Source organism: Chrysoperla carnea, chromosome 3, assembly GCF_905475395.1.
Source record: "Chrysoperla carnea chromosome 3, inChrCarn1.1, whole genome shotgun sequence".
In the NCBI taxonomy this organism is placed as follows: domain Eukaryota; kingdom Metazoa; phylum Arthropoda; class Insecta; order Neuroptera; family Chrysopidae; genus Chrysoperla; species Chrysoperla carnea.
In genome coordinates, this window is record NC_058339.1 from 5,269,548 (window position 1) to 6,422,980 (window position 1,153,433).

The 1,153,433-nt window shown below is 28.9% G+C and overlaps 49 protein-coding genes across 59 annotated transcripts; 30 read left to right on the forward strand and 19 right to left on the reverse strand.

Annotated features, from left to right (window-relative positions):
- Positions 1-1,003: 1,003 nt before the first annotated feature.
- Positions 1,004-19,482, forward strand: LOC123295001. The gene is made up of 18 exons (XM_044876195.1): positions 1,004-1,079; positions 1,592-1,818; positions 1,941-2,146; positions 2,473-2,740; positions 2,818-2,978; positions 4,599-4,915; positions 5,164-5,277; positions 10,240-10,487; positions 10,788-11,127; positions 11,197-11,490; positions 12,102-12,506; positions 12,835-13,112; positions 13,185-13,611; positions 13,848-14,420; positions 15,212-15,700; positions 15,928-16,404; positions 16,896-17,032; positions 19,447-19,482. Exons 1-18 carry the CDS (start codon positions 1,004-1,006, stop codon positions 19,480-19,482), a joined length of 5,073 nt encoding a protein of 1,690 aa, XP_044732130.1.
- Positions 19,142-44,169, reverse strand: LOC123295558 (leucine-rich repeat flightless-interacting protein 2). Of its 3 annotated transcripts, XM_044876948.1 has the most exons (7): positions 43,736-44,169; positions 37,565-37,826; positions 23,460-23,586; positions 22,542-22,681; positions 21,743-22,397; positions 21,435-21,619; positions 19,142-19,688 (listed from the first exon to the last, which is right to left on the reverse strand). In XM_044876948.1, exons 2-7 carry the CDS (start codon positions 37,658-37,660, stop codon positions 19,578-19,580), a joined length of 1,314 nt encoding a protein of 437 aa, XP_044732883.1. In that variant the 5' UTR covers positions 37,661-37,826; positions 43,736-44,169; the 3' UTR covers positions 19,142-19,577. The 3 variants fall into 3 exon arrangements, with proteins under 3 accessions (XP_044732883.1, XP_044732882.1, XP_044732881.1); XM_044876947.1 differs by lacking the exons at positions 37,565-37,826; positions 43,736-44,169 and adding an exon at positions 35,085-35,264; XM_044876946.1 differs by lacking the exons at positions 37,565-37,826; positions 43,736-44,169 and adding an exon at positions 25,679-26,122.
- A 2,273-nt stretch (positions 44,170-46,442) lies between these two features.
- LOC123295335 (dolichyl-diphosphooligosaccharide--protein glycosyltransferase 48 kDa subunit) lies at positions 46,443-49,818 on the reverse strand. Of its 3 annotated transcripts, none has more exons than XM_044876646.1 (7): positions 49,638-49,818; positions 49,148-49,386; positions 48,815-49,069; positions 48,481-48,609; positions 47,804-47,968; positions 47,425-47,655; positions 46,443-46,731 (listed from the first exon to the last, which is right to left on the reverse strand). In XM_044876646.1, exons 1-7 carry the CDS (start codon positions 49,771-49,773, stop codon positions 46,573-46,575), a joined length of 1,314 nt encoding a protein of 437 aa, XP_044732581.1. In that variant the 5' UTR covers positions 49,774-49,818; the 3' UTR covers positions 46,443-46,572. The 3 variants fall into 3 exon arrangements, with proteins under 3 accessions (XP_044732581.1, XP_044732580.1, XP_044732579.1); XM_044876645.1 differs by having other exon boundaries at positions 47,804-47,961; positions 48,471-48,609; XM_044876644.1 differs by having other exon boundaries at positions 48,475-48,609; positions 49,638-49,817.
- Positions 49,819-51,313: 1,495 nt separating this feature from the next.
- LOC123295336 (probable nuclear transport factor 2) lies at positions 51,314-54,220 on the forward strand. 2 transcript variants are annotated; one of them, XM_044876648.1, is made up of 5 exons: positions 51,314-51,563; positions 51,634-51,705; positions 52,727-52,825; positions 52,897-53,025; positions 53,911-54,040. In XM_044876648.1, exons 1-4 carry the CDS (start codon positions 51,456-51,458, stop codon positions 53,008-53,010), a joined length of 393 nt encoding a protein of 130 aa, XP_044732583.1. In that variant the 5' UTR covers positions 51,314-51,455; the 3' UTR covers positions 53,011-53,025; positions 53,911-54,040. The 2 variants fall into 2 exon arrangements, with proteins under 2 accessions (XP_044732583.1, XP_044732582.1); XM_044876647.1 differs by lacking the exon at positions 52,897-53,025 and having other exon boundaries at positions 51,315-51,563; positions 53,911-54,220.
- A 6,278-nt stretch (positions 54,221-60,498) lies between these two features.
- On the reverse strand, positions 60,499-63,777 carry LOC123296806. Its single transcript, XM_044878461.1, has 5 exons — positions 63,420-63,777; positions 61,746-62,013; positions 61,553-61,672; positions 61,189-61,482; positions 60,499-61,083 (listed from the first exon to the last, which is right to left on the reverse strand). The coding sequence occupies exons 1-5, from the start codon at positions 63,755-63,757 to the stop codon at positions 60,913-60,915; spliced, it is 1,191 nt and encodes a 396-aa protein (XP_044734396.1). The 5' UTR covers positions 63,758-63,777; the 3' UTR covers positions 60,499-60,912.
- A 2,401-nt stretch (positions 63,778-66,178) lies between these two features.
- On the reverse strand, positions 66,179-68,237 carry LOC123295002 (zinc finger protein 184-like). The gene is made up of 6 exons (XM_044876196.1): positions 68,123-68,237; positions 67,889-68,044; positions 67,637-67,804; positions 67,292-67,552; positions 66,726-67,108; positions 66,179-66,187 (listed from the first exon to the last, which is right to left on the reverse strand). Exons 1-6 carry the CDS (start codon positions 68,235-68,237, stop codon positions 66,179-66,181), a joined length of 1,092 nt encoding a protein of 363 aa, XP_044732131.1.
- A 3,264-nt stretch (positions 68,238-71,501) lies between these two features.
- Positions 71,502-98,597, forward strand: LOC123296804. Its single transcript, XM_044878460.1, has 4 exons — positions 71,502-71,529; positions 82,615-83,223; positions 96,221-96,419; positions 98,024-98,597. Exons 2-4 carry the CDS (start codon positions 82,629-82,631, stop codon positions 98,436-98,438), a joined length of 1,209 nt encoding a protein of 402 aa, XP_044734395.1. The 5' UTR covers positions 71,502-71,529; positions 82,615-82,628; the 3' UTR covers positions 98,439-98,597.
- A 4,011-nt stretch (positions 98,598-102,608) lies between these two features.
- Positions 102,609-761,734, forward strand: LOC123296799 (probable E3 ubiquitin-protein ligase NGR_a03640). Its single transcript, XM_044878453.1, has 3 exons — positions 102,609-102,738; positions 103,379-105,787; positions 761,645-761,734. The coding sequence occupies exon 2, from the start codon at positions 103,468-103,470 to the stop codon at positions 105,757-105,759; it is 2,292 nt and encodes a 763-aa protein (XP_044734388.1). The 5' UTR covers positions 102,609-102,738; positions 103,379-103,467; the 3' UTR covers positions 105,760-105,787; positions 761,645-761,734.
- LOC123296803 (WAS/WASL-interacting protein family member 3) lies at positions 109,486-119,864 on the forward strand. Of its 3 annotated transcripts, none has more exons than XM_044878458.1 (6): positions 109,486-109,637; positions 113,697-113,877; positions 114,419-114,744; positions 116,455-117,349; positions 118,136-118,300; positions 119,075-119,864. In XM_044878458.1, the coding sequence occupies exons 2-5, from the start codon at positions 113,700-113,702 to the stop codon at positions 118,222-118,224; spliced, it is 1,488 nt and encodes a 495-aa protein (XP_044734393.1). In that variant the 5' UTR covers positions 109,486-109,637; positions 113,697-113,699; the 3' UTR covers positions 118,225-118,300; positions 119,075-119,864. The 3 variants fall into 3 exon arrangements, with proteins under 3 accessions (XP_044734393.1, XP_044734392.1, XP_044734391.1); XM_044878457.1 differs by lacking the exon at positions 109,486-109,637 and adding an exon at positions 112,031-112,171 and having other exon boundaries at positions 116,455-117,353; positions 118,140-118,300; XM_044878456.1 differs by lacking the exon at positions 109,486-109,637 and adding an exon at positions 112,032-112,171.
- On the forward strand, positions 123,459-133,088 carry LOC123295003 (protein translocase subunit SecA-like). The gene is made up of 10 exons (XM_044876197.1): positions 123,459-123,472; positions 124,081-124,325; positions 124,944-125,177; positions 127,167-127,367; positions 128,125-128,418; positions 129,074-129,472; positions 129,949-130,226; positions 130,286-130,712; positions 131,486-131,616; positions 133,074-133,088. Exons 1-10 carry the CDS (start codon positions 123,459-123,461, stop codon positions 133,086-133,088), a joined length of 2,238 nt encoding a protein of 745 aa, XP_044732132.1.
- Positions 133,252-137,160, forward strand: LOC123295007. The gene is made up of 4 exons (XM_044876202.1): positions 133,252-134,024; positions 134,729-135,253; positions 135,842-136,484; positions 137,148-137,160. Exons 1-4 carry the CDS (start codon positions 133,286-133,288, stop codon positions 137,158-137,160), a joined length of 1,920 nt encoding a protein of 639 aa, XP_044732137.1. The 5' UTR covers positions 133,252-133,285.
- On the forward strand, positions 138,266-142,811 carry LOC123296801 (ATP-binding cassette sub-family F member 3). Its single transcript, XM_044878455.1, has 10 exons — positions 138,266-138,417; positions 138,875-138,983; positions 139,628-139,802; positions 140,090-140,310; positions 140,600-140,863; positions 141,103-141,486; positions 141,605-141,778; positions 141,847-142,021; positions 142,116-142,517; positions 142,618-142,811. Exons 1-10 carry the CDS (start codon positions 138,345-138,347, stop codon positions 142,774-142,776), a joined length of 2,136 nt encoding a protein of 711 aa, XP_044734390.1. The 5' UTR covers positions 138,266-138,344; the 3' UTR covers positions 142,777-142,811.
- On the reverse strand, positions 143,556-145,443 carry LOC123295008 (gastrula zinc finger protein XlCGF71.1-like). Its single transcript, XM_044876203.1, has 2 exons — positions 145,440-145,443; positions 143,556-144,406 (listed from the first exon to the last, which is right to left on the reverse strand). Exons 1-2 carry the CDS (start codon positions 145,441-145,443, stop codon positions 143,682-143,684), a joined length of 729 nt encoding a protein of 242 aa, XP_044732138.1. The 3' UTR covers positions 143,556-143,681.
- LOC123295009 (cadherin-related tumor suppressor-like) lies at positions 152,264-155,110 on the forward strand (the record flags this gene model as incomplete). The annotated part of the gene is made up of 1 exon (XM_044876204.1): positions 152,264-155,110. A coding segment is annotated over exon 1 (2,847 nt), but the record flags the coding sequence as incomplete, so codon positions are not given.
- LOC123295015 lies at positions 330,954-331,456 on the reverse strand. Its single transcript, XM_044876214.1, has 2 exons — positions 331,127-331,456; positions 330,954-330,992 (listed from the first exon to the last, which is right to left on the reverse strand). The coding sequence occupies exons 1-2, from the start codon at positions 331,454-331,456 to the stop codon at positions 330,954-330,956; spliced, it is 369 nt and encodes a 122-aa protein (XP_044732149.1).
- On the forward strand, positions 514,257-560,097 carry LOC123295019 (cadherin-related tumor suppressor). Its single transcript, XM_044876217.1, has 9 exons — positions 514,257-514,310; positions 514,744-515,055; positions 534,340-534,573; positions 542,996-543,197; positions 543,509-543,696; positions 545,794-546,210; positions 546,470-546,983; positions 551,756-557,117; positions 557,457-560,097. Exons 1-9 carry the CDS (start codon positions 514,257-514,259, stop codon positions 560,047-560,049), a joined length of 9,876 nt encoding a protein of 3,291 aa, XP_044732152.1. The 3' UTR covers positions 560,050-560,097.
- On the reverse strand, positions 561,977-562,497 carry LOC123295020. Its single transcript, XM_044876219.1, has one exon. The coding sequence runs from the start codon at positions 562,495-562,497 to the stop codon at positions 562,246-562,248; it is 252 nt and encodes an 83-aa protein (XP_044732154.1). The 3' UTR covers positions 561,977-562,245.
- Positions 565,054-570,971, forward strand: LOC123295021 (fatty acyl-CoA reductase 1-like). Its single transcript, XM_044876220.1, has 8 exons — positions 565,054-565,284; positions 565,392-565,640; positions 566,186-566,337; positions 566,407-566,516; positions 568,486-568,696; positions 568,924-569,151; positions 570,296-570,434; positions 570,502-570,971. The coding sequence occupies exons 1-8, from the start codon at positions 565,054-565,056 to the stop codon at positions 570,637-570,639; spliced, it is 1,458 nt and encodes a 485-aa protein (XP_044732155.1). The 3' UTR covers positions 570,640-570,971.
- On the forward strand, positions 574,757-582,017 carry LOC123295026 (fatty acyl-CoA reductase 1-like). The gene is made up of 9 exons (XM_044876226.1): positions 574,757-575,153; positions 575,353-575,601; positions 576,233-576,384; positions 576,454-576,563; positions 577,846-578,056; positions 579,179-579,346; positions 580,381-580,519; positions 580,590-580,717; positions 581,797-582,017. The coding sequence occupies exons 1-9, from the start codon at positions 574,800-574,802 to the stop codon at positions 581,897-581,899; spliced, it is 1,614 nt and encodes a 537-aa protein (XP_044732161.1). The 5' UTR covers positions 574,757-574,799; the 3' UTR covers positions 581,900-582,017.
- On the forward strand, positions 589,902-594,262 carry LOC123295027 (fatty acid synthase-like). Its single transcript, XM_044876227.1, has 5 exons — positions 589,902-591,226; positions 591,705-592,317; positions 592,406-592,487; positions 593,782-593,917; positions 593,992-594,262. The coding sequence occupies exons 1-5, from the start codon at positions 589,902-589,904 to the stop codon at positions 594,260-594,262; spliced, it is 2,427 nt and encodes an 808-aa protein (XP_044732162.1).
- On the forward strand, positions 594,151-601,212 carry LOC123296795 (fatty acid synthase-like). The gene is made up of 9 exons (XM_044878449.1): positions 594,151-594,221; positions 594,631-595,382; positions 595,920-596,195; positions 596,477-597,545; positions 597,606-598,071; positions 598,138-598,293; positions 598,373-599,456; positions 599,940-600,215; positions 600,577-601,212. The coding sequence occupies exons 2-9, from the start codon at positions 594,669-594,671 to the stop codon at positions 600,931-600,933; spliced, it is 4,398 nt and encodes a 1,465-aa protein (XP_044734384.1). The 5' UTR covers positions 594,151-594,221; positions 594,631-594,668; the 3' UTR covers positions 600,934-601,212.
- Positions 611,832-619,263, forward strand: LOC123295032 (fatty acyl-CoA reductase 1-like). Its single transcript, XM_044876234.1, has 9 exons — positions 611,832-612,062; positions 612,262-612,510; positions 613,142-613,293; positions 613,363-613,472; positions 614,894-615,104; positions 616,466-616,693; positions 617,629-617,767; positions 617,838-617,965; positions 619,047-619,263. Exons 1-9 carry the CDS (start codon positions 611,832-611,834, stop codon positions 619,147-619,149), a joined length of 1,551 nt encoding a protein of 516 aa, XP_044732169.1. The 3' UTR covers positions 619,150-619,263.
- Positions 627,144-634,959, forward strand: LOC123295035 (fatty acid synthase-like). The gene is made up of 9 exons (XM_044876239.1): positions 627,144-628,468; positions 629,437-630,049; positions 630,140-630,347; positions 631,225-631,360; positions 631,435-631,664; positions 632,591-633,342; positions 633,880-634,155; positions 634,431-634,862; positions 634,942-634,959. Exons 1-9 carry the CDS (start codon positions 627,144-627,146, stop codon positions 634,957-634,959), a joined length of 3,990 nt encoding a protein of 1,329 aa, XP_044732174.1.
- LOC123296797 (fatty acid synthase-like) lies at positions 634,845-641,660 on the forward strand. The gene is made up of 7 exons (XM_044878451.1): positions 634,845-635,499; positions 635,564-636,029; positions 636,097-636,252; positions 637,024-638,110; positions 638,719-638,994; positions 640,481-640,858; positions 641,364-641,660. The coding sequence occupies exons 1-6, from the start codon at positions 634,980-634,982 to the stop codon at positions 640,835-640,837; spliced, it is 2,862 nt and encodes a 953-aa protein (XP_044734386.1). The 5' UTR covers positions 634,845-634,979; the 3' UTR covers positions 640,838-640,858; positions 641,364-641,660.
- LOC123295038 (fatty acyl-CoA reductase 1-like) lies at positions 647,399-660,921 on the forward strand (the record flags this gene model as incomplete). The annotated part of the gene is made up of 6 exons (XM_044876243.1): positions 647,399-647,810; positions 647,918-648,166; positions 659,027-659,178; positions 659,248-659,357; positions 659,478-659,688; positions 660,738-660,921. Coding segments are annotated over exons 1-6 (1,143 nt in total), but the record flags the coding sequence as incomplete, so codon positions are not given.
- On the forward strand, positions 660,944-663,268 carry LOC123296810. The gene is made up of 4 exons (XM_044878466.1): positions 660,944-660,965; positions 661,422-661,560; positions 661,633-661,760; positions 662,990-663,268. Exons 2-4 carry the CDS (start codon positions 661,459-661,461, stop codon positions 663,090-663,092), a joined length of 333 nt encoding a protein of 110 aa, XP_044734401.1. The 5' UTR covers positions 660,944-660,965; positions 661,422-661,458; the 3' UTR covers positions 663,093-663,268.
- Positions 666,895-684,154, forward strand: LOC123295039 (polyketide synthase PksL-like). The gene is made up of 10 exons (XM_044876244.1): positions 666,895-667,188; positions 667,385-667,633; positions 668,888-669,039; positions 669,109-669,218; positions 669,338-669,548; positions 670,613-670,808; positions 671,676-671,771; positions 671,844-671,905; positions 681,533-682,861; positions 684,022-684,154. Exons 1-10 carry the CDS (start codon positions 666,901-666,903, stop codon positions 684,056-684,058), a joined length of 2,730 nt encoding a protein of 909 aa, XP_044732179.1. The 5' UTR covers positions 666,895-666,900; the 3' UTR covers positions 684,059-684,154.
- On the forward strand, positions 684,221-688,689 carry LOC123295040 (fatty acid synthase-like). Its single transcript, XM_044876245.1, has 9 exons — positions 684,221-684,634; positions 684,723-684,804; positions 685,878-685,994; positions 686,076-686,163; positions 686,286-686,515; positions 686,961-687,712; positions 688,050-688,325; positions 688,598-688,642; positions 688,681-688,689. The coding sequence occupies exons 1-9, from the start codon at positions 684,263-684,265 to the stop codon at positions 688,687-688,689; spliced, it is 1,971 nt and encodes a 656-aa protein (XP_044732180.1). The 5' UTR covers positions 684,221-684,262.
- LOC123295042 (fatty acid synthase-like) lies at positions 688,768-693,335 on the forward strand. The gene is made up of 6 exons (XM_044876247.1): positions 688,768-689,666; positions 689,730-690,195; positions 690,265-690,420; positions 690,622-691,708; positions 692,359-692,634; positions 692,807-693,335. Exons 1-6 carry the CDS (start codon positions 688,817-688,819, stop codon positions 693,161-693,163), a joined length of 3,192 nt encoding a protein of 1,063 aa, XP_044732182.1. The 5' UTR covers positions 688,768-688,816; the 3' UTR covers positions 693,164-693,335.
- Positions 699,727-704,074, forward strand: LOC123295045 (putative fatty acyl-CoA reductase CG5065). The gene is made up of 8 exons (XM_044876250.1): positions 699,727-700,014; positions 700,211-700,445; positions 701,553-701,560; positions 701,853-702,004; positions 702,074-702,183; positions 702,305-702,515; positions 703,532-703,727; positions 704,027-704,074. Exons 1-8 carry the CDS (start codon positions 699,727-699,729, stop codon positions 704,072-704,074), a joined length of 1,248 nt encoding a protein of 415 aa, XP_044732185.1.
- LOC123295046 (fatty acyl-CoA reductase 1-like) lies at positions 711,940-718,424 on the forward strand. The gene is made up of 9 exons (XM_044876251.1): positions 711,940-712,281; positions 712,389-712,637; positions 713,891-714,042; positions 714,112-714,221; positions 714,354-714,564; positions 715,614-715,841; positions 716,615-716,753; positions 716,829-716,956; positions 718,151-718,424. The coding sequence occupies exons 1-9, from the start codon at positions 711,994-711,996 to the stop codon at positions 718,251-718,253; spliced, it is 1,608 nt and encodes a 535-aa protein (XP_044732186.1). The 5' UTR covers positions 711,940-711,993; the 3' UTR covers positions 718,254-718,424.
- Positions 721,382-727,628, forward strand: LOC123295049 (fatty acid synthase-like). The gene is made up of 9 exons (XM_044876258.1): positions 721,382-721,451; positions 722,204-723,535; positions 723,842-724,454; positions 724,522-724,603; positions 725,190-725,306; positions 725,385-725,520; positions 725,595-725,824; positions 726,231-726,982; positions 727,320-727,628. Exons 2-9 carry the CDS (start codon positions 722,208-722,210, stop codon positions 727,626-727,628), a joined length of 3,567 nt encoding a protein of 1,188 aa, XP_044732193.1. The 5' UTR covers positions 721,382-721,451; positions 722,204-722,207.
- LOC123296796 (fatty acid synthase-like) lies at positions 728,181-732,080 on the forward strand. The gene is made up of 6 exons (XM_044878450.1): positions 728,181-728,786; positions 728,850-729,315; positions 729,381-729,536; positions 729,616-730,702; positions 731,200-731,475; positions 731,644-732,080. Exons 1-6 carry the CDS (start codon positions 728,267-728,269, stop codon positions 731,998-732,000), a joined length of 2,862 nt encoding a protein of 953 aa, XP_044734385.1. The 5' UTR covers positions 728,181-728,266; the 3' UTR covers positions 732,001-732,080.
- On the reverse strand, positions 732,574-740,259 carry LOC123295050. Its single transcript, XM_044876259.1, has 6 exons — positions 740,216-740,259; positions 739,063-739,275; positions 738,832-738,997; positions 738,629-738,758; positions 733,776-733,920; positions 732,574-732,867 (listed from the first exon to the last, which is right to left on the reverse strand). Exons 1-6 carry the CDS (start codon positions 740,257-740,259, stop codon positions 732,621-732,623), a joined length of 945 nt encoding a protein of 314 aa, XP_044732194.1. The 3' UTR covers positions 732,574-732,620.
- Positions 743,925-744,748, reverse strand: LOC123296809 (rRNA-processing protein FCF1 homolog). Its single transcript, XM_044878465.1, has 2 exons — positions 744,606-744,748; positions 743,925-744,542 (listed from the first exon to the last, which is right to left on the reverse strand). Exons 1-2 carry the CDS (start codon positions 744,606-744,608, stop codon positions 743,934-743,936), a joined length of 612 nt encoding a protein of 203 aa, XP_044734400.1. The 5' UTR covers positions 744,609-744,748; the 3' UTR covers positions 743,925-743,933.
- LOC123296808 (UPF0692 protein CG33108) lies at positions 745,431-747,438 on the reverse strand. Of its 2 annotated transcripts, XM_044878464.1 has the most exons (4): positions 747,411-747,438; positions 747,134-747,299; positions 746,780-747,035; positions 745,431-746,334 (listed from the first exon to the last, which is right to left on the reverse strand). In XM_044878464.1, exons 2-4 carry the CDS (start codon positions 747,264-747,266, stop codon positions 746,040-746,042), a joined length of 684 nt encoding a protein of 227 aa, XP_044734399.1. In that variant the 5' UTR covers positions 747,267-747,299; positions 747,411-747,438; the 3' UTR covers positions 745,431-746,039. The 2 variants fall into 2 exon arrangements, with proteins under 2 accessions (XP_044734399.1, XP_044734398.1); XM_044878463.1 differs by lacking the exon at positions 747,411-747,438 and having other exon boundaries at positions 747,134-747,362.
- Positions 748,878-753,181, forward strand: LOC123296807 (magnesium transporter NIPA2). Its single transcript, XM_044878462.1, has 3 exons — positions 748,878-749,256; positions 749,324-749,466; positions 750,392-753,181. The coding sequence occupies exons 1-3, from the start codon at positions 749,037-749,039 to the stop codon at positions 751,112-751,114; spliced, it is 1,086 nt and encodes a 361-aa protein (XP_044734397.1). The 5' UTR covers positions 748,878-749,036; the 3' UTR covers positions 751,115-753,181.
- LOC123296798 (sarcosine dehydrogenase, mitochondrial) lies at positions 754,112-760,207 on the reverse strand. Its single transcript, XM_044878452.1, has 12 exons — positions 760,053-760,207; positions 759,103-759,356; positions 758,590-758,802; positions 757,817-758,143; positions 757,405-757,588; positions 756,891-757,156; positions 756,470-756,667; positions 756,171-756,407; positions 755,456-755,852; positions 754,989-755,259; positions 754,753-754,928; positions 754,112-754,460 (listed from the first exon to the last, which is right to left on the reverse strand). The coding sequence occupies exons 1-11, from the start codon at positions 760,177-760,179 to the stop codon at positions 754,778-754,780; spliced, it is 2,625 nt and encodes an 874-aa protein (XP_044734387.1). The 5' UTR covers positions 760,180-760,207; the 3' UTR covers positions 754,112-754,460; positions 754,753-754,777.
- On the reverse strand, positions 761,465-764,925 carry LOC123296800 (E3 ubiquitin-protein ligase SlrP-like). The gene is made up of 2 exons (XM_044878454.1): positions 764,764-764,925; positions 761,465-763,927 (listed from the first exon to the last, which is right to left on the reverse strand). The coding sequence occupies exon 2, from the start codon at positions 763,835-763,837 to the stop codon at positions 761,567-761,569; it is 2,271 nt and encodes a 756-aa protein (XP_044734389.1). The 5' UTR covers positions 763,838-763,927; positions 764,764-764,925; the 3' UTR covers positions 761,465-761,566.
- Positions 764,926-768,224: 3,299 nt separating this feature from the next.
- LOC123295028 (fatty acid synthase-like) lies at positions 768,225-780,084 on the reverse strand. Its single transcript, XM_044876228.1, has 14 exons — positions 780,007-780,084; positions 777,201-778,529; positions 776,294-776,906; positions 776,122-776,203; positions 775,263-775,593; positions 774,959-775,188; positions 773,454-774,205; positions 772,841-773,116; positions 771,501-772,569; positions 770,971-771,436; positions 770,749-770,904; positions 769,583-770,669; positions 768,730-769,005; positions 768,225-768,603 (listed from the first exon to the last, which is right to left on the reverse strand). Exons 2-14 carry the CDS (start codon positions 778,523-778,525, stop codon positions 768,247-768,249), a joined length of 7,020 nt encoding a protein of 2,339 aa, XP_044732163.1. The 5' UTR covers positions 778,526-778,529; positions 780,007-780,084; the 3' UTR covers positions 768,225-768,246.
- A 2,507-nt stretch (positions 780,085-782,591) lies between these two features.
- On the reverse strand, positions 782,592-786,546 carry LOC123295309 (medium-chain acyl-CoA ligase ACSF2, mitochondrial-like). 2 transcript variants are annotated; one of them, XM_044876604.1, is made up of 10 exons: positions 786,458-786,546; positions 785,759-785,936; positions 785,550-785,678; positions 784,965-785,185; positions 784,704-784,821; positions 784,019-784,432; positions 783,771-783,884; positions 783,212-783,354; positions 783,006-783,147; positions 782,592-782,883 (listed from the first exon to the last, which is right to left on the reverse strand). In XM_044876604.1, the coding sequence occupies exons 1-10, from the start codon at positions 786,538-786,540 to the stop codon at positions 782,647-782,649; spliced, it is 1,779 nt and encodes a 592-aa protein (XP_044732539.1). In that variant the 5' UTR covers positions 786,541-786,546; the 3' UTR covers positions 782,592-782,646. The 2 variants fall into 2 exon arrangements, with proteins under 2 accessions (XP_044732539.1, XP_044732540.1); XM_044876605.1 differs by lacking the exon at positions 786,458-786,546 and adding an exon at positions 786,010-786,031.
- A 1,491-nt stretch (positions 786,547-788,037) lies between these two features.
- LOC123295267 (medium-chain acyl-CoA ligase ACSF2, mitochondrial-like) lies at positions 788,038-792,238 on the reverse strand. Its single transcript, XM_044876540.1, has 10 exons — positions 792,155-792,238; positions 791,460-791,637; positions 791,023-791,151; positions 790,775-790,947; positions 790,578-790,695; positions 789,802-790,212; positions 789,149-789,262; positions 788,669-788,811; positions 788,451-788,592; positions 788,038-788,314 (listed from the first exon to the last, which is right to left on the reverse strand). The coding sequence occupies exons 1-10, from the start codon at positions 792,223-792,225 to the stop codon at positions 788,084-788,086; spliced, it is 1,710 nt and encodes a 569-aa protein (XP_044732475.1). The 5' UTR covers positions 792,226-792,238; the 3' UTR covers positions 788,038-788,083.
- Positions 792,239-793,709: 1,471 nt separating this feature from the next.
- LOC123294914 (medium-chain acyl-CoA ligase ACSF2, mitochondrial-like) lies at positions 793,710-798,977 on the reverse strand. The gene is made up of 10 exons (XM_044876106.1): positions 798,886-798,977; positions 798,271-798,448; positions 797,129-797,257; positions 796,716-796,939; positions 796,411-796,522; positions 795,379-795,792; positions 795,034-795,147; positions 794,326-794,468; positions 794,124-794,265; positions 793,710-794,053 (listed from the first exon to the last, which is right to left on the reverse strand). The coding sequence occupies exons 1-10, from the start codon at positions 798,960-798,962 to the stop codon at positions 793,829-793,831; spliced, it is 1,758 nt and encodes a 585-aa protein (XP_044732041.1). The 5' UTR covers positions 798,963-798,977; the 3' UTR covers positions 793,710-793,828.
- A 3,050-nt stretch (positions 798,978-802,027) lies between these two features.
- LOC123295621 (medium-chain acyl-CoA ligase ACSF2, mitochondrial-like) lies at positions 802,028-805,403 on the reverse strand. The gene is made up of 10 exons (XM_044877034.1): positions 805,254-805,403; positions 804,935-805,112; positions 804,662-804,790; positions 804,375-804,595; positions 803,940-804,057; positions 803,394-803,807; positions 803,211-803,324; positions 802,842-802,984; positions 802,433-802,574; positions 802,028-802,352 (listed from the first exon to the last, which is right to left on the reverse strand). Exons 1-10 carry the CDS (start codon positions 805,325-805,327, stop codon positions 802,086-802,088), a joined length of 1,800 nt encoding a protein of 599 aa, XP_044732969.1. The 5' UTR covers positions 805,328-805,403; the 3' UTR covers positions 802,028-802,085.
- A 3,426-nt stretch (positions 805,404-808,829) lies between these two features.
- On the reverse strand, positions 808,830-822,357 carry LOC123295051 (transmembrane channel-like protein 3). The gene is made up of 12 exons (XM_044876260.1): positions 822,196-822,357; positions 814,889-815,036; positions 814,444-814,660; positions 814,147-814,384; positions 813,515-813,939; positions 813,215-813,406; positions 812,883-813,131; positions 812,541-812,610; positions 811,561-812,430; positions 810,387-810,983; positions 809,679-809,922; positions 808,830-809,590 (listed from the first exon to the last, which is right to left on the reverse strand). The coding sequence occupies exons 1-12, from the start codon at positions 822,355-822,357 to the stop codon at positions 808,830-808,832; spliced, it is 4,173 nt and encodes a 1,390-aa protein (XP_044732195.1).
- Positions 822,358-860,702: 38,345 nt separating this feature from the next.
- On the reverse strand, positions 860,703-865,227 carry LOC123295055. The gene is made up of 3 exons (XM_044876263.1): positions 865,216-865,227; positions 862,757-864,582; positions 860,703-862,077 (listed from the first exon to the last, which is right to left on the reverse strand). The coding sequence occupies exons 1-3, from the start codon at positions 865,225-865,227 to the stop codon at positions 860,703-860,705; spliced, it is 3,213 nt and encodes a 1,070-aa protein (XP_044732198.1).
- A 48,922-nt stretch (positions 865,228-914,149) lies between these two features.
- Positions 914,150-916,919, forward strand: LOC123295304 (myrosinase 1-like). Of its 2 annotated transcripts, none has more exons than XM_044876598.1 (7): positions 914,150-914,243; positions 914,310-914,582; positions 914,756-915,129; positions 915,421-915,515; positions 915,874-916,305; positions 916,368-916,471; positions 916,690-916,919. In XM_044876598.1, the coding sequence occupies exons 1-7, from the start codon at positions 914,191-914,193 to the stop codon at positions 916,814-916,816; spliced, it is 1,458 nt and encodes a 485-aa protein (XP_044732533.1). In that variant the 5' UTR covers positions 914,150-914,190; the 3' UTR covers positions 916,817-916,919. The 2 variants fall into 2 exon arrangements, 1 of the variants encoding a protein (XP_044732533.1); XR_006535147.1 differs by having other exon boundaries at positions 915,874-916,186; positions 916,690-916,802.
- Positions 916,920-980,305: 63,386 nt separating this feature from the next.
- LOC123295057 (myrosinase 1-like) lies at positions 980,306-995,105 on the forward strand. The gene is made up of 9 exons (XM_044876266.1): positions 980,306-980,309; positions 982,660-982,866; positions 991,295-991,301; positions 991,362-991,649; positions 992,368-992,750; positions 993,452-993,546; positions 993,985-994,416; positions 994,677-994,780; positions 994,996-995,105. Exons 1-9 carry the CDS (start codon positions 980,306-980,308, stop codon positions 995,093-995,095), a joined length of 1,620 nt encoding a protein of 539 aa, XP_044732201.1. The 3' UTR covers positions 995,096-995,105.
- Positions 995,106-998,273: 3,168 nt separating this feature from the next.
- Positions 998,274-1,000,805, forward strand: LOC123295346 (myrosinase 1-like). The gene is made up of 7 exons (XM_044876659.1): positions 998,274-998,343; positions 998,420-998,692; positions 998,821-999,197; positions 999,268-999,362; positions 999,522-999,953; positions 1,000,052-1,000,155; positions 1,000,672-1,000,805. The coding sequence occupies exons 1-7, from the start codon at positions 998,285-998,287 to the stop codon at positions 1,000,778-1,000,780; spliced, it is 1,449 nt and encodes a 482-aa protein (XP_044732594.1). The 5' UTR covers positions 998,274-998,284; the 3' UTR covers positions 1,000,781-1,000,805.
- Positions 1,000,806-1,153,433: the final 152,628 nt, after the last annotated feature.

Consider the following 1,153,433-nt stretch of genomic DNA (forward strand, 5'->3'; position numbering starts at 1 on the left):
GTGGTAAGTATTTAAGTAAACAAAATAATTTTTTTTTCATTAATTAAAAATAATTTGTTTACTTAAATAATAAAATTTTATAGTTTTAAATAAAATATTAATATTCAAATAAAATTGTTTATATTTTTTTAAATTTAAATATTACAGCCAATTTGTGTTACATTTAACCACAACAATTTGGCAATAATTTATGATCTAAGACCCGAATTAGGGTCGACCTTCATTCATCTGCTAACCGAATGAAAGTTATTTTTTAAGCCAGTCATCTATTAGTCAAAATCGAGCCTGTTTCAAAAAAAATTGCGAATGGCGGTAAGTACTTTTTCTTAGGAGTAATTTTGTGCTCTGATCACGAATTTTTGGGTCATTTTGCTCCCTGAGGTGATCAGGATATTAACTCCAAAAGTAAAATGTATGTGGGGAAAGATAAGTGGTTCTTATGTTGTTCTTGTAGATTTAGGTCAGTATAATCTAAAAATACCATCCATTGTAAGTTTAGTCAATACCCCGATTTCTGAACTAACTTAGAAAAATTCGGACCACGAAAAAGTGGTAAGTTTTCGAGGTTACCATTATTTTAGATTGGCCAAATTTACACGTTTACAAGACTTCTAGAAGTTTGTCGGTATTTTAAGGAAACATCCTATATACTTTTTTAATTAAGATTATAATAATTGTTTAGGAATTATTCATTGATTTCTAAAATGAAAAAATTAATGAAACAAAAAAAGTTGTTATGAAAAACTATCATATCAATCGGAACCATGAAATTTTGAATGGAAAATCTATTATTTTTATTGAAATTGTAACCTTGAAGAACTACTCTGCAAAATTTAATTAACACCTCTAAATATTATAATGTAGGTACAAAAATTCGAAAAATAAAGATAATTTTTCAATTTTATAATAAACATCCAAAGGTTCAAGTGCTTTCAAGTTTAATCTGAAAATGTTTAAATTTTATGTATTTTTGGGAGTTTTATTGCAACTGCATTTTGTAATGATGGAAACATTAATAGCTAGGAAAATTGTCCATCAAAATTTTAACACAAGTATTCAAGAGAATTGTTCAAATTTTGGTAAGCAAATTATTGTTATAACATTACTACCATTGCTGTATTTAGGCTTAAACAAGTGAAGCAATTGCCTAGGATGGCACAGTTTTAGAGGAATCAAAATTTTAAAGGGGAAATCATTCCAATTTTAAATACGAAATAATAGATCTTTGGGCTTCTATCAATAACAGTCTTTTTATAAATTTCAGATACAATGGTAAAATTTACTGAATATTTTAACAATTTTATATTAGGGAGATTACCACCGTTTGACCTAACTATTTCGAACGATATTTCTTCCATTTGCCGATCCCACAGCGCGGAATATCAAAAACAATTGCAAAATTTATCATTTTGGGCAATTAAAAGTATGTAGGTATTCTTACTTTTTTATAAATTAGTTAGTGCAGGTTGTAACAGCGATATCTTTAATTTTTACAACGAATAAACCCAAGTTCTTGAATTCAATTTTTGAATTAACAGCATAAATAAAATTCAAAAGATTTTATTTTAATTAAAAATTAAAAATTTTCAAGTGTACGATGCATCGGCCAAAATACCATCCGGATTGTTAAGTGGAAATATAAATCAATTTGGTGATTTTGATGAATGTATAAATTCACATTCTGATGATGGTGAAATTGCGGGACAATATTGCTTAGTAGATATTCAAACAGTGGAACCAAGTTCAAAATCTGACTATTTGTTAAAACTGAATAATTTAATAAATACATATTATCCAGCTCATAGTGATTTCGACGATGTAAGTTCGATTTGAATGCTTATTATTAAACAAATTTAAAAATTGAGATTTCGGTAAACAATAAGCCATTTATAGTCTAGTCAAAAAGTTGACATTGTTCTAAGAAAATGTCTTTATTACAGGCAGGACACATTGGACCACGTATGTCATCAATTCGTTGGGCCCTGTGTGTGCCAGCATCTTGTTCCCGTCAAGATGTAGAAATTGGTCTGAAAGCTGGATTACAATCTTTTGTAGAAAAAAATGGAAAACCTTTGCAGATAAAAGTATTTGATGAATCATGTCAAATAATAGAAAATCCAATTCCATGGTCTGCAATTATAGTTGGGTATAGTAAGATAGAAATTGTTTAAACTAAGAAATAGAGAATTTGAGCTCAAAAATTTTAGGGAACTTGCTGAAAATATGGTTATAGGTAGTTGAAATGAACGTTTAATATTATTTAAAAATTGTTATATTCGACAAATTCGATTAATAAAAAAGTTTTTTTTTTTCGCCATTTTTCTCAAGCTCCATGTGATAACAACTTTGATATGTTATTTCACATGTTACTTAACACCAAATCAATTAATCCTTAAAATTTTGGATCTCAGATCGTAATTTATTTCTCTATTGATTGTGTTAATAAGTTAAAATTAAATTTTTTACTTTTAGATTATTGTTTGCAGTTTATATTTTATTCGTAATCACGGTAACCATAATCGACTCTTATTTTCAATACTCGATAAACGATGGGAATGATATACTTTATGCATTTTCGTTGCATCGTAACTTAAAATCATTATTTTCATATGAACGATCTACAGATGATATTAAGAGTGTTCATGGGATTCGATTTTTAAATATGCTTATGATATTCATGAGCCATAAAACACTGTACGGAATGTACTCAGGCTACGTGAACAAAGCAGATTGGGTAGAGGTATTTCAAAAAGAATTAAAAAACTCAAGTTTGATAATATAAAGCTTTTTAGAAATTTGTGTTTTACTTTTTTTCAGTTTTTAATAAGTCCTTTGTCGCTCGGTGGTCGAGCTACAATTTTGTACACTGATACATTTTTAATGCTTAGCGGAATGTTATGGGCTTACTCATATTTTGGCCGCATAAATCGTGGAAAACAAGTTCATATTATCGAAGAATTTATATCACGTTTAGCTAGGTAGACTTTTCAATAATTTTGACCAAAAATAAGAGAATTAATTGCTAGCAGAAATTATTTGATGCAGTTTTTGTTACTCGTTTTTAGACATGTTGTAAATCGTTAAAAATTACTCCAGACTTTGTTCGGCATCTTGGATTTTGAGGATAAAGGATTTTACTAAGAAAACTGCAGGAAAATTGAATAAAAATGCAAAAAAAAAAAACTTAAACTGCATGAAAAAATTTCTTAAATAATACAAATTTCCTAAGCCGAAGTATTTCCCCATTTTATAAATTTTTGTCTCAATTTTTTTATGGAAGGATTCTACCCTCATTATGTGCTGTAATATTGTTTGTTGGATTTATTCATCCATGGTTAAGTTCTGGGCCGCAATGGAATGCAATTGTTGGACATAATTCAAAACTTTGCCGAAATTATTGGTGGCGTAATTTACTATTCATTCAAAATTTCTTTGGTGTTGAAAATATGGTAAATTTAAAAAAGATTTCATTTTAGTACAAGAGACACGGTCTAAATTCGAACTTCACCCATCTGATAACCAGATGAGACCAATTTTTTATGAAATTTTATCGATTTTTAAACACGTCTATCATATTACTTATTGTTGTTGTTTACATTTAATCATGCACACGATATTTACATCATGGTCTGGTCGACTAATTTTTGATATATAATATGTTACACATTCGTAAACTATCATAATTTTTCTATCGAAAAGTGTTCTTGGCTATTTTTATACCATGTATATATTAAGTATATCAAAGTATACTAAGTTTAGTCCCAAGTTTGTAACGCTTGATACTCACGAACGTTTGTAACGCTCGCGCTTGCTTGTTAAGATATTGATACTCCGAACAAAATTTGGGTATAGATATTTATAAAATCCCCTAATTAGTCCATTATCGGATGTCTATCTGTCCATCTGTCTGTCAACTTGATAACTCAAAAACGAATAAAGATTTGGAGCTGAAATTTTTACGACGTAAAAAGTAAGATCGAGTTCATCAATGAGTAGCATAAATCAATTGAGTATTGGGTCCGTAGGGTTATAAAATCAATCCATATTAGAAAATCAAGCATTTTTCTGAGGCCGATATTTGTAGAACATTCGTTTCAACAAACTAAAAAAGTATTTATGTTACATCAAATAATTTTAGTGCTTAGTTCCGTCACACCATGTTGCAACTGACACATTATTATTTTTAATTTCTCCGTTATTTCTTTGGATGCTACTGAAATGGAAAAAATTTGGAGTTTTTATTATATTGATTGTAGCTATGTGGTCAACAGTTCTACGTTATAACATGATGTACACGAAAAAACTTTCAGCGAATTTTCACTATGGAACTAGGTGCGTATAAATTTTTATTGATACGTATTTTTTAAACCGCATACGACTTACTGCTTAAATTTTTCGAACTTTAATCCCTTTTGTCATTTTTAATTGCTTATAACTTTTTGCAATTTTTATATGTGCTAGAAAATCTTCCGGCACATTTTTCCGAATCCATCATTCTGAATCCAACGAACTATCGCACATATTTTTAAAAGCATTATTTCTATCTTTCATCATTTTCAACTTGTCTATTTTCAACTAGACTATTTTGTAATTTCTAGAATTAAACAATTAGTGAACGCCGCTGATTATATGTATGTTATACCAACGCATCGTATTACTGTTTATCTACTTGGTATTTTATTGGGTTATTATCTGCGTAATATGAAAAATATTAGTTTAAAACCAATTGTATTAAATATTGGACATGCAACAGCTATTGCATTATTTAGTATTGTTTTCGTTGCACCAGCTTTTACAAGTGGAAAATCATATAAATATAATCCTAGTCATCCAGCATGGTATGCAGGATACGGACCGATCCCATGGTGTTTAGTATGGGCATGGATTATTTTTACTGATTGTTTTGGTTTTCATAGTGAGTTAATTTTTCGTAAAATATTTATAATTTAAGTAATTTAGGCAAATTAATATAGTTTAAGAACTTCAATAAAAACTTTTTTCATTCAAATAGTGTCACTTTTACTCAATATCAAAATTAAAAGGGTTAAAAGAGAAATAAAGAAACATTGAGATAGAAAATATCAAATATCACTTCTAAACCTAACTTCGAAAACACCAAAAACCAAATCAACGATAGTAATACATTTTTTTTTGTAATTTTAGATATTTTAACTAAATTGCTTTCATGGCGTGGATTTTTGATCACAACACGTTTATCATACGCAATTTATTTGGTCCAATTACCAATTTTGGGTCATAATGCAGCTACAAATCGAAGTTCAAACTATTTCCACCTATTCAAAACATTGGTAAGAAATATCAATTGGTTTTTTGTAATGCTCGAAAGCTTGATCTTCGAGCATAGTAAGGGAAGGTGTCCTGTATTGATTCCTCTGAGAAAAAATGCAAAATATAGCCAAACTATTCGAGATGTGTACAATGTCGAAATATTTTTGGTTTCTTAATTCAAGTATTGCAATATTGGCATGGACAGTAATTATATTTAATTATTTTTTTCTTTATTTCATTTAATTTTTATTTTTTGCAGTTTAATTTCCATGAGTTGAGTGTTGTCATTTTATTATCCATAATATTAACAGTTTTATTTGAAAAACCATTTGAAACAATTAAAAAAATTTGTTTGAAGAAATATAAAAAAAGATTTACAAAACAAATTACGACAATAAAGGACGATTAATGAAAAATATTGTACAAAATTTCTTTATATTAAATATTAGTTTTTTTACAATGTAATGTAAATAATAAATAGTGTAAGTAAATCAATAATTTAGGTAAGCTACTGAAATTCTTTAATCCTCAAACACCTAGAAACCGTCGATGGATCCAACATGCAAACGAACAAATACAAATCCTAGCTTGTATTTAAGTCTAACGAAAGAAGTTCTAATCAAGCGTTAAACTTGGGACACCCTTTTTTATTATTAATTTATTATTATTATTATATGTATAAAAGTGATAGAATTTTACTTATTTTGTATTTAAAACCTTTAATTAGAAAAGAAAAATCTCTGTTAATTTGTTTTATGAAAACGTACCATATAATTTTTCATGAAAACATTTTTTTTTTTTTTGTTATAAATAAATAAAAATCGTTATATATTTTAAATTGTGTTTTATTTTTTAAACTTCTATCCTTTTTTTTCTTTCGTTAAACATTAAGTTAATTATATGTTTAAAAATAATACGGGTGGCTGTGTGGGTATAGCACTTGCCTCTTAAACCAACGTACGCTGGTTCGTATCTTGCTGTGGTTAACTTTTTTACTTTTAAATTAAATGAATTTTTCCTTATGTTAAATATTGTCTACTCTTTTTATAGTTTAAATTATCTATATAACCCGCCCTCTTGGGCGTCAGCTATACATATGTCATAAATCACTATTCTGTCAGGGGGTGGGAATTTAAATAATCACGAATATATATCATGTTCTCTCTTTAAAATCATGTTCTCTTGTTACAAAATGTTAAAAATATGTACAAAAATGGCTTGTTATGTTAAGATTTGAAACTTTTTAATAGGAGAACATGTCATATAGTTTATCTCACTCATATTCTCCTATTACAAAATATTAAAATTTATATTTATAAAATCTAAAAATCGTTCGTTAAGACTAAAATTTGAAATTTTGTAACAGGAGAATATGCAGTGGTGGATTTACACTAGGGGCAGTCGGGCGGCAAAATTTGGAATGTGAGAAAATATTTTCTATACAATATATAATTAACTAATTCTTTTAAATAAACATTTTATTTTTCAAGAAATATAATTTATGCATTATGTATCAAATCAAAATTTTGTATATTATAATATAGGAAATTTAAGTGAAAACTATTAAAATAGTTTAATTAATTTATTTCCATAAAGGTTTGCAAAAATAAAATTTGATATTTTTATTTTCTGGAATTGATAAATTAATATAGTTTTTTTGAAGAATTAAAGATATTTTCAAATTATGTATGTCTTTTTGATAACAGAAACTTTAATTGATCAATGAATTTTCCTAAAATTGGAGACTTATCAAATAATACTAATTAATTTTAATTTAAAAGAACAGTAATAATAATATGTAATACATAATAAATTTTCTGCAATTAATTAGTTATTCTAATTTTTAAAAAATAAGATATCAAAACTATTAAAATAAAATTTCAGTCATAGGGCGGCATTTTCTAAAGTGCCCCAGGGCGGCAGAAATTTAAATCCGGCCCTGAGAATATGTCATAGAGTTAATCTCAGTCATATTCTCCTATTACAAAATATTGAAATTTGTATTTATAAAACTAAAAATCGTTCGTTAAGACTAAAATTTGAAATTTTGTAACAGGAGAATATGTCAGAGTTTATCTCAGTCATATTCTCCTATTACAAAATATTAAAATTTTGTATCTATAAAATTAAAAAAAAATCGCTTAATAACAAAATTTGAAATTTTGTAACAGGAGAACATGTTATGTATTTTATCCTACTTTTTTTATAACATATTCGCCTATTACTTTATACTAATTTATTCTTTTAATTTATTCTTGTTAAATGAAATTTAATAAGATTAAATAATAGGAGAACATGTTATTTCACACACAAAAAAATAATTATGTTAGTCCCACTTTCCTACTTATGTCATAAATCACCCTTCTGTCAGGAGGTGGGAATTAAAATAACATAAAATTTACCTCGCTGTCTTACTTATTGGTCGCTTTTGGTTCTCATAACAATTATCTAAGCAAATGACATTATCTCGGCATAATAAAAATTAATCGGACAATGATAGATACGAACCGAGGTACTCTATAACCGCAGGCGAGTGTGCTAGCTGTCTTACTTATTGGTCGCTTTTGGTTCTCATAACAATTATCTAAGCAAATGACATTATCTCGGCATAATAAAAATTAATCGGACAATGATAGATACGAACCGAGGTACTCTATAACCGCAGGCGAGTGTGCTAGCCACTATTCCACCTTTGACATATTACACTCATCAATAATGTAATATAAATACCTTTTACTCCCCTTTTTCCATAAACTTATTTTCATAAACTTAGTATTTACTTTGCTTTTACTCACCTTTAAACTTACCTTATGAATAATTGTAGTAATATTTTGTTATGAAGGTTCTGTTTGATATTCCTGAAAAGGATGTAAAGGATAAAAGATAAAGGTAGGTATAATATTGAATAATAATAATTAAACCAGAAAAAGTGATAAAAACGATATTTTATTATATATATTTGTACATATTTCACCTAAAATAAATATGAAAGAATTATAATTATTTTATAAGTATAAAATTATTTTTTGTTGGGGGCCAAATTACGTTTGCTGAACACTTTAAATGTTAAGTGTATGAATTTTAAGCTACGGAACCCTAAAAAATTATTTTTTTTATTAAATAATATTTTTTTACTTATTCAATTGAACAATAACAATCATGAAGAAGTTTCAGTAATTCAAATTAATTTTTGAGCTTATGAGTGGTTTTAGAATGATTGCAGTTAGTAGTAAACAAGTTTTAAAATTTTAAACGTGTTGTTTTATGTTCATTTTGATGTACTTTTAATTACAAAAGGTAATATCTAATAATAAATTTTTATTCAAATTATATTTATATTGTATTTACAAAGAGTTCGATTTTATTTATAAATATTGGAAATAATATTTCGAGTATTAATCACTATGCCTCAACTCGAAGCCAACAAAAATTCATTCTTATATTAACTCTCTTAACTTCCTGCCCGTAAATATATATACTAAATTTGATTCACTTCTTTAGAGTAATGGATAACAGTAAAATTGTGGAATTACCAATAATTGATGATGCCATAAAAGATATAAACATTACTCCTCATATGTTGGGAGAATTAAAACAAAATAAAATACTTTACAGTGATGATCTGATGGAAAATGCTGGAAAAACTTTATTGAAATCAAATCATTACAACTATAAACATTTATCAGTGTACGGATCATGGAATTCTAAAATTTCAGACATTGATTATGATTACAAAGTAGTATTTTTAAAAACTACCACACCAAATAAAACATTTTGGTCAATTATTATAATAATTAAAGATGGTGAAAGCATATTTTACTATTGTAACAATCAAAAGTTTAGAAATCAAAAAGATTTCGAAGAAAATATCCAATATTGTTGTCCAATGTATGGAGAATGTGGTTTATATGCATTGGTGTATTTATGTAAAATTGTTTTGAAAAATATGAAAAAAACAATGAAAAATCGTTTAGAAACGACGCTGGGCGTTAATAAAATTAATGAAAATAAAATTACTGCAAATGATGTGGATGATATTCGAAATAATGATCAAACAAATGTTAAACAAATTAAAGGTATGAATTTTATATTCGCTCCATGCATGAGTTTTATTATAGGGAGTTACTATAGTCACGACACTCTACTCTAATAATATAATTGAATGGGTGGATATATAGAATTTAATTGACTGCTGAATTCTTTCCTTCCTGAATAAGCTTATATAAACGAACGTAAAAGCTCTTTACCAAATTTCGATCTGAGACCTCATTTCCGAGATAAATAACCAAAAAAAACAATAAATAGAAATATAAGAAATATAAGGATTAGGATGCTATATTTTCTACAAAATTTTAATAAATTAATATGTTAAAACTAGCTGTGCCTCGCGCGTTACCCGTGATAAAAAGAGAGTGGTGTTACCCTATCCTTATTTAGCTATCCCCTCCACTTACTATGCTCCTTTATCAGACGGACGGACGGACGGACAACCGAAAATGGACTAATTAGATGATTCTATGAACATCTATACCAAAATTTTTTTCGTAGCATCAATATTTTTAAGCGTTACAAACTTGGAACTAAACTTAATATACTATGTATATTTCATATATACATAGTATGATGATTTAGGTACTAACATATTTTTTAAATCGGCAGATACAATTTGGAAGCAATTGCATCAGGAAATGGTATCAACTATTAATGAAAAAACCTTATTTGTATCACAAAATAAAGAATTTATGAAAGAATACCATGAATTAATAAACATTGCTTTAGAATTCAAACAAGAAAACAATATTAATCAACAATATATTGAAATGTTATCAAAACCAAAAACTATTGAACAGGATCAATTAAAACAAAAACTTATTGATGATTTAAAAAATATGCAAAATTTAATAAAAAAAGGTAACGATGAAAATCAAATAACACAATTTTCAATTAAAGAAAAATATCCAAAAGAAATTCAATCAATCACAACAGTATTGAATATTGTTAATAATTATGGTGATGATGAACGTCTAATTAAAATGAAGGAAATATGTGAGAAATTATCGTTACCAGCTGAAAAAGTCACGGAATATCTTCAAGTGACATCGTCATCAAAAGAAGATTCAAATTCATCGTCACGACCAGTTATCAATAATGACATACCGATTAAAAATACTTCGTGTTGTAAATCTAGTTTAAATCAAGTAAGTATCATTTCACGCGTGAAAAACATTTATCACAAAATGGTTCAATTATCCAAATATCTTAAGGACGCTCCCAAAAAAATTATTGAGTGAAAATATTTGCGACTTACGTTTCAAATTTTGAGGGTGGATTTTCGCCAACCTTTCGTTAACTTTATAGACTTCTTCAGAGCTCTAATTGAAATCAATAATGATTTCTCGATATATTTGGGTATTTTGGCTTGCTCTAACACCTTAAGTCCCATGTATATTTAAATAAATTGGCAAAAAATTACACGTTTTTAAATGCACTTTGTCTAGGATGAAAACGATTGTATTATCAAGAAATTGGAGGATTTAATTCACGAAATCGAAGAGTGTGAAATAAATAAAAATTATAAATTGTGTAAAAATAATGAATTAAAATCAAAATATGATAAATTTAAAATATATTGGAGCGATTGGAAAGAAAAACACATACAAGATATTAAAGTATGGATTAATGATTTAGAGCGTCGATCAATGATAATGGATGATCCCCCATACTTTTATGAAGCTTTAGCCGTTTTAAACAGAGCTTTTGAATTATGTATTGGACATGCACTACGTTTACCACAAATATTAGCATTAATATTATTTAATCAAAAATCATCAGATTCTGGTAAGTAAAAGAAATTTGCCTCACTTTTACTTGCAATCTCACTTTTTAACAAATCATTCCTTTTAACAGGATTATTATGTCAAATACAGACTGGGGAAGGCAAAACATATATTATTGCAGCTACAGCCATTTTGAAAATATTATTAGAAAACAAAAATTCAATTGATATAATAACAAGTAATAATGTGTTGGCAAGACATGCTGTATCTGCAACCAAAAATTTATATCAATTATTTAATATCACAGTTGATATCAATACGGAATTCAAAAGTGATCAAAAAGCTTGTTATAATGCAAACGTTGTGTATGGTTCCATGTCTGATTTTCAATTTGATTTTCTTAATCATGATTTTAATGGATTAGGTATGTTATGGGAATTCATTTTGTAGTTAAATAGGTAGTTTAGGTTAGGTTAGAGTGGCTGTCCTGGGGTGGGACGCACTTAGACCATAGGGTCCGTTGTGATACCGTAAATGGGTTGGCCCATCCCCGGCCACTACTCCATGAACCACCTTACTTTAGGTCGGAGAGGTCGTCAAAGAGAGGCTGGCTCAAGTAAGTCCATCTCCTCATGACAAGAGGTGGGCAGTGACAGAGAAGATGAGACATTGTCTCCTCCTCGTCATCACTGTGACAGCTCCTGCAGTAGTCGTGATACACTGCCAGGCCTAAACGTTCAGCATGCTTTCCGCCCAGCCAGTGTCCTGTGATAGCCGCAACAACTTTGCGAACAGAGGGCCTTGGAAATGATATGAGAACTTCGGGACGCCTGCGATTGTACTCAGCTAGACCATATCTGTCTTGTAGTACCACAAGTACGTTCTTCCCTCCATCTAAGATTGTCCTTTTTCAGAATATCCTCTTTCAGGAGTAACTTGCAGTTCGCAAATGGAACTCCGGATGCCTAGGGTAGCTCGCTTAAAATTACTTAATCTGTATGTGTAAAAGAAAATTCGATTTTTATTCCATTTTAGGTACACGAATGAATCGTAAGTTTGAGTATGTAATTTTAGATGAAGTAGATAACATGCTAATTGATAATGGTGGTAATATTGCTAAATTAGCTGAAATATTCCCTGGCATGGAAAATTTAATTTACATATACATTGAAATCTGGAAAGATTTAAACATATTTATAAACAAAACATTCGATGACATTAACATTAAACCTGATAAAGAACTTATTCAATGTAAAATAAGCGAATGGAAGAATTTAATTCAAAATAAAATTGAAAATAATATAGAATCATTTTTAATTCCATTACATTTAATGGAATATGTGCAAAATGTACTTCCAAAATGGATTGATAATGCAATTTATGCTAAATATGATTGTATTGAAAATATCCATTATGTAATACAAACAGAAAATAAAGATGGTAAGTCCAAAATGATGTTTTAAGGCGAATAAGTTTTCAATTCGTCCACAAATGCTTTTATTTAATCAGAACCTAGAAAGTTTTAAGGGTGATGCGAAATTTTTTTTTATGGCGTCATCTTGTGACATCTACTTGAAACATTTACATTCTAAAGACCGTTTGACACTACGGATTAGGTATCTGATTCTAAAGGTCAGATGACACTACAGCAGGCTAACTTTGGTTTGTCTCTGAACTTTAGTTTTCGAATACCTGTTACTAAATAAAAGCAATTGTTTACAAACATTTTCGCTACAAGTAGATAAAAAGACACGATTAATTAACATAGATTATGAACAAATAATTGTACCGGTTGATTATACAAACACTGGCGTGACTTTAAAAAATACAATGTGGTCACATGGTCTACATCAATTTTTACAATTAAAACATAATTTACAAGTTCATGCGGAAAATTTAACAAGTTGTTGTATATCAAATTATGCGTACATACGAAAATATGGCACTAATTTAATTGGTTTAACTGGCACTATTGGTGGAGAGGGGGAACAAGATTTACTTAAAGCTATTTATCAAGTTGATTTTATATCGCTGCCAACATTTAAGGTAAGAATTTTAGAAAATAAACAGGGTATTTAATTAAATAAAAGTATATTTAACTATTTAAATATATTTCAGGTAAAACAATTTGAAAAGTATCCAGAAATAATTGTACCCGACATAGAATGGCTTGATAAAATAATCGAACAATGTTTTTATATGTTGTTACAAAAGCGTGCTGTGTTAGTTGTATGTTTAACAATCGCTGATGCTAACGATGTTTATAACGAATTAATTCAATTAAAATCAACATACATCGATCTAAATCCAACAATTCAGAAATATCTAAGTGAGAATGAAAGTCACGTAACAGATGAATTTATTGATTCTGGTACAATTATTGTTGCAACAAATATTGCTGGACGTGGTACAGATTTTAAAACAACCAAACAATTAGAAGATCATGGTGGGTTACATATATGTGTTACGTTCTGTCCAGAAAGTAAACGGGTTCAAGATCAAGTCTTTTATCGTACTTCACGACAAGGAAATAAAGGCTCAGCAGGTGTGTTACATAATATTTAAAATAATTATTATTATTGGGTTTAAATTTATTCATTTTCAAAGTTTAATAGTTTAATAGATATTGAGAACTAAGTGTTGCCAACTGGCGACTATAATTTGTACTAATTAAAACAGGTTAAGTTTTCAGTAGTTCCAATTTAGACCACCAGGGTACTTACTATTTATCGAAATATTCTGGAGTTCTCATTTATTATCTTTGATAAATAATATTTACAGGTTTAATATTATCAGAGAGTCAAGTAGCAGATATTATGAAAGATGATAGGGATTACGAATTTCATGAAATATCACAACGAATTCATGACGATGAATTGGTTTACATGGAGTATTTAAAAACTTTTAAATCCAAAGAATTATATTTTGAAGATTGTTTATTTAATTTATTTTCAAGTTTATACAAACAAGCGCGTACAAATAAATTAAATGTATTTGCACGGAAAGACCTTAAAGAATATTGGGCGTTTTGGTTTGAAAAACAAGAATTTCTAAGTATAACAAATTTTGAAAAAATTGAAAATGAAGCGCTCGAATTATTTGAATTATTTCAAGAAGATGATAAAATTCAAGAAATTTTAAAAGGTCATATTGAACATAATCCATATTATGATATACATCGAGCGCATGCTTATATATCTGAACAAAATTTAGCAAAAGCCGAAGAATGCTTAAATAATTCATTGGAAATGACTAATGATACATTAAGCGAAGCACATTATTTATTGTTTGAAGTATCAATGGAACGCGGGGGTGTTGTAATGAATCAAATTAAAGATATATTAACAAATGTTGGTAAGTATCGAAAATTCGAACTAACCCTCGTGAACTCGCTAACAATTTGAATGAATTGAGGAACTAAATGGAAGACAAAAAGTTTCTTCTGTGCTCCCTCTAAATAAACTGATTACAAATTGAAGTGATCAACTTAGCTCTCGGATCCTTGAATCATCAAAATTCCAATCGAGGATAGTCTATGAATGCTTCGAGGAGCTAAATCGTCTGACACTGAATAACACAGTCAGTCTGATCTGGGTGCCGGGCCGTCCTGTGTTAAAAAGAATGAAACAGCGGACTTCTGTCAAATGCCCCTTTTATCTGAGCCTGTTATTCACATAGCAAAATGTTCCATAATTTACCGAATCAAGGAATGGCTACGACAAGCCTATCTTGATTACTCTTTACGTAGGGCATGCGACAGGCCAAACTGTGTATAACCACAGATAAATCATTCGACTGTGCCCGCCTGAAACTTATTAGAGCACAGTTGAAAAGGGATGGGTGATGGGACTCTTAATAGGACACTGTCGAAACATAGCATTTATCAATCCTGGAAGAGATCCCGCCGGAGAAGTTGTGGGCTTTTGACGTGGCGCCTGGCCTAGACAAAGTCCTATAGATTCATCTGATTAAAACAATATCTTTCATCCGAAGTCATCTCGCCTTCGGATAACAGATTGTTCTCAAAGAGAGAGTACAAAGGACTCCTTTGTCTAGGTGTCACATTTTTTAATTTAGGAATTAGCAGAATAGAGAACAGAGTATGCGTTAAATAGAAGTTTATAAGAATTAAATTATCGTTTTAGGTCTTGGATATTTAATTAAAATGAATAAAGATTCAGAATACAAGAACAAGTGTATGGAACATCTTGAAAAAGCACGTAGCATATTAATTAAAGAAATTCAATTTATTGAAAATTATTTTAATTGTGATGAATTTTATAAAACTTTTAATGGTTCACTCGATAAAAACTTGTTTATCAAACATTTACACAGTAAATTAATTTGTTTAAAAATGTTTCATGAAAATATTAATCAGATTCATTATACGATTCAAAAGAATGGGGATAAAGATTTGATGATTACAATGAAAAATGATGATATACAAACGGTATTAGAAAGCGAACCGGAAACTGTTAAGACAATCAAAAAAGACTTTATTAACAAAGAAGAAACAAATAATTTAAGTTTGCGTGGATTAAAATGTTTATTTAATGTTGGCGAAATTAAAACCGTTCCCAAAGAAGTTTTTATTGCTTCTGGCTTACAAATTGCCTTAGGTTGTGCTGCTTTGGGTGAGATAAATATTTATATATTGAAATTATTACCGCTACCTATGCTAAAAATCATGCCGATCCTTGATCTATGAAAAATTAAAACAAATCTGTCCCACGGGAATCATACATTTTACCGGGATAAAGAGTATCCTATGTGCTATTCCAAATTTCATCCAAATCCGTTCAGCCGTTCTGACGTCCATCCATTCAAAATACGATCACTGAATTATTTTATTTTTTTATAGGTTTAGGATGGTTCTTTCCATTTATAATGGAATATGCTCAAACAATTGCTGCGACTTTAATAGCAGAAGGTATTCTTGATATCATCATTTGTTTAATTGGTGGTAAAATTGCATTCGATTGGAACTACTTTAAATCCAAATTAATTACTTTTGGTATAACGGCTGTCTCATTGGGAATAACAGCTCTTGGTGGATATATAAATAAATTAATATCAAAAGCGCGTTCATTTTTAAAAATGGACAATTTAATGAGCTTAATCAAAATGGTACCAGGTGTTGACTCCATAATGAATGGTATTGGGAATGTTTTACAGAAAGCACAATCTTTTATTAATTTGGCGAATAAAAACTTTATACCTAATGGGATTTTATCAAAACCATTATTAAATACACTCTGGCAGGCATGTAATAAAGTTGGACGATTTTTAATTGTTTCCAATATAATTGATACAAACATACAAAATCGTTTTCTTAAAGGTTAGTACAGGAAAACACAGAGGAGTATTCATACCGATTTTTCTTTTTAATTAAAAAAAAAGCCGGACACTCCTTGGGCGGCATGCATGCTGAACGCCTGGGCCTGATAGCTTATCACGACTAGTGCAGGAGCTGTCACATTGGGGGGGGGGAGACAATGCCTCATCTTCTCTGTCACTGCCTAGCTCTTGCCATGAGGAGATAGACTTACTTGAGTCATCCTTTCTTTGAAGACCTCTCCGATCTAAAGTCCGTCGACGTCAAAGCACTCCTGCTGTTCTTAAACGGATCCAAATGATTCTTGGAGTGGTGGCCAGGGATGGGCCAATCCTTTTTCGGTATCTCAATGAACCCTATGGTCTAAGTGTGTCCCACTCAAGGACAGCTACTCTAACCTACATGTATTGGTTTGCTGTATCTTGGCTTTGGCCCGAAAAATGTAGACGACCAGTCTATTTATAGTTAAATAATTTTTTTTTTTACTTTATTAGGTTGGGAAACATTATATGAGGCTATAAAAGGAATTGTATCAACAGACTTTATTGGTAAATTAAACACAACCATTTTAACAATTTTAAGTTGTAAAAAAGGATATGATTTATTAATGAGCAAGCTTGGATCATTGAACGTTTTAAAATATATTCAAACAAACGATTTAAAACAAATCGTGGAAAAAGTTATAATTTACAGTGATATGTGGGAATTATGTGCAGCATTTTTTGGTAGTATCAGTTGTATTGTTGAAAAATGTACACCATTTTTAAAACAATTAAAATTAGAAATTGAAAATACTTTGAAAACTATAACTAATGACACGAAAGATACTGATAATTATGATGAAAATTATTTAAATGATGGACAAATACGAATTACTGAAACAATATTTAACGCAGTACAAAATAAAGTCAATTATCATATGAGTACAAATATACGAAAACGTAAAAATAATGCGGATAATGAAAATATGGATGGAGAAGAAATTTTAAAACAAACAAATCCATACGATGTTTTAAATTTGAAACAAACATGTGTAAATATTGATGATGTTCATCAAGCTTTTACTAAATTATCATTACAATATCGTCCTGGTACTGGTACCGATCAAGAATCGTCACAAGTTTTTGAAAAAATACAATGGGCTTATAATGAAATTAAAAATAACTTGATTTAATTACAGAAATTTTAATCCGAATAAATTTTAATTTAAATTTTAATAAATAAATTATTTAAAATCAATTGTACACACAAACTTTTATTTGTTCTTTTGAAATCCCTATAATACGGAAGCCTGAATGTCTCAATAGGTTTTTTTTTAAAGTATCTATCCACAAATATAAAACAAACTAATTCACTTTCAACAAGTGCACTTGTGACTTGTGGGACATTATGGAAACAAACCTTTTTGAAAATGTCAGTCGGTAATGACTATTCTTTAATTAGCCACTACCAAAACTGTCTGGAATTATTAATAATTGTATGTCCGGATTTAATGATAATGTTTATAATTTGTCTTACGTAGTTAGTTAAAAATTATAAACATTATCATTATGAAAAATTATAATGTTTATAATTTGTCTTACGTAGTTAGTTAAAAATTATAAACATTATCATTAAATTTAATTATTATCATTAAATCCGGACATACAATTATTAATAATTCCAGACAGTTTCGGTAGTGGCTAATTAAAGACACATTCAGGCTTCCGTAATAATTAGAAATAAATAATTTACTTTCTTACCTGCAAAAACAGCAACTACCCGTTGGAATTTTTTTTACGATAAAAAAAAATTAACAAAAAACAAGAGAAAATATAATTATCTACTATAAAGGTGAATACCATTTTTAGCCTGAAGTGCACGGTTACGGAGAAATAGGCCCGAAAAGGTTAATCTCAAAATGGCGACACTTCTTCTATCTTTTTTTGTAAGGATTTTGTGAATTTACATTCAGTACGTGATACTAGAACTATTTAAAAAAAAAAAAGAAGGAAAAGATTTTTCCCCAATTTCATCATCAATATTAACTAGCTAATCGTAATAATACATACATACATACATACATACCTGTTAAACACATAACCCTCGGCCTAGTCGAGGAAGTAAAAAAAATGGATTTTTCCGAATTGTTTCTGGTGTAAAATATAAAGAAAACAAAGGTAATTAAAAATTTTGCAATTATCTCTCATGCAACATAATGTGTATTATTTTTTCAAAATTTTTGAAATACATCATTTTGTTGCAGTAATTATTTTTTTTTTTTTGGAATATATTATATAATATGTTAATTATTATTATAAATTATGTAAATAAAAACATGATTTTTTTTTTTTTGGAACCTTAAAATGTACATACATTATTTTTTATTATGGAAGTGAATCAAGTTCTATCACAAATAGGTTCTTAAAAAATAATGTTTATTTTGTGCAGATAAAGTACTTGACGTTAATCAAGTTTTTAAAAAAAATGCTTCTTATTTCAAGCCTTAAACCCCCCCCCTCCCATTGAGAATCTCTCCACATACATTTGAACTAAAAGACCTGTAAATGAAGCAGTTATTTATGAAACGCATTTCCACTGTATAGTTACCAGTTCACGCTGTTTGTTCAACTTCGTCTTTGAGTCGATTACTTCATGTAAACCAGGTTCTTGAAAAGGCTATAGCATCGATCCTTTTGAAATTTTGAACACTATTTCTGTACATAATTTAGAAGGTAACGCTGAAGAGTTTTTTTTTTAAATTCGTTTTATTTTACAATAACAAGTTTTCCCTTCAAAATGTTCTGCTCTTTACTTTAACTATAACAAATAAGGTTCAAACTCTCAATGAATGAGCTATACATATTAATCACAGCTGTTACTATCCTAAAATGAATTTTTTAAGATTCTATTTGTGATAGTGATCTTAGAACCACTTCCTTTGATTATTAGGTTTCTTGGAAATAGTCAATTATACTATATTAGTTTTCAAAATATAGTAAATTACGTATTAGTTTAAAAATATATAAAATTGATTTGATTAGGTGGTGTTGATTGATTGATTAGGTTGGTGATGATGGTGACTTTGATGGCTCCGATTGATGTCGACGTAGACGTAATGTTGCTAATGACGATGACGATGATGATGATAATAATAATGTGTTTGACGTCGAGGTCGGCCTCGCTGTTGGTCAATATCAAAGTTCTTTTAATAATGTTGATTTGGCATTCTTCAATTTATCTAAACGTTTTTGTAAATGGCTGTTGGCAGTCTCTAATTCTTCGACTCGATTTTGTGATTCGCGAGCCTGTAATTTAGAACATCAAAATATTAAATTTTATTTACTTTTCTTCACATTTTATATTAAATTGATGACTCCGCTTATGTTTCACATGCGCACTATGCGCATTCCTCGAGTGTGAGTATATATATATATATATATATATATATATATATATATATATATATATATATATATATATATATGTATACATTAAACAATGTGTATAAGAAAGAGATACTATTACAAATAACCTTTAAAATTATCAAAAATTCTAAATTTAAAATATAAATGAAATATGCATCACAAATAAATTAAATGCCTAAATTATCTAAATTCTAAATTTTTCAAACATATGATTAATTACAATGTTTTAGTTAATTCTTTTTTAAAACACTAGGACTCAATTATGTATTAGTGATATTTAAAACAAGTACATTACACAGGATCTCATTTGAAAATGTTACAGCATTATAAAATTTTTCTTTACTTTATACATAGGTATTTTTTTTTATCTTGGCATATACGTGAAACTCGAAAAAAAAGATTAATCGAAGGAAATTGGTTATTTTCGAAAATGGTTATTTTCAAAGGCACACATCTTATACAAAAATTGAATTAAATCTAAAACAGATTCAATTAAAACCTTACTCTGATTCATAACTGTCAAACATTTTAAATTAGAACGTTGTTCTTTATAAAAATGCAAACATTTTTTGTAAGCCGAATAGGTTAGACAGTAATTGATCGCAAATACAGTAGAATCTCGATAACTTAAACCTCGGTAACATAAAAACCTCTGTTACTTCAAAAAATACTTTGTTCCCTTCCCATCAGAGTCCAAAACCTTTATAACTTAAAATACGCAACCTCTATAACTTAAATAAATAATCTCTGTATAGGCCCTCAAAACTACATAGAAACATGTACATACCTCTATATTAACTAGGGTACATAGAAACATGTACATACCTCTATATTAACCTTTACCTAACATAGACCCTTGATAATTTAAAACCTCTATAACTTAAAATATTTTGTGTTTCCCTTGGACTTTAACTTATCGAGGTTCTACTGTATTTAGATTTTTGCGCGTTTCTTCATTCCATTTGATCAAAAATTGTCTTTATAGAAAAACAGACCACTTTTATTCAAAAATTTTCCTCGAAGATTGTCTAGATTCCGCAGCAGTTATACAAATAATAATATCGATACAAAAATAAAGTTTCGAGTAAATCTTTTGAACCCGTTTTTGCCTAAATTTTATGGTTTGCGAAAAAATGTTTCGAAAACAAATAGTTACCTTTTTCAATAAATAACAACTTTCTAATTTAAAATGTTCAGATATCTATTTATTGCCAGTGATGGAATCGAGTGATTTTTTCATTGAGTCTGAAACCTATGTGTTGCAATTTTGATAGATTAGAATGATTGATAAAAATCGAATATTTTGGGTTGATTGTAGGAACTTATTTTCGATTAGTGTATGCATTCACATTAAATAAAGACAACGCACACATTGGGGATATTTTAAAATACCTTATTGACAATGGCATTCATCCCAGAAATCAATAATCATCTGTGTAAGTAAGAAGATTCATTTTATTAAAATATAAAATAAAAACATTTCTACTTTAGGTCGTTCAAACCAAAGTGGTACCGAACAAGAGAGAGTTCACATACAAATACATCTACATTATCTCTTGTTCGGTTCCACTTTTATTTGAACGACCTAAGAATAAATTTTTATACAAATAATAATTGAATACACACCTCTCTCTGTAATTTTCTTTTTTCTGTTTTTAATTCATCTTCAGCTCGTTCTGACGCTTCAGCTTCAGCACGATACCTTACAACTTGTGTTTCTAAACGAGCAACAGTTCCTTGTAAAGTTGCAATATCTTGCTCAGCTTTTTGTAACTTAAATTTATAATCTGCTAATTGTTTATTTGCTTCTCCTTAAAATTAAAAAAAAATAAAAATTATTAGTCCATTTTATAGCCCTGGAGTCCCGTGGCAGAAATATTTTTTGCTAGGATTTTTTATTTTATACTAATATGACAGATTACAGTGAAACTTACTTTGTACATCAATTACATCTAAATCACTAAAATATTCAGAGTCGGGTCCATTGTGCGTGATTGTACTACCAATTGTTGATGATGTGTTACTACTAGGTCGTCGTCTTCGTGATTTATTTCGTTCTTCGTCTAATTCAATACGTAACGATCGTACTTGATCCTCTAATTCTTTTTTCTCTTCGATAAAACGTTTTAATCGCACATCTAGACTACCTTCACCTGCTGATTCTAATAATTCTGCATTTTCTATACTAACTAATGCTTTCTTCGGTTTCATAACATTTGCATTCTCTGAAGCATCACCATTGCCACCATTACTTGTATTATGATCGGGATCATCGTAACCATTTAAACCATTCTCTTCGCACACAACAATAACTAAACCTTTCTCAGCAATTAACACGTCACGTTCCTCTAATTGAGTTTTAACAAATACTAAGTCTTCTTTTAATTTGGCCGCCGCTCGTTTTAATTGTTCATGCTCCCGACATTTATCTCTATGTTCACGTTGTAATTGTATATGATCTTGTTCTAGATCTTCTAATTTATCTTTCAATAATTCTATTTGATATGTATATGATGCTTTATCATTATCTAATTGTGCATTTGCAATCATTGCTTTCCGAAATTTCTCTTCTATTTCACGAAGTTCATGCTAAAAAAAATTAAGTTTATTTAAAACAAATGAAAAAAACAATTCTACAGTTCTGTTCTTCGAAATTATAAAAAGAAAAACTTCTTATTCAAACAATTTTCGATTAATTGCAGCTTTTCCTAAATAATTATAAAATACACTCACACGAACATCCCTTAAAGTTCCACTGTCTTCTAAGGAATCTTCTGAACTCCTCCGACTTGACATATAACTATTATTTGATAACATTGTATTCCTAGTTGATCCAGTTAAACGAACAGTTGCTGCAGTTCTGGTTACGGGATCTATAAAAAGACGATTCTCATATTACTAACTGTACAATATAAAAATATTGCAATCACGAGCTTTTTTTGTTCCAATTCCGTACAATGAATAGTATAATAGGTTGGCTGATAAGTCCCCGGTCTGACACATAAATGGCGTCGCTAGTATTAAATGCATATTATTTTTATATAGTACCAACCTTCAAATGATTCGTGTCAAAATTTGACGTCTGTAAGTCAATTAGTTTGTGAGATAGAGCGTCTTTTGTGAAGCAACTTTTGTTATTGTGAAAAAAATGGAAAAAATGGAATTTCGTGTTTTGATAAAATACTGTTTTCTGAAGGGAAAAAATACAGTGGAAGCAAAAACTTGGCTTGATAATGAGTTTCCGGACTCTGTATTTTTTCCCTTCAGAAAACAGTATTTTATCAAAACACGAAATTCCATTTTTTTCACAATAACAAAAGTTGCTTCACAAAAGACGCTCTATCTCACAAACTAATTGACTTACAGACGTCAAATTTTGACACGAATCATTTGAAGGTTGGTACTATATAAAAATAATATGCATTTAATACTAGCGACGCCATTTATGTGTCAGACCGGGGACTTATCAGCCAACCTGTTATATGACAACTGTTGAAGTGTCAAGAGATCAAGAAATGAAGCGTCATATAAAAGTACATGACGCTTCCAATTATCTATAGCTTATATTTTGCACATGAACCTTCCAAATTATGCACAATCTACTCAGACCGTTTAAAGTATCTGAAAATAATAAAAAAAATTTATAATTACCTGTATACATATCATAAACACGATCTGCATTCTCCTCTAGTTCACGTTGCTGACGTTCTAATTCACGCATTCGGATTTCACGAGCTTCAGCGCGTGCTTGTCTTTTTGCTGCTAACCGAGCTTCAGCCTAAAACAAATTAACATTCTATGAATATCAATACTTCATTAAACAATATATTTAAGGCATAGAAATACGGCTTCAGTAAAAAAAAAAACGAATTTATACGTTTTTAGAAATTTTAAAGTTATGTGAGTTAGGTGAGGTTAGGTAAAAAATGTCACGAATAAAAAAATGTTGAGAATTGCCCAAAATACAAAATCCTATAGTTTCATTTAAATGGTAAATAAAGAGAATGTGATGTCTGGAAGTAGGGTATTTCTGTCCGATCCAATGGGCGTAAATCGAAAAATCACCAAAACGCATATATATGACTTTGTTGAGTACATTCAAACAAACATTTTCCACCGGCTCCCATAAAAATCAGCTGACGAGGAATCAATTCCATGGTTAGACTATTCGTTGTGTGCGTAGTCATGGTAGGGACAATAAAATCGATGCCAGCGCTTTAAGTGAAAAATTTTGGAGTTAAAGGGGGCTGTTATGACTAATTTGCAATTCTTTACATGTTAATGTAATAGAAATGTCAAATTAAAATTATTGAAAAAGACGAATTAATTAAACTTAATGCATTAAAAATTGTGAAAATAAGAAATCAAATTGAACAAATATTATTTTTCAAATGTAAATTATCATAATTATTTATTTAAATTTGTGAGACAAGAATATTAAATTTTAAATGTAAGTCTTAAATGCAATCCATACAATTATATATGCATCCATACAATTGTATAATTAAAGTAGTGTATCGTTACCATAGAAACGAAACTCACGCACGGAGCGAATATGTTTATTGCTAAGATATGATATGACAAATGGCATATCTTGCGTCATAAGTGCGTTTGATTATGCATTTGAGTTCGTACATCCATGAGTATGAGAGAGTTATGTACATACAATGTGTATAAGAAAGATATACTATTATATACAAGCATATAATAGTATATTTTTCTTATACACATTGGATGTACTTACGTGCTCTCTCATCATACTCATGGATTAGTTTTCGAGAAAACCGATTTTAAAGTTACTAATTTAAGACGGACTATTATAATGTATTATAGAGAAACGACGGTAAAGTGACTAATTTAAGGTCTATGACTCGAGGTCCAAAAATGAAAGGCTCACAAAAAATTATCGTAATATTTATTATTTCTGATTATAATTTAATAAAAATTATCGAATTAAGAAGTAAAATTTTTAACAAATTCGTTCCCTTCATAATTAAAATCATTTATATTAAAAAATTATACATTTAAGTGGAATAATAGGGAGTAAGTCAAGGTCAAATATTAATTAATAGGAAGCCGTTAAAAAATTTTCCTTTGTTTAAACTACAAAGTATAACGAAAAGAGGGGAATGACTATTAAAACCTCGTTAATGTGGCAATCTAAAATCTAGAATTTTCGATAATACAATTTATTTATAGAAGAAAATTACCCAACAAAATATGAAAATAATTATGACACAGGAAAACAATTAAAAATTTTTCACAAGTCAAATGCACAGCTTTTGTTCTATTATCATCATTGATTAGGAAACATTTTTTTTTTTAACTTTCAACAAATTTATGCATTCATGAAAAATTAACAGACCATATAATATAAAAGCCTACAATAAACCGGTCCCATGTATTGTTATAAGAGCGTCATATTGTTGATAAAATTCTATTGTTAGTAAAAATATGTTGTTGATAAAAATATATTTTATACATTCTTTTTCTAAACTTTTCTTTAAAATCATACTTTTACAAAATAAGTTTGTCCTCATAAATTATTTTTTAATTTTAATACTTAAATAATAGGCAATATTCATGAATTTTTTCTGTTTTTCGCTTTAATAAAAGCTCATTCCTAGTTAGTTTCCCACATTAGTATAGTCAACTTAAAAAAGACACGTATGCTATTATGGTTACAGAACGTATACGATTGACGAAAACAGCTTTACGCGACTATCTTATCTGATCTCTATCTACTGCGATCAACCATTTGGGTGGCGACTTTGCAGCTCTATGGTATTATGTCTATGATTGACAATCGTCGGAAATATACCAAGAAAGAAATAAGAATATTGGTTAAAAATTTGATAAAACCAACGTACAGTATCATTACATTTATCCAAAAAATCTGAAAAATAATCTTTTCCATTCATATGATTCGATGAATCATTACTATGTTTATTCTTCTGATTAAATTCACCAACATGATCGTTTTTCGCCTCAATATATAACGAGGATCCATTATTATCACACTTTTTTGAATCGTGTCCATTAACAACTAAATCACTTAAATCATTTTTTGCATCTCCAAATTCATCATCACTATCACTATTACTATTATTATAAATTTGATCATTATTTAATTTCACTGGTTCTATTTCACTCCATAAACATTCATCTGAACATGAAACACTATCACTATTTCGATTCGATATCTCATCAACACTACTCGAACTCATTTCTAATGGTGATAATGATGGTTGTATGTCAATCGCATCCATTATTTAATTGTGTTTTTGTTCTCATTTAATTAAAACTTATTTTTAAAATGTGCACGTATTTTGATACTTTTTTTTTGTTAGAATTGTACATCGATTAAAATACCAAGTTTAATCTTATCATTTTTAATGAGGTGTGTTTTTTTTAATTATTAGTCTAGTTAACAAGTTCAAATTGATCAAATATAGAAATAATGATCGTAAAAATACGTGTGACAGGTTGTTGGATTCGGAATGAGGTCTAGAAAAATGTGCCAGAAGCAGATAATTTGACTTTATACTGTATGTGTCATTTAAGAAAGGAATTATTTCCCTTTCAAAAGGGAGAAATAGGGGAAGAAAGTTTGTATGAAAATGTATATAAATCTTCATTTTTTAGTTCTCTACTAACTACGGACTATGGTCAGTTTTCATCAAATACATGCTTAGGGTATGTGATATTCGCACGTTATATTGCATACAACACTTAATTTACAAAGAAAAGGAGTGTAATAATACTTGGTTTTTATTAGTTAATTTTTATAATAACATAATTAGTCAAATAGAGTTTTTTTTTTTTGTAATAATTTTGCATTTAGAGACGTCTTTCACTATGATATAATAATACACCCTCTGTTTAAGTATTATTGGATGAATTTGATTTTGAGGAATGTATTTTTTATTAATTGATTATAACAAGAGTAGGGTAATTATCTCGTAAATTAGGCCTCATATCAAAATTTGGTAAAGAACATTTTCTTCTTTTTTTTCTCAATTTTTTCAGGAGGCAATAGTTTTTCAGTCAATAAGAGAACACCCTGTATATACTTAACAAGATCACATCAAAACACGTATTTTTACGACCATTAATTCTATATTTCACCAATTTGAACTTGTTGACTAGACTATATATTTGTTTGCAATATTTTATGTATTAATCCTGAGTGGAAATGTAAATATTATATTATCAGACTTAAAAATAAATTACTTTTTATGTTGAAAGGCTAATTAGAACATTTAGATCAGTCATTAGAGTCACAAGTAAACAAACTGTTTCTACATCGTGATTAGTTATTTGTCCTTTTGAGATAATAAATTTAATAAAAACGCTAGTTATAAAACAAAATTTGTGCAAAGAAACAATTGAATGCGTTAATTGTTGAAATATCCTGTATAGACAGTTTTGAATATTAGTGCTCTCATTATTTTTACCCGACTGCGCGATACAAAGGAAGTGATAATATGCTTATCAGTCATTATATGTTAAAAATAATGACTATTATTAACTTTAAAACAGTTTCACAGAAAATCATTTTCCTATCTAATATCGCGAGGTCCTTCAGAAAATCTACATTTGATATAATTTTCTTGATTTTTCATAAAATTGAATTCAACAATAAATATGCTTTAGATTGTAAAATCCAAGTAAATACTTATTTAAATAACCTTGTAAAATATATGATCATACAAATCGTATGTATATAATATAATATAGAGTATAATGTATCAGAATATTTATAGTACAATCAGATCAGTTTAATGTTTTGTTGGGGAAAAATTTCTAAATAGAAGATAATTAATTAGTACGATAATAAGGTTTCCAAAATTACTCTTTAGAATTATATAAAAACTTTAACCTTAGATCGAATTCGTGTCGGTATAAAATATGTGCCTTTCAAACTAAAATTTTTCAAACTAAAAACCTCTATAATAATCTATATATATAAAAAGAGAGTGTTTGTTTGTATGTCCCCAATTTTCCCTAAAACTAACCATTGACCTTCGGTAGGGGATTATGTCATTGGGTAGCCCTTAGGCTCCCATTGTGAATAAGGGAGTTTGGTGGAGGGTGGAATTAAAAATGATCTAGGAATTCATAGAAAATAGATTAAAAAAATAGTTCTAATAATTTTCAATAGATGGCGCCACTGTCAATAGTACAATTTTCACTAGATGGCGCTACTGGCGCAAATGTCTTTCAATTTTTTAGTTCTAATAATTTTCAATAGATGGCGCCACTGTCAATAGTACAATATTCACTAGATGGCGCTACTGGCGCAAATGTCTTTCGATTTTTCTCGAAAATTCTGGAATGTTCCATGGATTTCTATCGAATTTTCTAGAATTTTCTCGAACATTCTGGAATGTTCTATGGATTTCTATCGAATTTTCTAGAACTTTCTCGAATATTCTGGAATATTCCATGGGTTTCTATCGATCTTTCCCTTACTTTTCCGTACACACAGAGAGTGTAGACATAATATTGGGATCGGCCAAAAAAATCTTACTGTTCCGTACACACAGAGAGTATTAAAAAAAAAGTCTTTCATTTAACAATTTTGATATTTAAATGTGCAAAAACAACCCAGCGAAGCGGGTTTAACAGCTAGTATGAAGTATAAAATCTTATGAATTGAAGATGAATTAAACTGCACTATAAAAGCACAGCACTATACGTACGTAATATTATTACCTCTAAGTATTTAAATTGAGTAGGTATCAAGTAAAATGTAGCGTTAAAAATACCGTTATCATATGTTATGTTATCAATGTACAAATTTTTATTTTTTATGTATTTTTGTCAATGCTAGACATTAAATGCATAACAAATAATAGGTAAGTGATTCTCTAATTTAAATCACAGCTACATGATCTACAATACATTGAAACTTCCATACATTATAAAATAAAAAATTTTATCATTAGTTCCATTTTTTAGTTTTTTGTATGATTTAAAGCCAATTTTTAAGGCTGGAAAGCCCTTGTTTTCAATTTCTCGTAAAACAATAAAATATAGTTTCAGATTTTCGATTAATAAAGAGACATTCCTAACATACTGCTTGTGAGAATAATTAGAATTATTTTAATGAAATATAAATCACATGAAATTTAAAAAAATCCTAGTAACATCATATTTTCCACATAGAAAATTGGATTTAAAAACATGGATTTTAAAAAAGGAAAAATAGAGAGGAAAATATAGACAAAAACCACCCTCGAAGCAGGTTGTATATCGTGTAAAAATTTGAGCTCAATCAATGCAGAACTTTTTGAGTCCATAAGCAATACACAAACGAACATAACATTTTCATATATATAACATTAAATAAATAAAAATTTAGTTAAAATAAAAAACAATGTTATATTAAAAGTATAAAGTAGAAGTGTAACTAACCTATTTATTTTAGTTAGAATATCCTCTATAATTCTGAAAATTGAGTTCATAGTTCTCAGTAAATGAAATATAATACTTTACAAACTGGATGTGCTTATGTAATGAAAAAAAAAAATAAAAATACAATAATTAAGCAAAATTTGTGTAGTTTAAGAGATCCCGTTGAAAAATTAATGATGTAATTTTGTTTTTACAATTTAAGTCAAATTATTAGACACTCTTTAAAGAATGGAGGAGATAAATCAATCCTTCTATTTGATTTTAGTCGAACACACTATGACGAACCTTTTCGATTCGATTATTTAGTATTGATAAGAGAATACTAAGTTTCTGCAAGAGGAACGTTTAAGAACTTGGATTAATATATACAGGGTGTCCCGTGACTTGATTGACATAGCTTAAGAGCGTATTCTTTGAACAACTTTAAGTCGAAAGTCCCTTATATACTTTTGTTCAAAACCCATTAGTTCAGTAGTTATGGGCAGTATTCAATTTAACCAATTAAGTACAGACATTGTTCATTATAGTAGTTTAATGTCTTATTAATTAAAATTTTTTCTTCGTACAGTAGACGTACTAGAAGGATTATTTTCTACCATATTAAGAATAGCTTCTTCGTTGGAAAGTTCTTGCTTTACGATATGTAATTTCTGTTTATTATCTGTTCAAAATGGTATACCATTTCTAAACTACCATTAACACTCCTATCGACCTTTCTCACCCTGTATATTCGAAGTGAAAAGTGAATAGCTGAATGTTAATATTTTTAAAAGTAAACCTTATAATCAAAAAAAAATTTCAATAAGTAGCCAACTTAGCTAGACACTCTGTATATATTATACATTAATTTTTATTTTTATTTAAAACAAAATGTATTGCTATGCATTGCAAAAAAATAATTACTCAATAATTTCTATATACGCATTTAAACTTGCTAAAAATATGATGTGTTCAGTCCAAATTTGATTCTAATTAACATATTGTTAATAAAAATGTAATGTCTGTCTAATGCAAATAAAACATCATTCCTATTTATATTGAGAAATATTATATTATAAATATTTTATTTTTTAGGGTTACTTAGCTTTAAAACCACTCCACATTCAAGAGAGTTGAAAAAATACACAAATGCCTAGAATCGAATACCAAATATGTTCTAAATGAATGTGACATTTTTTGTAACTCAAAGATGTTTTTGAAATCAAAACATTACAAAAATTTCATATGAACGTGGGCCCGAAACGGAATTATTCAAACAACTGAATGGATTATTTAAAAATATTTCAAATATTAATAATATTTTCAAGTGTTACAGAACCTTGAAGCGCTTCAAAACTCAAGTTTAATCGATTATTGTATTTTTTGAGTCATACAAGGTACAATACATAAAACATTTCAATCATTACTCTTGGATGGACATTGTGGAATAGGAAGTGCCTATTTACATGTCAACGCAGAAAAAAGAATATTTTACGTTTATATAAGATGTCACGATTTATCTCTATCTATCCAGAGGATTAAAGAGTTTAAATCTTCTTTAATCAAATTTAATTTCTATAAAGGCCTTGAATATATTGAAAACAGATGTGTTTATGTATTTGATTAAAAACATTACCCCCTTTCCCCTTCGGAGAACTACAAAAAAATTATGAATTTGTAACTTCTTGGCCTCCTGGATAAGTTATTTTTTTCACCCCAAAAATCGCATCAAAAAAATATTCGATTAGTCTCTATAGACTTAATATTCCAAGAAGTGTATAAGTTATGTGTAAATACCATGTATCATCAAACTTCCAAGAATAATTTTGTCATGCAGAGGATATTTTCACTTAAAACGTTAAATGAGAAAAATATTTAAAAATTGATTTATAAATAAAAATAAAAATTGTTATTGCTCAGTTTAACAAATGGTTATTGTGCAGAAGTACAGCTTCGCCAATTTTAAGATGCCGAAAAATTATCTTCAGTAAATGAGGATTAAACCTCTAAATTCTTTCCAGCTTTAATTGACGTGAAAATTTGACGATAAGTAGATAAAAACCCAAGAAAAAAATTTATATGGTGTCGAGTAGTGCACTTAACCAGGGGGCGCGATATCCACAACACAACAGCGAATCCTGGCAACAGAAATCGATAGAGTAATAAATTCTAAGCAAAAAGTGTCATTTAAGTATATTTCGAAAAGACAACACTTTCAGAGATATTGACGACTGAAATTCGGAGTATTTAACGTGAAATGACTGAAATAACGGAGTTAAACTTTTTAAAGTACTATAAAAGGTCGAGAAAAATCCGTGCGAGATGATCACGTCGAATTATTTTCGTTATAGTCGCCAAACATGGGCACAAGGCAAATAGGTAGCGCTGAACCTATTTTCATGAAAATTATGAATTTGGGAGGCGTATTGATTATCTTTTGATTGATGTTACGTAGACGTGCAAATAACGGGCTGAAATTTCAGCCAAAATCAATAGCCTCATACTTCTTTAAGATAAAATTATGGCTTAAGAATAATTTTAAAAAAAAGGTTAAAAACTATCGAAATATTGATAATACAACTTGATTTTCTAAATAAATAATCAAGAAAGATTTGAATTAGAATTATGCATCACGGATTGTTGCATCAATAATTACAATAAATTAAATTGTTAAATAATTATTACACTTTTTTGTTTTAAATAAATTCCATAACATTGTTTTTAAAATACAAAAATAAAACTTTAAATAATATATTCATGGAATTCAATCATTAGAGTTCACATTTCACAAATATTTTTAAAAAAACACGAACACATCATTGAAGACGCAACGCAACAAACACATAACAAACACAAAACATATGATTTAGAATAGAAACTTATACAAGAAAGAACTCGGTAACCACTAACCAAGTAACCAGTATTATTAGATAAGATTTTATTTTATTATTTTTGTGAATATGATTATAATAATAAATAATTATAACACTAATATATAAAACTAGGTAATACCACCTTGGTCAACATCAACATTAACACAACACAACATAACAAGTACTTGATGTTGATACCAACAAATTATTATATTATACAAGTTTAAAGTTTTATATGAGAATGTTGTACAACAAATAAAATACTAGCATTAGTGGATCAAATTATACTCATCATTTTATACGTAAGTGTTAGTGATGCCACGAATATTCGCAATGTTTTTTAACATTCGCATTCGCAAAAAACTGTTCGAATGTTTATGACAAGAAATCATCATCATTTTGTATCATAAATTGCGAAATAATCCCAAACTTCACTAATATATACTTAGCTCATATTTTTAGATTACTTTTTAATCAATGTTAAATTTATATATTTGATAAATGCAATTATAGTAAATTAACCTCAAATAAAAAGCATGTGAAAACAAATAATTGATTGAGTTAATTGTTGAAATACCATTTATAGATAGAACTGATAACCCAATCGTTTGTTTTTTTATGTCAAGAAAGACATCCACTCTTAGATAGCCAGATAGCCATATACCTCGTGTACCTGATATTCCCATATAATACAGTGCAACCTCGATATAACGAATCTGAAGGGAACCAGTAAATATTCGTTATATCAAGTAATTCGTTAAACTGAGGTTTGTTATATTGAGGTTAAGTTGGTCTAAAATTCGTTATAAAGAGGAAAAAAGTGTCGAAACCTCTCGCGACATGAATTACATACTATGGAGTATACTAACTGTAATATATTGGTGGGACTTTATACGTTATATAAAGGTTTTGAATTGACGAATTTCGTTATATAGAGGTATTTAAATTTTTTATGTAGTTGAAAATTCGTTATATAGAGGCTGTTCGCAAAAAATATTCGTAATGTAGAGGTATATTTTATATTGACTCTTATGGACAATTCAAGGGGATTGCGAAAAATTCGTTAAATCGAGGAATTCGTTATATTGAGGTTCGTTATATTAAGGTTGCACTGTAATACTAAAAAAATTTGCACCTAATTTGCGCCCTTACGGGTAAATAGAGATGTTTACAAAAAAAATTTTGAAACAAAAGTTGTTTATTTTTTTATAAAGAACATTTTTTACATTTAAACTTTTGTTCTATCTCGAACGGTTTACTAGATGGATCCTAAACGATCCAAAAACCAATTGACATGTCCTGAGCACGCTATAAAAATTTCAACTTGATATCTCTTTTCATTTTTGAGTTATCATATTGACAGACGGACAGACAACCGAAAACGGACTAATTAGGTGATTTTATGAACACCTATATCAAAATTTTGTTGCTAACATCAATTTTCAAACGTTACACACTTGGGACTAAATTTAGTATACCTTGATATATTTAATATACATGGTATAAAAAATGAATTTTGCTTTTAATGGACTTATATGGTTTATTTTTAATGAACTTTAACGACGGCCTCTTTAACGCTAATGAAGAATTATATGTACCAACTCGATTTATGGGTTACTACCGTAACCCATGACCACCTTGTATTCGTGACTAAAAATCAACAATATATGTACATTCGCGAATGTACAAAATTCAAGATTCGTCCCATCACTAATATGTACTATGTTAACTGTTGAGGATGACAACAATCATGTGTTAGTGAGACGATTTTATTGTAAGTTATTATTTTAGTGTTTAGAATCGTCACATATCACTCACAGCACTCACTATAGGACGGCGGCCAACACCAATTTTGATCCTATCTAAGAAAGCGGACATAATGGAGGCAAGTGACGAGCCATGATTTTGCAACAACTTTTAATCTAAAAGAGATTCTTCGAAATACCCATAGTTCGTAGTTATATCTATCAATTTTTTAATTCAAAATTTTCGGAAACATGAACAAATTGCATTTGTTTATAAAAACTACTATAAACAATTGATGCTGCGCCTTTTGAAAGAATGAAATCTTATTTTCAATTTCCATAAAAATTACATAAAATTACTTAGAAGTAAAAAGTTCAAAGTTCCTATTATTTTTTATATCTTACAGGAAGTGCTTGGCAATTTGCCTCTTTTTAAACCCGTTATACATAATTACAAAAAAATGTAAAAGTTAAAATATATGCACATATGCAAGTTACGTACATAGGTGTGGACAAATAACTTATTTTTAACAGAAAATTTGAAACGGAAGTCTCAAATAATTTCATAATTGATAATTTCATCACTTAACGAGGAATGTCCTTAAGTGTTTTGATTCGAAATAAACAATTATTTTTCGCATAGTTTTGAATAAAAACTATGCATAAATGCAATTATTGTGGGTGTGAATTATTTCTGGCCAGGTGAAATTGTCATATTAATTTTTTTAATAATTACTTTTTGGCAAGCAATACAATGGATCCTACATCGATAAAATTTGTTCGGTAAATTACTTATATTTTTATGAATAAAAAATAGATCTTTGTTAAAAAATATTTTTGAATTTTTTTGTAATCTGGGATTTTAAAAATGGCATTGAATTAAAAAAAACAACTCAAGGAATTTTAATGAAAGTTATTTTAATAATTAAGTTCATAATCACGAACATTTCATATTTCATATTTACTTATCAAATTGCGTTTAGCTTTATCACACATTTAAGGATGTACTTTTATCACCCTATTTAGGAATTTATTTTCTACGTAATGCAACAAGGGCGTTCATTACTCCTGGAACACTCTGTAGAATCGAGGGCAGAGAGAAAAATTTCTTTAATGTAATTATATCCTGAAATTGTCCGGATAACAGCCAATGAAGAACAAATTCTTTTATTTAGTTCTTTAATGATTTTGTTATATTTTAAAGTTTCTAATTCTGTTTCATATTCTTTTCTTGACAATGAGAAAAATGTAAAACTTACAAATTTAGCATGACGAGTCCATGTCGATTTAACAGCATTAAAAGCAATATGAGGTGATGGTTCAAAATCAGATGGTGATAATAAACAATCTGATAATGATGGTCGATTACGCCAATGTCGTTCCCAGCCACGATAAGCTAACACAAAATGTTTTGGTACAACCATTGTAATACTAATACACACACGATCGATCACTAATCAATATTTTGACAATAAATCAATATAAGTTATCCCATAACAATAAAATCTATCTTTAATGAACAATCTCTTTATAGTTAGAAGAATAGTTAAAAGATATTTTGTCTTTGCACTGCTAACAATGATTCACACAATCAAACTAACTAATTGTAAGTTTAAAACTAACATAATATAGAAGACACGAATAACCTGTGATGAATACTGAATACTGTAAATACCAACAGGAATACGGGAATATCTCTCACTAAATATATCACCGCTTTTACATTATTAAATGCATCGGCCGCCTCCGTACGCATATGTCAGACATTTCACCTTTTCACATTTCTGTGATTGTCTCTTTTAGTTTTTTTTTTTTGTTTTTTGTTACTTCCATATCCTCTCAGTCGAATATTCACCGAGTGGTTCACAAAAAAACTGAAAAAGTTTATCCCATTCGAATATTTTTAAATAAATTTTTGGAACTATGTTCCTTATTGCACGTTATCGTTCTGATTTGTTTGCGGGAGGTAAAACCAAAAAAAGTGTAACAAAAAAACGATATCAAAAAACCGACTATTTTCACCAAGTAAACTAAAACTTTTTCAATTTCCAGCTTGCCATGAATTTTGAGAATATATGCAAAAATATTTTTATAATTTGTCAAAATTTTGTTTTTTTCAATAAAAAAATGAGTTGTGAAAGTGAGTTATCAGAAGTTAAAGATAATAGAGATAATTTAAAGTAAGTAAAAGGAAATTTTATATACCTCTCCGTATCTATATTAATGTATAATTTGATATCTCCTACATCTAAGTGTCTCTGTATTGGTGAAATAATTTGATAAATATGTATTATTTTTTTTATAACTAACGACAACAAAATATTTTTTTTAGTATTCGCTACCCAATTAAATCAATTTACAATCAATTATAATTTTATGATAGTTCCTTCTATATTCTAAAGTGACACCTACTAATTTAATGAGTTTGATAGGTCTGTGAATTCATAAATCATCCTATTTTTCCCATAGCCACATCTCCCAAATCAGACCTTAGATCGAAATTTGGTAAAGAACTTTTCCATTTGTCTTGATAAACTTAATTTATTGGTATAATTTTCTGCTATCAATAACAGAACACCCTGTACCTATTTATATCATATATCCAATAGTCTACATATAGACTTTAACTATCGGGACACATTATTGGGAAGATTTGAGCAAGTTTAAATTTTTAATTCTTCCCTATTTGTTATTTTCGTCACGAATTTTTTTGTGATTTTTTATTCAAAGTAAAAAGTCTGTCCTTATAAAAATGGTAAAAAATTGATAGGTATCCATTTCAACGTAACCCGTAACCGATGTGCATCAACTCCAATACTGAAGTGAACGTATTCGATATTTTGAATGCAGTACGTGGTAGATACGTGGTAGTTACATGTTTTAACGCAGAATATAATGAAGAATATTTATCAGAGAAAAGATAAAATTAGAATAACATAATATTGAAGAAGCAGTTAAGTATTTAGATTTGTGTAAGATTTGATGATGACTGTTCTTAATTTTTTGTGTTTTGTTTTCAATTCTATTTTCCAACTGTGTTCACTGTGTTCGTATTCGTCACAATCATGGAATGTTTTAAACATGAAACTGAATAATAAAACAAATAAAAAAATGTTTTTTATAAAACTTATTATTCATTTAACACCAAGTATTACGTGGTTCAACAAATTCAATAAATCTATTTAAATTTTAAAACATACTCAATTTGTGATTTTTTTATTTTATTTTGGATGATTGATTCATCATTATTCAAATATTCATATAAATTTTTAACCGACGAAAAAAAAACGAAGGAGGTTTTCTCTCAAGTTGCTTCCGTATATTTTTGAAGTAAAAACTTCTTCTTCCGTTGGGTACGAAGTCATGGTAGGGACAATTAAATCGACGCCAGCGCTTCCAGTGGATAGTTTTGGCGTAAAAGGTGGCTGCTATGATCTATTTTAACTGGATATTAAATAATTATACAGATAGGGGAAATTGGAGCCTCCTCCTAAATAAATAAGTTTTTTGCTTAATCAATGTTCAAAAATTTATTTAATTCTTTGGGCTATTAAGTAGATCCTATCGAAACGAAATATAGTTAAGGACAAAATAGTTTGAAATATTACTATTAAATTTTAATTTTAAGTTTGAAGCAACGTTGATTTAATTTTTTTTTTTTTTTTTTGTAAATATTCCAATATTACAAATTTAAAAATATTTACAAACCTTTTGAAAAAGGAAATAAAAGTAAACTTACCTCTTTGGCAATTTGATCAAGAGCTTGATCTTCAACAGATGTTTTGGCAGCAGCTCGTCTACGTCCACCAGCTGCAGACGAAGCAGTCAAATCCATTCTTTTTTAAATAGATCAATACTTGGATATTGGACTATATAACAATAGGAGTAGTATAACAGCACCTCTTCTGATGCGGGTCTCAAGTGGATAGATAAGTGTACTGTACTGTATGTACACCACCAGACCAGATCCACAGCACCAGACTCACCTAACACACACACACCTGGGGACACACCAAACACCACACACCAGGATATATTAAACATTATAACATAAATTAATAATAACAATAACAAGACAATATCAACTAAAGGATCACATTTTAATAAATATGGGGGTTGGTTTAAAAATTAACAACAAGAGGGTAAACAATTCAAAGCAGAATCAATCAATTTTGATGGAATTTTTTATTTGCAGTGCTAAAATTTTTCAGTGGTAATGTTTTTATCAGTCTATATACAGGATGTCAACTTAAGTTGACTACATATAGAAAATTGTTTGTGCTCGCAGACAGATGGACAGATGGAGAACCGGAAATGAACCAGAATTAGGTGATTGCATGAACACCTATTAGTACAAGATCCGAATTAAGGTCGACCTTCACCCATCTGTTTACCGAATGAAAGTTATTTTTTATGAAATGTAAAATATTTACAAATATCCCTGTTGTGGGTTGCCCTAAAAAATATGGTCCAGACAACTTTTAATAAAAACATCAAAACTTGGAAAGCTTGTAAACTTTATTTTTTGACTGATATTTTGTGGACAATCATATCACCGTATTTGCAATAAAATTATCTTTATTTATATATGTGAGGCAATGAATTAACAGATGAACGTAATTACTATTCACAACTTGTATAAATTCGAAAATAGTGAACGAAAAGAGGCAGACAGCATAGCTGCTGCATATTCTTTATGGCTTTTACTTTCGAGTAGATCAATATTCGTTAGATATGTAAGTCAGTGAAAAATTTCAAAAAATTTTACTCTTGATATTTTCACTAAAAGTAGTCTGGACCACATTTTTTTAGGCAACCCATTGCAGGGATATTTGTTAACATTTTATATTTCATAAAAAATAACTTTCATTCGGTAAAGAGATGGGTGAAGGTCGATCCTAATTGGGATCTTAGACTATATACCAAAATTTTGTTCGAAGCATCAATATTTATTTTTAAGCGTTACTAACTAGGGACTAAACTTAGAATACAATGTATATATTTCATATATGCATGGTATAAAAAATGGGAATTTTCATTTAAAAAAATTGATTAACAATATGTCAAATAATATTGTTAATCTGTATCCGAACAAACCATAGAAATTCCTCTTTGATAAGATTAATTTATAACTTATTTAATTAGAGAATTATAATCTAATTTTTATTTAATAATTCCTGCAATTTTCTAAAAACAACTTATTTCTAAATCACATGATTAAAAAGTTAAAGAGAGGTTAAAATTTTTGAAGCATTTGAGGGTTCTGTCTATCGTAATTTTTAGATACAAAAAATGGTTTCCTTGGCTCAAGAATACAAAAATTTTTTGCGCCAAGAAATTGTTTTTTCTGTATTTGAGTAGGAAAATTCCTTGACATCTAGTACTTGATTTTTAAAGTACTCTCAGTCCATCCATATTTTTTTCCAGATTTCTTAATCACATGGATTTTTTTTAATCTAGAATATGGAGAGTAAATTTCTATTTATAACGCATTCATTGTAAAGAGTTTCTAATTTGTTTCTTTCAGAAAAAACTTCTTGCAATAGAGAATGTCCGCACCCTATCTCTATCTGCGCAAGAGCATACCTTGTCTAATTATACCATGAAAACTTTCACCTAATTTGATAGGATTATAGATACAATCCGTCGGTTACCATTTAGAATTCTTATTTCAAACAATGCAAACAGCAATTTTAATACACATGTACAAATTTTTGGAATGATTTATTCGCTAGCGTGTAAATAAACTCTTCCTGATTAAATTAAATAATATTTTCTAATATTTTCAAAAATATTATATAGTACTCATTAAAGTATTACTTCAATAAAAATATTTAAAAAACTGCGTCCATAGAATCTATTCAAAAAATAAATTCCACATGTTCACAATTACGCAAGCATACCATAACCATACTACCATTCGTGGATGCCGTTTGATGTCGATGTCTGTAGTCTGTAATGTACAGTGTACACTACGTAACACAATCAAATGACATCATCCACCTGTTTGCTTCCATTTCTAATAACATTTTTGTAAAAATATCATTTATTACTCTTACTATAATCAATATATTATTTACTTTTAGGGAGTGTCTTTGTCGCCACCGCTTATTAAATATTTTTATAAAATAGCATGCCTAAACGGTACATTAAGGTTGTTCTGGCATGCGAATTATAATTATGGCTAGTATTTAACCTTAACAAAAAGATATTGATTTGCGAAAATATTGCTATGTACACGGTAAAAAATGCACGGCGTTTACTACAATGCTGGTATGGTATACAGGGTGTCTCTACTTAAGTTGGCTAACTTTTGACATAGAATGTACAAGGTCCACAAATTGACAAAGTTCGATAGAAATGTTAATGGTCGTTTAGATATGTAGGCCAATTTGAACAGATAATAAAGGAAACGATTTTTCAGATACGGAACCCTAAGCTTGCACTTGAAACGTAGCTAAATCAATCTCCATTAAATTAATTACCTTTGTTCTTAAAGTCTACTGAAAACTGAATCAATTTAGAGAACCATCACCTACTTTTTAGTTGTCCTGGGCTCTAAACTCGCACTTAAAATATAGCTAAGAACACTCCTCATTAAATTATCTTTTTAACGAAATAAATAAATCCAAATCGGTTAATCCATTTAGGCGCTTCGATGCCAAACACAGACTCACATAGCGGTCAAATTATAAGACCTTTTGTTTTTGTTCGGGGGAATTAACATGTAACTTCCTATTCAAATTTGGGGGTGCTATTTTCACGGAGCTTATCTTTATAGTATACACACTTCCAATTTTTAATTACCAACAAAACACATAAAATTATTATTTTTTTATAAACAAATACCATACTAGCTAGATCAGAAATCTATTTGCCTTAAATAGAAAAAAATCAAGAGTACATATTTTTTTATTGAATACAGAATTGAAAAACATTTATTCAGGCTTGGTTTTACTCATTTAGGCATTCTAAATATGGAATGGAGAAAATAACTAATTGTAGTACTCTTCTCAATTATTTTAAAATCAATCAATAGCCACTGCTTAGTTCATTATCGTCAAAGGTAAGATTGCCGAGACTGTCCCAATGCGATCAGCCGTTTAAGGATGATTTAGTTTTGATAACACGAGCAAATTTGATCCGATCTTATTGGAAGTTTTTTTTATACCCACTAATTTTGGGTCTCTCTTATCAACTACGATGTCAGTTTTTCGCTAGCTATCACTTATGTACTTTATTTCGGGATCAGGTCCCCACATTCTTGAATCCTATTAGAACTAGGTTAATTTTGACTTAACAAAAAGATATTGATTTGCGAAAATATTGCTATGTACACGGTAAAAAATGCACGGCGTTTACTACAATGCTGGTATGGTATACAGGGTGTCTCTACTTAAGTTGGCTAACTTTTGACATAGAATGTACAAGGTCCACAAATTGACAAAGTTCGATAGAAATGTTAATGGTCGTTTAGATATGTAGGCCAATTTGAACAGATAATAAAGGAAACGATTTTTCAGATACGGAACCCTAAGCTTGCACTTGAAACGTAGCTAAATCAATCTCCATTAAATTAATTACCTTTGTTCTTAAAGTCTACTGAAAACTGAATCAATTTAGAGAACCATCACCTACTTTTTAGTTGTCCTGGGCTCTAAACTCGCACTTAAAATATAGCTAAGAACACTCCTCATTAAATTATCTTTTTAACGAAATAAATAAATCCAAATCGGTTAATCCATTTAGGCGCTTCGATGCCAAACACAGACTCACATAGCGGTCAAATTATAAGACCTTTTGTTTTTGTTCGGGGGAATTAACATGTAACTTCCTATTCAAATTTGGGGGTGCTATTTTCACGGAGCTTATCTTTATAGTATACACACTTCCAATTTTTAATTACCAACAAAACACATAAAATTATTATTTTTTTATAAACAAATACCATACTAGCTAGATCAGAAATCTATTTGCCTTAAATAGAAAAAAATCAAGAGTACATATTTTTTTATTGAATACAGAATTGAAAAACATTTATTCAGGCTTGGTTTTACTCATTTAGGCATTCTAAATATGGAATGGAGAAAATAACTAATTGTAGTACTCTTCTCAATTATTTTAAAATCAATCAATAGCCACTGCTTAGTTCATTATCGTCAAAGGTAAGATTGCCGAGACTGTCCCAATGCGATCAGCCGTTTAAGGATGATTTAGTTTTGATAACACGAGCAAATTTGATCCGATCTTATTGGAAGTTTTTTTTATACCCACTAATTTTGGGTCTCTCTTATCAACTACGATGTCAGTTTTTCGCTAGCTATCACTTATGTACTTTATTTCGGGATCAGGTCCCCACATTCTTGAATCCTATTAGAACTAGGTTAATTTTGATCACAAATTTGAAAAATATGACCCAAATTTAGTAGGATTACATACTTGGTTTATCAAAATTGGATAAAATTTGGATGTAATAGAGCAAAATTAAATTTTTTGGATTCTGATGACGTCATAAAGTTAAAAAATTCGATTTTTTTGGTAACACAGGCAAATTTGATCCGATCTTAATGGAATTTTTTTTTGAAACTCACTAATTTTGTGTCATTCTTTTCAGCTGTGATGTCAGTTTTTCGCTAGCTATCACTAATGTGGCTAATTTCGAGACCAGGACTCCACAATCTTGAAATCTGTTAGAACTAGGTTAATTTTGATCACAAATTTGAAAAGTATGACAAAAATTTAGTAGGATTACATACTTGGTTTGTCAAAATTGGATAAAATTCAAATTAGAAAGAGCAAAATTAAATTTTTTGGATTCTGATGACGTCGTAAAGTTAAAAAGTTTGACGTTTTTGATAACACAGACAAATTTGATCCGATCTTATTATAATTTTTTGAAACCCACTAATTTTGGATCATTCTTTTCAGCTGTGATGTCAGTTTTTCGCTAGTTATCACTTATGTGCTTAATTCCGGGACCAGGCCTCCGCATTCTTGAAACCAATTAGAGCTAGGTTAATTTTGATTACAAATTTGAAAAGTATGACCCAAATTTAGGCAGACAAACGGAATTGGATTAATTAGGAGATTTTATGAACACCTATACCAATATTTTCCAAACTTGGGACTAAACTTAATATACCTTGATATATTTCATATTTAGATACATGGTATAAAAAAAAACATTTCTCAAACCAAAAATTGATTCGGAAAATTGCTAAATACTTAATTGTAGCCTCACTATCAGAACACTTCGCTCAATATTCATTTTAAAATGATAAAATGATCGTTAATGTGAAATAAACACAACTTTTGTATTTAAAAATCTGAAGTATCTGTCAAAAATTGAGGTTACATTTCATTTACAATGTTTGACAATAAGCAAATATTTCAATGAGTAAAATCGATAATAATAGCGAATCTAATGCGATAAATACGATTGATTTTATTTATAGGTGAATTAAACTGGCTAAAATGAACTGAACACAAACATGATTTAGATTATTTATAGAAAATAATTCTAAAATTCTGAGTTCAATCAATTGACATTGACCTAATTCAATAAAACACTTATTTAAGAAAAAAATATATAAAAGAATTTGTCCAGAATTATTAAATAATTCAAATGTTTTTTTTAATAATAATTCCAATTGTTCAATCAATGCAATGGTTAAATGATTAGCACAGAAATACAAATTATGATGTCATTTCTAAACATCTGCCAATATATTTTTTTAAAGATAAAACTTTTAAGTTATCTTCCATCAAAATTTATTCATTCTAAACAAATCGGAAAGAAGCAACCATAAAAAATTTGTGCAAAGAATGAAAAATGGGTGGGTGTGATCGAAAATTTTTCTGACAATTTTTTTGGAAAACTTCCAATACTGAAAATAATTGTAGTACTTACACAATAATAAAAAAAAACTAGTTCATCTAATTCCCTCCCGGGTCATTATTCTACACCTCGCATTTATTTAAGATAACGTTTTTATTATTAAATATTTTCTCTTTTTTTTGCCTATAAATAATCAATGAGCGAAAATTCGACCTTCATAGGTAATGGGCATGCGGGGTAATAATAATTCAGGTTATCTGCTATATTTTGAATACAAAACACTTCACATAAAAAACACTTCATTTAGAATTGCACTTAAATATTATAAATTTTTTTTTATTAAAAACGTTCGATAAGATTATTGTATTTACATTTGAATGTCTAAAAATCTTTGATTATTTGGTAAATAATTACACATGTGTAATATTTCACTTTTTTAAGCCGACATCACACTCACACCGACCCGACACCGTCAGACCGTCAACCAGTCAACCAGTCACATCGAACACCCAACATACGAACATAATACACACAAACGAGTATTAGCACTAACTTGTATCTATAGTCGAGGAAATAAAGCATTAAACCCAGGAAAAAACTCCACGATAGTAGATTTTAATGGGAGCCGGTGAAAAATATTTTTCTGAATGTACTCAACAAAATCATATTCATGCAAGCTTGTGAATTTTCAATTTACGCCCATATCGATAGGTTTGAAAAAATGCTTATTTTTCAAAAGTAAGGTTAGATAAAAATTGAAAAACTAAAGAATGGAGATTAGAGAGAAGGAGAACGATCAGCGCTGAAGCATTAGCGCGTTTGTCCCTGAGAATTTATAGTTCATTTTTCAGCCACCAGCCGCGCTGTCGTCGGTAAGTAGAATCTGCGAAGTTAGCTGTTTATGAGTACAAATAGATGAAGTTAGTACCATTCAAATTAATAAAGTAGTATAGATAAATTTATAAAGTAGAATAGATAATTTATAATTTATTCATTAGTAAATAATAATAATAATAATAAATAATAATTTCGTTATTTGCTTCTTTTTTTTCTTTGAATGATATTATATACGTATATTAAACGTTGATAGATCATTTGAAATTAGCGTACAACAGCCCCCTTTTAATAAGACAATTTAGCGATCCGAGCGCCTCACTTATTTTGTCCATATTTTGGGGACAATATTTTCTATAGCGATCGTTCTCCTTCTTTATAACCTCCATGATATCTTGAAAGCAATGAGGTTAGGTAAAAAGAAATGTCAAGGATCAAATAATAAATAAAGATAATATGTTGTTGGCATGGATATGATTTTGTTGAGTACAATTAGTCAAACATATTTCACTGTTTCCCATAAAAATCTACTGGCGCGGTTTTTTCCTGGGTTAGACTGTTTTTTCGGTTTTATTTGCTCGATTATCTGTATGTCTGTTTTGTCATTTTACACGAACTTCACAGTACAAATGGATATCGCGTCAGCTGATTTATTTATTAAACTTCTATCAATATTATTATTTTATTTCAAAAGATTCATTCACTTTAATTATACTTAAATTTACTTGATAAAAATGTGCTCAACCCTAACTCAGGCGTTAACAAAACTTGTGTCAAATTCCTTTTACATTTTTATTTCGTATTTACATTTTATGAAGAATAAAGAGGTTATGGTGGTACATAAATATCACCCAAGTTTGGAAAGGTTAGATACAGCGCTTTAAAGTGTTAAATATGCTTTGTAAAAGTTTCTTATCCACCCAAGTGGAATCAATAGCCGTGAAAAGCAATTTTTCGATAACATCTCGAAAATTCAAAACAGTGAACTTTTCAACAATAAATTTCGAGTAATAAATAAGTCTGGCACAATTTGAGGATTTTTTGAGCGCTCTAATGGCGCGATTAGGATTTCTTTAGAAACAAATTTCGATAATTTTGTTAAAAATCGATGAGGTATAAATAAGTACGAATTATTTTTAGTTTTTCAGGTACGGAATCCTAATCTCGCACTTGAAACGTATCTAAGAACACTCTCTATTAAATCACCTTTTTCCTTAGAGCCTTCTCCAAACTGAACCGATTTTTGAGGATCATCGCACTTGAAACATAGAAGCGCATTCCCCCATTAAGTTGCCTTTAAACGAAACAAAAAAAATCCAAATCGGTTCATCCGTTTAGGTGCTACGATGCCACAGACAGACAGACACACATAGCAGTTAAGTTTATATAACACCAGTTTTTTTGGTTCGGGGGTTAAAAATAGAAAATTAAAAAAATTACTATGGTAACTTGTTATTAGTTACCATTTTGACAGTAATTCGGAGTGTTACATGAATTCATTACGATACAATCGCTGCCAGCAGGCTAGAGAGCGTTCCAGCCTCTCTATATTTCAGTGCATAGAGGCTTAAAAGCATAGAAAACGCAAATTAGTTAATTATTGACCGCTTAAAGAGACCGAATTATTGTATAAACACGTGCATGTCTGTGTATGTCAAAAAGGTAATATAAGACAGACGAAGACAGCTATACGTGTACTTTTTTTAGGTCTCTCTCTGGATGACCACATTACGGTTCTATGTTATTACTTATTATGGATAACACAGCCCGGCTACGGTCATGCCTCTTCTCATAACCTCTGTTGTATATTTTCCATGGGAAATTACTATTTATCATAGAAAGGAAAAGGCAATTAAGTTTACACTTACAAATTTTCATTTTTTTTTACTAAATTAATAATCAACAAAAATTAAAACATGTACAAAAAATTATTTTTAATTATATGCACAGATGAAAATTGTGTATGTTTATTACGATTTATTTGTGATACTTTTATTACAAGAATTTGTGACTATTTACAAAAAAGAAAAAAAAAAGAAATGTATTGTAAAATTTGATTTGATTTAAAACTTGTTTTAATCACTCTTTCCTTTTGGTACATCTTCTTTGTAGTTGAGGAAAACAAAAGAGAATACAAACATACCGAACATCATTGAAAATGAACTTACATAATAAGGATATGCGCTTGGAATGAATCGTTCATATTGTGTATGTTCTAATGGACGAACGGACACCTAAAATAGAAAACATTCAATTTATTTATTTCAATTTTACAAATAGAATAAAAAAAGCCCATAACTCTATGCATTCATGTAGCTAGAGATTTTTCCTAGCTGATCAAAAGTGTCCAAAATATTCTCAGTGTAAATAGTGGAAAAATAATCCCTTTGAAATATAAAACTTTCGACTTATAATTTTCTGGATAGTTTGAAAATGAATTTCTGAACATAAGACTTTTTTTTATTTTAAACTAGGGAAATTTATAAAATTTGAAAAACGAAACACCTCCTCTCTCCCTTCATCAAGATTTTCTTGAAACATAGCTAAGAACAAATCGTATTTCAAGCGAAAAATAAAACCGTATTCAAATTGGTTCACCCGTTTAAGAAACAGTTTTTTGCAAAACAAAAACAAAAGAAGCATAATTAAAAAACAAAAAGTGGTTGTAGCGCGAAAAAAATGAAACTAGTTGAAGTCGAATTCGATGGAAAAACACGTGTTTATCGGGGTCCGTTCGGGGCTCAAAGTGGTTAATAGCATCTTGAAAAAAAAAACGGGAATTTACAAACTGGACAGGGTTTATTAAAATACTTTAATGCCTTATTTTTTGCTGTAAAAAATTGGTTTTTTCACATCATTCCGATTTCATTCCGGTTTTTCCAAAGTATTTTTTCTTAAAAACTATGAAATCGATATTTATGAATTACCTGCGTAGTGTTATACAAATGTGTATATCCAATACGATCGTAGTCAACTTTAAATTGATAAACACCATAAACATCAGGAATCTTAAATCGTGCTTCATAAATACCACCAGAAAGATGTTTTAATGTGGTCCGTACAAATGGATCAATACGTACGAATTCTAATTGAATATCGTTTGCATCATATGGCTTCCATACACCATCAATTAATTTATCCACTTTAATTTGATATATCTGTCAGAATTAACAAATTTCCATTAATCCACAATTTCCAAATTTTATATTCAGCGAAATATTTTGGTTTTTACAGAGGGTGTACGGATGATCCGAGACACCTGGTATATGTAAGAACCAATGTGTGTTAATTAAAAAGTATACTTACGACATCCTCGGTGATTGTGTATGCATTTGGTGGCGTAGTTTCACCTACTTTATGATGTTTAACCGATGACACTCTCAAAACACCATGCTCTTTAAATACCCATTGGCTAATTGCTACAGCAACTTCTTCATTTCCAGATTTTGGATAAACTGTTTTTGCTGGATCCTAAAACATAATACCAAAAAAACCATTAACGACACTCATTCTAAAGAATTTTTGATCGCAAATTTAGGGTAATCGTTCCTTTCCGTAATAAATGAGATCTATCTGGTACGGATATTTAAGGACCTAGAATAATGGAATCGATTCTTCTTGTAGTACAGTAAGAAAAATGATGGGACTCTTGACAGAACACTATCGATTGAACTATCACCTTCATAACATGGGAATCTTTGATGCTCCCACTTGTACGGACTATATGGAGGAGAACGAATCCTCTAGAAACCTGCAGAGCGTCTGGTTTAGTTCTGATTTGGGTTCGAATCTTTGAACCCATCAATCTTGGTAAAATCCCGGACTTTTTGCATGGTGTCTGGTCTCGAGAGACTCTTGTAGCTTCATCTGCTTAAAACAGCATTTCTTACCTGGAAACATTTTTCAGAAGGACATAGGGAACCCTTTGTTCTAGGTGCGATTTTTATTATTACTGATACAATAAAATAATGACTTACTTGAACATTTTGAACTGACGAAGTAAAATATTCATCTGAAAAGAAATCCAATGATCCGCTGAAAACAACACGAGCATTATTTCTGGCTTGTAAAGCAGCAATTAATACGACATTCTTTCCAACAGCATGAGGATACTGAAAAAAACAAAACAAGAGAAATTTACAAAATTAAAAAATTCCATAGCTAAAAACACTCCATTAAATTTTCTTTCCAATAAACAAAATCAAAATCGGTTCATCCGTTTAGGAGCTACGACGCCACAGACGGACACACATAACGGTCAAACTAAAAGAACTCTTCTAAAAACTGTAAAGAAATAAGAAATTTTTATGAAAATACCTCTTTTAAGGGAACATTTGGTATGTAACTATATGCAGTACTATCAGCTGTTAATAATGGAAGAACTAATGGATTCTCTGGATCAGCTAGAATTCCAGTTCCTTGATATAATAATGGTGGTAAATTTTTCTTTGAACCAACGATCACTGGAGCATTTATTAGATTTTCTGGAGATGCTACAATTGTTGTATGAAGTCCTTCATCAGACACATCAAAATGATGGTGATCAATGACATACGCTCCTTCTTCATCAAGCTAAAAACATTCCAAGAAATTCGCATTAGAATATTGGTGAAAATCAATAGTATGAATGAAGCCAGTCTCTTTTTTTACCTCGAACCCACATTCTGATGCAATTTCTCTTAGAACATCACCGGCATTCACATTTGCAGCAACCAATAAGTTACCACCTTCATCTATGAATTCGGTAATTGTTTCAACACTCAAAGCACCACCAAACTCTTCCACAGAAGGTGCAAATATTATTAAATTGTCATACAAATATTCTCCATACTTGGTTAGCACAAGTGATTGATCATCAGCGGATTTAAATGTTAACGTGAATCCTCGATCTGAAATTATTTGTACATACAATTTTAATCTATTCCAATAAGGGTTTGCTGGCAGGTTCTTTCATCTTAAGGATTTTATTCCTGAGATATGTTTAGATGGTTGATTTGCTTAGTGTAGAGCTAGGGGTTATCAAAATTATCCACCTTCAAACACATGCCCAAAAGTTAATCTTTAAGGATAAAAAGTTTGTCTGTAAAACCTTTCTCGAGCAGTTTATTTGGTTATTAAAATGCCGGTACATAAAATTTACCTTGTAATGACTTAAAAAATATCGAATGTGTTTCTCTTATTACTAAATTATCTAATAACACTAGAGTATTGCCACCAGCATTCACTGAAAACGCGAAACAGCTTAAAAATATTAAACTTAACATAAATTTCAACATTTTGAATGTCTTAAATACACGTCACCATTAATAATAAACGATTGCTAGATGTATGAAGAATAGATAACCTAGATGTTGTCGGCGACGTGTATTTAAAGGATGTATAGCAATTGACTCTTTAAAAGCACATTAGCACACATCAACACAGATAAAGTGTACAAGAGCGGTGCATAGTCTCAATTTCTGACGGTAGAGGTAAAATTAAATTAGAATTTTACTTTTGCAGGCAACTAATGCAACTATTATCATTTAATTAAAATTGAATCGTTCTGGGTATTCTGGAAAATCGTCGAATTTTCTGTAGTGTTCTGAATACTCTAGATTCTAGAATCTTATAGAGGATTTCTGAATATTCTTGAACATTCTAGAATACCTTAAAATTTTATTGCATTTGGCATGGAGGTTAGAGAGAAGGAGAACGATCGCTACGTGCTAAAGCATTAGCCCGGCTGTCTCTGAAAATTTGTAGAATTTATGGTTCATTTTTCAGCCACAAGCTGCGCTGTCGTCGGTAATTAGTATCTGCGAAGTTAGCTGTTTATGAGTACAAGTAGATGAAGTTAGTACCATTCAAATTAATAAAGTAGTATAGATAAATTTATAAAGTAGAATAGATAATTTATAATTTGTTCATTAGTAAATAATTATAATAATTAATAATAATTTCGCAATTGCTTTTTTTTTTTCTTTGAATGATATTATATACACGATTATTAAACGTTGATAGATCATTTGAAATTAGCGCACAACAGCCCGCTTTTAATGAGACAAATTAGCGATCCCAGCGCCTCACTTATTTTGTCCATATTTTGGGGACAATATTTTCTATAGCGATCGTTTTCCTTCTTTATAACCTCCATGTAATAACCAACTTTATAACCAACAATTATATATAAAATTTTAAACTAGCTGTACGAGCCCACTTTAATGGTCAAGTTTAGAAAGAGGGAAAGAATCCTGCTCGTACGTGAAACGTAGCAGCCGTCTTTTGACTACCCAGTCTATTTTTGTGAATCAGGTATCAGGTATGGTATCAGATGGCGTAATTTATCATTCACTGTAAGATTATTTATTACGAAATCTTATATTTCTTCGTTAACTTGGTTTGTTTATAAAAAAAATTCACTGAATCTTATTAAAACAAATGAGTGTTTAAAATACGGATTTAATCCTTAAGGATTTGTAAGCTACTCTCGGCGAGGGTTTTTCTAGATAAACCAAATTGAACAAGAGTATACCATGTGAATGTTGGAATTACTCCACGAGCATTAAAGAGCAGGCCAATTATTAACTTTAAATTTTTGAGGATCAATCTGAAAAATATATGCCCGATTATGTCTGTTAAAAAAAATACTACTTTATTGTTTCAGCAGATTACTTCTGTTACAAACTTTCTTGTAGAAAACAAACATATGTGTAAAAATGTGTATATTGGTATCGGTAATGTTAAAAAGTTAGAAAAGTCGCAAAACTTCTAGGGAATTATTTGACTTATTTGTCAAAAAATGAATTAAGTAATTTTGAATGAATTGCATCTAACTTCAATATGAAGAAGGTTGTCGGATGACCTATCCATTGGCCACTGATATCTTCAAAGAATTATTAATATATTTACCACGTTTTGGTGCCTATAATAAATTTTTATATTTTAAATTAGTTTGATAAGTAGTAAATAAATAAAAATGGCTTTAAATCCAGCATATGAAGCCATTGGTAAAGGTTTTGTACAGCAATATTACGCTATGTTTGACGATCCAATGCAAAGGCAAAACTTGGTGAATATGTACAATGTAAGTAAAAAAAATAAAACATTTAAATTTAAAATAGTAATTATGTTAATTAGTATGTTCTTATGCACAGACGGAAAGTTCGTTTATGACATTCGAAGGAATGCAATTACAAGGCTCTATAAAAATTATGGAAAAATTAAATGTAAGTATCTCTTCAGAAAGTGCGGTAAATTTTGTAACCGACATTTTCAAAATACGGTAATTGACAGATCGATGTACAAAAAAGTCGTCAATCGAATTTTATGTTTTAATATTCCAATTGATTATTTTTTTAAGTATTGTCCGTGAGAGATATGCTCTTAAGTGTAGTTTACGTCAAGATCCGGGTATTTCGAGAACATTCGATTTCTCAGAAAGTAATATTTCTTTGCGATAATATTTAATTAATACAATACAAATTGTAAATCGATATTCCTGTAAAAAACGAAAATGTGAGAATGTCTTCATTTTAAATGCGATACACTCCAAATAAAATAATATTGGCACCGTGTGTGAGTTTTATTGGAGGCGTTTCCATGGTAACGATACACTACTTTAATTATAGAATTGTATGGATGCATATATAATTGTATGGATTGTATTTATGATTTACATTGAAAATTTAATATTATTGTCTCACAAATTTAAATAAATAATTATGATAATTTACATTTGAAAAATAATATTTGTTCAATTTGATTTCTTATTTTCACAATTTTTAATGCATTAAGTTTAATTAATTCGTGTTTTTCAATAATTTTAATTTGACATTTCTGTAACATTAACATGTAAAGAACTGCAAATTAGTCATAACAGCCTCCTTTAACGCCAAAATTTTTCACTGGAAGCGCTTGCATCGATTTTATTGTCCCTACCATGACTACGCACACAACGAATAACGCATTACAAACATTTTTCGCAAAATAAAAAATATGTAAAACATTACCAACAATTACAGTAAATTTAAATATACAATTATCTTAATATACAATTTTATTTCGAGTATCGTGGTATTTATTTTAATAACTATGTCTCAAATCGAATTCAACAAAAATTCATCCTTTAGCTATAATTCTGTAGCAAAAAATTACATCCGCTCTTTTATTTGAACGTAACTTTTTGTGCATCTACTGGCTTTAAACATTTGATAATAATTGAACTAATATAATATTTATTGAATGTAGGCATTAACGTTTCAAAAAATTAATAGAATTATAACAGCAATTGATTCTCAACCAATGTTCGATGGAGGTGTTTTAATTAATGTACTTGGTAGATTACAGGTAAAGTAATTAATTAAGTAATTAAATATTTTTATATTTATTTATAAGTAAAACTTGTATTTATTAAATAGACGGATGAAGATTTACCCCATGCTTATATACAAACGTTTATATTAAAACCGTTAGAGGGTAGTTTTTTTGTTCAACACGATATTTTCCGTTTGGTTCTTCACGATACAGTTTAAATACAATGTTATTATGTAAGCAATCAGTTTGAATTGTGTGTGGATTGATTTATCATTAAAATTACTAATTTTGGCATTTAGAAAGTCTACACCCTTGAAGTTACCGCCTTCTTATAAAATTTAATCATTTTCTAATGTTTTAATTTAAAAAGTTTTTTATTAATATGCATGCCAAGATTAAAATTAAAATAAATTCCAAAACTACCAATTTTATTACAATGTATGATTAATAATAATAAAACATAAGAGGGGTATCGCAAATGGAACCTTAGCTTCTAAACCAAAGGGTTCTATATACCCTTCTTGAGAACAACTTGTCACCCGACGCCGGGACATGTTGTTTACCCGACCTCCAGGTAAGCAGATGAAGCTATTAGGATTGTGTCCAGGCTAGACACCACTCAGAAAGGATCCTGCTTCTCCGCCGGGATTTCTCCCAGTAGGGCGATCATTTTTTTCCTTGAATAACACTTTGAAGTCTACAATTTGAGATATAATCCACTCATCTTAGTCAAAAAAGGAGATCATAAAAATTTATTCCAATATCACACACATTTCTCCCTTGTATAACTATTCATAGGATCACTTTGGGCCAATGACAACGTTTGATTAAAATGTCGAGAGCTATAACATTTCACAATTTCAGCCAAATCTACTACTGACGTTGGGGGTTTTTTTGCAATTTATGATATAAAATGATGGATATTTTCTGTCAAAAACATTCGCATTGCTTTTCGCGAATGCGAATATTCGAAACATCACTAGTGAATACTATCATTCCTGACGGTTTTCATCAATATATCAGAGATTCTAGAAATTTTTCGTTTGCTTCTTGATCCATATTTAATGAAAGTAATAAAGTATTATTGAATTAAAATAATGATTATTTTGTTTGTTTAGTGTGATGAAGATCCACCACATGCCTATACTCAAGTATTTGTTTTAAAACCACTTGGAAATTCATTCTTCCTTCAACACGATATCTTCCGTCTCGGCATTCACGATACTGCGTAAACACACACAATACAACACATTTATAACATATGATTTGGTGGATTCGATTGTGTGGGTGATTTCACAAGAACATTACCTGCCTCTATTAATTCTAATAACTGTTATTTAAAAATTCGATACAGACGTAAATATGATACCTCAATTTGTATAATCAAAATACAACATATTGCATAATAAAAAAAATATAAGGTCTGTTTAATAAAAAAAAAAAAAAACAAATTTGTTAGAATTGCTTTTTTGATTATTAATAATATTTTATAAAAATTTAAAAAATAAAAAAACTAAAATTGTGTACAGATGATAAAATAATTGTTATTTATTATTAAAAAAAAGAATTTGTATTTTAGATTCTATTTGTTCTAAAGTACACTTTACAGCAGTTACACACACATCATCAAATTAAAGCTAACGGATTTTTTGTTTTTGTTTTGTGAAAATTAATTTTTAATTATGATTATCAATAGTGTCGTTTTAAGGATTTTCATCAAATATAAAAAGAATCAATCATATATATTTGTTTTTCATATTTGCTTTAAATATTTTCTTACACAGATTTGCTTGTAATAGCATATTCACTTTGTACGCCAAAATGAAATAAACAATTTTTGAAAAAAAAAAAAAAAAATTATTTTGAATTTTAATCCTTTTTTTACAATCCCCACCACCAAAACCTTATAGTGTAGCTGTTTATTTAAAGTCCGAGTCGAGTATCTAATTTTTTTGAGAACAATCTGATTAAGATGTGACACGGCTTATTTTCACTCTCACGACCCTAATGTTTCAACATCTTTTTAACACTTCCTGTGAAAGTACCAGAAGGCGAAAGATTCTTTACGAAATTGAAATTAATTAAAAACTACTTGCGATTAACCATGACCCAAGAAAGATACAAACAATTTGGCCATAATAAGTATCGAGTCGAAAGTGGATTTCAAAACAGACGAAGGTATTAAAAAGTTTGTCAACGAAAAATAGAATTTGATGTTTAAAAATGGCACCAATTGTTTTTTTAAATTACGAATTTTTTATTCGTAAGACGATACATAAAAGACGGCTCGGGGATCGTCGACTGATTTGTGCACCTTGACGCTGAATATGGTTAAGATGGTCCTGTATGATCCAATAATGAAAAAATGGGAAATTTTGGAAGCTATAAAAAAATTGTTCCTTTTATCTAAAATCAAATTCGGGTAAATTTGTAGAATTGTTAAACTTATACTTACGACATGTGTAATATCTTCTCGATGTGTCTGCGCCGTCAGTTTAATACAGTTTCATAGTGCTTTACGGTACTTAATAGTATGCGGAACAGCATACTTTTTGTTAAATGATTAATACATACTTGAAACTTTTTAAGTGACTTCTTTTGGCGGGTCTACTAAACTTGTTCTACAACTTTTTTCGAAAAAGCTGCGTTTTCAAATTAATATAATAGAACTAAATATCTATAGGGCAAAAATTATTGTAACTTTGAAATTTTCAACAGTTTTTTATTAGGGTGTATCACTTCGTAAAAAAAGTCGACCTCTCAGGGCCGTAGACTCACCAAAAGGAAGCCACTCACGAAGTTTCAAGTTTATTATTGATCATTTAACAGAAGGGTTGCTGTCTCACGGCCTATATAGTTTAAATGTTAATGTTAATACTAAATTGAAAATTTGTTAAGGATGGTGGGATTTTAAAAAAAACTTTAAAAATAATAATAATTCACCAGAAAATCAATTGTGAATTAAAAAAAAAAGCCAATATTGATTCTTTTGTTGAATTATGGCATTTTTATTATTCAAATAAAAAAAAAATGAAAATGTATAATTAGAATTAATAAATAAATGATAAAAAAATAAAATCAATAATAATATAAAACTGCAAACTTCACACTCACACAATAAAAAAAATGGGGATTGGGGAAAAAAAGGAAAGGGAGCGTAATATTATGTTGTAGTTAAATAGCTCAGTAGTGGACTGTTTTTATAATATTGGGGACCAGCCGAAGAAGGTTATTTATAAAATGAAAATTGACCTTTTGCAAGCGAGTCAATTTTGTATACGCCACTACTGATCTAAAATAAATGAGCAAAATTAGATCTAATATTATTAGGCAGGTACAAAACAAATTTCTACAAATATGTAGGATATTTTTAATTCAAAATTTGACAACGAAATGCTTTGTTTTTGTTCTTTTTAGATTAAATTAGAAATCAGTGCGCTGACTCTTGAATCGTAATTACAAATTTATTTACTTACATTGTGTGTTTTGTAAATCATATCTAATTAGCCTTTTTCCCGGGAAGATTAAAAATAAATCATCTAGATGGCAGGATATATTTGTACCCCCTCCTCTAGTGTTGCCATCTAGCGGATCCTTTTTTAACCTTCAGAGAAAAAAGGACTGGAATTATTAATTATTGTTTGTCCGGATTTAGTGATAATATGATAATGTTTATAATTTGTCTTATGTAGTTAGTTAAAATTTTTTTTTAGTATTATTTAAAAAATAGAATGCTTTAATTAGCCTTTTTCCTGGGAAGATTAAAAAAAGATCCGCTAGATGGCAACACTAGGGGGGGGGGGTACAAATATATCCTGCCATCTAGAGGATTTATTTTTAATCTTCCCAGGAAAAAGGCTAATACAGCATCAATTGGGCCAAGTCATCGATAGGGCCATAATATCGCTAGTCTTAATTATTTTTATTTCGACTGTTCCAAGAAAGAGTGTCCCGGGAAACTATTTTTCGTAACACTTTAGACTGATAGTTTGACTGATTGATTAACTAAAAGAATTATTTATTACAATTAAATTACGTAAAAGTTTGTTTCCAAGATATTTTATTACTTTTTAAATCAATTGAAATATATAAAATTTGTATCTCGTAATTGAGTATTTAATTTAATTTTCTTTTTTTTGCAACAAACAAAATGTTCAATAATTATTATTGCTCTCTTCATATAATATAAACTTAAAAAAAAAATATCGTTCCAAAATGAAACTCTTTAATTCGGTTATGAAAATAAAAATAATTCTACAATCTGACACAACACAACCAACAAAATAGAAATAAGCGTATATCACACGATGATTTAAAAAAAAAAAATAAAGAACGCCCTAAAATACAGTCAATTATTTTGTTTTGTTTACAGTCGGAAATGAAAAATGTTACTTCTAAGTTTTTTTTAAATAAAGTGCAATAAATATACCTCAACAATTCACGTGATATTTTCTAAATTTTTTTTAAATTAATATTTTTTTGGTCTATGAAATAAGCATACATCGGTTGAATAATTAGTTCTTAGGTCACAATCAAGATTTAGGCAAGAATTGAATTGAATGCACTTACTACTTACCAGGCCCGTGTCCATGGGGAAGAGAGGTTTGAGGAGTCAGCAAAAAAAACTCGTTAAGAATCACTCCACATAAATTGGAACTAAGAATATAGTCGTGGAAATGTAACCATTTATGAAATGCATTTCCACTTACTAGTCAGCTGTTCAAGGTATAAGATATCCATGCATATTTTGAGCTCGGTACATTTTTGAATCTAGTACTTCAAACAGAAAACCACGATCTTGACGAGGCTATCGAACTGGCTGACTGAAAAAGAAGAGGAAACGCTGGAGAAAAGTTCAGAAAAAATTCCAAAACCCAGAGTGAAATCTGCGATGAATACGACATTGAATCCCGGAAGCCAAGGCTTGCGTCAAAACAGACTCAGCACTCGAATGAGAGACTGATTCAGTTGAACATATCGATTTGTCATTTACAGGATCGATTTTTGAATTATCACAATATACAATAATCAAATTTATCAACAAAAATATTTGCAATGAAGATGCGTTTCCAAATGTCTACCAAATGCTTCCCGTTCTGGCATTTTTGCCTATGATAACAGCGACGAATGAACGATTCTTTTCAACTTTGTATCGTTTCAAAACAAACCTTAGATCGACAATGCCAGAAAATTGGCTTTAACGACAATTGTCGAAAAATGTAGAGGTCGATGCGCACAGAGTTTTAGCAAGTTACTTCCGTGGCTCACAGAATTAACTTAAAATAGTAATTGAATATCACATTTTTAATCCGCGAATGAAAAAGAAGAGGTGTTATAAGTTTAACCGTTATGTGTGTCTGTCTGATTTTTTTTGTTACGTATGAAAGGTCATTTCATGGAGAGTGTTCTTAGGCCAAAAAATTGGTGATCTTCAAAATCGGCTTAGTTTGTTTTTTATAACTTTATGAGCTATAAACCTTCTCTTCCCCTGGTTCTGGATGATTTCTACGCACTGGCTTGGCAGTTGCAAAGTACATTTAGCTTTGGTTAATGATTGAATTATACAACTGATGTATTTATCTACACAAAAATAATCTAAAAACACTTAGTATTTAAAATCCATATTTCATAATTTCATTTATTAAATTTATAGATGATGGATGGACATACCACCAACAAGTACTGCACTTCAACTTCAACATTCAATAAAAATATGGCACTTAAATGCTACTTAGATTCACTTAACGTCAAGTTATATCAGCTAAACTTCACACTGTACCAATTAAATTAAACGAATCTTAAATATCAGAGTTGTGTCGTCAACGTCAAACGTCAATTATCAATTTAATCTACTAGTGTGATCAAATAAAAAAAAAATGGCGTCAATTTTTAGATAATTCTGAGTTCGGAGAAAAAAATTGAATTTAGTAGATCATTATGATACAAATTGAGGAAACTAAAATCCAACATTTTTTGATGGTCGGAAGGGGTCCAAAAAAAATGGTAAAGTGGCCTAATCCGGTCTTTCGCGTCAGACACCGTCGGATTGAGTTAAAAATAAAAAAGTGTTCAATGAGCTTACGCGCCTTAAAAAGGCGAAAAGAATGAGCTGCGAATGAACCCGATTGGTCCATCGATGTCCCCACAAATTGCAAAAAACCATCGATTTTGCTCGAAATTTCAAAACTTCATAGCTCTTGTTGTTTTAAAGATTCAAAGCTGAGATTTAAATGGATTGTAGCTTTTGTACCCATGAAGTATCACACACAATTTCAGCAAGATCGAATGTATACTTTTTGCAAACCGCAGCTGAATGCAAAAAACAGGACTTTTGTAAAATGGCCCTAAAAAAGTTGTGGTGCGGTAACGCGCTATTTTTTTTACGCGATCATATGCTTCAATAGTTAAAGTAATACCTACTTAAGTGCCAACCTCTCATCTTAAGTAAAAGTTAATAAAATATAAATTTTAAATTACTATTATTTTAAATTATAACATTAAAAATAGGATGGGAGTAATGGGAGCAATTATTAAGACAATAATGTCACATAACTTCTGTCTCTTAATAATTGCTCTCATTACTCCCATCCTATTTTTAATGTTATAATTTAAAATAATAGTAATTTAAAATTAATATTTTATTAACTTTTACTTAAGATGAGAGGTTGACACTTTAGTAGGTATTACTTTAACTATTGAAGCATATGATCGCGTAAAAAAAATAGCGCGTTACCGCACCACAACTTTTTTAGGGCCATTTTACAAAAGTCCTGTTTTTTGCATTCAGCTGCGGTTTGCAAAAAGTATACATTCGATCTTGCTGAAATTGTGTGTGATACTTCATGGGTACAAAAGCTACAATCCATTTAAATCTCAGCTTTGAATCTTTAAAACAACAAGAGCTATGAAGTTTTGAAATTTCGAGCAAAATCGATGGTTTTTTGCAATTTGTGGGGACATCGATGGACCAATCGGGTTCATTCGCAGCTCATTCTTTTCGCCTTTTTAAGGCGCGTAAGCTCATTGAACACTTTTTTATTTTTAACTCAATCCGACGGTGTCTGACGCGAAAGACCGGATTAGGCCACTTTACCATTTTTTTTGGACCCCTTCCGACCATCAAAAAATGTTGGATTTTAGTTTCCTCAATTTGTATCATAATGATCTACTAAATTCAATTTTTTTCTCCGAACTCAGAATTAAATTATTCAAAAAGTTAATTTGATCATATCATACATAATTGGGATGATGACAAATTATGACAATTTTGACTAATAGGGTATTATCGTTAGTCAAAAATAAATCATGATTGAAAAAAGTTAAAATTTATGTAAAATTATACTTAAATATTCTGATTTCAAGTCATAAAAGCACATTTTTCTTTTAAAATATTAAAATTAAAAATCGTATTTTTTAAACTGTATATCACGTGACCTAAAACGCGGGTAAGCCCTGCTGTGATGTCATAGCGGTATGAGTCATAGACCATCAATTAGTTCAGTGTAGACACCTGGATATAATATATACATAGATAATAAGTATTTATATTTATACAATAATCAGATGTCTATGAATATATCTGTCAAATTTATTTGTGTTATTTCGTATAGTGATACCCATATTACGTCATCAAATTGGATGCCCGCGTTTTTGACAGTTTAAAACAGGTTTAAAATTTAATTTAAGTTTTTGGCAAGAAAGCATGTGTATTTTTCCGAAATAAATTTTTGGTGGCTTTTTATTAGCAAAATCAACATTTTGAAGTAATTTTTCTAGTGGAATACCCTATTTGTACTCACAACTCTGTTACATTCTCACGAGGTAAAATATCGCGTTTCAATTAAACGTAAAGAAAAAATAAAAAAATAAAGTTGTTATTCTGATTTCAAAAGAAAAAACAACAAAAGAAATTCTTTATACAAAGCATTCGGAAATCAAGCGAATTAAGTAACGCATTTTTCGAATGACTAATAATTCGAACTGATAAAAAAATAATTCACGTATTAATAAGTTATTAAACTACAAACATTTAGATACATTCTAATTAAAGCATATTATCAATTATATTCAACGAGGAGGAGAGAAAATTATTTTATTTTGGTGGTTTTTTATTTGTTTTTTTAACCACCTGCCTTTTTAGTACGTAATGATCGAGATGATAACGACATACGTCGTAGAGATCGCATTGCCATTGCTCTATTAAAATGACGTTGATGTGTTTTTACTTCCGATAATTCAGCTTCTAGATTCGAATCAACTGAAGCTACAATTACCAACAAAACTCCAACAACCTAAATATTAAAGAAAATTAATTTTTAAACCTCCATATATAATATAAATGTAAAAGTAAGGATGTTTGTTTGTTTGTTTGTTACGCTTTCACGTTAAAAACTTACCAATAATATGATAATGATTAACGTATACATATGAATGGCAGCTTCTGGCAATGATTCAACTTCTTTAAGCGCTGTTATTGCAGGCTCAAATTCAGGACGCAACTCTAACGTATGTCTTAGATGTATAGATGCCTCTTGAAATCGACCACTTGCTTTAAAGATCTCACCTAGTGTATAATATTGTTGCCAAGCATTTTTATCAGGCGGTTGTACTTCTAACGAACGTTGTGCCACATAAATGGCATCATCAAAATATTGTACAGCAAATAATACTTTTGCTAAATTTAGCAATACCTACAAATAAGGTGTTAACTCGTTTTTATTCTTTAGTTGTATCAGTTTAAATAGGAAATTGAAAAGTTACCTCCGCATTATGAGGTGAAACTGCTAAAGCTCGTCGAAAACATTCTATTGATTTATGTGCATCACCTTTTATGCGCCAAAAATTACCAATTTGATTATAAAGTTGAATTGATTTCGGTTTCTAAAACAATTAAGAATTCAGTTACGATACATTTTTATAAATAATAAAATCCTAATAAAAGTTTAATATTTACCTCTCGTTTTGCTTTTTTGAGTCGTCTTTCTAATGCATTCACATCAAATTCAGCTACACCATTTTTATTATTTTTTTTCTTAGTGAATATTTGAGCAACTTTTGGCTCTGGTACCGTTGGATGCATATGTCGTAATGCAACACCTGCCAAACTATCATAATATGTAAAATTAACGGTTTTACCACAATCTAAAACTTCGTCGTCTGCAATTGTGGCACTATTATCATTATCTCTTATCGAATTTATATTTGTTGCGTTCTTATCATATCTAAAAAAAAAAATAAAATTAGAAATATCTTATATTCTTTTACTAATCCAAAATTAATCAGGAAACAAAGCAAGGCACAGATTATAGTTTTTAATTTAAAACAGATCTGCAACTCCCTGTAAAAGTTTTACTATTTTCGTTCTCTGAAGATGCCTTTCTCCAGGTGGCTCTACACATTATATTCGTGTAAGGCCATCTATTAGTTTTGATAATAATTTATCCATTTCAATGGTTGTTGGGGAAACAATATTTTATATATTTTTAAATAAATAAACAATAGGTCTTTCAAAATTCGTTTGCATGTCATTAAAATTTATAAATTTCTTTGTGTGTATTCTCAAATGATTGTCTTTATAAACATTTTGTGGATTATTTGAATAGTGGCATTATTTAAGTATTTTGGCCGTTTTCATTGTGGCCTTGTTCATTATCTAATTAGTGTAATTTAGTCGTTTTAAGTGTGTTTATATTATTTTCCGATTTTTTTATGGTATGTACTGAGTTTATTTTAGCGCTTAGGTCTTGTTAATCATCGTGTTGTTACATTTAGGTAGTGTTTAATTGTGATTATAATTGACTAATAACGAAATAAAACAGTTTTACATTACATTTAACTTACATCAAACTAATAATTAATTGTTATTAATAATGTTAATATTAAAATAAATGCTATTTTATTTCAAATATTGCAATAAATTATTATTTTATTAATATTTGTTATTTTATTTAAAAAACTTCACTTTATTTAATTAGAAGACAAATAAATACAAAAAAATTTAATAAAAAATGGTAAACTAAATAGAAATTATTCGAATAGTACCTAATTCCCGCCATTTAAAAAAAAAAATAGTTTATTGTAAGTGCCTTTCTCCAGGGGGCTTTTTGGACAACATTTCATGTACTGGTAGAGTTGCCTATCTATTATCACCTAATCTGTGAAGGTCCTAATATTTATTAGGACAGGAAAAAATCTGTTCTAATAAATTTAAGAATTTCCAACGGAAAAATCAATAGATACTGAGTAGATTGTAACATTTCGTCACAATTTTTTTTCCTATTAATTATGATCTCGATAGGAACTTCTTCACTACCGGAAATAATCTCAACATCGCGGTGAACAAATTTTATTTATGATTTAACTTTCCATGGCTACGAACTATGTTATTACTGCCTTTTTTGTGCATATTAAATGTCAATGTGTTTTTATTAAGCATTATATTCGTTTAATTAGCAATACACAGTTTTTTAAAGAAAATGATGGTAACACAAGGATTTACAATTAAATATCCATGCAAAAATCACTCAAATAAAAACTTTCGATTCAACTGACTGAGATATCCACAATATAAACACAAGGACAAAGATTGATGGCCAAAGAATCATAAACAGTATAAAGAAATATTTACTTATCACCAATATGTTTTCCATTTTGTAATGATTGACAATCCGTACAATAGTATTCTAAACTTTGCTTCGTCCAAAATTCACCAAAATGTACTGTTGAGGTTATAATATTAAAAATTGGATCATCTTCGGTTACAAATTGTCCATCAGATACACCACCTGGTATAGTTACAACCTGATGGAATGGACTTGCTTCGACAATTTTCTCCTCTTCAGCATTTAATTTCCAAAGTGTTGATGTACGTGAATTTGTTGAGAATACATTAAATGACAATATATAAATAGATATAATTGTTATATATGGTATATCTCCATTCATTTTTTGTATATTGTCATTCATTTAATTTTGCAAATCAATCATTTTTTAATTAATCACTTTTGTGAATTTGATTTTATTATGATCAAATATTTAACTTAAAATTTTATATTTCATTTCATCATGTACTTCACAGAGTACAGACTAGAGTATGTTCTTATCTATGACTATGATCATGAAGGTTATAAAGAAGGAGAACGATCGCTATAGAAAATAGACGCGCTAATGCTTTAGTGCGTAGCGATCGTTCTCCTTCTATCTAGCCTCCATGACTATGATTGTGAATCTCATTTTTATTATTTGTGTATTGTACAATCCAAGTCAGAATTCAGAATTGCTAGTAAAAGCTAAAATTGCAAATAATTGCCAAAGTTGGGAAAACAATATCAATAGGGAATATTCATGTATTTTTTTTATATTTTTAATTCATTGTTTACACCGTTATAACAAAGTAAAAAATATAAATACTGTTTAAAAATGTTGTAATTAAGCGTAAACAAATATATATAATACATAATTTTGAGATATTTAAACGTAGTTTTTTGGCGCTCTCTGTTGATGACGTATAAGTACGTGATCTGTCAATTGGTGACAGTTCAATGTATAATTTACACTTTAAAAAAATGAATTTACAACACAGAATTTACACTCGTTATTATTAAGATTTCTAATAAAAAGCCGTAGAATAGTATAATTTAATGAAATACCATATAAAATGTACGTAATTAATATCATACAGTATGTCAACAAATTTGACAAGCCCGTATTTTGATGACACGTCCGTATAAAAATTTGAATTTCCGTTTTAGAAATTTTTAAATGCCATCACTAAATTTGTACTTTTATTAATCAATTTTAAGTAATTAACAAGTGAAAACAAACAATTGACTGAGTTAATTGTTGAAATACCATGTATAGGCAGTGTTGATAACTCTGTCACATTTCACATACATACATATCTGACATATTTAACTGATATTCTCATATAATGCGCAATCGTTTGTTTTTTTTGACGTCATGTAAATAACAAAAGATATTCACTTTGATATTCCTATATTAATACATACTATAAAATTTGTACCTAATTAACGCCCTCGTGGGTAAACAGTGATGTTTACAAAAAAATGTTTCAAACAAAAGTTGTTTATTTTTTGTAAGGAACATTTTTTACATTTAAACTTTTATTCTATCTCTAACGGTTTACAAGATGGGTACTACGGATCCATGACCCAATTGACCCATGTTGCTCATTTACGAACTTGACCTCACTTTTTACGTCCTAAGCACGCTGTAAAAATTTCAGCTTGATATCTCTTTTTGTTTTTGAGTAATCGTGACCACAGACGGACGGACAACCGGAAATGGATTAATTAGGTGATTTTATGAACACCTATACCAATTTTTTTTTTGTAGCATCAATATTTTTAGGCGTTACAAACTTGGGACTAAACTTATAATACTATGTATATTTCATATATACATGGTATAAAAAGGTATTAATTACTAAAATAAAGGTTTAGTTGAAATGTCCAGTCAATAAAGTTACGGAAAAAAAATATTTGAACCAAATTGAAATTTCATAAATATTCCCTATTTTAATGAAACTTTTTGTAACGTGTTTATAGGATCCCGAGGACATTCAGCCAATTTAAATTAGTCATAGGGGAGCATAGAGCTCCAGCGGGGGGAATATGTAAACCAAATTTTTATGAAATGCTTATTTTGGCTTAAAATTGCCTTCTATATAGTAGGTTTTTTTGACCGCTGAAAATTTAAAATCCCGTCAAATTTTTATTTACATTTCAGAGATATCTTTCGTTTTTGAATTGTCGAGGTGACGGACGGGCGGGTAACCGAAAATGGGCTAATTAGGTGATTTTATGAACACTTATTCCAAAATTTTGTTTGTAGAATTAATATTTCTAAGTGTTACAAATAGGACTAATTTTAATATCTTAATATATATATTTCTTGTGTGTGTCTGTATGTGACTGAACTCCTCCTAGACGGCTGGACCGATTTCGATGAAATTTTTTGTGTGAGTTCAAGGGGATTCGAGGATGGTTTAGATTTACAATTTGGTCCAGTACAACTGTTTTTGAGGGCTCCGTACCAAAAAAATGAAATTTCATTAAATGGTGGGAGCGCATATAAATCATATCACATTATGTATACTATGTGTACTATGTATTTTTAATAGTATTCAGGTATTGTCAATAGGCATTTATTAGAGCCATATGCGAGCGCAGCGAGCTCTACTATCAAAGGTCAGGCCAAAGGTCGAAGGTCAGGCCACTCCAATAAATAGGAGTTAAATTGGGGTTTAGCGGACAGGCTAAACGTAGTATAGGTATTCATGAATTGGAGTTACGTTTTTACGGGACAACGTCCGTCGGGGCCGCTAGTATCAATATATATTTCATATGTATAGGGTATAAAAGAAACTTACCTTTGCTTAAAAATAATAAGATTTTCCCTATTTGACATTATCATAAAGATGGAGAACAATCTTACTCACACATATAGAACCCTAGTACGTATACATTATAAATTACTTATAGAGCTCTATATATGTGGGTAAGATCGTTCGCCATTTTTATGATAATGTCAAATAGACAATATGTTCTCAAAAACTGTATCGAAGGTTATCGGGAAGGAGGTTGGTGTAATTAATACCTTTCAGAATAATGATTCATTCAGAAATGATTACATTGTAATTAATTTTTATTTATTTACTGAAGTAATAACAATATGATTTTTATTTATTATGAATACGTTTATGTGTAACTAAAACACTTTTATAAGTAAATCTTTTATTACAAATATCACATGAAAATGGTTTTTCTTCGCTATGGATAAGTTTATGTGAAACTAAATGATGTCGTTGAATAAATGATTTATTACAAATATCACATGAAAATGGTTTTTCTCCACTGTGAATTCGTTTATGTCTTTTTAATTGACTTTGAATACTAAATGCTTTATTACAAACATCACATGAAAATGGTTTTTCTCTGTTATGAATACTTTTATGTGAAACTAAATAACCTTGCTCCGTGAATGTTTTATTACAAATATTACATAAAAATGGTTTTTCTCCGCTATGAATCTGTTTATGTTTAACTAAAGATCCTTGTTGGGTAAATGTTTTATTACAAATATCACATGAATATGGTTTTTCTCCACTATGGGTGCGTTTATGTGAAACTAAAATATTCTTACAAGTAAATCTTTTATTACAAATATTACATAAAAATGGTTTCTCTCCACTGTGGATAAGTTTATGTGGACCTAAATGATGTCGTTGACTAAATGATTTATTACAAATATCACATGAAAATGGTTTTTCTCCGCTGTGAACCCGTTTATGTTTAACTAAAGATTCTTGTTGGGTAAATGTTTTATTACAAATATCACATGAAAATGGTTTTTCTCCGCTATGAATCCGTTTATGTTTAACTAAAGATCCTTGTTGGGTAAATGTTTTATTACAAATATCACATGAATATGGTTTTTCTCCACTATGGGTGCGTTTATGTGAAACTAAAATATTCTTACAAGTAAAACTTTTATTACAAATATTACATAAAAATGGTTTCTCTCCACTGTGGATAAGTTTATGTGAATCTAAACGATGTCGTTGACTAAATGATTTATTACAAATATCACATGAAAATGGTTTTTCTCCTCTATGAATCCGTTTATGTTTAACTAAAGATCCTTTTTGGGTAAATGTTTTATTACAAATATCACAAAAAAATGATTGATTTATAATTCCAGTAGGTGAATTTAAACTAGTATTTTCATCTAATATTTCATCTTTAATAATTATTTCTGTATGTAATTCTTGTTCAAGTTTAATATTTTCGTAGTTAATTGTGCATAATTGTTCATCATTTTCACTAACACTCACAGTACTATCAATAACAGATTGTTCATCATTTTCACTAGCACACACAGTACTATCAATAACATTAATGTCATCTTTTGATGTTTCATTTTTAATTTGTTCAACTTCCATGACAACATTTTCATCCAATATTTCACTTTTCACTAAACTAGTATTTTCATCTTTAATAATTATTTCTGTATGTAATTCTTGTTCAAGTTTAATATTTTCGTAGTTAATTGTGCATAATTGTTCATCATTTTCACTAACACTCACAGTACTATCAATAACAGATTGTTCATCATTTTCACTGACACACACTGTACTATCAATAACATTAATGTCATCTTTTGGTGTTTCATTTTTAATTTGTTCAACTTCCATGACAACATTTTCATCCAATATTTCACTTTTAATATTCACTTCTCCATAATTAATAATATTTGGGTACAAATTTTTATCATTTTCATAAATTGGTTCTTGTTTTACAATTTTATTACGGTTGTTAAGTATTTCTTCTTTCATTAAATCATTACTGCCGTCTTCTGATATTTCATTCTTAATTAGTACAACTTCCATTGTAACCTTATCATCTAATGTTTTAATTTTAACCATTAAAATTCGTGGGGTTAACACTTTTCTTTAAAATTTTCCGATCATTAGGCATCGTCTATACATAAAAACAGTTTTCCAAACCTTCTTTTAACCACAATAAAAACAAACAAATTAAATGTTAAACATGGTGAATGTTAAACATGACATATTAAAAATGGCGAATGTTTCTGTCATGGAGGTTAGAGAGAAGGAGAACGATCGCTGCAGGAAATACTTTCCCAGAAATACGGACAAAATAAGTGAGGCGCTGAGATCGCTAAGATGTTTCAATAAAAGCGGACTGTTGTTAAATTTTGTACATTATGCAACTAACTTCATCTACTTATACTCATAATCGTTCTCCTTCTCTCTAACCTCTATGGTTTCTGTCACCAATATTATAAATCTATATATATATATATAAGAAAGGAAACTGACTGATCGATCAACGCACACCTGAAACCGCTGGGTCTAAAATCCTGCAATATTGTACATGATATCGCACCAAAAATTAAAACCAACGAAATTGTGCACGAAAGCAGAAATAAGTGATGGCAAATGAAGTGAAGTTTATAAAGAAATATAGTCTTTATATTTAAAATTACAGTTTCCCAGCGAAGCGGATGAGTAGAGTTTCTGAGCTATCGTAATATTTGGATCGATTTTAGTCCATATCTCAAAAACTATTCGACCAGTCATCAAATGCACCCGATTTTTGTACTTTTTGGGTCAAAATGACCTTATATACTGACTTTTATCGAAATTGGAGATAAACAGAATTTTTCGATTTTTTGAATTTTTTTTAAGAGGTACCCTTTGAAAAAATCGAGAGAATCCGGAAAAAAATTTTTATTTTGGAATTTGATGAAACTCGGTGGATGGGGTAATTTTGATCCAAAAAGTATAAAAATCAGGTTAATTCAATGATTGGATGCAGAGTTTCTGAGATATCGCAATATTTGGATCGATTTTAGTCTGTATCTCAAAAACTATTCGACCAGTCATCAAATGCACCCGATTTTTGTACTTTTTGGGTCAAAATGACCCTATATACTGACTTTTATCGAAATTGGAGATAAACAAAATTTTTCGATTTTTTGAATTTTTTTTTAAGGGGTGCCCCTTTGAAAAAATCGAGAAAATCGGGAAAAAAATTTTGGTTTTGGAATTTGATGAAACTCGGAGGATGGGATAATTTTGATCCAAAAAGTATAAAAATCAGGTTAATTCAATGATTGGATGCAGAGTTTCTGAGATATCGATATATTTGAATCGATTTTAGTCTGTATCTCAAAAACTATTCGACCAGTCAACAAATCCACCCGATTTTTGTACTTTTTGGGTCAAAATTACCATATATACTGAGTTTTATCGAAATTGGAGATAAAAAGAATTTTTCGTGAATTTGAGTTCGTAAATGAGCAACATAAAAATGTTCCCTATAACAAAATAAACAATTTTTGTTTGAAACATTTTTTCGTAAAAATCTTTATTTTTTTCCCAGTTAATTGTTTATTTTCACTTGTTTTATTTATTATAAATAATGCATATATTTTAATTAATTATGTTTATAAAAAGTTATTTATTTATTTATTAGTTATTATTTAATGTATTTAATAATTTTGTTGGCAGTGTTTTTTTAAATACTAGTGAAATCGACATTTGACGGAACTTATGCAAAAAAGGAAATCCTTCGCTCAAATTGAAATATCATAAAGTATAAAATATAAGAATTTTTTTAAATACTTACATGAACATTTGTTTTTGTAACAATTTAAAATAGTTCTTGTAGTGACTGTGAGCAGTGGCGTAGCTATATGTGGACAAGGTCTTTGCATAGCGAATTTTCACTGGAAAACTGCTTGCTCCTTTTTTTGCCTTTTGACTTAAGCTATTTTAATCTCTATCCTTATCTTAAGTTCAAAAGAAAAGACGCAAATTCGCGCAAGTTTTTTTTTTTCATAAATATGTTATAGAATACTTTGCCCTGTTACAAAAAATTTTACCGACCAAAAAGGGGCACATAAACAAAAAGCTTTGAGTTTGATAAATTGAATGAAAAAAGTTAACTCCTTGAACTGCAGCAAATATAAATCAGAAATATTATATTAATAGAAACATTAACATTAAATATTAATAAATAAAGCACAAACCTTCGCCTTCAATAATACTAACAAATACAGTAAACGTAAATTAAATGACACTGTAAATCGAGAGCAACAACAATAATATTAACATACATCCGCAAGAGCAGGTAGATTGGGGCTGACAGAATAGGCGGAAGGCGAGGTTAAGATAACTCAAGTGACCTGTTTATAATGGAGTGGTTATCTAACTACATCAAAAATCAAAAAAAACAACTTTCAATGCAAAACAAAAGAGTTGGGTTTTCTGACTTTTGTCCGATTTGGTATAAATACTTTACTGTGCAATAGGTCTTGGGATTAAACTTGATTAATGGTTAAATTTTTTTTTTGTTAGTAGGTCTCAGAGACAGAACGCGCGCGAGAGCCAGATTTGCCGTATTTTGAGCTATTTTCAGGGCTCTGTAAAAGTTATAAATATTAGAGATACAACTCCGGCAGTCAGAACTTTATTTTAGGAAATTTCTTCATCTTTTTGGATCTTTTTTCAGACTTTGAAAATTTTCAATATTTTTTGAGTTATTCAAAAAAAACTGAGCCCCCTATTTTCTATTTCACTTAATTGTGGTACATGTGAACCAGACTACTAAGCCTATTTAAAGTAAGTGAACATACAAATATTAAAATAGATATCAAATTCACAATTTTACACAGAATAATTTCTCTTCCACTACTTTTACAAAATAGTAGTTAGTAGTAAAACATTAAAAACAATTAATGAATGCAGCTGACGGCAACGACTTCCAACACCAAACCAAACCAAACTAGACACCCATCTCTACCTTATCTACCTTTAATAATAAAAATAAACATCATTTTACTAGGTCGTGGTCGTCTTTTAGTTTTAACTCATTTCATTTATTATATTTTTTATTAATTGTTGTCATTACATTATTGTTGTGTTCAAGTCGTACGCATCAGCACCTGTAGCATCTGTTGTTGTTGTTTGTTTGTGATTGTTTTAACTTGTTTGTTTTGGTATAAGTGAGTGAAATTTTAAATTTCTTTTAGGCAAATCAAAATTTGGACCATGCTGTTATTTTGTTTATATTTTGTATGTGTTTTATGATGAACCTTTTTTAATGATTTTTTTTTATTGAACAAATTAAAAGTTTCTTGTTTGAGTGTTTTTATTAAAATATTTTAATTGATTTTATTAATTAAAAATTGTAAGTATTACGATTTGTTTCTATTAACGATAACTCAATCTTTTTAGAGCCTAAATGGCCGAGTGGTCTAAGGCGTTTGTCTTTGTCTGTTAGTCCATTTAGACTTAGGTTGCGGGTTCGAATCCAGGCAGCTTCAGTGTGAACAATTTAGAATTAATGGGAGTGCAGAATTGATCACATTGTCGTCGCTTGGATAAGAACGAAGTAACCGACTCTAATAAAAAGATTAACAAATAATGATGTGGGTGGCCTCTGTTATAGGCGTATATGTCAGAGAAACGGAGGTTAAACCCCATTATTATTATTATTATTATAACTCAATCTATTTGCATGTGATGGTTATTGTCTCGCTATGGGCATTAAACTAAATATCTAAAAAGAAAAAATTAATGCATCTTTGAAATTTTCCACACTTGTTTATTAGGGTGTAATCACTTCCTGAAGAAAAATCCACCTCTCAAAGGCGTAACTAACCTCTTTTTTGGGGGGTAGTTATGGGGTTTTAATTAGTATTTTACATTAAGCTTTCAAAACTTTGGAAAAACTTGTTTGCTTTTCTAGAATGTTTCACAAAACCACTAGTTGAAGTTAGCCCGAAAAAAAGTTTTTTTATAAGTTGCGCCCTCACGGATAAACGGTGATGTTTTTACGAAAGAATGCTTTCAATAAAAATTTTAAAATTTTTTTGTAAGGAATAACTTTTACATTTAAACTTTTGTTCTATCTCTAACGGGTCACAAGATGGATACTTTTTAATTTGATTGAATGAGCAAAATAATTCCATTTTAAAATTGACATATCTCGGTCAATTTTGAAGCTAGAAAGTCGAAAAATAAACGAAAATGTGCACAAATACTTCAACTAGAACTTTTTTCTTTATTTAATGCATAGTTTTTTTGTAATTTGTAAAAAACTGATTAAAATCCCTCAACTACCCTCTAAAAAAGTGTGCTAGATACGCCCCTGAGAGGTGTCGACTTTTATTTTTACAAAGTATTTAATAAATTGATGAATAATGAATGGAAAATTCCATAAAAAATTGAGCATAATAAATTTTATTAAATTTGTCAAATTTTTTAAGCATGAGTCGTCATTAATATTGATTGGAATTTCCCTAGACATACAAATATTTTAGCGTAATCAAAAAAATTTAAGAAATAAATGTCAAGTTAAAATGTCATCATATTTAATTACGTCATGCTGATTTTTTTTTATTAATGAATTGTAAATAAGAATGTGATCATTGTTTAAACAATTTTATGCGAATTCTTTGATATTGAATTGATGGTAATGAACTATTAAGTATTTAATACGTTTATCGTTTACCAAAACAAACAAAAAATACGTGCAAATTTGTACTGTAAGTGTAAGCAGGAGTTGGATAATACCGCCGCGCAGGTGAGGTGAAAAAACGCCTAAAATATAAAAATATTGTGTTTTTTGACATGTTTTAAAAACAAAAAAATACAGTCGAATTGAGAACCTCCTTTTTTTTTGGTTTGAAGTCGGTTAAAAAGTAGCAGAATGATAAGAGTTTTAACAAAAAAATGCGCCAAGTCTTAAAAGAAGGTAGTTGAAGTTTTCGTACGATATGAGAAAAATTTCAGTGCGATGATTCTTTCAGAAGATACAATATTTTAAATTCAGAAGTGTCAATTTTGTTTGGAAAGCTAACTACAGATCAGATGATATAATCACGAGCGCATCATACACAATACATTGTCTGAAAACTCTTTTTTTGTCTTATACATAAGAACGTATGGTAAAAGTTCAGTTTAGGCACTTTTCCTTAAAAATCAACCTAGAACATAAGGAAAAAATAATAATTTCAAGCATTTTTTACGTAGATCACGAATCCGTTTGCGCAGATACCGAAAAACTTACAGTTTTTCTTTAATTCAGTTTCACGTTTTACGCCCTGAACATGCTATATAACTTTCAGCTCGATACTGTATCTGTATGTGTGCATATTTTAATAATTAATTCACTTTCACTTTGACATTGAATACTTTTAAGAAATTTATTGTAAATATTTGAGGAATATTTTCATGGTCATTTTATTAATTGAAAATCAGATAATGATGAAAGCAGTCAACAATCGTTGATGAATATTAACTATGTAAAAACACGCATTACTTAATTAGACTGAATGTTAAATTTAAAAATAGTCATCTTTTAATTTTGTATTTTACTTGATCTAATCATGGTGTTAATAAGTTTGTGTTAATTAATAATATTTAATATCTAATTTAGTAGCTTGCTACTAAATTATTTTATTGTGTCCATTCATTTTCTATGGAAGTATTTACATATAGACGAAGAAACGAAGAAATAAAGTTCGAAAAATTTGAGTAGTAAATCGGATTTGATTAATAAGAAACTAGGAGAAACCACCCGCTTTGCTGGGCAATTTTTCCTTTTTAAAACAAAGACTATCACGTTATAGCCCATCCTCCCTTTTGTTCACAATTTTATGGATTTTAATTTTTCTGACATTGTAAAACTTTCTATAGGTCCAATCATTAAATTAACCTGGTTTTTATACTTTTTGGATCAAAATTACCCCATCCGCTGAGTTTCATCAAGTTCCAAAACAAAATTTCTTGCGTTTTTTTCGATTTTTTTCGAAGGAGTTACCTACCGCTTAAAAAAATTGCAAAAAATCGAAAAATTTTTTTAATCTCCAATTTCGATAAAACTCAATATATAAGGTAATTTTTGACCCAAAAAGTACAAAAATCGGGTGAATTTCTTGAGTGGTCAAAAAGTTTTTGAGATACGGACTAAAATCGATCCAAATATTGCGATATCTCAGAAACTCTGCATCTAATCATTAAATTAACCTGATTTTTATACTTTTTGGATCAAAATTACCCCATCCACCGAGTTTCATCAAATTCCAAAAGAAATTTTTTTTTGCTTTAAAAATCCCTTTGATAAAAAAAATTGCATATATCGCCCGAGTCGAATTTAAATTTAATTTGATTGCCTATATAATTTTAGTTGATTAAAAATTAAATTAGAATTATAAAATTAATGTCAAGATATTTGTTCCAAAATTAATTGAACACTCCTTATTTTCAATCACCTTGAGCTACCACCTAAAGTAAAAAACCTGAATTTTACTGAAAATGCTTCTAAACAGTTGAATATACATAATACAGTTAGTTTCTAACTTTATTAATAATAATTGTAGATATTAATTTTAAAGTATTTATCTGTAATATTTGAGGGCTAACAAGAATACAAGATTCTTTAAACGGTCAATTCATTTTTTTTCCATTACACACTGGTAGGTAGGTAATATTCTATTTAATTTTGAATTTATATCATCACTTTACAGTGAAACCGAAGCTTACAGTGATATATATTACTTTACAGTGATTATATATCCTGTATTTATGAAATATATATCAAGGTATACTAATTTTAGTCACAAGTTTATAAAACTTAAGAATATTAATGATACGAACAAAATTTTGGTATATATGTCCATAAAATCACCTAATTAGTTCATTTTCGATTGTCTGTCTGTCTGTCAGCATCAAAAACGAAAAGAGATATCAAGCTGAAATTTTTATAGCGTGCATAGGATGTAAAAAATGGGGCCGAGTTCATAGGTCAATTGGGTTTTGGGTATGTAGGACCCATCTTGTAAATCGGAAGAGACAGAACAAAAGTTTAAAAAAAGGTCCTTTTAAAAAAAACTAATGTTAGAAACAAATTATGACAGAATTTTGGAGTCCATATTTTTGCAAGGGATACTCCTGCACCTATTCCAGCACACTCTGGCTATATATATAAATATTATATATTAAGTATAATATTAACAATTTTAACATAGTTTTACTGTAAATGTAATTAATTAACATAATTCAAATATTTAATGTGTGTAATACTTGTTCAATTCAATTTATTTATATTTACATTGAAACGTTGATTGATTATTAATTAATTTGGTCTAATTACAGTACATAGACTTTTTATAAAATTTAAAAAAATAGAACAGAAAATCTATTTTATGTTTGTTTTAGTCTGAAAGAGAATTTTAACCACTAAGAAATCCATGTAATTAAATATCGATAGCAAATAAGTAAAAAATTTTGTCATTCTTATATTCTCAAATTGACAGAAGCGACAACGCTCAACTATTTCCTAGTGAGCGAAAAAACGAAGCACAAAAAATGTTCAAAGTTCGAAAAATTTGAGCAATAAGTCTGATTTGAATGCGGTTTTCAGCATTCGTTAAAGCGTCAGGAAATTTTGTGACCTAGTCTGATTTACAAGAAATAAAAAATATGCAATTGCATTATTAAATTCACAATTCGTTTAATAGTGATAAACACGAATATGATCTTAGAGGTACCTGGTGCTCAAAATAAACAGATTCTCGTCGTCTAGTGTCATAGTGTCGTTATCTAGTCTATTTAGAGGTTTAAGCCTCATTTACTTATTGTAGACTTAAATTATTAGTACCTAAATCGTTATCAGACTTATATATACTTTGTTGATCAAAATTGGATAAAATTTCGATGTAATAGAGCAAAATTAAATATTTTGAATTTTGATGACGTCATCAAGTTCAAAAATTCGTTTTTTAAATAACACAGCAATTTTGATCCGATCTTATTGGAATTTTTTTTGAAACCCACTAATTTTGGGTCATTCTTTTCAGCTGTGATGTCAGTTTTTCGCTAGTTATCACTTATGTGCTTAATTCCGAAACCAGACCTACACATTCTTGAAACCTATTTGTGCTAGGTTAGTTTTGACCACAAATTTGAAAAGTATGGCTAAAATTTAGTAGAATTACATACTTTGTTTATCAAAATTGGATAAAATTTCGATGTAATAGAGCAAAATTAAATATTTTGAATTTTGATGACGGCATCAAGTTCAAAAATTCGATTTTTTTAATAACACAGGCAATTTTGATCCGATCTTATTGGAATTTTTTTTGAAACCCACTAATTTTGGGTCATTCTTTTCAGCTGTGATGTTAGTTTTTCGCTAGTTATCACTTATGTGCTTAATTCCGAAACCAGACCTCCACATTCTTGAAACCTATTAGTGCTAGGTTAATTTTGATCACAAATTTGAAAAATATGTCCCAAATTTAGTAGGATTACATATATATGATATAAATGATTATGAATAATATATTAATATAATTATGAATATTTTACATTTATGAAGAAATCAATAAATATTTGTTCGTGATGTCTCCTCCACATAAAATGATGAATTAATAATAATGTAATAATTATCTATGTTGAAATAATTGTTATATTATATAAAATTATAAATATGTGTTTATAATTAATCGTATAATAGATATGAATGAATATTTATAATGATTATAGTTTCAAAAAATTGATGTACGATTTCCGCTTGAGTTATTTTATATATGCCTGCTGTATGTTATATGTATGTACCGACTTTCAAAACTGAACATATGTCATTAAAAGACAATCTGAATAAGCTTTTATTTTTTCAAATTATATAAATTTTTGCATATTCCGAATACAACTAATTTTGTATCATCTCATGTTTATTCATTTCTTTAGCTCACTGTAGAAATTCGAAAAATACACTCCTACATATCTCGGAAGTGATTTCTTTAATCGTTTCTCTTATTATCTGTTCTAAATGGTCTATATTTATAAACGACCATTAACATTCCTATCGAACTTTCTCAATTTGTGGTCATCCTGTATATTCGATGTTAAAAGTGAATAGCTGAATGTTAATATTTTTGAAAGCAGTTTTTTTCGTACATTTTATAATAAAAAAGTTTTTCATATGTAGCCAACTTAGCTAAACACCTTGTAGATAAAGAAAAATCAACGCATAATAAATCTAGCAATTAAGGATGTATGAGCATGACAACAATGTTTGATTTAAAGGCTCAAAATTTGTTTGTAGGTAGTCTTTTACTCAAAGAATATGTGGTTAAAATTTCAGCTTAGGTATCGGTGCAAATTTTTAAGAAAAAAGTCATTAAAAATCGATATAAAATACATTGGCTCTTATGTAGGAATCTCAAAAAACGACATATTTTGGAAGTTTTTGATAATTTTCATTTGGAATGAATGAAAACAAATTAAAAAAAAAACTTTTTAATAGCAAGTAAACATATTAGCAATGAATTAGAAAAGAAAAAAACTAAGTGTCACCGTCCATATAAGGGATGTAAGAGCAGGGTATTTTCAACTTTGATGATGAATTTTGTTATAACTTCATGAATGTAGACGAAAAATAAGAATAAAATTTTTCGATATGTGTCTTGGTTTTCGAAATATCGAAAGCTAAATAATTAAACAAAATTTTCAATTTTCGATATTTTGAAAATTAAGCCAGATATCGAAAAATTTTATTCTTACTTTTCGTCTTATATCGTCAAGTAATAATAAAAATTTATCATCAAAATTGAAAATATCTATTTTTAAATTTGTGCCCCCACTACCATGCTCATACATCCTTAATATTTTTGAAAGCAGTTTTTTTCGTACATTTTATAATAAAAAAGTTTTCCATATGTAGCCAACTTAGCTCTAGACACCTTGTAGATAAAGAAAAATCAACGCATAATAAATCTAGAAATTAATGTTATTAAAATTAATCAATTTTCACTAGTTATTACGGTTTTTATATAAAAAAGTAAACATTTTTAAATTAATTTTCCTTTCATTATTCAAATTAAATAAAACATTAGTTAATTTGTTTTATCCTTAAATGGATTACTCACGGTAATTAAATATATTAATATTAGATATAAGTAAGTACTTTAATTTTAAATCTGTTGTGTTAAATATCTAATTATGTACACTTTCCATTTACAGTACTTAGGTACTCGTTACAAAAAATTACAAAATCGACATTCTTTATGTTATTTTTACCTCCATATATTAGTAGAGCAAGAGGGACACGTAAATTTTATTTTTGAACAATAACGTGAATTTTCTGTTGCGAAAAACAAAGAAAATTACAAGAAAAATAGTTTTGCAAGTATGTTGCAGTGTTAAAATCCCTCCTAAAATGGCCTGACTTGTTTATTTGCAATATTTATAAGTTTACTCAAAAAAAGGGCTCTTAAGATACCGCTATACTCCAGCTAGGTGTTTGAATGCCTCAAACACCTACTCAAGTTCAAATTTCACATTTGAAGTTATAAAAGATGCACTCACTTTATTATGTCATTGAAAACTAAAAATCCAACGTTAAAATTTGTGTCTAGGTGGAGTTGCCTTATTACCTGTGATAGTTTTTACGTATGCCCACGAAATATGAATTAAATTAGACATCTTTTTGTTTTCTTAAACTCGGGCCATCATCAATCACGCTACCTTCTCTATATAGAGGTAGTGTGGCCATCACTACATGTTTTATTAAATATATTGAAATTCGCAAATTGAATCTTGACTGTATCTTTGTATTTATTTTAACGGTAAATTAATAATTAAAACGTGATTAATTAAAAAATATTTTATTGTGATAATTTTCTTTTGTTAGCATATTTTTTTTTTGGGTAGTTATTTTTGTTATTAGGTTGGCAACTAGTAATTATTATTAACTGTGTTCTTAAATTATATTTTTGTTATTTTAATTTAATTTTAATTATACATAGGAACTAAAAGTATTTTAATGATGCTAAACTGAAGTCACATTATGTTTAGACATTTTTGCAAAAGTATTTGAGCATTGTATAGTTAAAAATTTTCGATATCTGGAGTAATTTTCAAAATATCGAAAATTGAAAATTTTGTTTAATTATCTAACCAAGGCAGATATCGAATAATTTTATTCTTATTTTTCGTTTACATTCATCAACTCATAACGAGATCCAGAAGTTGAAAATAAGATACAAACAATTTCAATCACAAGTCCAAACTTCCCTTGACGTTCGTACTACCTTAAATGTTAATATTTTTGAATTGTAGTCGTTTAAACATAGAACCCATTTTGCAATAGAATAAATGGCACGTTGGACTTCCTACATAAAGTAAACACATTTGTCTATTTAATTTAATTATTATATATAAACAATAGTTTCATGTGGTTGCTGATGTTCATGGCCATTTAATGAGCACATTGAGTGAGTGCATCTCCCATTCATCAATTTTTAAATATACCATTTTTGGTATAATATTCATAAATTAACTGAAGCCTGTTGAAAAAAATTATTTGGAGGAGATGATTATTTATTTTCTGGTTCATGGTATATCACGTAAATGATTTGCCTTACATTTTTTAAGAAATTTGTGGATGTCGGACGGATGTTCAAAAATTTACAAATATGCTATTTTATAAACTATACAACATATCGTATTAGTACCTAATTGAAGTAATATGAATGAATAAATAATTAATATATTAAATTATTTGTTTATTGATTATATTTTCAACACCTACAGTTTAATGTTTCTAACTGTGTAGATTTACAATTTTTTTTTGTAAAACCTACAACGGTAGTGAACAAGGCGTATCATATTTTTAATGAATAACAAATACTATAATATATTATTTGATTATTCATCATGCATTTTATTAAATAATCTTTAGATATTAATAATCAGAATCAAGGTAATTATGATAGATATAGTTATTCAAATTTTACACAGAAACAAGTGAAAACAAACAATTGACTGAGTTAATTGTTGAAATACCATGCATAGTCAGCGTTGATTTCTTTATCACATTACACATACAAACATGTGACACATACATAACTGATAATCAAGTATAGTACATATTATAAAATTTCCGCCTAATTGGCGCCTTCACGGGTAAACAGTGATGTTTACGAAAAAATGTTTCAAACAAAAGTTGTTTAATTTTTGATAAGAAACTTTTTTTACATTCAAACTTTTGTTCTATCTCTAACGGTTTGCAAGATGGGTCCTACGGACCCAAGACCCAATTGACCTATGATGCTCATTTACGAACTTGACCTCACTTTTTACGTCCTGAGTACGCTGTAAAAATTTCAGCTCGATATCTTTTGTCGTTTTTGAGTTATCGTGTCCACAGACGGACGGACGGACAACAATTAGGTGATTTTATGAACACCTATGACAAAATTTTTTTCCTAACATCATTATTTTTAAGCGTTACAAACTTGAGACTAAACTTAATATACTATGTATATTTCATATAACTTGGAGATATTTTAAATAATTTTCAATCATTTGTGACAAGTCCTATTTTTTCCGAAAATGCGAATAATTGAGAACAATCAAAATATACAGATTGAGAAGAAATTTAATGCTTAACAATTTTTATAGAATGTAAAAAAATAACGTATTGAATTCTACGAAAAATTTCTGACTTTTTACATGTATTGGTTTGCTGTATCTTGCCTTTGAAATGAACATACTGTATATAGAGTAAACTATTTCTATAATTATTTGATAATAATAAACAAAAAATAGAAATTATTAGCTATGCCATAATTATTAAAACAATAATTTATGGTATTTAAAATTATAATTTTTTTTCCAAATATTTTAAAAATATTATTAAAAGTTTCACTTTGCATTTTAATGAACATGAATTTAAAAGAATGATTTTTTTATTAAAATCATAATCTTATGCAAAATGTAACGTACCTAGAACGTACAATGTTGATTATAACAATTAAATAATAATACGAATACTTGCAAGTAAATTATAATTACTTATGTTTTATTTAGAATTAATTAATTATAATTTTAAATAATTATAATAATATGTATTTAAAAATTGTAATTCATCGTTCTTTTTATACCATGTATATATTAAATATATATCAAGGTATATTAAAATTAGTTACAAGTTTGTAAATTCTTATTATTAACATTCGCTTTATTTACACGATTATATATTCCAACTAAATATAATTTTATTTTCCATCAATAAAATGCATGACTTGTAAACTAAAATCAATCTCTTTCATAGAAGTAATGATTTTGTTTATTTAACTTCATTGATTTTGTATCAATGAGTTCATATTATAAATTCAATCTCATTCTATTGTAAATACAAATATTTAGCTGTACTTGTTCCAATCATTAGGAAATGGTTTGAAAGTATTTTTACTTTTTTTCAATATGAAACGACCAACTTCGGAATGAGGTTGTCATTATTTTAATTTTTTTTCAGCTTTAATGTAAGCACTGATATTCAGACGTAGTATATACGGGGTATTTCAATAATTAATTCAGTCAATTGTTTAGTTTTCACTTGTTTTAAGTGTTTTCAACAAATTATAATATAGGCATGGTCTCATAATTAAAACAGAACTAGATGGTTTTGTTAAGATTCAGTGTTACTTAGAATTAATTATAAATACAGATTAAAATCTTTTAATTTTAAGAAAAATATAATAAAATAGTAGAGAATAATATTTTTCTAAAATACTTTCATTTTCAATTAATCTGTTGTTCATATCTTTACGAAATTACATAAAATAATATTTCTATACACTCGACGCGACGCCCAAAATCAAAAAAGTTGATCAAAATTTCACTCAATTTCAAACAGTCTGAGCTTCCCGTAAAATTCAAAATTAAAAAATCAACTTGCTTGATACCCACCCGCTTCACTGGGCTTAAAAGTAAGAATCACCGTTTTATAGCCTTCACCTCTCTTGATCTCATAAAAAAAAAAATTCTAGAAAATAATTTCGAAATTTATTGAAAGTATTTTCGAGACGACTCACGAGTAAAAAGGGATGTTATCTCTATCGCCCTATCTATAACGGTTTACAAGATGGATACTTTTTTATTTGAATGAATGAGATGATATCCCGATCAATTTTGAAGCTAGAAAAAACGAAGAATGGACAGAAACACTTCAGCTAGACCTTTTAATTGAACTTTTTTTCTATTTGACCTATAGTTTTTTTTTGTAATTTGTAAAAAACTGATAAAAGCCTCCCAAAAAAGGGGGTTAAATACGCCTCTTTTTTACAAAGTGTTTACCTAATGAGCAACTGTGGAAAATTTCAAAGATGCATTAATTTTTTCTTTATTACCATGATATTCTATTTAATTTTATTAGACTTTACAATCAATCCATTGTTAAATATAAATCAATCTGTTCCAGATTAAAATAAAAGAATGCCATCAAAATCAACAACATATTGGGATGCAATGGATTTTGAGAGTGAAGAGAATTCTGAATTTAGTAGTTCACCACAGGAAACATTACGTAATTACGTTGATCCATGGGACCTAGAGAACTACGCGTACATACGTAAACATTTAGCATCGACACCAGAACCATCTACACCAACCTTTGTTGGTGGTGAACCAACATTTGTTGGTGAACCAACAGATTCAACATTCTATTATATACCTGGTGGTGGTAGTGGTAGTGGGGGTGGGGGAGGTGGTGTTCGTAGACAATCTGATGAAGGTGATTATAATTTAGATTCATTTCTATATCCGCCAGAGACAATCTATGGGAATACGGTGAATAAATTCGCGGGTATTGATGAAGCACAATTTCATAATGAACGTATTCTAAATGCAAATGAATTGTATAGTTCGGGTGAATACGCAACTTCATCAACGATACGCAATCATAATATTGAACCAACGTATGTACGACGGCAACGTAGCATAATTACACAACAACAGCAGCAGCTGCAACCTCAACAGAATGAGAAAATTTATGATGAGAGAAGAATGCAACACTCCACGGAATACTCAGGTAAATTGTTTTTTAATATATATAGAGAAAGAAACGAAGCACTAAAAATGATCAAAGTTCGAAAAATTTGAGCTGTAAGTCGGATATGAATAAGGTGGCTCCCGTTGACTCCTTAGGTTTCCGTAAATTCGTTTTATAATCGGTTCAAACTGATTACTCGGACGCTTTTTTAGATCGATGAACACGAATATGGCGACGGATAACTGTATATTTTGTTATTTTAGTGATTACTTAGTTCGAATCCAGCAAGTTTTTTAAAAATTTGGGCACCACGTACCTCTGTGACAAATTCTGTGTTGCGATATTCGTGTTCAGCGACCCCAAACTCGATTTTAGACTGATAACATAACGAATTTCTCGAAAACTCTAGGATGCGACGGGGTTGCTATTTATCTTGGGCACTAGGTACCTCTGAGATCAATTTTGTCACGACTCCGTGTTCAGTGACCAAAAAAACCTTCGCATAAAGAGTTTGGACCGATTATATAACAACTTTCCCGAAAACGACTGGAAATCGTTTACTTTGGGCACCAGGTACCTCTAAGACCAATTCAGCGACCCAACAAAACCCCCGTTTAACAAGTTTAAAATCATTATCATCACTATTAACCAAATTGTGAATCTTATAAATCAAATGGTTGGCAAAAAAATGAAAGATACTTTGTTCTTAAAATTGCATCCTGTTTATTTGCTCTCTTTTAATACGATAGTCTTGAGACACGCTGTATAGGTTTATATCTCTGATATAATACAAGTAATTTAATATAATAAACATTTAAATATAATTACTAAATATAGCAATAATTATGATAATAATAATTCCAAATAAATAAACTACGATTAACATTTTTATTTTATAACAGACTACCACTACAAACCATCTGACATTATTTTTATTATTTTTTACACTTTTATGATGATTTAATTTTATAATAATAATAATAATATTGTTAGATTTTGAACATCACACATATCATCAAATCTTTTACATTTTTTTTTTATTATTTTATTAAAAAAAAACGTTTTCACTTTTTAATTTTACTGTTTTAAAAATCATTCAATAAAACTTTTACTTGATGGTTCAGAAAGTTGATTTATTTTAAACAAATTAATTAAATCAAGTGTGAATAAATTAGAAATAGAAAAATGTGAAAATGTATCTTTGTATGATGAAAAAATTAGGATCATAAAAATTAAAACAATACTCTTAGGGCTGATTTTACAAAAAAGAAAACCTACTCTGATAGTTAAGGCGGCTTTTTGATTGCCGTTTGTTTTGGTTTTCGAAGATTTGGAAAATTTTTTTAGAAAAGTATTTTTTAGAATTTTCTTTCGTTTTCTAGAGGGTATCAAAAGTGTTGCATCTTTGAAAAAATGGACTGCCCAGGAAAAACTATCGAAAAAATAACATAAAAATTCAACTTAAGATCTTGCATTTATTTTGCTCATTCAACCACGCGCTGTTTTACTGGAAAACTTAGTTTAAAAGGAAAATTTTTGTCGTTTGATCAATTTTTTAAAAAATTTTTAATATCTATACTTAATTTCACTGTACTAATTTAAAACTGTAATTTAAAACAAAACGTGAATTGTTTTAATTAATTATCAATTTTAATTAAAATGTCGATATTGCAAAAAAAATAATTAGTTATTGTATATTTTTAAAACAAAAACTTTCTAAGTGGAATAGAATTATTCAAAAACTTGTGGTTTTATAAACACAAAAAAAAGGTCTTATTCATAACATAATGGCACTCCTTATTTAGTTAATTCTACGAGAAACTGGTTAAGTAAGAAATATAATGTTATATTTTCAAGAAATATCTACTTTTTTATAATATAAATATTAATTATCCACAGGAAAAAGTTGCTTAGGATTGTTAGGATAGCACGACCTGAAGAAAAGTATAGGTACTTAATTTTTTTTTACATTTTTAAAATCGATTTATTCTGAAACGTAAAATCGCAAAACTTGAGGGCGAAGGAGTCAAAATCTTTATTTCAAAATGTCTATTTCACAAAAACTTTCTTGTAAAAAAGGAAGTAGAGTTTAAAAGGTCAAATCTAGGTAATTAACAACCCAGTTATGTGCAAAAGTTTAAATTTCTAGAGGTTTTATAAGCTAAATAAAAATTTGAATAGGTAAAATAATTCAAAATCTACAAAATAATTAATTATGATTATCAATTATAATTGATTATAGTTAATTCATAGCTACATGCATGATGATGAGCAATATGTGTGTAAATCGGAAATAAATTTTAGTGAAAGTAATGTGAAAATGTAATCAATTAATTTTAATAAAATTATACTTTTAGGTCATTCAGCTATCAGCTATATTTATACCATGCATATATGTAATATACAAGGTATACTAAGTTTAGTCCCAAGTTTGTAACGCTTAAAAATATTGATGCTACGAACAAAATTTAGGTATAGGTGTTCATAAAATCACCTAATTAGTCCATTTTCGGTTGTCCGTCCGTCCGTCTGTGGACACGATAACTCAAAAACGAAAAAAGATATCAAGCTGAAATTTTTACAGCGTACTCAGGACGTAAAAAGTGAGGTCAAGTTCGTAAATGAGCATCATAGGTCAATTGGGTCTTGACCTATGGGTCAGTAGGACCCATCTTGTAAACCGTTAGAGATAAAACAAAAGTTTAAATGTAAAAAATGTTCCTTATAAAAAAATAAACAACTTTTGTTTGAAACATTTTTTCGTAAACATCAATGTTTACCCATGAGGGCGCAAATTAGGCGTAAATTGTATAGTATGTATTATATAAATTGTATATGTATGTGAAATGTGATAGAGTAATCAACACTATTTGTGCATGGTATTTTAACAATTAGTTCAGTCAATTGTTTGTTTTCCCTTGTTTAAGAAAAATAATAATAATAATAATAATAATTTATAATTTCATTTGTGACTCTTTAAAAAAAATGCTTTAAAAAAACCTGTACCTGGTTAGATAGTGATAGCTCACTAGAAAATCCTAAGACTGTCAGACAGTGACAGAAAAAATTAAATTATTTTTGACTGTTTACCAATGATAAGGGTATATTTACAGCCCCAAGCAATAGAAAAATGTATAAAATAACATGCATAACGCATTAATGTTTTTTGTTCGTTTGTGCCCGTACTGCTGGTTATGCCTGGCTGCGAGTCTGCAGCCATTCATTTGAATAATAGCCAAGCCTGTTCAATACACTAAAAATTTATTTTCAGACGGGTTTTTCGTGTGCAAACTTTTATAAAACATGCCAATAAATCTTTAGTGTATCAAGATTTATTGTCAGTCTGGCCTACTAAACTAAATGATTTTTAAGGCATCCTAATTTATCAATATTTTGCAACATAGCAGCAATATAGCTTTAAATGAATTTAATTTATGTGCGAATTTTACCAAAACAATGTATTTTAATTTCAGATACTTATTCTCAGCACATTTTTAATTTAAATACAATATTTATTTATTAAGAATATTAATTTTAAAAATATTTAGATTACATTTTGGATAAGATCAAGGACAAGGTTTTATGTTGTTTGTGCAAAGAATTAAAATACGTATTATCTAATCATACTATCTTACTTTTAAGGTATTTCTAACGACATATGAGAAAACGCGATATCTTTAAAAGACTAAAAATATAGATCTCTATACATGGCAGTGTATTACTTCAGTAAATCTGTCAACGCTACAAAGAATATTATCATATATTGCTCATATATGTATACTGTGTACAAAACAAAAATCTGATAGTCTCAGTACACAGAGTAAATTGAACAGCATTGCCGCTTATAAAATTTGGCAACCATTTCGTTAAGGATTGATAATATGTGAAGTAAGAAGAGTTCTTATGTATAAAGCAAAGAAGGAGAGACATGTATATAGTGATTCATACCATTTGATGACTGCTTGGTGATACTAAATTGTTGAATATTCATTCCTTCAATCTGTTCTCTTTCTTTGTTTTGTACATAAGAACGTCCATAAGAACTCTTCTTACTTCATATATTTTAAATGGATAACGAGATGGTTGCCAAACTTCTGGATTCGACTAAATTTTCATCAAAAGTACTCTTTGTTTATTATTTTTTCGTAAATTAAACGGCCAAATACATCTTATTCAGGCTCAAAGTATCCCTAATTTTTTAATTTACAAAAGTTGTTAGGTTCTAACAATACAAAACTACACATTACCTATAACAGAAGTAAAATAAATTCAGTTAAATAAATTCTATACTTTCTAAACATAAAAAAAAGATGACAAAATAAACATCATATAAATAATATTATGATTACTTCTAATTTAAAACTATATTTAACAAAATAATTACTACAGTTAACATGATTTGATTACCTTTAATAAGATACTTTAGTCTACATTATTATACCGTGAGTTCAATTAAAAATGAGCTTATATATTTTGCATATTTTGTTATGAAATCTATGTTCAACATACACAGGGTTTTCAACATTCAACATATTATAACAGAGGTTCATTAAAGCTTAGTTGCATTTCAAAAACTTGACGGTATGACTTAAGGAGCTTAAAGCCAATTTTAGATTTAAGGTTGAAATTATTTGTACCTTATTTTCAACTTTAATAATGAATTTTGTTGTAACTTCATGATTTTAGACGAAATATAAAAATACAATTTTTCGATATCTGCTTGGTTTTCGAATCTTGTTCAAAACTGATGACTAACTAAGACCGACGAAAAGTTTAAAGAGTTATTCTTTATAATAAAAAAAATATATATTTTGATTTTTATTCTTCAATAAAAAAAAATGAGAAGTATTATAACATGGTAACATGGTAAATTATTGAAACACGAATTAAGAAGGTATTTTCTGAACTTAAAGTGAACATTCTGTATATTATTTTATATATGAATATAATGTGAAAACCTGTTTAATGACATGAATATGGGTACTGTGGTAAATATAATTCTATTATTATTCATATAATTATATTAATGAGACAACTCTCAATTTCAAATGTATTATCTCTCTTAAAAGTGTTTTATTTAATAGGACAATCAAAGAAAAAGAATGCTCTGATTCTTTTTATATTTTTAACATATTCATCGAAATAGTAGCTCCAGCGTTTAGGTTTGACTTTTGCAAAAGTCAATTAATATTACAAGCTTTTATTAAATACAAACGGTATATAGCGAGTGAGTTGATCGGACTGAGTTTATTCAAATTTGTATGGGCATTTCTAAGGTTTATATTTGGTTAGGCAGGAGGCAGGTTAAGAAATTTTGGCCTGTAGACGATTAGAGATAAATTGGAGATAAAAAATTTACTTTTCGAAAAATTGAGAAAATCGGAAAAAAAAACTTTGTTTGTTAATGATTGGATGCAGATTTTCTGAGATATCGCAATATTTGGATCGATTTTAGTCCGTATCTCAAAAACCATTCGACCAGTCATCAAATACACCCGATTTTTGTACTTATTGGGTCAAAATTACTTTATATACTGAGTTTTATTGATTTATTCTATGTATTGAAAATCGACACCTTGCAACTATTATGCTATTCTATTGATAACCAATTTAAGTTTGGTAATCAATAGAATGTCACATCCATTTAATTGATTGGTGTTATAAATTTAATTATAAACATTTAATTCATTATATAAATTTTTAACTAATTTAATTAAATTTCACCATAAAATTTTGAAATAATATATAACATCGCATGGATGTATGTTGTAATAATATTGCCCTCAAACTAAATTGTTTCCTATAAAAATATTTAAAAAAATTTATAATAATTATTATGAAATACGGAATACCGACTACATAACAGAACATGCAGTACAGTGTAATGCCGTACGAGTTAATTTTAATGTACACGATAAATGATTATTTAAAAAAAATAAAAAATAAAAAATTGTAATACAATATTAATTATTAATTACCATAAATGCAATATAAATATGTATTTTATATATGTTAATTATTTATTACTTAATTAATGTTTTGTAATTATGATGTGTGTTCGTTCATTGATGAATTTAGTTCCATATATTGTTCTAACAACAACAAAATAATTAATTGTATTACTTATGGTTATTAAAGTTCCGTAGTTTCAGTGCCGAACTCAATGTGGGGCCATAGAAACATGAAAAAATGTTACTAAATGTCAAAAGCTTTAAAAAATGGCTTCCCTTTAATAAGTGTCCTCATCCATAATTAAAGTAGGTACTGCTTATTTTGGTTCACCAATAAAAATAGAATAGAAAAGAGAGACAAAATAAGATAAAATTAAAAATATTATTTACAGGTTTTTGGTCTTGTGGTTACTGTGCTCGCTCTCTATGTGGAAGGTTGTCAGTTCGAAACCCATTCACGTCAGAAGATTTTTTTAAAATTCTTTAAATTCTTATCATTTATAATTAGTTTCCTCCATTTTTTTCTTAAGGTATTGATTATTTAAACAAATATCATAATTTAAGATTATAATTTCTCCTAAAATTCATTAAAGAAAATTCATTCAGGAAGGTAAAGCGTTCATTCACTAAATGTAATTATAAAGAAAGTTCGAAAACATAAAGAAAGTTCAAATTAAAAATTATGCATATTATTTTGAATATATTTGTATAAAAATTATAAATATCAATTTATTTATATAACTAATAAAATAATAATTGTAATAACTTTTTGAATTTAAAAAATAAGTAAATTGATTTAATTCGTTTTATTAACAATAATAATATAGTTGGTCGATAAATAAATATATATATCAATAAAATACGAAAATTAAATATTTTGTTACGCATAACTTTCACTTAATAAAAAATCGATTAATTACATAATAAATAAATAAATAAATATAGCTAATTGTTATAAATGATTCAATTAATTAGTATTGAATTTTCTTATCTAGATATTTATTTATTTATAGTTATGGTTAAATGAACGCCAATAATATCTATGTATTGTTATGTATGGTATTTACTATTTACATTGATTTCTAATCAATTATTTAATAATAATTGATTTATATCAGGCAAAGAGAGGGGGTTGGTGAGGTGATCAAATAAGTACCAAACAAAATAAATCAAAGTTTGAACTTTTGTAGCTTTTTAAGCCGTTTTGTAGCCGTTCAAGTATCTAATAACAACCTTACCTGGCATACGTTCCAAAGTGTATGAAAATATTTGAGACTTTTGAGGGTGGATTCTGTTAGAATTTGGGAAAATTTGACAAAAATTAAAAGTAAAATTTTTCGATATTTACCATAGTTTTTGAAATATTGATGGCTAAAGATTTAGATTTAGAAAAAAATACTTATAGAAGAAATAACACACAAATGCCAATCAATTTAGAAAAACCAAGTGCCGGTTGTTATATTTTTTCTTTATAGGAAAATATTTGTCATTATTGCTTTCGACTAATGAATATCAGTTTTCTAAATTAATCCTAAGAAAATTAACCTTGTTACAAAAAGCATATATTCAAAACACTTCAATATTTGCTCCGTGCGTGAGTTTCGTTTCCATGGTAACGATACACTACTTTCATTATAGAATTATGGATGCATATATAATTGTATGGATTGCATTTAAGACTTACATTGAAAATTTAATATTATTGTCTCACAAATTTAAATAAATAATTATGATAATATATATTTGAAAAATAATATTTGTGCAATTTGATTTCTTATTTTCACAATTTTTAATGCATTAAGTTTAATTAATTCGTGTTTTACAATAATTTTAATTTGACATTTCTATAACATTAACATGTAAAGAACTGCAAATTAGTAATAACAGCCCCGTTTAACGCCAAAATTTTTCACTGGAAGCGCTGGCATCGATTTTATTGTCCCTACCATGACTACGCACACAATGAATAGGATTTATGTTAAAAATACAAATTTTAATACCTCAAATCTATAAATTTAACTTCGAAGAGTTTATTAGAAATCATTTAAAGATGATTTTGAGAAAACATGATTTTTTTGTGAACGTCGTTAATTCAAAAATTATTTCACGCACATATGCATTCATTTATAATAAAAGTTTATGTTACAAAATTGTTGATTTTCTTTTTAAAGTGAAATTATAATATTATTTTATTATTTTATTATATTTTTCATTTATTAAAGACATTTAGCAGAAAATAACTTTAAATTGTTCTTTAGCTAATTATATTTATATCTATTGTTCTGTTCGTTTATATTATTTTATTTATTACAACTACTTATAAATAATAATCCAGAAGTAATTTTTATATTTTTTTTAGTCATTTAACTTGAGGACAATCATTTTAATTTTTTTTTATATGTAATGTATTTCATTTCCATTTTTAACCAAAACTAATTAGAGCAAATTAACCTACAAAAGAAAATAACAAAATAATATAGTTTATTAAACGTGACTATCATCAAAGCATTGTAGTTTTTTTTTATCGCGTACAGTTTTTTGTTATTGAATCAAATTTTACAGAATAGTCTTTTAAACTACATGGATTCTGAAATTTTGGACTATTTTCGGATTTGTAATTTCGATTGAAATTCAGGGCCAATTTATATGATACGAGATTACAAATTTTCCTGCGGGCCCAAGACCCAAGTGACCAATGTTGCTCATTTACTAACTCGACCTCTCTTTTTTTTGTCCTAAGCACGCTATACAAATTTCAGCTTGATATCGTTTTTCGTTTTTGAGACATCGACAGATCGTGATGACAGACAGATAGACGACAAACAGACGACAGACAGACAGACAGACAGACAGACAGACAGACAGACAGACAGACAGGCAGGCAGGCAGAAATGGACAAATTAGGTGATTTTATGGACACATATACCAAATTTTTTTTTGGTAGCATTATGTCATCAAGTCTCTCATTATGATTTAATACTCATAAACTTATCGAGATTTCTTGAGATTTCTCAATGCCATAAATGAGATTACGTATTAATTTTTTACTATCAATATCAAAGATTTATTTTGTAGATGTTTTTGTTGATAGTTGGTTGTTTAATAAATTTATTTATTAGGTATTTGATTTTGGTTGATCTGAAGGTAAATCTTTTTTTTTTTCTTAACATTCCTCAATAGCCGTGCAATGAATGAACAGAACGTGCTTGTAAAGTTTCGTCGTATTACCTACACTCACCGTATAAATAAATTTTAGGAAATATTTTTATTGTATTTAACTAACCAATTAGTGTTATAATAACAAAAAATTTAAAGTATTGTTATATCCGTATCAAATTTACTTCAACCTAGAACAGGCCCTTAGTTGTTTAGTTTATTCTTTCGTAGGATCACTCACGTTCATTTGTAATATTATATTTCATTATGAACTATGTGATCGGTGGCGTGTCCTAAATGCGCTATGGCTCGCAAGTTTTACTCTTTGTGGGTTAAGGGAAGTAAATAAAAGCAGTATTCCCTACAATTTTTTTTTTTTTATTAAATGGTGTCGCATTTAAGGTGAAGACAACCTCATATTTCCTTATTTAAAAAGAAATATCGACCTATAATTTTGCCCAGTCATACAGATAATAATTTTGAGTAAAGATTAAAATAATGAAAAAATTAAAAATGCGAATTTTGTCATGAAAATCGGTATATGGGTATAAAAAAATATTCTAAGCAACTTTTTCTGATAACTTTTTTCGATATCTCCAACCATCTCTGACGCTAGACAAAATATTAAGAATCGGTCCTATTTATCAATTTGAAATAAGCTGAGTTTAAAGTTGAAATTTCGGTTAAGTATCTCAAAAAATGTGACGTATCACTCTATATGACTTTGCAAAATTTCCAATCGATTATCCTATAAATAACGAAAATATGAGAGTGTCTTCATCTTAAATGCGACACGGTGTATAAAATTCTTAACTTTTCAATATTGTGTGCTTAGATTGCCTCCAAAATCATACTTTGACCAAAAAAGGCAGATAAAGTATTTGCACGGTGCTCCAAAGTAATGAATTAAGCTAATAATTAATAATAATTAATGCTTTTAGTTGAACTTGGACCTTTAGACTTCCATAAACCACAGAGCAATCCATGATTATTATAAAATTTTTTCTTAATCTATTTAGCGTTAAATTTCAATATTAAAACCATGATTAGGTAGATACGTGCCTGGCATAAAAAGAAGTATTATACGTGTTGACATGAACTCATGATATTTATTATATTTCTTAAAGAATTCTTAATCGAATGATTTTTTTTACGATTAATTATTGTTTTAAAAATTTTAAACAGCCTTCCTTGCTTGTTCAGTATATTGTTTTTTAATAAAAATAAAGAAATAATGTAATACAATGTACTTGAATTTTAACTTTTTTTTTTAATAAATAATCTAAAAATGTAATAACTAATTACACACTATTATAGTAGGTATAATAGTGGCGTATCAGTTTCGAAAATCAAACTGATTATTTGGATCTTCAATGAACTCATAATTCAATTAAAATTTTATTGATATATCATCGGCAACCTTATATTAATTATATCATTTGATCTGTAGTTGTATATGCGTGTACATGAACACAGCCGGTCAGTCTCATCACTTGTACATCACTTGAAGTTGTACACATACGATACAGCGCGCATCACACACCCACAGTACATTCCCTTTTTGTTTTATACATAAGAACGTAGGCGTAGATAAAAACAACTTTTTACTTCAAAGATTTTAAGGTGATTGTAAAATCCTACAGTATTGTAAAAAAAGTTTTGGTTTATTGCATGGTACATAACATGCTTTATAATCAAGTAATGAGTTATTTTTAGCTTTTACAATACCACGCAACTACAAAAATATATAATATATTGTGTGCAGGTGAGGCTTATAAATTTGATAATACAGATATCGCTCTTCAATCCACAATACTCTAACTATAATCGCCTCTGTTTCTCAAATGATGAACTCATAATTAAATTAAAATTTTGTTTTTATATCAACCTTATATTTTTATGGTATTATTATAAAACTACGATTGTCTAAATCTTTTAGACTAAATAGTTTTTTATCATACTCTCTAGATTTTTTGATATAGAAATATCCAATTGAAAAGGATAACCAATATGATTCATCATTTTTTTTCAGTCAACTTTGAACGATAAAATAATAATAAGAAGTCCGATGACGTATTAATTTTTTGTTATTTTTTGGAAACTTTGTTAATCAAAAAATGTATTTATAAAGTTTTATTGAAACCACTAGTATCTCCTTAAATATTAAACTACAAAATAAGAGTTTCTGGGCAGCCGTATTATAAACATAGATATAAGCATTTAGTACAAAAACTTAGGTAATTTTTTCACGATTTTCGATTTGCTTATCTTTGTAAAATTTTGATTTTATGACAGTGTTCACATGAGATAGAGTTTTTTAAAATCTCATGTGCATATTTATCCTAATCTCAATTACTATGTGCTGATGTGATGTTAAATGTAAGTAGTTATAATTTTATAAAGGTGTAATAATACTAGAATTGCAATAATACTAGAATTAGATAGATAGGTACTTTTATATATTTGTAAAGAGTATATGTAGGTACTGATATTTAAAAACCATATAAATTTAGAAAGCATAAAATATATAGAATATTGAAATAATATGTAAATTAATATTCGAAACATTGATTAATTACATATTATACTTTTTAATTGTAATCATTTTTCATAAGGATGGATGTTCCTGTCGGTATAAATCGAAAACGAGCCTATAGCGAAAGAAAACCCCACATTTATTATACATGAGAAAATTGCAAATTTATTTATGAATTATTTTTATTTTTTCAAATATTTCTATTAAAACTTGAGTTATTGCAATCGAACGCGAATGTATGATGAAATTTTGCTTAATATCGTATATCTTGAAAAAATTGACAAACTTAGAAATGCTGTATCTCCGAAATTTACGGTCCTATAAAAACCGGCTTAATCTCTAATTATTTCAAATTTAATCTTCTTTAAAAATAAATTACAGGTTTTTTATGAAAAACCAGTCCCTACAGGTAAAATGAGCAAAAACTGAAATAAGGTAAAAGTTTTCGAGTTTTTCCTTATTTTTCGATATGATTTGATGCAACGTTCACCCTCTTTTCATAATTAATTTGATTGACATTTTTGTGGGTTTAATTACTCTCTCTAGTAAAGATATTCGGTTGGGTATCGTAACTGTTTCCTAATGAATGAAAATAGATCAACTACTACCATTTGTAATATTTATTTTTTATTTATCTTTAGTTTTCTAAATTAATATTTTAACGACAAAAAGGCGGTGAAAGATATTGTTCTTAAATTTATTTCAAATGCATAAAATCTCTTGTACAAATAAGTAATTAATTTAAAAATATCTATTATTATTGTAAAATATTTTACGGTTGAGTGGCATACTATCAGTTACATTATCTACCTATACTTAAAAGTCATAAAAATACTTTCTTTCTATAAAACTATAATATTAATTAATTACTTTCTTCGTAGAAACAAGAATTTTTATTAATATTTTAGCACCTTTTCAAATCAATAGCGGTTCTTAATAAAATTAATTTTTCAGTAGTAATTAAAGCAAGATAATGCATTTTTTTTTAGCAAAAAACTTCGGATAATCAAAATTCATGCGCTGATCACATTAGTGATCATAAATTTCCCCGAAAAAGTTGTTTAAAAAGGTCATTTCCAAGTTTAACAAAACTTTTGGATCAAATTTTTTCCCAAACAAGATTTTCCCGAAAAACGACGATTAAATTTTTTATTCTATAGGAGTTACTTAAGATTTAATGGTTAGGTTTTAAAGCATTTCGGTTTCAGAACAGAAGGGTATTTTTAAAGGAAACTTACCATAAGGGGATGTTAAAAGAGTGTTTTTCCATTAAAATGCCTATTTAACGAAAATTCGAGATTTCTTGCCAGAAATTTTGATTGAATTGCCACAGTACAGTGTTATTAATATTTTCTAGACGAAATCATGTAAATCATTTTACTTATTTTTACAGATATGGAAACATCTTCGGAATGTGAAGATGATAGCAGTCCTATGGTGTCCGATGAACCCGTTGTATACGTTTATGAAACAAATAAACGGCGTCGTTCAATGGCAATACCAATTCCTTCTAAATCTATGACGTTCATAAAACCACGACGACATAGTATGATGGCTAAAACAACATTACCAAAAGATTACGACCGATATGGGTTAGTATAGGTTATCATTTTATTTCAAAACTCTTTATTTTCCAATGGAAAATCCAACAAATTTCGATTATTTTTTATGTCATAATATTGTAATATTACCCGGAAAACCCACAGAAAAAAGTATTTTGTCTAAAAGTTTTAACGAAAGTCATTTCACCAGAGGCTGATTAAGAAAATTTGCGCCCGTAGGCAGTTTTAAAAATCAGCGTATAGGCAATAATAAAGATCTTTGTCTTAGTTCACAATCATTGCTTTTTTTATTACACATTAGGTAATATAATGAGAGCATAAATTTTTTTGCAAACAAAATTTCTTTTTTTTTTTTTGATTCCGTCAAATAATCTTCTACGGCACTTGTCACTGTATCAATACTTTTGACTTCATCAGTTTTTACCTTCTTTCTTATCGTGTCGCGCTATGTGCAAGAGGGAGGGTCTTAGGTGGCAATACACGTGGCGCGCCGACGGAAAAATGCCGAACTATTTACACGCCAGCCCCCGACAATGTACATTGAAAATACATTGACAACTACTTTTAATATAGAGTACAAAATGTAGTATATATTGTATAGTGTATTTATATTATACTAGTATTATACTTTGGTAAATATTTCGAATTCTACCTATTTAATCTCAGTTTAAATATTAAAATTATTAATGTTATTTTCTCAATAAATTTTTATAATCAAAATAAGGACACAAAATATAACGATGTTAATATATGTGTCTTTGTTTAATAATTAACGTTATACTTTATAATATTCAATCGACTTCAATCTTTAAGTGTAAAATAAAGATTTTTAGTGCATTTTGTGTATAATGTTATCTTTATTTAGTTGTTATCTCTCTTTAACATATAGTGTTTAATATTTGTGTATTTGGTATCCTTGTTACACTTTTGTTTAAATATGATACCAATTCCACATGGTGGTTGTAAAATATTGTGTACTCTTTTTAACACACATCTAAATACTATAATGCTATTGCATTTTTCTACATTTAATACACATATTACTACATTTAATACACATTTTTATTGAGAACGAGTTGAAATAGCTAACGAATGTTTATTTAATAATTACAATACCTTTTTTGGCGTTAGTATATAATAATTATAACAAGTATTGCAAAAAACTTTCTGCTCTTTTTACATGCAGTTCAATGTATACAAAGAAAAACAATGGCCGCATGACGGGTGAATAGTTCTACACTTTCCACTAGTTGGCACCACTTGGCTTCATGCACATAGCGCATAGTGGTAGTTATTTGCATTTTAATAAATAAATGTACACATGAAATGCACTGACGAAAGAACACAGTTAAAAACAGATATGTACCCAGTTATATTTACACTGAACTGACAGTTTTTGCCTATATGACATCACATCATGGCTCGCTCGTGTTTTAGGTCACATGATATACAGTTTAAAAATTACGATTTTTAATTTTAATATAATAAAACAATTATGTGCTTAAATGACTCAAAATCAGAATATTTAAGTATATTTTTACATAAATTTTAATTTTTATCAAATTTTATAATTATATTTTTCATTACCGAAAGTACCCTGATGGAATTGTTACAATGTAAAATTTTGATTACAGATCACAAAGCAGTGACTACACACCAACAAGATCATCAATATATGGTAAAATAAATCCAATAAAACCCATAAAAAACACCCATCAACAACAAGAACAAATATATGGTTACAGTCAAAGTGAATTAGCACAACCAATTTATGTGGATCGATCAGATATTTATAATACAAATACATTGGCGGCACATAGTTATCGTGACGATAATAATATTTATGGTACATATAAGATCCGTAAAGCTAGCACACATAAATCAATCAAATCAAATGTATTATTAGAGCCAACAATGCCAATATATGATCAAGCAACAATATTACGTCGATTAAAGAAACCAACTAATTTTGGTTTAAGTAATTATGGTCATTTAAAAATTGATTATTCATTTAATTGGAACACTTTGGATAGATTTATTAGAACATAAAAATAATCAATTATTACCTATAGATTACTTATTTACTTTTAAATAGTATTTTAAGAGCCGACATACGTATCTTAAGGACGTTCCCAAAAAATTACGTTTGCCTTTGACTATTTGTTCATTTAGACTTAGGTTGCGGGTTCGAATCCAGGCAGCGGCAGTGTGAACAATTTATAATTAATGGGAGTGCAGAATTGATCACATTGTCGTCGCTTGGATAAAAACGAAGTAACCGACTCCACCCACATTAAAATGTAATTGTAAATATGTTTTTAATTAAATAAATAAAGATTAACAAATAATGATGTGGTGGCCTCTGTTATAGGCGTATATGTCAGAGAAACGGAGGTTAAACCCCATTATTATTATTATTATTATTATTATATCCTTCGAAATATTTTACTCTTTCCTTAGAGAAATATTTCAAACAAACGTCTAAAAAATTTTTACTAATTCAGAAAAACTCTTATATTAGTAGGAATTTTTAAATCTTTTGTCTAAAATATTTCCACTCCGTCTAATATTCCCAAGTTCAAACAGAATCAACTCTCAAAATTTGAAACGTTATTCACAAATATTTGCATACACTCATTTTTTTTTGAGAACGTCCTTAAGGCTAAATTAATTGATAATAAACATGACCACTAATAGAAAATTACTTGGAATGAATAAATTGCTGCAGAAGGTCCATTGACGGCCATTTGGCTGACATAATTTTTCCTATTAAATGGAGTATACTTAATATTCGATTAATAAAAATACAACTAAGATAATATTAATATTACATTTTGTGTTTTTTTTATACCATGAAATATATATCAAGATAAACTAATTTTAGTCCCACTTTTGTAACGCTTAGAAATATTGATGATACGAACCAAATTTTGGTATAGGTGTTCATAGAATCCCCCAATTAATCCATTTCCAGTTGATAGATCGTCCGTTGACACGATAACTCAAAAACGAAAAGAGATATCAAGCTAAAGTTTTTTATAGCGTGCTTAGGGCGTTTGAGTTCGTAAAAGAGCAACATAGGTCAATTGAGTCTTGTAAACCGTTCGAGATAGAACAAAGGTTTAAATGTAAAAAATGTTATTTATAACAAAAATGTTTCTTTTAAAAACAACTTTTGTTTAAAACATGTTTTCGTAAACATCACCTATTTAATCCGTGAGAGCGCAAATTAAGACAAAATTATTTTCTCCAATACTATAAAAGAAAAGGGAGTTGCAAATTTTCAGATAGCTTTAATTGATGGCCTTTTGAAACATTATCGAAAAACGAAAACAAATTCTAGAAAATACTTTTCGAAAACCAAATAAAATGGCGACAGAAAGGTCGCGAGAAAAATACAATAAATATTAATTTCATGTGTTCAAAATGCCTACGAAGGTATAAAAAAGTATAAGTAATTGAATACCTAATGTAATAAAATTACAAATTTTATAATAAATGTTTTTAAAACAATAAAAATGAATTTTTAATTAAAAATAGATTAAAAATCATTTTACATATTCTACGAGAATATGAAATAAAACAATTATTAAAGATTATTAGAAGACACACACACTTATTATCTTTTAAATTAAAAACAAACAATTGACTGAGTTAATTGCTTAAATACTCTGTATACAAAGTGTTGGATGTCAGTTTTGTTTTTTTTAATTTTTTGTTTGTTTGTTTCGGAAATCATTACAATTCCCTATCTTTTATATTTTTGAAGAAAATGGGATACAAAATGTTTTCCTAATTTGCGCTTTGAGTCTTTCAAGAAAAAATCATGATATTTATACGAAAAAATGTTTCAAACAAAAGTTGTTTATTTTTTTATAAGGAACAACTTTTATTTTCAATTTTTTGTTCTATTTGTTTAGGGTTTACAAGATTAAAAGATCCAATTGACCTATGTTACTCATTTACGAATTCATTTACGTCGACTTATTAGCGTGTTTATGGACGAACGGACGGAGAGACGGAAATGGATTAATTAAATGATTTTATGAACATCTATACCAAAATTTTACTTGTAGCATCAATATTTTTAAGCTCTAGTTACAAACTTGGAACTAAACTTAATATACCTTGATATATTGGTATAAAAAATAAAATAATTTTAAATGTTTTAAAACAGTTTTCTCTACATATGTTTAAACAATTTAACAATTTAACATTTAAATATGAATTATTTTAAGATAAAAACTGTTATTATTTGATATTTAAGTTGTAATTATTATGATTGTTTTGTTTCGTTTAAATTTTATTTTATAGTCATAATTAAAATTGTATATTTGTTTTAATAAATAATTAATTATTATTATACTTTTTTTTGAAATTTGTGTTGCTTTTAAGATTCACCTTTGAACAAAATCACTTCAAGGGCAAATGTGCGTGGGAAAGAGGACTAATAGAGAAGTACATCCGAATATCGGATAATTCTTATCCTTATATACAGGCTGGTTTGTTATTGATAGCAGAATATTATACCAGTAAATTAAGCTTATCAAGACAAATGGAAAAGTTCTTTACCAAATTTCGATCTGAGGCCTGATTCGGAAGATGTGGCTATGGAAAAAATAGAAAGTTTTATGAATTCACAGACCTATAGCTTTTCACTTTAGAATATAGATGGGACTATCATAAAATAATAATTGATTGTAAATTGATTTAAGAATACTAAAAAAAAATATTTTGTTGTCTTTATTTATAAAGAAAACAAAAAAATAATACATATTTATCAAATTATTTCACCAATACCGAGACACTTAGATGTGGGAGGTATCAAATTATACTTTAATATAGATACGGAGGGGATTAAATTGTGTAATACTTATCACATAATGTCTTAAGATAGAACAATCAAGGCTGCTCTATCAAAGTTGTTGTGTTTTGCTATGGCATTATGTGAAATTTTTAAAAATTCTTCATGATTTAGCATTGTTTTTCAGCTCAACTCAAATAATAATTCCACTATGTGACAGAAATGCCTTGATGACAATATAAATAACATATGACAGTATTCAAATGACATAGGACTTGAAAAGGGCATAGGACTTACTCAGCTTTTCAAATAAATTTATGAAAGTGACTCCGGTGTTCAACAATTAATCCGTGCAGTCGAAGGCTTTTAAGTTTGGACAGTGAAGTGTCTAAAGCAGACATCCTGATATTAGTTAGACTACACGGCTTAATTTATCTTAAAAAAAGACCGGATAAAAAATAATTTTAACAAACACACTTAAAATAATAATATGTTAAGTATGACAATTTGTTTGTTAGGCAACACCTACTACTTATCGTTAATTTTATTGCCAACACTAAAATAAATGTAAATGAAATTATTGTTTTTAAAAATTGAAAGAATTAGGTGGAAAGTTTATTCATCTTAGAGAGTTAGAAAAAGGGTAAGCGGATTTAATTTACTGATGTTGTGGCAAACTGTTTTTAACATTATGAGAAATTTTCAGCCACGTCCCTACCCGTTGAAAAAAACGTTTTTTTTTTCTTATTTGGCTTTCCACTTTGACTTACGGTCTTCGGTTGACTGACTGATGATTTGGCAAAATGTTCTTAACATTCTGACAAAACATCAGCCACGTACCTGTTCATGCAAAAAATAAATTTGTTCGAGTAACCTTGAATCTTCATTTTTGAAAGTAAAACTTGCATGTCCTTCTTGTTCTAGAGTAACGAATTTGGACTGATTATATAACGAATTTTCCCGAAAACTCCAGGTACGGCGTGAATAATGTTCTTTCTGGACACCAAAAACCTCGTAGACCAATTCTGTCACGATATTCGTGTTCAGCGACCCCAAAAACCTTCGAGTAACCAAATTGGAATCATTTTCATCCCTAATAATGGCAGAATTGTTAATTTAGTATATTTACGGTTAATTTAAAATGAAATTATGAAATGCAAAATCGGATATCTTCACAAAATTTCCTGACGGTCTATCGGATCGAATGCAGAAAACCGCATTGACAAAACTTACTGTTCAAATGTTTCAATATGAGATAATAAACGGTGGTCGCATAAAAATTTTACATCTATTGTGTAATAATACGCAATAGGAAAACCCTAAACATGTTTCAATAATAACATTGTGCAATACTAGAAATGTACATAAATACAAAAACAGGAGACATTTTGATGTTAGTTATAATTGATCGGGAAGTTTGAACGATTCAATAATTATAACTTATTTAATTTAGTTTAATTCATTGTTGTGTATTCCTATAATTTATGGTGTTTATCCTGTAAAATATTTGTGGTGAAGAATCATCATAACCTCACTTTTAAAAAGGTAAGCAAATATATTCTTTCGCTGAAATTATTGCTTTTATTAAGAGCTCCGTATAGATAACAGACAAAATTGTTATTTTTCACTCAAACTACTTCCATTCATTTGGAAATCGTTTGGGAGGATTTGGGAATATAATTTTAGAATTTGGGAATTATTAGTTTTCCTGTAATTAATGATTCTTTTTTCAGCGAATAGTTAGCAGGTAGAAAATTAAATCCACTTAATTTTTATGTAATTCGAAAGGAAATCATTTAGGAATTACGATAAACACGGTTTCATCATTTGGGACAGTATAATTGGGGTAGTAAAATGACCCATTAATTACATTTATTTTTTAGTTGATTTTCTATGGTTATATGAATGGCGGCAATATTCAAATGTTACATCATTTAGAATAATTCCCAAATTCTAAAATTATATTCCCAAATCCTCCCAATTGATTCCCAAATGAATGGAAATAGTTTGAGTGAAAAATAACAATTTTATCTGCTAAGTATGCGGAGCTTACTATTAGCCATTATTGATTAAAATGACCCATCCAGCTTCAGACAATCTTTTTGTTTCTTAATGATTAAATACCAAATTCATATGAACTTTTAAACTATAATTCATTTTGTTAATTTGCCATTTTGTCTTTCAGGTTCTTTTATAGTGAAAAGGTTATGCAATATTTGCTCTCAAGAAAAAGTCATATCTTCAAAGTAAACCGGGATAATTATTTTATTGAAAATGATTCCCGATTATCTAGAAAAATTTAAAGTATGGGAGCTTTGGGAGTTACCAGATGATGAAGAATTTTATACTTATGAATTACAATCTTGGGAAGAAGAAGAATGGAATTGGGAAGAAGAAGAAAAGATAATAGAATTAAAAGATGACAAATCTTTTTTAAAGGCGTGGGAACTTTGGAAAACAGAAGAAGATCAAGGTGAAAATGAATCACGTGAGGAAGCTTTTGAACGACTGGAAAATTGTGGAGAACAGTTATCTCTAGGATTTTTATACTTAACAACTATTCCCAATGTTTATCCATATGGATTAAAGGAATTATATCTGGCAGATAATCATTTAAAACAAATTCCAGATAATTTACCTGAAACACTTGAAATTCTAAATATGGATAGTAATCAATTGTACAGAATTCCAGAAAAATTACCATCCAATTTACGGGAATTACTATTGCTTAGGAATTACATAAGAAGTATTCCAGAAACATTACCTGATTCAATAACACTTTTAAATTTATACGATAACAAGATTGAAATATTACCCAATAAATTACCCAAAAGTTTAAAAACATTAAGTGTTTGTGATAATCTATTAACAAGTCTACCAGAAAATTTACCTGAAACCTTAGAAGAATTAGAAGTAGGATCAAATAAACTTACGTGCTTGCCAAATAATTTACCAAAATCATTACGTTTGATATTCGCAGATTATAATGCAATAAAATTTTTACCCAAAACATTACCTGAAATGCTAAAAACAATTACTATTAAATCTAATAGCTTAACTTGCTTACCAGAACAATTACCCAAATCGTTAGAAAAATTATCTATTTCGAGTAATCAAATAACCGAACCAAAATTAGATTTTGAATCCTTAATTGAATTGTACATTGAAAATAATGGAATTGAAACAATACCTGAAGAAAATTTTAATTTACCTAAATTAAAAACGTTTTTCGTTTCGGATAATAAATTAAAAATGTTACCGAAAAATTTACCCGAAACATTAGAATGGTTATACGCATGTAATAATGAGTTTACAGAAATTCCAACTGATTTACCAAAATCCTTAAAAAATTTGGAATTGGATGGTAATAATATAACTACTTTATCAGTAGAATTACCTCCAAATTTGGAACGATTGAATTTAAACTATAATAAAGTTACGGAAATTCCTACAGAATTACCCGAATCATTAGAATCATTATCTTTATACGATAATCTGATCGCTGAGGTATCACCAAACATTGAAAATTTCCCCAATACTACAATTTATCTGGAAGAAAATCCATTATCTGAGACCAGTTTGGAATATTTACGGTGGTTAATTCTCACTACAGGTCGTCAAAATATTTGTTTTAATGGTAGTCATGAGTATTATTTAAACTTTGTTGAAGCAAGAACATTAATTGAAGAAATTCCAAATTGGTTGGATACGGAATTAATTCATCCATATTGGAATACCATTTCTGAGGAAATAACCGCTAGACCGTTTTCTCGTTTATTGTATCGAATACGACAAACACCAAATTTTGAAGTCGCACAATTTAAAGAAGATATGTCAAAATGGTTATGTTTATTAGGAGAAGATAATAATTCCAAGCAAAAGTTGCGTGAAAAAATATTTTTAGTGGCGGCAGAGGCGAATGAGTCATGCGATCATCGTGTTGGTTGGTCCTTAAATCAAATGAAAATACTAAGCATCGCTCAAGAGGTGGAATTCGGTAAATATGACAATAAAATGGAAGAATTGATAAGATTAGCTCGTGGAATGTATCGATTAAATGTTTTGGATCAAATTTCAAGACAAACAGTACGAAACTTAGAAAATGCTTGTGATGAAATCGAAATATATTTAGAATATCAAATTCGTTTACGTGAGGTATTCGATTTACCAATTGGCACATCGAAAATGAATGAACATTATTCATTTGTTTTACCCGATGAAGATATTGAACGTGCTGTGAAAGGAATAGTTAATAAAGAACGAATTGAATTTATTGATTATTTATTACTTGATTGGCAACCTTGGAAAGAGGTCCTTAAACGATGGAATTATGATCAATTCGTAAAATGTGAAAATGATATTAGAAATGAAGAATTTTTTAAACAAACATTGGACAAACGAAAAATGGAATATTTATTAGAAACAAATATGTCCGATGAACTTCCGTTGGACGTTGAAATTCAACTTGGCTCTCAAGTTCAACGTCAAATTGAAAAAGATATTTGGTTGAAACTAACGAATGAATTCTTGGAAAGTAAAAACTTAGGAAATATAGAAAGACTGTGATTCGATTTTTAAGAAAAATGTTACCGGGCTGTGATATTAATTTTTAATAAACTTAAATTATTTTATTTTAGTTTTGCATAAGGGCAGATAAAATCTAAATGTAACAAATTTAAAAAAAATTGTTGATATTTGAATAATAATTTATTTATTAAAAAATTCCTTGTATTTTTATTTTTATACACCCTGTACATATGTAATTTATATCAAGGTTTGCTAAGTTTGTGATACCCGCATATATATATAGTCTCCCTAGGTGGCTACGTTCTTGGTTTAAAAAGAGTCAAAATGGAAAACTAAGCTACTTAATATTGTATTCTTTCAAAAATTTCTATTAATAGCCCGGTACAAATGAATGCGCTGTGTTTACTGGTGTATCGGGGTTAAATTTTATCTCCACCATGCCCCATTTGATGTTGGATTAATTTGGTATTCTGTAACAATCCTCTTCTAATGTATATCTATCAAACGTCACAGGAAACAGCACAGCGAGCGGGAAGTTGGCCCCCGCATATAGAAAGCCTACGTGTGTTTTGGTTCTTGGTTAAAAAAGAGTGAAAATAGAAAATTAAGCTACTTTAGAAGTAATCTTTCAAAAAATTCTATTAATTGACCTTTACAAACGAACGCTGTGTTCACTCTTATATCGGGTATTTTTAGTTTTCCGTGTTTTTTTGGAAGCACTTCCATTTTTAATCAGCATGCTAAATAACACCACATAGTAAAAATTATTAATAAACAGAATATTTTGAGAGTATACAGCTTAAAATTGAAACATAAATGATATAGTAGTTCATTTTTTTACTTATGCTGAATATTCAATATTTATAAACAAAGACTGAAAATAGGTACATGTTTACATTCAAATTGTAGCTATTTACGCGCTAACGTTATTTATACTTTAGTACATGTTATTTATGCAATATCAGACCAGGTTCGAATATCTAATTTTTTGAGAACAGTCTGATTTTATTCGTAATTTAATTTAGAAAAAAGTCTAACATTTAGAATTGGCCCCACGACTCCCCTTTTATTGTAAACCACCCGAAAATGGATAAGATAATGCAAATAGTAAAAAATAGAAAACGAGTCTATGTAGGGAGATTTTCGGCGTTGCTGAATTCAAATCCGAGCTCAAAAATGTGGAAATTGAAAATGGCCGTTTTTCTCTAAAAATAGTCATATTTACCAATAAAATGTAACAAAAATTTCTAAAAAATTATTAACAAACTATACTTAGTGCTTTTAAGGGGGTTTTTGTGGTCACTGAAATCAAATCTGTGAAAAACTGATAAAACATATATTTTAAATTTTTAATTCTAATGCAATAAATATATATTACCTTAAAAGATTTATATTTCTTTTTTATTAAAAGATTACGTTAGCATGTAAATAGACTCAGTATGGTATGGCGTTAAACTTATATATGTTATAATATAGTGAATAATACAGTCTTTCCGTTTTTTCAAACCAAAAATAGTTTTCAATGTAGGAGAAAGTGTAGGCTTTAAAATACACATACAGTATCATCGTAGGAGAGATTATTAAAGTTTAAAAATAGATAAAATCCTGTTTACATAATTCTTTTGTTTCAGGATTTTTTTTTTTTAAAAAACATAGTACCTAAATAATCTATATTTTAATGCTTTTTATTTTCATTTTGTTTTTAAATATGAGACATTGAATTTTATAATATTGTTATACATATTTAAAACTTAGGGAGGTACATCTTCTACTATGAGGGTTTAGAAACATTTTTATCAATACTTATGTTGATTATTTTAGAATTAGATAAAATATCTTATATATTATTTATTTCTCTAGTCTGTTTTTTCCTGTCCACGAGCTCAAATATAAACTCACGGTCTAAAATGTACCACTTAAGAAAAACAGGCTAGAAAAATAATAAAAAGATAAAATTTTGTTCATTATGTAATTTGTCTATCATATCTGTAATGAAAATTGCCTATAAATAAAAATAAAGTAAATTACTATTTACTAGCGACATTTTGTATCACTATCATAGAAATAAAGATGCAAAGTCACCGCCAAACGGTTGATTGTCGCCCTATTTGGAGGCCAACTTTTTTGAGGTACACACTTCAAAACGATCTATTTTAGCGGGTTTTTTTGAAAATTTTGGAATTTTTTTTTTTATACTATAAATTTTTGCTGATAACATTAAATAGGAAAGTAAAAAAAATTCAAAAACACGTATTTTGAGCTAAGACTCGATCTTGTGTCTTTATCCGTTCTTTAGATATAAGCAATTGATTTTTTGAAATTGACAAATTTTTTCCCTTTGAAACGGCGGGTGTGGGGGATAATAATTGTATGAAAAGATAGCATTACTTTCTTCGTCTCTCGTATGCGCTTACAATTTTTGTATCTTTCTACCTCTCTCACTGCGGTCAAAAATTGACTTGCGTTTCCTATGTCTAAACAGCTCTATGGTAAATATCTTTATGATCACTATGTACTGTTTTTCTAGACTGTTTTTAACTCACGGCTACCACACTGCGGAATTCCTCACGGGGCGAGCTAGTAGTTATAAATATATTAGAATTAGATAAAATATTACGAATAACAAATTCGAGGAAAGTTTTTTACGTGTAATATTTTTTTAATCTATTACACTAAATTGAAAGAGTAATTTTAGCCTGTAAATATGAAATATATATCAAAGTATATTAAATTTAGTCCCAAGTTGAAGTTATTGAGCGTCAATTTTAGCATTAGAAGATTAAATTTAAAAATTCGATGTAAAAGTTGGCTCAATTTGTTACAGTCAACATATATGGAGGTAAAAACTATAAAAAATTCAGACCTTGTAATAGAATTTTATAAATTAAACACATGACAAAAGTTGAAAAGAGGTTTTTTTGATAATTATACATACACGCTACACCGGTATTTTTTATATAAATTATATAATACACTGTACATTTAAGGACGTTTCCAAAAAATCACGTTTTCTTAGGATCTAAGAGTATATAGGGCTTAGGTTCATCTTTAAATTGTGTATATGCATTCATTAATGCCCATTATAAGCAGGTAAATTTTTTACATGCCTGATTTACGCAAAAATTATACCCTCACGGAAAAACAATGATAATTACGAAAAAATGTTTCAAACAAAAGTTGTTTAATTTTTCATAACAAAGACTTTTTATATTAAAAATTTTGTTCCATCTCTTGTGGTTTACAAGAAGGGTTTTAAGGGTCCAAGATCCAATGGAATTTTATTGATTATTTTCGAACGCAAACTTACTTTTTAGATTCTGAATAAGCAATACAAATTTCAGCAATATCTGTTTTCTTTTTGGAGTTATCGTGATGGCAGACGTACAACCAGACGGAAGGACAAACGGCAATGGACTAATAAGGTGATTTTATGAACCCTTATACCAAAATTGTTCTGCAGCATCAGAATTTCTGAGCGTTAACTTGGTGTTCAACTTAATTTACTCTAATATGTTTCATATATTGGGTATACAAATTAGTAACAAGCAATGAATGCATACAAATCCGTTCTTTAAAAACTATATACTTTAAAAATATACGTAGAGAGTGCGTTTCGATCGTATTTAGTATTCTGTTAGTTCATGCAAGGTGGAGTATATTATTGAAAACTGCTTCAATATATTGCTGTGTAGAAAGTTTTTATAGATAAATTCTGTTTTTTTTTTCATATTTAATACAATTTATTTTTCTATTAAAACTAAAAAACATACATTTTGTTAATTGTTATGTAATAACTAATGTGAAAATATTATAAAATAAATACATAAAATACTTAAAATATAGTTCTAAAAAATTGAAATGTGAATATTTTGGAGGACGTTGACAATTTCTGATAGGTCCATTTATTATCAACCTACGTAAGTTTACAAATAAAAAAATTAATTTCCAATTAATTTATATATTTATTTAAGTATAGATTATTATGGTTTAATCTAATTATTAATTAGTCAACGAGTTTTTGCACACAAAATAATTAGTCCTACGTCAGATAAGAAGAAATGACAGTTCCATAAATAATATGTCATCTGATGACTAAATTTTCTTTAAACCTGTTTGTTTTTTTTTTTTTATGGGAAAGTCAATTTTCATATTTACATAATCATTAGATTAGTTTGTATTTGGTTTCGTTGAATTTGTTTTTCTGCCTAACCCAGATATATGAGTCATGATCTCTGCTATTGTAATTATTATTAATATGTGTTTTTAGATAGATTCGAATTAATAATTAAATTAATTTAATTTATCCGCTAGTGTTAAATGTTAATAAACTCTTCGTAGTTAAAACAAAAAACAAATTGAATATATGCACTTGATTAGTTCGGAATCGCAATTGTTATTTGTAAACAATAGGGTATTAAATTTACTACAACTAGACTACGCGTAGAAAAAATATTTAGATTTCCAAATAGGAATTGTTTTACAATCGTATAGGTTAGAAACAAGAATGATATTATTATATTTATTCTCTTTTTTCATAAAATTTTATTGTATTATATTTATTATGTTTATGATGAATCGAAATAAATTCTTAACTATTTTTATATATCAAAATTTGTGTTATTATAAAATATTTTTCATTGTAAATCAATTTTAGTGGTTTGATATAAATGTAGACTCCAAAACCATAAAATTTATGATTCGTTCGGTTGGAGGTTACAATATTATTCTATCAATACTGCTTCCTGTCAAAGTTAAAGATAAACGTATACAGAGTGTCAATGAAATTTGTTAACTTACCTACTCTATACTCCCATTAAATTAGATAAAATTTCATAAGTTTTGGGTGCAGCAATACCAAACTATGCAAAATTTAAGTGTAGAATAAAAATTCTTCTGTCATGAGTATACGAAACTCCCTGTACATCATTATAAATTTGACAAAACCAAAATATTATTGAAAATAATACAGTTTTATGAGTTTATCCTTTTTATACTAACAAGTTTTAATAAGGTTATAATCATTTCAAGTTTCAAAAGTGGTGCAAAACCCTTTTATAGGGAATCTAAGTATGGAATACGGGGAAATCGAAAAATCAACGGTCTTGCTGCCTGACGATTTTATATGAATAAAAATATCAGGCATGGCTTACTACTATCAATTCTGTACTCAAGATCACTAATTTGAAGCTACTTGCAAATTTTTTTTTATAGTTTCGGAGAAGATGGACACCAAATATTTGTCCTAATTTACGCCTTCACGGGTAAACAGTGATGTTTACGAATAAATGTTCCGAACAAAAGTTGTTCATTTTTTATAAGGAACATTTTATTACAAGGATAAATTTTGCGAAAAATCGTATAACTTGAAAAAATAGACAAACTTTCAAAATCTGTATCTTCAAAGCCATCGGTCCAATAAAAAGCGATTTGATCTCAAATTGTTGAAAATTTAATCCTATTTAAAAATAAATATAACAGTTTTTGATGAAAAACCAGTCCTTCGAGGTTAAAATTTTCGCGATTTTTTTTCCGCCATGATCCGGTCGTTTGCCGAGGTCGCAAACTTGGATTTACCATTGCCTTTAAAAAAAGACAAAAATAGCTGATTTGAAGCAAGGTTCACCCTCTTTTCATGTTTAATTTGACTGAATTATATAGAATGAACTATAAATAAATACATGCGTTCTAATCAAAAAGTTATAAATCATATGAATGTTAATAATTTGTTAATCACTTGTAAAAAATGTATGCTTATGGGTAAATGATTTTAATAATGTCATTGACAATATTGTTCGTTGCAAAAATTAGAAATTCAATCCTCACTTTATTTATTCATTACTTGTACATTCAATACCGGGTGGTCACACAACAGTGGCGTAACACGCGGCTTTATTGAAATTTTCTTTGATTATCAACGCAGAGAAGGTCGGACAAGTATCCAAGACCGGAGATTTTTTTTTTTAAATCAATTTTAAACAAAAAAGCTCTCTTGTAATTTTTTCCCTAGATGCTTACTTTTTGAAATAAAAGTTCTTGAAAAATAAAAAATTCAATATTCGATTTTAAGAAAAATGGATTATATTTTCAATCTTTAAGGGAATTCGCTTAGCTAACGCTAATTTTTTTGTGTACCATATTATAGTCATAGGTTGTCTTACCTACTACCATTGAGTACCCATGTCTTCCAATACATACTGCTCGAGAGGGGAGGGGGAGAGAAAAGATTCTAGCTTAACCTTAAGTCAACATCTCAAATACAAATTTAATTTCCTACTAACTATTCATTGCAGCACTAAATTTCAAATGATAACATCAAGTAGGCACTGAGAATCTGGTTGTTGAAAAATAAATGTAACAATGGCTTTTGGACGGTGTCTTCTTACTACGCCAAAAAATAATATTTGATTTTTTTTTTGTGGAACACTCTGTAAAGTTGTACTCTATGTTCAAGGTATTTTATTTTTTTTACTGAAATACAAAGAATGCGATTAGTCATATTTTATAATGTTTTGTCTATCGTCGAAACCGTCTTCTTAGAACATGCTCGGCCACTGTTTAGCGTTGGAAATTACTGTGTTTTTTTAAGTAACGATGTTCTGGTCCATTTTAAAAACCGCACACATCCTTATTATTTTTTGTCAACTAAAAACGCATGTATTTTTTTTAAATAAAAAGAACATGCAATTAGCTGCCGGTTACTAATTTATTTCTGCTTAAAAATGATTCATATCCGATATAAAGACATTTTCTTACCAATAAATTTCATTTGAAAAGGCTGGTACAAATTAGATGTAGCAAGGTAAATCTTCCAATGCATGGATGATTAAAGATTCAAAAAATTAAATTATATTTAACAAGCCAATTAAACCAGAATTTATTGTTTTAAAAACTTTTCTTAACATAAATGTTTTGATTTTGGTTAAGCCGAGATAGGCTGTTATAATCAAAACTTAGGCCGGTTTTAAACCTAATGTTAAATTATCAAAAATTTTACTATGTTTTGGCAACATTTTTCGAACAAATTTACCTGTTAGCTTTTATCCGTTAAATTAGGTTGTACTATGTGTACCGTTTTATGGGCACCCTGTTTAAAATCACATTTTTTCAGTAGTTAAATTGAATGAGTTTTTTCACATCCATGTATATGAAGTAGTGTCCATTTATTGGTAGGTTTACCTTAGTTTACCTGTCAAAGCTGGGCTAAGTGTGAGATAGATTAGTACTTTCACTATAATGATAGCTAATACCTTAATATAATTATTCAAATGACATAATTATATGTTAGCCAATAATCTACATATATTTTAATATAATATCAATTTTTTTAAGACTTCAAATAAATTTCATCAAATTTTTATGTTATTTTATTACAAATTTCCACAAAAATACTAGGGCAATTTAGAAAGATTTTAAAGTGTTTTTTAACAGCAATTACTAGCACGAATACTAATCTATTTTTATAAACGAATATACTATTATCAAGCACGTGTCTTCTTCAGCTTCTTGAATACTTCATACTTAGACTAGAAAACTGAAAGATCATAGAGATAATACCATAGAGCTGTATAGACATAGGAAACGCAATAAGTAAATTCTTGCCCGCAGTGGGAGAGATAAAAATCCGTAGCGCAGGAGCTGTGTTAGCTAAGCGAATTCCGAACATTTTTCTCAAAATCGAATATTACATTTTTAATTTATTCAAGAATTTTTATTTCAAAAAATAAGCGTCTAGAGAAAAAATTACAAGAGTAGTTTTTGCTTAAAACCGATTAAAAAAAAAGAGAGAAAGAAATAGAGAAACAATATATACAAGTTTGAGATTCGATTTTCTAGTTTTAAGTTTTTTAGTTTTTCTAGTAAAACAATAAATTTCTATCAAACCATTAATTCTAATCAGTTTTTTCTCAATATATTTAAAACAGATTATATAAATAAATAATATTGATTTTTATATTAAATTTGTTTTCTTTTTTTAGAACATGCCACCACCTCCGCCTCCAAGACTTCCACCTCCACCAGATGCACCACCAGAACCAAAACCATTTAAACCTGTAAAAGGTTCCGGTGATAAGAATGATGTATTTAAGGAAATTAATAAGGGTGGATTCAAATTGAAGAAAACTGTTACAGTTGATAAAAGCGGACCCTACATACCAGGTAATTAATTATCTTTATCATTATAAAACTACTAGTCGATCTGTGCGGAATTCCGCAGCGGTACATTTTTAGACCGTGAGTCTATTTTTCGTCTTTAGCCAGTACGGTAAGCTTTAAAATGAGAAGTAAATCGTGGAATTTCATAAAGGAATAAGGAAGTTCTCGCGTGGGCAAGAAAAACAGGCTAGAGAAACATTATACAGTATGTTAATTTCAAAAGTATCCACTCTTAATAACTCTTCAACTCTAGCCATCCTAACTTTGAAATATTTAAAAAAAAAATGAAGTCGAGCGATTGGTTCTTAAGAAAATGGAAGTTATTAATCCTTTATAACTCTTGACCTGATGTGATTATTGTTTTGAGTGAAATCATATTAGATATCGACGGCGAAATTCGACCTAACATTCGAAACTTTACGAATTTCATAGAAAATTAAGCGATAACCTTTCTCATCCTGTCAAGCGACGTCACAAAGCAGAAAAGGTTGACAGAAATATTAATGGAGTGATTTTTTAAGATTAAAATAATTGATGAATTTAGGTAAAGTAAATAACATCAACAACAACAACAATAACAATAATACGAACAAAGGATTTCGATCACCTTCAACAAACACAACGAATCAATCAACAACATCAAATGGTGCTATCAATTTTGGTGATCTATTTTCTGCTGGAATGCCAATATTAAAACCAACAGGATTACGACCAACAATAGGGAAATTAAGTCCAAATGGTGCAATACCAACCGAAACTAATAATAAATCAAAGGAAATTAATAATTTAATAAAAAAACCAGTTGCAGCGAGGGGTCCACCACCACAGCCACCATCCACAACTCCTCCATTTCCATCTACTTCAAAGAATGTAAGTTATCACTGAAATTAATTATTTTTTCATTACTGCAAATGAAACTCATCGAATTTTTTTTCATGTTGACCTAAAAAATTTAATTTTGCTCTATCACGTTCAAATTTTATCCAATTTTAATAAACCAAGTATGTAATCCTACTAAATTTGGATCATAATTTTCAAATTTGTGATCAAAATTAACCTAGCTCTAATAAGTTTCATTAATGTGGAGTTCTCGTCTCGGAATTAGCCACATAAGTGATAGCTAGCGAAAAACTGACATCACAGCTGAAAAGAATGACCCAAAATTAGTGGCTTTTAAAAAAAATTCCAATAAGATCTGATCAAATTTGCCTGTGTTATCAAAAAAAATAATTTTTTTAACTTTATGACGTCATCAAAAACTAAAAAATTTAATTTTGCTCTATTACATTCAAATTTTATCTAATTTTTATACACCAAATATGTAATCTTACTAAATTTGGGTCATACTTTTCGAATTTGTGATCAAATTTAACCTAACTCTAATAGGTTTCAAGAATGTGGAGTCCTGGGAATATCAGTTATGTAGTGTGACATGTATGTATGTCTGGCTATCTTTCTTTACTTATATGACGTAAAAAAACAAACGATTGTGTAATCAACACTATCTATACATGGTATTTCAACAATTAATTCAGTCAATTGTTTGTTTTCCCTTATTTTTACTATGAATTTACCAAGCTTTGTTGAAAAACAATTGCTGTTCACATGCTGTTCTTAAAAATATTTGAGTATGACGAATGACTCAATAATGATGAATTCAATGAACTTTATGTGTCAAATGTTGTTATGATGCTGATATTAAATTACTCATCATAAATTGCAATAGAGTCACCCACACGTGCACATTTACATAAAGTGATCATCGTTTTTTTGTAAATTTAATCGCCTGCAGATATAGTTTTGCTAATATTTCCAAAATATTTTTGTACCCCCCTGTCTACGATAAATATTATTAAAAATAATAAATGAGAATATTTCGAATTAAGTTTCGATTTTGCCCCAATTTCCTAGATCAATTTTTGTATTATATAAATACGTATTTCGACTACTATGTAGTTATCCTTAGTATGAATTAGCTAATCGTAATTAGTCTTATATCACTCGTTGCTTATTTGGTGACGATGTGACGATCTGAACACTGTATCCAGCGTTTTCATTTATGGTGGGGGTTAGTTGGTATATTTTCAGGGCCGTAAAATGATCACCCAAGATTATCGTGCATCAAATAAAACCAGTTTTATTGATTCTAAATAAAGTAAATACTATTAATTCTTTGATATTATTCCATATTAATTATTCCACTTCAAAATTAGTTATCCTGTCGATAACTCAAAAAATGAAAAGAGATATCATGCTGAAATTTTTATAGCGTGTTCAGGACCTAAAAAGTGAATTTCAGTTCGTAAATGGGCAACATAAATAAATTAGGTATTGGGTCCGTAAGACCTATCTTGCACACCGTTAGAGATATGACCAAAGTGTTTTAGACCATAGGGCTGTTTATCCGCGAGGGCGCTATTTATCACAAAACTTTCCTGTGCATTTTTTCCAAAACTTTAAAAAATAGATTGAAAGATTCTTGAAAAATGAAAAAAACTTCTAGAAAATCTATACAAGTTTTAATTTTATATTTCGAATTTTAAAATATTTTCTTAATTGTTTTATAAATTTGTTTTTCAGATTGTAAATGAAGATAAACCGGTGGTGAATCGTTTGAACAGTCATAATAAAATAAGTAGTGATTTAGTAAATAAAGATATTGTTGATGCAACAATCAAAAATAGAAGTGGTAATATTGTGGCAAATAGTAGTAGCTTACATGGTAACAATACCAACAATAGTGACAATAATAATGTGAATAGTGCTAGTGGTAGTGGTAGTGTTGTAAATCAAAGAACAAAATTAATCAATCATGGTAAACCAAATCTAGCACCAAAACCACCTGGTGTTAAACCATCACCACCGCCAAAGAGTAACGTTATCAATGGTCGTTTAGTCAATCGAACACAAAGTATGCGAATGTCAAGATCACCACCCATAACGCCCACATCTCCTTTCTCCTCGTCACCATTTGGTAATGGTAATGATTTCAATACATTACGTAGTAATATAAGTGCATTACATCAATCACATGAAACATTGAATCGACGCAATCAACCTGTAACACCAACACGAAATGCTACGTTACCAGGTCGACCAACACAACCGCCTCCATCTAGACCCCCACAAACAAAACCGCCACCACCTCCACGAACTGGCTCAAATACATCTATCATACCGCCACAAAGTCCTCCACCACCGCCGCCATCTTTATCACGTGTTGCACCACCGCCGCCACCAACACATAGTAGAGTGGCGCCACCACCACCACCAGTGCATGCACGACCAACATTGACAATTAATAATTCTGGACCACCAGAACCACCACAACGTGGATCGTCAATGCGAAATGGTGTACAGATATCAGCAGCTAGTGCAATACAAGAATTTGATTCGCGATATATTTTTCATTCGGTTGCAGATTTTCCTTTACCAGACATTTTTAAAAGGATTAATAAACAATACTCTGGAGCGGGTAAGTAAATGTTTTATTTGTTATTAGTGTCCCACTCAAAGGTGCTACTAGAACACTGGCTAGGCGGCAGCCACGCTGAACGTCTGGGCATGACAGTGTACCACGACTATTGCGGGAGCTGTCACAGTGTGAAGAAGGAGCACACGATATTTCATCTTCTAATCACGGTCCAGTTCTTGTCACGAGGAGATGGACTCAATTGAGATAGCCTCTCTTTGATGACCTATCCGACCTGAAGCACGTCTCTTTTACGTCAAAGCGTTTATGGCCTTAGTGTGTCCTAGGACAGCCACTTTAACCTAACCTAACTAGTGTGTCAGCAACAATTTGAATTATGAGGAACGGGGGGCTAAAACTCAAATAGAGGAGTTAGAGCCAGCATCTCCTCGATTGATATTTTATCTTTCCAGGGAACATTCATTATACGTCTCCAAATTCACATTTCAAAAGCAAGTAAGGATAAATCTATTCTTTTTGAGATCGTCCATGCTTCACTGACCTACAACAAATATCTCTCTGGCGTCCGAGAGAATTCGCTTAACTAACGCAGCTACTGTGCTACGAATTTTTTACTATTTAAAATGTACAATTCAGGTTGTTAGTATAAGTTGAGTTAGTGTTAAGGAAGTGCGTTTTAGGGCCTTTAGCCTCCACAACCTCTCCAAATGTCTGCGAAAACAAGAAAAAAATTCTATTTCAATAAAAAACATCTAATGAAAAGAAATTTGAACACGATGATAAAGCCTTGCTATTCGCATAAAATTAACATAAAATTTTTCATTGCAGGTAGCAAACAACAGGCACCATTACCTCCAAATACACAGTTACAATTAGGAACAAAATTATGGTCAGGCGGAGATTCATCAAATTGCTAGCATCGAATTATTTTAAATCGTACCTTACAAATCATATACAAATATGCCCAAATTAATAAAAAATAAATTATTATTGGTGAGTAGTTTCCTATACTTTTTTTCTTACAGTTTTGATTTTGAAACCACATTTTAGTAACCTAAAGCTGCCAAAAAATAACTTTCTTTGCAACCGTTCTGATGGGTTAAAAGTATGCCTCTGAAACTCCCAGCTGTTGGTATTTAATTAGCCAAGAAAGTAAAAAAAAAAACGTCTCTTCTGAACACTTCGAACAACAAGTACATACCAAGAAAAGCAGAAGAAAAAAATTCCCATTAACTTGAAAGGCAGAAAAATCAAGTTTTACGGGTTTGTTCAAGGTTAAGAGACTCCAGACCTTTCTTAAGGGTCGAGTTCGTTTCTCCAATCACCTGGGTCTTTTCTGTACACTTCGAGAAACAAGTACATACCAATAAACCAGAAGAAAGTCAAGTCGAATTTCACCAGGTTATTCAAGGTCAAGAGACTGCAATCCTTTCTTAAAGATCGAGTCTGTCCAATCACCTGGGTTGCTTCTGTACACTTCAAGAAACAAGTACATACCAAGAAAACCAGAAAATTCCCATCAACTTGAGAGGCTAAAAAGTTCTTAACTTGGCACCTTCAATCAGTTGATGACACTCCAGACATATTTTAAAGGTCGAGCCTGTCTGTCCAATTAAGCAGACTTCTTCTGTTCACTTCGGAGAAGAAGTACATACCAAGAAAACTAGAAGCAAAAATTTTAATTGTCCTTAGCTACTTTGGCTGGTAGCTTCATTGGCATGTTAATTAAAGTAGTTACTAATTGTAATTTTAAATTTTTCATTACAGTTAATCATTATTACCATTATGGTGGATTGAAGATGAAAATTTGAAATGACATCGTTAATTCTATACAAGTTCTTTGACATCATCGTCAAAATGGCGTACATCATAAATTGACAATAAAATAGGTTTTTCGAGGTCTTCAAGACATCAGTTAAAAAAAAAACTAATAAAACGACATTTGACACATGTGTGTCTAGAAAATTACCTAGTACACTGGAATATGGCGTTGGTAGTTATTCTATGTTAAGCCAGTTAGATAATTTCTGATGTTTCAAACAAAACTACACCCGGACATCCCTGCATGTGTTTTCGAAAGTTTGTTAATTAATATTTCATATTTCAACCATAATTAATACCAAAGTCTTAAACAAAATTATCAAATTAGTATCAAATCATATTATATGAAAACATGTTTTTAAAAAAAAAAAGTGGGGTAATGGACTGAGTTGGTTGTTATTTACAAATACGGGGAAATAATAAATCGTTAAAATTTTATATGCGCATAATATTGTAAATATTTTTTTTTTCTTTTTAATGTGAATAAATTTAATAAAAACATGCGCAATTTAACAATAGATAGTTACATATAAAAAGAGAAGGGAGGGTGTATGCATGTAACTTAAATTCGATTGAAGCTTTATTTTTATTAATCGATAATAGATTTGTTGTTAGATTTTCATTCAGCTCAATTATATAATCATTATTGTATTTTCTGGTGTATTTTGTTGTAAAATTAAGAGTATTCTAGTTCAACAAATTATTTAGAGAGGTTATGTTAAAAAAAAGTAAAGAGAGGGACAAAAAAGAGTCAAATATTTGTTATATTTTTTTAAGAATTTCATTTTATTGCTACTTTTAATTTTTACTGTATGAATTAAATGTAATTTTAGTTTAAAAAAGGCATACTTCTGATTTAGTAATCAACCCAATATGTGCGTTAGATTAGGTTAAGTTAGAGTGGCTGTTCTGGAATGAGACACACTTACACCATAGGATATATTCGTACATTACCTACATGGCGCAACATAAAATTTCCTTGTACTTACTTTAAATTATCTCTATTATCTTCAACTTCTGATTACTCACTTTCACAACTGTCTTTTAAAAAAACAAAAACAAAACGATAACATACGATCAGGAATATAGTTCCAAAAATTTAAAATTATTATTCAATTTTAATAATTATACCAAGAAATGACTAGCAATTTTCCTAGCTAATTGTACATCAAAATATACCAGAAAAACATCTATTTTTATGAAAGATGTAAGAAGTCATGTAAATAAGTTGTTGTAAGCATTTCAAAGGGCTTTATGAAAGATTTTGTTTGTATTAAATACTGTCAATTAATTTTTGATTAAACTAATATTTATAGTAATTAAATGACAACTTTTAAAAAAAAAAAATGTTTTGCATACACTCAATTAATTTGTATTTCAGTTTTTGTTTTATATTTAATAAAAATACAACAAAAGTGTGATTTATTTAAAAACCATGTTTTAATAAATTTTCTTTTCAGTCAATAATTTAAATAACAATTTTAAATTTGATCTAATTTAAATAATTTTTTTTAATTTCATCGCTAAAATAAAAAAAAACAGTAAGTGTATTAAATTAATAAGTTGTTTTTATTTTAATGGATACCTCGTACACTGAAAGATCATTCTTGCTCCCTCAAAACTGAGGTAATGTTAATTATCTGTTTTATGCATTCTTTTGGTTTTTACAACAATCTTCGGCTTCAAAAGAACTGTGACTGCGTTTAATTAATAAAAAAACTTACTAGAATAAAAGAAAATAATGATCGTTAAATTAACTGAGACTTTCTATCAGGGCAGATGGAAGGTTGTTATTTGAGGAGATATGGCAGTTTAATGTGAAAATTGTGTATTTTGCTTTGTCGTCGAAAAACACGATCTTAAAAGCTCGATTGCACATACTCAATCTCTTACATCCCGTGCACGCTTTTAAAATTCATATCAATTTAATAGATTTTCTCAGCGCGTCAGCCATGCGCATAAACATTATTAACCTTTTTAATTTATTATGACTCATAGCGCGTTTTGTGGTCAATAAATCATAAAATAATTTAATAAGTTTGATAGAAGACAACATATTCTGACAGCAGATTGGACCTAGTTCTTCTGGTTGCTTTAATAGTCAATTTAATCCTAAAAGGTAAGATTACTAACATTTTGTATTTAAGACACTTTTTCGAAAATTATTAGCTTTCGGAGGAAACTCCTACATATCTTGGGAGTGATTTTTTGAACAGTTTCCCTTAAGAGTTGTCTGTTCAAAATGGTCTGAAATGTATTACGAAAAAAATAATTTGTTCAATTCGAAAATGGCAATACTTATGAAAAAAGGTGTAGAGACACTTTTGTGGTAGAGAATCGGATTATCTATAATTATTGTCTGAACTATTTTTGCTGTGAAACTCATCGTTTTGCCGAAAAACGCGAAAAGCCTATTTTTTGCAAACTTCCCCCCTCAATAAAATTTTTTTGCACAAGGGGGATTGATGGGGACTTTTCACAATTCATTTATAATACATAGTATTCTGAACATTCACACCAATTTTTAGCTCTATAGGAATTTTTGTAACCTTACTTATATTTTATGGACTAATTTGACTGAATAAAAATCTGTAGAATATTTTTACAGATTCTTAATTTTTTTATCGAGAAACAAATAACTTTTATCAGAAAATTTAAAAAAAAAAAAAAAGAAATTAATATGGGAATCCCCGAATCACAAAAGGACACCTGTACAATGCGTTAATGATGAAATATATTATATCAGGCATGCGTGTAATCGTGTAGGTATGTAATTTTGAACATATTTAAGTACCTAGGTACTAAAGTTACAACCAACCATATTTTATTTATAATTACAACTGAATACATGTTTGTCGTTAGTACGTACGCCATATTTATTGTGTATTGTATATGTATGAGCTTGTGCATTTAGTGTTTGTGTTTATCATAGAAAATATTACCAAAGTGTTAATCTTTATCACATTTTTAAATATTAAAAGTATAGTGATAGTGACCATTAATAAAAGGTAATAATTACACAAAATTATATTCTTAAATCTTATCTTAAGTTTCTATTGTTTTATTCAGAGCCAATGATAGATTGGTTAATTAAGGACGTTACCAAAAAAATGAATGTATGAAAATATTTCAGAATTATGGTTCAAGTTTTGACGGTAGCTTCGGTTAGAACTAGGGAAAATTAAGAGTAAAATTTTTTGATAAATACCTACTATAGTTTTAGAAATATTGATGGGTAACGATTAAAAGAAAATGACTTATAGAAGAAATAACGCACGAATGCAATTCATTTCATCACTTTAAATGTATTTTAATGGAAAATCGAATCCCGCTTGTTATACCTAATTTTCTTTTTGAAAAATATTTGTAATACTTCTTGAATATTAGTTTTCCAAATTAATCTTTTTAAAAATTAGCATACATTTAAAAAAATTTCAGGATTTACATGTTAAAAATTGTTTATAAAGGACATTAATGAAAATGGCTACACACGATTTAAATGATTCTAAGAAAACGTGATTTTTTGGGAACGCCCTTGGAAATGAGCCTACAAAAGTACTATAAGTAGTGTATCATAAAAAAAAAAATATAACCAAAGTGTCACATCACATCCACGAACCGTCTTGTATTTTCCAAATGTGTTTTATTTATTGAGGTGTTAATAGATTTTCTTTGAAAGATCAAGTACCCTAAAAACCTAGAATACTTAACAACAAAAATAAAGACGTCGATACAAAAAAAAAATCCCTCTTTTAAAAAAGATGCAAATTGGGAATAATAATAATTCGCAATGTATATATGTACTTATGGCACTCGGGTTTTACTTTTGAAAATCAAAAAAAAATTTTGAGTACGATTCAAGGAGTTAAAATTATTAATATTGATAATTTTCACAGTTCAATTCACAAAAAGCTGGTTTTATAAAGAACGTTATAAGGAACTTGGAATTAAAATTATCAATATTGATAATTTTAATATTTTTTAAATTTGTGACTCATAAAAAAGCTCAATCAATTCATTTTTATTTCTATTATTTTTTCTATCATTATAACCTTGCATTTTTATACCATGTATATATGAAATATACCAAGGTATATTAATTTTAGTCCCAAGTTTGTAACGCTTAAAAATATTGATGCTAAGCAAAAAATTTTGGTATAGGTGTTCATAAAATCACCTAATTAGTCCATTTTCGGTTGTTTGTCTGTCGTCTGTCCGTCTTTCATCACGATTACTCAAATAAACGAAAAGAGATATAAAGTTGAAATTTTCATAGCGTACTGAGGACGTAAAAAGTGAGGTCAAGTTCGTAAATGAACAATATAGGACAATGCGGAAAATTTGGTATTCATCACAATTTGCCCCTTGCTAATTTTGAATACTAAAATAATTAATCAAACAAGCATTTTTGACGTGCGATTATTAAAATAAAAAATGAGAATTTTTTGAATTTTAGTATCCGGAATTCGGCCCTATATTAGTTTACTATCCGATATCCGACCGAATAGTGAAAACAGGCCGGATACCGGATATCCGTTTTATCTCTAATTATCACCGTCACATGCCTTTTAGCCACAGGAAATGAACTAATATCCAAATTTCGGAATAATTGTTAAAAATTTGTATCTATGTGTTTTTAGAAAAATGGATGTACTTCATCTAGCAAGAATAAAGGACGCTATAGATCCTAGTGCAATAGACATAAACATTACACCAGAAATAATTGGTGAATTGAAACAATCAAAAATAATTTTTAGTAATGATTTAATGGAAAATGTTGGAAAAACTCTTTTAAAAGCAAATAATTATAACTATGAATATTTAAGTGTGTGCGAGTCATGGAATCCCAAAATTTTAATCATAGATAATGATTATAAAATAGTATTTTTAAAATCTTCCAATGAAAATAAAATTTTTTGGTCTGTTATCATATTAATTAAAATTAATGATAGCAAATTTTGTTATTGTAACAATGAAAAGGTATCCAAAAAAAAAATCGCAACACATATCAAAAATAATTGTCCGTTGTTCGGTGAAAATGGTTTGCATGCATTGATATCTTTATATAAAATTATATTGAAAAATACAACGAAAACAGCATCGATTAAGCAACCTTATAAAAAAATTGTAAACAAAATCACTGAAATTGATGAGAAAATTGAGAATCTAAATGAAGGTGATTATCAACAAATTAAAGGTACGTTATAAAACAACTGTATCTGCTTTAAATAGGGTATTATCGTTTGTCAAAAATAAATCATGAAATTTGAAAAAAGTTAAAATTTATGTAAAAATATACTTAAATATTATGATTTCGAGTCATAAAAGCACTTTTTTCTTTTAAAATATTAAAATTAAAAATCGTAACTTTTAAACTGTATATCACGTGATCTAAAACGCGGATAAGCTCTGCTGTGATGTCATAACGGTATGAGTCATAGACCATCAATTAGTTCAGTGTAGACTGCTGGGTATAATATATCCGTGGATAATAAGTATTTTTATTTATTATAATCAGATGTCTATGAATATATCTGTCAAAGTTATTTTTGTTATTTCGCATAGTGATACCCATATTACGTCATCAAATTGGATGCCCACGTTTTTGATAGTTTAAAAAAGGTTTAAAATTTAATTTAAGTTTTTGGGAAGAAAGCGTGTGTTTTTTTCCGAAATAAATTTTTAGTAGCTTTTTATTAGCAAAATCAAAATTTACTTTTTAATTTAAATTTAATTTAAGTACTTTTTTAAAAATAGTGGAATACCCTATTCCTAACTTCCCTTTTAATTTTATCACTTGTTTTCTTATCGTTAGATATAATTTTGAAAAAATTACATCAGGAAATGAATTCAACCATTCATCAGAAGGTAAACTTTGTATCTTATAACAAAGAATTCGTTAAAGAATATGAAGAATTGGTGAAAATTGCCTTAGAATTTCAATTAATTGAAAATTTTAATAAACAATATAAAGAAAAGTTAATGGAACCAGGATTAAAAGATAAATTTCTTGATAGTTTAAAAAAAGTTCAAAATCTATTAAAGAACAGCAATGAAGAAAAATTTAAATACTTATTTTCAATTGAGCAAAAATTTCCAAAAGAAATGAAATGTATCAAAACAGTTTTCAATATTATTAATAATTATAACGACAAAGACAAAAAGAACAAAAAAATTACCGAGATATGCGATCAATTATTTACTGAGTTAACTGTGATTGAAGTAAAAAAATACTTTGAAGACATACCAGCAGCAACAGAAGACGCAGGTTCATCTTCAAATACAAACGATAACGTCATTAATAATGTATCAATAATAAATAAACCGAATATACAGGTAACTATGGAAATAAAACAATGCGGGGGGGGGGGGGCTTGGTTGTTTGTATGCGTGTATAAAAAATTAATAGTGCTGGTCGTAATATAACGCACAAGTACCACTCTTAGACCATTCGACTGTACTCGCCTGAAACTTACTAGAGTACAGTTGAGAAGAGTGGTGGGACTATCAATTAAATTATCACCGTCATATTATGAGAATCTCTGATGATCTCACTTGTAGGACCTGTATGAAGGACGATGAAACCTCCGTACATGTTATATTATTTCCACCTGCCGAAATCTGCAGGTCGTCAAGTTCAGAATGTTTAAAATTTTAAAACGAAATTTTTTCCATTTATCCAGTCAATTTACACTTTGAAGGTAACAAAAATTCCCATAGAGCTAAAAATTGGTATGAATGTTCAGAATTATACTATTATAAATGAATTGTGAAAAGTCCCCATCAATCCCCCTTGTGCAAAAAAATTTTATTGAGGGGCGAAGTTTGCAAAAATAGGTTTTTCGCGTTTTTCAGCAAAACGGTGAGTTTAACAGCAAAAATAGTTCAAACAAAAATTGTAGATCATTCGATTTGCTACAAAATATGCCTCTGCACCTTTTTTCATAAGCGCTGCCATTTTCGTGATATATGCACGTTTATATACATTTTTGAACCGTTATACGAGTAAAAATATGAGTCCCTATATCTTATACATACAAATTTTAAAATTCAACGTCTAGAACTCCCGTCCCTATTTTTATTTAGTAGCATGGCCTGAGTAACATCTGTATTCAATTCAATTGTCAGCGTGGTGATGTTCGTATACCTGCCTCGTTTCAAAAGTCTCATACTCCACAAAATACTGTTAGTCGTAAGTATTGAAAGAGGTGGTGAATTTTCGAAGTACCTGAAAGACCAGACATCTGTAAAAATTCATGTGCAGTGTCGAACAAATTTTATACTCGAAAGAGTAGCATTGATGCTGTGAAAAGACAGCCGCCAAGAAGAAGAAGTTAGTTCATCAAAAATAAGTCCTCATATTTTTACTCGTTTAACGATTCAAAAATGTACTACAAAAAAAATAATTTTTTCAATTCTTTGAACCGCTATATCACGAAAATGGTAATACTTATGAAAAGAGGTGTAGAGACACTTTTGGTAGAGAATCGGATTATCTATAATTTTTGTCTGAACTATTTTTGCTGTGAAACTCATCGTTTTGCTGAAAAACGCGAAAAGCCTATTTTTGCAAACTTCCCCCCTCAATAAAATTTTTTGCACAAGTGAGATTGATGGGGACTTTTCACAATTCATTTATAATAGTATTCTGAAAATTTATACCAATTTTAAGCTCTATGGGAATTTTTGTAACCTTACTTATATTTCATGGACTAATTTGACTGGATAACATTTGCGTTTTTCTTATATGTCTCTACGAGATGAATGGTAAACTCTTATCTAGGAAAATGTTTTTTTTTTAATTATCGTAGGTTGCTTTGTTACCGCTCGCGTACGGCTTTAATTAACTCAGTAAATTGTTATTTTCATTTACAATTTTTTTTTTGTTTATTATAACAGGTTGAAATTGATTGTAATGTGAAGAATTTGGAGAATTTAATTCATGAAATTGAAGAATATGAAATAAATAAAAATTATAAATTGTGTAAAAATAATAAATTAAAATCAAAATATTCAAAATTTGAAAAAAAATGGAAAGGATGGGAAAAAAAAGAGATATATGATATTAAAGTATGGCTTAAAGATTTAGAGCGCAGATTAAGGATATTGGATGATCCCCCAAGTTATTATGAAGCTTTAGCAGTTGTAAACAGAGCATTTGAATTATGTATTGGACATACACTACGTTTACCACAAATATTAGCATTAATATTATTTAATCAAAAATCACCAGATTCTGGTTAGTACAAATTTTTTTTAATTCTTCGTTAGTACTCAACTAAAGTGTCAAAGGAAATCACCGCATACCATTTTTTACGATCCTAGCCCCAAGAGTTTGGACTGTGTGTTGATATGTCAAGTCAGTCAGTTTTCTTTTATATACCATACATAGAAACATAGCATTTTCCCACCAGCGCTTCACTGGACAGGTGCAGATTAGGTTCTTTAAAACAATTTTAGTTTTATGATTACTAATATTTATTTTTATGAACAGAAAAATTCGATGCCAATTTAAATACTAAAAATATTAATTTTAACATATTTGTCCGTCAGAGGAAAGAAAAAAATTTAAAAATTAGTATTTGTATATCAAAGATTCATTCTATGATATTTTATACTATGTTTCCTTTAGAAACCAGACAAAAATTTTCCAAGTTTTTATCTTAAATTGTTTTTTTGATAAAAAATAAAAAATAGTTTCATATTTTCGATTTATAAAGAAGAATTCCTAACATACTGCTGGTGAGAAGAATAATTAAAATTCTCTTTTGTAAATATTATAAACCACATAAATTAAATGCAAAATAAGAAAATTTACAAGTATAGTTACCTCTATTCGGAGACACACTGTATATTATATATTTAGATAACGTATTCCGGTGATAAAAAATCCACCCGGAAATTGTCAATAATTTTAATTATAAATCATTAACATGATTAATTGTAATTTAAAATAAATAAATAATAACCTTTCCTTAATTCTTATTTTTTATCAGGATTATTATGTCAAATACAGACTGGCGAAGGGAAAACATTCGTAATTGCAGCCATAGCTATTTTAAAAATATTATTAGACGGTGTGAAAACAATTGATATAATTACAAGCAACAATGTGTTGGCAAGAGACGCTGTATCTGTAACCAAAAATTTATATCAATTATTTGATATCACAGTTGACATCAATACAGAATTAAAAAGTGATCAAAAAGCTTGTTATAATGCAAATGTTGTGTATGGTTCTATGTCAAGTTTCCAATTTGATTTTCTTAATCATGATTTTAATGGATTAGGTATGTTATCAAAACTAAAATTGTAGATTACAGCAACGGAGAGAGATAAACCTACGAGAGAGAATTTCAATACCAAGTAATTAATGGTTCTATTTGCTAGGCTATGAAATTTTCAAAAAAAATAAAAGGGAAGAAAATTATCCTGTTTTAGAAAAATGTAAAATGATTACCGTTATGGGTGATTCCATATGTCTGCGTAATGGATCATCCGCGTACCTGATATTATTTATAATGTGTCCATTAACTTTAATGTCTCCATACATGCACTACCACCCATAGATCCCCATGTTATGAAGGAGACAGTTCAATCGACAGTGTTCTGTTCTGCCTCAGGTGACTTTTAAACGAGCACAGTCGTATGACCTAACTGTGACAGACAGTTCAATCGACAGTGTTCGGTTCTGTCTCTAGTGTCTTTTAAACGAGCACAGTCGTATGACCTAACTGTGACAGACAGTTCAATCGACAGTGTTCTGTTCTGCCTCTAGTGACTTTTAAACGAGCACAGTCGTATGACCTAACTGTAGCTATACATAGTTTGGCCTGACGCATGCCCTGCGCAAAGACCCAGTAATCAAGATTTAAAACAAATAATTGTACACTATCATTTTATTGTAAAGAAGGGAATGTCTATTCAATTTAAATTGAATTTCAGGGACTCGCTTGGGTAGAAAATTCGAATATGTAATACTAGACGAAGTAGATAACATGTTAATTGATAATGGTGGTAATATTGTGAAATTAGCTGAAGTATTTCCTGGCATGGAAAATTTAATTTACATATACATTGAAATCTGGAATGATTTAAATATATTTGGAAAAACATTTGATACAAATAGCACAGCTGATGAAGATCAAATCGAAAGTAAAATAGATGAATGGAGGAAAATAATTCAGGGTAAAATTGAAAATAATATGGAATCATTTTTAATTCCATTACATTTAATGGAATATGTAAAAAATGTACTTCCAAAATGGATTGATAATGCAATTTATGCTAAATATGATTGTATTGAAAATATAAATTACATAATACAAACAGAAAGCGCAAAAGGTAAGTAAAAATATAACAGTTTTCATTACTTGTTCTGTGAGTTATCTTTCAAGGAGTTATCATTGTAACGACACGTACTATTAATATAATGTTATGGATGGGAATATAAGTCTATTAATCGAATGTAATAGGGTATTATCGTTAGTCAAAAATAAATCATGAAAAAAGTTAAAATTTATGTAAAAATATACTTTAATATTCTGATTTCGAGTCATTAAAGTACATTTTTCTTTTAATATATTAAAATTAGAAATCATACTTATTTGTGTTATTTCGTATATTGATACCCATTAATTTGCAAACTAAGCGCAAATGGTATAGTATGTATTATATGGGAATATCAGTTATTTATGTGTGACATGTGTGTATGTGTAATATGAGTCATCAACACTGTCTATACATGGTATTTCAACAATTAACTCAGTCAATTGTTTGTTTTGACTTTGTAATTAAACTGTATTTTATTAATGACGTAGGTGGTGAACAAATAATTGTACCGGTTGATTATACAAACACTGGCGTAACTTTAAAAAATACAATGTGGTCACATGGTCTACATCAATTTTTACAATTAAAACATAATTTACAAGTTCATGCGGAAAATATGACAAGTTGTTGTATATCAAATTATGCGTACATACGAAAATATGGCACTAATTTAATTGGTTTAACTGGCACTATTGGTGGAGAGGGGGAACAAGATTTACTCAAAGCTATTTATAAAGTTGATTTTATATCGCTGCCAACATTTAAGGTAAGAATCATTAACAGGGTATTTAAAATTAAATAAAAGTATATTTAAATATATTTCAGGTAAAACAATTTGAAAAGTATCCAGAAATAATTGTACCCGACATAGAATGGCTTGATAAAATAACCGAACTATGCTTGTTTATGTTGTTACAAAAGCGTGCTGTGTTAGTTGTATGTTTAACAATCGCTGATGCTAACGATGTTTATAACGAATTAATTCAATTAAAATCAACATACATCGATCTAAATCCAACAATTCATAAATATCTAAGTGAGAATGAAAGTCACGTAACAGATGAATTTATTGATTCTGGTACAATTATTGTTGCAACAAATATTGCTGGACGTGGTACAGATTTTAAAACAACCAAACAATTAGAAGATCATGGTGGGTTACATATATGTGTTACGTTCTGTCCAGAAAGTAAACGGGTTCAAGATCAAGTCTTTTATCGTACTTCACGACAAGGAAATAAAGGTTCAGCAGGTAAGATGAAAACAAATTTATCTTGTTGCATACCTTCTTGATATTTTGTATTGAGTCATAATTGTTAATTGCGAGTAACTTTTATTAGTAACATTTCGCCAACTTATAAAAAAGAAGAGTAGTTTACCAAAAATAAAAATAGTGATTCCAAATTTTTGGCTACCCTGTACATTATTAAGAATATTCCTACATACTTTTCAAAATAAGCAAATCTTCTTATAAAGAATGACTTTTTTTCTTAAAATGCAAAATAATAAAATTTGCAAGTATAGGTACCTCTATCCGGGGGGACACACTGTATAATTATTAATTTACATTTACAGGTTTAATATTATCAAAGAATCAAATCGCTAATATTATGAAAAATAAGGAAAATTATAAAATTGAAGAAATTTATAAACAAATTCATGACAAAGAACAATATTACATGGAGTATTTAAAAACATTTAAATCCAAAGAATTATATTTTGAAGATTGTTTATTTAATTTATTTTCAAATTTATACAAACAAGCACGTACAAATAAATTAAATGTATTTTCACGTAAAGATCTTAAAGAATATTGGGCGTTTTGGTTTGAAAATCAAGAATTGGCAACTGAAGATATTATATTCAAAAAATTTGAAGATATTGAAAATGAAGCGAAACAATTATTTAAATCATTTGAAAATGATGAAAAAGTTGAAGAAATTTTAAAAAATCACATCAAACATAATCCATATTATGATATACATCGAGCGCATTCTTATATATCTCAACAAAATTTAATAAAAGCCGAAGAATGCTTAAATAATTCATTAGAAATGTCTAAAGATACATTAAGTGAAGCACATTATTTGTTATCAGAGATTGCAATGGAACGTGGTGGTGTTTTAATGACACGAATCAAAAATATTCTAAAAACTGTTGGTAAGTAAAAGAAAATCAATTAAATTACTCCCTCCAATCATCTTAAGGTTTCACCTCAAAATCTAACGGAATAAGCTTTGTACAAAAATTTATTTTGATAGTACAATAGGGTATTATCGTTAGTCAAAAATAAATCATGAAATTTGAAAAAAGTTAAAATTTATGTAAAATATTACTTAAATATTCTGATTTCGAGTCTTAAAAGCACATTTTTCTTTTAAAAAATTAAAATTAAAAATCGTAATTTTTAAAATGTATATCACGTGACCTAAAACGCGGATAAGCCCTGCTGTGATGTCATAGCGGTATGAGTCATAGACCATCAGTTAGTTCAGTGTAGACAGCTGGGTATAATGTATACATAGATAATAAGTATTTATTTTTATATTACGTCATCAAATTGGATGCCCACGTTTTTGACAGTTTAAAAAAGGTTTAAATTTTATTTAAGTTTTTGGCGAGAAAGCGTGTGTTTTTTTCCGAAATAAATTTTTAGTAGCTTTTTATTAGCAAAATCAACATTTTGAAGTACTTTTTTAAAAATAGTGGAATACCCTATTCTTAACTTCCCTTTTAATTTTATCACCTGTTTTCTTATCGTTAGATATAATTTTGAAAAAATTACATCAGGAAATGAATTCAACCATTCATCAGAAGGTAAACTTTGTATCTGATAAGAAAGAATTTATAATTATAAGTTATTAAATAATTATTTAAGTAGTATTTAATGAATAATTAAAGAAAAAACCGTATAATAGACAGGGTCAATCATGGATCCCAATCTATTATGCGGTTTTTTTCCTTAATAGGGAATATTCATGAAATTTAAATTTGGTTCAAATATTTTTCTTCTGTAACTTTAATGACTGGACATTTCAACTAAACCATTATTTTAGTAATTAATATCATTTTAATTACTTAAAATTAATTAATAAAAGTACAAATTCAGTGAGGGCATTTAAAAATTTATAAAACGGAATTCCAATTTTTATTTGGACATGACATCATAGTACGAGCTTGTTAAATTTGTTGACGTATGATATTTCATTAAATTATATTATTCTACGGCTTTTTATTAGAAAACTTAATAATAACGAGTGTAAATTCTGTGTTGTAAATTCATTTTTTAAAGTGTAAATTATACATTGAACTGTCACCAATTGACAGATCACGTACTTATACGTCATCAACAGAGAGCGCCACAAAACTACGTTTAAATATCTCAAAATTATAATGTATTATATATATTTGTTTACACTTAATTACAACATTTTTAAACAGCATTTATATTTTTTACTTTGTTATAACGATGTAAACAATGAATATAAAAAAAATACATGAATATTCCCTATTCCCTTATTTTTATAAATATTGGCCCAGCATTGAAGTAGGATGTTTAAAAAAATACTGAATCTTTCATGAAGATCTCATTAAATATTTTTTTTCAACACAGGTATTGGATATTTAATTCAAACGAACGAGAATCTGAAGGATTATAAGAAAAATTGTATGGAACATCTTGAAAAAGCACGCACCATATTAATTAAAGAAATTCAATTTATTGAAAATTATTTGATTTGTGATGAATTTTATAAAATTTTTAATGGTTCACTCGATAAAAATTTGTTTATCAAACATTTAAACAGTAAATTAATTTGTTTAAAAATGTATCATGAAAACATTAATCAGATTTATGAGACAATTCGAAATAATTTTAATAAAGAATTGATAATCAATGCAAAACTTGATGATGTCAATCAGATTCATGAAACAATTCAAAAAAATGATGATAATTTAATTATCGCTAGGAAACACGATGATATTAATCAGATGCAAGATACAACTCAAAAATATTTAATCATCAAGATGAAACATGATCATAATAGTCTGATTCAAGAAAATACTGATACAGATTTGATTATCTCAATGAAACATTACGATTTTAATCAGATTTATGAGACAATTCGAAATAATTTTAATAAAGAATTGATAATCAATGCAAAACTTGATGATGTTAATCAGATTCATGAACCATTTCAAAACAGTTTTGATAAAGGTTTGATTGTAATTATTATTGGTGATGATTTAAAACAAATTTCTGGTACAATTCAAATAAATGGTGATAAAAAGTTGATAATCATCATGAAATATGATGATATTAATTATATTAATGATATAATTCAAAAAAATGTTGAGAAAGATTTAAAAATGATTATGAAATATAATGATAATGAAATGGAATGTGAACTTAGATCTAAACAACAATTTATTACAAAAGATGCAACAAAGAATTTAAAAATACGTGGATTCATTGGTTTATATGAGGTTGGCGAAATTCAATGTACTTCTACTGAAATTATGGCTGCATCTGCTACACAAATTGTATTAGGAGTTGCTGTTTTTGGTGAGACATAATTAAGCGTAATAAATTTCGATTTTTGCCCCAATTTCCTAGATCAGTTTTTTTGTATTTTTATACCATGTATATATGAAATATACATAGTAAATTAAGTTTAGTCCCAAGTTTGTAACGCTTAAAAATATTGATGCTACAAAAAAAGTTTTGGTTTAGTTGTTCACAGAATCACCTAATTAGTCCATTTCCGTATGTCTGTCTGTCGTCTGTCGTCTGTCCGTCTGTCATCACGATTACTCAAAAACGAAAAGAGATATCAAGCTGAAATTTTTATAGAGTGCTTAAGACGTTAAAAGTGCTTATACGTATTTTCGACTACCAAATAGTCATCATCAGTAAGAATTAGCTAGTGATTACTCTTATTATGAATGTTACTCTTTGCTAATTTGGTGGCGGACTGCACACTGATATGTTCGTGTTCTTAGACACACGAAAGTATCATTGTGCAGTCCGCCACCAAATTAGCAAAGAGTAACATTCATAATAAGAGTAATCACTAACTAATTCTTACTGATGATGACTACTTGGTAGTCGAAAATACGTATTTTAAAAATACAAAAAATTGATCTAGGAAATTGGGGCAAAAAACGAAATTTATTACATATAAAATTTTCAGCAATTCTGAAATGGCTCACTAAAACTACGTTTAACCGCAGACCTAAATAATTTGAAACAAAATTTTTATTTTGTAGGTTTGGGTTCTTTCTTTCCAATTGTTATGCCATTCGCTCAAATGATTTCTGTAACTTTATTATCAGAAGGTATTTTGGATATCGTTGTATGGTTAATTGGCGGTAAACTTGCATTAGATTGGAACTATTTTAAATCAAAATTAATAGCTATCGGTGTAACAGCTATTTCGATGGGACTTTTTGCACTTAGTGGATTTATAAATAAATTAATAACAAAAGCACGCTCTCTCTTAAGTTATGTAAACCAGTCATTAAAAATGTTGGGAAATTTTGACAGTATAATCAATTGTGTTGAAGAATTTTTAATAAAATCGAAATCGCTCATTAATATGGCAAACAACATTTATTTACCAAATTATGTTGCATCAAAACCACTATTGAGTGTACTTTGGCAGGCAACTGATCGAGTTTTACGAAAACCAATTATATCAAATATAATTGATATCAAATATCAACAACTTTTCATTGAAAAATGGAAAAATATATATGAAACTATCAGATTATGGGTAGACAAAGAATTTTTTGGTATGTATACATATAAAGGATATACAGAGTGTCTTTTTAACCGACTTCAAACAAAAAAGGAGGAGGTTATCAATTCAACTGTATTTTTTTTAAATTTTTTTTGTATATTTGTTACCTCAGAACTTTCGACTGGTTGAACCGATTTTGATGATTCTCTATCTATTTGAAAGCTAGTGCTTCCCGTGTGGTCCCATTTCATTTTGGTCTAGTTCTGATAACGACATTCATGAGAAAATCATAAAAATCTTAAATTTGCATTAAGTATGCACGACAAGAGTCCGAATAACTCAATATCACGCCAACTGATTTCGATGATTCTTTTTTTAGTGATAAATTAGTTAATGCACTTTAAGTTCACTAAAAATCACAAAATAAAAAAAAACTTTTATCAAAAAGAAAACCGACTTCAAAAGAAAAACTTTTCCAAAACAAATTAATATGCACTAAAAAGTAAAAAAATTGATAAAACATAAATTAATTAAAAAATTTTTTAAGCCACGCCTTCAGATCACTTATCAATAGAATTTTTGCCGGTAATCGCATATATTTTCTCCGCTAATTAATAATTTGTGTTTTTTTTCATTTTAGGTAAATTAAATGCTAATATTCTACTGATTTTGAATAGTAGAAAAGGGTATGACATATTTTTGAGTAAACTTGAATCAATGAATATTTCTAAAAATATTGATAAAAATGATTTAAAGCTAATGGCTCAAAAATTTATTATTCATACTAATTTGGATACTGCTATGTGGTTTGCAGCATTCCTAGCTATGATTGATAAAATTTATTCTATTATTGTTAAAATATTTGTACCATTTTTAAATCAATTGAAAAAAGAAATTGAGGATGCATTTAAAAATATCATAGGCGATAAGAAAGAAACGGGTGGCCATGATCCAGATTATTTAAACGATTCACAAATAAAAATTACTGAAAAAATATCTAAAATGTTATACGATCTAATTAATTATCATACGATTAAAAATTCACGAAAACATGATAATAATGATACATCTGATAAAGACGATAAGGAAGAAATAGAACGTATTTTGAATCAAACTGATCCATATGTTGTATTGAATTTAAATCAACAGCAGATTGTAACTATTGCAGATCTTAACAAAACTTTTGCTGCATTATCATTAAAATATCGGCCTAATAATATTGATAAAGAATTATCTGATGTTTTCCAAAAAATACAATGGGCATATACTGAAATTAAAAAACAGTTACAATAATTAAAGAAAATATTTTTATCAAAAGTAAAAGTTTTTCTTGACTATTAAATTCCTCTTCAAATCCAAACATCCCTATTCTTCCTTTTTTATATGTGGAACTATAAAATGTTTCAATGATTCCAAAATATTAGGCTAAACTAGCTTACTAGCAGAGCAGAGTAATATAGAGCAAAAACATCTAAGCAAGAAGGTCCTTTGTAGTTTTGTGTCCAATGTATTCGGAATAGGGCTTCGTTAATTACCGTTTGTAATTACAAGAATATCTCAATTTAAATCTAAAAAAAAAATCATATTATAAAATATTTTTTATTTTCGTTTGTAGAACTTTTTCTGAATAAATGACGTTAAAAAAGAAAATGTCTTTCAGGGAGCGTTACAATATCTTGATCTCTGCTGTTTGAAACAAAAAAGCTTATTAAAAGAGGGCTTTTTTTAATCCAAGCGCTATGCATGTTTGTCTGTCTGTCTGTGGCATCGTAGTGCCCAAACGGATGAACCGATTTTGATTTTTTTGTTTCGTTTGAAAGGTAATATAATGGCGAATGTTCTTAGATATGTTTGAACTGTGAGTTTAGGGTTTCGTACCCGAAAAATTGTCGGGGGTTTTTTAAATTTTGTAAATTTCACTTCTATTGGTATTTAATGTATTCTAGGATAAACCCATAGATAGATCTCTAACTTAAGTTTATAGCTATTTTTTTCGTAGCATTAATATTTTTAAGCGTTACAAACTTGGTACTAAACTTAATATACCTTGCATATTATATGCATGGTATAAAAACCATGGAGGTTATAAAGAAAGAGAACGATCGCTATAGAAAATATTGTCCCCAAAATATGGACAAAATAAGTGAGGCGCTGGGATCGCTGAGTTGTCTCATTAAAAGCGGGCTGTTGTGCGCTAATTTCAAATGATCTATCAATGTTTAATATTCGCTCCGAGCGTGAATTTCGTTTCCATGACAACGATACACTACTTTAATTATAGAATTAATGGATGCATATATAATTGTGTGGATTGCATTGAAAACTTACATTTAAAATTTAATATTCTTGTTTCACAAATTTAAATAAATAATTACGATAATTAACATTTGAAAAATAATATTTGTACAATTTGATTTCTTATTTTCACAATTTTTAATGCATTAAGTTTAATTAATTAGTGTTTTTCAATCATTTTAATTTGACAGTTTCTATATCATTAACATGTAAATAATTGCAAATTAGTCATAACAGCCCACTTTATCTCCAAAATTTTTCACTTAAAGCGCTGGCATCGATTTTATTATCCCTACCATGACTACGCACACAACGAATACGTGTTTATAATATCATTCAAAGAAAAAAAAGCAAATAATGAAATTATTATTATTATTTACTAATGAATAAATTATAAATTATCTATTCTACTTAATAAATTTATCTATACTACTTTATAAATTTGAATGGTACTAACTTCATCTACTTGTACTCATAAACAGCTAACTTCGCAAATACTACTTACCGATGACAGCGCAGCTGGTGACTGAAAAATGAACTATAAATTATACAAATTTAGCGATCGTTCTCCTTCTCTTTTACCTCCATGATAAAAACTTTAAAAAATCTCGAATGCTCTTAAAACGTGTGAACGGTCACCACATCTTTGGCTTTACTAAGTTGGCAATCCTTAGAATCGTAAAAACACAATTCACTCATAAAGTTTGTAAAACTGCGGAAAAAAAGTTGCGAGTGTCACACAATTAACCCTAAATTGTATTTAGTGATTTGTGTCATATGTCAAATTAATCAAAAACAACGTGCTTTGGTGCCTTTTTACATTATTTTTGTGAATTATTAGACTAAAAATGGCAATATGCAGTGAATATATTAAAAATGAGTTTCCTTTAATTGATGATGATCTAAAGCATTATGTTGAAAGTAAGTGTTTTTGTTACTAGAATATACTTTTTTCATTTAAGCTTTCGGCTTATTGTCTACACGTAATCAAACTTATAAATCAACAAACTAAGCAGAAAAAAATTATGCAGTTAGATTTTAGAGATATTATCATTTTTTAAGGTCAAGAAATTTTTATGATCAATTTTTTAGTTGTCTAGAAACAAGAAATAAAGAAACAATCTAGAAATTTTGATATTAGATATTGTAGCAATAAAATAAATTGCTTAACTGCTTGTTTTCTTGGGTATACATGACTTTTGCTTGATTACAAACATTGACAGATATCTGAGAAAACAATAAAGGTCATGAGGTTAATACTCGAATAAGCCAATTGTTTTAACACCATACACATACTGAAATATTTCTAGTTTACGAAAACAGATTCATATAAAATATTAAAAATTTTTGTTTTTGAATTTTTTTTTTTCTCTATTAGGCATTTTGGAAAATGGTGCTGAAGATTTTGAATCCAGTGACGAAGTCTTCGAAGCAGTCGGAGAAGTACTTCAAGAAGTATCAAACAATAAGACTGAAGATGACATCAAGTAATTATACATTGTAGTCTTATTTAATCACAAGTCAACGGAAAATTAGCATTTTAGCGACCCTTCGTAAAAATGCTCCTAAACGTCACGAAAAAACCAAATTAAAGCATTTTTTTTTACGTAGATTACGATTCCGTTGTCGGAGCTGGTGAAAAATTAACAGTTTTTCTTTAGTTAACGAAAATATCGTTAGTCACAGGGTGAACTTACGGGCTATAAACATGCAGACCTGTGCTAGCTCGACCCCATTAGAAGCATGGCCAACCTGTAGATCAAATAATTCAAGGTGTTTTAATAATGGACATCACAACATCAAATTGTTAATTGTTCACCAGCTCCGACAACGGGCTCGTAATCTACGGTTCATAGATGACGGTTTTTAAAATAATAATTATTATAATAGTTTTTTATTACAAATTATGAAAAATAGCTATTCCAAAGTTTTAAATTTTTACTTCCATCGACAGTCCCCATGACTGACTCATCTTTTTTTTATTTTTGAGTTTAAGAAGCACTTTGACTTCAAATTTACACATCGAGTCACGAAACACTTTATATTAACTTCGATATGTTTGAAGTTGCAAAATAAAAATAAAAACAGAAAAATGTAAAAATGTGCCTTTGATTTATTTGCTTAATTTTAGACTCATTTGTGAAAAACTGCTTGATATGCTGAAACCGAATCGTTCAGGAACAATTAGTAATGGTGAAGCGAAAGTACTGAATGCACCTGTTCATTTGGGATCCATAGTCGCTAATTTGGATTCAAACATTGAAGATATTAAAAGTATTTGGGTGGCATCTAGAGATGAAAGTTTGGTAAGTTAATAAAATTATATATACAGGGTTTCCGAAAAATAAAGGGTTACAGCAAAAAGGGAGAATAGGGAATGGAATTTTAAGATCACAATTTCTCTAGCGTTTTTCGATCTGATAAGCTAGAGATTCATTCAGGGGATTGTTTAAATTTTGTAAATTTCACTTGTTTCACGATTCAATATAATTCAAGGCTTAGCTTAACACAAAGTGTTCAAGCTTCGTTTGTGTGCTTCGATATTTTAAAGCTAATTAAACTTAATTTATTACAAAAAATTTATTTATTTCAGAAAGTAGATTCTAAAAAACTTGAAAAGGCTGAAGCAAAATTACAACAGAAACAAGAGAAAAGATCGAATGAAGTTTCTAAGCCTGCATCAAACACTCCAAAATTAGAAATAGCCAGTGCGTCACAAGTGACTAGTAAAAAAGATAGTAAATTGGAGGCCAAAGGTACGAATCGAACTCAGGATATACGAATAGAAAACTTTGATGTGGCGTATGGAGATAGGTAATCTTTTTTTTTTTTTTTGTTTTTGTTAAAATTATTATATAATATTAATTAGATCAGTCATTAGAGCAAAAATTGATGAGTTCTATGAAGTGATTTCGCTACTGAGAAAATATGCACTAGGTACGTACTTAGTGGGAAGATTAAACGTGGTGGCGAAAAATGAACATTAAGATTTCAGTTTTGGGATTATTAACCCCTCTCGCGTCAACTAGTCCGCTGATTCGATACCCAGCGTCTTTTTTCTCCTCATTTATTGGAATATTAATCCTTTGAAATTCATTTTTAGAGTTTTATTACAAGGAGCAGATTTATTACTTGCATTTGGACGTCGTTATGGTTTAGTAGGACGTAATGGACTTGGTAAAACTACTTTACTTCGAATGATTTCTGGTGGACACTTGCGAATACCATCTCATATATCGATATTACATGTGGAGCAGGAAGTTATTGGTGATGATACAGCCGCATTAGACAGTGTGTTACAATGTGATGAGGTCCGAGAGCGTCTACTAGCTAGGGAAAAGGAAATTAGTTTCTTATTAAATGCTGGGTAAGTTTTTTTTAATTTTATTTAAAAAAATAAAAGTCCTTCAGATTACAGAGAATTTTTTTATAATAAATTTCAAGAGTTATTTTTTTATTTAAATAGTTTCAGTACCACGTCCCACCCCAGGACAGCCACTCTAACCTAACCTAACCTAAGACAAATTTGCAGATCGCTTGATGTCTCACTTAACCAGGTTTCACTGTATTTCCAATTCAGTTTTGTTTTGTTTTGTTTGTTTTAAGTTCTACGGATCCAGAATTATCAAATGAATTATCAGAAGTATATGCACAATTACAAAATATTGAAGCTGATAAAGCACCAGCAAAAGCATCAATAATTTTAAATGGTTTGGGATTTTCATCAGAAATGCAAGCACGTCCTACTAAAACATTTTCTGGCGGTTGGAGAATGAGATTGGCATTAGCACGTGCATTATTTTCCAGACCAGATTTACTATTACTTGATGAACCGACCAACATGTTGGATATAAAGGCAATTATATGGCTGGAAAATTATCTACAAAATTGGCCAACTACATTGTTAGTGGTATCCCACGATCGTAATTTCTTGGATACAGTTCCTACAGACATTTTACATTTACATACTCAAAGAATAGAAACATACAGGTATGTACAGTAACCAGTCAACGGATCCATGATACGGTCAATTTAACCGCCTCCTTTTTTCTTTAATCCCTTTTTTTTAAGTATAGTTTTTGTTTTAATTTTGAGAAACATATTTTAGAGGAAATTATGAACAATTTGAAAAGACAAAAACTGAAAAACATAAAAATCAACAACGTGAATACGAAGCACAACAACAACATAGAGCCCATGTACAAGAATTTATAGATCGTTTTCGATATAATGCTAACAGGGCAGCATCAGTTCAATCTAAAATTAAAATGTTAGAAAAATTGTAAGTATTGTTTTTTATAAAATATGTTATATTCTTAATCTATAAATAACAATTATATTTGATTTCAGACCCGAATTAAAACCTATCGAAAAAGAAGTTGATGTAGTGTTAAGATTTCCTGAAACTGAACCGTTATCACCACCAATTTTACAATTAGACGAAGTTCTGTTCAGATATAATCAAGGCAAAATTATATTTAGTAATGTGAATCTTAGCGCAACATTGGAATCTAGAATTTGTATTGTAAGTATTAGATTCGCCAAATCCATGCTCTAAATGTTTCACCAGCTAGTAGTAGATCTTGGATTATATAATTATATTTTATTTTTAATTAAAGGTGGGTGATAATGGAGCCGGTAAAACAACACTTCTTAAAATAATAATGGGTATATTAACACCAACCAGTGGTACTCGACATGTTCATAGGAATTTAAAATTTGGTTATTTTAGTCAACATCACGTTGATCAATTAGATATGAATGTGAATTCTGTTGAATTATTACAAGGTAGTTATCCAGGTAAAAGTATTGAAGAATATCGACGACAATTGGGTAGTTTTGGTGTGTCTGGTGATATGGCATTACAAACAGTTGGTAGTTTATCTGGTGGACAAAAATCACGTGTTGCATTCGCACGGATGTGTATGGGAAAACCAAACTTTTTAGTATTGGATGAACCGACCAATCATTTAGATATTGAAACCATTGAAGCTTTAGGAAAAGGAATCAATAAATATACGGTAAGTCATATGTGTGACAACTTTATCAGAGTGTCGTGACACCCGGGTACCTTCTACTTTATCAAGAGTAACGTGGATATAATATTGAATTTGATTTTAGGGCGGTGTGATATTAGTTTCGCACGACGAACGATTAATAAGGCTTGTGTGTAAAGAATTATGGGTATGTGGTGGTGGATTGGTACACAGTATTGAAGGTGGTTTTGATGAATATCGTAGAATTGTTGAACGTGAACTTGAAGCAGCAGCATCAAAATGAACCAACTTTTTTTAGCTAAATTTAACATCATTGTTATATACAATTATTACATATATTTATTTAACAATAAAATATTATTATTTTCAGTAATTATTATTTATTTATTTCTACAGAGTGTCCAAACCAAAATTCACAAACATGTTGACCTTTTAAATTGGAAAAAATCTTAAATCACTCCGAGTACCGGTGACTTTTTTTTGTAGAGTAAAATATTGAAATTATTTTGCATCCAACTTCAGCAGTTCCAACTTTATTTGTGGTACTTTTATTTTAAAAAACTTCGAAATTTGGAAGCCGTAACTTTTGCTTGTCAAATACAAATTTTATTTTTGCCTTGTTTAAAGAAAGAGGCCATATGATTTACTTATGGTCATGGTGGCGGTAGGTAATGCCCCAGGTCACTCTGTAAGTGTACGCAACATTTTCACCAAAAATGCGTTTAAAAATATTTTTATCAAAGAAAGTTGGGCGTCTCAAAAAAAAGCAATTTTAAACGGTTTTTTTTTTTCAATATATAATTTATTTAATAATTTTTTGAATCTTTTGACAGTAATTTACATTCTTTTACTGTGTATAGGCAATTTAATTACATATATGATAAACAAATTACATAATTAACAAAATTATTTCTTAAAAACAAAATCGGTACGGTACATTCTTCGTCCGTGGTCTAGTTCTTGTCGTTAGTCTAGCACCATAACTTAACAGGGGTAAATCATGGAAGATCTCGCATGGACAGGAAAAAACAGGCTAGAGAAATAATACATATTATTATAAAATTTATTTAATTTGGCAACAATGCCAAAATGTAAAAAAATATTTAAAAAGTACACAAAAGTATGGAAATACGATAGGGGAATTTTTGGGGGTTTTTCACCTCACTCTTGGGGGGGGGGGCTAATAGTTTAAGAGTTGGCAACACAGACAAGTGTTTCTTCAGAATGAACTCGTTTATGCACAGCCAGACTACTACGTTGAATAAACTTTTGCTCGCACATATCACACGCAAAATGTCTTTCACCAGAATGTGTACGTTCGTGTTGTATTAAATTACTTTTCTGATTGAATCGTTTATCACAAGCTTCACACGCAAACGGTTTTTCACCAGTATGAACTCGTTTATGTGCAATTAAATGATCGGATCGTGTGAATGTTTTGTTACAGACTTCACATAAAAACGGTTTCTCACCAGTATGAAATCGTTTATGTGCAGCTAAACTATCTTGACGGATAAAAGTTTTATCACAAACATCACATGAAAATGGTTTTTCTCCACTATGTATCCGTTTATGTTGAACTAGATTACTTTTCTGGTTAAAATTTTTATTACAAACATCACATGTAAACGGTTTTTCGCCAGTATGAACACGTTTATGTTTAATTAAATCACCTTGATTATAAACTGTTTTACCACAAATATCGCATGCAAAAGGTTTATCTCCGGTGTGAACTCTTTGATGTCCAACTAAATGATCGTAACGGACAAATTTTTTACCACAAGCTATACATGGAAATGGTCTGTCACCAGGAATTCTTTTGCGGTGAACTAATTTTCTTTCAGATAACGGTTGATCTTCTGTGTGAATTCGTTTATTATGTTTAATTAAACTTCTTTTATCATTAAATTTTTTATCACAAATATCACATATAAATTTGTTTTCTGTATGAAATGCTTTATGTTTCACTAAATCATTTTCTTTAGAAAATTTTTCTTGGCATATATCACAATAAAAAGCTTTTTCCTTCTTATGAATTCGTGTATGTAGAGTTATACTCTTTTTAGAGGTAAATTTCTTATCACAATCGTTACATGAAAACTGTTTTTCTTGTGTATTGAGTTTATTTTTATGTTGAATTAAATAAGATGTCTGATTAAATTTTTTATCACACATATCACAAGAAAAAGATTTATCGGTAGAATGAGTTTCCTTGTGTTTTTGTAAATCGTTTTGGGAGGTATAAATTTTTTGGCAAATAACACAAGTGAATAGTTTTTCTTCAACTTGAGTTCGTTCTACAAGAACACTTTTCTCTAATAACACATCATGAAATGAATAATCTGACATTCTTTTTATTCGCAAATGTTTGTAAATAATGCAAAAACGAGAATTATATTTTTCATTAGTGGATAAAATTTTTTCTTGAAAAATCTAAAGCCTTGACAGTTAACAAGATACGACATAAAAATTAGGCTTCGTTCGATTTTGCCATTATTAAGCAACAATCTTGTCACAACGTAGCTCTTAAATAGATGAACTTATTTAAATTTTTTTGTTTAAAAGATTTAGAATTTTATGGAGAGTGTTCTAAGTTATGTTTCAAGAAAATCGGTTCAGTTTGGACGTTTTTATTCATGTTATTAAGGAATAAATAGGCTTTTTCGTCCAGTTCCTTTGGCTTTTGTTTCGGGCTGTCGTCATAAAAACTATTCAATCTAAGAAAATCTAATATATTTTAACTTTATCAAACAGTACTTTTTGACTAGGGCAGAAGATATGTGATATGTCTTTACTTGATAGAAATCTGTCCGAAACAAAAAAGAATCATTTTGCAAGTGAAAAGATTGGTGAAAAGCCTTATTATTTGAATAACCAGAATCTAGATGGCAAAATAACAATATCTTTTTAAGACGGAGAACAGAGCGGAAGTTTATCGACATTCACCCATACTTTAAATTTGTCTTAATAGATGGTACTGCATGTTACATTTTACCAAAGAGGCTCGTTACTCTGCAAGATACACAAACTAATTATTATAAATGTTTTTGATCTGTTTTAAAATCTGAAATTTAAATATATTTTTTTTTAATTTATAAAAAATAGATATTTTAATAATTTTAAAAGTGAAAAGACTCTTTGCGAAATTTGTAATTATCGCAGAAGAATATTAATTTTACAAATCAAAACAAATACATAAATTTTCAAATATAAATCTATATAATGATATCAATAAATCCGCGCTTAATAATTTGTTTTATGAAAACGTACAATATGATTTTTCATGAAAATTAAAAACTTTCTTTTTTGTTATAAATAAATAAAAATCATTATATATTTTAAATTTTGTTTTATTTTCTATCTCATTTTTTCTTTCAGAACAAAATTATCAATTAGTTAATTATTTAGTAAATGTAAATATTAATTAATTATATGGTTATAAATAAGGTGGGTGGCAGAGTGGATACAGCACTTGCCTATGAAACCAAAGTACGCGGGTTCGTATCCTGGTGTGGATAATATTTTTACTTTTAAATTAAATTTTCCCTGATGTTTGAATTTTCCACTCTTTTCATAGTTAAAATTATCTATATAACCCGCCCTCTTGCCATAAATAATGTCAATTATACATGTGTCATAAATCACTATTCTGCCAGGGGGTGGGAATTTAAATAATCATAAACATATCTCACTCTTTAAAATCCCACCCCCTTACAGAAGAATGATTTATGACATAAAAAGGAAAGTGGGACTAACATAATTAATTTTTTTTGGTGAAAAAACATGTTCTCCTATTATAAAATCTTATAAAATTTCGTTTAACAAGAATAAATTTTATCATGTATTGCTAAAAAGCAAGCAAAATAAGTATTTATTTAATATTTTGTAATAGGCGAATAAGTTGAAAAAAAAAAGTGGTATAAAGTTTTAACATGTTCTCCTGTTACATAATTTCAAATTTTAGTCTTAACGAGCGATTTTTTATTTTTATAAATACAAAATTTTAATATTTTGTAATAGGAGAATATGATTTTAAAGAGTCATAAATCACTCTTCTGTAAGGGGGTGGGATTTTAAAAAGTGACATATATTTATGATTATTTAAATTCCCACCCCCTGACAGAATAGTGATTTATGACATAAGCATAATTGACATTATTTATGGCAAGAGGGCGGGTTATATAGATAATTTTAACTATAAAAAGAGTGGAAAATTTAAACATCAGGAAAAATTCAATTAATTTAAAAGTTTTCATGAAAAATCATATTGTATTGTATATTGTCTAATCCATACTACACTTATACTTACTAATACAAATACATAATAAATATATATGTACACATGATTATGACAAGGACACAGGGGAACTCGCTGACAGTCTTCTCTCTCATTCTTGAACTAAACAGGTAAGGCACAAGAGATTAATTATTAATTATTATGATGTTATAAGTTATTTTTGGTTTTCTTTCTTTGATATTATATTTTTAAAACACTCGTACCTATAGTTTTATCCTTTTATTCAATACTAATGAGATCGATTTTCGGAATGAAAACAATAACTTTCTATTAAAAATTTAATATCAATGATGATCCAATGAATATAATAATAACTTATTACATAATTTTAATTAGAATTTTTAATTAATAAAAGAATTAATTCATATTATGCATGTAAAAAATTTAGTTACAGTGTAAATAAAATAAATAACCGAATAACTTTCCTAAACATCTTTATTATTAGGATATTTACTAATAATTAAAAAAATAAAACTTTGTTGCGTTACCTGTAGATACCTTCCTATTTTATACCTGTCAGTATTACAACCCGCTGTGATTGAAACTTTTTATATTTGAAGTTTTTAAGATGAGGATACTGTTTCACACATTTTTATTACCTACATCTTTAAATCTATTTTTTAGAGTATTTTATGTACGGTCGTCGAAAATCAACAGTTTTACACATAAAACTATTTTTATTATTATAAGTATAAGATAAAACCAGAGTCACTAGAGTAATTAGACAATACTCTACGCTTGACAAAACATAGAAGTTGACTTATTAAAAGGTTGAATTTCAATATTTTTACTGGCCTTAAAACATTAGTAGAAATTTCTTTATTTACTGTATTTTTAACCCCCGAAACTAAAAAAAAGGGGTGCTATAAGTTTGACCGCTATGTGTGTGTGTATCTGTCTGTCTGTGGCATCGTGACATATAATTTTAACATATAAATAATTACTATGCAAATGAATGGTCAAATAAACCTGGCTCCATTCATTTCGAAAAGTGAAATGGTAAAATAATTAAATAATTCAAAAGAAAAAAGTCAACTCAAATATTTCAATTTCAATTAAAATATTTCCAAAAATTTGTCCCAAAAAATGATAGCTCTCTAAGTATCCTTTTCATCTCATCTGATATCCTTGACCATCACTTTGATTTATGATGGAGTTTTATAAGTTAGTGTTTATCTGTGCGACTGTGTGTTTCTCAGTCTCATCGCATCCCCAAAACGGTCGAACTGCCGTGATTGAAAAAATTTTATAGCTATGTTTCCAAAAATCGGTTTACAAGGAATAAATCGACTTTATCGGGGGTTTTTTAAATTTTGTAAATTTCACTTGTAAGAAGATGATGTTTTAAACTTTGATCTTTGAATTAAATGAAACTTTGAGTCAAAATAATTTTACAAAAATAATTTTTGTAAAAAATTATACAAATAAATACTAATAAGAAAACAAACTAATAAAAAATATTTAATAAAAAAAATAAAAATTGTATTATAAATAAAACATTTTATTTTATTATTATTATTATTTTTTTTTTGAGTAATAATTAAAAATTAGTGAACACAGGTCTATTAATTATAATTTATAAAAAATAAAAAAAATAAATAAAAATACATGTGTAAATAGGTGATTTCAATGATACATATTATATTATGTATAGTAGGTAAATGAATTCCTTTTTTCCACTTCGTATTATTAAAAAAAAAAAATATGTTGGGAACATCAAGCAACCTCTATATTACGGAAGCCTGAATGGCTCATTGTCAATATATGAGAAAGTGGCGCTACACTAGCTTATTTTTTAAATGTGTACTACACACAAGTATAAAACCAACTTTTAAAAAGTCACTAGTTCTTTCATCAAGTGCACTTGTGACTTGTGGCATTATGGAAACGAACCTTTTTGAAGATGTCAGTGGGCTAAACTATCCTTTAATTAGACACTGCCGAAACTCTCTGGAATTATATATCCAGATTTTATAATAATCTGATAATGTTAATATATTTGTCTTATGTAGTTAGTTATGTAGTTTATCTTTAAAAGTAATATTATTATCCCTCTACTGCAATGGGTATTTTACTTATCATAACAATTTCAGATGAAAATATTTTCTTGTTTTCACACTTTTAAGAGCGCGATTCTGTAATTGTCGGGGTTTAGAGTCCTTTGCTTCGCGCGATCGGGTAATTAATTCAAATGAACCATTAGTGCGGCGAAGCAGCTGGAAAATAGTTAGCGATGTAAGTAGTTGCTACTTTACACCAAGTTTCGTCGACCTGCTTTCAGAATATGCATAATTTTTTTGTCTAACTTTGGAGGCGTATGTTTCTTCTATGATCAGGATCTTCTTTTTTATTGCACAAGTTTTTATTGGGCAATCAGAGTCCACTGGCGATCCATGTGACCCATCCATAGCTGCCAATCACTTTTTAAAGTGGCAGATAGATGCATCGCCACCACGCAATGAAATTATATCGGACAATCCTCTCCGAAATCTTAAATTTTGAGAGTTTATATGTCTCTCTTCCTTGAGGTTTCGAGATCGAGTCTTAATGGAAAACAAAAGATAGGATTTTATCTCTAACTGGTATAAAAAGTACGATGTAAGGATACAGTACGGATTTTTCTCGTGCATTTTTCGAACCCTGCGAAATATTAATCGTTGTTTGTATATGGAAGTAGAAGTTTATCTAGGTACAAAGAGATTTTTTGATATTTATAGTTAGTTACTTCTAAAAAGATTACCTATATATGAACGAACATCTATCCATCTACCGTAGTGGGTCTACCTATCTTTATAAGTAATATTTTTTATGTTTTGAAGGCTTTATATAATTTAATGTGAGAGAGCGCAGAATATAGTGGCAGAGATATTTGTAAAATAAAAATTTAAACACAACCAGAAGTATCGTGGAATACCCGATAGGGTATACCTTTCACTGTGTTATACCTTTCGATGTAAATTATATTTATACTATTGAATAACTAGCACAATGAGGGAATGGTAATAAAACTGCATTTAATAATTTGTATACCTGGGTATATGAAATATATATCAAGGTATATTTTCTTTAGTCCCAAGTTTGGTCCCAAGTTGAGAGTAGGAAGAAACGGTGTCCTATCTTTTCGGCCACTGAAAACCTTTCATTGTAGACCTCTTCGACCTAAAGTTCGTTGACGTCAAAGCACTTCTGCCCTTCTTAAGCGCTGCAAATGGATCCTAGAGTAATGGTCGGGGATGAGTCAACTCTTTTTAGGTATCGCAACAGATATTTGGTCAAAGTGTGTCCCTCTCCAGGACAGCCACTCTAACCTAATCTAACCAAAAATTGGGCTGAAAGTTAACATCGAAAAAGTTTCATGGTTGTCATGTCTTTGATTGGTTTTCATGGTTGAAAGTCATTTCTTTCTAAGAAGATGCTGTATTTATAAAAACTTTGATCGTCACATGGACCCGTTACCAGAATAGTTCTGCAAAATGACTACGCCACTATAACCTGGCTTCGTAACGTGAATGCATCATCACATCAAACAGCAAGAGCAGAGTATAACACACTAGCTAGAAGAGCTCTAAGAATACAGCAAAGCAAGAGAAGAGCATCTCACCTCATATAATAATACCTGTAGGTATCTTTTTTATGAAAAAGATTTTATACATGAAGAATTACAAATGTGGCAACAGTGTACCAGGTATACGATTGGCCATCGTTACTTCAACTCCTCCCAGACATTCTCACAAGAAAGTGTTTTCAGGTGTATTGTGCCTTAGTTAACAGTTGACCACCGGGTCGCGAGTTGGCAGCCGTGTTCGTCGCGAGTATTTAAATACATTTTTTGTTGATATTTTTAAGACTTTTGTTGATATTTTTTTTTAGAAGCCAACTTTTCAATCAAAACATTTTATATAATATTAACATAGGTCACTGGACTTGGATTTAATATCGCTATTGTTAAAAGTGTAACTAACGTTAAGTGACTTAAAAAAGAAAAAAGAAGAATTATCACAGAAGAAACAAACAAGTGATTTGATTATAATTTTTGTAATTGTGTGGAATTTTAATTGAAAACAATTATTAATATGTTCATAGTGATATGCTCAGTGATAAGTTTGTGTAACAAATAAGAAAAAGGTTTGTGTCTTGAATAATATTTTGAAAAATTTATCATAAAATGTATTTTAAAATAAAGTGTCCTTCTCTTTTAAATTCAAAAATTAAGCGCCGTATCTAAATTTTTTAAAGATAACAATTACAAACGCGTGTAGCAGCAAATAAAGTATTTTATTCGTGTTATTCTCATTTTAGGCGTTGCGAAATGTTTCGAAAAATTAGTGATTTTCATTTCGACAACTTTCATGCTCATCATACTCTCCTTAAACTTACCGAAACATTCATTGATTTACTTTCGAACTTCTAGTATTTTGCATAAGATAAAGATCTACCAAAAAGAACGGGAGAAATAAATTTGATAACACGGAAAATGGTATTTTTCCAAGTCAAAATCTTAAAATATTTGAAATATTTATATTTTAAGTATTTATCTCGTGATAATAAGTAGTATAAAATATATTTATTATTTATTTTAAATTGGTGTGGGTAAAATGTGTTTTTTTTTCTTATTTCATTTAAAAAGAAAAAAGTTTGGACACCAAAAAATAAAAATATCCTGTTGTGAATAAATGTCCTAATATAAAATTTTGAAATATGATTTTTTAGTTGGCGTTCTGACTCCCTGTTGATCTCGTCTGCAACACAACGGAGAGCCGGCCATATTGCATACCATACAAAGTGAGAGCAAACGTCACGTATCACTAGTTATTGAACAGAGATCGTTGTATTACTTCTCCAGAGGCTGGACAGGTTTATATTATAGAGTGGACGATGCGGGGTACAGCGGGCTGGTTATAGGAATGCTAGCTGTCGCCGCGGACTGAGTTGGGCCATCGTCGACCGTTCAAGAACACCATCACCAACAACTTATACACGTGCGTTAGAGCAGAAAACCACTATATCTGTTTTGTATCACATAAAAACTTGTGCAAAGGTTTTAGAGTAGAAGAGAAGAACATCAACAAAAATATTCAATCATCGATCGACTTTGTGTTTTATTTTGAAATTTTTAGTGTGTTCATAAAAATTTTTTTATGTGATTTCTCTACTTAAAAATGACACGTGTTAGTTTAGTTACATTGTTGTGAAATGTGTTCACTGTTGTACAATTAAACCTACATTGTTAAATATTTAAAAATACAGTGGAGTCTTGTTTTTTATTTTATAACTACTGAAAGTGTAAATCGATTTGTGTGAAAAAGTGTGTGTTAAACTACCAAAAAAGGCTTTCCGTCGCGATATTGCAAAAAAGAGTGAAAACGCGTTAAAAGTGATGATTGGTCATGACCACCAATCAAAGTGTTATCTTACTTATGTTATGATCCCACAATAATAATCGGAATCAATGTATCAGAAAAAGGTGCTAAAAATGTGGTGGTTTTTATTAGCGCTCTGTATTATGTGTGGTCCTGGTCCAGGGGCTGCATATAAACGTTCATCAATGACAGATCCATCTGTAGCATATTCATCGCAAATGCAATCCAGGGCCGTCGACACTCGGGTGGAATTAGATGTATTAGAAGGACAACCGAAAGGGACACGAGTTGGTTACATTCCAACAAAACCTGGATTTACATATCGGTTTAACGAACCACCACGACAATTTACACTAGATCCAAATACAGGCGAAATTAAAACGAACGCAGTGTTAGATCGGGAAGGAATGCAACAAAATGATCGTTACGATTTAGTAGTACTATCAAGTCAGCCTACGTATCCAATTGAGGTACGAATTACGGTCATTGATATTAATGATAATCCACCCGAATTTCCCGAATCAAGCATAGCAATATCTTTTTCGGAGAGTGCTGCAGCTGGGACAAGATTACTTTTAGATGCAGCCACCGATAAAGATTTAGGTATAAATGGTGTATCAGATGAATATCGTATTGTGGATGGTAATCAAGACGAAAAATTTCGTTTAATTGTTACACCAAATCCTACCGGAGAAGCGTCCTACTTACATTTAGAAACAACCGGGAAATTAGATCGTGAAACTCAAGGACTATATATTTTAAATATTTCGGCACGTGATGGTGGCTCGCCACCCAAATTTGGATACTTACAAGTGAATGTGACCATTTTAGATGTGAACGATAATCCACCAATATTTGATCATAGTGATTACAGTGTATCGTTAAATGAAAGTGTACCACCGGGTACACCAGTGTTACAAGTTATGGCTACCGATAGTGATTTGGGTGATAATTCTCGTATAACTTATTATTTATCCGATACCGAACGTCAATTTACAGTGGATCCCGATACAGGTGTAATATCTACAACAGAATTATTGGAGTGTCCACAACAAAATTGTCCTCAAATTAAACCAGGAACAGCATGTCCGAAAAGTTGTGTGTTTACTGTATTTGCTCGGGATCATGGCACACCACGACAAGATGGGCGAACATATGTGACCGTTAATTTATTGGATGCTAACGACCATGATCCTGTGATACGATTTCGATATTTCCCAGCCACTGCAGCCTTTGCAACAGTTGATGAAAATGCTGTAAATGGATCCGTTGTAGCAGCTGTTTCCGTTGTGGACGTTGATGAAGGTTTAAATGGTGAGACAAGCGTTCGTATCGTATCCGGTAATGATTTAAATCATTTTCGCTTGGATTATACACAAAATTTTGATATTGTTCGTGTGAATGGTATCTTAGATCGCGAGGAAATAAGTAAATATAATTTAACTGTGATTGCAACGGATAAGGGTACGCCACCAAGAACCGCTACAGCGTTTTTGATAATTCATGTGAATGATGTTAACGATCATGAACCAGTGTTTGAAAAAAGTGAATATTCCACAATTTTATCAGAATTAGCTCCACCGGGAACATATGTTGCCAGTATAATAGCCACTGATGAAGACACTGGTGTCAATGCACAAATATACTATTCATTTGTTTCCGGGAATGATCATGATTGGTTTATGATGGATCCAAATTCGGGCTTGATTACAACTAAAAAACAATTGGATCGTGAAGTTCAAGGTACTGTAGAGTTACGTATCTCTGCTAAAGATGGTGGACCAAATCCAAAATGGGCATATACCCAATTAAAAATAACAATTTTAGATGAGAATGATGAAGCACCACAATTTTCCCAGCAGTACTTACATGTTAATCTATCTGAGAACACACCGCCAGATACATTAATTGCAATGTTAACTGCTGCGGATCATGATCAAGGAACGAATGGCAGTGTTACATATATATTACAATCGGATGTACATCAACGTTATCCAAATACATTTATGTTAGACTCATTAACGGGACAATTAACAACGCGCAAACAATTAGATCGTGAGCAAATATCACATTATATGATACAAGTCATAGCAAAAGATCAAGGTATACCACAGCAATCATCCACAGCGACAGTATTCTTAAATGTGTTGGATATTAATGATAATAATCCAGAATTCTATCCTCAACACTATTTCATAACGATCAAAGATGATGCTCCTATTGGAACATCTATATTAAAGGTAACTGCTTTTGATGCGGATGAAGGAGATAATGCATTAATTACATATAACTTAGAAAATGGAGGAGATGCCTTATTTGTTGTAAATGAATTAACCGGTGTAGTGTCCTTACGTGGTAATATTACAAATTCACCAAACCCTTTATATAAATTAAAAATATCCGCTACAGATCATGGTGATAAAAGTGCTTCAGAAGATGCTGTCGTTGAAATTATGAAAGCGTCATTTGTAGAAAAATTAGAATTTGATAATATTGCTGGCTATGAATTTGTAATACAAGAAGATGCCGATGGAATTCCACCTAATATTGGACGAGTTGTCGATTCAGTTCATGTACGAAAATTTGTGGATAATATTAATTATAAAATAGTTTATGGTGATCGTAAACATAACTTTAATATTAACGAACAAACGGGTGTGATTACAACAGCGACAAAAATCGATCGTGAACAAAATATTATGTATAGTTTAACAGTGATTGCACGCGCTGGTTTAGCTTTTGGGAAAACTATTGTGAATATATCAGTACAAGATTTAAATGATAATCCACCAGTGTTTCCACGGGATAAAGATGAGGTACGCGTACCGGAAAATGCTGCCGTCGGTCAAGAAATATTTCTAGCCCGGGCTAGAGATCGTGATGCTGGTGTTAATAGTCGTTTAACATATAATTTAACTTATAATCCTGATGAACAATTTCGTATATCTGAATCCACTGGTGTGATTTATTTAAATCGTCCAATTCGTGCAGATTCTGGTACTGTTATGAATATTGAAGTGACTGCAACGGATGGTGGTGATGTACCATTATCTTCGAAGTATACGATTGCTGTTACAATAGAAGATGTTAACGATCATACTCCAGTATTCGATCATACATCATATGAAACGTCGCTATTAGAATCAACGGCCGTCAATACACGATTCTTTATATTGGGCGCAACTGACGCGGATTTAGGAAAAAATGGACAAATATCGTTCAGTATTATTGAAGGAAATGTTGAAGAGAAATTTAATATATTTCCTGATGGTTATTTATATGTAAAAAGTTCATTGGATCGAGAGGAAAAAGATTATTATGCACTAACAGTGATGGCAAAAGATCATGGAAATCCAGTAAGATCATCTGTTGTGCCTGTAGTAATTCATGTAATTGATGAAAATGATAATGCCCCAGAATTTATTAATACAACTTTCACATTTAATATACGTGAAAATGAACCGGTTGATTCATTTGTTGGAAAATTAGTAGCGACAGATCGTGATATTGGACGTAATGCAGAATTAATTTTCTCATTACCAAGTACACAAGATGATTTTGTTATTGATCATCGAAATGGTTTTATACGTACTTTACGGGTGTTTGATCGAGAGGAATTAGTTCGAACCACCGGACAGAGTTTTATTACACTCGAAGCATTTGTTTCGGATAATGGAAAACCACGATTAAAGGACAAAGTTAAAGTGAATGTACATATTACAGATATAAATGATAATCCTCCGAAATTTTTACGTACTCCATATAAAGTGCAAATATCTGAAGGGATGTCAGTAGGATCACAATTTATTCGAATGTATACCACCGATTCTGATGAAGGATTGAATGGTGATGTATTTTATTCACTTGCTGAAGGTAACGAAGATGAACGATTTAGTATTGATGAAGCAACCGGACAAATAACTGTTGCACGTGCATTAGATCGTGAAACTGTTTCGAAATACGAATTGACAGTAGTAGCACAAGATGCTGGAGCTATGATACGATTAAGTTCATCCACTGTTGTCACAGTAATTATTTTAGATGAAAATGATAATGCACCCGAATTTACACAAACTAATACAAAAGTATCGATTATCGAAACGACACCAATTAATACCGAAATTATACAATTCCATGCGTCGGATGCTGATTTGGGTATTAATAGTGAAATAACATTTTCAATAAGTAGTGGTAATCGTCGAGATACATTCCATATTGATCCCGAAACTGGTATTTTATATTTACATAAACCATTAGATTTTGAAGATTTATCGATGTATCAATTGAATATTACTGCATCCGATGGTGGTAATCCACGATTATCGACAACAATTATATTTGTTATACAAGTTGAGGACGCTAATGATAACCCACCTTCGTTTCCAAGTACAGCGATTGTACGACAAATTCGTGAAGGAATTCCTGTGCACACTCCCATTGTTACCATTGTGGCTGAGGATCCTGATTCTGGGATTAATGGAAAAATTTCATATGCAATATCACATCAAGAACCATTAGATGGGAAACGACATTTTTATATAAATAGTTCATCGGGTGTAATTCATACACTGTTACCGATCGATCGAGAAACAATCGATACCTTCCGTTTAACTGTTGTGGCAACTGATCAAGCTTTACCAGAGAATATACGATTATCCGCTGAGAAATTAGTTACGGTTATTGTGGAAGATATTAATGACAATGCACCGATATTTGTATCAATGAATGCTGCATTGTTACCAACAGTAAAAAAGAATCAGAATCAGCGTGATTCAGGATTTATAATGAACGTACTAGCACGTGATTTGGATTCTAGTACAAACGGTTTAGTGACATATGAATTAGTGAGTGGTAACATGGATTTATTTCGATTACATCGAACCACTGGAGTTTTAAGCTTGCGTAGACCCATCACGGATAAGTTTGATCAACCACGGTATCAGTTGTCAGTGAAAGCTACCGATGAAGCAGTACAAAGTGAACGTAGATCAACGGATGCATATATAACGTTAATTGCACCAGGTGGACATACTCGTGGACCAATGTTTGATAGTGATGTGATTTCGGGTAGTGTGTATGAAAATGAACAACCTGGTACCAGTATTGTAACAGTGATGGCACGTTTGGACAATGATGATGATGCCGAAATTGAATATTATGTGACAAATGTGACCGGTTTGGGTGGTAAACAAGTGGATCGTTTATTTGATATTGATACAAAATTAGGTGTGTTATCTACAGCAGAAACGTTGGATCGTGAAGCTGGTGTTGATGTGTATGAAGTGGAAGTGGTTGCTATTGTCATCAGTGGTGCACCGAGAACATCTAACATAAAGGTAGGATTTCTTTTTATCACAAAATTTTATATTTTATTATTTAAATATTAGGCCAGTATCTACATCATCATGACTAAATAGGGCTTTTTACAAAATTACAAAAATTTTAATCAATAATCATCTTGTTGGACTTGAACCCCCGGCGCAAACCGTATTTGTAGTTGGGTTGCTTTGATGCAATGTATACCAGTTGACCAAATTTAAAGGTAATTCCCGTTTGAAATGTTTTTGTTTTGATATGTTATGTAGCTACAAGAAATAAAAAAGTAAAATAAGCATTTGGATTTGAACTTGCAGGTAGATAACACAAACCCATGTTAAAATAATAACATATGTTATAAAACAGTGTTGTTATTTCTTCTTGTTGTAGGTATTATACCTTTATTTATACCTAAATCACAGGTATCTTTATACTTATCCTACTTTACCTATTAACAAATAAAATATACAAGTGAAAAATATTTACTATTAACCAAATATATTCATTTATGTAACAATAACAGTAATAGATGAGAAAATTTATCACAAAAACGTTAAAACTGCAAAAATTTCTAAAGTACAAGTGAAATATACCAATTATAAAAAAAACCCGACAAAATTTTCGGGTACGGAACCCTAAATTTGCATATCTAAGAACTTTCTCTATTATATTACCTTTTTCCTTAAAGAATTTTGTAGATCGGCGCCAATTTTTTAGTTTTTTTTCAGGTACGGAATCCAAAACTTGCACTTAAAATATAGCTAAAAACACACTTCATTAACTTACCTTTCAAACGAAACCAAAAAATTTAAAATTGGTTCATCCGTTTAGGCACTACGATGCCACAAACAGACACACACACACACACATAGCGGTCAAACTTATAACACTCTTTTTCTTTAATTCGGGGGTTAAAAATATGCATTTTTAATGCGAAAACGAGAGAAATTATATTCCGATAATCTGCAATTTTCACAAAGTTTATAAATACCTTCTAGAACCTAATGCAAAAACCGCATCACGATCCATCTTACTTTAGAAATTTTCGCAGTAAAATGCTAAATTTTCACGTCTCTAACAATTCACCGTAAACCATTGACTGTACTGTTGTCAAACTAAAGCCAATATTTAATTCTATTACCAGGTATAGTCCAGCCCAACAAGCATAATTTTGAGACAATCTAATTCTCGAAAAATTATGATCAAGTTATCATTTTATTCGAAATTATGTTTAGAAACATTTTATACACCCAAATGAAGATGTTATGGTAAAAAATATAAAAGTTTTAAATAATTTAATTGTTTTTAGAAAGATTGTAGTCGACAAGAAGATATAAATAAATATTTAGAATATCGAAAAAACATGCAAATTTAATATAACGTATCCTATTTTTGAAAAGATGAGATATCGATGAAATAGGTTTGCATCTTACACATGCATTGAAGTAATGGAGATATCAACAGCCGATTAAGACACAAGCATTATATTTGTTTGGTTAATAATTAAGACGTTTCGATATCAAAGCGAAAGTGTGACTTTGATTGTTAATTTCAGATTAATTGATAGACAAAATTTCAAATTTTACAAATCATTTTCATTTTTTCGGTATCGAAATACCTTAATTAATAATTACTATGTTTTCTTAATATTCGTTGCATTAAGGCGTTGATATCAAAACTAGTTCGGTTCAATTCCACTTTTTTGTGGTGGCGTTATATTTCTAGTTTGAAAGGAAATCTTAAAAAATGAAACTTTACAAGATGTTTACGGGTTAAATAGCCAAAATGAAAAAAGTTAATAATTTTAAAATCTCAAAACATGCAAGATTCGTTATGTTATAAAACCGTTAGATGTAATAATTCCGAAATAAAGTAATGAAAAGTTATCTCCACTCAAGGGGAATAAATGAGGTGTCGTCCAGAAATATTTAGATCAAATTGGTCACGGTACAAGAGATCTTCTAAGACTCCTAGCTGAAATCTAATCTAACCTAGCCTACCAAATTTTATAGTATTTGAATCGCACATTTGAATATAAATACTTGTAATATTTCTCACATTACAATAAAAAAAAACCTTATGATTAGATTTTATTGATAAAATATTTAATTTTGATTATAAATAAGTAAATAAATATTTATATACCTAAAACAATAAAATATGATTGGTTTTTGAAGCTATTATAGTTTATAGTTTATACTGCATATATTACACAATCTATTATCCCAGAAATGTAATTTTAATACGAATATAATTAGGAGATTGAAATCGTGACTATGTCTATATAGGTAGGTACTACTTAAGTAAGGTACCTACTAGTATTTTACTTACTACTAGAGTTTGCTTACAACTGCTACTGAAATCACTAGATATTTTTAAAATTATAATTTTTAAGATACGTAACAAATATTACTTATATTCTTACTTCTAACTATACTTAAACCAATATAACGAGTTCGTTTCAATCATTAACGGTTATATTTGTATTATTTATTGATCATTACTTGTTGGTAAAATTTGTTAAGAATTTATAATAAATTTCACTCTTTTTAATCAATTCTCACAATGGGGAATGAAATTTTGCAGTTTTAACAAAATATATGAAAAAACTACTGTAGAAGAGATGACAAATTAAAATTGGCTAAGAAATACGGATGATTTAAAAAAATACTTACACGTATCACTTTACGCTGTAAAGTTTACAGTTTTTCTTACGAATCTACAATGGATTAGACCTAAGCAATTACCTCAGATGTTGGCACGCTTAAAATCGTTTGACACTTAGTCTATGTACTGTAATGTCAATGAATAAAATATACTTGATCAACAATACAATTATAGGTTTGCATCCTATCCACGCGTTGATATTTCAGAGACTTCAACAGTAGATAAAGAAACGTACCAATTGAAATAAAATATACTAGATCAATATATTTATAATTTTATACAAATAAAACTGTAAAAACTTGCAAAACAAACAATTATCTGTTCAATTTTGGACAATATATTTGTTGTTTGTAGAAACATTAGGTACAAATTATAAAATCTTTTGAAATTCTCCACTTTTAACGCAAAAATAATTATATATGATTGCAACGTTTTCATTAGGTTTTTATTTATTTTTGAACAAATTTGTCTTTTAATTCCTCGATAACTTTCATTTCGGTCTGGGATGACATTTCTAAAAATAAGGTGTTTAATTTTTTCCTGCCTTTCTATAAGAAAAAATTTCTTATTTCAAAATTGTCCAGATAATTGTTCGTTTTTACAAATTTTTACTGTATTAAAATATAAATATCAATTTCTATCAATGTAAATTCTAGAAGATCATCGAACATTATCTTAGATTATATCTAGCATTATTTAAAATTATTTGAAGTATACTCTGTTTGAATTGAATGTTAAATATATATGAAATAAATACTTCAAATGTTGCAAAAATAATGAAATAAATTTATTAAAAACTTATAGAAAACTAATTAGGATCATGTCTGTTATTTTTATTTGAAATGTGACAGAACTGTTCAATGTACTTCTTATGTATAATACAATATGTCGAATATTATAAAATATACTTAAAAAGTATGCATACGTTAAGCACTGAACCGAAACCATACTAAACTTATGATTAATTTTATAAATATTTGATTTTATTATTAGGTGTACAAGGTGAACGGAAAAGAGTGCTTAAAACTAAATCAACGGTATTTAAATATTTATAATATTTTCAAAAACAAAAAATATTCTAAAGATATACGATCGCCCGGGTAATTTTAGATAAAAGGCATAATTTTTGTTTATATGAAGTTGATTAAGTTTAAATCAATTCTGAAAAACTTTATGAGGGTTGCCCGATTATTTAAATAAATAAATGACTTCAAAAGTAGGCATATTTAACGTTTATGTTATAAGAAAACGGTAGATGGGATGATATGTTTTCATAGATTTCTCCAAAACTAGTCAGTGGAAATTAAAAAAACAATTATTTAAATTAAAGTTAAAATCTTAATAAAGTATTGAAAAAAAAACGTGTTGTGTCCGACTAATTAAGGATGTATGAGTAGGGTAGTGGAGACACAAATTTAAAAAAATATATATTTTCAATTGTGATGATGAATTATGTTATAGTTTGATAATATAAGACGATAAGTAATTATAAAATTTTTCGATATTTGGAGTAATTTTCAAAATATCGAAAATTTTGTATTTACCTTATACCCAAATGTCGATTACACAATCTGTACATGTAAATATTGAAAACCTTGATAAATATAGAATCATATAATATTAATAAATAAATCCTTACAAATATAATATTAATAATAACAATAATAATAAATAATAAATGACTATTATATTTTAATTAGTAAATCATTTATATGTCACCACTTTTTAATCAATTTTAATGAATGTTGTCTTATTTCTAAAATTTTATTTTATTATTTATAATATTAATTATTTATTTATTTATTATTATTATTTATATAATTATTACAGTATAGTACCTATATAGTACAGTTACTTGTAATTATTATTATTCATAATATAATTTATTAAAAGATCAAAGATCATTTCATGTTTGTTATACTTATTATTAAAAACTTTAGTGTTTATTTTATTATTAAAATAAAAAAAATTAATTGATATATTAACACTAAAAAATAAATTTAATTTTAAATAAAATTTAATTAACAGATGCTAAAACATCATTGGCATGCAGTAGAACAATAAACTGAAAGGGTTTCTAATTTTTTTTTAAATATTAGAGTTTTTAAAACGCTTTTATTAGCTTTATACATATGTTAGTATGTTGGTATGTAAGTATTTTAGTATGTAACGAAATCTTTGAACATGATTTTGACCCCTTTCAAAACGTCGGATTAATTCGAAATGCATACTTAACAAGGACCGATGTCAATTCAGGCTGTATAATTCAGATAATGAAAATATATATGACTTGGCGAAATCAGAAGTTATAAAAAATATGAAATTTTTCTTATATTTTCTTTTGGAAAAACACAAAAATAAGTTAATTGTATTTTTTTGGAACTTTAAAACGACTGTTTTAATAAACGAATCAGAATGCTTATAAAAATTGGTATAAATTATCATTACCATAATTTTAAATAAAAAATATTTTGTATTTTGAACTATTAAATCAATATTTTGTATACAATCGTAAATAAATATCAATAAATTAATTAAATTAAATTTATTTTAGTGGAACATATTTTGTTGAAAAATGTATATATGTACAGACTCATATATCTACTACATAAAAAGGTTTTTTTTTTTTCTTTTTGAAAGTGGATACGAATTTCTCTTGCTTGCATAAATTTAAAAGTAAAATAACGTGAATTTAAAATCAATTTCATATTCGATTATATAAAAAAAAAATAAAGTATATGATTCGTATTTAGGACATTCTCAATCGCATTTAATTTTTTTTTTTTTTTCGATTTTAAATTTGTAAAGGAATATTCGAAATTTATGGTAATTAATTGACATTAATCTCATGCTTATTCTTATAAAATATAATATGAATTAATTTCGTATTTTATTTTTGGTACTGTAATCGAATCATATTTTAAAACAAGAATTTTTGTATTTTTTTTATGGGTAAAAAATAGTTGTATTTTATATTTTCAAAGATATAAGTCATGCTTTTTTTTTCGTGCAGAAAGTATAAATTTATATGAGAAACTTAAAATATTTAAGGACGTTCCCCAAACAATTACTTTTTCTTAGAATCATCTTTAAATCGTCTCTAAGCATTTTCATTAATGCCCTTTACGGTGTTAAATTTATATATAATGTATAAAATTTATGTAAAATGAGAGATTGCTTTAGGTATTAAAGAAATCAATAAAAACTTCTATTGTCGTTCAAATCTCTAACATATACAACAAAAAGTATTAATTTTATCTTATTTAATAAATTGACCTTAATTAAGTTTGTAAATATCATTTACTTCCTTTTAGATTACAAGCACATAATACAGTGGAATTTCTATGACTTTTTGAAACTATGTTCCTTATTGCACGTTTTGATTTGTTTGCTGGTTGGGAGGTAAAACCACAAAAAGGGCAACAGACCCCAAAATCCGATATGTAGGTTACCTAGGAAATTAAAACTTTTTTAATCGATTCAGCTTGCCATGAATTTTGAGAATATGTAAAAATATTTTAGAATTATATAGAGAAAAGTTCGGGGTAATAAGTATCAAATTTATGGAAATCTGATTTTTCGCATTTTAGGTACCCAAGTTTCTTTTGTCTGTAAAATATGTTCATAGAATGTCGACAACAAAATGTGTAAAAAAATGGCAAAACGCTTACAGCCATTTTTTGTTATATTTTTTTACTTATTGTAACGCGGTAAAAATCTGTATTTTCTTTATAATCAAGCTTACTTTAATCCTTTAAAGAGGGCTCTTTTTACGAAATCTCCTTTTAAGATTTTCAATTATTTTTTGTAGTAATCTGAAAGCATTAAACAAAGTCAAATGATAAAAATAAAACATTTTAGTTTTAATTAAAATCCTTTAATTGCATATTATTATAGACTAATCAAGATCCACTATAAAACAATAATATACCTACCGATCTAATAAATGTTTAATAACATTTGTAAAAAAAAAAAATAGTGCAAATTAAAGAACATTATTTAAAGATTTAAACTTTCACAATTGAACTAGTTTACTTGATAACTTGAATTTGTTGCATTATAATATTTTATTATTTACTATATTTTATATAAACTTTATTCTTGTAATACAAAAAACTACACCATACAACAGTACACGGAGAAATTGGAAATTTATTTCGGGAGCTTTTAATGAATCTAAAACAAAAATTCTCTACAAATGACAGTTTCGAAAAATTTGAAAATTTTAATTTTTTCATAAAGTTTATAATAATAGATTGACACTTATTTGGAGGCTATAATTTAAAATCATTTCTAACTTCTGAATAAACTAATTTTGAAAGAAGTTAAAGGTATTAGCCAAAGAAGTGTTAATATTTGGATAAGTATTCGACCATACTTATTTTATCTTTGTTACCTCGGAACTTTTGACTGGGTGAACCGATTTTGATGGTATTTTAATTGAAAGCTGGTGCTTCCCGTGCCGTCTCATTTAAATTTGGTCCAGTTCTCACAATGGCACCCATAAGAAATACATATAAATTTGCATTAAGTATGTGCGGGTCAAATGGACGAATAACTCAATATCACGCCAGACGATTTCGATTATTCTTTTTTTAGTGAGAATTGAGTTAGTGTACTTCAGATTAACTCAAAATTCACAAAATAAAAATACTTAAAAAAAAACCTACTTTTAATTTGAATAATACCGTTTTTTAAGTTGAATTCCCATTTTTTTTAAAAGAAGCACAATGTCATAAATTTGTAGACAAAACCGTTGCTATTTTTATTAAGTGTAAAAATATGGTATTTACATATTTTTTGATTAGTTTAAACATAAATAGAATTTTACATTTACAGCAAAAACGCGTGTTGTATTCAAAAAGGAAACTATTAATTTTTTTTTTTTAATTTCCTAATAATGAATATTCAATTTTATTATACAACTTCGTTACACGTGTACAATACCGGTCAAGAGTTTAAAATCATGTAAATTTTGGTGATTTATTGTAAAAAAAGACTATTTTAATCGCCTTGTGATTTTCAATGATATTAATTGATGTTTCTTAATAAAAACGCAAGATATGTCGTAATGTTTATTTTACGATTTTAAGCCCTTTCTTGACTCTTTTAAAATATCAGCTATCGACCTCTTACATCTAATCTTGCTCTGGTTCAATATCGACATAAAAAATGTATATCATTTTTTTTTCACTCTTCAAACTTTTTTAACTTTTTTCCGGTTAAAATAGAACACCATTTGTTGAAAAAAGGTAATTTAATTACACAGATCATTGAATATTGCTATCGGTCTAAAATTTTTAATTGGTATTTTACGCAAACCAAATCGCAACCGTAATAATAAAAACCCGAAAAATCTTCTCCGTGTAATATTTAAGTATATTAAACTAATATCAATTTATCTTGTATTCATAGTTTCATAAATAAATAATATAGTATTAATATATTGTAATAAATTTTTGAATCAAATGTTTACACTTCTTTATGTAAGTGTAGATTGTATTCTAATTAATCGGCATAGTGTAGGTTTTAAAATTGAATTTATTTTGTACGTGTATTGTTATTATCAAAGTCGTTGTTCTTAAAAAAAACCCAATTCGAAGATAATCCACCAAAAAATTTCCATTTTTTTATTCAATACATCTTTATTTTTAATTAGATTTATCAACGAGTGTGAATACTTTTTTATGCTATCAAAAAAGAATTCTTCAAATTCTATTCGTCTCTTGTCACTGTCATCGACTTGTAAACATATTTTGAGTAAAATTGATACTAATTCATTCATTTTATTGATTAAAAATCTAAAGAGATTAAAGCCCAGTAGAATCATCTGTCTCTCGATTGTTTTTCCAAAATGTTTCTCTGAGTTAATAATTAATAAATTATAATTTAATAGAGATTTTGTGGAATTTGACTGCGATGTAAACTTTTTAAGCATTTTCTTTTTCCCTAAATTCTACTTACTTGAATTTTATGTTAATGCCAAAAAGAGTAAATTAAGTGAGTTGAAGGAATAACACGGTTCAATTCGGGGTTCTTTTGAGTTCCATTGATGGCAAAATACACAATTTTTCGGTAGAAAGATCTCTATGAAATATTATATTACTGACTAACGCGAGCTCGTCTGTTATTATAGTCACATCATGGACTACAATTGATATTAACGCATAGTTTGTTTAGGCATAGCATAATAGTCAATTTTGTTGACAAAATTGTCATACGACCTAAAATTGCGACCTCGTTAAACATTTTTTTTAGAAAAAAAAACTTGGTTGATACATAAATGTTCGCCATATTTGCTCTAGAAGTCTTGAGACTTCAAGCCTTGAATACTTACTTTAACTAGTGTAAACTAAGGCTAAGTGTGTGTAACGTATAACATTTGAACACCAAAGATCAAACAAACTGATTGATTTGTGTGACATTCATCACATCACATGCATCGTAAATAAATATACAGAAATATAATATGAAATTAAAATAATCATCAAGCATATTATTTATGTGCAAAGTGGTTCTAATACAAAGTATCAGAATGCGGATATTACAGAAGTCGAAAAATATAGAACAGGTAAAGGTGATTGCGCCTTCACTCACTCGATCACTTAGCCGGTTATATGTTTATATCGTTTTCCTCATAATATAAACCCACAAATTTATTAAAAATCCTTAATTTCGTTAAAAATCGTACTTTTTTAAGATCGTATAATTTCCCAACTCGAAATGTACTTTTATATAATTTTTGCGAGCCATAGTGTTTATTCTGTACAAAACAAACATTGAACAACCGTATTCTGACTGTGTTTGTTAATTTTATGGTACATTACTGCTAATTTAAATAGCTCCTAGACTAACTAACTACACTCTTGTACCATCGCGTCGTCAGTATATACATATAGGTAGCACCACCAGACTTACAAAAAAACATACATAAAATTGGAATTTTAATCGATAACAATTTTACTGTGGATATTAGTTTACGCATAGGGTTCCGTATAACTGAATGTCTGGATGTGATTATTGTTGTCTATTTTGTGTATCTGGAATCATTTTCTTAGGTCTATAATAGTTAGTAGGTAAATTAATGTTATCGTATTCGCCACATTACCACAAAAAATGTAAAACTAGACTGATTGATTGATACCATCACAAAATGTGAAAGTTTAATTAAAATTGATTAAAAAAGGAAAAAGTTATAACAAACAGAGTCTATATCTTCCTTTTTGTTTAATTAAGGAAATACGGGCACAAAAGCAATTTCAAATAAAAAGCTTAATTTTTTTTTTATATGAAGTTGGACTAAGTCTAAATCGATTATGAAAATTTGGAAGGGAGGGGGTTTCCCAATTGTTTAAATAAATAAATGACTTCAAGGCATATTTAAAATTGGTTTTATGGTAAAACAGTAGGAGGATGACATGTTTTCATAGATTTCTCCAAAACTATTCGGTGGAAATTATTTAAATTAAACATAAAACCTTATTAAATTAAGGAAAAACTCCGATTTACCCGACTAATTAAGGATGTATAAGCACTGCAGCGGGGACACAAATTTAAAAAAAGGCGAAAAGTAAGAACACAATTTCGAAAACCAAGGCAAATATCGAAAAATTTTATTCTTATTTTTCGTTTACATTGATGAAGTTAAAAATTCATCGTCAAAGTTGAAAATAAGGTACAAATAATTTCAACCCTTAATCTAAAATTGCCTTGGTACTTATTCGAAGACTGATTAATTCGGTATGATTTTTTGCTACGATTTACTTAGCCATCAGAATAATATCGTTGCATTGTGGATGAACTTTTTTAATTGAATTTATAGCTCCTTCGATGAAGTAGTTTGATTCAGACTAGGTAAATGAATTTTAAAATACATATATTTGATAATAATCTACAATTATGTTTCTTTGAATTTCTATAGAAATATAGAAAAGTTTTTGAAATGTAATATAAATTTAAAATTTTTAATAAATAAATTGATATTTGTTCTTAAATTGTTAATTTGTTTTCATTTAATAAATATTTATCGAAAAATCAATCACAATTATTTATGCTTTCAAACAATAGAGGTTATAAAGTTTGGTTACATATTTTGGTAGATGGAAATAACAAGTCAAATTAACAATATTGCATCTTTTTTCTGTGTTGACATTATTAATAACATTTCGTAGGATATTCCGGGAATTTGGATGGATGGGGGAAAGATTTTGTTCGTCAAAATTTACATTTCGATTGATGCTGTTAGTCTATTGTAAGAATTGTAATTGAATCTTCTTTATTTAGGTATGGATAATAGGGTATTACGTTATGGGTATTAGTTATGGATAATTGTATTCAATCGATAAGTGCAATAAAAATGCATTTAACTTGTTAAATTTTTGAATTTCACGTGCAATTTGATGAAAAGACGAATAATGATAATAGGGGATAACCCTGATGTCGAATTGGTCGTATTTCCCATAAAAATGTAGACTTGATACCATGACAAAATTTGTAAATGTAATTAAAATTGACTAATAAAACGAACGAAAAACGATTGCATTCAAAGGTTGCCCTTCTTTTTTAGCAGAAAAAAGTTTTATATGTAATCTCTATGGCTATACCCACGTATGACGTCACTAGTGGGTATCTTCCTCTTTGCTTAATTGGGAAATTTAAACGTTCATATCTTGCATACTAGTTTAGATTTTTAAAAACCAACTTCACTTTTCTATTCGTGAAGTGAGAATTATTTACCTGAAGTGAATAAAATTTAGTCCGATCCCATATTAGTTGCTCTGTCAGTGATCATGACGTCAATTAGATGTGTAAATAAATGCGCTGATATTTTGTATAATAATTATTTATAATTTAAACTTTTTAGTTTACACAACCGTATGACGTAATAAAATGGCGGCAACTCTTTCATGGTGTTAAAAAAGACTTTGAATTGAATTTTAAAATTTATTTTGTTTTTTTATGAAACATTTCCGGCTGCTTTTTGCCTAAGCTATCTCAATAATACCTATATTTTTAGATTTTTTCTCATAATGAGTAAAAAACCCTGTGTTCATGCGAACAGAAAATCAGTGACTTGTCTCTATTAACAATAAGGTTTCGTTTTGAAATTGTAGCAGATTTTGTTTAAATCATTGACTACAGAAATTGCGTATAAAAATTTCTTCAAAACATTTCTTTGATGTGAAATAAATATAATAAATTCATACTTAAATGAACCATAAAAGGGGAGGGAAGAGACACACTCAATATTAGAATATAATAATTATTCAACATATTATAAATTTTGAACATGAAAAATTAAAAAAGAAAAAAACAAGATGGTGTTTCATTTGGTTCGGCATATATTATCTGTTCTTATAATACATGCATATGTAATAAATATACACACACAACACAGGTGTCTGTGAACTTAGAGCATCTCTATTGTGACTCAAATCAAAATCTTACTCAAATCACCTTATCAAAGTTTTATTAGCGTCTAAATTATAAAGGAATTGCAATAGAAGTATTTTTTTTTTAATTTCACAAGAAAATGCGATTATCTTAAATACTGACTTATTTTGAGCTTATGTTTTGTATTTAACCAGCAGACCCGGTAAACTTTTTTTGTTTTACCTAAAATTTATTTGATTATAACTTTTGATCAGCGATTATTAATCTTAATGAACACTGAATACAAACTTTACTAACATCGCTTGGTCAATTAAACGTCCTTCAATTCATTAATAGCTATATTATGCTTATTTTTTCCGTCCCTTGTTCCATTAAACAGCCTTCGACTTTAGAGATGCATGATAAACGTTAGCATTCGAACACGATAGACATAAAGGGCTTTAAGTGGCAAAAAAAGTTGAAATAAGACCGTGATCTTGTAACGAAATATGATGGATGATTTGAGATGCTTACAAGAAGCAAAGTGTTGCTAAGTTCGTAGACATACACAACAGATCACTTAAACTAAAACACAAATTCTATGATTCTTTTTTTCTTACGATGTAAATGTTAGATAAATGAGTAAAAGAATATATGTATCTCTTTTTTATTACAAATAACTCCATTACAACGGTGTGTGTGTGTGTGTGTGTGTGTGTGTGTGTAAGTGCGTGCGTGTGCATGTATGAGTGTGCTGTGTTAGTTGAATTTTAAAAAATATATATTTTTTGCCGTAAGCATTTAACAAACAAATTTAAATAGTTTCATATGTTGTTGTTGGTATTATGTATTATAATAATATTAGATACCTAGCTAGATGGATGGATGTATGAAGAACGAACGTACAGGCCAAACATTAGACGCAGGCGGTGAGAATCTTGCATGCCGGAATAAATTATTATAAGTAAGACTTTTATCATTCGTATATTAAATATACGGAGTGGATCTATAACAATAAACAGTTGTCTCATTGTTTCAATTTTATTTTGATGTGAAAATACGTACCTATATCTTCATTGTTCAGCCAGCCAATGAACCCTGTTATTTCGAAAATGAAGCTAAAACCCCTCTAAGGAGATATGCAAGGATTGAATAATACTACGGATTTCAATAAAACTAAAACATTTTTGATTAACAAAGTTTCCAAAAATCACAAAAAATTCCTAGTTCATCGGGCTTTTTATTATTATTTTGCCGTTCAAAGTTGGCAAAAATCTATAGAGTGTGATAAAAAACTATCTAAAATATCTAGACAATCTTGTAGTTTATAATAATACCATAAAAATATCAGATTGTCGATGATATACAAACAAAATTTTAATTTAATTATGAGTTCATCGAAGATCCATCATTTGATGAACAGAGACGACTATAATTAGAGTATTGATGATTGAAGAGAGATATCTTTATTATCAAATTTTTCAGTATTTTAAAGCAAAAACCTTTTTACGTCTTGACAATTTAACTGGAAAGATTTGATTACAAAAGATTAAAATAAAAACTTTAAAGAAAATACAAATTATTGTGTTTAAACTTCGATAACGTCTATCTGATTTTAGAAATTTTGTTGGATATTGAATTTAAATTTAAAATTAATCTAAACACTCTGTATATTCATGGATATCTTATATAAAAATAATATTACTCTATAAGAGAAATTATCCATATTAATAGTAACAAATTCTTTTAAGAAGTTTTTTCGCTTCAAACGCCATTTTAATTTTAACAAAGTTTTGTTGAATTATTATTTGCACGATCATCGATCAGTTGATAAAAAATTACTTATATTTGTTGATTACAGATGTATAGGTATGCGATGTGTATGGTGGTGGGCTGTTAGAATCATGATGAATAAATAATTTCTTGGAATTTAGGTTTTGTTAGATAATAACTCGATATTACCCAAAGGATATTTAAAAGAAAAAGAACTTTATGTAGAGTTATCTTATAAAAGTATTCAAGACTTTTGAACCTATTCAAATCTGTTTACATAAAACGTCGACCAACAATTTCAGCCACATGTGCTTACTGAATTTTAGAATAATCTAGGCAACGATATTAAAATAATAAATAGAAAATTCAATATAAACAAGTGAAAACAAAAAATTAATGGCGTTAATTAATCGCTTGTTTTTTATGTAAGTAAAGAAAGATAGGCACTCTTAGATAGCCACGCAGAACAGTTATTCCTATATAATACATATATACTATATAATTTCAAGGCTAAACTGTGATGTTTACGAAAAAATGTTTCAAACAAAAGTTGATTATTTTTTTATAAGAACATTTTTTATATTTAAACTTTAGTTCTATCTCTAACGGTTTACAAGATGGATCCTACGGACACAAGAAGAATCGTCAAAATCGGTTCATCCAGCCGAAACTTCTAAGGTAACAAACATAAAAAAATACAGTCGAATTAATTTTAACGTTCTTATAAACATAAATAATAAAATAATGAAAACTTAACATTTACTAAGAAAGGTATCTAAGATTCTGAAAGTAACGGTATCGACATCATACTAGTATTTTTACCATCAAAAACAATTTCTTTTTTCTATTCATGGTACAGTTTTTCATGAAATCAGCCTGAAATCTTGAATATAGAATTTGAAATGTAGAAATTAGGGTAATAATATAACATACACATAAAGGAATGTTATTTATGTAGATTTTTGATAATATATTTTGGCCTAATTAAACATAAAAATCATTAAACAAGAAACAAAAATAGATTCTTGTTAGAATAATATAACATATAATATGGTAGATAAATAAATGACTTATTATATTCTAGAAAAATGGTTAACGTTAACCATCTAATAAGTTTATTAAACAAGCTTGACTGTGAAGTTGATTCTAACACTTAACAAAAAAAACTTATGTTTCATCGTACACACATGGTATAATACAATTAGTGTGTCAGAGTTAACACAAACACTCTTAAACTATTAGTTGTAACCACTTGTAGATTTATAGCCATGGAGTTGATGGACAAAATACTGTTATCATTTAGATTACATTTTAATTCTAAACAATAAAACGCAAGAGTTTAAGGTAATTCTCGAATTATATTAGAGATTAATAGAGAATCAACAAAATTTATTAACGCAATCGCAAATTAAGGCAGTACAAGCACTCAAAGCAATTTGGATTTAGGGTTGAAATTATTTGTACCTTATTTTTAACTTTGATGATAAATTTGTTTATAACTTTATGAAACTAGCCCTAGTAGCTCAGTTGTTTAAGGCGTAACCAATTCCGTCCGCGGTATGCTTAGGATAGCGGGTTTGATTCCCGCCGTCACAACAAAATTAATTTAATTAATAGTTGTGATGGGCTGGTGTAGTGAATGGTATATGCCTGAAAGAGGTGCACTCAGCCTCTGAAATTGAGGAGCTGATAAATGAAATTATCACCGGAAAGGTGTTAAAACACATATATGGTATCACAATGGGCTGTATAGCCTAAGTGTGTCCTTCGTGGACAGCCATTATAACCTAACCTAACCTAACCTTATGAAACTAGACGAAAAATAAGAATAAAATTGTTTGATATCTGCCTTGGTTTTCGAAATATCGAAAGTTAAAAAAATTAAACGAAATTTGCAATTTTCGATATTTAGAAAATTACTCCAGATATCGAAAAATATTATTCTTACTCTTGGTCTTAAGTAATATTGTTAAGTTATAACAAAATTCATCCCAAAATTGAAAAAAAAAACTTTTCTATCCGTGCAGTGAGAGAGAATTTTTCACCTGAAGTGATAAACAATAATTTACTCATCTTCCCAATTGAATGAGTTTATTTGCTACCAGCTCTTTGCCTATTAAGTGTAAACATTGTATACCTTTACGGTGTTGTCCAGTTTTTTTTTGTATTCTTTATATGTTATTAAACTTTTATGTTAGCATGTATACATATTTCCCATAAATGACATAATATTTCTAACATAAAAAATGTGTCTCATAATGTCTTAACATTTATATTTATACCTAGAAATGAGATACAATATATATGGTAGGTAAAGAAAGAAAGCTATGTGAAATTAAAAATAAAATTAAATGTTCTTTTTTTTAACAAATATTTTATACCTGAGGGGGGTTCGAGATTTATTAAGGGTATTGTGTATGAACGAAGTGAATTTTAAAATATTAATATCACAGCAGGTTCTAATAGAGATTTGATCGCTGAAATGGAATGAAATTAAATTGATTCTAAACTTGGTATATTCTTGTATTTCTATATGTATGTAATATTTTTTGAAATTTATGGAATCTCATAAATGTAAAATGCGGCACATATTTTAATAGGATCGATTGAAATAGTTTAGCTAATAATGGAAATTTTAAAATTCAGTACCTGTCGTATTACGTTGTCTTTTAATAATTGCATTATGGAAGCCTTAAGAAGAGAGAGGTCACAGGAAAACCATTCTATTATTAAAGACCTTTTCAACGATATCCGAATAATATACCTATTTTATAAAGAGAAAAATCTGTCGCATTAATAAGCAATATAGATCAATTGAGTCTTGAGACCGTAGAACCCATCTTGTAAACCGTTAGAGATAGAACAAAAGTTTAAATGTAAAAAATGTTCTTTATGAAAAAATAAACAACTGTTGTTTTAAATATTTTGACCTAAACATCATTGTTTACCCGATAGGGCGCAAATTAGTTTAGACTTTGAACACGAATAACTTTCAACACTCGTAACGTGTACTTTGACATAAATGGGTTTGAAGATAAAGCGCAAACAAGTCCAACGACATCGAAATCATCAAATTTGAATGAATAGAACGCAAGATATGGTCCTAAATATAAAAAAGTCATTTTCCAAGATGGTGTATTTAGGAGATTTTCATTAATCTTAAGATATACGTTCCTTCTGCACGATTTTCTGTGCAAAGATAAATAGTTAATTACCAACCGAATGCGTTAAATTTACTTCCACTAAAAGTTTATAAAATTAATATTTGCTTGTCGAACAAGATTGTTCGTAATAAGCTATTTGTCGCACGGAAAACAGTGCAGAAAGAAAGTACTTATCCTAGATCAGTAATGAAAATTTTGTATCACAAAAACTATAATGTTATTATTATAAAATACATAAAATAGATATTTAAATTATATACATTTCATTTAAAAATTATTTAAATTATATGTGTTAGATATTCATGATGCAAAGAACTGTAAAATGATGTGTATATTAATAATCTATGTGTTGACGATTTCATACTTCACACAATATTTTTCGATTATATTCGAGAAAAAAAATCGCCACAGTAAATTTCAATAAATATGTATATTATAAATTATTAGGTACCACCGCATTGATAAAAATTAAAGGGTTTCGTATATCTTTTTTATTTCAAACTTAAGCGAGTTTTTATTTTCTTTGAATTATCTTGAAATACCCAAATTGTAATAAATTTGTAGGTTTTTCCTCTTTTAAAATTATCATTTTTAATCTGCCAGCATTTGCGTCAACCGTTCGGTGATTTTTAGTCGCGTGATGAGAGATTTGCTTGTAAAAGTTTAAGATTATCAATTTAAAATATAAAAAAAGAATCTTGATATTAAGCGCCTCAAGCTTTTACAAATAGCCGGGTATGAGTGACTCATAGATAAAATAAAATTTTCTACTTTTTATTAGAATAAAAGCTTGTCCCTTAAAAAGTATTTTTTAATTTAAGACAAAAAAAATGTATATATATATATCAAATATGGTGGAAGCGATGAGAAAATTAGGACGCCACAACCTTACCATGCATTGTCATCCAAATTAAATATGCATGCGAAATTTCAGCTGAATCGGAAACCGGGAAGTGGATCAAATTTGATTTGCAAAATTTGATTATAGATAGACAACGTCACAAGTGAAACTAAATAAAAGCTTATAAAATCGATACTGAATCCTAAATATTAGAAATAAACATAATATTCATGAGAACAGAACATTTGATTTGCTGTACGCCGTACGGTATACTAATTTGTTCCATAACTGTAAAATAAATGATATGTAAAATGTTGCGTATATGATATGGTTTTATTGTATATCATATCTTATACCAGTCCTGTAGCTTTTATAGATCGGCCAATTTTAATTAGTCATAGTATCCGACAAATTCCTTGCTACGTTTTTTCATAGCTTAAATATATAGTTATCATTCTCATTTGAAAACGCACAACTTTCGAAAAAAAAATCATAAAGAGAAAGTTTGGTAGACTCACCAAAAAGAAGCTACACTCACACGAAGTTTCAAGTATGTTTTGATCATTTTCACAAAAACGGTGCTGTCAGGTGGACCAAAATTAATTGTCATAAGTGTGTTACCGTTAAGAAAAAAAAATTCTAAAAATCGATTTTTAGAAGTACTTTTGATAACTTATAAACATTATGAAATCATTTTTCCAAGTAATCAAGCTTCTTTGACTCGGATATTCATCTCTTATGGATTCTTAAAAGGGACATTTTGATAGTGGTACCTACCATTAAATTTTCCGTGGATTTTCTTCTATTGCCAATGATAGCATTTTTCACTAAATAAGCTAGTTCATTAAATAAAAATAAAGTTTTGTTTGAAAAAATGTTTTTTCTTCAAAACTTTAGATAAACAGATACAAATTAAAAAAAAAAAATTTTCTATTATCACTGCTGATTTTCATCAATTTTTCCTTTATTATTTGATTCTTCTTCAATCGAATTATCAATTTGAATGTTAATATTATTATCTAATTGTCTATTACCAGTTTGTTCTGTTTGAATAATTTTAACTTCGTCTTCTTTATCACCAGTTTGTTGTAATTCACTTGCTTCTAGAAATAATTGAAGTACATTCTCATCAAATTGTTCTTCCTCATTTGATGATCCATTTTCCAGTGTATTACTATCAATGTGGATGTTATTATCATCTTTATTAAGTTTTTCTTCGATTTCACTTGCATCTAAAAATAATTGAATAACTTTCATTTCTAATTGTGATTTTTTTAAACAATATTTTGTTAATATATTTTCCCATTCTGTATATTTTTCATTGATAACATTTTGTTGTCGAGCTAATTCTTTTTGGTTATTATTTATTTCTTTAATGATATCGTTCCATTTCATAAAGATATCCGAATTTTTTTCTACTTCTATTATTGGAGACATTTTTGTAGTTTATTTTTTTGTATACAATAAAATTGTAAGTGAACAAAAAAATTGAATTCAAAATAAACAAACTAGCTTACTTTATTTCTAAAAAGTTTCAATGGTTGCCAATTGTAAAATTTTTTATTTGACAGATGAATCACGATGTAGGTACATAGGTATGCGTTTACATACAATTGCTAAGCATAATAGGTTTTCCATTTTGGAATGTTAGTAGGCCCTAAATGACTAATTTTCCTGGACTCGAGCACCTTTTTTTTTAGCAATTTTATTTTATTGAGAAAACTTGAAAAAATGAGCGAAAATAGTCGTTTTTACATTTGCTAATAACTTTTTTTCTTTTTCGATTATAAAGTTGATATATAGTGAAGTTATGAGTAATAGATTCACAAATCTTCAGTTTTTTTTAGCAGAAAGTTTTGAAAATTTTTCGCATAATAAGATTTTTCGTAAAAGGACATCTTTCGTAAACACTTTTCTCTTGATCTAGGGACACAGTTACGTGACGATTTAACCAGTTCATTCCAAAATAAATATATAATCATTGATCTGAGATTATCTTTGAGAAATTCAAGGATCTTGTATTAATATTCTGCTAGCCCACTTAAGTCCATGAATATAGTTTATCTTATTATCTGTATAATTCCTACCATTAATAATAGAAAAATATAATGGACTTTATATAAAAATAATTAATAAAAAAATTTTTTTTAATTTTAATTGAATTGCAAGTAATAATTAAATAATTAATTAATGTATGTTAAATAAATAAATAATTTAAATACAAAATTGCATTCACTTAGTAAGAGTGTACAGAAGCCAAGAGACAGAAGTGGGTATCATAAATAATAATATTATTAACAAATTAAACAATTTTATGGCAATTAACACCATTTAAATTGAAAAAAATTATATCCAAGTTTATTATTGTTATGATTATTATTATTAAAAATGGTATTCAAATTTATCTACTTCCGATATTCTTAATATTTTGATTGCATAGTTTGTTTCGAAATCAACGCAAGAAGTAATTTTTATAGAAAACACTTTCTTTTTAACACCCGAACTAAAAAAAGGAATGTTTTAAGTTCGATCGCTAAGTGTGTGTGTCTGTCTGTCTGTGGCATCGTAAGTACGAGGGTACTGTATCCGGTTAAGAGTTTTGTCAATGGATAAAATGTAGAATCAACCATAAAACTATACTAATAGTATTCATAATATAACACAAAATAAATCACGTTTTGTTTGAAATGTAGTGTCAGTCACATATGAAATCATCCTTAAAATTAATAAGTATGAAACAACATACGGAGAAATGGTATTGAATATTTCTTGCGCATAAAATCAATGTGTTGCAATGCTAAAATGATATCGGAAGTATTGACTATATTTAGTTGATTAAACTAATTTCATTGCAATTGAAATGAAACACTAATGAAAATATTAATTAAATGTTTTACTAATAAGTGAAGTAAGTGTTCTTAAGATGTATGACATGATAAAAACACCAATCTTTTATTTTTAATATCTATGTCAGTCAATATTGTGGTACGTATACGTATTTACACTACACGGCCTGGCAGTTGTCGCTTATATGGTAATGTCTACTTTTAGTCAATTCATAAATTTCTCTATTTATTATTATTTGCCGCTTCCAATTTTTTTTGTTTTATTATAAAAATATATAAGTTAAGGTGGTATGAATACTTACTGTAACTAGTAAAAAATAATTTTTAATAATTATTATTATTTTAGTAATTTAATCCTAAAACAAGTGAAAACAAATAATTGACTGAGTTAATTGTTGAAAAACCATGCATAGTCAGTGTTGATTTCTTTATCACATTACACATACAAACATGTGACACATACATAACTGTTAATCAAGTATAGTACATATTATAAAATTTCCGCCTAATTGGCGCCCTCACGGGTAAACAGTGATGTTTACGAAAAAATGTTTCAAACAAAAGTTATTTAATTTTTGATAAGGAACATTTTTTACATTTAAAATTTTGTTCTATCTTAAACGGTTTACAAGATGGGTCCTTCGGACCCAAGACCCTTTTGACCTATGATGCTCATTTACGAACTTGACCTCACTTTTTATGTCCTGGGTACGCTGTAAAAATTTCAGCTCGATATCTTTTTTCGTTTTTGAGTTATCGTGTCCACAGACGGACGGACGGACGAACGGACGGACGGACGGACAACCGGAAATGGACTAATTAGGTGATTTTATGAACACCTATGACAAAATTTTTTCCCTAGCATCATTATTTTTATGCGTTACAAACTTGGGACTAAACTTAATATACTATGTATATTTCATATATACATGGTATAAAAACTGGAGGATTTAATACACCGGAATTCAGAATTCACAATAGGGTACTTTCGGTAGTGAAAAAATAAATTATGAAATTTGATAAAAATTCAAATTTATGTAGGAATATAGTTAAATATTCTGATTTTGATTCATAAAAGCACATAATTGTTTTATTATATTAAAATTAAAAATCGTAATTCTTAAACTGTATATCATGTGATCTAAAACAAGAGCGAGCCCTGATGTCATGTCATATAGACAAAAACTGTTAGTTCAGTGTAAACAGCTAGGTACATATCTGTCAAATTTAACTGTATTCTTTCGTCAGTGTATTTCATTTTTATCTATTTATTTATTAAAATGCAAATAATAACCACTATAAGGATATGATAAGAATGAAGGTAAAACTGATAAAGGCAAAAGTATTGATACAGTAGTAAGAAGTATTGAATTTCTGAAGCAAATAGCATATTTTTTTAATTACATAAATATTAGAAACGCTGAAAAAGAGATCAACGCCTTAATCTATTATCGACAAGAACTTAATCTATTATCATCTTGTCTTTGCAAAGTACCGTGGTTATTCTGCCTTAAAACAAAATACATTTTTTTTATAGTTATTTGAAGGTAAGCAATCCTATCGTCATTTTAAAATAATTAATGATAAATAAAAAATATTTCCGCTATTGTCGTTAGTATCTTATTAATGTCAAGTATTAATAATATATTGATTCCCATTTATGGTTATTGATAAAGAAATCATTGAGTTAAACATATCAAAAAATATTTTCACAAAGATTTAATATTTTCAACATTGGTGTTAGAAGCCTATGATTAGAGTGATCTTCATCAGGACTTGAGCTCCATTCTGTGATCTAGGATTCTCAAATTACTCATCATAAACAAAAGGTACAAACAAAATATATAAATAAGTCAATTCGAGAGAAGAACATCAAGGTATGAAAAAAACTTTAAAAGGGCCGAAAAGCTAATATTTGTTGGTTCAATTGTCTGTCCAATATATGTTTAACCCCCGAACCAAAAAAGGGGATTTATAAGTTTGACTGATATATCTGTCTGTCTGTGGCATCGTAGCGCCTAAACGGATGAACCGATTTGGGTTTTTTTGTTTCGTTTGAAAGATAATTTAATGAAGAGTGTTTTTAGCTATGTTTCAAGTGCGAGTTTAGGATTCCGTAACCAAAAATTTGTCGGGGGTGTTTAAAATTTTATAAATTTCACTTGTTTTGTATAAGTGCGATTAAAATTATTCATCATATTCGATCGGAATTGTAACTACTTTTCTACATTTTTATGATTAAAATAAATTTAAAAAGAGGAATTCTAAGTTGTAATTACTTTATGAAAAAGTATTTATTTACTTTCTAAATAAAGGCTTACATATTTGTAGAAGAAATAAGTAACAAAAATAAAAAAAGCTCTCTGCAATGTTTGTTTAAAAAGAACATAAGTTAAAGAGCGATCGGACCTACCACAATTATAATTACATTTAACCTAATAAACAAACTGTTTTTATAATTATTTACTTTTTGCTAGTAACTTGACTGTACGTATGTATGTAATGTATGTAGTATTGATTTTTTTTATTATTATTTTTAATATGAACTAAATAAAATAAAATAAAAATATCCAACCTAAAAATGTTAATGGTGCAACCATGCATACTTTATACACGTACTTATTACATAAAACAGTACAGTACAGTACTATACGGTATTGTATGTAGAAATATGTTATGTTGTGTACAATATGTACTTATAGATGTACTTTACTTGTACAAACATTGTGGTCCACTATAAAAGTTACTCCAGTAACTTTAGTCAAAATTAGCTTTACAAAAACTGTTGGTATATAATATAATGGAGTTAAAATTATTGTTATTTTTGGAGTCGGTGTCAGCCAAGTTAATGTAGCAAACTGTTCTGTCAGAGTTGTTTCCTTGACTGCCACCGACTCCAAAAATAACAATAATTTTAACTCCATTATATTATCATTATTACTTTTTAGTGCATTTTAATTTGTTTTGGAAAAATTTTTCTTTTGAAGTCGGTTTTCTTTTTGTTAAGTTTTTTTTATTTTGTGATTTTTAGTGAATCTGAAGTACACTAACTAATTTTTCACTAAAAAAAGAATCATCGAAGTGATATTTAGTTATTCGTCCTCTTGTCGTACATACTTAATGCAAATTTAAGACTTTTATGATTTTCTTATGGATGCCGTTGTCAGAACTAGACCAAAATGAAATGGGACCAAACGGGAAGCACCAGCTTTCAAACAGATAAAGAATCATCAAAATCGGTTCACTCAGTCAAAAGTTCTGAGGTAACAAATATAAAAAAAATAACAAAAAAAATACAGTCGAATTGATAACCTCCTCCGTTTTTGTTTGAAGTCGGTAAAAAATACAAGTGAAATTTACAAAATTTAAAAACCCGCGAAAACATTTTCGCTTAAGGAACCCTAAACTCACACTTGAAACATATTTAAGAACACTTAGACAACATTTTTTCCTTTAAGCCTTTTCCAATCTGAGCCGATTTTGATGATCATTGCCAATTTTTTAGTTTTTTCGGGTACGGAAGCCTAAAGTTGTACTTGGAACCATGCTAAGAACACTCCATAAAATTACATTTTTAAACGAAACAAAAAAACAGACACTATGCCACAGACAGACAGACAGATACAAACACATAGCGGTGAAACTTGTAACACCCCTTTTTTTTTAGTTCGGGGGTAAAAAATGAATATTTTAGATCTTCATTTTGTCAAGGAAGAGAATCCACGTGAAAACTTTGTTTAATTTTTCAGTAGGTACTTTTTATTACTTGAAGTTTATGGTAACCTAAAATAATTTGTTGCTTTCATTAAAAAAATATGAAAACAAGTGCAAATACTTTTGGACAATTTTTTTGAACCAATATGACCATTTATAATTATTTTTATTACTTGAACATGTTTAACAATTGTGAAGTTAAAACGATCGAAACTAGATCGAGAGATTTAAATGATGTAAACAGAAAAAATAATATAATAAGTCCAAAAGTAGGTTTTATTTATGCAAATATTAGGCTTAAGTTGTGGATGTTCTGGATACTTGATGTTCTGTTATTTTAACTGTGTTTTATCTTTATGTTGTGGCTACTATGTTATAAAAAGTATATTGACGAACAGAAAGTAATTAGCTAACTGAAATATGTCTACTGAACTAATTGAATGGGGTTTTAAACTCTCAGTTTAACAGAATCACTTATGTAAATTGAAGCCAAGCGAATACTTTATACGTGACATTAAATTACATGTCTTTCAAAAAATATTAATAACCAATAACAATATCAAAGGTAAGTACTTGTTACAATAATTGTGTTTTCCTTTCATTACTTCAATGCTTAAATCTTATTCCATAAAAAAAGCATAAATTATACATATACCAATTTTTCTGAAAGTCTATTGAAACCCTAAACAAAAACTCTTTAAACTAGCGATAAATAGAAAAAAAAATCTAAAAAATCAACGTAAAAGTTTTATGAAGTTTAAAATTCATTTTCTTAATAAAATTAAAAAGATTCAAAAATTTTGCATGTAAATTTTCGTAATGTTGTTCTAAAACAACAAAAGAATTGAGATATCATTTTATTCCGAAATAAATTTGAAAATATTCTACCTCCTTTTTTAGAAAGTTGTCTAACAAGATTTAGAATTGAAAATGAAGGAAATTAACTGAATGTGATAGATATAATTTTTAATAGACAATTAATTAAACATTAAAGAAAAATTATTTTTATGAATTGATTAATATAATTATTATAAATTCAACCCGTATATATAAGTTTTAACATGAAATGTAATGTATTTTATGTTTATGTTTATGTATGTGTAAAGAAACAGTTATTTACGTCACACAATTAATTAAATACAAAAAAAAATATTTGTCAACAATTTATTAATTATTTTACACCTTGTAAGTCACACGGTAATGTGACGATGCAAATGATTGGTGAATTGATTCAATTTTGAGTTTTTTTTTATTCAAAAAATTCTTCTTTAGTTAAATAACAAAATATGTGCCTTTTTTTTTTAATTACAGTGTGTTCAAAAAGTGAATGTATTAAAAAAATGAAAAGACAGAAAGAAAAATTGAAAAAACTCACTTCAATTATTAGTACACTGGAAAAAAAATTCTTAATATCAATCGATATGACGGTGTCGCAATCTCATCACGAGAGCAAGTATGGCGAATGAGGCCATGAATGTGATACAACAACCGTATGGGATTGGGTGGTAAAGTTGACACAAACGCATGAGTTTTTTGTATGAAAGTAATAATAACTAACAAATTTTGTTGTTTTAAAATGCAACATAGTTTTTAACAATCTTTTTTTTGATTGGTTCTACCACTTATAAATATTATAACAAAATAGTGATGTGATTGACACAATTTCACGAGCAAATTTATTAAGTTTATTTCATAAAACTAGATTTCTTCGTGTCGGACTTGAACCAATGTCTTTAGTCCACCGCGCGCTGTATTAACTGAGCTACCGATGGTTGTTTTATATGTATAAAAATATGTTATATATAAAGAAAATGATCAAACAGTTTATTTCAAGCTCTCTGTAAATTAGTAACAACAATCTTCATGTAGTTGACACAACTGCACATTGGCTAGACATGACAGTTATGTGTTCGTAGTAACCAAATCCCATATTTAAAGCAAACGCAAAAAAATTTTCTTTTAATTCGTCCTTTCGCTTTATTTACACGATTATATACTCTTACTAAGTACAATTTTATTTTCCATCAATAAAATGTATGACTTTAAACTAAAATCAATCTCTTTCATAGAAGTAATGATTTTGTTTATTTAACTTCAATGATTTTGTATCAATGAATTCATATTTTAAAGTAAATTCCATTCAATTGTAAATACAAATATTTAGCTGTACTTGTTTCAATCATTAGGAATTTGTTTGCAAAGGACATTAATACAAATTCATAAAATGCGCGATTTAAAAATGATCCTAAGAAAACGCGATTTTTTTGGAAACATCCTTAAGATAATTTTGTTTGTTCTTGTTCATAATTATATTTTTTTTGTTGCTTACCTTAATTTGATGATAAGTTTTTGTAACGCCTTGTATTATTTGAGAGACCCTTCTTATACTTTTTTAAGTATTTATAACAACAGAACAAAAACGAAGCCATAATTTTTTATATGCATGTTTATTATAAAAAACGAAGAGGAATAAAATGAATATAATTATATAATATATATTATAATATGGTCGTAGAGAGAGACAGAGAATGATAGTAGATATATAATGTTAATAATATGCAAATGAGAGGTGCATTCATGGAATGTTGGAGCTGCTATTAAAAAGAATGAAAATAATAATAAATAATAAAAAAAATATATATATATATCGAAAAAAGAATATGTTTATTCATTAGGTCGATGTGGAGAGAACGTAATCGTTTTTGGTATAGGTACCTAAAATTATATCGAGAGTTTGTCAAATATTGAATGATCAAATAATTATAATCCTGAGTCATTGACTAAAAAGATAAGAAATTAAATTATCTACAAGGGTTGTACCATTTTTGGCTTATTTTACAATTTTTTCAATAAATATACATTTTTATTTCGCTAATTAAAAAAAGATAATTTTTTCCTGGAATTATAGCACTTCCACAAATTTAAATATTTTCAGTTATTCTGTTATTTAGTATTGAACACATTTAAAAACAAAATAAAAGCCAATTGTGACATGTAATTTACGAGATAACAGGTGTAAAAAATAATTTTTTTAACACGAATTTGATAGATTTATGACAAAAAATATACCGGAAATCCTCACTTAAACAACTCACAATGTAAAGATTAGACGATTAGAAATATTTAGCTTTAATAATTTGGTAAATTTGATAGAATTTTATTCACAAATTAATAAAAACAAATAAAAACAAACAATTGACTGAATTGATTGCTTAAATACTCTGTATAGATAGTGTTGAAATATTGGGCTTGCAATATTTTTAATAGATTAGAAAAGTTTTGGCAAAACACAATTTTGGCAAAATTTGCTTTGGTTAAAAACCGTTCTGACCGATTAATTGAGGAAGTATGAGCACGGTAGTTGGGAAATTTTTTCATCTGGATCAATTTTCAAATTATCGAAAATTGAAAATGTTGTTTAATTATTTAGCTTTCGATATTTCGAAAGCTAAATTGAAAATAAGGTAAAAATAATTCCAACCCTTAATCTAAAATTGCCTTGGTGCTCATACTTAATACTCAATCGCATGTGCTCTATGCATCATCATTCGACAACTTTTAGAATATTATTAAAAAATTTTTCATTTTGTAAAAGAAATAAATGATTTTTGTTTTAAATTTTAGTTTTGAAAGTGAATTTTATTGAATAAACATTGATTTAAACGTGAAGTGAAGTGAGGTGAGGTGAGCGAACGCGAACGCGAACGCAACGACTTGACCAATACTTTACAGACAGCAACTGATTATCCATTCTTGAATTTGATTTAGTTGTATTTTGTAGGTATAGCGAGCGGAATGTGTATGCACTAATGCGCTTTCAATGTATGTATGTTATTCTATATCAGTATCTCTTAAAGAAAGAGTCGTCTGTTCTAGCTCAGTCGTACCGATTGATAAAGATATCGTTCGTTGCATCGTATCGTCCACCCAGTCCAGTCCAGTCCAGTCCAATCCAACAGTTCTCTATCCACATCCATAACTTTAACATATAATTTAGTAATGATTTTACATATCGGGTAAAATAAAAAAAACTTTAAGTTAAGTTACTCGAGTTTATATTATCATCAATAAATGTATATTTTTATTTATGTTTTCTTTGTTTTCATTATAATTATTTATCTATATTCCACAGAATCTCAATTTATTTGTGTGTGTGTGTGTATGAATCCATTAACATAAATATTAGTGCAATCTTTTAAATATTCACTTTAAAATGGATTTATTTTTTCAATTAATCTGTAATCAAATATTTTCAATTTTTATGCCACACACATATCCATTTCTAAACAATATTACAATCTAAAATGAAAATTATTTTTACACTTTCCGAAGGAAATGAAGCTATTCCTTTTGTACTGATGATGGAATTATTAAAAAATTTCTTCAAATGTTCATCGATCCTAAAAATGTATAAATATCGTATAATAAAATATATTGGATTATATTATCTCAAAATTAAGGATGTATGAGCATGGTAGTGGGGGCACAAATTTAAAAATAGATATTTTCAATTTTGATGATAAATTTATATTATTACTTGACGATATAAGACGAAAAGTAAGAATAAAATTTTTCGATATCTGGCTCAATTTTCAAAATATTGAAAATTGAAAATTTTGTTTAATTATTTAGCTTTCGATATTTCGAAAACCAAGACACATATCGAAAAATTTTATTCTTATTTTTCGTCTACATTCATGATGTTATAACAAAATTCATCATCAAAGTTGAAAATAAGATAAAAATAATTTCAACCCTTAATCTACCCTGCTCTTACATCCCTTATATGGAAGGTGACACTTAGTTTTTTTCTTTTCTAATTCATTGCTAATATGTTTACTTTCTATTAAAAAGTTTTTTTTAAATTTGTTTTCATTCATTCCAAATGAAAATTATCAAAAACTTCCAAAATATGTCGTTTTTTGAGATTCCTCCATTAGAGCCAATGTATTTTATATCGATTTTTAATGACTTTTTTCTTAAAAATTTGCACGGATATCTAAGCTGAAATTTTAACCACATATTCTTTGAGTAAAAGACTACCTACAAACAAATTTTGAGCCTTTAAATCAAACATTGTTGTCATGCTCATACATCCTTAAATACTAAACTTATTGATTTTGGGTTTGTATTGAGGATAATAATACGAATAGTTTTCTGGAGTAATTTTGGGCCAATTTTGGGAACACAAAATAAAATTCAAAGAAATTATATTTTCTTGTATTATGAACTGAACTCATGAACTTTCTGTAAGCAATTAAATTTCTTTATATTTTAACTCCAAGCAATATTTTGCTGATATAACTTAATTATTTCGAAAGTAGATACGGACGGCATTGTATGCCTCAATAGATTGTTCGAATTCTATATAAATATTCGAAGTTCAAGTATTTATCATATGTAACTTGAAAAATTCTTTAATAATAGTAGCAATAAATGCAATCTATAAAGGTTTTTTTTTTATATTTTTATTTAATTTTTTTTTATTAAACGTCTACAGTTTTATAATTCTCATAAATTTGTTGATCGAAAGATGGTTATTACAAAATTATCAAAGAAAACAATGCTTGTGTGTTTGAATGTTGGATGGCTTGAATGTATTTCTTTGAATTTCTATAAAGAAACTATTTAAATCCTCTATTGTCAAACTGAATGGCATTATTTATTGATTGTTATTAATTCAGTCCATTACTTTGGAGTTGAATTTCATTATCAAAACAATTTATAAAAATATTTATCAACCCGTTCGTTCGTTCGTTTAGCTATAGCTTTAGTAGATATAATAATACCAACTTAAAAATAAAAACAAAAAATTAACTAATGAAATTAATGATGTGCGATCACGTTCACTAATGGTAGATTTTTCAAAAAAAAACATACTTTAATTTTTCACTGATTAATTTTGAAAAATTTACCGAATCATTTTTAAAATCAATGCAATTACAGAATAAAATATGTATTCTTAAATGATATGAACAACTAAACTGAAAAAATTTTCTTAATATCAACGGATATGAGGTTGTCCCAAACTCATCGCGAAAATCAAACGTTGAAGTTGACTCAAACACATAAGCTGTTTGTATGAAAGAAATATACTGTCTAACAAATCTCAAATATTCTTGTTTGAAATGCAACATAGTTTTAAACAATTTTTTTTTTTTGATTGGTTCTACCACTCATAAATATTAAAATAAAATACTTGTGTGATTGTCACAACCACATGAATCGGATTTGAACCGTATTTAAATTCCTCTATTCTATTATACAAATATTTAGCTGTACTTGTTCCAATCATTAGGAAATTGAAAGTATTTTTGCTTTATTTCAGTTAAAAACGACCAACTTCCGGGGGAGGTTGTCATTATTTTAATTTTTTTTTGTCAGTGTAGTTAAAGTTAAAGTACATATTAACAATTTTAACTTTATTTAATCTTGTTACATTTCAAACTTTGAGCTATATAAAAAGTTGGTGATAATTATATATATAAATATATCTAGTAGCATATAATAATAGTCTTAGCAGTATAATTGTGTTTACAATGAAATAATAGATAGATTTCTTCTACAAGGTTAAGTATCTACTGTTTCTATACAGAAGTTGCCGTGTCAGTTCTACCTTAACTAATAATAATAATAACGTTTATTTGTTTGACTATCGTACAGCGATTATAACAAAGAAGCGTTCAGTTGCATTGAACGGATAAATAAATAAATAAATAAAAATATGTATGTTTATACAAGTAGTAACTAATATGATTCCAAAAAAACAAATACAGAAAAAAAAAAAAAAAAAAAAGAAAAGTTTCATCTCAAGTACTAAATAGAAAATTATATGTAACTAATTCTGGGTTTGTATAAATCTGTAAAACACCATAAATATATAAAATTATAAACTATAACAATAAATATAAATATTATAGATAACAATATAAAAAACAATAATAATATAAATAACAATAAAATATGATTTAGATAATAATGTTAAATTTATAATCAAAATAGACATGTGAATCTATAATAACAAAGAGTAGAACTTTTTTTAAAACAGATAAACAATGTAATAAATGCAAGATTATTGAAGTATTCATTGGACACTAACTCGAGACTGGGTAGTTACTCATTTAGCACGAATGCTCTTAGGCGGAAAGAATTTACAGTAAAGTGGTATATATCATTTAGTTGCTCATATGAGTTTATATGGAATAAGCTAAACCAGGGTTTTATATTGTTTGCAATATATGATAAGGAATACTTCAAATACTGAGATCTGTAAGCCTTATATATGGGACATCTGATAAAAAAGTGATATAGGTCGTCAGTTTCACCAGTGTTACAAACTGGGCATCTTTCTTTATAGTTTAAGGTGTATTGCTGGTTACTAATTAGTAATCGAAAACTAAACTGACTTGTTGTTTTTATTTGTGTAATAAGGCGTAACTTAGATATAGCACAGCGGATGTTCAAGTACTCATAATTGTAGTTGTTGAGCTGGAATAAGTGGCCATAGATGTCACTGTAGTGGGATGCTTCTAATGATTCCAAGTCGTTATGGTGCATTTTCTTCGAGTAGAGGTCAATAACTTCAGCAATGTCATTTTTAATAGTTTCAACTCGATGAGAGTTTAAAAGTTCGACTCTATCCACGCCCGTCAGTATGTTTCGAAGCTGATTACACCAATTACCATCACAGGATATGTCCGATGTAGAAAATTCATATAACTGATTATAACATATTTTTATGAGTCTATTATTTGGAGTGGTTATGAGGTGACGCCAGTATTTAAGAATTCTTTTTACGATTTCTATCGAGATGTTAGATCTACGTGTTTCCAGACGAACCATAAAGTTTGGAGTACTTCTTGCAAGGCAGAGGATCGACTTGATAAATTTAATTTGGACTGATTCGACTTTCTCCATGTAATTGTAAGCCCAGACCTCTGAAGCATAAAGCAAGGTGGCTCGTGAGATGCTGTCAAACAGTTGGCATTTGGTTGACCAGGAGTCGGACTTGCAACAACTTAGGATTCGCTTCACTCGGGCGTTAGCAATGTTGGCTTTGTTAATGGCGTTATTCGTGGCTTGGAGAAATTTGCAAGTCGAACTAAATTTCACTCCTAAATAAACACATTGTTGTTCGATTTGTATTGGTTCTGAGTTGTATGTGAAGGTTGGTAGATTTTTGCACTTTGGTGAATTTCTGAACACTATAATTTTAGTCTTTTTGATGTTTACAACTAATTTGTTTTTAGTGCAGTATGAAGAGAGGTGGTTTAATTTTTGTTGAATATCAAACGGAGAGTACCCAAATATTATCATGTCGTCGGCGTAGCACAATGTCAGCAGGTCACACTTTTGGTTTATATCTAGCCCAGAAAAGCCAGCCCCGCGAAATGAGTCTTCAATATCCCCAATAAAGAGGTTGAACAAAGTTGGAGATAGCGTTTCCCCCTGTAGAACTCCTGACGTCAAATCAATGTATTTCGATAGGTTTCCATGCAACTTAATTCTTGCCTTAGCGTTGGTATAAAGATGTTTAACCACTCTTAGTGCTTTCCCCGAGATTCCGATGTCGTATAATTTTGCCCACAGTAGTTCGTGGTTTAAGGAGTCAAACGCAGCTTTGAAATCTACAACCAGAGCATAGACATGTCTGCGCTTGATTTGGACTTGAATCGTTAGCAGTGAGTTCAGGATGAAGATATTATCAACACAACTGCGCCCGGTTCGGAAACCATTTTGGTTTTCCGGTAGTAGGTTTTTTTCCTCAATCCAGGTTTGCAAACGATAATTTAATATAGTCGTGAACAGCTTAAGCAGTGTATTTAACAGTGCAATCGGACGGTAATTTCTCGGATCCTTTGTATCTCCACATTTATGAATAAGAACAATTTGAGATTCTGTCCACTGTTTTGGGAGAGTTTCAGAGGATATGATTTTGTTAAACATGTTCAGAATATAATGGATCCAGTTGGGAGGTAGGTGTTTGTAGAATTCATTGGTAACTCCGTCGATGCCTGGAGATTTGTTATTCTTCCTTTGACTCAGACCAAGTTGAAGTTCGTCGAGGGTGATTTCGTTGTCTAAAAAAGGGTGAGAGGAGTCATGAAAACACAGAGAATGTTGAGTTTTTTGACCATATAGGTTTGAGAAATATGAAAAACAGACATCGGGATCAAGATCGTTGTTTCGGGAGTTTATATTACCAGAAAACTTACGAACCACCTTCCAGAACTCGATATTATCTTTGGCGCAGGCTATTGCATCCGTAATTCTTCTTGAATGGTCCAGTTTAGCGTTCCTAACTGACATCCTGTATTCGGTTCGAAGCTTTCGATATTCATGTAGGTAAGGTTCAATAAATCCTTGCTTTTTTGCTCTTTTGTAAGCAGTGTTTAGTGCCCTTCTCAAATTTCTTAAGTCCTTCGAAAACCAATTTTTCTTTAATGTGGGATGACTGTTTGTGAGTGCAACTTTGTGTTGAACGGCCAAGTTTGAGTTAATAGCCGAATCGTAGATACAATACAAAAGATTTTGAAAAAGTTCGTCAACACTCTGACTGTTGAAGTAGAGGCGCTTATCTCTTGCCATGCTGATCGCATATTCAAAACTTTTATCTTCCTTCCATTGAAAATAATCGGAATAAACGCAGGCAAGCTTTTGATGGTTTCTGCAGCCTGGAAAAGAACGAGACTGAAAAGTATTTTCCAAAATAATGGAGCACAATAAATGGGAAGATTCACCTGATTCGTTCACCGTGAAATCCTTCACCAGGTCCAAGTATGCACCGTGTACCCATGCTAAGTCGATAACGCTAGCACCATTATAGGCTATATATGTAGGAGCAGCTATAGGGTCGCTGGGGGCCCTACCATTTAAGGCGACGAAATCCATGGCATTAAAAGACTCGGCCAACAGGCGACCGCGCTTATTAACTATTAAATCTGACGATTTTCTTTTGTAGGACAAGTGCGAATGATTAAAAACTGATTCGTCAAAGTCCTGATTTAATACACCAATCCGACTATTAAAGTCACCGACCAAAATCAGCATGCATTCGTGTGTCGTAAGTATTTCGTTGATGGTTTCTGTCAGAAAACTGATAGAACGTTGTGAATCAAGGTCCGGTCTAAAATATACTACACCTACAATGATGGGCTCCAATTCATAGAAAATTTTGACGAATATAAATAAATTAGTTGAGCCCAAAATCTTATATGTGAAGTTTGGTGTTTTCTTAATTAATAGGATGAGGCCTCCACTAGCACGACCCATTGATTTTTCTTTTGTGGCATTACATTCAATAGACACAAAATTCTCCAGGAATGTAGGTAGGGGAACATCAGTTTCAATTAACCAGGTTTCTACGAGACCAATTATATCAGATTCCGTTAGAATATTTTCGTAATCAGAGGAAGCGTTGTATATGTTTTTATAGCCAGAGACGTTCCAGAAGGAAATTTTAAAATTTTGAGTATGGTTGTTGGTGTTAGTAAAGCTGCTATAATCGCTGTCTGGTTGTCAATGCTTAGAATGTCTTGCATTGGAAGCATCACTCAAATATTTTTCGATTGGGCCAGGAGTGCTTATTTTCTTTGTCTTATTCGAAATACGTTTTCGCTTCTTTGGTTCTCTTTCGGGTGTAGCAATGCTCTCGTGTATATTGTTGGCCTCGTCAGATAAATATTCGCTGGTGTCTGACTTATAACTATTCTTTCCTTGGTTATCGTATTTGTATATTAAATGTTGTATGCGTTCGAGGTCATATACGCCCAGACTCTCATCATGGAGGACAACTTTATCATAGTTCCAGCGGATATTCATACCTTTAGATTTGGCATCTTTAAAAAAAGGCAACAGCTCCCGCCTATCGCTTAAAACCTCTTTGCTAAAGTGCTCCGAGATATATAGTTCCGAACCAGCTAGCACTTTCTTCTTTCTCATAATTTCGTAGCGAGTTTTTTCAGTGCGAAATTTTACTAGTATTAAGGATTTATTTTTAAAGTTTTGTATTTCCTCGATCTCAGCAGGATCTATGTTAATTTGCAGCTTGGATCGAATGACTTCTAAAATACTTTCTTTCAAGTTAATGTTTTCCTGTTGTATGTTCAACCCATGAAATATTAAGTTCTTTTTACGGCTATCGCGCATAAGATTTTTGATGCTATTATCTTGTTTGATAATTATCGCTTTCATTTCCGATTTATCGTTTTTCAATGTTTTTATCTCTTTTTTTAATGATTTAATTTCTGAATTCATGTGAATAATAGACGATTTGAGTTCTTTCAATTCAGTATTGGTGTCGGCGACCTTCGAAGTAAGTCCGCGAATTGCCTCAGTTAAATCGTTAATTTCTTTGGCCTGCATTGTTTAAAGAGGTAATACCGTTTATTTAAACACAAAATTTAATTATAAAATTAGCAAATTTTGTTTTTAAAATAATCTCAAGCGACACAATTTTTAACTTCCACAAGCTTTATAATAGATTTATTTTTATTTTATTTCCTTTTATATGTTTAGAACACTTACAGCACAGCAAAAAAAAATTATTTCCACAGAGCTATCAGAAGTTCTCACTATCGTTTTATGTAAAATGGGTTATAAAATAATTGGTTTAAAATACACAAATTTTAAAATCTGCAGTTTATACACAAATGTGATTAGAAGCAGAAAAAATAAAAAAATGCAAAACAAAAAGTGCACGGTATTAAAGTCGCCAGCAACGGGGATCGAACTCAGGTTTCAGCATTTACTATATTATAAAGCGCACACTATACCCACTGCACCACGTTTGCGATAGCAAATACATTAAAGTTTATTAATATGACAAGCAGACAGTGCTTGCCTATCTCTAGTTTAGAGTATAAAAAATAAAAATAAATTTTTTTTTTTTTACTTTCTTTAATTTTCAATTTCAGTTGAATCTATTTTCTATCAGCATTTAGATGTTTATTTTCATAACTAGCTCACTTTTACAATGTTATAGCACTTAAATTCTTGTTTGGTACGTTTTTCACTATGGTTGCGTAAACACTTTGGTTATGTTAAAGATTTCTTTTTTTTTTCTTTTTTAGATTAGTGTCGCTTTTTTTTTTTACTCGAAAAATTTTGATTTTATACAGTAGAATCTATATGAACGTTTTCACATTAAAATTTATATAAATTCCTATTTAAAGTACATTTTGAAGTTAGATATTCCACAGCACCAATAACACGTCTGTCTTTCAAAGCGTCAACTTACTAACTATCAAAATACCTTAACTACAAAAATATATTATTCTGTTTGAATTTGTGTAGGTACTACATAAAACGTTAATTATTTTGATACTGTAATTAATATTATTGAAAAGCAATTAACTCTCGTTATCAAATTAATATAATTTATAATTACAAACCTTATTTTTAACCTGTTATTTAATTGCTTTTGGTTTGAATTTTTTAATGAACAAAAAAAAATGTCATCTTTTTAAGATGACATTTAAGTACATAAAATTATTTATGATAACATAAATCAATACAATTAAATTGTTCTAATGTTGTCTCTTTGTATTTTTTTTACGACCTCACAGATCACTTTTTAATAATCTTGTTTACAGAATGTAACGGAAAGAAATCGCTTTGAAAGTCTTTTCAACATTTAATTTTACGTAGAGTATACCCATTAAAAGACTTGCATACACATTTTAACTAATTGAAAACTTTTAATCTTTCTGCCAAATGTAATGTTTTCATAAATTATCTAAAAAAAAACATTTTCATAAATAGTTGGAAAAAATTTCAGAAAAATGCATTGCAAAAAAATTTTTAGGGAAGTTTTGTACTTTTCCCCTTTGACACTACTTGAAGAATGCCAATATTGTCATTTTATAAGACACAAAACTGTGATTGAATTCAAATTTTGTGAAATTAAAATACAAAAAATTACTAAAAGTGTATAGTAATTTTATGTAGTGTTTTTATGTTACTTCCTGTAACTAAGTAATTCTATTGAATTTCTGAATGGTAACAAATATTCAAAAAGCCAATCCCATATACTTAACAATATAGATATTATGTTAAGCTAGAGATTTGAATTTTTTTAGTTCGTTAAAAAAACGTTTTAAAAATAATATTTTTATAAAAATTTACTAATATTTTTCTTTTTTGTTACAGGTATATTTTTATCATATATTCCGATCCAAGTATATACGTTTATTGTAAGTATCTTCCAATGTGATACAACTATCGTACAGAGTTGAGTAGTGTAGTTGACACAACCGCATGAATAGACAACTGAAGTTATGTATCTTTTGTTGTGTTGAAATGAAACATTTACGTCTTTTTTAAACTGATTCCCTTGGAGGAATATTTTCGATTCCTAACTAACATTTTGTAAAGAGCATTTTTTGAAAGCCCAAAACACTCGATTAAGCTTAATATGATTGATAATTTTTCCTTGTGCTTAAAGCATTTCATTACCATTTACATGTATTGACTAAATCCTTGTAACTGCATCCTTATATGATGAACATTCTAAACAGTAATATTAATTGAACAGTATTTAAGATAAATTATAAAAATTAAAATATTTACACAAAATAAATGAATTGAATATTAAATAAAAGGATGAGAGAAGAGAAACAAGTAACGGACGGTCTTTTTTAATAAACGACCTTTGTATACAACATGATGCCTTTGCTATCCGTACATATAAAAGTACTAAGTTTCAAATTATATAATTAATATTTGTCATTATAGAACTTACAATCTAATTTACAATATTTTCACGCAATGTTTGTTAAAGTGTAGTCTAAAATATACAGCGACACAATCACACATAATAGTTTGGGAGAGGATTGTACCATGGATCAAGTATTACTTATATATATATATATGTTTTACATTTTTAAAAAAAATATATTAATGAGTCCTGTACAATGAATCGCATATAAATGTATTTTGAATCACTCTTTTATTTTATCCCTGAGATTATTATCTTCAACTAACTATTGAATAACCTATGAGTTTCTTTAATAAAGATTTTCTTCACCAAGTATTCAGTCACCAAGTAAAGTATTTGCTATATTATATTGATTGACTACTAATGCACTACGTTACTTTGATTCAAGGTACAGGACGGTGCCTCTTTTCACTCTACGTTAGCTTTAAAGTTGTTATGAAAGTGTAAGGGAGTCTGATTTCCCCGTCTCACTCTACTCCATGCAAAATGCATAGAACAAAATATCTACTGCCCACTTTAAATAAAAAATTAATTTTTGACAATATCATTACATACATTTCAACACATGTGAAACGTTGCCAAGCGTAATATAACTGAATTAAATTTCAAACATATACATACGTTTATTTATAAGCCTTTAATAAATGCTTTATTAGTTTTTTGGGAAGCTGCCATTTCTAGGTCTCGAATTATGAACATTAAATTATATATTATTATGAATATTATGTGTTTACCGTCGTTTCCTTATAATACAATGTAATAAACTGTCTTCAATTAGTAACTTTAACATCGTTATCGTTCACGAAAAAAAAAAAAAGGATTGATTTCTTATTTAGCCTCGTATTTCTTTATTTTATAATAATTGACTGTCAATTATTGGAAAGTTTGTTAAAATTGAAATATGATAGAAATATGAACTAGATAGAAAATAGTCTCCTAGTAAAGCAGTAAATATAATAGCAGTATGTATATTTCTCGAAACTAAAAAGTAATTAAAAGTACACTGTACACTGTACACTGTCATCATGGTACAATACTTTGTTTTGTACATTCAAGGTACGTATATTCAAGCAATGAGTGCAATATAAAAATGTTGATACTAATTTTAATGTTGATTTAAATAATTTGAACGTTTGTTGTTGGCTTTGCTTGCATTGCATTTCACATATTACACACCAAGTAAAATGATACCTAGAAATATGTTTATTTAATGTCATATATTTTCATCTAACCTGTACCTGTACCTGTATCTGTACTGTATGTTTAATAATAATAATACTTACTCTAAAGTCTAAACTTAACATATACTTACTTCTTAGCTTACTTCTTCTATATCTACTTAATGTGCTTAAGGTGATTTTGTGTATTTGTTAATGTTCTGTCTAAGTCATACACAACAAAAATATATATTATATGAACTTACAGTCCACTCAACTATTTTATATTTTATTCAACTATAGTACAACTTCACTAAAATCAAACTATTATCGATCAAATCACTTTATAAATCTCTTAGTTGTCAGTTTTGGAGTATTCGTTAAATCGTTAAATGTATTTTGAATGCTTTTAAATATCCTTTAACTGTTATTATTAAATGGTATTAAAATTTAATAAATTGTAATTTAGCATATAAAAGACTTAAAAAATTTCCAATTCAAATATGTAGACGCGTTTTTATTTAAATATGTATGTCATAAAATGCAGCAATAAATAAGCCAACCAATGTGTGTCAATATATTGTCAACTTTTAAAGAATTTACTATATTCTTACTCCAAGGAAATTAGCAATTGATATTAGTATATTTGGTTTAAATTCTGTAACAAGACATTTTTCATAGATTTCACTGAATTTTAACGATTTTGATGATCTCAATATTCTTTGAGGTTTAAGCTTTAAAATCATACCAAAATTAAGAATTTCAAATCTTTGGTATCATTTTCAATTTACGGTATCAAAGTACCTTGAAAATAATACAAATGGTTTATGCGAAATGTGCCTTTTTTTGGTAATAAACTGTTCAGAGAATGGATTTGAATTTTCACAAAAGACGTATAAAAGAACGACTGTTTAACATAGTTTAACTGTAGGAAGGTGTATTAAAATTGTTATTTGTTTCGTATTTATATTATGAGATAATATAATGTCTATAGATGGTTATATAGTTCGTTTTGATTCTCGAATTATTAAGTCTGCCAAAATTACACTCTCGTATTCAAGTTTTTAATTTTTACCCTAAGTATCATGCAATTTAACGAATTTAAAAAACCGTATCGTTTCAGCATGTATGCAACAATAAAAAAAAGGATTTACTTTTTATCTGTAACACTTAAAAAGGTTTACTTTTGCATTTTTACCACTATTTTAAGTATGCTTATGAAATCTATCGTCATTAGCTTTATATCAAAAGCCGTAATTTAATCAATACAAATCTTAGATAAACTGAAGAATTAATCGTATGAACATATTGTTAGTTTATATTAGATTTTGCCAAATTCATATTTTTAAATCGAACTATTTGCAAACTTTTTAGGTGCATATGAAAAATGGCAATGGTGCCTCAAAATTTTAAACATAATTTGTTGATTACTCTAGCTATGTTTATGTTTAATTTTTTTTCAAGTATGAGATGGCTTATTAATAAACTAGCTGTGAACTACGCGCTTTGCTGGGCAACATCCCCACTTGCACCCCTCCCTCCACATTTCCTTGCGTTGGATAACAGTTTTGTAATGTACACGTCATGCTCTTTTATTTGATACCCCATTTAGGTATATTTGTAAATATTCGATAATTCCTTCCCACTTTCTCGCTACACCTTTCTACCCTTCGAAGGTTAAAAGTAGATAAGAACAATAGATCTTTGAAACTGGTTGTATATCGTGTCAATATTTGAGCTTAATCGATGCACAACTTTTTTAGTTTTTGAAGCATATCCCTTTCAACCCCTATTTCAACCCCTTACTCTACTATAATATGGATGTATTATACATAAAAACCTTCCTCTTGAATCACTCTATCTATTAAAAAAAACTGCATCAAAATCCGTTGCGTAGTTTCAAAGATTTAAGCGTACAAAGGGACATAGGGACATAGGGACAGAAAAAGCGACTTTGTTTTATAATATGTAGTGATATATAAATCATCTGTATATATAAAAATATGAATGCATCATGCAATGCACAAGTTTAGTGAATGCAATGTATAAGCAACGGAATGAAGCATCTAGTACACCGCTACACCGCAAGTATGCACCATCGTAGCACATACATACTACGTAGTTATAGATAGGTAAGTATAAGTTATAATATGTGCGCCTGTATTTACAAAACTTGTCTCATCTATCTTTAAAATAAGTTTAATCAATGTCAAAATAGTCAGGCAGGGATGTTTGCACGTAGGTCTTTTTATTAAGTATCAAATAATATTTTATGTGCAGTTGTACCAATATGTATACATATTATATATATTGTGTGAGTCAGTGAATGTGCATTTATATTATATACATATGGAAATTAAATATTATTTTATATTTAAAAAAAAAATATTCATACATGCATAATGCTTTTAAAAATAAACAACATTACACGAAATCAGTTTTATATTCACACTCTGAATCTGAACTTTATTGACTTTTTATCCGTGAAATTAAATTATTTTGTGTTAATTTTGTTATCCTTTTTTTTTTTGTCAATTTTTGATTTCAATGAACGCATCAAAGCGTCTAAACGTGAATTATTCATCAAATTAAAAGGTTTTTTGAGTGTTCGATTTTTCATTTTTTTTATACAACAACATATCTAGCCATGTTGTTTTTTTCTATCACGAGATCTCTTAGAATCAAGCTTTCCCATTAGTACCAATTTTTCGATTATATATTTGCTGCCTGTATACAAATGCCCAAAATATGCTGCTTGTCGTCGTTTAATCAACGTTACCAATTGAAGTCGCTCATTCATTAGTTTTAGTACCTTATCGTTCGATACATAGTCTTCTCAATGGAAATTCAGCTCCCGTCTGTAGCATCAAAGTTGAAGCTTCTTTTGGACATTTGTACTCAAAGCCTATGTCTCGCAACTGTATAAGACAATTGACCACACAAAACACTTTAGAAACCTTACTCGCACTTTTTTTTATACCATGCATATATGTAATATGCAAGGTATACTAAGTCTAGTCCCAAGTTTGTAGCGCTTCAAATATTAATGCTATGAACAAAATTTTGGTAAAGGTGTTTATAAAATCATTTAATCAGTCCGTCTGTCCGTCTGTCTGCCAACACAATAACTCAAAAACGAAAAAATATATCAAGCTGAAATTTTTGCAGCGTACTCAGGACGTAAAAAGTGAGGTCAAGTTCGTAAATGAGCAACATAGGTCAACATCTTGTAAGCCGTTAGAGATAGAACAAAAGTTTAAATGTAAAAAATCTTCCTTATCAAAAAATAAACAACTTTTGTTTGAAACATTTTTTCGTAAACATCACTGTTTACCCGTGAGGGCGCAAATTAGGCGTAAATTGTATAGAATGTATTATATAAATTGTGCAATATGATAGAGTAATCAACACTATTTATGCTTGGTATTTCAACAATTAACTCAGTCAATTGTTTGTTTTCATTTGTTCTAATTTATTATTCAATATCAAATGTTTTAACTGAAATAGTACTGTTTTCGCCTGTGAAATTATTGCTTTTAATTTTAATTTTATTCTTCTTTGAGTTAAACAAGACGCTTAAATATTTTTTGCAATATATGCAAATAAAATGATATCATTTTGTTCTGTTCAAACTAATTAATAAGGTTTAGTTGAAATAAAAAAGAACAATGTATCATCTAGTACTAGTACTTACCAGCACATCATAAAAGATATGATTATTTATGGAGAGCTGGTCGGTCTCGGTACCGCAGAGCCAGAAGTATACTTACATAGATAGATATAGTATTAAGTATAGACTACAGAGAAGAGGATTCATACATACCTAACCTAACTAATGTAGGTATGTGCAGTTCTTTTATGCACACATCCACTAATACATAATAAGTTAGTTATAAGTTATATCAATTTTTTGTGTGCATGTTGTGTTGTTTTGGCGTCATGTGAGTTATGGGACATACTTATTCTTTATATTCACATGTATATATGTGTGATAATAATATATACGAGTATGGTATGTACATCATGGCTCAAATTAAGGTCATACAACCTTATATAGGTTATATGGATGGCACCTCTCTTGGGATGCGATCAATAGATCTTTGGTCATAAAGAAGGGCTGTTGTTAAATCAAAAGATGCCCATTTGGAATTGTTATGGAACACCATGAGTAGTTTGACGTTGACGAACTCTAATTCTTACAGTGTCTCCATCATTTTAACATTAGATAGTATACGAAATAGAACGTATGGGTTGTTGTCTTGCACATGCATTGAAGTTTCGGAGACTTTAATGATAGGTCAAGACAGACCTACTCTTTTAAATGATTTTTTTAAATTAAATTTCACATATATTTTATCTTAGAGGTTGAAATAGAAAAAATAATGGTTTCCTAGTGAACAATTTATGTCAATTATTGGCTTGAAAACATTAAAAATGGAAAAATAATGACAAAATAGTCATATAAAGCAAAATTTTCGAAAATTAAATAGAATATTATCGCAACAGGAAAGAATTTGTTTTTTTTAGAGATTAATGATTAATATGTTTGTAACTTTTTATTAAGAAGGAAGTAAATTGAGTACATATTAACGAATGATGTTGACTTTTTTTTGAATATTTGAAATGTAATTAAGGTCAATTATTGTTTTATATTTGTTGGAAATGAAGAGAGATACATATTTTTATAGATTATATTTTTGAATAGATTTATTTTAAAATTTTGAGTTCTTCTATTTTGAGTCTTTGTCAAACACTAGGACTGTGGATTTCGCCCTTTAATATTTTTGAATATCTCAAGTGTCCAATACTGAGACATGCATCTCGAAAATTGTATACACAGATTGGTCGAATATAGCAGGCAATAAAATGATCTTGAAAATTTACTGCCGCTAAAAAATAATTAATATAGACGAATTTCCTTTATTATCTTTGATAACTTTTGCCTGGAAAATTTTTCTGAGCTAGCCTATTTTCTTTCGATTAAATGCAATAAAGACCTACTATTAAGTCGCATTTCTATTCGCTATTAAACCAGTCCGGAGAACCAGGTAACAAGGATGTTAGATCACGATGGATTCCATAAAACTCTGCAACTTTTGTTTTGATTGGTTAACTAACAAACGATCTTTTAAACATAACAGATTAAAACGTCCCATCCTGTATAACGGGTGCTAAATTTGCTAAGGGGATTTTACAGAGGAGAGACTGCCTTTATCTGTTGAGCACGCACAATTTGTATAAAATCACACACAGATTCCTTACAGAAGGCACAGTTTAAGAAATGGAAGTATGCCCCAAACTGAAATAGGTTTGTTTGAACCATAATGTAAATATGATAATAAATGTTGTAAATGTTGTAATATTTGCAATAAAAGTATGTGTGCGCAGCGCAATGAAGTGATTTCTTGTTGTTGTTTGTTGTTACCTATTTTTTGAACAATTATTACCTATTTAGATATTTGATAAATTTGATTTAAGCATACTAAAGATCAGATATAAATATAATATAATATCACATACACTAAATATACATAAATTATTTATATGTACATGTATTTATATATAAATAATATCAATATATTAATCGTTTATATATTTTATATAAAAGTTATGCTGTTTGTATGTATCTATTAATACAATACAGCAAACATTACAACAGCACTAGCTAGCATTGCACACTTTATATAATAATAATTTTTAACAAATATAATTTTTGAGAGATTTATTATACATATTTAAAATGTGTTTAAATAAATGTGTTTTATTATTCTAATTTGTGTGGGTGATATTGATTTTGATAAACCTTTTTAAATAATATATTTTAAAATGTGTATAATACAACTTATTTCTATATAATATATGTATGTCTTATCTATAAGATAATAATTGCTTAAAATTATTTATTTTGTTACATTCTTTTGTAATAATAGAGTATATTATTATTGTCGCGAATGCGGTACATTGACTTGAAAGAGCCATTTTGAATTTCAATGGAACAAAAAGAAAAATTCTATATGTAATTTTTACGTATTTTGTATAAGATGTAATTTCTAACACTTTTTGTGTATTTTTCAATTGTAAAACTATTTATTTTTATGAATTTTATTGATGGAAAATAAAATTGTACTTAGTTGGAATGTATAATCGTGTAAATAAAGTGAATTAAAAGAAAATTTCTTTGCGTTTTCTTTAAAAATAGGATTTATTTACTACTGACAAATATGTGTCATTTGTAGCCAATGTGCGGTTGTGTCAACCACATGAAGGTTGTTGTTACTAATTTGGAGACTTTGAAATAAACTTATTGATCATTTTTATAATATATAACATTTTTTTATACATATATAAGCCCAGTTGGTACAACGGTGAACTCAGATACAAAAATCAATAGTAACTCCTAGGTCGCTGGTTCAAGTCCGACTTGAAGTGTAGTTTATTTTTTAAAGAAAATCTAATAAATCTGCTTATGCGGTTGTGTCAATAACATCACTATTTTGTTATAATATTTAAAAATGTTAAAACTATGTTGCATTTCATAACAACAATATTTGAAATTTTTTAGACATTATGTAATTTTTATAAAAGTGGCTCATGCGCTTGTGCCAACTTCACTACTCAACCTTGTACGGTAGTTGTATCACATTCGTGGCTCCATTCATCATATTTGCTCTCGCCATGAGGTTGAGACATCCTCATATCTGTTGGTATTGAGAATTCTTTTACAGTGTGCACTCTAACCCCAAAAAAATAACAGAGCAACACACATAACAACTAAACTGGTGAAGTTTAAAATTAATTATAAAAACAATAATAAAATCTTTGTATATTATTTTCAAAAGGATTCTTGATTAAAATTTCCATCTGAAAAATTGAACTTATTGAAATTGACATTATGGATTTGTTAATTTTCTGATACTTAAATTTTATTCACAATAAATTAACGTCGCATTGTTTTCAGTTGATATTTTGTGATATCTATGAACAACCAGCCTCTCTATAAAAATAAAAGTTGATATAAATATTTTTGTAGGTAAAAGGTATAAGTGGGTGATCTTTTTAATGTGATGTAAAATTCCATTTAACGAATGCTTTTAATACAAAATAAATTGATAAAATTCCATACCTCTTTCTATATTAATTGTAAATATATAGAACATTAATTGATTTCCATTAAAATTTTTCATGTGTACTTTTTTTTTTTTTATTTTGAGCTAAAAACATAAATTTTAAAATTCTTATCTTTGAAGGTTAAATTTATAACTGTTTTATTACCAACATATAAATTATAATTTACAGATAATAATTCAAAACTATACACAATTACATGTATATGTGTGTGTAATAAGTTTTATAAGTGCAATTTTATATTAAACATATATAATGAATTTCCGTTTAGATAATTTATGCAACAAATATTATAATTTAAATCTATAAATATAAAAATCTTTATTCGATCATGAAAAATATGTGAATTTAATGACACTTTGTTAAAAAGTACAGCACAGAATTACATACAAAAACTACCAAGTGCTTCGGCACAAATATGATGTCACACTGGAGAAGTTTTTTTTACTAAAACTTTACTAATGAAGAAAAAAAATGACTAATGTCAATACTAACAACATTAAAATGATTTTGTTTGCGAAAAAATTAATATCATTTTATTACCTAATGTGTAGTAAAAAAAGCAATGATTGTGATGAATTTTTGAAATAAATAGCACATTTTTAAAATGACCTAAATACAAGAAAAGCGAAGAAGAGATCAAGAAGCAACATAGAAGTGGATAATGGAACCGTTTTACCTTAAAACCAAAGTTAAATATGTCTACTTCTGAAATCATTTATTTATTTAAATCATCGGGAAACTTCCGTTCCCCCCACAAATTTTTCAGAATTGATTTAGACTTAGTCCACCGTCGTAAAATAAAAATCAAACCTTTAATACAAAATTTTTCTGGCGCTCACACATCCTCCTTTTTATACTATGTATATATGAAATATACATGGTATATTAAGTTTAGTCCCAAGTTTGTAACGCTTAAAATATTGATGCTACGAAAAAAATTTTGGTATAGGTGTTCATAAAATCATCTAATTAGTCCCTTTCCGGTTGTCCGTCCGTCCGTCCATCTGTGGACACGATAATTCAAAAACGAAAAAAGATATCAAGCTGAAATTTTTACAGCGTACTCAGGACGTAAAAAGTGAGGTCGAGTTCGTAAATGAGCAACATAGGTCAATTGGGTCTTGGGTCCGTAGGACCCATCTTGTAAACCGTTAGAGAAAGAACAAAAGTTTAAATGTAAAAAATGTTTCTTATCAAAATATAAACAACTTTTGTTTGAAACATTTATTCGTAAACATCATTGTTTACCCGTGAGGGCGCAAATTAGGCAATGTGCAATGTGGTAGAGTTATCAACACTTTTTATGCATGGTATTTCAACAATTAACTCAGTCAATTGTTTGTTTTCACTTGTTTAATCTTGTATATATATTTTATGAAAAAAGAAATAGAAGAGAATTGTTTGTATATGTGTAAGATTCATATTTTTGATAAAATTTTTTGATAAATAATTTGTCATTTACATATAAACATATAATATAAAAATTAAAAATATAATATGATTAATATGATATATATATTTAAAATGTATTTGTATAATAGTATGTCATTTTTCAATGAATTATACATTCATGCATACATAGATATAATATAGTATAGGCTAGGTAATATAGGTATTATATTTATATTATTTATATCTACTAATGGTATTGATATTAATTTTTAAATTCAAGTAGCATTTTAAAAACATTGAATTATTTTATTATTATGTATATTTATTTATTAAATCTAGTTAATTATTTATTTCTTATATTTACATATATTGGTAGTAACATCCATATCTTGTGTTCTATTAACTTTATATTAGCTAAGCCAGCTATGTTTGTATTTGTCTATCAGAATCTGTAACTAACTGATTGCTTTGTAATAATTTGTGCTAACAACAAATATATACACATTTTATTGTAGTTTTTTTTATTTTTAAATAATTTATTAATTTCTAAATCGATTATTTGTTTTTTAATTACTAATCTTTTATGAGTTTTACAGCTGCTATTTAATTTATTTCATTAAATTTAAATCATTATTGAGGCATAGTTAGTGATAAATATTCTGAATTATTTAATTTTATATGAGTAGAAAAAAAAATTTTTTTCTCTTTTCTGGTTTTAGACAAGTTCTTTAAGGAAAATACGGCGGAACTCCAATCCAACAAACTTTGATAACTCTTTGTAAATAACGTTTACTTTGAAGACAGCGATTTAAGAATTTTTGTTTGTTAAAGAAATTGAATCTTGAAATTTAGAGATATCTCATCTTAAATATTGAGATATTCCTTTTTTTGTGCAACTTGCGCCGACAGAGAGTGCCAGATTATTGAACGTATCGGTTTTTTGAAAGGCTGCATTATTGAGATTGCACTGTATTGGCTTTGGCAAATATCAATTTAGAACACTGTCACACACTGTCAACGTAGTCAAAAATTTCGTCTATTCACACAGACTGCATGCACCAAATATAAGAAATAAAATTCATAAATTTTAAATTTTAAAAATACACACACCTAAGTACTTTGTTTAAGAGCTAATAAATGAAATAATTACAAATAAGAAGAGAAGTTTAATTAAATTAAAACGAATAAATTTTTAATTGAAATGGAACATTTTAATAGCTTATAATTGGTATTTGTAATGAGACAAAAATTGATGATTATAATACAACAAATTTACAATTATAATCAAATATGGTGTTATGAGTGCATGTGTTTAACTATTTTAATATTTTGCACAGCAGGTCTTTACTTCTTTATGGAAATTAAATATTTAATCATATTAATTTACTAAGTAAATATTATAATGTTCTTATTTAATGTTTTGATTACTTAATGCTTACATTCAATTTTAACTTTTTTTTTTAAATATACTAACGAACATAGAAATTGACTCATTACATTCAAAATTTTATACATACAAAAATATTTACATAAATCTTGATTTTGTATATTTAGCTGATTAATATTTTTATGAAAAAAAAAAACATGTTAAATTTTGTGAATATTATACGCCTTTTGTGAAAAATTGGTATCGATTCTCTGTACGGTTTATGAGAAATGTGCCCTGTTTTTGGCAATTCTCATAAACCGATATGAATTTTCACAAAAGGCGTATAAAAGTTCAAGTTCATTTTCGTTATCGAAATACCTTAATAGAAATTTAAAGAAAAATCCATACATCGAAGTTAAAAATCGTTAACATTTAAGATATTTTTGTGTTTAGAACTCATAAACGTGTGCTGTCTTTACTTGAACTAAAAAGAAAGTATTGTCTTCGCTAATTAGTTGTTTCTATTCCGGGTTTTCTTTCACTTTTATACTAATTGTATTAATTTAAAATGTACATTATTTGTTGTCACTTGACACTTAAAGTAAAGAAATTGATTAAATCAAAGTAGATATTAATAAAATGAAAGTGATTGAATACTTAGTTAATAATATCTTGTATATATTAGTGTAAGAGACACACGCGCATGAGTGGGACTTTTTCTGGTTGTGTTCCTATTATCGATGAAAAATTTTTCAAGAAATTATTTTTGCTACTACGAAAAATTCACATGTTTTATTAGCATGAAGCAGTATTATATATAGAGTATTAAAACATGATATTTTATTTTAATTAGGTTCATGTACAACTTATGTTCAAGAATTTGAACAAGTTAAATCGACAATTTCTTGTATTATTAGATAATACAATAATTGTTACCAATAATTAAACATGGATGTAAGTGAACCTTTAGAATGCAAAAAAACGATATTTTTATTATTAGTCGCGAAACAGTAGGTTAGGTTAGGCTAGGTTATATTGGCTGTCCACGAAGGACATACTTAGGCTATAGAGCCCATTGTGATACTATATATGTTTTTTAACACCTTTCCGCTGATAATTTCATTTATCAGCTCCTCAATTCCAGAGGCTGAGTGCACCTTCTTCATGCATATACCATGCACTACACTCGTCCATCACAAAAATTAAATTAATTTTGTTGTGACGGCGGGAATCGAACCCGCTACCCTAAAAATTGGTTACGCCTTAACCAAATGATCCTTTTACCTTTCTCAATTTCTCTAATAGTAATGAGATAGGTTCTCTTTCTTAATCGTATTTTAGGTTGTCACTGTCTTCCTCATATATTAGGTTAGAAGTCCGAGGGACTTCTGTAAGTCCCGTTTACCCATGCCTGGTGTAAATGGACTTTTAAAATTGAAACAATATTTAATAAAATAAAATATATAATATAATAATGGTAAGTATTAGGTATATAATATAATATAATATAATATATAATATAATATAATGTAATGTAATGTAATGTAATGTATGTAATACACATTACATTAAGTTTTAAAAACCACAATAAATGTGTATTGTAAAGTAAAAAACAAGTGTTATTGCTATAAACAATAACAGTTGGGTTGTAAAATTGATTTACGAGTATCTTTTAAAATAAAATTACATTACTATTAACAATATGTGCAACACAAAACACAAAACACAAATATATGTTTATTTTATCTTTTTTATTTTAATACTTCTTAGTTCATGTAATTTGAATACGTTTTTTTTGATTTTATTTGGTTTTGTTTTAAATACACTTTATGGGTATATTTTGAAAAATATGTACCTATAGCTTACCTGTACACGTTTATTCACTTATTTAGCAATTGTGTACTGACTCATTCATTGAGAAAATAGCGTAATATCAAATAATTTTATTCATTGGAATCGAAAATACTGTTCAATAATTTTGAAGTGGTCAGAATGAATTATTTTTTGTGTTGATATATTGTCTATCACTTTATGAAGTAAGTTATATAATTTATATGGTTTTGTCATAGATACCATTGTCATAACTGGACCAAATTGAAATGGTACCACTCGGGAAGCAACAGTTTTCAAATAGAAAAAAATCATCAAAATTGGTTCACTCAGTCGAATGTTCTGAGGTAACAAACATTAAAAAAATAGGGTCGAATTGAGAAACTCCTCTTTTTTTGTTTGTAGTCGGTTAAAATGACGACTATTGACAGTACCACCTCAGAGTGACATCAATTTCTTTACGCCAAAAGCTCAAAGAAAGAATTGTTTTCTAAGATGGAAAGCCATAAGTTTGAATAAATCAAGAAGGGCGCCATCCTACTAAGACTCATTTTATGTGATTCTTATTAAGATAATATAAATATGCGCACCTTATAAACTTATAAACAATATAATTACATGACAAATCAATTAAAAAATCATTCTTTATAATTGAGTGAACAGTTTTTAATTAACACATAAAATACACAAATTATTATTTAAATTATTTGATCAATTAAAATAAAGTTATAATTAATATAATAAACAAATTTACAATAAAGCTAATAATGTAAGTTATGAGTAGGTATCTAAAGATATGTAAACTATTTGTAACAGCGCCATACAGATATGATCTGTGGGCGAGTAACTGATCATTTCCAAGGTAATGATTTTATGCAAAACGAAAAAAAAAATATTTAAAAGAAAAAAAAATTATACATAATATTATATAACTATATATTATTATTATTTATAAAATTAATATATACTTAGAAAATTTCTTAACGAGTCTTCGATAAATATTGAATAAATTACAATCGATTTTCTATTCTTTGTGTGTTCGAAGAAGGTAGCAAATGTAGCAAATAATTTGGAACTCACAATGGCTAATACAAAGTTGGACGCGATTAATTTGACTGCAGTTTCAATTGAGGCTGAGTCAGTAAAATTTTATATTTTAATTTATTTATAAAAAATATAATACTAGATGACGCATGCGAATTTGTTTGATTATTTCTACCACTTATAAATATTATTACAAATACTGATGTGATTTTCATAACCACATGAGAAAAAAAGATTTGTTCGAGATGGATTTGAACCAGTGATATATGGCTTACTATCGATTTTAGTGTCTTATCATAAAAATGATTAATAATTTTATTTCAAACTCTCTGTTAGTTAGTAACAACAATCTTCATGTAGTTGACACATTCACATATAGGCTAGATATGATATGTGTTCATAATATCCAAATTCTATATTTAAATCAAACGCAAAGAAATTTTCTTTAAATTCGTCTATTCGCTTTATTTACACGATTATATATTCCAACTAAGTTCTATTTAAAGTATTTTTCTTTATTTCAATATGGAACGGTCAAGTTCGGGATGAGGCTGTCATTATTTTAATTATTTTTTCAGTTTGTGTTATTTCTTCTACAAATGATTTTCTCTTTTTTCTAAATATTTAGACATCAAAATTTTTCTATTAATTTCAGTCTAATTCTAAGTTCTTATAGAATCCACCTCCAACTTTGAAACGTAAGTTTCTAATATTTTCAGACACTCATTATTTTGAGAACGTCCTTAAATATAAAAAATTATAATAAATATTCTCATTTTCTGAAAAATTTATTTACTGGATTTAATTTAATTTAGTTGAAGTTAAATTTTATTAATATGATATTTCATTTGAATAGGTATTTTTATTTTAAAGTTTAATAATTGTATTGTGCTGTTGGTGTCACCTTGAATAATTGATAAACTCTCTGTAAATATATAATAAGTATATGATAATAATAATTTTAAAAATAAAATACAGTTTGTATAATATATATGAGCTGTCAAAACAAGGTTGTCTTATGCTCTGTACAACTAAACAAGTAACAAGTAAATGGTAATGGTATGAATTATAGACAACTTGTAATATAAATCTGATATAATTTTATAAAGATTATGAAAAACATATATCAAGGAGGTTCAAAATATTGTTTCTGAGTTGTATTCTTTACTTTTTATTTTTATTTTAAATAACAATTATTATATACCAACTCAACTATACCTTATACCATTATATACCTTTAGTAGGTAACTACTTTGTTTAATTTATATTCTTAGATTTTATTTTACTTACTTCTTATTAATTATATTAAACAAAATATGGAAAGCTGGTAAAAATATGCACTACTCTACCCTTACTACAGACAGTACAGAATTTTTTCTTGCAAAATTACAGGAGCTATTTAAAAAAAATAGGTTCAGTATCACGTAAATACACAAAAACCTTACAAATTTGGATGGCGGAACTGCCACCATTTTTAGAAGAACCTTTTCAGCCTATATCTCCATAACCGTTCACTTTTGACCAAAAATGATAATAATTTTGTTAGATTATTTTATTTTATAAATTATTCTTTCATTTATGGCAAAAAAAAAATTAGTGCAGTTTCTCTGTTAAAACTTCAAATTTCAATTCTTTTGATAATTGAGATAGCTGGAAACAAACAAAGGTGAACAAAAATGCTATCTTTTACGATCAAAATAAGATCATTCAAAATGGTTACACATTTTACAAAAGAATAATATACTGACTACGTACTATTTCAATAATTTCAAAGAAGACACTAAAATTAGGACAGCACTTTTAATTCTTGATATAGAACAATTTAACCTAAAAATAAGATAAAATATTAATTACAAGTGTTGTAAAAATAAAGCTCCTATAAGCTCATATTCCATTTCCTCTATAATATGTATTTGTATGGTATTTCACAAGAATATAATTAAAATAAAAATATATTCAAAATTAATAATTAAAGAAAATTACATTGTTTTATTATAATAAAACATTTAATAATTCTTTACTAATACTTAGTTATGTATTATATGTTTTTAGTACCTACGATGTAGTATGTATGTATATCTGAATTGGGTCAATAATAATCATCTTCCATTCAAAATAATTTAATTTTTCAACGCTATGGAATTATATAATTAGAAATTAAAACTTATGAATGAGCAAATGTACACATAAGTGTAGTACATACAATATGTACTACATTACTTTATCTATATAAAGTAATGTAATACTTAAATAAATAAATCTAAGAATGGAAACTGATTGATGGATCAACGCACAGCTTAAATCGCTGGATCTAGAAATTTGAAATTTTGTACACATGTTTGTTGGATCGATTTTAGTGCGTATCTCAATAATTATTCGATTATTCAACTAATGCATCTGATTTTTGTACTTTTTGGGTCGAAATTACCTTTAAAATTGAGTGATATCGAAATTGGATATAATACACATTTTTTTTGCAATTTTTTTAAGGGCTTCTTTAAAAAAATGGAACAAAACGCAAAAAAATTTTTGATTTGGAATTTGATGAAACTTGGTGAATAGGGTAATTTTGGTCCAAAATGTACCAAAATCGGGTGCATTTGATGACTGGTCATATAGTTTTTGAGATATTGTAATATTTCGATCGATTTTAGTCTGTATCTCAAAAATTATTCGACCAGTCATCAAATACACCCGATTTTTGAACTTTTTGGGTCCAAATTACCTTATAAACTGAGTTTTATCCAAATTGGAGATAAAAAAAATTTTTCGATTTTTTGCAATTTTTTTAAGGGAAAAACCTTTGTAAAAATCGAGAAAAACGCAAAAAAAAAAATTGATTTTGAATTTAATGAAAATCGGTAAATAGGGTAATTTTGGTACAAAAACAGGTAATTTTTGGTAACTTTTCTGGCAACAAGCCTGCTACGACTCACTCCTTGATGGAGAATATTCACATCTGTATCACCACTATTCAGCTACACTTATGCAAAGTCATTTACCTGAGGATGCTATAAATTTTACCAGATATCCATGCTATTCTATACATAGCCTTATACTGCAAACTTAATGAATTAATCTACCTGCATGGTAGCTTTAACTCAAACGTTAAATCGCACATAACTTTTAGCTTGTAAATAATAATTAGTGAATATTATCCAACGTTACCGTGTAAATACATTAGTACACACACATTTTCATAAAAATAAAATAATAATAGTTACAAATACAAAAATAAAAAATATTTATTAAAAAATATAAAGTTGATGAATGGCTATGATAATATTTTTATGTTTGAATAATTTTGTACTTATCCAGTAATTACAATTTTCATTCTATAAATATTTCGAATAATATAACCATAAATAATAAATTAATCAAATATCAATTCTGTATTGATTTGTTGATAGATAATACATAGACTGTATATGAATACGTTATTACAAATTATTTCAATAACTTGTCATTTAATTGTTTCAACAATTCATTTCTATTCACACTTCTACTTTAATTCTACAAGTTTATAAATTATCAAATTAAAAAAGAACGACAAGTGTCGTGAGATACCCGGTAGGAACTATGCCCCTTTCGTAACTTCGTATCTTATAAACGTAGCGCTGACTTTTTTATTTACAAGATATTTTTTTGAAAATTTAATTTTATAACGACTTCTACTTGTACTTACTTTAAATTATCTCTATTATCTTTAACTTCTGATAACTCACTTTCACAGCTCATTTGAAAAAACATAAACGTTTGACAATAAATATTAATTAACAAATCCTTAAAACATTTTTGCATATTTTCAAAATTCATGGCAAGCTGAATCGATTGAAAAAGTTTTAGTTTTCTAGGTGAAAATGGTCAGCTTTTGGTGTGGTTTTTTTGTTACATATTTTGTAATTGTTTTCCCACAAATATATGACTTTGAGTGTTGCTACCTTGAGAATAATAACAATTCCATTAATGGTGAATTAGTTGATATACATAAACTTAAGTTCTCAATTTAAAATTTGTACTATTTATCTAGATTTAATAATATTTATGACAAATGATAAATAATTATTTATAAATATTTTATTATTACTTATTTCATGACAGTTTATGTACAGTAAATAATTTTTATTTAGATATAGGTATAGGTATAAGTATATAAGGTTGGCGCCAACCTTGACAAAGAAATGGAATAAACAAAACACCATTCATATAATTCATTATTCTTTTATTTATTTTAATTTATTTTTATCATATTTGTTTTTCAAGTTTTTGGTTTCTTATTGACACATATTTGGCATACATAAAATTACCTGTGAACTACCCGCTTTACTGGGCAACATTCCCACTTTCACCGCCTCCCTCTTCTGTAGCGGTTACAGTTTGTCCCCAGATAAAATTTCAAATCATAAATCCTGCATAGAGGCAGATATTTGAAGTTAAAAACTCTAAAACGCGACTAGCATATGGTGCCCGTTACATTTTCATTTCGTTACATAAATCATATATTATAAAGTTTTTACTACAGAGAGATAAATGTAGAATCCATCGTAAACCACCTTAAAACTAAAACAATTAACATAAAAACAGTATTTATAATTTGACGCAAAATAAAACGCATTTTGGGTAAAATTTAGTGTCAGTCACATATGGAATCACTCAAATACGTAATAAAGTTCGAATGAAAAGAATTTCAATATAAAACCGTCAATAAAAATATAAAAGAAGAACAAATTTTCTGCTCGTGTCTACTGTGGTCGTCAAACAATAATTAAATAAAAAACTTACATTAAAAATAATTTAGTCCAATTCTCCACAAAATAATTAATCTAATTTTTTTCGTTTGGAATATTTACAGTTAAAAATATAATTATTAAAAATAATTTTTTTGTATTTTTAATACAAATATTTGTGGAATTTTATATAGTTGCAAATGTTAGATAGATGATATCTTGGTAGTTTTACAAAAATAAATAAATGAGTAACCTCCATGTATTCACAGCAAAGTTATACGTTATTTGTGTTACGAAAATCTACGAAAAAAGTCTACGAAAATTATTAAAATCTCAGAGCAGTAATTATTCGAATAAGTGGCTATTTAAATGTTATTTTATCTCATTGTGGGCATTGTATATTGTGCAAATTATTAGTGTAAAATAATATTTTTTCTTTGAATCTCAAAAAATGTAACTAATACGATGCGAAGCGGTTGTGTTACAGCTAGTACGTCATATAAAGTACTTACATACACGGTAAGGTAAGTAACATGTAGGTATAATATTTTCTACTTTTTAAAATAAAACAATAATATCTAGAATTTTTATTATAATTGTTTTACAGTATTGAAGATGGAAATATGATATTTTTAAACATTTTATAATAATTTTACAATATAAAAATATTAAAATTTATACTTATACATACACTGAAAAAAATTAAAATAACACAACGTCATTCCGAAGTTGATCGTTCCATATAGAAATAATGTAAAAATACTTTCAAACAATTTCCTAATGATTGGAACAAGTATAGCTAAATATTTGTATTTACAATAGAATGAGATTGAATTTAAAATATGAATTAATTGATACAAAATCACTGAAGTAAAATAAACAAAATAATTACTTCTATGAAAGAGATTGATTTTAAAGTCATGCATTTTATTGATGGAAAAAAAAATTGTACTTAGTTGAAATGTATAAACTTACTGCTCGTGTGGTTGTGACAATCACAACAGTATTTTGTTAAAATATTTATAAGAGGTAGAATCAATCGAAAGATTGTTTACAAATTTTATGTTGCATTTCAAATAACAATATTAGAAATTTGTTAGACAGTATGTTATTTTCATACAAACAACTAATGTGTTTGTGTCAACTTCATCACTCAACCCCGTACGGTAGTTGTATCATATTTGTGGCCTCATTCCCCATATTTGATCTGGCCATGAGGATGAGACCACCTCATATCGGTTGATATTAAGAAGTTTTTTCAGTGTATGTGTTGTACATCGATAATGATTATAACATTAAAATTAGCACATTTATTATCAATTGTGATGTGGAGTGTCTTACATGAAAATTATTTAAAAAAATGTATTTAAAATTAATTTTATGTGTTTTATATTATCTATCACATTTTTATTCAAACCATTTTTAAGATTTTTATACTGATAAGCTTAATTTAAATTTGTACTTGTCTATAAAGTTGAACATAGATATTTTTTAAATTAATATTTATAGACATTTATTTTAAAAAATTTTACAATAAATATGGAATAATAGTACTTTTTAACCGAAATATAGGGTGGACAATTTTAATCGATTATGGCTAAGAGCTCGTTCTGTAAATAGCCAATCAATTACTTAAACAAAAGTTGCAGAGTTTGATCGGACATGCTCTATGTTCTGACATCAGATTTGATTTAGTTCCATAAAAAATTTCCTTATAAATAGTAATTTTCTTTCTCTATGTTTGTATTTAACTATTCCTTAGTTGGAGAACTTTTCCTTTACTAACATTGGAAAGTACCTATTTTTAAAAACAACTAAAAATTTATAATATTAAATAAACATTTTTAAAATTAATAGCTTATCATATGTTTTAATGATTTTAAATCGTAAACTAATTGAATTTTCTATTTGTTTCAGGTATGTTTCGATTATTTCCTGCCTTAATTAATTGCATTAGTAAGTTACCAAGAGAATGTTTCTTAAAATAATTTTTATAAATCAATGAAAAAGATAAATAAATTAGATTTAAAAAATAAAACCTTATCTTTAAAGAATAATCTATTATCAAAATATTATAATTTTGAATTTACTTAACTGAATTTTAAAAATATTTTACTAAGTAACCAATTTTAATGTTATTTACATTAAATTTACATTTTTAAATATTCAATCAATATTTTAAAGAAATATTCAAATGGATATTTAGCGAGCAAATTATATAATATTTGTCAATATTAAATAAAAATTAGAATATTGTTTAAAAAAAATTATTCAAATCTAATGACTCCTTAATAGATTCTATAAAATACTGTCATTCTTAAAACGTTTTCTTCATTAATTCGTTACTTCTAAATTATTATTTTATCTTGAAATTAAAAAAGTTGATAAAAAAACCTCCGTTTCTTAGACATGCATCTCTACTAGATGCCACCCACATCATTATTATTAACTATATCGAAATATACAATTAAATTATAACGTGTTTGAGGTCGGTTACTTCGTTCTTATCCAAGTGACGACAGTGTGATCAACTTACCGCCCCGTTAATTATAATTTACCAGACTGTCGCTGAGGTTAAAGGTGATTGCGTCATTTTAATCGCTCGACCACTGAGTCGGTTTAGATTTTTTTAAAAGTTGATCAGCTTTTGACTTGGAAGGTGCCCCGGCACAATATAATTAGGTGCATGTTTTTGTACCCTTTAACCTCCCGACGGTGTTATTTTCTTTTTAAAGTTTTTGTTTTAAACGGGGGAGAATAAAAGATGAGCGAAAACTTATAAAGAATCAGAATTATCTGAAAACCCTAAACGAAAATGTAAATGAGGTTAAAAACATATTAAAACAATTAGGCAATAAATTGTTTGAAACTTACCGCCCCGTTAATAATAATTGATCTGACTGTCGCTGAGGTTAAAGGTGATTGCGTCATTTTAATCGCTCGACCACTGAGCCGGTTTAGATTTTTTTTTAAAAGTTCATCATCTTTTGACTTGGAAGGTGCCCCGGCACAATATAATTAGTTGCATGTTTTTATACCCTTCCACCTCCCGACTATAAAGACAACCGGATTTTACCGCTTTTTCAAATTCCAATCTTCTTATAATCTTTTTAAAGTTTTTGTTTTAAACGGGGGAGACTAAAAGATGAGCGAAAACTTATAAAGAATCAGAATTATCTGAAAACCCTAAACGAAAATGTAAATGAGGTTAAAAACATAATAAAACAATTAGGTAATAAATTGTTTGAATATACATTCAATAAACTTGTAATTATATTACATAGTGTAAATAGGCAGCGCTCTACATTACCGATGATGCTGATCATCATATATGCAATATGCATTAAGCACTATGCGTTAGCGGGTAAGTGGTACAGGTATCAATATGAGAGACCACCGCACGACATTTGTAAGAGTGTCTTTGGCTTGTGAGAGATGCATAACATATTGTTTACAATAGCAGGACATTATTATAAACATTTATTTTATTAATATATGTTACGTAGTGTTCATTGTAAGTTCATTTAACTCGTACACTGAAAAAAAAATTTTAATATCAAACGATATGCGATTGTGTCAACCTCATCGCGAATTCAAATAGGGCGAATGGGGCGCCAAATGTGATACAACTACCGTACGGGGTTGAGTAGTGAAGTTGATACAAACGCATGACTTGTTTGTATACAAGTAATATAATGTCCAACAAATTTCGAATATAGTACTGTTGCTACGAATGCTTGTTATATATATATAACAAAAAATATGGTATATATTATAAAAATTATCAATAAGTTCATTTCAAACTTTTTATAAGTTAGTTACATCAATCTTTGTGTAGTTGGCTCAATCACATATAGACTTGACATGATAGATATGCGAGCATAAAAACCAAATCCTCTATTTAAAGCAAACGAAAAGAATTTTCTTTTAATTCATCGATTCGCTTTATTTACACGATTATATATTCCAACTATCTACAATTTTATTTTCCATCAATAAACTGCATGACTTTAAACTAAAAATCAATTTCTTTCATAGAAGTAATGATTTTGTTTATTTAACTTCAGTGATTTTTTATCAATGAATTCATATTTTAAATTCAATCTCATTCTATTGTAAATACAAATATGTAGCTGTACTTGTTCCAATCATTAGGAAATTGAAAATATTTTGATTTTATTTCTATATGAAACGGTCAAATTCGGTGAAACTTCATGATGAGGTTATCATTATTTTAATTTTTTTTCTAGTGTACTGTTTAGAGCTTGTTCTAAAATGTTTAAACAAGCAAGACTGAAAAACAAAGACTTTGTTCATTAGATTCGGTTGTGGCTTGGGTAACGATTGGAATAATAAAGTTGGATTGCCCTGCGCTGAGAATAAATAATCAAATAAATAAAATAAACACACCGTATATTTTCAAAAAAAAAAATAAAATAAAATAAAGAAACATAAATTATATTTGAGTAAAATGTTTAAAAAAAATAAAATAAAAAAGATTATAATACCAAGAGAGTTTCATTTTGATATATATATATATATATATATATATATATAGGCAAAGCTAGTAGTTAACTTTTATAAGACTGGCGGCATTCGAAGACCAAACCTTGTCTAGCAATGTCAGTCTAAAAAACCTACCACCATATATATATTATTATTATTATTATTATTGTATGACCACACCTGAACCTCATATGTTACCACAACTCTTATAACACATCATTTTTGTATTTCTTTCTATACTGTTTGTTGTAGGTACTGACTGTGATGTGGTTACTTTTTATATTCAAACATTCATTTCTATTGTTAAACTCTTTGCTCTGATCCTACATATTGTACCTACAAAATCAACCATTATTATTCTTATTATTAATATTATTGTTATGAAAAGTGAGAAGGTGGTGGATTTTTTTATAAACATAAATAAATAATTCTACATTGGATGCATTCTAAGTCTTTTCTTTACAATGCATACAGTGTGTACATTTGAATTAAGATTAGCTGATGTTGAATGCTATAATCGGTTGTTCCCTTTTCTGAGAGTCTTGAGCAGGCATGGGAAAATGGGATTTACAGAAGTCCCTCGGACTCCTCTCTTAAAATACGAGTAAGAAAGTGACAACCTAACATACGAGTAAGACAGAGAGACAACATTTGTTTTTTCTACCTATCTCATTACTATTAGAGAAACTGAGATAGGTAGAAGAGTCGGATACCCGTCTCACTTCCTCCTCTATGAGCAATGCGAACTTGGATAAAGAGATATATAATAAAGTTTATGATACACAATAAAGTTATAACAATGGTGACTTCGACTTAAAATAACTCGCCGATGCCTGGTCTTGAGGTGATATCTTGAATTTGTAACGGATACAGAAATAAATTTACTATTAATTATCCAAGTAACTGGTATGTATGACCTACCAATTTAAAGTATGCCATATTAATGATTTTTGTTACTTGTTATGTATGAAATAATCAATTTGATAATAAAATTCATACTTTCAAAGCAATCGTGTTTCAGAGCTGAGCATCGGCCAAAAAGATCTTATATTTTCCATCTTAATTATTTTGTTTCGTTAATGTTTCCTGCGAATTACTTATGCGGCTAAGAAGCAAAGGTTTTTCTCATGATAATGGATAGTAAATTTTGAATTAAAGAGATTTGCAAAAAATATACATATATACCACGTGTCGAACCCGGGTTTCTTGGATTTGTGCCAAGGTCTTAACCAACTTGACCACACGTGCTCTAGGTACAAAGTGTAATTTTTCCAACTCAACAAATTTTTTATTTGTTTTGTTTATCAACAATAAATTATTTATTTATTGTTTATGTTTGTTTAAATTTTGTATACAAATTTTAAACATCATAATCGTATCGATTATAATTGATGTTTTTTATGATACAAAAGCGTACACTATAAACACACATAGCTTGCCGAACCAATCTTAATTAAAGAAAATTGAAACATATTCTTCCTTTCTATTTCATTGTAAGATTCTAGACACTAGACAAAATCCATCAAACTTTTTGAAGATTGCTACTAAGTGAAAACTTTGAGATCTGTAAAGCTACCAAAGATCTGTTAGTCATAAATATTACTAGGTTCTTAGGAATGTCTTTTATGCACTTCAAGCTAGTTTTGAAAGAAATCGTCTTTAAAAAGGCTATCATTAAACACTTTTAGAAAAGCCTCTAAAATCAATATCTCACACATTATAGGACGGAAGATTCACTTTTTTTTTCCAAAGTTTCTAAAGTCATCCTGTACATATAAATTTAAAAACCAAAAATACTTTTTTGATTTTAATTTTATAAAATTAAATTTAATGAATAAAAGTTGCTTTGATATGCCTTAAATGATTCGTATAATTGTGTCATTGTTTGTTTGTTTGTGTGTTGATTCAAACTTATTATTAAACAATTTTTACACCAACAAAAGATTTAAATTATGATTATAGTGACGAGAAAATTATTTAAAAAAAGAATAATACTTTTAAGTTTTTGTGCATTGTCTTAATAAATGCATATTTGATGCTTAATGGTGACAATCATGTTGAAAATGTTCAAAAAATAAGATTTATTCTTTGGGTGGGCTACGATTGTTTTCGCTTAACTAATTTCTGAACTCTACATCACATCTATTATATTTTTTTAAACATTTTTGCCTACGCTGAAAAAAAAATTCTTAGGATGCAAGATGCAAAAGTCTAAACAGTATCTGTATTATTAGTTGTTAATTTCCAACAAATCTTGTTTATATTGATTATAGAGAATCTAATGAAATAAATTATTTTCTATTTTCATAATGATCGGATATAAAGTTTAACAGTTTTTTATAATAGGGAATTTTCATGCAATTTTTTTTCTTCACCTTTACGGATGAACAATGATGTATACGAAAAAATGTTTCAAACAAAAGTTCATATAATTTTATATCTTATTAATTCTTATATCTTTCATATAATTTTTATGTTTAAACTTTTGTTCTATCTCTAACGGTTTACAAGATGAAATTTTACGTAAAATCGAAAAATTTAAAAAAATACACCAACTTTGAAACGCTGTATCTCCGAAACTATAGGTCCAATAAAAACTGGCTTTGTCTCAAATTGTTGAAAACTTAACCTTCTTTAACTACAAATTATGAAAAACTAGTTCTTTCAAAATCGACAAAAACTGAAGAAAGGCCTCTTTTCATGTTTGAATTAATAACCTTTCATTGAATCAAACACATCAGTTTTAGCTTACTATATTCTTATAAAATACAGAGTGGGATTATTTTAGCTAATGCCATCTTTTATGAATATTTCTCCTCTACATATAAACATGCATTCTTGTTAAGGAATATAATAAAATAATATAAAATACAATAAAATAATGATATCTATTTAGAAAATTTTATAAAATTAAAAAAAAAAAACTTGATTGAAAGAGTTAAATTTATAACACCTTACATACCTACATTAAAACAAGTACTGAAGTACTGTAACAGTAACTCTCATGGATGGTTGATTATAAAAATAACTTCAAAGCTACATACAGCAATAGTTAAGTTAGCTTCAATCCACATATGTTATGTATAAAAATTCCATAAAAATATTTATTTATACTAAGTAGCAATAATAAGTAAACAACGCACAAAGCCAGTTTATTTTTATTTTTTTTAAATGCCTGTGTGAATAAGCATTAATAAGTGAAGTCGAGTTTTTTTTTCTCTTATTTTTAACGATAATTTTATTAATTAATACTTTTATCTCACCTACATCTTTCGATTCAAATATTTTGCTGTAATAATTTTTATATAAAAATATTGAATTTAAAATGTAATGCGCAAGGATCTGTAAAAAAATGACATTATACTTTTTTCTGTTTATTCGTTGTATGTGTGTGGTAATTATTAATATTGATTGTTCCTTTAAGAGTGTGAGACTCAAAATTAACAATTGACAATATCATTTCAAAGATTTGTTAGACAGTATATTACTTTCATACAAACAACTCATGCGTTTGTGTCAACTTCACCACTCAAGCCCATACGATAGTTTTATCATATTTGTGGCTCCATTCTCCATATTTCATCTCGCGATATGGTTGTGATAACCTCATATCGGTTAATATTAAGAATTTTTTCAATGAAAGGTATCGATTACTTAATGGTTTGTATTAGATTAATGATTAATTATTATTACGCCAATTTAACCTGAATCATTCTGTAAATTACATTTCTATATTGTTATTGTTATTATTATTATTATTATTTGACTTCAATAGACTCTTGATTTTATTTATATTTATATAAAATAGTTATAAACAAATAATGCTAGCAATGGTACCAAATAAAGTGAATAATATGTTAGTAACCTGTAACCAAACCATATGAAGAAGTTTGATCAGCAGCACCACAGTAACTATACAATACGATTACTAAATTAACGAAATCGAAAAAGGTAGTAGTTTTTTATGACATGTTGTAAATTTGAACTTGTTTATATGCTCAGAAAAGAAATTAATGCTTTTGGAAAGTGCGTTTAGTCTACCGCTTAACCAATTGCGCTACCGATACTTGTTATATATATACCAAAAAATATGCTATATATTATAAAAATGATCAATTTATTTCAAACTTTCTGAAAGTAACAACAATATGTAATCACAATCATTTATAGACTAGACATAATAGATATGTGATCATTCTTTTACTTCATCGATTCGCTTTATTTACACGATTATATATTCCAACTAAGTACAATTATATTTTCCATCAATAAAATGCATGACTTTAAAATAAAATCAATCTCTTTCGTAGAAGTAATGATTTTGTTTACTTATTAATTACAGTGATTTTGTATCAATGAATTCATATTTTACTTTATTTCAATATAAATCGGCCCATTTCAGGATGAGGTTGTCATTATTTTAATTTTGTTTCTGTGTGGAGTATTTAGTTGTATTGAATAGTGTACACACATATAATAACACAGAGCATAAACATTTTTAAAACTTCTGACCTATTTGTATATTATACATACACTACAGCTACAGCTTACAAAGTACAGAGAACTTCAGTGTAAGAGTGTAGTGTAGATTGTAGAACTGTGAGCTGTGTGCACTAATTATTTTATTGCCGACATAAACAGGTATTAGTCAAAGTCAATAGAGCGAGACAACAAGAGTTATTTTATATTCTGAGTAATACGTTTTATATTCGATGTTATAAGACTTTAAACAGATGATTGGCTGGCTTTGCACACTTACTTAGCTTACTTAGTGCAACATTTGTACTTACTTCAAATATTTTATATAAATAGATACCATTTTATTGGGAAATTGATTTCTTTTTATCAACTATGCGAAAATAATAAAGTTTTGTTATGTCGTTTAAAAGGAGATCATTAAGTTATTACCTTTAGGAATAAGGACTCAACTATAATATTAAAGAATCCTAGTATACTTATTTTATCTAATTAATTAAATAACTAATTTTCTGAGATCGCAATATATGGATCGATTTTAGCCCGTATCTCAAGAACTATTCGACCAGTCAATAAATGCATCCAATTTTTGTACTTTTTGGGTCAAAATTGCCCTATATACTAAGTTTTATCCAAATTGGAGATCAAAATAATTTTTCGATTTTTTGAAATTTTTTAAGGGGTACCCCTTTAAAAAAATCGGGAAAAAATTTTGTTTTGGATTTTAATAAAACTCGGTGAATAGAGTAATTTTGACTCAAAAAGTGTAAAAATCAGGTTAATTTTATGATTGGATGCAGAGTTTCTGAGATATCGCAATATTTTGATCGATTTTAGTCCGTATCTCAAAAACTATTCGACCAGTTAAAATTACCTTATATACTGAATTTTAACCAAATTGGAGATCAAAAATATTTTTCGATTTTTGTAAGTTTCGCTTCATAATCACGGTCAGCATATATCTGCACATATAGCTTTATAAAATTTAGATGACATGACAGTTGATCACATCAATGGTTTTTTATAATCATATTTATAATCCTATTAACCTTAATACTTGACACAAATATAATCATATCTATAATATAATTAATAATCATATCAAACTATATGAGTTGATATATGCAAAAAAATACAAAACATAACAAATCTGATTAAAATTCTGATTTTGATTCTATAATTCACTCATTTGATTTGATCTGCTTTCTTTTTTAATAAATTTTTATTATATTCCAGGGAATTAAAAACAACAGATAATATTAAATCCTGTTTTTATGTGATTCGTTTATTAATAATAATTATTTTAATAAATATTTTTGTTATGTTTTATTAAAGTGTGTAAGAACAAATAATGCAAGAATACACTTTTATGAGAGTAATACCATTCATTGCCTTAGTCTTATCACGTATTTTCATAAACATTGCCTTAGTCTTATCACGTATATTAATATTACTTAGATTAAAAAAAATTGTAATTTGTGTAGCAAATAAAAAATGAATTTTGTTTCTATGGATTCCATGGAAGCTGTCTTATTTTGGTTTCTGATTATTAGTCCATTGAAATGTTACATTGACTGAACATTTTCTAGAGGACGCGATTTTATTTGTGGGACATGTAGGGGGGGGTCAATACAACCTTAACCCCAAGTTTGTGGGGTTGGCGCCCTTGTCCCCCGCCCGCCATCTTGAAAAAGGGAGTGGAAACATATTTTGCTGTATCTCGTCTAACTATTGATTTCTCAAAAAATTTGTAAAGATATAATTTGTACCAAATTGTCGTGGCTACAATAACTTTTTAAATTTTAAGTTTATCGCAAAAAATCACAAGGACAAAATTATTGCCACGACAATTTGCTATAAATTATGTCTTTACAAATTTTTTGAGAAATCAATAGTTTACGAGAGACAGCAAAATATGTTTCCACTCCTTTTTTCAAGATGGCGGGCGGGGGACAAGGGTGCCAACCCTACAAACTTGGGGTTAAGGCTGTATTGACCCCCCCCTACATTTCCCACAAATAAAATCGCGTCCTCTAGAAAATGTTCAGTTTGGCCCTAAAATTGTAACATTTCAATGGACTATATGTTATATGCACTTTCTTTGTTTTCTTTTTAAAACTCGGAACACAGAAGGGAAATCAAAATTTCTGGAAGAAAAAAAATAACCTTAAATTTGGATATGGGTAATAAATTTTCAGGTACTCGCGGTCTTGAACTATTTGTTCCGTAAATATAGATAAAAATGACCATAATTTAAAAAGATGCTTCTAAAATAAATATATATTATCAAGGACAATGAAAGAGAACTCTTGAATATTTCGAAATAAATTTAATTTTTGCACCAATTTCCTTGACCAATTTTTGTATTTTATACATGTACGTATTTCGACTACCAAGCAGTTGTGTTGAGTAATTGTAAAGAGCTTATGTATTCTGTAATAGACATTAATAATTAAAAATAAAAATTAATTTTATACAATTAAGTATTCCTGAGAGAAAAATCAAAGACAACTTTTACTAATATCAATTTATTAATGAATATTGATTATTAATACAATATTATTAATTTAATATTATAATCTTAGGATTGTGAAAGCGTGTCACATAAAGGCTTGTAAATTGAACGGCTTTTATTTCGCTTATTTTAAAGCTTCAATATCACTTGAATGGGCTGTTACATCGATCACTCACAAATATTCATTGAGTTGCTTGTTCAACTAATTTTCCAAATTTTTTTGCGCAGTTGTTTGTAGTTTCATATAATTTAACAAAAATATTATATTCGATATATTATATATAGGTTTGTGTCTTATCCACGCGTTGAAGTCTAAGAGACATCAATGCATGTATATAACACACATGCGTACATCAATGAATGCATATATAACACACGTATGGTACGGTAATGATTCGTTAAAATGTTCTTAATTAGGTCTTTCTGTGCACTTTTTGTGTAAATTCATATCAACATCGTGCGATCTTTATTGTACTATTTTTGGGTATAATTGATGATTTACAGATTAATCCAAAAATACCAATCAAAAATAAGAAATTTAACGTTATAATAAAAATTGGAATTTTTATGGTACTAAACTTGATCAATGGATTGATTTAGTTACTATTTTTTAATTTTAACTGATTGGTAACATACTCTTTATTTATTTATTTATTTATTTATTTATTTATTTATTTATTTATTTATTTATTTATTTATTTATTTATTTATTTATTTATTTATTATAAACGGGCAGCTAACCCTTTACAAGTATAATTAGTATGTACATAAATAAAAATAATTAAAATATAAAATATAGAAATACAATAAATTTAGGAATAAAATAAATACAATAATTTAAAAAAAAATGATATAAATATCTACAATAAATACAATAAAAATTGTTATAAAATATAATTTAAAAGAACAAAAAAAATTTGTATATATAAAATAAAAGAAAGTGAAAACTTATACATTAAAGCAATGAATTTTAGTGCTATGGCTAAGAATTATTATTTTGTATACTTCTCTTAAATGTATATAAATTTTGTTGAAAAAAATCAATGGAATCACAGAAGTTATTGGCATTACGCATTATTCTATTAATTGGTTTGTGAAATAAATAATTACTTTTGGCAAATGGAATATTAAATAATTGATTTTTTCTTAAGTTCACATTAGGAACATTTAAATTAATTAAATTTAAGAGGTAGGAACTGTCTATTGTATTGTTAAGTAATTTATATAGAAATACCATATCAGCTGTATTTCGTCTTTTACTCAACAAATCAATTGAAAATCTACTGTACAACTCCTCATAATTATGGTCGTCAAATGTATAGCCAAGTCTGAAACCAATCATTCTCAAAAATTTTCTTTGTACGCTTTCAATTCTGTCGATGTAGCATTCATAGTGCGGGGACCAAACTAATGTACCATATTCTAAGATAGGACGAACTAATGCAAGATACAAGGTAAGTAAAACTCTTGCTGCATAGTGAGCATGAAACCTTTTGTATTTGATAAGAAGACACCTACTACTGAACAATTCCATTTCTTGATCATTGTAGTAAATAAACTAACAATAAAATAAATAATATTCGCAACAAAAACGTTGATTTTATTACATTTGTCTGTTTTTATCATTAGTGGGTGTAGTTTCAAAGCTCATAACTCATGGATTATAAACTTATTGTTGTAAACCCAACAAGGTTATGTAAAAAAATCTTTATAATAGTCTAATGTTGCATGAAAAAATTCCAAAGATGTAGTAACGATATAAAACTGAAGCAAAAAAGAGAGAGGTATCGTGGTACACCCAGTAGGAACAATGTTCCTATCGTATCTTCGTACATTGTAAATGAGCGCTTACTTTAATTCAATTTCGTAAGATCGTTTTGTGTTGTTTACTTCTGTCTCACAATTGCATAATTCCACAAAATGAGAACTCTAGATTATAATATAATTTTAAATTTTTGGTTCGCGTCTTGTTATACAAAATAACTTCGAAGCAATAAAACACTAGGTATATGTAAATAAAAAATTATGGATGCTTTGAGCTTAATTTAGAGGTTATTGAACGTTTAGTTTACGAAAAAACAATAAATCAAGATTACTTTTTTACTAATATCTATAGTCTAATCTCGAAGTGAATTGTACATGCGGCATTATATGCCCCTTTATTAACATTACTTAAAATAACTGTTAAGTAACCTTAAAACTCTGATAAATATACTTTAACCACTCTTTACGAACATAATTTTGGTGAGTTTTATGAATACTTATGATTTCAAAGAACTAAAATTCATCAATATCATACGTGATTTACAGTGTTCAAATTTTGATGATCGACTTATGCGTATTTCATTAAGTTTCAAAATAATATTTCGATTAAAAAATGATTCCTTCCGTAACAATACCAATTTATGTTTTAATCATTTTATTGAATCATCGAATGAATTTGGCATAAATGAACTGTAAAACTTTTTGAACAGTATACACATGACTGTTGATTACAAAGCTACATAGCGTTGTAAGTTGTAATAAATTGATTGAATTTTTTTTTTCAATCTGATCAACAGATATAAAATTATGAGTGAAATTGTAATAATGATCAATAAAATTAAATATTAAATTTACTGTATTGAATATCATTTTTGTGATGTTTCCGTTAAGAATAACGGGGTCTTTAGATACACATAAGTATACAAGTTTTATCCGCGTGCGAGATAACTTACATAGTACACTCATACATAATATGAGACTTCTTGTTATTTAATAATAATCACATACGTATGATATTTAAATATTTTTACTAGATATTTTTTCTTTTTTTGACTATTTGAAATAAAATTTAAACTGAATAGAGCAACTTAGGGAATGTCCATAAACTACGTGCCTCAATTCTAGTCTTATTGGTTATCTGGCCTCGCCCCATGTAGCTTACTGTAGCATTTACTATGACTCACATTCCCCCCGAATTGAAAGTAGTTTTTATTACCAAGTCAAGAAACGAGCTAAAATTAGACGAAAATTAAAAACTTTTCGATATATACCTACCATAATTTTTGAAATATTGACTTTTAAAGATTTAGAGAAATGTATTTATAGAAGAAATAGCTCACAAATTCCATTCATTACATAACTTTACATGTATTTTATGGAAAAACGACTCCAGCGTGTTATAATTTTCTTTATACGAAAATATTTGTCGTGTTTCTAACTAATGAATAACAGTTTTCCAAATTAACCTTAAGAAAGTTAAGCTTGTTGCATGATAAAGCAAACCTTTAAAAACACTTCAATGTAAATGTAAAAACAAAATAGTTATCAAAAAATACCAAACTAGGAGACTCGAAAATATTAATAAAAATTCATTTAGTTTCCATTCAAATATGTTAATAGTATTCATTTGTAATAATAATGGAAGTCATGTAAAATTACACACTAACTGAGTCCTGATTACTGAGTACCCGGTACTGAGTACAGTAACAAATAAATATACTTATAATATGGTTAATTATAATTTATAATACAACTTAACAAACTGAACTAACGAACTTTAAAAATCTATTGTTTTATTTTTTAATAACATTCGTTATTTATTTCTATTTTTTATTTTATTTATTTATTTGTGTACACAATTGTTAACTGACTGACTGACTGACACACGGACTAAGACTGTAAATATATTGCTTTAGTTTGTTTACAATTTATTTATTCATATTTATACTTTATCAGTGATTTTAAATCAGAATTAGAAGTTATTTTATGTAATTGAAAAGTTATGTTTAGAACTTTGTGTTATAATTATTACAAAATTAGAAAATTCATAAATATAAATTATTTTGGCTAGTTTTAATATCTTTCGTAGTCTAGTCAAAACAAGTTCAAATTAGTGAAATATAGAAGTAGCTCGCTGGATTCGGAATGATGTCTAGAAAAATGTACAAGAAACGTTTGTCAGCTCATAAAAATTTTTAAAAGTTACAAACAATTAAAAATTAAAAAGGCAAAGGTTCATTTACTCTGTATTTCATGAAATATTAATGTGCCCGATTTTGAAAATCTTTACACATTTCCGCGGTTTCAAGGACGCAATATCCGAATCAAACCTTTTCAATGTGATGTCTGTGTGTGTGTGTGTGAGTGTACGTATGTTTGTATGTTCGTATACCTTGAATATAAAACAAAAAGACCAAAAATAAAATAAAAAAGAAGATAACAAACAAACATTGCAATATAAACAAGGCCGAATTTGAATAACGATGTAATAATTTTAATATTAAGAAATTCAAAGTGAAGATATTATTGCTCTTGCAAATATAACAAACAATATGTACGTATGTGTATTTATCTTTTATTTCTAAAGATAGTTGTAGCATGAAATCCCTTCTATTTAAATCCTTTTTGTATTGAAAGATTCAATTATTGACACTATAGTATGACTATAAGGTATGGTGATATTTCAGTTCATTTTACTATTACACAAATTTTTTCTAAAAAAATTGCCTGAAATCGAACTGAGAACTAGTTTTTCGTATAAAAATTTGGACTCAGAAACTATGTGTTCAATCATTTAATGATAGTGATTTTTGGACTTTTTGGGACAAAATTGCCTTAAATATTCAAATTTATCGAAATCGGAGGCAACAAAATTTGTTTCGATTTTTAGTAATTTTTTTAAGGTAATTTCGTAATTTAATAATTTTAAGTACCCTTAGAAAAAATCGAAAAAATCAGAAAAAATTTTTTGTTTCGGAATTCGGTAAAATTCAGTTTATAAGGTCTATTGAACCCAAAAAATTCAAAAATTGACTTAATTTTACGATCGGGCGAATAATTTTGGAGAAAAAACGATATTTTGGATTGATTTCTCACGTTAAGTCGAAAACTTTTAGCCCAATTGTTCAATGAACCAGATTTTTGAGTTTTTTGGGTCAAAATTACCCAATTTATTGAATGTTATCGAAATTAGTCACAAAAAATTGTTTTCGTTTTTTTGCAATTTTGCTTAAGGGGTACCCCTTAGAAAAAAACCGAAAAAATTCAAAAATCGAGTTAATTAACGATAAAATAACTTCAGTTACTTTAACGTGTGCTATTTCATGCTGAAACTACCTTAGATGCATTCAATTGCGTGTTTATTTACTTATTCTACCTTTGTTGTGTATTTGCAAATAATATGTAGTTGGGTATGTATATTTTTACAGCGTGATTCAATGCAGTTCTTGAAGTGCTGCTGTCATATGCCAGTATATATATTTTATCATGCTAATAACATAATAATGAAAACTTTTGCATCTGCTTTTCTGTATGAATTTATTTCACACCAAAAGCACCCAAAAAGTTCAAATGAAAAGTAATGCGTTAAAAAATTTTTTAACATTTTGTCCATTAATGAAAAGAAGATTTATGGGAATTAACATCATTATGAAAATTTCGATCTTCGCTTTGTCATCAATTTTGTAAATTTTTTTATTGATTCAAATATTCCACTCACCCACCAATGACTATAAACAAATTCAATAATTTATGAAGTGAGGTAGTATTCACCCTACAATCATTATGAAACGTTTTGTACCTATAAGACAAGTACAGTTGCAATAAGTTTACAAATGCAATATATTGTAGTATTGTTATAGGTATATACAATCATAATAATATAGGAGAATTGCACCACCACTCACACAGTAATTGCGCTTGCCAGTGCCTGCCAAGCTAACTGAACCGTGACTCATTGTCGACCTACTGACCTCACGTCCCGCCCCGCAGTGCAACCGTCATAGACCCCCAACTGTGCAACAGGAATAGGTTTTACTGTCATTTCAAATTTATTTGAATGTTATTTTTCAAGTAATGATTACTGACCTTCGAATTCGAATTGTATATAAATATGGATGGATATAGGTTTTGTTATTGTCTGTTTATTTGGGTAGTGGAAGTGTTGCTTCTGCTATAATATTTAATACTTTATCCTTGCTTACTTAATGTTTTCAGTAATTGTTATTTTATTTAACCCTCTAATGCAGGCATGGGCGAGTTACTTTAAGTCGAAGTCGCCATTGTTATAACTTTATTGTGTGCCATTAACTTTATTGTGTGTCTCTTGATCCAAGTCCGCATTGCTCATAGAAGAGGAAGCGAGACGGTCTATCTTACTCGTATTTTTGGTTGTCACTGGTTAGGTTATCACTGTCTTATTCGTATGTTAGTTACAGAAGTCTGATAAACAATTTCAAAACAAGTTAATAAAATCTCACTTAAATTTTTGATCAGTAGACAAGTGGATACATAATTCTCTAAAGAGAATAAAAGAAACAATAAGAAAAGAATGAAGAAGCATGTTTAAAGAATCGCTAATGATAGTAAGCTATATTTCAAAAAAAAGTTTTTAACGAATGCTATTTAACCAAATATGTACGATATACATTTATGACAAGTAAAATTAATTACATTTTTTTCAAGTTTATTAACTGAACGATACGATGATGTACGTACATTTCCCATTCTGTAATAATACTTATGGGCGGATGCGAATGTAAATATTAGAATTAAAATATTTTCTACCTAATTAATATTCTTGTAAGTGGACCATGACGTAAATACGTCATTATATTTTTATCTTATTTCAACACGAATTTAACATTTTAAAGTTTTTATTTTATTATTTTAAAATTATTTATATATATTTATTTATTGAAGTTATACTTCTTTTGGCGCGTTTGGATGAGAGTGAATTTGTGAGCTGCGCGCGCACGAACGACATGATGAAGTTAGCCACAGAATTGAAATAATAAAAAAATATATCAACACTGAATACAGTTACAGTACAGTGTATAGTTACAGTGTTTTCAAATATTAGAGGTTAATTTTGTAAGTATAATATATAGATATATTTCTAAAGAACTTATTATTTTTCTAACAAATAATCAAATAATAATAAAATTTAATTATTTATTATTTATTATTTATTACTTTAGATAATAATATTTTATCATTTTGTGAATCGAATCGAATAATTTTAATCATCTCTTTTTAATTTATATTACAGATTACTTGACAAATCTTTAACAAAATCTTTTTGATTGATTTTAATATTTATTGTCGATTACTACTGCATTTGAGTTATTTTAAATTTTTTTCATACGCCAAAGAAGTATAACTTCTAACGCGTGTACATAAGTACACACACTCTTTTTATATTTATTTATTGATTTTATGTTTTATTTTGATTCAACATTTTATTTTGGAATGATAAGTTAATTATAAACAAAATTAAATAAACAAATTATAAATTATAAATAAAATTAAAAGTAAAATCCATAAAATGTGTACAAAAGAGCGAACAAGTGTGGTCAAGGAAAATGAGGGCTATAGCAAGGCAGCCTTTGTTTTTAGAGTTGAAAATGCTCAGTAAAGCGGGCGGGTATCTGCTAGTGAGATATAATATCAATAGCCTAACAATTCTTAATGAACTGATAATTTTTTAATAAAATACATTCACAGTTCTCCATATTAAATTATTTTAATGGATAATTATCATTGAATAGTGAGTGCATGATACAGACGCGGGTAGGTATATCGTTGCACGGTCACGAAACCTACTTTTTATACCTCTATTATACAATAAATACCTTTCAAGGGCTTATATATTAACCCCATAATTTAGCAATCCATTTTGTATGAAATATATGTTTGTATTTTTTTATTTTTTTAAATTCTTTATTTTACTTAGTCCTATTCATATAATCTTTATGAAAGAATATATATTTTACAGATGATTCTTTCATCTAACCCAGTTTAGATTTTACCTATAGAGTGATTGCTAATTCTATAACTAAAAAACTTTTATTGCTTTTACTTTTTCAATCTTTTGTGCGTTTACTATTGAACGAAATATGTGAAAAGTTCTTACGAAATTGCCTTATTTAAATGGAAGAAGGATTATCCTTCCTTTTTATTATTATTCATTCTTGTTTATTTTTATTGTTATTTTTCCCATGGCAGTGTATCTCCACTTAAGTCCACTTAAGGACATTTCCAAAAAAATGAGTGTTTGAAAATATTTGAAACTTACCTATCCAATTTTGAGAATGAATTGGGAAAATTAATGAAAATTAAAAGTTAAATTTTTCGATTTATATCATAGTTTTTGAAGTTTTGATGCCTAAAAATTTAGAGAAAATCACTTATACAAGAATAACACACAAATGCCATTCAGCTCATCACTTGAAAAATATTGTAAAACGTAACGTTTTGTTTAACTATATTTCCAATGCATATTTATCAAACAAACTCTTTTGTTGTAATAAAAATATTTTAAACAAGTAGCTATTAGTTGGCAATTCATTATTGGTTAAACAGAATTATACAAAATGATTTTCATTAAAATGAGTTTTTTATTAATGCAAAAGAAATAAAAAGCATATACCCTATTCTTCATTTGTTTGCATGTTAAGTGGTAATAGAAATTTGATCAAAAAAGGACCATATTGGTCCGGAAATACATTGTTTTCGAAAAATGCCCTTGAGAAACAGACCTATAAAAAATGTATATTTCGTGAGTTTGATGAATAATACTAACGAATATAATTTATTCAATAAAATGCTTAGTAAATGTAATCCGCTTTGTATAAAATTATTTTTCATTTTTGGTAAGAACTCTATCAATTAGTGATGATTCTCTATTCGCTCCGTGCGTGAGTTTCGTTTCCATGGTAACGATACACTACTTTAATTATAGAATTGTATGGATGCATATATAATTGTATGGATTGCATTTAAGACTTACATTGAAAATTTAATATTATTGTCTCACAAATTTAAATAAATAATTACGATAATTAACATTTGAAAAATAATATTTGTGCAATTTGATTTCTTATTTTCACAACATTTAATGCATTAGGTTTACTTAATTCGTGTTTTACAATAATTTTAATTTGACATTTCTATAACATTAACATGTAAAGAACTGCAAATTAGTAATAACAGCCCCCTTTTACGCCAAAATTTTTCACTGGAAGCGCTGGCATCGCTTTTATTGTCCCTACCATGACTACGCACACAACGAATAGAAGTACAACCTGTAAAATATAAACAGAAAAAAATTTTGATGTAAAAAAAAGTGAACTAAATTTTTTTACAGAGAACAAAATTCTGGCAACACAGAACAAAAAAAATAAGAAAAGAGGTAAATAAAAAAATTAAAATGTATTAAAAGTAAGCGTTGTAGCTTGTAGTATAGATATTATACTGGGTTAGTAAAAAAAAAAAAGTAAAGATTTAGAGTTGCCTTTTATTGAAAGTTATAATTAACTAATTTCAAATTACAGGTTATTATTAACAGATTAGCTACTATTATGAATTTTTGTTTTTTAAAGATAGACACACATATTGATCACTATATATTATGTATACAGGGTGATCATTTTACACGATGTAAAAATTGTTTTTCTTTTCTTGAAGAAAGTCGAGTTAAAGTAAGATTTTAATGATTTTGATAGTTTGTATTATGAAATTAATTATTTTCATGTAAACATTGTACAGAACATGTCATAAAAAGGGATAGGATGAAGGAAAGGGGATCTATGACTGGCTTCAGAAATTATCCCTGTATTAACCTTTGTGCAAACCTAATGGAAAACTATGGAAACCCATAGGTAGGATAACCGGCACCTGATACTAAAGAGATCAAATGCTTCCCGAGTATCAACGACTCAATTAAGGATATGGATTATAAAATTGAAATCAAATTTAAATATCAATGTAGGTGCTATTTATTATCCATTCAACTAAGAAGTCAAATACTTAAGAAATAAAAATCCTTAGGGATGTATGAGCATGGTAGTGGGGGCACAAATTTAAAAATAGATATTTTCAATTTTGATGATAAATTTATATTATTACTTGACGATATAAGACGAAAAGTAAGAATAAAATTTTTCGATATCTGGCTTAATTTTCAAAATATCGAAAATTGAAAATTTTGTTTAATTATTTAGCTTTCGATATTTCGAAAACCAAGACACATATCGAAAAATTTTGTTCTTATTTTTCGTCTACATTCATGAAGTTATAACAAAATTCATCATCAAAGTTGAAAATAAGATAAAAATAATTTCAACCCTTAATCTACCCTGCTCTTACATCCCTTATATGGACGGTGACACTTAGTTTTTTTCTTTTCTATGTCATTGCTAATATGTTTACTTTCTATTAAAAAGTTTTTTTTTAAATTTGTTTTCATTCATTCCAAATGAAAATTATCAAAAACTTCCAAAATATGTCGTTTTTTGAGATTCCTCCATAAGAGCCAATGTATTTTATATCGATTTTTAATGACTTTTTTCTTAAAAATTTGCACGGTTACCTAAGCTGAAATTTTAACCACATATTCTTTGAGTAAAAGACTACCTACAAACAAATTTTGAGCCTTTAAATCAAACATTGTTGTCATGCTCATACATCCTTAAATAGAGTACATATAAAATAAATTTACAAACGGAACACTAGCGGAGCTATAACCATTTCGTTGATAAATTTTGTCAATTCTCCCGCTTAAGTTAAGTCTTCTTTTGTAGTCTCCACGCCTCAGTCTAAGAAAAAAATTTTGTCATTGACACCCTGTATTTATATATGGCATAGTTAAACCATCTTTTATTTAATATTTATTATTATTATTTTTTTTTAATTCTTAAAATTTATTTTAGATGAAACAAAAAGGAAGCTCTTTTATTCTCTAGTGTTATAAAAAGGTACCTTTTACATATTATTGAAATGAGTAGTACCTTTAAACCATGAAGACACACAAGAAACAGCATGCCTTAAATTTTAGATTGATTGCATCATTTCATTGTGACTTGTTTATGCAATTGATAATATTAAAACTTAATATTCAACAGATAATTTTCGGCGCTATATTGATTACACTCATATTCGCAAAAACCATATCCCTATTTAGTATAAATGTGAAAGTACGGGTGTTTTTTTGTAACGCTTTCACGCAAAAACTAGCGAATGGATTTGATTGTACAAAACTGTACAACAATAAAGCTCATACATCTGAGTAAAAATTTCCATTAATATTAAAATGTCAAAACAAATTCTAAACTTCATCGAGTTTAATTCAATTAGAAATTATGTTTTTGATTAGGTTGTAGTAAGTATAATTCACATTCCTACATTTTTTTTTTAAAAGTACAAAACAAATTGATACATTATACTTGTAATATGCATTGTAAAATAAATCATACCACAAACAAATATGTAATCATGGTTTTGTATTAATCGTGTCATGAGAAAAAACCGCTAAATTATCGATTGATCAACCATTACATTACATTGAACAAAATATATAGGTAGGTATCTTATTTACCTACAAACATAAATACGTATTTATGCATACAAAACAGTTGCTTTTAGTTTTAATCATGAAATTTAATAACGAACTACAAATTAAAGTTACATGAATATTTATTTGTTTTATACTAATGCATTTTCATAGGAAATATGAATTCTCATAGGAAAACCTTGATTTGGAAATCAAAAACCCGACTTCAAAGCTTGTTATCTAATAATTACGTAAAAAATACTTTTTAAAGGACAAACTTTTAATGTTCTAAAAAGTAGAAAATATATTGTAATTTTCCGTCACTAAATAAAAAATAGATTTGTATCCGTACTAAATCGAAGTGGGTCGTTAATTCTTATGACTAATATTTTTAATATAAACTTTAATTTTATGCGATCAAACGAAAGCATTAATTATAAAATTGAATCAATAAAAAAAATTCTTTCTGTTAAATATTTTGTTCTTTTATTAATGATCGTTTGATACTTATATCATTTATTTGTATTTTGCATTGTAAAAAGAACGCAAGCATTTAGTTTTTTTAATGCTACTAGAAATTTGAAAAAGAAATTAATTCCGTTATAATAAATTTACTATAATTTTTAATTTAAAAATGTAATTAGAAAAATTAATTGTTTTTTACAAAATTTAGAGAAAAAATTAAAAAGTGTTATAATTTAAATTAATAATTTTTCTGAAAAAATTGCCTATTTTATTGTCAGTACACCGTTATGTGACATTTTCTTAATAATACAGTAAAACCACAGTCATTCGAATGTCAAAAACATAAATTTCTTGATGATTCGATTTGAAAAAATCTAATTAATAATATAAAACTCAAAAAATAAGATAAAAATCGCTATTTTTTCGTTTTTGGAATCTTTATAAATCGAGGTTTTCATTACTGTCCATTTTATTACATGCGTATAAATCGCAGTTTCGTCTACAGAATGAAAGCCTTCTTTAGCTCCTTCATTATTTTAGTTTTCGAGAAATTTAAAGTCTAGCAATCAAGTTTATCATCTAATATTTCGTAATTTTTCACCTAAGGTTATGGAAACGATACAAATAATCTCATGAATGATACAATTTACCCAAAACTTTCAATGGAGTTTGACGTTTTTGATATAGACTCCGTATCATAGCGATAAAATTAATTTTTATACAACTGAAAATCAAAACTGTTTTAATTTACTAATAAATCGGTGTCAATTAAGGAAATTTTTTCATAAAAAGAAGTGGGATCAATAATGTACAACGGTTCAAATAGAAACGTATTTAAAAATAATTATAAATATCAAAGTAGTCTATTTTTGTATGATAAAACAAAAAACAGAACTCAATCCAGGTGCATTGTATTTAAACATTTTGTTTTTTTGTTCTATATCTTTAATTAAATATAATTACACAGCAAATTTTTATAAACAAAACACAATTTTGTTTTGTTATACGTTGTAAAATTATGTGTTGAACGATTCTTTTCTTTATTCTTTTATTTTGAAGTTAAGGCTGTGAGATCAAGTAACCTAGCGGAGATTAACGATTTTGATTTCAATATAACATTGTCAATAGCAGAATATTACACTCTAGTTTCAATTATTATCCACGATCCGGTTCAAACTCACTCTACGATGTTTCGAATCAACATTTTACCAATTTAGTGACATGACGAAAAAGTTTAAGTAGTGTGTTTAGTGAATTGAGTGGTGTATAGTGAGTGATCTTTAAACTTTAGAATCAAATTCTTGATGATATTTGTGTGTTGACTGTTGATTTGAATATTGCGTGTGTGGTTATTACTTCTAATAAATAAAATGTATGTCAAATTTATAAGAATATAAAACATGTTTTAAATGACATTAATTTTATTTTATTATTTAAAAAAAAAAAAATTATTTATTTTACTTAAGTAATACCTTTTGATATATGTAATTTATTAACTAACTTATCATAATAAAAATATATCTTATATATTAATTGAAATATTATACAGAGTGTTAATTACTTGTTATACTCTATCATTTATATATCTACCGTATGTTAAATATATTTAGTAACGTTAAAAACTTATTTGTACTTGCATTTAAACTATTGCTGATACAAAAGATCACTATCTTATTGATTCTGATTACATGTTATGACAGTGTAGAGCTAGTTATTAACTTTTTCAGAGAACTATTCTGTTTTTAATCCAGAAATTGAAATAAATACAAGTGAAAACAAACAATTGACTGAGTTAATTGTTGAAATACCATGCATAGTCAGTGTTGATTTCTTTATCACATTACACATACAAACATGTGACACATACATAACTGATAATCAAGTATAGTACATACTAGAAAATTTCCGCCTAATTGGCGCCCTCACGGGTAAACAGTGATGTTTATGAAAAAATGTTTCAAACAAAAGTTGTTTAATTTTTGATAAGGAACATTTTTTACATTTCAACTTTTGTTCTATCTTTAACGGTTTATAAGATGGGTCCTACGGACCCAACACCCAATTGACCTATGATGCTCATTTACGGACTTGACCTCACTTTTTACGTCCTGAGTACGCTGTAAGAATTTCAGCTCGATATCTTTTTCGTTTTTGAGTTATCGTGTCCACAGACGGACGGACGGACAGCCGGGAATGGACTAATTAGGTGATTTTATGAACACCTATGATAAATTTTTTCCTAGCATCATTATTTTTAAGCGTTACAAACTTGGGACTAAACTTAATATACTATGTAGTATACATTAAAAATGTGAAATGTTGTGTCTGTAACGATAATCCTTAACCCGCCAGCACTCGCATTATGAGCATTTATCTCACGCTAGATTTAAAACATAAATAACTTGTAGTTTTCAAATGATATAATGTGATTGGAACTTTTTCTTCATATAATTTTATCTATTTTCGATTTATGAATTTTCAAATTTTATCAACTTATATACAGTTTTAAAAAAATATAGTTTTTTCAAGACGTTCAGAAATTGTGTTCGAGTTTGTTTGTGTACTTACGCTAGCTTGAATATTTAAATTTCCAGAAATACTATATTTTAATTTTTTAAGATCGCGGCCGATCATTAAACAAACATGAACAAAACAGAGTTCTCATGCTTTTAAAAAACGTTAACAATATTTTTATTTTAATACATTTTGCGTGTGTTAATTATTAAAATAAACTCTCTTTTTTATATTTTTTCAACATGTAATTAAATGTAGTTATCAAATTTAAATAAATAATAATAAAATTTAAAAAAAAAAACTTTTGTTAAAATTCAATATTACAATGAAAAAAAACAAAACGATATCCGTTAAGTAAATGTCATTATATATGACTATTGTAAAATAAATACACAATTATTATTATATTACTTTTATAAGGAGAGAGTGTAGTACCAGGGATTGAAATTTATATGCTGTTTAAAACCATTTTTTAAAAATCAACCAAATTTAAAACACTGGAAATAGTACAAGCACCAGATGAAACTGATTTAATATAAAGCAACGTGATATGAGAAAACAAAATACCCACTAAATGCACGGTAAAAAATGCATGGCTCTTGCGTTTGTGCTGGTATGGTATATAGACAGAGAAGAAGGCTGTCCACCAGAAGTATTGTGGGTATCGCCAACCAGTACTACATTGACTCTTCCGCTATAACTATTGCTAATGTTACTATTTCCTCAATATAAGTACACAGTATGGCGTTCAACTTGATACAGTAAGACGTTAACACATCACACCGATGTCAAAAAAGAGACAAAAAAGAAAAATTCTGTAATTGTGTCCCAAATTTGAATACAAAGGTTAAAAACTTCAAAGCCAACCAACTCCTCTATAGTCGATAAACTCAATCCAGTCAACTAGTTATTACAATAATACTCCGGGTCTATAAAAATTGCTGTCTATTTTTGCGGTCTATTTTTTGCGGGTCTCACTCCTTATGATCATATCGTTGTAATCCTAGTGATTAAGCAGGAAGAAAGTAGATACGTATCTGCAACTAGATACTTTGTGCATATGTAGTAATAAAAAAAAATAGATTTGGTCACCGTATGACTTCCTTGTACGGTTGTAAAAAGGTCGAAATGGGTTTGAGGATAGTCAAAAAGAATATTTATATTGAAAACTGAAAGAAACCAAGTGAAAACAAACAATTGACTGAGTACATTGTTGAAATACCATGTATAGTCAGTGTAGATTTCTTTATCACATTACACATACAAACATGTGACACATACATAACTGATAATCAAGTATAGTACATATTATAAAATTTACGCCTTATTGGCGCCCTCACGGGTAAACAGTGATGTTTACGAAGAAATGTTTCAAATAAAAGTTGTTTAATTTTTGTTAAGGAACATTTTTTACATTTAAAATTTTGTTCTATCTCTAACGGTTTACAAGATGGGTCCTACGGACCCAAGACCCAATTGACCTATGACGCTCATTTACGAACTTGACCTCACTTTTTACGTCCTGAGTATGCTGTAAAAATTTCAGCTCGATATCTTTTTTCGTTTTTAGTTATCGTGTCCACAGACGGACGGACGGACGGACGGACTGACGAACGGACGGACGGACAACCGGAAATGGACTAATTAGGTGATTTTATGAACACCTATGACAAAATTTTTTTCCTAGCATCATTATTTTTAAGCGTTACAAACTTGGGACTAAACTTAATATACTATGTATTTTTCACATATACATGGTATAAAAATATTTACAGTATATGTACGGGTTTCCATTGAAAACTGGATGTTGCAAAAAATGATGCAAACAGCTGTAATATTTTGTGCATGGAAGTAAGAAACACAAAGTAACAAATTGATTTACATTATCACTAAATGTAACTAACTAACCACACCTTACAAAAACAATGAAGGATAATATTTGTAAATTACAAAAATTAATTTTTATTTTTTCTTTTTTAGTTTAAGTTAAGTGTTTTGTATCTTCAACATTTTTTATTTCGTATGAATACAGTAGAACTTTGAATTTGAATATGGCAACGGATGTGACCTTATAGTTTTCTAGAAACAATAATTTTGTATTGTTTTCTAATTCAATATTTCGGTTTTGTTACATTCTTTTCATTTAGTATAATTATTTGATAATCAATTTGTATTTTTAATTTTTTTTAAATTTCCAATAGCAAATGTTTTGCGTTACATATTTTATTAATAAAAACTTTTATATGCTATATTGATAGTTTATTTTATGATTTTAATCAATTATTTATTCAATATCCAACTAATTCGAGTTTTATTCTAAATCCAAGTTAGTAGTTGAATTCAAATCACCTTGGAAGAGAATTTTGGCTTATAAAGCCTCAAAGCTAACATTAAGCGGTGTTGTCAAGCCAATTGTGCCAGAATCTTGATGTTGTAGCTCTCAGAATACCAAGCATTTTAAGCTACTTCGGTACATATTTAAGTTTTACTGTATAAGATATTATTTTGAAGTATCAGTTTATATATTTTTATTTTAACGTTGTAAAATTTTGAAGTTATTAAATTTTTTTTGTGAACATTTAATGTCTTTTTAATGAATATGTGTACCCCATACCATACGTGAACGTTAAGGTACTGACTGAACGCAGATTGTTTAATTATTATTTTTCATAAAACATTTTTTTTTTTTTGAGTATGAATGAATGTTTTAACCTTAATATTCAGTTAATTTATTTTAATTGAACCATGTAATTTTTGTTATAAATAATATTATGTTATTAATTTATTACACACACAAACACATGTAATATGTATGCTGCTATCGCAAGCTACTAATTTACTTCTTCACTCCAAGTTCATCAAACACCTAAAAAAAATAATGATTGTACAGAAAAAAAGAAGTGATTTATGTATGGGCCTTTATACACATCATATATTCGTCAATCATAAACTTTTTATATAATTTCAACAAATGGGAATGCTCTGTTAAAATATTTTCACAGATTATATTATTTTTGAGTAATTTCGAGATATGAACCGGAATCTCATATATACAAAATAACTTTGATATGTTGAAATTTTTATGCAACTAATTTTAAAAGAGTTTATATACATTATAACTAAGTTTTACATTGATTTTTGAAGTGAAATTGGTAGAGGGTTGAAGTGATTTTGGTAGAGGGTAAAATCATCGGTTGGCGTCACCGACACCTTAATGATAATAGTATATCTATAGCTATGGGGAGACAGACTAGCGCACGCGCAGTAGCCTGTGTACACGTATACACTAATACATCGACTATTTCTGACTGTATTATGTGCGCGTTGGACGCTTTTTGGATAGGTATAATTTTGAGTTCATGTCACTAACACGATATAGTAGCAGTACATCTGTAATTGTAAATGTGACGCGTTGTACATTCAGTATTACGTACGACTGCCAGAACTTTTTAGGACACCCTGTTATTACACCCTGTATATACGTAAATATATCAAGGCATACAAGTTAACAAGTTAGTCCCAAGTTCATAACGCATAAAAATATTGATGCCACGAACAAAATTTTTGTAAATATGTTCATAAAATCGCCAGAGAAGAGAAAGAGTCCATTGACGGTTGTCTGTCTGTCTGTCTGTCTGTCTATCTGTCTGCCAGTCTGTGGACACGATCACTCAAAAACGAAAAATGATATCAAGCTGAAATTTTTATAGGGTGTTTAGGACGTAAAAAGTGAGGTCTAATTCGTCAATGAGGACCATAGGTCAATTGGGTCTTGGGTCCGTTAATCTTGTTAACTTTTACAGGTAGAACATGATTTAAATGTGAGAAATGTTCCTTAAAAAAATAAATAACTTTTGTTTAAAAACTTTTTTTCGTAGACATCACTGTAGTCTCGTGAGAGCGCAAATTATTTTAGATCATTGGACAGTATGTATTTTATGGGAATATCAGTTAGGGGTGTGTGACATCACACTCGTGTTATATATGCACGACTTTGGCTACCTAAGAGTGACTATCTTTCTTTATTATAAATAAAGTATAAATAATAATCGTAATTGTAATAATTAAGTTATTTATCTGTTTAGCAGTGTTTATATAAATTACTTAACAAGTGAAAAGTAAGTGATTCATGCTTTATGGGTGTATGAATTCGTTTGTTATTACATTATACGCTTCTCTACACATGAGCGTATACTATTAACTGTGAACTGTACTGGAAAATAACTACTAAATTTGTTGATAAAATACACTCATTAATCTGCTTGTAATATAAATGATAATGTGAATAATTAAAAAATATCAAATCATGTTAGTAATTAATTAATGCCATTTAATTACGAATTAATTAAAAATAAATTTAAATATTTATTTTTATAAGTAAAAGTCTTGTATATCTTAAACATTTTTTAAGAGTTTAATTTTAACATAGTTTTAATAAAATTCTTGTAGCCAGAGTAGGATTTAGAATAGAGTCGAGTCGGGGCCGCAAGGCCTCTACCAGTCAAATACCCCTACTATAAAAACGATTTTACAAATTAAATTTTCTTATTTCTTGTCGATTCACTTTTTAATCCGACAGAATAGTATACTACACTACAAGGGTAGAAAGTTTAAGATTCGAGTTCGATTCCCGCCGTCACAAGAAAAATTAATTTAATAAATAGTCTTGATGGGCTTTTGTAGTGCTGGTGATATACATGAAGGAGGTAAACTCAGCCTCTGAAAATAATTGAGAAACTGATAAATGAAATTATCAGCGGAAAAGGTGGTAATACAATGGGCTCTATATCCGAAGTGTGTCCTTTGTGGACAGCCAATATAAGTTAACCTAACCTATGGGGCCCATTAAACTAAAATTTAGAAACTTATGTTATATTAATATTTTTATGATAAATGATTGAAAATTTGATTAAACATGAAAATTAACATATAAATAATTGTAAATACATTAAAAATAATAATTATTGAATAATATTATATTTATAAAATATTATTGATCATATATTTGAAACAAGTTTTTCTCAGCTTGTTACCTTTTAAATTGATACGACAAATAAGCGTAACGCTACAATTATAATATCTACATTCATACATACATATATTCCGCATCATGAATAAGTAAATGATAATAATTAATATTTTATTCTTAAGTATTATTAATTAATTAATTGAATAATCAATTTATATGATTTTATATGCCTCATAATTCATGTATTTTATTTTTTAGTGCGAACTTTTTGGAAATTGTAAATTTAATTTTTTGACTAAACTGATTTTCTACACTTTCGTATGAACAGTTTTTCGTTCAGTTTCGTAAAAAACTTTGGATTAAAGGCAAACTTCATCAACAAAATAAGGTTCAAGTCTTAATTTGCCTTGGCGCTCCGTACTAACTTGTTTGTTTATCTTATACGATCTGTTTTTCCTAATGTATATGTCCTTGAGTACGTTTTTCCAATATATTCTGTAACGTTATCGTGCTTGTTACGCTTGTTCGATTCTAAACACATGCACTCACACACATTCGACTAAGTAGTTTTTTGTATTCACATGATATAAAACTAATAAAATATTCATTTACAAAAACATATCAGAACATTGAAGAGAACATAGCTAGATAGAATGTAGAATAAAGATTATCTTTAAAATGTACTTCTAATGAATCAAACATGAAATGCCTAATAAACACCTGCTTAAATATGAGACGCATATTATTACTTAATTACAAGAAAATAATTCAAAAGTACATAAATTAAAGTTCTTTTTGTAATGCGTGTCTTAATAAAAATTTTTTATTTAATTAAAAAAAGAAACTAAATTTTTTAGTGCATTTCTTAACCCTATATCGTAAATTCACACTATGCCATATAATTCAGTTTAAGATTGACTGTAAACATCGGAAAAATGGATATAAAATCGATCGAACTCTACAATTTTTGTACCTTTTTTAAATAGAAATTTATAGTAGTTTGTCTGCGATAACTTTTATCGTAATAACAAATTTACAGCCCCTGGCAAAATATGCTTTTGAATTTTCATTTAAATTTTAAGTTTTATTATTTGCAATGTTTTCTTTCGAACGAATGACATCGTATCTTAACTGGACCACAACAAAAGTTATATTCTTGTTTTGTATGCAATCGATTTTTTAATAAATTAATAAAAATGGTTATGTTTCACCCATAAACAAAACCATTCTACGAAAAAACATGTGGCTAATATTAATAAAAAAAAGAAATTAAAATTGAACCCTCCCCGTATATCCCCTGGGATGCGCTGAAACCAACTTCAAAGTTAAGTGAAAGCTTAAAGTGAAGTTAAGTTTTAAGTGAAAGCTTCTATCCCATATGGGGTTTTACCATTGGGCAGTGCATCGGCCAATATCGGCCATAAGCTGGTAATGTGCTCAGCCGGAATTTGGCCGAGGCTCGGAAGCTCGGCCACCGATATTGGCCGATGCACTGCCCAATGGTAAAACCCCATATGGGAACATCCAATTTTTAAAAAATATATAAATTTTGACGGACGTTATTTTTTAATATATAAATTTTGACGTTATTATTATTATTATTAATATCTGGATGACCGAGCTTCGCTCGGTTATTCGCCAATAGATGTCAGCAAGAGTCATATTTTTCACTTTAGACTACTCAAACGCCTCCTTTTTGTTATGTTATAATTTTCATTGTATTTCATTAACTACGTTATACACCAATAGATGTCTGATGAATTTTTCATGAAAAGACGGATAAAACGACATTTCTGATAAATGAAACCTAGCTAGATCGACTTATCGCCCCAAAAAACCCCTACATACTCATTTTCATGAAAATCGTTGGAGCCATTTCCAAGATCGTTGATATATATATATATATACAAAAATTGCTCGTTTAAATATATAAGATTATTATGTATTAATATTATTATTATCATTGATAATAGAAGTGCACTTATTCGCTTTAACCTCACTTTTATGGTTCTTTTTTTAAACATATCTTCATATTTTCTTTTTGACATGAAAACTGACATTTGATGACATTTAAAAAAAACAATAAAGTAAGGTTAGGCATACGAACGGCAGCCGTGACTCGAGTATACTCTCTATAGAGAAAATTGTCTCTGGCGCCACGGTATTAGCCGAACTTCGGCAAATCAACGGTAACCGAGGATCGCCCAAGGTTCGGTCTTCGGCAAAATGCTCGGTCACCCCATATGGGATAGGCACGTTAGACGATATGTCATATACTTATAAAATTATGCGGAGTTATTTCAAAGTTTTAAGTTTTCACCATCAGCAGTCCCCATGACTGACTATCTTTAAAAAGCAAAACAGAAAAATATTGGGACACTCATTACAAAACACAAAATTGTTAAAAATACATAAGTATTTAAATTAATTAACAGCATTGGTAAATAATCTTTAAAAATATCTATTCTGTTTAGAAAAAAATAAATGTATTATATTACATGAAACCCAAAAAGAAATCTAATTAATTAATATAAACAATTTTAATAAGTAATATTATTTTACTTTTATAAAAATTTGTAAAATTTCATCAAACTTGTGTTAAAGTGTAAAGCTATACATTCGTATAAATTAACTAAATATATTAAAATCATGATATACTAAATTCTAATTAAATAATATAAAATTTCAGTCAAAATTACGGTTTAAATTACTGTTTAAATTCTTCTCATTAACACCTAAGCTCTGAAATATGACTGAATAATATATAAGAAAACAATTTGGGTTGGTATCATATCAATATACGCATTGAAGTCTTGGAGATATCAACAGTAGTGGAAGACATAATCCTATAAAAGTTTGAGTGATGACGAAAAAGTAAACTTTGGCTTATCTTTTTTGTGCATTTAAGTAATAAATTTTGTTAGCCAATCAAAACAAAAATAATGGATAACAATAAAATATTGTGTAAAATAGTAAAATGTAAAATAATTGCAGTTACGTAATTAGTAGGTATAGGTATTTAAAAAAAAAAACAACAAAAAAGATTTAATATTTATTACAATCTGATTGATAAATGATTGGCTTGCTAATTTCTACATTGTATGTAAAAACACATTTATTATAAATTTATTATTGAATTCAAATCGTGTTTGTGATTTGTCTCTAAATACTAATTCTATAACTTATCTCTTTTATTATTTCTTAATCATTTTTATCATACTATAAAGGATGATTACTTTTGTTCTGTGTTTATTACCGAACCATTTTATCTACCATATAAATTTCAAATATAGGGTTCTTTCTAAGATTGTATGATAGCTAGGAATAGGAATTCCTTCTAAGATTGTTGCTATGCCACAGCAACACGTGGTCCGGTTAGCTAATAAAAGTTAATTTATTTAAAGTCACATTTTGATGACTGACAGGAATGTGGACAAATAATATTTTTTTTTTTTTTTCATTATATTTTTATTTCAACAACGTTTCGGTCAAAATTTGACTTTAATCAGGCATCTAAAATATAACAAGCACATTTTTAGCAAGTCCAGTATATGAATAATGATTCTGTACTTGCTAACATGTGCTTTGTTGTTTTAGATGTCTGATGCAGATCAAATTTTGACCGAAACGTTGCTATAAGAATACCATATTGAAAAAAATTTACGTTATTATTTTTCCACATGCCTGTGAAATTAATTTAAAAACTCTTTATTATTTTCAGGTGTCATAAAAAAGCTTAAATTTTTTTCATGTGAACACAATGCTTTAGTACATCCACCATATTTAGTCAATACTGTACTTAGACGTCATATATATTATAATAATGTTCTTGAACCGTTCTTGCATATTAATAAATAACAATTTGTGTGTTGATTGCGAACATTGAGTGGTGGTGTGGTGTGGTGTGGTGGTGCTAGTGCGGCCATTGTGCTTTGTTGTTTAAGTCTTATAATACTTTATTATAGCTAAAGTAAATGTACAAAGTGCGTCCCACGCTAATCACTAGTTAACTTATTGATTTTATTAGATTGTGTGTGTTGATGTTTGTTACCTACTTATTGTACTGTATTTTTTGTATGCTACAGTAAATACCATAAATTTTAATGTAATGTATTATAATGTAACTAATGTTTATTGCATCTAATTTTTACAATATCTGAAATGAAAAATCATTTAATATTTACTTAAATCATATTGTTTATAATACAATATTTAATTGAAAACCTAATCAAAATTTATTACATTTTATAAATATACAGGGTGTTCTTTAATTGACTTTGAAAAAGATTTTCACGAGATTAAGCTCATCAAGACGAACGAAAAAGCTCTTTATCAAATTTCGATCTGATGCGTAATTTTCGAGATATTTGGAAATATTTTTCATTCAATGACAAAGCACTTTTGAATCCGGAAGCGAGTAATCAAATGTGATTTTATATTAAGTTGATGAATAATATTTTAGAGGGAATGTACAATTTAAATCACGTTTACATCATTGCAAATCTTAAATAATTGTCAATAAAAAAGAATAAACTATTTCTAGTTAACAGAAACTAAAAAACAAACAAAAATCAATTAAATTTTAAAATTGTATGCATCGAGCTTTTTTCCCACCAGTCAGGTAGGGTTTAGCATAATAATCAATTAATTATAATAGTTAAATTATGAGTTATCTAGAATAGTTCGTATGAACCCAAAAAATTTTTAATTACGACTCAATCAAACAAACAGTTAATCATATAAATATTTTACAATGTTATAAAATTTATATAAAATATCAAAAATAAAATCGATAAAAATAAAAATGACTGATCAATCATAGAGCTCTAGATATGTGGATAGAGAGTTGATCGCCCACCATCAATGAATGAATACATGATGCATTGGTATTGTTTATCAACTCAACTTACAATTTTATTTACAATTAAATAAAGTCATCTAATTTTTATTAAAACATTTTCAATATAAAATTATCTAAACTAATACTACAAAATTATGTAATAATAATTGAATAATGTAGGTTTTTAATATTATAAGTTCTCATGTGCGTATGCTTACTTAATAAAAACGTATGCAAATGTTACGTTATATGTGACTTATAATATGTACCTACATCATTGCACTAATAATATTTATCAACGATTAAACATACCGTATGGAATGCAATGCATTGCTCGATATAATACTGGATGTTGTATCTATAAAGAGTGTACAATTATCTTCAAACAAGGGAAAATTTCTGGAAACGATTAATAGAAAAGGGATCAGAAGATAACACTTTGTTTTTTTCTCAGCCCAAAAATTCTAGATGAAGAAACTACATAACCATATATCCATACAAAAAGCTTGATTTTTCTTTCGTTTATGAAGTTGGACTAAGTCTAAATCAATTCTGAAAATTTTAGGGGTGGTTTCCCGATTATTTAATTAAATAAATGACTTCAAAAGTAGGCATATTTTACATTGGTCGTATGAGAAAACGGTTGATGGATGAAATGTTTTCAAAGATTTTTCCAAAACTAGTCGTTGGAAATTTAAATTATTTAAGAACTATTTAAATTAAACTTGACAATATATGACGAAAAGTAAGAATAAAATTTTTAAATTTAGAGTAATATTCAAAATATCGAAAATTGAAAATTTTGTTTAGCTATAAATTTTATAATTATTATTTGTCTACATTCATGAAGTAATAACAAAATTTATCATCAAAAGTTTAAATAAGGTAAATTAATTTCAACCACAAGGTTAAACTTGCTTTAAGGCTGTAAAGTTCTTTCCATAAAATATTTTATATCTGAAATTTTTGTATTTATCATAAGAATTAAACCGTAAATCCATAAAATATCAAAAGTTCCGTGAAAAATTCTTTTTTACGCGTTTTTGATGAAAGGTAAGTTTGATAATAAAGAAAATATGGCTTTATCCGCAACTTAAGTGTCGAATTTTCAAGTATATCTACGATTTTTTAAAAAGAAACAAAAGTTGTTGATAAAACAACACATAAAAAGAGGCAGGAAGGTTGCAACTTTCGAAAAGGTTGAAAAAAAGTACAATTGTAAAAATAATGATTTCACGTCAGTTCAATACTGCATACCAATTTTTCAACTATTGCACTATCGATATCTATATCTTTTAAAATCTTAGAAATATAAGAAAGTTCAAATATTTAATAAATTTGAGACTCAAAACATAATACAAGAAAATTAATTTAATTTTAAAATAAATTTGTTGTTTGTGCCTGCATATAGCATACACACACCGTACATAAATAAGTTTGTAGTCTCCACTCACTCATGCTGTACCAATATAGATAGATCACTGCTCTCTAAAAAGTAAGTACATTAAATAAAATCCTCATATACATCCAATTTACACAATTATGCATTAGTAAACATATATATGTGTTCACACATTGTGCGCCTACTGCATACTGACTGTATGCTAGCATACTGTATACTGCATACTGCATACTGCATACTGCCTGTAACAAGGGTACATGACAGTTAACCAAGTCCACCAATAAATCACTTTACCTTCGATCTGTACAGAGATAACGCCGACGTTCAACTAAATTCCACCATGGAAAAACATAATACCATACTTTTTATTTTTTTTATTTATTTTGAAATTCATTCAAAAATACGTATTTTTTTTTTTTATTTAAAAAACAAATTGATTAAAGGTAATTCGTACTGTATTTCTTTTTTTTTTTTAAATTCATACATATTTAACATTTTTTGCACTTGTCGTTTACAAGAAGGTGTAAGTAACATATAAACCTGTTAACTCTATGTTCGATAATTAATTAAACTCGTTTTTTTGGTGATTTTGTATAGTTGGTCAGTATTTTAAGGACGTTCAGTCATTATAACCTGTTTTTCTATGTGCGTTTGTAGAAAAACAGTGGTTTTCTCTAAATCTAGAGGCCTCAATATTTTCAAAAATATGGTATAAATCGAACAACTGTTTTCTTGTTCCTAATTCTAACAGTATCCTCAAAATTTAAAACGTAAAACGTAAACGTCAAATATTTTTGGGAACGTGAAAATTTGAATTCAATTAACGTTTATAATTGGATTACTTAACTCTTATTATGTGAATTTAAAAAGAAGTGGAGTCAAGGACAATCTCCTACGATCAGTTCTTCATATCACTTAGTGAAACATAATTTCAGTTGAAGGCTCTAAAGCACAGTCGCCGTTAATAAAACTCTTTAATGTCTGGCGTGTCATTTTCTCACATTTATAAAAAGAAATTAAAATTTTAAAACTGAAGGTTAAAGAATCCCACTTATAAAATATTTAACTATATCATAAATTCAAAATTTTTTTTATTTTCAGTTTTGAATCAGACACTGATTAACGTTTTTAAATTTTTCATGGTAAACTGTACCTATATAAATTAAAATCTATTGAATAAATTTTATATAATTTTATTGAACAAATTGCTTTAGGTGTTCAATGATTATAATATTTCAAAAAAAAAAAAAAAAAAAATTTTATTCGCAAACATAATATTTAATAATTAAGATTTTGATATGAATTATATCTGCAGGACACAATAAATATAAATTGCTTTAACAATAAGGTAAGCAACTTGATCATGAAACCAAGTTTATGGAAAATTGAAAGAATTATCCATATAAATGGGAGAGAGTCGTCTCTTGGATAATTTACATGTTTTGATTTTTATATACTTTTTTTTTTAATACAATAGTTTCGATTACCTTAAGCGGAACACTTTTCACCGAATAAACTTTCCACACTCCTCTCAAAACATTTCCACATCGCTCAAAACTCATGTTGTTTGTTTGTATATATATCTGATATAATTCTCTTGTGTACAGTCTTTCTTAAATACATACATTCCAATGTTGTTTATGCAAACCTGTTTATTTTATTTATAATCTATTTTTCTAATCAATTATTCTCAGTAGCCGGAGCAGATCCAATAATCCAAACACCTTTTGTTCTTATTGAATCCCGAATATCCAGACTGTATTACGATGGGAGTAATCCAATCATAAAGAACTCTTATTTTTGGTGAAATTTAGTTTGGAAAATATTAAAGAGCTAGCTATAGAAAATGTATGGTACATTATGGGTCACACCCTATTTTACTTTGAATCATCGCCACCTTTTGTCTCTGAAGATGCTTTCTTCAACATAAAATCTTTACAATTCATTAAAGAAGGTGTATGTGAAAGAAATATTAGAAACAGAGCAAAGTTTTTTTGTCAAGGCATTGTCTTTCTGGTCGTCCAGTTATAGCTTTTAGTGACCCAGGAAAAATGGGTCTTTTCTTTTTCCAATTGGACTATGCTTAACTGTTCATGCTTACAAAAGATAAACAAATTGTAACATTAAAAAAGAACTGATTACCAGTAATTTGCGACTTTAATCACAATGTCAACTTGTAAATATAAGGTATCTTTGTGTCGAAAACAACGTACGGAATCTATGTAACTCGTGTGCGTTTTTTGTGACATAGAGGTACATTGTCTCCATGGTACAACATTTTATCTTATAATGTTATAGAAGTATCACAATTCAAAATCTACTAAGTAAGCATTTTTTTCTACGTCCACAAATAAAAAAATATAATTTTTTATTTTTAAATATTTAATATTTTGTGATAGAATAAATTAGATAAATATAATTTTATTTTTATTAATTACAATATAGATACTACCAACAGAAAAAATATGGTTTATGAATTTCAAATTATTATAAAAAATATATATTACTCGTATCATCGATTATAGAATCCGTTCTCAAATTTCAAAACGTACAACTATTTTGTAAGTCTCAAAAATTTGCATACACCCATTTTTTTTTCGGAAATTCCTTACAAGTGCAAAATTAATGTTTAATATTAGTACTCTTTATATGATGGGTAGCCCATTTTTATTTATGTTTTGAATTGTGGTTTATGACCGGTATTATTACAATATCTATGTTTATTTTAACTAAATAGACGTTATCTATTCTCTATTAATTAATTATTAATTGGGTACAACCTTCAAACACAATAAATTAATTTGTGTTCTGGCTAAGTGAGTTGTAATCCAACTGTTTTACGACTACTGATATGTTAAATTTTGATAATAAAATTTAAAATATTGCACATAAAATATTTGTAAAACGGATTAATCAGTAATTTAATATACTTATGATAACTTAATTAAAAATTTTTTATTAATGGGTTTTAAATTTTTAATTAAATTTTTTTAAGTGTTAACTTAAGTATGTTTAATAGGTAGGTTAAGTACTAATCCTAAAATTTCGATCCTATATAGAAGGTAAAAATTGGTGTCATATTTATTTTATTTAGTAAAAATTTTGTTTACATTTATTAGGAACGTTGCCAAAAATCAGGTTTTCTTAAGATCATTTTTAAATATTGTAAATGTATTCTTATTAATGCCCTTTATAAGCCGGTAATACCCCTTAGGGTGTTAAATTTCGAGATTTGAACTCTGAAGTTTTTAGAGTTTATGTACTAAGGGTAATTTTCTAATGATGAATTTGGAAAACTAATAATCATTTATTAGAAGCGTGAAAAATATTTTCTTATACATAAAATTATTACAAATGCCATAAAATACGTTTTATGTGATGAAATTAATGGCATTTGTGTGTTTTTTCTTCTACAAGTGATTTTCTCTAAATCTTTAGTCATAAATATTTAAAAAAACTATGATATATACCGAAAAATTTTAATTTTCTTAACTTTCGTCTTATTTTCCCTAGTTCTAACAGAATCCTAACAGAATTAAGTGCAGGCGTATTCTGTAAGTCATTTAACAATATTGCGCAAGGGCACAATTGCAAAAGCCACGTTTTCTAAATACGCCTCTTGCAGTTTAAAATTAATGAAAATTCGTTTTTATTTATTTTAATAAATAAATGCATAAATATGTTGCTCATCACCCGAAATCGTAGTCCGAAACTTCAGGGATTTTCAACGGGTTGTTTTTTACTTCTCGTAATAGAGAATATTTTGAATAATTAAATTCATTCCATAGATTGATTTGAATACGATTATGTATTTTTTTTTTGTCTTCTTTGTTTAAATTTAGTTTTAAAAATATTCCAAATGATAAGCATCTTGTTTCTTCATAAAAACAACTTATACATCAGACTAACTATTCTCTTCTAGTCTATAGCATAGCTTAACTTAAGGTCGATCGATATATCTACCTCTAGTGATGTTTTATTTTCTCTTCTCTACATGATGAAATGAAGAATAACTGAAATGACTGACGGGAAGAATTATTTGAATATTTTAGAGAACACATAGTAAGAAGAAGAAGGTCTAAGAAAAAAAAAACATGTGATACGAAACAGACAAGTTATAGAATGTTATTAATATTATTATTTAATATTTAATTCATTTTGAATACTTGTATTGTGACTGTGATATGAAGATCTGTATAGAATGATCTTGCGTTCTTAATTAAACTTTTTTTCATTTCAATATATTTTTGTTGTCTGTCAAATCGGAGTATTTATTATTTGTAAAGTATGTACGTAAATTCAGGGACATCTCTTTTAGAAGGGTTCATATATTTATACTATGTATATATGAAATATATCATAGTATATTAAGTTTCGTCCCAAGTTTGTAACGCTTAAAAATATTGATGCTACGAAAAAAATTTTGGTATAGGTGTTCATAGAATCACCTAATTAATCCATTTTCGGTTGTCCGTCCGTCCGTCCGCCCGTCCGTCCGTCTGTGGACACGATAACTCAAAAACGAAAAAAGATATCGAGCTGAAATTTTTACAGCGTACTCAAGACGTAAAAAGTGAGGTCAAGTTCGTAAATGAGCATCATAGGTCAATTGGGTCTTGGGTCCGTAGGACCCATCTTGTAAACCGTTAGAGATAGAACAAAAGTTAAAATGTAAAAAATGTTCCTTATCAAAAAATAAAGAACTTTTGTTTGAAACATTTTTTTGTAAACATCACTGTTTACCCACGAGGGCGTTAATTAGGTGCAAATTTTATAGTATGTATTAATATGGGAATATCAGTTGTGTGTGTGTCTATTTAAAAGTGAATATCTTTTGTTATTTACGTGACGTCAAAAGAAACAAACAATTGCGCATCAACACTGTCTATACATGGTATTTCAACAATTAACTCAGTCAATTGTTTATTTCACAAATCTGTTCACAAAACAAGCTACGGAAACATACACATATATCTTTGTATTTTTGAATGGTTTTCTTAATGTTTTTACTGAAATTGCATTAAAATCCTTTAGTAAAATACTATTGTTCAAACAAAATCTTTCTTAAAAGAACTGAAATATGAATAGAAATAGTGGGTGATTCCATGAAAAAGTGTACCATGCATGAGCAAAAAATATTGCTGTTTTTATGGTAAAAAATACGGTGCCAATACTGAAGTACTAGCTTTCAGTATCTAAATAATATATTTTCTTCGTAAATGTTAAGTTGTCATTAAAATTTTATGATTTATGTTTATATAAAATTTTAATAATTTACATTTTATATCTTTAAAATGGTTTTTAAGTTTCCATCTTGTGTCCCGTAATATTAATTTCTAAGGTTTCTTAAAATACAATTATTTTGCAATCCAAAGTGATGAAGAAAGTCGCTTAGCTAACGCAACTCTTGCACTACGGATTTTTTATTGTGTATTATAGTTCAAACGTTAAGATATTATTTTTGATTTAAAAAAATATATACATTTTTTAAAATAAATAATGATTAAGTTGATTCATTTGACTAACGCCAACATATTTAAAATCATTTGAATATGATTACTTTTTATTATATATTAAAAAGTAAGTGCTCTAAAACTTCTGTTGTGTGTTTATGTTTTAAAGCGTAGTTCCAACTGTGACTTATACGTTCACTGTTCTTTTTAAATTCTTGAATAGTATTATATTATTATATTTTATATTATATATATACTTATACTTTATATTATAGAATTAAAAATACTGTAAGTACTTTATATCTGAATATAAACCACAATCACATGCATATAATATTATTATGTATTCATATTATTATAAACAATATTTTTTATAAATGTTTGAGTATTTATATAGTTATGTAGATTTAACATATTTCATTTACGTCATTCATACATTTATATTGGAAAGAGACGAAAGGTACAAGGAAAGGAACAAGGTACGTCACACAGTAAATGAATTTCGAAATTCCTCTTTGGCATTGCATGATATTAATTATAAGAGGAGGAAGCACTACGATCATTCTACCTTGCTAGACTGCTAGTGCTCCAGATGCTCTAGATGTAGCTCGGCAAAAGTTCGACAAATACAATTAACTTGCCGCTGAATTATCTTCGAAAGGCTATAGGGTCTCATTGGATGCTTTTGTTGTTGGTTCGTTCGAGTCTTGTATAATTTATTTTATACTTTTTGGGTATAAGTACAATGATTTGCGGAAAGTTCAAGTCAATCCATCGACTACTTTTCGAGGCTTGCGACCGCCAACATAAGGAACCTAAATTTTTATATATAAAATATACAATGAATATAAAAACAATTATTAATAATAAAAAGGCAACAGCACATAATGTTCTCAAGCGATTTGTCATCAAATTGTTTTCGGGGTGACGATCTAAACCAAGGTGATCACCAAACTAGAATTTTCACTCCATACTAAAAACTATTTTTATAAAATCTCACAGCTACACTAACGCAGTTTTTATTTCGTAAACTATTCCAGTATTGATGATGTAATACTAAACAATAATAAAGTAAAGTAAATTCTATATATTAAAAGTAATATTTTTTTAAAAATATATTTATATTATATGTATATGTATACAAATGGTACAGAAAGAATGTTTAGAATATAATTTATATATAAGATTCCATTATATTACGATCACAAATGTTAATATAGGTAGGTAAAGGTACTGTTTGTTTCGTGTTATAATATTAACCGTACGAAATATGACACTATTTGAAAAATACTAATTTTAAATGCAATTGTATTTATACATATTACATATTACATGTAGAGTAAGATAGTCAAAAAGAACACGAAATGATATTTTAAAAACCTTTTCATATTAAAAGATGGAATTCTTTATATAGCTCGTAAAATGTGTTTAATTTTAATTTTTGCATTGGAGCAAATCTATCATCACGTGGTTAAAGATTATCGAACGATTGAGGCGAGTGCTGATGGGTTAAACCGAGTTTTTTTTTTTATTAAATAAAAAATTAAAATTAAACACGTTTTAGGAGCTGTATCAAGAATACTATCGTTTAATCTGAGAAAGTTTTTAATATATCCTTTCGCGTTCTTTTCGGCTGTATATGCTCGTTTTGTATATGCTTCAAATATTTTTCGTGTTAAATTTTCTTTAACTTTCTAAATCATAATCTCTACATAATCTATATTTTTAAGAATCGATCAACGCACAGCTTTCATCAGTTTTGAGACAGCATTGGTTTTTTCAGTCATGAGATGGTAATTTCTCGTTTACTCTAAAAAGATATTCACTACGCAGCTTCTGATCTGATAATAACATCCTAGAAAGGTGAAAGTCTCTATTAGACAGTCTTCCCGTATATATTGAAAAATATGTATTATATTTAGTGCGCACTAATGCGAGTGTGCAGTGAGTGCATTCTCAATAATAAAAGTGCACTAGTGCTGTACAATGAGTATTGAGCACTGAGTACTGAGTATAGAGCAGTGGCGTACCTACATATTATTAACATTTTATATTATACTTTATTTCACAAAATGTGTCTACTAAAATATTTAATATGTATACCTACATTATTTATGTAAAAATGTGTTTTAAAATCATGCTGTTTATTACAGCTCATTTTCATTTCATGTTTTTTGTAATTTTATTTTTTAGCGCACAATTCTTTCTCATTTTTTTAGTTTATGTTGGGTAGTTTGGTACAATTTTGTTCATGAAAATAGAACAAATAAGAACAAAACACTTTTTCTATTAAATAATTAAATTAAAGTTAATATCAAACTGAAAAAAAAGGTTGTCGGAATGACCAAATTTCAATGAATTGAAGAAGTTTAAAAATTTTAAAATACAAGCTTTTTAAAGAACTTCATAAACATGAGTTTAACTTGAGTATTCCGGTCGTGTTTTACAAAAATGTGTGTTCAATTAAAATTTAATTAGAAAGAGTCAAATTCGACATCCTGATACATGGAAATTGGTGGTAATTATTTCAGATTGATCATTCTTATTGAATTCAAGTGTACAAATTTTATTTTTATATAAAAATATTGCGTACTTATATACTTATATAAATAATAATCATGTTTTATAGCCTAATTATTTATTTGTGAAAATTTCTTTATGTAAATTCATTTAAAATCGTTGGAATTTGATATTTTTAATATTTTTATATTTATAGAAATATTTTTAGTCATTGACATCTGTAAAATTATTGGAATTTCTTGCATTTTGCATCTTTTATAAACTCTTTAGTCCTGAAAAATTCATTTCAAATACTCGATAAAATATTTAATTGTGTGAAATATTAATATGATAAATTTTAAATAAGGATCTACGAAATATCAATTTTTTTAAGTATTCTGTAAAAACATGTAAAAAACGAGATCTGTCGTGGGGCCATCGGTAAGAAATATGTTCCTTTCGTATCTTCGTGTAATAAATGTAGCACGTATTTTATGAAATTTTTTTAAGGGTACCCTTCGAAAAAATCGAGAAAATTGAACAAAAAATTATGTTTTGGATATTCGATTCGATAGTGTGTCATTACCATGGCAACTCCAGAAATAAAACTCATACAAGGCGTAAATAATTGCTATATATTGCTAATTTAATAAAATTTGTTATCATTATATCCAATAAGTTCGGAACGAAAAACAAAAATAAGCTTTCTATTTACCACTAATAATTTACCACTTTTTTGTACCGTTGATTTTTTAACGCCATTTTTTTGTGTGTGTGATAATATTATCATATAATTCTGTTTAATATATAAATAATACTTAATATATAATTCTGTTTCTGTTACAGGTACGATCATTTTATACTGCTTTATTTCACAAGTAATATTTTGATGTATGATGTTGTCTATGCCAATGGCGAATTACATGCGATTAATTTTCGGAGAGGTATGTTTTTTTTTTAAACATTTTATATTTTATTTCTCATTCTTTATAGCTTGTAATTTTGCAGTTGTTTAACGGTTATTAGATTCTTAAGTTTCATTCAAATCCTTTCATTAGTTTTTGGGTAAAAGCGGTACAAATATCCTTACTTTCACATTTATAATATGAAAAAAAATAAGATAAAATGAAAAAAAAAAAAAACATTTTTTTATTCTCTTAATAAAGAAAAACTAAGAGATTTTGTAGTTTTAAATCAATCACGATTTGGGGATGTTTAATTATAAATTTATAAGTGAAAACATAAACATTAATAGAACTTTTTCCGATAAATTCTCCTATCTCCTCACATTTAATACGCTTAGTAGAAAGTATGTACTTTAGAACTTAAAAAGTAAATATTTTGGGTACTGAACTCTAAGAGATCTAATATAATATTAAATAAATTATTCGTATTTAATGAAAGCGGTTGATGTTATTTTAGCTTACAATATATGAAGCCCAATGACCGTAAACGTGTCAATCTTAATCAATGTCATATCATTTAAAACGACCACACCAATGCCGGAACATTATTTTATTCTACTAAATTGTTCAAAAATTTATTAGATTCAAACATACTATCCTATGCATGTACAATTTCAGAGTGAATTTGAGCTCAATAAAAAAAATTGTAATAACATGTTTTACATGTCAAAGTGAAAACGCAGTAAAAACCAGCCGAAAAATTTTTGTTGTTCTTACCACGCGGAAGTATTTCAATATAAACAAGTGAAAACAAACAATTGACAGAGTTAATTGTTAAAATGCCATGTATAGAAAGTGTTGATTACTCTGTTACATTACAAATAATACATGTCACACTTATATAACTGATATTTCCCATATAATACATACTATACGATTTGCGCTCTCACGGGTAAACAGTGAGGTTTACGAAAACAATGTTTCAAACAAAAGTTGTTCTTTTTTTATAGGGTACATTTGTTACAGTTAAACTTTTGTTCTATCTCTAACGGTTTACAAGGCCCAATTGACCTATGTTGCCGATTTACGAACTCGATCTCACTTTTTACGTGCTAAGTATGCTATACAAATTTCAGCTTGATATCTCGTTTTTGAGTTATCGTGATGACTTGTAAAGGGTTAGCTGCCCGTTTATAATAAATAAATAAATAAATAAATAAATAAATAAATGACAGACAGACAGACAACCGGAAATGAGCTAATTTGGTAATTTTATTACCATCTATACCAAAATTTTATTCATTGCATCATTATTTTTAAGCGTTACAAACTTGGGCATAAACTTAGTATACCTTAGTATATTTCATATACATGGTATAAAAATATCACACCGTATCGTTTAGTTGAGAAATTTTGCTTTTAGAAGGAAGGATAAGATATTTCGTAGTATGATGTAAAGAAAAAAAAATGTGTGCTCCCTTCGATAGTAGATGTGAGCTTTGAACTTTCACCTTACTTTATGTTTCTAATCTTTGTGGTAGGAGTCAAAAACAGTAATATTTGATTCCATTTTAGTACATTTTTTCATGGAATCACCCATATAGGAATTTCATTGTTTTGACACAGTTAAAAGATAAAACACGTTTTTTTTTTTAAGTTTTATAAATGATAGTTAGTTTAAAGCGGGATGATTGGTTTGTTATAGAGGCCAGACGTGCGAGGCGCAGATTACCAAATGTGAATGACTGAATAACAATTCTCTTCCGCATGTTAGTTTTATATTTTATCATGAATATATAGCTAACTAATTATGTAAATAGTAAAAAAAAAAATATAAAATAATTTTATTTTATTTTTTTAAAGATAAACAATACTTGTTTTGTATACGTAATAGATATGGTAAAAACAGATACCTTTATTGAAATGAATTACTATGCAAATATTTTGACAGATTATATTATAAGACTAGTATAGCTATAAGAAGACTAAATAAATCTATCTACCTACCTACGTTCAGTTAAAGCTTCGATTTGGAATTGTTATAAAATATATTCAATAAAATATATTATAGTTATTATAACTTTGATTTAATTGTTTTAATATTATGTGTGTTACAAAAAATTGTGATTACTTTCAACTTTCGAAAATTACAGGAAAAATTAGGTTTTTTGTTTTGTTTTTTTCATCAATATACGGGAAACAAGATTTAAAGGCATGAGTTTCGATTATAGCAAAATATAACTCACTTACGTGACTTTGTGATGAGTTTTATTTCAGTGTAACCTACAACATTTTTATGTACGAAAACTTTGGAAATCGAAGTGTTAGGAATAATAAAACATATACATAGTCGTTAAACTGGCATGTTTAAGGGGTAGATTTGAAAAACGGCTCATGAAATATGTAGGACAGTATGTACATTTTATGAAGAATTATCTATGAGGACAAACTAGATCATTTTTTAATGTTTTTTTATATTTTCATTATATTTTTCACAAGTAACTTAGCATTTTGAATGAGAATGAAAAGTTTATAATACTCATTACTTGATAGAAATAAAAAATCTAATAGTACAAGATCCGAATTAAGGTCGACCTTCACCCATCTGTTTACCGAATGAAAGTTATTTTTTATGAAATGTAAAATATTTACAAATATCCCTGTTGTGGGTTGCCCTAAAAAATATGGTCCAGACAACTTTTAATAAAAATATCAAAACTTGGAAAGCTTGTAAACTTTATTTTTTGACTGATATTTTGTGGACAATCATATTCGTTGTGTGCGTAGTCATGGTAGGGATAATAAAATCGATGCCAGCGCTTTAAGTGAAAAATTTTGGAGATAAAGTGGGCTGTTATGACTAATTTGCAATTCTTTACATGTTAATGATATAGAAACTGTCAAATTAAAATGATTGAAAAACACTAATTAATTAAACTTAATGCATTAAAAATTGTGAAAATAAGAAATCAAATTGTACAAATATTATTTTTCAAATGTTAATTATCGTAATTATTTATTTAAATTTGTGAAACAAGAATATTAAATTTTAAATGTAAGTTTTCAATGCAATCCACACAATTATATATGCATCCATTAATTCTATAATTAAAGTAGTGTATCGTTGTCATGGAAACGAAATTCACGCTCGGAGCGAATAGCACCGTATTTGCAATAAAATTATCTTTATTTATATATGTGAGGCAATGAATTAACAGATGAACGTAATTACTATTCTCAACTTGTATAAATGCGAAAATAGTGAACGAAAGAGGCAGACAGCATAGCTGCTGCATATTCTTTATGGCTTTTACTTTCGAGTAGATCAAAATTCGTTAGATATGAAAGTTAGTGAAAAATTTCTAAAAATTTTACTCTTGATATTTTCACTAAAAGTAGTCTGGACCACATTTTTTTAGGCAACCCATTGCAGGGATATTTGTTAACATTTTATATTTCATAAAAAATAACTTTCATCCGGTGAACAGATGGGTGAAGGTCGATCCTAATTGGGATCTTAGACATATAAATAATCTTTAATATTTGAGTGTATTTATTGATTAGTGTATACTCGTAGAGTGAATTACCATTTTGAAAAGTTTGAACATTTATTCATGAATAAATTTTTGATAACATTTTTTGATGTAATTAATTTTGTTATAATATACATTTTGAAATGTTTTATGGTATTTTCGTGTGAGTACTATTAAAGCAATTCAATTCAATACAATGATTTTAATATTATGTTGTTGGTACATTCGTTGCGTTGCGTTTCGTTCGTTGTTTGTTTGTTTTTGATTTGAATGAATTAAGGTGAGGACGATTTGCTTATCTTATTCTGTTTCTTTAATATACAATACATACATATACGACAACTAAACACGCTTCTGCTCTTGGCTCAGATAACGATACATCATTATTCATTGAATTTTATTTTATTTTTTTATCAATAATAAATTATTTACCATTTTGAAATGTACACGTATATGTACTTCTATGTTCTCCTTTGTACCAACCAACCTCTCAACTAATATCAAGACTCTACTGAAAATTAATAATTATTTAGTCCAAAATATCAGAATTTTGAATGGAAATTATCTAACTTTCCCCTTTTGTCAATTCTGACTTTACAAAATCTTTGTTTAAAATGAATCGTGTTTAATATTCGTCTATCGATAAAATTTATTATTTATTTATTTGAAAACATTTGTACATGATGACATATGAAATCCTACTTGGTTGGTAACACTAAAATTAAATTTTTTGATAGCACGAAATTAAAAAGTTTAAATTTATGTTGATTAGAAGTCCTTCTTTTTCTTCTTGAATTCGTTTTTTATTTCATTCTCGCGCGATTAAGATGTGAGCGTTTTAATAAACGATTATCGCATTAACCCGTCTATTTATAGAATATACAGTTTTTAAAAATATAATTTTTTCAAGCCATACAGAAATAGTGTGAATTTCTCTCATCACGAGACTAAAGATGTAAGCAAAAGAAATATAACGTTAGGAAATTTTCGATCCTGTTCAAATACTTTCGTTAGATTACGGATATTCGACTCTTTACGATATAAATCGTTAAAATTGCTTTATAAAAAATATTGCAATATCTTAAATATTTAATTGTGTAATTATTTTAGTGATAATAATTGTGAAAATTGTGATACATAACCACTAAATATATTTATTTTCTTTATTTTGATTTTTGTCCTAAAATTATTCACTTATTCAAATTCGCACTTAAGACTATTTAACGCACTAAATAGTTGACGCATGTGTAGAATGCGTGAGCAAATTTCTCATCATAGAATTGAAGATTACAAACGATTGACGGGTTAAAAATTTAATATGACAATCTTAAACATGCAAAATCACATACAAATCTGTGCTTGCGTTTTCTATGTGACCAAAAATTGCCTTATTTCCATAATTTGAACTGTAAAAATCCAAGTTGATTGATATTTCAATTTTTTTTGGCTAGAAAAACACAAAAACAATGTAATTAATATTTTCCGTTGCATGTTATACATTTTTAATGTTTATGGTTTGAGTCATTATGATTTGAATGAGTTTGTTTTTTAGACTTTTGTATAATTTTAATGGTCTGTAACGTAAAAGGTTTGAAATATTATGTAAAAAGCATTCATGTAATATAATTTAGTTATAGGTAATAATTATTTACTTAAATACAAAAATTGATTTTTCTATTTAAGTACTCAACTGTGTTCTCTTTTCAATATTGAGTAGGTATTTTATTACTTTTAGTTTTATACTTTTCTTTTTATAAATCATTTTTTACACTCTATTTATTTTTTTTTTTAATTCTAAAATATTTTTATAAATATAGTTCCATTTTATTTAAATTTTCATATTTTATTACTAACAATACTAATTATTTATTTAATGCATAGCTATTACTGTATTACAATATAATGACAAATCAATTGGAATTAAAGAATGATAGTCTTTATATTCAAAAATAACAATTGCCCAGCGAAGCGGGTAGGCAAAGTTTCTGAGATATCGCAATATTTGGATCAATTTTAGCCCGTATCTCAAAAACTATTTGACCAGTCAACAAATGCACCCGATTTTTGTACTTTTTGGGTCAAAATTACCTTATATACTGAGTTTTATCGAAATTCGAGATACAAATTTTTTTACCAATTTTTGCAATTTTTTTAAGGGGTAAAAATCGAGAAAAACGCATAAAAAATTTTGTTTTGGAATTTGATGAAACTCGGTGGATGGGGTAATTTTGATCCAAAAAGTATAAAAATCCGGTTAATTTAATGATTGGATGCAGAGTTTCCGAGATATCGCAATATTTTGATCGAGTTTTAGTCTGTATCTCAAAAACTATTGAACCAGTCAACAAATGCACCCGATTTTTGAACTTTTTTTGTCAAAATTACCTTATATACTAAGTTTTATCGAAATTGGATATAGGAAATTTTTTTACATTTCTTACAATTTACTTAGAATATACATCCAATACAAAAACTTCCAAATAATTTTCTTCTTGGAATGAGACAGTGACCCAAAACATATAATTTTGGAGTTTTGGGATACCTTGTTAATCGATAAGTTGCTAAATTGCAGCTAACATTTTATTGATATATCCCATTGTGCAGTGAGTGTATGTTATTTTTAATCGAATACCAACTCACAGACTTAGTGTTATTTGTTTTGGGGGGTGTTTAGTTATGATATTTCACCAAGTACACCATCATATCATAAAGGTTCGTATTAACAGCTAAGTATATAAATGGGTGCAATATAAGTGCAAATGTAATACTGTAATATGCAGACTACAATAAGAACCTTACAAACACCTATAAAACATTCTGTTATTATACCATGCATATATGAAATATACATAGTATATTAAGTTTAGTCCCAAGTTTGTAACGCTTAAAAATAATGATGCTAGGAAAAAAATTTTGTCATAGGTGTTCATAGAATCACCTAATTAGTCCATTTCCGGTTGTCCGTCCGTCCGTCCGTCCGTCTGTGGTCACGATAACTCAAAAACGAAAAAAGATATCGAGCTGAAATTTTTACAGCGTACTCAGGACGTAAAAAGTGAGGTCAAGTTCGTAAATGAGCATCATAGGTCAATTGGGTCTTGGGTCCGTAGGACCCATCTTATAAACCGTTAGAGATAGAACAAAAGTTTAAAAGTAAAAAATGTTCCTTATCAAAAATTAAACAACTTTTGTTTGAAACATTTTTTCGTAAACATCACTGTTTACCCGTGAGGGCGCCAATTAGGCGGACATTTTATAATATGTGTACAAACTATACACTAAATGTCGGTCGGTAATGCAGAAACCTATAAATTCATTTACATATGTACTATACTTTATTGGTTATGTATGTGTCACATGTTTGTATGTGTAATGTGATAAAGAAATCAACACTGACTAATGACTATGCATGGTATTTCAACAATTAACTCAGTCAATTGTTTGTTTTCACTTGTTATTATATATATTCTGTAATGTGATTTGACAGAGGGATCCAAAAATAAAACATATTACAGCAATAAAACGTTTATCATATACTTTTATTTAATTTAAAGAAGGCGTGTAATAAGTATTAGTTGAAGAGTTTTTATTTTCTTTTAATATTATTTATTTATCCATTGCAGCGTTGGTAAAAAGCATTTGTACTCACACTGTCTGCCAAATCAATTGAAACAGTATTATTAAAACATAGTCTTAGAACTATTTCTTAGGTGTACCAGAAATTACACAAATATTGATCGTCCTAAATTGTTTTATTCAAATATTAATATTTCTATATTCCATGTAAATTTTTCAAGCGTCATATCTCAAAAACAAATAGACACACGGAACTATGGTTTAGCTTCAATTGTTTCAAATTAAATATACTGTCAAAATGTTAGTAGCAACTAATGTCAAAAGCTAATAACTTCAACTAATTTCAATTTTAATGTAAAAATCACTGTTAATAAGCGTGGAACCACGTTGAAGAACATTGACTGAATCCATTGCAATTAAAATTATTTTACTCTTAGGTTAGGTTATATTGGCTGTCCACGAAGGACACACTTAGGCTATAGAGCCCATTGTGATAACATATATGTGTTTTACCATCTTTCCGCTGATAATTTTATTTATCAGCTCCTCAATTTCCGAGGCTGAATGCACCTCCTTCATGTATATACCATGCACTACACTAGCCCATCACAATTATTAATTACCCGCTTCCCTAAGCATACCGCGAACGAAATTGGTTACGCCTTAACCAACTGAGCTAATAGGGCGACATTTTACTCGTAAGTCTACATTAAATTAGTAATGCTTTATTAATAGTTTTTCAAAATTATGTTTTCTTTTTGTTTCACTTTAAATGCCTCTCACATTACTTATTTGTAACGACCAAACTGGTAATATATTATTCGAAGGAACGTTAGTTGTGCATCTTTGAGAATGAATAATAATAATATTAATAACTAGAGGTATATAGGTTGACTTATAATAAATGCACTTAACTTCCATTCTAAGTGTATAAACTTAAAACTGTGTTCATTCAATGCATCTAGTTTGTCTTTTTTGTAGTTTGATACCGTTCTTATTTCGTGTTAAACACAAAACAACTGTATAACGTGTTAAGATGCTTTAATATGTTTTAACGAAGAAGCCAGTTCCATAACCTATTTAATAAAAAAAAAGATCATTTTATAATTATGGTTTTTATCGAAGAGTTTTCAGAATCAAAATTGCTTAGTTGATAACAATCGACATACGAACAGCTTTACCGTGTCATATCTTCGCCGATCTTTTCTTGGATTTACAGTTTTCAAATTGCAGTTCCATTATTTCGACTATGATGGATTGATGTAATTTGTTTCAATTTGTAACTCATCTACAGTTACAAATTGAAACAAATTCTCGTCCTTATTTTGCTAATTTACTTCAATGTGAAGTCAAGAAATTACCAAATAGTGATGAGCAAAATTAGTCTCGGTCTACAGTCTTGGTCTTGCAAACAATACAGTATCACTTTGACAAGACTAAGATCTATATGAATTAAATTCCAAGACTCAACTCTGCAAGATCGAGGCCTGACTCTGCAAGACTAAGACTCATAACAAGACTTTTACCGAACGCTTCGTTGAACATAAAGTTACAATTGAATTTCAAGCACTGCGATTATCCCCTTCTACCTGCTCTGGGTACTGGGTACTTATTTTTTTAAAATCCTGGTAATTTTCCCATTTTTCATTGTTCCAATCCAGGTACTTTTTGTTATTCCATTGTACTTGGAATGTGAACAATGAAAAATCGGGAAAATTAAGAAGATTTATATAACATATCTAAATTTCAAATAGAGAATATTCTTAAAAAAACTTATAAAGTTTCACGCCAATAAAAAGTTTGTATAGAACAGCCTGTTCATGATTTCTTTGAGATCCTGGACTTCGCACATGGATGCTACTTTTGGTCCTAGTTACAAAACTAGTTTAAAGCTAGTTGAAACCCAACTTTTTTTCTGAATAAAACGCTTATCAATTTGCCAATAAAAACGAAAATATTTACGTATAATCTAGTTTCCAACCAACAATTGACTCAAAAATAGACTTTTATACCTATTTTTGAATAATAATTGAATCATTGATCGTGCATTGATCGGTGTGATCTTATTTTTAAGTGAACATTCTATATATTGATCAATAAATTTATTATGTATTACACATATTATTATAAATAGGTATCAAAGCTGGGATGTTGTGATGTAGTAAAAAGTTTTATGAACGACTAACAACAACAACAACAAAAGTTGAACGTTTTTGAAGCTAAAGAAGTAAAGTATAGAAGAGATTCATATCTGTGCTAAGTATAGAGTATGAAACAAAATGAACACTGGTATGTTAATGTCGGACAAAAAACTAACAATTAAGATAATGATAACAATAAAACATATGAAGGAAATTATGCAGAGGGCATTATTTATTGTTTGATATTGTCAAGTGTGGCCGCCAGCAATAATGATATTAAAAAAAATGGTGTATGTTGTACAATAAATTTATACGCTATGGCTATGGCTATACCTTAGCCTTTTTACTTTTATTTTATACTTATACCTAACTTATAAACAAAACTGCCTCTGCCTGTGTTTATACTTTATACTACTACTATGCATTAACATTTAGGCGCATAAATACACAGCTACTATACCACTTACTTACTAACACTAAGGCTACTTTACTCGAAGCTTTCTTGTAGTTTGTCTTCTTAGAGATCAATCTAGAAGCTAGTACTTTATTCAACATATTTTTCATTAATATATACAGAAAAGTCTATTCAACTAATCTCGAATATCTAAAAATATTACGAAGAGCTCATAATCTTAAAGTTATAGAAAATATTAAATAAAAAATATTACGTTAAGTCGATTGACCTCGAAATAATCGAGATATGAATAATGGTGTTATCCCACTAATATCGTAAATATCTATTACAATTTTGTAGGAAGACAATAATCTTAATAAAAAAGAGTATTCTTCTTAAAGAGTGTAAGAGTCAACAGCTACCGAATATTCATATGATTCATAGTACAATGTTGTTTGGATCACACTCAAATGTACCTGGGATCACCTCCACTCTAGATAATAACGTCATTTAATGTATGGCGTTTAAACTTTGAAAATCCTACGATTTTCATAATATATGTCACATGCATAATTTTCTCTGAGTGCTTTCTTTTTATGTGTTACATTTTCAACCGATATTTTTAATAATTCGGGATAAAATGCTTTCTTTTAACACCTAATGTACACAATAAAGTACCAATACTTTTGTATCTGATAACTCATAGAAAAGGAGAATTATATAATATAATATTATATAATATTTTTACGATGATACATTATGATAGCTTCAAAGCGCATGACTTTGCGTCATTTCAAACATTAGATACTCAATATTTTAGGATTGTTTGAATATGTAGAATGAAGTCAAGTTGTAAATAAATAAATAATCAAAGAAAATTTGTTTACTTCGAAACACATCTATCGTAAGCCAAAATAAAATAGTGTTTTTTTTATTGATATTTATCGGAAAGCCTGAAACACCAATTGGTACAGTGAAACGACTTCCGTAAGACGTTTTGTGGCTCGCTAAACATTTTAACTCTAATAGTTTATATAAAGAATCAACTTATTATATTTTCATTTTGCGGCATCATCGATTTGCTGCATCGGTGTGTTTTGGATGTTGGTTTTGAAAATTTTAATAGAAAAGTGGTAACATTTTCATCCAAAGCAAAACTTTTTTAAAATAAAATGGGTGTTATTTTGAAAATGGATAAAAATATGGTTTTGGATACCTATATATTCATACATTCGTATATAAGTAAGGTTTTTGTGGATAGGGTCTACAGGTCTACAGATCTACACTGTTCACATTTAGGTATAAGTAGATATCTACGATGGATAATTATTTTTAAATATTTAAAATGTAAATATTTGCAAAACACTTTTATATGTTTAACTTCATCATATCATACCTATATGAAATATAATAAGGTGTACCACGTACGGCATACAATACAATACACGATATTTATTTACTATTCAAATATTTATAACGTGTGCAAAAAGAAACACACTTTAACCTATTCAATAATAATAACTAATTTTTCATTCCAACTTCTATTCAAATAGTTGAGACACCAAAGAGCCTAAATGGCCGAGCGGTCTAAGGCGCTAGTTTTAGAACGTTGGACTATTTAGACTTAGGTTGCGTTGGTTCGAATCCAGGCCGCGGCAGTGTGAACAATTTATAATTAATGGGAGTGCAGAATTGATCACATTGTCGTCGCTTGGAAAAGAACGAAGTAACCGACTCCACCCACATCAAAAATGTAATTGTAAATATGTAATGGAATAAATAAAGATTAACAAATAATGATGTGGGTGGCCTCTGTGATAAGGCATGCGTCAGAAAAACGGAGGTTAAACCCCCATTATTATTATTATTATTATTAGTTGAGACACCTGATATTTACTTTTGTAACAAATTTTATACAAATTAAATTGCCTTTAGTTTGTTTTATTTTTAACCCCCTAACTAATAAAAGGGGTGTTATATGTCTGACCGTTATATGTGTGTGTCTGTGTGTTTGTCTGTCTGTGGCATTGTAGCGCCTAAACGGATGAACCGATATTGATTTTTTTGGTATCATTTGAAAGATAATTAAACGGAAAGTGTTCCTAGCTACGTCTCAAGAGTCAAGAGTTTTGGGTTCCATACCCCAAAAAACCAAAAATTGGCGACGTTTTTCAAAATGCTTTAAGTATCCTTTTCATCTCATCTGATGTCCTTGACCATCACTTTGATATTGATTTAAGAAGGAGTGTTATAAGTTTAAAAAGTGTTTATCTGTGCGTCTGTGTGTTTCTCAGTGGCATCGTAGCCCCTAAATGGTCGAACCGACTGACTTGATTGAGAACATTTTGATAAGGAAAACCTATGTTATCAATATGCGATCTGTATATATTTCATAGGATTGGGATGCGGTAAAATTCAGACAGTTTAAAAAAAATCATTGATTTCATACCACATGTTGCCAACATTAATAAAATACATATTTAATATTTTTTAGTAATTTTTTTTTATTCATTCTGCAGCCAGCACTGTATCACATATCATATATATTCATATTCGTTTAGTTTAATTTCGAAAACAAATTACAGTTTACATATTTGATATTTTATTAATGCATTTTTATTATAATAAATAAACTAAACACGCACGTAACCAGAGACTTTTTCACGGGGAGGTCCATCTGTATTTAAGAAAGAGGCTAAGTACTCTCTAAAAACGAAATAGTGAATAACAAATTACTATTTTGTAGTGACTATTTCAAACTTAAGAGATTACGTTTTGGTTGAAAAACAAATCAACTAATAATTAATTATTAAGGGAATTATCCTCAATCGATTAAGCTTTTTTTTCAAAACTCTTTACAGTATCGAAAAATAAACACACAGATTGATTTTCGTCTGCTTATTTTATACTAATTTTATAATCTCTTTAGGCATGAAAATCTAATACCATGGTCCAAAAGTAAATCCCAATTTTTATCGAATTTGCTTATCAATTTTCAGCTCACAGTTTTCGTTTTTAATTTATCATGTCCAATGGTAGATAAACATACGAACTGACAGACGAATAAACGTGATAATTTTCCTATTTCATTATAATCATAGGTCGATGGTTTCATATTATTATTTAAAAAATTTACTTTGCTCCAAAAAAAATCCTCAAAGTTTTTTCTGTACCTGAAATGAATAACAAATTGCAAGACATTTCTCATTTAAATTTATATTTTTATAGGTTTATTTAGCATATTTTTGTCTGTATAAAAAGTATAAAATTTTAATAAGCAAAAATAAATTCATTAAATTATTATTTTTTGGAAATATAATGAAATTCTTTTATTGTAGACATAAAAGAAAAAATATTATTATTTAATGTTTTTGAATGTTTTTCAATTTAAAATAAAATTTATTTATTGTTATAAATAACTGTCTCTTTTATTGTGAAGTTTTGCTAATTGGTTTTTATCACAAAAAAAATATATATTATTTAATCAAGTCAATAAAATTTTTGGGAGAAAAGTTTTCTTAAATATTCACCACCCATGATCACAATCATCTTATTTTAAATAAAAAAGTCTTAAAATTTTATTGACACAAATAAATTTTTAAAATATACATTATTTTTTAATTTTATCGAAATTGGAAAGATATATAAAAATTTATTTCTATTTTCTTAGTTTAAACGAAAACTGTTTAATTATCCACGGGCTGTCGTTTTCTTTTGATGTATAATGCAAATATTAAATGCGCTTAATTAGACAGGACAGAAATATATACCTGATTAGCTGAATACAGAGAATTACAAAATTATTCCCTTTTTGTATCCAATTATTCCATCTGGCAGTCCTGGAGCAAGCCCCTAAATCAACAGCCAAACCAATGTTTATGAAAAATAATGTGATTGGCAAATTCCATCTATGGGGTATGGGTATGGAAGTTAGCGGACCATGCTCTAGCATCGCTAAATAGACCCTTGCACTCTATCCTCGCTACGCTTTTCAGTGGCTATTATAAACCAACTGATGTACTGAAACCCAGGATTTGCCTAGCGTTTGCCTAAAGAGTTTCTTAATTTCTTCTGGTTCGACTATGGCCGAACCAAACCATTTCCTTCGCTGCTGTATGAGCGCCGGACAGTAACAGAGAAAGTGGATCGATGTTTCTTCTGAATTTTCTCCGCATCTGTCACACGCGGGAGATAGTCTTTTCCAATCTGATGTTGGAACTTGTTCAGGTTATCATGCCCTGTGAGTAACTCTACGATGACTCTAATATCAGCTCTGTTTAGTTTTTTTTTCTAAACCATCCCTGAACTATAGCGAACAAAACAAACAAAAAAATTTTGAAAATCGGTCCAGCCGTTTTTGAGTTTTAGCGAGACTAACGCACAGCAATTTATTTTTATATATACAGATAGAGGGATTTCAAATTTTTTGATGAAAAAGTTTCGATATTCTTAGAAAATCGATGCATAAAAGAATCTATAGCATCTCGATGCTAAGATGAAAATAGACAAATTAAAAAAATATTCTATGCTTCCTAGTCATATTTTACCCGAAATTAAAGACTTATGAATTGTATCGAAAGTCAACAAGGCGGGGTAGGAAGTATTATGATTTCAGAAATTACTTGACTTGTACATTCTTAAAGAAAAGAACTAATATGCTCTTTTACTAAAAAAATAGTGTAATATTTTGCATAATTTGAAATCAGCCATAATATGACTGACTAATACTACATGGTATAGAAAATAACATTAGCAGAAGATGTAATTATTATATTTGTCTGATTAACTTTCAATATTTTAACTACCAAAACGTACATAAAATATGAGCTCGCTCGTCTTAGTGAGTGAACTTTAGTGGTGTTGATGCACATTATTGCATTTTATGGCCAATATAACTGGCTTAGTCTTTGATGGCCGTAGTTGAAGTGGTTGAATCATTTATGTAATGCTATTATTAAAAAAAAAGTTAAAAACATAAATGTTAGTAGTGTTTGTTCTCGATGTACCTAACCTAACATTGATATAGGTTTTATACAAAAAAAAAAATTTTAGTTTTATTTTGCGCAAAAATTCTGTCTGCAGATACAAAAGAATGATATGGAGGGACAGTAAAAACGAAAAGAACGAATGAAGAATGGATATAAAAAAATATTATATTTATCCATGGCTGTTATACCTGGACTAAACGAAGTTCGTTGAAAACATAACACACAATCACAAGTTTTTGAGAAAACTTCAAATATTGTCTTTTTATACCATGTATATTATATAATATATATCAAGGTATACTAACTTTAGTCCCAAGTTTGTAACGCTTAAAAATATTGATGTTACGTACAAAATTTTTGTACAGGTGTTCATAAAATAACTTTATTAGTAATGATTGTCCGTCTGTCAGTCTATCCGCTGTCTGTCAACACGATAACTTTAAAAGGAAAAGAGATATGAAGCTGAAATTTTTATAGCGTGCTCAAGACGTAAGAAGTGAGATTTAGTTCTTTAATAAGCCACATTGGTCACTTCTGTTTGAAACATTTTTTCGTAAACATCATTGTTTACCAGTCAGGGCGCAAGTTAGGTTGGAAACATTATATATTATGTATACAGGTATTGTTTATATTTTAAATTGATGTGTTACATACAACATACCTATATTATGTATGTGTTTGTTTATTATAGCATTTTCTATATCCGCTGAGGAAGTGAGTAGAAAGATATTCTTATTACTTTGGGTGTAATTGTGAAAAAATGAAAATGATCAAAAAAATTTGACATTTTATTTATCAATTAATTATCCTTTTTTAAGTCTTTTGTGAAAAATTCTTCAATCAATTCTTTGTATGGTTTAGGAGAAATTAACTATTAAAGTCAGTGTTTTTACCAAAAACAGTTTTTCACTTTTATGCTCAGTTATTAACTTTGGTATGATTTGAAAGCTTAAAACTTTAGGTATATTGATAAAAGTTTTTTATGGTAACATTTTTAAAAGCACTTATTGACTTAAAAACTAACATTTATTAAGACTTCTTCATATACCACCATAGGGTTGTTAAAAGGACTGTTTTTAATAATTAATTTATCGTAAACCGTACAAAGAATCGACTTCAAATTTATACAGAAACCGTATTAAATACTCATATATTGACACACAAATTTTCAGTTTTTTGGTAACACTTTCATTTTGGTATCGAAACGCCTTAAATAGTTTCCGGCTAAATAGAAGACAGAGGACAGAGGATAGTAAAAGAAACGGCATAATATATTAGGATAGCCAGTCAGCTAATGGTAGTACCTATGCGTTGAGTTTGGTAGAAACGAACATAAAACTCTTTAAAACTTCTCCTCTACTCTCTGAACACAAAACACAAACACAAACACAAACACAGTTGTTGAAGAGAATTTCATAAAATCAGTTTTTATATGCATGACCACGAACATAATATGAATATTTATGTAGTTGTGACGATATGACAAAGATAGATAGATTATTGAATACATTTGTATGACTGACATAGTTGACAGACTGTGAATGTTTTAAAAACTTCTACGTTTGGCTTGGACTCTTTGGTTCTCTTCTACTTTGAAGCAGAATAACACACACCAGCACCACACAAAAATAAAATGATTATGTTATTTATTCTTCTTTGTCTCGTTGATTAGTGTGGCCACTCGATGGGATTGAGTACACAACGAAGTCGTAAGTTCATTCACGTAGTACTTTCAATTTTGTACATAATTTTTGATTTATTTGTATATTAATTCTAACAGTTTATTCTAAACTATAATATAATTCTAAATATCTATGAACATTATTGAGACGTCACCAAAGATCAGAATCATTTAATTGTACAGCTTTAGTTATTATTACATAGATGTCGTTTTTTGTAACCATAGAGACAATATATATTTGTTACACAAAAAAATTGTTACGATTTAGTCTAGCCTCTCAGCTCGTTAACTAATCAAAAATATACGATAAGGAACATAGTTCCAATAATGAAATCTAGAAAGGCAATGCTTTGATATAATTTTTTTATTAGATATTTTTGGCTACAAGCTTTGATTAAACATTGTGGACTAAGAAGCAAGTTTTATGTACTTAATTGAAATACTGAGATGTATTTATGTTAATCTAATAATAAGAATTAGATTACCAACTGAGAAAGAAAATTTATTGTCTAACTTTTATCTCAATAAAATTTACTTCCACTTTGAAACTTTTCTTCAAGTATTTCCACTCATCTTGTGGTGGATACTCCACCTCGACAGGTGCCTGTACTAATTGTTCGTTGTTACGGCTTTAGAGAGTTTAGTTGAGTGTCTGTTTCTTTTATTTTTTCGTATGAAACCCCACAGTGGCCAATCGACCACAATCTATTTTTATATATACCAAAAATCTTTCAAACCACAAATGACATGAACGGGTATGTAGATGTATAATGGCATGTGTTTGATAAAGATAACAACATATATATTTTGATATCATTTTGTTCTTTATTTGTAATATTTAATAGTAATTTATGATAACAGAATATTATACAATTATGAAAGACGATTTCATACCTCTTACCTCATCTCATACACACTTATCAATCGAATAACATCCTTGTAGTGCTAGTCTAAACTGAACTAGACTAAACTTTGTGTTCTTTCAACAGACATGCGCGTTCAACATATTTTAAAAAGGTTATACAACTTTTTTTTTCTTTCAAATCCTTTAACTATTATTAAACTGTTTAGATATTTAACAAAATATAGATCTATATTTATCGTTTTATTTTGGTATTGCATGTCTGAAAATGTTTTAATCTGTTCCCGCCCAGACAATAATCACTTTAACCCTTTTCGGTATTTGGATGAGGCTATTTATTATTCACGAGATTATAAAAATTGATTGAATTACTTTAATTCAGAAGTTAATTCAAGCCGTTTGTTAATCCGGTGCAACCTCGTATGAAAAGTTAAGGTATTTCTCAATGAAAAAAAGAGCTAAAAATCACAGTAGAAATGTCAATCAGATGACAATTCTACATGTTGATCAAAGAAAACTAAAGAAAAGAAACTAATAAAAAACGAGCAAATGAGCATCTAAAATGCGCACTTAGAAAATGTACATGAAAAATCATACATCATAAGATTTTATCAGAAGTATCATAATAGAAATTATTATTATAATAATCCAAAGACTACATTAATTCGTAGTAAATATTGGTAGTAGATCTGCATAAGTTTTTTTTTTATAATGTTTGGTAGGTAATTAATAATAATTTGAATATTAATTATTATTATTATTATTGAGTTTTGTAATCTATTTGAAAATATCAAGGTTTTAACAACATGGATCAACCTACACAAAAATCATCTAACATCGTCATTAATAAAATATATCTTTTTTATTTTAATTATCAATTAATTAGACAAACATTAGAACACTTTGTAGTCATTCAATTCCCTAGCTCCAATTATAAAATAAACAGTGAATAAGGTCTGATGCATATGAAATACTTTTCGGACCATATTGCCGCTTCGATCGACACTTCAACGAAGTCGATAAAGATAGGCTAATTTATTCTGGTTTGTTTCTGTATCTTAGCTTTTCAACATGTTTTTCGATGTGTAAATGTATCCTCCAATAGTCCAATTGAAACATGGCTAAAGATGAAGCTCAAATACAAAATTGCTATTGTTTCTTAGTTTTACTTTAAATTTCGAATCAAAAGTCTGATATGAGGTCGAACACAACTTGTGTCAATCCACGTATACGCGTTAGATAGTTTATGTTCAGGAATTCTTGTTTAACATTTAGAGGAAAGATAATTTCGTAATAATTTACAAAATTTTAATTTTAATTACATGTCTAGATTAAAATATAGTAATGTGAAAGATATATGAAAGTGTAGAATTAAATCATACGTTAAAGTTAAAAAATTAAAAATTATAATTGGTAAAATGGTTTTGATAAAACTATCATATTCTTTATTTGTCTAGTTCTTTTTTCTCTACTAACTACACTTAGTTTTTTATTTTTGTTAATTTGATTTATCATTTCATCAGAATGCTTAAAACTAGTAATTATTTCATTTCAGAAATTGATTTACAATACATAAATGACAGATTTCATTTTGTTAATGATTATGAAATTTTGAAACTAACGGTTGCAATTTGGTTTTGTTGATTATGTACACACATAAATAAATTTATATAATCAATAGACCTTTTTCACATTTTTTTTCTTTGAAATGAACGTAAATGTTTCGATGAATGGGCAAAGTTTTTTCCCCGATTTTTTTTGAGCCAATATGACCGAGAAAAAAAGTATTGAAAATCATTTTGTTTTGAAATTTGATGAAACTCGGCGGATGGAGTAATTTTGATCCAAAAAGTAAAAAAAATTCGGTTAATTTAATGATTGGATGCAGAGTTTCTGAGATATCGCAATAATTGGATCGAATTTAGTCCATATCTCAAAAACTATTGGACCAGTCAGCAAATGCACCCGATTTTTGTACTTTTTGGGTCAAAATTACTTTATATACTGAGTTTTATCGGTATTTATTTGGTGAATATGAAACGAGTAAGTAGGGTTTGCATCTTATATGCGCATTGAAATCATAGAGATATCAATGATAAGTTAAGACACAATCATCAGTTTAAAAGTATTTAGTTATATTCTTATTTATTTAAAGTGAAATAAAATGCTAATATTTTGAACATTGGCCATTGCTAATAATCGCATCAGATTATTTAAATAAAACAATATTCTAAAATAAAACTACTAAATATTAAATTAAATTAATAATGATTATTTAATGAAACTTTCAAAGACTTTCAAGTGCAATATGAAGAAATAGAGTTGTATCTTATAATATGTGTAAGTCTATTAAAGACACAAAATATTAAAAAGAATTTGTTTGATATTTTTTTTAACTTTCCGGTAATTGATTATAATTCTCCATTTCCATATAATATTTTTACCATAAAAAGTAAATTTAAATAACTAACTGTTATCTAACCGGTTGTTTTATATAGTTTTAGTTTTTAGTTGTTCTGTTCTGTTCCTATACGTCTACGTTTGTTTGATTATGATAATATAACAGAAATATCAGTAATGTTCTTCACCTATGTGTCTGTCAGTCTGTAATTTTTTTGAACATTTTTTGATCGAAAATTGTTTCTATTAAAAATTTTTTATATTTGTAAAAAAATTAAAAAATATTGAATAAAAAAACACTCTTAGTATGAAGAGAGATATTCTTTTGCCTGTAGTGCCAGTCACATTTGTATTTTGTAAAATAAATCATGTAACTTAAAGTTTTATGAGCACATTTTTTACTACAGAGGGATAAATGTAGAATCAACCATAAAACTATACTAAAAAAAAATCCGTTAATATACCAGTAACAAACTTAATTTTGGGTCAAATGTAGTGTCAGTCACATATGGAATCAACTTTCTTCTTAGAAATTGTATCTACTTTATCACTTCGCCTTTCCTGTGCTATAGTGAACCATAAAACTATACAAATAATAATAACTCCTTCTACTTTCTTTTCTTTAGTATATTTTCGATTTCTATCAAGAAATTAACTACATGTCAACTCTTGCGAGAATCAACGACAGTTGAAAACGGGAAGTGAAATAGAAATTGATCAAAGATATGAAATAATTAAGGAATTACACTTGAAATTTATCGGAATTTGAAATTGAGAATATACTTAAAATTATAAACATTTCAGGTAATAAATTCTTAAAAATAATATTTATTTCTTTAGTAAAAGAAATAAAATCCACGATAAATAATAAAATATACTTAATATTTGTTTAAATAAAATTAATATTAGATATAAACCTATACACGTATTGCATAGGGTCATACCATTAAAATTCATTTTTTGACAGTGACAGAATTTATTGACAGTTTTGGTGATAAACCAAACCACAAAACTAGGAAACTGGTAAGCAATAAAAAAACAAACCAATAGTAACCCGTTCAAGGTGTGCGCAATACACGGATTGTATAAAACTGAAAACTATATGCCTACTAGAAATCAATAGCAGGTAGTTAGTTTGAGTATGATGTAAAAATTTTATTTATTTTTCTATTTTTTTTTTATAATTCTATAAATTTTAAAATCGTTTAAATAAAAATTAATATATATTCAAAAAAATAGATAAAATATTATATTTTTAAAATACGATCCATGTATTTATTAGTGTCGATCAAGTATGAATCAAGCATATCTCATTCGGAATTCGTCTCATTTGCCACTAAAAAATCGTTTATTTCTCATTGATGCAGGTGTACCCATACCTCCAACATTCTATTCGACTTTGGTTTTTTATTTTCGATTCCCGGTGACCAGATCCATTTTGTATTTCTTAGTAAGTAGATATGATCTAATATCCTTAGCCGATCGTAATAGTCCCCATTTAATCGAAACCCTCAGCAAATTGATTCTCATACATCATAAGGTGTCCTAAAAAAAAATTGGAATTATATAGACTGACTCATAAACTTTAGTATTTTTAATACTTATAATTGAAATCAATCGAATCGAGGCAATTGATGGAAAATATTTTGAAAACATGTAAGTAAATTTTATAAAAAATACTAAATTGACATTTTTAATCCAAGATTTCCGGTTGTTTTTTTTTCTGTTCGAAATTCGGTACGGAATATTAAAAATAAAATTTCATCATAATAAGTATAACTTAAAATTGTATAGAAATAAAATAAAACCGAAGCAAAGACACACCCAGAAAGTAAAAAAAAAAGTAATAATAAAGTGTACAAATAAATAAATAAAATTATTATTATTTTGTTATTGACCTCACACGTTTCTATTAATGGACCATTTTTCATTTGTATAAAAATTTATTTTTATATTTGTCACATTAATTCAATTTTTTTTTATACTTAAAATTTTTTATAGATATTGGTATTACAGGCAGTAAATAAATTTCGAATATCATATTTAACCGCGGATCTGTTCAATTTGAATAATCATACATAACGGATGCTCCGAAAAGCACCAAAACTAAAAACGTTCAAAAAGAGTATGGATTCCTATCTTTTACATGTTAAATGTCGACAACTTTGAAAATTTATCACTGTTAACAGAGACAGCCAATACTCCTAAAAAATTTTTTTTACAGCTTTATGTCGTTAAGAACTACCAAACTTAAATTTTAATTATAGGAATTGTTAAAATAATTTCTTAAAAAGAATTAGTAAGTATCGGTAATTTTAAAAGTTCATTGATATTTATGTTATCAGTGAATTGCAAATAATGGCATTCCATTATAATTTTTGTTCTCATATTTATCGTGTCAAATCTTGATATTAGGCAAAAAATCATTAAATTGTTTTTTATGAATTTAGTTTTATGTAAGTGGGTGTTTATGGAAACATTCAATTTAGGTATAAATAAATATGTATATTGATTTTGATTTTTAATTCCAATTCTATGAGAAATTAAATTTTAGCTTTGTATTTTTATGTTTGTTTATTGATTAGTTGTTAAAAATGTAAAAGCAATAATTTTGATTACCAAGTAATTTATTTTTTAATTTGCTGTTTGTGGAATATCACTAGAAATATTTTATATTATTTCTTAGTCAGTGGGTAAATTACGCTAATCTTGTCTCAAAAATAATTCTATAAGCTAGTTTAAAGGATGTTTGAGGTGTATATGATCAAGTAATACCAGGTAAACAAATAAAATTTTATATATTTTCAATTTTGATAGGTTTATAACTTGACAATATAATACGAAAAGTAAGAATAAAATTCTTTGATATCTTGCGTAATTTTCAAAATATTGATAATTCAAAATGTTAACAATTATGCGTTAAAAGCAAAATATGTTAAGAAATTTGTCATTTTAAAAGACCATTTCCAATAAATATATTTTATTTTTAAACTCCAAATGAACATAGCCTTGAAACACTAGAGCACAATGGGCCTGAATATAAATCAGTATTAACCGCGGGGACGCTGCCCCCGGAAATAATGGAAGATTTTTCTATACACATTGTATTTTACCTGCTTTGTGATATTTGGATATATCATTTAATACTAACTGTATTATAAAATATATAATACAAAATTTTTTTGTTTGTTTCATCTTTTATTTTTGGTAAATAAGTAGTTTTATTTTTTTGTAAATCTTTTAAAAATATATCACAGGCACACGGCAAAAAACTGAGAATGTATTGTGATTCTGAAGATCGGGTTTTTATTTCGATTGATCGGATTACTTATTTATATGATAACATCTCGCAACATATTTGTCAGATTCATTTTAGTAGCAGGAAAATTTAAGTTACTTTTTGGAAAACGTTTTCATAATGGCCTTAAATTTTGAAATGAGGACTTAACGAAGAAAATATCTATCTTTTCCGTAGTTATTCGGTTCACAAAAAAATGTTTCAAATAAAATGTGTTTTTTTACCCAAATCGAGAGCAAAAAATGCGGGTTTCCATTTGAAACTTGGAAGTTCCATGATTATTTCAAGGTCACACCAATAAGCTCCCCTGTTTTTATCTCTGAAGCTTTTGCACTTTCAAGTTCTTGAACAGTCCAGGTTACTTTAGGCGAAACTGTGTATGTTATTGAATGACTCTTAATATTTTTGTCAGTACCTTCCATATGTAAATTGAATTTAAATTCGATTTCAAACTTATTCTATGTAAAAATAATACTCCGATAAGAATAGAATAAAAATACAAGAAAGCAAAGCCCAAATGATACTTTGGTTCGTAGATACTTCTTTTAATATTATGAAATTATATTTTTATATTTACAATAAAAATTTTTTTACTGTCTGTTCATTCAATTTGACATTTATTACGTTTGGATTTTTATTACAAGCTATGTGCATCTATTTGCTGTGTATTTTTATCACAATTTCTTTAATTTTTAATGAAATTGTTATTTTTTAAGGTAGTTTTCTCGTATTATCAACCAACATGACTTTAAAATTTATACGACTTTAGTCCGTATCTCAAAAACTATTGGACCAGTCAACAAATTCACCCGATTTGCGTACTTTTTGGATTAAAATTACCTTATATACTGAGTTTTTTCGGAATTGGAAAATTTGAAAAAATCGATAAAATCGGACAAAAATATTTTTGAGCGTGAGTAACATGCTCATAAGGGGAGTGCTGATGAATTAAAATTACTAATTCTAAAATATGAAACTTAAAAGGGTGTGAATATTACTGGTTTGAATTGGTTAATTATGGCCAAAATTCGTGTGGCTTTTTTGTCCATAAATAAGCATGTAGGTGATATGTTATACAGATAATGCCTCCTTATGATGACCTAAATTTATTTATTGTTCTATTGTGTGTTGTGTTGTATACAACTTTTGAAAACTTGAAATATAAAAATACAAAAATAAATAAATTTATTCCTTATATATATTCTTTTTTTTTACGTTGGGTGGACTAGAAGGTGTGGTTCAAACTGACATTGTAAATTAATTATAATATTTTTTTCGTATTTAGAAAAGAATAATTCTCATCAAGGTATATAATTATTATTGTAACTATTTTTCCTATTCAATAATATACATACATATGCATAGTTTTAATTTATTATGTTTATGCAGACCAGACCTTAAGCCAGGCGAGTCACTATTGTTGAAGTAAGTGTTGAAGTAACTAAAAATTATTTTTAAAATATTCATATTTATATAAGGTTCCTATTTCAATTAATGTGTTCCTGCAAATAACTTCCAAGATATTCATATAATAGAAAATACACAGACTTTGAAATCGTTGTAAAACAAATACCCATTAATTTTTTCAAATAATCTCTAAATTAAATTATTTTTCAAATTGCCACAAAAACCGCGGGGTAATTGTGTCTAGGTAAGACTGCCTTCTTGTCTATGATAGTTTTTACGCATGTCCAAAGTATCAGAAACGAGAGCAACTATATCAGGATAACCAATATTTGGAAACATTTCTACGCCGGATGTGATGCCATTTTTCTGGATTGTTTTGAAATCAGTATACTGTACACAATCCAAAATATTTTTCAAAATAAAATTTAGAAAAGGGGAAAGTTTGGCAATCTTAAACATACAATTCATTACTTGTGATGGAATAAAATAAACTATCCTGTATGGGAAAAATAAGGGTAATACAAAATTTATTTCACGAATTTATTTTGATTATTATTTAATTAAATTAATTAGTGTAAATGATTGTTATATTATGATAAAGTTTATTATCTTTAATCATGAATAGGCGAAACAAGTTAAACGATACCGCCCCTGTTCTGGTGATAAATTATTAAACAAAGTATTTTAAGTAATATTAACAATAACTTATTACAATCAAACATGCTTCTATTTAAAGTCTAAACAATAGCTAATTTGAAATTAATATTTTCTTAAAAAATAAGACTAAGTACCTAAATTATATAATTCATCCGAGGTAAAAAAGTCAACTTTTGAAATTTCGCGGTAAAACAGTGCCATCACACTTTACTCTTTACGTACACATGCGCTTAGTCAGGGTAAACGCCAAAGTATTGTTCCGCAGCTGATCATTTTAATATTTGGTTAAAAGCTAGCTTATTTTTTTTAACCTCCAAACCATAAAAAAGAATTTTATAAGTTTGACCACTATGAGTGTGTATCTGCCTATCTGTGGCATCGTAACGCCTAAGCGGATGAACCTATTTTGATTGTTTTTTGTTTCATCAAAGGTAACTTAATGGAGAGCGCTCTTAGATATGTTTCAAGTACGAGCTTAGGGTTCTGTACCTGAAAAATTAGTCGAAGGTTTTTCAAATTTTGTAAATTTCACGTATTCGAAGAATTCGATTTTAGCTAAATATAATATCACGAATAATATCAAAATAATATATCATTAAAAATATAATTTTGTGGATCATTGAACATTTTAAATACGTGAACGAATTCACCAAAAGCCTTTTCTTGTTCTGTGAGATAAGCAATTGATTAATTGATAATAATTTTTATAAAAAAGTTCATAAACCTTCATTGACATTCATTTATTTTTTTGTATCTAATTATGAATGATTACATATTATGTGATGATGATGATTATTAATAAATTAAATTAAATTTAGTATAATGTAACAAACCAAATAAATAAATATTTATTATTAAAAAAAGAACTTTTAATTCGTTATACATTTTCTATTAATAATAATTTATTTTATAAAAAAAGTACCTAATAATATAAATATCAATTAAATAAATTATACATTTTTATTTTATTTAAATACATATCACAAAGCATACACACACAGACACACATACAGGGATCTATTTAGAAAAATAAATATATATACAAAAAGAATCATATATAGAATTAGAAAAAAAAATCTTTTCAATTTAATAATTCTTTTTTCATATAATTAAATTTAATGAATATAATAAAAAAATTATAGAAATGATGTTTGAAAAGAAATTGCGAAATTGTTAACACTTCTATTATAATTTTTTTTTTTGATTATAAATCTTTTTTTATCTACAGTAAATTTACTTGATAAATGTAGACGAAAAATATAAATAAATTTTTTCGATATCTGCTTTGGTTTTCGAAATATCGAAAGCTGAATTATTAAAGAAAATTTTCTCAATATTTTGAAAATTACGCCAGATATAAGTTTGTTATAACATAATTCATTATCAAAATTAAAAATATACATATTTATTTTTTATTTGTTTATCTGAAATTACTTACGAGGAATTTTATAAAACTTTATAAATTCATTTTTTTATTAACATGAACTTTCCAAAAATCACAAAAAATTCCTAGGTCATCGGGCTTTTTATTATTATTTTATCGTTCAAAGTTGGCTGAATTATATTGATATAAAACATTGTCTAAAATATTTAGACAATCTTGTAGTGTATAATAATACCATAAAACTATAAGATTGCCAATGATATAACAACATAATTTTAATTTACACATAAGTTCATCGAAGATCCATCATTTGATGAACAGAGACTACTATAGTTATTGATGGTTGAAGAGAGATATCTATAGAGATGGTTGAAGAGTATTGATGGTTGAAGAGAGATATCTATATTATCAAATTTATAAGTAGAACTTGCACACAATATATTACATATTTTTGTAATTGCGTGGTATTGTTAAGCTACAAATAACACATTATTTGACTACAAAGCATGTATTTGATTTATATGTATGTATCGTGCAATAAACCAAAATTTTTTTTACAATACTGTAGGAAAAAAAAAACCTTAGTCGTAAGCTTATACATCTTAAAATAGGAACCATATTGAAGAAATCTAAGATTAGGGGATATTGTAATTTCATGATGATGAGTTATTCAGGTTAATTGCAATACCAATGTGAGTATTGCACGCAAGTTTGCATAAAAAATTCATTTTAATGTTCAATTTAATTTATTATTTAATTTAATTGATCTAAGTAAATTAATAATTAATTAAATCATATAAAATAATATATGTAGAGGTATATCAATCACATGTTGTAGCCGTAGGTATCCAAGTAACCTGAATGTGTCATTCATTTCCAAAGAATGTGTCGTGTGTACTACCATAGCCATGGCCGTAGCATAGCCATAACGATAGCCATATAGTTAACAGAGAATTAATGATATTTGTAACACTCATGATAGAATATAAAAATATAAATAAAAATGATAATAAAAAAAACATATCAGATATATGTGTTTTATATGTCTTGAAAACCATAAGGATGTAATAAGAACACAATCATTAAATGTAATCATGTGAATGGACCATTTGGTACATTAATACTTACATTAGTATCTATATTACAAACAACCAGTTTAACGTTAAACTTGGATTAAGAAATTAATATAATGACACTATAACGCAACGCAACAAATATAAAAAACCGAGTGGTTTCATTGTACGTATGAGTTTTAAAGGTTGTCTTTCTTATAAATTACTTTTTGATTAATTAAACTGAGGTATATAGTGTTAATTCATGAATTCAATTAAAATTTATTTTCTACAACTTGCTGACATCGCTTTTTATGAAAAAATCCCAGCAATAACTGCGAAATTTTCGAGATATTTCGTCTTAGGGTGCTAGATTATTGCATAATCTATTAATAAAAATAGTAACAAAATATTTATCAAAAATCAGCTATGAGTTGTAAATACAAAACTAAATCCATTAATTTTAAATAGAAAAGCTTTAGAAATTTCTAAAATTCGTCTATCCGCCTTTCGTTTAATTCTACAAAAATGTTTTTATATTTAAAAAAAATACAAGGCCTAGTATTCAAAACTGTGTATGCTAGATATTTCAACAATCAACTCAGTTAGTAAATAAAATAATAATAATAATTCCAAACATTCTGACAGATCCCAGTACACGTATTGTAAGCTTATTTGCCGATATATTTAAATACTTTAGGATAATAGAATTAACTTTTTTATTTTTTGACAAAATTTAAAAAGCAAATCATTAAATGATGTAACAGTAGTTAGATATAAAATGTCAGAAAACTCGTTAATAGGGCTACATCGCATAAATACTGAGTCTGATAGATGAACATATTTTATCTATTTTTATCACCATTTATGAAGAGGATTGATATTTATCTCATTAAATAATTTTATAACTCAATTGGAATGCTTCAAATATCATAAATTTACGACCATTCTATTACGTATTATTATTATTATCATTAATAATATTTTAAAAGTATTCAATGTTTAGGTAAAAAAAAAGTCGTAAAAACTTATTTCTAAATAGTTTTTCAACTTTTGTAGATTAATAACAAACACAAATAAATATACATATAGTATTTGATCGTATATCATATCAACTTACACGTTTACGTGTCAATGTTGACTCATCTAATGTACACGTGATTTGTACGAATATTTTTGGTAAACAATCTTAATTTTATTGTCATTCGTAAATTGAACTATTTCAATAAATGAATGTTCCCTTCAGGTTGTAAATTTTGACAAAAATCAAGTGTTTTATTCCGCGGAACAGGATACCGCGGAACCAATAATTTAAAATTTTAATATCATGCCAATTATTGAAAGTTTTGTGATAAAAATCAAAATTATTCTGATAAAATTGTTTTCTGTCGTCTGTTTAGTTTGCCTGAGAATTGAAAGTTGGCAACACTAACTATTTATATATTGCTAAAAGTTATTATTTTATTGATTATTTTATATTCGATATCTTTTATAATAAGCTCATGTGTAAGCTGTCAAATATGTAGTGATGAGCACATTTTGAATTCTCTTACTAAAAAAAATGGTATTATAGGTTTGTCCTTTATCTGTATGTGTCTGTCTGTGGCATCGTAAAAAAGGGATGAACCGATCTTGATTTTGTTTGAAAGGTAATTTAATGGAGAGTGTTCTTAGATATGTTTCAAAGGCGAGTTTGGGGTTCCGTAGCTAAAAAATTTGTCGGTTTTTTTTTTAAATTTTGTAAATTTAACTTGTTTTAAAGACTGAAATGGTTTTAATCGTAACATTCGCGTTAACGTGTAACTAGACTTTTCACGTTCGTGTATTTATCTATATATATTGGTAAAATAAAATATTTATTAAAATATATAGGTATAGTACTATAGTACGATTATAGAAGTGGATTTTAAAATCAATTTTAGTGATCGTAAAATTTGTGTTGGTTATTCTGTTTATTATTCTTAAACTTTCCTTCGAACATTTGTATTGTATGTATCTATATAGGATATCTGTATGACATGACGTACAAATAGACACAAATTTTTAGTCTTTATGTAAATATAATTAAATTTTTATCTTATCACAAATGTGTTCCTGTTATATTGCATAATAATAACCAATAATAATATTTAATATTATTACTTTTATATTTTCATGTCAACAATATCTATCTATAAGGTGTGTACCATGGAATAACGAAAATTAGTATAAACAAGTGAAAAAAAACAATTGACTGAGTTAATTGTTGAAAAACCATGCATAGTCAGTGTTGATTTCTTTATCACATTACACATACAAACATGTGACACATACAAAACTGATAATCAAGTATAGTTATTATAAAATTTCCGCCTAATTGGCGCCCTCACGGGTAAATAGTGATGTTTACGAAAAAATATTTCAAACAAAAGTTATTTAATTTTTGATAAGGAACATTTTTTACATTTAAACTTTTGTTCTATCTCTAACGGTTTACAAGAAGGGTCCTACGGACCCAAGACCCAATTGACCTATGATGCTCTTTTACGAACTTGACTCGATATCTTTTTTCGTTTTTGAGTTATCGTGTCCACAGACGGACTGACAACCGGAAATGGACTAATTAGGTGATTTAATGAACACCTATGACAAAATTTTTTTCCTAGCATCATTATTTTTAAGCGTTACAAACTTGGGACTTAACTTAATATACTATGTATATTTCATATATAACACGAAACACTCAAAAATTGGAAAATTAAATTTACATTTATGAATAAACGAAACTATTATCGTAGCTTTAATCCAATACAGCTATACAGTGTCACCTATAAATTGTAAACGAAACTATTCTCAAATTTTTTTATTTTTTTAAGTCTTATAGTATTTTAGGGAGATTGATGAAAGTTTGAAGAAAAAGACTATTCGATGAACTTATTCTATGCAGGCGAATGATAACAAAAGGTAATATTCTACACTTTATTAGTTTATTCGTCCAACGAAGCAGATGGATAAGTACATATACGTATATTTATACATAAATATAAATAAAATAAAATACTTATGATATGTGAGATGTATGAATGTTAAATGTTTTTAAAAAGATGAACAAATAAAATAAAATCACTGGATTATATTCTATATTCTGTATACATTTGGAACTATAATCTATTATAGTTGTCCTCTTTTACACAATATTGTTATTCTTTTCTAATATAAATACACATTTATAAAGAGTTAATGTTACTACGTACGTCCAATTAAACTGTCAAGGCTATGTTGTTTATTTTATTTTCTTGTAACTGCTCATTAAACGTTTGTGCAGTGACCATTGAGCTTTAGATGACACTTCCCTTCTTTCTTTTTTTTTTTTTAAATATTATATGTGAAATATATACTTTGTGTGGACTTAGTCCACTAATGACGCTCAACCGAGTTTTTATGATAGTTTTTATCTGAAACTCTTGGCTGTGGGGATATGTTTCATAAATTCGTAGATGATTATTTATTATAACAATTATTTTCACTAAAATTATTACACAATTTAATTTATAAGTGTAGGTAGAAAAAGCTCCAAACACATATACCCTTTGTAAAATAAAAGTTATTTATGTTTTGAATCAAGCATGCGCAAAATGCTCATAGCGGGATTATGAAAAAAAAAGGCTATCAAAACCGAGAAATGAGATAGGATAAGGTTGTGTTGAACAGACTTCTGTGTTTTTATTTTTCAACTAAAACTATTCTTTGAAAAATGATTTACAAAGTGCAACGTAGCCTCATAGATGCGAAAACTAACTTGGCGAATCCTTAATTTAGCTATTTGAATACAATTTCATAATTTGTTGTTTCTATTTGTCTTTTCAAATAAGGAATATAAGAGTTTACATCGTCACGAAAAAGTTGACAAGATTTCCGTTGTTAACAATACGTCAGATACTAATTAAATAATTTAAGTGATTCTAGTATGGCTTTTAATTTTAAGCACAGCAATCGACTCGACTGTGTACCAATAAAACACACTGTATGTAATTTTATAAATGTATTTGTAAGGTGTTTATGTATATGATATCTTCTTATTTTTCTTGAAATGTGTATAAAATACTTGTGAGTGTATGTTATCTATGTAGGCATGGTGAACACACAAAAAAGGTTTGTTGTTTTATATACAGGTTGGACTATTTTAATTGAGAAGTCGATAATCCGCGGATTATCAGCGTAGGAATTGTCAGCCAATTAAACCTAACTTTATCTACTTTATAGCAAAAATTCTCTATTTTCTGATCGAAATTATGCCGTTTGATTTCATCAAGGAGAAGTTATTAAGTTAAGATGTTCTTACTCTGTCTAATCTTCGAGTATGGAGATTAGTTTAGAGTGATTTTTAGATTTGAAGTTCAAGATGCAAGTAAGATGATTCCCTTTGAATCTCAAAAGTTTTTTTGTTTGGTTTAGTTTTATTTACCTTAAGCTAGATTTTTCAAATCTATTTGTATAAAAATTAACCCCTATTTTTTTCTGATCCGCGAATCACGCTTGAACGGATCAATTTCACAAATTGTTTTTAAAAATTAAGGAAGTTGAACGGAGCATTAGTAAATTTAAGAAAAAGTATTAAATGCAATAAATGGTGGAAACGCAAATAAAGGAATGCATTATATTATCTTATTATAAGTATACTTACGTATTTATTTGCGCTTCCACCATATTTATCTCTATTCAGGTGTTGTGAATAGATATTTATTAGAGATATATGTGAGAACAGCGAGCTCCACTGCCGTAGGCTTCAACCAAGCTTTTGGCCGAAGGCCTGTCCAAGCGATAGTAGTGAAATTTGTGTTTAGCGGGCGAGCTAACCATGATATAACTATTAATAAATTGGAGCTGCAGGTTATTAATCGCTGATCATTGGTTAAATTGTAGGTAAAACGAAGTTCACCGGATCATCTAGATATATCGATATCAAATTTAATATTCATAGTTAAGATAGGACAAAGTTTTTTTGGGTCAGCTAGATTTTCATAAAATTGGTCCATTCTGTACCTGTAAGTACATACGTACATGTTATGTATATGTGTTGTATGTATATATTATGAATAATAAAGAAGTTCTCCCTTGTGTTCTTCAGTATGTACTACTTGGAGTCGGTCGGTATGATGCTTTTAGAAGAGACTTATGAGTTTTAACTGAAAAACGCATCTTTCCATAATAATAACTTACACGTATAAATTTATCCATACAAAGTGTTTCAAAAATACTTTGTATCCTAAATTTTATTTTTATACCATGTATATATGAAATATACATAGTATATTAAGTTTAGTCCCAAGTTTGTAACGCTTAAAAATAATGATTCTAGGAAAAAAATTTTGTCATAGGTGTGCATAAAGTCACCTAATTAGTTCATTTCTGGTTGTCCGTCCGTCCGTCCGTCCGTCTGTGGACACGATAAATCAAAAATGAAAAAAGATATCGAGCTGAAATTTTTACAGCGTACTCGGGACGTAAAAAGTGAGGTCAAGTTCGTAAATGAGCATCATAGGTCAATGGGGTCTTGAGTCCGTAGGACCCTTCTTGTAAACCGTTAGAGATAGAACAAAATTAATCAAAAATTAAACAACTTTTGTTTGAAACATTTTTTCGTAAACATCACTGTTTACCCGTGAGGGCGCCAATAAGTCGGAAATTTTATAATATGTACTATACTTGATTATCAGTTATGTATGTGTCACATGTTTGTATGTGTAATGTGATAAAGAAATCAACACTGACTATGCATGGTATTTCAACAATTAACTCAGTCAATTGTTTGTTTTCACTTGTTTACTTTATCTTTAAGATTTACTTTTCAACGACATAAAGTTGAATAAAACATTTACCGTCTCTGTTAGCTACTATAAATTTTCAAAGTTGTACATATTTACAGGTAAAGAATAAGATTTAATACTATTTAGAAGACAATTTGGATCATTTTTAGTTCGCGTTTTGCTATAGAAAGTAACTTTGCAAGTAAACAAAGCTAGACATATGTAAATAACCAGATTATGCTTTGAGCCTAAATTGGATGTAATTGGCATTTTGGTTTACGAAAAAACAATAGACAAAGATTACTTTTTGACGAATATTTTTAATATAAGCCAAAAGTGAATTGTACAATTGTAAGCCAGAAAAGACTTTTGTACTGCTTGTAATATTGTGTACATAGGTAAGCAATATATGATTTTTGATTGTTTCGAATCAGATACAATATGTGTGTTGTATTGTATGTATTAGTTTTAAGACTTCTTGTAGCCTTTTACACAAGTCATTTGTTTTGGTTACTTTGCAATGCATAATATATGAATGTATACTCTAGTAGTCTAGTAGGTACTGTAGTAATGTTTTATTTGATTGTAAAGTTTTAACACTTCGTGATTATTCTAATTTGTGTTGTTATTACAAATTAATTAATGATTAAACAATATAAGTTTTATTATTATTAATTGATCATAAATTAAAATAATACATTACATATATTTAAAAAACATTTTTAACTTCAACGACTCTGATTAAAATTCTTGTTTCTCTGTAAAACTACATCATAGTTCATCTTAACTAATAATTTTTCTTTCTTTTGTTTCAGGTAAATTCATTTAATTATTCGAAATTATGGAGAAAATTTGTAAGTATAATAAATATCTTTATCGTACAGGCACCAGCTTTTTTATGCTTTTTCGTTATAAGAATATAAAGTAATATCTCTGACTTCAGAGTTGGTACAAACATTTATATGGCCCACTCACACAGTTTCTTGCTATTTCTCCCTCCCTCCCCCCACCACTGCCTTCTCGCTGTAGCGAACTTCTGATTGTCTGGCTATTTTAGTTAATAGCCAATTATCCAAGCATCAGATCAAAAAATGGAAGAGACTTTTCTTTTTAGAATTATATTTTCTACCTGAAGCAACAAGGACTTTCGTTATTCCTGGGCCATCACGCAATTTCTTAATGATTTCAATTTTTACACATATTATTTGTTGATTGAAGTAAGTCGTTTTTCGATTACATAGAAACATACAGTGAGTGCCTACTAGTACTGGTTCACTTAGAAGCACAACATACATGTGAACTTGAATGTAATAACTTGGTGTATAAAATAGAGAAGTCGAATGTTTATAGTTATATATTTTGTTTGTCGGAATGGAATGGAATAGCTAACTATACAATCAATATACATAGCTTAGGTTAAGGATGTTTGGGCACTATGCAAAAGGAAACACCATTGAAATTTTGAGAAATTATCTTTTATTACAAAAAATTTTAGGTTAATTTTTTAATTTTTATAATGTTGGTTTTTATTCCTTGTATATATGTAATGTATATCAAGGTATACTAAGTTTAGTCTCAAGGTTGTAACGCTTAAAAATATTGTTGCTACGAAAAAAATTTTGGCACAGGTGTTCATAAAATCAACTAAGAAGCCCATTATCTGTCCGTCTGACAACACGAACTCAAAAACGACAAAAGATATCAAGCGGAAATTTTTACAGCGTGATAAGGACGTAAAAAGTGGGGCCGAGTTCGTAAATGAGCAACATAGGTCAAGGTATCAGTCAATTGTTTGCTTTCACTTGTTTTTCTGTAGCGCCTAAACAACCTTAAGTTCGGTAGTACCTATATAGTGTAGTATAAGTATAAATACATTTGCAGTACCTCTGTTATAAATGAATTACAATAAATTTTCAACTATTGTACAAAACCTGAACGTTATTACCTTTTTTAAAGATATAGATATTATTATTATTACCTTTATACAGATATTTTAGAATTTAAGGTAAGGTATTATTATTGTTACAATTGTACGATTAGTATTACCTATCTAAAGTTACTAATACTTATTTGTTCTATCTTACAAAACCAATTTAATTAATTAATTAACTAATTAATTAACTATTATTTATGTTTTATACAATCAATTTGTTAATTATTTAACTAATTGTCCATGTGTTCGTTAGACAGTGAGCCCAAAATCAAAAAAATATCCATGGTTCTTTTTTTCGAATAAAGGAATACATAAAATAGCCATTCTTAAGGAGTCCTCAATAACAGCTCCGATTTTGATGATTTTTTTTAATAGATTCTTTTTTATATTATTTAAAATCAGAAACATTTTAGAGGGTGGAATTAATCTGGAGGGGGGCTAGGCAATGCCGCGATATATCGATGTCCAGCCTAAAAGGAAAGCTAAGAGAATTTTGATTCCCATAATTGTCTAAGAAGGTGTCTATACCTGCCGCTAGAGTATCCTTCACAGTTGACATACTTTAAGTGTGGTTTTCTACAAAATACAACAAAATGTTGAGCTCATTTTCATGGAGATGTTCCACGATATTTCTATCTGTGAGCTTCACCTCTGCATCGTAGTCAGGAACTCGACCCCGCTTACAATGAATGACGGCACATTTATCGAAACCGTATTCCAGGCCAATGGCCTTCGTATATTGACGGATTATTATTATTATTATTTATTCGGTTCGAACAAGGATAGAATGATCAATAAAATGAAATAATAGAAATATAACAATTGTAATATGTTGATGATGTTTGTATTTTTTTTAATGATTAACTGTGATTGACGTTAGAATAAGACGGCCATATTCATACAAAACTTAATGTAAAATTCATAGATGTAAATGTGAATGATTAATTTTGTTTATTTCAAGCGGTGATGTAGATTATCGGTAATGTAGATTACCTACTGTTTTTTTCATTTTTTTGAATATGATGACCGCCTTTTGAAAGTGAAAAAATTTTTCAAACAATTTTTCTGAAATTACTATTTGAAATTTACATTGAAAAATGGGTTTTTTGTAGTGATTTTTGCCAAGTGAGAAACGTCACCTTTGAATATGACGATAAAACCACTATTTATATATATATAATATTCGATTTTATTCGGTTTATAAAAAATATACTACATATAATTATTAATGTTAGTTTCGATGTAATACTCTGTGTCCGCCGACAAAACCAATTGATATCGATTGAATTTTTTAGTGTTGCATATTGAATGTATTTGAAATATTTCAATGTTTAATTAAAAATAATCAATAAGTATTTTGCTATCAGCTAAATATTAAATTTTATATATTTGAAAAACAGTTTGTTGTAAATTTTTATTAAAAATAGTTATGTTACTTAAGTTATTTGACTTGTGTGCAACTGAAGCCATTATATCTGGCTTACCCCGTCAGTACTCGCGTTCTGAGCATTTTGCTCACGCTTGATTTAAAACATAAGTTTAAAACCCGGAGCATTAAAGTTTTATAAACAAATTTTCTGTTACCTTAAACCCCCACCACAACTCTGCGGGAGAAATTAAGAAAATTTTTAACCATTTCTCTCCCCCACTGCTTCCTCAAATGATATAACGTAAGAATTTTTTCGAAAGTTAAAAAAAAGAAGGTATTCTTCTGGTAATTCACTATCAAAAAGTATTGAAAATATTTGTAAAGCTACCAATAATTTTAAAAAGGTTATTCAATCAAATTATGATTTTAAATTAGATTTCGTCAACATAAAAAACAACACACAAAAGCCTGTTCACAGGAATATTGTTAAAAGTTATCGGAATGACGTGGATATCAATACAATAAGCGTTGCAAATTTACTTTTCAATACATTTATAATATTATTGGAATAATAAAAAATGAGAAAATTTTTGGGCAATTTGAGTGCATACATGCTTGATAAAATTTTATTTCAAGCTTATTCAATTTTTAAAAAAATATTATTTAAAAAAATTTAATGTTATCGACCGTTACTTTACTATATGGGTGATAGATTTGCTTTCAGTATTTTTATATTTTTAAACAATGGCGAAATTTATTAGATATATTTGTATTTATATAAATAAATAAACGGTATAATATCAATATAATCGATATTATAGGTTATTGTTTAACATTAGTTTCAAAAAATATAATTCATTTAGAATACAAAACATGGAACAACTCAAAAATGTGATACGCTTCTGAAAAAGCAACCTAGTACTGTTTGATAATGAATAAAATAACCTTTCATTTCATATTAATTAACCTTTCGGACAGGTCTTCTTTGGTACCACAATCATTACTCTTGTAATGAGAGAAAATCTCATGCTATTACACAAGTGCCAAAACCAAAATATGTTTTAATATTTTAGGTTATACATCTTACTTATCTGTCATTGAAAATACAGTATCTACGGAGATAGCCGAAGTATAACGAAGCCATCAGAATTGTGTTTTTTTAACCGATTTTACTGAAGTGATGAGAAGAACTTTCACAGCCACTGTTCAGCTCTTGCCAGTAGGAGACTTATTTGAGCCAGTCTCTCTTTGACAAACTGTCTGACCTAAAATCCGTTGACGTCAAAACACTCCTGCTGTTCTTAAACATCTCAAAATGGTTCATGGAGTAGTGGCCGGGGTAAGACCAACCCTTTTTCGGTATCACAAGGGATTCTATCGTCTAAGTTTGTCCCACCCCAGGCTCCAACAGCCGCTCTTATCTAACGTAACCTAAGTTAGGTTTCGCTGAAGGATTAAGAAATTGATTAAACAACATAGATTGGTATAGGTACGTTTAATATAAAAAGAAACAATGTATGTGCTTATAATTACAAAAGAAACATTATCGTTTAACATTTTTAAAATGTTTTTCAAAATGAAAACGACCAATTATTATATGAATAAAATAATAAACAATGACAAACATGTTTCATAGATAATAAATACGTGACGAAACAATTACAATTTTAACATTATTTTTATATTTATTTATTTATATCTATTTATTTACACGGTAAGAGCACTTACGTCTTATACGAGAAGTAAGTTGATAGAATTTTAATTTAATTTAAGCACAGGTTATAGCTGAAGATTTTTATTTTAACCGACTACAAGTAGGCAGTTCAATGTGCTTCTAAATACAACTTTGAGTTTACAAAAAGTCATATACGCCATCGTTTAATATTTGTAAAAATTTGAAAAGATTTTTTTTTTTGTCTTCAGGTGGCACGCGAGAGATGAGATTTATAATAATCTTGCCGTCTTGTTTGTATAAACCTTAATCTAATATCGCTCCGATTTAGAATTTTGTAGCCTTGGAGAAAATAATAGCTAACTTACAGATATTTTACCAAAACTTTAATAGAAAAGGGCACACTGAAAAAAAGTTCTTAGTATCAACCGATATGAGGGTGTCTCAACCTCATTGCGAGAGAGCCAATATGTGATGAGCCACGAATTGATCACTATCAACCCAACTTAACTAATGCGTATTCACTTTTAATGTTGATTAATTGATTTTTGTTAAAAAGTCTTATTATGTGTTTATTAAATACAATCATTTAAGAAAACAGTTTTTTTAGATGTTTTACATCGCATGCAATTGAAAATAATAATCATTTAAAATAATTACATACTTAAATAATATTTAATTTAATTGATTCATTCAATATTGCTCAAAATATTTAAGTTCTTTTGTTTGATACCATTCAATAGATAATAAAAATAATTGTTTATTTAAAAATTAATATTGCCTTTATTACCAAATATAGGATCTTCCACTAATTAACTAACAAAACACCAATACAACTGGCTGCAACTTGCCTATATCTGTCAACTTGTTTTACACAGTTATGGACCTTTGTCCTGATGTCGAATTCAAATTTCTTTCGTTGAAATTGCGAGAATAGATGAAAAAATCTTTAATCAAACTTTGGTGTTACATTTATAATGCCTAGAAGTATCCAATATTATATGAAAAAACGTGACTTCGGATCGGTTTACCGAAAAAAACAAAAATAAAAAATGTAATAAAAACAAGTGAAAAGAAACAATTGACTGAGTTAATTGTTGAAATACCATGCATAGTCAGTGTTGATTTCTTTATCACATAACACATACAAAAATGTATAGACAGTGTTGATGCGCAATCGTTTGTTTTTTGACGTCACATAAATAACAAAAGATATTCACAGATATTAATACATACTATAAAATTTGCACCTAATTAACGCCCTCGTGGGTAAACAGTGATGTTTACAAAAAAATGTTTCAAACAAAAGTTTTTTATTTTTTTATAAGGAACATTTTTTATATTTAAACTTTTGTTCTATCTCTAACCGTTTACAAGATGGGTCCTACGGACCCAAGACCCAATTGACCTATGATGCTCATTTACGAACTTGACCTCATTTTTTACGTCCTGAGTACGCTATAAAAATTTCAGCTCGATATCTTTTTTCGTTTTTGAGTTATCGTGTCCACAGACGGACGGACGGACGGACGGACAACCGGAAATGGACTAATTAGGTGATTTTATGAACAGCTATGACAAAATTTTTTTCCTAGCATCATTATTTTTAAGCGTTACAAACTTGGAACTAAACTTAATATACTATGTATATTTCATATATGCATGGTATAATTATTACAGATTCTTTTATTGAATAAATACATAATATTTTATGAATTTGTTTTTATTTTTGGACACTTTTTGATTACTTTTACGATTTGATTATTTGAATTAATTAACATATTTAAAATACAAATTTTAATATAACTTTTTTTTGTTTTTCTAAATGTTTTAATTAATTAAGTAAATTTTCTAAATATATTTATCAACGCTTTTAAAAATTCTTTTTAATCAGTTGAAATTATCTTTTTATTTAACTTTATTTGTTTTGTTTTATTTTTAGTTAAAAAGTGTGTGAGTTTTTTTGGGAACCAAGGTTTTACATCAAGATTAACTTATTCTGATAAAAGGCTAGGCTTTAGTAATAAACTTTCACTTGTTCGTATCTAGACTGAATTTCCTACAACTTGGTAAGATAAATTTCAATTTCAGTATGGGTTCAGGATGTTCATGTTGAATTATAGATTCTAAAAGATTCCTAGAGCTCTAGGCTCGATGATTTCTGTCACTTTGAACAACGAAATTTTACCAGATAATCTTGAATTTAACTTATAATACCTATTTATTATTAATTATATAAGGTATAAAAATGTTAATAAGTGTGAATAACTAACATGCAACACCTATAAGAATCATTAATAAAAATGATTATGAAAACAATTACATTTATTAATAAAATGAAATAAATAAATAAATAAATAATAAATTCAACTTTTATTATTACAAAAAAAAAAAAAAATTATATTAATATTTGATTTAATGTTTAATAAAAATTATGGATGGTTGTGATTTACAACTAAAACCTTGAAAAATTTATTCTTTTTATTATTCTACTAGCTATAACCTACCTATATAACATTAACGTCTGTTTGTACAACTCAAAATGAAGACCTATTTATAATACTTACCTGTCTGTATATATAGTAAATACGACCACTGTTACTACACTTGGCTATAATTAACGACCATACTATAAGAAAAATAAAAAATATGGTGTGAATGTTACACGACCTCTATGTACTTACTACATACATGATTTCGAAACATAAATTATATTTCATTGAGCCGAATGATACGAATTTTCAATCAGACGAATGAAAAGAAAACAATAATTTACCCAGCAAAATGGAATCATCGATGAATGAATAGAAGTAAGTTTAAGCCTGTGAGCCCATAATGAAGCGCTAAGGTTGTTGTATTTAGCAATTATGTATTTGTAGTCTATTTAGGTTAGGTTCGGATTTATTGGCTGTCTATGAAGGACACACTCAGGCTATAGAGCCCATTGTGACACCATATGTGTTTTACCACCTTTTCCGCTGATAATTTCATTTATCAGCTTCTCAATTTCAGAGGCTTTGTGCACCTCCTTCATGCATATACCATGCATTACATCGAACCCGCTACGCAAGGCATACCGCGAACGGAATTTTTTAACCAACTGAGCTACTAGGTTTGACTAGTCTGTATATAGAAGTAGATAAAAAATAAAATAAACAAAAATTAAAATTATAATAAAAAATAAAATTTTTTTTAGTATTTTTTGAAGTGACATTGTTGTTTTAAGAATGATTTTTATATTATAAAAGAGGACTAAACGTCTGAACTGAATTGAACTAAGTAAGCTATTGTACTATGTAGTGTTCAATGTTCAGTGTTCATGTTCAAGAAGTATAGGTTTCGAAAAAGAGTAGGTACTTGTTTATTTGATGCTGTTTGTTTGGTAATCTCAAGTTTCATAAAATGAAATTTAATTTATTGATTTATTTGAAATTGTAGTACCTACAGAAAACAAAACAATTATTGTACAACAATATAATGTTATAATGTTATATATAAGTACAGGGTGGTTCTTATACAACTACACTGCACTGTAATTAATTCAAACATTTTAAAACATTTAAACTAATCATTCAAAATGTCTATCTTATAATGGAGAACATTGTCTAATCACAGGAAAATGTACTTAAGTACACGGATGATTCTTTAAATCATGTTTACTATAAATTTTAAAGTAAAACTTCTTTAAAGGCAACACTCAAAAAAGGAATACAGAGAGAGAATCGGTAAAAAATGAAGTCATCACGATGAAATGTTACAAAACTTGAAACGCGGCTCCTTATCTTCTTACTAAAACTCGTGTACTAAAATTTATCAATAGTTCTATTTCTGATTTACAGATTGCACTCGAGTACTAAAATTTATCAATAGTTTCTCCCGCATTCACAGGAAGCGCTCGTGTTTTAAATGAAGAAAATAAAAAAGGTTCCGTTTTTGTAAAATAATATTATGTCAAATTAGTTTCTAGTAAATAAAATGATATTTGTTTGAATGAAAAGATCTTAAAACGAAAAGTTCCGTTGAAAATATATCATTTTCGGGAGATATACATTGCATTTTATTGACAGCCTGTAGAATAAATAATATAGTCACATATAAACATAAAAAAAAAGTTTTTAATTTATTATCCGTTGGTTGACGGTTCAACTTGCTTCACTTTTTATTATAATTCATATTAAACCTACAAGAGGTGTGGTTGCTTGGTGGTGCTGAATGGAATCAAGTACAATTTCCAATAATAGAAAATATTATTAGACGGTGAAGGAGAAATAATACGTTTTGTCCATGGAAATGTTACTTTTTTTTGGGTTAGTGTATAAAAGTCAGGGAACACAACTTTTTTGATTGTCAAGAGGGGGTTACAGAATAGTTAAATCCATGTTTGAGGGGTCACAACCCTAGTCGCTTGGCCGCCATCTTGTAAAAAGCGGAGGTGGAAATGGTTTTTACGAAATTTTGGGAAAACTACTTTTCTACTCATTTTAGTAATTAAATTCCTAAAAAGTTTTGTGAATAGGTATAGCAAGGAGTAGGATCTTCATGCTTTGGCATTGGGCCGTTAATACAAACAGTTTTGTTTATTTGTTTCTTAGAGTGGTAGTTCATTTAAAATGTGGTTTAGCTTCCCACGATGAATTATATAAAAATAGGTAGCCTAGCTATAGATACGTATGATATGTCGGTTCATTTCAAATACACATTCCTTATGTTGGTTTCGTATCGTTCAAAAGATACAAATTATATGTAAAAGAAGAAATCAAATTCCTAAACTATATTCATTCATTCACTGTACCCGAGTTGTCTGATAATTCCGTGAATCTAATCGTAAATAATGCAAATTTTTATTTATGTAGTAGATTAGAATTTGTGTATTAATATGTTTGAAATGTCAAAAATTTTTTCTTTGATTAAAAAGAACAAAAAATCAATTCGGATTATCTTTGTTTCAAAGAGCCTACCATTGTGTAATGCCTTATATATCATGTACCTATTTTCCTGCTAGGGGCGTAGGAGCCGTATGGGCAGGGTGGGCAGCTGCCCACCCAGGAATTTCCCTGGGTGGGCCATGCCCCTTTGTTGAAGAGATTAAAAATTTTATTGCTCTATTAAAATTTCGTGTAGGATAATTTTAAGGGCAAAACAATAGTTTTTCACTAACAATTGACCTTTCTGCCCACCCAGCAAAAAAAAAATTTCGAACCTGCCCACCCAGCAAAAATTTCGTTCCTACGCCTCTGTTTCCTGCATTTTGCTAACGAACTAAAACATAAATAACTTTTATTTTTCAAATGGAATATGTGGTTGGTATTAAAAATAACAAGTGAAAACAAACAATTGACTGAGTAAATTGTTGAAATACCATGCATAGTCAGTGTTGATTTCTTTATCACATTACACATACATAACTGATAATCAAGTATAGTACATATTATAAAATTTCCGCCTAATTGGTGCCCTCACAGGTAAACAGTGATGTTTACGAAAAAATGTTTCAAACAAAAGTTGTTTAATTTTTGATAAGGAACATTTTTTAAATTTAATCTTTTGTTCTATCTCTAACGGTTTACAAGATGGGTCCTACGGACCCAAGACCCAATTGACCTATGATGCTCATTTACGAACTTAACCTCACTTTTTACGTCCTGAGTACGCTGTAAAAATTTCAGCTCGATATCTTTTTTCGTTTTTGAGTTATCGTGTCCATAGACGGACGGACAACCGGAAATGGACTGACTAATTAGGTGATTCTATGAACACCTATGACAAAATTTTTTTCCTAGCATAATTATTTTTAAGCATTTCAAACTTGGGACTAAACTTAATATACTATGTATATTTCATATTTATACATACATAGTATAAAACTTGGGACTAAACTTAATATACTATGTATATTTCATATTTATACATACATAGTATAAAACTTGGGACTAAACTTAATATACTATGTATATTTCATATTTATACATAGTATAAAAAATTTAAAAATTAAATTTTATCTTACATTTTACTGCTACATCTATGATCATCATTTTGAACCAAAAATTAAAGATTTTTTGTAAAAATTTATATTAAATGTCAAACAATTCATGGCCATATTTCCTGATATACTCAATGAATTATGACTATTTAACATTTAAAAAATCGAAAACTGTGCATAGGATTTTAATTGTGTAAAGCAATCCCTTCGAGTGTTATGAAACGGGGATGAGTGAGTTCAAGAAAGTTTGAGGCTACATCAGCTGTCGTTTTTGCTTTTAAGCCCAGTAAAGCGGACGGGTATCAAGCTAGTAGGATCCATATTAGTAAATAACTAAGCTATAATGTTAAGAATTAAAACGTTATCAATTACTATATTTTTTTTTTGTTAAAGTTGCAAAGAAGATAAAAATGACTTATAATATATAAAGGTAATATATAAAATGTGTTAATAAAAGATAGAAAGTCAGTATTTGTATGATGTGAGTGGGGGATAAAAGATAATAATTACTGCCTTAAGTTTGAATTAAAGTGGCGGCGGCGTGCGAACTTAATAAGGGGCGTTACATTCGGTAGCTACGTTGTAACTGCGATAGTATGATATGATATGAATGTAATCAGAACAAAGATAATGGAATATTAACAGCTTTATTGTTTGATTAGTAAGTTGGTGGTTTTACTTACATACATCTACAGATACAGACAAGAAGAACTGAACAAACTAACTCTCTCATCATTTTTAAAATGCTATCTATCTATACATGTATAAGAAGTTATGTTTGTGTGGCCCTTTTTAAAATCAAAAATCAAACTGTAATTTTACTTCAAAAGGATGTAGTTTGTACCTGTGTAAAAGTACTTACTTATTTAATAAATGTTTTACGAAATGGGCTGTCTGAAAATACGGACAAATACATATATTGAGTTTATAAAATATTGAAAATAAAATTCATCTTTTTTTCTTCGAAAAATGGGAGAGTGATAAAAGTTCTTACAAAATTTTTTCGAATGATATGAACACAATTCCAGTGTAATAATAATTTTAGAAGATACAGGATTTTTAGTCGAGAATTCTCAATTTTGTGAGAGCAAATATCTTGGCTTAAAAATGTCGCACAGGAATTTTTTATAGGAATTATTTATTGTTCTCATTTCTAAGAAAAATAAACAAAAATAATTTTTAAAATTTTGGTACGCTTCTATACTTTGTATAAAATTTCGCGATAAGGTATATTACCCTTTCAACTCTCCGTGCAAAGCGGCAAGATATGATAACAATTTTTGTCAATAGATTCCAAAACATGAATATAAAAGCTTTCAAACGAGCTGCCGCGGTTCAAAATTCCAAAGGAAAAACCATTTCTGCAAACAAATTTGTAATCTTCGTAAACTTAATCGTAGCGAACTCCCTCAGAGATTGAAAAAAACACATTTTTCTTAAAATCGATTACTGCATTTTTTAATTTTTCATTAAATACAAAAATATTCTTTATTTTGAAAAAATACAAAATTTTGTATTATGCGCACCCCCCCCCCCCCACTTCCTGTTTATCTGTCGATTTTTCTCATTATCGAACTTGACCTTTCAAATACCAAAAACTTTCTTAATACCAAATTTTATTAAAGTTGAACTTTGATTGCGACCGCTAGACAGGGTACAGACACATAAAAACATAAATACATGTATATAAATTTTAACGATGGTCATTTTTGACATCTGTTAGATAAGATCGATGAACATTTTAAGAAATTTTTTCAAAATTGCATCATCAGTACAAAAGCAATAGCTTCATTTCCTTCGGAAATTTGCTAAAAAGTCACTAAGACAATCCTTCATCAATATAGGTAAGGTATCTGTGCCTCTCTATCAATTATTCATATTTTTTTATTACGCTGCTGATATTAAACTTTGAATATTGAACGAACTCCTTTTACATATAATTTAAAGTTCACGTATATTATTATTAAAACATTCTTGTATATCGTTTTGTATTTAAAATAATCGTTGCATTGCGTGTGATGTCAATAATTTTATTATCCTCAAGTTTTGATTTTAATATTTGACAAAAATATATGGTATTTTAATTTAATTTGATTGACATATTATTATGTAGCTATATCAGACCACTATGAACAACTGGCGTGATATTTTGATACCAAACAACAACGTTTTTATGTTAGAATGCATACGTTTTAGATACCTACTATTTACTAAATGTTGATGTATATCATATTAGAATATTATTTATATAATCGTTATCGTTATCGTTATTTATTAATTAAGTTATTTTGATAGTTGGATGGGTACAGCAAAACATTCGAGTTTAAAGTTTAATAGTAACATAATTTTTGAAGCATTCTTTCTTTTGTATTTCTCTTTAAGACGTAGTAAACCTGTTGCCGTATAGTTAGCAGAAATATTTATTTAAATGATAAAATAGGTTACGAATAATAGCGTGCCAAGCAGTGTGACAACAAACATAGCGTTTAAACCAATACTGAATAGTATGGTCGTTCAATAATGCGTATTGATACTTTTATCATACTGTCGAGTTGAGCTTTACTAATGTAAGAGGCTTTAAAGTTTTTTAAGTAATAGATCTTACGGCAATTTTATGTAGATTATTACCCGGTACTTTTTGAGCATCTGTGCCTATATCATACCAGCATTGTAATAAACGACATGCAATTCTAACCGTGCTAAACTACTTCAAAACTAATCAAAGATCAATGATTTCAGAAATAATTGAAATTTTTTTGGTATTGCGAAGCTAATACATAGACTTTATACGAAATGCGCCAGTTTTTAAGTGGAATACCCAATTTCTCTCTCGTCAACAGTAACAGACAGACAACATTTCAAATCTAAAAATTTTACTCAAGTAACGTTGCTAACTAATCTGGACATTGTACTATATCAACATATTATACTCATGATTTAATTTTTATAATGTTTTTACAAGTATAAATATTTAAAACAGTATTATCACTATAATTATTATATATCTGATTATTTTAATATTTATTTAAAAAATATATATTCTCAAACAATTAAAATTCTTCAGAAAATTCAACAGATCGTAAAAAAAATTACACTAAAAACACAAACAAAAAAACATGTTGTTTGCACCAAAAAAAAAAATGTATTATACTTATTTTGTTTCGTCGCTAATTAAATCAAAATATAAAAATAAATAAATAAATTATAATAATTTTATAAAATTATTCTTCTATTTAAATTTGTTTTTAAACAAATGAAAATAGATAATCTAGGATGGAAGGAGGAGCTAAAATATAAAATTAATTGGTCGAATCGGTTGGATCCATTTAAAATGCTGTATCACTAAAATGAACAGAAAGAAACACCTTCATAATACCTAATATTATTTTAATAAATATAATTTATATGTGAATATTAAAATAATAATAATAATCATTATATTCACAATCGTTTGTTTTTATTTTGGACAACTTTGTAAATGTAAGTGTACTAGACCTATGGCGTGCTACTACAAATAACCATACAAAACCACTTCAATACAGTTGATGTTGTGGTCAATGACATAACGTTAAATATCCTTGTACTTTATATAATAGATCAATCGCTAAATTTTTTAATTCAATACATTTATCAAGTTTTTGTTACATCATTTTTTTTCCCTCCAAAAATGTATTCTCAACTTCCTTTCAATAACTAAAATCATTCAAAAACATAAACTTCTTTATTGTCATTATATCCTGTATATATGAAATATAAATCAAGATATTTTAGTCCCAAGTTTGTAACGCATAGAAATATTGATGATACGAATAAAATTATGGTAAAGGTGTTCATAAAATCATCTTATTAATCCATTTCAGCCTGTTTATCTGTCTGTCAAAACGATAACTCAAAAACGAAAAGAGATATCAAGCTAAAATTTTAATTGTGTACTCAGAACGTAAAAATTGAGTTTAAGTTGGTTTGAGATTGGTTAGAGATACTGTGAGGGTACAAATTAGGATAAAATTTTGATTTCCGTTTTGTCCAAAACTTTAACTGATAGGGGGTTGAAAAATTGCAGGTATCTTCAGCTGGTGCTCTCGCAGCCAGTGCTTGTGAAATATTTTCAAAATAAAAGAAGAAATCTAGAAAAAAACTATCGAAAATTTTCGGAAATCAATTAAATTAACCGAAAAGCCGCCATAAGTTGGTTGGTTTTTTAAACTCTTCTAATTTATTAAAAATAATGCAAGCAATAACATTGAATACTTTTTCTATAGGGTATTTCAACAATTAACTCAGTGAATTGTTTGTTTTCACTTGTTTTATATTAATTTTTATCAAAAGTTTTCCCATACGTTTTTCCACGCCTGAAAAAAGTTTTCAGGCGTCTAGTTTTGCTAAGTGGCATCAGTTAATATAAATTAAATTTCAAACATTTTATATTCATTGCTAATGTTGATTTTTAACTACGCAACTTAGATGCTTTCTGGACTTTTTTTTGTTGCGAAGCGGTGTTCTTTATAATTTTTAATTTTAATCCCATCGAAGCGGGTAGGTATCAAGCTATTTTCTTCTATAAGTGATTTTCTCTAAATCTGTAGTCACCAATATTTTACAAACTATGGTATATATCGAACAATTTTATTTTTAATTTTCATCAAATTTTCCTCTAACTTTCCTAACAGAATCCACCTTCAAAATTTGAAATGTTTGAAATTGAGCCTTAATTTTCTGTTGTTGCCAAAATTATATATGATCTTAGTTATTAATTAGTTGTACTTTATAAACGATATGGAATTTTGATTCCATACTCAATCCATAGTATTACAAATGATCTTAGTTATTAATTAGTTGTACTTTATAAACGATATGGAATTTTGATTCCATACTCAATCCATAGTATTACAAATGATATACATATTGAACTTAGAGTAGATACAATTTATAACAAAATGAAAATAGAAACAATAGTTTGAAATATTTCTCTAATATTCTTCCATTATTGTATTGGTTTAGTTTGGTTGGTTCGATGATAATAATATTATTACAAATAAATCTCCAGCAGTTAACAACAAGTATTCTTTTTTAGAGTCGTGCGATGGTATCTAATCATTGTATTTATAAAAATTTAATACCTGTCTACATGAGATAGATATAAAAATACAATTTTTAAATTAATTAAAAAATAGTACAATGGTCTTTAACCTTATAAATTTAATTTCGATGAGTCGACATTCGTAGGTATATACCTCAGTCAGTATATTATTCAAATTTACTACGTAGGATATTAATTTATTTGCGCAAATAAGTTTTTTATTTTGATTTAGATCCATTCCGGAAATACATCATTGTATCTAAAAGCAATCCTCTTAAATTTACATGTCTATGAGTAATTTACATATTCGTTGTGTGCGTAGTCATGGTAGGGACAATAAAATCGATGCCAGCGCTTCCAGTGAAAAATTTTGGCGTTAAAAGGGGCTGTTATGACTTATTTGCAATTCTTTGCATGTTAATGTGATAGAAAATGTTAAATTAAAATTATTGAAAAATACTAATTAATTAAATTTAATGCATTTAAAATTGTGAACATAAGAAATCAAATTGCACAAATATTATTTTTCAAATGTAAATTATCATAATTATTTATTTAAATTTGTGAGACAATAATATTAAATTTTCAATGTAAGTCATAAATGCAATCCATACAATTATATAAGCATGCATACAATTCTATATTTAAAGTAGTGTATCGTTACCATGGAAACGAAACTCACGCACGGAGCGAATAGCAAGTACTTGTCTATGCGTAATTTGGTTGACTATTCATCAGAAAATTATTTACTTACACAAGCCACCGTCTGGCTTGTTTTCTAAAGATATTTGACAACTATTGTAAAGTTGTCAAAAACTTTACGAAATTCACAATATTAATCCTTAGAAAAAGCTGAATTTTTTGAAAGTTTTTAAGAGTTTTAAATTAAAAATACCTTTTAAGGGTCAAACTTTTATTGTACTAAAAAGTAACAAATAATGTTTCGATGACTATTCGTAAAAGCTTGAGGTCCTTCAAATTATCTTTGACTTTTTAAATTAATGGCGTCATGTATTTATGTAATTCATATAAAACATTATTTTCTACTTTTTAGTACAATATTTAGTATAATTGTTGTTTATTAAAACAAAAAAACAATAAACTAAGGCTGCATTGTCAATTCCCTAAACCGGAACGGGTAAAAAAATAAAAATGCTACTCAAAAGGGTCAAATGAAACAAAAGTCATATTTTATGATTTTGATTAGACAGGTTAAATAGAAACAAATTTAATTTTTTTTTAAATTTTATTTTTGATAAAACATTTTTCATCTTGCTTACATCCTTACTAAAATACAATAATATTCTGGTGTGTGTGTATGTATTTGAGCTGTACATGTACATACACATACAATCGCTTGGTTAGTCAATAGTGAACATGCTGTGTGACCCCCCTTGGTGGCTGAACTGGCCCTCGTAAATCACAGCCAAAACACTAAAACTTACAAAACTTGATGGTCAGATTATTATTATTATAAAGCATTACAATATTTAGTATAAATTATAATCTTTGAATATGTTTTGTGTCTTTACCTATACTCACCTTTATAGTTATAGTAACTCTACCTAGAAAATGAATAGTCAAAATTATTTTGTACTATTAAGGTTTTAGAACCAAAAAAGTAACCCATGTACCTAAACATGCATTTCCCTATTCGTTGTGTGCGTAGTCATGGTAGGGACAATAAAATTTGCAGTTCTTTACATGTTAATGTTATAGAAATGTCAAATGAAAATTATTGTAAAACATTAATTAATTAAACTTAATGCATTAAAAATTGCTCACGCACGGAGCGAATATTAGCATGAAAATGTGTTTTTCGACTACAATTTTATGATTGTAATTAACATCAGTATTTAGCAAGTATTTTTTATTTCCATGGTGTAAAGTATCAAAACAAACTTGTTTCTCGTCGCCAATTTGATTTCACCAAACAGTTTTACCAAATTAATACAAAAATTGATCTAAACATTGAAGCGAATCTGGAAATTTTTCTAAAATTCTACTAAATTAGATGCTTAATTTTTAATAACGCAAATAGACTATTAATAGGCATTTTGACATTTTAAATAAATTTTGTTATATTAAATTTAAAAAATAATTTTTGTTAATTTAAATGTGATGATATTAATTATATTTTCTTTTGTTTCAGGTTTGTGTCAACGTTTATTAATTTTATGTTTTACTCGGTGTTGGTCTTTTTTTATATGTAAGTGATTAATTTTTATTTAAAAAATAAATAAAAAAACAGGATTTTTTAACATTTTACAAAATTTTTATCTGTCTTTGATCAAGATATATAATTTTTTATAATTAATTCTTCAAAAAAAAAAAAAAATTATATATTTTTTGTTTTTGGGTTAAAATACCGAATTTATTTATTTTTTGTTATCTTTTTTTACTCTAATAAAATAAATATATAAATGAGTTGCAAGAATTATTAAGGGTCGAACGTCTAGCTACTTTTTATAAACTGATTTTAATCAAATTTTAAAACAAAAATAATTTAAGATGAAAAAAATATAACCGATTTCGACAAAATAAACTTAATCAAATTCTACGACATAGAATCAGCGGTGTATGATTAAAAATGTAAAAAGTGACGAAAAGCCTTAGAAATTTCTTAGATTTTGGGATAATCACGGAATGTCCATTTAGTTTACAGGCAAATCCATAACTATTTTTAGATTCCCAATTTTTAATTTCAATATTGCTGTGTAATTTTTCACCCGACCAAAAATTTAAATGAATATGAATCTCACTTTTCGAAGTCTGTTTAAAAATGCAGCCCTTAAAATATTAATAAAACATTGGTTTTTAAATAATTACCCAAAAAAAAATATATTTTTTCAAATCGTTATTTTAACTTCCTGTCAGAATTTTATTAAACAATAATTTTTTTGTTTTTAATTATTTTAATCGTTCTACAATGACTTGACATTTTTATTTAAATAATAAAAAAATTTTTTTATTAAATTGTGGTAATCGTTTGAATGAACATTCAGTGTAAAATATGGAGGCATCTTCAATATCTTTATGGTTCCCATTGTTTTTTATTTTGTTTTTACTGGGTCTTTATTTTTTTATTTTTAGATGTCAAAATTTGAACTATTTTTTTTTTAATTTACATAAATTATTTTTCTGTTTTCGAAACTATTTAGTTTAATCCGTCAGCACTCGTGCCAATCACTCGGTAATATTTATTCGTGTGATAAGAGATTTACTCACTCCCTATTAGCTTAACAATAGTTTGATTACGAGATTATTGAATGGAGTTTTAAAAAAAAGCATTCGGGGTAATTATTTGTCCCAATGAGTCCAAACATTTAGAATTTTTCAAATTTCATTTTTGCAATGAAAAACTGTTTTTTTTTTTTTAAATTTTACATAATTTACAATATATTTAATTTTTGATCGGACAAAAAGTTATATATTTTTTATCTTTAAAATGTGAGTATAGTTAGAGGTACTGAAGGAAGGTTTGATGACGATACGATGGCGATGGCGATGTGTTTTAAACACATAAAATGAAGAAAGTTGATGATTATACGTTTTTGACTTCACAGTTGTATAATCTCTTAAATCATCTTCTTATTGCAATGGTTTTTATAATATTGATGTAACAGCCAAGGGCGGATTATTCGGCTTATTTATCATAAATATTTAAGATAAGTATATATTATCAAAAAAAATAACAGAAAAAGATTGATGACCAAAAATCAGTGGGAAGAATTATAATCATATGACGAATAATATAAATTTAAAAATATTAAAATAAGTACTCTAATCCACCAACGAACGAACGCAACGATTATTATTACTTACTTCACTTGTATTTAAACTGAACTGAACTGTTTGTTGCTTATTACTTTGTTCTATACCATTTTCACTTTAAAATTATTACTAACTTTACCTCCAAGGTTTTAACAAATAAATGGCCATTCATTCATTTGTCCCTTGCTTGTTAAAACTGTTAACTTTTGAGTTGTATTTTAAGTTTGATATAAATTGAAAACATATATCGCACGTATTTTTATTATGAAACTAAATTTTGACATTAATTTCAAATTTAAGTCAAAGTTCTTCATACACGATATTTTTAATAGCTTTTTGTATCTCAACACATTACACCACTTACTATATGAGGGTGAGACTGTACAGTTCAATGGAAAACGGATATTACTTCCGTTAACGATGTACGAGCACCAAGGCAATTTTAAATAAATAGCTTGATTTTTTATATAAAGTTGGACTAAGTCTAAATCAATTCTGAAAATTTTAGGGGGGTTGTAAAAGTAGGCATAAGTTACAAATTTTTATATGTTTTAACCTTCAATAATTATTTTATCTATTTTTTATTATATTTTATCTCCAATTTTATAATAAATCAAAGTTAACTTTTGAGAAATATTTGCCTCCAAAATTCTTAGCATACTTCCAAACACTTTGTGTCTAAATTTGACGCTCCAAAACAGTACCCACGATGAAATATTGAATTCAAATGAATGCAAAGTAGGATTATTTATTGTAGTGATATTCGTTATGTTTTTTCAAAATGTGGTTTAGCTTCGATTTAACCAATTTTTCTTCACTGAAGAAATTTGAAAAATGTTTTTTGTTGACTTATACAGGTCCATTAAAAATTACTATCAGTAGGTTTAAAATGTTTAAAATTACAATCGAATGCGAAGTTGGGATAACAGGTCTCATTGAAACTATTTTCGAATCTAAGCAGCTTAAAACTGATTCACGACCTCTTATCAAAATAAAGTGTACACCTATGTAATTGAAAATAGCAATCAGGTAACCTTAAAAAATAATATTGAATTTTAAACATAAAACATTTAATAAATCAAGTGCAAGAATAATTGTAAAACTACATTACTTACTGCGTTTCGTTTGCAACTTTCGTTGATTTAAGTACCCACCAAAGACACAGTGCACTTGCACTTGCACTTGAAGTGCATAATAACCATTGTAGGTATGTACTTAGGTAGTACACAGACTTACATATTTTTAGTATACGACCAATAATAATTCTGCTTCTTTTTTTTATTATAATGTACATATAATTTTAATAATCTTTTAATCTAAAATAATAAATTACCGTAAATGTAATATTTAGGTGTAATATACACCTTACTTCATAATTTATTTGAATATTTAAATGAAAACATTATAGACTTTTTTTAATTTTATTTTTATTTTTATTACTTTTAATTTTATAATCTTTCATTTTGGTGGCGTATAAGAATGAATTATTTAGTTCTTATTTCACCCACTATTATCATATATACGAAATTATTTGTATATTATTTATTATTTATGTCAAAACATCTGTGAAGATTTAAAATTCGTATAAACGGAGAGTAATTCTTGATTATGAACATAGTGAAACTATTATAGAATTCCCTCTAAATATCTACCTAAATTTTAAATTAATGAGTGTCAACGTCTGTTTAAGAAACAGATTACTTTATTTCAAAAAAAATCTGCTGCGAACGTGAAATTAATGTAAGAATGAATTAGATGTATATACAAACAAACAATACCATTTTTGCTTGGTGAAGCGATGATACTGATTACTTCCAAAATTATCAAGACTCTACTGTATTTACATTAAATAGTCAATATAGATATTTTATAAAAAAATTAGCTTTCGTTTGATGGAAGCCCCAACTCTGAGGTTTTTTACTAAGCTATTTTTTTTAACGAATAATTACGTTACAAGACTCCCTGATTGCAAAAGTACCATTTTACTCATTGTTCTGTTAAGATTTTTCTTTCAAATGAACATATTTAAATCATTCAAATTTTACACAAAAATTAAGCAGAATTGAAATATGTAAAAATTAGCTTATGAGCAATAACCCATAACGAAAAGTATTTCGTTAAAAGTGCCTAACTTATTTTCAGGTAAAAGTGTTAAAATAAATTATAAAACAAATTTAAGAAAATAAATTACACTTTAATAGAGATCAAATTAAAATTATTATTATTATTCTTACAGAAAATTTTTCAAATCAGTTTTTAATGCTGTAAACATGCGATATGCAGATTAATTTGTTTGATTTAAATAATTTTTAGCCAATAATCAAATGGTTATAGGCCTTACTCACTCGATTGCTTTTCCGATAGCGCCTTTACTCGTTCGGCCACTGAGCTGGTTTAAATGGACGTTGAACAGTGGAAACTGGAAGTGGAAGCTTCATCGTAACTTGCTCTCTGAACTAAAGTACATATATTTGCATGCATGTTTTCACCTTGTACTACAAGATTTTGCGGTTAAATCAGGCCCTAAAGTCTTGTAAACAGCTGTTTTACGCTAGTATTACAGATGGGATAGGTATACATTTGAGTCCTTATTAAAATAATATGTAAGATGATGAAAACACTTTTTTCGAATAAATAACGATACTTGCATATACAGTACATGAGAAAATGTATATTTTTACCCAATATCGTGTGCGTACAGCCTTAATGCTATACCTATATAATCGATTAAACATCATAAAAAATCGTTTTACTTATCAGTGTTTTTGATACATATATATAAAAAGGATTCTGACTTCAAAAGAAACATGTTTATTCATACAATGGAATGTTCCAAGGTTTATGAAAAATGAACAGTTTAATAATAAATGTTAATTATATGTATGTGTACACACGAATCAAAATATATCAGTGGCCTAAAGGACAAATTATTTATTTAATTTTTTTTTTTAAATAAGAGCAATTATAAATGTTAAGATTAGATAAATTTTTTTTTTTTACTCTGGAATTTTATACATTTTATTTTGAATATTTAATAAAAACACAAGTTTAAATCGATAACAATCGATTTTTGTTTTTTATTTAAAGTTCTCTTGTTGTTTTTAATTCATAGATAATATTTTAATAATTTTAATATTTTTTTTTTTTAAATTTTGTGTCTACAAGCAATAATTTGTATTCGATATAAAATTAAAATCATTTAGTGTAGATTTAAGATTCACTTGACTTCGTTTCTTAATCAACATTTTTATTTGTATGTATAAAAACATTACGCGTATGATTAAAATTCTTCAGTTTTAAAAAAAAAACAGTTTTTTTTTTTTTTTTTTTTTTTTTTTAAATTACAGGATTCAGTGTTTTTTTTTTATAAATTAAAATGTAAAATAAAATGTAAAATTTTGGTATAGGTGTTTGTAAAATCACCTAATTAAGAGCATTTCCGGTTTTCTGTCCGTCTGCCCTTCCGTCGATACGAGAACTCAAGAAATCATGCTGAAATTTTTGTAACGTGCTCAGGACGTAAAAAGTGAATTCGAGTTCGTTATTAAGCAACATAGCTCAAGTGGGTATTGGATTCGATTAAAAAAATTTTAGATGTACAAAAATTTTTCTTATCCAAAAATTAACAGCTTTTGTGGTTTTTTGTATGGTAATCCAGAAGCAAACTCACTACTCCACCAACCAGATTGAATTTTAAGCGTTTATTTTTGACCATTTTGCATCACGCGAGTTCAGTGTCTTTGTCTCATAAAGAAACAGATACTTGTTGTAATTATACATGCACATTTCGCCCCGATTTCTATAAAGACAATTTGAGACCAGTTTTTTTTGAAGTTTGATTGAAGAACCCCTAGTTTTTAGAAAGTTTGACGAAAAGCCAGTTTCCATTAACGTTCTGTTCTCGGAAAATTAATATTCAATTGGAATTAAAATTACAATTACACGAAACCTTTTGTGTTCACATATATTTTCTTTGCTTGATGATAATTTGTTATTTATAGAGAGAACTAACAATATCCTTAAGTTGTTCATAGATATGATATTATGTATTCTTTTACATATTATAAAGTAAGCCTTGTATTCCCAGAGGCGCCTTGATCACAGCACGGTTCACTCACTGACAGGACGTAACGATAGAAATATCCAATACATACATACATTCACATACAAGGTGCTCATCGTTCGATCTCTTCATGCAAATTCATGTTGTTTAAAACCACCTACTATTTAATGTCAGGACAACATATATTATAAATTTGTTGATATATTTATTATAAGGTCCAAGTAGCATCTTTTTCTTTAAATCGTTTTTTGGTATCTTCATGCTTTGAAATGAAACTTTAAATAAAAAAAATTTTTACTCTCAAGATTCCTAGAAATTTTCAATTATCTCGTTCAGTTTTTGAGAAAATGGAAACCTCAGTTTTGGCCTAATTTGAACCATCATGGGAAAACAAGGATATTTACGAAAAAAAGTTTCAAACAAAAGTTGTTTGTTAGATGGATCCTATCCAAAACCCAATTAGGTCGTGAGGAAATTACAATAATTTCAGTTCGATATCGATTTTCATTTTTGATTAATCGTGTAGACGTACGGTGGGGCGGATTTCTAAAAACTTCCACGTGGGCTACTTTGTAATTACACATATAGGGAGCAAAAGTAAAGAATGTCGCCGAGGGTGACAAACATGAGATCTGAGACATTCTTTACTTGCTCCCGTAGTGTGTATACTATTTTTATCCCCGGCTGAGGCACAAAGCGACAATTTCGTTTTGCACAGCGGGTTGAAAAGTGACACTTTCTGCAGGAGGTGAGAATAGATATAAATTAATTAAAACAAGTGAAAACAAACAATTGACTGAGTTAATTGTTGAAATACCATGTATAGACAGTGTTGATGCGCAATCGTTTGTTTTTTTGACGTCAGGTAAATAACAAAAGATATTCACTTTTAAATAGACACACACACAACTGATATTCCTATATTAATACATACTATAAAATTTGCACCTAATTAACGCCCTCGTGGGTAAACAGTGATGTTTACAAAAAAATGTTTCAAACAAAAGTTTTTTATTTTTTTATAAGGAACATTTTTTACATTTAAACTTCTGTTCTATCTCTAACGGTTTACAAGATGGGTCCCACGGACCCAAGACCCAATTGACCTATGATGCTCATTTACGAACTTGACCTCACTTTTTACGTCCTGAGTACGCAGTAAAAATTTCAGCTCGATATCTTTTTTCGTTTTTGAGTTATCGTGTCCACAGACGTCTATACCAAATTTTTTTTCGTATCATCAATATTTTTAAGCGTTACAAACTTGGGACAAAACTTAATATACTACGTATATTTCATATATACATGGTATAAAAATTGCTAGTCTTATATTAAATAGACCTTAATAAAGTAGTAAATACAATTCATATCTACGGCTACGATGATATTTGCCATAAGTACAACATTGAACACTTTTGTGTGTTGTTATTGCAATAAAAAACAATTCTTTATAAACAACATTCCTTAACTATTTAACTAAACATAATTCATAATTTTATTAAAAAAATATTAAGTTTAATACTTTCGTGATCAAATCAAATAATAATGAATTAATAATAATAATTGATTATTTATTTTATTTATATAAATAAATACACATATAGATATAATTATAATTATTATATTTGATGGTTATTATTATTCGTTAATTTATGTTATAATAATTATGGATTTTTTATTAAGACAATTTAATCCCTCAAATATTATGTTTGCACTGCTATCTATAATGAGGGTATATTTTATGTATAAAAAAGTATTATAAATTATAAAACAAAAAGAACCAATGGTGTCCGTGGAACACCTGGTAGGAATTATGTTCCTTCCATATTTACGTACATAAAGGTATTAATTTTAGAAGTCAAATATGTACTTGTTTTATTCTTAAAAAAATTTAAATTTATAGCCAATTTTACTTTTTAATGTATGAATTAATTGTAATATTATTTTAAAAAAAGATATACTTCTGATTTTGCAGAAAACCCAATACTTTTGTAACATTTTGTTTGATCAGGATATTTATTATGACAAAATATAAAATTTCTTTGTACATAATTCAAATTATCTTTATTATCTTTTACTTCAGATAACTCACTTTTACAACTCATTTTTTTTTTTAATGAAAAAACACACACAATTTGACAAATTATAAAAATATTTTTGCATATTCTCAAAATTCATGACAAGCTGAATCGCTTGAAAAATTTTAAGTTTCCTAGATTTCCTGGGTGATAATGACCGGTTTTTTGTGTCGTTTTCTTGTTACCCTTTCTTTGGTTTACCTCTCAACCAGCAAACTAATCAGAACGATAACGTGCGCTAAGAAACATAATTCCAAAAATGTAAAATTGCCTCTTAACAATGCCTCTGTCAGGATAAATTAAATATGATTCCACATTCAAATCAAGAAATAGATTGAGTAAGTTTCTTTAACGTATACAGTCCTTGATAAAAGGACCTAGTACATTCTGATGAGAGATGTACTGTCTTTCTAATAGATCCGAAACCTCCAATAAATTCAACCAACTTCTTATTAAGTCCTATTTATTTATTTAAAATTAATGATAGCTTCAATACTAAAAACAATTGACAACAAAATCTACTTAAGGTAGTACCAGCATGAAATCACTTTTCGACAGATTTGGCCGAATTTTTTTTCTCGGGTTTATAATAGCTTTATTTATGAATTCCTAAAATTTCATAATTTTTGACCGTTTAGATCGCGAGATATTTAAAGACAAAGTTCGCGATTTTGAGGTTCATGTCCCATTTAAAGCATGTAAAATGTCCGGTCTCTCCAACTATTTTTTATGATATTATTATATATTGAAGAAAAAGTAGAAAAAAATGTTTATACAATACAATTCTAAAAAAAAAATTTAGAAATTAATTTTCACTTTCGAGATATTAATTTTGACGTAAATTGATCGAAATTGGGACGTTGGCATAATTATTTCCCATTTTAAACGGTCAAAATTTCTGAAACTTTGGGAATTAATAGTAAGCATTATTAAATTCTTAAATTTAATTTTTCGTTAAATTCTGTCGAAAAAAAAATTGTACCATTGCTTTAACATAGAAACTGCAAATACCATGCTGGAACATCGTTAAATCGTCTTTCGTACAGTTTTATTATAAATTGATTTGATTTTTAAATAATTATTTATCTCTTTCTAAAATACTTAATAAAATGTCCGGTTTAAAGTTAAGCTTATTTTCTCATTAGCTAAAATCACATACATTGTAACCTTATGTGAATTAGAGATGACTATTATGTACACATAACACATAAGTACGTTAAGTCATCAATAACTTTATTATTTTATGTTTATTTATAAAAGAAATTAAAGGGTTATAAAACATTATTTAAAAGCATATTAACAAGAAATAAATAGTTAAGAATTCCTAGAAAATGTCTAAAAATTCCTTCTATATTATCTAAACAAAAGACGATATATATTTGTATATAATATGAGTTGTTCATTATCATAAATATCAATTAGGAAATTATTGTGTCGTATAAGTCGAGTTTGTCTCTTGCCTAGATGTCGTTTTAATTGTATAACATGAAACGCATATCATAAATAACCAACCTATTACAAAATATTATTAAATTTTTATATTCTTTAAATATGTCTACTAGCTGATACTCGTCACTTCTCTGTACTATGCACTCATATTTGTAAATTTGAATAAATTTTCTAATATTTCCTTCACTATGTAAAGTATTGAAACTCAACTCTTAAATAACGATTTGCCCACAAGACTGGTTTTTTCTTTCTTTAATATTTAAACAGTCTATTATCAATAAAAGTAAATTTTATATAAATTTATTATTTATTAAAGGTCAATAAAATCGTTTGAATCACGCTATTTTTATTGATCGACTATTGATTTTAACAAAATGTAAGCGTATCTTTAGAGCGTATTCTTTGGACAATTTTAAGTAGAAAGTACTTTATATACTTTTGTCTAAAACCCAATAGTTAAGGAGTTATGGGCACTAATGAATTTAATCAATAAATTAAAAAGACATTGCTGTGTAAAGTAGTTTTTTTTCTTCGCACACCACTAGAGGGACTATTTTCGCCCATGTTAAGAATATCTTTCTCGTCGGAAAATTCTTGCTTAACGGCTAAATTAGCTTTAGAAAAACTACCTTTTTCTTATTTATTAGGAATTCGTCCTTCGAGAAACCGCTGCCAAAACTATTCTAAAATCTGTTTCTTCATATAGGTTTTTACTACATTAGAATGAATGAACTGTTTCTTAAAACAAAAAGAAATTTCGAGATAAAATGATAAATAAGAATTCTTTCATTTTTGTCATTTGGCAAGTTAGGATTTGCGGGTTCAAATCATGAGAAAAGACCAAAATTCTAGATAAAAAAATTAGAAAAAAGAATGCATTACTTATTTTAACACTTAGAAAGCATGACAAAATAAAGTACGTTTTGATTATGATGATTAATATATTTAAATAAAATTTGATATATAAAAGAGACAAATCATAATTTCGAATAATAAATTATTTTCACAATAAAATGAATAAAATAAAAGTTATTTTAAAAAATCATTTACAACACCACAAGTAATGAACTGGATACAGACATTTATTATAATATGTATGTTAAACAGAACAGAAGAGAGTTGTGGCTGCTATGGCAGAGAAGTCACACAATCAGAGATATTTTATTTATTTATGTACAAAGCACAACAAATACACCAGGTCAGGAATAATTCTCCTTTGTATGCAATTTTATTTTTAAAAGTATATATTTGATAAAACTATAGGGTGATTCCATATGTGTCTGACACTACATTTGATCCAAAATGCGTTTTTATTTTGCATCACATTATGAATACTATTATGTGAACTGTGATTTATTTAGCTAAAAAAAAAAAAAATAATAATTTGACTGACACTGCATGCAAAAGGAATTCACGCTCAAGAGTGTTTTTAAACTACGAATATCCTGTATATTAGCTTTATGATTTTGAAATTGTATTTGGGGCCAAGTTACATAAATCAAGTTATTGGAAAACGGTAAAATAAAAAATCATAGTATTTTAGGATCAAAATTGTTAGAAAAAATAAAAACACCTTAGAAATTAATATTACAGGACCCAAAATAGGAATTATATACCCATTTTTGAGGTATAAAAATGTAATATAAATGCTTTTTTGAGTACAATTAATAAGGATCAAATTTAAACGAATTGGAATTTTAAAGATCTTATAAACATAAATAATAAAATTTTAATTAAAACTTAGCATTTACGAAGAAAAAAACTTAGTATAACAGTGTTCAGACCATACTAAGTATTTTGGCCATCAAAAATTGTAATAATTTTTTTCCATGCATGGTACACTTTTTCATGGAATCACCCAATAGTATAGATTTGTGCATTCAGCACATTGCCATAGTAAATGGATGGTAAGTAAGTTGGTGCACCTCGATGTACTTTAAGCCCACCCAATGTGGTTTGGTCTGTTGTATGGCTGATTCGGTTATTAATCAAAAAGCAGAAGATTGTGTTGTATATGCATATAAATTTATAGCCATTTGGTGGTGACATTAATCTGAACATCTGATTGGCAAATTGATTTTTCATGTTATTTTAAAAAAATAAAAAAGTACTTCTTACATTTAAAAAATTATATCTCTTTAAATAAAAAGAATTTATTTATTATAAATTTATTTATATACAAATATTTTGTTTGTATATTTATTATTAATTTCTTTTTCAATTTATCACAATTTATTATGTTTCTTTCTTTTTTATACTCTGTTGTATATGTAATATATATCAAGGTATACTCATTTTATTCCCAAGTTTCTAACCCTTAGACATCTTGATGATACGAACAAAATTTTGGTTAGGTGTTCATAAAATTACCTAATTACTCTATTTTCGAATTTCCGTACGCCCATCGATACGATAACTCAAAAATGAAAAGAGATATCGAGCTGAAATATAGCGTGCTCAGAATGTAAAAAGTGGGATTCATTATGTGAACCGTTAGAGATAAAACAAAAGTTTAAATGTAAAAAATGTTCCTTACGAAAAAATAAACCACTTTTGTCTGAATTATTATCTCGTAAATTCGCCTGATTCATTTTTTTTCCTGTAAAAAAGTAAATTTTTGAATAATTTGGTGTCCATTTTTGAACGTTTGTAAAAACCCACATAAAAAAGGCTGATCATCTTAAAAATGTTCATGAGGTTTTCTTTAAATGTTGCTTATAGCAAAGGAAACTCCGTTTATCAACCAAAATTAAAAAAAAAAAAATTATTACGGCTTTTCTTCGTATATTGCGGCTATGCATTGCGATTTCAAATTAGTCTGCAAAGTCAAACCTATATAAGCCTCTCAATTTTTATAATTATACTCTGGTATAATTTTTAATCGATAAGCTAAATAAATCTGGATCGAATTATAAAATTTGTTTGATTAAAACCCATTAAGCCCTACATTGAAATATCAGATGAAGCTTGTCAAGTAAACGACATGAATAGTGAATCAGGGAAACGACCTTCTCAAAGAATTATAATGTTTTTATAGGTATAGATAGTTATTGTGCAGTTTTATGATTTAAAACTTAAGACATATTTATAGGATTACTAAAGTATCACACACACAGTACCAAGTAACAAATCCATAAAGTACTGCAGCTATAGGTGAAATATTGGAATGATTTTAAATATCTTGAGATGTGTAATGCAAGGTTGAGATCATTTTTGTTTTTTTCCGGATATTATAATAGTTATAATAAGATTTATGATAAATGTTAAGAAATCAATCGTTTGGATAAGCCAGCAAATAATTTGAAATGAAATGCTTGAGATAATTTTTATTCATAATATCCACATTTGCTAGAAATTCAAATTCGGAAAAATTTTTCCTTTGAGATATGTGTTTATTGAATAAAATTATATCATTTTTATAAAATGTGGTGAAAAACTGATATAATTTATTTCTATTGTAATATACCTTAAGAGCATACTTGATGGATAGGCGTTTTTTCTCATAAACGTAGTCTTTATTTGAGCTTTCTGCCGTACTATGATTGCAGTAAGTAAGTACTTATAATTGTGTATATTTTAATTGTTATACTAGTTTTTGCACTCGGTAAAGAACTAACAAGAATCACAAACGATATAGTATTTAAGTTTAGATAAATGATATTAATAATAGTGGATTGACAACATTTTTAACACATCTATCTTTATGGTATGTCTATGAAGTTAGCACATTTTCATTTGTACGTATTTAGTTATTAAAATACATATAATTACCACTAAGGACATGATAAAAAAGATGGTAAAAACTGATGAAGGCAAAATTATTGATACAGTGACAAGTTTGGTAGAAGATTTTTTGACAGAATCAAAAAAAAAATTCATCATCCCAATGATTGTGATGAATTTTTGAAACAAATAACACATTTTTTGAATGACATAAATATTAGAAGCGCAGAAAAAAATACCAAGAATCATCGTAGAAGTGGATTATGGGAAGAATTTGCTTCCGCTATGGGAAAAATTACCGGAGTTTTTGACAGAATAAAAAAGGTTTAAAAGTTAATTTAATTTCATGGCAAGAAAGCGTTATTATTTTGCCAGAATATAAATTTTTGTGGCTTTTTATTACGTAAATAAACATTTTGTAGTTCTTTTTCAAATATAATAGAATTCCTTATTGTTGGTGTGGTAGGTACGAGTCGTACCCAACACGTTAAGGTCTTGTTATATTTACATCTAAATAAGGTAATGTTACTACACCACTGTATGTTAGTACACCAGCTGTATTATGAGTGTGTGTGTGTATGTCAAATAAAATTTAATATAATTAAATTGAAATCTCGTTAAAAATAAATAAAGTACAAATATTTCTTCTCTCATTTCATATTAACAAATAATTTATTTGTGTGAATATCAATAAAACGCCTTTATAGATTATTTATAGATTTTATTTTTTTGTTAACAGTTATAATAACACTGACTGCCATATCTTCTTCTACACTAACACTTCTATTGAACATAATGTCATGTTTCTTTAGACTTGAGCAGCAAGCAAACATCGTAGAAAACAATTCTTCTTGTTTTTTTAACTTAAAATTTTTATCATACTAACGGATATGTTCACTTTTTTTTCCAACTGAATCCATTGAAGGTGTCAGTAAGACCTTGAGTTGATATACATCATTAATAAAAAAAAAAGGTGTATAATATTAATCTCACGCGATTATACCTATTACAGGTTCGTTTAATATATCTAGAACGACCAGTAACTGCAAATAACTTAATACGTATTTAAAAACTTTACGTTTTTTTGTGTGCTAAGTAATACAGTAAAACTGTCATACAAAATTTGTAGTATCTCTATGTATTTAATTAAATTAAATTAAATTTATTATTTTATTAAACAATACAATATTTTACAGAACATGCCATTAAAGGGGATAGGGACAAAAAAGGAAGGGGAAGGTATGCAGCTATGGCTGACTTTGTTAGGAACTATCCCGGTGTGAACCATAGAAAATCATAGATAGGATAGCCGACACCTGATATAAAAAGATCAATGGAGGCTGGAGGCGCTCAATTTAAATTATCAAGAATGAAGCGCCTTAAACTTCTACAAATGACGTCTGTCGGTCGCCATATTAAATTTTCATTACTGCCATATCTGCAGTAGCATTTTCAGAGTTAAGACAAATCGGTTGACTTCTGATTGGTCAAAATCGGTCCACGCGTTTGGTCTCTAGTGTGCCATATAGGAACACACATATATAGTCTGATAAACAAATTACATCTCCTTGGCGTTGCTCAGTCGTGTAAAAAAAGTCTTTTTGGGATTATAAAAATATTGAATTTCAATATTTTACGAAGATTATCAAATAAACATGACCTTTGATTACCTTGAAACATTTTCTCTATCTAGACATTTTGATAATAATAAAAATATAAAAATATATTTTGTAACTAAAAACTTATAAATGTATATAAAGTGTAGTGTATGTAAGTAGGTATGTATGTGTATGTATGTATATAAATAGTAGGTACTAATATTATGCATTTTATTAAGCATAAATATAAAATAAATAAATAAAAAATAAATAGACGTCTACTATAAATTGCAATTAAGATGAAAAGTAGAAAGAAGATCGTTTTGAAATACTTACTTATACATACATATTACATATTACATATATAATATTAAATATGCTGCTTATTTATATAAATATATTACAACAAATAATATTTACTTACCATTATAAATATCTGAGCTGAGCTGGGTTGAGCTGAGAAGAAACAGAATCACATAATATTTAATTATAAAACCTACTTAACTTACATACAATTTATTGACCAAAAATTTATTCCTATATTTATATTGAAAATTTACTTTTAACTAATATTTCTTTTAGTTTATTTGTTCTCCGAATATAACTCACTGGTTTTAAATTATTTGAGCTTTTCGCTAGATGATACAATTAAAATTTTCATCTAGATATTTCATTTCCTTTAAATATCTCAAAAAACTATTTTTTTTGGGATTTTTTTCCTTATTTCTTTAATTTTGTCTTGTTTGTCCGATATATGATAAAACACAAGCCAAAGGTATTTTTCATGTATCTACTGGCCTGTTGGATTCATCAACTTTATATAAAATCAAAATCATTAGCCCTTTTCCCTTTGGTAAACAGAAATTTTATGCTTAGTAACTTTCCAGTACGGTTTAAATTAAATTCTGACCTATTATGACTTCAAGTGTAGATGCGAGTAGTTTTCAATATTACTACACAATTGTTTCAAGTACAGGTTAAAAAAATTTTTTAAATAGATTCACGAAGTCAATAGTTAAAAAACATAACACATACATACTATGCAATTTGCGCCCTCACGGATAAACATTGATGCTTACAAAAAAATGTTATAACAAAAGTTGTATATTTTTTTTATAAGGAACAATTTTTACATTAAAACTTTCGTTCTATTTCTAACAGTTTACAAGATGGGTCCTACAAACCCAAAACCCAATTGACCTACGTTGGTCATTTACGAACTCGACTTCACTTTTTACGTCCTGAATACACTGTTACGCCTGAGTCAGCTTGAAATCTTTCAAGCTCTCTCAACCGAAAATGGACTAATTAAGTGATTTTATGAACACCTATACCAAAATTTTGTTGATAGAATCAATATTTGTAAGCTCTAGTTACAAACTTTGGACCAAACTTAGTATACCATGTATACTAATATATAATTTATATTACATATATTCAGGGTATAATAATCTTTTACACAGTAATGGCTTAACTAATTCAAAGAAAATTTTTCTTTTTCAGGATGTATTTTTCATTCTGAAAATCATCATTTTACGATATTAAACAGGCCAAGTTGAAAAAAAAAGTATGAGTAGAAATTTAAATAAATATTACAAAAATAAAAATCGCATTGCATGAAGTGATGTTTTTATAAATAACTTCCCTTACACCCACATATGCTCAGTATACAGTGTTTCAGTAAACATATTGTATCTAATATGTATATATAAAAGGATTTATGAATAATTTATATTGATATATTAAAAATAAGTGACATATGATATATTTGTTATTTTAAATAACAATAATAATAATATTTATTTTATTTTAATTGTTATTTGTATTAAATATTGTATAATATTACAATAAATTATTAAATAAATACTGATATATAGGTACAACATATCCTGTGTGCAAAGTAGTTCACTGAATGAGCTAGATACACGGCGAAAATATTATGATATCTGTCTACTAAATTAACTGGAGCTAACAGTTCCACAGTTCTATTGATTAGGCAATTGAAAGATTCAAGGAAAAATATTAAATACAATAAATGGTGGAAACGCATATAAATTGTGCATAACATTACATCTTCCTATGTCCTTTGTATTTATTTGCGCTCCCACCATATTTATCTAGAAATGTGAACAGGTATTTAAATAGTATTGCGATATTATTCAGGTATTGTGAATAGGTATTTATTAGAGCTGTATGCTCCGCTGCCAAAGGCTTTACACAGGCCGACGGCCAAAAGCCTCTCCAAGAGATAATAGTAAAATTTGTGTTTAGCGAGCCGGCTTGTGGGTGAGTCTTTAGCGGTCGGGCTTAGCATAGTATAACTCTTAATGAATTACAGCTGCAGGTTAATGATAATTCATAATCGATGATCAAAAGTTGCAATTCAATAAATTGTAGGTTAAGACAGGGAAACGTCTGTCGGATCAGCTAGTAAAATAATATACATATATGACAAATGCCTCTGAAACCTTGGAAATTTGTTAATGAACCCTTAGATTAGAGCTACCATTTTATAACATGATAATCACGTAGAATTGTAAAAATGAACATTCAATTATCCTTGCTTAAACAATAATTTTTAATAAAATTCTCCGTTTTCTAAGCTTCTGTAGTTTTAAAAAGTTGTACTGAACATAGTTTTACCTAAAATAGATTTTTACTAATCTACACATTTTATTTCTATGATTTCATATTTTATTTATATAAAAAAAAATAAATAAAATAAATAATTGTATAAAAATAATAATAATAATTCTAAAATATAAAAAAAAAAAATATATATATTAATGTGTTATTAATTTTAATAGATGTAGTAATGAGAACTATTTACTATTTATTAAAAATGAAAGTTGACATTTTTTTTTCTTACTACTAAACAGTATTTATTTCTATACTTTTTTAATTATTAATAGTTTTTAATTATACAAATAAATAAAAAACCTAGTGAGTTTTTAGTGTTGGACATTTTGAAAAATGGATATAATATTTTTAATATATTAATTAAAATGAATTTATTACTATGAAAATATTATTTTTGTTTGTTAAAGTTGATTAAAAATTATTGAAAAAGTTTTTGTATATTTCTTAAAAAATATATTGATTAGTTAAAATCTATGTTTGAATTATTTATTGCTTACATAAGTTGAGTTTGAGGTCATACAAGGTGAATCAAAAGATTATCGAACTTTTACCAATAAATGCACATTATTTTTTTATAATTGGAACCGATTTTTTTGATCAAACATAAAAAACAATGTTACTTTTAATGTAAGATATAATTTTCTGAAAACTTCGATGTTTTCTGTTCTCTGTCAATAAAATTTGTAACATTGTATGCTGTTGTCCTTTTATTATTTATAATTTATGTTAAAATTGCAATTTTTAAATTATGAAATTTTGACTACTATAATTAATTTAAAAATTCAAAAAACACAGTTATTTCAAAGTTTTAAGTTTTTATTTCTACCGGCATCCCTCATGGCTGCCAATCATTATTTGAAATTTTGCAAGTATTAATTTTCATAAAAAATATGTTTAATTTACGCATTATTTGCTGGTTGAAATATTTTAAATATTTTGTCAAATAGTTGTGTATGAACGGTTGATTTTTCAATAGGCATCATCTAATAAAATAATATAAAATCGATGTTTCCTCATTTGTTCGAAAAACAGGTTTTTGATCGATTGTAGTAATGTCTATGTACTCGTACTTATTGCATATCTTATTTTTAATTTATAATTTTGTATTAAAATTCTATACACATGACTCAAGGTGGAATATCCTTCAAGACTGACATTTCATAGAAAGCTTCGAGTTTGTAATCAATAATTTCTATTTATGGATATTGAATTCACATAATTTTCTGCTTTGTCTTATTGGATCGAAGTATGAGCTCATAATCTCAAATATTATTTAATATAATAATAATAAACTTTATTGATATGCCAATTGGCTAATCAAAGTAATACATAGTTAACATTATATAACTTATACATAAAAAATCAGAATAAAACTGAAAGATAACATATTACAAAAAGAATCATCATGAAAAATATAAATAATTTTAAATATAAAGAAATTTTAAACCAAATGTCCAATCAGAAATAAATGAATAAAATAAAATAAAATATGGTCACAAGTACACAAGGCAAACTGAAATTCAAAGATATTGTGAGCGCTTGTCCAAGATGAAACGCAAATATTTATACACTGCCTTAAGATCTACAATATTCTTAGTGTCCAAAATCAATTTCGTATTATTCAATCCGCGACTGTGAAGATCATTTCTTTCATTCCCTACTGTCCCATAGCACTCCTCTATAAGATGTTCAATTGTTTCAATTCCGTTACACAGAACACAAACCCTATCCCCGCTTCGGTTTTTCTTATTTTCCCAAGCAAACCTGTTCATTCTGAAAATAGCAATAGTTCTTCTTACATCTCTGTCTGTTAAATTTACATACATTGCTCCACCCTCATAGTGATCCAATTTTGAATACAAATCCAATGAAACCTTATTCCTCACATCCAATAGCATTTCTTTCAGGAAGTACTCATACACTGTACTTTTGACATGTTTTCTGATCTCCAAATAATTGTCATGAGCCACATCCATCGCGTTAAATCCTAATTCCAATAATTTGTTTTTAATTATTGGAGTTGTATCGTTTAAGCTGTAACAATTTCTCTGTAATATTTTGTTGCTTAAATGAATTCGACAATAATAGTTTATAAGATGTTGTAATATAGTGGCTTCGATCGAGATTTCCCCTAACTCCAACTTAACCGCACTGTTTGGTGATGATTTTGCAACTCCTAAAACTTCTTTATAAAAGCTATGAACAAATATACCGATAGACTTTTCACATTTTTCTAGACCCCAAATTTCTTTCCCATATAATAAGATGGGTAGTACCATCACCCTAAACATATTTAATAGAATTTTAGGTGGAAAATTTTCATAGCTATAAATTTTTCTTCGAATCACCATTAATGCTTTGTTGGCTTTCTCAATCATTTTGCTTTGATGCAGACCCCATTTTCCGTTGCTGCAAATAAAAAGCCCCAAATATTGAAAGTTATCAACTACCTCGATTTTGAAACCATTATACATCCAATTTTCGTTCCTGCCCTGCTTGCTACCATTTCGGATTGTTAGCATTTTCGTTTTTTTCACATTAACCGTTAACTTCCATTTGTCGCAATAATCTTCAAGCCCTTTTAAAGCTCTTCGCATTCCACCAACTGAGTTTGACAACAGAACTGCATCATCGGCATATAACTGAATTTTAATTTCATCCCCTCTGATACACGGAGAAATAGTTTCAAGACCTTCCATATGATTAACAATATCATCGATAAATAAAACAAACAATATAGCAGACAATTGACATCCTTGTCTTAATCCCTTCATAGTGTAAAATACGTCCGACACATGATATTTATCAATACGTACACAGCATCCAGGTTCTTTATATATTGACTTTAAAATTTCCACCATATTTACAGACATTTTCATTTTTAACAGTTTTTTCCATAATAAATTTCTATCGACAGAATCGAATGCCTTTTCAAAATCAATGAAACAGCAATACAATTTATTACGTTTTAATGTAAGTGTTTTTTGAATCAATGTTCTCATAACTAGTAAATTGTCCAGTACCTCATACCCCACTCTAAATCCTGTTTGATATTTAGAAATTTTCTGTTCAGTCTCAACCCATTCTTGAATCCTCATTGACAACAGCTTAGTGTAAATTTTACTGATACTCGGCATTAAAGTCAATCCTCGATAATTATTTGGATCCAGTGCACTTCCCCTGCCTTTAAATAAATTACAAATTATACCGACATTCCATTCCTTTGGAAATATTTTGACTTCCATCAACTTGTTTAATAAATTCACAAAAATAATCAAAGCTTCATTATTATTCAAAAACCCACACTTTAAAAATTCATTCACAATACCATCTCTGCCGCCAGCTTTATTTGATTTTAAATTACTTAGTACCAAGCGAACCTCTGAAATATTTATCGCTGCATCCAAAACATCGCTGTAAGTGTTATATTCTCTTTCATCGCTAATTTCCCCCAAGTTAATTTTCGCATAATCACACTGTTCGCCGTATAAATTCCGATAGTGTTGAATCCATTCATGAGGTGCAATATTATTAAAATTATTATTATTATTGGCTCTATGATCATTATTTTTCAATAACAGCCAGAGCCCTTTATTGTCCTTTGCCTCTAAAGCTACATGTATTTCCTGAATATATTTTAATCCGTGCTCAAATTTTTTCGTTCTGCATAAATTTTTATAATATTTTCGACATTCTACATATTCTATAATGCTTTCCTGATTTACATTTTTCCTCATGATTCGTAATTTACATTTTAAATCTTTCTTCTTGCTTTTACATTCAGCATCAAACCAAGTGTTTTTGTTGTTTGCATTTGGCGCTCGACCAATAAACTCACTTTCCATTTCACTTCCCAAGAAACTAAGCCATTTATGCATAAGCAAAACTGTATTGGTTATATCATTTGATTCAAGCATCCATTTTATGCCAATTAAAAATAACTCAGTTTCATTTCCATTCAAATTACGTAAAAAATTATCCCTCTCATTTTCCTTCCATTTAAACTTTCTGATTTTAGATCCTACTGAGCGTTTTTCTCCTTCCGTTTTTATCGAATTCAGTTGTACCTCCACAGGAAAATGCTGTGATTGACTTTCATCTCCCACTTTTAAATCAATGCCGTCGTTCCACAATGCGGGCGTTACAATAACATAATCTACTAAACTGCAGCCATTTTTCGATACAAAAGTCAACTCGCCCGCCTTATCACTTTTAGTTCTACCATTTAAAATTATAAAATCTAAATCGCGTACAAATTTTAAAAATTGCTTATTATTTATTAAACAAATGATAGGTACATAACGTCTAATACGCCTATAGAAGTTTTCCCTTGAAAAAAATCCGACGAAGAATTTCGATTTTATGAAATTCTTCACTCAATTAGAAATGAATGTGATAGCGAATGTATGTTGATGGAATCATGTAAATCTGGGTGTGTCACTTAGTTAATTATTACTAAGACAATTAGTAACAATTATGGTTGCTAATTTTTTTTTTTGTTTGAATAATTTAATTTTAAAAGATTGTAAGAATTAATAAGAGGAAGTATAAATCTTTTTCTGTATTAAATATGCCGACTATTTTAATTAGATATGGAATCTCCCATATGATTACAATAATAAAATAATATACTTTTCAAACATTGTTTATTTTTCATACATTGTCTTATGAAAACTCACTGAATTGTATATTTTCACACGCTGTCATTATATCTAATGGTATGTTCATACTTGAAAATGTTCATTTGAAGATAGAAAATGGCATGTTTTACGCATAAAGATTATCAAATGTACAAATTTTATGAATATAAGCCATAGCTTTCTATTCTGAAATATTTAATACTTCTTCCTTGATTTCATTCGTAATTACGCAAACGGGCAGCAGTACTTTATGTTCAAAGTACTTTGATACGTAAATTATTTATAAGCTACTCATAGAATAAGCTTTTTTCAGATTTTTGCTAACGCTATCTTTGGTATTGAAACGCCTTAACATAATTTTTGAATGGATACTCACTTAAGGATGTGTGAGCATGGTAGTGGGGGCACAAATTTAAAAATAGATATTTTCAATTTTGATGATAAATTTATATTATTACTTGACGATATAAGACGAAAAGTAAGAATAAAATTTTTCGATATCTGGCTTAATTTTCAAAATATCGAAAATTGAAAATTTTGTTTAATTATTTAGCTTTCGATATTTCGAAAACCAAGACACATATCGAAAAATTTTATTCTTATTTTTCGTCTACATTCATGAATTTATAACAAAATTCATTATCAAAGTTGAAAATAAGATAAAAATAATTTCAACCCTTAATCTACCCTGCTCTTACATCCCTTATATGGACGGTGACACTTAGTTTTTTTCTTTTCTAAATCATTGCTAATATGTTTACTTTCTATTAAAAAGTTTTTTTAAAATTTGTTTTCATTCATTCCAAATGAAAATGATCAAAAACTTCCAAAATATGTCGTTTTTTGAGATTCCTCCATAAGAGCCAATGCATTTTATATCGATTTTTAATGACTTTTTTCTTAAAAATTTGCACGGATACCTAAGCTGAAGTTTTAACCACATATTCTTCGAGTAAAAGACTACCTACAAACAAATTTTGAGCCTTTAAATCAAACATTGTTGTCATGCTCATACATCCTTAAATGAATCATTCTGTATAAAGATTCGTTTACATGTAAAACATTAGCCTAATTTAACTGTGCCTTTAGATTTTAAATAAAAATACATAACATAATGTTAATGTTAAACTATTTATACTGAAATGGGAACTTATCGGTAGGTTTTATCTGTTTTTTTACATCATAGGTATATGTATGCAATTACTTTTAAAGTCATAGCCTTTAGGTGTATTGTAAAGTACATATTTTTTTTTAAATAAAAACAAAGATAACATTAATATGCATCTTTATAATATAATAAAAGATAGAAATAATATTAAATAGGTAAGAAAACACAAGTGACGTTTAGTGTGTTTGTTCGATAGGTACCTTATAATATTACATATATTTTAGTTTAGTTATATAGTGTGTACTTACTTTAATACTCCTTGCTGTGAGCTCTGTGTGCTCTGTGCGCTCTGTGCGTATAAAATAACATTTTGATGAGTTTGTTTTCTTCATGCTCTATAAAATTATTATATGGGAGGAGTTATCATTCTTAAAAATATTTACCACTAAAAAATATTTAATTCAACCAATAAGATACGGTGCTCGTTGGCTATCAAAAATATGCATCAAAATACAATGTACATACTTATGTACGTATGTATCTATGTAGGTACCTGGAACCTACTCTTCTTCACAGATATTTATTTCTTGTTCACATTGCAAGCAAGCTCCTTCCTTATCGTCATTATTGATTCTATCGACGTTCAATGATTTGTAATAATATCGTTACGATTCACACGTTAACGTATAAATTATAATTCTAACTTATATTATAAATGTGAAAGTAACTCTGTCTACCTGTCTGTTATGTTTTCACGCCTAAACTGCTAAACCAATTTTTATGATTTCGTGTTTAGAGATAAATGGTTCCATCTTAGGAAGGAACCTAATGTACATTTTTGTATAAGTTTGTATGGGATTCATTTGTATCAAAAGTTTGGGGTTAGGTTATTCACAGTATTATAATTTATATATAAGAATATATATTATCTATTTTAATATTTATTTGAATAATTATATCATATATTTTCCCCCGAAAATAGCAAAATCACCTCTAATTAGAACTATATAACGTACTAGCTGCGTCCGCGCTGTTACCCGCGATTAAAAGAGAGTGTTGTTATCCGTGATTAAAAGAGATTTTGAGAATTTTTATCGCTACTGTGTAAATTAATTAAGCTTTTTTGCGAAAAATGCGTTTTTTTTAAACTTTTACATAACTCTTTAAAAAACACGGTTCCTGTACGCCATGCCATAAGAACTGTGTATTTTTTCGGGATAAAAATTAGTCAATGTCATTTTTTGACCCGTTAACTACCAATACCTATGTATCACCGTCGTCTCTAAATTTCATACTTTTCATTTCTTAAAAAACAATTTAGGTCACAAAGTTTCTTGAAGCTCTAACGTATCAAATGCAGAAAACCGCATTCAAATCTGACTTACTGTTCAAATTTTGACTGTTTTTAGTGTTTCGGTTCCGCAACTAAATAAAAAGTTATCGTGTAACTAAACACTCTTTTTAAAAACAATGATAATAAGTGATCATCTGCGATGACGATACTCTTCACTCTTTAGAAGTTTCTTTTCTAGCTTCCTTTTGAATTGATCATTTGTGTGTATAAGTTTGTATATCTGTGAGTACTGTGTATGTATCTCTGCCTATTGATCACATCTCGAATACTCTGCAACTTTGTGTATTAGTGTTTGTGTGATGAGTGCCATCTTCTTCATTGTGTCATTCTTTTGTTTTTTGTTTTTCTTCTTATTATGTTTTTGGAATGTTTTAAAACGAATGAAATTTAATTATTTATTTATTTTTAATTCTTTTATTTATTTTCTCTTGAATTTTGATTAATTCGTTTTTTTTTCTTTGGTTGTTGTTCCATGTATGTGAAGTTTACTTGAGGTCGAGATCGAACAGAACTTGAATAAGAAAAGTGGAAAAATTATAATTTATTTAATGTCCTAATTAGGTAGTTTCCTCATGTTCGTTTCATTTATTTCTGTCTGAACACATGACATATATAAAACATATAATGTATAAACACGTACATTACAGTTTGTAAATTACCGTTTGCTTTGCGTTTTTAATGGTTCATCATGTACCTACGAGGCTAATACTCTTAACTCTTAGCGAAGGAAGACCTTTGCTTTTTCTTTTTTTAAATTGTTGACGGATACCGATTACACACGGCGTTTTCGAAGCACTTATACTTACATTTTCACAGATACCATTGGAAGCTTAAATTTGATACAAGAACGGATTTCTTGTGAGTCATAAAACGGATTTGACTTTAGCTTGTCTCCTTTTAACCGTTTTTTTAACCTATAACACTCTCTTTTTTTTGTTTTTAATGCTGAGAATGCAAAATATGCTGAGAACTGTGAAAAAGCCTAATTTTTAATTTGTTCCAGTAAGCGAGACAATATTTTCATATAAATTCCAGTTGCACTATAAAATTTACATTCTTGGGAGAATGTAATTTTTCACTTAATTCCTTACAAACAATATAATTTTCAGAAATTCTAGATATGTAAAACTGTCTTGCTTACTTCGAGCGTGTGCAAAGTAACTGTGCGCAAGTAAATAGATATTTATCTATAATAATGTCGGAAAACTACTAATTGGTTTAGTACGAAAATGTTATTTATAAGGTTTATATCTTTTACACGCATTGAGGTCTAAGAGACTTCAACGCTTAAACAAGTTACAAACTAGTTCGTTAACATCTGTTAAACACTACATTATCCCAAAATTATGGTTATTTTATGAACACCCATACCAAAATTTTGTTAGAAGCATCAACAATTTTAAGCATTACAAACTTGGGTCTAAACTGAATATACCTTAATATATATTACATATTTACAGGGTAAAAAAACTATTCATTTTGTGTTGATAAACTAATCCTTTCATTGGTTTAAAACATTTTATATGCATATAAAATAGTTGGTAATGATTTTTAAACTAGGAATAAAAGATTTTTGTACCGATTAAATTAATTGAAATTATTAAGCGCAGAAGTTAAAACATTTACACATTGGAAGTCAAATAAAAATACGGTCATAAAAATGAATATAAAAACTTTTTATCTGCACAAACAAATAAACAAATTGTTAAAACAATATTAAGATGTTAATGTTTCATGCAAATACTAACTTATCTGAACCTACAAATTTTATTATACCTCATTTTTATTCTTTAAGAGAAATCAAATTTGTAAGATTGAAAATGTTTCTAGAACACCAAAAATATAATGAAAGAAAAATTCTTAATATCAAACGATATAAAGTTGTCATCAACGCGAAATCAAATTTGCCAAATGGGCCGACGAATGTGATACAACTCCCGTACGGGGTTGCGTGGTGAAGTTGACACAAACGCATGAGTTGTTTATATGAAAGTAATATACTGTCTAACAAATTTCAAATACTGTTGTTTTAAAATGCAACATAGTTTTAAGGCATCTTTTTTTGATTGGTTCTATCACTCATAAATATTATAACAAAATAATGATGTGGTTGTCACAGCCACAGGAGCAGATTTATTAGTTTATTCTGCTAGTCGAATTTGAACCAACGTCACATGGATTGCTATTGAATATAGTGTCTTAAATCCACTGCTCTACCGATTGCGTACGTATAAGTAATACTCTAAATCAATAGGGGAATCCTACTTGTGGAGTAGAATGACCCAAGTGCTTTTACATAATAATAAGATGATTTTAATATATATTAAAAAATTCTTCTGACATTTGAAGACAATAAAATCTCAAAATTTTGCATATATATAATTCTTTTAATATATAATTTGTGTTTAATGGCCAAATAAAATTTAAAAAAAAATTAAATATATTTTAATATCGGTATCGGTACAATATTTACGATGAAATCCTATATTTATAAATAATAATATAATGTATGGTATAATGCATTATTAAAAATACATTAAATGAATATGCGTACCTATATTATAAAGATACACTTTTCATTATGATTGCAACAAAATATTTTAGCTATTAAAAAACCTACAGAATGTTTTGTATTTATCCAGAGTAGAAAACTATGACTGTTTTTATGGTAAAAATACTTTAGTATGGTACCAACACTGTTGTACTTTTAGTTTTCAGTATCTTAAGTGTCTAAATAGTATATTTTCTTTGTAATTGTTAAGTTTTCCTTAATTATGTTTATAAGAACGTTAAAATTCGACTTATTTTACTTTTGGATTCTTCTAGTACTCAAAAATGGCATTATAGTACATTTTTATATCTTTAAAATGGGTTTAAAGCTCCTACCTTGTGTCTTGTAATATTAATTTCTTTGATTTCTTTTAAAATACAATTCAAAAAACAATTATTGTGAGTTAGTATTAATCACAAATTATTTTACTTATAAATAAGATTTTAATATACCAAAGCTCTATTTTTTTACCTTTTCTCAATAATTTATGCGAGGATGGTTAGATTCATAATTCGATTCACTACAAAAAGTTTTTGAGGATTTGAAACAAAAAAATTTAAACCCATGAAATAAATGGTGGAAACGCATATAAATAATATATTAAATTACATCTTACTGTTAAAATGTATTTATTTGCGCTCACACCATATTTATCTTGAACAGCTATTTGAGTAGTATTTGAGGTATTATTCATCATTATTCTGGTATTGCGAATAGGTATTTATTAGAACTAGTGAGCGCAACAAGAACCACTGCCGAAGGCTCTAGCCAGGACAAAAGCCAGTTATTCCATAGTTATAAGTTTTCATTTCCGTCGACAGTCCTGACTGATAATTTTTTTTATGAACATAATTTTAACAAGTGATCAAGTGATTCAAAATTGAAACGACTGATTTATAAAAATTTCTCTGTTAATAATTATTACACTCCCTGTAGTAGGATTCATAATGAATAGTAAGCGCATATTAAATATATATTTAATATTATATCAGTGAATGTCGGGCGGGAGGGATAAAATACGGAATTGATGAAGTGAAAATATTTTAATTATTTCTATTACTGTTTACCATTCAAATACTGTATATATTTTGTACTTTTTCCACACATTATTACCTGCTATGACTGCTATAATGGCTGCTATGCGCAATGATTTTTTTTTTTTTTTTTTGATGGTGCAGCAGTAAAAAGCGAACGACGACGTTCAGTAACCATTATTGATAATATTTTAATGCTAATTCTTAAGATAAGACATTCTATAAAAATAAACTGTTTTAAGTGCTTGATGATTGTGGTCAATCGATTCATTCTATGCTATTTTATTATATATATTTTATAATACATTGCAAATCAGACAGGGAGGCTCATCTTAAATTGGTTAACGCTATAAATAATTCATCTTTGCATGTATTCAAGATATGACATAATATAGGAATCAGTAAAATTATATGTCTGTTTAGCTGTGTATATTACGTCGTCATAAAGACCAAATTATAAGACCGATTTCAACCCATCAGCTCTCACGTTTTGAGAATTAAGATCGTCTAAGAAATTTGACGGGCGTGCAGACCGCGTGAGAAATCTTCTCATCATTCGACTTAAGATTACCGAATAGTTAACGCGAGTTCTGAGGGGTTTAAGAAATTTCGGTTAAAGAAATTAATAGTTTTTAATATACAGCTTAGAGCATCTCGACACAATTTTTTTTACAATGGGGCAAATATGCGTCTTTTGGAACAAACTAAATGCATTAGAACAATACTCTTAAGTTATATATACGGTCTTGAAACTTTTAATTAATTTTTATTGGACCAGCCTGTATTTTTTTTAAATATTCTCAAGGACAACTACACAGTGCTCTGTGGTATTTTATATTGTAATGCACAAAGCTTTTTAGATAAGCAAGGGAATGGGGGATTCTTTCCCCTCTTCTCAATGTTTCGTACCTTAATCTTAGAAATACATTTATTTTATGAGAGTTTATTTTCAGATTTATAGATGTATAAATTTTAAAGGTCCCATTTTTATACCATGTATATATGAAATATACATAGTATTATAAGTTTAGTCCCAAGTTTGTAACGCCTAAAAATATTGATGCTACAAAAATAAAATTGGTATAGGTGTTCATAAAATCACCTAATTAATCCATTTCCGGTTGTCCGTCCGTCCGTCTGTGGTCACGATTACTCAAAAACGAAAAGAGACATCAAGCTGAAATTTTTACAGCGTGCTTAGGACGTAAAAAGTGAGGTCAAGTTCGTAAATGAGCAACATGGGTCAATTGGGTCATGGGTCCGTAGTACCCATCTTGTAAACCGTTAGAGATAGAATAAAAGTTTAAATGTAAAAAATGTTCCTTACAAAAAAATAAACAACTTTTGTTTGAAACATTTTTTTGTAAAGATTATTGTTTACCCGTGACAGCGCAAATTAGTTCAGAACATAATTGATATGTTATATACATATAACACATAGTATCAATTATTTGCATAGCAACAACATTGTTTATTTCAAACATATACGTCACTTATAAGATTGTATTATTTGTTTGTGTATCCGTCTGTGGACATGATAACTCAAAAACGAAAAAAGATATCGAGCTGAAATTTTTACAGCGTACTCAGGACGTAAAAAGTGAGGTCAAGTTCGTAAATGAGCATCATAGGTCAATTGGGACTTGGGTCCGTAGGACCCATCTTGTAAACCGTTAGAGATAGAACAAAAGTTTAAATGTAAAAAATGTTCCTTATGAAAAATTAAACAACTTTAGTTTGAAACATTTTTTCGTAAACATCACTGTTTACCCGTGAGGGCGACAATTAGGGCGGAAATTTTATAATATGTACTATACTTGATTATCAGTTATGTATGTGTCACATGTTGGTATATGTAATGTGATAAAGAAATCAACACTGACTATACATGGTATTTCAACAATTAACTCAGTCAATTGTTTGTTTTCACTTGTATTTATTCTTTTTCTCCCGAAATACGATCAGTGAAAGTATTATTTTTAAACTTTTATATATATTAGCATATCATTCAGGTTATCAGGAAAGGGTTTGCATTATTTTTTCGCAAAACCTATAATTTCGTTCATTTAAGACGTGTAACCTATAATTTTCTCTTCCTGTTTATTAATGCACTCGAATATGTAATCCTACTAAATTTGAGTCATAATTTTCAAATTTTTGATCACTCTTAACCTAGCTCTAATAGGTTTCAAAAATGTGGAATCCTGGTCTCGGAATTAAGCACAAAAGTGATAGCTACCAAAAAACTGACATTACAGCTGAAAAGGTCGGATCAAATTTGCCTGTGTTATAAAAAAAATCAAATTTTTTAATTTTATGATGTCATCAGAATCCAAAAAATTCAATTTTGCTCTATCACATCCAAATTTTATCCAATTTTGATCAACTAAGTATGTAATCCTACTAAAATTGGGTCGTGCTTTTCAAATGTGTGATCACAATTAGCCTAGCTCTAATAGGTTTCAAGAGTTTGGAGTCCTGGTCTCAGAAGTAAGCACAAAAGTAATAACTACCGAAAAACTGACATTACAGCTGAAAATAACGATCCAAAATTTGTGGGAGTACTGACGGGTTAACGTATTTCTGTTTCAATGAACTCATTAATTATATTTTTTATAATAATTTTAAATGGGTAATAATTAAGACATATATTATACATTTTCGCATCTGGCAGATTTGAGAATATTTCTAAAAGGACATAGAAGAAATATTATTTATTGATTGAAACATACTGTAAAAACAATCAAACTTATAGGAGTATAATATTACATTTACTACATTTATATATTTGCATCTCACTCTAAATTCAAAATGAAACAAGAAAAAAATTTAGATGACTCTGTGAAGTTTATAATATATGGCCTACATGTTTTTCACATTAGGTGTATAAGATAACAATGTCACCAAATTAAGCTGCATGCAAATATACACACAGACTCACTTTATTTATGCCAAAAAAAAACTTCTTTATTTTTAAATTTAATAATAAGAATAGTACTTACTTTTGGGTCAAAATCAAAATAATACCATGTTTGTATATTTGTGTAAATTGGGAATATTTTACTATACTACTATTTCATTTTTATAGTCTTTGTAGTTTTGTTTCACAAAAAAATTTTTTGAAAAAAGACTGCTTTTGCTGTTATTCGATAATAACTGAAATTTGATGTACATAAAAATGTTTACAGTGTGGTTATTGTTATTGCCAAGACGTGCGAAACCTAATTTCGGATAGCTAACGAAGCCTAATACCGGATAGCAGTAATATTTAATGCCACTAATTTTGGGACATACATTTCAGAATTTATCGTATCTTCAAAAAATTTCGAAAACGCATTATCGTGGTTTCCACATTTGGTATAAGGGTTAATGTAGACGAATAATAATGATTCTTTCGAATACGATAAAATTTTCGATATTAGGCTTCGCACTAATTTATCGTAATTATTGCGAAATCATGGTGAAAGTTGTATTTTTTGTAAGCTTTCTTGAAAAGATGCATTTCAACTAAAGATTCCTCCTTGAATCGAGCTTTTATAGTTTTTTATTTTACTACTTATACTTACTTATAAATGCTGTAATAGAATCGATTTTCTAGAAAGAACTTTTAGTTTTAAACAGAATTTAAAAGTAAAATTTAGTTTATTATAAAAATTAACTCTTATGAAGTTTTAGCAAATTAATTAATTCTTTTTTTTGCAGGTAAATTAACATTTTCATATTTTAATTGGATCAAGTAATTTGATTATTTTTATAAGTACAAAACTATATTAAATGACAATAAGTAAACTTTACGATTATTTTCAATGTTTTTATTGCTTAAATCGTAAGACCGTAATGCCATTGATTCAAAATGTTTCGTGAGTGAACTATTTTGACTAAGAAAGGAATAACACCACAAATATTTATCGGAAATAAAGCCTTAATAATCCAATTAAACATTTTTGAAAAAAACAAACCGTCTTGAACACTTATATTACGTCATAAGAACAAAAAAAAAAGTTACCATGGTTATTTATTGATGGTATTTGAATGGATAGTTGTCATTATTGAATTATGATGATCGGCGGTTTTGTGGTTTTTTAAATAATCTACAATAAAAAAATAAAAATAAAAATATATATTTACAAGGTGTTTCATAATTCACTACAGAACTCTTGATATATATTTTGAGTTAATTGATTTGATTAATTGATTTCGTTTGGACTATTTGAGAAATTAAGCCTAAGATCGATATTTGGTAGAGAGCTTTTTCATTCGTCTTTCAAAAGCTTGCGCTAGAAGTGAAGAGTTTCGCAGCGTATTTTAGAACACCTTGTACATACGTATATATATAAGTACCTACCTAAAATCAGTATCAGTATTATTTACAATAAAAAGTAAACTTAAGATATAGATTTGCTTACTAAGTAAATATAATTGACAACCACAAACAAGTAAAGCATCATTGACTTTATTAAAATTAATTAGTTTAGTATTATTATTTAATATTATTTATTGTATATCTGTACTTGATCAACCATTAACAAAACAGTTATTTATAAATACATACAAACATTGAACCTAGCCACCATACTTTTTTTTAATTTTAATTTTATTTTGTTCGTGGAATTGCAATATTTACTTGATTGCACGCGATTATTTATATGCTGACTTCAAAAATTCATTTACACTGACTGTTATAAGATGATCGAATACAAAAAAATATATTGATCGATTGATAATCATCGATCAATATCTGTTTGTTTTAATTTTTAAATTTTATTTGCATTGTCAGTAACAATAACAGAAGTGTTTGTAAGCGGTATGTCTCAAAGAGGAGTCAGATCCTCAAACACGGATCTTAAGACGTTTTTTGAAACGAAAGCATGTAAAAAATTATATTGAGGAATATAACGATGAATTTATTCAAGTAAAAGAATATAAAGAAAAAGAAAGGCAATTAAATTAATTTTCTGCCATTTATGATTATGTACCCATTTTTCTCTCACTCAAAAGTCAAAACCATCAAGAACAGGAAATGTTCAAAAACTTTTAATACTTGTAGGTCGACCAATAGCGGATATCTTAAGCGCACATAAATTTGAAAAGCAAACTTATGGTTTGACGAAAGTAGAGAATTTACAAACTCCAAACCTTGGCAAATTTTGAATCATTGAGTAATATTTAAATTTTGAATACTTAAATTTCACGATCTTACCAGAGAAATTTTTTTTGTTTTTAGATTGCCTCACGCCGGTTTAATAACCTGGAATGTGAGTTTAGGGATAAAAAACTTTATTTCTTGAGTACTTACATGCTTAATCATCGAAAGATAGGTGCCATCGATAGTTACATTTAAAATGAAATTTCCATCATAATTTTAAGAAAGCTTCTTTTCTAGTCGGTCTTGGAATATAAACATTCTTCTCAGATTTGTTGAGCTTATTACTTTATAGTTGTAGAAAAGTTATTTTTATTTTTATTAAGGACGATAGATGCTTTTGCCGACTGTAAAATGAATGAAATATGTGAAGAAACGTACATTTTTTTAGCATATTGTATGTGAGAGATGTTAACACATTTCGTCTACATAATCTATCCAATGTACATCACATACAACATATAATAAGTTTTAACAGGGTGTCTTTTGAAATTAATATATCTGTTATAGTTCAGGGCAAAAAAGGTTAATAGATTATCCACAGTTTAACTTAACAGCACTGAAACTGTATCTGAAACTTAAAACCAACATGTGAATGCATAACCAATGCCATTCATTAGCGTAGATTGGGAAGGGTCTTAATACTAAAACTCCCTAGTTAGAGAACTGGAATTTTAAGCATTGGATACAGATGAACCGATTTTAATTTTTTTGGTTTCATTTGAAAGATAATTTAACGGAGAGTAATCTTAGCTATGTTTCAAATGCAAGCTTAGGGTTTCATACCCGAAAAAGATAAAAAATTGACGATGATCTTTAAAATCGATTCAGTTTTGAAAATTCACATAACACATAATTTTACCATAAAAATAATTACTATGGAAAATAATGGTATTGAACCTGGCTTAGTTCATTTATAAAAGTGAAATGGTAAAATTATTAGGTAATTAAAAATAATGATTCAAAAGAACAAAGTCAACTCAAATATTACAATTTCAATTCTCCAAAAACTTATAGCTCTCTAAGTATCCTTTTCATCTCATATGATGTTCTTGACCATCACTTTGATATTGATTTAAGAAGGAGTTTTATAAGCTTAAAGTGTTTATCTGTGCGTCTGTGTGTTTCTCAGTGGCATCGTAGCCCCTAAACGGTTGAACCGACTTGATTGCGAATATTTAATAGCTAAGCTTTTCGGGATTTTGTAAATTTTACTTGTAAGCAGAACTATAAGTGGTAAACTTTTTAGAGGACACTCTGTATTGTGTTTATAATACATTGTATGTATAATAAATTATTATTATTTTAAATTATATTATGTGATGTAGGATATATTTATGGATTTGATATGGTTCAAGTTGTTATCGTCTTCTTATTATTATTATTATTATTTTATTTTTATTTTTAACTTTTAGTTAGTTTTTTTTTTTTTTTTTTTTTTTTTAATAACACTTTGTATATTTTTATTGTAATAATGATAATAACAATTACGTTTTTATAGAACTACCTATAAAATATTTGTAAAGAAAATGCTTTAAAATATCATTTGTTTCTTATAAATTGTTGCGAAAATAAGTCATTGGCAAATTTATTACCCCTTTGTAAAAATCGAGAAAAACGCAAAAAACAATTTTGTTGTGAAATTTGATGAAACTCAGTGGATGGGATAATTTTTATCGGAAAAACATAAAAATCTGTTTAATTTAATGATTGGATGCAGAGTTTCTGAGATATCGCAATATTTCGATCGATTTTGGTCCGTATCTCAAAAACTATTCGACCAGTCAGCAAATGCATCCGATTTTTGGGTCAAAATTACCTTATATACTGAGTTTTATCGAAATTGGAGATGAAAAAGTTTTTTCGATTTTTTGCAATTTTTTTTACCCCTTTGTAAAAATCGAGAAAAACGCAAAAAAATTTTTTTTTTTAGAAGATAAACTTAACAATTTAATAAACCGTTACAAAAAAAGCCGGAAGAAATGACATTACTGGTCGCGGCAACCATAAGTATGTGTACCTTCTGCACATATTTTATAAGCCAAAAACCTTTTTAAAAATCATAATTTATCCCAACGCCTATTACAATATTTGCCAACAATATGATAACGTACGTACTCCAGTATAAATCGATGGTAAAACAAGCAGACAAGTGTAAAAAATATTTCAAAAAGTTAGCATCATAAAATGTATTAGACTGTCATTAAAAATGATAAACGATTTTCAAAAAAAAAAAGAAGCCTCTCACACGAGATTTCTTTTCGAAATTCATAGCTAATACATGGGTTAATGTACTTTATGGTATATAGGTTCTTGTTTTATCCAGAAAATACACTTGTATGATATAAAGGCTGTTGTTTTTCTATAAGAATAGTGTCAGAAAATTCTAAATTGTGTTACACTTATCAAGAATATTATAGTATAATTACCAAAAATTTTAAAGTCGATTGATCTTCTCCAAGTTTCGAAATTCTAGAAAAAAAAACTTTCAGAAGTTACAAAAAATCAACTATATTATGTGAATTTCCTTGGTAGCCTAGATGAAAATGGTAGGTTTTTCTTGTGGTTTTTTTGTTGCTAGGTTGGTAGGTTGCAAATCAGAACTATAACATCCGATAAGGAATATAGTTTCAAAATTTTTTTTGCAGAAACATGAATCGTCACAACTATTAAAACTAATTCTGGCTCATAAAGGTTGTAAAATAAGAAAACAGAAGCATAAAAATAAAGTTGTTCTTTTTTTGGAAATTTAATGTTTTTCATGAAAATTAGGAAAGGTTTGCAGGAATATTAATGAAGAATTTAATAGTTTTAAGTAAAAAAAAAAGTGAATGGGCAAATTTAAGTATAAATAGTAAGAAAAGCATTTTATCTTTTGAAAACTAATGACTGACCAGCATGAAATTAATATCTCTAAATATTAAATCAAAGTTATCATTAAGTTAGCAGATCCTGCTATGTAACTAAGTAAAAAAAAAAAAAACTTTTTTTTTTATAGAATATAATAAACTAATAACATACAGAAATACCAAACTTAGAAAAGGATATTGGCAACATATGTGCAACAAGCAACAAGCACTCCACTGATGTCATACTACTATGATAAATGAGTACTGATTATCACCGCTTCAGCTTCGGTAGCCAGAGCGCATCATTATTTTTATAACGTCATCAATGTCCATCTACTTCCATACCATATCCATACCCATACCATATGAATATACAATATAAAATTACTTTTACATTATCATATATATTAATATCATTTTGTGGAATGTTCCATGCTCAATGTACATTTCCCCCCCCCCCCCAAAAAAAAAACAACGATTAGAATAAAATGGCACCCATTAACATGCAAAATGAAACAACAATTTAGAAAGAAAATGACTGAATTTCAACTGTGGCTGGAAATGAATGATTAATTGTGAGGTCCTTATATCCATCGAGGGTGGGAACCAATTGGTACCAAATTTGAATCACTCACATTTATATCTTCTTCCAGAACATATCATTTATCATCTCTCCATGATATTTTATCATCTCTCCTTTATATTTTTTATCATATGTGACTATTTTACAAACAGAGTTCTATCAAACCAAATTGGAACTTTTCACTTCGATATCTCTATTGGCATTTGTTTAACGTGATGACGAACGGACGGGCGCAAGTAAATGGACTAATTAAGTGGTTTTATGAGCATCTACACCAAAGTTTTGTTTGTAGTATCGATATTTCTAAACATGAAAAACTTAGACTACTAGACTTAATGTACCCTATATATTTCATATATAGGGTACATAAATTAGTAATTTTTGAATAAAATTATTGCCATAGATTTTATCTGATATCGAGGGTTTTTCTTATCGTTAGATTATAACAGTCATTTAATTGGCTTATTATGAAGGTTTAAACTAGTTCGTAAGATAATCAAAGTCAAAACTTTGCTATTTTCAGTTTATTTCACTTTAACTCAAATAATTTAGTTGGGTTAAAAATCAATGCTCATAACGTCGCTGATAGCTTCTGATGAATTTAAAGTCAATGCTTTTTAAATCTAAACAACCATCAGATTTTTACTCTCTTCAAGTACATAAAAATTTGACTTTTTAGTGCTTCCAAAAAATAAATTAGAAGTATAAAATTGACAGACATTCTAATTCATTGTACCATAGTATTTTCAACATGTTTCATCTAGTCCCTGTATAATATAAAATTATTTTTGCATTATTTATAATAATAAAAATATGATAAGTTTGTGTATCTTTTTATGAATTAACAGAAAACTTGTAGAATGTGCAAGCATAGCATCATCTTCTTCGGATACCTATCTACCTATATATATATATATATATATATATATATATATATATATAATATAATAAAATACAAAAGCATTGTTTTGAATTTTTCGGGGTAATAAATCATATTCTCGAGACTAATTGCATTAGTATTTATTATAACAATCATATTATTTATATCTTTTATAAAAATTTAGCGTAAACTATTATTTTATGTTTTGAGTTCGTTTCTTTTATCTTTCTACTGCAACCAACCATTATAATTTAAATTGTATTTGTGATGATGTCAAATTTATGATGTTCGTCATGGAATTATAAAAAAAATGTTTTAGAAGTGCATTATAACATGATTATTAATTATTTAATTTTCAAAAAGAAGATAATACATTAGGTTCCTATATGTAAAAGATTATTTGAATATTGTTTTGACTACCCATGATGACTACCAAGAGAAGTGAAAACTTAAAACTTTGGAAAACTGTGTTTTTTTTAAAATTATTAAACAATATTTTTTCATTTAATATGAAAAATAATGTCAACTAATTGGTCGCCTCTAACCTTCTTCAACAGTTTATTCGTTTGAAGTAATTTTCTCTGACTCATTGCATGTTTCGGAGGGTTATTCCGGCTATAACTTGGTGGATGTAAGCTTTTAGATACTTCAACGATACGATTTTAATTTGTAGACAAATATTACCTAAGCAGCTCCTATTGTTTGTTCTCCATACATTTGCGGAATAAATTCTCAAACATAGTTTTTTTGTTTTATTTCGTATTTTAGATTGCAGCATTTTCAGATGTAAGAGCTAGATATAAAAGCAACTAATTTGAAGGACCTATAAAAATAAATCCAATGGCAAATTCCTGCCTGAACACTCTCCAACAGTTTCCTCAAACTTTTGCATCAAAATTCATTCCTATCAAAATTCTCCAATTTCTCTATTTCTAGTCATAGCAAAATCGACTAACTGTGGCGGATGGCAAAAAATTGATATAAAGTGTTTTACATACTTTTTTACGTCTATAATGATTACAATAACTTATTAATTACATAATTGTCTACTTTCTTAATATACAACGTTCTTAAAAAGCAACGTGTCTACATTTAATCATTTAAAAATGGATAATAAATAAATGAAATATAATTTTTTATTCCCTTATCTTTTTCAATAAGTTCTGGCTCATTGATTACAAAAATACATTTTTTATTAACAAATACTGTTAATGTCTACTTGAAAATATCTATTTATTATAATTGTGATTTATTATGGGAATATATTAAAATATTTTATTTACAAATTATTTATATAATTAATGAAATATATACACATTATTATAGCTAATACTTGCTCTATGACTTAAGTTGTACGTTATTTTGAGTTGTAATATATATAATTTAAACTTGCAACATTCACGGCGCAATAGTGAAAAAGCTTCACCTCCACATAAGCTACTTTAGAATAAAGATTTTACTAACAGTGGTGTGAAGCACATTGAGTTAATCGATCCCATCATTATTTGACATTAAAACCATGTGAGGATAACGACATTTATTGAGAAAAGTGCAAGGATAGGGAAAAGATTGGATTTATTTTAAAACAATTTTATTTTTTGATATGAAATAGCGGATAAAATAAAAATAAAAGAAATTATTACTGCTTGTCTAGAATTCATACATTTTTTTAAATTACAAATTATTTGAAAATTATTACAATAAGTAACTATTGTAATATATATGATTAGCAACAGAAAGTAGTTTAGATTTTAAATATTGATTTTTCTTTGCGAATATAATTTTTTTATAGTTTAGAATGCTTAGATACTCAAGAAAATTATTTATACCATTAATAAAAGAATTACTTATGTTTAGTATTTGTTTATATTTTATATATAGTTAAAAAATATAAGCATCTTTAAAGATTATTACTATTTTGCATTTCATTCTGTTACTTTTATTATCTTAGCTTATTTAGGATTCCGTACTATTATGTTTTCTTTACAAATTTAGTTTTTTATCCGGCTTGATAAATTTTGACTCATTTATTGAAGTGAAAACTTCTTTAGACGGGTTGAGCACTTTTTTGGGTGAAAAAAAAAACATGGATCTCGTATCATCGTCACGCATCACGATCCAAACATACCATATTGAAAAAAACGGTTATCATTCGATTACTGAGGCTAAGCAACATTGAGTGTTGTTGCTAAAATGTCTTTTTTTCATTGGCTTTTTCTCTACTGTTCGAATGAAAGCCCTTAATTAATAAAGGACAAAATCAACTGTATTTTCAGAAATCTCCTTGAGATGATTCTCTTTCTTGGAAAATTTGGTACAAATAAGTTTGTTTTTTTTTCAACAACCTTTGAACCTTCTGTTTCTCCGTAAATATATGAGACTTCTTCAGGAGTAAATACCTTGGGTGTACGTTTCATGAGCCTAAATTATTCATAATAGGCAATTATATTGTTATTTATCAAAATATTTATAAGAATTTGCGATTTATTATAATTCTTAAAATTAGATAATATTAAGTATTATTAAAAACCAAACTAATGCTTATAGTTTTTGTATAGAACCTTCGTTTTTTACAAAATCTAAATATCATGATATTTACCATTTTGGTATTTGTTTTAAATATTGTATAAGTAAGTACCTGCCTAAGTGTAAGTAGTTGGAGTTGTCAAACTAGGTCTAGATGAAGAAGCTTTAGTGTATAAAACTACACTAACAAGTCTTGAATTAAAGCGTACAGTAGTATTTATTTATTAATCCACAAAGATATTATTAATCCACCTCTGTCTATTCACAATAATATTTACGTTATTTAACCTGCACCTCAGTTCTTTATAGACCAACAAAAATTGTTGCATTCATTTTGAAAATTTTTAAATGAAGGAATATGGTTAAACGGTTAGAATGCTTCAGTACGCACATTAACCGTTCGGTTATCTTTAGCCACGTGATGAGAGATTTGCTCACGAGTTTTGAACATGCGTTAAATATTTTGTAACTTGGGCCACGTGATACTGATTGACATTTGAATTTGGAGATTTGTTAGTTGGTTTGGTCAATTATAGATATTGGTCTCTTATTTTCCTCTTAAGAAACTCGCCTTATCTAGAATTTCAGAATAAATGTGTTGAGTAGCTTAGAGTTTTCAAGATTAGCTAATTTTCAAGAATACTTTGCTACTCTCAAACCGTCTATAATACTTGTAATACTAAGTATTATAACAGCTATTAGTGAATATCTAATAAATATCAAATAATTAATTTTAAATAGAGAATTTATTAGGAAATATTTTTCATCATTCATTTAAAAATTTTTTTATTTATTTATTTAAATAGTAAATTATTTTAAACATTTAACATGAACCATTTGTTTAATAATAATTTCTATTTCTAAAAAAGTTTTCTCAAATAAATTATTACTTTTAATAATAAATCAAATCTAATATCTTATAATTGAGTATCAGCTCCATGGATAACGGAATTTAAACCATGCCTAGTTTCTTATTACCTAAAAAAATGCTTTGTGAAAGTGAGTTATTAGAAGTTATATAATAGAAGTATGATAATAGTGATAATTTAAAGTAATTACAAGAAAATTGTATGTTATGTTATGATAAATATCCTGATCAAATCAAATGTAATGTACGCACATTGGATTGACAACCATATCAGAAGTATGTCTTTTTTTTAATTAATATTACTGATTTATTCAAACAGTGAAAAGTAAAAGGAACTATTAAATTAAATTCATTAAAAATAAAACAAGTATTTAACTTCTTTAATTCATACTTTTAGAAAAGTATTCGTCTCGTTAATAAAAAAGGAAGCGCTACATTTATAATATACGAAGGTACGAAAAGAATATAGTTCCTATCAGGTGTCCCACGGCACCTCTCGTTAATGGCTGATCTGTTTACCAAGGTGCACTTTAATGACTGTAAAAGGATAGTTCTGTAATAACAGTTTCGAATTCTACCTTCACCATGTTATATCGTATTCTATCTACTTATTGTAGTAGACTGGGGCATTGAGAAAAACAGAATATTATAATGTCAGTACACAGTGTTTTGCAGTAACTATATATTGTCTATGAAAAAGAGTAACCTTTTTAATTTACTCATTCTATATATATAAAACTTACTAATTAAAAATATATTTGTTAAATATAATTTATGAGTTTTATTGAACAATTTTGGCAATGAAATATTTGTTATTATAGCCAAGCAAGCATTATTGTGGTTATATCGTTTATTGTAAGTATATTATTTATAAATAACAATAATAATAAATAAAAATCAAATTCATAAGTCTAAACACGCGATATTATTATTAATTTAATATAATTTTAAAGTTATTTATGAGTTTCCAATTAATAAATATTTTCATTAAATTTTTATTTTTTGTTGATGTAATGGTATGTAAATAATATTTTGCATGTTCACCACCTACAAAGACAACCACACGTGTTGTAACACCCAAATCATATAAATAATATTTAAATAGCCAATAAATATTGTTTTGTGCCTGAATATTCGTTTTTTTTTTTCATTTACTTTTTGCTTTGAATTCAGGACTTTTTTTAGACTTTAGAATATTGCTTCTTTTCTTTTTACTAAGCCAATTTACACGAAATATATTTTAGTCAAAAATTCGAAAACTTATTTTTAAATACTAAATTTATTTCGTGGTTTTTTAAATTCTACTTTTTGACTATTTTTTAGACATGCTGGATAGAAGAACGAATAATAGCAAACTTCAGGCTCATTTAAAAGTTAACTTCGGTTCCTAACTGATAATAGCTGGTTCTAAAGGATGTACGAGCAGGGTAGATTTTGATTTGAAATTATTTGTACTTTACTTTTTTTTCAACGTTGATGATGAATTTTGTTATAACTTTATGAATGTAGACGAAAAATAAGAATAAATTTTTTCGATATCTGTCTTGGTTTTCGAAATATTAAAAGCTAAATAATTAAACAAAATTTTCGATTTTTGAAAATTACTTCAGATAACAATAAATTTTAACACTGTACATTTCAGCATTGGATTAACAACAAAATTAATTTTATTGCATTTCAACACATATCGATAACATAAAATAAGTACAGTTAGTGGAATATTATATTTTATATAAAGTAGTGATGCACCAAATCAGCTATTTTAAAAATGCTATTGTATTAGCTAAAATATTATAAAATCCCACAAAATTATATGAAACATCCATAAAAGTTTCGCTAAAAAGGAAATAGAAAGTAGTTGGGATCTTTTGTATATGATGGATATCTTCGAAATCGAATATCCTGCACATCACTAAAACATACTTAAGAACGTTAAGTCTTTAACTATTAGGTCATATTTATCTATAAATGTTACATTTATACTGGTCATGGTAGTATGTAATAATAAACACTATATTTATGCTATATTGCTACTTGATAAGAACTTTTATGTATCTAAGGTGCTAACATAAGCCTATTTATATTTAATGTTTGTAATAAGTATAGCTATACAAAATTTATTTATTAGAACAGTAGCTGTACCGTGTCCATGAGAAAAACTATTTGAAAATATATTCGTGTCCAAAAAAACTGAGCCACTTGAGTCAATCCGTCTATGGCGATAGGTGAATTTACAAATCAAGGGATAGTGATATGAAAATAATTTTAGCTACAAAATTATTTTTTCTTTAAAGTTAGAAAAGTTCAGTGTATAAATTATATTAAAATTAAACTAAAACTTAACTCTCTTAAGCATTAATATTGAAATTAGTTGTAAAAGTAAAATTTATTCGTGCATCGGATCAGGAAATGGAAGAGGACTTTTCGTCTTAGAATTTAATTTTCAACCTGATGTAATAATGCTGTCCAATACTCCTGTATATTTAGTCGAATTTTTAGAAAAGAGAAACCGCTTTGATTTAAGTTGTAAAAGAAACTGTTTGTTTTATTAAGGCCACAAGTCAACTGAGATTTCCAACGCTTCCAATTATTTCACAGCATATTTTTTAATTTCAAAATATCAAATTTGTAGCCTATTATATTATGTAACCGAAATTTGATCGCAATATTTATGTCAAGAATGCAAAGATAGATGCAGATAGTCTATAATGCTGACTTAAAAGTTTTTAAAAAGTATTAAATAAAATTTTTGAAATTGATACTGATAATTTTTTTTTATTTGCAGGTAATTAATTACACATTTTATTTTTTTGTGTGATCAACGCAAGTTATTCTATTGTAAGTAATTTAAAAACAATTTTATTATTTATTTTTTTATTACCACAAACTAGGTGAAAAAAATTAGTACGGCTTATTATATTTTTACCTCGTTTCGATTGGTGGTTTAAAATTGCATATTTGTAACTTGTTGATATTCTAGATGGAAAAATTTTAAAATTTCAGTGGAAGTTATAGATTGCCTTTAAAAAAAAATCACTTACTTTAATGGTTTTTTTGTGTTGTTTTCCTTTTTAAAAATGTCATTTGCTTGCATAAAATACACAAGTAGATATTATTAATAATGTTTATTTATTTCATTTTAAGCACCTATTTGAGTTTAGTTAGAGTTGAATTGAAGGTGCAAAAAATTGATTTCAATATAAATATGATTTAATATATTCATTTATTCAAAACTTGGTATAGTTCATTGCATTTTCCTTTAGTAAACTACTATGTACTTATTTCATACAGAGTTCATTACAGTCGAATCTGTTTAATCATAGATATTTAACATGAATTATCAATTTAGTATTTTCCATTTTTAAACAAATAAAATGTTTAATTAATTATTTTTTTATGTTGCCTCAAAAATAGTATCCGGAAAAGCTAATATATCTCTAAAGCAATAAACACTTGAAATGGTGAGTGAAGACAATCGCATGCCAAAGATTGGTATTGCACGTTTCTTTATTAAGAGTTCCGTTGCATATTGAAATAAAATAAAAATTCCTTCAATTCTTTCAAACAATTTCCTAATGATTGGAACCAGTGTAGCTAATATTTGTATTTACAACAGAATGAGATTGAATTTAAAATATGAATTCATTGATACAAAATCACTGAAGTTAAATAAAAAAAATCATTACTTCTATGAAAGAGATTGATTTTAGTTTAAAGTCATGCATTTTATTGATGGAAAATAAAATTGTACTTAGTTGGAATATATAAACGTGTAAATAAAGCCAATCGATGAATTAAAAGAAAATTTCTTGACTTTTGCTTTAAATATATTATTTGTTTATTACGAACACATAGCTGTCATTTCTAGTCTATAAGTGATTGTGACAACTACATGAAGATTGTTGTCATTAACTTACGGTGAGTTTGAAATGAACAAATTGATCATAAAATTTGTAACAAAAAATGTCTTTATTAAAATGCAAATTTCATTGGTATTTTTCCATAAATTTTTTGTGAATATAAAAATAAGATAATAAAATGAATATATATTTTGATAGTTAAGTTGAACTGTAACTAACTAAAGATAGGTGCATTACATAACTGTATATTTATTTACACAATAGAGACTGCACTAGAGATAAACTACTTGTAGATACACTAGAATTCGTATCCCGGTGTGAATACACAAACATTCAATGTATGTATATTTTCTTAACAGTATTTGTAGTAGTTTCATCGAATGTTTGGACTTCCTGTATGCACAATAAATTCAGAATAGAAAAGAAATAGCCTTAAAATCAAAAGATTCTTATTTTATTAAACACTAGCAGATGCTCGCTAGCTTGGTTGGGCAATTTCTCCCTTTTAAAACAAAGACTATCACTTATCCTTCCTTTTGTTCACAATTTTATAGATTTTAATTTTCGGTGGGGTGTATACTTTTTTTTAATCTCCAATTTCGATGAAACTTATTATATAAGATAATATTGACCCAAAAAGTACAAAAATCGGGTGCATTTGTTGACTTGTCGAATAGTTTTTAAGATACGGACTAATACCGATTCAAATATAGCGATATCTCAGAAACTCGGCATACAATCATTAAATTAATCTGATTTTGATACTTTTTGGATCAAAATTACCCCATCCACTGAGTTTCACCAAATTCCACAACAAAATTTTTTTTGCGTTTTTCTCGATTTTTACAAAAGGGTATCCCTTAAAAAGATTACAAAAAATCAAAAAATTTTTTAAATCTCCAATTTCGATAAAACTTAGTATATAAGGTAATTTTGATCCAAAAAGTACCAAAATCGGGTTCATTTTTTGACTGGTCGAATAGTTTTTGTTTCAATAATGAATTTTGACATAAATGATTACGTAATATATTTGCGTTTGATACATTTTGTAAAATTAAATTTGAATCTTTATATACTTATGTATACCTAATATGAAATGAAATAGGTGTATAAAAAGATGAAAAAGACTTCAGGGTTACTAAACGAACTATACAATTAAAAATATTATAATCTTATATGTATTCATGTATTTAAAAAAAATGTAAAGAGTAAATCTATAATATCTTGGCAAAAATATACACACAAACAAATCTAACCTATAGGAAACAAATATTATTATAATTTTTTATTCAATAAGGAGTTGTTATAAACCATACACTATATACACAATACATTAGGGTAAGATATTGTACCATGGATACAATGATCCTTAATTCTTTTGTGATTTCCTGACAGACTATGTGATGATAACTTTTGGTTAATATAGGAGATGAAACGAAGAGAACTATTATTCACGTGTGCCTATTTTCAAGGAAAGTAAAAGGAATTTTCATTAGTGTTTTAACGTACAAATTTTTAATTTATTTACAATTTACAAGATAACAAAAAATAGTATACTTCATATGAATATAAAATAAAACCATTTATTAAAAAATTACATTCATACCTGAGATCATGTACCACGGATAGAGTAAATATTCTTAGAGTAACTAAATTTAATTTTATCCACCCCGTATCAATAAAAATTCCAGTTAAATACACGGTAGTTTTTTTAGCGGTAGTTTTTTAACATTTAAATTCTTGAAAGAAATTATATAACAATAAATAATTTTCATTGTGTTATTTAAAAAAATAGCTTTAAAAAACACATTATTTTAAATTTTGACTCCTGGAACTACACTCTCCCTTATTCAATACTATTTGTTTATTATATAACTAAGTTTATCTATCTTAACTTTTATATAAATATGAACACGAGTCTAATTTATACAAGATGTTTTATACAAGTTCAAACTCTTAATATAAAACTATGTATAATAAGAGACGTGCCACAAGGATCAATACTTGAACCTTTAAATTTCTCAACAGGTATCTGCGATTGATTTTTCTACAAATATACCATTCGAACATATCATATACGTCGATGAAAAATTCGTTTAATAAAAGAAAGAGCGACGCCTTGATTTTTGAAGCGAATTAACAAGAATAGCCCATCTAAAATTACAAGGATGTAAAACTTATGGAACACCAGGACTATAAAGCAAACATACTGTACAAGAATATGTTATTATAAGGCATAGTTATTGTATTTATTGTAGAGGTAGACATGGTATTAGTAGAAATGTTGAAGAAACATGGGGTCACATTCTTTCAATTCATTATTATATTTATTATTAATAATAAGTACACAGGAGCATTATTTACAACATTGACTTTTAGTTATAATATTATATTATATTGGTTATTATTGGTTGATGATACAACGTCACGAACTAATATTTATAAAAATTATTTATTATTAGGGTGTTTTTATCAATAAACTTTAATATTGAAGGTACTCGAGAATTGATACCTTTATGAGAATAAGTTAACTGTAGCTTGAACCTATAAATCAATAATAAATTACCGAACTTACTGGAAACTTATTATTTATGTCTTTTTTATCTTTAAAAACGGAAATTTAAATGTTTTGTGGATCCATGACTGTGAATTTTGTCAAATGTATGACAGTTTATCTACTTCATATAATTTCTACATAAAGCCTTGGAACTCATATACATAGTCAAAGAAGAATATAAAAAGGAGTTATTACTTCTTCGGTATCTGACCGAGAAACATTCAGACTGACCGTATATCTAGTAAATATATTGTGGCTGAACTTCAAATGAGGCGGAAATTGTACAGCAAATTTACAGTAAATTTTCGTTTTTTTTTTTTTATATAATTTTAATACTGGAAAAGTTCAAAGTAACGCAAGAATGTTTGTAACGATGTATTCTGGTGATTTAGAAAAGCGCTTTTCTGTTAACAACGATAACTTGAGCCTAAAAAGAACTTTTAAAAAAAGATAGAATCTCTTCTGATGTATGGCTAATGACTAAACGCTTAATATTACAATTTTGCTAAATTGGAAAAAATGTTTTAAGGTGTGGAGGCGTGCCGTGGCGTAAGAAAACATAGCTTACGACCTTTTTAACATGAAGTCCATCAGATTTTATTCAATTATATAGGTAAGAATAATGCTTAACTGATAAATTTACAAATTCTAGGACTAATCCACATTCTGGCAGTTTTGAAGTGAAAAAATGTTCACATTGTTATTGTACCGGCTTACCGACTTTTACCTACATAACATCAGCTATCGAAGTTACCCTACTCCCACAACCGACAGTGTAGGAGGATCAAAATGCAGTGAATGTAATATATTTAAATATAAAATCATTAAAGTGTCATTAGAATAAAAAACTTTTAATTTTAATAGCTAAGTAATTAAATCAAATCAACTCTAAACAATGCAAATTTATATTAAAAGGTAAACAACAACATTAAACTTAAGTAGAATTAAATTTATAAAAATGTATCATTATTATCTCATTTGTTAGGAATAATAATAATTAATCATTCGTATAGATTAAAAAAAAATATATATATAGAGGTACTTTAAAAAACTTACGGTCTGCTCAGACTCTACTCTATGTTATAATAAATAAAACTTGTTTTCAAAAAGAAAAATAAAAAAATACAGTCAAACGACAAAAAAAAATGTTGTTTCCAAACAATCAGAATCTACCTACACGAATAATGTACTCGTAAGCATTCACATCTATCTGTTGTCATTGCTGGTGGTGAGTGTAGTCAAAAGCAAATTAGTAAGGTTCATAATGTACAGATTAAATATTATCATGGAGACATAATGCAAATAAATCAAAAGATTTACTTGAGTATACATGTGCTTAAGGTAGTTCTATCTCAGCAGTCTAGTCAAAAATTATTGGCTTATTATCCATGCTAAACGTATCTATATAAGCAAGGTTTTTAGTGTTCCTCGACTGTCTCACACATATACGAAGAATGTATACACATATATACAACTAGAATGAATACACGTATGGACTAGAGCATCAGGAAATGTTGTGACCTATTTTGATTTATAAGAAATTAAAAATATGCAATTAGTATAATAGGGAATATTCATGAAATTAAAATTTGGTTCAAATATTTTTCTTCCGTAATTGCAATTCGAAAATATTTCTGTCATGTTTTGATAAAACGAAGTATGCTTGTAAAATACATAATCCAGATTATAATATTCGATTAGTATCATAAAAAATAAATTTTTGAAAGGAATATTACATGAATTTGTAAAATATCTAATTTAAATACAGAATTATACGAAAACATTTTTTTTTTTTAATTCTTATTACGTTATTTACATAAAAAATGTAAAAGGTTTTTTTTTAACATTTTATTTACTTATAATTAATTATTTTTACTATTAGTTTAATTACATTTATAATGTCATAATAAATTACTTAATTATCAGAAAATAAAAACTAACATTCATCAATTGACTTAACAAAATAACTTTATATGGGAAAATTATATCATTTGTATTTATTCAACATCCATTAATGCTCAATATTTATGTTTTATCAAATAAATAAGATTAAAATGTTAATCCCATTAACAAAATTTTTCGCTAATGGATTTTATCAAAAATTTATCAAAATTGATAAATTTTATTTAAATATTATTAAATTTTCAATAAAATTTTAATGAATTTGTTGATTTGAATTAAAAAATTGATTTTTGTAAACTAAAATTATTTCGACATGAGCGTTAATCGTTTTATCTCGCGTAGAAATTTGTATTTGTACGTAATGAAAATTCATAGATTCTTATACCATGTATATATGAAATATATCGATGCATACTAAGTTTAGTCCCAAATTTGTACTTGAAAATATTGATACTACGAACAAAATTTTGGTATAGGTGTTTATAAAATAATTTCATTAGAGATATCGAGTTTTTATAGCGTGCTTAGGACGTAAAAAGTGAGATTGACTTCGTAAATGAGCAACATAAGTCAATTGGGTCTTGAATCGTTAGATATAGAACAAAAGCTTAAATGTAAAAAGGATGTAAAAGGGAAAGCAAAAATTGAAATTTTTTGAGAAAAATAACTGAAACCATTCATATTTCTTTTTATAAATCTAACTTATATTATATACCTAGTAAAAATATGTAAATCGAACAAGAAATTTGAGAGGATAGCTGTGTATGTTACTGGAGGGTGAACATGTACAAAGCAGAAAATTATTTCTAAGAAAAAAAAAAAAAAAACATTATAAAATATTTATAAAACACGAATAACTTGAGGTACTTGAATAATTAGTTTCATTTATGTGTCAGTACACCTAAAACTATATACATATTACATACACACTACGCTGTATTTACTCTAATCAAAAATAATAAGGCATATTTACAAAAAAGGTATTTTTTTGAAATATGTAGGTAATGATTTCTAAAAATTAAGAATAGAGTATTGCTCCAAAATAAAAATATGATTAGTTTAATTAAACTTGTATATTAGTAGCATGTATATTAGTTAATAGTAGTAATAATAATCATAATAGGTACATGAATTATTAAAATTCTTTGTCCAATTAATAAGCCGGCAAACAATAACTTATCATAAATTTTAGAGTAAGCAATATCTCATTTAATTTAGTGATGACATTCAAAGCGATCTGTAGAATCTAAAATAGTAGGTAACGATAGAATTGGACGATAGATTAGAAATATTTCATTAATATTTAAAAAAAAATTAATAATTTTAAAATTAATAATAATATAATTTTTGATATTTGTTTTTAGGCCCTGATATAAATTGTTTAGTTCAAAAGATGGTAATGATACTTTATTAGTGTATTGTTTACTAAAAATATCGTACGAGCCAAGTAATAACCCTACGAGCAAAGGCCAGCCTTCACGTAATGTAGATATAAGCACGATATACATAGAAACTGGAGCGTCGCCAGCCAATGGACCAGAGGGTGGCCAATTGATAGATACAAATTGTTTTTTATGCAATCACACCTAAACCAAGAAACCAATTTAAATGAAATTTGGTACAGAGATAGTTTAGAGGTTTAAGGGGTTTAAATAGGGGATATTAATTTGTTTGGAAATTACGCCATTTCTATAGCTAGAAGCATATTTCACTGGTTGTTGATTAGTTATAAATAAATATTCAAAATTTGTGAAAATTCTATCCAAAAGAGATTATAATTTGGGATGAAAGTGTGAGAATTGCGGAGTTACTAAAATATGTGAAACTAAAATTAAGGCAATAAGTAACGCAAAACAGGTGTTTATTTAAAATGGTGAAAGCAACAGAGGATATGAATTAGACAACAGCCTTCAAGATATAGGTGTAGGTACTAGGCATTTAATCGATTTGAAAAATTATTTCACGTGCAGAAAGCTTCATTATCAGCGAGTAACATGAAATATTTACAAAAAAAAAAAGGGCTCCGCACCAAAAAAAAAAAAATCGAAAATCGAAAAATCGAAATTGTGAACAAAAGGAGGATAAGTGACAGCATATGAAGTGAAGGTTATAACACAATAATCTTTGTATTTACAATCGATATGTTGTACAGCAAAGCGGGTAGTTATTAGCTAGTTTAAATATAAATAAGAACATCTCTCTAGGTAGTTAAAATAAAGTTAAATTGTTTAAGAAAACAAAACGTTTTGTATAAAATAATAATTTTTTGTTGTTTTTATTTCAAAATATTTATTTATTTTAATTTTATAAATAGCATGATGCTGCTATAACCATAAAGACACAAGAATCATGAATATACATCTAATAAAACCATAGTTTATAAGAAATAAATATCTATCATCTTTCTACATGGCTCTCTTTTTTTTGTTTTGTTTTGTTTTCTGCTATAGCAGCACACAATTCTTCTTTCGTTCATATAACACAAACCATATAGTTATAGTTATAGTTATAGTTAGCTATAGATATAGCTATTTCGTTTGCTAACAAATAATAATAATTATTATTAAATATATATTCCCGTTGTTTTTCGTTTTATTCTTTGTAAAGTTGTTACTGTGTGCTGGCTGCTTTATGCTTGTCTAAAATATGTCCCAAGGCTTTCACGAACTCTTCCATAGAACTATTTGACATTGAACAAACTTTTAGACAAACTCATAGCTTTATGTATTTTATTCGTAAGAAATCAGCTCTATGATTATTTTTGATAATTTTTCTCATTGGTATATTTGAAAATCTTAAATTTCACAGTTTGTTCCTTATAAAATATCGGAGCGAATTGAGTTACACTCTTATATAGATCAACGTGAAATATATATCCTATGGATCAACCTTTTCGTTTTCTTTGGTAGCGCATTAAGGTATAACCACCTATAGCCACCAGTAATTTTAAGCCACCCTAAATTTTAATAGTATACTAAGTTCACTAGTCTAACGAATAAGAACATTATGCCCGATTTCTTATCAATAAGCGCTTTTATGGTTTATTTACTATTAAAAATTTTATCTACCTAATTTTTTTTCGATTAAATCAACTTCATTTTCAAAAAAAAATTTCAATAGATTCTTTTCTAAACTTAAAATCATAAATAGTGTCTTTTATGAGTGATTAACGACAATATTATATTATCTACGAAATCTTAATAAAAATATTCTATGACATCATACGACCTCCGTATGTATACTCCAAATTCGTTTAGAAGTGAGGATGAAAAGACAAGAGGTATTCTTAAATTAGAGTTTTATAACTAGTATTCAGAAGTAAAAAGAAAAGTTAAAGTTTAATTTATTCAAGTTTTCACTAATTTTTAATTTATTTGCACCGCAATTGAATATTCAAGAAACTGTTAGTTTATCATAAATCCCAAAACAAATTTACAGTAGACCCCATTTCAGTCTGTATATAGAGGAAAGTAAAAAAGTCTTAAATATTAATTTTTGTTGAAAATAAATTCATGATCAAATACAATAAACATTAAATTTTAAGATTTTTTATATTAGAAAATTTATCACAATAATAAATTGTAATTAAAAAAGAGTTAATATTCGTTTTTTTTAAATATTTTTTTTTTTTGGATTAACTAAAAGATACATTATTCTTTAAAATGAGATAGGTATAAGGTGGCACCAATTTTAATACAAACGGTACTTAAAAAAAATTATAAACAAACAAGGATATTGTAAAGAAATCATCAGAAATCATTGTAGTAGAAGTTAGTAAACCAATGACTTATTGAGTGTTATATGTGTACACAGTTGTGTGGTACAGTATAGACAAAAGTTATACTTTATTTCATTCGAAGTTAATTTATTCTTATCGCTCATATTGTCCAAAATCTTTTGGCATTATTTTAGCATTCTTTTTTTATGAGTAAATTTGCAAGATCTTGAGATTTTTTTCGACATTAAATAGGTATGAATTGTTTCAAACCGTTTCCTAAATTTCAATTTCGTATTTTTAAATAAAAAAGTCGTTGCTATTTCTTCTGATTTTACTTTGAAGCCTATAGTGTCTCTTGGCTCTAGTGCTTCTATTATAAAGAAGATCACCCTATACTTCTAAAATATTAATTCATTTTTCCATAATGTATATTAGATATTATTTCAAAAAGAAAAAAAAATACTAAAAATTTATTAGATTAATAAATATAAAAAAATAATATTTTTTAAATAAATAAAAAAATATTTACTTTATTCTGTTTAATTTATTTATAAAATAAATAATAATTACTAACATTAAAAAATACTTTGAAAGAATAACTGTCCACTGTATTATTTTACTATTTTTGAAGTATAAATTTATTAATATTATTTTTTAATTATTAATTTTTTTTAAGTATTAATTTACAAATAATTATCATGTTTATCTTATTAAAAAAAATATTTTTTTTGAAGTATACTTTCGTTTTAAACTTGTAAGTAGCTTCGAATAGTGAATGAGTCATTTGATTCAAATTTTATACTTTACCCAATCAACATGATTAAAGAGGTCAAATATGGGTTAATTTTCGGGGGAATTTCCAATTTGTTGTATGCAATATTTTATAATATTTTTTTGTTTATTTTCTTCAAAGTCGTTTCAGCAACAAACAAACATAATTCTTTGAATAATGCTTCAAGTAAGAAAAAAAGTTATTACAATTAATATAATTTACCATATTCCATATTTGTTCTATTACCGATTACTACTGTCAACCTTCATTAAAATTGATTTAGTATAGTCAAGAAACAATAAATTGGTTAACGACCCACATCTTTTAACAAAACAACTATAAGTCAATATAAATGTTACCAATATAAATCAAATCCGGAAATAAAGTAAGCAGGGTAATTTTCATCTTGCAAAGGAGCTAGGAGCTTGAAAATGAATAATACAGAATTTCTTTACAGGGTATTTCAGCATTTAACTCAGTCAATTGTTTTTTTACTTGTTTTAAATAAAGCATTGTCTGATTATAGATATCAAATCGATAAAATCAAATTTTTGAATGTAATCGAAGTACATAATCTAATCTTATTTTAACTTCGTTATGTCTACATTGAACTGTTTGAGTGATTGTAATGTTTTATGATATAGTTTTAAAAACCATTTTATATTTACTTCATACACTTGGAGCTAAAAAATTCGACTCACCATCAAATTGTACTATTTATATTAATATATCTTTATTTTTACCCCTTGCATTAATGCAAATTTCAATTTTACAATATTAATATTTAATCTAGATATTTCACATTTCATGTTTTTGTTCTGATAATTCCCATAAAAATGGTTATGGTGCTCCAATTTCCTTGCCTACAAGTATATTTATTGTTAAATTTCATTATTATTGTATTAGATGTGAGTTGAATATTTAACTACAAATAAATAGATTTTCTCTTCAAGGAATTCATAACATTTAAAAATAACATTAGACAACGGACATGTTTTGAAATACATTACCTTTTTTTTATGAGAAAATCTACTCACTTAGTGGTTAACATGTTTCTTTCTGCTACTTTCTCATATCAAATTAAATGTTTGAAAATTTATTGAATTTATTCAATTGATTTTTATCAATAATTCAATAATTTATCGCTTCCTTAACATTAAATTATCTCAAAGTAAGTAGATAGAGATTTCTTATATTGAAAATGTAAATTCAACAAGAATTCAAGGTATCCAGACCAAAATCGATCCAGGAATACAATTTAAATTTAGAGGATTCAATTGAATTTACTCTCTGTGATTTTTTTATTCGATATTTCGAAAACCATGGCAGATATCGAAAAATTTTAATCTCATTTTTTATTTTTATTCTCAAGTTAGAATAGATTTTCAATGATTTCATAAAAATTTGCATGGATACCTGAAATTTTATCTAGCAAAAATTATTTCTAGCGGTGTCATTTCTCAAAGACATCAAATATTTTTATTTCAGGCTCCCTTCAAATGCTCTTTTCTGCACTCAATTATTTCGCACAAATTTTATGGAATTAACAAAGCACCTGACTGTATCAAAATATGAAATTACTTGGTTTATAGAGATAAAATAAAACTTTGCTATTGCTATTGATTAATTATTGTTTTTCCAATATCCCCTGGGTTTTACCTATAATGTTATATGTCCAAGCATGTTTTAATAGTTTAATAAAACCTTTAGTGAATAAATTAATTACAAATAATTAAATATAAATTTTATGAAGATTAAAGTCGTATTTTGATGTATTAGGTAATAAAGTATAAAGTCCATTAAACCAATCTATTGTTACAAAAGTCGTAAACTAACTCTATTTAATGTTAGATGTATTCACAAACTGTACTTTCATAGAGTAATTAGTAAAATACATTAAAAAACAGCCACAAATTATTTATTATTATTGGTTTTTTTTCTCTTCAAATTAATTATAGTGATTGATTCTTACAATTCAAAAATATTTTTTAAATCAAACATTTCCTAGTAAACTCCAAAAACAATTATTTAGGACGTCAACTTTAAAATTGAAATTTAATGAAAATTGCAACATGTCGGATAAACATTTAAAATCAAAAACATTTATTTTTGTGAAAATTTTTTTTAAATATCCAATAATAATATTTTTGGAGCGCCAAAGATATTGAAAAGAGATTTTAATACATATGGCCATTCGTAAAACAACAAACCTACAATTTTTGATTTAAAATTACATTAACAAAATGAATTTATAAAAAATTGCAATGCCCACAAAAATATAAACATTTGGTTTTTTACTCCAAAAAGCATACACGTATGAAAGTTTCTTGAATATCCACTGATTTGTTTTTGTATTCAAATTTTTACACCACGCGTTGGGTTGAGTTGGATTGTGAGTTAAAAAGAACCAAATGTTATGTATGTTTGTTTGAAGACTACTCGATAATAAATGTATATGGCGTTTACTACAATGCTGGAATGGTATAGAGACAGATACTATAGTATCTATGATAGCATAAGTTATATTCCTGTATTGAAAAGGGATATCCACCAGAAGTTTTGTGGGTCGCGCCAACCAGTATGCATGCTTTAAAAGGTTGCTTCAACCACTGGATTCATAGCGTTCCTCGTCAAAACTAGGGACGGTCTAGTCTAGCTAGTTACTGAAATGAGGACCAATTTTCCGATAGTATACTAATATAAAACTAACTCTACATGAAATAGATTAAAGCATATTCTTGGCACCATGTTGATTGACGGCAGGTACGATTGATTCGTCAACGAGTTTCATTTTGGATATAAATTATACAAAAGAATTACACCTCTATATCTGTATATGATTAAATTATTATGCAATTATATTATACTTAGTTTTTACAAGTATGTGAATATTAACTTTGATTGTCAGTCATTAGAGAGGTGTTTTTTTTATTTTATTTCGACCGCAATTTTATTTTGATCCAAGTCAAAATGATTGAAAAAGTTGTTCTTTGCTTTGAAATTAAAAAAAAACTACAAAATCGTAACACATAGTTTCGTTAAATATCCGAGTAAGATGTCCTTTGTTTATGTCATACCATAAAAAGTTATAGAAAACAGCATCAACGTAACATGAAGAGGGAATGTTGCAAAAAATGGTTGTAAGTAAAATAAAGAGTAGGTGGGAGATGGGGTTATTTGAATTATCATGAATTTCTGAAATATCATAATTTTTCCAAAAATTAGATTATTCAGAAATTGCAGCCAAGAAATTACAGGTACTACCTAGTAATAGCTTTGAATGAATAAACATTTCAGTTATTCATCTACTAGCTGTGAACTACCCGCTTCACTGGAAAATTTCAATTTTAAATACAAAGATTATTGTGTTATAACCTACATTTCATATACCGTCACATACCCTCCTTTTGTTCACAATTTCGTTTTATCTCTAAAATTATCAGTGTTTCTCTACTATATTATGCATAAAAACGTTCCTCTTGAATAACTCTATCTTTTAGAAACTGCATCAAAATCCGTTGCGTAGTTTTAAAGATCCAAGCATACATAGGAACATAGGGACAGACAACGGGAAGCGACTTTGTTTTATACTATTAATGCAAAAAAAAATTATTATATGTTTAACACAGGCTTATTAAAAAAAATTGTTACTTAGATCTTTCGACGATAGAAGAGTGAAAAAGTCTAGATTCTAGTAAATGTACAATTGATTGTTCAACAGGTTTTCATGATCCTTAATAAATAATAACATTATAAGTGAGTTAAAAAAAAAGTTAAAATCTTATTAAATAGTAATAATGAAAAGACACACCTTATTATATTATAAAGTATTAAATAAAGGTAAAGTAAACTATAAAGTAAAGGTAGATAGACTTAGAGAGGAATAATAATTAACTTGCAAATAATATCTTAATTTATTTGATATCATTGCAATTACCACATGTTTTTCGTGATGTAATGTAGTTTTTAGCATTTATTTACAGATAAATGTACAAATCTATTTGTGTTTGTATTTTATGAATACTACATACAGTATGATTCTTTTAAAATCGTTATTTTGTATTCAAAATCTGGCCACGTTTCACTGCGGCCTTCGTCTGGTGATAATTATTAAAGGGAGTAAATAAAAATTGTATTTACTCCTTTTTTCAAATATTTTTTAATATTCTTCCTGCGAGAACCTCGCGATGCAAAGTATGTCTTAACACTTTTGGGTATAAATGCAACAACCTGCCATTTTTAAAGACAATCTATCGACTACTTTTCGAGTTTTATGATCATAAATTTACGGAAACTAAAATTTTATTTATCAGACATGCAATGGGTATAAAGAACTATTATAAATAATAAAAAGGCAACAGCATACAATGTTCTTAAGCGTTGGATTGATCATGTACTAATGTTTTCAACGTGATATGTATTTTACGTTTTATTAATGTCGGTTTCGAGGTGACCAAACCATGGGGACCGCCAAAATCGATCGATTTTTACCACCTATTAAAATACCATTATAATAAAATTGCTCAAAGTGGTTAAAGGTTAGCACTTCAAAAACTTTTTTAATGTGGACAATTCAGGTGAATTATACCAATCTTACTATTTTTAAAATTTTTTACAAATAACATGAAAAGAATATTGTACCTCAAAAATAATTCTATTTTGAAATGGCAATAGAGCTCCGATTTGAGAGATCGAAATTGGTTTTTAGTTGGAGCTACTCTGGAAAAAGGTCTTTGTAAATTGAAGCGTTAGTTAGTCGAATCAAAGCATAAAATAATCAAATTTCGTCAATGCCAACGTTGAAGTAACAAAAATTAAAGTCAAATTAAATGTAGTTTTTGGTAATAGTTTTTATAATCAACCTGTATAAGTACTTTTGTAATTAATAATTTATAAACATTTATATTATTTATTTATAATTTTTAATTTTGTTATTAAGATTGATTAGTACTACTAATTATATCATTACCATTAATTATACTAAATCTATGTGAGTGTATTATTTAGTATTTAGTATTTAATATTAGTAATTTTATAAAATATATAAAATGACATTATCTCTCTACGTTAATATTTGTCAATTCATTTAGATTTACTCATACTTACTTAGTACCTTACGTGTTTGTCTTATCTAGAATGCAATTTTTGAATGACATTTGAAAATTGTACTTAACAGTTGTAGTCATATTTAGGTTAACATTTATGCAAATCATTCAAGGACTGATTTATGTATGCCGATAAATAATTAGCATAGAAACGTTTCTTTTAATTATTAAATATTGATTTATGTTCAAATGTCATTTATTATAATATTTATCTATGCGCTAGAATAATTTAATCGTGATTTCATTTCATTTTTTAAATTATGGTTTTTTTGTGTGCATCATATAAATATGGAACCAGTATCAAGCGTATTTTTAACAAGCGACATTTACAAAATTTTAAAAAACCCCGAAAAATTTTTCGGGTACGGAACCCTAAACTCGCACTTGAAACATATCTTAGAACTCCATTAAGTAACCTTTTTCCTTAAAGGCTTTTCCAAACTGAACCGAATTTGAAGGTCATCGCAAATTATTCAGTTTTTTCGGGTACGGATTCTTAAACTCGAACTTGAAACATACCTAACAACACTATCCATTAAATTACCTTTTCAACGAAACGAAAATAATTAAAAATCGGTTCATACATTTAGGCGCTACGATGCAGACGATACAGACAGACAGACGGCCACACACAAAAATTTATTTTTTTTTTTGTAATTTTTTCGTTTTGGTATCGAAATATAGTGGTTCGCCTGTCATGTGACTAGTCAATTAGGCAATTTTATGGCGTAAATGTAAGAAAATGCTCTAAAAATAACGGAAATTAGACAATTTGTATGACGTAAATGTAAAAAAATGCTCTAAAAATATCGAAAAAGCATCAAAAACCAAAGTTTTCTTATGTTTCCTTTTTGGAAAGCGTCGAAAGGTAATATTTTTTTTACATAAACAGAATCTGTATTAAATTTTCTCCATGATGAAAATTTTTTGAAGCTCACCAATTTTATTACAATTAACATTATTGTGAGTTCTTCCAAGGTTCTATGTTAAAAAATCACAATTTTAAAATGAAATAATTCAAAATTTTGCCTCGCAAAATGCCCTAAAACTGTGCTTATTATGATCAAGGAATTTTGAACTCATTTACCGCAAAAAATAGTGAACATTCACCGTGCCTGCTCAAACAGCCGAACCATTTTAAATGAAAATATGTATATTATAGCAAGATAAGAGTGAAGACAACAGGTAGTGAGGTAGGGACCGTTGATTTTTCAACAGGTCTTATAAAATAAATAAACATCTCAATTGATTTAAACATAATATAAATATTATAAATAATTGTGGTGTTCTGTTCACTGTTCAATATAATAATTAAATATGTTTGTTATTGTTGGGTGCTTCCCATTTTATTGAATGTAAGGCGTATCTCATTTGTCATAATGTACAGCTACAGACAGTACAGTACTTCGTTGTTCTGACTGTTAACGTTTAATTTAACTGTTAGCATCTCATTCTCATGTCTTATAATAATATTGCACACATATTGCAAAATAAATTTTTTAAATAATTATTATTATAAGAATATTTCTTGGTGATTGGAATCATACAAAGGTGAAGTATATGTCGTACATTTTATATACCTAAAGATTCTCAAAAGGTCATGTATGTGCATTTTTATAAGATGTTGAGACACTGTAATCAGAGTCTGAGCAAGATATCAATCTGCCATTTGTAATTAATATATCAGAAAGGAATCTAATATATAATTTGTTCTCAATGCAAATGATTTTGTCCAAAAACAATTTGATAAAAATAAAATTTTTTAATGTAAACTCAAAATTTAATATTATGTGATATTAACGGGTGTCTTTTTTAATTGGACATTTGCAAAAAATGTATTAAATAAAAAACACTTCTTCACATTCGTCGCTTGGATATGATTGATGTAATCGATTCCACTGAATTATTGTATTTTTGTACTCGTTATAATATTTGATAGGTATGTATAATTATTGTTAGTCTATCTGATAACTGACTAATAAAAATTCATTATAAAATATAAATATTTTAAAATTTATTCAACCTACGATTTTATTTTGAAATTTCATTTGTTTATTTCATTAAACAATATCAATATTTTCTTATTCGAAATCTTAATATAATTAATAGTAACCTTTACAAGGGAGTAGTGACCTTTTACAAGGGACGTACACGTTAATGGTCTGCAAAATATTTGAGAAGTGATGTTATTTATTATATGAGAATAATAATGATTTTTAAACTTCCCACTAGAGGAAGTTATTGTAATGAATTCGCTTTTCGAAATCGAAATTTTCAACATATCTTTATATTCATGTTAAGGGTACGGTATTAACACTAATTTGGACAAACAAGTGTGTGTTTGTGTACGTACGTACGTCCATAGACATTTTTTTTTGTCGTCGATAACGTGCGAACAAAAAATGATATTGACTTCCTTGTCGATTGAAGTGTCGATCGATGAGTATTAAAAGCAATATGATCCGAAAAGAATTTCATAACATTCGGTCGAGCCTTTACGAAAGTCTTTTATTTTCATACGCATGGAACTATCGAATGGAATATTTAGCATCTTAAAAAGTAAGAAGTTTTAAAAGTTGATGTACGATCCAGCATTAATTTCAAAACACTAAATTTATTTAAAAAAATTAAATATTCAATCTGTTTAATTTTTTATTTTATTTTATTTGCTCATGATGTTTTCACTTTACTTATCAACAAGAATCTATCATGTTAAAAAATAAGTACTGCAACCTTATATTTCTACCTTTCAGTTAAATTCTGAAATAGATTTACAAAGTTAACTTGTATCCAAATAAAAATACTCATAATATTCTTGTTAGTTTCACCATTTGATCACTAGCTAGTATATCGCTTGTTTCTAGTAAGTTCTTTAGACATGGATTTCTTAAATTTTTTTTTTTATAAAATTGGAGAACATGATATCTATGCGAATGAAAATAAAAATAATAAAATAAATAAATAAATAAATATATTTATATATTATGTGGGTAATTGATATAAGTTGTATGTAACTATATGTACTGTATGTACATAAATAAACAATTTAAGAAAAAGAATTAATAAGCAAGGACGTATAAGATGATAATTTACAAGTGTTTTTAAATGTAATTAATTTATTTAGTTATATATATAGAATACGAAAAATAACTAAAAAGTACTTTTATTTATTGTATGTATTATATGGTGTACAGAGTGTAATAGTACAGACTGGATCATAGAACAAAACTTTTTCATCATCATTCTACACTTTATGTTAAAGACACAGGTTCTAGAATTTATATTATTAAACAAGTGTTGGATTTTCCGCCAATTTCTGGAATTGAGTGGACTGAATCTACTACTATTTTAAATAGATGACGATTGTCCAACATAAATAAATAGGTTTTGTTGATGTAATTAAATGTTAATACAAATTCATTAAATAAGTTAGTGGAACTTACCCGTTGAAACTGGATCCCATGTGGTACGAGTCCTGGACCGGAGGAAAAATTTTGGGATACCAGGATAAGGAATCGCACTTCACAACTTTGCAATAAGGACCCGTTTTAACGAGAGAATTATAAGACAGTTCAATAAACACCAACTTTTACAATGATTTTATTATAGATCTAAATAACTTTGCTTTTGCGGTAACGTTACGGAACGATATTAAATATTAGCAAAAAAAAAGGGACTTGGTCGTCACGCTTTCAAAAAAAAACTACTACTAATCACTACCAAAAAAAATATCTTATTATTACATAAATGTTTACGGCTTGTATGTAACATTTATGTACAAAAAAAATAAAATATAGTTTGTCTACACAAAACATTCGACGCCATAAAATAAAATAATAAATTTGGAAACTCTATATAACGGCTAACTGCGGCCTCAACAACAAGTAAAAATAAGCAATTGACTGCACTAGTGGTTGACATACCCTGTATAGACACAGAATATAGAATATTCTGCTTTTTCAAAAATCACTAATTGAAGCTTCCTACAAATTTTGTCTGATGTTTACGAAAAATTGTTAAAAGGCAATCACTGAACTACGGCAGGTTCAGGATTCGAATTTTTTACCATTATCTGGAAATTTTTTTGTTTTTTCAGCTAGTAACTCGTAAATAACTGGAAATTTTGTTTCCACTCTTTACATACTTAATTCTTTCATGAAAATTTCGGAAAAACGATTGATTTTTGAACTATGTAAAATATAGCAAAAGATAGCTGTAATGTATTTCGAAATTTTTATAACCAACTTTTTCTTATATGTTTTTGTGTAAAACTCGAATTTGTACGATTTTCTGGAAAACTATTATGTTTTTTCAAAAGCTATCACTACCAGGTTACAGTACGAAAAAATGTTTCAAACGAAAGTTTTTATTATGAGGATATTATTCTACCTCGGTTTACAAGAAAACCCAATCGACATATGTAGCACATTTTCAGACATACTTGATTCAGATTGTATTACATCGTTACGTGACGATTTGTTATTTAAGGAGCTTCGTTCCAAAAAGATGTGTGTACTAATGTACACACATGAGAAGTTATATTTCTTCGATAATATCAAATATAATAAATTATAAATAAAGTAAACAAATAATACATACTTCTGTAAACCGATCTGTGTTCATAGTTTATCGATTAATTTCATGATATTAAAACGTTGTAACTAACTTAATCATGCAGCTTTCGCTGTAGAAAGTTGAATTAAATGTTGAAGTGGATACTGCTGTTGAACGTCGCGTCGTTGTTCCTGGGACATGTTGTACTTATATTTACAAGTATTATGTACGTTTATAAATATTCCACCTATTTATATTTATTTATTTATATTCACACATATTGGTACTGGTACAGTACTAAGTATACTAATACTAGTAAGTAAGTAATAGCTGCTTAGTGCTTAGTATGTTTGTTATATTGGTGGTATATTCCTGTGAGTGTGGACTCTTAGAGCTAAGCTAACCTAGCACAAACTTTTAACTATATATATAACTTGTAATGTATCAACAGCTTATGTAGCTAAATACCACCAATACCATATATACATATATATAGTATGTTTGTTTGTTCGTGTGCCTGGTGCAATAACAAACAAACAAATAAACAAATAAACCTACAAACAAACATAACGAACAGAACAGAGAGAACTGAACGTACGGACAGGTATTGGAACAAGTGCAAATGCAAGTGCAAGGGCAAGCAATGCACATTGCACAAGCTTGTTATGTGTGCGAATACATAATAAATAATTAATGTATTGATATGACATTAACAGCGTGAAAACAGCATGAATTAATAATGTAAGAAATAATTACAGTCACTTATAATTCCAATATTATTTTATATTATATTTACACCATACCACCAGCCATACAGTCAGCCAGCCAGCCATAGTTTAGCTTGGCTGTAGACTGTGTGCTGTGCTCATCTGATGGTGTGCGTTCGTTTTCTATGCATTCATTACCTATTTATATATTTATTGATTTCATTTAGTTAAAACATTATTTGATTCTAATTAGTATGTTTGTTTAATTTAACTCTTTAATCGATTTTAGTTAAAAGAAAACCGAAATAATAATTACTTTAAATATTTAAATTCTTCACCTAGCTGTTCCATAAAACAGGTATTTTTAAAAAAAATTGGATTTTCAAATTTTCGGGAGTTGCATTCCTCGGGAGTTGCAAAATGTAATCAATGTTCAAAAATTAAATTATCTTCTTATATTATAAGTCACAAAATATCTTGTAAAATCATTAATTTTGTATATTAGAGGGTAAAGAACGCGCGAAAACGAAGCCATAAAGTTCGAACAATTTGAACAGTAAGACGAATTTGATTGCAATATGGTGCATTATAGTGGTTAGAGCGTCGAGAAACTTTGTGACTTAAATTAACACAATTCATCACCCAATATCAATTGATATTTTTATGCTTTTGAGGAAACTGTTTGGTAAGCTTTGACCTTCCTTGTTGAATTAAATTAAAATAAAACAATTTATTTTAAAGTGAAATTAAAAATCAATTTTCCTCACCATTACCCCAACAGTTAAAAAGTATATGGTTAAAAAAAAACCGAAAAAGGTAATCAATAAAAAGGCATCTAAACAGACAAAAATATATCCTTAGTGATAGAGCTTTGCTAGTTTTTTTTTTAGATTTTTAAAAGATAAGGAGACTTTTAGACAAGTTTTGAATTTAATTAATAAAAAAAATGCATAAACCCAATAAAAAATCTATAGGTAAAATAATATTGATTTTAAATTGATAAATAACAAAAAAACATTATTATTATTATAAAATACAACAAAGTTCACCATTTATATTATTATTATTATTATTATTTTTATGACGATGTTCCAATGTAAATTAAAATCAATTTTATGTTGCTAAAGATCATTTAGATAGACTGTTGACTGTTTGACTGTTGACTGTTGAGTACCTCTTATGGTTCATAAAATCAATAAATATCGTATTCGTTCTCGTATCTACCTTACAACAAAACTCATATCATAATGTTCACCTTTTTTCTTTTCATTTTTTACTACTGCAATATCAATGATGTTGTTGTCGTGGTTCAAGAAAAAAAAATTTCATATTATAATCAATATCCACGACACATCATCACTTTAAACTATCCATTTCTACTCTATTACAGTTTATTGAATTTTATTTTTGAAGTACAAATTTCTTTAGTTGCATTGAGTAATTTTATTATAATCGTTTTTTAATAGGGCTTCTTTCTTTCAAATTGGGCACAGTCCTTTATTAGGTTTACACAACTTCTAATTGAAAATCAATTACTCTCTTTGTGGAAATTATTTACAAATTACAGCTGAAGTATATGTGCACACATTTTCGTCTAGCTTTACGAAAATCAGTGATTTAATTCTTTTTGTATCCATTGATAATTATTGTCCCAAATATGGGACATTCATTTTCATTGTAGATGACAAAAAATACTATCATATTTTTATTATTATACAGAAATTATTTGATCATACCCACTCATACCTCTTGAATGTAACACAAATGGTGTTGAAAGTAACAAAAGATATATACTATCAAATATATCATTGCTCACAAAAACATGTGTTTTCTAAAAAGGTGTTTCGGTTATATTATACATATATTTTTTCATGTTAAGATTCACATATGACTTAATTTTCATCACATGTGCATGGTATCAATTTTCAATTATGTGTCATGTGTAATTCGTCATGTTGTACGAGATGTGTATGTTATGATAATATACAGTTTTAAATGATTTTGAATGATTAAAGAAAGAAAAAAATGCTTTTATCGAATTAATTTCGTTGAATTTAATAAGTAAGGCTGTTCATGACAGTAAATGGAAAATATAAATCGATATTTCCCAAAATTAAAAAGACATTAAAAATAACGTTGCCAATTTCCAACAATCTGGAGATGAGAAACAACGCAGCTCTGTATCTTGATGTTAATTATTAACAATAAAAATTATATTATAAATAAAATATGGATAAATAATAAAAATAAAACACATACAATTTGAAAGACGAAAAAAATAAAGAATATTATGGCGCGTAGGTATGAATATGCAGAAGCACTTAATATCATCATTAATTATTAGCTGACAACTCATTGCAACTGGACATACGTGATCATGCTTTGAATTTTCTTCTGTCTACGATATATACACTGTGCATAACATAACCTACCTATAATAAATGTATGCAGTTGCACATTATATACAGAGAGTTTCTCTAAAATTCGCTAGGATTATTTTTCTACTTATAATAACTAATAGATTTCTAATAACAATAATTTTCGTTCTTTATAAAGTACTGGTATCTTATGGACGTTCCCAAAAAAAAAATGAGAAATTTTAAAATGCAAAAAAGCACTCCCATAAAAATCATAAAGCAAGCACCGCTATGAATAATAAATGTTGTTTAAATCAAATTTTATCAAAAAAATATCTGAATCCAATGTAAATAATTTATCGAACTTAATTTTTGTCTCGATCATGCTGCTATCAAAGATTAAAATTGCAAACTTAAAATGAGAAAAATCAAAAATAAAAGTAAACCATGAGAATAATCGATGTTTATGAAAAGCACCTTTTTTTACTAGTAAACAGTTAACTTCATCTAAATTCCATTCTTAAAATCCTCTAACTCCATATTCGTCAAAATTTGGAGGATTTTAGCTACCAAAAACCCTATATTTTACGCCTATGAATTGATATAAGGTTGTAATGTGTTGTTTTTTTTTAATGAAAAACAGTGTGACCATACCAAATTTTATCAAAATGTCCTAAATTTATGGAAAAAAAACGATTTCAAAATAGTTACTTCAAGAGCATATAGCACCAAAATCGAGCAACTTTTTTAGTGCATGTTTAGATAAGTCGACTTATTTTGAACTGAGCTATATGTGGTAGAGCGTTGTAAAGTCCTTTTAGTCCCTGTACAGTGAGTGAGCAGTAAGTATTATTCATTTGTTACAAAAATATTTTATTATATTTTAATACGTTAAATGGCGTTGGAAAAGCTTTTACGAACGATATTCCTGTGTCATTCCACCTTTGATTTTGAATAAACTCTATGTACCTTAGATAATATAATGTGTATTGGATTGAATATAAAAATACTATTATTTGTTTGCTATAGACATGTGTACATCATCATTTAATAGTTAAGAACACAGTTAGTCTTTTTTCTTATTATTCTGTTTCACTGTTTACATCTCTAAGCAAATATATTTTATTAATAATGTGACAGGATAAGACCTACGAGACATGGACTTGATTGAATACATGTAGTCTAAATTAAATTTCTAATAGATTATTTAATGCCTTTATGAAATTCCATAATTTAGAAAAAATTAATATGGACACCGATCTATGTCAGATTAGAAAAATTGTGCATTTTAGGGAAAAATCCTTCTTATAAAAGTTATTAAGCATACAATTTCCTACCGGTCTATATATTTTGATTATTCTCAATCTTTCGCATTTTTTGAAAAATTGATACCATAATTCGTTAAAATATGTTTATTAAAACGTATTAATAAACAAATAACATGTACTTAGTATTTGTTTTACAGAATATATATTGTAAACTTCTAGTCAGTACTCAGTACTTAGTAACTCAGTACTCTACTTTATTTGAGTAAAGAACAAATGCAGTTTAACTGAACTGAACTGAACTATAATACCTATACCAGATGATATATGTCACCATCTCGCATGTCTAATTCAAATTATGACTTGAACATTCCGTGAATTGTTGTTTGAAAGCAACTTTGTTTGAACAAAATACGTGGAAACATATTTATTATATTGTGCTGTACAAACAAAAATTATTTTATATCATAAAAATATTTTTACAATAGAGCAAATACTTATGTATGGTACTGTACCTTTGTACTTGTACTTTGTATTTTGTTTTGTACCTACACGTACTTAGAATACCATTGAAAAAAAAAATGAAACAAATTGATTTTATATTTGTTGTAAGCCGAACAAACATTGAGCACTGACTGTGGGAATAGAAATTAAAAACTTTTATAATATGAACTGTTATAGTTGTTCTCTATAGCCAGGTATGGGCAAATGTGACTCAGACAAATCCCTCGGACTTCTAACTTAAAATACGAGTAAGACAGTGACAACCTAAAACCTATCTCATTACTATTAGAGAAACTGAGATAGGTATAACTCCTCTATGAACAATGCGGACTTGAATAAAAAAACACCCGATAAAGTTTATGGCACACAATAAAGCTATAACAATGATGACATTGACCTAAAATAACTCGCCCATGTTTGCTCTATACAATAGGAAACTATCAATGCCATCTATTGAGCCAAGCAATTCCAGTTGAGGGACTAAAATTTTCATTTTTACTCCTTCAATTTACCCACAAATTGATTGACATCAGAACAGTAGATATCAATCAGCATATTAGTGTAATTAATATTTTTTAAAATTAGAATAAAAGATACCTCAAGAAATAAGTAATAAGAATTCAAATTGAAATCCAATATGGTATCTACAAAATGACTTAATTACTTTGGTATGTCAATTATTAATCAATACTTGGTTTTATGATATGTTTATTGTAATAAATTCATTTTGATTTCGAAATTATATACAAATGTCACCGATTCAATGAACAATGAATTTATTAAATACAGTTACATAATTGTCTCCAATTGGCACCTTTAAGGTATTTCTAACCATATAAGTTAGAACGCGATATATTTGAAAAAGAAAAAAATATAATTCTCTAAAAAGTATTATCCAAAAAATCAACTACATTTAATCTGTAAAAGCCACAACGAATACTGTCATATATTGCTCATCTATATACACAATATGTTTATGTGTTATCAACATCTTATGATGACAGCACACAGAGTAAATTGAACAAAGTTGCCACAAAATTGATTTAGATATTTAAATTCTATTACAATTATATCAAATAGTAAAATCAATAGAAATTGTTTCGCATCAAAAACTTTACTTTGTTCAATAAATAATGATGTAGGTGGTCGTTGTTAAAATTTAGATACACTTACAAAGTATAAATACAATATGTAAAATAAAAAATAAACAGATCGCCTATTGTAATTTGTAATATCAAATATATGATGTAATCGATACATGTGAGAAATATTAGCTACCAAAAAAAAAATATACAACAAAAAAATAATTGTTGTTTGCTACTGCTACAGCTTCTGGATTCTTAATACTATCAATATTGGAGATACCAAATTTTTTTCGATTTTTTGCAATTGTTTTAAGGGGTACGTACCCCTTTGAAAAAATCGAAAAAAACGCAAAAAAAAATTTTGTTTAGGAATTCGATGAAACTCGATGGATGGGTTAATTTTGATTCAAAAAGTATAAAAATCCGGTTAATTTAATTATTGGATGCAGAGTTTCTGAGATATCGCAATATTTGGATCGATTTTAGTAAGTATCTCAAAAACTATTCGACCAGTGAACGAATGCACCCGATTTTTATACTTTTTGGGTCCAAATTACCTTATATTCAGAGTTTTATCGAAATTGGAGATAAAAAAAATTTTCCGAATTCAAATTTGTTACTGTACAAAAATAACAAGCCACAAAAGTCCCTCTTTCGACCAGGAGATAAAGAAAAAATAATTTTTATCATTTAATTCGTTTGTATACGTACACCTACGGATCCTGAATATAAAGTATAAAATCAAAATAAAAAAGAAATGGTATGAATGTATAAATATCGATAGCTATTGGTAGATATAGACCGGTTGTTATAATAGTGAAGTGATCTAGAAATAAATTCATTTTGAACAATTAGTAATAGTTATGATTACTAGAATCTGACATGTTAAGTATCCAGATACAGATACAGATACTTTGTAAGAATATAATAATATTTATAACTAAGTTTATGTAAAAGTGATCCCTCTATGTATAACTAGCTATCTATCTATATAATATATTTGTTAAAATGATACTCTTACCATGAAACAACTCTTACGAACGATTGAAGCGAACAACTTGCAGCTAACGATCAACAAACTATATCTATAGCTTTACTAAAAATAGATAAATAGATAAATATACACTGCTTGTCATTTAATAATGTTCCATCATTTGTAATCTTTTATACATAACTTTACATAGAGTTCAAACAATATTGATGAATGTGAAAACTATTTTCTAATCATCTAGATGTGTCCCTCGTGAAACACCATTTCGGTTTTTCCTAAGATCGTGAAATTAATGAATATATAATTGTAAATGGTCCATATTTTATTATTAACAACTGAAAACAAAAAATTTCCTGAGTTAATTGTAGAAAACCATGTATAGACAGTGTTGATTACGCAATCGTTTGTTTTTTACGTTATGTAAGTAAAAAAAGATAGTCACTCTTAGGTAGCCTCAGTCGTGTATACATATTAACACGTCTGTGAGGTCACTCATACATAACTGATATTCTCATATAAATCATTCTATGTTGTTCTAATCTAATTTCGCTCTCTCGGGTAAACAGTGATGTTAACGAAAAAATGTTTCAAACAAAAGTTGTTTATTTTTGTTCTATCTCTAGCGGTATACAAGATCCAATTGACCTATGTTGCCGTACGTACCCAAATCTAATTGACCTATGTTGCTCATTTACGAACTCAACCTCAAGCTCTTTTAAGTCCTGAGCTCGCTATCAAAGGTTCAGCTTGATACCGCTTTTTGTTTTTGAATTATCGTGTTTATGGACGAACGGGTAGACGGACGAATAACCGAAAATGGACTAATTAGTTGATTTTATGAACACTTATACAAAAATTTTGTTCGTAGCATCAAAATTTTTAAGCGTTACAAACTTGGGACTAAATTTAAATGGTACATTTCATATATACATGGTATAAAAATAAACTAAGCCAAATGATTTAAAAAAAAGCTTGCATTGCGCCATTCAACGGATGTTTTCTACAATATAAGAAGATGCTATACTAGACAACACAGCTTTGAGCCACAAGGAGTAAGTTGTATTAGTTGTTTACAAACTTATAGTTATTTCTCTTACAACCACAACACCGATGTTTCTGTTCAAAATTTGCAATTTTTCAATTTTTTAACACGACATCTTCATTAATTTTACGTGTAAGATAGAATCATACAAATTTTTTTTCATTCGAATTTGAGAATGCGCTGTTTTACCAATAAGATGGGCTGTTGTCTTCAGCGCAGAAATAGTTGAAAGGTACAAGCACACATCTTCTATGTCTTGTATATTGTCCTCGTATATCAATGATATTCTTCATAAATAAATATCATCTTTATTTATATCGATCCGATCTATTTGTTTGTTTTTTTATGATTACTTTTAAACGTATAATATTGCATACGTTAGTAATAGTACCAAGTATTTTATTGTTTTCTCTATTAGGTAAAGTTAAATAAAGTAAGAGATACGTAAATACCTACTTTTTATACCATGTATATATGAAATATACATAGTATATTAAGTTTAGTTCCAAGTTTGTAACGCTTAAAAATATTGATGCTAGGAAAAAAAATTTGTCATAGGTGTTCATAAAATCATCTAATTAGTCCATTGCCGGATGTCCGTCCGTCTGTGGACACGAATACTCAAAAAAGATATCGAGCTGAAATTTTTACAGCGTACTCAGGACGTAAGAGTGAGGTCAAGTTCGTAAATGAGCATCATAGGTCAATTGGGTCTTGGGTCCGTAGGACCCATCTTGTAAACCGTTAGAGATAGAACAAAAGTTTAAATGTAAGAAATGTTCTAGAACAAAAGTTTAAATGTAAGAAATGTTCCTTATTAAAAATTAAACAACTTTGGTTGAAACATTTTTTCGTAAACATCACTGTTTACCCGTGAGGGTGCCAATTAGGCGGAAATTTTATAATATGTACTATACTTGATTAACAGTTATGTATGTGTCACATGTTTGTATGTGTAATGTGATAAAGAAATCAACACTGACTATGCATGGTATTTCAACAATTAACTCAGTCAATTGTTTGTTTTCACTTGTTTTATTAGAATTTTAAAAGAATGAAAGTGATATAGGATTTATTAAATTATTGATATTCAGTCTATACATAGTGTTTAAAGTTTTTGCTATCAAATTAAATTATTGAAGCTTACTTATAAAATCATTTGTTGATTTTGAAAGTAAAATACTTTCCAAATTTTATAGTTAATTATCCCTTCATAAACGTACCGCTGCTATTTTTTCCATTTTCATATCGGGGTGAAAAAGTTTGAACTGAAAATCTGTTAAAATAGTGCAGTAAATTTACCGGATTTTGATAATCAATTCGGAAAATTTTAGGATATGTTTCTTTCGTTGCAAAAAAACAGAGAAAAGAAGTTTTTCGGTTCCGGAACATTTCGTACGACCTTCAGCACGTAGTTTTGAGACAATTTATCTCCACATTGATTTCTTTTTTGACGTTTTATTGAATATGTCTGCTTTTATTGATCGGATTGAGCCGAATAAACAAATAATTGTTTGCTAGGAATTGTCTGCATCTGAAAATCTCAAAATTAGCAGTAACATCATGTTTTCAACTTTCTCTATTTTATAAAAAATGAATTCAATTTGTCAGCACTCGCGTTATGAGCATTCTGCTAATGCTCAATTTAAAACATAAATAACTTTAATTTTATCATAAATGTGGTTGAAACATTTTTTTTATATTCGTATAATTTTATCTATTTTCGAATTATAAATTTTTCAGATGTTTCCAATCTATCGACGAGAGTAAACATTACCGAACGATCGACGCAAGTGCTGATGGGCTTAAAAAGAAAATACTAAAAATAAATTTAGATGCTTATTTCATCATAAAAAAAACAAATATTGGTGGAAAAAAAGTTTTTCCTATTAGACGCGAATTCAAAACGATACAAAAAAACAAGAATGTTAAGTATATGGTTTTAAGTCCATAACTGCTAATTAATTATGCAGAAATGCATTTGTAAAATGTTTCTATGTCGATCACTACACATTGATTCTGACATATATATATATAGATATGTATATATATATGTATATACTATTACTAGACTTAAACACCAAGATAGTAAGTAACATAGAGTCTCTCACTTTAAGTATACTTTACTTACTGCTATAAAATACAAGTTCTACTTAAAAAAATATAATAAGTGTGTAATACCACCAAAGTAGAACAATTGTTTTGTGAAGAAAAAAAAATTATAAATTTTTTATAAATTAAATGATATTTTATAAGGTCTTATACGTTATGCACTGCAGAGGAGCAGAGAAGGCAGACTATATGGGTGATTCCATGAAAAAGTACACCATGAATGGAAAAAAATTATTCTTTTTAGCAAGGTTTTATTCAAAACGTCCGATTAACTCGAATTTTGGCATAGTTATCAAGGACCAACATGACAACACAAAAATTTAATAACTTTATTTGATTATCCTGATTAGGATTTTCAGGAATATCGATTTCCATATCTGAAAAATATATACATTTATTTGCGCTCCCACCATATTGATACTGACTTTTTAATAAATAAATAATAGTCTAAAAAAACTAAAAAATACAAACTAAATAATAGTTTATAAAAACTAAAAACCACGTTTTTGTAACTAGCTAAATTTAAAAACAATCATTTTATCGTAAAAAACGTGGGGTGCTTTTTAAGATAGTTTACAATGATTTTACTTTTACCAATATCTGTCTTTAAAATATCTACAATAATGGAAATGAAGCACCTCACGCTTTTTTTATGATTAAATGATTTTTTTGAATTTAAAGAAATTTTTTTTTACCTTTTAGTTCAGCTAGCTAAAAAGGCGGGTTTTTTGTGTTTTCCTATGTTGTGTCATGGAATATTAATTTCTTAGGTTTCTTTTAACGTAAAACTGTATTGCAATCCAAGGTGACAGCCACGTTTTATTTTGTAGTGTCAGTCAATTTGATTCTAAAATACTAAAGTCTTTATTTTTATATACTTTGGGCCCAGATACAATTCAAAAGCATAGATCCTGCATAGAGGAAGATATTTGAAGTTTAAAAACACTTTCGAACGTGACTTCCTTGTGCATGTAGTGTCCGTCACATTTACGTATTCTTAAATAAATCATACATCATAAAGTTTTATGAGCATATTTTTAGAGGGATAAATGTAGAATCAACCATAAAACTACACTAAAATTAAAACCGTTAACAAAATAGTCTTCATAATATGACGCAAATAAAACGCATTTTTGGTCACATATGGAATCACCCATATGTGTGCAACTGCAACTGCCATTATGCTATGTGTGCTATGTGCTATGTAGGTACAAGAAGCACAACAGTGCTGCCAGTGGTTTAAAAAAAAAAAAACTATTTATGACATCCAATAAATTATATACCGTGATTTCTAATTGTGTAAAATAAACAATTGTGTTGTGTTTGTATTTGTATATATGTAGGATTTTATAATATTTTATGTTTTTTTAATTTTTTATAGCATAATTGAAAATGTCACTCGCTTTTATATATAGATGACAATTATTATTTGTTCTAGCAGTTTTTTCAACTCTACTTAGTTTTAATTTTTACTTATACGTCAATTGTATTTATTTTATAGAAAAGTATAAACAAGAAAAATTTATATTACCAACCATTTAAAAAAAAAAAGTAAAAAAAAAATGTGTACAAATGAAACAGGAGACATTCCAATCAGAAGAAATGAAGAATACAACGCCATTTTAGTCATAATGAATCTATATAAAAAAACAATTAAATTTTATATCTTTGATCATATCTATAAACAAAAAAACCGTCCAGTATTATTTTCATAAATTATGTTTTATAATTAAAAATGTAAATTCCAATATATCAATTCTCTAAAAATGAAAAGAGGTTTTACGACGAAACTACCTTAATGTATTACGGTAGTTTCACTCAAGGGTGTTCCCAAAAAATCGCGTTATTCATCATTAAAATTGTCTATTTGCATTCTTATTAATGCCTTTTATAACCAGATAAATGTTTTAATACCCCATACGGTGTAGCTTGCGTTTTTAACATGTTTTTAACAGTATGTTTTATTATGGAAAACAAGGTTCATTTCTTAAGATAAATTTAAAAAACTAACATTCATTAGTTAAAAAGCATGGCAAATATTTTCCTATAAACAAAGTTATAACAAGCGGCATTCGTTTTTCCATAAAATACATTTAAAGTCATGAAATAACATGCTTTTGTATTATTTCTTCTATAAGTGATTTTCTATAAATCATCAATGTTTAAAAAACTATAGTTAATATATCGAAAAATTTTACTCTTAAGTTTCGTCTATATCTAATATGGAAAATAAATGAACATATATATTGGTGATCGCAATGATATTTGTAATTATTACCTTAAAAAGAAGAATATCTGGAACAATAAAATTAGAAATCGATACAATATTGTCATCTGTTAGTCACTAGTCAGTGTCAAACCTTTATAAATTGTTACAAATGTATACTTTATAACGTGTGTCTATCGTTCATTCACGCTTTCACCGCAATGTATTAACGAATACCTATTTAATATTTTATAATCTAATATTTTTACTTTCTATTATGTTTTTATGTTTATTATGTTGAACTTTATTTTACATGATATCTAAGTTTATTTTATTACCATAAGTAAATGTGAGCTATTAAACAAGTTTGAATCCACAAATAGTTCTTTACTGAAAGTGCACCCCTTAAAAAACTTTTCGAGTGTGTACGTACCGTTGTACTTTCCTATATACAAAAACTAATCTCAATGAAACGTTTCATGTGGAATTACTCATGGTTCTAAAGATATACGAATTGGTTTTGTTCGAAACTGCCCTTTTTGCCTAGTTCCTTCAACTTTGATAACAATAATTTTTGGCTGTTAATTTTCTGAACATATAACTTTATTCGTAGGAATATTCCTTCGATGAGAAGAATGTAAAAATAGAATCACCATTTTCTTAGTTCGTAAATGAAAAGTTGTGATGTCTGTGACTCACACAGACATTCTGACAAATATATACCTGACAAATTATCAGTAATTTAAATTCGACTATTTTTATCTACCTTCAAATTTTCTGTATAGCTCGATATTGCACTGAATAACAAATGTAAAGTTGTTAAAAACATTCTACCTGTTAAACTTACATAAATATAAATCTTTGACAGTTTTTGCAGCAAAAAAATTTATTTCTATACCTGCCAAAAAATCTTATGTTACATATATGCAAGCACATACAAAATTGTACTATATTTTATAAGACACTAGCTGAATACAGAGGGCTACAAAATTATTCCCTTTTTGTATCCAATTATTCCATCTGGCAGTCCTGGAGCAAGCCCCTAAATCAACAGCCAAACCAATGTTTATGAAAAATAATGTGATTGGCAAATTCCATCTATGGGGTATGGGTATGGAAGTTAGCGGACCATGCTCTAGCATCGCCAAATAGACCCTTGCACTCTATCCCCGCTACGCTTTTCAGTGGCTATTATAAACCAACTGATGTACTGAAACCCAGGATTTGCCTAGCGCTGAGTTTCTTAATTTCTTCTGGTTCGACTATGGCCGAACCAAACCATTTCCTTCGCTGCTGTATGAGCGCCGGGCAGTAACAGAGAAAGTGGATCGATGTTTCTTCTGAATTTTCTCCGCATCTGTCACACGCGGGAGATAGTCTTTTCCAATCTGATGTTGGAACTTGTTCAGGTTATCATGCCCTGTGAGTAACTCTACGATGACTCTAATATCAGCTCTGTTTAGTTGTTTTTTCTAAACCATCCCTGAACTATAGCGAACAAAACAAAAAAAAAATTTTGAAAATCGGTCCAGCCGTTTTTGAGTTTTAGCGAGACTAACGCACAGCAATTTATTTTTATATATACAGATGCACGGGGCATCCCTCATTTAAAATTTTTGAATAAAATTATAAAATATTTTTACAAATGATTGCACACATCGTGGATTGCGTGTATATTTTTGTTTTTATCTATTTGTGTGTCAAATAATTTTATTAACAAGGGTATAAATAACTGAATATTATATTATTATTTTGTTTGACTCGTCGCGTTCAAACCCAATTGTATTAATTATAAAACGCAAAATGTTAGTATTTTTATAGAAAAGAATTCGAGTATTTTTAGTTGGACAACATAGTTTAACTGTAAACATCGCTTAAAATTATTCAATTCTGACCAAATAAATATAAATATTATCAAATTCAAAGATAATAAATGAGAACTCGAGGATATTTCGAAATAAATTTCAATTTTTGTCTCAATAAGAATAATTACGAATAGCTAATTCATGCTGATGATGACTACGTGGTAGTCGAAATACGTATTTATATAATCTTCACTCAAAGTATCTATACAAAACTATTATTGTCCTCGTAGTAAAAAATAAAATTATAACAATCGAAATTTTACTCCAGACATGTGTCAATCATATTTGATTCGAGGAGAATATTATTTTGCGAGTATAAATTACGCATGTTTTAGTCTTACGGCCGAAGTTATTGTGCTTATCTTTTGCCTAATTTTGACCTTTTTATATTTTACGCCATTTAACAGCAGCTATGCTTCGGATCTAAATTCCTTCTCTCATTGACATCGTTCCTTAATTCCTAATTAAGATTTTTATAATTAAAATACTAAATAATATTTTCTGTTTCAGGTATGTTGACAATATTTATCCCGTTTAATCATTGCAGTTGTAAGTAGAAAGATTTTAATAAATAAAATAAAGACTATCGTACCATCGTAGCTCTTTAACGGATAGACCGATTTTGATTTTTTTGTTTTGTTTGAAAGGCAATTTAATGGATAGGCTTTATAGTGATATTACAAGAAAATCGGTTAAGTTTAGATAGAAAGCTGCTAGGAAAAAACACCATTTTCGGGGGGTTTTTTAATTTTTTAATTTGTAGTTTGTATTAGAAACATCATTTTTGCTTGCATCGTTTCCATATTTGAAACTTAACGCCTTATAAATGAACTTTATTCATTACAAAACAAAAATATTTTTTGTTCTCAAATTAATTGATATCTTTGATCTGAACGGACCTTTTAAAAACAAAAATGAATAATAAATATTACAAAATAATATTTTTAAATATTTTATACATAACGTAATTATTCTTACAAGTTTACAAGAAGGAAACATAATTTTATAATATAACAAGTGAAAACAAACAATTGACTGAGTTAATTGTTGAAATACCATTTAGAGTCAGTGTTGATTTCTTTATCACATTACACATACAAATATGTGACATTTGTCTAATTGTCGCCCTCACGGGTAAACAGTGATGTTTACGAAAAAATGTTTCAAACAAAAGTTGTTTAATTTTTGATAAGGAACATTTTTGTTCTTTTTCTAACTTTTGTTCTATCTCTAACGGTTTACAAGATGGGTCCTACGGACCCAAGACTCAATTGACCTATGATGCTCATTAACGAACTTGACCTCACTTTTTACATCCTGAGTACGCTGTAAAAATTTCAGCTCGCTAACTTTTTTCGTTTTTGAGTTATCGTGTCCACAGACGGACAGGCGGACAACCGGAAATGGACTAATTAGGTGATTTTATGAACACTTATGACAAAATTTTTTTCCTAGCCTCATTCTTTTTAAGCGTTACAAACTTGGGACTAAACTTAATATACTATGTATATTTCATATATGCATGGTATAAAAACAAGGAACAATGACCAATCAAAAATTAAAAAAATAAAATAAAAATAAACGAACGAACGAACCAATCTTATCATTAAAAATAATTTATATTAGTTATATTACAAATAATATTAAAAGAGAAACAAAAAAACTTATTTATTACTGTATTAGATTTGTATAATAAATATATTTATATAGAAAATTTAGAAGAGTGGTCCATGTGTATGATGTTTGGTAACCCCACGCAAACCAACATGTGGTCTTATCAACTATTTATATATATTGAATCCAATCCATCTAGTGGCTACCCTATACAGGATGGCTCGTCGTTTTACTATATTAGACTAATAGTTCGTTGTTAACCGATCACAAAATAATTTAAACAAAAGAAGCATAGTTTGATTAGGGACATCATCTGATATCAGATTTGCCCTAGTTCTTCTGGGTTGCTTTAATAGTTCATTTAGATTCTAAAAGGTAAGAGGTAGAATTACACTTTAAATTAGAAACTATTAGAAAGTTAATCCTGATTAAAAACAAGTGAAAACAAACAATTGAATGAGTTAATTGTTGAAATACCATGTATAGACAATTTTGATGACGCAATCGTTTGTTTTTTGACGTCACGTAAATAAAGAAAGATTTCCACTCTTAAATACACATAACACATAACTCATATTCCCATATTATTACATACTACAAAATTTTCACCCAATTAGCGCCCTCGTGAATAAACAGTGATGTTTACCAGAAAATGTTTCAAAAATGGGTCCCATGGACCCAAGACCCGATTGTCCTTTGTTGCTCATTTACGAACTCGACCTCACTTTTTACTTCTTAAGCACACTCTAAAAATTTCAGCTTGATATCTCTTTTCGTTTTTGAGTAATCGTGATGAGGACGGACAGACGACAGACATATGGAAATGGACTAATTAGGTGATTCTATGAACACCTAAACCAAAATTTTTTTCGTGGCATCAATATTTTAAAGCGTTACAAACTTGGGACTAAACTTAATCTACTATGTATATTTCATATACATGGTATAAAAACTAATAAATAATTTTTATTAAAACTTTTTTTCGAAAATCGTGTGCTTTCGGAGGAAATGCGACTGAATTATTTGTCATTATTGTAATTTAATCGAAAGAAAATACGCTTGATCTAGAAAATTTAGGTCATTCGTCTATTTTAATTACTTTTAAGTCCATGTAAATTTTTAAGATCATTTGAAGATCTAGGTCAAATGATCTTGAAACTTGAATTGCAGGTCATGAACACAAGCGAATATCCTCCTATTGCTGTTGACAGCATTTGGCAATAATGGTATGTTTTCCGAAAGGTTACGATTTTCCAAAAAATGATTCAAATAAAAAATGCTAGTTTTTTATCAAGATCTTTCTAAATTAAAGTGTTATTCTATCGCTTATCTTTTAAGATCCACATTGACAGTCAACTCAACCCAGAAAACGAAGTCCAATCTGATGTCAGAACGTGATGTCTCCCATCAAACATTTGTTTTAGTTATTTTTTGATTGGTTGAGTACAAAACAAACTATCAGTCATAATTGATTAAAACGATCCACTCTGTATACTAGCCAGTACCCACAGTGACTAGATAAGGCGGCTTCGCAGCAGCACATAATGGGCTCTCTCTGGTACATATTATATTGTTTTTAGAAGTTATTTCCTAATAGCGTTTTTTTTACAATTTGAATCAAAACTATAACTAATGATCTATTGTTGATAACATTGTATTTTTAAATTATATATTGTAAGTCAAAGCTTAGTCGATAAATTAATAAATATATATTTATTGGAAATCATATACATAACGACTATATACGAACTATAATGGAGTGTGTTACACCAAAATTATCTGAAAGTCACCTAACAGTTTTATGAAAAAATGGAAAATGAACCTTTAACATTTAACGTTTTAACACCATCGCTAATTTTAAGATTTATACGCTAATTTGGGGAAAACCTAAGGTATTTTAATATTAAATTATCCTGGTATGTATATGGAAGTTGTGCAGCTTTTACAGCACTTCTTATGATATTTTTTAAAGTGAATATCAATATGGTTTATTGATCTCCAAATATTGTAGTGGACCAGGCAACATTACACAACAATTTTTGTAATATAATCATAATAAAATGATCTAAATTATATTATTTAAGAGAATTTTAAATGATTTTACCATATATTTGAGATTATTAAGTTGAAAACACATAATTCTTTCAGCAAAATTTAAAATTAAAGTAAAAAAGGAAAAAAACGTATTGAAAAACTCCTAGATACTCAAAATAGGTTTGTCACGGTTCATTAAAAGGTATCAGTAAGTACAATATTGGCAATTCTGATAAACCAAGTATGTAATCCTACTAATTTTGCTCGATCACATCCAAATTTTATCCAATTTTGATAAACCAAGCATGTAATCCTACTAAATTTGGGCCATACTTTTCAAATTTGTAAACAAAATTAACCTAGCTCTAATATATTTCCAGAATGCAGAGTCCTGGTCCCGGGATTAAGCACATAAGTGATAGCTATCGAAAAATTGGCATCACAGCTGAAAAGAATGGCCCAAAATTAGTGGGTTTCAAAAAAAATTCCAATAAGATCGGATCAAATTTGCCTGTGTTATCAGAAAAATCAAAATTTTTAACTTTGTGACGTCATCAAAATCCAAAAAATTAAATTTTTCTCTATCACATCCAAATTTTATCCAATTTTGATAAACCAAGCATGTAATCCTACTAAATTTGGGCCATACTTTTCAAATTTGTGATCAAAATTAACTCAGCTCTAATAGATTTCAAAAATGTGCAGTCCTGGTCTCGGAATTAAGCACATAAGTGATGGCTAGCGAAAAATTGACATCACAGCTGAAAAAAATGGCCCAAAATTAGTGGGTTTCAAAAAAAATTCCAATAAGATCGGATCAAATTTGCCTGTGTTATCAGAAAAATCGAAATTTTTAACTTTGTGACGTCATCAAAATCCAAAAAATTTAATTTTTCTCTATCACATCCAAATTTTATCCAATTTTGATAAACTAAGCATGTAATCCTACTAAATTTGGGCCATACTTTTCAAATTTCTGATCAAAATTAACCTAGCTCTAATAGATTTCAAGAATGTGCAGTCCTGGTCTCGGAATTAACCACATTGGTGATAGCTAGCGAAAAACAGACATCACAGCTGAAAAGAATGGCCCAAAATTAGTGGGTTTAAAAAAAAATTACAATAAGATCGGATCAAATTTGCCTATGTTATCAGAAAAATCGAAATTTTTACCTTTGTGACGTCATCGAAATCCAAAAAATTTAATTTTTCTCTATCACATCCAAATTTCCTCCAATTTTGATAAACTAAGCATGTTATCTTACTAAATTTGGGCCATACTTTTCAAATTTCGTATCAAAATTAACGTAGTTCTAATATATTTCAAGAATGTGAAGTCCTGGTCTCGGTATTAAGCACATAAGTGATGGCTAACAAAAAATTAACAATGTATGTAAATTAATGAGCGCCTTTTACATGATTCTTTACTAACTTTTTGTTTTGCGCCTCTATTTCTTATGCACCGGTGGCGGGTGCTTCATTTACCACGCCCTAGTTACGGACCCGATAAAGACAATCGGTTATGACTACCATTAGTGGTGTTCCCTTCAGTGTTATTATAACCGATTTTTACTTTATTTAAATGGGAGGAGTTTGAAGAATTTATTTATCCTAACATCCTTACAGAAATGTAGTGCAAACATTGAATATTAATGTAAATACGATTTGAAAAATGATCACACGCATTTTTTCTGTGGAAATATCAACTCTTAATAATTTAACCTGAATATATAATTAATTCATACATAACTTTGAAAACATACAATTAAAAGAAATAAAAATTTTTATGGTCATCCAAATTTTATTACTAGATAAAAACATCCATTTGACAATTTTTTACAAACCGTGATAGATATGGCTTTTAAAAGCCAGATCGATAACTTTCTCATTGAAAAATAATATCGTTGCTTATTTAGCCAATTCCCAATTTTGTAAAAGTTAAAAATTATGATTTTTTTTTTTTTAAATCATAAAAAGTGTAGTCCTTTGGTTCAATTTTCCGGTTTCATTTCAATTTTTATCGTGGATTTTCACGTACTATCGACCTATTTTTATCCTCGAACTAAAAAAAAAGGAGTGTTATAAGTTTGACTGCTGTGTGTGTGTGTGTCTATCTGTGGCATCGTAGCGTTTAGGGTTCCGTACTTATCCGTTTTTTAAATTTTGTAAATATCACTTGTGTAGGTACAGTTAAATATAAAAATATTTGTAATCAACCAAAAAATAAGTGTAAAAAATCAATAAATGATTGAATAATAAATATATTTAAAAAATATAATTGACAATAAAATATTTGAATAAAGTGATATTAAATGTAAGATTAAATAAAGTAATAAATTATATTACTTATGACTTAACTACGAGCTATGTTTGTTTGTATGATGGTGTGGTAATATTACCAACAAGTAACAAACAACGCGAACGCAACGTGAAGTGAACGAAGGCATAATGAACGCATTCATCGTAGTCGTATCGTATCTTACGTGTACTGTTCGTAATCTTATGTCTGGTTTTGGTACTACAGAGCCTTAGCCACCAGCCAGCATCAGCTAAGATGATGTTGATGATTTGAAGGACATACATACAACATAGATATATAAGTACAATTGATCAGGTAGTGCATTCACCTAACAAACACACAAAATGTATTCTTTAATTTTCAATCAATTTATTTCCGACATATTTTAATGATGAATGTTTAATAAAAATTACTTCTCACACACTCATACACATGCGCATTCACGGATAAAAAATTCAATGACAACATTTTTTTATTCACTGTTATAATATTGAATACCATACGTTTAATTTATATTTTGGTATAGGCATCTCCTACGAGTATGACAGAGTACATGTCTTAAGCAATGTGTGTAAGAAAGAGATGTTATAGGTGTTATAAGTTTCTTGCATGTGTTGTAGCTTCGGTTTTCTTTAAGCTTTCCGCTGCTGTGTTTGCTCTAGTTTACAACGCGTGTCAAAGCTATATTCAACTCATAACAAGACAACTTACCTATAACACCTCTTCCTTGTATGCATTGCTTAATGTACACAAACGTACTCTCTCATACTCGTGGAAGCTATACTATGCCAAAATGTAAATTAAACAACCAGTATAAATACAATTTATTTCATATTATTCTTTTTAATTGCATTAAATAGCTGAAATATTGTATTGATTTCATTGGACGTAGTTTCGCTGTTCACAAATATACGTCAGAACCTGGTACTAAAGTCGATTGAAGAATTTTGGGACAGCATTCTAAACATTTAGTACAGATTCCTTATAGATATATTTTTTAAACTCATAACGTTTCCTTATAACTCGAGTTCCTTCAGTTGCACTCTCGTGAGCTCAATGATCTCCAATAAAGTAATAAACTATGTAATGGGTCAAATGTTATTTTTGTTATCATTCCAAATTGTAACAAGAAAGAAAAATTTAAAGAAAAGTTTTAGAAAATTATATTATAGATTTAAAAGTTAAGTTATTAGCATTTTATTGTTTAAACAAATATTAGAAGAGATATCGGTCAAATAATCGGCATTGTCGTATAAGTCAAAAACGTTTAGTGATTGACAAAAAAAAATAAAATTTTAACAAAAAAGACGGGAAATATAATTATCTATAATAAAGACTATAACCATTTTTGGTCTAAAGATCGCGGTTATGGAGATAGCTCAAACGGTTTTCTTTAAAATGGAGACACTTCCTCCGCCTATTTAGTACTAGTACTAGTACGTGATACTGAACCTAATTAAATTAAAAAACGCATGTAATCTAATGCAGAAAAAAGATTCTCTGTAGTCTGAAGTAAATGTTTTCAAACCTTTGACGATTTATAAATTGATTTTTAATCTCTTATCATAGATATCAGCAAAAAAATTATATTTTTTTTGTGCTCATATTAAATTTCTAATAAAAACATCTTTGAAATTTTAAATATAATTATAGTTACTTTGCTACGAAGTTCGGCGCCACAATAATTAGAGACCCAAAACAAAATGTGTTTATTTGTTAAAAAATAAATAAATAAATAAAAACTAAACAAATACAAAAAAAAAATATATAAAATTAAAATGTACATACTAAACAGTTGACTTGACATTACGACAAATAGTAAGCCGAGTAATAGCTCTCAAATTTTAATTATTTTAAAAAATAATAATAAAAATGATATAAAAAGAAACAAAATTATTAAACCACAATATTTTTAAATGGCATTTTACAAAAAAAAAAAAAAAAAAAAAAATATAATGTGTACTCCACATGACTGCTTTGTACGCTTCTGAAATAGTTAAAATGGATGAAGAAATAGTTAAAGAGGATTATTTTTATTGACATCTGAAACTATAAATGCAAGATTCTACAAATTTATCAAAAATTTTAGATATTGCTACTTACAAGTAACTATAAAAAGTACACGAATAGATTTTATAACAGTCTCTAATCAAAAATTTAAATGTTGAACAATTTTTGAGCCACATACGAGTTGCGTTCATATAGAAAACATACATACGAAACAGGCTGTAATTAGTCTCTTTGAATTCAGAGAGGCTAAAAATGCTAAAAATTTTACTAGCAATCTTCTAAGTACAAGGAAGTAAAAATATAATATTAATAATGACATTTTAGTGGAAAATACTTAGTTATTAACCTGTTGTGTATTTTAAGTACCACAAAATTTTTTAATATGAACATAAACTTAGGTGCCACATAACATATAATACTGTTTTAGAATATTTTAAAACAGGTAAGAATTTTAACTTTTTAATATTATTCCGACAAATTAATTTATTTACATAAGTTATAACTTCAGAGCTAGAAAATCTAATATCACATATTTTATGGGTTAATGCCGTTATATTTGGTGATATTTCACACAAGTAAAAAAGCTGGATCTTTTATGAATAATTTCCAACCTACCTTCTTAAATTTTTATAATATCAATTGAATGTAAAATAAAAGGTGTTTTTTAGTTCTTAATTTTAAAAAATAGAAATAAAAACACTAAGTAATAATTCAAACATCTGCCAACTCAGAAAACATTTATTTTGTTAATATGAATTATTGCCACTGTCAAAAAATAATAACAACATTTTTAAAACACGTCTATTTTTTTTCTACCTGTTCAATGACATATTTTTTTACATGATATTTTGTAATTTTACGGTAGACATAGATAGAAAATTAATTATCATTAAATGTTAATTATTCATATTACTATTTGTAGAAAGACGTAATTTCGAAATGGCTAGCCAAATTATAATTTTTCTTTAAAAAAATTCAAAAAATCACCCCAATCCGTAGTTTCTCAAACCCCATTAAGTTGATATTACCTATTGCTACCGGGGTTTGGCTGACCTCATTTAAAATTTTAAAGACGTTCCCAATAAAAAAAAGAGCCCTGTAAAACATCCTGCAACGCCTGTAACACATTGTATCTGAAATACTAATAAACATAAAAGATACCATTTATAATAAAATAAATTGACATTAGTAGAGTCGTTTTAATATTTGTTTTGTGAAATAAAAAACAGATTGTAATAAAATTATTGTAATAATTAAAAAGTCGTATCAATAATTATTTCTCTATAATGATTATAATAAGTGGATTCAATTACTTAAAGATTTTTAAAGATAAAATGACACATTTATAAGCGTATAAGTTTAGTCTATCTGTATATGTATAATGTAATTATCTTGAATCGAATGTCCGACATCCGACATCTGTTTATGGTACACGATCATGCACCATTTACGAAAGTAAATTTTATGATATTGGAATAAGTTAGGGATGAAGTATACTTTGCAACTGAGAAAGGTTGCGTTAAAAAACGTGAGATGCGCGTTAGTAAAGCAACCGAATGTCTATCATTTTTTGTTAAAATTTTAATAAACAGAAGTTTTCATCTATAGAAAGAAGATGCGCAATAATAAATACAGCCACTCTAAGGTATCACAAGTACTTTCGTACCTTATTTTGACAGGAAAAGAAGTATCTAAAATTCAATAAGCCCGAACGGCTTCAGCAATAGAATGTCGAAATTGTACGTTCGTTATATTTTAACGTTCAACAGTCAAAAAACATTTAACTATTCCACGAAAATAATCATGTCAGAGTCCAATTTGAGGGCCTAACAGCACTTTTATCCTTACTATGTGTTAACTACTTAACTTATATGCTTAGATTTAGGTACATATTTTATGTATATCAATTGAAATGAAGTTTGAAGTAATTGATATAGCAAACGCTAGGGGTGCTTTTAAATTTAATCTGCAATAACGACAACAAATAATTTTGTTCCCCAAAATAAATAAATTTGAGGAGCATTGCCACGCTTGCTCTATTATAGTTTCGGTTCTTAATCCAATAAATTACATATACAATACATATAGTACATATACAATTTATATAGTACATATTATACAATTTACGCCTAATTTGCGCCCTCACGGGTTAAAAAATGATGTTTACAAAAAAATGTTTCAAACAAAAGTTGTTTATATTTTGATAGGGAATATATAATTTTTTACATTTAAACTTTTGTTCTATCTCTAACGGTTTACAAGATGGGTCCTACGGACCCATAGTTCAAGATAAAATTGACCTATGTTGCTCATTTACGAACTCGACCTCACTTTTTACGTCCTGAGTACGCTGTAAAAATTTCAGCTTGATATCTTTTTTCGTTTTTGAGTTATCGTGTCCACAGACGGATGGGCGGACGGGCGGACAACCGGAAATGGACTAATTAGATGATTCTATGAACACCTATACCATAATTTTTTGCTTAGCATCAATATTTTTAAGGGTTACAAACTTGGGACTTAACTTAATATACTACATATATATATTTCATATATACATGGTATAATAATAATATGATATTTATTTCAATGGGTTGTCCACTTGTTGATATTTGTATATAAATAGGTATGTGCGCAGTTTTATAATCAAGAATATATTTAGCTTGATGGTAAAATTGTAAATTGTACTTGGACGATACATGTAAATTACAATTTACCAGATCAATGATGTTTGTTTGTTGTTGATTTTTATTGAGACCGGTTGGTTAGATCTTTTTCTTTTATTATTCTCAAAGAGATTTAGTTGGAGTTCTACTTCTTCTTTATTACGATTAACAATGTATGTATGTATGTATGTATGAATGTATATATGGGACTCGTCTTCTTATTTCTTATGATCAATAAAAATATGTATTATACAGATACTCTTCACAGAATCTTCAGCTTTTTTGTATCTATTCTTATGTACACGTCAATCCAAAAAGGCAATCGGAATTGGAAATAAATATCCGGATCCAATTTATTCAATTTCCTCAGATCCAAGTAAAGACACACTTTTGACTGAGCTAGAATAATTATCAGCTATTAGGAATTGTCTTACTCAGCAATTCCTTCCTAATGTCGACCACAACCAATACTTATCCACAGAAAAATTTAAATTGTTCATAGATTTTCTAATTTTATGGCATTTTTCGACTGTGTTCCATAGGGTGCCTTTTCTCGACTCCAGGTGCAGTCGTTAGAATTTTCTAAACTCCAAGTGCAGTCGTAAATCACTCTTATTTTCGACAGATCATCTTTTCTTTTGTTTTTTGTTTGCTGTGTTCGACTATCTAGCTGAGACGATTTTTATACCATGTATATATGAAAATACATAGTAAATTAAGTTTAGTCCCAAGTTTGTAACGCTTAAAAAGAATGATGCTAGGAAAGAATTTTGTCATAGGTGTTCATAAAATCACCTAATTTAATTTTTAATTAGTCCATTTCCGGTTGTCCGTCCGTTCGTCCGTCGGTCCGTCTGTGGACACGATAACTTAAAAACGAAAAAAGATATCGATCTGAAATTTTTACAGCGTACTCAGGACGTAAAAAGTGAGGTCAAGTTCGTAAATGAGCATCATCCGTAGGACCCATCTTGTAAACCGTTAGAGATAGAACAAAAGTTTAAATGTAAAAAATGTTCCTTATCAATAATTAAACAACTTTTGTTTGAAACATTTTTTCGTAAACATCACTGTTTACCCGTGAGGGTGCCAATTAGGCGGAAATTTTATAATATGTACTATACTTGATTATCAGTTATGTATGTATGTGTCACATGTTTGTATGTGTAATGTGATAAAGAAATCAACACTGACTATACATGGTATTTCAACAGTTAACTCAGCTAATTGTTTGTTTTCACTTGTTATTTTTTATTTTCATTTATTTTAATAAAAATAGCTCAAGTCAAACCATGGCACACAGACAGTTCATTTTCTTTTGTTTTGAGTGCACATCGATGTACAATAAAATAGTAATAACATATCGTTATTTTTATTAAAGACTTAAAGACTTGTTTTTTGTCTCTGTTTTTTTCACCGATTTGATTTCTTTTTCATTTGATTTTTTATAATAGCTTAGTTTTTCAGTTATGGTTAACTTATAATCAGTAAATTATGGTAAAGTAATTGTAATTGATTGTAATTTATTTCTATCGAAATTGTTTTTGAAATTATTTCTAAATATTATGACTACTACTTGTTAGCATTGACATCGCACAAAGTCAAAGAAGTAATTGACGATGGTTTCAGTTCGGTTGAAAATGGAACAAATTGAAAAACGATATTGGATATACGATATCGTGCTGCAGTTTTGTGATAGTTATCTGAAAAATCAATGTACAATTTTCCGTTTTTTTCTTATAGAAAATACTTCTCATAAAAGTTATAAATCGTTGATTTTTCCGAAATAACCCTTTTTGCGCATATGAAAATTTTTACTCTACAGTTTAAAAGTTAAAACATGTTACAGGTGGCATTTTCGCTGCCATAACTAAATCTTTTTAAAAATCTAATTTGATTGGAGTATATATAATTTTTATCGTCACAATAGTTTATTCTTTTGAATTTAAATTGATAGTTAAAATCTTGACCTATGTTAATTTCTAAAAAAAATAAAAATTTATCAATAATTAATAGTCTTCGGCTTTAAACTGGAATTTTTTAACAGACGCCAGTTTCAACATTCACATATATATCACAAAATGAATCGAACAACGAACGTTTCTTTGAGATAGATTTGATGAATAAATAACGTGCGCTCAGTCAGAACAAACTTAGTAAATACATATTCACACACATAACATTTGCACGGCAGACAAGATGGGTTCTCTTTCATGGTATTACTATTGATACAAAGATAACGAGAATCTCTGTTTGGGTGACGTGCTTTATGTAGTCTTTTGCAAATAATTTAACGCATCGTGCTCGTGTACTGATTTCTCTGTCTAAACGAGAGTTTGGGAAATAATGTAGGAAGAATTTTTGATTGTCATTTGACAGAGGGTAAATGCATTTAAGCTTGCTGTATCAATTGAATGTATTATAATTATACTTGATATCATGATTTATAATCAAATTAATTATTATAAAATTTTGTATCCGGCTCGAAGTGCCAAAATGTACGTAAGAATTGAAAGGCTATAAAAAATAAATTAGTGCTCTCATATTATTATTCGACCAGGCATCAAATGCACCAGATTTTTGTACTTTTTTTAAATCAAAATTACCTTATATACTGTGTTTTATTGAAATTTCAAATTAAAAAAAATTTTCTTTTTTTTGCAATTTTTTTTTTTCAATCGAGAAAATCGAAAAAAAAAATTGTGTTGGAATTTGATGAAACTCGGTGGATGGGGTAATTTTGATCCAAAAAATATAAGAATCAGGGTATTTTAATAATTGGAGGCAGAGTTTCTGAGATATCGCAATATTTGGATCGATTTTAGTCCGTATCTCAAAAACTATTCGACCAGTCAACAATTTAAAGCGATTTTTTAACTTTTTGAGTCAAAATTACCTTATAAACTGAGTTTTATCGAAATTGGAGATAAAATAATTTTTTCGATTTTTTGCAATTTTTTGAAGGGGCACCCCTTTGAAAAATCGAGAAAATCGAGAAAAAAAATTTGTTTTGGAATTTGATAAAACTCGGTGAATGGGGTTATTTTGATCCAAAAAGTATAAAAATCAGGTTATTTTAATGATTGGAGGCAGAGTTTCTGAGATATCGCAATATTTGGATCGATTTTAGTCCGTATCTCAAAAACTATTCGACCAGTCAACAATTTAAAGCGATTTTTGAACTTTTTGGGTCAAAATTACCTTATAAACTCAGTTTTATCGAAATTGGGGATAAAATAATTTTTTCGATTTGTTGCAATTTTTTTAAGGTGTACCCCTTTATTGTTGTACCCCTTTGAAAAAATCGAGAAAATCGGAAAAAAAAAATTATTTTTTTAATTTGAAGAAACTGGGTAGATGAGGTAATTTTAATCCAATATATAATTTTAATAGTATACAAATCAGGTTAATTTATTAATTGGACCTATAGAAAGTTACAATGTCAGGGAGTATCATGGACAAAACTTCATTTTCAAATTTGGTCCTTCAAGCCGGATATAAATTAGATTCAGAAATATGATTTAATTATTTACATTTAGCGATTGAAAAAAAAAAAATGTTAAATCGGATTACTTAATTTAATACTCTCAACATTTTGCAAATTAATTGTATAATATACATTTGAAGATATATTTTCAATCGCAAATTCTTATCGACCTTCACTATATCAGAGACCTATGAACATATACATTATATCTACAATGTTTCTTTTTTTATAGTTTTATAGTTGTCCTCTCAGTTAAGAATATTATCTGTGCATCATCATCCACCATCCACCATATGTGTCGCTCTAGTCTGTTTGTCATCAATTCATTTCGTACAAGTGTATTATTTGATGATAATAAAAAACCGGTCAATCGGTGTAATAAAAGTTTCTGCGTGATTAAAACATAGATAATTTCTTAGAAGTTTAATATTGCAAACAATTACACTATTACAACGATAAAATATCCACAAAGTAAGAAAATTATCGACGGTAATGTTTACTCGATGCACAGATAATTAATTGATCGACCATAACTGAATCAAAAGTATCTTAGCTAAAGTCGGTTCAACCAGCTCATATCACAAGGTATAGTGAATTTTGGTCCTTCGAACCGGATAAGAATAGTTGTATCGTTTATCAATAAATTATCTAGCCATGCAGTATTCAATTATTAATAAAAAAAAATTGGATAATTATCACAAAGATTTCTGAGTTCTTCATACGGAATCCTGAAACATAAATTTATGTATTAATCAAAAAAGTATAGTATTGGAATCACAAACAAGTTCAACTGTTTTTATATACAAATAATGTAAACACGAAATCGACAGACTGAAAGACATAAACACACACGGATTGATAAACATCTTCATCTAAATGATAAAATCATTGAAGGAGTTACCTGTGAAACATTGTGGTGTGATGTAGATCGAACGAGGATCAAACACTAAAATAAAATAAACGAAAATAAACATATACTCAAAATTAGTTTATTCGATTTTAATTCACATTTATTTAAATGTGTTCCTTTTATTTATTTTTTATTGTCATTTGATTTGTAATCAAGTTTTCTTTATTCCCGAATATAACGAGTCTCGAATTCTATTGATACATATTCAAAAAACAGCGAAAACTTTAGTGATATGCTTCACAATTATTGTAATTTTTTTTCCACTCAGGGAAAGACACGCCATTCGAGTAGAATAATATGAAGTAATAATATGTGTGGAATTTCTGTGGAGTCTTAAACCACTATCACAGTAAGTATGGTCAAATTCTTCTGTTTTGTTTAACTGGATTAGATCCTCAGTTATAAAACTAGTTTTAAATAAAAATTATACTATTTCATAAATAATAAAATAATTATGAGAAATTCATATAAAAATGGTAAAATAAACTTATTTATTTCCTATTAGCAGACTTGTTAAAAATGATGAACTAACTGTATTGTCCATTCCAATAAATGATATATTTTGGTCCTTCAAGCCGGATAATAAATATAACTAATTACATTTTAAACGATGATATAAAACTGTTTAAGTAAGTAAATCACTCTTTTATTTATTATATTTAGACGTGATTATAAAATGACTAATTGTACAATTCATCTGGTATTGAATGGAGAGTTAATGTTTAACAAAACAGTGTATGAGACAACTCAGGTGAATCTGACTGACATTAAGGAGTGTATTTAAAATAATTTTTCCTTTAGTGGTAAAATAACTTGAATAATTTTTTTTAAATACAAAACAGATACATACATACAAACGTATGTATAATGTACGTACGGTGACTATATCACAATTTGTGGTTAAAAGTGTTTAAAATATTTTTTAACAAACATTTATAATAAAGATGTCAAATTTACAATTGTTTTGTATGTTACAACATCATTGTATCATGTCATCGTGTTACATACATTACATTCTAACTAGTAACAAACAACCTGTAATATTTTAATTTTTATTACATTTTATAAAATGCTTAGAATTTAGTGGTTTCATTCAAAATAATTTCATGAATATTTTTTTTTAATTAAAAATACTCTTTTTAAAGTTCATTTAAAAATGAACTTTAAAAATGTTTTTGTCCAATAGTTTATTCTTCTATTTTTATTTTCACACATACCAACGGTTGCTTATATTTGAATTATATCCGGTTAATACGACAAGCAGAACGTGAAATGTGTAAGCCTAAGGTTTAAAACCAAAGGTGGCCAACACTTTATGTATCATGATACCATTTCTTCTAAAGAAATGCTTAATGAGACCATAGCCAAATAATTTTGACTTTATGATTATTGCGTTTCCTATGCAATATCAAGCAAAAGCAGTTTAACTTGCAGATTAACTATCGTCATTTCTTTTGTCAAGACATAACGATATCAAATGAAGGGAATTTTTTGTTGATCTGTTATTTCCGGCCTATTTTAAGATTATTTCTTTTATTAAGTATATAAATATAGGAGTATCTTTGATTATTTTTAGTATCAAAATCATCGAAAAGTGTGGGCACGGATGCCAAACAGACTTCCTTCAAAAACTCTCACTTAGAATTTTCTAAGCTGAGTAATGACATTTATAGTCTAGTAATTTCTCGCGCTCGTTTGACAATTTTTGCCAAACATAATTAATTCCTTTTGCACTGATTTTTTCATCTGACTAAGATTAAGTATTACGGTAACATATATAAAACATGGTGGATAAAAATAAAGAGTACATAGAAACAGTCAATTACCCTATAAAGAATAACAATAAAAATTGCTTATAATTAAATTATTGTTATTTACAAGACATGAAAAGAAATTAAAAGATGTATAATTTTCTTAATAATTTTTTTTTCTACTTTTAAATAAAAATAAATAATCTGTTATAAATGCTAGTATTATCGTGATTAATGGAAGCGGTATTGTATTTTAGTGTAAACGTTGTGAGTTGATTATAAAAGCTACAAGTATTAAAACACTAATACACAAAAAGAAATATAAACACACTTTGTTGAATGTGGGGGCAGCAAAAGTTACCTATCTACATCGTAGATAGCATTATAACATAGTGAATAGTGAAGTGAAGCCAGAAGAACAGAGGAACAGAGGAGCATCACTGAATCGCACACAGCAATTCAACTTTATCTTCATCTGAATGTGTGTTGCAACAGTGCATTTGGTTTGATGGACGTTTGATTCGCCGACATCACAACAGTTTCGCCAAGAGACAAGACAGTTGACCTTACTTACTATAACGTATCGAATAAAGAAAGAAATCACCACATAAACTCACTCGTTGTTATTCCAGAGAATTATAATCGGTATTACATTAAAATCCCATAAAAGTGGTTATTGTCGTGACTCCTTGTTCGTTGTTGACGTTCGACATGAATCGAACGATGAATCGTTTCGCATATCAGATTTTAATCGAAACTAATTCGTTTGTAAATGTTCTCTATTATTCATTATTTTAAATAATATTTGTCACCTTTTATGTTCAGCCTCATCAAATCTTTTTCTGTTGAAAGTTATAATTAATTTTTAATTCAAAATACAATCTTAGTTTTTTTGAATCTCTAATTTAAAATTTTTTTCATGGAGCTGAATTTATATATAAATATAACCTTGCTGGTGAAATTTGACAAAAACTGAAATGAATTTTGGTAGCAATACTTATTTTTTGATAATATAGATATCTCTCTTTAATCATCAATACTCTAATTATATTCGTCTCTCTTCATCAAATGATGGATTTTCGATGAACTCATAATTAAATTATTATTTTGTTTTTAAATCATCGACAACCTTATATTTTTATGGTATTATTATAAACTACACGATTGTCTAAATAGTTTAGATAGTTTTATCACACTCTATAGATTTTTTGATATAGAAATATCCAATTGAAAAGGATATCCTATATGATTCATCATTTTTTCAGCCAACTTTGGACGATAAAATAATAATAAAAAGCCCAATGACCTAGGAATTTTTTTTGATTTTTAGAAACTTTGTTAATCAAAAAATGTATTTATAAAGTTTTATTGAAATTCCTAGTATTATTCAATCCTTGCACATCTTCTTAAAAAAATGTTTTTTTTTTTTTTTTTTTTTTTTTAAATTGAATAAAATCTAATATAAATTTTTCTTATTTTTTTGCAGGTATGTTTCTATTAATTCAAGTTCAATTCTCTAACAAGACCTTTAATAAGTAGTAAGTAAAAAAATAACATTCTTTTCACTTTGTGAATAAGTGAATTATATAATAATAATAATTTGCGTTGAATATCAATTGAAATGTCAAACCAATCCAAACACAGTTAATTTAAAATTCTTTAATTTTTTTGATGAGAAATAGTTTTTTCATTTTGACAACTATTTAACAGTTTTTGTATATTTTATGATTTATGGTAGTAATTAATTTTAACTTTTTGTTGTTGTTAGTTTTTTATAATATTTAATGTTATTTAAAGCGTACAAAATTCATAATATAATAAAAAAAATTATACTGTTATTTTTATATTAAAGCAAACATTTTTATATTTGACGATAATAACTACAACTCAAAATTAGGCATAAACTTTTTTTTTTTTTTTGGGATTACTATTAATCTTGTTCAGTAATATAAACTTAATTTAACGGCAATCATAATTGTATGATAATTTCTACAATTTTAACAAATCAAAAAGTCAGTCTGTCATACAAGTTTAATACTGATTTTGAGAATCTCTAAATGGCATGAATTTTTTTTATTTTCTTCAATAATATTATTTCTTTTTTATCATTCCCGTTGACAATTGGTTTTGAGATAGAATTCCGAAATGAAAGGACTCATCCAAGTTTTGCCTGTCTTAATTGGGTTTTTTTTTCTACATCTTTCTGATTTCTTCATGACTATTTTTTAATAAAATTTTCCTGTTTGTCTAAAAACTAAATTTAATCATTACTTTTTAAGGCTCAACTAGAGAACTAGCTAACATAGAAACGTTTTATTTACGTCAATATCCAGTGATCGTTATAAACGGTCTGTGAACATGGAATGTAAACAACGCGGTACCAATTAAACTAAGTATTGTTTCAAAGAAATTATTTTTTATTTATAAAGCACCGAAAAAAATTTGTCCATTTGTTAACAAGACATAAAACCACAAGAATATACCTCACACAAAGATGTACACATATATAGTTAGGGTGCCGCAATTTCGTATTAAAATATAAGGGATGGAATATAAGCCGACAATACCTTAGTGACCAAATAAAACATCCTAAATTGAACCGACTGACTAGGTGTTCATAAAATCAACTAAAGAGTCCAATTCCGGTTATCCGTCTGTTATATACACGACTGTGGCTTTCTAAGAGTGACTATCTTTCTTTACTAACATGACGTAAAAAAACAGACGATTTCGTAATCAACACTATCTATACATGATATTTCAACAATTAACTCAGCCAATTGTTTTTTTTTCACTTGTTAAATATAAATTACTTTAAAATGATTTCATTGAGTATATTTTTAAATACATCTCGAATGTTTATTCTATGAAGATATAAAATTTTTTATTCGAATCCGTTTTGTGTTGTTTTGTTAAAAGTTGATATACCGATCCGATTTTTTTTTAAAAATATAAATTATTATTTGAAATGTGGTTTATTAAATTGCTCCTTGCTGTGTTGGATCATTCTTTCTCAGAATACCTGAATATGTTGTAGAGGCTACAGATACAGGTATTCTGTCAACTCTGTCATATAAAAATGTATTTCTTATTAATCATTTAATAGATTTGCTTTCTCATACCTGCACATCGTAAAATATCACTATTTGTAATCGATAAGAACTTAATTCTTTTATCGTATTATTTGAATCTAATCCATTTAGTCACAAGTATAAAAATTTATTTTGAAATATGTCATTTTATTATAAATGTTTTCAAATTGACAATAAATCAAAAGCAGGGTTGTTTTTATTTTTAAAGAATTCGAGTATTTTTATTAAATATCTTTTGAAATTGTTTGATTTAGGTATACGTTATTTTAAGAAAAGAATCCGCATACTTATGGGAAATGACATTCAGTCTGAAAATTAACATTTAACTGTTTTCAAGATCCAATAGTAGACTTATCACTTAACGTTATGTAGTTTTTTCACTTCCAGTGCAGTATTTACAATAAATCCTTTTCTTCCATTGACGACTTTTGTTTTATTACATAATACAAATACAATATATTCTTTAATACATAATAATTCATGTCATTTATAGGATCAAACAATTACTTACATCTTAATCAATTCTTCTGCTTCTGTTGTTCAAATAAACTTTTTTTCATTTTGTGTTTCTTTTCATAAAATATTATATTTTTATTATTTCATAACTGAATTGTATATGTTTAAGCCCAATAATTTTATTTTTAAAAGTTATCCAAGAACTACTTTAGAATATAAATGTTTCATTTTGTTATGCTATTAAATTTATATTATTTTTGAGAGACTTTATTATTTAGCTTTCAAAAATTGAATGTTAAACTTCTGGGTTCTGCATTCTAGTCTTTCCGGCATTTATAATATTTTTGCAGTTTTTCACAAACACTTGTAAAAAAAATTTGTTCCAGAAAGAAATGAATGTGCGCAGATGTTTTTCAAGATAGTGTGCATGCATAGTATTTCTGACATTTAGTACAAAAATAAAATATTATGTAATAAAATATATGTTCTAACTAAATCCCATAAAAACATGCCTTTTCATTTGAAACTAAACGTTTTTATAAACTTAAGTTTTAACGAGACAGACTACAACCCGTTTAAACAAACCAAATATTAAAATTTGATGTAGCTTTTAATATCATTATTTAACATGCTTTTATTAGCCTGACCTATATGTATGGTATCAATGAATGAAACGGAATCTTGGCTCAACGATTGATGACAATACAATCAATTTTATCCTAGTATCCAGATGAGGATCACTGGGATAAACGATCGTTGATATTAGCTTTAATTATTTGATTAATGTCTTGAAATATTCAAAGCACTTTTTTACTTTTTTACAATCAAATTAATTATTTTATTCAGATCAGATTCAGATGCATGTTATTTTATTTTTAGAGGGAATTATGTCTTGCCACGGTGCATAGTACCTTCAATGAAATTTTATAAATAGTATTTTACGTGAAGCTGATGCACCCTTGCTGTAACTGTAATATAAAACGCCTTAGTATAAATGACATTTCTCTTTCTGCAAAATAAATTTGCGTGATTACTTCTATCGAATACCAGCTATGTATGATATGTTATATTACGTTGGCTGTATTTTATAATTTGCAATATAATAATAATTGTGCTTGAGATTATAAGTTTGTCACGCGACATCCTTCATTGCTGTTACTGTTACACCCTCCCCATCACTGAGTACCTACTTAAGTACAAGTTGATTGATTAATGCCAGTGGAAAATTTAATAATTCAAAGAAAGATATCTTATTGTGACATTTGCGGCCAATAAAACTGAAATCATGTTCATAGCTTATAAAAAATAGAGTGACATTTGAAACAAACAAGTTGTTCTTTATGAATAAGTCAACTAGGTAATCGCTATCTTTGACCTATAATATCTAAGGACGCTGAAACTTGACCATATGTAATTTTTGAGACAACTTTTGTACTGTCAAAATAAAGGTTTGTACAAGTATTCAGCTTATATTCCGTTAGTTTCCGAGATGAAATCCTTACATGATTGGACTAACAAAATGTACTATTCATTTTTTAACAGTTTTCAACTAATATTTGTTATACATACAATAATTTTGATATAATGCCTCTATGGACACCTGATTCGTATAATTTCTCTTTTTTATATGTAATCGTTTTGTATAAATTCTAAATATGAATAAATGATTTAAAGTAAGTAAGAAGACACATAGTACTATGATATTAAAATTTATATTTTTCTTGTATTCACAAACTGTTAATTAAACAACTATAAATGTAAGTGTATCGATGTCTGTTTGTATATGTCGCAGCCAACTAGCTTAATTAGCCGTTCAATGAACAACCTAGTCTTTTTACTAAACGACCTGAATAAATATAACCATTCAGTCAAACAACTAGACAAATGACTGGGATCGATAACATTTAACTACTGGTCTAGCCTAGTCATTTAAATTTAGTTCCACTTTCCGCCAACTGACGCTGAAACATACACACTGTTAATATGGCGTTGGTAAGCAACAATATTGTTAGTGTCTTTCACAGTTTGATTGCGTTTGTGCAAAAAAAAGTATAATGGAAGAGTCTAGTGACAAAGTTGGAAAAAAGTATGGTAATATTAAAAACTGATTTTCACGGCAAGAAATGCAGTACTTGTGGTCACCGGCTCTAAAAACTATGTTGTAAAGCTTGAATGTTGTATTAGACGGTACGGCTGAATATTATCCAGGCCGCTAGTTAAACGGCGCCGTTTTGAAAAAAGGCTAGGATGTTTATTGAATGGGCTAGTGACGATAGTTGACTGAGACATATATACAATAATACATGGTTATATCTATAATATGGTTTTTTTTCTCTCGTTTTCATTAATTAATAAATGATTTAGCTTCCTGTACAGTTAGTAATTATACCCTGTTTCTTTATTTATGTGTACCTACTTCTACTACCTACCTACTGATGTATAAAATAGTTTTATTATTTCAGTTTTAAATGTTATTACTCTATTATTGTTTATAACAAATATATTTCAATTTGTGGTTCCGTATAAGCAACTACGAATAAGATTAAAAACCAAGATATTGTAAATTTGAAGGGAATCGATCCTCCTTCATTTTACTATCAACTACAGCATGTGTTATCCTTCAAACAATATGTGCGAGTTTTTTGTTTTTATTTTTGGGATATCTTAACCCAATCAAAATTGGGGTAAAGATACCCCAATATTCGTTGTTTGTTATTTTTATACCTTGTATATGAAATATATACTAAGATTAGTCCCAAGCTTGTAACTCTTAAAAATATTAATAGTATGAACAAAATTTTGATATAGGTGTTCAAAACATCACCAAATTAGTCCATTTCCGGTTGTCTGTCTGTCCGTCTGACAACACGATAACTTAAAAACGAAAACACGTAAATGAGCAACATAGGTCGATTGGGTCTTGGGTCCCTAGGACTTATCTTGTAAACCATTAGAGATACAACAAAAGTTTAACTAAAGAAAATGTTCCCAATCAAGAAATAATCAACTTTTGTTTGAAACATTTTTTAGTAAACATCACTGTTTACCTGTGAGGCCGCCTACTTGGTGCGCAAACTGCATAGTATGTATTATAAAGGAATATCGGTTATATATGTGTGACATGTATGTGTAATGTGACAGTGTTAGTCAATACTGTCTATACATGGTATTTCGACAATTAACTCAGTCAAAAGTTTGTTTTCATTTGTTTTTAATTTATGATATATCATTTTTGAGTATTTTATTAAGACTTTTTAAAGTTGAAAACTCAGAAATCTTGAAAACAGTATAATAATAATAATAATAATAATAATGGGGTTTAACCTCCGTTTCTCTGATATATACGCCTATAACAGAGGTCACCAACATAATTATTTGTTAATCTTTATTTATTCAACTTCATACATATTAACAATTACATTTTGATGTGGGTGGATTCGGTTACTTCGTTCTTATCCAAGCGACGATCAATTCTACCGCCCCATTAGGTTTGTTTTTTTTAATTGTTCACACTGCTGCTGCCTGGATTCGAACCCGCAACCTAAGTCTAAATAGACCATCGCTCGACCATTTAGGCTCTTGAAAACAGTAAAATACAAATAAAAATAAAAATTTTGTGAATACAGATTTTTTGATAGGTAACAGGTATATAATGAAGTTATACACATAAAAATATACAACATTGGTATAAATAAATATTATTCTTACACAAAACGTACACACAACACACAGGTATAACGAAGCAATGTGTTGTTTGTTTGTTACCTTGAAGAAACGACTAACTTTACATACTCATACTTACAATACATTCAATAGCGGATAGCCTGTGTTGATAATTACCAAAAAAAACGAAGTCATAATTCATTTGGTCAAGTTTTAGTTGTTAATGTCCGAGTGGAACATTAGTTTCAAATTAATTTGAATATGAATTATTGCTTTATTTTGTATTTCGTAATCTTTCAACAGTACCTACAAATACATTTACGTATGTACCTACACTTATGTACCCATTTTTGTGTATTTGAAAAAATAGTTTCAGCTATTACGGAAATGTCTAGTAAAAAAATATGATACTCGCTGACCTGGTAACTTTCAATAGGTCCCATCTTTAATATATCTTAATTTTTATACTTTTTGGATCAAAATTACTCCATACACTGAGTTTCATCAAATTCCAAAACAAAAATTTTTCTCCGATTTTTTCGATTTTTTCAAAGGAGTACCTACCCTTTAAAAAAATTGCAAAAGATCGAAAAGTTTTTAATCTCTAATTTTGATAAAACTCAGTATATAAGGTAATTTTGACCCAAAAAGTACAAAAATCGGCTGCATTTGTTGACTGGTCGAACAGTTTTTGAGATACGGACTAAAATCGATCAAAATATTGCGATATCTCAGAAACTCTGCATTCAATCATTAAATTAACCTGATTTTTATACTTTTTGGATCAAAATTACCCCATCCACCGAGTTTCATCAAATTCTTAAACCATTTTTTTTTTACGATGTTCTCAACTTTTTCAAAGGGGTACGTACCCCTTAAAAAATTGCGAAAAAATTGTTGTATCTCCGATTTTGATAAAACTCAGCATATAAGGCTATTTTGACCCAAAAAGTAGAAAAATCGGGTGCATTTGTTGACTGGTCGAATTGTTTTTGAGATACGGACTAAAATCGATCAAAATATTGCGATATCTCAGAAACTTTGCATCCAATCATTAAATTACCGTATGCAATATGGCTAAAATCTAACATATAAATAAATTTTCGTCTGAATAAAATAATTTCGTCAAGGTTAAAATGATAATTTATGTAGGACGAATGTAGGTACTATTCATATGTTTTTTTTTTTGCAAAGTACAAATTCCAAACAAAATAAAATTCTATATTTTATTGAACAGTATTGGTTTAGTATTGGTATTGGTTGATTCTCTAGCCGTGTAATAATAATAAATAACATTGAACAATATACATACATAGCAAATCAATTTAACGTCTCTACGATGTTTCGTCATCTGATCAGTTCATTGACTGTTTCTTTCTGTTAGTACATAAAATATAAAAAATTATATTTATACTTTGTAGGCCAGAGGCGTGCGTACCTTTAATTGTTTTATTTCGAAAAATTAGATTAATTCTATTTGTTTTAACCAAATTCTTGGAAATTGTATTTTAAAATTATGAATTTAGATACTAAAATCTTAAAAAATCATCGATATTCCCTTACTTGATTAATATTTATTGGTTTATATTTATTGAATTGTTTTATATATAATATGATAAATGAAAAATCTTCGTCAAACATTTGCAAAATTAGCAATTTTACATAATCCATTTTCCGAATAATTCTGTGCAATCTTAATTCTTCAAAATTTAAATCAAAGTAGTGATAATAAAATTACATATTTTTGAAATTGAAATTGCAAAAAGTTCCAACTGGAATCGGAATACATTTGTGAAGTTTGTGAGAATAAATTTGTGATGTATTAATTTGAATTATTATTTGTCGATTAGTTCTTGGATATTTAGCTTTAATCGAACTCTGAAGGTCATAAAAGTAAGTCAGTCAATTATTTAAGATATCGCAAGTAAATAAAATTTTTATAATATTTTAAAATTGATGATTATTAATAATAAATAATATTAAAATGTACAAAAAAAACTAAAAAAATATGTTCGTTCAAATAAGAAATGCCCATTAAAACCACAAATAAATTTTTCAAATTAAACGACTGTATATGAATGCATGAATGTGATGTTGAAATCAAATACTAAAAATAACAAGACGTGAACGAAGCATGTGACTTTTGGATACCAAATCAATAATTTTATTTTATAATCATAGATTGATTTATGTTGGTCCTGATCAACGGTGAAGCTTTCGCATTTTTATACCATGCATATATGTAATATGCAAGGTATACTAAGTTTAGTCCCAAGTTTGTAACGCTTAAAAATATTGATGCTACGAACAAAATTTTGGTATAGGTGTTCATAGAATCATCTAATTAGTCCATTTCCGGTTGTCTGCCCGTCTGTCTGTCAACACGATAACTCAAAAAAACGACGTAAGCGTACTCAGGACGTAAAAAGTGAGGTCAAGTTCGTAAATGAGCAACATAGGTCAATTGAGTCTTGACCTATGGATCCGTAGGACTCATCTTGTAAACCGTTAGAGATAGAGCAAAAATTTAAATGTAAACAATCTTCCTTATAAAAAAAAAAATAAACAAGTTTTGTTAGAAACATTTTTTCGTAAACATCACTGTTTACCCGTGAGGGCGCAAATTAGGCTTAAATTGTATAATATAATTATATGGGGATATCAGTTACGTATGTGTGACATATATGTATGTGTAATGTGATAGAGAAATCATCACTGTCTATGCATGATATTTCAACAATTAACTCAGTCAATTGTTTGTTTTCACTTGTTTGTATATATTTTTTGGAACCATTTTCACCTAGGTTATGCAGAAAACTTTTTCAAGCGATTAAGCTTGACAAGACATTTGAGAATACCTTATATTTTCAGAAAAATTTCTTCTAAATAAAAAAGTAAGTGCTAAATGTATCATGTACGAAGGTACGAAAAAAAATACTTCCTACCGAGTGTCCCACGACACCTCTCGTTTTATTTTATTTTGTTTTTCGAGATGTTAACCAACATTTTCTGCCAGACAGTTAAAAATAAAATTATATATCAATGAAAATGTATGTATAGTATGTATGTGAGAATACCAAACACAAAAACACAACTAATAATATTTAAAATTTTATCGCGGAAGGTGTCAAATTTATCAAACTTTTTAATATAGTTTTAATTACATACCTTTTTGTGTTAACAATTTGCATTCATTGACCTTTTTTTGTACTGAATTTATTAATAAAATTATTATTTTTATCACAAAATCATTCTTATTGTTATTTATCATACCATGTATATGAAATATATCAAGGTATATTAAGTTTAGTACCAAGTTTGTGATGCTTAAAAATATTGACGCTACGAACAAAATTTTGCCATAGGTGTTAAATCACCTAATTAGTCCGAGTTTTTGTGTACCATTCCGGCTATTTACTGTGTACTGGATATTTTCATTTTCATACTATAATAATAATTTATGCGCCTCTTCCATTTAAGTGGTAATAACCTCTTATTGAATCGAACATTTCTCATTTGCGTGGTAATATTATATTGAACAACCCTGTATTTTTTTCTGAAATTCAGCAGTAATTTAAAAAATTTTATGTTGTTAGGCATAATGATGATTTCATAATTCACACATTTTTAATTGCAATTAGATATTAATTTACAAAACACTTATAATAACAATAATTATCACTAATAAATATTTTAATAGCTTTAACAATTAATTTTTTTCACATTGATTTCAACTAATAAATTTTTCAGGAATTTCATACAAGTAATTATAAACAATAAAATCAATTTCTGATTCAAATTTTCCGTGTTTTCTCGAAAATAGAAAATAATTTAGTATTTGGATAATCTCTTCGATTTCCGACTATAACCAAAGGTGATTATTTTAGCTCAAATTTGCACGTTTTTTTGTCTGAATATTTTTTAATTGATGTATGTGAGAAAATTGCATTATAGTTGACATACCAACAAAAAACAATGTCGTTTACCCAACATGTCAAACAAAAGATACATTTTTTGTGTGAAATCGAAATGAATCGCTAATTTCTTTATAAAGTCTTCAATAAAACAAAAATAAAAAATTTTAAGTGTTGTGAATAACAAACGTGACTACTCAAGTAGCTTACATTCACATTTTAAATTGTTCCTTTAATTTTAAGGACGTTCAAAAAAATCACATTCTCATTTATGCCTTTTATAAGCAGATTTATTTTTTGTGTTAAATTTATGTGTTTTTCTATATTGGAGATTTTAAAGGTATGCTTTAGTATGTAACACAGCTAATTTTCTAAAAATTGCTTTGGGAAACTAACTATACCAATTTTTCCTATGAAAAAAATTATACCAAGTGGCACTCGTTTTTCCATAAAATACATTTATAGTGATGAAATCGTTGGTATTTAAGTGTTATTTCTTCTAAAGTGATTTTCTATAAATCTATATGGCATCAACTTTTCAAAAGCTATGGTGTAAATATCGAAAAATTTTACTCTTAAATTTCGTCTATTTTTCCCAATTTCTAACAGAATCCTCCCTCAAAATTTGAAACTTAAGTCGTAAATATTTGCATACACTAATTTTTTTTGGAACGTCCAAAGTTTTTATTTTACCAGCTAGTGTAAGTAAGAACAGTAACACTATAACAGCACTATCTTTTTCTACTTGCACCTAGTGTACTACACCGAGGTAAAAAGAACAAACTTTAAAATATTAGGTATATACGTTGTAATTTGCTGAATAAAACAAAACAAATCTGATGTTCTTATTCCCACTGTCGGCATTTAATACAATACAATAAAAAAAAAAAGATTCTTACTCTATGGAACGGAAACTACCTTGCCATAACCTTCAGAGTGCATTCTTCTTAATACCAATATGAATACCTATATTTAACTTATTATATAATCTCCATGCAAGGCAAAAAAATCTACTAATCTTAACTAATATAATAAATGTGAAAGTAAATCTGTCTGTCTGTTAAGTTATCACGTCTAAACAGCCGAACCAATTTTTATGATTTCCAGTTGAGAGTTAAATGAGACCTTGGAAAATAGAATAATTTTTGTCCCGAAAATAAAACTTCATTGGGCTTGGGTATGCAAACTCTAACTTTCTCAAATTAGTTCGTATTCTTGTGGATAAAACATTGTTGTATCATCGATTATTTCTTAAAAAACCGTTTTTTCAATTAACAAAATAATTGTGTTGCTGTTAATTTCACGAATATAAGTACTACCCTATACGCAAAGATAGCTACCGCAGTGCTTACCACTTCGATGTCAACCAAAACAATGAGATACTGGCGAAGTAAAACTTAATCAAATTTAAACATGTTCCTTTATTTTGATACCCTACCCGATAGGTTTGGTAAATTTTTGTTTATTAACGTATTATTTTGCACCAAAAATCCGCCTTTTTTAATTCCTTATCTAAGGACACTTGGATTTTTAAGACGAATATCATGATCCCATAACTGTCGAAATCCATCAAGCCGTTTGGAAAATGCGGAACAATACAAAAATAAACAAACATACATACATGCATATAAGATACGCACGAAAATCATAGCGAAAACCTTGAGAGTGGGGTAAAAATATCTGTCATCTTTCCATCCATATTTTTTTTGCGGGCGTCAAACGACGCTAACTGCGGAAATAAAAATAAAGTTAATGTTATTTACTTAATAAGTTCATAAAATATATTTATTTAATTATCGATTACACAATATAATACAAACTTACACTTCTGTTTGATTCAGACCTACCTATAAATTGTTGTTAATCATTATGGTATAAGAAATTTAGGTATCCATCCATACAGGTACCATCAATATATAATATAGTATCACATATAAGTAGTCGTTCATGTATGTATATGTATACTATGTTATAGCCATTGGTAATATGATGTTAGAGTTTAGCTGTAGGTGAAGAATCGCTTCAAGCAATTTAATGTCGTGTACTTCTGGTGTTACGTCTACACGGTGACGCCCACGTTACCTGGCCTAATACTATACTGCTGCCGTACTACTTTTACTACCAATACCAACTTATAATTAACTGAGTTACTCATTTGAAAATACATATAACATATAGTATGCAGAGTTGTGGTACCAATTCATAAAACTGAAAATAACTATATGTATATAAAGAGTGGCCCTACGCGAATGTTATGTTTCAACTTATATTACTATTTAAAAAAGAAAACTGTTATACTGGCATATTTTGACCATTAAATAATGGAGTAAAATATGAATATCTAAAAGTAAACGGACTTTTGAAAAGTTTTTGCAAACAACTTTTAGTGATAAATATCAAATATTAAAGATAAAACAAATATTAAAAACAACTGAAAACAAGTGAAAACAAACAATTGACTGAGTTAATTATTGAAATACCATGCATATAATTGTTGAAATCACATTGCACATACATATACAATTTATATATTACATATTATACAATTTACGCCTAATTTGCGCCCTCACGGGTAAACAGTGATGTTTACGAACAAATGTTGTTTATTTTTTGATAAGGAACATTTTTTACATTTAAACTTTTGTTCTATCTCTAACGGTTTACAAGATGGGTCCTACGAACCCATAGGTCAAGACCCAATTGACCCATGTTGTTCATTTACGAACTCGACCTCACTTTTTACGTCGTGAGTACGCTGTAAAAATTTCAGCTTGATATCTTTTTTCGTTTTTGAGTTATCGTGCCTACAGAGGGACGGACGGACGGACAACCGGAAATGGACTAGTTAGGTGATTTTATGAACACCTATGACAAAATTTTTTTCATAGCATCGTTATTTTTAAGCGTTACAAACTTGGGACTAAACTTAATATACTATGTATATTTGATATATACATGGTATAATAAAAAATAATGGTCAATTTTCATATTTTATTTCAATTTTTATCATAGTGATATTGAAAATCATTTAAAGACTATTTTATCTACACCCGTGGTAAAAGAAGTACTTTTCTCACTCAGTATGAGTGGGAAAAATAATTCATTACCGCCCTAGTGTGCTAATGAATTCATTCCCGCACTAAGAATTCAGTTACTGTGTAGTAACTTGTTTAATTTTTAATTTTTTCCAATAAGCCATGACAAATTTTTAATAATAATAATCGTTTATTTTCACATTTTAGAGGTTTAGACAAAGTTTTGTACGATATACGTGTGATAACGCACTTTGGCAAATTTCGCAGGCGTGTGTTCTGATGACCTCATCTGTTTAATAATGTCCATTTTATCTGAAAGTACAGAATTTATAAAACAAAATCTTTCTTCATGAATTTGCTTCAAATTTTAGTAAATAATTGGTACTTTTTTTTATAATGTTTTTCTTCTGCCTTCAGGCTCAATATTGGTCTTGTAATATTGTTGACGTATCCCCTTGAAAAGCATTAAGATCGTTACTATATTTATTTAATGTTCACTGTTAAGTTTTGGGCATATGTGAATTCGTTGAATTTAACTAACAATTTGTGTGACAGCCTGTACATATATGTATAGTGGAGGATATTGGAATTGGTTTATTAAAAAATTATGTTAAAACAATATTTATCAGTTTTAATAATAATATGATATGATTGGAGTTGCGTTCAAACACAGTTGACTACTTACCTACTACACATAAAGACAGGTAGATAGGTATAGATGGTACTATACTAACTAATAGTGTAATTTATTTTTTGGGTAAATTAAATATTATTATTATATTTTTAAGTAGTCAATTCAAGTTAATTGAATACAATTATCGATATTATTATTATTATCATTATTAGTTAGTTGTTTAATACTAATTTTATTACATATAAGTGCGGAGTTCATGTTTTTATGATGTTGATTCGATAATCATCTTTCGTTTTTTTCTTTAATACATCAAGTCTTTATTTCACAAACCAGAAAAGCCAGAAACTTTACGATCTGGTATGTGGTAATCAAATACAAAGGATATTTCGCTAAATACAAAGGATATTAGGAATTTTTTCTGTAGTTAGTGTGTTTCCTTTCGATTAAATGCAATAATGACATATTTTTAAGTCGCATTACCTCCAAAACCTAACGATTCTTGAAAAAATGGTTTAGATGAAAAATGTGAGGATCAACTTTCTAACAAGTGTTATACTATCCTTTACTTTAGGATCTAAATTGGCTATTAAATAATCCCGAAGAACTAGGTCAAATTAAATATCAGAACATGATGCCCCCATTAAATTCTGCAACTTTTGTGTAGGTAATTTTTTTATTGCTAGCTAGCTACAAATAAAATGCTAATCTCTTAATAAAACAAATTTAATGGAGCTTTATTTCTATTTTTAGGCAGTTTAAGTATTTCAAAAATTTTAAATAAATTTATCTCAATTCGTAATAAACTTTTTTTGGTGTTATCGATGATACATTTTTGGATGTTAAAGAGATAAAACTATAAGAATGTATTTGAAAAAATAAAAATTCACATTGTTTAACAGTTTAGTGTTTATATCACTAAAGGCTCTTTATTATAAACATTTCAAATTAATATAAATAAATCGCCATAAGCCATTTAAATCATTTTATAGATATTACCAACAATAATTTGTTTCGGAAATATAAACTTGTATTTCAAAATAAACAAAAAGTTGACCTGAAGTGTGATGCAACCGATCAATGCTTTATGGACGTTAATCGTTTTGTAACATAACCAACCAATAGATAGATGCTTGGCTTAGTTCATGCTTAAACACACACAAGCATAACCAAAAGAATTCTCTTTAATGAAAACCGCTTGTATTTGAAAATAATAACAAAACAAATATATACTTAATAATAAATTATAATTAATTAATTTATGAAACATTATTTATGATGTTCAAATTTTGTTGTTGTTTAATTTTTAGTTTTACTTCCATAAATATATTATTATTATGGAAGTTACAAGGTGACAATACTTATACAAACAGAATTCGGAATGTATGGGATCGCTAAGTGTAAGTTTTCATACATAAGATAAATTATTCTTGCGGAATGACTTTTAGGGATTTGGAACAATATTTCTGAAAAGTTTCGAAAACTATATGGTCTATCCTTTTTATGAATTACTAATCTAATAGATATACTATTTAAATATAAGAAACTAATTATATCTTTCTATTTGTTTCAGGTATGTTTCTGAGCATTTTGGCTGTTTTATTTTAATGCTTTTGTGAGTAAAATACTGTTACTTAAATAGTTTTAAAAAATAAAGTTTGAAAACTAAAACCCCGACTCTCTAACAAAATCGTGCTCTTAAAAGTATGAAAACAATAAAATATTTTCATCTAAAATAGTCATGATCAGTAAAGGTGTCGTTACAGTAGGAGAACGTCTAAGATTAAACAGTTTTCCACGAGACGGAAGAGAGATCCTCTGACTGTAATGACGATTTTACTGGTCATAACAATTTCAGACGAAAATATTTTCTTGTTTTCATACTTTTGGGAAACATAGAAAGCTATTTGTGAAATAATGGTAGTTGAAATGGATGTTATACAAATTTCATATTAATCATGTAATCATATATAAATTTGTGTCTAGTTAACTAACTAGAACTAAATGTAGACTATAACTATAAATGTATCAAGCTAGCTAACCCAGAGCACTCAGCGTTAACGTCAGCGCAGCGCTCTGATATAAAATATATGATTTGTCCATACTATAAACTTTAGACTATGAAGCTAAATTGTTCAATCAATAAATAATACACTTTATAATAGATATGTTTGTGATAAAATAAGCTAAAGTCCTGATTATTGCTTGTATAATATTTTTGCAATAATAAATTTTTTTTTTTTAAGAAAAACATTTTAAAATTGTTGGCGATGCCTGCTGATGAAAACTGGTTTCTGTTTATTTTTTGATAATATTTATGTCTTGTTGAATAATAATATTAAAGCCTTAAAAATGTTATATGAAACCACTCATGAGACCTCTGTATATACAATATTTTAGTAATAACATCGCAAAAATTTAGTGCCTTTTTCTCAAAAACTATAAAAGATGGTGAGTTGAAGATTTGTAGGTAGCTTCATTGATTTTAAATTTTGAATTCAGTACAATTTTACTTATTTAAAGCAAGTTTGTGCTTCGAACCATTTTTGTGAATCTCTAGAGGTGGGGAGGGCAGTTGCCCTTAACTGTCCCTCTTTGGAGGCGTCTTTTTTAGCTAAGACGTAAAATGCGATTTCAAGACATACAGGATTCGATTCGATTTTTTCGGATCCCTGTACGTGCTCTTATTTTTCGAACACCATGTATATAGAGGCCTAGATATATATGAGAATCTCATTCATGTTCAACATTCATTTATCCTTCTTGAAGTATATTATGACTGAGAAGAAAACATCTTTCATTTGATGTTTATATGTAAGTTACTTAACTAATGTTTTTAAGCGTTATAAGCTGAGCTCTAGCTAGCTGTTAAGTATATTAAACTACTTAGTGCATTTTAGTGCATCTATATTTATAGCTTTTAGTGATGCGCACCGTATGAATTATAATATAAGTATGCATAGTGTCTTATTCACACAAATCATGTCAATAATTGTTTAATTTATGTGAAACTTATAAACATATCAATTTTTAGCTCCCTAACTGAGCCGGCTATTTATATACCGATATTTACAAGGTCACGTGATATTTGTTTGGTACTTACCATCAAACAGATATTTATTAATTTTAAGAAAATAAATTCACTATTAAACGGTAATAATTCATTTAAGAGAGCCATTTAAAAGAGTTTAACCTTATATTCTTCAAGAAAAGTTTGCATGTATTTTACTGCTATGATCAGAAATAGAAATTTTTGTATAAGGCAAACTTCAAGCAAGCAGGAGGAGCCTGATAATCGCTATGGCCAATCTTAGTATAGTCCAAAGTCCTTGAAAGAAGGACAAAAATAAAATATGTTTACAGGATGCGACATTTTAATGGCTAGTAGCTCGTTTTGTAGTTAACCAATTAAATGGTTCACCTTGTATAATTGTTTAGGACAAAAAATTAATTCCGTGGAGTTAAAAATGGAGCAGCAATCTTTAGGACGTAATATTTTTCAAATATACTTTTCTATACAATTCTGTTAAAACTATGGGCTTCAAAAAAACTTTAGTTCCTCTTTGTTTTTGTACTCGCTTTTCTAAGAAAGATTTACATGAACCATAATCATTTAACCTAATTTTACAAACTTTCTCTACATTTGCATAATCAAAAGTATAAAACTAGAACATCATTTTTATTTATTAAGCAATTTTCTTTTATTTTGTTTATAATAATGTTCGCCATAAAATAATTTTCAAAATATTCTAAAAAAAAAAGATTTGAAAAGCCTTCCAGAGTGTTGCCATTAACTTAGGTATAAAAACCACCTCTTTAGCGAAGTCGGACCAGACGAGGCAAGAACAGGCGAAATACCAAAAATAACACCTTCATATTCTTGTTCCTCACCCGACGTTATGCTACTTCACGAGAGCGTGTGCAGGAGACTTAATATTTTTATGAATAAAATAAAAAAGATGATTATAATTGAATTAATAAATTATAAATATTGAATGTGTTTCATGTGTTTCATGTTGTGTTTTATTATTAAGTAATTCAATATTAATATAAAAAAAAGTAAAGTATTTAAGTTAAGTTAAGTTAATTATACATTTTTGTAAGTTAACTGGGCGTTGAAACGTTACTACAAATAATACAAGTGTAAGTGAGTTACCATAATGTGTATTATATGTATTTATGTATGTATGTACGCATTCATTATAAATATTACATGTATACAAAGCTATATGTGTAGGGACATGCATCTAAGATATGTCGATTACACTGTGTGCGGTTTTTATACACTCTTTATTATTACAAATGAATAGAAATATTAGATTTTGAACAATGTGTGTACTCTGAGCTTATATGATTCTTCCCCCACCCCCACCCCCACTTTAAGAATGTTTCCACATAAATTTGAACTAACAACCATTTATGAATCGCATTTCCACTGACAAGTTTAGCTGTTTAAGCTGTCTCGAAATTTTCATTGAAGTCTTATTTGGAAGCGAAAATGTGAGTGTATAAGTTTGCTATTAATGGTAAAATGAGAAGAATATCAATTACGGTATTGATATCTTTTTTTATCAATCATTTTAGACATTGATATCGTTTGTTTATTTCAAAAATTCACTAGAATCACTCGATATTTCCAATGAGGATGCGTTTCTTTATGTCTACCAAATACCTCTTTTCAACTTTGCGTCGTCTTCAAATATATCTTATTTCGACATTATTTGAAGATCGGCTAAGCGGTTTAGCCACGTTCAATATACATCGAACTGTAGAGATGGCTCACAGTTTTTTTTCTAAAAGGCGATTCAATCGTGTAACATCAAAACATTGACTGACTGATTGATCAGCTAGTAGTTTTATAACCATTGTTTCGAATTTTCTTATAACGATTAAATGTAGTTTCCGATTTTAGAGTTATAAAAAATATTCCTAACATACTGCTTGTGAGAAGAATAATTAGAATTTTTTTCTGTAAATATTTCAAACCACAGTTTAAAAAACTTTAGTATCATTGGCATTATAACAAATGTTGATCTACATTTGCGTATAAAATTATTTTCAAGAGTGGCAAAAGCGTCGCCATGGCAACAGTCAGCCTCACGCGCCGATAAATATGCGTCACATCAAAAACAGTTTCCCGCTTCGATGATTCCCTCACACGAGCCCTTTACGCCTAGTTGCCACCAATTTGCAAACAAAATCAAATTTTTAAACAAATAGCCACGGAGTTTGCTTTTTTGTTTTAACAAAAAATGTACACGCTGTACTTGATGAACAAAATATAGCAAATAATATATCTTTCAACATTGAAGTGACCGACAACGATGGTCAAGATCTCTTCTTTTACTCTACCAATAACTAAGAAAGAAAGAAACTTTTACTAACAAACACTTCATTACGTTGAATTATGTAAAGCTTGAGCTGCATTATACCTTGCTGAAATAAACAGATAACTTACAACACATAGGTAGATACACTTCATACTTACTTAGTTCTTTTGATCTTGGTCTTGGTTAAAGAAGAAGTAGTCATTGAACAAAACTTACCATTCCGGAAAATCATTTAAAATCATCAGTCATTGTAACATTGTAATAATTCATAATATTAAATTATAATTTTGTAATTGTTTTATAATGTACTTCTTTATTTTTATTATCTCTTTAGAATTCCGTACCGTTGGTCATTTAATTGTACTTCGTAAACTCCATCATCATCCTCAAAATATTTGAAAGTCGATACCATATGCAAACAGCATCAAAGGGATACGATGGCATATATATCGTCAATTTTAACCCCCGAACTAAAAAGGGGGTGTTATAAGTTTGACCGCTATGTGTGTGTATCTTCATGTCTGTCAGTGGCATCAAATTTCAAGTGTGAGTATGGGTTCCGAACTTTTTGGTCCTATAACATATTTATTACCATTCCTTAAATAATAAAAAAACCTCAAATAATATCCCAAAATTACTTTTGATGTATTATTTAGGATTCTTTTTCAAAGCTCTATTCTATCATTTAAAACTATTTTATTCAAAATTTGAAAACCTAAAACGGAAGTTGAGGTCTACTTATTTAGAAAATAACCCTCAGATATCAAAGAAGTCTAAAAAAAATATAAGAGATGGCGAAGAATGAAAATTTTTAATCAACATTTAAGAGGCTAAGAACAAGATTCAAATTAAGAACAACTTTGATAGTTAATTGTAATTCCCTTTATAATTATTTGAATAACTTGCTTGTATTTTTGAATTTCTTACCTTTACAGACTTTACAGCGAAATTACTGACGACAAAAAAGCCTTTATTTCTGAAAGATAATACTCTTTATACACCCACTCTAATCAAAGGTCAAACCTGTAATAATATATTGTGTAAAGTTTCAAATTTAATTTTTAATATGACAACAACTTAAACTAGTTAAAGTAATTACAATTATTCTATTTAAAGTATCATACAATCTTATTACAGTAAGCAACGTGAATAGTTTCACGTTAACAGTTTCGTGAAACTACTAAATTGTCGTTGTATTAATAATATTTATTAAAAAAAAATCGAATTACGCTAATGCTTGTGACAAGCCGAAAACTATACAGAAAAAGAGTACTAATCCCGCATTTGTAGAAAGAAAAGTAAATGCTAAATGTTTAGTTTTAATCAAATTCCCATTCGAGCGAAAATTCATAATTCAAAATTTACCGCTTTTTTAAGACTATATACTATTATCTCAGCCTTTTATTGAAGTAAAAATTTAAGCTCACATTTCAATAACCGGGTCTTGCTTTAAGCTCACATTTCAATAACAGGATCTAAATAATTAGCTAGGCTAGTGCAAAGACCTTTTAAAAGTGCACAGTTTTACCATAGTTAAACTTAGTACAACAGTGAGTTGTAAAATTTGCGCATAAATTTAAGAAATTATTTCCCAATGAAATAATATACAGTTATTTAAAGTGAATATTATTACCGTGTAAATAACTTTCAATTTTATTGAGAAGGCTGATAGCATGCAAGTAGTAACTAACTTCCTACCATAATTTTTTATTGTAAATAATTGCATTATATTTTTGTCGTATGTAAGTAATATTCATGAATAATTTTAATAAAGTCAAGAAGGAAAATACAGATTAAAAAATTTATTTTATAGAAATCTGAGAATCTCGTTACACAGATTAAGTACACAGATAAATATTTTTAAATAGTAAATAATATTTCTAACTACAGAACTATAGTAGAGTACATTTTAGCTAAAAGAAATAACTGCCTATAATCTACAACTTACGAAGTTTTCTTTATACTTGTTTCGATTTTTTCGATTTCGCAAAATCGATTATCTTCTGTTTAAACCTCACAAAATTTGTTCGTAAGCTGATTATATTTGTTTATTTCCACAAATCTACCGGTCTGTCTGTCTGTCTGGCTATTTCCCGTCAGACGATTCCCGAAAAAACACGGTTAAGTTTTTTCGATTGTGTGTTAATCTTGAAGTGCGATGAACTACATAAGTATGAGTAAAGCACACATTGGCCGACAAATCTGCCAACAAGTTTCCGAGCTTACTTGCGACCATACTCGCAAAAATGTCACCAATATGTAGAGATCCTAAAGTCTTAAAGAAACTCAACTATATAACCTATAAAGTACACACAGAAATACCATAGAAAATGTTTTTATTACTGTCTTATAATATTTTCATAATTTTTAATAAGTCAATTTATTTTCAATTATTTACACAAATAATATTGATTTTTTTTCACTTTTACTACATACGTCCTACGTAAGTAGATAGATATATAAATATAAAAAAAAAGTTACAGATATGTAAAGTAAAGATATAAGGTATATGTTCATAAAATTTATGATAAATATCATCCTGAACTTTATATAAAATTATGAATATTATTATTAAAAATTATATTAAAATTCATCGTTTTATTATCCACATAAATATAAGACCACCATACTGCTTAACTAGTTTAACTGTAAAAATGGAATAAATAGTTTGTTACATTTAATATTATTTGTTAGATGCTGGAAAACCTGTTGAAACGAATTAATATTTTTATAGTAACACTACATTTAGGCAAACGTTAATGTGTATTTGTCTATAAAATTAATCCATCTAAAAATTTCATTCTCACTTCCATTCCTCCACTCTTCTACCCCCTGGGGGTTAAATAGAGATGAAAACTAGCCACGAAGCAAATTGTATAACGTGTACAAATTTTAGCTCAATCGATAGAGAATCTGTTGAGTCCATTAGCAATACACAACGAACATAACATTTTTTATTTTTCCACTTATATGAAATATACCAAGGTATACTAAGTTTAGTCCCAAGTTTGTGACGCTTAACAATTTTGGTATACGTGTTCATAAAATCACTTAATCAATTCATTTCCGGTTGTCTGTCTGTCGTCTATCGGTTGTCTATTCGTCTGTAATCCCGATAACTCAAAAACGAAAAGAGTTATCAAGATGAAATATATTTTCAAACAATTTTTATTCCGTGCTAAGGACGTAAAAAGTGAGGTCGAGTTCGTAAATGAGCAACATAGGTCAATTGGGGCTTGAGTCCGTAGGACCCATCTTGTAAACCGTTACAGATAGAACAAAAACTTAAATGTAAAATATGTTCCTTATAAAAAAAATAAACAGCTTTTGTTTGAACCATTTTTTCGTAAACATCACAGTTTACCCGTGAGAGCGCAAACTAAGCGTAAATTGTATATTATGTATTATATGAAAATATCATGTTATATATGTGTGACATGTATGTATGTGTAATGTGACAGAGTAATTAGCACTGTCTATACATGGTATTTCAACAATTAACTCAGTCAATTATTAGTTTTCACTTGTTTATATACAAGATTGTGCTCGTAAGAGAAATAACTATAGTAGAAGTTTGTGAACAAGTAATAGCACACAGAGTCTTCTGTATGTACACAGGGGTGTGGTACAGTATATAAAAAATTAAACCTTATTTCACTATAAGTTCAGATACGCTTATCGCGCATTTATTCATGCCTGTCAATGCGTGTCATGAGCTATGTTGTAAAACATCGTACATCGGATAAACCTGATAATTATAAATATTATGCATAATAATTATATGCACCAAAGATGACAACCAATATCCACTAATATCTATAAGAACACAACACAAAATATTTTAGTTTGTTTGTTTGTTTGTTTGAATGTTAGTTAGTATGTGTTTGTAAAAACCAGTATCATAAAAATGTACAAAACGTATGAAATGAATGTATAAATATAATTTTATTTATATTTGTTTCATTCAATTTTTATTATACAATTTTCATTTCTAGTTCATTTTTATAATATATTTGTAAGATGTAGTTCTTTATTTAAAATATTTGCTTAGAACCATTTTAACTCGCCAGCACTCCCGTCAACCATTCGATAATCTTTAGACTCGTGATGACAGATTAACTCACGCGTTCTATATATACGTCGAATATTTCGCACGTTAAATATTCTATAATTTACTGAGTACAAATTTGAATAAGTTAATAATTTTAGAACATTCATAGTAATTAATTATACTGTAAAAATTTATTGTATTAATTCTTTTTAATGATTGGATGCAGAGTTTCTGAGATATCGCAATATTTGGATCGATTTTAGTCCGTATCTCAAAAACCATTTGACCAGTCAACAAATGCACCCGATTTTTGTACTTTTTGGGTCAAAATTACCTTATATAGTGAGTTTTATCGAAATTGGAGAATAAAAAAAATTTTCTATTTTTTGCAATTTTTTTAAGGGGTACCCCTTTGAAAAAATCGAGAAAATCGGGAAACAAAATTTTGTTTTAGAATTTTGATCTAAAAAGTATAAAAATCAGTTTAATTTGATGATTAGATACAGAGTTTCTGATATATCGCAAAAGATATTTTTGTAAATATGACAATTTAAATTTGGATTGTATTCGAATTATAATAATATTATTCGATAAATTCAGTTCTATTGCTGTTTTATGCAGATAATAATGCATTTTAGACACTTATAATAACATCATACATTAATATACATACCTGAATTAAACTGATTATATTTATATTATACCGATAGATACACATAGATAATTCATATCATGGATATATAATTATGATTATTAAATATTACAAATTTCAATACATATATTTATTATTATATTTTAATTTTTATAGACTATTTATTAGATACAAATATAATATTTGTAATATGATTAGTTAGTTGAAGGATATAAATACTGTATTTTATTTTTATTCAATTTACAAATATATTTTTGTATTATAAGTTTATTGATTGTAATAAGAACCATTATTTATTTAATTACGACATAGGTATAAGAATTGTTTGAAAATCATATACAGTGCGTTCACTTCAAGAGTATTCCCCCTTTATAACTCTTAACCTGATGGGATCAATGTTTTGTGTGAAAACACGTCGATTTAGATATCCAGGGGAAACTTCAAATATCACCTCCTATTTTGTTATACATCATATGATAAAAAAAAATGAAATCTATCGATTGGTTCTTGAGATAGACTGCACAGAAGATGGAAGTAATCTATCTTTAATAACTCTTGACTTGATGTGATTATTGTTTTGAGTGAAAAGACGTCGATTAAGATATCGACGGAGAAATTCAAAAATGGTACCTGGAGAATTTTAGGTTTCATCCCTTCACCCCTACCCACTCCGACTTTGAAATTTCAAGTGGCACCTCCTACCTTGTTATACATCATTTGAAAGGTCATACAATTATTCACGCATTCATTTCCACAAAATTTAACATTTATAATATATCAGGATCATATATCGATAAAATTATATTGAAACAACTGCCTATTGATTACTCCAAATGTATCGCGAATAATTAACATGCAGATAAGCAAATCTTATTCTCCAAAAATTGTATACCAATATGAGAAAATAATTTTATAAATTATAATTTTTAAAATATTAATTAAAATTCAAAAGTATAAAAAGAATATATTTAAATAATTTATAAAAACAAAAATTAAATATACAAAAAATATTAATGAGATAAATATGAATGCCTAAAAAATATAATATTTTGTATGGTTGTTTACAAAAGATATCCATGGACACAAAAGACACCCATAAAAATATCACTCATGAATTTATTATTTAAATAAAATTGGGTGCAAACAAACAATATGAGATAATCAAGATGAGAATAATTTAAGGGGCGCAAACATTTTAGATTCAAAATGATAGAAAATGAAAAAGAAATATTTAACTTTGTGCCCAACTCAATGCTTATTGAAGAGTTTCTGTTGAATATTATAGAAATTACACTGCCACACAAAAGTCTGCAATATTTATATGATGCATTTATAAAATGTGATTTCAGTCTTACAGTGTTTTTCCTTGGACGGTTATCTCAAACGTAAAAAACTGCTTATTAAAAATAAACTGAAAAATTTATTCAGTTTTGTTAACACGCTTTTATGTGCTTAGTATGTATCCATGTAACGGAATCTTTGAAAGTAATTTTCACCCACTTCAAAACGTTGGATTTTATTGGGACTTCGTACATTTATCAAGGACCAATGACAATATAATAATTTAGTTTGTCTGATTAACCTGATATATTATAATTTTTATAGCACTGTTATTTTGAACATAACCTATAATATTCATTCAATTCAATAAATATTTACAGGATAATTGATGGATATTTAATAAGTTTCTATAATTAAACTAAAATTAGTATTTTCTCATTACTTCTAGTCAAATTCGTAAAAATAATATCTGACCAAGATATTTTTAATTCACTTGAACCAATCGAAGATGAAGAATCTACTATTTTTATTTAGCTACTGCATTAAAAAATAATTTAAAGAATATTTAAAGTTTGAAATATGCTCAGAATCGCTCATCAGGCGCCAAGATTATCGATTGACGCGAGTGCTGACGGATTAATGACAATATTTTTGCCGCGTCTTGTAGACATAAATACTTCATTACATATGTATAAATATATATCATAAATTGTAGACAATTATCCCAGCCACAGATATTATTGTGGCTGTGGCTAACAAAATGTTTATATTTCAAGTTAAGTTAAATAATAAGAATGTGAATTCACTGAGGTTGATGTTGGTTGCTTTTTATATTTTTAATTTTTAAATGATGTAGTTCTTCTGATGGTAAAGGTAACCTTACTACAACATTCAGGGTAATAAATATGCAAAATAATATGATCATTTCAGGTCTTTCATTCTCACACACATTTGAAAACCAGGTAGTACCTAAGTACCTCTAAAACACGACGCACGACGAACGAATGTCATAAGAATTTCTTCTTCGCACATAAAATAAAAATGAATTATTTTTTACATAAATATATATTTTTATGTTTATTTATTTTAAATATATTATAGAGATATCATAACAAGCGTATAATATGTGATGACTGTTAGTTTTTAATGCACGATATAATATTTCAAGTTGGAACTACTAAAATATGCTAAGTAAGTGAAAAATGCTTCGTTATTATGGAAGTTTAATTATTATTGTATGTATTAGCTCAGTTGGTTAAGGCGTAATCAATTCCGTCCGCGTTATGCATAGGGTAGTTGGTTCGATTCTCGCCGTCGTCACAAAATTATTTTAATTAACAGTTGTGATGGGCTGGTGTAGTGCATGGTATATGCATGAAGGAGATGCACTCAGCCTCTGAAATTGTGGAGCTGATTAATGAAATTATGAGCGGGAAGGTGGTAAAACACATATATGATATCACAATGGGCTCTATAGCCTAAGTGTGTCCTTCGTGGGCAGCCAATATAAACTAACCTAACCTATCCTTTTGTTAATGGTCCGGGGACAGCATCCTTTTTCTTATACCTCTGAAAAAACTCCTTCTTTCCAAGAAATATGATACAAATAAAATATTGGATCATTTTTAATGAATTTGCCTGTACAAAGAATCGACTTTAATATTAAAATGATTTGTCTAATACAATTATCTATAAGTTTTGCGTACAAGGAAAACATATTTATTTTCATTGAAGTTTGAAAACATAAGTTAAAATAGCATTTTTATTAAACACAAAACATGCACAAGTAATGTAGGTACATAAAGTAGGTATCTACTCTATCGACAAATCAAATTATGTGAGTATTTCGTACCGTTAAATTCCGGTAATTATAATTTAATATATTATAAAATTAGTGTTATTTCTCTAAAAGCTTATTTCTAATTAAAATTTATCATGCAACAAACATCAAATGTTAGTTTTTTACTTATCAGCTAATGTGCTGGGAGCGGAATTAAAAAATTGCATTACATTCGTTAAGAAGATTCATTTAGAAAAAGGCTTTGGAACGACTTTGAAATTCATGATGTCTCAAACTTATTGTGAGAAATAAGTGTTTAACATTGCTTGTGTTATTCTGATTTCATAAATGTTGGCAATAAAAAGTAATAGGAAACAAAATTAGCCTTTATTTGAAAATTGATTGAAAAGATTTTTTAGAATTTAAATAGCAAATAAAATTAAATTATTCTATTTGTTAATCCTAATTACAAATCTATTTTAAATGTGAATGGTAAAATAACTTCGAAAATTTTATATCACTCAGTGATTCCGTCACAGTCAATTGAATGATTTCAAGATGAAACTTTGGGTATCATATGTTACCAAACCAAAACAATTATTATTTTGAGAATCTTTCAAAAATTTATTTTTTTCTTCGTCAACATTTGTTAATTAGAAATCCTTTGATCTAAAAACCGCAGCTAATATTCTCGCACTGGTGTTCTTGCATTTCTGTCACAATATCTATCCGTTATTAAAGTGAATGAATGAACAGATTGTTGATTTGGAAGCCATTAAATTAATCTTAAAATTACAGCTAATAAAATAAAAAACACAAACATAAATCATCAAAGGTTACCATAACAACAATATGACAAAACAATAACGTGGCCTACCGGATTAATTTACTATTAAGTTATCTCCTCTTGACTATAATCTTTGAGGACATATTAATGCAAATAACTCTTTAACTATTGGGTTTTGGACAAAAGTGTATAAAGTAACTGCGACTTAAAATTGTCTAAAGAATACGCACTTAAGCTATGTTCATCGAGTTACAGAACACCCTGTATATATAAGTGTATTTCCGTGTCAGATAAATGAATATTTAGGAGATTGAAAATATTTGTAAATGATTTGACTGTACATAAAAGCTGGATAATGCCATGCAATACATATTCAAGGATTTATATATTTATATAATAAATATGGTAAGTAATTATAGTGTTTGTATAAGTAGTATATAAATATACATTTAATTTAAGATCAATAATTACAGTTAGATAGTTAATAAATTTTTATCAATATACAAAAACTATATAATACATATGTTTTAAATATAATGTATGGAATCAAATGTGATTTTGTAACTCGTATTTCAAAAAACAAAAAACAGGAAATTACTTTTATTTTATTTAGTAATTAATGCGTAATACCAACTAGGAATATATGTTACAAATTATACAATTTATTATTCAATTCAATCTTTTGTATCTCATTTTAAACATCCCTTATAAAATCAGAATTTTTTTTGTACAGGATGGTTTTTTCCTTTTTTAAGTTGATATATGCTTGAAAATCGATGAATAGATTTAATCGAGGAAATTGTTTCAATCGAAAAATGTTAGTTTTAAAGACATACATAAAATACATCTTTTACCGGCATCGAATTCGATCGAAGTTTTCAGATTCATAACTGACAAACATTAGATGAACGTTTTGAACGCTTTAAATTAGAAAGTTTGATAGTTGTTAAATTGTTAATACGAAAACGTTTTTCGTTTGGAACATTTTTTTATAAACCGAATAGTTTAGACACTAATTGATAGCAAAAATAAACATTTTTTCGAAGAGTGCCTAGATTTCACAGAAATAAGTATACAAAATAACAATTGTGTTACGAAAAAACAATTTCGGGTAAAACTTTTCAGATGGTTTTTGAACCTATTACCAGTTACGCAGTAAAGTTTTTCATTGAACTGAAAAAAATTCATCAAGTTTAGTGTCTGTGTAAAATGTGCGCCTATATATTCAACATTTTTAGCTTGAAGCAATTTTATAGATATTTTCGAGTTTCAACCATATGTTAACCTAAATAGGCCACACTTTATTTCTATTTCAGTTTTTTGTGCAGATTGAATTTTAGAAAGAAGCCTGCCAACCAACGTAATATTTTTTGGTGCTCTGAGAACACTAAGACAATCTTTAGTTTAGCACAATATTGTATCTAAGTGTAGGCGTAAGTATAGGCGTGACTATGAAAGTGTAGGCGTGAACGCAACACTGATTGATTTGAAAATTTTATGATTTTTAAAAATTTGTCAAAATTATGTTTACATAATTAAGGATGGCTTCTAAGCTTGGGTAGTAGTTTTCTTAATCGTAGCACAGTGGCAATCCAGCTGATCGTCGTTCGGCGTCATTATGTATATATAACAAAACTGTTTTGTTAAACAACTGATTTTGCAATTCATCTGCAACATATACACGATATTAATCCCAAAGTGATTACTAAGATGTTACACATCAATAAATGAACGGGTTTCATTGTCATGACTGTCATAACCTTTATAGGTGTAGTATATCTGTATATACACATATACATAGGCATTCATTTTATGTATGCAAGAAATATTAATGAACCATGGTCCAACCATGTTGTTTGTGACCTCTCTCTCTCTCCTTTCATAACAAATAAAAAAATACACTGCGAATTCAATAAAAATTTTATTGTTAAATCATATCAACTTTAGGTTGATTTCTTCAGAGTGTAGTCACATAAATAGATCTCTTATGGTTTGAAATAAAGATTTTTTGATTTTGAACGAAAAATGCATTCATTATGGGTGCCCCTTCAAGAAAAACGACTGTTCGTCTCTCATGAATCGTCAAAATAAGCCTATTGAATTATTTTCGACTGTGTTCACCTGTAAATAAGTCTTCCTGACTTGGTTTGATTGACTCAGTGGTTTTAGCTGATGATGTTAGCAAACATGCAGACATATTTTCGAATTCATACAATAAAATTCGTATGCCCAAAATGCGATAATATGCATTGATGAAAGTTTCAAAGTGAGAACGAAAACGAAAACGAGTTATCAGAAGTTTAAAATGGAAATTTGATGTTATATCATAATAAATATCCTGATAAAACCAAATGTAATGTACGCACACGGTTTGACTACTAAATCAAAAGTAGGTCTTTTTTAAGCTAATATTACAATTAGTTCATACAATAAAAAGTAAAAGTAAGCTATAAAATTAAATTCTTTAAAGAATAAACCAAGTGTTCGAGTTCTAAAACCTTAAATTTTCTGAAAAATATCTTGGAAATAAAAAAGTAAGCGCTACATTTTATGTACGAAGGTACAAAATGATAATAGTTCTTACCGGGTACCCACGACACTTATTGTTCTTTTTTATCTCAATTAAGGAGCAGGTAAAATTTCTAAATGGGACCTCAAACTTTTAACCTCATTTTCAAGAGGATAACAATTGCTATTTTGATTCAAAGCGTGGAATGAACAAACCTCAAACTTTCAATTATAGAGGAGTAATATCCAATTACTAGTTAGGGCTGGCTTTAAAAACTATTTTACGTGTCTTTCAAAAAAAAACACCCTAAATAAGTATATTGAAATGGTTGCACTAGAAAAATTGAGTTAAATTTTAAAATTCTGTTGAAATCAATGTTTTTAATGACGATGCATTTTATTTATTATATTGATGCCTGTTCACGTATGTACAATAAACCAATAATAAAGAAAAAAACCAAAAAAAGACTGATATAGTCAGACTGATTTTTGGCGCCAATTATATTGTTTTCTTGAATGTGCTACGTTATATTTTTAATATTGATTTTTGATAATTTTATAAATTAATAAAAGTAAATCATGTTTTAATTAAAATTGCCGATATTTGATTATACATATCGTCACCATACTTTTCAAATATAGAGTTTTATGTTTATGTAAAACTTAAATAAGAGCTTAAACACTTTAAGTTAAGAAGCGCAAGAAATATTAAATTTTACCAGATTATGAAGGGCATTATCAAATGTATAAAAAATATATGAATTTTCAGAAAAAAAATCTTCAAAGAGTGCTACAAGGCAATAACTGGTATTGAATCCTACATGATTTTTTATATTTCATTTAGAAATAATGGTCAATTTTTGTCCTTTTTCCAATAACATCGAGTTGTTGTAACATCAAAAAGATTTTTTGACTCCTTTTCCCAGCCTAAATATATTAATTCAATTTTTCAATTCAAGATTTTTTCAACGTCCAAATTTAATTTTTTTAAAAAGGCTTATTTCTTATGTAAAAGTCTTAGAAAGCGAAAACTCGCATTGAATATTGACTCTTAAAATTATATTTTTCTTCTAGAAAACAAAAATATTTTTACAATACTAGAAAGAATTTAAACAAAAAATTTACAATTTATTGATATTACCAATAACCATTTTATATATAAAACATATTTTATTTGCAATGTTTAACTATTTATTGAGTAATAATCTTATCGATCAATATATTATTGTATTATTATTAGAGGCCGAAAACCTGTTGAAAACAAACAATTCAGTCAGAGCCTTCATTCCGCCAGCGGTTTGAAACGCTTACAAAAAGATATCTCCTAGTTTGAGAATATATTTTTTTATTTTTCCTTTATTTCTTCTGCATGGTGAATTTTAGTTATTCTGACTGTCAGTTTGCTTAACAGTACTAATTTCATCAATATTGTAAATAGAAGTGCAGTATTTTGTGGCTTGCAGTATCTCGGTTTCCTGGGAAAAGCAAAATTTTTTGTTTATTATGTAATTTGTGTATCATATCTGTAATAAAATTGTCTATAGATAAAAAAGTAAATTATCACTTATATATTATTTCTCTATCCTGTTTTAATCAATTGTACAGCACTACGGAATTCCGCGCGGTTCGGATTCGAGCTAGTTTTAAATATTTTATTGAAATATCCTGATGATTGGAATATAATAGATACACAATGCCCTCGTACATTGGATACTCTATTAAATAAATATGATTGTTATAAAGGTTATTACCTATTTTTCGATTGTAAACCCGACAAAAGCAAATAATATACACCAAGGTAACAACAGACTAATGTTTAGAGAGCTAGCTGCCTGCTACCACTACACTCTCTAGGTAGGGGTACTATAATAAAGAATTGTTAATAATTCTCACGATGTTTAATATTCGATAGCAACCAAACGCGAACGCCATCTCTCACCTAAACACTATTTACTCTAACTCTTTAGTGCGCACACATCTACTCACTGTAAAGAGCATTATGCACTTTATGCATTGTAGACGGTATTCCAAGAAAAATTATACAATGGACACAAAAATAATATAAGAAACAATTTTTTTTCTTTTCTTTAAACTTTTGTAGCACAAGCACATAAAGTACATTCAGACTTTTAAGTATATGTATGTGTATTGTAAGAACCACCGTATCTAAACAATAATATGCGAAACGTCTTCTTTCTTTGTTCAATTCGTAGAGTATGGCTAGGAGTATATTTTATAAATATTATTACGACATTATTATTTTATGTTCAATGTACAATGTGTTCTAAGTTAATCAAATGTTGTGTAACACGTAATACATGGTATCTGGAAATATATTTCGATTTTTGCCCCAATTTCCTAGATCAGTTTTTTGTATTTTATAAATACGTATTTCGACTACCAAGTAGTCGAAAGTACAACAGAGTACAACAACGTCATCTTCTTTTATTATTCTTATTATTAAAAATTAATTAATAATACTTGTTACTTTAGTGTACATTTAAACTTTGATCTTAAATTATGATAGTTTGTGTTACATAATATATTTTAATGACAGTACATTTTGTATTATGGATATTATTCGATTTTGTCCGTTGTTTAGTTCAATAGATATTAGATTTATGTTTTATTAGTAATTTTTATAGGCATTTCTTTTTAATAAGATAACCATATTTGAAAATATTATATAAAATATTTGAAAAATTGTTTTATAGAATGATACTATCATTATATTTCAATAAAGTACCTTAACAAACAGCAAGTACCTAACTTATGGATGGATATCGGAACGCTATAATCACATTCACATATCACATATGAATAATTGGTATTTCACTTGTTACAAACATAAAAAAAAAACTCTCTATTTCCGAAGAAGAAAAAACCTTATACTGTATTCACAATAATATTTATATGCTTGAAAAAATTGCTTATCCTTTTAAAAATCGTATAGTAACAAAGTTGTTAGAAATTACAAAAAACCAAAAATTATGCAATTTATTTGAAAATTTTAATTTAAGGATGTATGAGCATGACAATAATGTTTGATTTAAGGGCTCAAAAGTTGTTTATATGTAGACTTTTACTCTAAGAATATGTGGTTATAATTTTAGCTTGAATATACGCACATATTCTAATTCTTTGCATGTAATATAAGATAAAACAAAATTAATTTAACATAAAAATAATAATTAGATGTAGACATATTTATTTTAAATAATTAAGTAATCAAATCACATGTACACAATCTCTATGTATATGTTGTTTATAAGAATTATAGACTCTGAAAATGTGGACTTATACACTGTATTAAAGGTGAATGCGGAGAACCCTACAATTTATTTAATTCTAACTATTAGCTAGAGTTGTTAATCTTAATTAAACTGCAGCTTCAATTCATTAATAGCTATTATATGTGTCACCTAGTCCGTTAAGCCCAACCATAAGCACGCCCCCTGCCTAACCCGAGTGGAGCTCGCCTAAATATCTATTCCCAATACCGGAATTATAATAAATAATACCCCAATACTGTTCAAATACCTGTTTATAAATTCTAGATAAATATGGTGGGAGCGCAAATAAATACATAGTATATAGGAAGATATAATATAATGCCTTACTTATATGCGTTTCCACCATTGATTGCAACAAGTTCAAAAACTTTCATTGAAATCGATTTGTTTTCGAAGCTTGACGTAAATGAATAACGTGACATGGTATTCTCATATATTAAGGTAAAAAGCATATAATAATAAGAATCGTTTAATGAAGGGCAAATTCGACGTTAGTAATGAAGCTTTGATGCTCATTCTGTTTTTAGTTATTTATATACCTATAATGACAAGAAGTAAACCTAGAATTAGTTACTTGTTAGTCTAACTTTAACTTACAATGTATACATTTTTGCACACATCTAACATTATTCAAACATTAGCTAACTTAAACTAAAGTTAACTTAACGTAATAAGTTAAAGTATATTTAGATAACGTCATTGCCATCTGTTAGATAAGTAATTGAATTAAAAATATATAAACAAATGCTATATGTATGTATATATATGTATTGAATTGAATTGAATTGAAGTGAAATTTAAACAAGATATCATATAATAATAATATAATATACAGTAAAACAGTACATAAGTTTTTATAATACATTTTATTATTAAATGTATAAATATTATTGTATATATTGTATAATAAATAAATGGATAATATTATTAAAGACAAATATAATAATTTGTATTATTTGATGTTGAATAATTAATATAATAAAGACTAATAAGAAGACTAGTTGAATAATAAGACTATATAAAGTTGCTTGGTTATATCTAACTATTTAAAAGATATTTTATAATTATGTAAATTAATAAAATCAATAATATTCATATGTTTATTTTACTTTATATGTATATTTATTTTATTATTATATTTATATGTTATTATTATATATGATTGAAAAAGAAGCATTTTAAGTGCTAATGAACTTATCAAAATCTTTTGATAAGTTATTAGTCACTATCATAAAAATAATAATAAACCGGTAACCCAAAAAACTATACCCGATCCTTCAAAAAAACGATGATTTGATTTTGAAATAGTACACACAAATTTCAATAATTATTATCATAATAAAACACGAAAATAAATACTTGATATATAACTTAAACAAGTGAAAACAAACAATTGACTGAGTTAATTGTTAAAATACCATGTATAGAAAGTGTTAATTACCCATTCTTTTTTTTTACGCCATGTAAGTAAAGAAAAATAAATATGAGTCGTCCCCCGTAAATATGAGTCGTCCGTAACACAAAATTTTTCTTCGATGTAATAAATATTATTAGATAATATTTTACCATACTTACAAAGGCTTTGTTAGAATAATGATGCAATACAAACACCTACGCTTCTTTTTAATTTTGATTAATCCACAGATTAAAAAGAATGTTAATCCTAAATTCAAATCATTTAAAAGGGGAAAGGGATTGAATTAACGCATTATTAATGATAATTAATCCCCATTTTATTATATTTTAATGATTTCCTGTTTTATGAAATTCAAAAACTAAGCCAACAAAGATTTGAAAGGTTCTGCCAATTATTTCTGTTACGAAAGTTTCATTCTATGCTTACAATAACTTCCGAATTTAGACCAATTATATTCATATCTACAAAATTTGGCAATGTGTGGTCGGGTAAAGGAAAACACAGCTATAATTATCTGAGAAAAGTTAGGGAAGAGTAGCTATAATCGTACTCCATTAACTCAAAAAACTAATTTATAATCAATTATTATTTAAAAATATTGCTCAGAACTTAAAAAGTGAAGTTAAGTTTGTAATTTAGCAACATAAGTCAAGGTCTTGAAAAAAATAAATATAATTTGTAATTAAAATGTACATTTTCAACAACTTTGTATTGGTACCATTCAGGAAACCTGATACTTAAATGATCCTATTTATGAATTTATGAATTTGGGTGCTTGATTTAATAAAACATATCCTCCTAGGAACCTATTAAAATTGTTTTAAAAACTAATTGATAGAACGAGAAAAGATAGCAATAGAAGTGATAATTGTGATAAGATTACGCAATTAAATTAATCAGAAGGATAAACAAATACATTTAAAATGATGTGATGGAGTGGTGGACATATTTATTTGGTCCTAGTATTTGCCATGTGGTACCTACATTCCATCCACATGATCACATCAAAACTAATGGAGTTTGTCAATTATAAAGTTTTGTTCGATATAGTTGTCAAAATGTTCTAACAAGTGTTTAAATAATCATATCATTATCAATTCATACAAGATTCGATAGGTACCAACATTAGAAAATCAAATTTTGTTTATAGTTTCTGAATCCTAAAGTAATTTTGATCGAAAAAGTTCTAAAAGTGTTTATTTGATAATTTAAGAATTTTATTCTGATATACCTATGATCTGAAATTGCTTGGAGATTAGCTTATGAAAAAATTGAAAAGTTACACAAACAAATTTTCATTTCAGAACTTGATGAAACTCCGTTTATAAAGTAAAACTGACCCAAGATTTATTTCAATATATAGTTTCAGAAATATCTGAGCCGGGATTTTGATCAATATCTCATAACTTTTTTACGATTTCTTGCAATTTTCTTAAGGGGTACCCTTAGAAAAATCGATTTTTTTCTACAGATTTTGATAAAACTTAGTTTATAAGGTTAATTTGATCCCAAATATTCAAGTTTTATTTGACGATTGAGCAAATAGTTTTTACCTAGGTTTCCGTAGGTGAACCTGCGGAAGGATCATTAACGGATCACTTTTTGATAGCTTTGACAAAATTGAAGGATTTTTAAATATATTTGTGAACCTGTTTTTAAACACATGGATAAATTTAAATTTCATTGTCTTTGTAAATATAGGTAATAATTGTTTTCGCAGTTTGTCATGGTATTATCAACGTTTCTCAAGGAAACTACTGACCAAGGAAACCTTATCCCAAAAAATAATATTTTCTTTGAATCCTCTGGTGTTAAAATGTATTTGAGATGTCAATGTTTGCATTTTCAATATATAAAACCAAATCGAATAGTTTTTAAAGGTATGCTTTATTACGTAACAAGGTTAATTTTCTTAAGATTAATTTGGGAAAACTTAATTTTCGTCTTGTTTTTCCAATAAAGTTCAGTAATTTTCAGTCATTTGAAAATATGCTGGGAAAACTTGAGTGAAGTACTTTGGAAACATGTAGGTATAATACTACAGCACTTTCTTGATAAAAAATACTGGATTTTTAATACCTGTTCATTTTGAATGAACTAAGGTATAAGTATTAGAGCAGATTTTCGTTTCACATATTTGTTGCTTGTTTCTAAATAAAACTTATAAATATTTGTCAGTTTATTTATGTTATTTGTGTTGTATTTCTCAAACATACAAACATACCTACATATACATATTTATAATGATTATAGTAAGTATTATAGACTCAACTAAACTTAACTTAGTCACTAATAGTGTAAATGTTAATACATATTTACGTGTAAGATAGATTACCATTCATATTGTTAAGTATTACCTAGCTACAGAGAGCAACAACTACAACAACATTTGCGGTTAACCATCCATATTCGTATCGTTATATAAATGTTTTGAATGTTAACTTACCATGTATTCATCAATAAATTTCCACAAATCAGGATATTAGATATAAAACATTTATATCTAATATCCATACTAATATGTCTTATGTATTGGGTGTGTCAGGAATATGATTAAAAGATTACAGTCACATATCTATATGTTTATATGTTCTAGTATAATAATTCATAAATATTATGCAATGAAACGTGTGTTTGTGAAGCTAGGTACTAATAACTTTTATGAAACCAATTGAGTTGTTGAACAAAATCTTTTTTTTAAACAAAAACTGTTAAAAAGAGAATAGAAATGGTAAGGAAAAATAAATTTAACATTAATTTTTATAATTTTGACCCAAAAAGTATAAAAATCATTGCATTTGTTGTCTGGTCGAATAGTTTTTGAGATACGGACTAAAATCGATCCAAATATTTTTTTTGAGATACGTTTTCATGATTTTCAAATCCATTAGTTACATTTTATTATTTTTTTAAATTTTTAATAATTTTCGTAAAAATATTTTTCCAAGAATATCACTAAATCTGATTTAACACATATATGTATAAATCATTGTTTTCAGCAATTTTGATCTAATCGCTTATATTTATGTTTATATTGGGCTCATATATACACAAATGGTTAGAAAACCGTTATATTGAACAACGAAAAGATTATAATCAAAAATATTCTTGTTTTTAAGTAAAAACTCCATAAAAGAAAGCGATTAATATCTCTGCTAAACACAATACAATCATATAAATAAGATAGTAGAGTAGATGATTCGTTAAAATGATAGATTTAGAACATTCTGTACTTACATAGTTAATAAAAACATAAATAGTCATTAATTGACGAATTAGATAATTGATCTTAATTTGTATTTAGAATAATTATTGTTCACTAAAATAATAGGAATAGAAGACACTAACAATTTAAATCAAGCAGATTCCTCATATTAACAAGAGAAAACAAACAATTGACTAAGTTAAGTTAATGTACCTAAGTAAAGAAAGATAAATAAACACACACATACATAATATATGAAAAGTATAAAAAAGTATAAACAATAGGTACATGTACATAATATAATGTTTCTAATCTAATTTGCGTTCTCACGGGTAAACAGGGGTGTTTACGAAAAAAAATTTCAAACATAAGTTGTTTATTTTTTATAAAGAACATTTTTTATATCGTACTTTTGTTCTATCTCTAACGGTTTACAATATGGGTCTTATAGATCCAAGACTTTGGCCTATGTTGCTTAAAAATTTTAGCTTGATATCTCTTTTCGTTATTTAGTTATCGTGTTTACAGACAGACAGACAGACAACCAATATCAAACCGATTTATCAAAATATTATTGGTAGCATCAATATTTTTAAGTGTTACGAACTTGGGACTAAACTTAGTATACCTTGATATATTTCATATATACATGGTATAAAAATATATTGATAATAAAGGTGAGATTGTAAAATAATTTGCCCGTATAAGTCATAGAATTTATGTGATGTAAACATAAATATTTACATTCACACCTAATTTCAGATTATAATAATACTTAAAAGGAATTACTGAAAACTAGCTCGACCCGTGAGGAATTCCGTGGCACCCGTGGCTAAAACAGGCTGAAGAAATGATTTACTTTCTTTTATTAATAAACTGAAAAAAAAATTAAAATAATGACAACCTCATCCTGAAGATGACCGTTTCATATTGAAATAAAGTAAAAATATTTTCTTACAATTTCCTAATGATATTGGAACATTGACGGAACAATTTTGTACCACTGTCTGCTACATACCGTCTTGTTGAGTTCAAGTCAAGAACAAGAAATGTAAAAGTTCAAGATTGACCATCACTGACTCACAGTAAGCTCTACACTATAGCTGATAGTATTTTAGATTTTACAAAATAACTTTAATGATCAATTTGATTTGAAGAACAGATGTAAAACTTATGATTTTATGAGTACATTATGTTTGTCATACATGCAATATTAATTTGTAAAGTTAAAAAACAAACAGGAGTGTTATTTTTGTTTTACTATTTATAATTTTATTTATGTAGATTATTATCTTTTAATCACCTACGCTACAAGTTTTTACTCTTATATATAAGTAAGTACTTTATACTTAGAGATACCTTAAGGTAGGTATATGATTCAATTCAGAACTGCACACAGACCAAGTGCACAAAGATTTGCATTCAAGACAATAGAGAAAAGTTAACTAAAAACTACAAAGAAAAATTTAAATGAATTTTTTATAAATTGATTTTTACGTAATTTTGCAATTGAAAATGGTTTCTCTAAACTATAAATTCAAACGACAGTGACGTCAAAACATCGCTTTAGTAACTCCATCTCACAGAAAAATGCTTAAATAACATACATAATCATAAATGGTTTGTCTTTCAACTAGCTTTCAGAACAGAACGAAAAATGTGTATTTAGCGTAATTCCAACTGGCTCACAGACTCAATATATGTAAATACGTCACAACCAATAAAATTTTATTAAAGTTATTAGTTTTTATTAAAAATTTATGTAAAAGAAAACGGAATTATTACTTAGGCCTTCCAAATATCAATACATTTTTATTATTATTTTTGAGTAATAGTTAAACAAAATAAATGAATTTTTCTACTAAAGTATATCTCTAATATGTCTGCTTGTATTAACTCTTAAGTCATGTGGACGTACAAGGAACAAGTTTTAGCGAAACTCAAATCAAAATAAAATTTTCCTTGACCTTTTAAAAAAGTTATCGCACCCTTAAAATCCTCTATAATCAAAAAGATCGATGAACTTGACTTATGAGCTTAGACGTCTAAAAATTGTATAATTAATTGTTTGTAAATGTATTTCGATTTACAATTTTTTCAATAAAAGAATTGAATAGATTCTGTAGAAAACTTAACAAAGCCATTCGAATACTAGTTAAGTTGTATTCATCATAAGCAATACATGTGTCGGTCACAATCTTTAACGACAGCAAAAAAAAAAAACGATTATGCCGACAAACAAGATAGATATCTCTATAAAAACAAAAAGAATCAGATAAACTGCCCGCAACAGACCTGATCCTGAATCAAATATTGAATATCAAAAAATAAAATTATTGACATTTTTTTCATTTAATATAGTCTGATTTTATTTAAACGATACATCATTTATTTATTAAAATACAAAATTTATTAAGAACGTTCCCTAAAAGTTACCTTTTTTTAATATCATCTTTAAATCATGTGAATGCATTCTGATTATAAGCAGGTAAATTTTTTAATACCTCTAACGGTGATAAATTTTTAGATTTGAGTTGTTAAAATTTCTTTACTTTACAACTTAAAAAGTAGTCGATGATTGATTGAAATTTTCACAGGTTGTTTCGTTTATACTAAAAAAGGGCTTATACATACTTAACGTCCTGAAGTTCTCACAAAAATAACTAGAAAAATTTACTATTTCTATTTACTCCCCTAATAATTAATTTTAAACAAAGTCACAGCGAAACGTGAAATTTTAATTATTTTTATTCCAAAGTTTTAAGTTTACCTCTATCGACAGTCCCTATGACTGGCTATAATTTTCTAGCTCAACTATGAGTTAGTGGCTGGCCTCGTACAGATGTATTAACGATAACGGTACAAATCCAGATATAAATGAATGCATTGTAATAAAATTACAAAGTCAGAATTATAATTTATGATAATGATATGTAATTAATAAAAATAAAAAAGAACTAAAACTAATAAATATAATTAATTGTTTTACAATCAGGTGATGCCATTTATAACAAATAATAATGATTTGTTTATTTATAAAATTAAAACAAAGATATATAAAATAAAATAAAAGTAAAGAACTTTAAAAGTAAAGCTAAAGAGTTAGAGTAAGAGTTGTATTTGTATTTATATTTTATTTTTAAATCATAAATAATGCATTAAAATCATATCAAAGTTTATAATCTATTCACAAACTAATACACATTTCATTTGTTTTGATTATGCAAGGAATGTCTTCAGCGGAAAAGTTTGCAATGCTATTCTATATCTACTTCTACATATTATATATGTACTAGCTCGACCCGTGAGGAATCCTACTCTGCCCTATACCCGTGACTAAAAACAACAAACAAACAAATTTCGTAGAAAAGTGATGAAAGAAACAAAAGTTCTTAAATTAATATTAGGAGAACATGTATTAAAATAGTTATAACTAACATGTTTGCTTAATAAATATATTATTTAAATTTATGATACTTTTTTCGTTCAAATTATTTGTCTAGCGTGTTTTATCCTAAGCAGTACATTTTTAGACCTTGAGTATCTTTTTCGTCAAATCTAGACATAATAAGCTTGAAAATGAGAAATAAATCATGGAGTTTGATAAAGGAATAAGGTAGATAAGGGTAGGACAGAAATAAACTTGCTAGAGTAATAATATACACGGATAATGTTACATTACATTACTTATATTTGAGTTTGTGCACACATACTGCTTGCTTGGTTGCTGTTTACTTCTTGTATTGATAGTTGTAGTGTAGTGGTAGTGGTAGTAGGTAAGAAGTATAAGTAAGCTTCACGACAGTAAGTATTTGATGAGGAAGAATAATATTAATAAAAGCCTGAATTGCCAGAGATAAATGGTTAATGTTTATTGAACTCTGAGTAAAGTGAAGTTCATCGTTGATTCCAACTAAAATATTGCAATGTGTGTTCCATTTAAAATTATTGTATCAATTTTTATTACATTCTATCTTCCTGCTATAATCAGGAGCAGATAACGAACGCATATACTACTCGTCCCAATCTAGCAAAGAATTAATCGGTCACGCACTTCAATCTTTGGCAGGCGTGTTTGTTAACCTTTTCTTGGCTCTGAAATATAAGATAGCAAAATTGCTTTCTGAGAAACTTTTTCTAACCCAACCGAAAATGTTTTTTGAATCATTTTAATCAAAAGCTATTACAGCCACAAAAATTTTTAACGAGTAGTTTTCGAGCTACGGTCGATGAAAGCTACATATATTCGATAGTTTTTATCTCAACCTTTCTTTAAATTTCATGGCTATCTATCACCTCTGTCTATTACCCATCAAAGCATAAAATTTTTCTCTAATAGATTAACATTCAAATGAAACTCCTCGTGAAATACTTCCAAATTGAGAATATTGAATACAATTATCAGGATATCTCTCTCACTGAAAATCAAGCCACCCTTTCCTCTTTTCCCTCAAAAAAAAACTTTTTTATTAGAACTTTATCCTCAAACTTAGAACTCGAACGTATAAAATACTGCACCTTTGAAGACCAACAAGACAGAGGCTGTTAATTATAGACTGTACAAATCTCAAAGTGAAAGATAACTATAGTGAAATAAGTCTTGTTTTCATCTTAGTCCTCATCACTGGGACTGGTCGAGCTTTCTTGAAAACATTCTTCGTGGAAATTGCACGTAGATTATGTAGTTGACACGGTTTTAACAAATTATTCAATGTTGTTTGAACGGACCGTGAGGTTCATCTGGAACACGTTTTATTTTACCATTTGAAGTTTGTTACTCTGTTGAATCTAACTTAGCTCGCCTTCTAATGTAGGAATGGATAAGTATGTTTATGTATGTGTTACATAAAGTTAAAGGTATATTATCTGTACCTACTCTAAAAGAAACAACTTATATATCTCTTCAAAGACAACGGACGGACGTATAGATAACACACAGCACACATTATACAAAGAAAGAAGACAACAGATACCGTTTAACGTTGACTATGCAAAGAATGGAATAACAACAATAAGAATAACTAACTGCTCTTGTGCCGATTCAAATGATACAAACTAGAAAAGATTATTATAAATATGCCTAAAAATTTAATTAAATTCGATACATTTTGTAAAGTGATGACAAAATTGATCGATGAAATTAAATCAATCTTCTTGTACGTTACGGAGTTATATTGGCAACTGCCATAGAGGCGTGGCTTAGTAAATATGGCTGAGTTTAGGTTGCAAATTTAAACACAATAAATGTGTTTTATATGTGATAACGTTTGTTTTTGACGTTTTGATTGCATGTCAGCTTTACTAAATTTATAAATAAAAAAGAAGAGAAAATAATAAATAATTCTGAAATAGATATTGATTCTAATTTCTGGAAATTATCAATTAATATTTCAAAGAATTATTTATATTTCCGTTTAATATACACAAGAAATACTTTAAATTATTGTTTGAAGTAAAATATATATAATCTACTATTTATATGACGGATTAGTATTATTGACAAGTTATGAAGTTTTTAACATTCCAATGTTTTTTTTATCCTTCAGGTTTTACTTATACGCGTGCACATTGGTATGTGTTAATAACAGCACGAGAAAATTTATTTTTCATGATAATTTAAATTTTATATCTCATGATCCTTAAAATTGACGTTATTAAACAACCAAAACACCCCTGAAGTTTTTTTATTGAGGCTTAAACAGTAATCATTATAACCTATTGATACTAGAAGATTTTTCACACACCCCATAACGAATTCTTATCGCTTTTGAAAAATAACATAATAAGTTTCGAACAAAAATAGTATAAAATTGATCCAATAATTTTAATTTCATGTAAAGTTTCTTATTCTTATTTATGTTTTTAATTTAGCATGAAACGAATGCTCATAACGCAAGTGCTCAAATCATCAGTGCTCTTTTACTTTAAGTTTTTTTTTAAAATTTTCAGTTACAATTATTTGAAAACTAATATATTTATATGAGATATGATTAGGTAGAGATACTTATTAGAAACAAGCTGAATACAGAGAATTACAAAATTATTCCCTTTTTGTATCCAATTATTCCATCTGGCAGTCCTGGAGCAAGCCCCTAAATCAACAGCCAAACCAATGTTTATGAAAAATAATGTGATTGACAAATTCCATCTATGGGGTATGGGTATGGAAGTTAGCGGACCATGCTCTAGCATCGCCAAATAGACCCTTGCACTCTATCCCCGCTACGCTTTTCAGTGGCTATTATAAACCAACTGATGTACTGAAACCCAGGATTTGCCTAGCGCTGAGTTGCTTAATTTCTTCCGTTTCGACTATGGCCGAACCAAACCATTTCCTTCGCTGATGTATGAGCGGCGGGCATTAACAGAGAAAGTGGATCGATGTTTCTTCTGAATTTTCTCCGCATCTGTCACACGCGGGAGATAGTCTTTTCCAATATGATGTTGGAACTGGTTATCATGCCCTGTGAGTAACTCTACGATGACTCTAATATCATCCCAACCTAACCCAACCTAACCCAGCCTAACCCAACCTAACTCAACCTAACCCAACCCAACCCAATCCAACCCAACCCAACCCAACCCAACCAAAAATTACAAAAATTGTGTTTTTTTGAATTTTTTATGATTTTTTCGATTTTTATAAATTGCAAAAAGTGTAAAAAAAGTTTTTGTTTCCGATTTCGATAAAACTAAGTTTATAAGGTAATTTTGACCCGAAAATTACAAAAATCGTGTTTATTTGACCATTAAATGAGTAATTTTCGAGATATTTTATGAATCTGACTGTAGAGCCAACATTTTCATTCCGTTCTGTCTCTGAAATTATTCCGCATTGAATCTAATTATTCCGAAATTGTCCTTTTCATTTCAATTACGATTCATTACTGTTTCGGACACACAGTAATAAGTTGGACACAGACCCAAGATATTTGTTATTCATTTTATTACATTAGATTTTTAAGAAACTGTCCGAAACAAAAGGTAATCAATTTTTAAAATGAAAAGGTCTATTACATAGAATATGAAAATAGCTTAATAATTCGTTTTTCTTGACTATAAAACATAGAAGCCTAAAGACATAGGCCTAGATAGCTCAATATCTCTATGTAACAAATGGCATAAATTATAAACGATGAATATAACCTCATAAAAAAAACTTTCGCGGTAAAATTTATCGGTAAATCTGAAACAAGAAGTAAAAAATGTCGATATGTAAAAATCATGTCACATGAAAACTCATAAACCATCTTTTTTTTCTAAACCATCCCTGAACTATAGTGAACAAAACAAACAAAAAATTTTGAAAATTGGTCCAGCCGTTTTTGAGTTTTAGCGAGACTAACGCACAGCAATTTATTTTTATATATACAGATATAACCTTAAATACTAACTCGCTGGTTATAGTAAAGTAATATAACTAAATATACCTACATTTTATCTTTTATAATAGCTATATAATAATAATATTATTGAAATGAAATGAAGAATGTTAAGATTTATGTGTGTATTATATTATTTATTATTATTTGATGATTAAAATAGATAATGAATTTTAATTTTAAATTATTTATTAGAACATACGAACGATTAATTAATTGACTGTAGTTGTAGTACCTACTAAACATTAGTAACTATAAATATATTATTGACTTCTTTAAAACAACATTTATGTATTATTAATACAATAACTAACAAAAAATATGTATAATTGTTATTTATATTTCAACATGTGTTTAAAAATGTGTACACTGTACACTGTACAGTGAACATTCTAAATTATTGAAACATTTCTCACTATTATCACGTTTTAAAAGACCAAATATGTACCCGGAAAAGAAATTTTCATTATCAACCAGTCTGAGGTTGTCCCAAATTTTTCACGAGAGAAAAAATGACGAATCCAGTCCCAAATGTGATATTGGCTTTAGTAGAAGCAAGAGGTGCAGTTGACACAACCGTATGAGTAGACGTCACAACTGAAGTTATGATTCTATTAAAACATTAAGTTTCAAATAAATTTGTTTTGAAATGCAACATAGTTTAAATAATCTTTCTTTAGTTGATTCGATTGGGTTGGTTTGAGGCAATCGCATGACTAGACAACTGAAGATAAGTTTCATGATAATCGTATTTAATTAAACAATCATCATTTTAAGGATGTACAAGCGTCAGGACAATTTTGGATAAAAGAATTGGACTAAGTCCAAAACAATTCTAAAAATTTAAGAGGGGGTAGCTCGATTACTTAAATAAATGAATGACTTCAAATGTTTTAATAGATTTCTCCAAAACTAGTCGGTGGAAATTAAAAAAAAAAATATTTAAATTAAAGTTAAAACCTTAATAAACTATTGAAAACAAAAAAAGTCGTTGTGCCCGACAAATTAAGAATGTATAAAAGTAGGAATACAATTTTTCGATATCTGGAATAATTTTCAAAATATCCAAAATTGAAAATTTTGTTTAATTATTGAGATTTGAATCTTTAGAAAACCAAGACAGATATTGAATAATTGTATTCTTATTTTTCGTCTATATTCATGAAGTTATAGCAAAATTCACTATCAAAGTTGAAGATAAGTACGGTTCAATTTTTATAATCAAATGTGTACTCGATGTGTGTGAATAAAATGAAAATTGTGAAGAATTATCGACGATTACTTACTAAAAAATAATCGTATATAGTTATGTTTTCTTAAATATTATATGTCAAATACGTACAGGTATGTGAAGGTAGATATTAAACACCAGAGGTACACGATACGATAACTAGAAATTCTTTAAATTTAACTTCCTATAAACATTTTTTATTTTAAATATGCCTACCAATGGTGTGTAGTATATCTTAAAAATTTATCAGAGTTTATGTTTAGAATTCAAAACAAAAAAGAAATTCTAATTTTTTTATTCAATTATTTTAATCATTTGACAATTAATCACATAATAAAACGGTGACAAAAAATTTTGTTTAATATTAATTTTATTAAATACTTTTTGAATAAAATAAATTTTTATGTTAATTTAAACATAAATAATATATTTTAAATTAAGTAATGATTAAATGTAATTTTTTATAATTAACAAAATATTTAACTATACAGTATGTCCTAATAACCGTTTATCCGTGTAGTAACCTTCCAAAGTTGGTTTTTCAACAAGGTTACTAACGCATAAATTTATAAATACAGATACTTATAAGCAAGTTATTTTTTTTTTTCGTTTTTTAGTTCGACTTTATTAATATTGGTTAGGGTCTGCTCTGACACTTTTAGTCAATGTTATTTAAAAGTATTCGATGATAAAGATAAAATTTTAATATTTCTGCTGCTTCACCGAATATGAATGACTAAACAGTCCGAAATGTCTATCAAATGCATTGCGGCACGGTATCATGATTTCTATGATGGCGGTGTATAAAAATCTTTAATTTAATGAATGTGTGTGTGTATATTTAATTTTATATTGAAATAGGGGATATTTGGATTAAATTAATTAATAATATCTAAATACCTCTAGCATAATACAATGTTGTTCAATAAGATATTAAAATGCAAATGTAAGCTTCGAGTTCAGTACTAGTTTCGCGATAAATAGTTTCAACTCAAATGAGGCAAATTATTTACAATTATTTATTTACTTCATTTCACCTACAATTTTACTTGTTTCTCTTGCTTCGGCCTGGCTGGTGTTTTCGGTAGTAAGCTCTTTGCCATCGCATAAAGCTCTAAAAAAATAAAAATAGATACTACCTCGATACTGTTCACAATTCTAGATAAATATGGTGGAAGCGCAAATAAATACATAGTACATATGACGATGTAATATAATGCATTATTTATTTGCGTTTCCACCAATTATTGCATTTAATATTTTTTCTTAAATTTTCTATTGTTCCGCTCAACTTCCTTTATTGTTTTCTTTCATAAGAATTTTCTCCTGACAATAATTAACACAACAAAAAAATAACTAGCGAAATTTTCCCATCCGTTATAGTCAAGTTATAGCGTGACCAGAAGAACATACCTTAACTATATATAGGAAATGTATATCAAGTTATACTTATTTTAGTCCTAAGTTTGTAACACATCCATCCATTCGTCACCACGATAGCTCAAAAACAAAACTAGATATGAGGGTGAAATTTTATAGCGTGCTCGGGACATAAAAAGTGAGTTCGTAAATGAGGAACATCATGTCAACTGTATTTTGTAAACCGTTAGATATAGAACAAAAGTTTAAATGTAAAAAATAATCTTTATTTTGTGCTTAAAAGGTCCAAAGTAGAGCAAAACTTAAGTTTGTATTTTCTCAAAAACTATCAAAGATAGAGAATTGATTTGTTGGTAATAATTGCGTTTGAATAATTTAGTAAAATATTCGGTATATCCGGTATATTATATACTTTCCACCATCTACCCTATAAATAAATAACTGATGGTCTTGATCTGACAACCATAATCATATCGATATATTAAATAATATATTTTAAATAAATTTTTTCAAAGAGATGCTGTGTCATATTTATGTACATGTATTTTAAACATCATTGATACTTTAATTCACTTGTGAATATTTATTATTGTAGGTAATACGGTTCAGATTGCTCAATATATTAAAATTTTCTACAGTATTTAAAATTCATTGACACAATATTTAAAAATTTGTGCAAAAACGAAAATGTTTTGTGGAATAGAAAAGGGAATAATCTTTTTGATAAAAACTATTGATTAACTTATCTTAAATTGTATATCTATTTGCTAATATACTTCTCTAACCCATTTGTGAAATTTGTTCTGTTTACTGATGTATTTTTATACGCTGAATTGAATGTGACGACTACATCTCAAGGTCATTTCCCAATTTATTTCATACTTATCCTTAAAGTTTGTGAGTGCCTGCAACCCTTATTAAATTGCACAATTTCTTTTACACAAGCGAGTTTTAATCTTTAGTTTGCTTATTTAATTCATTCATACTATTCTTTAATTAATAATATTTTATGGTATCAAATATGAATATAAAATATAAAAAAGAACAAAATTGAATAATTGAAATGAAGAAAAAAACTACCGGATATACTAAGTTGTGTCTATAAATAAATAAGTAGTCGAAATTGTTATACGTATTTTTTTAATTATGACAATACAATTATTATTTTGAGTACAGGAAATTTAAGTCAAGAAGGTATCAATTTAAAAGAAAAAAGGTTTTATTAAACTAAATCTTTTATTGTGTTACCCTAACTAAATTTTTATGTCATATTCATATGTCAGATTACGAAGATAAAAAATGCTTAACTTGCTTTTTACCGATTTTCTAAAACAGGCAAGAAATTATTATAGTAACATTCATAAATTTAGAGTGTCGTTAATAGGATTAGTTTTTTTGAATAACACGCAAAATATTAACCCGTCAGCTCTCGCGTCAAACGATCGATAATCTTTAGTAACCTCTTGTTTAAATTTGTAAATCATAGCCTCCTGATTTTATGTGAAATTCATACATTTTGAGACTAAGAAGGAAGAGGGAAGCAGGTCCCCTTTTTGTGTCTCTTTTTTAGGTATCAATAATTCACTTATTGCATTTACTATGCTTTTAAACCTCTATGTTATATAACATCTTTGCTCTAACGAGAGTGCTGACGGGTGAAAAATTCAGTACATCCCAGTACATTCTCTTTGGTTAATGAATTATTATACATGGTTTTTCTGGAAGTCTTCGGCCAATGATCAAAGATTCTATGACAATTATAGGTACCTATTGTTTAATTTAATATCTTTAAGATTCTGACAAACCAATAAATGATCAATTAATGTTTACAATATAATATTAATTTAAAATGAAAAACAATCATATATAATCCTATTTGTTCATGACATTAACTAAACGTCATATTTATATAAAAAAACATAAGTAATATAACCTCAAAGTAATAAAACAAATTATCTTATTATGTTCATCGTTATATCTTTAAATCATGTATTGTTGTTGTTAGTGCAAGATTAATAATAATAATAACAATAGTTAAACAATCTTTCTTTTTTTTGTTTATAATACTTTGTTTTTTTTTTTGGTTTGTTTGTTAAATGAATGACGTATTTGATAAAGATTCTCGATACTGTAAAATAACATAGTATGTCTAAAAACGACAGATTTTATCAAAAAAGCTGCCATCCATTTTATTACCTTGTCAGTCGTTTGCTAGTATAACGTGTTGTTTATATATTTTTATATTATCGTTATCTTTGTCTCTGTTTTTTTTTTTTACATTTCGTTCGACCCGTCGTCTGATATAAGAGGTATAAGAGTCTTTCTTGACTGTACCTCTACTCTTTGGAGGTAACAACATACATTGTTAATCGTTGTTTAATACTTTTATGATCATTATAAACAATCAATGATTTGATTTAGTGATTATTATTTTAAATAATTGCATATTTTTATTGTGTTGATCGTTGTCATTTTATTTGCTGTTCTATGCATGTGAAGTTATCTTAAATGTACAATGATTCAATGAAAATTTAGGGCGAATAATGAAAATCTTGAATATTTACTTTAAGGATTATGACTCTTGTGCGTAAAGAAAAAAGCAAAAAACAAATGTAGAGCAGAAATAATTGTTTAAATATTTAATTAATTTAATTTATCTTCGCACGCGAGAAAAGAAGAACTTTTTCATTTAGTATGCGTGGGAAAAATAGTTCAATAACCGCCATAGTGCGCTAATTCATTACAATACGTGGTGCTTGGTGCAGAACCCTTAAAAACATTTTGTAGTGGACGAAATTGTGAATCTAAACCTTGCATCCACTTGAAGACATACAAAAAATTTCATTAAAATCGGACCATACGGAGCTCAATTACAAACACCGATGACGCGAGTTTCATGATTTTAGCACAGCCAAAAAAATGCTGAACGTGCCAAGGGAGGTTTTCACATCAAAATATAATAATCGAATAATATTTGTCAAGTAAGTTAAGTTTGTTGAACCTGAAAATAATTTTCGACTTTTAATTGAAAATTACGAAACTTGACAGCATGTTCCTGATAGAAAACTACAGAAAACTTTCTTCCAAGCATACGAAGTTAAATTGTTATTATCCTTACGCAAATTTTATAAATGTACGACCAAATTAATTATTGACACACTGCCACTTTCGTAATATTGTCACATAAGGTTCTGGATCACCTAGTTACCAGTCAGTAAAAGAGATACGTAAGGCAAGGAGCTGTAAATTGTTAACTTATTCGGTTTTCAATTTTTCAATACACAGAATACTGATATGAATGCATTATCATACAAACATTAATAATTTTTATACATTACACAAATGTATACTAAAAATATTATTATTATTTTTATTATTGTTATTGTTATGAAAAGTATTAATGTGATCGTAAAATTAGAAAATCAAAAAACCGCAAAAATAAATCCAATTTTATGAGGTGACATATTGCTTACCGCTAAACACAACCAGAAGAGAACTTTTTATATATATCTATGTTTGTATATTGAATTTATTTTAGTACTGAATGCATTCATTTGCGGTCAGCCTAAAGATTTAATGACTGCAAAAAAAAAAAAAATATATTAAAAAGTAAAAAAAATAAAATTTTATTTTTATTTTTGTTTCTTTATTTTTATATCACAAAAACGGTAAAGTAAAAAATGGCAAAACACAAAAAGTGCTTCAAAGAGTCCAAAATAAAATTTCAATAATTTTTAAAACAAATATTTGATCGCAGTCATACGATAATCATCAATTATGTTGATGACAAAATTTTAGCTTAAAAATTTAGTGTGATAAATCGTAAACTATGGGGACAAAAATTTATTAAAAGCATTCCAAACATGAGATATAATAAGTTTCAAATCAAATATTACAATAATCGTTAATTTCCACAATATCAAATTTTCATCATAGTTGGGTTTTGTTTTTCTTTTTATTTGACTTAATGTATCTCATAAATGGTTAGTTTCCGAAAAAGTATCACGAAACAAAAAATGCTTAATTTATCCGAAAATATAGGATCTAATGGCTACTTATTCAATTTTGATGATTTTCCAGCACAACTAACTTTCCAAAAAAGTAAATTCCGGTGTGAAATTACAAGCTTTTGGTCTTTATCCGGCTTCATTTCAGCCAACCAACTTCTAAAATAAATTAGTTTATATTACAGATTATTATAGCTATATTATTTCTGGGATAAATCGACAATAGCTTCTATAGTTATAATTATTTCAATCAGCGGTGTTGTGAATGTTAAATTTAAACTTTATTCTAGTTGAATTATTTAATGTTAATTTTTCTCCCATAAACAATATCATAAATAAAAAATAAAAATCGAATTGTATTATTACCGTTGGCGCTTTATAAGTTGATGCTACTAGGAAATGTTTTAATTACAGTATATTGCAAACATAAATTATAATTTAAATTTTTAGTAAAACAATTCTAAACGATTCTGAACTCTTTTCAATATTACTAAAGAGCTTAGAAATAATTCTTTATAAATATTATATTTGAAGAAGTTATCTATGGTACTTGTATGTACATATGGCAAGAATTATTCTCAAGAAATTCACCAAAGGTCAAACAATAAAATCTGGAAACAATAAAATAATTTATGACTTTTGTTTTTATAGTGAACAAATATAAACAAAAAGTTGTTTCATAATATCAGAAGATTCTAGATATATTTATAGAAATAAGTATTTAGCACTCAATGTTTTAAAAGAAGCTTTGGTAATATTTAGGTTAATAGTGGGCGCATGCTTAGTAGTATAGGCCCTTAGTTGATTTCGTATGCATTTACAGGTCCCATCGAATAAAGAGTGTATTTCGACGTAGTTTGACCCACTGAATCCAAATTTTCTACTTACTCTCATCGCTTTGAGTGGGAGAAATTTCTTAGTATGACCAATAGAACCGGAGATATGGTTAAATTTGTAAAGAATAAAATAAAATTTGAAATGATATTACATGAGGTCGGCGCCCCGCGCGTGATTTAAAACGTTCGTAGATTGGCTAATAAGTAATATTTTTGTACCTTAAGGTACTAATTTTAAACCTACGGGTCTATATTTTAATGATATTCACATAAAAATTCGATTTATGCAATAGCAACGAAGGTAGCACGATTGTAAGTGTTAAGTTTCATCATTTTTTCGGTCCGCAATGGTGAAAGCGAGCCCTTAGCGAAAGAAAAACCCTACATAATTATATATGAGAAAATTGCAAATTTGTTTTAGTTTAAAACTTGAGTTACGTGAATGTATGATAAAATTCTAAACATTAATCTGTGTTTTGTACGAACGAAAGTTTTATACGATTATTTACGCACTCCTGTGATTTTCTAACTCGTTGTTCAAATTTCACATGCGTTAATAATGTTCTTAGCCCACTTATTTTGTAAATAGCTATTACTGTAAATAATCCAAATTCCATTGATATAAAATTAAATATATATATTTTTAAAATGAATAAAATAAAAAGTTTCTAACATTTAATAATAATGCTAGTGAGTAGTATTAGTATAGTAATAATAATTAATAAAGTTTTGTGGTATTAAAAGTAATGTTTTTTGTTTGTTGATTTGATTTGAAGTCAATTACAAATCTTCATACAAAATGCAATAAATCTTAATAAATTTATTAAAAGTATACACAAAACAGTCAATTAACTTAATTATATTTACACATGCAATCAAGTAATATCAATGTGTTGTGTTATGTGCTTATGTGTGTATGGGATGCTTACTTTATAGTTGCCATACCATAACCATATATTAAAAGTATAATACTTTGTATACAGAGATATCATTTATAGACCATAAGCCTATAACAAGTGAAATTACCATGATTTTTGTTGTCTACCTTTTGGGGATTGATACTTAGTCCCAGGGACATCACCCTTTTAGCGAGTCAACGTTTTTTTTCGAAAGTGCTACGTTTTCAAATGAGTATGAAAACGTCATATTTAAGCTGTCAGTCTGAAAAAACGCAGCAGCGACACTATGACCACTTGATAACAAATTTCCTTCTGCGATTTCCTTTTTCAGGCCAAAAGCTTAAGTATGACACAGTACTTTCAAAAAAAGTCCTTACAAAGTTTCCAATAAATTTTGTCCGAGAGACAGCACTCTTTTTTTAAATAAAAACAGTGCTGTCCCACGGACTTATTGGTTAGTTTGATAGTAAAGTTATTTGAAGTTGAATTTTTCTGTTTTCGTGTTTTCGGAATACAAAAGAAAAGCATAGGTTGTTTGCAACTTGCAATGAAGTGAAATTCAAAGAAATCGATTTCCAAAAATTTAAGACTGTAGCCTCTATTGAAACTTCAAATGGCTATGTTATCAAACTTACCTTTATCAATAGTCAAAACGAAAGTTCGCTTCCTTGTGGGCTCATGGTCTATTCCATTGATTATCATATAATCTGTACCTACGTAGGGATAAAGATAATTCTTTCGAAATACAGAGATTCTTTAAACTTTAACGTTTCTCAGCATTTAAGGTAGTACCAGCATGAAATCACTTTTCGACAGATTTGGCCGAATTTTTTTTCTCGGGTTTTTAATAGCTTTATTTATGAATTCCTAAAATTTCATAATTTTTGACCGTTTAGATCGCGAGATATTTAAAGACAAAGTTCGCGATTTTGAGGGTCATGTCCCATTTAAAGCATGTAAAATGTCCGGTCTCTCCAACTATTTTTTATGATATTATTATATATTGAAGAAAAAGTAGAAAAAAATGTTTATACAATACAATTCTTAAAAAAAAAATTTAGAAATTAATTTTCACTTTCGAGATATTAATTTTGACGTAAATTGATCGAAATTGGGACGTTGGCATAATTATTTCCCATTTTAAACGGTCAAAATTTCTGAAACTTTGGGAATTAATAGTAAGCATTATTAACTTCTTAAATTTAATTTTTCGTTAAATTCTGTCGAAAAAAAAATTGTACCATTGCTTTAACATAGAAACTGCAAATACCATGCTGGAACATCGTTAAAGTGATACTTGGGGAAATTACTTAGACAAAATACTATTTTGCGAATCGATAATCTGCCCCTTTCACATCGGGTTATATGTGTCTTATGGAGGCACATTTTCACCTTAGTTACGAGGTGTATTTAAAGACAAGACAAGGAAGTAATAGGACTTGTTTTATAAGCAGACAACAACCACAGATTTTCTATTTAATAGATGATTTCTAACTCGAAAATTCTGTACTTCTAATAATTTAGTTTTGCTTGACTGCACCTTGACTTACAGAAACCACCTTCGAACGTAATTTTGACGAGTTTTGTTTCTTGATTCACTGTAATATTCGCACCTATATACATGATTAATATCCAGTAGCCGCCATACATAAGTGTTTATAACACACTTGCTTGACGTTCCAAGAACACGATCCGATCAATATTAAAAATAATGCGTAGATATAGTAAAATTAATACCGTTATAAATTAATTACATTTTAATTTGTCCAAACCCCAATATTAAACCTATTCAAAATTTTGAGAAATTAATTATACTGGATTCTTAAATATATATATAGGGTACGATATTGTACCCTGGGGGCAAAGTATTTAAGATACACTGTCTTTTATCTCTGAGACATTTGATGGTAAAGTTTACTTGTGACAATGGTTGTTCTTGTGATTTTGGTTTGGTATAAATTTAGTATCAAAAGATTCACTACTTGAACGTATCTACTGATTTTCAACCTTCTATCTTGTATAGTTAAGAGGAAAGTCGTGCCTTAACGAAAAAACTATGTAGATTACGAAAAACAATTTCGAACAAAATTTGTTTATTTTTATAGAAGAATCATTTTTTATATATAAACTATCTGTTTTTCTATATTTGGAACTATTCCTCGTTTACGAGGAATAGTTCCAAATATATAGGAATTTTTATGCTATAAAAATTTCAGCTCGATATCTCTTTTTGTTGTTGAGTAATAGTGCACCCGGCCGGACGATCGAACGGGAATGGACTAATTAAGTGGTTTAATGAACAACTATATCAAAATTTTTTTTGGTATCATCAGTGTTACACACTTAAGACTAAATTTATTATTCATTGATATGTTTCGTATATACAGGGTGTGTCGCAAAAGTGACTTTAAAAAACATTCTAATGAATTGCGATCTGAGGTACGATAATCTCCCCTATCAATTAAAAATGAACTTGAAAATATCAAAGACCTAAGCTAACATATTTTGTATATTCTCTTTAATACATATTTTTATTCAATTCGTTTAAGTTTAAAAAGAGTGTAAAACCAGTTTTCGCACATTTAATAATACCCCTACAAATAAATAAAAAATTACTTTAAAAAACCATCCTAATTGTTTCATATACTTAATAGAATTTTTTTATACGTACGAACCTCTGTTGAATTCTTGGCAAAAAAAATCTATTTCCAAATTATTATCATACTGGTAGAATTTAAAAAATGAGTTTTAGTTTTCTAATTAGGAAAAATAATTAACTAACTAGTTATCAATAATATTAAAAAAATTTATTGAAAAAAAAACTGATGTCATAAACACTCATATTAGGGAATACACACCTTTATGAATGTCATCTATGTTACAAATACGTTTGTCTATTTGGTATGGATGAATTTTAATAGCTGAAAAAAATTTTAATAAAACATACTTTTTTAAGGAACAAGCTTTTATTGTACTAAAAGGTAGAAAATAATTTTATCTTTGAGTCACTCATACCCGAATATTTTTAAAAGCTTCAGGCGCTTAATTTAAAATATCAAAAATGAATCGGAACGCCTCCTCTAATCCGTATTATTTTTCGATTGATTCTGAATATTAAGCGACTCAAACTTTTACAAATAGTCGGGTATGAGTGACTAATAGATAAAATTATTTTCTACTTTTTAGTACAATAAAAGCTTGTCTTGTATTTTTTATTAAAACTTTTAATTTACGACTAAAAAAATGTATATATTTATATCAAATATCGTGAAAGCGATGGGAAAATCAGGATGCCACAATCTTACCATGCATTGTCATCCAAAGTAACTGTGCATGTAAAATTTCAGTTCAATCGGAAATCGGGAAGTGGATTTGACTTGCAAGATTTGATTAAAGACAGACCAAGGGATAGATGAAACTAATTAAAAGCTTGAACAAATATAATCAATTGAATAATTTACAATGAAAGTTACAGTTATTCCAAAGTTTCAAGTTTTCACTTCCGTTGACAGTCTTAATGACTGACGATATTTTATTTCTCATTGGCCTTTTTTATCATAGCGTATTGACTAAGTTTATTATGAATTTCTTTGTGCACAGTTATTGTTGGACGAATCTTCAGCCGCAAAGTACAGACTTTTTAAATAATATTCGAAGTTAGCTGGAATTACCACGGCTGCTGGCACCAGACTTGCCCTCCAATGGATCCTCGTTAAAGGATTTAAAGTTTACTCATTCCGATTACGGGGCCTCGGATGAGTCCCATTTCGTTATTTTTCGTCACTATCTACCCGCGCCTTCCTTGGATGTGATAGCCGTTTATCAGGCTCCCTCTCCGGAATGGAACCCTGATTCCCCGTTACCTGTTACAACCATGGTAAGTGCAGAACCTCCCATCGACAGTTGATAAGGCTAATTAAAATGAATGACCTTGTATTGTATTTCACCAAAATAGAATTTTACCATAATTGGCAAAGTATAAATGTAAAAGAAACAGTTATCTTGTGAAAACATTGTTAAATTAATTACGATATAATAACAAAATAATAAAAAGATATTCTTGTCATTGAAAGTAAAGTAAAGTAAGTATAAAATGAGAATCATTTGTTGAACATTAATAACTAACTCTAACTAATAAAAGAGTTAAGTGTCAAATGGAGCAGAGTTCATTCTGTTGTTTTATGTAAATTGTATATTAATGTAGGTATTATTATTATTATTATTATTATATGAAATGCGCTTGTGAAAATGCCAAATGTATAAAATTGTAGGTAATGAAATAATAATGTTTTTATATTTTAACATTTACTTTACATGTAAATAATAAGTAATTTTATTTTTATTTATACATATTTATTTATATTTATTATTATTTTATTGAAATATCACGATTATATTCTTTGAAATTATCTTATTTTTCATAATTTTTTGTTATAATCATTATTTTTGACAGAAAATATAGGTTAGCATTTTAGATGTCTTGTATTTATGAGAAAGTTATTATTATAATTCTTTCAAAATGAAACATTAGGTTGAAGAGGTCTAACCTTATTTGATCCTTAAATCCCAATCTCTATTAAAATGTTCTTAGTTGAGTTAAAAATTCACGTAAATTACATTTTAATCAATTGAAATTTGTCAAATTTGTGTAAGCAGGCAAATTTTTAATACCGCCTATGTTGTTAAATGTTTAGATTTGAGCTGTTTAAATTTATGTTTTTAACATATAATTCCTATATTGAAGTGTTTTTTTGGGTATGCTTTATTATATGTGGCAAGGCTAATTTTCTTAAGATTAATTTGAAAAACTAATATTCATTTGTTTAAAGCATAACAAATATTTTCTTATAATTTTCTCTAAATCTTTAGGCATCAATATTTCAAAAACTATGACATATATCGAACAATTTTACTCTTAATTTTCCCAAGTACTAACAGAAACCATCCTCAAAATTTGAAAGGTAAATCTCAAATATTTTCATACACTCATTTTTTTTTTTTTTTTTTTTTTTTTAGAACGTCATTAAATTAAAAACTTACTAAATTGGAACTAACTATTTGGAATTAGAAATCATTCTTAAAATAAGAACTTTTCGCTATGTTATTTTTTATTTTTAAAAATCCCTTTACAAATGACCTCATATAGTCCCCAAATACTTCAATTTAATAATTTTAATTTGAAGTGATTTCTCCTCTAATAAAAGTAAAGTTAATATAAGGTAATATACCTGCAAATATCTCTCTTATCTCTGGCATGCTGTTATAGTTTCATAAAAAACAATAAATTTCACTTGTGTTAGTTGTGTATGTCTTTAAATTAAAACTAAAACAAATAAGTATGACATGATTGTGTGTTAATTTATTGTGGGAGTGTTGAATAAAAAGTAAATCAGTTTATAAACAACAGCTATACAAACTTAAAGCTAGTAATTAAAAATAATAATATATGTATTATTATTTTTTTAAACAAATTAAAAAAGAAATTTAAAACAACAACTATTATTAAACTTTTAAAACTAGGAAAAAGTTATCTTGATTTAATTACTTTATCCGTTTATGTTATAAAAGTATTTACTCTGTTTATGTATCTACTTATACTAATAATTCTGGCGCAAAAAAAAAACCAATAATGTTTGAAAGTTGATTTTTGTGCAAGATTATTTTGTGAAATTTTATGATATTAACATGAGGTTAACGACTACTATAATACTGAGTTATAGACGTTAAAAAATAGCAAAAAAACACATTAAAGTTTCTATTTTAGGTATCAGTAATAAAAGTTTAATTAAGTTTCTCCAAATTTTGAGTGAATTATTAAATTTTCAGTTTTTAGTGTTTTTTTTTCTTCTGCAGCGCTTCAACAACCTTTTTTATAAGTCCAATATTATATTAACTCTTTTCGAATGGTTTTATGTTTAAACAGACATATATAAAAAGGTTCAATTACACTCTTTTCAATGCAACTCGTTAAATTATTTAACTTTTAACGATTTTTTTTATTTTAAACTTGTCTATGTTAATTTACATTGTGCAAAAAATAAAGACATTTATTTTATGAAATAAAACATAATTGAACATGAACAGTTTAATTATATGAAGTATTTAACAAAAAAATCATATTTATAATAAATACCGCCAACTAGGGTTTCCCACTTTGAGATATTATTTACAAGGACCACACATACACCTCAATATTCCAAAGTTATTTTAACAGATTGTTTGTAAAGGGTAGCCTTTCGAACGCTCTTTCTGTATCTTTTGATTTTAAAGAGATAGATTTTCTTTTAATTTACACCTTAAACGGGACGTTTCCGGGTAAGAGATACTATTTTAAGCAGCTAAAGCTACTGGATTCCGTCGAGAACAGATACTACGCCAAAAGACCACAACTTCTCTGCCACGATTTGAATTGAATTTTCATTTGATTGATAGATTCAATATTTCGGACCCAAAAACATTCCAAACCTGACGCCCTGCTGGTTTCTGCTGAACATGTGTGGAGGTTTCATCGTCCTTCATACAGGCCCTTCAAATGTGGATATCTAAGATTCACATTTTATAAAGGAGGTAGTTTAATTCACAGTTTGCTGCCAGGAATGCTCAACTGTGCTCTAATAAGTTTGAGGCGAGCACAGGCCTTGTTGTGGTTGTAAACATTTTGGCTTATCGGATGCCCTACACAAAGTCGCAGTAATCAAGATAGACTTGTCGTAGCCATTCCTCTAATAAAATAAAATCAGATGACTTACTTTGAAGATTTTAAAATCTTTATTGTGAAGAATCTCTCAACTTAGATAATTATTAAAAACTTTGTTAGTAAAACAAGATAAATATCTCACTTGAACCTGTGCAATGGATGATAAGAAGAATGTAAGCGGCAATCCTAGTATCAACCTAAATAATTGTATATTAAATATGAAACATTTAAATACAAATAATAATGAAATAAAATGTATGAAGAAAGAATTCTCATCTACATTTTTTTATTCCGTATAAAATGCTAATCAGGAAGAATTGTTTTTGAAGACGAACGAACGAAGCAAGCACGATTTTTATTAAAAAGCATTTGAATGTTATAATAGTTAAAATACCATTACTATTACTATTACCATTACTAACCAACCAACTAACTAACAAACTAACAACTATAAAAAGAATAGAACAATTCATTGTTTAATTACTGGTCTGCGCGCCTTCTTTTATTATGTATTTTATCTTTTCTTTCATAAACCACCTGTGGCGATTTTTTCAGTTACATTTATTCCTGTCAAAAAATGTATATATAAATATTTTTGGTTCAAACTGTGTATGTATGTGTGTGTGTGTGTGTGTGTGTGTGTATTTGTATGCATATGTATGGGCTATAACCGTATGATTGGTCACGAAACTAAATTAACTGACCAAAAAAATAAAAAAAATCGATCAAGTATAATATTGTTCATACGACAAGGGCTCCGTTTACAACACTTTTAAATCCCTTTTAAATCCTTTCACAAGTATCGTACCTCCATTCTCAGTCTGTTTCTCGTTTTCAAGAAACAGAAACAAATGCAAAATTTATAAGATAACAGCGTTGCGATCGACGTAGCTGTATCATTCACCTTTTATGATCCCTGCCAATAGAAATACTATTTGTCTGTATTGAAATACTGTAAATCTGGAATTGAAAGTAAGTTACACATTTTATCTAAACTTTAACCATTACCAGGACTTTACTTAAATAGGGCGATTCTATTTTTATCACAGTTTCTGTACTTTTGCCTTCATCGTTTAATTGTATGTTTAAATAGATTCCCAAATTACCCCTGTTAAACAGTACAAATCGAGAATTGAAAATCTGAAAAGTATAAACAAGATCATTCACTATAATTTCACTACTCCTTCATATACAAAAACGAGAGATATCGTGGGACACCCAGTAGAAACTATGTACCTTTTGTGACTTCGAACATTATACATGTGTTTTTTTTCCGTAAATAGTTTAATTTTATAGCAACTTTTACTTTTTACTGTATGAATTTATTGTAATATTAGTTTAAAAAAGACATACTTCTAATTTAGTAGTCAACCTTATATTTGTGCTCGTTACATTTAGCTTGATTAGGATATTTACTATGACATTGCATAAAATTTTCTACTAAATAAACATTCTATTCTACATTTTCTCAAATTCGTGACAAGCTGAATCGATTGAAAAAGGTTTAGTTTCCTAAGTGACTTAGATGAAAATGATCGGTTTTGGGTTTCGTTTTTTATGTTAAAATTTGCTTGGTTTTACTTCCCAACATGCAAACAAATCAGAACGATAACGTACGATAAGGAACATAGTTTCTGTGATTTATCTAAAAATAATCTGTTTTAGAAATACATCAGTTTATTGTAACCAGGAAATACAATGTTTGCTTTCACTACAAAAGATTAATTAGTAACAGTAGATATTTGAAGAAGGTAAATGTTTGAATAGGACGTTTTAAATGATATGAATGCACCCCCTATTATCCCTATTACGGAATCCTAAAAAGCCAGTGATTCAAACACATACCAACAAATAAATAAATATATTTTACATACTGATACTGATACAAGAACCGTAAACCTTTTTCATGATTATTATTATTTTAAACAGTTCATATTATGTTTATGATTATGATTATGATTATTAATATTTTTTTTATAAATAATTAATATCATTTTTATTTTTCTGTTACAGGTACAATATATTTTTATTCTCATTGGTTGGCATTACTTCTTAACTAACTTATAGGGTAAGAGATTGTTAAAAATCGTTATTTATCTTTTATTTTTATTTTTTTTTATTTAGTTGTGTTATGTGCTATCAAAAAGTAAAAATAATAATAATGGACACATATACATATTCCGTTTGGGTCCATTCCCTTTCTTCGTCCGTGCCATCAACTAACTCGTATCTCATAAAGCGAAAAAATATTCACTTGCATATATAATATTTTTTGTTGTCAATTTTAAACGAGTTATGTATTCGTAACTTTTAACTTTGACGTTTTTAACTTATTATCATTATATTTATTTTTAATAATTTACAAACATTAATGCACACATTATTCATCCGCATTTTAAAAATATATCATAAAATTGGTCAAAAATAGTTAGCAGTTGTTGTACCATCAAAAATTAAGTGCTGTTTATATTAAAAAGACAACATTACTAAACTCAGTTTACTTTAAAAGAAAAACGGCTGATAGTCAGTCTATCAATTACTTTGTTTTAACCGGAACTTATTAAAATAATCGTGGGAATTGCTGAAAAAATAAAACAAAACTTAAAACTTTGGAATAAGTGTGCTTTTTGATTTTTTTAGTTAATTATAGTATGAATAACAAAAATTTAGAAACACTTTCCAGTTGTTTTTAAAATTTCAAGTCAATAGTCGATGGTCCTTTTCTAATTTTGTAGCCATAATCATATAGAAGCTAAATTTTCATATATAAGATATACAAGTATTTGGTATTTGTCTTACGTAAGGTCCCTTGAATCCATTGGATACACTCCCGCGATCAGATAGCTCCAAGTACCGCCCAACAACACCACCCACCGATGGGCCTAGCCACTAGGATACGCCCAGCTAGGGCGCTAAGACTTCTATCTCAGCTACCAAAGTCCCTGGCAGGTCAGGATCCTTACCTTGTTGAGGTTCTTGCCGTATCTAACAGCGAGACTAAGATATACATATAATGGGTATATTCTCAAGTGGTTTTCCATTCAAGTAATGACTGTTTCCAATGTTGCTTAACTTCAGTAATCGGTCGTGGAGTAGAGTTTTCAACGAGACATGCATGTCGCTTCCGAGGTGACGATCTAAACCCAGATAATCACCAAGCAACAACAATAACAGATCATATAAATAAAAAAATCTATGTTATAGATATCCTCAATATTTGTTTATCGAAAATATCATAATAATAAAACTGAATGTCCGCAGAAGAGTAGCTTTTTGTTTAGAGACTGTCCTAAGGAGACATTTGCAGTGATTGAAGGAAAGCAAAAGTTTCTTGTAAAGTTTACCTTTAATTATTATAATCATTTTAATGAAATGATGACCTATTTAAAGTATTTAACAATTCAATATGCACTTAAAAGGAAATCATTTATGGTGGAATTATTAAAAATTGAATAAATTAAAATTTTATAATTTTAATCTGATACAATATTTGCATGCTGTCGACTTTTTAATAAAATTCACTTAATTAAATTAAATAATATATATATTCTTCGGAAATCATTGATAGAAAATCCTTGAAAAATAAAATGATATCTTAATGTATTTTCAATGCAAATATTAACATATTTAAATCAATTACTATTTCGTAATAAAATCAATTACAATCTATAGATTTCTCGTAGGCATAGATGGACTTTAAGTAAATACATATTTAGTCCAAGTAAATTGAATATAAATACTCGCAATATACGGTATTTAAGGACGTTGGTAAACAGTGATGTTTACGAAAAAATATTTCGAACAAAAGTTGGTTATTTTTTTATAAGGAATATTTCTTACATTTAAACTTTTGTTCTATCTCTAACGGTTTACAAGATGGGCCTGGACCCAAGACGCAATTGACCTGTGTTGCTCATAGCATACCTTAAAGACACTTCTACTACTTTTATACTTTTATAAAAAATCTACGATACTTTTATAAAAAATTCTGCACCAGTTCATTCTTGCTCAGAAAATAACAATTTTGTCTAGTCAAATGGTTATTTTTCTAATGTTATCTTTGTCTACGATAGATAGATATGATAGAACACTGTCCGGAAATTAGGTATCATTTATAATAAAAAAAGACCACCCATATTAATTTGCGTTTAATTTATAACGTAACGTGTATAGTATTTAAAATAAAATAAAATAAAACAAATGTATATTAATCAAATGAATTAGATTGTAGTTGTCTGTCATTTTACTTAGTTTTATTTCAACTATTTTTACCCACATTTATTGTTTACCATTCCAAAATGTATTTTACATTTCGAAAGCAAAAACAAAAATAATAACATAAATTAGCCTTTTTCCTCTGAAGATTAAAAAAGATCCTCTAGATGGCAGTATATATTTTTACCCCCCTAGTGTTGTCATATTTTATTATCCAAGCTGTAAAATAAATTTTCCTTGACCTCATATGAACTGGAATACTTAAATTTAGTTTAAAAACTAAACTAACTAAGACAAGGTATTAACAAATTGTTTGAATCACGTATCACCACAAGGTATCACAATTTTTCATATTTTTATGTTATAGATCGAACTAAAACGATTTTGTATAAATAAAATAAAATTTAATTACATTCCATACCCTGTGAATGTGATATTATTTATTTTGTGATCAACCTTTATGAATACAAGACAAGATTGAAGTGTATTGAACCAATAATTACAGTCATTTCATAAATCATGATTGTTCTAGTTAAATAGAATTTTATATTTAGCTAGCAGATATCCGCCCGCTTTGCTGGGAAATTTCTCCTTTAAAAACAAAGACTATCACGTTATAGCCCTCAATTACCCTCCCTTTTGTTCACAATTTTATGGATTTTAATATTCCAGTGGGGAACACTAACTTTTTTAAAAATTTAAAAGTTTTGCCCATGACTCTCGCTGACATTGTAACTTTCTATAGGTTCAATCATTAAATTATCCTGATTTTTATACTTTTTGAATCAAAATTCTACTGAGTTTTGAATCGAAAACCCCATCCACTGATTTTCCCGTTTTTCTCGATTTTTTCAAAGAGTCAAAACTCCTTAAAAAAATTGCAAAAAATCGAAAAATTTTTTTTATCTCCAATTTCAATAAAACTCAGTTTATAAGGTAATTTTGGCCCAAAAAGTACAAAAATCGGGTGCAATTGTTGACTGGTCGAATAGTTTTTGAGATACGGACTAAAATCGATACAAATATTGCGATATCTCAGAAACTATGCGTCCAAGCATTAAAATAACCTGATTTTTATACTTTTTGGGTCAAAATTACCCCATCCACCGACTTTCATCAAATTCCAAAACAAAATTTTTTTTTGCGTTTTTCTCGATTTTTTCAAAGGGTTTTTCACAATTTTATGGATTTTAATATTCCAGTGGGGAACACTAACTTTTTTAAAAATTTAAAAGTTTTGCCCATGACTCTCGCTGACATTGTAACTTTCTATAGGTTCAATCATTAAATTATCCTGATTTTTATACTTTTTGAATCAAAATTCTACTGAGTTTTGAATCGAAAACCCCATCCACTGATTTTCCCGTTTTTCTCGATTTTTTCAAAGAGTCAAAACTCCTTAAAAAAATCGCAAAAAATCAAGAAATTATTTTTATCTCCAATTTCAATAAAACTCAGTTTATAAGGTAATTTTGGCCCAAAAAGTACAAAAATCGGGTGCAATTGTTGACTGGGTATCTCAGAAACTATGCGTCCAATCATTAAAATAACCTGATTTTTATACTTGTTGGGCCAAAATTACCCTATCCACTGAGTTTCATCAAATTCCAAAACAAAAATTTTTTTTCCGTTTTTCTCAATTTTTTTAAAGGGTGCATTTGATGACTGGTCGAATAGTTTTTGAGATACGAACTTTTTAAACTGATAATTTTCGCCTTAATTTCTTAGGATTTATAATTTTTGAAATATTCCTACTACAAAACGAATAAATACTTACAATAAGGTTATCGACTAAGTTAAGTAAGACATTTTAAACGCATTTTTATTGTACCTAATCAATACATACAATATTTCTATACTGTAAGAAAAAATTTATTCTTTTAAATACACTGAAAGGCACAAAAAATGAAACACAAATAGAAAAAAATGATTATATTAGCAACTTGTATATATTGGCTATGATTTCAAACTAGTAATGAATTTTATCATTATCATTATGTATTATGTCGCTTTCTTTACCTATTATAGTATATCTATTAATAATCAGTTTGACAGTTTATCACTGTACCTACATATTATATTTGAATAATAAAGAAATGTATGAATAGTTATTATATTAATATTTGAATGACTAAATTACTTTGCAATGTCGTAATATTGTTTTCAATAAATTAAAAAATAGAAATGGACATAAAAATAACTTGAAACAATATCATAATTTTAAATGACTCTGTTCTCTTATCTTTTTATGCATTCATAAACGAATTTAATATTTGATATAAATAAATAATTAGGGGTATTGGTACAGTGTGTACAGGATATATATCTCAGTTAATTATGGGATTAAAATTAACCTATTATATTTTTAACCTTAAGATAGTCAAACTACACAGTTCGATTTAGTAAGCGAGTTGGCTTAGGTATATCATCTGCAGAGCAGTTACGGTCATGTATTTTCTAAAAGTATCTATCTTACGAGCTTCTATCAGCCAGAAAGCATATTCTGTTCAAGCTTTTAGAACATTCTTTTATCCTCTATTTAGCTTTAGTTATTATTTATTTAAAAACTTATCTACCTCTGTGTTTTCTAACAAGAGCTATTTCTAAATAGGAACTTTTTGGTAAAGATAGTTGGATACAGAAAAATGTTTCAAATAAAGCTGTTGGTAAAGCGTAAAAATTTTATGGTTACGGCGCTGATAATAGTGACAGGCGGGTTAATAAATAGTGATAAAATACTCTTTGACTAAAAAAACTTGTGATAGAATTTGGGCTTCCGATAAAATTTAGGTACGGGATCCATGCGATACTACCATAAACCGTGTTACATCCTGTACTATATACACTATTATTGTGACAAACTTACCTATTATATTATATATTATCAATTAGGTTATTATTATGTTTAAAAACGGTAAATTAATATTAAAATATATGATTACGATTACTATTTAGTTTAGCTGATAAGTGTCAAAATATCTAGATTACTTATTTAAATACAAAGCGATATCTGTAAATAAATAGTTTTTATTATTATTTTAATACCACTAACTAATATTATTTAATTTAAAAAAAAAAAGTAACGACACATTTGAAACAAAACATATAAAAAATTAAAATATTTATAACCTTCAAGGCATATTCAAATATATACATATACTGGAGTAAATCTAAGCAAAAAAAGGCTGTTATATGGATTAAAAGTTCGAGCAGCGAAATTTTGGGGTTTTTCTTTTCACATCAAAATAAGTATTTTTTGAAATTTTTTACTTTTCCGGAGTGGTGCAACATGTTTAAAAAACAAAATGGCGTCAAAAATGGAATTTTTTTCAGAAATTTTATCATTTTTATTTCATATTCGCAAAAGGGAACAAGGGGTTTTTGGGGTCGCTGATCTCGATTTTTTGGCCCAAATAAGTACACCCCCTAAAAATATTACTATTTTTTCTTGATAATCAAGTGCAAAATTCGAGATCAGCGACCCCAAAAACCCCTTTATACGTCATAAAAATTTTGAATTTGCAAAAATATGAAAGCGGGACGGGGAGGGGTGGATGTTGTAAAAAGGGCTATATTAATAAAAACATCTAAAGTTTTGGGTTACTTTAGCATTTTTAACTATTTTGACCTCTTTTTAAAATCTTTTAAGATACATTTATTCCATACACCCCTTCCCCCTAACAGCGCGGGGGTTAAAACTTAAAAATTTTGCTTTAAACCATATAGACCTCTTTTAAAAATAGTTTTCTGAAGCCAAAGCAAAAAACACCCCCCAAAGCCAGTCCATACACCCCCCAAACAATTATTTCCAGAAAGTGTTAAATTTTCCGTTTTTCGCAAAAATATGAATCAAGGAGTCATTTGACGGGTAAGCCACTTATTATAAAATCAAAAGATAATAAAAAATGCTACAATTTAAAAAAAAAATTTAACCTCGTAGGACAAAATGGCATAAAATGGCAGCCATTTTAAACAATTTACTAAATTAGAAATTTTGGCCGAACTATGAAACGGATTTCGCTAAAATTTTAACCGAAAGTTGTAAGTAATGAAACCTACTATTGATATTAGTTTCATTAAAATCAATCAAATATTTTTCAAGTTACAGTCAAATGAACTGTTTTACCATATGTATGTATACATATATATATAACTGGGAGGGGAAGGGACGAAACCCCCCCAAAAAAATATGAGGAGTAGTTCTTAACATTGACTACAAACCTACCAAATTTGGATATGCACCGATGTTCTTTTTGCGAATATGAAATAAAAATGATAAAATTTCTGAAAAAAATTTCATTTTTGACGCCATTTTGTTTTTTAAACATGTTGCACCACTCCGGGAAAGTAAAAAAAATTTCAAAAAATACTTATTTTGATGTGAAAAGAAAAACCCCAAAGTTTCGCTGCTCGAACTTTTAATCCATACACAAGGCGTAATTTCACTCTAATAATACAAATAAAGAAATATACTTTATATAATATTAATATAATATTAAGTTTAATAGATATAAAGCAAATAATTTAATTCTAAACTAAATTTAACTTCAAATGTATTTATTTAAAAAAGGTATATAACTTTCTTGGATATCTGATGCTCTATGCATGATAGAAGAACCTAAAAAAGTTATTGATAACCATTAATACTTGATAGATATGCTCTTTATGTCCCGATGGGCAACTTCTTCTTTTAGATTTCGTAAAAGGGTGTCCGAATTTACAAGATCCGGAAAATTTTTGATTTCGTTTATTTATTTATTGCAAATACATAAGGGCTGACTGACCAGCCCTGATTTAACATTTAACTGATTGACTGATATACCTGTTATTTATATGCAATATACAATATGTATAACAATTTGCAGCTTAAGTAAATTTATTTAAATACCACGGAAATCATAACCGTTTCGATAGCATATACGAATTGTTTTTGTACTTGGCCGGTGAATCTAAACTATTCTCGAATCCACTTGAACATACACAAAAAATTTCATCAAAATCGGTTCATCCGTTAGTGACGGTGACGATAACGGGAGTTCCATGATTTTTGTTGATCAAAAAAGTGCTTAAAAGAAGTTTTCACTTCAAAAAACAAATACTGATCAAAAATTTCCCATGTTCCTTAAAATATAATTCTTTGATTAAACAAACTCGACAGAATACAGTCGTTGTTTCAATGAGTGTTCCGTTCAATAATTAGAGACTTGTTCTTATTTTGTTGTTATTCGTTCGCAAGCACAGCTCAGCACAATATTTGTTTTTATATATTAAGTTTGTGTTCTATTTATTCAAATATCTATTTGTACATGTCTACTTTAATACGTACAAAAAACATGTAGAAAATGATTTATTTGTATTGGTACATATTATTTGTTAGATTTAGATACGGTTACTGATTGATCTAAAATCGGAATAAAATGAGCAATCATCCCTTTTTTACTCTATCGAAAATATACAACAACTCACTTTTAGTACAGTCAAACATGAAACAGATTAAGGAAAATTAAATAAACCGCTCACTTTTTGCTAAAACATGATGGAATGTGTTTCATAGGTGTCGGATACCACTCGTAATCCATGAATAAGTTGAGCAAATGTTTCTGTTTGTTAATAAACAATAAACTGTTCATTAAATGAAACGGTCCATGCAAAAGTTGACAAAAAATTAATAAATAGGCAACTTGTATTACGTATATGTTATACATGTATAGTATTGTATACATGCATACCTGATGTGTAGTTTAAGTAATCTTTTCAAAAGTGTCATTTTGAAATTGATCACCTCAAAGGTGTGCTTAATGATCTGCGATAGAACCATAAGCAGCTACCGCTATCAATATTAAAAAGAAAGTATACCTCTAGTATCATTTATAATTCAAAATAAAATAAAATAGATCTACCAATAAATAGAGAACAAACAACATTTAAATGTCGTGCATTTTGAATCGAGTTTGTTTGCAAATACACACATACATACATACAAAATATATACTTACAAAGATACATAGACAATGACATTTTTATAACTTGATAGTTACCACATATTTCCAATTAGTACTTATAACAGCGATATAAATCTCTTTCGCCCGCTTTCTAAATAGATAAACAACTTACACAAAAAGACATAACAAATTCAACTCCATCCGCGCGAGCGATATTATTATTATTATATTAAAATATTGCTATTATTATTATCAGATACAGTGAGAACTGTTTATAAGTATGTATAGTTTGGGAGGTAATCTTTAAATATAGGACCCTCTTTGCATTTTTGGTTCAAGTAACGAAATGTAATGCAGAAGTACAAATGGTACTTCTTACCAGAAATGGAATAAAACGCAACAGAGGATAATCCTGTTGTCAAATTGGCAACATTACTCATAAAAATGTAAAATAAGACTTGATACCATGACAAAATTTGAAAGTGAAATTAAAATTGATTAAAAAACGAAGAAATTATAAGCAATTAAAGATTTCATTCAAAGGTTGCCCATTTCCTTTTAGCAAAACAAAGTTTTTATGTAATCTTTATGGCGATACCCACGTATGACGTCAATTTTAAACATTCATATCTTGCTCCATCTTAAATAACAATAATTTAATTTTCTATTCACAGGTGGCGCTCGTGTACTAAAATTTAACAATAGTTCTATTTCCCTTTCATAGATGGCAATTTATTATCAATTATAAATAATGATTATTTGTATAAATTTTCGTTTCAATACAAAGCAAGTCAAGCTACAATTTTGTAGTGGAGCCCCGACAAAAACATTTTTGTTATGTAGCAACTGTTTGATAGAATTATGCATCGAATATAATACTTGATAAATGGTCTCCATCTTGGATAATTTTATGACGGTAATTAAAAATGGCATGTAGAAGATCCAATGTTGTAGATAAAAGTTATGTGAAACGTATAGCGCCGTATTTTTGAATCACAGATTCATGTCTTCTAATTCCTTCCAATGAAGAACTTTCATGTAATTTTTTTGAATCCAGGAAAATTTAAAGCATCCCCAATTGAAATACTAAACCATATCGCTGTAAATGTGTTTCACTGTATCATTGAATAATAATTTTCTGTAAATGATAGATATAATAACTTGAATAGAATTGAACAGTTTCATTAAATTTTTTATTATTGATTGTATTGTCATTTTAATTATTAATTGTTTGTAAGGTCTAGATCTATCTCTCCCCTCCCAATAAGTACTACTAGTCTAGGTAGGTACTTACTATTTAGTTGTTAGTAGTTAGTTAATATTCTTTTGTTCTATTTTTATTAAATAAAATATTTATTATTGATTGGTTCATTTATCACAATATATTTTATAAATACTTTCTTATTGTATGATCAATAATATAAATATAATAAGTATGGACTAGACGTGATTTTAAATTAACATACTAAAGAATCAATATATATATACTTATCTAGTGCGTAAACTTTCTCAATTTATTTTATATATAGAGTGGACCATTTTAATCTATTATGGCTACCTAGTTTTATAACTAACCAAGCAAGAAGTAAGTTAAAACAAAAATTGCAGAATTTTGTTGGGGGCATCATGTTTGACATAAGCTAACGATTTCCGAACAAATGCTTGAAATAAAACATTTCGAAGTATAAACTTCCTAATTTAAAGTGTTATTCTATCCTTTTCCTATTAGGAGCCTAATGGAATATTTAAAGCAGAACAAGGTCCAATCTGAATATTCCTGATTATTCCTGATGTGATATGCTGAATCTGATGTCAGAACATGATCTCTCTCATCAAATTAGGTTACTTTTGTTTAAGTTATTTTTGATTGGTACTACAAACTACAAAACGAACTAATAGCCATAATAGATTATGTATTCATTGAAACTAGTGTATTATTTATGGATAATAGTTAATGTTACATTCAGTTCATTCAACATAAAACAAATAATTTTCAATAATAGTCACTTGATGTCTCAGTCTCATTTGTATCTGCGTCTGTAACAAATCTTATAATTTGATAAAAGTGTGATGATATTGTGAAAGTAGAACACACTGAATTTCTTATCATTTAATATACATAATAAATATGGTAATAAATTTCTGTTATTAAAATATATATATAACTATAATTGTATTAATTTATTTCTGTAAATATCCAATGCACACTTTAATTCAAAAATACATATAGTTTAATTTTTTTTAATACACTATTTTATTGCTTAATATCAAGATTATTTTCGGCACTTTTAAAGCACAGTGATCGGGCACATACAGTACAAAAATTAAAATAATAGCTGTTTTACATGCTTTAAAAAAGAAAAGTGGCAGGCTGATCAAATTTGGGAATGATATGAGATAAATTTCACTATGATGATGATTACTTCAGAAGATGTAGAATATTGATTATCTCAGAAGGATTGACGTGCAATTTTTGAAAAATTTAATATTTCGCATAAAATTAATTTTAAAAAATGTCAGAATAATTGTTTATTTCATCTTTAGAATTGTATTAAATGAACTGAAAACTGAAAAACAAAGAAGAATATAAAGCAGAACAAACAGTTTAAGTTAAACCAAAAGTTACAAATATAATTATTATTGATCTTTTATATTTTATAATAAATGTTGCAATGAATTTTAATCAATAAGTATTATCATAATATAATGTTCATTTATCGTATTATGAAATATCTTTGCAATAATCGTGTTTGGCCAAGCCACAATCTATACCTACATTTATACAAAGTGGTCCCAATCAAAAATTGGAAGTAGCTCTTGCTACTTTTCTCTTATTCCATATCCTATAGTGAAATATAGTGGAGTCAATGAATACATAAAACAGGCTTTCTTAGGAAGTCCTCAGGAACAGCTCCGATTTTGATGATTTTTTTTTCAGAACGATTCTTTTTGTATATTATTTAAAATCAGAAACAATTCAGATGGGGGAAATAATCTGGAGGGGGAATAGCCAATGTCGTGACTGATATATCGACTCCCAGCCTAAATCGCTAATGATAAAAGTTTGAAATTTCGAGAAGTTATTGATTTTATACTGTAAATGTCACATAAAAAAGGATTTTTTGAAATTCATCCCCTAAAAGGGTGAAATAGGGGATGAAAGTTTGTATGAAAATATATAAAAACCGTCATTTTTGAGTTCATTTCTTAACCGATTTTAAAAATTCTTTCACCTATATAATGCTTCATTATCAGCAAGTAAAATGGGCTATATTTTATTTTCAAAAAAAATTAAGGCTCCGTAGCAAAAGTTAAAATCAATTAAATACTGAAACCGCCTTTTTATTATTTATAATAGTTTAATATACAAAATGTATATCTTATATATAAAAATTTAGCTTCCACAAGTTTATGACCGCAAAACTCGAAAAGCAATCGATGGATTGGCTTGAAATTTTGACAGGTCGTTGTATATAAACCCCAGACCTATGAAAAGAATATAAATGTAAAATATGTTTCGACACTTTTTTCTCTCCTCCCCATTAGTGACCGCGTTGGACTAATGTTAATAATTTCAATTATTCATACTATAATTTGTTTAAAAATTAAAAAACACAGTTATTCCAAAGTTTTAAGACTATTGATTGGTCATAAAGTTACTAAAAAATATTTTATAAACCGTCATCTAGTAAATTTGAAATAGCTGGAACATGCTTCAGTAACATTTTTATGAACCGTCGCGTCATGTGAATTTTATAATACTATATAGGTACACACAAGTATAGTTAAAGGTACAAAACCTCACCGATTGCTGTTGTTGTTGTATAATGTATAATGTATATTGTATATGTATGTATTGTTGATTCGTTCGTTATTGGTTCGTTTACTTGATGAAGATAAGCCTGGAGCGAAGGTTATATAGGAATTATCATGCAATTGAACTTATGCCGTTGATTTTTATCTTTTTTATATAATATATCTATATATATTATATTATATATACTTTTATATATTATTATATTTATGTATATAATATTGTACATTATATTGTGACAATACATATTATTATCATATGGAATTTGAATCTGAATTATAAAAAATGTATCTAACCTTTATGAAGCTAAAGTTTAAGATGCCATATTTATTTCTTTGCTCTTTATTTTATAATAACTATTTTTTACCACAATAATAACAATGGCAACTATTTTTATTGTTTTGAATTGAAGTTGAATAGTTTTATATCAAAATAGACTTTTTAAATATAATTTCCTAGAAAGAAATTGTTAAAACTAAACAGGTGAAAATAAACAATTGACTGAGTTGACTGTTGAAATAGCCATCGATGGACATAGCTTATGAGCGTATTTTTTTGTACAATTTTAAGTAGAACTTCTTCATCGGAAAGTTCTTGCTGTACGGGACGTTCTGTATTACCTAGTTTAAGGAAAAAAATTAACTTTTCTGACTAAACTAACGATGCATATATTAGAACACTTGATATTTCAACATTGAGACTTTTGCGTTTCTGTCCCAATATCCATAAAAATAAAGTTAATATCGAAATATTTTTGATTTGCAAACGTAGCCATTAAAATTGTTCCAAGAATACACTCTTAACATATGTGCATCGACTTACGGCACATCCTGAATATAGTGCTGAATATCAGTGTAATTTTTATAAATAAGATAAAATTAGAATTAGCATAAACGGCTCAAATTTTTTGAAGACAATCTATTTTCTCATTGTCCTACACCAGAACCAAACATGTTCGAACGGATTGAACTATCTCCCAGGAACATTCTCAGTCTGAATCTTATTAAATTTTTACAATACTTACCATGATGATCCTTCTATATAATTGTAAAATTTGATTTTTAAATGAGTATAACAACATATTGGTCATTTTACTGCATAAATCAAATAAAAGAATAAATTTTTTTTGTTATTGCAATTATCATTTATCATGAATGAATGTGGTTAATTTATAATGACGGAGCACAGAGCACAGAGCTGGTGTTGCTGGTGCATATTTGTAGATATTGTAATTGACAGGTATGACGGATTGATATTATAAGTTATTTTCATTGATCATATTTTAAATAGGGTATAATTAGAAATGTTTATTTCTTATGTCATTTTAAATCATTATTTTTTTAATCATTAGTTTGTAATATGCATATTGTTGGAATTGACGCATTTAAGTTTGCAATTCTAAAGTATAATATGATTTTTTATAGGATCGGGCTCAAAATTATTAATAATTCATATTAATTACACAGATGAAACATAAACTGTAAATTACTATAAATAAATTTTAATTATTTTAAATCTAGATTTCGTTTTAGGACACTTTTGCTTAAATATCATTCCATCAATATTACTAGGCCAGTCATTATAGAAGGTTCACCTCGGAATTCGAGATACCCAGCTGTAAGTCTGTAAATAGTTGTATATTGACACCCTAAAAGTTGTCTCAAAACCTACATATGGTAGGGTGTAAGCAACTATTAAATTTCAAGGTCAAAGGTCACAAAAATCGGTTTTTTGCGCTTTTTTGGAAATATCTCATTTCCTATGGGTTTTTTGCTATTTGTATTTATTATCAATATTGTAGAATACAAAATTCTCTACAAATTTTGTTTAAAAAAATTTTTTATACGGTGAACCGTTTTCGAGATAGAGGGCGGAGAGCGCGCGGTCACCGCATCACTTCAGGTCAACCGGTGCCTCCGGTCGAAAACGCGCCATATATAGTTGATGAACTATCAATAAATCAATGATTATAAATATTTGTCAATTTTTATTAACTATTATATTATATTTTATCATTTTTTCCCTAACTTATCCACTTTTTATTCAGTATTAATTTATTTAACAACACTTACCTGCCCATGTAATTGCAGAATTGTTAATGAAAATTTAAGAATTATATTTGAATTTTAACCTAATTAATATTAATAACTTCTTACATGATGAAAAAAAAAAAAAACAAATAAATTATGAATTAATCTTTTTATTAAAAAATATCATTGAATAAATTTTTTTTTATTGAAAGTAAAAAAATGGAATAAAGGGTACAAAAACTACAATTTATAATTTTAAACATCTTCTTCCTCTTCATCGTCGTCTTCTGGCTGCTGGTAAATTTCAAACTGGTCTTCATTATCGTCTTCAACGACATTTGTCTCAAGTTCTTCCATGACTTCGGGATCAAAGGTTCCATCTTCGTTAATGTCGCTCTGATATGGTAGAGCATTGAGACAAGCTTGCCCATTACATTGGCCACAAGCTAAAGAGCATTGCAAGCCCGCTTTCCTGCATCCGTATCGCGAACCACAACCACTTTTGCAGTTGCAGAAAATTTTATTTAGCAAATCTTCTGGAGCAGGTGGTAAAATTGTCATGATAGGCTCCAGAAAATCATTTCGCATTGCCCAACCCCATACCTGGGGTTCCAAATCATGTCCTAACCAAGTTTGAACTTGATAATATAAAATAGATTCAATTAATTAAAAAGAATTGATAAAAAGATTTGATTATACATTAAAACCTATACGCATTTATATAGTTTTTTTATAATAAAAAAGCGTTAAAAACAATGTCACAATAAGTAATGGCTAATAAATAAAATAAATAAGTACTTTTTACATTTAATTCAATTAATTCAATGTAAGTAAATATAAGTGAACATTTATTATATTTAATACAAATTAATACAAATATGATTTATCTATTAATTTTTTTTTTTTACTACAGTTACGTTACGTCTTTTAAATATTAATCACGTGTATCATCTATCTATACGACTGACTACTTATAGTAAAAATATATTTATACTGGTTAACTACAGTGTCTAACAGAAACATGCAAGGTTCTTAGATAGGATTAAAAAGATATTTATTTAAGGTTATGTTGCTTGATGGAACAACTTATAGGTAGAAATTTTGGTATAGGTGGTTCACAAAATCACCTAATCTGTCCATTTTCGATTGTCTGTCTGTCTGTCAACACGATAACTCAAAAACGAAAAGGGATATCAAGCGTGCCAAAGACGTAAAAAGTGAGGCCGAGTTCGTAAATGTTCAAGGTTTTAGGTCCGTAAGACCCATCTTGTAAACCGTTGGAGATAGAACAAAAGTTTAAATGTAAAAAATTTTCCTTATAAAAAAATTAACAACTTTTGTTTGAAACATTTTTTCGTACATATTACTGTTTACCTGTGAGGGCGCAAATTGTATAGTATGTATAATATGGGAATATCAGTTATGTTATGTGTGACATGTATGTATATGTAATGTGACAGTATAATCAACACTGTCTATACATGGTATTTCAACAACTAATTTAGTCAATTGTTTGTTTTCACTTGTTTTAATTATGAATTTTAAACATTAATATTTTGTATACTTCTATAGATTTTCAAAATCTTCACTTTTCTGCTGCAGTGAAAATTCACCTGAAGTGATAAAAAAATTTTGTCAACATGCCTATTACAGATTTCTTGACATTCATGTACTCAAGTTCTTATCGTTCATTTACTTTATATGCCTCCATTTTTTTACTTTTACATCCTGTACTAAAATATAACATTACTAGAAATGGTATATAATGAGAAATCAATATTTTTTTATAATTTAATAAAAATAAAAAAAATTCTCGTTATGATGACTGTGTACGTTCTCTACACACCACAACTCAGCTAGAACTAACAGCATTTTACAAAGAGTTGACTATATTCAGGTTAATAAAATGAAAATATGATTATAAAAATGTTTACTTATTTCATGCACATGTGTAGGTATATATGAATTGCAAAAATTTATCGATTTAGATCTATCATATACATTATGATTCATTTATGGTACAACAAATACAACAAAGACATTATTGGAAAACAATAAAGTATTATCGTTAAATCATCTTAGGGTTGTATGATCGTCCTTCAATTAAAATGGTCATAAAAGTTAATCGTTTCTATGAAAATCGAACATTTTTGAGGTTAAACCTTCTTTAGTCCCGTTGAACGAGTTTGTTTTAGTAGGGAATTAAAATTCTAGTGTACGATACTTTTCTAACTTCCCAATCAATCTTATTGGTACAATTCTAACTTTCTGGATATTTGTCTAATGTATTTCATATCAAACATAATGTATATATAATGTCATATTTATAACATAAAAGTTATTTGCACACATAAACATTAACACACACTTTTAAGTTAAGGGGGTTTGGGATGTACAATCGAAGGAACGAATTGAAAACTAACAATATAAATGTTTTGTAGCATGTCAAAAATAGGATTTCTGGTTTCTCGACGAACGTTTAAAACTCTTAATTAAACATAGAGGAAGTCACCCAATATTGACATCATATGTGGGTGTCACCATAGAGATAAAATATTAAACTTTGTTTTACTAAAAGGAGATGCACATTATGCACAACCTTTGAATGCAATCTTTAATTGGTGAAAACTTCTTCGTTTTTTCATCAATTTTAATTTCACTTTCAAGTTTTGTCATGGTATCAAGTCTAGTTTTATATTTTTATGGGTAATTGGGTAATTACCTATTGAATTTATTCTATTTAGTGAACAAATCTCCAGGAGAACACATGTAAAATTCTTGTTTTTTTAAATTATTATAAGTTTTAAATAGTTACTAAATTTTCATTCGTTTTGTAGAATTTTCATGTACCTCCCAAACGTCCTTAAGTTGATAGAATGTATTAATATAAAATAGTACTTGCACACACACATACAACTAACAATCATATCGATCTATTGATTCACAACACAATCTGATTTAACATGACAGTTTGACAGAAATAAAAACAGATCTAAGTGACATGACACAAACTTAACTTAACTGATCTGTACAGTGAACAGTGAACAGTGAGTGCTTTAGGTAATAAGTAATAGTGCAACAAACCAATGATTTTGCAACACTTATTATGATTTCATTGTAGGCTATGCATTAAGAATATTAAATTACAAAAAAAAATAAATATAATAATAATAATGTAAAAAATAGAATTATTAAATTTATGATTAAATATGTTATGAGCGATTGGGGTGGTGAATTTAATCAGTATGAGTTCAAATCAAAGATTTCTTGACATCAAAGTATAACAAGAAGTTCAGAAATTACCATTATACAGTTCCGTATCTAGGAGAGGGCTCTTGCCTCGGAAGTCATAATATAATGTGTTTGATAAAAACACCCTAAGTTGATTTATGAACGTATCCCATATTAGATCCCAAGAACAGCAGATAAATGGAACCGGATCTCACACCGATCTCAAATTTGCGAAAGACTTGAATGCAGTTGGTTTTTGCCAAGAACTTGAAAAAATCAAGTGCATTTGAATTGTTACAATTTCGGTTTAATCATGACTTTCAAGAAGCGTTTTTATACCATGTTTATACGAAATATACCGAGGTATACTAAATTTAGTCCCAAGATTTTATACCATGTATATATGAAATATATCAAGGTATACTAAGCTTAGTCCCAAGTTTGAAACGATTAAAAAATTGATGCTACTATGAAATTTTTATTTGATTTTTTTTTAAATTAAATCAATAATTTTTTTATTTCTACGAAATAACGCAACCGTAAGTATTATTCTATAAATAAACTCTTGATATAACTTTAAAGGTGAAATTATTTTGTGTCGACTATAAAAGTTAAGAACCGCATAAGCTAATTTGATAAATCATATAAATAAATTCATAATATGACAAATGTTTTATAAGATCATATAAATCAAATTTTAAAGTATCTTAAATTATAATTCCACGATGTATAATAATAATATAAGCAAAAAAAATAATAATTGTATTTTATAAATACATAATAAAGTATTAATATCCAAAAGGAAAAAAAAAATAAATTCAAATTTCCAATCACTAAAGAGAACATAATTATTTCATACTCACAACTAACATTATAAAATAGATAAAATTAAATAATTCCCTATGGCTAATTTTATACAAAATTTTCTCAACGATTAAATTATTCGTTTTCGAATTACCTTATTGGAAATAATATTTTATATAACTGATGAAAATACCGCTAACAATAAAAATACCATATGCTTCAATATACAATAATTTTATTAAATCGTATACAGTGTGATTCATTAAAATACATAACCTCGATAACTTGAATCCTCAGTATTTAGACTTGTTACTCAAACAAAATGTTATTTCCCTGCGATGTATTGATAGTATATATTTATACTATGTAACTCGAATTTAAATAAAAATATTAATAAAAAATACTTTTTAAGGGACAAGCTTTTATTGTAGAAAATAATTTTATCTATGAGTCACTCATACCCGACTAATAGTAAAAGCTTTAGGCACTTTATATCACATGCTTTTAACAAATAAATATTAGATTTCGCATGTTTCATGATACCAACAACAAAGTTTTTTAAAATTTAAGTATTTAAAACCGATTGAATGTACAATAAACATGCTGTATATATGTAAAAATTTTAGATAATAAAATATGTTTGACTATTTTTAATACAAATTATATATTACGATTAGAAAAAAAAAAAAACCGTTGAACCGGTGCATAAAGACGAACGAACAACTTCCATCTATATTATTATTATTTTCGTATAGAGCAAAAGCCCTCCAGCTTTCGACTATACATCAGATTGTATTTAATTAGACAAATTTATCAGGGAGTTTCATAACATTTTGTTTTTAAGTATAAATTTAAAGACATGCGCCTGTATCCAAAAATAAATGAGTAATAGATAGGAATACATATAATAAATATATAGATAAAAAAAATTACACGCATTAATTTTATTTTGTTTTTATAAAATATAATCACAAATTATATACAATTTGGTTTATTTTCGCAAATTTTTTTGTTGTTCATTCATTTTTTTTTTTTTGATGTAGTGTTTTTATAGTTGAAACGGGTGTCTTCTTTTTGAAAAAATAGAATGTTATTATTTATATAAGAAAATTTTGAAAAACAAGATATATTTTTGAAGAGAAAACTTCTATCGGCTCGTTGGACGACCTGTAATATATGAATAATAAATAAAACTTCGTAGGGTATATTCTTATGGTCAGCAACATGATTATCCCTATATGATAGTAGTTAGAGCTGTACAAGTGATTCTGATCGTTATTAACTTCTGATTACTGTTCATAGATAGCGTTTCATATAAAAGACTGTCTTTCTTTTTATATTTTATAAAATAAGTAGGTTAATTAGAACCTTCTAAAATCTAGAAAAAATTATGTTTCTACAAACTTTATACAACGACATTAAAATTGAATTTACGTGTTATCCTATAGAGTGAGTTTTACTGTATTTAAAATTCGTTTGGTAAAATTTAATTACAAAATAGTTTTGAAAACTTCTTAGCCCCTGAATAGCTCTCGGGGATAGTCCGATACTTCGCGTATCATACGATACTTTCTCTAGTATCGAGTTTGAAATTCTTAACTTAACAATGACTTAAACTTTTTTAAGTCATTGCAAACAAGTTTGAATTTTTTTCGTCGAAAATATTTATATATTTTCTGAATTTCATTACTTATAATTTTGCAATTTTGATACGTGTATGAAGAACTCTTTGACTCCATCGACTAAGCGGAAGTATAATCAACATATCTTAAGCACATATAAATTTCATGAAACCAAACATATTTGAAATCTTACACAAAACCTATAATATAAATTTATATAATTTATGTAATTTTATAAAAGTAATATTTCATAATAAAATTATTTAGATGTAAATAGATTTGTTCCACATTAGGTTCCACTTATTATCATCTATCAAAAGAAAATCTTATCATCGCATCACTCATCAAAACAAATATATCCATCATATAATGCCAATAATATAAATATTTAAAATGCATTTTATTCCACACAAATATTTATTCATTTCTTCTTTATTATTTTATTTTACTTTGTTATTATGTAAAAAAGACACGTCATTATTATAAATTTTTATTGCATATTTAAAAAAAAAAAAAAGTGTAAATGATAATACATTTATATTTAATATGAAATCAAAAATAGTTTTTTTATTTAGAATACAAATAACAATTGATATTTATTTAAGTTTAAAAGAATGATTATGAATATAACACTTTTCATTTTATTATTATTTGTATACTAAGAATTATGCCGGCATTTTGATTCTTTGTTCGTTAATTGTGTACACATATACTTACATATATGTGAGTATCGATGCTTGTTTGTGGGTGCAAATGCATATAGAAATAATTTATTGTTCTTTTTGATCCTTAGTGTATACACCATTTACTCGAGTGTGAGTAGAAAAGGTGTTAAACCTATAGAATAGCATGGGCCTAATGTCCACATTGTATAGCCAGTGAACCATTCGCTATTTAAGCCCCAGTGTTTCCCTACGGCCCTTTTGCAGGTGTGCAACGCCATAGTTGCCTATCGGGACCTTTTCAAGACGTTGGGTACCCATAGTAGCTTTTGGTCCAGGATGATGCGTAGATTTCATCTAATTTCAATGAATTTTATTTTATTGATATTAAAAGTTTAAAAGTTTTATAATTGCATATCGATGTAAACTTATTTGAATGGTATATATTTTTAAATAATTAAGTAAATAAATAGTAATGAATTTTGAATTTAAATAATAATTTTAAATTATTTGTAAATATTAACCACTTGACTTGTGGTAAATTCAATAAAAAAACAGTTATTATCGCAATAATATGTGGGTGTAAACTATAATTTAGCCAGAATTTAATTTTTTTTCCATCTTAAAAACTGTATATCTATGTATTTTGTACATACAATGTAAATTTATTTTATAGTGTTAATAATTACTTGTTATTTTCATAAACTTTTAATACACAAAACAAGTAACAAGGTGTGTGTGTATTATTTAATTTTTATAACAAATAAAAACTATTTTCTATTGCCCATAAATTTTATAATAAAAACATGAAAGTAAAAATTGACAAACAAAATTTATTTTTAATTTATTTTCTGAAAACATTTATTAACGGTCGATTAACATACCCAGGGCAGGTAGAATATTAATACCTCTACAACATATCCAAATTTCAAATGGATAGAGTTAAGGGCATCATAGTAGTGCTTGAAATTCAATTTTAACTTTAACCATTCTTATCTGGAAAACCACTTTTCTTCATAAATTTTTTTTCAAACATGAACATTTAAGAGGATTCTTAAGATAATTATAAAGTTTCACGCCAATCAAAAATGCGTATAGAAGAGCCTTAAAAAGCGTTGTCTCCAAAATGTTAGGTCATATGAATAAAATGTCAATCATCTGTTGTAAGTTTTCATAATTGAAGGAATATATTATTGATTGATATCAACTCATTAGAGAAATTCTCCCATTCTACAGCAAAACAGCTTATAAAGAAGTGAGAGTACAAAGCAAGTACCTCTAACATTGTAATCAGAATAATTGACGATTAAATTATAGTTGAATTACTAAAAGCAACACAAGCAGAGCCACAGCCAGCCAGCCAGCTAAGCCAAGCAAGCGCCTACATAAATATATTTTATATAAAACACAACACAACACAAACATTAATTTATGGATTGTGTTGTAGTTTGTAAAGAAGTAGAGGTACCTACAGCTCAAAAACTTAGATATGTAATTATGTATTTGGCTCAATAATTTAACTAAAATATTATTTTATTAAATATATTGGTTTATTGAACTGACGCATGTCGTTAAAGTTAAATATACTTTTTTATGTTTCATTTTTTTTGTACTTGTTGGATTTTTAACAAAACTTTTTTTTGTCGTTTGTGATAACGACTGATTAGTGTTTATAAAAACCTTATGAATAGCAGAATACCAACACGAAGGTCACATCTTCTCACATTAGATACTATTTTATTAAAATGAAATTTTTGTCTCGGCAAGTTTTTGACCATAATAAATACATATTTGCAACAGGAAAGAAAGAGTGCTGGGAAGACAACTAATAGTACTTCTTTCAAATTTTAAACCCTTCAAGTCAGTTTTGCTGGACTCTATAGAAGCCCAAAAGTCTTAAGAGCCGAACCAACAAAAATATTATTAAATAAGGCAGGGGGGAGGGGGTAGTACTGTAAAGTTTTTTTTTTGTAGTTTGTGATAAGGACTGATTAGAAGTGCACCACGAAGGTCAAATCTTCTCACAGATTTTTCAATAAAATAGCATCAGATGCTATTTTATTGAAATGAAATTTTAGCCTCGGCAAGTTTTCGACTCTAATAAATACATATTTGAAACAGGAAAGAAGGAGTGCCGGGAAGACAACTAATAGTGCTTCTTTCAAAATTTAAACCCTTCAAGTCAGTTGTACTGGACTGCATAGAAGCGCAAAAGTATAATTAAATAGGGGGGGGGGGATATACTGTGAAGGTGATATTCCCAAAGGCATTTCTTTGATTCTAATTAAACTGGCATAAAGATTTCCAATCTTTGAACTCTAATCGGAAGAAATGTGAAATTGTGCAAATCTCCTCCCCCCAAAATGCTGGTGTAAGTCATGAATGACCCGTAAGCATGGTAAATTGTCATCAAATTTTAACAGTGTATACATTAGGCTTTTAATTACTTATATTAAAAGTTTTGATATTTTCACAACATTTTGCTTGCGTAATCCAACTATTTTAAACAAATTATTTGAACCAATATTGTTTGTTTATTTACATTTATTGTTTATTTATATAAAATCAATTTAAATTGTTTATATCAGAATCGGTACCTATAGTAACAAACAGTAACGTTGCAGTAAGTATACCTATATGTTTCATTTTTATGATTCAAGTTTACAATATAACAAATAATGCATTCAAAATCAACAACAAAGATTACCAACCTCTAACATCCTATACCAGATACCTATATCATCAATTTATATAAATGTAATTGGGTGTCCAAAAATTATTTATACACATCACATATACCGTCAGCCCTTTATTAAGCGGAATTTCCATGATTCTTTTAATTTTAAGTGTTCATTGCTGAGTTTGGTAGAATAGCAAATCTTGTTTTGAATTTTTTTTTTAAATTGCAATCCTGTATCTTGTTTCCTGTTTGCAATCCTGTATCCTGTTTTCATATATCCTGTTTTCAATAAATTTTTTAAAATTACTACGACATACTACAAAACAGAAGTCCACGAATATGAGAATCGTAAAACTTTATTTCCATTTTGACATTCTAGTCACGAGTAAAACTGTAAAATATTTTTATTACTTTAATCGAAACTTGAAAAGGCAAACGAAAAGAAACATGGAAAAGTTCATGCTTCATTATTTTATTTCGAGGTTACAATGACGCCACCAAATTAGATTATTTTCTTCCTACCAAAAAACTATTATTATTAGCTTTCACTTGAAATATTCATAAACAGAATTTATAAAAATGTCAATACTTTTTGAGCCATTGAATATTCGACAATTCAATTAGAATTAAAACCTTCGAAAATTCATACCATATATTTAGGCTGCTGCCTTAACCATCTTATTGTCAACTTATTGAGTTGAATATTTAAAAAATGTATCGATTTTCGATCTACTTTTTAAGTCACTCAATATATATAGGTAATAGGTATACAAAAAGGCTTATACATTATAAGTATTTGTTTTAGTTCACCATTTCAATGATTTACTGTCGACAATTACCATCGATAATAATTTCGTGCATACGAAAGAGCAGCTATTTATCATAATTTCAAGTAACCATTCCAATAAAAAAAATACACCTGCTTGTATTCAAAACAAATTGTCGATATTTTTTGAATAGCTTCCAAATGTCTTCAAATGCCTTCAATGTAGCTCATAAGAAATGTTTCTAAGAAGGTATGCTTGAGTTTGTTCACGTTAAATGGAAATTAAGACAGTTCTACTTAAAAGTAGGTATTTTCTATGTGATAACTTGACAATTTACCTCAACAAGTTAAGGCTGATGAATTTTTAGTAAATGATTAGTCGTTAATTGTAATGAACTTAAAGTTAGCAGCTTCTGCGATTGAGTGCTGCTAAAGCAATCATATAGTAGAACTATATTACAATCTGTTCTTTACTAAATAAAATAAGTACTATTTTTCTACTATTTTCGATCTTTCGTCTAAAAAAAGTTTTTAAAATTACAAAATCAAAAATAAGTAAAATTAATTTTAGATTAAAAACCTATGATTATATACTTATAACAGTTCAATAAAATATATAAGGGAAAGTGTAGTACCTAGAATTTGAGGTAACATTTATATTTTTTTAAAGTCACAAATATCACAATAGAAATTGTTTATGACACTTTTATTCCTCAACGTTTGTTTTTTTTTATAGGCTTTTTATCCCTGTAAAATGTGAGGTTCCCGTGGGATGGATTTGTTTTAATTTTTAATAGAGCAATGGATTGGCATGGTTTTTTGCATAGGTAGTGGTTGTTTAGAGGTCGGAAAATGACATTGGTTTTTTACTTTTTTTTTTATAAAAAACTTTTATTTTTAGTTTATTCAAAAACAAGACCACATTGACAACCAATCTTCAGCCTACCTGTATTCTCATAATATACTCTTAATACTTTTAATACAAAAGTTGTCCAGTCAATGCAAATATTTTTCGAGAACGTACGAAAGGTTCAAGTTATATAAGACTCTAGATACTACATCTTACCCTATATATGTAACATTAAATTTTTTTTGAATAGAAGATAATTGTCGATCCTGTCAGTGTATTATAGAAACGAAGTAGAAGATGCCGAAGGCAGAGCAAGAAAAAATATGCTTGGTTTGTTAAATATGCATCATCGAATGAATAATATATAAAATACATAAGTTACAAAATGTTTTATGTATGCATCAATGATCCACACTCTTCTTGTTGTGTTCGTCTCCACTCCACACACAGGTCCACAGGTCCACATAGTCCATCATGAGGTAGAGGAATTCAACTTCTTTAACCCGTCAGCACTCGCGTTTTGAGCATTTTGATCAAACTTGATTTAAAGCATATATAATTTTTATTTTCGCATTACGAATTTTTCAGATTCTTTCAATCTATCTACAGTTTTAAAAATATATTTCTCCCCTCAGAAATTGTAAGAATTTCTCTCATCACAAGAATAAAGATGTAAGTAAAAAATATAAACTTCGTAAAATTTCGGGCCTTTTTGTGTACTTTCGTTAGTTATGTAATTCGTACTCAGTAAATTATCAAAAGTTTTGATAGAAATAAGGTGAAATTAGACCAAATGAATTTAATTATTTAGATTATTTCTCTGCTCTAATAATCACGTAATCAAACTTTTTTTAATTCACTAGTGCATTAAAAAAATATAAAATTATGGAGAGATTATAATTTACAAAGTTAAAGAATATTTAATACGTGAAATACTTGACCGATGTTCAAAAAGCATGAGCAAATCTCTCATCACGCTACTGAAGATTACCGAACAATTGACGCGAGTGCCGACGGGTTAATATATATATTTTTATATGTTGTTTTGTTAAGTTGTGGAGTCAAGACACTCTTCTGACTCAGTCATACAGATCTTTACTTACACAAACACACACACACACACACATTATCATCATCTTTGTGAATTTGCCGTGATGTGACGATCATAATAGACATTATCAAAGACTTTGTGATTTATCATTTTATATTTTTGAATAAATAATCTCGAATGTTTTCGTATGTGAATTTTTTTTTATTATTTTACAAAAGAACCCATACTTATATTTAACGGTAATTTTGTGATAAATATTGAAAACAGAATGTTTAATTTGATTCACATTTTTCATTTAAATTAGTTATTATTTTATTACAATTAGTTATTATTTACAATGAAAAATATTTAGCGATTTATTATTATTATTTAAGGATAATAAACAGGGTGATTTCAAATGTGACTGACACTATATTTGACCCAAAATGTTTGCGGTTACACAAATTCGTAAGTTAACATTTTCGAAGAAAAAAATTTTATTTAGGTACTTAAGATACTGAATGCTAAAAGTACCACAGCGTTGGCACTATACTAAAGTATTTTTACCTCAACTATGAAACGTTTTCCTTCAAAATAAATTAAATTTGCATCAAACATCGTACCAGGTGAATAACCCCGTTGATATAGGCCTGTTAGTAGCAGCTGGGATGAAAAAGATTCATTTCCAGATACGTATAATGATTCGGCAGGCTGAGGAATAAATATCTACGGTACTGTGACTAAACTTTCTTTGATTTTATTCGTCAAATAGTTGGTTTATGTTTCCACAAAGTGTCGTTTCATCGTTTGCATATTTTCAGAAGTGACACGTCAAGAGGGTTATATTAAAAAGCTTTGCTAAAATCTTGTAAATGTATCGATTTTGACAGATTTATTTAAATTCAATATTCTGTAGGTATAGAAGTATATTATTTTGTAACAATTGAGCTAATAATAATGAATACTCAATTGAAGAACGGACGATAACGTCCTTTTAAAAACGATATATTTCATCATGTAGGTAGGTTGGTAGGAAGGTAGGTATTAGTGTTGCGACGAAGATTCATATTCGCATTCGCGAATGTTCGAATGTTCGCCCATTTTTTAACATTAACATAAGTAAAGAGAGCCATACATGTCACATGCTATACAATGTTCGAACCTAATTCGCGCCCTCACGGGTAAACAGTGATGTTTTCGAAAAATGTTTTAAACAAAAGTTGTTTATTTTTTTATAAGGAATATTTCTTACATTTAAACTTTTGTTCTATAGGGTTTATAAAATGGATACTACGGACCCAAGCCCCAATACCTAGGTTGCTCATTTACAATCTCGATATCACTTTTTACGTCTTAAGCCCGTTTAAAAATTTCAACTTGATATCTTTTTTCGTTTTTTAGTTATTGTGTTGTCAGACGGACAGACAGACAACCGAGAATGGACTAATCAGATGATTTTACGAACACCTATAAAAAATTTTTTTCATAAAATCAATATTTTTAAGCATTAAAAACTTGGGACTAAACTTAGTATACCTTGATATATTTCATATACATAGTCTAACAAACTGAAGTTTGCTTTTGATGGACTTATACGACGGACTCTTTTACGCTAACGAAGAATTATTTTTATTAAGTAAATACATAACAATTTGCGAAGGCTTTATTTGAAAGCTAGCTTTCGCGTTCGCTTATATTGGAGATAAACATTCTTATTCGACGAATTCGCGAATGTATAAAATACAAGATTTGTCCCATCACTAATACCTACAATAATGACTTTAATAAATAAAGCACTTACCTACTCATACACATACAAAGTACAAACCTAGGTAGGTAAATCTATATAGCTATGAAAGATGGACGATGGACGATGGACAATATAAAATTGTTTTTAACTCACAGTAAAATGAGTGCTTTATATTCTATGTGAATGTGAAGAAGATTGTTTGACTATCCGACCGATATCTTGTAAAAATAAATCGTCTATGCTTGATTTGTAGATGACATACCCATTGTTATTTTATTCTTATTCTTGCAACAAAACTTTTATATTCCACATCTATAACAGATAATCTTTATATCAAAATCACTATATTCATATATCTTATCGCTTCTTATCTACTTTACATGCTAACGTATAACTTTAAAATCATTATATACACGTTAAAGAAATATCATTGAATTATATTACCGTGAATGTATATGTATATCTTTTGAAATTGATATTCCCATATAACAGGTATTATATAGCTTGCGCCGTCATGGGTAAACAGTGATGTTTACGAAAAAAAGTTTCAAATAAAAATTTAAACTTTTGTTCTGTTTCTAACGTTTTACAAGACCCAACTGACATATGTTGCTTTTTTACGAACTTGATCTCACTTTTTACGTCCTTAACAGGCTATAAAATCTTTAGCTCGATATCTCATTTAATTTTTGAGTTATCGTGTCCACAGGCGAACAGACAGATGGACAGACGGGAAGTTGGAAATATGGACTCTTTACTTAATTAGGTGATTTTATGAACACCTATACCAAAATTTTATTGAATCATCATTTCTTTTGAATCATAGAAGATTTTTTTTGTGAATACATTTTAGTATAAATAGAGTATTTAAATATTTAACTATGTAAATTTAAAATTAATTTTATTAACTTATAAAGGAAAAAATACTAAATAATTTTTTTTTTGTTTCAGGTAACTTGGTATTCTTAACTATTAATTTTTGTTCGCGTAAATTGCGGCTATTGTAAGTAAAAATAATCTATTGAACCAAATTACACTAAATTAGAAAGGTAAGTTGTTTTCTCTCTTATCTAACCTCCGACAGCAAGAACAGTTTGCAATTTTTTAACTTTCGTAAGATCGGATTATTCAATGGTAGCGCCAGGTTCATGCTATAATTTATAACTTCCCTGCGCAGAAATTAATCAGCAATTAATAATTTTAAAGAAAAGCTAAATAAATTTCATAGTTTAAACTATATTTAATAATTTTTTGTTTTAAATTTCGCTTATTTATTTTCACAAGCCTATGATTTTTTTTTAATACTTGTTTTTTGTTTCTTTAGAAACAATCCGTTCTATAAACCACGAGTTGTTAGCGTGCAAACTACCTCATTGATGTTTAATACTCTACAATTTAAAGTTTGATAAGTGAACATGTGATATATTGGCATTTTAATATGCAATCATTATAATTTAAATCGTAATTTATACTTTGGATCAAAATACTTTATTTAGATCCACCATAATCCATCGATCCTATCCAAATCCAATACACACACTCGCATATTCATTATACTTGCAAATTTAACGTGTTATTATTATTTAAAAATATAATTTTATATAATAAAAAAATATTGTTTTTTTTAAAATATATTTAATTTATTGGAACATATGTTTGACGTTTCGTTGTTTAAGGGATAAAAATATGTTTGATTTAAATATTAAACTGTATTAAATCAATTTCAAGGTTATCGATCACCTCCGGACATTTTTATAATATCAAAAATGAAATTTTTGATATTATAAATGCAAACTTTTTTTTTTGAGGCAGAATAACATACAGGAAAAAGCATTTAAGCAGATAACGTAAATTATGCTTAGTAATTTATGAATTACTCCAACAGTTGAAGAACTGAAACTGATACAAATCTGAGTAAGATACAAATATCTTCGAAAATATCCAAGCTCCACAAACAAAATTACATTTAATTTTGAGACACACAGCAATTAAATAAATTCTAAAACTTGCAAGTGATGCTTATAAATTTAATAATATAGATATCGCTCTTCAATCATCAATACTCTAATTATAGTCGTCTCTGTTCATCAAATGATGGATCTTCGATGAACTCATAATTAAATTAAAATTATGTTTTTATATCATCTACAACCTTATATTTTTATGGTATTATTATAAACTACAAGATTGTCTAAATGTTTTAGCTAGTTTTTTATCACACTTTCTAGATTTTTTGATATAGAAATATCCAATTGAAAAGGATATCCTATATGATTCATCATTTTTTCAGCCAACTTTGAACGATTAAATAATAAAAAAAAGCCCGATGACCGAGGAATTTTTTATGATTTTTGGAAACTTGTATAAAGTTTTATTGAAATCCCTAGTATTATTCAATCCTTGCATATCTTCTTAAAAGTTACAAAACAACCTGCATTATTTGACTCATTCATTACAAATTCCAATCAGTCCTAAGTGGGATATTATCATTTTTTCTTATATATTTTAATTTAAAACAAGAAATAGATAATATTTTACAGTTTTTCTTTTATTGTTATAACTATTGCATGTATTTGTACATATTTACAGCACGTAACACGTAATGTACTTGTACACGTAGGTAATGATGTATTGTAGTTATAGCTTGTATATCTTGGTACATAAGGAAGGATTGTAATTTGTAATAAAATGTTTGGATATAAATCATTTAAATATGACACAATATCTGTTCGCAATTATTATTATTATTATTAGAATATTTTATGATCTAGTAAAACTAAAATAAATAATTATTACAGTAGAACCTCATTTACTCTTATTTAACCACAATACCACGATTTTGTTTTTATTCTTGTGAGTAAACGAGTGAGCTAACGCAGATTCTGCTCAAGTAATTTTTTAGTATTATTATAGGTTAAAAATATTTAATTTAAGTATAATTTGAATAATATTTTGATAGTTTACACAACACCAAACGTTTTAAGGATGTATGAGCATGACAACAATGTTTGATTTAAAGGCTCAAAATTTGTTTGTAGGTAGTCTTTTACTCAAAGAATATGTGGTTAAAATTTCAGCTTAGGTAACCGTGCAAATTTTTAAGAAAAAAGTCATTAAAAATCGATATAAAATACATTGGCTCTTACGGAGGAATCTCAAAAAACGACATATTTTGGAAGTTTTTGATAATTTTCATTTGGAATGAATGAAAACAAATTAAAAAAAAACTTTTTAATAGAAAGTAAACATATTAGCAATGAATTAGAAAAGAAAAAAACTAAGTGTCACCGTCCATATAAGGGATGTAAGAGCAGGGTAGATTAAGGGTTGAAATTATTTTTATCTTATTTTCAACTTTGATGATGAATTTTGTTATAACTTCATGAATGTAGACGAAAAATAAGAATAAAATTTTTCGATATGTGTCTTGGTTTTCGAAATATCGAAAGCAAAATAATTAAACAAAATTTTCAATTTTCGATATTTTGAAAATTAAGCCAGATATCGAAAAATTTTATTCTTACTTTTCGTCTTATATCGTCAAGTAATAATATAAATTTATCATCAAAATTGAAAATATCTATTTTTAAATTTGTGCCCCCACTACCATGCTCATACATCCTTAAGATCATTATTAGAAAACATAATACAAATGACTTGAATATTTTAATTTAATTTAATAATAGGGAGAAAGTATAACAAGTTATATATTTATTTTATTTATTTATAGTTTATTTACGTTCAGTTTGTTCCACAAACAATAATAATACCTTAAAAAAACATGACCGCTACCGGTCATTGGTGTCAAGTTATTTGTAGAAAATTATATTAATTTTTTTTTTATATCAAATTAAATATTTATTAATTCGTAAATTGTATTATTACCTATTTATTGATAAAAAGAATTTTAGATGCATGTTATTGATAAGAACAATTGGTAACATAAACACGAGTCCAATATTTTATGTTTGTATACCTATTTTAGGTTGATATTTTTATTTTAAAATAATTGTGGGTGTAATATTACGAGCGAATTCTTTTATGCTTCAATAGTAGATTGTAGTCTATACTTTCATAAAAATTACAAAAAAAAAAAAATTAAACAATAATAAAACCTAATGAAAGAAGCAGTTTAATTGTATAGGTGGCAATATGTTTATTTTGAAGATTTCTTTTATAGGGTACCATGTAGACTTCCGTGAAAAAGTGTACCATGAATGGAAAAAAATATTACTATATTTGATGTTAAAACTTTTACTTTAGCTTTCAGTGCCTAAATAATTTTTTCGATTTCATAAAAATTTCATTATTTATGTTTATAAGAACGTTACAATTACAATTATTTTTATTAGCGGCTTTTGATTCTTTTTTAATTGCACTCAAAAAAAGGATTTGAGTACATTGTTCTTTCAAATAAAAAAACCCTTCCTGATACCAAATTTTATTAAATTCCGACTTAAATTGCGACCGCTAGAGAGGGTACCTACAGACACATAAAAACATAGATACATAGACACACACACACACACACATATATATATATATATATATATATATATATATATATATATATATATATATATATATATATATATATATATATATATAAATTTTAACGATGATCATTTTTGACATCTATTACGTAGGATCGATGAACATTGGAAGAAATTTCTTTTAAATGTTTATCTCAGTTGGGGCAAATAAAAATTAATTCAGTTTTATAATTAAGAAATGAGTTATTTAAGTAAGACTTTATTATTCTATTAACGATTCAGAATATTACATTTATCGTTACGGTTGCAACGAGTTAAATAAAAAACCTTATAAAGAAAACTGTGATTCACAAGAATTGTATTGTTTTATATTGAAAAGAAAAAAAAAACTGCAATTAAATAAAAAAAATTAATTACTTAATTTCTTTTGTATGATTTATAAAAATCAAGTTTATAAATAATAATTATAATTTAAAAATATTTTATTATTTATTGGAATTTCTTAAAATTATATGATTATCAATGTTGTGTTGTAAACTTTTAAAACATAGACCGTAAGCCCATAATAAAAAACGAAATTACTATGATTCTTTTTTCTTCTATTTTGGGCATTTATAATAAGATAATTTTGACAATAAAGAAAGATAGAAGTAGAAATTTGTTGTTTGTTGTTCTTAGCCATGGATAGACAGGGTAGACACGGGTTACGGTAACTATGGAAGCGGAATTCCGCACGAGTCGAGCTAGTTATTAAAGTGAAACTTTTTATGGGACACTAGCGTTTTGTCATGAGAGTTAACTCGTCGAGCTAACAAAACTGTTAAACTCCTTGTCTCTTTCTTATTACCATTTACTCTAGCAGAGTGAGAGAGGCGGAAAAAATTATATATACATATATATCAATATATGTTCTGTATATGAGTCAAGCAGTATTGATGTTATTTATTTATATAAAATTTAGGACTAGTTTAGACTTGTACAATCTTACGTACGTAGAAGAGCAAGTAAGTCTCAGTTCATCAGAGAAAGTCGTTGTAACTAGTGTTGCTTTATTTATGGAAATATTTTTTTTTGTAATTGTAATTTAAAATTATTTTTTGATAAATGAAAATGAATGGACAAAAAACTTCAATTTCAGTCGTTCATCTATAGTTCTTTTCTTAATGTAGAATGTTTATGTATATGTAATATATATATATATATATATATATGTATATGTCTATTAAATTATTTCATATTAAAAATTTTTTAATATTGTTTTTATTCTCAGTTATTGTCAATGAAGATAAAAAAAATGTATGCGTCAGTCCAAAACTAACAGCGTCAAAAGTGAAACTTTTTATGTAATTCAAAAACTGTCAATGAGTGTACAAAAAAATACATTGCAGCAAAGAAAAATTGACTGGAAATTATAATAAAAATGATTTATAATAAAAATCAAGAAAAATCTACAGACTATCCCGAATTAATTACTACGGAAGTTTCACTTGTACGTATATGTATATAGTTTTATGTATATGTAAATAATAGTACGTACGAGTAAAACTTCCGTAGTAATTAATTCGGGATAGTCTGTAGATTTTTCTTGATTTTTATTATAAATCATTTTTATTATAATTTCCAGTCAATTTTTCTTTGCTGCAATGTATTTTTTTGTACACTCATTGACAGTTTTTGAATTACATAAAAAGTTTCACTTTTGACGCTGTTAGTTTTGGACTGACGCATACATTTTTTTTATAATAAATTTTATAAATGACATTATTTACTTTTAATTAGTAAGTAAATTTATTATACTATTCTTTCATAAGAATTAATGTTTTTTCACACGTAAAATATATATTCTTGGCGCTTGCGCACTAGCGTGAGATATTCTGTCATCGCAAGAGAAATGATAGTGGTACGAAAGAGGAGCAATCATGAAGGGTAAATTTAATTGTGAACTTAAGGTCTAAGAGTACAAAAAGTACATTTTTAGTGCAATTAATAAAATAATGGTGTTCTTTATATAGTGTTTATTACCATAATTTACCATCAAGAGTTGTTTCACCGTATATTATATTTATACATCTGTATATTATATATATACAATACTTATATACTATATCTATATATGTACCTACGTACCTATCTTAGTTTGAATCCATAAATTATTAGTTTTATGGATGCTCTAACACCGTCTGTCCACCATCCATATGAATCCCATTCGTTAAGTAGAGGAGAATGTGTGCAATTTATGTTAATACGCCTCTGGTGTTCAATTATTGATCTATATACGAATTTTAAGTAATTTAGTTTAGGATCAGGATAATCATTGTACCCTGTATATATGCAATATATAATCAAGGCATAGTAAGATTTGTCTCAAGTTTGAAACTCTTAAAAATATTGATGCTATGAACAAAAATTTTGGTATAGGTGTTCATAAAATCACCTTATTAGTCCATTTCCGGTTGTCTGTCTGTCCGGCTGTTAACACAATAACTCAAAAATGAAAAGAGATATCCAGCTGAAATTTTACAGCGTTGAGCACGTAAAAAGTGAGGTCAAGTTCTTAAATGAGCAACCAAGGTCGATTGAGTCGATGGGTCCGTAGAATCCATCTTGTAAACCGTTTGAGATAGAACAAAAGTTTAAATATAAAAAAATATTCCTTATAAAAAAATAAACAACTTTTGTTTGAAACATGTTTTTTTGTAAACCTCACTGTTTACCCATGATGGGCGTAAATTAGATGCAAATTTTATAGTATGTATTATATGGGAATATCCGTTATGTAAGTGTGGCTATCTAAGAGTGGATATCTTTCTTTACTTACGTGACGTCAAAAAACAAACGATTCCGTAATCAACACTGTCTATACATGGTATTTCAACAATTAACTCAGTCAATTGTTTGTTTTCGCTAGTTTAGTAACATAATTTGGATTTATTTGAATGACGTCATTGTAGATACTATTTGCGTGTTTCCTCTATATATTTCTAGTGTAGGTACTACAACTACAAAAAAGATTAGTCTTTTTCTTATTTCAACATTTAACTTTTTATAGTACGTTACGTATTACATACAAAATAAAACACAAAACATCATCCATCCACAGATATGATTGTGTATTATAAGGTAGTGAGTGTGTAGTAAGGTACTAATGTAGCGTAGATTATACATACCTACTTAAACTGAAAGTATTATAGCAAACCTTTAGTTAGATACATTTAATATAATAATTTGTCATCTATTTTAACTCATAAATAATATTATAGTTTATAATACATAGGAAATCATATATTTAATATTATAACAATAATATTTATATATATTTACTATATAATATTTATATATTTAATAATAAATTATTTTATAAATATTATTGATATATTATATAAAATTATATATAAATTATGTAATATACCTACAAATAATATTACGACTACATTCGTATCAATTCGTATCAATTCGTACCAATTCGTATCTACACCTATTAATTCTATAGGCAATAATATTATCTTATAAAACAAAATTTATATATTAAAAAAAAAAATGGAATACAGGAAGTGTAAAAATTAAGTAGTCACACTAAATTTATTTATTATATTTAAAAACGAACATAAAAATACTTTGCAAAAGATGTGTAAAATGAATTAATAATATCTTCTCTACTTTATAGGTACATCGTACGGTTGTACGTCGTCGATATTCAACATTCCGTAACGAATATAAATAAATAAAAAATAAAAATGTTATCGAATAACCACCAAAACCATCCTCCTCTCATTCGTTAAATATTTCATTTAAAAATATAAATATTTATTAATAATAAGGTGGAAACAAATACTTAAAATATTGAAGAAATTCAATTTAAATGCATTGCGAATCATTGATAAAACGAATCATTAAATTATAAAATCATTAAAGCAATCGATATACGTTCAATAATTTTGTTTCTCTTCACTTTATTTTTACAATTCACTATTCAAATTCAAGTTTATTTCGGTAATTTATACCAAATTTATTCAGAGTATCAATATTCTGATATATTTGACCGAATACTTTTTGAGGAGCAAGCTTTTATGTTACTAAGAGTAGAAAATAATTTTTTCTATAAGTCACTCATACACGACTATTTATAAAACCTAGAGGCGCGCTCAATACCAAGGGTGAATCGAAAAATATGTAGGAAATTTCAGCATTTCAAGCTTTTACAAATGGTCGCGTATCAGTGAGAAAGAAATTATTTTCTACTTTTTAGTACAATAAAAGTTTATCCTTTAAAAAGTATTTTTTATTAATTTTATCATATGTGGTTTAAATATTGAAAACCGGCGATAAAACCTCCGATTTAAAAAAACTAGTTTGTTGATAACTTCTTATTTAATTACTATATTTTCAATCATTTTCTTTACAGTGCTTATCTGATGAAAACACGAGATTCACCTAATAATCCAATTCAAAAAGTTACAATATTCGTAGTAAACTCTAATATGCGCACTTATAAGGTACTTGCGACCCGCCCCCGCTTCGCACGGGTGCAATGCTGATACTAAATACACTACAGAAAAACTGTGAACGTTGTATATAAAAACATAGCGGCCCGCTCTGGCTTCGCACGGGTATAAAATATATAGCCTATGTGATTAAAATCGATCCAGTAGTTTTGATTTATTCATTACTGCCCGTGGCCCGCACGCGTTAAATTTGGAGTAAAACAATCCCCCTTTCCCTATACCATGAAGATTTCCTGCTATCTTTGGAATATCTAAATTCATACACTACATTTTTTACTTATTTACTTTTTACATTTTTAACTATTAACCTCAAAAATAGCAGTACTTCTCCACTATTTAATGGATGTTATTATACATATAAACCTTCCTCTTGAATCACTCTATCTATTAAAAAAACCGCATCAAAATCCGTTGCGTAGTTTCAAAGATTTAAGCATACAAAGGGACATAGGGACATAGGGACAGAGGGACAGAGAAAGCGACTTTGTTTTATATTATGTAAAAATTAAACATGGACAAGCAAAAATGTCACACGTCTATAGAACGCTTTAGTTTAATAACGGTTTAAATAATTTTTTTCGTTGTAATTTCTAGGTTATAAAAATACCAAACATTTATTTAACAAATTTTAATCATTCTTCTCTAATAAATTTTTTTTTTATATGCAATAATAACGATATGTAATAATTATTGATCATCAATTGATTTGTAATTAAAATTATAATCGTTAAAATGTTATGATTTTATGAGTTTAAAAAAAAACGCGTTGTTTATGATTTTTGTTTGTATATTATTTATAGTTCATTGGAATTGTTTATTTTAATTCACGATGTATATAAATGGCGTTAAATATCTTTTTAATTTTTATTATATCTATGCCCATAATGGTGCAAGATTTTCATTAGATTCGAAAATATAAAAAAATTATATTTTTAATTTAATGTCGTTTCGTGAAACAAATATTTTCCTTGTTGTTGTTTTTTTGCTAGTTTTTTTACACCCAAATTTAAATTTTAATGTCTCGTCATGAACAATTTATTATTGACGAATTATTTTATTGTATCCAAGTTAGATACGTGTTGTTCTAAGTCACGTGAATGAGAAAGGATGTAGTAAAAAGATTTGACAATAGATTAAATACATATGTTAAACATTAATCGATCACTACGTGTTATAAATGATTATGATTTACAAAAATACGTTACAACCTTGAAAATTTAAATTCTATGAGTGCTTCATGTCAACATCTCTAAATTTAATAAATTGGAATCTTTTTTTTTTTATTAAATTAAGGTGGTACGAGTGCCAAAGCAAGTAACGACTTGTGGTTTATAGTATTTGTACCTTATTTTGTTATAACTTTATGAACGTAGACGAAAAATAAGAATAAAATCTGGCTTGGTTTTCGATATATCGAAAGCTAAATAATTAAACAAAGTTTTTATTTTTATTTTCCACCGACTAGTTTTAGAGAAATCTATGAAAACATTTCATCCATCTCTCCTTGGCATACCGCCTATGGAATATTCGTTCGTTATAGAATTTATGATTATTACATATTAATGATCATTAGTGACCGATTATCGATGAAACCAACAATTTTACCTGTTGAAATTGAAACAGACAAAAAAATAATGAAAAAAATTAAGTATTCTAGACACTTATACAGTGACATATTTTCTAAGAATTGAGTGAGAACCACAAAGTATCTATCTATACAGGCAATGAATTTTTAACAACAGACATATTCCCAGTCATAGCGAAACTTGAAGAATAATAAAAAATGAATCACATGTAAATTGCTATTACAAGAATAATTACACTTGAACATACGTTATTTGTTGAGATAAGTGCGTGACCTCCATGCAGAAATTTTCAACTTTCGTCTCGCTCAGGCAAAACGAAATTGCCGCTCTCTATTTCCGTCGGGGAGAAAAATAGTATACACATCACGGGAGCAAGTAAAGAATGTCTCAGATCTCATGTTCATTGTCGCTCAAGGCGAAGGCCGAGGGTGACAAACATGATATATTTTGCCCTCTAGATGTGTAATATACTATTATAATATATAAATATTTTATATTAATAATTAAATAATAAAATTTCTATTTTCATTAAAAAAATTACTAAATATATCATTCCTTCAATAACGATACATAGTTCCTACCGAGTGCTCACGACACGACGGTTTTTTCTTTTATACTAAATTCACATTTGTACATATATAGTTTGTTATGAAACAGGGTGAATTATTCTTAATACCGCTTGTGCACCGATGTCTCTAGAAAACTCTGTACTCTAATTTGTCAAGATTTATATACTGCAATATCCTGTATCAGCGTAAATAAATTCCCTTGTATTGTAAATATGGTATACAAAATAAGGTGTAGACATTATGAAGGAATAGCTTTTAAATCAATATAATATACACACAAAAAATAAAGAATTGTATAACGTTTATAGAATATATGATGAACTCGAATATAATAAATATGGCAAATGACAAAATAGCATTGACCGTCCTTGTACAAGGCTGTTTATTTTAATATTACGTTGACGTACATGTTCCTGGGTGCCAGTACCTTATAATAAACCTAACTAAACCCAATAATTATTATTTGTACTAAATAGGATAATTTTAGTACCTTCATTTGGGCCTAAATGCATGTAATCCGAGTTTTTTCAATCCCAGGAGGTGTACATGGCTTTTGGGAGCCAAATTTAAGTTTGCAATTGAATGAGAAAATTTCCTGGTTTCTAACCCTTTATTTTGACTGTACTACTGAACATACTTTGAAGTTAAGGATGCTCATTCGAAATATTGAATAGAATGACATGTTCCGCCGGGCGTACCGTTTTCAAGCTACAAGCGAAAACCAGAAAAAAGTGCAAAAATTTTACAATTAATTTACAATTATTTATTAATACCTCAATACTATTCAAAAACATGTTCAAAATTTTATACAAATATGGTGGAAGCGCAAATAAATATATGAGTATATTATAAGATAATATAATGCATCATTTTATCTGCGTTTCCACCATTTATCGCATTTAATATTTTGTCTTAAATTATCGAATGTTCCGCTCAACTTCCTTAATTTTTTCTTTCCTTCTTTTCCTTCTGTGCTGAGAATAATTTACACAACGATTCGATGACCAGAAGAAATAAAATACAAATTTATCTCTCGTATTTTTATCACCGCAAAACTCGATAGATTAACCAATTTTCACTTGGGTAAAAATTGTATTAAGGTTACCATTAGTAACATATCAATAATGAAAAGGGCTATTTACCTGAAGTGTTGTGCGTATCGCCAACCAGTATAAGTCTGACACCTATACTGCATTGACTCCTTTGTCATAACTATTGCTAGTGTTGTTATACTCTCTATACAGTACACAACAGTATGGCGTCACACCGATACTGACATAGACTTTTTTTACTTAAAATTCAGGTCCTGTAGGACCGTATTTCCCAATAAATTGTCATTATTATGGACACCTTTTATATAAATTACACCAATATATAAACAACCAAAATATAGCATATTATTTATTGAAACCAATAAAATTTACATTTACATAAGTAAGTACATCCAACAGGGGTAAACGCAGTTACCTCTTCGTGGGACCGGATAAACAATATAAAAAAACATACCTTCTTCTTGGTTAAACTCGTATATTGTATTTTTCTACATATGAAAAGGTAAACCTATATATTTAAATTATGATGGAACTTGAACGAACGCAAGCCCATACATAAAGATTATATTATTATTCAAATTGAAATAAACGCTAATTAAATTGTGTATTTAAAGATATGTTCAAAGTTGGCATGTAATAAGATATACGGATTGGATTGGATTGGATTGGATTGTACATTATAATTCAATATATGTATTTTATTATAATTCAATGGAAAAATATTTATATTTACCTATACATATTTTATATACATAGCTACATGTTTATAGTTTAAGAATTGGCATTTCTTGTTCGTAAATTTTAGAATTTGAAAGATGTCAAACGATAACCAACAATTTTTATTAGTTTATTAATTTTCAAAGAAAGAAAAACTTGTACGTAAGAGGATACTGATTCAACATTTTCCTGTGCCCGTTTTACTATTCAAATTAAAAACTAACCGCTTTCGTTATGAAAAGAGAAGCTGTTATCTTCAGAAATAACACAAGGCATGTTTGTCGAATTTAATTTTTTTTCTTTTTAAAAATATGGCGTCTGGTGATGGCTATATTAAATTTGCATTAGTGTCATATCTTCAGTGACACTCGCAAGATTAATACAAACCGATTGACGTTAGGATTATCAAGATCGGTCTAAATGTTTGATTTCTAGTGTGCCCGAAAGGAACACACAAACATAAACATACACAAACTGGTAAAAATGTTACCACTCCTTTGCTTCGCGCAGTAGGGTAAAAAGATGCAGGTACTTCGCTACAGTATTTTATATTTTGTATCACTATCAATCACATACACATGGATATACATCGGAGGGGACAAGTCAGAGCAACTTCCTTTTCTGAACCTGCACTTATCATCGATTTAGTTGGCTATGTACGTCTTTATGTCAAAATGTTACATTTATGAAAATCTTAGGCCAAAGAAAGAATTTATACTCATATTCAATTTTTAAAATAAATATAATCTCTGCCAAAAAAATGGTTAGGCCCACTTTCTGCTTCAGTTCTCCCAAAATCAGAAATATAATTGTTTTCTTTTAAGGAACTTTAGAATACCAACTTTAATATTTCAGTCAAAATACTTATTTTTACTGCCGCTTTTTGTTAAATACATTAAGATATAATTATATTTAATTCGTAATATTTTTTTGGAAGTTGAAAACTGAAAGCTCAAGATAACTTTTTTATGTTAAAAACATAGCCTCACATCCCATAATCTATTACTTATAAAAAGTGTTAAACAATGACCTAAGTAAAATAATAATAACCTTGTACATTGACCTTTTAAATAAAAATGGCAAATTCATGTTACAAACAATTAAGATGGGAATAGAAAGAATAATTTTTTGAATAAATAAATATAGATAAATGAATTTACAGATTATCAGTGAAACATGGATTGCAATCAATTTATTAATTCATTTATTATTATTTAAATATATTTATTTCTATGCTATTTTTTACCTGTTCAATTTTGATTCGTTAAGACGATCAATAATGATGGTTTTGAATATTTGTATTTTATAATCTTCTTATAGAAAAGAAGAACATATTTGTCGTAATATTCTTCGATACCCACATATTCATATTCAACGCAGTTATTGCCATAAAAACACAAGCCTGTGAACTTGATTATTTCATTTTTTTAAGAATTTTAATACTTTTTAATTTAAAGTAATTCACATTTTTACATTTCGCCAAGATGTTCTTCAGTATATTAAATAGAGCTGGATCTAACTAGACCTACTAGGTCTATGTACACTCACTGTCAAAAAAAGTGCCACAGTTAAAACATTCTAAGCGTACTCATCATATGTTATGTTATAATAGTAACACTTAGAATGTTTTAAAACGAGCATTTTTTGTGACATTGAGTATACATTGCAACTACTTTCATCTGCATTTTCTATCTTGACTGTAGAACAAATCTGCCTAGAAAACTCTTTATGCCACAATTTTTCCAGCTAGAGAAACTCTCGAACTAGGTAGAGAAAATCTAGCTGCAGTGTAAATGTACTAAAAAATCAATTTACAGCTTAAATCTATATGTTGAGAATTCGTTGGCTTAAAAAAACATATAGTTTAAGACTAATTTTGGTTACATTACCCTCAACAGGTCAAAGTTTTATCTTAATTACTATCAATTATTAGATTTATATAAATTTGTTAGTAGAGTAGTATATTTCTAGCTCCCGATTAAAAAGAAGGATGTTAAAAGTTTAACGCGTTTGAGTATCTGTGCGTCTGTCTGTGGCATCGTACCTCTTAAACGGATGAACCGCTTTGATTTTTCTTTGTTTGAAAAGTAATTTTATCTAGAGTGTTCTTAGCGATATTTCAAGTGAAAGTTGGATAGAAAAGAGTTGATGATCATCAAACGGCTGAGCAGAAACATGGCTGAAACATTCTCGGTCCCGAAACAAAGTCGGGTTATCCGTTTAGGAGCTACCATCCACAAACGAATCAATTAGACCTGGTTTTGTGTCGGGGATTTCGTCAATTATTAATTTTAGTTATTTGACCAAGACGTTTCACCCGATACAAATTCACAGACATGATACTAGAGGATTGCACCATTGACAATAGTAAAAAGAATAAATAAATATAATACATATTTAACTTATAATATTATTGTTATTAGTAGATCTGTAATCGTTCAATGCAAATTTACAAGAACATACACACACAGAGCACTAGAGTATAGGTACTGTATACTACGTACTGCTGGGCGACACTTGTTTTATTATAAAAAAAAGTGCATCATGTTTTTATAAATATATTTACATTACTATACATTTATAAAGTAATACAAATACACATCAAAATGGCACTTAACTTATTATTTTATGTCACTTATTATTAGACAAGCATCATTGATTCTTTTTATTATTATTATATACCTTTATTTTATTTCATTTTTTTTAAATATTTATTTCAAGCATGTAGTTAGTTAGTTATTTTTTATAATCGTTAACTTAATCAATTTTATTTGAAAAATTCTTCATTAAAAACCAATATTCTAGGAAAAAATGCTGGTTTATTGATGATTCTTATAGTAAAAATCACACTTAACACTAGTGGGATATTAAAAAATTTGTTATCCGCCGGGAATTTTCATAGAATTAAATTTTATTTTAAATTTTACTTTATACATGTAAAATATTTCAATTTGTAAATTGTATCAAAATTCAAATAACAGTAAATAAAAAATAATAAAATTAAATAAATTTCAAGCTTGAGGGCGTTCTCTATAAAAGTGAGTGTAAGAAAATATTTGAGACGAACCGACCGACCCATTTTCTCATTTCTTGACCGCCGGCCCACCGAAAATTTTCCCAAATTCTCATATGGTCAGTCCACCTCTGGTGGCTAGTGACTTTTGGAACATTCTGTAAATAAAATACGTATTATAAGATAATTTTTTTTAATGATTAAAATAACAACTAAAAATATAATTTATACATGAGCATTATACCTACAAGTTAAAAATAACATGTGAAGAAGTAACGAACGAACGCAGAAGTAGATATTATATAAAAATAAAATATAATATCATAAGAAGAAGTGTAAAAGTAGAAAGAGGAACAAGAAGGGTTCAAAAGTTGCTTGCTTCATCTTGATTTTCTGACATGTATACTACATCTGACAGACTTCACTTGATTTGACATTAAGTATAATTTAGTCTGCCGTAAGGTACGTAACTCCAAAAAAATATGAAGAGGATCAACTCTATTTTAGGTTTAAAACACTCAAGAATAATTATTTTAATATAACCAAATCAATCGTACGTTACAGTACAGTCAGTATCTACCTAGTACACCTTCCTACATACAAACGTACATACATAGAACTAACTGCATTCATCAAGCCGCGCGGGTCGGGTGTATTTTACACTCAATTTAAGTTTTTTCACATATTCTGTTTTTAATTTAATTGTAATTTTTCTTATTATATAACCACATAGTTCCTGGCGTCCTAAAGTCCTAAAGAAAGACATAGATTTTTGTTTCTGAAATTGACTTAGTCCTGAAAAGTATAATGACTTCTAAAGAAAATGTTTTAAAGATTGTCGATTTAAAAAATAAATATAACAAAATTTTAGTTTAAGTTTACCCTACATTATTTTGTTTAAAAATTCATTGTTTAAAAATACAGGACCTGCGTTAGCTAAGCGAATTCCCCCAGAGATTGAAAAAATAAAATATTGAATTTTTAGTTTTCCCAGACCTTTTATTTCGAAAACTAAGTGTTTATAGAAAAATCACTAGAGAACTTTTTTTGCTAAAAATTTATCAAAATATGCGCACAATCTCTGCACCCCCCCCCCCTAAAAACGGATTGATACCGATCTTCTTCATTAGACAAACTTATGCAGATATTCTTATAGCGGTGTTATATGGTACAGACTGTAGTAATACAATCTTAAACCTATGACCATTTTAAAAATAAAAATCTTGAATCGAAGAAGGAGATTCTTTCAGTTTCATCAAAAACAAAAAACAACTAAAAACCTACAAAAAATTACAAAAAAACTTGATAACATAAACGAATCTGAAAAACATTTAACGAAAACAATCCATTAAAAAGAATGCAGTTACAACGAATTCCTTGTAAAACATGGACAAAAACTGTCAGATATACTAAGAACGTTTTGTTACAAACCACCACCGGGCGGGCTAAACATTCTCTAGACCATACAAGACCAACAAGCACCATCCAGCGACCAGCGACCAGCGACCAGATGATGACGATGATACACAGTAGCATCATCTTATATCATCTCTCCAATCCATAACTGAAATGGAACTTGTTGTACCTATGTATTATAACTTCCTCTTTGTTTAACAACTTATGAGTAGTAATGACTCTCTAGTGGACCTTTTGAACATACTAAATTAAATAATATGAGATAGTTAACGCGACAATTTATTCTTTATTATATTCATGCCAATTTATTGTTCTTTTATTTATTGGAGAAAATTACCTGCTCAAACGTCAATTTATTAGAAAAATAAGTAATTTTTCTTATTTTAACAGCAAAATAGCGTTTGAACTAACACATTCCAAAGAGCACAATTTTAAAATGACAAAAAAAAGATCCATTTTTCTTACGGCTATGTACAAAGGTAAACATAAGAAGATGGACAGTTGTAATGCTAAAAAAAAGACTATTTTTGATGGTAAAAATACTTCAGTATAGTCCAAACACTGTAGTACTTTGAGCTTTCAGTATCTTAAGTCCCTAAATAATATTTTTCTTCGTAAATATTAAGTTTTCATCAAAATTTCATTATTTATGTTTATAAGAAGGTTTAAATTCCAATTATTTTAAATTTTATTATGATTTCTTGATTCTAATTAATTATACTCCAAAATATCTACTCTGGCCGCTAAGCGACTTTACGTGGCCGATTGAGTTCCACGAAAACGAGCTATGGATTTCGGAGTATTTTTTTCTGCTGAATCCGAAAATCAAATCTATTATTTTCTTACTTTTTTTATTTATATTTATGCAAACTTTCTGTGGTCATATCGTCATTAATTAAAGCTTAAAATCATTATTAATTATATATTTTTTCATTTATATAAATTTTAATTTTAATTTTTTTCTTTTGTTTTATTTGCAGATAAAAATCACAGTTTTGGATAAAAATGATAGTCCACCATCATTTAAAGATACACCATTAATATATTCGGTATCAGAAGATTTAAGTGTTGGTCAACCAGTTGCAACATTACGTGCCATAGATCCAGATACAATTGGACAATTAAAGTATTCATTGGAAGGTGGTGATGAACATAATCATTTTACATTGGACTCAAATACAGGTGTATTACAATTAAAAGATACTTTGGATCGTGAAACACAAGATACTTATAAATTACGTGTACGAGTTAGCGACACGTTACAATATACAGATACAATTGTAATTGTTATGGTAAGTGCTTATTATTTCATTCAAAATGTAGCAAGGCAAAAAATTCTTAGAATAATTCAAAATATAAAGATCCAAAGACTATTTTCTCAGAATTAGATTTCTTAAATTTCTAGATGTGCTTACCTTTCTAGTCAATATGCTTCTGTTTTATACACTTCTGTTCTATACACTTATGTTCCATTCACTCATCCGGTTTCCTTAAAAAATCAAATTTTACTTTAGAATTGCAATCTTTAAATGTGCTTTATTTTCTACAATATAAGTGTTTGATGGCATTAAAATTACATAACATATGATTCTATGACAGTCATTTAGTTAGAAAAGTAACTTAGCCTTCTACAAATTCTTAAATATAAATAGATATACATTATTTACATATCACATAACCAACAGGGCATTCCATCATGGTCATTAACATACTCCATGTCCATGTCCATGATATGATATTATGTGTTTTTGTGTGTATCTATCGCTATTACTATCACGATATTATACTTTTCAACCGATAATACCCAACAGCCTTTCTGTAGTTAGTACTTCTACTTACTAAACATCATACATTTCACATAATAGAAATTATTTTCGATTGGAAATTACAAATTAAATTTCACGTTAGTTAAGGCCACTCTTAGGCCCAAGACGTTGTAAGTTATTTTCAATTTAATTTTAAAAAAAAATTCTCTCATTCAGATATTTGTCGATAAAATTAACCAAGAAATTTAATACGACTGTCATCATTACTTTGTATTTGTTTATTAATAAGTAAAGATTGGACTGATAATCAATAATATTTGTTCCTCAAGTGAATATACTTTCATTAGATATTATTTAATTATAAAATTACATTGAGCCCGTAAGCAAATTAAATTTCCATTATTGTTTTTTTGGGGACTGATAAAGCAGATGTGGTAATAAAGTAATTTGAAGTTTTAATACTGCCTCTAGTAGCAAATTTATGGAAATAGAATTTTTGTTTTTTTCGTACTGACTTATTGTTAAAAGAAATTTACTGACAACAGGATGCGTGCAACAAAAGCGGAAATTTGAAACAAATAACAACCGTTCGTATTCATTCATTTGCTAATACATTTCTCTTAATATAGAGCAGAGAAAAATAAATATCGCTGTAAAAGACGAAAATGGAAAAACTTCATTTCCATGGATTCGAAACTCAAGACACCATTGAAACTTTCCTTAGAACCAAATTATTTTTAATCCTCATAAAAGAATATAAAAATAATAATGAAAATTTCGCTTCAATATGAGCTCACGGTCTGAAAAACAAAATCAATTTTTTATACTGAAGATATCAATAACCATAATATCAATCAAATATGAATTTAAGAAGCCGCTAAATGAAAGCCAAAAAGTGGCCAATCATATATATAATATTTCAGTTGGTAAAAGGTTTCGTAAATCCAGTAGAGCATTAATAATTAATTAGTATTAATTCTATCGAATTGATCCCAGTTCAATACCTTAAAACGTAAAATCACTTTCATACAGTTATACTTATTGATTTCCATAATCTTAAAGTTATTAATTTCTTTGCAATTTTGTTACGAATAACCTTTTACGAAAAAGATTGTTTAATAATTAAAAAACGACGTTACGAAAGGATTCGATTATTTGAACGGAATCCTAAGTCAAACTAAAACATATTCAGTGGTATGTTTTTTAGAGAATGATATTCAATCAAATTTTTTTCTAAAATAAAACTACCAAAATATCTTCATAATTTTTTTTTTTTTCATCTCTATTGTAATTTTGGAAGTTGATACATTTGACTCATGTTAGTGAAACATAATATTCCTTTTGGTTCACATTATTATCTGTATTATTGTATGCTGTTGACGGAAATTATCAAGAAAAAAAAAAGACAAAAATGAAATTTAATATTTTAATAAAAATTGTATAACATCATTAATAAAATGTTGAAATGAAAAAAAATAATAATAACTTAAATTATTATTTAATAAACATTTTTTCATATTATGTCAAAAGATCATTCAACTGAGAGTCCTATTTTTTTCTTTGATATCAATTAATAGTACTGAGAAACTAACTAATGTTGTTTAATGCTCAGTTTTAAAAAAAATTTCTTTTCTACAGTTTGAGTTGATCAATATTTCTTTTAACTTAAAAAATTTGACAAGTATCTTTTCGATTATCTCAAATTTTCGAGTAAACCCCCAAAATAAATAATAACCTTTTTTTTTTTTAAATTTAGGCCTTTTTGAGGCATCTAAGGAGGTTTTTAAAGTTGCTGATCCTGAATTTATTATCAAATTATGAAATTTTAATTATTCATGCTACAATTAATTAAAAAATTCAAAAAAAACACAGTATTTCCAAAATTTTGAGTCCAACCCGTCTAACATTTTTTGTGTGTGTTAATCGCTTAAATTTATTGAATGATTTATGTCTTATTTGAATATCAATTAGGCGTAAAATAAAAACAAAAAAGTTGTGTACGAAGGTACAACTATCGTTGAATTTCCATAATGCATATCACAAAACGTTTGTTCCTTGGAGGATAGGAAACAAGCCATTATACGGATATACAACATAATATCAAAGATAATATTTTAAATAAACTACTAACTAAAAATATTGTTACGTAACATGAAAAAGAACACCCAAATATGAGTGAAGATGAACGAATGAACAATGATGGCCGATCCAATTCCTATCCCAGTGTAATGTGTGTGTTTGTGTGTGCATCCTCAGGTGTTTGTTAAACATTAACATATTTAGTTCGTCTTTTTTATATGATTTATTTCAATATTTTTTATTTTGAATATTCATGCACACAAATAATAAATATATATTTAAATTGTTGAATATTCGTTGTCCCCTGAATAAACTACACTGAAATCCCTGCGATGATTTCCCAAAAAACTTAATTTTAAAATAACAATTTTTTGTGTTACAATTATAATTTTGTGTAATATAGTATCTGTATGGTAACTCAACAAAATATAGTGTAACAACAAAAAAACGACATCTATGTAATAATAATTAAAGCTGTACAATTAATTGAATCTGATTTTGATAATTGGTTGCTTTTGATAATTGTTTATAAATGACGTTAATCATGTATGAACTATGAACATTCCATACAAAAAATTGTTTTCATAAGCTCTAAGCTCGTGGAGTTATGAATAGATTGAGTTGTAGTCACTCCCAATTTATACAATTTCTTTCTTTCTTGATCTGCAACTCCTGGACAGAAAGGAACGTTTAAACCTGCACCTTTGCAAATGGTGATTCTTCAATGAGTTTCATCTAGTTATAATAATAATACTTGAAATAAACTATCTGTTCCAAAAAATATAATAATTTCAACTCTCATCATAAATTTCTTACACAATTAACATGATCTGAAACAACTAAGCAGATACAAACTCTAAATCTAAAACTTTAACAACGCAGGTAATAACAAATTTCTAAACAAAAATTCAAATTAATTTTAAATAATTTATATTAATGGTGGCATAATATATGACTTCATTTATAATGGTTTATAAATATATATTATTTTTATTCCAAACACATTGTTCAAACTAACTAGCTTAAGCCTATTCGTTATGTGCGTAGTCATGGTAGGGACAATAAAATCGATGCCAGTTGGAGTTAAAGGGGGCTGTTATGACTAATTTGCAATTCTTTACATGTTAATTTTATAGAAAATGTCAAATTAAAATTATTGAAAAACACTAATTAATTAAACTTAATGCATTAAAAATTGTGAAAATAAGAAATTAAATTGAACAAATATTATTTTTCAAATGTAAATTATCATAATTATTTATTTAAATTTGTGAAACAATAATATTAAATTTTCAATTTAAATTTTAGTATTATTTTTAGACTTTGACATAAATTTCAAGCAACTTAACCTACTGTTTACTACATTCTTTATTTTCTAGCATTACACTTACTTGTTTTTGGTTCATTTAACTAGTGAAAAAAATGACACAATCACTGTAAAATTGTCACATATTTTTATGTAAATTTTTTTTATTATTACATATAATATTTATTTATATTTTTGTCTCTTGCTATAGGCATACATATAAAAACATACTCTGACAGCCTCCCGTAGTTCATGTTTTGTGTGGCGCTGCAGTCACACTCGAAGCGAATAATAAGTTTTTCTTATATCTGTACAATTACTGTAGGAAATAAAGCATTTGACCAAGGAATCGACTCCTCGTCAGTAGATTTTTATAAGTGCCGATAAAAAATATTTGCCTGGGTGTACTCAACAAAATCATATCCATCCGAACTTGTGCTTTTTCGATTTATGCCCATACAGTGGGGCAGAAGTATCCTAATTCCAGATTCCTTGGTTAGAATGTTTTTTCGGTTTTATTTCCTCGATTAAATACAACTTAACCAGGTAGATACCTTGATGAAGTAACGAAGTGCATTCAAATTATATCCCGTTCGGGCCATATATATGGGACATTGGGGAAAGTTCAGTCCCTTTTTTATTGCATTCTTTAGTCTTTAAAGCTAAAGAATTTTTCACTTCAAAAACATCGACTCACTCTGTTTACAGTCTACTAGCAGTGACCCATCTGTTTCGCTGGGTTATTTCAGTTATAAATATGTACAAGTACTTAAACAAGGACGGAGTTTCATACAAACTTTAATTCTCTATTTGATACAGTAAACTTTTGTCTCAGGAGCACATATCAATTTTTAAATTTCTAATTTCAAAAATTAAAAAGTTTCATATAAACTTTCACCACCTATTTTACCTCCTTGAAGAATGATTTTTTTTAAAGATTCATACAATTCCATGCTTCTAGACTCAGCGGTTTCAGCTGGATCTATATATGGAGATGCTTAATTAATTGATAATCTATCTTTTAACAGAAAAACGACGGTATCGCGGAATAATTAACTTTAAATAAATAAATAAATGAAGCAATTTAACCATTAACCATTTTATTTTAGGTCTTGGTAAATAACATTATTTCATTCTTCAACAAATTATTCAAATTAGAACAGACATTGAAATTATTGTGTAACTTATGACATTTATATTGAATCATGTAATCAATCAGTAAGTACAAATATAAAGGATAATCGATAAATTATCAATTGAAACAATCAATATATTATTTGCTTGTAATTAAATGTATGTATGTCATTTTTTGCATTCATAATTTATTTATTGCCATACTTTTGTATTTAAACTTTTCAATTCAAAAACACAAACACTGCAAATCATTCTACCAAAACTTATATTCCCGTTTTGCGTAAAAATTTCGGACTAAAACTAAAAACTTTTTCCGCGTTTTTGTCAATTTAGAGCTCAATTTTGTTTTTTGACTAAAATAAGATGTATGGCAAAATTCTTTTAAAAGTATGTATGTTCCAGAAAAGGTTTCCAGTGGTTTTCTCTGAAAACATAAGAGATATAAGGTTTCCTTTTGTCTAAGGATAATTATTGGTTTGTTGTGTATAATTTTATATCAATCCAATTTGGTAATATTTAAGGAGTGAAACATAATTTTTTACGGATTTATAGTCTACGTACCCTAAAACGTAAAAACCGAATATTTGAGTGTGGGAGGGGGAGGGTAGGCTGGTTAAGGATATTCTTGTTGGACCTCGTTTTCAGGCATCACTAAAAATGATATAGCATCCTGATAATTTTTAGACCTTAAAAGTGACATAAGTGGATTCAATAAGGTCAAATGGGATTTTATATGATTTATAGGGATGAATTTTTGTGCACAAGTTGTGACATAGATATTGAAACAAATACCTTTTGCTCTTGAATGAAGAAGACTTCCCTCCACCTACAAAATAGTCCAGTAAATTATACTTCTAAAATAATATGATAAATACTTGAAATATTATTCGCAGAAGATATTTTTGAAACGCACAGTAACAAATTTTAAAATTACAAACATGACCTTGTTTCAAAATTGAAATAAATCTTTTAAAATTAATACTAAATACAGATAAAACAAAACCAAAATAACAAAAAGGAGGGGGGGATGCTAATAATAATTGTTTTGATGATGGATCGATTTTGCTACTTCACTTTTTACTGCTTCAATTTAAATATAAGTATATTGAACAAACTATGATTCATGCAGCACGAAGAGAAAGTTAAAAATTTTAACTCTTGTTTCAAACAAAAATCCAATGATTTACTAAAACTGATATCAACCTATACATCGCTAACTATAACTACAGGGTGATACAGGACACTATATTAGATTTAAAAAAATCTCTTGTGCGAATCTATTATAATTTAAATAAAAATGAACCTTGGAACTCGCAAGTAATCAAAGACTATAAATAGGGTATAAAGACGATACGGAAGAGGAAGCTCACAGCAGATGCATCTGCCGAAGACATTATTTCTTCATTATCTGATCGGAAAAACTTAAGAGTGACAATACATGAAGTAATTTTAGACAGACTTGTGGTTGAACTTTAAACAATGGTCTTTATTGGTAGATTTTTATTACGGAGGGCGCTAATTTTTAAAACTTCCAACGGGCGCAAAATATCTTAATCTGCTTCTGGCCAGAGTAAAGAGATAAAGTACCAGAAATATTGAATAACATTGGATATTCTTATGTCTTCTGTTACATTGTGTATGACCTGTAGCTGTGTAGACGGTGGACGGTGGTATAAAAGAAAATCGTCTAAAAATCGTGATTTTCTGATTTGTAATCAATTACTTATTATAATAACAATACCATCCATTCTTTATATATCTATCTATAATAATAAATATGTGAAATATTTACTATAATATAAAATATAATATTAAGTAAATATCTTTAATAACTAATTCTACATTCAACCATCCATAAAATTTTAACTGTAAAATTACTTTTACATCAAAACGAATAAAAAAAGTGTATCCACTACCTTATCGCAGACTAATAATTAAGGTATTTACAATAACTTTGAAGAAAAATTTAGATAAATACTTTTGTACATAGGTACAAAAAAATAGAAATAATACTCAGTATCTATAAGTTAAGGAGTTAATGATTTTGACTACGAGTTTTTTATAACTCTTGTCCAAATAGTGTGCGTTTATTAAAAGTGTTTTTCAGTTGATTTTAATATTGTTTATGTTGGCTATTAGAATTCAATAAAATGTATTTTTATTATACATTTAATCATATTTTCTATATAATACGATGTCTATGAAAGCAAATAAAATTCTATACTTTGTGGATTATAAATAATAATTAGTAAAAATTGCATAATGGGTATATTTTATGAAATTTTATGATATTTTTGTTTCTATTATAAAATTCATAAATATTAAATATTTATGGTTATTACGGACACAAACCAACAATATATAAACATTTGAATGTATGGCAGAGTCTTGTACCTTGAATCGTTATTAAAAACCATTTCTTAAAACAAGGAATATAGTTTCTCATTTTAGCACCATTATTGCCAGATAATATGTAATATTTTTAGACTATAAATATGAAAAAGTTGTCTATAACGACTATATTTTTATTTTATTACTAAGCCATCGATGATACAAGGCTACAACGTACCATGAATCACACCCTTATATACCTAAATCATCCCAAGTTATTTGACCTGAAGACGTTATCAGTTGGACAAAACCATTGAAGACCGAAATTTTAATTATTTTTAAAGGAAAAACTGAAATTCAAGCTGTCTAAAAGATTTCGTCCTATGATACGTATTTTTTTTTTGTTACACTACAAGATTTTTCAACTTTTCAGTTAAAATAATCTATTAAAATGATTCGGTATAGTTCTTATTTCATGAAGAATGATTCAAGGTACAATGTTCATTGTATCCATGGTACAACACTATCCTATACCTATATGCAGGTATGTTATTATATGATTTTACGTAGAATTTTAACATTATAATACATAAATATTTATTATTTTTGTTGTTAATTTTCATAAAACAATTTTAAATACAATATTTATAGTTCGTAAACTTAGTATCACTTAATAAATACCTATTTGTGTACTGTTAACTGAGCTTTGGTTTAGTGTCTTCTCTTTGGATAAAAAAAACTATTATTAAATTCAGTTCATACATATTATAAAATTAATGACTATTACAACAGATTTTATATTAAAATTAATAAACTTTATTAATATATTTTGTAATAATTATTATCAGAAAAATAAAAAATCTTCAATGTATGGATTATAAGCCGGACAGAGGAATTTTAAGCCATTAATTCGATCTAGTGTACACTTTTATTCGACACTAGATTTCATTAACAGGTATACACCTACAGGCCAATAGGGAAAATATAGACGGGCATTTTATAAAGCCCAAAACTGTATAGGTTAAAAAATTTTGTTTAGAAGAAAATGTTTTCATGGTACTTAAAAACCGGCTTTTTTTACCGGCTGCAGTTTGATATATAAAGTTCTTTAGAACATAAAAACGATATGAGGGAAAAAGACAAACATCTGGTACAACAATTTATCATTTATAAAAGAATAACAATAACAATTAATAGCAATTATATATTAATAAAAGTTTTAAAGTTAAAACATCGAAAACATTTATTTATATGAAATAAAATAATTATAAATGTTTGGCATAACACATTTGATTTATGATATTTTGATTTATATGATTAATGATTTATACATTTAATTGCAAACTTATTAGATATTTTAAATATTATACAAGGCAATCAAAAAAATGAAAAAACATTTTGGAAATAATTCGTTCACAATTAATTAGCGACAAATTCTCATTCTATTCTTCTACGAAAACCCTAAAATCATTCTATGGAAGCGCGACAGTAATTAGTAAGATTGTACTGTATTACAATCATATAACATTCCAAAGCCTCTTTTTAAGATATCTTCCTGATTTAATATAAATAATGTACATAATGGTCTAATTACTATCTTCAATATTTCACATAATCCCTTTACAAAAGAATAAAAATAAAATAAAAAATTGCATATTCTTTATTTCTTAAAAGATACAATAATGTTTAAGTACCCACATTTTATAGCATACATTTTTAGAGTCATCGTTTGATATAAAGTGATGCCCCATTCCATTAAAATGTCAAGTTTTAATGAAAATTCCCAGCGTTTATTACACAGTAAATCGTGACACACGTGTCAACACAAACTAACACACATACACACACACGCTCTATAATACATACACGTGGAATTTGACTAGTAGTGACGTGGACACTATAAAACACACACACACATATATATACATGTATAAAGTTAAGAGAAATGTCCATTGATATGAATCTAAGATCAAACTTATGGTTAGATGTTGATATTAGAATGTGTTGTTTTCGAGCCAATATTATATCGATAAAGTATATAAGTATTAAAAACAAACGTTCTACTGTCCATCGTCTATCAGAAACGCGCGCTTCTATTCTATACTAACTTATACTTACTAGCATTCAGTCAATCTTAACTTCTTGTTCAACTTTTTTTTTATTTTGTCTTTTTGTATGAAATATAAAAATTAAATATTATAGTAACTAATAACTTTTTAACATTACAAAAAATCACCGACCATAAATAACAGCTCGCTTTCTATAATGGATTAAGAGCAAGGCCAAAAAAAATTCGTTGAATTTACTAAAGATGATAATTTGTGGATTGGTTATAGCAGTTGTGTACACGCACATACTGCCGTCAGTCAAGCTAGAACAAGAGTCTGATATATGCTATAGAAACGGTTAAGTTTAACATGGTACAAAAATGAATTTACTAAAGCTGAAAATTGTTATACAGATTGCATATTGCATATAAATAACAGTTATGACAGTCACTCAGTTAGGTGTTACAACAGGGCTGGTCAGTCAGCCCTTTTTTATGAACAAGAAATACAGCATATCATTCATAATTTCCGTGGTATTTAAATGAATTTATTAAAGCTGACAATTGATATACATCTTGTATATTGCATATAGATAACAGTTATGACAGTCAGTTAGTTAAACGTTAGACCAGGGCTGGTCAGTTAGATAAGATTCATTTACGATTTCTGTGGTATTTAAATGAATTTAAGAAAGCTGAAAATTATTATACAGCTTGTATATTGCTGAACATGAGTCTCAGATCTCATGTTCATTGTCGCTTGAGGCAGTAACGAATTTACTTTTGCTCCCTAGACGTGTAATATACTATTAACAGAAATAATATCGCTGCTAATTTACAAGTTGTTATGATATGAATACTTTTTCGAAACTTAGTCTTCTCTTTTCTTAAAGTCGGTTAAAAACAAGGAACTAAAATATTATTTTGTTTGATGTTAGCTAGAAGAAATAGAAAACTGCACACAATAGAGTAGAAAAGCAATGCCAATATAGTTAGTGGTCGATTGTTTGTGCTTGATATAACTGTCTGTTGTCAACAATACAAAACAATCTGAACAAACCCAACAAAACCCGACAACACATTACAAAACAGACACAATTGAAATAAAGTACACTGTATTACACCAACAATTTACCTTTTTGTTGTGACGCACTTAATTACAATTCATATGTCTTCAAACATCGCAATCGTTGAAAAATATATACTTTATGAATTCATGAATATTTTATATAGTTTTAAATTTGAATTATTTAAAAATATATTCATCAAATGTATTAAAAACACAAAATTTTCAAAGAACACCTGTATCTTAGCGAATAATCGTTCCAAGTTTTATCCGCCTTTGTCCCTTTGTACTGAGGGTTAAGGGTGAGAAATGTTATCCCTAAATTTTACCACACGCGTAAGCTTAGAATTTCATCCATGCTAATTTCACTGAAATCATGAAATTTGAGAAATCAGCCATTGAATTTTTTATTTTGGGTTATTCAAAGAGATACAAGTGATTGGAAAAAAGAACTCATTTTCATGAAAATTTGATATTATCGATATTAACGATTATTGTGTGGTTTCGATCAAATATTTGGTTTGAAATTTATTGAATCATATATTTTGGACTATCTTAAATTTTTGTGTCTTGCCATATTTCTCCTTACCTCAACATTTTCTAAATTTAAGCTCTTTATGTTTTTTTTAACGCATATATCTCGAAAACGGTTAAGTAAGGTGAAAAATAACAATTCGATAATCGTCAATTTTGTTGATGACAAAATTTAAGTTTATTTATTGTAATATATATTTGTTGTATTATTTATTTATTTATTGTATGATATGGTTGAGAAACAATATCCAAGCACATGTGATTTTTTAAAAGAGAGGCAGGCAGACCAGGCCACCATACAACATTCTAATTTAAATTTATAATAAGGCGTGAATTAATTGGTGCAAGTTCTTCATCTTTTTCAAGACTTGTGTTCAAACAAAATTCAATCAATATCATCTTCAACTTCAATGCTGTATCCTAATACAGGTGAATCATTAATTGTTTTACTTGTCTAACAGAAATATACTTTATTAGGCGAAAAAATAATTTTATCCATCTATAATATACATCTGCCATTTGATTTATTTATATTTTCTGAGTATTTCAGTGGCGGATTATCATTTATAAGTTTGTGCTACATAGAGTGCCTATACATTGAACTATTAGTCTAAGCAACAAGTTCAAATTGGCGAACTACCTATAGAAATACTAGTCGTAAAAATACGTATGATAGCTCCTTGGATTCGGAATGATGTTTAGAAAAATTGTAATAGAAGCATTTTTAAGCATATAAAAAATCGTAATACAGAAGCTGCGTTAGCTAAGCGAAATCCCTCTTTTTTGTTTAAAACTGATTAAAATATACCAAATTATTTGTTATTTTGGAAAAATTCAAATGTTTGTACTTTGCTCATCCCCCACCCCTTGGTTATCGTTCGATTTTCTCTTTAACGAATTTGACCTTTCAAATACCAAAACCCTTCTTGATATCAAATTTTATTCAATGCGGACTTAAATTGTGACCGCTAGAGATGAAATGAAAAAGTTTCAACCACATATACAATTTGAAGAATAAAAGTTTTTTTATTTTTAAATCGTGCGTGAACAAAATGCTTAATGCGCGAGTGCTGACGGGTTACATATTGAATGTTAGAACAACAGAACCCCATTTGATGCCTACCGTGACACTCACTTAACTAAAACATAAATTATGTTTGCGGCAAAAAAAAATGAGATCATACAATGATCATTTCTAATAGAGACTTCTAATTTTTTTCTAACAAGAATATCAAGTTAAAAATAAGTGAGAAAAGATATTATATAAAACTACTCATACGATTAAACTTTATGATTATGATAAGACTAAGAGGAAACAAGTTCGTCGCATCCACACAACCTCTATGTGTACGTACGATTGTCTGAAGACGTTGTTTCGCATTTTTTTAACACACAATTATAATTTAGCTTGATTTGAACGTAGTATGGACGTTTTTTCATCAAATTTTGAACCCGAATAATCTAATAACTGAGCAATTAAAAAGTAGAAAATAATTTTAATTGTAATACAAAATTTAACGTTAAAAAGCATCAAGTGCTATTATAAATGCAATTTTGATAATGATTTAATCATTATCAGGAACTGAATTATACGAAGTTATCAGAAATCTTAGTCGGTAATGTAAGTTAAAAGAAATTTGAATGAATGGATAGACATATTTATATGAATGTGTGGGTAAAATAAAATGCGATGAGTTTTTGAAAATCTTTAAAAGTACGCAAAATTTAAAACTGATAATTAAACAAAGAGGAAGATACTGTAAAAGTGACGTTATTGTCGAGTATCGCCGTAGAGATTACATGTAAAACTCTGTTTTAAAAGAAAGAGACGGGCAACAATCTTTGAATGCTTTTAACTTCTTCGTTTTTTCATCAATTTTAATTTCGCTTTCAAATTTTGTTGTGGTATCAAGTCTGCTTTTACATTTTTATGGGTAATGTGGCAAATTTTATATTAGTTATTATCCCAATCGATGTGTTTCAACACATAGAGGTAAAAATCACCTCTATATATAAAATAATTGTAACTGTTTAAAGTGGTCACTAATAAATCAATGTGCTCTTTTTTATATCTGTTAACTGCAGCCTTCTTGCTATTCACTGAATATTATTGGTGTGTTTTATTGTTCATTTTGATTTCATAAAAATTATTTTTAATTGTTTCATTGTCATTCTTTTCATCAGCTCTCTTGTTTTTTCGTTTTAAAAAGAAACAGTCATATGTAACTACTTTTTTTTGACTTTCCCATTACTTGAACAACTGACTACTATACCAATCAATATGTGATTGAAAGAGAATTAATTGAATTGTGATTGTAGTTTAGAATTCTGATCAAATTAAATATAAATATTTTGGTGATGTTGTTTTTGGTCTTGATCATCTTCTGCTTTGTATTTAATATAATCGCCACCATATTGTTTTGTATCGTCTTCGTTTTTTTTTTCCTTTGAACTTCCATTCCATTTTTATAGTTTTTAGACGTTATCTTTAATACATTTTTTTGTTAATAATATTAATTTTTTGAAATTTTTCTTTGCTGAAGCATAACAAGTGATTGGTAATAGATAGAAAGAAAAAATAAATAAATAGATAGAACAATTTTTTACCGGGTAATAAAAGTAAACCGGTCCAAAACCGAGTAAAATACTGAACTATATTACTGAATTAGCGCATTTAATGTAAGAAAAATAATTTATAGTAAACTTAATTACCAACTTAATTCATAGTATGCAAAAGTGGGTTATAATGTACTGTCTTAGTTTGATTATGAAAAATGAGCGAACCAACATGTTTCTTGGTTTTGAATCACTATGTAATAATAATACTGAGTGTTTTTATACCATGTGTATATGAAATGTACCAAGGTATACTAAGTTTAGTCCCAAGTTTGTAATGCTTAAAAATATTGGTGATACTATTAACAAAATTTTAGTATAGTTGTTCATAAAATCACCTAATTACTCCTTTTTCGGTAGTCTATCCGTCCGTCCGTCTATCTGTGTGGCCGTTTGTCGACACGACACAATAACTCGAAAACGAAAAATGATATCAAGCTGACATTTTTATAGTGTGCTTTGGACGTAAAAAGTGAGGTCGAGTTCGTAAATGAGCATAGTTTATATCATAGAATTCATTTAGTAAATATGGCAAAATTGGTAAAGTCTGAGCTATTTCGAAATTTTTCCCTTATTCTAAACAAAACTGTTAGACACTCCTCTTGAGTATGAAAACGAGATAATTAATTTTTTTAACCTTTGGATTTTAAATTATGACTAACATTCGATACGTTATTTTTAATGAATAAATATGGTACATACATACAAAAATGGGCTTTGCTAGTCATTTTTTTAGAAGTTGTATATGTTCTTTAGTTAAAAGCACTGGATTATAAAACATTGACAAAAATATGATATAGTTTTGTACACAAACTATTCAAAAACAACAAAAATTATTGAGAGTTTAAAAAAAACCAAAATGGTTTTATTTGCCTAGTGGCTACCGTTCGTTGTTTAACTGCAAGAGGAAAGAATGGAGATGAGTATACAAATAAAAAAGTAGAGATAGAGACACACAAACAGACAAACAGACAAACAGACAATGAACGACATTCTTTTCAGTTGTTAATAACCCGTACCGCATCCAGTGCGGATTTCATCAAAGTCACATTTTCTTTTCTTAAATAGTTTCGATTGTATTTTTCATTTGATCAATTTTAATTTTGACTTAATGGGGGATACTACACTCTTTTGCTCTCTTTCTCTATCTATCTCTCACTCTCTCTTCATTGAATTTTTATAATCAACCATTTGTAGGCAGTTGACGATGGACCGTGTGTTTACATTTGAATTCCAATGTTGGATTTTTTTATTTATTTTTAAATAAAAATGTTATGCAGTATGTTTAGATTACAAGTAGGGTCTAGTACATTATTTTCGGTGTATTTTATAGTGTTCACACGGTATCACAAGGTCTTCCAAAACAGACAGCAAAATCGATCGCAGCGCTGTTATTTTATAAAATTTGAAATAGATCATACGTTATACTTAAAATATGACTATTTTACAATTGTTTACATAAAATTAGTGAAAAAAGAAACAGGACTTGAAAAAAAACATTAAAAAAAACAGTAGATCAGTTGAAAACATTTGAAAAATTCATGATAATTATCGTTAGTCAAAAATAAATTATGAAATTTGAAAAAAGTTAAAATTATGTAAAAATATACTTAAATATTCTGATTTCGAGTCATGAAAGCACATTTTTCTTTTAAAATAATAAAATTAAAAATCGTAATTTTTAAACTGTATATCACGTGACCTAAAACGCGGGCAAGCCCTTCTGTGATGTCATATCGGTATGAGTCATAGACCATCAATTAGTTCAGTGTAGACAGCTGAGTATAATATATCCATAGATAATAAGTATTTATATTTATTATAATCAGATGCCTATGAATATATCTGTCAAACTTATTTGTGTTATTTCGTGTAATGATACCGATATTACGCCATCAAATTGGATGCCCACGTTTTTGACAGTTTAAAAAAGGTTTAAAATTTAATTTAAGTTTTTGGCAAGAAAGCGTGTGTATTTTTCCGAAATAAATTTTGTGGCCTTTTATTAGCAAAATCAACATTTTGAAGCACTTTTTCAAAAATAGTAGAATACTCTATTCGAAAATAGATAAAATTATATGAAGATAGAGCAAGTTTTTCCCATTATATGCCATTGAAAAAATAAAAGTTATTTAAAGTTTTAATCGAGCATAGCATAAGCAAAATACTCGTAGGGCTAGGGCTAAGTAAAATCAATCAATTTTAACTGCGTAAGAAGCGTTTCTTTCTCGTCGAGAGTAAAATGTTTCAAATATTGAATCACTACCATAAAATCTGTCCAAAATGGCATTATTTCATATACTGAATAACTAATTTCCAATCAAAAATTTTGGAGGTTGTTTGAGCTACGGAACCCTGTCAATATTCTAACTACTTTTTACATGTGATTATACATTTTGTTACGATTCCAGAGAATTTTATGCCGTCATCCGCAACAACAAAAGCAAACAATACTTAACACAAATATGATGTTCTAAAATCGAATCGCATATCTTTCGAACATAACAACAACAAAAAAAAAACATTCTTTTTCTTTGTTCAAATTACATTACTAATCATTTTACTGAAGTATATTATATTCAACCTTTATTTGAGCGGAAAAAAAAACAGATATTTGATTGTTTTGACTGGGTATTATGTTATTAATTTTATATGACAAAAAAAAAAGAAAAGTTTTTTTTTACATAAAAATTTTGATCCATCTAATCATGAACAGTGAATAGTTCAAATATCTTTTATCTTATTTAACGAAAAGAAGAATAAAATTAATTTTTAATTACTTACTGAGAAATCTATTCGTTTAGTGCGTAGTTAGATGGTAGGGACAATAAAATCGAAACCAGCGCTTTCAGTGGATAGGATAATTTTGGCGTTAAAAAGTGCTATTACGATTTGTAAATAGTATAAGTAAATGGAAAATTAAAATTATTGAAAAATAGCAATTAACTAAACTTGCTGCATTAGAAGTTGTGAAAATAAGAGACGAAATTGAAGCCTGAATTTTTAATTTATATTTTTACATTGTATTTCTGAGGATTCTTTTTGATTTACGAAAAAATATTTTCAACAAAATATTTTACTTCCAAATTTAAACATTATGAGACCGAGTTAACTTTTAGATGATTTTCAAATGGTCACTATCCGAACCGGCCTCTTTTTAGACGACACTACTTTTATTTGAGGAATTTCTTGTAACTGAACCTTTCAAGATATTTATCCTTAAAGGTAGGTTACTTTCACTTGGTACTTTCGGGACATATTTCGGTTATATATATCAACATCATAAAAAGTGATTTAACGATGTTTGACGTCTGACGTTTTTAGGATCCGTTCGTTAAAATTCCTTTTCGACTCCAAATTTTGAATGGAATTACATCATTATATATAACATTTGCTATTAAATAGGTTTGAGTATTTTAATCAAAACTAAACTCTTCACAAAAGTTTTTTTGTTGTTAAATTCATTTAATTAACATACAATTTACAACCATCTAACGATACTTGTGAATTAATTCAAAACAATTAAAAGAACCATTAAAAAAGTTTTTATTTAGAGACTAAATTCTTTTATTTATTTTTTATGCAAATGTCTTCTTACTTGGAAAATCGAAAATACTAAGTTTTTTTTGTGTCTATTTAATTAACAAAGAGAACACCCACCAATTTTAACATTAGTAACTCTCTTAATTTAGAATTCTTAGTCTAGAATTCTACTGTTGAAAAAATTTAACAAACTAAATTAGTAATACAATAATAAAAAAGTACCTATCACAGTTGAAATAATTTCATGAAATTTAATTTAGTTTTGTTACCGCTAAAAATTCATATGCAACCAACATGAAAATTCACTCGTACGCAATTTGACTAACGGTCTACATGTCACATCATACTAAGCGAAATCATAGCCAACAAAATAAAAATAACGTAATATACGCCGCAAATGTGTGGTAGGCTTCAGTTTTTATATAGGAGGTTCAAAAAAGTACGGCATAATACAATTTAAAATACTAATATTATAAATCTAAAAGCAAGTTTGTTGTTTCCCTTCACGCTAAAACGGAGTAATTGATTTATGAGTTTTTTCAAGGTTAATTTGTGTACTGACAAGAGCTATGTTTAGGTTCTTCACAATGCAACAATAAATCATATTTTTTGTAAAGAACAAACTAGTTGCTCCGTGAAAATATCACCCCCAAATGAGAATTTTATAAAATGATAATTGGAGTCGTTTGTTCACATTTTGCTATCCAAAATTTATTATGATTTTCACAAAATTCAAATAACATTCGTTAGTCAATGATGAAAAATTTACATTAGGGAACTCTGGAGTAAAATTTTATTTTGTCGTAACTTTTTTTGGCAGATGGGCAAACAAAGTTTTTGGGTGGACGAACTGTTGTCTCACGAATGGTATTTGCATTTTGTGATAATACACATTTGGGGGCGCTATTTTCCCCCAGTTCAAACCAGAGGTTTGGCTGGGAAAACACATAAAATATTTTTATATAAATTCAATAACTCATCCTTTTAAAAAAATTACCACGGAATCTGATTTCTTTTCGCAATAGAGTTCCAGATTCTTTCCGTTCAGTGCACAACAGTGGAATATACATCGTTGGCCATTGCGTTTTTTTTTGTATCACCTTATATATTGCTAAAACTTTGATTTCAAAAAAACTTTCATTGATTCACTTGTTGGTTACTGCTTTTGCTATCTATAAGTTTTAAATATTCAAACACAAATGACAAGAACATTTCCAAAAATGGATTTATGCAAAAAGAATTGACTTCCTAGATTTTGTTCTGTCATCTTTATAATATAAAACTACCTAACGTTTACCATTTTTATTTCATTTTTTTGTCATCGAACATACCTAGTTATGATAGTACATAAATAATAATAATCGTAATAATCGCATCACTTTACGAACTAAACATGTAAAATACCTACTCAATTCCGTCATTTAAATTGCATATACAGTGTGTCGCATTTAAGATAAAGACACCCTCATACTTAAGTCATTTATAGGACTATCAATTTGAAAATTTGCACAGAGAGATGGATCAAATTTTTTTAAATATTTAAGCGAAATCTGAACTTTGACCTCAGTCTACTACACATTGACAAATAGGACAAATTCTTAGAATTTTGTCTAGCGCCAGAGATGGTTAGAGATATCGAAAAAAATTATTAGAAAAAAGTTCTTAAGAATATTTTTTATGTCCGTATATTGATTTTCATGACAAAATTCGCATTTTTAATTTTTCATTATTTTGCTCTTTACTCAAAATTATTGAAAGTTTCTTGTCTTTATCTTAAATGCTACCACACTGTATAACAAAATCTATAAAACATAAGAGAAATAACAATAAAACCAGTACCTACGTCAATAACATAATATATTTGAAACGAAACTTAAGGCATCCTGACGGTTTATCTAGAAAGTAGATCTGGAAGAAGCCATATTGGTATCTCACGCGATGTCAGTTTCGCTTCATGGAACAATTATTAATATAACAAAGCTATTTAGGAATTTTTTTTTCATCTTACTTTAAAAAATAAATATACAAAAAACAAAAATTATGAACCGGTTTCAGAACTAATATTTTATATGAAAATGATTTCAATTTGATTATTTCGATATCATAAAAAATGAATATGTTACTAAAGTTTTTTTTTTTTTTTTTTTGTTGCAGGTGACCGATACAAATGATAATCCACCAGTGTTTAGCGAAAATGCATATTCATTTGATATACCAGAAGATTCTGTACGTGGAGCACGCGTTGGACAAATTATTGCTACTGATCCAGATCAAGGTGTTAATTCACAACTAACGTATACGGTAATTAGTGATTGGGCGAATGATGTTTTCTCTTTGAATCCACAAACTGGAATTTTTACATTAACTGCACGTTTAGATTATGAAGAAGTAAGTAATCATATTTTTTTTTTTATTTTAAGGTTTTTGAGGCGCTACAACACCATAATTATAAGATTTTGAGAAATTGTTCTTACACATGTAATGTTAAAAAGTCACAATTAAACTTTTAAAAAGATTGTCTAAAAATTATGCAAGTTTTTCCAAAGTAAGAATAAAAAAAATTGCACTTTTTTATATTCAATAATTGTACGCTGCAAAAGAAGTGGTTTAACCCATTTTTGGTCGTCTCTGTTTAAGCACGTCAAATATTCTTCGAACAAAACTTCAACTTTATTACAACTTTCACTTGAAATACATTAAATTATTAAAATACTACTAACTCGATCGATCATCTTAGTCAAAATAAGTGGTCAACCACGGAATCTAACGGAATAAGCTGAATTTTTGTACAAACCTTTACTTTGATAGTTTAAATATGGTCTCAAAAGTCATATATATGGTCACGCGTGCGCGTCCTTAGATATTCCAGGTCAAAGGTATAGAAAATCGGTTTTTTTTATGAATATCTCGTTTCTTTTGCCTTCCATCGTATTTACATTTATTATAAAAATTGTAGAGGATAAAATTTTACACAAATTTTGTCTGAAACTTTTTTTTTGTATGTTGAGCCGTTTTTGAAATAGAGAGACCCAGAAGATGGTGCGCTCAACTTAACTTACTTCAGTGCTGAGTCAATATTTATAAATATAAGGTATATTTAATGAATAATTTTGGAAAAAAACCGCATACTAGACTGTCATTCACGATTGACCTTATCTATTATAAGCTTTTTTTCACTTAATTATCGATTAAATACTACTTAAATAATTATTATTTATTAAAATAACAACCAAATTACTTATTTAATAAAACCAAGTGAAATTCAAAGAAAAATCCTTAAAAAAACTTTTGCGTGTGATCACAACAAATATCTGAAAAATATGTAAATAGTCTTTAAAGACTGTGCATTATAAAAGAAACCCGTTCTATTGTATTTACGCCGCACAACGAGTTCAATATTAACACTAAGAAACAAGTATACACTAAATACTAAAAGATTATTTATTTAGTAATCGATTACCTTGCACCCTGTATATAGGAAAGTAGTAGTTAAATATAGATTAAAATAGTATTAAAAATGTTCAATATTTATGAATATAAATAAAATATCATTTTTAATGATTATTGTATGCGTTTGTATGTGCGTTTATTCTCATAAACGGATCCGTTGTTGGTACTGTTGCTGTTGTACTTGCTGTTAGACGAAGAAACGAAGGAATAAAACTCGAAAAATTGGAGCAGAGTGATGAAAATGATTTCAAACTTGTTACACAAAGATTTTTGGGATCGCTGAACACGGATATCGTAACAGAATTGCTGTCAGAGCTACCTGGCGCAACGATATATCCTATGGTTACTCCCTAGTAACGAGTTTGGACTCATTATATGACGAATTTCTCGAAAACCCAAGGGGAGACGGGGATACCGTTGCCCCAGGTACTTCTGAGACCAATTCTGTGACGATATTCGTGTTCAGACTCCCCAAAAACCCTCGTTTAACGAGTTTGGACCGATTATAAAACAAATTTCCCGAAAACTCCACTAGGCGACAAGAGACCGTTTAACCTGAGCACCAGGTATCTCTGAGACCGATTCTATCACGATATTCGTGTTCAACGACCCCTTAAACTCCTGAGTAACAAGTTAGGAATCATTTTCATCACTTAACCGAATTGTGAATTTAATATTTACAGTCAATTTAAAATGCAATTCAAAAATGCATATCAATTATTGCATAATTATAATTTCTAATAAATCAGACTAGGTCACAAAATTTCCTAGCGCTCTAACGAATCGAATGCCGAATACAGCATTCAAATTCGACTTTCTGCTCAAATTTTTCGAACTTTGATCATTTTTTGTGCTTTGTTTCTTCGTCTAGTGATGGTGTTCAAGTAATGTGTGGAATCAATAAAGATATAATTTTAATTAGAGACGCACATGTAGATATGGGAACTGGTCACAATATTTAACTATTTAAATTCTACCCACAATCATAATTATCTATTTTATAACTACTATTTGTTAGAATCTAAAGGTACCTACATAAATTTTTAACGGGCAACAGTTGACGATTCTACTCTCATACATGGAGTACTAGGGCATGTGTATTATGTATTAAGCTATACAATTTAGACTCAAATAAACGATAATAATGTAAATTCAATAAGCATTCATGTAAAATGATAAATAAAATTTAGTGTTTTCAGGAAAATATTAATACAAACTAGTTGAAGGAACTTTAAAATTCACCTGTCGATTACAATTACAAAAACTCATATTTTCTTGTATTTAATGTATTTTAGTTAATTTTGAAAAAATACTTCTTAATTCCCATACACTCAATTTGTTGAATTTATTTGTGTTTTGCTTTTCGTATTTCCATAATTTTTTCTGCCGTTATTAAAATAGAAAGTCATTGACATCGCTAGCCAAAGAAGCAACGGGCAGGTTGTTTTCAATCGCCGAAAGGGTTGAAAAATGGAATTTTGAAATCATTTAAGCAATTGTATACTGCTTGCTGTTTGTTTCGGTTCAATTCAAAGTCGATTCGGTTCAGTTTAATGGATAATGTTCTTAGATATGTTTCAAGTGCGAGTTTGCGATTCCGTACCCGAAAAGTATGTCAGGATACTATGATAATACAAAATATCTCATGCCCTGTCTTTAATAACAATTGCCAAACAAAATTTCGTAAAAAGTTTGAACGTCTATGGCATGTTTGATCATTATTTGCAATGGATATCGGACGAAGTTCGTTTTTATGTACATGACAATTTTGTAATATATTTTAATAGAATTTAAAAACATCAATGAATTATAATTTTTTTTTCAACACTTCAGCCAATCTATTTGTTATATTATGTTTTATAGAAGACAAAGTTAAATAATATTTATTATTAAATAAAGGTTTGTTTTTAAACATCGGACGATTTTAACAGAAAAAATGCAATAGTAGATTACAGTCTGCCCTTTTGAATACTTATAATAGTTCTTGATGGGTCGTAATAGTTACATACTGCAGGAGACTGAAAATAGCTCATGGTCGTCGCTTCGTCTATTTATAGTCGATTATATAAATGACATTAAACTTCTTTCTGTAAATGAGAAATAGAACTATTTTTAAATTGCTTAAAAATGTCCGAAACGGCTCCAAAGATTTGCATGAAAATTAGTATATAGGGTGTTTTTGGGGCGAAAAAACGATCTAACAAGGTTTCATTTTTAGAAAATGTTGTTTTATCCGTGTTTTCAATAAACAAAACTGATACAAGCTGTAAAATATGACTCTTCCTGACATCTATTTGTGTTTATCGTAGTAAACGAAATAAAGTACATTACCGGGACATTGTTATTGTGTGGAGACATTTTAAAAGGTTCTTATATCAGTGAGAAAATTTGTATCTTTTTACTCTAAAAAGCATCCGGGTCGGTCATCCAGGTACTTATAGTTAATATTTATGACAGTGAGCAGAAGAAGAATGAAAAGGGGGAGGAGTTTCAAGTTTCGTAATATTCCCAAGTGATGACGTCACGTTTTTTACCAATTCACTCTCTTTATTTTATTTTTGATAGGTGCGTGTTTGAAGTTCCACTTTAACAACTTTTGTTCGAAGCATTTTTCCGTAAACTTAATGAATACGGACAGCTTTTTTACTAACTCCCTGCGTTATGCAGGTAACAACACCTACTATGGACTCTCTAAATTTGGAGTAATCAAAATGGCAGACTATATTATATTTGTGCTATTTCATTTTTCTATTAAAATCGCCCGATCTATGAGTGTTGTTGTGTTCTTACTTAGCATCGGTACTATATTATCAATGATTTAATGTTATTTTTCCGCTATTATCATAATGTGTTGTAGGTGTACACCAATATTTTATATGATAAAACTTAAGTAAAATTATATGTAAATATAACCTATAACATTACTTTTTATAATATATTACATCAAATCGAAAGCCTGTTGAAAAATTAACACCACTCGCTTTAATATATTGGTGACTTTCTCATAGCAACTTTAAATTTTTTTTAAGAAGTCTTATTTTATTATTTCCACAAGCAGTATGTAAGGGCTGCCTCTTTATTAATCGAAAATCTGAAACTATTTGAAACTACGGTTTTCAAGCTAAATATGTAAAGTTCGAACCGGCAGAAATTGGCAAATTATTGAATATAGAAACTTGAATTTTTTAACAGTTTTCTAAATGAAATGCAGAATGATGTGTACATTAAACAACTGTAAACTCTTTTATCGGGACTTTATCAAATTTCATAAAATTTACTAGATACTGCTCATCTATTTCCTTGCAACCACAATGTACCACAGCGAAGCGTGGCTGGGTACAGCTTGCATTAAATAAAATTTCGCATAATATTGGTGTCTTCAATGGCTTAGATTCAGCGTTTTCTGTCCGCCATGAAACTGTTTTATATAGACATATATAGAATAGATGATTCATATCAATAAGAATCTGCAAATAGCTTCGAACAAAATTAAACAATAAAATTCCTTTGTAAAAATTAAACTTGAAAAATGTTATAAATAATATTGACATAAGAACGCAATTGAATATCAAAATTCCAAGCATGTAATAATAATACGATATAGATTAAATATTGAATTTTTAAACAGATCTTTAAAAAATTAATATTTACTTGAATGAAATGGCCTTATTTTATACCTACATATATACAGAATGATTCAAAAATGATCTTTCAAACTTTGGGCACGCGTTCATTAAATACATCAAAAGACGAAGCAAAACTAACTCTTTTACCGGCGATACAGTTTTAAAACCAAAAACATTTAAGGGCTAGTAAATGTTTTATTTATTTACAATAGAGTCTCGATAATCGGGTTAAACACCAGAGTTCGTCGGATTACTAGGCCTATATAAAAAAAAATTTTTTGCAATTTTTTCAAAAACTATTCGACCAGTCAACAAATGCACCCGATTTTTGTACTTTTTGGGTCAAAATTACCTTATATACTGAGTTTTATCGATATTGCAGATAAAATTTTTTTTTATTTTTTGCAATTTTTTTAAGGGAAACCCTTTGAAAAAATAAAGAAAATCGGAAAAAAATTTTTTGTTTTGGAATTTGATGAAACTCGGTGGATGGGGTAATTTTGACCCAAAAATTATAAAAATCAGGTTAATTTAATGATTGGATGCAGAGTTTCTGAGATATCTCAATATTTGGATCGATTTTAGTCCGTATCTCAAAAACTATTCGACCAGCCAACAAATGCACCCGATTTTTGTACTTTTTGGGTCAAAATTACCTTATATACTGAGTTTTATCCAAATTGGAGATTTTAAAAAAATTTCGATTTTTTGCAATTTTGATAAAATCGAGAAAATCGGAAAAAAAATTTTTGTTTTGGAATTTGATGACACTTGGTGGATGGAGTAATTTTGAGTCCCAAAAAGTATAAAAATCACGTTAATTATAGAAAGTTACAACTTCAGCGAGTATCATGGGCAAAACTTCAATTTCAAAAAAGTTTTCAAAAATCCATAAAATTGTGTATTTTTCTTGTTTTAATGTAAAGAGCAACAACAATGCTTGAAGTTAGTCAAAGTATTTTTGAATCAACCTGTCTGTTTAAATAACAACAAACATTCCTCTACTCTAAAATATATAAATTACATACCACTAATGATATCATAAATCATATTAAATATAATCGATAAATAATCAATATTAAACTCAATTAATTGACATTATTTTAAACTTTTCAAAATTTTAATTACGTTCAATTGTGCTTATATCCACTAAATCATACATAAAATAAGTGGACCGATGATTAAAGAAAAGGCACAAGATTTAATATTTAATTTGATAATACGTTCTTTTCTTTAATAATCGCAATAATTCGCACCTCTGAAATAAACTGTATTCTGACCTCTATAAAATGGTACCCTCTGTAAATGAGACAGATATTTATTTATAGCTGGATATCTGAGACTATGGGTAAATACCTCTATAAGTGAGACATATTTGCAGATCCCTTGATGTCGCACTTAACCAGGTTTCACTGTATTATATAATATTGATAAAGGAGGTATATGATATATGAATATATGACGATTCAATCCTATTGCATGTAACATAATCCCTATTGAATATTAATGTCGTAAATAAATCATATTTTAATATTTTTTAATAGAGATATTAATATAATAAGTATTAAATTTAACTGCTGCATTAATATTATTTATTAATTTAAATTAATTAATGATAAAAATTAGTATAAATTTGTTACTTATGTCATTAATGTGCATACAATTTTTAATATAAGTATAATTATTAAAATCATTTATGGTCATAAATATTTTATTTTAATTATAATAATAATTAATTTAATTATGAAAATTTTCTATTTAAATTTTAAACAAAGAATGAAAATCATTGGAATGTTATTCTGTTAAACCTGCTGAAAGTGGCCCTTTATAGAAAAAAACCTTTCCGCTGATAATTTCATTTATCAGCTCCTCAATTTCAGAGGCTGAGTGCACTTCCTTCATGCATATACCATGCAGTACACCAGCCCATCACAACTATTAATTAAATTAATTTTGTTGCGACGGCGGGAATCGAACCCGCTACCCTATGCATACCGCGGACGGAATTGGTTATGCCTTAACCAACTGAGCTAATAAGACGACTACCTAACCTAAATCTTGCTACATAACCTCCATGTATAGACTCGTTATTTATACATAGAGGTTATGTAACATTAGCAACAGATTTAATATTTATATACAACACTTAGCTAAGACAAAGATGTATGATTATGTTTAGAATGCTTCGTTATAAAAACGTAAATACACAAACAAGTAATCAATTATTATCATTTTACATGAAAAAGACTATGATCGTAATTATTATCATCTAGTCTCTAGTCTCTAACTCTGGTGTGAATGTGTATGTCGATGTCGATGTCGATGTCGGCTGTATTTGTCTACATAAAGTACAATTTTTTAAAACACACCTTCATTTTATAGAATACGATACTATAATATGTAGGTATTATTAGATTTAAACTGGACTGCACTTCGTTGTCATACCTATCAGGCCTTGGATAGTGATGTGCCGGATATTCGCATTCATATCCGTACCCGCGTATATCCGAGCTAAAAAAAATACTCGTTTCTCTTTTGGTGAATTTTAAACGGATCGTTTTCAATAATAAATTTTAGATAGCAATAAAATATTATTATCGCGTCAGTACTCACGTCAACTGTTCGGTAATCTTTAGACGCGCGTGAAAAATTTTCCCACGCTTACTGTACATACGTCAAATATTTCGTGCGTTAAATATTCTTTAACTTTGTTAATCATAACCTCCACCTAATTTCATATAATTTTATTTTTTAATGCACTAGCTAATTAGAAATAGTTTGAAAAAACATTACAACCCGATGGGCAATCTTCCAAAGTTTTAAAGAATCATATTTCTAAGGAATTGAGGAATTGTGTCGAATGTCAAGAAAACCATGACTATATTGAGAAAGTTCGAAGTATAAAAACAGTCGGAATCGTGCGTTTTTTTTCACTAGGTAATTTCGCGTTCCAAAATGGGACACCATCACAGAAATTTTTTCGGTCTTTTTTGCCGGGTCAATTTACCATCTATTTTGACTTCTCCATCATGTCCGTCCATACATTAACATCAACATATAAATATTAAAACATATAATTTCAATTTCAACGCCTTTAACAAATTTTCTATTTATAAAATAATAAAATGAGATTAGATACGTTTTCAATCTTGTGGCGGAAATAATGCATTGTTTCAAATATATGTAATCAATTATTTGTTCATTAAAGATTATAATTTAAGTCAGCACGCTTATTTAAACAGTTTAAAATTTTATAATTTAATAGCTAATTAATATTTTTAATCTAACTTTATCTTGAAACTTTACCCAAACCAAATAAATCCATGATCATTCAAAGAAAAAGATTATAAACCAAACTTATGAAAATTAAAGCAAAACAATTAATTGATTATTTAATAAATTATTTGTCAAATGTTTACGGTTTAAGAATGAGAACGAAAAATTATAAAAGGCAAAAAACTTTTTATTTTAAGCTATGTATTCGATTTTTAGGGGTAAAAATCTTTTTTATACCTTATAATTGTTTATACAGCGTGTCGCATTTAATGTCATCCCGATTTTCACGTTATTATCAATATTTTGACCCGAAATACCAATTATTTCGTGACAATTTATTGGTTCCTATTACATCTTAACGTAGTTTAGAACTTTTTTCATCACAGTATACTGTTTTAAGTCTAACTTTAAACATCATTTTGGATAAAATCTAATATAAATGTATTCAATTGTTTCAGGTTCAACATTACATTTTAGTGGTGCAAGCTCAAGATTCCGGTACACCATCGTTATCATCAACATTAACTGTTTATTGCAATGTGGTTGATTTGAATGACAACGCTCCAATATTCGATCCCATGTCATACAGTAATGAGATTTATGAAAATGTTACAATTGGTACATCAGTTGTAACAGTTAGCGCAACGGATTTAGACTCTGGTACGTATAAAACTAATAGTTACAATTAAATAAATAGTTCATCTTGTTCCAATCAGTCAAGCTATTATCCTCAAAGAATTGTTATACGATTTATTTAATGTCTAACGACACAAGAGATAACGCGATGTCTTTAAAAGAGAAAAAATGTAGTTCTCTAAATAGTTAGTGTATTATAGTTCAGTAAATCTGTCAACGCTATAACGAATTCTATTATACACGGTGTCTTCTTTCTTAAGTTGACATATACTTGAAACTTCAAAAATAACTTCGAATTTCAATTTTGCTAATACAAAAATTTTGGATGTTTACAGGTGATAATGGAAAAATTACATATGCCATATTATCTGGTGATGAGAAACATGACTTTCAAATTTTATCAAATGGTACAATTTTCACAAAACGACAATTGGATCGCGAAACACAAGCCATTTATAATTTAGTGGTAACTGCAACCGATCAAGCGAAACCACCACAAAAACAATTATCATCAACTGTTCAGGTATTTATCTTATTTATTAATTTTTTTAAAGTAATTAATTCACAATTAAGAAGATACATATCAATTGTATCATACATGTATAACATATACGTAATACAAGTTGCCTATTTATTAATTTATTAAGTCAACTTTATATGAATCGTTTCATTTAATTAACAATTTATTGTTTATTAATAACTAGAAACATTTGCGCAACTAAATCATAGTTTACGAATTATCTTTGACATCTAAGAAACACATTCCACCAGTTTTTAGCAAAGAGTGGGTGGTTTATTTCATATGGTTTATAGAATATTCCGAGATAATAAGGAATATCTTAGAAAAGGGCGGCAAGAGAATTGAAGGGTCTAACGGCTTTGTTTTAAAAGTTGGTTAACGTAGTGTATGGGAAACTGCTAGTATAATAATATAAATATTAAGTATAGGTACACACAACCCAACTCAATTCAACTCAATTTAACTGAGTACTATACTAAAGTTAAGTAAGTAAGTAAGTAAGTAAGCAGTTAGTAACCAATAACATGTCAGAGGTGTAATATTTACACAGGTCTATACCACTTATATTTATACCAAACCACGTTCAATGATGTATACAAAAATATACACGATATAGTGGTTTCAAGTGTTTGTTTTACAACATTCACATCCTTTTATTATTATTTTATTATTTTTTTTGTTTTGTAACTCTTGCTTGCTTGCTTGTATATTTTATATTTTGTATGAGATCGAGATCCATTGTGTTCTGTTCTATCCCATTGCAAGTCAATTAATCCAAAACTTTAACATTCATAATTTTATTCAAGGTTAGGCTACGTTATATTGGCTGTCCAAGAAGGACACACTTTGGACTATAGACCCCATTGTGATACCATATATGTGTTTTACCAACTTTTCCGCTGATAATTTTATTTATCAGCTCCTTAATTCTTTTGGGAGGCACAACTGTTAATTAAATTAATTTTTGTTGTGACGACGGAAATCGAACCCGCTACCCTAGGCATACCGCGAACGGAATTGATTACGCTTTAACCAACTGAGCTACTAGAGTTGACTAATTTAATTCAAACGTAAATTAAACATTTTTTCCTGCGTCACGATTTTAATTTGAGTCAAAGATACAATCTCATAAATTTAGTGAAGTGGAAGATATAAGCAACATAAGTTACGTTAGTTTTTTTTGGCAAGTCACCATACAAAATTTCGAAAATATTCATGAATTTTGGGAAACCATAGGAACCTATATTTCTCCCTCGATTTAAGTTAGTTGGGCGAAATTTGAAGCAAATTGGCGGATAGATTCATTGCTAAAAATCTGACCATGTTTCACGATGCAGGCAGCCATGTCAAAAAAGTTTCCCCGAAAATATTTCAATTTATATTTCCCTTCTGATTGGGATTATGATATCAATCTCAGAGATAGGCCGATACCAGTCAAAAATTCAGTCTCGTTTTTGTATTCAGGCAGAAGATACAACCCTCCAAAGATGCAATGATTCCGGTAGGGATCTTTTGGCGTGCCAGCATCCTTGCAATAAAATTTTGAAAGATATGAATTTTGGGAATTCTTTTCTCCAATTAAAATTGGGTGGACGAACTGACATATTGATCGCTTGACGTAATCAGTGATTTTCTTAATAATTATATTATAATTATCAAATTATCTTAATAATTATCAAAGTATTAGTCTGTAGATTTATTAAAACATATTCATGTAAAAATTATTCTTACAAAATGTCAATAACTTTGAAGACACTTGTTTAAAAAAACCCTTTTTTTTTTATTGTTTTGTACATAATTTAAAAAAGTTTCTTGTATAAATAAAAAATCCAAAAGAAATAAAATAAAATATGATATTTACTCACATAAATTATAGAGTCAAAATAAATAACATTTTTAATATGTGTAAAATTTTTAGTAAATGTTTAACTTGTTATTCAATCAACAAAACAATATTTTGGTTGAGTACCCCCTAAAAATATACATCAGGAACTCATGATGTCTGCTAAATTACAAAAAAAGAGAATTCATAATTTAATATGGAATATCGAAAAAGACAAATGTCTGAAAATGTTTTTTTTTTTTTAATATTATTTACAGGTTACAATCATACTAAAAGATATCAACGACATGGCTCCAGAATTTATCAGTTCAAAATCAACGACCGTATCAGAAAATATCACACCAAACACTGTTATAATGTCTGTGAAAGCAATCGATAAAGATGAAGGACGAAATGGATATATTGAATACACACTAGTTGATGATACAAATGGTGTGTTTGCATTAGGTTCGGTTGATGGATTATTACGTGTAGCTGGTCGAATTGATCGTGAATTACGTGCTAATTATAGTTTATTCATTATTGCAAAAGATCGTGGTGAACCACCGTTATCAACCAATACAACCATATTTGTACAAGTATTGGATGAAAATGATAATAGTCCAGTATTTGATCCAAAACAATACAGTGCATCAATTGCTGAAAATGCATCAATCGGTGCAAGCGTTTTACAAGTAAGTTATCAATCCTGAATCCTTCGGTACCATATCACACGTTTCTGATTTGTAACAAACATATATCATCTTTATGGTAACAAAATATAGTGTAACAAAAAAACGGCACCTATTTAATAATAATTAAAGCTGTACAATTAATTGATAAACTTTTCAAAAATGTGTATAATATCCCATTTTTTGCAATTTGTTGACAGGCTAATTGCTCAAAGAACTCACCATGGGCTATTTTTAATAATGAAATGTTTGAATTTCACAGGTCTCAGCGACAGATATCGATGAAGGTTTAAATGGTCGTGTACGATTTTCAATAAGTTCCGGTGATACCAATCGTGATTTTAGTATTGCAGAAGATTCGGGTGTTGTGCGTGTGGCGAAAAATTTAAATTATGAACGTAAATCACGTTATTTATTAACAGTGCGTGCAGAAGATTGTGCCGGTGATATTAGTGGGGGTGAAGTTCGTTCTGATGTTGCAGAACTTTCTATATCTGTGTCTGATATAAATGATAATCCTCCAACTTTTTTGGATTCACCATATATTGCGTATGTTATGGAAAATATTATACCACCAAATGGTGGCTATGTAATTACTGTGGAAGCGTATGATGCTGATAGTCCACCGTTTAATTCATTGGTACGGTATTTTATCAAAGAAGGTGACACTGATATATTTCGAATAAATGCATCAACTGGTGAAATATCATTGTTGCGAGCATTGGATCGGGAAGTTCAAGAAGAATATGTTTTATCATTAGTTGCAATGGATACAGGTAAGAATTTTTTATAATTAATTTAACGCCTCTAGTAACAACCTAAATATTCAGTACTAAAAATTTCCAACAGATATTTATTTCACAATAGTGTCAAAATTTCTATATAATTTATAGGGTGGACCAGGGGGGTTTTACAGGGGGATTTTTTGCAAAATTGCAAAAAATCGAAAAATTTTTTTATCTCCGATTTCGATAAAACTCAGTATAAAAGGTTATTTTGACCCAAAAAGTACAAAAATCGGGTTCATTTGTTGACTGGTCGAATAGTTTTTGAAATACGGACTAAAATTGATCCAAATATTGCGATATCTCAGAAACTCTGCATCCAATCATTAAATTAACCGGATTTTTATACTTTTTGGATCAAAATTACCCCATCCACCAAGTTTCATCAAATTCCAAAACAAAATTTTTTTTGCGTTTTTCTCGATTTTTTCAAAGGGGTAATACCCCTTAAAAAAATTTCAAAAAATCGAAAAATTTTTTTTATCTCCAATTTCGATAAAACTCAGTATAAAAGGTAATTTTGACCCAAAAAGTGCAAAAATCGGGTTCATTTGTTGACTGGTCGAATAGTTTTTGAGATACGGACTAATATCGATCCAAATATTGCGATATCTTAGAAACTCTACATCCAATCATTAAATTAACCGGATTTTTATACTTTTTGGACCAAAATTACCCCATCCACCGAGTTTCATCAAATTCCTAAACAAAATTTTTTTTTTCCGATTTTCTCGATTTTTTCAAAGGGCCCTTAAAAAAATTGCAAAAAATCGAAAAATTTTTTTTAGCTCCAATTTCGATAAAACTCAGTATATAAGGTAATTTTGGCCCAAAAAGTACAAAAATCGGGTGCATTTGTTGACTGGTTGAATAGTTTTTGAGATACGGACTAAAATCGGTCGAAATATTACGATATCTCGGAAACTCTGCATCCAATCATTAAATTAACCGGATTTTTATACTTTTTGGATCAAAATTACCCCATCCACCGAATTTCATCAAATTTCTAAACAAAAATTTTTTTGCGTTTTTCTCGATTTTTTCAAAGGGGTACCCTTAAAAAAATTCCAAAAAATAGAAAAAAATTTTTTATCTCCAATTTCGATAAAACTCAGTATATAAGGTAATTTTGACCCAAAAAGTACAAAAATCGGGTGCATTTGTTGACTGGTCGAATATTGCGACACTGAGAAACTTTGGATCAAAATTACCCCATCTACCCAGTTTCATCAAATTCCAAAACGAAATATTGTCTGTACAAAAAAACGTGTTTACAAAATTTCAGGCTTCTAGACCTAGCGATCTAGAATCAGTCAGCTTTCATTCTTATATATATAGATTACAAACACACATTTTAACTTCTATACTGCGATATTACCTTAATAAATTTAACTATAACATAAATACAATGTGCACTCTATTTTCGGCCATGTTCAATTGTTAAATGTGTAAATATTTGTTCTTAAGATACATTTTTGAAAATCATTCCATATAACTGAAATTTGGTAATTTTATGACTAATTCGTAAAAAATTAAAATATTCATACAGGTCTCTATATAAATTTATTTGAAAAAAAGCAAGTTTAATGGCAATTGTTTAATGGCAATATTTGGTTTTATTACCATATGAGTGGAAATGACATTTGAGGACCTTTGTACTTTTGTAATCTTTATGTATTTTACACGCATAGAAAAAAAATACCGTGCGAAATAAGCAGTCACGCATAAATCAAGTCAACAATTCTCATTGTTTAAGAACATTAAATATTTTTATTCAACTTTAACAACCATTAGTTAGTTCATTTTTGTTGACATGATAATGAATAATTTTTATTTTATTTTTATTAAATGGGCCTGTTTTCTGTCTGTCTTATTTCACCTGATGCGACAAATATATAATTATTTTACTGAAGTAGAATCCACATAATCGAAACAATTTCGTCCGCCCGTTCTTTCTACACCGGTCACTTAAAATTGATGATATCTGTTTGTATATACATCTAATTAATTGATTTTAAAAACATAAAATTTTAATTGTTTTTCAAAGTTTTGTTTTTGGAAAACTGTTTGGCAATTAAAGCAACCCGAGGAACTGGATCCAATCTGATGTCAGGAAATGATGTCCCCCATCAAACTCTACAATTTTTGTTAAAGTTATTTTTTGATTGGTTAACTACAAAACGAGCTATTAACCATTATATATTAAAATGACTCACCCTGTATATAAATCCTATATTGAAGTGTTTTTACTGGTTAGGTATGCTTTATTATGCAAAAAGGCTTATGTGTATAAGATTAATTTGGAAAACTGATATTCATTAGTAAAATATTTTCCGAAAAAGAAAATTCTAACAACTAAAACTCCTTTTTCTATTAATTACATTTTAAAGGGATGAAATGAGTGGCATTTGCGTTATTTCTTCTATAAGTGATTTTCTCTAAATCTTAAGGCATCAATATTTCAAATACTATGGTATACATCGAAAAATTTTACTCTGAATTTTCGTTTAATTTTCCCATGTTCTATCAGAATCCACTCTCGAAATTTGAAACGTAGGTCTCACACTTATTTATTTGGAACGTCATAAAAATTAAAAACCGGCACGAAATAACGTTTTCGTCTCCTGTATTATTGTACTCATACTTGGTCGTTTTTTTACTGCTCGGTTGGAATGTTATCTAGGTTTATCAAAACCGATATAAACTATTTTTAACTAAATAATGCTTAGAGTTAGTAACGATATTAAATTTTTTTTTAATAATTGAACATGATCGTACAATAATTTTTATTTTATTAAAATTTATGAACTTGATTTCACTGTAAGTTTTATTATTTATTAAGTACTTCTTACAATTTTTTATTTTATAAAAAAATTAAAAATTATATGCACATTTGACTGACCAACCACTATCAAGTATAAGAATTATGATTATATTAGTGGGACGTTCAATAATTATATTATATAGCCTATCAAAAGCAACATTCTTGGATATAATGTCGCGGTTATCTTGATACCATTGGACATGGGAGTATCCTTGCCCCAGGATGTCGCCATAATGTTATCGTTTTGCTACACATAATATCTATCTATCAGTGAACTGACTCTTAACTTTACGTTGCAATGCATAATAAAGGTATGTTACTTATATGTTGTACATCTATCTACACACTAAATAAAAACGACATGCTGATTTTTAGACATGCTAAATTCAGAAACGATTAATCTCTCAGAAATCTGTGTATACTAATTTATTTATGTTCTCTATGGTGAATAACTAACTATATGTATGTACACTACCTACATTACATATGTACTACGTGATCGCCTTTCAGACCTTAAGGTTCTCTTATCGATCTTTACTATCTACCTTTTTATTTTCAATAAAAAGCCTATCGGTACTAAAAAAAATAAAAGTTTTAATATAAAATATTAGTCTTGATATCTTTCTTTTTTTTTTAAATTTTTTTCGGGATAATTATAATAAATACAGCTTAAATTGTTGGATATAAGATTCGAAACGTTTTTTAAACCATATATTAGTCAATTGCTTTCAGTCATTATTAATGGTTAAAATATAATGTGTTTTTTTTTAAACCAAGTACATTATTATACCATGCATATATGTAAAATGCAAAGTATACTAAGTTTAGTCCCAAGTTTGTAATGCTTAAAAAATATTAATGCTTTGAAAAAAATTTTGGTATAGGTGTCAAAAAATCACCTAATTAGTCCATTTTCGGTTGTCTGCCCGTCTGTTCGTCTGTCCGTCTGTCTGCCAACACAATAACTCAAAAACGAAAAAAGATATCAAGCTGAAATTTTTACAGCTTACTAAAAGTAAAAAGTGAGGTCAAGTTCGTAATTGAGCAACATAGGTCAATTGGGTCTTGACTTATCTTGACTTATGGGTCCGTAGGACCCATCATGTAAACCGTTAGAGATAGAACAAAAGTTTTAATGTAAAAAATCTTTCTTATCAAAAAATGAGGGCGCAAATTAGGCGTAAATTGTATAGTATGTATTATATGGGGATATCACTTACGAATGTGTCACATGTATGTATGTGTAATGTGAAGAGTAATCAACACTGTCTATGCATGGTATTTAAACAATTAACTCAGTCTATTATTTGTTTTCTCTTGTTTTTGTTTGATATTTTATGATATTTCTTGTAGCATTAAAACGTCTTCAAGACTGATTGACTGACAAGACTGCAATAATTGTGAAATGTACGACGTTTTCTTAATGACGTTCCCAAAAAAATAAGTGTATGATAATATTTGAGACTTACGTTTCAAATTTTGAGGATAAATTCTGTTAGCCCTTAGAAGAGCACAATTTTTCGGAATATACGATAGTTTTTGAAACTTTGATGCCTACAGATTTAGGAAATATCACTTATACAAGAAATAACATACAAATGTCATTCATTTTATCAATTTAATTAAATGTATTTTATGGAAAAACGAGTACCGTTTGTTACAATTTTCTTTGTTAGAGAAATATTTGTCATGCTTTTAACTAATGAATACTAGTTTTCTAAATTATTCTTAAGAAATTTAGCCTTATTACATAATAAAGCATATCTTTAAAAACACTTCAATATAGAATTTGTATGTTAAAAACGCAAACTTTCAAAACTCTATAAATTTAACACTGTAAGGAGTACCTAATAAAAAATTTACCTGTTAATAAAGGACTTAATGAGAATTCATATACAGGGTGATATTATTTTAATTAATCAAATTTTTTTCATTTTAGGATCACCACCATTAACTGGTACTGGTATTGTACGAATTATCATTCAAGATGTCAATGATCATAGTCCAGAATTCGAATGGCCAAGTTATAAAGCAACCGTCAAAGAAAACTTACCAAAAGGTACATGGATAATAACACCAAAAGCCACAGATCGTGATAGTGGTTTAAATGCAAAAATTCGATACAGTTTACTTGGCGATAAAGTAGAACGTTTTCATGTGAATCAAGATGATGGCACTGTAACCACTGCTGTAGAATTGGATCGAGAAGAGACTGATGTGTATTATTTAACATTAATGGCACAAGATTGTTCAACTACAGAACCACGAGTAACCACCGTTAATTTAACGATTACGGTTTTGGATGATAATGATAATTCTCCAGTATTTTCCTCGTCAGTTTATACAGTCAGTGTACCTGATCGAACACAAGCTGGTCAATTTGTTTTTGGTGCTAAAGCTGTGGATGCTGATATTAACAATAATAGTAAACTGGTTTACAGTTTATCAGGTCCTGATATTGAAAAATTTACAATTAATAAAGAAACCGGTGTCATACGTGCTACTGAAGAATTATCTTTAGGCGGTTTAGGAAGAGGCAAATTATTTGAAATACAAATAAAAGCAAGTGACAGTGGAATTGAAAAACGTTCAGCTGTTGCTGATTTAAAAATTCATTTAAAACCTGCTCACTTATTTCCAAGTTTCACAACACCAATTGAACATTCGTTAACATTACCTGAAGATATATCTGAAGGTCAAGTGATTGCTAAAATAAGTGCGACCTCACCGAAGAAAGCACCAAGTGGTATTGTTCGATATGCTATAGCTGGTGGAAATATAGGTGATGCAATTAGTATTGATAGCGTAACTGGAGAAGTTCAGGTGACCGGACGAGGATTAGATTATGAAACATCCCCATATTATGAAGTATGGATTGAAGCGAAAGATTCTGATAATCCTGCTTTACGTAGTGTACAACAAATGATAATAAATGTAACAGATGCCAATGATAATGCACCAATTATGGAATATTCTGTTTATAATGCAACTGTAATGGAAGAAGAAATACCACCGGTGTTTATAATAAAAATTGTTGCAACTGATGCCGATACAAATGAAAATGGTCAAATATCATATGAACTTGTGGATGATTTTGATGGTGCATTCGAAATGAATCCAGAAAGTGGAGAGATTTATACAAATATGCGATTGGATCGAGAAGAAATTAGTAATTATGATTTAGTTGTACATGCTATAGATCAGGGTTCACCGCAATTAACTGGCACTGCAACTGTTTTGGTTAGCGTATTAGATAAAAATGATAATCCCCCACGATTTACGAGATTATTTAGTGTGAATGTAACTGAAAATGCTGATATTGGTTCATTTGTAATACGAGTGACAAGTTCTGATCAAGATGAAGGAGAAAATGCAAATGCTACATACAGTTTTACAGAAAACCCCGGTAAGAAATTCGCAATTGATCCTGTTAGTGGTAATGTAACGGTTATTGGATCGCTGGATCGTGAACAACAAGATGAATATTTATTGAAAGTAGCAGCTGATGATGGTTCTTGGAGATCTGAAACACCACTCACAATCACTATTCAAGATCAAAATGATAATACACCAGAATTTGAACATTCATACTACAGTTTTAATTTCCCTGAAATGCAACCAAGTATGGTGTTTGTAGGACAAGTATCAGCTACTGATCGTGATAAACAAGGTCCAAATTCTGTAATTTCTTATTCGCTTCAACAACCTTCGGATTTATTCACAATCGATCCAGCAACAGGAGATGTATTCAGCAAACGAACACTTCAATACAAATACAGTCAAATGGAATCATCTCCAGAGAATATTTATGCTTTAACGGTGTTAGCCACAGATAATGGCAAACCACCAATGAGTTCTGAATGCTTAGTTACAATAAACGTTGTTGATGCCAACAATAATCAACCTCATTTCGAACAAAAACAATATTTAGCACCTGTACCAAAAGGTTCCAGAATTGGTCAGAAAATTATAAAAATTGTTGCTAAAGATGAACTCGATTTTGGTGTTAATGCAGAAGTTGAATACAATATTGGCGGTGGAAATTCTTCTGATTACTTCACAATTGATAAAAATTCAGGATGGGTTAGCTTGATAAAACAATTACCCGAAGTAGGAACTACTTATGTAATGAAAGTACGAGCTACAGATAGAGGAGTTCCACCTCAGCATGACGAAGCGACAGTTACCATTATAGTTACAGGTGAAAATAAACATGGTCCTGTATTTACAGCACTTAGTTATCAAGTTATCGTTCCCGAAAATGAACCATTAGAATCAACAATTGTGACAGTTAGTGCGTCAGATGAAGATGAAGGTCCAAATGGTATGATTCGATATAGAATATCAGGTGGAAATGAACGTAAAGAATTCGCTGTAGATTCTGTAACTGGAGCAGTGACAATCCTTCAACCTTTAGATTACGATACTGTACCTGAATACAAACTAAATATTACCGCAGAAGATTTAGGTTTTGATTCAAGGCATACAACGGCAATGTTGACCGTAACCTTAACAGATATTAACGACAACGCTCCAACATTTAATCAAACATCATATGAAGTATATCTAGCAGAAAACTCCCCACCCAAATCCTTTGTATGCCGACTATTTGCTACTGATATCGATTCACCGAAAAATGCAATTATTGAATATTCTGTAGTCGGAGGATCTGGCAAAGATTTATTTATGATGGAACCAAAAACTGGAATTATAAGTTCACGAATAAGTTTTGATTTTGAAGAGAAAAACGTGTACGATTTAGATATTTTAGCTGCGAATCCTGATTCAGTTATGTACGGTTCGACTAAAGTTATTGTACAAATAACAGGTGTTAACGAATACTATCCTCGATTTATTCAACCAGTATTTCATTTTGATGTATCTGAATCAGCACTTATCGGTACACAAGTTGGTGTTATTCAAGCCACTGATCAAGATGCTGGAGATGATGGCAAAGTTTATTATCTCTTTGTGGGATCCAGTAATGATAAAGGATTTACTATTGGAGCTGAAACGGGAATTATTAAAATATCAAGAAACTTAGATCGCGAAACTCAAAATAGAGTAGTACTAACAGTAATGGCCAAAAATGCTGGAGGAATCCGAGGTAATGATACAGATGAAGCCCAAGTGATTATATCGATACAAGATGGAAACGATCCACCAGAATTTTTACAAACATTATATAAAGCTTCAGTATCTGAAGGTGCATCTTACGGCACAAGAATTCTTACCGTTAAAGCTGTTGATAAAGATGTGCGACCACAAAATAATCAATTTAGTTATTCAATTATTGGTGGGAATATTGATCAAGTATTCAAGATTGATCCACAAACAGGTGATGTAGAAACATCACGTGAATTAGACAGAGAAACGATTCCTGTTTATAATTTAATTGTCGGCGCCATTGATACTGGTATTCCTCCTCAAACAGGAAGTGCTACAATTCAAATAACTCTGACCGATATTAACGATAATGGTCCTATATTTGATCCACCAAATGTAACTGGCTACGTAATGGAAAATCAACCACCATTTACCAAAGTTATGACATTAACAGCAACAGATCCCGATTTGCCACCTAACGGAGCACCATTTTCGTATTATTTAGTTGGTGGACGCCATAAGGATATGGTTATCATTGAAAAGCATACGGGAGTTGTTAAAACTACAAAGAGTTTAGACAGAGAATCAATACCCATGTTAGATATTATTGTTGAAGTCGAAGATAGTGGTACACCAAAAATGCGATCTAGACATCATGTTACGATAACAGTACTTGATGAAAACGATAGTCCATCAACGTCTAGATCAGTACACGTTATTGTCCATGCTTTCAGTAATACAATTCCAATTGGTAAAATTGCTGATGTTCATCCAAACGATGCTGACATTACTGGCGAATACCGTTGTAAAATATTACAAGCACCCGTACCAAATGGTGTGCTTACTATTCCATCTGGTTGCGATTTACATACTTCACAAATTACACCGAATCAAGGATATTCGTTATCAGTATCTGGTAATGATGGCAAGCATGCAGATGTGATTTCAAAAGTCACACTTGAATTTTTAAGTTTTGATAATATTACAATTGATAACTCAATAACAGTTCGAATAACAAACATGACAGCCTCGCATTTTTTAACGAATTTTTATAATGGAATCTTAGATCTATGGAAGACTTGTTTTGATTCAGGCGATTCAATTAAACTGACCAGTATTTATGAGAACTCAACGTACATAGATCTTACAGTAGCAGTTGAACAAAGTTCTGGAAAATATCGCAGTAAATCGTATGTAATTGAGCGACTTTTGAAAAAGAAACCAACAATGAAAAATATGTTTAAAGCGTCACAATCAGTTACAATAGGCTATACGCCATGTCAAATCGATACTTGTAAAAATGATGGTATTTGTACGGAAGCCATCAAAGTACATGGCGACACAAGAATAACTGACAGCAACGCGTTAATATTTACATCTCCGTTAGTAATTCATGAATTTTCATGCCATTGTACAGACGGATTTACTGGGCAATATTGTCATAAACGTCAAGATCCATGTTCACCTAATCCATGCAAAGCTGGTGGACAGTGCCGTCGTCAAGGATTCGAATTTCAATGTATCTGCCCGGTCACAAGAGAAGGTCGATATTGTGAACAAGAGCGTGGTGATGCATGTTCAGAAAATCCATGTAAAAATGGTGGTTCGTGCCGTGAGAGTCCTGATGGTTCCTCGTTCTTCTGTTTATGTCGTCCAGGCTATAGAGGAAATCAATGCGAAGCTGTTGCAGATTCTTGTCGACCAAATCCTTGTTTGTATGGTGGTTTATGCATTAGCTTAAAACCAGGATACAATTGTAGTTGTATTGATGGACGGTATGGACGACATTGTGAAAAAGGAACATTTGGTTTTAATGAATTATCGTACATGAAATTCCCAGCATTGGATGCTGCAACCAATGATATTTCGTTAATATTTGCAACTACAAAACCAAATGCATTATTAATTTACAATTATGGAATTCAATCTGGTGGACGATCCGATTTTGTTGCTATGGAATTAATCAACGGAAAAGCAATATTTTCGTTTGGTGGAGCGCGTACTGCTATTACATCAGTATCTGTAAGTGGTAAAACGGGAAGTTTATCAGATGGAACATGGCACAAAGTTACAGCAACACGAAATGGTCGAGTGGTATCGCTTAGTGTAGCATCATGCACCGAGCATGGAGATTCATGTGAAGATTGTCGTCCTGGGGATACAGCTTGTTATGCAGATGAAATTGGTCCTACTGGGTAAGTACACATTTTCGTAAATCCATTCCCATATTTGTACCATTATCCAAATATTTTCGAGGTTTCACGTTCTATAAATTTTCTTCAAAATTATTACATTAACCCTTTTTATATGTGTATAGTTTACAAAATTGTAAACAACATTTTCGTTAAATATTATGTATCTATACGATCGGATACCTATAGTTCTTTTTTCTATCGCTAGATAAAGTCTTTCTTAGTATTAAAATCCAATATGAATAAATAATTGAATGTCAATTATTGATAAGTTTGCCATTAAATCGCATTTTCTTCAGAACAATCTTGAGATTTTAACTCCATATTTATTTTCTTTTACAGAACATTAAATTTCAACAATCAACCGTTGCTTGTTGGTGGATTATCAACAGCTGATCCTGTACTTGAACGACCCGGACAAATTCATTCAGATGACCTTGTGGGATGTGTACACAGTATATCAGTAAATGGTAGATCATTAAATTTAAGCAACCCAATTGAGTCAAATGGTGTTCAATCTACTTGTAGTCGTCATGGAAATTGTAAGGCAGCTCCAACTGATCCTTGTGGTGGTTTTGGTTCATGTTTGGATCATTGGCAAACACTTAAATGTAAATGTGATAATCGATTAATTGCGCCAAACTGCAATTCTGCTCTTCAACCCATATCATTGATCGATGGTGGATTTATCGAATTTAAAATATCACAAAAACATAAACGAATGCAATTACTGGAAAATATTTACAGGGGAAGTACCAATTGGCATTCTCATCATCATCGTAATGAACGATCAACACCTCTACTTAACGATATGCCAGCAAAAACTATAAGTCTGATGTTTCGAACAATCAAACTAGATGGGGTACTTATTTATGCTGCAAGTAATAAACATTACACCTCAGTGGGTCTTCGCAATGGTGAATTGGTTTATACGTCAAGATTTAGTACATCCGTTAATATGAGCAGCGTAGATTTACATATATCTGATGGAAAATGGCATAATTTAACATTACACTCGAAAAACAGAGGTTTACATTTGTTTTTGGATGGTAATCGTGTAGGCGACGAATTAGATACTGCTGGTGTACACGATTTCTTAGATCCATATTTAACAGTTTTAACTTTAGGTGGTATCAATTCTAGAATTAATTTTAACATTGAAGATATGTCACAAAATTTTGAAGGTTGTTTTGCAAATTTTACTATAAATAATGAAGTACAACCATTTAATGGATCTGGAAGTGTTTTCAATGAAGTTTTAACAACGGGGAAAGTATTACCAGGATGTCAACATATTCTGGGTGTTGGAGCCGCAGTATCACCCGATCCTTTAAGTATTGGAATAACACTAGTAATAGTATTCTTTGTTGTATTATTAGTTGCCATTTTAGTATCGTTTATAGTATTCCGATTACGTAGACAGAAGAAAGAAAAGTCTGGTGCACCTGGATGCTCATCTGGAATGCATGTTAAACAAAATGGTGGCAATGCGATAATGAGTAGCTCAAATCTTGTATCGTTAGGCCCAGATGGAGTTTTAGTAAGACCATCACATACAAATGAAACATCTGTTGCGTACTTAGAAAATGGAGATGTTATTCGAGGTGTAAGTGGTCATCATATAATTGCCCCGGAATTAATATCGAAAAAATATAAAGAACGTGAGATACCTTCTAATGAACATCGTCCACAAAGACCGGATATTATTGAAAGAGAAGTAGTAGGTAAAAGCCCTCCAATGAGAGAAGATCATCATCCACCTATACCACCTTCTTCGGCTCATGTACATGATCATGTCAATACAGATTTAAACTCTGAGCTACCAGAACATTACGATTTAGAAAATGCTAGTTCGATAGCACCTTCTGATATTGACATAGTATATCATTACAAAGGTTATCGAGAAGCAGGTGGGGTACGCAAATATAAAGCAACACCTCCACCTGTAACAACTTACCATCATAAACATAGTGCCTCACAAAATCAAACACAACATCGTCATTCCCCACATCATGCTGGTGGATACCCACCAAGAGCGCCACCAACATCTCAAACACCATCAAATCGTCAACATCAAAGTACACCATTAGCGCGGCTAAGTCCCAGTAGTGAATTAAGTGCTCAACAACCGCGCATTTTAACATTACATGACATTAGTGGAAAACCTTTACAAACTGCTCTATTGGCCACAACATCCAGTTCTGGCGGAGTAGGTAAAGATCCATTACATAGTAATAGTGAACGTAGTTTAAATAGTCCAGTAATGTCACAATTAAGTGGACAAAGTTCAGCTAGTCGTAAAGCTGTGCCACAACCACCAAATAGTGGCAATTCAGGTATGGGCTTAACAGCCGAAGAAATAGAACGTTTAAATTCACGTCCACGGACGTCTAGTCTAGTATCCACTTTAGATGCAGTATCTAGTTCCAGTGAGGCACCACATGGGCCTCATCAAAGTCATTTAGCGCATTTACATCATTCACCTGTAATAGACACACGTCGTAGTTCAACAACCACTGATGAAAGTGGGAACGATAGTTTTACATGTTCAGAAATCGAATATGATAATTCTAGTTTAGCTGGTGATAAATATAAAAATGAGAGTGAATCCAGGTGCGCAGATAATGGGAGTACTGGTAGTAAACCAATTCCACCACCGTCGTACGACGGATTTGATTCGTCATTTCGAGGATCATTAAGTACATTAGTAGCATCTGATGATGATTTAAATGGACCAATGTATCGACCGCCAGCTGGTTCACCATCAGCAACGTCAGCATTAGGTTGGGATTATTTATTAAATTGGGGTCCTGATTTTGAAAGTTTAGTGGGAGTTTTTAAAGATATCGCCGAATTACCAGATGGTGTTAATAATAGAGTACCAACATCTTTACGACTTCAAAGTGCTCCCAAACCATCCGAAGAATATGTTTAGTATGTAAAAATTAGTTTTTAGATTAGAAAACAAGTTTAAAAAAATGTATACCTCCTTTAAATGTGAAATATTTTTTTTGATAGTCACAAGAGACTGATAATTTTGTTTTTTTAATTTTTGATTAATTATTTGCCCGAAGGTTGCCAAAATTTTACGGAAATAAATTATTCCTTTTGGTTCATTTACTAACCATGTGATATTAATATCCACTGTTAAGAAATAAATAAATGAGTTATCCTTTCGAAATTTAAATAAAAATAGTGCCTTAGAAGGAAAATAGTGCCTTTTAACAGTGGATAACTTTTTTAATTTAATAATAAAAACCGCTGCCACACGATGTGTTTAATATTTTACCCAACATTTGACAAAATTGCAGTTTATTTTAGTTTAATTTTTTATTTAAAAGATTATTGAATACTATTTTTTCGATCTCTGACGCTTTTAACTATTAATAAAAAAGAAATAAAATACAGTTATTTATTAGCCTTAAATACATGTTGTCGTAGTTTTTTGTGAAGCTGTTATTTCTGGCTCCCGCGTCGTTTTTCTAATAACTTTAACATCGTTTTTCATGAAAACAAAGAACCGGAATTACTTCATATTCTTATTAGACTAGGCTTTTCTTATTATATGAATAATTGGTTACCAATTTTTGGAAAGTTTTGTCATCAAATAGCATTTTCTTCAGAGCAACCTTAATGATCATTTTACACTAAACATATCATAGAATTTTTTTTCGATTTGAGCAATGAGCGCCGCTTATTGGAAGCATCGTGTAGCAGCAGCTTAAAATCGTAACTTGAATATAATTTTGTATGATGTAAATAATTTATTTTTTTTTGTGGACCTTGTATCAAGGTTTATAATCTTGCCATGTGTGAATTCAATTTGTAAATTAAAATATACACTTTTGTAATTATAGATGAATTTTTTGTAGGTAAAAGATTGTAATACATATTGTACAGAAAATTTTTTTTTAATTAATTTAATTTTATACAAAAAACAAACAATGATAATTTCGCATACGAAACCAGACAAATATTTAAATAAAAAAATTGTTTAATTTTTTGTATCCATATAATTGTCATTGTCAATTCAAAATTTTACGTATATTCGATAAGTTTCGATTCAAAAAAATTTTAAGAGTTTTAAGTATAAAATTGTGTCATTTACTTATTTTATATGTACAGTGCCAAACAAAATGTTTATAAATTTTATACGTGAATTTTTTAAATAAAATAAAAATGAAATAAAAATAATATGTTTGAAGTTTTGTTTAATTAAAATCCTTAAAAATTAATAACAAAGAAATGCATTTACAATTTTACACCTGAACCAGTTGCACAGTGTAAGTATTTATACCAAATTTCTGGTCAGAAAACTCAACTCTACTTATTTTGTGTTGAAAATTGTTTTTTTGGTGTAGCTAGATAACTACTCCATCACAAACAGATCACTTGGGTTACCTCAACTTCACCCCTCGTCTATTTGTAATTAATCAAATTAAAATTTAATAAAAATTACATAAAATTAATTACGACGAACGCAAATTAAGGCACAACTTGGTTAGCTGACGCAGTTTTGCGTATATGTAGGTCAAGAATAAAGCAGGTGGATTCTGTATAGCAAAATGACGTTTGTACGTCATACGCCGTCAATTTTTATGGAGTCACAGCATAAAAATTGCACCACCTAGCTAAAGGGAAAGCTTTACAGAATGAAATATACACAAACCGCCTGCGTTATTGACAGACCTCCATTTGCATAAAACTTTGTCACGGCAGTTCATTCATCCATGCCTGAATTTAAACTGTCTTTAAAAGGTATGTCGGACGTCCGTTAATCGATTCGAGCCCGTTAATCGATTCGAATAACACAATTTTCATATTCAAAATTGTTTGGTTAAGTATTTCTAAAGGACTTTGCTCATATTGCTAGATTTTGTAGATTTTAGCAGACTTTTAGCAAATTTAGCAATTTTCATGCCCACAAGATCTACAAAATGTCACAATATGAACAAATTTGACCGAATGTAATGGGGATTTGACTATAACGAGTGAACTACCTTAAACAGTTGGAACTACCTTAATGTGTCCGTCAAATATTATCTTCTTTTTCTTCATTAATAGTTTTAAATTTCTTGAAATTGTTGGTGTTGTTATACACTTTTAAAAATTTAAAAACATTTTCGAGGTTTCAAATATCATCCTCCTTTTCTTCATTAATAATTAGAATTTCTTTAATTGATGGTGCTGTAACCACTTCTATTTTCACTTTACCATCGAATTTTTCAGTTATTATAACTGTTTTTGTAATTGGATCAATAGTATAAACTTTTCCCTTGTAAACTTGTCCAGTATCAATTTTTATTTCAACTTGTTTTCTTAGATAAGTGATAAGATTTGTAGGATCATCACTTAATACAGTATCCTGCATTTCATTTACCATATTTCAGTATAAAAATTATTATTTTTTAATCTTATAGGTGATTTTTTAAAACGTTATGACATAAATTATATATAACCTCAATACCAATACCTCAAAGTAATATGAAACCCTTGTACATAAAATTTACAATTAAAATATTTTTTCTTTAATTTTTATAGATTCAAATTATAATTCAGATTAATATTTTATTTTTCTTTTACTTATATTTTAAAACGAATTAAAATTGACTTATAGTCGCGAATTACGGATTTCATAAACAAACTTTGGGTTGAATTCACCGCCAATTGTGATTTGACGTTTTTGTTCAAAGAATAGATTATGGAGTGTAGAGGTAAAGAAGCACAATATCTGTGTTAAAAAAGTAACCTTCAAGTTACATTAATTTAAGATGGCGCGGGTGTTTCAGAGGACCAAGATATCTATATACGAGCGCCATTATCATCACTTTATTTAATGGTATTTTGTGAACACTTTTTGAGTCAAACAGCCATAAGAGATTGTGCTCCTTTATCTCTAAACTCCATGAATAGATTAAACTCATAGACTTATTAAATACATACAGATAAGTGATGTTTACAAAAATTAAAGGAGGCCCGACCACTTCAGTTTTTCTAGAAACATAGCTAAGCACGCTCTCTATAAAGTTTTCATCATGAAGAAAATTTATCACAGATTCTGTTTATGCATAAAAAACATTACCTTACCGCCGCTTTCCAAAAAGAAATTGTAAAAAAACTTTGGTTTTTTGACGCTTTTACGATATTTTTAGAACATTCTATTATATTTACGCAGACAAATTGCCTAGTTTATAATATTTTTGGAGCATTTTATTACATTTACGTCATACAAATTGCCTATTTACAGTTAACTACATAACAGTCGAACTACTTTGAAACTTTCAGCATTTCACATGTAGGAACAGGTTCCTCCAGTCAAATTATTTTGAGATACAGTGGGGCGAACTGAAACTCAATAAGCTGGGGTGAAACTCAACAAATTTATCTTGAATTTAGGGATGCGTTCAGTTTTTCCGCAGTATCTCGTTCCCTACTAGTTTTAACGAAAAAAGTAATGAAAGAAAAGTTTCTATAACTATTTCTATAAAATTTTGCGATATATTGCTTATTTAAAGAGTTATTGCATATTTTTCTTCTTATAAAAAAATTAAATGTAGGAAACAAATTTAAATATTGAATTAATTGATTATTTTACTTAATTAGGAGGTAATAGGTCGGTTGCCTAGAGTCTTACACACCAGTTATGCATCTCCTCAGTGAACAGCTGCAGATATCTTATCCTGGTTACAAGAGTTAAGATTGCAATATATTTCATACACGAATATCAATTATTTTTGATATTAGTGAGTTTTCCAATATATTGAATCCCTATTAAAAAAAAAAAATTAGTAAATTTTCAATTAAATCAGAAATAAAATTAGGAAAAAACTGATTAACATAAAATCAACCATAACTTTTGTTTGCACCACTTTACGTGAAATTGACGCACATATTTGTAAGCGGTGACCTAAAATAAAAATCTTCAGAAAATACTGCGTCTACTCATCCTAGTTTTACTACCTGCGAATTATCCCGCGTAAATAATGTTCCCATAAACACAAAATAAATGTTAATTTATTTTAATAAAATTTACCTATTCGTAATTTTAAACTGTAATACAATGTTGCATTCAAATTGAGTGCATCGAAAATGTTATCAGCTATTGTTAATTCTAATTTTATATTCACATCACACAATACTTGATCTTCGTCATTTAATTGAATATATTTATTAATTAATTTACAATGAAAAAAAAAATTATACATAAATTCATTTCTAAATTATCATCCCTACGTTTTTTTATACCATGTATATATAAAATATACATAGTATATTAAGTTTAGTCCCAAGTTTGTAACGCTTAAAAATAATGATGCTAGGAAAAAAATTTTGTCATAGGTGTTCATAAAATCACCTAATTAGTCCATTTCCGGTTGTCCGTCCGTCCGTCTGTGGACACGATAACTCAAAAACGTAAAAAGATATCGAGCTGAAATTTTTACAGCGTACTCAGGACGTAAAAAGTGAGGTCAAGTTCGTAAATGAGCATCATAGGTCAATTGGGTCTTGGGTCCGTAGGACCCATCTTATAAACCGTTAGAGATAGAACAAAAGTTTAAATGTAAAAAATGTTTCTTATCAAAAATTAAACAACTTTTGTTTGAAACATTTTTTCGTAAACATCACTGTTTACCCGTAAGGGCGCCAATTAGGCGGAAATTTTATAATATGTACTATACTTGATTATCAGTTATGTATGTGTCACATGTTTGTATGTGTTATGTGATAAAGAAATCAACACTGACTATGCATGGTATTTCAACAATTAACTCAGTCAGTTGTTTGTTTTCACTTGTTTTTTTAATTTTTTGCTTGTATATATATATATGTATATATATATGCATATATATATATATATGACTGTGGTTGCAGGTGTTCCAAAATGTTTGATAATAATAATTATATTGTTGACGATAATATCGTTTAGTCAACAAAGAAAATGTTTGTGGATAAAGTAACTCTATCACAGTTATCAGAGGATGTACCATCAATTAGTGAATTTTATGCGGATCAAAACATTCTGATTACGGGCGGTACTGGTTTAATGGGAAAAGTTTTAATTGAGAAATTACTTCGTTCATGTCCAAAAATTAAGGGCATTTGTTTATTATTGCGTTCGAAGAAAAATTATACGGATGAAGAAAGATTAAATAAAATGTTTAATATACCTGTAAGTTTTTATGATATTCCTACGAATAGTAAGGTTGCTGGAAAAATATACTGATGCTTATTAGGGATGACGGATTTGTGATAAAGAGTATTTTCACTTTCTTTTAGTTATTTGACAGATTAAAAGAAGAATATCCAGATTCAAAATCAAAAGTAAAAGTAATTAAAGGAGATGTCAGCGAATTAGAATATGGTTTATCTGATTCTGATTTGAAATTTATAATTCATGAAATAAACATTGTATTCCATGTGGCAGCATCTGTTCGATTTGATGATTCTTTGAAGGATGCTATTTTAATTAATACACGAGGAACTAGAGAAATGTTAAAAATACTTAAACGAATGCAAAATTTAAAGGTAATCAATTATAATAAACACACATATTGAACATTCAGCAAAATTGCAGACGGGATCACTAATAATTAAATCTGACGACTGACAATATTAACTTCAATGGCTGCAAAGTGCTTTTAACTTTTAACCCCGACAAATGATTCATTAATAATCCAATCAGCTTACGGTTTCACCCCGGAATCTAACAGAATAAGCTGAATTTTTGTATAAACCATTATTTTGATACCACAAATGTTGTCTTCACAAAAGTCACATAGGGTCACGCGTGCGCTCAGATATTCAAGGTTGTTAATACTTTATAGATAATAAACTATTATTTTGGCATCCTAAATAACATATTTTAATGATTTTTAACGCATGGCGTACAAAATGGCAGACTGAAAACCGCGGTCACTTTTTTCGGTTTTTCTTATTTATCTCAAAAACTAAATGTTCTATGAAAAAAGTTTCATACAAAAGTTGTAGATAATTAAGTTAACTACAATTTTTGTAAAACTCTGATTGATTACTTGTTTGATCACGAATTATATAGTTTTTTCTGTGATTAGGTTTTCCTGTATACCTCAACCACTTATTGTAATATTGATAAAGACGTAGACGCAATCGAAGAAAGAGTTTATAAGGCAACAACGGATTGGAAAACTATGATTAAAGCAGCTGAAAATATGGATGAATATGTGCTCAATTTTCTTGAATCAAAGTATGTTACTTGCAAAGTTTGCTTAAATTGAGGATTATAAATGACTTTAATAAATTCATATAATTTTAGAATTTTAAATAAGTATCCCAACACGTATACTTTTTCAAAAAATCTTGCTGAAGAAGTTATCTTTGAAAGTTGTGAAGATATACCAACAGTTATATTTCGTCCTACAGTCGGTAAATTTTTAAGTTATTATTTGATTTGATTTTTTAAAATGTTTATGGACAGCATTTTGTAAAAAAATGTGTACACATTTGAATAGCATAGTTTTTCTACATATAGGTACATCTGAATGTTTATATGCTTGCCAATGGCAACAACGAGCGTTCCCGAATTATTACGGTGACATATACTGGATCATATACCTTATATCATACCAATTATAGAGGGTCTCTTCTTTAAGTTGACATAATTGAAACTCGAAAAATAAGTTTTATCGATAAAAATTCTTCAAGCAATAAATGTTGGGTCTATAGGCGCACATCTTACGCAGACATTAAACTTAATGATCTAGATTTTAATGTCAATGAAAAGCTCACTCTAATCCATAACTGGTAATCGTTAGATGAACACTTTAAATTAGAAAGTTGTTATTGATTAAAACAGTAACATTTTTTGTTCGATACAATTTTCTGCAAACCGTACGGTTTAGGCAAAAAGGGACTGAAGAGTTTTTGCCAAAGTTATTTCGTATCAAAATTGTTATTTCATATAATTGTTTCTACAAAATCTAGGCACTCTTCGAAAAAAAAATTTCCAATAAATCCAATAATAGTGGTTCATTTTTTATAAAGACCATTTTTGTTCAAATTGAATGAACAAACGCACAAAAAGCTAGATTTTTATTATCAATTACTGTCTATAAACTATTCGGCTGATAAAAAAATGTTTTAAACAAAAAATGTTTGCATATTTATAAAGAATCACTTTGTAACATAACGCGTTAATCTAAAAACTTAGATCGAATTCGATGCCATTATAAGTGTGTGTGTGCCTTCGAAACTAATATTTTTCATTTGATGCATTTTCCTTAATTAAATTTATTTATCGAGTTTCAAGCACATGGCAACTTAACAAAGCACGCTGTATACAGGGTGTTCTGTTATTAACTGCAGATCGTTGGCCTACAGAATACGCTCATAAAGACGAAGGAAAAAGTCATTTACCAATTTTGGATCTGAGCCCTAATTTGGGCGCTACAGGTATGACAAAAATTGATAAATTAGTAAATTCACTGGCTATCATTCGACAACCAGTAGCCAATGATAATCAGTAGATATTAATAAATGTCATTTGATAATATTCAACGAAAGAAGGGGTATGAACTGATTTCAATTGGGTTATATTATTTTGAAAAAAACATTTAAAAAATACTATTATATTATTTCATTGGTTTGCTCAATTCTCACTTTTATTTATTATTATATTTTTGCAAGAAAACATTAGATTCTTAGTAAAAAAACAAATAACGTCACAAAGAAGGCGTTTTTTGTTTATTTACGCTAAATTAAAAACATTCTTTTTGTGACGTAATTTGTTTTTTTACTAAGAATCTAATGTTTTCTTGCAAAAATATAATAATAAAATAAAGTGGGAATTATTCAAACCAATGAAATAATATAATAGTATTTTTTAAATGTTTTTTTCAAAATAATATAACCCAATTGAAATCAGTTCATACCCCTTCTTTAGTTGAATATTATCAAATGACATTTATTAATATCTACTGATTATCATTGGCTACTGGTTGTCGAATGATAGCCAGTAAATTTACTAATTTATCAATTTTTGTCATACCTGCAGCGCCCAAACTAGGCCTCAGATCCAAAATTGGTAAATGACTTTTTCCTTCGTCTTTATGAGCTTATTCTGTAGGCCCACGATCTGCAGTTAATAACAGAACGCCCTGTATATGTGAGAATAACTTTTACTTGCATATTGGGAAAAGTATCAATGATGTCATAAGCAGCTTTAAATCTAAAAAATAGCTCAATAGAACAGCTAGATCATTAAAAAATTGGGATATTTCGAATATAAATTCGAATTTTATATATCAGTAAAGTTTTACAATTTATTTCCCCATTTATGACCCCAAAAGCTTCTGATATATTTTTTACAGAATAAAATAGTTATGTTTTGCCTTAGTGGTTAGTTCGATGAAGGAACCAATGCCTGGATGGATTGATAACTACAATGGACCAATGGGTCTAGTTACAGGAGTTCAGACTGGCGTACTTCATACAGTTTTAATAGACGGTGATAAGAATATAGATTGGGTACCTGTTGACATAGCAATAAAAGGAATGATAACATCAGCATGGTATAAGGCTTTAGAACAAACTGATCGTAATAAATGGTAATATTTTATGACCTTTAGCTATAAATTCATACTCATGGGGGAGTACCGAAAATCGTTCCCCATTATCCGTTTGGAAATCTTAAATTCCAGTACCTATTTGGTGACAGTTAGTTAATTTTTGGACTGCTATTCAACGGCCCAAAAAAAAAACATATTAAAAAAATACAAAAAAAAAAAAAAAAAAAACTGCCTACAATAAGCTACATATAATATTATTTTTGTAGCTTAGTAATTAACTCATCAACCAGTGATTTTGTAAATTTTAATAATAGCGTATTGATGAATCTTGGCATTAGTAAAATAGTAAAAAATCCACCGAATCAACTATTATGGTATCCATTTTGCTTTTACACGTCAAATAAATATTTATATTGGTTTTATTATGTAACACTGCACTTGATTCCAGCAATATTTTTAAATGTTTTATTGAAAATAAGTAATCAGAGATTAAAGTAAGTAATTTTTTTTATTAATTATTCTAAAATTAAAACAACTAGGTATTTAGGTACCTAATTGAAAATATCGGAAATTATCTTAGCGCATCCGGTATTTAACTTTCAACAAAAAATATACTTAGGTATTATTAAAAAATAATCGATTATTATCCTTTCTAAAAAATTTGGTTGATTGCTCAAATCAAATTAAATCAATATATAGTATGCATTATATGAGAATATCAGTTGTGTGTGTAACATCAGAGTTGTGTTATATATAGACGACTGTGGCTATCTACGAGTGACTATCTTTCTATACTTACATGACGTAAAATACAATGGATTGCGTAATCAACTCTGTCTGTAAATGGAATTTCAACAATTAACTCAGTCAATTGCACTTTTTTCAAGTTAATATTAGTGAAAGCAAGTTGAGAGACAACCCATTTATCATTTTGAATGTTATTTTATCATTTCTCCGTGCAGTGGCGTTACTAAAGCGATGTATTGACGTCATGGTCGTTTGAATTTATAGTTTAGAAAAACCTTTTTTAATTGTAAAATTTCACAAAAAATCAATTTTAAAAATTTTTTTAATTTTTCTTAGTTACTTTTAGTAAACTAGATAAAAGTTAAAATTAAAAACATGCCACTTCTCTATTGTCTTGATTTATATGCCATGTATATAGGAAATATATCAAGCTATATTAAGTTTAGTTCCAAGTTTGTAACGCTTAAACATATTAATGACGCAATGTTCATATAATCACCTAATTAGTCCATCTTAGGTTGTCCGTCTGTCTATCTGCCCGTCTATCTATCGACACGATAACTCAAACACGAAAAGAGATATCAAGCTGAAATTTTTATGGCGTGTTTAGGACGCAAAAAGTGAGGCCGAGTTCGTAAATGAACAACATACGTCAATTAGGTCTTAGGTCCGTTGACCCATCTTGTAAATTGTTAGAGATAGAACAAAAGTTTAAATGTGAAAAATTATATTATTCTTACAAAATAATAAACAACTTTTGTTTGAAACATTTTTTTGGAAAAATCACTGTTTAGCCGCGAGGGGTCAAATTTTATAGTATGTATTATATGGGCATATCAGTTACGTGTGGTGGCTATCTATTTTATCAATTAACTCAGTCAATTGTTTTAGATTATTTAAATTATATCGCCGAGTATTTTATGCAAATATGAAGCTTGCACCGTTCATGTTAAATGAATGGAGATTTAAAAATGATAATTTTAAATCTTTACATGCAATATTGAAACCAGAGGATATTGAAAAATTCTCGGTGAGTATAAAAGCAAAACAGATAATTAGAAATACTTATAATAATCAATTTATTGTAAAAATTATAGATAGATTATTCTGGGCATTCGGGTTACATCGCAGAGCAATTTGAAATTCGACTAGAGGGTTCAATACGGTATCTATTAAAAGAAAAGAACTTTTCAAAAGCAACATATGAAAAACGAATGTTTAATTTAAAAATGTAAGATGTTACTTTTATGTCCTTTTATATGATTCTTCCATGACGCGTTAACACGATCAGAAAATACTCATTTTTAAAACGGATGCTATCTCTGTACTTCGCTTTAAAAGTGCATTATCTGATCACATTATTTCGTGACCACGGCCATTATTGTAATGAAAGCAATTCTCGCTACTTAGTAACAGGGGCTGTCAGTAATTGTAGGTTCCGCATAACCATAAAATGCAGTAGAGAGTGAATCTTCGAGTTCAACTCTTAGATAACTCATGATCAAAATAGGTATTGATATCCGTAGGGACTTATGATTAGGAGAGTAAAAATGTTTGAACTCTTGAACGATTCAATCGTTTGAGGATTGAATCCTTCAAAGGAAGAATTATAGTATAAGTTACTGACCGTCTAGTCCAGGATAAACGTTTCCTTATAGAGAGGAAAGTCAGGATTTTCATAATATTACTCCTCACAAGGATCTATAATCTTTAAATAAAGAAGATGCATCATTACACTGAAAAAATTATTCATTTACTGGAAAATTTATAGTAAAAATCTTGTTAAGTATTTTTATACCATGAATATAAAATATATCAAGGTATACTAAATTTCATCGAAATCTTTATTTACAGAAAATTTTTTCTACATGTTGTGATAGTTATTCTTTTAACTATCGGTTCTCTGTTCGTCTTCAATCGTTATGTTGGAAAATTTGTGTACAAACGTTACTTTTAGATAACGAATAAAACTAATAGTTATAATTAATTATATATGTTTATATATTTTTTTTCAATAAAAATTTCTCTTTTATCAACTTAATTTTCAGACTTTTCATTTTCCATAGTTTCGAATTATCCAAATAAATGGTAATAAAAGGGTAATAAGTAAAGGGTTTTTAATTCGTTAGAGTTGCAAATTAAATAAAAAATTGAGAAACAATTTATCAAATATAAATTATTATTTTGTAATGCACAAATAATTCACAGATAAAATATCGAAAAATCATCTAAAGGTTTAAATATAAGGGTTTAACTTTCTTATAACTCGTACAAGTTTGTTTAATTGCTTTATCGAAGGCGAATGCAAATTTTGAATTTTCAAGTTAAATTTCAAATGTCATAGTGATGTTAAATACCTTACTTATTATGACTTTTCCTTACGTAAGGTTTACATAAATTTTACGTTGTTCGATGTCACGAGATTAAAATGTCGGCGATATGTGATGAATTTATATATTAAATTCCTGTTAGACAATTATACAATTTATTGAATCAGAATGATGTATTATTCATTGTGGGTTTGATCTTAGCTATACAGCCGAGAAGTCAAAGCAATATCTATATCTGGTAAGGAACATGATTATATACCCTAAATTTCATAAAACTAACTACGCGAATAATACACAAAGTTCTAACATAGTAGAAAGAAGCAGTGTTACTCTAGTTGAGATAGGCATATATACAAAATGTTCGATTTATATCTAGCCATATAAATATCACGAGTATGACAGAGTACATGTTTTAAGCAATGCTTTACGTAAGAGGTATTATAGGTGTAATATGAAATTGCAAAAGGGACGTGGCTTATCTGTTGAAGTTCATCTATTCAACTAAGAAACTCCCACTCTCCAAGCGTCTTACAACTATCTCAAAGCATATCGAAGCTTCAACACATGTATATAATACCTTCCACTTAGATGCATTGCTTAACGCATGTATTCTGTCATACTCGTGATATTTATATGCCTAGATGTAAATCGAACATTCTGTATACATACACAAGAGTATGTAGCACATATGAAAAACACTTAATAATAATAATAGTATACTTTATTTGACATTAAATCAATCTATAATAATAATTACATTGTGTACTGTTTTATCTATTTTACTCTAATAAAATTATTGACTGTAAAGAGAAGGCATCGTGGTACCAAGTTATATTTTATTTTTCCTAGTTAGAAGAAACTCTTCAATGAAACGGCTTAGTTCATTAAGAGTGTTCAGATCTTACTGTTAAAAAGTTCATACACTTCATACTTCGAGACACAAGTAGGTATATTTTATTTCATTTTCATAGATGACGTACCGTCACAATCGATGAAGAAATGTTCAGCATCTTCAGGTCCATCGCATAAAACACACTTATTTCCCGTTGATAGTTAATGGTTTGGAATCTCTCTAATCCATGTTCCCAATCTTAAACATGATAGAGGTCTTCTTCTCTCTTTACTGAAATGATGCAGATAATACGCCCCAGTATCATAGTGATGTAAATTTCTATAAAATGTAAGCGTAACAGTACTAAAAAGTTTTACGTAACATTAAAGTCATAAAAATGACATCAAATCAGAATCAAATTTAATGTCAGATATAATAGTGAAGTAATTAAATATGACATGAGCCACCATTATGTCATGTTTACGTAAAATATGACCTATGACTTATGATCTCTATATGACCTATGTATGACGCCATAATAAGGCCATGTGTTCACTGGGGACTTTTCATCAAATTTTTTTTAAACGAAAATTTCGATTTTAAGAACTTAGGAGTTGGCAAACTTAGACTCTAGATTTATGGTTATATAAGGTTTTGTTTTTTATTTCTGTGATCCACATTGTATTTTTTGGCAATGTTTGGCACGTCAAACTTTTCAAATTTAAAAAAAAAATCTTTATTAAAATATTTCAACACCCTGATAAAGAAATCCAATTCATGGAGTGGAAATTTCTATTTCAACCAATCGGAATGCATAGGATCAATACGTATTAATATAAGTATATTTCGCAGAGAGGAGTGGAACATATGTAAGGTAAAAACAAATTTTAATTAAAATAAGTGATTAAATATTCCTCAGGCTTACGCTTTATCACAAATCTGTTATTCCTAATAAGCATCAGTATATTTTTCCAGCAACCTTACTATTCGTAGGAATATCATAAAAACTTACAGGTATATTAAACATTTTATTTAATCTTTCTTCATCCGTATAATTTTTCTTCGAACGCAATAATAAATAAATGCCCTTAATTTTTGGACATGAACGAAGTAATTTCTCGATTAAAACTTTTCCCATAAAGCCAGTACCTCCCGTAATCAGAATGTTTTGATCAGCATAAAATTCACTAATTGATGGTACATCCTCTGATAACTGTGATAGAGTTACTTTATCCACAAACATTTTCTTTGTTGACTTAACGATATTATCGTCAACAATACAATTATTATTATCAAACATTTTGGAACACCCGCAACCACAGTCATATATATACATATATATATGACTGTGGTTGCGGGTGTTCCAAAATGTTTGATAATATATATATATATTGTTGACGATAATATTTTGGAACACCCGCAACCTCAGTCATATATATATACACCTGATAACTTATCAAGGTTTTTTATATGCAAAACAAGCAAAAAATTTAGAAATGAATCTATGAATAATGTTTTTAATAAATAATTAATTAATTAATAAATATATTCAATTAAATGACGAAGATCAAGTATTGTGTGATGTGAATATAAAATTATAATTAACAATAGCTGATAACATTTTCAATGCACTCAATATGAATGCAACATTGTAATCCGATTTTAAAAAAACGAATAAATTTTATTAAAATAAATTAACATTTATTTTGTATTTATGGGACATTATTAGACCTTACGCGGGATACGGGTTTCGCAGGAAGTAAAACTAGGATGAGTAGCCGCATTCTAGCGGTTTCGAGAATGCCGTAAAAATACCGTAATTATTCGGCTAATAATGTCCCATAAATACAAGGGCTAATAATGTCCCATAAATACAAAATAAATGTTAATTTATTTTAATAAAATTTATTCGTGTTTTTAAACTGGAATACAATGTTGCATTCATATTGAGTGCATCAAAAATTTTATCAGCTATTGTTAATTATAATTTTATATTCACATCACACAATACTTGATCTTCGCCATTTAATTGAATATATTTATTAATTAAGTTACATTAAAAAAAAAAATTATACATAAATTCATTTCTAAATTATCATCCCCACGTTTTTTTTTAATTGACCTTTTATTAAATGTTTTTAGAGAATTTCCGAAGGAAATGTAGTTATTAATAACAACTCTACAATGACATGAAAAAAGAACACAAAAATAATAATTGCAAAACTAAAAAAGAATGCTTGTTTGGCATATAAAAAACATTGACATTCTAGAACAGGAACTGATTCTGATAAGTTATCAGGTGTTTGATAATAATAATTATATTGTTGACGATAATATCGTTAAGTCAACAAAGAAAATGTTTGTGGATAAAGTAACTCTATCACAGTTATCAGAGGATGTACCATCAATTAGTGAATTTTATGCTGATCAAAACATTCTGATTACGGGCGGTACTGGTTTAATGGGAAAAGTTTTAATTGAGAAATTACTTCGTTCATGTCCAAAAATTAAGGGCATTTATTTATTATTGCGTTCGAAGAAAAATTATACGGATGAAGAAAGATTAAATAAAATGTTTAATATACCTGTAAGTTTTTATGATATTCCTACGAATAGTAAGGATGCTGGAAAAATATACTGATGATTATTAGGAATGATAGATTTGTGATAAAGCGTAAGCCTGAGGAATATTTAATCACTCATTTTAATTAAAATTTGTTTTTACCTGACATGTTCCACTCCTCTCTGCGAAATATACTTAAGTATTCATTTCAACTTCCTTTTAGTTATTTGACAGATTAAAAGAAGAATTTCCAGATTCAAAATCAAAAGTAAAAGTAATTAAAGGAGATGTCAGCGAATTAGAATATGGTTTATCTGATTCTGATTTGAAATTTATAATTCATGAAATAAACATTGTATTCCATGTGGCAGCATCTGTTCGATTTGATGATTCTTTGAAGGATGCTATTTTAATTAATACGCGTGGAACCAGGGAAATGTTAAAAATACTTAAACGAATGCAAAATTTAAAGGTAATCAATTATAATAAACCTTCAGAAAAATTTACTTCTCCCCCGTTGTAATCAGACCGCATCACTAATAATGAAATCTGACGACTGAAAAATTCTGTCAGTGGCAATATTAAATTCAATGGCTGCAGTGCTTAGCTCACTTAATTTACGTAGCGCTCACTAATGACGTCATGTTTTTACAGCCAAAATTAGTCTATTTCAAAATAATGAAACTGTTCTATCTATTACCGAGACAATATCTCAAATGACTTACTTCGACTAGACATAGCTATTATAACACGGATTTTTAATTTTATCCACAATACCCACTTTAAAGCAGAAAGTGGGTGGTGCTACTGTAGCAAAAGTGTAAGTTTTAAAAGAAAGAAATAAGAGTAAGATAATAATCAAGAAATAAGAGTAAGGTAATAATCATCTAAGCAAGTTCTTAGAGAAGGACAAAGAAGCTCACAATAAACACCTTCTGCTACACAAGCGCCATTCTGCTCAATTTTATAACTGTTATTTTCTGTCTTCAGCTAGATACTTTTACTTTGACCCGTATTTATGATTGTCCTCTTTACCTCTACCCTCCATAATATGACAGATTACTTTTTTGATCGCGAATTATAAAGTTGTTTTCTGTAATTAGGTCTTCCTGTATACGTCAACCACTTATTGTAATATCGATAAAGACGTGGATGCAATCGAAGAAAAAGTTTATAAGGCGACAACGGATTGGAAAACTATGATTAAAGCAGCAGAAAATATGGATGAAATGGTGCTCAATTTTCTTGAACAAAAGTATGTTACTTCTCAAGTTAACTCAAATTTAGCATTATTTATGAATTTAAATAATTCTTATAATTTTAGAATTTTAAATAAGTATCCGAATACGTATACTTTTTCCAAAAATCTTGCCGAAGAACTTCTCTTTGAAAGTTGTGATGATATACCAACAGTTATTTTTCGTCCTACAGTCGGTAAATTTTAAGTTATTATTTGAATTTTTAACATTTTTATAGACTTCCGGTTATGAAACAATGAGCATAATCATTTGATGGGTATGCTTGGCTGTGGCAACAACGCGGGTTCCCAAATATTTAGGAGGTCATACAGTTGCGCAGAGAACTACGATAATATAATTATACTGGGTCTGGGTTTCAGAAGACGTGGATTAAATAGATATGTGTATTAAGAAACCATAATAATTTGTAACAATATTGTTAATTAAGCCTCGTGCAGCCAATATACAGATCGCATTTTACACTTTACATTTGCAGAAAATGTATAAACGAAATTTGAAAAAATTCATAAGATTTCGTGTTTAAATAAAAAAAATTTCTTCACATTCTACGAATTTTCTTAAAAAAACAAAATTATATATTGTATATTATATATTATATATTATATATTATATATTATATATTATATATTATATATTATATATTATATATTATATATTATATATTATATATTATATATTATATATTATATATTATATATTATATATTATATATTATATATTATATATTATATATTATATATTATATATTATATATTATATATTATATATTATATATTATATATTATATATTATATATTATATATTATATATTATATATTATATATTTTATATTATATATTATATATTATATATTATATATTATATATTATATATTATATATTTTATATTATATATTATATATTATATATTATATATTATATATTATATATTATATATTATATATTATATATTATATATTATATATTATATATTATATATTTTATATTATATATTATATATTATATATTATATATTATATATATAATAAGTAAGCATGTTTGTTTGTTTGTTTGTTACGCTTTCTTTTGTTACGTTTAAAACTAGCGAATGGTTTTTAATGAAACTGTACAACTATTGAAACTATTCAATTTTTTAAACATTACCGATTATTGTAAATTACTATGGTTTTAAATATACATCTATTTATCCAAGGCTTACTGAAACCCATACCCAGTATAATTCGGTTATTGTAGTTCTATTTTAATCCACCGATTAATGCATGACAATATGATTTTCTTAATGATAATTGAACGTTCCTCATCCCAGAAGCGCTCAAAAAGAGCCTTTTTATCCGGATTTCCCAGAAGACTAACATGGTAAAGTCTGTTCCAGCTTCAGCTTAAACTGAATTGAAATTTGATTTTTCAATAAAAGTCGAAGATTTTTTTAAATAATAAAATAATTATATTTTGCCTTAGTGGTTGGTTCGGAGAAGGAACCCATGCCTGGATGGATTGATAGCTACAATGGACCAATGGGTCTAGCTACAGGAGTTCAGACTGGCGTACTTCATATACTTTTAATAGACGGTGGTAAGAATATAGATTGGGTACCTGTTGACATAGCAATAAAAGGAATGATAACATCAGCATGGTATAAGGCTTTAGAACAAATTGATCGTAATAAATGGTAATATATTAGAACATTTATGCTATAGATTATCATACTAATTGAGTGCGTAAGCGGATCATTCGAGATGCACGGGATAACTTTGATCCCCTGTATGTTATTTGCACCGATTAATCAAAATTTCGAGTTTATCAATCCCAAAACTTGTTCAATCTTCTATTTTGAATAATTTTATGTTCTAATGACTTCTATCTGAGGACAAATGTTATAGGAAGTTTAGAATTATATTTTTTAAAACCTTTATCTCATACAAAATGGTATCTAGCTTTCTCCTCGATACACTTATGTGAATAACATCATTGAAAATGTATTTAAAAATAAAATTTTCCAGTAACTTTTCTCCCCAGGCAAATCTTTTAAAGCAAAAATAAAAGTATAAAGTCAATGATATTTTCCGACTTGATAATTTTGAAATTTCGATTAAACGACAAAAAAACAAAAAACTGCCAAAAAAACTGTCACGAAACAACTATACATATATAACGAAACATTACTATTTCATCGTTATATTATTTTGAAAAAAACATTTAAACAAAACTATTATATTATTTCATTGGTTTGTTCAATTCCCACTTTTTTTTATTATTATATTTTTGCAAGAAAACATTAGATTCTTAGTAAAAAAACAAATAACGTCACAAAGAAGGGGTTTTTTGTTTATTTACGCTAAATTAAAAACATTCTTTTTGTGACGTAATTAGTTTTTTTACTAAGAATCTAATGTTTTCTTGCAAAAATATAATAATAAAAAAAAGTGGGAATTGAACAAACCAATGAAATAATATAATAGTTTTGTTTAAATGTTTTTTTCAAAATAATATAACCCAATTGAAATCAGTTGATACCCCTTCTTTAGTTGAATATTATCAAATGACATTAATCTGATAATCTACTGATTATCATTGGCTACTGGTTATCGAATGATAGTCAGTGAATTTACTAATTTATCAATTTTTGTCATACCTGTAGCGCTCAAATTAGGGCTCAGATCCAAAATTGGTAAATGACTTTTTCCTTCGTCTTTATGAGCTTATTCTGTAGGCCAACGATCTGCAGTTAATAACAAAACACCCTGTATGACGAAACATTACTAATACAAATACTATAATTTAATCTTTGTAGCTTAGTAATTAACTCATCAACTAGTGATTTTATAAAATTCAATAATAACGTAATGTGTGATCTTGGTGTCCAAATATTTAAAAAAAATCCACCGAATCAACTATTATGGTATCCATTTTGTTTTCAAACATCAAATAAATATTTATTTTTGTTTTATTTTGTAACACTGCACTTGATTCCTGCAATATTTTTAAATGTTTTTTTGAAAATAAGTAATCAGAGAATAAAGTAAGTAAAAATTGTATATTTTTAACTAAAAATTAAAAATAATTAATAATTTTGCTGCAATTGTAAACAAAAAAGGTTTTTTGGCGAAGCCGGTAGGAATGCCATATTCAACAAATAAAAGGAATATTTTCCTTCATAACAGATACATGATTCACCAAGGACCATGATCTTGAAAGTTAGTTAAAGGTATCCTCTATTTCGTTACAGTTAAATGATAGAAGAAGATACTTTAATTTAGAAAGGTGTTCATTAGGTAAAAAACTAACATTTTTTGTTAAAAATCTTTTTACCAAATTGAATGTAAAAATTTATCTTTACATTAAAATTTTTTGGAATTTTTAGCTCAGTTTGGGCATGATGTAGGGTTTTTGGAATGCTTATAAACAACTTAAAAAAGATCTCAAAATTATAATTTGGGATCTTAATTTAATTGTTTAAGTAGATTATAACATCCAACTTCTGTGGAATTTATTAATATAGCGAAAAATCATTCAAACCAACAATGTTCGAGTTTTTATTAGAAACACTTTTCTAATTTAAAGTTTCCTTTTCTTACCTGTAAATTCAAAGTCAAGATCCAATCAAAGTTTTACCTATCTTGAACAAATGAGCTGCGCTCACTTTCATCTTGAACAAATTTTACATGAAATAACATTTTTCTATAGCTAACTATAGTGTTAAAAGAAAAACCTCATTAGATAGTGGCAGAGGAGTTCCGGAACATACTGTAGACAGCGTTAACGCAATTAATGAAAATGCGACTGTGAGAAAAATTTTTGTAAATCGATTATTAAAAATCGATTTTTTACAAATTTAATAAACCGTTTTTTTTTCACATTCCTATCAGACAAATTCCACATTAAGTTCTGTTCTTTAAAGCAAAACAAACTTTCAAAACCGAGAAATATTAGAATATCATCTTAATTAAACAATTCAAATCGTTTTTCAATTCTCAAAAGTAAACATTGTTTTAGTTTATTTAAATTATATCGCCGAGTATTTTATTCAAATATGAAGCTTGCACCGTTCATGTTAAATGAATGGACATTTAAAAATAGTAATTTTAAATCTTTACATGCAATATTGAAACCAGAGGATATTGATAAGTTCTCGGTGAGTATAATGTAAAACCACAAAAGATAATTTGAAACATAATTTAATCAATTTTATGTTAAATTTACAGGTAGATTATTCTGGATTTACAGTTCCTGATCGATTTGAAATGCAAAGAGATGGCGCAATACGGTATCTGTTAAAAGATAAGAACTTTTCAAAAGAAACATTTGAAAAACGAATGTTTAATTTTAAAATGTAAGACAATATATTATTTTGATGTACTTGTATATAAGTCTACCATATGCAATCTTGCATGACGCATTGATTACGATCAGAAAATACTCCTGGAGAGACGGCGTTCACTTTAAGAGGCGTGTTATATGATCGTAGTATTTTATGATCACGGCCATTATATTGTCATGATTGGTTCCTGTATTACCATAAGAAGATATATTTACTTTTATAAATTTAGCAAATTAAGTAATACTCAAATATTAACTCGAAAATTAACTATTCATGTGTATTGAAATTTGACTTACTTATGTTTGTATAATGGTTATGCCAGTTTCCCAGAATTTACTTACATAGAAAATATTTTTTGTACAATATAGTTGAAACGTCACTACGTCATGTAAGGATTGTGAATGAGTTTAAAATGTAAAAGGACCCCACATCTTTCGTCTGTCCAATATACTTTTTCAAAATGTTAGTTCTTGAAGTTTATAGAGCAAAAGTCCCTATGTTCATAAAGTAAAAAAAAGATACTTACGTCATGGGGACTGTTGACGGAAGTGAAAACTTAAAACTTTGGAAGAACTGTGTTTTTTTAACTTTTTATAATATAGATAATCGCCCAACTATAGTGTAGATAATTAAAATTTCATAATTTTTAAATTGAAATTATTAACGTTTGTATAAAAAACTATTATAAATAATAATAAAAAGCAACAACACATAGTGTTATCAAGCGGTCACCCATCCTAGAACTAAGTGATTGGGCGAGAATCGTTGTTTTCAATGTGGTATATATGGTGAATGTGACGGTGACGAGGACGCGAGTTCCATGATTTTTGTTCACATAAAAAGTGCTCAACGTGCCAAAAGAAGTTTTCAGTTTAAAACTTGAAACTTATTTGCCTATAGTTTACCTGTTTTTTCTCGAATTCTAGGTTATAATCTCAAACTCCTAAACTTTGTGGAAATCGAGACTGTTGTTTTAGTTTTCAGAACCAGTTTCAGGCAGTTTACCGAAAGCCATTTTCTATAAGAATTGTACGGGGTCCTTTGTTGATATACACATAATAAAAAATTTACAAATTTTTCTTTGCTTACAGAAAATACTATCTGCATATTGCGATAATTAGTCTTTTAATTATTGGTTCTCTTTTCGTCTTGAATCGTTATGTTGGAAAATTTATGTATAAACGTTACTTTTAAATAACGAATTCAATTCAATTCTCATTCTTTCTTTAAAAAATACAAATATTGTACGTCATAAAAAGGGTAGAGAAAATGAAAGGAAGGGGGGAGGTAAGCAGCTATGGCTGGCTTAGTTAGGAACTATCCTAATAGTTAATAGTTAAAATAAAACTAATAATTAAAATAAATTGGTATAATTTTTTTTTTCATCACACGTTTCCCATTTTTCCCAACTCTTTAAAAAAAAGGTTAATTCTTCATAGTGGGGTTTTTGGAAGAAAATTTTGGAATAAAATTTCAACTCAATTCTTTCATTTTTGGAAAACTTATCAGGAGAAGTTGAAAATTTGAGGTTATTGCTGTTTTTTTGAGATTTTGAGGTTATTTTGCTATGTCAGGGTTCCATTGCATTCAAGAAAACGTCACCAAAGAAAACAATCGAGTGGTAAATTGTCTCAAAAACGCGCGCAGAAGATCGTGCGGAATGTTCCGGAATCTGAAAACTGTTTTTCTTTGTTTTTTACAACAAATGAAACCTATTTAAAAATAAAATCAACCGTCTTTCAAAATTTTCCGAATTGATTATCAAAATTCGGCGATTAAAGATGGATTAAAAGCTCAGTTAGATAGCCTAGAAAAAAGAGGTATAATTTCCAAATACGCTGAACCTATTGAGTGGCTAAGCAATCTGGTAATAGTGGAAAAATATGATGAGAGCTTAAGATTATGCCTAGACCCTAAGCACCTCAATGAAGCTTTAGAGCGTGCATTATGTATTATTCTTACACTTGATGAAATACGCTCGAAGCTTCGAGATCAAAGTTATTTTACAGTTTTAGATTTTAAAGATGGATTCTACCAAGTCAAACTAAGTGAAGAGTCTAGCAGGCTGTGTGCTTTTGGTACAGTATTTGGTACCTATATATTTAATAGACTACCTTTTGGGCTGAACTGTGCTCTAGAATTTTTCAAAAACTGAATAATGATAATTTCGGAGACATAGAGGGCTGTATAGTGTATTTCGATGGCATGATTGCTTATCTATGGGGATTCTCAAGAATCACATGATAGAGCTTTGAATAATGTCATTCAGCGTGCTAGACAACTCAATGTAAAATTTAATAGTAACAAGATTCAATATAGAGTAAATGAGGTAAAATGCCTTGGGAACAGGTTCAACAGTGCAGGAATGCAAGCAGATGAAAGAAAAATTCGTGAAATTTTAGGCCTTAAGGAGCCAAATAATAAAAAAGAATTACAAAAAATCTTAGGTATGATCAATTACTTACGTAGCTAGATTCCTAATATGTCGACCTTGTCAGCTCCTCTCAGAGAGCTACTTAAGAACAATATAGTTTGGCTGTGGACCAAAAAGCATGATGACACTCTGAAGCAAATCAAAGCTGTTATCAACTCGCCACCTGTCTTGGCTAATTTTAGTGAAAGCATACCAATAACTATTCAAACTGAAAGCAGTCAGAGTGGGCTTGGCTGTTGTTTACTGCAAGATGGCAGACCTGTTGCATACACTTCACGAGCACTAACGGACGCTGAGTGCCGGTTTAGTCAGATTAAAAAGGAATTCACAGCAATTTTGTGGTCGTGTACAAAATTTCACAATTTTATTTATGGTCGGAAAATCAACGTGCATTCAGATCATAAGCCACTGTCCTTCTATCAAAAAACTACCTACAGCAGACAGTTAAAGACGACAATTAATCACCGAAATAGTTCGTTCCATAAATATGACTACGGATAATCAGAAATGAATTGTGTTTTTCATTGGAAGCGCTGGCATCGATTTTATTGTCCCTACCATGACTACGCACACAACGAATACGATATATGACACGTGGTAACATAACCATACAGACATACATTCATTGTACCCGGTAATCAAGCATGTACTGAACAGGTCAATAATAAACGTGATTAAAACTAGTATTTTCTTTTAATGATTGTCCCTAATTATCATACAACAGTACCTATATACTTTTTTATAATCGAAAAGTTATAAAATAATTAAGTCAAATGTATATTAATATAAAATGTATAGTTATTTAATTAAATACCTTTTATTATCAATTATTCATTACTTTGATTATTTTATTTCAGAAAAACATTTATTATTATCTTTTGAATAAAAACCGGTATAAATATAATCAGGCCCGTGCACAAGAATTATTCAAGGGAGGGATTCAAACTTCTGTTCGCCTATTTGGTCATAAAGTCAGTAAATACAAGAAGTTCTTTTTTCGATTAAGAGAATACACTGAATTAGGCCAACATGTAATATTCAGTCAATGTTTCTCAATAAGTTAATTCTGCGAGGTACAGATAAAAACTTGTACAAAATTCTGTGTGCATCGACCTCTAAATAGCAATGTATCTTGAGCGAGGACTACATCATTTAGCCGATCTTCAGACATTGTCGATCTAAGGTATGTTTTGAGATGACACAAGGTTGAAAAGGAGCGTTCATTCATCGCTGTTGTTACAGGCAAAACTGCCAGACTGCGAAGCATTTAATATACTTTCGGAAAAATCGTCCAAGATGTCACTGGAATCAACGTGCAAAATAGAATATTCTAGTTCAAGTCGAGCAAGAGTTTTCATCAAAATTTTTCATTTTATTGAGACAAGCAAAATTTGATAAAATTTTGCGATGATTCAAAATTCAATCTATAATCTTCAACCGAATCAGTTTGTACATTCGAGCATTGAGTCTGTTATGACGCGAACCTTGGCTTCTGCAATTCTATATGGTTCTAATTCGCTCATGGTTTTGAAAATTTTCCTGAAATTTCCAGGTTTTCTGTTTGAAGTATTCGACTTAAGTCACAGAATGTACCGAGCTCAAAATATGCATAGACATCTGATTCGTCAGTGGAAATGCCTTTCATAATTGGGTGCTTTTACAGGACTATATTGTTAGTTCAAAATTTATGTGGAGAGATTCTCAATGGGAGAGGTTTTGACCCAGAAAGACCCTTCCTTGCGCACGGGCCTGAATATAATAGAAAAAAATTAAAAACTACCCTTGTTGAAAATGCCCTAATACTAAAATATAATTTAAAAATACTTCGCCTAATAGATCGCCCAAATTTTTTGTTAAATTATTAAATGATTTGCTGTTCATTTTGTTCATTGATATGAGAATATCAGTTCTGTGCTGTATGGCTATCTGGCTATCTTTTTCTACTTACATGACGTAAAAAACAAACGATTCCGTAATCAACACTGTCTATACTTGGTATTCCAACATTTAAGTCAGTCAATTGTTTGTTTTTACTTGTTAAAAGTACTTAAGTAAGTTTAATTATCTCTAAATCTTGTAATTACTCGGACTTTTTACCTAAAATTAAAATTTTGGATTAATTCTGAAAAATTCTTCTTCGAGAGTCTAAAAACTGCAGTCTTCAAATGATTAGTAAGTTTTACATATATCATTCCATACTATTTCAGAATTTTTTAGACTTCTTCATTCTTCTAGAATGTTGTGATTCAGAACACTGCAAGGCTTAATTAGACTATTGACAGAAAATATTTCCACCAATATTTTCATCATCTCTTCAGAAGCAATTTCGTTAGAAGAAAATGCTTATTGTTGTTTTACAATAAATGAAAAGGAAATTTTAAAATTTTGTACTTAATTGACATTCCAAAATATTTTTAATATTAAATTTCTTTTTTCATTCTGCATACCTGCAATTGCATCGAAGAACTAATTTTATAATTTAAAATAGGTAATAATATTTTTATTATTATTTTTTAATTATGTATATATTTAAATTAACAAAATATTCAAATGTCAAGGCTTAAATCAATACGTAAATTGCGATAGTAAATAACATTAGTTATTTGAATTTATTGCTAAATTATTAATGGTTCCTTACAAATTGGTTCAATTTTAAGAAAACTATTTCCAATAATTCGAGAGATACTTACATGTTTATGGCTAGTGGCGTGTTTAGGAATTTTGACTGTAAAAATTTATTAATTTTCTGATTTTTATCTCATTTGAACATTGAAAAAAGTGTATTTTATCAAATGAATAGGCTTTTGTTCACTAAGAATAAATCGTTTGAATAAAAGTTTCTAATGATTAATCATAATATATAGATAACAAAACACAAATTAATTTTAATAAGGATCATTAATATTTTAGATAATAATTTTCATAAATCTATGCATCCAGTCACGTGACAGCAAACACAGATCAGATGTACTTTTATGGTACTACGTCACATCATATGAAAGACTTTGTAAGCTCACAAATACAAACACATATTCGCTTCGAGTGTGACTGCAGCGCCACACAAAACATGAACTACGGGAGGCTGTCAGAGTATGTTTTTATATGTATGCCTATAGCAAGAGACAAAAATATAAATAAATATTATATGTAATAATAAAAAAAATTTACATAAAAATATGTGACAATTTTACAGTGATTGTGTCATTTTTTTCACTAGTTAAATGAACCAAAAACAAGTAAGTGTAATGCTAGAAAATAAAGAATGTAGTAAACAGTAGGTTAAGTTGCTTGAAATTTATGTCAAAGTCTAAAAATAATACTAAAATCTAAAAATAATAATAATACTAAGGAAATAATGAAAACAAAAAATAATTAAAAAGTCGTCTCAATGGAATTAATAAATATTTGTTTAATTTATATAATTTTTTATTATTTTTAGATCATGGATATAATCATACGAACAGGATTTCAGGCTATCAGTCAGCCAAATTCAATAATATTTGTTCAATTTGATTTCTTATTTTCATTTCTTATTTTGAAAAATAATATTTGTTCAATTTGATTTCTTATTTTCACAATTTTTAATGCATTAAGTTTAATTAATTCGTGTTTTTCAATAATTTTAATTTGACATTTCTCTTACATTAACATGTAAAGAATTGCAAATTAGTCATAACAGCCTCCTTTAACTCCAAAATTTTTCACTTAAAGCGCTGGCATCGATTTTATTGTCCCTTCCATGACTACGCACACAACGAATAACATATCATTATATATCGGCATTGTTTTCTTAGTATGCCAATTTCGGGAGGCCACCATGGAGGTTTTGATTTCTCCTTGGTTATCTTTGTTGGGCTTAGCTTAGAAACATTATACTAATCGTTCAGTATACATCTGGGCATAGAGGTACCACGATTATGACAGAGTACATGCGTTCATTAAGCAATGCATCTAAGTAAGAGGTATTATAGATGTCATATGAAATTTCAAAAGTATGTCTTACAACCAACTCAACGCGTATCGAAGTATGTATTGGTATTCAACATATGTCTATAACATCTCTTACTTAGATGCATTGTTTAACGCATGTATTCAGTCATATTCATGGTAGTTCTATGCCTAGATTTAAACTGAACATTTGGTATGTTATTAATTAGCTTAAAAACATTAATATATACAGGTATTTATTGTTTATATTTTAAAATACGTTTCATATATTATGTATGCTTGTTTGTCTTTAACGACATATTGCATACGTGCGGTAAATCTACAATGCCATTAAGTGCCAATTAATATTGAGTGATAAGGAGAGATATTTACAATATTTAATAAAAAAGTTAAATTATTATGGAATATTCTTGATGGTTTGATTTTCAGCGAATTAAGAATTGTTTAATTTTTTTGGATACAAGAAATCTTAGATGATGTTTAAATATGGAGAGCTAACGTTTAATAATATTTATGCGCTAATTATGTATATTCTTAGCAAAATAAACAAGGTGTTCGACTGGAAATGTGTTAATTTAAAATTAAGTACTTACATGACCATAATAAACAACCTCTTATTATATTTGATGTTATTCGATGTAAGATTTGATGTGGAAATTATTTCCCTTAAGCAAGCAGAACTTAATTGAACTTATCCCAAAATCTATTCATAATATAGAAGAAGTCTATGTCCGCGTCTTTCCGCCCGTTCGGAAAGTTTTTATGCATAGTAGGTATATCCTAATTTAAATTTCGTATAGTCTGTAGATAATTAATTAAAAGTTATATACATACAATCATATTTTTAGATGTAAAAAAATTGTTATATACAAAATTCTATTGGCCGGAAGGCCGAATGCGTATAAGGAAAAACCTGATGCATATACTTGGATGTGCCTTTTTATGGGTGTGATAATTTTCACGCTTTATCTATCCACCTGCGCGAAACGGGACCAGATCCATAGTTGCGTGGTTATAATTTAAATGCAATCTAGTGTTCTAATTAAAAATTTAATGCTCTTGATTTTTATAAAAATAAGTTTATGCCATGAATACCTATGTGAATATGATTTCGGAAATTTAGCCCGCAAATCGCTCGCCGAATATTGTATTACAAGTGTTCAATCGTTTCTGGTTTATCGGTGTAGATAAGTGACTTAAACATCCCTAAAGAAAGTAATCTAATAGGGATTACTAGATTGGGAGATAAGATTATGAGAGAAATTTCGTAAATTTTCATTTTCAATAATTTGCAACCGTTGTTCTGGCGTAAGTCTATTTATAATGACATGACAAATCAAATTAAACGCAATTCAAATGTCTGCTTTCAAACCGGTTATCTATAAGCGATATCTAATAATATCTCGAACAATTTTTTCCCTTAGTTTCGTTTTATTTTTAACAAGTTCCATTAGAACCATTTATTGTACGCAATACACTGACACTTAACATGTTACACGTGTGATAGTAGATGAATGCAAAAATGTTTCCCATAATTTAAATAACTTTGAACAGTGTAAAAATGCTACCATTGAAAATTGTTATAAATAAGAAATGATGGAAATATTCGGAGGTAGTACCTACATTTTAAGTCCATCGTACTCATAGCAGATAGCTGTTGAAAGTGAACATTTAATTTCTAAGATTGTTTAAATACATTTAATGTAAGTATTATTTTGCAATAAAAATAAATCTATTTATCACGCCTAGTGAGCAGACCAATAGCTTTCTGATTTAATAAATAATTTTTATTCTACCAAACTGATAAATTATTGAAAAATGCAATTAATTTTTATATTTTATTTTACTAATGCTTGCCTATATATTCTAAATTTTATGGTTTAGACCATCGAAATTAGATGATGATATTTTAAAATTTATTTTTACAAATATCTGAAATATTGCTTTTTAATTGTTAAGGAAAGACACACGATACCGAATAATTGTTATGCATCAAATATTTCTTCAACTTCACATATATGCCCACATATATGATGTATAACAAATATTTGATCTTAGACAATTTTTTTTCAAAATTCATTTTTGTGGCAAATAATTGTCTAATATTACAACGCATTTGTGTCTTGGTTATTTGTTGTTGCATATATATAAAATATTCGGCATATACGAAATACTGCCTCAGTCAGTATTATAAATTAATTTTCAGTTTAATTTTATTTTAAATCAAACAGAAAAGACATATATTTGAAACGCAGGAAAAAAGTTTTAGCAAAATGTTTTAAATGTCTGCAAAATGTTTACCTGTTAAAACTTTTTTTGAGCATATTTTCAGTACCTAATTGAAGTAAATTGAAAAGCGGCAAGCATTAATTTTAGTTCCTGTGGTAAATTCATCAGTTTTTGTGCTGAAAAAATCAAGAAAAAAGATATAAGAACCCATCTTTTCATTTATAACTCCGTTAATTTTGGTTTTGACTTGAAACTTTTTTCATTTTCAAGGTTTTTTTATACTACTTTTAAAAGTATATGATACACTTTTTTCAAAAAACCTCAAATTTTTCAGTTATTTACTCGAATTAAAATATATAACCTTTCACTTATTACTTTCCAAAACTATTGATTTTACGAAAAAAATTGTAAAGATATAAATTGTAGGAAATTTTCTGAGATTTACTTTTGTCCGAAATACAAAAATTGTTTGCAACTATTATATTACGACCATACTGAATATCGACCGTTTGTTCGACACCGTGTTTAATGGCTCGCCTAATAAAATAACATTTTTAATTTATTTCATTTATCTATTTCAGAACGATGGTTCAAAACTGGTGTTCGTATCCGAATCCAGCGCTAGGAGAAGAAGTTGTAATTTGTGGTATTTCGGGGTTATTTCCAAAAAGTGACAACATTATTGAATTAAAGCACAATTTATATAATGGTATTAACTTGATATCAGAAGATAACTCAGCCACAAATCCTGATATCCCAAAATATTTCGGTCGAGTGAATCCAAATATTGTCTGCAAGTTTGATAATAAGTTTTTTAATATACCAGATGAACAAATTCGTTCATTGGATCCAATGACTCGCATACATTTAGAGAAAACATATGAGGCCATAATTGATGCAGGACTAAATCCCGACGATTTACGTGGAACAAAAACTGGGGTCTACACAGCGTCATCAATGTGCGAAGCTGACAGTGATTGGATTTTTACACCAGCAAATATTGATGGCTACGGTGTGATTGGAAATAGTAGAGCAATGTTAGCTAACCACGTAAGTCTATGGTTAGATTTACATGGTCCATCGTATAATTTGGATGCAGCATGTTCAAGTTACTTATATGCTGTTGAGCACGGGTATAGAGACTTGAGAGCTGGTATTGTGGATTGTGCGCTGGTTGGAACCGGAAATTTAGGTTTGGCTGAATTGACAACTTTACAATTTGCACGTTTGGGTGTATTATCAAAAGAAGGAGTTTGTCGAACTTTTGATGAAAAAGCAAATGGCTATGTAAGATCTGAAACAATTGGATGCATGGTGTTAATGCGTGCTAAAGATGCTAAACGTATCTACTCGTATATTGTGCACTCAAAGACTAATTGTGATGGATATAAACCTCAAGGTATTACGTTTCCATCTGCAGAAGGTCAACACAAATTATTGAGTGAATTCTATAACGAAATTACAATTTTACCGAAAGATATTAATTACGTTGAATGCCACGGCACTGGTACTAAAGTCGGAGACGTAGAGGAATGTATTTCAGTAGAGAGAATATTTTGTAAAGATCGTAAAACACCTTTAAAAATTGGTTCGGTGAAATCTAATCTTGGACATTCCGAACCATCCTCTGGATTGTGTGCAATTGCAAAATGTATTTTGTCCATGGAGTCTGGTTTGATTCCACCAAATTTGCATTATAATAAACCACGGCAGGAAATTCGAGGATTAATCGAAAATAAATTTGAAGTTGTTGACAAAATTACACCATTGGATGGTGATTACATGGCTCTAAGTGGATTTGGATTTGGTGGAGCTAATGCACATCTGTTGTTAAAACGTTTTAAAAAATTGAAAAAAAATCATGGGTACCCCTCAGATGACTTACCACGACTTGTTTGTGTATCTGGCAGGTAAGTCAATTAACAGAAATTTGAAAATTCTTTATTGATTCTGAGAATTATAATTTCTTCAAACTATTAATTCTCCTCAGTAGTAGGTAATCGCGGAGAAAAATTGAAACGGGTTTATTACTTCATTATTATTATTATCGCTTCTTTGAACTATTCTTAAATTATGCGTTAGTTTAAAATTAATTTCATTATCAGTTTAACCATCTGATAGTAGAACAATATGATAAAAAAAAGTAAACAAAGTAAACCTACAGTAATTAATTTTTCGAAAATGTATACATGGTATTTCAACAATTAACTCGGTCAATTGATTATTTTCACTTGTTTTGATAACTAAATTTTCATAAAATCTCTTATCAATTCTGAAAAAGTCTTCTAAGAGAACTCAGAATAGGTATTTTTTCTGAATTTCAAACTAAATATTTTGAATCCTACTAAAATAGGTTTATTTTCACAAGGGAACTGTTTCAATTTTTAGAACTCAAGATGCAGTGAATACAATCATCCATGATTTACAAAAGCGTTCTGTAGATGTGGAACACGTTCGATTATATCATGGAGTTTATCGGAAGAATATTAAAAATCATGATTATCGTGGGTATGTGCTTTTACAAAAAAGTGACCCACGTAATGTAGGTCATGCAACGAAATTTATTAAAAATTTGACGACACCAGCCATTTGCTATGTGTTCACTGGAGTAGGAAGTCAATGGGCTGGCATGGGCATAACATTAATGCAAATACCAAAATTCGCGGCAACAATGCATAAATTGAACAAATATCTAGATCCACTTTGTGTAGATATTGTGAAGATTATTACTGATACAAATCCAAAAGTTTTTGATAATCCTTTGTATGCAATACTTGGAACTACAGCGATCCAAATTGGTTTAGTTGATGTATTGAATGCAATTGGCATCGAAGCGGATCAAATGATTGGTTATTCCACTGGAGAATTCGCATGTGCCTATGCTGATAATTGTTTAACTGCTGAGCAAACAATTTTGGCTGCATATTATCGTGGATTAACATTATTTGATTCCAAAATGATTGGGAATTCGATGGCTGTGAGTGATCTTAATTCGAATAAGGTAATTTTCTATTCGATTTTTATTTTATTTTTGAAATTTTCTTTTTCTAAATTTAAATAAGGTAATTTTTTGTTTTTTTAAATTGTAGTTATTAAATGACTACACAACAGAAATCAATAGTGATGAGCAAATCAATAAAAGAAAGAGAATGGAAATTTCTGGTTTAGTAGGTATGCTAAAAGAAACTGTTTCGAAAATTTATGTAAAAGGCATAGAAAATAATGTAGAAAAGCCATTGAGAACATTTGTGGCTGTATTTTTGACTTTCACAATCAAAAGGACGAACGAATTTTATAAAATTTGATATGGGGATTAGTTCAGCAAAAAAATATGGATTCGCGTATGTTTGTTCTAGGAATCATCCAAGGGAGGGGTTCAAACTTTTGATCATCATGTTAAGTAATAAGGTCAATAAAAGCAAGAAACTCTTTTTTCGAATAAGAGAACATTTATTATTAAATAATATTATTAAATATTTATTAAAACAAAATGTGATATTTAGTCACTATTTTTCAATAAATTCATTTTGTAAGGTACAGAAATAAACTTTTCCAAAACTCAGTGCGCATCGACCTCTACACCGCGATGTATATTCAGTGAGGCTAAGGGATCATTCATTAATTACGTAAGCATTTTGGGGGGAAGAGAAATACAATCACTCTGGTTACTCATCAGAGTTAATAAATAAGTCAGAAAAACTCTAAATAATATACTGAAAAATTTCTTCCGAAAGAGTCTCAATCTATTACCATTTTCTGTCATTAAATGATTGATTAATAAATTATTTGATATTTTTAGACTTTTTCTGACTATTTCAGTGATAGTTTTACTTCACATATATTCTGAATTTGAAACTAAATATTCTGAGTTCCAGAACTGATTTATTTCAACAAAGGTACCTTTACTACCCTCTTGATTCCATATTATCAATCATATTAATTTCATGAAAATAGATTAATAAAACACGCACTAGGTGCATTAGGTACGTGTTCAACACAAATTGTATCAAAGTATCCAAAGTAGAAATAAATAACGTTCTTTAACTTTTCATAATAATTTATCGAAAGTTGTACTCTTTGGAAAAATCATCTTTTAAAATTGTTTAAGAATAAACAGTCAAGTGAGAAAATTTGAATCGACTAAAATCGATACGAGAAACAAATCGCGGGTGAAAATATAATTCTTTAGAAGTCGACAAGTAAAATAATTATATAAGTTTTTATTTGTAAACGTAATAAATTGAATTAAAATGAAACCATATTTTAGAGCCAGGATTACTGAAAGAATTAAGAAAATTAATTCCAAATCCAAAATCTAAATCAAACAAGTGGATTACTAAAAGAGAATCAACAAACATGAAGAATAATGCGAACGACGAATTATGTTCAGCAGATTATCTAGCAAATATTTTGAATACACCAATTAATTTAAAGACAATTTTTAAAAATATTCAATCAAATACAGTTATTCTTGAAATATCACCAGATAATTCATTAGTTGATATGTTAAAAGATGTTATTGATAAAAAGAATGTTTTGATTGAATCACTGATGCAAGAGAACGATCATGATTTAAACACATTTTTTAATATTATTGGAAAGTATGTTCATTATAAAATAATAATTAATAACATAAGTAGGAATATTTCATGCTAATGTCTCATTCAATTTATAGCTTGTATACAAAAGGATTCAATCCACAATTGGCAACATTGTACCCCGAAGTACAATTTCCTGTAAGCTGTGGTACTCCAATGATAGGACACACCGTAAAATGGGAACATTCAAGAAAATGGCCAGTACCAAAAGAAGGCTTTTGTTTGGTCGACTCATCGTTGGAAAAAACGATTGAAATCGATGTGACTAAGCCAACATATGAATATCTTACAGGCCACGTAGTTGATGGTTTGTATACACTTACAATTCGCAGTTTTATCAAAATCTAAGTTTAACCGTTTCAATATACAGGATGTTCGGTTGCAATAACTCAAGTTTAAGAGATATTTGAAAAAATAAAAAAGATTCTTAAACTAGAACAAATTTGCTAATTTTTCTTATATAATTATGTGGGGTTTTCTTTCGCCAAGGAAAAAAACTAAAAAAAGTGCAGAAATTTTGCGGTTATTTGGCCCGAGGTTCTATTAAAACGACTTCCACTTTATTCGAAATTATTTCCCCAAAACATTTTTTATAAATTTTATTTGATTACCCTATGAAGCTTATAATAAATCAATTCAGAGCGTAGATTTTGAAAGGATCCAAGGATGAAATTGTTAAATTAAATTTAAAAAAAAAATCCGTTAATGTTGTACAGGTCGTAATCTTTTTCCGGCAACTGGTTACTTAGTTTTAATGTTGAACGCCTTATCAGAAATTGAAGGAGAATTATTGGAAAATATTGCAGTGGAATTTGAAGATGTTAAATTTTTACGGGCTACAAATATTCCAAAAAAAAATACACTAACATTTTCAATGATGATCCAAAAGGGTACCGGAAATTTTGAAATTTTAGAAAGTGATTCAGTTGTCGTCACTGGTCGACTGAAGCGTTTACCTCATAATTCCAAAGAATTACTAAAGCTGCCCGAAGTAAAACCAATTGTCAATGACACTGATAAGTTGCCGTTAAACTCACGTGACATTTACAAAGAATTGCGCTTACGTGGCTACAATTATCAAAATGAGTTCAAGGGCATTATATCTACGGATAATAGTGGCTTTGTTGGACAAATTCAATGGAAACCAAGCATGTGGACTGCATTTATGGATAACATGCTACAACTTCAAATATTACAAGAAGATGCCAGATTTTTGTATGTACCCACAAGTATACGAAAATTAACAATATATCCGCATGAACATTTCAAACATATCCAAGAACACGAAGATGGTAGACAGTCAATAACCGTCACAAATTACAAAGAATATAAAGTGCTACAAGGGGGAGGTATCCAAATTGAGGGTTTAATGGCAACATCAATCAATCGTCGAAAGCCTTTGGCTGAAGCTGTTTTAGAAAAACAAGAATTTGTTCCATTAATAAATTGTATTTCCCAAAAATATACGGTAGGTATCAATTTGAAATTAATTAAATAATAGGGTTGTAACAAAAGAAAATCGAAGAAATAAGAGGCACAAAAATTTCACACACCAAGCATTTTACGGTTACGTTTAAACTAAATTTTCATAAATTCGCTGATTAATTCGAAAAACATTTAACATTTCTGTCGTCAAATGATTGATTAATAATTTATTTGATATTTTTAGATTTTTTCAGAGATAGTTTTACTTTTCTTTTCTGAATTTTAAACTAAATATTCCAGAACAGATTTATTTCTACAAGGGCAGTGAGCTTGGAGATCTAATGCCAGAGCCTCTTTAATACCTAAGTAGGGCAGGCTTGGCACAAAGCTAAGGGTCTCTTAAATATTCAAAAATTATTTTGTTGTAGAGTTTGATTCTTTGTAAAGTTACAACTAACCAGAAAAACGAATCTCATTATGCGTCCTCTAAGAGTTTTAAAGGCATAGTTCAGATAATACTAATTATAATATTGAGATTTGAGGGCTTTCATAAACGATTTATTTTTATATTATTTTTTAGGTTGTTGATGCTATGCGAATATTTTTCCAAATCGGCTTAGAGAATAACCCAAGTGTTAAAGTAAAAGTCGTTGAGGTTGATAATGAAGTCAACGATATATTGGCACCAGTAATTTTTGAAGTTCTAAGCGACCTACCATTAATTCAACCTGATATAACAGTTCTTTCAAGTCGATCGTTTCAATTGCCAAATAATTGTCAAGTTTCTAACAAACCATTAGAAACTGAATCCAAAGCTGATTATATTGTGACATATGATTTACTAAACAATCCAAATGTAAGTATTAAATTTAATAATTTTATTAAAAAAAGTTGGTCGGTCATAGGGGCTGTCAGTGGAAGTGAAAACTTAAAACTTTGGAAAACCTGTATTTCTTTTTAAATTTTTCAATTAATTATAGTATGCATGACTAAAATGTTTTTAAAAAAAAACGCAATCTTTGAACATGAATCAGAAGTTACCAAAGATAAGAATCACTTAGCTAATAATTAATTTTACAGCTTTACTTATTGTTACATTACATTTTTTTAAACAAATATTATTGTTCTTTGTTGCAGAAATTGTCAGTCATTGGTACTGTTTCAAAAAATAAAGATAGTTTTATAATATCACGGGAAAACTCGAAAACGAAAACTTGTAGTATACCTGATTACGATATATTATGCGAACTATTTACTGAAAATGATAAACTATTAATGCTACGAAAAAAACAGAAATTAAATATTAACAAATCTACAGAAATAATAAAAATTACAAATGATCTTGAATTCCCTTGGATGGAACAATTACAACAATTAATAAAAAGTAAAATACCCACAATTTTATATTCACAAAATGAACCAATTAGTGGCTTAATTGGATTGATTAACTGTTTACGAAAAGAGTACATAAGTAATTCAATTCAAGCTGTGTTCATAAATGATAAGAATGCACCAGGATTCGATATCAACGATCCATTCTACAAAAAACAATTAGATCTTGGTTTGGCTGTAAATGTGTACCTGAATGGTATTTGGGGTGGATATCGTCATTTGAAATTGTTAGGAACAAAAACAATAACTGACACAGCTTATATTAATTGCGTAACTCGAGGAGATTTATCGAGTATGACCTGGATAGAACTGCCACTGTCCTCAAAACCTACAAGAATTATTGAAATTTGTTATTCTTCAATGAATTTTCGCGATGTTATGCTAGCGACAGGAAAATTGAGCAGTGAATTTATGGATAAAGGTAAAACTGACCCTGATTGTGTGTTGCCATTAGACTGTGTTCAAGGCTTAGAATTTTCTGGAGTTGGTCTAGATGGAAAACGGTATATGGGTTTAGTAACGCGCGCTGGACAAGCAACAAGAGTTGAATATGATGAAAACTTGACGTGGCCAGTACCAGATAATTGGAGTTTAGAAGATGCCGCGACAGTTCCTGTTGTTTATTCGACTGTATACGGATCGCTAATTAAATATGGAATGTCTAACGGTCACTCAGTCCTTATTCATTCTGGAACGGGGGGTGTTGGCTTAGCTGCTATTCATGTTGCGTTACATTATGGTTGCGAAGTATTCACAACCGTTGGAACGCAAGAGAAACGGGAATTCATAAAAAAAATGTTTCCACAAATTAAAGGTAATTTCCAGAATTATAAAATTTATTGACTCTAATTTTAAAAATAAAAACTGATTATAGAGAGTCATATTGGTAATTCACGTGACACTTCATTTGAACAAATGGTAATGAGTGAAACAAAAGGTCGAGGTGTGGACTTTGTGTTGAATTCACTGGCTGAAGAAAAGCTACTAGCATCTGTTCGGTGTCTAGCTGAATATGGAAAATTTATGGAAATTGGTAAATTTGATTTATCCAAAAATAATAAACTTGGAATGGAAGTATTTATGCGTGGGGCATCGTTTCATGGAATCATGTTGGATAATACGATGGAGGCATCAGCCGAGAAGAAAGAAGTAATTCGTTCAATGATATCGAAAGGCATTCAAGACGGAGCCATTAAGCCTTTGCCTAGGACTGTGTTTGACATTGAAAATTTAGAAGCACCTTTTAGATACCTCAGTGCTGGCAAACACATTGGCAAAGTATTGATCAAAATTCGTGATAATGAGGCACAGAAATCCGTTTTGGTACCTGCAATTCCAAGGTATGTAATATATTTTTTTTGTGATATATCAGCGAATTACCTAACTCAATGCAAAATATTTGTTAGATTATACGTAAAGCATGATAAATCGATTGTGATCATCGGCGGTCTTGGTGGATTTGGATTGGAATTAGCTAATTGGTTGATTCAGAGAGGTTGTAGAAATATAATACTTTCGTCAAGACAGGGTTTAAGAAAGGGATACCAATCAATTCGAATACAGTAAGTTATAGTTCATAAACAAATTTGTCCCTAGAAACCTTTATAATGGCTTCATCAATTTACTCAAATGAATTTTTAGAAAATGGCGCTCTGCTGGTATTAACGTACAAGTTTCTACTGCAAACATTTCATCAAAAGAAGGGTGCATAGAAATATTGCAATTTGCTGAACAATTTGGCCCGGTTGATGGTATTTACAACTTAGCCGTAATATTACGGGATGCGTTGTTTGAAAATCAAAGTATTGAAAATTTCCAAACATCTTTTCGTGGGAAAGTATTGGGTACAAAATATTTAGATGAAGTGAGTCGTACACTTTGTCCAGAGCTGCGACATTTTGTTGTATTCTCAAGTGTATCCTGCGGGCGTGGTAATGCGGGTCAAACAAATTATGGAATGGCAAATTCAGTAATGGAACGTATATGTGAAGAACGTCATGCCAGTGGATATCCAGCTCTTGCTATACAATGGGGTGCTATTGGTGAAGTAGGGCTTGTTGCCGATATGCAAGATAATGATACAATATTAGAAATTGGTGGAACGCTTCAACAGAGCCTAAACAGCTGTTTCAATGCTATGGATATTTTCTTGAAACAATCATCACCTGTTGTTGCAAGTATGGTGGTTGCTGAGAAAAAGTATGGGTTCAACGGTGGAAGTATTTTAGATTCTGTTGTATCTATTATGGGGATAAAAGATTATAAAAAATTGAGTAAACACGCGAAACTTTCGGAGATTGGTATGGATTCAATGATGGCAGTTGAAATTAAACAAACATTAGAAAGGGAATTTGAGCTTTTCTTAACACCACAAGATATACGAAATTTAACTTTCTCAAAATTAATCGAATTGCAAAATCAACTGGTTGATAATACTGAATCAAGTGATACAATGAAAGAAAACTTGATGTCCCCCGAGAATATATTTAAAATGCTTGTACGTACGTTGGGTGATGAAAATGAAGATATAGAACCGATGATAGAATTGCCATCAATCAAAAATAAAGAAAACTCAATGCCACTATTCTTCATTCCTGGAATTGAAGGGAATTGTCTAGTATTTGAAGAACTGTGTTCAAAATTGAATTATCAATGTTATGGTTTGCAGACTTCGTTTGAGGATACTACTGATAACATTAGTGCTCTATCACAAAAAATGGTCTCAGTAAGTACATGTATAAATTGAATTTTTTACTCAACCGATTAAAACATGAAAACCGTAAAAGTGAAAAGCCATTCTTTATCATATACCTGCTGAATGTTTAACAATCACTTAATAAATTTTATTATTTTAATTTCCTATTAAAACACCTTGATATATACAGGGTGTATACAGGGTAAACGAAGTTCCTAACGAAGCTGTGCAGAGACAAATGTAAACGTTAAATAAATACATATAGTTAACCTGTTCAATCTGTAGTGTCAAGTAGGCAGGGTTCCAAGACGTACATAATTATAGTATACGAATTTTGCTATTTTTGTACTATAATCAATAAAAATAACATATCGTGCTTGTCACACACACACACAAAGTATATCTTATTTTGTTACGTGACGATTTTTGCCAGTTTGCTCACCATGGCAAACCACGTTAAGAAACTTCTTTCCAAAAACGAATCGAAATTATAATTTTTTTTTTTAATTCTAGCTAATTAAATCCAAACTAGCGAAAAGTGAAGAGTATGGTATTGTTGGCTACTCATATGGTTCAGTATTGGCAACAGAAATTATTTCAAAATTAGAAAAATTAGGGTATAAAGGTCGTTGTTTATTTATTGATGGATCGCCAACATTTTTGAAAAAGATCATTCGTATGCAGCTTTCAATGTCAATTTCAGAAGAAATATCAACCAATACTGTCGAATCAAGATTAATAGCATTGATGTTGTCTCTGTTTCTTACAGAAAATGTGTCAAATATTTTGGTGAGTTTGGCATAGTACTTTTAGTTTGTGTGTTAGTTACTATTAAGTTCGTATGGGTAAAAAATGTAAGCGAGCCTTACAGTAGTCGTATACAACGTGTTCTGTTATTAACTGCAGAAACCTAACTTCCCAAAATAATCAAATTTACCAATTTTTGTCATACCTGTAGCTCCCAAATTAGGGCTCAGTTCCAAATTTGGAAAAGAGTTTTTTTGTTGCTCTTGATGAGCTTATTTTGGGAAGTTAGGTTTCTGCAGTTAATAACAGAACACGTTGTATAATGTGTTTAGTTAAATTTTTTTTTTAAATATTTTGTTTATATTCTTAATTGATTAGTAGTTAACAAACACTTTTTTTTTAGAATGAACTGGAAAGTCTGCCTGATTTGAAATCACGAGTGGACCTATTATTATCCAAAAAACCGGAAGATGTATCTTTATATTCTGAGAAATATATTCGTACAATTTGTAATGGTTTATTGGCACGATTTAATTCAATTTTAAATTACAACATATCCGAAGAAATTAAATTTAATGTTCCGATTGCGTTAGTTCGACCTACTATTAAAGTGATTAGTGAATCGTCTGAAGATTATGATTTATCGACCTTGGTGGATAAAGAATCATCGGAGATACCTGTAACTATACTAGAAGGGGATCATTACACTGTTTTAGAAAATGTATTATTACCAAATTTAGTAAATGAATTCTTTTCGTAAGAGTAGGGTTAGTACTGCGTTGTCTTACTTCGAATAATTTAGAAAAAAAGCATATCATAATATAAAAACACTGTACATAACATGTCATAAAATGGGATAAGGAAAATGAAAGGAAGGGGAAGTATTCATGACTAACTTAAAGAAAGGGAGAAGTATCCAGCTATAGCTAGCTTAAGGTTTTTTCGCAATTATTCCATAAAATGATTGATAAAATTATTTTAATTATTCAATTCTAATACTTTGAAATAAAAACATATAAAATATTTTGATGTATTGTTTTTGTTGTTTCATTTTCGGTTTCATCTTGCATCCTGTACTGTATGCATTAAAAATTGAAAATATAAATCGTATAAATTCCAATAGGGCCAATATTCATGAAATTAAAATTTGGTTCAAATATTTTTCTTCCGTAACTTTAATGACTGGACATTTCAACTAAACCATTATTTTAGTAATTAATATCTTTTTAATTACTTAAAATTAATAAAAGTACAAATTCAATGAGGGCATTTAAAAATTTCTAAAACAGAAATTCAAATTTTTATACGGACGTGACATCATAGTACGGGCTTGTCAAATTTGTTGGCATACTGTATGATATTAATTACTTACATTTTATATGGTATTTCATTAAATTATATTATTCTACGGCTTTTTATTAGAAAACTTAATAATAACGAGTGTATATTCTGTGTTGTAAATTCATTTTATTAAAATGTAAATTATACATTGAACTGTCAAAAATTGACAGATCACGTACTTATACGTCATCAACAGAGAGCGCCAAAAAAATGCGTTTAAATTTCTCAAAATTATAAAGTGTTTTAAATATTTTTTTACACTTATAATTACAACACTTTTAAACAGTATTTATATTTATTACTTCTATTCCATTATTAGTAATCCTGAAGAACATACTTTTTCTGTATTAAATTTTTCACTATGAAAAGTTGGTTTCATTTTCATTAAAAATTTTACATAAAAGACAATATTAATCTTTAATTCAAGAATTTTTCAACGTAGCAGCAGCAATCATTGCAGTTAATCGCTCTAAATGTAGATCACTAGGAGATGAAATTTTATAAATACGCCTTCCATTTTTATCAAAACGTGAGTGAATTTCACTGGTAATTTGTATTAAATCACCTAGTCCTATGTTCGGATGAAATTGTGCGTTACGAGGATTAAGTTCTTCAATATTGAAATGTTTCAATTTATCGACAGCTTGTTGAAATATTTGCAAAATAGAACTAAAAAAATTATTTGAAAAGTTAAGATCATTGAAGCATCAAAGCTTTGTGTGTTTTAAAATTGTGTTTAAAAATCTAGATATCCGTTCTAAAGCGTAACCAAGTCCGTCACTCCTGTTCTATGTAAGTGACTCAAATTATATTTAAAAACGTCCTGTCCTTCTCTATTTGTATGTTTGAGAATACAGAACACACAAACGTTTCGCACTGATATGTAAGTGATACAAATTACATATTCATAGCATTAACTGTGTCACACATTAGACCATAATAATAATAATAATAATAATAATAATAATAAACTTTATTCTCAAAAATTTGACGTACATAGTACATAGAATGCGTCGACTTCGACAAAATAAATTTTGTAAACAATAATTATTTTATTCTTTTTGAAAACAACATTAAGGATTATATAGATAGACTTAGTAAACAATAATAGTAATAATAATTCCAGTAGACAGGGAATAGAAACGATCATAAACAATAATAATAAATATAAATATAAATATAAATAAATTTTGTAAACCATAATAAACAGTAATAATTTTTGTAAATAAACAATAATAAATATAAATAAACTTTTTAAGCCACAATAAATATAATAATAATAACAATTTCAACAATAATAATGTGAGGAAGTAAACAATAACAACGTAGATAGTGTTAACAATAATATCAATAACAAAGAAATAATAAATAAATAAATCTTTGGTTTCCAATAACAATCAGTGACAGTCAATTAAAATGATTTCTATAAGTTTTCATAGGGCTCGTTGTGATACCAAAAGTGGGTCGGCTCATCCCCGTTCACTATTTCAAGATCCATTTCGAGCTAATTAAGAACAGCAAGAGTTTTTTTTGACGTCAACGGACTTCAGATCGAATAGATGGTCAAAAAAAGACTGATTCATACTTTTTGATGTCCGATATAGAGATTAAACAATAGTCTATGTTTGAGCCTTTTTTTAGAGCCTAAATGGCCGAGCGGTCTAAGGCGTTAGACTCTGGCCGTTCGTCTATCTAGACTTAGGTTGCGGGTTCGAATCCAGACAGCGGCAGTGTGAACAATTAAATTAAATGGGGACGGTAGAATTGATTTGTCGACGGTAGAATTGATTTGTAGAATGAAATTGTCGTCGCTTGGGTAATGATGTGGGTGGCCTCTGTTATAGGCGTATATGTCAGAGAAACGGAAGTTAAACCATTTTTTTTATTTTTTTTTTTTTTTTAAGTCTATGTTTGAATAAGAATTTCAGTGAAAAGTATAATTTGACATTTTTTGCAATATTAATGTTATATAGCGTGTGGTGTAGACTTATATAACCTACCTGAACACGTGATCAGGTAGGATAGGCTAGCGCCAGTGTCAGTGGCGCTAGCCAATCAACTGCCATCAGTTGACTAGTCTGGCCAATGAGTCAACTGATGGCAGTTGATTGGCTAGCGCCACTGACACTACAATTTGACAGATACTGTGAACAGTATAAATTGTAAAAACACGAAAGTAACAGTGTGCAGTCCGCCACCAAATTAGCAAAGAGTAACATTCACTAGCTAATTCTTACTGATGATGACTACTTGTTAGTCGAAAATAGGTATTTTAAAAAAACAAAAAACTGATCTAGGAAATTGGGACAAAAATCGAAATTTATTTCGACATATCCTAGAGTTCTCATTTATTATCTTCGATAATATTTATATCAATTTGTTCGATGTCTTTTATATTAAATTCTGGTTCAGTTGTGACTAACGAATTATTCAGAATAAAAATATTGATGCTATTATATTCATCGCAAAACAAATATGATGATAAAATTTCCGCACTTCGAGTTTGTGCATCATCTAGTTCATTAACTAAACAGTTTTCGATTTTATTAAAAATTAAACCATTATAAGATATACATCTGAAAATGATCAATATCAAATGATTAAAACTGTTTAATTGTTAGTATCGAATTAATTGTTACAACAATGTGAATTTAGACGAAGAAACAAAGCACTAAAAATGATCAAAGTTCGAAAAATTTGAGCAGTAAGAGTCACTGAACACGAGTATCGTGACAAAATTGGTCTCAAAGGTACCTGCTGCCCAAGATGAACGGTAACCCTGTCGCCTTCTAATCAGTCCAAGCTCGTTGCTAAGAGGTTTTTAGGTTGCTGAACACGAATATCGTAACAGAATTGGCTTCAGAGGTGCCTGGTGCCCCAGGATGAACGGTATCCCCGTCGCCAAATAGAGTTTTCCAAAAATTCGTCATATAATCAGTCCAAGCCCGTTACTCCGAGCTTTTTGGGTTGCTGAACACGAAAATCGTAACAGAATTGGCCTCAGAGGTGCCTGGTGCTCCAGGATGAACGGTATTCCCGTCGCCACGTAAAGTTTTCCAAAAATTCGTCATATAATCAGTCCAAACTCGTTACCCGTGGGTTTTAGGGATCGCTAAATACGAATATCGTGACAGAATTGGCCTAGAACGAATTTGGATTGATTATATGACGAATTTCTCGAAAAGTCCAGGAGGCGACGAGGATACCGTTCATCATGGGCACCAATATCTCTGAGAACAATTCTGTCACGATACTCATGTTCAACGACCAAAAAACCCTCGTGTTACAAGTTTGAAATTTCATATTACTTTATTACCGATTTTTAGAACATGCTTGACTATACTAATGAGTTTTTGTAATACTTTTTCAAGCTACATTTCTTAACAATATTGAATTACATTTTATTGTAATTCAATATTGAAATATAAACTTCTAAATCGTGACTTAAAAATAGTAATAAAAATACATTAGCGACAGAGTAACTGCATGTTTATATATACTTAGAATATTATAAATGTTATAAGATAGTGACACATATAAGTGCTTCGCTTCTGCTTTGGAGAGGACCGTCCAGTGGCTGTAGTGAAATTTTCAATACAATTGTGTGGCCAAAAAACGAAAAATTCATTTTCTATTTCCTGATCAAAGTTGTTTTGCTACAATTTTGTCGGCTCTGGTATGTTCACTGAATGAAGCCAGTTTTTCTCGGTTCTATACTAATCGAAAGTATGAAAATTAGTGAAACTCGTAAAACTAAAGTTCATAAAATTTGTGCGATGAGCTGTGAAATGAAACCATTCCCTGAAAATCTATGCAAAGCCAAAGTCTGTATATAAACCACGGAATCATGACTACAGCTCTTTTAGTATACCATCTTAAACTAAGTTTGCTTTATATTTCCGTAACTGACCAACGAGATGAAATTAATAAAAGATGATATTTTGAATACCGAGTTATTACTTATTAGATAAATCGAAGTATTTGGAATTCGAAGTAAGTAGATAGAAAAAGAAAAAAAAATTACCTGTTATTCTGCACGCATATTTCTAATATGTGTGATTCTAAACATAAAATGAAAATGAAACAATTGTTTATAAAATCGACTGTTCCAACTAATCAATAATATAGTATATTACACACATAGGGAGCAAAGAGACATTCTTTACTTGCTCTCGTGGGGTGTATACTATTTTTCGCCTCGGCGGGGGCGAAAAGCGTCAACTTCGTTTTGCACAGCAGGCCCAAAGTTGGCACTTTCTACACGGAAATGAGAAAAAGTAATTTTTACATACCAATGAAATGTTTTGTTATTTGTGCAATTTCTATAGCTGGTATGCATAACACGATGCTCATAATAGTGTGCATAATTCTCCTGCAACCAAATATCCAAAATTATAGGATTACCAAATTAATTTTAAATGTTTGATTTTCACTGATAAAATATACACAATTTTGTTCGTAGCGTCAATATTTTTAAGCGTTACAAACTTGGGACTAAACTTAGTATACCTTGCATATTACATATATGCAAGGTATAAAAAGATACTTAGTCATGGCATGGGGACTGTTGACAGAAATGAAATTTTAAAACTGTTAAAACTTTGGAAGAACTGTGTGTTTTTTTTTTTTTTTTGCAAATTCCAATTTGCAAATTGGAATTTTTAAATTGGAATTATTAACGTATGTATAATAAACTATTATAAATAATAATAAAAAGCAACAACATATTGTGTTTTTAAGCGGTCACCCATCTTAGAACTAAGTGTACTCAATGTTGCTTAACTTCACTGATTGGGCGAGAATCGTTGTTTTCAATGTGGTATGATGAAGGTGACGGTGACGATTAAGTGACGATGACACGAGTTTCTTGATTTTTATTCACATAAAAAGTGCTCAACGTGCCAAAAGATTTTTTCACTTCAAAAATTTGAAACTTGTTTACCTACCTATAGTTTAATTTTTCTTTACTTACAGAAAATACTATCTGCATGTTGCTGTAATTATTCTTTTAATTATTGGTTCTCTTTTCGTCTTGAATCGTTATGTTGGAAAATTTCTGAATAAACGTTATATTTAGATAAAGAATTCAATTTTTATGCGAGAAGTGGGCATGGTTCTGGTATAACGTTAAATAATTCTTTGTGGTGGTGTTTTTAATGTTGGTAGTTGTCGAACGAAGCGGACGAGTAGCTGTTAGTCTTTTGTATAATTAACACAAATTGTTATAAATATATTATAAATTTAAAAGATTTATTATATTGTACACGTATTTAATAAAATTGATTTCAATTCCAAAATAATTACTTCCGGTATAAATTATTTTGCATTTCGACATTTTTCACTTTGGTTTCCGGTGTAAGCCAATTTGATCGTTAGTCTCCCGAGTAAAAAAAATTATATATAATTATATTTAATATCATATATAATTATATATAGAAAATGGCCTTATATAATTATATATAAATCATATAAAGTTATATATAATTATATATAATTTAAAAAAAATTAAATTTAAAAAAATTTCTCCCCGGCGGGGAATCGAACCCTCGTCTCCCGCTTGACAGGCGGGTGTTCTAACCACTATACTACAATACTTGATTAGATAATAAAAATAATAAAACAAGTATTAACGTGTTATCAATACTTTACAAATATTTGAAATTTTTTTATCAATTTGAATAACAAAATTAGAATTGTTTAATATTTATCAACATTTTGATTAGGAATTTAATTTTGTTTATAAATAAATGCAAATTATGAAGTATTTTTTAGAAATTAAATATAAAACAATAGATTTTTGAAGTTCAACAACTATTTAAATCTTAAAACTATTTCAAATTATCAGAGTCTTATTCTTAATTAAAGTACTAATATTATTATTATTTTGTTATATTATTAAAATATCTTCTTCTTAGTATATAAAAGAAAGCCGAGTTAGTTACACACCGTTTATAACTCAAGAACGGCTGGACCGAGTTTAATGATTTCTGAACTATTAAAATAACAACCCGATTAATTCGAATTTATATTTTTGCTAAAGTTTTGTAGTAGATTCCGATTCTTTGCCACTAAAAGGGTGCTTGCAAGATATTAAAATGAAAACGATCATAAATAAGAAAGAAAAAAAACTTTTTCTTATTTTATTTTTTGATAACTCTGTACCTATTGTTTTAACGAGTTGGTTTAGTTGGGTTTGTCGACTATAGAGGATAATTTTCCCAAATTTTCATTTCTAGACCTTTTTTTAATAAAACTATGAATAAAACATAATATGGTAAATTTGTGGGGCTAGTCGACAATTCGACATTTTTTTTGACAACAAAAGTTTTACATTTTAAGGATCCTTAACAGAACATTAGCTAAAACGATGTTTAAGCTATCATTGTTTTAAATATCAAAAATAATATTTTGGTATTTAGAAAATTATAATTTTGCTGGATTGAAAAGGAAATTTGAAATATTAAACTGACCTTAATAACATTTAAAAAATATGATTATGTATAAATTTAATTTTTAAATTCTACATACAATTGTATCGAAGAACTAATTTAGTACATAATTTGGAATACATCAGCATTTAAAATAAAATATCTACATATTTAAATTAACAAAATTATTCAAATATTGTCATGGCTATCAAATCAAAAAGTAAAATGTGACTTAAAAACAATACAACATGCATATGAAATTACATTGCATTTATTACTTAATTAATTATTAATGGTTCCTTATAATTTCTTTCAATTTGACTATAACGAGTGAACTACCTTAAACAGTTGGTTAATATGTCCCTCAAATACTATTTTCTTTTTCTTCATTAATAAACTCAATCAACTTAATTTTCAGACCTTTCATTTTCCATAGTTTCGAATTATTCAAATAAATGGTAATAAAAGGGTAATAAGTAAAGGGTTTTTAATTCGCTAGAGTTGCAAATTAAATAAAAAATTGAGAAACAATTTATCAAATATAAATTATTATTTTGTAATGCACAAATAATTCACAGATAAAATATCGAAAAATCATCTAAAGGTTTAAATATAAGGGTTTAACTTTCTTACAACTCGTACAAGTTTGTTTAATTGCTTTATCGAAGGCGAATGCAAATTTTGAATTTTCAAGTTAAATTTCAAATGTCATAGTGATGTTAAATACCTTACTTATTATGACTTTTCCTTACGTAAGGTTTACATAAATTTTACGTTGTTCGATGTCACGAGATTAAAATGTCGGCGATATGTGATGAATTTATATATTAAATTCCTGTTAGACAATTATACAATTTATTGAATCAGAATGATGTATTATTCATTGTGGGTTTGATCTTAGCTATACAGCCGAGAAGTCAAAGCAATATCTATATCTGGTAAGGAACATGATTATATACCCTAAATTTCATAAAACTAACTACGCGAATAATACACAAAGTTCTAACATAGTAGAAAGAAGCAGTGTTACTCTAGTTGAGATAGGCATATATACAAAATGTTCGATTTATATCTAGCCATATAAATATCACGAGTATGACAGAGTACATGTTTTAAGCAATGCTTTACGTAAGAGGTATTATAGGTGTAATATGAAATTGCAAAAGGGACGTGGCTTATCTGTTGAAGTTCATCTATTCAACTAAGAAACTCCCACTCTCCAAGCGTCTTACAACTATCTCAAAGCATATCGAAGCTTCAACACATGTATATAATACCTTCCACTTAGATGCATTGCTTAACGCATGTATTCTGTCATACTCGTGATATTTATATGCCTAGATGTAAATCGAACATTCTGTATACATACACAAGAGTATGTAGCACATATGAAAAACACTTAATAATAATAATAGTATACTTTATTTGACATTAAATCAATCTATAATAATAATTACATTGTGTACTGTTTTATCTATTTTACTCTAATAAAATTATTGACTGTAAAGAGAAGGCATCGTGGTACCAAGTTATATTTTATTTTTCCTAGTTAGAAGAAACTCTTCAATGAAACGGCTTAGTTCATTAAGAGTGTTCAGATCTTACTGTTAAAAAGTTCATACACTTCATACTTCGAGACACAAGTAGGTATATTTTATTTCATTTTCATAGATGACGTACCGTCACAATCGATGAAGAAATGTTCAGCATCTTCAGGTCCATCGCATAAAACACACTTATTTCCCGTTGATAGTTAATGGTTTGGAATCTCTCTAATCCATGTTCCCAATCTTAAACATGATAGAGGTCTTCTTCTCTCTTTACTGAAATGATGCAGATAATACGCCCCAGTATCATAGTGATGTAAATTTCTATAAAATGTAAGCGTAACAGTACTAAAAAGTTTTACGTAACATTAAAGTCATAAAAATGACATCAAATCAGAATCAAATTTAATGTCAGATATAATAGTGAAGTAATTAAATATGACATGAGCCACCATTATGTCATGTTTACGTAAAATATGACCTATGACCTATGATCTCTATATGACCTATGTATGACGCCATAATAAGGCCATGTGTTCACTGGGGACTTTTCATCAAATTTTTTTTAAACGAAAATTTCGATTTTAAGAACTTAGGAGTTGGCAAACTTAGACTCTAGATTTATGGTTATATAAGGTTTTGTTTTTTATTTCTGTGATCCACATTGTATTTTTTTGGCAATGTTTGGCACGTCAAACTTTTCAAATTTAAAAAAAAAATCTTTATTAAAATATTTCAACACCCTGATAAAGAAATCCAATTCATGGAGTGGAAATTTCTATTTCAACCAATCGGAATGCATAGGATCAATATGTATTAATATAAGTATATTTCGCAGAGAGGAGTGGAACATATGTAAGGTAAAAACAAATTTTAATTAAAATAAGTGATTAAATATTCCTCAGGCTTACGCTTTATCACAAATCTGTTATTCCTAATAAGCATCAGTATATTTTTCCAGCAACCTTACTATTCGTAGGAATATCATAAAAACTTACAGGTATATTAAACATTTTATTTAATCTTTCTTCATCCGTATAATTTTTCTTCGAACGCAATAATAAATAAATGCCCTTAATTTTTGGACATGAACGAAGTAATTTCTCGATTAAAACTTTTCCCATAAAGCCAGTACCTCCCGTAATCAGAATGTTTTGATCAGCATAAAATTCACTAATTGATGGTACATCCTCTGATAACTGTGATAGAGTTACTTTATCCACAAACATTTTCTTTGTTGACTTAACGATATTATCGTCAACAATACAATTATTATTATCAAACATTTTGGAACACCCGCAACCACAGTCATATATATACATATATATATGACTGTGGTTGCGGGTGTTCCAAAATGTTTGATAATATATATATATATTGTTGACGATAATATTTTGGAACACCCGCAACCTCAGTCATATATATATACACCTGATAACTTATCAAGGTTTTTTATATGCAAAACAAGCAAAAAATTTAGAAATGAATCTATGAATAATGTTTTTAATAAATAATTAATTAATTAATAAATATATTCAATTAAATGACGAAGATCAAGTATTGTGTGATGTGAATATAAAATTATAATTAACAATAGCTGATAAAATTTTCAATGCACTCAATATGAATGCAACATTGTAATCCGATTTTAAAAAAACGAATAAATTTTATTAAAATAAATTAACATTTATTTTGTATTTATGGGACATTATTAGACCTTACGCGGGATACGGGTTTCGCAGGAAGTAAAACTAGGATGAGTAGCCGCATTCTAGCGGTTTCGAGAATGCCGTAAAAATACCGTAATTATTCGGCTAATAATGTCCCATAAATACAAGGGCTAATAATGTCCCATAAATACAAAATAAATGTTAATTTATTTTAATAAAATTTATTCGTGTTTTTAAACTGGAATACAATGTTGCATTCATATTGAGTGCATCAAAAATTTTATCAGCTATTGTTAATTATAATTTTATATTCACATCACACAATACTTGATCTTCGTCATTTAATTGAATATATTTATTAATTAAGTTACATTAAAAAAAAAAATTATACATAAATTCATTTCTAAATTATCATCCCCACGTTTTTTTTTAATTGACCTTTTATTAAATGTTTTTAGAGAATTTCCGAAGGAAATGTAGTTATTAATAACAACTCTACAATGACATGAAAAAAGAACACAAAAATAATAATTGCAAAACTAAAAAAGAATGCTTGTTTGGCATATAAAAAACATTGACATTCTAGAACAGGAACTGATTCTGATAAGTTATCAGGTGTTTGATAATAATAATTATATTGTTGACGATAATATCGTTAAGTCAAAAAAGAAAATGTTTGTGGAGAAAGTAACTCTATCACAGTTATCAGAGGATGTACCATCAATTAGTGAATTTTATGCTGATCAAAACATTCTGATTACGGGCGGTACTGGTTTAATGGGAAAAGTTTTAATTGAGAAATTACTTCGTTCATGTCCAAAAATTAAGGGCATTTATTTATTATTGCGTTCGAAGAAAAATTATACGGATGAAGAAAGATTAAATAAAATGTTTAATATACCTGTAAGTTTTTATGATATTCCTACGAATAGTAAGGATGCTGGAAAAATATACTGATGATTATTAGGAATGATAGATTTGTGATAAAGCGTAAGCCTGAGGAATATTTAATCACTTATTTTAATTAAAATTTGTTTTTACCTGACATGTTCCACTCCTCTCTGCGAAATATACTTAAGTATTCATTTCAACTTCCTTTTAGTTATTTGACAGATTAAAAGAAGAATTTCCAGATTCAAAATCAAAAGTAAAAGTAATTAAAGGAGATGTCAGCGAATTAGAATATGGTTTATCTGATTCTGATTTGAAATTTATAATTCATGAAATAAACATTGTATTCCATGTGGCAGCATCTGTTCGATTTGATGATTCTTTGAAGGATGCTATTTTAATTAATACGCGTGGAACCAGGGAAATGTTAAAAATACTTAAACGAATGCAAAATTTAAAGGTAATCAATTATAATAAACCTTCAGAAAAATTTACTTCTCCCCCGTTGTAATCAGACCGCATCACTAATAATGAAATCTGACGACTGAAAAATTCTGTCAGTGGCAATATTAAATTCAATGGCTGCAGTGCTTAGCTCACTTAATTTACGTAGCGCTCACTAATGACGTCATGTTTTTACAGCCAAAATTAGTCTATTTCAAAATAATGAAACTGTTCTATCTATTACCGAGACAATATCTCAAATGACTTACTTCGACTAGACATAGCTATTATAACACGGATTTTTAATTTTATCCACAATACCCACTTTAAAGCAGAAAGTGGGTGGTGCTACTGTAGCAAAAGTGTAAGTTTTAAAAGAAAGAAATAAGAGTAAGATAATAATCAAGAAATAAGAGTAAGGTAATAATCATCTAAGCAAGTTCTTAGAGAAGGACAAAGAAGCTCACAATAAACACCTTCTGCTACACAAGCGCCATTCTGCTCAATTTTATAACTGTTATTTTCTGTCTTCAGCTAGATACTTTTACTTTGACCCGTATTTATGATTGTCCTCTTTACCTCTACCCTCCATAATATGACAGATTACTTTTTTGATCGCGAATTATAAAGTTGTTTTCTGTAATTAGGTCTTCCTGTATACGTCAACCACTTATTGTAATATCGATAAAGACGTGGATGCAATCGAAGAAAAAGTTTATAAGGCGACAACGGATTGGAAAACTATGATTAAAGCAGCAGAAAATATGGATGAAATGGTGCTCAATTTTCTTGAACAAAAGTATGTTACTTCTCAAGTTAACTCAAATTTAGCATTATTTATGAATTTAAATAATTCTTATAATTTTAGAATTTTAAACAAGTATCCCAATACGTATACTTTTTCCAAAAATCTTGCTGAAGAACTTCTCTTTGAAAGTTGTGAAGATATACCAACAGTTATTTTTCGACCTACAGTCGGTAAATTTTAAGTTTTTTTTTGAATTTTTAACATTTTTATAGACACTGGTTATGAAACAATGAGCATAATCATTTGATGGGTATGCTTGGCTGTGGCAACAACGCGGGTTCCCAAATATTTAGGAGGTCATACAGTTGCGCAGAGAACTACGATAATATAATTATACTGGGTCTGGGTTTCAGAAGACGTGGATTAAATAGATATGTGTATTAAGAAACCATAATAATTTGTAACAATATTGTTAATTAAGCCTCGTGCAGCCAATATACAGATCGCATTTTACACTTTACATTTGCAGAAAATGTATAAACGAAATTTGAAAAAATTCATAAGATTTCGTGTTTAAATAAAAAACATTTCTTCACATTCTACGAATTTTCTTAAAAAAAACAAAATTATATATTATATATTATATATTATATATTATATATTATATATTATATATTATATATTATATATTATATATTATATATTATATATTATATATTATATATTATATATTATATATTATATATTATATATTATATATTATATATTATATATTATATATTATATATTATATATTATATATTATATATTATATATTATATATTATATATTATATATTATATATTATATATTATATATTATATATTATATATTATATATTATATATTATATATTATATATTATATATTATATATTATATATTATATATTATATATTATATATTATATATTATATATTATATATTATATATTATATATTATATATTATATATTATATATTATATATTATATATTATATATTATATATTATATATTATATATTATATATTATATATTATATATTATATATTATATATTATATATTATATATTATATATTATATATTATATATTATATATTTTATATTGTATATTATATATTATATATTATATATTATTTATTATATATTATATATTATATATTATATATTATATATTATATATTATATATTATAAATTCGAAAGTAAGCATGTTTGTTTGTTTGTTTGTTACGCTTTCTTTTGTTACGTTTAAAACTAGCGAATGGTTTTTAATGAAACTGTACAACTATTGAAACTATTCAATTTTTTAAACATTACCGATTATTGTAAATTACTATGGTTTTAAATATACATCTATTTATCCAAGGCTTACTGAAACCCATACCCAGTATAATTCGGTTATTGTAGTTCTATTTTAATCCACCGATTAATGCATGACAATATGATTTTCTTAATGATAATTGAACGTTCCTCATCCCAGAAGCGCTCAAAAAGAGCCTTTTTATCCGGATTTCCCAGAAGACTAACATGGTAAAGTCTGTTCCAGCTTCAGCTTAAACTGAATTGAAATTTGATTTTTCAATAAAAGTCGAAGATTTTTTTAAATAATAAAATAATTATATTTTGCCTTAGTGGTTGGTTCGGAGAAGGAACCCATGCCTGGATGGATTGATAGCTACAATGGACCAATGGGTCTAGCTACAGGAGTTCAGACTGGCGTACTTCATATACTTTTAATAGACGGTGGTAAGAATATAGATTGGGTACCTGTTGACATAGCAATAAAAGGAATGATAACATCAGCATGGTATAAGGCTTTAGAACAAATTGATCGTAATAAATGGTAATATATTAGAACATTTATGCTATAGATTATCATACTAATTGAGTGCGTAAGCGGATCATTCGAGATGCACGGGATAACTTTGATCCCCTGTATGTTATTTGCACCGATTAATCAAAATTTCGAGTTTGTCAATCCCAAAACTTGTTCTAAAAGTAAAAAATCTTCTATTTTGAATAATTTTATGTTCTAATGACTTCTATCTGAGGACAAATGTTATAGGAAGTTTAGAATTATATTTTTTAAAACCTTTATCTCATACAAAATGGTATCTAGCTTTCTCCTCGATACACTTATGTGAATAACATCATTGAAAATGTATTTAAAAATAAAATTTTCCAGTAACTTTTCTCCCCAGGCTTATCTTTTAAAGCAAAAATAAAAGTATAAAGTCAATGATATTTTCCGACTTGATAATTTTGAAATTTCAATTAAACGACAAAAAAACAAAAAACTGCCAAAAAAACTGTCACTAAACTACTATACATATACAGGGCGTTCTGTTATTAACTGCAGATCGTGGGCCTACAGAATAAGCTCATAAAGACGAAGGAAAAAGTCATTTACCAATTTTGGATCTGAGCCCTAATTTGAGCGCTACAGGTATGACAAAAATTGATAAATTAGTAAATTCACTGACTATCATTCGATAACCAGTAGCCAATGATAATCAGTAGATTATCAGATTAATGTCATTTGATAATATTCAACTAAAGAAGGGGTATCAACTGATTTCAATTGGGTTATATTATTTTGAAAAAAACATTTAAACAAAACTCTTATATTATTTCATTGGTTTGTTCAATTCCCACTTTTTTTTATTATTATATTTTTGCAAGAAAACATTAGATTCTTAGTAAAAAAACAAATAACGTCACAAAGAAGGGGTTTTTTGTTTATTTACGCTAAATTAAAAACATTCTTTTTGTGACGTAATTAGTTTTTTTACTAAGAATCTAATGTTTTCTTGCAAAAATATAATAATAAAAAAAAGTGGGAATTGAACAAACCAATGAAATAATATAATAGTTTTGTTTAAATGTTTTTTTCAAAATAATATAACCCAATTGAAATCAGTTGATACCCCTTCTTTAGTTGAATATTATCAAATGACATTAATCTGATAATCTACTGATTATCATTGGCTACTGGTTATCGAATGATAGTCAGTGAATTTACTAATTTATCAATTTTTGTCATACCTGTAGCGCTCAAATTAGGGCTCAGATCCAAAATTGGTAAATGACTTTTTCCTTCGTCTTTATGAGCTTATTCTGTAGGCCAACGATCTGCAGTTAATAACAAAACACCCTGTATGACGAAACATTACTAATACAAATACTATAATTTAATCTTTGTAGCTTAGTAATTAACTCATCAACTAGTGATTTTATAAAATTCAATAATAACGTAATGTGTGATCTTGGTGTCCAAATATTTAAAAAAAATCCACCGAATCAACTATTATGGTATCCATTTTGTTTTCAAACATCAAATAAATATTTATTTTTGTTTTATTTTGTAACACTGCACTTGATTCCTGCAATATTTTTAAATGTTTTTTTGAAAATAAGTAATCAGAGAATAAAGTAAGTAAAAATTGTATATTTTTAACTAAAAATTAAAAATAATTAATAATTTTGCTGCAATTGTAAACAAAAAAGGTTTTTTGGCGAAGCCGGTAGGAATGCCATATTCAACAAATAAAAGGAATATTTTCCTTCATAACAGATACATGATTCACCAAGGACCATGATCTTGAAAGTTAGTTAAAGGTATCCTCTATTTCGTTACAGTTAAATGATAGAAGAAGATACTTTAATTTAGAAAGGTGTTCATTAGGTAAAAAACTAACATTTTTTGTTAAAAATCTTTTTACCAAATTGAATGTAAAAATTTATCTATACATTAAAATTTTTTGGGATTTTTAGCTCAGTTTGGGCATGATATAGGGTTTTTGGGGTGCTTATAAACAACTTGAAAAAGATCTCAAAATTTAAAATATGGGATCTAAATTTAATTGTTTAAGTAAATTATAACATCCAACTTCTGTGGAATTTATTAATATAGAGAAAAATCATTCAAACCAACAATGTTCGTGTTTTTATTAGAAACACTTCTCTAATTTAAAGTTTCCTTTTCTTACCTGTAAGTTCAAAGTCAAGATCCATTTACAAGAATTTTACATGAAATAACATTTTTCTATAGCTAACTATGGTGTTAAAAGAAAAACCTCATTAGATAGTGGCAGAGGAGTTCCGGAACATACTGTAGACAGCGTTAACGCAATTAATAAAAATGCGACTTTGAGAAAATAATTTTTTTGTAAATCGATTATTAAAAATCGATTTTTTACAAATTTAATAAACCGTTTTTTTTTTCACATTCCTATCAGACAAATTCCACATTAAGTTCTGTTCTTTAAAGCAAAACAAACTTCAAAACCGAGAAATATTATCTGAATATCATTTTAAATAAACAATTCAAACCGTTTTTCAATTCTCAAAAGTAGACATTGTTTTAGTTTATTTAAATTATATCGCCGAGTATTTTATTCAAATATGAAGCTTGCACCGTTCATGTTAAATGAATGGACATTTAAAAATGATAATTTTAAATCTTTACATGCAATATTGAAACCAGAGGATATTGATAAGTTCTCGGTGAGTATAATGTAAAACCACAAAAGATAATTGGAAACATAATTTAATCAATTTTATGTTAAATTTACAGGTAGATTATTCTGGATTTACAATTTCTGATCGATTTGAAATGCAATTAGATGGCACAATACGGTATCTGTTAAAAGATAAGAACTTTTCAAAAGAAACATTTGAAAAACGAATGTTTAATTTTAAAATGTAAGACAATATATTATTTTGATGTACTTGTATATAAGTCTACCATATGCAATCTTGCATGACGCATTGATTACGATCAGCAAATACTCCTGGAGAGACGGCGTTCACATTAAGAGGCGTGTTATATGATCGTAGTATTTTATGATTACGGCCATTATATTGTCATGATTGGTTCCTGCATTACCATAAGAAGATATATTTACTTTTATAAATTTAGCAAATTAAGTAATACTCAAATATTAACTCGAAAATTAACTATTCATGTGTATTGAAATTTGACTTACTTATGTTTGTATAATGGTTATGCCAGTTTCCCAGAATTTACTTACATAGAAAATATTTTTTGTACAATATAGTTGAAACGTCACTACGTCATGCAAGGATTGTGAATGAGTTTAAAATGTAAAAGGACCCCACATCTTTCGTCTGTCCAATATACTTTTTCAAAATGTTAGTTCTTGAAGTTTATAGAGCAAAAGTCCCTATGTTCATAAAGTAAAAAAAAGATTCTTACGTCATGGGGACTGTTGACGGAAGTGAAAACTTAAAACTTTGGAAGAACTGTGTTTTTTTAACTTTTTATAATATAGATAATCGCCCAACTATAGTGTAGATAATTAAAATTTCATAATTTTTAAATTGAAATTATTAACGTTTGTATAAAAAACTTTTATAAATAATAATAAAAAGCAACAACACATAGTGTTATCAAGCGGTCACCCATCCCAGAACTAAGTGATTGGGCGAGAATCGTTGTTTTCAATGTGGTATATATGGTGAATGTGACGGTGACGAGGACGCGAGTTCCATGATTTTTGTTCACATAAAAAGTGCTCAACGTGCCAAAAGAAGTTTTCAGTTTAAAAACTTGAAACTTATTTGCCTATAGTTTACCTGTTTTTTCTCGAATTCTAGGTTAATAATCTCAAACTCCTAAACTTTGTGGAAATCGAGACTGTTGTTTTAGTTTTCAGAACCAGTTTCAGGCAGTTTACCGAAAGCCATTTTCTATAAGAATTGTACGGGGTCCTTTGTTGATATACACATAATAAAAAATTTACAAATTTTTCTTTGCTTACAGAAAATACTATCTGCATATTGCGATAATTAGTCTTTTAATTATTGGTTCTCTTTTCGTCTTGAATCGTTATGTTGGAAAATTTATGTATAAACGTTACTTTTAAATAACGAATTCAATTCAATTCTCATTCTTTCTTTAAAAAATACAAATATTGTACGTCATAAAAAGGGTAGAGAAAATGAAAGGAAGGGGGGAGGTAAGCAGCTATGGCTGGCTTAGTTAGGAACTATCCTAATAGTTAATAGTTAAAATAAAACTAATAATTAAAATAAATTGGTATAATTTTTTTTTTCATCACACGTTTCTCATTTTTCCCAACTCTTTAAAAAAAAGGTTAATTCTTCATAGTGGGGTTTTTGGAAGAAAATTTTGGAATAAAATTTCAACTCAATTCTTTCATTTTTGGAAAACTTATCAGGAGAAGTTGAAAATTTGAGGTTATTGCTGTTTTTTTGAGATTTTGAGGTTATTTTGCTATGTCAGGGTTCCATTGCATTCAAGAAAACGTCACCAAAGAAAACAATCGAGTGGTAAATTGTCTCAAAAACGCGCGCAGAAGATCGTGCGGAATGTTCCGGAATCTGAAAACTGTTTTTCTTTGTTTTTTACAACAAATGAAACCTATTTAAAAATAAAATCAACCGTCTTTCAAAATTTTCCGAATTGATTATCAAAATTCGGCGATTAAAGATGGATTAAAAGCTCAGTTAGATAGCCTAGAAAAAAGAGGTATAATTTCCAAATACGCTGAACCTATTGAGTGGCTAAGCAATCTGGTAATAGTGGAAAAATATGATGAGAGCTTAAGATTATGCCTAGACCCTAAGCACCTCAATGAAGCTTTAGAGCGTGCATTATGTATTATTCTTACACTTGATGAAATACGCTCGAAGCTTCGAGATCAAAGTTATTTTACAGTTTTAGATTTTAAAGATGGATTCTACCAAGTCAAACTAAGTGAAGAGTCTAGCAGGCTGTGTGCTTTTGGTACAGTATTTGGTACCTATATATTTAATAGACTACCTTTTGGGCTGAACTGTGCTCTAGAATTTTTCAAAAACTGAATAATGATAATTTCGGAGACATAGAGGGCTGTATAGTGTATTTCGATGGCATGATTGCTTATCTATGGGGATTCTCAAGAATCACATGATAGAGCTTTGAATAATGTCATTCAGCGTGCTAGACAACTCAATGTAAAATTTAATAGTAACAAGATTCAATATAGAGTAAATGAGGTAAAATGCCTTGGGAACAGGTTCAACAGTGCAGGAATGCAAGCAGATGAAAGAAAAATTCGTGAAATTTTAGGCCTTAAGGAGCCAAATAATAAAAAAGAATTACAAAAAATCTTAGGTATGATCAATTACTTACGTAGCTAGATTCCTAATATGTCGACCTTGTCAGCTCCTCTCAGAGAGCTACTTAAGAACAATATAGTTTGGCTGTGGACCAAAAAGCATGATGACACTCTGAAGCGAATCAAAGCTGTTATCAACTCGCCACCTGTCTTGGCTAATTTTAGTGAAAGCATACCAATAACTATTCAAACTGAAAGCAGTCAGAGTGGGCTTGGCTGTTGTTTACTGCAAGATGGCAGACCTGTTGCATACACTTCACGAGCACTAACGGACGCTGAGTGCCGGTTTAGTCAGATTAAAAAGGAATTCACAGCAATTTTGTGGTCGTGTACAAAATTTCACAATTTTATTTATGGTCGGAAAATCAACGTGCATTCAGATCATAAGCCACTGTCCTTCTATCAAAAAACTACCTACAGCAGACAGTTAAAGACGACAATTAATCACCGAAATAGTTCGTTCCATAAATATGACTACGGATAATCAGAAATGAATTGTGTTTTTCATTGGAAGCGCTGGCATCGATTTTATTGTCCCTACCATGACTACGCACACAACGAATACGATATATGACACGTGGTAACATAACCATACAGACATACATTCATTGTACCCGGTAATCAAGCATGTACTGAACAGGTCAATAATAAACGTGATTAAAACTAGTATTTTCTTTTAATGATTGTCCCTAATTATCATACAACAGTACCTATATACTTTTTTATAATCGAAAAGTTATAAAATAATTAAGTCAAATGTATATTAATATAAAATGTATAGTTATTTAATTAAATACCTTTTATTATCAATTATTCATTACTTTGATTATTTTATTTCAGAAAAACATTTATTATTATCTTTTGAATAAAAACCGGTATAAATATAATCAGGCCCGTGCACAAGAATTATTCAAGGGAGGGATTCAAACTTCTGTTCGCCTATTTGGTCATAAAGTCAGTAAATACAAGAAGTTCTTTTTTCGATTAAGAGAATACACTGAATTAGGCCAACATGTAATATTCAGTCAATGTTTCTCAATAAGTTAATTCTGCGAGGTACAGATAAAAACTTGTACAAAATTCTGTGTGCATCGACCTCTAAATAGCAATGTATCTTGAGCGAGGACTACATCATTTAGCCGATCTTCAGACATTGTCGATCTAAGGTATGTTTTGAGATGACACAAGGTTGAAAAGGAGCGTTCATTCATCGCTGTTGTTACAGGCAAAACTGCCAGACTGCGAAGCATTTAATATACTTTCGGAAAAATCGTCCAAGATGTCACTGGAATCAACGTGCAAAATAGAATATTCTAGTTCAAGTCGAGCAAGAGTTTTCATCAAAATTTTTCATTTTATTGAGACAAGCAAAATTTGATAAAATTTTGCGATGATTCAAAATTCAATCTATAATCTTCAACCGAATCAGTTTGTACATTCGAGCATTGAGTCTGTTATGACGCGAACCTTGGCTTCTGCAATTCTATATGGTTCTAATTCGCTCATGGTTTTGAAAATTTTCCTGAAATTTCCAGGTTTTCTGTTTGAAGTATTCGACTTAAGTCACAGAATGTACCGAGCTCAAAATATGCATAGACATCTGATTCGTCAGTGGAAATGCCTTTCATAATTGGGTGCTTTTACAGGACTATATTGTTAGTTCAAAATTTATGTGGAGAGATTCTCAATGGGAGAGGTTTTGACCCAGAAAGACCCTTCCTTGCGCACGGGCCTGAATATAATAGAAAAAAATTAAAAACTACCCTTGTTGAAAATGCCCTAATACTAAAATATAATTTAAAAATACTTCGCCTAATAGATCGCCCAAATTTTTTGTTAAATTATTAAATGATTTGCTGTTCATTTTGTTCATTGATATGAGAATATCAGTTCTGTGCTGTATGGCTATCTGGCTATCTTTTTCTACTTACATGACGTAAAAAACAAACGATTCCGTAATCAACACTGTCTATACTTGGTATTCCAACATTTAAGTCAGTCAATTGTTTGTTTTTACTTGTTAAAAGTACTTAAGTAAGTTTAATTATCTCTAAATCTTGTAATTACTCGGACTTTTTACCTAAAATTAAAATTTTGGATTAATTCTGAAAAATTCTTCTTCGAGAGTCTAAAAACTGCAGTCTTCAAATGATTAGTAAGTTTTACATATATCATTCCATACTATTTCAGAATTTTTTAGACTTCTTCATTCTTCTAGAATGTTGTGATTCAGAACACTGCAAGGCTTAATTAGACTATTGACAGAAAATATTTCCACCAATATTTTCATCATCTCTTCAGAAGCAATTTCGTTAGAAGAAAATGCTTATTGTTGTTTTACAATAAATGAAAAGGAAATTTTAAAATTTTGTACTTAATTGACATTCCAAAATATTTTTAATATTAAATTTCTTTTTTCATTCTGCATACCTGCAATTGCATCGAAGAACTAATTTTATAATTTAAAATAGGTAATAATATTTTTATTATTATTTTTTAATTATGTATATATTTAAATTAACAAAATATTCAAATGTCAAGGCTTAAATCAATACGTAAATTGCGATAGTAAATAACATTAGTTATTTGAATTTATTGCTAAATTATTAATGGTTCCTTACAAATTGGTTCAATTTTAAGAAAACTATTTCCAATAATTCGAGAGATACTTACATGTTTATGGCTAGTGGCGTGTTTAGGAATTTTGACTGTAAAAATTTATTAATTTTCTGATTTTTATCTCATTTGAACATTGAAAAAAGTGTATTTTATCAAATGAATAGGCTTTTGTTCACTAAGAATAAATCGTTTGAATAAAAGTTTCTAATGATTAATCATAATATATAGATAACAAAACACAAATTAATTTTAATAAGGATCATTAATATTTTAGATAATAATTTTCATAAATCTATGCATCCAGTCACGTGACAGCAAACACAGATCAGATGTACTTTTATGGTACTACGTCACATCATATGAAAGACTTTGTAAGCTCACAAATACAAACACATATTCGCTTCGAGTGTGACTGCAGCGCCACACAAAACATGAACTACGGGAGGCTGTCAGAGTATGTTTTTATATGTATGCCTATAGCAAGAGACAAAAATATAAATAAATATTATATGTAATAATAAAAAAAATTTACATAAAAATATGTGACAATTTTACAGTGCTTGTGTCATTTTTTTCACTAGTTAAATGAACCAAAAACAAGTAAGTGTAATGCTAGAAAATAAAGAATGTAGTAAACAGTAGGTTAAGTTGCTTGAAATTTATGTCAAAGTCTAAAAATAATAGTAAAATCTAAAAATAATAATAATACTAAGGAAATAATGAAAACAAAAAATAATTAAAAAGTCGTCTCAATGGAATTAATAAATATTTGTTTAATTTATATAATTTTTTATTATTTTTAGATCATGGATATAATCATACGAACAGGATTTCAGGCTATCAGTCAGCCAAATTCAATAATATTTGTTCAATTTGATTTCTTATTTTCATTTCTTATTTTGAAAAATAATATTTGTTCAATTTGATTTCTTATTTTCACAATTTTTAATGCATTAAGTTTAATTAATTCGTGTTTTTCAATAATTTTAATTTGACATTTCTCTTACATTAACATGTAAAGAATTGCAAATTAGTCATAACAGCCTCCTTTAACTCCAAAATTTTTCACTTAAAGCGCTGGCATCGATTTTATTGTCCCTTCCATGACTACGCACACAACGAATAACATATCATTATATATCGGCATTGTTTTCTTAGTATGCCAATTTCGGGAGGCCACCATGGAGGTTTTGATTTCTCCTTGGTTATCTTTGTTGGGCTTAGCTTAGAAACATTATACTAATCGTTCAGTATACATCTGGGCATAGAGGTACCACGATTATGACAGAGTACATGCGTTCATTAAGCAATGCATCTAAGTAAGAGGTATTATAGATGTCATATGAAATTTCAAAAGTATGTCTTACAACCAACTCAACGCGTATCGAAGTATGTATTGGTATTCAACATATGTCTATAACATCTCTTACTTAGATGCATTGTTTAACGCATGTATTCAGTCATATTCATGGTAGTTCTATGCCTAGATTTAAACTGAACATTTGGTATGTTATTAATTAGCTTAAAAACATTAATATATACAGGTATTTATTGTTTATATTTTAAAATACGTTTCATATATTATGTATGCTTGTTTGTCTTTAACGACATATTGCATACGTGCGGTAAATCTACAATGCCATTAAGTGCCAATTAATATTGAGTGATAAGGAGAGATATTTACAATATTTAATAAAAAAGTTAAATTATTATGGAATATTCTTGATGGTTTGATTTTCAGCGAATTAAGAATTGTTTAATTTTTTTGGATACAAGAAATCTTAGATGATGTTTAAATATGGAGAGCTAACGTTTAATAATATTTATGCGCTAATTATGTATATTCTTAGCAAAATAAACAAGGTGTTCGACTGGAAATGTGTTAATTTAAAATTAAGTACTTACATGACCATAATAAACAACCTCTTATTATATTTGATGTTATTCGATGTAAGATTTGATGTGGAAATTATTTCCCTTAAGCAAGCAGAACTTAATTGAACTTATCCCAAAATCTATTCATAATATAGAAGAAGTCTATGTCCGCGTCTTTCCGCCCGTTCGGAAAGTTTTTATGCATAGTAGGTATATCCTAATTTAAATTTCGTATAGTCTGTAGATAATTAATTAAAAGTTATATACATACAATCATATTTTTAGATGTAAAAAAATTGTTATATACAAAATTCTATTGGCCGGAAGGCCGAATGCGTATAAGGAAAAACCTGATGCATATACTTGGATGTGCCTTTTTATGGGTGTGATAATTTTCACGCTTTATCTATCCACCTGCGCGAAACGGGACCAGATCCATAGTTGCGTGGTTATAATTTAAATGCAATCTAGTGTTCTAATTAAAAATTTAATGCTCTTGATTTTTATAAAAATAAGTTTATGCCATGAATACCTATGTGAATATGATTTCGGAAATTTAGCCCGCAAATCGCTCGCCGAATATTGTATTACAAGTGTTCAATCGTTTCTGGTTTATCGGTGTAGATAAGTGACTTAAACATCCCTAAAGAAAGTAATCTAATAGGGATTACTAGATTGGGAGATAAGATTATGAGAGAAATTTCGTAAATTTTCATAAAAATAATAATTTTCAATAATTTGCAACCGTTGTTCTGGCGTAAGTCTATTTATAATGACATGACAAATCAAATTAAACGCAATTCAAATGTCTGCTTTCAAACCGGTTATCTATAAGCGATATCTAATAATATCTCGAACAATTTTTTCCCTTAGTTTCGTTTTATTTTTAACAAGTTCCATTAGAACCATTTATTGTACGCAATACACTGACACTTAACATGTTACACGTGTGATAGTAGATGAATGCAAAAATGTTTCCCATAATTTAAATAACTTTGAACAGTGTAAAAATGCTACCATTGAAAATTGTTATAAATAAGAAATGATGGAAATATTCGGAGGTAGTACCTACTTTTTAAGTCCATCGTACTCATAGCAGATAGCTGTTGAAAGTGAACATTTAATTTCTAAGATTGTTTAAATACATTTAATGTAAGTATTATTTTGCAATAAAAATAAATCTATTTATCACGCCTAGTGAGCAGACCAATAGCTTTCTGATTTAATAAATAATTTTTATTCTACCAAACTGATAAATTATTGAAAAATGCAATTAATTTTTATATTTTATTTTACTAATGCTTGCCTATATATTCTAAATTTTATGGTTTAGACCATCGAAATTAGATGATGATATTTTAAAATTTATTTTTACAAATATCTGAAATATTGCTTTTTAATTGTTAAGGAAAGACACACGATACCGAATAATTGTTATGCATCAAATATTTCTTCAACTTCACATATATGCCCACATATATGATGTATAACAAATATTTGATCTTAGACAATTTTTTTTCAAAATTCATTTTTGTGGCAAATAATTGTCTAATATTACAACGCATTTGTGTCTTGGTTATTTGTTGTTGCATATATATAAAATATTCGGCATATACGAAATACTGCCTCAGTCAGTATTATAAATTAATTTTCAGTTTAATTTTATTTTAAATCAAACAGAAAAGACATATATTTGAAACGCAGGAAAAAAGTTTTAGCAAAATGTTTTAAATGTCTGCAAAATGTTTACCTGTTAAAACTTTTTTTGAGCATATTTTCAGTACCTAATTGAAGTAAATTGAAAAGCGGCAAGCATTAATTTTAGTTCCTGTGGTAAATTCATCAGTTTTTGTGCTGAAAAAATCAAGAAAAAAGATATAAGAACCCATCTTTTCATTTATAACTCCGTTAATTTTGGTTTTGACTTAAAACTTTTTTCATTTTCAAGGTTTTTTTATACTACTTTTAAAAGTATATGATACACTTTTTTCAAAAAACGTCAAATTTTTCAGTTATTTACTCGAATTAAAATATATAACCTTTCACTCATTACTCTCCAAAACTAGTAAAGATATAAATTGTAGGAAATTTTCTGAGATTTACTTTTGTCCGAAATACAAAAATTGTTTGCAACTATTATATTACGACCATACTGAATATCGACCGTTTGTTCGACACCGTGTTTAATGGCTCGCCTAATAAAATAACATTTTTAATTTATTTCATTTATCTATTTCAGAACGATGGTTCAAAACTGGTGTTCGTATCCGAATCCAGCGCTAGGAGAAGAAGTTGTAATTTGTGGTATTTCGGGGTTATTTCCAAAAAGTGACAACATTATTGAATTAAAGCACAATTTATATAATGGTATTAACTTGATATCAGAAGATAACTCAGCCACAAATCCTGACATACCAAAATATTTGGGTCGATTGAATCCAAATAATCTTGGCGAGTTTGATAATCAGTTTTTTAATATACCAGATGAACAAATTTATTCATTGGATCCAATGACTCGCATACATTTAGAGAAAACATATGAGGCCATAATTGATGCAGGATTAAATCCCGACGATTTACGTGGAACAAAAACTGGGGTCTACACAGCGTCATCAATATGCGAAGCTGACAATGATTGGATTTATACACCAGCAAAAGTTGATGGCTACGGTGTGTTTGGAAATAGTAGAGCAATGTTAGCCAACCACGTAAGTCTATGGTTAGATTTACATGGTCCATCGTATAATTTGGATACAGCATGTTCAAGTTTCCTATATGCTGTTGAGCACGGGTATAGAGATTTGAGAGCTGGTATTGTGGATTGTGCAATTGTTGGAACGGGAAATTTATGTTTGTCTGAATTGACAACTTTACAATTTGCACGTTTGGGTTTATTATCAAAAGAAGGAGCTTGTCGAACTTTTGATGAAAAAGCAAATGGCTATGTAAGATCTGAAACAATTGGATGCATGGTGTTAATGCGTGCTAAAGATGCTAAACGTATCTACTCGTATATTGTGCACTCAAAGACTAATTGTGATGGATATAAACCTCAAGGTATTACGTTTCCATCTGCAGAAGGTCAACACAAATTATTGAGTGAATTCTATAACGAAATTACAATTTTACCGAAAGATATTAATTACGTTGAATGCCACGGCACTGGTACTAAAGTCGGAGACGTAGAGGAATGTATTTCAGTAGAGAGAATATTTTGTAAAGATCGTAAAACACCTTTAAAAATTGGTTCGGTGAAATCTAATCTTGGACATTCCGAACCATCCTCTGGATTGTGTGCAATTGCAAAATGTATTTTGTCCATGGAGTCTGGTTTCATTCCACCAAATTTGCATTATAATAAACCACGGAAGGAAATTCGAGGATTAATCGAAAATAAATTTGAAGTTGTTGACAAAATTACACCATTGGATGGTGATTACATGGCTCTAAGTGGATTTGGATTTGGTGGAGCTAATGCACATCTGTTGTTAAAACGTTTTAAAAAATTGAAAAAAAATCATGGATACCCCTCAGATGACTTACCTCGACTTGTTTGTGTATCTGGCAGGTAAATCTATTAACAGAAGTTTGAAAATTCTTTATTGATTCTGAGAATTATAATTTCTTCAAATTATTAATTCTCCTCAGTAGTAGGTAATCGGAGAAAAATTGAAACGGGTTTATTACTTCATTATTATTATTATCGCTTCTTTGAACTATTCTTAAATTGTGCGTTAGTTTAAAATTAATTTCATTATCGGTTTAACCATCTGGTGATCTTTGAAAGAAGGAATTATAGATCTTAAGTTTGTCTTCTGCAGAATTAGAATATCTCCTTTTCCATTTATTTAACCTATAGCCATATTTTGTCAGTACGTTTTCTTTAATCAGTTGGATAGAAAAAATTTAAGTATAGGTGTTCATAAAATCACCTAATTAGTCCATTTTCGGTTGTCTGTCTGTCTGTCGTCTGCCGTTGTTTGTCGTCTGTCTATCGTCTGTCATCACGATTACTCAAAAACGAAAGCAGATATCAAGCTGAAATATTTATAGCGTGCTTACGACGTAAAAAGTGAGATCGAGTTCGTAAATGAGCAATATAGGTCAATGGGGTCTTGAGTCCGTACGACTCATATTGTAAACCGTTAGTGATAGAACAAAAGCTTAAATGTAAAAAATGTTCCTTTTGTTTGAAATATTTTTTCGTAAACATCATTGTTTACCCGCGAGGGTGCCAATTAGGTACAAATTAGGTATGGCTATCTAAGAGTGGATGATATCTTTCTTTAATTACATGACGTAAAAAACAAATGACTGGGTCATCAACACTGTCTATACATGGTATTTCAACAATTAACTCAGTCAATTGTTTGTTTTCACTTGTTTTGATAACTAAATTTTCATAAAATCTTTTATCAATCCTGAGAAAAAGTCTTCTAAGAGAACTCAGAGTAGGTATTTTTTCTAAATTTCAAACTAATTATTCTGAATACTAGAACAGATTTATTTCCACAAGGAAACTGTTTCAATTTTTAGAACTCAAGATGCAGTGAATACAATCATCCATGATTTACAAAAACGTTCTATAGATGTGGAACACGTTCGATTGTATCATGAAGTTTATCGGAAGAATATTAAAAATCATGATTATCGTGGGTATGTGCTTTTACAAAAAAGTGAGCCACGTAATATTGGCCATGCAACGAAATTTATTAAAAATTTGACGACACCAGCCATTTGCTATGTTTTCACTGGAGTAGGAAGTCAATGGGCTGGCATGGGCATAACATTAATGCAAATACCAAAATTCGCGGCAACAATGCATAAATTGAACAAATATCTAGATCCACTTTGTGTAGATATTGTGAAGATTATTACTGATACAAATCCAAAAGTTTTTGATAATCCATTGTATGCAATACTTGGAACTACAGCGATCCAAATTGGTTTAGTTGATGTATTGAATGCAATTGGCATCGAAGCAGATCATATGATTGGTTATTTCACTGGAGAATTCGCATGTGCCTATGCTGATAATTGTTTAACTGCTGAGCAAACAATTTTGGCTGCATATTATCGTGGATTAACATTATTTGATTCCAAAATGATTGGGAATTCGATGGCTATGAGTGATCTTAATTCGAATAAGGTAATTTTCTATTCGATTTTTATTTTATTTTTGAAATTTTCTTTTTCTAAATTTAAATAAGGTAATTTTTTGTTTTTTTTTAAATTGTAGTTATTAAATGACTACACAAGAGAAATCAATAGTGATGAGCAAATCAATAAAAGAAAGAGGATGGAAATTTCTGGTTTAGTAGGTATGCTAAAAGAAACTGCTTCGAAAATTTATGTAAAAGACATAGAAAATAATGTAGAAAAGCCATTGAGAACATTTGTGGCTGTATTTTTGACTTTCACAATCCCGCGATTTGATACACCGCGATGTATATTCAGTGAGGCTAAGGGATCATTCATTAATTACGTAAGCATTTTGGGGGGAAGAGAAATACAATCACTCTGGTTACTCATCAGAGTTAATAAATAAGTCAGAAAAACTCTAAATAATATACTGAAAAATTTCTTCCGAAAGAGTCTCAATCTATTACCATTTTCTGTCATTAAATGATTGATTAATAAATTATTTGATATTTTTAGACTTTTTCTGACTATTTCAGTGATAGTTTTACTTCACATATATTCTGAATTTGAAACTAAATATTCTGAGTTCCAGAACTGATTTATTTCAACAAAGGTACCTTTACTACCCTCTTGATTCCATATTATCAATCATATTAATTTCATGAAAATAGATTAATAAAACCCGCACTAGGTGCATTAGGTACGTGTTCAACACAAATTGTATCAAAGTATCCAAAGTAGAAATAAATAACGTTCTTTAACTTTTCATAATAATTTATCGAAAGTTGTACTCTTTGGAAAAATCATCTTTTAAAATTGTTTAAGAATAAACAGTCAAGTGAGAAAATTTGAATCGACTAAAATCGATACGAGAAACAAATCGCGGGTGAAAATATAATTCTTTAGAAGTCGACAAGTAAAATAATTATATAAGTTTTTATTTGTAAACGTAATAAATTGAATTAAAATGAAACCATATTTTAGAGCCAGGATTACTGAAAGAATTAAGAAAATTAATTCCAAATCCAAAATCTAAATCAAACAAGTGGATTACTAAAAGAGAATCAACAAACATGAAGAATAATGCGAACGACGAATTATGTTCAGCAGATTATCTAGCAAATATTTTGAATACACCAATTAATTTAAAGACAATTTTTAAAAATATTCAATCAAATACAGTTATTCTTGAAATATCACCAGATAATTCATTAGTTGATATGTTAAAAGATGTTATTGATAAAAAGAATGTTTTGATTGAATCACTGATGCAAGAGAACGATCATGATTTAAACACATTTTTTAATATTATTGGAAAGTATGTTCATTATAAAATAATAATTAATAACATAAGTAGGAATATTTCATGCTAATGTCTCATTCAATTTATAGCTTGTATACAAAAGGATTCAATCCACAATTGGCAACATTGTACCCCGAAGTACAATTTCCTGTAAGCTGTGGTACTCCAATGATAGGACACACCGTAAAATGGGAACATTCAAGAAAATGGCCAGTTACAGTAGAAGGCTTTAGTTGGGTCGACAAATCGTTGGAAAAAACGGTTGTATTCGATGTGTCTACGCCAACACATGAATATCTTACAGGCCACGTAGTTGATGGTATGTATGCAAAATTCAGTTTTATCATAAATCTATACAGGAGGTGCCCCTACAGGTTTTTACCGCAATCGACCAGATACGATAAAATTCAAAATAAGTCGTTTTAGTCGATTCGGCCCAGTATCAAGTGGCTTCTTTTGAGAGCAAGTGTGAAAAGCCACTTAACAAAATGATGTTCGCGATGTGAGAAATTCAAAGGTTAAAAAACATACTTTTTGCAAACGTCTTTTTTTGTTGATTTTAGGCAATTGTATTTATAATTAAATGCTAACTAGAAAAATTTCCTTTAATGATGTTCGCTATATTCACGTTCTCTATAATGCGGTGAGGACTTCTAAAATGAGATTCATTACAGTTTTACGTATGACTCTTATTTTCGAGGAAATCACGGCTCTGATTAATTCTGAAGGCTTACTCTTAATTTAGCTAAATTTGCATATAAAATCTCTGATTAATTCTGAAAAAGTCTTCTATAAGAGTCCAAAAACTTGTAATAATGCTCAGTAAGTCTTCAAACTGCTTAGTAAGTTTTATATAGTTATTTTCAGAATTTTTTAGACTTACTCATTCTTCTGGAATATCGTTTTTCAGAACACTACAAGACTAACTCAAAAACAGTCCAGAAACCTTCAAATTGATATCCTGGATACCCACCAAATGATATCCTGGATACTCGCTTGCTCTATTTCTTATTATTTACACTTCTAGAGCTTAAAAGGACATATGTCTTTAATATCTAGAAAATATTTATCAAAAACTTGGTCCTTATTAGTATAATTTTTTGAGTTTACATCTGTTTCACACCTAAAAGAACTCGATTAAATTGAAGACTTTAATAAATCAAACAACCCCTATTCAGAGCTTTGAAAAGATCTAAGAAATTAATTGTTAAATTAAACTTTGAAAAAAAAATTTACGTTATGTAGGTCGAAATCTTTTCCCGGCAACTGGTTACTTATCTTTAATGTGGAACGCCTTATCAGAAATTGATAGAGAATTATTTGAAACTATGGCAGTGGAATTTGAAGATATTCAATTTTTACGAGCTACAAATATCTCCACAAAAAATATACTAACATTTACAATGATGATACAAAAGGGTACCGGAAATTTTGAAATTTTAGAAAGTAATTCAGTTGTTGTCACTGGTCGAATTAAGCGTTTACCTCATTATCCCAACAAATTACTAAAGCTGCCCGAAGTAAAACCAATTGTCAATGATACTGATAAGTTACCGTTAAACTCACGTGATATTTACAAAGAGTTGCGCTTACGTGGCTACAATTATCAAAAGGAGTTCAAGGGCATTATATCTACGGATAATAGTGGCTTTGTTGGGCAAATTGAATGGAAACCAGGCATGTGGGCTGCATTTATGGATAACATGCTACAACTGCAAATATTACAAGAAGATGCCAGATTTTTGTATGTACCCACAAGTATACGAAAATTAACAATATATCCGCATGAACATTTCAAACATATCCAAGAACACGAAGATGGTAGACAGTCAATAACCGTCACAAATTACAAAGAATATAAAGTACTACAAGGTGGAGGTATCCAAATTGAGGGTTTAATGGCAACATCAATAAATCGTCGAAAGCCTTTGGCTGAAGCTGTTTTAGAAAAACAAGAATTTGTTCCATTAATAAATTGTATTTCCCAAAAATATACGGTTGGTATCAATTTGATATTTATTAAATAATAGGGTTGATTCAAAAGAAAATCGAAGAAATAAGAGGCACAAAAATTTCACAAACCAAGCATTTTACGGTTACGTTTAAACTAAATTTTCATAAAATCGCTGATTAATTCGAAAAACATTTAACATTTCTGTCGTCAAATGATTGATTAATAATTTATTTGATATTTTTATACTTTTTCAGAGATAGTTTTACTTTTCTTTTCTGAATTTTAAACTAAATATTCCAGAACAGATTTATTTCTACAAGGGCAGTGATCTTGGAGATCTAATGCCAGAGCCTCTTTAATACCTAAGTAGGACAGGCTCGGCACAAAGCCAAGGGTCTCTTAAATATTCAAAAATTATTTTGTTGTAGAGTTTGATTTATTGTAAAGTTACAATTAACCAGAAGAACGGATCTCATTATGCGTCCTCTAAGAGTTTTAAAGGCATCGTTTAGATAATACTAATTATAATATTGAGATTTGAGGGCTTTCATAAACGATTTATTTTTATATTATTTTTTAGGTTGTTGATGCTATGCGAATATTTTTCCAAATCGGCTTAGAGAATAACCCAAGTGTTAAAGTAAAAGTCGTTGAGGTTGATAATGAAGTCAACGATATATTGGCACCAGTAATTTTTGAAGTTCTAAGCGACCTACCATTAATTCAACCTGATATAACAGTTCTTTCAAGTCGATCGTTTCAATTGCCAAATAATTGTCAAGTTTCTAACAAACCATTAGAAACTGAATCCAAAGCTGATTATATTGTGACATATGATTTACTAAACAATCCAAATGTAAGTATTAAATTTAATAATTTTATTAAAAAAAGTTGGTCGGTCATGGGGACTGTCAGTGGAAGTGAAAACTTAAAACTTTAGAATAACTGTGTTTCTTTTTAAATTTTTCAATTAATTATAGCACGCATGACTAAAATGTTAAAAAAAAAAATCTTTGAACAGGAATCAGAAGTTACCAAAGATAAGAATCACTTAGCTTATAATTAATTGTACAGCTTTACTTATTATTACATTACATTTTTTTAAACAAATATTATTGTTCTTTGTTGCAGAAATTGCCAGTCATTGGTACTGTTTCAAAAAATAAAGATAGTTTTGTAATCTCACGGGAAAATCCGAAAACAAAAACTTGTAGTATACCTGATTACGATATATTGTGCGAACTATTTACTGAAAATGATAAACTATTAATGCTACGAAAAAAACAGATATTAAATATTAACAAATCTACAGAAATAATAAAAATTACAAATGATCTTGAATTCCCTTGGATGGAACAATTACAACAATTAATGAAAAGTAAAATACCCACAATTTTATATTCACAAAACGAACCGATTAGTGGATTAATTGGATTGATTAACTGTTTACGAAAAGAGTACATAAGTAATTCAATTCAAGCTGTGTTCATAAATGATAAGAATGCACCAGGATTCGATATCAACGACCCATTATACAAAAAACAATTAGATCTTGGTTTGGCTGTAAATGTGTACCTGAATGGTGTTTGGGGTGGATATCGTCATTTGAAATTGTTAGAAACTAAAACAATAACTGACACAGCTTATATTAATTGCGTAACTCGAGGAGATTTATCGAGTATGACCTGGATAGAACTGCCACTGTCCTCAAAACCTAGAAGAATTATTGAAATTTGTTATTCGGCAATGAATTTTCGCGATGTTATGCTAGCGACAGGAAAATTGAGCAGTGATTTTATGGATAAAGGTAAAACTGACCCTGATTGTGTGTTGCCATTAGACTGTGTTCAAGGCTTAGAATTTTCTGGAGTTGGTCCAGATGGAAAACGGTATATGGGTTTAGTAACGCGCGCTGGACAAGCAACAAGAGTTGAATATGATGAAAACTTGACGTGGCCAGTACCAGATAATTGGAGTTTAGAAGATGCCGCGACAGTTCCTGTTGTTTATTCGACTGTATACGAATCGCTAATTAAATATGGAATGTCTAAGGGTCACTCAGTCCTTATTCATTCTGGAACGGGGGGTGTTGGTTTAGCTGCTATTCATGTTGCGTTACATTATGGTTGCGAAGTATTCACAACCGTTGGAACGCAAGAGAAGCGGGAATTCATAAAAAAATTGTTTCCACAAATTAAAGGTAATTTCCAGCGAAAATTAAAAAATTTATTGATTCTAATTTTAAAAATAAAAACTGATTATAGAAAGTCATATTGGCAATTCACGTGACACATCATTTGAACAAATGGTAATGAGTGAAACAAAAGGTCGAGGTGTGGACTTTGTGTTGAATTCATTGGCTGAAGAAAAGCTACTAGCATCTGTTCGGTGTCTAGCTGAATATGGAAAATTTATGGAAATTGGTAAATTTGATTTATCCAAAAATAATAAACTTGGAATGGAAGTATTTATGCGTGGGGCTTCGTTTCATGGAATCATGTTGGATAAAACGATGGAGGCATCAGCCGAGAAGAAAGAAGTAATTCGTTCAGTGATATCGAAAGGCATTCAAGACGGAGCCATTAAGCCTTTGCCTAGGACTGTGTTTGACATTGAAAATTTAGAAGCACCTTTTAGATACCTCAGTGCTGGCAAACACATTGGTAAAGTATTGATCAAAATTCGTGATAATGAAGCACAGAAAACAGTTTTGGTACCTGCAATTCCCAAGTACGTAATTATTTTTCTTTCTGAAATTTCGAATTAACTAATTCAATGCAAATTATTTATTTGTTAGATTATACGTAAAGCAAAATAAATCGATTGTGATCATCGGCGGTCTTGGTGGATTTGGATTGGAATTAGCTAATTGGTTGATTCAAAGAGGTTGTAGGAATTTAATACTTTCTTCAAGACAGGGCTTGAAAAAAGGATATCAATCAATTCAAATACAGTAAGTTATAGTTCTCAAAATGAAAGTAATCTAGACAGTATAATTTCGTGTCTTTCAAATCTTCCGAAAACGGAAATTGCGTTAGACAAAAACTCACATACAAAACGAACCTTCAGCAATTTCGACGAATTTTCCATTTTTTACCAAGATACACTTTTGGCGAAGAAGGTTTTGTTGGCGATTTGCAACACAATAATCATTTTAGGTGCAATTAATGTTTAGCCCATCGTTCAGGAAGACTTGAATGTCTTATTTGTGGAATTTTAGAGTTTTGAAGGAGTTTTGCGACTAAGGAAAAGTTTCCCGAAAGTTGTGCTTAATCGTATAATTTAGGACTTTATCAATCTTAGGCCCCCTAAGTTATATTTTCATCTCTCGATTTTATTTTACCCGAGGGGTGATTTGTGAAAAAGGGATAAGCCTCCATTATGTTAATTTCGCAAACATCCTACGACTATTACGTTATCCAAAAAATATGTGAGTCAATTAAATAAGAAAACAATACTTTTAGTTGAAAAAATTACTTTCATCCATGATATTAAATAATTGTGATGGAGATTTATCAGGAACTTGGGCAGTGAATAAAAACAAATGTTAAATTGTCAATAAGTACAGTAATTACATTTGAATGCTACTAGATTCAAAGATTGCTTCATGAGTACGGTCCAATCAACTGATTAGATTATAGATAAAAATATTTTATTAACATTAATAGAAAATATTTGTTTTCCTGTATAAAGACTTCATCAATTTACTCAAACGAATTTTTAGAAAATGGCGCTCTGCTGGTATTAACGTACAAATTTCTACTGCAAACATTTTAACAAAAAAAGGGTGCATAGAAATTTTGCAATTTGCAAACAAGTTTGGTCCAGTTGATGGTATTTATAACTTAGCCGTAATATTACGGGATGCGTTGTTTGAAAATCAAAGTATTGAAAATTTCCAAACATCTTTTGGTGGGAAAGTATTGGGTACAAAATATTTAGATGAAGTGAGTCGTACACTTTGTCCAGAGCTGCGACATTTTATTGTATTCTCAAGTGTATCCTGCGGACGTGGTAACGCGGGTCAAACTAATTATGGAATGGCAAATTCAGTAATGGAACGTATATGTGAAGAGCGTCATGCCAGTGGATATCCAGCTCTTGCTATACAATGGGGTGCTATTGGTGAAGTAGGGCTTGTTGCCGATATGCAGGATAATGACGAGGTATTAGAAATTGGCGGAACACTTCAACAGGGCTTAAACAGTTGTTTCGATGCTATGGATATTTTCTTGAAACAATCATCACCTGTTGTTGCAAGTATGGTGGTTGCTGAGAAAAAGTATGGATTCAACGCCGGCGGAAGTATTTTAGATTCTGTTGTATCTATTATGGGGATAAAAGATCATACAAAATTGAGTAAGCATTCGAAACTAGCGGAGATTGGTATGGATTCAATGATGGCAGTTGAAATTAAACAAACATTAGAAAGAGAATTTGAGCTTTTCTTAACACCACAAGATATTCGAAATTTAACTTTTGCAAAATTAATCGAATTGCAAGATCAAAAAGTTGATAATGCTGAATCAGATGTCACAATGAAAGAGAACTCGATGTCCAAGGAAGATATAATTAAAATGCTTGTACGTACGTTTGGTGACGAAAATGAAGATATAGAACCTATTGTCGAATTACCATCAACCAAAAATAAAGAAAAATCAATGCCACTATTCTTCATTCCTGGAATTGAAGGGAATTGTGTAGTATTTGAAGCATTATGTTCAAAATTAAATTACCAATGTTATGGTTTACAGACTTCGTTTGCTGATACTACTGATAACATTAGTGCTCTAACACAAAAAATGGTCTCAGTAAGTATATGTGCAAATTGAATTTTGTACTCTTTGCTCAACCAATTAAAACATGAATTCGAATGGGTTGGGTATGAATGTAAAACCAATAGAGCTAATTAATCCTCGAAGCTACAAATCAATTTTCGATTTTCTATCTTTTATAGTTTTGGAGAAAATAACATTAACGAACAAATATTTCAAATAAAAGCTGTATATTTTTTCATAAGGGATATTTTTTACATTTAAACTTTTGTTCTATCTTTTACGATTGACAAGACCAAAGTCGCTCATTTACGAACTCAAACTCACTTTTAGTATCCTGAGTACTCTTTAAAATTTTCAGTTTTATATCTCTTTTGTTTTTGAGTTATCGTGTAGACGGACGGACGGGCAAACGGAAATGATCTAATTATATGATTTTATGAGCACCTTTACCAAAATTTTGTTCTATCATCAATATTTTATTCTATCATTATTAATATTTCTAAGCATTACAAACTTGGGACTAAATTTAATATACCTGGATATATATTTCATATATACCTACCTACTTTTTTCATAAAAGCTAACCGAAATTATTTATTAAAGCTATTCTATTACATTAATATTAGTTCGTTTACTTCTAGCTAATTAAATCCAAATTAGCACAAAATGAAGAGTATGGTATTGTTGGCTACTCATATGGTTCAATATTAGCAACAGAAATTACTACACAATTAGAAAAATTGGGGTATAAAGGTCGTTGTTTATTTATTGATGGATCACCTACATTTTTGAAAGCGCTTATTCGTAATCAGCTCTCAATGTCTATGTCAGAAGAAATATCAACCAGTACTGTCGAATCAAGATTAATAGCATTGATGTTATCGAACTTCCTTACAGAAAATGTATCAAATATTTTGGTGAGTTTGGTATACTTAAGTATTAGATTTTATTTTATTACAAGCTTTCAAGCTTTTATTAAATTTTGTTTGTGTGTTAGTTAAGTACTACTAAGTTCGTACGGGTAAAAATATTATATTTGAAAATTAAAATATTTTCGCGTTGAGATTTGGAAGTTAAACATCGAAAAGAAAATGTAAATCGTGTGATAATACAATATCATGAATTATATAAATAAACTGATAGTAGATGTAAAACTAAATTTTAAACTAAAAAAAAAAATTTAAGTTAAAAGTCGCACTTTTTCAAGTACAATCTTTTATTATACTAATCCTTCAGCTCAGTTTATCTAACCTCAAAGGTAGAACGGGACTGCCGTGCGTCCATAAACGTGCTGGCGGAACAAATGAATGTAAACCTGGTATGGGTACCGGGATACAGAGACATTCCAGGCAATTGTGAAGCCGACGTGCTTGCAAAAAATGGCACAATGCTGTCGGACACAAGCATCAATAGGCATCCGAGAGATCCGTTCGCGAACTGCAAGCTGCTCCTTAAAGAGGATATCTGAAAATGGGCCAATCTTAGATGGAAGAAGGAATGTACTTGTGTTACGACAATATGGTCTGAGTACAATCGTAGGCGTTCCGAATATTATATCGTTTCGAAGGGCCTCTATTAGCAAAATCATTGCGGCTATTACAGGACACTGACTGGCGGCAGGCATGCTGAACGCCTGAGCCTGACTGTGTATCACGACTATTGCAGGAGCTGTCACAGTGTGGAGGAGGAGGAGACGATGTCTCATCTTTTCTGTCACCATCCAGCTCTTGCCATGAGGAGGTGGACTTATTTGAGCCAGCCTTTCTTTGACCTAAAGTCCGTAGACGTCAAAGCACTCCTGCTGTTCTAAAACAGCTCAAAATGGTCCACAGAGTTTTAGTTATCTACATCATCGAATGTCGTGAAGCATTAATACAGAAACTGTATTTATATACAAATTTAAGGCCCTTCAAGATAACTACAAAAAATACGTTGTATTTCAAAATAACATAAGCGAGATTTGTTATAAAATCAATTTTTGATTCAACACTTTTCGATTTCCAAAATTTTTTTTTGAAACTTTTTTTCATAAAGTTGATGGTTTCCGAGATATTGGCCAAAAATCGTTTTTTTATGTATATATAGCGTTAATTATAGCAACCCCAGTACTCCCAAGACTGCGCGTTAGTAGGGTCTTAATAGATGCCGAAACCATCTTTTATTTTTAGTTTGTTTTTTTTTTTTGCCTTGAATAAGTTCACGCAAAAACATTATTTTGAGCGGACCGATCGCACAATGTGTGGAAGCCATAAGGATATGATAAGCGTCGATTTCAAAAAATATGCATAATTAATTATAATTTATTGACGTGTATTTATTGTAAAATTATTTATAATTTTTAATTTAATTTTTATTTAAATTGATTTTCATGATCTAGTAGTTAAAAAACCTTTTTTTTTTTAGAATGAACTTGAAACTCTGACAGATTGGGAATCACGAGTGGACCTATTTTTATCCAAAAAACCGGAAGGTGTATCTTTATATTCTGAGAAATATATTCGTACAATTTGTAATGGATTATTGGCACGATTTATTTCAGTTTTAAATTATAACATATCCGAAGAAATTAAATTAAATATTCCGATTGCGTTAATTCGACCCACTATTCAAGTAAATAGTGAATCGTCTGAAGATTATGATTTATCGACCTTGGTGGATAAAGAATCATCAAAAATTCCTGTAACTATACTGGAAGGGGATCATTACACTGTTTTAGAAAATGTATCATTACCAAATTTAGTCAATGAATTTTTTTCTTAATGAGTAGGGTTGCAGTTATATGACTACATAGTATAAAACAAAGTCGCTTTCTCTGTCCCTATGTCCCTATGTCCCTTTGTATGCTTAAATCTTTGAAACTACGCAACGGATTTTGATGCGTTTATTTTTAATAGATAGAGTGATTCAAGAGGAAGGTTTATATGTATAATAACATCCATTAAATAGTGGAGAAGTACTGCTATTTTTGAGGTTTCTAATGTGATGTGTAAAAATAAAATAAATAGTTAAAAATGTAAAAAGTAAATAAGTAAAAATGTAGTGTATGAATTTAGATATTCAAAAGATAGCAGGAAATCTTCATGGTATAGGGAAAGGGGGATTGTTTTACGGGCAGTAATGAATAAATCAAAACTACTGGATCGATTTTAATCACATAGGCTATATATTTCATACCCGTGCGAGGCCAGAGCGGGCCGCTATGTTTTTATATACAACGTTCACAGTTTTTCTGTAGTGTATTTAGTATCAGCATTGGACCGGAGCGAAGCCGGGGCGGGTCGCTAGTTATGATATATTTTTTTCTAAATTTTTCGAATTAAGACATAGCAATGCTGTGGCTGTCCCGTTTTAAGGCATGTTCTGAATAGGCATGTCTGAATAAATTTAATTGAATTCCAAAATCAAAATTATGGTATACTTTTTTTTTTTCTAAATTATTCGAAGTAAGACACAGCAGTGCTTTGTCTTAAATAAGCATTATGAGAAATTTAGTTATATAAGTTTTTTCTTTTACTTGTTCTAATTTTTGTAAATATTTGGTTTTGTATTTTTTTGAATCGCTCATTAGAGCATATCAATAAACACCTACATACAAATACTAACTTAAATTTGGTTCTTACCACATCTCTGTCCAAAACTCGTCCCCTTCTCACAACACATTTTATATAATATTATAACAAAACAATTACTTTTATGGACAAGTGTGGACTAAAGTCAAAACTATTTTCTCAGAAGTGCCTATTGGATTAAATGGCTCCTAGAATACACACAAGCAGTGGAAGCACAGTGCAATATGGTTTTAAGGTTGCATTACCTTACATAAGTCACGGAATGGTAGTTGAGGATAAAAATACTGACGAGAACTTTGCGTGTGATAGCTCTAAGCTTAACCAAACTTCTCTCTCGACTTTTATCAGGTTTAGTACTTTATGCACTCCAGTGGCCTTGAAGTCTTGAATTTAATCGAAAGTTTATAGTCTAAGCAGTGTCGAAACTGTATCACGCGAATGTGGTAGTGAAGATCAAACTATAATGTTATCTTCGCAAATCATTTAGTTTGGTCCTCATTACCACGTTTGCGCGATTATACAACCGTTGGTACACATGGAAGTTGTAGATGTTGGAGTGGTTCAATGGTAGCTTTTGAAATGAAAGAAACGCTAAACAGATAATATATTGCGTTTTCAACGGCCTAACACAAATTTTGCATGATCACGAAATTATTAATGTAGTCATAGACAAAATAGACATAAAATCTAACTGTAACAAATTAAATAAATTGTTGATATTTAATAAAAACTTATTTATTAATTAAAAAATTCATTGTATTTTTATTTTTTTATACACCCTGTACATATGTAATTTATATAAAGGTATTCTAAGTCTAGTCTCAAGTTTGTAACACTTAAAAATATTGATGCTACGAATAAAATTTTAGTATAAGTATTCATAAAATCATCTAAAAAGTTCAATTCCGGTTGTCCGCCCATCTGAACTCAAAAAACGAAAAGTTATCAAGCTGAAATTTTTATGGCGTGTCCATGTACGTTAAAACTGAGTTTGAGTTCGTAAATGAGCAACATAGTTCAAGGTCTCCTACGGACCCATCTTTTAAAAGTAGCTTCAACTAGGGGTCTTGTGAAACGTTCTCGAAAATCGAAAAAAAATGTATAAAAGTTGATGAGTTTTCGTTCTACAAACCTACTAAAATATTCATAATATTTCTTACGATTCTTTCACGACGATCCATTTAATTTTAATTTAAATAGAAAAAATTCCATAAGTGTGACAAACCAACAAAATTTTTACTTGATAAGAACCTTATCCCTAATTTCGAAAATATGGATCACTGATATGTAAAAATATAATAAAAGGTCAAGATGTTAATAATGTTGACTTATAGTGTAGGCGCTGGAGGAAGTAATTAAGGAGATATGCAAGGATTGGATAATAATAGGGATTTCAATAAAACTTTATAAAATACATTTTTTGATTAACAAAGTTTCCAAAAATCACAAAAAATTCCTAGGTCTTTGGACTTTTTATTATTATTTTATCGTTCAAAGTTGACTGAAAAAATGATTAATTATATAGGAGGTTATCCCTTTCAATTGAATATTTCTATATCAAAAAATATAGCGAGTATGATAAAAAAAACTATCTAAAATATTTAGACAACCCCTCATGAGTAAAATGGGATTTAACCTACGAAATAAAGAAGTATAAAGTTTCATGAAAATATAGTTAAAGCTTGTATGCGCTAGAATCTAAATAGTTCGTGTTGTAGACGCGAGTATTTTGAGTAAAATTTGAATCTTTCGAAGTATGTCGTATATATTGATATCATAGATTCCTAAACTCCTATTTTACCGTCATTTAAAACCTGAAGAGTTTTTTGGTAAAACTATACCGTTTCTAATTTTTCTTACGTACACTCACTGTCAAAAAAAGTGCCACAGTTAAAACATTCTAAGCGTACTCATCATATGTTATGTTATAATAGTAACACTTAGAATGTTTTAAAACGAGCATTTTTTGTGACATTGAGTATACCTTCATCCAGCGCTGGTACTATACTGATAATGAATTTCTATATTTACAGTATAAACAGTATATTTTTTAAAGTCAATTTTTGCATGTCTTGAACTCCATTCTTCTAAATCATTTTTCAACAATGTTTACTCAAATTCGGTCGCTAAGTAAAGTTTATGGGCAGCAATTTAACAAGCGTTTTTTTAGTAACGGTTTAAAAAGAGCACACAATGTTGAATTACCTAAACGAGCAGATGTTGTAATCATAGGTAATAAATAACTACTTTTTAAACAATTATAATTAATTTAACAAATTTTTTAAATTACAAGGATACTACCTGCAGGACAAAAAAAACGAACGAATGTTCAAATAACTAAATTTTTATGTCAGGGTCGGATTCAGGCTTAACTCTTATTAGAAGCGGCAAAATCCAACTTTGGCAGAAACCAACTCATTTCTGCCATCGTTTCAGGCATAAATTATGCGATTGCATATAATATAGCACCTCACCTCTTGAAATTCAATGAAAATCGGGAACATTACATTACGTAATGGTTTTCTTCAGGTATTTATTTATTTTTTAGCCATCAAATTTTTCAATTAAGGTTGTTATAAAAAGCAAAAGGTGATCTTATTGTCCCTATCACTCTGTCCCAGGCAAAATACATAGAACGAAGCATCAGCTGCCTACTTTAAATAAACACATTTTTTAAATTTATCTCGGAAATGGCTCCAACGATTTTCATAAAATTGAGTATACAGGGGTTTTTTTGTGGAGAAAAGTCGATCGAAGAAGGTTTCATTTTTTAAAAAACGTTGTTTTATCCGTGTTTTCAGGAAAAACTTAAACATAAACTGCAATATATGACTATTTCTGACATCTATTGGTGTGCATCTTAGTTAACGAAATAAAGTACATTACCGGGCCATCAGGGGCGGATTTACGAATTTGTCGCCCATAGGCAGTCATCAAAGTGCCGCCTTTTTTTATAAACAAAAATCTGTTTTATTTATTTGGAAATTGAAGAATATTTAATATAATTGTTGAAGAGAGCTAAAAATAATATATGTAGAGACATCTGTTTTTTAAACTAGTAATTGATAATACAATTAACATAACCTTCAATATAGTGTGAAACATGTGCTGTATGAAATGTCATGATTGATACTTGTGTTAAAAACAAATCTATAAATATATAGGAGACTTTCTATAGATATAGATAGATAGATAGATAGATAGATAGTCACTCATGACGATATCTCTGGAACTATAAGACCTAGAGACTTGAAATTTGGGAATAATATTCCTTTTGCCAAGTAGAGGTCAGCTAAGAACGGATTTTACGAAATTCCACCCACAAGGGGGGTTGCGGGGGTGTTCATGAATAAAAATTCATATTTTTCAATTATGGCTTTTAATAGTTCAAAACTTGGTCAGAATGTTTTAAATTACATTTAGAAATTTTTTTAACCTTCGGAGGGTAGAAAGGTGTAGCGAGAAAGTGGGAAGGAAATATCGAATATTTACAAATATACCTAAGTGGGGTATCAAATAAAAGAGCATGACGTGTACATTACAAAACTGTTATCCAACGCAAGGAAATGTGGAGGGAGGGGTGCAAGTGGGGATGTTGCCCAGCAAAGCGGGCGGGTAACAGCTAGTAATAAATATATTAATTCTTCTTAAATAATACAGTGTTTAAGTGGTTTATTCTACCCTGGGTACCCTCAATGCAACAATAATAAATGAAATAACTTTTTATTGTTAAGTAAGGTTTTTCAATTATTTCAATGTACATTTTTACGCCGGACTTTTTCAACAGCAAATGTATCGATGATTTTGTTCAGATCAACTTGTAGCAAAGTTTCAACTTCAATACACATTATAGCCAAAGAATTTAGTCTGTTCTCTTTCATCGTGGAACGCAAATAAGTTTTGATACGTTTCAAGCATGAAAATGACGTTCCGCAGTACAATTTGCTACGGCATCATCTCGTGCAGACCATCTTGTTTCGGACAGTCTTTTCAATGTTTGAGTTTTATCTTTCTTAACCAGCGTTATCTTACTTCAGTACAGTCTCTGACATGGTACAGTTGACCAAAACAAGACGGAAGGTTAGGTTATAGTATTTCTGAGAAACATTCTAAAACTTCCAGGATAGTGACATTCGCGAACATAGTGACTAGGTATAGTTTAAGTGAAGTGGCGAAAATTACCGAGGAAAGCTCGGTCATCCAGGTTCTAACCTGTATTTCACTGTCAATTTTTGAAAAGTTTGTATTTAAATAGCATTTTCTTCATAACAACCTTAACACTTATTTGTATAATATTATTACAATTTTTTTTCGGTTTTATGTTTCAGAATTGTTTGGATACAAATTCATTTCGAATATTTGCTGTACTATTCCCAATCAATCATAATAAAATTACGAATAGAATTCAAATTATTTTGGTTTGCGTTCCATATTAGCAATGGAATAATGGAATAATGGAAAACGTGGAACAAAAACTGGAGTTTACACAGCGTCCTCATTTAGTGAAGCTGACTATGATTGGATTAATTCACCAGCGAATGTTGATGGCTATGGTGCGATTGGAACACGTATTAAAGGAATGTTAGCCAACCGTATAAGTCGATCAATGGTTAGATTTACATGGCCCATCGTATAATGTGGATACAGCTTGTTCAAGTTTCTTATATGCTGTTGAGCACGCATATAGAGATTTGAGAGCTGGATTTGTGGATTGTGCACTTGTTGGAACAGCAAATTTATGGGACATTATTAGCCGTTACACGGGAAAAAGGTTTCGCAGGAAGTAAAACCAGATGATTAGCCGCATTCCAGCGGTTTCGAGAATGCCGTAAAAATACCGTAATTATTCGGCTAATAATGTCCCATAAATACAAGGGCTAATAATGTCCCATAAATAGAAAATAAATGTTAATTTATTTTAATAAAATTTATTCGTGTTTTTAAACTGGAATACAATGTTGCATTCATATTGAGTGCATTGAAAATGTTATCAGCTATTGTTAATTATAATTTTATATTCACATCACACAATACTTGATCTTCGTCATTTAATTGAATATATTTATCAATGAATTTACATTCAAAACAACTGAAAAGAAACAATTGACTGAGTTAATTGTTGAAATACCATGCATAGTCAGTGTTGATTTCTTTATCACATGACACATACATACATGTGACACATACATAACTGATATTCAAGTATGGTACATACTATAAAATTTCCGCCTAATTGGCGCCCTCACGGGTAAACAGTGATGTTTACGAAAAAATGTTTCAAGCAAAAGTTGTTTATTTTTTGATAAGGATCATTTTTTACCTTTAAACTTTTGTTCTATCTCTAACGGTTTACAAGATGGATCCTACGGACCCAAGACGCAATTGACCTATGATGCTCATTAAGAACTTGACCTCACTTTTTACGTCCTGAGTACGCTGTGTTTCAGCTCAGACGAACGTTTCCACAGACGAACGGACGGACATCCGGAAATGGACTAATTAAGTGATTTTATGAACACCTATGACAAAATTTTTTTCCTAGCAACATTATTTTTAGGCGTTACAAACTTGGGACTAAACTTTATATACTATGTATATTTCATATATACATGGTATAAAAAAAAAATATATATATACATAAATTCATTTCTAAATTATCATCCCCACGTCCCTTTTTTGTTTAATTGACCTTTTATTAAATGTATTTAGAGAATTTCCGAAGGAAATGTAGTTATTAATAACAACTCTACAATGACATGAAAAAAGAACACAAAAATAATAATTGCAAAACTAAAAAAGAATGCTTGTTTGGCATATAAAAAACATTGATATTCTAGAACAGGGACTGATTCTGATAAGTTATCAGGTATTTGATAGTAATAATTAGGTATATTGTTGACGATAATATCGTTAAGTCAACAAAGAAAATGTTTGTGGATAAAGTAACTCTATCACAGTTATCAGAGGATGATGTACCATCAATTAGTGAATTTTATGCTGATCAAAACATTCTGGTTACGGGCGGTACTGGCTTTATGGGCAAAGTTTTAATTGAGAAATTACTTCGTTCATGTCCAAAAATTAAGGGCATTAATTATTTATTATTGCGTTCGAAGAAAAATTATACGGATGAAGAAAGATTAAATAAAATGTTTAATATACCTGTAAGTTTTCATGATATTCCTACGAATACTAAGGATGTTGGAAAAATATACTGTTGCTTATTAGGAATGACAGATTGGTGAGAAAGAGTATTTTCACTTTCTTTTAGTTATTTAACAGATTAAAAGAAGAATATCCGGAATCATTATCAAAAGTGAAAGTAATTAAAGGAGATATCAGCGAATTAGAATATGGTTTATCTGATTCTGATTTGGAATTTATAATTCATGAAATAAACATTGTGTTCCATGTGGCAGCATCTGTTCGATTTGATGATTCTTTGAAGGATGCTATTTTAATTAATACACGAGGAACTAGAGAAATGTTAAAAATACTTAAACAAATACAAAATTTAAAGGTAAACAATTATAATAAACACCTATATTGAACCTTCAGTAAAATTGGCTTCACTACAGTCAGTGCCAAATTTTAACTGAAGTCTATTTATAAGAATGGAAGTGCTGGCTATTACGGCAATATGTTGTTGAAACATAATTTACAATTATTCTTTTATTATTATTTCACACAATCTAATCTATGCTTAGGTTAGGTTAGGTTAGAGTGGCTGTCCTGGGACACACTTAGACCATAGGGTCCGTTGTGATACCGTAAATGGGTTGGTCCAACCCCGGCCACTACTCCATGAACCATTTGGAGCTGTTTAAGAACAGCAGGAGGGCTTTGACGTCGACTGACTTTAGGTCGGAGGGGTCGTCAAAGAGAGGCTGGCTCAAGTATGTCCATCTCTTCATGACAAGAGCTGGGCAGTGACAGAGAAGATGAGACATTGTCTCCTCCTCGTCACCACTGTGACAGCTCCTGTAGTAATCGTGATACACTGCCAGGCCTAAGCATTCAGCATGCTTGCCGCCCAGCCAGTGTCCTGTGATAGCCGCAACAACTATGCGAACAGAGGCCCGGAACGCCTGCGATTGTACTCAGACCATATCTGTCTTGTAGTACCACAAGTACGTTCTTCCCTCCATCTAAGATTGGCCTTTTTCAGAATGTCCTCTTTCAGGAGTAACTTGCAGTTCGCAAATGGAACTCCCTGGTAATTATTGATACTTTTGTCCGGCAGCATCGTGCCATTTCTGGCAAGCTCGTCGGCTTCACAATTTCCTGGAATGTCCCTGTGCCCCGGTACCCATACCAGGTCTACATTCATTCGTTTCGCCAGCTCATTTAATCTATGCTTACACAGCCGGCTAAATAGTTATTTTTCACAATTTTATCGCCAGCACAATATGGCAATTCATGACGTCATTATTAATGGCCAGTATACTGATGTATATTTCGGAAAACGCCCAAGATTATCCAATTTTTTCTTTAAGATACATCAGGTGCCATTACTATATTTCGCCTCAGTATGACTAACTTCGGCTGGACGTAGCTATTATTACACGAATTTTTATTTTTTATAGCACAAATGTAAGTTTTAAAAAAAAGTAATAAGAGTAAGATAAAGATCTAAGCAAGTTGTTAGAGTGGATAGAATAGAATTTTAGAACTGTTATTTTCTGTTTTCAGCTAGACACTTTTACTTTGACCCGTATTTATAAATGTCCTTTTTACCTCTACCCTCCATAATATGACTGATTACTTTTTTGATCGCGAATGATAAAGTTGTTTTCTGTAATTAGGTTTTCCTGTATACGTCAACCACTTATTGTAACATCGATAAAGACTTGGATGCAATCGAAGAAAAAGTTTATAAGGCGACAACGGATTGGAAAACTATGATTAAAGCAGCCGAAAATATGGATGAAATGGTGCTCAATTTTCTTGAACAAAAGTATGTTACTTCTCAAGTTAACTCAAATTTAGCATTATTTATGAATTTAAATAATTCTTATAATTTTAGAATTTTAAATAAGTATCCGAATACGTATACTTTTTCAAAAAATCTTGCTGAAGAAGTTATCTTTGAAAGTTGTGATGATATACCAACAGTTATTTTTCGTCCTACAGTCGGTAAATTTTTAAGTTATTATTTTAATTTTTAACATTTTTATAGACTTTTGACAATTATCAATTAATTGATTTTATTACTCCAAATGCTTCTGGAGATGTTTTTAATAATAAAATAATTAAATTTTGCCTTAGTGGTTGGTTCGGCGAAAGAACCAATGCCTGGATGGATTGATAACTACAATGGACCAATGGGTCTAGCTACAGGAGTTCAGACTGGCGTACTTCATATAGTTTTAATAGACGGTAATAAGAAGGTAAATTGGGTGCCTGTTGACATAGCAATAAAAGGAATGATAACATCAGCATGGTATAAGGCATTAGAACAAACTGATCGTAATAAATGGTAATATTTTAGAGCATGTATGCTATAGATTGTCATAATAATTGTTGAGTACGTTAGCGAATCATTCGAGATGCACGGGATAACTTTATCAATCCCAAAACTTGATATGTTTTGAATAATTTTATGTTCTAAGACTTGATCTGAGGATAAATGTTATAGGAAGTTTACTATTATATTTTTAAATACCTTTATCCCATACAAAATGGTATCGCTTTCTCCTCGGTACACCTCATGTGAATGACATCATTGTAAAAGTATTTAAAAATAAAAGTTTCCGGTGACTTTTCTTCCCAAGCGAATCTTTTGCCAGATTAAAGTAAAAATAAAAGCATAAAGTCAATGCCATTTTTCGACTTGATAATCTTGAAATTTCGATTGAACGACAAAAAAACAAAAAACCGCCAAAAAATAACATTCACTAAACAACTATACATATACAGGGCGCTAATAAGCTCATAAAGAAGAAGGAAAAAATTATGTACCAATTTTGGATCTGAGGCCTAGTTTGCGAGATAATTAACAAAATAAATTAATATAATATTAATAAAAAATAAATAACTTTATCGAATCCCAGTTCAATAAAATTTTGAAGGCTGGTATTGTATTATTACATAAATTGAGAAATAATAAGAGAAGAATAATAAGTAGAGTGTGGTACATAGTACATAGATACAACCATTCCCGCTACTATATTATATCATATGCATACAATAAACAAAAACTGATGATGAGACTTAGTCAACTATTTAAGCAAATACAAACAATATTATGCATTTTTTGAGTGTTTTTCATATAGGACCACCTCCTACCTGCCTTCAATATTTTATTGAACTGTCATTCGATAAAGTAATTTACTTTTTATTAATATTATATTAATTTATTTTGTTAATTATTTCGCAAACTAGGCCTCGGATACAAAATTGTTAAATAAATTTTTCCTTCCTCTTTATGAGCTTATTCTGTAGGCCAACGATCTGCAGTCAATAACAGAACGCCCTGTATAACGAAACATTGCTAATACTATAATTTAATCTTTTATAGCTTAGTAATTAACTCATCAACTAGTGATTTTATAAAATTCAATAATAACGTATTGTGGGATCTTGGTGAAAAAATATTAAGGAAAAATCCACCGAATCAACTACTATGGTATCCATTTTGTTTTCAAACGACAAATAAATATTTATATTGGTTTTATTTTGTAACACTGCACTTGATTCCTGCAATATTTTTAAATGTTTTATTGAAAATAAATAATCAGAGATTAAAGTAAGTAAAAAAAGTATATTTTAATTAAAAAATTAAAAATAATTAATAACTTTGCTGCAATTGTAAAAAGAAGTTTTTTGGCGAAGCCGGTAGGAATGCCACATTCAACAAAAAAAATCATAACAGATAGATGATCACCAAGGACCATGATTTTAAAAGTTAGTTAAAGGTATACTTTATTTCGTTAAAATTAAATGATAGAAGAAAACTTTAAATTAAATAGGTGGTCATTAGGTAATAAACTAACATTTTGTTCGTGATGTAGGGCTTTTGGGGTGCTCTTAAACAACTAGAAATAGAACTCAAAATTTAAAATTTGGAATCAAAATTTAATTGTTTAATTAGATTATAACATTCACCTTCTGTGGAATCTATTAATACAGCGAAAAATCATTCAAACCAACAATATTCGTGTTTTTATTAGAAACACATTTCTAATTTAAAGTTTCTTTTTCTTACCTGTAACTTTTAAGTCAAAACCCAATCCAAGTGTACAGTACAGTACATGAAATAACATTTTTCTGTAGCTAACTATAGTGTTGAAAGAAAAACGTCATCAGACAGTGGCAGAGGAGTTCTGGAACATACTGTAGACAACGTTAACGCAATTATTAAAAATACGATTGTGACATTCCTATCAAACAAATTCCACACTAAGTTCTGTTCTTGAAAACAAAACAATTTTTCAAAACCGAGAAATATTATTAGAATATCATTTTAAATAAACAATTCAAGCCGTTTTTTAATTCTCAAAAGTAAACATTATTTTAGTTTATTTAAATTATATCGACGAGTATTTTATTCAAATATGAAGCTTGCACCGTTCGCATTAAATGAATGGACATTTAAAAATGATAATTTTAAAACTTTACATGCAATATTGAAACCAGAGGATATTGATAAGTTCTCGGTGAGTATAAATTATAAAATCACAACAGATAATTTGAAATATAATTGAATCAATTTTATGTTAAATTTACAGGTAGATTATTCTGGATTAACAGTTTCTGATAAATTTGAAATGCAAAGAGATGGCACAATACGGTATCTGTTAAAAGATAAGAACTTTTCAAAAGAAACATTTGAAAAACGAATGTTTAATTTTAAAATGTAAGATAATACATTATTTTGATGTACTTGTATACAGGGTGTTCTGTTATTAACTGCAGATCGTCAGCCTACAGAATAATCTCATAAAGACGAACAAAAAAGTTCTTTACTAAATTTCGATATGAGCTCTGATTCGGAAATTGTGGCTATTGAAAAAATAAAAAGATTTATGAATTCACAAACGTATCAAATTCAATAAATTAGTAGATGTCTCTTTAGAATGTAGTTGAAGTGTATAGAGCAAAAGTCCCTATGGTCATAAAGTAAAAAAAAAAAAACAAGTGAAAACAAACAATTGACTGAGTTAATAGTTGAAATGCCATGCATAAATAGTGTTGATTACTCTATCACGTTGCACATACATATACAATTTTTATAATACATACTATACAATTTACGCCTAATTTGCGCCCTCACGGGTAACTAGTGATGTTTACGAAAAAATGTTTCAAACAAAAGCTATTTATTTTTTTATAAGAAACATTTTTTTACATTTAAATTTTTTTTCTATCTCTAACGGTTTACAAGATGGGTCCCACGGACCCAAGACCCAATTGACCTATGTTGCTCATTTACGAACTCGGCCTCACTTTTTACGTCTTGAGTACACTGTAAAAATTTCAGCTTGATATCTTTTTTCGTTTTTGAGTTAACGTGCCCACAGACGACGGACGGACGGACAGACGGACCTACACCAAAATTTTGTTCATAGCATCAATATTTTTAAGCGTTACAAACTTGGGACTAAACTTAGTATACCTTGCATATTACATATATGCAAGGTATAAAAAGATACTTAGTCATGGCATGGGGACTGTTGACAGAAATGAAATTTTAAAACTTTGGAAGAACTGTGTTTTTTTTTTTTTTTAATTTTAAATTAACTATAGTACAGATAATTAAAATTTCATAATTTGCAAATTGGAATTATTAACGTATGTATAATAAACTATTATAAATAATAATAAAAAGCAACAACATATATTGTTTTCAAACGGTCACCCATCTTAGAACTAAGTGCACTCAATGTTGCTTAACTTCACTGATTGGGCGAGAATCGTTGTTTTCATTGTGGTATGGCGAAGATAACGATGAGATTAGGTGACGATGACACCAGTTCCATGATTTTTATTCACATAAAAAGTGCTCAACGTGCCAAAAGATTTTTTCACTTCAAAAATTTGAAACTTGTTTACCTACCTATAGTTTAATTTTTCTTTACTTACAGAAAATACTATCTGCATGTTGCTGTAATTATTCTTTTAATTATTGGTTCTCTTTTCGTCTTGAATCGTTATGTTGGAAAATTTATGAATAAACGTTATATTTAGATAAAGAATTCAATTTTTATGCGAGAAGTGGGCATGGTTCTGGTATAACGTTAAATAATTCTTTGTGGTGGTGTTTTTAACGTTGGTAGTTGTCGAGTGAAGCGGACGAGTAGCTGTTAGTTTTTTGTATAATTAACACCAATTGTTATAAGTATATTATAAATTTAAAAGATTTATATTGTACGCGTATTTAATAAAATTGATTTCAATTCCAAAATAATTACTTCCGGTATAAATTATTTTGCATTTCGAAATTTTTCACTTTGATTTCCGGTGTAAGCCAATTTGATCGTTAGTCTTCTAGACTTTATTTGTTTTGTAGAGGTCAACTTTTTGAACTTTAAAGTGTGTTTTCGAGACTAATAGTACAATTTAATTGATTCGAATTTATATTTTTGCTAAAGATAAGTTATTTTAAATCAGAATTAAAAGATCGAATCACTTAAATTAAACTGTGTGCTTTAAGAACATACTTTGTTTTTTTAAATGTTTGTAAAATAACTCCTCGGTAAAATAACTCAAGTATAGATTTATTTTCCCAGGACGTCTTCCGGAACAAACGATGATCAACTTTGTTTATTTAAACTACAAGAAATTAAAATGATCATAAATAAGATCATAAATAAGAAAGAAAAAAAAACCTTTTCTTATTTTATTTTTTGAATACTCTGTACCTATTGTTTTAACGAGTTGGTTGAGTTGGGTTTGTCGACTATAGAGGATAATTTTCCCAAATTTTCATTTCTAGACCTTTTTTTAAGAAACTATAAATAAAACAGAATATAAATTTGTGGGGTTAGTCGACAATTCGACATTTTTTTTGACAACAAAAGTTTTAAATTTTAAGGATCCTTAACAGAACATTAGCTAAAACGATGTTTAAGCTATCATTGTTTTAAATAGCAAAAATAATATTTTGGTGTTTAGAAAATTAATTTTGCTGGATTGAAAAGGAAATTTGAAATATTAAACTGACCTTAATTGACATTCAAAAAATATTTTTATGTATAAATTTTATTTTTAAATTCTACATACAATTGTATCGAAGAACTAATTTAGTACATAATTTGGAATACATCATCATTTAAAATAAAATATCTACATATTTAAATTAACAAAATTATTCAAATTTTGTCATGGCTATAAAATCAAAAAGTAAAATGTGACTTAAAAAAATACAACATGCATATGAAATTACATTACATTTATTAATTAATTATTAATGTTCAGAAATTTTGACTGTTAACATATATACCCTAAATTACATAAAACTAACTCCGCGAATAATACACAAATTTTTTTTAAAATATCACAAAACTTTTACGCTATTTTTAGAACATTCTATTATATTTACGCCACACAAATTGCCTAGTTTACAATATTTTTGGAGCATTTTATTACATTTACGTCATACAAATTGCCTAGTTGACTTCACAGTTAACTACATAACAGTCGGACTACTTTGAAACTCTCAGCATTTCACATGTAGGAACAGGTTCCTCCAGTCAAATTATTTTGAGAAACAGTGGGGCGAACCTTTGGCGAACTGAAACTCAATAAGCTGGGGTGAAACACAAAAAATTTATCTTGAATTTAGGGATGCGTTCAGTTTTTCCGCAGTATCTCGTTCCCTACTAGTTTTAACGAAAAAAGTAATGAAAGAAAAGTTTCTATAACAAATTTTCTACAAAAATGGTCTATAAAATTGTGCGATATATTGCTTATTTAAAGAGTTATTGCATATTTTTCTTCTTATAAAAAAATTAACTGTAGGAATTAATTGATTATTTTACTTAATTAGGAGGTAATAGGTCGGATAAGATGTTGCCTAGAGTCTTACACACCAGTTATGCATCTCCTCAGTGAACAGCAGCAGATATCTTATCCTGGTTTCAAGAGTTAAGATTGCAATATATTTCATACACGAATATCAATTATTTTTGATATTAGTGAGTTTTCCAATATATTGAATCCCTATTTGAAAAAAAAATTAGTAAATTTTCAATTAAATCAGAAATAAAATTAGGAAAAAACCAGGGTTCGAGGATATATATCACGTGAATTTTTATGATATATATCAATACATAAATGATTTTAAAAAATTTAATATTATTTAGAAATTTTTGGCGTTTGTTACCGTATTTCTACTTCCCAAATTTTGATCGCATTGGTATAGAGTTAAAACCTACCAATACTAAGCTCAAATCGTGTCGTGTAAGAAAAGTTCGTTACTAAAGAGTAAGTTTAAGTAAGATTCAGAATCGGAAGATGATCTAGCTTTCTCTCCCTTGCAGTCAAACCAAGCACAATTATGAAACGACGATTTTTATTTTTTATTTGATAATTAACAGTTTATTACAAATGACTGATGACTGATTTGATAATTAAAAGACTGATTATACTCTAGAGTTATTATTTGTAATGTTTATTGTTTTGTTGCCTAAGTGTAGGTATGACCATTGACTGATAACAATTTATAAAATGGTTTTTTTTTTTTTAAATTGATTTTTATCTATAAAAATTTTATTATTTTTAATTGATTTTGCCTGATCTAGAAGAATATTTTATGTTTTGATTTCATTTGTCTGATTTGAAGTGCCTAAGTAAATAAAACCTTTAAAACATTTTAGTTTTTTTTAAATATCAAAATTTTGATATATATCGGATATATATCAAAAATATCCGATATTTTGATATTTATAATAAATATCGGATATTTTCGAGCCCTGGAAAAAACTAATTAACATAAAATCAACCATAACTTTTGTTTGCACAACTTTACGTAAAATTGACGCACATATTCGTAATCGGTGACCTAAAAATCTACAGAAAATACTGCGTCTACCCATCCTATAGTTTTACTTCCTGCAAATTATCCCGCGTGAATAATGTTCCCATAAACACAAAATAAATGTTAATTTATTTTAATAAAATTTATTTGTTTTTTTAAACTGGAATACAAATGTTGCATTCATATTCAGCTATTGTTAATTCTAATTTTATATTCACATCACACAATACTTGATCTGCGTCACTTGATCTTCGTACTGTGGTTGCGTGTGTTCCAAAATGTTTGATAATAATAATTATATTGTTAACGATAATATCGTTAAGTCAACAAAGAAAATGTTTGTGGATAAAGTAACTCTATCACAGTTATCAGAGGATGTACTATCAATTAGTGAATTTTATGCTGATCAAAACATTCTGGTTACGGGCGGTACTGGCTTTATGGGCAAAGTTTTAATTGAGAAATTACTTCGTTCATGTCCAAAAATTAAGGGCATTTATTTATTACTGCGTTCGAAGAAAAATTATACGGATGAAGAAAGATTAAATAAAATGTTTAATATACCCGTAAGTTTTCATGATATTCTTACGAATAGTAAGGATGCTGGAAAAATATACTGCTGCTTATTAGGAATGACAGATTTGTGATAAAGAGTAAGCCTGAGGAATGTTTAATCACTCATTTTACTGAAAATTTGTTTTTACCTGACTTGTTCCACTTCTTCTTGCACTTATATACGTATTCATTTTCACTTTCTTTTAGTTATTTGACAGATTAAAAGAAGAATATCCGGAATCATTATCAAAAGTAAAATTAATTAAAGGAGATATCAGCAAACTAGAATATGGTTTATCTGATTCTGATTTGGAATTTATAATTCATGAAATAAACATTGTATTCCATGTGGCAGCATCTGTTCGATTTGATGATTCTTTGAAGGATGCTATTTTAATTAATACACGAGGAACTAGAGAAATGTTAAAAATACTTAAACAAATGCAAAATATAAAGGTAAACAATTATAATAAACACCTATATTGAACCTTCAGTAAAATTGGCTTCATTACAGTCAGTGCCAAATTTTAACTGAAGGACATTTATAAAAATGGAAGTGTTGGCTATTACGGCAATATGTTGTTGAAACATAATTTACAATTATTATTTTATTATTATTTCACACAATCTAATCTATGCTTAGGTTAGGTTAGGTTAGAGTGGCTGTCCTAGGGTGGGACACACTTAGGCCATAGGGTCCGTTGTGATACCGTAAATGGGTTGGCCCAACCCCGGCCACTACTCCATGTATCATTTGGAGCTGTTTAAGAACAGCAGGAGGGCTTTGGCGTCGACTGACTTTAGGTCGCAGAGGTCGTTAAAGAGAGGCTGGTTCAAGTAAGTCCATCTCCTCATGACAAGAGCTGGGCAGTGACGGAGAAGATGAGACATTGTCTCCTCCTCGTCATCACTGTGACAGCTCCTGCAGTAGTCGTGATACACTGCCAGGCCTAAGCGTTCAGCATGCTTGCCGCCCAGCCAGTGTCCTGTGATAGCCGCAACAACTTTGCGAACAGAAGCCCTTGGTAGTGATATGAGAACTTCGGAACGCCTGCGATTGTACTCAGGCCATATCTGTCTTGTAGTACCACAAGTACGTTCTTCCCTCCATCTAAGATTGATCTTTTTCAGAATGTTCTCTCAGGAGTAACTTGCAGTTCGCAAATGGAACTCCCTGGTATTTATTGATACTTTTGTCCGGCAGCATCGTGCCATTTCTGGCAAGCTCGTCGGCTTCACAATTTCCTGGAATATCCCTGTGTCCCGGTACCCATACCAGGTCTACATTCATTCGTTCCGCCAGCTCATTTAATCTATGCTTACACAGCCGGCTAAATAGTTATTTTTCACAATTTTATCGCCAGCACAATATGGCAATTCATGACGTCATTACTAATGGCCAGTAAACTGATGTATATTTCGGAAAACGCCCAAGATTATCCAATTTTTTCTTTGAGATACATCAGTTGCAATTACTATCTTTCGCCTCAGTATGACTAACTTCGGCTGGACGTAGCTATTATTACACGAATTTTTATTTTTTTTAAAGTATCCACCGTAAAGCAAAAAGTTGGTGGCGCTGCTATAGCACAAATGTAAGTTTTAAAAGAAAGTAATAAGAGTAAGATAAAGATCTAAGCAAGTTGTTAGAGTGGATAGAGAAGCTCACAACAAACACTTTCTGCTACACAAGCGCCATTCTGCTCAATTTAAGAACTGTTATTTTCTGTTTTCAGCTAGACACTTTTACTTTGACCCGTATAAATATCCTTTTTACCTCTACACTCCATAATATGACTGATTACTTTTTTGATCGAGAATGATAAAGTTGTTTTCTGTAATTAGGTTTTCCTGTATACGTCAACCACTTATTGTAATATCGATAAAGACGTGGATGCAATCGAAGAAAAAGTTTATAAGGCGACAACGGATTGGAAAACTATGATTAAAGCAGCCGAAAATATGGATGAAATGGTGCTCAATTTTCTTGAACAAAAGTTTGTTACTTCTCAAGTTAACTCAAATTTAGCATTCTTTATGAATTTAAATAATTCTTATAATTTTAGAATTTTAAATAAGTATCCGAATACGTATACTTTTTCAAAAAATCTTGCTGAAGAAGTTATCTTTGAAAGTTGTGATGATATACCAACAGTTATTTTTCGTCCTACAGTCGGTAAATTTTTAGGTTATTATTTAATTTTTAACATTTTTATAGACTTTTGACAATTGATTTTATTACTCCAAATGCTTCTGGAGATGTTTTTAATAATAAAATAATTATATTTTGCCTTAGTGGTTGGTTCGGCGAAAGAACCAATGCCTGGATGGATTGATAACTACAATGGACCAATGGGTCTAGCTACAGGAGTTCAGACTGGCGTACTTCATATAGTTTTAATAGACGGTAATAAGAAGGTAAATTGGGTGCCTGTTGACATAGCAATAAAAGGAATGATAACATCAGCATGGTATAAGGCATTAGAACAAACTGATCGTAATAAATGGTAATATTTTAGAGCATGTATGCTATAGATTGTCATAATAATTGTTGAGAACGTTAGCGAATCATTCGAGATGCACGGGATAACTTTATCAATCCCAAAACTTGTTATGTTTTGAATAATTTTATGTTCTAAGACTTCTATCTGAGGATAAATGTTATAGGAAGTTTACTATTATATTTTTAAATACCTTTATCCCATACAAAATGGTATCGCTTTCTCCTCGGTACACCTCATGTGAATGACATCATTGTAAAAGTATTTAAAAATAAAATTTTTCGGTGACTTTTCTTCCCAAGCGAATCTTTTGCCAGATTAAAGTAAAAATAAAAGCATAAAGTCAATGCCATTTTTCGACTTGATAATCTTGAAATTTCGATTGAACGACAAAAAAACAAAAAACCGCCAAAAAATAACATTCACTAAACAAGTATACATATACAGGGCGCTAATAAGCTCATAAAGACGAAGGAAAAAATTATGTACCAATTTTGGATCTGAGGCCTAGTTTGCGAGATAATTAACAAAATAAATTAATATAATATTAATAAAAAATAAATAACTTTATCGAATCCCAGTTCAATAAAATTTTGAAGGCTGGTATTGTATTATTACATAAACTGAGAAATAATAATAATAATAAGAGAAGAAGAATAAGTAGAGTGTGGTACATAGTACATAGATACAACCATTCCCTCTACTATATTATATCATATGCATACAATAAACAAAAACTGATGATAAGATTTAGTCAACTATTTAAACAAATACAACTATATTATGCATTTTTTGAGTGTTTTTCATATAGGACCACCTCCTACCTGCCTTCAATATTTTATTGAACTGTGATTCGATAAAGTTATTTACTTTTTATTAATATTATATTAATTTATTTTGTTAATTATTTCGCAAACTAGGCCTCGGATACAAAATTGTTAAATAAATTTTTCCTTCCTCTTTATGAGCTTATTCTGTAGGCCAACGATCTGCAGTCAATAACAGAACGCCCTGTATAACGAAACATTGCTAATACTATAATTTAATCTTTGTAGCTTAGTAATTAACTCATCAACTAGTGATTTTATAAAATTCAATAATAGCGTAATAAGTGATCTTGGTATCGAAATATTAAGCAAAAATCCACCGAATCAACTATTATGGTATCCATTTTGTTTTATAACGACAAATAAATATTTATATTGGTTTTATTTTGTAACACTGCACTTGATTCCTGCAATATTTTTAAATGTTTTATTGAAAATAAATAATCAGAGATTAAAGTAAGTAAAAAAAGTATATTTTAATTAAAAAATTAAAAATAATTAATAACTTTGCTGCAATCGTAAAAAAAAGCCGATAGGAATGCCACAATATTCGTGTTTTTATTAGAAACACATTTCTAATTTAAAGTTTCTTTTTCTTACCTGTAACTTCAAAGTCAAAACCCAATCCAAGTGTACAGTACAGTACATGAAATAACATTTTTCTGTAGCTAACTATAGTGTTGAAAGAAAAACGTCATCAGATAGTGGCAGAGGAGTTCTGGAACATACTGTAGACAACGTTAACGCAATTAATAAAAATACGACTGTGACATTCCTATCAAACAAATTCCACACTAAGTTCTGTTCTTGAAAACTAAACAAACTTTCAAAACCTAGAAATATTATTAGCATATCATTTTAAATAAACAATTCAAACCGTATTTTAATTCTCAAAAGTAAACGTTATTTTAGTTTATTTAAATTATATCGCCGAGTATTTTATGCAAATATGAAGCTTGCACCGTTCACATTAAATGAATGGACATTTAAAAATGATAATTTTAAATCTTTACATGCAATATTGAAACCGGAGGATATTGATAAGTTCTCGGTGAGTATAAATTATAAAATCACAAAAGATAATTTGAAATATAATTGAATCAATTTTATGTTAAATTTACAGGTAGATTATTCTGGATTAACAGTTTCTGATCAATTTGAAATGCAAATAGATGGCACAATACGGTATCTGTTAAAAGATAAGAACTTTTCAAAAGAAACATTTAATAAACGAATGTTTAATTTTAAAATGTAAGATAATACATTATTTTGATGTACTTGTATACAGGGTGTTCTGTTATTAACTGCAGATCGTCAGCCTACAGAATAATCTCATAAAGACGAACAAAAAAGTTCTTTACCAAATTTCGATATGAGCTCTGATTCGGAAATTGTGGCTATTGAAAAAATAAAAAGATTTATGAATTCACAAACCTATCAAATTCAATAAATTAGTAGGTGTCTCTTTAGAATGTAGTTCTTGAAGTGTATAGAGCAAAAGTCCCTATGGTCATAAAGTAAAAAAAAAAAACAAGTGAAAACAAACAATTGACTGAGTTAATAGTTGAAATACCATGTATAAATAGTGTTGATTACTCTATCACATTGCACATACATATACAATTTTTATAATACATACTATACAATTTACGCCTAATTTGCGCCCTCACGGGTAACGAGTGATGTTTACGAAAAAATGTTTCAAACAAAAGCTATTTATTTTTTTATAAGAAACATTTTTTTACATTTAAATTTTTGTTCTATCTCTAACGGTTTACAAGATGGGTCCCACGGACCCAAGACCCAGTTGACCTATGTTGCTCATTTACGAACTCGACCTCACTTTTTACGTCTTGAGTACACTGTAAAAATTTCAGCTTGATATATTTTTCGTTTTTCAGTTTACGTGCCCACAGACGACGGACGGACGGACAGACGGACCTATACCAAAATTTTGTTCATAGCATCAATATTTTTAAGCGTTACAAACTTGGGACTAAACTTAGTATACCTTGCATATTACATATATGCAAGGTATAAAAAGATACTTAGTCATGGCATGGGGACTGTTGACAGAAATGAAATTTTAAAACTTTGGAAGAACTGTGTGTTTTTTTTTTTTAATTTTAAATTAACTATAGTACAGATAATTAAAATTTCATAATTTGCAAATTGGAATTATTAACGTATGTATATTAAACTATTATAAATAATAATAAAAAGCAACAACATATATTGTTTTCAAACGGTCACCCATCTTAGAACTAAGTGCACTCAATGTTGCTTAACTTCACTGATTGGGCGAGAATCGTTGTTTTCATTGTGGTATGGCGAAGATAACGATGACGATTAGGTGACGATGACACGAGTTCCATGATTTTTATTCACATAAAAAGTGCTCAACGTGCCAAAAGATTTTTTCACTTCAAAAATTTGAAACTTGTTTACCTACCTATAGTTTAATTTTTATTTACTTACAGAAAATACTATCTGCATGTTGCTGTAATTATTCTTTTAATTATTGGTTCTCTTTTCGTTTTGAATCGTTATGTTGGAAAATTTATGAATAAACGTTATATTTAGATAAAGAATTCAATTTTTATGCGAGAAGTGGGCATGGTTCTGGTATAACGTTAAATAATTCTTTGTGGTGGTGTTTTAAATGTTGGTAGTTGTCGAGCGAAGCGGACGAGTAGCTGTTAGTCTTTTGTATAATTAACACAAATTGTTATAAATATATTATAAATTTAAAAGATTTATATTGTACACGTATTTAATAAAATTGATTTCAATTCCAAAATATTTACTTCCGGTATAAATTATTTTGCGTTTCGGCATTTTTCACTTTGATTTCCGGTGTAAGCCAATTTGATCGTTAGTCTTCTGATTTTAGAACGATTGAAAAAAATATATCTATACTTTATTTATTTTATAGAGGTCAACTTTTTGAACTTTAAATTGTGTTTTCGAGACTAATAGTACAATTTAATTGATTCGAATTTATATTTTTGCTAAAGATAAGTTATTTTAAATCAGAATTAAAAGATCGAATCACTTAAATTAAAAAAAACTCCTAAAAATAACTTTTGTTTGTAAAATAACTCCTCGGTAAAATAACTCAAGTATAGTTTTATTTTCCCAGGACGTCTTCCGGAACAAACGATGATCAAATTTGTTTATTTAAACTACCTATTTTTTGTAGTAGATTCCGATTCTTTGCCACTAAAAGGGTGCTTGCAAGAAATTAAAATGAAAACGATCATATATAAGATAAAAAAATAAACCTTTTCTTATTTTATTTTTTGATAACTCTGTACCTATTGTTTTAACGAGTTGGTTGAGTTGGGTTTGTCGACTATAGAGGATAATTTTCCCAAATTTTCATTTCTAGACCTTTTTTTAAGAAACTATAAATAAAACAGAATATTGTAAATTTGTGGGGTTAGTCGACAATTCGACATTTTTTTTGACAACAAAAGTTTTAAATTTTAAGGATCCTTAACAGAACATTAGCTAAAACGATGCTATCATTGTTTTAAATATCAAAAATAATATTTTGGTATTTAGAAAATTATAATTTTGCTGGATTGAAAAGGAAATTTGAAATATTAAACTGACCTTAATGACATTTAAAAAATATGATTATGTATAAATTTAATTTTTAAATTCTACATACAATTGTATCGAAGAACTAATTAAGTACATAATTTGGAATACATCATCATTTAAAATAAAATATTACGTATTTAAATTAACAAAATTATTCAAATATTGTCATGGCTATCAAATCAAAAATTAAAATGTAACTTAAAAACAATACAACATGCATATGAAATTACATTGCATTTATTACTTAATTAATTATTAATGGTTCCTTATAATTTCTTTCAATTTGAATATAACGAGTGAACTATCTTAAACAGTTGGTTAATATGTCCGTCAAATACTATCTTCTTTTTCTTCATTAATAATTAGAATTTCTTTTATTGATGGTGCTGTAACCACTTCTATTTTCACTTTACCATCGAGTTTTTCAGTTAATATAACTTTTTTTGTAATTGGATCAATAGTATAAACTTTTCCCTTGTAAACTTGTCCAGTATCAATTTTTATTTCAACTTGTTTTCTTAAATAAGTTATAAGTTTTGTAGGATCATCACTTTATACAGTATCCTGCATTTCATTTGCCATATTTCAATATAAAAATTATTTTTTTTCAATCTTATAGGTGATTTATTAAAACGTTATGACCATAGATAATAAATATTTATATTATACTATAGATAGGCATCTCTATCATCACCAAGGAAACTTGAGATTTAGTTCTCACTCGATTCACGAGATAGCGCTTCAATAAATTGACCGCCTTTTTTAAAATACTCAATGCCAAATTCTAAATACAATTTAAATTTTTACATTTTTTTTTGTTTTACTGTTTTAGAACATGTTTTGGTATCACATTTTTATTTGAAATACTATCAAATATTTTTTTTCCAAATCATGTACTTAAAACAGTAAAACAAAAAAATAATTAAACATTTTAAAGGAAAAAAACGCTTTTAAATTATAAAATAAATTTATTAAACAACTAATCTTTTATTGTTATTTATACTTTTATATCTAATTTTTTTAAATATTTAATAAAAATTTTAAATTGTGTTTCTTACAACTAAAATTAAAACTAAACAAGTGAAAAGAAACAATTGACTGAGTTAATTGTTGAAATACCATGCATAGTCAGTGTTGATTTCTTTACCACATAACACATACAAAAATGTATAGACAGTGTTGATGCGCAATCGTTTGTTTTTTTGACGTCACGTAAATAACAAAAGATATTCACTTTTAAATAGACACACACACAACTGATATTCCTATATTAATACATACTATAAAATTTGCACTTAATTAACGCCCTCGTGGGTAAACAGTGATGTTTACAAAAAAATTACATTTAAACTTTTGTTCTATCTCTAACGGTTTACAAGATGGGTCCTACGGACCCAAGACCCAATTGACCTATGATGCTCATTTACGAACTTGACCTCACTTTTTACGTCCTGAGTACGCTGTAAAAATTTCAGCTCGATATCTTTTCTCGTTTTTGAGTTATCGTGTCCACAGACGGACGGACGGACGGACGGACAACCGGAAATGGACTAATTAGGTGATTTTATGAACAGCTATGACAAAATTTTTTCCTAGCATCATTATTTTTAAGCGTTACAAACTTGGGACTAAACTTAATATACTATGTATATTTCATATATGCATGGTATAAAAATGTTTGCATCCGTGTTGTAATTAACAGTTTTAGATTTTGCAAATACGCAAACTGAGGTAAATACGAATGCATTATCTCGAAGCATTTTGAATATATTTTTCAAAAATGTGTGTTCAAAAAAAAAAAAAAAAATTGGGTATCTTATCGATCAATTAAGAGAGTTTTTATTAATTAAAAATACACTAAATAACATACCATCCTCATATCATGCTATGTTATTTAGCGTATTTTTAATTAATTAATTACTCTCTGAATTGATCGATAAGATACCCAAATTTTTTTTTGATTTAATAATATGTATCGTTAACTACAACATACTAAAAATTTGGATCATTTTCTACTAATTTATTTTTTTCTATTACTGGTGAGGGAACTTCCTTAATTGATTATTTTACTTAATTAGGAGGTTATAGGTCGGTTGCCTAGATTCTTACACACCAGTTATGCATCTCTTCAGTGAACAGCAGCAAATATCTTATCCTGGTTACAAGACTTAAGATTACAATATATTTCATACACGAATATCAATTATTTTTGATATTAGTGAGTTTTCCAATATAATGAATCCCTATTAAAAAAAAAAAAAATTAGTAAATTTTCAATTAAATCAGAAATAATATTAGGAAAAAACTGATTAACATAAAATCAACCATAACTTTTGTTTGCACCACTTTACGTAAAATTGACGCACATATTCGTAATCGGTGACCTAAAAATCTTCAGAAAATACTACGTCTACTCATCCTATAGTTTTACTTCCTGCGAATTATCCCGCGTGAACAATGTTCCCATAAACACAAAATAAATGTTAATTTATTTTAATAAAATTTTTTCGTTTTTTTAAACTGGAATACAAATGTTGCATTCATATTCAGCTATTGTTAATTCTAATTTTATATTCACATCACACAATACTTGATCTTAGTACTTGATCTTGATCATTTAATTGAATATATTAATTAATTTACATTTAAAAAAAAAAAAAAATTATATATAAATTCATTTCTAAATTATCAGCACCACGTCTTTTTTTTTTTTAAAAAAAACCTTCATAAGTTATCAGGTGTATATATAAATATATATGACTGTGGTTGCGGGTGTTCCAAAATGTTTGATAATAATAATTATATTGTTGAAGATAATATCGTTAAGTCAACAAAGAAAATGTTTGTGGATAAAGTAACTCTATCACAGTTATCAGAGGATGTACCATCAATTAGTGAATTTTATGCTGATCAAAACATTCTGGTTACGGGCGGTACTGGTTTTATGGGCAAGGTTTTAATTGAAAAATTACTTCGTTCATGTCCAAAAATTAAGGGCATTTATTTATTACTGCGTTCGAAGAAAAATTATACGGATGAAGAAAGATTAAATAAAATGTTTAATATACCTGTAAGTTTTCATGATATTCCTACGAATAGTAAGGATGCTGGAAAAATATACTGATGCTTATTAGGAATGACATATTTGTGATAAAGCGTAAGCCTGAGGAATGTTTAATCACTTATTTTAATTAAAATTTGTTTTTACCTGACTTGTTCCACTTCTTCTTGCACTTATATACGTATTCATTTTCACTTCCTTTTAGTTATTTAACAGATTAAAAGAAGAATATCCGGAATCATTATCAAAAGTAAAAGTAATTAAAGGAGATATCAGCAAACTAGAATATGGTTTATCTGATTCTGATTTGGAATTTATAATTCATAAAATACACATTGTATTCCATGTGGCAGCATCTGTTCGATTTGACGATTCTTTGAAGGATGCTATTTTAATTAATACACGAGGAACTAGAGAAATGTTAAAAATACTTAAACAAATGCAAAATTTAAAGGTAAACAATTATAATAAACACCTATATTGAACCTTCAGTAAAATTGGCTTCACTACAGTAAGTGCCAAATTTTAACTGAAGTCTATTTATAAAAATGGAAGTGTTGGCTATTACGGCAATATGTTGTTGAGACATAATTTACAATTATTCTTTTATTATTATTTCACACAATCTAATCTATGCTTAGGTTAGGTTAGACTGACTTTAGGTCGGAGAGGTCGTCAAAGAGAGGCTGGCTCAAGTAAGTCCATCTCCTCATGACAAGAGCTGGGCAGTGACAGAGAAGATGAGACATTGTCTCCTCCTCGTCACCACTGTGACAGCTCCTGCAGTAGTCGTGATACACTGCCAGGCCTAAGCATTCAGCATGCTTGCCGCCCAGTCAGTGTCCTGTGATAGCCGCAACAACTTTGCGAACAGAGGCCCTTGGAAGTGATATGCGAACTTCGGAACGCCTGCGATTGTACTCAGACCATATATGTCTTGTAGTACCACAAGTACGTTTTTCCCTCCATCTAAGATTGGCCTTTTTCAGAATGTCCTCTTTCAGGAGTAACTTGCAGTTCGCAAATGGAACTCCCGGGTATTTATTGATGCTTTTGTCCGGTAGCATCGTGCCATTTCTGGCAAGCTCGTCGGCTTCACAATTTCCTGGAATGTCCCTGTGTCCCGGTACCCATACCAGGTCTACATTCATTCCTTTCGCCAGCTCATTTAATCTATGCTTACAAAGCCGGCTAAATAGTTATTTTTCATAATTTTATCGCCAGCACAATATGGCAATTCATGACGTCATTATTAATGGCCAGTATACTGATGTATATATCGGAAAACGCCCAAGATTATCCAATTTTTTCTTTAAGATACATCAGGTGCCATTACTATATTTCGCCTCAGTATGACTAACTTCGGCTGGACGTAGCTATTATTACACGAATTTTTATTTTTTTAAAGTATCCACCGTAAAGCAAAAAGTTGGTGGCGCTGCTATAGCACAAATGTAAGTTTTAAAAGAAAGTAATAAGAGTAAGATAAAGATCTAAGCAAGTTGTTAGAGTGGATAGAGAAGCTCACAACAAACACCTTCTGCTACACAAGCGCTATTCTGCTCAATTTAAGAACTGTTATTTTCTGTTTTCAGCTAGACACTTTTACTTTGACCCGTATTTATAAATGTCCTTTTTACCTCTACCCTCCATAATATGACTGATTCCTTTTTTGACCGAGAATGATAAAGTTGTTTTCTGTAATCAGGTTTTCCTGTATACGTCAACCACTTATTGTAATATCGATAAAGACGTGGATGCAATCGAAGAAAAAGTTTATAAGGCGACAACGGATTGGAAAACTATGATTAAAGCAGCCGAAAATATGGATGAAATGGTGCTCAATTTTCTTGAACAAAAGTATGTTACTTCTCAAGTTAACTCAAATTTAGTATTATTTATGAATTTAAATAATTCTTATAATTTTAGAATTTTAAATAAGTATCCGAATACGTATACTTTTTCAAAAAATCTTGCTGAAGAAGTTATCTTTGAAAGTTGTGATGATATACCAACAGTTATTTTTCGTCCTACAGTCGGTAAATTTTTAAGTTATTATTAATTTTTAACATTTTTATAGACTTTTGACAATTGATTTTATTACTCCAAATGCTTCTGGAGATGTTTTTAATAATAAAATAATTATATTTTGCCTTAGTGGTTGGTTCGGAGAAGGAACCAATGCCTGGATGGATTGATAACTACAATGGACCAATGGGTCTAACTACAGGAGTTCAGACTGGCGTACTTCATACAGTTTTAATAGACGGCGATAAGAATATAGATTGGGTACCTGTTGACATCTCAATAAAAGGAATGATAACATCAGTATGGTATAAGGCATTAGAACAAACTGATCGTAATAAATGGTAATATTTTAGAGCATGTATGCTATAGATTGTCATAATAATTCTTGAGTACGTTAGCGAATCATTCGAGATGCACGAGATAACTTTATCAATCCCAAAACTTGTTATGTTTTGAATAATTTTATGTTCTAAGACTTCTATCTGAGGATAAATGTTATAGGAAGTTTAATATTATAGTATAGTATAAAATTTTTAAATACCTTGATCCCATACAAAATGGTATCGCTTTCTCCTCGGTACACCTCATGTGAATGACATCATTGTAAAAGTATTTAAAAATAAAATTTTCCGGTGACTTTTCTTCCCAAGCGAATCTTTTGCCAGATTAAAACAAAAATAAAAGTATAAAGTCAATGCCATTTTTCGACTTGATAATCTTGAAATTTCGATTGAACAACAAAAAAAACAAAAAACCGCCAAAAAATAACAGTCACTAAACAACTATACATATACAGGGCGCTAATAAGCTCATAAAGACGAAGGAAAAAATTATGTACCAATTTTGGATCTGAGGCCTAGTTTGCGAGATAATTAACAAAATAAATTAATATAATATTAATAAAAAATAAATAACTTTATCGAATCCCAGTTCAATAAAATTTTGAAGGCTGGTATTGTATTATTACATAAATTGAGAAATAATAATAATAATAAGAGAAGAAGAATAAGTAGATTGTGGTACATAGTACATAGACACAACCATTCCCGCTACTATATTATATCATATGCATACAATAAACAAAAACTGATGATGAGATTTAGTCAACTATTTAAACAAATACAAACAATATTATGCATTTTTTGAGTGTTTTTCATATAGGACCACCTCCTACCTGCCTTCAATATTTTATTGAACTGTCATTCGATAAAGTAATTTACTTTTTATTAATATTATATTAATTTATTTTGTTAATTATTTCGCAAACTAGGCCTCAGATACAAAATTGGTAAATAAATTTTTCCTTCCTCTTTATGAGCTTATTCTGTAGGCCAACGATCTGCAGTCAATAAAAGAACGCCCTGTATAACGAAACAATACTAATACTATAATTTAATCTTTGTAGCTTAGTAATTAACTCATCAACTAGTGATTTTATAAAATTCAATAATGGCGTATTTTGTGATCTTGGTGTCAAAATATTAAGCAAAAATCCACCGAATCAACTATTATGGTATCCATTTTGTTTTCTAACGACAAATAAATATTTATATTGGTTTTATTTTGTAACACTGCACTTGATTCCTGCAATATTTTTAAATGTTTTATTGAAAATAAATAATCAGAGATTAAAGTAAGTAAAAAAAGTATATTTTAATTAAAAAATTAAAAATAATAAATAACTTTGCTGCAATCGTAAAAAAAAGCCGGTAGGAATGCCACATTCAACAACAAAAAAATCATAACAGATAGATGATCACCAAGGACCATGATCTTGAAAGTTAGTTAAAGGTATACTCTATTTCGTTAATGTTAAATGATAGAAGAAAGCTTTAAATTAGAAAGGTGGTCATTAGGTAATAAACTAACATTTTGTTCGTGATGTAGGGTTTTTGGGGTGCTCTTAAACAACTAGAAATAGAACTCATAATTTAAAATTTGGAATCAAAATTTAATTGTTTAAGTGGATTATAACATTCACCTTCTGTGGAATCTATTAATACAGCGAAAAATCATTCAAACCAACAATATTCGTGTTTTTATTAAAAACACATTTCTAATTTAAAGTTTCTTTTTCTTACCTGTAACTTCAAAGTCAAAACCAAATCCAAGTGATGCCTATGAGCTGCGCTCACCTTCATCTTGAACAAATTTTACATGAAATAACATTTTTCTGTAGCTAACTATAGTGTTGAAAGAAAAACGTCATCAGATAGTGGCAGAGGAGTTCTGGAACATACTGTAGACAACGTTAACGCAATTAATAAAAATACGACTGTGACATTCCTATCAAACAAATTCCACACTAAGTTCTGTTCTTGAAAACAAAACAAATTTTCAAAACCGAGAAATATTATTAGCATATCATTTTAAATAAACAATTCAAACCGTTTTTCATTTCTCAAAAGTAAATATATTGTTTTAGTTTATTTAAATTATATCGACGAGTATTTTATTCAAATATGAAGCTTGCACCGTTCACATTAAATGAATGGACATTCAAAAATGATAATTTTAAATCTTTACATGCAATATTGAAACCAGAGGATATTGATAAGTTCTCGGTGAGTATAAATTATAAAATCACAAAAGATAATTTAAAATATAATTTAATCAATTTTATGTTAAATTTACAGGTAGATTATTCTGGATTAACAGTTTCTGAACAATTGGAAATGCAAATAGATGGCACAATACGGTATCTGTTAAATGATAAGAACTTTTCAAAAAAAACATTTAATAAACGAATGTTTAATTTTAAAATGTAAGATAATACATTATTTTGATGTACTTGTATACAGGGTGTTCTGTTATTAACTGCAGATCGTCAGCCTACAGAATAATCTCATAAAGACGAACAACAAAGTTCTTTACCAAATTTCGATATGAGCCCTGACTCGGAAATTGTGGATAATGAAAAAATAAAAAGTTTTATGAATTTACAAACCTATCAAATTCAATAAATTAATAGGTGTCTCTTTAGAATGTAGTTCTTGAAGTGTATAGAGCAAAAGTCCCTATGGTCATAAAGTAAAAAAACAACAAGTGAAAACAAACAATTGACTGAGTTAATAGTTGAAATACCATGCATAAATAGTGTTGATTACTCATCACATTGCACATACATATACAATTTTTATAATACATACTATACAATTTACGCCTAATTTGCGCCCTCACGGGTAAACAGTCATGTTTACGAAAAAATGTTTCAAACAAAAGTTATTTATTTTTTTATAAGAAACATTTTTTTACATTTAAATTTTTGTTCTATCTCTAACGGTTTAGAAGATGGGTCCCACGAACCCAAGACCCAATTGACCTATGTTGCTCATTTACGAACTCGACCTCATTTTTTACGTCTTGAGTACACTGTAAAAATTTCAGCTTGATATCTTTTTTCTTTTTTGAGTTATTGTGCCCACAGACGACGGACGGACAGACGGACCTATACCAAAATTTTGTTCATAGCATCAATATTTTTAAGCGTTACAAACTTGGGACTAAACTTAGTATACCTTGCATATTACATATATGCAAGGTATAAAAAGATACTTAGTCATGGCATGGGGACTGTTGACAGAAGTGAAAATTAAAAACTTTGGAAGAACTGTGTGTTTTTTTTTTTTTTTAAATTTTTTAATTAACTATAGTTTAGATAATTAAAATTTCATAATTTGCAAATTGGAATTATTAACGTATGTATAATAAACTATTATAAATAATAATAAAAAACAACAACACACCATGTTTTCAAGCGGTCACCCATCTTAGAACTAAGTGTGCTCAATTTTGCTTAACTTCACTGATTGAGCGAGAATCGTTGTTTTCATTGTGGTATGATGAAGGTGAGGGTGAGGATGACACGGTTTCCATGATTTTTATTCACATAAAAAGTGCTCAACGTGTCAAAAGATTTTTTCACTTCAAAAATTTGAAACTTGTTTACCTACCTACAGTTTATCTGTTTTTCTCGATTTCTTCCATTGTACAGGGTCCTGTGTTGATATACACATAATAATAAATTTACAAATTTTTCTTTACTTACAGAAAATACTATCTGCATGTTGCTGTAATTATTCTTTTAATTATTGGATCTCTTTTCGTCTTGAATCGTTATGTTGGAAAATTTATGTATAAACGTTACTTTTAGATAACGAATTCAATTCAATTCCATTTATTCTTCTTTCTTTAAACAATACAAACATTGTACAGAACATGTCATAAAAAAGGATAGGGAAAATTAAAGAAAGGGGAAGTATCCTAATTATTAATATAACTAATAGTTACAATAAAGCTAATATTTAAAATAAATTGGTAAAATTTTTTATTTCATCACACATTTCTCATTAATTTCTAGTTTTGAGACCTTCCATTTTCCATAGTTTTCCGTATACTAAAATCTATCTGAATGTTGTTGTTATTATTCTGATCGTCTTCTGATTTTAGAACTATTAAAAAAAAAATATATGTACTTTATTTATTTTATAGAGGTCAACTTTTTGAACTTTAACTCGGTGTCTTCGGAGTGGTAAAACTAAATCCCACCAAAAACATAAATGTGTAAAAAGGCGTAGATGTCACAGAATTCCAATAAACTCAATTACATCAGCCCAAAAAAGTTGTAAAATCCCGTTGAGAAAAAAATTCTTCGAAAAAAATTTATAAAAATGACATAAATTTATTGGGTAACTTTTCCGTAAAGAAGCATTAAAGTATTACATTAGCAACTTTTCGGTGACTTCATACCTACACGCACCTGTATAGGAGAACAAAAGATAATCGTTAACCCCCTACTATCTCCCTCCTCCCCTCTAATGTTATGACGTTTTAATTTTTTCACAACTTTTATTAAACATCAAAATTTAAATTTAAACAATCAAAGTATTCTTTAGATTATAGTCAAGCACCTACTTAACAAAGGCCTAATTTTTTTTACTTAAGTACGAAAATTATTGGTTTAAATTTCTTGTGTAAGTTTCTCCTTAGTACGTATTTATTTAATATTTTACTTCGCAAGTTTTCGGAGTATAAAAACGAATCTAAAAATAAAAAACTTGCGAAGTAAAATATTAAATAAATACGTACTAAGAAGAAACTTACACAAGAAATTTAAACCAATAATTTTCGTACACTAGTAAAAAAATTAGGCCCTTGTTAAGAAGGTGCTTGACTATAATCTAAAGAATACTTTGATTGTTTAAATTTAAATTTTGATGTTTAATAAAAGTTGTGAAAAAATTAAAACGTCATAACATTAGAGGGGAGGAGGGAGATAGTAGGGGGTTAACGATTATCTTTTGTTCTCCTATACAGGTGCGTGTAGGTATGAAGTCACCGAAAAGTTGCTAATGTAATACTTTAATGCTTCTTTACGGAAAAGTTACCCAATAAATTTATGTCATTTTTATAAATTTTTTTCGAAGAATTTTTTTCTCAACGGGATTTTACAACTTTTTTGGGCTGATGTAATTGAGTTTATTGGAATTCTGTGACATCTACGCCTTTTTACACATTTATGTTTTTGGTGGGATATCACTTCTTTTTGCCAGGCAATAGTATTTAAGTTGAAAGTGTTTGTAACAATTTTAACTCACCATTATCAATACATTGAATTACTGTTGAATACAGAGCCTCGTACGTCAAGAGAGATGCCGGACACGATGTCATCAAAATTGTGTTATTTATAAATATAACTGATATTGATTATTATATAATACATTCTATATAATTTACGCCTAATTTGCGTCCTCATGGGTAAACAGTCATGTTTTCGAAAAAATGTTTCATGCAAAAGTTGGTTATTTCTTTTTAAGGAATCTTTTTTACATTAAAATTTTTGTTCTATCTCTAACGGTTTACAAGATGGGTCCCACAGACCCAGGACTTAATTGACGTATATTGCTCATTTACGAACATGACCTCACTTTTTACGTCCTGAATACGCTATAAAAATTTCATCTTGATATCACTTTTCGTTTTTGAGTTATCGCGTTGGCAGACAGACGTGCAGACGGACAGACAGATTATGTAACTGCAAATATTTAGGCCTTATTCATGGTTACTACGCACAGCTTGATTTCATATAATAGTTCTGCACATGGAATGATCCTGAATATTACAACGGCTCATACAAGGGGTCTTATATTTTGTAAGTGCGCATATTTGGGTCTTATATATTGGAAGTGCGCACAGATTAATCACAAATTATAGTTCTGCGCATGCATTTATCCTGAATCTTAAAACTGCGCATACGATGAATTTATATTTTTTTACTGCGCATATGTAGGCTAGTGTACTCATGTGGATTACATGAAATAGTACTGTGCATGAGTTGATTCCAAATATTACAACTGCGCAAACAGGGACCTTATATTTTGTAAATGGGCATATTTGGTCCTTAAATATTGAAAATGCGCATAAATTAATCACAAATTATAGTTCTGCGCATGCATTTAACTTGAATCCTAGAACTGCGCATTAGCTAAATTTATATTTTGCTACTGCGCATATGTAGGCCTTATATATAGCTAGTGCGCACATGTGGATTTTATGTAATAGTACTGCGCATGGGTTGATCTTGAATCTTGCAACTGCGCATTCGCTGATTTAATATTTTGTTACTGCGCACATGAAGGGCTTAAATATTGCTAGTGCGCACATGAGGATTACATGTAATAGTACTGCGCATGGGTTGACCCTGAATTCAAGCAAGTCTCTGTCGAATGTCCAAAATCGCATCTTTCTATAATTTAGAAGTCCCTTAGAATTGGTAAAGCTGAATGATTCTCTTTATAGATAAATCAATTATAGTGGAAGTGATGGAAAAATAATAACACCACTAACCTTAGCATGTTTTGTTATCAAAGATAATCGTGTATACAAAATTTCAACTCAATCGGTTGAAGATATCTGCTTTAAAATTGAGCTATAAGATTCCCCCCATTTAACAAAATATGGCGGAAGCGACGGGAAAAATTCGGCCAATTCAACCAAAAATTCAATGTCATTCAAAGTCAGCGTACTTACAAAATTTCAACGCGATCGGTTGAGGGTGTCGGCTTCAAAATTGGGTTGCAAGATTATTTATTGTTGAACATAACAATACCATTGTATTTAAGAAAATAAAATTCGTTGTCATAGCAACGGTTAGTTGTGAACGCTACAAGAGATATGATCAAAATGGTTTAAAATTTCTTGTGCGAATATATTTATACTTTTTTTAAATTTAAGGACAAAAATAGTTGTCTTTTGCATTAACGAAAAAAACAGGACTGGTTATTTACTTTCTCGAGGGAAAATCATTGTTTTTTCGAAAAAATGTTTTAAACAAAAGTTGTTTATTTTTACCTAAGGAACATTTTTTACATTTAAACTTTTGTTCTATCTCTTACCGTTTTTTCGAAAATTGCAATTGAATTTTTTACTTTATTTGCTCTTCACGGGAAAACAATTAAATTTACAAAAAAAATTTTCATACAGAATTGTTTAATTTTATGCAAGGAACATTTCTTACATTTAAACTTTAGTTCTATCTCTTACAGTTTTTGCTATAAAGGCAAATTAAAATTTTCCTAATTAATGTGACAAAATCTGTTTTCTACATGGTACTTTGAATTTGATAGGGTATTATTATTTCGAAATATTTTATTTAATTTTTATAATATTTTAAGTTAGAAATATTGAAATACACAATTAATTTTTAATTATTTATTTAATATTTATTCAAATTTAATCAAAATTTAATAAAAATTATATAAATAAAAAATTTTTAAGCGTATTTTAGTTTTCCCATACAAAGTGTATAGGAAAAAAAACTAGCCATCTGATTGGTTCATATTTTAACATTGATTTTTAAATGGGGTTAAAATTCACCTTTAATTAGCGAAATTTCCCATTACCCGTTAGAAATTTTGATATTTGGTATTTTTTCTGGGGTATGATTTTCCTCTAATTTATTTTAACGAAAACCGCATCTTTATACCATTTCTCAGTTTTGCTGTGAATTTATATGAGTCAGTGACAAAATTTCGGGCGTGGCCGTTTTTGGACGCGTTATTGCTCGGAAACGATGAGAGCCGTGACCGTTAAATTTGATTTACGGCGTCCCAGATTATATATCTACTTAAGTTGAAAATTTCAACATTATAGCTCAAGTAGTTTCTGAGATATAAGGGTGTGAAAAAGGGCTATTTTATGTCCTGTATATACAGTCACAACAAAAACATTCACATTTCACATACATCATCATACATCATCATACATTACCCTTTCAATTTTCCATTTAATAATCTACGCTTACGCACTGTTGTGCTATATGAAACCGTTCCAATGAAGATTTTTCTTTGAAATCTTTTTTTGCATAATCCTAAAATAATCCCTATCCATATAAATTATAATTGTGAAAGTAAGGATGTTTGTTCGTTTGTGCGTTTGTTACGCTTTGACGCAAAAACTAACGAATAGTTTGATATTTAACTGCACCATCTATAAGCATCATTTTGAACCATAAATTAAAAATTTCTGTAAAAATGTTAAAATGTAAAAATGGTAAAAATACAATTCTCCCAACCTGTGTTTTTACGTGTTATTTCCACTGTATAAGTCTTGGCGAGTCCCGACGACGAATTTTATATAAGCATGGTAATTAAGTTTGCAAGAAATTAAAATGAAAACGATCATAAATAAGCACAAAAAAAAATAAAAAGCGTTTCTTATTTTATTTTTAGATAACTCTGTATTGTTTTAATTACGAGTTGGTTGGGTTGGGTTTGTCGACTATAGAGGATAATTTTTCCAAATTTTCATTTCTAGACCTTTTTTAAGAAACTATAAATAAAACAGAATATTGTAAATTTGTGGGGTTAGTCGACAATTCGACATTTTTTTTAACAACAAAAGTTTTAAATTTTAAGGATCCTTAACAGAACATTAGCTAAAACGATGTTTAAGCTATCATTGTTTTAAATATCAAAAACAATATTTTGGTATTTAGAAAATTATAATTTTGCTGGATTGAAAAGGAAATTTGAAATATTAAACTGACCTTATTGACATTTAAAAAATATGATTATGTATAAATTTTATTTTTAAATTCTACATACAATTGTATCGAAGAACTAATTAAGTACATAATTTGGAATACATCATCATTTAAAATAAAATATCTACATATTTAAATTAACAAAATTATTCAAATATTGTCATGGCTACAAAATCAAAAAGTAAAATGTGATTTAAAAACAATACAGCATGCATATGAAATTACATTGCATTTATTACTTAGTTATTAATGGTTCCTTATAATTTCTTTCAATTTTTAGAAAACTTGAGGTACTTACCGAAACATTCGAAGAAACTGAACAAATTTTCGAAACTTTTCAAAAACCTGTTCAGAACTTTTGACTGTTAACATATATACCCTAAATTACATAAAACTAACTCCGCGAATAATACACAAATTTCTAACTAGTAGAAAGAAGCAGTGATATTCTAGTTGAGATAGGTATATATACACAAGAGTATAAGTATGTTTCTGAGGTAAGAATATGATTCTCACATTACGTAAATATTACGTAAACTTATGACTTTGATATGACGTCACAATGTGATTAAAATATGACATCAGTTTTACGTAACATTAAAGTCATAAAAACGACATCATATTAACATCAAAAATTGAGTCACCATTATGTCATGCTTACGTAAAATATGACGTATGACCTATGTATGACGTCATATTAAGGTCATGTGCTCACTGGGTACCTAGTATATTTCTAACAATAAAATTGAATCCCAAATAATATTGAATAGTAATAATGATGCATATCTTCAACATTTAATATAAAAGTAAAATTTGACTGGGAATATTCTTGTTGATGGTTTTCTGCGAAAAGAAAAAGAATTCAAAATTGTTTAAATCTGCTTAAATAAAAAAAAAAATCGTTGATTTGTGTTTAAATATGGACAGTTAATGTCTAATATTATTTATGTAATATATCTTTTTAGTAGTATAAACAGGATGTTCGACTCGAAATGCGTTAATTTAAACCACTCCGAGTTCTATCAGAATCACCGGTTAAATTTTGTCTCCGAAGAAATCGTAACCGAGCCATTTATTGTATGCGATACACTGACACTTATTCGAATTAATAATGTTACACTGGTGATTAGTAGATGAATTTTCAATTTTTTCCCATAATTTAAATAATTTTTGTCAAAAATACAAAAATGCATATCATTAAAATTTGTTATTTAAATAAGAAATATTTGGAGTATAGTTGCAGTTTTTATGATTCACTTATAACAGATAACTGTTGAAAGTGAACATTTATGTAAAAAAAATTTAATTACAGAGTGAATCAGTTTGAAACAATACTTTTCTAAGATTATTTAGACGGCTTAACACATTTTATGTAAGTATCTATTATTTTAATTAAAGAAAATTGAAAAAAATACATTCGAACCAGAACTCGAACCCGAACTTCTTGGATTCATCTCAAATGCCCTACCAATTAGGCTATTCGAGTTCTAGTTTTATTTTACTATAGCTATAGCCTATTATTTCAAATTTTATACTTTAAAACATGGAAATTAAACGATGAAGTACTATAAAATTTATTTCTTCGTTTCGAACTAATGTATCTTCGATTTGATTTAAAAGAAAATTATACAAAAAATTATTAGTATGTTTAGAATTATTTTTGTTTGCTGACTGGGAGGTAAAACCAAATAAAGTATAACAAAAAAAAAGGACACCAAAAACCGACCATTTTTACCTAGGTCACCCAGGAAACTAAAACTTTATCAAGCGCTAAAATTAATAGGTACCGCCAAAAATATTTTGTAAATAAAAAGTAAGCGCTATATTTATAATGTAAGAAAGTACGAAAGGAACATAGTTCCTACCGGGTGCTCACGACACGTCTCGTTTTTTTTAAAATAAAATATTCATTTACTCTTATAGTCTAGTTCACATGTACGATTTTTTCTAACTTTTTTGTATATTCTCCGAAAATTATGAAACAGGTGTCATTCGATTCGTAATTTTATGTAGAAAGTTTACTGAAAAATCCGAAATGGCGCTGAAAAAAATTGCAAAAGTTATAAACAATTAAGTGAAAAATAAAATAGGGGGCTCAGTTTTTTTTGAATAACTCAAAAAAAATTGAAAATTTTTTAACTATAAAAAATTGAAACAATTAAAAAATTTTAAAAAAATTATAATATTTCATCATATTAATAATTAGTAGCTAAAAAAGATTATAAATTAACAAACGCATTTTTGAGCAACAAATAAATTTTTTAAGAAACCGTTTTTTTTATTTTAAATCATAATTTATGTTAATGAACATATTGCAAAAAAAAAAAATTTCGATTTACTCATAAACAATGTATTTGTTTATAACAATTTTTTAAAAAACAATTATAAAAAATTTGAAAAAATTATTTTTATGTAGCTTTTAACTATAAAAAATTAAAACAATTAAAAAAATTTAAAAAAATAATTTTTTTCATTACTTTTTTTCATTTGTTAATTTTCAAATGTTAATAACAAATTGAAAAATCAAAATTTTAAAATTTTAAAAACGGTAATTTATTTGTAAGCCTAATAAGAATACCTTCACGCAGGGAAAAAAATTCTGGGGTTTTAATTTAATAATTATCGGAGATTTTATGTTAACATTCTGTATAGAAAAAATTGTTAGTTAACAATTACATAACTAATGGAAAAATTGGGAACAAAATTTTTAAACCACGGATTATTGTTTATTCATGTATCTCAAAACTACATTAATTTTTTTATTTATGAATATTCATATTTTATATGTTTAAATAATTTTTTTGTTAGTAGGTCTCAGAGACAGAACGCGCGCGAGAGCCAGACTTGCCGTATTTTGCGCTATTTTCAAAGCTCTGTAAAAATTATAAATATTAGAGATACAATTTTGGCAGTCGGAACTTTATTTTAGGAAATTTCTTCATCTTTTTGGATCTTTTTTCAGACTTTGAAAATTTTCAATTTTTTTTGAGTAATACAAAAAAAACTGAGCCCCCTATTTTATTTTTCACTTAATTGTTTATAACTTTTGCAATTTTATTCAGCGCCATTTCGGATTTTTCAGTAAACTTTCTACATAAAATTACGAATCGAATAATACCTGTTTCGTAATTTTCGGAGAATATACAAAAAACAGTGTATAACATCACTGCATTTTGTAGTGAGAGTTTTGTAACTGTAGTCATATACCGTTTGCTCGAATACACCCTGTTTAATGGCTCTAATGAAATGACCTTTTTTAATTGCTTCATTTTTCTATTTCAGAACGATGGTTCAAAACTGGTGTTCGTATCCGAATCCAGCGCCAGGAGAAGAAGTTGTAATTTGTGGTATTTCGGGTTTATTTCCAAAAAGTGACAACATTATTGAATTAAAGCACAATTTATATAATGGTATTGACTTGATATCAGAAGATAACTCAGCCACAAATCCTGATATACCAAAATATTTGGGTCGAGTGAATCCAAATATTCTCAGCGAGTTTGATAATAAGTTTTTTAATATACCAGATGAACAAATTCGTTCATTGGATCCAATGACTCGCATACATTTAGAGAAAACATATGAGGCCATAATTGATGCAGGACTGAATCCCGACGATTTACGTGGAACAAAAACTGGGGTCTACACAGCGTCATCAACGTGCGAAGGTGACAGTGATTGGATTTTTACACCAGCAAATGTTGATGGCTACGGTGTGATTGGAAATAGTAGAGCAATGTTAGCTAACCACGTAAGTCTATGGTTAGATTTACATGGTCCATCGTATAATTTGGATACAGCATGTTCAAGTTACTTATATGCTGTTGAGCACGGGTATAGAGATTTGAGAGCTGGTATTGTGGATTGTGCGCTTGTTGGAACCGGAAATTTATGTTTGTCTGAATTGACAACTTTACAATTTGCACGTTTGGGTTTATTATCAAAAGAAGGAGCTTGTCGAACTTTTGATGAAAAAGCAAATGGCTATGCAAGATCTGAAACAATTGGATGCATGGTGTTAATGCGTGCTAAAGATGCTAAACGTATCTACTCGTATATTGTGCACTCAAAGACTAATTGTGATGGATATAAACCTCAAGGTATTACGTTTCCATCTACAGAAGGTCAACACAAATTATTGAGTGAATTCTATAACGAAATTACAATTTTACCGAAAGATATTAATTACGTTGAATGTCACGGCACTGGTACTAAAGTCGGAGACGTAGAGGAATGTATTTCAGTTGAGAAAATATTTTGTAAAGATCGTAAAACACCGTTAAAAATTGGTTCGGTGAAATCTAATCTTGGACATTCCGAACCATCCTCTGGATTATGTGCAATTGCAAAATGTATTTTGTCCATGGAGTCTGGTTTGATTCCACCAAATTTGCATTATAATAAACCACGGAAGGAAATTCGAGGATTAATCGAAAAAAAATTTGAAGTTGTTGACAAAATTACACCATTGGATGGTGATTACATGGCTCTAAGTGGATTTGGATTTGGTGGAGCTAATGCACATCTGTTGTTAAAACGTTTTAAAAAATTGAAAAAAAATTATGGGTACCCCTCAGATGACCTACCACGACTTGTTTGTGTATCTGGCAGGTAAGTCAATTAACAGAAATTTGAAAATTCTTTATTGATTCTGAGAATTATAATTTCTTCAAATTATTAATTCTCCTCAGTTGTAGGTAATCGGAGAAAAATTGAAACGGGTTTATTACTTCATTATTATTATTATCGCTTCTTTGAACTATTCTTAAATTATGCGTTAGTTTAAAATTAATTTCATTATCGGTTCAAATTAATCTGGTAATCTTTGAAAGAAGGAATTATAGATCTTAAGTTTGTCTTCTGCAGAATTAGAATATCTCCTTTTCCATTTATTTAACCTATAGCCATATTTTGTCAGTACGTTTTCTTTTATCAGTTGGATAGATGACTGATATCGAATTTTCCACATATAAATGTAAAACTAGACTTGATACAATAGCAAACGAACAACCGAAAAAGTAATACGCATACAAAAATAAATGCCCGTCTCATTCTTGCAAAACAGTTGTATAATGAGGTTTAGAATTTTCGAAATTATATATGAAACTATATATATATATATATATATATATATATATATATTTATTTATTTATTTATTTATTTATTTATTTATTTATTATATATCGGTATTCTTAAAAAGACACAAATTTTATCACTAATAGAAGACCGTTTTAAATGTCTCCACACAAATACCAATTTGAATGTCCCGGTAATGTTTGTTATTTCATTAACTACGATATACACCAATAGATGTCAGGAAGAGTTATAATTTGCATTGCCGGTTTCAGTTTTTCATGAAAAGACGGATAAAACGACGTTTTTTAAAAATGAAACCTTGCTAGATCGACTTTTTGCCCCAAAAAAACCCTGCATACTCATTTTCATGAAAATCGTTGGAGCCATTTCCAAGATCGTTGATATATATATATATATATAAATATATATACAAGAATTGCTCGTTTAAATATATAAGATATATATATACATATATACAATTTCGAAAAATTAATTACTGTGGTATTTCAACAATTAACTCAGTCAATTGTTTGTTTTCACTTGTTTTGATAACTAAATTTTCATAAGATCTCTTATCAATTCTGAAAAAGTCTTCTAAGAGAACTCAGAATAGGTATTTTTTCTGAATTTCAAACTAATTATTTTGAATACTAAAATAGGTTTATTTTCACAAGGGAACTGTTTCAATTTTTAGAACTCAAGATGCAGTGAATACAATCATCCATGATTGACAAAAGCGTTCTGTAGATGTGGAACACGTTCGATTATATCATGAAGTTTATCGGAAGAATATTAAAAATCATGATTATCGTGGGTATGTGCTTTTAAAAAAAAGTGACCCACGTAATGTAGGTCATGCAACAAAATTTATTAAAAATTTGACGACACCAGCCATTTGCTATGTTTTCACTGGAGTAGGAAGTCAATGGGCTGGCATGGGCATAACATTAATGCAAATACCAAAATTCGCGGCAACAATGCATAAATTGAACAAATATCTAGATCCACTTTGTGTAGATATTGTGAAGATTATTACTGATACAAATCCAAAAGTTTTTGATAATCCATTGTATGCAATACTTGGAACTACAGCGATCCAAATTGGTTTAGTTGATGTATTGAATGCAATTGGCATCAAAGCGGATCATATGATTGGTTATTCCACTGGAGAATTCGCATGTGCCTATTCTGATAATTGTTTAACTGCTGAGCAAACAATTTTGGCTGCATATTATCGTGGATTAACATTGTTTGATTCCAAAATGATTGGGAAGTCGATGGCTGTGACTGATCTTAATTCAAATGAGGTAATTTTCTATTCAATTTTTATTTTATTTTTAAAATTTTCTTTTTCAAAATTCAAATAAGGTAATTTTTCGTTTTTTTAAATTGTAGTTATTAAATGACTATACAACAGAAACCAATAGTGATGAGCATATCAATAAAAGAAACAGCATGGGAATTTCTGGTTTAGTAGGTATGCTAAAAGAAACTGCTTCGAAAATTTATGTAAAATGCATAGAAAATAATGAAGAAGAGCCATTTTGTCAAAATACTATTGATATTAATAATGCAAAAGTAAACATTTGTGGCTGTATTTTTTACTTTCACAATCAAAAGGACGAACGAATTTTATAAAATTTGATATGGGGATTAGTTCAGCAAAAAAGGGAGGGGTTCAAACTTTTGTTCATCATGTTAAGTCATAAAGTCAATAAAAGCAAGAAACTCTTTTTTCGAATAAGAGAACATTTATTATTAAATATTTATTAAAACAAAATGTGATATTTAGTCACTATTTTTCAATAAATTCATCTTGTAAGGTACAGAAATAAACTTTTCCAAAACTCAGTGCTCATCGACCTCTACACCGCGATGTATATTCAGTGAGGCTAAGGGATCATTCATTAATTACGTAAGCATTTTGGGGGGAAGAGAAATACTCTGGTTACTCTTCAGAGTTAATAAGTAAGTCAGAAAAACTCTAAATAATATACTGAAAAATTTCTTCCGAAAGAGTCTCAATCTATTACCATTTTCTGTCATTAAATGATTGATTAATAAATTATTTGATATTTTTAGACTTTTTCTGACTATTTCAGTGATAGTTTTACTTCACATATATTCTGAATTTTAAACTAAATATTCTGAGGTCCAGAACTGATTTATTTCAACAAAGGTACCTTTACTACCCTCTTGATTCCATATTATCAATCATATTAATTTCATGAATATAGATTAATAAAACACGCACTAGGTGCATTAGGTACGTGTTCAACACAAATTGTATCAAAGTATCCAAAGTAGAAATAAAGAACGTTCTTTAACTTTTCATAATAATTAATCGAAAGTTGTACTCTTTGGAAAAATCATCTTTTAAAATTGTTTAAGAATAAACAGTCAAGTGAGAAAATTTGAATCGACTAAAATCGATACGAGAAACAAATCGTGGGTGAAAATATAATTCTTTAGAAGTCGACAAGTAAAATAATTATATAAGTTTTTATTTGTAAACGTAATAAATTAAATTAAAATGAAACCATATTTTAGAGCCAGGATTACTGAAAGAATTAAGAAAATTAATTCCAAATCCAAAGTCTAAATCAAACAAGTGGATTACTAAAAGAGAATCAACAAACATGAAGAATAATGCGAACGACGAATTATGTACAGCAGATTATCTAATAAATATTTTGAATACACCAATTAATTTAAAGACAAATTTTAAAAATATTCAATCAAATACAGTTATTCTTGAAATATCACCAGATAATTCATTAGTCGATCTGTTAAAAGATGTTATTGATAAAAAGAATGTATTTATTGGATCATTGATGCAAAAGAACGATCATGATTTAATTACATTTTTTAATATTATTGGAAAGTATGTTCATAATAAAATAATAATAAATAACATAAGTAAGCATATTTCATGCTAATATCGCATTTAATTTATAGCTTGTATACAAAAGGTTTTAATCCACAATTGGCAACATTGTACCCCGAAGTACAATTTCCTGTAAGCTGTGGTACTCCAATGATAGGACACACCGTAAAATGGGAACATTCAAGAAAATGGCCAGTACCAAAAGAAGGCTTTAGTTGGGTCGACACATCGTTGGAAAAAACGATTTTAATCGATGTGACTAAGCCAACATATGAATATCTTACAGGCCACGTAGTTGATGGTTTGTATACACTTACAGTTCGCAGTTTTATCAAAATCTAAGTTTTACCGTTTCAATATACAGGATGTTCGGTTGCAATAACTCAAGTTTTAGAGATATTTGAAAAAATAAAAAAGATTCTTAAACTAGAACAAATTTGCTAATTTTTCTTATATAATTATGTGGGGTTTTCTTTCGCCAAGGAAAAAAAACTAAAAAAAGTGCAGAAATTTTGCGGTTATTTGGCCCGAGGTTCTATTAAAACGACTTCCACTTTATTCGAAATTATTTCCCCAAAACATTTTTTATAAATTTTATTTGATTAGCCTATGAAGCTTATAATAAATCAAACAACACCTATTCAGAGCGTAGATTTTGAAAGGATCCAAGGATGAAATTGTTAAATTAAATTTTTTTTAAAAAATCCGTTATACATGTCGTAATACGTAATATACATGTTATACAGGTCGTAATCTTTTTCCGGCAACTGGTTACTTAGTTTTAATGTGGAACGCCTTATCAGAAATTGAAGGGGAATTATTGGAAAATATTGCAGTGGAATTTGAAGATGTTAAATTTTTACGGGCTACAAATATTCCAAAAAAAAATACACTAACATTTGGAATGATGATACAAAAGGGTACCGGAAATTTTGAAATTTTAGAAAGTGATTCAGTTGTCGTCACTGGTCGACTCAAGCGTTTACCTCATAATTCCAAAGAATTACTAAAGCTGCCCGAAGTAAAACCAATTGTCAATGATACTGATAAGTTACCGTTAAACTCACGTGATATTTACAAAGAGTTGCGCTTACGTGGCTACAATTATCAAAATGAGTTCAAGGGCATTATATCTACGGATAATAGTGGCTTTGTTGGACAAATTCAATGGAAACCAAACATGTGGACTGCATTTATGGATAATATGCTACAACTGCAAATATTACAAGAAGATGCCAGATATTTATATGTACCCACAAGTATACGAAAATTAACAATATATCCGCATGAACATTTCCAACATATCCAAGAACACGAAGATGGTAGACAGTCAATAACCGTCACAAATTACAAAGAATATAAAGTACTACAAGGTGGAGGTATCCAAATTGAGGGTTTAATGGCAACATCAATAAATCGTCGTAAACCTTTGGCTGAATCTGTTTTAGAAAAACAAGAATTTGTTCCATTAATAAATTGTATTTCCCAAAAATATACGGTAGGTATCAATTTGATATTTATTAAATAATAGGGTTGATTCAAAAGAAAATCGAAGAACAGATTTATTTCTACAAGGGCAGTGATCTTGGAGATCTAATGCCAGAGCCTCTTTAATACCTAAGTAGGACAGGCTCGGCACAAAGCCAAGGGTCTCTTAAATATTCAAAAATTATTTTGTTGTAGCGTTTAATTTTTTGTAAAGTTACAATTAACCAAAAAAATGAATCTCATTATGCGTCCTCTAAGAGTTTTAAAGGCATAGTTCAGATAATACTAATTTTAATATTCAGATTTGAGGGCTTTCATAAACGATTTATTTTTATATTATTTTTTAGGTTGTTGATGCTATGCGAATATTTTTCCAAATCGGCTTAGAGAATAACCCAAGTGTTAAAGTAAAAGTCGTTGAGGTTGATAATGAAGTCAACGATATATTGGCACCAGTAATTTTTGAAGTCCTAAGCGACCTACCATTAATTCAACCTGATATAACAGTTCTTTCAAGTCGATCTTTTCAATTGCCAAATAATTGTCAAGTCTCTAACAAACCATTAGAAACTGAATCCAAAGCTGATTATATTGTGACATATGATTTACTAAACAATCCAAATGTAAGTATTAAATTTAATATTTTAAAAAAGTTGATCGGTCATGGGGTCTGTCAGTGGAAGTGAAAACTTAAAACTTTAGAATAACTGTGTTTCTTTTTAAATTTTTCAATTAATTATAGCACGCATGACTAAAATGTTTAAACAAACGCAATCTTTGAACAGGAATCAGAAGTTACCAAAGATCAGAATCACTTAGCTAATAATTAATTGTACAGCTTTACTTATTATAACATTACATTTTTTTAAACAAATATTATTGTTATTTGTTGCAGAAATTGTCAGTCATTGGTACTGTTTCAAAAAATAAAGATAGTTTTGTAATCTCACGGGAAAATCCGAAAACAAAAACTTGTAGTATACCTGATTACGATCTATTATGCGAACTATTCACTGAAAATGATAAACTATTAATGCTACGAAAAAAACAGAAATTAAATATTAACAAATCTACAGAAATAATAAAAATTACAAATGACCTTGAATTCCCTTGGATGGAAAAATTACAGCAATTAATGAAAAGTAAAATACCAACAATTTTATATTCACAAAATGAACCAATCAGTGGATTAATTGGATTGATAAACTGTTTACGAAAAGAGTACATAAGTAATTCAATTCAAGCTGTGTTCATAAATGATAAGAATGCACCAGGATTCGATATCAACGATCCATTTTATAAAAAACAATTAGAACTTGGTTTGGCTGTAAATGTATACAAGAATGGTGTTTGGGGTGGATATCGTCATTTGAAATTGTTAGAAACAAAAACAATAACTGACACAGCTTATATTAATTGCGTAACTCGAGGAGATTTATCGAGTATGACCTGGATAGAACTGCCACTGTCCTCAAAACCTAGAAGAATTATTGAAATTTGTTATTCGGCAATGAATTTTCGCGATGTTATGCTAGCGACAGGAAAATTAAGCAGTGATTTTATGGATAAAGGTAAAACTGACCCTGATTGTGTGTTGCCATTAGACTGTGTTCAAGGCTTAGAATTTTCTGGAGTTGGTCCAGATGGAAAACGGTATATGGGTTTAGTAACGCGCGCTGGACAAGCAACAAGAGTTGAATATGATGAAAACTTGACGTGGCCAGTACCAGATAATTGGAGTTTAGAAGATGCCGCAACAGTTCCTGTTGTTTATTCGACTGTATACGGATCGCTAATTAAATATGGAATGTCTAAGGGTCACTCAGTCCTTATTCATTCTGGAACGGGGGGTGTTGGTTTAGCTGCTATTCATGTTGCGTTACATTATGGTTGCGAAGTATTCACAACCGTTGGAACGCAAGAGAAACGGGAATTCATAAAAAAAATGTTTCCACAAATTAAAGGTAATTTCCAGCGAAAATTAAAAAATTTTTGATTCTAATTTTAAAAATAAAAACTGATTATAGAGAGTCATATTGGCAATTCACGTGACACTTCATTTGAACAAATGGTTATGAGTGAAACAAAAGGTCGTGGTGTGGACTTTGTGTTGAATTCACTGGCTGAAGAAAAGCTACTAGCATCTGTTCGGTGTCTAGCTGAACATGGAAAATTTATGGAAATTGGTAAATTTGATTTATCCAAAAATAATAAACTTGGAATGGAAGTATTTATGCGTGGGGCTTCGTTTCATGGAATCATGTTGGATAATACGTTGGAGGCATCAGCCGAGGAGAAGGAAGTAATTCGTTCAATGATATCGAAAGGCATTCAAGACGGAGCCATTAAGCCTTTGCCTAGGACTGTGTTTGACATTGAAAATTTAGAAGCACCTTTTAGATACCTCAGTGCTGGTAAACACATTGGTAAAGTATTGATCAAAATTCGTGATAATGAGGCACAGAAAACCGTTTTGGTGCCTGCAATTCCAAGGTATGTAATATATTTTTTTCTGATATATCAGCGAATTAACTAACTCAATACAAATTATTTATTTATTAGATTATACGTAAAGCATAATAAATCGATTGTGATCATTGGCGGTCTTGGTGGATTTGGATTGGAATTAGCTAATTGGTTGATTCAGAGAGGTTGTAGAAATTTAATACTTTCGTCAAGACAGGGTTTAAGAAAGGGATACCAATCAATTCGAATACAGTAAGTTATAGTTCTCAAAATTATACAGTTTAATTTAGTCGTTCTTACGTGAGCGGAAAAAACGTTGGACAAAAACCAAGCATTCTGGCAACCAGATTTTTTAGTTTAAAATGTAAATTTTGTTGTCCCCTACCACATAAAAAAATTTGTCCTTAGAAACCTTTATAATGGCTTCATCAATTTACTCAAATGAATTTTTAGAAAATGGCGCTCTGCTGGTATTAACGTACAAGTTTCTACTGCAAACATTTCAACAAAAGAAGGGTGCATAGAAATTTTGCAATTTGCAAACAAGTTTGGTCCGGTTGATGGTATTTACAACTTAGCCGTAATATTACGGGATGCGTTGTTTGAAAATCAAAGTATTGAAAATTTCCAAACATCTTTTGGTGGAAAAGTATTGGGCACAAAATATTTAGATGAAGTGAGTCGTACACTTTGTCCAGAGCTGCGACATTTTGTTGTATTCTCAAGTGTATCCTGTGGGCGTGGCAATGCGGGTCAAACTAATTATGGAATGGCAAATTCAGTAATGGAACGTATATGTGAAGAGCGTCATGCCAGTGGATATCCAGCTCTTGCTGTACAATGGGGTGCTATTGGTGAAGTAGGGCTTGTTGCCGATATGCAAGATAATGATACAATATTAGAAATTGGTGGAACGCTTCAACAAAGCTTAAACAGCTGTTTCAATGCCATGGATATTTTCTTGAAACAATCATCACCTGTTGTTGCAAGTATGGTGGTTGCTGAGAAAAAGTATGGATTCAACGCCGGCGGAAGTATTTTAGATTCTGTTGTATCTATTATGGGGATAAAAGATTATACAAAATTGAGTAAACATGCGAAACTTTCGGAGATTGGTATGGATTCAATGATGGCAGTTGAAATTAAACAAACATTAGAAAGAGAATTTGAGCTTTTCTTAACACCACAAGATATACGAAATTTAACTTTCTCAAAATTAATCGAATTGCAAAATCAACTGGTTGATAATAGTGAATTAAGTGATACAATGAAAGAAAACTCGATGTCCCCCGAGAATATATTTAAAATGCTTATTCGTACGTTGGGTGATGAAAACGAACATATAGAACCGATGGTAGAATTGCCATCAATCAAAAATAAAGAAAAATCAATGCCACTATTCTTCATTCCTGGCATTGAAGGGAATTGTCTAGTATTTGAAGTACTATGTTCAAGATTGAATTATCAATGTTATGGTTTGCAGACTTCGTTTGAGGATACCACTGATAACATTAGTGATCTATCACAAAAAATGGTCTCAGTAAGTACATGTATAAATTGAATTTTTTACTCAACCGATTAAAACATGAAAACCGTAAAAGTGAAAAGCGATTCTTTATCGTATACCTGCTGAATGTTTAACAATCACTTAATAAATTTTATTATTTTAATTTCCTATTAATGAACCATTTCTCTAAATTAGTGCAACATTATTCCAAAATTTCTTAGCGGTACAAACTTGGGACTTAATTTAAAACACCTTGATTTATACAGGGTGTATACAGGGTAAACGAAGTTCCTAACGAACCTGTACAGAAACAAATGTAAACGTTAAATAAATACATATAGATAACCTGTTCAATCTATAATGTCAAGTAGGAAGGGTTCCAAGGCGTACATAATTATAGTATATGAATTTTGCCATTTTTGTACTATATAGATCCAAAACTAGTTATGGGTACATATGCATAACTAGTTTTGGATGTAAATAGTACAAAAATTCAAAATTTGTGTACTATAATCAATAAAAATAACACACACACAAAGTTTAATATCTTATTTTGTTACGTGACGGTTTTTACCAGTTTGCTCACCATGGCAAACCACGTTAAGGAACTTCGTTCCAAAAACGAACCGAAATTATTTATTAAGGTAATTATGTTACATTCATATTAGTCCGTTTAATTCTAGCTAATTAAATCCAAATTAGCGAAAAATGAAGAGTATGGTATTGTTGGCTACTCATATGGTTCATTATTGGCAACAGAAATTATTTCACAATTAGAAAAATTAGGGCATAAAGGTCGTTGTTTATTTATTGATGGATCGCCAACATTTTTGAAAAAGATCGTTCGTATGCAGCTTTCAATGTCAATGTCAGAAGAAATATCAACCAATACTGTCGAATCAAGATTAATAGCATTGATATTATCGTGGTTCCTTTCAGAAAATGTGTCAAATATTTTGGTGAGTTTGGCATAGTACTTTTAGTTTGTGTGTTAGTTACTATTAAGTTCGTACGGGTAAAAAAAGTTAGCGAGCCTTACAGTAGTCGTATTGTATAATGTGTTTAGTTAAATTTTTTTTTAAATATTTTGTTGATATTCTTGATTAGTAGTTAACAAACACTTTTTTTTAGAATGAACTGGAAAGTCTGCCTGATTTGAAATCACGAGTGGACCTATTATTATCCAAAAAACCGGAAGATGTATCTTTATATTCTGAGCAATATATTCGTACAATTTGTAATGGTTTATTGGCACGATTTAATTCAATTTTAAATTACAACATATCCGAAGAAATTAAGTTAAATGTTCCGATTGCGCTAGTTCGACCTACTATTCAAGTGATTAGTGAATCGTCTGAAGATTATGATTTATCGACCTTAGTGGATAAAGAATCATCGGAGATTCCTGTAACTATACTAGAAGGGGATCATTACACTGTTTTAGAAAATGTATTATTACCAAATTTAGTAAATGAATTCTTTTCGTAAGAGTAGAATTAGCACTGCGTTGTCTTACTTCGAATAATTTAGAAAAAAAAGCATAGCATAATATAAAACACTGTACATAACATGTCATAAAATGGGATAGGGAAAATGAAAGGAAGGGGAAAGTATTCATGACTAACTTAAAGAAAGGGAGAAGTATGCAGCTATAGCTAGCTTAAGGTTTTTTCGCAATTATTCCATAAAATGATTGCTAAAATTACTTTAATTATTCAATTCTAATACTTTGAAATAAAAACATATAAAATATTTTGATGTATTGTTTTTGTTGTTTCATTTTTGGTTTCATCTTGCATCCTGTACTGTATGTATTAAAAATTAAAAATATAAATCGTATAAATTCCAAATAGGGAATATTCATGAATATCTTTTTAATTACTTAAAATTAATTAATAAAAGTACTAATTCAGTGAGGGCATTTAAAAATTTCTAAAACGGAAATTCAAATTTTTATACGGACGTGACATCATAGTACGGGCTTATCAAATTTGTTGACATACTGTATGATATTAATTACTTACATTTTATATGGTATTTCATTAAAATATGTTATTCTACGGCTTTTTATTAGAAAACTTAATAATAACGAGTGTAAATTCTGTGTTGTAAATTCATTTTTTTAAAGTGTAAATTATACATTGAACTCTCAAAAATTGACAGATCACGTACTTATACGTCATCAACAGAGACCGCCAAAAAATTGCGTTTAAATATCTCAAAATTATAATGTATTTTAAATATTTTTTTACACTTAAATACAGCATTTTTAAGCAGTATTTATATTTGTTACTTTGTTATAAAGGTGTAAACCATGAATTAAAAAAATAAAAAAAATACATGAATATTCCCTATTATAAATACGTCACGCTTTTAAAATTTATTGTTTAGCCCAATAAATATGCGATATCTGACGATTTTTAACAGTCGAGAATTTGCATTGTATTTTACCATATATCTGTCCAAATACCTTTTTCCTTTGTTGACAAAAGTCGAAACTATTTTCTCAGACCTACCTCTTGGATTAATTGGCTCCTAGAATACACACAAGTGATAGAGGTTTTGCAGCATTTCATTTTATTTACACAAAATTTATTTTACACAAAAGACAATATTAATCTTTAATTCAACAATGTTTTAACGTAGCAGCAGCAATCATTGCAGTTAATCGTTCTAAATGTAGATCACTAGGAGATGAAATTTTATAAATGCGCCTTCCATTTTTATCAAAACGTGAGTGAATTTCACTGGTAATTTGTATTAAATCTCCTAGTCCTATGTTCGGATGAAATTGTGCGTTACGAGGATTAAGTTCTTCAATATTGAAATGTTTCAATTTATCGACAGCTTGTTGAAATATTTGCAAAATAGAACTAAAAAAATTATTTGAAAAGTTAAGATCATTGATAAAATTTGTATTAATATTGCTAAAAACTATGTTTTTAGATTCATTTCACAGAAATATGAAAAAAAAAAACCATAAACATTAATTCAGATTTGAACAAGATAGAAAGAAATGAAAAAATAACACAAAGATACTCGAACCCGGGTCCTCTAGATATCTTGATCTATGTAAGTGACTCAAATTATATTTAAAAACATTCTGTCCTTACTATATTTATATGTTTGAGAATACAGAACACACAAACGTTTCACACTGCTATGTAAGTGATACAAATTACATATTCATAGCATTAACTAGGTCACACATTAGACCATAGGGCTCGTTGTGATACCAAAAGTGGGTCGGCTCATCCCCGTTCACTATTCCAAGATCCATTTCGAGCTATTTAAGAACAGCAAGAGTTTTTTTTTGACGTCAACGGACTTCAGATCGAATAGATCGTCAAAGAAAGACTGATTCATACTTTTTGAATGTCCGATATAGCGATTAAACAATAGTCTATGTTTGACCGTCTATCTAGACTTAGGTTGCAGGTTCGAATCCAGGCAGGGGCAGTGTGAACAATTATGATCACATTGTCGTCGCTTGGATAATGATGTGGGTGGCCTCTGTTATAGGCGTATATGTCAGACAAACGGAAATTAAACCATTATTTTTTTTTTTAAGTCTATGTTCGAATAAGAATTTTTAGTGAAAAGTATAATGTGACATTTTTTGCAATATTAATGTTATAGCGGGTAAACTTTTTACCTACCTGAACACATGATCCGGTGTGATTGTATGTTGGAAGTTATTTATGAAATAACAATTTGATATCAAATGATCTTTTTGCACAGCAGGCCCAAAGTTGGCACTTTCTACACGGAAATGAGAAAAAATAATTTTTATACATACCAATGAAATGTTTTGTTATTTGTGCAATTTCAATAGCTGGTATACATAACACGATGTTACTTTTATTGTTATTTGGTGATATTAATGTATCATAATAGTGTGCATAATTCTCCTGCAATAAAATATCCAAAATTATAGGATTACCAAATTAATTTTTAAAAAATGTTTGATTTTCACTGATAAAATATAACATATTTTGTTCGTAGCGTCAAAATTTTTAAGCGTTACAAACTTGGGAATAAACTTAGTATACCTTGATATATTTCATATACATGGTATAAACATACAACCGACTTAAATATCCCTAAATATCGATAGTTAGATTGTCAACGCAATCATCGTCAGTAGCTAAATTTAATCATATAACACATTACAACATTCTTTACAAAGTTAAATCTAAATATATGTAAAGCAATATCAACAAGTGAAAACAAACAATTGACTGAGTTAATTGTTGAAATACCATGCATAGTCAGTGTTGATTTCTTTATCACATTAAACACACAAACATGTGACACATACATAACTGATAATCAAGTATAGTACATATTAGAAAATTTCCGCCTAATTGGCGCCCTCACGGGTAAACAGTGATGTTTACGAAAAAATGTTTCAAACAAAAGTTGTTTAATTTTTGATAAGGAACATTTTTTACTTTTAAACTTTTGTTCTATCTCTAACGGTTTACAAGATGGGTTCTACAGACCCAAGACCCAACTGACCTATGATGCTCATTTACGAAACTTGGCCTCACTTTTTACGTCCTGAGTACGCTGTAAAAATTTCAGCTTGATATCTTTTCTCGTTTTTGAGTTATCGTGCCCACAGACGACGGACGGACGGACAGACGGACCTATACCAAAATTTTGTTCATAGCATCAATATTTTTAAGCGTTACAAACTTGGGACTAAACTTAGTATACCTTGCATATTACATATATGCAAGGTATAAAGAGATACTTAGTCATGGCATGGGAACTGTTGACAGAAGTAAAATTTTAAAACTTTGGAAGAACTGTGTGTTTTTTTTTTAAATTAAATTAACCATAGTATAGATAATTAAAATTTCATAATTTGCAAATTGGAATTATTAACGTATGTATATTAAACTATTATAAATAATAATAAAAAGCAACAACACATAGTGTTTTCAAGCGGTCACCCATCTTAGAACTAAGTGTACTCAATGTTGCTTAACTTCACTGATTGGGCGAGAATCGTTGTTTTCAATGTGGTATGATGAAGGTGACGGTGACGATTAGGTGACGATGACACGAGTTCCATGATTTTACCTACAGTTTAATTTTTCTTTACTTAAAGAAAATACTATCTGCATGTTGCTGTAATTATTCTTTTAATTATTGGTTCTCTTTTCGTCTTGAATCGTTATGTTGGAAAATTTATGAATAAACGTTATATTTAGATAACGAATTCAATTTTTATGCGAGAAGTGGGAATGGTTCTGGTATAACGTTAAATAATTCTTTGTGGTGGTGTTTTTAATGTTGGTAGTTGTCGAGCGAAGCGGACGAGTAGCTGTTAGCCTTTTGTATAATTAACACAAATTGTTATAAATATTTTATAAATTTAAAAGATTTATATTGTACACGTATTTAATAAAATTGATTTCAATTCCAAAATATTTACTTCCGGTATAAATTATTTTGCATTTCGACATTTTTCACTTTGATTTCCGGTGTAAGCCAATTTGATCGTTAGTCTTCTGATTTTAGAACGATTGAAAAAAAGATATCTATACTTTATTTATTTTATAGAGGTCAACTTTAAAGTGTGTTTTCGAGACTAATAGTACAATTTAATTGATTCGAATTTATATTTTTGCTAAAGATAAGATTAAAAATAAGATTATTTTAAATCAGAATTAAAAGATCGAGTCACTTAAATTAAAAAAAACTCCTAAAAATAACTTTTGTTTGTAAAATAACTCATCGGTAAAATAACTCAACGTCTTCCGTAACAAACGATGATCAACTTTGTTTATTTAAACTTTACCTATTTTTTTATAGTAGATTCCGATTTTTTGCCACTAAAAGGGTGCTTGCAAGAAATTAAAATGAAAACGATCAAAAAAAGAAAGAAAAAAAACCTTTTCGTATTTTATTTTTTGATAACTCTGTACCTATTGTTTTAACGAGTTGGTTGAGTTGGGTTTGTCGACTTTAGAGGATAATTTTCCCAAATTTTCATTTCAAGACCTTTTTTTAAGAAACTATGAATAAAACAGAATATTGTAAATTTGTGGGGTTAGTCGACAATTCGACATTTTTTTTGACAACAAAAGTTTTAAATTTTAAGGATCCTTAACAGAACATTAGCTAAAACGATGTTTAAGCTATCATTGTTTTAAATATCAAAAATAATATTTTGGTATTTAGAAAATTATAATTTTGCTGGATTGAAAAGGAAATTTGAAATATTAAACTGACCTTAATTGACATTCAAAAAATATTATTAAGTATAAATTTTATTTTTAAATTCTACATACAATTGTATCGAAGAACTAATTTAGTACATAATTTGGAATACATCATCATTTAAAATAAAATATCTACATATTTAAATTAACAAAATTATTCAAATATTGTCATGGCTATAAAATCAAAAAGTAAAATGTGACTTAAAAACAATACAACATGCATATGAAATTACATTGCATATATTACTTAATTAATTTATTAATGGTTCCTTATAATTTCTTTCAATTTTTAGAAAACTTGAGGTACTTACCGAAATATTCGAAGAAACTGACCAAATTTCCGAAACTTTTTAAAAATATGTTCAGAAATTTTGACTGTTAACATATATACCCTAAATTACATAAAACTAACTCCGCGAATAATACACAAATTTTTTTAAAAATATCACAAAACTTTTACGATATTTTTAGAACATTCTATTATATTTACGCCACACAAATTGCCTAGTTTACAATATTTTTGGAGCATTTTATTACATTTACATCATACAAATTGCCTAGTTGACTTCACAGTTAACTACATAACAGTCGGACTACTTTGAAACTCTCAGCATTTCACATGTAGGAACAGGTTCCTCCAGTCAAATTATTTTGAGAAACAGTGGGGCGAACCTTTGGCGAACTGAAACTCAATAAGCTGGGGTGAAACACAAAAAATTTATCTTGAATTTAGGGATGCGTTCAGTTTTTCCGCAGTATCTCGTTCCCTACTAGTTTTAACGAAAAAAGTAATGAAAGAAAAGTTTCTATAACAAATTTTCTACAAAAATGATCTATAAAATTTTGCGATATATTGCTTATTTAAAGAGTTATTGCATATTTTTCTTCTTATAAAAAAATTAACTGTAGGAAACAAATTTAAATATTGAATTAATTGATTATTTTACTTAATTAGGAGGTAATAGGTCGGTTGCCTGGAGTCTTACACACCAGTTATGCATCTCCTCAGTGAACAGCTGCAGATATCTTATCCTGGTTACAAGAGTTAAGATTGCAATATATTTCATACACGAATATCAATTATTTTTGATATTAGTGAGTTTTCCAATATATTGAATCCCTATTAAAAAAAAAAAATTAGTAAATTTTCAATTAAATCAGAAATAAAATTAGGAAAAAACCAGGGTTCGAGGATATATATCACGTGAATTTTTATGATATATATCAATACATAAATGATTTTAAAAAATTTAATATTATTTAGAAATTTTTGGCGTTTGTTACCGTATTTCTACTTCCCAAATTTTGATCGCATTGGTATAGAGTTAAAACCTACCAATACTAAGCTCAAATCGTGTCTTGTAAGAAAAAGTTCGTTACTAAAGAGTAAGTTTAAGTAAGATTCAGAATCGGAAGATGATCTAGCTTTCTCTTCCTTGCAGTCAAACCAAGCACAATTATGAAACGACGATATTTTGATATTTATATAACATAAAATCAACCATAACTTTAGTTTGCACCACTTTACGTAAAATTGACGCACATATTCGTAATCGGTGACCTAAAAATCTTCAGAAAATACTGCGTCTACTCATCCTATAGTTTTACTTCCTGTGAATTATCCCGCGTGAATAATGTTCCCACAAACACAAAATAAATGTTAATTTATTTTAATAAAATTTATTTGTTTTTTTAAACTGGAATACAAATGTTGCATTCATATTCAGCTATTGTTAATTCTAATTTTATATTCACATCACACAATACTTGATCTGCGTCACTTGATCTTCGTACTGTGGTTGCGTGTGTTCCAAAATGTTTGATAATAATAATTATATTGTTGACGATAATATCGTTAAGTCAACAAAGAAAATGTTTGTGGATAAAGTAACTCTATCACAGTTATCAGAGGATGTACCATCAATAAGTGAATTTTATGCTGATCAAAACATTCTGGTTACGGGCGGTACTGGCTTTATGGGCAAAGTTTTAATTGAGAAATTACTTCGTTCATGTCCAAAAATTAAGGGCATTTATTTATTACTGCGTTCGAAGAAAAATTATACGGATGAAGAAAGATTAAATAAAATGTTTAATATACCCGTAAGTTTTCATGATATTCCTACGAATAGTAAGGATGCTGGAAAAATATACTGCTGCTTATTAGGAATGACAGATTTGTGATAAAGCGTAAGCCTGAGGAATGTTTAATCACTCATTTTACTGAAAATTTCTTTTTACCTGACTTGTTCCACTTCTTCTTGCACTTATATACGTATTCATTTTCACTTTCTTTTAGTTATTTGACAGATTAAAAGAAGAATATCCGGAATCATTATCAAAAGTAAAAGTAATTAAAGGAGATATCAGCAAACTAGAATATGGTTTATCTGATTCTGATTTGGAATTTATAATTCATGAAATAAACATTGTATTCCATGTGGCAGCATCTGTTCGATTTGATGATTCTTTGAAGGATGCTATTTTAATTAATACACGAGGAACTAGAGAAATGTTAAAAATACTTAAACAAATGCAAAATATAAAGATAAACAATTATAATAAACACCTATATTGAACCTTCAGTAAAATTGGCTTCATTACAGTCAGTGCCAAATTTTAACTGAAGTCTATTTATAAAAATGGAAGTGTTGGCTATTACGGCAATATGTTGTTGAAACATAATTTACAATTATTATTTTATTATTATTTCACACAATCTAATCTATGCTTAGGTTAGGTTAGGTTAGAGTGGCTGTCCTGGGGTGGGACACACTTAGACCATAGGGTCCGTTGTGATACCGTAAATGGGTTGGCCCAACCCCGGCCACTACTCCATGTATCATTTGGAGCTGTTTAAGAACAGCAGGAGGGCTTTGGCGTCGACTGACTTTAGGTCGCAGAGGTCGTTAAAGAGAGGCTGGTTCAAGTAAGTCCATCTCCTCATGACAAGAGCTGGGCAGTGACAGAGAAGATGAGACATTGTCTCCTCCTCGTCATCACTGTGACAGCTCCTGCAGTAGTCGTGATACACTGCCAGGCCTAAGCGTTCAGCATGCTTGCCGCCCAGCCAGTGTCCTGTGATAGCCGCAACAACTTTGCGAACAGAAGCCCTTGGTAGTGATATGAGAACTTCGGAACTCCTGCGATTGTACTCAGACCATATCTGTCTTGTAGTACCACAAGTACGTTCTTCCCTCCATCTAAGATTGACCTTTTTCAGAATGTTCTCTCAGGAGTAACTTGCAGTTCGCAAATGGAACTCCCGGGTATTTGTTGGTACTTGTGTCCGTCAGCATCGTGCCATTTCTGGCAAGCTCGTCGGCTTCACAATTTCCTGGAATATCCCTGTGTCCCGGTATCCATACCAGGTCTACATTCATTCGTTCCGCCAGCTCATTTAATCTATGCTTACACAGCCGGCTAAATAGTTATTTTTCACAATTTTATCGCCAGCACAATATGGCAATTCATGACGTCATTACTAATGGCCAGTAAACTGATGTATATTTCGGAAAACGCCCAAGATTATCCAATTTTTTCTTTGAGATACATCAGGTGCAATTACTATCTTTCGCCTCAGTATGACTAACTTCGGCTGGACGTAGCTATTATTACACGAATTTTTATTTTTTTTAAAGTATCCACCGTAAAGCAAAAAGTTGGTGGCGCTGCTATAGCACAAATGTAAGTTTTAAAAGAAAGTAATAAGAGTAAGATAAAGATCTAAGCAAGTTGTTAGAGTGGATAGAGAAGCTCACAATAAACACCTTCTGCTACACAAGCGCCATTCTGCTCAATTTTAGAACTGTTATTTTCTGTTTTCAGCTAGATACTTTTACTTTGACCCGTATTTATAAATGTCCTTTTTACCTCTACCCTCCATAATATGACTGATTACTTTTTTGATCGCGAATTATAAAGTTGTTTTCTGTAATTAGGTCTTCCTGTATACCTCAACCACTTATTGTAATATCGATAAAGACGTGGATGCAATCGAAGAAAAAGTTTATAAGGCGACAACGGATTGGAAAACTATGATTAAAGCAGCCGAAAATATGGATGAAATGGTGCTCAATTTTCTTGAACACAAGTATGTTACTTCTCAAGTTAACTCAAATTTAGCATTATTTATGAATTTAAATAATTCTTATAATTTTAGAATTTTAAATAAATATCCGAATACGTATACTTTTTCAAAAAATCTTGCCGAAGAACTTATCTTTGAAAGTTGTGATGATATACCAACAGTTATTTTTCGTCCTACAGTTGGTAAATTTTTAAGTTATTATTTTAATTTTTAATATTTTTATAGACTTTTGACAATTGATTTTATTACTCCAAATGCTTCTGAAGATGTTTTTAATAATAAAATAATTATATATTGCCTTAGTGGTTGGTTCGGAGAAGGAACCAATGCCTGGATGGATTGATAACTACAATGGGCCAATGGGTCTAACTACAGGAGTTCAGACTGGCGTACTTCATATAGCTTTAATAGACGGTGATAAGAATATAGATTGGGTGCCTGTTGACATAGCAATAAAAGGAATGATAACATCAGCATGGTATAAGGCATTAGAACAAACTGATCGTAATAAATGGTAATATTTTAAAGTATGTATGCTATAGATTGTCATAATAATTTCGAGATGCACGGGATAACTTTATCAATTCCAAAACTTGTTATGTTTTGAATAATTTTATGTTCTAAGACTTGATCGGAGGATAAATGTTATAGGAAGTTTACTATTATATTTTTAAATACCTTTATCCCATACAAAATGGTATCGCTTTCTCCTCGGTACACCTCATGTGAATGACATCATTGTAAAAGTATTTAAAAATAAAATTTTTCGGTGACTTTTCTTCCCAAGCGAATCTTTTACCAGATTAAAGCAAAAATAAAAGTATAAAGTCAATGCCATTTTTCGACTTGATAATCTTGAAATTTCGATTGAACGACAAAAAAACAAAAAACCGCCGAAAAATAACAGTCACTTAACAACTATACATATACAGGGCGCTAATAAGCTCATAAAGACGAAGGAAAAAATTATGTACCAATTTTGGATCTGAGGCCTAGTTTGCGAGATAATAAACAAAATAAATTAATATAATATTAATAAAAAATAAATAACTTCGAATCCCAGTTCAATAAAATTTTGAAGGCTGGTATTGTATTATCACATAAATTGAGAAATAATAAGAGAAGAATAATAAGTAGAGTGTAGTACATAGTACATAGATACAAGCATTCCCGCTACTATATTATATCATATGCATACAATAAACAAAAACTGATGATGAGACTTAGTCAACTATTTAAACAAATACAAACAATATTATGCATTTTTTGAGTGTTTTTAATATAGGACCACCTCCTACTTGCCTTCAATATTTTATTGAACTGTGATTCGATAAAGTAATTTACTTTTTATTAATATTATATTAATTCATTTTGTTAATTATTTCGCAAACTAGGCCTCAGATACAAAATTGGTAAATAAATTTTTCCTTCCTCTTTATGAGCTTATTCTGTAGGCCAACGATCTGCAGTCAATAACAGAACGCCCTGTATAACGAAACAATACTAATACTATAATTTAATTTTTTATAGCTTAGTAATTAACTCATCAACTAGTGATTTTATAAAATTCAATAATAGCGTATTGTGTGATCTTGGTGTCAAAATATTAAACAAAAATCCACCGAATCAACTACTATGGTATCCATTTTGTTTTCTAACGACAAATAAATATTTATATTGGTTTTATTTTGTAACACTGCACTTGATTCCTGCAATATTTTTAAATGTTTTATTGAAAATAAGTAATCAGAGATTAAAGTAAGTAAAAAAAGTATAATTTAATTAAAAAATTAAAAATAATTAATAACTTTGCTGCAATCGTAAAAAAAAAAGTTTTTTGGCGAAGCCGGTAGGAATGCCACATTCAACAAAAAAAATCATAACAGATAGATGATCACCAAGGACCATGATCTTGAAAGTTAGTTAAAGGTATACTCTATTTCGTTAAAGTTAAATGATAGAAGAAAACTTAAAATTAGAAAGGTGGTCATTAGGTAATAAACTAACATTTTGTTCGTGATGTAGGGTTTTTGGAGTGCTCTTAAACAACTAGAAATAGAACCCAAAATTTAAAATTTGGAATCAAAATTTAATTGTTTAAGTAGATTATAACATTCACCTCATAGATAAAATATTTATATTATACTATAGATAGGCATCTCTATCATCACCAAGGAAACTTGAGATTTAGTTCTCACTCCATTCACGAGATAGCGCTTCAATCAATTGACCGCCTTTTTTAAAATACTCAATGCCAAATTCTAAATACAATTTATATTTTTACTTTTTTTTGTTTTACTGTTTCAGAACATGTTTTGGTATCAAATTTTTACTTGAAATGCTATCAAATATCTTTTTTCCAAATCATGTGCTTAAAACAGTAAAACGAAAAATAATTAAATATTTTAAAGAAAAAAAAAACGCTTTTAAATTATAAAATAAATTTATTAAACAACTAATCTTTACAAGTAAAAATTTTAAATCGTGTTTCTTACAACTAAAATTAAAACTAATAAATGTTTGCATCCGTGTTTGCATTTTCCAATCTTTTAAGATATGTTTCATTTTTATCTTTCAACTTTCGAGCAAGTTTTAACATATCTTTCGCAATATGGTAATATTTTCTTGCTGTTTTCGATAGTTCTTTCACCCTTCTCACATTTCCTTCTTTTAGTAAATAGATTTTTTTCTTTAAATCTATGAAAATAAAATATAGATTTTTGATAAAATAAAAAAAAAAGAAACAAGGTTGGCAACAAACCTATTTGAAACGCAGGTCGAATTTGTTCTTCTTCGATATTTATGGCCATAATCTTTCGACTCGTAGAAGCAATAGGCGATCCTAAAAATTGATTTCATTTAAATTTGCCGTTATTGATAAAAATTAATAAAAAATTTTTTGAACAACAATTAAAAAACTCATATTCTATATACATAATATTATGATTTTAGGTGTCAAATAGTGAAAAAGTACAAAAGCTCCTAAATTTCAATAACAATTCCATTTTTTGTGATTTAATAAAGTTAAATTGAATCCAAACAGATTGTAAATGAGCACAAAATATGCCTTCTCCTGAAAAATCATACAGAATTGGATGGTGGTTCGCTATCAAAAGTTCTCCTTTAAAATAAACGCTAATAAAAGCTAAATTTTCCAAGCGGTTTAAGAAAATAAACTTGTGTTTCATGGCGATTTATTCAGTAGACATAACAAGTTAAAAAATCCATTAATGAATATTTAATATCTCTTTATACAATAATAAATTAAACATACGTTAGTTACATAAGGATTTTAACTTACTACTTAAGTGGAGGCTAGGAAAAGCATTAGGCTTTAAGTTAGTTCGCAATTTTCCTGTTGAAGCCTGGAGTTTCATTTCGTCGGCGAAATGTAAATCGCAGACACGATAGTTTTCACGTTTCGAGTATTCGATGCCCGTTCGACCAATCGCTATTGTCCAATTTTTAAACTTCTGAAAAATTAAGTCTTTCAAGAATATTTCTATCCAAGTTAACAATTTTTTTACTTACTTCAAAATTCTTAGGAATCACATGTAAACTAATATCCTTCTGTGTTTTTACACAACCTTTCACACAACAATGAAAAACCATCTTAATATTTATTTAATTTTTAATTAATATTTTATTTGACACTATTGCAGATAAATTTTTGTATTAGTCTGTCAAATTTGACCAGGCAACTATGATCAAAATGATTGTAGAAATTTAGAAAGTTTATGTGATACATACAACGTTTTTGTAATATTCATTGCCTATGCTGTATAAATTAAGAACTTGATCTACAGTAGTGAAATCTTTTGAACAGAGTGATAAGTTTTTGGAACTCACATGGTAAAAACAGTTCAAGTTTCTTATCTATATTATAATTAGTTGTCTATGATTCACCTTCTGTGGAATCTATTAATATAGCGAAAAATCATTCAAACCAACAATATTCGTGTTTTTATTAGAAAAACATTTCTAATTTAAAGTTTCTTTTTCTTACCTGTAACTTCAAAGTCAAAACCCAATCCAAGTGTACAGTACAGTACATGAAATAACATTTTTCTGTAGCTAACTATAGTGTTGAAAGAAAAACGTCATCAGATAGTGGCAGAGGAGTTCTGGAATATACTGTAGACAACGTTAACGCAATTAATAAAAATACGACTGTGATATTCCTATCAAACAAATTCCACAATAAGTTCTGTTCTTGAAAATAAAACAAACTTTCAAAACCGAGAAATATTTTTAGCATATCATTTTAAATAAACAATTCAAACCGTTTTTTAATTCTCAAAAGTGAACATTATTTTAGTTTATTTAAATTATATCGACGAGTATTTTATTCAAATATGAAGCTTGCACCGTTCACATTAAAGGAATGGACATTCAAAAATGATAATTTTAAATCTTTACATGCAATATTGAAACCAGAGGATATTGATAAGTTCTCGGTGAGTATAAATTATAAAATCACAAAAGATAATTTGAAATATAATTGAATCAATTTTATGTTAAATTTACAGGTAGATTATTCTGGAATAACAGTTTCTGATCAATTGAAAATGCAAAGAGATGGCACAATACGGTATCTGTTAAAAGATAAGAACTTTTCAAAAGAAACATTTAATAAACGAATGTTTAATTTTAAAATGTAAGATAATACATTATTTTGATGTACTTGTATACAGGGTGTTCTGTTATTAACTGCAGATCGTCAGCCTACAGAATAATCTCATAAAGACGAACAAAAAAGTTCTTTACCAAATTTCGATATGAGCTCTGATTCGGAAATTGTGGCTATTGAAAAAATAAAAAGATTTATGAATTCACAAACCTATCAAATTCAATAAATTGATAGGTGTCTCTTTAGAATGTAGTTCTTGAAGTGTATAGAGCAAAAGTCCCCATGGTCATAAAGTAAAAAAAAAAACAAGTGAAAACAAACAATTGACTGAGTTAATAGTTGAAATACCATGCATAAATAGTGTTGATTACTCTATCACATTGCACATACATATACAATTTATATAATACATACTATACAATTTACGCCTAATTGGCGCCCTCACGGGTAAACAGTCATGTTTACGAAAAAATGTTTCAAACAAAAGTTGTTTATTTTTTGATAAGGTACATTTTTTACACTTAAACTTTTGTTCTATCTCTAACGGTTTACAAGATGGGTTCTACGGACCCATAGGTCAAGACCCAATTGACCTATGTTGCTCATTTACGAACTTGACCTCACTTTTTACGTCCTGAGTACGCTGTAAAAATTTCAGCTTGATATCTTTTTTCGTTTTTGAGTTATCGTGCCCACAGACGACGGACGGACGGACAGGCGGACCTATACCAAAATTTTGTTCATAGCATCAATATTTTTAAGCGTTACAAACTTGGGACTAAACTTAGTATACCTTGCATATTACATTGGGCATTGCATATTGGCATTGGGACTGTTGACAGAAATGAAATTTTAAAACTTTGGAAGAACTGTGTGTTTTTTTTTTTTTAATTAACTATAGTTTAGATAATTAAAATTTCATAATTTGCAAATTGGAATTATTAACGTATGTATAATAAACTATTATAAATAATAATAAAGAGCAACAACACATAGTGTTTTCAAGCGGTCACCCATCTTAGAACTAAGTGTACTCAACGTTGCTTAACTTCACTGATTGGGCGAGAATGGTTGTTTTCAATGTGGTATGATGAAGGTGACGGTGACGATTTGGTGACGATGACACGAGTTCCATGATTTTTATTCACATAAAAAGTGCTCAACGTGCCAAAAAATTTTTTCACTTCAAAAATTTGAAACTTGTTTACCTACCTATAGTTTAATTTTTCTTTACTTACAGAAAATACTATCTGCATGTTGCTGTAATTATTCTTTTAATTATTGGTTCTCTTTTCGTCTTGAATCGTTATGTTGGAAAATTTATGAATAAACGTTATATTTAGATAAAGAATTCAATTTTTATGCGAGAAGTGGGCATGGTTCTCTGGTATAACGTTAAATAATTCTTTGTGGTGGTGTTTTAAATGTTGGTAGTTGTCGAACGAAGCGGACGAGTAGCTGTTAGTCTTTTGTATAATTAACACAAATTGTTATAAATATATTATAAATTTAAAAGATTTATATTGTACACGTATTTAATAAAATTGATTTCAATTCCAAAATAATTACTTCCGGTATAAATTATTTAGCATTTCGACATTTTTCACTTTGATTTCCGGTGTAAGCCAATTTGATCGTTAGTCTCCCGGGTAAAAAAAATTATATATAATTATATATAATATCATATATAATTATATAAAGAAAATGGCCTTATACAATTATATATAATTTAAAAAAAATAAAATTAAAAAAAATTTCTCCCCGGCGGGGAATCGAACCCTGGTCTCCCTCGTGACAGGCAGGTATTCTAACCACTATACTACAAGCCTTGATTAGATAACAAAAATAATAAAATAAGTATTAACGTGTTATCAATACTTTACAAATATTTGAAATTTTTTTATCGATTTGAATAACAAAATTAGAATTGTTTAATATTTATCAACATTTTGATTAGGAATTTAATTTTGTTTATAAATAAATGCAAATTATGAAGTATTTTTTAGAAATTAAATATAAAACAATAGATTTTTGAAGTGCAACAACTATTTAAATCTTAAATTAACTATTTCAAATTATATCATAGTCTTATTCTTAAAGTACTAATTTTGAATTTTAGATAAATGGAATGTGTACTAAATTTGTACATTCCTAGATAAGATTTCTTCAAGATTCAAATTATTATTTTGTTATATTATTAAAATATCTCCTTCTTAGTATATAAAAGAAAGTCGAGTTAGTTACACAGCGTTTAAAACTCAAGAACGGCTGGACCGATTTTAATGATTTCTGAACTATTAAAATAACAACCCCCCGGGTAAAAAAATTATATATAATCATATAAAATTATATATAGACGCTCGAGAAATTAATGTATCGTTATATCTAATTATATATATAACTATATATAGTTATATATATAATTATATATGAGTATATCTAATTATATGTAATTTATATATAATTATATATAAACTATATATATCATTTTATATAATTTATATATGATTATATATAATTTTTTTTACCCGGGCTTCTGATTTTAGAACGATTGAAAAAAATATATCTATACTTTATTTATTTTATAGAGGTCAACTTTTTGAACTTTAATATATTTTTGCTAAAGATAAGTTATTTAAATCAGAATTAAAAGATCGAATCACTTAAATTAAACAGTGTGCTTTAAGAACATACTTTGTTTTTTTTTAAATGTTTGTAAAATAACTCCTCAGTAAAATAACTCAAGTATAGTTTTATTTTCCCAGGATGTCTTCCGGAACAAACGACGATCAACTTTGTTTATTTAAACTACCTATTTTTTGAAGTAGATTCCGATTCTTTGCCACTAAAAGGGTGCTTGCAAGAAATTAAAATGAAAACGATCAAAAAAAGAAAGAAAAAAAACCTTTTCTTATTTTATTTTTTGATAACTCTGTACCTATTGTTTTAACGAGTTGGTTGAGTTGGGTTTGTCGACTATAGAGGATAATTTTCCCAAATTTTCATTCCTAGACCTTTTTTTAAGAAACTATAAGTAAAACAGAATATTGTAAATTTGTGGGGATAGTCGACAATTCGACATTTTTTTTGACAACAAAAGTTTTAAATTTTAAGGATCCTTAACAGAACATTAGCTAAAACGATGTTTAAGCTGTCATTGTTTTAAATATCAAAAAAAATATTTTGGTATTTAGAAAATTATAATTTTGCTGGATTGAAAAGGAAATTTGAAATATTAAACTGACCTTAATTGACATTCAAAAAATATGATTATGTATAAATTTAATTTTTAAATTCTACATACAATTGTATCGAAGAACTAATTTAGTACATAATTTGGAATACATCATCATTTAAAATAAAATATCTACGTCTTTAAATTAACAAAATTATTCAAATATTGTCATGGCTATCAAATCAAAAAGTAAAATGTGATTTAAAAACAATACAACATGCATATGAAATTACATTGCATTTATTACTTAATTAATTATTAATGGTTCCTTATAATTTCTTTCAATTTGACTATAACGAGTGAACTACCTTAAATAGTTGATTAATGTGTCCGTCAAATACTATCTTCTTTTTCTTCATTAATAATTTTAATTTCTTGAAATTGTTGGTGTTGTTATCATTTTTAAAAATTAAAAACATTTTCGAGGTTTCAAATATCATCCTCCTTTTCTTCATTAATAATTAGAATTTCTTTAATTGATGGTGCTGTAACCACTTCTATTTTCACTTTACCATCGAGTTTTTCAGTTAATACAACTGTTTTTGTAATTGGATCAATAGTATAAAATTTTTCCTAGTAAACTTGTTCAGTATCAATTTTTATTTCAACTTGTTTTCTTAAATAAGTTATAAGTTTTGTAGGATCATCATTTAATACAGTATCCTGCATTTCAATTGCCATATTTCGATATAAAAATTATTTTTTTTCAATCTTATAGGTGATTTATTAAAACGTTATGGCCATAGATAACAAATATTTATATTATACTATAGAAAGGCATCTCTATCATCACCAAGGAAACTTGAGATTTAGTTCTCACTCGATTCACGAGATAGCGCTTCAATATAAATGCAATTTAAATTTTTACATTTTTTTTTTGTTTTACTGTTTTAGAACATGTTTTGGTATCACATTTTTATTTGAAATGCTATCAAATATCCTTTTTTCTAAATCATGTACTTAAAACAGTAAAACAAAAAAATAATTAAACATTTAAAAGGAAAAAAACGCTTTTAAATTATAAAATAAATTTATTAAACAACTAATCTTTTATTGTTATTTATACTTTTATATCAAATTTTTTTAAATATTTAATTAAAAATTTTAAATTGTGTTTCTTACAACTAAAATTAAAACTAAAAAATGTTTGCATCCGTTTTGTAATTAACAGTTTTAGATTTTGCAAATACGCAAACTGAGGTAAATACGAATGCATTATCTCGAAGCATTTTGAATATATTTTTCGAAAATGTGTGTTCAAAAAAAATCAAAAAAAAAAAATTGGGTATCTTATCGATCAATTAAGAGAGTTATTATTAATTAAAAATACACTAAATAACATACCATCCTCATATCATGCTATGTTATTTAGTGTATGTTTAATTAATTAATTACTCTCTGAATTGATCGATAAGACACCCAAATTTTTTTTTGATTTAATAATATGTATCGTTAACTACAACACACTAAAAATTTGGATCATTTTCTACTAATTTATTTTTTTCTATTACTGGTGAGGGAACTTCCTTAATTGATTATTTTACTTAATTAGGAGGTAATAGGTCGGTTGCCTAAAGTCTTACACACCAGTTATGCATCTCCTCAGTGAACAGCAGCAGATATCTTATCCTGGTTACAAGAGTTAAGATTGCAATATATTTCATACACGAATATCAATTATTTTTGATATTAGTGAGTTTTCCAATATATTGAATCCCTATTAAAAAAAAAAAAAAAAAAAAAAAAAAAAATTAGTAAATTTTCAATTAAATCAGAAATAAAATTAGGAAAAAACTGATTAACATAAAATCAACCATAACTTTTGTTTACACCACTTTACGTAAAATTGACGCACATATTCGTAATCGGTGATCTAAAAATCTTCAGAAAATACTCCGTCTACTCATCCTATAGTTTTACTTCCTGCGAATTATCCCGCGTGAACAATGTTCCCATAAACACAAAATAAATGTTAATTTATTTTAATAAAATTTTTTCGTTTTTTTAAACTGGAATACAAATGTTGCATTCATATTCAGCTATTGTTAATTCTAATTTTATATTCACATCACACAATACTTGATCTTCGTCACTTGATCTTCGTACTGTGGTTGCGGGTGTTCCAAAATGTTTGATAATAATAATTATATTGTTGACAATAATATCGTTAAGTCAACAAAGAAAACGTTTGTGGATAAAGTAACTCTATCACAGTTATCAGAGGATGTACCATCAATTAGTGAATTTTATGCTGATCAAAACATTCTGGTTACGGGCGGTACTGGTTTTATGGGCAAAGTTTTAATTGAAAAATTACTTCGTTCATGTCCAAAAATTAAGGGCATTTATTTATTACTGCGTTCGAAGAAAAATTATACGGATGAAGAAAGATTAAATAAAATGTTTAATATACCTGTAAGTTTTTATGATATTCCTACGAATAGTAAGGATGCTGGAAAAATATACTGCTGCTTATTAGGAATGACAGATTTGTGATAAAGAGTATTTTCACTTTCTTTTAGTTATTTGACAGATTAAAAGAAGAATATCCGGAATCATTATCAAAAGTAAAAGTAATTAAAGGAGATATCAGCAAACTAGAATATGGTTTATCTGATTCTGATTTAGAATTTATAATTCATGAAATAAACATTGTATTCCATGTGGCAGCGTCTGTTCGATTTGATGATTCTTTGAAGGATGCTATTTTAATTAATACACGAGGAACTAGAGAAATGTTAAAAATACTTAAACAAATACAAAATTTAAAGGTAAACAATTATAATAAACACCTATATTGAACCTTCAGTAAAATTGGCTTCACTACAGTCAGTGCCAAATTTTAACTGAAGTCTATTTATAAGAATGGAAGTGCTGGCTATTACGGCAATATGTTGTTGAAACATAATTTACAATTATTATTTTATTATTATTTCACACAATCTAATCTATGCTTAGGTTAGGTTAGACTGACTTTAGGTCGGAGAGGTCGTCAAAGAGAGGCTGCCTCAAGTAAGTCCATCTCCTCATGACAAGAGCTGGGCAGTGACAGAGAAGATGAGACATTGTCTCCTCCTCGTCACCACTGTGACAGCTCCTGCAGTAGTCGTGATACACTGCCAGGACTAAGCATTCAGCATGCTTGCCGCCCAGCCAGTGTCCTGTGATAGCCGCAACAACTTTGCGAACAGAGGCCCTTGGAAGTGATATGAGAACTTCGGAACGCCTGCGATTGTACTCAGACCATATATGTCTTGTAGTACCACAAGTACGTTTTTCCCTCCATCTAAGATTGGCCTTTTTCAGAATGTCCTCTTTCAAGAGTAACTTGCAGTTCGCAAATGGAACTCCCGGGTATTTATTGATGCTTTTGTCCAGCAGCATCGTGCCATTTCTGGCAAGCTCGTCGGCTTCACAATTTCCTGGAATGTCCCTGTGTCCCGGTACCCATAAAAGGTCTACATTCATTCGTTTCGCCAGCTCATTTAATCTATGCTTACACAGCCGGCTAAATAGTTATTTTTCACAATTTTATCGCCAGCACAATATGGCAATTCATGACGTCATTATTAATGGCCAGTAAACTGATGTATATTTCGGAAAACGCCCAAGATTATCCAATTTTTTCTTTAAGATACATCAGGTGCCATTACTATATTTCGCCTCAGTATGACTAACTTCGGCTGGACGTAGCTATTATTACACTAATTTTTTTTTTTTAAAGTATCCACCGTAAAGCAAAAAGTTGGTGGCGCTGCTATAGCACAAATGTAAGTTTTAAAAGAAAGTAATAAGAGTAAGATAAAGATCTAAGCAAGTTGTTAGAGTGGATAGAGAAGCTCACAACAAACACCTTCTGCTACACAAGCGCCATTCTGCTCAATTTTAGAACTGTTATTTTCTGTTTTCAGCTAGACACTTTTACTTTGACCCGTATTTATAAATGTCCTTTTTACCTCTACCCTCCATAATATGACCGATTACTTTTTTGATCGCGAATTATAAAGTTGTTTTCTGTAATTAGGTCTTCCTGTATACCTCAACCACTTATTGTAATATCGATAAAGACGTGGATGCAATCGAAGAAAAATTTTATAAGGCGACAACGGATTGGAAAACTATGATTAAAGCAGCCGAAAATATGGATGAAATGGTGCTCAATTTTCTTGAACACAAGTATGTTACTTCTCAAGTTAACTCAAATTTAGCATTATTTATGAATTTAAATAATTCTTATAATTTTAGAATTTTAAATAAATATCCGAATACGTATACTTTTTCAAAAAATCTTGCTGAAGAAGTTATCTTTGAAAGTTGTGATGATATACCAACAGTTATTTTTCGTCCTACAGTTGGTAAATTTTTAAGTTATTATTTTAATTTTTAACATTTTTATAGACTTTTGACAATTGTCAATTAATTGATTTTATTACTCCAAATGCTTCTGAAGATGTTTTTAATAATAAAATAATTATATTTTGCCTTAGTGGTTGGTTCGGAGAAGGAACCAATGCCTGGATGGATTGATAACTACAATGGGCCAATGGGTCTAACTACCGGAGTTCAGACTGGCGTACTTCATACAGTTTTAATAGATGGTGATAAGAATATAGATTGGGTATCTGTTGACATAGCAATAAAAGGAATGATAACATCAGCATGGTATAAGGCATTAGAACAAACTGATCGTAATAAATGGTAATATTTTAGAGCATGTATGCTATAGATTGTCATAATAATTGTTGAGTACGTTAGCGAATCATTCGAGATGCACGGGATAACTTTATCAATCCCAAAACTTGTTATGTTTTGAATAATTTTATGTTCTAAGACTTGATCGGAGGATAAATGTTATAGGAAGTTTACTATTATATTTTTAAATACCTTTATCCCATACAAAATGGTATCGCTTTCTCTTCGGTACACCTCATGTGAATGACATCATTGTAAAAGTATTTAAAAATAAAATTTTTCGATTTGTTTTCTTCCCAAGCGAATCTTTTGCCAGATTAAAGCAAAAATAAAAGTATAAAGTCAATGCCATTTTTCGACTTGATAATCTTGAAATTTCGATTGAACGACAAAAAAACAAAAAACCGCCAAAAAATAACAGTCACTAAACAACTATACATATACAGGGCGCTAATAAGCTCATAAAGACGAAGGAAAAAATTATGTACCAAATTTGGATCTGAGGCCTAGTTTGCGAGATAATTAACAAAATAAATTAATATAATATTAATGAAAAATAAATAACTTTATCGAATCCCAGTTCAATAAAATTTTGAAGGCTGGTATTGTATTATTACATAAATTGAGAAATAATAATAATAATAAGAGAAGAAGAATAAGTAGAGTGTGGTACATAGTACATAGATACAACCATTCCCTCTACTATATTATATCATATGCATACAATAAACAAAAACTGATGATGAGATTTAGTCAACTATTTAAACAAATACAAACAATATTATGCATTTTTGAGTGTTTTTAATATAGGACCACCTCCTACCTGCCTTCAATATTTTATTGAACTGTTATTCGATAAAGTAATTTACTTTTTATTAATATTATATTAATTCATTTTGTTAATTATTTCGCAAACTGGGCCTCAGATACAAAATTGGTAAATAAATTTTTCCTTCCTCTTTATGAGCTTATTCTGTAGGCCAACGATCTGCAGTCAATAAAAGAACGCCCTGTATAAAGAAACAATACTAATACTATAATTTAATCTTTTATAGCTTAGTAATTAACTCATCAACTAGTGATTTTATAAAATTCAATAATAGCGTATTGTGGGATCTTGGTGAAAAAATATTAAGGAAAAATCCACCGAATCAACTATTATGGTATCCATTTTGTTTTCAAACGACAAATAAATATTTATATTGGTTTTATTTTGTAACACTGCACTTGATTCCTGCAATATTTTTAAATGTTTTATTGAAAATAAGTAATCAGAGATTAAAGTAAGTAAAAAAAAAGTATATTTTTATTAAAAAGTTAAAAATAATTAATAACTTTGCTGCAATCGTAAAAAGAAGTTTTTTGGCGAAGCCGGTAGGAATGCCACATTCAACAAAAAAAATCATAACAGATAGATGATCACCAAGGACCATGATCTTGAAAGTTAGTTAAAGGTATACTCTATTTCGTTAAAGTTAAATGATAGAAGAAAACTTTAAATTAAATAGGTGGTCATTAGGTAATAAACTAACATTTTGTTCGTGATGTAGGGCTTTTGGGGTGCTCTTAAACAACTAGAAATAGAACACAAAATTTAAAATTTGGAATCAAAATTTAAATTTTTAAGTAGATTATAACATTCACCTTCTGTGGAATCTATTAATACAGCGAAAAATCATTCAAACCAACAATATTCGTGTTTTTATTAGAAACACATTTCTAATTTAAAGTTTCTTTTTCTTACCTGTAACTTCAAAGTCAAAACCCAATCCAAGTGTACAGTACAGTACATGAAATAACATTTTTCTGTAGCTAACTATAGAGTTGAAAGAAAAACGTCATCAGATAGTGGCAGAGGAGTTCTGGAACATACTGTAGACAACGTTAACGCAATTAATAAAAATACGACTGTGACATTCCTATCAAACAAATTCCACACTAAGTTCTGTTCTTGAAAACAAAACAAATTTTCAAAACCGAGAAATATTATTAGCATATCATTTTAAATAAACAATTCAAACCGTTTTTTAATTCTCAAAAGTGAACATTATTTTAGTTTATTTAAATTATATCGACGAGTATTTTATTCAAATATGAAGCTTGCACCGTTCACATTAAATGAATGGACATTTAAAAATGATAATTTTAAATCTTTACATGCAATATTGAAACCGGAGGATATTGATAAGTTCTCGGTGAGTATAAATTATAAAATCACAAAAGATAATTTGAAATATTATAATTGAATCAATTTTATGTTAAATTTACAGGTAGATTATTCTGGATTAACAGTTTCTGATAAATTTGAAATGCAAAGAGATGGCACAATACGGTATCTGTTAAAAGATAAGAACTTTTCAAAAGAAACATTTGAAAAACGAATGTTTAATTTTAAAATGTAAGATAATACATTATTTTGATGTACTTGTATACAGGGTGTTCTGTTATTAACTGCAGATCGTCAGCCTACAGAATAATCTCATAAAGACGAACAAAAAAGTTATTTACCAAATTTCGATATGAGCTCTGATTCGGAAATTGTGGCTATTGAAAAAATAAAAAGATTTATGAATTCACAAACCTATCAAATTCAATAAATTAGTAGGTGTCTCTTTAGAATGTAGTTCTTGAAGTGTATAGAGCAAAAGTCCCTATGATCATAAAGTAATAAAAAAAGTGTTGATTACTCTATCACATTGCACATACATATACAATTTTTATAATACATACTATACAATTTACGCCTAATTTGCTCCCTCACGGATAAACAGTGATGTTTACGAAAAAATGTTTCAAACAAAAGTTGTTTATTTTTTGATACGGTATTTTAGCTTTTGTTCTATCTCTAACAATTTACAAGATGGGACCCTACGGATCCATAGGTCAAGACCCAATTGACCTATCTTGCTCATTTACGAACTTGACCTCACTTTTTACGTCCTGAGTACGCTGTAAAAATTTCAGCTTGATATACTTTTTCGTTTTTGAGTTACCGTGTTGACAGACAGACGGACAGACAAACAAAATTGGACTAATTAGGTGATTTTATGAACACCTATACCAAAATTTTGTTCATAGCATCAATATTTTTAAACGTTAAAAACTTGGGACTAAACTTAGTATACCTTGCATATTACATATATGCATGGTATAAAAAGATACTTAGTCATGGCATGGGAACTGTTGACAGAAGTAAAATTTTAAAACTTTGGAAGAACTGTGTGTTTTTTTTTTTAAATTAAATTAACCATAGTATAGATAATTAAAATTTCATAATTTGCAAATTGGAATTATTAACGTATGTATATTAAACTATTATAAATAATAATAAAAAGCAACAACACATAGTGTTTTCAAGCGGTCACCCATCTTAGAACTAAGTGTACTCAATGTTGCTTAACTTCACTGATTGGGCGAGAATCGTTGTTTTCAATGTGGTATGATGAAGGTGACGGTGACGATTAGGTGACGATGACACGAGTTCCATGATTTTTATTCACATAAAAAGTGCTCAACGTGCCAAAAGATTTTTTCACTTCAAAAATTTGAAACTTGTTTACCTACCTATAGTTTAATTTTTCTTTACTTACAGAAAATACTATCTGCATGTTGCTGTAATTATTCTTTTAATTATTGGTCCTCTTTTCGTCTTGAATCGTTATGTTGGAAAATTTATGAATAAACGTTATATTTAGATAAATAATTCAATTTTTATGCGAGAAGTGGGCATGGTTCTGGTATAACGTTAAATAATTCTTTGTGGTGGTGTTTTAAATGTTGGTAGTTGTCGAGCGAAGCGGACGAGTAGCTGTTAGTCTTTTGTATTATTAACAGAAATTGTTATAAATATATTATAAATTTAAAAGATTTATATTGTACACGTATTTAATAAAATTGATTTCAATTCCAAAATATTTACATTTTTCACTTTGATTTCCGGTGTAAGCCAATTTGATCGTTAGTCTCCCGGGTAAAAAAAAATATATATAATTATATATAATATCATATATAATTATATATAGAAAATGGCCTTATATAATTATATATGAATCATATAAAGTTATATATAAATATATATAATTAAAAAAAATAAAATTAAAAAAAAAGGAATTACGAATTTAATTTTGTTTATAAATAAATGCAAATTATGAAGTATTTTTTAGAAATTAAATACAAAAACAATAGATTTTTGAAGTGCAACATCTATTTAAATCTTAAAACTAATTCAAATTATCAGAGTCTTATTCTTAAAGTACTAATATTATTATTATTTGCTATATTATTAAAATATCTTCTTCTTAGTACATAAAAGAAAGCCGAGTTAGTTACACACCGATTAAAACTCAAGAACGGCTGGACCGATTTTAATCATTTCTGAACTATTAAAATAACAACCCCCCCCCGGGTAAAAAAAATTATATATAATCATATATAATTATATAAAATTATATATAGTTACATATAATTATATATAACTATATATAGTTATATATACTCTTATATATGAGTATATATATAATTATATATAACTATATATAGTTATATATAACTATATATAGTTATATATAATTAGATAAAAAGATACATTAATTTCTCGAGCGTCTATATATAATTATATATGAGTATATATAACTATATACAGTTATATATAACTATATATAGTTATATATATAATTATATATGAGTATATCTAATTATATGTAATTTATATATAATTATATATAAACTATATATATCATTTTATATAATTATATATGATTATATATAATTTTTTTTACCTGGGCTTCTGATTTTAGAACAATTGAAAAAAATATATCTATACTTTATTTATTTTATAGAGGTCAACTTTTTGAACTTTAAAGTGTGTTTTCGAGACTAATAGTACAATTTAATTGATTCGAATTTATATTTTTGCTAAAGATAAGTTATTTTAAATCAGAATTAAAAGATCGAATCACTTAAATTAAAAAAAACTCCTAAAAATAACTTTTGTTTCTAAAATAACTCCTCGGTAAAATAACTCAAGTATAGTTTTATTTTCCCAGGACGTCTTCCGGAACAAACGATGATCAACTTTGTTTATTTAAACTTTACCTATTTTTTTATAGTAGATTCCGATTTTTTGCCACTAAAAGGGTGCTTGCAAGAAATTAAAATGAAAACGATCATAAATAAGAAAGAAAAAAAACCTTTTCTTATTTTATTTTTTGATAACTCTGTACCTATTGTTTTAACGAGTTGGTGGAGTTGGGTTTGTCGACTATAGAGGATAATTTTCCCAAATTTTCATTTCTAGACCTTTTTTTAAGAAACTATAAATAAAACAGAATATAAATTTGTGGGGTTAGTCGACAATTCGACATTTTTTTTGACAACAAAAGTTTTAAATTTTAAGGATCCTTAACAGAACATTAGCTAAAACGATGTTTAAGCTATCATTGTTTTAAATATCAAAAATAATATTTTGGTATTTAGAAAATTATAATTTTGCTGGATTGAAAAGGAAATTTGAAATATTAAACTGACCTTAAAAGACATTCAAAAAATATTATTAAGTATAAATTTTATTTTTAAATTCTACATACAATTGTATCGAAGAACTAATTTAGTACATAATTTGGAATACATCATCATTTAAAATAAAATATCTACATATTTAAATTAACAAAATTATTCAAATATTGTCATGGCTATAAAATCAAAAAGTAAAATGTGACTTAAAAACAATACAACATGCATATGAAATTACATTGCATTTATTACTTAATTATTAATGGTTCCTTACAATTTCTTTCAATTTTTAGAAAACTTTAGGTACTTACCGAAATATTCGCAAAGCTGAACACATTTTAGAAAATTGACTGTTAATATATATATACCCTAAATTACATAAAACTAACTCCGCGAATAATACACTTTCTAACTAGTAGAAAGAAGCAGTGATATTCTAGTTGAGATAGGTATACATATACACAAGAGTATAAGTATGAATATGATTCTGAGGTAAGAATATGATTCTCACATTACGTAAATATTACATAAACTTATGACTTTGATATGACAATGTGATTAAAATATGACATCAGTTTTACGTAACATTAAAGTCATAAAAATGACATCATATTAACATCAAAAATTGAGTCACCATTATGTCATGCTTACGTAAAATATGACGTATGACCTATGATCTTTTTATGACCTATGTATGACGTCATATTAAGTTCATGTGCTCACTGGGTACCTAGTATATTTCTAACAATAAAATTGAATCCCAAATAATATTGAATAGTAATAATGATGCAAATCTTCGACATTTAATATAAAGGTCAAATTTGATTGGGAATATTCTTGTTGATGGTTTTCTGCGAAAAGAAAAAGAATTAAAAATTGTTTAAATCTGCTTAAATACAAAAAAATCGTTGATTTGTGTTTAAATATGGACAGTTAATGTCTAATATTATTTATGTAGTGCTAATTATATATCTTGTTAGTAGTATAAACAGGATGTTCGATTCGAAATGCGTTAATTTAAACCACTCCGAGTTCTATTAGAATCACCGGTTAAATTTTGTCTCCGAAGAAATCGTTACCGAGCCATTTATTGTATGCGATACACTGACACTTATTCGAATTAATAATGTTACACTGGTGATTAGTAGACGAATTTTCAATTTTTTCCCATAATTTTAATAATTTTGGTCAAAAATACAAAAATGCATATCATTAAAATTTGTTATTTAAATAAGAAATATTTGGAGTAGTTGTTTTTATGATTCACTTATAACAGATAACTGTTGAAAGTGAACATTTATGTAAAAAAAATTTAATTACAGAGTGAATCAGTTTGAAACAACACTTTTCTAAGATTATTTAGACGGCTTAACACATTTTATGTAAGTATCTATTATTTTAATTAAAGAGAATTGAAAAAAGACACTCGAATCAGGACTCGAACCCGGACTTCTTGGATTCATGTCAAGCGCTCTACCAATTAGGCTATTCGAGTTCTAGACACAAATCTATTATATCGCAATAAAAATTAATCGTGATATTACTCCTAGCGAGCAAACCAATTTTTCTATTTTATTTTACTATAGCTATAGCCTAGTATTTCAAATTTTATACTTTAAAACATGGAAATTAAACGATGAAGTACTATAAAATTTATTTCTTCGTCTCGAACTAATGTATCTTCGATTTGATTTACAAGAAAATTATACAAAAAATTATTAGTATGTTTAGAATTATTTTTGTTTGCTGACTGGGAGGTAAAACCAAAAGTATAACAAAAAAAAAGGACACCAAAAACCGACCATTTTTACCTAGGTCATCCAGGAAACTAAAACTTTATCAAGCGCTAAAATTAATAGGTACCGTAAATTTACAAAAAAAAATATTTTGTAAATAAAAAGTAAGCGCTACATTTATAATGTAAGAAGGTACGAAAGGAACATAGTTCCTACCGGGTGTCACGACACGTATCGTTTTTTTAAAATAAAATATTCGTTTACTTTTATGTTTGTTGAAAATACTTTGTAGTGAGAGTTTTGTAACTGTGGTCATATACCGTTTGTTCGAATACACCCTGTTTAATGGCTCGCCTAATGAAATGACCTTTTTTAATTGTTTCATTTTTCTATTTCAGAACAATGGTTCAAAACTGGTTTTCGTATCCGAATCCAGCGCCAGGAGAAGAAGTTGTAATTTGTGGTATTTCGGGTTTATTTCCAAAAAGTGACAACATTATTGAATTAAAGCATAATTTATATAATGGTATTAACTTGATATCAGAAGATAACTCAGCCTCAAATCCTGATATACCAAAATATATGGGTCGAGTGAATGCAAATGTTCTTAGCGAGTTTGATAATAAATTTTTTAATATTCCCGATGAACAGATATATTCAATGGATCCAATGACTCGTGTTCATTTAGAGAAAGCATATGAGGCCATAATTGATGCAGGATTAAATCCCGACGATTTACGTGGAACAAAAACTGGAGTTTACACAGCGTCCTCATTTAGTGAAGCTGACTATGATTGGATTAATTCACCAGCGAATGTTGATGGCTATGGTGCGATTGGAACAAGTATTAAAGGAATGTTAGCCAACCGCATAAGTCAATGGTTAGATTTACATGGCCCATCGTATAATGTGGATACAGCTTGTTCAAGTTTCTTATATGCTGTTGAGCACGCATATAGAGATTTGAGAGCTGGATTTGTGGATTGTGCACTTGTTGGAACAGCAAATTTATGTATGTCTGAAATGACAACTTTACAATTTGTACATTTGGGTTTATTATCAAAAGAAGGAGCTTGTCGAACTTTTGATGAAAAAGCAAATGGCTATGTAAGATCTGAAACAATTGGATGTGTTGTTTTAATGCGTGCTAAAGATGCTAAACGTATCTACTCGTATATTGTGCACTCAAAGACTAATTGTGATGGATATAAACCTCAAGGTATTACGTTTCCATCTGCAGAAGGTCAACACAAATTATTGAGTGAATTCTATAACGAAATTACAATTTTACCGAAAGATATTAATTACGTTGAATGCCACGGCACTGGTACTAAAGTTGGAGACGTAGAGGAATGTATTTCAGTTGAGAAAATATTTTGTAAAGATCGTAAATCACCGTTAAAAATTGGTTCTGTTAAATCTAATCTTGGACATTCTGAACCATCCTCTGGATTATGTTCAATTGCAAAATGCATTTTGTCCATGGAGTCTGGTTTGATTCCACCAAATTTGCATTATAATAACCCAAAGAAAGAAATTCAAGGAATAACCGAAAATAAAATGGAAGTTGTTGATAAAATTACTCCATTAGATGGTGATTATATGGCTGTGAGTGGATTTGGATTTGGTGGAGCTAATGCACATCTGTTGTTGAGACGTTTCGAAAAAATGAAAAAAAATAATGGGTATCCCTCGGATGACCTACCACGTCTTGTTTGTGTATCTGGCAGGTAAGTCAATTAACAAAAGTTTGAAAATTTTATTTAGCTAACTAAATTTTCATAAAATCTCTAATTATAATTCTGAAAAAGTCTTCTAGGAGAACTCAAAATATTTCTTCCGAAAGAGTCTCAATCTATTATTTTCTATGATCCTTAAATGATTGATTAATAATTTATTTGATATTTTCCGACTTTTTCTGACTTTTCCAATGATAGTTTTACTTCACGTATTTTTTTTTTCTTCTGAATTTCAAACTAAGTATTCTGAGTTCGAGGACAGATTTATTTCCACAAGGGAACTTTTTCAATTTTTAGAACTCAAGATGCAGTGAATACAATCATCCATGATTTACAAAAACGTTCTATAGATGTAGAGCACGTTCGATTATATCATGAAGTTTATCGGAAGAATATAAAAAATCATGAATATCGTGGATATGTGCTATTACAAAAAAGTGAGCCACGTAATATTGGCCATGCAACGAAATTTATTAAAAATTTGGCAACACCAGCCATTTGCTATGTTTTCACTGGAGTAGGAAGTCAATGGGCTGGCATGGGCATAACATTAATGCAAATACCAAAATTCGCGGCAACAATGCATAAATTGAACAAATATCTAGATCCACTTTGTGTGAATATTGTGAAGATTATTACTGATACAAATCCAAAAGTTTTTGATAATCCTTTGTATGCAATACTTGGAACTACAGCGATCCAAATTGGTTTAGTTGATGTATTGAATGCAATTGGCATCGAAGCAGATCATATGATTGGTTATTCCACTGGAGAATTCGCATGTGCCTATGCTGATAATTGTTTAACTGCTGAGCAAACAATTTTGGCTGCATATTATCGTGGATTAACATTGTTTGATTCCAAAATGATTGGGAAGTCGATGGCTATGAGAGATGTTAATTCAAATGAGGTAATTTAATTATATTCTAATTTTTCCTTTTTAAATTTCAAATACGGTAATTTTTTTTTAATTGCAGTTATTAAATGACTATACAACAGAAATCGATAGAGATGAGCATATCAATAAAAGAAATAGAATGGAAAATTCGGGTTTAGTAGGTAGGTTAAAAGAAACTGAGTTAAAAAGCTATAGAAAATAATGTAGAAGACCCATTTTGTCAAAATCGATATTAATATTAATAATGCGAAAGAAAACATTTTTGGCTATCTTTTTGTCCTTCACAACCAAAAGGATGGACGAATATTAATAAAATTCGTAGATCCGAAAATCAGTAAAAAAACGTAGATCCACGGATCTTTGTTGTAGAGCAACGATTTTTTTCTTGACAGGAATCAGTCAATTGAGAGTTTCAAACTTTTATTCATCATGTTAAGTCGTAAAGTTAATAAAAGCCGGAAAGTCTTGTTTCCAGCAAGAGAAAATTTTATTAAATGTTTAAATATTGTATTCAGTCACTATTTTTCAATAAGTTAATTCTTCGAAGTACAGAAAAAAAAATTTTTCCAAACTCTGTGCTCATCGACATCTAAACTGCAATGTATATTGTGCTGGGCTAAAAATCCAGGTCCACGCAAAAAAAGGGGGGGGCGTTTGGGCCACAAAACGGAGGCTTAGTTTGAGGCAATAAAATGTAGTTTTCATTTGTTTCGTAATAAATTGAATTAAAATGAAACCATCTTTTAGGGTCGGGATTACTGAAAGAGTTAAGAAAATTAATTCCAAATCCAAAGTCAAAATCAAAGAAATGGATTAGTAAAACTGAATCAACAAACATGAAGAATAATGAAAACCACGAATTATGTTCAGCAGATTATCTAATAAATATTTTGAATACACCATATTTAAAAACAAATTTTAAAAATATTCAATCAAATACAGTCATTCTTGAAATATCACCAGCTAATTCATTAGTCGATCTGTTAAAAGATGTTATTGATAAAGAGAATGTTTTGATTGGATCACTGATGCAAAAGAACGATTATGATTTAAACACATTTTTTAATATTATTGGAAAGTATGTTCATTATAAAATAATAATAAATAACATAAGTAAGCATATTTCATGCTAATGTCTCATTCAATTTATAGCTTGTATACAAAAGGATTCAATCCACAATTGGCAACATTGTACCCGGAAGTACAATTTCCTGTAAGCTGTGGTACTCCAATGATAGGACACACCGTAAAATGGGATCATTCAAGAAAATGGCCAGTACCAAAAGAAGGCTTTAGTTGGGTCGACACATCGTTGGAAAAAACGATTTTAATCGATGTGACTAAGCCAACATATGAATATCTTACAGGCCACATAGTTGATGGTTTGTATACACTTACAATTCGCAGTTTTATCAAAATCTAAGTTTTACCGTTTCAATATACAGGATGTTCGGTTGCAATAACTCAAGTTTTAGAGATATTTGAAAAAATAAAAAAGATTCTTAAACTAGAACAAATTTGCTAATTTTTCCTATATAATTATGTGGTGTTTTCTTTCGCCAAGGAAAAAAAAAGCAGAAATTTTGCGGTTATTTGGCTCGCGGTTCTATTAAAACGATGTCCACTTTATTCGAAATTATTTCCCCAAAACATTTTTTATAAATTTTATTTGATTAGCCTAAGCTTATAATAAATCAAACAACACCTATTCGGAGCGTAGATTTTGAAAAGATCCAAGGATGAAATTGTTAAATTAAATTTTGAAAAAAATCCGTTAACGTTATACAGGTCGTAATCTTTTTCCGGCAACTGGTTACTTAGTTTTAATGTGGAACGCCTTATCAGAAATTGAAGGAGAATTATTGGAAAATATTGCAGTGGAATTTGATGATGTTAAATTTTTACGGGCTACAAATATCCCAAAAAAAAATACACTAACATTTTCAATGATGATCCAAAAGGGTACCGGAAATTTTGAAATTTTAGAAAGTGATTCAGTTGTCGTCACTGGTCGACTCAAGCGTTTACCTCATAATTCCAAAGAATTACTAAAGCTGCCCGAAGTAAAACCAATTGTCAATGATACTGACAAGTTGCCGTTAAACTCACGTGATATTTACAAAGAATTGCGCTTACGTGGCTACAATTATCAAAATGAGTTCAAGGGCATTATATCTACGGATAATAGTGGCTTTGTTGGACAAATTCAATGGAAACCAAGCATGTGGACTGCATTTATGGATAATATGCTACAACTGCAAATATTACAAGAAGATGCCAGGTTTTTGTATGTACCCACAAGTATACGAAAATTAACAATTTATCCGCATGAACATTTCCAACATATCCAAGAACACGAAGATGGTGGACAGTCAATAACCGTCACAAATTACAAAGAATATAAAGTGCTACAAGGTGGAGGTATCCAAATTGAGGATTTAATGGCAACATCAATAAATCGTCGAAAACCTTTGGCTGAAGCTGTTTTAGAAAAACAAGAATTTGTTCCATTAATAAATTGTATTTCCCAAAAATATACGGTAGGTATCAATTTGATATTTATTAAATAATAGGGTTGATTCAAAAGAAAATCGAAGAACAGATTTATTTCCACAAGGGCAGTGAGCTTGGAGACCTAATGCCAGAGCCTCTTTAATACCTAAGTAGGGCAGGCTCGGCACAAAGCCAAGGGTCACTTAAATATTCAAAAATTATTTTGTTGTAGAGTTTGATTCTTTGTAAAGTTACAATTAATCAGAAAAATGAATCTCATTATGCGTCCTCTAAGAGTTTTAAAGGCATAGTTCAGATAATACTAATTTTAATATTCAGATTTGAGGGCTTTCATAAACGATTTATTTTTATATTATTTTTTAGGTTGTTGATGCTATGCGAATATTTTTCCAAATCGGTTTAGAGAATAACCCAAGTGTTAAGGTAAAAGTCGTTGAGGTTGATAATGAAGTCAACGATATATTGGCACCAGTAATTTTTGAAGTTCTAAGCGACCTACCATTAATTCAACCTGATATAACAGTTCTTTCAAGTCGATCGTTTCAATTGCCAAATAATTGTCAAGTTTCTAACAAACCATTAGAAACTGAATCCAAAGCTGATTATATTGTGACATATGATTTAATAAACAATCCAAATGTAAGTATTCAATTTAATATTAAAACAAGTTGATCGGTCATGGGGACTGTCAGTGGAAGTGAAAACTTAAAACTTTTTACATTTACATTTTTTAAAACAAATATTATTGTTCTTTGTTGCAGAAATTGTCAGTCATTGGTACTGTTTCAAAAAATAAAGATAGTTTTGTAATCTCACGGGAAAATCCGAAAACAAAAACTTGTAGTATACCTGATTACGATCTATTATGTGAACTATTTACTGAAAATGATAAACTATTAATGCTACGAAAAAAACAGAAATTAAATATTAACAAATCTACAGAAATAATAAAAATTACAAATGACCTTGAATTCCCTTGGATGGAAAAATTACAACAATTAATGAAAAGTAAAATACCCACTATTTTATATTCACAAAATGAACCAATCAGTGGATTAATTGGATTGATTAACTGTTTACGAAAAGAATACATAAGTAATTCAATTCAATCTGTGTTCATAAATGATAAGAATGCACCAGAATTCGATATCAACGATCCATTCTACAAAAAACAATTAGATCTTGGTTTGGCTGTAAATGTGTACCTGAATGGTATATGGGGTGGATATCGTCATTTGAAATTGTTAGGAACAAAAACAATAACTGACACAGCTTATATTAATTGCGTAACTCGAGGAGATTTATCGAGTATGACCTGGATAGAACTGCCACTGTCCTCAAAACCTAGAAGAATTATTGAAATTTGTTATTCGGCAATGAATTTTCGCGATGTTATGCTAGCGACAGGAAAATTGAGCAGTGATTTTATGGATAAAGGTAAAACTGACCCTGATTGTGTGTTGCCATTAGACTGTGTTCAAGGCTTAGAATTTTCTGGAGTTGGTCTAGATGGAAAACGGTATATGGGTTTAGTAACGCGCGCTGGACAAGCAACAAGAGTTGAATATGATGAAAACTTGACGTGGCCAGTACCAGATAATTGGAGTTTAGAAGATGCCGCAACAGTTCCTGTTGTTTATTCGACTGTATACGGATCGCTAATTAAATATGGAATGTCTAAGGGTCACTCAGTCCTTATTCATTCTGGAACGGGGGGTGTTGGTTTAGCTGCTATTCATGTTGCGTTACATTATGGTTGCGAAGTATTCACAACCGTTGGAACGCAAGAGAAACGGGAATTCATAAAAAAAATGTTTCCACAAATTAAAGGTAATTTCCAGCGAAAATTAAAAATTTATTGATTCTAATTTTAAAAATAAAAACTGATTATAGAGAGTCATATTGGCAATTCACGTGACACTACATTTGAACAAATGGTTATGAGTGAAACAAAAGGTCGTGGTGTGGACTTTGTGTTGAATTCACTGGCTGAAGAAAAGCTACTAGCATCTGTTCGGTGTTTAGCTGAACATGGAAAATTTATGGAAATTGGTAAATTTGATTTATCCAAAAATAATAAACTTGGAATGGGAGTATTTATGCGTGGGGCTTCGTTTCATGGAATCATGTTGGATAATACGATGGAGGCATCAGCCGAGGAGAAAGAAGTAATTCGTTCAATGATATCGAAAGGCATTCAAGACGGAGCCATTAAGCCTTTGCCTAGGACTGTGTTTGACATTGAAAATTTAGAAGCACCTTTTAGATACCTCAGTGCTGGCAAACACATTGGTAAAGTATTGATCAAAATTCGTGATAATGAGGCACAGAAAACCGTTTTGGTACCTGCAATTCCAAGGTATGTAATATATTTTTTTCTGATTTATCAGCGAATTAACTAACTCAATGCAAATTATTTGTTAGATTATACGTAAAGCATAATAAATCGATTGTGATCATCGGCGGTCTTGGTGGATTTGGATTGGAATTAGCTAATTGGTTGATTCAGAGAGGTTGTAGAAATTTAATACTTTCGTCAAGACAGGGTTTAAGAAAGGGATACCAATCAATTCGAATACAGTAAGTTATAGTTCATAAAAAAATTTGTCCTTAGAAACCTTTATAATGGCTTCATCAATTTATTCAAATGAATTTTTAGAAAATGGCGCTCTGCTGGTATTAACGTACAAGTTTCTACTGCAAACATTTCAACAAAAGAAGGGTGTATAGAAATATTGCAATTTGCCGAACAATTTGGTCCGGTTGATGGTATTTACAACTTAGCCGTAATATTACGGGATGCGTTGTTTGAAAATCAAAGTATTGAAAATTTTCAAACATCTTTTGGTGGGAAAGTATTGGGTACAAAATATTTAGATGAAGTGAGTCGTACACTTTGTCCAGAGCTGCGACATTTTGTTGTATTCTCAAGTGTATCCTGCGGGCGTGGTAATGCGGGTCAAACTAATTATGGAATGGCAAATTCAGTAATGGAACGTATATGTGAAGAGCGTCATGCCAGTGGATATCCAGCTCTTGCTATACAATGGGGTGCTATTGGTGAAGTAGGGCTTGTTGCCGATATGCAAGATAATGATACAATATTAGAAATTGGTGGAACGCTTCAACAGAGCTTAAACAGCTGTTTCAATGCCATGGATATTTTCTTGAAACAGTCATCACCTGTTGTTGCAAGTATGGTGGTTGCTGAGAAAAAGTATGGATTCAACGCCGGCGGAAGTATTTTAGATTCTATTGTATCTATTATGGGGATAAAAGATTATAAAAAATTGAGTAAACATGCGAAACTGTCGGAGATTGGTATGGATTCAATGATGGCAGTCGAAATTAAACAAACATTAGAAAGAGAATTTGAGCTTTTCTTAACACCACAAGATATACGAAATTTAACTTTCTCAAAATTAATCGAACTGCAAAATCAACTGGTTGATAATACTGAATCAGGTGATACAATGAAAGAAAACTCGATGTCCCCCGAGAATATATTTAAAATGCTTATTCGTACGTTGGGTGATGAAAATGAAGATATAGAACCGATGATAGAATTGCCATCAACCAAAAATAAAGAAAAATCAATGCCACTATTCTTCATTCCTGGAATTGAAGGGAATTGTCTAGTATTTGAAGCACTATGTTCAAGATTAAATTATCAATGTTATGGTTTACAGACTTCGTTTGAGGATACTACTGATAACATTAGTGCTCTTTCACAAAAAATGGTCTCAGTAAGTACATGTATAAATTGAATTTTTTACTCAACCGATTAAAACATGAAAACCGTAAAAGTGAAAAGCGATTCTTTATCATATATCTGCTGAGAATGTTTAACAATCACTTAATAATTTTTAATATTTTAATTTCCTATTAAAACACCTTGATATATACAGGATGTATACAGGGTAAACGAAGTTCCTAACGAAGCTGTACAGAAACAAATGTAAACGTTAAATAAATACAATTAGGTAACCTGTTCAATCTGTAGTGTCAAGTAGGCAGGGTTCCAAGACGTACATAATTATAGTATACGAATTTTGCTATTTTTGTACTATAATCAATAAAAATAACATATCGTGGTTGTCATGGATATGGCACGCACACACACAAAGTATATCTTATTTTGTTACGTGACGATTTTGCCAGTTTGCTCACCATGGCAAACCACGTTAAGAAACTTCTTTCCAAAAACGAATCGAAATTATTATTATTATTTTTTTAATTCTAGCTAATTAAATCCAAACTAGCGAAAAGTGAAGAGTATGGTATTGTTGGCTACTCATATGGTTCAGTATTGGCAACAGAAATTATTTCACAATTAGAAAAATTAGGGCATAAAGGTCGTTGTTTATTTATTGATGGATCGCCAACATTTTTGAAAAAGATCATTCGTATGCAGCTTTCAATGTCAATGTCAGAAGAAATATCAACCAATACTGTCGAATCAAGATTAATAGCATTGATATTATCGTGGTTCCTTCCAGAAAATGTGTCAAATATTTTGGTGAGTTTGGCATAGTACTTTTAGTTCGTGTGTTAGTTACTATTAAGTTCGTACGGGTAAAAAAAGTTAGCGAGCCTTACAGTAGTCGTATTGTATAATGTGTTTAGTTAAAAATTTTTTAAAATATTTGATATTCTTGATTAGTAGTTAACAAACACTTTTTTTTAGAATGAACTGGAAAGTCTGCCTGATTTGAAATCACGAGTGGACCTATTATTATCCAAAAAACCGGAAGATGTATCTTTATATTCTGAGAAATATATTCGTACAATTTGTAATGGATTATTGGCACGATTTAATTCAATTTTAAATTACAACATATCCGAAGAAATTAAATTAAATGTTCCGATTGCGTTAGTTCGACCCACTGTTCAAGTGATTAGTGAATCGTCTGAAGATTATGATTTATCGACCTTGGTGGATAAAGAATCATCGGAGATACCTGTAACTTTACTAGAAGGGGATCATTACACTGTTTTAGAAAATGTATCATTACCAAATTTAGTAAATGAATTCTTTTCGTAAGAGTAGGGTTAGTACTGCGTTGTCTTACTTCGAATAATTTAGAAAAAAAAAGCATATTAAAATGCATTTTTCAATTCTCTTTAATTATATTAAAATAGTTCAATCTTTTTTAAACAATAAAAACACTGTACATAACATGTCATAAAATGGGATAGGGAAAATGAAAGGAAGGGGAAAGTATTCATGACTAACTGTATGATATTAATTACTTACATTTTATATGGTATTTCATTAAATTATATTATTCTACGGCTTTTTATTAGAAAACTTAATAATAACGAGTGTAAATTCTGTGTTGTAAATTCATTTTTTTAAAGTGTAAATTATACATTGAACTGTCAAAAATTGACAGATCACGTACTTATACGTCATCAACAGAGAGCACCAAAAAACTGCGTTTAAATATCTCAAAATTATAAAGTATTTTAAATATTTTTTACACTTAATTACAACATTTTTAAACAGTATTTATATTTTTTACTTTGTTATATATCCTGTATGTAATCCTTTGTATGTAATCCTGAAGAACATATACTTTTTCTTTATTCAATTTTTCACTATGAAAAGGTGGTTTCATTTTCATTAAAAATTTTACATAAAAGACAATATTAATCTTTAATTCAAGAATTTTTCAACGTAGCAGCAGCAATCATTGCAGTTAATCGCTCTAAATGTAGATCACTAGGAGATGAAATTTTATAAATGCGCCTTCCATTTTTATCAAAACGTGAGTGAATTTCACTGGTAATTTGTATTAAATCTCCTAGTCCTATGTTCGGATGAAATTGTGCGTTACGAGGATTAAGTTCTTCAATATTGAAATGTTTCAATTTATCGACAGCTTGTTGAAATATTTGTAAAATAGAACTAAAAAAATTATTTGAAAAGTTAAGATCATTGAAGCATCAAAGCTTTGTGTGTTTTAAAATTTGTATTATTAATATTGCTAAAAAATATGTTTTTCAGATTTATTTCACAGAAATATGAAAAAAAAAACCATAAACATTAATTCAGATTTGAACAAGATAGAAAGAAACGAAAAAATAACACAAAGATACTCGAACCCGGGTCCTCTAGATACCCGGTCTAAAGCGTAACCAAGTCCGTTACTCCTGTTCTATGTAAGTGACTCAAATTATATTTAAAATCGTCCTGTCCTATTTGTATGTTTGAGTATACAGAATACACAAACGTTTCACACTGCTATGTAAGTGATACAAATTACATATTCATAGCATTAACTGGGTCACACATTAGACAATAGGGCTCGTTGTGATACCAAAAGTGGGTCGGCTCATCCCCGTTCACTATTTCAAGATCCATTTCGAGCTATTTAAGAACAGCAAGAGTTTTTTCTTGACGTCAACGGACTTCAGATCGAATAGATCGTCAAAGAAAGATTGATTCATACTTTTTGAATGTCCGATATAGCGATTAAACAATAGTCTATGTTTGAGCCTTTTTTAGAGCCTAAATGGCCGAGCGATCTAAGGCGTTAGACTCTGACCGTTCGTCGATCTAGACTTAGGTTGCGGGTTCGAATCCAGTCAGCTGCAGTGTGAACAATTATGATCACATTGTCGTCGCTTCGTTAATGATGTGGGTGGCCTCTGTTATAGACGTATATTTCAGAGAAACGGAAGTTAAACCATTATTTTTATTTTTTTATTTTTTTTAAGTCTATGTTTGAATAAGAATTTCAGTGAAAAGTATAATGTGACATTTTTTGCAATATTAATGTTATATAGCGTGTGGTGTAAACTTATATAACCTACCTGAACACATGATCCGGTGTGATTGTATGTTGGAAGTTATTTATGAAATAACAATTTGATATCAAATGAACAGGCTTAGATTTTATTATAACATACATAAATAACAACGTTATTATTTCATTTGTTATTGTTGGTATTTCAAGATCTATAAAAAAAAATAAATAAAACATTATAAAAGTCTAAGAGTCTGGGACGGTATACGTCTTGGAATGTCGGTTTTGATGATCACAGGATAATTGAAATAACACAAGTAATAATTAATGATTTGTAATTAAAGTAAAAATAAACTGAAAATGTACAACTCTGTTACATTATGTATATTGACAACTAAAAATATATGGCGGCTTTTTTACACTAGTGCCAACTTAATAATAACACATATTTTTATTAATAGAATGTGTACAAAATAATTTTCTCATTCCAACACTCCCACTAGAAAATTATTTTTCTAGCTCTTCTTTAAACCCCGTTACTCCCATGCCACTAACACATTTGACATGTTTTGTCTGAACTAACCCTTTCGTTAAGACGTCCGCTAACATACTATTAGTGTCTGTTGGCACCAATTTTATATCCTCAGATATAATTCTTTCGCGTATATAATGATGTCGAATATCAATATGTTTGGTTCGACTATGATGAGCATTAGAATGCGCTAAATCAATTGCACTTCGGTTATCACAGAAAATAACCGTCGGAGAGCACGGACCTAGCTTAAACTCTTTGCTAAAATTTTTAAGCCACATGGCTTCTTGTGTGGCTGCCGCTAAGGCCATGTATTCAGCTTCGGCTGTCGATAAAGCGACAGTGATTTGCTTTTTAGTTGACCAAGTTATGGGACCACCTTGGAATTTAAAAACGTATCCCGTAACTGACCTTCTTTCATCTACATCACTCGCCCAATCGGCATCGCAATAGCCAACTAGATCGTCAGTTTCATCTTTACAAAATTCTAATTTATAGTTCGCAGTCCCTTTCAAATATTTAAAAATTCTTTTCACTGCATTCCAGTGAGGTTTTCCTGGGTTATTATTGAACCTCGAAACTACACTAACCGCGAACGCAATATCTGGCCGAGTGCCATGTGCAGCATATAAGAGGCTTCCAACAGCTTGTTGATATGGAATGTTCAACATTTCTTTCGCTTCATCAGGCGTTTTCGGAGACATATTTTTGGAAAGTTTTTGATTCGTATCTAATGGCGTACTTATTGGATTGCAATCCGACATATTGAATTTATTTAAAATGTCTTCAATATATTTTTTCTGACCAATCCATAGTTTTCCTTTGGAACGATCCCGAGAAATTTCGAAACCTAGACAATGTTTCGCTTCACCAACATCTTTCATTTTGAATCTAGAGCTCAATTGGAGTTTTAAATGACTTTTGAAAGTAGAATCATTAGAAAAAATCAGTAAGTCGTCTACATATACGGCCACAAATGTCAGTTTTTTTTCTTTGATTTTGTAATATACGCATGAATCGGTCCTACTCCTCGTGAGTCCCGCTTGAAGGAGACAATCATTCAATTTATTGTTCCACTCCCTGCTAGATTGTTTTAAACCGTAAATAGTTTTTCGGAGTCGGCAAGCTTTGTCATTGACTTCAAACATTTCGGGTTGTGACATATATATTTCTTCAGATAAATCGCCTTGCAAAAAGGCACTGACAGCATCCATCTGATCTATGCATAAGTCATATCGCACAGCCAGAGCCATAAGGTATCGAATTGAGCTATATCTTACTACAGGTGAGTAAGTTTCATCGTAATCGATCCCTGGTTTCTGGGCGCAACCTTTCACAACCAGTCTAGCTTTGTACTGAACTTTCCCTGTCCCTGAACGTTTAGTTTTGAAAACCCACTTTGATTTAATGACGTTTTTATTAATTGGAACGTCAATCAAATCCCAAGTGTGGTTTGCTATTAACGAGTCGTACTCGTCTTTCATAGCTAACTTCCACTCATTTGCATCGGGCCTGGTTAGAGCTTCTTCCACGGATATTGGATCAAAGTTAGTTGATTTTGTCATGTATAACAGAAAATCATCCAATACTTTTGGTTTTTTAGGTCGCTCAGATCGGCGTAGATCTGTAGAAGTGCTATCTGCGGAATGTATTGCTTCCTGTGGAAATTCGAAGGTCGGGTCTTCCAAAGAATTTTCAGAGAAATATGTACTTGAGTCATCACTTTCTGCAACAAAGTCACTTTCTCCCACTTCAAGTACATCTTCATTAAAATTATTGTCTATGTCCAGAGGACTACCTCCCACTAAATCTAAATTTACAGTATCAACATCGGTTTTCCTAGAAATATTATCATTTTCCAAAAAAACTACATCTCGAGAGATGTGGGTACGTCTCGATTTGGGTTCATATAAACGATATCCTTTACAGTTTGAGCTGTATCCTACAAAAACACATTCTTTGGATTTTTGATCAAGTTTCCTGCGGTTTTGTTTGGGTATGTGCATGATTGCCTTGCAACCAAAAATTTTTAAGTGATCTAGTTTCACTTTAGTACCTGACCAAACTTCCTCAGGGATGCCATTAGATAAAGATTTTGTGGGTGACCTATTAATTAAATAAACGGCTGTGGAAACCGCTTCTGCCCAAAATTCTTTCCCTAAACCTGAATCTAATAACATGCACCGGACCTTTTCTACAATTGTTCTATTCATACGCTCAGCTAGCCCATTTTGCTGCGGAGTATGCGGTGTAGACAATTGGTGCTGTATTCCTGATTGTTGTAAGAAACGAGTAAAATCATTCGAGCAATATTCTCCCCCATTGTCTGTACGCAAAATTTTAATTTTATAACCGGATTGATTTTCAACAAATGCTTTGAAATTTTTAAAATGTTCAAATACTTCACTTTTATTTTTAAGAGTGAAAACAAAAACTTTATGAGTAAAATCATCAATGAATGTTAAAAAATATCGTGCACCACCTAACGAAACACTCTCCATTGGACCGCACAAATCCGAATGCACTAACTCTAAAATATTTTTAGCACGGGTTCCTGCATTTTTGAACGGTTTCAGTGTTTGTTTACCTTTTACACATATTACGCACTTATCGCAATTATATTCGGAGGAATTTACGTTTGAAACATTTTCAATACATTTAAGTTTTTTCATATATTCATAGTTGAGATGTCCTAGTCGACGGTGCCATAAATCCATTATATTTGACTTGGTAAGTAACGATTGGTTAATACTAGGTTCACAATCAAGTTTATAAATATTGTCTATTAAACTAGCACTAGCTATTTGAAAACCATCACTGTCAAGAATACGACAACCTTTATTATCAAAAATCACAGTGTTTCCTTGTTTAACAGTTTGACTGACAGATAGTAAATTAGCTGATAAATCCGGAACATAAAGCACATCCTTGATGTTGACGGAAACATTATTTAAGTTTACTTCTGTACTTCCAATCCCTTTTACATTAATTCGATGACTATTTGCTACCATAATGTCAGCAACACTTGCAGATTTTAAATTTTGAACTTTGGTGTGCGACATGTGAGCTGAAGCGCCGGAATCAACGAACCAGCTGTTATTTTTTGAGTTGGATGTATTGAAACATGATAATAAAGTCGTCTGCTTATTTTTTACGTAATTTGAATTGTTTACTTTCTTACGTGAACAGTGTTTTGAAATATGCCCATATCCATTACAATTAAAACATCTCGGACCCTTGGTTTGTTGATTTGTGTTTCTATATTGATGCTTATTGTAATTTTGCTGTTTGTTGTATAATGCCACGGAGTTTGTAGGTTTATTGTTTTTCACTTCTTGTAGTAGCTTTGTTTTAACAGAATCAGCCGTCAGTGGGATTCCAGAACTTTCAATGGCCATGATCATAGGTTTATATTCATCCGGTAAACCAGCCAATAAAAATGTTCCCAACCATTCATCAGTTATTTCAAAATTTATGTCGTTTAATTTTTGAGCGGTTGACATAATTTTTCCTACATAGTCTTCTACGGATTCGCAACTTTCAAGATTTGTGGTTATTAAAGTTCGAATAAGACTGACTTTGCGTGCAAGTCCAGAATCATGAAACGTTATTTTAAGTTTATCCCAAACTGCTTTCGCAGTATTTGCATTTTGAATGTGCACATAATTGATGGGATCAATACACAGAATAATTTTTGATTTGGCTTTAACATCGCGCCTGATCTTTTTTTCTTCATCAGCGGTAGAATCGGTACCGAGAACACATGTCCAAAGATCTTCTAATTCCAAAAAAGTTCGAATGGAAAATTGCCACGTGTTATAATTTTCCCTACCTTTAAGTTTTTCAATAACCGGTAAGTTGTTTCCAGACATTTTCACGTGTATAAAAACGGATACACTTCACTAATTACTTCGCTAACGGATACACTACTTGAGGTTAAATTTTCAGTGTCACCAAAAAATATCCAATTTAAAGGCCCATAACCTCTTGGAATGTCGGTTTTGATGATCACAGGATAATTGAAATAACACAAGTAATAATTAATGATTTGTAATTAAAGTAAAAATAAACTGAAAATGTACAACTCTGTTACATTATGTATATTGACAACTAAAAATATATGGCGGCTTTTTTACACTAGTGCCAACTTAATAATAACACATATTTTTATTAATAGAATGTGTACAAAATAATTTTCTCATTCCAACAATACGGTCGACCTACACCCGTCTAACAACAAGATGAGACATAATTTTTATGAAATTTTATTTATTGATAAATGCGGCTGTGGTAGCTTTGTCTATCGAAAAGTGTTCATAGGTGCACATAACACGATGATCATTTGCTTTAAAGTGGCTAAAAAATACTCTTTCTTATATCAAGATTACCTGTGATTTCGGCTATTACTTCAATAATTCCACCTTTTAATTCTGCTAAAATTAAATCATAAGTTGTTTGTAAGCAATTTAGCTTCTCTATAGGACTTCGTTGTGTATCCAATGTTGCTAATTCAACAATCTAAGAAATATAATTGGATAATTATTGAAACACCTAAATTGTTTTATAAAATCGAAGACAGATTTTAACTTACAGCTGCTGGTAAAGGTGTTACAAATTCTTTTGGTATTCCTAATTGATCGGGTGTTACATCTAATTTGGATAATTTCTTACATTTTGCAAAATATATCATATCCAAACATTCGAATTCATTATGAAAAACATGCATAACTTTTTCATACAATTTCTCGACAATAACACTAAAAAAAAAAACCCTACAATGAATATGTTCAATTTTATAACTCTAGAAAAGAGGAAAACTTACTTTTCCAGTGAAATAGTTAAACACCATTGAAAATAAGCATTTTGTTGTAATTCATCATGCTGTAAGTGTAACAAATGTGACCATTTTTCTTTCATTATATTTTGAATTTCATTAACTACACCTTCAGCATTTAAATGATTCACTGTAAAAATATCGATGTCATGAAGAAATCTATCCCCAATTTTGTTATATTTTTTAAGGAATAGATTTGCACTAAAAAAGTATAAATTGAAATTAGGTTCAGTTCATTTCATTTCAAACAACTATATCTTAAAAATAAGTAAAACTTTCTCCCAAAAAATCGTTTTCTTTGTGGTGGATTTTGCATGCGCAAAAGTTCCAACAGATTCGACTCCGAATGGATTTCACATTGAGGTATTAAAAATTGAAAAATGAAAATAATTGCTGCCTGTGGCATTTATTTAAATTCGAAAATTTTGTGGATCATTGTAAATTTTGTTGGATCCTATATACTTACTCCTCCAATTGATGAATTTTAATTTTTTCGATGTCTTTTATATTAAATTCTGGTTCAGTTGTGACTAACGAATTATTCAGAATAAAAATATTAATGTTATTATATTCATCGCAAAATAAATATGATGATAAAATTTCTGCACTTCGAGTTTGTGCATCATCTAGTTCATTAACTAAACAGTTTTCGATTTTATTGAAAATTAAACCATTATAAGATATACATCTGAAAATGATGAATATCAAATTATTAAAACTGTTTAATTGTAAGTATCGAATTAATTGTTACAACAATGTGTATTTAGACGAAGAAACGAAGCACTAAAAATGATCAAAGCTCGAAAAATTTGAGCAGTAAGTCGCTGAACACGAGTATCGTGACAGAATTGGTCTAAAAGATACCTGCTGCCCAAGATGGACGGTAACCCCATCGCCTTCTAATCAGTCCAAGCTCGTTACTCCGAGGTTTTTGGGTTGCTGAACACGAATATCGTAACAGAATTGGCCTCAGAGGTTCCTGATGCTCCAGGATGAACGGTATCTCCGTCGCCAACTAGAGTTTCCCAAAAATTCGTCATATAATCGCTGAACACAAATATCGTCACAGAATTAGTCTAGAACGAACTTGGATTCATTATATGACGAATTTCTCGAAAACTCCAGGAGGCGACGGGAATACCTTTCATCTTGGGCACCAGATACCTCTAAGAATAATTCTGTCATGCTCGTATTCAAGATACTCGTTTTAGAACATGTTTTACTGTACTAATGAGTTTTTGTAATACTTTTTCAAGCTACATTTCTTAACAATATTCAATTACATTTTATTGTAATTCAATATTGAAATATAAACTTCTAAATCGTGGCTTAAAAAAAGTAATAAAAATACATTAATATATAATTAGAATATTATAAATGTTATAAATGTTATAAGATAGTGACACATATAAGTGCTTCGCTTCTGCTTTGGAGAGGACTGTCCAGTGGCTGTAGTGAAATTTTCAATACAATTGTGTGGCCAACAAACGAAAAATTCATTTTCTATTTCCTGAACAAAGTTGTTTTGCTACAATTTTGTCGACTCTGGTATGTTCACTGAATGAAGCCAGTTTTTCTCGGTTCTATACTAATCGAAAGTATGAAAATTAGTGAAACGCGTAAAACTAAAGTTCATAAAATTTGTCCTAGAGCCAAAGTCTGTACATAAACCACGGAATCATGACTATATACAACTCTTTTAGTATGCCATCTTAAACTAAGTTTGCTTTATTTTTCCGTAACCGACCAACGAGATGAAATTAATTAAAGATGATATTTTGAATAGCGAGGTATTTCCTATTAGGTAAATCGAAGTATAAATGTAGTGAGCTTAAACTTGAAATTCGAAGTAAGAGTAGATACAAAAAGAAATAAAAATTACCTGTTATTCTGCACGCATATTTCTAATATGTGTGATTCTAAACATAAAATGAAAATGAAACCATTGTTAATAAAATCGACTGTTCCAACTAATCAATAATAATATAGTATATTACACACATAGGGAGCAAAAGTAAAGAAAGTTTGACAATGAACATTAGATCTGAGACATTCTTTACTTGCTCTCATGGGGTGTATACTATTTTTCCCCTGGCGGAGGGCGGAAAGCGTCAACTTCGTTTTGCACAGCGGGCCCAAAGTTGACACTTTCTACACGAAGATGAGAAAAAATAATTTTTACATACCAATGAAGTGTTTTGTTATTTGTGCAATTTCAATAGCTGGTATACATAACACGATGTTACTTTTATTGTTATTTGGTGATATTAATGTATCATAATAGTGTGCATAATTCTCCTGCAACAAAATATCCAAAATTATTATATATATATTTATGTCCTATGATCCCGAGGAGGACGTAGGGCCTCAACAAATGCTCGCCAACGAACTCGATTCTGTGCTATGGACTTGACTTCTCCCCAGGATTTGCCTTCTTAGGTAATTTGTTGCTCCAGGGTTCTTCGTCAAGTATGACGAGGTCGGCCCACCCTTCTTTTTTCTTGGGGGTTCCACTCAAGTGCTTCTTTGGCAATGCTGTTGTTTCGCCTGAGTGTATGACCAATCCAACCATATTTGCGTTGCTTGATGGTGTGTGCTACTAGAGTTTGGTGACAGGTGTCCAGCAGGTTTTCATTGGAAATCGTGTTGGGCCAATAAATGTTGAGGATGTGTCTGAGACAACTGTTGATAAAGACTAGCTTGCAGTTGTCTGGTGATGTTTTGCGAGACTCCAGGTTTGACATCCATACAAAAGAACACTTTTAACATTAGTCTCGAATATTTTTAATTTAGTGTGTCTTCTGAGTTGGTGTGATCTCCAGATGGGTCGAAGTAGCGCAAACGCTGCCTTGGCTTTTCTGATTCGTTGTTCTACATCTTCATCAGTGCCGCCGTTTTCAGAAACAATACTTCCGAGGTATTGGAACTGTCGTACCCGCTCTATGGGTTGGTTGTTAATGATAAGATCTTCGTTGTTGGCGTTGTTTATTCTCAACTCTTTGGTATTTTTGTCGCAAAATAAATTTTGTTCGTAGCGTCAATATTTTTAAGCGTTACAAACTTGGGACTAAACTTAGTATACCTTGATATATTTAATATACATGGTATAAACATACAACAGACTTAAATATCCCTAAAGATCGATAGCTAGATTGTCAACGCAATCATCGTCAGTAGCTAAATTTATTCATATAACACATCACAACATTCTTTACAAAGTTAAAACTAAATATATGTAAAGCAATATCAAAAATTACAGTAACATTTACAAAAATATGGATTAATTTTATAATGCTCGCATACTATAAAAACAAGGTGTTTCAAAAATACCGCATTAGAAGAGTGATAGATGATGAATTTGGATTTGAAGATTTTATTTTCTAAAATTTTTGTTTTTATCATAAAAATTTCAAATTGACTTATATTAATGTAGTTATTCTTAAAACAACAAACAATAGTTTACGAAATTCTATCCCGTAAAAGGTATATCCAACCAAAAGTTGGAAAGAAACTTTTCCCTCAAAATTGTTCTTCTAATAGCTACAATTGTAGCTTTAGGACGCCCCATATATAATATTAGGAAAATTTCCTACTAAATTTTTTCAAAGTTGATTTTCTATGTATATGCTACAGTTTGTAATAAATGCAAAATTTATCGATTTTAAAATGTTTTATTTATATTTACTTACTTTTAATAATTTTATAAATGTTTCACGGTTTAAAACAATCATTTTCAAATAGTAATTAACATATTTTAATAAAATAATTTCTATAAATATTCCATTTAAATTTTAGATATTATTAACTACTTTAAAATGCGAACGTAATAGTTTTATCAATATAGAGATAACAATTAAAATTATACTCAATTTTCAAAAGCCCAGGTATGTTATTCATGACGCATTGTTATAAATATTTTGCATTTCTTATTATAGATGTCACAGTAATACAGACGAAGGGTTCAATCAATAATTAATATACACGGAAGAATCAATTGGTTTGTTTTATAAATTATAAAAGGTTTAACTAGATGCCACTACCTTTTTTTTTCATAAATAATAAATTTTCGGAGCAAACTTTTCCATTTGTCCACGATCCCTTTGCACGATCCCAGATTCTATAAATACAATACACAACATTCTTATCATTTTAGTACTCTTACACTCCACAAAATATATCTTTGATCCCATAAAAAGGACTCCTTTTTAAGAATTAAACATAGGACTGGCTTCGGAGCTCGCTTTGCTATGAAGTAGTATACATAGATTATTTATATTTTTACCCACTTCCCCTAAAAAATTTAAGAAGTTTTAAACATAACTTAGAAGCAAGCTAAATTTAAGTGGCATTTTCAAAAAGACAGCCTTTTTTGTCCTGATATTTTCAGGTATCCTCGTAATAAATTTCATCGAAATCGGAATGGGTTGGCCCATTCCCGGCCACTACTCCATGAACCATTTGGAGCTGTTTAAGGCAGGAGGGCTTTGACGTCGACTGACTTTAGGTCGGAGAGGTCGTCAAAGAGAGGCTGGCTCAAGTAAGTCCATCTCCTCATGACAAGAGCTGGGCAGTGACAGAGAAGATGAGACATTGTCTGCTCCTCGTCATCACTATGACAGCTCCTGCAGTAGTCGTGATACACTGCCAGGCCTAAGCGTTCAGCATGCTTGCCGCCCAGCCAGTGTCCTGTGATAGTCGAAACAACTTTGCGAACAAAGGCCCTTGTGAAGTGATATGAGAACTTCGGAACGCCTGCGATTGTACTCAGACCATATCTGTCTTGTAGTACCACAAGTTCGTTCTGGAATGGAAAAAAGGAAAGCAATAAAAACTAGAAACAAATTTTTTTTATAAATATTTTATTTCTTAGGAGCACCATAAGCATCTGGTAATCTTTCAATAGTATACCTATGCTGTGAAACATACATAATTGGAACACCCGGTATTTTACGAATACGTCTTTTTAAATCTCTATCATTTGTCGCTACAATATAACATTTGTGTTGTGTGACTCTTTGTACAAGACAATCGTCAGCATATGTTCCTTTATGCATACAAGTAATTCGTTCAAAACGTGGATCTTTAATAATACGTAATGCTACTTTATATTTTTGTCCTAGTTTTTCTAATTCACCCAACACACAATCTGTTATATATGGTATACACTTTGCATACAAACAATCCATCATGTTCTGTATAATATCTAATTTATTTTTAATCGAAAAATTTATGAAATTCGTATCGACAAGAATATGATATGGTGGACCCAATTGTGTATTGTATTGGAAAAATAATGCTGAACTTATTTGTGGTGCTTCATGTACTTTTATTGCATGTGGATCTTCTGGTTTCTTCTTTTTAGACGGTGCACGTTTCGATTCTTTAATGCGTGGATCACTGGGACTTATCATTTTCTTCATTTTAGCGAAACGTTTTTCTACAATTTTACGTGTTTTTTTTGCTTTTCCCTAGAATGGTAATAATAGTTATATAAAATTGCAAATAAAATAAAAAAAGTATACAAATCTTACCATTTTAACAAACTTTTACCACAATCTTTTATTTTAACTTTTATAATTTCTATATTTGATTGATACACGTGTTTAGAGGTTATGTGTTTGTGAATTGTTTACTTGTGATGAAGTTGAAGTAAAATCACAGACTTCAACTCCACAGAAGCACAGACTTATTGTATAAAATAGAACCAGTAAGTTATGTTTACACGAACTTACAAAGATCAAGCCTGTCAAAAAAATAGGCCAAATCTGTCGACTTTCTAATTTATAGACAGAAAGAAATAATATCGTTGCCATATACAAAGCTGTGATCAGATTTCAAAATGCCAATAGGCCATTTCATGATGTTATAAGCGCAAATGCAGAGTTTATGTATTCAGACCATGAATTTAGGAATTTTTTAAAAGGGATGGAGTATAACCGAGTGGCGTGAGTGTCACTCAGGGGGAAGAGGCAGGGTATCATTGGGCCTGGCTGTTAACTAGGCACATGCTGAAAGTATGCTCAAAGCCTTCTTTAAGTGTTTTTGATTCGTTTGTTAGCATGGAAACATGTTTGACATATAGGGCTTTTCATTTTAAAATCACGATTCACATTGGTTTCGTACTAAATGATTTATAACCAATGTGATAAAATGCATAACAAATATCTCCTATCTTAGTCCTACTTATTGCTGTCAGTACGAAAAAATAAACTCTGCACTTGCGCATATGACATGATGAAAAGGTCTATGGTTGACGTGTGTGGACAACATAAATAAATAAAAAGAAAATAAATAAAAACATTTTTAAATAAGTATTCTCATTTATTATTAGTAAGAAAAATTTTAAGGCACAAATTTATACAAAACTTAAAATGAACCTTGATGTCCTTGATTACAAAATTTCTAGTTTAACTTCCAAAAATAAATTTGTACAAAAAATCTGTAAGTATAACTAGGAGGTAGAGCAAATAATTGTTAGTTTAAAATTAGATCCTCAGCCTGAGATCAAGGATCATGATCCAATTGATATATGTTGCTCATTTACGAACTCAAACTCACTTTTTACACGCCCTGAACACGTTATACAAATTTCAGTCCCATAAATATTTTAGTTTTTAAGATATCGTAGTGACAGGCAGACGGACGGACATCAATATTTCTAAGAGTTCCAAACTTGGAACTAAACTTAATATACTCTGATACATTTCCTATAAGGTATAAAAAGAAAGGGCCCACTAGAATGTCCAAATTTGCAGTTTACGTCAATTGGCAGTGTTGTAATGAATTCGACTCTTCCTTATGGCAGATGTCCATGACGTTTAACCGTTCTATGAAGTTCATTTTGCGCCTATTGAATGTTCACAAAAGCCATTAACCAAATAACTACTCCATCTTTGAATGTTTCCTAGATAATGTATTTCTTGGATTAGTTATTCGTTTCGCATGTATAAAAATTTAACGAAACTTTAGAGAGAAGGTTTAATAAATATGCATAAATTTTTTAATCCATCAGGTCCACCAAGACCACTCTCAGGTACAATGTAAGGAACATTTGACGCATTCCGATCTGGACTAAATTCTTCAAGTTGACTATTACTTGCTAACAATTCATCCAATTCCCATATTGCTAAATGTTTCGACTTTCCATGACGAGCTGTGACCAGTAGTTTTTCACCAACTAGAACTAAACCATTTATGACAGCCCAATGTGCTTTATGCCCTTTTTTTAAGCAAGGAGAATGATTTCCATCAGCATCATACCTTTTATTGTAAGGAATTTTTATTGTAAATAATGTAAAAATGTTGAAATATTTTAATGATCATGTTAAGGTACTTGGGTAGTAAGGTAAATAAATGGCTATGGAAAATTTTACTTTAGGATTTATATATCTAGATACAAAGATCGAACTTCGTATAAATACTCAATATTTGAATCACGCGCTACGCAACACCTGTATATTTTTCATTTTCAAAAATTTATTTCATTTTTACAATTTGAATTAATCGCGGCGTTATTTAAATAAAGAATTAATTTTTAAAAAACCTGGCAACCCTGTTAACAACCTTGATGATAAATATGGCTATACTCAGGGTTGTCATATCATGCCAAATCCCCGTTTTCCTTGAACTTTCAAGGTTTTAGTATCAATAGATACTAACAATAACATAAATAATTCTATTTATTAATTAAAATAGATAAGGATACGGTACAAGCAGTAATCCGCCTGATTTTAAATGATCTATACATTGTTCATTGAATGTTCCAAAAGATACTACTCCTAGGTTCTTATTTAAATAGCAGTCATTCATCAATTTTGATAAATTTCTAGTGCTAAACATTTCTCCATTCAAAGTATATTCGGCTGTTTTGGCTTTTTCAAAAATCTGTTCGATAGTAATATCACAATTTGGTATTATTGTGTTTAAAATCATTTGCACGGCAACCAAACCACATTGGGGTCCTTAATAAAATTTTAATTTTAATTAAAGTTTATTTTAAAAACTGGTTAAATTTAACTCGCTAAAATGTCACGAGTAAAGCACATGTATTATGAAATACCTTTTTGTAAAATTGATTTAACCGGAACGTAGGAAAGAATATCAAATTTTTCGTGAGGACAAATTCTGTATTTCTGTTTAGCTTCATAAACATCTTTAAACAATGGATTTTCCTCAGTATTTTCACTATCCATTTATGCAGGCTTTAATTAGTTCTCAAAACAAAACTAAAAAAGTTTTTTTTTTTTTTTTTTTATTAATAGTAACATCATCATACGCTATTTTCATGAGTTTTTAGAAATAATAAATATGAAAATAAATATAAAATTTCATTTTACCCTCATTCTTTTTCAAGCCCAATTTTACAAACCTAGATTAAAGCTTAAGGTAAGTATAGTTTGTTCATAGATAAATTTTTAATAATTTCTGTTGAACTACCAACATAATATAACAATAAAGTTAAATAACCAACAGAAGTGTCATTGATGATTTAAAAATCTATGAACCAATCAGCGTCGGAATAATTCGATGTGAGATGGGATTTTTTCAAAATTAACTCAAAATTAATTACGTCCTTAAATGAGCTGGCGGAACGAATGAATGTAGACCTGGTATGGGTACCGGGACATAGGGACATTCCAGGAGCTTGTCAGAAATGGCACGATGCTGCCGGACACAAGCATCAATAAATACCCGGGAGTTCCATTTGCGAACTGCAAGTTACTCCTGAAACAGGATATTCTGAAAAAATCCAATCTTAGATGGAGGTAAGAACGTACTTGTGGTATTACAAGACAGATATGGTCTGAGTACAATCGCAGGCGTTCCGAAGTTCTCATATCACTTCCAAGGGCTTCTGTTCGCAAAGTTGTTGCGGCTATCACAGGACACTATCACTGAACGCTTAGGCCTGGCAGTGTATCACGACTACTGCAGGAGCTGTCACAGTGGTGACGAGGAGGATACGATGTCTCATCTTCCTTGTCACTGCCCAGCTCTTGTCATGAGGAGATGGACTTACTTGAGCCAACTTCTCTTTGACGACCTCTCCGACCTAAAGTCAGTCGACGTCAAAGCCCTCCTGCTGTTCTTAAACAGCTCCAAATGGTTTATAGAGTAGTGGCCGGGGATGGGCCAACCCATTTACGGTATTTACAACGGACCCTATGGTCTTAGTGTGTCCCACTCCAGGGCAGCCACTCTAACCTAACTTAACCTAACCTAACCCAAAAACGATTTTTTACAGAAAAATTATAAGAATCAAATTAGTTCAAAACATAAAATTAACTCTGGATACAAATCATCCACTTAGGGAAAAGAGATTGGAACATAGAATATAATATATAGTATATGGCCTGGAATGAGAAATGACTTCTTCTGCCTGCATTCACGGCACAGATTGTATGAAAAAATTTTTTTGTTCTGGAACTTGGCAGAGGTCTGGCTTTTATAGAGACAGGCTGGCGCAAAGAATAATTTTGTAGAGTTCATTAGAAATTATATCGATTATCAAAAGACGAAAAGTCCTACGGAGAAAGCAATATAGGAAGAATTTCATTAGTTTTCGTTTTTAATTTTAAGTCAATAGCTTAACATAAATTTTAACTTAAGTTTATCAATAATAACAAACGATTGGATAACTTGACGTCAACTTAACTAGACCGTGTGAAAACCACCAACCAGGGGAAATTGGTAACAGTGATATTAGGAAATTTTCTTTAATGTCATTATTGACATATGATTCAGGAAGAATTTATTTTTCAAGGTTAAGTTGCTTTTAAAAAATATTTTTATTAAAGGAATTATTTAAATGTAATGTATTACTTATATAAATTCTTGGATAAGTGATAGCTGATTAATATATTACGTAACATAATTAAATAATGATAATTTTTAAATTATATTAAAACATATTTACCTTTTTGAAATTGACATTAATATATTTAAAAAAAAAATATTTTGAAATGGCTGGAACAGATGGTACAAATTTCAGTCAGCTTTACAATGAGACTGAATTTTATATTGGAATGGGATTAGCAATAAGTTCAAGTATATTCATCGGGTCAAGTTTTATTATAAAGAAAATAGCATTGATTAGGCTTAGTAGGATGGGATCACTTCGTGCTGGATCTGGAGGTTTTGGATATTTAAAAGAATGGATTTGGTGGGCAGGTTTATTATCAAGTAAGTTCAAATATATTATAAATTTACGAATATATATTTGGAATTAATTCATATAATTCTATTAAAGTGGGAATTGGTGAGGCGGCTAATTTTGCTGCTTATGCATTTGCTCCAGCATCTTTAGTTACTCCATTAGGTGCATTAAGTGTTCTTGTCGCAGCTATTTTATCTTCCAAATTTTTACATGAAAACTTGAATTTACTTGGGAAAGTAAGTACTATTATTTGTATTTTTAAGATATTGAATATTATGAAAAAGCCTGGAGGTTTAGGAAGCCTGGAAAAGGCTATTGGTTTAGGAACTAGAGTTATGAATGATATAATATATTATACTTGCTTGAAAACCGCTCGCTTCGCTGGTTTTAAGAGTAAAAATTTGTAAAGATCACCGCGTTATAGTCTCCACCTCCCCTGCTCTTACTTATATATAGTCATAATTCATTCAGAATATCAGAAAAGATGTCCATGATTTTTTTACAATTACTATTTTTAAATGTCAGATTAAATTTAATTTTTTTTTTTAAATATATCTTTATAAATTATAGTTCATGTGTTATTCTGATGTATGAATTATATTATTGTTAAGTTTCATTCAAATCCATTCGCTAGTTATTGCATGAAAGCGTAACAAGGTTAGGTTAGGTTATCCTTTTTCAGGATATCCTCTTTCAGGAGTAACTTGCAGTTTGCAAATGAAACTCCCGGGTATTTATTGATGCTTGTGTCACAATTCACAATTTCCTGGAATGTCTTCACAATTTCCTGGAATGTCTCTGTGTCTCGGTACCCATATTAGGTTTACATTTATTCGTTCAGTTCTGTGCTACCTTTGACGTTAGATAGACTGAGCTGAAGAATTTTAGAGCCGCTTGGCTGTCGGTGAAGATTGTAATGTCCCTGCACCTAAGGCTGTTCAGTCTTAGACATTCACAAACCTCATGAATAGCCATCACTTCCGCTTGATACACACTACAGTGATCTGGCAGCCGAAATGATAGGCGCAGATCAAGATCTTCTGTTTATACCATAGAGATAGATGTTTATACCCTCCTCAATCGCACTTACAGTGCCCCCTATAGTTTCTTGGAGTCGCAAATGACATAATCAAAATAATCAAACTTGATTTTAAATTACAGCTTGGATGTTTCTTATGTATACTTGGATCGACAATAATAATTATACATTCGCCAAAGGAGGAAGAAATCGATTCACTAGCAATGCTCTTAGAAAAATTACAAGATCCCGAATTTATTTTATACGTATTATTTGTAATAAGTGTTGCTGTATCAATAGCCTTCTATTTTGGACCTCGATATGGACATCGTAATGTTACCGTTTACATAATATTATGTTCAGCTGTTGGTAGTTTAACTGTTATGTCTTGTAAAGGTTTAGGTTTAGCAATTAAAGAAACACTCGGTGGTAAAAGTAATGAGTTTGGTAATTGGTTAACATATTTTTTCTTGGTAACCGTAATCATTTGTATATTTATACAAATGAATTATTTAAACAAAGCATTAGATTTATTTAATACCGGTATTGTAACACCCGTTTATTATGTATTTTTTACAACACTTGTTATTATCGCATCCGCTATACTTTTTAAAGAATGGAAAAATTTACAAGCACGAGATGTTGTTGGTAATTTATGTGGATTTTTGGTAATTGTTGTTGCAATTGTATTATTGAATGCATTCAAAGATTTAGATATATCGATGAATGATGTACGTGGTATATTGAAACCGAAACGTGAAATGTTATCAAATGTACGGATTCATGAACAGAGTTTGTTTAAGAATGACAGTAGTTTAGAACAAACTTATGGCAGTAATAGTAGTACGGTCTCGCGTGCTATGTGACATGATATTAAACGGAAATAGAGAGGGTATGTGTTCATCCCTATATTTAATTTAAGTACTAAAAAGAAAACGCGAAACTTTTAATTTTAATTTACGTTAAAAATACATAATATTTGTATGTGACTTTGTTTCCCTTGGTTCTTCTGGGTTCTACTAGGACATCATTCACCAATACATTATGGGATCGAAAGTGTCAAGGCTATCGAAAATTAAGAGTCATTAAAATAAATAAAATAAGTTCAAAGTTTGCAATGATGTACTTTTAATATCCGTTTAAGTTTTCCATGCTGTAGTTTAATAAAAACCCAAAAAGGATTTCTATAGTACATAAGTTTATCTTTAATTTGAACGCGAGAATTAAAAAAACATTCATTTTTCAAGTTTTGGTGAAGGTGAAATAAAAAAAACTCTGATTTTTGCCCAAAATTACGTCTTACATATTTGCTCATATCTGATTAACGAAAAATCGTACAGACAAAAAAAAAACATCAAATGAGCGGGGAAAAATACAGCAGCTGTCTAACGAGTATAAAAGTTTTAAATAAAGGATCGTAAAACGTACGCAAGGTCAATCCAGATTTTTTTTTTCAAAAGCGTGCTGAATTTTTGAAATTGACCTCTGGATGTGGAAGAGTCAAAAAGGGTTTAAGGACAACAAAGGTACATGCATGCAAATATTTTGTTTTTTTAAAGGAAAAAATATTGCGTTTTTTTTATTGTTTAATGTATTTACAAAATCGAATTTTTTTGATATTATTATTCCGTATATTTTAAGAGGATTTAGAATCATAGCCTAATAATTAATATTAATTAGGATCAATTAAACTAATTCTAATTAAAATTTTTAATATCGGGTAATTAATTGAATAGAAAACCTTACGCAAAACTTGATACATGACATATAAGTGTGTAGATCATAGACTTATATATTTAAAACATGCATTATTTCGAGACTCTGAGTAGATTTTTATAACTAAGTGAAAAAATAGCCTAATATATTTCTAATAAAATACGCAATCTCGGTATTTATCATCAAATTTCGAATTTTGTTGGGTGTTTTTTTTTTTTTTATTATTGGAAAAATCCCGAATAAATGTGAAGTTCCAATGTATGAGGTGTATGTATTTAAAAATAATTATATTGGTTTTGAAACTTCGTATAGAACCCCCTATTATTGTCAAAAAAATTTTGTCAAATAGATAATGATGGTCCAAATTCAATCATATCAATAATATTTTACAATTAAATTTAATTTTCTTAATGTATTAGATCTATATGAAGCCAATTAGAGAAATAATAATAACGAAAACCACTTTTTATTCTCATAGACCCATATTTACGCTTCCGTGGACATTTTACGCCTTGGATCGACCCCAAAGTGGTCGATATAGACCACTTTGGGAATTACTTATTTCGATATTTTTACTTAATAGAACTCCGACTGATAAGATCTATAAAAAGTTGGAATTTCGAACTTACTTTAAAACCTTCGTAATCAAAATTTTGTTAACTTTTCTGAGAATGCTACGAAATTTTCTTCTAGTATTTATTTTTTTTTATTAGGTACTGTTTTTGTTGATTTATTTTGTTTTAAAAGATATATTTATGTCGCAGTTTTTTTTGTATCTTATAAATTGTTGGTTGTGATTGAGGAATGAAATGAATACAATATAGAGCGTCCAAATATATTATTCGAAAAATTGTGGATAGAGGATGGAATTTTAAGTTGAAAAGTCCTTTGACGAGTTAGAGCTTCTTTTGTATCGTTTTTGATTTTAAGAATTTCTCGATTAATGTTAAGAAAAATGGAAGTTTTATAAAAAGCAAAGTTGAAAGAATTAAAATTTACTTCAATTTACTATCAGACCATTTATTTGTTTACCTTATATTTACAGAGAAATTTACGTTCAACGTTCTTAATATTAAAATTTGAGTTTTTTTTCGAAAATTGGGATTTTCCTCCAATGCATCCGAATTTCATTCTCTATCTATAATTTTTGTGCTATTTATTACTGCTGGAACACTCTGTATTATAATTGCAATGCAATAAAAATGCAATGACTGAAAGTTTACCCAGTGCAATTTAATAATGATAAAATCATTAAAATTTTCTTAAAAATTATAAGCTATTTAAGGTATATTGCATTAGAAATAAATAAGTTTTTCACCACATTTTAAAGAATTTAATAAATACATATCAATACAAAGGAAAATTTTTTCTCGTGTTTGGATTTCCTGTCAATAAATGTGGAAATTATAGTTGTGTTCTTGTTACTTGACAGTCTTTTTTGATCTTAAAAAAATTATCGCATTTGGAAGTTTTTATAACATATACATATTTATTTTTATCCACACATTCAAGTAAATGTTTCTATTCAGACATAAACATTTCGTTTTACCTACATTATCGGCTAAGATTTCTGACAACTTATTTAATTAATTCACAGATGGCGAGACTATAGTTCGCAATATACCTTAATAAATTTTGTCTGATAATCAATTTTGAATAATCCTAAGACGTGGGCAATAAGTAACTGTGATTGTTCGAACAAATATTTCAAAATTAATTATTAGAAACAATATTATTAGAAAATAAGAAAAACGTAGTTATTATTTATAGGAATATAATTTATTGAAAATTATATGTTATAAAATCAAAGTATTGCCAAATTATAATACTTCTTATGTAATTATTAAAATAATATTTTTATAAAACTTATACTAGAATTAGTAAAAAAAAAGGAAGATCTTAGTTTATTTAAATAAAGTAATTATAAAATTATTGAGATGCTTGAATTCAATTAGACATAAAATATACCGAATCTAGGAATCCTAACTAATTCTGCGAAGGCAACAGAAATACAAGTATATAATGAAGAACATTTTTGTGATTGATAATTTTGATCTTTATCTTATAATTTTTGAAATTATTCAGGAGTAAGACTCTAGAGTAGGTGCATATTGAGTTTTTACCATTCTACAGAGGAATTTCGTTAAGTCGTAATCTTCAGAAAGTCGAAAAAAACGCCATTCCTTTCCACTGAACCCCTAAATACGCACTATCTAAAACTATTTAGACTTGACAGCCCACATTATAATTTCATTTTTCTGTTCAGTTGCTATGAAGACAGATTAACTCTAGAGCTTCAAGAATCGACATTAAGCAGTAGCAGTTCCTTTGACTTGTCTTGATTTGGATCCGACAACGACGATACACAACTTGTTTTGTTTTCTGCTAATCGGTAGAAATTTTTAAATACTTCATCGACGATGAAATGAAGATAAAACATCAAATGTGAATACGAAATATGACATTGCTTTGGATCCGATCCATTATACAACTAATCTGAAAAATAAAATTACAACTTTAAAATAACTTTTTACATAATTGATATTTCTCGAGGTTAAAAGAGATGTCAACTGCTGAAAACGAATAAAAAAAAATGTTTAGGTAAGTACTCTTTAAAAATTCTAAAAACTTTCGATAATACCCACTGGTGAACAAATTTTTTGTTGAATAAGGGTGCTGCGTTAAGTAAAAAAAGGCAAAGATGTTAACTAAATGGCTAATTATGTTAGTTTGCCGCGACATATCTATATATTATATAAAGCCGCTAAAAATTATGGATTACACGTACCTCCAATCCATTCACAATAATTTTCTTAGATATTTAACATTCGTCTACTTTCAGGGTCAAATGGACTGCGTTTGTGAATTTTCGCTTGATACTTTTTTCCCATTACTTCTAATTCATAATTACCATTCAACAAGTATTCATCTGTAATATGTTCACCTTTCGGATGTTTCACGTACCTAAGAGTTTATAAAAAGGAAATATTATTCTTGGAATCTATTACTTAACAAGGTACATACCCAATTCCTATATTACAATCCAAACTAAAGGCATAATCGCCTCTAGCTAGATAACCAACTCGTTCACCATTTTTCCAAATTGTTTCCAAGCCCCATAATGGTTGATCACAATCTAATGTAAAATACGCAAGTTTTTTATGCACACCTTTACTTTTTAATTTGTCGATTGCGTTTTTTCCAATATATTCGCCATCTTTACGACATGTGAATAATAAATTAGCTTCAAGTGGGCTATCATTACTTCTTAAATCGAGATTCCATAAATGGTAACCTGAAACATTGAAACATTAAATCATGTTAGCCAGTTAGGTTTTAATTTTAGTTGCTGAGGAAGTCATAAATAAATGACGAAACGTTCAATTTATTTAAATTAATTCAAAGGAGGATATGCGAACAAAACTTGAGTTGTTTTTTTACAGTAGTTACTGGATATCCAATAACCTTTTAAGAAATCGTATGAACTTTACCTTTTTCAGCACTTAATGCATACATAGCTCTAAATCCAACATGTTTCAAATCATATTTATGTCCAATTTGTGTAATTTGTTGATAAATACTGGCACAATGTTGTTTTGGAATATGTAATTCGTAGCCAAGTTCGCCAACAAAACTTATACGCATTATTAAACATGGAGATCCTTTCAAATTTACAACTTTTGTTTCATATAGTGATAAATGATTAATTTCATCCGTTAAATTTGAGAGCAAAATATTACTTTTTGGTCCTTGAATACTTAAAATTCCTAAATCACTGGTTAAATCGTTCATTTGAACATTCCAATTGGTATTTTCTAAACATTTATTTAAATGACTCCAAGTATAGTTAGCAGTAGCGCCTCCAGCAACTATATAGAAACCAGGTTCCTGAAAGTACATTCTGTTATGAAATATCGAATGATAAAATAACTGCTAAACCGTTTAGTCGATCTATTCAGACATTGTCGATTTAAATATGTTTTGAGGCGACACAAAGTTTAAAAAACGCGCTCTTTGGGGAGCGTTCAGCTTTCAATGATTCCTCATTTGTCAAATTATGATAAGTAGTTTAGAAGTTATAACTCTCGTCGTAGTCGGGGTAAAATTCTCAATAAGGATTTATTGAGCAAAACTGCACAGTAGATTTCTAGAGGTTTGGACGATTAACTTGCTTTAGTTCTCTTATATTATTCACTATTCTCTTACCTTAACACTTTCAAATGGATGCGTTTTAAATGAAGTAATTGTTACGTCTGCTTCAACACCCCCTTTATCATTCAAAGCACAAGTGTACACAGCTTTTCCATGCTTTTGTTTCATATTTCCACTAAATACCCAATCCATAAACTTTTGAGAATCTTTACCGTGCACATAAAATTTGCAATAATATGATATATCAATCATACCTACCCCATTCCTACAAGCTAATGCTTCATTCCGTACCTAAAAGAATTATGAAATTTTAAATTTTCCTATAGATTTTAAATTGATGTAATAATATTTACCAAATTTTGGGATTCAGGATACGAAAATGTACATTCTTTATCTAATTCTATTTCATAAGAAGTTTTTTCGCTAGTATTACCATAAGCGCCATACCATCGATATTTTTCAGGAACTACACTTTTATTGTCATCTCTAAAGTATCGTGGTCTTTCCCATCCTGATTTCTGTTCCATAAAAGCTCCTGCTTTAACTAATTCCTAAAATAAGTAGTTTTTTTATTATATCTCAAATAAAAAGTCTAAGAGGCGTTATAAGGTCGACCTGAGATATATTTTTGTTGAAATTTTATTGATTGATAAACACGCCTATGATAGCTTTTCTATCAAAAAGTGTTGATGGGACTCAAAGTGGAACACACTGTATATAAATCGCATTACTCGAACCAACTACTTGTGAAACTTATAGTTATGAAATTGTTACCTCATGAAATGGACTTTGAAATAAATTACGTCCAGCTAAAGAATCATCCAAAGGAAAGTGTGTATTATAGGACTTAGCATAAACTTCATGAGTCTTTTCTACTATCCAATCACGATCCGATAACATTTTTGGTAAGAATCTTCGAATGTCAAATGCAAACATTGGTAGATCGGGTCGACCTTGTAGTACCCATAAAGCAATTTGTTCTGCACAACCTCCGCCCAACATCATACCCGCAGAATTAAATCCACAATTATGGTACAAACCTATGAATATAAGTTTAACGTTTTTAAATTTTTATAAAACATCTTTTATAAATAATTTAGGTAGAGTAAAAGACTGATCATTTTCTCGAAAGAGTTATATTTAAGCGAAAATTGTATTGATTTAGTGAATCTTTTTCTACAAAATTTAGTTGGGTGTCGTTACCTCAAGATCCGCGTTTGTTTTTCAACGCAACTCTTACGATACAATCGATCAGTCTTCTACATTTATCTCTGTGCAATATGCTCACCTATTAATCTAGGATCCTCTCCCATAATTGGTTTATGGTCAGGTGTAAAACTCTCAGGACCAGAAATAGTAGACTTGATACCTATTTCTTCTAATTTGGGGCACAACTTAATAGCACCTCGCATAAGACTTTCAAACACTTCCCAGTTTAGTTCAAATAAACCGAAATAGAAATTGTCTGGTGCCTTTAAATAAAAAATAGTAATTTTGAACGTTAAAGCGATAAGTATGCAAATATGCACATTAATCGTTTTACACATTCAATGGTTCCGTCTCCCAACAATAGAAGAAGTCAATAAAATATCATCCGTTAATTCTGGGGCACCCTGTAAATTTGGCTTCATGAAGCCATATCAAATGGGGCATTTGAACCAAATGGAACCGCATTTCATACAATTATTTCATACACTTACTTTGTTTAAAATTTCCGGGTTATATTCATATCCACCTAAACAAATTGATTCTCCTTGAATTCGCATATAGATAGATGCGTCTTGATCTCTAACACTTGGCACCCCACGAATACTTTTCATACTATTTGTTACCACATACGAATGTTTTGTTGAAATCAAAGGTAAATTTAAATTTAAACCTTTGGTTAAATCATTTGCCCATGCACCAGTACAGTTAACAACACATTTTGTTTCAATTAATCCAAAAGGTGTGAAAACACCAGCAATTTTATTTTTACCATTCATCAGTTCAGTTTGTATTTCAGTTACTGGACAATTCTCAAAGATCTATAAAAAAAAAAAGTATAATTTGTAAATGTATAATTAAAATTAAAACATTCCGGCTGAGAATACACTTGCTTCAATAGTTTAAGAGTATGCAACTATACTTGTTTTATTATGGCCACAAGAAGGCCGGAGTAGATTTATTAAAATTAAAATGAGCATTTCTGTGAGCTGTTTTATGCATTTTGTTAAAATGTAACCCCTCCAGGATACACAAAAAACAAATTTTTTAGTTGAATTTACTAAAAAAGATAATTAGCTACACCGATTTCGATTGCTTTGCCGATTACAATCGAAATCGGTCTATCTAATTAATGTTTTAAATAAATTTAGCAAAATATTTTTACTATGGGACCTAATTTGAAAATTGTGGCATTAATTAACCAATTTAATGAAGGCTTTCAATGTGAAATGTTTTCTCAACCTAATTGAAACTATTATTAACAAACTTTTCCGCCATTGTTTGAAGAACCTTTGTTCAGCGCGTTACATAACATTGCTGGATCTATTACACCATCTTCTGGACAGTATAAGGCACTTTGATACGAATTTTCATCAAGCAATGGAAATAATTTTGTGATTTCTTTGGAGCTTAAGATTTCACTTTTAATATTGAAAAATTTCCCCAACGTTGATTGGCGTATATAGTCCTGTTCTCTCTCCTAATAAAATATAATATTGTAATTTTTTTTATTAATTAGTTTTATTTTTTTATTTTCCTGACAGAAATTGTGACGATTGGTCTTCGACCTGACGATTGGTAGTCAAACACCATTCTAAACTACATTTGACTGACTATAGGCTATGGCTGAGTAAATTTAAAGTGGATAACCCGTTTGTTTTTGAGTAGATATCTTGGCTAGGTTAAAAACAATCGAAGTATATTAGTCCCCAAAAAAATCTAACCAAGTTTCCTTCGATCCAAGTAGGAACAATTTCTCTCAGGATTTGTTATTAATTACTTGCGTCCGAATAATAAATAAAGAACCATTATTTATCCATCCTGGATGTATTTCAGTTTCTTCTTCCAAACCTTTGATCACGTTACGAGTTGTATTTAATAAAGCAATATCGATATCACTTGATTGAAGACTTCGAATCAATCCTGCAGTGTGCCAAGTTGTACCGCATGTTATTTTGTTCCTTTCTAATAGAATCGCTTTAACATTACGTTTTGAAAGTTGATATAATGTGTTACATCCAGCACTTCCTCCTCCTGTTAAATATAATTTTAATTTAAACAAATAATATTGAAAAAGTTTAGCGTTTTCAAAGTACCATGGACCCTGGACCAATATATATGGAAATGGCTTTTGGTCAAATGTTGCCAGAATTTGGGGAAATATTCTTCTTGTCCAGCTGAACAAATGTTTCAATTGGCACAAATCTCGCCAACGTGAATTTTTCGAGATAGTCCATGCCAAAATTCCCGATTTTCATTGAATTTCAAGAGGTGAGATGCTATATTATATGCAATCGCATAATTTATGCCTGAAACGATGGCAGAAATGAGTTGATTTCTGCCAAAGTTATAGATGAGGCTATCCAATATTGTCAGAGTATCTTTTAATTTTAGTCACTTCCTGTTGGATTAACACGAGCCCGGAAGCTCCAAAACCACTTCGCCCAGCTACATGTTTGGTCCTTTTGAAATTCGTTTAACTTCTAATATTTTTGATTATTAGTAATCAAAAGTTAGTACAGGAAGCAAAAATTTTGAGTAAAATAAACTGGTTTATATTTTGTTTCGGTTAAAAAAATTGTTTTATTGTAGAATGACGGATTTTGCCGATTCTAATAAGTTAAGCCTGAATCCGGCCCTGTTACTGACATAAAAATTTAGTTGTTCGAACATTCGTTTAAAAAATTTGTTAAATTAAATATAATTGTTTAAAAAGTAGTTATTTGTTACCTATGATTACAACATCTGCTCGTTTAGGTAATTCAACATTGTGTGCTCTTTTTAAACCGTTACTAAAAAAACGCTTGTTAAATTGCTGCCCATAAACTTTACTTAGCAACCGAATTTGTGTAGACATTGTTGAAAAATGATTTATAAGAATGGAGTTCAAGCCATGCAAAAATTGACTTTACAAAATATACTGTTTATACTGTAAATATAGAAATTCATTATCAGTATAGTACCAGCGCTGGATGAAGGTACGTAAGAAAAATTAGAAACGGTATAGTTTTACCAAAAAAACTCTTCAGGTTTTAAACGAAGGTAAAAATAGGAGTTTAAGAATCTGTGATATCTGAATATATACGACATACTTCGAAAGATTAAAATTTTACTCATAATACTCGCTTCTCCAACACGAACTATTTGGATTCTAGCGCATACAGGCTTTAACTATATTTTCATGAAACTTTATACTTCTTTATTTCGTAGGTTAAATCCCATTTTACTCATGAGGGGTTGTCTAAATATTTTAGATAGTTTTTTATCACACTGGCTAAATTTTTTGATATAGAAATATCCAATTGAAAAAGATAACCTATATGATTCATCATTTTTTCAGCCAACTTTGAACGATAAAATAATAATAAAATGTCCGATGACCTAGGAATTTTTTGTGATTTTTGGAAACTTTGTTAATCAAAAATGTATTTATAAAGTTTTATTGAAATCCCTAGTATTATCCAATTCTTGCATTTCTCCTTAATTACTTCCTCCAGCGCCTACACTATAAGTCAACATTATTAACATCTTGACCTTTTATTATATTTTTACATTTCAGTGATCCATGTTTTCAAAATTAGGGATAAGGTTCTTATCAAGTAAAAATTTTGTTTGTTTGTCACATTTAAGGAATTTTTTCTATTTAAATTAAAATTAAATGGATCGTCGTGAAAGAATCGTAAGAAATATTATGAATATTTTAGTAGGTTTATAGAACGAAAACTCATCAATTTTTATACATATTTTTTCGATTTTCGAGAACGTTTCACAAGACCCCTAGTTGAAGCTACTTTTAAAAGATGGGTCCGTAGGAGATTTTGAACTATGTTGCTCATTTACGAACTCAAACTCAGTTTCTATGTACATGGACACGTCATAAAAATTTCAGCTTGATATTTTTTCGTTTTTTGAGTTAAAATAACCGGAATTGAACTTTTTAGGTGATTTTATGAATACTTATACCAAAATTTTGTTCGTAGCATCAATATTTTTAAGCGTTATAAACTTGAGACTAGACTTAGAATACCTTGATATAAATTACATATGTACAGGGATTATAAAAAATAAAAATACAATGAATTTTTTAATTAATAAATAATTTTTTATTACTTAAACATCAACAATTTTTTTAATTTGTTACATTTAGATTTTATCTGCCTTTCATTCAAAACTAAAATAAAATAATTTTAAAGTTTATTAAAAATTAATATCACAGCTCTGTTACATTTTTCTTCAAAATCGAATCACAGTCTTTCTATATTTCCTAAGTTTTTACTTTCCAAGAATTCATTTGTTAGTTTCAACCAAATATCTTTTTCAATTTGACGTTGAACTTGAGAGCCAAGTTGAATTTCAACGTCCAACGGAAGTTCATCTGACATATTTGTTTCTAATAAATATTCCATTTTTCGTTTGTCCAATGTTTGTTTAAAAAATTCTTCATTTCTAATATCATTTTCACATTTTACGAATTGATCATAATTCCATCGTTTAAGGACCTCTTTCCAAGGTTGCCAATCAAGTAATAAATAATCAATAAATTCAATTCGTTCTTTATTAACTATTTCTTTCACAGCACGTTCAATATCTTCATCGGGTAAAACAAAGGAATAATGTTCATTCATTTTCGATGTGCCAATTGGTAAATCGAATACCTCACGTAAACGAATTTGATATTCTAAATATATTTCGATTTCATCACAAGCATTTTCTAAGTTTCGTACTGTTTGTCTTGAAATTTGATCCAAAATATTTAATCGATACATTCCACGAGCTAATCTTATCAATTCGTCCATTTTATTGTCATATTTACCCAATTCCACCTCTTGAGCGATGCTTAGTATTTTCATTTGATTTAAGGACCATCCAACACGATGATCGCATGACTCATTCGCCTCTGCCGCCACTAAAAATATTTTTTCACGCAACTTTTGCTTGGAATTATTATCTTCTCCTAATAAACATAACCATTTTGACATATCTTCTTTAAATTGTGCGACTTCAAAATTTGGTGTTTGTCGTATTCGATACAATAAACGAGAAAACGGTCTAGTGGTTATTTCTTCAGAAATGGTGCTCCAATATGGATGAATTAATTCCGTATCCAACCAATTTGGAATTTCTTCAATTAATGGTCGTGTTTCAACAAAATTTACATAATATTCGTGACTACCATCAAACCAAACATTTTGACGACTTGTAGTACGAATTAATTGCCGTAAATACTCCAAACTGGTCTCAGATAGTGGATTTTCTTCCAGATAAATTGTAGCATTGGGAATATTTTCAATGTTTGATGATACCTCAGCGATCAGATTATTGGATAAACATAATGAATCCAATGATTCGGGTAATTCTGTAGGAATTTCCGTAAATTTATTAAAGTTTAAGCTCAATCGTTCCAAATTTGGAGGTAATTTTGCTGATAAAGTAGTTATATTATTACCATCCAAATCTAAATTTCTTAATGATTTTGGTAAATCAGTTAGAATTTCTGTAAACTCATTATTACATGCGTATAAACATTCTAATGTTTCGGGTAAATTTTTCGGTAACATTTTTAATTTATTATCCGAAACGAATAATTTTTGTAATTTAGGTAAATTAAAATTATCTTCAGGTATTGTTTCAATTCCATTATTTTCAATGTCCAATTCAATTATGGATTCAAAATCAAATTTTGGTTCGGTTATTTTATTACTCGACATGTATAATCTTTCTAACGATTTGGGTAATTGTTCTGGTAAGCAAGTTAATTGATTACATCGAATACTAATTTCGTTTAACATTTCAGGTAATGTTTTGGGTAAAAATTTTATTTCATTATTATCTGCGAATATAGAACGTAATGATTTTGGTAAATTATTTGGCAAGCACGTAAGTTTATTTGATCCTATTTCTAATTCTTCTAAGGTTTCAGGTAAATTTTCTGGTAGACTTGTTAATTGATTACCACAAACATCTAATCTTTTTAAACTATTGGGTAATTTTTTGGGTAATACGTCAATCGTGTTCTCGTATAAATTTAAACGTGTTATTGAATCAGGTAATGTTTCTGGAATACTGATTATTTGATTCCTAGGTAATAGTAATTCCCGTAAATTAGATGGTAATTTTTCTGAAATAATACACACTTGATTACAATCCATATTTAAAATTTCAAGTGTTTCAGGTAAATTATCTGGAATTTGTGTTAATTTATTATCTGCAAGATGTAATTCCTTTAATCCATATGGATAAACATTGGGCATAGTTGTTAAGGACAAATATCCTAGAGATAAATATTCTCCACAATTTTTCAATTCTTCAAAAGCTTCACCACGTGATTCATTTTCACCTTGATCATCCGCTTTCTTCCAAAGTTCCCATGCGTTTAAAACCGATTCATCCACTTTTAATTTTATTTCCGATTCTTCTTCGCAATCTGGTTGTAATTCAAAAGTATAAAATTCTTCATCATCTGGTAACTCCCAAAGCTCCCATACTTTAAATTCTTCTAGATAATCGGGAATCATTTTCAATAAAACAATTATCCCGGTTTACTACGAAGATATGATTTTTCCTTGAGAGCAAATACTGCATAACCCCTTTCACTATAAAAGACCCTGAAAAGACAAAATGGCAAATTAACAAAATGAATTGTTTAAAAGTTCTTATGAATTTGGTAATCATCCAAAAATTAAAAAAGATTGTATGCCAAATATTAATTTTATAATTAAGGTCATATAAACCTTTCTAACCTAATAGAAAAAAAAACTTTTTACAAAAAGAAAACCGACTTCAAAAGAAAAACTTTTCCAAAACAAATTAAAATGCACTAAAAAGTAAAAAATTAGTTTAAATAGATAAAGAAGTATCAAAATCGGTTCACCCAGTCGAAAGTTCTGAGGTAACAAACATTAAAAAAAAAATAAATACAGTCGAATTGATAACCTCTTCCATTTTTGTTTGAAGTCGGTTAAAAATCGATAAATTTTCTACAAAATGTGAATCAATTTCAATCTTATATTAATGATCCCAATTTCGTCACCTCTCACAATCTGCCATTAATAATTTTTTCCTTTCTTGAAACCGCAATTTGTGGGTAAACGCTTTTAAATGAATATACACAAGAATCTTATATAAAATATTTATCTTATCAAAATCGCTGTTTCTAAGTTTTGGAAAGTGTTTTCTTTACTTTTAAAGTCCTATCAAACCAGCAAGAACTGGTAAAATCTTTTTAGTTTTATAATTATTTAGATTTTCGGAATAAAAAATGTAAGCTTCAATGACGAGAAAACAAAGGAAAATGTGAATCATAAAAATTTAAATTACGCCCATATCTAATTTTAAACCTAATTATTCAAATATAAAAATTGAAAACAACAAAATTTGCTTAATAAAAGCAATAATTTTAATTTTTTTGTTCTTAATTCAGCGAAAGAAAATATTTGCTTACCTTTATTGAAAGTGCGGTTATGATGATTAATCACCACAAATATTTTACAGGATAATCACCATAAATTATAGGAATACACAACAATGAATTAAACTAAATTAAGTAAGTTATAATTATTGAATCGTTCAAACTTCCCGATCAATTATAACTAACATCAAAATGTCTCCTGTTTTTGTATTTATGTACATTTCTAGGATTGCACAATGTTATTATTAAAACTTTTTTAGGGATTACCTATTGCGCATCATTACACAATGGACTTAGGATTTATATGCGATTATCATTTATCATAATATCTTTGATTATCATATACATAAAAGTCTGTGATCTAGTTTTTGAGGAAATAATTTCACCGAAATATGTACATAACATTACACCTTATGGTGCAACAAGGAATCTAGAAAATAAAAATACTTAATATCGAAAAATAGAATATCCTTTTAGTGTTATAAGACAAAATCAGTAAAGTTTTAAACAGCAAAAGCAATACAATTTTGAATAAAACTTTTGTAGTTTTTGTTTATTTTGTCATTAGTATTTGGTATGCATACATTTCTTTTTTTTTTTTTAGGCTTAAGTGAACGATGGGATTCACAGATTATAATTTATTACATAAATAGATAGGCAACTCTACTGTAAATGAAATGTTGTCCAAAAAGCCCCCTGGAGAAAGGCACTTACAATAAACTATTTTTTTTAAATAAATGGCAGGAATTAGGTACTATTCGAAATATTTCTAAAATAAAATAACAAATATTAATAAAATAATAATTTATTGCAATGTTTGAAATAAAATAACATATTTATTTTAATATTAACATTATTAATAACAATTAATTATTAGTTTGATGTAAGTTAAATGCAATGTAAAACCATTTTATTTCGTTATGAGTCAATTATAATCACAATTAAACACTTCCCAAATGTAATCAACACGATTAACAAGACCTAAGTGCTAAAATAAACTCAGTACATACCATAAAAAAATCGGAAAATAATATAAACACACCTAAAACGACTAAATTACACTAATTAGTTAATGAACAGGGGCACAATGAAAACGGCCAAAATACTTAAATAATGTCACTAGACCAGGGCTTCTTAAACTTTTGTAATTCACGACCCCATTTATGATTGCGAGTTTGTTGACGACCCCATACAAATATAAAAGAAAAATAAATTAATATTTTTTGATGATTTATCTATTAGGTAACAATAAACATATACATATGAAAATATATAAGTTTAGAATTCGTTTTGAAACATACAAAAATCTAAAATTAAAAATTGCACAAAAAATTATAAAATTGTATTTACTATAGTTTCAAAAATAAAAATGGATTCTGATCGTCTTAATTCTCTCGAATATATTCAAGTAGTTGCGTGGTAAGTATTAAATTAAAGTAAAAGTTAAAAATTTAATGAGATGGTTGCGCCTGTTTTTTATTGCATTACAAATCAAATCTTGGTGGAATGTTTGAAACTGCTGGACGTAAGACCTCTTCAACAATTTTTATCGCTGAACGATATTGGGATTTAATATGTGTTAAAGCTGTTTCTTCAGCATTAATACCTAAAAATTTTGTTGATAATTATTTCTCGGGATTATTTCGGCTTTTAGAGATTGACAAAAATAAATTTATATTTTTTACTAATTCCAATAACATTTCATAATTCATAGTAAATGTTATTCAAGTTATTATAATACTCTTAATAGAAATGCAGGTACAAACAATCTTTCCGAACTAGAAGATTTTATGATATATTTATCTACGATAATTGTTATTTTATCTTTATAACAATAATTTTACAAGTTAAAAAACATTTTTTGTTAAATTGTATTTTTATCTCTCGCGACCCCAGAATTTTGCTACGCGACCCCAAACGGGGTCGCGACCCATAGTTTAAGAAGCCCTGCACTAGACAAATAATTCACAAAATGTTAATGAAGACAATCAATTGAGAATACACACAAAGAAATTTTACGAATTTTGAAAGACCTATTGTTTATTTATTTAAAAATGTATAAAATATTGTTTCCCCAACAACCATTGAAATGGATAAATTATTATCAAAACTAATAGATGGCTCTACACGAATATAACGTATAGAGCCACCTAGAGTGAGTTGTTAATGGGCATGTCTTAATATACAAGATACCCAACCCAGGTAGCACCCAAGTCAGAAAGACTGCTTGAAGAAGTCTTTTCCAAAATGTCTATAAGAGTTCCAAATATGACGTCTTAATGACCTCAACTTCGTAAGACGTCAAATTCAAGTAGCGTATCAATAATTTCGTCTTCATGCAAAATTTGTCTTAGGAGGTTGAAAAGACAATATATTGTCTGTTTAGCGTTTCTTTAATTTCAAAAACCACCATTGAACCACTCCAACATCTACTAAACTTCCATATTTACTAATTGTTGCATAATCGCACAAACGTAGTAATGCTGACCAAACTAAATGATTTGATAAGATAACATTATAGTTTGATCAGCACTACCACCTTTGCGTGATACAGTTTCTACACACTACCTTAGACTATAAACTTTCGATTAAATTCAAGACTTCACGGCCACTGGAGTGCAAAAAGTAAGGGACAACAGTACTAAACCTGATATAAGTCGAGAGAGGAGTTTGGTTAAACTTATTAAATTGAGATTCCACTGTTTGTGTGCATTCTAGGAGCCATTTAATCCAAAAGGCACCTCTGGGAAAGTCCACACCAGTGTTGTAAACTTAGTAGTTTTACCACTAAAACTAGTAGTTTTTTTCTACTATTTTTCTACCTTTGGTGGGAAAATAATTTAAATAATTTAATATTTTAATATCATTTCTGGCAATATTATTGCTCTCTAGCTGTTTTTAGTGGTTTTCTAACGCCTGTTTAGTGGGCCTTAGAGTTGAAAGTTGGCAACACTGGTCCACACTTGTCCATAAACGTCCACACTTGTCCATAAACGTAATTGTTTTGTCATAATGTAATTTAAAATGTGTTGTGAGAAGGGGAAGAGTTTTGGACAGAGATGTGGTAAGAACCAAATTTAAGTTAGTATTTGTATGTAGGTGTTTATTGATATGCTCTAATGAGCGATTCAAAAAATACAAAACTAAATATTTACAAAAATAAAACAAGTAAAAGAAAAAACTTATATAACTAAATTTCTCATAATGCTTATTTAAAACAAAGCACTGCTGTGCCTTACTTCAAATAATTTAGAGAAAAAAGTATCCCTGGTGGAAAAATATTTGAAAAAAGAATAAGTCTTAATAAGTCTTAGAAAACTCTGAAAAAGTCTTAGAAACTTAAAAAAAAATTATTAAGAAATCTGAATAACTCTGAATTAGTCTAGTCCGAAAACGTTGAGAAATTCAAAGTTCCTAAGACTTTTTCAGAATTTCTTATTCTTTCTTCAAATATTTTTTTCACCAGGGATACCATAATATTTGATTTTGGAATTCAATTCAATTTGACCCTACTCATTAAGAAAAAAATTCATTGACTAAATTTGGCAATGATACATTTTCTAAAACAGTGTAATGATCCCCTTCTAGTATAGTTATAGGAATTTTTGATGATTCTTTATCCACCAAGGTCGATAAATCATAATCTTCAGACGATTCACTAATCACTTGAATAGTAGGTCGAACTAACGCAATCGGAACATTTAATTTAATTTCTTCGGATATGTTGTAATTTAATACTGACTTAAATCGTGCCAATAAACCATTACAAAGTGTACGAGTGTATTTCTCAGAATATAAAGATACACCTTCCGGTTTTTTGGATAATAATAGGTCCACTCGTGATTCCCAATCTGGCAGAGTTTCTAGTTCATTCTAAAAAAAATATATTTTTACTCGTAAGAACTTAATAGTACTTAACTAACACACAAACCAAGTTAAATAAAAGCTTGAAAGCTTATAATAAAATAAAATTTAACACTATTAGTATACCAAACTCACCAAAATATTAGACACACTTTCTGTAAGGAACAACGATAACATCAATGCTATTAATCTTGATTCGACAGTACTGGCTGATATTTTTTCTGACATTGACATTGAGAGCAGATTACGAATAAGCGCTTTCAAAAATGTAGGTGATCCATCAATAAATAAACAACGACCTTTATGCCCCAATTTTTCTAACTGTGTTGTAATTTCTGTTGCCAATATTGAACCATATGAGTAGCCAACAATACCATACTTTTCATTTTTCGCTAATTTGGATGTAATTAGCTAGAAGTAGACGGAATATATGAAATATATATCAAGGTATATTAAATTTACTCCCAAGTTTGTAACGCTTAGAAAGATTAATGAGAGAACAAATGATATAATTATTTCATTTCCGTTTGCCCGTCCGTCCGTCTACAGGATAACTCAAAAATAAAAGAGATATAAAACTGAAATTTTTAAATAGTACTTGGGATGCTAAAAGTGAGTTTGAGTTCGTAAATGAGCAACATTGTTCAATTAGGTCTTGGGTCCGTGGGGCCCAACTTGTCAATCGTAAGAGATAGAACAAAAGTTTAAATGAATAAACTTTCCCTTATGAAAAAATATACAGCTTTTTTTTTGAAATATTTTTCGTTAATATTATTTTTTAGCCATGAGAGCACAAATAATGCTAGATTATAAGTTTCTATTTTCTCCAAAACTATAAAAGATAGCAAACTGAAAATTGATTGGCAGCTTCAAGGATAAGCTCTATTGGTTTTACATTCATACGCAACCCTTTCGAATATATAAATTCGAATTAATGTTTTAATTGGTTGAGCAAAGAGTACAAAATTATATTGACACATGTACTTACTGAGACCATTTTTTGAGTTAGAGCACTAATGTTATCAGTGGTATCCTCAAACGAAGTCTGTAAACCATAACATTGATAATTTAATCTTGAACATAGTGCTTCAAATACTAGACAATTCCCTTCAATGCCCGGAATGAAGAACAGTGGCATTGAGTTTTCTTTATTTTTGATTGATGGCAATTCTATCATCGGTTCTATATCTTCATTTTCATCACCCAACGTACGTACAAGCATTTTAAATACATCTTCCTGGGGCATCGAGTTTTCTTTCAATGTATCACCTGATTCTGTATTATCAACCAGTTGATTTTGCAGTTCGATTAATTTTGAGAAAGTTAAATTTCGTATATCTTGTGGTGTTAAGAAAAGCTCAAATTCTCTTTCTAATGTTTGTTTAATTTCGACTGCCATCATTGAATCCATACCAATCTCCGATAGTTTTGAATGCTTACTCAGTTTTGTATGATCTTTTATCCCCATAATAGATACAACAGAATCTAAAATACTTCCGCCGGCGTTGAATCCATACTTTTTCTCAGCAACCACCATACTTGCAACAACAGGTGATGACTGTTTCAAGAAAATATCCATGGCATTGAAACAGCTGTTTAAGCTCTGTTGAAGCGTTCCACCAATTTCTAATATTGTATCATTATCTTGCATATCGGCAACAAGCCCTACTTCACCAATAGCACCCCATTGTATAGCAAGAGCTGGATATCCACTGGCATGACGCTCTTCACATATACGTTCCATTACTGAATTTGCCATTCCATAATTAGTTTGACCCGCATTACCACGCCCGCAGGATACACTTGAGAATACAACAAAATGTCGCAGCTCTGGACAAAGTGTACGACTCACTTCATCTAAATATTTTGTACCCAATACTTTCCCACCAAAAGATGTTTGAAAATTTTCAATACTTTGATTTTCGAACAAGGCATCTCTTAATATTACGGCTAAGTTGTAAATACCATCAACCGGACCAAATTGTTCGGCAAATTGCAATATTTCTATGCACCCTTCTTTTGTTGAAATGTTTGCAGTAGAAACTTGTACGTTAATACCAGCAGAGCGCCATTTTCTAAAAATTCATTTGAATAAATTGATGAAGCCATTATAAAGGTTTCTAAGGACAAATTTTTTTATGAACTATAACTTACTGTATTCGAATTGATTGGTATCCCTTTCTTAAACCCTGTCTTGACGAAAGTATTAAATTTCTACAACCTCTCTGAATCAACCAATTAGCTAATTCCAATCCAAATCCACCCAGACCGCCAATGATCACAATCGATTTATTATGCTTTACGTATAATCTAACAAATAATTTGCATTGAGTTAGTTATAATTCGCCGAAATATCAGAAAAAATATATTACATACCTTGGAATTGCAGGTACCAAAACGGTTTTCTGTGCCTCATTATCACGAATTTTGATCAATACTTTACCAATGTGTTTGCCAGCACTGAGGTATCTATAAGGTGCTTCTAAATTTTCAATGTCAAACACAGTCCTAGGCAAAGGCTTAATGGCTCCGTCTTGAATGCCTTTCAATATCATTGAACGAATTACTTCTTTCTCCTCGGCTGGTGCTTCCAACGTATTATCCAACATGATTCCATGAAACGAAGCCCCACGCATAAATACTTCCATTCCAAGTTTATTATTTTTGGATAAATCAAATTTACCAATTTCCATAAATTTTCCATACTCAGCTAGACACCGAACAGATGCTAGTAGCTTTTCTTCAGCCAGTGAATTCAACACAAAGTCCACACCACGACCTTTTGTTTCACTCATAACCATTTGTTCAAATGATGTGTCACGTGAATTACCAATATGACTCTCTATAATCAGTTTTTATTTTTAAAATTAGAAGCAATAAATTTTTTAATTTTCGCTGAAAATTACCTTTAATTTGTGGAAACATTTTTTTTATGAATTCCCGTTTCTCTTGCGTTCCAACGGTTGTGAATACTTCGCAACCATAATGTAACGCAACATGAATAGCAGCTAAACCAACACCCCCCGTTCCAGAGTGAATAAGGACTGAGTGGCCCTTAGACATTCCATTTTTAATTAGCGATCCGTATACAGTCGAATAAACAACAGGAACTGTTGCGGCATCTTCTAAACTCCAATTATCTGGTACTGGCCACGTCAAGTTTTCATCATATTCAACTCTTGTTGCTTGTCCAGCGCGCGTTACTAAACCCATATACCGTTTTCCATCTGGACCAACTCCAGAAAATTCTAAGCCTTGAACACAGTCTAATGGCAACACACAATCAGGGTCAGTTTTACCTTTATCCATAAAATCACTGCTCAATTTTCCTGTCGCTAGCATAACATCTCGAAAATTCATTGCCGAATAACAAATTTCAATAATGCCTCTAGGTTTTGAGGACAGTGGCAGTTCTATCCAGGTCATACTCGATAAATCTCCTCGAGTTACGCAATTAATATAAGCTGTGTCAGTTATTGTTTTTGTTCCTAACAATTTCAAATGACGATATCCACCCCAAACACCATTCAGGTACACATTTACAGCCAAACCAAGATCTAATTGTTTTTTGTAGAATGGATCGTTGATATCGAATTCTGGTGCATTCTTATCATTTATGAACACAGCTTGAATTGAATTACTTATGTACTCTTTTCGTAAACAATTAATCAATCCAATTAATCCACTAATTGGTTCATTTTGTGAATATAAAATTGTTGGTATTTTACTTTTCATTAATTGTTGTAATTGTTCCATCCAAGGGAATTCAAGGTCATTTGTAATTTTTATTATTTCTGTAGATTTGTTAATATTTAATATCTGTTTTTTTCGTAGCATTAATAGTTTATCATTTTCAGTAAATAGTTCGCATAATATATCGTAATCAGGTATACTACAAGTTTTTGTTTTCGGATTTTCCCGTGAGATTACAAAACTATCTTTATTTTTTGAAACAGTACCAATGATTGGCAATTTCTGCAACAAAGAACAATAATATTTGTTTAAAAAAATGTAATGTAATAATAAGTAAAGCTGTACAATTAATTATTAGCTAAGTGATTCTGATCTTTGGTAACTTCTGATTCCTGTTCAAAGATTGCGTTTGTTTAAACATTTTAGTCATGCGTGCTATAATTAATTGAAAAATTTAAAAAGAAACACAGTTATTCCAAAGTTTTAAGTTTTCACTTCCACTGACAGTCCCCATGACCGACCAACTTTTTTTAATATTAAATTTAATGCTTACATTTGGATTGTTTAGTAAATCATGTGCCATAATATAATCAGCTTTGGATTCAGTTTCTAATGGTTTGTTAGAAACTTGACAATTATTTGGCAATTGAAAAGATCGACTTGAAAGAACTGTTATATCAGGTTGAATTAATGGTAGGTCGCTTAGGACTTCAAAAATTACTGGTGCCAATATATCGTTGACTTCATTATCAACCTCAACGACTTTTACTTTAACACTTGGGTTATTCTCTAAGCCGATTTGGAAAAATATTCGCATAGCATCAACAACCTAAAAATTAATATAAAAATAAATGATTTATGAAAGCCCTCAAATCTGAATATTAAAATTAGTATTATCTGAACTATGCCTTTAAAACTCTTAGAGGACGCATAATGAGATTCATTTTTCTGGTTAATTGTAACTTTACAAAAAATTAAACGCTACAACAAAATAATTTTTGAACATTTAAGAGACCCTTGGCTTTGTGCCAAGCCTGCCCTACTTAGGTATTAAAGAGGCTCTGGCATTAGGTCTCCAAGCTCACTGCCTTTGTGGAAATAAATCTGTTCTTCGATTTTTTTTTGAATCAATCCTATTATTTAATAAATATCAAATTGATACCTACCGTATATTTTTGGGAAATACAATTTATTAATGGCACAAATTCTTGTTTTTCTAAAACAGATTCAGCCAAAGGTTTACGACGATTTATTGATGTTGCCATTAAACCCTCAATTTGGATACCTCCACCTTGTAGTACTTTATATTCTTTGTAATTTGTGACGGTTATTGACTGTCTACCATCTTCGTGTTCTTGGATATGTTGGAAATGTTCATGCGGATATATTGTTAATTTTCGTATACTTGTGGGTACATATAAATATCTGGCATCTTCTTGTAATATTTGAAGTTGTAGCATATTATCCATAAATGCAGCCCACATGCCTGGTTTCCATTCAATTTGCCCAACAAAGCCACTATTATCCGTAGATAGAATGCCCTTGAACTCCCTTTGATAATTGTAGCCACGTAAGCGCAACTCTTTGTAAATATCACGTGAGTTTAACGGTAACTTGTCAGTATCATTGACAATTGGTTTTACTTCGGGCAGCTTTAGTAATTCTTTGGAATTATGAGGTAAACGCTTGAGTCGACCAGTGACAACAACTGAATCACTTTCTAAAATTTCAAAATTTCCGGTACCCTTTTGTATCATCATTTCAAATGTTAGTGTATTTTTTGTAGAGATATTTGTAGCCCGTAAAAATTGAACATCTTCAAATTCCACTGCAATATTTTCCAATAATTCTCCTTCAATTTCGGATAAGGCGTTCCACATTAAAGCTAAGTAACCAGTTGCCGGAAAAAGATTTCGACCTACATAACGCAAATAGTTTTTTTTATAGGTGTTGTTTGATTTATTAAAGTCTTCAATTTAATCGAGTTCTTTTAGGTGTGAAACAGAGGTGAAATCAAAAAATATACTAGTAAGACCAAATTTTTGATAAACCTTCTTTAGATATTAAAGCCATATATTCTTTTAAGCTCTAGAAGTCTAAATAATATGAAAAAGAGCAAGCGAGTATCCAGGAAATCATTTGGTAGGAGCGATTTGAAGGTTTTTGGATTGTTTTTGAGTTACCCTGGTGGAAATATTTTCTGCCAATAGTCTAATTTTGCCTTGCAGTAGTCTGAAAACAATTCTAAAAGAATGACTAGGTCTAAAAAATTCTGAAAAAGTCTGAAAAGATCTATGTAAAACTTATTACGCAGTTTGAAAACTCTTCTAGAAGACTTTTTCAGAATTAATCAGAGCCGTGATTTCCTCGAAAAATAAGAGTCATACATAAAACTGTAATGAATTTCATTTTAGAACACTTCACCGCATTATAGAAAACTGATCAATATAGCGAACATCATTAAAGAAAATTTTTCTAGTTGTTTCTACATCGCGAACAGCAGTTTGTTAAGTGGCTTTTCGCACTTGCTCTCAAACGAAGCCACTTGGTACTGATCCAATCGACTTATTTTAAGTTTTATGGTATCTGGTCGATTGCGCGGTAAAGACCTGTAGGGGCACCTCGTATATTAAAATTTGGATTTTGATAAAACTGACTTTTGTACACATACCATCAACTACGTGGCCTGTAAGATATTCAAGTGTTGGCGTAGTCACATCGATTACAACCGTTTTTTCCAACGATGTGTCGACCCAACTAAACCCTTCTATTGTTACTGGCCATTTTCTTGAATGTTCCCATTTTACGGTGTGTCCTATCATTGGAGTACCACAGCTTACAGGAAATTGTACTTCGGGGTACAATGTTGCCAATTGTGGATTGAATCCTTTTGTATACAAGCTATAAATTGAAAGAGACATTAGCATGAAATATGCTTACTTATGTTATTAATTATTATCTTATAATGAACTTACTTTCCAATAATATTAAAAAATGTGTTTAAATCATAATCGTTCTTTTGCATCAGTGATCCAATCAATACATTCTCTTTATCAATAACATCTTTTAACATATCAACTAATGAATTAGCTGGTGATATTTCAAGAATAACTGTATTTGATTGAATATTTTTAAAATTTGTTTTTAAATATGGAGTATTTAAAATATTGATTAGATAATCTGCTGAACATAATTCGTGGTTTTCATTATTCTTCATGTTTGTTGATTCAGTTTTACTAATCCATTTCTTTGATTTTGATTTTGGATTTGGAATTAATTTTCTTAATTCTCTCAGTAGTCCCGGCTCTAAAATATGGCTTCATTTTAATTCAATTTATTACGTTTACAAATGAAAACTTATATAAATATTTTACTTTTCGATTTCTCAAGAATTATATTTTCATCCGCGATATTTGTTGCTCGTATCGATTTTAGTCGACACAAATTTTCTCACATGTCTGTTTATTCTTAAGCAATTTTAAAAATTTTCCAAAAAGTACGACTTTCGATTAATTATTATGAAAACATACGAACATCCTTGAAAAGTTAAAGAGCTTTTATTGAATTTATGACCTTTTGTTTAAACCCTTCCCTTGGATAATTCCTACAACAAACAGCCGCGAATTCACATTTTTTGCTAACCCGGCAAATAACTAACCCCTATATCAAATTTTATAAAATTCGTTCGTCTTTTTCGTTGTTAAAGCCAAAAATATAGCCACAAATGTTTACTTTTGCATTATTAATATCAATACCAATTATGACAAAATGGCTCTTCTACATTATTTTCTATGCCTTTTAAATAAATTTTCGAAGCAGTTTTTTTTAGCATACCTACTGAACCAGAAATTCCCATGCTGTTTCTTTTATTGATATGCTCATCACTATCGATTTCTGTTGTATAGTCATTTAATAACTGCAATTAAAAAAAAAACGAAAAATTACCTTATTTGAATTATGAAAAAGAAAATTTTAAAAATAAAATAAAAATGGAATAGAAAATTACCTCATTTGAATTAAGATCAGTCACAGCCATCGACTTCCCAATCATTTTGGAATCAAACAATGCTAATCCACGATAATATGCAGCCAAAATTGTTTGCTCAGCGGTTAAACAATTATCAGCATAGGCACATGCGAATTCTCCAGTGGAATAACCAATCATTTGATCCGCTTCGATGCCAATTGCATTCAATACATCAACTAAACCAATTTGGATCGCTGTAGTTCCAAGTATTGCATACAGAGGATTATCAAAAACTTTTGGATTTGTATCAGTAATAATCTTCACAATATCTACACAAAGTGGATCTAGATATTTGTTCAATTTATGCATTGTTGCCGCGAATTTTGGTATTTGCATTAATGTTATGCCCATGCCAGCCCATTGACTTCCTACTCCAGTGAAAACATAACAAATGGCTGGTGTTGCCAAATTTTTAATAAATTTCGTTGCATGGCCAATATTACGTGGCTCACTTTTTTGTAATAGCACATACCCACGATAATCATGCTTTTTTATATTCTTCCGATAAACTTCATGATACAATCGAACGTGCTCTACATCTATAGAACGTTTTTGTAAATCTTGGATGATTGTATTCACTGCATCTTGAGTTCTAAAAATTGAAAAAGTTCCCTTGTGGAAATAAATCTGTCCTGGAACTCAGAATACTTAGTTTGAAATTCAGAAAAAAAAAATACGTGAAGTAAAACTATCACTGAAAAAGTCAAAAAAAGACGGAAAATATCAAATAAATTATTAATCAATCATTTAAGGACAGAAAATGTGAGACTCTTTCGGAAGAAATATTTTGAGTTCTCCTAGAAGACTTTTTCAGAATTATAATTAGAGATTTTATGAAAATTTAGTTAGCTAAATAAAAATTTCAAACTTTTGTTAATTGACTTACCTGCCAGATACACAAACAAGTCGTGGTAGGTCATCTGAGGGGTATCCATAATTTTTTTTCATTTTTTTAAAACGTTTTAACAACAGATGTGCATTAGCTCCACCAAATCCAAATCCACTTACAGCCATGTAATCACCATCCAATGGTGTAATTTTGTCAACAACTTCAAATTTATTTTCGATTAATCCTTGAATTTCCTTCCGTGGTATATTATAATGCAAATTCGGTGGGATCAAACCCGATTCCATGGAAAAAATACATTTTGCAATTGCACATAATCCAGAGGATGGTTCGGAATGCCCAAGATTAGATTTAACCGAACCAATTTTTAACGGTGTTTTACGATCTTTACAAAATATTTTCTCAACTGAAATACATTCCTCTACGTCTCCGACTTTAGTACCAGTGCCGTGGCATTCAACGTAATTAATATCTTTCGGTAAAATTGTAATTTCGTTATAGAATTCACTCAATAATTTGTGTTGACCTTCTGTAGATGGAAATGTAATACCTTGAGGTTTATATCCATCACAATTAGTCTTTGAGTGCACAATATACGAGTAGATACGTTTAGCATCTTTAGCACGCATTAACACCATGCATCCAATTGTTTCAGATCTTGCATAGCCATTTGCTTTTTCATCAAAAGTTCGACAAGCTCCTTCTTTTGATAATAAACCCAAACGTGCAAATTGTAAAGTTGTCATTTCAGACAAACATAAATTTCCGGTTCCAACAAGCGCACAATCCACAATACCAGCTCTCAAATCTCTATACCCGTGCTCAACAGCATATAAGTAACTTGAACATGCTGTATCCAAATTATACGATGGACCATGTAAATCTAACCATAGACTTACGTGGTTAGCTAACATTGCTCTACTATTTCCAATCACACCGTAGCCATCAACATTTGCTGGTGTATGAATCCAACCATAGTCAACTTCATTAAATGAAGACGCTGTGTAAACTCCAGTTTTTGTTCCACGTAAATCGTCGGGATTTAATCCTGCATCAATTATGGCCTCATATGTTTTCTCTAAATGTATGCGAATCATTGGATCCAATGAACGAATTTGTTCATCTGGTACATTAAAAAACTTATTATCAAACTCGCTGAGATTATTTGGATTCACTCGACCCAAATATTTTGGTATGTCAGGACTTGTGGATGAGTTATCTTCTGATATCATATCAATACCATTGTATAAATTGTGCTTTAATTCAATAATGTTGTCACTTTTTGGAAATAAACCAGAAATACCACAAATAACAACTTCTTCACCTGGCGCTGGATTCGGATACGAACACCAGTTTTGAACCATCGTTCTGAAATAGAAAATGAAACAAATTGCAAAAGTTCTAAACAATTAAATATGAAAAAAAGGTATGTATTTCGTTTTTCGTTAATATTTCGTAAAATATACTCCCACTTTCGGAAGTGGGTTCTCCATTACTTATAACTTTAATTTAACGCCGAAAATAGTTCTCTTTACGTTGTTTTTAGATTGTTGTTATATCGCCAAAACGAGTATCTCACACTAAATAACTTTTTAAAGTTAATTTTTCAAGAAGTTAGACAATTGTTTTTTACAATATTTTGGAACATTTTAAACATTTTGCTAAAACTATTTTATTCGTTTCAAATATATGTGTTTTCAGTTTGATTTAAAATAAAATTAAACCGAAAATTATTACATGTATTTTTCTATATAAAATACTTATTTTCTTTGATGTTTAGTGAAACTACCGACATGATATGAGTAGGTAGTCTGCAGTCAAGACTGAACCTGCTATTCAAAATCAAATACAGTAGAACTCCAATTATCCGAATTAATGGGGACCGGGACCCATTCGGATAATCAAATATTCGGATAATCGGAGTTTTTTAAAAAAAATTGCCATTGGAGAGAAAAAAAGCTACGTTTTGATATTGCACTATTTTTTTATTGAATTAAATGAAAGAAACATGATATTTTCACATGTTTTAAATATAAATAAAATGTACTTATGTACAAGTTTAGAAATAAAAATCATTGTTTTTTAAACATCTCCGTCAATGTAAGCTGTTTTGCGGTCTTCATCCGTTTTTGGGCAGCCAGGTCACGCATTCGCTTGACGGTGAGCAGTTGCAAGTGGTCACAAGTGCAAGTGGATGATTTGTAAAGCGCACTTAGACTTTTTTTGTACAAATTTTTTTCTGAAAGTGATTCGGATAATCGGCGATTCGGATAGTCGGAGTTCGGATAATTGGAGTTCTACTGTATACGAAATACTGACTGTTAGTGCAGGCGCTGGATGGGGTTGAGTGTGCAAAATGTGAGTACTACACTTTATCAATTGATTCTTGATCAGAAAAGTTTACGAAAAAATCACAAAGAGCCTTTTTTACGTTAAATGACCCATGGAAGCTAGAGTAACTTTTACTTGATTCAAAAAAATGTCATTTAACTGTTTCTGTGGGGGGGGGGCTTATGCAAAAATTGGACCAATGGGGTTTCTGGCATGATCCAGAATATTAATCTATAAGCTTTTCTGATCAAAAATCAATTGATAAAATGCGGTACTCATATTTTGCCCACTCAACCCCATCCAGAGCGTGCACTATGAGTCAGTATTTCGTATATGCCGAATATTTTTGATTTATACAACAGCAAGTAACCGAGACACAAATGCGTTGCAATATTTGACAAAAATTTGCCACGAAAATGAATATTGAAAAAAAAAAATGTTTAAATCAGAAAGCTATTGGTCTGTCCACAAGGCGTAATATCAAGATTTATTTTTATTGCAAAATAATACTCACATAAAATGTGTTTAGTAATAAAATATCGTTTAAACAATCTTAACAAATCAAATGTTCACTTTCAACAGCTAAGTACGATGGGCTTAAAAAATAAATACTACCTCGGAATATTTCCATCATTTCTTATTTATAACAATTTTCAATGGTAGCATTTTTACACTTTTGCCAAAATTATTTAAATTATGGGAAAATTTTTTTAATTCATCTATTATCTATCGCACGAGTAAGACGTTAATTCGAGCAAGTGTCAGTGTAACGCGTACAATAAATGGTTCGAATACGGTTATTTTGAAAATAAAATTTAACAGTCGGTTCTAATGAAACTTGTTTAAAATAAAACAAAACTCAGGAAAAAAGTTGTTCGAGATCTCGCTTATAGATAACCGGTTTGGCAGCAGATCGATTTATGAAATTTCTCTCCTAATCTAACGCCATTAGATTACTTTCTTTGGGGATGTGTTAAGTCACTGATCTACGCGTATAAACCAGAGATGATTGAACTCTTGTAAAATAATATTCGGCGAGCTATTTGCGAAATACGAGCGCCGTTCCTGCGAAAAGTGCGAAATTTTTATAAAAATCAAGAGCAATAAATTTTTAATTGGAACAATTTAGATTTGCATTTAATTTATACCCACGCAACTAGAAACAAAGAAAGATATCATCCACTCTTATAGCCACACACATGTAACAGATATTCCCATATAATAAATATAAAAAAATTACACCTAATTTGCGCCCTCGCGGGTAAACAGTGATGTTTACGAAAAAATGTTTCAAAGGTTGTTTATTTTTTTATAAGGAACATTTTTTATATTTAAACTTTTGTTCTATCTCTAACGGTTTACAAGATGGGAAAACAGAAAATTAGTAAATTTTTACAATCGAAATTCCTAAACACGCCAATAGCCATAAACATTTTGTGAAAAAAATTTCCAAAACTTGTTCGGTTTGTTTGAATACTTTGGTAAGTATTTCTCGTATCAGTGAGAATAGTTTTCTAAAAATTGAAACAATTTGTAAGGAACCATTAATAATTTAGCAATAAATTCAAATAACTAATGTTATTAACTCTCGCAATTTACGTAGGTATTGATTTTGGCCTTGACAACATTTGAATAATTTTGTTAATTTAAATATATAAATAATTTTTAAACAAAAAATAATATTACCTATTTTAAATTATAAAATTAGTTCAACAATTATACGATACAATTGTAGGTATGTATGTAGAATGAAAAAAGAAATTTATAAATTAATAATATTTTTGAATTTCAATTAAGTTTAAAATTTGGAAATTTCAAAGTTTCAAATAAAAGTTGTTAATTTTTTTATAAGGAACATTTATAAGGAACTATTTTTATATTTAAACGTTTTTTCTATCTCTAACGGTTTACAAGGGGGGTCCTTCGGATCCAAGAACCGCCCGGTCGACCTATGTTGCTAATTTACGAACTCGACTCGACTTTTTACAGACAGGCAGTCAGACGACAGACATATGGACAACCGAAAATGGACTAATGAAGTGATTTTATAAGCACCTATCGCAAAATTTTGTTCGTAGCACTAATATTTTTAATCGTTACAAATTTAGGCCTAAACTTAGCATACCCTGATATTTTTTTCATATATACAGGGTATACAGGGTATATATATACAGGGTACACGCAGAAAATCGTAGAGGAAAATTTGGCAATCTCGTTAAAAGGAAGCCACTTACGAAGTGTCAATTTTACACGCTTATCAATAAAGTTTTCTTTAAAACGATTTTCCATAATTTTAAACAGAGTTGATTCAATCATAGCATTATGATCATAGTAGATTCGATCATTTTAATTTCAAATTGTAAATTTAATTAAATAAAATAAATACAGTTTTTTTTTTTAACGATGTTCCAGCATGGTATTTGCAGTTTCTATGTTAAAGCAATGGTACAATTTTTTTTTCGACAGAATTTAACGAAAAATTAAATTTAAGAATTTAATAATGCTTACTATTAATTCCCAAAGTTTCAGAAATTTTGACCGTTTAAAATGGGAAATAATTATGCCAACGTCCCAATTTCAATCAATTTACGTCAAAATTAATATCTCGAAAGTGAAAATTAATTTCTAAATTTTTTTTTTAGAATTGTATTGTATAAAAATTTTTTTCTACTTTTTCTTCAATATATAATAATATCATAAAAAATAGTTGGAGAGACCGGACATTTTACATGCTTTAAATGGGACATGAACCTCAAAATCGCGAACTTTGTCTTTAAATATCTCGCGATCTAAACGGTCAAAAATTATGAAATTTTAGGAATTCATAAATAAAGCTATTATAAACCCGAGAAAAAAAATTCGGCCAAATCTGTCGAAAAGTGATTTCATGCTGGTACTACCTTAATAATTAATATCGACGATCGAACTTAATTTCAACAAGCGTGTAGTATTCAATTTTTTCTATTATAGTTATATCAGTTTTAATAATCAAAGTAATGAATAATTAATAATAAAAAGTATTTAATTAAATAACTATACATTTTATATTAATATACATTTTACTTACAATAAGTTTTTATGACTTTTAAAACATGCTTTGTTACAATAAGTACTTATAATACGAGTTATAATAATTGTGTTACAATTTAATTTCTTATAAAAATTTATCGTGATTATTTTCGTAAAATTCTTTTAGTTTAAATTTCTGAACTTTCCCTGATGCTGTTTGCGGAAATTCATTGACAATTGCAATATATTTAGGAATTTTGTATTTAGCAATGTTGTTCGAACAAAATTCATTCAAATCATTATAAGAGAAACTACTTCCAGGTACAATACGTAAACCAACGGCAACTTCTTCACCCAATCGTTCATCATTTATACCAAAAACCTAATAAAAGAAAAGAAAGACTATCTATACATGGTAGTTCAAAAATTAACTCAGTCAATTGTTTGTTTTCATTGATTTTTAGCTAGATTTAAAAAAAAATTAAAGGAAATAAATTAATTTACTTGGCTCTCGATAATATTTGGATGCGTGTTTAAAAAATCTTCAATTTCCTTTGGAAATATATTTTCACCGCCTCTAATGATCATATCTTTTAAACGTCCAACAATTTGTCCATATCCATTTTCATGTAAAACAAATTGATCCCTAAAAATATTTTCAGTCAGTTGTTGTAAAACAGAGTGGAATCAATAAATGGGATATTACCTACCCTGTACACAACCATCCGTCTTTAGTTTTTGTTTCTTGCGTCTTCTCGATATCATCGAAATATTCTAACATAATGTTGTAACCTCGAACATGTAATTCACCGGGGGTCCCAAATGGTACTAAATCTCCATTTTCATCAACCACCTGCATAAAACATGTAAAATCGGATATTAGTTCCAGTATTTCCTTTTAGGCTGTTCCTGCTAAAAACTATTAATGAGGGACCTTGCTTCTCCGTCACTACAGTTATACTTAAGTGTATTTACCCGGTCAAGTTAGACATAAAAATAGTAGTCAGAAAAAGAAAATTTACACGGAGCCAAATATTGGTGGAGACCTTGGTACCTCATTAGAAATAATTTGCAAAAGTCCCCACCGATCCCATTTGCGCTAAAAAAGTTATTTGGTGTCAAAGGTCAAAATTTGAGGTTTTTTGGATTTTATTTCAAAAACGGTAAGTTTTATCAAAAATATAAAAATTGTAAATCGTAAAATTGTCTATAAAAATGGTCCTCATACTCCAAACCTCCAAAAATTTTCTCGCACTAAAGACAGCATACCTTAGCTTCTAAATGATCTTGAAGATGTCCCACTGTTTCTGTTGCATAATGTTCCGATTCTTCTGGTAGTGATTGGAACAATACTGCTGAAGATTCTGTCATACCGTACGCTGACTGAAAATAAATTATAAATTATGACTAAAAAATAAATTATGTCGTAAAAGTAAAGTTGCTCCCAATTAAAAATAATAATAGTATTATTATTTGCCAATAGATGTTTTGCATTTTTGTGGGAATATTAATCTTACCTTGACAACTTTTGCTTTTAATACACTTTTCATATCATGGAATAAAATTGGTGAACAAGGTGCTGCAGCGCTCAGTGCTACCTTCAATGAATTTAAATTAAGTTTGTGCTCTTTTTGCAAATTAACTAAATCAATGTACATTGTTGGTGTTCCATTAACAAAGGTACATTTTTCTTTTTCAATTGCTTCTAAGGTTTTTAACGGTGTGTATATTTTTGCTGGCACTACGAGTGTTGAACATGTATGCAATGCAGGAAGCATTCCAACAACTGTTGCATACGCGTGGAAAAATGGTGTTTGTACACAAATTATATGTTGCTCATCGAAAAATTGAAAACGTTGAGCTGCATAAAATGAATTATTCACATAATTAAAGTGTGAAAATAATGCTACTTTTGGACTTCCAGTGGTTCCCTAAAAAAAATAATTTTTGATTAGGTATTATACCTTAATAGTCTAATAAAATTAAATAGAATATCATGGTAATAAAGAAATAATTAATGCATCTTTGAAATTTTGTATAGATGTTTATTAGGTTGAATAAAAAAGTCGACCTCTCAGGGGCGTAATTAACTCCCTTTTTGGGGAGTAGTTGGGAGTTTTAATCAGTTTTTTTACAAATTCAAAAAGAAAAATAAAAAAAAAGTTCAATTTAAAGTTCTAGCTGAAGTATTTCTGCACTTACTGAAGTGAATTGCATGCATAACTCGTCACTAGGTTTAATTTTTCTTTTTGATTCTTCCAATAATTCCTTGTTATAAGTATTACCCAATTCCAAAATGTCTTTCCAGCGATAAATTCCTCTAAAAGTAATTATTTGTTTTAGTTTAATATTATTTGTTATGAACTTAAGAATATAAGGACTTCCCAATTTAGGGACTTTAATAGTCCCTAGTCTTAACTTTTTTTAAAAAAAATATAAGTGAATTAACTTTAATATACGTACGGTAAATTATTTTCTGTGGATACAATAATTTTTTGTAAATTTTTAACATTTGCACAATGTAATTGATCAGCATTTGAATTATTAATTTCTGGACATAATTGTTTTAATATTTGAAAATAGTTTTGTTTTTTGTAAGATTCAATGGTTATTATTCCAGACACTTGTGACTTTTTTAAAGCATATTCTAATTCAGGTAACTGATACACGGGATTAACACATACCTTAAAAACAATAGAATTTTATTATCTAAAATGGGATATCAAAATCAACATCACTGGATCAGAAATCGAAAATTTGGGTGAATGACGAATTTGTACCTTACTGGTGGATGAATTTATTATCAATCGGCATATATATCAAATTAATATTGTGTTTCGAGTTGGAGCCACAACTCCAAAGGAGAAAACTAGCTCAACCAGCCGTACCCTTACAAAAAACCACTCCAGCTAACGCTAATTGACCCTATTAACGTTAGTCTGAGTTGAGTTAGCACAAGATGGAGTAGGTTTTTGGTCTTTTTTGGAAGACAAATTCTAACGGAAATTACAATATTACGGTGACATTGTACAAAAATGTTAAACTTACAGAAATAACTCCAATTTTAGCTGCACCTAAAAACGAAATATACCAATCTAATGTATTTGGGCCCCAAATTGCCAATTTATCACCCTTTTTAAATCCAATTGACAACAAGCCAGCTGCCCATTTATTCGTCTAAAAAATATATATATATATATATAGAAATATTTATCAGATTTTTCAGCTAGTCAGCTATCTTTAATATGAGAACTTACAATATCATCAAACTCTCGAAAAGTGAGTTTTTCATTTTCTTCTCGAAATATAACCGCATTTCGATTGGGATGCTTATCTGCAGCCCATTTGACTAGATCCCCAATCGTATTGTACATAAACGGTATTTTGCCAACATTGTGTATGTAACTGTAGCCTTTCGTCGGCGAATTGTGAGTCCTGCCAGAAGTAAAACAAAAAATTCATAATTTCAAATCTTGAATACACTATACAATAAAAATCAAGACCATACTATATTGTGTGCAAGTGATGCTTATAAATTTGATAATATAGATATCTCTCTTCAATCATCAATACTTTAACTATAGTCGTATCTGTTCATCAAATGATGGATCTTCGATGAACTCATAATTAAATTAAAATTTTGTGTTTATATCATCGCGGTAACCTTATATTTTGATGGTATTATTATAAACTACAAGATTGTCTAAATATTTTAGATAGTTTTTTATCACATTCTCTAGATTGTTTAGAAATAAATATCCAATTGAAAAAGATAACACTATATGATTCAACATTTTTCAAGGCAACTTTGAACGATTAAATAATAACAAAAAACCCGATGACCTAGGAATTTTTTGTGATTATTGGAAACTTTGTCAATCAAAAAATGTATTTATAATGTTTTATTGAAATCCCTAGTATTATTCAATCCTTATCTCTTTAAATTAAGTACCTACCATCTTTTTAACACATACTCTTGTTTAACAACAATGAATTCGAATGTTTTTATGAACTTTCCAAAAAAATTTACGCGTATCATTGTATACTGAATTGTTTTTATATAGAATAAATAATAATATACTACTTTACATATTTTATAAATATATAAGAATTATTATTTTACAATTAAAATAATTTCGTAAAATGAATTACAAAAATTTGCACTCATAGTAATTATTAATATAAAGTTTAAAATTAAAATGTTTGTTTATTTATTATTACATGGTATTTGTTATTATAATTAGAGAATAATCTTATTTATATATTTTTACTCTAGCAAGTTTTTTTTTGTCCTATATTCTTATCTTCCTTATTCCTTTATCAAATTCCATGATTTCACTCATTTTCAAGTTTATCATGTCTAGGTTCGACGAAAAATATACTCACGGTCTAAAAATGTACCGCTTAGGAAAAATAATAAATTTATTAGGCAAACATGTGAGTTTTTACAGATACTCTAGACATATAATTCTCAAAACAGTATTAGATGTTCTCCTAATACTCTCGACAAAAATTACTACTTTTAAATACATGTTTTTCTAATATTAATTTACGTACGACCTTTTGATCACTTTGACCACTTTGTTACGAAATTTGTTGTTTGTTGTTTTTAGCCACGGGTTACGGTAACTACGGAAACGGAATTCCCCACGGGTCGAGCTAGTTATTCTTATAATACTGAAGGAAGTTGGTGAAGCAGAAGAGATCTAAGATAAAGAATATTTCTATTCGGTTGAATTTCGATGGCAGACAATCGAATCCTTTAAAATTTTCTCCCCACTCCTCGAAAATCGATTTGGTTTTTTATTTGCTTTTTTACCCGACTGTCAAGGAGTTGTTATATTTTTCGCGCGTATCTTGTATGTATGTATATTTGTTTGTGAATTTCTTTATTACCTCGTATAGTCCAAATATAGTCCTCGATAGATTTCGGCATTTAAGACAGTTATGACAAAAAGGCTGATTAAAATTAATTTAATTAAAAGGACGCTTTTCGATATAGACAAGCCATCATAGATGTTTGTGTCAGTCAATAATATTTCATAAAAACTATGTATCATCAGATGAGTGAAGGTCGATCATCTTACACAGACTCCCATACTATAATTTTCTGATTCAATAAATAAATGTTGCCCTATCAACCTTGACTTAATAGTTTGTTAATAAAAGTGAAAGATAAATGTTATCAATACTTTTAAAGTAAGTACACAAAAAATTTGTTACTGCCTGTGATATTTATGAAACATATATAGTAAAATATGTTACTAAAATCGGTTAAAAAAACCGCTTACTTGTTGCTAAAATCTTGGTGGAATAAGTTTCTAAAGTATCAAATATGATTAGTAAGGTCTGAGTTACAGTGGGGCAAATGTTTCTATTTGTTAATAGACAATAAATTGTTAATTAAATGAAACGGTCAATGCCAAAATTGATTTATAAATTAATAAATAGGCAACTTGTATTACATATATGTGAGTGTTTGTCAAATAATCGAAAAACTCTTTTTTTTCATTCTTTTATTTTATTTAAGGTCGTTTTTTTTTACACCTAGAGTATTAGCGATCACAGAGATTTATTTTTATTTAAATTTTCCAATTTTTTAGAATTTGTTCTCTCAAATTAATTTTATGTATTTTGCCGGTACTAGTTTTAGGAAACTCTTGAACAATTCGAATATATTTAGGTATTTTAAATTTTGATAATTTTCCTAATGAATACTCTTTAATTTCATCAATTGTGATTGTTGTATTTTCATGTACACGTAAACAAACCATTACTTCTTCACCCATACGCTCATCTGGAACACCGAATACCTGAAATACAAGAAAATTAACTTCTGATGAAAAATGTTAATAAATTCTTTGTGCCAAAAGTATCACAGTAGAAGTTCAATGAAACTTTCTCCCTAGAATTTATATAACAAATTAAATATATATATATTGTACTCACTTGACTTTCTATGATCTTTGGATGAGTATTTAAAAAATCCTCAATTTCCTTAGGGAATATATTTTCACCACCTCTAATGATCATATCCTTCAGTCGTCCAACAATTTGTGCATATCCATTTTCAAATAAAATAGCTTGATCTCTAAAATAGTAACGATTTAATTATGAGTTGAACTTTATTTCAACGACGTAAATTACGTTGAAACTAAAGAACTCACCCTGTTTTTAACCAACCATCGTGCCCTTTGGCTTCTTTCGTTTTCTCTTCATCACCGTAATATTCTAACATAGTGCAATTTCCCCGAATATGTAATTCGCCTGGAGATCCAAAAGGAACTAGCTTTCCCTTATCGTCTACAACCTTAAGTGCCATTTATATTTTAACAAAACCTACTTCTAACTTTAAATTCTAAAAGAGCACAGACATGGAAAGATTTTATGGCCTTTTTTTTAGTTTTACTTTAGTTTTTTTCTGTTCAAAGTTTATCATGATATATGATTTAGTTTGTCCTATTTTCTGTATAAAAAAGAACGGATTTTGATTCGACAGGACTCATTTTCTTCAGAAAAGGTTTAAAAAAACATTATTTTAGATTGTCTCCTTGATTTTTCGGTCAGAAACCTTCTTTAAGTGGAAAAAAACAATTGGAAAATGATACCGTGGAAGATGATACTATGCTCTCTTTATAATGACAAACCTTAGCTTCGACATGTTCTGCCAAGCGGCCAATTGTCTCAATCGAATTAAATTCTGTGTCATTCGGAAAACCCATAAATATTGCTCCACTAGTTTCAGTCATACCATATCCAGGCTTAAATATGTACACATAATATATTTATTATATAATATTATCATGTACAGAGTGCATCATAAATAACTGCGAATCTCTGGCGACTTTGCGATTTTAGCCACGATTTGCGATTTATTTCCTCGGCTTGTATAACTCGTAGCAAATTCCTTCGAGGCTCAAATTGTAGCTTTTAATGGTATCTTTTTATAAAAAATTTTCGTTGCAAAATAATATAAAGTTATTTTACTCTAGTAAATAATTTATTCTCCGAAGATTCGCTGCGATTTACGAGACATTCAGTATATGATTTTGTTTATCTTGAAAGGTATGTGGAGGAAAATTGACAGGGAGGTGCTTTATCCTAAAAGACTTATTTTAAATTTTGTGTATTTGAGACACTCCAGAGAAAAGTGCCTTTAAAACAATATTTTCAAAATTATTAGAGTGTATTTCTGACTCATCACCAAAACCTGTCATTTCTCTGTCATAGATGCTAAAGAGTCCCTTTCTTAAACTTTCTCCACATATTCAATTAATAATAATTTAGTAAAAACATTTACGATAATATGTTTTATTCCCAATTTAGTTTTCATATCTTTAAATAAACTTGGTGAACATGGAGCAGCCCCACAAATGGCTCGTTCTAAACTTGATAAATTAAATTTATGTTTTTCTTGTAATTTTATTAAATCCACAAACATTGTCGGTGTACCGTTAATTTCCGTACATTTTTCTGATTCAATAGTTTTTAATGCTTTTAATGGATCGTAACTTTTACTTGGAATTACAACTGTTGATCCAGAGATTAATGCTGGAAATGCAATGACATGCGTTGCAAACACATGGAATAATGGTGTTTGTAAACAAAATTTATAATTTTCATCATATTGCAAATGTCTTGCTAATGTATAAGAATTATTAACGTAGTTATTGTGCGATAATAAAGCTGCTTTAGGTTTTCCAGTTGTTCCCTTAAAAAAAGTCCATATTATTCTTTTTTTTAAAAATCTTTGAATATTGAAATTAGATTAGAAAACGTTCTATTAGGATGCATGGACGTTAGCTTTCGAAGGAAATGTTACTTAAAAGTATCATTATTGCATTTAATCGAAAGAAAAATCTTTAGACAAAAGGTATGAACTACAATAAATATCATTCGTCTGTGTTAATGACTTTACTAAGCCCAGGTTAATTTTCCAAAAGATCCAAAAACCTCGAAACTAGAATTTCAGCTGTCATGGACACAGACGAATGTTCTCTATTGCCTTTGACTTTTGGCTATAGCATTTTGGTCAAAGAATTTTCAAATTTTAAGAGTACGAATTCAAAAACTTACTGAACTTAATTGTATACAAAATCCATCATCTGAAAGAACACTATTTTTCGAGGTAATCAAGTCTTCCTTTTTATACTTATTGCCCATTTCTAATACATCGTCAAACCGTAACACTCCCCTAAATAAGATAAAAATTGCATTATCTATGGCTTATACCACTTTTAATATTTTCGCATACGTATTTTATTGGAACATACGGTAGTTGTTTTTCTGAAGATATAATAACTCTTGGAATTTTTGGATTTAAATCATTAATCATTCCTAAGTAGTTATGTGATCGAAATGACTCCGGAGTAATTATTCCTGATACATTAGTTTTCCTCAAACTGTACTCTAATTCAGGTAATTCATAAAGTGGATTGATTAACACCTTAAATATTTACAAACAGTTCAATAGCTTCATGATGATAATTAGTTATTAAATTATTTATAATAAAAAACCTACAGATATTACACCAATTTTTGCTGTAGCAAGCAACGATATTAACCAGTTGAGACTATTTGGTCCCCATATTGCTAATTTGTCAGATTTCTTAAATCCGATTGCTAATAAACCTGCAGCTAATTTATCCGTCTACAAAAAATAAAAATAATTTTGGAGTTTTTAAAATAATTTTGGAGTGATGTTTGTAATTTAATTTTTTTAACTTGATTTAAATTAAACATGTTTTTTTTCGATATCAGGACAATTTTTATCTCTGAAATAATTAATCTTTGAATAGTAGTCGATCAATTATCACATTTTATGCGACAGCAATGAATGAATATTTACTGACTTCTTACAAAACTAATGTGAATGTAGATTTTTCGTGATATTTAGGTGACGTTACACACCAATTAAAAATAGTGTCCTGAAAAATTTTACATAGCAAATTTGCATACTTCTTCTTTAAGACTATGAAAAGTAATTTTTTTATTTTCTTCACAAAGTACGTATGCATTCCGATTTGGGAAACGTTCCGCTGCTTCATCCACTAAATTACCAACAGTTTTGTATACTAAAGGATGTTTTCCAACTTGATGTATGTAGCTTCCCTTTTTTGTTGATTTATGGCATTTGCTGCAATGTTTTGAATAGATATTATTAATTTATTGGAAAAATAATCCATTTTTAAGAGGATGGTTCAAGAGCAAACTGATATATATACCGCGTGTTTATTTAAACTTGACTTGCTTGAAAGTCGAAAAATAAATTTGCTCGATAAAAATGTTTCAAGCAAAAAATGTTGAGTGTATATAGATGCACATCTTAGGTTTTCAAGCTCAATGAAAATCTCGCTTTACTTCTTATCTAGAAATAGAGATGGCGTGGGACACCAGGTAGGAATTAGTCATCTATGAATACTAATCAGTAGTTACCGAATGTCAGAATCAGAAGTAATTTAAAAAAATCTATAACCTTGGATTGACACTTCAAGATAATGAACTACAAAAAAAGTGTCGGTAGGTCGCATTTTTTGCGTATCCCGCAAACGCCGAATAGAGAGAAAATACCTAAACTGGCTCAGTGCCCTGTATCTACTGATGCTGACAAACTGATTTGAAAATAATTTGAAATGAATTTCTTACTTACTTACCGATATTGTAAATTCAATTGACGTTGCACAGATAAAAATAACGATATATTATTAAATTTAAAATTCACCATTTTATATTTTTTACGCGATCAATTTATTAAAAATTTTTAAGTTATATTTTTTAAGCTAAAGTAATTTAAAAAATAAAAAATGAAAAAAAAAGATAAAAACTTTACATTAATAGCCACTTGTTGCGAATGATAACATTTTTATTGATAATTGATTATGTTAAATATTTGAATAAACTACTTTTTAAAATTAATCGTCTTTTACAAATTTTGAAAGTGACTAATATGATTTCAAAGTATATACACTCTATACAGGGTGAATACTCGGAAAATACCTTCAATGGATAAAAAAATTTCACATCTTATGCAGTCACTTTAAGGCTCAATGAAAAACAAATTCGCTCTACTCTTTAATTGATAATATATGAACACAATAAGTTAAAAAGTTGACCGAATGGTCGCCATAATAGTGTTGGTCAATTGTTTGTTTTACTTTTTTTTTCATCCTTTTCGATTTTTTCATCCTTTTTTAATTTTAGAAGAAGAAGATGTAGGAGAAGTTTCGAATCTTTTCTAGAAAAGAGCAGACTTGCAATTCGTAAAATAATTATGGAACATTCTGATGAATAATTTTTCGATTTTTACAATATTTAAATGTTTTTATGTTATTTTGTACTTAACCTTATGCTATTGTTCATTTATTTTGATTAACTGCTTAAGGTCAAGCTTATTTAATAAATTTATTGTTTATTATTAAATTTAATTTTGTGTACACAATCATAAAACAATAGGTTTTTGTTTACTAAGAATAAATGGTATGATTAAGAGTTTCCAGGGCCGTAACGAGGGTACATGGGGGCAAGTATTTTAGGTTGGATTCAACAGAATCCAAAAAAAATTAATTTTGCTCTATCACATTCAAATTTTATCCAATTTTGATAAACCAAGTATGTAATAATAGGTTGACTGACCAATAAGATCGGACCAAATTTGCCTGTGTTACCAAAAAAATCAAATTTTTGAACTTTATGACGTCATCAGAATCCAAAAAATTTAATTTTGCTCTATCACATTCAAATTTTATTCAATTTTGATAAACCAAGTATGTAATCCTACTAAATTTGGGTCACACTTTTCAAATTTGTGATCAAAATTAATCTTACTCTAATAGGTTTCGAGAATGTGGAGTCCTGGTCCCGGAAGTAATCACATCAGTGATAGCTAGCAAAAAACTGACATCGCAAATGAAAAGAATGGCCCAAAATTAGTCAGTTTCAAAAAAAATTCCAATAAGATCGGACCAAATTTGCCTGTAATACCAAAAAAATCAAATTTTTGAACTTTATGACGTCATCAAAATCCAAAAAATTTAATTTTGCTCTATCACATCCAAATTTTATCCAATTTTGATAAACCAAGTATGTAAACCTACTAAATTTGGGTCACACTTTTCAAATTTGTGATCAAAATTAAGCTTGCTCTATTAGGTTTCCAGAATGTGGAGTGCTGGTCCCTTGGTTAATAATTTTAATTTAAAAATTATTAAATTTAAAAAAAAAACACATCTTGGGTCCTTTATTTACAATGATTTTAGAAAGATGGTACAATAATCGTGGTACAAATAAATTATCGGATAATTTTAACGTGCTTTAATCGGCAATAACTTTTACTTTTCTTTTAGTACCAATTCCTTCAATTTATATTTTTGAATTTTTCCAGAAGTTGTTTTTGGATATTCTTTTATGATTCTAAGATATTTCGGAATTTTAAACTTTGCTATTTTCCCACTTGAATAATCTTCAATTTCATTAAGAGTGATTGTTGTATTTTCGTCTACACGTACAAAAGCCACCAATTCTTCGCCCATACGTTCATCAGGAATACCGATTACCTAGAAAAATTTTATTTATAAATTTATTGTCCAAATTTATTTCCAAATTATATGCTGTTGACACGCTTACTTGAGTTTCCAAAATTTTTGGATGTGTGTTTAGGAAATCTTCAACTTCTTTTGGAAAAATATTCTCACCGCCTCTGATGATCATATCTTTTAATCGTCCTACAATTTCTCCATATCCATTTTGATGTAAAACAAATTGATCACTAAAGAATATGAAAAGTGAGTTACCTTCGTAATGCATTTATGAAGTTATGAAAACTCACCCTGTTTTTACCCAGCCATCGGATCCTTTAGTTTCTTTTGTTTTTTCTTCGTCGTCGTAATATTTTAATAAGCTACAGTATCCTCGAATGTGTAGTTCACCAGGTTTTCCAAAAGGAACTAATTTACCGTTTTCATCTACAACCTAAAACCGTCAAAGATATACCCTATACTGTTTGTCCACCATATTGTTTGCATTTATATTATATGAAGTATAAGAGTTCTTATAGAGGTTCTTATGTATAAAACAAAGAGGTATTGTACGTGTGTATACATATGAACAAACCGGTTAGACTTGTCACTTGACGATCAAATCACTGTAGAAAAGAAAGTAGAAATATGAAATAGTGGAGATGATTGAAAACATTGATCGAAACTTGTGGTCGAAGATTTTGGTATGAATAACCAGTAGAGTTATCATATAGGAAACTGTGCTATGGGGATCAATTTCGTAAGATTTCGGATTACAAATACTGCGGGGAATGCGATGAAGAAGAAATAGAGGAAAAGCAGAAGTTGTAGATTATTAGGATAAAGTCTATTAAACGGTCTGGAAGCGGCATCGGAGATGGAAATCAAGAAATTAATAAGTTTTCTTAATAGTGGGAAATACTAATTTAATACTAAATTTGATTTACCACACCCTTCAACCTGGCCTTACATAACCTTAATCTAGTTTTTTTATTATGTACTGTACATTAAATACAAACTTTTGCTTCAATATGATCGCCTAAATGTCCTACTGTTTCTGTTGCACAATATTGATTTTCTTTTGGAAGGGATTGAAATATCACAGCTGTTGTTTCTGTCAAACCATATACTGACTGCAAAATATAATAAAAATTGTTTAAAAACACTATATTCATAATTTATTTGGATTTAAAATAGAGGAAAGTGCTCTGAAAGAAACAAAAATATGTCGTTACGGGTAAAATGATCCCCTTTATATAGGTTTAAATGATCTCTATTTTGTGTAAAAAATTAAAAGAGGTAAAATGATCCTCTATCATGTGACAGGTCTTGAATGTGTTGATTTAGATGATTTTACCACTTACCTTAACAGTTTGAACATTTAAAACTTTTAACATGTCCTTGAATAAGATTGGAGGACACGGTGCTCCACCAGAAACGGCATACTCTAAACTGGATACGTCAAAGTTGCGTTCCCGCTGTACTTTAATTACATCTACATGCATTGTTGGTGTTCCATTAAGGTACGTACATTTTTCTGATTCAATAGCTTTTAAAGTTTTCACCGGATTATAACTTTTACTTGGTACAACAATTGTTGTTCCCGAATGCATTGAACCACACATACCAATAACAGAAGCAAAAACATGGAAAAATGGAGTTTGTAAACAAAATTTGTGTTGCTTATCGTATAATTCAAGACGTTGCGATACTGTATATGAATTGTTGGCATAGTTGTTATGTGTTAACAAGGCTGCTTTCGGTTTACCTGTTGTTCCCTAAATAAATTTATAAGAATTTTAATAAAAAATCGGATAAGGATAATCATTGTAGTACAGTCAAAGATGCAACAGATTAAGAAAGATGAAATAAACCGCTTACTTTTTGTTAAAACCTCGTGGAATGTGTTTCTTTGATAGTTCTTTTTAGCAAATGTTTCTATTTGTTCATAAACAATAAAACGAAACGGTCCATGTAAAAGTTGACTTAGGCAACTTGTATTACTTATATGCTATACACATAGAATAGTTTTTCGATTATTTAACAAACACTCGCACATACGTAATACAAGTTGCCTATTTATTAACTACTTTAGCAAAGTTTTACATAGACCGTTTCATTTTATTAACAATTTATTGTTTATGAACAAATAGATACATTTCCACAACTTACTCATGGTTGACGAATGATATTTGACACCTAAGAAACACCAGGTTTAAGCAAAAAGTAAGCGGTTTAATAGCCATAATAGTTATGTCGGATTATAAGGAGTGCTGGATTAGGCAGGGGTAGAATTACCGCAGGTCTACCGTAATTTACTTCGGCTTCGCAGTATATGAAATTGTTGTACAAGTCTCTCAAGAACTTTTTCACTCTGTATATTTAAAACAACTTACTGAGCTAAATTGAATACATAAGCCATCATCTGGATTAACTAGTTCTTTTGCTTTATTTAGATTTTCTTCATTGATTTCCGTTTTTAAAATATCTTTAAACCGGTATGCACCTCTAAAAAACATAAAATTAGTGAATTTTAATTTAATTCGTATTTAATTATTTTCGAAATCCCCCAAATGATTTTTAGAGAGAACGTAAAAGAGAAATCGATTCTAAGACTTTCGTGGCCGTATCTGTACAGATAACGTCATTTAATTTCGAACTTAAAAGTTTGTAAACTGTACTAAAATTAATATTTACGTACGATAATTTATGCTCGGTAGTTGAAATAACTTTGATGAGATTCTGCGTATTAACAACATTTGTTAAAGATGTTTCACTTGCATTTTTCAAATCAGGATACAATTCATTAATCATTTCAAAATAATTATGTGATCGAAATGATTCAGGTGTAACAATTCCTGATACATCAGCCTTTTCTATACAATATTTCAATTCAGGTGTTTGATAAGCGGGATTCAATAAAACCTAAAAGTTTTATTTTCAATAAAATTATTTCAATCGATAATATACAGCGTGTTTACTTAAGTTGGCTCCCTATGGACAACATTTTTATTAAAAGGTATACAACGTTTTTCGTAAACCTTAGAATAGAAAAGTTTTTCATGTGGAGCCAATTTAAGTAGGCACGCTGTATGCATGAAATTAAAATCTTACAGAGATTGCACCAATTTTGGCTGTTCCATAAAATGAAATAATCCATTCCAATGTGTTTGGACCCCATATTGCTATTTTATCATCTTTTTTAAAACCAAAAGATAACAAGCCGGCTGCAAACTTATCAGTCTAAGAAAAAATTCATTATCAGATATAAACAACGTTAAATTACTTTAATTCAAAAGGGGTGGTTGCATAAAAACAAAGGAATTTCAGATATTAGTGAGTAAATTATATGAAATTATGGGAAATCTTAGTCGGTAATGTTAATAAAAAGAAATGTTTGTGTATAGATAGACACATTTATATGAATGTGTGGGTAAAAATATATGTATATCTTTTTACAATTCCCAAGATGTCTTTGGGAACTCTTGTGAGTTGAACCCTTTTGTTTCCCATATGTTTCACAAGATTGACCTGTAAAAAGGTCAATCGAGAAAGAGATAGAAGAAGAAGAGAATGAGAGAGATAAAGCACATGGCTTAGAATCGATTACGATGGGAGGCATTTGTTACGGTCCTACGTCCGTCAAGGGAATTTACTTTACTGAAAATATTAAGAAAAAATTTTGTGTTAATTGTTTCTGTTTTCAAAAAGTTTTTGAAATAAGAGAAAAATATGTTGTTAATTGTTTTTATTTAGAGATTTTTGTTTCGCAGGTAGGTTAAGTTTTAAGCCTAAGATAGCCCACCGTACAATTATGACAAAAAACGATTGTAACAGACTGATTACTTAGGGGCTATGTAGTACAGGTTATACATATAGAAGCTAGTTACTCTTGTCCATAATGCACTTGATAATGGCCTTGCCTACGTCATAATTATAATTATGTCCACACGCCATTTCATTATCATCGTATAATTATGAAACTGGTTTAAGAACTCCGGTATAAGAAATATAGCATGGAATCGTCTCAAGAGCGATTCTTACGTCATCTTGTCTATCCGTCTGCCTGTGAACACGATAACTCAAAAACGAAAAGAGATATCAAACTAAAATTTTTATAACGTGCTCAGGACAAAAAAAGTGAAGATGAGTTTGTAAATGAGCAACATAGGGTCAATTGATACTTGGCTCCGTAGAACCCACCTTATAAATCGTTAGAGATGGAACAAAAGTTTAGATATAAATTAAATTTCTACCTGTTCTTTTAATTCTCTAAATGTGATTATTTTATTTTCTTCACAAAGTACGTATGCATTCCGATTTGGATAACGTTCCCCTGCTTCATCCACTAAATTACCAATGGTTTTATATAATAATGATTTTTTTCCAACATGATGTAGATAACTTCCTTCACTTTTTGATACATGGTATTTACTAAAAATATATTGAATTAGATTAGATACTTCTTAAAAACCTTTAAGGTATTTCGATACCAAAAAAATGATTCCAAAAAATTTGAAATTTTATATCAATTAATCATCATTTTATACGTCTTTTGTGAAAAATACATGTCGATTCTCTGAACGGTTTTTGAGAAATTAACTATCAAAGTTCTCTTAACTTTGGTACGATTTTAAAGCTTAAAACTTGAGGAATATTGATAAAAGTTTCTAATATAAATGATAACATTATTAAAAGCTCAATTATTATGACTTCTTCTTGCTTGTTCACCATACAGAGAATCGTATTGAAATTTATACAGAAGGCGTATTAAATAAGCGTTAATTAACATAAAAAATTTCAAAGTTTTTGGTATAGCACTGTCGTTTTTGTATCGAAACGTCTTAACTTTATCACTATACAAAATATACCATTGTTGAATATAAAATTGACGGCTGGTTGTTAACAATATCGATACAGTATTATATTTTAAAATCACCATTTTCATTTACAAAATATGTTTTTGTATTAATAAATATATTATTATAAATAAAATTTAATTATTGTAAAAGAACACATCATGAAGTCAAGTTGGATATTTATTTGTAACTAAATGAGCACTCGTTACTTTCATTCAAAACTTATCAAGATAATAATAAATGTTTACAATGTCTGTTAAGTATTAAAATTTGTAACTTATGTAATGCAGTAGAGTGGATATCTATGTTAGGTTTTATCGCACCCAGTTTAAAACGTCTTGGTTTAATACACCCAGTGGCGTAACTATAGAGTGGCAGGGCTGGAAAAATGACTCGGGCCCCCAACCCAATAGGCCGTGCGCTCAGAAATAAATTTTTAACATTGTACGAACTTTGTGAAGATGAGCGTCTCCAAGATCCGGAAAGTTTGTTCAAAGTGAACATTATTAATAAACTGAATCCGCGGTTCCATCCGATGAATGGAATTGTTTCCAATTTCAGTGTTTTGCACCCTTCAACTTTACAAATTTTAAATGACAGAGATTTATTAAAAAAGCTCTAGAATTTGTTGATATATGTAAAAAAAAAAGACATATCTGAATTATTTGCCAGAGAAATTGTCAGTTTTCGCTTCACTTTCAGAGACGAAATATGTAGAAAAGTCTTCGTGTATTAGAGACCTTGCTGATTTATCATTAATAAAGAATCATTTTATGTCCTGTAGCTTTGCTGAAGTATGCACTGCATTAATGTTATTTGTTACAATTCCTGTGACTACAGCTAGTGCTGAACGATTATTAATCAAAGCCTATTTAAGAAACTCTATGGGATAAGACAGGTTATCTAACTGGACCATTCTATCTATTAAAATTAAACTAAGTATAACGTGACGATTTTTACTGATAGGGCCTCATCAAAAGAATTTGCCACGGGCTCCAGATGGTATAGCTACGCCACTGAATACACCATTTATTTTTCGTCTATATTCATGAAGTTATAACAAAATTCATCATAAAGTTGAAAATAAGATAAAAATAATTTCAATCCTAAGTCTAAAATTGCCTTGGTGCTCGTACTACCTTAAATTAAAAACGTATTCTTAATCGTTGTTAGAATTAGAATTATAATTTTATTTAAAAATAAATAAATAGATTATCAAGTATAAAAAAAGTAATGATAAATTATGTAAATAAATTTTACTAAATTCGTCAACGTCATTTTACTAAATTTTAATTATCTATTTAATTTTAATATTAATGTTTCAAGATTAAAAATACGGTTTTTGGTACGGAATTTTATGTGCATATTAGGGGTTCAAATAAATAACATTACACTTTATCACATATTTATGTTCTTTTTATACCCATATGTATTTACACTGGGTGTGATTCAGCGGGGCAAAAAGAACAAGTTATTATATTTTTATTTACGTATAATTTAGGTCCGAATGTATACAACAAGGACCCTTATAATAAATACACATAGTTTGTAAAATACTACACATATTCCACTATGCATGTGTATGCAAAAAATGGCAGCGATAAATGCTAAAATTCATTACCTGAAGGTCTTATATAAAAACTTTGACATTTTTCTCCATTTTATTTATTTTTAAATTACTATTTATTTTTAAAAACTTTTCTTTAAAATAGCGACACATTGTCCTTCGCAATTGTTTCCATTACATTTACGATGGATAAACAATGCTTAGAAATCTACAAGTTCTAAAACTATTTCGAAAGTCCAGCTTTAAGGAAAGAAATAACTGAATCTCTAAGACTGGATATTTTTAACATCGTGACGTGTTTGTTGTTTTTGAAAATAGATACACGTTTGTTGTGCTCAAAAAAAATTTGCTAAGTTTACGAGATATTTGAAAAAAACCAAAAGAAGTGCTTTTTCATCTCTATCTTCAATTTTCACCTTCTCATTTAATAGCACTCCGCGATTTTTTCTTCTTTAATAGCTACTTGAACAACTCCTGCAATCAAAACGCCATGACATAATCAATAGTCTATTACTTCAGTAAGGGGTTATTGAAAATTGGTAGCATTCCTTAGTTCAACTGAACATAAATAGTGTGGTTTCAATTACTGACTTATCAGAAGTCTTATGTCTAAGGTTAAATTGATTGATATAGTATAATTTGAAACCAGTTCTTATTTGATGTTTCAAAAAAATTTGTTAAAATAGAATGTAGTTAATAAAAAAATTTATTATCTCTGATTATAATATAATAGTCTCATTCAAATAAAATAACAAGAGAAAACAAGTGAAAACAAACAATTGACTGAGTTAATTGTTGAAATACCATGCATAAATAGTGTTGATTACTCTATCACATTGCACATACAATTTATATAATACATACTATACAATTTACGCCTAATTTGCGCCCTCACGGGTAAATAGTGATGTTTACGAAAAAATGTTTCAAACAAAAGTTGTTTATTTTTTGATAAGGAACTTTTGTTCTATCTCTAACGGTTTACAAGATGGGTCTTACGGACCCATAGGTCAAGACCCAATTGACCTTTGTTGCTCATTTACGAACTCGATCTCACTTTTTACGTCCTGAGTACGCTGTAAAAATTTTAGCTTGATATCTTTTTGCGTTTTTTAGTTGTCGTGCCCACAGACGGACGGACGGACAACCGAAAATGGATTAATTAGGTGATCTTATGAACACCTATACCAAAATTTTGTTGGTAGCATCAATATTTTTAAGCGTTACAAACTTGGGACTAAACTTAGTATACCTTGCATATTACATATATGCATGCTATAAAAACAATTGACTGAGTTAATTGTAGAAACACCATGTTTAATTTTTGAATCGAATCAAAATTTATCGACCACTGTGCCCAATATATTCCCTGAAACATGTTGGACTCTGGTCTAAATAGGAGAAAGTGGTGCAAAACGAGAATACATTCATTTTGATAAGAGTTAATTTATTAATTGAAAAAATGCATGGTTACATAATAAAAATCTTATAATATAATTATAAAATAAATAATTAGTTTGTGTAAAATATAATGAAAAAAAATAGGTCTTCCTTAATTTTAGGAATGAATTTGAATATGATAAATGTTATTTATACAGGTGCGAGTATTAAAACTTAATTTAATTATAAATACTGATTTATACGTTTAAAGTCCGCTAGCAACGGATGACTTCAAATGTAATTCTTCATTAAATTCCTTTACAATCATTTCTCGCAATTTGTGTTTTTGTACTTTTCCAGACAAAGTTCTTGGATAATCTTCGACAATACGTAGATATTTAGGTATTTTAAATTTTGCCAATTTCCCAACTGAATAAGATTCAATTTCATTAAGTGTAATCGTTGAATTTTCTATTACACGCAAGCAAACCATTATTTCCTCACCCATACGCTCATCTGGAACACCGAATACCTAGAAGACAATAATAATCAATTTAGTATTTGCTAAGTGTCTAGTTGATTAAGTGTCTTAAGTATCACGATTTTACATACCTGGCTATCAACAATTTTTGGATGCGTGTTCAGAAAATCTTCAATTTCTTTTGGAAATATATTTTCACCGCCTCTAATGATCATATCTTTTAGTCGTCCAACAATTTGTCCGTATCCACTTTCATATAATACGAATTGATCACTAAAAAAAATGAATGTATGCAAATATTTGAGACTCATTATTAGAGCTTGGGAAAGTTAAGACAAAAATTAAGGGTAAAATTTTTGTCTGCCTGTCTGTGGCATCGTAGCAACTAGACAGATGAACCGATTTTGATTTTTTTGGTTTCGTTTGAAAGGTAATTTAATGAAAAAACTACAAAATTGGCGATGATCTTCAAAATTTGTTCAGTTTAGAAAAAGCTTTAAAGAAAACGGTATTTTTTTGGGAACTGCCTTATCAACTCACCCCGTTTTTATCCAACCATCACGTCCTTTGGTTTCTTTTGTTTTCTCTTCGTCGTCATAATACTCCAACATGGCACAATTTCCTCGAATGTGTAACTCACCCGGTTTTCCAAAAGGAACTAATTTACCATTTTCATCTACAACCTAAAACAAAATACATTAGGGGACCATTTTTGAATGAGATACTGACATGTTAGCCAATGGGAGCCAATATCGAATCACAGTACTTTCTGGATCTTGTTTCAAAAGAAGAAAGTTTATGGGATTTATTATACCATGTATTTACGAAGTATATCAAGTTTTTTCCCAAGTTTGTAACGCTTAAAAATATTGATTTTACGAACAAAATTTTGGTATAGGTTAAACATACCTTTGCCTCAACATGATCTGCTAAGTGTCCGACAGTCTCTGTCGCGCACATTTTACTTTCATTCGGAAGTGATTGAAATACCACAGCAGTTGTTTCTGTCATTCCATAAATGGACTAAAAATGGATAAATAAATTAATATCAATCAGTTGTATACGAATTTGATCTGGATGTATCTTAAGTACCTTAACTTTCTTAACTTGTAAAGTTTTTAACTTATCCTGGAATAATACTGGTGGACATGGTGCACCACCGGTAATTGTATATTTCAAACTCGAAAGATCAAAATTATGTTCTTTTTGTAGTTTTATGACATCTACAAACATTGTCGGTGTTCCATTAAGGTAGGTACATTTTTCTGTTTCAATTGTTTTTAAGGTTTTCAATGGATTGTAACTTTTACTTGGTACAACAACTGTTGATCCTGAGAATAACGCCGGACATATAATAACGTCCGTTGCTAGTACATGGAAAAATGGTGATTGCAAACAAATTTTGTGGTGTTCGTCGTATAACTCTAATCGTTCTGTCACTGGGTATGAATTGTTAACATAATTATTATGTGATAATAAAGCTGCTTTTGGTTTTCCTGTTGTTCCCTAAAATTAATCATAACTAGTTAATTAAATGTTACCCTTATATTTGAGCGAAATATAAATTGTTTTGGGTTTCTTTTAAAGGGTTAATAAGATCCCGGAAAATCCCGAATTAATCCCAATTAATCAACTTACTGAGCTAAACTGAATACAAAATCCGTCGTCTGGCGATACTTTGTCTCTTGCAGTATTTAGAATTTCAAGTTTACAAGTATTCCCCACTTCCAGAATATTTTTAAATTGAAATGCTCCACTAAAAATATAAGAAAATAATAATTAATTTAACTTTGGTAAAGAAACTACACGAACATTTAAAAAAGTCCAATAAAAGTTGACTTAAAAAATTAATAAATAGGCAACTTATATTACGTATATGTTATACATATATAAGATTGTGTTTTCCTGGCTGACTGTCAAATAATTGAAAAACTCTATATATAATATATATAATATATACGTAATACAAGTTGCCTATTTACTAATTTTATAGATCAAATTTTACGTGGATCGTAAATAAATCGATTTTCTTCTTTTATTGTACTATATTTTCTATTAAAAAATATATCTTACTGTAATTTATTTTCAGATGACAAAATAACTCGTGGTAAGCTTTGTGAAGTAAAACTTTCTAAATCTTCTTTACTAGAATTTTTCAGATTAGGAAATAGTTCATTAATCATTTCAAAATAATTATGTGCTCGAAATGATTTGGGTGTAATGATTCCGGAAACATGCGCTTTCTTTAAACTGTATTTTAATTCTGGTATTTGATAAACAGGATTCATTAAAACCTAAAAATTAGTATCTATAAGTTAGTAATTTGAATTTTAAATAATTTTTCGTTGTTGAAAATTTACCGAAATTACACCAATTTTGGCAGTAGCAAAAAATGAAATTAACCAATCTAATGTGTTTGGACCCCATAATGCTACCTTGTCTTCTTTTTTAAAACCAAGGGTTAATAATCCAGCAGCTAAATTATCAGTCTAAAAAATACGAAATATTTAAAAACATTCACACAATTATTTAGAATGGATTGCGTCGGAAATATCGGTCAAAATATTTTTCGTTTTTAAATTATGCGCAAAATCTCAAACTCTGACTAAAAGTAAAATAATTTATTCTCTTACTTGTTCTTTTAATTCTTTAAATGTGATTCTTTTATTTTCTTCACAAAGTACGTATGCGTTTCGATCTGGATAACGTTTCGCTGCCTCATCCACTAAATCACCAATCGTCTTGTATAACATTGGATTCTTTCCCACATGATGTAAATAACTGCCTTTGTTGCTCGATGCATGGTATTTACTACGATATTTTAAAATAATTTTGATAGTTATTGAAGTATAAAAAAATTATATACTTTATACACAGAGGAACACGAATCACGAATTTTTCATCATTAAATATTGATAAACTATTAAATTAAATTTATAAATAAGTAATTACCATTGTTGAATATAAAATTGACGACTTGCAGTCAACAATATTGATACAGTAGGATTATTTCTTAAATTAACCATTTTTGTTCAATTTGGTCATAAAAAGTTTTTTCAATATATAAATCACAGAAACATTACTCACAATAGCAATAATAATAATCAGTGACAATGATGACTCCTCACGAAAATTTGTCACTTTTATAGTAACATTCATCGGGAAAATAAAGGAAACTAAACACATCAGTCAAGTGTGACTATATTGCAGTGTTTTAATGATTCTGTATTACAAAATAGTAGTTTGTGTATTTAGTAGAAAAAGAAATACATTCCCGAACGCCTATAGAATTGGAAGAACCATTGGAGTCCGGGAATGTGCTTCTTCTACGAAATTTACACTTTTTTTCTGAAATTGTTAAAAAAAACAACGACTTTAAGTACTGCTTTGTCGCTAGAAAGTTTGTCTTTTATTTTAAATGGCTACTGTTAATGAAACAAATAACAGTACGGGAAAGTAAAGATTTGGATACTAATTTGGCTATAGTTTGAAAATATGTGAGGTAGTGGAAATGCGTGCGGTAGTAAAGTCGTTTAGGGACATGTGTAGCCGCTAGATTCAGCCAATAAACCAAGAAGATAAAGCGTATTGGAATCTAACATCTACCGAATTACTGGTATATACGATCCTACCCACTCGATGGTTAAAAATACAATATAAAAATTGCTTGCCCTGTTCGCAAAGTTCAAAATGAAGCTTCATACTTTTTAGGCCCAAAATCATATTTAAACATAAATGGCATAAAATTATCTTTCCAATTAACTCAATTTATAATAGCGCTATTATTATTAGCGCAAATGTATTAATATTCTGGCAATATTTACACAAACGATGTTAAATTGAAATTTGTAAAGTAGGTGTATTTTTAATAAAATCGTTTAAATCTTAAACATTTCGGTATCTTTAGAATTCTTAAAAGTGTTATTATCTGTTTGGTACGGAGTACTAATATGCATTAGTTTAAAACGTGCATCTACTTTCTTCGAAAATTATTTGTCATGGTAGAGGTTAGATTGTAGTGATAATGTAACAATTTATAAAATCTTCTATGTAAAGCTGGTCTAACAACAAATTTCATTTATCCAAACTTTAAATTTATTTTATAAGAAATTCAATGAACTTCTTGTTCCAAGCTGCTGTGAGATAAACACGCACGGAACGGATTCCGCCATGAACATATCAAAACCTTTGTTAATTTCCAAAATTTGTGGTAGGTAGCCATATTTTTATTGCTCAAAGAAAGACTTTTCATTTGATATGCCACACGAGACATCGATACACTTGGAATTAGTTATTCCTGTAAACTACGAGCCTTATATTCTATACATACCTCATGTGCGAGGAAAACAATTATAAACTAATATTGAGTACATTAAACATAGTTTCGAAAATGTAATTACGCTAAACTTTTTTGCTAAAATTTGAGAATAGTTTAGCGTTATTATATTTTCGAAATTATGGTCCTTAATGTACCCAAAAATGGTAAGTGGAAGTCATGTTTATATATATTATGAACCATATATTATCTGGTTTTTCTTAAGAACGAAGAGTCCGTAATCTTGGAATTACTCTGACTTTTTACGTAAAATATCTCTGATTAATTTTGGAAAAACTTTTTAGGGGTGTCTAAAAACTCGGTAAAATGCAGTCTTCGAACTGCTTAATAAGTTTTACATGGATCTTTCCATACTTTTTCTGAATTTTTTAGACTGACTCATTCTTCTAGAATTGTTTTTCAGATATAATTCAGACAAAATATTGTGATACTTCATTTATAATAAAAATAGTTAATGAAATTTGAATCAGGAGAGAATATGTTGCCATTAAAAAATTTAAATGTCATCATTTCATAATAAATATTGATAATAATAACTATTGATAACTATTTTCGTAGAAAATCATAATTTTAATATTATTGATATTTTTTTTTGGAATGCCTGATACGATTTGAGCTCAAAGTGCAATTAATAAAGAGAATCTCCTTATTATTATAATTTAAATAAGATAACGTTTTTTTTTTTGCTTTTATAATAAAATAATTTTATCATAATAAAAAATTTCCTTGATGTAATTAACAAAAGGATTATGTAAATAATAAATGTGTATTAAGTCAGTAGCGTTACATTATTATTATGTCGTGGAGAGCTGATTAAAATTTTATTCGTTCATAAAGATAAAGAATTCGATTTTTTGGATAGCACAGGCAAATTTGATACCATTTTATTGGAATTTTATTGGAAACCTACTATTGTTTTGTCATTCTTTTCAACTGTGATGTCAATCTTTCGCTAGCTGTCACTTATGTGTTTAATTCCGGGAACAGAACTCCTTATTCTTGAAACCTGTTAGACCTAGGTTAATTTTGATCATAAATATGAAAAGTGTGACCCAAATTTATTAGGATTACATACTTGGTTTATCAAAATTGGATAAAATTTGGATGTGAGAGAGCAGAATTAATTTTTTTGGATTCTGATGACGTCATAAAGTTAAAAAATTTGATTTTTTTGATAACACATGCAAATTTGATCCGATCTTATTGGAATTTTTTTTGAAACCCACTAATTTTGGATCGTTATTTTCAGCTGTGATGTATTTTGAGTCAAATATAGTGTCCATTTTTCCATTTTTGATGAATGCGGCTATGATTGATAAGTGTTTAATGTTTATATGCATAGTACCTAAACAGACGCAAAAAAATATAAAACATAAAATGTCAATTTATCAAGACTCTTAAAAAAAAAGTGAATGATTTTGTTTACTCGAGAACTTTATTTTATTATTTATTGTAAAGTTTTACATTAATAGATTATTTATAAAATTGTATTTTTACAAATTTAAAGATAAAGTTATTATTTTACTGATAAAATTTGAAATTAATTTTGAGAGTTCAAGAAATGCTTACAGGGTTAATTATATCGATAACTATATCGATATAGAATTTAAAATGATTCGACATTTTTTGATGCCATGTGTTTTGCAAATAAAATTATTGTACGCATAATTGAACAGAGCGCAAATAAAATTTTCGTAGATTCTGAATTGTTAATTTATTTCACTGAACACATTTTTTCTCCACTTTCATTTACAAGCTTTTTAACAAAAAAAGTATTTTAACAAAAGTATTAATGTTGGGCAAACGATTCGGAAGCTATGATGCTTAAGATAAAGAAGAGATTATTCGGCAAAAATTCCTGCTTTTATGCAAGTGTTTAAATAAGAGAACGACTTTATTTTTAGCTTAGTTATTAATATTACAAAAGGAAAACTCGTTTTGAGCATAAGAGTTTGATTTATAGTACATGAGACGGTAAAAGATCAACCTTCACCCAAGTCAAGAGTTCAAGACTTAAAAAACGAGGCATATAAATAAATTTTAATCAATTTTTTTTTTCATAACGTGTTTTTGCAGATAATCCTTTTCCATTATTTCCGTTAAAAGGATGAAGGTCAATTTTATACGGTCTCTCAGGCTATAAGATTAAGTGCACTGATTTATGAACTGTGTAGAAGTATCATATTAATCGATTATTCCTTATAATCACTGCTCGATTCTGTCTTTGTTAAATTTGAAACAAGGTCTTCGTTTTCTATTAAAACATTATTTTGTTGAGACTCAGATACAAGTTCCTTAGATTGTTTGAATTCGCTTGTTTTTGGAGATTCGAATGATATTTGCACACATGGATTGTTAGATTTTGTTTCTTTCGAAGATAATATGGATACATTATCTATCACTTTTCCAATTTCTTCGATGTTAGTCTTTACATCGTCGATAGATTCTTGTTTTGGTTGAAATTTTAATAGTTTTGGAGTAGACTTAAATAATTTCCGTAATAAATTTTTATTTTCATTTTCTTTTGTTTGTTTCTGGTCTACATCATTTTCTGCGGCTTTTGATTTTTCGTTTACCGTTTGAATGGTGGTGACAGGTGATCCCGACGTTTTAACGCTTTCCTTGGGAATATTTACATGTTTCTTATCATCAAGTATACTTTCAGAACTTAACGTTTTGCTAATAGTAATTACGGGAATGTTATCGGACCAAACAGAACCATCTGAACTTTGACGTTGTTGTTTAATTTGTTGTTTTTTATCCGTTCGTTGTTCTTTACTTATTTGTGGTTTACTATTTTTCTCTTTAATTTTTCGAGATGGTTGTGTTGTATTTTCATGTTTTATTTTACCATCTTCTGGCAAAGAATCATGTAATTCGGTATCGGTTCCATCATCTTCTGTTTGCATTGATTGCATACCAAAGGCGTTTTTCATGATTTTGGCCATTATTTCTGAAATAAATATACTTTAAGTTTAGTTTGTGAGGCGAAATACATATAACTTGCAATATCTTATAAACTGCTTACGATTTTTACTTGCCTCTTTTTTTATTTTCAGTTTTCGCATCGACTTGATCATCGCCATGTTTTCCACTTGAATCAAATCCAGGAACTTGAGGACAAGCATCTTGACTATTTTGTTTAGTTGTTACAGCCATTGTTGAAAATATTTTTTTCCATTTACCATACGGAGTGTTATCAAAAGAGGATTTACTCTTATAACGTTTATCGGCAATTTGGAACATTTTTCTACGTTCTTCTGTGCGTTCCTTTCTGAGCTGTACCTGTAAATTCAACAGTAATTTATATTGCACCTCTATTCACAGAAACAGTCAAATGTCAATTTTTGTACCAAATAAATGAATTTAATTGGAAGAAATTTCCAATTCATGCCAATTGAATTCTGATTCAATCCAATAAAACTATTTGGAAGTTAACAATTGGTTCCAATTCATGAATGGAATCGAATTGGAAATTTCATATTGGATTCTATTGGATTGAATCGGAATTCAATCAGAATGAATTGGAAATTTGAATCGGAATTGAATCGAACTTTTTTATCAGAGTGTGTTCTAAATCGACTGTGGGTAAAATGTCCATAACGCGATTGGTAAAGGGATAACGCTTAGAAAAACTCCCGACAGTTTATTTTCAAAGCTGTAAAACAATGCTAAAAAGTTCAAATTTGAATTTATCGAAATTCTAAAAAGAACTTGATGATGAACTTAATTACGAAAAAAGAACTTACCTTCAAATCAAGATTCGCTTCACGTAAGGCATTCGACAAAGACATCAAATAATAAATGATTAAAATTAGTAAAACTAATAATGGTATAACGATTCCAGGTGATGCAATATAATCTAAAACTTGATGAAATTTCTGTGGTAAAATTTCATGTAAGAAATCTGTAAACATTTTTGATATTGTTGCATATTCCGAAAATGGTCCACAATGATGCGATGGTTTCACCCAAACAATTGCATAACCAACCGGTAACACACATAAAAATAACATTGTCAATAATAATGCAAAATAAAAATTATTTGAACGTGACGCTCTGAACACAATTTCATGTGGTACATTACAAGTTAATACAGTCCATGAACGTAAATACATCATGATGATTAATTTTATCAAATTGATTGCAACTATTCCAGGTGAAAAGAACATTCCCATCCATACTAGACCTTGATTGTTTACTAAATGTAGAATATTTTCAGCAATTTTAAAATCACCATATTGTGGGAAATTCTTTTCTAAATCCCAACACCAACAATTATTCATATATCGAACGAATAATGCCCGAAAAAAGTCTACTAATAATGTTGATACAACAGTAAAGACCTGAAACAAATGTAATATTTATATACTATAACCGGTCAAAAATACTTTTACTGGCAAAATCAGGCAAAGTAACTTTTGACCGGAGGCTTTCAATAATGGTGAATAGTCAAAAGTACCCAAAAGTTGCCCAATGAAGCTGATCAAAAGTAGTTTTGACTAACTGATTTTTTCTTACTTTTACTTTTACAACTGTCAGTTTTTGAAGTATTTTTTACTTTTTCTTTGTATTAGGCATGGCCAAAGCGTGAATCGGTGAATATGAACGTAATAACTGGGATAACCAAAAAGCCTAAAAACCCTCAGACCCGAGCTACTAACTCGACCCCATTAAAGGCCTGGCCAACCGTGGATCACTGAGTGGACACAATCACAGGGTTACCGTAAAGGCAAAAAAACCCACAGACCCTTGCTATATCGACCCCATTTTCTTGCAACCCTGTCGCCCGGCTTCAGACTCCTACTAGGAATATAGAGGAGTATTGAAATCGCCTGGATTGTCTCAGAGCTATTCTTCTCCAATCTTGACTTAAGAAATCAAAAAACGCCTCCTGAAAAAGACTTCGAAATTCGTGCTTACCAAATCTGTTACTGTCAACTTAACTAGTTCCTGACCAAACGATGTTTCCCAGCATAAATTCCGCATTTTTTTTCGTATATGCAATGGATATTTTTGTTCATTTGGTAAACGCGTTGTAAATGTATGCCCCATATTTCGACCTTGTATAAGTTTTGAAGCACTGGCCATGTTATCGTCTTCAATCGTATCATTATCACAAACCATAATTACACATAATTTTGTATAGTTTTTATTCGCATCAGGAAATGTCGATGCTGTGGTCGGAATAAAATTCGTTGTCTGATTATTTGACAAAATTTTCATATCACTTTCTGTAGTATTTCTATTCTGTTCTGATTCATCATTTAAAATTTCATCGTATAAACTCTGTTCAAGATTCGAGTCCGTTAATTCACTCAAGTAAAAATTTTGTTGTAAATTTACATCCGTAAAATCATTTGTTGAATTTTGTATATTATTTGTAAAATTTAGAGAAAAATCAGTGATATTTTCATTTGGTTGAGTAGATGTTTCATTTATCCAATTAAAATCACTTTTATTGGTTGTAGAACTAAATGTTATCTCTGACGTGTAGTTTGTAATGGGAGTTGTAACGGCTGATGTAATTAATAACGCTGTCATAACTGTCGTCATATTTTGCGTTCGGTCAGTACAATTCACCATAATTTCACGACAAACTTTTGGTATTATTGTGGAAGTTTCATGAGACATTTGAGTACTTATATTATTTACAATAGTAGTAATCGAACTAGTTAATTGTTCGGATAATGTCGATACGAATGTTTCAGTTGTATTTGGTATTGAAGTTGTCAAAGTGGAAATGCCATTAATTGTGGCAGGAATGTTTATGAGTTCTTGTAATTCTTTTGTCTAAAAATCAAATATAAATTAGTTCACCAAATTTTCGAGAAAGATGTGAAATTTTAGCTTCTATCAACTTAATTTTTATACAGGGTGGGGCCTTTAAAAATTTCACTTACCATATCTCCAATTTTATCGAACAAAGCAATTATAAGTGAATATAAATTTAGTAAGTTCAGCAGCATAATTCTGAAATATAATAAAATAAACTTAATAATCAAATAAACTTAAATTGTATTGTATTGTCATCAGTCCTGGATAAGTACGCCAAAGGGGTCAAAATAATGTTTAAAGTTTCCGTTACATACTAACATACAAACATACCAACATACTAACATACATGTGAAGCTTATAAAACTGTGTTAAAAAGGCACAAATTTTAATTGAAAATATATTAGAATTTATTATTGAACAATATTTTATATAACCGTTCGTAGTGATGAGGAAATGAATTGATTTACCTAAATAATTGAACACGTAATTGTTTTCGAGGATGGTAAAATTCCAATAAACCCAAAATTTCAAAAAATATGGGAAATATTGATGCAATTAACGTTAAACAGATATTAATTTCATTTTTTCTCCACCAGCTCGTATCAGCACCAGCTTCAGATGACCTTTGAACAACCCATATTACAACGAACGCAGATATTCCCAATAGTATGAGTATAACAAAATTAACAAATATTCGGGATACAATAATTTTCCAGCTGAAAACCATAATCAGTCTCATTTTTAATTTATTTCTAGGCATGAAACAAGAATCAACTTAGATTTAAAAAATTTCAAATACTTTCGCTCTTCACGCTTCTTCTCTGCCTCTTCCAATAGTGCTTCCTTGAAACCAAGTACTAGTGATGATACTCTATTTTGAGCTGTTTCAGGATTACCAATCATATAATCCCAACCAGTGAAAATTTTCCACGTAAATATACATTCATCCTCTTTTTCGGACATTTTTGATAGTCTAGAATTGGCAGCCATTCTGTTGAATTAAATAAAAATAATTCAATGATAAGTAAATTCAAAGACTGGTAAAAGAATCCTTTGCAAGAACTTTGACTTTATTAAAAAACATAAAGTATAAACTAACTTTCTAAGAGTAGCAATAAAACTATAAACGTAGACTACCAAACCGGTAACAAAATATGCTAATGGCAGACGATATCCTCCAGTTCCATTACGATTCGAATAGTAGCCATAAAAAAGTGGTGAATACTTTAAAATTCCTTCAAAATTTACAAGAGTTACTAAATCGCCTGATCGTTTTTTTTCATCTTCTAACATTTCTTTACGATCACCAGAATATTTCCAATCGGCAGTTAATACTTCTGGTATTGTTACAAATGATATTAATGTTATTGCAATTACTAAATTCACCCAAAGTAACCACCGTAAGAATGTAAAATATGAAGCCACTACTGAACCGAATTGTGATTCAATTTGTTTGATTCGCATTTCCCAAGGTGTTAAATATTTTGATAAATTTACGATTTCTCGTTTAATATATTGAAATTTCTGAAAAAGAAAGGAATTAAAAATTATTTAACAGAAAAGAAATTGCTGGGCCTAGCGAGGAGATTGTCAGACAATCATGTTAAATTGTAATCTGTCTGCCAATGAAATATCAGTCCTCACGAACATTCTCAAGACACTTAGATACATATTTTAACTCTGAATAAATCTCCTAGCTTAAATGCCCACTTGAAGTTGTACGTAGATTACTTTATTTGCAAGGAGACGATATCGTTTAACGACATCCCGTGTATTATGTGATGCAGCTAATCGTTGATGTAAAGCGCCTTCATGTTGTTTGACATAAGCATGAGCCAATTGCACCAATCGTAGTTTACGTCGCATAGGCCACGGTTGTGTTCGTACAGCACTTAAAACTTCCTTATGCAATTTTAATAGTTCATACATTTCTTCAGATCCAGTTGTTTCATCAACAGAAATTACAGTTCTGAATACAAAATTTCAAAAATAAATTTTTAGGAATATTATCAAATTTCCATTACTTACTCGCCAGAGCTATTGGTATATACTGATTGCCTTCGTCCTGAGTAAAGGGATTCAACATCAGGACTAAATGGAGAACTTGTACGCCGCCGAGAAGAACGGCGGCGTGATTTTCTGGTTGAAGCTCGACGCATTATGACTGCATTCACACTGGCTGAATAATCATCATCTTCAGAACTATCTGGATCGGGTGCAGGTAGTCGATCCGAATTATTCATAGCTGAATGATTAGAAATAATAAATATCGTTGGAGATATCGAAAAAAAAAATATTAGAAAAAATGCAAAAACAAAACAATTTGAATTGAGGAACTTTGAAATTAAAATATAATTTTTCAAAAAAAATAAAATTCGATTTATTTTATCAAAAAAAGTCATGATTTCAAAAGAATATGCAACTTGTATAACAAATATAATAAACAATTGCATATATAAAAAAAGTTACTTACATTTTGTTGTAGTTGTAATTAATTTAGGAGATGTTGGTGAAGGAATGTTTACCTTAATCGAAGTGTCACTACACATTGATCGTTCTTCCGGTGCAAATGTTACAGATAAATGATCAGTTGATGATGTTTGAGGAGAAGGTAATTCTACCTGTAAAATGATTTTTTTTTTTTACAAAAAAAATCGTTGTATTTCTTTTTACATGGTATTAATTTCAATTACGTTTATTGATTATTGAATTAAAAATGCTTTGTAAGCATGTTAGCATCAATCGTGATGTTATTATTACCGTGGGTGTGAAATATTGTCATGTTGGAATTTGAAAAGAATATTAGATTCAAGGTGCTTCATATATGAAACATGAAATATAGGCTGAGTCTGTACCAAGCGCGAATTCAGCGCTCAGGAAAAAAGTTAAAAATTCCAATTCTGGAATATAATTGTTTTCAATATGACAATAATTGACCACAATTTTTCTGTTATTCGTTCAAAAACACACAATCTCCATATCTCCATAAATATGAATTTCTCAATATACCAATTAACTGGTAAAATTGAATCTCTTGCCGAATAACAAAATAAAGTCCTGATGAATTCTAAAAGAATTCTTATATTATGATTTGGACGACCGATTAAAAATCTAAATGAACAAACTAACTTTAAAAAACTATTTCATAACAATAATTTTAGGGCTATTTAATTCGAATAGAATAATTTTGTAGTAAAGTAAGTTTCGCAAAGTTAACCTATTTTAAGCTGAGCTGTTGTACAACCTGTGAAACAAATATGCTTGATTTTTCTAATGAATAATATTTATAATTAATTATTCAAATTCCTATTAAAAAATAGGACACTCCTTATCGTATTTTACCATAGACAATAACTATTTAGTTAAAAAAGATGTTATTATCATACATATTATGAAATGTTAGTAGTTAATTAAAAAACGCTATTATGCGGTAAAATTTCTTGGAAAGAAATTTATAGAATGCAAACAAATACGGCATATCAAGGTTGCACAACTGAGAGTGCTAAGAATAGAACAAACGCTTGCCATAATTCTGGGAGCACGAAGAATGTTTAATTTACTTTCTTTTTATTGTATATAGGCAATTTCATTACAGGTAGGATATATAAGTTGCATACTGACAAAATTGTATCTGAATAACCAAATCGATGCCAATATATTTTTGGACCGTAGATCTAAATGATTTTCGATTTTTGCCCCAATTTCCTAGATTAATTGGGTCTAGTTTTCATCATTAGTCAACACGTTAAGCTTTAAAATGAGTGATAAATCATAGAAATTGATAAAGGAATAAGGAAGATAAGATAGGACTACTCTTTCACTTAATTGATTTGTAATAATAGAAATAGGGAAGATATTTAGGGATAGTAAAATCAAGTGTGAAATAAATAAATTTGGCAAATTTAAAATGATTTTACAGGATGTTTCAGTAGGAATAGTACATATCTTAGGTGCGTATTCACTTGCATATAAATTTTAATTACAGAATATTAACGAGACGTATTAACGAATTTCTTACGAATCATTTTATAGTTCCTTTCTTAATCCCGAAAGATTATGTCCATCGCGTCAGAGATAATTATAGTTATATCCTCCTGAAGAAAATTAGTATTCGACTTTCAGAAATACTTGTCATTAAACTTTTGGACCAAATTGTTTCGATAAACTATAATCACTTGATATAATACTTAAATGTTTTTGGAAATTGGGGAAAAAACGCTCCAAGTCTACTGAAAAGCTTACTTATCGAAGGAATTTTTGCTGGTCGGTATCTCTTCTGTAGTTTTGTTATTTTTTCTCACGACTAGGATTTGAGGCTAATAAATAAAAGAGTGCTGAAAAGTGTTTGTTTTTAGAAACCCGAGGTAAGACAAAAAGTAACTGTAAAGATAACCTAATCACTGCTATTGGAGCTAAAATCGCTAAACTTTAAAATAAGTTAAAAATACCTTGCTATTTTAAATCACTTGAACGTTTCTTCCATATGCTTAAAAAATAAATAAATCACAAAATTTTGTTTTACATTTTTTTTTTAAAGTTTGTTCAAAATTATTTTCTCATAATGTGAGTTAAAAATCAAATCAATCGTTTATTTAAACATGAATTAAAAAACACCCAACATTATCACATAATAAATAAAATGCACATAAATTTAATTGTTTTGTATATTAAAACACAGTTTTTATTACAACAAATAAGTGTTTAATGATCAGAGTAAACAACAAACATACATTTAAAAGACTTGTTCAAGAAAATCGCTTACTTAATGTTTACTTACTGTAAAAACACCACAAGAACAGCAAACACATAAAATATAGTTAGAATCGATTGTAGCTAATAGAAAGAAAAAAAAAACTCATGTGCAGAAATAACAATATAAAAACTCAACATGTAGGTATATTAAAAAGGAAAACCACGCCTCAGGGAGCATCCTCTACTTAATTTATGCTTATTACCGATACGTCAAGTGGTGCCACGATTTTACAATATAATCATAATATATTAACCGAAAATTAAGTGTTTGTTTTAATTTAATTTTTTAGATAAGAAAATACCATATATGACTTCCATTCATTCATATATCATTTTTATACTCAAATAAACGCGATTTGAAATTTATTAATTGTTATGGAGTTATGATGTCAAAGAACAAGTTTTTATTGAACTAAAAAGTATAAATTTTACTAAAGTTACTTAGCAGTTGGTTGCCATGGTAGAAAAAAAAAATCTCATTGTCTCGTTTTAAAATTCATTTTGCAAATATGTATAATTAAAACAAGTGAAAACAAACAATTGACTGAGTTTGAGATACAATTTGCGCCTAATTTGTGCTCTCGTGGGTAAACAGTGATGTTTACGAAATAAAAAAAACTTTTTACAAAAAGAAAACCGACTTCAAAAGAAAAACTTTTCCAAAATAAATTAAAATGCCCTAAAAAGTAAAAAAATAACGATAATATAATGTAGTTAAAATTATTGTTATTTTTGGAGTCGATGTCAGCCAAGGAAACAACTCTGACAGAACAGTTTGATACATTAGCTTGGCTGACACCGACTGCAAAAATAACAATAATTTTAACTACATTTTAATTTCTTTTGGAAAAGTTCTTCTGTTGAAGTCGGTTTTCTTTTTGTTAAAAGTTTTTTTTTTTTTTTTGCGATTTTTAGTGAATCTGAAGTACACTAACTAATTTTTCACTAAAAAAAGAATAATCGAAATCGGTTGGCTTGATATTGAGTAATTCGTCCTCTTGTCGCGCATACTTAATGCAAATTTAAGACTTATATGGTTTCCTCATGGATGCCGTTGTCAGAACTGAACCAAAATGAAATGGGACCGCACGGAAAGCATCAGCTTTCAAACAGATGAAGAATCATCAAAATCGGTGTACCAAGTTCTGAGGTAACATACATAAAAATAAAATAAAAATACAGTCGAATTGATAACCTCCTCCTTTTTTGTTTGAAGTCGGTTAAAAATGTTTCAAACAAAAGTTGTTTCTTATTTTATAAGGACGGACCCATGATTAAATTGACCTATGTGGCTCTTTTACGAACTCAATCTCACTGAGCACGCTATAAAACTTTTTTAAATAATTTATTATATACAAATTAAGTTACATGCACAGATTTTGTTATGTCTACTAAAACTAAAACCCAACATTAAAATGGGCTATCATAGGGACCTAGGTGATCACCGAATCAACTACGAATTCAAATTAAAATAAATTATTCAGCTTTAAAAAAAATACTCTGATATATTATGGAAGTGTAATATACTCACGAAATAAAAATCAATTCTTTTAAAATAATTAGATTTTTATGATAAAAATTTTTCACCTAAATACTTTTTACATATTTTCCTTTGTTTGTTTACAATGCTTTGATGCTTTTGAATTTCGTATCTTTTGATAAATTTTTGGATGGAGAGACGTGATTTTAATGTTTTACATGGACTTCTTTCCAAGGAAATTGATTAGCAACGTAACAAAATATTATTTGTATCCTGAGGTTTGAAATATAGATTACTCAAGAGATTTTCATAGACTGAAAAAAAATCTTAGCAGAGCCTAAAATAAAATAAACCGGACTGTCACAACTGGATACTACAGGTTGCCATATTGAAAAAGTTTTTCAAAAAAGTTTTTAAAACTTTTGAAAATTAATATTGAAAAAGATATTCTTATAAGAAAAAGTCGGACGTTAGGATAAAGCTAACAATCCAAAGATTGTTACCAATTTTCACCCTTCAATTTCTCATGCCATCAGGAAATAAGCATATGATTAGTAGTTTAGGGGCTGACATACCGTTATATGGAAAATCCTATCCGTATGATGGTTAGTAGATTGATATATTTTTGTTTCCACTACACTTGGCTGGGAACCATCATCAGTTGCCTGATTTTTTTCTGATCAACTAGCTGAATGTTATTGAGTATTCAATAGTCCTTCGCGGCCAGAAAATTGTTCATTCTAATCCGTTTCCAGTAACCGATTTTTATAGAGGTTATTGGTAAATCCAAATTAAGAGAGGCGGTTAAATTTGTTTCCCTGACTCACATGTTATACTTAATGCAACAGCAAAAACATAGTAATAAAAATAAATGAAACTTGTATGTATTACTAAATGTTTCGTCTTGTTTTGATTAGATAAATCGATAAAGTATAGCAATTTACACTAATATAATATTTGATTATATTAAAATGGGTCAGTCACGAAGGATAAATACTGTTAATATCGTTTAGTAAAGTTGATATGATAAAGGTAGCCGTTAACCTCTAAAACACCATTTATGAGGTTTTGGAGATGCCTTATAAAGAAAAGATATATATAGGTAGGACCATTTTAACATATTATGGCCAATCAAAACATAACTAAGACAAAAGTTGCAGAGTTTATTTAGTTCTCTGGGTATCAGATGCAATGAAAAGGATACCGAGAAAGGTATCATTTTTTGGGACCAATTTTTGGAAATATTTTAATTAGAATTGAAATATTTGAGTTGACTTTTTTCTTTTGAATTATTGTTTTGAATTACCTAATTATTTTACCATTTCACTTTTCAAAATAAATTGAGCCAGGTTTCTTTGACCATTCATTTCCATAGTAATTATTTATATGTTAAAATTATGTCATGCCATTCAGTTTTTTTTTTCAGTTTTAGTTTCCTTCAAATTAAATCAAAAAATTAAAATCGGTTCATTCGTTTAGACGCTACGATGCCACAGACAGACAAACACACAGACACACACACAGAGCGGTCACACTTATAACAATCCTTTTTCTTAGTTCGGGGGTTAAAAATGTTTATTCGAAATGCTGTTATTAATAACTATGTAATATCAAAGTGTAAATATTTTCCGTTTACACTTGACCATTTTGTGAAACTATTGCATATACAAACAACAATAATTGTATGCTGTGAGGAAATAAAAAAACTCAGACACAATAATATAAATATTATATTTTATCTTAATGAAAATTCAATAATATCCATTTATAAAACACTAAGGATATAATGGGATATTGCTTGTAATAGAATTCAATGTTGTTGGATAACATAAAAGACAGGCTAAACGATTATTACATAATTTTTCATGTAACGCTTTAACACGCATATGCATGACTATCCATAGTTTAGTTTGTTTACAGTTTAAAGTTTTAATAAGATGAAATAAATTATTTATGATATTATAAAATTATTAATAATCATAATATTAAATGGTCTTTGAGAACTATTATCAAATATTATTACATAAAAATCATAATTTTAGTTCACCAAAACTGATATAGTACAGTAAAAGATGATACAAATAATGGAAAAAATGAAAGAAACCGCGCCCATTTTGCGTCCGTCATGGAATCTGTTTCTTATAGGTGTCAAATATCATTAGTAAGTTAAAATTGACTTACAAAATTATTGAATAGGCAACTTGAATTACGTATACGTTATACATGTATAATAGTTTATTCGTTTTTTGATAAACATTTAACATTTACGTCATACAAGTTGCCTAATTTTTTTATTAGTTGTTATTGTAATTACTAATTAAATGAACTTTATTAACAAATAGTAACAATTTCACTATTAACTCATGCCTTGCAAATAAAATTTGACACCTAAGAAACACATTCCATGAGAAAAACATTTACCATTTTACCATTTTTGGTGGTCGTTAATCAAAGTGTTTTCCTCGAGTTCTACAATCGTTTCCATACTTCATAGATTTAGAGAGACAATATTTATTTAAATAAAGAATCTAGCACTTTTCGTTCATACAAGGTCGAAAAAACAAAATAATATGTAATTAAAATAATGATAGTATTTAATTAATTTAGGGAATTTTTTTAAATAAATAATAAATACATTATAAATTACCTACTCCCAAAAATAATAAAAATCCTCTATTACATATTTTTGTCTATTTTATATTAAATATAACTTTTTCTATTTATAATTAAAATATTTAGTAAATGAATATAATTTAATTATGTTTTTAATGAAAAATATTCAAATTTGTATATTCAAATCTATACTTATCGATTCCAGTAGCCCAAGCTAATTCCGGGACCTGGACTCCATTTTCTTGAAACCTATTAGAGGTAGGTTAATTTTGATCACAAATTTGAAAAGTATGGCCCAAATTTAGTGAGATTACATACTTGGTTTATCAAAATTGGATAAAATTTGGATGTGATAGAGCCAAATTAAATTTTTTGGATTCTGATGACGTCATAAAGTTAAAAATTCAATTTTTTTGAAAACAGAGGCAAATTTTATCCGATCTCATAGGATTTTTTTTGAAACCCACTAATTTTGGGTTATTCTTTTCAACTGCGGTGTCAGTTTTTTGCTAGCTATCACTTATATGCCTAATTAGGGGACCAGGACTGCATATTCTTGAAACCTATTAGAGCTAGGTTAATTTTGACCACAAATTTAATACTTGCGCAAACTAAATACTTGCCACCGGCGGCGCTATGTACCCTCGTTACGGCTCTGCAACCAGCAAACAAATCAGAAAGATACCGTGCGATAAGGAACATAGCTCCAAAAAAAAAAATCATTCATGGTAAATTTTTATTTGAAAAAAAAAAAAACACACTTTTGATTTAATATTTATACAAACTGTTTTTCATTCAGAAAATAAATTTAGGACCATGATATTAATAGCTTTACTCAATTATGAAACAACGATAACATAACAGCAAATTATACAACATGAAATTAATATGATAGATAATAGATAATAAAAAAACTAATTTAAATTGAAACATACCTCAGTTGGTGTACGAAATTCAACAGAATTTCGTCGAGGCTTGGCTGCATTTATATCTAAACGTAGTATACCTTGCGGTTTTTCTTTAACACGCAATCGAAGTGTTGGTTGTCTTCGTTCATCAACATTTTCATCCGCTACGTTTGACGGTGATACCGACATTACTGCTAGAATTTAGCTGCTGCACTCTCTGTAAAATAATGTATTAGATTAAATATAGATAAATGAACAAAACAAAACATGCCCATTAATAAATATCACCATAACATATCTTTTATTAATTAATAATACTCTTTGTTTTAAAAATATATTTATTTAATATTAAATTTAGTGTTTGTTGCATGCATTTATTTATTTATTCAAATGATGCCGCCTCTTTCGTGCTAAAAAATTCAAATAGCCTCTCTATCTGGCGTTATTTATTAATAATTTTTTTTTGCAAGAAACGTTGTTGGATAAAAAAATTGTATAATTATTTTTATCTTTATAAAAAATAAATATTATAATAGGAAATTTAATTAAAGTAAAAGCCATTAACCACTTTGTAGAAAAAGAAAGTGGAGGTAAATTTAACCCGTCAGCACTCGTTCGGTTATCTTGAATCGCGTGATGAGAGATTTCCTCATAAGTTTGATCGCTATGTGTGTGTGTGTCTGTCTGTCCTGTGGCATAGTAGCGCCTCAACGGATGAACCGATTTTGATTTTTCTAGTTTTATTTGATAGGAAATTTAATGGAGAGCTTTTTAAGCTTTTCAAGTGCGATTTAAGTTTGGAAAAGGTTTTAAGGAAAAATGCAATTTAATGGAGAGTGTTCTTATATATGGGTCAAATACGAGTTTAGGGTTCCGTAGCCGGAAAATTTGTCGGAGTTTTTTTAAATTCGGGTAAATTTCACTTGTTATGGCACTTATCGATTGAATAAAAATTACGTGATTTTTTAGTGATTTATTAGCATAATAGAATCTAAATGAGACAGAAACAATTCTATAATGACACTTCATGCATTTAGGCATTATTTATCTGGTACCAGTTGTGTGTTAACCAATCAAGGTTTTCTACAAATGACATTACTTTATGGCTAACTAATATTAATTTTTGTTTTTCAATAAATGAAAGAATAATTCATGTAAAGTATATTAAAGTAATTTAAAAAAAAAAATTAATAATTCAATTTTTTCTATTAATAAAAAATTATTTTTGTCAAATTTTTGAATATAAAAAAAAAATGACTTGTGATTGGTTGTGATGTCTTGATATCCGTTGAGACTGGAAATCAATCACAATCACAATAAATTTGACATTTGTCGGCTTGTTTCCATGTAAAATTATGTTTTAATATTGTAAGTTGAGAGACAAACCATGTATTATTCTGCATATTATTTTGTCATTTCTCCTTGCGGTGGCCCTACAACCGCCAATTGTAACATTACATGCATAATTTAAAAACATTTTTAAAAAAATTTTCTTAGTAATTTTCAGTAAACTTTCGAAAAAAATTAAAATAAACAAAAATGCAATTTCTCTGTTATTACTACAGTGAAGTTGTTGGTGTGACAAGTATGATCCTACAAATGGGATATTAAATCGTTTCCTCGGGGTGTCTTGCCCTCACCCCCCAGGGTCGATTCCCTCACCTACACATCTAGAATGACGGATCACAAAGATGTTTGATAAGATGTTTTAAATGCACTATATGGTGTAGATTGAACACAATTTGAGTTAATCAAAACGAAATGAAACCGAAAATGAGTGTAGATGCATAGCTATGCAAACATATTTACAATTTCCCGCGCACAGTCTTATATCGTTTTGAACCATCTATACAGTTATTTTTTTGAGTAACAAGTACTCCAACAATAAGGTACCGTTTTACATAATCTTCAATAAAAAGCTTACCTGAAAATAATTTGGGGGGAAAAAATTATTAATAAAATCAAACAAAATTTTGGGACACTTGGTACAAAAAAGTCAGAAAAAAAATAATACAAAATATAATATTTACATTTTTAACTAATTTAAAACTTTTTCGTTTTTTTTTTCTGTTGCTTCACAATTATCTTTTCGAATTATCACTAATATATAATAAGTATGACTATTATCAATGATACCGCTAGACAACGATACAAGTTAATACACGTTATTGTGAGCGATAGTTATAAACAGTTTTAGAAATGATGATGTATCATATTTAGCTTTTACCTGTACTAAAACTTGTCAGTTTTATTAGTCCAAGATGTGCCGATTCGAAAATGTATACATTCCAAAATTTAGAAAAATCAGAAAAAAGTATATTTGCTGAAAATTAAAAATCTTCATATATCAAATGAAGTTCATATAATTTACGGTTACCACCTAAGAAAAAATATAAATTTTTTTCTTTGAAGCAGCATCTTTTTTATACAAAAAGTACCATTTTGGAAATTTTGATAAAACATGTATTTAATCCTACTAAATTTGAGCCATAATTTTAAAATTTTGAGTCAAAGTTAACCTAGCTTTAATAGGTTTCAAGAATATTGAATCCTGGTCCCGCAATTAAGGACATAAGTGGTAGCTAGCGAAAAATAGACATCGCATCTGAAAAGAATGACCCAGAATTAGTGGGTTTCAAAAAAAATTCCAATAAGATCGGATCAAATTTGCCTGTGCTATCAACAAAATAGAATTTTTTTACTTTATGACGTCATCAAAATTCAAAAAATTTAATTTTGCTCTATCAGATTAATATTATCCAATTTTGATAAACCAAGCATGTAATCCTACTAAATTTGGGTCATACTTTTCAAATTTGTGATCAAAATTAACCCAGCTCTAATAGGTTTCAAGAATATTGAGTCCTGGTCCCGGAATTAAGCACATTAGTGATAGCTAGGGAAGAATTGACATCACAGCTGAAAAGAATGACCTAAAATTAGTGGGTTTCAAAAAAAATTCCAATAAGATCGGATCAAATTTGCCTGTGCTATCAACAAAATCGAATTTTTTAACTTTATGACGTCATTAGAATCCAAAAAATTTAATTTTGCTCTATCAGATCCAAATATTATCCAATTTTGATAAACCAAAGTATATAATCCTACTAAATTTGAGCCATACGTGATCGTAATTTGGAAGGTTTGTGTAGTTTGTTTTACTTTAAACCTGCAAAAGCTTTGGAGCGGCAGTCTCTCAGACTATTTAACCTATATGAAAAAAGTATAACAACCACACCTTAAAGTATATCATCTATTACCTTTATCCATGTATTTATATTTATTTATATACATGTGTACGTATGTATGTATGTATGTATGTATGATATACACATTATTAAAGTACATATCATAAATATTTCATACATATGTTATAATATATAAAGGGGTTGGTTTTTTACTTCCCTTAATTTATACACCTCATTCTCATTAAAATTTATTTTAAAATCTATCTTGTTATACGTCTTTGTATGACTCTGTAAATATATTTGCTGTTTTGACTTAAGGTGTTTATTTCCCTACAGTATTGTAAAAAAGTTACGGTTTATTGCACGGTACATACATTTAAACCAAATACCTGTTTTGTAGTCAAGTACTGTGTTATTTTAGGCTTTACATTACCACACGCAACTACAAAAATATATAATATATTGTGTACAAGTGCTGCTTATAAATTTGATAATATAGATATCACTCTTCAATCATCAATACTCTAACTATAGACGTTTCTGTTCATCAAATGATGGATCTTCAATGAACTTATAGTTAAATTAAAATTCATCGACAATCTTATATTTTTATGGTATTATTATAAACTACAAGATTTTCTAAATATTATTGATAGTTTTTTTATCACATTCTTTAGATTTTTTTATACAGAAATATCCAATTGAAAAGGATAATCTATATAATTCATCTTTTTTTCAGCCAACTTTGAACGATAAAATAATAATAAAATATCCGATGACCTAGGAATTTTTTGTGATTTTTGGAAACTTTGTTAATCAAAATATGTATGAATAAGTTTTATTGAAATCCCTAGTATTATTCAATCCAAAATTAAAATCAAATACACTTAAATTGTGTCCTATACGTTCCCAAGAAAACCAAAAAGTTACAATTAAGTATATTCTCTGAAATCAGAGATATGTTGCTCGCTGTCTGGCACTTTTTTTTGGAAGACCTCCAGAAGATCGCCTACAGAAACAGTACCATAACAAATTTTTGAAATCGGGCTATCGAATTATGGCCTTAATCGATAATGGTTAGGGACAAAATATCTCCAAATAAAAATAAATTATTTCGAATAATTATCGTTCTTATATGTTGGAATAGTCTAATGTTCGTTAACTCAAAAATATTAATTTTCGTAATAATATTTAAATGAAGGACGTTTTATAAAGTCAACACCCAAAATGATATTCCTTCTTTTTTAATTTCTTTCATTCATATGTTATAATTTTGTATAAATTTCTAACAAAATGTTTACCATAAAATGATTTATTAATGTTTTCCATAATATTAACAAATAGTAGAGTAAAATATGTTACAAAAAATTGGCCAATACAGGAGAACCGCTCATTTTTTGGAAAAAAAATTGTAAACATGGCTCCCACTCAAGAAAAGCATGCGAGGATGTCATACCAAGAAGGTCAGATTAGGAGAAAATCTGAAAAACCAACAATTAAAGGCATGGACCAGGTACGAGGGAGGGTGAATCGCCAAAAGCTTGTTGGGTGAAGGAAACTCGCTCGGTAACAGAGCCGAGGAGATCTTGAAACTAAACAGAGCTGATATTAGAGTCATCGTAGAGTTACTCACAGGGCATGATAACCTGAACAAGTTCCAACATCAAATTGTAAAAAAACAATCTCTTGCGTGTGACAGATGGGGATAAAATTCAGAAGAAACATCGATCCACTTTCTCTGTTGCTGCCCGGCGCTCATACAGCAGCGAAGGTAATGGTTTGGTCCGGCCATAGTCGAACCAGAAGAAATTAGGAAACTCAGCGCTAGGCAGATCCTGGGTTTCAGTACATCAGTTGGTTATAATAGCCACTGAAAAGCGTAGCGGGGATATAGAACAAGGGTCTATTTGGCTAGGTGCTCTGAACCATCGCTTCGAGGCGCGATGCTCGAGCATGGCCCGCTAACCTCCATACCATACCATACCATAACGGGTTAACAAATAGATGATTAACATAACACCTTAGAAACACATTCCACCTGGTTTTAGCAAAAAGTGAGCGGTTTATTTCATTTTCCTTAATCTGTTACATCTTTGACTGTACTAAAATATCAGCTTTATTTAAAACAAACTGAATAAATGGTAAATATTAACAAACTTGTGTAGGTATATTTTATGTAAGTCAACCTGAGTATATTTAACTTAAAATCGGTTAAGCATGATTTATTTATCTTTTGAATGGTTACGATGAAGTGTTATATTAAAGAAAAATACTTTATAGGTTCTTCCATCTTGACTGAAGGAATATTGCCTATTGGCATAGTTTTTCCCAACTGTCCACAAAATAAATAAGAATGCCCATACTGTCCCCAAAATATTCTCAGTGCCTATGGAATTATTTTGTCCGTCAGTTGTCCATCATTTCATCTGCGTTGTTCAGATAAAAACACCTAACTTTTCCAATAAAAGTCAAGTGAAGTATCCGTTCAAAGCTTCTACTTAGGTGGAGAGAAAATGAAGACTTTGATGTTCTGGCATAATTAGTGTCTTCAGGGTTAATCAATGATGTTGACAACAAAATGTTTCAAATAAAAGTTGTTTATTTTTTTTGCAAGGATCATTTTTTACACTGAAACTTTTGTGGTATCTCTTCCGGTTGAGAAGACCCAAGATCGTATAAATTTTTGTTTTCAATTCTTTGTGGCACCTTTCAACGTTACAGTCGAACAGTTTTTACATAGATTCAGTTACTGGCTTTAGATTCCGAGGTATAAACCTTACCGCACTCCACTAGTTGGGAGACAACAGCCTTAAGTCTTAGAATTTGATCTGGTTAATTGATTGAAGAGCTAATATTCATTTTTATTATCTAAAATATCTAATATCAAATAAAATTTTCAATACATATATAAGGTAATTTTTAACTTCCGTTGTATCTTCATTCATCTGATAGAATGCGCAACAGGCTAAATTCAGGAGTATACAACTAGCTCCAATAATATTGGATAACAATGTAAACGACAAAAACATTCGTTATCAGAGACGCCATCCTTATTAAGGAAGACATCTATGTAAAAAGCATCCAATCACATGCCTGTGAGCTGTGTTAACTAAACGAAGGATATGGAATATAGCTCGTAGAAAATGTAGTAGATGGCTCTATGTGTGTCTCTTGTTGTGTATCCTCGCTTATACTTGAAGAGCTTATTCAGAAAACATAGAAAATAAAGAATACAATGTAAATTATTTCTTACGGTATTTCGTTACCGAAAAAATGAAAATGATCAAAAAAATTTGAAACTTGATTTATCAATTAATCAAGTTAGTGTTTTTACCGAAAAAACTTTTTTCTTGAGGAATAATGATAAAAGCTTTTTATGGAAATGGTAAGTCCATAGATACACTGTGTAAAAAGGGCTCATAATCATAAACCGAACAGAGAATCGATTTGAAATTGATACAGAAAACGTATTTAATACTCATTAATTGACACACAAAATTCCAACTTTTTTAATGCACTTTGGCTTTGGTATCGAAATAACTTAACTGTCTCAGTTTCATTTTTTTCCGTACATAAATATTTCTGTGAAGTGGCGCTTATTTTGGCGCTCTGCACTAAGCGATAAGTTGTTTGATGTTTCCACAAAATATCTTAATTTCATAATATGATTAAATGTACCTACATGGTCAAAACTATTAAGTTATTAAGTTTTTTTTCAAGCACATACATCATATATATTGATTTTTTATCATTAAGCTTTAGTAGTAGAAAAAAACGTACTGTGCGGTATCAGCAGGTGGCAAGAAGTAACATAGAATTTTTCTATAAGCTCAAATTAAATAGGTATATAAAATGTGCAGATACATGTGAAATGTTTTGAGTACATAGGTAGTAAGTGCTGTGTATGATGATTTATGATGAAATTGTCTGTAAGTTTATTGAATGTAAATTGAACAGTAATATTTTTTAGCAAAAATAACTGAAAGAGACTTCAATAGCCAATATAATATACATATAATATAGCAAAGCAAGCAAGCAACACAAAGTTTAGTAAAGTATTTTTATCTAAAGTAGGCATGAGGCGTCATTCGTATAATTATGAAACTATTTAAAAACAAGTGAAAACAAACAATTGACTGAGTTAATTATTAAAATACCATGCATAGTCAGTGTTGATTTCTGTATCTCATAACACATACATACATGTGACACATACATAACTGATATTCAAGTATAGTGCATACTATAAAATTTCCGCCTAATTGGCCCCCACACGGGTAAACAGTGATGTTTACGAAAAAATGTTTCAAACAAAAAATGTTTATTTGTTTATAAGGAACATTTTTTATATTTAAACTTTTGTTCTATCTCTAACGGTTTACAAGATGGGTCCTACGGACCCAAGACCCAATTGACCTATGATGCTCATTTACGAACTTGACCTCACTTTTTACGTCCTGAATACGCTGTAAAAATTTCAGCTCGATATCTTTTTCGTTTTTGAGTTATCGTGTCCACAGACGGACGGACGGACAACCGGAAAAGGACTAATTAGGAGATTTTATGAACACCTATGACTTTTTTTTTTTCCTCGAATCATTATTTTTAAGCGTTACAAACTTGGGACTAAACTTAATATACTATGTATATTTCATATATACATGGTATAAAAAGTTACAACGAAGATAATTGATAACATAGTGAGTAAACCGGAAAAGAATCGATAGTGGAAAAGTTTGGAAACAGTATCGATTTCAATGAAATTTGCTATAACGTGTTTATATTTTTGTTTAGGGTTGTTTTTGGTGTTTAGGTAATATTATTTTCCTGTTATTATTTTAGTGTTTAGGACTTGTAAATCGTGTTGATTACCGTTAATGCCTAGGTCGTGTTTATTTGTGCTTCTTATTAACTATTAATTAACGAAACTAAAATGGTTAGACATTACATTTAACTTACACCAAACTAGTAAATAATAAATCATTATTTTATTAATACTTGTTATTTTATTTAAAAAAACCTCATTTTGAAGACAAATAAGTAACGAAAAAATTAAAAAATAATTAAAATAATATCTAATTCCGACCATTTTTTTTAAACAGTTCACTTTAAGTGCCTTACTTTAGGGAACTTTTTGGACAACATTTCATATGTTCGGTAGAGTGACACTAATGGAGCCTACTATACCTCATATTTGTATAAACGTATCTGATCTATACGTAATATAATGTGATGACGATGGTTCTATGAAAAAGATGATTATCAATTTCGCAAGCATTCTTCAAAAATAATAGATAATCTAATTTTGGTTTGACTTCAGTATCCACAATAATATGTAATAGTTCTCTAATATACCAATATTTTCTAAAGCCAGGATATTAGAACATTTTAACCGAAGGGCCTCAACTCAACATGTTATAGTTACAATTATTTTTAGAGAACTGTATCATATAATATGAAAAATTAAAAACCTGGTATTTTTGTTAGACAACCACTACTCTGAGCGTTCAGAAACAATTTCAACGAGCGTTTTTAATGACTCGGAGTGAATGCTACTTTTTTAGTTAGTCAGTAAACTTATGAATCGATCTATATACAATTACACATAGATCATAGTGGTTGACTTGATTCAAAATTACATTAAAAAACAAGTGAAAACAAACAATTGACTGAGTTAATTGTTGAAATACCATGCATAGTCAGTGTTGATTTCTTTATCACATAACACATACATACATGTGACACATACATAACTGATATTCAAGTATGGTACATACTATAAAATTTCCGCCTAATTGGCGCCCTCACGGGTAAACAGTGATGTTTACGAAAAAATGTTTCAAACAAAAGTTGTTTAGTTTTTGATAAGGAACATTTTTTACATTTAAACTTTTGTTCTATCTCTAACGGTTTATAAGATGGGTCCTACGGACTCAAGACCCAATTGACCTATGATGCTCATTTACGAACTTGACCTCACTTTTACGTCCTGAGTACGCTGTAAAAATTTCAGCTCGATATCTGTTTTCGTTTTTGAGTTATCGTGTCCACAGACGGACGGACGGACGAACAACCGGAAATGGATTAATTAGGTGATTTTATGAACACCTATGACAAAATTTTTTTCCTAGCATCATTATTACAAACTTGGGATTAAACTTAATATACTATGTATATTTCATATATACATGGTATAAAAATACACATCGGTAGTGAAATACTTAGGTATACCATTGAAGAGTACACAGAAAGTTAGAGATACTGCTGGTTCGTTTACTTTTCTCTGCTACGCCACCATACAAAATATACTATAAAAAGTATAAATCGAAGCGTGAAGAAAAATAAGTTATTAATCTCCCGCTAAGCTTCTGCGAGAATTTCAATTTTCCATAAGACGACATTTCAGATTTATTATAAGTTTTCTCTGTATGTTTGTATGCCATACATAGAATTTTCATTTTTGATATAAAAGAGTAAATTGTATACTTCTATGTGTTTAAACTAGCTCGACCCGTGAAGAATTCTACAGTGGCTAACTCGTGGTCGTAGCTTAAATTAGAATGAACCTTAATGATTGTTTGAATGTTTCTTATTGGTATCTTTTTGACATTCGAAAGTATAGAAAAATGGAGGTTAAAATGGGTAATTCGACTTCCATAGTCGTTTAAAATGGTGTCTATGGACTTGAAAAATGTAAGTTTGACAACAAGGCTTTGACAATTATGAGTGGCCACCAAGAAGTGGAAAATCCATAAGTCACAAAAATCATTAGTTATGGAAAATCACTAAAGTTCGTAAAAAGTCTCGCAATCGGTATAAAATTATCGAAAATTTCGTCCATTAGTAGTTAACGATATCACTTTGAACTCGTAACCAACATTCTAGGGAAAATTTTAGTTTAATAAATGCCAGTTTTGCTTGACATCTTGGAAAAATTCATAAAATTGATTAAGTCTCCTTTGGTACCAATTACTATTATTAGTTTTCATGGAGTCCATGTTCTATACTTTCGTTATTTGTACAGCCATCCAAGCTATCACTAGACTCGTTACAATATAATTGTATGTATACAGGGTGTTCCGTAACTCCCTGGTGGGTATAGATTAAAAGCGTAATCTTTGGACAATTTCAAATCGAAAGTGCTTTCTATATTTTTGTATAGAATTTAATGTGTTTTTCTATCTCTTACCTTTTAGGATCTAAATGGACTAATAAAGCAATCCGGACTAATCTGTTGTCAGAACATGATGTCACCCATTAAACCCAACAAATTTTGATACAGTTATTAATAATTGATTAATTGTAAACCGAGTTATAAGCCATAATAGATTAATTATTGGTACACTCTGTATATCTTTTATGTACAGATGATATTGCCAGTTGAGGTAAGGCACCAACTACGTATTTTGTAAAGGTACTTGAAATATCTAATGGCATTGTGTTTGTGACAGCACTAATATAATAAAATGTGCGAGCCTGTGCCAACCAAACAAACCAAAACGCCGTTCCATAATCATTTGAAAAAGAGTAGACAGTTAGTTCGAAACGAACGAAATATGAGAATTGAATTCTAGAGAGTATGTGGTGTTATGATGATAGTAGGTATTTGGTATTGTATTGGTGTATTGTCTATTATATTGTATTGGTTGTATTGGCATCAAGAGGTGAAACAAATGATTGTATATGTTTGCAGGATCAAATAATAATATTAGCTATTTGCTTATATCTACTAACTAACTCAAACTCAACTCTCATTCTTTAAATAATTAGCTAATGGTAAACCATTTATTATTGTGCAAAAAAACCATACACAATTCATATATACCAATAATTTCACCTCAAATAACTAAATAGATGGTAGTCATTTTCATTTGCACCTAGATACAGTTCGTACAAATTCTACAGTCTGTCTTCAAAAATGCTTCCACTATTTGATTTGTTGAAAAATGGGCATAATGACTAAACTTTCTTTACCACGTCAGGTAAAGAATTCTTATTCCATAGTCAGAAAAGTGAAGTTGATTTTTGAAAATCTTTAGACAAGCAAAATATGAACGTTTGAACATTGAAAACGGACTATGGTCCGTTTTAATATAATAGGTGCTTAAGGTATGTGATATTCGTAGGATAGGTTGCGTACAAAAGTTAATTTACAAAAAAAAGGATTGTAATAATACTTTTTATGGGTTAGTTTTAAAAATTATATAAGTAGCCAAATAGAGTTTATTTTTTATACCATGTATATATGAAATATACATAGTATATTAAGTTTAGTCCCAAGTTTGTAACGCTTAAAAATAATAATGCTAGGAAAAAAATTTTGTCATAGGTGTTCATAAAATCACCTAATTAGTCCATTTCCGGTTGTCCGTCCGTCCGTCCGTCTGTGGATACGATAACTCAAAAACGAAAAAAGATATCGAGCTGAAATTTTTACAGCGTATTCAGGACGTAAAAAGTGAAATCAAGTTCGTAAATGAGCATCATAGGTCAATTGGGTCTTGGGTCCTTAGGACCCATCTTGTAAACCGTTAGAGATAGAAAAAAAGTTTAAATGTAAAAAACTTTTGTTTGAAACATTTTTTCGTTAACATCACTGTTTACTCGTGAGGGCGCAAATTAGGCGGAAATTTTATAACATGTACTATACTTGATTATCAGTTATGTATGTGTCACATGTTTGTATGTGTTATGTGATAAAGAAATCAACACTGACTATGCATGGTATTTCAACAATTAACTCAGTCAATTGTTTGTTTTCACTTGTTTTGTAATAATTTTGCATTTAGAGATTCTTTCCACTTATGGTAAAACACATCCTCTGTTTAGGTAATGGATTATAATAAAAGTAGAATATAATCTTGTAAATTAGGCCTCAGATCAAAATTTGTTAAATAACATTTTCTTATTTTTTTCTGTTTTTTTTTTCAGGAGGCTATAATTCTGCAGTCAATAATAGAACACCCTGTATAGTGTAGTATTTTCATTGTATATTATTTTGCCAATGGGTATAATTTGTATTTTATCAATAAACATTTATTTTATATTATGATTATGATTATTATTATTACTATCGTTATTATTATTATTATTATTATTATTATATTTGATTATTTTATTCGACAAATTAATAATAAACACATTATTTATTTATTTATTGATCACTGTGTGTGGTTAGTCGGTAGTCGGTAGTTAGTACTCTGTATGCGTGGCAGTGGTTTATACATAGAGGTTGTAGGTTAAAGATCGATTCTCTTGTTAAGGAGATGCAAGGATTGAATAATACTAGGGATTTCAATAAAACTTTATAAATACATTTATTGATTAACAAAGTTTCCAAAAATCACAAAATCACTTCTAAGGTTCAAAGTTGGCTGAAAAAATGATGAATCATATAGGTTATACTTTTCAATTGGATATTTCTAGATCAAAAAATCTAGAGAGTGTGATAAAAACTATCTAAAATATTTAGACAATCTTGTAGTTTATAAATAATACCATGAAAATATAAGATTGTCGATGATACAAAAACAAAATTTTAATTTAATTATGAGTTCATCGAAGATCCCTCATTTGATGAACAGAGACGACTATAGTTAGAATATTGATGATTGAAGAGAGATATCTATATTATAAAATTGATAAGCAGCACTTGTACACAATATATTATATATTTTTGTAGTTGCACGATATTGTCAAGCTAAAAATAACACATTATTTCACTACGAAGCATGCATTTGGTTTATATATGTACCATGAAATACACCAAAACTATTTTACAATACTGTAGGTTTACGATCACCTTAAGAAAATCTGGTGTGTTGCCATTTACAAACTTTTCAAACACCAACAATTATTTTGGTCTTTTCTCAAAATTTTTTTTTAAATTTTATAACACTAGTGTGCTATGGAATGTAAAAACTAGACAAATTGATAATTTAATAGTGTTTTATTTTATTATTTATTCAAGTATTTCAATAAACTTGTAATAATTTGGCGCAAAGATCAAAATAATGAATTAAAAATACTTATTTTGTCATGAATGCTTTTCGAATGGCTACCTGTATTATTCATTTGGTATATTGGACGTAAACAAGATGCCAAACCGTGAAAGAACTTCTAAAATGAATTATTATTAACTGAATAAAATTAAAAAAAAAAAATAAAACAAAATAAATAATATGAACACATATACACTTTTATCAATGACTGCTGTATAATTTGGTCGTTATGTGCGGTAAGAGTTTGAACATTTCATGAGGATTCTGGCTGGCATAACATGGCTGGTTGTAATGTGGGTTGCAGTGAAAATAAAGTTAGTTGAATTGTAGTGTTGTTGTTTTTTTTTTTTTTGTGATTTCAGAATGCACTTAAATACAGACATTTTGAAGTGAGTAAAACAACAACGCTTGTGTTGTGTGTTATATGTCCTATATGGTGTACGTAAAAAACTTATTATTTCGTATATAATGAGAGAGCCAGACATAGTAGTTGTGAACACATACACATACTGCGGTCAGTCAAGCGAACGGTAGAACCGGGGTCAGATATTTGCAGGATTGCCGTGGTATTTAAAAGAATAATAAAAAAAAATGTTAAAAAAATTAATTGTATTTTATTTATTTATTATACATACATTAGAGCTGACTGACCAGCTTTCTTCTCACATATATCTGACTGACTGACATAACTGTTATTTATATGCAATATACAATATATATATTAATTTTCAGTTTTATTAAATTCTTTTAAATACCACGGAAATCATAACCGTTTTGATAGCATATATTTGACTCCTGTTCTATCGTTCGCTCGTTTGACTGATTGCAGTTATATGAGTGTACACAACTATTATAACCAATCCTCAAATGACCAGCTTAAGTTAATTCAGAGAATTTCTTATGCCTGGCTCTTAATCCAATATAGGTGTAGGTATAGCTATAGCTTTATTTGACGCTATATGCTTACATTTCATGCCAAAGAATATAGAACATTACGAGATTATACTTAGGGGTGGATGTTACGTACTTTGCTTAAAGAACGTCTCGCAACTTGAACAATGAAATAATAACTTAACGAAATGAAAAGTTTGATTAGATTGTCTCAAGGGTTATTTATGTAAATATACTTTTTGCATAGGCATAGAGATGCGTTTTTTGGAACGAAAATTTATCTTCATCGGGGAACTTTAAGGTTATGGAAAGAATAATGTTAATGGTTAAATTTAAAAAAGAGGACCAAAAACAACCAGCATAGAAGGCAAAGTTGTAACCACTTTAGGTTAATGGTTAAAGGTTTAGGCATCCATCGTTATTTTTTTTTATATATTCCATACGGCAATGATCTCGCAAAAGCTTAAGAAAAGTTGACTGAGTTAATTGTTGAAATACCATGTATAGACAGTGTTGAATTATTCTCACATCACATTACACATACACACATGCCACACATATGTAATTGATATTCCCATATAATACATTCTATAAAATTTGCGCTGTCACGGGTAAACAGTGATGTTTACGAAAAAAATGTTTCAAACAAAGATGTTTATTTTTTATATGGATTTTTGTTCTATTTCTAACAGTTTACAAGTTTCTCTTTTGAGTTATCGTGCTTACGAACAGACAGAGGGACAGGTAACCGGAAATGGACTAATTAGGTGATTTTATGAACACCTATATCAAAATTTTGTTGGTAGCATCAATATTTTTAAGCGTTATAAACTTGGAACTAAACTTAATATACTATAATATATTTCATATATACATGGTACAAATAAAAACATTTTCGCAACTAAGTAACGGTTTAAGAATGATATTTGATATCTTAAAAATACATTCCACCAAGCTTTATCAAAAAGTAAGTCGACTTTTGTAACTTAACTGTCTTTTACTGTACTATTTACTTGGTATATATGTAGGTACAAATTCCCTCTCACTGTACACTATACCATGTGTGTTTGTACCATCTAGGCATATACATACCTGTAGTACGACAGAACGACAGAATATATCTGTTTAGTAATGCATCTAAGCGAGAGGTATTATATACATCTATTGAACATTAGTTGGAAGACGCTTGGAGAGTGGGAGTTTTTGAGTTACAGATAACTAGTAAGTATGCAATAAAACTCCCACTCTCTGCATGCAAACAACAGAAGATCTGTCGTATCGTATCTGTAGTCTTACAACACATGTATATAATACCTGTCGCTTAGATGCATTACTAAACGCATGTATTCTGTCATACTACAGATATGTATATGCCTAGATGGTACAAACACACATGGTATGTTGTGAGTAAAACTATCTACTATGTACCTACGTAAAAACGGTATAAACGAACGTAACGGGCATCGTCATCGTATCGTAAGTAGAGTATATCTACAATAAATAACCAATAAATAATGTTTGTATATCGAAAACATGCATTCATTTCATACTACACACTACACTGTACTACTAGGTATGTATAGGTAGAAACGTTCTTATCCTTTTATACAGCTTTTAAAAGATAATATGTGTGTGTCTATAAAGTCTTTTTATATTATTCAAAATAATGATTCCAAATTAAATAAATATATTAAACTCTTAATTTAGGTTGAAAATTGAATTGTATTTTCCAAAAGTACGAAAGATAAGAACAAGTTTTTATACACAAATCGATTGGGAAATTTTGCACCCGATAACTTTGGATTGAGATTGATTTTTCTCTAAAAGTTTGCGAATAAAAGGAAAAAATTTGTGATAAAACGTGGAAAATCGTTGATCAAATGTAAATTTTTATTCTACAGGTGAAAAGAAAAAAACAGTATGGGATACCCGATATAAACTATGTTCCTTTCATACCGTTCGTACATTATAATTTATAGCTACTTTTACTTTTTACTGTATGAATTAATTGTAATATTAGTTTAAAAAGGACATAATTTTGATTTATTAGTCAAATCAATATGTACATGGGTACATTAAATTTGGTTTGATCAGGATATTTATAATGACATAACTTTCTTGTACTTTAAATTATCTCTGTTATCTTTAACTTCTGATAACTTTTACAACTTACTTTGATTAAATAATATAACATAAAATTTTGACAGCAAATACATAATTGACCAAGTAGAAAAAAAAATTTTTCCTATTCTCAAAATTAATAGCAAGATGAATCGATTGAAAAACAACGGGAAAACAAATCAGATATCGCACGATAACGTGCGATAACGATCATCCATCGCCAAAATCAGTTCTGCGACCATAATTTTGAGACTTGAAACTAAAAGCATCCTTTATATATTACATATTACGAATGACTTATTTAAGCATATTATTATATATATGTATATAACTATATCACCTATATAAATATATAAATATATATATATATATATATATATATATATATATATATATATTTATATATATATGTAGGTATATAATGTTTTAGAAACTTTAGAAAGCACAATACAAAATACTAAATGGCATGATCGCAATGCCACGAACATTATAATATTCATTTCTATCTATAAGAGTCGTTCTATATTCAGTTTACGGTAAACACGTAGTTTTAAAAGACCACCATTATTTATTATTTTGTGAATTTGATAAGAAAAACAATTCTATTTGTATTTATTTATTTATATACAACACAAACTAGTTAGCTATTGTCCTCATATACCTACGTGAATTTATCAATAAAACTTGAAGGTAAATATGTTCCTAGTTTTTATGTGATATTTATGATAGAAAAATAGTAAGATAAAATGATAGGACATTCGGGTTTTTCCGAAAACTGGTTTTTATTTTATTTTTTTAGAACAAATTAAAAAGAAAGATTTTTGAGAATGTTTTTTTCGTTAAATGCTCTGATAGCTCGTTGTAAAGTCGAAAGATTTTGTTCTAGTTGGTCTATTTTGTACGTAACAAATTTAAGCCAGACAAATTTTTTGATATTTCTTTGTTCTTGTTTTGTGAATGTTTAAAAATATCATTTTGGACAAAAATTTGAAAATTTTGTGGTTCAAATTACCCCACGGGGTAACGAACGTCGCTTGAAGCTAGTTATCTTCAAAAGATAAAAGAAATCGAAATTGGACTAAAAGCCATTTTTTAAAGGAAGAAAAACAATAAATGTTTAGTCGTTAAAAGCTTAAAACTTCAAAAACTAAAACCTGCTCATCTAGCCCCAGTCTACTCTAATATATACAGGATGGGTCATTTTAATCTATAATGGCTAATAACTCGTTTTGTAGCTAACCAATCAAAAAATATCTTAAACAAAAACTGTAGAGTTTGATGGGAGACATCATGCTCGGACGATGATTGGACTTAGTTCTTCGAGTTTGCTGTAATAGCCAATTTCGAAACAGTAAGAAATAGAATAACACTTTAACTTAGAAAGTTGATCCTCATAAAAAACTAACAATTTTTGTTCAAACATTTTGATTTTTCAAGCCATTTTTTGGATTGTATATTCTCATAGCAATGTTTAGATCATTTTTTTATTACAAAGTGAAAAAAAAGTGCAAGATGATAAATGTGATTGTACCACTTACAATTATGATTTCGATATTTTTCGAAGACCTACAGTTTAATAACACGTCTCATTTCTTAACACCGTGCATGTACGGTCTGTATTCAATTCATTTGTTACTTTTTTGTCCCCGTTTACATTTTCACACTTAATTTGTAATAATGAATGAATTTAATATCCTTCGCTTCTATGTGATCATTTATTTTAGTTCATTTATTATAAATTTGTGAATTTGAAATAAATTATTTTATTATTGAAATACATACAAAAAAAAAATTCATTAAATTTTAGCAGTAAAGCTTCTTCACTAAGGCCATATTTCGCCCTCAATAGATGTTAGTTATTGTTATTATTTAGTGTTTTCTAATGAAACGGCTTATTCTTGTTTTTGATCAAATGAAATATTTGCATAAAACGATTAGTCGACGTGATCAAAAGATATTTCCTTAATATTAACTCAATTTTGAGAAAAATTTTCAACCTTTGAAAAAATTGCGAAGTTCGAAAAAAATGTAAAAGTTTGAAAGGCTTTATCTCGGAAACTATTGTATCTGCATCGACAATTCTAGTCTCATATTGTAACAAACTTAGTCTAGTTTAAAAACATCCAGAAAAAATCAAAAAGGAGTCCTTTATGATTATAATCGCCAAGATAAAAAAAAGCGGATTTTTGACAAAGTTGTGTTTGGCATTCGTGGTCATGAACTTGGATTATCATTATTTATATTGGGTCTAAATCATATTCGAGTCTAAGAAATTCAGAACTACCGCATTTGACGTAAGCTCTGACGTCAAATGTTACTGGACTATTTGGTGGTATTTCTGTATTCTGGATAGATAATGAAAAGTTGTAAAAAGACACACATTTTAGCATTGAAAATAAAAATATGTTTATGCTTATACTGAGATCAGAAAATAATTGTATACTGTTGCTGGTGACATTAAAATGACTCCCAAAGGATTCATTCAATGCACGCTCATTTGGATGGACATTAAATTGGTAAGTATCTCTACTGCAGTCTACATCTTTATGCCAAATGAAATAGTATATTTTCGTTTTGTTTCGACCACTGAGAATTTATAGAATTTATACATGTCTTTTAATAACATTTTACGTTATACCAGATATCCGAATGCGGTTTTAGTCTAAAAAATATTTACTGAATTTGTTTTCCAACATTTTACAATCTTTTATAGTAATAATTGTATAAAAAGACATATAAAGTTACACACAATTGTTTGATTAAAGATTTCTTATTTATTACTGGAATATTATTGCAATATTCATTACGTTAATGCTAGGAAGTATTATAGTTAGGAACTTGGGAAAACTAACGATGTATATTCATAGGAATTTAAACATTATGTAAGTATATTTTACTGTGAGAAATGTTAACCAATTTTATTTTTTACATGGTGTTTACTCTTTTCCTGGGAAAATATTTGTAACTAAGGAAATATGTTACTATCTTCGAGAATCTAGCTCATTAGACGATTGGGCATTTAATTTTTGAAAAAAACGACTTTTTGGATTAATTTTTGATGTTATCTCGAAAATTAATCGTCTAATTGTTAGATGAACCCGATTTATGAATTTTTTGGGTCAAAATTACCTCAGATACTGACTTTTATCGAAATCGGACATCAGAAATTTTTTTCGATTTTTTGGAAATTTCTCAAGGGGTACTTATTTGTCGAACAAAACAAAACCGTGTCTGTATATAACGAGTTCTAAAATACAGTAATTTAAAATTTAAGAATTTTTTCGCACTTTAAAGCAATGTTTTCATTTTTTATTCGAATTTTAACTCTAATTTTCAAGTCAGTCTGCGGAAAATTTTTATACCCTGTATGCATGAAAGGTATATCATTACTAATTTTAGTTCCAAGTTTGTAACGCTTAGAAATATTCATGATACGAACAAAATCCCTTAGAAAAAATCGAAAAAATCTTGAAAATTTTTTTGTTTCGGAAATTGACAAAACTCAGTTTATAAGATAATTTTGACCCAAAAAATTCGAAAATCGAGTTAATTTGACGATTGGGCGTTTAATTTTTGAAAAAAAAAAACACTTTTTGAATCAATTTTTGACGTTATCTCGAAAATTAATCGTCTAATTGTTAAATGAACCCGATTTATGAATTTTTTGGGTCAAAATTACCTCAGATACTGATTTTTATCGAAATCGGACATCAGAAATTTTTTTCGATTTTTTGGAAATTTCTTAGGGCCCTTAGAAAAAATCTTGAAAATTTTTTTGCTTCGGAATTTAATAAAACTCAGTTTAAAAGAAGTTTGACCCAAAAATTTCAAAATCGAATTAATTTACATATACACACGGTATTAAAATATACTAATGATGTAGTCACTACCTATATCATATAGATTGAAATCATTCATATTCAGTTGAAGTATATACTATTACAGATCTACTTTATTTATAACAAGTAAAAACAAACAATTGACTGAGTTCATTGTTTAAATACCATGAATACACAGTATTGATTACACTGTCACTTTACACATTCATACATACTGATATTCCTATATAATACATACTATAAAATTTGCGCCGTCACCGGTAAACAGTGATGTTTACGAAAAAATGTATAAAAAAAAAGTTGTTTATATTTTTTATAAGGAACCTTTTTTTCATTTAAATTTTTGTTCTGTCTCTAACGGTTTACAAGATGAGCCCTACGGATCCAATTGTTATGCCCTGAGCACGCTAGAAAAAATTTCAGCTTGATATGTCTTTTCGTTTTTGAGTTATCGTGTTCACAGATGGACGGACGGACGATCTAATTATGTGATTTTATGAACATCTATACCAAAATTATGTTCATAGCATCAAAACATTTTTAAGCATTACAAACTTGGAACTAAACTTATTATACCTTGATATATATATTACTTATATACATGGTATAAAGATAGAACTCACACAGAACATTTTACAACATTTTAAGACGTATATTTGAAGTTTTAGAAGTAAATTGTCTAACCAAAACTTATGTTTAGTATAAAATTACAATCTCACTTCCCATCATCCGTATAATATCTACAGAGTAAAAGAAGTACGTAAATTATTGACTATTTACCATGGCTCCCACTCAAGAAAAGCTTGCGAGGATGCCATACCAAGAAGGTCTTAACAGATTAGGAGATAATCTGAAAAACCAACAATTAAAGGCATGGACCAGCTACGAGGGAGGGCGAATCGCCAAAAGCCTGTTGGGTGAAGGAAACTCGCTCGGTAAAATGGCCGAGAAGATCTTGAAACTAAACAGAGCTGATATTAGAGTCATCGTAGAGTTACTCACAGGGCATGATAGCCTGAACAAGTTCCAACATCAGATTGGAAAAAGACAATCTCCCGCGTGTGACAGATGCGGAGAAAATTCAGAAGAAACGTCGATCCACTTTCTCTGTTACTGCCCGGAGCTCATACAGCAGCGAAGGTTTGGTCCGGGCATAGTCGAATCAGAAGAAATTAGGAAACTCTGCGCTAGGCAAATCCTGGGTTTCAGTACATCAGTTGGTTATAATAGCCACTGAAAAGCGTAGCGGGGATAGAGTACAAGGGTCTATTTGGCTAGGTGCTCTGAACCATTGCTTCGAGGCCCGATGCTCGAGCATGGCCTGCTAACCTCCATACCCATACCCATAACCAAAGGGTGCGTTCAAGAACGCACCTTGAAATATCTCAAACAGCAAATAAGTATATACGAGATACACTGAAATTGAGACAAATGTCCATGATCTTTGAACAGGAACATTGACTATTTAGCCAGGCCTGCGATTTTGTATTCAGATATTACCAAAAAGTGTACTACATATACAAATAGAAATAAATTTCCAATCCCTTTCTGAAGTAAAGACATACGGAATAGAATTGTTAAAAAGTCTCTGTAATACCAAAACCTACACATACTATTATAATCTATACCATTGGTATACAGAATGATTTAAAAATACTTGAATAAACGAATGTGGGTTTACAAGAACTGTCTTATTTTTTGTGTGTAAAAAAGGAAAGATCTGTTTTATAGAAGCTATTTTGAACCACTCTGTTAGAAATAATAATAATATGCACACTTGTGTCTTATACTTCTCGGTAAGTACTTACGTATGTACGTTCTAAACCAAGAAACTAACTTATAAATGTGTGACGTTACTTTACTTATAGTACAGTAAAAATACACATCAGACCTTGAGTCAAACCTGGTAATTCTTGGGGATGATTCGTCTATAGGTCAAATCTATCCAGCGTCCATAAGAATGAGGAAGCATAAGAATAGAGAATAAGACCTAAGTTTTCAGCTTAATATCATTTTCGTTTTTGAGTTATCGTGTCGTGTTGTGGACAGGCAGACGGACAGACGAATGAACAACCAAAAATGGATGAATTAGGTGATTTTATGAACACTTGAGCCAAAATTTTGTTCGTATCATGAATATTTCTAAGCGTTACAAACTTGGAACTAAAATTAGTAATGATATACCTTTCATGCATACAGGGTATAAAAATTTTCCGCAGACTGACTTGAAAATTAGAGTTAAAATTCGAATAAAAATGAAAATATTGCTTTAAAGTGCGAAAAAATTCTTAAATTTTAAATTACTGTATTTTAGAACTCGTTATATACAGACACGGTTTTGTTTTGTTCGACAAATAAGTCCTTCATGCTTAAAATTCAAAAAAAAAACAACTAAATAACGATAGCACATTTTATTGTATTTTAGATTTTTGACAATTTTGTGTTCATTGCTTGAAGTCGGAAACTATATCATTGAGCCAACATTATAAACAACTTAGAAAACATCAGAACTTGTAGATTTGATGCAAGAAACACCATCTTTCTAACAGCAAGCTTACTGTACTAGTAGAGGATAAAATAATGCATCTTGGAAATTCATCTCTTTCTTGATAAAACACATTTCATACACAAACTATTCATATGTACGAGTACTCACTACACCTATACCATACCATACAACGCTAACGTTTGTAATTTATGTATAATGATGTTTACAAGAAAATCTTAATTAAATTTTCTTTAAATTTACGTAATTAATTATATAAAACAATAAACTTGTATATGCATAAATATATATTTACTATGTTTGGTATGTAATTTATAGTATTTAATAAAAAACTATGTATGGTCAATGTTGGTGTTTATCATATGCTCAATGAGGTTCAGTATTTATTTCACACATTTACTGGAGTAAATCTAAGCAAAAAAAGGCAGTTATATGGATTAAAAGTTCGAGCAACGAAACTTTGGGGTTTTTCTTTTCACATCAAAATAAGTATTTTTTGAAATTTTTTACTTTCCCGGAGTGGTGCAACATGTTTAAAAAACAAAATGGCGTCAAAAATGAAATTTTTTTCAGAAATTTTATCATTTTTATTTTATATTCGCAAAAGGAGGCATCGGTGCATATCCAAATTTGGTAGGTTTGTAGTCCATGTTAAGAACTACTCCTCATAATTTTTTGGTGGGGTTTCGTCCCTTCCCCTCCCAGTTATATATATATGTATACATACATATGGTAAAACAGTTCATTTGACTATAACTTGAAAAAAATTCGATTGATTTTAATGAAACTAATATCAATAGTAGGTTTTATTACTTACAACTTTCGGTTAAAATTTTAGCGAAATCCGTTACACAGTTCGGCCAAAATTTCCAATTTAGGAAATTGTTTAAAATGGCTGCCATTTTATGCCATTTTGTCCTACGAGGTTAAATTTTTTTTTAAATTGTAGCATTTTTTATTATCTTTCGATTTTATAATAAGTGGCTTACCCGTAAAATGACTCCTTTATCCATATTTTTGCGAAAAACGGAAAATTTAGCACTTTCTGGATATAATTGTTTGGGGGGTGTATGGACTGGCTTTGGGGGGTGTTTTTTGCTTTGGCATGAGAAAACTATTTTTAAAAGAGGTCTATATGGTTTAAAGCAAAATTTTTAAGTTTTAACCCCCGCGCTGTAAGGGGGAAGGGGTGTATGAAATAAATGTGTCTTAAAAGATTTTAAAAAGAGGTCAAAATAGCTTAAAATGCTAAAGTAACCCAAAATTTTAGATGCTTTTATTAATATAGCACTTTTTACAACATCCACCCCTTCCCCTCCCGCTTTCATATTTTTTGCAAATTCAAAATTTTTATGACGTATAAAGAGTTTTTGAGGGTCGCTGATCTCAAAATCGACCCCAAAAACCCCTTTATACGTCATAAAAATTTTGAATTTGCAAAAAATATGAAAGCGGGAGGGGAAGGGGTGGATGTTGTAAAAAGTGCTATATTAATAAAAGCATCTAAAATTTTGGGTTACTTTAGCATTTTAAGCTATTTTGACCCTTTTTTAAAATCTTTTAAGACACATTTATTTCATACACCCCTTCCCCCTTACAGCGCGGGGGTTAAAACTTAAAAATTTTGCTTTAAACCATATAGACCTCTTTTAAAAATAGTTTTCTCATGCCAAAGCAAAAAACACCCCCCAAAGCCAGTCCATACACCCCCCAAACAATTATATCCAGAAAGTGCTAAATTTTCCGTTTTTCGCAAAAATATGGATAAAGGAGTCATTTTACGGGTAAGCCACTTATTATAAAATCGAAAGATAATAAAAAATGCTACAATTTAAAAAAAAATTTAACCTCGTAGGACAAAATGGCATAAAATGGCAGCCATTTTAAACAATTTCCTAAATTGGAAATTTTGGCCGAACTGTGTAACGGATTTCGCTAAAATTTTAACCGAAAGTTGTAAGTAATGAAACCTACTATTGATATTAGTTTCATTAAAATCAATCGAATATTTTTCAAGTTATAGTCAAATGAACTGTTTTACCATATGTATGTATACATATATATATAACTGGGAGGGGAAGGGACGAAACCCCACCAAAAAATTATGAGGAGTAGTTCTTAACATGGACTACAAACCTACCAAATTTGGATATGCACCGATGCCTCCTTTTGCGAATATAAAATAAAAATGATAAAATTTCTGAAAAAAATTTCATTTTTGACGCCATTTTGTTTTTTAAACATGTTGCACCACTCCGGGAAAGTAAAAAATTTCAAAAAATACTTATTTTGATGTGAAAAGAAAAACCCCAAAGTTTCGTTGCTCGAACTTTTAATCCATACACAAGGCGTAATTTCACTCTACTAATTAATGTGTGGAATTCTTGTAAAATATACTGGAATTGGCAACAGAGTGAGAACCACCCATTGAATTTCTAGTTTTATATAGACTAAGAGCATCACCTATCTTTCCGTACAGTGATAAACGTGCCAACATCTGAGGTAATTGCTTAGGTCAGTTAGGGATATTGAATCTAGGGACATTTATCAAAAACACACACATTGAATGTCAAATTTTCATACATAAAACATCGTGATTTTACTGAGCTTTGTCGCTTTTTTACTTTAAAAAAAACTTATCACTTTAGATTTTTTCTTACGAATCTACAATTGGTGGACCTTAGTAATTACTTCAGATGTTGGCACGCTTAAAATCGTTTGACACTCAGTCTATATAACTGTAACGTCAATGGAACCACCTCTACATGAATATAATATTATACATAGAGAACGCGAAGTATCTGCTAGCCTGTAAGTGGATGCGATATGATGAATGAGAGAGAAGACTGCTAGTGAGTTCCCCTGTGCCCTTGTCATAGTTATATGTCATAATCATAGTAGAATTAGATAATGCATGTTCTTGTGCAGGTAGGAGTAGGATTAGGACATTCTTTCACTCTCGGTAATCTCTCTCGCATGGTACCCAGTCACTGCCTTATTGATTATTTGTTTATAGTGTAGGCGCTGAGTGGGTTTCGTATGCATTTACAGGTCACGCCAAACAGGGAGTGAATTTCGACGTATTTTGACCTGCTGAATCCGAATTTTCAACTTACTTATCGGTCGGAGTGGGAGGAAATTTGCTATAAACAAATTAATCGTTTATACGACTATAGCTCCTAAGCTATTGAAACTTTAGGCAGCCAATCAGAAGCGCAATACCGCGGCAAGTCAGGGAGGGTGATAGTTAGAAACTGTGAGAGTGAGAGGCGTGAGCTTCATCGTTACGCTTGCGTGTACGTATGAATACGTGTTCAAGTGTGTAAATTTGTCAGAAGTGGCGGATGTAACTGCGTCGGATAAAAAAATGGAAGAGGACTTTTCATTCTTAGAATTTTATTTTCTATCTGATGCAACAAGATTGACAATTACTCCTGGGACACTCAGTATATATTTTCATAATATTGAGAAAATCTTAAATTTCCTTATCAAATTTTTCATACTATTTTGTTTCTTTATCTGACGCTCCCAGACAAATGTGGCGAATTTAATGGGGAAAAATTACCATCCTTTCTCTAAAAGGTAGACATTGATCAAGGTTATTTATAACAAATTATTTTTTTGTACGTAGAATATTTATGAAAAATATTTTTTTAATTAAAATTATTATTCTATTTAAAATAATGTTTCAGTACCTAATGATAACAAAGAGAATGTGTACTAAATTATTTAAATATTTAATATTGTAAAAAACAATAATTATATATTTTAATATCAAAGTGCTCATGGAATAAATACAGTAAAGTACCTACAGTTCGCTAAAATGTTTCATATAAAAAATTTAAAATAATTAATACAATTTTGTTACTCTTTTTTACTTATCTTCTTTTTAGCTTATTATAAATTCATAACCATTATGATTATGTTATACAGGGTGAAAAAAAGGTTGCACCAGGTATCTCTGAGACCAATTCTGTCACGATATTCGTGTTCAGATACCCCAAAAATCCTCGTGTAAAGAGTTTGGACGGATTATATAACAAATTTCCCGAAAACTCTACTAGACGACGAGAAACAGTTAGCCTTGAACACCTTGTACTTCTGAGACCAATGCTGTCACAAAATTCGTGTTCAGTGACCCTAAAAGCCCTCGTGTAATAAGTTTGAAATCATTTTCATCACTATTAACCGAATTGTGAATTTAATATTAACTAATTGCACATTTTTAATTTCTTATAAATCAGACTTGGTCACAAAAGCAAGTATGTTGATAACAATGAATTTTGTTGATTTAGAAAAGTCTAGCCTAGTTTAGAAAAGTGGAGAACTACCTGGAACAACCAACGTGATTTTACAGATTCTAAGAAATAAAGAACTTGAAACTAAAGAACTAAAAAAAGTTCTAATAGAGTTCTTAATTGATAGACTACGAGAGGTGCTATTCTTAATCTGCCTCTTTCGACGTATGAAAATTAGTTTACCGTAAGTTTTTAGAATTTGTCAAGAGGAGTTTCTAACCGAAAAGAGAATATCTTATGAAGATATACACACAAGGGAATATATTATAAAAATCCTATTGAAATGTATATTTTCAAAATATCTTATATTATTATAAATACATTTAATATAATTTCCTTTTAAAAATCGATTAATTTAGTAAGATAAGATACGGTTTGGTACACAGTAATTTTTCATTGTAATATTTCAGTTGTAAGTATTGTTATTATTTATTTACTGTTCACTGAATGAAGTGAAAAGAGTGGTATTGTCTATTGTGCTACGAAATACTATTACATGAAAATTCATTCATCTATCTCCATTTCTACTATAAACACATACATATGACAGAGTGTTCGAAAATTGACTGTAGAACTCTGCAGTTCCTGAATAAGCTTTTCAAGACGAACGTAAAAGCTTCTTATAAAATTTCGATTTGAGGCCTACTTTCCGAGATATTGTAATTGGAAAAATTAAAAATCTGTCCATTCACAAAGTAATGAAAGTTAGTACCATTTGCTTGTTAAGCAAACCCTTGTTTATATGGAGAGGACGAACAAAAAAGCTGTCAAATAATGTAATTGGGCAAAGAAAACTGAAAACATAAACAGTTTGATGTCTTTATCGTCGCACTTATTTATCAAATTATCTCACTTTCTTCGATTATTAAATGTGTATGAATAAAAAAATGATCTTTCAACATATTTTATAAAGTTCTAAGGGTAGAATTCGACAGTCAATTATAGAACATTCTGTATATACGACCATATATACACTCCAAATAAAAAGTAACGAACAACGTGTACAAAATTTCATAAAATATTATTATTTTTTAATTTCGGAATTTTTGTAAGTTTATAGTATTTTAAAGAAATTTTAATATCATTGATTCTTTAGCATCTCATTATTTAATTTTCGTAACTTATTATAGCTTGTGTATATGAAATATTTATCAAGGCACACTTATTTTAGTCGGAAATTTGTAACGCTTAGAAATATTGATGCTGCGAATAAAATTTTGGTCCGTTTGTCCGTGATCACAATAACTCAAAAACGAAAAGAGATATCAAGCATAGGTCAATTAGGTCTTGTAAGCCGTTAGGGATAGAACAAAAGTTTAAATGTAAAAAATGGTTTTTATAAAAAATAAACAATTTTTGTTTGAAACATCACTGTTTATCCGTCAGCGGAAAAACTTTGGGTCTATTTTCTCCAAAACTGTAAAATGTAGGGAGGTGAGAGGTAGTGATTCAACTTGTAAAATATTTGCGAAAGACAAAAAAAAAACTAATCTAGAAAATACTTCAATCAATTGTCGAAATTTTCTAAAACTAGAACTTTTGCTAAAACAAGAACTGCTATTCAAAATTGCCTATACACAATATTTCAACCATTAATTCAGTTAATTCTATATTTTCATTAATTTTTCTATTCCGTTCGATTTTTTTGAATGAATGTGTACATAAACACATACAATACAATGGTGTTATAGTGAAAGACATGTAGTAATAAATTTAGTTATGTTTTGAAGTTGAATGGTTTGAAGGTATATACAATACTCGTATTTATTATAATATTATATATGTGCTACAACCTTACTAAAGCGAAGAAGAAAATGACAAATACTTTGTGTATATATGTTATGAATATAAGGTTGGAAAACTTGGAACGAGGCTGGAGGTATTAGGTTTGCTTGCTGGTGTTGATTCGTTGGTATTATAATGGTTACTACATCCATATTTTACTATTTTCCACATAATGGTCCGCTAAAAAAAAAAACTATTAATTTAGTTTCAATTTCAACTATACAGACATGAATAAATGATTACCAACAAAATATAACAAAGGAATACTTAAAAATTGGATTTAATAGGATTCGCGGATACATTTTCTCCTAAAATTTCATCGGGACTTGAAGTTCAAAGTTTATTGTTTGCCATGATACAAATATTTTTTTTCAGTAGATATTTGAACTAAACCATTATTTTAGTAATTAATATCTTTTTAATTAATTACAAATTCAGTGAGAGAAATTCAAATTTCTAAAACGGAAATTAAAATTTTAAAACAGGCGTGACGTCATAGTATGTGGCTTGTCAGACTTGTTGACATACTGTATGGTATTAATTACTTATATTTTTTATGGTTTTACCATGGATATATACTATAATTACTACATACGTAATCAAACTATTTATAATAAGCTAGTGCATTAAAAATATATTTATATAAAATTATGTAGAGGTTATGATTTACAAAGTTTAAGAATGTTTAACGCACGAAAAATTAGACCCAGGTGCAGAAAGCGTGAACAAGACGCTCATCGATTGACTAAAGATTACGGAATGGTTGACGGGAGTGCTGGCGGGTTAATAAAAAAAAAAAAAAAGTGTTTATCAATCGATAAAATTCCATAAAAGATATGTTTGTTCATAAACATAGCTCCCAAGATCAAAACTTTCATTTTCTGTTGGCAGGTAAATAAACTAGTTCATGTTAAATGAACCACTCTGCATTCCTGTGTATACGTCTATGTATATATTTTGAAAAGCAGGTGTCGTTGACGAAGCATTCTACTTGACGACAGTTCCATTAAACACCCCAAATGAACGACAATGTTATCAAACATACATTTATATAGCTCTACGCTATACTATATCTACCTATTACCGAAAAATATACATGGTCAGGCAAGACAGTTAAAAACATTTATCTTCAGTTCGTTTTTGCCGTTTTTCTCGTTCCATCATGTAATTGTACTGTAACAAAATTGTTTAAATACACTCCTACATATTTCGGGAGTGATTTCTTGAAACGTTTTCTAAACGACCAATAACATTCCCATTGAACTTATTTAATTTGTGGACACTCGTTCTATGTCAACAGTAAAAAACTGAATGTTAATTTTTTTTCGAAAGCAGAGCTTTTTGATCTTAATAAATGGACTAAGAGCCAGCGCTTGCCAGACATACGTTAAAGTATAAAAGCTGAAATTTTTTTTGCGTATTCTCACTGGTGTAGGGACCAATCTTTGGGAGCTACAAACCTTGACTAACGTTTCCTTCGGTAGGTAGCAGGTAATCAGGGGCGCAGTACCCGAGCTCTCTCACGTTAAAGTATAAAAGCTGAAATTCACACAGAGTGTTCAAATGACCATTTTAAGTCAATATTGAAAAAGACAGATCAATCCGAAGGGGCTAACACTCCCCCAGACGTGGTAGAAGGTCAAATGCAAAAATACACAATTATCTACATTTTCTTCTATGATTATGAACTTATTTCACTGCAAGAGTTATTTTATTATTTAAATATGTTCAGTATCACGTACTGAATGTAAAAGCACGAAATCCTTATAAAAATAAGCGGGGGAAGTGCCTCCATTTTAAGGAAAACCGTTTTAGGCTATATCTCCATAACCGTGCGCTTTAGACCAAAAATGGTAATAACTTTTAATGTAGATAATTAAATTGCCTACTTTTTTGTAAACTAATTTTTTTTGTATCACTAACCGTTTATGACTTATACAACTATGACGATTTACTTATTGAATATTTGGCCAATATGTCTTCTAATGTTAGTTGGATGGATTGATCTGTCTTTTTCAATATTGACTTAAAATGGTCATTTGAACACTCTGTGTGAATTTCAGCTTCTATACTTTAACGTGAGAGAGCTCGGGTACTGCGCCCCTGATTACCTGCTACCTACCGAAGGAACCGTTAGTCAAGGTTTGTAGCCCCCAAAGATTGGTCCCTACACCGGTGAGAATACGCAAAAAAAATTTCAGCTTCTATACTTTAACGTATGTCTGGCAGGCGCTGGCTCTTACTCTAAAATTTTTTTTTGTAAACCTTATAATCAAAAAGTTTTTCTTATGTTGCCAACTTAGCTATAGATACCCTGTGTATGTTTTGTGATACAAAACTTACTCTCTTCCTACTTACATGTCCTTGTTTTCTTGTTGTTGATATTTTCCCTTGTATATATATTCAGTTACTTCTCAAATTATTAAAATCATCTGCCATCATTGTTGCTTGTCATCACTAAGGTAAAGTAGGTATGTAAGTTTGGTATGGTTATTCTATTCTATATACTTCCCTTATTATTTAATTATTAATAATATTTAAAGGTATGTAATAATTACAATATCTTCGTTGTTTGTTACTAAACATATAAAGTAATAACATGTATATGTAAATGTATTACTTTACTTGTTAACAACAAAATTTTGATACAATTAGTACAGTCAACGATGTTATAGATTATAGGAAAATGAAATAAATCATTTATCAATCACTTTTTATGTTAAAATACGATAGAATGTGTTTCTTAAGAGTCAAATAGGTATCATTCGTAAACTATGAGTTTATTGCTCAAATCTTTCTATTGGTTTAATAACCATTAAATTGTTAAATCAATGAAACGGTTGACTAATAAAATTAATAGATAGGAAACTTGTATTATGTATATGTTATACATGAAAAGATTTGTGTTTTTCATGGCTGACTGTAAAATAATCGAAAAACTCTTATACATTTATAACATATACGTAATACAAGTTGCCTATTTATTCATTTTATAAGTCGATTTTTACATGAACTGTTTCATTTAATTTACCATTTATTGTTTAGTAACAAATAGAAACTTGTGCGCAACTAAATCATGGTTAATGAATGATATTTAACATATCAGAAAGATATTGATCAGGTTTTTAGCAAAATGGGATCGATTTATTTCATTTTCTTTAATTAGTCGATGTTTGACTGTACTAAATGTAAATATTATGTAATATTCTATATGCATGTAATGAAATGGAAGTACTTGTATATTTTTGCTTATACGTTGCATATTTTTTTCCCTGATTTTTACAACGATATTTTTGAACTGCCGATATTTTCTTATATGGTATGTTCTGGTTAAAAATAGGCGACCCACATTCCTCTTGATGACATTCTACCAAAATTTTTTTTTTTTTTAAATAATAATTAAAATATTAGTTTGGTAAGTATAAAACTTGTTCCACATTTTTATTCTGTTTAAAAAAATATATAAAAACAGAATAATTAAATAAAAATCAGATAAAATTAATAACATTGAAACAAAAAATAATAATAAATAAAATATTTAAAACTTTTTCAATTTATAAAGTATAAACTTGAAATTATATTTTCATTTTTTATGACTTTATCATGAGCGTTATTTAAAAAAAAAAAAAATATTGTCTCTGAAAAAATAAAAATTGTTAAATTACTCTTATAAATATACGGAGTAGCACATTTTCAAAGAGGCAAAACAATCAGTTTTGATCGTAATAGTAGAAGTTGTCGCATTAAACCAACTTGTTCTCTGTGTCAAAGGAAGAAGCCCTTGAAGAAAACACTACTTGACAATGTGATGTAGCTTCTGTTTCTTCAAATAAATCGGAGATGTAGGGAAGAATTTAGAGATTTAATCTTCGTTTACAGGAGTTTAAATAGCAGTTCAACCTCCTGCCAAAAAATTATAAACTCATCTAAATAGTATTTGAATGTCACATTATTTTACATAGTGAACTTTTAAATACTAAACTAAGTTTCAAAAATTAACTATTGTGCGTTAGTTAGATTGCCACTTTGAAAGGGTAACACTTACCTTGATAAACGCATGGTCCTTATGCCAAGCTAAATTAGTATATGTCTACGTACTTAAGAATCAGCTTCAAAAGACCTTTCAATATCCCTAAACATACTCACCTTATAAACGAATTATTAATTTTTATACCTGCAAACTCAAACTCAAAGTACTAGAACGAATGAGAATTTTGTTTAAACCGCTCGTTTTTGATCCTTTAAACTCCATATCAAATTGTACTAAGAAGGGCGTATTGTAACTAGTACCTTTAAATATTGGTGCTTCAAACAAAACTACCCTTCAATATCTTCTATTTCATAAGATCTGTATTTGGGGACAAACACATCAAAACTTGATAAACAGTCCTTGAGAATCGTTTAAATGTCTGTCATACCTAAGCATTAAAAAAATAAAAAACAATGGTTCAATAAAACAATTATTTGACTTTTAATTTTTATTTTTTTTCTTTCATTCACAAAATTTTTCTTATAGTTTTTTTCCGGTACAATTATAACGTCAAATGATGTTTCTAACCAAATTAAAAAAAAAATTTGGTTTCTTTAAATTCTTTATACAATAACAACAAATTAATTGATTTATATAACAAATTATGATTTTTTTTTGTATGTAGTATATCTGTTCGCGTTTCTACAATTCTTCCATATTAATATCGTATTAATTATTACGTCTTTTTCTTTCTTTTTTTATTTTATTTTATTCATTTATTTTGTTTTATTTTTGTTAACATAAAAATAATGGTCATTATTTTCAAATTTGTATACATATTAAAGTGAATATCAATAATAATTATTATTATTTCAGTCATATATTTCGTCAGAATTATTATAAGTAATGAAATTTTGTTAAATAATAAATGTGGGAATAAAATTTTTGAAGTGAAACTTTCTCTCTGTTGAGGGGGTAATAAATCGTACCAATCTTAAGATCTGATGACAATATTGAAAAACTTTCTTAAAAAAAGCTCTTATCAATTATATTTTTCGTTTTTATACCATGTATAAATGTAATATATTTCAAGGTTTACTTAGTTTAGTCCCAAGTTTGTAACGCTTAAAAATATTGATGCTAAGAAAAAAATTTTGGTGTAGTTGTCTGTCTGTCTTTTCGTCTGTCCGGCTCACAACACGGTAACTCAAGGACGAAAAGAGATACGATAACTTAAGACGTGAAAAGTCGATTTCGTAAATGACTAACATAGGTTAAGGTCTTGGGTCCGTAGGACCCAGATTGTAAACCGTTAGAGATGGAAAAAAGTTTATGTGTAAGAAATGTTCCTTAAAAAAAAATGAACAACTTTTGTATGAAACATTTTTTCGTAAACATCACTGTTTACCCGTGAGAATATCAGTTATATGGGAATATCAGTTATGTAGGTATGTGTGACTTATATGTAATGTGTAATGTGATATCGTAATCAACACTGTCTATACATGGTATTTCAACAATTAACTCAGTCAATAGTTTGTTTTCACTTGTTATTAGTAAATTATTCAGTAGCACTTGTTTACCTACTATAAAATTCTATTTTCATATTTCAATTCCTTTCCTTAAATAAACGTAAGAGCTACGAAGAAAGTTTTTTATAACATAAATGTAAATTGTAAATATTGTTCGAACTAGATTTAATGAATTCTAAGAAAAATATTAAAAGAAAGGGAAGTGTAAGGGATTACTTGAATTCTAGGAAAAATATATAATATAATAAAAAAAGTCTATATCCAACTTACGGCGATTTGATTATAGACTATGAAGTATTTATTCTACTATAATTTTAAGCACAATTATAAATTAAGAAAGAGATCAGTTAGTCATGGGGACTGTCGACGGAAGTGATAACTAAAAGCTGTGTTTTTGTTATTTTAAAGTTGACCGACCGTCAACTAGTCAAGTAGGCAATTTGTATGACGTAAATGAAGTAAAATGCTCTAAAAATATCGTAAAAGCGTCAAAAACCAAAGTATTTTTATGTTTTCAAATTGTGTATCAATGCCATCTATGAACAGTAATCAGAAGTTATCAAAGATGAGAATCACTTCGTTAATACTTAATTATACAGCTTTAATTATTATTACATCGGTGTCGTTTTTTCATTTGAAAAAAGTTTTAGTCTCCTAGGTTACTCTGTTATGTTTGTAGCTATATTCATAGCATGTTGCTGACGCGAAATCATAAGATTTTACCCGAACAAATGTTATTTATTATACATTTAGTACACTTCAAAAAACAAAATACTTAAAATTTCGGAATTATAAGATTATTTCTTTTTTTTTTTTTAAATATACAAAATTTATGCCACTATTTGCTGTAGGTACAAATAAAAATTAAACATTAACAGAACAACATATCTCTAAAAACTATTTTATTTGAAAACAATGACTCCTCTATAAATAAATTCTTACATCATTCATAAACTATTCTCATTTCGCTTTTCCAAATTTTTTATTTTCCAAAAAAAAAAAAAACACCAAAAACAATCATAAAATTTATAGTATCACAAAAGTTGGCCACGTTACAATTGCATACATATGTAATTGAAAAATGACCTATCTAAATTTTTTTTTATTGAAAAAAGTATATAATAAAGTTTTTTTATATTATATTTGACATATTAATTGCAAGTATATAAATATATATTTAGTGTCCTATTTTAATTTTAGGAATGAGGATGAAATGGAAAGAGCAACTGCTTAGGAGTTTTCAGCGCAAATTTGCCCTCGTTTACAGCGTATTCATTTTATGAGTTCGTATGGTTTTACTTATGATGTGCTTGCACGCATGTAAAGATCAATATTCGATGAAACTACTACAACGCTGATCAACCCACAATTAAGAGATATTTTTCCAATTCTGGTCCATATTTCAAAACTAGTTAAAATAAAACACTAAAATAATTTCAATATAATAATATCTATATCGATTTTTTTTTTTTAATAGAAAGTATTGCAAATTCAATACTACTACCACTATAAGGGTGAAATCACAATGAAGGCAAAACCAGTAAATAACCCCGCATGGAAAAATGGTAAAATAATACAGTCAAGTTAGCTAAAAATGATTTTGTCTTTTACCGGTGAGAACAACTGACCGGAAGGTTCTTTTAATTCACAGTTACTACTTTTTGCAATCATCGTGAGTGCACTCTATCTCATTCGAATATTCTTAAAAAATTCTAAATTGCGATTTATTGAACTTTAATTAACCGTTCATATATAAATTTTTAAAGCTATTAATAAAATTCCTCTAATTAAATAAATCAAATATGTGAAATATGTCATAATGTACAAAATAAAAACCGTCTTAATTTTATTTTTCTAGTCAGCAATAATTTCAAGAACGCATATGTAAAGGGTTTTCGACGATACAATCTCTTAATATTTGCAATACTACCCAAGTCGTTTCTTTACAGGATGTGATAATAAAATCAATTGAAATTATTTAACAGAATATGAATCACAATTTTGCTCTTTCGAATTCAGCGTTCAGCAAAATACACTCAATTTAGTACAATAAAAAACTAAAACTTCTAAAGCCTGGTGGAATTTGTTTCTTCGGTGTCAAATATCATTCGTAATCCATGAGTAAGTTGCGCAAATGTTTCTATTTCTTAATAAACAATAAATTGTTAAGGAAACAGTTTATGTAAAATTTGACTGATAAAATTAATAAATAATCAACTTGTATTACGTATATGTTATAAATGTATACGTTATACAAGTTGACTATTTATAAATTTGTAAGCCAACTTTTACATAAACCGTTTCATTAAATTAACAATTTATTATTTATTAATAAAAATAAATATTTGCGCAACTAACTCACGGCTAACGAACGATATTTAACGTCTAAGAAACGCATTCTATCAGGTTTTAGCAAAAAACGACATATTTTAAAAGTTTTTGATAATTTTCACTTGAAACGAATAAAAAACAATAAATTTTTCAATAGAAAGTACACATTTTAGCAATGGCACAGAAAAGAAAAAAGTGTTTCCATCCATATAAGGGATGTAAGAGCAGGGTAGTTTCAGGGATGAAATTATTTTTATCTTATTTTCATCTTTAATGATGAATTTTATTAAAAATTTAAGAATGTAGACGAAAAATGAGAAATTTTTTTTTGATATTTGCCTTGGTTTTTTGAAATATCGACAGATATCGAAAAATGATGTTATTCTTACTTTTCGTTTTATATCAAAATTGAAAAAATACATTTACCTGAAATTACGTGATCATAAACGGTCATAAATCCTTAATATTCTGTTAAATAATTCTAAAAGGGCAATCAGTTTCCAATTTCAAAGAACATAATATTACTAGCTAACTGTATCATTGAAAATAAACGAATGTCGAATTGACAATTTAATATGAGACAGTCTGTATACTTTAGAATTATTTAAAAATCTTCGAACGTTTTGTGAAGAGTAGTATTTATTTATTATTTTTTATATATTTTTATATTTATTTTTATATTTATTACGTTTTTATATTTTATTTTATTTATTTTGTTTGTTATTGATTGTTGTATATTTACAGATATGAAAAAGATATGTACAGGAGCATCCATAATAAATATAATATCATATTTAATTTATATAAATATTGTAAAAAGACTTCATTAAATATTTAAAAATGGAGTTATCTTCAATTCAACACATGTAGAAATTTCCATTAATTTTTTCTTATGCATATCTTTTCCTGACGTTCCTGTTTTTTTTTTGTCACCCAGTAAAAGAAATTTGATTTTTGCTGAAACCTGATGGAAAGCTTTTCTTAGGTGTCAAATATCATTCGTAAACTAATGAGTTAGTTGTGAAAATATTTCTATTTGTTACTAAACAATTATTTATTAATTAAATGAAACGATTCATGTAAAAATAGATTTTAAGTTGTATTATGGTCTTGAAATTTAAAAAAAAGCAGCTTTTTTTTGTGCATATTTTCAAAGTTTAGACATATAAGAATCATCATATCAGACATCTTAGCAGGCCGATCAGAGCCCCTCACACAATTAACAGCAAATGTTGCCTGACGACTTGAGGACTTGTTCATTCCAGGATTAATCCAATGTGAGAATTAAATATTATAATCCGAGCTATTCTGGCGTAATTGTCTCTCAAAATTAAAACGCGTTTTTCTCAAAACTACTTTTTTCGAGGTTTTTGACATGATATCTTAAGGTTTACCCGACCGATTCCTTTGGAATTTGGTGGGAATCTTCTTTATAAATCTCTCTATTGGCTCTGACTTGGTTTTTCTATATTTCAATTAATGTGACGTCACATAGTCTATAACCATCGGGCGATCAAAACGCTTTTAATGATACCTTGTTTGTCAAATTGTGATAAGAAGTTTAGAAGCTAAGTGGGAACAGATGAACATACATACATATCGGTCGAACACATAACCGTCGCCATAGGATCACCGGAGTAAAAATTACTTAAATTTAACCTTCTAGACTAGCATTCCACTTTAAAAAAATAATAAATAGGCAACTTGTTATCCGTATATGTTATACATGTATAATTGTTTTTCGATTATTTGACAAATACTCACATATACGTTATACAAGTTGCCTATTTATGATTAATTAATTAATCTTTTAAGTCAACTTTTACACGGACCACTTCTTTTAACAATTGATTGTTTATGAACAAATAGAAACATTTGTGCAACTAACTCATGGTTTACGAGTGATATTTCACGCCTATGAAACACATTCCACCTTGTTTTAGCAAAAAGTGAGTGATTTATTTTATTAAAAATTACCAAATGCCTAGAATTGAAGATAATTCCATATTGAATATTTTAAAAACTCTTTGTATAATTATATGTAGTTTACTGTGTCAAAATAAAATTCTCTCTCAGCTTTGAAAATTATAACTATTTCCGCCATTGTTACCATTAAAACGTTTTAATAATGCATTTCGTGGTAACCAATATGGTGATGATGTATCATCTCCTGTATAATCACCAGGAGTTAACGTTAATGGTGATGCAGCATCCGGTATATTATTACTTAATGGTGATAGTAAACTTGAAGCCATTGTAGGTGTTCCACTTTTATTTTTTAATATTGATTTAGGTGGTACACTTTCATCATCCTCCGCCGATGGCGTCGTCACACCTACATTATTATAGAGCAAAGGATCCATAAACGCACCAGTCATAGGTGATGTTGTTGCAGGATTGGTTCCACCACTACGAAGATTTTGATCGTTTTGTCGTATACCTTCACAAGTTTCTTTCATTTTATTTAACTGTTCTTGTAAATTACGATACTCTTCTAAGAACCGTTCCAATTGTGCTGCATGATAATCGTATGTATTAGCATTTGTTGATGTTTCCGGTGATGTATGAGATGATAAATATGTACTTTGTAGATTTGTATCCAAATTATTGATATTTAGTAATGGTGTTGCAATATTATTATCGAATGCTTGTGGAGATGTTGGTAAACTTTGTTGATTACGTAATTGTCGTTCGGTTGATGATAAATTTAAAAAACTATTGGACCGTTGTTGAACACCACCGATACGACTATTATTGCACGTATAACTTCCACTTGATTCATCAACAGAAAATCGTCGATTTGAATTATAATAGTTCTCGGAATTATCTTCACCCCCACTACTACTGTAACGACTAATACTATCCGCTAATAATGGCGCTTCACTGTCTGTACTATTATGACACTTTGCACTGGCCCGGTTATATAAACTGTTTGTGATACCACGCGATTTTCGTGGTAGCGTACAATGTAAATTATCCATTTGTTTACGACCGTACTGATTATTTTCATTCATGTTCTGATTGAAAACACTTTGTTGATCGCGATTATTATATGCTGCTGATGTCGTTGGTAATTCTAATAAATCAGGATAATTTCTTTTTTGATTCGTAGAATCAGTATTTGTTGATGGGATTGATGTAATTGGTGATGTTGTATAAAGACTACCACTGTTATTCTCTAAAACTTGCTTTCGCATCACATGCGGATGTAACATTTGTGAAAGACCATTTGATGTTACATTAAATATATCGTTCCCAGCACGTCGTTGAATATTTATATTCCCACTAGCATTTAAACTTGTGCCTGGAACATTTTGTAAATGTTGATGAAAACTGCTGTTATTGCTGTTATCGAATAAATCTGATTGAAAAGTACCACTTGTACTGTGCGAAGATAACTCATTAAATGTACCAGATGTTGACCTTGGGAGTTTCTTGCAATCGTCTCTAGAAACAAAAAAATTGTTGAAACACATTTTTGTCTTTTATAATTTTGCATTTATTAAGGTTGATCGGATACGAAGGTAGGTTATCCTATTGCTTACTTTCTCGTTTACTAATGCTGCCTCTCTTTATTCCCTATCGCTACCTGGTTTTTATTTTTTCAAAATACTATTTAAATAATTATTTAATAACTTATATTTATAAATATTGACCCAGCATTGAAGCACGTTCAGTTCAACGCACATCTTCTGCCCCGTCTATTTCAAAAATGGTTCAACGTCCAAAAAACAGTTTCAGCAAAATTTGTAGAAAATTTTATCTTTTACAACATTTATCATATATGTTAATTCGATTGAAGGCAAAAGAAACATATTTATTCTAAGGACGCACACGCGTGACCATATGTGACTTTTGGGACAGCATTTGTACTATCAAAATAAGGGTTTGTACACAAATTCAGCTTAAATAAGCTGACAACTTATTTTGACTAAGATGATCGGGCTAAGTCACAAAGTTTCAAGTATGTATTAATCATTCCAAAAAAAAATGCTATCCCTCGGACTATAAACGTAATAAACTCAGATTATCTATTCAGAGATGAAGAAATAATAAAAAAGTACAAGCAATGTATGATCTTTGACTTAAAAAAATAAAATTAGGTTTTATTATACGTAGTACCTACCGGTTATTGCTTTCTGTGTAAGCATTCCGTCTCGGTATATGTAAATCTGCTTCTAAATTGGTCGTTTCATTATTCCAATGACTGACATTTAACGGTGCTATTCTATCATCATTGTAACTCGACCAGTGCTTTATTGTATCTCGATTAGTAGTCGTTGATGGCGTTGGCGTATTCTCAATATCATCTTCATAGCCAACATCATCTCCATCATCCACTTCAACATCAGTATCAGCAGTAGGTACACCACGATAATCACCACGCCGTCGTGCAGCAGTCATCACTTCCACTACACCACCGGGTCCCGTAGGCACAATACCGTTGCCACTATTTGGTCCTGTATTACAATTATTTCGATTCACATTCACTTTATTGTTCATTTCAATTTTCTCGTAACTCTCTTCGCGTGCACGTTGTGATTCATTTAAACCACGTGCCTGTTGTCGCTTTCGCACACCGCACACACACACAAGAAACATAAAAGACGTTAGGACGAATATTACACCCACTATAACACAAATAACTGCTAAACGACTGGATAAAGTTCCTTCAGCCGGACGTCTTGACACTGCTAACGTAACACTAGCTTCTGCACGTCCAGCTTTATTTTCTGCTGCACATACATAAACACCAGCGTCTTGCATATCAGCGGTGAGTATTGTTAAATTGCTTGCTTGATTTTGTAAATGTAAAACATATAATTTTTTCCCGTTATTATACGGTACACCGGATAAATTAGCAATTACACGGTTTTTTAATAACCAACGTACATTTGGTTCAGGAACACCACCAATTTTACAACTAAGTGTTACATTACGACCTTCCATACCGTATGCTTTCGGAATGTATGCTTCAATTGCAGGTGCACATGCAAATTCATCGATATGTAAACGATCCCATAGTTTATCCGCGAGTCGCGGTGGTGAACGACATATGGGTGGTATACCATATGGAATTTTATTTCGTTCCATCCATTCACGTAACGGCCGTAACGTACATGAACAATTCCATGGATTACCAGCTAATTCAATACCATGTAAATTTTGTAGTGATGTTATTGTTGTTGATCGTATATCACTGATACGATTTTGATCTAAATGCAACCATTTTAAGGAATTTTCTAAACCAGAAAAAGCACGCGATTCCACTGTACCAATTTTACAATTACTTAATTCTAATTTGACTAATTGCTGAACATGTATAAATGCATCGTTCATTATTCTTTGTATAGGATTACCACTTAAACGCAACTCTCTTAATTCTGGTATTGATTCGAACGTATGTGACGGAATTGCTGGTAATGCATTAAAACTTAAATCTAATTCAACAAGATTCGTTAAATGTCTAAATGCGTATCGATCTAATGTTTTTAAATGACATTTTGCAACGTAAACTTTTTGTAAATTCAACAAACCAGCTGTACTGAATTCATCATTTTTTATTGTAACAACATTATTGCCAGTTAAATCTAATACTTGTGTTCCAGCATCCAATTGTAATGGAATTGATGACAAATTTGCATTTATACAGATAACGGATTCTTTACCATTCTTCCATTTACATTCACAAGAACGTGGACAATCCGTGTATAATCCTTGTATACAAAATATTAATATCATTAAAATAATTTTTATTAGTGATTCTTGATCACAACACAAATTTTTCGATAATTTCCAAGCCATATCTTTATCATGTAATAAATAGTAACTTGTTTTGCTACTGCTGGACCCACATTTGTCTGTTGGGTACCGTCGAATCAGAATCTTCATCGTCGTTATCCATGGCCCAGCAACGTACGTCCTTTTCACTTTAAAATCATCTTCGTCTTTCTGCAACAACAACAAAAAATTCGATTAGTATATGATAATTGTGTAAGTTTAAGTGTGATGATATCTAAAATGACTTGAGAATATCATATTTTTTCTTGTGGAAATGTTTAGTGATTCTAAGATATAAGAATGTATAAATGTCTATCTCAAAACTTAATGTTGACTGACGATAAACTAAATGGTACAGAATTATTCATTGAAGATGAAGAACACATGTAAATGGTATTTATACTGATATAAAGAGTTCATTCCATCGTTTAATCAGCTAACTGAAGAAACGTTAATAAATCTAAATCGGAAAATTGCAGATTGGATGTCCATCGATAGTCCACGGTTTTCGAATTCAGTTAAGTGGACCATTTTGGGAACTGCTTTGCTTATAAGCAAATTTTTTCTCTTTATTGTTTTAGGTATAATCCAATTAATCTACGGAGGCTCAATGTTAAATTGGACAAAATTTCTAGCAGAAAACAAGCAATACGTTGTTATAGAAGAAAACAAGCCAAAAAACATGGCGATTTTTGTTTATGGCTAATCAATGGCTTATAACTTTTTTATATTTGTTGAGTTTTTCGGTCGGTTAAATAAGCGTTTGCACTTATTGTGTTTATAAAAATGCATATATTTTTATACTTCATCGTCCATTTTAAATCACTCTGTAATAACAAACTATCTAAATAAAGTACATAGTCTTCTGACAGCGGAAGTATATAGCAGTAGAACGAGTCGGTAATACTGCAATTTCCTGACCAAGAAACCTGAAACCAAAGTGCTTCAACTTCCTGAATAACTATTGGATACATGATACAAAAAATAAAAAAAAACCTGTTCTTACTTGAAATAATAAAGTTAAAATGTATCCTTTTTTAGAAAGACTATCTATCTCTCTGTGTTTATATAATACTTTGTTTATATGAAATGTATATTTCGAATGTATAACATTTCTAGTCAAATTTTAAACACAAAAACACACAAATTGATAAATATATTTACTTTACCATATACATAGAATATATGAAAGGTATTAGATTTTCGAGCTAAGAGATGCTCTAGTTAGCGAGTTTAATTAGAACTCACATCGAGTGATTTAAAGGCAATCGTGGTAAAAAAATGACTACATAAATTTTCAAATTTTCAGATTTTCTTTATTTTCTTAATAGTGTATTTGGTTAAGGCGTAACTAATTCCGTCCGCCGTCGCAACAAAATTAATTAATTTAATAGTTGTGATGAGCTGGTGTAGTGCATGGTATATGCATGAAGGAGGTGCACTCAGCCTCTGAAATTGAGGAGCTGACAAATGAAATTATCGGCGGAAATGTGGTAAAACACATATATGGTATCACAATAGGCTCTATAGCCTAAGTGTGTCCTTCGTGGCCTAACCTAATAGTCTATTTTGTTAAATTGTGAAACGAGGAGTTTTTCAACGTTAAGTTCTAAAATTTTTAAACCCGTATTCTTCCACGACCTCGCATAAATATGGGTTATAAGGGTTTTCGAGAGCAAGGTCTACGAATTTATTAATTTTGGTTCGAGAGTCTAATTTAAAGGGATTGGGTGAGAAATGATAACGAGTCATTATAAAATATGTCCTTATTGCATTTAATCGAAAGAAATAACGCAAGCAACGGAAAAGTGTTTTAGCCAAAAGTTGTCAAGGGAAATAGAGGACATTTGCCTGTATCTATGACTCTGACCTTCAATTATCGATAAACTTTATACGTATTTTCTTTCGATTAAATGCAATAATGACATATTTTTAAGTTGCATTTCAAAGGATCAACTTTCTAATTTAATGTGAATTAGGTCCAATCTGATGTCTGAGTATGAAATCCCCCATCAAACTCTACAACTTTTGTTTGTGTTATTTTTTTATTGGTTAACTAAAAAACGAACTATTAGCCATTATAAATTAAAATGACCCACCTCGATACCTACATCCATTGACTAAAAATTAATTTTCATATGAAAATTGAGGAACGTTTTCATACATGACATAATCAGTGGTTTTATTAAAACTGATAAAATATGTCCCTATATAATAATAATGTACACAATTTATGTCTATAAAAATTTCATGCATAATAATAATATAAGATACAAAATAATTTGAAACCAATACTGAATAAAATCAGATATTTAATTTACATAATAGTATACACAAATAAATATATATCTATCTAACCATTCATTCATTCCATTTTGTTTGGTATTGTATTGTATGTTAAAATACGTGTGGTGTATGTAATAACATGTATCAATGAGATGAGTGCGAGATATGCACATAAATTGATTTTCATAAATAGATTTAATGTTGATATTCGATTCAATTTTCATTATATATTTTGTATTGTATTGTAGGTGTAATATTCAAATTTTATTGCATCAATAATATAGGTAGAGTTTGTACAAAGTGTCACAGTACATCATTAATGCTCGGTTTGTTCTGTTGTTGTGATTACTCAAATACTGGAAACCTTTCCGTAAACCTGTGCCAAAGGGCCATATGATGGACAGACAAGGAACATTTTAGTCAATTTCTTTCAAAGTCCAGTATATTAATACAGGAATTCAATATATCCTAATATTTTTCATTGCTACAAACCGAGTTTCGTTATCGAGCCAAAACATCGTGTGAAATCAATTGAAATCATTGACAAGAAAAAAATAGATAAAGTTATTTAAGGTGTTTGTTTCCCTACAGTATTCTAAAAAAGTTAGCTTTACAATACCACACAACTACGAAAATATGTAATATATTGTGTGCAAATGCTACTTATAAATTTGATAATATAGATATCTCTCTTCACTCATCAATACTCAAACTATAGTCGTCTCAGTTCATCAAATGATGGATCTTCGATGAACTCATAATTTAATTAAAATTTTGTTTTTATATCATCGACAGCCTTATATTTTTATGATATTTTTATAAACTACAAGATTGTTTAAATATTTTAGATAGTTTTTTATCACACTCTCAAGATTTTTTTGATATAGAAATATCCAATTGAAAAAGATAACCTATATGATTCGTCATTTTTTCAACTAACTTTGAACGATAAAATAATAATAAAATTTCCGATGACCTATTTATAAAGTTTTATTGAAATCCCTAGTATTATTCAATCCTTGCATACTTCCTTAAATGTTGATATTTTTCATGTTTTATTAATCGATTTTAATTTTCATTTCAAATCATGTCATTTATTCTCGCATATTTTCAAATTTGAACCAAAGAAACATTGATAATGGCATCGGGATATAATCAAGAAAAAACATAGTATACAAGTTCTTTTTAGTTGGATAAATTGAGTAATTAAATAATTTAAAGTTATTATAATTTTAAATGAGCTTTTGCACCAGCCACCCTGTAAATTGAACATATTCAAAAAGTTTCCAACAGAGTTATTGTGAATATTATCCTCAACAATATCTCTCAATAGTCATTATTCACGTAAATTGAATATTCGAGGAGATTTTTGACTGTATTACTTGATTTTAAAAAATGTTGGTTAGGTGAGCCAAAATATTAAATAATAATTAAAAATCTTTAATAATTATAATATTTCAATAATATTTGAAGCATTTTCAATGCGATATAATATGGTAGTAAGAATAATCCTTTGACGAGAAATATGGGATTATCTAACACTCTGTATATGGGTATTTATCAAGTCGTATTGTGTTTTAGAATATCAAATATAGAGATAATTCTTCTGCGGCATTCATTTCAATTTCTATATCTATAAATATGTATACAGGGTATTCCAGGAGAAACGGACGCAATTGTTGCATCAGGTAGAACAGAAAACTTTTAGTTCTCTCCCAGTTTTTGATCCGATGCACTTGCACGCGCCCCTCCAACATATGTATACGTACACGCCAGTGTAACTCTGAAGCTTTCGCGGTTAACTCTCGTAATTTCTTATTATTTCCTCTCCCCCCACTGCCTTGCTGCTATAGCAAGCTTCTGATTGGCTTTCTATTTTAATAAACAGCTAATTATCCGTGCATCTGATAAGAAAATAGAAAAGGAAATAGAAAAGGAAAGTCAACCTTTTTATTTTCTACATGATGCAACAAGTTCGTTATTTCTGGAACACCCTGTATATAAATTTATTAATAGCCAAGTGAAATCATTATAAGAGATGATTAATTACATTAATGGATCAGATTTTAAATACAAGTATGACGAAGAATGTAGTACCAACGATCAAAATTATCTGATTTTTTTAAAGCCAGACATTAAGGTAAAATATTAGAAATAGTTTCTATTACTAACATTGTTATTCTTACAGTTTTCGTATTTTCTGAGAAATAAAATATTTAACTTCTATCGATCAAAACGTGCGATTTACACAGGGGAACTCACTGGCAGTGTTCTCTCTCATTCATCATATCGCAACTTGGCGTTCTCTAGTTGTATAAACTCTTTGGTATACTAGGAATTGTGGCACATGATTTTGAGGTGTTTTAATGTCACAATTTTTGTAAGCGAGTATATTTATCGCAAAACATTTTTAAATGTTAAAATTTTATTATAGAAATCAATTTTTTGGTCCCTACAATCGATTTGACGTTTTTTTTTTTTGGTACATCGAAAAATCTACTGGAAGTGTCTATTGCCAAATGAGTATACATTGTCTCCAAGGTACAACAACACTGTACTCGATATTATAATATATTAATACGAAAAATTATCGTTGTGGAGTAGAAGTAGGCATTAAATAACAAGAGTGGTATATTTGTAACAAACTGATAGAACTTTATTTTCCATTAAAATAATATATGATAAAATAACATTAATGTTGTTTCACTTTGTTCAAAATAAAGTGTTTTCTTCAATATAATACCTACTACCTACCTAGTTATATAAAGTGTCTCTAAAATGAATCATATTATTCGTCATTTATAGATGTTTTATAATACCTTGTCCAATTCCCATGAATAAAATACAGTCGCGGTATAGATTTAAAATAATATATTTCGCCACATTTATTTTTAAGGAGTTCATAAAAACAATATAACTGATTTCGGGTAGTCGAAATGTTTGTTTGGAAGAAATGTCTTCTAACCGTAATTCGGGGAGGTTAATTAGTACAATCAGTCCACTACAGTACATACAGTAAAGCATATTACACACCTAGGGAGCAAAAGTAAAGAATGTCTCAGATTTCCTTTCGACTCAGGCGACAAACTTGAGATCTAAGACAATCTTTGCTTGCTCCCGTGGTGTGTATACTATTTTTCACTCCGGCGGAGGCAAAAAGTGGCAACTATGTTTTCCACATCAGGACGAAAGTTGAAACTTTCTGAACGGAGGTGAGAAAATAAATTTTAAGAGACACTCAATATAAACCATATACTTCAATTTTAGTTTACTTTTCAATATATTGAATTAAAGTTAATTAAGTACAATATGTTTTATTATTACAATTCATGGCAACACTAATTTTAATTGTTTTGAATATATTATAACTACGATTATTTGTTCTTTAAGAAAAATTTTTGTGACTTTCAAACAAACTTGATATATATTAAGACATTATTATTATGTCACTGTAGACAGGGGAATATATTTTAATAATTTAATATACTTAAATTTTAGAATATCTTCATAATTTGTGTACGAAAACTTCTGTATAAAATCAATGTCAATTATAATTATTGGTGTTGATTGTAAAATAAATAGGAATAGGTATACAGTAATGGGTAAGAAAGACAGACAGTATCTCAACTCATTTTATTACGAAGAACGGAGTTGAATTTAAGGAGAAACGCAAGGATTGAATAATACTAGAGATTTCCATAAAACTTTATAAATACATTTTTTGATTAACAAAGTTTCGAAAAATCAAAAAAAATTTCTAGATCATCGGGCTTTTTATTATTATTAAATGACTTCAAACAAAAACGGAGGAGGTTATCAATTCGACTGTATGTTTTTTTTTTTTTATGTTTGTTACCTCAGAACTTCCGACTGAGTGAACCGATTTTGATGATTCTTTATCTATTTGAAAGCTCGTGCTTCCCATGTGGTTCCATTAAGCTAGTTCTGACAACGGCATCCATGAGAAAACCGTAAAAATCTTATTTGCATTAAGTATGCACGACAAGAAGACGAATAACTCAATATCACGCAAACCGATTTCGATGATTCTTTTTTAGTGACAAATTAGTTAGTGTAGGTACTTCAGATTCACTAATAATCACTAAATAAAAAAACTTTTAACAAAATGAAAACCGACTTCAAAAGAAAAACTTTTCCAAAACAAATTAATATGCACTAAAAAATAAAAAAATAACGATAATATAATGTAGTTAAAATTATTGTTATTTATGTTAATTATGTTAATGTAGTTAAAATTATTGTTATTTTTGGAGTCGGTGTCAGCGGAGGAAACAACTCTGACAGAACAGTTTGCTACATTACCGACTCCAAAAATAACAATAATTTTAACTACATTATATTTTAAATTATTTTTTTACTTTTTAGTGCATATTAATTTGTTTTGGAAAAGTTTTTCTTTTGAAGTCGATTTTCATTTTGTTAAAAGTTTTTTTCAATTGGATATTTCTTTATCAAAAAAATCTAGAGAGTGCGATAAAAAACTATGTAAAATATTAAGACAATCTTGTAGTTTATAATAATATCATAAAAATATAAGGTTGTCGATGATATCAAAACTACATTTTAATTGAATTATAAGTTCATCGAATAATGTACCTACCCCGTAATAATGTACATTTACCTTAAAGCTTGGAAAGTTGTGTTAATCATCATTATTAAGACTTGAAAAGAAACAATTTCTCGCACAAATAAAATATTTATTAAATTCCATAAAATAACCTGGTTGTTATCTTAAGAAACAAGCAATAATACAGGTACACAGAGTGAAAATAAAATTCCTAATAACATTCGAGATCGACATTAAATAGAAAGAAAATAGTATAATAGAATATGCAATAGGGATTAATTTTCGTCTAGACGACTTTAGGTTAATACACATTTGGGAAAAAATAAGTTTTATTTTCAATGTGAAAATAAGAATATTCTAAATTGCAACCATTTTTAATTTGTTTTTAATGTACACATATATTTGAATCGTCATGTCATACTAATTTTAACCTACAAAATGTTTAAAAAAATGTTAAAATATTTTGGCATAGTTACAAAGCTATATGTGGCTTATACAAGGTGATTCAAAATTAACTGTCTCATTTAAAATAGAAGTACTCGAATACTCTGAACTTACGCGGTAGGGGAGCACAGGAGACATACAGGGTGAATTCTTTTTCTGACATCCGATTGGACCCTGTTCTTCGGGTTACTTATATAGCCAATTTAGATTCTAAACGGTAAAAGATGGAAAAACACTTTAAATTAGAAAGTTCATTCTCTTTTTTTTGAAACCCACTAATTTTGGGTCATTCTTTTCAGCTGTGATGTCAGTTTTTCGCTAGTTATCACTTATGTGCTTCATTCCGGGACCAGACCTCCACATTCTTGAAATCTAATAGTGCTAGGTTAATTTTGACCACAAATTTGAAAAGTATGGTCCAAATTTAGTAGAATTACATACTTGGTTTGTCAAAATTGGATAAAATTTCGATGTAATAGAGCAAAATTAAATTTTTTACATTTTGATGACGTCATAAACCCAGCCCAACCCAACCCAACAGTTAAAAAATATATAATTTCGGTATATAATTTCGATTTTTTTGGTAAAAGCAAATTTGATCGAATCTTATTGGAATTTTTTTTGAAACCCACTAATTTTGGGTCATTTCTTTCAGCTGTGATGTCAGTTTTTCGCTAGTTATCACTTATGTGCTTAATTCCGAAACCAGACCTCCACATTCTTGAAACCTATTAGTTCTAGGTTAATTTTGACCACAAATTTGAAAATTATGGCCCAAATTTAGTAGAATTACATACTTGGTTTGTCAAAATTGGATAAAATTTCGATGTAATATAGCAAAATTAAATATTTTGAATTTCGATGACGTCATCGAGTTCAAAAATTCGATTTTTTTAATAACACAGGCAATTTTGATCCGATCTTATTGGAATTTTTTTTGAAACCCACTAATTTTGGGTCATTCTTTTCAGCTGTGATGTTAGTTTTTTGCTAGTTATCACTTATGTGCTTAATTCCGAAACCAGAACTCCACATTCTTGAAACCTATTAGTGCTAGGTTAATTTTGACCAGAAATTTGAAAAGTATGGCCCAAATTTAGTAGAATTACATACTTGGTTTGTCAAAATTGGATAAAATTTCGATGTAATAGAGCAAAATTAAATATTTTGAATTTCGATGACGTCATCAAGTTCAAAAATTCGATTTATATACTCATTTTGCGTTGTATTATTTTCATAGGCTCAAACAAAATGCGTTCATAAGCATTCAATTATGCATAAAATACAAAAAGCTTCTTTTTTTTTTAAATTTAAAAGATCAAATAGAAATAAGACTTTTAAAATGATGATATCCTATTATATACATAATAAGAAAAATATCTTAGAGAAGTGTATGTTATTATTACAGTCGGTGGTAATACAGTTATAATAAAATGATGAAAATCCTGAAAATCCCACCATGCTATTACAGCAAGTATGGCCATAAAGAAATAACACCATCAAATAATATTTTTCATTTTCAACAAAAAAATAACAGATTCAAAGTTACATTATGACTTATTAAGCCTGACAGTACTGGAATGATTTGACAATTTATACAATCAGATATCTTAAACCAAAAAAAAGTATTTGAAAACTTTAATTTAGTGTTCCAAAAATAAAACTGTAATTGTGCTTAAAATTATTTTATGTTTAAGGTAGTACGAGCATGAATGTAGATGTACTCTAAATATCGAAAAATTTTATTCGTATTTTTCGTCTTTGCCGTCAAGTTATAACATAATTCACCATCAAAATTGAAAGTATATATTTTGCTTAATTTGTGTCCCCACTACCGTGCTCATACATCCTTAATTAGTCGGGTACAAGGGTTTTCTTGTTTTAAATAATTTATTAAGCTTTGAATTTTAATTTACATTGTTAATACATTGTCTGAACATTTTTCTTTGTCTTATACATGAGAACGTCTATAAAAACTCTTCTTACTTCATATGTTTTAAATGTACCTTAAACTTCAACATCATTTTGCACGAAAACCAAGAACAGGAATGGTTTCATATTTGGGCTAGACTTCCTTTATTATTGAAAAACTGTCGATTTTTAACTGGCGAAACTAAAAAAAGGGGTGTTATAAGTTTGACCACTTTGTGTGTGTGTGTGTGTGTGTGTGTGTGTGTGTGTGTGTGTGTGTGTGTGTGTGTGTATGTCTGTCTGTGGCATCATAACGCCTAAACGAATGAACCGATTTAGATTTTTTTTTGTTTCGTTCGAACGATAATTTAATGGGGAGTGAAAATCGGTTCAGTTTGGAAAAGGCTTTAAGGAAAAAGGTAATTTAATGGAGAATGTTCTGAGATATGTTTTAAGTGCAATTTTAGGGATCCGTGCTTGAAAAATTATCGGGGGTTTTTTCAATTTTGTAAATTTCACGAAAGTTTGTTATAAAAAGGCACTTTATTCATAAAAACCCTAAATAACATGTGAGTCTATTTAATTTGATTTAATAGTTTAATTTTTGTGGATCCAATCTGTATAAATTATTATTATATCTAAAGATGAAAAAGCTTAAAGATTTTATTAACTCCAGTAAGTACAATGCGCGCGTCTACTGTCGTCTACACACTAAAAATAATATGTAAATGTCATTTACGACTTCAATTTTAATATATTCTTTGATTAAAAGGAAATATTTAATATCCTTTTTGATTAAAATTTTCACTATTAAATTTTTATGCGTACACTTACAAAATATTTTTGATAATAGAATTTATAGTTGGATTGTTTTAAATGAAAACATTATAGTTATTATAGTTTATGCAGTGGATTGTCTTATTTGTAAAATGTTGAAATTTTGAAAGAGATAATCGACTAGGTAAGCCCATTATTGTCAAAGTTGACCGACCTAGACTTTAAATATTGAGTTTTTCTTTTTAATCTTGTGAAATTTGCGTGTATATTTTTCCAAATGGAAAGCCCGGGTGTGTGTGTAGTGGCGTTCCATACAGTATTTAATTCGTGCAGATAAGTGAAACATTAACATAGATTCATCAAGGTAAATACAGTGACTGTAAAGAGGGAAAGACGGGAATCGATATAGAAATGAATTCTAAGCAAACAGTGTCATTGAAACGTATTTCAAAAAGTCAGGGAATATTTGACACATGCACAGAACGTACGGCAAATCCCTCATCACGCGCAGGTTAACTTGATTAAAGGACAATATCATAAATTTATACCAGTTTCTAAAACTCATGTATTGTATAGAAACTCGTAAACGCTATTATAAACATGCGCTACAGCGATATTTGCTGTAAATTTCTTCGCAATATTTGATAAATGCTGTGAGCCATTTCAGTATTTATTTCGCTGATTTTAAGCGCCATGATCCAGCCTAGAGATAATACGATTAATTTTTTCATAATTTATCCATTCGCCTGATCTTTGGAACAACGTACTTGGATTGTACGAATTTTTTTAATGTGCAAAAATGGAAAGTATGACTAACCTTGATATCCTTCCCATATAATAAGGCTATCGTTTTAAACATTCAATGTTTATTAACTAGAAGTGACTAATTCAATCTACATCGAACAATTTATTTTATCAATTCTATTAAATTTCGTAATAGTGAATTATTCCAGAACATATATTCCAGAATGATTTCATCATAATATTACATCTGAATAAAATAAATTTGGCTGAATATTTTGATTGTGCGTCCTGAAGGGGGATACATTTTAACAAAATGCATATCTTTCGATATTTGAACCACATGGCGTTTCCTCTCATTCTAGTCAAAGTCATTTACTGTTCAGTCCTTTCCAAACTACGCTCCACAAAGTGTTTAGAAGGCATACACATTAGACTTTTCAGATAAAAAAACTCAATTATGATAAATGATGCTTCATTAATAATACATATTTCACAGTAATTACACAAAGTAACTGAATACCGATGAGAATAATAAAAAAGTGGATATTCCTATGTAATTAATTTTAATATTACTTCTATTCTGATTAAAAGATCGTAATTACAAAACTTGTTACCTAAGAAAACGTAATTCAAATTAAAAATTAATTGCAAAATTTGCATTGATAATAATATGTATATCCATACACAAAAGAGGTACGTAAAAAATATATAAAAAACGAAATAAATAAATAAATTTGAATTAAAGAATTCGTCTTCTATACAAGGGAAGCGGCTTTATTACACAGACATTTATACAGAAAACATATGATACATTCAAGATAAAATTTTTCGTTGCTGCAAATAATAATTAATCAAATCGTACATGATGAATTTACTATATACATGTAAACAATTGAAGAATAATCATATTTTTATATATAACGGATAATATATGTTACAAAGTACGGCAAGCAAAACAAAGTCAATAATTCAATAGTTTTACAAAAAAGATTCAAATAATTTCTCTCTCAAATATAAATCGTTTTAATAATTATGGTGGACGCGCAAATAAATGTACAAAGCATAGTATGGTTTATTATACTGCATGGTTTAATTGCGTCTCCACCATTTATTTACCACATTAGTGAAGATTTCATTTATTTTTAAAGGTAAAATAAGTTACTCCGATAAAATAATCAGTCATAATTTTTATACCATGTATATATGAAATATATTAAGGTATACTAAGTATAGTCCCAAGTTTGTAACGCTTAAAATATTGATGCTATGAACAAAATTTTGATATAGGTGTTTATAAAATCACCTAATTAGTCCATTTTCGGTTGTCCGAAACTCAAAAATGAAAAAAAGATATCTAGTTGATATTTATATAGCGTGCGCAGGACATAAAAAGTGAGGTCGAAGGTCTAATTCGTAAATGAGCATAGGTAAATTGGGTGTTGGGTCCGTAGGGCCCATCTTGTATACCGTTAGAGATAGAACAATAGTTTAAATGTAAAAAAAAAATGTTTCTTATATAAAAATAAACAACTTTTGTTTGAAATATTTTTTCGTAAACATCACTGTTTTTCCCGCAAAAGCGCAAATTAGGCGCAATTTATATAGTATTTATTTTATGGGAATATCAGTTATGTGTGTGTGTGACATGTATGCATGTGTGTCTTTTTAAGAGTTGATATATTTCTTTACTTACATGTCATAAAAAAACAAACGTTTCCGAAATCAACATGGTATTCCAATAGTTGACTCTTTTCTAAAAACTCTTCCCAGAGAAACATTATTTTGAAAAGTGTTTCAACTGTCAAAAAAAAATCTATTAAGTGGCCATATTTGTATGAACTTGAAATGACCATCGACGGACCTAAGACGATCAACTTCAGAATTTTAGAAGACAATAACTTCGCAATAATTCTGATCCTAGTTCAAATAGCTTATGACGGTAGCTCTTTTTAAAATACTTCTGCGTAAAAGAAAAAAAATATGTATATGTACATGTGATTTGCATATTTGAAATATAAACGAACAGAATGAGAGTCAGAATGAGAGTCATGAATGAGAATAGAAGCAGTATAATAATTAATTAAGATTAAGTAGAATTATACAGTTGGATGTATTAAAATATCTCTTCTTTATGTTTGTGTGGTGCATTGATACTAAAAAATGTTATGTCTGTGTGTGTCTGTGTCTATGTAGAAAAGCTTTGTACTATATTGAGTTTCATGGTGGTTATATACCATTTGATTTAGCTTTTGATGTATGCTTCATTTTATTTTTGTATCTAAGTAAGAAAAAGTACAAAAATCGTGATACAGTCAAAATTATGGGCCATGACAATCATAATTCAACAGAAAATATACAGTATCACGATTTTCTTTTTTATACCCTGTATACATGAAATATATATCAAGGTATACTCATTTTAGTCACAAGTTTATAACGCCTAGAAATATTGATGCTACAAATAAAGTTTTGATATAGATATTTATTAAATCTGCTAATTAGAAAAGAGATATCAAGATGATATATTAAAAGCGAAAAAATATAAGGCACCTTGTTTGAATTTTTTTTTATTGAGAATAAATTTAAGCTACATTTTTTCATACATCACGGTTTTTATTTTGAAGATCAGAGACTTCATTATAATATGTACACGGAGATTATTTACTTTGTAAAATTCGTAGACTAGTTCTTAAACCTGTTTTATATAAAATAGATAAATCTCAAACCAGTTCTATAAACGAGATGGCCCATTTTATAACAGTAGGTCTACCTAAATCGGAAAGATGACTCAAGTGTCATAGAATTTGCCACTTTACCCATAAATATGTAAAAATAAACTTAATATCATTACAAAATTTGAAAGTTAAATTAAAATTGAATAAAAATCGAAGAAGTTATTCAAAGAAGAAGAATTCAAAAATTATTGCCTGTTCTTTCAATAGAGTTGTATATGTTATCTCTATGGCGATACCGTGCGATGACGTCACAATCAAATATCGTCCTCATGGTTTAATTAGGAGTTTTAAACGTTCATATTTTGCATATTTCTAAAGATTTTCAAAAACTAACTTTATTTTTCTGTCCGAACAATAATCAGAAGTTATCATAGGCCAGAATCATTTAGTTAATAGTTAATTGTACAACTTTAATTAATATCACAAAGGTGTCGTTTTTTCGTTTGAAAAAAGTATAACTTTCCTAGGTTACGGTGTTACATCTGTAGCTTTATTCATGTAGTATGTTGCTTACCATAAGCTTTTACCTTACCAAATATTATTTATTATTAATATATTAGATATCGTTTAATGCGCCTATAAAAGTTTATTTTTCACTTCAAAAATTCTCCATGTATTCAATATAAGGTAACGAAGAATCGTTATAGATAACCACACTCTACTGATATATACCTTGTTGGTTGTGATGCCTTGTACATTGGCCTTTGTAATATATTTGATATAGAATGTAGAATACATAAGTAGCTTTGGGTAGAAAATAAATGTCAGAAAAGATGCCATTACTACACACAGAAAATTCAAACGATATAGTTGTTGGTACAAATGTAGTAGTAATGTCAACAGAAATGAATGGTGCGAGTCAAATCACTAAAAATAAACCAACCGAATATAAGTAGATGACATATGTAAGTATTTATGTTGGAAACTTTTGTATGTATTTATTTTATTTGTATATGTGTTCAACCAGTTTGCATAATAGTTTAAGGAAGTACAATACACACACTACAATACTGCTGCATTTCATATTTAGAGCTAAGCAAGTACAGTACAATTCTTTTTTTTTCTTTCAATAATAATAGATACTGTCAATATTGCTCCGATTCAAATATTTATTTTTAAAACTTTGAAAAAATTTCCTTTTCAATCAACCAATCTAACAAATTCATTTTCTCTGATCGTTGTTGATATACAGTTTGAGTTTAATAGCTCGTTTTGTAGTTAACCAATCAGAAGATAACAAAACAAAAGTTGCAAAAGTTTGATGGTGACATCATGTACTGATCTTAGATTGGAGCTAGTTCTCCGGGTTGCTTTAATAGCCAATGTAGATTCGAAAGGGTAGGGAATAGACTAAATTCATTCTGTAATTTGTAAATTTACTAAAATCCTGTCCATCCTTTAAAATGACAGAATATTCTCAAACTATTCTGTCATTTCAAAGAATACTACTTGGAACGAATGTTCTATGGAATCATACCATTTTTTTAAGAGGCGGTGCCACGTTTCATCCTCTTCCAGGTCGAAGGTGGTGTATTTCTACCTTTAAAGAGGTTTTTCACGACCAGCTTGAAAACCATAGGTAAAAGCAAAATAAATTCTTCTACCGAAAGTTTTTTTTTAAATATATTTTTTTCTAGTCCTGTTAGAAATTGTGAGAATTTCTCTCATCACGGGAGTAAAAAAGTTACAAAATCATGTCTTTGATTGTTTGCAGATGGATGTCATCTAAGGTTCATATTATATTTATTCTTTTGTTAAAAAATTTTTCTCATTTCTCTAGTGCAAAGAAAAATCTTAGTCAGAAAACATTAGTTTAATCTATAAAACACAATCCACAATATATAGAATAGTTTCTACACTAATCTTTTATTTTATTTTAGAAATAGAAAAATATTATTTAATCCTTGAATAGAAATGCGATGGTGATGCTTTTATGAATAAATTTCTAAATTATAAATTTTTGAAAGTAACAACATCTTTCTATGTATACACAGTATAGTTAATATAGCCAGAAGGTGATAAAATAGTGGGATTCTTTGTGATATTCGTTGAAATGAGTTGTTTGGGTTGCTTGTAAAAATATCTAACGGAGAAAAGCTCTAAGTTCATGCTAAATTTAGGTAATTTTTGGGTCTAAAAAATAAGTTTCTTAACGAAATTCCCAATTTGAATGGCTAAACACCGTTTTCTCCCCGCAGCTCGATTGTGTTTTAGAGCCCTGGTTTCTACTTTTGTTGTAAGGTTAAACCACATTCAAATTAAAACAATAAATGTTAGATTTGTATTACTTTTATTTATTTTTGCATTATCCACCTTTTTTTTTTTTTAATTTTTCACAAGAATAATTAATTGTTATTCATGTATTCGATCTATTTGATCATCTTCAGTACAGAAAGTTAAAACTAATATTTTTACAGGTTTAGATGGGTACTGTTTGATTATTATGTAATTACAGGTAATAAAAAACAAGTCAAAACAACTTGTTCAATATTTTGTTAAAAATACATATTATTTTACTAAAATTATTTTTATTTACATTCAAGGTCAAGTGAATAAAAATTATTCTTAATTATTTAATAAATTTATTTTTCGTTTTTCAAAAATTTGTGAATATATCTAGGTATTCAGTTGTAATTTGTATAGATGTTGTCAGATTAATTAAAATACAAGTTAGTCGCATGTGAAAAGTTAAAAACATTAGAAGGCAAAGATTTAAACTTGTATAACTTCCAATGACCCTGATATTGAAATCTTAATTTCATCTTTATTTCAATAGCTGAAACAAAAAAGATGCGATTAGGTCAGTATAATCATTTAACAATATGTTAGGACCTTCTTTATATCTAAACACCTCCAGCAACTCTAGCAGGTTGAGTTTTTGTCCTTTTTCAGTGATATGTAAAATTTCAGTGATAGTAAGTTAATGTTTTTTGGTGTATGGTCCTGTTCTCGTATGAGATATTCAAAATTTGAGTTTTGTTTTTTTATCCTAAATGAGGATAGATGTACGTTTTTTCTTATAGAAAAGGATTTCCCTGTTTGACCCCTGTTTGACCCCTGTTACCACAGATTATTTTGTATACGCACCAGATTTCTTTATAATATCACACTTGGTCTTTTTGTTAAGGATTTTTTTGCTCAGAGTTGAAGATGGGCGCCACTTGTTGCCACTTTTTCTGACATGTCACCGTGATACGTGATTGTTTCAAATAACGTAGGTTTTTTTGTTGTACCAGGGCATGACGATATTAGAGTCATTTTCCGTTGATTTATGAGTGAATAACGGTAATTTCTTTATTTGTAAACGTTACCATTAAATTAGTCTTAAAATTACAACTTAAAAAATAAAAAAACATAAACATAAACAATCAATGTCACCAAAATAGCAATATGACAAAATAATTACATGGTTACAAGTTGACTTCTCCTAACTTATATCTTTGGGTACTTAATAGTGCACATAACGACTTAACTATTGGGTTTTGAACAAAAGTATATAAGACACTTTCGAATTAAAATTGTTCAAAGAATGCGTTGTTAAGCTATGTCTATCGAGTCACAGAACACTCTGTATATAAAATTTTCTGAATGAACTGTGATTCACTCTCATGACAATACAAAAACGTTTGTGGTATGTATGGATAGGTAAAAGTTAGTTATAAATATTGTATATAAGAGAGAAAGTATATTCAGTGAATCTAGAATAGAAAACATCTCTTTTAACTTTCAAGATACATAATAACTTGAAGGAGATAACGGAAGAACATTTTATGCAATTTACATCTGCACAGTTGACTATGATCATCTTACATTGCACAATAATTTTAATACATGAAATGATTTGAAGAAAAACGTCTTAGTCAACATTGTGGAAATAGTTTTGTGTGTGAAGTGATTTCGCTTCAATTGTAATTGATTTTGAAATAAATTTATTGTGATTGTATTGAGTTTATTTTTTTAAAAAAAGTAGGCACTAAAAAGGTTAAAAAAATATTATTTAACAACCTAATTTTGTCTCGTGCAAAGGACCTCGCAATATCTAATATTGCGTAGTTTTCGAGCTACGAGCGATAAAGGCTACACATACATTATGGGTATATAGCTCGTAAACTACTCTTTAAAAACCTTGTGACTGTGAGAGGTTTTGATCAGAATGATACGTAGAAAATGTTGGAGGCAGTTTGAATAAGTTTCACAGAAAGTCATTTTCCTAGTCCTGGATGTACTATAAATATGATATTTGTGTAGCTTTGATCACCCATAGCTCGAAAACCACTCGTCAAAAAGTTTGTGGTCATGAGAGTTTTTGAGCAAAATAATCCAAAGAACATTTTAGGGTGGGTTAGAAAAAGTTTCACAGAAAGCCATTTTACTATGGTTCTTTTGGGTAATTTCTAGTTTTATTTAAATTAACAGCATTATTCTTGCAAAATTTTTATGTGGTTTTCTATCACGAACTATAATATCTAGTTAGTTCGAGACGAAAGTGGGGATAGTTTCAATGAATAGGTGTCTAAAATGACGAAAGATATACTAGAATTTGTCTGAAGAACGAAGGTAAAACCTTTTTTTTCCAATTGTGTATTTTATGCATTTCCAAATTTAAATTCTTATTAGACTTAATTAATATAATTGGTTGAAAAACAATTGGTAAAAAGTTTGAACAAATTATTGATAAAATAAAATAAAAAAATTTACAAATAAATTTCTTTGCAGTACGTTTTGTGTTTAAGAAAAAAAGTCTTTTAACAATCTGTATTTTTACTCACAATGAAAACAGACTACAATAATACGAAGTAAAAATACAAAAGAAAATTCGTAGGTAAGAAGAAAATGTGTAACTAGTTTATGTAGGTAGCGTACCAAGCACCAACTTACCATACTCCTTCAGTCTTATGTATGTATATATATATATATATATATATTGACTCTTCTGAGAATAAAATAGTAAATATTTGTAAGTGTTTTTGAAAGTCTGCAGTAGAAGTATATTTGGTATGGTATATACAACACAATTAAGCTCCGCCTTTTACGAGTACAAACTACAAAGCGACCGAAGAAAGGCACAACCACGAAATGAACCACCATATACCATTATCAATGCAAATACAGAGAATTTTTAAAATAATCAAGATTGAAATCGCCATGAACTTTTAAAAATCCATTTGAGTTATAAATAGTATTAAGTTTCGATTTTTCAGCAATTTCCTAGACAAATTTTTGTATTATATTTATACGTATTTCGATAACCATGTAGCCATCATCAGTTTGAATTAGTAATTAAACTTATAGTAATTTAAGATTGAGAGCGTTCATTTGTGGAAGTTATTAACATTAATGAAACACATTTTGGTCAAGGCCTGATTAACTAGCCTAAAACATGTGCAAGATAATAGTAGCCTTTTATTGTAAAGCTTGGCAAATATTATTTTAAAAAAAAAATTAATAAAATGTGCGCAAAAACAAAATCAAAAGTTAAAAATTTTATATATTTCTGACGTTTATCATACAATTTTGCTATATCTTACAAAAAATTTAAGCCCCGAATGAATCCTGTAGGCTCTGCCAAAGCTGGACAATGTCCGATTTACAAAAAGGCCTTTTTTTTCGTAATTTCACTATAAATCGGACAATTTTGAATAGGGGATGTGGTAGAGATTGTAGTTTAAAAGTGGCTCGAGATGTTGATTTCTGAAAGCTCGAATTGAAGCTCGTTTAAAGAACATTTCCATGCTTTATGAGGCTACTATTAAACATATTTCGGCTTGGATATTAATTTACACTCTGTGTCAGAAAGAATGCACGGATTTACATAGAGATAAATACGAAAATGTACGTTGTTTGTGACACAGAGATACATGGTTAAAATATATCGGACCATAACGGCTATGTTCTTTTTGGTCCTCACAATGACACCTGGTTAACAGAAGTTTTAAAATTTTTACTACACATTCTTACATTTATACAATTATACATTTTTCGAGTTAAATTTCGAGGTGAATACAATAATATCTGCTTAGGAAACTAAATATTTCAAAAAATGATCAGTCTTAAACCTTTAGCAAACTCTCTATTTAAAAGAACACAACATATTATATACACAGATAGATTGACTTTATAGAAGTTAGCATTAGTTGTTCTCTCGTTATTCAGTCGGAACAGGGTGGTAGAAAAGTCTCTATATAGAAGACACATACATAATATATAGTAGAGTTTTCGATGGGTGGTTAAACATCTTTTTCATACTCTCAACGAAACTCTACTAACGACAATGAAGTAAGAAAATGATGATGGTATGTTGCCAATGGTTATGGTATGAGGAACAACATTATTCTTACTATGAACACCACACCAATCTGAATATCTAATTAATTCTAAGACCGCACACAACTTTAGTTTCTCACTATATACAGAAAAATCTTTGCAGTTTAAAATGATAAAGATAGGTGCTACTAACAGTAACGTAGCAGAGAGTACAAAGAGCACAGAGCAAAGTATGTCTTCTATCAATTATAATGTACAATTGTAACAATAATACTCTACTTATGAAAATGTGCCCATACAGTTTATGTGATTTTTTGGTACGGTGTGAGGCGTTTAACTTGTCCTAACTATAATACAGGTAATAGAGAAATACGGTATAAATTACAGAAGTTATTTTAAAAAAAGTAGGTTCAGCATCACGTATTGAATGTAAATGGACAAAATCCTCACAAATTGGAGGGTAATTCTGAGAAAAATCGGCCCATATCTCTGTAATCGTGTTCCTTAGGCCAAAAATGGCAATATTCTTTGTTCAATTTCTTACTTACTTTGTAAAATAATGTTTCTTGTACCACTTTTGTTTAAAGTACACGAGTACGGGAATATACACCAAAACCTTTTTTTTGTCAAAATGGTGGCACTTACGACCTCCACCTCCCCTCTCCAAATTTGTAAGAACTCCTGTATTTAATGCAAGAAAAATTTTCTATTATCAGTATTAGTAGGCAACTGATTGCTGAGGCTAAAGACTTTAATTTTACTATTTTTAACGCCGTGCTTTTTAGAGATGTCTAAGAGGTAAGAGGAAACCAAGAGGTAATCCGACTCGCCTCGGTCTTTAGTTATGTTGCACCAGATGAGGTTAACAATTTTAAGCTATGTCATAATCGGAGTAAAATGATTGTTCCCAAACCGAGGCGAGATGAGACAAATTGTGCCAAAAACCTCGACTCGGCTGATACTAATTTACAAAAAATACTCGTTTATATACACGCGAGAGAAGTTGCCCCCCAAAAATACTTCCTAGTCAAAATTCTATCTCGACTGAGGCCGAAGCGAGAATGGTATATAAAAAAGCGAGGCGAAGTGAGTCGAGATGATACCAAAACCTTGCCTCGTGCCTCGTGAAACTAATTTCGCACTCGTTAATTTCAAATTTTCTTAGCAAATGCTGCACTACTGCTTAACTACTGAGGAGTCCAGTACTGCACCGTTATATTGTGAATCATTTTAAGTAACATCCTGTAATGCTATTTTTACGTAATGATACATTAAATAATGTAAAAACTCTGAACTGAAGTCAGTAACTAGTTAAAGTACAGCTCACAGTGTGTACTTTACTAGTATGTGTTGTTATAACTGATGACGACTCATGATAGCATAATCGACTTTTACATTTGACTATTTCACATTCATTCTTCTTCTACAACTCTGAATGTAGGAGTTTATACTATTATTATTATACTACATATATAGCAACCAAGTAAGTAGGATTTGCAATGACTGCAGCTCCAGCAGCCAAAAACAGTCAGCCTACACCAGCCAAGCTATACACTATAAGGATTTAATTGTTGATTGAAATAATAAAATAAGAATAAAGCCATCTTTTGTTTCTTTACATTATTTTATACTTAAGAACTACATATTGCTTGCTTGCTAGAGCTAGCTAGTATTTCTTTAGCATACAATTTCATGTATATTTTATATAATGTGAAGGAGCTTTTGTATATGTTATAGTAAGTAATATGAGAGTATATTATTTTACATGGAATTGGAAACGAAATCTTTTTGTTAGTTTTAATGATATTATTATTGTTTTTTTATTTAAAATAATTGTAAACGTTTGTTTATATAATAATCGTTTATAATATAACACGATGTCAAATACGGTGAAAGAAACTTTCGAATTGACTGAGTTGAAATACTCTTTGTATATAAAGTGTTTGATGTCAAATCAAAATCAAAATATATCTGTATATATGCAATAAAGCTTACAGAATTTGGAACAATATAAAATAAACAAGATAAAATTTTGTGTACCAAAAAATTAAATTAAATAGCCAGAATTAGTGTATTTTAATTAATATCTTTATAGATTATTTATAGTTGGTAGATTCTACGTAAATTTGCTACTCTTCATGAAAAAAAGCTTCTCAATTTTAGTATTCCAAATATAACAGTAGTATCGTCGTTTATTTTATTTTCGTTAAGGTCATTTAACATACTAGTAAGTTGGGTCGTAGAATCAACATTGTTCATATATTTTTGAATGAAGGCTTGCCTGTGGGGTGTTCCAGTGTTTCTTCTTCTGGTGTATTTCTTTGCCAGAAATATATATTTTTAAAGAATTGAGCTTGGATACTTTCTAGGTGGGTTTAGATAGCACAGGCTCCATGTTTCAGCACCGCATAGTCCCGTTGTTTTATTAATACTTTCGTATAAACTTCTGGCATTCCTACTTGACCCCAGACTAACATTTCCACCTTTTAAGCCGCTGCCTGTCACTCAAATTCACTTTTTACGTCCTCAGAACGTTATAAAAATTTCCGCTCGATATCACTTTTTTTTTTTCTTTTTTTATTGTGCGAGAATAAAAATGAAAATCCGTACAAAAGTTTTTCAGTTTTTTATTATCTAGAACTTTTCACATTTTACGCTAGGATGTTATTTTTCTCCATAAATCGTTTTCAACTCCAAAAATCAACCCCCATTTCACCATTTTCAAGGGTCTCGATTGATTTTTACTATGTTACTAACAGCCCAGACTGACATTTCCACCTAGCCGCTGCCTGTCAGTGTTAAAAAAAATTTGGCCGAGAAAAAATTCGTAATTACACTTGTCTAGCAGTGAAAGTATAACAATAAATAAATAACCTTGTACGTCTTAAAATATTTTCTGGAACACATTATATCGAATATTTTGGATAAACAAGTTTATGGTATTATAACAACCACTTATAGTAATTCCGATACAACAATTGGGTTAAAACATAGGATATACTACTATATAGTATAGTTAAGTTTAGTTTAGTACAACAGTATATCTATTTATGTCATCTATTTGAAATCTATTATGTTTAGTTTCGTTTTATTGTTGTGGTTTTGACAGAGTACTAAACCACATGACGTTCAGCTGTCATACATGTATGTTCTATGTTGTATCTAGAAAGAACACATATTTAGACAAGACTAGCTGAATACAGAGAATTACAAAATTATTCCCTTTTTGTATCCAATTATTCCATCTGGCAGTCCTGGAGCAAGCCCCTAAATCAACAGCCAAACCAATGTTTATGAAAAATAATGTGATTGGCAAATTCCATCTATGGGGTATGGGTATGGAAGTTAGCGGACCATGCTCTAGCATCGCCAAATAGACCCTTGCACTCTATCCCCGCTACGCTTTTCAGTGGCTATTATAAACCAACTGACGTACTGAAACCCAGGATTTGCCTAGCGCTGAGTTTCTTAATTTCTTCTGATTCGACTATGGCCGAACCAAACCATTTCCTTCGCTGCTGTATGCGCGCCGGGCAGTAACAGAGAAAGTGGATCGATGTTTCTTCTGAATTTTCTCCGCATCTGTCACACGCGGGAGATAGTCTTTTCCAAGCTGATGTTGGAACTTGTCCAGGTTATCATGCCCTGTGAGTAACTCTACGATGACTCTAATATCAGCTCTGTTTAGTTTTCTAAACCATCCCTGAACTATAGCGAACAAATAAAAAAAAAAAAAATTTTGAAAATCGGTCCAGCCGTTTTTGAGTTTTAGCGAGACTAACGCACAGCAATTTATTTTTATATATACAGATCAATAAAATTGAAAAAAAAACCAACTCAACCCACACCCACACCCACACCCACACCCCACCCACACCTAACCCAACCTAACCCAACCTAACCCAACCCAACCCAACCAAAAATTACAAAAATTGTGTTTTTTTGAATTTTTTATGATTTTTTCGATTTTTACAAATTGCAAAAAGTGTAAAAAAAGTTTTTGTTTCCGATTTCGATAAAACTAAGTTTATAACGTAATTTTGACCCGAAAATTACAAAAATCGTGTTTATTTGACCATTAAATTAGTAATTTTCGAGATCTTTTATGAATCTGACTGTAGAGCCAACATTTTCATTCCGTTCAGTCTCTGAAATTATTCCGCATTGAATCTAATTATTCCGAAATTGTCATTTTCATTTCAATTACGATTCATTACTGTTTCGGACACACAGAAATAAGTTGGACAAAGACCCAAGATATTTGTTTTATTACATTAGTTTTTTAAGAAACTGTCCGAAACAAAAGGTAATCAATTTTTAAAATGAAAATGATTTTTTTTCTAAACCATCCCTGAACTATAGCGAACAAAACAAAAAAAAATTTTGAAAATCGGTCCAGCGTTTTTGAGTTTTAGCGAGACTAACGCACAGCAATTTATTTTTATATATACAGATGTTGGAAAATTATGTATCATAATTTTAAGAAAGTGATACAATTTACTTTGTGAGGTTACTTACACATTGAATTTTCTTGTGATTTATCTAAATAGTGTTATTCTTTCTTTCTCTAACGTTAGATATTCTTGCGTTAGTTATTTAACGGTTGAATATTTTAAGGAATATACCAGTGGATTTTGATTACTACCATTAAACTCATAATCTAGTCCAGTGCTCGCCGTGAACGTCACAGATCTGACGTTATGGCCAAAAAGCACACAAACCTCTGCCAAATCGAACCCAGTATAGGCATGGCCAACTCGTGGACCATAGTGAGGACGTAATTATAGGTTAAGGTTTTTTTTCTTATGAATTTAACACAACACAAATACGATTAATAAAACCGATAATACGATTGCTAATAATACTATATACCACTAACTCGATCCGTACGAAGTTCCGCAGTGGGATACCTGTAGCAAAACAGGGTAGATAAGTGATACAAAATATCAATAATAATTACTTCTTTGTATTGATAGGCAATTTTGTTACAGATATGATCTACAAATTACATAATGATCAAAATTAAATGTTAAAATTATTTTTAGACTGCTTTTTCAAGTTCTCACAAAGTAATCAACTTTTACAATACTCTGTAACTATGTACAAATTTACATAAGTATATTGTTTTATCCTATAACAGCAATTCTTTCCAATAATTTCTTGTTGTTCTATTTAAAGTATTGAGTATTTTCAGCTCTCCTTATATAATGTTTGTCCGTTACTTATTCGTGTGTACAAACGTTTTTTGAAAAGAAGAGCAATGTATTTTTTATCGTTTTTCAATGATTTTTTTCTTGAAAATTGGCATGTAATCCTAGGCTGAAATTTTAACCACATATTCTTTGAGTAAAAGTCTACCTATATATTTATAACATGAGCATTTAAATCTAACATTATTGTCATGCTCATACATCTCTTCTCTATATATTATAAATGTGAAAGTAAGCATGTTTGTTTGTTTGTTTGTTTGTTACGCTTTCACGTTAAAACTAGCAAATGGTTTTTAATGAAACTGTACAGCAATATAGCTTATACTTCAGAATAACACATGAGATATAATTTATAAACATATATTAATAAAAATAAAAAAATTTAAAAATTAATTTAATTTGACATTACCATAAGTTACAGATTTCTGTAAAAATAGTCAATATAAAATATTTCACAGCCATCTTTTCTGATATACTCCATGAATAATTACGACTATTATACATTTAAATATATAGAAAACCATACATATATTTTACCTGTGTAAGGGGATAAGCGAGAGTAATCGTTATGAATCCTTACTTTTAAACCCAGCGAAGAGGTGGGTATCACTCTAGTCCTTAAAATATAACAGTTATATCTTTTCAAACGTATATAATATTTGCATTAACATTAAACCTACATAACTATAGTTGTAATGCAATATTCATTTGTCATTAAAATAAATAAAATAAAATTTTGTAATGGTTGTAATCCAAGTGTCATATTAAATTGACAAACATGTGTTTTTATTATTTAACTCATAAAAACAATGAATATAAAACTAAACTACAATAATAATAATAATAATAATAATATAATATATTTATTTATTTATTTATTTATATCTACATTATTTTATGTTGCTTAAAATCACTACTTACGTTACTACAATAACTATCGTTGTTACATTTATTATTATATTATTTTATATTGTTCTATCCATATAATATGTTTTACATTGTAGCTAATATATGATGATCAAGTTATTTGCAACAAAATGTACAGAAATTTAATACTTTCTATTTAGAGACTATAATTGCATATTAATGGCAAAGTAGTAAATCAATTTGTTACTATTCGTATCATGCAGGAATTTTCTTAGTGGTGTTTCTCATGGTACACTACTATATTTGTATAAAACTAGCAGGTACCCGTCCGCTTTGCTAAGACTATCACGTTATAGCCCTCAGTTATCCTTTCCTTTGTTCACAATTTTATGCATTTTAATTTTTTGGTGGGAAATCCATGATACTCGTTAACATTGTAACTTTCTATAAGTCCAATCATTAAATTAAAGCGATTTTTATACTTTTTGGATCAAAATTACCCCATCCACTGAGGTTCATCAAATTCCAAAACAAACATTTTTTTTCTCGATTTTTTCGAAGGGTTACCCCTTAAAAAATTGCAAAAATCGAAAAATTTTTGTTATCTCCAATTTCGATAAAACTTAGTATATAAGGTAATTTTGATCCAAAAAGCACAAAAATCGGGTGCATTTGCTCACTGGTCGAATAGTTTTTGAGATATGGACTAAAATCGATCCAAATATTGAGATATCTCAGAAAACCTGCATCCAATCATTAAATTAACCTGATTTTTATACTTTTTGGATCAAAATTACCCCATCTACCGAGTTTCATCAAATTCCCAAAAAAATATTTTTTTCGGATTTTTTCGATTTTTGCAAAGGGGTTCGCCTTAAAAAAAATTGCAAAAAATCGAGAAATTTTTTAAATCTCCAATTTTGATAAAACTCAGTATATAAGGTAATTTTGACCCAAAAAGTTCAAAAATCGGTTGCATTTGATGACTGGTCAAATAGTTTTTGAGTTACGGATAAAAATTGATCCAAACATTGCGATATCTCGAAAACTATACATTGTAACTTATTATAGGTGAAATAATTATTAAAATCGGTTAAGTAGTTAATATTTAACTTTGTGTCCTCTGGGGCACCATATTACACATAGCCTATAACCAGCGGACGATCAGAACGCTTTTAAAGATACCTCATTTGTCAAACTATGATAAGTAGTTTCGAAGCTAGATGGGAACAGATGAACATACATACATATTGGTCAAACACATAACCCTCGCACATTATATAGTCGGGGTAAAAATGGTGTCATACTCATTTCTCCTAATTCACCCTCCATATAATAATTACACATTTGAATAAATTAATTTATTTAAGTTGAACATTAATGTAACATGTCATTACTGTTATTTTATTTTATTTTTTTTTATATAATTTAAATCAAACATATTTATAATAATAATTTTTAATTGATAATGTTAATACCAATTTTAATTATGTATTATAAAATAAAATAAAATAAATAATAAATGATTGTAATTATTAAACATAATTAATTATTTTAAAATACTGTTTGAGTCAATTATAAAATCATTATATACACTTGGTTTACATTATTTATTATTAAACTATACACATATGTGTCTACTATACCTATATATATGTGTATCATCGGATCTGATTGTAAGAACTGTTTGTTTATAATAAATCTAATCAAATTATAAACTAATGACAGAATGTATACAAACAGTATCAAAATTCTTAATACCAACCTCATCGCTAGATCAAATATGCTAAATGGTACCACGAATATGATACAACTACCGTACGGGGTTGAGTGGTGAAGTTTAAACCCCCACTCTGTAACAAAATCTTGATCATAAAAGTATTAAAACTAGAAAATATTTTCATCTGAAATTGTTATGATCAGTAAGATAGTCAGCACAATTGGGGGGACCTCTAAGATTTAACAGTTTTCCGCAGGGCGGATAAGAGGTCCCCCACTGTAATGACAATTTTACTGATCATAACTAATTCAGATGACAATATTTTCTTGTTTTCATACTTTTAAGAGTCGGGGTGTTAATTTCGAACTTTATTTTATTTAAACTTTTGTGGGGTTGTAGTTTTGTGATAAAGAATTACAATATATATTTGATAGTGCTAATTACGCCCGTTCTTTTGATACCTAACACGGTATCGTTAAAATAAAATTTGTTTTTATTTCGTGACTTTATGTCCTCTAGAGGGCGATATTTTAAATTCTAACATCACATAGCCTATAACCAGCGGACGATCCAGGTGCTTTTATGGATATTTCATTTGTCAAATTAATAAAAGTAGCTTAGAAAGAAGCTCAGAGGGAGCAGACGAAATTTAATACATTTTAAACTATTCTGCGGTTATAATTTCGTGATTAAGTATAACAATATATATATTTTGGAAAAGTACTAATTACGCCCTTTAATTTGATACCAAACAGGCTTTTATTAAATCGAAATTTGTTTTTCGATCATAACTTTATGTTCTTTACAGGGCGCCATATTCAATTTAATGTAACGCCACATAGCCTATAACCAACGGGAAATAATTTTTCCCTACCCTGAGCTACGTTCAAGTTGGAATTAAACAGATTGGCATTAAGCAAAATTCGGATTTAATGGGTCAAAATACGTCGAAATACACTCCTTTTTCGGCGGGAGTTGTAAATACATACGAAACCCACTACACCGTCTACACTATATTGTTTGTTCACAGTTTATCGACGGTTTACAATCTTTATAATAAAGGTTTATAATAAACGATTTATGGAATAATCCGGTGATTTTTTTTAAAAATATGTACTATACTAATGTATAAAATACTTTACTATACTATACGATATGTGATGACCGTTCATATTATTTTTCATATGTAAATATAAATAATTATATAATAGAAATGTTTATTTACATGTTAAAGATTCATGTTATTATTTAAAATAATTTATTGATAATTATTTACACGTTAAAAATAGTTTTTAATTAAAGTACGACCGTGAAATACATAATTCCCTTCGTTACTCTCAAAAGGTGAATCGTAAACTAAGCCAAATTTCTTTGCATCATCCTAGACCAAAAGTTACTTTGGGAACTCAAAGTCTTGGAAAGGTCCCGAAAGATAACTGTGGTGCTGTACACCTGTAAAAGGGCCATGGGGAAACAGTGCTTGAATCGCAAAATGGTTCACTGTCTAGACAAGACAGCACTAGAAGAGGGAATCCGCCAAAAAGTACTGGGTAATGTCCAATGGTTAGCATACATACTAATCTCGGTATGTCTACGGACAACACCAACTAAAGCACAAATTGAGGTGACACGCCTTCTGCCAACTGACCTCTTTGGAGAGAAATACGCAGCGGGTGCGGCTCTCAGGCTACATATGGTCTCATCCTGGGCTTAGACACATTATGTTCATGCAAGGATATTAAAAAGGCACTCTCTTCCAAGATCTGTTGACTACGTTCTACCCTCTGTTAACTTCGAGAACAAGTTTTCAGTAAAGATACCATCCAGACAGATACCATTTTTTATAGCTTTTGATTTTTTAATTTTTGTAAATCTGTTACGGCCAACAAGATGGGTCCTACGGATTGGAGATCTAATTAACCTGTGTTACTATTTACAAATTTATGAGAAAAAATGGTCAACGTTTTGTCAAAATAAATCCCCTTGTTTTTAACCCCCAACTAACAAAGAGGGATGTTATAAGTTTAAAGTTTCTATCTGTGTATCTGCTTGTGGTATCGTTGCTCCTAAACTTTTTTTTTTTTTGAAAGATAATTTGATCGAAAGTGTTCTCAGCTAAGAAAATATGTTCCACCGTTTAAAGATCATTAACTCTTTTATAGTTGTGGACCAAGAGCTATATATATAACTCAAATACATTTTCAGTTTGCTGAGCTGATTTTCTTGAAGTTAAGCTAAGAATATTCTCGTTTATTCGAAAAGTTATATCAAAATCCTAAACGAATATCTTAAATCCTGTAATTTTTTTCTGAAGACTTTGTTCCTGTACTTTTGTTGAAGAGGAAGTATTTATATTGAGAATTAGGATTCTAGTTTAGAATTATTCATGTATGTATAATTAGAATAATATTTTTTTTAACATGATACGTGGAGTGTAAACGGAACCAACCACGATGAGGATTTAAAATATGTAACACATATTCATAACTTTAATAAAATTACTGGTTTACTATTTTTATTACCATTAATTTGCTGTAATTAAAAAAAAATGGATAAATGAAACTGAAATAACTTTTGGCACATTAATAATGCTATGCTAGTAATGATTTTAGTCACAGTTTAAGGGGTTGTATCCAGTTAAGTGTTTTGTTGAAGTGTTTTGTTTAAACAAAAACATGGCAAAGCCGCTACAAGTAATAACTTTTTAAAAATTAATTTTTAACAATTGATAATTGAGGCTTGAGAATCAAACAATCTGTAATTATTTAGAATCTGTAATTATTTAAGCCCAGGATGAGACCATGTGTAGCCGCACCCGATGCGTATTTCTCTCCAAAGAGCTCAGTTGGCAGAAGGCGTGTCACCTCAATTTGTGCTTTAGTTGGTGTTGTCCATAGACATACCGAGATTAGTATGTATGCTAACCGTTGGACATTACCCAGTAATTTTTGGCGGATTCCCATTTCTAGTGCTGTCTTGTCTAGTGAATGCTTAGACAGTGAACCATTTTGCGATTCAAGCACTGTTTCCCCGTGGCCCTTTTACAGGTGTACAACACCATAGTTGATTTTCGGGACCTTTCCAAGACTTTACAAAATATGTCAAAAGCATTGAGTTTATATACATAGAAAACGCGAGGGATTTGATAGCCTGTAAGCGGATGCGATATGATGTATGACAGAGAAGACTGCCTGTGAGTTTCCCTGTGTTCTGGTCATAGAGTCATATGTCATAATCATATGATGCATTGAGATTTTGTGTCTGCTATTTTTGTTTGTACAAAAGAGCTTATATACAGCTTCGTATTATTTTTTCTGAAAAATGAAAAAGTGTTTAATTTACAGATTTGCATATTCCCCAATATGTGGCCGCAGTTTTCACAAGTAAGTAATAAAATAATACCTGTCGACACATCATATATAATAGTAATAATGTAAACAATATATAGTTCATTGGCAGTTCCTTCTCTAATTCATCATAACGCAAGTTTTGGACCCTGCAGTTCTCTAGTTGTATAATTCTTTTTGGTTCAACTGTACATAATTTTGACCCGTGTAAAACAATCCCTACCATTATTTCTAGTGTTATGGAAGAGGATGAGAGCAGAGACAAGAGAGGCGAAGGCTATAGTCCAATGAAATCTACCAATCTTTACTTTAAAACCCAGCGAAGCGGCTGGATGTCAAGCTAGTATTCTATAATTCAATAACATTATTCATAAAAATATAAGGTATCTTTCATTTACCTGTACCTACCATAAATTCTGTACAATACACATAAAGTTTTATTTTACTGTAAATGTATACTTTATACAGAGTGTATCAGAAGTCATACTGCATCTCTGAGAATGGTTAAGATCTACATAAAATCAAATATGCAAAAATGTGTGGATTTCAAAGGATCGCACCAGACCCTACCTACGGCTTGTTAATTTAAAACTTAAACAACATCTTGATGAAAACAATTGGTTCGTTAATTTTGTTTCACTCTGTACGTATATCTGTGTGTATATTATGTACATATAGATTGGTATATCACATGACGAATGGTTGAATGAGCAGCCGAGCGCTTGTAATTACAGGCCACATGCAGCGAACAATATTGAACTGCTCATAGGTTCACCAAATCGTTTGTCGAATCCTATATTCAACTGCCGGTTCATTGACAATGCAATGGACAGCACAAATAACAATATCCTTTCATTTGTGTTCCTATTCTACCTCATTCTCTTTCAAATACGACACACATAATCTAGCCAATATTGTAATCAATATACAGAATGTAAAAAAATTGTGTTATATTTCAAAATACAAACAAATATTTGTGTGAAGATATAAAAACGACTTTTTTGGCTTGTAATTTTTGTAGCATACCATCAATTTTTTAAATTATAAAACGGATTCTAATAAAATATTCACACATTTCTTACTTTTTTTTGAGATACGGACTAAAATCGATCAAAATATTTCGATATCTCAGAAATTCTGCATTCAATCATTAAATTATCCTGATTTTCATACTGTTTGTATCAAAATTACCCCATCCACCGAGTTTCATCAAATTCCAAAACAAAATGTTTTTTCCAAATTTCTCGATTTTTACAAATTTCTCGATTTTTACAAAGGAGTACCCCAATTTCGATAAAACTAAGAATATAAGGTAATTTTGACCCAAAAAGTACAAAAATCGGGTGCATTTGTTGACTGGTCGAAAAGTTTTTGAGATATGAACTAAAATTGATCAAAATATTCGCAGAAACTTCAGATTATAATGTGCAGTTTGAGTACCCTAAATATCCAAGGAAAATATCATTTTATATTGCATTGGCGAATACTATCAAAGCGGTTGAAATAAAACGTTCCTCCTAGCAAAATATTTAATTTTCTTTTATTTAAATTTTTATAATTATTGTTCATTTTAAATTTTTAGAAAATTTATAGCACCAATTAAATATTATTGAAAATTTATAGTTAATTTAAGAATTTGACTATGATGAAAGTTTATTGTTAATTTATTCACATCCTGTATTTGTTTACATATTGTATAACATTGTATACGAATTCCAATAAATCTATCTATATATGGATGGAACTGGATGGATTTCTCGTTCTCTTAAATCTATGCATACATACAAAACCGATCCATATATGTACAGATTTAGATGTATACGTCGTTTCTCGTCCCTTTTATAGCTTCATAAATATAACTTTAGACGAAACACACAAATCTATACACATTTACAGTTACCAAGGAGGTTAGGTACACAAAACATAAAACTAATCCTCATTCATGGAGCGCTGATGGAGTGAATTGGTTCCTTCCCCGAAAAACATTTGATTTGTAGACAATAGTTCACAATACGACCCTGTAATAAATTGGTTACTCGAATAACTAATCGAAATGTATGGAATAAGTAATCATCTGATAATAGATTACTAGGTCCATGCTAAAATTTTTTTGGGTGAAATGACCCACCAGGAATCTTGTTCAAAATATCCTCCTATAAATAGTTTTGCGTGGTACAGACGAGTACACAGGCGTAAGTTTTACGCGGTACAGATGAGTACAGGTGAGAATATGAATGTCAAAGCGCTTGGTTCAGTTGGTACTCCAGTACTTACAACTATTTACGGTGTTGCTGGATACTAACTCTGCATAAGTATTCGAAGCGAATTACATAAATACCGTACGTATACGCATACGCGATAAATCTAATAAAACAATTTCCGGTATCGAAGTTACCGGATTTATTTCTATAAGGCATATATGTAATTCTCTTCAAATATTTATGCAGAGTTAGTATCTAGCAAGGCCGTACATATTTGCTGGTCCAGAGGTGGAACACCAAGGAGTGTGACAATCATATTCTCACCTGTACTCACCTGTACCGCTTAAAATTACTTTTACATATAGTAGCATCTTTTTCAACATGATTTCTGGTGGGTCATTTCACTCGTAAAAATTAAGCATGCACTTGTAGTCTATAAGTTTAATATCAACTGAAGATTTCAATAAATAATAATAAATGTTTCTTTATTCATTGGAAGCAAGAAGAAACTTGAACGAACACTGTGGCCCCCATAGTAATCTTGAAGAAAAGTTCCTTACCAATATTTTGTATGTACTTCCTATGTTATTATGTTTTTTCTACAAATCCGTAAATTCTACAAATTGGTTCTTAAGTTATGAGCAATAAATACATATTTTTATTATGAAACTTTATTTTAAATTTTTGTGTACTTTATTTAAGGCAAAGTTCCTCAAACATGATACTTTTAAGAGCTTTTGCTATCTCAGCACGTTATATCGTACACGTTATATCATATATATGTGTATACTCGGTGTCACAAAAAACACATGGATTTACATGAAGATATCGTAAATCCGTACAATCTTTTTGACACAGAGTATCCGTATCTAGTATGTTTTTTATTTAAAAAATATCAATGGTTTTGTGAGTGGTGAATGCAGAATTACAAAAATAATTTTTAGATGAGATTCTTAAACACACGGAACTTACAACTTTGCAATCGCGTTTCACTTGCTTTATATGAAAAATACGAAAATTGTGTAGAAATGAAAATGACTCTCTCTTTTTGTGTTTTGCATATTTTTGCAAGTTTTTATATGCAGCCAAAAGTTTTGTCACCAAAACAATAATTCATAAAAAAAACTTGTACAAAAGCACATTTGGATTAATTTGTGGTATTTTTGTAAGTAACCTCCTAAGTAAACTATAATATATTCATAAACACACATATTGGATTTAAGTTTGACATATAATCACTAAATTACTATAAAATTAAATAGGCTCTGATTATACACTTCTATCTTTTAGAATAGGCATAGATATGTTATATTATATAAAAGTGTGTGTTGTATCTACTACACTACCTATCCATATATCCTCCAAATGGAAAGTATTAATTAGGGTTCACGTTAATTTGTGTAGAAATTTTAATTGATTCGCATTATCTCGTTATTCGTTTAATTTAATTTATTTCATGAATATATTGAAATTAATTCTATTTATCAATATAATTAACATGCAATACAAAAATTTAAATCTTGAAAGATTTGTTCTTGAAAAGAAACGCACGGGAAAATTTCCTCGTTAAATTCTCTAAATTTTTTTATGTCAGTTTGTTACTTTTTCTTTCACGCCAAAACAAATAATCGAGTATGTTTTCGAAAATAGATAACGCATACTCCTGCGACAATGATTATTATGAAATAATTCGATAACAGGGTAAAATACTTTTTATTCCGAAAATATGTCTCGTTCTTATACACCATTCATATCAAATTTTAGTCAACCAATCAAAAACTAACTCAAACAGAAGTTGCAGAGTTTATTGGGGAACATTATGTTCTAACATCAAATTGGATCCTAGCTCTTTCTTGATAATTATAGGTCAAAGTCATGAAAACAGACGAATGTTCTCTATTGCCCATGACAACTTATATGTAAACTAGCTTGATACCCACCCGCTTCACTGGGCTTAAAAGTAAAAACCACCGCTTTATAGCTTCAGCCCCTTTTGATCTCACTTATCAACGTTCCATTACACTTGGAGGGATTGTTTTACGCAGTTAAAAGATATGCACAGTTTTCAATTTTTTAAATTGTAAAGTAGTCATAATTCATTGAGTATATCAGAAAAGGTAGCCATGAATTGTGACATTTACTATTTGAAGTTTTTTCAGAAATCTTTAATTTATGGTTCAAAATGATGGTCATATATCTGCTCCAGCTGTGATCACCATTTTGAACCATTAATTAAACATTTCTGTGAAAATTTAAAATAGTAAATGTCAGATTAAATTAACCAAAGAAATTTTTATTTATTTTAATATCTATATCTTTTTAATTTACAGCTCATGTTTTATCCTGATGTATGAGCTACATTGCTGTACAGTTTCATTAAAAACCATTCGCTAGTTTTTGCGTGAAAGCGTCACAAACCAACAAACAAACAAACAAACATCCCTACTTTCACATTTATAATATATAGGGATAATAAATAGTATGTAAATAACAATAATATTGTTATTAACTAATCAGAAATAAACGCTTTTTGATTTTGAATTTTGAATTTATTAAGATAATCCAAGAAAGCATAATGAAAATTCTTTTAACAAAACAATAAGTTGAACAAGAAATTATATATATTTTAAAAAGTTGTCCAATTGTTTTAAATTGGAAAAATGCATTCGATAAAAAGTAACATAAACGATAAATTGTCTAGAAAATAAATCAATTTTGGTAATAAAAATTTGTCATATAAATAACATACCTAACTGTAAAAATAGGGAAATATTTTATTTCATATATAGAGTTGGTAGTATGTGAATATATAGGTATGGAGCTGGAGCAATAACATAAAACTGATTGCAAGATAATAAATTGTGTGAGAATGAAATCAGATTTTTATTAACCATTTCATTGGGTTTTTTTTTTCGTATTTTTCCAATAGATAATATATATTATTCCTTAAAAAATCTCTAATTCAACAATTCTATATAAAAATTATGACTAAAACCACAATGGTGATCATTTACAGAGTTTATAGGTGTAGTCATATCTGAAATTTATAACCTTCGAGTGGTTTTTTAATGAATTACAATTGAAATTAATAAATCTTAGTCAGTCAGTTCAGTTAAGCCCATCTATAAAATAAATTATTAGCCCACCTATGAGAAAAAAAATGAATAATGTACCTACCAGTTGGATAAGCGTGTGATATGATATTAATATCGTAAAAAAGTATGAAGCGTGTTTTATGGTTCTTAAAATTCTTTAGGGGTTTTGTAAAGGTAAAAGAAACTGGAGGTATTTACGGAAAAAAAAACTAGTTGTTGAACAACTTGTTACAGGAATGTTAAAAATTATTTTCCACTAATTATAGAATAATTTTATTTTGATATTATTTACTTTACGCCTATAAAATCTTACAAATATACTAAAAACACACAAGTGAAATTTACAAAATTTAAAAAATCCCCGACAAATGTGATTTAATATTTTGTAAACCGATTTTTCGGAAACTTAGCTATAAAATGTTTTCAATTAAGTCGGTTCAACCGTTTAGGGGCTACGATGCCATTGAGAAACATGCAGACCCACAAATAAACACTTTAAACTTTAAACACTCCATATGTAATGAATATCAAAGTGATGGTCAAGCACATCAGATGAGATGAAAAGGATACTTAGATAGCTATCATTTTTTGGGACAAATTTTTGGAAATATTTTAATTGAAATTGAAATACTTGAGTTGACTTTGTTCTTTTGAATTATTGTTTTGAATTACCTAATTATTTTAACATTTCACTTTTCGAAATGAATTGAGTCATGAAACATAGCTCTCAAGAACACTCTCCGTTAAATTACCTTTCAAATGAAACCAAAAACGTTAAAATTGGTTCATCTGTCTAGGCGCTACGATGCCACAGACAGAATAACACACAGACACACACAGCGGTCAAAGTTATAACACCCCTTTTTTGAGTTCAGAGGTTAAAAACGCGATGTAAAGTTGCTTTTTTTCATGTGCAATTTGGACTCCTTAGGGGAGTGTAAAGTTACGTTTTGCAAGCAAAAACAAAAATATTTTTTTGGGGCTGTCCTAATGATTATTTCCCTATTATTTTACTCATTTTACTTAAATTGAAATTTGATAATAATTATATATGAATAATTATAAAAAAAAAAAACACATTATAAGCATTTTAATTTATATTCAGTTTTTTTTTGGTGTTCAACTCATAGAAAATATTAAAATTATTAATATCAATTATTTTAATAAACAATCGTAAAAAACATAAATTGTATGATAACTAATACAAACACACAAACATAAAATATATTGGAATTCATTCGTTCGTTCATATTCATATATTCATTTACATTTTTAATAAACTTTGTGAAAATAATAAAAGATAAATTATAAATGATCATAAATTTTGATTTCCATATTTACAATCGATTACACACTCTCTCTATCCCTATGTTGTTTGTTCTGTATGTATATAAATATAATAATTCATACATTAGTAAAAAAACAAAAAAAGAGAGAGAGAGAAGAGTGGGGGGGGAGTATAAAGCATAATGATGCATGGAATACATAAAACATAACAAAACAACAAACATTTATTTATAAAAAAAAAAAAAAAACAGTGTTATTAATCTACAATTCAAAAATTATTATGATTCTGCATGAGATTTGTTATAGAACATGAGACCACGATTCGTTTCATGGAAATTACAAATAATCACATTGCCGTTCATTAAAAAAAAAAAAAAACAAGCCATGAGTAGAGTCTGGTGCGATCATTGAGGTCCATCTTAAAAACTCGACCGACTCGAAACGACGCGACTGAATGTTATGAAATTCTTTCCGGATCATGCTCAAAACGATTCGACAGAATGTTATGAAATTCTTTTCCGATCATATTGACTTTATTACGCTTCGATCGATACCACAACGAAGTCGATATAACTTTATTTTCACGACATCGATGACGATAAAAAAAAATTCATGAATACCCTGTATAGAAAGTGAAAAGAATGTCATTCGCTTTTTCGAGAATCTTTCACTTGGAGGCCACTTGTTGAAATAACTTGAAACATTTTCAACTTCTTATAATTTTATTGCGCCCTCACGGGTAAACAGTGATGTTTACGAAAAAATGTTTCTAACAAAAGTTCTTTGTTTTTTAATAAGAAACATTTTGTACGGTAAAACTTTTGTTCTTTCTCTAACGGTTTACAAAAAAGGTCCTGCGGATCCAATTGATCCTGATTACCTTTTATAGTCTGAGCACGCTATAATCTCTTATTTATAATTTCAGCTTGATATCTCAAAATCTAAAAATTTAATGGTCTGCAATGTTGCAATGCAATGACGCAGCCAGTAGCTAGTGTCATGGCCCATTGTATTAATACTCCAATCAAATTAGACAAAATATTTTTTCTCATAAATGGCACAGTTTTAAACGAAAATTAAAAGAACCACCACCATGACACGAAAAAATCGTACATAAAGATCGTCTTAGAATATACAAAAGTACGGCAACTCTGAACGCTATTTTTTCTCTAAAATACACAAATTTTGAGTAAATTGCCAAAGAAAACTGTGAAAAAGCGTGAAAAATCGATGATTTTTTCGAAATCACGCTTTTTTCTGCACATATATAAGCTTTTATTCTAGAGGTAAAAAAACAAAATTAGATATTGCTGCTTTTCAGATTTCTTTGAGTTTTACCTACTTAGATTGGAGTATAATATTATATATAGGTATATTTTTGTGATATAATCTATAAAATTCGATTACTTTGTTTGAATGCTTTCGGTTGTATTTTAATTTTGTATACAATCGAAAAGCAACTAAATGAACTTTTGATGGATGCTTAAACTATTAATGTAATACTTCATCTATTATATTCTAATTTCAGTTCAGGATCGTTAAAACTAATTTCATAGTTATATCAGAACATGACTATCCCTTTTTCTCTTCTGCCGGATACAATTTACCCGTTAATTTTTTAAATAAAGCTTTGTCCTTTCAGTTTTTTAGTTGGGAAAATGTGATATTACCTAAAGTCATTTCAATGGTTAAATCATACTTCTTGGAAATCAAAATGAAAAAATTGACAAAAATATGGAAAATTAATAGAATGGATCTGTAACTACCTGTAACTACACCTGTGAAATTTTGACGGAAATCTAGTCAGCAACTTTGAAACGGATTTATATATATTTGTAAATATTTATTATTTATTGAATATAATTCGAACTGAAAATACTGATTTTAAATCGAAACGTATTTACCTATTTGAAATTTAAATAAATCTAGTGCCTAATTAATATTATTGTTATTGGTGAAACAATACTCAATAGTTATACAGAGATATTTCCCCGAAGAACTGTGTATAATTTTCTATTAATAATTTTGAATTAGATTATTCCATTCAAAATTTCAACACCATGATTGCATACCAGTTGTGTCATAGAAATTTTTACAGACAAAATGTTTGTCATTTAACGTTGATAATGTTTAATGATTGAACAAATTCTATTAATCCTTTTAAACTTTTATTAATTCTTTATCAACTTAAGTTTAAGGATTTATAGATTGTTGGGTATAACAAATTTTGTATTATTGAATGTATGTTCATATTCTTTCTCAAAGAGACCTGTCTAAATCAAGTGCAAAAAGCCTTTCAGTATTCTAAACATAATACAGTGAATAAGTAAGAAAATAGTGAAGAAGTAAGGAAACAGCGCTGATTTTAATGAAACTTTTGATAACGTGTTAATAAGACGTTTGAAATGCATATTTTGGTTTAAAATTGTCATCTAGGAGGTAATTTTGGTCGCTGATTTCGAATCCGATGTCAAATAACACGAATTCTGCTACGTCTTCCGAAAATCGTGGAATTTTTCAGAATCAGAAATTTCATAAGACTTTGGGTAATAATATCACTTTTTGACACACATACTCAATATCTTTTTGGCACAAAAATTAATAAATATTGACGTTGGAAATACAAAAACTTACATTTAAACAATTTTATCAAGGTATTCGTAGTTTTTAAAGATTATGCTCAGAAACAAATATTTAATTTTCAGTTACTGGCAAAATTGGCAAAACTTTCGGAAGACGTGACAAAATCGGTATAACCTGACATCGGATTCGCAATCAGTGACCAGAATACCCCTTCAGCGACCAGAATACCGAGCACAGTTTGGACGGTAAATAATTAATTGCCACATTGTGGAATTACTGAATGATAAATATGGTACGATTTTCGGAAAATGTGATGGAATCCGACTCCGGATTCGTAATCAGCGACCAAAAATATCCACTAAAGCACAGTTTCTTAGTTTGCCATTTTTGTACCAAAAAAGTGGAATTGCCGGTCAAAGATGGCAAGATTTTCGGAATATGTAATAGAATTCGCGTAATCTGTCATCGGATTCATATTCAGCGACCCAAAATATCTACTAGATAACAATTTTAAGACAAAAAAAAAAAACAACGACTAGATTAAATTGGCTGAATGTTCCTTGGGGTTCTATAAACATCTTACAAAAAGATCATTTCAATTGGGTCTGTTTCTCAACTTTTCCAAAACATCTGGCCACATCCCGGCTTATTAACTGTACTAATAGCACAATGTTGTGAACAAAATACTTTCGTCTTTTGAGATAAGAAGAATAGATTTCAATTAGTTTTCATATAAACTCACTACCCTAACTAAAATTTACATTTACTTTCTAGACCAATTTTTTTTTTCTAGTAGATAAGAAAAGGACCACAAGAAATCAACAAAACAAAAAAAACACATTCCATACGATTAAAATCCACATTTTTTTCTGTTTTGTATCCTGTGTATGAGAAAGCGTACACGAGGAGAAAGCAAAACTGAATAAATAAACACTATTTGTTGTTAGTAAACTTGTCAGAGTAGAAATGTAACTATCCATATTCGTTCGTATATAGACTCTATCGTATACACATATATATAGAGAGATGACCCTTGGGATACGTTTTGTGTCCGTTTTGCACTACTGCCCTATACAATATTGTTATACCAGTAATAGTATGAAACTCGTTTCTCAGATCTGTTATCAATCTCCCATGAGCTTTTGCCAAGTTAGTATACTTCGTTGTATTCTTAAGTTAATACTGTAATGGGCCACAGTTTGATACTCTTTCGTTACACATTCCACAGAATGGTTCATAACAACACTCATACATTTCACAGGGAAACCCAAAAATGTGCGTACATTACCTAGACTTGATTATGATATTTATTATGACATCACATAAAATTTCCTTGTTCTTACTTTCAATTCTCTCTATTATGTTATTAGAGCCTAAATGGCCGAGCGGTCTAAGGCGTTTGCCTTGGACTGTTTGTCCATTTAGACTTAGGTTGCGGGTTCGAATCCATTCAGCGGCAGTGTGAAGAATTTATAATTAATGGGAGTGTAGAATTGATCACATTGTCGTCGCTTGGATAAGAACGAAGTAACCGATTGCACCCACATCCAAACGTAATTGTAAATATGTTTGTAATTAAATTAAATAAAGATTAACAAAAAATGATGTGAGTGGCCTTTGTTATAGGCGTATATGCCACAGAAACGGAGGTTAAACCCCATTATTATTATTATTATTATTATTATTATGTTTAACTTCGTCTGATAATTTACATTTTTCTTGAATGAAAAACATAAACTTTGGACAGTAAATATAAATTGACAGATTGTAAATTATTTTCAAAATATTCTCAAAATCCATTGCAAGCGGAATCGATTAAAAAAAGTTTAAGTTTGCTTATTTTTAAAAGACTAAATATTGATGAAAATTGTATTAAAAAAATTTTTACATACAATTGTATTACCTAAATCTCTTCATTTTGCTTGTTATTGAATAATATTTAATTGATAACGAAAGGAACATAGTTCATACCGGGTGGCCACGTTATCTCTCGATATTTTTTTCCTAAGCGGTACTATTCCACGAGAAACCCCTTAAATGAGGAGTAAAACAGGTGATTGTAAACCTACAGTATTGTAAAAAAGTTTTGGTTTATTTCAACGGTACACTCATATAAACCAAATACATGTTTTGTAGTCAAGTAATGAGTAATTTTTGGTTTTACAATACCACGCAACTACAAAAATATATAATGTATTATGTGCAAGTGATGTTTATAAATTTGATAATATAGATATCGCTCCCTAAGCATCAAGCTATAGTCGTCTCTGGTCATCAAATGATGGATTTTCGTATTTTAGAAATAAAATCAAAATTTTGTTTTAATATCATCGGTAACCTTCAGTTTTTGTGGTATTATTATAAACTACAAGATTGTCTAAATATTTTCGATAATTTTTTATCACACACTCTAGATTTTTTGACATAGAAATATCCAATTGAAAAGAATAACCTATATGATTCATCATTTTTTTCAGGAAACTTTGAACGATAAAATAACAATAAAAAGCCTGGTGGCCTAGGAGTTTTTCATGACTGTTGGAAACTTTGTTAATCAAAAAATTTATTTATAAATTTTTATTGAAATCCCTAGTATTAGCTAATCCTAGCATTTCTCCTTAAATAAATTTCATAATTTTAACTTACTACAACTTAATTATCTTTTCATATTTTGTGTAAAATGTCTAAAAACACATTTCAACTTCAACGTCATTTTGTACCACTTTGCAATATGAACCTATTTTTCTCTATAAGCTTCAACTGTACTACGAACATCAATATTTATTGTATATATCTATTCCATGGGAAAACCACTTTCTATAATGACAAATGGACGATATCAAAATACTAAAAATTTATTTCAAACATACAATTCAATTATATTCCATTAAATGTGGATCTATCTATATGTGTAGTTGGTTATATTTAATACTCTACTCTTTTTAACTATGTTAAAAAAGAATTGATTATATCTGATAAATTCTTTAAAACAATTTAAAATAATAACATTATAAAACATTAAAAAAACAAGCCTTTTTGTAAAAGACCTTTGTAAGCCAAATCAATTAGTTTCTGATTCTGTAAATTATTTTGTATTAATTGATATATTGTTGTACTCGTGTTTTCAGTTGGCACGGCCGCTGCACTTGTGGGTAAAGCCCTGAAACTGAAACTTTTATATTCGTAAGGAAATCCTGAATTTTCTTTTAAATTTGTTTTTTAATTCTATACACGATTTTTGCTTCAAAATATAAATTAATTAATGACGTTTTATTCGATTCTTTTTAAAAATATGTCTTGATAAGGATCTGATTTGTAGAAAATTTTACGTTTTAGAAAATATTCCAAAAAATATTCTAGATTAACTTTTTCTGAGCAGAAAATCCTAAGGGGTCATTCAATACGCAAGGATGATTCTGGTTTTTTTTGACCTTCCTACAATCATGTTAGGGACTTATGTTAGGTATACTAAGTTTAGTCCCAAGTTTGTAACGCTTAAAAATAATGATACTATTAACAAAATTTTGGTACAGGTGTTCATAAAATCACCTAAGGAGTCCATTTTCGGTTTTCTTTCTGTCCGCCTGTCTGTCTGTGAACACGATAGCTAAAAAACGAAAAGAGATATCAAGCTAAATTTTTATAGTGTGCTAAGGACTTAAAAAGTGAGGTCCAGTTCGTAAATGAGCAACATAGGTCAATTGGGTTTTGGGTTCGAAAGACCTATCTTGTAAACCGTTAAAGATAGAAATAAAGTTTAGTGTAAAAAATGTTTGTTATAAAAAAATAAACAACTTTTGTCTTAAACATTTTATCTTAAACATCACTGTTTATCCGTGAAAGCTCAAATAGTAATATCAGTTATATATGTGTGACATGTACCTATGTATGTGGAATATGATAAGGTAATCAACACTGTCTATGCATGGTATTTCAACAATTAACTCAATCAATTGTTTTTTTTTCACTTGTTATTTATTTAATTTAAAATTCAATTCGAGATTAGAAAATTTTTTGTTGATTTTAGTCTGGGTGAGAAAAGAAACGTCTCTACATTTCGTGACCAAACGCAACCTGTCTACGATTTCCTTCAAAACAAGTAATACCTTTGCTTCATTTTTAAGTTCCATGTTATTGATAAAAAAATACGAAAGAGTAGAAATGTTGAAAAGGTTCAATTTTTCATTGGTTATTTATATATACCAGGGTCCTTTTACATTCAATATATATAAAAATAGAAGCTACACAATCATGTCTCTGTAAAAACTCTATGTCATAACATTAAATAGAAATAAATTTATGCATGAAAAAATATAGAATGAAAAGGGTTTTTTTTTCACGAAGAACAAACACAAGTCCCGTCATTTTTTTTAAACATGAACTATATGAAGAAAAAAAAAACGAGGAGCTTATTTCAAAAGTAACAGAGCATCATCATCACATGATGGTGCACATAAGACAAAAAAAGAAAAAAAAAACGAATGAAAAATGTAAAAGTGGCACCGATGACTTTCTTTTATTCTGTTTTATTTGTGTGTCCATATATTCACATTTTTAAAAGTATAGAACTTTCAGCGAATATTGACTCCTACATGTGAAACGACAAGTGAAGCCTGAAAGAAGTGTTTCGAAATAAAAGATATAGAGGACTAAGCAATACTCGCACAAAATTTACCCAACTTAAGAAAGAGACCAAGTGACCTGGCGGCCAATACCTGTCTCTTTTGTACGGATCTGTAGAAACAACTTCAAAACAGACAACTATTGGCCGTACATTCGCGTTATCTCTCTTATAGGTTCTTTCCCGTATTTACTATGCCTACAATCAATTCTCTATGTCTATGGTCAAAATAACGGTTTAACCTTAACCTGTCAAAACTTTATTGAGTACGGGTAAACAGTGATGTTTACGAAAAAATGTTTCAAACAAAAGTTGTTTATTTTTTGATAAGGAAAATTTTTCACATTTGAACTTTTGTTCTATCTCTAACGGTTTACAAGATGGGTTCTACGGACCCAAGACCCAATATGACCTATGATGCTCATTTACGAACTTGACCTCACTTTTTACGTCCTAAAAGTACGCTGTAAAAATTTCAGCTCGATATCTTTTTTCGTTTTTGAGTTATCGTGTCCACAGACGGACGGACGGACGGACGGGCGGACAACCGCAAATGGAGAAATTAGGTGATTATATGAACACCTATGAGAAAATTTTTTTCTTAGCATCAATATTTTTAAGCGTTACAAACTTGGGACTAAACTTAATACACTATGTATATTGCATATATACATGGTATAATTACGATTTCATATAGAAAATAACTATAATTATGAGTAACGCACCAGTAAGAATGCTTTCAATAAAAATTATAATATGAATAAATCATTAAAAAAATAACAACGGCGTTATCTGTATTTATTAGACTGATTATTAAAATACAGAGCCGAATACCCGTTAACTAACAAAACGAACGGGTCCAAAAATAATCGAAGGCATTTTTTTTTTTTGCTTACATCTTTAGTTTGGTTATGACAATATTTCTCCACGTAATCTGTCACATATTTACATAATACACTTATTTTAAACACAAAGGCTTCACTTTTCAATGAAACCGCTCTATTTGTGCTATATATGTTGTGAATTGTGTGTAGAAAACTGAAGTTTTTCTTTGTTATTCCTAAAACGATGAGTACAATTTTAAATAAATAAAGTTGATATATTTTTAGTAGTTTTGTAATAAAGTTGTTTTTGATCCCATCAATGTAAATAAATATAATTTATTATACGTTTTTCATGCTTGCAAGTTTCTAGAAAATTGTGGATATTTATGGCGTGTACAATATTAAGGTGTATCAACTTTTTTTGTATTTTTTCGATGCGAAACTCAAACAATCTCATTTAGTGGCAAACTAATCGCATGTGGTTTTTTCTTGAAACACAAAAAAACAGGTTTTTTTTGAAACACTAGTATTTGTTTGATAATTTTTTTATTTAGTGTTTTTGTATGTAGTAGTTTTTTTATACCAAATTCAATTTTTTAGTATTAAATCGATGACTTGCAGATTTTCATACTTTCTAGAAAATAACAAATGATAGAACTTCAAATAACTATTTTAAAATCACCAAAAGTCTGAATATAATAATTTTTCGTTGTCGAATTGATCCATACATAAATTTTTTTGCAGTTTATGGTAGACGATGAACTTTTATCTTATATAAAAAAAATCACATACAATATTGAAAAATATCTATCTTTATTATAACTATATTCAATTGATATGTCCCAGCAGTTCTTCATATCTTCATATATTGTTTTGATATCACCTTATAAAAAATGCTGAAATAAATTATTCAACCCAATTTGTATTTACCCCGATTATACAATGACGAGAACTAAGTGCTGGACCGATATGTATGTATGATCATTTGTTCGGACCTATCTACTAAACTAATTATCATAATTTGACAAATAAGGTATCGTAAGAAGAAATCTTGATCGCCCGCTGGTTATAGGCTATATGGCGTCACAACAAATTGAATACGGCGAAAAGACATAAAGTTATGATCACATATACCACTTGAAAAACAAGTGGAAACAAACAATTGACTGTGTTAATTGTTGAAATACCATGCATAGTCAGTGTTGATTTCTTTATCACATTACACATACAAACATGTGACACATACATAACTGATAATCAAGTATAGTACATATTATAAAATTTCCGCCTAATTGGCGCCCTCACGGATAAACAGTGATGTTTACGAAAAAATGTTTCAAACAAAAGTTGTTAAATTTTTGATAAGGAACATTTTTTACACTTAAACTTTTGTTCTATCTCTAACGGTTTACAAGATGGGTCCTACGAACCCAAGACCCAATTGACCTATGATGCTCATTTACAAACTTGACCTCACTTTTTACGTCCTGAGTACGCTGTAAAAATTTCAGCTCGATATCTTTTTTCGTTTTTGAGTTATCGTGTCCACAGACGGACGGACGGACGGACGGACGGACGGACGGACGGACGGACAACCGGAAATGGACTAATTAGGTGATTTTATGAACACCTATGACAAAATTTTTTTCCTAGCATCATTATTTTTAAGCGTTACAAACTTGGGGCTAAACTTAATATACTATGTATATTTTATATATACATGGTATAATAACAGTTATTTATGTTTTGGGCTGAGCGTTAGAAAAATGCTAACAACGCGAGTGCTAACGGGTTAAAGAAAAACTCTATTATTTGGAATCATCCGATCTTTATGCAATTCGTAGCTCGTAGTCTTTGAAAAGGAGTATGAATACATTGATATACAATAATATTGTTTAAATATCACTGTTTCGATATTCTCAAAATCTATGTTCATTTTGCTTCTCTAGTAAAAACGAGACGACACTTCATTCAACTGTAAGAAAAAGTTCTATATATAATCTAAATCGTAAAAAAGTTTATAGAAGGATTGATATTCAACATAAAATCAATTGAGACAAATAAAGTTATTAGTTTATTATCAATATCAACGAAAATATTTTCAATAAAATTTTTATTTATTTGAAAGCAAATTTGAAACATTTACTGTTTGTTAATATATTCACGAAATATAAAAAAATAAAAAATTTAAAATTTATAATAAATGAACACTCTTATTAAACAAATAAGCAATGACCTTGAACGAAGTTAATCCGTTCTTATTTTTGGCTATGAACGTCATGTAATTTATCTCTATTTTATTAACATGCTTTTATTAGCTTCAAACGTATGTTAGTATGTTAGTATGTTAGTATGTTAGTATATAGCGGAAACTTTGATTTTGATCCTCTTCAAAACGTTGTTTTAACTCGAAACTTGATATACTTATCAAGAACTGATGAAAATGGAATAATTTGATAACTTTACTTGATTATCTTGATCAAGATTTTTAGGATTAACTTTTCCATATCTAAAAATATTCACATTTACTTGCGCTCCCACCATATTTATACTGAATTTTTGATAAATAAGTAATATTCTAAAAAACTAAAAAACACAAAATAAGTCTAAAAATTAGAGAAATTTTAGAAAGGCACACAATTAATGAATAGAATGAATTTAAAACTTGATGTAATTTTGCACAAATAACCAATGTTAATGAAATTCCATGAATTAAAAAAAAAAAAACTTTATTGTTATATTACTTTTTATTTAATTTATAAATAAAACAATTAAATGCTTATCATTGCTTTGCTATAATGTACAGTAGAGTATCCGTAAAACTGTTTACAACCTTCCACAATAAAAAATCAATCTTCATCATTTACATTCTATTATCAAGGTTGGTGACGTTAGTAAGCAAATTACAGGATGGCTCTCAAAGGTCTTTGCAAATCCACCAGGTAAAGTTAATCAAGCACAAAATAAGCCGATTTTTTTTTTGAACTAAACTTTCGTACAAAGTTGATCCCGTTTCAGCAACTAAACATCAAATTTTAACATATTTTTTCTTTTTTTCTTTCTATATCCGTTCTACTAACGTTCTTCCAAGTAAAGGCATTTTACGGATATAAAGAACAAGAATAGAAAAAATGTCCAAATTTGATGTTTAGGATTGTATTTTTGCTCAAATGGGATTAATTTTGTACGAAAAGAAATATAGTTAAACATTAAATCGATGATTTGCGTTGCTTCTTTAACGTTACTTGGAGGAGTTGTAACAAGCTTTGATAGCCATCCTGTATTTAAGTTAATAGCGTTATCAGTTTTGATATTAATGATTTAAAATATTAATTATAGGATTGTCCATTTTTTTACTTGAATATGTTTCGTTCCTTAAATTATTTGTTGTCCTTGATAGAATCGACCAGTCAGATCCATTGGCTCACCAATGAAATGTTTCATTCAATTCGAAAATTAAAAAAAAAAGAATACTTTCAAAAGCTGTGGATACCTTTGAGGTTCACACGAATAACTTCCGAGCATAATTAATAGTTTAAAATATATATATATATATATATATATATATATATATATATATATATATATATATATATATATATATATATATATATATATATATGTATATATATATATATACAAGCCGTGGATAGATTCTACCGCTAATACGCGTTGATAACATTTTTTTTGCGCGATATCGATCAGGAAAAAATCTAAAGAAATACTCGCCCGAGTGAAAACGACTTGAACGAAAATTGGATCATATTGTCACTATTACGTTTCGATTGGCATTTCAACGAAGTCGATATCATTTTTTGTTCACGCGATATCGATGACGTTAAAAATTACGTACACACACACACAAATACTTCTTCTCCAAATTGATGTTAATGCCTTACCCTGACTAGAAAACGTAAATATATGTTGGAAATTTCGATTTCGAAAATCGTACACATTACAATAACTACCTATACTGGGAAGTTAAAAAAGTTTATTTTTTTTTACAATCTTCAACATTCTAACATTCAAAAACTGATAATTTTAAAGATTGTTTGCAGTTAAATTTGTTAAGAGAAAGGAGTCTAGCACACGTCCTGAATGCTACACTTAGTTTTAGTTAGAAAGGGCAATCCTAATAAATTCCAATGCTTAATTTTGTTTACAAAATTAGTAGTGACCTCGGTTCGTTCAAACCTGCATTAATAAGACGAGTATAGAAACATAATTTAGGAAAGTCAGCAGCTACTCACTTAGTATTACCTTCCTGAAAATAAAATGTTCAAATTACGCTGTTTAATTTTTGGTTGCATTATCATTTTTATTCAAAAGTAGGTTTTATTTATTTCTCAAATTGATTTATTTCAAAAAATAGTATAACTTTCGTTTCATTTTAGTGCCATAGGCGATTTGAATTTTCCAAAGAATTTTGTATTTGGTGTAGCTACTGCTGCTTATCAAATCGAAGGAGCATGGAATGAAAGTGGAAAAAGTGAAAGTAATTGGGATCATAGAACGCATTTTCATCCTGAACAAATAAAAGATCATTTGAATGGTGATATAGCGTGCGATTCTTATCACAAACTTGATGAAGATTTAAGATTAATTCGTGATCTGGGTGTGCATTCATATAGATTTTCATTATCTTGGGCACGAATTTTACCAGATGGGTAAGAAGCAGTCTCATTTAAGATTTTGAATAAAAATCCCATATTCCTCTTATATTCATTCTAGAGCTATTCGAAATCATGTCGGATTTCATTTTTTTTCAAGAACTGAATACTGAGCTTTTACAAACTCGTTTCTAAAAAATCATAAAATTTTTGTTTGTTTTTTTGTTTAGTTTTTCAAATCGTATAAATCAAGATGGTATTCGCTATTATAATGAATTAATTGATGGTCTAATTGCGTACAACATTACCCCTTTAGTGACCATTTACCATTATGAGCATCCACAAGCATTGCAAGAATTGGGTGGTTGGTCAAATCCATTAATGATTGATTGGTTTGTAGATTATGCAAGAGTAGCGTTTGAACTTTTTGGTGATCGTGTGAAAATGTGGATTACTTTTAATGAGCCGCATGTATTTTGTGAAATATATACAAAATCAGAAATGTCCCACGGTCATGTACCATATTTATGTGCTTACACGGTTTTAAAAGCACATGCCAAAACATATCATATGTATAAAAAGGAATATTTTTTTCGTCAACATGGTGAGTATTTTAAGCTCTTTATAAAAGTATAGTCTTGTTTTCAAGTTCAATTTCAATATTTCATTTTATTTGAGATACGGACTAAAAGCAATCCAAATATTGCGATATCTCAGAAACTCTACATCCAATCATTAAATTAACCTGATTTTTATACTTTTTTTAATGAAAATAACCTCGTCCACCGAATTTCATCAAATTCCAAAACTTTTTTTCCCGATTTTCTCGATTTTTTCTATTTCTTGTGTGTTCTTTTGTCAAGTAGTTTCAAAAATGACCGTTTTCATATTGCAGGAGAAATTGGAATTGTATTAGACATAGAATGGTATCAACCAAAAACGAATACAACCGAAGATATTCAAGCTGCAATACGTGCCTATGAATTTGATGTAAGATCATAATTTATAAAAATAATAAACTGCGCCAATTTATTAAAGGAACAAAATTTTTACACAAAATATACCTAAATTACAAACAACTGTATGTGTCTGTCTGTCTGTCTTTGGCATCGTAGCACCTAACTAAACGGATGAACAAATTTTGATTTTTTTGGTTTTGCTTGAAAGGTAAAGCTATATAAACGTATATCCGAAAAAACTAAAAATTGACGATGATTTTTTAAATCAGCTCAGTTTGGAAAAGGCTTTAAGGAAAAAGGCACTTTAATGGAAAGTGTTCTTAGATATGTTTCAAATGAGAGTTTCTGTAAATTAATTATTAAATTTCATTTAATATTAATTTTTCTAGGTGGGTTTGTTTGCCAATCCAATATTCGCCAAAAATGGTGATTATCCAACTGTAGTAAAAGAACGTATTGCATACATGAGCGCCTTACAAAATTTTTCACAATCTCGTTTACCACAGCTTACATCAAGAGAAATTAAAACGATTCAAGGTGCAGCTGATTTTCTTGGTGTAAATTATTATACAACATATTTAGTATCGGAATCAAATTCGACTAGTTTAGAAAGTACCTACGATACTGATGTTCATGTAAACTTAGAAGGTGATCCATCTTGGCCCGGTAGTGAAACTGTATGGTTAAAAGATTTTCCAATCGGTATATATAATTTATTAATGTTTATCAAAGTTCAATATGATAATCCAAAAGTTTATATTACCGAAAATGGATTTTCCGTGATTGATATGCAAGACGATGCACGCATACATTACTCCCAAGTAATATTTTTCCGTATTAATTTCTTTGTAAATATATTATTTGCTTTTGTAAAACTTTTTAGGGATGTTTGGAATATATTTCAAAAGCTATTGAAGATGGATGTAATATTGTGAGCTATTATGTTTGGAGTTTAATGGATAACTTCCAGTGGCTATCTGGATACTCGTGAGTAATCAAGGTCTTTTTTTTTTAAACTAGTCTATTAAAATGATTTCAAGTTTCTGTTAAGAATTATAAATTAGCTTGATTTGAAATATTTTTAACGCATCAATACAACCGTCAACCGTTCGGTAATCTTAAGTCGCATGAAGATTTATTAATGAAATCTGTTTCGAAAATCTAATCAGTACTATAATTAATTCATGAATTTATTTCTCTTTCAGTGAACATTTTGGATTATATCATGTAAACTTTTCTGATCCAAATCGTACACGCACGCCTAGAGCTTCTGTTTCTTGGTACAAGAATTTTATTAAAAGTCAGAAAAGCAAGTGGCAATACATTGGATAACCAAAAGTTTGATATATCTCTTTGAAACGAACCCGAATCTAGTGTCATCGCGGCGACCACCATACCTCTTAATCACAGATAGATGTTATCTATTTTAAATAAATTGTACACTTAGTTTTAAATAATATTTATATTTTTTACTATGACATAACGGTGTAAACAATGAATTAAAAGTATAAAAAAATAATATTTTGTTTTTATCCTTTTTTGAAGCTTACATTAATAATTTTTTGTAAATTATTCTCTTGGAGTCTTTCTAAATAATATCTTAACTGTTCGATTTAGTGCCTAAATGTACAAGCAATTCTATCTCGAAAATTGAATTTTTTCGAGAGAGATTAAAACCAAACACATCAGTTAATAATTTTCCATCCATCTAGATAGTGCAAACGTTTCACAGTACGACGGCTAGAAAAACATAGGTATTGTCACAAACACAATATCTAACACTTTTTTTAAATGAAAAATATACGATAGAATACACTATTATCAAGACCATTTGTAATCGAAAAAGCTTATATAAACATCGAATTACTTCCTGGTACGTAAAGTTAAAAACGGATAGTAACATACATGGGTATGGGGTATGGGTATGAAGGTTAGCGGGCCATGCTCGAGCATCGGGCCTCGAAGCAATGGTTCAGAGCACCTAGCCAAATAGACCCTTGTACTCTATCCCCGCTACGCTTTTCAGTGGCTATTATAACCAACTGATGTACTGAAACCCAGGATTTGCCTAGCGCTGAGTTTCCTAATTTCTTCTGGTTCGACTATGGCCGGACCAAACCATTTCCTTCGCTGCTGTATGAGCGCCGGGCAGTAACAGAGAAAGTGGATCGATGTTTCTTCTGAATTTTCTCCGCATCTGTCACACGCGGGAGATTGTCTTTTTCCAATCTGATGTATGAACTTGTTCAGGCTATCATGCCGTGTGAGTAACTCTACGATGACTCTAATATCAGCTCTGTTTAGTTTCAAGATCTCCTCGGCTCTGTTACCGAGCGAGTTTCCTTCACCCAACAGGCTTTTGGCGCTTCGCCCTCCCTCGTAGCTGGTGCATGTCTTTAATTGTTGGTTTTTCATATTATCTCCTAATCTGTTAAGACTTTCTTGGTATGGCATCCTTGCAAGCTTTTCTTGAGTGGGAGCCATGGTAAGAAACATACATAGTCATACAAGTTTCAAACTTCAACAGATCCAAAAAAATGAGTCAAACTGAAAATAATCATGATGTTATCAACCCCCGAACCAAAAAAAGGGGTGTTATAAGTTAAACCGCTACGTGTGTGTGTTTGTCTGTCTGTTTGTCTATCTGTTTGTCTGTGGCACCGTAGCGCCTAAACGGATGAACCGATTTTGATTTTTTTGTTTCGTTGGAAAGGTGTAATTTAATGGAGAGTGCTTTTAGCCATGTTTCAAGTACGAGCTTAGGGTTCCGTTTCAGGAACAACTAAAAAATAATCTTTGATTCGGAAAATCGGTTCAGTTTGGAGAAAGCTCTAAAGAAAAAGGTAATTTTATGGAAGGATGATCTTAAATATGTTTCAAGTGCGAGTTTTGTAAATATCACTTGCAGTACTTCCACTATTTCGTACAAGGGTGTAAAAACACATTTATATAATATAGTCTTTGTATGAATGTTTGTAGGAAACGAAAATGAAGTAGAATAAAAATGGTACCTTATCGATAAGAGTGGAAGGTAAATAGGTAGTAATATACACATACTTTCACCTAAAGATATAAATCAATGCAGAAAACATTTTGACATGGGTCAGTGCGTGACCGTTTCTGGTTACTTTTCTACAACTAATATTATATTTTATATCCATAGTATAAGACATATTGGGTAAGATGTAGTACCAAGAGCATCTTAATGTTGTTTTGAAGAAAATGCCGGAAAAACTTTCCTAAAATTAACATTCGATTATTCATAATAAAAAACGATATCTTAATCGTCGAAATTCATCGAGCCTCTTAGAAGATAATAGACCGAGAGATTTCACTTCAAAATATGCTTAAATGACACTTTTCCATTCCCGTTGTCATTTTGAACATACATTGAACATACATCCTTCTAAAAGGAGTAGATACCACCCCTGACCAAACGCACTTCTTCATTTGACCTCAAAATATGCTTAAATGACACTTTTGACTTGGAATTCATTCCTTTTTCGATTCCCGTCGTCATTTTCAACATATATTTTTCGACCTTCTTGAAGGGTTGGATACCACCCCATGACCAAAGGCACTACTTTCCATCATATACCTTCTGTTTCTCGAGAACTGATCTACAAGTTAATTGGAGCTACAGGAATGAATTTGGAGGTTTAATCCTCGTTTATTGGAGTAAAATGGCTTTAAAAAACATATAAATGCCAATTTAATTCTCAGGTAGATACTTCAGCTTCCCCTAAATACATACTACATATACATGTGTAGACTATTATAGTTTATTGTACGTGTGTTACGTGTATGTTGAGTATTCAGCACCTGAACCTCAACCGAAATCTTTATTTTACTCATTCTACAATAGTTGTATTTTTGAGTTCCTTTATAAATGCCTACAAATCCTTTTTTCTTTTGTAATAAAGTTCACAAATGTAGGCCATGAGACGATGATAAGTCACTTTCTCGATTATCCCTCGAAGTGGGCTGAATAGTTTATGAGTTTTGGTTTGATAAAAATTTTTCAATATCCTTAAAAAAATTGCAAAAAATCGGAAAGTTTTTCCATCTCCAATTTCGATCAAACTTATAAGGTAATTTTGATCCAAAAAGTACAAAAATCGTGCATGTGTTGACTGGTCGAATAGTTTTTGAGATACGGACTAAAATCGATCCAAATATTGCGATATCTTAGAAAATCTGCATCCAATCATTAAATTAACATTATTATTATACTTTTTGGATCAAAATTATCCCACCCATCGAGTTTCATCAAATTCCAGAACAAATTTTTTTTTTGCGTTTTTCTCGATTTTTTCAAAGGGGTACCCCTTAAAAAAAATGCAAAAAATTGAAAAAATTTTTGAGATCTCCAATTTCAATAAAACTCAGTATATAATGTAATTTTGACCCAAAAAGTACAAAAATCGGTTGTATTTGTAAACTGGTTGAATAGTTTTTGAGATACGGAATAAAATCGATCCAAATATTGAGATATCTCGGAAACTCTGCATTGTAACTTATTATAGGTGAAATAATTTTTAAAATCGGTTAAATTGTTAATTAAAAAATGACAAAATTTCATACAAATCATCTCCTTTTCATTACCACCCCCAATTTGACCCTCTTAAAGAATGAATTTTTACGAAAAAAAGTAAAATATACTTTTGTCTCAAACCTTATGACCTTATATATCAAGTCTTATATTTCTAACTTCAATAATAACATAGTTTCATATAAACTTGAACACGCCCTTGAAGAATGAATTTTTTTAAGGTAGTACCTACACGAAAGTGATATTCCAAGAATTTCTCAAAACTCAGAATATAAAATATTTAATTCATAATACACTTGCTGTTAAAATTAGAAGATGATTTACCATGCCATACATGAGATATTAGCAATTAAAAGTGACGCAATTTGTACGTGTAACATACATGGGAGAAGTGTATAAAAATACACAAATTTACAAATATTATATTTATTTACCAATGAATGACGTCCACCATCTCTATGAAAAACTAATATAATGTAGAATACTATATTTAGAAAATATATAAATAAAAATAAAAATTATTTACCATATAGTTTCGATAAAAAACTTAAATAAATAACTCGTTTTAGCGATGATTTTTGTGGAAAAGATATGAAGACTAATGTTAAAGGCATATGTCATAGTGTGTGTGTTTATATGTATACTAGAATCAGTAGTGAGGAACTACAGTCTTTTGAAAATAATATATGGTATATGTATAATAGTCATAGCACAGTTAATGCACTGAATGATAGTATTAGTCCAAAACTTTTTGACTGGACGGTCGCGGAGGAACTACCTTAAGATATTAATACAGGAAACCTTTGTATTAATATATGCTCATCTGGGGAAGTAACGAGCCATTATGATACTTTTGTAAACACCCGATATATAGATTTAAAGAGATTTTTGAAAGAGCTATAGCCCTTGTACGATTTGTATGTGTTTGTGTGTATGTGTAAAAGGATATTTAAGGGTTTGCCAAGGGGATGGATGTATGTAAATATATATATAAATACATTCTTGTTCAAACAAAACATTAAATGTGAGAATTGAATACTAATATTTCAAAATATAACAATTGTTCTTCTAAATAAATAATATATTATTTAGTTTACTTTAAAGAATTAACATATATGTATAGATATTATGTTAAAAAGGTAACAAATAATTTGTTGTAGGTACTTGTAGTGATATTATAAGTACACCACACCTAAACAGTATTGGGTTAATTTATTTTGTCGACTTTATTATCGTGTGGTAGGTACTTTTTATTCAAATATTTTCTTTAAATCGCATATGCAAATAAAAACACTTTTCACAAAAAGAAAACCGACTTTAAAAGAAAAACTTTTCCAAAACAAATTAATATATGCACTCTAAAAGTAAAAAAATAACGATAATATAATGTAGTGAAAATTATTGTTATTTTTGGAGTCGGTGTCAGTCAAGGAAACAACTCTGACACAACAGTTTACTGCATTACTTGGCTGACACCGACTCCAAAAATAAGAATAATTTTAACTAAATTATATTATCGTTATTTTTTTACTTTTAGAGTGCATATTAATTTGTTTTGGAAAAGTTTTTCTTTGAAGTCGGTTTTCTTTTTGTAAAAAGTTTTTTTACTTTGTGATTTTTAGTGAATCTGAAGTACACTGACTAGTTTGTCACTAAAAAAAGAACGCCGTGATATTGAGTTATTCGTCCTCTTGTCGTGCATACTTAATGCAAATTAAAGACTTTTATGGTTTTCTCATTGAAGCTGTTGTCAGAATTTGACCAAAAGGAAAAGGGACCACACGGGAAGCACCAGTTTTCAAATAGATTAGAATAGATGATTAGAATCGAAAGTTTTATCAAAATCGGTTCACCCAGTCGAAAGTTCTTAGGTAACAAACATTAAAAAAAAAATTCAGTCGAATTGAGAACGTTCTATTTTTTTTTGAAGTCGGTTAACAAAACATAGTTAGATGTATAATGTTGGGTTGTAGTGAACACTACACTGAAAAGAAAGTTCTTAATATCAACCGATATGAGGTAGTCTCAACCTCATCGCGAGATCAAATATGGCGAATAGGGCAACGAATGTGATACAACTACCGTACGAGGTTGAATGGTGAAGTTGACACAAACGCATGAGTTGTTTGTATGATAGTTATACACTGTCTAAAAAATTTCAAATATTGTTGAAATGCAACATAGTTTTAAACAATATTTTTTTGAATGGCTCTACCGCTTATACATATTATAATAAAATAGTGATGTGATTGTCACAGCCACATGAGCAGGTTTATTAGGTTTATTTAAAATGAAAATTGGATTTTTTCGAGTCGGATTTGAATCAGCGACATATGGATATATATATATATATATATATATATATATATATATATATATATCTACAGGTATTTAAAATAATTAAACTTTATATAACTTCCATAAGTACGTTCTTTACACCTCTACAGATATTTAAAATCAAAATTATATAATACAGCATACAATTAAAGAATATTATTATATCATTTAAACATTTTTACAGGCGAATGACGTGGTATTCAAAAATACTCCCAAAATGTTTAAACAAGCTGTATTTATTGACCGGAAAATTGAGTAGAGATATCTGTATACTTTTAATCAGTAAATGAAAGCGTCTATCTCTTTCAAAGAATTGAAATAGCGTTATGTATTTCTTCAAATCAGAATAATTTCAAATACAATCGCTAAAATGGTAGTATCTATTGAAGTAACGAACATATCTCATAAAGTGTATCTATGTATGAAAAACTCTTTACATACAAATATGAAAGTTAATATAAAAAAATATACCACTTAATGACAATTTTATTTTTATTATAAACAAGACACTCAAAAGATATTTTATTATCTCATAAATAAAACGATCGTGGGGTTCAGCAGAGTAACTAAATAAATTTATGATATCAAATATATAGTGGAGTAAAATATTTTAGCAAGTGGCTATTTACAAGATCACGTGCAAAAGTTATTAGTAAAATAAACTTTAGAAATTAATATTTAAAGAATCCTTAGAAATTAATATTACAGGAAATATCTAAGATAGGAACTTCAAAAGCAATTTAAAACAAGTGAAAACAAACAAATGACTGAGTTAATTGTTGAAATACCATGTATAGACAGTGTTGATGCGCAATCGTTTGTTTTTTTGACGTCACGTAAATAACAAAAGATATTCACTTTTAAATAGACACCCACACACAACTGATATTCCTATATTAATACATACTATCAAATTTGCACCTAATTAACGCCCTCGTGGGTAAACAGTGATGTTTACAAAAAAATTATTCAAACAAAAGTTTTTTATTTTTTTATAAGGAACATTTCTTACATTTAAACTTTTGTTATATCTCTAACGGTTTACAAGATGGGTCCTACGGACCCAAGACCCAATTGACCTATGATGCTCATTTACGAACTTGACCTCTCTTTTTACGTCCTGAGTACGCTGTAAAAATTTTAGCTCGATATATTTTTTCGTTTTTGAGTTTTCGTGCCCACAGACGGATGGACGGACGGACGGACGGACAACCGAAAATGGATTAATTAGGTGATTCTATGAACACCTATACCAAAATTTTTTTCCTAGCATCATTATTTTTAAGCGTTACAAACTTTGGACGAAACTTAATATACTATGTATATTTCATATATACATGGTATGACGCGTAAGTAAACAAAGATATCGACTCTTTGACTCGAGGGTAAACAGTGATGTTAAACGGTTTACAAGATGTAGAGCTATGGCAGTGGAACGCTCCACTTTAACGTGTTGATTTCTTTATTGTATTATTGTTGCACGTTATCGTATAAACAACACGTCAAAATTTTATCGAAACATTTATACACACAGGCAGAACAAGAAGATATATTATCACTTTTTTTGTTGTATTTTGCGTGTGTTATTTGTATTTAGAATGATTAAAAACTTTTTAAAATGTCAAATGAAAATGATAGTCTCATGCTTCTACGGGTGTGTGTACCGAGTTACAAAGTTACATGGAAAATTATTTAGTGTGTTCAAAATGGATACATATACACAACATACATATATATACAATCACACGTAATACATGACAATGATAACGAGTAATTTTCATAAAGATAAATAAAAGTAGAATCAACCCGCAGCTCTAAGCCTTATAAATGTGATAATACACTCAAATACATAAATGAAAAATTTGGAGCGGGGCTATACTCGATTTTACCACTCGACAAAACAATAATGATTATAATCAGTAAAGGCTCTTTACGCGTAGCGTGATGAAAAAGTGGTAGATACATGTAAAAGAAATTGAGAAAGTGAAAGTGTTTCAACATATGGGAGCCTACACCAACTATAATGGGCAGTAGGATCCGACAGGTTTTCAATATTTAACAGTTTTTTCCGGCTTATTTATTCAACTTTTCTTCAAATTTGACTTGGAGCATTTTTTATAATACCCACAAGATTCGAAGATCGTTTTGTCATCGAATTCTCATTAATGTCATCGTAAACATTTGTTGCAAATCACAATTTTTGTTAATATACTAATTAGTCTATAATTGATGATGTTATAATTAAATATTTGTAAAATTATATTTAAAAAAAAGTGATATAGATATCTGGGAAAAGTTTAAATATTAGCAAAATATACTGGTATATATATTCCTTCTACTATTTAGAAAAAAGTTTCTTCCAAAGGAAATATGAGTTTTATATTTTTATTAAAAAAATTGTATATGAAAACTGGTTATATGATTAATATTAATAAATAGAAAAAGAATTTTTGAGATTGATTTTGATTTGAAAGTGAAAAATATTATATAACATGTCATATACAGATGGTTTATGAAATATTGATAGAAAATTTATGCAAACATTTAAGACGAGGAGGTAATACTCATCAGATCCGTTAATTGTTACGTTTACACGCAAAAACTACTGAATAGATTTGAATGAAACTTGACAATAATATAGCTCATACACCAGAATAACACATGAGCTATAATTTATAAAGAAATATAAAAATTAGATTTATTATTTTGACATTTCATAAAACGGAGATGGAGATACAGTTTATGGAATCTGTTTAACCAAGGTTATAAGGTTTTAGAGGTCATTTCCTCCAAAAGCTAACTTTTTTCGAAAAAATGTTTTCAACAAAAATTGTTAGTTTTTATGTGGGGATCAACTTCCTCTAATTTAAACTTCTATTCTATCTCTTACCGCTTATAATCGAAATTGACTATTAAAGAAACCTGATGAACTAGGTTCAATATGATGTCAGAACATGTTGTCCCCCATCAAACTCTGCAACTTTTCTTTACAAAACGAGATATTCAGGTGTAGTGATTAAAACGGTCCGATAATAATATCCGAATATTAAAAACAAAATTGTTTCAAAAAAGTTTTACAAACTCTTTATATTTTATCGTGCTATCGGATTTATTCTAACAGCTGCCGTTGTGACCGACCCGACCGTCTTCAACTTTGTGTGTGAAGATATTGTACATGTATAAATATTATATACGCAAAAAAATCGCAAAAAGAAAATACAATATTTTTTCTGGGTACAATAAATTGTAATAAAAAACGAATTGAAATCTTTTTTATTCATTCTAGAAAGAAAAAAGTGAAGAAAAAAAAAACATGAATTTCATTTTTATATTGGCTGTAAAGTAAATGGAAAATTGGAATTGATTTTTTTCCTTTTGGTTAATGTAAATCTATTTCTAATGTGGGTATATAAAATATTTGATATAAAAGTTGGTGATTTGCTTCGTCGATATACCTAATATATAAATCAAGTAAAAAAATTGATATATTTCAGTAAATTATGTATTTTATATTATTTTTATTTTAATAAAATTGTTTTTGAAAAAAAAAACTTTGATCCATTGAAAATACATTATGGCTTTAATAAAATTCAACTCTTTGCATGCGAACAAAATAATTTCCTAAAATATTCCGTTGGTTGGTAGAAGAAGTACCACTGTTCTTTAAAAAGTAAAGTTGCAGTAAAGTTAAATAAATAAATATAAACAGTAGTGTAAAAAAACACGTTTCTGTAACTAGCTGAACTTAAAAGTAGAAAATCGGTTTAAATAAAATAATAGAATGATTAAAAGAATTATTTCATGGTAAGAAAGCGTGAGATATTTGTTAGAAGTAAAGTCATTACAAAATATCTTAAAAAACATTCCACGCTTTTTTACGATATAGTGAGTTTTTTATACCATGTATATATGAAATATATTAAGATATACTAAGTTTAGTTTCAAGTTTGTAACGCTTAAAAATATTGAAGCTACAAACAAGTGTTCACATAATCACGTAATTTGCCCTTTTTCGGTTGTCAGTCTGTAAACACGAGAACTCAAAATCGAGACATCAAGCTGAAATTTTTATAGCATGCTTAGGACGTAAGAAGTGAGGTCGAGTTCGTAAATGAACAACATAGGTCAATTGGGTCTTGGATCCTTTAGACCCATCTTGTAAACCGTTAGAGATAGCACATAAGTTTAATTGTAAAAAATGTTCCTTATTAAAAAGTAAACAACTTTTGCTTGAAACATTTTTTCGTTAACATACTTTTTACCCACAAACAAAGTGCAAATATAGTTTGAATTAATTGTTGCGAATATCAGTTCTGTGTGTTTACCCCACCATTGTACCCCCTTTCAAAAAGCACCCCACGATTTGTTAAGATAAAATGTAATTTTTTAAATTATTATTTATTAATATTATTGAATTTTATCTGCGCCTCCCCCAGAATTGAAGAGCTTAGTGGATTAAGATGTTATGAGACAATTAAGTGGAATCGAGATAATCAGCTGTAAAGTTTTCAACTTGCATAACAAGTTATGCAAGACATAACAACTTCATCCACTGAAAATAGCTTTATTTGAAAGGTTAGCGAAAAGGGGAAACATGCTATGTTTAAAGGAGAGCATAACATGTTCATCCACATGAAAATCTCGATTTCCTCAAAAATGTCACTTAACATGTTCATCCATTAAGCTCTTCAATTATCAGAATTATTATAAAATCGTTAATTCTACAGATCCTGATCAGGATAATCTGATTAAATTATTGTATGGTCATCAGTGATAAATTTACGATTCAATTCAACCCGACGTTTTGAAGTGGTTGAAACTCTAACATAACATAAATCCAAAATAAAATATTGCATAAGGAATGTAAGTATAGCATCTAGTTGTGAATCGCATTTTACTGACTTGTACGTAGCGATGTCGAAAATTTTTTGATTTTCTAATTTCCGTTTTGACTATCCTACTATACATTTAAAACGGAAGAGTATCAGAAAAGTTTAAAATTCGATTTTTGTGATAAAAAACAATAACTTCCTATCGGTAATTTAATATCATAATTTATATAAAATAATAAATAATAATAATAATATAAAATTCATAATAAATTGATATTCAAAATAAATTTATATTCTAAATATTTATAATAATATGTTATTATTATAAAACAGACAATTTATGCATGCATACAATAACACATTGATTTGAATCTATGATAACAAAAAAAAACTAAACGTTCTATAATTAAAATATATTGAACAAATTTGTATGCGTAATCATCTGATTTTATTTTATATATATTTTAATACATAAAATTAGTGTAATTAACATATTAAATTTAGTTTAACGCATATTTTATTAATATTCATATTTTTTGTTTATTTTCTTTCATATTCACTGTCCGCTGGAAATTCTTCTGCTGACAAAATTCTAACACTAAAGTTGTGTTGTCAAAATCATACAGAAATAGTGTAAGATTTTTAGAAAAAAGGTAAGATTTTTATACCATGTATATGAAATATATCAAGGTATACTAAGTTTAGTCTCAAGTTTGTTACGCTTAAAAATTTTTATGCTTTGAACAAATTTTTGGTATAGCTGTTCAGAAATAAACTTAATTAGTCCATTTCCAGCTGTCAGTCTGCCTGACGTAAAATGTGAGGTCGACTTCTTAAATGAGCAAGATAAGACCCATCTTGTAAACCGTTAGAGATAGAACAAAAGCTTAAATATAAAAAATGTTTCTTATAAAGAAATAAACAACTTTTGGTTGAAACAATTTTTTGAAAACATATCTGTTTACCCGTTAGGGCGCTAATTAGGTTCGAATATTTCATAGTATGTATTATATGGAAATATCAGTCAAATATGCGTAACATTTATGTATGGCTGTCTATGTCTCTTGACTTAAATGACGTTAAAAAACCAAAGATTCCGTAATCAACACTGTCTATACATGGTTTTTCAACAGTTAACTCAGTCAATTGTTTGTGTTTACTTGTTTCTATTCATATTGGCCAGTGAATGCAAAAATAAGTTTAATGTATAAGAAAAATGACTGTTGAAACCTCTGAAATAATTTAAGGCGAGATATTTTTCTCTGATTGACCTAAATCGTTGAATTGTCTCGTTGATTTTATAACAGGTTTCATCTAATTTTATATAATACAAGTGCATGGCATTAATTAGTAATTTTTAATAACATAAATATTTAATTTTTTGTTTTTTATGTTTCATTAAAAATGTAAATACATTTTTTCTTTGTTTTAAATTGGTCAATATTTCAAAATTAATATTATCCATGCAATAGGTATGTAAAACCATTTTTGTTGCGGCAGTAAACTACAAAGTAAAAGCCGAATTTTGTAAGTTAAAAAGAATGCAATTTTGATGAATGAAAATGAAAACTAAAAACTTGTCAAATTTGAAGCTACAATCTACATTCTAATTTGATTGAAGTGGTAGAAGTCAAGCAAAATGTTTGAGAAAATGAGAAAAGGTAGGTAGCAATGCTCAAACTACATATAAATAAAAATAGTTATAATCATAATAATGATATTAATTATTTTAATAAAATTAAAAAAACTATTAAACTAAATTATGTGAAATATTCAAATAATCAAAAATAATGTAGTTATTTTTTAATAAAATATTTAGTTAATTATCCCATAACATTGATTCCAACTGGTTGTTAAATACTAAAATAACTGGGAGTTTACGACCCCTGGTATTGTTTTCAGGATATTCCATTGAAATTGCAAACAGCTTTAAAGAAATATTCATTATACTATGACAGTGCTTCGAAAATAGTTAAAAAAAAGTTCAATAAACCTTATACAAAATATCTTTTCAAATTTTTAAAACAAAATATTTTCACCAAAATCAAAACTGTTCCTGAGGAATAATAGGTTTGCTTTATTTTTATTGTTTATTGATTGAACTATTAGTTAATATTTATAGCAGAAATACTTGAAGTGGAAATAGTAATACCCTCTACGTGTAGTCGTTTCATTCTAGACGAAGAAACGAAGGAATAAAGTTCGAAAAATTTGTGCAGTAAGTCGGATTTGAATGCGGTTTTCGGCATTCGATTCGTTAGAGCGTCAGGGAATTTTGTGACCTAGTCTGATTTATATGAAATAAAAATTATGCAATTAGCAAATCGTTACGGAATTGGTCTCAGAGGTACCTGGTGCAACGGTATTCTAGTCACCTCCTGGAGTTTTCGAGAAATTCGTCATATAATCAGTGCAAACTCGTTCCAAGGGAGTTTTTGGGATCGCTGAACACGAATATCGTGACAGAATTGGTCTCAGAGGATATTCGTGTACAGCGATGTCAAAAACCCCCGAGTAACGAGTTTGGACTGATTATATGTCGAATTTCTCGAAACTCCGGGAGACGACTGAAATACCGTTGCACCAGACTAGGTCACAAAAGTTCCTGACGCTCTAAAAATTCGAATGGCAAAAACCGCGTTCTAATCCGACTCACTACTCAAATTTTTCGAACTTTGATCAATTTTTGTGCTTCGTTTCTTCGTCCATTCAGCAATACAAACATAATGTCTGGGTTATTTGCTAAAACACTAGAGAGAGATCTCATATATATTTTATATAATATAAACTTCTATAAGATCACATTCTATATGCTCTTGCACGTTGCTGTGTCGAATAGTAAAGTGATACTGTTCTGTTTGTTAGTAGACTATAAATGGTATAAAGTATAAAATACGATGGTGTCTATGTGTATATGACTGGCTCATGTTTATTGCAGGCAATTCTTCAATGTCATTTCGAAGTAGTTTTCTAGACGAGTGTCATTAATCCTAAATCAATTAGCTTGACAATTTGCTCGCTCTTCAACAAATCTTTATGGAATTTTCGTACATTCCGTACGAATTATATACAAAACAATTTTGTATATAATAGAATCTATAGAGTGATTTTTCTTTTAAGGTAGTACCAGCATGGTATTTGCAGTTTCTATGTTAAAGCAATGGTACAATTTTTTTTTCGACAGAATTTAACGAAAAATTAAATTTAAGAATTTAATAAGGCTTACTATTAATTCCCAAAGTTTCAGAAATTTTGACCGTTTAAAATGGGAAATAATTATGCCAACGTCCCAATTTCGATCAATTTACGTCAAAATTAATATCTCGAAAGTGAAAATTAATTTCTAAATTTTTTTTTTAGAATTGTATTGTATAAACATTTTTTTCCACCTTTTTCTTCAATATATAATAATATCATAAAAAATAGTTGGAGAGACCGGACATTTTACATGATTTAAATGGGACATGACCCTCAAAATCGCGAACTTTGTCTTTAAATATCTCGCGATCTAAACGGTCAAAAATTATGAAATTTTAGGAATTCATAAATAAAGCTATTATAAACCCGAGAAAAAAAATTCGGCCAAATCTGTCGAAAAGTGATTTCATGCTGGTACTACCTTAAGCATATATTATTTTGGAAAAAAAACTCTTTGTATTTGGGGTGTAATGAAAAAATATTACTGGAATAGATCATGAGATAATTGAAGTAAGAAATTTTACAAGTTTAAACTAGTCATCGTTTACGAGTTGGAACTTATTATAAAAACTATTAGCCGTACGGTCAATGACGTTTAGGAATGAATTTTACTTGATTCGCTTTGATGGAATATACAGAATGAACTTAGTTCGACCATGGTATGAGTAAAGTTGTTGGTCTCGTTTTCTTGTTCGTAGTAAGGGAGCCCATTTACTGAAACACCCGATCACCGGAGAGTTTCGCTATTGTTATTTCATATTCCGTGAAACTGGTTGAGAAATAACTTTTGATTTGTCCCGTAGTCGATGGGTACCCGGGTATTGGGTTATTTAATCGTGAAATAACCGAGTTATATAATACCGTTATTGTGATTAAGGTAATAAAAGTTTTGCCGGCATTGTGGTATATTAAACAAAAAATTAAAATCAACCTATATGGCCAACTAGGGTTTTTGGTTTCTAGAATTCTCGAGCAGAAACCCTATGGTAAACAGGATTTACTTAAATTTATGGTTGGTGCATTTTGATTATTTCTGTTTTAGATAAGCAGTTTTGTGATCATACTTCGAAAATGAAAATGAATTTAAATTTTTATGTTATCATTATCAATAAATTAAATTTTATCAGAAAAGAATCTCGATTAGATATAATACTGAAAGATATAGTACCAAAAGTTACCTGTAAATTGAATTAAATAATAATATTTACTGGAAAGTATTTGTATTGAAATAAGGTTATTTTATTAGAATACAGGTAGGCTTATCACTGGTTCAATGTGGTTTCGTTTTCGAATAAAATAAAAATAATTTTTTTTTTTCCAAATTGTTCAATATTTACAAAATGATAATTGCATATTGTGCTATCAACCTTTTTCAATTTAACCCAGTGGTTATTAGTCATTCAGTTATCTTACTATATTCCAGTTTTAAGCATAAAGTTAAATTTTGAGGTAGAGTTTCAAATACGCAAAGTGATGTACCTTAAATATAACAGCATAATGAACCTCGAATCAAACAATTCATACATGTTAATGTGCATTCAATATTTAAATACTTTTTTTATGATTTTTGAATTTCCAAGTGTAATAATTAAGCGCCGTTTCTCATTAACCTTGAGCAATTAAAACACCAGTTGCAGGATCAGAATAGTGGATACCCATATGAGAAACACGTTAGGCTTTCAATCTTTCTTTATTGTTTACATGTGGAAGTTTCCGGTACAATCTGTGAGAATGATTCTAGATACACGAGAGTGTTAGCCGTGGCACATTATAATGTTGTACCATGGTTCGCACATATGCACTACGATTTACACGACAATTTCTATTTTGATGTTTTAAAAAATGGCTTTAAAACCATTCCTTTCCCTACTATTTAGTTGTAAAGGAGATTTTCTTCATTTACTAAAAATCTTATCACAATATTTACCAAAAAAATGTATTATAAAATAAATTGAAAAAAGTTGTGTAAATTGTAATTATAAATTTAATATTCATTTTATGTACGCACACAAATTTTTATTTAAAAAAAAATCACTTTATAGTAAATTTGTATCCCCAATTTTTTTTAAATGTAAAGTAAAGAGGAAAACATTTTATTTAGTGGGGAAATACACCGGTATTTTCAATTACATATTTTTTCTTCCTTTCTCAATTTATAACACATATATTATAATGTTATCATCATTAAAGCTTATAATTATATTATCATAGGCGGGGTAGCTATACCTGTAGGTACCTAACAATACTGATATTAGTATACTGAAAATAGATTCGCTAGTTGTAACAAATTGCGACTGTAAAATTAAAACATGAACATTTATAAGTCATTTTTTACTCTTTTCTCCAGTCCTTTACTTTAATATTCCTGCAAAATCTTAAATTAGATTGAAACTTGAATTCATTAAACTTATTTTCAAACTCATTCATGTTTATGAGATTTCTCGTGATTAACAAGGAAATAATATGCCTATCAATGGTACATTATGTGGTTGGATTCAAGGTACATCACTTTGCGAGTTTGATATTTTACCTCCTCAAAATTTAAAAATTTAACGTTGTATTAACAACTTCAGTCTATCTGCATTCTCATAAAAAAAAACCCTCCAATACAAATTTTGTCCAGAGCAATATCTGCCAAGAAACTACAATATGATTCAAGGTACATTGTACTTTATATCTGTTTTCCAAGAGGGACATATCAATTTTGTATTTAAAACTGAACGCATCCTTGAACATTTTTCCAGGTCTGTCTGTATAAAAACGTCAGTCAAGGCAAAAATTTTATCTGGATGAAGTTAACCACCAAGCTTAGCTTCATTTGGAACTTATTAAAAATATTAACTCGATAATGCGACTGAACTCCATTAAATTTATTATTATGGAGCCATGTTAAATCGTAGGTTTCTGTCAAAAAGTCTACAAATCTAGAGATTAGAGACAATGTCGAACGCGAAATTGCTATTGTTCTGGTCGATATATGTGAAAGAATCTATCGCTGACGCTAAACATGGTGACCATTTGAACGAGAAGGAATTCCACAACTAAATTTAGATGTGTATCATATGAATTGTATCAATATAAAGTAGCTATAGAAATAGCCCGTTACTTTTTGACTACTTTTGTCTACAGTTAGAATTTTTGTAATATTTTCAGCATACTACAAAGGTGGATACTAACTACATAAAGCGGAACATTTATTTGTAAAACTGTTGGAAATCATTTACGTGTTAAATTTGTGTCCTCTAAAAATATTATTTAAAATGTTTATTTTGTGATGTTTATTTCTTATTACATTTACTTTAACGCATTCTTAAACATTACAGGTACGTACAAGTAAATCAAATAGGTTGTTTTTTGAATGAGTTCACACCTTAAAAAATAAACTACACGAAGAAAAAAAGGAGAAAAAGTAAAATTGAATAAAAACGTCAAGCAAATTAGAATAACCAAGAACTTCGGTGAAAATGTAAGTAGAGCAAGATCCGGAGTGAATTGTGTACATGCAAATTATGAAGAACGGCATCTGTTCACTGGTTTGCTTACACCTAAGACGCCCATTCTCAAAACCTGATTGACAATTGTCGCATTTACGTTTGTTGACGAATTGGTAAATCATATCGATCTGAAAATTTGGAGATGTAATCTGGGTAAGCAACACGATTACATTTCGACTTAAACCGAACTAAAAATACGACTAATTTCAGCAAACTACAATCGTTTTTAAGTTATTACACCTCGAACTGTTATAAGATTGGCCGCTATGTATGTGTCTCTATCTGTCTGTGTGTCTGTTTGTCTGTGACATCGTAATTTTGATTTTTTTGGTTTTGAAAAATTTGGCGATGATCTTCCAAATCGACTCAGTTTGGAAAAGGCTTTAAAGAAAAAGGAAATTTAATGGAGAGAGTTTTGGGTTCCGTAGGGTTCCGTAGGGTTCCGGATTATTCAACTAATCTCTATAGATATTTAAGCTTCAAGAATGTACTAATCTTAAAACGAGTAATTTTAGAAGAGTTTTTGGGTGCTTGTATTTTTAACTATTAGTTCTGATTAAAAAATGGTTTTTTTTACAGTTCCTACATACAGAATTATCCATAAATTACGTCACATAGTAAATGGGCAAGCCGAAAGGGTACAACTTGTTTAATAAGAAGATATTGCTTTATATTTCTAATATGTATTTTATCACTGATACAGAGAATTATAAATTTAATAAGGAACTTTTCCTCTGAGATTTTCCTTCCCTAAGTTAATGTGTTGTCTGAATACGGTCTTTCGTGGTACTTTATAATAAGGCCTTGAATAGGCTAAAAATAAAACAATCATTGGAAATATCCAAAACATAGATCTTATCTATAAATGTAAAACATATGAATAATAAAACATGATAAATTTTTTGCGTGCTTGACATATCTATTATAACGACGTAAGTTAAATATATTTTAATACATTCCTAATACGTATACAAAATAAAAAGAGACATAAATATGAGTAAGATAAAGATGATATATAAATATCAAGATATTTCCATTGAATGAGGTGTGGAAAGCACATATTAATGTTACTTCATCACTGAACATTTTTTACAGAATGTCTCGACATCAAAAATTAAACATTAATTATAAATTGTTGGTAAAAATTAAAGTAATTGTAAACCTACAGTATTGTAGTCAAGTAAAGAGTTATTTTTGGCTTTACAATATCAATAAACTACAAAAATATAAAATATATTGTGTGCAAGTGATGCTTTTAAATTGAATAATATAGATATCTCTCTTCAATCATCAATACTCTAACTATAGCCGTCTCTGTTCATCAAATGATGGATCTTCGATGAACTCATAATTAAATTGAAATTTGATTTTTATATCATACGACAACCTGATATTTTTATGGAATTATTATAAACTACAAGATTGTCTAAATATTTTAGATAGTTTTTTTATCACACTCTCTAGATTTTTTGGTATAGAAATATCCAATTGAAAAGGATAACCTATATGATTCATCATTTTTTCAGCCAACTTTGAACGATAAAATAATAATAATAAGCTCGGTTACCTAGGAATTTTTTATGATTTTTGGAAACTTTGTTTTAAAAAAATAATATGCACTGCACCAGCCCATCACAAATATTAATTAAATCACAACTCTTGTTGTGAATCGGGAATTTTGTTGTGCGGGAATCGAACCGGCTAACCTAGGTATATCACAAACAGAATTGGTTACATCTTAACCAACTGAGCTTCTAGGGCTGACTAATTTTGGCTATAATGCTTTTGATTTTTTTTTTGTGTTCCAACCTGTTTAATGAGGTATAGATAATACACAATAATAATATAAGAAGTAATGTTACCATCATAGAATGTGATGTTTTCAGGAATAATAATTTCACGGTAAGTTGAAGTTAAGAACACCTCCTTAGTTTAAAGTACCGGATGTGATTATATTATAAGGTTGTAAAATCTACCTCTGCATACCTACTGCATACCTTTACTCTAGGTAGGTAAGGTAACAGACATGTTATGTTACTTTACTTTACCATCTGGCTCATCAAAAGTAATTACAACCTCAATTTGATAAGTAATTACTATATTAAATGGGTAATGTTGACATGATGATATAACATTATGTTATAACATCGTTCAGTTGTGTTGTGTGTGTTAATGCAATGAATATAATGATTTGGAATGTTTACCATCATTCCAAACAAATACCTTCCTTCCTATTACCTATTCTACTCTAGACGAGTTGTAAACAGTTAATGGTGATTCCAAAAATGTACGTTTAACCCTTCGTCCATCGCGTGATAAGCGCGGGGCATCAGTTAAAAGCTTATTTTTTTTAAATAATCAAATAACTATGTACGTGAAGAACAGTATTACAAATGTAATAAATATTTTAAATATTTTAGTAGTATTAATTAATACAAATTTCATTCCAAGTATTATATCTCGAAATTAAATATTTAAGTTTAATTGTCCTGGGGCTAGAAAATTTTGGCACTCTGTCTAAATGGTGATCAAAATACCCCTTAAAAAATTGAAAAAAATCGAAAAATTTTTTTCATCTCCAATTTCGATAAAACTCAGTATATAAGGTAATTTTGACCCAAAAAGTTCAAAAATCGGGTGTATTTGTTGATTGGTCGAATAATTTTTGAGATATCTACAAAAATCAATCCAAATATTGCGATATCTCAAAAACTTTTAATCCATTCATTAAATTAACCTGATTTTTATACTTTTTAGATCAAAATTACCCCATCCACTGAGTTTGATCAAATTCCGATTCAAAAATTTGTGTGTGTTTTCAAATGGGTACGTACACCCCTTAAAAAAATTGCAAAAAATCGAGAAATTTATTTTATCTCCAATTTCGATAAGTCATGTCAATCAAAATAATTGCTTATATTTTTATTGATAAAAAATAAGTCTAACGTAAATGACTAAATCGGTTAATTGGCTCGACGCGACCAACTCTGTACGGAAATTTTACGCGATTGATGAAGGGTTAAAACTTATGTACACAAATTTTAAAATTATTTATCATACATTGAAATGCACTTAAAATAGGATTTACAACATGTGTTTTTTCATATATAATAATCCGAAATGGTCTTCATAAAAACAGTTTAAATGTTTTAAGCATTGTGTAACTCGAAAAAGTTAGTTATGCGAGTTATTTTCGCATTTATTAGTTTAGATTATTTGTCAATTAAATTTTAGACCAAAATTGCTGTTAAAGATGAACGAATAAGCGAGTAAACTATGAGTTCTTATCGAACAATTTTCATAATATGCCTGTTTCTAGATCAAAGTCTTTTAATTTCATACAAAACATTATTTTCCAGTCCAATTGTTTCGATATATGGTGAATTAAATTTATATTTGATAAAAAATGATTTTTATTGCAACAATAAAATCATACAAAAATAAAAAATGATTTCCAAGTAAAAAAAAAAAAAGTGTGTCTGTGAAGGGTGCTCATCTTGAAGACAATAGTTTAAATGTACACATTTTATCTGCTTACTAGAATTTCTCTTCTTATCACAATGATAATGATACATAATATAATATAAGTAGAAGGCAGCCAGAGCCTAGTCTAGATCACATACAACATAACAAGGATATAGAACGTAGTATTTCCATTTTGCCTGACTGACTTCGATTACTAACTGGTTGTTGGCTGTTGATCAAAAGTTAAGCACTTGAACATTTTTATAAAAAGAAAAATACCTATATATACATCATTTATATAGATAGGTATGTATATATAAAATAACGTTTATATACTTTATGTACATACTTCGAATCACATTGCTAATGTCACATACACAAAGTTAGAAGGTAAGTATGTACCTACAATACATAGATATATCAGTAAAGAAGCTTATAATTTCTCATACATAGTGCTGATTATTATTTAAGATTATTAGCTAGAAATTCGATTTCAAGCTTAACAACAAGTGAAATTTACAAAATTTGAAAAACTCCGATTTTTGGAAACTTGGATATAAAATGTTCTCAATCAAGGCGGTTCGATCGTTTAGGGACTACGATGCCACTGAGAAATACACAAACACACAGATAAACACTTTAAACTTATAACACTCTTTCTTAAATCGTTATCAAAGTGATGGTCAAGGACATCAGATGAGATGAAAATGATACTTAGAGAGTTATCATTTTTTGGAACAAATTTTTGGAAATATTTTAATTGAAATTGAATTGAGTTTGTTCTTTTAAATTATTGTTTTCAATTACCTCATTATTTTACCATTTCACTTTTCAAAATGAATTGAGCAAGGTTTATTTTTTCATTCAGTTCCTTAGTAATTATTTATATGTTGAAATTATACGTCATGCCTTTTCCAAACTTAATTGAATTTGAAGAACATCGCAAATTTTAAAGTTTTTTCGAAAACAGAACTCTTGGCTCGCACTCGAAACATAGCTAAGAACACTCTCCGATAAATTACTTTTCAAGTGAAACCAAAAAAATTAAAATCGGTTCATCCGTTTAGACACTACGAAGCCACAGACAGACAAACAAACAGACACACACACATAGCTGTTAAACTTATAACACCTCTTTTTTTAATTCGGTGGTTAAAAATATGAATCCTGTTCTTAAAATCTCTATTATTCTTAAAATCTCTATTAATGAGGTATGCAATGATTGGATAATACAAGGGATTTCAATAAAACTTTATAAATACATTTTTTGATTAACAAAGTTTCCAAAAATCGCAAAAAATTCCTAGTTCATCGGGCTTTTTATTATTATTTTATCGTTCAAAGTTGGCTGGAAAAATGAAATATTTAGATAATCTTGCAGTTTATAATAATACCATAAAAATATAAGGTTGTCGATGATATAAAAACAAAATTTTAATTAGGACCTCATCGAAGATCAATCATTTGATAAACAGAGACGACTATAGCTAGAGCATTGATGATTGAAGAGATATATCTATATTATCAAATTTATAAGCAGTGCTTGCACACAATATATGATATATTTTTGTAGTTGCGTGGTATTGTCAAGCTAAAAATAACACATTATTGGACTACAAAGCATGTATTTGATTTATATGTATGTACCGTGCAATAAACCAAAACTTTCTTGCAATACTGTAGGTTTACAATCACCTTAAAACCAAATATCGCGCATAGTTTGTTTTAAAGTTATTAAGGTGCCAAAAAACCGTCAGCAATTAGGTACCGGACAACAATGAAGCCGGGTTAAATAACTTTTGAAACAGCCTGTGCATGTTGAATTAGTAAGGATACTCTTGTTGGGGTTGTTGCTACCCTCTTAGCAAGTCTAAAGCTATATATGTGCTTATATTATTTTCTCATATTACGTTTTTATTTCATCGAATAATCAAACAATATAAACTGAGTAATGACACACTGTTTTATAACATACCTATGTTGAATTGTTATCATCATTTATCTAATAAAAGCCATCGTTTTCGTTTTTATTATTATTTATTCTGTTTTTGTTAAAATATTACAAGAATATTTTTATCGTGTTTTTTTTTTTTGTATTTTCCTGTTTTTGAAAACTTCAAATATTTTGTAATGATACACACGCGTATGTGAATAATAGTTGTTATTATCATAATATTTTTCATATGTAAATTATTTACGGTACATGTGTGTAACAAATTTATTCTTTTATTGTGATTGGTAGCTCCATCATGTACTTAAGTATATAAGCTAAGAATCGTCAGAATTAAAATGTCACAAGGACGATCACAAAAAATCACGTTTTCATAGGATCGTCTTTATATCGTGAGCATTCTCATTAATACCCTTTATTCGCTGTAAAATTTGTAATACTCCCTTCTTACGGAGATTTGAGTTGTTAAAAATCGTTTTAACATGTAAATCCTATATTGAAGTGTTTTCCAAGATATGCTTTATTATGTAATAAGGCTAACTTTCTTAAGATTGATATAGAAATCTAATATTTATTAGTTAAAAGTATGACAAATATTTTCTTATAAAGTGATTTTCTCTACAAGTGATTTTCTCTAAATCTTGAGGCATCAATATGTCAAGAACTTTGATATATATCAAAAAATTTTGCTCTCAATTTTCGTCTAATTTTCTCTAGTTCTAACAGAATTCATCCTCAAAATTTGAATCTAAGCCTCAAATATTTTCATACACTCATTTATTTAGGATGGTCTGTAATACAGTATTTATACGCTAAGAAAGTATTTTGGCGCTTGACCTTTGCCAACTTATGGCATATAATGTAAGGAGAGTATTTTAAATTTTATTTAAATTTTCTAATTGACAAAGTGATCTAACATAGGTTTTGTTTTTCATTGGAGACCAACGTGTTAAAATGTTACATCTGGCCTGTCTGCATCCACCGATTAATAATCTAATAATCTAATCAGGTTCTCCTATTCTAATACTAATACATTATGAATTTTTAACGTTCTTTTTGATACAATCTATATGTATACTAGATATAATCGAAGCGTTAGACCGAATAAAATAGCCAAACAGCAAAAGTTCGGTCATCTATTCAACGTCAGTTTTGTACGATCTAATATTATTCTATTTGATTTATTTCTGTTCACGTTTCACTAACATAACTATATGTACCATGGATATGCACTAGGTACTGATAAATACTGTCTGTATATCTATCTGAACGTCTATATCTAATAAATAAATTAAATATCTTGATATTTCTTCATAGAAAATACTTTTACCAAGCAGGGAGTATTAACCACTAGGAGATAGATACATAAACGTATAAAATCATGTAAAGGAAATTTATATACAGAGTGTTCAGAAAGGTTCTCTAATAGGTAGTGGTGAAATAAAGATCACTATATACAAGAGATCCTCGTCAAGCTGCAAAAGTCGTATTCCCAATGGTAGAATGTCAAGTAAGATACGAAACCCTAAGCTTTCACTTCCAACATATCTAAGAACACTTTAATTCTTTTAAATTACGTTTTTTCTTAAAGCCTTTTCCAAACTGAGCCGATATTGAACACCATCGCCAATTTTTTAGTTTTTTCAGGTACAGAACCCTAAATTACTTTTCAAACGAAACAAAAAAAATCAACATCGGTTCATACGTTTAGACAGACAGACACACCCATATAGCGGCCAAACTTATGACAGCCCTTTTTTGGTTCGGGGATTAAAAATGAATAATTCACTGTAAAATAGAAGCTAGGTGCGAAGCACCAAAGTAGACCACTCCAATCAGCGTGGAGGAAAGAAAATGATCTGCCAGAAGAGAAGAAGTGGATTCCAAAAAAAAAGCAGCATGTAAATGATTTATTTGCCCAAAGCTTTATGTTTCCAATGAAATTCATACCGTAAAATAACACACATCAAATTATTTAGCAAACTATTATTTATTATGTGTAGGTATATGCCAAGAGCAAATACTTTAACTAAATAAATGACTAATAAAAATAAAAGTTAATAATTATATTAGAAAGAATTTAATGATGAGAATTTAATATGAATATAAAAATATCAGATAATTAAAAACATAAAAGTGTTTTTTATTACTCTCAAAACATAATAAAAAACCATTTTAAAATATTATATATTTTATTCTACGATACTTTACCATTATTGTAATATTCTAACAATGCTTTCTTTCTACATCGACAATAATATAGTACAAGAGCGAAAAATATATCAAATGAAATCAATCACTAGATCGATACATACATATTCATTATGGCGAAAACGATATGAACACAATTACAAAATATATAATTTTAAAAATCAAAAGCACGACTGCTTTTAATTAAATCAAAAAAGAAAAAAACAAGTCCAGTAGGAGAAAAATTTTGAGATCGTTTTAGCCCATTAGCACTCCCGTCAACCGTTCGGTAATTATTATTCCCGTGATGATAGATTTGCTCGCGTTTTCTGCTAGCTAGCGTCAAATATTTCGTGCGTTAAATATTATTTAATTTACTGCGAATTTTAGAAAGTGAATAATTTTAAAACACGACTCAAAATTACTCATAATCATACTCATTAATCATACTGTAAATATTTATTGAATTAATTCTTTGTATATTAAAAATGTCGCTTTAAAATGACAAAATAAACATACTTATAGGTACCAGTAAGAATGCTTTCAATAAAAATGATAATATAAATAAATCATAATAAAAGTTACTTATAAACAACGACATCTGCATTAATTAAACTTACATTATTACAATTATTAATTTATATCTAAGTAAAATTACCTGCTATCACTAAAATTATTAGACAAATATATATTTTGACATTACAATATATTTAACGAGTCGAAAATCATCCGTAAGCTAACGAAAGAACACGCCCAAAAATTTTCCGAAAGTAATATTTTTGTGGTTTACAGAAATATCTAAATTTAAAATACCGTTGCTTCTTTAACTATAAAATTATACTAAACGAACGGTTACTATTTTATTATAATAATCCGTATATAACAGACGTATTATATGTTTAATCAAAGGAAAAAAGAAAAAACAATATCTTCTACAGGTCTTCGTAATATTAATAATTCTATTAATCATCCAAGATTTTTTTTACAAGTTTATTACTTACATTTTCTTTTTACTTGTACAGAAATCTTTATTGAAAAATATATAATATAACAAGTAAAATATATTTGATAAAGGCGAGTTCAATAAAGCCATATTTTTCTATCCTCACTTACTAGCTAGAACATGTTTAACATACATTTTTCTTAACTTTCAGCCTTAACTTTCTACATCGCCAAGGATTATCGGAATCAAATACTGGCTGACCAGTTTTTTACACTTGTTATGATAATTATCTGAAATTGTTATGATAAGTACAATCGTCATTAAAATTGGGGGGTCCTCTAAGATTAAAAAGTTTTCCTACGAATGCCTTGACTATAATGACGATTTAATTATGCAAAGTAGTTAACTAACATGAAAACAGCATTTCCTTAATTCTTAATCATTGCAATGGTAGTTATCGTCTTCCTTTATTATATAAATTGGTCAAAAATGAATGTTTGGGAAATTTTATGACAACCTTTATTGTAAACAAAAACTATATCTATACTTCTATAGTAATCTCAAAAGGCAAACAATTATTTTTAACTTATAAAAATTGCATAAAATCTAAAGCTTAAAACTGAGCACTTTGTATTATTATTTTTATTATGTACATATATATTATTTTTAACAAGTTGAATTGTCAACCATACAAAGCTAGGTCATCGGGCTTTTTATTATTATTTTATCGTTCAAGGTTGGCTGAAAAAATGATGAATCATATCGTTTATCCTTTTTAATTGGATATTTCTATATCAAAAAATCTGAAAAGTGTGATCTAAAATATATAGACAATCTTGTAGTTTATAATAATTCCATAAAAATATAAAGTTGTCGATGATATAAAAAAAAAAAATTGTAATTTAATTATGAGTTCATCGAAGATATATCATTTGATGAACAGAGACGACTATAGTAAGAGTATTGATGATTGAAGAGAGATATCTATTTTATCAAATTTATAAGCAGCACTTGCACACAATATATTATATATTGCTGTAGTTGCGTGGTATTGTAAAGCTAAAAATAACACATTATTTTATTACAAAGTATGTATTTGGTTTATATGTATGTACCGTGCAATCAACCAAAACTTTTTTACAATACTATAGGGAAATAAACACCTTAATTTAAAAACAAATTACAATAATCGTTTAGAACGTTAGAAAAATTCAATTATCTTTGCAATTAATTTCTCGAAATCATTGATCATAGAAGCCATTAGAATAATCAAATAGAGGACGGATAGCATTGGACATTTAAGTGAACCCATAAATAAAGTGAAGCGCTAAAAATACATTAAAATTAAATTAAAACAAAAATGTGCATATTATATATATATATTAAAATGTACAGTATTTTTTTTTAAACGTATAATATGGTAATGGTTATGGTAATTATAAATATAAAAATAGAATAAAGAGAAATCCCTCTACTTCAAATATTATTTGCTTTGTTGAATATAAAATGCAATCTTTGTGTCCTATTTAATGCAATTTTTTATTCTATGCATTTTTAATGCATATCAACAAATTTACAGGATGCTATCTACTACAAGATGTATCATTTTGATCTATTTCCTGCACTATTTTGCCTCAATCTTAACTCGGCGTTATTTAATTCGCGTATCTAATACCTACCGGTTTTGAGAAACCTTATAACTTAGCTAAACCTAAACAAAATAATTAGCCGCTCATAGTAGCTGCAGGTGCTGATCTTTTTGAAGCGTATATAATAAGCTATTCAATTTAGTGTCCCTGTGGCTGCAGTGGCATTAAAACGTCTCCCGTATATGATTTGTCGGCCACAATGGATTTAATTTCTTTAATTTTTGATGATTATTTGCTAATTTTATCGATTCATATAAAAATAAACCCCTATTTCTTCAGGTAATCGAATCACGCGTGAATGTAGGTGAAGGTTTGTGCGAAATTAAATTCAATAAATTGTGGAAACGCACATAAGTTATGCATTATATTACATCTTCCTATTTACTATCATATATGTAATACTAAAGGTATATGGGCAGTTCCTATAAGTGGAAGGCGTTCGGACTAAGTGAAACAGATAGTGTATCGTTCTCTCACTCTTCCGATCGCATTTATCAGCTCTGCGCATTTTTCGTGCGCACTATTTAAAATTTTTAAATGGTAACCATGGTTACCATATTTTAGAGAATTCTCAAGCATGCGCAGTATAGATAAAATGTCTCGAACGAGAGAGAAAACAAATATTGTCGGCACCGTAAAGTTTGGACATTCTTTCCCGTACCAACTGCCCATATACCTTTAGTATTACATATATGTTTACTATGTATTTATTTGCGCTCCCACCATATTTATCTAGAATTATGAAAAGGTATTTGAATAATATTGAGGTATTATTTATTACTATCCAAGTATTGTAAATAGGTATTTCACAATGGCTTCAGCCAGGCTGAAGATCTTTCCAAGAGATAGTAGTAAAATTTGAGTTTAGCGGGCAGACTTGCGAGTGTGTTAAACAGACTTATGTCACTTATGGACTGTTATTGGTTTTTTTTTCACATGAAACAATTTTCCAATTTAATGTGTACCTTTATCCTATATTATTGTGGAAATAAAGTCATTTGCCTATGGCCATTGAGCCATCCTGTATAATAGGTGTATGTAATATTTTTATGGTATGGCATATTTACGGATGTGGAATTAATGCCAAAATTTTACATTAGTGTTTTTGAATTACGTTTAGATATAGAGGATGAGTTTTTTATTAAACGAAATTGAATTTCAAAAAAATTAGAATTACCGAATTTGGTGTAAGCTCTGATACATAAAGTTAAGTTTATAAACTGTGAAAGTTCAACATAATTCATTCTAGTCGCATATTGTAGCAAATTTAGTCTACTTGAGAAACGTCCTGAAAAGGTACTATCAAAAACTAGAGCTAGAAAGAAAGTTTTACGATATTTTCGATTTTTATTACACTTGAATTATACGTTAGGCCAACATCATAAACAAGTCTGCAAAAAATCAGAACTACTGGATTTGAATTAAAATTGAATTAAAAAATGAAATTGAATTTTTACAAAATGGAAATCTTTCTATTCGCCCCGTGCGTGAGTTTCGTTTCCATGGTTACGATACACTACTTTAATTATAGAATTGTATGGATTGCATTTAAGACTTACATTGAAAATTTAATATTATTGTCTCACAAATTTAAATAAATAATTATGATAATTTACATTTGAAAAATAATATTTGTGCAATTTGATTTCTTATTTTCACATTTTTTATGCATTAAGTTTAATTAATTCGTGTTTTACAATAATTTTAATTTGACATTCTATAACATTAACATGTAAAGAACTGCAAATTAGTCATAACAGCCTCCTTTAACGCCAAAATTTTTCACTGGAAGCGCTGGCCTCGATTTTATTGTCCCTACCATGACTACGCACACAACGAATAGTCACTTTAATGTGTGAGGCAGTACCTTTTTCAAGTTGAAACAGATATTTATCGCAATTGTGGTAAAAGTAAATCCCAATAGTAAAATATATATATTTCAATTCGTCTTTTTATTCTATATTCAAATATTGTATCCGATTATCACTTTACTCTTAGTCTGTTGTTTAGTTTCAATAAAGTTTAAAATTTTAGAAATTGAAAACAAAAGTAGAACTAAATAATTTATTAATAGCTCTGTTAAAATAAAATATATCATTTTAAGTTATTTATCAATAAACCTTAGAAATGTTATATAATTTTATTCAATAGAGTATTTACAAATTGATATTGTTACAGAGAGAGAGAGAGAGAGAAAGAGACAAAGAATCTACTAACTCAAATACAATTATTGTTTTCATTTCATTTTCCTACCTGTTTAGTGTATATTATTATCCTACTTCACTTTCTTTACTTTATACAAGCCCATATCTTTCCCATCCTCTAAAATTTTATCTAAAAGTAGAAAGGAAAAGCAAGTATGTTATATATACACGGTGAATCATTTTCATCGATAAAAAGATAAAGCTAGAAGTTAAAAAAAAGTTCACTTAGTTTACCATAAGAGATAGGATAGCACTTCTTCATGAATCAGAGTAATAGTACAGTGGCTCAACACAGCTCGCATCGTATTCGTTCTACCATTTTCCCCTTCATGATTCATTTATGGCTTTTAATTTAAGTTTGAATTTGAAAATTATTTTAAATGTCAAAATCAGGTGATAAAAATACTCGAATATCATTGACCCATAAGAATCATGCGCACTAGCCAAGTACTAATCACCTAAATGAAGCTGATTGGTCGACGACACTCACATTAAAGTTAGACAGATATTTAGAACTGTATAAATTGTAGGTACATGAAAATATCAATGTGCATTTCGCCACCAAATTAGCAATGATTTAATTCATACTGATGATGACTAATTGGTAGTCGAAATACGTCTTTATATAATACAAAAAATTGATCTAGGAAATTGGGACAAAAATCGAAATTTACTTGAAGGTTAGGTTCAATACTCATCTCCAAGGTCTCCATTTAAATCATCCAACCAAATTTTTAATTTTTTACAGAATGAGGGATTTTAAATTTTTCGATAATCCTGGATTGATTGAAATTCTTCCGAAAACCTTTCAAATTTTCATATAAACCGTTTTATTAATACAACCAATATACAGAGATGGTAAGGTTTGTATTGAAGTGATTTGCAATTCAATTTGACATGACGGAAATAGATGTATATGTTTTGTGAAAGGTGATTCCGTTTTGATACAGAGAAATTGGGGGAGAAATTGAGTCAAACTATTTTGCAATATAATGTGTGTGTTTGAAAAGAGAAGTTTGTAAAATTTTTCATCTGTATCACAGCATGCATGTATTTCTTTGTTATGTTATATACGGGTGATTTTTTATTTCAAACTTAAATATTAATTAAAGTTATATCAACTCGTCTTTTGAAAAATGCAGGAAAATGTATGTAAATATGAAAGAAAAACGACTTTCAATTCGGTAATTCAGCAAAATTTTTATTTTTTTTTTGAACAACAAATTTTCTATCTATAATATATTGAATAGAGTATTGTCTAATACTTTTTGAGTATATGTCCCTATACTATACCAGCATAGTAATAAACGCCATGCATTTCTTACCCATGAAAAGCTACATATAGCTGAGTATAATGGTACTATATATTCCGGTGCTCCTTTTAATCCAATGTGCTCATAGCATACAATGAAGATTTTTTGCAAATAATCAACGTCAGAGGATATTTGATCAGTTTTTAACTTTAATATTAGCATTTTTCATCATTTCGTAATTTGACACGAAAATTCGGATCTCTTTCTTGGAATATTAAAACTACAAAGAATAACCTGAATTATATTAATAATTTGGTACTTACCACAAAAATCAAGTACAAGAAAGAACGAAATATTCAAACGATGAACGAAGCAAATGATGTTTCAAAATTAATGTTTTCATATCGAAAATCTGAAATAAAAAAGTTAGTATTATAAGTAATAGAAATGTAAAGAAACTAGTATTTTTGAAGTTTATGAGGAGAAATTTTTTTACCAAAAATACTATTACATAAAATTTTGTTTACCTTTTCAACAAGGCTTATTGGCATAGAAAATGAAACTTCTAATGGGAATTTTTGTTTTTTTTTTTTTTGCACTTAATATGTTTTATACTTTTCGGTGTCCTATTCGAAGCTTTATTTTTAAATTAGTTTCAACCTATATTAATGTAACAAGTTATTACATAATTAAAAAGTCATTATTGTATGTCCTAGTTATTTTATATAAGAATTCATTTTAAAATAAATTGAAATATTAATAAATATTTAAAAATGTACCAACAAAAATTAATATTTGAAAATAATAAAGTTATGTTGAATGGAGTAAAACATAAAAAAAACAGAAATACTAAATAGTTATGAAATAAATAAAAAAGTTTTCTATCGAAAAAAAAAACTATTACCCACTTATGGTAGAAAGAAACAATAATTTATAACTATGATTATTACAGTAGCTATGGAAGTTATAGAACAAAAGATCATGCACTGCCTGGAAGTGTATTCATATATGGATTTGTACAGTAATAACTCGTTTTGGAAATAACCAACGAACAAATAACTTAGGCAAAAGTTGAAGAGTTTGATGGGGGTATCATGTTCAGATAACAGATTAGACCTAGAAGTCTAATCTAGACCTAGAAGAAATCAAAAAAATAGAATAACACTTACACAAATTAGAAGGTTGATCCTCATGAACAAATTACCATTTTTTATATAAGACATTTTTTTCGAAAATCGTTAGTTTTCACAGTATCTACAGAAAAATGTTTTTGCCAAAAATTGTTAAAGGTCAATTAAGAATATTCGCCTGGACTTTGACCTGAAATTCTAGTTTCAAGGTTATTTGACCTTGATCTTCAAATAATCTTGAAAATTAACACAGACGAATGACATTCATTGTGCTTGACAAATTTTGTCTAAAAATGTCTTCTAAAGCTAGCGTGTTTTCTTTAATAAATACAATAATGACATATTTTAAGTAGTTATTATATCTCTTACAATTTAGAATCTAAATTTACAATTAAAGCAAACTAGGTCTAGAACATGATGTCTCTCATCAAACTCTACAACTTTTGTTAAAGTTATTAATTGTATCGAGCGTTAAATTGTGGTCTATTAAACTTCTTTGTTCCCTGCAACGCAACGTTTTATCTGTGACGTATTGAACTGTGCAGACAAAACATAGTGTGTGAACCTGCCTTTACTCATAAAATAAAACTCAACTTAAAAATAAAATTCGAAAAATAAGTGATAAATAATTTATAATCAGTATTCAAAGTACACTCTTAAGTATAATATAATATGGTGCAGATTGAAAATTGCTGTAGTATTTAATGACCACATTGTGAAATAATTCTTTCGAACAAGACACACAATTTTCTAAATAGAAAACATTGAATACGCGCCCCCGTTTACTACTATTATATGATTTACTATACTGTAGTAAATAAGTTCTAATGACTATATAGTAGCGTAAAAACGAGGTAGATACCTCAACTCCAATGGCCTCTTAGTTGCACCATCATCATTGCATGAATGGTAAGTACATTAACTATCTGACAGAAAATTGTTGTAATGGCCTTGAAAATAGAAATTAAAAATTTTCGAAGTGAAAACATCTATAGTCGATTTTGACGATTTTTGGCAGGGTGAAATTAATATCTTTTTAATTTACTTAAATTAAAATTCAAACTCAGTGAGAGAAATTAAAATTTCTAAAACGGATATTACAATTTTAAAACGGACGTGACGTCATAGTATGTGGCTTGTCAGACTTGTTGACATACTGTATGGTATTAATTACTTACATTTTGTATGGTATTAGCATGGATATATACTATAATTACTGGATATATACTATAATTGGAATTAATAATTTACTTAATCAGATGATTGTGGATCAGGCCTATCAAACTCTTATCCACCACAGTTTATTTCTTTCTATACATAATTTCTCTTCATTTTATCGTGCTTCATTTGAAACCAACTAACAACATTCAGGAGATGAAGTATAGTTTAGTCGGTATATAATATTATGAGGATAGATATGTGTGTATTATATGAATGGATAGTACTTTTCTAGTACTTTAATAGGAGGCCGCTTTACTAACTCTCCACTACCGGAAACTGTATGAGTCTGCTTAAAGCGATGAGAGATGTTGAATATATATGGTAAAACCGCACATTCGATGGACATACAATTGATGTAGTGCTTGTACAGTTCAATATTTTATTGAAAAGTACTGATGATATTTTAGGAAGAAGTGGAAAATTTAAAAAGAATAAAGGAAGTTAACAAAGAATGATAATTACCAATACTTTTTAAAACTATTTTTAAAGCTAACAAACAGTTCGTTACTTTCCTTTCAAAATTATGAAGTTATCAGTAATTGGTTTGAAAAGTGATGTAAAATATAATGAATGATAAAACACACTACTACTGGTACCAGAAACTTCACTTTTGGTGATGATATTATCTCTAAGCTGTATGCTATTCTGCGATTCTTTGTACCTAAATTGATTAACTGTTTATTAAACACATAAGTGATAGCTAGCGAAAAATTGACATCACAACTGAAAAGAATGGCCCAAAGTTAGTGGGTTTCAAAAAAAATTCCAATAAGATCGGATTAAATTTGCCTGTGTTATCAAAAAAATCAAATTTTTTAACTTGATGACGTCATCAAAATCCAAAAAAATTAATTTTGCTCTATCACATCCAAATTTTATCCAATTTTGGCAAACCAAGTATGTAATCCTACTGAATTTAGGTCATACTTTTCAAATCTGTGATCAAAATTAACCTAGCTCTAATAGGTTTAAAGAATGTGGAGTACTGGTCCCAGAATTAAGCACATAAGTGATAGTTAGCGAAAGACTGACATCATAGCTGAAAAGAATGACCCATAATTACTTGGTTTCAAGAAAAATTCCAATAAGATCGGATTAAATTTGCCTGTGTTATCAAAAAAATCAAATTTTTTAACTTAATGACGTCATCAAAATCCAAAAAAATTAATTTAGCTCTATCACATCTAAATTTTATCCAATTGTGATAAACCAAGTATGTAATCCTACTAAATTTGGGTCAAACTTTTCAAATTTGTGATCAAAATTAACAGCTAGCTCTAATAGGATTGAAGAATTTGGATTTATGGTCCTGGAATTAAGCACATAACGGATTGCTAGCTTTTTTTAAGTTTGAAAGTATCAACTTTGTATAGTCGAGTTTTTCCCATGTAAATGGCTGTAACTGAAAAGAACCGTAAACCATATTAGTTATTACAACCTGATCTTAAAAACCATTTTAAACTAACAGATTTACTGCCTTATAAATATCCCCGTTGATCAGTTGGCCAGCCAATATATGCTTTAATGAGAATGAAGAATAATATAAGCTCTATAATACAATATTACGATGATGAAAGAACCAAATTATAACACCCTGCTGTTACTATTATTACTTGTAGAACTAGTAATAGTAATCGTCGTTAAAATATTATGACGGTACCTCTAGTATGATGAGATGATGAAGCTGACTGGGTTGGTTGGTATGGTAGGTATTGGTGGTACTAGGTATACTACACAAGTACTTGAGATGGTAATAGTCCCAATGTATAATGGCCTAATTATATGAACATTATTATAAATGAATTGTGTGTTAAATATTTTTGGTACAATTTTGTGTTACTTTATAACCATTGAACTAAACGTATATTAAGGTAGAATAGGTATGCTGTAATAGCTGGTATGTATACTTTATTATGTACCTACATTTTACCTATTTAAGTAGTATTTATTATTTATTGAATGGAGTTTATTATGTCAAACTATTTATTTATAAACATTAGACTCCATTAAATTTAATGAAATTTCATATGATTAACTGAAGGTGTGGAAACAGCTATGCCACCTATGTTATATGGTAAGTTTTAGGTTTTTAACTGTAGAATAAAAATTTTCATATGCGCAAAATAAGAAAGGATGATTTCGGAGAAATCAATGATTAACCTCGTATTTCCAAAATTTCTTCGCAAATAACTTGAAATCTATGCATTTTAAAGAATCAAGGATATCGTTTTTCTTAGAAATTACTAATTCAATCGACAAATGAACTCAATTTTTGAATTTTTTTGAGTCAAAATTACCTTATTAACTCAGTTTTATCAAATTCCGAAACAAACAATTTTTTGTGAAATTTTCGATTTTTTTAAAGGGGTCCCTTAAAAATTTTCCAAAAAATCGAGAAAAATATTTCGTTTGCGATTTGGATAAAACTCACTTTATAAGGTAATTTTGACCCAAAAATTCCAAAAATTAGGTTCATTTAATATTTAAACGATTCGTTTTCGAGATAACGTCAAAAATCGATCCAAAATATTGTTTTTCTTAGAAACTACTACTTCAATCGACAAATAAACCCATTTTTTGAATTTTTTGGGTCAAAATTACCTTATAAACTGAGTTTTATCAAATTCCGAGAGAATTTTTTATGAATTTTTCGATTTTTTCAAAGGGATACCCCTTAAAAATATTACATTAGAAAGTTATCGGAGTTATTTTATTTATTATATCATTATGAGAATAATTTTTGTTGAAAGATGAAAATTGTTCATACATTTAAATTTCTAGAAATTTGGGTAAATATTTTTTTACTTTATTTTTGAACAAATGAAACATTTAAAAACTCCTTTTTTTGTATAAAAAACGTTTCCAAAAAAAGGATACGTTTTATGTAACCATTTGAAAAGTATTACTCATAAAAAAACAAAAAACTAAAAGACATTTAGTTTTTGTGAGACCGTTGTAAAACAAACATTAATGACTGTGTCTTTTTGTTTGTTTTGGGGTTGATGAAATTATTATTTACTCAGTTTATATTACCCTTTTTTATTTTTTGGATTTCAACATACTTTCCTGTAAAATAAAAAATATAAATTGTAATTTATGTTAAATAATTAATTTATTAAAGTATTTAACAAATTGAAGATGAAGTAATTGAGTTGAGAAATTTTTATAAATATTGAACTAAGTTTAGTTTCTCCATTCGAAACTTTAAGGGACATTAAAGTTGAGATAAAGCGTTCAGAATTAACAAATAAATTTTCCAAAGCTAATTAATGGTAAGGTGAGTTTGAAAAACCTACCTGACATTTGGAATATGTTGCATTTACTCAAAGGTAAACTTCTACTCAAAGACTATGTGGTTTAATTTTCAGCAAAAATATCCATGCTTATTTTCAATAAAAAAACGGCATATTTTGAAAGTTTTTGATAATTTTCACTTGAAAATGAATGAAAACAAATTAAAGACAACTTTTTAATAGAAAGTAAATATATTAGGAACGACATAGAATGAAAAAAACTAAGTGTCTCCATACAGATAAGGGATGTACGAGCGGGGTAGATTTAGGGTTGAAATTATTTTTATCTTATTTTCAACTTTGATGATGAATTTTAGTATATCTTTATGAATGTAGACAAAATAAAAATACAATTTTTCGATGCCTGCCTTGGTTTACCAAACATCGAAAGCTAAACAGTTAAACAAAATTTTCAATTTTCGATATTTTGAAAAATACGCCAGATATTGAAAAATTGTAATTGTAATTGTAAGTTAATACACAATCAAAATTGAAAATATCAATTTCTTAAATTTGTGCTCCCACTAACGGGCTCATACATCCCTAAATAATATTATAAAGTTGAAAAGTTGATTTGTTTGTTTGGGTAAACGCGCTCATCTCAGGTACTACTAGTTCGAATTACTCGTAACCCACTTTTCGAGAAAAGCTATAGGCTATATAACATCATGCGCTAGAAATTCTTAGCCCGCTTTGCTGGACGATTTAGAAAACTAGTGAATGTATTATGAAATGAAACTTTACAATAATGTTAGCTCTTATGTCTGAATAAAACACAGGCCTTTAATTTATTAAGATACTAGCAATTACCCGCCTGTTTTGCTGGACGATTTCCTTTTTAAAAGAAAAATAATATGGTTTCTTAATTAAAGGTAACATATATTATTATGAATGGGGGGGGGTTAAGTGAGATCATCCAGCAAAGCGGGTGGGCTACTGCTACTTAATCATACAATGAAAAGTTACAAAACTTAATAAATATTTCCGGACGCTTTGCTAAATCGAATCTGCACTCAACGAATACAATTTTTAACAAGTTGAATAAATAGTAAGTTAGTTGGTAACAAATTTAAATTTATATTACAAATCTATTAGTTTTGTAGACGATAAACAATGTCAACAAAATGTTATACATGTATGTATGTATGTATGTATGTATATTTTATATTTATTTAATTTAAAAGTTTCTCGTTGTACTGAACTTGATGTTTCTATAAGTACCTACTTGTACTTGCCTACAATATATCATGATTTTGAATCGATGTACTTGCCATAAACAAAGTCTGATAAACAAAATATACAAGATAGATCATTTTCAGCTATTATGGGTAATCTATCAACAAGTGAAATTTACAAAATTTAAAAAACCCCCGACAAATGCGATTTATTCCTGGCGATTCCAATTTTTGGAAACTTAGCTATAAAATGTTCTCAAGCAAGTCGGTTCTACCGTTTAGGGGCTACAATGCCACTGAGAAATACAAAAACGCACAGATAAACACTTTAAATCGCACTTTTATAGCACTCCGTATAAAATCAATATCAAAACAATTGAAAACAAACAATTGACTGAGTTAATTGTTGAAATACCATGCATAGTCAGTGTTGATTTCTTTATCACATTACACATACAAACATGTGACACATATATAACTGATAATCAAGTATATTACATATTATAAAATTTCCGCCTAATTGTCGCCCTCACGAGTAAACAGTGATGTTTATGAAAAAATGTTTCAAACAAAAGTTGTTTAATTTTTGATAAGGAACATTTTTTACATTTAAAATTTTGTTCTATCTTTAACGGTTTACAAGATGGTTCTCAAGACACAATTGACCTATGATGCTCATTTACAAACTTGACCTCACTTTTTCGTCCTGAGTACGCTGTAAAAATTTCAGCTCGATATCTTTTTTCGTTTTTGAGTTATCGTGTCCACAGACGGACGGACGGACGGACGCACGCACGGACAACCGGAAATGGACTAATTAGGTGATTTTATGAACACCTATGACAAAATTTTTTTCCTAGCATCATTATTTTTAAGCGTTACAAATTTGGGACTAAACTTAATATACTATGTATATTTCATATATACATGGTATAAAAAGAGTCCAGGACATGAGATAAGATGAAAAGAATACTCAGAGAGCTACATTTTTCAGGACAAATTTTTGGAAATATTTTAATTGAAATTGAAATATTTGAGTTGAGTTTGTTCTTTTGAATTACCTAATTATTTTACCGTTTCACTTTTCGAAATCAATTGAGCCAAGTTTATTTGACCATTCATTTCCATAGTAATTATTTATATGTTAAAATTGTACGTCATGCTTTTTCCAAACTGTATCGATTTTGAAGAGTCAGAATTTTTAATGCTGATGGTAGAGTTCATTCTCAAAACGTAAATCAATCATGAAATTTCTGATTTCAGGATGAAAATAACAACTTTCAAAGTTTAAAATCAATTTGCATTTCCTTAATAAGTACTTCAGTTTTACCTGTAACTAAACATGACATCGTGCAATATAGTTATTGGTTTGTTTATAGCATGCTTTATCGCACGATAACTACATACCTATAGCACTCACTACACACACCGTTGTCAATGAAATATCATTTCCCTAATGTAATTAAAATGTAATTTAACCCGCTATATATGCTGTTTACTAATTTTAGATGACAAGTAATTATTATGTATATGTTATAGTTTGTGTTTTTAGGTGGGCAGGTAGTTCATTAACTGTTTGATATTCATCCGTAGGAAGGCAACCCGAAAAACAAAATAAAAACATTAATAGGCTGACAGCTCGTAACAGAAAAACATCACTTTTTTACAGTCTGCCAATGATAGATGTCGTATACAGGGTGTTATGTTATAGATAGCAGAAAATTTTACCACTAAATTAAGCTTCTCAAGATAAATGGAAAAGCTCTTTACCAAATTTTGATCTACGGCTTGATTCAGAAGATGTGGCTATGGGAAAAATAAAAAGATTTATGAATTCAAAGACTTATCAAATTCATTAAACAATAATTTATTGTAAATTGATTTAATTGGGTAGCGAACACTAAAAAAAATATTTTGTTGTCGTTATTTATAAAGAAAACAATACATATTTATCAAATTATTTCACCAATACAGAGACCACTTAGTTGTGGGTGGTATCAAATTCTATATTAATATGGGTACGAGGGGGGGGGATTAAACTGTGTAATACATTTTAGTTATGGCACCGCTTAAGTTATGGTGCCAGTAAATTTCCTGGCGCCGATTGAGATCACCAGATTCAACCAGATTGTTTTTTCTTTACTTATCAGTTATTGATCTGACTCCGAAGGTCTAAATTAACAACCGCTTTTTGTGGATAGTAAGGATGTATACATATCTACAAAAAGTACTTAGACTGGGGGGTGCGCTGTCACAACAACTTAAGGTATTATAAGGAGGCATTTTTTGTTGTTATTGAATGTTGTACAAGGGGATGCATCAAAAAATCAAATTAATTGTATATTCGAATGAAAAAAAAAGTCTCAAGAGAATCAACTTTCTAATTTAAAGTGTTTTTGTATCTTTTACCGCTTAGGATCTTAGTTTGGCTAATAAGAAACCCGAAGAACTGGATCAAATCTGATATCAGAGCCTGATGTCCCACATCAAACTAACCAACTTTTGATTAATCTATGTTTTGATTGGTTATCAACCAAACAAGCTTTTAGCCATTATAGATTAAAATGATACACTCTGTATATAAATACCAAGACAAAACAGCGGCCTTGACTAGATTAGATTTTGTTGCCTAAAATATTTTACAAATAGAGGACGCTCATATTAGATATCAATCTATAAAATTATAAAGATAGATTCTCAAAACTACTAATATGCATTTTATATAAAAATCTGTAATAGCACTCGATTATAATTTTATGAAAATATATTTCAATTGAAATATCACTTGCACTGGTATCATATACCAGTGTTCATTTTGTAACACATAAAAGGGTAATTTATTCATTTTATTATGCATAAGTAACTAACGAAATGTCAGACATATAAGGTACAATGAACTAAAGAATTTATCGCAATTGTATTGTTCAAAGCAGGTAAATTACAATTAGTCTGATGGTTTAGTGTTTGATAACGAATTTAACAAAATTTCTGTAAAATTAAAATTAATACAAGAAATGTTTGGAAAACAAAAAATAAAATTAAATAATTTTTATCCAGTTGACCTTGAATATAAATAGAAATAGTTTTAGTAAAATAATATGTATTTTTAATAAAATATTGAACAAGTTGTTAACTTGTTTTTATTACGTGTAATTACATAATAATCAAACAGTAATATAAACCTGTAAAATTTTTAATTTTAACTTTATGTTCTGAAGATGATCAAATAGATCGAATACATATAAAATAATAAATTTTTCTTTTGAAAATTCTGGATTATGCAAAAATTAATAAAAGTAATACAAATATAACATTTGTTGTTTTAATTTGCATATGGAACTCCATAAAGTAAATATCAATACATTGAATAAAATTAAAATTAATTGAAAAACGAAGAAGTTATGAACATGCAAAGATTGTTGCTCGTATCTTTCGTGGAAAACAGCGTTTTATACAATGTGATAATTTCAAAAATATCCACTCTTAATAACTCTTGACTTGATGTGATTATTTTTTTGAGTGAAAACACGTTGATTTAGAAATCGAGAGGGAAGTTCAAAAGTGGTTCCTAGAGATTTTTGAGTTTCACCCCTTCTCCCTTAGCCACTCGCACTTTGTAATTTCAAATGGCACCCTCTACTTAGCATTTAAAAGGGCATACAGTTCTCTGTTAACCATGACAAAAAAAAAAAAAAAAATGAAATCAATCGACAGGTTTAGCCGATTTCAAAATAGACGTTTTCCCTGTGATTTTGCAACGAGTTTCTACATATGAAGAAGAGTTCAATGTTCACGACTATTTCTAATGATTGGCAGTTACAAGTATTAAATAATTTTTGGTGATATAGGTAAAAAAGAACATAGACCCTTAAGAAATATAATAAATAATATTATATCACGTATATTAAAATGTATTCAGAAAGAGAAAATATGGGTGGGTGGTGTTTGTTGAAGGTATACACGTAAATACTTGAATGGAAGGTACCTAACTACCTACGTACGAATATAAAGATATAGTAGGTATGTGAATATAAGGTGGTAAGTATGCATATTTTATTATGAAAATGAAGAACGAATGACATTATTTAAATAACAGTTTGAACATCATTTTTGCTTTCAAAGGTAAATTTAATTGTACGAGAGCCAATGATAAAATATTTACATTTTTATATTACTAAGCATATCTATCAACTAAACAAGTGAAGTTGACAAAATTTTAAAAAAACTCCGAGAAATTTTTCGGGTACTGAACCCTAAACTCGCACTTGAAACGTATCTAAGAACCCTTTCCATTAAATTACCTTTTCTTCTCCAAACTGAGCCGATTTTGAGGATCATCGCCTATTTTTTAGTTGTTCCGGGTACGGAACCCTTAAGTCGGGCTTGAAACATAGCTAAGAACACTCCCCATTAAATAATCTTTCAAACGAAACAAAAAAATCCAAATTGGTTTATCCGTACACAAAGCGGTCAAACTTAAAACACCCATTTTTTGGTTCGGGGGTTAAAAACAACCGGAAAAATATTGTTTCATAATTGATTGAAGATTGTTGACTATAGGATTAAGCTGGGAAATCAACATTGATTCAGAGTTGTATTAGCAACGAATAAGAACACCTTTCAAGCTTTGTTTTCCGATAAATTTTTCTTTTTTTTTTGCATTTTTAATGATTTTCCACTAGCTGTTTTTTCAATAAAATATGAATCATATGAAAAACTTCGCTGTAATTTGAGAGCGGTTCGAGGATTTTCGACTTATCTTTTATCCAATTTGTTGAAAACGAGCTCTAGTATAAGTCCATTTAAGATGGCTATCGAATTTCCGAACACTATGCATACCCAGAAGACTAGAATTTTATGTTCCATTTCCATGAGCTCAAGCGAGACAGTTGGGCATGGGTATGGGTATGGAGGTTAGCGGGCCATGCTCGAGCATCGAGCTTCGAAGCAATGGTTCAGAGCACCTAGCCAAATAGACCCTTGTACTCTATCCCCGCTACGCTTTTCAGTGGCAAATATAACCAACTGATATACTGAAACCCAGGATCTGCCTAGCGCTGAGTTTCCTAATTTCTTCTGGTTCGACTATGGCCGGACCAAACCAATTCCTTTGCTGCTGTATGAGCGCCGGCAGTAACAGAGAAAGTGGATCGATGTTTCTTCTGAATTTTCTCCGCATCTGTCACACGCGGGAGATTGTCTTTTTGCAATCTGATGTTGGAACTTGTTCAGGTTATCATGCCCTGTGAGTAACTCTACGATGACTCTAATATCAGCACTGTTTAGTTTCAAGATCTCCTCGGCTCTGTTACCGAGCGAGTTTCCTTCACCCAACAGGCTTTTCGAGACAGTTATAATGATACAAAATGTTTTCGCACTAGTAGCTCCTTTACTTTAATATAAATATGAAATTTGAATAAAAAGACATTACAATCATCATCGCAGCATTTAATTCCTGGTTTTCACTCTCTTAAAGTTTTCTTCGTAATATATTTTCTTCACTGGAAGTAGTTGTTATAAAATAAGAGATATTATATCTGTCTGTTATTCCTCCACAGATTATTGAGTTATTGTATACAAAAATTTTATTATTCTCATTTTCAGCGTTGCACAATTTTTTCCAGCACAAAAATTTTGTGTATTATTAATAAAAAAATGTCGAATAAAAAATTTTAAAATTTGATAAATTGAAAAAGTGAAATTAACAAAATTTAAAAAAACCCCGACAAATGTTTTCGTGTACGGAACCCTAAACTCACATTTTAAACATATCTAAGAACACTCTGCATTAAATTGCCTTTTTTCTTAAGGCTTTTCCCAAATTGAGACGATTTGGAAGATCATTTTATTATTTGTGTTCTTAGACTATTATCTCTACTCTATATATTATAAATGCGAAAGTAAGTATGTTTGTTTGTTGGTTTGTTTGTTTGTTACGCTTTCACGCTAAAACTAGTGAATGGTTTTTAATGAAACTCTATATCAATATAGTACTGATACTTCAGAATAACACATGAGATATAATTTATAAAGATATATTAATAAAAATTAAAAAAATTAAAAATTAATTTAATTTGACATTACCATAAGTTACAGATTTCTGTAAAAGTAGTCATTTGACATTACCATAAGTTACAGATTTCTGTAAAAATAGTCAATATAAAATATTTCACAGCCATCTTTTCTGATATACTCAATGAATAATTACGACAATTATAAATTTAAAAAAAAATAGAAAACCATACATATACTTTACCTGTGCAAAACAATCCTCACCATTATTTCGAGTGTTATAGAAAGGGGATAAGCGAGAGCAATCTTTATCAATCATGTATTCTACGTAATTAAGGTTGGGATTATAAACTTATATTTTAGAAAAAAATTAATTAAATTGATAAAAAGGTATAGTTTGATGAAAATTAACAATCTTATAAACATCATTTTTTGTATGTGTAGATATATAACTAAATAATAATTTTAAAAAGACTGTTTTATCATTTTCCCAACATAATTTTCTAACTCATAAATGAACAAGTGAAAACAAACAATTGACTGAGTTAATTGTTGAAAAACCATGCATAGCCAGTGTTGATTTCTTTATCACATTACACATACAAACATGTGACACATACATAACTGATAATCAAGTATAGTACATATTATAAAATTTCCGCCTAATTGGCGCCGTCACGGGTAAACAGTGATGTTTACAAAAAAATGTTTCAAACAAAAGTTTTTTATTTTTTTATAAGGAACATTTTTTACATTTAAACTTTTGTTCTATCTCTAACGGTTTACAAGATGGGTCCTATGGACCCAAGACCCAATTGACCTATGATGCTCATTTACGAACTTGACCTCACTTTTTACGTCCTGAGTACGCTGTAAAATTTGTAGCTCGATATCTTTTTTGTTTTTGAGTTATCGTGTCCACAGACGGACGGACGGACGGACGGACAATCGGAAATGGACTAATTAGGTGATTTAGTGAACACCTATGATAAAATTTTTTTCCTAGCATCATTATTTTTAAGCGTTACAAACTTGGGACAAAACTTAATATACTATGTATATTTCATATATGCATGGTATAAAAACACTATTTTATCATTTTCCCAACACAATTTTCTAACTCATAAATGAAAAACGTTTTCAAACATAACAATGTCTTACTAGTTAAATTGTATGTATTTCACAACCAGACAGACTAGACGCCGATGCGATGTATAATAAGAATGAAAGAAGACGTAGAAGAAGTAACTACATACAGGTAGTTATGAATATGTATAAATATAATAGAATTTTCTAGCCAGTTATAATAAATTGTATCACGTTCTATGAATATTTAATTATATTTGAGTGTTTTACAAAACAGTTGTTTTACAAACGTTACAGAGTTAAGTTAGATACTATAAGTCGTTTGTTTGGTTGCTTGTTGTATAAAACTTGATTTGATGTAAAGTCTTTTGATGACAATCATTTCCTAAATAAAGTTTATGTCAAATGTAATATATATAAACATTTTATTAAAAACTTTGTGAAAGTTTAAATATTTAATAATAATCATGAATATTTTGACATGTTATCAATTTTATTTTATAAATTTAAATAACTATTTTTGATTACCTCAACTAATCAATTTTCTTTATATTAGTTAATTAAAGAGCAAAATTGATTGGCAAAATTTTGGAAAGGATTTTTCTAGATTTTTTCTTGGTTTTCTTGGATGTTTTTTTTCGATTTTACAATACCATTATAGTTGCTACTTGCAATATTATAGTACATACCTACCTGTAAATTTCCAATTTCGTTATATTATAATGGCCTAAATGGCCGAGCGGTCTAAGGCGCTAGTTTTAGAACGTTAGACTTAGGTTGCGGGTTCGAATCCAGGCAGCGGCAGTGTGAACAATTTATAATCACATTGTCGTCGCTTGGATAAGAACGAAGTAGCCGACTCCACCCACATCAAAAATGTAATTGTAAATATGTAAATAAATGAAGATTGACAAATAATGATGTCACAAAAACGGAGGTTAAACCCCCATTATTATTATATAATGGCATTGCAAAAACTTCGAAAAACGAAGAAAACTTCTAGGAAATATTTTCAAAAATTTTGCACAACAAATGTTTCCTATTTTTTATAGTTTAGAAAATTTGCACCAAGTATTGATCTAATTTGCGCTCTCACGGGTAAAACTCATGATGTTTATGATAAAACTGATTCAAACAAAAGTTGTTTCTTTTATACGGAAGTTTTTTTTACATTTAAACTTTTGTTCTATCTTTAATCGGGTTACAAGGTTTGTCCTACGAACCCAAAATCAGAATCTGGGCATGTCAGAAACATTTTAGCTTGATATCTCTTTTCGTTTTTGACTTAGCGGGTTCACGAACAAACAGACAAACGATTTTTTGAACATCTTTACGCAAATTTTTTGCGTACCAACCATATTTCTAAGCGTTACAATTAAACTATACATTGATATATATTTCATATATACAGGGTGTTACTTCTTATTTTCCCTAATTGCGGTAGAACCCCGTAATAAAGTTTACTATCACAAGATTTAAGAACATAACTACCGGAATCATTAAAACGGTGATATCGAATATAAATGATTATAGCGTACTCAGGACGTAAAAATTGAGCTTGAGTTCGTACATGAGCAACATAGGTCAATTAGGTCTTCGATTCGTATAAGGCCTGTCTTGTAAACCGTTAGAGATAGATAAAAAGTATAAAGGTAAAAAATGTTTCAACAACTTTTGTCTAAAACATTTTTTCGTTACCTACATTATTTACCCATGAGGTCGCAAATTAGATTAGAACATGCTATAATATGTATGCATGTATTGTATCAAGTATACATTTAATTTATATATGTATGTGTTAATGTATGGAGATTAGCGAGCCATGCTCGAGCATCGGGCCTCGAAGCAATGGTTCAGAGCACCTAGCCAAATAGACCCTTTTACTTTAAACCCGCTACGCTTTTCAGTGGCTATTATAACCAACTGATGTACTGAAACCCAGGATTTGCCTAGCGCTGAGTATCCTAATTTCTTCTGGTTCAACTATGGCCGGACCAAACCATTTCCTTCGCTGCTGTATGAGCTCCGGGCAGTAACAGAGAAAGTGGATCGATGTTTCTTCTGAAGTTTCTTCGCATCTGTCACACAAGGTTGTCTTATTCCAATCTGATGTTGGAACTTGTTCAGATTATCATGCCCTGTGAGTAACTCTACGATGACTCTAATATCAGCACTGTTTAGTTTCAAGATCTCCTCGGCTCTGTTACCGAGCGAGTTTCCTTCACCCAACAGGCTTTTGGCGATTCGCCCTCCGTCGTAGCTGGTCGATGCCTTTAATTGTTGGTTTTTCAGATTATCTCCTAATCTGTTAAGACCTTCTTGGTATGGCATTCTCGCAAGCTTTTCTTGAGTGGGAGCCATGGTGGTTCCCAGTTTGGCCAGCTTGTCTGCTCTCTCATTACCGTTCCAACCAGAGTGTCCGTGGATCCAGGTAATATTGACTTTATTGTGCCTCGCCTGGTTGTTTAGACTGTTTCTAGTCTCCTTGACGAGTCGCGATGACACTGTACAGTTTGATAGCGCTTAGAGAAGAAAGATACTTTTATTACTTTGTATGTGCGAGTGACTATCTTACTTTACTTACATGACGTAAACAACAAACGATTGCGTAATCAACACTGTCTGTACGTGGTATTTCAACAGTTAACTAAGCTAATTGTTTGTTTTCACTTGTTTTGCGCCGAAATTTGCATGAATATTTTTCTAGTATTTTTATTGCCGATTATTCAAAGGTTTTCTTATTTAAAATCTACCACACTCTTGGGGCATAGTGCTAATACGAATAATTATTGTAATTTAATAAACGAGGAGCTTATCTGCAAACCGGGTTTTGTCACATTCGGTGGATTTTTCAGGAGGGAGAAAAAACTGATAGAACTATCTCTTTTTATAATTATTTGTTGAATTTTTTTCTGCTCTTTTATATTAACTCCTTAAATCAATTTAAATACTAACTTTACCTTTAAGTAAACAATAAAGTGTTAAAAATCAACATTATAGTTTGGACAAAACCCGTTTTGCAGGAAATGTTTGGACAAAACTCGGTTTGAATAAAATTATCTTGGACAAAACTCGTTTTGAATGCAAACGTGTTTATTGATATCAACATCAAAAAGGTAAACACAGTTCTGTTATAGGGTTCATAAACAGTTCATTATATGTGAAGGTCGCACCTTTCCTCTGCCAGACAGTCACACTCTTCTTCTTCAGCTTCTTGAATAGCTGTTGGATTTTCAAAAATAATGTTCTTATACCACATAAGCCGTAGATCTTCTAAAGGTTCCTTGTCAGCCCAGTTTTCATCAAACATTTTCTGTAGGAGTTTGTTCACATCATTCTTCTTCGCTTGCGTAATTACATGACCAACAGGTACATTTTGAAGCTGAAGTAACCAATAGGTGGTTAGTCACATGAGCAAAAGGACAGTTCCTATTGGCTGAGTGGACAAAACACGGTTTGCATTCCTAGAACCCTACCTCTTCTGGTGGACAAAACACACTTTGCACAAAACCTTCATTTTCAACATCAGTTTTTAATGGGACAAATATTTTTTTGCACAAAATGGAATACTGTTTCTGATGTAAACGAGCCTATAGAGTAATAATCAATCGAAACCCCACTTTGGAAATTTTTGGACAAAACCCGGTTTGCAGATAAGCTCCTCAAACACCGTGTATAAATATTTTAACACGTCTATTAATAAAACACAGAAACAATTAGATGCGTAGTAGATAACTAACTATACATAGGTACTACCTACCTATCTACAAACTGGTGTAATGTTGCTGTATATTGGGGTTTGTAAATTTAAATTAAATAGTCTTTTCAATATTGTTTTAATTAAGTTACAAGACGATAAGAAATAAAAGGAACAAACGTTACTAAAGTTAGAAATAAACAAAGTCAAATATTTAATTTACATTATTGGCATATTTTAGTATATAACAAACACGATAAAAGGTACAACCAACCATCTTGTAAAAATGATTAAATAAGATTGTTCTAGGTTATATAATTAAACAAAGAACGTAATTTAACTATTAATGTGTGAATGTTGAATTTGAGAAAAGTTAAGAATTTATTAAAACTAAAGCTATTCTATGTACAATTATGTGCGTTGAGAATTATAGTTTCAGAAACTGAACATAATCAAAAATTTTATTTTTTATGCCCACGAGATTTTTCTTATTCCTTTATCAATTATCATGATTTACCTCTCATTTTGGAGCTTATCGTGCTGGCTACTGACGAAAAAAGACTCTTAAGACGGTTTTAAAATGAAAAACTTAAAAACAATATTAAAATTTAATTTTGTTCATTATGTAATTTGTATATCATATGTGTAATAAAATTGCCTATAAACAAAAAGAAAGTAAAATACTAACTTATAGATTATTTTTCTATCATGTTTTAGCCAAAGATATCGCACGGACTAAGCTAGAATTCTTATAATAGTCCTCAATACGTTTTCGTAATAGTTCTTATAGATTGCTTGAACGTTTTTACAAGTTTGTAACGCTTCAAAATATTAATACTACGATGCAAATTTTGATAAATTTGTTTATAAAAACACCAAATTGGTCCATTTCCAGTTGTGTTTTAAGAGAATAATTTGAGTATAAACTTCCACGCCTTTAGCTCCCGACTTTTTCTATGCTGATGTTTTCTCGTCGATCATCGTGAGGTGAGTAATTAAGTAAACAATAAACATTCAGCAATTATGCATTATTTCATTATCCAAATCCAATTATGACTGTTAGTTGTTCAGAATATTTGAAGGACAGCTTTGTTGCTGATAAAGTAACAATGTTAAAATAACAACAAACTTTTAAACATAAGCTTACATAATTTAAATCTCTGGAATATTTAAGCATAAGGTATTCTATTTTACATATACAAGGTATATTGTTATTAATACAGAGTGCTTAAAATGTTGGTTGCCATGGTATTCTAGAATAGAATACCATGGCATCCGGAGTTCTATGATATAATCTAACATCGAAAACCGATAAGGATTCAGTTTTGTAAAAAAAAATATGTAAGTTTTTTGCTCATGCCAATCGGAAGTATGAATATTGGAAACCATGAGATCCGAAAAAAAAGGTCAGCAAATGATCTTGACTTGAAAAATAAGAAACGAATTTTTCGACAAGTTATCATTATAGTCCAAGTTTCCGTGCATTTTCTTCAATACTAAATCACTTTTCAGTTACCTCCAAGATAAAAGCAAGAAACTGAGATACCCAAATTGGTCAGAATAGGCAAGGTCCGATGCACGACTGAGATTTACTCCTTAAGTGTTGTATAGAGAACTTTGTAGCATCATTTGTTGGAAGTTCAAAAAACCCGAAGACGTACTATGTACTTGAAGTCATACAGTATCTATGGGAAAGAACTACACTGTGTGATGTATCCGTCAGGTTATGGTCGGTTTCTAACAAGCGATGCTTTGTCGACCGCAAATTAGTACACAAGATGTACACACGCTTTACTTTAAAGTGAAAGGTGCGTATTTTATATGAAAACCAATTCTTAAGGACTACAGTCCAAGAATTCATGGTACATGTTTCTTCCCTCGGATAAAGGTTATCGTATTCTCAGTTTAATTCGTAGAAAACTAGGAATGCTTTCTAAAAGAATTTCGTTTAGTGTTATGTTTGTATTCAGATTCACATTTAACATTGTTTCAATATTAACTAACTCGAATTCTGTATACCTGTTCTGTATTCTAGAATCTTAACACTAATTATTTGCATTTGTATGCTTGGTATTGTCATTATTGTATTTAGTTGTCTAATGTTTAATATTATCAAATCATAATATTATTCTAAACGAAGAAAATGGAATGTTAAAATATTTACATAAGAAATGAAATCTGGTGTAAGTTTCACTTCACCTTACCTAAAATTTTATCATTATTGATACGATATTTGTAAAAAAAAATGCCATTAAAAAGTGACACAAGCTCAAAACCGTATGCTGGCAAAAGAATAGAGTTAAACTTTGAAAGCGATTTCATTTGTCCATTAACAGTCGCTCCAAACGTTCGGTAATCTTTAGTCTCGCGATAAGAAATTTGTTCACGCGTAATTTCTTATCGCGAGACTAGTGCATACTATTTTGTACATTTTTATTTTGCTTGAAAAGAAAGAAAGATCAACTGGCTTAAAAAACTGACCAATCAATTGCCTCATTATATACTTCAGACTACAGAGAATTTTTTTCTGCATTAAATTACAGGATTATTATTATTTTTTATTTAAATAATAAGTGGAGGAAGTGCCTCCATTTTAAGGAAAACCGTTTAAGGCTATATCTCCATAACCGTGCACTTTAGACCGTGCAAAATTGTTAACCTTTATTATTATATTACCTACCATTTTTTGTAAAGACAAGAATAACTGGCATCTATATAACCTCTATTAATACTATTATTGCCAGTTATCCTGCTACAATCTGTAAAAATATAATGGTCATTCCATAACAAGAATAACAAGAACGCAATCATAATAAATATTCTGGAACGATATATATATTTTTGGGTACCTAGATTATACCTAGAACTTTCTCATTTTATTTTACAATTCTGATGATTATTATTATTACTATGTAACCACAAATAAAGATTTTGGTTTAAGTCAATCCTAACTAATGATATTTGTTGACAGCACCAGTACAACATTGGTATGGTTGTCTCGGTTGTATCTTTACATACCCAAAATAATTTCTATTTTAGTTCGATGTTAGATTTCTGTTAATATTATGATTATTAGTTATAATTGTGTAATTTTATTTTAGCTAAATTAATTATTTTGTATGTGGTTTTCATTTCAAATTCATTTTAACTTGTATTATTTTCTATTTATTTTTAATTCTTATTACTTACTAGTATTATGCATTGTAAGAATGCAACGTATCTTCAAATGTTATAAAGGAAAAATAATAGCGGTGAATAAAATCTTACTTACAGAAAGCGACAGTAAAACCTTACAAAAAAAGACTATATTTGCAAAACGCGAAGTAAAGCTTCTTTATTGGTATGCTACTTTGATCCCTTAAGGCAGTGTGAATCTACGTTTTGCAAGCATAAAAAGTTGTGTTACTTGGAATTTTTTCAGTTTTTGCAGTTCAATTCCAAAACTATGAGCTTTTGACATGAGCTTCTCTATCATTTTGAAAGTATATTCAATTTATACAATTGCAACCAATCCACAGCTAAGTATGTTTAATAGTTTTTGAGATATAATGCTTGAAAAATTTTCATGATTTTCAGAAATTTTAAAATTTTGAGTTTTGCTTATGCAAAACCATTAAAGATAGTTTAAAGAGCTACTTTTTTAAGCTACTTTTTTGGTCTGTTATATATTTGCTTGCAAAACGTAGTTTCACAGTTCCCTAAGGAGTCCAAATAACATACCAAAAAAACCGCTTTGCATGTGTTTTGCGATTTTAATGTAGAATTTGCCTGGTCAATATTTAAATAAAAGAATACAAGTTACAACTTATTAACTTAAACTATCAAAAATCTCGCAACAATTTTCTCGATTTTGTTTTTGCCAATAACTTTCGAGAAGGAATTGTTTCTGAGTCAATTTCTACTGGTATGTATTTTTGTACCATGTATATGAAATTTATCAAGATATACTAAGTATTTTCCAAGTTTGTAACGCTTAAAAACATTGATACGAACAAAATTTTGATACAGGTGTTGATATAATCACTTGTTCGCCTGTCTGTGAACACGTTAACTCAAAAAAGAAAAGGGATATCAAGCTGAAATTTTTATAACGTGCTTAGGGCGTAAAAAGTGTAGTCGAGTTCGTAACTGACCAACATATGTCAATTGGGTCTTGGTGTGACTTCAATTGGATCTTTCTTTACCTGTCTTTACATGGTATTTGAACAATTAACTCAGTCTTTTGTTTGTTTTCACTTTGTTAATTTGACATTTTAAATTCCAGATTTTTTTTTTTACTCAGGTAGGGCCAAGTTTAATGGTGCATGTAATTCACACAGACTACCTCTTGTAAACTCCAGTGCAAGAATTTTCAGTACATCTTACATAGGTAATAAACACTGATATCAAAACTCATTAAAATATCTCCAGTTCAAGTTGTTGAGTTCAAAAATCATTCCAGATTAGTTCACTTTAATTGAATGTCGAATAGAGGTACCTGATACATGCACATGTACTTTGAAAATTGAATAAAAGTACATACAGTACGTAGGTACCGGTACATTACATGTATTCAGTCGTATGTGGTACTATTTAAAGTACATATAATTATTTATTTTATTCATGTAGTGTGTTATTAGCCAATATTATGCAGTCGTGTTGTAGTCGTATAGTCGTATGTCGACAAATGTTCGTCAACATGTAACTACATGTATGTATAAAAGATACAATTCATTCAAGCAAAATATTTCACGTTTAAAATAAAATTGTCAACCACGTAGTTAGGTATAGGCACCTTTACATACACACGTAAACGTAACGTAACATACATTCACATATGCAAGAATTTATATTTGCATTTATTTTTTTACAGGATGACACAGGAGGATGATTAAGAAAACTCAAGATACGACAATATTGGATTAAGGTGTATTTAATACACTCTCTGTATAAATTTCAAGTCGATTCTCTGATAAATTAATCATAAAAAACAGCCCTTTTTATATGTGGTGGTATATGAAAAAGTCGTAATAAATGTTGGTTTTTTAATCAATAAATGCTTTTAAAAATGTTTTACCATTTACATACAATTTTTCATCAATATTCTTTAAGGTATAAGCTCTAAAATCATACTAAAATAGGGAATATTCATGTATTTTTTTTATATTTTTAATTCATTGCTTACACCGTTATAGTAAAAAATATAAATACTGTTTAAAAATGCTGTTATTAGGTGTAAAATAATATTAATATAGAAAAAATTTTGAGATGTTTAAACGAAGTCCTTCTGGCGCTGTCTATTGATGACGTATTAATATATGTGATCACTGTCAGTTGGTGACAGTTTAGTTTACTATAGGTGTTATACCCACGTATGTAGTAGTTATAGTATATATCTATGGTAATATCATACAAAATATAAGTAATTAATACCAAACAGTATGTCAACAAGTCTGAAAAGGACATACTATGACGTCACGTCCGATTTAAAATTTCCGTTTTAGAAATTTGAATTCCTTTCACTGAATTTGTACTTTTAGTAACTCATTTTATCCAGCAAATATCCAGCCAATAATGTTACGGAAAAAAATATTTGAACCAATTTTAATCCAATCATGAACTGTGCAGAAAAATGAAAAATATTTTTGGTAAAAATACTGTCTTCGATAGTAAATAAAATTGATATCGATTCTATATTCGGTTTATGAGAAATGTGGCCTTTTTTTATAAAAAAAAAAAAACTGTCTTTGATAAGTAATTTCTCCTCTTAAGTTCAGAGAATATTAATTTTTTACAAAAGACGTATAAAAGGATGATTAATGGACAAATAAAATTTCAAACTTTTTGGATTATTTTCATTTCTTCGAGGTCGAAATATCTTAATAAATAAATGATTGTATATTTTTATATATTATTAATTTATCATATATGTTAATGAAAATTAACGAAGCCATCGACATTGAAATTAATCAACTATGAAAATTAAACAAAATTTAAAAAACCCGTACAAACGCCGCTTTTTACTACAAAACAAATGTGATAATACATGTGAACCTCGAACTTTCTGTAGGTACCAACATAAGAAATATTTATAGAGAAAGAACATTTTGTAAGTGTGTAGATTGTCGAGTTGTAACTTGAGTAAACATATACGCTCCAGTAAACGGAACATTCATTTAAATACATAAAACAATTTCACTAGAGATTCTCTTTTGTACAATTCAAATATACCTTACCGTACCTTGTATATCCGGTTAAAGTTATTTCACTTTAGTATATTTCATATTTTTAGTCTACCTACTACCTATGCTTTTGAAACTTCATTCTATCATTTTTCGAGTTCCGTTCGTTTTATTCCAAAAACGAATGAATTTGAATTTTTATTAAATATTTTGTGTTAGCAGTAGTATTATGAGTATTATGTATGAGTTTATTAAAAGTTATTTATGAAATTTATGACTAGAATTTAGACAGAAAATTATTAGTAACGTTAGAAAGTATCATTTGAATATAGTGTAGTTGTATATCATGGATAATGGATGCATTTTGTGATAAATACCTCGTTATTAGTACAGTCAAATATGTAACGGATTAAGGAAAATGAAATAAACCGTCTCTTTTTTGCTAAAATCTGGTAGAATGCGTTTCTAGGGTTCCAAATTTCGTTTGTTAACCAAGAGATTAATAAACAATAAATTGTTAATTAAATACAAGGGTTCAAGTAAAAGTTGACTTCAAAAATTTAATAAAAAGGCGAATTTTTTAACGTTTATAATATACATGAAGAGTTGGTTTATTTTTTGTTGGACCATACAAACAAAGAGAATAAATAATAATACATAGACATTTTTTGGTATTTTTTGAAAAAAATTTTTGCATTTAAGTTGCAATATTTCAAAAAATATGTACCTGAAACTGCTGGAACTTCTTGAGTTTGTTGCCAGTACTTAAAGAAAGTTAATTGGACAGCAGCAGGCATTAATTTTAGTTCCCGCGATAAATTCATCAGTTTTTGTACTAACATTAAAAAAAGGTCCGATAAACTTTGTGTCCATCATAACTTCGTCTATTTTTATGCAAATGACTTGAAACTCATTTTAAATGTTTTTAATAGTACTTTAAAAAGTGCACGATATACTTTTTTAAAAAACGTCAAATTTTTGTATTATTTGACGATAAATAAACCGAATTTCAATCGATAATAGCTCGGAAAGTATTGATTTTTCGAAATATGTCTTTTTGCTTAGAATTCATTCCTATATCGATTTCCATTGTCATTTTCAGCATAAATTTTTCCATCCCCAAAGGGGGAGGCTCTTACCCGTGGACAAGATCACACACATTTTTGTTTTTAACTTTTTTAAGTAAGCTTTAAATAATGCAGTCGCACAGTCTTTATAAAGATTCATTGACTACTCTTGGATTCCAAGGTATTAATCTTACGGCCTTCCACTAATTTTAAATAACATTGACGTAAGATCCTAAAGTTATAATTGAGCAAAATGGCGAATAAGAAATATTCTTTTGGAATATTCTTGCGATCTAGGAAGGATTAAAGTATACTTTTATTAACTATATTGCTGGAATACTGCAAATATACACACATCTTAATATATTTGAAATTTCTAGTTTTCGAATTATATTTTTACCATATATATATGAAAATCTTGAATTTTATAAGCGTAAGAGATTATTGTAAATGTTAGATACTTTAATCACCATGGTAACACACATTCTATTTTTCAGAGAAGATCGTGGTATACAATGTAGGTTGAGATTTAAATAAAATAAAAAAATACATTTTTATTTTTATTTTCAAAGTCTTAACTAATGGCAGAGTATTGTGGAAAAAAAGAAGAAAAGTCACAAAAACTTCTCTGACTATCTAACAGATACATGAATATAGAGAGTTATTCTTGTTCGTAGTACATGCAACAAACATTGTATGTGCAATCGGATAGTATGCATATAAGTGACTAGAAGTTTCTAACTTATCAAAGTTGAAATTTAACAAAACATACTAACCAACAGGGGCCGACTGACAACTCATATTCCAAATTCCACAAATTGAAATGTGTTTTCTGATTGCATATGTGAGTCATCGTGAACTCCTACTTATTAGAATGGCTTCTGCAATAGTGGTGTTGCAATCAGAGCTCTTACGATTAATGTGTTTTAATGGACCTACAATCCAACAATAGGCTTTTGTCCTAAATTTAAAAAATTAGTAAAATTAGTTTATACGTTACATAATATCTGATTTACACCACAGATTATTGTTTATTACATATACTAGATAGGCAACTCTACTGAACATGAAATGTTGTTCAAAAAGCCCCCTGGAGTAACGCACTTAGAGTGAACTATTTGCCTTACACTTATTTGCCTTCGAATAAAATAAAGTGAGATTTTTTAAATAAAATAAAATAAAATAAGAATTGTTTACAATATTTGAATCAAAATAGATACAATGTCTAACCATTTTAGTTCGTTAATAGTTAATAATAATTACAAATAAAAGCTCTCTTAAGATAATCAACACGATTTACAAAATCTAAACACTAAAATAATTTCAAAAATAATGTAAATATTGAAAAACTTGATTATTTTTATAAAAAAGTTTCCCGAAATAATGTTCTCAAGTTCTTTCTCTCTAAGCCCATCCCTCATTTACTCGAACCTGAACGTATCATATTGTCTTTTTTTTATAATTTAGCTTCCAGTTTTCGATTTCTTTTATAAAGATTTTCAATTATAAATTAATTCTCAAGAATAGACAAAAAGTTCAATTTTTACCAAACTTTCTGTATAATTTATGCATGTAACTCTTTAAATCAGCTCTCAGCTGTTTTGGATGAGAGCTTAAATATTATCTGCTTTACAGACAGAATTACTTCTTTGTTTTATTTTTCATATATCTTTTTCAACTGTATAATTTAAAAAAAATAAAAGAAACATGTATATTCTACGCCGTATGTATGAATATGAAGTCGTAAGTAAACCATTTAATTTTTTAAAATAATATTTAATTTTTTTTTAATTGTGAAGTTGTGTCATATGCATTTCAATTTGAATTTTGAAACTTGAGTGCATGTGTGTTGCATTCAGTCAAAATGTAGGCATCGCGATCGGTTCAATTTAAATTAATTTAAATGTCTGTGGCACAGCATCTTTTTTGTTCAATAATTGAAAAAATCGAGAGATTCGGGAAAAACATTTTATATTGGAACTTGATAAAACTCGGTGGATGGGGTAATTTTGATCCAAAAAGTATAAAAATCAGGTTAATTTTATGATTGGATGCAGAGTTTCTGAGAGATCGCAATATTTTGATCGATTTTAGTTCGTATCTGAAAAACTATTCGACCAGCCAACAAATGCACCCGATTTTTTAAGTTTTTGGGTCAAAATTACGTTATATACTAAGTTTTATCGAAATTGGAGATAAACAATTTTTTTCGATTTTTTGCAATTTTTTTAAGGAATACCCTTTTGAAAAAAATCAAGAAAATCGGAAAAAAAGTTTTTGTTTTGGAATTCGCTGACTCTCAGTGGCTCCAAATACCATCTTAGATATTTCTTAAGAATAAAAAGAACAAAATACTTAAAAGTAAAACATGAAAATATTTATTATAAAATTATAATTTTGAACATAACGAAAGACAATTTGTAATATGATAGATTATATTATAATTGAGGAATGACAAAACGAGAAGGGAAAAACTTTGTCATTAATTTTAAAGTTGAACACTTTTCGTCATACAAAAAATAAACATTTAGGTAGGTATGTGCGATGGATCTTAGCTTATGCGTTAAAATTAAATCTTAAAAAATATATATATATGAACGAGCAAACATAAAAGTAAACAAAAATAATGAATTTTTATAACGAGAAAATCTCTTTTCCTTTACTTCGTTTTTTTTTTTCATAAATGAAAAACTTTATAATAAACAATATTTATTTGTATAAATAATTATAATTTTGTGAATTATTTGTGTTTGTAGGTACTGATTAGTGCAAAAATATTTTAGTGTAAATTATTCTAGTAATCTTTTTCATTTTTATTTCTTTACTAGAATGATACTCACCCACTTCGCTGGGTTTAAAAGTAAAGATTGATAAAAATTGCTCTCGCTTATGCCCTTTCTATACCACTCGAAATAATGGTAAGGATTGTTTTACACAGGTAAAATATATGTATGGTTTTCTAATTTTTATATGTATAATAGTAATTATTCATTGAGTATGTCAGAAAGATGGCCGTGAAATATTTTATATTGACTATTTTTACAGAAATCTGTACTTTATGGTAATGTCAAATTAAATTAATTTTTAAATTTGTTTTATTTTTTATTAATATCTTTATAAATTATATCTCGTGTATTATTCTGATATATCAGCTATTTTGCTTTACAGTTTCATTAAAAAACATCCGCTAGTTTTACATGAAAGCTAGACGCAGAGAAATGGAAAATTAAACAAAATAAAGCTAATCAAAATTTGGGACAGCAGTGGCCCAATTTTTATGATGCATTATTTTATACTCTATAGTACAGAGTGGCTTCATTTCAGTGTGTAACGCACAATATGTTTATTTTCGAAAACTTTGGAAATTGGGGCGTTAGCATAATAAAACATATAGTCGTTAAACTGACGTAGGTCTGAGAATATGGCTTATGAAATATGTAGGCCAGTATGTTTATTTCATTTTACTTATCTTTATTAAACAATTGTGTAAAAATTAGCCGGTTGTTCATAAATTTTCATACCCCCGTTTTTCCGACATGTTGGGGGGTGGAGGTCATTCCAAACAACCCAATGTTTTTGTAGGCCACTATTATTCTCTCTTATTATATTCATAAAAACAATGAATGTACATATTGGCCTACATATTTCATGAGCCGTTTTCTCAGACCTTAACATATCAGTTTAACGAATTTATGTTTTATTATGCTAACGCTGCAATTTCCAAAGTTTTTCGTAAGTAAAAATGTTGTTAAGTTACACTCAAATGGAGCGAAGTTTCGTGAGTGTGTAAGTCACGAAGACTATTATTTAAATTCATTAAAAAATAGTATTAAATTTTCAATGAAAAACATATATACAGACTATAGATTCGTCCATCTATTCAATAATATTAATAAATTAGTGTGCCGTTATTATGCTAATTCCTTCAAATAAAATGCTAATTCCTTCAAATAAAATTGATGCACGGAGTCAATAATCAACACTTGGACTATTACAATATTGATTAGATATTTGGAATTTATTTTAATTTTCTAATTCAATTTCACAGTATTTAAATGTCAGATACAAAATTGTATCTATTTTATTTTTTTTTATGTTAAACATAGTTATAGAAACTTTTCAAACAGAACAGAACACAGTGCAGTAGTGGAGAGAATATATATGTTTACATGCTATTTATAGTAAATATATTAAATGTCCCCACGAGGAATATAAAATGAAAAAAAAAAAATAAATAAAGTAACAAAAACGAAGCGACGACCAACAACATTGAGGACGAGTTTTCCATTTACAAGTTTATGTCGTATGTAGATCAGAATATAGAGAAACGGATTTGTTTTCATTCTTGAAATGAATATGGGAATAAGTATAATAGAAACATTCAATTTGTTATTACTATTTGTATTTGTATGGTGTTATTTACAATGCAGTCATATTATTTTCAATATTGTCTATTCCATATTTTATCTCCTTTATTTTACTCTCTCTCTCTCTTTGTAAAACATACGGATTGCAATGCAATAGAGTTACTACTACTCTCACTTATATAGTACAAGAAATAGAGAGTTTGAGCTCAAACATTTTTGAAACTCGATGAGCATGGACGACCTGTCGAAGTTAGTGGGCCACCCGCTTAAGGAGATATACAAGAATTGAATAATACTAGGAATTTCTATAAAACTTTATAAATACATTTTGTGATTAACATTATTTACAGTTAATAGTTAAAGTATTGACGGTTGAAGAAAAAAAACTTAATATTGACGTAGAAAAAATTACTATTTAGGTACTTAAGATACTGAAAGATAAAAGTACTACAGTTGTGGGTTTGTTGCATTATACTTAAATATACCATGAAAAACAGTATTTTTTTTCAATCATGAAATCACCTTATTATAAAATTTCTTTAATTGAATTGAATAATATAAGATTTTTTTAATTTTCTGTGGAATGGACATCGCATGAGAGGGACAAATACTTGTGAAATTGTAAATTGCATTATCATTTACATTATCACTTGTAAGTATGAACACAAAATACAAAATGCATACATATACCATGTGTGTTTGTAACATTTAGGCATATACATATCTGTAGTATGACAGAATACATCCGTTTAGTAATGCAACTAAGCGAGAGGTATTATATACATCTGTTGTAAGACTACAGATACGATACGACAGATCTTCTGTTGTATGCATGCAGAGAGTGGGAGTTTTGTTGCATACTTACTAGTTATCTGTAACTAAAAAACTCCCACTCTCCAAGCGTCTTCCAACTAATGTTCAATACATGTATATAATACCTCTCGCTTAGATGCATTACTAAACGGAAGTATTCTGTCATACTACAGATATGTATATGCCTAGATGGTACAAACACACATGGTATATAATATATACATATAGAAACACTCTTTGATATTCAGAGATATTTAAACTTTTAATAGCAAATGACTTGTAGAATAAAAAGTTTAAATTTCATTAAAAATTATTTTTATGTTTCACATTTCCATATTATTAATGTATTAGAATTAATTTAGAAACTAAAATGTAATTGCTTAAGAACATAACAATATAATTATCACAAAGTACCTTCCTCTTAATGCAATTACTATGCTCAGATATTTTAAATAATAGTTAGATTGGCACGTGATTTTATAATTACAAAAAAACTATATTTGTGTAAATAGGTGAATGAAAATTCTAGACGGGAGTTTTTACGTTGATTAATTTCGAACAGAGCAGTTTTGAGGTTAATATTATGAAATTATTCCAATGATACACCCTCTTGTCCATCACTTGATACGCCAATGGTCTAGGTAGCTATGGACCAGTTAGTACTACGAAATATAATAGTACAATAATTTAATATAATTAAATCATATAATATTTTTAATTTAAATTAAAATATAAACAGCATTTAAAGGATTGCATTTTCTACTACTATATCGTATAATATAATATGAAAACTCGCTAAATAAAAAAAAGACATTTAAATTGTAAATGAAAGACTTATAATATACCATAAAACGTTCATATTAAAAACAGAGCGATTTTGCATCATTCTACAAAAATATAGGGTGAATTATTAACGTTAACAAGCTATCTTCAACCCGTTAGCACTCGTGTCAACTGTACGGTAACCATTTTTTTATGATTTACACAAACTATAATATATACTTATTTCCTTTTGATTTCGAGTTTCGGATTTTATGAAAATATTTCAATAATAAAATTAGATACACACTTGTAGCATTTGAAGGTGTTTGTAAAAATGTTTTGGTATCTATGCACGGTACATGCATATAAACCAAAAACATGCTTTGTAGTCAAATAATGTGTTATTTTTAGCTTTACAATACCACGCAGTTACAAAAATTAATATAATATATTGTGTGCAAGTGCTGCTTATAAATTTGATAATATAGATATCTCTCTTCAATCATCAATACTTTAACTATAGTCGTCTTTGTTCATCAAACGATGAATCTTCGATGAACTCATAATTAAAATAGATATTATTAATATAGGTATTATTTTAAATTAAAAAATTGTCTTAATATTTTAGATAGTTTAATTATCACACACTCTAGATTTTTTGATATAGAAATATCCAATTGAAAAGGATAACCTATATGATTTATCATTTTTTCAGCCAGCTTTGAATGATAAAATAATAATAAAAAGCCCGATGACCTAGGAATATTTTGTGATTTTTGGAAACTTTGTTAATCAAAAAATGTATTTATTAAGTTTTATTGAAATCTCTAGTATTATTAAATCCTTGTATATCTCCCTAAACAAAACGGTTAAATCTCCGCTTATGGCATTGTAACCTCTTTATAAGAAGAAAAAAACGTGGAATACAAATGGCATGTATTACATTTTTTTTTTTTAAAGAATTGTCACCATTTCCTCTTGCAACGACAACAGCACTTATATTGGATGCGCAACATAAAATGATTGTTTTTGGTGTATAATATAATAATAATATTATCATCTGTTCATGTCGTTTAAGGTTTAGTACGATATATATACCTACCTTATATTATACAACACTTCAAGGAAATTTTCTTTCTATCGTGCAATATGACTATTTGTGAAAATTGTAGATTGAATTCTGTAAATCTATCTAAGGACTAGTACGTCAGTCAAATCCTACATTAAAATCACAAAGCGCGATGTAAATTTACTTTTATGGTATGTTACTTGGTCCCCTTAAGGGAGTGTGCAACTACGTTTTGCAAGTAAAAAAAAAGTTGTGCTACCTTTGTAATCCGAGAAAAACTGCAGAATCTTCTGACATCTAAATAAATTTAAACTAATTCAATCAAAATTTTCAAACTTTTTGTTCAGTTTTTGCAGTTCAATTCAAAAACTAAGATCTTTTGACATTATCATTTTGAAATATGATGCTCGAAAAATTTACATGGTTTCCAGATATGTTAAAATTTTGAGTATTGGAAATTTATTGATGTTACTTCTTTGAAATTGAATCTTTAATCAAAATAAATAGAAAATACTAGTCAGGCATTCCAAGAATATACGAAATTCTATCACCGTTCATACATGGTAGAATGAAAGGTTTAATAATAATAGCTTTATATTACTCGTAAGCACTATATTACGTGAATCGTTTTTTGTTTTAACACTTCGAAACTGAAAGAATAAAGAGAAAAAAAAAATGATGAGTTGTTTATATGTGTGTTTTATTATTTTACATTTTCTTGTTTGACATCTATGCACAAAGCATAATACAAGTATTTAATGAAGAGATTGTGTAACGAAGCATGTTTTAATTTCAGTCTAGAGAACATTTAGATTTGAGTAAAAAGTACTCTGGTGGAAACATTTCCTGCTTATAGTCTAATTTAGCTTTGCAATGTCCTGAAAAACAAATTCTAGAAGAATGGGTAAGTCTCAAAAATTCTGAAACATTTTGAAAAGTATGAAAAGATCTATGTAAAACTTATTAAGCAGTTTGAAGAGTGTATTTTGAGACTCCTTTCTAGAAGCTCAGCAAAGAACAACAAATGCGTGGCGAAAGTATTGGTCCTTAAAGTATATATTCAAGAACAATTTATCTTTAGTCCTGAAACGCAAAGTATTTGACAGTTGCATTCGACAGTTGCATTCTTCCAGTCCTCACCTACGACGCTCAGACTCTACCTTACAATACCCTCCGACTTTAAAAAACTTAGAACCTGTCAGCGAAGCAAGGAGGGGAGCATGTCCCAAATAAAACTAAGGGACAAAATAAGATCTTTAACTATTCGCAACAAAAGTAAAAGATCACAAACTGGGCATCATATAACTGTAAAAGAAAGTAGGGACTCCAGATTAAGCAATGGAGGGATAGTCTTGACATTGTAAGATTCGCAATTGATCGTTACAAGTGGAGGGATTTGCCCTGCAGTGGGCTCATTAGTAAATAGTCTTTATTATTATTATTATTATTATTATTATTGAGACTCTTCTAGAATACTTTTTCAGAATTAATCAGAGATTTCATGAAAATTTAGCTAAAGAGAAAGACTTTTCCAGAATAAATCAATAAATTTTTTTGACTTATTCGCTTTTCTGACTTATTTATTCGCTCTGAGGAAAACCAGATAAGATATAGTTTATAATATATAATATTAATACAAACGCACTTTTGTGTAAAACTTGAATACATACAACGCATGGTTTGCTACCCATGGTACGCGGGCTATCGATTGCTATGGGTCTCACACCCTTCAAATGTTCTGCGATTACGCATTAAATTAATTTAATATGAATTCTATTTTGAAACTCCCTGTGCCGCATAATTTGTCCCTTTTCCTGAACCAAGATTTAAGTGTGTTATCAGGTTAGTCCATACATAGAGGTCGAGTGAGGCTCATATAAAATTTATTTTTCGATAATACGTAATTATATTCCGTTTGTTTTCGTTTTATATATGGTACACAGAAGAGTGATGTGTCGTATAATACAGAAAAGTTTTATTTTTATATGTAAGATTCTTTTTTAGTATCGGTTATAAAACTTTTTGAAGGTAAAACAATAACGCTTTTTGATTAGTTAAATTATGTGAGTTGACGACGTATTCTATGTAGATAATGAGATCAGAATAAATTCGTCAGATGTGTTCTCGAAACTCGGAAAAATAAGTTTTATCGATAAAAATGTTTCAAGCAAAAAATGTTGGGTGTGTAGGCGCACATCTTACGCTGACATTAAACTTGACGTAAGTTTTCAAACTCAATAAAAAGTCACTCTACTCCATAACTGGTAACCGATGGATGAACACTTTAAATTAAAAAGTTGTTATTGATTTAAATACTAATATTTTTTCTTCGAAACATTTTCCCGCAAACCGTATGGGGTTGCGGTTATGGAAGTTAGCGGGCCATGTTCGAGGATCGCGCCTCGAAGCAATGATTCAGAGCACTTAGCCAAATAGACCCTTGTACCCTATCCCCGCTACGCTTTTCAGTGGCTATTATAACCAACTGATGTACTGAAACCCAGGATTTGCCAAGCGCTGAGTTTCCTAATTTCTTCATGTTCGACTATGGCCGGATCAAACCATTTCCTTCGCTGCTGTATGATCGCCGGGCAGTAACAGAGAAAGTGGATCGATGTTTCTTCTGAATTTTCTCCGCATCTGTCACACGCGGGAGATTGTCTTTTTCCAATCTGATGTTAATATACGGTTTGGACAAAAACGGACTTAAACCGGCTTTTTTGTCACATCTCTTACTGTAGGCACTAATTATAAATAAAATTGTCAAAAATTAATTAATATCACCCCCACTCTTGTTCACAACATTTAATCCTCGTGTCTTTTCCCACTTGATTGAGTTTTATGTAAATAAATTATTTAAGTACGCAAACTGGAAGGAAGATGACTAAAATAAGAAAAAAAGCGCGAATAAAAAGTTGTAGAGGAAAAAGTCAGACATGACAACAACAAAACACAACAAATAAATAATACACAAACAAAATATGAAAAATAATGGCTTACAAAATGGTGTAAAGAATATATTTATGTACGGACGGGCAAGACGGCAGACAAACGAGGCATGTGTATAATTATTATATAACAAATATTTGTCCACTCTAAAAAATAGTAGTGGAGTCGCTCGAAAAGAGTGTAAATTTTTGTTAATATTCTATGAAAAATCCACGCCTTTTCAAACCCGATGACATTCAAACGTTTTTCAGTAAGATGTGAGAACTCCACCGTTACCGCAGTGATATTCAATTATATATTTAAAGACCTGGTGATTATTGATCGCATGCAAAATCAATGGGATACATGGTTATCATCTCGCAAATATTACTTTGGTTACGCTAACACCCAATTACCCTTAGAAAGTGAACTTCAAGAAGACAATCAAGTTGTTATCATTTCTTCTCCAGATTTCAACATTCACATGAAGGAGCAATCTTTTACTAGGTCAAGAACCGCAGCTGCTGTCATCGGTAAATAACGCGCGTATTTTGTTTTGAAGTTATTAAGGTTTAAAAACCGCCGGGGAATAAATAGCCGGATCAAATATGATTTAACAGTGGGCCACCGGTTCGGTTAGGTTGGGTTTTATTGGCTGTCCACGAAGGACACACTTAGGAAATAGAGCCCATTATGATACCATATATGTTTTTTACCACCTTTCCGCAGATAATTTCATTTATCAGCTCCTCAATTTCAGAGGCTGAGTGCACCTCCTTCATGTATATATAATGTACTACACCAGCCCATCACAAATATTAATTAAATTAATTTTGTTGCGACGGCAGGAATCGAACCCGCTACCCTATGCATACAGCAGACAGAATTGGTTACGCCTTAACCAACTGAGCTAAAAGGACGACAGTGGGCCAACAACTACGCCATGAAAGATGCAATGAAATGCACGGTCGTGCCCGTCTGTTCACTATTACTTCCAACTAATATATATTTACACAAATTTAAAAGCTAAGGCAATTACCATTTATTTTTTACACAAGTATTTTATTTGACTAAACTGTACTCATTATTCATATCACGTTTAGTTAATATTTCTGAAGTTTTCTATTGACGCTTATATAACGCAACATGAATATCAAATATTATATAAATTCTACCAAAAAAATATATAAAAAAGTTTTATTATTACGAAGAATATACAATCACTCTTATAATAACATTATTTTGTTTTTACTGTTTTAATTTGACTTATCACGCAGCACTTATCTGTCACTAAACATGTAAAAATAAAAATTTTACGAATTTCTATAATTGGAATGTAAAAATATCAAAGTCCCTAGCACGATTGTGTCGATGATTATAAAACATAAGGAACACACGCTTATTGTTTTAGGATTGCTTCACAAAAAATCGACGCTAACCATTTTCATACTTGATTATACAAAGAGAGAAATAGTAGTTTTGATTATAATTCTATTAGTTTTAAGGACAAGACTAAGTAAAGATAGTTATAAGGACTATAACATTAATATCTATAAGCAAAAAAGTGTTCCATTATTGAAATTTGATAGTTGTTTAATTAGATTATAACAACTTCGTAAATTAAAGATTTCTGTAAAAAATTAAAATAGTAAATATCAAGCAATTCATGGCCATTTTTTTTCTGATATTGGATGTGTAAAACAATCCCTTCGAGTTTTATGGAAGGGGGATAAGTAAGATCGAGAGAAGGAAGGGGTATAAAGCGGTGTTTTTTACTTTTCAGCCCACTGAAGCGGGGGGGGAAGGTATAAAGCAAGTACATTATAATCGTCAAAGTTTGGATGATCAGATGATGATTGTTATCCTTTCACTTTTACTTTCCTTTTTTCCTGGTGTAATGTTCCTGTGAGATAGATTTATTAATTTTAATTTTAGAGAAAATTTAATCATAGAGAAAATTATCGACATTATCGACAGAAATTATCGTTTGTCAGGTAGTGGTAGTTAAGGGGACCAAAACTAACATATTTTTCCCGGAAAAATACACGGTTTTTACAGGATAGCACACAGGAACTGTGTTTTTTAAAGGGTTTTGTAAAAATTCGTGGAATAGATTTTTAGCGTATTTTCTTTAAGAAGTCTTGAATAATTTACACAGTAACGATAAAAATTCTCAAAATCTCTTTTAATTGCGGGACAGCTAGAACTATTTAAATACACAGCTATACAGCTAGAACTTTAACAGCTAGAACTTCCAGGCTTTGAGGAAAACCGAATCTTCTGGTTTTTGATCAAGATTTGAAATCCAAGCTTAGGGTCGAGTCTGCGCCAGTCTTTATTTAAAAACTTGACCACTACCAAATCTTTATCCACTTATCATTTCCTACAAATATGGATCTGTAATACAATAAATATCCTTAAAACAAAAGTTTCATGAATCATATGTTTTTGGCATTTTCATGAGCGTCTAATGCAATTTATATAATAAATTCTAGAATTACATACATTGAATATAAAAAAAAATCGAATGAAGAAGTATTACCACCTATATTTCACACAAAAACAACTTACATAAAAATAAAACGAACATAAATACTTTTTCTCTAACAACAAACAAATACCAACAATAAAAGTGTTTGCTAGTTTTTCTTCACAAGTGAAAGTAGTCGTTGTTATATATTTATTTATGTTGAAATACTTCTTGTGTATAAGAAGAAGTATTTGATACCAATTTTTATTTATATAATATTAGATTATTCAAGTCGTGTAAAATACATTAACTAAAATAAATTTTACAAAACAATCACATTATATACGATAAACTACCAACACTTTGTATATGTTTACTCAAATAATGTGTGTTCCTTGAAGTATTGCAAAGGTTAGGTAATGGAAATAAATACCACGATACTCGAAATAAAATTGTATATCAAGAAACTCTATCATAAAATCTATCTAAAAGTATAATTGCAAGTGAAAACAAACCATCGACTTAGTTAAAGTTGACACAAACTGAAAATTTTTAAATCCTTATCTTTTATAGTAAACAAGTGAAATTTACATAATTAAAAAAACCCCCGACCAATTTTGGACTACGGAACCCTAAACTCGCATTTTAAACATATCTAAGAACACTCTCCCTTGAATTGCCTTTTTCCTTAAAGCCTTTTCCAAACTGAGCCGATTTGTAAGATCATCGCCAATTTTTAGTTTTTTCGGGTAAGGAATCTTAAATTCGCACTTGAAACATAGCTAAGAACACTCTCCATAAAATTATCTTTCTTTCAGACACGCACATATAGTAGTTAAACTTATAACACCCCTTTTTATCGTTCGGAGGTTAAAAATGAGTAAATAGGCATCTTGTATGATGTAAATGTTATGTGTTTATCAAATAATTGAAAACTATTATACATGTATGACGTATACGTAAATCAAGTTGCCTATTGATTAATTTGGTAAGTCAACTTTAACATCAACTATTTCATTGAATTTACAATTTATTGATAAACAAAAAGAAACATTTGCGCATCTAGCTCATGCGTTACTGCATGAGGTTTTAGCGAGCGTTTTCTTTTATTTGTAACATTTTTAACTGTACTAAATTTCCCATCGACTAATAGACGAAAGAACAAATTTTAATTCAATTTTGTGACAATCTGTACCTACACAAGTATTTTGTTAGATTTTTCCGATATGCATAAATTGTACATTTTAGTGATCGAAGTTTATATATTTTCAATTTAAGGTGTATTGTACAGTAACAGTACTCCGTACAATTGATCGACTCAATTCAAAATAACATATTGTTGGTATATCAAAATCAATTTATCTCTACATATTCGATAAAAATCAAATTACAAGTATTCGTTTACATATATATATATATTTTGTTAACCTAAACAAAAGCTTATCGCATTCGTGTTCGTTCAAATCAATGAACATTTGCAAATTTTGGTTTTGGTTTACATTCCAGACAGAATTCTATATAAATAATTCATAAATTTAAAACTCGTGATCAGCAAAGCTCAAAGCTCCATCATTTAAGTTATATTTTTCTCTCATTATATAGAGCGGGGGTTTTTCGTGATTAACACTCTTACGAAACTTCGTGAGTGGTTTCATTTCAGTGTAACCTATTCGTTGTGTGCGTAGTCATGGTAGGGACAATGAAATCGATGCCAACTGAAAAATTTTGGCGATAAAGGAGGCTGTTATGACTAATTGGCAATTCTTTACATGTTAATGCTATAGAAAATGTCAAAATTTAAATTATTGAAAAACACTAATTAATGAAACTTGCATTAAAAATTATGAAAATAAGAAATCAAATTGTAAAAATATTATTTTTCTAATGTAAATCATCATAATTATTTATTTAAAGTGAGACAATAATATTAAATTTTCAATGTAAGTCATAAATGCAATCCATACAATTATATATGCATCCATACAATTCCATAATTAAAGTAGTGTATCGATACCATGGAAACGCCTCCAATAAAACTCACGCACGGTGCGAATAACGTTTATATTTACGAAAACTTTGATATTGGGGCGTTTTCAATGTGAAAGAAGGGAAACATTCAATTATTTCCCAATTATTTTAATTATTTCCCAAGTTCTACCAATTCATTCCCAAATTCTAACAGAATCCCTTCAAATATAAAGAGTCTCTAATTTGTTTGGTAACGTCTAGAATGTATTTAATATCATTCGAAACGTCCTTAATGTATTTTCCAAGTTATTTTAACACACATATCAGTCAACGGAAATAGAAATTTTTTAAAAAATTAATGCACTGTTTTTTTTACGAAGTTTCCTAAAACTGTGATTGGTTTAGACATACCTTACGTCAGACGGAAATTCTAAATAAAAGTAAAAATTCTGGAAGATTTTACTGAAAATTAGTAACACATATTACAATTAACTAACAAAAATTCGTTTGGGCTACGTAGGTCCAGCATGTTTGTCCCAAAAACTTAAAACATCCAATTCGGACTTTGAACTCTGTAAGGTTGCCGACATCATCTATACTCTAGAATAGAAAATATAACGAATGAAAAACAATTGTTATAAAATATTGAATTGTTATTAAGGAATATTAGAAAATATAAAATATGGACAACTAAATAATCGTATAAGCAGGCAGCATTCATTTACACAGAATAAAGAATAATGATTTTTTTTTCTATTATAATAAATGTATAATCAAAATACTAAAATATTGACAGATGCTTTCATCATCATGAATATGAATAAATGAATGTACAGATATAGATATATAATGTAAAATATAAATAGAATACGAAGAGAAACAAAGAATTGATTGAAAGTTTAAAATACAATTATGTCTGGTATGGGAGAGCGTTGTATCTTGGATTCGACCCATTCACAATTATATGTTTGTAAAAGTCATTAAATTTATACGGATCGAAGGTGTTCTTGTAATTTTGACGGTTTCATACAACGGAACGTCATTAGTACAGGAAAAATAGAGTATTACGGCGACAAAATATGTAACACAATGAAACTTTGTTAATTAACTTTACCTTGCCACTAAAAATAAAGATTTGACGAGCCCTACCAGAACTCAGGCACCCTATTCCCTCCCAAGAAATGTAAGCAGTTACCAAAAAATAATGAATCAAATAAAAAAAGTTTTTGTTGATTTATGCTCACTCAATCAAATGAAAAATGATCCATCTTGTAAACCATTAGGGATAGAACAAAATTTTAAATGAGAAAATATATCCCTAATGAAAAAATTAACAACTTTTGTTTGAATGGTTTTTTCATAAAAATCACTGTTCACTCGTGAAGGCGTAACTTTGGTGTCCATTTTCTTCAAAACTGTAAAAGAATTTTGATTTGCCCTATATGATATACATAACACTTTGCCCTAAATGATATACATAACACTTTAATATGTATACATGTAAAATGATAATTACCAATCATTTCATTTCATTGAACAATTCATTAGTTGGATATTTTCAATAATTTATAATACATATTATATTAATTGTACCGTTAAGATTTGTCCAAATATTTTCACTCCAAGATCGTACCTATACAATTGGATATTTCTATATCATATAATCTAGAGAGTATGATAAAAAAAACTATCTAAAATGCTTAGATAATCTTGTAGTTAATAAGAATACCATAAAAATATCATGTTATCGATGATATAAAAACAAAATTTTAATTTAATTATGAGTTCATCGAAGATCCAGCATTTGATAAACAGGGACGACTAAATTTAGGGTATTTATGATTGAAGAGAGATATCTATATTATCAAATTTATAAGCATCACTTGCACATAATATATTACATATTTTTGTAGTTGCGTGGTATTGTAAAGCCAAAAATAACTCATTACTTGCCTACAAATCTTTTTTACAATACTGTAGGTTTACAATCACCCATTGACTTTATAGTTTTATATAGACTAAGCATCTCCTATCTTTCCGTACAGTTGGAAATGTACCAACATCTGAGGTAATTGCTTAAGTTAGGGATATTTATTTAAGAAAAAATACATTTATCAAAAGATTATAGGGAATTTATTAAAAACACATACATTGAATGTCAAATTTTTCATATCAGAAAATGTTTTACATAAAACATCATGATTTCATTGAAATTTTTTCGCTCTTTGACTCAAACAAATATACCTATCACGAATCACTTTACATTTTTTCTTACGAATCTACAATGGCTGTACCTAAACAATTACCTCAGATGCTGGCACGCTTAAAATCATTTGACACTCGTTCTATGTATCTCTAACGTCAATGCAATCACCTTAAGTATGCCCTGAAAGAAATCGTTTAAATAATATTGGAAATATTTGTATGTAATAAAACTGTACACATCATTTTATATATATATGTGTTATAACATAATAAATATTAATATGTAATGAATTATGAATTATTACATAACATAACAATAATAATTTTAATTATTATTATGTTATTGTTTAATATATTTATGTTGTACATACATAACATTACACATAAATTTAAAATGAATTGTAACCTTTTGTTTTAGTTTACAAATTTTGTATTGAGAAGTTGAATGAACATGTCAAGGTTGTGACCAAACAAATATTAAGGGATGAGGTTGACTGCCACATGGATATCAACATTAAAATTTATAATAATATATTATTAATGAAACAAACCAAAAAGTACGGCATGAAAACATAAATAAAATGAGGTAATATTATATTTATACTATGAACAATCACTAATATAAAAAAGTTGGAATTTTTGTGTGGGAATGTTAATGTAACCATAGAGGAAATAATAACGGATATCCAATAGTGAATTCAGGAATGGGTTAGGGATGTTGTGTACTGAATCAAGCTTGAATATCCAGACTGGATCAGTATTGTATTGACATCAAAAGACAACATCGTGTTCTATCTTCAGTGATAGATATTCAATCTTATACATCCTGTGAATCTATTATGATTAATAGCTCTTTGTTCCTAACCAATCAAGAATTAACTTCAAAACAAAACAGACAAAAGTTCTTGGATTTGACGTGGAGCACCATGCTCTAACTTCAGATTGGACTTAGTTCTCCGGACTGCTTTAGTCAATTTAGATTAAAGGTAAGAGGTGGAATAAAACTTTAAATTAGAAAGTTGGTCCTTATAAAAAAACTAACATTTTTTATTTAAAACATTGTTTCGAAAATCGTTAGCTTTCTTTGTAATGATTCTTTTTTCTAAAGCTAACGAATTTCGTAAAAATGTTAGTTTTTTTTTATAATGTCAGAACATGATGTTTGAACTGTTGCAATTTTATAGGCATATAGTTCACAAAAAAGGGGTTACCTGGAATGTTTTTCGGGACTTTTGAAAATGGGCAATTTTAATTTTGAGGTGTTCTTTTCGAATTTTCACTTTAATACCTCGAATCTTTGCCGCTCGCGCCGCTATATTGGAAAAATGGCGTCGAATAGCTGTTTTTTGACGATATCTTCTTTGCGAATAATTTTACGAGGGAATGAATATCTATATACAAAATTAAACTGGCGAAAATTTCCTAAAATTTATGGCCTAGAATTCTTTTTACTGGGTAAGCGTTATTCCTTTATCAAATTGAATTCCCCCTCTTTTCATGCTAATCGTGCTGTCTAATGACCCGTGAGTATATCTGTAATTAAGAGCAGTTTATTGAATATGCGTGAACAATAATTTTTTAATTATAAAAACGATAATAATTTTTTATCACGCTCATCATTTTTTCACTTCCATATGTAAGCTGCTTGAGCTATTTGTTATCTAGAATGAATTATAAATAAATTGATAAACTTTTTTAGAGGTTAGAAGAAATTACTGTAAGTTTCTGTTATTATTCCAATCCAAAAGAGACAATTCAATTCAAAATTGGACTTTTCTAATCAACTTTATGCAGTGGAATTTCTATAACTCGAACATCGTAAAGTCGTAATTTTCAGTAAGTTATAATAAATACGCCATATCTCGAATTATTTAGGCATTGTAATTCGATCAAAATGTTATTTCCTTGCGAGACCTTGTTATATATTCATACTCTGAAATCGAAAATCTGAAATTTTGAAGACGTCAAATTCATAAGTCGTAGGTAGTTCATTTCCTTTCTAAGCCGTAATTTTGGCAATTAAATGTTCTGTATCTCAAACGACTTGTTAAATACTAAACCAAAAAAACGACTTGTCGAAAACTTATTAACTCGAAATTAATTGTATACCCCTTGGCAGCCAAGTTAACGAGGATTCCACTGTACATGCAAGTAGATTGAGTAATTTTTGCAATCAAATAAATATCTCATTCGGTTAGAAGTTTGATAACAATATTGTGAATATATAACCGCAAAATATAGTAGATTCCGCTTACTAGAAAACAAAATGTTGTGTCCAAATTTTCTGATTTTTTATTGGCTTATTGGTTTTATTCTAGATACAAAGTAAGTTTCATAAGTTATTCTAATTTATTATTTTCTCGATTAATTTTATAATATTGTTAGTGTATCAGGTACTTTAGTATCCCGATCAGTAAATTTTCCAAAAGATTTTATTTTTGGAGTAACAACTTCAGCGTCTCAAATCGAAGGAGCGTGGAATGAAAGTGGAAAGGGTGAAAGTAATGTTGATTATCGTACACACTTTTGTCCCGAAAGTATAAAAGATCATTCGACTGTTGATATAGCGTGTGATTCTTATCATAAAGTTAATGAAGATTTAAAAATTATTCGTGAATTGGGTGTTCAATCATATCGATTTTCATTGTCATGGGCCAGAATTTTACCGGATGGGTAAGATAATTTTTTAATCAATGCGCACAGTATGAAAAAAAATAATGAGAAAAAATCTAGTAATCGAATGATTTTGTTACGATTTGTTCGCAGCTTATCGAGCCTGCCTTTCAGTTTTTAGCAACGCAAGTGTATAGCTTGTATACTCGATGTGATAAATTTTACGTGAAACACTTACAAAGCATTTACTATTTGAAACTGACAATTCCGGACGGACATAGCACACTATATAAGACATACGGGTTACTTTTAACACATTCGCCACGATTTCCATGAATTGCCTCGTGCGTCGAAGCTGACATACACACTTTTTTCTATTCCTTATCTTGTAGATAGTAATTGGGCGATCATGCTAGGTAAAGAACGGTTTTTCAACCTAATATGGTCGAAAATTGAAAAATGACTTCCAAATTTGTACTCACTGAACCTAAATTTCGTCCTAAGTCTAACACTTTCCCGTTCGCGTACAAATTTGGGAGCTTTAAAGTCTACAACTTTTACGTTCTACGCCAAGGAAATCATATTATTTACAATTTTACTATCACGTTTTACGCCAATGAAGTGGTAGTATTTTTATTTGTATATGCGTTTTTTATGTCTAATAAAAATTGTCGACTATAAATCACGAAATTTTTACAAGGCCACAGAGAAAATGGGTAAAAATGGGTTTTCTTCTTGACTTTTTTTCTATCTCTAACAGTATTTGTATTTGTTTTAGTTTTTCGAATCATATAAATAACGATGCCATACGATACTATAATGAATTAATTAATGGTTTAATTCGGTACAATATTACACCGTTAGTTACCATTTTTCATTTCGATTATCCAGAATGTTTGCATGAAATAGGAGATTGGACAAATACAAATATTATTGAGTTTTATGTGGATTATGCAAGAGTAGTATTTGAAACATTTGGTGATCGTGTAAAACATTGGATTACTTTTAATGAACCGCATATATTATGTACTTACATCAAAGTTAAAAAAAGTACAGTTATATTCGAAGGTTTAGAGCCATATTTATGTGCTTACACAATATTAATTGCACATGCCAAAACATATAACATGTATAAAAATGATTTCTTTGTTAATCAAAAAGGTATGTATTTTTGTCATAATTTTGTAAAATATTTCGATATCTCAGTAACATTATATGTGTATATTATATATATTATATATATTATATAAACATTATTATATCTCATTGCATTCAATCATTAAATTAACCTGATTTTTATACTTTTTGGATCAAAATTACCCCATCCACTGAGATTCATCAAATTCCACAACCAAAATTTTTTTGCGTTTTTCTCGATTTTTTCAAAGGGTACTACCCCTTAAAAAAATTGCAAAAAATGTAAAAATTTTTTTTCTCTTCAATTTCGATAAAACTCAGTATATAAGGTAATTTTGACCCAAAAAGTACAAAAATCGGGTGCATTTGTTGACTGGTCGAATAGTTTTTGAGTTACGAACTAAAATCGATCCAAATATTGCGATATCTCAGAAACTCTGCATCCAATCATTAAACTAACCCAATTTTGGTACTTTTTGGGCCAAAATTACCCCATCTACCGAGTTTCATCAAATTCCTAAACAAAATTATTTTTTCGTTTTTCTCGATTTTTTCAAAGGGGCACCCCTTAAAAAAATTGCAAAAAATCGAAAAAAATTTGTTATTTCCAATTTCGATAAAACTCAGTATATAATGTACATTATTAAACTACTAACAGCAATAAAAATCCTTTGAGCTCTGATGGGCCACATCAAACAATAATCCATTAATTGTTAAAATTTTAGGGAAAATTGGTGTAGCATATGACATGGGTTGGCTAGAGCCAAAAACGAATAGTAAGGAAGATATTGAAGCAGCAAAACGTGGTTACGAATTTCAGGTAAGATTGAACATAAAGCCTGGATAGAGCAGATAGAGCACGGGTGTGTTAGAGTAGAGTAAGTTATTGTTTTCACTTGTTCAAAAATCGCTTGATATTGAGATCTTTACAGAATATTGATACTAGAGTTAAACTTCACTAGCTTGATTTGTAGGGAATTCCATACAGGCTAGAAAAATAATATACAAGTGATAAATATCAACTTTTTACTTATAGGCAATTTTATTACAGAAATGATATACAAATTACATACTGAGCAAAATTATATCTTAATAGCATTTCTCCGGCCTGTTTTTTGTTAAGCGATACATTTTTAGATCGTGAGTCACAATAAATGATCAAGGAATAAGAAAAATCTCGCGATAAGACAGAAAAAACTGGCTAAAGAAATAATATATAAGATTGGATCCCTGAAATAAATACCTATTTGAATTTCAGGTGGGTTTGTATGCAAACGCAATTTACTCAAAAGATGGAGATTTTCCAGCAATTGTTAAAGAACGTGTTGCGTACATGAGTGCCCGTCAAAACTTATCAAAATCACGATTACCAAAACTTACATCAGAGGAAATTAAATATATTCGTGGTACGGCAGACTTTCTTGCCATTAATCACTACAAAACATCTTTAACATCTGAACCAACTAATGATAGTTCAACAGAAATTTCCTATGTCGTCGACACACACGTAACGGAAGAAAATGATCCATCTTGGCCTACTGGTGAAAATGGTTGGCCTAATGTTCCTTGGGGCATGTATAAATTATTGGTTTACATTAGAGATGCATATGGAAATCCCACAGTTTATATAACAGAAAATGGATTCACTGAGAATTCTTTGCAAGATAATGGGCGAATCAATTTTCTTCAAGTAATTATTTAATAATAGCACATCTTTGAAATTTTCCACAGTTGTTTATTAGGGTTTAAACACTTCGTAAAAATAATTCCACCTCTCAGGGGCGTACCTAATCCCATTTTTTAAGGCGTAGTTTTAGTCAGTTTTTTACAAATAACAAAAAAACTATGCATCAAATAAAAAAAATTCAATTGAAAGTTCTAGCTGAAAATATTTCACAATAATCTAAGTTATTCCATTTATTAATTTAATTTTTCCTGGAAATTTCTAAGGGATACATTGAAAGTGTTTCAAATGCTATTGCGGTTGGATGTAATGTTGTTGGCTACTACGTTTGGAGTTTAATGGACAACTTCGAATTTTCATCTGGTTATACGTAAGTTACCATACTTCAGACTTCTATAATAACATTCAAATTGATCTTTCACAGAAAGTAATTTTCGGTTGGCATTATTTTGTAAGTATAAGACCATCCTAGTTCATATAATTGATAAATTTATTTGCCCGAAATCGAATCGTTAAAAATATCCTTTAAGTGTTTTCGTAATTATCCTATGATATGAAAAAAAGTTATAATAATTATCTTTTCAGGGTACATTTTGGATTATATCAGACGAATTTTACCGATCCAAACCGCACTCGCACTCCAAGAGCATCTGCGATTTGGTACAGAAATTGTATAAAAAATTAAAAAACGGAAGAATTTTTACAATAGAACAGAAATGTGAAATAGGTGTAGCATATGATATTTTTTTATTTTTTAAAAGCAATTTGTGATAAATAAAAGTTTAATTTAATTCCCAATCCTTGATCTTATTTGATAAATCATTTTTATATCAAAGTTTTCTCCAATTTTCAGTTAGTTTGAACATCTTTGATTTTTTTAAATAGAGGTATTTTATGAAAAGTTGTCGGTAAATGAAACAATCTGCCAAAATATCTTTAAATGTAACCCTTAAATCTTCATTAAGGAGTAAAAAAAAAACAAAAATGAAGAAGGTTGTAACGCTATAGAAACAAAAAAGAAGGTAACTAGCTGAAGACAAATCCGATTGAAACTTTACTAGAAAGTACGGTTTTATCACGAAAAAAATACTGTTTATTTTCTTGGCTCGTATGGAATCGCAGAAAATCTGAAATTGTCGCTTTTAATGGTATTTTTTTACTAAAAATTTTCGTCGCAAAATAATAAAAATTTAATTTAAAAAAAATTAAAGTTCATGCATAAAGTTCATAGATGGTTCATGATTGAAAGCATATTATTGCCAGAAAATTAACACGAAAGAAATAAATAATAATGAAGGACATTTTTTTATTTTTTATTTTATAAAAATGAAAGTTGATAATACTATAGATATGATGTGAACTGAAGGCAAATTTACAGATAATTGAATTACATCACATTTTAAAATGCGATGTTGATGTGAAAACTAAACTTTCGATAAAATGATTGGTATTATAAAAAACAGTTATTGACTTTACTGATTGGAATACTAATACTTACTATACACACTACTTGTTCAATTGAATTATCGTTTGTACAATTACTTCCTTTATTCTTTTTGTAACTCATACTGAACATAGTCTGACAGCTAGGGTTAATAGTACGTAATAACGAACTGACACGTTAGTTTATTCAAATACAGATAAAAATCAATCCATCAAGTAATTAAAAAAAAGCGAGACCCGGTAGGAACTAGGTTCTTTTCATTCCTTCGTACATTGTAAATGTAGTACGATAAAGAAGTAGTTCCAAAAAATGTACTCGGCAAGAAATATTGTATCTTTAATTTGCTTGTTTATAAAAAAGTGAAAAATAATGCAAGTCAAATAGTAAGTTAAATAAAAATTATAGAGTGAATCGACAGTCAGTCAAACAGTTTGAAGTGATCGGTCAAACTATTTGATTAAACTTAGTTTATAAGGCTAATTTGACTCCAAATATTCAAGTTTTATTTGACGATAGAGCAAATAGTTTTCCCACACCCACACCCACACCCACACCCACACCCACACCCACACCCACACCCACACCCACTAACCCAACCTAACAAAGCCTAACCCAGCCTAACCCAGCCTAACCCAACCCAACCCAACCCAACCTAACCAAAAATTACAAAAATTGTGTTTTTTTGAATTTTTTATGATTTTTTCGATTTTTACAAATTGCAAAAAGTGTAAAAAAAGTTTTTGTTTCCGATTTCGATAAAACTAAGTTTATAAGGTAATTTTGACCCGAAAATTACAAAAATCGTGTTTATTTGATCATTAAATGAGTAATTTTCGAGATATTTTATGAAATTGCTTTGAAATGAGCGATATCTTAAAATCTATTTGCTCTATCGTCAAATAAAACTTGAATATTTGGGGGTCAAATTAGCCTTATAAACTAAGGGTTCGTATAACAAGGCTAACTTTTTACTTGACTTTATAGCAAATAAAAGCTGATTCACAATCCAAGCCTTGGTAAACCTGGTAAACCTGGTAAACTTTGGCAAAAAAAATACTGGTCTAGTCTTGATTCCTTCGTCAGAATTACCAAATCTTGTAATGGGTATGTTCACATATGTATTTGCATCGTAATAACCGATTTCGTTGTAAGCCTTGTGTTGTATTGTAGGTAATATTACATTTGACACATATATAACTGATAATCAAGTATAGTACATATTATAAAATTTCCGCCTAATTGGCGCCATCACGGGTAAACAGTGATGTTTACGAAAAAATGTTTCAAACAAAAGTTGTTTAATTTTTGATAAGGAACATTTTTTACACTTTAACTTTTGTTCTATCTCAAACGGTTTACAAGATGGGTCCTACGGACCCAAGACCCAATTGACCTATGATGCTCATTTACCCTCACTTTTTACGTCCTGAGTACGCTGTAAAAATTTCAGCTCGATATATTTTTTCGTTTTTGAGTTATCGTGTCCACAGACTAACGGACGGACGGACGGACAACCGGAAATGGACTAATTAGTTGATTTTATGAACACCTATGACAAAATTTTTTTTTCTAGCATCATTATTTGTAATCGTTACAAACTTGGGACTAAACTTAATATACTATGTATATTTCACATATACATGGTATAATACATTTTACAAGTCCAAATTTAAAAACCAGATTGTGTGATAAACACTTCAGTTATTTGCAATTTATCAATCAACTCAGCTAAAGTGGTTTCTATTGTTGTTTAAATTAAAGTGTGGAACTGTATCTCTTAAAATAATGTTTAGATACATATCACTGAATTAATTTTCTAACAAGGTTATCTAGTTTTATGATAATTCAACATTTCCTGTCTACTGACATTTTAATATTAAGAAATTTGAATATTCAGGAATTAAAGAAAATATAGTCAGTCTTTGGGACTGTCGACGGAAGTTTTTGTCCAGCAGGATGGATCAGAAGTCGTAACATGGGTAATTTCACGGGTACAAGTTCTTGGACAATCACCTAACTGTTGGGGACCATGCCACACGACTGACAGAATCAAAAGGTATCTTCCAGAGACAAGACCATAACAGTTATGAGACATTGAATATTTAAAAGAAGGAAAATTGAATTTAACAACAATTTTCAAAATATTCTAAATTTTACGTTATTTTAAGATATATTTGGTTTTAATGCATTGAAAATCCAAATCTGCTATTTAGCGATTTAAGAAAAGTACTTAATCGATATGGTAACACAGTTATTTACGGTTTTTCTCTTGCACATGCAAGTGCTGTGAGTTTATTATCATAATTGTTTTACAAATTATAAACTTCAATATCTTATCAAAAACATCAAAAAATTTTCAACAATATCGTTGACGTATATAAAAGCGAAAATTTAAATATTCAAAAACCTAATCTTCAAATAGAAAATAAAATGTTTAATTCGTACTGTCTAATTTTTAACTGTTTAATCACTTTTATCACATTGCAAAAGTAAGTTTTGTTTAGCTAATTTTGAAATTTAAACTTTAAATATACATACTTGCTATTGAATCTGTTTTATTTTTAGTGTCGAGGGTAGTGTCTCTTTCCCAAAAGATTTTATATTTGGAGTAGCTACTTCAGCGTACCAAATCGAAGGAGCATGGAATGAAAGTGAAAAGAGTGAAAGTAATTGGGATTATAAAACGCATTTTTATCCTGAAAATGTAAATGATCATTCAAATGGTGATATAGCGTGTGATTCTTATCATCAAATCGATGAAGATTTAAAAATCATTCGTGAGTTAGGTGTACAATCATATAGATTTTCAATAGCATGGACACGAATTTTACCGGATGGGTAAGAAAAGTTTTTAAATACTATGGAAAAACTGCTAAATGTTTGTTGAATTTAGTAATCCTTTGGAAGAAATTTGGAAATAAAAACAGCTAAAAAAGAATAAGCCTCCACTTTTAGTTTTGTTTCAGTTTTTCGAATCGTGTAAATGAAGATGGCATACGCTACTATAATAAATTAATCGATGGATTACTTCGGTACAACATTACCCCATCAGTTACTATTTATCATTGGGATCATCCACAATCGTTGCAAGAAATGGGTGGTTGGACAAATACACTGATGATTGATTTGTTTGCAGATTATGCAAGAATAGCTTTTGAATATTTTGGCGATCGTGTCAAACATTGGATTACTTTTAATGAACCAGATTTATTTTGTAGTGATATCAAAAGAGGAACTGTTTTCTCTGATGGTTTTGGGCGTTATTTATGTGCTTACATAATGTTAAAGGCACATGCTAAAACATATCATATTTATAAAAATGAATACTATATTAAACAAAAAGGTTTGGAATTTTATGCTAACACCACTTCGTACATCAATCTGCAAATTTATTTATTTTCGGTTAATTCTAGGCAAAATTGGTATAACATACAGCTCAACTTGGCATGAACCAAAAACAAATAGTACTGAAGATATAGCGGCTGCAAAACGCGCTCTTGAATTTGAAGTGAGTGCCAAATCTTGTGGATGATAATAAATGTTTCTTTTCAAAAACCTTTAGAAATCCGATAGTTTGTCATAATGACCTTATCTATGAGAGTAAAATATTTTATTAAAAAATTTGATAGTTAGTAAATTACCGTTAAATCGTATGCTTATATTTTAGCTAGGTTTGTTTGCAAATGCAATATTCTCGAAAGATGGAGATTTTCCAAAAATTGTAAAAGAACGTGTTGCGTTCATGAGTGCTCGACAAAATTTTTCAAAATCACGATTACCAGAGTTGACATCCGAAGAAATAAAAACTATACATGGTACAGCTGACTTTTTTGGTATTAACCACTATACATCAGATTTAGTGTCGGATCCATCTTGGGAAAGCTTCGAAGTTTCTTATGATGTCGATGTTCATGTGGATAGAGGCGTAGATCCATCTTGGCCTGGGAGTGAAAGTGGTTGGTTAAGAGATGTTCCATGGGGACTACATCATTTACTAGTATACATCAAGGACACGTATAATAATCCAATAGTTTATATCACAGAAAATGGATTCTCTCAGTTTGAGCTACAGGATGATGGACGTGTTAATTATTTCAAAGTAATGAAAACCAAATTAATAATAACTAACCTATCAGCACTTCGGGACCTATCAGCACTTAAACAATTATAAAACTTCTTATATATTTCAATTTTTAGGGATACTTGGAAAGTGTAGCCAATGCAATTGCAGAAGGATGTAATGTTCTTGGATATTACGCATGGAGTTTAATGGATAACTTTGAATGGAATGCTGGATATACGTAAGTTTTTATGGAGTATTTTTTCCATAGGCGTCGGTAGGCTAATCGATCCTAAAATTTGAAAGGTACTGCCATATTCGAAGAACTTGTGGAACTTAGTAAACAACATTTTCTGTCTCGGAAAAATTAATTGCAAATATCTTTAAAATGTAAAAGTGTCAAAAGATATAAAAAAGGTAAAATACCAAGGTGTTCGTATTTTTCACTGGAATTCAACAGAAAACGAAATGTAGCTAAATTTTAAGCAAAAAAAGTCAACTAAAAAATTAATATCTGTGTTGTTTACAAACATTTTTGTTAAAATTTTTATTTAGTTTTAAACGTTCACCTCGGGGCGTTAATGTCGAATTTTCGTTTAGAAGGATACAAAAATATTCATAAATAGTAAAATATTAAAATTTTTAAATCGTAAATCGATTACAAAACCATGAAAACTTTAAGAAACAAAACTAGTTCAAGAGTTTGTATCCGGATATGTCATGTCAATGGGAATTATTCTTAGAATTTATTTTTCAGACATCATTTTGGATTATACCATGTGAATTTCAGCGATCCAAATCGTGCACGTACTCCAAGAAGATCGGCTTTTTGGTACAAAGATTTTATAACGGATCAAAAAAGTTAGTAATTTAACAATCTTGTATTTTTTGAAATTTTTTCTCAAATAAAAATAGCTTTTCAGTAAGATAATAATATTTTATGTAAGAAGCAAGTGTTTTATTTCTAAAGCCACGGCCATACATACATAGACTTCCAGGAATATGAATTGGGAGTTTTTAATGCAGTTTCCTCCTCTTTAAGATTGTTCGTTTTTAAATTTCATTAATATTGATGGTTTTCGAAATATTGGCGAAAAAACGAAATACCGTTTTTTTTTATCTTTAATTGTTTATAACTTTTGCAATTTTTTCTTTATTAAAAAACGCTTTCGTCACATTTTTCACGTCATTCCGAATCTCACGAGGTATCATACGTATTTTTACGACCATTATCACCAATTTGAACTCGTTGACTAGACTACATGTATAAGTACTAAATACATTTTTCAAGTCAAAATTTCAAAACTGATTGTGTGGTAAACACTTCATTTATTGCTAATTTATCAATCAACTCAGCTAAAGTGGTTTCTATTGTTGTTTAAATTAAAGTGTGCAACTGTATCTCTAAAAATAATATTTAGATACATATCACTGATTTAATTTTCCAACAAGGTTATCTAGTTTTATGATATTTAGACATTTTTTGTCTACTCATTTAAAAAAAAGATATTCAGTCATAAGGAGTGACGACGAAAGTGAAAACTTAAGTCTTTTTTTTAATTTTTTAATTAATGGTAGCATGGGCAACTAAAATTGCATACTTTGTAAATTAAAATGATTATGTCTTACGTCTGTAAGTAAACTATTATGATAAAATAATTTATATGACTATTTTCATATAATAAGTTATCAAACATCAAAAATCACTCAGTTAATAGTTAATTGTGCAGCTTTAATTATTAATACCTGGATGACCGAGCCTTGCTCGTTATTTATTTTCAGTGAAACCTAGCTAGATCGATTTTTCGCACCCGAAACCTCCTGATTTTTTTTTAAATTTCTATTACCACTTAAATTTGACAAGTTTATAAAACTTGTGTTACCAGTGAATAAGTTATTATTTGGCTACAAGCAATTTAGGCTTTATTTTAGTAGGCTTTACATGGTTCCAACACCTTATTCTTCAATTTTAAAGTTAATTTCCAGGTCAACTCTTTTGGATATCTGTAAATTGGCATTTAAATTAAGCAATTTTATCAAATTTTGATACAACACGTTAAAAATATCTATAATTACTTTATATGATCGATATTTAGTGTAGTTGAACAGTAGAGATAAACTCTAATTAAAATGTAAATGTAAAATCTATTATGACGTTACATATACTAACTACATCGCAAAGCGGCGTTGGTTATTATTTACACCAATGATAGATAGATAGATGATACACATACATACACAGACACAGACACGCTGCCTGGTATTATTTACATAAAATTTGATAAGCACGCACGTAGTAAATATAATATCTATCAGCAAACTATTTTGTTCATTTTACCACAAGACATGACATTATGTCAAATTCAATTTCAATAAATTTTCAAATCTAAAATTAAAATATCATTTTAGTTATGTAATATAATAACATCATTTAATTTTGTCAGTTTTTTGTTCAAAAATTCATCAAATTGATTTTTTTTTATCTCCAATTTCGATAAAACTCAGTATATAAGGTAACTTTGACCCAAAAAGTTCAAAAATCGGGAGCATTTGTTGACTGGTCGAATCGGCTTTTGAAATACGGACTAAAATCGATCAAAATATTGCGATAACTCTGCATTCAATCATTAATTAAACCTGATTTTTATACTTTTTGGATCAAAATTATCCCATCCACTGAGTTTCATCAAATTTCAAAACAACAGTAAATTTTTTACCAGATATCCAAACGATGCGGACTTTTTAAATTTCATTTTTGATGGTGTTTTGAATCGTCTTACCAACTTTGATTTAATTTGATAAAGAATTTAATAATGGAAAATAATAGAAAAGTTTGAAAATTGTGTCAAGTGGCTGAGGACCATCTTAACAAATATCAAAATTGCTTCAAAACAAAGTTTTTTTCTTAGATCACAAAATATAAGAAAAAATTAGTTGAATCAATCATTTATTTTCAGTCATTATATTTTGAACGCCATGTTGGATTGTTTAGAGGGCAATAAAAGAAAATATTTTGTAATCTTAGAAAGAATCAGACACGGAACCATCTTTTAGTTTTATTATTGTCCTGATGATATTATCATGACATAGTAATTCCACAAATCTTATATAATTAATTATATTATATAACCTAACTATGTACATATACTACGAGCCTAATAACAATAATATCATTCCTAATATATGGGAATATATCGAAGGAGGATAATTTGAATTCAAATGACGACTAATTATTTGCATATAAATTACTATTCACATGTTAATTAATTTAAATTACCTACGGGAATGAAATGTAGAACAATCAATAGTCGATTTTTTTAAATACTATTTCATATTTTTTTTTAAAACTAGTTGTTAGTATGATAGAGGATTATTTTTGTTGTTTATATTCTATGATTGTTTTTTAAGTTTGTAGATATTGCGGATAGAGAATTACCGGATTGGGAGAATATTGTGACAAGAAGATAAAGTGTATTTAAATACTAAACATAAAATGTATATGAATGGATTGTATATACAGAATGGACCAATATGGTTGTTGCATTGTGGCACCAAAAATGTGATAGAGCAATGTTTTTGAATTCTGAATACTTTTCCAACACAAATTGGAAAAGTATAAACCAAATTTAGTAGGATTACATACTTGGTTTATCAAAATTGGATAACATTTGGATGTGATAGAGCAAAATTAAATTTTTTGAATTCTGATGGCGTCATCATGTGAAAAAATTCGATTTTTTGATAACACAGGCAAATTTTATCCGATCTTATTGGAATTTTTTTTAAAACCCACTAACTTTGGGGCATTCTTTTCAGCTGTGGTGTCAGATTTTTGCTAGCTATCACTGATGTGGCTAATTCCGGGACCAGGACTCCACATTCTTGAAACCTATTAGAGTGAGGTTAATTATGACCACAAATTTGAAAAATATGACGCAAATTTAGTAGGATTACATACTTGGTTTATCAAAATTGGATAAAATTTGGATGTGATAGAGCAAAATTAAATTTTTTGGATTCTGATGACGTCATCAAGTTAAAAAATTCGATTTTTTAATAACACAGGCAAATTTTATCCGATCTTATTGGAATTTTTTTTAAAACCCACTAATGATGTCAGTTTTTTGCTAGCTATCACTGATGTGGCTAATTCCGGGAAAAGGGCTCCTCATTCTTGAAACGTATTAGAGTGAGATTAATTATGATCACAAATTTGAAAAATATGACCCAAATTTAGTAGGATTACATACTTGGTTTATCAAAATTGGATAAAGTTTGGATGTAATAGAGCAAAATTAAAATTTTTGGATTCTGATGGCATTATAAAGTTAAAAAATTTGGATTCTGATGACGTCATATAGTTAAAAGATTTTGCAATTTTCCTCGATTGTGGCTTGAAGAAAACCAAAAAACTTCATTAACGTGAATGAAGCCTTGGGCAGCTTCCGCTACTGTATTATATATGCATGTATTAAATTGCATTTAGAAAGGACTTATACATAGTTGAACACTTAAACATCATTAGCAAAGTAAATTTTACAAACCCGATAAGTATATTCCATTAACTGTTGTATAATCAGGGTTGCCAGACTTCACATTTTATAGGTAAAAAATTTTTCATGATTGAACATTTGACATTTTATTTAATTTTGAAATATATCAAGAACTCAGCCAAGGATATTCATGAGCTAGATGTTGGACAGGCCTGGATTTGCATATTGGGCCACAGGGGCAATGGTCCTAGGCGTCAAATTTTGTGGCGGTAAATTGATCGAAAGGTCAAAATATAACTGTGTGCATGTGACTTTAATGATGAATAATCTTAATGAAAAGGGAATTAAAAAAAAATTTTCTTCATACAATTTTATCTATATCTTCGAATTATGAATTTTTCAAATTTGAAATTCGTTGCTTTGGCCATTTTGGCAAATATTTTGGATCAACCGTTTCTACTGGATCTACTGTTTTTTTAAGGTGCCATCTACCACTTTTAAATGAAATGATCTGGCAATCCTGTTTAACAATTTAATGCTGTTCAGTAATATATTGTATGATTATGTTATATATAATTCTGCTATAATTCTGTAGTTTATGATATAGAACTTGTAATTCAGAATAACTATCATGTTATGTTTTCAAGAACAGAGAACTACTAAGAAGTAACTATTCGCCACATCACTATTACTTGCTATTATAAGCTTTTTCTAAGAAACTGTGTTCATTTTGTGAATATAGAATGACCAACACTGACCAAGATTTTGTAAATTGTATAGTTCCACATGAACAAAACCGTAGAGTGAACACTAGCAAATTAATAAACCTATAAAATGTTGGTTTTTCGGTCTCGAAAATTACATAAGTAAATGTGCGGTGTTTGTAATAAAAGAGAGAAAATATATACAGTGTCGTAACTACTGTCGATTTAAAGATGTATTCAATCGAAAAATGGACCCTTGTTTATTCAATTTTAGTGCAGGTCTAAAATTGTCATAATTCATTCAGTTCAATTTTTAAATGTCAGATTAAATTTAATTTTTTTTTAAATATATCTTTATAAATTATCGCTCATGTGTTATTCTGATGTATGAGCTATATTATTTTTAAGTTTCATTCAAATCCATTCGTTAGTTTTTAGGTGAAAGCGTAACAAACAAACAAACATCCATACTTTCACATTTGTAATATGTAGGGAAGGACTGGATATGCCCATCGTGCCCATAGAGCAAATACCAAAGTGTGCTATGCAACTAAGAATAGTATGAATGCAATAAAATAGAATTTAGAAAGGTAACTAGTTCGAATCAAATATGCGTCAATATCATGCATATCTTCAGCTTTATAAATGGGTTGATTTCTTTTCTGTAAGAAGTCATTATTATAATTCTTCATAGTTCTTTTTTCAAACAATTTCTATCTTTCGTATTAAAATGTGAACTTCGTGGAATAATTTCTATAATAATTTGAATTTTATCCATCATTAATTTTTGTCGACTCTACGTGCATTTAAATACGTGAAAATTATTATTGATGATTGTAAATACGAGAGTTACTTTAACTATCAATATGCGTCGCTTGAAGGCGTTTTGTGTTCCAGCTTGATGGGTACTGTTGATGGTTACTTGCGTGAAGGAGATGACTTACTTGCTTGCTTGAAGGAGATAACTTACCTGGGCCAACCTATCTTTGACGACCTCTCTAACCTAGAGTCTTTTTACCTCAAAGCGCTCTTACTGTTCCTTCAGCTCCAAATGGTTTATGGAGAAGTATCCTGGAATAGGCCAACCCTCACAACGGACCCTATGATCTAAGTGTGTCCTATCCCAGGATAACCACTCTACCCTAACTTTTCCTATGATCAATTGATAACATTAATAATTATTAAACGATAAGATATTTTTTCTGTCAAAAATACTGCACTGATGAGCTTGTCTACCACCTCGAACATGCCGTACTGAAGTATTTTGGTTTATCAATATACACAATTGTTTAATAATTATTAATGCTGTCCAGTGACCATAGTTTCCGTCAAATTCCCTGCTGTGTTTTTTCGGAACAATAACTAAAATATGACATCATCATACCCATTTTAAAAAGATGAAAGTTTGATAGACTCGTCAAAAGGAAGCCGCTAACGAAGTATGTATTCTCTGCATCACAAAATCTGCATTACCTTTTTTACATTTGCGTAGTGTAAATTTTGTGACGCACAGATATTTATTATTTAAAAAAACCTGTGATGTCCCAAGGTCTTTAAATAAAAGTACATACCTAGTGATAAACTTTGTACGATGATACCAAGCCCTCCATGGTTGAGTCTGCCTCACGCTTGATCAGTTTTTGAATATTTACACAGTCGACAATATTGTTAACTGGCATATGTATTCTCGGATTAAACATATACCTACTGTGTATAAACGGGGAACTAAATCAGCATGCATTTTTATGACTATTATAATACATATTTAATAGTCATAAATGAATATGTATTAACTGAATAATGACAACCATTTTGTTTCCTGTATTGACATTACTAGAAACATTTATTAAAATGATTAAATTATATTAAATGCACACAGTTTAATGCGTATATGGTATTTATGTTTACAAAATGTATGCATTATTACACAATTTCATTGCTGATTATGTATAATATTATAGCTATATATGCAAATTATCATTTTAATATTTGCATTTATAAAGTCTTTATTTATTTTTTTTTTTATATGCTACTCCCATGTAGGTACTTCCTAGAAAATTATGGAAATTACTATTTTTCGAAATATTATTTATTTAAAACATAGGATAGGATCACGGAAAGTATTTTAGCGTAGAAGTAGGTTAATACAAATCATTAATGACTTTAATATTTTGTTGGTAATTTCAATTTATAGTATAAAACATAGCCGCACCCCGCTGTCTACTTCACGGCTCACCTACAGCGTCAAAGAAACCTTCATATGCAGAAATTCACGGTTCAAGCCCTGAGAGTTTGGCTATGCTGTTTGCTTGATATGCCCAAATTGAAAAATCTCATTTTGTGACTTTTCAGAGTTTGTTGAGAGTCACAAGCTCTCCGGTTAATTTTATATTGTGTTTTGTTTAGAAATTTGTAAGAACATTTTCCAAGTTTCTATCTTCAATTGGTTTTCCCTCCAATTTTCCTGCCGGTTAAAAACTTTATGTATATACCTCTATAAAAATTGTTTCAAATTTTTCGTACAATGATAAAATATAGTATCAAATTTTCTCAATAATAAAGATACACGCTTAACATACTACTTGTGAGAATAATAATTAAAATTCTCTTTTGTAAATATTATAAATCACATAAAATTTAAAAAAAAATAACTTCAACATTTTAGCAAACGTTGATTTGTATTTATCTATAAAATAATTTACATGGGGTTTACATAAACAAAATTTCATCCCTTTTCTTACCGCCTTAGGAGGTAAAATTTCCAAAAATCCGTTTCTACATGAAATGATTGAGAATTTTTTCAAATTTTATTTCATACATTTTTTGAAATTAAAAAAACCACCTGTATATTTAGATAAACAACTTTTGATTGAAATAATTTTTTGATAACATGTTGCAAAAGCATAAATTAGCACAACAGTTTACTTTATTTTCTGTTGAAAATTTGTAAGTAGTTTCAAATTAGTGAGTTTTTTACTTATAATTTCATATATGTTTCATTATGATAAATTTTTCCGTGTGGTAAATTTCTAATGTGATAAAATTTTGAAACGTCTTTCTAAGACTTCATATTGTTTTGTTTTGTAATAAAATTTCTCATATATGAAGATCCTTTTTGTAGTGAGTGTTAAAAGTACCTCAACAAAATTCTCTCTTGAGAATATAATAATGTCATTTATAAGAATTTAATTAATTATCCGTTAAGTGGTCTAAATCCAAATTGTTATTATTTCTTGTTCTATTTACAAAAGAGGTGTATGTAAGTGTTCATCTTCACGTTTAGAATGTAAACAAACCACAAGACGCAAATAATAAAGGTGTGAGTAGGTATAGTAATATTTTATATAGCGTAATAAATTGTGAGTCATTGCCAAGCTTTCATGCTTTTATTATTTGGTATACTTATTGTTAAAACGTATTGTCTCTTAAAATATGTATGAATTTTATAGTAGGTATGTGTATAACACAACAAGTGGAAACTCATCTATCTTGGCTGGTAACTAAAAAGATATATATTCTAGTAAGAAGTTTGTCATTAAATAATTATATTCTTATAAGATAATCTACAATGTGGTGGCGTAAAGAGTATTGTAGGTAGGTTGCTTGAATTCTTGTAAAAAGTTTCTCTCGCATAAAATTATTGTTTGTTTATGTTTGTGAATTTTATTTGTATTATATACGTGTGTCGTGAGTACACATAATGCGAACATTTATAATCAAATTTAGCTAAGTGTACTGTAGGTCCGTGCGCAGGAATTATCCAAGGGAGGGGTTCAAACTTTTGTTTGTTGGGTTCGCTCAGTTAATTCTGCGAGGTACAGAAAAAAACTTTTCCAAAACTCTGGGCGCATTGCCTTCTTCACCGCGATGTATATTGAGCGAGAACTAAACCGTTTAGCCGATCTTACAACATTTTTGATCTAAGTTATGGTTTGAGGCGATGAAAGGTTGAAAAGGAGCGTTCACGTTCGTCGCTGTTGTTACAGGCAAAACTGCCAAAACGCGAATCATTTAGTGGACATGCGGCAACGCATCTCTATTGCAAATATTGAGTGTTTCGAGTTTGGAACTTCAACCGGCAATCATCATGCAAAATTGAAAGCATTTTAGTTCAGAAAGTCGCGCAAGAGTTTTGATAAAAATTTTTCATTTTATGTAGAAAGACGCAAGTTTAATTTGATAAAATATTGCGATGATTCATCTATAACCGATCTATAGTCTTCAACTGCATCAGTCTGTATATTCAAGCGTTGAGTCTGTTATGACGTGATATATGGCTTCCGCACTTCTATGTCGTATTCATCGCAGCATCAGCTAGTTCGATAGCCTCGCCAAGATCCAGATTTTCTGTTTGAAGTACTCGACTCAAAAACAAAATCAAAGAATGTACCGAGCTCAAAATATGCATAGATATCTGATTCGTCAGTGGAAATGCGTCTCATAAATGGGTGCATTTACAGGACTATATTATTAGTTCAAAATTTATGTGAGCAAATTCTCCATGTTAGGGATTTTGATCCCCAAAACCAGCGTGGAGTTTTTTCCTTGGTCAAATTCTTCGTTTCCTACAGTATAAATGATCATACATCGTATCTTGTAATAAAAATGAAATATTATAAACGCAAAAAGAAAAGAATTTTATTACCAACATACAAATTTAATTTTGTAAAAATAACTAAGATTAGTTGCACATGTAATTTAAATATATATACATCTACATTTAAATTATATTAAGATTTAATTATTCTACATTATTATTTGTAAAAATAAACAAACTTAATATGCACAACCATAATAAATGCATATTAGAACTATAAACATATATCTACCAACTGACTGACTGAGCGAGCTTATACGAATGAATACAAGTTTTACATAAAGTTTTCATGAAAAACTTTTTACAAGACAACAAACAACTACACTAATGAAACTTCATTTGCAGAGAACTTAATGTAGAGTTAGGTATATTCTATCTTCAAATATTTCTTTTCTTTTATTTTAGCGCCAAGTTCATTTCAAACTATATACATACAAGTTTACTATTGTTCACGATTAACTTCTAAATAAAAATTGCAATTAACAAGTTAACTATAACTTGAGTCGTCCAAACTGAAGAGGAAAAATGCCTACCAGGCGAAAGGTTTTTGCTCGCAAATGACCCTGGAAGAACAAATATTTTAACATAATTTTACTCAAAAAAAAAAAAAATAAAATAAAAAAATTAAACAGCAGTTTAACGATTGGAAATGTTGAAGGAGGTTTTAAAGAATATAAAACAAGCCTAATTCCCGGCAGGAAAGTTGAGGGGTGTTTTTAGGAGGTGAAAAAAAAATGCACAGTTTACTTTCCCCAAGCGAAAGGACTTAATATGTGATAATAATTGTGTTACCAAAATTTGAGTGATATAATTTATTAAACAATATAATTCCAAATAGATGGATTCATAATATTTCTACAGACGATGACTGTCATCGATATTTAATTACAAATAACATTTAAAGTTATGTATGTTGACATTATTTAACTGTCTAAAACTGTCTAAACACTCACATTGACTATTTGAATTTACAAACTTTGACTGTATGTAACATAAACATTGTCTGTGGTGTAATTTTGTGTAATAGTGTAGGTACCTTATACCTATAATAGTTCTTGCTATTGAAATAATTGGAATAACTTATCGAATAGTTTTAGGGAATATAATATACACATTCACATTTACTTACCCAATATATTGGATTTATTTGGTCATGTAAATGTATGGCCATTAACGTAAACTTCAACGGCATACTTTACTACACAAATTGTATAAAATGATCATAGTTTGTATGTATTATAGCACACATTTTAACTGTAAAACAGTAATATAAACAATATCAAATGTTTATGGATGTATTGTATACACAAAATGAGAGAGATCTCGAAAATCATGACAACCATTTTTATACGACACGGGTAAGAAAGGTGTAGGCATGTAGTACGAATAACGATAAGCTGGTAAGAATTATACAAAAGGCATAAAATTCGTCTTTTTAACAGAACTCTAAGTAACAAAATATCTTCAGACCAAATGCTCTCTCTAGTCGTATATCTTTATATATAAGAATAATATAGATCAATAAAATTGAAAAAAAAAACCCAACCCACACCCACACCCACACCCACACCCACACCCACACTCAACCCAACCCAACCCAACCAAAAATTACAAAAATTGTGTTTTTTTGAATTTTTTATGATTTTTTCGATTTTTACAAATTGCAAAAAGTGTAAAAAAAGTTTTTGTTTCCGATTTAGATAAAACTAAGTTTATAAGGTAATTTTGACCCGAAAATTACAAAAATCGTGTTTATTTGACCATTAAATGAGTAATTTTCGAGATATTTTATGAATCTGACTGTAGAGCCAACATTTTCATTCTGTTCAGTCTCTGAAATTATTCCGCATTGAATCTAATTATTCCGAAATGGTCCTTTTCATTTCAATTACGATTCATTACTGTTTCGAACACACAGTAATAAGTCATTCTAAACCATCCCTGAACTATAGCGAACAAAAGAAAAAAAAAAATTTTGAAAATCGGTCCAGCCGTTTCTGAGTTTTAGCGAGACTAACGCACAGCAATTTATTTTTATATATACAGATGGAAGCTGACTGATCGATCAACGCACTATTGAAACCGCTTGGTCGTCTAGAAGCCTTAAATTTTGTACACACGTTCCTTAAGTAACGTAAGTGAGCATTAAGAAAGGATTTTTGGAAATTCATCTCATAAAAGGCTCTCTAAGGGGATGTGACTTCACCTATAATTAGTTACAACGTAGATTTTCTGAGATATCGCAATATTTGGATCGATTTTAGTCCGTATCTCAAAAACTATTCGACCAGTCATCAAATGCACCCGACTTTTGTATTTTTTAGATCAAAATTACCTTATATACTGAGTTGTATCGAAATTGGAGCTAAAAAAAATTTTTCGATTGTTTGCAATTTTTTCAAGGGAGTACCTTTTGAAAAAAATCGAGAAAATCGGGAAAAAAAATTTTGTTTTGGAATTTGATGAAACTCGGTTGTTGGAGTTATTTTGATCCAAAAAGTATAAAAATCCGGTTAATTTAATGATTGGATGCAGAGTTTCTGAGATATCGCAATATTTGGATCGATTTTAGTCCATATATCAAAAACTATTCGACAAGTCAACAAATTCACCCTATTTTTGAACTTTTGGGTCAAAATTACCTTATAAACTGAGTTTTATCGAAATTGGAGATAAAAAAACTTTTCGATTTCTTGCAATTTTTTAAGGGATACCCCTTTGAAAAAATCGAGAAAATAGCAAAAAAAATTTTGTTTCGGAATGGGATGAAACTTTTGGAAGGGGTATTTTTGATCCAAAATCAGATTAATTTAATGATTGGAACTATAGAAAGTTCAACAATGTCAGCGAGCATCATGGGCAAAACTTCATTTTCAAAAAAGTTCCCCGCCAAAAAATAAAATGCATAAAATTATGCACAAAAGGGTTGGATAAGTGAAGGCTTTAACGTGATAGTATTTGTCTATCTGCTAATCGATAATAAAAATCACAGGGCTAATTGAAAGAAAATTGATAATGGGGATACATACTTTTTAATATTATCGAACGATTGACGTGATTACTGAAGATTTACCATAATATATTCTACAATTGATATGAGTTACGTAAGTAGACGAATCCTGTTGTATTTTACGGACTAAATATCGTTTTGTATGGTTATATTTTTGGTCAAATATGAGTATAATTTCTATAAGTGTTGTATATGTTTTGACTCATTTTATACATGCATATAATTAATTATATATTATAACCTATATCTATGTTAGCTACCTTACAAATGTTACAAATTAGTTTAACTACTTTACATTACATATATTATTTTCATTATCTGCAATTTGACCAATTCATTTATACCTCTAACACACATCTAACTTATACACATGTTCATGTTCATTCATTCATTTATGTTTGTATTTAAAACTAGATATTGTTTTACTTTAAAGAGAAACTTCTAATCCTGTTACTTGATTTTAACTTTCTTTAAATGATGGTAGACTTTCCAATAAACGACTATTTAAAAGCTACCAAAAAAAAGTTCATAAAAAAAGTGTTAAAAGCTGGTAAACTTGGAGATATATGCACAAAATTCTTAGTTATTTTTTAGTAGCGTTTCATTAGGTACGCCCGGTTTTAGTATCAAATCGCCCGGCCTAGCTATTTCTATAATATAATATATTTCTATAATATGGACAAAAAAATCGTTTACTTGAAGTCAAAGGCTTCAGTAATAAATGCATCATAGGCCTTCCTAGAAGTTATTTTTGTCAAACTTAACAATTTTTTCTTCAAGATTTTTGTAGATCTTAATTACATTCAAGTTCAAATTTTGTCTTTAAAAAGACAAAATTTGTTTTCTGATCAATTAATTGTCTTTAAAAAGTATGGTTCTTCGTCTCAGATACTAAGCAGAGGTAAAATTTTTATTCATCCCCGAATCAAGAGGGGATAAGTTATAAGTTTGACCGCTCTGTGTGTATGAGTGTCTGTCTGTCTGTGGCATCGCAGCGCCTAAGCAAATGGACCAATTTTGAATTTGCTTCGTTTGAAAGGCAATTTAATGAAGAGTGCTCTTAACTATGTTTCAAGTGCGAGCTTTGGGTTTCGTATCCGGAACAACTACATAATTGGCGATGATCCTCGAAATCGGTTCAGTTTGGAGAAGGCAATTTAATGAAAAGTGTTCTGAGATATGTTTCAAGTGCAAATTAAGATTTCCTATACCCGAAAAATTTGTGCGGGTATTTTTAAATTTACAAATTTCACTTGAAAAAAATGATGTTAGATCGATGCTATACAACTTATAAAAATGGATCCCAATTCATGGATTTTAAAAGAATATGAAGACGTAAATCGTACGTTTAGTGAATTATAAAGATTTTCAATCAATACAAAACCATATTTAGACCATGTTTCACTGTGAAATAGTAACCTATATACATACGTACATAAAAACAATGGCATAAATGTAATATATATTTATTACTTGAACTTAAAATTCTGTTTTGTATATGTTTAATAAAGATGAATTTATTTGATATGCATTTTAATGTGTAATTAGTGTTATTTTTTAACACGTATTGTTATTAATTACCCTTCAGGGAATCATAAATAATACAATTTTAACCTTTTTACAAATAAATGGTGGTGTATTTTTATTTTTTTGTTTAATAAATTAACGCTCATATGTATTTGTATCCTAAAATATAATTGCTATGTCAGTTATAAACATCAATCGATTGAAAGTAATAAAATTTAAGTTTTTTTTTTTTTTTTCAAATTTCGATAAAACTCAGTATATAAGGTAATTTTGATCCAAAAAATAGGATGCATTTGATGACTTTTCGAATAGTTTTTGAGATACGGACTAAAATCGATCCAAATATTGCGATATTTCAGAAACTCTGCATCCAATCATTAAATTCTTCCAATCTGATTTTTGTACTTTTTGGATCAAAATTACCCCATCTACCGAGTTTCATCAAATTCCTAAACAAAATTATTTTTTTCGCGTTTCTCGATTTTTTCAAAGGGTGTCCCTTAAAAAAATTTCAAAAAATCGAAATTTTTTTTTATCTTTAATTTCGATAAAACTCAGTATTTAAGGTAATTTTGATCCAAATAGTACAAAAAATCGGGTGTTTTTGTTGATTGGTGGAATAACTTTTGAGATACGGGCTAAAATCGATCCTAATATTGCGATATTTCAAAAACTCTACAGCCAATCATTAAATTAACCTGATTTTTGTACTTCTTGGATCAAAATTACCCCATCCACCGAGTTTCATCAAATTCCTAAACAAAATTATTTTTTTCGTTTTTCTCGATTTTTTCAATTTCCCCTTAAAAAAATTGCAAAAAATCGAAAAAAATTTGTTATCTCCAATTTCGATAAAACTCAATATATAAGGTAATTTTGATCCAAATAGTACAAAAAATCGGGTGTATTTGTTGACTGGTGGAATAACTTTTGAGATACGGGCTAAAATCGATCCAGATATTGCGATATCTCAGAAACTCTGCATTCAATCATTAAATTAATCCGATTTTTATAATTTTTGGATCAAAATTACCCCATCCACCAAGTTTCATCAAATTCCAAAACAAAATGAATTTTTATGAAAAAAGTAAAAAAAAAACTTTTGTCTCAAACCATGAGCTCATATAAGATTGTCTCATATATCAATATTTTGCGCCATATCCCATAAAAAGTCATATTGTTTCATAGAATTGCAACCTTAATTCCTGCATTTCCTACCGTATATGTCTTATACTGTAAATACAATACACATGATAGACGCACATGCATGTTACATACATAACCAGTAGTGTATGATTATCTATCACATTTTAGTACAATAGATACAGAGAAGATACCCTATAATATGCATAATATCATCATCCCTCTGTAATCATCCTTGGATGGCAGTGAACTTTGAAGTTAGAATTAATATTTGGTAATTAATTTACATTACACAGAAAGGCACTAGCACAGTATGTATCGATATGTATAAGGAAAGGTGTAGTACCTTGAATATACAGATTGCACCATTTAAATCTTTTTTGGTTATTAGCATTTATAGATCACAAGCCCATGCTGAAATTTTTCGGGAAAAATTCGCCACCAGAAAACATGTGGAAAAGATGCTCCTTTATGTAAAAGTAAGTTTAAGCACCATGTAGTTAGTTTTGCGCGGTACAGGTGAGTAGAGGTGAAAATATAGATACCACATCCTTTAGTATCTCACCCCTGCAACATCAAATATGTACGGCGTTGTCGGCTACTAACTCTGAATGAGTATTCGAAGCGAATAACATAAATGTCGTACAGGAATATAACAAGTCTAAGTAAGAGATATAATAACACTTTAAACATTTTAATCTAATTTGGCAAATAATGACACCCTATTGGACCTACTTCTAAAAGTTGCTTTAATAGACAATTTAGATTCTATAAGGTAAAAGATAGAATTACACTTTTTATGAGGATCAAATTAGAAAGTTGATACCTCATAAAAAAAGCTAATATTTTTTAAATTAAAAGAACAAATGTTATATTTGTATTACTTTTATTTATTTTTGCATAATCCACTTTTTAAAACAATTTTTAAAAGTAAAATTTATTGTTTTACATGTATATCATTGATGCCATCCATGACTTTAATCGAGGAATGAGTGCTTGAACGGAATGTGTACCTATATTTATACTAAATTTATATTATCGTCACCTTTAAGTATTATTTTCATCCAATCAGAGAGTAGAATTAGTTTTTATACATACATCCATAATCACGTATATAATAATCGAAATAAATTTACTTTCTCGAGGGAAAATATTGTTTTTTCGAAAAAATGTTTCAAACAAAAGTTGTTTATTTTTATGTAAGGAACATTTTTTACATTTAAACTTTTGTTCTATCTCTTACCGTTTTTTCGAAAATTGCAATTTAATTTTTTTTTTTAATTTATTTGCTCTTCACGGGAAAACAATTACCTTTACAACAAAATTTTTCATACAGAATTGTTTAATTTTATGCAAGGAACATTTCTTGCATTTAAACTTTTGTTCTATCTCTTACAGTTTTTCCTATAAAAGCAAATTAAAATTTTCCTAATTAATGTAACAAAATTATTTTAATATGTTTTCTACATGGTACTTTGAATTTGATAGGATCTTATTCTTTCGAAATATTTTATTTAATTTTTATAATATTTTAAGTTGGAAATATTGAAATACACAATTAATTTTTGATTATTTATTTTATATTTATTCAAATTTAATCAATATTTAATAAAAATTATATAAATAACAAATTTTTAAGCGTATTTAAGTTTTCCCATACAAAGTGTATAGGAAAAAAAACTAGCCTTCTGATTGGTTCATATTTTACCATTGATTTTTAAATGGGGTAAAAATGCACCTTTAATTAGCGAAATTTCCCATTTCCCATCAAAAATTTTGATATTTGGTATTTTTTCTGGGGTATGATTTTTCTCTAATTTATTTTAACGAAAACCGCATCTTTATACCATTTCTCAGTTTTGCTGTGAATTTATGTCAGTCAGTAACAAAATTTCGGGGCGTGGCCGTTTTTTGACGCGTTATTGCTCGGAAACGATGAGAGCCGTGAACGTGAGATTTGATTTACGGCGTCCCAGAGTATATATCTACTTAAGTTGAAAATCTCAACATTATAGTTCAAGTAGTTTCTGAGATATAAGGGTGTGAAAAAGGACTATTTTATGTCCTGTATAAAGTTAAAATTAATATTTTTACAGGTTTAGATGGGTACTGTTTGGTTATTATGTAATTACAGGTAATAAAAATAAAAACAAGTCAACAACTTGTTCAATATTTTGTTAAAAAAACATATTATTTTACTAAAACTATTTCTATTTACATTCAAGGTCAATTGGATAAAAATTATTCTAATTATTTAATAAATTTATTTTTTGTTTTCCAAAAATTTGTAAATATATCTAGGTATTCAGTTGTAATTTGTATAAATAGCTATTATAAGTAAATATTATCAGATTAATAAAAATACATGGAAAGCTAAAAACTTTCCATGTATTTTTTTTTACCAAATATATTTTATAATATTTTTAATTACCAAAATTAGAAGGTGGAGATTTAAACACAATGAATAATATTTTAAAATGAAAATCGTTAACTTTCGGAAGAAATGCTACGAAAAATATGTCATTTTTATATTTAAGAGAAAAAAAACCATGTCATTTTTACATTTAAAAAACGCGTTAGACGATTTTTGGTATGGAAAAATCTTATAGTTCGCGTTTGCAATAGTAAACGCTGACGCGAATCTATCAATTTTGACCCCTGGTACTATTTACGCCTCTATCATATGTGTATATGTGCTTATATTATTAATATGTACGGTACATAAATACCACGCAAATTCATAATAGATAATAGTTATTATTGTTTAGGTCATATTATTGTAATCTTATATTTGATTGAATCAAACATTGAATAACTACAAAAAGTTATAATTTTTAAGACTATATATGAAATATTAAAACTGAGTAAAACTTGTAAAATTAACAAAGCTGAAAAGAATGACCCAAAGATAGTGGGTTTCAAAAAAAATTCCAATAAAATCGGATTAAATTTGCCTGTGTTATCAAAAAAATCAAATTTTTTAACTTTATGACATCATCAGAATCCAAAAAATTTAATTTTGCTCTGTAACATCCAAATTTTATCCAATTTTGATAAACCAAGAATGTAATCCTACTAAGTCTGGGTCATACTTTTCAAATTTGTGATGAAAATTAATCAGGCTCTAACAGTTTTCCAAAATGAGGAATCCTGGCCCCGGAATTAAGCACATTAGAGATAGCTAGCAAAACACAGGGCATCACAGCTGAAAATAATGACCCAAAATTAGTGTTTTACAAAAAAAATTCCAATAAGATCGGATCAAATTTGCCTGGGTTATCAAAAAAATCGAATTTTTAAACTTTATGACGTCATCAGAATCAAAAAAATTTAATTTTGCTCGATCACATTCAAATTTTATCCAATTTTGATAAACCAAGTATGTAATCCTACTAAATTTGGGTCATACTTTTCAAATTTGTGATCAAAATTAACCTAGCTCTAACTGGTTTCAAAAATTTGGAGTTTTGATCCTGAAATCAATCATATAAGTGATAGCTAGAGACATATTTACATCACAGCTAAAAAGAATGACCCAAAATTAGTGGATTTCAAAAAAAATTACAATCAAATTTGCCTGATTTGACGTATTGGCAGAACGCGTGATAAAATCTCTTATCACGTGACGATTGACGTGAGTGCTGACGGGTTAAACATCAAACTTGTATTCAATATTATACCCAAACCTACACTTTGGTTTTATTTTCATGTTTACTCTATATTTATGATATTAAAGTTTAAAATAAATAAAAAAGCGTCATATTTATAAAATACATATAATAATAATAATACCTTTACACTCTTTGTATTTTTAAACTCACTTTTATAGAACATGCCTGTTCCTTGTTTGATGTCCTGTATTTAAAAATTTCTTAAAGTTGATAGTCAATGTTGTTTAGATTAAGTATAAGTAAGTTTAAGCATCATGGCGTCAGTTTTGCTGGGTACAAGTCATGGAGGTTAGAGAGAAGGAGAGTCTGTCCCTGAAAATTTGTAGAATTTATAGTTCATTTTTCAACCACCAGCCGCGCTGTTATCGGTAAGTAGTATCTGCGAAGTTAGCTGTTTATGGGACAATATCTTCTATGGCGTTCTCCTTCTTTATAACCTCCATGGTACAAGTGAATGCAGGTAAGACATGCGATGCGCACGCATGTATTCCGCAGTTTTGCTAGGACTAAAAGTAAGTTTTCGTAAATACATGTTGATAAAAACTATTCAGATTTTAATTGTTTCGATAATGTTAGATATTTTTCGTATATACGAGACGTGTTTGCTACAATTTTATCAATTTTTCAACAAGTTTCTAGCAGTATATAAATAAAATAACTTCATTTAATAATAAAAGTCAGACTATACAAAGAAGGAAGACGTAAGATACACACTGACAGTAATGTAAGTTATATTTACTATTTACTAAAAGCAATATACGAAACGATAACTGATTTAAGATTTAATGTTACATCATATAATTCAATTACAATGTAAGTAAGTGTATGTGTGTAACGTACATACACGTACGTAGTATACTAGTATATAATACTAGCTCGATCCGTACGGAATTCCCGTGGCTTACCCGTGTCCGTAAGGGAACATGTTCTAAAAATAATTCAATTTCAAATATATTCTCCTACTCAACATTATCTACTCTTTACTGTTGTTTTTACCCACCTTCACTTTTAAACCCAGCGAAGTGGGCGGGTGTCAAGCTAGTACGCCATAAATCCAAGGGTAACAACAATAGTAACACATTTCGAATAAAACAATTATTTTAGATGTTCTCCTAATACTCTTGTTGTTACTCTTGGATTTATGGCGTACTAGCTTGATACTCGCCCACTTTGCTAGGTTTAAAAGTGAAGATTAGTAAAAACCACCGCTTTATAGCCTTCACCTTCCTTGCTTTCACTTATTCCCCTTCGATAATACTAGAGAATAATGGAAGAGATGGATTTACACAGGGAAAATATATGTACAGTTTAAATTTTTTTAAATAAAATAATCATAATTCATTGAGTATATCAGAAAAGATGGCTATGCATTTTTACATTTACTTTTTTTAAATGTCAGATTATACCTTTGTAAATTATAGCTCATGTGTTATTATGATGTATGAGCTATTTTTGATAATCCATTCCTTAGTTTTTGCATGAAAGGATCACAAACAAGCAAACAAACACATTTACTTTCACATTTATAATATATAGGGATTTGAGAGATCTTAAATTCAAAATTTAAGAAAAGCATCATGGGGTATTTGTCTTCATTTCAGGATAAGCTTTAAAGTGAGAGATAAATCATGGAATTTGTTTTAGGAGTAAAGAAGATATCGTCATGAAAGAGAAAAACAGGCTAAAGAAATAATATTATAAGATATGTATCATGGATATAACTATGTAAAAAAGAACACCATGTTAGTTGTATCGATTCACAACAGTTAAGAGAAAAAATGAAAAGTAAACATGAAAACAAAACATATATACGTACCTACCAACAAATGAGAATACCTTACCTATACGATGTATTGAATCTACTAAATACAATATACCTTGTAAACGTGTACAAAGAGTTTTATAAGGAAAACGGTTGATCGAACGGATCGAATAAATCGTCTAAATCAAAAAAACAAATTTTCAGGTTCAAGTAAAACTTCACTCTGATTCATAACTGAGAAACATTATATTACCGTTTTAAATTAGAAAGTTGATCTTTATAAATACGCAAAGGTTTTTTGTAAATCAATTAGTTTAGACAGTAATTGACACAGTTGCAGTCAATTTTGTAACGTACATTTCATGGTCTTTTATTTGATACCCCACTTGGGTATATTCGATTATTCATCCCCACTTTCTCGCTCTACCTTTCCACTCCCCGAAGGTTAAAAGTCGATTAAAACAATTCTTGTAGTTGGCTGTATATCATGTCAATATTTGAGGTTAATCCATGCACAACTTTCTCTCTTTTCTTTCAACCTGTAATTCAAGCTGTCACTCTACAATATTATGCATGTAGGATACATAAAACCCTTCCTCTTGAAATTCTGTATCTATTAGAAAATCGCATCAAAATCCGTTGTGTAGTTTTAAAGATCAAATCCAACATAGAGATTAGGGACAGACAGAAGGAAGTGACTTTGTTTTATACCATTTAATGAACAGGTATTAGGAGTTAATCTTTAACTTAAAGTTTATCGTATAAAAAAAAGAAATTAAGTTGAAATAGTTGTTAGTAATCATGCGCCCGCGCCGATTCGTACTGTATTTTAAGTATTTACATAATTCTTTCCAAGTGAAAAGTTTTTACTTGTTGTTGGTACACATACCTATACTACATACATTTATTATTTACCAACGATTTTATATATAAAATAAATTTTGTTTATTATTGTTATTATAAATTGAATTTATAATAATATTTTGTGTTTATGTAAATAATAAAAGTTTAAATATTGTATTGCATATAACAATTGTGTGTCTACATGTATACATATTGTTAGTGAATTGTTCACCTATAACGGTAACATATCATTACACTAAGCTCTGCCATAAACATAGAATATTAAACGAGAGAACTCCTTGGCCCAAAATTAGCGATATGCTGAATGAGAAAGAAGACAGTATAATTATATGTATGAGACAAGGACACAGGGGAACACATTAGCAGTCTTCTCTCTCATTCATTATATCGCATCCACTTACAGACTAGCAGATCCCTCGCGTTCTCTATCCCTCGCTGACTTTAAATCTCCATGATAATGTAAATGAGCAGCTAGACAAAAAAATTCAACCATCGTCAAGCAAATAAATCTATTGGTTACATTGGAAAAACTATTTATTTCCATTAAAGCTTTAAGAGTAAGCAGGAATATATGTATTGCAGCCTTGTTCTACCACGACTAAACTAGATTGAATAGTTACAGATTATTGAAGTCTTTTGTCTCGAATAGAAATGGTACTACGTTACTATATTCCAATTTTCGAATGAGCAGGTCTCAATTTTTACTATTCCCCTGTCATTGCTTGAGTTCACATGCTTGAAACTGCTTGAGTTCTGCAGAAAGTGCTTGATCTGTGATCTTTTGTTTTCTCTCATTGAAATTTTTAAGTAATTTTGTGAGGGTTTGGTATGAAGACCTCCGTCCTAGTACTAGTATGTACGAGTATTATTATTATAAATAAAATACCACTTTATTTATAATAACAGCAAATATAAATAAATAAATATATATTTTCTTTGAATTTAAATAGCCAATTAAAATTTAGCTAAAAAATTAAATCCACATATTATTTTTCTACAGTGAAATTTTAATTACTACATGATTGAAATAAAAAAAAAAGTATGTAATTTTAATTCAATTAAACATAAAATGAAGATCATCTAAATAAAATATCATTTTGATAAATCAAACCATTCTGATTTTATTTAAAATAAAAAACGTTTCATACCAATTTGATTACCCTACGCATGCTGTATATCTTAAGTTTACGAAAATATTATTCTATTCGTCAGATCGAGCAGAGGCTAGATAAAGTTGAGTGAGCAAAAATCGAGGACCACATTTGGTCAGTTGATTCTTGTTCAGAAAAGCATATAGATTAATATTCCGGATGTTGTCGGAAACTTTATTTGTCCATTTTTTGTATATCCCCCCCACTCCACAGAAAGAAGCAAATGTCAATTTTTTTGAACTAAGTAAGGCTACCCGATTGATCCAGCCTTTTTTAACGACCTCCCAGACTTGAAGTCTGTTGACGTCAAAGCAATCCTGCTCTTTGTGAACAGCTCCAAATGGTTCATGGAGAAGTAGCCGTGGATAGGCGAACCCCTTTTTGGCTGGGGATGGGACAACCGCTTTTTCCGTATCACAACAGACCCTATGGTCTAAGTGTGTCTCATCCCAGGACAACCACTCTAACCTAAGGCTACCCTAGGTTTTTTGGGTAATTTTACGTCCAAAAGACTTCTTGGAATTTATTTTTATAAAGTTCTCCGTTTTTGTGTTATTAACGGTTTAATGTTTGGAAAAGCTCCAGAGAGGTTATTTTCAAAGCTAAAAATTAATTCAATTTTTGAGATTTTCAAATTCTTAATCTTTTATAAAATTCTGAAGAGCAATCACAGATTGTTTGATTCTAAAGCACTCAAATCCTTATTATATTCGTTAGATAAAACGCATCCTTGTTCAGTCGGTTTTTTTTTTTTATTCCTGAAGCGTAACGTCTCCCTCCCTGCACTATCACTTATAGATAAAATGAATGACATATCTCTAAATAAATAGAATTGAATTGAATGGAAATGAATTAGTGTTGAATAATGATGATTATGATTATTAATATGTACGTTGATATAAATAAGACACACGCAATAATAAGGCATTAATATAAATGTAATATTGATATTTATCATGATTAACATGTCAAAGTAGAACCATATCGTATAATGTGTTGGATTAAATGTTGAATATAATATAGTGTGTTAGCTTTAGTCTGAGAGTTAACGTATACATCTAAATTATGTCTTATTAAGTGCTTGGATTGGAGTAATGTTAGCTTAAACAACTTGGTGATAGCTTAACCGAAACACACGTAGCTCGAGGAGTTTTTAAAGTTGTCTGACGACAGCGGAAGGGGCAAATAGGTGCCGTCCGAGACGGTTTTATTGTTGGTAAATAGTAGCCAAGGGAAACAAAAAAACCGATTGTTATGTTTGCAACCTGTCAGCCAATAATATGAAGCCAATTGTTTTGTATGAATTTTATATTGATTTGCAAATCCGGTGTACAACAACCTTTCACTATCTGAACAAGTTATGAAAACATATATTTCCGCTTTGGTTGAATTTATTAGGATTATATTCACATTTTGATCAAAATGATCAAAAGAGTTATAGACAAATTTTAAGAAAATAATAAAATTCGTTCTTAAAATATACAAAAAAACAAATTTTATTATCTTACGAAAGTTCTTTTATCAGTGGCTCTTAGACTACGTTTACGTAAAAAGACGATAGAATGGATGGATGGATGGATACCAATGATGTAATAATATAATTTTAACACATCATTAATATTCTATTTTATTCTGTTTACATCATTAATTATTTATTAGTAAGTAATAAATAAATTATATATATTACTTATCTTTACCTATATCTATATTAAATGGCTTATTTTATTAAATTTTCTAGAATTGTTTTTAATCTGTTTATATTTACCACTAAATTTATTTAAATTATCATTATTTAATGCAGTAAACAATTATTGACTTTTTAAGCTTAGATATAAGTAAATTTATTTTTATAACAAATAATAAGGTACTTAAAGCAGTAGGTGTTGGTAAAGGAGCTATTTAAAAAACCATAGCAATTTAAAATATACTGTTAAGAAAAAACGTTCACTTAATAATTTCACAAATAATACAATGATTAAGTCTAAATTTTACATTTACACAATTATATCAAGGTATTTGAAATCATATTGGATTCGCAATCCATGACCAAAAATCCCCCCATGGCGCAGTTTGGACGACAAATACTTAGTCTGCCTTTTTTGTGACAAAAAAGTGAAATTCTTGGACACAAATGGCATGATTTTTGGAAAACATGACATAATCCGTGTTAATCGACGGTAAATGCTTGGTTTGTCCTTTTTATGCCGAAAAGAGTATTTTCCGGTCGAAAATGGCATAGTTTTCCTAGAATTCGTATAATCAGATATTGGATTCGTATTCAGCGTCAAAAATACTTAATGCAAAAAAAGAATTTTAAAATTTTTTATTTTTAAAAATTATTATTTTTATTTCGGCTATATATGCCTTTCTAGAACTAGGTTAATTTGGTAGAATGTCATATAAAATGATTATATGCTAATCATAATAGAAAAGTACTCTTGTGATTTTTTCTCTAGATGCTTGGAAAACTAAAAATGTAATAGTCGATTTTAAGAAAAATGGGTTATTTTTTCAACCTCTGAGAAAATTCAGTTAGCTAACGCAGATACTGTGCTAGGATATTTTTTTTTGTATGAGACAAATTTTATGATTTTTTGATGATTAAAATGGAGGTAAGTGTATTTGGCGATATGATAATATATTTTTTCTTTTTTCTTTTTGTTCAAACTGTTTATGAATTTCTGAATGTTTTGAATAACATTGGCTAAAAGATTATTGCATTTTTATAATTATAGGTTCTTTATAGGTCCAAAAGTCGGTGTAATGGTGTATTAAAAAAGTATTTTTCTATTTTTATAAAAATGATTAACTATCCGGATAAGATATTTAAAAAAGATTTCTAGTTCTAGCTTCTATTTCAACTATATAAGTAAATACAATATTTACTAACTCACAGTGCCAAAATAAATATAAATAAAAGTTAGGTACATAATCTTAATGGATTAACAGAGCATGTAAAGGTTAACATTTAAAACCTTTTAATTATATTATGGATGATGAGATATTTTATCGTCTAATCTAAATGGTTTGTTAATTTTTCGTAACTCAATAAAGTTAGAATTTATACTATCAAAAATCTTTTATTTATATAAAACAAACAAACAAACACTTTATAAATGTACTTTATTCGTTTACGTTCACAGATTTTAATAGAATTGTTTTATGTGATTTTATCATTAACAAATAAATAAGTTATTATAGAGCAAGAAACCTAGTGGTGATTCATTATACCAAAGATAGTGAGCGGTAGCGTAGTTGATACAGTGTTGGACTTAAGATCAATAATATTCCATATGTCGCTGGTTCAAATCCGGGTCTAGAAATCTAGTTTGTTTCTTAAATAAACCTAATAAACCTGCTGATGTGGTTGAGACAATCACATGAGTATGTTGTTATAACATTTATAAGTGGTAAACCAATCAAAAAAATATTCTTTAAAACTGTGTTGCAATTAACAATATTTGACATTTGTTAAACAGTATATTACAAGACCCAATTGACCTATTAAGGTCATTTACGAAGTTAATCTCTTTTTTTATGTCATGAGCCCGCTAATTTCAGCTAGATATCTTTTTTCGTTTTTGACCTATCGTTTTGACAGACAGGCTTAGAATACCTTGATATATTTCATATCCATGGTATAAAAACCAACAACTTATAAACCACGCACTTGTTTTTGCATATTTCATTCCGGCGTGTGCCTGCAGGAAGAACGTATGCGCATAGGAAGAGAGAAAGTCATTTAAATACTTTATGTGCTGTAGAGTAGCTACAGCTCTGTATTCGTAGTTCTGTGTATGTATAGGTATGTGGTTGGACTAAATTACATAATTGTTATACGTTAATATTTAAAATCCGAAAGGTATTGAAATAATTAGACTCATTAATTACAATGATCTTCCTACTATTGAATAATTGGGTTCAATTATCTTTTTGAAAAATCGGAATAAAATCTATATTTTATTATAACCTGTTATTTGACTTGTAATTGTATGCTATAAGCTGATTTTAAACTATAAATTTATTTTTAGTCTAAACAGAAATGAAAGTTCATAAATCGGCTTATTAATTGTGACGTGGGGAACTTTAAGAATTATCTTATGGAGTAACTAGTTCGTAAATCGTGTGTAAAAGTGAGGAGGGCCTTCTGCATTTGAGCAATAGCCGATCAAAGATAATTTCGCAAAATTAAATATCATAAAATATACTTTATTTAAGGTCGCGATTTAACATCTAGCTTATTAGCGATCCCTTCGCAGATTTCTGCGCAAACTAGATTTCTTTACTAATATTTTGATAATAAGGTCATATACTTTCATTAAATGATTAACGAAAACTTGAAAAAAAAAAATTTTAACACAATTTAATTACCATTATTTTCATTGTGATTCAACTGCACCTTATTTATATAGAAAGGAACACAGTTCCCACCGGTTGTCCCATGATACGCCTCGTTCTTTTTTTGGTTTAAGAACAGTTTTCATGTGATTATTTTTCACATTCAAATCTTTTCTTAAAAATGTTATAAATTAAAGTATTAGCGATAGCAAACATTTCTGTTTCTCTGTAGACTAGACCAACAAAATATAAAAAGAAAATTGTTGAGTCGCAAAATCATTAAATCACTTTTCTTTTTTCCTTTTTTTTTAATAAATTACTCAACCCAACCCAACCCAACTCAAGCCAACCCAACCGAACAGTTTATAATACTCCTTATATAGAATTGAAATTATTTTTGATTTCGATGTCTTACGGCATTAAACAAAATGGCAGTGTACGATTATGCCTGCGATATGGCGTGTATACACTTTATATTCTTTTTGTTGCTTAAAATAATACTATATTTACACTGGATTTAGGAAGAATAGGATAGTCTTATTACATTGTAATAGCACTATCTTTTTCTACTTACACCCAGTATATACACCGTAGCAAAAAGAAGGAATTTTATTAGAATCTACTATTAATTACATTGTATTTTTAAGGGATTTAAAAATACTTAGGACAATATTTTAATATGAATAAATTTACATAGTATTAAATTATTTGCTTGTAGAGTATTAAGTATAATTAAATTCATTAAAAACCGTGAAAGTTTTATATGTATATTAATATCATTGAGTTTTTTTTATTATTCATCTAGCAGCAGGGTAAAAAATACAATTAATAATAATACCTAGCTAGCAAAATTGAAGCTTATTCAAAAACGGCTTCAATCTTTTATTAATTTGTCCTTTTGTTTTTTCCAGCATCACGCAAAAAACTTCTGAACCAATTGAATAAATATTTCTAGTTCGATCCCTATGGATTTCCGCAATGCGGTCGCCTTAGCTAAAAACATTCAAGAGAGGTAATATATAAGAGATAACTTACTTTCTTTTTTTGTAGGCAAATTTATTACAGATATGATATACAAATTTCATAATGAACAAAATTAAATGTTTATATTATTTCTTTAGCCTGTTTTTTTTTCCTAAACACCGTGAGTCTATCTTTCGTCATGAGTCAGTCCTATAAGCTTTGAAATGAGGAGCAAATCATGGAATTTGATAAAGGAATAATATCGCGTACCCAGGAAAGGACAGACTTGTGAGGTTGAGCTTGTAAACCGTTAGAAAGAAAATCAAATTTTAAATGTGATGAAACATTTTTTCGTCACTGTTTACCTGAGAGGGCCCAAGATAGGACAATACATTGTTGTCCATTTTCTCCGAAATTTGATCAAATTACAATAAAGCTCCTTCTTTTCATTGGGTCAACTTATTTCATAATTGAATACTTGAAATTCGACAATACTAAATAAATTATATCTACATACATCGTTCAAGTTTCACAATACAGTATCACGAAAAGGCAGGTAGATATTTGTATTATAAAGTTTCAAAATGTTTCAGTGAAATTCTAGAAATTCCATTTAATTGTTATAAATGAGCATCTACTGGCATTGTATAGCTTTACTGCAGATACGAGTGTATTCGAGTATACCTTTATATTTGTATACGCTATTGGCAGAGAGCATAGTAAGTGAAGGGGACAGTTAAATCAACTGCAGCGCTTTTATCGCATAAAATTCTTTACACTTTAAGTAGTACAGTATGAAATTAAAATAATTGAAAAATAACGATTAATTAAACTTTTTGATTTTAAATTGTGAATTTTCAATGTGAAACATATACACAATCCATAAACTTATACGCCCATTCATTCAACTACATTAATAAAGAAGTGTGTCGTTACAGTGGTAACTAATTACCTGAAATAAAACTCTGGCACGGAGCGAATAGCTTATACTAGTTAGTTTTAACGTATGTATACGTGAGCATCGAAAATTGTCTTTTATTAGTACCAAGGAGAGTGAGGGTAAAAGAAAGTTATTCTAAGGATACAATGACACAGATGTACACAAATAAAAGAAATCGTGTGTAAATATATGCCCATCCAAGCCATTTTTCTTTTGAAGGCTTGTTTTTTGTCCATTTTTAATATCAATTCAATTCTTCGAATAAATTCCATTTTGATAAAATTCTGAATAAAAAAATATGTGTTTTTCTATCTCTTTGTGGTTATGAACCTAAGTTGGCAATCAATCAATCCAAGATAACCAAGGTGAATTTCAAGGCTAGAATAGGATATCAGCCTTCGATATCAACGATTCATATCAAATCCAATCTTTTGTATCTGGTGTAATAGTTGCATGTATCGATTAAAATGACTCAGTTGAAATGACAAGTAATAAAATATAATAAAATAGTCAAAATATATAATCATAATCGAATAAAATTGAATATAACACGGATATATGAAAAAATATATAATATTTACGGTATTTTCACTTAATAATAAGAAAATATAACATGTTATTCTTTCTATTGAAAGATATCTTTAAATTAAGACCACCACACGTTAAAATAACACTGAATGAATGGATATAGATATAATCGGTCCCTCAATAACAATAATACTAAAATAAAAATGAAAGAAGAATAGACTTGAATATAATAAATGTATACTGAGTCACAAAAACATTCAGACAAATAATCAACTTTAATTAAAATACTACGTGGTCTTATACAAGTGTTCTGTGAACTGCAAGTTGCTCTTTGACGGCGATACCTTAAAAAAGTTGATGCTTAGATGGCGAGAGGAACATACTTGTGGTACTACAAGATCGATATGGTTTGAGTAGGCATTCCGAAGATCTTACATCACTTCCAAGGGACTATATTATTACATGTCAAGCATCCTGAACGCCTGGGCCTGAAAGTGTATCATGACTAGCTATCATAGAGAGGAGGACGGCGAACGATGTCTCATCGTCTCTGTTACTGCCCAGCTCTAGCCAGTAGGAAGTGGGATTAATCTAGTCTTTCTTTGACGATCTCTCCGACCAAGGTCCATTGACGTCAAAGCACTCCTGTTGTTTCCAAGCATTTCCAAATCGTTCATGGAGTAGTAGCCGGGGATCGGCTACCCCTTTTTCAGCATCACAAAGGACCTTGTAGTCAAAGTGTGAAATATTACCAGATAAAAGTGCACTTAAATTTGAATAATAATTAAACTCAATAAAACTTTTAGTTAATTTGATTAGAAATTAAACTGTTTATATTATATTTGTTATGTAAATAAAGTTTCTTTTGACGTTTCTACTTTTTGAATAACTTTAAATGTATTAAATAATATTCCATAAATCGTTTTTTAACTAACTGACGTTCTCGTGTTATAGTATACCAAAGAGTTGTATAAACTGATCCCTACAATCGAGTCGACGTGTTTTTGGTACACCGAAAAATTTGTTGGAAATGTCTATTAGAAATATCCTAGGGTTCTCATTTATTACCTCTGAAAATCCCGTTTAATGTGTCTCTCAGTTTATATGTATATGGATATAGATTGTGAATTAATATTATTTATATAAAGGGGAATTTGTTATAATGGTGCATCCACATAACCTGCCATGTATAAACCAACCGATGTGATGAGTATATAGAGTAAGAAGTACCTTTTGTTTTTCATAATAACACTTATTATTTATTATTATTCATTTTCAAGTATAATACAATATTTAACATTGAATTGTTGCAATATTTATTTATTCTATATTTATTATATGTATGTATTTCTTTTTATTATTATTATTATTGTTATATTAAATGCTTCAAGAACCTGATAATATTTGGTAGGTTTTATTTATTTTGTTATAGTAGAGATATATTAATAATACGCGCTATCATAAAATCAATATATTACATATACTTTTGTCATGTAATGCAAGACCTCAACTTACACTGCCAGCAAAGCAAATTGACAATTGTTTTGAGTTCCTTAATGCATTATATTCCGCAAATTATTTTAAATTTTTCGATACCAAAAAATCTTCAAAATAGTGTGTCTTGTCAAATTTTGATTTTTTCAATATTTAAGTTTGACTCTTAGTTTGTGCTATTTGGCTTTACTACTTTCATGACTTTTGAGTGAAATACATCAGTCGTGGGCAATGGTTACTCTACAGAGCATCGGAGCTCTCAAGGTAGTAGCAGGTACTCTCACTTCTTAACATACCTTTTTTGCTAAACGTCGCGTCGCTCAGAACACAACAGAGTCAAAGTCTGTCCACCAGTGAAATACATTGGTGTTAAATTTGCATCTACTCTACAAGTACTTGATGCGTTAATGCATGAGTCATTAGTTAATCAATGTCATTTGATTGGAAATATATTCACCCGGCGGGTACTTTTCGATACATTACATTAACCTCTCTACATTTGCGATAGAACAGAGATTTATCCCAACCATTTTGACTTGAACAATTTAAAAAAAAAAATCAGATGACATTGTTTTAAGAAATTTCTTGATGATTTATGTATATTATTTCGATAAAACTCAGTATATAAGGTCATTTTGACCCACAAAGTACAAAAATTAGGTGCATTCGTTGACTGGTCGAATAGTTTTTGAGATACGGACTTAAATCGATGCCAACATTGCGATATTTCCGAAATTCTATCCACCCATTGGAATCGTCACTTAAGGTTACCGAAAGATTGAAGTGCGTGCTGACGGATAAATTAAGTCATGATTAATGAACGTGTAAATCTTCATAAAAGTATTCATACGCAACCGTTCAAATGGACGACTATACCAATAACTACAAAGTTTAATGAAAATGTTGACAAATTATATTAATTAAATAAATATTAATTACATTAAATTCTCAAAATAATAATAATAATAATATTAATTCATATTTGTTATAAACTTAAAATTTATACTAACATTGATACAAACAAAATATCTTTCCAAATATAAGATTAATTTAACAATGTTATAATAAATATTAAAACTAAAGAAGTAACTTTGTAATGTTATTTAGAAGTTTGTTTTATGTTTGTTGTACTTTGTAGTAGAAAGTAGAAAGTAGAAGTAGGTAGTAAAGCAGTAGTTAAAGCACAAAGTATAAGCAACCATCATGTTGTTGTGGTAACGAATGCGCGTAATGACCATCATTTGAGTTCTTTGTTATTATTATTATTATTATTATTACTATAAACCTACAAAATTGTCATTTGTCATAATATGAGACCATTTGTGTACTTTTATTTCAAGAACGATGTTGGACTTTTCGGAGGATGTTGATATTATACGCGATCAAGCGTCGCCTTACAGGGGAGTAGGAGCAGGTAGGGACAGTTGTCTCGTTCTAGAGATTTTAAGAAATTAGTCAAAGTCAACTCAATTAATTAAAAAATGTAGATAATATTCGAAATTCTACTTATAGTCGGATAAAGGAATACATAAAAAAGACATTCTTCCGCAGTCCTCAATGACAGCTCCGATTTTGATGATTTAAAAGAAAATATATCTTTTTGTATATTGTTTACAATCGGCAAACTTTCAAATAGAGAAAGTTATCTTGAGTGGGGAAATGCAATGTCCCGACTGGTATATCAAAACCTAGGTGTCATTTTAGAAAGGATTTTACGAAATTTATCCCCTATGAGTTCTCTACTTAACTTATTTTAAAAATTATTTCACCTATCTTCAAGGAAGTTAGAATTCTTTACCAAGAGGAAAAATCCATAAAAAAGTGAAACCGACATTTTGAGTTCACTAATTAACCGATTTTACAAATTCTTTCATCTTTAGGATGCTACATTATCACCAATTAACAAGGGCTTTATTTTATTTCCAAAAAAAGTTCGGATTTCGCACCAAAAATTAAAATTTATTAAAGTTAACATACATTTTTTGTGGAAAAAATCACACAAGATTGATTTTTTTATATAAGATGCACAAATATTGTTTAAACAACATAGATAACTATCAATTATCCACGTTATTTGAAATCATCCAATGAATCGGGCGGGTAACTAGTTGGGCGTAATGTTATATATACCTACAGCCTTCATCTTTCCCCAAAAAATGGTCGATCCAACACTAAGGAAAAAAAAACTTAAGCCAAAATTTATACTATGATATGAGTAAAATGGCGGTTGAACGCAATTGTGTATCGATTTACAAATTTTTTCGACGAAAAATTCCTTTGATATAGATTTAAGATCATTTCATCAGAATATATTACAAAGCCAGTAATGGTAAGATAAGAAAATGATGATAATAATTGCTGGAAATTGAGGGGTTGTTTCGATTTTTTACTCGTTAGAATAGACACACAATAGAAGACACAAATAGCATAAATTTTAAATTACGTAGCCATTAAAATAAATACTTAATTAACACTCATTCTCTCTTTATCTAAATGATATAAATTTATTGTGATGTGCGGTAGACAAATAATGGTAATTAATTTATTAAAATAGAGGAAAATATATTTGATGGAAATTGTTTTTCAGCATATAATATTAAGAGTTATGTAAAGTTTGTACTTATATAAACATTTTCATAGTCATTTGTTTTATACATTTTCATTTGTTTATTATATACTTAAAAAATAGATGGTTAAAATCATTTATTTATTTTAGAAAAAGGAATTGAATAAAAAAAATATATAATTTACGTTTAAAAAAATAAAGTCGCCACATAATTCCTCCATACACAATAAAACAAAACTAAATATCTTTGAAATTTTCCGCAGTTGTTTATTAGGTTATAAACGCTTCGTAAAACAAACTTAACCTCTCAAGGGCGTACCTAACCTACAAGTTTTTACAAATTACAAAAAAACTATGCATCAAATAAAAGAATAGCTCTAGCTGACACGAAATTTTCGAAATAACTTTTAATGAAAAATTGCTATGAAATGAGTTGTGAAAGTGGTTTATCATAAGTTAAAGATTATAGAGATAATTTAAAGTACGAACAAGGAAATTTTATGTTATGTCATAATAAATATCCTGATCAAACTAAATGTAGGTAATGCAAGCGCGAATTGGGTTGACTACTAAATCAGAAGTATGTCTTTTTAAAACTAATATTACAATCAATTCATGCAGAAAAAAGTAAAAATAGGTATTAAATCAAATTCTTTAAAGAATAAAACAACTATAACTTCTAGTGGTCCGGTTATCTGACGAAAACATATCTTAATCACTCGCATATATCTGTAACCAGGGAAACCATTCTTCAAAATTTATTTAAGGTGATAATTTTTAGGTTTTTGTGAATCTTAGATAGCTGAGTTATAAGCGTGGCAATATAATTTGTTATTTTAGTGATTACTTAGTTCGAATCCAGCAACAGTCACAATATTTTTTTGTTTAAATTTATTATCATATGTAACTCTATTGGGTTTTTTGCTATTTCATTTTTGTTATTTAATTTTTAGTAAATAAATAATATTTTAAACTAAAGCTAGTTGTCCAAAAATTTTATTTAAACATTTCGGACACACAAACTCTGTAAAATACAATACTCATTGTTCTTTTATACATAGAAGTAAAAAATATATACATATACAATGTTTAAATAACATAAAACAGAAATAATACAAGAGGAAATGTTCATTATAAAATAAAACGTACTTTTTGGTACGTGTTCACCATTTGAAAGGATAATGCAGTGAAAGTTCTTTATACTGTTTTCAATTTGATCGACGACAACCTACAATAAATCAAGTTGCGTAAAAAGTAAAAACAGCTTATATATTATTAAACATTTAATGAATATTTCTGTTCCGAAGACATTGACAATTTTACTGGTTTTGAAAGCTTTTGATAGCGACGTATTTGTCGTAATCAGATTCGTACCTCAAAAGTGAAATAATGTTTGGTTTGTCAAATGTGCTACAACTAGCCAAATTTTTGTCATTGTATCATATAATTAGGTTTTTGTAATAAAAGTATTAAAAGTTAAAAAAATATTTAATGCGTGAAATATTAGACTGTTGAACGGGCGAGCAAATCTCTCATCACGCGATTAAAGATTACCGTTCAAACTGCCTATTGCAGGTCTTTAACTTCTAAAGGTTTTCAAAAGTTGTTCAATATTTATTTCTTTTTATACCATGTATATATGAAATATACTTAGTATATTAAGTTTAGTACCAAGTTTTTAACGCTTAAAAATAATGATGCTAGGAAAAAAATTTTGTCATAGATGTTCATAAAATCACCTAACTAGTCCATTCCGGTTGTCCGTCCGTCCGTCCGCCCGTCTGTGGACACGATAACTCAAAAACGAAAAAAGATATCGAGCTGAAATTTTTACAGCGTACTCAGGACGTAAAAATTGAGGCCAAGTTCGTAAATGAGCATCATAGGTCAATTGGGTCTTGAGTCCGTAGGACCCATCTTGTAAACCGTTAGAGATAGAACAAAAGTTTGAATGTAAAAAATTTTCCTTATCAAAAATTAAACAACTTTTGTTTGAAACATCTTTTCGTAAACATCACTGTTTACCCGTGAGGGCGCCAATTAGGCGGAAATTTTATAATATGTACTATGATATGTACTTGATTTATAATATGTACTTGACTATTTATAATATGTACTTGACTATTTATAATATGACTTAGACTATTTATAATATGTACTTGATTATCAGTTATGTATGTGTCACATGTTTGTATGTGTAATGTGATAAAGAAATCAACACTGACTATACATGGTATTTCAACAATTAACTCAGTCAATTGTTTGTTTTCACTTGTTTAAATTTAAAATATAAATGATTTTTGAACAATTTTTACTGAACTAACCTTTGACTCTATAGCTATCATACACTTTAGAGAGAGTTTTTAGTCCATGTTATACAATTTTGAAAGGATATAATAAACATAGTATTTATTTAATATTGTGGTTATGTTTATTATCTTATTCATTATACGACCAACCGTATAAACATTCTGTATGCATTTTGAAATGTCTGGTATATACATACCTAAGTCCTAAACCTGCTACCTACTGTAGTCATATCTTACGATATCTATAAACTATTATACCATAAGCAAAAAAATAAACAGCAGTCCAAGTTCTAAAATGTTTCGAAGTGTTCGTTAATGGCGCGAGCCGTCCAGACTTATGATCTTTGACACGTAAGTACGCAGTAAATAAGTTCTCTTTCTTTTTATCTACAAGTATGTCAGCAATACTAAATCATTTTCAATGCATAAAATAACAAGTGAAAACAAACAATTGACTGAGTTAATTGTTGAAATACCATGCATAGTCAGTGTTGATTTCTTTTTCACATTACGCATACAAACATGTGACACATACATAACTGATAATCAAGTATAGTACATATTATAAAATTTCCGCCTAATTGGCGCCCTCACGGGTAAACAGTGATGTTTACGAAAAAATGTTTCAAACAAAAGTTGTTTAATTTTTTATAAGAAATATTTTTTACACTTGAGCTTTTGTTCTATCTCTAACGGTTTACAAGATGAGTCCTACGGACCCAAGACTCAATTAACCTATGATGGTCATTTACGAACTTGACCTCACTTTTTACGTCCTGAGTGCGCTGTAAAAATTTCAGCTCGATATCTATTTTCGTTTTTGAGTTACCGTGTGAACAGACGGACGGACGGACAACCGGAAATGGACTAATTAGGTGATTTTATGAACACCTATGACAAAATTTTTTTCCTAGCATCATTATTTTTAAGCGTTACAAACTTGGGACTAAACTTAATATACTATGTATATTTCATATGCATGGTAAAAAAATTTTTAGGAAGAATTAAAATTGCTCGAGAAAAGAGATAGTGGTTTCCCCACTTGTTAAAATTACATTTCTAAAATTATTTTAAATTTTGATAATTTTCGATGCACAATGAAATGTAGTATAGCTAACAAAAGCTGCAACTTAAGGTAGTACCTACACGAAAGTGATATTTCAAGAATTTCTCAAAACTCAGAATATAAAATATTTAATTCATAATACACATGCTGTTAAAATTAGAAGATGATTTACCATGTCATACATGAGATATTAGCAATTAAAAGTGACGCAATTTGTACGTGTACATGGGAGAAGCGTATAAAAATACACAAATTTACAAATATTATATTTATTTATCAATGAATGACGTTCACCATCTCTATGAAAAACTAATATAATGTAGAATACTATATTTAGAAAATATATTAAAAAAAAAATAAAAATTATTTACCATATAGTTTCGATAAAAAACTTAAATAAATAACTCGTTTTAGCGATGATTTTTTGTGGAAAGGATATAAAGACTAATGTTAAAGGTATATATCATAGTGTGTGTGTTTATACGTATAGGAGATACAGTAGTGAGGAACTACAGTCTTGTGAAAATAATATATGGTATAGTCATAGTAGTCATAGCACAGTTAATGCGCTGAATGATAGTATTAGTCCAAAACTTTTTGACTGGACTGTCGCGGAGGAACTACCTTAATTAAAAGTCGAGAAGCAAAACTCAAGGCAATTAATTTCTTTCTTTGGATGTATATGTCTGAAAAGAGTCCTACATTTAAATCCAAAATTCTAGGTGCTGTTTTCACATTTTCCAGTACTGTAATTACCTTACCTGAATATTTAAAGATCATTTTGAAAATGTTTATCGAAATAACGTCGCCATCACGGGTTGTTTTTAATCGATAATGGGAAACAGCTTATCGAATAAATAAAATAATTTTATCAAAAAACATAAAAATGAATTGTATATGGAAATATATTATTTTTTTTCTGTTTCTGTTTCTTCATAATGATAATAGATAAAAAAAAGGCTTTCAATTATAATTTCATCTTCATAAAAATCACATTTACCTGGTTCATCATCGACTTCAGCATCATGGCCATCTTTTTTAAGGTCTCGTTAGGCGTCCTCAATTAGTTTTCGAAACATTTCTGTGCTTCAAACTACTGGGAAAAACGAACCTAAAGTTTGTACACACAAATAAAATAGAATTTGTACTTGGTATCACGGGTCTATTGGGACCCTAATCCAGCTGTATCTCCGCTTCTAGTAATGTCTAAGCGCCGTACGTCGGGTACCCGCATCAGTGCGTGACGTAATGAGAATAGACAGTAAATATTTGATCCAAATGCGACCCCACGATATCAGTTAAGGGTTAAGTAAGAAAGTGATGTTGAACTTTTGGTATAGCATGGTCGTGCATATGGATAGCATGTTTTTTGGTGGGTAACTTGGTTATGTTCGTTAACATTTCATGTATTTTGGATGTAATAGTTAGTTAAAGTTTTGTTGTTTTAGATTAAATTGTATCCTTAGTTCCAAACAATAACCAACAACAATAAAGGTGTCATTAATTCTATTATTAACAACGTGTACACACTAAGCACTGTGTTAAGATAATTCATCATTTTATATGATATAGCCATGGTATGAGTACTTACCAAGTTATTACCGAGAGAGAGTAATACGGGAATTATTATTACGTATAATAGTGTCAAAACTTTAACAACAATAATACAATGCACATTCTTTGACAACAAAATATTTTATGAAAAATTCTTGTATTACCCATGTCAATAAGGTCGGGTTACAGTTCATAAAATTTTACATTGATATTTGATTCAAATTTAAATATATTTCCTACTGTCATCGTCGTGTAACGTAAGTTTAATGAAAAGTTTGTTTTCTAGACTCGTAACTTTAAGGTGCTTTGATACCAAAACGAAATTGCTTCTAAAATACAGAAAATTTTGTATGTCAAATAAGGAGGATCCCTCACCAGTAATAAAAAAAAAATAAATTAGTAGAAAATGATCCAAATTTTTAGTATGTTGTAGTTAACGATACATATTATTAAATCAAAAAAAAATTTGGGTATCTTATCGATCAATTAAGAGAGTAATTAATTAATTAAAAATACACTAAATAACATACCATCCTCATATCATGCTATGTTATTTAGTGTATTTTTAATTAATTAATTACTCTCTTAATTGATCGATAAGATAGCCAAATTTTTTTTTGATTTAATAATATGTATCGTTAACTACAACATACTAAAAATTTGGATCATTTTCTACTAATTTATTTTTTTCTATTACTGGTGAGGGATCCTCCTTAATGAGCATTTATTATTTAAATTTATTTTTAAAAACACCGCTTTTTAAATGGTCGAAGTCATAATAAATGTTGGTTTTTTTAAGTCAATAAGTGCTTTAAAAAATGTTACCATTTACATAAGAATCAATATTCCTCAAGTTTTTAAGCTTTAAAATCATACCAAAACTAAGAACTGTGCATAAAAATGAAAAACTTTTTTTTGGTTAAAACACTTTGATAGTTAATTTCTTCTAAATCGTACAGATTTTCGATTTCCACAAAACACATAGTAAAGGATGATTAATTGATAAATAAAATCAAAAAAAATTTAAAGTGTTCATGTACCGTCTACTAGCTATCGAGTAGAGTGAGCTCCAAAACTATTTGTTCATTGAGCATGAAAAACTTGGCCAAGATTGATTTTCTAGTTATACGTAAACATCTATATTAAATTTACTTACCTAAGTAATGACGTTTAAAAATAATTGTTGTTTATCTGAAATTAAATAAAAAAATTAAAAATTTTTAAAAAAAATTAAAATTTTTTAAATAAATTTGATTTTTTTAAGCTGAAGGAGCAATATTAAAGTATAATTCTACATGAAGTTGATTTTATGAAAATAGGGCCTAAAAATCCAAAAGTGAAAAGTTGTGAAACGTGGACGCTTAATAAGCTCTGTCCATTCGTCAATTTCCCGGCCAATAGATTTCTAATATAAAATTTTGATCAAAAATATATTCTATTATCCTTATGATATATTACTTCAAAGAAGATAATTTTATTTATTGGAAAAGAAATCAATTAAATTACAATTATTTATATTATATTTTTATCACAATCTATCTATCATACGCTTGCAATAATATTTTACGACAAAAGATTACTGAAACCTTCCTTATTCATTATGTTCGAGCTAAAAAACTCGTTATAAAATAATAAAATAATTTTTATGCTCCAAAAATATCACACAATGTGTACGTATTTAAAGAAAAACCACATTTCGTATAAAAAATTATTATTTTACTTATTACTTTTGTTATATAATAAAATATATTTTAATGTTTAACTTCCTTTTTTTTTGAAAATGGTGAAAAGAAACTTTTAACTCTTCAACATACAAAAGGTTACAAGAAGCTAATACAATCATTTTGGATGATAAGTTATCAAAAAAACAGAACCTTCTCTTCTAGACTAAAATTTTTCTTTTCACGATGGTATGGTATGGAGGTTAGCGGGCCATGCTCGAGCATCGCGCCTCGAAGCAATGGTTCAGAACACCTAGCCAAATAAACCCTTGTACTCTATCCCCGCTACGCTTTTCAGTGGCTATTATAACCAACTGATGTACTGAAACCCAGGATTTGCCTAGCGCTGAGTTTCCTAATTTCTTCTGGTTCGACTATGGCCGGACCAAACCATTTCCTTCGCTGCTGTATGAGCGGCGGGCAGTAACAGAGAAAGTGGATCGATGTTTCTTCTGAATTTTCTCCGCATCTGTCACACGCGGGAGATTGTCTTTTTCCAATCTGATGTTGGAACTTGTTCAGGTTATCATGCCCTGTGAGTAACTCTACGATGACTCTAATGTCAGCTCTGTTTAGTTTCAAGATCTCCTCGGCTCTGTTACCGAGCGATTTTCCTTCACCCAACAGGTTTGTGGCGATTCGCCCTCCCTCGTAGCTGGTCCATGCCTTTAATTTTTGATTTTTCCGATTATCTCCTAATCTGTTAAGACCTTCTTGGTATGGCATCCTCGCAAGCTCTTCTTGAGTGGGAGCCATGGTGGTTATCTTTTCACGATAGTGGGAACACAAATTTAAAAAAAAATGTATTTTCAATTTTGATGGTGAATAATGTTATAACTTGACAATGTCATACGAAAAGTAAGAATACAATTTTTTGAAAATTTTGTTTTATTATTTGGCTATTGATATTTTGGAAACCAAAGCAGAAAACTGTATTCTTATTTTTCGTCTACCTTCATGAAGTTATAAACAAAATTCAACATCAAAGATGAAAGTAAGGTACAAATAATTTCAAACTAAATTTGCCTTGGTGATCGTACTGCCTTAAATAAAAGCCGAAAAGAAAAAAACAAGTACAGAAATCTACACAGTGACCTTAACAGTCGGGAATTATTATTGGGAAGATTTGAGCCTGTCTAGATTTTTTCACGACTCTTAAAGTCATTATGCAAAACTATTAAACTTGTTTTGTTCTTTTCAGATTTTTTTTTATTTAAAGTCGCTTTTCCACTAGCTTATTTGTATTTTTAAAGGTTTATTTGCTAGAGTAATTTTAAATGACTGAAGTATATTATTTTATGATTTTAATGCATCTGTATGTAATATGCGCTATATGTGTTAAAGCTCTAAAAACTTCTTGTTTGGCAGTTCATTTGGATAATACTTAAATTTAATGTTTTGTTAAGAATGAAAAAAAAAAGAACTTTCATAAAGAAAAAAACATAAATTTAATTATGTTATAAAACTATAAAAATATTATATCATTACCAACTAAAAAGTTGGAAATAGGTTTTCTTTTTGCACCGAAACTACTGCTGGCACATGGTATATGTATTTCATCAATTAGATATGGTTTAAAAACTTTTGAACGTGAAGTCGTGAGAAGTTCCTTGTAAACTTCTTTTTAATTTTGAAATGTAAAAACTTCTTCAGTTCAGCGGATGTATTATAAAATAATTGGAGTTATTTTCATGGTTACATTTTCAAAGAAAAATAATAATATCTAAGAAAATAATATATAAGGGAGATCACTCAATACTTCAAACTTCTATCCCCAATTTGAGCATTCAATTTTTTTCAAACTTTTGTTCTATCTCCAACGGTTTACAAGACCCAATTGACCTATGTTGCTCATTTACGAACTCGACCTCACTTTTTACGTCCTGAGTACCCTGTAAAAATTTTAGCTTGATATCTTTTTTCCTTTTTTGAGTTATCGTGTTGACAGACAGACGGACGTACGGGCGGACGACCGGAAATGCACTAATTAGGTGATTTTATGAACATCTATACCAAAATTTTGTTCGTAGCATCAATATTTTTAAGCGTTACAAACTTGGGACTAAATTTAGTATACCTTCTACCTCTACAAGATATACAATGAAAATAAAAGCTCAAATTTTACTAGACTTTCAACACCAAGACAACTATTTTTAAAAAAGACAAAAAAAAAAGGAAATAAAAATTTCAGCTAGGCATGTATAATGAATTCTGAGTGAAAAATTTAAAAATAAAGTTTTCTTTTTTAGCCTGTACCTACAAGATAAAATGAAAAATATACCCATGGCAATATTTTCATATAAACAATGTACAATATTTTCCAACAATTACATTGTTAAATTAGTTATTTTGTTATTTTTAGGTTACATGTTACATAAAGATGTTACTTGTTCGTCTTCTCTTCACTTGCTTACGGGTTTAGTAAGTAGTTAGGTACAATGTTTAGGCTTGCTTGTTGTGTTGATAAATAGGTTATAACAAATCTTATTCCATTGCAACTACACTTAAAAAAAAATGTAATAATTCATCGCAAGATGTAAGTTTTTAGACGGAAATGTTATTTTTTGTTCTAGAATATTAAATGAAGAAGTTTTATTTTTACGTCCGTACACGATTAACATGAACCATTAAAACATATTCTACCGCTTTCGCACACGTACTTAAAGTCTTTTTAACAAAGATGAATTTTTGTTGTTCAACTTCGAGTTGAGACATACTTATTGAAATAAATACCACGGTATCCGAAATAAAATTGTTTATAAAGAGATTTTATTTAAATAATTATAAAACTTACATTTCGGTACATATCGATACTTCGATTGCAACGCAACCATCGTCAGTAGCTAAATTTATTCTTAAAACACATTAGACACATTCCTTAAAAAGTTAAAAGTACAACACCATTATTTTGTCAATCGTAGTTTATATCTATGAGTTGGAATCAAATTTGGTATCGCTTGTCAAATGGGTGTGTCTTCGGTCATAGGTGTGTCTTCGGTCATCGGACGGATTAGTCAATGGGTGTATCAAATGGGTGTGTAGTTCGTTATAACTGACGAGAATTATTTTGTGGCATTACTTTTAAGAGATCCCTTGTGAATTAAAATGCTTTCGTAATCATCTTAGCTATTGTGAAACCTAACAGATATAACTCACCTCGCAGGGAGAATTTTAGGATAACATGGTCCGTAATGCAAAATTTTTCGTTTCGATGATTCTTGACATCCCTTTTATGTTCCTTTTCGCGAATTGTTATTTGTCGTTTTATCTGTCCGAGGTAAAATTTACCACAATTTGAAAGAGAAATTTGGTAAATATTCTATTTCTGTGAGTCTGGAATTGGATCCTTGGTTTGATCCAATACATGTTGCAATTTTTGGAATGTAAAACTAGCCTTAATCCCAAATTTGTTCAGAATTCTATACCTGTACTACTATTACTATTTATGACTATGATGGTTAAATAGCCTCTAGCCCACATATTTTTTTCTCAAATAGGAAACTTTCTTAAAGGAGGTTTTGTCCCTAATTCCTTTATACAATTGGCATTTTCGGAGGAATTGAATCTACATCTATTTCAATTTCTTATGATAAAATGATGCAGAAAATAAAATTTTTATTAATCTATTAATTAGCGAATGAAAAACTGCAAATTTTTGGTAGTTGTGATCTTTCAGTATGAGTCCGTTTTCTATAAATATCAAACCGAATTTTTTGAAAATTCATGTAATCTTAGCATGATCATAGAATAATGTAACATTCATCGCTACCAAATTCAATACTAGATGAAAGCATAACAAATAATAGTAAATACATGAAGTGAGTTTGGTACAGCAAAAGTGACACCTGACAGCCACCACCAATAAATATTTTGAAGTGAATCTTGACTAGTATGGTACAACGCATACTTGACAGATTTCTTTATGAGAAAAGTTTTTGATATGGTTGATTTGAAAACTTTGTATAATTTACTTTTTTGTTTATAAAAAAAAAGAAAAACATAAATTACAAAAACTGTTTACAGATTTATTACAAAAGATTGTAAATATTTATAAAATTATAAAACATTCGTTAATTATGACTTTAACTCTTCTTTAGTAAGTGTAGGTTATTCTCAAAAAAAAAATTTGAGTTTAGCAGGATAAAGGATAAAACAGTCTAGTTATTATAAATTTTTGTCGCACTCGATTTTTGAAGAATCTTATTGCTTTGGAAAACTTGTTTCCAACAAAAGCTGAGAAATTATATTAAGGAAATTTCTTGAGATACGTGATTCAAATGACAATAATTTAATATTATTTCAGTATTTGTTTCATCAACTTTCAAAACTGAGTGGCCAAAAATATGAATCCTACAACATAAAATCCACACATTGTAGTGTAAACTGAATAATAATAAATTATTCTATTCGTACCGTACATGAGTTTTATTGGAGGCGTTTCCATGGTAACGATATACAACTTTATTAATATAATTGTATGGATTGGATTTATGGTTTACATTAAAAGTATAATATTATTATCTAACAAATTTAAATAAGAAATTTTGATAATTTACTTTTTTTAAATAATATTTGTGCAATTTGGTCTCTTATTTTCAAAATTTTTAATACAACAGCTTTAATAAAATGTTAATTTTTAATAATTTTAATTTGTAATTTACTCATTTTCATGTAAAGGATTGCAAATTCATAACAGCCTCTTTTAACGTCGAAATATTACACAGAAAGCGCTGGCGTCAGTTTTATTGTCCCTACCATGACTACGCACACAACGAATATGTATATATGCTATAAATTAATATAAATACTGCCCGCAGCAAAATTGACTTGCTACAACAATATAAATACAATAATTTAATTTATTAATGAAGCAAATTTTCACTTTTTGTTTTTTTGACGAATAAAATCAAGAGAAACACACATTTAATTAGCCGTAAATCTTATACAAATAATTACTCCGAAAGTCAGGTAAAATATACTACCGCTTGTTACCTACCATACCAATGTAAGTATTAAAGTCAGGTGAATGCTATATATATATATATATATATATATATATATATATATATATATATATATATATATATATATATATATATATATATATATATATATATATATATATATATATATATATATATATTTACTTCTAGTGAAACAAAAAGAAATGAGATTGCACACGATATGACCTATATTTCTTTTACCACTACCACTACACATATAACATTTCGACTTTGAACCTTAACTTCCATCGTTATTAAACTGAACTGTATACAGAATGTTTTCTTTGACGCTTTCTCAGGTTTTTATTTTAGCTAGCTGAAGATTTCGAAATCAGATTCAGCTCCTTACACATTGTGAGGAGCTGAGTCAAAAATTTACTATTAATAATAATAATGAGGTTTAACATCCGTTTCGCTGACATATACGCCTATAACAGAGGCCACCCACATCATTATTTGTTAAACTTTATTTATTTAATTACAAACATATTTACAATTACATTTTGATGTAGGTGTAGTCGGTTACTTCGTTCTTATCCAAGCGACGACAATGTGATCAATTCTGCTCATCCATTAATTATAAATTGTTCACACTGTCGCTGCCTGGATTCGAACCCGCAACCTAAGTCTAAATTGACAAACAGTCCAAGGCAAACGCCTTAGACCGCTCGGCCATTTAGGCTCTAATTTACTATTTAATATCTTATTTTGATTTGAACATATCTTATTTTGATCTTGAAGTCTTCAGAGTCAATAAACTCTAGTCCATAATCAATAAGGGATATAAGAACACGTTATGATCCTATAAAAGTATAAAAGATCTGTTATGATACTTTTTAATCCAAATGGCAACTACAGAACAATCGATCAGAGAAAAGTTGTTCATTTATGCCGATGACATTGGTCTTAAGGTATATTTTGAAATTTTTATGGTATTTTTAAGGGTACGTTAGTTATTTATTCGTGATGATCAAGACCAAGATCAAGGCCCAGACCATAGTTATCTTGATCTTACAATATTACTTTCTTTCTCAGCCTTTTTGGTCTTGCAGAATCGAGTGTTGGTCTTGCAGAGTTGAGTCTTGGTCTTGATCAATCGAGTCTTGTTTTTGAACTTGCATCAAACAATAATTGAACTTTTAAGTTTCGATTGAGTCTTATTATATTATTTCAGAATTTTTGAGAGTGTTACTTTTAATAATCATTACCTACAAAATTAATCAATTATCTACATATACAGGCCGTTCTGTTATTAACTGCAGATCGTTGGCCTACAGAATAAGCTCATAAAGACGAACAAAAAAGCTCTTTACCAAATTTCGATCTGAGGCCAGATTCGGGCGATGTGCCTATGAGAAAATAGAAAGATTTATGAATTCACAAATCTATCAAATTCATTAAATTAGTAGGTGGCACTTAGAGGAGACTATCGTAAAACAATAATTGATTTAATTGGGTAGAGAATACTAAAAAAAATATTTTGTTGTCATTATTTATAAAGAAAACAAAAATATAAATCACCAATAGCCAGTTAGATGCGGGAGGTATCAAATTATATATTAATATAGGTACGGGGCAGGGGGAATAAATTGTGTAATACAGAACACAAAATCTCAAATATTGTATCACTTTACAACTTCAACACACTGAGCATATATTTATCAAAACGGACAATTGTCCGTCTTGCTAAATATATGCCTAACGTATGTAATATTCGCACGATTAGTTGCGTACAACACTTAATTTACCAAGAAACGTAGTGTAGGTCTTATGGGTTAGTTTTTATAATAACAAAAGTAGCCAAATAGAGTTTTTTTGTAATAATTTTGCATTTAGAGACGCCTTCCACTATGATAAAACACATCCTCTCTTTAAGTATTGTTTTATTGGTTTCATTCAAAATGTTATTGAACTGTGATTCGCTAAAGATATATTAATTTATTTTGTTAATTATCTCGCAAAGTAGGATTCATATCCAAAAGTGGAAAAGAACTTTATTCCTTCGTCTTTATGAGCTTATTCTGCAGGATAACGATCTGCAGTCAATAACAGAACGCAGTGTATATAATTTATATAACGGATTTATATCAATTGTATAATGATACCAATTAAAAGTCGTTGAAATATAGGTAGACCCTACTATTAGAGTCGTTATATTATCCTTAAGGACATTTCAAAATCCCTGCCATATTATAAGAATAAATATTTATGTAAAAAATTCGAGGAATAACTGTCACAAAACTTTGAAAACACTCAATATATATCTACACCACAATGTTATTACGAGTATACCTGGCATCGAGCATACATTGTAGATACTTTTGCAACCATAGCGATAATTAATTATCAAGAGATTTGTATCATTTTCTTCTGTTCATTGCTTTGTGCAGAGTAAAAACACACTGTCATAGGTTTCCATTATAATAAATATATAGTAAATAAAATTATGTATGTTTGAAATTACTGTCAGAATGAATATAGAATTTCTAGAAGTTCATTGAGTTTTATGAAAATGCTTTTTACTTTATATGAAATTTTCTTTAATAAAAAGGTACAAAATCTAGCAAAATAATGAATAAGAAAATATCTTTCATAAAAAAATGTATGTAAAAATATTGTACAGTAAATCCAAAACGTATTTTGTGTTTCCAAAATGTCCAGCACAAATGAAACTGCAATAGCATTTTTTAAAAAGTCTGTAAAAAATTTTTGTCAATTTTCAAATTATATTTTGATTACCTAAATCATAAAAAATTCAAAACAATTTCATAATTTATAATTTTGTGTAAATTATAAATTATATTTTGAAATAAATTAAGTAAATTGTCAATCTACTTAATTCGTTAAGTCGAATCTCACAATGTAGAAATTTTCTAGCGAATGTATCGAACATTCGATAGATGCGATTTTGCTTTGTTAACAAATATTGCTTAAGCAACGCTTGTTGTTAGTGCTCCATCATTGCAGAATCAAAAATATCAAAAGGTTTTTATTCTGTTTTTAGCTTTCAACACTGTTTTGCGATTTTTAAGCCGTTAATACTAGGTTTGATACATTTTTTCACATGAATATGAAAAGGCAATACAAAAAATGGGTCAAAATTACCTTATATTCAAAGTTTTATCGAAATCGGAAACAAAAATTTTTTCCCGATTTTTTCGATTTTTCTTTCCCTTAAAAAAATTTCAAAAAATCGAAAAAAATTTTTTTGCCTCTGATATCGACAAAATTCATTTTATAAGGTAATTTGAACCTCAAAAAAACAAAAATCGGGTTTCTTTAATGATTGGATACGTAGCCTTTGAGATATAGTCCAAAATTGGATATAAAGAGCGATTTTCTCAAAAACTATACATCCAATCGATACATTAACTCGATTTTTGTATTTTTTGGGTCAAAATTACCTTATATACAAAGTTTTATCGAAATCGAAAACAAAAATTTTTTCTCGATTTTTTCTAAAAATTGGTTAAACTGTATTCTGATTTTTCGCCTACATTCACGAAGTTATTACAAAATTTATCATCAGAGTTGAAAATAAGGTTCAAATAATTCCAACTTAAAGTCTAAAATGGCCTTGATGCTCGTAAATGAATGAATATTTTACTTATTTTAATTTGTATAAGCCAAATTTTTGTGAAAAAGTTGAGAGAAACGAGAGTTTTCCAATTTTTCCTACACAAGACTCATTCACAGTATGCAAATTTTATGTTATTAAAAATATAAAGAAAAAACATTAAAAACCATTTGGCATCTGATATAATTAATGATTATATCTATCCCTCTTATTTGAATCATTTTAAGGAACATCATTTCTAAGGATATTTTATTTATGAGCTTAAAAACATATCAAAAAACATTATATAATACAATAGACCATTTAATATAATTGTTATAACAATAATTAAGTATTATTGTATGAAAATTAGTATCTGCATTTACTACTACATTATTATTCGTATTAGTTAGGTAGCTCTATCTCTCAAAACTAAGTTTATATTAATATATTCAAAAATATATACAGGGTGTTCTATTATTGACTGAAGAGCTATTGCCTCCTAAAAAAGCTGAGAAAAAAAAAGAACAAAATATTATTTACCAAATTTGGATCTGAGGCCTAATTTACGAGATAATTGTCTATTATTATAATTAGTTAATAAAAAATACATTCCTCAAAATCAAATTAATCCAAGAAAACACTAATTAAATAGAGGATGTGTTGTATCATAGTGGAAGGCGTCTCTAAATGCAAAATTGTTACAAAAAAAAAAACTCTAATTGGCTACTTATATTAATATAAAAACTAACCTAAAAAAAAAACTTAAGTATCACTACACTCCCTTTCTTTGTAAACTAACTTTTGTACGCAACCTATCGTGCGAATATCACATACCTTAACCATAGTCCGTTCGGACCATTGTCCGTTTTAATCAAATAGATGCTAAGACACACATACTAACGCAAAAACTACACTATGTATCTTGTGTTGAAGTTATAAGTTGATACGATGTATTGAGTTTTTTTTTTTTGTACTAATTTTGACTTTAGAGACGCCTTCCTTTGTGATAAAACACACCCTCTGTTTAAGTAGTCTTTAATTGGATACATTTGATTTTGGGGAATGTATTTTTTTTTTATTGATTATAATAATAATAGGATAATTATCCCCAGCTCCAAATTTGGTAAAGAACATTTTCTTCTTTTGTTTTTCTCAGCGTATTCAATAGGCAATAGTTCTGCAGTCAATAATAGAACCCCCTGTATATATATACATATATATATATATATATATATATATATATATATATATATATATATATATATATATATATATATATATGGTATATACAAAATTTGTATAAAGTAACTTTACGAATATATATATTTATATAATATGAATAAATATAATTATTATAAAATAATACTTTATTTTACAATTATGATTATAGTTGATTGGTAAAAACATTATATAACATTATATAATTGTACGTGTAATAATTAACATTATTGTTAAATTATAATTTGTGGTCATTTTGGATATTTAATTACAAGTTGAACTCTGTTGAAACGCCAATAGTACAGTTAAATTATTTTTATAGCATGTATAGGTATATGAAATATGTCAAGGTATACTAAGTTTAGTTCCAAGTTTGTAACGCTTAAAACTATTGATGTTACCAACAAAATTTTGGTGTTGGGGTTTCATAAAATCACCTAATTAGTCCGGTTGCCTGTGCGCCTATCAATCTGTATATCTCTAGACCCGATAACTTAAAAACAGTAAGCTAAAATATTACTTCCACGTAGATTAATTGCCTCTGTGAAATTTTTTGCTCGGTGATGTAAAAAAAATGGTATTTTTAAACAATCTATACATTCAAATATTTTGATGTTACACATTATAACAATTATATTTAACATACAATTATATAAATAGGATTGTATCGAATCGGATTGAGTTAGATAGATATGTAGGTGTACCTTGCTAGATATACCAAATAGATACCCCTATCATACATACAAGCTGGAGCAAAAAATTGTGCGATTATGAAAACGTTATCAAACTATTCAATTTTTTTCCCAGATAATACCAAGTCACAAAAAATCAGAGCAAACTACAATTTCATTAACTTTATCAACCCACAAAAGTGGTTCTTTCTGGAAAGTTCGTATTATTAGATAAAAAAGATACAGAAAATATTTTGAAACAAGTGAAAACAAACAATTGACTGAGTTAATTGTTGAAATACCATGCATAGTCAGTGTTGATTTCTTTATTACATTACACATACAAACATGTGACACATACATGACTTAATAATCAAGTATAGTACATATTATAAAATTTCCGCCTAAAAGTAGTTTAATTTTTGATAAGGAACATTTTATACATTTAAACTTTTGTTCTATCTCTAACGGTTTACAAGATGGGTCCTACGGACCCAAGACCCAATAGACCTATGATGCTCATTTACGAACTTGACCTCACTTTTTACGTCCTGAGTACGGTGTAAAAATTTGAGCTCGATATCTTTTTTCGTTTTTGAGTTATCGTGTCCACAGACGGACGGACGGACGAACGGACAACCGGAAATGGACTAATTAGGTGGTTCTATGAACACCTATGATAAAATTTTTTTCCTAGCATCATTATTTTTAACCGTTACAAACTTGGGACTAAACTTAATATACTATGTATATTTCATATATGCATGGTATAAAAATTATAGCCTTTGATATTATAGTCAGTTTGAATATAGAAATGAAACTGGCTATAATGATTTATTTGTCGAGAAACAAAAGGAATCAGAATACGTATGTGATAAGAAACTTACTTCTTTTATTACAATCTTTTGCTGTAGTTATAAAAGAGTGTAATAAAAAAAATCCTTAACAATTAAATAACCCATTTTTTATTGACAATTAAATCATTTGACCCGTTTAAGATGAGAGAAAGAAAGTTTAGGATGATACAAAATTTAATTTGATTTCGTTTTACGGTAAAAGTCACACACTACGTCTACCTCACCAAAAAATATACACAATAGGTAGGTTGGTTATCGTATACAACAATTTATTTAATAATAGTGATAAAATAAACTAAACTATATATATATATATATATATACATATAATACAATTTATTAATTGTGTCCATTTGAATTGTAATTGGTATATGGAAATGATTCTCTATTATCTTAATTACTATGCAATTATTATTCATCAATTTAATTTCCTGATTTAAAATGAACTACTTTAACTATAATGTTTGTTGGATCCACCTATATCTACATAGATACCTACATCTACTAAGTATGTAGTAGGTATAGAAATGAAAAAAAAGTTATAATAATTTAAAAATAGATTAATTTTATGGATTTATACAGGAAGTTTATTTATATAGGGTGTTCTGTTATCGATAGTAACAAGTTATACCAGTAAATTCAGCTTATCAAGACAAATGGAAAATCTCCTTACCAATTTTCGATCTGAGGTTTGATTCGGGAGATGTAACTATGGGAAAAATAGAAAGATTTAAGAATTCCTTTAATTAGTAGGTGTCACTTTTAAATATAGAGGGGACTATCATAGAACAATAATTGATTGTAAATTGATTTAATTGGGTGGCGAATACTAAAAGAGAATATTTTGTTGTCTTTATTTAAAAAGAAAACAATAATATAATAGATATTTATCAAACTATTTCACCAATACAGAGACACTTAGATGTAGGAGGTATTAAATTATACATATACATTTTTCGTACACCAACTCGCATGTATTGATACTTTCACTATGTATTTTTAATCAACTTTTATAATCTATAATATTTTACAAATTCTGTGTAAGTATGTAAGCAATATGCATGACGAATAGGTGTGGCAACATGGATAATCGCATCGAAGAAAAGATGAATTGGATTTTGTTGTTTGTAGGTTTGTTTATAGAACTTACCTAGCGCATATAGATAATATAAGATATGATCATCTATAATTATACGATTATAACACCAATTATGTTATACAAGTGTTAACTAAGAATTCATGTCTGATTTTAGCTTATCGCTATTTATTCTAATTTACTTTATTGTTTTTATTTTACCATATAAACGCTAAGTATAGCAAACTTTCTTCAAAAATATTCAGGTTTTAAGGTTCCATTTTGATCATTTTATTATGAAGAGTGTGGTTGCGTTTATCGCTTGGCATAAAATATTTGTAATACGGAAGCTAAACAGATTCTTACTTAAGAGTTTGTGAAACCTCTTAAGATAGGCTTGATATCTAATGTATTGAAAACAAAAAATATTAGTTAAAATTATTTTTATATATTTTTATCAATTTGAGATAATTAATATAGTTTACTGTCAACAATATCAGATATATATTGTTGTTGAAATTGGTCATTTATCATGTTCATGTCAAACGTCAATTATGTTGAGGTCTTTTTTATGCATTACAAATTAGTAATATCAATCATTACTAAAGGATCAACACCATGCACTCACTATAACTGTTAAAGTTATTAAATTATTTTCAATAAATATGCAGGAAGGCCAAATTTTTATTAAACGTTGCTGAAATAAAAATTATATTTAAAAAAACTTATTAAAGTGATACCTCCTACATCTAAGAGTCTCTGTATTGGTGAAATAATTTGATAAATATGTACTATTTTCTTTATAAATAACGACCACAAAATATTTTTTTTTATATTCGCTACCAAATTACATCAATTTACAATCAATTTTTGTTTTATGATAGTCCCATCTATATTCTAAAGGGACACTTACTGTGAATTTATCAATCTTTCTATTTTATCCATATAGCCACATCTGCCGAATCAGACCTCAGATCGAAGTTTGGTAAAAAGCTTTTCCATTTGTCTTGATAAGCTTAATTTACTGGTATAATTTTCTGCTATCAATAACAGAACATCCTGTATATGAGGACTATATATACACAAATTTTTGATTTGTTACAAATAATTCCAAAATAATGCATTCTGTATTTTTATCTATTGGGGCATCTTTTTTAAAAAACTTAAACATTTTTGTATAATAGAATAGATATACTATATCACATTATCTATGAAAATGATTATCATGTACGATAAGTGTTAGTAAAGCAAACATATCTCAAGTGTCCACGAAACTAATACATTAAATATATAGCAATAAATTGTAAGATCGTTCGAAGACGAAGTAAACGAACAACGTTTTCAACAATAACGGAAACTGTAATTTATATCTCGTACTTCATTTTAATGGTTTTTGATAAAACATGACTCGATAATAAAACACATGATTTCTCTTCTTTGTATTTTTTTTTTAACATAAACGACCACAAAATTATTATTTGGTGTAAATTTAATTATCATTATATTCCATAGTAAAAAAACGAACACAAAATCCACCACCATAATAAAGTGACGACATATTTTAGTGTAAGTAGAGAGACGACACACATAATATACTTTTTACCACATAAAGTGAAAGTCATTTACAATGTTTTCAAAGTGCTCACAGTTTGAATATTTTGGGATGCATTCTCAAAGTGTTCCCAGGTGTATTAATTAAGTACCGTAAAATGAAAAAGATATCAAAAATTTATCAATTAATCATCCTTGTATTGGTCTTTTGTGAAAAATATTTATCGAATCACTATAAGGTTTATGGGAAATATGCTCTTTCTTTGGTAAAAGCACTGACTTTGATAGTTAATTTCTAATATACCGTATTTTTCACAAAAGACGTACAAAAGTGCAATTTACAAAATTAATAAAACCCCCGATATATTTTTCCGCGTACGGAACCCTAAACTTGCACTTGAAACATAACTAAGATAACTTTCCATTAAATTATCCTTCAAACGAAATTAAAAATAAAATCAAAATCAAAAATAAAAAGAGTTAGGTAAAGCTTTAAACTTGAGGAATATTTAAAAAAAAATTTTATGTAAATGCTAACATTTTTAAAAGCACCTTTTGATTAAAAACCAACATTTATTACGACTTCTCCAGGTGCCAGCATGTAAAAATGGCTGTTTTAATAATTAGTTTCTCGTTTACCGTACAGAGAGCCGACTTGAAATTTATACAGAAGTATATTTTTTTAAATTTTATCCTGATCGATATCGCGGGAACAACAAATGATATTAACTTCGTTGAATGTCTATCGAAGCGTATTATCAGTAATATGATTCGAAAAGAATTTAATAATATTCGATCGACTTGGGCGAAATTTTTTCCTGACCGATATTACGCGAATAAAAAATGATATCGACTTCGCTGAGGTGCCGATCGAAGCGTATTAACGGCAATATGATACGAAAAAAACTTCATAGCATTCGATCGAGTCGTTTTGAGTCGGCCGAGTGTTAATTTTATTAAATTTTCATAACTTTATATTATACTGGGAAGTTCTTCGTGTGGACCTCAAGGATTGCACCAGACTCAATCCACGGCTTGTTCAAGATATATTTTGTACAGTGTGGTGTCATTTTAGTTATAGTTTTTACAGCGGTTGTTAGTAAACATCTGTTTAGTTTGGATAAATATAACAACTAAAGCTTCATTTTTTTTTTGCATTTTTTGTCAGGATTATCAGTTAACACCCGAGACGTATGCTCGATGCGTTTAGGGACTCATCCGAGAGTCATTATATCCAACTTATACTACAATATTTGTACAGAAAGAGAACTGCTACATCATTTTGAACAAAGAAACATATACATAATATATAAATACGATATATACAGACAAAGAAACCATTATATATTAAAAATAAAGATAGAAAATAATAGATGTAATTATAGTAAGTAAGTAAGGGAAGGACATGTTTTTGAAAATTAGTTTCCGTTTTAGACCATTAAATTCATATTATCGGAAGCAGATGTGGAGACATGGACTTTATAATCATTTAATGGTATATATGTATGTGTGTTATTTTCTTGTGTTCAACTTGACTTTAATCGAGCTTTAATATTCTAAAACATTTATTTCTAACATGTATGCATATATTTAATGTAACAAACTAGGTATTGGATCCGTCGCGTCGTATTGTATACAAGAACTATACAATATAAGGATCTCTCACGAACATATGGAGGATGTGTTCCTTCTATTCCCGTACACAATCTTGCTCTAAATATAAATTCCTTATTCGGTATAAAATTAGTTAAATATAAACAGTTCTCTGAACTAAAATACTCTTGGAGACTATGAAAGTGGAACAGTGTAAATAGTCAATTTTCAAGTTTATAATGCGATATATTCAAGCTTAACAGAGAAAATTACACCTATATCTCTATTGTTCATAGACCGTAATCTCCGAGTGAAGCCGAATTTCTATGATTATTTTTTCTACTATTTGTACTACAAGCCCATGATAAAATTTGTCGGGTGAAATGATCCTTCAGGAATCATGTAGAAAAAGATACTCCTATATGTTAAAGTAAGTTTAAGCATCATTGCGTCAGTTTTGCGCGGTACAGGTGAGTATAGATCAGAAAATGTATGTCACACCACTTGGTGTCTCACTCCTCTCAACAAATATGTACGGCGTTGATGGATACTAAAGCCCTACGTGATTTATTTCTCTTCAACGGCATTTTTTGTAATTCGCTTCGAAAACCGAATAAGTATCCAGCAACGCCGTACAAATTTGCTGGTGTAGGTATGAGACGCCAAGGTACTAAAACTTACTTGTATCTTTTTCGACTTGATTCGTGTAGTCTACTAAACTGTGGCTCAATTATTCTAATTGGGTGATTTAATGATCACCTATATTAAAATTTTGTTCGTAGCATCAATATTTTTAACCGTTACAAACTTGGGACTAAACTTAGTATACCTTGATATATATTACATAAATACATGATATAAAAAACCTTTGTTTGAAATATTTTTTCGTAAACATTATTGTTTTCCTGCGAGGGAGCAAATTAGGACAAGACTTTGATGTCCATCTTCTCCCAAACCATAACGACCATAGCGACCTTTATAAAAAAATTTGAAAAAAGGAAAAAAAAAAGTTTTTTAGAAAATACTTAAAAATGAAAGCATTCATATTCATTGCATTTACAGAGTATTTCAATAATTAGTTAAGTCAATTGTTTATTTTCAGTTGTTAATTGTTCTAATTTCGTTACCATTAAGTATATTCTCGATTTTATCTTCATAACAAATACTGCTGACTGTTGAGTGATAATTACTACTGCTAAATTGTTATTTTATGTTAGATAATATAAAATGTAGTTAATGCAGCTATCTATGTTTATACACATAACTATCTCTCTCTCTCGACTTAAAACTAATGAATATTGTGTATATATCATTTTGGATCAAAAAGCAATTATTTAAATCATTATTTAAAATCAATGGTAGATATTTCTAGGGTGTACTAGCAGTCACTATTTATTTCGCGTCCTTAATTGAAATAATTCATACGTGGGTATTACACATTTAGTAAACAGTACATGGAACTACCACCAACTGACAGATCTAACAGAACATTTCAAAATTATACTCTATTTTGAATATTTTCGACGTGGTTTAAAAATTATCTAAATTCGAATAATTGAGGCTTACATGAAATCTAAGTTAACGGGATTGTCCACTAAGAAATCTAAAATTTCATGAGCCAGAGCCTCTCAAGTCTATAATGTTTAAAACACTTGGTCCTATTTATTTTTATAATAAGTTTTTGTTTAAATAATTTATCAATGTAAAAAATTGTTATCGCTTGATAAGTTTAAAAAAGTTATTATATTTTAATTATGAATTTAAAATAATAATTTACAATCTCAACAATAAATAACATTTTATTTTGTTTATCGAATCTTTACGTGCGACACTACAATCTAGTATGAGTGTATTTATTTTAAATAAAACAATGGTTTACTAACCATATTTTTAAAGTTCCGTTGCTTTAAGTTTGAACTTCAGGTGGGTGATAACCATTCAGTGATACAGTGAATAGAATTTTTGATTAAAAAAGTATTTCAAGAATATTCAGATTATTAAATGAGTTAATTCCGTTGCAAATGCAAATGCAAATTACGAATCTGACTTCAGCCTAAAACGGATGCTTATCAACAAATATTTAGAACCCGTAAACCTTACCTATAAGCAGAGATTGTTCACACTTGAACGTTGTTTTTTTTATTTTATAAATGTCAACTTTTATAAAATTTATATGTTATTTATGCAGTGTTAGAATTTACTATGAAATCATTCCCCTTTCCACGGCATGTATTTTAGTTTGGTAACTGATTCTTCGTTGAAAAGTATAATACAGATATTATATAGGGTGTTTCAGAATCAGACGGCATTTATTAAAGTTTTTGTTCACTAGTACAAAAATTAAGAACATGTAATAAACTACAAACCCATGCTAAAATTTTTCGGTTGAAAATACCAACCAGGATTCATGTTGTATCAAGTGAAATTTACAAAACTTAAAAAACCCCCGACAAACTTTTCGGGTACGTAGCCCTAAACTCACACTTGAAACATAGCAAAGAACACTCCCCATTTAATTTCCTTTCAAACAAAACCAAAAGCGGTTAATACGTTTAGGCGCTACGATGTCACAGACAGACAAACATACACGCATAGTAGTCAAACTTATAACATCCCTTTTTAAAAATGCTCCTATATGTCTGGCGTTAGTTGATAATATAAATTACAACTTGCCAAAGCTTGGGAAAGAGCAAAAGCTGGTGAATCAATACTTCCCTGATATATCAGCCTTAGTGACAAAATTTATTTATATTATTGGCTTGCCACACAAAGGCTTGATTTATTAATCTTGGCCAAAGTTTGGACAAGGGTTGGTAAACTAAGGAATATCAAACGCTGTCTTAGTAAGCACATGCAAAACTAGCTAGGTATGATGAAAAAATAATCACTCTGTATAAAAATATTTGCAAAACACAAAATAAAAAAGTTATAGATTTGCCTTATCGATATTCCCAGAACAACACTGAATTTATATTTTTGATAATATGAGGAAAAAAAATCCAACCTTTAGAGATTTAAAATTTTATTTATAATAATATATTTGCCAGTATAATGCCATCAGTATAAAACATTCCAGAATATAATGGAAAGAATATATATTCTGTTATGTTTTAGACTGTAATAACTTTTGTCACTAAGTTCGAGTAAAATAATTATGAGTTTTTTCTACAAGTGAAAACAAACAATTGACTGAGTTAATTGTTGAAATACCATGCATAGTCAGTGATGATTTCTTTATCACATTACACATACAAACATGTGACACATACATAACTGATATTCAAGTATAGTACATATTATAAAATTTCCGCCTAATTGGCGCCCTCACGGGTAAACAGTGATGTTTACGAAAAAATGTTTCAAACAAAAGTTGTTTAATTTTTGATAAGGGACATTTTTTACATTTAAACTTTTGTTCTATCTCTAACGGTTTACTAGATGGGTCCTACTGACCCAAGACCCAATTGACTTATGATGCTCATTTACGAACTTGACCTCACTTTTATGTCCTGAGTACGCTGTAAAAATTCGATATCTTTTTTCGTTTTTGAGTTATCGTGTCCACAGACGGACGGATAGACGGACGGACAACCGGAAATGGACTAATTAGGTGATTTTATGAACAAAATTTTTTTTCTAGCATCATTATTTTTAAGCGTTACAAACTTGGGACTAAACTAAATATACTATGTATATTTCATATAAACATGGTATAAAAAAAGAAATTTTACTTTGAAAGTTATCTTACCATAGATTAAAAGCAGTAAAATTAATATGTTTGCTCCAAAACACCAAATAACTTCTACATCGCCGTTTTTTTTAACGATTAATTTGATTACGTGGAAACGATATCAATCGATAAATATACAAGATGGCTTTAATGGTTCACTTAAAACAACGAGGGATCATTTCACTCTGACGGATGGATAATTGTAGCATTATTTTTTCCTATATACAGGTTTTTGTAGTGTTTTGGGAATTATCTAATTAGTAATGAGCCTACAAGCTTCATGTATTATATAACTTAAAATATTCATATCTATCCTCATTCACTCTGAAGAAACTGGTTGCCTACACACAATACAATTTATTGTAATAAAATTCTTAAAGTTGAAATAAAAATTTGATCAGCTTTTATTTTATTTGTGTATACGCTAAATCTCTATATATTATAAATGCGAAAGTAAACATGTTTGTTTGTTTGTTTGTTGGTTTGTTTGTTTGTCACGCTAAAACTAGCGAATGGTTTTTAATGAAACTGTACAACAATATTGCTGTACTTCAGCTATAGCTTCAGTGAAGCTCATACTTCAAAATAACACATGAGATATAATTTATAAAAATTACAGCTTTCTGTAAAAGTAGTCATTTGACATTACCATAAATTACAGATTTCTGTAAAAATAGTCAATATGAAATATTTCACGGCCATTTTTCTGATATACTCAATGAATAACTACTATTATACATTTAAAAAAATAGAAAACCATGCATATATTTTAGCTGTGTAAAACAATCCTTACGATTATTTCGAGAGTTATAGAAACGGGATAAGCGAGAGCAATCTTTATCAATCTTTACTTTTAAAACCAGCGAAGCGGGTGAGTATCACTATAGTAATTTAATAATTGTAAATTAAAAAACCAAATAATAAAACCACAATAACCATATATTTTATAACTTTAAAAAATAAAGTTATAATTTGTTGTAATACAACGTTCGTAATGTTTAAAAATATTCCAACAATTCATTAAAAAAAATTCAAATAATGCTCGGCTAAAAAGTTTTTAAAATAATAAAGAACCATTTATTGAATAATGGGAAAACTTCTGTTATCTTCGTTAATCTTGTATGTTTTTCGTTTTCATATATTTCTGATAAAAACACACATTTTATTAAAAAGTTTCATGAAATGTATATTTTTATGATAAACTTCTTCAATATACTTTTTTAACAGACAAATTACGTGATACATCTCTTTTCATATAATCAAACTTTATTATTATTAATAATAAATACTTTTCAAATAATAATTTCGTTCAAAAAAATTAAGAATAATTAACGTGCTTTTTATTTATTAATAAAATTATCGTGAAATTGTTTTAAATGTGTACAAATTAGAGTTAGTGCAATAGAAAGTATTCATTTGTATTTCGAAAATTATTACGTGGCAATACTACAATTTAGAGCTAGCTAACCTATTCCACTAAACGTTAGCGTATTTTCTTTCGATTAATTGACAAATATTTAAGTCGCATTTTCTCCGAAAGGTAACGTTTAAAAAGTTTTAAACAAAAAATATAATATTAATATGAAAATTCACTTTCGAATTTAAAGTGTTATTATATCTCTTCTCGTTAAGAATCTTACTTGATAACACAGGCAAACTTGATCCGCTCTTATTGGAATTTTTTTTGAAACCCACTATTTTTGGGTCATTCTTTTCAGCTTTGAGCTTTGCTTTATGGGCTTAATTTCGGGACCAGGACTCCAAATTCTTGAAATCTATTATAGCTAGATTAATTTTGACCACAAATTTGAAAAGTATGATCCAAATGTAGTAGGATTCCATACTTGGTTCATCAAAATTGGGTAAAATTTGGGAAAGATAGAGCAAAATCAAATTTTTTGGATTTTGATGACGTCATGAAGTTAAAAAATTCAATTTTTTTAATAACAGAGGCATATTTGATCCGATTTTATTGGAATTTTTTTTGAAACCCACTAATTTTGGCTCGAACTTTTCAGCTTTGATGTCAGTTTTTCGCTAACTATCAATTATATGCTTAATTCTGAGACCAGGACCCCTCATTCTTGAAACCTATTAGAGCTAGGTTAATTTTGATCACAAATTTGAAAAGCATGACCCAAATTTAGTAGAATTGCATACTTGGTTTATCAAAATTGGATAAAATTTGAATGTAATAGAGCAAAATTAAATTTTTTTACTTTGATGACGTCATAAAGTTAAAAAATTTGATTTTTTTGATAACACAGGCAAATTTGATCCGATCTTATTGGAATTTTTTTTGAAACCCACTAATTTTGGATCATTCTCTTTAGCTGTGATGTCAGTTTTTCGCTAGCTAGCAATTATATTCTTAATTCCGAGACCACGATCCATCATTCTTGAAACCTATTAGTGCTAGGTTAATTTTGATCACAAATTTGAAAAGCATGACCCAAATTTAGTAGAATTGCATAGTTGGTTTATCAAAATTGGATAAAATTTGAATGTGATAGAGCAAAATTAAATTTTTTTACTTTGATGACGTCATAAAGTTAAAAAATTTGATTTTTTTGATAACACAGGCAAATTTGATCCGATCTTATTGGAATTTTTTTTGAAACCCACTAATTTTGGATCATTCTCTTTAGCTGTGATGTCAGTTTTTCGCTAGCTAGCAATTATATTCTTAATTCCGAGACCACGATCCATCATTCTTGAAACCTATTAGTGCTAGGTTAATTTTGATCACAAATTTGAAAAGTATGACCCAAATTTAGTAGAATTGCATAGTTGGTTTATCAAAATTGGATAAAATTTGAATGTGATAGAGCAAAATTAAATTTTTTTGATTTTGAAGGCCATTAAAGCAATCCGAAGAACTAGGTCCAATCTGATGTCAGAATATGATGTCGGCCATCAAACTCGACAGTTTTTGTTGACTGGTTTTCTATAAAATGAGATACTTAGGTGTTAGGAGATCCTGTATATGTACTTCTTTAAAGCTTTCTAAAAACTATTAGATAAACTTAAAATAAAAATTGATGTCTTTAAGGAGAATTTATTTTATTTTCTATACAAAATTATTATCTTCACTATACATAGAAAGAACTAAGAAAAAAAAAAAAAACAAAAATAAACTTCAATATTTCGATCCTAAAAATTAAACTCAGAGGAAAGTTTTCTTTTGTTTATGGAAAAAATATAAAAAAAAAAATGTAGAGTACAAAAACAATTAAAACTTGTTGCCAGAGAAGAGAGATGATGTGTACACGAACGACACCCAATTATTTATGTTTCGTTATTGTTGTAAAAAGATAAGTGTTTTGTTATGTTCTTTAATATTGTAAAAAGGTTTTCTTCTATTTTTTTACTAGAGTGATACCCACCCGGTTCGCTGGGTTTAAAAGTAAAAATTGATAAAGATTGCTCCCGCTTATCAATTTTCTATAACACTCGAAATAATGATGGCGATTGTTTTACACAGGTAAAATATATTATTGTTTTAAATGTATAATAGTAATTATTCATTGAGTATATCAGAGAAGATGGCCTTGAAATATTTTATATTGACTATTTTTACAGAAATCTGTAATTTATGATATTTTCAAATGTCAAATTAAATTAAATTTTTTTTAATATATCTTTATAAATTATAGCTCATGTGTTATCCTGATATATCAGCTATATTGTTGTACAGTTTCATTAAAAACCATTCGCTAGTTTAAGCGTGAAAGCGTCACAAACAAACAAACAAGCAAACAAACAAACAAACATGCTTACTTTCGCATTTATAATACATGGAGATTTTAATAATTAAAGTTAGCAATGAACACAACCAATATCAGTTTGTGGCAGATTCATATCCATTTTAAGCAAAACATATTTTGTAAACTTTCATCTAAAACAAATGAACCGTTTTAATGTACCTGACTAATAGTTGGCAGTTCTTTTCTACAATCAGGTAACGATTTTTGAAAACTTAGCTATAAAATGTTGTCAATCAAGTCGGTTCGACCGTTTAAGAGCTACGATGTCACTGAGAAACACATAGACGCACAGATAAACACTTTAAACTTATAACACTCCTTCTTAAATCAATATCAAAAAAATGGTCAAGGACATCCGATGAGATGAAAATGATACTTCGAGAGCTATCATTATTTGGGAAAAATTTTTGGAAATATTTTAATTGAAGTTTGTTTTGAATTACCTAATTATTTACCATTTCACTTTTCGAAATGAATTGAGCCAGGATTATTTGACCATTCATTTCCATATTACCTTTTGAAATGAAACCAAAAAAATTGGTTCACCCGTTTAGGCGCCAGACAGACAAACACGCAGACACGTACACATAACGGTCAAACTTATAACACCCCTTTTTTTAATTCGTGGGTTAAAATAGCCATGAATACTTTTCGATAGGAAAACACTTGAGTGTTTAAATAATGTCTCATTTGGTTATCAGATGGGTGGAGGTCGACCTTAAAAAATGTTTAACTTTGTTTTCGATTAGAAAGTTTCAATTTTTTTTAATTGAAAGTGTACAACTATCTACCTTGTTATGTTCCTGTTTTATTTGATATGTCGTTGTCTCGTTTTTGTGTGGACGTTATTTATTTATTTTTTTTTTATGAAAATAATAAGAAAAGACACAAAAAAAAAAACCTAAACAAGTTTTTCTGAATAGAAAAAATATATCTCACAACATAACAACAACAGAGTGTGTATCTTTTTTTTTTCTGTTATTACATTTACGAGACACAAAATATTGTGTACACTTACACTTGGTGTTCTTCGTGTGTACCGTAAATAATATTTAAAACAGATTTTCTTTACAAAGATGTAAAATGGAGTACACTTTTGTATTTTTTTTTTTGTTTGTTTACTAACAAGAAATATAATATTTTTATTAAAATACTATATATAGTAAATATGTGTTCAAGAGACAACAAAGTTTTTACATATAATATAAAGTTAAGAGAAAAGTTCGTTCCAAAGTGTATATCCGTCAAAGATAATCATAATACTAGGTTGCGTTCAGTTACCACGAAAAGTCAATGTATACAAAAAATACAATGTCATAACACATTTTTTTGAAGGCTATAATCGTTCATTTCGGTAAATCTACCGTAAAAGTTAGGTAAGTTTAACGGATTTTGATGATCACTTTGGAAAATCTTGGGAAATTTCTTTGTTTTTTCGTAAAAATATAGAAAAGAGTTCTCAGGTTAAGGAACGATCCACACAACCTTCTGTACGCGGTTTTGGGATAATATAACGTAGTTAAAATTACTGTTATTTTTGGAGTCGGTGTCAGCCAAGGAAACAACTCTGACAGAACAGTTTGCTACATATATTGTCACTAAATTTACATACAACTAATTTGTCACTAAAAAAAGAATCATCGAAATTGGTTAGCGTGATATTGATTATTCGTCCTCTTGTCATGCATACTTAATGCAAATTTAAGACTTTTATGGGTTTTCTCATGAATCCCGTTGTCAGAACTGGACCACAGAAATGTAAGAAATGAAATGAGACCACACGAGAAGCAACAGCTTTTAAATAAATAAAGAATCATTAAAATCGATTCACCCAGTCGAAAGTTCTGAGATTAACACACATAAAAAAATACAGTCGAATTCATAACTTTCTCCTTTTTTTTGAAGTCGGTTAAAAAACCGAAAAAATATTTTAGGTTTAGATAGAAATTTATCAGAAAATAATTCGTGGCACTACTTTGAATTGAAAAATAGTTAGAAATTAATATTTGTGGAATCACCTAAATAATTCGATTACATTTACATATTGAAATTTACTGAACAAGTCCATTTGAAAGTAACAAACTCCCACTTGAAGAAGTTGATTTCGCCAACATAATAAATAATGAATATGGTGCCATTTACTTTATGATCAACACAAAACCAAATAAATGAAGTTTCACAAAGAAATTGCATACAAAACTTGGTAGATTATGTTATTATAATATATTACTTCTTGGTGGTACTTTGGTGAACATATTTGTATGTTCTACAACAAACTTAGAAGGAAAGTGTGATGAATTTAGTTTGAATTGATAATAACTGACCAAAATGTTGAATATCTAGAAGAGAATATCACGAAAATTGCAACAGATGTTAATGTATAGGTAATTACTAATTAATAATTTATACCTAAAAATAACATATTCGAAATCAGAAAATAATTGGTGAAAAGATAATGATTTTATTTTGGAAAACAATTTTCAACTTTTATCGAAAGCTAAATAGTTTCAAAGTCCCATACCTACGTAAAATATAATCGACTAAAAGTAATTTCTCCGATAAATATTATCACACGTAAATAGTTTCAAATGTTGTTGTGGAATACCCGGTAGAATCTATGGTCCTTTCGTTATAAATTATGTACTATTGCATAAACAAGCACAATGAAGGAATGGCAATAAAATTGTATTTAATAATTTTGGTGTGTTTTTAAAATTGTATATAATAATAATAATAATAATGGAGTTTAATCTCCGCTTCTCTGGCATATATGCCTCTATAACAAAAGCCACCCACATCATTATTTGTTTATCTTTATTTATTTCAACTTCGTCGATATTACAATTAAAATTTTGATGGAGTCGGTTACTTCGTTCTTATTCAATCGACGACAATGTGATCAATTCTACCGCCCCCCATTAATTGCTGCTGCCTGGATTCGAACCCGTAACCTAAGCTATAAGTAGATGAACGGGCAAAAGCTAACGCCTTGGATCGCTCGGTCACATAGACTCTAAAATTTTATATTAAACATCTATGAGCAATAATCAGAAGTTATCAAAGATCAGAATCAATTTATTTTACAGATTTACAATTTTTAAATAAGTTTCGTTTTTTTCTATGCCAATAATTGGCTATTAAAGAAACGCGAAAAACTAAGTCCAATCTAATGTGAAAACATACTGCCTTCCATGATCAAACTCCACAATTTTGGTTTAAGTTATTTCTTGATTGGTTAACTACAAAAGGAGATATTCAGGTGTATAGTTTAAAATGTCCCATCCTGTATATACCTTGCCACTAACTCAGCAAGAAAAAAAAACGTCAGCCGAAAAGTAAAAATAAAAAATCAAATTTTATTTTTTGCGTTAATGATCGTTGAATAGCCTCAAACTAAAAAACGAAAAGAACTTTTGTTCCAAGTAACATAATTTTTAAAATTACTAAACAACATAGATGCAAAAGAATTAATATTTTATATACATATTTTTGTTTCGTAAAATGTTTTAAAACCATACTTTGTATAATTAAGAGAGTTTGGTATTTCAATTTAAATTTTGCAAAAAAAAATGGAAAAAATTATATGTCATAGTATAGCTAGCTGTAATGTCAGTTTGTGTGGTTATATTTATGAAAAAATAAAAGTTGTCTTTTTTTCGATTAACATGTTATTTTATTTAAATATCAAAGAAAATTAAAAATAAAACATTTTATGGTGGAATGTGAAGGGTTTTAGGTTGTGTGTTAATTTATGTCCCATATATATATATGATAAATGTGATAGCATTTTACTTGTGGACTAGAATTGTGGTTTCACTTTACGATATAAAGAGAATTTGTCAAATGCTGAAGGTAGAAGAAAGTAGCTCAAAACGGGTCCACCTAAAAAAGGTTGCCCATCCAAAACACGTAAGCAGTTGAATGATTTTGAATGAAGCATTAGCGTTTAGTGCGCATACAAGAAAATTTGTCATACTCTAACGAGTTTTAAGCAACTGTAAGCTCACACGCCATAGTTGTTCATAAACATACTCGCTTAAAATAAAATATATTTTTCAGCATTTATCTTTAAAAAGTTATTTTCCAGTTCAAAACGATGGAACCAGGTCTGAACATCATACCAAATTCAGTGCAATGGGTGCAAAATTACCACTTTCGGGACGCAAAGTAAATTGCGCTAAAAATTTGGAATTTATGAAAAAGGTGGTATTTCATAAAAGTAATTAATAAGACTTGAAAATTTTTTTTTGATTTACCCGTCCGCTCTTCTGTCAAACGTTCGATAATCTTTAGTCCCGTGATGAGAGATTTGCTCACGCGTTACGTGCGTTAAATATTCTTTAATTTACTGAGTATGTAAATATTTTTTGAATTAATTCTTTGCAAAAAAAAATGTCGATTTTATATGGAATATAAATATACTTACAGGTTATGTACCAGTAAAAATGCGTTCAATAAAAATTATAAAATAAATAAATCATAAAATAGTTAATTACAAAAACTCCATCTCATTTATAAAAATTGTTATTTAAAATAATTAACAATTATTAACTATTATCATAATTATTATCATCATTAAAATTATTACAAAATTAAATATAGTGACTGGGCCAGAAACTGTTGCATTTAAGATTAGAAGTTGCACTTTCAATATTTTATAAACTATCTGTATTATTTGTGATAATATGGGCAGGCCATGAGCGAATGGAATGGTTGAGCTACGAATGAGCTTTGGGCTACTATTACTGTAAGTTCACGGCTATTCCATAGTGACTAGTGAGCAACCAACAGCGCTCGGTGAATTCATAAATTTATTATGAGTATTATAAAAGTCTATATGTGTTCGTATGTGCTCCTATATTAAAAAAAAAAAAATACTGTTGAATAAATTTACATTATTTATTAATTTTTTTTTTTTTTTTTTTTGTAAATTATTTAACAAAGGTATTTTTTGATTTTCGTTTTAGATATAACTTTTCTCATTTAATTTATTATATTTTTTGAAGGATTTATTACCATATCGAATGCATAAGGAAGTTATTGTAATTACCCAGAAAATAGAATATTATACTTCAGGCAACAAAGAATTTTTTTCTGCATTAAATTATTTTTTTTTTTATAAGGTTCAGTGTTACAAACTGGAAGTAATTGCATAAAATCCTTACAAAAAAGAGGAAGGAAGTACCGATCAATTTTAGGGTCTGTATCTCCGTAAACGTGCACTTTAGACTAAAAATAGTAACAACCTTTAATGTAGATCATTAAATTTCCTATCTTTTTTGTATAATATTTTTCTTTGTATCACTAACCGTTTTTGGCTTACACGACTATGATGATTTACTTATTGACTGTTTGACCGATATCTCTTCTAATATTTGTTTAAACAATAAAATGCTAGTAACTTAACTATTAAATCTAGAAACTTCCTGAAACCAATTTTGAAATTTCTCCTCGATATCTAAATCGACGTGTTTTCACTCAAAACAATAAACAGGCAAAGAGTTATTAAGGGTGGATACTTGTATATTGCACTTAAAGAAATGTAATCTTTTGACAGAAAAATTTCTGAAATTTTAGCTCTAAAAAAATGTCTTTTGCTGTTAATTAACTTTATAAGCATTATGCTTATTATATCTACATTGAATCAAGGTCAAATTTATTATTTGAAAAAAGTTTAAATTGAATTTTGTGTTCGTTTAATTAATTTTAAATAATACAAACATTGCATAATATATATAATAAACGTAAATATAGAACATAAATTCTATTAAATACACTAATTATTTCACGACACAAAAAAAATTAACTCATATTTAGCATGAAGAATAATAGGCTTACTGGATTCAATTAAAAAATCGGCCAAACATAAATATGACCACGTGTAATTCATAAAAGATTCTATATACGGTACTGATGATCACTTTTAAATTGAGATTTAATCAAACAAGTGCAACCAGGGCTGTACAAACAATTGAATGAGTTAATTGTTCAAACAACCTGCATAGAAAGTGTTGAATATCAGTGCTTGCATTAGTTTTTTTGTTAATTAGAAGATTTAGAAAAACCAACACAATTATGGTGACCTATCGAAATTTTTTACTTGAATTGTTTTTCGTTTTACAAAAATGTTTCACAAAAATACTAGTTGAAGGAAGCTACCGGCAAATTTCAACTCTCTATATTTTATAGTTTTGGAGAAAATCGACACGAAAGTTTTGCCCTAATTTGCGCTCTCACGAAAAAACAGTGGTGTTTACAAAAAAATATTTCGAACAAAAGTTGTTTGTTTTTTAATAAGGTACATTTTTTTGTATTTAAACTTTTGTTCTATCCCTAACGGTTTACAAGGTGGATCTTACGGACCCAAGATCCACATAGTAAGATATTGTCTTTATTGTTATCATGACGAAAAGTGCTTAAATTAGACTTAATTATGCTGGGTAGATAAATTAGATTTTTAGCCATTAAAATAGATTTGCGGATATATTTATCGAAGACTAACGGAATCCTAAAAATCCAATATACCACTAAATATGTAACTATGATTAAATACATGTTAATGAGAAATACCTATATATGTGCATAATTCAATGTATTATATAATCATGTATATATAAATATATACGGGGTACGCATAAAGTCTGGTCAAAGCATAGTTTACACCTAGATTTTACTAAACTTTACTAATTAAAAAAACCGTACTATTTCCTGAAAACTTCTTCAGTCATTGTTGGAAAAAAATTCATTAAGAAAAGCGGCTTTCCAGATAAGAATGGTTAGATAAAATTACAATTGGATTTCAAACACTGCGCTTATACCCTTTACTCTATTCATTTGAAATTTGGATATGTTTTAGGGATTCATATTCTCTCTGCCCTGGTGACTAGGGATTAATGTAGAATTTGACTGGCGTTATACTACAAAATAACAAATAGGACGAATTCGTAGAGAAATTGAAAATAATTCTTAGAAAAAGATCCTTCACGTCTTAAATTTTTTTTTTTTTTTTTGTCTTTATTTCAAATTATTACTTTAAGTTTATTTCAACACTTGTGTGCTATGAACTGTAACAACTTGACAGATTGAGAATTTCAATAAAATAAAAACTTAAAAATGCGAGGCAACTTTTTCAATTAAGTTTTTGCGATATCAGAGGTGACCTTCTAGAAAACGTATTCTATAAACCTTTTCTGTGTCTTACAAGTAAACTTATTTATTATATTTTATGTAAGACTGTGTTTATTATCAAATGTTTACCATTGTAAGAAAAAGTTTTCTTGTAATAGTGTGCATTGGTAACATTTGTTTCCACAACGGTTTTAGATATAATTTTATGTAACAGATGATTTGTTGAATAGAAAACAATGATTCTGCTTGATTAGTATGTTTTAAAATTTGTTTCATTTTATAAAATGTTTTTCAGTTACAAAGCTCCAAAATATCAATGTAAATGCATTTAATAATATACACCTTTTTAACCACCGAACTAAAAAAGGGATGTTATTAATTTGACCGCTATGTGTGTGTCTATGTGTTTGTTTGTCTGTGGCATCGTAGCGACCAAACGGATGAACCAATTTTAAGTTTTTTCAAGTGCGAGATAAGTGTTTCGTACCCGAAAAACTAAAAAAATTGGCGATTAACTTTAAAATCGATTCAGTTTGAAAAAAGCATGACGTATAATTTTAACATATAAATAATTACTATGGAAATGAATGGTAAAATAAACCTGGCTCCATTCATTTCGAAAAGTGAAACGGTAAAATAATTAAGTAATTCAAAACAATAATTCAAAAGAACAATGTCAACTCAAATATTTCAATTTCAATTAGAATAGATCTCTAAGTATCTTTTTCATATCATCTGATGTCCTTGACCATCACTTTGTTATAGATTTAAGATGGAGTAATATAGTTAAGTTTCCAAAAATCGGTTTACAAGAAATAAATCGCATTTGTCGGGTGTTTTTTAAATTTTGTAAATTGCACTTGTATATATCACAAACATATGTATTATATCATAATACGGATTTCAAAATAAATTACAACAATTTATATAGATTTGTTGATCCTTTTTGGTGGCGTTATTTGTAACATACATTACAACATTATTTATCTGCCAAATAGCCAAAAACCTCTCTCTAACCTATGTAAAACACATACTTTTACTATTTAAACAAAAATAATTATTCAAAATTTAATTTAAATTTAATAACATACTGCATGGCATTATAATAATTTCAAATATGTTCATTAAAACCCTATTATATGTTTAGTCTTTATCATATTTGCAATTACAGAATTTGTCAATGCTACGAAAATTTCACTCACAACGCAAAACAATCATTTTAAATATCAATCCAATTAGTTTGCGAAACATAATGACAAAATTTCTATCAGAAAACAAAAAATATGTTGTTATAGAAGAAAAAAACAAATTAAAAAAAAAAAAACCTATAGATTGACGTCTGGTAAGTCCGATTTGGATGCGAAAATGTAATGTAAAACCTGGTGAAATCCGTTTCATAGGTGTCAAATATCATTTATAAACTTTGAGTTAGTTACGCAAGTGTTTTAAATTCTGAATTTAATTAAACGTTCCATGTAAAGTTTACTTTAAAAATTAATAAATAGGCAACTTGTATAACGTATATGTTATAGATATATGTATAAGAGTTTTTGATTATTTTATATCATATACGTAATACAAGTTGCCTATTCAGTAATTTTTGAAGTAAACTTTTAACTGAACCATTTCATTTAATTAACATTTTATTGTTTATTAACAATTAGAAACATTTGCGGAACCAACTCATGGTTTACGAATGATATTTGACATCTAAGAAGCACTAGGTTTTCGATTCTTTTCTTGTATTCTATTGGAGCTTTGACAAAATTTATTCATTTTAACTAAAGTTTGGTTTAAAAATTATACTAACTGATAAATTCGTTTACCTGAATCATATCACTTATAACTACATCATAAAATTTAAAATGTTTCAAATAGGTAATAATGAACATTTGTTATTACAAATCTATTGAAAATGTTTATTATCTGCCTGCTTGATCAAATTATTTATTAATTTTAGTACTAATAACACTTATAATATCATTTATTTGAATTTAAAATATTCTTCATTCAAACTGCTAGTTTTTGAATTGTATGGTAGAGGAGCTGGTGACAGTTTTTTAAGTCATCATTTGAACATGGTTGATAACACATTTGAGCAAATAGATGAGCAACATAGGTCTATTGGGTCTTGGGTCCGTCGTCCGTAAGAGATAGAACAAAAATTTAAATGTAAAAAATGTTCCTTGTAAAAAAATAAACAACTTTTGTTTAAAACATTTGTTTGTATTCATCACTGTTTACCCGTGAGAGCGCAAATTATGCGCAAATTGTATAGTATGTTTTAATATGAGTATATCAGTTATATATGTGTTACATGTATGTATGTGTAATGTGACAGAGTAATCAAAACTGTCTTTACATGGTATTTCAACAATTAATTCAGTTAATTGTTTGTTTTCACTTGTTGTTGATATAAGATACTTCACATCTATATACGCGGCTGATGCGTTAGGTCACATAAATAGCATATATCTACATTTGCAATGAAATACGTAATTTATTTTCGTTAGATACATTATTTGATCAACATATGTGTGCATCTCTAATGAACACAAAACAAAAAAAAAAGTACACAAAAACTAACCGAATCGAACAATGAAACCTCACAAACAAATAAAATGCTTTGTTTTCCAATAGTGAGTGAATAGAATGAAATGGAATATATGTATACAGGGTGTTCTATTTACTATTGCCTCCTGAAAAAAGCTGAGAAAAAAAGATGAGAAAATGTTCTCTACCAAATTTGAATCTGAAGCCTTATTTACGAGATAATTATCCTACTCTTATTACAATAAATTAATAAAAAATACATTCCTCAAAATCAAATTCATCCAATGAAACTCTACTTAAACAGAGGGTGTGTTTTATCATAGTGGAAGGAGTCTCTAAATGCAAAATTACTACAAACATAAAAGACTCTTAAGCAATCTTATATATCGTATCAACACGATATACATAGTGTGGTTTGTCTTATGAGTATGTGAATGTTAGCATCTATTTGATTAAGGTGTGATATTAGAACGATAGGATGCGTACAAAACTTAATTTACAAAGAAACGGAGTGTAATAATACTTGGTTTTTTGGGTTAGCTTTTTATAATAATATAAGACACTCCTTCCACTACCATAAAACACAACCTCTGTTTAATAAATTTGATTTTGAGGAATGTATTTTTTATTAATTGATTATAATATGAGTAGGATCCCAAATCCCAGATCCCAAATTTGTTAAAGAACATTTTGTTTTTTTGTTTTTTTCTCAGTTTTTTTTCAGTAGGCAATATTTCTGCAGTCAATAATAGAACACCCTGTATATATGTGATACCACACAAACATTGTGTTGGAAAAACAAATGTAAATTGCATAAATACAGTTTTGTCTGGTATAGATGTATAGAGTATGTGTTACTATGAATCATGTGAATTGAATTTTAAATAAGGAATAGATACTCTATGTATACTTCATTGCTATTCTCTTTTTATTATAAATAAATAAACTGTTTGGTTTACTGGTTGATATATATAAATAATAAATAAATGGCCTTGGGAATGAATTGTACAAACGTATTTTAAGATAAATTACAATACATATTAGAATATGTAATTGAAAACTATTTGAAATAATCATTGACAAAAGTTTTACATGACTATTCTAAGTTACTTGGTACTTCAAATATCGTTAAGATTAAAATTACTGGTTCTACAAAAAAGCTGATTAAACCTCAGGATTCAACATGCAACCACTATCCCCCATCATACTGATTTGACGTTTTTGGAATGATTAAATATCTGACATGAGGTCATCTACATTAGGCATGGGTGAGCTATTTTAAGTCGAAGTCACCATTGTCATAACATTATTGTGTGCCATAAACTTTATTGTGAGTCTCATTATCCAAGTCCGCATTGCCCATAGAGGAGGAGGAAGCGAGACGGGTATACGACTCTTCAGCCTATCTCAGTTTCTCTTATAGTATTGAGATAAGTAGAAAAAAAAATGTTGTCTCTCTGTCTTACTCGTATTTTAGATACAGAAGAGACTTCTCTAAGCTACGTTTGCCCATGCCTGATCTACATCATACAACGTCCACCATCATCATGCTCTTCACCAATATCATGCTCTTCACAGATATCACCAATAACCTCTTACTGATGAAGTTCAAATTAAATTATTTTGTAGTAAATAAAAAAGTTTATTTTAAAGTTTAATTTACGAAAAAGCGTAAGCTTAAATAACTTTAATAATTTACAGAGAATAATTCATATAATTCATCAGATCTCAATGCTTTTCTCCCGTCTAAAAGTTTCTAATTTTAAGCTCTATTAAAAAAAAAAACATTAAAAAAAAAAGGAATCTTCAAAATTATAGCTGTTCTCTGGGACTTCCGAGGAAAATCATTCATTGACGTGACTTGTATTAGATTAAAAAAGCATGATGCTATTCGTTGTGCGCGTAGTCATGGTAGGGACAATAAAATCGATGCCAGTGAAAAATTTTGGCGATAAAGGAGGCTGTTTTAAGGAGACTAATTTGCAATTCATTACATGTTAACCCTTTAGTGCATACTGATGCAGATTTGAATCACATAACAAAACATTAAATAAATATAGTTTCAAACCAATTCTGCAGGTAATTATTTAAAATAATATTTTTTATAGTGTCTAGATGTCATTACGCACATCAATTTGACAATAACGTTCAAATTTGAATTTGTTTGTTAAGTTGTTTATAACTGTTTTGTTATACGAAGTTACTGGTAATATTGTGCGATAACATTTTGTTGAAAAAGTGGTTTTTTGTAAATATTTGAAAGGTAAGTAATAATTATTTTATAAAATAATATCTAAGTTATCATTTTATATAAAAATAAAAACGATTTATTTGAAATATTCAATATTTGAAGCCAATTGAGTCTGCGATGCATATTTGCATCACCATGCATTCTCTTCAAATTATATCTCTCCTGCATGGTGATGCAAATATGCATCAATATTATTATTTGTAATAAATTTATTGGTTTTGGCTATTCTAGCAAAAAATTTAGAAGAAATTTGGAATAATGGAAACCAACAAAGGCTTGTCCAACAAAGAATTGGAAAGTATTTTAGAAAATTGGCAAGATTGCAGCGAAGATGAATTTGAATACGACGGAGACTCTGACTTCGAAATGGAAATGATCGACGATGAATTAGTAGTCAATAAGTCGTGCGATAATGATGAATTGATCGTTGCTGAGGAAGGTCCGGGGTGTTCTGGAGAAGCGCCAAATACACTTGGTGATCAAAACGTTGATAAGAAAATTATGATGAAAAATCTTAAAATGAAGTACCAGAAGATAATTTGGAAAAAAAATAATTTGTCCCCCAATGCGGAAGATATAGAATTTAGAGGAAGTGAAAAATTATCCGAAGAAATTCTAAATTTGTCGACACCATATTCTTTTTTTAATTTTTTTTTTGACGAAGTTATTATTGACAATATTGTTGTCGAAACCCAAACATATGCTTGCCAAAAAAATATTTCGAAGCCATTTATAGTCACAAAGAATGACATAAGAAAATTTTTAGGCATTTCAATTCTAACATCTATTGTGCAATTGCCCAATGTTAGAAATTATTGGTCAGAAATAGTAGGAAATATTTTGATACAGAATACCATGACCTGTAATCAATACGAAAAAATTAGGGAGTACTTACATTTTAATGACAATTCAAAATTACAAGCAACTAATAAAGATCGCTTGTATAAGATCCGTCCACTTATTGACGGTTTAATTAAAAATTTTCAAAAAGTAAATTTTGAAGAACGCTTATCAGCAGACGAGCAAATATGTGCTACAAAAGCCAGAAGCTATTTGAAACAATATTTGCCCGCAAAACCTCATAAATGGGGGTACAAATTATTTGTTTTATCGAGTGTATCCGGGTATACTTACAATTTCGAAATTTATACTGGACAAGAAAATAATGAAGAAGAAAGATTGGCCTCTGAGGTAGATTTAGGTGCAAGTGCTAATGTCATTATTCGCCTTGCACGAAATGTACCAGCAGGGTTAAATCACAAATTATATTGTGATAACTTTTATACGTCAGTTCCTCTGGTGGTTGAGCTGGCAAAGAAACAAATCTTGTTTGTTGGCACAGTACGCCGGAATAGAATTCCAAACTGTAAGCTCCCTAACGAAAAAGAAATGAAAAACGAACAACGGGGATCTTCACACGAATTTACTACGAGAATTGATGATGTGGATATTGCGTCATTGGTGTGGAAGGATAATAAGTTAGTAACACTTCTTTCCACATATGCCGGTCAAATGCCAATGCAAAGTGCACAAAGATTTCATAAAAAGGAAAACCAAATGAAAACCATTGACTGCCCAAATGTTGTGAAGGAATATAATAAACATATGGGAGGGGTGGACTTGTGCGATAGCTTAATTGGCCGCTATAGGATTAAACTAAGATCCAAGAAGTGGTATATGAGAATATTTTATCATTTGGTGGATTTGGCGATGGTAAATGCGTGGGTTCTTTATAAAAGAACGTTGAAAGAGAAAAATATCGTGCCCGACCTCGGATTGGCGGAATTTAAAACGGATGTGGCTGAAACTTTGTGCAAATTTGGCACTTCTATAATTTCAAAACGGGGGAGGCCAAAAACTCCTGAAATGGCAGCAAAAAAAAGAAAATTGAATACTGCACATATCCCTCCAAAAGATGTACGTACAGATAATATTGAACATTGGCCGGACTTCAGTGAAACGCGCCTTCGGTGTAAAATGCCCGACTGTAAAGGTCAGTCAACAATCAAATGCGCAAAATGTAATGTCGCGCTTTGCCTCAACAAAAATAAAAATTGTTTTAAAACATTCCACTATGTGTAAAATAAAAAACATTTATACTTATCAAGTTTTTTTTTTTATGTCCTCAATGCATAGTGATGCAAATATGCATCAAGTAGAAAAATTGAATTTTCCTCAAAACTATTGAAGATATAGATTTTTTGTTATTATTTTCGTGATAACCAGTCAATTTTACATATGATATAAATTTTTTTATGAAAAAAAAAAAAATCATGCATTAAAGGGTTAATGTTACAGAAAATGTCAAATTAAAATTATTGAAAAACAGTAATTAATTAAAGTTAATGCATTAAAAATTCAAATTGCACAAATATTATTTTTCAAATGTAAATTATCATAATTATTTATTTAAATTTGTGAGGCAATAATATCAAATTTTCAATGTAAGTCTTAAATGCAATCCATACAATTATATATGCATCCATACAATACTATAATTTAAGTAGTGTATTGTTACCATGGAAACGCCTCCAATAAAGTCACGCACGGTGCGAATATAGGTAATAAATATTCAGTATTATTTTTTATTAATGACAATACTAATCAAGTGATTGTATTTCATTTGATGAGCATCTGTAGAGTCTACAGCAATAAAGAACAAATGAAAATAAATGCAAAGTACTATATATGTGTATGTAGAGAGACTTGTAAAAAGAATTAATATCATTTGGCTAATTTAGCAATGGAATCGATCCGTCTATGTACATTTGTATCTACTGGATGGTGTCAATTGAATTTTAGTAACGGCCGTGTCTATTATTTATTTTTATCTCTATATATATTAAGGCAGCTGCCACATGCAAAAGTCATATAAATTGTTTTGTATAAAGTAATGAATTTGTCATGATATCAATGACCGTTCATCACTGACGCTAAGTAAAATATTATGAATTGGTTCTATTTGACAATTTGTAGTAGGCTGAATTTAAATTTCAGATTTCGGTTAAAAACCGTAAAAAATGTGACTTATCACTCTGTTATGACTGCAAAATTTCGACAAACGAAAATATGAGGGTGCCTTCATCTTAAATGAGACACACTGTACTAGTTTCTAATTAATTAAAGTCCTTAAAAAACGTCGAAAAAGATTTTTATTTAAAAACAAGTGAAAAAAAAACAATTGACTGTTTTAACTGTTTAAATACCATGTATGGACAGTGTAGACACACACACACACATAACTAATATGCCCATATTAATACATACTATAAAATTAGCACCTAATAAGCGCCCTCGTGGGTAAACAGTGATGAATACAAACAAATGTTTTAAACAAAAATTGTTTAGTTTTTTATAAGGAACATTTTTTACAAGATAGGTCCTACGGCTCAAGACCCAATTGACCTATATTGCTCATTTACGAACTTGACCACACTTTTTACGTCCTGAGTACGCTATAAAACTTTCATCTTTTCATGTCACTTTTTGTTTTTGAGTTATCGTATTGACAGACAGACGGACAGACAACCGGAAATGGACTAATTAGGTGATTTTATGAACACCTATACCACAATTTTTTTTCGTGGCATCAATATTTTTAAGCGTTACAAACTTGGGATTAAACTTAATATACTATGTATATTTCATATATACATGGTATAAAAATAACAACTCTTATATAATAATAAAACATAAAAAAATTTAATAAGTAAAAATGATTTTGTACGATGCTATAATTATATAGTTTATTAAATTTTATATATATTTGAAAATAGACGATAATAAACAAATTTAAAAAATAACATTATCATTCAAAGTTTTCGTTAAAAAAAAGAAAAAAAAACAAGAACTAAAATAAAAATGTAATCATTACGATATTATTAAAGTTTTTAAATGTTAACGACGACAACGACGATAATATTATTTGTGAGTGAATTGTAGTGAATGCACCAAGTGGTACAACGAACATTTTTAATACACAAACACAAAAAATAACATTCTATCTAGAAAACTAAAAATATTGTAGTATGTGTGTATATAAGGGTGAAATAAAAAAACAAGCCGTAATGAATATGGCTCTTAGAGCCATACACTTTGTGGTTCAAGCAATTCTATGGTATTCATTGATAAATTGTAGGAGGTCCAACAAATTTTGCAATGTCGTTTTACAAATTGATGAATCTTACATTTCTTCGGGGGAATCAGACCACACAGAAAATTCTTTACTTGACTTTGTTTGCATGGCGTATAAGTCTATATAGAAGACAGGTCCGTAACTAGGGTGTGGCAAAAGAGACACTCGCCACCGGCTCATAAGAAATAGAAGCTCAAAACAAAACGTATGTTTTATACGTAAAACAAAAAATTAGTAAAGAATCATTTAAAAGGTGCTCATTCAGTTACATCAAGTTAAAAAATTCGATTTTTTTGATAACACAGGCAAATTTGATACGATCTTATAGGAATTTATTTTAGAAACCCACTAATTTTGGATCATTCTTTCAGCTGTGATGTCAATTTTTCGCTAGCTACCACTTATGTGCTTAATTCCGAGACCAGGACCCCTCATTCTTGAAACCTATTAGTGCTAGGTTAATTTTGATCACGAATTTGAAAATTATGACCAAAATTTAGTAGAATTGCATACTTGGTTTATCAAAATTGGATAAAATTAGAATTTGACAGAGCAAAATTAAATTTTTGGATTTTGATGACGTCATAAAGTTAAAAAATTTGATTTTTTTGATAACACAGGCAAATTTGATCCGATCTTATTGGAATTTTTTTTGAAACCCACTAATTTTGGATCATTCTCTTCAGTTGTGATGTCAATTTTTCGTTAGCTACCACTTATGTGCTTAATTCCGAGACCAGGACCCCTCATTCTTGAAACCTATTAAGAATTTAAAAAGTAAAAATATGAAATTTTCCACTGCGATTTTCGGTAGGTAATCAATAACTTTCAGTCAGAAAAATTAAAAAAACTGAACCATTTTCTTTCTCCCTTTTTTTCTCACCTTTATCATCATCTATCCTCCATTCATTCTTCTTACTCACCAGGGTGTGTGTGCTAGGCTGCTATGAATGAGTTTCCCTATACCATATAAAAGTTCTCTATAGCCTTCTTTCCATTTAAAACCATCGATGTTAATAAATGTTTGATACGCGATGTTCACTTTTTTTTCACTAACTATCCCTTCTCAATATATTACATATATTTTTTGTGTCATACGGTGTTATAAAAGTTTAACGAATGAAAAATATTAGATAAAGTTCAATACAAACAATCAAATTCAGTTTACACAAGATTATTTCATCTTATTAGACACTGGTCAATTTTTGTCACTCTTCTGATTTTGTCAAGTATGCTCTGATTTTTGTGACTTGGTAGCATTTACATAAACTGTCAAAATATATTTGAATAGGTCAAAATATAATTGATAATAATTCACACAAAAAACTAATTAATAATACATATTTGGTTATATTTAATTTGTTAGGTTTGTTTCCTTGAGGATTTTCGTGGTGTTTTTGGTGGTGTCTCTTAGGATGTCTTTGTTATGGCCTGCTATGTTGTTTGCTCTTCTTTCATTGGTGAACTTTTTGCAAGTTGTCAAGATATCTCCGGTGGTGAGCTCATTACCAACTGAGCATAAAGGATTGGGGTGATAACAGGTCTTGATAACAGGTTACTTTCAATACTTCGATTTAGGGAATCTAGAATATTTCGATTTAGGGAGATATGCAAGGATTGAATAATACTAGGGATTTAAATAAAACTTTATAAATACATTTTTAGATTTATAAAGTTTCCAAAAATCACAAAAAAAAATCCCTGGGCCACTGGGTTTTTATACCATGTATATATGAAATATACATAGTATTATAAGTTTAGTCCCAAGTTTGTAACGCCTAAAAATATTGATGCTACAAAAAAAAAATTGGTATAGGTGTTCATAAAATCACCTAATTAATCCATTTCCGGTTGTCCGTCCGTCCGTCCGGCCGTCCGGCCGTCCGTCTGTGGTCACGATTACTCAAAAACGAAAAGAGATATCAAGCTGAAATTTTTACAGCGTGCTTAGGACGTAAAAAGTGAGGTCAAGTTCGTAAATGAGCAACATGGGTCAATTGGGTCATGGGTCCGTAGTACCCATCTTGTAAACCGTTAGAGATAGAATAAAAGTTTAAATGTAAAAAATGTTCCTTACAAAAAAATCAACAACTTTTGTTTGAAACATTTTTTTGTAAACATCACTGTTTACCCACGAGGGCGTTAATTAGGTACAAATTTTATAGTATGTATTAATATAGGAATATCAAAGTGAATATCTTTTGTTATTTGCATGACGTCAAAAAAACAAACGATTGCGCATCAACACTTGCGCAATCAATTGTTATATGAGAATATCAGTTAAATATGTCAGATATGTATGTATGTGAAATGTGACAGAGTTATCAACACTGCCTATACATGGTATTTCAACAATTAACTCAGTCAATTGTTTGTTTTCACTTGTTTATTATTATTTTATCGTTCAAAGTTGGCTGAAAAATGATGAATCATTTAGGTTATCCTTTTTAATTGGATATTTCTATATCAAAAAATCTAGAAAGTGTGATAAAAAACTATCTAAAATATTTAGACAATCTTGTAGTTTATAATAATACCATAAAAATATAATATTGTCGATGATATATAACAACAAATTTTTAATTTAATTATGAGTTCATCGAAGATCCATCATTTGATGAACAGAGACGACTACAGTTAGAGTATTGTTGATTGAAGAGTGATATCTATATTATCAAAATTTATAAGCATTACTTGCACACAATATATTATATATTTTTGTAGTTGCGTGGCATTGTAAAGCTAAAAATAATACATTATTTGACTACAAAGCATTTATTTGGTTTTTATGGATGTACCGTGCAATAAACCAAAACTTTTTTACAATACTGTAGGGCAACAAACAAACACCTTAAATAAAACTTGTAAGAAAAACTGTATATTAATTTTGATCCGTAAAAAAGATTCAAGAAAATGCATAATTTACAAAGTTATCCTTAATTTTCATTTACTGGAAAACTCAAGTAAAGATTGTACAATATTATAAATTATTTGCTCGAAATTCTATATCTAATGATGCATAAATAATGTATAATGATGAAAAACAACTTTTTTAATCGTCTAGTTCTAGCAGAAATAACATAACGGTCGCTCAGTAAGCAACAATCGTTAAAGGTATGTAGGTAGAAGTATCCTAAACTATAGAGTTATAGTTCCACACACATAATATACAACAACAACTCACATACATGCATTATATTCCAATGGATTACACTACACGTGTTTATACGTGCATATCAAGAATAATAGATTAAATATGGCAACATTGTAGCTCACCAGCTGCGTACTTTATACATTGTAAAAGTATTATGATGAGAGATGCTTTACAACAGCTTTTAGAAATAAAGAGAACTTCTTTCTCAACATGAAATAAAGAAAAAAAAGTCCGTAAGTGTTGTAAACATATTGTGTACATAATATGTGGTTCAGTAATTTTACGTTTCCATGTACAAGAAGCCCGACTGTGTTAGTTGACATAGCGACATTAACAATCAGGGCTCATTATTGGGAATATTTGAGCCGATCTAGAATTTATTGGGCTCCGACTGTTAGTCGCTATGTATACTACTGGATTTGATTCCTGCTTTTCAGATTTTCTTTAACGCAGTCGGGTTTTTTCAGACTGCCGCTGCCTGATTCGATCCCGTAACTTAAGTCTTAGTAGTCAATCAGTTATAGTCGATTGTACCACTTAGCCTCTAAAGAGTTTATTGTCACCAAAAAATGAAAAGAGTACATTGCCACCCGAAAATCTAAAAAGGATAACATATTTCACTATAGCGAATGGAAAAACTAAAAAATGTCAGTAAACCGAGCTAATGGCGGACACTAGCAAAAAATTCGAACTACACGAAGGAAGAAAAATTAAAACTATTCGAAAATTCGAATCAGTGTTTAAAGTAAAAAGTAGGTTGACAGGAAACAATTTTATAATAATCGAACCTGGTCAAAAAATTTGAATTAACTGAAGAAAATTGAAATATGCCATTCGAAGTTTTAATCGAATAGTATTTATTGCTCGATTCGAAATGAATTTTTCAAAAATTTGATTAATCATTTAGACATTTCCTTCAAATTTTATAACAAAACAGAATTCATCCTGCTTTAGATAACCGAGGTATCCAATCAGTTACTCTTTTCGAGAATTGCTCCTTTCTCGACCGTTTACAACTTATATAAGTGCTAATACGTTATCCTTAAAACTTTGACGCATACATATATATTTCGTTGAAAAAAATAAAAAGAGTTTTTTTTACAGCTCATCTGGAGATGTTACATGAATGTAAGAAAATGATAGCAATCGTTAATCACAGCATTCTTTTATTTATTAAGATATATACATAATGTTTTATTGTTGCAGTCTATGTGAGAGAAAATAAATAAATTTGTATAACTATTTGTCAACAGACTCATCTTATTAATGAAAATTAAAGTTTACACGAATATTTAGTATCAAAAACAATTTCATTTGACATTTATACAGTGAGGACCTACAGAAGAAGAAGAAAAACGTAATAAATACATTAGGAATTAAACTGTTACTTTAAGTAACTCGAAATCATAAAACAAACCGCGACTTTCTTCATATAAAAATAAACTTACCAAAGGAATGACGTATAGCAATAATCCTGATTTACCTAAAATGAAAAACAAAAATTCGTTAATATTTTAGCAAGCTAGAACTAATAAATGGTCTCTGAACTCATTTGATTGGTTTGGATTGTTAAGATATTTGAATGACTTTAACGTTAAAAATGATTTTATTAATTTAAGAGACCATTTTAATTAAAAATTCGACTAACGAAGAAGGTTATTAAGGTAACGAAGAGGGTCTGCTTAGCGTTTTTAGTAAGAAACCACGTTGTCACCAAACAACCTGTGATTCTTAGACGTAGTTTTTATATACTCACTTTTTCAATTTTTGTTATATTTGTTTTTCAAGGAATCGAAATTGTATTGTAATACCATGTATATGAAATATACCAAGGTATACTAAGTTTAGTCCCAAGTTTGTAACGCTTAAAAATATTGATGCCACGAACAAAATTTTGGTATAGGTGTTCAATAAATCAATTAATTAGTCCATTTCCGGTTGTCTGTCCGTCTACCTGAACTTTTGTTCTTTTTCTAATGGTTTACAAGATGGGTCCGTCGACTGCAAGACACAATTGACCTATGTTGATCATTTACGAACTCAAACTCACATTTTACGCTTCAAGTACGCTAAGAAAACTTCAAATATTTTCGTTTTTTAGTTATCGTGTTGACAGGTAGACGTAGAAATGGTCGGGCAAATGGAAATGAACTAACAAGGTGATTTTATGAACAGCTATGCCCAAATTTTTTCATATCATCAATATTTCTAAGCATTACAAACTTGGGACGAAAATTAGTATACTTTGACATATATTTCATATATACAGGGTACAAAATGATTTACTTTGCTAAGCGTATAAAATTTTTGCAGTTGTATTCGTGCTTATGTGGAAAAAAGCTCTTAAAAGTCCAATACATTAGTATAAAGTTTAATTTTTGTGGCTTGAGATTTCCAGAAGCTTAATAAGCACGGTTGCAATATAAACAAAATTGTACTAACTATCTACTTTATTTGTGCAAATTTTTTTAAGACCGTATACATTTGACATAGTTTGAATAATCTTTATTGTAGAATAAAGAAAGGAATGCATGTGACCCAAACACGTATCGTTTAAGTAGACCACCGTCCGTATTCTTACATGAATCCTGTTTACATTATTCTTTTAAGGTCGTATAGTAATCAAAAATTTATATCATTTTCTATGTCTTTCAGAGTATTTTACTATCATTTCTCCCATCTTTTGAAATAATAGAAAGAAAACAAATATAATATTTTTTTTTTTAAATTCTTTATTTCTATGTAATATGACGTCTCACATATTTCATAAAAAATCTTGTTGTTTGCTTTGAGACATTGTCATAAATAATTTTTCTTTTATGAATGGAGTTACATTCAAAATCCAACACAACAAACATACTTTGTATATTAAATACGCACATTCAAAGCTTACACGGCGAAAATTTTCTAATCTAGGGAAACTACTCTGGAAATGCAAAAGTAATATTAACATTACGAATATTTCATCATTCAAATTGAATACATTTCAACATTTAGAGTCTCTTGCGGCCCTTGAGGTGCACATGAATAAATTTCCAGCATAATAAATACTCGACCAAATGTTAGGAAATTCTTTTCGGATCATATTGCGGTTAATTTGCTTCGATCGACACTTCAACGAAGTCGATTGCATTTTTTTTTCGTGCAAAATGACTACAAACGCACGCACACAGGCACATAATTCTTCTCCAAATTGCTGTTAATCCTTTGTCCTAACCATGAAACGTAAAGATATTGAAAATTTCGATTTCGAATCGGATCCATTACAATAACTTTCTATACCTACTGGGAAGTTAATAATTTCAACAATTATTAGTTGATAGTCTGTGCCCACATCTAATAAAAGGACTTTTAACAAATTATTGCGAAATATCAAGCCATCTTATCAGTATTAGTACAATACTTCCTTGAAGGTAACATATATCCCCGAGATAATTACAGAACTGCAAATTTCTTTGATGCAAATTCTTGTGTAAAAAATATAAAGCTATCTTCGATACTTGTTTTGTAGAAACCATTGTAAAACTACAGACTTTTTGCTTTCAATGAAAAACATGTTTAAAAGAATTGCACCGTGTGCAAATTCATGTATATAAAAAAATATAAAAATTTATTTAATGAAATATAAAAAAGAGATGGTATAAAAACTGTTGAATTAAGTAATATATCATAGCATATACATATACTAGCTGTATAGTATACGGTATAGGGAAGAGTGTAATACCAGGAATCCGAACTAACACTTATAGGTACTTAGTATATTGTGTACTTAGTATAAGCTGCGGCCCATATTTGAGAATATGCGAACAATTTTTCATTTTTCAGAAAAAATAGTTATAAAAACTGAATTAAGCCTCCTTGTACAAAACAAATATAATAGCAGACACAAAATTTCTATGCATCATATGATTATGACATATGACTATGACAGGGATATAGGCTAGCACTTACAGGCTAGCAGATTTCTTGCGTTCTCTATGTATATTATCTTTTTGGATTCAAAGCAATTCATAAAAGATGTTTATATTCCCTAAATGAACGATTTAAAAACAGTTTCGATAGTTTCGATAAAATTTTTTGGACTATAACTAACTTTTAGACAAAAAAACAAGGAAAAATATTTTTGGAAATGTCTATTCAGGGTATAATGTATCCAAGGTACAACATTTTACCGTACATATACTGACTGCATGCAGAACCACGTTGTTATTTTTAATATAAAACAATATACGTTTGTAAATACAGACAGCAGAATAAGTATTACATAACCATGAAACATCATAATTCAATTCTGTTATTCTGTATCTGTTTTCACTGATTTCATTTTATCATTTCCGTTTTAATATTGTTATACACATACACACAGACCAACCACCACCAGTCAATCAATATGAGTTTAATCAATATAAAAATAAAATATGTACACGGAATTAATTGTTATTAAATTGATCGCAAAAAGAATAGAATAAATTTTAAAAAGGTTAAAAAACATACGAAATACATTTCTATATTTTCCATCATTTAGATTAAAGCATTGTTATGCAAAATTTGAATTGGATTCGACCATGGAATCACGTTGTCTCGTACAAACTTTGTCTCCGTTTTTCACCCCCTTAGGGGTAGAATTTCCGATAATCCTTTCTTATATCACCAAGTTTCAGGTCTCTACGATCAGGGATTTAGATTGTGCGTTGATCATTCAGTCAATCAGTCATTCAGGGAAAAGTATTTTATATGTATAGAAGATTTCATTTATATGGTAAGTATAGAGATGCATGCCGATGAATTTAAATAATGTATGATATTTTTGCATCAACAAATCTTTCTTAATTGTAAACACTTCATAAATAATTAAATTGATTTCAATCTCTAAACTATAGGATTATCCAATTTTTATGATCTCCTATAAGCTTAAAAATACAATGTATAACATTTTGTATTTTAAATCATTACATATTACACAATGTATAGGATTATAAACAACACATTTTTTATGCATTTGAATAAAAAAATACAACTTTAGTAAAGATATATATATTTTTGTAACCAAGCTCCAAGTATCCAAAGCTTTAGTGGATACTTAAATACAAAATCCTTGCTTAATAGTTATGTTGTATACTGAATACTGTATACAATATATTAATAATGTATTAACTATTTATAGTAGTGACAACCATATTATTTTAGTCAATAAATTAACTGATTAAACTTTTATAACATATGTATTAGTACAATATTACAAACCATATTCTATACAGAATGGTTGCTTACACAAATGCGACGAAAAATTAACTAATTTGGAGTATTTTCAGATAAAAGTACTTATAGTACAGTCAAAGATGTAACAGATTAAAGAAAATGAAATAAACTACTCAATTGTGTAGAATTAAGCAACTTGCATAACGTATATGTTTTGCATGTATAAGATTAGTTTATTTCAAGAGTTTGTCATATAATCGAAAAACTATGTATAACGTATAAGTAATACAAGTTGCCTATTTATAGATTTTTTTTTAAGCCAATTTTATATTGACCGGTTTATTTATAAACAACTTAGTGTTTATTAACAAATAGAAACATTTGTGCAGGTATTTCGTACAAAAAGCTATAGATTTCTATAGATTTTAAATTTCTGATGTCCACTGCTGTACCGATTGCGCTACTGATGGTTGTTGGTCAATAACTTTATTTCAAACTCACTGTAACAATATTTATGTTGTTGACACAGTCACATTTGACCTAGGCATGACAGCTATTTGTTCTTAATAACCAAATCCTATATTTAATGCAAACGCAAAGAAATTTTCTTTTAATTCGTCGATTCGCTTTTTTACACGATTATACATTTCAACTAAGTATAATTCTATTTTCCATCAATAAAATCAATCTCTTTCATAGAAGTAATGATTTTGTATATTTAACTTCAGTGATTTTGTATCAATGAATTCATATTTTAAATTCAATCCCATTCAATTGTTAATACAAATATTTAGCTGTACTTGTTCCAATCATTAGGAAATTGTTTGAAAATATTTTAACTTTATTTCAATAGGAAACGACCAACTTTGCGATGAGGTTGTCATTATTTGAATTTTTTTCAGTGTAATAATCATTGCATTCTATAATCTTTTATTTAACGAAAATGATCAATTGAATGACCTAATAATAGATCCTTTTTATATTATCGGATCAAATTTGACATGAAATAATATTTCCAATGACATTCTGTATGAAAATAATAGTAGCAATGTACATGTTTTGTACGTACATATTGGATGCGAGTTTTAGGAACTATATTATATTTGAAAATACTTTAAATCCATATGGTATTGAGGTAAAACTCGTATAAACTAAAACAAAGTGTCTAATTACATTTAACACCACCATTTTAATATTGTTTGAAAACTAATTGCACTTTATTGCATCATATAAAATACAAAACTATATTATATAAAATACACACAATAAATATTTAGAAAGCTATTGTTTAGAGCTCTCTAGTTAGAACTAAGCACTCTAGCACTAGCTATATAGCACTATTAGAGTAGGATTAAAAACTTTGACTGACATATTATTTATTTAAATATAAATAAATTAGAATATTGTTCGAATTACATATGATTATATCACTTGAATCGATCAATGTTTTTGTTTTGTTTAAATCCCGATTGTTTAAATATAATTAAAATAAAATAATATTAATCTATTAAAAATAAAAATGGGTCAAGTGAAAATAATATGATATTAATTGTTCTAAAATCTGATCTTAATGAAATAGTGTAGTTCATTCGTTGAATAGGAATATTTTATTAAAAAAGGAAAAATTCTATAACCAAAATTATTTTCAGTTTTTATCTTTCTTTACACAAGTAAACTTTACAAATCTCCCGACAAATTTTTCGGATGCGAAACCCTTTCCAACATTTAAACTTTTGTTCTGTGTCCAGCAGTTTACAAAATGGGTTCGGCGGACCCAAGACCCAATGTTGCTATGTTAGGCATTTACGAACTCGAACTCATTTTTTACGATCTGAGATCGCTGTAAAAATTTTAACTTGACATCTTATTTCGCTTTTAAGTTATCGTGATGACAGGCGGGGAGAAAGACAACCGGAAATAACCTAATTAGGCGATTTTATGACCACCTATACCAAAATTTTGCTCATAGACACAATATTTTTAAGCGTTATAAACTTGGGACTAAACTTAGTATACCTTGATATATTTCATATACATGGTATAATAGGTAAATATCTTATTTGAAAATTTTCGTTCATTGAAATTATCTAAGAACTAACATGTTACAAGATTATTTGCAGATAAAAACAATATCAGACAAAATCCTGGTTTTGGCAATAATAATTTATAAAATGGTAGCCGGACTACATGGTGAAACCTAGTCAAATAATATAAAAAAGTTGAAGTCACGTAAAATATCGAAATGTCTTCATTGATAATATTAAAAACTTTTCCCAAGATCAAACTTGTATTAAAAATTATCAAAAAATATAAAAGCTAATGTTGAAATAAACATAATTTTTCTAAAGAAACAAAACTTTTACGAAAACACTTCATTCTTTATAAAACATTCAGTACTTTTTCTCCAGTCTTATACAAGGTTGATCATTTTAATCGATTATAGCTAATTATTAGAAGATGTATCTCGTTTTGTAATAAACCAAACAAAAAAACTTTAGCAGATGTTGCAGAGTTTGATGGCGGATATCATGTTCTGACATTGGACGGAAAATCGTTGACTTTCGGAGCAAATGCGACTTAAAAATATGCCATTATTGCATTTAATCGATAAAAAAAAACGATTGCTACAGAAAAATCTTTAGTCAAAAGTTGTCAAGGAAAGTGGAGGACTTACGTCTGCGTCCATGACTTCTAGTTGCAAAGTCATTTGACCTACATCTTGAAAATTTACCCGGACTTAAAAGTTATTACACAGATGAATGTCGCAGACCTTTATTGTCCTTGATACCTTTTGCCCAAAGAAATTTTCAAGCGTGTTTTCTTTAGATTAAATTCAAGAATGACATGCTTTAAAGACGCATTTACTTCGAAAGCTAAAGATTTCAAAAAAAAATGTTTTAACTTGACTATAAATGCAACTCGGAGAACAAGGTCCAACCTGATGTCAGAACATAATGCGCCCCCCCTCCAACAACTTTTGATTATTTTTTGCTTGGTTAATTACAAAACGAGCTTTTAGCCATAATAGATCAAAAAGTCGAGCCTACATATCTGTAATAGTTAGTAACTACCCTGTGTACTTCTTACTAAACTATGCTATACAAAACGAATCTTGGTATTGGTGTGGATAGCATTATTACTACCCATACAATATTAAATCGAACAGGAGTAAAATTTATTCGAAGTTTTTCTGTTTTCTATATCGTTTTTATAATTGGGTATTATATTCATATATCGTATATTTTAATTGAATTTTCAATAGAAATTTCTACTAGGAAGTATTCGGTAAACGGAGAAATCTTTCTACGAAAATTTACTATAAATTTACCCATCAAAATTTCTGTTTACTCAAAAATGAAAACATCATACACCTAAATTTTCATAACAAAAATTTTTTCTTTCATACTTATTTGAAAGTTTTAAAAATACTTGTTCAACGGAAGAAAATATTTTCAAAATCCTAATTAATAACTAAAAGTAATTTAATTTCAATCAAATCAAATTTGAAAACCGATAGTCTGGAGGAAATCTAATGAAATAAGTCGTAGACTTGTTTGATTTATTTGAAATACACTCTTCTACCAATTCTCGTTCGAACTTTTCACCGATCTACGCACTGTAAAAGAAAATTGATAATTTTGAATATGTGCTTTCTCCAGAAATATTGGTTACTTAAAAATCCTGACAAAGGGTTTTGTAAAATTTTATTTTCTATAAGGTAATACTTATATAAAAACAAGTGAAAACAAACAATTGACTGAGTTAATTGTTGAAATACTATGCATAGTCAGTGTTGATTTCTTTATCACATTACACATACAAACATGTGACACATACATAACTGATAATCAGGTATAGAACATATTATAAAATTTCCGCCTAATTGGCGCCCTCACGGGTAACCAGTGATGTTTACGAAAAAATGTTTCAAACAAAAGTTGTTTAGTTTTTGATAAGGAACATTTTTTACATTTAAACTTTTGTTCTATCTCTAACGGTTTACAAGATGGGTCCTACGGATCCAAGACCCAATTGACCTATGATGCTCATTTACGAACTTGACCTCACTTTTTACGTCGTAAAGTACGCTGTAAAAATTTCAGCTCGATATCTTTTTTCGTTTTTGAGTTATCGTGTCCACAGACGGATACACAAACAAATAATACAATCTTATAAGTGACGTATATGTTTGAAATAATATTGTTGCTACGCAAATAATTGATACTATGTGTTATATATAACATATCAATTATGTTCTGAACTAATTTGCGCTGTCACGGGTAAACAATAATCTTAACAAAAAAATGTTTCAAACAAAAGTTGTTTATTTTTTTGTAAGGAACATTTTTTACCTTTAAACTTTTATTCTATCTCTAACGGTTTACAAGATGGGTACTACGGACCCATGACCCATTTGACCCATGTTGCTCATTTACGAACTTGACCTCACTTTTTACGTCCTAAGCACGCTGTAAAAATCAGCTTGATATCTCTTTTCGTTTTTGAGTAATCGTGTCCACAGACGGACGGACGGACGGACGGACGGACAACCGGAAATGGATTAATTAGGTGATTTTATGAACACCTATACCAATTTTTTTTTTGTAGCATCAATATTTTTAGGCGTTACAAACTTGGGACTAAACTTATAATACTTTGTATATTTCATATATACATGGTATAATTAGAAAGTGTAAGCTTTATTTTTAAGCTATTTAAAATTTGATAAAAGTCTTCCCGTAAAAATTACTCCGTGTAATGAGGATAGTATATTATTATGAATGAAGGCCGACTAAAAAGTTTGAATGGATTTTATGAAATTATTAAAATGGGAAAGAAATGATTGGAATTTATATATTTATTGAACTGAAGAATTATTCAAGTAAATAATAATTAACTTTTTTTTAAGCATATAAACTTCAGATATGTACTACAAGTTTAGAGTTTAAAGTAGAGTTAAAAGAATCGCTGTGTTTCCATGCTTTACTCAAATAGATAGTAGGCGATCACGCGACAAAGATCCATTACATATATAGTACCAAACTACTTTTTTGTCACTCTCTTTGGATCAAAGGATCCCTCTTTGATAACGCGGACTAGTCTTACAATTGAAGAGGCGGTGCTATCTAATAGTTATGAAATTTTCAGCTGTTCTAAAATTACTCTCTCACAAAAACTAAGTGTGGCGACAAAACAATAGTTAGTGTCAGTAACACCAACCAAAAACGTGAATGACACAATTAATGGCTTTGGATGCTTCGTTTTTATCGCATTCTTGCACCGTTGCTAGGATCGCCTCTGAGGATCAATTTTGTTAACAAAATTTATAACATGAAGCATGAGAATAAAACATAAAGTGTATATCACATATCACTATTAATGTTAATGAAACGGAAACGGAACCAAAATGGTTTTGAACGGAATCGGAACGCACAACATCGAACTTTAACACTTTGTATTTTGTCTGTTGTTCCCATGTACATACATATTGTAAACATTACTACAGTTGCTGAATCTGTTGCTATTATTATTGATGTTGTTTGTTTACATTGTAAATGATTAAATAATTCATAATTTGATTGATTTCATTGGTTAAAATGTATTTATAATGTTATTATGATTATTATTATTATGTTAGAAGTGACTAGTGACATGGTTACTTAGTTGTCTACACACATATCAAAATATATACTGTTATACACTTTAGTTATATTATAGGTCACTGATATTGTTATTTCCCTATCGGATAACATTCTCTAAATTCTGTTATATAGTAGATATCTACACTGCTTTTATTTACAACTCGTATATTTGAGCGTTGAGAATCTTAGAATCTCTGTACATAGTTCTTTTAATAATACAATCAATAAGCCAAGGAAAGGGAAACAGCACTCATTTTAATGGAAATTTTTGTAACTTTTTATAGGACACCAAAGAAGATTCAGAACAGATTATTAACTGTTAATGTTCAAGGACTTTGAACGTTTAAGAAATTTCTTTTAAGGAAACGAGAGTCTTTCATGTTTATCATCTTTCATGTCATATCTTCCCGTGGCGAATATGGTCTGTTACAAATGTTTGTATTTATATGATATAAAATGCCAAATACAGTTTTTTTTGTGCAGTAATTTTGCGCTTAGGTCACTCCTCCACACTGTGGTAATACACATCCTCTGTTTAAAAGTTTGTTCTTCGATGAATTTATGTATTTTTTATAAATTGATTCCGTTAATTATCTCCGAAATTAGACCTCTGATCCAAATTTGGTAGAAAGATTTTTTTTCGCTTATTCAGGAAGTGAAGATGTCTGCAATCAATTATAGAACACCGTATATAATAACATAAAAAGAGGCGTGTTCCAAATAGAGACTCTTGGAGTTCTCCAAGGGTCGATTTTAAGGAGACGACATCGACCTTGGAGTGACATGACATTGATTCGGCTTACTGTAAAAACGATGATAAATGATTGGATGTAATTGGGAATACGGAATATTTCCAAGTTATAAGAAGAAATAGTAGTGATATTTATATGAAAGATAGAACTGTTGTGTCACGTTATAATATTTAAGTTATACGTTACGATTGATGGAGAAATTTAGTAATATTATATGATGATGTTGGCCATCATTGAATTCTAAGCATCGATTAAAGACAGATATATATATAATATGGTTTATGTAACATATCTCATCTATCATCATAGTTTACAACAACTGTATGTGGTACGTATACTCAACAATAACATTCACTTCCTTTAGTCGATGGATGACCTGTGTTCATCATACAGCAATATCGGAAGACGATAATATTTAATTCACAAGGACATACGATTTTCCTATTATTAATTGTACTATGTCATACATTATTCTTTGAAGGTTATATGTTATTCCTTTATTTCAATTTTTCGAAGAGCGGTAATCTTTGGTTAAAATCAGGCAAGAGAATTTTACTTTAAATCTACATATTATTTCTTTAGTCTGTCTGTTGTGAACAAAATTCAATCTATATTTTTAGATCATGAGTGCTTTTTGTGTCTGTAGCCAGCATGTTTAGCTCGAATGTGAGGGGTAGATCATTGAATTTGATAATGGATTACAGAAAATGTAGCATGGGTAGGAAAAACAGGCTAGCGAAATAATATATAACATCTTTGACAAGACTAATATAGTAGTTGCCTGATGTCGCATTGGTCATACTACCCATAAAACTGTAGCCAAAACTTTTTTTGAAACAAAAAAAAGTCTTTTATGTTTATCATCTTTCATGTATATCATGTCATATCTTCCCTTGGCGAACATGGTCTGTTACAAATGTTTGTATTTTAAATGATATAAAATGTAAAATACAGTTTTTTTATTTTTATTTGGTATTAATTTTGCATTTAGGTCACTCCTCCACACTGTGATACACATTCTCTGTTTAAAAGGTCTGTTATTGGATGAAAATTTATGTATTTTTATTAATTGATTACATGAATTATATCGAAAATTAGACCTCGGATCCAAATTTGGTAAAAATAATTTGTTTTCAGCTTATTCAACTAGACTAGACTTGATACCGTGCCAAAATCTGAAAGTAAAATTGATTAAAAAACGAAGAAATTATAAGCATTCAAAGATAGTTGCCCATCTTTTTTTAGCAAAACAAAGTTTTATATGTCTCACTATGGTGGTATCGGGCAAAGGCGTCACTAATCTATATCTTCTTTTTTTTTTACTTAGCAGTTTTAAACGTTCATATTTTGCGTGCTTCTAAACTTCACTTTCCTACCCTTGCAATGAGAATTATAGACCTGAAGTTAACAAGGTTAATGAAATCGAGATTTTAGAGCTTTTGATCGAGTTCACCAATTCAAGGCGCTTTATGAATTGAAACACACTGTATTGATAATATATCCAAAATGTATCTACATCTATTATTATACGGATAGCAGTCAAAAACAGAGCCCATAGTATAACGTCCATCTTCTAATCTTGTATAGAAGTACAACACAATACAATACGACATCTACATATGTTAGATTATACAGTCTGTCAGCTATGTTATTAACGTTAACAGACCTCTGTATATACTACAGCAGCATAGAGTAGCTTGCTGTGATTCACTTACATGTATTTGGCACTTAGTTTTGTGTGATCAAATCTATACATTTATATACTATATACATGTATTACAAACAATACAGGGTGAACTAGTTCAAAGTGATCGTGATATTACAAAACAACAAAGCGTTTGCGTGATATTAGCTTTGTAGTTTGTGCATGATAAGAAATGCCTGGCGTATACTACAATGCTGATATGGCATATTCGCCCCGTGCACGAGTTTCTTTTCCATGGTAACGATACACTACTTTAATTATAGATTTGTATGGATGCATATATAATTGTATGGATTGCATTTTAGACTTACATTGAAAATTTCATATTATTGTCTCACAAATTTAAATAAATAATTATGATAATTTACATTTGAAAAATAATATTTGTGCAATTTGATTTCTTATTTTCACAATTTTTAATGCATTCAGTTTAATTAATTCGTGTTTTACAATAATTTTAATTTGACATTTCTATAACATTAACATGTAAAGAACTGCAAATTAGTAATAACAGCCCCCTTTAACGCCAAAATTTTTCACTGGAAGCGCTGGCATCAATTTTATAGTCCCTACTATGACTACGCACACAACGAATAGACAGATATCTATGTTAGCATAAGTAATATTACAGTATTGAATCCACTAAAAGTATTGTGGGTATCGCCAACCAGTATGGGTCGGACGCCCCTACTGCATTGACTCGACCCCCCTGACTATTTCTAATGTTACTATTCCCTCAATATAGTCCACAGTAAGGCGTTCACTCTGACTTATCGACTACTGACATTTTGACACCTATCCACAAAAAAATTTATTTTCGTGTACAAACGCTTATAGAAATTTTCAAGCTGATTTATTATATGAGTAAGAAATTAGTCATAACTCCACCTTATTTTGGGTAGCTAAAAGATTTGCCCTCGAAAACTATTACATTACAGTACACTTTAGAATAACCTCAATATAAAAATTAGATTGAATCTCTTGAGAGAATGAACGCAAGTTCGAAAAATTTTGAGATCAAATTAAAAAAACTTGTAGTGCTACACTCATAATATAATTATTTTTTATTATTTAAATTATTTATTATAATACAGTATGTACTACCAAAAACCTAAATATAAATTCAATTAATAAACATTCTGTATTTAGGTTGGTATCAATGATGTATAATGATTAAACAGTACTATAGAATATTCATGATAATTGTAAATGAACATTTATTAACTCATAGATCAAATGACAAATGTCATACTACGAGTATTATAGAATATCTTCACTATCCAATATTCTATTAAGATTTAACCATAAAATAAACATTATTAATGCCATCAAGTGATTCCTATATCTATTTAGTTTCAAATCGACATCAAAATGGTATGTAAATCAATGAAATTTGTGTTTGGTAAATTTCAAGAGCAAGTATGGAAAATTATGGATTTCAAAATTGATGTTTTTTAGCTGTTAAAGTTTTAGCTGTTGATTTGAGTTGTTAAAGTTTGAATTTGAAATATGAAGTGAATGTTATTTTTGTGTTATTGAAAAGTTTAAATCTTATTTTCGTCCAAGTTCTAACAGAATCTACCCTAAAAATATGAAACGTAAGTTTCCAAAAAAAAGTTTTTCCCAATACGCATATTATGCCTTATCAAATTGATTTATATCTAAAAATATATAGAAGTTTATATTGGTACAAGTGAAATTTACAAAATTTAAAAAACCCCCGACAAATTTTTTAGATACGGAATCCTAAGAACCCTCTCGTTACAAAACCCTAAACTTGAACTGAAACAAAGCTGATGAACACTATGAACACTTAAATTGCCTTTCAAACGAAATAAAAAAAATCAAAATCGATTCATTCGTTTAGGCGCTACGATGCCACAGACAGACACACACACATAGCGGTCAAACTTATAACACCCCTTTTTAAGTTCAGAAATTAAAAACTTAATAATAATGCCGCTATAATGCTAAAACTGTAAAATTATTTCACTACAATCCATACCTTGTAAAAAATTCTGATTCAAGATTCAGGTATAGGTGGTATACAGGAAAATAGTAACAGATAAAAGTTGAGAATATCGATCTATTTATTTTTTAATCAGTTTTCAACGGCAATGACTGTTACATTGTTTCAATTTTTTATCAGGTGTAAAAGTGGAAAATAATAAACATTTTAACAAAGACTTATGTGAAAATATTTTATTACTTATTTGGAATTATTAACAATAGAAACTTTGACTTATCGAAAGTCCACCCTCACATAAAGGGATCAGTAGTCTCAATTCAACAAAATCAAATTAAATTTTATTAAAAAATAATTAATTTCGAAAGTATACGAACAAGCCAGGTTTTTGAGTATCGTACAAGTGTCGGCAGTGTCATAAAATCGATAATCCACCTTAGATATCTATTAATATGTAGACAACGCTTTTTGAAATTTGCTTTCTAAATTACGCCTTTTCTGAGTATTTTTCGACTACCCAAGCATTAGGTCCTTACAAATGTTTGTGTTACACATAAGAATCAATGTCGGTAACATGCTTTCTGTTATTTCGTGAAATAATCGCTTACTTGCTTTTTAGACTATACAGGTTTGTAATCGTAGAAATTTTGTCTAAAAAAATATTACCACTCAAATGGAAGCGACACGTTGCGTAAAAAATTCGTCTACTTAAATGGTGTAGGCGTGTATTTTAAGAATACATTATTAAATATTTAAATCATAATATTATCTATTAAAATATTACTATAATATTACATTCTCCCATTCCCAAGTGGTAACAATTTTTTTTTTTGACAAAATTCTAACATTTATGTGGAATCTCATTGGTTCATTAAATTATTACGAATTCCATGAAGGTATCAGCCTGATGGAGACAAAATACAATACAATGTTAGTTACAGAACAACAACGGAAGCATTTCCTGTAAGAAACAGAATCCTAAATGTATAAGTATAAAAATAGTAAAATAGAGAAGTAGAAGTAGAAACAAAAGCATTTTTACATGTAATTTATTTATGTTATTTGATATTCTCTACTATTTTATTTATTTGTTTGAAAACAGATTTCTTTATTCTGTTGAGAATTGTTCATATATTATTTATTTTTTTCTCTCAGTTATCAAAATCCACATATTAGTTCAGTTCCTTGGTCTAAAAAACGTTCTGATATTTTTTAATTATATAGTTTTTTATAAAAGTTTATTAAAGATATTCCCCATCCCATCCAAGGAATGATAATCAGCTGAATATTGAGCCATGAATGACGGCCAATACTCAATCATCGGATTGGTCTCTATCATTGGCTGATGATTGAAGGGTAACGCACATGCCACACATGATATCATTGATATCAAGTATAGCAATAGTAGAACAATAAAATCTCGACATTCGTCGACATATCACTTTAGTAACAAAAGTCACATAACGCAAAAATATAAAATAAAATAATATTTGAGATGGTAAATGGTTTGTCTCTCAACTTATTTTCAAAATATATCAACGGATATTACCTCGACATATATCAAGACGGATATCGTTTCAGACTTATAAAGATATGGCTAGGATTGAATAATTCTAGGGATTTCAATAAAACTTTATAAATTTTTTGATTGGTATAAAGTTTAAAAAAATCGCAAAAAATTTCTAGGTCATCGGGCTTTTTATTATTATTTTATCGTTCAAAGTTGACTGAAAAAATGATGAATCATATAGGTTATGCTTTTCAATTGGATATTTCTATATCAAAAAATCTAGAGTGTGTGATAAAAAAACTATATAAAATATTTAGACAATCTTGTAGTTTATAATAATACCATACAAATATAATATTGTGGATGATATAAAAACAAAATTTTAATTTAATCGTTCAGTTTAAGAGTTCATCGAAGATCTATCATTTGATAAACAGAGACGACTATAGTTAGAATATTGATGGTTGAAGAAAGATATCTATATTGTCAAGTTTATAAGCAGCACTTTCACACAATATATTATATATTTTTGTAGTTGCGTGGTATTGTAAAGCTAAAAATAACTCATTGCTTGACTATAAAGCATGTATTTGATTTATATGTATGTACCGTGAAATAAAACTCTTTAAAATCACCTTAAATTAACATTCCTTAAAACAAGTTCTTGGGAGTTGGTATCCCAAGAACCCTACTTCTTCCCGTAGGATGATATTTGTAACTAAAACACTGCACTATATATACTTTCCTTTCTGTATGGTTGTAAATTCACATGGGAATTATTTTCATTTTGTATATAATAACGCGTTCAGGTAGATAAAAAAAAAAAGCATATGAATCAGAAAAGAATGGATTATGTTAACATTTTATCTATAAGTATTTATTTTTAGATCTTCTAATACCACAATAATAAAACCAATGAAAATGGATAATCCTTTATTAGAATAAAAATGTATTTCCTTTTTTTTTGGGAAACTCACACTTTTTTTTGTATTTTTGAATACACATGTTGGAATATAAATTGAAAAATGGGTTTTTATTTTACACATGACATGTTATCATTGTGAACATAAGTGGAATTTAAATATTTATTCAATATTTCTTATCAAATGGATATAGATTCAGTGCGCATGATCGAATATTCAAAAATATTTTTGTTTTTCTCTTGAATATGGTAGAAAAAAAATAAAATTTACTTATCTACTATGAATAACATCAATCAATAGGTAAAAACGTATAGATACCACTTTGAGTCAAACTCAGGTCAAAGTATTGTGTAATGTTATTCTTATCGAAAAAAAACTCCAGGAATAGTTTAAATTGCTTACTTTTAGACTTTTAGAGTTCTTATGAACTTCTAAATAGTTTTTATGATTACGGTGCCTATAAGACCGATTTAGTTTCGGATCCATTGGTGAAAATTTCATCTTTCTAGCATGTATAGAACTGAGAAACGTAATTTTGGGTGATTTTTCCAACTTTCCAGAGGGGCTGCAATGAATAAGATGAAATTTAAAGTTTCCAGTAGGTTTTAAGCAATTCTTCGTCGAAAGCAAAAAACCGCATCTTTCTAGCATGTCTAGAAGTGTTCTCGAATTTGTATCGGTAAGTAAGGCATTTTCTTGGAAATTTTGAGGTTATGTTCAAAATTACTTATAAAAAAGTTCTGAAATGATCAAGAACTTTTCTACTGAATACATTTCATTTTGACTGTCACTTTGGTCAGAAAACGCAATTATACAAATTCCCATCCCTCTTTTATTCCTCAAAAATATCCTACAACTTTCCTGCTGGAAAATCTATTCTTTATAGCCTCCTTCATCATTTTCAATCGTTAAACTGCTGTATACAATTTATTTTTCAAAAATGTTAATACAACTGAACTATTCATATTAATAAACTTGCATGTCATTACAATGATAGCTCTCTGAAATAAATTCTATGTACGTAGCGAATAAGTAAGAAACATGACACTATTTACTTGTATTGAACGATTAAGCTATTTAAATATTAACTTTACATTAAAAACAAATTATGTTGTATATTATACTACATATAACATACAACATGCATACAAATTTAAACTACATCCCTATATATTATAAATATGCAAGTAAGGATGTTTGTTTGTTTGTTTGTTACGCTTTCACGCAAAAACTAGCGAATGGTTTTTAATAAAACTTCACAACAATATAGCTCATACATCAGAAAAACACATGAGCTATAATTTAAAAAGATATATTAGAAAAAAATTAAATTTAATCTGTCATTTACTATTTTACAGACATCTTTTTTTTTATGGTTCAAAATGATGATCACAGATAGAGCAGATCTATGATCATCATGCTGAAAATTTAAAAAAATAAATGTCACAATTCGTGGCTATCTTTTTTGATATACTCAATGAATTATGACCACTTTACAATTTAAAAAATTGAAAACTGTGCATATCTTTTAGCTGCGTAAAACAATCCCGTCAAGTGTTATGGAACGTTGATAAGTGAGATCAAAAGAGGTGAAGGCTATAAATCGGTGGTTTTTAGTTTTAAGTCCTGTGAAGCAGGCGGGTATCAAGTTAGTATTACATAAAATATAGTACAAAATATGTTTACTTAATCACATAGGAGAAGAAATACTGCATAGAAACACAATTGGGAAAGTAATGTATTTGAAAGTTATTTCATCAAAACTTCTAAATACTTTTATTTTTTGTTTTTTTTTTGTTTCCTAGTATATTTTTAAGATCGCAGCGCCGCGATAGTGAAAAAAATGAACTTTTTATTAGATCACTCAGCTGATCATTTTCATTGAATAAAAAGATTGTAGAACGATTATGGAATGTGCTGATATATTTATTTAATTTGTACTTTTATATTTCCCAGCGTTAACCAACCAAAATACGTAAAATTACAAAAATGTATAGTCTTGAAAACTCAACGTTACTAAAAAGTAAAACATACGCAACAAATGAGAATAAATTTTCAAGGGAGTATATTAAAAAAGGATAGAAAATTGAAGTAAATGAGTTTGAATATATATCGAAAAAATTATTTCTTATTTAGTACGCCGCCGGTGTGTATTTTTGTATAGTTGTAATTCATATGAATGTTTTCAGGTGGTCTGTCTGTGTTGTTACTCATAAAATTCTGTCGTCTGTTACCACTAATTTATAATTCAGTGTTGTGTAGTTAGGTGTGTATGACTTTAAGTCGGATAAAAATTCAGAATTATTCATGTTTGCCTATAAAAGTCTTAAGTCCATTTGTTTGTCTAGCTATTAGAGGCAATTTAATGGATAAATATGGCTTTTTGTACACTTATTATTATTCATTCCGTGCACGAGTTCCATTTCAGGCAGTAACCATAGTAACGACACACTACTTTGTATAATTGTATGGAGGAATATACCATGTGTGTTTGTACCATCTAGGCATATAAATATCTGTAGTATGACAGAATACATCTGTTTAGTAATGCATCTTAGCGAGAGGTATTATATACATGTATTGAACATTAGTTGGAAGACGCTTGGAGAGTGGGAGTTTTTTAGTTACAGATAACTAGTAAGTATGCAACAAAACTCCCACTCTCTGCATGCATACAACAGAATATCTGTCGTATCGTATATGTAGTCTTACAACACATGTATATAATACCTCTCGCTTAGATGCATTACTAAACGGATGTATTCTGTCATACTACAGATATGTATATGTCTAGATGGTACAAACACACATGGTATATGTATATAGATTGTATTTCTGTTTTACACAAATTTACACTAATATATACAGGGTGTCCAGCTAAGTTAGCTATGGAAGACTTTTTGACGAAAGTTTACGAAGTTTACGAAAAAAAAAATTTATTCTTTATAAAAAGCTCTGCTTTCAAAAATATTAACATTCAGCTATTCACTTTTGACTTCGAATATACTGGGTTTCGACAAATTGAGAAAGTTTTCAACAGATAATAAGAGAAACGGTTCAAGAAATCACTCCCGAGATATGTAGGAATTATTTATGTAGGATTTACATCTCTGAGCTCATAATGAATACGTTGAAAGAGAGTTTTACACTTTCTGATTTTTGTAGGTAGATTAAATTTTTTCTTATTCTCATAAGTTTTCTGATCTAACTTAAAGAGAAAATTAACTTTAAGAGAAGTATTGATTTTCATAATTCTTCTTTACCCACATTTTTCTAGATTATAACCTCAAAGAAAAATGCTGAAAAAAAAACTGCATTTACAGAATCAGTAGAATTTTACATCGGACTCATGCTTGGATTTGGAAGTAAATGATATTCGGTCACACGTACAATTTTTATACCATGCATATATGTAATATGCAAGGTATATTAAGTTTAGTCCCAAGTTTGAATCACCTAATTAGTCCATTTCCGGTTGTCCGTCCGTCCGCCCGTCCGTCCGTCTTTGGACACGATAACTCAACAACGAAAAAGGATATCGAGCTGAAATTTTTACAGAGTACTCAGGACGTAAAAAGTGAGGTCGAGTTCGTAAATGAGCATCATAGGTCAATTGGGTCTTGGGTCCGCAGGATCTATCTTGTAAACCATTAGAGATAGAACAAAAGTTTAAATGTAAAAAATGTTCCTTATCAAAAAATAAACTACTTTTGTTGAAACATTTTTTCGTAAACATCACTGTTTACCCGTGAGGGCACCAATTATTCGGAAATTTTATAATATGGTTGTATACTTGAATATCAGTAATGTATGTGTCACATGTATGTATATGTTATGTGATAAAGAAATCAACACTGACTATGCATGGTATTTAAGCAATTAATTCAGTCAATTGTTTGTTTTCACTTCTTTACACTTATTGTTAGTCAAAATAAGTTTCGCGTAAATTGACAATTCGATGCTTACAATTGTTTAAATATATGTATGATATAAAAAAAAATTATTTCTATGACATTCATTTGAAATATATGAGGATTTTTGTAAAAAAAAAAGGAAAATTAATGAATATACTTGTATACATGCGGTGTAAGTTTTTTGAGTGCTTTATACTACTCCTTATACATTTGAATATTAAAAAATATAGTATAGGTAACAACAACCTGCTTATAGCATATGAGAGTGGATTATGTAACACGCATATAGTTATTATACATGTTATTCTCAATACGCGAAATAGGCTACTGTTCTAGCTCTTAATCCATTACGCAGTAAGGTCGGGAAACTAATGATGGTCTGGTTTCTATGAAAGCCCACAATTTTCAAAAAGATATTCAATATAGTAAGTATTCAATAGCTATTTATGTCACCTTTGTAGGTATACTTAAAAACTATCACTTCTCGATCCTAATATCGCAATATTTGGATCGATTTTAGTCCGTATTTAAAAAACTATTCGACCAGTCAATAAAAGTAACCGATTTTTGTACTTTTTGGGTCAAAATTACCATGTATACTAAGTTTTATAGAAATTGGAGATAAACAAAATTTTTCGATTTTTTGCAATTTTTTTAAGGGGTACCCCTTTGAAAAAATCGAAAAAATCGGGAAAAAATTTTTGTTTTGGAATTTGATAAAAGTGGATGGGATAATTTTGATCCACAAAGTATAAAAATCAGGTTAATTTAATGATTGGATGCAGAGTTTCTGAGATACGCAATATTTGGATCGATTTTAGTCTGTATTTCAAAAACTATTCGACCAGTCAACAAATGGACACGATTTTTGAACTTTTTGGGTCAAAATTACCGTATAAACTGAGTTATATCCAAATTGGAGATAAAAATTTTTTCGTTTTTTTTTGCATTTTTTCGCCCGGAAAAAAATGCGTGAATTATTACATGCTCTAAGTGCTCTGTCATTGGATAAATTTATTGTTTTTCTTAATTATGTCGAAAATTACGGCTCGAAAAGATCAAAATTTGTTAGTTAGCTATTTCGTGCATTTATAATAAGATTATTTAGTTAGTTGGAGAGTTCTGCAGTTAATTATAGAACACATTGGATAGATGTAGTGGTAAAATAACTTTTACGATGTTTGTTTTGTTATTATGATGTTTACATTTGTCAGCCTAGGTAGTTAGATATTATAGCATAAGCTTGACAATATTCTGCTACTTGTTACCAGACATTTTTGTTTTTATCTTAACTAGTTTCAACCCACGTTTATCATAATAAAGAATGATTTTTAAGAGTGTATGCAATGTTTATACAAATTTAAAGCTTAATTTCAGACATCTTTCAATGAGATTTTATGCCTTTATAAGAAATGAACAGAGTTTGTGGTGCATTTAAAAGTTTTACCCCAAACAAAACATATTTTAGGTTCATCATTGCGAAGCACATATGTTTCAACCTTTTAGTAATTAGCTGCAAAAAACACTGTACTATTGAAATTTTGCTGTTGTAATTGTTTTAGAAAAATTCGTTTTTCTCAAAATTGAGGTTATGTATAGGGTTTACCACGCTTTTTTATGTTCATAAGTTTTTTTTTTTTCCAGAAGTGCAACTCAATTCCTTCACTTTATGAAAAGTTATCAGAGAAAGTTGAAAATATGAGGTTACTGCGGTTTTCTTGAGAATTTGAGGTTATTTGGTATGTTCAAGATTCCATAGCAGGCACCGTCAATGCAGATATTTTTAGCCAACAATTCTTTTTTTTATTCGTCTCAATTCGATCAATAGAAGTAGAGATATTCAAGAAAACTTCACCAAAGACTAATAATGTAGAGAAAAAACTGCGTGCAGAAAGTCCTGCGGATCGCTCCGGTGCCGGAAAACTCCTTTTCTGTATTTACGAAAGCTATCAAATAAAATTATTATCAAAATTTGCTATTATCCAACCAAATCCAAATTGAAGTATTTGATTTGTACAATGATAAGTATTTTGCGAAAAATATGGAAAAGATCACCTTTATATATAAAGTAGACTACGTCAATTTGATGATGCTATTTAGTTTGTAAATATTTTTTTAATGAAGTTTTTTAAAAGCATTTTTTATATTTATTATGTTTGTAATACAATCTTATTAAAATGACTAGTGGACCAGAGTAGTGTATTCATATACGTCAGCATTAATTGCTAGCACGTATAATGAATTAAAGAATTATATCGACGTCATACTTAAAAAACAAAATTTAGGAAAAAGAAACAGTAACAGTATTCGTTCCGTTCATGAGTTTTAATTTATGGAGTTACCATAGTAAGTACACACTACTTTATTAATATTATTTTATGGGTTCTTCTCTTTAGGTGAAGAATTCTCACTGGACTTGTAGAAAAGTGAAGTTGGTTTTAAAAAATCTTTATACTAGTAATTGAATTTGTTATTTTTTCCAATTATTTATTATTTAATTCCAATTATTTTTTAAATTCCCAAGCTTCTTTAAATTATTTTTTAAGTAGGAATTCAACGAACTAAAACTTTTATCTTTTATATTAATGGATTATTTATTCATGTATTTTTTGGTAAAATATAATTCATTGTATTGTTCAATATTAACAAATAAACTTTTTATATTTAAAAATTGGTTTATTTATCTTTGTTTTTCATAATATTTATATCGACCCACATGATTTATGTAAAATATATTTTTGTTGGGAATTAATTTAAATTATAATGTAGATGTTTCATAATAAATTTGACAATTGATAAGGGATTCTCCGAATGTAGTACCTATAAAGTTTTGACGCTTTTCTTATGTCAACCTTCATTACAAACATTTGAAAATTAGAATATCGTTTTTTCGATTATGAACAGAGTAATCTTTGAAAATTAATCGTATTTATTATATTTCCACCAATGTAGCTAATACTAGAGTTTCCTAGGAGGTATAAAGTGACCGTACTATATAACTGTGACAACGATGATCATTGTCTGAGATCCGTTAACATTTGAAAAAGTGAAAAAATTTGTAAGACCATTCCTTAAAAGTTATAAACCTAATTAATTCTCGTGGTATCAAATATACCATAAATCTAATTTACGTTTTTTAAGTCGATTGTGCTTTTTTTTTCATAAAAATGGATAAATATTCATGAGTATTATACTGTAAAAGCTATTATTATTGTAAAAGTATACCTATATCTTTTGTATTATAAGAAGTCTTAAAGCACAAAGCAGCTTAACATAACATTATATATTAAACATACAATGAAATAAAAGTTATTTTCATTTATCAGTTGGATTATGTTATTCATGGAGCTATGACGAAAATAAGCAACTACTGTCTTGGGAGACTAAGTACTCCATTCAATAGGCCATACCTCGTAAACTATTATTTTTACAGAATCGAAAATTACTCAAAACTATTAATATTATCGAAGATAATAAATGAGAACTCTAGGATATATCGAAATAATAAAATATGGTATCCACTGCGATTAGATCAGATTTTGGTAAAATAACAACAATAAGCTTTAATAGTCACTTCGAATGCCATTCATTCTAAAAGTTACTGAGTTTTTTACATATTTCGACCCTTTGTCTATTTAATAGATTAGGATTTCCTACAGTAAGTCATAGATTTCATATTCACAGACATGTTAAAAGTATACGCAAAATTAAATATAAACGATTTTCTACCGCCTGCTCAACGCAAATCCATACATTTAGAATGATTTCGCAAAATAAAATGATACTTTTTCTATAATGAACTTTTTAGTGTTAAGTATTTTTATATTTTTCGCTTTTTATAATTTCTCTGCTACTCAAAACAATTTTCACAAAAAACGTAACATGAAACTTTGTTTAGCTGAATATCAATAACAGTTTTTGTACATACAATAATTAATTATTCATACAAAAGTGTAACTCTGCTTTTATTCCGCTCACAAAATAATGTTTTGTATACATAATTTTTGTAATGGATATAAAAGACAAAAAAATACCATACACATTAAGAACAAAAAACAAGTAACTATCAGTGCCGTAACTGCAATTGCTGGTATTAACTTTTTGAAAGGAATAATTCTTCTCCGAAAATCGAAATTTCACAAAAAGTAAAGTCATTTTTCGTCATTTTATAACAGCATTCAGCGCTTAAATTTATACGTCATCATTGTTTTCTATAGTGTTTGCCAAAAAACGTTACGAGCATGTCTCTTTTATCATCTTGAAATGTAGCAGTTTCATATCGTCTTGCCTGGTTTTCCTATTCAAGATTTTCTTTAAACTCGTCTCACCTCTAAAATTTTCATAAAAGATTTTCTAAGATACAACTTTCAGAAAAATTCGTAGCCCAGGAGATGCCTTAGCTAAGCGAATTCCTTCAGAGATTGAAAAAATAACACATTTTAAAAATTTATTAAATACAATTTTATTGCTAATCCTTTATTGTGCCAATTATTCAATAATCAGTTTTTACTCATCTTGCTAAAACAATCTTAGTATTGATATCTTTAACACAATAAATGTTATAAAATTTTAGACATCTCATACCCATCGGTTATACTTCAATCAGAAAGTTATTGGTTTGAACTTTACAGGTGATTTTCTGCACGGCTTGTATGTAGTAACTGTTATGTACTCCGATAGTAACTAGTCGTTGTTAATATAATAGCCCAACAGTTATGGATTGTAGATGGTAGCGAGCGGTTCACTTACATCTAGAATAGAATAGAATAGAATAGAATAGAAATAGATGATAACTAATAGAGATTAGGACATAGAAAACCATTTCTCATTTCATTATATTATTTATACTGACTGGATAGTATATGGTGTTATATAAAATATGCTATCATTTATATGTAGGTACATGAATATAAAATATCTGTTGTACATTTCATTCAAATTGAACACCCTTTGAGGTACATACGCAGGGCCGTATGGAGGGTACATAGCGCCGGTTTTTAATATATTCCCTGTTCACTAAATGTATCAAAAAGTACCATTTTGGAAATTTTGATAAACCAAGTATGTAATCCTGGTCACGGAATTAAGCAAGTGATACCTAGCGAAAAACTGCCATCGCAGCTGAAAAGAATGACCCAAAATTAGTGGATTTCAAAAAAAATTCCAATAGGAGCGGATCAAATTTGCCTGTATTTTCAAAAAAATCGAATTTATTAATTTCATGACGTCATCAGAATCCAAAAAATTTAATTTTACTCTATCACATCCAAATTTTATCCAATTTTGATAAACCAAGTATGTAATTATACTAAATTTGGGCCATAATTTTCAAATTTGTGATCAAAATTAGCCTAGTTCTAATAGGTTTCCAGAATGTGGAATCCAAGTCCCGGAATTAAGCTCATAAGTTATAGCTAGCGAAAAACTGCCATTGCAGCTGAAAAAAATGACCCAAAATTAGTGGTTTTCCAAAATCAAATTTGCCTAGGTTAAAAATCGAATTTTTTAACATTATGATTTCATGTAAATTAATGAGCGCCTTTTACATGATTCTTTACTAACTTTTTGTTTTACGTATAAAAAATACGTTTAGTTTTAACGCCGCTATTTCTGTTGCGCCGGGGGGTCGAGTGCCTCCTTTTCCACGCCCTAGTTACGGACCTGTACCTACGTGATGTTTCAATGTTGTTTTAAGACTAATTTCACAAATTAAATATTATTTTATATATTGCGATTTTATTGTAGAAATTGACTGGCGCGTATTTGGTACAAAGCTACTAAACTTGGCATAGACGGATGGCATCAGTTATAATTTCGTCTAAAACTTACATAGTTTTATACATAATAACAAGACAAAAGCATTTATAGCAAGCAAGAGTAAGCTCATAATTATACATGACACAGTGAGTGTGTGTTGTTACTATATAGCTTCAATGTTGTGTAATAGAGATTACAGGTAGAGTGCATGTTTAATCAATGAACGAACTACTAATATTCCATTCTGTGATTACATACTATCTACCTACTGCATGCATATCATTCACTATTTATATATAAATTAGTAATGCACAAAGATTTTCAGGTAGGTAAATGTTATTAGGTCGATGGATTTTTTTTAAATCAAAATATAGCAACTAACAACAAACTCTGGTAGATGAGATATTTAGGGACCAAATTAATAATTTTTTGATAAACAAAATTATATTATTCATTGAACATCACAGTCAAATTTTATTTTCAATAATTTTGCCTATAATTATATTTTATGCCAATACCTACCCGCTTTGTTGGGATATTACTCTTTTAAAAACAAAGATCACGTTATAGCCCTCATTTATTCTCACTTTTGTTCACAATTTTATGGATTTTAATTTTTGGAAATAAAGTTTGGCCACTCTTGGAAATGAAGTTTGGGCCACGATACTCGCTAACATTTCAACTTTCCATAGGCTCAATCATAATATTAACCTGTTTTTTACATTTTTTGGATCAAAATTACTCCACCCACCGTGTTTCATCAAATTCCAAAATAAATTTTTTCGAAGGGAAAAATTGCAAAAAATCGAAAATTTTTTTAAATCTCCAATTTCGATAAAACTCAGTATATAAGGTTTTGACCCAAAAATCGGGTGCATTAGTTCACTGGTTGAATAGTTTTTGAGATTCGGACTATAATCCATTCAAATATTGCGATATCTTAAAAAATTAGCATCCAATCATTAAATTAGTCTGATTTTTTATTTTTTAGATCAAAATTTTCCCATCCAATGATTTTCGTTTTTAAAAACGCGAAAAGGCAGCGAAATTGCAATTTTTTAATCTATGTTTGGATAAATTACAGAGAATTTTCTTTATTATTTTCTATTCACGTATAATATTAAATATTCTCTATAATCGAATTTTAGAATAGATATAGTTAGTTTACAATAGAAGTTTTATGTGAATTAATTTTAAAACTAAATTGCACGACATATAATAATATCCATTTATCCAATAAAATTCCGTAGGTGTGTATGGTCAATTTAATATATAATGCAAAAACTACCGATTTATATGTTATAAAAATGCAATCAAACCACTTTACCACAGTTTATTAATTATATATACAAATATATATATCTAATGCAGAGCCGCATTTTAAATATTCTTATTTTCCTTTGCAAGTACAATTGAGCCCAAAAATTCCATATAATCCAAGCTGAACCTCTTGTGAAAATTTAATGTATCGAGGATTTTTTGTCATAATTTTACAAATATTTTCAATATTAAATAATAACAAGTGAAAACGAACAATTGACTGAGTTGATTGTTAAAAATACCATGTGTAGGCTGTGTTGATTGCACTGTCACATTACACATGCATACATGTCTCACATACATAACTGATATTCCTATATAATACATACTTTATAATTTGCTCCTAATTTGCGCTCTAACGGGTTGTTTGATTACGTTCGATTTGAAGATAGGCTTCGAGGTGGTTTGAGTGATAAACAAACTTTGGTTTACGAATTTATTGGACAAAAAATGAATTCTTGATTTCACTACTGATTGCTTTGATAATTCAAGTAAATTACAACTCTCAACTCACCTCGTGTACTCTCAACTTTCTTGAACAACGAAATGATTCTGAGGGCGTTGATCAAAAAACCTTGTCAGGAAGATATCGCTGATTGGCTGGCAGCTATTATGGTAGGAATGCTCACTTCATCAAACCACAGAATTCAGAGTCGTTTTTAAATGAGCATATAAAGATTAAAACAAAAAAAATTAAAAATTCTGAATCCATTGAGAATCGAACCGGGGACCTTTTGGATGCCAGCCAGATTAGCTACCGACTGCGTCATGATGACTGACTAGAATACAAAAAAGAATATTTGTTGTAAAGACTTTTAACATACATTAAACAGGGTAAACCGTGATGCTTACGAAAAAATGTTTCAAACAAAAGTTGTTCAGTTTTTTATAAGGAACATTTTTGTTCCTAGGAACTTTTGTTCTATCTTTAACGGTTTACGGAAAATGGGTTCTACGGACCCAAGACTCAATTGACTTATGTTGCTCAATTACGAACTGGACCTCACTTTTTATGGCCTGCACGGTGTAAAAATTTCAGTTTGATATCATTTTTCATTTTTGAGTTATCATGTTGACAGACAGACGGACAGATCTTTACATCGCGTTTTGCAACTTTATTGCAGACGGGCGTATGAGACTATATTTTAAAAATTAATTGTAAATTGACACATATTGTAAGAATATTTCATCAAAAACATTTTTAGCAATAGTAAATGAAATGATTTATTTCCATCTCTGAATACAATAGGAACAAATATTAAAATAGAAACATTGATGATAACATTTGCAAAAATCATTATTTTTACAGTCGCCGCAATTAAATTGAATGTATTGAATAAGTTGGTGCTTGTTTGTTATGCTATGTGTATGAATTAAATAATGTACAGTAACTATAAAACTGCAACACATAGCTAGGTGGTATCCACTAAAAAAATACGAATTGTTTATAACAAATTTTTAATTATTTTTTTAATAACTTTATACCATATGAGACTACAAATAACAACGGATGCATTAAACTGCTTTTACAGAATTGTGTTACTTATTCATTAGCGATTGGTTTTAATATAATATTTTTATATCCAGTCTTTGGCTTATTTTGTTATACCACGTATATATGAAATATACATAGTTTAGTCCCAAGTTTGTAACGCTTAAAAATAATGATGCTAGGAAAAAAATTTTGTCATAGTTGTTCATAAAATCACCTAATTAGTCCATTTCCGGTTGTCGGTCTGTCCGTCGGTCCGTCCGTCCGTCCGTCCGTCTGTGGACACGATAACTCAAAAAGGAAAAAAGATATCGAGCTGAAATTTTTACAGCGTACTCAGGACGTAAAAAGTGAGGTCAAGTTCGTAAATGAGCATCACAGGTCCATTGGGTCTCGGGTCCATAGGTCCGTTAGAGATAGAACAAAAGTTTAAATATAAAAAATGTTCCTTATCATAAATTAAACAACTTTTATTTGAAACATTTTTTCGTAAACATCACTGTTCACCCGCGAGGGCGCCAATTAGGCGGAAATTTTATAATATGTACTATTCTTGATTATCAGTTATGTATGTGTCACATGTTTGTATGTGTTATGAGATAAAGAAATCAACACTGACTATGCATGGTATTTCAACAATTAACTCAGTCAATTGTTTGTTTTCACTTTTTTTTTTTAACTAAAGGCGTTTATTCACAGTTCAGAAAAATTTTTTGAAGTTGATTGATCAATCTTTTTGAAATGCTTGCCTATTTTATTTTTATCTACATTTCATTTAGCCTTTAATTACAAATATTCGACAGACAGATACCATTAAGGAATGCATACTGTATTGTATGCTACAACGCTTAGAATATTTTTCTTAAAAACTGTAGGTCTCACGAACAAAGATATATTCCCAAAAATTCGAATTTTGTGACCTTTCATCCCGGATAATTTTTGTAGCGACATTCGGATCGATGGGGATTTTTGGGATTTTGTAGTCAAAACAAAAAGTTCATGTAAAAATCTAGCTATCGGAAAATCTTTCGTTTACCTTCAAATGATGCGCAGTGAAAATTTCAAGAGGTAAAACGATGATATGACCCCATAGAAATAATTGACGCTAATGTCGCGTTTATCAGTTAATTCTACTAATGGAAAAAATTAACAGAATGATTCAATTAAGTAGGTGATTTTTTTTGAGGGAACATTTTTGCTGATATTACAATTTATAGAACTGCATTTTCTGTGACGCATAGGCCTAGTCCTGGGGTTTTCTCGAGAGTCAAACGCCCACAGCGATTATAAGTAGCTCAATCTTTTAATTCTGATTTAAAATAACTTCAATTAAATTGTTAGGCTCGAAAACACACTTTAAAGTTCAAAAAATTGTTCAAAAAGGTTCCGATCGAAGTATTTTTTTATGAAAAATAAAATTCCTGCTTTATACACATTTTGTATTTGGTAATTGGATTTCTTGTTTTTATACCCAATTAGTTTTTTATAAAATACATTTTAATAATTATGACTCAACCAACTGTGTCGCATTTCAATTACTAAAATTTAAAATAATAAAACTTGGTTATAAACAAGAGACACAACTGTTATTATCACTTAGGTTTGAGTATAAATCTGATCGAAAACAATCAATCGAAGAATTAATCAGATACGAATACCAAAAAAAAGTGACCGGGTGAAGTCCTCACTGTATAAAAGACCACTTCCTTTATGTGCATTTTTCCAGTCCTAACCCATATTAGACAAAGGGATAAATATGTTCGGAAAACATCTTTCGACCATATTAATATGCCTAGCTTTGAATACATATTATTTCTCTAGAGTTGTAGCGTTTTCTTGAAACCATGACATACATTTACATTTGACAATCCCTCAAAGTTGCTGATTAATCTGAAATGGTCAAGTTCAACATAAATACTTGTTATTGACATATCAATAAATGACCCATATAAACAAGAAAATATTTTAATATGTTTTTCGAAGAGTTTTGTGGTAAGTTCAACATGTTTAAATAATCTTGATCGAAAAATACTTGAAAAAAAGAACAATTTACATAAGTAGAAATCTGTATTAACATAAATAGAAGGGATGGTGTCAAATACTCGTATAACCTCTGTATAATAAAATATGTATTGTTTTTTAATATATTACTTGGATTTTATCCAAATTATTTTTTCTTTTTACCAAATTATATGCAAAATAAAATAAATTCCAATTATTCCAACAGAATTCGTACTAAAACACTAGCGTTCGAAACTATTTAATAAATTTTATTTATTTTCTATGAATATTTGAGATAGATTATGTTTCACATCCCTTCTTGTCTCAAATTGTGTTTCGAGTATCCTTTGCACATTCACATAGGCTCCAAATTTTATATCTACGAAAGAAAAGAAGACGGATAGAGGCCAAAGTGTTAGCCACGAATCATATTCAATAGAAAGGTTACAAAAAACCTTGGTCTCCTAGAAAATTGCCACAAGAAAATATATTTTTACTAATGACGTCATCAAAATCCAAAAAAATTAATTTTGCTTAACACATCCAAATTACATCCAATTTTGATAAACTTAATACGGAATTCTACTAAATTTGGGTTCTACTATTTAAATTTATGGTCAAATTAAGCCTATCTTTTTCACGACAGGTTTCAAGAAAGTGTGACTCTGGATTTGAAATAGAACACAACAGTGAAAAGTTTGACCCAAAGTTAGTAAGTTTCAAAAAAACTTCCATTTATAGCAAATAAAATTTGGGTGCGTTATCAATCAAATAAATTTTTTTAACTTAATGACGTCATTAAAATCCCAAAAAGTTTATTTTAAGACATCCAAACTATATCCAATTTTGATCAATCAAGTATGGAATCCTACTGAATCAAATCCAATTCTTTGAATCTAGGTCTCCTGAAAAGTCATGAAATTTGAGAAAACAGGCATTAGACCTTATTATTCTTAATATTTTGAGTCTCGCGCACTCACATGGCAAGAACAACACACTCATACGGGCATTTTGAGTCAGATCTAATAGAAAATCATATTGTATTTTAGAATTACAACCTCTAGTGCTTGATTTCCTACGAATATACAATCTCTAGTACTTGATTTCCTATAAACATAGAGGTACATGGAATATGTATGTATGTATAGATAGGTGGTATAAAATGTATTTTAAGTCAAGAGACTTGTTGTGAAAGATGGTTTTTTGATCCGTTTTTACCGATGACTGGTGCCGGGTTACATATTCCACCATTACCACCATACTCAACCTTCGCCACTTATACTCGCACTATTTTTCCTTCGTACCAAACACATGTGTATAAATATAACAATAATAACAATCGTATATAAAGGTACATCTATAGTTTATAGATTTTATATTTGTTGAGTATCCCCCTTCCAATATCCTTCCAAAACCAGGCTAAAAGCTCCTTTGATTCTCTATTTTCTTATGTTACATCTTTAGGGATGTCAATAATTTCTTGTGGATGTTTAGAATGTCTTGGCTTCGTTCTTCCCAAGCAGGTTTTCTGTGATCCATCGATGCGTACAGTTAACAATACTAGTGCCATATACAATCTACTCAGAATTTACTTATTACTCAATTGAATCATCAACGTTAATTATATTTAAATCGTACTCAACGGGTATCACTCGTTTTACCATATAAGTAATATAGTATAAGCAACCAATACGGTGCGATATACATTTGAGGAGTAAGAACATTGATTCCGTGGAGTTATGGGACTGGTAAATGAAGATAAGCTACGAAGCAAGTAAAGGGTAGCGTGCAATATAGTATTATATATATATATGTATGTGTGTATATTGTATACCTCTAGAAACTAGCTAGAACTTTCGCAGTTCGCTCACTTGATGTGTGTTAGTTTAAACTTTGAACCTGATATTTATATAGGTACCGAATGTTTTAAATTAATATTGTGCGACTTTTCATGAGACAAATCGCTAAGACTTTTGCTAAACTTTATACGAAAACTTGTTTTGCAAAAACATTGATTGTAAATTTCGACACCTAAATCAATTTTTGACAGCCTAACTGACTTACTCTTCAAAAGTTTTTCTATACAAAAAGTGTTGCAAGGAAAAATAAAAAAAAACTTTTAACAAAAAGAAAGCCGACTTCAAAAGGAAAACTTTTCCAAAATAAATTAATATGCACTAAAAAGTAAAAAAATAACGATAATATAATACAGTTAAAATTATTGTTATTTTTGAAGTCGGTGTCAGCCAAGCTAATGTAGCAAACTGTTCCGTCAGAGTTGTTTCCTTGGCTGACACCGACTCCAAAAATAACAGTAATTTTAACTACATTATATTATCGTTATTTTTTTACTTTTTAGTGCATTTTAATATATTTTGGAAAAGTTTTCCTTTTGAAGTCGGTTTTCTTTTTGTTAAAAGTTTTTTTTTATTTCGTGATTTTTAGTGAATCTGAAGTACACATACTAACTTGTTACTAAAAAAAGAATCATCGAAGTGATATTGAGTTATTCGTCCTCTTGTCGTGCATACTTAATGAAAATTTAAGACTTTTATGGTTTTCTCATGGATACCGTTGTCAGAACTGTACCAAAATGAAATGGGACCAAATGGAAAGCACCAGCTTTCAAACAGATAAAGAATCATCAAAATCGGTTCACCCAGTCAAAAGTTCTGAGGTAACAAAAATAAATAAATAAATAAAAAAATACAGTCGAATTGATAACCTCATCCGTTTTTGTTTGAAGTCGGTTAAAAAAGATAGTTATTCAGGGCAGGGTCTACGGAAAGCAGTAAGTATTATAAAGAGATCATTTAATATCAAAAAGTTATTTCTTGATCTCCTGTTCTTTGATGTAATCATACATTGTGTTGGCATTGAATGGCGCTTTTTCGAGTGATGACTATTGAGAAATTTAACTTTCCAACTGGGTATTTACAAAAAAAAATCATATAATATCTTATTTTGCAATTTGGTAGCAAATAAATCTCTTTAAAGACCACTTCACTTATCTAAGGTTCGTTCAATTATACAAAATGAAAGCTAGGAGGTAATGCTTCTGCACAAAAGGTATAAAATTTTTATGATTTATCATTTAATAAATCTTCAAAATGAAATTTGTACATTCTGTAACATATATTATTATTGTTAGATAGGTATTACCGTTTACCTCCACAAACACACATACACACACACACACACACACGCAATTCACCACAAAACATGCCAGATATTCCCATCTACTATGCCTAATCTTACCCACTCTTATTGTATTTTACACATATGAATGTGTGCGTTCAGCCAAACTTAGCTCCATGCTTCATGGTAGTATTTATTATAATAGTGTATACTACTATTTGCTCCGTGTATGAGTTTCATTTCAGGCAGTTACCATAGAAACAACACACTAGTTTTAATAGAATTGTATGGACAGACTTATAAGTCTATGAATTGTATATAACACAGTCAAAACTCTTAGCTAATTTCAAGTACTTTTAACTGAAAAACAAAAACAGAAAAAAGTACTTTTGACTGCACAGATTTGTCAGTAGTAGTAATGCCTGAAAATCATTGTTTAAGGATGAGCATGGTAGTGGGGGCACAAATTTAAAAAAAATAGATATTTTCAATTTTGATGATAAATTTATATTATTACTTGACGATATAAGACGAAAAGTAAGAATAAAATTTTTCGATATCTGACTTAATTTTCAAAATATCGAAAGTTGAAAATAAGAGAAAAATAATTTCAACCCTTAATCTACATCCTATATAGCTCTTACATCCCTTATATGGACGGTGACACTTAGTTTTTTTCTTTTCTAATTCATTGCTAATATGTATACTTTCTATTAAAAATTTTTTTAAAATTTGTTTTCATTCATTCCAAATGAAAATTATCAAAAACTTCCAAAATATGTCGTTTTTTTGAGATTCCTCCATAAGAGCCAATGTATTTTATATCGAATTTTAATGACTTTTTTCTTAAAAATTTGCACGGTTACCTAAGCTGAAATTTTAACCACATATTCTTTGAGTAAAAGACTACCTACAAACAAATTTTGAGCCTTTAAGTCAAACATTGTTGTCATGCTCATACATCCTTAATAATGCTTTTGACTGTAAATTTGCCGTTAAAAGTGCGCTGCCAAAACTATTGACTGGAAGCGCTGAGGTCGATCTGATTCTCCCTGCCAGGACTACGCACGGAGGCAATAATTTGAAGCACACACAATATTGAAGTATAACAGCTCATGTAAAAGTGTAGTTATTTTTAAAATAAGGGTAACATAAAATTGTATGTATATTATTATTATTGTAATATTTTATCGTTTTTTTATTAGGGTAGTTTATTTAAATTAGGATATATATGTTTTTTTTTATTCCATATTATATTATTTGTGTTCATTTTTTTTATTTAGAATTCGATTATAATCTTAATTTGTAAACTATTTCAAGGTTATTTACCACGTTTAGATGTATAAGACATTTTATTTTTACGTGTTATGGCACGTCATGTATAGGTTGGGAAGGAATATGATGTTACCTGCAAATAAAGTACAATTCTTTATTTTATACGAGCTAAACTTTTGACGTATCTATATATATAAATATACTGGTTGTTTAATTTACATCTTGGCATAGTACATCTCTAACGAGTATGAGAGAGTACGTACGTATGCATTAAGCAATGCATACAAGAAAGAGGTGTTATAGTCGTGTTTTCTTGCTATGGTAAATTCGATAAGCGCCAAGTTGTATACAGTGCACACAGCAGCAGTAGAATCGTACAACTTAAAGAGAACCGAATCTACAACACTTTCAAGAAACATGTATCACATATAACACCTCTTTCTTAGACGCATTGCTTAACGCATGTACTCTATCATACTCGTGGGAGATGCCTATTCCAAGATGTAAATTAAACACATGGTATACATAATAGAACAAAATATCACTGACTCACTGACTCATCACGAGATCACTAAAACTATGTCCTCGATTGGCTTGAAATTGAGCGTAGTTAATCCTTTTGCGATATAGACGCTCAGTTAGATCGAAATTTCATAAATTTCATTCCTAAGGTGGTGAAAGAGGGGATGAAAGTTTGTATATGGAAACAATAGGAGGTTGCTCGTACTTTAATGAAATATGGAGAAGAAATGACAACGGCTAATTGACGTCTTTAAATCCACTTTCTGAGGGCAATTGGTGGTTTGTGTAACCAAAGTAATATACCATGTGTGTTTGTACTATCTAGGCATATACATATCTGTAGTATGACAGAATACATCCGTTTAGTAATGAATCTAAGCGAGACGTATTAAATACATGTGTTGTAAGACTACAGATGCGATACGACAGATCTTCTGTTGTATGCATGCAGAGATTTGGAGTTTTGATGAACTAACTAGTTACCTGTAATTAAAAAACTCCCACTCTCCAAGCGTCTTCCAACTAATGTTCAATACATGTATATAATACCTCTCACTTAGATGCATTACTAAACGGATGTATTCTATCATACTACAGATATGTATATGCCTAGATGGTACAAACACACATGGTATACGAAATGCTAACCATGGATCTCATTGATCTTGTATACGATCAGTAAAAAAATAAGAATCACTAGATTTTGACTGGCGTAACGTGTTACACATAGTATTTGATGTATGAAATGATCATAATTAAATGAAAAAGCACTCATTTTTCTATCCGTTATCATTCATAAGACATATTTTCATTAAAATTGAGATGAACAAAAAAAGTTCTTGTATAGAAAGATACACATAAAATGTCTTTATATATAATACAAATAATAAAATTAATATTTATGATGTCAAAAACATTTTTATGATGTACTTAGTTTTTATGTCAAACGAGGAAAAACAACTATAAAATTTTATCAAAGTATGTTCACAAATCATTTATTTAGACGAATTTATATGCGATTCTATATACCTAGCTCTTTTAATTTGATTCAAGAATCATTATTATCTTTACGTTTATACTTTGTATGTAAATGTAATATGATAAAATATATGAAGTAGCGCTATCCAAAACACTAACGCAATTTTACTACGTCGTGAATGTCGTGTTTCTGAACTAGGCCTTATTTATATAGGATGAATCGGGAGAAACGCTCTAACATGTATATGGATGATTCCATGATACTAACAATCTTATGGTACTTTTAGCTTTCAGTATCTAAAGGATCTAAATAATGTATCTTCTTCGTAAATGTTAAATCTTCTTTTTAAAAATCAACACACTTTGTTATAGTTTTCCAAAATTTCGATAATTTTCGAAAGTATTTTCTAGAAAATATTTTCTCTTTTTTCAATTTTCGAGAATGTTTTACAAGAACATTGGTTGAAGCTACCTGCAAAGTTTTAACTCTCTGTCTTTAATAGTTAAGCAGAAAATTTTCCCCAAAGGTGTGTCATAATTTTTACTCTCACGGGTAAATATTGATGTTTAGGAAAAAAAGGTTTCAAACAAAAGTACTTTATTTTTTTATAAGAAACATTTTTTACATTTAACTGTTTATAAGATGTAACGGTTTGGAAGACCTTCGGTTTTTGAGTAATCATGATTGCAGATGGACAGACAGACAGACAACGGGAAATGGACTAATCTAAAATTTAGAAGATTTTATCAACATACATACCAAAATTTTGTCGATAGCATTAATATTTTTAAACGTTACACACTTGGAACTAATCTTACCTTGATAAATATTACATATATACAGGGTATAACAAGCGATAAAAGAAAAGAAAATAGGTTTTTTTTAAAGACCGTCACTTTAAGATGCATCGCAAAGTTACTAATTGGCTTAACGTATTTGTTTCGTAGGTAAAAAAAAAAACTAAACAATCCAAAAATATTACAGGTGTTCATTAATTAATAACGCTGCTAATTTTTCCATGTTGTTTTTGGAAATATCTCATATGTCAAAAATGAATATTGACCATCTAAAAACTTTATACCGTCCATGAATTGTGTCATTCTTTCCGAAGGATTCTGTATTTTTAATCATTAAATATTAATACATTTCTTACATTTTATTGTTTTAAAATGCCTATGTGTTCAGGGTATGAGTTTAGAGTGAATATATATATATATATATATATATATATATATATATATATATATATATATATATATATATAAATATATATATATATATATATATATATATATATATATATATATATATATATATATATATATATATTTCACCACGTAGCCACATAAATATGAAACCAACGATAAAAAATAATCTGAATGTATTTATAAATAATATCATGAAAGAAATATACACGAACAGTATGGACGTCATGGGATATTACACGAATATAAAAGAAATTTCTAGGAATGTTTTTTATAACTTGGGTGAATGTGGTTTTTTTTTTTCGTTTTTATATAATAAAGACATTAAAATATCTGAGATAATAGAAGTAAATTTACTAATTGGAAACGGTTTTTCTGTTGCTTTTTACACACATCTCAATATTTGTACCTTACGAATATTTCATTTTTCATTTCAAAAAAACAAACGGCATAAAATTTGTAAATATCGAAAAAATTGCAAATGTAGTGCAATATTTTCTATCTACAGTCTCGGTAAAATTTGGTATATAAGGTAATTTAGACCCAAAAAGTTCAAAAATAGGGTACATTTGTTGACTGGTCAAATAGTTTTTGAGATACGGACTAATATCGATCCAAATATTGCGGTATCTCAGAAACTTTGCATCCAATAATTAAATTAACCTAATTGTTATACTTTTTGGACCAAAATTATTCCATCCACCGTGTTTCATCAAATTCCAAAACAAAATTTTTTTTTTGCGTTTTTCTAGATTTTTTCAAAACCCTATAAAAAATTTCAAAAAATCGAAAATTTTATTTAGCTTTTTTATTTTAACTCTTTTCCGAAAATTATTTCTTAGTGCACACTTACGTAACTTAAGGAACTTTTGTAAAAATTTGCATTCTTCTAGACCCATCGATTTCAGCTGTGCGTTGATCGATCATTCAGCTTCCATTCTTATATATATATATATATATATATATATATATATATATATATATATATATATATATATATATATATATATATATATATATATATATATATATATATATATAGATTACATAGTTGTTCAAGTATTTTATTCGACTCGAATTATTTTTTGTACAAAATAAATTTTAATCAATATTTCGAGTTTATTAAATAAGGTTTTGTTACATTCATTATTCTTCAATGGGGGTGCCTTAGGTAGGTATCTTATAACATCTAGTTCAGTTATAGTAACAGAGAAATTTCACATTTAATTAAACCAACTGTGTATGAATATGCCTCAAGACTTTGGAGATCTTATAATTTCACGTAATTGTTTATTTTATATTAAATGAGGTAACTAGTCAATAAAAAAGTTTTACAAAAATTTACTAAATTGACTAACTGGATAAATAGAACTAATATAGCAAAGATTATGAAAGTATATAATGATTTACAACCGCTTCGTTTTGGTCCATTTTACCCTATATATTGAGGTAAAATTGATCAAACTGGAAAAATGGACCTGCTATATAAAATCAAAAATATCCATGATTTATTTAAGAAAAAACATAGAAAAATATATAGAAAAAAAATTCGAAGAAAGTTTCTGGAAGCTTTTTTATGCTTTGAACATTATAACTTTCATAGTCATTCATCAGCGAGTGGGTGGATTAACAAAAAGCTCGAATTTTGCATGGCACACATCGCACGCGTGCAATACAGAATGAACCTTACAGAGATTACGATGAGTTTTTATTTTTTCATTAATTATAATCATTTGTTTTGTCCGGTCCATTTTACCATTCGAGAGACTAGGGATATAAATTCAAAATTTGCGGTAATACCGACGATAATCTTTTGTTATTTCCTTACTTTACACTTGCTAGAACCATGAAAAATCATTTGATCACACATAAAAATCATTATAAACAAATCATTTACATCTTTGGATACGCTGACTGAACGCAGGGTCTCAGTTGCTTATATGTTAGTCTAAGACACGAATAGATCGCACAATTAGTTTAGAAGTGATAAACCTGGTCCGTTATACCTACTGGGGCCGTTTTATCTTCCTTTCTCTTACGTTCATTAGTAGTAAATAATTTTTAAGATTGATTATCCTCTGAGGCATCTTTGCTTGCACAAGTTGTATATAAAACTAAATAATCATATCTACTCAAACAACACAATCAAATAATGAAATTAAAACATTTTTGTTTATACATTCATTTATATAAAATTATAAATGGAATAATTTCTGACTAACCATGGGAGATGCTTGTGTACCCACGTTATACAGAGAGTTTTTATAAAACTAGTAAATGAAACTACGGGATTATATTCAGTTGCAAGCGCAAAAAATACGAATAATTATTTTACACAAATAGAAAAAACGTATTCGTTGTGTGCGTAGTCGTGGTAGGGACAATAAAATCGATGCCAGCGCTTCCAGTGAAAAATTTTGTCGTTAAAGGGGACTGTTATTACTAATTTGCAGTTCTTTATATGTTAATGTTATAGAAAATATCAAATTAAAATTATTGTAAAACACTAATTAATTAAACTTAATGCATTAAAAATTGTGAAAATAAGAAATCAAATTGCACAAATATTATTTTTCAAATGTAAATTATCATACTTATTTATTTAAATTTGTGAGACAATAATATTAAATTTTCAATGTAAATCTTAAATGCAATTCATACAATTATATTATATGCATCCATACAATTCTATAATTAAAGCAGTGTATCGTTATCATGGAAACGAAACTCACGCACGGAGCGAATATATGTAGGACATTTCTTTAATTTTAAGATCCCTGTAGCGATCTTCTGAAGGTCCAACAAGAAAAAGTGTCCGGAGGTGAGTACTATATCACTGGTTTATCTAGTCGATAGATGAATACATGTATTGATTGAGGGAATAGTCAAAATTTTGATTTTTGACAAAATGGAAGCTTCCAAAAGAAAATCAAAATTCTTCTAAAAATTTCTTCAAGTGGTCTGAAATATCGAAGGAATTTTTAGAAATCTTTATTCCATCGATGAATACCTGGGGAAAATATCTATGAAGATTGTATAAAAATTTGAAAGAGCCGTTTCGGTGAAATCATGCTCACCCACTTTAAAAACGCCGTTTCGAGAAAAATGTATTTTAGTTTTCAAAAAACGTTTCCACTAAGCTAAATTTTTTTTACTGCAGATAAATATTACTCATTTTCAGATTCAAAAACTTTTGACCTCAGAATTTGTCAAACCCGATTTACATTGATGTAAAGAGTGTATGGTATAGTATTATCATGGTACCACCAAGCTACGTTTTCGTAGAGATGATAACATCTATATATGTTTGTTCTTCCTATTCAGAAGAAAGTTTAGTTCATATTTCTTGTTTATGTATATTTTATGGGAAACACTATCATTAGTTGTTTATACAATTTTATCAACGATCTCGATTCCATTCACACAGTACTAGGTAGATAGGTAATACAGCACCACGGACGGCACACTGTAATGCATAGCTACTATAGCTAGCTAGATAGCCTAGCTTCATTCAACAAAACTAAACTTATTTACTGCTTTTTTATTTTAAATGTTTGCATAAAAATGAGATTGTGATAAAATGAAGACAGTCAATTATATGAAATGAATAAATTACTTAAATTAAGAGCAGTCTGTGTTTGTTTACTTAGTCTTTAAAACTTTTTTTTCTTTTATAAACAAACCGTAATTATCTTCAAATAGTAAAAGAAAAGTCTCAAGTACTTTTTTATATTGTCACAAACTAACTCATTATTCTCGTAAGCCATTCTTGTCATTAGTTTCAACATATTTTCCTATAAATATGCTTTAAAAAAAATATTTTTAATTTCACGAAAACTAAACAAAACAAGTGAAAACAAACAATTGACTGAGTTAATTGTTGAAATAGCATGTATAGTCAGTGTTGATTTCTTTATCACATTACACATACAAACATGTGACACATACATAACTGATAATCAAGTATAGTACATATTATAAAATTTTCCCCTAATTGGCGCCCTCACGGGTAAACAATGATGTTTACGAAAAAATGTTTCAAACAAAAGTTGTTTAATTTATGATAAGGAACATTTTTTACATTTAAACTTTTGTTCTATCTCTAACGGTTTACAAGATGGGTCCTACAGACCCAAGACCCAATTGACCTATGATGCTCATTTACGAACTTGACCTCACTTTTTACGTCCTGAGTACGCTGTAAAAATTCAGCCCGATATCTTTTTTCGTTTTTGAGCTATCGTGTCCACAGACGGACGGACGGATGGACAACCGGAAATGGACTAATTAGGTGATTTTATTAACACCTATGACAAAAGTTTTTTCCTAGCATCATTATTTTTAAGCGTTACAAACTTGGGACTAAACTTAATATACTATGTATATTTCATATATACATGGTATAAAAAGTGTGATGGTTTTTTTTTCAGGTTAAACTTCAACTGGTGGTTTTGTGAAACATTCTAGAAAAACAATGGAAAGAAATCCCAAAAATTCCTTGCAAAAATTTTGTAATTTTAGTTTTGATGTTTACGAAAGATTGCTTCAAATAAAAGTTGTTACTAATTTTTTTTATAAGGAATAACTTTTACATTCAAACTTTTTTTCTATCTCTAACGGTTTACAAAATGGATACTTTTTCATTCGATTGAATGAGAAATAGTTTCCATTTTAAAATGGGCATATTTCTGTCAATTTTGAAGCTTGAAAGTCGAACAATCGAATCTTATTTTAAATTGAACTTTTTTTTTTATTTGAAGCATAGTTTTTTGTCATTTGTAAGAAAACTGATTAAAACCCCCAACTACTCCCCTAAAAAAGAGAGTTTCATACGGCCCTGAGTGGTCGACTTTCTTTACAAAGTGATTACAACCTATTGAACAAAAAATTAATTTTATTAAACTAAAAACTTTATCTTTATCAGTTTTAATTTCTTTTTCGAGATGAAAATAGCAAGCTTTTTCCAGAGAGTTAAAACTATGGTCAAAGATGGGAAATTTTTTTTTATCTCCAGTAAAAATGTTGCTTGATGAAAGATAACATTACAAAAAAAAAAGGCATTCATTATAAAGTGATCATAAACCATCGAATATGGTAATAAAATCAATAATTAATTTAAATTTGATATAATATAATAATAATAATAATAATAATATTCAAAATAACATTTGTATAATTTCTCAATATTATTAATATGCAATGTTATTAATTCTCCTAATCTTTGAATTTGAAATGTAATTAGTCATTTTAAGTAATAATTTTGTAATTTAAAGTTAATTGCTCTTTTACATAATATTATTATTTATTATATATCATATAAGATGTATTGGATGTACAAAAACGTGGGTACAAGTACACGCTCAACTAAAATTTTCTGCAAATCACCAAATCATGAAATATATAAGAAATTATGTTCGTCAATGGAGCTTTTTCCCTGTTTAGAAATTTAGTTCGATATTGATAAATGGTAAGTGCTCTGGTAGTCTAAATTGGAGCTACTGAAAGCAGGTCCAATTCCTGTTTTAATAAGTACGAATTATCATCGCAAGTTAGCGAGGTTGCAACTCCCTTTACAAATATTGAAATTTTCTTATTAAAATCAGCCAGAACTTAGTGTTGTAATCTAAATATAAGCGAAACAATTACATCAAGCCTCTAGTACATTCAGTGTTACAAAAATCGCACGGAGATTAGAGTGTTTACACTAAAATTTGCGTTTTTGTGACACAGAGATACATATTTGAAGCTTTGAAAATATATGAAATCGACTATTCAAATATCGTTTTCGGTATTTGAATGTTGGATGTACTCTGTATAACGAATGCTTCACTTTCTGTAATATATAATAATATTTCCTTCAATTTTGTTAATTTTGTATAAATGTACATAATTTAAACAAGTTTAGTTGACTGTAATTAAGAATCTTTGATAGTTTTAAGCAAATAATATATTTTCCTTAGAATTCTACATTTTAATTTATTTTGCATGACGGTTCTTTGCATATATCTGTTGATTATCGTTAAGTTAAATTGGATAACGTCAGGTGCAAATTTTTTTAGTATGTATTATATGGGAATATCAGTTACATGTGTGTGACTATCTATAAGAGTAGATGATATGTTTCTTTGTTTACATGATGTAAAAAAATCACACACTGTCTATACATGGTATTTCAACAACTAAATCAATCAATTGTTTGTTTTCTGACTTGTTTGATATTTGATTATTGTTTGATTTGTGTCATTCTGTATTAGAATAGTTCAACACTCCGTCACTATGTTTCCACTTCCACAATGTTTTTGTGCACGATAAATTGTTTGAAACCATAATGATGTTGTGTGTTTTGAATTTAATTAATCGGACATTATTTCATGTGGTAAATTTCCTATTAGTTCGTGTAAAGGTTGTAAGTTATTAATTTTATGGTAAAACAACAACAAAAGTTTTCATTCTGTATACGCTAGGTACGCGTTCAACAGTGATAGCTAGCTTATTGTAGACAGAGAAACAATTTAAATTGCAAAATATTTTAAATGTTTAGCAATTAATAATAATCAAAGTTTAATTGAATATTATTTATTTTATACTTGCCAAAAATTAATTAAACATTCAGTTTAATCTGTTTTATTTAATAATGTCAACTATAGTTATTGTCTATGTTTATAGATTCATTGTATATAGGTACAGTGAATTCAAAAACTTCTTAAGGACATTCTAACAATCTAAAAATATCGTTTTCTTAGGAAAACCTTTAACTACAGTGTTAAGTATATTGATTTGGACTGATAAAGTTTGTGTTAAGTTTTTAAAAGGCTAATTTTTTTAATGGAAAACAAATGCAAGTTTGGAATGAAATTTTGAATTCAGTAGAATATTAGATTTTTCAATCAAATGAGTGGATTTTGAATCTCATTCTTGGTAATCTCTAGAGGGGGGCAGCTTCCTCTATCTGCGCCCCCTAGCGACGCTCATCCGGTCTTTCTGTTAAATGATCAATAAATAGTTGAAACTTGGTTAGTGGCTTCAAATGAGCATGATAATCTATCGATTTGAAATAAACACAGTAGGGAATTTGTCGACCACTATGACCACTTGATAACATTAATAATTATAAAACAATTCAGCAAAAGTGAACCATGTATGTATTGGAAAATAAAAAGGCATAGGTACGGCATGTCCGATATGGTAGATAAGCTCATCGGTGCATTATTTTTGACGGACAAAATATTTCATTTTTTATTAATTACAAGTATTCAGATTGTTGCCTATCTTCTTTTACCAAAACAAACTTTTATATAAATATATTTCTATGATGATATCGAATAATGACGTCATTAACCTATATCTTTCTCTTAAATTAAGAATTTTAAACGTACTCCTAAAGATTTTCCCGTGCAGAGAGAATTCTTCACCTGAAGTGTCTAATTATTGGAGTAGGCTAGAATTATAATTTGAAGAAATCTCAAGAGGAATTTTATACTTTCAGGGAAAAAATAGGTTTAAAGTAGACGGTATGTAAACCCACTTTGTTTTATGAATGAAATAAAAATTTGAGTAGATGTAGGAGATGACTGTCTTTTGAGGAGATGACCTAGCTGACCCGGTGAACTTCGTATCACCTGCAACTTTTTTTTTTTACAACTTTTGGTTCGTGACTATGTCAACCTTTAGACTCTAATTTATTTTTGTCAAAAATTAACACCGGTTGTATTATCTACGGTTAAAATGGTATTAGGTTATTAAATGAAACTTGTTGGTCATTTTAACATGTTTTATGTGTTTTATTAACACAACAAAATATAATCAATACATAACAAAACATAAAAAATATATCTATTCAATTTAAAGCTTTTTGATAAACTACGTTTTTAGTTTGGTTTTTCGGAGCATAAATATATAAAGACGATGGCTTTCCTAGACGTGAACACGCGACATATAGTTGTCCATGCGAGAAGGAAATTCTAAATTAATCCCGCAAACTTCCAACGACTGGCCTTGCGATTTGTTTATGGTCATCGCAAAGGCCAGGCGCACGGGTATGTTAATAAACATACACAATATAAACAATATGGGAATAAACACAAATAAAACAAAAGTAATGACAAACATTCTTCTTGAGTTTCTTCTTGAAATTTTTGGTTATGTTTTACAAACTGAATATAGATAAATAGTATAACTGCGCAATATATAGGTTATCATGCCCTGTGAGTAACTCTACGATGACTCTAATATCAGCTCTGTTTAGTTTTTTTTTCTAAACCATCCCTGAACTATAGCGAACAAAACAAAAAAAAAAATTTTGAAAATCAGTTCAGCCGTTTTTGAGTTTTAGCGAGACTAACACACAGCAATTTATTTTTATATTATTGGTACAGTAAATCTGGCATTTTGACTGGAAAAAATTACAATACTGACTCTGAGGTTATAGATCGTTAGGGGGGCATGTAAATAACTTAAAAAAAAAATTAAGAGAATTTTTCGTTCCGCTATTTTTGAGAAAATCCAAAAAAATGGGGAAAAAAAATTTGGAATGCGTTTTTCTCGGAATCTATTGATTTAAGGTAAAAGTTTTTCACATAAAAAATGTAGAAGACACTGTCAGCTACATTTTATGTCATTGGAGCAACGTCATACGAGTTAAATTACAAAAAGTAGGTGGCGTTAAAGTATCAAAAATAGGGTTTTCAACGGTTTTCATTAAGAAAAAATGATTTTTTTGTAAAAGTGTAAATAAAAAAGTTGTTTGACTCAAAATTAGCTTCAACTTTTATTTAAACAATTTTTTTGTAAAACTTACCGTTTTTGAAATACAGCTTGCTAAAAAATCTGAAAGTTAAGTTTTTTAAAATTTTGAAAAGGAGTACTTGATTTCCTTTTTATTTTCTTGGTTTATTTTAAACATACATTGTTTTACTATAGCTCGGAAACGGTAAGTTTTTCATAAAAATTGTTTAAATAAAAGTTGAAGCTAATTTTGAGTCAAACAACTTTCTCATTTACACTTTTACAAAAACATCATTTTTTCTTAATGAAAATCGTGAAAAACCCTTTTTTGATACTTTAACGCCACCTGCTTTTTGTAATTTAACTCGTATGACGTTGCTCCAATGACATAAAATGTAGCTGACAATGTCTTCTACATTTTTTATTTGAAAAACTTTTCCCTTAAACCAATAGATTCCGAGAAAAACGCATTCCAAATTTTTTTTCCCATTTTTTTGGATTTTCTCAAAAACAGCGGAACGAAAAATTCTCTTAATTTTTTTTAAAGTTATTTACATGCCCCCCTAACGATCTATAACATCAGAGTCAGTATTGTAATTTTTTCCAGGTCCGGCCTTTTTTTCGTCTATATTGACTGAATCAATACAGATTAATGTTATCAAGTGGTCATAGTGTACGAAAAATTTTGCGTATTTTCAGACTGATAGCCTAAATTTGACGTAAACATGTTCATTTGAAAATGCAGCACTTTCGAAAAAAGTTTTGGAGAGAAGTTTCAAGTATGTTATTGATAATTTAACAAAAAGGATACTGTCCCGCGAACTTGAATAAAACTTTCGTATATAAAAGACATAATTATCAACGTTCATTATACAAATTTGATATCTAAAACTAATTTTAATATCCAAACAAACAGAACCAAGCATTAATTAATTGTAGTATAATTATTATATTGATATTACACACATTTGTGATATTATACAGATATACTAATGATAATTGTTATGTATATAATTATAAACTCTTATTACATTGCTATAATCATATTTTATAATCATATTAATTTTAGTAAATATAATACGATCTATATTTGAGTTTATATATTCAGTTACAATTACCATCATATAGAATTTTAATCCAATAGATTTAATACTAGGAACAGTTTCTTTATTTTAAAACAAAATCGTTATTTTCTTATTAAATTATCTTGCTTCTGATGTCAATTCCGATTGGTTAACAAAAAGAGGCGCAAAACAAAAAGAATGTTTTATACGTAAAACGAAAAGTTAGTAAGGAACCATGCAAAAGGCGCTCATTAATTTACAATATTATAAATATCATAATTTGGTGATAGAGCAAAATTAAATTTTTTGGATTCTGATGACGTCATCAAGGTCAAAAATTCAATTTTTTTGATAACACAGGCAAATTTGCTCCGATCTTACTGGAATTTTTTTTGAAACCCACTAATTTGGAGTTATTCTTTTCATTAGTTACGTCAGTTTCTCGCTAGGTATCACTTATGTGCTGAATTCCGGAACCATGTCTCCACATTCTTGAAACCTATTAGAACTAGATTATTTTTGATCACAAATTTGAAAAGCATGACCCAAATTTAGTAGGATTACATACTTGGATTATCAAAATTGGATAAAATTTAGATGTGATAGAGCAAAATTAAATTTTTTGGATTCTGATGACGTCATCAAGTTCAAAAATTCAGTTTTTTTGATAACACAGGCAAATTTGCTCCGATCTTACTGGCATTTTTTTTGAAACCCACTAATTTTGGGTTATTCTTTTCATTTGTTACGTCAGTTTCTCGCTAGGTATCACTTATGTGCTGAATTTCGGGACCAGGTCACCACATTCTTGAAACCTATTAGAAATAGGTTAATTTTGATCAAAAATTTAAAAAGTTTGGCCAAAATTTAGTAGGATTACATACTTGGTTTATCAAGATTGGTTAAAATTTGGATGTGATGAGCAAAATTAAATTTGTTGGATTCTGATGACGTCATAAAGTTCAAAAATGCAATTATTTGCTAACACAGGCAAATTTTATCCGATCTTATTGCCTCTTATTGACTGACGGCCCTAAGAAAGGATGCTTATCCGTGGACTTTCACCTCTTCTATCAGATATTATTAAGTGAGTGATATGTAAAGTTTTTATTTTTATTTTTTCTTAAATTTGACACGAAAACTATTCCAAAACTGTAAAACGTGAACGATTGTAAAACAAAAAATGAAACATATTCTAATAATGAAAATGTTTAAGAACTTTACATAACTCATAATGTAAGCATAGACAGTTTACTAACGTTTCTTAGTTTACATTTACATGCATATATACATCTTTTACAGTTTATAACTTACGTTTAGTAAGTAACTTACCATTTTGTATTACAAGCACGTAATGAGCGTCACCTGTACCGGGTTGTTCTTGTAAACATTAAGGTATCATTTATTAAAATATATATAACTGTCATCTACAAAGTATGGTACATCATGAAATGATAATTCTTTACGAATATAATACATACAAACGTGTATATATAACGCAAAACATTATGAATGCAATATCTTCTACCTTATATTTATTACAAGTACTAAATCAATAATATAATACTTGTAACTGGTAAGTTTCTTGAGAAATTTTTCGTTTCTAGTGGTCGTATTATATGAATAACAAAATCAAATAAAGCAAGAGAAGATGGATGTTTTACATTTTTAGTAATACAAAATCATCTTTTCGTCTTAGTAAATAAAATAATAAATAATGGGGGTTTAACCTCCGTTTTTTTGACATATGCCTTATCACAGAGGCCACCCACATCATTATTTGTTAACCTTTATTTAATCAATTACAAACATATTTACAATTACATTTTTGATCTGACTGTAATCAATCTGACTGTAATCAATCTGACTGTTTTAATTATAAATTGTTCACACTGCCGCTGCCTGGATTTTAACCAGCAACCTAAGTCTAAATAGTACAACGTTCTATGCCAAGCGCCTTAGACCGCTCGGCCATTTAGGCTCTCATCTTAGCACAAAATCGAAAAAGTGGCTGAGAGGTTTTGAAATCCAGTAATTGTCGATTTGCCCAATTTTATTTGGAAAAATTTTCAACACATTTATGCAGAATAACAATGATATTTTAAAATAAGTGAAAACAACCAATTGATTGAGTTAATTGTTGAAATACTTTTGGTATACAGTATTGAATATCAGTGCTTGCAATGTTATTAATAAATCAGAAAAGTTTAAACATAAAAGCATGTTTTTGGCGACCTTCCGGGCTTCAATTGTTCTAGGAATGCAAACTTCGAAAATAATTTTTTTGAGAATTTTTTTTTGCAAAAATCTTTCACAAAACCTTTGTTGAAGCTACCAACAAAAATTAAATAGTAGTTTTGGAGAAAAATGAACACCAAAAGCTCTCTCAAGGGAAAACGAAAATATTGACGAAAAAATGTTTGAGGCAAATGTTTTTTATTCTTCATTAGAAAAATTTTTACATTTAAATTTTTATTCTACCTCTTACGGCTTACAAAATAGGTTCTACAAACTCACTTTTTACGTCCTTCAGCTCGAGATATCTTTTCGTTTTTGAGATCGTGCAGTCAGTTGGATAAACGGACGGAGGATGATAGAAAAGGAAATGGACTTATAATTAATTAGTTGATTTTGTGACTGCCTTTACTAAAATTTTGTTCGTAGCATCAATATTTCTAAGCGTTACAAACTTGGGATTAAAATTTGATATTTACAGGGTGTTCTGTTATTAACTGCAGATCGTGGGCCTACAGAATAAGCTCATAAAGACGAAGGAAAAAGTCATTTACCAATTTTGGATCTGAGCCCTAATTTATGCGCTACAGGTATGACAAAAATTGATAAATTGGTAAATTCACTGGCTATCATTCGATAACCAGTAGCCAATGATAATCAGTAGATATTAATAAATGTCATTTGATAATATTCAACTAAAGAAGGGGTATGAACTGATTTCAATTGGATTATATTATTTTGAAAAAAACATTAAAAAAAAACTATTATATTATTTCATTGGTTTGTTCAATTCCCACTTTTTTTTATTATTATATTTTTGCAAGAAAACATTAGATTCTTAGTAAAAAAACAAATAACATCACAAAGAAGGCGTTTTTTGTTTATTTACGCTAAATTAAAAACATTCTTTTTGTGACGTAATTTGTTTTTTTCCTAATAATGTAATGTTTTCTTGCAAAAATATAATAATAAAAAAAAGTGGGAATTGAACAAACCAATGAAATAATATAATAGTTTTTTAAATGTTTTTTTCAAAAAATATAATCCAATTGAAATCAGTTCATACCCCTTCTTTAGTTGAATATTATCAAATGACATTTATTAATATCTACTGATTATCATTGGCTACTGGTTATCGAATGATAGCCAGTGAATTTACCAATTTATCAATTTTTGTCATACCTGTAGCGCCCAAATTAGGGCTCAGATCCAAGATTGGTAAATGACTTTTTCCTTCGTCTTTATGAGCTTATTCTGTAGGCCCTCTTATTCTGCAGTTAATAACAGAACGCCCTGTATATATATTTCATATATAACAGAGCATAAAAATATTTTTACTATTACGAGAAAATAAGTAATTATTTTACTCATGAAAATTTCCTGAAAAAAATCTAATTTAGCGTTTTGAAATTAAGGGGGCCTTCATACGATGCCTGTACCTTATTATAAATATGACCTCAAACTATTAAAAATAATCAATAATTAGAAACCGTGCTGCATAAGTTTGTTTAACTGTTGCACACGCGAAAAGTAAAACCTTTTAACAATTCACGTGTGTTGAATGTTTCGTTTCATTAAATTGTGTAATTAATATCAAAAGTGACTACAAAAGCAACAAAAAAAACTGGATTCTAATCATGCAGTTCTAAACAGAATATGTACGAACTGAATTTAAATGCCCATACCCATTTTAATTCCCAACTTTTCCACTATTTAACTCTTTTTTCCGGGTTATTCACTGTATCAGAAATATAATTTCTAGAACAATATGATCGTTACTATAAAATTTCTAATTAATATTTGTAAAAATTTGTAACGTAAACAGAATATGTTGACCTAGAATATAACATTAATTAAATCGCACTCAATGTAAACAAGTAATCCCATTCTGAACCATATTTATTGACAAGAAAGCTTGGTTTGACTTGGTTAGTTGGTTTTAGTGGTTCATTTATGAAACTGACTATTAATTTAAAGCTAAGGAACAACGAATATCTACTGACTAGCATATACTAATTTTATATAGTGGTTTAATTTTATAATTTATATACCAAACAGCAATCTAGGAGCTAAACGAATTGACTGACAGACATACGTAATAATATATGTATACGTTCTTCTAATAGATATATGTAGAAGTAAATATAGGTATGTATAGTATACAGTCAAACCTGGGTAAGTGAGAAAACTCTATAAGTGAGAGTAATAGCCAGGACCCGTCATTTTAAGGATGTATGAGCATGGTAGTGGGGGCACAAATTTAAAAATAGATATTTTCAATTTTGATGATAAATTTATATTATTACTTGACGATATAAGATGAAAAGTAAGAATAAAATTTTTCGATATCTGGCTTAATTTTCAAAATATCGAAAATTGAAAATTTTGTTTAATTATTTAGCTTTAGATATTTCGAAAACCAAGACACATATCGCAAAATTTTATTCTTATTTTTCGTCTACATTCATGAAGTTATAACAAAATTCATCATCTAAGTTGAAAATAAGATAAAAATAATTTCAACCCATAATCTACCCTGCTCTTACATCCCTTATATGGACGGTGACACTTAGTTTTTTTCTTTTCTAATTCATTGCTAATATGTTTACTTTATATTAAAAAGTGTTTTTTTTAATTTGTTTTCATTCATTCCAAATGAAAATTATCAAAAACTTCCAAAATATGTCGTTTTTTGAGATTCCTCCATAAGAGCCAATATATTTTATATCGATTTTTAATGACTTTTTTCTTAAAAATTTGCAAGGATACCTAAGCTGAAATTTTAACCACATATTCTTTGAGTAAAAGACTACCTACAAACAAATTTTGAGCCTTTAAATCAAACATTGTTGTCATGCTCATACATCCTTAAGCGACAATCGAGCTTTATTTATTTATATTATTTAGGATTAACTTACATTACATATTTTCTACATTCATACTTGCTGTGACTTGTTATTGCTGCGTACCTCTATAAGAGAGAAACGTTACCCATGTACCTGCATTAGCGAGAAACTCGGGTTAGTGAGAAACCTCTTTAAGCGAGAATGAGATTGTGCTCCCATTGAACTCTCGCTTATACAGGTTTGACTGTAGATGCTAACATCGTTGTAATAACTTCTAGTATGATATTAATGAATTAGTATGGTAATATTAGTTGTTATTTAAATGTTCATGTTCATAACATCATGTGTTAGGTTATTTGTTCTACTGTCCGCACAAAAATTTATTAGCCATTCTTTAACATCGAGATATTGTGAAGATATTTCAATTTTGGAAAACTAAAATTGCTGAATTTTCCTTATTCAATAGAAATATCATTATTATCTTTAAAAGTAATGCTCGAAAAATACTTTTCAAATAAATTTTAGCATTTTAAAATAATCTAATTTTTGTATATTTAATGAAAATAAAACCATTTTTATTTTATCTTAAAGTAGTCCGACCGTCACGTGACTAATCAACTCGACAATCTGTATGACGTAAATGTAATAAAATTCCTTTAAAATATCGTAAATTAGTCAATTTGTATGACTTAAATGTAATAAAATGGTCTAAACATATCGTAATAACGTCAAAAACCAAAATTTTTATATGTTTTCTTTTTTGAAAAGCTCAATCACCGATTAATTTTTGTACAATTTACATTCCATAAGGTACTGTATTAAAAATCACACAATCGCAATCACCCCACAATCGCCCCAAAACTGTTTTTATAGTGATCAAGGGACTATCATCTACCTTAAAAAAAAAATAAAATTCATCGTACTTGCTTATACGAAGCCGTTATATGTCTTTTGACCAAACCAACTCTATCATTGCTTTATTAGTTAAATGATTGCATGTACTTTTTATCCCAATCGAATGCTGTTTGAGTCACCTGACCTCTCGTTAGAACGAATTATTTAGTATGATTATTTAATGAAAAGACAAAAGCAAGTTTAATAAAGTAAATAAGCTTCATTTTTTTTGTAATCAATCAGAAAAAAAGTTTTGATCATTGTGTTAATATTTATTTATCTTTATTGGTTGAATAAATGTATTTTCTATCACACATGACCTTGGTTGGTTCGATGAAACGAACTGCTTGTGTGCTGGGGTAAACCAAACACAAAACCAACTCCGAAATCTATTACAATTTTTTATTGGTCAAAATTTTTGAAAAAACCTAGTTCGCTCGATGTTTCAAAACTCACACAAAGTTCATGTTTTAAGAAAATAATGATATAATGATTTTTGTGATGAACTCTAGCACTAGGTATATAATTCGTATGTTAAAACATAAACATAAGTGTTTCTTGCTTGTTATACATCTATATCTACTACGTATGTACGTAGAGGTACTACGTACGGTACGATATTCATCAGGAAGTAGGTAAGATATTGTATGTAACATGAATATTTTAATTTGTTGATCTCATTAACCTTTAGTGTAATTTAAGTGGTTTATATATTCTACTAAAATGATTTAGGTGGATTTCTGTCTTACAAAATAATCATATTTTTATACTATGTATATACGAAATATATATCAAGGTATACTAACTTTAGTCCCAAGTTTGTAACGCTTAAAAATATTGATGCACGAACAAAACTTTGGTATAGCTGGTCATAAAATCACCTAGTCCATTTCCGGATGTCTGTCTGTCTGTCTGTCAACAGGATCGTTCAAAAACAAAAAGAGAAATCAGGCTGAAACTTGTATATCGTGTTCAGAACGTAAGAAGTGAAGTGAGGTCGTAAATGAGCAACATAGGTTAATTGGCTCTTATAAACTGTTAGAGATATAGAGCAAATGTTTAAATGTAAAAAATGTTTCTCATAAAGTTTTTTATCCACTAAGGAAGTGAGAAGAAAAATACTCCTATTACTTTGTGTGTAAGAGTGACGATTACATGATGAAAAAAAAAAACAAATGATCGCGTAATCAACACTGTCTATACATGGTATTTCAACAATGAAGTCAGTTAATTGTTTGGTTTAACTTGGTCATTGTTAGTTTAAATAACATAAAAAGATAACTTCAAGTAAAAGAGTCATACTGTGTGCTTTCACAATTTTTCCCCCTTAGGACAAATACTACGTACTTTTGATGTATTTCAATGACAAACAGGACAAACAGGTGTATTTCAATGACCTTATTTTATTCGAAATAATTTTCAAGTTATGTCATTATTACACTTTTCATTATGTTATTTCACCTTCTTCTTAGTCAACAATTTAATTTTTTTTCAAGATACTTCTGGTTAGAATTTATTTTCCTTAATATTTTCTGAAATATTCAGTTTAAATCCAAGGTTTTCCATTTCAATCCCAATCAGTGTAATGGAAAAAATTGAATTTGGTTTTTGAAGAATTGATCTGAGCAATTTTGTTCAATTGTTTTAGCAGTTTTTCACATCAAATTTAATTTTTGAGGATCAATTAAAATTATCTATCCTGTATATAGTATTTTTACTTAACCTTAAACTTCTAAAATGTAAGAAAGGAATAATAAGAACTTTCATTGTACCTTCTTACCTAAATAAAAAAAGATTGTTATTATTATTTTTGAAAAAGAAAAAGGATGTATATATATATATATATATACAATATATATATGACTATTGTTGTTTAAGAACTAGTTACACAGCTTACTGTCATTGTTAACAATAGAACTACACCGTTTTATACATAAAACATAATTTATAATAACACAGGACGAAATGAATAACAATAAGGAAGGACATACAATTACATTCAAACATTTTATATGTTATATACGTGTACGTTTATATGGAGAGGTCCCTTATGAAAGTAAGCGGATCACAATCATGTCAAAAATAACTTTAAAAATGTGGTCGTTTAAATAAAACAAAAGAGGGGTACCGCAAGTGAGTCCCTTGCACCTGGATCAAGAGTCCTCTATACCTTCCTCGAGAACGACCTTCCACCTACAGTCGAGACGTCTTCGGGTAGGAGGCGCTATTAAAATCAGATGAAGCTAAAGAATTCTGTCGAGGCCAGACGCCACATAGAAAGTCCACAGCTTCTCCGCCGGGAACACTCCCAGAATAGATGGATATAAGGTTTTGGACTCAAACATTCTGAATCTAACCATTTTATTATACTTGGAAAATGTGATCTTTTAATTGCATTTTTTTATAAATTTGCCCAGATGAATATAGCTCAATTTAACAACCTTTTCCATATTTATATCTCATTTATGTTATTTATGGACTAAATACCAAAAGTAACTTATACGTCAAATATTCCGATCGGACAAAAGATTTTACCCGAACAAAATCTACATTTATATTCACATTTTCGTATAGTATATCGCATATGTATGAGAGAGTACATACATATGTGTACAGTAAGCAATGTGTATAAGAAAGAGATGCTATTGTAGGCATGTTTTCCTGCCAGTGTTGTAGCTTAGGTTGTCTAAAGTCAATACAGACACTAAGAATAGTAGTGAACCGTCATACAATTGAACTCTACTACCTAGTTGGCCAAAAAACATACCTATAATAGTATCTCTTTCTTATACAGATTGTTTAATGTATACATATGTAAGTTCTCTCTCACACTCTTATGCGAAAGTTGAATGAAACGCGCGGTATAAGCGTGCATTTACGCACATCAAAAAAGGATTTCACATTTTAATTTGACCAACCTGTAGATAAGAGGGATATACACTTATATCCATATGATGCAGGTACTATGTACACAAAACTAAAAACCATTTTATGTAATAAATTTTAAACTTAACTCATTCTTATATGTTTCTATACCTAAAACTAACTATATATGAAACTGTCTCCATACATGTCCCATATATATATGATGATGTAATATGGAGTTTCATTGGTTCCTCTATATTCTATAGGATATCTACAACTAAGTATTATATTTGTAGGAATAACAAAGATTTATGTAAAATCTACTTATAAATGTTCTTATAGATCATATTTTATGTGGTTCAAAATATGTTATAAATAATATATGTATATGGTGTGTGTTTTTTACTTTTGATAAGATATTCATAATTTCTTGAAGTTTTGACAATTATTTGAATATTTTGTATTCCTAAAGAAACATTAATCAATGAAAAATTTGGGAATATTTCTTATAGATCCATCAGCACTCGCGTAAATCGTTCGGTAATCTTTATAGTCGTGTGATGAGACATGAGAAAAATGGAATTGTTGGAAAAACTACAGATAGGTTGAAAAAATCTGAAAACTTCAAAATTCGAAAATATAGATAAAATTATATTAAGATAGAAAAAGTTTCAGCCACATATACGATGTTTACGAAAAAAATGTTTCAGGTAAAAGTTTATTTTTTTATAAGGAACATATTTTGCACTTTTGTTCTATCTCTAATCGTTTACAAGATGAGTCCTACGGAGCTAAGACCCAGTTGACCTATGTTGCTCATTTAAGAACTTAGCCTCACTATTTACGTCCTGAGCACGGTATAAAAGTTTCAGCTTGATATCTGTTAGATATTAAAATTGAAATACGCGCCTCTTATAATTTTATGTAAACAATGTATACCTAGATGGCACATATGTAAACATTAGAATATATAGCAAGGAGAGTTCCAATATGTGTGTACAAGGTGACTGTAATGAATAAAACTAAATGGATTGTAATCGATCTTTTTTATTATATTAAATCATTCAACAAATTTATCTTTCAATAAACATAAATTTATCAGGTTATGGGCCCAGATTTTCTCTGGGTAGTGCGCGATGTTAAAAATAAATTAATAAAAATAAAAACTGAAAACAGTCTAACAATAAAATTAGTGAGGTTACGTATATTGGAACAGCGTGGAAAATTCTATGTATTTTTTGGAGGGAAAACGTGTTGATTAAATTACAATTTAAGATGGCTGTTAATAATATAGTAGTGCCTATTTTGGAGGCAAATAACTACAATAATTGGGAATTTCGAATGAAACTAATTTTGCAAAGAGAAAACTGCAGCAAAGCATTAGAAGATCCACCAGAAGAAACAGCAACTAATGAAGTGAAGTTGTCCTTCTCGAAAGCGGATATTAAAGCTCAATCATTAATTGTACAAGGGGTGTCAGACAAACATTTGGATATAATTAAAGACTGCACAAGTGCAAAATCGCAATTCGAAAGTTTAAAAAATGTGTTTGTGAGAACAAGCTCGTTCACAAAATTATCTCTGTGGAGGAAGTTAATTAACCTTAAACATGATGTGAATGAAGGGTTAGAAGACCATTTCTTCAAATTTGAAACTATAATTCGCGAACTTAAAGATCAAGGATCAAACATCAATGATAGTGATCAAGTATGTCATTTTCTTCTCTCTTTACCTTCTAAATACGATATAGTCGTCACAGCCATCGAAACTATTAAAGATGTTAAGATGGATTTCGTGAAATCAAGGTTACTGGATGAAGAGTTGAAAATAAGTTCCAAAGACAGTATTGAAAATGAAACGGTGTTCAAAGCTAGTACAAATAAAGGATGTTTCACATGTGGTAGTACATTGCATATACAAGTATATTGTCCAAAAAGAAAAGTCCCACCACATAGAGAAGGAAATAAAAACTTTCAACAAAATAATAGAGGTTGGAATACAAATTATAAAAATTACCAAAATGAAAGCTATCAAAATAAAAGGGATAATTATCGTGAAAGTAAACAAGCAGCTAATACAGCTGAAGATACCTATGTAAATTTATACGCAGCAAATGTTTGTAATGAAAAAACCGGAAAAATAGTTTTTGTGTTGGATTCTGGAGCAAGCAATCATTTTGTTCAAGATTGTTTGGAACCTGTTATGCATGACGTTGAAAAATTGACACACTTTGTCGAAATTTGTACTGCGAATGGTCAAGTCATGAGAACAAATAAACAAGGAGTATTGAAAGCGGAATGTCAAGGTCGAAAAATAAATATTAAAGCACTTATCGTTCCAGGAATCAAACATAATCTTATATCAGCGTCAAAAATGACAGACAATGGTCATAAAATAATAGTCGAACAAGAAAAAACGATAATAACTAGTAACAATTTTAATTTAGAATGTGAAAAGGAAAATGGTTTATTCGTTCTAAAATTAGACGAAATAATAAAGAAAACAGAAAACTGTCAGGAAATGGTTGAAAATTTGTGGCATAAACGATTAGGACATGCAAGTAAAGAAGCTATTGCAAAGTTGGGATTAAAAATGTCAGATACAATTTGTTCATCGTGTGTAGAAGGAAAAGCTACTAGATATCCTTTTAAAAGAAATGAACAAAAAGCAAAAACTATTGGAGAGCTTGTACACAGCGATATATGTGGACCAATAAATCCAGGGACGTATGACGAAGGTAAATATTTTCAAGTCATCTTGGATGATTGCAGTCACTTTGTAGTTGTGAAAATATTAAAATTCAAAAATGAAGCTGAAAAAAATATAAAAGAATATGTAAATGAAATGGAAAGACAATTTGACATACGAGTAAAAAGGTTTAGGTTTGATAATGGGGGAGAATTCTCATCGGAAAATTTCAAGAATTTTTGTAGACAAAAAGGAATTAGATTAGAATATACGATGGCGTATAGTCCTCAACAAAATGGAAAATCAGAACGTATGAATAGGACCCTACTGAATATGATTCGAACAAAAATAGCAGACTCAGGTATACCAAAAACTCTGTGGGGAGAAGCACTAAAGTGCTCAGTGTACGAGTTGAACAGAACACCAACAACTGGATTAGAATCAAATCAAACTCCTTCGATAATGTGGCATGGACGAAATGATATAAGTAAACTGAAAATATTTGGATGTAGAAGTTGGTTCACAATAATGCCAAAAGGTAGCAAACTTGAACCCAAGGCCAAGAAGGCAGTTATGGTTGGTTATTGCGGTGGAGGGTATCGATTATGGTTACCAGATGAAAATAAGATCATCAAGTCGAGAGATGTACGGTTTGATGAAAATATAATGGAGTATAAATTTAAAAATAATGAAGAAAAGAGATATCTGCGAGCCGAAGTAGACGTGGATCAAGAAGAAGAAACCGAAAAAAATACAAAGAAGATTGAAACAGACGAAGAAAATGAAGAAAATAAAAATCATGAAGAAAGTGAAGAAGAAGATGTCGTGTCAGCCAATACAAGAACAAAATCTGGGCGAAGTATTACAAGACCGAAAAATTTATCCGACTATGAAATATATGAAGCATATTGTTTATTGTCAAGTTCAAGTGAAGAACCGAAAACGTACAAAGAAGCAACAAAATCACCAGAATGGCAACAAGCGATAGAACGTGAATTAGAATCTCACAAGAAACTGGAAACATGGTCATTAGCCGAACTTCCAGAAGATAAAATAGCTATTGATACACGATGGATTTTTAAAATCAAAGAAGGTGGTCAGAAGAAAGCCCGATTAGTAGCAAAAGGCTTTCAAGTGCCCAAAGAAGACGAAGAGTTTAGTTATTCACCAGTTTGTAGACTTTCAACTATCAGAATTTTGTTATCAATAACAATTCAAAGAAATTGGACACTAAGTCAAATAGACGTTCCAACAGCATTTCTTAATGGAATATTGGAAAATGACGTGTACATAAAAACACCCGAAGGTTTAAATTGTCAATCTCAAGTGTTGAAATTGAATAGAGCCTTGTATGGTTTAAGAAATGCACCAAAATGCTGGAATATTAAATTCAATGAAGTTATGACGAAACTTAAGTTTAATCGTTCAGAGTATGATTATTGCCTATATAAAAACAATGATGTGTATTTGATATTGTTTGTTGACGATGCGCTAATTACAGGACCAAAAGAGAAAGTTGAAAAGTTGGTGAAAGATTTATACATTGAATTCAATGTTAAAAACATAAAAGAAGTAAAAATGTTCTTAGGAATGGAAATCCATAAAACAACGAATGAAATCAAGATAACTCAACATAAAATGACTTTGCGATTACTAAATGAATTCAATATGATGGAATGTCGTTCTGTTGAAACACCAATGGAACAAAATTTTCAGATAGATGAAACACAACAGGTTTTGGTAAACATTCCTTACAGAAGATTGGTGTGTAGTTTGATGTATCTTGCAGTCGTCAGTAGACCGGATATAACTTTCAGTGTATCAGTGTTAAGTCGATACCTTGATAAACCTACGATGCAACTTTGGAAAGCTGCAAAACGAATCCTAAGATACCTAAGTGCAACAATGGATTATGGAATCAAATTCGAAAAAGGAGAAAGTGGTTTAGAAGGAATGTGTGATGCTGATTGGGGTGGAGATAAACAAAGCAGGAAAAGTATTAGCGGATTTGCTGGTTTTCATTCTGGAAATATTATTGCATGGCACTCAAGGAAACAAAATTGTGTCGCACTGTCATCTATGGAAGCAGAATATGTGTCAGCAAGTATTGCAACGCAAGAATTGGTAAATTTGAAAGGTGTTTTATCCGAATTTGGTGAATCAGTTCCAATTATATTAAAAATTGACAATCTGAGTGCAATTTCTTTAGTTAAAAACTTTGAAAACTCAAAAAGAAGTAAACACATTGAAATCAAGTATCACTTTATAAAAGATTTGTGTAATAAAAAACAGGTTGTTTTGAAATACGTGTGCTCAAAAGAAAACTGTTCAGACATTTTCACAAAAGCTCTTGGCAGAGAAAAATTTCAAAATTTTAGAAACCTTTTTGTGAGTGCTTAAATTATATTAATTGAAATGTGTACTTTTTTATTTTTTTTTATAATTGAAATTTTTTTTTATTTTGTTTTACAATTGAAATGTATACTTTATTTTTTTTTTAATACATTTAAATTGAGGCGGTGTGTTAGATATTAAAATTGAAATACGCGCCTCTTATAATTTTATGTAAACAATGTATACCTAGATGGCACATATGTAAACATTAGAATATATAGCAAGGAGAGTTCCAATATGTGTGTACAAGGTGACTGTAATGAATAAAACTAAATTGATTGTAATCGATCTTTTTTATTATATTAAATCATTCAACAAATTTATCTTTCAATAAACATAAATTTATCAATATCTCATTTAGTTATTTGATTTTTAGCGTGTCCACAGACGACAGACAGATGCGCGGACAGTCGGAAATGAATTAAATAGGTGATTCTATGACACCTATACCAAAATTTTTTGCGTAGCACCAATAACTGGGGACTAAACTTAGTATACCTTGATATATATTACACATATACAAGGTATAATAATATCTTACCTTTGAAATTGGGTGAACCAAAACTCAAATAATAGTTTCTAATTATAACTCCATAATTTCTCATAGTAATTTCTATCTTTTTTGAATTTGGTTGACAAAAAATTTCCATAAATTTTCAATGATTTTGGGAATGTAAAGTCGTAAGATTTTCGTATTCGCTCCGTGCGTGAGTTTCGTTTCCATGGTAACGATACACTACTTTAATTATAGAATTGTACGGATGCATATATAATTGTATGGATTGCATTTCAGACTTACATTGAAAATTTAATATTATTGTCTCACAAATTTAAATAAATAATTATGATAATTTACGTTTGAAAAATAATATTTGTGCAATTTGATTTCTTATTTTCACAATTTTTAATGCATTAAGTTTAATTAATTCCTGTTGTACAATAATTTTAATTTGACATTTCTATAACATTAACATATAAAGAACTGCAAATTAGTAATAACAGCCCCCTTTAACGCCAAAATTTTTCACTGGAAGCGCTGGCATCGATTTTATTGTCCCTACCATGACTACGCACACAACGAATAGGTAAATGTTTTTGTAAACAGACATTGACAGAAATACACATGCCAACCTTAGTCTAGCACGGTCAGTGTAATGATGTAAACTACTGTTCGGTTAGCATATTTTTTTCAATGAACAAATATTCCAACACTTTTGATCGCGATAGTATTCAATGTATACAAGCAAGCTTGATATTACATAATGTTTTTACTTACCACGCCACGATAACGTTGCGATGTTTACTAAAACAAGCAAAGAGATATGTCTGAACATAATATTAATTACTTTACGTTCGTTCCATACACACACACATTTCATTTTGTAACTTGATCTCTATGGATAAACATTAATGCTGCATAAACGAATTTTAAAGTTGTCAGGATTGTTGTAATGAAAGCTTATGTGTTAATGGAAAGCTAATCCAATTACCATAATTAACTTAACTTTTGTTTGTATTCGTATTAGTTTTGTCTGTGTTTTTCTAATCAACATTCATTCATTCATGTGTTCACATTTATAGAAAAATGGAAAATTTTATAATTCTCATTTTAAACTGTACATTAATGTATACCTAAGCTGATTTTCTTCTTCTAGTTATTGAAACACTTTTCTTATCCGCCAGTCGCGTTAATCGTACGGTAACACGATTATACAATGACATAAACAACGTTTACACGAAATAAACAACGTATCGTAATCAATCATACCCAATATTCTACAAATATTTTAAATTTTACAAGTTATCGTAACTGAAGATTTAGTTCTAATTCAAAAGCAAGGTATTATTTGTAAAACTTCCTCAATTTCGAACAGAATTAATTCAGGTCAATAAATTCTTTTACATGAATTTTCTTCAGGCAAATTATTGCCCATATTAATTCGTGAACTGTAGTAAAAGTGTTGTAAGTTTAAATTAAAATTAAAATACATAATAATAACATTTTTTTCTTAAAAATAATTACTGTGCATACATAATTAAGTTCAAAATTATTAAAAAGTATACAAACATTAAAAGCTACAAAAAAACCGAAATTTGATGTGTACTGACTAAAATAGTGTGGCTTAAATGTGTCACTAGAGATTTATAAAATTTGTTTGTATGTGTAAAACGAAAACAAAACTTTCGACACTCTTTAAACCGGAATTCTCACATTTTTGAATTTTTATATTAAACAGGTGAAATTTTTTAATTTTCTCTCTTGAATTTTAGTTTTTTTTTTCATATTACTAGCTCTATACCCACCCGATTCGATAGGTTTAAATGTAAAGACTCGTTATAGCCTTCACTTATCTTGCTCTCACTTATCCCCCTTCCATTACACTAGGATTATGGGAAGGGATTGTTTTACACAGGTAAAATATATGTACAGTTTTCAATTTTTTCAGAACAGATAGCCATGAATTATATTTTAGCCATTTTTACTTATTAACATTTACCATTTTTATAGAAATCTTTTATTTACGGTTCGAAATGTTGCTCGTAGTGAAACGCCAGACTAAATTGTTTCATTTAAAAAAAGTATATATAGTTTTATAAATTATAGCTCATGTGTAACTCTGATGTATGATCTATCTTATTGTATACTTTCAATCAAATCCAATCAGTAGTTTTTGTATGAAAGCGTTACAAACAAATCAACAAACAAACTTACTTTCATATTTATAATATGTATTGATAGGGATAGGGATAATACTGTGGCACAATAAGTTGTAAGAACCATAAAAACAAATTCACATGCTCTTCTTTTTTGTTTTACTTCTCTTTTTTAAATTATCCAGACCAGTTATTATATTACATACCTGGGCAAATGAAAATGGTTGTCATCATATAGATAAATCTCCATGGACATATTCGGAAAATATGTGCTCTGATACTTATAAAACAACAGATAAACTTAATACAAAGGATATTTAAGCTAATTAAAGTAAATCCCTACTGGATATCGTCATCACACCACCATAATATACAAAATGGTGAGTGCACGAGTGCCTATGTATGTATTCGTTCGCATAAACTAAATTGTATAAATTGTCTGTGTGTATTTTTCCAAGGTGTACACACACACACACACACACACACACACAAACACACACACACACACACACACACACACACACACACACAAAGAGCAAGAGAGGTTGTTTTTAAAATCTTGAACCCTACCTCTAAACCAATGAAAAGTTCTTTTAAGGACGTCCTCAAAAAAGTGGGTGTGTTAAAATTTTTGAGACGTACGTCTCAAATTTTAAGGGTGGATACTATAAGAACTCAGGAAAATTAGACGAAAATTAAGAGTTAAATTTTGCGATATATATCAACCAGAGAAAATAGCTTCATCTTTAAATCGTAATGTACATTCTTATTAATGCCCTTTATAAGCAGGTAAATGTTTTAATAACTCTTTCGGTGTTAAATTTATAGACTTTAGCTGTTAAAGTTTGCCTTTTCAACACACATAAATCCTATATTGAAGTGTTTTTGACACCTTAATCAAAAAAGAAGTGTTGTGTGTCAGTGTGTGTGTGTGTCTGTCTGTGGCATCGTAGTGTCTAAACGGATGAACCAATTTTTTTAAATTCGTTTGAAAGGTAATTTAATGAAAACTGTTCTTAAATATGTTTCAAGTGAGTTTAGGATTCTGTACCCGGAACAAATCGGTTCAATTAGGAGAAAGCTCTGAGGAAAAAGGATAATTTAATGGAAAATGTTCTTAGTTACGTTTCAAGTACGAGTTTAGGGTTCGGTATCCGAAAAATTTCTCGGGAGCTTTATAAATTTTGTACATTTCACTTATTAAAGTAACAAGTCTAGTTTTCTTAAGATTAATTTGGAAAAATGATATTCATAAGTTAAAAAAATGACAAATTATTTCCTATAAAGAAAATTATAATCAGCGGAACTCGATTTTCCATAAAATACATTTAAGGTGATAAAATGAATGGCATTTTTGTGTTATTTCTTCTATGAGTGATTTTTTCTAAGTCTTCAGACATCCATATTTCAAATACAATGGAAAATTTTACTCTTAATTTTCATCTTACTTTCCCAGAAGTTGAAACAGAATCCTCCCTCAAAATTTAAAACGTCTCAAATATTTTCATAAACTAATTTTTTTTGTTTTGGGAACGTACTTAATATATAATGATTTGAATGGGAAGAATATTCTTTGTTCAGTCTCTGGAGCATAATATAATACAAATACCTCTAAGTACTGTAACATCGCATAAAACCCAAATCCATATTAATACCATTGCAGGAGTTATATTTCACAAATTAAACTTTGTTTCTAACAAACAGTCGTAGAAATTGAGGAACTATATATATGTGAGTTTTATATATGTACGTACGTAATACTTCTATGAACTTGCTTTCCTTATTCATATAAAACAATGTTGGACAAAACTTTCCATATTCTATATCGAAATATTATGTAGAAGAGATAGGATAGTTCCTTTCCATACCAACTGACAAATAACGAACGATTCGAATGAATGTTAATAAAGGAAACATAAAAAAATTAGTTCGTTTTAAACTCAATTTGATTCCTTTGTATAAAAGATATTTATTTATTCACGAATTTAAACTTAATTGTTTCACAGATACTCACATTCCAATGTTCAATTTATATCTAAATGTAATTCGTTCTATCGAAAAGTCCGGTATTCGAACAAGTCTTTTCTTGACAAAGTTAATAAGATAATATCTAGCGATAGAAAAAATAACTATAGGAGCTCGCATAAACATAAAATTTTTAATAGAAATTTCGTAAAATTAACAAGAATGTGAAACTTACTTACCAAAGGTAATATAATATACAAAATTAATTTCTTACCTGAAACAGAAAATATATAATTAGTAAAATAGTTACAAAATATAAAAAGAACTAGCAGATACCCATTTTTTTAGCAATTTCTCCTTTTTAAAACAAAGACTATCACGTTATAGCCCTCCCTTATTAGTTCACAATTTTACGGATTTTAATTTTTCGATGGGGAACTCTAACTTTTTTGAAAATGAAGTTTTGCCCATGATACTGACATTAATATTAATTTTTTCAAAGTACCCCTTAAAAATAATCGATATCCAATTTCGAAAATACTCAGTATAAAAAGTAATTTTGAGCCAAAAAGTACAAAAAGCGGGTGCATTTGTCGGCTGGTCGAATAGTTTTTGAGATACGGATGCAGAGAAACTCTGCATCCAATCATTAACTTGATTTTTATACTTTTTGGATCAAAATAAACCCATCCACTGAGTTTTATGAAATTCCAAAACAAGATTTTCTTTCATACATTTTTTAGCAAATGTGAAATTTAAAAAAAAAACAGTCTGTATATTGAATCAAAGTTTGTCGTGTTCAATTAATTGAAAACCTCAGCTAATATTGTTCGAAAAAAAAAAAGAAAGTAAAAAATAATTTTTTTTTATGCACTCAGCCAAACATAATAAACATTTTATGTATTATATAATAATGTGGTAGACGTATGTTATAAATTAATTTTATTTATTGAAAGTGTTCAACAGCTTTCTAGAAATATTTCTATGTGAATTCCATATAATGACTTAAATAAATATCGTGTAAATGACTGTACAAGGCAATGCAGTTCTATTCAGTTCACAGTATGATCCAGTGGATTATCTATTTAAATTAACCAATCAGCACTTTCTGTCACGGAAACGATACAATGAAGTTCGAAAAATTTGAACAGTAAATCTATTATTGGTTAATTTATGCCATACTTATTGAATTATAGCTTAATTATTTCATCCAAATACTTCTTGTAATATAAATATTATCGAAGATAATAAATGAGAACTCTAGGATATGTCGAAATAAATTTCGATTTTTGCCCCAATTTTCTAGATCAGTTTTTTGTATTTTTAAAATACGTATTTTCGACTACCAAGTAGTCATGCAGTAGCCGTGCAGACCGCCACCAAATTAGCAAAGAGTAACATTCATAATAAGAGTAATCACTAACTAATTCTTACTGATGATGACTACTTGGTAGCCAAAAATACTTATTTTAAAAATACAAAAAACTGATCTAGAAAATTGGGACAAAAATCGAAATTTACTTCTTATAATATCTCATAGAAGTAAGTATTTATATTCCTATCTCTAAAACCGTTAAGTTACATAGACTGATCGTCAAACGATTTTGAGCGTGCCAACAACTGAGGTAATTGCTTGGGTCAAATTCATCATGACGGCGGTGTAGAAATGTCAAAACAAAATGTTGTTGTCATACTTGTCATTGTAGATTCGTAAGTAAAAATGTAAAGTGATACGTGATAAGTATTTTTTAAGTCAAGAAGCGTAAAACTTCAGTGAAATCACAATGTTTTATGTAAAATATTTTGTGATATGAAAATTTGATATTTTTTTTTTTTTTATGACCCAAGCAATTACCTCAGATGTTGACACATCTCCTACTATACGGCAAGGTAAGCGCTGCTCAGTCTATGTAACTTAATGGTCTTAATCGTTATCTTTACTTTGTGCGTACGATACACAATATCTAATGTAAAACATATGCCACACATTAGAAGAGACATAACCTAACTAAATAACTTGATGACAGATATGTTTTGCATGAGTTTATAAATTGAAAATTAAATTATAAAATGATCTGAAACATTCAGTAATATTACATTACATGTTAGTTAAATACAGTCATTGAATTTTATGTCATAATGGCATTAACTCCTCGAAGCGATGTATACGAGTAAGTATATATGTATGTATGTTGTAATAATGTATTGCATTTGAAGTTGCTACATTAATGGGCTTCACCACAATTATTAGATTACTGTCCAGTGGGTGAATAACGCGACGATCCTATACCATTCCTACCATATATTCTATGTCTATAACTATTCATCATATATAATATGTATTATACAGGGCGTTCTGTTATTAACTGCAGATCGTTGGCCTACAGAATAAGCTCATAAAGACGAACAAAAAAGCTCTTTACCAAATTTCGATCTGAGGCCAGATTCGGGAGATGTGCCTATGGGAAAATAGAAAGATTTATGAATTCACAAACCTATCAAATTCATTAAATTAGTAGGTGTCACTTAGAGGTGACTATCATAAAACAATAATTGATTTAATTGGGTAGTGAATACTAAAAAAAATATTTTGTTGTTATTATTTATAAAGAAAACAAAAATATAAATCATCAATAGCCAGTTAGATGTGGGAGGTATCAAATTATATATTAATATAGGTACGGGGCAAGGGGGAATAAATTGTGTAATACAGAACACAAAATCTTAAACATTGTATCACTTAGAACTTCTACACACAACATACATTTGGTTTGTTTCGGTGTATGTGTATCTCCGTCTTGCCAAATATATGCCTAACGTATGCGATATTCGCACAATAAGTTGCGTTCAACACTTAATTTACCAAGAAACTTAAGAACTTTCTTAAGACACCCTGTATATTCGAAGTCAAAAGCGAATAGCTTAATTTTAATATTTTTGAAAGCGGAGCTTTTTATAGAGAAAAAAAGTTACTTTACTGAGTACGACTCATGTTAAATTAAGGAAAGCTCAAGAACTTGCTCGAGAATTATTTCTGCCACCTTATTCGCTTCGAATACTTATGCAGAGATTAGTATCCAGCAACGCCGTATACATTTTTAGGTACAGGGGTGAACTACCAAGGAGTGTGACACCCATATTCAAGGAGTGTAATCATCTGTTACGCGTAGAACAGCTTTCAAACTTATGTATTACTAACGGTTTTTCAGCTATTGTTCGCCTGGGAACAGATTTTGTTTAGAT

Bases quoted from the DNA above. Each gene is read 5' to 3' on its own strand.
- LOC123296804 (XM_044878460.1), top strand. From the start codon at position 82,629: ATGCCATCAAAATCAACAACATATTGGGATGCAATGGATTTTGAGAGT. The intron at 83,224-96,220 runs GTAAATTGTTTT...TTATTTTTACAG, and splicing joins ACACTCCACGGAATACTCAG to ATATGGAAACATCTTCGGAA. The intron at 96,420-98,023 runs GTTAGTATAGGT...TTTTGATTACAG, and splicing joins AAAGATTACGACCGATATGG to ATCACAAAGCAGTGACTACA.
- LOC123295039 (XM_044876244.1), top strand. From the start codon at position 666,901: ATGTTTGATAATAATAATTATATTGTTGAAGATAATATCGTTAAGTCA. The intron at 670,809-671,675 runs GTTTTATTGAAA...TCAAATATGAAG, and splicing joins TTCCTGCAATATTTTTAAAT to CTTGCACCGTTCACATTAAA. The intron at 671,772-671,843 runs GTGAGTATAAAT...TTAAATTTACAG, and splicing joins AGGATATTGATAAGTTCTCG to GTAGATTATTCTGGATTAAC.
- LOC123295021 (XM_044876220.1), top strand. From the start codon at position 565,054: ATGTTTGTGGATAAAGTAACTCTATCACAGTTATCAGAGGATGTACCA. The intron at 566,338-566,406 runs GTATGTTACTTG...ATATAATTTTAG, and splicing joins CTCAATTTTCTTGAATCAAA to AATTTTAAATAAGTATCCCA. The intron at 570,435-570,501 runs GTGAGTATAAAA...TAAAAATTATAG, and splicing joins AGGATATTGAAAAATTCTCG to ATAGATTATTCTGGGCATTC.
- LOC123295032 (XM_044876234.1), top strand. From the start codon at position 611,832: ATGTTTGTGGAGAAAGTAACTCTATCACAGTTATCAGAGGATGTACCA. The intron at 612,063-612,261 runs GTAAGTTTTTAT...ACTTCCTTTTAG, and splicing joins ATAAAATGTTTAATATACCT to TTATTTGACAGATTAAAAGA. The intron at 613,473-614,893 runs GTAAATTTTAAG...ATTTTGCCTTAG, and splicing joins TATTTTTCGACCTACAGTCG to TGGTTGGTTCGGAGAAGGAA.
- LOC123296801 (XM_044878455.1), top strand. From the start codon at position 138,345: ATGGCAATATGCAGTGAATATATTAAAAATGAGTTTCCTTTAATTGAT. The intron at 138,984-139,627 runs GTAATTATACAT...GCTTAATTTTAG, and splicing joins AAGACTGAAGATGACATCAA to ACTCATTTGTGAAAAACTGC. The intron at 141,779-141,846 runs GTAAGTATTGTT...ATTTGATTTCAG, and splicing joins ATTAAAATGTTAGAAAAATT to ACCCGAATTAAAACCTATCG.
- LOC123295001 (XM_044876195.1), top strand. From the start codon at position 1,004: ATGGAAACATTAATAGCTAGGAAAATTGTCCATCAAAATTTTAACACA. The intron at 13,113-13,184 runs GTAAGAATTTTA...AATATATTTCAG, and splicing joins TATCGCTGCCAACATTTAAG to GTAAAACAATTTGAAAAGTA. The intron at 13,612-13,847 runs GTGTGTTACATA...TAATATTTACAG, and splicing joins AGGAAATAAAGGCTCAGCAG to GTTTAATATTATCAGAGAGT.
- LOC123294914 (XM_044876106.1), bottom strand. From the start codon at position 798,962: ATGAAAATGGTGATTTTAAAATATAATACTGTATCGATATTGTTAACA. The intron at 798,449-798,885 runs GTATATTTTGTA...ATATATTTTTAG, and splicing joins CAATTTTATATTCAACAATG to TAAATACCATGTATCAAAAA. The intron at 794,469-795,033 runs GTTTGTATTTAA...TGACGGTTTTAG, and splicing joins GCGATCATATTGAAGCAAAA to GTTGTAGATGAAAACGGTAA.
- LOC123295309 (XM_044876604.1), bottom strand. From the start codon at position 786,540: ATGATACGCGTAAATTTTTTTGGAAAGTTCATAAAAACATTCGAATTC. The intron at 785,679-785,758 runs GTAAGTTCTCAT...TATATTTTTTAG, and splicing joins TTCGAGAGTTTGATGATATT to ACGAATAAATGGGCAGCTGG. The intron at 783,355-783,770 runs GTATGCTGTCTT...TGTTTTATGCAG, and splicing joins AAGATCATTTAGAAGCTAAG to GTGGTTGATGAAAATGGAGA.
- LOC123295015 (XM_044876214.1), bottom strand. From the start codon at position 331,456: ATGTCTGTAAATATGGTGGAAATTTTAAAGTCAATATATAAAGAACCT. The intron at 330,993-331,126 runs GTTAATGTGAAA...TTTTATTTGCAG, and splicing joins GCGACAAATGGAAGTTAACG to CAACGGAAAATGGGGTCTGC.
- LOC123296800 (XM_044878454.1), bottom strand. From the start codon at position 763,837: ATGATTCCCGATTATCTAGAAGAATTTAAAGTATGGGAGCTTTGGGAG.
- LOC123295002 (XM_044876196.1), bottom strand. From the start codon at position 68,237: ATGGTTAAAATTAAAACATTAGATGATAAGGTTACAATGGAAGTTGTA. The intron at 67,805-67,888 runs GTGAAAATGATG...TAATTATTAAAG, and splicing joins TGATAGTACTGTGAGTGTTA to ATGAAAATACTAGTTTAGTG. The intron at 67,553-67,636 runs GTGAAAATGATG...TAATTATTAAAG, and splicing joins TGATAGTACTGTGAGTGTTA to ATGAAATATTAGATGAAAAT.
- LOC123296808 (XM_044878464.1), bottom strand. From the start codon at position 747,266: ATGGATAGTGAAAATACTGAGGAAAATCCATTGTTTAAAGATGTTTAT. The intron at 747,036-747,133 runs GTATTTCATAAT...AATTTTATTAAG, and splicing joins TAAATCAATTTTACAAAAAG to GACCCCAATGTGGTTTGGTT. The intron at 746,335-746,779 runs GTATCCTTATCT...TTACAATAAAAG, and splicing joins GGCGGATTACTGCTTGTACC to GTATGATGCTGATGGAAATC.
- LOC123295057 (XM_044876266.1), top strand. The intron at 992,751-993,451 runs GTATGTATTTTT...TTAAAATTTTAG, and splicing joins TTTCTTTGTTAATCAAAAAG to GGAAAATTGGTGTAGCATAT. The intron at 993,547-993,984 runs GTAAGATTGAAC...TTTGAATTTCAG, and splicing joins AACGTGGTTACGAATTTCAG to GTGGGTTTGTATGCAAACGC.
- LOC123296806 (XM_044878461.1), bottom strand. From the start codon at position 63,757: ATGAATGACAATATACAAAAAATGAATGGAGATATACCATATATAACA. The intron at 61,483-61,552 runs GTAACTTTTCAA...CCTTATTTGTAG, and splicing joins TTTCACCTCATAATGCGGAG to GTATTGCTAAATTTAGCAAA. The intron at 61,084-61,188 runs GTAAGTTTTTAA...TTTAATATTTAG, and splicing joins TAATCATTATCATATTATTG to GTTGTTGGAGTTTTGTTGGT.
- LOC123296807 (XM_044878462.1), top strand. From the start codon at position 749,037: ATGGCTGGAACAGATGGTACAAATTTCAGTCAGCTTTACAATGAGACT. The intron at 749,257-749,323 runs GTAAGTTCAAAT...ATTCTATTAAAG, and splicing joins GTGGGCAGGTTTATTATCAA to TGGGAATTGGTGAGGCGGCT. The intron at 749,467-750,391 runs GTAAGTACTATT...TTTAAATTACAG, and splicing joins ACTTGAATTTACTTGGGAAA to CTTGGATGTTTCTTATGTAT.
- LOC123295267 (XM_044876540.1), bottom strand. From the start codon at position 792,225: ATGGTGAATTTTAAATTTAATAATATATCGTTATTTTTATCTGTGCAA. The intron at 790,213-790,577 runs GTAAGTTTTTGA...ACTTTTTTTAAG, and splicing joins TTTGTATACAATTAAGTTCA to GGAACAACTGGAAAACCTAA. The intron at 788,315-788,450 runs GTGAGTACAATA...CTTGTATTTCAG, and splicing joins CAAAGATCATAGAAAGTCAA to GTATTCGGTGTTCCAGATGA.
- LOC123295051 (XM_044876260.1), bottom strand. From the start codon at position 822,357: ATGTCGGTATCACCGTCAAACGTAGCGGATGAAAATGTTGATGAACGA. The intron at 815,037-822,195 runs GTATGTTTCAAT...ATCATTTTACAG, and splicing joins AATTTCGTACACCAACTGAG to GTAGAATTACCTTCTCCTCA. The intron at 809,591-809,678 runs GCAAGTAAAAAT...TATTTATTTCAG, and splicing joins AACTGAAAATAAAAAAAGAG to AAATAATGGCCAAAATCATG.
- LOC123296796 (XM_044878450.1), top strand. From the start codon at position 728,267: ATGACCTGGATAGAACTGCCACTGTCCTCAAAACCTAGAAGAATTATT. The intron at 728,787-728,849 runs GTAATTTCCAGC...AACTGATTATAG, and splicing joins AATGTTTCCACAAATTAAAG to AGAGTCATATTGGCAATTCA. The intron at 729,537-729,615 runs GTAAGTTATAGT...ATGAATTTTTAG, and splicing joins TACCAATCAATTCGAATACA to AAAATGGCGCTCTGCTGGTA.
- LOC123296799 (XM_044878453.1), top strand. From the start codon at position 103,468: ATGATTCCCGATTATCTAGAAAAATTTAAAGTATGGGAGCTTTGGGAG.
- LOC123295007 (XM_044876202.1), top strand. From the start codon at position 133,286: ATGTATCATGAAAACATTAATCAGATTTATGAGACAATTCGAAATAAT. The intron at 134,025-134,728 runs GTGAGACATAAT...TTTATTTTGTAG, and splicing joins ATTAGGAGTTGCTGTTTTTG to GTTTGGGTTCTTTCTTTCCA. The intron at 135,254-135,841 runs GTATGTATACAT...TTTTCATTTTAG, and splicing joins GGTAGACAAAGAATTTTTTG to GTAAATTAAATGCTAATATT.
- LOC123295336 (XM_044876648.1), top strand. From the start codon at position 51,456: ATGGCTTTAAATCCAGCATATGAAGCCATTGGTAAAGGTTTTGTACAG. The intron at 51,564-51,633 runs GTAAGTAAAAAA...TCTTATGCACAG, and splicing joins ACTTGGTGAATATGTACAAT to ACGGAAAGTTCGTTTATGAC. The intron at 51,706-52,726 runs GTAAGTATCTCT...TATTGAATGTAG, and splicing joins AAATTATGGAAAAATTAAAT to GCATTAACGTTTCAAAAAAT.
- LOC123295304 (XM_044876598.1), top strand. From the start codon at position 914,191: ATGTTCAAATTACGCTGTTTAATTTTTGGTTGCATTATCATTTTTATT. The intron at 914,244-914,309 runs GTAGGTTTTATT...GTTTCATTTTAG, and splicing joins ATTATCATTTTTATTCAAAA to TGCCATAGGCGATTTGAATT. The intron at 916,306-916,367 runs GTAATATTTTTC...AAAACTTTTTAG, and splicing joins CACGCATACATTACTCCCAA to GGATGTTTGGAATATATTTC.
- LOC123295335 (XM_044876644.1), bottom strand. From the start codon at position 49,773: ATGTTGAAATTTATGTTAAGTTTAATATTTTTAAGCTGTTTCGCGTTT. The intron at 49,387-49,637 runs GTAAATTTTATG...AAATAATTTCAG, and splicing joins ATTTTTTAAGTCATTACAAG to ATCGAGGATTCACGTTAACA. The intron at 47,656-47,803 runs GTAAGTATACTT...TAATTCTGACAG, and splicing joins ACACAATCACCGAGGATGTC to ATATATCAAATTAAAGTGGA.
- LOC123296797 (XM_044878451.1), top strand. From the start codon at position 634,980: ATGACCTGGATAGAACTGCCACTGTCCTCAAAACCTAGAAGAATTATT. The intron at 635,500-635,563 runs GTAATTTCCAGC...AACTGATTATAG, and splicing joins ATTGTTTCCACAAATTAAAG to AAAGTCATATTGGCAATTCA. The intron at 638,111-638,718 runs GTAAGTATATGT...GTTTACTTCTAG, and splicing joins TAACACAAAAAATGGTCTCA to CTAATTAAATCCAAATTAGC.
- LOC123295055 (XM_044876263.1), bottom strand. The intron at 862,078-862,756 runs GTAGGTACTACG...TTTTGTTTCTAG, and splicing joins TACACAGAAAGCAATAACCG to AGACGATTGCAAGAAACTCC.
- LOC123295035 (XM_044876239.1), top strand. From the start codon at position 627,144: ATGGTTCAAAACTGGTGTTCGTATCCGAATCCAGCGCTAGGAGAAGAA. The intron at 628,469-629,436 runs GTAAATCTATTA...TTCAATTTTTAG, and splicing joins CTTGTTTGTGTATCTGGCAG to AACTCAAGATGCAGTGAATA. The intron at 631,361-631,434 runs GTATGTTCATTA...TTCAATTTATAG, and splicing joins TTTTTTAATATTATTGGAAA to CTTGTATACAAAAGGATTCA.
- LOC123296795 (XM_044878449.1), top strand. From the start codon at position 594,669: ATGTTGAACGCCTTATCAGAAATTGAAGGAGAATTATTGGAAAATATT. The intron at 598,072-598,137 runs GTATGTAATATA...AATATTTGTTAG, and splicing joins TTGGTACCTGCAATTCCAAG to ATTATACGTAAAGCATGATA. The intron at 598,294-598,372 runs GTAAGTTATAGT...ATGAATTTTTAG, and splicing joins TACCAATCAATTCGAATACA to AAAATGGCGCTCTGCTGGTA.
- LOC123295346 (XM_044876659.1), top strand. From the start codon at position 998,285: ATGTTTAATTCGTACTGTCTAATTTTTAACTGTTTAATCACTTTTATC. The intron at 998,344-998,419 runs GTAAGTTTTGTT...TTTTATTTTTAG, and splicing joins ACTTTTATCACATTGCAAAA to TGTCGAGGGTAGTGTCTCTT. The intron at 998,693-998,820 runs GTAAGAAAAGTT...GTTTTGTTTCAG, and splicing joins ACACGAATTTTACCGGATGG to TTTTTCGAATCGTGTAAATG.
- LOC123295558 (XM_044876946.1), bottom strand. From the start codon at position 26,077: ATGGATGCGATTGACATACAACCATCATTATCACCATTAGAAATGAGT. The intron at 22,398-22,541 runs GTGAGTGTATTT...AATTTTTTTTAG, and splicing joins GAACTTTAAGGGATGTTCGT to CATGAACTTCGTGAAATAGA. The intron at 21,620-21,742 runs GTAAGTTTCACT...TTTAATTTTAAG, and splicing joins AGATGTAATTGATGTACAAA to GAGAAGCAAATAAACAATTA.
- LOC123295026 (XM_044876226.1), top strand. From the start codon at position 574,800: ATGCTTGTTTGGCATATAAAAAACATTGACATTCTAGAACAGGAACTG. The intron at 575,602-576,232 runs GTAATCAATTAT...TTCTGTAATTAG, and splicing joins AACGAATGCAAAATTTAAAG to GTCTTCCTGTATACGTCAAC. The intron at 576,385-576,453 runs GTATGTTACTTC...TTATAATTTTAG, and splicing joins CTCAATTTTCTTGAACAAAA to AATTTTAAATAAGTATCCGA.
- LOC123295046 (XM_044876251.1), top strand. From the start codon at position 711,994: ATGTTTGATAATAATAATTATATTGTTGACAATAATATCGTTAAGTCA. The intron at 714,222-714,353 runs GTAAATTTTTAA...ATTTTGCCTTAG, and splicing joins TATTTTTCGTCCTACAGTTG to TGGTTGGTTCGGAGAAGGAA. The intron at 714,565-715,613 runs GTAATATTTTAG...AATCTTTTATAG, and splicing joins CAAACTGATCGTAATAAATG to CTTAGTAATTAACTCATCAA.
- LOC123296810 (XM_044878466.1), top strand. From the start codon at position 661,459: ATGAAGCTTGCACCGTTCACATTAAATGAATGGACATTTAAAAATGAT. The intron at 661,561-661,632 runs GTGAGTATAAAT...TTAAATTTACAG, and splicing joins AGGATATTGATAAGTTCTCG to GTAGATTATTCTGGATTAAC. The intron at 661,761-662,989 runs GTAAGATAATAC...ATTTACTTACAG, and splicing joins CGAATGTTTAATTTTAAAAT to AAAATACTATCTGCATGTTG.
- LOC123295020 (XM_044876219.1), bottom strand. From the start codon at position 562,497: ATGGTAAATGAAATGCAGGATACTGTATTAAGTGATGATCCTACAAAT.
- LOC123295045 (XM_044876250.1), top strand. From the start codon at position 699,727: ATGTTTGATAATAATAATTATATTGTTGACGATAATATCGTTAAGTCA. The intron at 702,184-702,304 runs GTAAATTTTTAA...ATATTGCCTTAG, and splicing joins TATTTTTCGTCCTACAGTTG to TGGTTGGTTCGGAGAAGGAA. The intron at 703,728-704,026 runs GTTTTATTGAAA...TTCGTGATGTAG, and splicing joins TTCCTGCAATATTTTTAAAT to GGTTTTTGGAGTGCTCTTAA.
- LOC123295019 (XM_044876217.1), top strand. From the start codon at position 514,257: ATGGACAGTTGTAATGCTAAAAAAAAGACTATTTTTGATGGTAAAAAT. The intron at 534,574-542,995 runs GTAAGTAATCAT...CAATTGTTTCAG, and splicing joins CACGTTTAGATTATGAAGAA to GTTCAACATTACATTTTAGT. The intron at 557,118-557,456 runs GTAAGTACACAT...TTTCTTTTACAG, and splicing joins GATGAAATTGGTCCTACTGG to AACATTAAATTTCAACAATC.
- LOC123295027 (XM_044876227.1), top strand. From the start codon at position 589,902: ATGGTTCAAAACTGGTGTTCGTATCCGAATCCAGCGCTAGGAGAAGAA. The intron at 592,488-593,781 runs GTATGCTAAAAG...AATCAAATACAG, and splicing joins GGAAATTTCTGGTTTAGTAG to TTATTCTTGAAATATCACCA. The intron at 593,918-593,991 runs GTATGTTCATTA...TTCAATTTATAG, and splicing joins TTTTTTAATATTATTGGAAA to CTTGTATACAAAAGGATTCA.
- LOC123295621 (XM_044877034.1), bottom strand. From the start codon at position 805,327: ATGGTTAATTTAAGAAATAATCCTACTGTATCAATATTGTTGACTGCA. The intron at 804,058-804,374 runs GTAAGATATATT...TTATATTTTTAG, and splicing joins TCATCTGAAAATAAATTACA to TGGAGCATTTCAATTTAAAA. The intron at 803,808-803,939 runs GTAAGTTGATTA...GATTAATTTTAG, and splicing joins TTTGTATTCAGTTTAGCTCA to GGAACAACAGGAAAACCAAA.
- LOC123295049 (XM_044876258.1), top strand. From the start codon at position 722,208: ATGGTTCAAAACTGGTTTTCGTATCCGAATCCAGCGCCAGGAGAAGAA. The intron at 723,536-723,841 runs GTAAGTCAATTA...TTCAATTTTTAG, and splicing joins CTTGTTTGTGTATCTGGCAG to AACTCAAGATGCAGTGAATA. The intron at 725,521-725,594 runs GTATGTTCATTA...TTCAATTTATAG, and splicing joins TTTTTTAATATTATTGGAAA to CTTGTATACAAAAGGATTCA.
- LOC123296798 (XM_044878452.1), bottom strand. From the start codon at position 760,179: ATGTCTACACAAATTCGGTTGCTAAGTAAAGTTTATGGGCAGCAATTT. The intron at 756,668-756,890 runs GTAACAATTTCA...TACTTATTTTAG, and splicing joins TTCAAAGTCCATTTCATGAG to GAATTAGTTAAAGCAGGAGC. The intron at 754,929-754,988 runs GTATGTACCTTG...ATAAACTCTTAG, and splicing joins GATTGTAATATAGGAATTGG to GTACGTGAAACATCCGAAAG.
- LOC123295050 (XM_044876259.1), bottom strand. From the start codon at position 740,259: ATGACAGAATTATTCTTAGAGGTATCTGGTGCCCAAGATGAAAG. The intron at 739,276-740,215 runs GTATTCCCGTCG...ATACTTTTTTAG, and splicing joins TCTGGTGCCCAAGATGAAAG to TGCAAATCTATTCCTTAAAA. The intron at 732,868-733,775 runs GTAGGTTATATA...TAATTTTTTTAG, and splicing joins ACACCGGATCATGTGTTCAG to TTCTATTTTACAAATATTTC.
- LOC123295003 (XM_044876197.1), top strand. The intron at 124,326-124,943 runs GTACGTTATAAA...TCTTATCGTTAG, and splicing joins TGATTATCAACAAATTAAAG to ATATAATTTTGAAAAAATTA. The intron at 125,178-127,166 runs GCAATGAAGAAA...AAAAATGGAAAG, and splicing joins TCAAAATCTATTAAAGAACA to GATGGGAAAAAAAAGAGATA.
- LOC123296803 (XM_044878457.1), top strand. The intron at 113,878-114,418 runs GTAATTAATTAT...TGATGAATTTAG, and splicing joins AAGCGGACCCTACATACCAG to GTAAAGTAAATAACATCAAC. The intron at 114,745-116,454 runs GTAAGTTATCAC...TTTGTTTTTCAG, and splicing joins TTCCATCTACTTCAAAGAAT to ATTGTAAATGAAGATAAACC.
- LOC123295028 (XM_044876228.1), bottom strand. From the start codon at position 778,525: ATGGTTCAAAACTGGTGTTCGTATCCGAATCCAGCGCCAGGTGAAGAA. The intron at 776,907-777,200 runs GTAAGTCAATTA...TTCAATTTTTAG, and splicing joins CTTGTTTGTGTATCTGGCAG to AACTCAAGATGCAGTGAATA. The intron at 776,204-776,293 runs GTAATTTTCTAT...TTTTAATTGCAG, and splicing joins CTGATCTTAATTCAAATGAG to TTATTAAATGACTATACAAC.
- LOC123295040 (XM_044876245.1), top strand. From the start codon at position 684,263: ATGGGCATAACATTAATGCAAATACCAAAATTCGCGGCAACAATGCAT. The intron at 686,164-686,285 runs GCAAAAGAACGA...TTTAATTTATAG, and splicing joins GTATTTATTGGATCATTGAT to CTTGTATACAAAAGGTTTTA. The intron at 688,326-688,597 runs GTAAGTATTAAA...TATTTGTTGCAG, and splicing joins ATTTACTAAACAATCCAAAT to AAATTGTCAGTCATTGGTAC.
- LOC123295042 (XM_044876247.1), top strand. From the start codon at position 688,817: ATGGAAAAATTACAGCAATTAATGAAAAGTAAAATACCAACAATTTTA. The intron at 690,196-690,264 runs GTATGTAATATA...TTTATTTATTAG, and splicing joins TTGGTGCCTGCAATTCCAAG to ATTATACGTAAAGCATAATA. The intron at 692,635-692,806 runs GTGAGTTTGGCA...ACTTTTTTTTAG, and splicing joins AAAATGTGTCAAATATTTTG to AATGAACTGGAAAGTCTGCC.